Source organism: Elephas maximus, chromosome 3, assembly GCF_024166365.1.
Source record: "Elephas maximus indicus isolate mEleMax1 chromosome 3, mEleMax1 primary haplotype, whole genome shotgun sequence".
In the NCBI taxonomy this organism is placed as follows: domain Eukaryota; kingdom Metazoa; phylum Chordata; class Mammalia; order Proboscidea; family Elephantidae; genus Elephas; species Elephas maximus.
Window position 1 is genome coordinate 103,745,392 of NC_064821.1, and position 1,132,757 is coordinate 104,878,148.

General features: G+C 40.3%; 5 protein-coding genes, 2 long non-coding RNA genes and 1 pseudogene across 28 annotated transcripts; 3 read left to right on the forward strand and 5 right to left on the reverse strand.

The window, feature by feature from the left end:
* The first annotated feature begins 17,621 nt into the window (after nucleotides 1-17,621).
* Nucleotides 17,622-644,628, forward strand: FGGY (FGGY carbohydrate kinase domain containing). Of its 18 annotated transcripts, none has more exons than XR_007516663.1 (19): nucleotides 17,622-17,723; nucleotides 18,645-18,751; nucleotides 48,901-49,115; nucleotides 70,443-70,554; nucleotides 108,030-108,181; nucleotides 144,239-144,327; nucleotides 250,061-250,176; nucleotides 315,645-315,773; nucleotides 352,840-352,943; nucleotides 410,475-410,582; nucleotides 425,911-425,972; nucleotides 445,387-445,534; nucleotides 465,946-466,020; nucleotides 472,772-472,892; nucleotides 480,833-480,927; nucleotides 519,970-520,065; nucleotides 576,756-576,817; nucleotides 582,918-583,087; nucleotides 612,963-612,976. XR_007516663.1 is itself a non-coding variant. In XM_049879400.1 (18 exons), exons 3-18 carry the CDS (start codon nucleotides 48,915-48,917, stop codon nucleotides 582,997-582,999), a joined length of 1,752 nt encoding a protein of 583 aa, XP_049735357.1. In that variant the 5' UTR covers nucleotides 17,622-17,723; nucleotides 18,645-18,751; nucleotides 48,901-48,914; the 3' UTR covers nucleotides 583,000-583,324. The 18 variants fall into 18 exon arrangements, 13 of the variants coding, with proteins under 13 accessions (XP_049735357.1, XP_049735361.1, XP_049735369.1 ...); XR_007516662.1 differs by lacking the exon at nucleotides 612,963-612,976 and adding an exon at nucleotides 586,537-586,657; XM_049879400.1 differs by lacking the exon at nucleotides 612,963-612,976 and having other exon boundaries at nucleotides 582,918-583,324.
* Nucleotides 472,887-495,553, reverse strand: LOC126073136 (uncharacterized). Its single transcript, XR_007516668.1, has 3 exons — nucleotides 495,511-495,553; nucleotides 475,875-476,040; nucleotides 472,887-474,057 (listed from the first exon to the last, which is right to left on the reverse strand). It is a non-coding gene; the product is annotated as an uncharacterized LOC126073136 (long non-coding RNA).
* A 138-nt stretch (nucleotides 644,629-644,766) lies between the features above and the next one.
* On the forward strand, nucleotides 644,767-721,900 carry HOOK1 (hook microtubule tethering protein 1). 3 transcript variants are annotated; one of them, XM_049879397.1, is made up of 23 exons: nucleotides 644,767-645,029; nucleotides 653,777-653,973; nucleotides 663,533-663,618; nucleotides 669,854-669,926; nucleotides 672,972-673,022; nucleotides 674,598-674,730; nucleotides 678,461-678,528; nucleotides 679,872-679,934; nucleotides 682,013-682,096; nucleotides 684,347-684,513; nucleotides 692,664-692,804; nucleotides 693,915-694,116; nucleotides 695,003-695,113; nucleotides 697,940-698,027; nucleotides 698,116-698,176; nucleotides 704,191-704,331; nucleotides 707,404-707,497; nucleotides 709,242-709,276; nucleotides 709,802-709,884; nucleotides 710,509-710,609; nucleotides 714,084-714,185; nucleotides 716,748-716,816; nucleotides 718,542-721,900. In XM_049879397.1, exons 3-23 carry the CDS (start codon nucleotides 663,596-663,598, stop codon nucleotides 718,710-718,712), a joined length of 2,061 nt encoding a protein of 686 aa, XP_049735354.1. In that variant the 5' UTR covers nucleotides 644,767-645,029; nucleotides 653,777-653,973; nucleotides 663,533-663,595; the 3' UTR covers nucleotides 718,713-721,900. The 3 variants fall into 3 exon arrangements, with proteins under 3 accessions (XP_049735354.1, XP_049735353.1, XP_049735356.1); XM_049879396.1 differs by lacking the exon at nucleotides 653,777-653,973; XM_049879399.1 differs by lacking the exons at nucleotides 653,777-653,973; nucleotides 663,533-663,618.
* A 16,392-nt stretch (nucleotides 721,901-738,292) lies between these two features.
* Nucleotides 738,293-781,532, reverse strand: LOC126073133 (cytochrome P450 2J2). The gene is made up of 9 exons (XM_049879419.1): nucleotides 781,323-781,532; nucleotides 775,058-775,220; nucleotides 771,073-771,222; nucleotides 770,558-770,718; nucleotides 760,837-761,013; nucleotides 758,245-758,386; nucleotides 756,637-756,824; nucleotides 751,678-751,816; nucleotides 738,293-743,039 (listed from the first exon to the last, which is right to left on the reverse strand). Exons 1-9 carry the CDS (start codon nucleotides 781,530-781,532, stop codon nucleotides 742,861-742,863), a joined length of 1,509 nt encoding a protein of 502 aa, XP_049735376.1. The 3' UTR covers nucleotides 738,293-742,860.
* Nucleotides 781,533-828,483: 46,951 nt separating this feature from the next.
* On the reverse strand, nucleotides 828,484-871,691 carry LOC126073132 (cytochrome P450 2J2-like). The gene is made up of 9 exons (XM_049879418.1): nucleotides 871,409-871,691; nucleotides 865,945-866,107; nucleotides 847,334-847,483; nucleotides 846,754-846,914; nucleotides 842,829-843,005; nucleotides 840,300-840,441; nucleotides 838,622-838,809; nucleotides 833,600-833,738; nucleotides 828,484-829,010 (listed from the first exon to the last, which is right to left on the reverse strand). The coding sequence occupies exons 1-9, from the start codon at nucleotides 871,619-871,621 to the stop codon at nucleotides 828,832-828,834; spliced, it is 1,512 nt and encodes a 503-aa protein (XP_049735375.1). The 5' UTR covers nucleotides 871,622-871,691; the 3' UTR covers nucleotides 828,484-828,831.
* A 224-nt stretch (nucleotides 871,692-871,915) lies between these two features.
* Nucleotides 871,916-916,535, forward strand: LOC126073135 (uncharacterized). The gene is made up of 3 exons (XR_007516667.1): nucleotides 871,916-871,995; nucleotides 911,147-911,220; nucleotides 914,177-916,535. It is a non-coding gene; the product is annotated as an uncharacterized LOC126073135 (long non-coding RNA).
* LOC126073134 (cytochrome P450 2J2-like) lies at nucleotides 916,351-958,257 on the reverse strand. 3 transcript variants are annotated; one of them, XM_049879420.1, is made up of 9 exons: nucleotides 957,980-958,257; nucleotides 951,459-951,621; nucleotides 946,412-946,561; nucleotides 945,882-946,042; nucleotides 938,697-938,873; nucleotides 936,124-936,265; nucleotides 934,466-934,653; nucleotides 929,773-929,911; nucleotides 916,351-916,871 (listed from the first exon to the last, which is right to left on the reverse strand). In XM_049879420.1, the coding sequence occupies exons 1-9, from the start codon at nucleotides 958,187-958,189 to the stop codon at nucleotides 916,693-916,695; spliced, it is 1,509 nt and encodes a 502-aa protein (XP_049735377.1). In that variant the 5' UTR covers nucleotides 958,190-958,257; the 3' UTR covers nucleotides 916,351-916,692. The 3 variants fall into 3 exon arrangements, with proteins under 3 accessions (XP_049735377.1, XP_049735378.1, XP_049735379.1); XM_049879421.1 differs by lacking the exon at nucleotides 938,697-938,873; XM_049879422.1 differs by lacking the exon at nucleotides 929,773-929,911 and having other exon boundaries at nucleotides 916,667-916,871.
* A 70,559-nt stretch (nucleotides 958,258-1,028,816) lies between these two features.
* LOC126071331 (cytochrome P450 2J2-like) lies at nucleotides 1,028,817-1,064,889 on the reverse strand (annotated as a pseudogene).
* Nucleotides 1,064,890-1,132,757: the final 67,868 nt, after the last annotated feature.

A 1,132,757-nucleotide genomic window follows, 5' to 3' on the forward strand; every position in this document is an offset into this window, starting at 1 on the left:
CATCGCTATGAGTCAGAATTGACTCGATGGCAATGGGTTTGGAGCCCTGGTGGCATAGTGGTTAGCTCAGCTGCTAACCAAAAGGTCAGCAGTTTGAATCCACCAGCAGCTCCTTGGAAATGCTATAGGGCAGATCTACTCTGTCCTATAGGGTTGCTGTGCATCGGAATCAACTCAACAGCAATGTATCAATGGGTAAGCAAGTTACTTAATTTCTCTAAGCTTTAATGTCCTTATCTAGGCAACAGGGATGATGATGTTACCTACCCCCAAAGGTCCTGATATGCTTTAAAAGAGATAATATATGCCATGCCTATCCCATAGTAAGTCTCTCCCACAAATGTAATTCAATGTTATTGTTATTTAGACTATGTGACATCAACTATTATGAATTTAGTGTATGTGCTGCCAAAGTGGGCACTTACAACTTCTTTGTACTCTTTTTTGTTCCTCTTCTATTCTCTCAACTAGATAATAAAGGGACTCTAACTTTTTTTTTTTTAAACCGATTGTCTGACTTCTTTGGTTTTAAATTACAAAAACTATTCCTCACTAATTTATGTAAAAAGGAATTTTTGGAATGATAACATGACCTCAAGGAAAAAAAAATTAAAAAAAAGAATGGAGAATCAGATTTGGAAATGAATCAAAACAGTTCTCTTCTAGGTGAGAGTTTTACCAAGGATGCAATCAGGGGTGGGAAGATTATCCAATAGGCAAGATAAGCATAGTGTTTACCTTGCTTACCAGATCATCTGTAGTGAACAATTTCACATTTTTTCATCACATCAAAGGTTCTGCTGCTAAGTATGGCTAGCATCTGTCTCTCTCCCAACCCCACAGCACTTTCTTACAGAATCAAAGCTTCTTTTTAAATTTATAATCCCTGACAGGGGCAGATGACCCAGTAAGCAAGGTAAGCAGGGTTTACTTCTGCTTACTTACTAATCTGTAGTGAGAAATTTCACATGGGTTTCATCACCGTGCTTACCTTGCTTATTGGATTATCCACCCCTGGATGCAATCCATGAACTCCTACCGCTTTTAGGCTCTTTGTGACTTTACTGAGGATTCAAACTCCAAAGGAGTGTGGTTGGCCTAGCTTGGTTCACGTGCTGATCCCCAGGCCAGGCGAGGGCATCTGATTACAATCCCATAGACTGGGCCTGGGAGGATTCACCAAAAGGAAAATAGTGTTCTGCTGCTAGGAAGAGGAAATAGATACAGAAAAATAAAACAAAACAACAAATCTTCTCCAGAGTGCCTGCTATTCATTTCCCTTATATACATACCTAGCATGAGGCAGGAATTCTGTAGACTTTTGTTGATTAAATGAACGATGGCGTGATCTTATTTAGTCCTCACCCAACTTCCAGATATAGGTAATATTATTCGTATTTTAAGATGAAGAAACTGAGGCTCCAAGAACTTAAATACAATTATACCTCATTTTGTTGCACTGTGCTTTATTGTGCTTCCTAGATGTTGAGTTTTCTACAAATCGAAGGTTTGAAAACCCTATGTTGAGTAAGTCTATCAGCACCATTTTTCCAACAACATTTGCTCACTTCACACCTATGTGACACATTTTGGTAATTCCTGCAACATTTCAAACTTTTCCATTATTATTGTATCTGTTGTGGTGATCTGTGATCAGTGATCTTTGATAATGCTATTGTAATTGTTTTGTGGCACCACAAACCACATTCATATAAGATGGCAAACTTAGTGGATAAATATTATGTGTGTTCTGACTGCTCCACTGACACCCATTCCCCTATCTTCCTCCCTCTCCTCGGTCCTCCCTACTCCCTGAAACATGACAATATTGAAGTTAGGCCAATTAATAGCCCTATAACAGCCTCCAAGTGTTCCAGTGAAAGGAAGAGTTGCACATCTCTCACTTTAAATCAAAAGCTAGAAGTGATTAAGCTTAGTGAGGAAGACACATACAAAGCTGATACAGGCCAAAAGCTGGGCCTCTTGTGCCAAACAGTTAGCCAAGTTGTGAATGCAAAGGAAAAGTTCTTGAAGGAAATTAAAAGTGCTACTCCACTGAACACAAAGATGATAAGAAAATCAAACACCGTTACTGCTCATATGGAGAAACCTTTAGTGGTCTGGATAGAAGATTAAACCAGCTACAACATTCCATTAAGCCAAAACCTAATCCAGAGCAAGACCCTAACTCTCTTAAATTCTATGAAGGCTAAGAAAGGTGGGGAAACTGGAGAAGAAAAGTCTGAAGCTAGCAGAGGTTGGTTTGTGAGGTTTAAGGAAAGAAGCCATCTCCATAATGTAAAAGTTCAAGGTGAAGGATCAAGTGCTGCTGTAGAAACTGCAGCAAGTTATCCATAAGATTTAGCTAAAATAATGAAGGTGGCTGCACTAAACAATAAATAGCCCTATATTGGAAGAAGAAGCCATCTAGGACTTTCTCATAGCTAGAGAGAAGTCAATGCCTGACTTCAAAGCTTCAAAACACAGGCTGACTCTGTAGTTAGGGGCTAATGCAGCTGGTGACTTTAGTTGAAGCCAATGCTCATTTACCATTCCTAAAATCCTTGGAACCTTAAGAATTATGCTAAATATACCCTGCCTGTCCTCTGTAAATGGAACAACAAAGCCTAGATGACAGCAGATCTGTTTACGATGTAATTTACTGAATATTTTGAGCCCACTGTTGAGACCTACTGCTCAGAAAAAAGATTCCCTTCAAAATATTACTGCTCATTGACCATTGCACCTGGTCACCCAAGAGCTCTGATGGAGATATACAAGGAGATTAATGTTGTTTTCATGCCTGCAAACACAACATCCATTCTGCAGCCCATGGATCAAGGAGTAATTTCAACTTAAAGTCTTATTATTTAAGAAATGCATTTTTTAAGGCTGTAGCTACCTTAAACTCCACTCAGAGATCTAGGCAAAGTAAATTGAAAACATTCTGGAAAGGATTCACCATTCTAGATGCCATTAGTAACTTTCATGATTCATGGGAGGAAGTCAAAATATCAACATTAACAGGAGTTTGGAAGAAGTTGATTCCAACCCTCATGGATGACATTGAGGGGTTCAAGACTTCAGCGGAAGAAGTAACTGCAGATGTGGTGGAAACAGCAAGAGAACTAGAATTAGAAAAGGAGTTGGAAGATGTGGCTGAATTGCTGCAATCTGATGATAAAACTGACGAATGAGGAGTTACTTCTCATGGATGACCAAAGAAAGTGGATTCTTGAGATGGTATCTATTCCTGGTGAAGACGCTGTGAACATTGTTGAAACGACAACAAAAGATTTAGAATATTACATAAACTTAGTCGATAAAGCAAGACAGGGTTTGAGAGGATTGACTTCAATTTTGAAAGAAGTTCTACTGTGGATAAGATGCTATCAAACACTGTTTCATGCTACAGAGAAATCTCTCAAGAAAGAAAGAGTCAATCAAAGGCAGCAAATTTCATTGTCTTATTTTAAGAAATTGCCACAGCTATCCCATCTTTCAGCAACCACCATCCTGACCAGTCAGCATCAAGGCAACATCACTGAGGCAAGACCCTCCACCACCAAAAAGATTATGATTGCTGAGGCTCAGATGATAGTTAACATTTTTTAGCATAAAGTATTTTTTAAATTAAGGTATGTACATTGTTTTATAGATGTAATGCTATTTCACACTTAACAGTCTACACTATAGTGTAAACATAACTTTCATATGCACTGGGAAACCAAAAAATGCATGACTAGCTTTATTGAGATATTCGATATATTGTGGTGGTCTGGAATTGAACCTGCAGTAGCTCAGAGGTATGCCTGTAGTTCCCTAACTACTACACAACTACTAAGTGGTAGAGTTGAGGTTAAAATCTGGTACTGTCCGATTTCCCCTGTAAGGTCACTATGAGTTAGAGTTGACTTGACAGCAGTGGGTTTGGTTTTTGCTGTTGTTTTTACTATCTGATTCCAAAGCTTATGATTTTTACGCTATGGCATGCTACCAGCCTTCCTTGAGGTGTGTCTGAGTTACCTAGGGCTGCTGTAACAAAAAAAAAAAAAGAAAAATACCACAAGCTGGTGGCTTTAAAGAACAGAAATTTATTTTCTCACAATCTGTAGGCTGAACGTCCAAAGCAGGGTCTCAGCTGTGTCAATTCTTTCTGTGGGCCTCCCTCCCAGTTTCTTTTGTCTGCCAGTGATAGCTGATGTTCCTTTGCTTGTAGATAGGTCCTTGTATAGCATCTGTCTTCCCCTTGGGTGTGTGTGTCTGTCCTCCTGTGTCTGTTTTTCGCTTTTTATGAGATAGCACTCAGAACGGATTTGATTTAGGGCCCACCCTACACTGGTATGACATTATTAACATGACAAAAGAAACATCTATTTCCAAACAGGGTCAGAATTACAGGTATAGGGGTTAGGGCTTTAATGTAATATTTTGGAAGACACAATTCAATCCATAACAAGGTGTATGTGAGGGACCATTATAAACCCCTGTACCTTCTGCAGTGTCTCCCCAAGTCACAGGAGCTTGATGAATTACCGTTTGTTTTTGGGTTCTAGACAGTTTATCTGGGCTGGGGAAAGTTCTTCTTTTGGTTCCCCACTAACTTCAGAGAGGAAGTGATTTAAGCTGTGTGACCTCGGACAAGACACATCTCCTTTCTGAGCTTCAGTCTCTCTCATAAGGTTATTATGAGGATTGGTTGAGAAGATGATTGTAAAGCCCTGAGCACAGTTCTTACACGTAGAAAGCCGTCGGAAATGACACCTTATCTAGAGTCTAAGAAAAATTTAGAGAAACAGGAAGAACATGTGTTTGTGGTTCCGGGAAGGGGAGGAAGGTGATTGCATGTGATAACTGCCTTTATCTCTAAGTGGAAACCAAGGAAGAGGCATCAGGGCTCACTACCATATTTTATCAAAGTTAAGAATGCATTAGATGAACTATGAATTCTACATAGCTCTTAGAAAAAAAAAAGCATTGAAAATTAAACTAAGACAAAATGCTTTCTCATTACTTCAAGTTTTCATTTTCTTCATACTAAGAAAATCTCTTTTAGATGTTGAGCACTTTTTCACGGGTTTATTGACCATTCACGTATTTTCTTTTGTGAAGTGTTCTTCAAGTCTTCTACCCATTATTAAAATTGGGTGGTTTGTCTTTTTATTATTAAGTTGTAAACATTCTTCATATAGTCTGGATTAAAATCCTTTGTAAGATAAATATTTTGTGAATATTTTTCTCAGTCTGTGGCTTGCCTGTTCATGTTCTTAGCAGTGCCTTTTGATGAAGTCTATTTTATTACTTTTTATTTGGTGGTTATTCTGTGTGCTGTACTATTTGGTTACGTATCATTTCCATCACTAGGCTGTGGGTTCCTAGAGGGAAAGAATGTGAACATGTTTACCTTTTGCCCCAGCCTCCAGAACAATGCCTAACACACAGAGGGCTCCATAAGTGCAGCAGTAAGTTTGCTGGCAGGAAGACGAGAAAACACACATGCCCCTTTCCTCACATACAGTGGCCGTAATTTATTATTTTCCCCTGCTTGATTCTCTTTGCAAATCAGATTTCCTCACCTCCCCCTCCCCCCAACCCATTTACCCATTCTGGTTCAAGTAAGAGTGACCTCTTGCCAACCCATTCCTCGGCTGGGCACTTGACCAAATCTGGGTCAGTCAAAGCCTTGCCCAGAGTTCTTGCAAGAAATATGAAGATGGAGATATGCTCATTCTCCTCCCACAGGATTTTAAGGACTTTGTAAGGCCAAAGCACAATGTCATCAAACATTTGCTTGCTAAATGAATAAAATATGAATCTTTGAAAGGAGCAAATTCATTCTGTCTCTATTTTAGCAGTGGAACATTTATCAAATGAATTTTTTCAAATAGAGTCTGTCATGTAAAAATGATAAAAGTAGTGTAGTTCTAATTAAAGATATATGTGTGTGTGTCTGTGAATATGTGTATATGTTTGTAAGTACATTTGTTTATATGCATGTGTCTGTGTGATCTGAATACCTGTATGTCTATGTGTTTATCTATGTTTGTATTTGTGACTGTTTATACATGTATGGTGTATAAAAGAATATGAGACTGTGTATGTGCATGTATGTATGTGTATCTGTGTGTGAGTGTGCATTTATGTTTGTGTGTGTTGTCTATGAGTTCTGAGTGTCTAGATTTCCTTGTAATTATATTTGCGCCTCTGTGTCTTTATCTCTGTGTGCTATATTGCGATTTATAGTATAATTGTATTTGTGTGGCTCTATTTGTGTGTCTGTGTGTATACATAAGTGAATATGGGTTTACGTGTGTGTATTTGTGTATGTCTGTGCACTCTGTGTGTATGTGTCTGCATGTATGTTTGTGTAGATACACGTGTGTGCCTGTGTGTGTCTGTGGGTATGTTTGCATGGCGATAAGTATGTACGTGTGTGTGTGTGTGTGTGTGTGCATGACTAGGGATTGCGGAAGGGAAAAGCTACCTGTATCCTATTCTGTAAAGAGCCCTGGTGTCACAGTGGTTAAGGGTTTGGCTGCTAACCAAAAGGTTGGCGATTTGAACCCACCAGTTTCTCCATGGGGAAAGATGTGGCAGTCTGCTTCCTTAAGGATTACAGCCTTAGAAAACCTATGGAGCAGTTCTACTCTGTCTTATAGGGTCGCTATGAGTCAGAATCAACTCAATGGCATACAACAACAATACTATCCTGTACTTGTACAAATTAGAAAAAGTTGCCTTCTTTGGTGGGGTATAAGTAGCCTCACAGACACAGGTCTTAGGTACCAGAGTGATGATTGGATTTGAGGTCTTAGCAGAGAACATCTTGGTCATGAGAGATGGAGGGGATATGAGGGGGCATTTTGGAAGGTTTAGAATTGGAAGTCAATCCAGTCTCTCATTTGCCTTGCAGGCAACTTCCCAAAGAACTCAGTCTGAAATTACCAAAATCAATGCTCTCTAATGGTGTCCAAAGGACATGATTATATGAGAAGTCCACAGCAGAATCCACCTCAATCCACACACTGCACAGGCTTCAGGGCCTCCTTCTTTGACTCGGCCCCTGAGGCCTTGAGCATGCACCTCCAGCAGGCCTTCTCCCACCTCTCCTTCCCTAAGCCAGAGTCCTGTCTTGTCCCCACCTGTTGTCTTGTGGGGGAAAAGGCTCCTCAGGGTTTAGAGTTGTGCACTGTTTTCATAGCTCATCACGTATTTGCACGTTTATTAAAATGACTCATGGGCAAGAGGCTGCAGGGTTGGGAGGGGTGGTGTTAAGAAGAGAAAGATATAGGTGATATAGAATTGATTTACATGGTGAGTGAAGTCTTGGAAGTGAGAAGTGGGTGAGCAGTTCAAACTTTGGAAGAGAAAACTGGGGTTTCGGGTTGAAACCAGTAAAATTTTTTAGTTCTTACATTCATTTGAAGCTTTCAGATCCAATGTGAACATTTCTGCCCACCTCATGTTCTCAGTGGAAACTTCCTCTTCAACAGTTTGACTTGTAGTGTCTTGCGATAGACAACCTTGGGGAAGTTGCTCAACCTTTATGAACCTTCATTTCTTAGGTAATAATCCCTACCTTTTTTTTACTCACGTGGGTGGTTTGGAGGAATAACTGAGATATTGTATGTGAAGGTGCAGAGCACAGTGCTCAGTAAAGGTTAGGGCACACTTTCCTTCTCCTTTGCAGTCCTCACCCCCTCGTCTTCCCACCAGCCTCTGGGCACCCACAGATAGCATTATACCCATGCTTTTGATATGACCACCAGCTTTGGCCTAGCACCTTGAAAGTACTCAGTATTCAGTAGATGTTTGTTGAGTGAAGAGATGAAGGCAGGCAGGCAGACAGACAGAAGGCAAATAATAAATGTTGTCATTGTTGTTAGTAATAAATGTTGTTGTTGTCGTTAGCTGGTGTCAAACCGACCTCTGACTCATGGCGATCCCATGCACGTCGGTATAAAATGCTGCCTGATCCTATGCCATCCCTGTGATCTGTTGTAGATTAGACTCTTGTGATACACACAGTTTTCAACGGATAATTTTTGGAAGTAGATTGCCAGGCCTTTCTTCCTAGTCTTAGTCTGGAAGTTGTGCTGAAATCTCTTCAGCATCATAGAAACATGCAAGTCTTCACTGACAGATAGGTGGTAGCTGCTCATGAGGTGCACTGCTCATGAGGTTCGATTGGGAATTGAACCTGGGTCTCTTGCTGGGAAGATGAGAATTCTGCCACTAAACGACCAATGCCTCGTAAGTAATAGAACAAAACAAAGCAAGCAAACAAAAAAACTCATTCCCTTTGAGCTGATTCTCACTCATAGTGACCCTAAAAGACTGAGTATAACTGTCCCATAGGGTTTCCAAGGAGCAGCTGGTAGATTTGAGCTCTTGACCTTTTGATTAGCAGTTGAGCTCTTAACCACTGGGCTCCAAGTAATAAATGGTAGACAAATTATAAAGAAAGCAGGTTGTAACATTTTCCCATGTTTGGAAATGAACTACCGGCACCCTTCAGGGATAAAAGTTAAGCAAACTAATGATTTTGTATATAAAATATAGCTCTGGGTGATGGTCAGAGTGAGGAACTCAGTAGGCTTTTCTAGTCAGTGGTTACTCCTTACTGACCATGTGTTGTGGTCTCCAGTGAACTATTTCTGTTATTTTCCTCCTGATATGACTGTGGATTTGGTAGAGAGAAAGTGTGTATGCAGTGACACCTGTTCCTGCCCAAAGACCAAGTTTAGTAAGATTTAAAGGAATCTAAATTGAGAAAGAAAGATAAGAGAAAACTAGCCTGATTAAAAAAAAAAAAAAAAAATGAGAAAATCAGTAGGCAGACAAGGGCTGCCACCACCATGCTGTTGTTGGCAGGTGCCGTTGAGTCGGTTCCAAATGACAGCGACTGTTTTAGTCATCTGGTACTGCTATAACAGAAATATCACAAGCGGGGAGCTTTAACAAGCAGAAGTTTATTTCTTCACAGTAAAGTAGGCCAAAAGTCCAAATTCAGGGTGTCAGCTCCAGAGGAAGGCTTTCTCTCTCGTCAGCCTTCTCATCAGTCTTCCCCCAGACTAGGAGTTTCTTTGTGCAGGAACCTCAGGTCCAAAGGACCCGCTCTGCTCCTGGTGCTGCTTTCTTGGTGGTATGAAGTCCCCAACTCTGCTTGCTTCCCTTTCCTTTTATCTCTTGAGGGACAAAATGTGGTGCAGGCCACACCCCAGGGAAACTCTCTATACCTTGGATCAGGGAGGTGACCTGAGTAAGGGTGGTGTTACAATCCCACCCTAATCTTTTCAACATAAAATTACAATCACAAAATGGAGGACAACCACACAATACTGGGAATCATGGCCCAGCCTAATTGATATACACATTTTTGGGGGGACATAATTCAATCAGTGACAGCAACCGTATGTACCACATAATGAAACACTGCCTGGTCAAGCATTGTTGCTATGCTTGAGCCCATTGTTACAGCCACTGTGCCAATCCATCTTGTCGAGTGTCTTCTTTTTTTCTGCTAACCCTGTACTTTTCCAAGTATGATGTCCTCCAGAGATTGATTCTTCCTGACAACATGTCCAAAGTATGTATGATGTAGTTTCGCCATCCTTGCTTCTAAGGAGCACTCTGGTTGTACTTCTTTCAAGACAGATTTGTTCTTTGTTTTTGAAGTCCATGGTATACATGATATATTTAATATTCTTTACCAACACCACAATTCAAAGGCATCAATTCTTCATTCTTCGTTATTCATTGTCCAGCTTTTGCATGCACATGATGCTATTGAAAATACCATGGCCTGAGTCAGGTGCACCCTCAGTCTTCAATGTGACATCTTTGCTTTTCAACACTTTAAAGAGGTCTTTTGCAGCAGATTTGCCCAATGCAATGTATCTTTTGCTTTCTTGACTGCTGCTTCCATGGGTGATGATTGTGGATCCAAGTAAAATGAAATCCTTGACAACTTCAGTCTTTTCTCTGTCTATCGTGATGTTGCTTATTGGTCCAGTTGTGAGGATTTTTGTTTTCTTTATGTAGAAGTGTAATCCATGATGAAGGCTGCAGTCTTTGATCCTCATCAGTAAGTGCTTCAAGTCCACTTCTCTTCCAGAAAGCAAGGTTGTGTCATCTGCATGTCACAGGTTGGTAATCAGTCTTCCTCCAATCCTGTTGCCCCATTCTTCTTGATGTAGTCCAGCTTCTCGTATTATTTGCTCAGCATACAGATTGAATAGCTATGGTGAAAGGATACAATGCTTGCGCACACCTTTCCTGACTTTAAAGCATGCTGTATTCCCTTGTTCTGTCCGAACGACTGCCTCTTTATCTGTGTAGAGGTTCCTCATGAACACAATTAAGTGTTCTGGAATTCTTATTCTTCGTAATGTTATCCATAATTTGTTATGATCCACACAGTCGAATGCCTTTGCATAGTCAATAAAACACAGGTAAACATCCTTCTGGTATTTTCTGCTTTCAGCCAGGATCCATCTGACAATGATATCGCTGCTTCCACATCCTCTTCTGAATTTGGATTCAATTCCTGGCAGTTCTCTGTGGATATACTGCTGTAGTCACTTTGGAATGGTCTTCAGCAAAATTTTGCTTGCATGTGATATTAATAATATTTTTCAATAATTTTGGCATTTGTTTGGATCACCTTTCTTGCAAATAGGCCACCACCATAATCATATGCATTTATTAACCAACTGCTATTACAGGGCATCTGGAGCTCTGGTGGCATAGTGGTTGACAACTCATCTGCTAACCAAAAGATCGGTAGTTCAAATCCACCACCCGCTCCATGGAAACACTACAGGGCAGTTCTCTCTATAGGGTCTCTATGAGTTGGAACCGACTCTATGGCACCTAACAACAACAACAATTACAGAGCTCTGTGCTGGTTGCTGAGATTCTAAAGCAGATGGTGAGGTTCTTGCCCTCCAGAGGCTTCCAGTCTAGGGGATGGAACTGGGTGGAAGACAAGTATCAAGCACATGCTTACTATCTGTTCAGCACTGGGGTAAATGTTTAAAGATATGTGATGAAACAAATATTGCTGTCCAAGAAAACTGACGCTCAGAGAGGTTTAGAAATTTTCTCCAGCCCACTCAGTAAATGAGAAGTAGAAATGGGAGAAAAACCCAAGTCTGTCTGGTTCTAACGCCTTTGTGCTGCTCACAGAACTATGAGCATTAGGGCAAGCATGTACAAAGAGAATTAACTTACAAGGCATCTGTCATGGATTGAACTGTGTCCCCCCAAAATATATGTGAATTCGGCTACGCCATGATTCCCAGTATTGTGAGATTATCCACCATTTTGTCATCAGATCATTTTGTAATCTGATGTGATTTTCCTATGTGTTGTAAATCCTACATCTATGATGTTAAGGAGGCAGGATTGGAAGAAGTTATGTTAATGAGGTAGAACTCAATTTTTAAGACTAGGTTGTTTTAAGCCAACCTCTTTGGAGATATAAAAGAGAGAAGTGAGTGGAGAGACAGGGGGAACTCATACCACAAAGAAATAAGAGCAAGGAAAATAGTGTGTCCTTTGGACATGGGGTCCCTGAGCCGAGAACCTCTTTGACTGTGGAAGATTGATGAAAAGGACTTCTCCCCAGAGCTGACAGAGACAGAGAGCCTTCCCCTGGAGCTGTTACACTGAATTTGGACTTCAGGTCTCCTAGACTGTGAGAGAGAATAAATTTCTCTTTGTTAAAGCCATCCACTTGTGGTATTTCTGTTATAACAGCACTAGCTAACTAATACAGCATCCTGGGTTCAGTGTCAAGTGAGTAGATGATAAGTGTTGCAGGAATTCAGAAGAAAAGAGATTTATTAGAACAAATCCACAAGAGCCAAAGTATGACCTTGAGTATATTCCACTTGAACTTAGAGACCATCTCAAGACTAGATTTGACACATTGAACATTAATGACCAAAGACCAGATGAGTTGTGGAATGAAGTCAAGGACATCATACATGAAGAAAGCGAAAGCTCATTAAAAAGACAGGAAAGAAAGAAAAGACCGAAATGGATGTCAGAAGAGACTCTGAAACTTGCTCTTGAAAATTGAGTAGCTAAAGCCAATGGAAGAAATGATGAAGTAAAAGAACTGAATGGAAGATTTCAAACGGTGGCTCAAGAAGACAAAGTATTACAATGATATGTGCAAAGAGCTGGAGTTAGAAAACCAAAAGGGAAGAATACACTCGGCATTTCTCAAGCTAAAAGAACTGAAGAAAAAATTTAAGCCTCCAGTTGCAATAGTGAAGAATTCTATGGGGAAAATATTAAATAACGCAGGAAGCATCAAAAGAAAACAAAACAAAAAAAAAACCAAACCCAGTGTCGTCGAGTCAATTCCAACTCATAGCGACCCTGTAGGACAGAGTAGAACTGCCCCATAGAATTTCCAAGGAGCGCCTGGCGGATTCGACCTTTTGGTTAGCAGCCGTAGTGCTTAACCACTATGCCACCAGAGTTTCCGCATCAAAAGAAGATGTAAGGAATACACAGAGTCACTATACCAAGAAGAATTTATTGACGTTCAACCATTTCAGGTGGAAGCACATGATCAGGAACTGATGGTACTGAAGGAAGAGCTCCAAGCTGCACTGAAGGCACTGGTGAAAAACAAGGCTCCAGGAATTGATGGAATACCAATTGAGATGTTTGAACAAATCAGTGCAGCACTGGAAGTGCTCATTTGTTTATGCCAAGAAATTTGGAAGACAGCTACCTGGCTGAGTGGAAAAGATCCATGTTTATGCCTACTCCCAAGAAAGGTGATCCAGCCAAATGCAGAAATTATTGAACAATAAATATCATTAATACCACATGCAAGTAAAATTTTGCCGAAGATCATTCAAAAGTGGTTGCAGCAGTATATCAACAGGGAACTGCCAGAAGTGGAAGCCAGATTCAGAAGAGGTCATGGAACCAGGGATATCATTGCTGGTATCAGATGTATCCTGGCTGAAAGCAGAGAATACCAGAAAGATATTTACCTGTGCTTTATTGACTATGCAAAGGCATTTGACTGTGTGGCTCATAACAAATTATGGGTATAGCACTATGAAGAATGGGAATTCCAGAATACTTAATTGCATCCATGAGGAACCTTACATAGATCAAGAGGCAGTCGTTCGGAGAGAAGAAGGGAATACCGTGTGGCTTAAAGTCAGGAAAGCTGTATGTTAGGGTTGTATCCTTTCACCACACCATTCAGTCTGTATGCTGAGAAGCTGAACTATATGAATAAGAACAGGGCATCAGGATTGGAGGGAGACTCTTTAAAAACCTGCATTATGCAGATGACACAACTTAGCTTTCTAAAGATGCAGTAGACTTGAAGCACGTACCGATGAAGATCAAAGACTACAACCTTCAGTAAGAATTACGCCTCAACATAAAGAAAACAAAAATCCTCACAACTGGACCAATAAGCAACATCATGATAAATGGAGAAAAGATGGAAGTTGTCAAGGATTTCCTTTTGCTTAGATACACAATAACATCCATGGAAGCAGCAGTCAAGAAATCAAAAGATGCATCGCATTGGGCAAATCTGCAGCAAAAGACCTCTTATTAAAGTGTTAAAAAGCAAAGATGTCACTTTGAAGACTAAGGGTGCACCTGACCCAGCCATGGTGTCTTCAATCACCTCATATGCATGTGAAAGTCGGATGATGAATAAGGAAGAGCAAAGAAGAACTGATGCCTTTGAATTGTGGTGTTGGTGAAGAATATTGAATCTGCCATTTACTTCCAAAACAAGGACCACAACTGTCTTGGAAGAAGTACAACCAGATTGCTCCTTAGAAGCAAGGCTGGAAAGACTATGTCTCATACGTTTCAGGCACGTTGTTGGGAGGGATCAGTCCCTGGAGAAGGACAGCATGATTGGTGAATTATAGGGTCAGCGAAAAGAGGAAGACCCTCAACAAGATGGACTGACACAGTGGCTGTAACAACGGGCTCAAGCACAGCAAAGATTGTGAAGGTGGCACAGGATGGGGAAGTATTTCATTCTGTTGTACACAGGGTTGCTACGAGGCTATGAGACGGAAGTGACTTGGTGGCACCTAACAACAACAGCAACAACAGGTGAATAGAAAGGGAAACTTTACAGAGGAAATAGGATCTCAACTACAACCTGAAGGCAGAATATGATTCCAATAAGAGATGAAATAAGGAAGAGGCTTTGCAGGCAGAAGCCATGATCTACACAACAGTAAGAGGTAGGAAAATTCTTGTCTTCCGGGTTTGCATTATGCAGTGTGGAGTACTGGAGAGAACACAGTTTTTTGAAATTCACTAACACTGCAGCCCTAAGTCTCAGTTTCCCCATCTGTACAATGGGTGTGATACTAGCCACTTCACACTGTTGTTGAAGACCAGAGACAATGTATGTAAAGTACCTGGTTCTTCAAAATCATGAATCTAAGTTAGACCTCAATATAAATGGGGTCCCTTCTCTCATAGTGTCCTATTTTTCTTCCGACTTGGAATTGAACTAATTATACATTTATGTGTTTATTTAATGTCTGCTTAAGTTTCATGAGGATAGGGACAATGCCTTTCTCTGCACTCTCCTCAGTGCCAAGAAGAGTAGGCACTAAATAAATCTCTTTTAACTGAATATATGAATGTATGAATTCATCAATAATGATCCTATTTCTGTGCTATGGCTCTAAGAATCTGGGAAAATACATACCTTCTGGTCAGAGGACAGGTTGCTGATGAAAGGAAAGGCATCAGAGAATGCAGCTACAAATTCACAGGACTTCCAGCAGTCATCAGTGAAGTCACCAGGTCTCTTTCCTGCCTCCCAGTGCTGCATGTAACCATCTCTGAGCAGGAAGGGAATTGCACAAACTTCCAATTCAGTTCTCATGGACTTGCTCTGATTTTCTTCAGTTTCAACTTGAACTTGCGTATAAGCAATTGATGGTTTGTTCCACAGTTGGCCCCTGGCCTTGTTCTGACTGATGATATTGAGCTTTTCCATCGTCTCTTTCCACAGATGTAGTCAGTTTGATTTCTGTGTGTCCCATCTGGCGAGGTCCATGTGTATAGTCACCGTTTATGTTGGTGAAAGAAGGTACTTGCAATGAAGAAGCCCTTGGTCTTGCAAAATTCTATCATTCAATCTCCAGCATTGTTTTCATCACCACAGCCATATTTTCCAACTACTGATCCTTCCTCTTTGTTTCCAACTTTCCCATTTCAATCACCAGTAATTATCAATGCATCTTGATTGCATGTTTGATCAATTTCAGACTGCAGCAGCTGATAAAAATCTTCTATTTCTTCATCTTTGGCCCTAGTGGTTGGTGCATAAATTTGAATAATAGTTGTATTAACTGGTCTTCCTTGTAGGCATATGGATATTATCCTATCACTGAAAGCATTGTACTTAAGGATAGGTCTTGAAAAGTTCTTTTTGACTATGAATGCAACACCATTCCTCTTCAAGTTGTCATTCCTAGCATAGTAGACTATATGATTGTCCGATTCAAAAAGGCCAATACCGGTCCATTTCAGCTCACTAATGCCTAGGATATCGATGTTTATGCATTCCATTTCATTTTTGACAATTTCCAATTTTCCTAGGTTCACACTTCTTACATTCCAGGTTCCAATTATTAATGGATGTTTGCAGCTGTTTCTTCTCATTTTGAGTTGTGCCACATCAGCATATGAAGGTCCCGAAAGCTTTACTCCATCCACGTCATTAAGGTCGACTCTACTTTGAGGAAGCAGCTCTTCCCCAGTCATCTTTTGAGTGCCTTCCAACCTGGGGGGCTCATCTTCCAGCACTGTATCAGACAGTGCTCCACTGCTATTCATAAGGTTTTCACTGGCTATGCCACTGGTGTTCAGATACCAGCAGGGTCACCCATGGAGGACAAGTTTCAGCTGAGCTTCCAGACTAAGACAGACTAGGAAGAAGGACCCGGCAGTCTACTTCTGAAAGCATTAGCCAGTGAAAACCTTATGAACTAACCTTTTCTCATCTATAAAAGTGAAATGATAATTCAAGTCTAACCAAGATGAGATCTGCCGTAAGTTCATGAGGCAAGTATCGTGTATCATCTGTTCCATTCCTGGGGATACCCTGAAGAAGACCTGGGGGGAATGTCTTGGGTTAAGTAGTAAACACTTTACAATGCATTTTCATATCTGTTACCCCATTTATTCTTTTCAGTACCCTGGAAAGGTAAGATGGGCAGTTATTGTTTTTCCCATGTTATACTGCAATTCACACAGGTGGTAAATAACCAGAAGCCTTGGTGGCACAGTGGCTAAGAGCTTGGCTGCTAGCTAAAAAGCTGCAGTTCAAATCTACCAGGTGCTGTTTGGAAACCCTATGGGGGCAGTTCAGCCTTCTCTTATAGGGTCGCTATGAGTCAGAATCAACTCCACGGCAATGGGTTTGGGTTTTGGTTTGAGTACCTCATATCTTCCAGTGAGTCCACTGCTAGGTCTTTGGGTATTTTGTTGTAAGTGAAAGGGGAACCATGATGATGTAAATGACAGAAATAAGCCTAAACTGGAATCCGTTGCAGAGAGGCAGTACAAAGGCTGCCGGGCTCTTAGTGTGGCCTCAGCCTCACTGAGCCTCAGTACCCTCATCTGTAAGATAATGATATGAACACCTATTTTTTTCTGGGGGTTGTTGTGAGGAATAGCAGACAATGAATACCACACACCTAACACATAAAGCCAGCTCAATAAAACCATTGCTATCACCAAGGCTTACCTCTCAGAATTGGTGTGTCCTTAGAAAGTCACTTCCCTTTACATGGCCTCACTTTCTTTTTCTAGGAAAACAATGGGTTTGGATTCAATGACTGCTACGCTATCTTCCAAATCTAGGGTTCCATCAGTCTGGGAACTTGCCTTTCTCTGTGTGACTTTTAATGGATATAGCTCTGATTGGATCTTAGGTTGGGGCTCTCCCTCTGGTTACAACCTAGCTACATGTCGTTTTCTTTCTCTCCGCATTTGTAAAGTAGGGATAAATAGTATCCTGTTATTGGAAAGGTAAGGACTGTGAGGCTTAAATGAGATAGATGTGTCCATTACCCACCAGCCAGTAGATTCCTCAAAAGCAGGGATTTGCTTACATAATGTCATGCCTACTTCACAGGGCTGGCCACAGCATTAGATATGTAAATTCATGTCAAGTATGAAGAACAAGACCTGGCACAAAGCAAGCATTCAATGAACATTATTTTTTTACACCAGTATATATAACAGTCCTCATGCTCAATAAATGGTCAAGAAGTAGAATTACAGGAATCATACCCATTAGGGGCTGCGGAGAGTTTGCCTGGGTTAAGTTCTGGGCAATGAGCCCACAGACCAGAAAACCCCTGGCTGAAACCAAGACAGACCTATTCGTTTCCTTTAAAAGCCAAGGCGAAGGGCGGGGCCTAAATTAGGTTGCCTTCGGCACAACCAGCAGACCAAGCAGAGCCCAGCGGTGCCGGAGGTGGCGGGAGGACAGGCGCTGGCCAATCCCAGGCCCGGTTCCAAGGGCCAATCGGGGCGCGTTTTACAGGGGCCGGCCGCAGCGGGTGGGGCCGGGCGCGGGGTGGGGCTGCTGCCGCCGGCCGGGACCGCCCTATTGAGGCGCGGCGGGGTTCCGCTCAGCTGCCTGCAGAGCCCAGCTAGCTAAAATGTAATTTCAGATTGGACAAGTAAGTGACCCTCCTCTCAGTTCCACGTGTGCATTAGGGGCTTTGCAGGCGTGCAGACTGTCAGCGGGCACGTCAGGGAGGAAGGTCCTCCAACCCGAGAGCGCACCGCGCCAGCGCCTTTCTCCCCCTTGCCGCTGCCTCTTCCTTCTCCTCCTCCTCTGCGGGCCTATGCCACCCTCACCAGCCGGGCCTTTGGTATCCCGGCATGGTTAAGTCCCCTCTGTCCTCAGTGAGGCTTCTGGGCAACTCTAGGAAAGGGTTGGCCTTTCCTGTGTTCCCAGGGTTGCCCTTGAGATGTCTGGGACCTGGGATCCTCTCCGAGTTAACTATGTTCTGTACCTCTCTCCTTCCCCAAACCCTATGTTTTAGGACAGTAAGACTTTTCCAAAGCAGTTTTTTTTTTTTTTCGGAACTTTTTAATTCAGATGTGGCTACCTTAGGCATTGTAAGGCCAGTGCTGTTTTCAGCCACTTGTGATAGTATTTAAAGTGAAATTTAGTTTAGATGCTATCATCCTGTTTGGTTACAATTGTCCTGGTAGGAAAGGCCTAGGGGTATCTTTCTGTTTTTATTAATTTCTTTTAAGGTTGACAAGATGCAAAAATAATAACTTTCCATAATCTTGACTGTTTTCCACTAAAACCCTTCTTAAGCCTTAACACTAATTTTGTTCCCAAATTAAAGGGTCAGTCATGACCAAAATAATGGAAGAGGTTTCATCTTTACATTAATTTTTAAAATTTGACATCTGGAGGCAGGGAGTGATTATGCGTTTGAATAGCATGTCAGGAAAAAAGACAGTTCTGTTAGTTTGTGGCTATTTAAATGGTAGAGTTTTGCTTGCTTTTCCCCTCTTTCCTATAATCCAGCAAGTATATATTATGATTTTTTAATTTTTAAGTTGCTGGCTATGTCTTCCAGGCTGCTGACTGCCTCCTGGTCATCTGGGAGCCTCCTGTTAATGCAGCCCTCCTGCTTGGCTCTTGACCTGATGGCCACTGCCTGGCTCTTAGGAGGGCTCAGAGCAGGTGAGGAGGATCTCCTAGTGGGAGGCTCAGAGGACTGTCCTTAAGGATGGCTGGGGGAACACAACAGAGGAGTGAAACAGGCCTGGAGATTGGGTTTGAGGGGGGCAGATTGGGGGCCTTCCTGGCTGGGTTTGGAAGTCAAAACACATGTGTTGAGAGAAGGAAACAGCCCAGAGGGTGGACAGTTGTGTCTTTCTGGATGAATTAAGAAGTTTACTGGGAGGAGACCGGGCCATCTTCCAACCTGTGTTATTTTTTGCTGTTGGCCTTGTCTTTTCCTGGAATCTGGTTCCCTTTCCCTAACCTTTCTGTTAGTTCAAATCACAGTCAATTACCAGCTGGTTTTTAAAACAATTTGAGGTAATGAGTCTTGCCCTTAAACTCTCAGCCAGAATAGGACCCCCTAAGGGGATTTGAAATAATTATTTTGCTTGAATATACTGTAGAGATCACTTAACCTCTTCCCTTCCCACCCATTTTGTAAGGGAGGGACATAGAATCAACCCAGGTGGTATAAGAGGAGGTCATCCAGAGCATCTCTTCCATTCACTAACTTGTTCACTCATTTTATGGCCCATACTGTTGGGCTGAACAGGCCATTGCTTTATCCCATCATATGCTCTATCCAGAGAAACTTACTGAGAGCCCAGCCTCTAGAAAGTTACACAGTGATCTGAAGATCATTCTAATTAAATGCACTAAATGCCCCTCACCCTTTTCCTTTCTTTTTATTTTTGAAAAAGCCATAGCACAGAAGAATAGTTATAGTAACTGGAAATATTTAGCATGGAAGAAAGAAGAATCAATAGGGGGCTGTGAGAGCCATCTTGAAACATTCGAAGGAATAGCCCAAAGATGGAATAGGCTGTTTGGATGTTCCCTAGGGATAAAAATTAAGACTAAAATTAGGAAGGCATATAAAGCAGAGTCCAACTCAATACAAGGAAGACCTTTCTTCTTATTACATTAATAGCTGCTTGTAGTGAAATTCAGATGGCACAAAATCACCCTGCAAGTCTCCACTGTATTCCATTCCCTACATGTAACGGCAGTAAGCAGGTTTTTGTATATTCTTGAAATCTTCTGTCGTAGGTCTCTCTACAATATAGTACTTTTCAAACTTTAGCATCCATCAGAATCACATTGAAGACATTTAAAGCCTGGATGTGGGGGCCAACCCCTCCAGAGTTTCTGAATTGGTAGATCTGGGCTGGAGCCTGAGAATTTGCATTTCTAACAAGTCACCAGGTAGTGTCGAGGGTGCTCTTCTGGAGACCCCAGTGAGAGCCACCGAAAGCCAAACCCACTGCCTTGGAGTCCGTTCTGAATCATAGCAACTGGTGCTTTATCCTTTGTGCAGGAAATAACAGAGAGTTCCCACGTACCCCTCTCCCTGCCACACAGTTTCTCCTATTATTAACATCTTACATTAGTGTGATACATATTTTACATTTGATGAACCGATATTGATATATTATTAACTATTTTTTTTTTTTTTTTAAAGTCCATGTGAGGATGGCACAGGACAGGGCAGAATTTCCGGGGTAGTTTTGTTCCGTTGTTCTTTTGTAAGAGGATTGTTAATGAATCGGAACCTACTCGATAGCACCTAGGAACAGTGAAGTCCGTAGTTTACATAAGGGTTCACTCTGTGTTGTACAGTCCCGTGGGTTTTGACAAATGTATAAAGTTATATGCAACCCATTACAGTATCGTACTGGGGCCGTGGTGGCTCAGTGGTTAAGAGCTCAGCTGCTAACCAAAAGGCGAGCAGTTCAGATCCACCAGCCACTCCTTGGAAATCCTATGGAGCAGTTCTTTATCCTATGGCGTCACTGTGAGTCGGAATCAACATGATGGCAACAGGCACAGTATCATACAGAATAGTTTTATTGCCCCTAAAAGTGCCCTCTGTTCCACCTATTCCTCTCTCCCTTCTCCCTCTGAATCCTTGATGGGCAGCCACCGATCTTTTTATTGTCTTTATTGTTTTGCTTTTTCCAAAATGTCACATAGTTGGAATCACACAGTATGAAGGTTTTTTGAACTGGCCTTTTTCATTTTGCAATATGCATTTAAGGATCCTCTAGTCTTTTTGTAGCTTGATAGTGCATTTCCTTTTATCATTGAATAATACTCCACCTTTTAAAGGACATCTTGGTTGCTTCCAATTTTTGACAATTATGAATACAGTTGCTATAAATGTTCATATGCAGGTTTTGCGTGGATATGCGTTTTCAACTCATCTGGGTAAATACCTAGGAGCGTAATTGCTGGATCATGTGGTAGACCTATATTTAGCTTTGTAAGAAATTGCCAGACTGTCTTCCAAAGTGGCTGTACCATTTTACATTCTCACCAGCAATGAATAAGAGTTCCTGTTGCTCCACATCCTTGCCAGCCTTTGACGCTGTCCATGTTTTGGATTGTAGCCATTTGAATGTCTAGTGGTATTTCACTATTGTTTTAATTTGCAATTTCCTAATGACATATGATGTTGAGCATCTTTTCATATGCTTATTTGCCATCTGTATATTTTCTTTGGTTAGATGTCTGTTTAGATCTTTTGCCCATTTTGCAATTGGATTGCTTGTTTTCTTTTTCTTTTAAAGTTTTTATTGTGCTTTAAGTGAAAGTTTACACATCAAGTCGGACTCATACAAAAATTTATAAATACCTTGCTATATACTCCTAATTGCTGTCCCCCTAATGAGACAGCACACTCCTTCCCTCCATTCTCTCTTTTCGTGTCCTTTCAGCCAGCTTCTGACCCCCTCTACCTTCTCATCTCCCCTTCAGACAGGAAATGCCGACATGGTCTCATGTGTCTACTTTAGCCAAGAAGCTCATTCTTCACCAGTATCATTGGCTATCCCATAGTCCACTCCAATCCCTGTCTGAAGAGTTGGCTTTAGGCATGGTTCCTGTCTTGGGCTAACAGAAGGTCTGGGAACCATGACCTCCAGGGTCCTTCAGGTCTCAGACCATTAAGTCTGGTCTTTTTACGAGAAATTGGGGTCTGCATCCCACTGCTCTCCTGTTCCCTCAGGGGTTCTCTATCATGTTCCCTGTCAGGACAGTCATTCCCTGTCAGGCAGGCACCATCTAGTTCTTCTGGTCTCAGGCTAATGTAGTCTCTGCTTTATGTGGCCCTTTCTGCCTCTTGGGCTCATAATTACCTTGTGTCTTTAGTGTTCTTCATTCTCTTTGCTGCAGGTGGGTTGAGACCAATTGATGCATCTTAGATGGCCGCTTGCTAGCATTTAAGACCCCAGACGCCACTCACCAAAGTGGGATGAAGAATGTTTTCTTAATAGATTTTATTATGCCAGTTGACTTAGATGTCCCCTGAAATCATGGTTCCCAAACCCCTGCCCCTGCTGCACTGGCCTTCAAAGTTTTTAGTTTATTCAGGAAACTTCTTTGCTTTTGGTTTAGTCCAGTTGTGCTGACCTCTCCCGTGTTGTAAGCTGTCTTTCCCTTCACCTAAAATAGTTCTTAGCTACTATGTAATTGGTGAAAACCCCTCTCCCTCGCTCCCTCCCCCTCTTCATAACCACCAAAGAATATTTTCTTCTCTATTTAAACTATTTCTAAGTTCTTATAATAGTGGCCTTATACAATATTTACCCTTTTACAACTGGCTAATTTCACTCAGCATGATGCCTTCCGGATTCCTCCATGTTATGAAATGTTTCACAGATTCACCATTGTTCTTTATCGATGTGTAATATTCCATTGTGTGAATATACCATAATTTATTTACCCATTTATCCATTGATAGGCACCTTGGTTGCTTCCATCTTTTTGCTATTGTAAACAGTGCTACAATGAACATGGGTGTGCATATATCTGTTTGTGTAAAGGCTCTTATTTCTCTAGGATATATTCCAAGGAGTGGGATTGCAGGATCGTATGGTAGTTCTATTTCTAGTTTTTTAAGGAAGCATCAAATCGATTTCCAAAGTGGTAGTGCCATTTTACATTCCCACCAGCAGTGTATAAGTGTATAAGAGAAATTTATTCTCTCACAGTCTAGTAGGCTACAAGTCTAAATTCAGGGCATCAGCTCCAGGGGAAGGCTTTCTCTCTCTGTTGGCCCTAGAGGAAGTTCCTTGTCCTCAGTCTTCCCCTGGTCAAGGAGCTTCTCAGGCGCAGCAACCCCAGGTTCGAAGGATACGCTCTGCTCCTGGCACTGCTTTCTTGGTGGTATGAGGTCCCCGTGTGCCTCTGCTCCCTTCTCTCTTTTATATCTCAAAAGAGAGTGGCTTAAGATACTATCTAGTAGATCTCATCAATATAACTGCCACTAATCCATCTTATTACATCATGGTGATAGCTTTTACAACACATGGGGAAGTCACATCAGATGACAAAATGGTAGACAGTCACACAATGTTGAGAATCATGACCCTGCCATGTTGACAGACATTTTTGGGGGACACAGTTGAATCCATGATGGTAGGTGCCAATTAGTTTGGTAGAAAAATAATCTCAGTATTGTTTTCATTTTCATTTCCTATGTTGTTTGTGGGACTGAAGATACATGTATATATTTTTCATATGTATTCATGTATTCCTTTTTTTGTGAACTGCAAGTTCATACAGGAAAGGAATAAGTATGAGCAAAGGCACCAAGGACCTTTGTTTTGAGGGGTTGTTAGTAGTTTTGTAGAACTGGAGTATGAGGGGTTGAGCTGGGGGCACTGAGGATAGATAGACAAGCAGGAACTAAAGGGCTTTGTGGGTCAAATAAAGAGCTTGGACTTTATTATGGGCAGAAGATGCATTCGTGGTTTTGAAGCTTGTGCTTTAATCCTCAGCAATTTAGAATTTTGTTTGTGGGGCCTGTAGGTGGTACAAACAGTTAAGTGCTTGGCTGGCTACTAACCAAAAAGTTTGTAATTTGAACCTACCCAGAAGCCCCTTGGAAGAAAGGCCTGGAGATCTGTTTCCAAAAGGTCAACCAAAAAACCAAACCAAACCCGTTGCTGTCAAGTCGATTCGAACAACTTATAGCAACTGTATAGGACAGAGTAGAACTGCCCCATAGGGTTTCCAAGGAGATGCTGGTGGATTCAAACTGCCAACCTTTTGGTTAGCAAATGAGCTCTTAAACCACTGTGCCACCAGGACCCCATGAAAATCCTATGGAGCGCAATTCTACTTTGTAACACATGGGGTCGCCCTGAGTCGGAATCGACTGTGCAGCTACTGGTTTGGTTTTTTGGGTTATGTTTGTGGAATAGCGGACTGTTCAGTTCCCTAAGTCTAATGTTTAATCTTCAAAGAGTTCATTTTTTAGGCCTTTCACCTTAGACCTTAAAGCTACTGGGCCATGCTTCAAAACAGGTAAATGCCAGGATAGGCCGAAGACTTCAAACAGCCTCTGGCTTGCTGTTGTCTCTGAGGAAAGAGTTTTATAAGATCACGTGGAGAATGGATTTTATTGCTTTACCTAATGCTGCCCTGAGCCCTTCCCTAATTTACTGGCATCTGACAGCACTCATTAAGGTTGGTGGGTTCTTCTGTTGTTTTAATTGGAGTGACTTTCTGGGACAAGCTGTGGGTTTTGGCCAATATGCTAATAATAATGGCATTGCATTGAAGGTCTAGTTAGGTGTATGGAAAATCATTTCCTAGTTAATTATGTCATCAAATCAGCAGCAGCCTTTTGGAGAAGAAAGAGACAGAGGGGGAAAACTACATATATATTTAAATTATTGAGATCTCAAAGAAAGGTCAGGAATCCACATTTCTGAAAGAGGAGTTCATGTTAGAATAAATCACCAAGGTTGCCTGTAATTTTCTGTTATGGGTTTAGCTTTGTATTTGGCATATCAGGGATTAAACTACAATAACCGTGTGTTTAGAGTCTTTTTTTTTTTTTTTTTAGAGTCAGCACCGCCCCCCCGCCCCCCAGTCCTTTGTGCCTATTCTATCATTTTGAATGAGAATGGGAGACCATAAAATCCAAATATTTGCTTTAAGTGAAATTAGTATAAATTGAGTTTGTAAAAGATAGACTGGCCTTGTTGGTCAGTTTGTCTGAGTGGGCTCTTTCTCCATTTTCCTTCTCCCCTCCATATGCATTCCTGTGGAAGTAGAGCCCTTGGTCAAAGTGGAGCCTGCCCCAGGGCAAGGAGGATGGTGCTTCAACCACAAGCTTGAGGATCTTAACCATCCAGAAGAGAGTCTTGGTGATAGTGCTCCCTAGAACTTGGCAGGGATAGAGTCCTTAGAGTCTTTTTGTCTTAAAATTTTTCCATACAATTTTTTCTTCTCCCCCATAACGCAGTTATTCCCCCTATTGCTGCATTACACTACGTTGTGCTTGCCTATGTTGTTGTGAGGAGCCCTCAAGTCGGTTCTGATTCGTAGTGACCCTGTATAAAACAGAATGAAACAGTACCTGGTCCTGTACCATCCTCATAATCGTTGCTGTGTTTGAGCGCATTGTTGCTACCCCTCTGTCATTCCATCTTATTGAAGGTCTTCCTCTTTTTTGCTGATCCTCTACTTTATCGAGCAAGATGTCCTTCTCCAGGGACTGGTCCTTCCTGATAACATGTCCAAAGTACATGAGACGAGGTTTTACCATCCGTGCTTCTAAGAAGCATTCTGGCTGTACTTCTTCCAAAACAGATTTGTTCACTCTTCTGGCAGTCCATGGTATATTCAGTATTCTTTGCCAACACTATAATTCAAAGGCATCAATTCTTCTCTGTCTTCTTTATTCATTGTCCAGCTTTCGCATGCATATGAGGCCATTGAAAATACCATCGAAAATAACAGGCTCACATTCGTCCTCAAAGTGACGTCTTTGCTTTTTAGCGCTTTAAAGAGGTCTTTTGCAACAGATTTGCCCAATGCAATGCGTCTTTTGATTTCTTGACAGCCGTTTCCATGGGCGTTGATTGTGGATCCAAGTAAAATGAAATCCTTGACAACTTCAGTATTTTCTCCATTTATCACGATGTTGCTTATTGGTCCAGTTGTGAGGATTTTTGTTTTCTTTTTGCTGAGGTGTAATCCATACTGAAGGCTGTGATCTTTTATCTTCATCAGTAAGTGCTTCAAGTCCTCTTTGGCTTTCAGGAAGCAAGGTTTTGTCATCTGCATGTTGCAGGTTGTTAATGAGTCTTCCACCAATCCTGATGTCGCTTTCTTCTTTCTATGGGTATTGTCTATAGGTACAAGGAAGTAAGGAGAAGAACATGTTCAGTTAATGTACAATATTTTCTACATCAGGATTTATAGTAATATAAGGTGGTCCCTATTAATCAGAGCATGAAGTATTTCTAATGATTGAGGGTCTGAAAGATTTCACACGATAAATGGACTTGAAAGTTCATTGTGAAGTGTGCCTAGGAAGAAAGTGACTTGTTACCATCAAAACGTAGTCATTTTAGGGATGGTAGCAAGAATCTAAAGCAGCCCTGGTAGCATAATGGTTCAGCTCTTGGCTGCTAACTGAAAGGTTGGCCATTTGAGCTAATCCAGCGACTCCATGGGAGAAAGACCTGGCAATCTGCTCCTTTAAAAATTACAGCCTAGGGAGTGGCCAAAATGGCGGACTAGGCAGACGCTACCTCGGATCCCTCTTACAACAAAGACACGGAAAAACAAGTGAATCGATCACATACATAACAATCTACGAACCCTGAACAACAAACACAGATTTAGAGACGGAGAACGAACTAATACGGGGAAGCAGCGATTGTTTCCAGAGCCTGGAGCCAGCGTACCAGTCAGGTACGGCACAAGCACAGAGACCTGCTCCACCCCCCTGAACTAACCCCGGGAGGGGGACTAGCCGGTTCCACGGGCGGCGTGGGACGCAGCCGTTAGGAGAAGTCCCCGGGAGGCAGTGACTGATCTTGGAGCAGAAAGAGCAGCATCCGAGCCGGGGAACCGTCCCACAGGGATTTGGACTGCACGCAGGCGGCTTCATTAACATCTGAATAGCCTGAGCCAGAGGGAGAACTCTGATAGGGATCTGACTGCAGTTTTTTTTTAGCGGATTTTCTGGAAAAACTAGTTTCCCAGTGATGGCTCGGAGACAACAATCCATATCAAACCACTTAAAGAAGCAGACCGTGACAGCTTCTCCAACTCCCCAAACAAAAGAATCAAAATCTTTCCCAAATGAAGATACAATTTTGGAATTATCAGATACAGAATATAAAAAACTAATTTACAGAATGCTTAATGATATCACAAATGAAATTAGGATATCTGCAGAAAAAGCCAAGGAACACACTGATAAAACTGTTGAAGAACTCAAAAAGATTATTCAAGAACATACTGGAAAAATTAATAAGTTGCAAGAATCCATAGAGAGACAACATGTAGAAATCCAAAAGATTAACAATAAAATAACAGAATTAGACAACACACTAGGAAGTCAGAGGAGCAGACTCGAGCAATTAGAATGCAGACTGGGACATCTGGAGGACCAGGGAATCAACACCAACATAGCTGAAAAAAAATCAGATAAAAGAATTAAAAAAAATGAAGAAACCCTAAGAATTATGTGGGACTCTATCAAGAAGGATAACCTGCGGGTGATTGGAGTCCCAGAACAGGGAGGGGGGACAGAAAACACAGAGAAAATAGTTGAAGAACTTCTGACAGAAAACTTCCCTGACATCATGAAAGACGAAAGGATATCTATCCAAGATGCTCATCGAACCCCATTTAAGATTGATCCAAAAAGAAAAACACCAAGACATATTATCATCAAACTCACCAAAACCAAAGATAAACAGAAAATTTTAAAAGCAGCCAGGGAGAAAAGAAAGGTTTCCTTCAAGGGAGAATCAATAAGAATATGTTCTGACTACTCAGCAGAAACCATGCAGGCAAGAAGGGAATGGGACGACATATACAGAACACTGAAGGAGAAAAACTGCCAACCAAGGATCATATATCCAGCAAAACTCTCTCTGAAATATGAAGGCGAAATTAAGATATTTACAGACAAACACAAGTTTAGAGAATTTGCAAAAACCAAACCAAAGCTACAAGAAATACTAAAGGATATTGTTTGGTCAGAGAACCAATAATATCAGATATCAGCACAACACAAGGTCACAAAACAGAACGTCCTGATATCAACTCAAATAGGGAAATCACAAAAACAAACAAATTAAGATTAATTAAAAAAAAAAATACACATAACAGGGAATCATGGAAGTCAATAGGTAAAAGATCACAATAATCAAAAAGAGGGACTAAATACAGGAGGCATTGAACTGCCATATGGAGAGTGATACAAGGCGATATAGAACAATACAAGTTAGGTTTTTACTTAGAAAAATAGGGGTATATAATGAGGTAACCACAAAAAGGTATAACAACTCTATAACTCAAGATAAAAACCAAGAAAAACGTAACGACTCAACTAACATAAAGTCAAACACTATGAAAGTGAGGATCTCACAATTTACTAAGAAAAACGCCTCAGCACAAAAAAGTATGTGGAAAAATGAAATTGTCAACAACACACATAAAAAGGCATCAAAATGACAGCACTAAAAACTTATTTATCTATAATTACCCTGAATGTAAATGGACTAAATGCACCAATAAAGAGACAGAGAGTCACAGACTGGATAAAGAAACACGATCCATCTATATGCTGCCTACAAGAGACACACCTTAGACTTAGAGACACAAACAAACTAAAACTCAAAGGATGGAAAAAAGTATATCAAGCAAACAATAAGCAAAAAAGAAGAGGAGTAGCAATATTAATTTCTGACAAAATAGACTTTAGACTTAAATCCACCACAAAGGATAAAGAAGGACACTATATAATGATAAAAGGGTCAATTGATCAGGAAGACATAACCATATTAAATATTTACGCACCTAATGACAGGGCTGCAAGATATATAAATCAAATTTTAACAGAACTGAAAAGCGAGATAGATACCTCCACAATTATAGTAGGAGACTTCAACACACCCCTTTCGGAGAAGGACAGGACATCCAGTAAGAAGCTCAACAGAGACACGGAAGATCTAATTACAACAATCAACCAACTTGATCTCATTGACTTATACAGAACTCTCCACCCAACTGCTGCAAAATATACTTTTTTTTCTAGCGCACATGGAACATTCTCTAGAATAGACCACATATTAGGTCATAAAACAAACCTTTGCAGAGTCCAAAACATCGAAATATTACAAAGCATCTTCTCAGACCACAAGGCAATAAAACTAGAGATCAATAACAGAAGAACGAGGGAAAAGAAATCAAATACTTGGAAAATGAACAATACCCTCCTGAAAAAAGACTGGGTTATAGAAGACATCAAGGAGGGAATAAGGAAATTCATAGAAAGCAACGAGAATGAAAATACTTCCTATCAAAACCTCTGGGACACAGCAAAAGCAGTGCTCAGAGGTCAATTTATATCAATAAATGCACACATACAAAAAGAAGAAAGAGCCAAAATCAGAGAACTGTCCCTACAACTTGAACAAATAGAAAGTGAGCAACAAAAGAATCCATCAGGCACCAGAAGAAAACAAATAATAAAAATTAGAGCTGAACTAAATGAATTAGAGAACAGAAAAACAATTGAAAGAATTAACAAAGCCAAAAGCTGGTTCTTTGAAAAAATTAACAAAATTGATAAACCATTGGCTAGACTGACTAAAGAAATACAGGAAAGGAAACAAATAACCCGAATAAGAAATGAGAAGGACCACATCACAACAGAACCAAATGAAATTAAAAGAATCATTTCAGATTATTATGAAAAATTGTACTCTAACAAATTTGAAAACCTAGAAGAAATGGATGAATTCCTTGAAAAACACTACCTACCTAAACTAACACATTCAGAAGCAGAACAACTAAATAGACCCATAACAAAAAAAGAGATTGAAACGGTAATCAAAAAACTCCCAACAAAAAAAAGTCCTGGCCCGGACGGCTTCACTGCAGAGTTCTACCAAATTTTCAGAGAAGAGTTAACACCACTACTACTAAAGGTATTCCAAAGCATAGAAAATGACGGAATACTACCCAACTCATTCTATGAAGCCACCATCTCCCTGATACCAAAACCAGGTAAAGACATTACAAAAAAAGAAAATTATAGACCTATATCCCTCATGAACATTGATGCAAAAATCCTCAACAAAATTCTAGCCAATAGAATCCAACAACACATCAAAAAAATAATTCACCCTGATCAAGTGGGATTTATACCAGGTATGCAAGGCTGGTTTAATATCAGAAAAACCATTAATGTAATCCATCACATAAATAAAACAAAAGACAAAAACCACATGATCTTATCAATTGATGCAGAAAAGGCATTTGACAAAGTCCAACACCCATTTATGATAAAAACTCTTACCAAAATAGGAATTGAAGGAAAATTCCTCAACATAATAAAGGGCATCTATGCAAAGCCAACAGCCAATATCACTCTAAATGGAGAGAACCTGAAAGCATTTCCCTTGAGAACGGGAACCAGACAAGGATGCCCTTTATCACCGCTCTTATTCAACATCGTGTTGGAAGTCTTAGCCAGGGCAATCAGGCTAGACAAAGAAATAAAAGGTATCCGGATTGGCAAGGAAGAAGCAAAGTTATCACTATTTGCAGATGACATGATTATATACACAGAAAACCCTAAGGAATCCTCCAGAAAACTACTGAAACTAATAGAAGAGTTTGGCAGAGTCTCAGGTTATAAAATAAACATACAAAAATCACTTGGATTCCTCTACATCAACAAAAAGAACACCGAAGAGGAAATAACCAAATCAATACCATTCACAGTAGCCCCCAAGAAGATAAGATACTTAGGAATAAATCTTACCAAGGATGTAAAAGACCTATACAAAGAAAACTACAAAGCTCTACTACAAGAAATTCAAAAGGACATACTTAAGTGGAAAAACATACCTTGCTCATGGATAGGAAGACTTAACATAGTAAAAATGTCTATTCTACCAAAAGCCATCTATACATTTAACGCACTTCCGATCCAAATTCCAATGTCATATTTTAAGGGGATAGAGAAACAAATCACCAATTTCATATGGAAGGGAAAGAAGCCCCGGATAAGCAAAGCACTACTGAAAAAGAAGAAGAAAGTGGGAGGCCTCACCTTACCTGACTTCAGAACCTATTATACAGCCACAGTAGTCAAAACAGCCTGGTATTGGTACAACAACAGACACATAGACCAATGGAACAGAATTGAGAACCCAGACATAGATCCATCCACGTATGAGCAGCTGATATTTGACAAAGGACCAGTGTCAATTAACTGGGGAAAAGACAGCCTTTTTAACAAATGGTGCTGGCATAACTGGATATCCATTTGCAAAAAAATGAAACAGGACCCATACCTCACACCATGCACAAAAACTAACTCCAAGTGGATCAAAGACCTAAACATAAAGACTAAAACGATAAAGATCATGGAAGAAAAAATTGGGACAACCCTAGGAGCCCTAATACAAGGTATAAACAGAATACAAAACATTACCAAAAATGATGAAGAGAAACCCGATAACTGGGAGCTCCTAAAAATCAAACACCTATGCTCATCTAAAGACTTCACCAAAAGAGTAAAAAGACCACCTACAGATTGGGAAAGAATTTTCAGCTATGACATCTCCGACCAGCGCCTGATCTCTAAAATCTACATGATTCTGTCAAAACTCAACCACAAAAAGACAAACAACCCAATCAAGAAGTGGGCAAAGGATATGAACACACATTTCTCTAAAGAAGATATTCAGGCAGCCAACAGATACATGAGAAAATGCTCTCGATCATTAGTCATTAGAGAAATGCAAATTAAAACTACGATGAGATTCCATCTCACACCATCAAGGCTGGCATTAATCCAAAAAACACAAAATAATAAATGTTGGAGAGGCTGCGGAGAGATTGGAACTCTCATACACTGCTGGTGGGAATGTAAAATGGTACAACCACTTTGGAAATCTATCTGGCGTTATCTTAAACAGTTAGAAATAGAACTACCATACAACCCAGAAATCCCACTCCTCGGAATATACCCTAGAGATACAAGAGCCTTCATACAAACAGATATATGCACACCCATGTTTATTGCAGCTCTGTTTACAATAGCAAAAAGTTGGAAGCAACCAAGGTGTCCATCAACGGATGAATGGGTAAATAAATTGTGGTATATTCACACAATGGAATACTACGCATCGATAAAGAACAGTGACGAATCTCTGAAACATTTCATAACATGGAGGAACCTGGAAGGCATTATGCTGAGCGAAATGAGTCAGAGGCAAAAGGACAAATATTGTATAAGACCACTATTATAAGATCTTGAGAAATAGTAAACCTGAGATGAACACATACTTTTGTGGTTACGAGGGGGGGAGGGAGGGAGGGTGGGAGAGGGTTTTTTTATTGATTAATCAGTAGATAAGAACTGCTTTAGGTGAAGGGAAAGACAACACTCAATACATGGAAGGTCAGCTCAATTGGACTGGACCAAAAGCAAAGAAGTTTCCGGGATAAAATGAATGCTTCAAAGCTCAGCGGAGCAAGCGCGGGGGTCTGGGGAACATGGTTTGCGGGGACTTCTAAGTCAATTGGCAAAATAATTCTATTATGAAATCATTCTGCATCCCACTTTGAAATGTGGCGTCTGGGGTCTTAAATGCTAACAAGCAGCCATCTAAGATGCAGCAATTGGTCTCAACCCACCTGGAGCAAAGGAAAATGAAGAACACCAACCCCACATGACAACTAAGAGCCCAAGAGACAGAAAGGGCCACATGAACCAGAGACCTACATCATCCTGAGACCAGAAGAACTAGTTGGTGCCCGGCCACAATCGATGACTGCCCTGACAGGGAGCTCAGCAGAGGACCCCTGAGGGAGCAGGAGAGCAGTGGGATGCAGACCCCAAATTCTCATAAGAAGACCAAACTTAATGGTCTGACTGAGACTGGAGGAATCCCGGCGGTCATGCTCTCCAGACCTTCTGTTGACACAGGACAGGAACCATCCCTGAAGACAACTCATCAGACATGAAAGGGACTGGTCAGCGGGTGGGAGAGAGACGCTGATGAAGAGTGAGCTAATTATATCAGGTGTACACTTGAGATTGTGTTGGCAACTCTTGTCTGGAGGGGGGATGGGAGGATAGAGAGAGAGGGAAGCCGGCAAAATTGTCAAGAAAGGAGAGACTGAAAGGGCTGACTCAAGACGGGGAGAGTAAGTGGGAGTAGGGAGTGAGATGTATGTAAACTTATATATGACAGACTGATTGGATTTGTAAACGTTCACTTGAAGCTTAATAAAAGTTATTATAAAAAAAAAAAAAAAAAAAAAAAAATTACAGCCTAGAAAATCATATGGAGCAGTTCTACTCTGTGAAATAGGGTCAAAATGAGTAGGAATCGACTCTATGGCACGTAACAGCAGCAGCAAGAATCTAGGCATCTTTGGATGTTATAAATGATAATGCGTTCGGCTGCTAGCCAAGAGGCTGGAGGTTCGAGTCCCCCAGAGGAACCTCAGAAAAGTTTGTTGGTGATCTACTTCTGAAAAATCAGCCATTAAAAACCCTGTGGATCACAGTGCTACTCTGACACATGTGGGGTCACCATGAATCGAAATCAACTCAATGGCAACTGGTTGCAAGAGTCTTAACTCTGACCAAGGCAAACCTGAATTTGTCCTCTCTCTACTGGCTTCATGACCATCAGCAGGTTATTGATCCTCTCAGAATTTCAGCTTCCTCATCTGTAAGTGGGAGAAACAGTATATGCCTCGATGGGTGTTATAAATGTAGGTTCCCTTCTTCCTTTCACCATTCCAGGGAGTGGCTTGGTAGAGGTACAGAAGAAGGTATTATAAAAGGTAACGAGTTGCTTTATTAGAACAAAAGGTTTTGCCAGAAAAAGTGAGGAAGATAAGAAGAGTTTTGTCGAGGAGAATGTGGGAGATCTGAGGTTTAACTTGCTTCAAGGGGATGTTTGTTGGCAGAGATGGGGGATGCCATTTGATGAGTCAGAGTTTTCATCCATGTTTCCTTTTTAGGAGCTATAGTGTGCGTTCAGTCCCAGAGTGGTTGAATTTTGCATTTTCTTTGTGACTGCCGTTGGGCCACTGCCTATGGGGCTTTCTGAGGGTGGTGGTTTGGGGTGCCATTCAGGAACTGGCTCAGTTTTGATCCTGTGGCTGCCACATTGTGAGGCAGGTATGGGGTTTGGTGAGTTTTGACTTTCCTGCCTTGTGAATCCAACCTTGAAATTAAAGAGATGACCATCCTTTTTACAATCTGATTTAATGCCATGTCTCTCCTCCAATCCCTTCATGTTTGTCTTAAAAAAAAAAAAAAAATGGACTCAGTACAGAGCATAAAGTTCCTCATCAGCCTGAAAGCTATTGAGTTTCTTATCTAATGGTTAAAATGGTCATGAATTCAGTAAACTGGCACTGACATTTAAAAAAAAAAATTGCCGTTGTCTCTTCCAATTCACAGCAATCCTATAGGACAGAGTAGAACTGCCCCATAAGGTTTTGCTTGAAGTATATAAATGAACTAGGAATAATTTGAGATTAGCAAACAAGGCTACTCAAACAGGGTTGCTTCTGCAGGCAAAGAAGAATCAGCACAACTCAGGGGTTCAGAGTGTCTCCAGCTTCATCGGTATGTGCCCATATGTCCCCATCCCAATTTTCAGGATTCCATTTCTTCCCAATCACTGCTGTCACTTTAACATTAGATACTTTGCGAGGTTGGAAATTCAATTCGTGTGGTAATTTATTGACTTGTAGAGTGAGAATCTGGGTTTGGTTTACAGAAATCTCAACTTTGGCACACACAGAATTTCTAGGTCATTTGAGTGGCACTTTTTTTTTTTTTTGAGCTGAAAATTTAAAGTCCTGAGCCCAAAGTTCTCTTTCCCCACTTTGTCCAACAAATTTAAAAGCAACCGGGTAATATCATTATATTCTTCAGGTTGACAAAAATATTCCAAGGTAGCAAATATGACTCTTCAGAGCCTTGTCTCTTAGAAGTATTTAATTAGGAATGTCCGATAGTGGTATTTCGTGTATCTCTATTGCTAATCATGCTAGGGACTATCATTGCCCTCTTTGCTACTGGAAATAGAGTCATTAGTGGCTTTAACCTGTTGCCTTCCAGTCGATTATGACACATAGTGACCTCGGTAGCACAGTGGTTAAGCGCTATGGCTGCTAAGCTAAAGGTCGGCAGTTCGAATTCACCAGCCGCTCCTTGGAAACCTTATGAAGCAGTCCTACTCTGTCCTGTAGGGTCACTATAAGTTGGAAACCACTCCACAGCAATGGGGTAGTGGCTTTAAATCTAACCGGATTCAAACCTGATTTTGGATTTGCTAGAGAAATAGAGGAGCCCCTTGGTGAAGTGGCTATGAGCTTGGCTGCTAGCTAAAAGGTTGGCACTTCGAATCCACCAGCCACTTTTTGGAAGCCCTGTGGGGCAGTTCTACTCTGTCCTATAGGGTCACTATGAATCGAAATGGACCTGATGGCAATGGGTTTGGCTTAGTTTTCTCAGAGAAATAGAGCAAAAAAACCCCCAAAACCCACAAAAAACGAAACAGATCGTATGTATATGTTGTTAGGTGCTGTCAAGTCACTTCTGACTCATAGCTACCCTATGTACAACAGAATGAAATGATGCCCTGTCTATATATATAGTATGTATAAGCAGCCCTGGTGGGGAAGTGGTTAAGCACTCAGCTGAACTGAAAGGTCAGCAGTTCATACCCACCAGCTGCTCTGCAGGAGAAAGATGTGACAGTCTGCTTCCGTAAAGAGTTCAACTTTGGAAATCCTATGGGACAGCTCTACCCTCTCCTGTAGGGTCGCAGTGAATTGGAATCTACTTGATGGCAACGAGTTCGGTGTTTTTTTCTTTATATATATATATATATATATATATATGGGGCAGGGGGGCAGAGGGAGAGTGGAGGGAAGGAGAGAGAGAATTATTCTGAGGAATTGGCTCATGTGATTGTGAAGGTTGGCAAGTCCAAAATCTATAGGTCGGGTGACAGGCTTGTGTCCCAATTCAGTACGTTAGGTGATGGGGGAGTGAGAAGAATTCTGTCAGAATGCCTATTTATAGTCTGGAAGCAGAATCCTCCCTGGAAAACAGATTTTGCTCTAAGGCCTTCAACTGATTGGATGAGACCACACAGTATGGAGGGTCATCTGCTTTACTTAAGGCCAACTGATTTAAATGCTAATGGAATGTAAATATTTCATAGTAACATCTACACTAGTGTTTGACCAAACAACTGGACACCATAGCCTACCCAACCTGACACATAAAATTAACCATCTGACACATTAATTATCAACTGACACATTAATTAACCAAATAAATCTCCATCTGAGGATTTACTTCTCAGTCATCTGGGAGAATTGCCTTCATTCCTCCCAAGTGGGCTAATTCTTTGTTCATTCATTCACTTACTATGCACCAAACTTACTATTTTTTTGTGTATGTATGCATGCATTAAAGATACTGTCCTTCCTCAGCTGTGAAGACGCAGCCCTGTATCTCTTTGTAGGATGACTTTTGCACTCCTTGTTGGGGCTTTTTTTATGAGGGCCCTGGGCTCTGAGACAAGCCCAGGATGTGTTTCTCCATGTTCTGTGGTATCTAGGGTTTCTTCACACCTGAAAGCTGGCTTGAGGTGTCTAAATATCATGGGTCCTATGTGCAAACTTCTGGGTGCTCTCAGGGCCTTGAGGTCTCTCCTGTTGGGTGACAGCAGACACACCAGGTGTGAGTGAGTGACCTCAGAGTAGAGAAAGATTTTTTTTTTTTGGTTTGGTACTTGGGCTTACATATGAGTCTCTGAAAATTGATATTTCTGTTATCTATTCCTTGATAACCTGGTGGATGTTATTATGTATTGACTAAGGAATTTGACTGACCCTTCCTTCTTTCATCCCTCCCTCCCTCCTCCTTCCCTCTCTCCCTCCCCCTCCCTTCCTCTCTTCCTCTCTCCCTCCCTCTTTCCCCTCATATCTCCCCCCTCTCTCTCCTTCCTCCCCTCCTCATTCCCCTTCTCCCATCCCTCCTCTCTCCTTCCCCTTTCCCTCTTTCTCTATATTTCCTTCTCTCTTTTCCCTTCTTCCTGCCCTCACTCTTCCTCTCCATCCTTTTTCCCTCTTTGTCTCCTAGCCTTTTTTTTTTTTTTTTTAAATAAGTTCAGGAGTTTCTTAGCTTCCTATTCTCTTACTCTTCTTGTTATTCCACCCACTCCCAATTCAGTTGCCTCCTCTCCCTCGTCATCCTGCCCTTTCTCCTTTTTCTCCTCCTTTTCCCTTTCCCTCTCTCAATTCCTCTTTCCCTTCTCCCTTCCTCCTCATTTCCTCCTCCTCATCTTCTTTCTCAGATCCTTTTGATCCTGCTCTTGATCTGTCATATACCAGGCCCTTTGTTAGGCACCAGGGCACCAGTGATGACTAAAGAGTGGTCCCAGCCCTCTAGGATTTGCAGAGAGAAAGCCCTGGTTCAGCTTCTCAGTAGCTTTGAGGGAATGATTTCCCTGCTTATTCTTTGCACCCCCCCCCCCCCCGCCCTATGCCACAAAATGTCTTGGTCGTCTCCAACCTATTGGAAGTATGCTTCTACTCCCTCGTGCAGTCCGCCCTAGTCCGTAGGTGCTTCTGGATGAAAGATATCTTCTGTTGTTAACCAGTCATGGTTGTCATTGAATTGATTCTGACTCCTGGCGACCCCACATGTGTCAGAGTGGACTGTGGCCATGGGGTTTTCAGGGGCTTATTTTTCAGAAGTAGATCACCAGGGCTTTCTTCCAAGGCGCCTCTGGGTAGACGTAAACCTCAAACCTTTCAGTTAGCAGCTGATTGCAGTAACCATTTGCATTGCCCAGGGATTTCTTGCAGTTGCTAGAAACTCCGAAAGTTTGGGAACCCTGGGAAGTGGGTTTCTTTTGAATTAGACATACAAAGTCAGTCAGCATTGACAACCTGAAAATCTTTGAAAAATGTCTCCCCCTTGAGCTGAAAGACTGAAGAAGAGCTGGGGTGGGGGGGAGGTGGTGCTGTTGGAGATGGCCTTTCACTTTAAGAAGAAAAGCACCTGTCAGCAAGCTGTACTTTTCTCTCTTTGTGTACTGTTGGTAGAACCAGTACAGAACCAGTTATTATTGCCAAATTAGCTCTTTCCCTCCCAAACTTTCTCACCAACTTCAAGCGTGTGAAGTTTGTTTAAAGTGGTACTTAGTTCTTTATGTTAAGAAGGCTGAAGTGGACAAGTTTACTCTTTGCCTTTCTTCTTAATCTTACCAAACCCCTCATAGCAAAATAAATACGTTTCTAAAGTGCATGGGACTCATGTGCACGAACTTCCAGCCGAGTCCAAAGGTCAGAGTTGAAAGAGGAGATTGGATTCCTTCCAGGTCCCTGTGTTTCTGTGGATACTGCTACTGAATCGATCCCGAGGAGCGACTCTTTAAGAGCTAGGATTCCAGGTAACCTCATCCCCATGGGCGAGCTATAATCATTGGAAACAATATTATTGCTGTTAAGTTATTTAAGGGAAATGGGTAAAAAAATAAAGGGAACAGGCCCCAAATGATCAGTTTTCAGCCTGGTGTTTGTAGCATTTACCCCCTTCCTAGAATTGCTGGAATATTTTTGCAGAGAACAGCCTCCTGTTTCCATGTTCCTTTTTCCACCTTGCATTTGAGCAGCTTGCACATGTGCTGAAGAATCAGCCGCAAAGTCTGTGGTTTCTTGTGCCACATTTCTCATAATATTTACACAGACTAATATTTAATGAGCCATATAAATATTTATTGTACAAGGGAGTCTTTTGATCATAGATCGGGGCTAAAAATCAGTTCAGATCATGCTGGGGACTTGGAAAGGAGGCTCTTTCTGCCCTTTGAGACATCTTGTAACACTGAGAAGTTGGGTTTGTCTTGGGGCTTTGAGCAGCGCGGCTTGAATTTCTGTCCATTATTTATCTTTCTCTTGGTTTCCATGATCCATGTCCTGATTTCTCTCTGCCTGACCACCCTCTCTAGTTCCGTAATAATTGTTTATCTTTTTAGAGCAGTCATCTTTGCTTACAAAGAATGAGATGAAACCAAAGTTCTGACTGTCACCATTCATAAAGTGGGCTTTGGAGTCACACTGACTTTGCCTTGAATCCCAGCTTCTCAGCTTATGTGCTGTGTGAATTTCAATAGCTTTATCTCTGACAACCCATTTCCTTAAGTGGAAAATGGTGCTCCCGCTGCTTAACTCACAGGGTTATTGAAAGGATAAATGAAATCATGAAATTGAATGGGTGAGTTTCAGAGCAGAGCTCAATAAATACTGGTTGTTGCTGTGTTTGTTTATATTGTTATTGAAGAAGTTAGCAAAGGATTTGGTTTATAGTATTAGGTTGGTGTTGTGGAAAGAGCACTATACTTGCCATAAGGGACTGCTGTTCAAATCCTGGTGCTGCTGTTTATTGTTTCTTTGACTTTGGGCAAATTACCCCATCCCACTGAGGCATAAGGAGTCCCTGAGTGGTATAAGTGGTTAATGCCTTCTGCTGCTAACTGAAGGGGTGGAGGTTTGAGTCCAATCAGGTGCCTTGGAAGAATGGCCTGGAAATTACTTCTGAAAAATTAGCCGTTGAAAATCTTATGGAGCACAGCTCTACTCTGACACACATGGGGTCATTACCAGTTGAAGTTGACTTGACATCAACTGGTTTACCGTGCTATCAAATGATGGTAAGTTTACTAACCTGATTGGGAGTCAGGTGAAGTGAGAGTCACACATGTGTGGAAGTGCTTGACACACAGGAGGATCCTGATTTTTTTTTTTTAAATGAATTAGAAAAGGGAATAATGTTTTCCATTTTGCAAGTTTTTGAGGCTAGGAGGTACTGGTTGAACAATATTTGGGATCCAGGTCATAGCAGAGAGTACTTAAAACCAGGAACAAAGGGCACAGAGCAGGAATCACAGGGATCTGTGTTGCAGAAAATTCCCTAGCAAGATTTTATAACTCACAAGGTCAAGTTGCAGGGAAGCTGCTGAAGGGCTTGAACGTCCCCTGCTTCCCTGCTTTCAGGTCCCAGCTGTGGAAACAATTACAAAGAGATAACTTAAAACTGTATTAATGGGAAAAATGGTAGACCTGAAATATTTCATTAGGATCCTTTTCTTAGGTAAACATGAACTAGGAGGTGTGTGTGAATCATGCAGGGAAGGTATGATTCCCTTATTCCTAGCTTTGACTCTCTGGCTGAATGATGCTTTGGAGTTTTGGTGTAGAAACTGATGGTTTGCAAGAGACATGCCACCTGGTGTTGCGGAAGGGTCAGTCTCTGAAGATGGAGAGCTGGGTTCTGAGTTAGTTGACTGTCTTAGTTTCCTGGTGCTGCTGTGATAGAAATACCGTAAGTGGATAGCTTTGTTGTTGTTAGGTGTCATCGAGTTGGTTCGGAGCCATAGCGACCCTGTGTACAACAGAATGAAACACTGCCCCATCCTGCACTGTTCTCACAGTTGTTGCTGTGTTTGAGTCCATTGTTGCAGCCCCTGTGTCAGTCCATCTTGTTGAGGGTCTTCCTCTTTTTTGCTGAATATTGAATATACCATGGACTGCAGAAAGAACGAACAAATCTGTCTTAGAAGAAGTACAACCAGAACGCTCCTTAGAAGCAAGCATGGCGAGACTGCGTCTTACATACTTTGGACATGTTGTCAGGAGGGATCAGTCCCTGGAGAAGGACATCATGCTTGGTAAAGTGATCCCTCCTGATAACATGTCCAAAGTATGTGAGATAAAGTTTTGCCATCCTGGCTTCTAAGGAGCATTCTGGCTGTACTTCTTCCAAGACAGATTTGTTCATTCTTTTGGCAGTCCATGGCATATTCAGTATTCTTTGCCAACAGCATAACTCAAAGGCATTAATTCTTCTTCGGTCTTCCTTAGTTATTGTCCTGCTTTTTCATATACAAGGCGATTGAAAATGCCATGACTTGGATCAGGTGCACCTTATTCCTCAAAGTGACATCTTGGCTTATTAACACTTTAAAGGTCTTTCGTAGTAGATTTGCCCAATGCAATACATCCTTTGATTTCTTGACTGCTGCTTCCATGGGTGTTTATTGTGGATCTAAGTAAAATGAAATCCTTGACAACTTTAATATTTTCTCCATTTATCATGATGTTGCTTATTGGTCCATTTGTGAGGATTTTTGTTTTATGTTGAGCTGTAATCCATACTGAAGGGCTGTTGTCTTTGATCTTCATCAGTACACTTCAAGTCCTCTTTGCTTTCAGCAAGCAAGATTGTGTCATCTGCATATTGCAAGTCATTAATGGGTTTTCCTCTAATCCTGATTCCATGTTCTTCTTCCTGTAGTCCAACTTCTTGGGTTTTTTGCTCAGCATTACAGATTGAATAAATATGGTGAAAGGCTACAACCCTGACACACACCTTTCCTGATTTTAAACCATACAGTATCATCTTTTTTTATTCAAACAACTTCCTCTTTGTCTGTGTACAGGTTCCACATAAGCACAATTAAGTGTTCTGGAATTCCTATTCTTTGCAGTGTTATCTGTAATTTGTTATGCTCCACACAGTCAAATGCCTTTGCATAGTCAGTAAAACACAGGTGAACATCTTTCTGGTATCCTTAGTGTTTAGCCATGATCCATCTGATATCAGCAATAATATCCCTTGTTCCACATCCTCTTCTGAATCCAGCTTAAATTTCTGGCAGTTCCCTGTCGATACACTGCTACAGCTGCTTTTGAATGATCTTCAGCAAAATCTACTTGTGTGTGATATTAATGATATTGGTCAATAATTTCCACATTCCCTTGGACCACCTTTCTTTGCAATGGGCACGTATATGTCTGTCAGATTTCTTGGCGTAGACGAGTAAGCACTTCTAGCACTGCATCAGTTTGTTGAAACATCTCAGTTGGTATCCTGACCGATTCCCTCAGTGCAGCTTGGACTTCTTCCTTCAATACCATCAATTCTTGATCATATGCCACCTCCTGAAATGGTTGAACGTCGACCAGTTCTTTTTGGTGCAGTGATTCTATGTATTTCTTCCGTATTCTTCTTATGCTTCCTGCATTGTTCAACATTTTGCTCATGTTGTTGTTGTTAGGTGCTGTCGAATTATTTCCCACTCATAGCGACCCTCTGTACAACAGATCGAAATTACCTCCCGGTTCTGTGCCATCCTCACAATTCTTGTTATGCTTGAGACCATTGTTGCAGCCACTGTGTCTTCCTCTTTTTCTCTGACTGTCTACTTTACCACGCATGATGTCCTTCTGGAGCCCTGGTGCTGTAGTGGTTAAGAGCTATGGCTGCTAACCAAAAGATCAGCAGTTCGAATCCACCAGCCCCTCCCTGGAAACCCTATGGGGCAGTTCTCTTCTGTACTATAGGGTTGCTATGAATTGGAAGAATCGACTCGACAGCAACAGATTTGGTTTTATTTTGCCCATAGAATCCTTTAGTATTGTAACTCAAGGCTTGAATTTTTTCTTTAGTTCTTTTCAATGTGAGAAATTCTGAGTGTGTTCTTCCCTTTTGGTTTTCTAACTCCGAGTCTTTGCACATTTCATCATAATACTCTGCTTTGTCTTTTCAAGCCACCCTTTGAAATCTTCTTTTCAGCTTTTACTTCATCATTTCTTCCATTTACTTTAGCTACTCTACATTCAAAGGCAAATTTCAGAGTCTCTAAAGAACAGAATTTTTTTTTTTTTTTCTACCATTATAGAGGCTAAAAGTTCAAATCAAGGTCTCAGTCATGCTCATTCTTTCCTTGTATGTAGTCTTGGGCCTTCTTTGGTTCCTTGGCTGATAGATGAACCTCACATGGCATCTGTCTTCTCTCATGTGTGTGTCTGTTTATGTTGCACTTTATGTAACTCAGAAGTGGTTAGGTTTAGGATCCACCCTGCACTGGTATGACCTCAACTGATTGACTGATTATATTAGATTGTGTTATGCATGGTAATTACATTACATTAGATTACGTTATGAACGTGATTATATTACATTATGTATAGGGGTTAGGATTCGAACACATATTTTGGAGAGACACAGTTCAATCTGTAATACTGACCTTGGGCATAGTAGGCAAGCACACCCAGTAGAACCCCCAAAAACTAAACCTGTTGCTATTGAGTCAATTCTGACCCATAGCGACCCTAAGGGACAGAGTAGAACTGCCCCATAGGGTTTCCAAGGATTACCTGGTGGATTAGTCCCTGGAAAATAGGCTCTTAATACATGGAGAAATAACAGGATGCAGTATAGCATCCTGAGAAAAGTTAGGGACTTTGGAGTCAGAGGGAATGGAATCACTCTCTGTTCTTACTTACTAATTATATGACACACTGGAGCAAGTTACTATACCTGTACAGGACTCTTTTCTCTAGGGTAATCCCTGGGTCACCTGAACAGTGGAAATGTGCTTCTTTAGATTTTACCGGAGAAGAATCAGGACATCTGGGTAGTGGATGCTAAGATGGTACACCCCCTGCAGAGGAAGACAGGGAGTCAAAAGTGAGGAATCCAAGCTTGAGGAACTGGGCCAGCCACTAAGGATTCTCGCTTGTCCTTGGGACCGGCAGGGGTGGAGGGAAGCTTGGATGTTGGGTGACCAGGGTGGGATCACAGCCTAGGTGTGTAAGCCAGAATATTTGTATAGATTCTTTATTCCTGATTTATTTCATTGTTTCTCTTCTAAAAGTTTGGAATAGTTTTGGAAAGTTGCAGCTAAGGGCAGAGGGTTGTTGGCGTGCTAGAATTAGTGTTAAGGAGTAGCACTCCTGCTCCTAGGGTCCTTCATAGTAGGGATGGTGGGAAGCTAAGAGTAGGAATCCCAGGTAAAGTAAAAAAGGTTGCGTCTGTGTGTGTATGTTGGGGGTGGTCAGTAGCAGGAAGGTGAAACACCCAGCCTGATCCAGTTGCCCTCCCCCAATGGAATTCTCCTTCTAGAGCTCAACTTGGATGCCCTACATTGGGTTTTATAAATAAAGCCATTCACAGATTTTTCAGGAAGTGTGAGACTTCAGTCATAATAGTGCTATCTCCGGGTGGGGGGTGGGGGGAAAGCCTGTTCACCAGAAGCTATAGTCTTCCATGGGAGGGGTCATATTTTGTATATTTCAGATTAGAAAGTATATACTTTACCTTGTATGTAAACCAAAAGTCCAAACCCATACTGTTTCCTTTTGGTTTAGGAAGAGGGTTTTATGTGCTTCCTAGATATTCTTGGCAAAGTAGTTTTTCAGTGCTGAGGATCCTGAGAATTGATATTTGAACAAAAACTGTAGCCTTAGCACTTGCCACTTGCTGAACGCTTACTCTGTAGAATTATAATTCCGGTGTACAGAGGAAAAACAGAAACCAGAGAGAGTGAGCACCCAAGTGTGGTTAATAATCAGAGGATCTGATGAAAGAGGATGGGAAGGGACAGTGGTATTGGGTTGGAAAGAGGAAACATTAAGAAACTAAAATGGGAGGTATTATTTCAATAAAGGAAAGAACCTAAGAAGTAATTAGTGTAGAAGACCTTGGAAGTGCATTATCCAAATTCCCCCCAGGCCATTCCCTTTTATTGGCCAGTGAAGACTCTTAAAAAGACTGAGGCCAGTCTTTTGTGCAGAGCCTCATATTTTGTGTACAGTTTCATTAATCCTCACAGCAGTCCTCTGAAATGAATGGCCTTAGCCCTATTTACAAGAAACCCTGGTGGTATAGTAGTTAAGCGCTTGGCTACTGTCTTAGTTATCTAGTGCTGGTATAACAGAAATACCACTAGTGGATGGCCTTAACAAACGTAAGTTTATTATCTCACAGTGTAGAAGGCTAAAAGTCTGAATTCAGGGTGCCACCTCCACAGAGAGGCTTTCTCTCTCTGTCGGCTGTGGGGGAAGGTCCTTGTTATCAGTCTTCCCCCAGTCTAGGAGTTTCTCAGCTCAGGGACTCCAGGTCCAAAGGACACGCTCCCCTCCTGGCTCTTCATTCTTGGTAGCATGAGGACCCCCTGTCTCTCTGCTTGCTTCCGTCCTGCCTCATCAACATCATAGAGGTAGGATTTACAACACATAGGAAAGTCACATCAGATAAAAAACAGTGAACAATCACACAATAGTGGGAATCATGGCCTAGCCAAGTTGACACACATTTTTGGGGGACACAGTTCAATCCATAACAGCTACTAACAAAAAGGTTGGCAGTTTGAACCCACCCAGCCGCTCTGCAGGAGAAAGACCAGGCGATCTGCTCTTGGAAAGATTACAGCCTAGAAAACCCTATGGGGCAGTTCTGCTCTGTCACATGGGGTCGCTATAAGTTAAAATTGACTCAACAGCATCTAACAACAGCAACATCTCTATTACAGATAAAGAAACTGAAGAAACTCTCAGCCAGGGGACCCTGCCTATTTTGTCAAACACTGTGTCCTCAACTCCTTACAGGAAGCCTAGTACATGTCACCATTCTGCATTTCTTTGAATTGCATATGTTATTGATTGAAAGATGTACCGTTACTAATTTATATACCAACCCATTGCAGTCGAGTAGATTCTGACTCATAGTGACCCTATAGGAGACAGTAGAACTGCCTCATAGGGTTTCCAAGGAGTGGCTGGTGATTCAAAGTGCCGCCCCTTTGGTTAGCAGCTGAGTTCTTAGCCACTGCACCACCAGGGCTCCTATATACCATTGCTAAAGAAAAAATATGGTACCAATTAATTGTAAGATGCCATTGGTAGCAAGATCCACTCTAATTTCAGAGAAGTTAAATGTGAAAAAAATGAGTATCTTTGATTAATAAAATACAGTCATAAGCATTTGGCAAATACTTGTTAATTACATGAATAGGGCATGGAGAGATTTTTAGAATCAAGGCAAAACACTAGTGCATATAAATACAAGTTTGGAAATTCAAACTATTAAAACATGAACCTATTCCTCCCTGTTTTCTGTTGATAAACATTTATTGAAAACTGATTATGTGGGAGACACTGTGCTAAAAGCTGGGGATACAGAAATCAGTAAGTTCCTTTTCTCAGGTTCAGTCCAGGAAGACACACAAAAAATTGCAATTCAGAGTGGCAGGTGGTAAAAGAAAGTAAGGACCCAGTGTTGGCACTGTTTCCATGTCTGCAAAGGAAGTAAAAAGGCAAGGAACTTCCCTAAAGAGGAGGTGGTTGAACTGGATCTTAAAGTGTAAGTACATGGTCACCAGGCATACAAAGAAAGGAAGGGGATTAGGGAGGAAGGGCAAGTACAAAGTGATGGGGGGAGCTTGATAATGGTATGATACACTTGAGGAATACAAGGAGATTCAGGGTGTCTGGAGCCTAGAGTGAGAATAGACAGTACAGACAATATTAGACATGACTGGATAGCAGGCAGAGGACCTGGGATGTCGTGTTGGGGGGCTTGGTTATATCACAGCCATAAGCCAATGGTTTCCAGCATTCCTGAGGAAGGGCCCAACAGAGCTTCCTCAGGGATTGCTAGGGGGACTCAGGAAGATTGGAGCAAGGGTAATCTTTTCTTCAAACAGAGCAGCTCTGCTTTTATCTGTTTTATTTAAATTTTCCGCAAGTAATAGCAGCTTGAAGAAAAGGTATTGCTGCTGAATGCAGAATGGATGATTTGAAAACTGGTGCTAGTGGTCACATAGAGCCTCTGAAGAGGTTTAAATGAGGGAGAGAGATTGAGAACCCACATTGGCTGGAGCCTGAGATGGTGCTCTGAAGCTCAGATGAAGGTAGCAAACATTATTACCATTAACCAGTTGTTGTTGAGTTGATCCCAACTCATGAAAACCCAACTCATGTGTGTCAGAGTAGAATTGTACTCGATAGGGTTTCCAATGGCTGATATTTTAGAAGTAGATCACTAGGCCTTTCTTCCAAGGTACCTCTGGGTAGACTTAAATCTCCAGCCATTCGGTTAGCAGCCAAGTGTGCTAACTGCACCACCCAGGGACTCCATTATTACTGTAGCTTTCCCATTTTCTTCTTCCCTTGCTGGTGAACCCCAAAGCTGAGAGGGGGAAAAACATGGTTTGGAAATCATTTTAATAAAGTCAGAAGCAATCACTTTTAATGAAGCTGCTTTTTACTAGGGCAACTATCCAGGAAGCAGTAACTGAACATCTGCTGGCTGACTTTGTTTTAGAATCCCCAAGCGTGACTTTACTAAGGAAATATTATCTTTTTGAATTTGAAGGACCTACAATGCTGCTCAGGTTAAAATTAGACTCTGGGCGCTAAGATTATCCTGAGCTCACCTTGGGAGTTGTAGCATGTTCAACAGTACAGTTGTTTTTGGGGCTTGTTCTTATTCTTTTAAAGGCCATTCTGGAAAATGAAAGCCCCTGTGAGATTTTGGTGTCACGTGGGCTGATCTGACCAAAGGGAATTAGAGCAGCAGTGAGCAGCAGTGAAGGTCAAGGAATTCCTGAGTGTTGTCTGGTCAGGTTTCCTTATAACTCAGGAGGGGTCTGTAAGGAAAACAGATTGTCTAACAAATTCCTAATCCTGTCTCCCTCCAGGCTCCTTCCCAATACCCAGTCACTTCATGACATGACTGCAATATATTTGCCTCTTTTCTAAACCTATAGCTCAATCTCTGAAGAAAGAATAGCGTGTAGGAAAGACTGTGAGACTTGGTGTTGCACATATCTGAGACTTCAGGTCCAGGCTATTCCCTAAGTGATGCTTGGTAAATGCCTTAACTTCATAGAGACCTGATTTCTTCATCAGTATAATATGCAGCATTATGATAACACATGCTTAATATTTATAAAGGTATGGCCCTAGCATTAAGCAGAGTTTCTTATCTCTTGGAGTCTCATTTTTTTTTTTTTTTGAATAAAATTTTATGTTTTCAGGAAGGCTTACATAATAGTTTAGGTTCCCATTCAACGATTTCTACATGAGTTGTTCACTAACATTGGTCATATTCTTTGCAATGCATGAACATTCTTGTTATTTCTGTTCTGATTGTTCCGTTTCCATTAGTCTAGTTTCCCTTTTCCCTCACATTCTCATTTTTGTTTTAAAGTAATTTTTGATTGTTTGGCCTCATCTAAGCGGTTTTTTAAAGGAGTGACATTATCTTTTGAACCAATTTATTTAGCTATGAAGTGACCTCCGAGTTAGTTTCAGTTCAAGGTTTGAAGAGTATCTCAGGGCAGTAGTCTTAGGGAGTCCTCCAGTCTCAGCTAGTACAATAGGTTTTTTTTTTTTTTTTTTTTTTTAGGAATTTGTGGTTCTGTTCCACATTTTTCTCCCATTCTGTTAGGGTCTATCTATTGTGGCGCTGATCAGAACGGTTGGTAGTGGTAGCTAGGTATCATCTAGTTCTTCTGGTCTTGGGATAAATGATGACATAATTCATGTAGGCTTTTTTTTTTTAGTAGTCCTATAGACTAATTTCTTCTTTGAGTCTTTGCTTTCCTTCTTTCTTTTTTGTTCCAGATGAATAGAGACCAATAGTTGTATCTTAGATGGCGTCTTGGAGTCTCATCTTGACGAGCTATAAAATTGAGATTTAATGGACTCACCTTCCTATGTCATAGTGAGGAGTAGAGGGGACACATGCACTTTTCACAGTGCTTGGTGCATAATGGGTGCTTAACAGATATTGTTTGAATGAATGACTGAAAGGAAGGTGAGGTTCCTTTCAGTACCATTGTCACTGTCCTTGTTGATTCAGATTCACTGAGAATAAATTCATATTCATTGCTTTTAGTTTCTAAGTTCTCTGACAACCCTGTGTTTACCTTATAATACACACCACAACTTTGCTTAAATAATCATGTAATTAAATGCTTAATATTCACCCTGTTCTAAGAACATAAACCCCATGTCTGAGGCCATTCTGTCTTGTTTACCCACCAACTCTGTGCCTTAAATTAGCACATGGTTAGCACTAAAAGTTTTTGCTGGATAAATAAATAATAAAAGACTACCAGTTAGTTAGCTACACCTCTCTTCACTTTCCAGATTTTCTGTGACTGTCTTTGCAGACCCGCTCGTCTTCACATGGTTTTTGCACTTGATCACCATAGGTTGAAGGGCCACAATGTCTGGCGGAGATCAGGAACCAAGGAGCTACTATGTGGGTGTGGACGTTGGAACAGGCAGTGTCCGCGCTGCTCTGGTGGACCAGAAGGGGGTCCTTGTGGCTTTTGCAGATGAACCAATTCGAGAGTGGGAGCCTCAGTTCAACCACCATGAGCAGTCCTCCGAGGACATCTGGGCTGCATGCTGTGTTGTCACAAAGGTATGGGCAAAACTGTGTGGTTCTCTCCTTGGCATGCTTCCTTGCACCCACCTGCTGAGTGTTTATTGAGTGCCCACCTGGTGCCAGAGACTACTTTTGAGAAACTTTAGATGCAGAGGTGAGCAAGATGCAGGCTTTGCCTTTAAGGGGCTCACGGCCTAGTGGCAGAGATCAGTAAACAGCAGAGATATGATAGGATGGGTGCTGTGAGGAAAGTAACTGTGGCTGAAACGGAGGAAAGAGCTAACTCTGTGAGGGAGCTCAGTGAAGACATGACAGAGGATGTGGAACCTCAGATGTGACTGAATGTGGAAAAACTCACTGAAGTCATAGCTGCCACTTGTAGTGCCTTATCACATGCCATATGCTGTGTAAAACGTGTTAATATGCATTATTCGATGGCACTGGGTTTTTTTTAGTTGAGTCCTCACAGTGCCCCAATAAAGGTGGTACTGTTATTGCCTCAGAAGAAGGGCCTGGTGATCTACTTTTGAAATATCCATTGAAAACCTTATGGTACACAATCTACTATGACACACAGGAGGTCACCGTGAGTCAGAGTTGACAGCAAATGGATTTTATTTTTACTCCCAGGGAGCAGTGGTAGTTCAGTGGTAGAGTTCTTGCTTTCCATGAGGGACACCCAGGTTCGATTGCGAGCCAGTGCACCTCATAGGTAGCCACCACTCATCTGTCCGTGGAGGCTTGTGTGTTGATATAACAACAATAATGCTGGCTTTTAGAGGTGGAAATAGAGGCATAGAAAGGTTAGGTAACTTACCTAAGTCCATACAGTTAGTAAGTAGCAGAGGTAGGACTGGAACTTAAGCAGTCTGACTCTAAAAAGCTTTACTTTTAATCACTGGACTACCTGGCTTCTCAAGTGGACAAGTGAGGAAAACATCATTTTAGGCAGAGGGAACAGCATGTGCAAAGACCTGGAGGCATGAAAACATGGTGTGTTCTGAGAAAGGAAGGAAGTCAGGTAAGACTGGAGAATATCTGATAGGAGACATGCAGATATTCCTGTTTAGTGACTTTGGATACCTAAGAGCGTTGGATTGAGTCTGCTGGCTTGGGAAAGGAGGTGATGCTGGATGATACTTACTCATTTTTAAAGTTTCATTTGACCATTTGATTATTTTATTTCCCAGTGATCAGGAATAGCAGAGACTCTTGTTTTTTTTTTCCAGAGGGAGAAATAAAATCCTGGTTTCTCTCTTCTCCCTGTCCCTAGTTTAGTTCCTTAAATATTCATGAGGAGCTTGGTAATTTGCCGATGGACAGTTCACCATTCTGTCCTTATTGATCAGGCTGTTCAAACTTTAATGAGCTCTGGGCTGCTGTTAGTACCCCTGGAGAAGACAGCAGAGAGAGGAGGTGGGAGTGGGCAGCACTGGAGCATTATACAGGAATAAAAGAGGGGGCACATCTTCTCTTCTGCCTGTTTAATTCTCCTTCCCCCTCCCTCCCCTGCTCCTGCCATGGTGAGAATCTTCTACTCTTTGCCCTTGGGTCTCCTTTGTTCTTCTAACGTATAGCCTTTCTTGCCATTAAGGAAATTGTCAAGAAGAAAATATAATCCCCTGATGAATAGCTACTTTAAAAAAAGATCTACTCTAAGTACAGCTTGGTTAATGGTAGATTTTTAATCATCTCCCAGTGGTAGCCGACTTGTCATTTTTTTGAGCCCCACTAGCCGCCTGAGTGCTGTGGGCATTAGTCCTAAGTAATTCTCTTTCATTGTAGCAAACCTGTATAAAGCTATTGGGCCTTAGCCTGTTCCCCTCAAATGGGAGTATGGATATGTGGCTGTATGCCAGAAGCCATGGGATAAGAATGATGCATCTACTTGAAACATCATTGCTGGTATGAGGTTTAAGGGGAAGCATCCCTATATTAGAGAGGTAGCACACCACAGGGGTTAAGAGCACAGATTCTGGAGCCAGACAGCCTAGACTGACCTCCCAGTGCCAACATATAGTACCTGTGATCTCCAGCAATTTACTTAGTGCTTCTTGCCTCAGCTTCCTCATTTGTGAAATGGGAAGATAATAGTGCCTACTTCCATAGGATTGTTATGAGAATTAAATGACTTAATACATGTAAAATCCTGGAAATGAGTAAGCACTGTGTTTTGAATGGTGATAATGATGATAATGGAAACGAGCAGGCTATGGAGGAGAATGGATTTCTAAGGTAAAATACTGAAAAGTCAAAGAGCTTTTATAATTGGGGAGGCATCTCTTAGGAATATTTACTCACTCTCCTACTGGTTAGGGTTCTTTCTCTGTAAGATTTGGAGGAGCACTGGTTTAGGTGACATAGACCATGTCCTGGCCTGTCTGTTCTTGCCTATGCATTCCAAGAAGTTGAGAGCCTGAGAGCCGTTGTATTTTCTTCTTTTTCCCTAAGCCATTCACATTTCCTTAGTTGTTTTTTTACCCTTAGTCAAGTTAATAATGATAATGATGATAATAATAATAAAATGATGTTAATGGCAGCTGATGTTTGTTGGGCACCAGTTATGTTCTGGGTGCTATGTTAAGCACTTTATACCCATCACTTCATTTTATCCTCATAACAACCTTTTGAGGTATTTATTGTTCTCTCCATATTAGTGATGGAAAAAATGAGGTTTGAGGAGGTTAAGTAACCAGCTTGAGATTACATGACTCATAAGAGGAAGAGTTGGGATGCCGTTGCTGCTGCTGCTACCTCGTGCTCTGCCCCTTGCCTTCCTTTCCACCCTCATCTCCCTCTACATGCCCCTTGGCCTGAGATTATACTATGCTACGTGAAGGTTCCTGAATTTGCCGTTATGTGTGGAATCATGAGCTTACCTGGATTGTTGTACTTAGCATAGTAAATTATAAGTGCTTTAATAGGCTCAGACAATGCTTGTTGAATAATGAATGAATGAAAGGTATCTGTCATTTTTATGTCTGGAATGCTCTTTTCTCACTTTCTTCACCTGGGCACTTTATAAGGTTGCTGAAGCATTACTTCCTCCTGGAAGCCTTCCTTGGTGTCCTCTGGCAATCCCTGCCCTGCCTTGCCAACCTCAGGGGAAAGAGAGGGTGAAAAACTCCTCTCTACTGCCTCATAGCTCACCATCATCACCTGTACTGTGACCTAGCCCTTATCAGATTATATTTTAATTGTTGGCTTGTTTGGTCACTTTAAAACCATGAGCCAAACTCTTGGAGAGATTCATCCCTATCCCCAGATTTAACACATTGGCTGGCACAAATTGGGTGCTCAATAAAGGGCTATTGAATTAATGCTACTTAGAAGTAACAACAAACAGATAATACTCCGGCGCCCCTCAATTTGTTTACTCGTTGCAATAACTGTGAGCTAGGAAGGACAACCGCCATTCTTCCCGTTTGACACACGAGGAAATTGAGGCTCTGAAATTAAGAAGTATTAGAGACAATACTAGAACCCCAGTGTGATGACTCCACATCGTTTTCTCTGTCCTACTACCCACTGCCCCTGAAATTGACAGGTCTTTATTGAGCCAGTACCCAGCACACCTGCAAGGTTCTATGGAAGCACGTAAGTCCTAGAGGACATATACAGTTCCAGATATTAAAGGCTCATATCCCTTTCTGGAGCCACAAATCTTAATCACCCCAACAAGGCGATAACATTATAAGTGAGTATATGATTCGTACTGACCAACCATTAGGAAGAAGAAGATAAGCTATGTTATGGAACCTGGAAAGGTGGGTCCTTGTCCAGCACGCTCAGACTTGCCAATTATCTGGATACTGGTCTTTGAGAAAGAAACTTTATTGCAGTGCACAGAGCAAGGATCTGGGAGGAAGTTCCTCAGATCTGGCTCACCAAGCTACAGGGAAGCAGGGCTTATTTGTGTTTTGGACAGCAAGATGGTGACTGCGCAGGTGTACTGGGGAGGGAAAATTCTAGAAGGCAGCCAGAAAACAGGTGATGTGGTCCTTATAAGACCTCTCACTTTTGAATAGGATCTGAATGATGATTTGCCGTCTGATTTGTTCCTCCTGTTGCTGTGTCCTCTGTTGAAGTCAATTAGTGGTCACAGCTGGCCCTCTTGCACTTGTGGGGTAGGCCAAATCTGGCTTGGGCTAGTTTAAGGACTAACGGAAATTTATCGGCATTCATAGGGTCAGGTTACAGCTGGAGGAATCTTTTAGCCAAAAGGCATTTGACAAATGTCATTCCTTCATTTAGTTTACATTTATTGAGCACCTACTGTTTGCTGTACTCTTTGCTAAGCACTGGAGCGTATATAGGAGAGGTATACAGCAAACTCTCTGCTGTAAATATGAAACAGTTTAGTTACGTGGCTAAAGCCAACATATGTGAAACATATATATCAAGGAAATGGCTCACACAATTGTAGAGGCTGGAATGTCCCAAGTCCGTGGGTCAAGATAGATGCCTTTTCTGATTCACATAGCTGCAGGGACTAGTGAACCCAAGATCGTCAGGCCAGACAGCAGGACTCTTGTTCACATGCTGCAAAAATCTACAAATCCCAAGATTGGTAGGCAAGGTAAGCTGCTAGGTCAGGTCCCAAGAACCAGAGGTCAGACGAACAGGAGCCAGCTGTAGGACCCAGAGTGAGCAAAAGCCCATGGGTGCTGCCAGAAAGTCCACCTGTATTTAATGCAGGCCCTACCCCCAAGGAAACTGCCCTTCAACAGATCGGCTAGTCACAGCAGAATCTATCATGGGGGTGATCACATTATATCAAATCTCATCATGGAAGTGATCACATCATTGTACGACTGCCAAACTACATCATAACTGCCAAACCACTGGGAATCATGTCCCAGTCAAGTTGACACACAACCCCAACGATCACATACTACATAATTTAAATTACATTTAGGGTATATATAATATAGTATGTATATTCTATATAATTTATATAGTATATTTATAGTACCCCTCTGCCTTCAAGTTGATTCCAACTCATAGCAACCCCAAAGTATAGAGTAGAATTGCCCCATAGGATTTCCAAGGCTATAATCTTTAAGAAATCAGTTTGCCACATCTTTCTTCTGTGGAACAGCTAATAAAAAAAAAACTCTAGTGGGTTCAAAATGCCGACCTTTCAGTTAGCTGTTGAGTGCTTTAACCACTGTACCACCAAAACTCCTTATTATAATTGGTATAGTATATTTATATAGCTTCTGTACAGAATTATATATATGTATTTACAGTATACATACATAATATATAAACTATAATTACATATATACTATAAATATACATATACATATATACTATAAATATACATATACAATTCTGTATATCAGCTGTATAAATATGTTGTTGTCAGGTGCCCTTGAGTCACTTCCGACTCATAGCAGAACCAGTGTATAACAGAAGGAACCACTGCCTGGTCCTATGCTGTCCTCACGATAGTTATGCTTGAGCCCATTGTTGCAGCCACTGTGTCAGCCCATCGTGTTGGGGATCTTCTTCTTTTTCAGTGACCCTCCATTTACCAAGAATCATGTCCTTCCCTGGACTGATCCCTTTTGATAATATGTCTAAAGCACGTGAGATGTAGTCTTGCCATCCTTGCTCTAGGGAATATTCTGGCTATACTTCTTCCAAGACAGATTTTTTTTCCTTCTTTTGGCAGTCCATGGTATGTTCAATATTCTTCACCAACAGTATAGTTCAAAGGCCTCATTTCTTCTTTGGTGTTCCTTATTTGTAGTCTAGCTTTTCCATGCATATGAGGGGATTGAAAACACAATAGTTTCTGTCAGGCCTTCAAGGTGACATCTCTGCTTTTTAACACTTTAAAAAGGTCTTTTGCAGCAGATTTGCCCAATGCAATGCATCTTTTGATTTCTTGACTACTGCTTCCATGGATGTTGATTGTGGATACAAGTAAAATGAAATTCTTGACAACTTCAGTCTTTTCTCTGTTTATCATGATAATGCTTATTGGTCCAGTTATGAGGATTTTTGTTTTCTTTTTGTTGAGGTGAAATCCATACTGGAAGCTGTGGTCTTTGATCTTCATCAGTACGTGCTTCAAGTCCTCTTCAATTACAGGCCGCAAGGCTGTGCCATCTGCATAGCACAGGTTGTTAATAAGTCTTTCTCTAATCCTGATGCCATGTTCTTCTTCATATAGTCCAGTTTCTTGGATTATTTGCTTAGCATACCGACTGAATAAGTACAGTAAAAAGATATAACCCTGATGCACACCTTTCCTGGCTTTAAACCACACAGTATCCACTTGTTCTGTTCAAACAACAGCCTCTTAATCTACCTTCAGGTTTCTCATGACCACAATTAAGTGTTCTGGAATTCCCAGTCTTCGCAGTGTTATCCATAATTCGTTATGATCCATACAGTCAAATGCCTTTGGATAGTCAATAAAACACTGGTAAACGTCTTTCTGGTATTCTCTGCTTTCAGCCAGGATCCATCTGACATCAGCAGTGATATTCTTGGTTCCATGTCCTCTTCTGAATCCAACCTGAATTTCTGGCAGTTCCCTATTGATGAACTGCTGCAGCCACTTTTGAAAGATCTTCAGCAGAATTTTACTTGCATGTGACATTAATGATATTGTTCGATAATTTCTACATTCGGTTGGATCACCTTTCTTGGAATAGGTGTAAGTATGGATCTCTTCCAGTCAGTTTGCCAGGTAGCTGTTTTCCAGATTTGTTGGCATAGATGAGTGAGCACTTCCAGCTCTGTATCCATTTGTTGAAACATCTCAATTGGTGTTCCATCAGTTCTTGGAGGCTTGTTTTTTGCCAATGCTTTCAGCGCATCTTGGACCTCTTACTTCAGCATCATCAGCTCCTGATCATATGCTACCTTCTGAAATACTTGAACCTTGACCAGCTGTTTTTGGTTTAGTGACTCTGTGTATTCCTTTGATCTTCTTTTGGTGCTTCCTGCATCATTTAATATTTTCCCAGTAGAATCCTTTGCTATTACAACTTGAGGCTTAAATTTTGTCTTTAGTTCTTTCAGCTGGAGAAATGCCAAGCCTGTTCTTCCGTTTTGGTTTTCTAACTCCAGGTCTTTGTATGTGTCATTAGAATACTTTTTCTTCTTGAGCTGCCCTTTGAAATCTTCTGTTCAGCTCTTTTCCTTCATCATTTCTTCTATTTACTTCAGCTACTCAGTATTCAAGAGCAAGTTTCAGAGTCTCTTCTGACATCCATTTTGGTCTTTCTTTCCTGTCTTTTTAATGATCTCTTACTTTCTTTATGAATGATGTGGTTGATGTCATTCCACAACTCATCTGCTCTTAGGTGAATAGTGTTCAGTGCATCAAATCTATTTTTGAGATGGTCTCTAAAGTCAGGTGGGATGTACTCAAGGTTGTACTTTGGCTCTCGTGCAGTTCTAATGTTTTTTCAGCTTCAACTTGAACTTGCACGTGAGCAATTGATGGGTCTTTTCCACAGTTGGCCCCTGGCCTTGATCTGACTGATAATATTGAGCTTTTCCATTATCTCTTTCCACAGATGTAGTCGATTTGATTCCTGTGTATTCCCTCTGGCAAGGTCCACGTGTATAGTCGCTGCTTATGTTGGTCAAAAAAGGTATTTGCAGTGAAGAAAGCATTGGTCTTGCAAAATTCTATCATGCATCTCCACGGTCATTTCTATCCCCAGGGCCGTATTTTCCAACTACGAATCCTTCTTTGTTTCCAACTTTCACTTTCTAATCACCAGTAATTATAATGTACCCTCATTGCACGTTCGATCAATTTCAGACTGCAGAAATTGGTAAAAATCTTCAGTGTCTTCATCTTTGGCCTTAGTGGTAGGTGTGTAAATTTGATTAATAGTCATATTAACTGGTCTTCCTTGTAGGTGTATGGATGTTATCCTATCACTGACAGCATTGCACTTCAGGATAGATCTTGAAATTTTTTTTTTTTGACAATGAATGCAATGCCATTCCTCTTCAAGTTGTCATTCCTGGCATTGTAGACCAAAATTCATAAGAGTTCCAATCTCTCTGCAGCCTCTATTTGTTATTTTCTATTTTTTTGATTCATACCAGTTATGGGGTGAGATGGTATCTCATTGTGGTTTTGATTTGCATTTCCTCATGTGTCTGTTGGCCGCTTGAATATCTTCTTTGGTGAAGTGTCTGTTCATTTCCTTTGCCCATTTTTTAATTGGATTATTTGCCTTTTTGTTGTAGAGGGGTTGGATATTCCTATAGGTTTTAGAGATTAGACCTTTGTCGGATTTGTCATAGCCAAATTTTTTTCCCAGCCTGTAGGTTGTCTTTTTACTCTTTTGGTGAAGTCTTTTGATCAGCATAAGTGTTCAATTTGTAGAAGATTCCAGTTATCTAGCTTATCATCTGGTGTCTTTATCTTGTTAGTTATGGTTTGTATTCTGTTAATGCCGTGTATTAGGGCCTCTAAAGTTGACTCTATTTTTTCTTCTATGATCTTTATAGTTTTTGGTTTTGTATTTAGGTCATTGATCCATTTTGAATATGACTGTGTGTATGGTGTTAGGTATGGGTCCTGTTTCATTTTTTTGCAGACGAACGTCCAGTTTTGCCAGCACCATTTGTTAAAAAGACCATCTTTTCCTCATGTGATGGACTTTGGGCCTTTGTTGAAGATCAGACAACCGTAGGTGGATGAATTTACATCTGAATTCTCAATCCTGTTTCTTTGGTCAATATGTCAGTTGTTATACTAGTACCAGGCTGTTTTGACTACTGTAGCTGTACAGGTGGTTCTGAGGTCAGGTAGTGTTTTCTTCTTCTTCAACAGTGCTTTACTTATCTGGGTCTTTTTCCTTTTCCATATAAAGTTAATGATTAGATTTTTCCATCTCTTTAAAGAATGCTTTTGGTGTTTAAATTGGGATTGCATTGTATTTGTCGATTGCTTTCGGTAGAATTGACATTTTCACAGTGTTAAGTTTACCTTTCCATGGACATGGTATGTTTTTCTATTTATGTAGGTCTCTTTTGGTTTCTTGCCATAGTGTTTTGTAGTTTTCTTTGTATAGGTCTTTTATATCCCTGGTTAGATTTATTTCTAAGTATTTAATTTTTTAGGGGCTATTTAAGTAGTATTGTTTTCCTGATTTGCTTTTCGTAGTTCTGTTTATTGGTGTATAGGAATAAAACTGATTTTTGTAGGTTTATCTTGTATCTTGTTACACTGCTGAATCTTTCTATTAGTTCCAGTAGTTTTCTTGTGGAGTCTTTTGGATTTTTTTTTATGTATAGCATCATATAATCCTTAAATAGGGATAGTTTTACTTCTTCATTACCGATTTGGATGCCCTTTATTTCTTTTTCTTGCCTTATTACTCCAGGTAGGACTTCTAGCACAGTGGTAAATAGGATTGGTGATAAAGGGAATTCTTGTCATGTTCCTGTTCTCAAGGGGAATAATTTCACCCTCTCTCCATTACGAATGATGTGGCTGTTGGTTTTGTATAGATGCCCTTTTATGTTGAGGAGTTTCCCTTCTACACTATTTTATTGAGAGTTTTTTATCAAGAATGGATGTTGGACTTTGTCAAATGCCTTTTCTGTGTTGATTGAGAGGATCAGGCGATTATTTTACTTATGTGGTAGATTACATTGATTGAACCATCCATGCATATCTGGTATGAATCCCACTTAGTTGTCATGTATTATTATTTTTTTTATATGATGCTGAATTCTATTGGCTAGAATTTTGTTGAGAATTTTTATATCTATAGTCATGAACGATATTGGTCTGCGATTTTCTTTTTTTTGTGGTGTCTCTGCCCTGCTTTGGTATCAGGGTTATGCTGGCCTCATAGAACGAATTTGGAAGTATCCCTTCCATTTCTATGATCGTAAGTAGTTTGGGTAGTACTTTTGTAAGCTCTTCTCAGAATGTTTGGTAGAATTCTCTAGTGAAGCTATCTGGGCCAGGGCTTTTTTTTCTTTTTTTTTAGGTGGTGGGAGTTTTTTTTTTTCAGTACCTTTTCAATCTTTTCTCTTGTTATGGGTCTGTTCAGATTTTCAACTTCAGTTTGTTTTAATTTGGGTAGGTAGTGTGTTTCTAGAAATTTGTCTATTTCCTCTAGATTTGCAAATTTATTGGAGTATAGTTTTTCATAGTACTCTGTATGATCCTTTCTATTTCAGTTGGGTCTGTTGTAATGTCTCCCATTTCATTTCTTATTTGCATCCTGTCTTGTTTTTCTTTTGTCAATTTGGTCAATGGTTTGTTGACCAATTTTGTTAATCCTTTCAAAGAGTCAACTTTGGTTTTGTTGATTCCTTCTATTGTTTTGCTATTCTCTATTTCATTTATTTCTACTCTGATCTTTATTATTTCCTTTCTTCTGGTGACTGTGGAGTTCTTTTGCTGTTCTCTTTCTTTCTGTTCAAGTTGTGTAGCTAATGGTTTGGTTTTGTCCCTTTCTTCTTTTTTGATGTGTGGATCTGTTGCTATAAATTGACCTCTGAGAACTGCCTTTGCTGCATCCTAAATGTTTTGGTATGATGTATTTTCATTCTTGTTTGATTCTAGGAATTTTTTGATTCCGACTTTGATTTTTTCTATTACCCAGTGGTTTGTAAGCAGATTGTTATTCAGTTTCCATGTATTTGATTTTTTTCCTTGCTTTTCCTGTTATTAATTTCTATTTTAATGGCATTGTGATCAGAGAAGATACTTTGTATTATCTCAGTGTTTTGGATTTTTTGAGGGTTGCTTTGTGGCCTAAGATGTGGTCTATTTTGGAGAGTGTTCCATGTGCATTGGAAAAGAATGTGTACTTTGCTGCTGTTGGGTGGAGTGTTCTGTATATGTCTATGACATCAGGTTGGTTGATGGTGGCCCTTCAATCTTTTGTATCTTTGTCGAGTTTCTTTCTAGATGTTCTGTCCTTTACCGGGAGTGGTGTGTTGAAGTCTCCTGCTATTGTTGTGGAACTGTCAATTTCTCTTTTCACTGCTGTGAGAGATTGTTTTATGTATTTTGGAGCCCTGTCATTGAGTGTGTAGATTTTTTTATGGTTATGTCTTCATGGTGAATTGTTCCTTTAATCATTATGTAATGCCTTCTTTGTCTCTTATCGTGTATTTTGTTTTAAAGACTATTTTATCTGAGATTAGTATTGCCACTCTTGCTCTTTTTTGGTTGCTATTTGCTTGATATATTTTTTCCATCCTTTGATTTTTAATAAATTTATGTCCCTGTTTCTAAAGTGTTTCTCTTGTAGACAGCATATTAATGGGTCCTGGCTTTTTTTTAATCCATTCTGTCACTCTCTGTCTCTTTATGGGTGCATTTAAGCCTTTTACATTCAGTGTGATTATTGATGGAGACCCTGGTGACATAGTGGTTAAGTGCTGCAGCTGCTAACCAAAGGGTCAGCAGTTCGAATCCTCCAGGTGCTCCTTGGAAACTCTTCGGGGCAGTTCTACTCTGTCCTTGATAGGTGTTGGTTTATTGCTGTTATTTTGTAGTGCTTTTTTTCTGTGGTGCTGATGTTTTCTTTGTTCCTCTAACTGTCCTGTTCTGAATTCCTTTTGTTTGTGTATTTTTTTTTCCTGAGACTTCATGTTTTTCTTCTTTATTTTGTTGAGTAGGTTTGTTATATTTCTTTGTGGTTACCTTGAAATTTATCCTTATCTTCGTAAGTTTGAACCAGCCTTTTAATACTTCATAATGCCATGATTTCCTCTCCATTTGAAAGTTCTATACCTACACTGTTTATTCCCTCTTTTATATTGTTCTGATGTTTTTGTCATTTACAGATTGACATCTCTGCTTCCCTATTGTAAATTTTTTAGTTTTGTTTTATCCTTGCTTGTTCCATTCAGTGCTTAATCAAGTTCTTTATTCTTTCATTTGGTACTTAGGGTTCCAGGATTGACATTTGTATCTCTTTTACTTAGTTTTTTTGAGTCTTTGTTGCAGCGGGACAGCATGGTGCTTCTGTCTATAGTGTCATATTGGCCATGTTGGCTTTGTCTCCTCCATTTCTTTTTTTGTGATTTCCCATTTTTCTAGATTCATACTTCATACATCAATGTTATGATTATTAATGGATGTTCGCTGCTGTTTCTTCTCATTTTGAGTTGTGCCACATCAGCAAATGAAGGTCCTGAAAGCTTGACTCCATCCATATCGTTAAGGTCTACTCTGCTTTGAGGAGGCCGCTCTTCCCAGTCGTATTTTGAGTGCCTTCCAACCTGAGGGACCCATCTTTCAGCACTATATCAGACAGTGTTCCACTGCTCTTCATAAGGTTTTCACTGGCTAATTTTTTTTTTCTGAAGTAGACCCCTGGGACCTTCTTCCTAGTGTGTCTTAGTCTGCAAGCTCAGCTGAAACCTGTCCACCATGGATGACCCTTCTGGTATTTGAATACTGATGGTATAGCTTCCAGCATCACAGCAACACCCAGGCCCCAATAGTACAACAAACTGACAGATATGTGGAGGATATAAATATACTATATAAATTATATATGCTATATCATTGATTTGATTTATTATTACTTTTTTTTTTTTATCACCACTAAAATATAATCTGCAAAAGAGCATGAATTTTTTTAATGATTTTTTTCTCCATTTTTTCCCAAGTGTCTATCTAGAAGAACGTACAACCAATCCTAAAAGGGGCTTGATTGTATTTGCTTAGGGACTGAGGACCCACTGAATGAGTGAGTGATTGAATTCTGTAGGCAATAGGCAGTGACGGCCCTAATGGTACTGGGGATCTCATAACCCCACATATGTCCCCTAAGCTGACAAAGGCATTCATATGAAGATTTAAAAGAACATAATACCAGCTATACAGAGCTTTACTGTGAGCTGGATTCTGTCCCTGAGGCCCCAGGTTTGACCGTTGTTCCCAGTGGAGCTCAAGATAAAATCAGGTATGCATATGACCCCCTAGTTCTTAATTTGGAGGGTTTGTAAGGAGAACTGTCTTCCCATCCAATATGGCAGAGCCTGCTGATTTAAAACATGTGCAATACTGAACTGATTCCCACATTAAGAACAAAGCAGTGCACAATCCTTTCCCCAAATATTTGTTTGCTGGCCCATAGCTACGAGTTGACAGTTGTTAGACATGGACCAGGCTACCAAATGAGGTTGCAAAAATCTCTTCTGGAAATTCTTTAGAAGAGCAATGTGCTTTCTTTCTAGCTGGAGAAATTCCCTTGATGCCACGTTGTTGGGGTGAATTTACTAGGCTGCTTTCTTCTTCCATTAATGAGAGTATAAAAAAAGAATCATCAGGCCACCAGGTCAAGTCCCAGTGGCCTTCTGGGTAGTATGACCCTGGCAACCATCTTTCTTGGATGATTTAGATGGGGTGGGGTGGGGGAGTAGAAGAGATAGTTCTACTCAGCTGTGGATAAATGTGATCTTAAGGCATTTCCTTGTAAGGCTGGGGAAATAATAGTGGCTACCTAGCTAAATAAGGTTTAAATACATGTCACAACTATTCTTCCAGTTTCTTGTGATAGGTCTTCTTTTTAGAGATATAGACACTGAGCCTTTGTGAGTGAAAGGCCATGATTAGAATATAGAACTCCGTGAGTCTTCAGAGGAGATTCATAAAATAGATTGAAGGAAATGATTCCTTTACTCTTACTGGAAGGTTACTCCCTCCATAATTCTTAGGCTTGAGCCTATCTAGTCTTCTCTATTGCTGTTCCCTTTGCCAGTCATTTTTATATGTGCTTACATGACACAGCATGCTGTGCTATATATGTATAAAAATATTCCATGACCACAATTTATAGGCATCAGTGGTTTTCCCATTCTTTACATTTCCTGAAAAGTTTAGTGGTTTCAGGACACTTTCAAACCCATTGTCTCCTTTGATCTTCACCTGGAGTTATCACTCACTCTCATAATCCTCATTTTATAGATCAGAAAACAGGCTCAGAAAGATGATGAGATTAGAGCAGGGTTATCAGATCCCGAAGTGGTAGAATTGGGACTAGAAGGTCTCTTTGACACCTCTTTTCCACTCAAAATGGAAACCCTGGTGGCATAGTGGTTAAGCGCTACAGCTGCTAACCAAAGGATCAGCAGTTCAAATCTGCCAGGTGCTCCTTAGAAACTGTATGGGGCAGTTCTGCTCTGTCCTGTAGGGTAGCTATGAGTCGGAATCGACTCGACGGCACTGGTTCTTGGTTTCCAGCCCAAAGCTGCCTGTGGTTTTGAGTTTTATTCAGACATCTAAATTTTCTCACTTAATTCCTTTCTTGAGTAACTTCATGCTGTGTGAGATGAGCTTGACCAACTAAGATGTGTATTCTCTCAGCATAGAGCAGTGTAGGCCTAGAGGGCTATGACAGATAGAAGATAGGGTGAATTGATTGACTAATTGATTACTGTCCCAGGTGTTCAAAGAAGATCTGAGGTGGCTAATTTAATGTAGTAACAGCTTCTTTTTATTGTACATTTACCGATATTTAGCTAATCACACCTCAGGTTGCTCAATTCTTATATTTGGGAACCAAGGGAACTTGTTATATGACTTCCCAAAGTCATGTAACTAGTACATGACAGAGCTGGGATTCAAACTCAGGCAGCTTGCATACAAAGCCAAGGATCTTAACCTCTTCCCGGTGCTTTCCAAGGCAAGTTGGAAGGACATTCCAGGCAGAAGAAGCTATGCCTGTAAATGCTATAGAGACACAACCAGCAAGGCAAGAGAGCAGTTGGAATGGCTAGAATTGTATAGTCTTCCCTTGGTCATATAGCCACAATGGCAGGACTAGGATTTGAATCTGGGTTTGTGTGACACATTATCATGAGACCATGTGGCTTGTCAGGGAGAAAATAGGTTTTGTCCTCACACTCTTTTACATCTACATTGCTCAGTGTGATAAAGGCATACAGCACATTCAGCTGGTGGTGGTGGGGGCCAAGGTATTGCCAATAGTCACAGATAGGTCACTAGCAAATGTTCTCCCCGAGAACATATTCCCTTTCCACAGGGTGAGGTTTGGCCAACAGAAAATTCTCTGATGACAGAGGCAGACAGAATGATGAAATAGAAAGACTACAGCCTCTAACTTTGAATTCTGCCTCTCCCGTCTGCTGGCTGTGTGTCAGGGTCAAGTTCCTTAACCTTTCTATGTCTGTTTGCCCTCCCCTCCCCTTCCTAACTCTCAATTTATTTTTTATGAAGTGGACATAGTAAATGTTTCTTTTAGAGGTCTTTTGTGAGGATTAAATAAGATGATGTATGTAAAGCACGTGGCTCATATTGATGCTGAATATTAATATGGTAGCATTTTAATATTGCTATTATTTGAAAAAAATTAATTTTTGTTGTTGGAAATTTACCATAATTGTGTGTAGATCTTATCTGAGGAACATGTTAAATAGTAAGAAGTATATTCCTAAATTATAAGTCTGCCATTCCCAAATAGACAAAATAGAAGGATTACCCATTTTAAGGTAAATTTCACTAAATGGGAATGGAAGGATACTTTAAAGTTGACTTTTGTGGGATTTTAAAGGTTATTGTCATGTTTTAAGTTAATGGGAAACATTAATGATTATGGTTACTCATGCTTTTTTTTAAAAAAAAGGAAACTAAAAACAAAAATAAAAAATAGAAGTAATCAATAAATCTATTATTCTATTACTTTAAAAATAACAAGTGAAAAGTTGCCTGTCATCTCCAACTGCAATTTCTACTCTCAGAGGCAAGCAGTGTTAACAGTTTTCATATATTCTTTTCGTTTTTTACTTTATTAATATGTCATGGATGTAATCTTAGAGTGGGTTCTCTAGAGACGCAAAACCAGTAAAACACAGAAGCATATGTGTGTGTGTATATATATATCTGCATATACATATATTTACATCAAGGAAGTGGCTCACACGGTTATAGAGGCTGACAAATGCCAAGTGCATCCATCAGGCATCAGTCTGGAGGCTCCTCCTGACTTATGTAGCTGCAGGGACTGAAAAATCAAGACCGACAGGTCAGACGGCAGGCTGTTGGATCACAGCCTACAGAGGCTGAGGAATCCAAGATTGGCAGGTAAGATGACAGGCCATTGGCTCACAGGCTGCGGAGGCTGATAAATTGCAAGATCGACAGGCAATATGGTCAGGAGACTGCTGGCTCAAGTCCCAAGAACTGGAGGTCAGATGATGATGAGCCAGATGCAGGATCTAGAGCAAAAGGAAGTGAGCTTTGCCAGAAGGTCCACATATATTGGATACAAGCCACACCCCTGAGGAAACTCCCCTTACAACTGATTGGCTGAGCCCATTAAATCACTTCATGGAGGTGATTACATCAGATCACAAAATGGAAGGTGACTACATAACTGCCAAATTATATCATTACATAACTTCCAGACTACATCATAACTGCCAAAACACTGAGAATCATGGCCCAGCCAAGTTGATACACAACCTTCACCATCACAGACATCTTTCCATTTCAGCTTTTATAGCTTGAACTTTTAAAATATTTAACAGTTTTCTTGATGTGTAATTTATATACTGTGAAATTCAGATGATACACTCAGTGATTTTAGTGAATTTATACAGTTGTGCAATCATCACCATAATCAATTTTAGAACACTTCCATTACCCCTAAACGTTCCATCGTGCCTGTTCACATTCAGTCCCCTGTCCCAGTCCCAAGGAACTACTTACCTGCTTTCTGTCTTTATAGTTGCTTCTTTTTAGAAATTTCATATAACTGGAATCATACAGTATGTTGTGTTTTGTGTCTGGCTTCTTTTGCTTAGCATAAATTTTTACCCATGTTGTTGCATATGTCAGGAGTTTGTCCTTTTTTCTTACTGAGTAGAATTCTGTGTTAGTTTCTTAGTGCCATTGTAACAGAAATACCAAAAGTACATGGCTTTAATGGACAGAATTTTATTTTCTGACAGTTTAGGAGGCTAGAAGTCCAAATTCAGGGCACCAGCTCTAGGGGAAGGCTTTCTTTGTCTTTTGGCTCTTGGTGAAGGTCCTTGTCCCTTTTCAGCTTCTGTTCATTAGTTCCTTAGCAATCTTCATGTGTATAGGATCCATCTTTCCCCTATTGTGCTTCCTTGCTTCTGTGCCTAATCTGCTCTTATATCTCAAAAGTGATTGGCTTAAGACACACCCTATACTGATACGGTTTCATAAACATAAAAAAAAAACCCTACTCCCAAATGTGATTGCATCCATAAGTATACCAAAACCAAAGCCAGTGCCGTTGAGTCGATTCCGACTCATAGCGACCCTATAGGACAGAGTAGAACTCCCCGTGGAGTTTCCAAGGAGCGCCTGGCGGATTCGAACTGCCAACCCTCCGTTAGCAGCCGTAGCACTTAACCACTATACCACCAAGTGTAGGGGTTGGGATTTACAAAACATGTTTGGGAGGACATAATTCAATCCAGAACGTATTCCATTATATGGATATACCATATTTTGTTTAACCATTTGGTGAAACCATGATGGACATTTGGTTTGTTTTCAGTTTTGGGCTATTATGAATAATGCTACTATGAATATTCATGCACAGCTTTTTGTCTGGACACATATTTTCATTTCTTTTGGGTAGATACTGAGGAGTGAAGGTGCTGGGTTGTGTGTAAGTTATGTTTAAGAAGTCTAAGATTTTTTTCAAAGTGGCCATATTTTATGTTCCCACCAGTGATGAATGAAGGTTCCACTTTCTCCACGATTCTCTAACACTTGGTATTGTTGGTATTTTTTATTATAGCCATTCTAATGTGTGTGTCATGGCATCTCACTGTGGTTTTAAGTTGTGTTTTTCTAATGACTAATACTGTTGAACATGTTTTTAATGTATTAGTCATTTGTATATCTTCTTCGGTTAAATATCTATTCATGTATATCTGCTCATTTTATAACTGGGGTGTTTGTCCTCTTATTATTGAGTTATAAGAGTTCTTTATATATTCTGTATACAAACTTATTATTAGACACATAATTTACAGGTATTTCCTCCCAATTTATAGTTTGTCCTTTTGTTTTCTTATTTTTTTTTTGTGCAGAGCAAATTTTAAAAATTTTGATGAAGTCCAGTTAATCACTTTTCTCTTTTGTGGATCTTGCTTTTTAAGAAACCTGCCTACCAAAGCATAACAATTAGTTGGTATTCACCTGGAGCAGCAGAGAAAGAAGAAGAGCCAGGAATAGGAGGAGGAAAGGGATGTGTGGCTAATTGTGTTCATGAATAAATGCCCCCTTTGCCATGAGACCAGAAGAACTGGATGGTGCCTAGTTACCACTACTGAACATTTTGGTCAAAGATTCTGTAGAAGAATCCTGATCAAAAGTGAGAAAATACAGAACACAATTTTAAGTTTTCAGGGACTCCAGACTTCCTGGAGCCATAGAAGCTGGATGAACCCCTGAAACTATTGCCTCAAGATTGTTTTTGAAAGTTAAACCAGAAATATTCCCTGAAGTCTTCTTAAAACCAAATAATGGTTTAGCTTAACTAGTAAAAAATATCTGCCTTGAGCATTGTGCTCTTTTAAGATGTACCTATATGGGATCAAAGTGACAACAGCAGCTCGAAAGATTACATAGGAAACTTAGGGGCAATGATTTTATGTTAATGGGGAGAAACAGCTCAGAAAAGGAGGGTGAGAATGATTGCACAGTTCTAAGAATGTAGTCAATGTCACTGTATTGTACATGTGGAAATCGTTGACTTGGTGTATATTCCTGCTGTGTATATTCTCAATAACAACAAAAATAAATTATTAAAAAAAAAATCTGCCTAACCCCAAACCATTAAGTTTTCCCCAGTGTTTGTTTCTAGATGTTTTGTAGTTTTAGCTCTTAGATTTAGGGAGATGATCCATTCTGAATTAGTTTTTATGGATAGTTAAGGTAAGGGTTTAAGTTCTGTTTCATTTTTGCATATGTGCATTCATTTATCCCAGCACCATTATCGAAAAGACTATTCTTTCCTTGTTGAATTATCTTGGCATCTTTATAAAAAAATATAACTTTGCTATAAGTGTTTAGGTTTAGTTTTTATCTCTCTGTTATGTTCTTTTAGTCTATAAATTTATCCTTATGCCAGTAACATACTAGCTTAGTAAGAGAAGCTTTATAGTAAGTTTTGGAATTGGATAGTGTAGGTTCTCCAACATTGTTATTCTTTTTAAGAAATATTTAGGCTCTTCTAGGTCCTTTGGAATCGACTCGACGGCACTGGGTTTTTTAGATCCTTTGGATTTCTGTATGAATTTTAGGATCAGCTCGTCAATTTTCACAAAAAAAGTCTGCTGGGATTTTAATAGATTTTGTGTAGAATTGTCATTTTAACAATGTTGAATTTTCCATTCCGTGAATATAGTATATTTCTCCATTTTGTAGTTTTTGTAGCAATGTTTTGTAGTTTTCACAGTATTGAGGTCGTAAACTTCTTTTTATAAATGAATTTGTAAGTATTTTATTTTATTTTTATTGCTATTGGGAATACATGTTTTCTTAATTTCATTTTTGATTTGTTTCCTGCTAATATGTAGAAATACAACTGATTTTTGTATGTTGATCTTGAATCTTGCTAAGCTCCTTTATTAGTTCTAGTAGCTTTCTTTTGGTGGATTCTTTAGGATTATCTACATATGAGACCATGTCATCTGCAAATAAAGACACTAACTTCTTCCTTTCCAATCTGTATGCTTTTATTTATTTTTAAACTGCATTATCATACTGTCTAGAACCTCCAGTGCAAGGTTGGATGGAAGCGCTTAAAGTGGACATCCTTCCTTTGTTCCCTGTAGGGGGAAATCATCTGTTTTGCCATTAAACATGACGTTAGCTTTAGGTTTTTGCAGATGACTTTTATCAGGTTGTGGAATTTATCTTCTATTACTGGTTGTTGAGTTTTTTTTTTTTTTTTAATTATTTTTCTGCATCCATTGAGATTGTCGTTGGATGTTTGTGCTTTGTTCTGTTAGTATATGGATTACATTCATTGGTTTATGGATATTAAACTACCCTTTCTTTCTTGAGATAAACCCTACATAGTCATGGTGTATAATTTATGTTTTATGTGTTGCAAGTATTGATTTTTTAATATTTTGTTAGGATTTTTACACCTGTGTTCATAAGGGATATTGGTTTATAGTTTTCTTAACGATTTCTTTGTTTGGCTTTGGTTTTAGGGTAATACTGGCCTTGTAAAATTTGTTGGAAAATGTTTCTTCCTTCACTATATTCTGAATGAGTTGTATAGGATTGGTACTGTTTATTCCTTAAATGTTTGATGGAATTCACTAGCGAAGCCAACTGGGCCTGGAGTTTTCTTTGTGGGGACTTTATAAGTACCAACTTGATTTTTAAAGCGTAAATGCTTCCCTTTTTTGTCATACAGCTTTGATTTCCAGAGCCCTGAAATGATGGTTTTTTGACAAACTTGTACAGTTTTTATACCTTTCTTTTGCTAAGAGAAGTTGCTGACCTCTTTATAACACAACTCCTTTAAGTTGCTTCTCTACCTCCTTTTTATTAGTGGCTACATAATCCATATTACAAATGTATCATAATTTATTTAGTAAAACATAGTTTTCCCATTATTTAAATATTTTTCAGGTCATGTTGGAATTAACATTCTTTTACATATAGCTTTACTTATTTATACTAATATTTCATTAAGATAGATTCCTAGAAGTGGGATTGCTGGGACAGAAGTTATACATATTTTTTAATTTTAATAGATACTGCCAGATTATTCTCAAATATATTTGCACCAATTAGATTCTTACCAGAATGTTCAAGAAGGTCCACTTCTACATATCTAGCCAGTACTGGATACTGTTAATCTTTTATATTTTTGCCAATAGGAAAAGCAAAATTGGTATATTTTATTTGCATTTTTTTGATTATGGTGGTGTTGAGAATCTTTTCATATGTTCCTTGACCATTTCTTTTTATTTTATGAAATGGCTGTCTATGTCCTTTACTAAATTTCTGATGAGATTGGTTATCTTTTTTTTTTTTTTGATTAATTTGTAGGACCGTTTGGTATTTTATGGAACCCTGGTGCCACAGTAGTTAAGAGTTTGGCTGCTAATCAAAAGGTCAGCAGTTTGAATCCACCAGCTGCTCCTTGGAAACCCTATGGGGCAGTTCTACTCTGTCCTATAGGGTCACTATGAGTCAGAATCAATTTCAGGGGAACAGGTTTGGTTTTGGTATTTTAGTAATATTCAACTTTTATCTGTTTTATGTCATAAATATTTTTTTCTGTCCTGTCAAGTTTTCTTCTAGTCATAATTTGTCTTCAAGTTTTTAAAAGTTTGGTGTTTTAATTAATTAATTTTTGTTTGTTTTTAAAACAGAAAGTTGTACAAGGAATCGAATTAAACCAAATTCGAGGACTTGGGTTTGATGCCACGTGTTCTCTGGTTGTTTTGGATAAGCAGTTTCGTCCTTTACCAGTAAACCATGAAGGTAGGACCATTCCTATTCCTTTTCCTGGTGGTGCGAGACTGGCTCGGGGCAAATTTGGATGATCAATTCAGAGGATCCACATGGGACATGAGGTCAGGTGTGTGTTTCTTACCACTGATAGATTTAGACCAATAAGCAACCTCATAATAAATGAAGAAAAGATTGAGGTTGTCAAAGATTTCGTTTTACTTGAATCTGCAGTCAACAGCCATGGAAGCTGCACTCAAGGAATCATTTTTGCATTGGTCAAATCTGCTACAAAAGGCCTCTTTAAAGTGTTAAAAAGCAAAGATGTCACTTTAAGGACTAAGGTGCGCCTGACCCAACCCATGGTGTTTTCAGTCGCCTCATATGCATGTAAAATCTGGGCAATGAATAATGAAGACTGAAGAATTATCACCTTTGAATTAGGGTGTTGGTGAAGAATATTGAATATACCAAAGACTGCCAAAAGAACAAACAAATCTGTGTTAGAAGAAGTAGAGCCAGAATGCTCATTAGAAGCCAGGATGGTGAGACTTCATCCCACATACTTTGCACATGTTATCAGGAGGGATCAGTCCCTGGAAAAGGACATCATGCTTGGTAAAGTAGAGGGTTATCAAAAAAGAGGAAGACCCTCAACAAGACAGACTGGCACAGTGGCTGCAACAATGGGCTCAAACATAACAAAGACTGTGAGGATAGAGCAGGACTGGGCAGTGTTTCATTCTGTTGTACTTAGTGTCACTATGAGTCGAACTGAGTCAATGACACCTAACAACAACAAAAGGGATTGGTCAGTTTTGCCATCCCGCTGGGCTTGAAATAAGCTACCCTAGAGGCAGAAAAGAGAAGATCCCATGACCACCAAGGAAGAACAGCCTGGAGCTAACACGTCCTTTGGACCCGGGATCCTGCACTGAGAAGCTCCTGGAACCAGGAGACAGAAAGAGACAGCTGTAAATTGAAGACAGTGAGAAGTGGTGATAGAGAACCAGCAGTAGAGACCCAGAAGCAGGAGAGAAAAAGCTAAATGCCTTTGGGCAGAGGTTGGGGGCCAGGGAGACGCATGCCTACAAGCATGGCTCGGGAGAGGTTGTCCTGGTGGAAAAACTGTATCCTGAGTTTTTCTGAGCCTGCATTGTAACCTTTTATTTCCCTAATAAACCCATAACTGTGAGTATTGCCTGTGAGTTCTGTGTAACTGTCTTAGTCATCTAGTGCTGTTATAACAGAAATACCGCAAGTGGATGGCTTTAACAAAGAAAAATTCATTTTCTCACAGTCTAGTAGGCTCAAGCCCGAGCCCACTGCCACTGAGTCGATTCTGACTCATAACAATTATAGGACAGAGTAGAACTGCCCCATAGAGTTTCCAAGGAATGTCTGGTGGATTTGAACTGCCAACCTTTTGGTTAGCAACCATAGCTCTTAACCACTACGCCATCGGGGTTTCCTCCAGTAGGCTAGAAGCCCAAACTCAGGGTGTTAGCTCCAGGGAAAGGCTTTCTCTCTCTGTTGGCTCTGGAGGAAAGTCCTCCTCGTCAGTCTTCACCTGGACTAGGAGCTTCTCTGGGTAGGAACTCTGAGTCCAAGAGACCTGCTCTGCTCCCGGTGCTTCTTTCTTGGTGGTATGAGGTCCCCACTCTCTGCTTGCTTCCCTTTCCTTTTATCTTTTGTGAGGTAAAAGGTGGTACAGGTGAAAACCCAGGGAAACTCCCTTTACATTGGATCAGGACTGTGACCTGAGCAAGAGTGTTACGTCCCACCCTAATCCTCTTTAACCACAGGCAGAGATTATGATTTATAATACATAGGAAAATCATAAAATGGAGGACAACCACACAGTACTGGGAATCATGACCTAACCAAATTGACACATATTTTTGGAGGACACAATTCAGTCCTTTACAGTGACAATTGCAATGAATTATCGAACCCAGCAGAGAAGTAGAGAGAGATGTGGGAGGGACAGTTGGTGTCAGAATTGGTAAAGATGGTGGAGAGAGGAGGCATGTCTGACTTTCACCTCACAGCAATCAGCCTTGGGCTGTTGATCTTGATTCTCCTTCCCCCTTGTGAAGTTAGAGCAGGTCAGACACAGCTCCCACGCAGTTTTTATAGGGCCTGTCACTGCCAGATCTGCCGTTGGGTTCCTTCCAGGCCTGTTGCTACCGGCTCTGCTGCTGGGTCCCTTCTGGGCCTCTGGCTGTCTTCAGTGTTACAGCCCTTGACCCATGTTGCAGTTTTTTAGGAGACTCCTTGCCTCCTCTTTCTCTCACTTTGCTTCTTCTTTCTTCTTGCTGTTTCTCCTTGTTTCATTCTGTCTGAAAAACCTCTGTCGAATTGGCTGCATATATACACAAACTCCTTGTCAGTTACAAGACATGGCCCTCCCACCAGGGCTACAAACTGACCGGTCCCCTCTTGATAGGCCATAGACACTTCATTTGCGTAGTGGGCTATAGACACTTCATTTGTATAGTCTATTGGTCAATCCCTGCAAGGCGCATGCCAGTCACAGGGCAGGCTGCAGCCCAGGACCAGACAGAAAGTTATCAAACCACAAGTTGTTCACAGTTTACTTAGGAAATACCAATCAACCTGGACAAAAGTAACAAACCCTCTGGGGTAGAAAACGAAGGCAAAGATAACTCTCTCAAGTTGTCTTTTCAAAGAACCAAGCAAAAGGCTGTATGAAGGAACTAATTTCACCGCAGGTGTGGAGGCCAGAAATTACTTCCCAGAAGTTAAAAGCTTGGAGAACAAATGGTAGGAGTAGGGTGGAGTAGGAGGCTAGGTGAGGGAGAGAGTTGGCTCCACAAAGTACAAGAGCTAGAGTAGAGAACCTGAAGGAAGGACATGGAAGTGAGTAGCCTTGAAACAGACAAGTGATTTGGACATTTTCTATAAAGACAATGTCAGTGCTTGTATTTGCTTTGTGAATGAAGCTCCTGTCCCGTGTACATTTGAGTGGGTGAGCCAAGCTTATTTAATGGAAACAGAGCAAGGCAGACAGGACCATGTATTCACACAGAATTTGGAAGTAGGTGGCCTGTTTTCAATAGCCACATCAAAGGACATTCACATTTTGTGATGTTCTGACAGACACTTGTGACTACAATAATGAGCTGTTTTAAAAGTAAAGTGCCATTAGGCCTACCATCAGCGTTTTTTTGAGATGGGTGAGGGTGTGTCCCTTTTCAGGAATTTTATCCAGTAGCACTAGCACTGGGCTTGCAAACCTAAAAGTTAACACTAGGAGTCCTTGAGCAGTGTAAATGGTTAAAGCACGTGGGTGCTAACCGAAAGGTTGTAGGTTTCAGACCACCCAGAGTCACATTGGAGGAAAGGTCTGGCAAACTACTTCTGAAGAATCAGCCGTTGAAAACCATATGGAGTATAATTCCACTGTGACAGAACACACATGGTGTTACCATGAGTCAGAATCAACTTGATGGCAACTGGAAAACTGGAATTACATATTTGTATATGCATGCATTAGTAGTCATATTAACTGGTCTTCCTTGTAGACATATGGATATTATCCTATCACTGACAGCGTTGTACTTCAGGATAGATCTTGAAATGTTCTTTTTGAGGATGAATGCAACACCATTCCTCTTCAAACTGTCATTCCCAGCATAGCAGACTGTATGATTGCCTGATTCAAAATGGCCAATACCAGTCCATTTCAGTTCACTAATGCAGAGAACGGGAATTCCAAAACACTTAATTGTGCTCATGAGGAACGTTTACTTAGATCAAGAGGCAGTTGTTCGGACAGAACAAGGTGTGCATCAGGCTGTATTCTTTCGCCATACCTAATCAATCTGTATGCTGAGCAAATAATATGAGAAGCTGGACTATATGAAGAAGAATGGGGCACCAGGATTGGAGGAAAACTCATTAACAACCTACGTTATGCAGCTGACACAGCCTTGCTTGCTGAAAGTGAAAAGGACTTGAAGCACTTACTAATGAAGATCAAAGACCACAGCCTTCAGTATGGATTGCACCTCAACATAAAGAAAACAAAAACCCTCACAACTGGACCAATGAGCAACATCATGGTAAATGGAGAAAAGATTGAAGTTGTCAACAATTTCATTTTACTTGGATCCACAATCAATAGCCACGGAAGCAGCAGTCAAGAAATCAAAAGATGCATTGCATTGGGTAAATCTGTTGGAAAGGACTTCTTTAAAGTGTTGAAAAGCAAAGATGTCACCTTGAAGACTAAGGTGCACCTGACCCAAGCCATGGTATTTTCAAATGCATCATATGCATGTGAAAGCTGGACAATGAATAAGGAAGACTAAAGAAGAACTGATGCCTTTGAATTATGGTGTTGGCGAAGAATATTGGATATACCATGGACTGCCAAAAGAACAAACAAATCTGTCGTAGAAGTACAACCAGAATGCTCCTTAGAAGCAAGAATGGTGAGACTGAGTCTTACATACTTTGGACATGTCAGGAAGGATCAATCCCTGGAGAAGGACATCATGCTTGGCAAAGTATAGGGTCAGCGGAAAAGAGGAAGACCCTCAATGAGGTGGATTGACACAGTGGCTTCGACAATGAGCTCAAGTATAACAACGATTGTAAGGATGGTGCAGGGCCGGGAAGTGTTTCGTTCTGTTGTGCATAGGGTCGCTATGAGACAGAACCGACTTGATGGCACCTAACAACATGGATTACTATAAAAGTCAGAATTAATCAAGCAGGTAATAGAAATGAGTGAAATAGGCCAACTTTGAGAAAAACAGCAGCACATATGTGAAAATAAATTCCAACTGACATTTAATCTTCTAATAAGCGGAATACATTAGAGACTGCTAGTTATCATGGCAACAACTAACTCCCAGAGCCTACAACCACTAACAACCTGTCTGGGGCTAGATTCTACTTAAGAACCCTTAGTTATGACCACTACTGTAGAAGCACCTTCCTTTTTTTTTAAATTGTGCTTTAGGTGAAAGTTTACAGCTGAAGTTAGTTTCTCATACAAAAATTTATACACACTTTGTTATGTGACCCTAGCTGCCACTCCTGTGATTTCACTTGCATACACCTCCTTTCCACCCCAGATTTCTGGTGTACAGTCAACCAGTTCCTATCCCCTTCTGCCTTCTCATCTTGCCTCCGTACCGGAACTGCGCATCTACTCTTGTGTATCTACTTGAGCTAAGAAGCACACTCGTCACCAGTATCATTTTACGTCTTATAATCCAGTCTATTCTTTGTCTGAAGAGTTGGCCTGGAAATGGTTTTCGTTCTGGGCTAACAGAGTATATGGGGAACATGTCTTCTGGGGTTCCTCCAGTCTCAATCAGACCATCAAGTTTGGTCTTTTTTACTAGAGTTTGAGTTTTGCACCCCACTTTTCTCCTGCTCCATCAGGGACTCTCTGATGTGTTCCCTGTCAGGGCAGTCGTTGGTGGTAGCTAGGCACCACTAGTTCTTCTGGTCTCAGACTGATGGAGTCTCTGGTTTATGGGTCCCCTTTTGTCTCTTGGGCTAATATTTTTCTTGTGTCTTTGGTGTTCTTCATTCTCCTTTGCTCCAGATGTGTTGGGACCGATTGATGTATCTCAGATGGCCGCTTGCTAGCTTTTAAGACCCCAGACACTACTCACCAAAGTGGGACACAGAACATTTCCTTAATAAACTTTGCTGTGCCAGTTGAACCAGATGTCACCTGAAACCATGGTCCCCAGACCCCCGCCCCTGCTACACTGTCCGTCTAAGTGTTTGGTTGTGTTCAGGAAACTTCTTAGCTTTTGGTTCAGTCCAGTGGTGCTGAATTCCCCTGTATTGTGCATTGTCCTCCCTGTCACCGAACATAATTCTTGTCTAGTATCTAGTAAGTGAACTCCCCTCTCCCTCCCTCTCCACCCTCAAAACCACCAAAGAATGTTTTCTTCTGTTTAAACCTTTTCTTGAGTTCTTGTAATAGTAGCCTCATATAATGTTTGTCATTTTGTGGTTGACTAATTCACTCAGCATGATGCCTTCCAGATTCATCTGTGTTTAGATATGTTTCATGGAGTCATCTTTGTTTATTGTTGCATAATATTCTGTTATGTGAATATACCATAATTTGTATATCCATTCGTCTGTTGATGGGCACCTAGGTTGTTCCCATCTTTTTGCTATTGGGAACACTGCTGCAATGAACATGGGTGTGCATATAGCTATTCCTGTGACAGCTCTTATTCCTCTAGGATATCATCCAAGGAGTGGGATTGCTGAATCATATGGTAGTTCTATTTCTAGCTTTTCAAGGAAATGCCAAATCAATTTTCAAAGTGATTGTACCATTTTACATTCCCACCAGCAGTGTATAAGTGTTCCAGTCTCTCCACAACCTCTCCGATATTTATTATTTTGTGCTTTCTGGATTAATGCTAGCTTTGTTGGGGTGAGATGGTATCTGATTGTAGTTTTGATTTTCATTTCCTTAATGGCAAATGATCGTGAGCATTTCCTCATGTATCTGTTAGCTACCTGAATGTCTTCCTTGGGAAAATGCCTGTTCATATCCTTTCTCCATTTTTTAATTGGGTTATTTATCTTTTTGTGGTTGAGGTTTTGCAGTATCTTATAGACTTTAGAGATTAGACCCTGATCAGATATGTCGTAGCCAAAATTTTTTTCCCAGTCGGTAGGTTGTCTTTATACTTTTTTGGTGAAGCCTTTTGATGAGCATAACTGTTTGATTTTTAGGAGCTTCCAGGTATTTAGTTTCTCTTCTGGTGGTTCTGCATTGTTAGTTATGTTTTGTATTCTGTTTATGCCATGTATTAGGGCGCCTAGCGTTGTCCCTATTTTTTCTTCCATGATCTTTATTGTTTCAGATTTTATATTTAGGTCTTTGATCCATTTTGAGTTTGTTTTTGTGCATGGTGTGGAGGTATGGGTCTTGCTTCATTTTTTTTTTTTTGCAGATGGATATCCAGTTATGCCAGCACCATTTGTTAAAGACACTGTCTTTTCACCATTTAACAGACTTTGTGCCTTTATCACATATCAGCTAGTCATAGGAGGATGAGTTTATGTCTGGATTTTCAATTCTGTTCCACTGGTCTATGTATCTGTTGTTGTACCAGAACCGGGTTATTTTGACTACTGTGGCAGTGTAATAGTTTCTAAAGGAAGATAGTGTGAGGTCTGTCACTTTGTTCTTCTTCTTCAGTAATTCTTTACTTATCTAGGGACTCTTTACAAATGAAGTTGGTGATTTGTTTCTCTGTCTCATTAAAAAATGCCATTGGAGTTTGGATCGGGATTGCATTGTATCTATCAATCGCTTTGGGTAGAACTGACATTTTCACAATGTTGACTCTTCCTATCCATGAGCAAGGTATGTTTTTCCACTTATGTAGGTCTCTTGGTTTCTTGCAGTAGTGTCTTCCAGTTTTCTTTGTATAGGTTTTTTCCATCTCTGGTTAGATTTATTTCTAAGTATTTTATCTTCTTCAGGGCTATTGTAAATGGTATTGACATGATGATTTTGTCTTCGAAGTTCTCTTTGTTGGTGTAGAGGAATCCAAATAATTTTTGTATATTTATGTTGTATCCTGATACTCTGCTGAACTCTTCTGTTAGTTTCAGTAGTTTTCTTAAGGATTCTTTAGAGTTTTCTGTGTATAAGATCATGTCATTTGAAAACAGAGATACTTTTACTTCTTCCTTACCAATCTGGATGCCCTTTATCTCGCCTAATTGCTCTGGCTAGGACCTCCAGCACAATGCTGAATAAGTGTGGTGATAAAAGGCATCCTTGTCTGGTTCCTATTCTCAGGGGGAATGCTTTCAAGTTCTGTCCATTTAGGATGATGTTGGCTGTTGGCTTTGTACCCTTTATTACGTTGAGGAATTTCCCATCTATTCCAATTTTGCTAAGAGTTTTTTTTTTTTATCATGAATGGGTGTTGAACTTTGTCAAATGCCTTCTCTGTGTCAACTGATAAGATCATGTGGCTCTTGTCTTTTGTTTTATTTATGTGATGAATTACATTAATTGTTTTACTAGTGTTGAACCATCCCTGCATACATGGTATGAATTCCCCTTGGTTGTGGCGAATTTTTTTTTTTTTTGATATGTTGTTGAATTATATTGGCTAGAGTTTTGTTGAGGATTTTTACATCTATGTTCATAAGGGATATTGGTGTGTAATTTTTCTTTTTTTGTGGTGTCTTTACCTAGTTTTGGCATTAGGGTTATGCTGGCTTCATAGAATGAGTTTGGGAGTATTCCTTCCTTTTCTGTGCTCTGAAATACATTTAGTAGTAGCAATGTTAACTCTTCTCTGAAAGTTTGGTAGAATTCTCCAGTGAAGCCATCAGGGCCAGGGCTTTATTTTGTTGGGAGTTTTAAAATTACCTTTTCAATCTCTTCTTTTATTATAGGTTTATTTAGTTGTTCTACCTCTGTTTGTGTTAATTTAGGGAGGTAGCGTGTTTCTAGAAATTTGTCCATTTCCTCTAGGTTTTCAAATTTGTTGGAGTACAGTTTTTCATAGTATTCTGTTATGATTCTTTTAATTTCAGTTGGATCTGTTGTGGTATTATCCATCTCATTTATTTTTTGGGTTATTTGCTTCCTCTCCTGATTTTCTTTTGTCATTTTGGCCAATGGTTTATTGATTTTGTTGGTCTTTTCAAAGAATGAACTTTTTGGTCTTGTTACCTCTTTCAGTTTTCTATTTCATTTAATTCTGCTCTAATTTTTATTATTTCCTTTCTTCTGGCACCTGAGGGCTTCTTTTGCTGCTCTCTTTCTACTTGTTCAAGTATTAGGGTTTAATGTTTTAATTTTGGCCCTTTCTTCTTTTTGAATGTGTGCTGTTATTGCTATAAATTGACCTCTGAGCACTGCTTTTGCTGTGTCTCAAAGGTTCTGGTAGGATGTGTTTTCATCCTCGTTTGAGTCTGTGAATTTCTTTCCTCTATCCTTAATTTCTTCTACAGCTCAGTAGTTTTTGAGCAAGGTGTTGTTCAGTTTCCGTGTTTTTGATTTTCTTCCTTTGCTTTTTCTGTTATTGATTTCTACTTTTATGGTTTTAAGGTCAGAAAAGATGCTTTGTAATATTTTGCTGCTTTGGATTCTGTTAAGGCTTGCTTTGTTGCCTAACATATGTTATATTCTGGAGAATGTTCCATGTGTGTTGGAAAAGAAAGTATACTTGGCTGCTGTTGGGTTGAGTGTTCTGTATATGCCTATGAGATCAAGTTTGGTTGATTGTGGCATTTGGATCTTCTGTGTCTTTATTGAGCTTCTTTCTGGATATTCTGTCCTTTACCAAAAGTGGTATGTTGATGTCTCCTACTATTATCATGGAACTGTTCATTTCTCTTTTCGATGCTGTTAGAGTTTATTTTACTTATTTTGGACCCTTGTCGTTGGGTGTGTAAATAATTATATCCTCCTGGTGTGTTGATTCTTTAATCATTAAATGGTGTCCTTGCTTATCCTTTGTGGTGGATTTTGCTTTAATGTCTATTTTGTCAAAGATAAATATTGCCACTTCTGCTCTTTTTGAGTTTTGTTTGCTTGATACATTTTTTTCCCCATCCATTGAGGCTTAGTTTGTGTCATTAAGTCCAAGGTGTGTCTCTTGTAGGCACCATGTAGATGGATTGTGTTTTTTAATCCATTTTGCCACTCCTCTGTCTCTTTATTGGTGCATTTAATCCATTTACATTCAGCGTAATTATGATAGGTATGAGTTTAGTGCTGTCCTATTGATGTCTTTTTTGTGTGTTGTTGACAGTTTCTTTTTTTCACTTAATTTTCTCTGCTGAGTCATTTTTATGTATTTTCTTTTTGTCTTTTTCTTGTTGATTTTGTATTTGATGAGTATGTTTTTTTTTTGTTTTTTATTTTGATGTATAGGATTGTTGGTTTACTTTGTGATAACCTTAATATTTACCCCTATTTTCTAAGTTGCGACCAATTTTTATTTCTTTAAATCACCTTGACTTCCTCTCCATATGAAAGATCTATGAATATATTTTTTAGTCCCTCTTTCTTTTTTTAATATTGTCATCTTTTATGTGTTGATATCTGTATTTCCCTATTTTCAGTATTTTAGCTTTGATTTATTTTTGTGACTTCCCTATCTGGGTTGATATCTGGTAGCTCTGTCATGTGTTCTAGTCTTGTTATCTGAAGTTGCCGATTTTCTAACTGGAGGACTCCCTTTAGTATTTCTTTTAATTTTGGTTTGATTTTTTACAAATTCCCTATACTTCTGTTTATCTGGAAATGTCCTGATTTTGCCATTGTATTTGAGAGAAATTTTGCTGGATATATAATTCTAAGGTGGCAGTTTTTTTTTTTTTTTCCTTCAAAGCTTTATATATGTCATCCCATTACCTTCTTGCCTGCATGGCTTCTGCTGAGTAGTCTGAGCTTAATCTTACTGAGTCTCCTTTGTAGGTGACTTTTCATTTATCCATAGCTGCTGTTAAAATTCTCTCTTCAGCTTTGGTTTTGGCAAGTTTGATTATAATATGTCTTGGTGACTTTCTTTTGGGACCTACCTTGTGTGAGATTCGTTGAGCTTCTTGGATAGATATCTTCTCATTTTTCATGATATCAGGGAAGTTTTCTGCCAAAAAATCTTCAACAATTCTCTCTGTATTTTCTGTTATCCCTCCCTGTGCTGGTACTCCAATCACTCATAGGTTATTCCTCTTGATAGAGTCACACATAGTTCATAGGGTTTCTTAATTTTTGAAAATTCTTTTATCTGATTTTTCATTAAATAAGTTGATGTCAAGGGTTTTATCTTCAGTCTCACTACTTCTGACTTCCATTGCCTCAATTCTGCTGCCGTGACTTTCTGTTGAGTTGTCTAATTAAATTTCATTGTTGATCTTTTGGATTTCTGCTTGCTCTCTATAGATTTTTGCAGCCTGTTAAATTTGTCATTATGCTCTTGTATAACCTTCTTAAGTTCCTCTGTTGCTTTGTCTGTGTGTTCCTTGGCTTGTTCTGTATTTTGCCTGATCTCCTTACTGATTTCTTGAAGAGTTCTGTATGTTAGTCTTTTGAATTCTTCACCAGGTAATTCCAAGAAGTTCTCTTACCAAGAAGGTTTCTTTTATTTATTTATTTATTTATTTTACTGTATTTTTTAGTTTATTGTGCTTTAAGTAAAAGTTTACAAATCAAGTCAGCGTCTCATACAAAAACACCTTGCTATATGTACTCCTAGCTGGTCTCCCCCTAATGTGGTAGCACACTCCTCCTGTCCACCCGGTACTACCTGTGTCCATTCAGTCAGCTCCTGACCCCCTCTGCCTTCTCATCTCTCCTCCAGACAGGAGCTGCCCACATAGTATCATGTGTCTACTTAAGCCAAGAAGCTCAATCCTCACCAATATCATTTTCAGTCCCGTAGTCAGTCTAATCCCTGTCTGAAGAGTTTACTTTGGGAATGATTCCAGTCTTGGGCTAACAGAGGATCTGGGGACTATGACCCCTGGGGTTCCTCTAATCTCAGTCAGACCAGTAAGTCTGGTCTTTTTATGGGAGTTTGAAGTCTGCATTCCACTGTTCTCCTGCTCCATCAGGGATTCTCTGTTGTGTTCCCTGTCAGCACGGTTATTGGTGGTAGCTGGGCTCCTTCTAGTTCTTCTGGTCTCAGGCTGATGGAGTCTCTGGTTTATGTGGCCCTTTCTGCCTCTTGGGCTCATATTTGCCTTCTATCTTTGGTGTTCTTCCTTCTCCTTTGGTCTAGGTAGGTTGAGACCAGTTGATGCATCTTAGGTGGCTGCTTGCTAGCATTTAAGACCCCAGACACCACTCACCAAAGTGGGACGCAGAATGTTTTCTTAATACATTTTGCAATGCCAGTTGACTTAGATGTCCCCTGAAACCATAGTTCCCAGACCTCGTCCCTGCTACTCTGGCCCTGGAAGGCTTCTTGGTTCTTTGTTTTGGTGGCTTGCAGAAGCCATCATGGTGTGCCTTTTTACATGATTTGATTTTGACTGTTACCTCTGAGCCATCAATAAGTTATTATATTTATTTATTTTATATTTACTTACTGCGTCCTAGGATCTTGTTTTGTTTTGTTTTGGTATGCCCTAATAGGCTGGTCATGTGAGCTAGTTTGATTGTTGGGGTCTTTGAAGCGCTCATGTCCTGTCCCAGGTTGCTAGAGCTGTTACTAAGTATGTGAGCCCAGGAGTTTATTTACATTTCTTGTGTGGATTCAGCTCAGGTGTCCAGGTTGTTGGTCACTGAGTTATGATGTTGGCTCTCACCTACGGTCCTTTACGGACAGGGGTGATTGGAATAGGCTGCAGTAGGGGGTCATGCATTGATCAAGGCAGGGAGCTTACTGCTGCCCCTGAGTGTCTGGGTAGAAAGTGTGTCCCTATTCCCTAGAGCACATAGATAGGTGAGTTTTGCAGCCAGACTATGGGCATTCAATTCTGTTGGCTGTAAGGACTGTGAGACCACTTATTCTTGGACCTCTGTCACGGGTAGCTCAGTGGAGTGAGTGGAGCTACCAGTTCTCAGGCCCCTTATGTGAGTAGGTGAGGACCATTCTTAATGGGCAGAGTGGCATCAAATGTCATGAGTCTGCCACTCCCCCTTATAGCAGATACAGATGAAAACAGGCTTCAAGTATATATCCTGTTTTGCTGTGCTAATGAGGGCCTATGCTGCTGAAATGAGCCCTCACAGGTCTATGCAGGGGTGAAAGGCATTCAAAGTCCAAGACTAAGCAAAAGGGTTGTATCTGCCCTGAGTTCCTGGTTTAGGGAAGCTGGCATATTATTTTTCCGGTTTGATAATTTGTTCCCTCTCCAAAGCTGGGAGAATGGCTCTGGGTGCACAGTGTGTCCTACTTCCAGCCCAGGGAGGAAAGCAATCCATGAAGCAGATCCGGACCTGGAGCAGAGTGGGGAAAGGGAAGGTAAATGGGAGAGAGGTACTTGCCAAAAGTGCTTTTTTTTTTTTCCTGGTCTGCACAGCAGGTTAGATGCTCGTACTTATCTTTTGCCAATTGAGCACTGTTTCTTGCTGGTTCTGGGGGTTTGAGCAGACTCTCCACCGCTTGGTCTCTCCTGATGTGGAAGACACGTCCTGAGCATCACTGTTTGCCGCACCAATTGTACAAGGCAACGCAGCCTACAGGGTACCAGTGCCAGTCAGGTCAGGTCTGGCCACTCCTCACTGCTTATGAACCGTCTTTCCCTCCCTCTGCCACTCAATTTAATTCCTCAACTTTATCTTTGATGTTCAGGGCTCCTATATTGTCATATAAAATTAATCTCTTGCTTTTTGGATCTTTGTTGTAAGAGGGGGCACAGGAAGTGTCTGCCATCTTGGTCCTGCCTCCCTTTTTTAAAAAAAATTTTGTTGTTTTCGGTGAAGGTTTTACACAGCAGTTTAGATTCTCATTCAGAAATTTCTACACAGTTGTTCAGTGAAATTGGTTACATTCTTCACAATGCATGGACATTCTCCACTGTTCTGGTTGTTCCGTTTCCATTAATCTAGTTTCCCTGCCCCTGTATGTTCTCATCTTTGTTTTAAAGTGATTGTTGACCATTTGGTCTCATATAGATGATTTAAAAAAAATTTTTTTTACTGTGCTTTAAGTCAAAGTTTACGAATCAAGTCAGTCTCTCATATAAAAATTTATGTTTAGCTTGCTACATACTCCTAATTGCTGCCCCCCTAATGAGACAGCACACACTCTTTCCCTCGACTCTCTATTTTCGTGTTAATTCAGCCAGCTTCTGACCCCCCTGCTCTCTCATCTCCCTTCCACACAGGAGATGCCAACATAGTCTCATGTGTCTACTTGAGCCAAGAAGTTCATTCTTCTCCAGTATCATTTTCTATCCCATAGTCCAGTCCAATCCCTGTCTGAAGAGTTGGCTTTGGGAATAGCTCCTGTCTTGGGCTAACAGAAGGTCTGGGGACCATAACCTCCAGGGTCCTTCTAGTCTCAGTCAGACTGTTAAGTCTGGTCTCTTTATGAGAATATGGGGTCTGCATCCCACTGCTCTCCTGCTCCCTCAGGAGCTCTCCGTTGCGCTCCCTGTCAGGGTTGTAGCCGGACACTGTCTAGCTCTTCTGGTCTCAGGTTGATGTAGTGTCTGGTTTATGTGGTCCTTTTTGTCTCTTGGGTTCATAATTACCTTGTGTCTTTGGTGTTCTTCATTCTCCTTTGCTCCAGGTGGGTTGAGGCCCACTGATGCATATTAGATGACCGTTTGCTAGCTTTTAAGACCCCAGAAGCCACTCTCCAAAGTGGGATGCAGAATGTTTCCTTAATAGATTTTATTATGCCACTTGACTGAGATGTCCCCTGAAACCATGGTCCCCAAACCCTCTCCCCTACCATGCTGGCCTTTGAAGCATTCAGTTTATTCAGGAAACTTCTTTGCTTTTAGTTTAGTCCAGTTGTGCTGACGTTGCCTGTATTGTGTGTTGTCCTTCCCTTCACCCAAAATAATTCCTGTCCAGTATCTAACGAGTGGAAACCCTCTCCCTCCCCGCTCTGGTAACCGTCAATGAATATTTTCTTCTCTGTTTAAACTGTTTCTCCAGTTATTATAATAGTGGTCTTATACAATATTTGTGTTTTTGCAACTGACTAATTTCACTCAACATAATGCCTTCCAGATTCCTCCATGTTATGTAATGTTTCACAGGTTCATCATTGTCCTTTATTGATGTGTACTATTCCATTGCGTGAATATACCATAATTTATCCGTTCATCCATTGATGGACATCTTGGTTGCTTCCATATTTTTGCTGTTGTAAACAGTGCTGCAGTGAACATGGGTGTGCATATATCTGTTCGTGTAAATGGTTTTAATTCTCCAGGATATATTTCAAGGAGTAGGATTGCAGGATCATATGGTAATTCTATTTCTAGCTTTTTAAGGAAGTGCCAAATGGATTTCCAAAGTGATTGTACCATTTTACATTCCCACCAGCAGTGTATAAGTGTTCCAGTCTCTCCACAACCTCTCCAACATTTATTATCTTGTGTTTTTTGGATTAATGGCAGCCTTGTTGGAGTGAAATGGAATCTCATTGTAGTTTTGATTTGCCTTTCTCTAATGGTTAATGATTGTGAGCATTTCCTCATGTATCTGTTAGCTACGTGAATCTCTTCTTTAGTGAAGTGCCTGTTCATACCTTTTGCCCATTTTAAAATTGTGTTGTCTTTTTGTAGTTGGGTGTTTGCAGCATCCTGTGGATTTTAGAGATCAGATGCTGATTGGAAATGTCATAGCTGAAAACTTTTTCCCAGTCTTTAGGTGGTCTTTTTACTCTTTTGGTGAAGTCTTTGGGTGAGGATAGGTGTTTGATTTTTAGGAGCTCCCGGTTATCTAGTTTCTGTTCTGCATTGTTAATGTTTTGTATACTGTTTATATCATGTATTAGGGCTCATAGCATTGTCCCTATTTTTTCTTCCATGATGTTTATCATTTTAGTGTTTATATTTAGGTCTTTCATCCATTTTGACTTCGTTTTTGTGCATGGTGTGAGGTATGGATCTTGTGTCATTTTTTTGCAGATGGATATCCAGTTATGCCAGCACCATTTGTTAAACGGGCTATCTTTTCCCCATTTAACTGACTTTGGGCCTTTGTCAAATATCAGCTGCTGATATGTGGTTGGATTTATGTCGGGATTCTCAGTTCTGTTCCACTGGTCTATGTATCTGTGATTGTACCAGTACCAGGCTGTTTTGACTACTGTGGCAGTATAATAGGTTCTAAAACCAGGCAGCGTGAGGCCTCCCACTTTGTTCTTCTTTTTCAGTAATGCTTTACTTATCCGGAGCCTTTTTCCCTTTTATATGAAGTTGGTGATTTGTTCCACCATCTCATTAAAAAATGTTGTTGGAATTTGAATCGGAATTGCATTCCATCTATACATCACTTTTGGTAGAACAGAAATTTTTACAATGTTAAGTCTTCCTATCCATGAGCAAGGTATGTTTTTCCATTTATGTAGGTCTCTTTTGGTTTCTTGCCGTAGTGTCTTGTAGCTTTCTTTGTATAGGTCTTTTACATCTCTGGTAAGATTCATAAGTATTTTATCTTCTTGGGGGCTATTGTAAATGGTATTGATTTGGTGATTTCCTCTTTGATGTTCTTTTTGTTGATGTGGAGGAATCCAACTGATTTCTGTATGTTTACTTTATATTCTGATACTCTGCTGAACTATTAGTTTCACCAGTTTTCTTGAGGATACTTTAGGGTTTTCTGTGTATAAGATCATGTCACCTGCAAAGAGAGATACTTTTACTTCTTCCTTACCAATCTGGATGCCCATTATTTATTTAGCCTCATTGGTCTGGCTAGGATCTCCAGCACAATGTTGAGTAGGAGTGGTTCCCGATCTCAAGGGGAATGATTTCAGACTCCCTCCATTTAGGATGATGTTGGCTGTTGGCTTTGTATAAATGCCCTTTATTATGTTGAGGAATTTTCCTTCTATTCCTGTTTTGCTGAGAGTTTTTATCACACATGGGTGTGGAACTTTGTCAAAGACTTTTTTGTATCAATTGATAAGATCACGTAGTTCTTGTCATTTGTTTGATTTATATGATGGCTTACATTAATTGTTTTTCTAGTGTTGAACCATCCCTGCATACCTGGTAGGAATCCCACTTGGTCATGGTGAATTATTTTTTTGATATGTTATTGAATTCTGTTGGCTAGAATTTTGTTGAGGATTTTTGCATCTAAGTTTATGAGGGACATAGGTCTGTAATTTTCTTTTTTTGTGGTGTCCTTACGTGGTTTTGGTATCAGGGATATGGTGGCTTCCTAGAATGTGTTTAGGAGTATTCCATCCTTTTTTGTGCTCTGAAATACCTTTAGTAGTACTGGTGTTAACTCTTCTATGAAAGTTTGGTAGAGCTCTGTAGTGAAGCCATCCGGGCCAAGGCTTTTTTTGTTGTTGAGAGTTTTTTGATTACCTTTTCAATCTTTTCTTTTGTTGTGGATCTATTTAGTTGTTCTACCTCTGTGTTAGTTTAGGTCGGTAGCGTGTTTCTAGGAATTCATCCGTTTCTTCTAGGTTTTCAAATTTGTTAGAGTGCAATTTTTCATAGTAATCTGGTATGATTCTTTTCATTTCATTTGGTTCTGATGTGATATCGCTCAGTTCTTTTCTTATTTGGGTTATTTGCTTCCTCTCCTGTTTTTCTTTTACCAGTTTGGCCAACGGTTTGTGAATTTTGTTTATTATTTCAAAGAACGAGCTTTCAGTTTTGTTAACTCTTTCATTTGCTTTTCTGTTCTCTATTTCATTTAATTCTGCTCTAGTTATTATTATTTGCTTTTTTCTGCTATCTGAGGGTTTCTTTGTTGCCCTCTTTCTATTTGTTCAAGTTGTACAGATAATTCTTTGATTTTGGCCCTTTCTTCTTTTTGTATGTATGCATTTATTGATATAAATTGACCTCTGAGCGCTGCTTTAGCTGTGTCTGAAAGGTTCTGGTAGGAAGTGTTTTCATTCTCATTGGGTTCTATGAGTTTCTTTATTCCATCTTTAATGTTTTTTTATAACCCAGTCATTTTTGAGCAGGGTATTTTTCAGTTTCTAAGTGTTTGATTTCTTTTCTGTTATTGATTTCTACCTTTATGGCCTTATGGTCAGAAAAGATGCTTTTTAATATTTGGATGTTTTGGATTCTGCTAAGGCTTGTTTTATGACCTAATGTGTGGTCTATCCTAGAGAATGTTCCATGTGCACTAGAAAAGGAATTATACCTGGCTGCTGTTGGGTGGAGTGTTCTGTATATGTCTGTGAAGTCAAGTTGGTTGATTGTGGCATTTAGATCCTCTGTGTCTTTATTGCGCTTCTTTCTGGATGTCATGTCCTTCACTGAAAGTGGTGTGTCAAAGTCTCCTATTTAATTGTGGAGCTGTCTACCTCACTTTTCAATGCTGTTAGAGTTTGTTTTATGTATCTTGCAGCCCTGTCATTGGGTGCATAAATACTTAATATGGTTATGTCCTCCTAGTATATTGTCCCTTTAATTGTTATTTAGTGTCAAACTTTGTCCTTTGTGGTGGAATTAACTTTAATGTCTATTTTGTTGGAAATTAATACGGCCAATTTTGTTCTTTGATTGTTTTTGCTTCACATATTTTTTTCCCATCCTTTGAGGTTTAGTTTGTTTGCGTCTCTTAGTCTAAGGTGTGTCTCTTGTAGGCAGCATATAGATGGATCATGTTTTTTTAATCCATTCTGTCACTCTGTGTCTCTTTATTGGTGTATTTTGTCCATCTACATTCAGCGTTAAGTATAGATAAGTATGAGTTTAGTGCTGTCATTTTGATGTCTTCTTTGTGTATTGTTGGCAGTTTCTTTTTCCCACTTAATTTTTTATGCCGAGTGGCTTATCTTTATCTGTTGTCTTTTCCTCTTATTTGTTATTGTTGACTTAGTATCTGCTGAGTCTCTATGTTTTCTTGTATTTTTTTTTTGATGAGTAGGATAGTTTGTCTCATTTGTGGTTACTTCAATATTTACCCCTATTTTTCTAAGTTTAAATCTATCTTTTATTACTTTACACCTCCTCATTTTGATCTCCATATGAAAGATCTATGACTACATTTCTCTCTTTATTGTTTTAATGTTGTCTTCTTTTACATAATAACATCTCTGTTTCCCTGTTTTGAGCATTTTTTTATCTTGATTTCTTTTTGCGATTTCCCTATATGGGTTGACCTGTCATTGCTCTGTCCAGTGTTCTGGTCTTGGGTTGATATCAGATATTATTGCTCTTCTAGCCAAAGAACTCTCTTTAGTATTTCTTGTAGTTTTGGTTTGGTTTTTTTTTTTTTTTTGATTAACTTTTATTAAGCTTCAAGTGAACATTTACAAATCCAATCAGTCTGTCACATGTAAGTTTACATACACCTTACTCCCTTCTCCCACTTGCTCTCCCCCTATTGAGTCAGCCCTTTCAGTCTCTCATTTCGTGACAATTTTGCCAGCTTCCCTCTCTCTCTATCTTCCCATCCCCCCTCCAGTCAAGAGTTGCCAACACACTCTCCAGTGTCCACCTGATTTAATTAGCTCACTCTTCATCAGCATCTCTCTTCCCCCTGCTGACCAGTCCCTTTCATGTCTGATGAGTTGTCTTCGGGGATGGTTCCTGTCCTGTGTCAACAGAAGGTCTGGGGATCATTGCCGCTGGGATTTCTCTAGTCGCAGTCAGACCATTAAGTATGGTCTTTTTATGAGAATTTGGGGTCTGCATCCCACTGATCTCCTGCTCCCTCAGGTGTTCTCTGTTGTGCTCCCTGACAGGGCGGTCATCGATTGTGGCCGGGCATCAACTAGTTCTTCTGGTCTCAGGATGATGTAGGTCTCTGGTTCATGTGGCCCTTTCTGTCTCTTGGGTTCTTAGTTGTCGTGTGACCATGGTGTTCTTCATTTTCCTTTGCTCCCGGTGGGTTGAGACCAATTGATGCATCTTAGATGGCCGCTTGTTAGCATTTAAGACCCCAGATGCCACATTTCCAAGTGGGATGCAGAATGTTTTCATAATAGAATTATTTTGCCCATTGACTTAGAAGTTCCCTCAAACCATGTTCCCCAGACCCCCGCCCCTGCTCCGCTGACCTTTGAAGCATTCATTTTATCCCGGAAAGCTCTTTGCTTTTAGTCCAGTCCAATTGGGCTGACCTTCCATGTGTTGAGTGTTGTCTTTCCCTTCACCCAAAGCAGTTCTTATCTACTGATTGATTAATAAAAAACCCTCTCCCTCCGTCCCTCCCTCCCCACTTCATAACCAGAAAAGTATGTGCTCTTCTCAGTTTTTACCATTTCTCAAGATCTTATAATAGTGGTCTTATACAATATTTGTCCTTTTGCCTCTGACTCATTTCGCTCAGCATAATGCCTTCCAGATTCCTCCATGTTATGAAATGTTTCAGAGATTCGTCACTGTTCTTTATCGATGCGTAGTATTCCATTGTGTGAATATACCACAATTTATTTACCCATTCATCCGTTGACGGACACCTTGGTTGCTTCCAGCTTTTTGCTATTGTAAACACAGCTGCAATAAACATGGGTGTGCATATGTCTGTTTGTGTGAAGGCTCTTGTATCTCTAGGGTATATTCCGAGGAGTGGGATTTCTGGGTTGTATGGTAGTTCTATTTCTAACTGTTTAAGATAACGCCAGATGGATTTCCAAAGTGGTTGTACCATTTTACATTCCCACCAGCAGTGTATGAGAGTTCCAATCTCTCCGCAGCCTCTCCAACATTTATTAATTTGTGTTTTTTGGATTAATGCCAGCCTAGTTGGTGTGAGATGGAATCTCATCGTAGTTTTAATTTGCATTTCTCTAATGGCTAATGATCGGGAGCATTTTCTCATGTATCTGTTGGCTGCCTGAATATCTTCTTTAGTGAAATGTGTGTTCATCTCCTTTGCCCACTTCTTGATTGGGTTGCTTGTCTTTTTGTGGTTGAGTTTTGACAGAATCATGTAGATTTTAGAGATCAGGTGCTGGTCTGAGATGTCATAGCTGAATATTCTTTCCCAGTCTGTAGGTGGTCTTTTTACTCTTTTGGTGAAGTCTTTAGATGAGCATAGGTGTTTGATTTTTAGGAGCTCCCAGTTATCTGGTTTCTCTTCATCATTTTTGGTAATGTTTTGTATTCTGTTTATGCCCTGTATTAGGGCTCCTAGGGTTGTCCCTATTTTTTCTTCCATGATCTTTATCGTTTTAGTCTTTATGTTTAGGTCTTTGATCCACTTGGAGTTAGTTTTTGTGCTTGGTGTGAGGTATGGGTCCTGTTTCATTTTTTTGCAAATGGACATCCAGTTATGCCAGCACCATTTGTTAAAAAGACTATCTTTTCCCCAATTAACTGACACTGGTCCTTTGTCAAATATCAGCTGCTCATACATGGATGGATTTATATCTGGATTCTCAATTCTGTTCCATTGGTCTATGTGCCTGTTGTTGTACCAGTACCAGGCTGTTTTGACTACTGTGGCTGTATAATAGGTTCTGAAATCAGGTAGAGTGAGGCCTCCCACTTTCTTCTTCTTTTTCAGTAATGCTTTGCTTATCTGGGGGTTCTTTCCCTTCCATATGAAATTGGTGATTTGTATCTCTATCCCCTTAAAATATGACATTGGAATTTGGATCGGAAGTGCATTATATGAATGGATGGCTTTTGGTAGAATAGACATTTTTACTATGTTAAGTCTTCCTATCCATGAGCAGGGTATGTTTTTCCACTTAAGTATATCCTTTTGAATTTCTTGTAGTAGAGCTTTGTAGTTTTCTTTGTATAGGTCTTTTACATCCTTGGTCAGATTTATTCCTAAGTATTTTATCTTCTTGGGGGCTACTGTGAATGGTATTGATTTGGTTATTTCCTCTTCAGTGTTCTTTTTGTTGATGTAGAGGAATCCAAGTGATTTTTGTATGTTTATTTTATAACCTGAGACTCTGCCAAACTCTTCTATTAGTTTCAGTAGTTTTCTGGAGGATTCCTTAGGGTTTTCCGTGTATAAGATCATGTCATCTGCAAATAGTGATAGCTTTACTTCCTCCTTGCCAATCCGGATACCCTTTATTTCTTTGTCTAGCCTAATTGCCCTGGCTAGGACTTCAAGTACGATGTTGAATAAGAGCGGTGATAAAGGGCATCCTTGTCTGGTTCCCGTTCTCAAGGGAAATGCTTTCAGGTTCTCTCCATTTAGAGTGATATTGGCTGTTGGCTTTGCATAGGTGCCCTTTATTATGTTGAGGAATTTTCCTTCAATTCCTATTTTGGTAAGAGTTTTTATCATAAATGGGTGTTGAACTTTGTCAAATGCCTTTTCTGCATCTATTGATAAGATCATGTGGTTTTTATCTTTTGTTTTATTTATGTGATGGATTACATTAGTGGTTTTTCTGATATTAAACCAGCCTTGCATACCTGGTATAAATCCCACTTGATCAGGGTGAATTATTTTTTGGATGTGTTGTTGGATTCTATTGGCTAGAATTTTGTTGAGGATTTTTGCATCTATTTTCATGAGGGATATAATTTTCTTTTTTTGTAATGTGTCTTTACCTGGTTTTGGTATCAGGGAGATGGTAGCTTCATAGAATGAGTTGGGTAGTATTCCGTCTTTTTCTATGTTTTGAAATACCTTCAGTAGTAGTGGTGTTAAGTCTTCTCTGAAGGTTTGGTAGAACTCTGCAATGAAGCCGTCCAGGCCAGGACTTTTTTTTGTTGGAAGTTTTTTGATTACCGTTTCAATCTCTTTTTTTGTTATGGGTCTATTTAGTTGTTCTACTTCTGAATGTGTTAGTTTAGGTAGGTAGTGTTTTTCCACGAATTTATCCATTTCTTCTAGGTTTTCAAATTTGTTAGAGTACAATTTTTCGTAGTAATCTGAAATGATTCTTTTAATTTCATTTGGCTCTGTTGTGATGTGGTCCTTCTCGTTTCTTATTCGGGTTATTTGTTTCCTTTCCTGTTTTTCTTTAGTCAGTCTAGCCAATGGTTTATCAATTTTGTTAATTTTTTCAAAGAACCAGCTTCTGGCTTTGTTAATTCTTTCAATTGTTTTTCTGTTCTCTAATCTTTTTAATCTTAGTTCAGCTCTGATTTTTATTCTTTGTTTTCTTCTGGTGCCTGATGGGTTCTTTTGTTGCTCACTTTCTATTTGTTCAAGTTGTAGGGACAGTTCTCTGATTTTGGCTCTTTCTTCTTTTTGTATGTGTGCATTTATTGATATAAATTGGCCTCTGAGCACTGCTTTTGCTGTGTCCCAGAGGTTTTGATAGGAAGTATTTTCATTCTCGTTGCTTTCTACGAATTTCCTTTTTCTCTCCTTGATGTCTTCTATAACCCAGTCTTTTTTCAGGAGGGTATTGTTCATTTTCCAAGTATTTGATTTCTTTTCCCTAGTTTTTCTGTTATTGATTTCTAGTTTCATTGCCTTGTAATCTGAGAAGATGCTTTGTAATATTTCGATGTTTTGGACTCTGCAAAGATTTGTTTTATGACCTAATATGTGGTCTATTCTAGAGAATGTTCCATGTGCACTAGAAAAAAAAGTATATTTTGCAGCAGTTGGGTGGAGAGTTCTGTATAAGTCAATGAGGTCAAGTTGGCTGATTGTTGTAAGTAGGTCTTCCGTGTCTCTATTGAGCTTCTTACTGGATGTCCTGTCCTTCTCCGAAAGTGGTGTGTTGAAGTCTCCTAGTATAAATGTGGAGGTGTCTATCTCACTTTTCAATTCTGTTAAAATTTGATTTATGAATCTTGCAGCCCTGTCATTGGGTGCATAAATATTTAATATGGTTATGTCTTCCTGATCAATTGTCCCTTTTATCATTATATAGTGTCCTTCTCTATCCTTTGTGGTGGATTTAAGTCTAAAGTCTATTTTGTCAGAAATTAATATTGCTACTCCTCTTCTTTTTTGCTTATTGTTTGCTTGATATATTTTCTTCCATCCTTTGAGTTTTAGTTTGTTTGTGTCTCTAAGTCTAAGATGTGTCTCTTGTAGGCAGCATATAGATGGATCGTGTTTCTTTATCCAGTCCGTGACTCTCTGTCTCTTTATTGGTGCATTTAGTCCATTTACATTCAGCGTAATTATAGATAAATAAGTTTTTAGTGCTGTCATTTTGATGCCTTTTCATGTGTGTTGTTGGCCATTTCATTTTTCCACATACTTTTTTGTGCTGAGACGTTTTTCTTAGTAGATTGTGGGATCCTCATTTTCATAATGTTTAACTTTATGTTAGTTGAGTCGTTACGTTTTTCTTGGCTTTTTTCTTGAGTTATGGAGTTGATATTCCTTTTTGTGGTTACCTTATTATTTACCCCTATTTTTCTAAGTAAAAACCTAACTTGTATCGTTCTATATCGCCTTGTATCACTCTCCATCTGGCAGTTCAGTGCCTCCTGTATTTAGTCCCTCTTTTTGATTATTGTGATCTTTTACCTATTGACTTCCTTGATTCCCTGTTCTGTGTATTCTTTTATTTATTTATTTATTTTTTAGAATTAATCTTAATTTGTTTGTTTTTGTTCTTTCCCTATTTGAGTTGATATCAGGACGTTCTGTTTTGTGACCTTGTATTGTGCTGGTACCTGATATTATTGGTCATCTGACCAAACAATCTCCTGTAGCATTTCTTGTAGCCTTGGTTTGGTTTTTGCAAATTCTCTAAACTTGTGTTTATCTGTAAATATCTTAATTTCTCCTTCATATTTCAGAGAGAGTTTTGCTGGATATATGATCCTTGGTTGGCAGTTTTTCTCATTTAGTGCTCTGTATATGTCGTCCCATTCCCTTCTTGCCTGCATGGTTTCTGCTGAGTAGTCTGAACTTATTCTTATGGATTCTCTCTTGAAGGAAAACTTTCTTTTCTCCCTGGCTGCTTTTAAAATTTTCTCTTTATCTTTGGTTTTGGCAAGTTTGATGATAATATGTCTTGGTGTTTTTCTTTTTGGATCAATCTTAAATGGGGTTCGATGAGCATCTTGGATAGATATGCTTTCGTCTTTCATGATGTCAGGGAAGTTTTGTGTCAGGAGTTCTTCAACTATTTTCTCTGTGTTTTCTGTCCCCCCTCCCTGTTCTGGGACTCCAATCACTCGCAGGTTATCTTTCTTGATAGAGTCCCACATGATTCTTAGGGTTTCTTCATTTTTTTTAATTCTTTTATCTAATTTTTTTTTCTGCTATGTTGGTGTTGATTTGCTGGTCCTCCAGATGTCCCAGTGTGCATTCTAATTGCTCGAGTCTGCTCCTCTGACTTCCTATTGCGTTGTCTAATTCTGTAATTTTATTGTTAATCTTTTGGATTTCTACATGCTGTCTCTTTATGGATTCTTACAACTTATTAATTTTTCCACTATGTTTTTTAATAATCTTTTTGAGTCCTTCAACAGTTTTATCAGTGTGTTCCTTGGCTTTTTCTGCAGTTTGCCTTATTTCATTTGTGATATCTTTAAGCATTCTGTAAATTAGTTTTTTATATTCTGTATCTGATAATTCCAGGATTGTATCTTCATTTGGGAAAGATTTTGATTCTTTTGTCTGGGGGGTTGGAGAAGCTGTTATGGTCTGCTTCTTTATGTGGTTTGATATGGACTGCTGTCTCTGAGCCATCACTGGGAAACTAGTTTTTCCAGAAAATCCACTAAAAAAAAATGCAGTCAGATCCCTATCAGAGTTCTCCCTCTGGCTCAGGGTATTTGGATGTTAATGGAGCTGCCTGGGGAGGGTGGGGCAGGGATCAGAGAGCTAGGAGAGTAGCACCTCAGAATATAGCCAGAGTTGCTTGTCTTACTTGGAATGACTATTATATCTGAGATTTCTGCGGGGGCGTCGCCTATATGTACTGGCTGTGTGGAGATTGCCCCCGGGGGCTCTGGCCCGCTGGCGTCACGGTCAGATCCTCCGCTGTCAGCCCAACCCCCAAGGTCAAGGCTCCCTGACTGGGACGGTGCACTCCCGACTCCAAAATCAGTTGCTGCCTCCCGGGGACTCCCCGTCCCGCCAGCCGTGTCGCGCGCCGCCCCCGCGAACCGTGTGGGCTGCCCCCCCCCCGGGTCAGCTCAGGAGAGCGGAGCAGCTCCCCGTGCCTGCGCCGCGACTGCGCATCCCGGCCGGGACGCCGCTCTCCCTGCTCCCAGACCAGCCACTGCCTCCCGGGGACTTCTCCCACCGGCTGTGCCGCCACGCCACCCGCGCGAACCGGGTGGGACCGCCCCGGGGTCAATTCAGGGGGATGGAGCTGGACCCCGCGCTCACGCCCCTCCCGCGCCTGCCAAAATCCCGGTGGGACGGCTCACCGGCTGGGACGCTGCTCTCCCCGCTCCAAGACCAGTCACTGCCTCCCGGGGACTTCTCCCACCAGCTGTGCCGCCGCGCCGCTCGCGCGAACCAGGTGGGCGCCACCCGCGCGAACGGCTGGGCCCCCCCGCGGTCAATTCAGGGGAGTGTAGCTGCTCCCTGCGCTCACGCCACGCCCGCTTCCCACCAAAATCCCGGCGGGACGGCTCCCCGGCTGGGACGCTGCTCTCCCTGCTCCAAGACCAGTCACTGCGTCCCGGGGACTTCTCCCACCGGCTGCGCCGCCACGCCGCCCGTGCAAACTGGCTGGGCTCCCTCCCGGGATGAGTTTGGGGGCTAGGGCTGGGGCCCTTGTCTGTGCCGTCTGCCCCCCTGGGCTCTGCCCCAAATCGGGCTCCAAAGGTCACCTGACTGGTACGCTGGCTCCTGGCTCTGAAGACAATTGCTGTCTCCCCGTATTTGTTTGTTCTCCGTCTCTAAATCTGTGTTTGTTGTTCAGAGTTCGTAGATTGTTATGTATGTGATCGATTCACTTGTTTTTCCGAGTCTTTGTTGCAAGAGGGATCCGCAGTAGCATCCACCTTGTCCACCATCTTGGCCCCCTCCTCCTGGTTTGGTTTTTATGAATTCCCTAAACTTGTGTTTATCTGGAAATGTCCTAAATTCACCTTCATATTTGAGAGGCAGTTTTGCTGGATGTATTACTCTTGGCTGGCAATTTTTTCCTTCAATGCTTTATGTAAGTCATCCCATTGCCCTCTTGCCTTCATGGCTTCTGCTGAGTAGTCCAAGCTTATTCTTATTGACTGTTCTTTGTAGGTGACTTCATTTATCCCTAGCTGCTCTTAAAATTCTCTCTTTATCTTTGGTTTTGGCAAGTTTGATTATAATCTGTCTTGGTGACTTTCTTTTGAAATCTGCCTTATGTGGAGTTTGATGAGCATCTTGGATAGATATCTTCTCATCTTTCACAATATCAGGGATGTTTTCTGCCAACAAATCTTCAACAATTGTCTCTGTGTTTTCTCTTGTCCCTCCCTGTTCTGGTACTCTAGTCTCTCATAGGTTATTTCTCTTGATAGAGTTCTACATGATTCTTAAGTTTTCTTCATTTTTTTAATTCTTTTATCTGATTTTTCTTCAAATATATTGGTGCCAAGTGCTTTATCTTCAATCTCACCAATTCTTCCTTCCACTTGCTCAGTTCTGCTTCTCTTACTTTCCATTGAATTATCTAATTCTGAAATTTTATTGTTAATCTTCTAAGTTTTTGATTGCTGTCCCTCTGTGGATTCTTTCAGCCTATTAAATTTTTCATTATGTTCTTGAATAACCTTTTTAATGTCTTCAGATACTTTGTGTGTTCCTTGGCTTGTTCTGCATTTTGCCTGATCTCCTTCCTAGTTTCGTTCCTGATGTCTTGATGAGTTCTGTATATTAGTGTTTTGAATTCTGCATCCGGTAACTTCAGAAAGGCATCTTCATGGAGAAGATCTGTTGGTTCTTTGTTTTGAGAGCTTGTTGAGATGATCATGGTCTGTTTCTTTAAGTGACTTGATATTGACTGTTGTCTCTGAGCCATCTATAGGTTATAGTCTTAGTTTATTTTATGTTTGCTTAATTCTAGCTTATTGTTTTGTTTTGTCTTGATATGCCCAAATGGGTTGCTTGCGTGAGCTAGCTTGATTATTTTTGCTTTTGAAGCTCTGTTCTGTCATCAGATGGCTAGAGCTTTCGTCAGGTATATCAGTCTAGGAGTCCATTTACTTTTCTCATATGAATTCAGCTCATGTGTCCAGGTAGCTATTTGTCAAGTGTGTGGTACAGGTTCTGTCCTACAGTCATAGAGGGGCAGGGGTAATTGGTGTAGGTACCGGTATCTGGTTGCAGCAGGGGCTTATGCTCTGAACAAGACAGGGGGCGGGGAAGAATCCCCCAAGTATCCGTAAGGACAGCATGTCCATGTTCTCTAGACCATATATGTAGGTGGGTTCTGCAGATGGACCAGGGGTACCCAGTGCTTTTGGTTGTAAGGACTGGGAGGTACCAGTTATCCTTGGACCCCTGTCATGTGTGGCTGGGTGATCTGAATGGAGCCTCCAGTTCTTAGGCCCCTCATGTGGGTAGGTGAGGACCCTGTTAAATAGGCAAAGTGTTGTTAAGTATCAAACACCCACCCCTTTACTGCACAGCTGAAACGTTTGCAGTCTGTCAACTGGGCCTATTTTGCTGAAATAGGCCCACACAGGCCCATGCAAGGGGGAAAGGTATTCAAAGTCCATGGGCCATTTATGCCTGGACAGAGCTGCTTCTGTTCTGAGCTCCCCAGGTTAGTAGAGCTGGCAAATTATCCTTTCCCCCAGTTGTGAATTTATTCCCACTCCAAGGCTGCATGGATGGCTCTGGGTGCTCAATAGGGCCTATCTCAGGCCCAGGAAAATCAGCAGCCTCTGAAGGTGGATTGGGGGCGGGGCGTGGTAAAATATATGCTAGTACTTAGCTTTTTCCGAGAGTGGAGATCTTCTTTGGTTCTGGAAGTGGGAGTAGGCTGTGCGGCTGGCTGCTTCTCCCAGAGGAAACTGCAGCCAGATGCTACTACCAGCTTGCCGCAGCTGCTCCCGGAAATCGTGCCTGAGGGTTCCTGGCCATTCAGTTCTGGCAACTCCTCTCCTCTTCTGAACCGTCTCTCCCTCCCCTGGCTGTTCAGTCCGTTTCCTAACTTTGCTTTTGAAGTTCAGGGCTCCTTACTTGTCATGTTGTTGTTAGGTGCTGTCGAGTCAGTTCCGACTCATAGTGACCCTATGCACAACAGAACAAAACACTGCCCGGTCCTGCACCATCGTTACAATTGTTGTTATGCTAGAGCCCATTGTTGCAGCCACTGTGTCAATCCACCTTGTTGAGGGTCTTCCTCTTTTCCGCTGACCCTGTACTTTGCCAAGCATGATATCCTTCTCCAGAGACTCATCCCTCCTGACAACATGTCCAAAGTATGTAAGATGCAGTTTTGCCATCCTTGCTTCTAAGGAGCATTCTGGTTGTACTTCTTCCAAGACAGATTTGTTCATTCTTCTGGCAGTCCACGGTATATTCAATATTCTTTGCCAGCACCACAATTCAAAAGCATCAATTCTTTGGTCTTCCTTATTCATTGTCCAGCTTTCACATGCATATGATGTGATTGAAAATACCATGGCTTGGGTCAGGCACAACTTAGTCTTCAAGGTGGCATGTTTGCTCTTGAACACTTTAAAGAGGTCTTTTGCAGCAGATTTTCCCAATGCAACGCCTCTTTTGATTTCTTGACTGCTGCTTCCATGGCTGTTGACTATGGGTCCAAGTAAAATGAAATCCTTGACAACTTCAATCTTTTCTCTGTTTATCATGATGTTGCTCATTGGTCCATTTGTGAGGTTTTTTTTTTTTTTTTATGTTGAGGTGCAATCCATACTGAAGGCTGTGGTCTTTGATTTTCATTAGTAAGTGCTTCACGTCCTTTTCACTTTGAGCAAGCAACGTTGTGTCATCTGCATAACTCAGGTTGTTAATGAGTCTTCCTCCAGCCCTGATGCCCCGTTCTTCTTCATATAGTCCAGCTTCTTGTATTATTTGCTCAGCATACACATTGAACAGGTATGGTGAAAGAATACAACTCTGAGGCACATCTTTCCTGACTTTAAACCATGCAGCATCCCCTTGTTCCATCTGAATAACTGCCTCTTGATCTATGTAAAGGTTCCTCATGAGCACAATTAAGTGTTCTGGAATTCCCGTTCTTCACAATGTTATCCATAATTTGTTATGATCCACACAGTCAAATGCCTTTTCATAGTCAACGAAACACAGGTAAAGATTCTTCTGGTATTCTCTGTTTTCAGCCAGGATCCATCTGACATCAGCAATGATATCCCTGGTTCCACGTCCTCTTCTGAAACTGGCCTGAATTTCTGGCAGTGCCTTGTCGATATACTGCTGCAAGTGTTTTTGAATGATCTTCAGCAAAATTTTGCTTGCATGTGATATTAATGATATTGTTTTATAATTTCCACATTTGATTGGATCGCCTTTCTTGGGAAGAGGCATAAATATGGATCTTTTCCGGTCAGTTGGCCAGGAAGCTGTCTTCCATGTTTCTTGGCATAGATGAGTTAGCACCTCCAAAGCTGCATCTGTTTGTTGAAACATCTCAATTGATATTCCATCAATTCCTGGAGCCTTGTTTTCCACCAATGCCTTCAGAGCAGCTTGGACTTCTTTCTTCAGTACCATTGGTTCCTGATCATATGCTACCTCTTGAAATGGCTGAACATCAGCTAATTCTTTTTGGTATAATGACTCTGTGTATTCTTTCCATCTTCTTTTGATGCTTCCTGCATCGTCTAATATTTTCCCCTTAGAATCCTTCACTATTGCAATTTGAGGCTTTAATTTTTTCTTCAGTTCTTTTAGCTTGAGAAACACCAAGCATTTTCTTCCCTTTGGTTTTCCATTTCCAGCTCTTTGCGCATGTCATCATAATACCTTACTTTGTCTTCTTGAGATGCCCTTTGAAATCTTGTTCAGTTCTTTTACTTCATTAATTCTTTCTTTTGCTTTAGCTGCTGGATGTTTGAAAGCAAGTTTCAGTCTCCTCCAACATCCATCTTGGTCTTTTCTTTCTTTCCTGTCTTTTCAGTGACCTCTTGCTTTCTTCATGTATGATGTCTTTGATGTTAATCCACAACTCGTCCAGTCTTCTATCACCAGTGTTCAGTGCATCAAATCTGTTCTTCAGATGTTCTCTAAATTCAGGTGGGATATACTCAAGGCCATATTTTGGCTCTCGTGAACTTGCTCTGATTTTCTTCAGTCTCAGCTTGAACTTGCATATGAGCAATTGATGGTCTGTTCCACAGTTGGCCCTGGGCCTTGTTCTGACTGATGATATTGATCTTTTCCATCATCTCTTTCCACAGATGTAGTCATTTTGATTTCTGTGTGTTCCATCTGACGAGGTCCATGTGTATTGTCTCTGTTAATGTTGATGAAAGAAGGTATTTGCTTGTCATAAATATACTTGTTTCACTTGTGTTTTCGGGTCTTGTTGTAAATGGGATGGCAGGAAGCGTTTGGGTATTCTGCCATCTTGGCCCTGCCTCTAGATGATTTTTTAAATGAGCACAGTACTTACAGGTGATATTGATTATTTAGCTTTAGGGTGACCTCAAGGGTTAGTTTTGGTTCAAGGTTTAAAGAGTATCTCAGGGGAATAGTTTTGGGGAGTCCACCAGTCTCAACCATTTTTTTTTTAAGATTTTGAGCTTCTCTTTTTTCTCCCATTGGCTTATGTTCCATCTATTGTGGCCCTGTTTAGCATGGTTGGTAGTGGTAGCTGGGTACCATCTAGTTCTTCTAGTCTCAGGGTAGATGATGACATGGTTCTTGTAGGCTGTTAGTCCTGTACACTAGTTTCTTCCTTGAGACTTTGGTTTTCTTCTTTCTTTTATGCTTTGGTTGAGTAGAGACCAATAGTTGTATGTTGAATGGCTGCTCACAAGCTTTTAAAACCCCAAACCAGGATGTAGAATATAACTCTATGAACTATATTATGCCAGTTGTCCAAGATGTCCTATGAGAGTATGATTCTAATCTTTGAAACCAGAAAATTAATCCTGTGAGGTGTTTGGATATGTCTAAGAAGTACCTGTAACTATGTAGGAGCACCTTTCTTAATTGGTGGGTGTGGTGTAGTAGGGCACAGAGGGACAGTGAAATTAGAGTCAGACCAGGACCACATCTCAGCTTTGCTACTGCTGAGCCGTGACACATTGGGTGAATCATTTAACCTTGCGTATCTGTTTTCTCCTCTGAAAGAATTGGCATAATGAAATAGTTTATGTAGCTTTGCTGTGAGAATGTGAGAGTTTGACAACTAAATGTTCAGAAAAGTTTTTTACTTTAGGTTATGAATTCCTCAATTTAAGGGAATGTATTTTACTCATTTAAAAAATTATTATTATTATTTTTTATTTTACTCATTTCAGTGGACCTAGTGCCTACAAGACTGATTATTATAAATATGTGTTGAAAAAGTATGTGAATGGATGAATGGTTAGAACTATGAATGAACAGTAATTATGAGAAGCAGCTTTACATGTATGTGTGTATATATATGAAAATAAAAATACGTATGTAAAGTTAGCTATAAATATAAATGTACATCAATACATATGAGCTAATATTTATTTTCCTTTCTTCTCGCCACGTACATAAGTACCTACCATGTGGCAAGCCCTGTCTTTTTAGTACTGAAGCTTCCAAGATGAGTAGGAAATTGTCCTTGTTCTTCCTGGCTCAGGTGGCTTTGTTCTGGCCCAGCAGGGTAGGGCAGCTTCAATGTGGGTCACTTCAGAGGGCAGAGGCCACAGAATGGTGATGAACAAACAGACCTCAGCCCAGTAGCGGCAGGTATTCTCTAATTAGGATATGGGGCTAGCCATGGAGCTGGTGCTTTGGGCAGCAGTCAGTCGGTGCTCCCCTTATTGGCTTTATTAAATAGAGTTCAGCTGATGATGATCTGTATGTTAGGGATGCTGTAGGAGGAATTCTCACTTTGGGTGGAACTTTAGACATTAATTATTATACAATTAAAAGACTCTGTACCTTCTACCCTGCTAAAATATATGGTTTTTAACCTTGACTGTACATTTGAATCAACTGAGAATCTTCTAAAAATCAACAATTCCTGAGTCACACTTCTAAAATTTATATTCAGTTGGTTTGGTTGGGGCTAGGGTATTGGCATATTTAAAAAGTGCCCAAGGTAATTCTAGTTTGTGGAGAATCACTGGCCAGACAACCATACAGACAACCACAATATCGGGAACAAGGACAGTTCGAGGGGAAGGAGAGTGTTCCTTGTTAAGCCTGCTTAAATACGAATCCTCTCTGATGTCACATTTTTTCTCCTTGTAGGTTGAATTGCTTCCTGTTAACAGGCCCTCTATTAAAAGGGTAGCTAGGTTGCAACCCTAATAAGTGATGAAATAACTAAAAGGTTAAAATGTACCCATTCATCAAAAGCATCCAGGTGTAGATGCCCCTCACTAGTTTCTTGCTTTTCAACAGATTATATTAAAGTAGCTTAAAGACTCTTTAAAGACCATTTCTACCAGCATGGCAGCAAAAATTCTTGATTGAATGTTGTACTTATGAGGAGTGAAGAGTGGGGTCAGGAGATTACTGGTAACCCCAGTTACCATTAAAGGCAAAACAGATAAAAGTCTTGTCATTTTTAGATGTTAACTAAAAAATGAAAAACAAACAAACAAAAAATGCAAGTAAATTAAGTATTATAGTTTAAGAACACTAAGCAGTACCCCAAAACAGTACTGTATGATAAAATAGTCTTATGGTTAATAGGTTCTTGTCTGGTCCTTCTTGCTTCGAAGATTAGAACAGCACCTGGGCTGGACAAGGGTGCAGTTGCTCTGCATCCCAAGTCTGATTCCTTCCAGCTCAGAGCCTCACTTTGGTTCGGTCATCACAGCTACAGGGGTTCTTGGGAGGGAGAGGAACCAAGGGTGATAATTTACTACCTAGGCTACTCTGTGCAACAGAACCATGGTATGTAAATGTTCTTGCTGATTGATAGTCATCTTTTTCCCTCTGTAAACCGTGGTGGCATAGTGGTTAAGTGCTACAGCTACTAACCAGGAGGTCGGCAGTTTGAATCCACCAGGTGCTCCTTGGAAACTCTATGGGTTGCTGTGAGTCAGAATTGACTCAATGGCAACGGGTTTGGTTTTGGTTTTGGTTTTTTTGGACAGGAGATTGCCAGTAACCCCGCTCACCATCAAAATCGATGCGTAGAATACAGGAGGTGTTCAAAATATTAATTGAATGAGTAAATAAATGGATGAATAATTTACCTAGTGGTAAGCTGACTGTGTTGTTGTTCGTTGTCATCAAGTTGATTCCAACTCATGGCAATCCCATGAGTGCAGAGTAGGACTGCTCCATAGGGTTTTCAAGGCTGCGGCCTTTCAGAAGCAGATCATCATGCATGTCTCCCAAGGTGCCTCTGGGTGGGTTGGAACTACCAACCTTTTGGCCAGTAGTTGAGCACTTAACTGTTTGCCCCACCCAGGGACTCCTTAGTAAGCTGACTGTATAACCCAAATTCTGCTCTGCTGAATTGCCTCCAGTTCTCTTAAAATACCTTATCTTCTCTGACCTGTGCCCGGTTTGTTTCACATGCTGTCTCTATTGTGTAGAAACTTCTTTCCCCACTCTTCTTTTACTTGGCTAATTAATGGCTAGTGATTTCAGAAGTAACTAAAGCTCTTGTCTCTCGAAGGCTCTCTGTGTGGCCTCTCTGTGCTCTTCCACTATATTCTTATGTCCAGGATTTCTGTTAGGACAGTCCCTGTTGCCGTCGAGTCCGTTCTAACTCATAACGACCCTACAGGACAGAGTAGAACTGCCGCATAGGGTTTCCAAGGAGTGCCTGGTGGATTTGAACTGCTCACCTTTTGGTTAGCAGCCATAGCTCTTAACCACCACACCACCAGGATTTCCTTTAGGACAGTCAACACACTCTAAACAGTTTTTTTTCCCATTTAACCACATGCTCCATAAAGGCAGGAACTGTATCCCAGCATCCAACCATGTCCCTGGCATGTAGTAGATGATTAATAAAAGCCTAAATGAATATTCAGTTAAGTCATTTATTTGTGATTTCTATGAGAACTGAGAAAGGATTGACTTTTCAGTCTTTGTCTAAAATGAATATTATTAATCATAAGTACAATAACATAGTCAATTCTGTTCAGTTCTCATTGTGTTGTTCTGATTGCTTTTTGAGAACCTCTTTATGTAGAGGCAGTAGTAGCCGATTGGCCTGTCTTTATTAAAGTTGGAAGTTTACCAACAGGTGTTTGTGTCTTGAAGCAGCTACAGATACATTCTCTGCAGTAGTTCTGAAAACCACTCAAGTGACTCTAACTTGCAACTAGGGTTGAAAACCAGAGCTTAAAGCAATTTTGTTGTACAGTAGGATCAATCTCATTAAAAAAAAAAAATAAGTTTTTTCATGTCTCTGTGGAAGGTCTCGTGTACTTTGTTGTATTTGCTAAATATTACTGTTGTTCGAGTAGCTTTTGTGAGACCTGAAATCTCAGACCAGTTTTCAGGTAAGACCAGTAACTCTGTGCCTTACCCCATTATGATGATGATGACCTCATTTGGATATTTTCTTAGGTGGGCTTGTTTTTTCTTTTAGTTAAAAAAAATTTTTTTTTCAAAGCTATTATATATATGGAAGAGCAAATAAATTAAAAAACAAAACAGAACAACAACAATGTCATTCGTACCTACTACTGACACCAAAAAACCCAACCAGTTGCCGTCTAGTCGCTTCCGACTCATTGTGATCCCATGTGTTTCAGACTAGAACTGTGCTCAGGAGGGTTTTCAGTGGCTGATTTTTCAGAAGTAGATCACCAGGCCTTTCATCTGAGGCACCTCTGGGTGGACTTGAACCTCCAACGTTTTAGTTAGTAGTGAGTGCATTGACTATTTGTACCACCCAGGGACACCCCGTACTGAGGATAAACAGATGAAATTTTGCCATATTTGCCTCAGGTCATTTTTTTCAGTAAAGAACTACTTGACGTTTTAGCCCTACTCCTTCTTTCCCCACTTTTCTGTTTCCTCCAGGTAACCATTCTCCTATAGTTGGTGCTTACAAACAAGTTGTTTTTGTGCTTTCACTGCATATGTAAATACCTATTACAAACAGCAATATATATTTTGTGTGTTTTTGATTTTTCCAGCTGATGTCATTATCCACGCTGATATGCATATGTTGCTCTAATTTGTTTTACCAATTTATTTATCCATTCTCTACGGAGACCTAGTTCCAAAGTCCACTTCATGCATTTCCCAACTATGATCCACTAGGCTTGTCTTCAGCCTCTGAGTCTCACTTGGTCTTTGAAAAATGATGACAATAATACTTACATTATAGGATTGTTTTGAGGATTAATTGAGATTATAGGCATAAAATGTTTAGCAAGATGTTTGGGAGACAGACAGATACACATACACACAAAGCTTTGTAAACATTTGCTACTGGCAAAGTTTTATTGTTACTGCAGTTATTTTTCCATCAAATAAAATAATGCCTAGTTCAATAGTTGTTGGCTCCTTTTTTACTTTTCCTCCTTATAATCTCCCAGATGTAGTCATTGGTATTCTCCCCATTATGCCATGTGAGGAAGCAGAGAATGCAAAAGGAATACTGACTTGTCCATCATTACATGATAAACTAACAGAGGTTGAGGAAGGGACAGTCAGTTACTCAGGGACCTACAGGGTGGTAGAGGTAAGATGTGAGGGGGCAGTGTCATGCTTGTTTTCCAAATGGTTTTAAGTTCTGTTCCTTATGATTTACTCCTCCCGAGGGCCTACTGTGTGATAGGTACTTGCCATAGCCTATATGTGCATTAACTTAGGTTCAATGAATGAAAGAACTCAGTTGATTCTTATATGCTATTAAAAAACAACAACAACAACAACAACAAAAAACCCAAACCTGTTGTTATCAAGTTGATTCTGACACATAGCAATCCTATAGGACAGAGTAGAACTGCTCCATAGGGTTTCCAAGGAATAGCTGGTGGATTTCAACTGCCGACCTTTTGGTTAACAGCTGAGCTCTTAACCACTGTACCACCAGGGCTCCTTATATGCTATTAGGTCAATAATATTATTATCCCCATTTAATAGACAAGAGCACTGACGCTAAGAAAAGTTTGGTAATATATCTCCGTCTGTAACTGAAAGGGAGCTCGGTGGCACAGTGTTTAAGAACTTGGCTGCTAACCAAAAGGTCGGCACTTGGAATCCACCAGCTGCTGCTTGGAAGCCCTCTGAGATAGTTCTGCTCTGTCCTGTAGGGTCACTATGCGTCAGGATCGAGTCCACAGCAACAGGTTTGATTTTTTTTGGTAACTGAGTCAGCATTCCTCTCTAGGTATGCCTGCTTCCAAAGCTCTCCACTCCACCAAACAAACTACAGTAACCGAATGAGGAAAAAACACCTTCATTAACTAATTTCAACTAAATTTTCTAGTGGGAACATAGCAGGTTAAAAAAAAAAAAAATCGTGTAGCTTTTAGTTGTATCATACCATCAAAATATTTGTCCTGACCATATTTAAAAAAAAAAAAAAAATTAGAGACAACCAAATTTAAAAAGCCCAAGTACTATTTCAAGCTCATTTCGTAGGCTCGTTTTCTGAATACGTATGCCCAGAAGAGTTTTTCTAGAACAGAAAGGGACAGAAAAAGAGGAAGAGAAGTTTAGAGAGAGAGAATGAATGCTAATATAACAAACTGGCAGATCTTGACTGGTTTTAGTTTAGATTTTTAGCCCTGGGGCTATGTGCAAAGAATAGGTTGCTTGTTGGTAATCTGAAACTTGGGTAAAATGTATTTATCAGCCTTCGTGGTGGACCTTTCAGTTTGTTCATTTTTGAGATATAAAATTATATCAGAAACTGTACAGCTTTTTGCTTTTGAGGACTCCTTAACTGCTGCCTTGGTTTAGAAGGAAAATAATGCGTCAATCCTCATCTCTTTCTCGTTTATGTTAGGGGATTCCTGTCGAAATATCATCATGTGGCTAGATCACCGAGCCGTGAGTCAGGTCCACAGGATCAATGAAACCAAGCACAGTGTCCTCCAGTACGTTGGGGGTGTGATGTCTGTGGAAATGCAGGCCCCGAAGCTTCTGTGGCTAAAAGAGGTGAGTGCATGACATTGAGGAGAGGATGATATCAATAGTGGGTGGTTCCATTTATTATGGACCTGTGCATACCTCACACCATGCTAAGTATGTTATATTTGATTTTTCTCAGTTACTTTCTTTGGAGGATTGATCCCATTTTATTGAATAACTGGTTGTTGTTAAGTCAATTCCTACTCGTGTGTCAGAGTACAACTGTGCTCCATGGTTTCAGGTGCTGATTTATTGATTAGGTTGCAGTTAAATTACTGCTGTTTTTAAATGCTTAACTAATGCCAGGCATTATGATAAGTATTTCACACAAGATTGAATCTAACAACGACCTGTGAGGTAGATTCTTTTGTCTTGGTTTTGTAGACAAGAAAAGGAAAACTCAGAGACATTAACCAGCTCACTCAAAGTGACAAAATAAATACCTGACTGCAGTGCAGTGAATTATCTAATATGGCCCTTTTAGCCACTTACGGTTTTGTGATTCCCACAAAATGATTGGGTGGAACTTTGCAAAGAAGGTGCTTATGATTCACCAAGGGGGTTGGACGGCCTACTAATAAAGCAAATAAGGTACATGGAACCCTTGCAGGGGTGTTGTTGTTGTTTTAGGTGCCGTTGAGTTGGTTCCAGCTCATAGTGACCCTGAGTACAACAGAACAAAACACTACTTGGTCCTGTGCCATCCTCACAATCGTTATACGTGAGCCCATTGTTGCAGCCACTGTGTCAGCCCATTTTGTTGTGGGTGTTCCTCTTTTTCGTTGACCCTCTACTAGTTAGTGGTTAAGTGCTACAGCTGCTAACCGAAAGGCCAGCAGTTTGAATCCACTAGGCGCTCCTTGGAAACTCTATGGGGTAGTTCTACTCTGTCCTGTAAGGTCGCTATAAGTCAGAATTGACTTGAGGGCAGTAGGTTTTTTTTTTTTCTTTTGTCTACTTTACCAAGCATGACGTTGTTCTCCAGGAACTGATGCCTCTTGATAACATGCCCAGAGTATGTGAGACACAGTCTCGCCATTCTTGCTTCTAAGGAGCAATCTGGTTGTACTTGTTCCAAGACAGATTTTTTCATTCTTTTGGCAGTCCAGGGTATATTCAGTATTCTTTGCCAACACCACAATCCAAAGACATCAATTCTTCTTTGGTCTCCCTTATTCATCATCCGGTTTTCACATGCATGAGGCGATTAGAACACCATGAGTTGGGTCAGGCGCACCTTAGTCTTCAAGGTGACATCTTTGCTTTTAAACACTTTAAAGAGGTGTTTTGCTGCAGATTTGCCCAATGCAATGTGTTGTTTGATTTCTTGACTGTTGCTTCCATGGGTGTTGATTATAGATCCAAGTAAAATTAAATCCTTAACAACTTCATTCTTTTCTCCATTTATCATGATGTTGTTTATTGGCCCAGTTGTGAGGATTTTTGTTTTCTTTATGTTGAGGTGCAATCCATACTGAAGGCTGTGGTCTTTGATCTTCATCAGAAAGTGCTTCAAATCCTCTTCACTTTCAGCAAGCAAGGTTGTGTCATCTGCATATCACAGGTTGTTAATAAGTCTCCCTCCAAGCCTGATGCCCTGTTCCTCCTCACATAGTCCAGCTTCTTGGGTTATTTGTTCAGCGCATAGATTGAATAAGTATGATGAAAGAATACAACCCTGATACACACCTTCTCTGACTTTAAACTACACAGTATCCCCTTGTTCTGTCTGAACAAGTGCTTCTTGATCTATGTACAGGTTCCTTATGGGCACAATTAAGTGTCTATAATTTGTTATGATCCACACAGTCGAATGTCTTTGCGTAGTCAGTAAAACACAGGTAAACATCTTTTTGGTATTCTCTGCTTTCAACCAGGATCCATCTGACATCAGCAATGATATCGCTGGTTCCACGTCCTCTTCTGAATTCAGCTTGAATTTTTGGTAGTTGCCTGTCAATGTACTGCTGCAGCTGCTTTTGAATGATCTTCAGCAAAATTTTACTTGTGTGTGATATTGATACTGTTTGATAATTTCTGCATTTGATGGGATTACCTTTCTTGGGAATAGGCACAAATATGGATCTCTTCCAGTCGGTCAGCCAGGTAGCTTCCAAATTTCTTGGCATAAGCAAATGAGCACTTCTTCTGCTGCATCTGTTTGTCAAAACATCTGAGTTTATATTGCATCAATTCCTGGATCCTTGTTTTTTGCCAGTGCCTTCAGTGCAGCTTGGACTTCTTCCTTCAGTGCCATGCATTCCTGATTGTAGGGGTGGGACTATGCAGATAAGTTATATCAACCCTAATAGGGGATTGGTCAGTTTTGCCACTCTGCAAGGCTTGAAGGAAGTCAATTCCAGAAGTGGATGGAGTGGGGACCTCACTACCATCAAGAAGAGCCAGGAGTGGAGTGTGTCCTTTGGACCCACGGTCCCTGTGCTGAGAATGTACTAGACCCAGGAGACAGAGAGGGAGCTGTTAATGCCAGAGATGGTTCAAGGCGGTGAGAATCAGTGGCAGAGAAACAATGGCAGTGGAACCAGGAAACTGGCACGAGACAGTACAGTAGGCTTCCTAGCTCATGGAGAGAGGCAGCTACAGTGGGAGTACCAGCCCACAAAGTGAGAGAGCTGAGCATCTTTGGGCGCTTATCGGTGGAGCTAAGTGCTGTAAAAAAGAGCTGTAACACTTGCCTGAGCAAGGAAATGGCCAGGCTGAGGTCCTGACTGAAGAACTGTATCCTGAGTCATTCTCCTGAATTGTAACCTGTTGCTTCCATAATAAACCCCATAACTGTGAGTCTGGTCTGGGAGTTCTGTGTTGCCATTGCAATGAATTATTGAACCCATCAGAGAAGTAGAGAGTACCATGGGAGGGATGGTTGGTGTCAGAATCAGTAAAAAAGTTGGAGAGAGGAGGTATGTCTGACTTCCACCTGATAGGAATCAGCTTTGGGCTGATGTTGATCTTGATTCTTTCTCCTTCTCCTTATGAAGTTAGAGGAGGCCTGATGCTGTTGTACAATTTTTTACAGTGACAGAGTCAGAATTTGAACCTAAGACTGGCTGACACCAAAATCATTTCTCTTAATATCTTGTACTGTACTTAAGTTCAGAGAGGTTAATTTCCCTTCCAATTAGAAGGTAGTAGAGCTGGGTTTTAAATCCAGATTTCTGACAACAACCTTCTTATTCTATAGACTTTGGCTCCAAATTATTAGTCTTTGGCCTTTTTGACATTTTAAGGTATCCCTTTCTCATCTCACCTGAACTTGAGTTTCCACATCCTGAGTGATATGGTGCTCTCTGGTCGAGGGACTTGCAGGTGGTTCCCATTTCCAGATGTTAGGACTCCTTTATGAAGTGTGGAGAGTGGTGATGTCAGCTTAATGGTTCCCATTAGAGATGGATGTGTGAGAAAGTTCAAGTCCTCTGGGAATCTCAAGGGCTTGAAAGCCCCGGAGGAGAGAATTCATCTAACGAGCAAGACCTGGTGTGATTCATTTACTGGCTATAAGTTTGAGGTGGGCAGAGTCTTCAGTCACTCAAATTGTGTATGGGGGTGGGAGGAGCTTAAAGGTGCAGAGGACTTGTCCCATGATCGCCACTGTGGGGCAAAAGAGGGGGGTAAACAAGGTGGGCTTCAGTAAATAAAGCAGGTTTGGCTTATTATCTGTTTTACATACTGGATTTGTTTCGTACATTTTTAATTTGCAGAAAGGCCTCTGTAGTTGATAAGAGTTTGAAAACATGCAGTGTCGTAGGAGTCGTTGGTTTCAGGAGGCTAATTCTGACTATGTTAACAACACATTGTGGGCAAAGCAATTCTCATCCCGGGCCTCACTTTTTCCATCAGTTCGAAAACGTGATCCAAATATATGCCTGTGGCTGAAATACAAATCAGGATATAAAGCCAACTGCTTACTCTGCCCCCACGCTCTGCTATGTGTTTTATAGGCATGAATTGTTTTAATCCCAACAAGCTCTGCATGGTACACTGAGGCTGAGAGAGAGGTTATATAACCCTCCAAACAGATGGTACATGCAAGTAAAAGCTAGACAATGAAAAAAGAAAACAGGAGAAAAATTGATGCATCTGAACTGTGGTGCTGGCAAAAAATGTTAAATATTCCATAGACTACCAGAAGAACAAACGGGTTAGTTTTAGAAGAAATAAAACTGGAATGAATGCTCCATAGAAATGAGGATGATGAAACTTCTTCTTGCTTACTGTAGATACATCATCAGGAAACACCAATCTCTAGGAACAAAAAAAAAACGTATTTGGTAGAAACTCAAACAAAACCTATTGCTGTTGAGTCAACTTTGACTTGTAGCAACCCTGTAGGATAGAGTAGAACTGCCCCATAGGGTTTCCAAGGCTGTAATCTTTAAGGAAGCCTACTGCCACATCTTTCTCCTTCAGAGCAGCTAGTGTGTTCAAACCGCTGACCTTTAGTTAGCAGCCGAGCACTTAACCACTACCCTACTGGGGCCCCTCTCATATTTGGTAGAGCAAAATGAGGGAAACTCTCAGTGACATGGATTGACACAATAGCCACAACAATGGCTCAAACATACCAAAGATCATGAAGATGGTGCAGGACTGGGCAATACTTTGTTCTGTTATATACAAGGTTTTCATGAATCAGAGTTAACTTGATGGCAGCTAACAACAGTAACAACTGGGTTCCAAATCCCAGCTCATCCCATTATATCATGATATACCATACTAAAATCTCTTCTTGGAGCGTGCCCCTTGGGGTAGGCAGGAACAGAGACACTGGTTCTTCAAGCTGGCCTAAACTTGTTGCAAGAGAAGTGGATTGGCTATAGCACAGTGGAGTACACAGTGAAGTGTCATACTGACTTAAGCAAGGAGGAGGGGGCAGATGATCACTGGTGCATCATCAGGCCTTATTGAGCACCTGCTGTATGGCCAGCTTGGGCGGGAGCGGAGAGCATATTGCCGGAGATCTAAATGTACATTTAGTAGGAACCTCTCAGGATACTTACCATCTTGCAGTTGAGATCAAACTGTACTAAATAAAGCCCAGAGAAAAATAATTAAGTTGTGGATTGCAATGGCCATGATTGTGACCTTCCAAGATCATCATCTTCTGTTTCTTTTTTTTTTTTATTCCCTTTCAGAATTTTCTGAATGAGACTCTGAACATTACCTCTCTGTGTATTGAGCTACCTAAAGGTTGAGCCTGAAATCCGTGGTGTTTTTTTTTTTTTTTTTTTTTTCTGTAAACATACATAAGACTCCTTGCTGAGAATCCCTTTGGTTTCAGCATGTTTGAAAATTCGAAGTTAAAGAGATGTCTAAAATCAGATTGAGCATCTTCTCTTTAAAGCCTAACCAGGACGGCTTATACTGCTTCTCAAATCTTAATGTGCAAATGAATCAGCTGGAGATGTGATTCAGGTGCAGAGCCTGACTCAGTAGGTCTGGGGTGGGGCCTGAGAATTTGCATTTCTAACGAGCTCCCAGGTGATGCTGATGCTTCTGGTCTGTGAACCTACAAGACTGCTGTCAGTTCTTAAGGTTCAGCCCGTTGTGACGAATGAGCAATAATCACAGGCTTTTTTTTTTTTTTTTTAATTTAAATGATACATAATGGGAGACTGAGGCATAGGGAAGTTATACAGCTTTAATACAGCTGTTTGGAAGGACATTATAAAAAAGAAAATGAGATTGTGTGTTCTGATTTCATTGGACTGTCATTTGCTTGCTCTTTATTCATTCCTTGTTTGTCAAATCTTAACCAGCTCTGAACCAGCATCTATGATAGGCCCCAGGTACATGGGTCAAAGAGAATTCAGCCTTAACCTTGAGGGGCACAGAATCCACTGGGGATAAAGGTCAGGGAGCATAAGGTAGAGACGAGTATGGAAATAGGGCCATCAGAAGATACACAAAGTGCCGTGATATAGGAAATAATTTGCTTCCTGGAGAACACATTAGAGATGAGCCTCAAAACTTGAGTGGGGTTCAGCCTAGTAGAGAAGACAAGAAGGACACTCTATGCAGAGGCTGTGGTTCATTTATGGCATGTGAAGTAGGCCCCAGAGCAAGAGCCTGTCATGCCTAAGTGAGTGTTGTAGGACAGGAGACCAGACAAGTAGCCTAAGCTCAGCTTGTTAAGGGCCTATTTGCTGGTAGAGATTATCGTTTTTAAGCAAGGGAGGGAATATCTGATAACTTTGGCAGGCATGTAGTGATTGGATTAGGACTGAAAATGTATGTGGGGGTAAAAACTAGAATTTTCTTACTCCCCTGATGGTAACACTTTGATGGCTTTGCACTTCTGTTAGGATAAATCCCTAAATTCTTAGCATGGCCCAGAAACTAGCTGGTGATGTCATTTTTACCTTCCCCCTCTCTCCTTACCCTTACTGTGATCTACTCACAAAGATGCACTCAAAGGTCCTTAAACACACCCAGTTCTTTGCCACCTCAAAGTCTTGACCACACTACAACCTGCAAAGCAAATCTGACATGCTGCCCACTTTTGAATGGCTGTGAGCTAAGCATGGCCTTCACATTTTCAAATGATTGAAAAAAATCCAAAGAACAATAATTTGTGACCTGTGAAAATTAGATAAAATTAAAATTTTTGTGTTTATCAATACAGTTTTATTAGAATATAGCCACACACTCTATATAGACCACATGTGCTACATTGACAGAGTTGAGTAGTTGCAATAGAGACTATATGGACAGCAAAGCTGAGAATATTTACTATCTGATCCTTTAGAGAAAAACTTGTTGATCCATGGTCTTGATGACGTTATACCTTCTGCCCAGAATATTCTTCCCTCTATTCACCACTGACTCCTCCTCATCATTTAGATCTTTGCCTCAATATTGCTTCCTTAAAAAGCCTTTCTTGACCCTCAAATAGATCAGAAGTCTCTTGTCATTGTAGTCTTTATTTTACCTCATGGTACCTTTCATAAAATATGTGAATTTGCACGATGATTTGTATAATGCTTGTCCCTCTAACCATTGCAACCTACAGGAGGATGAAGCCCAATTTCATTTTGTTCATTGCAGTGTCCCTGATCCTAATCAGATGCCAGACACATAGTAGGTGCTCAAATACATATGCTTTGAATAATTTCGCTGACCCAATAAGGGGCCGTTGCAGGACTCCAGGAGAGACCTAATGAGGCCTGAATTAGGCGCTGTGGCATGGAGAAGAGATGGGTTCCAGAAATCTTTAGGGGATAAAATCAGCAGAACACTGAGCCTGATTGGCTATGAGGGGTGAATCAGATGGAGGAGTCAGAGCTGACCACTCACTTCAGTATTGCTGTCATTCATGTGCAGATTGGCCTTAGCTTGGAATCAGATGTTAGAGAGAGTTGGACAGAATTTTGAGTTCAGACTTCCGGAAGGCTTAGAAGATACGTACTAGGACCACCATAGCTCTTGGGCAAAGTCATTCGGGTCCTAGTCTGTAATATGGATTTTAATCATGTCCTTTAAATTTAAGGTTTATGCGTTTCAGGTTGTCTTATGTCTCCTTAATAAGAACTGTCAGATAAAAGGGAAAATGCCGTTTGAATTTTTCATAACCCCCAGCAGTCTGGCTTTTCCATTTGGTCTCAATGATTCTGACTCTCATCTTAATGAAGGCCAAATGTAAATTAAGTTCTGTCAGGCTAGAACAGCTGGAGTCTCCTATCTTTATAAACATGAAACATTGTAGTATAACAAGGTACAGACTGAGGACGGTCAAGAAAGTTAACGGGCTGATGCCGATCCTGACAGCTCACTGTTAATGGAAGATAATTAACGTGGCTTGCAGGGGCTGCATGGAGGTATTCCAATCCATCTTTTAACTCATTTCCTCTTTTTGCCATTGTCAGCAGAGCTGAAAGCTATTCATTTTATAGTTCATCATTTTCATTGTTCATCCCAAAGGCCGGGCTTTTGTTGATGGGTTCAGAAAATATGTCTGCCCCTCCCATCTCTCCAGTCCATGCCCCTTTGTTTCTGTTACCCTGATAGCATATTGGGAAAATGAGTAACTGATAACTCTGAATGGCTGTAATGTACTTTCCCAGTATACGCTGAGTTTTTGGGGAACTTGGGAGCTTAGATGCCAAGAGAGGTGGTTTCATAAGGTGCCCCTTCCTGCTGGCTGTGGAAGGTGGTTATTTGAGTATTTTGCAATCGGAACTATTGAAACCCCTGCTAGAGGTCAGGAAAGCCTGGCTCTAGTCCTTTCTGAAAAGTAAGAGACTTTCCCCAGTTCATTTTTAATGCCTTGTCTGGCCCTATTCTTTCATTCATCTTCGTGATATAATAGCACCTGTTCTCTTATCCTCCCCTATGTGTCTGTCAGTTTGTCATACTGTGGGGGCTTACATGTTGCTGTGATGCTGGAAGCTATGCCACCGGTATTCAAATACCAGCAGGGTCACCCATGGTGGACAGGTTTCAGCTGAGCTTCCGTACTAAGACAGACTAGGAAGAAGGACCCGACAGTCTACTTTTGAAAGGATTTAGCCAGTGAAAATCTTCTGAATAGCAGTGGAACATATTTGATATAGTGCCAGAAGATGAGCCCCTCAGGTTGGAAGACACTCAAATGATGACTGGGGAAGAGTGCCTTCTCAAAGTAGAGTTGAACTTATTGATGTGGATGGAGTCATGCTTTCGGGACCTTCATTTGCTAATGTGGCACAACTCAAAATGAGAAGAAACAGCTGCAAACATACATTAATAATCAGAATGTGTATTGCATGAAGTATGAATCTAGGAAAATTGGAAGTTGTCAAAAATGAAATGAAACACATAAACATTGGTATCCTAGGTGTTAGTGAGCTGAAATGGACTGATACTGGCCATTTTGAATCAGACAGTCACGTGGTCTACTATGCCAGGAACAACAACTTGAAGAAGAATGGCATTGCATTCATCCTCAAAAAGAACATTTCAAGATCTATCCTGAAATACAACACTATTAGTGATAGGATAATATCCATATGCCTACAAGGAAGACCAGTTAATACGACTATTATTCAAATTTACACACCAACCCTAAGGCCAAAGATGAAGAAATTGAAGATTATTACTGACTTCTGCAGTCCAAAATTGATTAAAGATGCAATCAGGGTGCATTGATAATTACTGGTGATTGGAAACAGAAGTTGGAGACAAAGAAGAAGGATCCATAGTTGGAAAATATGGCCTTGGTGATAGAAATGACTCTGGAGATCACATGACAGAATTTTGCAAGACCAACTACTTCTTCATTGCAAATACTTTTTTTCACCAATATAAACGATGACTATACATGTGTACCTCACCAGATGGAATACACAGAATTCAAATCTACTACATCTGTGGGCAGAGACTATGGAAAAGCTCAATATCATCAGTCAGAACAAGGCCAGGGGCCACCTGCAGAATAGACCATCAATTACTCATATGCAAGTTCAGGTTGAAACTGAAGAAAATTAGAACAAGTCAACAAGAGCCAAAGTACGACCTTGAGTATATCCCACCTGAATTTAGAGACCATCTCAAGAAGAGATTTGACAAGTTGAATACTAATAGCTGAGGACCAGATGAGTTGTGGAGTAGCATCAAGGACATCATGCATAAAGAAAGCAAGAGGTCATTAAAAAGACGGGAGAGAAAGAAAAGGCCAAAATGGATATCAGAAGAGACTCTGAAACTTGGCTCTTGAATGTCGAGTAGCTGATGTGAATGGAAGAACTGATGAAGTAAAAGAGTTGAACAGAAGATTTTAAGGGGTGGCTCAAGAAGACAAAGTAAAGTATTGTAATGAAACGTGCAAAGACCTAGAGATGGAAAACCAAGTGGGAAGATCACGCTCTGCATTTCTGAAGTTGAAAGAACTGAAGGGAAAATTCAAGTCTCGAGTTACAATTATTGAAGGATTCTATGGGAGGAAACATTAAACGACGCGGAAAGCATCAAAGGGAGATGGAAGGAATACACAGAGTCACTATACCAAAAAGAATTGGTCAATGTTCAACCATTTCAGGACATACTATATGGGCAGGAACCGATGGTACTGAAGGAAGAAGTTCAAGCTGCACTGAAGGCGTTGACTAAAAACAAGTTTCCAGGAATTGACGGAATACCATTTGAGATGTTTTGACAAACAGATGCTGCGCTGGAAGTACTCGCTTGTCTCTGCCAGGAAATTTGAAAGACAGCTACCTGGCCAACTGACTGGAAGAGATCTATATTTATGCCTATTCTCAAGAAACGTGATCCCACCGAATGCAGAAATTATCGAAGAATATCATTAAAATTTTGCTGAAGATCATTCAAAAGCAGCTGTAGCAGTATATCCACAGAGAACTGCCAGAAATTCAGGCTGGATTCAGAAGAGGACACGGAACCAGGGATATCATTGCTGATGTCAGATGGATCCTGGCTGAAAGCAGAGAGTACCAGAAAGACGTTTACCTGTGTTTTTTTTGACTCTGCAAAAGCATTGGACTGTGTGGATCCTAACAAATTATGGATAACATTTCGAAGAATGGGAATTCCTGAACACTGAATTGTGCTCATGAGGAACCTGTACATAGATCAAAGGCGGTTGTTTAAACAGAACAAGGGGATACAGCATGGTTTAAAGTCAGGAAAGGTGTGTGTCAGGGTTGTATCCTTTCACCATACCCATTCAATCTGTATGCTGAGCAAATAATTCGAGAAGCTGGACTATATATAGAAGAACAGGGCATCAGGATTGGAGGAAGACTCATTAACAACCTGTGATATGCAGATGACACAACCTTGCTTGCTGGAAGTGAAGTGGACTTGAAGCACTTACTGATGAAGATCAAAAACCACAGCCTTCAGGATGGATTACACCTCAACATAAAACAAAAATCCCCACGACTGGACCAATAAGCAACATCAGGATAAACGGGGAAAAGATTGAAGTTGTCAAGGATTTCGTTTTACTTGGATCCACAATCAGCACCAGTCAAGAAATCAAAAGACGCATCACATTGGGCCAATCTGCTGCAAAAGACCTCTTTAAAGTGTTGAAAAGCAAAGATGTCACCTTGAGGACTAAGGTGCACCTGACCCAAGCCATGGTATTTTCAATCACCTCATATTCATGTGAAAGCTGGATGGTGAATAAGGAAGACAGAAGAAAAACTGAGACCTTTGAATTGTGGTGTTGGAGAAGAATATTGAATGTATCATGGACTGCCAAAACAAAGAACAAATCTGTCTTGGAAGAAGTACAACCAGAATGCTCCTTAGAAGCAAGGATGGCGAGACTACGTCTCACCTACTTTTGACGTGTTGTCAGGAGGGATCAGTCCCTGGAGAAGGACATCATAATTGGTAAAGTGGAGGTTCAGTGAAAAAGAGGAAAACCCTCAATGAGATGGATTGACACAGTGGCTGTAACAATGGGTTTAAGCATAACAACAATTGTGAGGATGGTGCAGGATCAGGTAGTGTTTAGTTCTCTTGTACGTAGTGTCGTTATGAGTTGGACAGGACTCTATGACACCTAACAACAACATTCCCTTATCCTAAGGTTTGTTCTAATCTTCAGACTTTATCAAAGTTATTTTCTTTGAAGTGCTACCATTGTCTTTTTTTTTTTTTTTTAATGGCAACAAGGCGAAAACTATAGTTTTTCTCAGTTAGTTGTTTGGCTTAAAATTTCATTTGTAGGTTTAATATTATTCACTTATATTTATCAGGTCTTAGCAATAGAGCTAATGCCAGATATTGAGGAACTTGGGAATATAATACAGTTCTTTAACAACAAAAGTATAGTATTTGAAGCCAAACACACCTGCATTTCAGTCTTTCTCTGTTGTTTTGTTAGCTGCCCTTGAGTTGGCCCTAAACTCATGGCAACCCCATGGACAACATAATGAAATACTGCCTGGTTCTGAGCCATCCCTGTGGTGGGTTGCAGACTGGACCACTATGATCCATAGGATTATTATTGATTTTAGGAAGTAGATCTCCAGACCTTTCATCCTAGTGTGCCATAGTCTGGAAACTGCTCATCATCATAACAAACACACAAGCCCCCGCTGACAGATGGTACCAGCAGATGGTTGTGTATGACATATATTGGCCAGGAATTGAACCAGGGTCTCCTGCATGGAAGGTGAGAATTCTACCACTGAAGCACCAGTGTACCCAGTCTTTCTCTCTTGTTCTTGATGGGTGCTGTTGAATTGATTCTGACTCATAGTGACCCTGTAGGACAGAGTAGAACTGCCTCATCATGTTTCTAAGTGTATAATCTATACAGAAGCAGACTGCCACATCTTTCTCCCACAGAGTGGCTGGTGGGTTCGAGCTGCTAACCTTTTGGTTAGCCGCCCCACATTTAACCACTGTACCACTAAACCTCTTTAATCTTTCTCTACTGCTTAGTAATTATGGGACCTTGGACAAGCTAAATCAACTTCTTTGAGTCTCAGTGTGCTTAACTGTAAAATGAGTATAATAATGTTATCTTTGTAGAAGTATTATAAGAATTTAGTGAGATATTTGGAAATTGGCTTATACAATAGATTTTCAAATAGTTTACTTTTCACCTGCATTGTGTTTAAAAATGTCTTGTTGATGGGCATTTCAGTAACATCTTACCACTAAGTAAGAGAATTTTGAGCCCTAGAATATCTTACTTCATGGAACTGGCCTTCATGAGTGGTATGTTTTTCCTGTTGGGCTAATAGCTGAGGAAAACATCGAAAACCTACTGCAAAGTTGTCAGAGACAATCATAGAAAACAGAGGAAAAGTACGAAACATATTTTCAGAGTCATTCATTTATGTGAATCACCCACATCCTGTGTGTAATAATACCTATACTGACAGGCAGCCATCTTTGAGCTGGGAAGCAGATTGCTTCACTGAGTACTTTTTACTTGTTTCCCCTAAAATTCAAGGAGTGCCTACTGCCCTAGAATATCTTATTTTACAGGGATTATTTGATTTGATTTTCATACCAATCTTGTGAGGTAGATTTGTATCTCTTTACCAATGAGGAAACTGAAGCTCAGAAAAGTTAAATGACTCACTCATGGTCTCACACCATGTAGGCAAAACCACATCCAGAGCCACATCCTAGCTGTGTCCCCAGCTTCTACTTATGGGGGCCTGTGAGATTCATTGTGGGAACCCAGAAATGGTCTGTGCCTTTGAGAAATTACAGTCTTATTAGAGAGACAAGATACTGATCAACTGAGCAACAAGAACAAAACAAGATAATAGATGAAAATGTTAGCTAAAATATCAGGTAAGGAGTATATAGTGCTTACATGCACTTTTCTCAGCATTTTACCCATGTTAACTCATCTAATTCTCACAAGCACCCTAGGAAGTGGTTAGGAGAGGCTGTGTGCAGGGATTTGGGTTTTATTCCAAGAACAATGGGAAATAGTTGATGCGTTTCAAACATGGGTATGAAATAATCAGTTTTATGGCTTAAAAATTGCTCTGGCATATGTGCTGGGTAGGTTATAATAAATATTTGTATAGCAGCTATCAAGTTTACAGTATAATGTTAACGGGGAGGAAAAAAAAGGCTGACTGCATATGCTGTATACACAAAAAATTAGTGTCTTAGTTATCTAGTGCTGCTGTAACAGAAATACCGCAACTGGACGTTTATTCTCTCACAGTTTAGGAGGCTAGAAGTCTGAATTCAGGGTGCCAGCTCCAGGGGAAGGCTTTCTCTCTCTGTCAGCTCTGGGGGAAGGTCCTTGTCATCAGTCTTCCCCTGGTCTAGGAGCTTCTCGAGTACAGGAATCCCAGTTCCACAGGACATGCTCCCCTGTTGGTTCTTCATTCTTTGTGGTATGAGGCTTCTCTTGTCTCCTTGCTCAATTCTCTTTTTTATGTCTCAAAAGAGATTTATTTAAGATACAACCTAATCCTGTAGATTGAGTCCTGCCTCATTAGCATAACTGCCTCTAATCCCACCTCATTAATATCATAGAGATTAGGATTTATAGCCCATAGGATAATAACATCAGGTCACAAAATGATGGACAGCCACACAATACTGAGAATCGTGGCCTAGCCAAGTTGACACATATTTTGGGGGACACAATTCAATCCATAACAATTAGTAATGGAACGCTATCCATGTTTGGCATAGCTTGCTATTATAGAACAGCACTTACACCTTTATTATTTCTTAGTAATTTTCCACTAAAAAAAAAAAAAAAAAAACTTGTCATAGCTAAGCTTTCTGGTTGACAACATTTTGTTCCTTAGCAAGGGATTATTTTCTTCTTAAGGAAAATGAGTTCATATGCAGTATTTCATTTAAGCCCCCCGTGACAAAATTGGAAATGCTGGTGGTGTAGTGGTTAAGTGCTATGGCTGCTAACCAAAAGGTCAGCAGTTCGAATCCACCAGGTGCTCCTTGGAAACTCTATGGGGCAGTTCTACTCTCATTCATACAGGGTTGCTATGAATCAGAATCTACTCGACCACAACGGGTTCTTGTACGGGTGACACAATATTATTAGCCCAGTATGCAGATGAAGAAACCAAGGCTCAGCGGGCTTAAGTAGCTTCCCTGTATTGTCTACTTCCTCTTTACCCCATTGGTGAGGGAGGGAGCCCCACCCTAAAGTTCTTGGGATGGCTGAACACTTGATGCCTGCTGTTGGACAGGCTAGTTTGGCAGCAGTTTATTGGTCATATATTCACAGTCTGGGGGAGGAGGACCCTGCATCCCATGCACGGTCACATGAGGGTTGCACTCAGGAGCAGAGTAAACTAGAAAGGGCTGTGGGAGGCAGGCTTTTTAGTAACAAGAGGATAGAACGCCTCCTAGTTCCTGCAGGAAGATGATTGGCTTGTTTGAATAAGTTCATGGGCTGGCAGGGAAGTGAAATCTGTTAGGTTCAGGACTAGGTGGAGTGCAGCGCGTCCAGCTGATAAGGGAACCAGCCGGGGCGGAGCATTTTTTGCTGAGTGGGGAATATCTGGAGAAAGCAGGGGAATTCAGGTTAGGCCTTTAGGCCCAGTGGGGCTTAAAGATGTCCAGGAAACACGTGAAATTTTAGGCCTTACAATACTTCCCCAAAACTATACAATAAGTAAATGGTAGAATCAGGAACATGAAGAAAACAAAAGTCCTCACAGCCGGACCAATACACAATATAATGATACATGGAGAAAAATTTGAAATTGCCAGCAATTTCATTTACGTGGATTAACAATCAGCAGTAGTCAACAAATCAAACAACTTGGATTGGACAAATCTGCTGCAAAAATCCCTTTTAAAGTTTTAAAAAGCAAATATGTCACTTTGATGACTAAGATACACCTGACATAAAACGGTGGAATTTTCAATCATCTCATATTCACGGGAAAGCTGGGGAGTGGAAAAAGGAAGACAGACGAAGAATGGATGCATTTGAATTATGGTGTTGGTGAAGAATATTGTATATACTGTGGACTGGGACAAGAACAAACAAATTAGCCTTAGAATGAATACCACCAGAAAACTCCTTAGAAGTGAGAGTGGTGAAACTTTGGCTTGCTTACTTTGGGACACATAATCAGGAAAGACTAATCACTAGAGAAAGACATCATGTTTGGTTAAAGTAGAGGGTCAGCAAAAACAAAGGACACCCTCAATGAGATGGATTGTCACAATAGCCATAGCAATGGGTTCAAACATACCAATGATCATGGAGATGGTACAGGACTGGGCATTGTGTTCTGTTATGCATAACAGAGTTGGAGCTGACTCCATGGCAAGTAAGAATAACAACAGACCCAGGGTTCTTACCCAATCCTGCCTGCCTCCAGCTCTGGGCTCTATCCGTTGCTCCTCATTGCCTGTCCTTAAAGGGGGGCCTTTTTTTCTTCCCAGGTAACAGGGCTGCAGCCCACAGACTGAATGTGAACCCTAGATGGATTTTGGTCAAACTGCCCTCTGTTTAAAAAAAAAAAAAAAAAAAATTGAATTTCCCACTTTTAAAATGAGATTTCACGTAAAAATACAGAATTTCTGCTTCTCCAGAAAAAATGAAGAACCTGGCAATGCGGAGATCACATTCCCATGTGGAAGGAATTGCTGGAGCTAAGTAGGGGCTGCCCCCTTTGGAAAGGGCAAGCGTTCTTCATCTCACAGCAGGCCCCACCCAGCCTGCTGCACTCATTTGCTTTTCCAGCCCTACCCCTCTAGGTATTTGAATTTGAGACCCAGTAAGAAAATACTTGGAGAAAATGGAAAGACTTTCCAGATGGCAAATTTCTTGGCCAGTGGCTGTAATGATTCTGTATCCACACTCTCACACCTCTGGGTCTTTGCGCAGTCTTCTTCTTTTGCCTGGCTAACTTGTAATTATCTCTTCCTTGTCCTTGAAAACTTACAATAATTCTTCAAGACTCATCCTTTACTTTGTCTAGGAAGCCTTTGTTGATTAGTTTTCTGCCCTCTGTCCCCTGTGGCATCCTCTGCTTATCTCTATCCTAGACTCTGTTACTAACAGAAAGGTTGGAGGTTCAGGTCTACCTAGAGGTGCCGTGGAAGAAAGACCTTAAAAAAAATCAGTCATTGGAAATCCTGTGGAGCACAGTTCTATTCTGACACACATGGGGTTTCCATGAGTCAGAACAGACTCGATGGCAACTGGTTTAGTATTTAGGGCACTGCTTAGTATCTAACATTAGTAACTCAGTAAATGTTTTGATGGATGGATGGATGGATGAATTTATTAAATCATCTCTCATGCTGTTTTTGATTATTGGGTGTGTCTGTCCAATGGTTCTGTTCCAATGTAAAGATCCACCACATGTAGAATGTAAGTTAATTTTCTGTACCCCCTTGTGGAAAGGATTGGAGGATTACCTCTTCCCACCCCTGAGCCACCCGTTGGCTACAGTCCTGTTACCTTGAGTCACAGTTTGTGTGTGAAGAGAAGGCTCAGAATTGAGTCAGTAACCCCCCTGGGCCCTTCCTTTGCATCTTTGAACTCCCGGTGTGGATAACCCCCTGAAGTTGCTCATTCCTCGCCTTCCAAGAATCCAGGACTCATCTGCTGAATCAAAATGCCTCTCTTTAGAAGGTTTATACCAGGATGCTATTATGTTCAGACAGCTTCCTCCCGGACTTTGAGCAATGTTGATAGTGTTGTCAGCTGTTGTTAGGGCATCTGCTGTGGATTTTCTCTCCAGGGTGGTCTGCCCGTAAACAGGCTTGTAACTAAATATGCCGAATGTTGAGGCTGATGGCCTGCCTTCATTTACATGCACAGTGAATCCCCTACGTATCATTCTTGTGTTTGCATATTTGATTTGTGACAAATATGTACTGAATTCTTTGAGGGTTATAGTCTGATGAAGTAATTTTAAAATGTAGACTAAAAACAAAAAAAAAAAGCGCTTGGCCTGATACCTAGTAACATTTAATAAATATCAGCTATTATTATAATGGAGTCCCTGAGTGCTGCCAACGGATCATGCTGGGCTGCTAACCAAGAGGATCATGCTGGACTGCTAACCCAGAGGTTGGAGAGGTGCCTTGGAAGAAAGGACTGACGATCAACTTTCGAAAATTCAGCCATTGAACACCCTCTGGGGTACAGTCTGCTCTGACACACATGGGGTTGTCATGAGTTGGAATTGACTCTAAGGCAACTGTTTTTTTTAATTATTGTAATTTTTTGTGTTTTACTTTATAGCCTATGGAAGGCTTTCTCACATATTTTTCTGTGTGATCTCTGACTTGACTTTGTAAAATAAATATTACTACTTCCCACATTTACAAATGAACACAGCAAGTCTCAAACAGTTGAAATGACTAGTTTGCAAACAGGTATCAGGATTGGGTTTTAGTGAAGGTCCTTTTGACTCTAATGCCTTTTTTGTTTGTTCGTTTGTTTTGTTTACTTCTTTACCTTGCTGTCCTCATCTGAGTTGGTAAATTCTTAGCTCAATAAGGGCAGGCACCAAGTCTATCTATCTTACAGCAAGTCATACCTTGCTGTTGTATCGCCAGAGCCAAACACAATGCTTGGCATGGGAAACATAGTCAATAAATATTTGTTAAATGAATTAATGTTTCCTGGTCAGCCAAGAGCTGGATTTATGAGTATAGTACTGAAGACCATATATCCCATATACTTCTGGCCAGTCTTCTTGACTGCCCTGTAGGGGGATCAGCTACTTCCAGGAGTTTTCAGTATAACTAAAAAGGTGAGAGAAAGATAGCTAAGTTAGTCTGGCTTTGCATCTACCTGGTATGATTCAATGTAAAACAAAAAATTTTCACAGTGGCTAAAATGGGGGTCATACATTTAGGAGGAAAAATATTGTCTTTAGAAGACTCCCACTAGAAAATGCAATACGTTTAATGCATGTCGTGATATAGTAAGTTAGCACACTCAATCTTGTCGAGCTGAACTGTCCGCCTTAGAAAGCCAGAGGCTCAGGGTATCCAGATGCATGTTGGTGAGACAAGGAAGGAGGCAGCCAGAAGTCAGGAAAAGTACACAGTACAGGATTCTTCTGCAGGGCTAAGCAAATCTAATTTCTTTGCACATCTGGGGTGGTTTTACTTTTTTTTTTTTTCCCTGTTATCTTCAAAATGAAAATAATGTATACTGTTATGAGCTCTGGTAGCACAACAGTTAAGTGCACGGTTGGTAATCAAAAGGTTGGTAGTTCGAACCCACCCCAGTGGCTCCATAGGAGGAAGATCTGACCACCTTCTCTCATAAAGATTAAAAAAAAAAAAAATTTTTTTAATCTTACAGCCTAGGAAACCCTTTGGGACAGTTCTACCCCATCACATGGGGTTGCTCTGAGTTGGAATTGAATGCACGACACCTAACAATAACAACAATTGTGGGACTATATTCATTTAATCAGTGAAACAAACATTTCTCCAATAACTACTATGTACACATTACTGTGCCAGGTGATGAGGAGGCAAGGAAGATGTTAAGAACATCCTTTATCTCAAGAGCTCCCCAGCCAAGGACCAAAAAGAAGAAGCTATGAAATCATTTTTTACCCTAATATTTTTTTATCAAAATTTTCAAATGTACAGAAAAATCTAAAAAATTTTATAGTGAACACTCAGAACATCACTGTCTTAGTTTCCTAGTGCTGCTGTAATAGAAGTACCACAAGTAGGGGGCTTTAATGAGCAGAAATTTATATTCTCACAGTTTGGGAGGCTAGACATCAATTCAGAGTGTAGCTCTAGGGCGTTCTTCTTTGTCTATTTCAGCTTCTAGTTGTAGTCAATCCTTGAACTTCCTGGGCTTGTAGATTCTTTTGTCTCCTTTGTCATCAGATAATATCTGTCTTCCCCCTTTTGTGCTTGATTGTCTCTGTGGCACTGAAGTCATGATTAGGTTTAGGACACACTCTACACTGACATGGCTTCATTAATGTAACAAAGAGAACCCTATTCCCAAATGGGGTTCCAACACATATTTGGGGGGAACATAATTCAATCCATAACAATCACTAGATTCTACCACTAACATTTTACTGTACTTACTTTATCATTTATGTATCCATCTGTTCATCTCTCTATTCATCCATCAACCCATCTTATTTTTCTGGAGTAAAGTTGAGACATCATTACACTTGTGAGCCAGTTTGAAATATTAAAAATCCTTTACCTTTCCAAGGTGGACCTTCCTGAAATATTTAACAGATTCTAGTTAAGGTGTTGACCTTGTTTGATTGCTATGTACAAATGTGATTGACACCTGAAATAGAATTTATTAAACAGTTACCATGTGCTTTTAGGGCTACTGTTTCTTTTGATTCTTATGAAAACTCTTGAGGTAGATGTTATTACTTTCTCTGCCATTGAAGAACCTGGGAATGGAAGGAATTATGTAGGTGACCACTTACTGATGCTGTTACTTCTGGCAGCACTGAGATGCAAATCCAAGTTTTGAGAATTCTAGGAAATAGATTTTAAAAAGAGATGGGAAGTTTACCTGGCCAAATTCTAGCCTTTATTAGGCATGGTCTTCCTGGCTCTTTTACAGATGAGTCACCTAGGTAGAGAGAACCAGTTCTCATAGTTCACATTACAAATTACTGATAACACATTTGTCCAACCTGAATTTTTAAGGTAAATATGAATCCCAGAATAAAAAGTTATCAAAGTTGTCCAGAGTTTAGATAAAGAATCGTACTTGAAACGGGCCGAGACTTAAGATCGCTTTCATGACACAAATTCCAACCCATTCCTCCTGTCTGTGCTCCAGCTCATTATAGCTAATTTTTTTATGGAACTGACTTTTTCCTCCTCTTTGTTTTCCTCCTAGTTATAAGTAGTTAGAAAGAATAAGTGAACGAATGATCAAACTAGTGCCTTACGTCTTCCACACCCAGGGGTCCTGGAAGTTCTTCTGCTGCTATGACTTCATTTGGGGCCTGTTTCTGTGCATTGAGCTCTCACCACTCTACTGGTTGAATGATGCAGTGTCTGACCACTGTGCTGGTGAATGATCCCCATGAAAAACAGTGTCTCTCTGCATCCTCCCTGCATGGAGAGACTGGATTAGGTAAAACTTGTGAGTGACCTTAGTAATAAAAGAAATTCTGATCTCAACTCTAAGGCCCATCAATACCCATGCCCACACCCTCTCAAAAATCTACTTCAGTCTGGCTTTTTGGCTTTGTAATCTTAGCGGTCAGTGTCTTCTGGCTTAAAAATGCAAGACCAGTGAACGTTCAGAGGGAATTCGAGAGCTGCCTGAGTAAGCGGCTCTGCCCTACCTGCCCTCTGTTTCTTATTAGGGCTTTGCTAAAAGGGTCTGAAATGTAGCATGGATAAACATTTTCTTCCAGTACTGCTCCATATATGGAGTGTCACAGCTTGCCCAAGTAAAGCAGGGCAAGCAATTAGGAAATAAAACCTCTCTCACCTTTCACCAACTAATTATTCATAATTTTATTAATAATAAAATATTTATTTCCCTTATCCTTATTTTTATTACTTCAACATGGGTTGGTGAAAATTATTGGTCATGGACTAGCACCAATCCATGGTCTGGCATTTGGGGACAGCTGGCCTATGTGACCCCTGGAGTTCTCCTTTAACCCTGGAATTCTGTGAACCTAAGATAGATGAGAAGAGAATCAAGGACCAGAGTGAAGGCTACTGCAGTTGTCTTGGCGTGAGGCCATGTGGTCTGGCTTTGGCCGGGGTGAGACACAAGCCCATGGACCTGAGGAGGAGAGTGAATCACTGTGCAAGTATTTATCGAGCACCTCCCTTGTGCTGGGAAGTGGCAACTGGACAGTAGGGAAAGAATATTGGGTTTTGAGATAAAGTGGCCAGTTTCACCCCAGGCTTTCTACTTACTGCCTGCATGATCTTGGGCAATTCACTTTACTTATGGGCCTGAGTTTCCTGTCTATAAAAAAAAATATTGATGGCAATATTATATATCAGAAAGTATTTGGTAGATTGTAGAGTGCTGATAGTAGTATATTTTCAAATGATGATTGTGGCAGAAAAAGTTAATTTTTGGAAAGAAAATTAGTGAGGTCTATTTTTCATATAGGATTCCCTGGGTGGTGCAAACAGTTAAACACTTGGCTACTAACTGAGAAGCTGGCTGTTTGTACCCACACAGAAGAGCGGCCTGGTGATTTGCTTCCATTGAAAGCAGCCATTAAAAACCCTGTGGAACATAGTTCTACTCTGACACGCATGGGGTCACATGGTCAGAATCAACTTGAAGACAACTAGTTTGTTTTGGTTTTATTTTTCATATACTTAACTCTAGATGCTTTTAAGAAAGCCAGGAGTGAAAAAAAAAAATTTTTTTTTGAAGGGGGAAAAAAATTCACATTGTTTGAGGGGTAGCGCCCACCCCCTTTATTTTTTGATTGTGCTTTAATCTTTACAGACAACCCAGTGGAAAAGGTATTATTATTCCTATTTCAGTAGGTGGGAACAAACTGCCAGAGGTTCATCTCATGCAGCTAGTGAGTGGTAGAACTGGGGTTCTAACTCAAATCTAAGTCAAACCTGTACTCTCTCCACAACAGCTCACAGACCAGGGTAGGAGGGAGTTGGGGTGGGAGTAAGTAAGGCCATCCTGAAATGCTCCAAGCAAATGCTTCCAGAGCAGCTTCACTTGCACTTTAAAGGGTATCATCTTCATCAATAAACATTTCTCTGGATGATGGTTGTCAGAATGAGTACATGCCAGCCTGAGCTCAGAACTAGATAATGCCTGGCTACCACCACCAACTGCTCTGACAGGGAGTCCCTGGACAAAGTGGGAGATAAATATAGAAAAAAATTCAAATTCACAAGAAAAGACAAGACTTACTGCCCTGACAGAGACTGGAGGAACCCCCAAGACTATGGCCCCTGGACACTCTGCTAACCTAGAACTGAAACCACTCCCCCAGCTTTTCAAACAAAGATTGGACAGGCCTATAAAACAAACAATAACACAAGTGAGGAACGTGCTTCTTAGTTCAATCAAACATGAGACCAAATGGGCAACTCCTGCCCAAAAGCAAGATGAGAAGGCAGGAAGGTATAGGAACTAGATGAATAGACACAGGGAACCCAGGGTGGAAGGGGGAGCATGCTGTCACATTGTGGGGTTTGCAACCAGTGTCACAAAATAATACGTGTTCAAATTTTTAAGTGAGAAATTAACTTGAATGGTTAACTTTCACATAAAGCACAATAAAATTAAAAAAAAAAAAGAATGAGTGCATGTTTTAGAAGCAGAATAATAATAAAAAAAAAAAAAAAAAACCACAGTAAAAATTCCTGTCAGGATTTTTCAAGGACGTCCATTTATTCAGCAAATATTTATTGAATATTTTATTCCAAGTGCTTTGTTAGATGCTGGGAACATATCAGTAAACAAAACAAAGTCTCTGTTCTCAAGCTATTCATATTCTAGAAGAGGAGATAAAGCATAATTGTAATGGAAATTCAAGGTACTTTGGAGGTATAACCCATTCAGGAGAGAGGGGTCAATAAGGAGGTGATATATATATTTTTTTTTTTATGTAGGCTAGGGGCTCATGGATGAATTGGAGTGAGGTAGTCACTGAATGTAGCTTGCACAGGGCAGTCCAGGTGGATGTAATAGCATAGGCAAAGGTCTTGCAGTCAGAGAAAACAAGACTTCCATGGGGCTATAGATATAGTATGGTTAGAACTTAGTGAGACAGTGGTTTAGTGAGGCAGTCACAAAGCACCTTTTGAGTCCTTTTGTGTAATGAACACTATTTGTTATGAGAATATGCTTTTTGGACACATTCATTTCTTAGGGCTGCTGTAATAAAGTACCACACATTGGGTAGCTCCTAAGAACAGAAATTTTATCATCTCATTGCTCTGGAGGCTAGGAGTCCAAAACTAGGGTGTTGGTCATGTTGACTTCTTCTGGGGGTCTGAGAGAGAATCTATTCCATTTCTTTCTCCTAGCCTCTGGTATCGGCTGGTGATACTTGGCATTCCTTGGCTTGTAGATGCTTCACTTCAAAGACCCTATTTCCAAACAAGGTTGCATTCGTAAGCACCGGCAGTTAGAACTTCATCTCTTTTTGGAGGATACAATTCAGTCCATAATGTTGGTCATCATGGGATGAAGCCAGTTTATTGTAACCACAATCAGAGAAAAGCCAGAAGCTACTTGGCTCACCTTTTCTGACTATCCCATCTCAAGGCCCTGGGCCTGAGAGCTGAGTGGGGGGTGACCTCTGAGCCTTCTCATGGTAGTAGTGTCCTCTGCGGGCAGAAGGAGAAGCTCTCCTTATTTCAGTCATCTGGAGACTAGACAGCCCCAGAGAGTAAAGCAGTCAGTTAACCCCTCTTGGCCAGGAGGGTGGGACTGAATAACAGGCAGGGCCTTTTCCACCTCTCATTTTGGTGGGTGTATGACTCAGACGCAGTGACATCAGCCATGACCTCATTCACCCAGAGGACAGTCAGCCTGCAGACCCAGAGCAAGGCTTTGTTTTCTGCCCTTCCTTCTCCATGCTTTCTCTTGTTGGGGACATTACCATGGTCCTGCTGTTGTTTTCCACACAGTTTTTTCTCTTTTATCACCCTTTTCTATCTTCCTTTTTCTGTTTTTCTCTTTTTATTTATTTCTCATGTTTAACTACTCCTTTCTCTTCACCCGATTCACCCTTTCTCCATCTTTCATTTTATTTTTTTCTCCTTTATCCTCTTTTACTTGATGCTTTTTTGATTAATTTTCTTCCCTGCTCATTTTCTCTCATCTCAAATTTTCTTTCTTCCTTCCTTTCTCTCTGCCCTTTCTCCACCCTTTGAGTCAGAAATGTGTATGGAAACTGGTCTTCCTGCCTCTTATCTCTTCTCCCATGCTGGCTTTCCAGCTTGTTGTTGCTGTCCTATCCTTTCCAGAACTGTACTTACCAATCAGTGTCTGCTGAACAACTTGTGGTGGCTCCTGTTCACCTCTGACTAGAGTGTCTTAATACAAATATTTTCCTCGTATTACATCTCTCAGACTGACCTTCTCATGTGTCCTTTTCTATGGCTAATGGATCCAGTTCATTTTTCTTCCTGCACTTTTCCTCAAGCAGTTGCCCCTGCCTAGACTACCTCTTTTCCATCTTCCTTAGTCATTGTCTTCTCTCAAAACCCAGGTCAGATACTACCTCTTAAGTAACGCCTTTCATCCTCCTCCTTTCCACAGCAGTGTATTTCCCTTGTGACATTCCAGAATCCTTAGTTTCTAAATCAGGTATTTTGTAACTTGACATTATTCTGCAGTACCTTACACATTTCTCTGGAGTGTCCCATGTGCACGGATTCTTTGCTCCACCAAACTGATAAGTGGCCTAAGGTCTACCTTTATACTTGGCTGCAAACCAGGACTGATGGATAAATTGATGCATGGTCAATAAGTATTTCATTTGAGAAATAGTTATTTGATGCCTGCTCTAGAGATTCAGATGAGTAAATTATAGTCTGTACCTACCAGGAGCTAAAAGTCTAGTAGGGGAGACAAATAGGCCCCCATGTAACTGTGGAGCAAACTAACATTTATTGGGCATGTGCCAGATTGAGCACGTTAACATGTATAATCTCACTTAATCAAACCCTACTAATAATACTATGAGTTAAACATTGCTATAAATTAAGAGAACGAGACCCACAGACAGTATATGAGTACTGTCCAAAGTCACACAACTAATAAGTAGGAGAACCAAGATTTGAAGTCAGATGTGTCAGACTCTAAAGTTTCTGCTCTGGAGAACTGGTGTTTTAAGTCATAATAAGAACAATCATTTAAGAAGTGCTTACAAGTGCTTACTGTGTACCAGACTCATTTGATGCCTCAACAACCCTATGGTGTAGGTACCATTATCATCCTCCATAATTATTATGTTGTTGTTATTAGCTGCCTTTGAATCAGCTCCAACTAATCGCAGTGCCATGCACAAAGGAGCAAAGAGCTGTCCAGTCGCACTCCATCCCATCATCAATTGGAGATCAGACCATTGTGATGCATAGGGTTTTCATTGGCTGAATTTTGGAGTATACTGTCAGGCCTTTCTTCTTAGTTCATCTTAGTCTGGAAGCTCTGCTGAAACTTGTTCAGCATCATAGCAGCACCCAAGCCCCTACTGAGAGACGGGTGGTGGCTCTACATGAGGTGCACTGGCCAGAAACCAAACCTGGGTCTCCTGCATGGAATGTGAGAACTCTACCACTGAATCACTACTACCGCATCCCATAATTAGTACAGTTTGAGGAAATGGAAGTATAGAATAGTTAAGTAGTTTGCTCATAACCATACAGCAATGAACTATGAGAGCCATGATATGCATCCTTGCAGTCTGGCTCTGGATCTTGTGCTCATAGCTGCTGTACTATGCTGCCTCTAGTAGAGGGAACACAGTGTGCAAAGGCACATCAGAGTATAGCAAAAAATTGCATTAGGAGAACTGCCATTTTATCAGTCTGTTTGCAGAGTCAGAAACTGGGGGTGCTGATAGGTGAAGGTGTTTAGAGGTGAGACTAAAGAGGAAGCTTGGAGTCAAGTCACCAAAAACCTTACAACTCTTGCCCCCTCTACAGGGCCCTTTGACAAAAGATACAGGATATGTTGCTAGAAGAGATCCGGAATTCATGAATGCTGATCTTATTCTACTAGTTGAGTTGTGAAGGACTTTCTCAGTTGGGTCTCTTGTCCATGCCCTACAGGAAATGATAGTTGAACTCCTCAACAGTGGTGTAAATGAACAAAGAAGTCAATAAAAAATGATAATTGAAGCAGCAAAGTACAACCATCCTTTATGGATTGGGGATATGTGAAGTTTGGGTTGAAGGACATTTGGTGAAAGAAGAAGGAGTGTCACTCATGTGAGCCTGCTAGTCTGGACCAACACCAGGTTGTCCTCAGATGTCCCAAAGCACTTGACATTTGATGGAGCACCTTCCTCACTGCAGCCCCCTCCAGTGGTGCTTGGCAGACATTCAACAGGGTGCTGCACTGACCCAGGAGTCCAAGCCAGGAAGTGAATGAATCCATTTTCCAATTAAAATGAAGCTTCTCCAAAGGACCTGCTCACCCCGAGAAGTGAAATTTATCTTCCTGGCAGTCTGGCTTGGCTAGAATGTATCTCTGCTCCTAAAACAGACTGTGAAAATCCATTAACTTGAATGAAAAAGAGAAACTGGGACAGTTCTTATTCACAACCTAATCCATTTATCCATTCATTCCTTATTTTCATTTTCACAAACTCTTATTACCTTCTATATCTCTGCTCATTCATTCATTTATTAGTTCATTCAGCTAACATTATACATCACCTATATATCATATACAATGCTAGGTCCTAGGAATAGAGAGGTTAAAAAACACAGTCCCTGCCTTTTAGGAGCTTTCTGTCTAGTGAGGAAGAAAGATGTGTAAACAGATGATGGAAATTGCAGTGATAGGGAAAGACAGAGTGTTTTGGGAGCACAACATAGGAGCACCTAACTTAGGGGATCAGGGACGATTTTATGGCATGGGCAACACCTGAGCTGAGTCTTAAATGATGAGTACGTGTTGGCCGGGTGAACAAGGGAGGACATTCCAGATACAGTATGAGTAAATATATAATGGTGAGAAAAACACAATGTATGTATATGTATAATTCTAATGTAGTGTCTTAGGAAATGGTCAGAGATGAAGCTGAAGAGTAAGGCATGGGTCATATATGCTGTGTTTATGAATTTGACCTTTAACCCCAAAGGTAATAGAAGGTTTTGAAGGGTATAAAGCATACTAGATTGAAAGCTCCCTTTGAGTGGGGGCTGTGTCTGTTGTTTATACTTGTTCCCTAGCACCGAGCACAGTACCTGACACGTGGAGGATATCAAATTAATGCTCACTGAATAAATGAGTTATTTATATACTCAGATGTGTGTTTTACATAGGTCATTCTATCCAGCGAAAAAGAGGAAGACCTCCAATGAGATGGATTGACACAGTGACTGCAACAATGGGATTAAGCATAACAACGATTGTGAGGATGGCCCGGGACCAGACAGTGTTTCTTTCTGTTGTACATAGGGTCACTATGAGTCGGAATCGACTCTATGGCACCTAACAACAACAACAACAACAACAACAACAACAACATTCTCTTCTAATTGGCTGTGTAGAGGGCAGGAATTGAAGAGATAATACTTGGAAGTTAGAAGGCTGTGTAACAGACTACTTCAACGTGGCTTAAAAATTATTTACATCACAATTTCGCATGTTAGTAATTTGGGAAGGGCTCAGACAAATAATACTTTTGGTCTCTGCTAAACTCATTCAAAAGTCTGTGGAGAGTTGCTGGGTTGAGTTTTCAGATCTTGGCTTTGGTCAGCTCACTCACATGCCTGGAGCCTTGGCTGGCATGGTTTGTCTCTGCTTCATGTGCTCCCTCATCCTCCATCAGGCCAGCCCTAGCTTCCTCACAGGGTAGAACTACACTCCAAGAATGTGAAAACAAAGTCTTTTGAGGCCTCAGTTTAGAAGTAGCACAGTGGTGCTTCTGCTTCATTCCACTGGCAAGTTATAAGGCCAGTTCCAATTCAAGTGGTGGAGAAATAAATTCCTCCTCTTGATTAGAGGAGCTGCAGAGTCATATTGCAAAGGTCATCAATACGAAGAGGGGAAGAATTGTGGCCACTTTTATGGAATACTGTAGATGATATAGCAATAATACAGGTGACAAAATATGATGGACTGAAAATGGGACAGTGAAGATGGGGGTGAAGAGGTGGGTACAGCCATGAATTAATTCGGAGTTTAAATTAATTCCAAGATCTTCTTACCCAGTCCAAAACCTTCTCTACATGTTAGGGTTCCCTCCCTCCTTCCCTTTTTTCCATAGATAATACTACTCATAAGGATAACAACAGAATATTGTCTAATATTGTGCTGGAAGATGAGTGCCTCAGGTTGGAAGGCACTCAGAAAAGCTGCCTCCTCAAAGTAGCATTGACTTTAATGATGCAGATGGAGTAAAGCCTTTGGGACTTTCATTTGCTGGTGTGACACAACTCAAAATGAAAAGTAACAGCTGACACAGTAGCTATAAGAATGAACTCAAATGTAACAGTGATCATAAAGATATCAGAGGACTGGACAACATTTCATTCTGTTACATACAAGGTCGTTGTGACTCGGAGGCAACTCTGCAGCGCCTAACAACAAGTGACCATGCCATCGCTCTCCTTTTCCTCCTATCACTTCTGCAGGTTATTATGCTTTAGGAAGGCAGACAGATGGACAAGCACAGGACTAAGTATTAGAGATCCAGATTTTAGTTTTTTCTGCCACTTCTCTGTTGTGTAACCTTGATGTTATGGATTGAATTGTGTCCCCCCAAAAATATGTGTTGTAAATCCTAACCTCTATGCTGGTAGTTATAATCCTGTTTGGGAATGGGTTGTCTTTGTTATGTTAATGAGGCAGGATTAGTGTAGGGCGTGCCTTGAGTCAATTTCTTTTGAGTTATAAAAGAGATTAAACAAGGATGCAAGGAAGCAGAGGTGGGGGAAGATGGATGCCACACCATATGAAGATTACTAAGGAGCCGAAGAATAGAAGCTGAAGAGACAATGACCTTCCCCAAGAGTTTACAGAAATGGAAAGCCTTACCCTAGAGCCGGTGCCTTGAATTTGGACTTCTAGCCTCCTAAACTGTGAGAAAACAAATTTCTCTTTGTTAAAGCCATCGACTTGTGATATTTATGTTATAGCAACACGAGATAACTAAGACACTTGATCATGCTTCCTCTTTGGGCTTCCGTTTCTTAATATGCGAAGTGACGTTTGTAACTTCTTGCCTTCCCTGCCTTAAAGAATTACACAGATCAGATGAGATGCACGTGAAAGTGCTTTGAAAACTATGAAGCCCTGGAGCAGTCATTAGAGTGAATCTTGTTGATGTATCAAACACACTACATTATTTTATTTGATTCTCACTGCATCCTGAGATAGATGCCAGGAATATGGCATTTGAGGAAACTGGGGCTTAGAGAAATTAAGTACTTTGCCTAAAACTGCACAACTAATAATTAAACACAGGTCTGGCTAACTCCAAAGTTCTTAGACCCCACATACCACGGCCTTATTTTCCTAATATGTATGGTGGGATTACACTTCTGGACAAAGCCTGCCTTGCTGAATATGATCAGTATTCAATAAAATGATAACATTTTTATGTTTGGGAAGTCACCTTTAGTTAGGAGTAAAAGTTTACCTTTCTGTACAGCAGTGGGGTTGCAGGGGAGGTGGGAGATTACATGTAAACCCAGTTTTGAGCATTAAATAATTTAAATTATACAGTGGAATTATTTTATCTTACAAATAAATTTTATGATAGCACAGTTGAACAAATCTTTCCCTAAGGGGGGTAGTCTGTCTTGTCAGTTTAGACTTCTGTTTCTCGGATATCTTCTCAGCAGTAGCATAGATATTTATTCTATTTGACCTTTTAGGCTTCAGCTCAAATCTCTCCTCCAGGAAGCCTTTTCTGGCTACCCCAGCCCCAAAGCCCTTGCCTTGCTCTGAACCCTGTCTGTAATTACTCATTTGAGGCAGATATATAGCCACACACAAAATATTATGATAAAGTTATGAAGCTGACTCACCAGTCCTTGGTATCAGGCTCATTACATTATTGCCATACATCATCTTATTAATTACCTTTTTCTTTGCGTGGATCTTTCTCCAGCAGCATTGTAACTTTCTTTTAAAGGGGCCTGGCTTTAAATTTCTTTAAACCTCCTGAAATGTCTTTTTTTTTTTTTTTCCCATGAGTTAGGCTTGGCTTTTACCCTCCAGAAGTTTGTCACTTTGAGGTGGACTTTGGCCCATGAATGTATAATTAGGATATAGCATGAGATGGAAGACTTCACAGAGAAGGTGACACTTGAACTGGATGTTCGATAATGGGAGCAGATGGGGAAGCCAGTCCAAGTAGAGCGACCAGCATAGACAGAGGCATGGAAATATAGAATAGCATAATGCATTTGGGGAAGGAAAAGGAGTTAGGTGTGGGCTGAGAGAGAGTGCCAGGTGATGGGAAATGGGCCTGGAAGTTAATCCTAATAATGGTAATGGCCAGGTTGGAGCCAGGCTATTTTGTGTCCTGAGAACCATCCTAAGAAGTCATTGTGATTCTAGGCAATGAGGGGCTCTTGAACCATTTTAAACATAGAAGTAGAATGGTAAATTTTAAGATTTTAGAAAGATGCCTCTAGTAGCACAAATCTTTCAGGTTATCTGCCTATCTGACTTGAAATATTCCCAGTGTTTGGTCTTGTTCTTGTGGGTGGGCATTTGAAACACAGTTGTTTCATTCATTCTGGGAAGTTCTGGTTGGTGATTCTGACCACATCCATGCTTCCAGCATCATTTTTCTTTTGAGAATGACATCATTTTTCTTTTGAGAATGACAAGTTTCTTCCTGAAACACCTTTCCTCTGTAGGCTATCAGCCTGTACCCTAATTTGGAATCTTGAATGTAGAATGAGGGGAAGGTTTTGCTTTTTCATGAGTAGTTGTGCTGGAAAACAACATCATGAGTACTCAGAATGTTTGGGCAGGATCGTTTATTGAGTGGGGAGTTAGGGAGCTCGGCCCCCTCCCTTTTATTTACTATACACAGCAGATAGCCCAGATAGAATCTCTGTGCAGCTAATAACAAAATACTTGGCGATCTTTTTTTAACTGGAAATTCCTAGTTTCTCTTGCTGCTCATAAACCCTGGTGTTTCTCGATATACATTGCAACATCTGCCTCATTTTCCCTGCAAGCTTCCTTGGTGTCTAGAAGCCAGCAGAGACCTCACAGCTTTCCTGGGCACCTCAGTGGGAGGGAAAGGACAAAGCTCCTTCTCCTTCTCCTGAGACTGGCAGGGCAGCTGCTGCCTGGCCCTGAGTCTTGGATATACTGCTCTATTTCTACCCTCTGCTGACAGCCACAGCTGGGTGAGTTTTGAGTAGTAGCCTCCTCCCAAGAAATGCTGTGGTTTTATGAAGTAATAGATTTTTTTTTTTTTTTTTAAGTTCTTCTCTTTAGTTGCTTTCAAGCCTGGGGTATTGCTTAGCTCAACGGATTGTTATTGGAATGCAGAAGCCTTTTAGTGCCAGGTCATACACCCAAAATCACTGCTGATTTATTTTTTCTTGAAAAGACTAGTTTTTGCTAGTTGCTTGGTAACTGGAGGATAGAAAGACTTAAGTCATTCAGCACACAGAGCTCCTAGTTTGAACTGAATTCAGCTTTCACGTACTGATATACAACTGAAGTTGACATGTGTTAAGGGCATGCTGTGTGTTCTCTCTAACTTGTACAGCATTTGTACATGGAAGGTATTCTTCTGTACTTAGAAGTTAAGTGAGTTGCCCAGGATTGAAATTGAAACCTTTGAACTTTTTGAAGTTGTATGCAAATATGTGTTTGGAAGGGCTTTTGTTAGTTTTTTCTTCTTTAAGAGTGGCGATAGCTCTATCCTGACAGTTCCAAAAGGCCAAACGCCACAGCTTCGAACAGGCCTGGGAGCCTCTAGGTGGTGACTGTGGCACCGTGGGATGGAGAACCATTCCCTTCGGAAGCCCCAGGTGACCTTGGGTTGGGCCGTTGTGCTCTGAACCTCCATTTCTGTATCCTGAAATAGGAGTTTTGTATATCACTGACGCATCTCTGCATTGCCTTGAGCCTCAAATGAGATGAGGCACCCAAAAAACCAAGCTCGTTGCTGTTGAGTTGATTCTGACTCATAGAGACCCTATAAGACAGAGCAGAACTGGCCCATAAGGTTTCCAAGGAGGAGTTGGTGGATTCGCCTTTTGGTTAGCAGGTGATCTCTTAACCACCGCACCTCTCTGTCCTATAGGGTTGCTATGAGTGGGAATCGATTCAAGGGCAATGGAGATGAGACACAGGAGGGTACTATTGTAAACTGCTGAAGAAGTGCTAGATGGATATAAGAAGATGACGGCTGTGTTCTGATGCAGGCCCAGCTGTTACAATAATAGAATTAATTCAGAAAGATTGAGATCTTCGCTTGGGACTGTGCCAACAGGGCGGGGGGAGGGGCAGAGAAGTTTTTCCACACAACTGGATTAAAAATCCATCCTTGGGGGCTAATATATTCTTGACTAATCTGACATCTGATGACAAAGCACTTGTGAATTATGTCACGCAGCATAGAACCAGCATGGGGTCCTCACAGATGGTCTGTCAGCATCTTGTGGTAAGGGAGCAGACTGCTGGAGACAGTCCCTCTTATCCAGGCAAACTGTTCCCTCCTCCCTCTCCCTTTTTTTTTTTTTAATTTTGCTGACTTATCTCTGGATTTTGCTTTTGGAAGAAAGCAGAGAGTACTGGTATCTTCTGCTCTGAGAACTCATACTTCTGGCAACATTTTGTTTTTGGTTCCTCATCCTATAGAAGGCTAGGGGTCTCTGCCTTTGACTGATGAAGCCAATATGGTCTCAAGAAGAAATGAAGCTTACAGGTGATCAAATGGAATGAGCAAATGATTGAACAATATCATTGGTATCACATGCTAGCATATCACTTTGATTCCACTTGGATGACTAAGGTGCACCTGATCCAAGAAAGCCATGGTCTTTTCAGTTGCCTCATATGCATGTGAAAGCTGGATAATGAAAAAAAGAAGAAGAATCGACACATTTCAATTGTGGTATTGGCAAACAATATTGAATATACACCATGGACTGGCAGAAGAATGAACAAATCAGTCTTAGAAGAAATACAGCCAGAATGGTTCTTAGAGGCAAGAATGGCAAGACCTCATCTTCCTTACTTTGGACAGGTCATCAGGACAGTTACCAGAAAAGAACATCATGTTTGGTAAAGTAGAGGGTCAGCGAAAATGAGGGAAACCCTCCATGAAATGGATTGAAGTGGTAGCTGCAATAATGGGCTTGAACATACCAAAGATTGTGAAGATGGCACAGGACCGGGTTATGTTTCTTTCTGTTATATAGAAGGTCTCCATATGTTGGAGCCAATTGTATGGCAGCTATCAACAACAGCTCCCTCAACTATCCAGCCCCCAACCCTCCTGGTATGTTTCTTTTTGGCAAGAGGCCTGAAGTTCTCTTTGAGATATTCTACTTGGGTTCCATTGTCCACAGTGGCTGTCTACATGGCTACAGGCTGAAAGCCTCCATTATTTAAGGTCTTAATGATTGCATACAAGATCTAACAGAAGCAGTTGTTTTCTGATTTGAGGAAAGTTATTCAGCTTTGGCTTGAAGTGCTAGTTGTTGCTGTAGTGGATTTGGTGGTTAATTTCTGGTGATCAGCCTTAGATTTCTGAAGTCCTTAGAAGGAGGCTGCCTTTTTTCCTTTTCCTTGACCACCAACATCACTGAAACCACAAAGCACATGGAAATAGATATTTAGAACTATCCAAAAGATGTACTATTAGTCTTACGTAGTTTCAAAGGCTGCCATTTTCTGATTGTGGCCTGTTGATATATGAACATACTACTAGTTCATAGCTGTGTTAGGTATTAGTAGTAAATTTTAAGTTTTGCTTTGTTTAATGTTAAGAAATTATGGGCTTTCAAAGAGAAGTGTAGGACAGGTCCCTTCCTAGATATAAGTTCTCAGCCAAATGCTTAGGAATTTGAAACAAACAAACATAATCATATATGGGCTTGAAACTCTGCCTTTTACATCTGAACCCTTTTGATGTTGTTATTGTTTAATGGGTCCCTGTTCCTGAGACAACACTTAGTTTACCTGCACACTGATATCTGTGTTCATGTAGTAGTGGTATGGAAGGAGTATCAGAAATAGGAGGAACTCACAGAATTTGAGAGTAAATGTGGGTTAAAGATCCATTTTTGTAAAATGGATATAATAGCAACCAGGGATTTTGTGTAGCTCTAATGAGATAGATGACACATGTGGACGTCCTTTATAAACCCTGAAGCACTCCTTATATGAGAGGGTTTGAAAGGTGACACTGTAGTTTGTCTCTCTGTCCAACAACTATTTATTGAGAGCTTATTGTGTGTCACTCTGTAGCAGGTACCGGGATATGTCTTGCCATGGTTCTTTTGGAACTTCTGCATTGTTGCCCTTGGGCTCTGAAAGATACCCTTGTGCTTATGATAACTCCCTTTTCTTGTAGCCTCTGAGGAAGGAGTAATTGAAATCAGGACCTGGAAATTTTCCTGGATAGTAGGAAGCCTTTCTTGATGCTGCTTCTGTTTGCTTTACTCTTCTCTTTACGAAGTTCTACTTCTCTAGGTACTTGGCAGAAAATGGCTACTTTACAGTTTCCAAGTTTCTCTCTGTTCCAATTCCATGCATAGTCAGAGTTTCAGTGGCTCCACTTGGATCCCAGTTCTAAATTTCTGGGAGAAGGAATCTGATTAGCTCAGTTAGGTCACATGTGAATCCCTGGTCCAGTCAAGCACTCAAATATGGTAAGGGGACCAGAGTTATGTAGTACCTACTTGGCAGCTGAGCATCCACTCCTGTGGTGGGGGAAAGCGGGGAGACAGTCATCATAGGGTATCATATGAACAAGATTGACATGATCCTTGACTTCATAGAGATTACAGTCTAGCAGGAAAGAAAGCTATTACACAAATAATTTCAGGCTGAAATAAAGGGAGGTATGAGTTGTATGACAGCCAGACCTAACCTTGAGTAGAAGGTCCTGGAAAGCCTCCCTGAGAAAGGGTATATAGAGGTTAATCAAAGAGGGCAGGGGACATGGATCCTGGGAGGGAAAAAGTGGTAGGTGAGGAAAGAATGTTCTAGACAGAGACAACTGCATACTTGAAAAAACCCCAGGGACAAGAAAAAATGTGGCCATTTGGAATGTGGAAGAAACAGATCTTTACAATTTTTACAATAATGGCTTGATCATTTGGCAATTTTCTTTGGCTTAGACTAGAAGTTCTTTGAGGGCAGAAACTATCTTTTCCATTGCTTTTAGAACTGGTTGGTGTGTGGAAATTTTTACATGGGAGAGCACCTTCAGTTTCAGCAAGTACTTTCTTAAAGTTGTTTTCTTCCCAGCCCACAACTGCTCAGTGTTGGAATCTCATTACATTTGTTGAAGCACATCCTCTCATCCTTCACTGGGAAGATGGATTGCATATTCCTCCTAGAGTGTATTTCCTCCCTCTCCAGGTTGGCAAAGAAGGATAAAAGGGAAATTAGAGTCATTTTTGAAAGGATCAATGCTGTGTGCCAATTTTTCTTTCCTGTATAAACCCACCGCCGTGGAGTCAATTCTGACTCATAGCAACCCTATAGGACAGAGTAGAACTGCCCCATAGAGTTTCCAAGGAGCGCCTGGCAGGTTTGAACTGCCGACCTCTTGGTTAACAGCTATAGCACTTAACCACTACGCCCCAGGGTTTTCTTTCCTATGTAGTTACCACTTTTATATCATTCTCCCCTCCCAGTTCCTGAACAGATGCTTTAATGGGCACTGTTAGTTATACTTTTGTTTTTAAAAATTATGAAACATAATTGAAAATGAAGAGGGGCAGGAAAAACCCATTATTGATTCTTATACGTATTTCATTTGGCAGAACTTGAAAGAGACTTGCTGGGCTAAGGCGGGGCATTTCTTTGATCTCCCAGACTTCTTATCGTGGAAGGCAACAGGTGTCACAGCACGGTATGTTAATTACAAGTTGGGTTTCATTTGCACTCATCCATTCTCAGGTGTCTGCATATATATTGCTTTCTTGAGTCTCTTTGACCAGACATACTGTTTATACATCTGCATAAGATTTTGCATACTTGGAACATCTTGAATCCATCTTCCACCTCCACTGCCCATACCCCAACACCATTGTCCCTAGGAGGCCTGGCAGGTGGGTATCCAAGGTGAGGACCATTCATGAAAATTGGGCATGTTTGAAGGAGATGTGAAGAGTCCAGAGTGAAATGTGACTGTTTTTGCAACAGCACTCCTCATGTGATGTGTAAAATGGGAAATAATTTGTTTTGGCTCCTAGCATTAAGGTGGGAGATAATGTTTCTCAAAGAAGCTGATTTTAACTGGATAGATGTGTTATGAACTTATTTTGCTTGTTATATAAATGTACCTGGATCTTTCCAGATTGTAGAGGCTCATATGTTCAAGTCAACAACTATTTTTCAATAAATTACAAATGTTATAAATAAAGCATGTGCTACATTACTGAGACGCTTAGAAAATACTCATTAAGTGTGAAATTGCGACTGCAATAATTAGCAGAGTGGGTGTGTGTATGGGTATATATAGATAAGTTGGAAGTGAAATCTTAAAGTTTGGCAGGTCTGTTTTCAGGGGATACACAAGGTGTGGTAGTCTTTTCTTCTTGAAAATAATTTAAAATCTGGATTGAACAAACCTGTGAGGAAGAGGATTCTTTCCCAGATGACAGATAAGCCTGCATAAATGTATATATTAAGGGAACAGGTGTTGTGTCTTAAAGTCAGCTTATTCAGAGAGGGCTAAATTCTCCCCATTTTCTTTCTTGTTTAAACTCAGGCAAAGCTGGGGATAGGAGCACCCTTTTTCCTGTGCTCCTCCTGTCTATCTCATTTTGTAGGGTTTGGACCTTTACATATAGGGAGTTGATGAGAGTGTCATATTTCAGCAGCAGGGGCTGCCAGAAAGGAAATAGTGTTTCATAAGCACATCATCGTTCATGTTGATTATTGCCCCCATGAAATGATCATTAGCCAAGGGTCTCAGGGTGGAAGGAATCCACATGCATATGAAAATGGCCTTCACCTCTCTCTGGGGGTGAAGGCTCTGGAGGATTGGCCTGAACTTCACTCTGTTATCACAGGGCAGGGGCAATGTGTGGATAAAGGTCTCATCTTGGGCATTTCTCTTTTGTTCTGACATTGATTTTTCAAAATTATTTCTGGAAGGACTTTCCTCCAGGTTTTTTTTTTTTTTTACCTTTGTGTAATAGTGAAAGAAATTTGTGGTTTGATCATTTTAGCCAAATGGACTTATTAGTCAAAGTGATGTTAACAGTTGCCAGTAGGCAGCTCATTTAACAGAACTAGAAATGGAGGATGACCTTACTTTCCTTCCTGTTTTCTCCAGGTGTTATTCAACCCAGCACTCTGACTTCCTTCCTGGTTCTTTCTGATGGCTCTGGATAGTCCACCCCCTCATTTCCTGATGTCTGTTGCCATATTAAGATACAAGGAATGAGCTTTTTGAAGCTAGCTCTAGCTGAGATAGATTTAAATGCAATGATATTTATATACACCCTACAGTCACAGCGTGACTCGACTTGTAGACTTTGATTTTGTCACACACTGGTTGTGTGACCTTGTGCATGTCCCTTCACTTGTTTGAGTCTCACTCTCATTATATGCAAAATGAGAATCATGATACCTAACTTGCAAGATTGTTATGAAAGTTATACAGTAAAACCTATGAAAGCTGGAAACTGTGTAAGGTGGAAACCTGTCAGATAAGGGTAACTCAAATATTTTCCACTAACACAAGCAATAGAAAAGTGGCAAGACTGTACCCTGTCAAAGATGAAAAACTTTTGAGATGTGGAAAAACAAAGTAGCCTGATTTATAAGGATCACCTGACTCATTTAAATATAGATCCCCAGGGCTTCCGGTTTTAAGCCCACTGAATCAGAATCTCCAGGGGAGACCTGGAAATTTGTGTGTTTAAAAGGTGCCTCAGGTGCCTGTAGGATCATGGACAACATTGCCTAACCAAATATTCATGAAAGTAGTATGTGACTCTAAGGTGCTCCACACATGTGAGGGATTGGGATTATTTTAAAGGGCCTAATGAGTTTTGTGGAAACCCTGGTGGCGTACTGTTTAAGTGCTATGGCTGCTAACCAAAGGGTTGGCAGTTCGAATCCTCCAGGTACTCCTTGGAAACTCAATGGGGCAGTTCTACTCTGTCCTTTAGGGTCGCTGTGAGCTGGAATCGACTCGACGGCGCTGGGTTTGGTGGTTTGGTTTTAATGAGTTTTTTAAGGAGCCCTGGTGGCACAAGGCTTAAATGCTTGGCTGTTAACTGAAAGGTTGGCGGTTCAAACCCACTCAGAGGCTCCATGGAGGAGAGACCTGGCGATCTGCTTCTGTAAAGATCACAGCCTAGGAAACCCTATGGGATAGTTTTACTCTGTCACATGGAGTTGCTGTGAATTGGAATCCACTGGATAGCACCTAACAACTCCAACTATGAGTTTTGTGAATTTAAAAATGAAGAGCTTCTTGTTGACCTATCAGAACATGCTTGGGGGCTTCTATTCCCTGCCCTTGACAGTCTTAGAGTCTGAGGAAGAAGAATGGTTAAATGATCAGAAATTATTTATTGGCTGTCCCATCATCACTGCCATTTATTATTGGCTGGAATACTTGTGACTCATTCTGTTTTCATTAGTATATATTTACATCCCCATCCCTCCCCCCCTCCGCCCCCATACTTGATACCTTCAGAGGCCTCCTGCTATTTTCTTCCTTTCCAGTTACCTTCTCTTCCAGAGCAGAGCCTTTGGATCTTGGGGCACTGAATTCTCTTGCAGTGATGGGATGCCCTTTCCCTGGCCTGCCTACATCTTATATCTTTCTTCCGTTGTTTCCCCCATCTCTCAATTCTGTGTGGTCAGGGTGAAACAAGTAACTCCTGTAAGCTTTCTTGATTGTAGAATGAGAATGAGGAAAACACCTATACTCCTTGGGGTTCTTATATGGATTGAAGGCGGTAACAGAAGGAGCCTCTGGGTGGCCCAAACGGTTAAGCTCTTGATTACTAGACAAAAGGTGGGTGGTTCAAATCCACCCAGAGGTGCCTTGGAAGACAGGCCTGGTGATCTGCTTCTGAAATGTCACAGCCTTGAAAACCCTATGGAGCAGGTCTACTCTGCACGCATGGGGACAGGTTGCCATGAGTCGGAATTGACTCAATGGCAACTGACAACAAGAACAGATGGAAAAACCTCCAATGCTGTGCTGAGAAATTTTTTAAAAAGAATTAGCTGTTCTATTTAGTTCCCTTTATCCATTTTAGCAGGGAGTCAATGTTAATTTTATAGCACCGTGGAAAGACAGAAGTCCTTGTCAGACTGACTTGGGTTAGGTATCTCTACCATATACTGTCTTTGGGAACCTTTTAAGCAAGTTATTTACCCCCCTGCACCTCAGTTTCTCATCTGCAATCTCTCTCAGTGTTGGTGAGAAAGTTAGAGGTACTGTGGATAAAATGCAGTACATATTTACTCAATGAATGGTTTTTTAATGAAAAATCCCCATTATCTGTCCCCTCTTTGAGAATAAGGGAGACAAGGGTCTGAATTTTTGCCAATGTCAAAAAACTTTGTTTGGGCAATAGAACATGAACTTGGCATCCTCTGGGCCAAGGAGAGGTTCAGATTTGGTGTTTATTTGGCTCTTACGTGTGATTGTTTTGGGAGGTTTTGGAGAACTGAGTGCCAAAAAGGCTAGGGAGTGTTATTTTTTTGTTTTTATTTATTCTAGTGGATTCAAGGCTAACAGGTGATCAGATTTCACCTTGTCTTAAAGCTTTCAAACTTGTTTTTGGTAGTGATCCAAAACAAGAGGTACTGTGTAAGAAGTCTTCCTCCTCCTCTACTTCCTCTTCTCTGTTTTCTTCTCCTCCTCTACCTTTTTTTTTTTTGCTTTCTCCCCTTGAGCTATTGTTCTCTTCCTCCAAAATATGGCAAGTACTCATGTTTATCTGTGTCACAGTGAAAATTACTACCTGACCTCTGACTGAACTGTAATTCAGTTCCATTCTTTGTATTATATTAATATTTTTATTGTTAATGATAATAATGGTATTCACTTAGTGCTTTCGCTTTCCCTGTCCTAGGCATATTAATAAATGTTAAATCCTTTAGTCCTCACAACCACTGGATAAAGCAGGTGCTGTTATTACCATTTTACAAGTATAAGAATTGAAGCTGAATGCTTTAGAATTTGCCACATTCTGGCCATTAAATGGGAAACTGTCTAGAATTTTTGTAACATGAGATATGGGAAGTCATAAATTTGATTAATAAAATTTTGTATAAGCAGACTTTATATAAAACCTGCTAAAGAGATTTGAGGAGACTGGGTAATATGTAAGATAAAAACAGCAATAAAAAATGTAAAGGCATCAGAATGGAGTAAAAATATTAGCAGAATAACTAAGGTGAAGCTAAGAGTTTTATAGATGCTATAAGGTTCTGCATAATTACTGGTAGTTATAGGCTGCACATTTGTTTTTGAGCTTCCTAGTGGCCAAACCAAAGATGGAACATGATTAACTGAGTGAACAGATTAAAAATCTGATAATTGTTCAGGAGAAGTACAGCTCTTTCTAGCACTGAGATCTGAGAGAAATTTCTCCTAGATAACCAAGAGTTGGCAATATTCTATAAATTACCAAAGGGTACATCTTGTTGGTTTATTTTTTTACATAAGCATTTTACTTTTGAATAGTTTTAGATTAATGGAAAAGTTATGAAGATAGTACAGAGAGTTCTCATATATCCCACACCTGATTTTCTCTATTATTATATCTTACATTAACATGGTACATTCGTCACAATAAATGGATATTGATACATGTTAGTAACTAAAGCCCATACATTATCAGTCTTTTAATGTCCTTTTTCTGTTCCAGGTTCCCATCTAGAACGCCACATTACATTTAGTAGTGATGTCTCCTTAGGTTCCTCTTGGCTGTGATAGTTACTTAGACTTGCCATGTTTTTGATGACCTTGACAATTTTGAAGTGTATTGGTCAGATATATTGAAGATTGTCCTTCAATTGGGATTTGCTTGTTGTTTTTCTCATGATGAAAGTGGGGTTATGGGTTTTGGGGAGGAAGAACTCAGAGGTAAGGTGCCATTCTCATTGCATCATATTGAGGATGCATACTATCCACATGGCTTATCACTCACTACTGATGTTGACCTTGATCACCTGACTGAGGTAGTGTTCATCGGGTTTCTCCACAGTAAAGTTACTCTTCCTCTCCTCTTCCCCTTTCCAGGCTATACTCCTGGAAGGTATCACTATGCACAGTCTATACTAAAGGAGTGGGAGTCATGCTCCAGTCCAGAGGGCAGGGTACCTACATAAATTCTTCTGAATTCTTCCGCATGGGAGATTCGTCACTTCGCAGTTTGCTTATTTTTGCTACTTTGGTCTAAAAGAAATTGATGACCAGGTCTCTTATGTACAAGAGGCAATTCAGAGGAGCATTTTAGCATTTCTGAGACATTTCTGTGGTGTAAGGGAAAATAGGGCTGCATAAAAATAATCTCACATTTCTTTATTTTCCCATATATGTCTCACTATTTTATTTATATAGTTATATTTCTTTATTTTCCCTTCCATCTGTCCTCCAGTTCACTGTATGATTCTGTGTAGGTTGTCAGTAAATATTCTATCTTTAACATAAAATTAATGAATTTATGGTTTTTAGGAACTATAATCCCTTTTAAAATAGCAATTGTTTTATTTTTTGCATTTTTCTTATGTTTTGGTTTATCATAGGTATTATTGTGTTGTTATTGTTCTTATGGTTATTTGCTAATCTGTTAGGAGAAGATTATGGTTGGGTTATTGATTCAAATCTGTGGTCATGTTCCAAATGCAGTCTCTAGGATCTCAAGAATAGTACCATTATTTAGGCTCTTTTTCTACCTCTTTTTTGTTTTTTTTTCAATCTACTTTGCACAACTGTTTTTTTTTTTTTAATTTATACCATATCTGTTTTTCCATATTAATAATTATTCTCTGAAAATACGGTTTTGATACCTGTGTAATAGTCTTATCATACGTCAGTATATCTGTATCAATTTTGCCAAATTGTTGGGCTGAAAATGGTATCTTACTGTTTTAACTTGCATTTCTTTGATTCTTAAATATAAATAATTTTTTCTTATATTTATCTACCACCTCTTTTATTAATTACCTATTTGTGTCAGCTAGGTCCCTGGGTGGTGCAGATGGTTAAGGGCTTGACTACTTGCTGAAAGGTTGGCATTTCAAATCCACCCAGAGGTGCCACAGATGACAGGCCGAGCGATCTGCTTCAGGAACGTCACAGCTTTGAAAACCCTATAGAGCATTTCTACTCTGAACACATTGGGATTCCAGTGTTTTTGTAAATATTGATGAGAACTCGTTATAATATTGTTTGTTCTGTATTTTTACCCAGATGTCATTTTTGAAAAATTTCAAACCTATAAAAAAGTTGAAAGAATGGTATATTGAACACCCATGTGTTTTGCCTAGATGATCAGTCATTAACATTTTGGTACTTTTGCTCATGAGTGTGCACATGCTCTTCCTCTCTCTCACTCGCTGTCTTATATGCATATATGTGTTTACTTTTTTGAACCTAAATTCTGCAACATGATTGTCCAAGAATACCAACATGCTCCGATTTAACCACGGTGCCATTATCACGCTCAAGGCAATTAACATTAGCTATTATTTAAACTCATAAACATATGAACAATCAAGAAGATGGCATAGGTCTAGGCAACTTTTTGTTCTGTTATATATAAAGTCACTATGAGCTGGAGTCCATGTGATGGCACCTAAAAACAACAACAACAACAACGAAATTGTTGTTGTTAAATGTTCGAAGTGTCACTCACCCTTTTTCACCGTTGGGGTTCTGACTGATAGCGAATATGGACAAAACAGATTAGCTAAAGGAAGAATGAGAGATTACTTTACTGACTTAGAAAATACCCTTTAACCTGTAATATACAGGGTTTCTGGTATACTGGATGGATAATGCCGCTCGAAAGTGAGGCTAAACCAGCACCTGCATGTTCAGGTGTATGTGCATATATATATGTGGGTGTGGGTGGGCAGGAAGACCAGATGTCCCAACCAGATCCAAAGCTAATAACCTAGTCAACACCTTGAATGCAGACCCTGCTCACATGTGCTTACTACACGGCAGTAGGAGATCAACACAAGCTGGTTGCACCTCGGCATAGGAAATGAAGGAGTGGGCTTAATGTTGTTCTGGGCATGAATTATCACCTTGTCTTTAACACTGGGCTCCTTAAAATGTGTCTTAATATATTCCAGTCTCTGAATAATCACATGAATCACTCTTAGCCTCTTGGAGAAAACTAAGTTAGGGGATGGGGCACAAAGTCAGTTGTGTTTCTGCCAGTGCTGCTCTGAGTGGAGGGAGTAGGTTGGATGGAAGTCTCATCCTCCCTAGTGGCTGAGGCAGCAACGTAGGGGGCAGGAGGAAGAGCCCACATTCTAATGTCTGCATTTGGAGATATGGTTCCAGCCTGTGTCCCTTCCTCGGTGCTGGCCTACTAATCCCCTTTTCATTTGCATTTCCAAGATAAGACTTGAAATTATTTAATGGAAGCAAAACTGATTGAATTTAGGCCATCCTAGAAGTCACACTTATTGGCCAGACCTTGGTTGAAATATTTTGATGAGGATTTCCCAGCTAGTGTCATAAAAGTAAAGGGTTCCGGAACAAAACAAAACAAAACAAAACAAAACAGTTATTCATTGTATGTTTGATGATAAAGGTCTTTGATTTGCATTGTTTTATGGTTGTGTTGAAGGGTGATTTCTCAGAACAGTGGCATAAAACAGCTGTTCTAGGTTCTAGGAAGGATGATGTAGCTATTGTCTCTCATCAGCAGATATTTTAGTATATTTAATAATGCTGAGAAATGACCTGTAAATATTAGATTTCTTTTATCCTTGTTTTTTGGGAAAGAAGTTTGTTTTCAGTAGAAAACTTGAAGTAGCAATGGCTTAAATACATAAGGGTTCATTCGCTCTTGCAAGTAAAACCCTATTAAATTCAGATATGCAGAGTCCTGGTTGAGTTATAACAGATATATATATCTCATATATATTTTAGACCCTTGATGTCATCAAGGACACTGGCTCTTTTGACATTTTTACTTCACCATGTTCAGCCTTGACTTCGATTCTCAAGGTCACCTCATCGTCCAAGATGGCAGTTAGAGTCCCAGTTATCAATTCTACAAAAAGAAGGAAGGAGGGGCTATAAAAGGGATTTATCACACATCTGACTAGCCTTCTTTAAACAACCTTCTCAGAAGATTTGTATAGTACTCTGTTTATACATCATTGGCCAACGCTTAGGCTTATGGTCACACCTAGAATGGAGCCTGGGTGTTGAGATGCATTGCTACCTGCATAAAAATGGGATTTTCTTACTGAAAAAAGAAACAGCGGAGACTTGATACTGGGCAGGCAGAAGGGCAATCACAAAATCATAATTTCCCTGTAAATTACATTAACCAATAGCCCAGATTCTAATTTCTACTCCTGTAGTAGTGACAGGGAGGGGGATGAGGGTGGTAGAGGTCATGGAGGAATGTGGAATATAGTTTGAAGCAACTGTAACTCACAATTTCCTTCATTCATTCATTCTTTGAATATATATTTATATAGCACCAATGAGATATCCACTTGGAAACCCTGGTGGCGTAGTGCTTAAGTGCTACAGCTGCCAACCATAAGGTCAGCAGTTCAAATCCACCAGGCGCTCCTTGGAAACTCTATGGGGCAGTTCTACTCTGACCTATAGGGTCGCTATGAGTCAGAATCGACTCGACGGCAACCGATTTGGTTTTTAAGCCTGCTGTAGATAGCCACACATTTATTTAACTATTCGGACTCACTGAAGGGCTGGAATCAAATAGTCCTGAGCTCAAATTTTTGCTCTGCTGCTTATCAGCTGTGTGGATTTGGGCAAGTCATTTAACTCCTGTCAATATCTGTTCCCTCTTATAACTGAAGGAGACCAAAAACCAAATGGAGTTGCTTTTTGGAAAAAATGAAGCACCATGAGTAACCTCTAACCAGTTTCTGCTACATGCTAGTGTGTAAAAAGTATTATTTCCATGTATTATTCCTGTCTGGGTTTATGTATTTATTTTTATTTACTTTTTAATTATTAGGTGAATCCAAATTCAATCAAATAGCTTGTGGGTAGGGATGGGGAGATGGGCCACTTAGAAACCAGATAACCAGTTTGACAGCCATTCTCCATATCCTCAGTTTAAGGGTTTATCTTGGCTTCCAGTAGATGTGATCTGAGTTCAGTGAGTCATAGAGTATGAGAGTGTTACCAAGGGTCTCAGAGCTATTTATGGGTGTGAGAAAAGAATAGGTGCTGGGGAAATCTCAGGCCGGTCAGTGTTCAAAGGCTGAAAGTCCAGGGAGGGCAGGGGAGAATGGAATATGCTGGTCAGTGTGGGGGCCTGAAGGGGGAAGGGGATGTTAGCTCCATGGGTTCTCATCCAGGCCTATCGAAAGCTACCAAATCAAGGCACAGGTTCTAAGTGACTCTGAGTCCTACTGCTGCCCTGCAATAAGCTACTTTGGGGCAAAACTTGAGGACAGTTGAGGTTTCTGCTTTCATTTTTCACCAGTAAAGCCAGTCTGGATAGGAGAAGGTTAAGGATTCCCACGTTTGTCCTTTTGGAGGGGTTGGTACAAATGTGTGACCTCAGATGATTGTGATGTACAGTCTTCATTAAGAACCATCAATGAGAATTTGTTCAATTTCTATCAGTTTCTTTTTTCTAGCTCTCTTTTGTGTACATCTAGACATGAATTTTGTATGTCTGAAAGATGATCGCCAGTATGACTGTAATTTTCCAACCAAGCAGCAATATAGCTTTTCCTCTACCTAACAATTTTCTCTGAGACCTTGGATCACTTTTTAGAATTTAATCCCATTTGCTCTCTCAATATGATAAAGTGGAATGAACTTTGAAATTAAGTCCTCGTTTACCAATAGGTATGATGGTATATTCTCTGTTGGAAATGATATGGAAACTGTAAATGTGCTGCTGTAAGTTAGAGAGGTCTCATTTTCCAGGTGATAAAACTGAAAGCTACAAGGGCAAAGCCAGTGGGTAGAGTAGAAGTTAGATTTTAAAGAAGGCATATCCGCCTCATGCATTTGTTAGGGGTCCTTTCCCTGACCTGAGAAGATCTTCCTGAGATTGGACAGGACATCTAAGTCTTGGTGGACTCTTAAATTAATTTCCTGTCAATGGACTCTTCTGTGAACTGTTATAATTGAACCTTTTGAATATGTTGTGCCTGTGTGATTCTGGGTACCTCTTTAAAAAAAAAAAAAAATTGCCATTGAGTTGTTTCCAACTCATGGCTTCTCTATAGGGTTTTCTTGGCTGTAACCTTTACAGAAGTAGATCTCTAGGCCTTTCTTCCATGATGCCACTGGGTGGGTTCAGTCCACCAACCTTTAGGTTAGTAGTCCAGTGCTTAACCATTTGCACCCCCCAGGGTCCTTGGGTAGCCTCTAAGGTTCAGCTAATCTGATTAAAGTTACCAGTATTCGGTCTTGGAACCCATGATACTGTCAGGGCTGTGATGGTTTGGCAATGTCCAAGATCCAGAAGAGGTGGTGTGGCTTGGGGCTTGGAAGACCTACGCTTGGTCCAGCCAGGTATCCTTGGACAATTTGGCACTCAGTTTCCACATCTACAAAATGAGGTGGTTGGATTAGAAGATCCATTTAGGCCCTCCCTGACCTAAAGTTCTAAGAGTCAGTGAAATGTAGTGGTGTTGACCAAAAAACTCTTTTTGAGTTCTTCCTTAAAAATCATTCCTTTGAAAAAGGATTGTTAAAGTCTAACCTTTGAATTCAGTCCTTTGGGATGTAATTTAACATTAAAATGCTGTAACTTTACCTTCTTTTTCTCCTCTTCTTTATTCATTTAATTTGATTTTCTTTTTTTTTAATACCTTATTTTCTTCATTTTCCTTTCTTTCACTCTCTAAGTTATTGTCATGGGCCTTTGAAGAGAATTCTTAAATGTGATTAAGAAATTGCAGTCAGGGAGCCCTTTGTTCCCAACTCATTTAGAAGATTGCTTTTCCTTTTGTTAAATATGAAAAATTGTCAACCTGTATCATTAAAATGTGCCAAAAACCACATTCACCAATAAAAAGTGTCAGCTCTCATTATTGCCCAGATATTATTCTTTTCAAAAGCTGAAGTACTCTCCCTAGGCTTTCTAAACAATCTTCAACTCATTCATCTTCCTAGTTTTGTTACATTTTGAACCTCTCTGGGCCTATATAGGGTGGCAGCCTGTCTTTTAAAAATTAATGGGTTCCAAATGCCATTCAAACCTATTTCCGCCCTCAACCCCCCATCCCGGTCTCCCTCCCTTCCCCAACCTTGCCTGGAGTCTTATATTCTGCATAAATATTGAGATGAAGATAGTTTCTAAAGAGGTGTTTGGACTTTTAATTAACACTGACAGCCTGTCTGCTTAGTATTTTGCTCTGCTGTCTCCATGGAAAAGTCAGGCAGGTCAGTATGGAGAAGGGAGGGAGGCTCTGGAGTGGATATGTTCCTGGCGGCTGGCCCTAGAGACACCGAACTCTGAGCCAACCATGAAGTCATTTTGAATTTAAGGAGTCTTGCTAATCCAAGGCAATGTGTCTTAATTTGACAAAATAAAGGCTGCCCGATAAGCAACCCTAACTACAAGTTCTGTGAAACTGGGGGCGTTTGTAAGTTTAGATTGTGCTAGAGAAATGTGGTGATGTGGAAGAATGGGCTCATTTTCTTCGGTTTACTCCTTTTCCACCCCATCCCCCTCTCCTCTCTCTCTTACTTACTTACTTTGGCCCAATTCAGCCCTGCAGTCTGGCCTTTGCAGTGGCTTGATGTGAAATTTGAGAAACATATGTAGTTTTCTATTTCAGGAAAATGATCTCAGGGATTGAATGTGTTTTTTGTTGGCTGTTAAGCTCTGATCTTGCCCAGTGTGGTTTTTTGATGATGGGAAAGAGGCTTCGAAGTGCTTTTTATCAGAATTTCATGTAATAAAACTTAAGGTTGGGTTTCTTTATTTCGGCCCCCTCCCCCTCCCCAGCCCACAACACAATGTCTTCTGTCAGGAGTGGGAAGAAGTGCACATTGTTCGTATTACAATAAATTCATTGCTGTTCGAACACACGTATACAAAAATGGCCACTGTGTCTGCCCTTTACAAAAGCTATTTTAAATGTAGTTCAGTAGAGGAGCAAGGGTCTGCTTACTATTTCCCATAAAGAAAAAGGGATCCAGTGGGGAGAAGTCTGCCTTTGTTTTGCCTTGGAAAGGCCAGTATTCTTCTTTGTCTAGAGGTGAGTGCCAACAATGTGCCCAGTGCCTTGTAAACCAAACTTCATTAATCCAGCCATGCAAAGGACATATAGACCAGCGCTGCCGTGGCCTATCAAGGGAAGTCAGGCGAGTAGACCTGAGTGAGGCTGGGGTAGGGACCTGCTGAGAGTTGGGGGGGCAGTAAGTGGACTCATGGTATTTTCAGTTAGGCCTGATCCTGGTGAGCTGTTTGCCTGCTGCCTCTGAGAGTCTGCAACTGAATAAGCCATGGGTCTGCTTTATTCAGGTGAGGAACATCTGAGCTAGTGGTAGAGAAAGGCTCTATGAGGTGTGGGTATCTAGTTATTGTTGTTGTTAGTTGCCATCAAGTTGACTCTGACTTACGGTGACCTCGTATATAATAACATGAAGTGTTGCCTGGTCCTGTGCCATTTTCATGATCATTGGTATGTTTGTGCCCACTGTTGTGACTATTGTGTCAGTTCACCTCATGGAGGGTTTCTCTCATTTTTGCTGACCCTGCACTTTAGTATGATGTCCTTTTCCAGTGATTGGTCTTTCCTGATGACGTGTCCAAAGTAAGTGAGCTGAAGTCTTGCCATCCTCACTTCTGAGGAGCATTCTGATTATATTTTTTTCTCAGACGGATTTGTTGGTTCTTCTGGTAGTCCACAGCATATTCAGTATTCCTTGCAAACACCACAATTGGAGTGCATCAGTTCATCCTCTGTCTTCCTTTTTCATTGTTGAGCTTTTGCATCCACTAGATATGAGCTTTTTGAAAGCAAAAACCCGACTTTATTCATCTTTGTATCCAGGGGATGTGTGCTGAGTTAATAAGTAAATAATGTGCTATGATGGAGGTCACCATAGGCTATGTTGGGGGTACAGAGAAGGGTTTTACACCTAGACTTGGGGTGGGCTGAAAGAGAAGAAGAAGGGGAAAGCACAGGAAGGGCATGTCCAGAGGGAAGGAAGCTAACATGCCTGGGCAGTATATGTGCTACCCTACTTGATCCTTACAACTTGCCGTTTTTATAGATGAGGAAGCTGAGAATCACAGAGGTCAAGGAACATGTTCAAGACCACATAGCTACTAAGGAGCAGAGGCTGGGTCTGAACCTAAGTTTATATGGCTTCAAAGCTGTGCCCTTTGCTCTGGTCCAGCTTTCTAGCAGGAGAGAAAAGATGAAGCCCTAGTTCATCTCAGACTGCACTCGTCCTCACCTCCTTTATTTCCGTATAGGTGGACTGACCAGCTCCCTTTGACCCTGAGATCTGGCCATTGTTAAAATGGTTTGGAAAAGTTTAAGAGGGTTTCAGGCAGTGGAAGTGATGGGCTTCCCATGAAGTGAATGCAGTGAAGCTTATGCTACAGGTCCCCTCCTTTGCATGGGCTGTTACGTGTGCTGGTAGTTGTTAGAAGTTGTAGAATGCTCCAGGTGGGGAGGGAGTGCAATCAGAAAGTATGTCTATGTAAGCATTTCTGATCTCAGAAAAAACAGGCCCTACATCCTCCAAAGCTCCAGTTTTTTGTTGTAATTTTCTTATTCTAAATAAATATTTATGGTTTCATCTAATTTTGTATCCTTTTCTAAAAGAGTCTCTTACCTATAAGCTTTAGGCCCTACAAAACCTGGATTTGTCCTGAATAGTGATGGCAAGAGCATCCTTCATGGAGAAAGGGAGGTGAACTCAAGGTTGAATGGTTGAGTTTGGGAGCTGGGGTGAAATGCCAGCCCTACAATTTATTGTGTGACCTTGAGCAAGTTACTTTCCTTTTCTGTACTCCACTTTTGTCATTTGTACCTTACAGGGTTGCTATGGGGATTGAAAGAATTAATGTGTATAAAGCTCATAGTACAACATACTAAGGACTCAAATGTTAGCAGTTGCTGCTGCTATTATTATTTGTTACTGGTATATAAGATGCGGGTTGTTGTTGTTAGCTGCCATTGAGTCAGCCCTGACTCACGACAACCCCCTGCACCACAGAACAGAATACTCCCTGGTCCTGCACCATCCCCATGATCAGTTGGGAATGTGACAATGGTTTGTTGTGATCCATCCATAGGGTTTTCATTGGCCGATTTTCAGAAGTAGTTGGCTAGGTCTTTCTTCCTGGTTGTTCTTCACTGAAACCTATTCAGCATCATTGCAACATGTAGACCACTGCTGACAGATGGGTGATAACTTCGAATGAGTTGCATCAGCCAGAAATTGAACCCAGGTCTCCTGTACTGAACTACCACTGCCTACCATTCGATGTAGCTTAATACTAGTGTCTGCCATCCAGTCATTGACCTTCTTGGGGGTATAGTGCAAGAAAAATGTTAGGCTTATATTAAAAACACACGAACTGAAGACTTAAAACTTAAATGAAAAAAACCCACAGATCATCACTTTACGCATTTATTTCCTTATCATTTTTGGCCATCATCCAAATGGCTTCAAATAAATTTTATTATTCAGAAAACTGATGATGATTTTCACAGAACTGAGACTTGAGGTGGCCTGATCTCCTGCCACTCCTCACCACACACCGACATCCCAACCACAGCAGACGTTTCCCCCAGTCCCTGAGCAAGACAGGCCTTTTTATGTCTTCTTACTTTTGCACATTCTATCCCCTCTCTCCAGAATATCATCTACCCTCTTTTCTGCTGGGTGAGCTGTTACTTGTAATCCAGCCTAACCGTTACGTTATTCGTGAAGTCCGTCAGACTACCCCAGACAGCTGGACACTCCCTCTTTGTTGTTTGTATAGTTCTTCTAGCACCTTCCTCCTTGTACTGTAATTATTTCTTGGCAAATATTTGTTTCCTCTAGCCTAGAGACTGTTTGAATGAAGAAGCCAGAGTTTATTTACCTTTGTAGCCCCTGGTGCAGAGTGTATAACATGTATTAGGTGTTGAGAAATTTGGGGGGATTGACTGGAAAAGAGCTATTATTTTCATACAGTTGTGTTTTATTCCAGCAAAGCTCTTTGGTATGATTAGGCAGAATCGTACTTTTTCCATTGGTTTACACTCACATTTAAGAGATGTTTTTAATGCCTGATGGCTCCCCTTTGAAATGACTTTGTAGAATTTTCTCTTGGTGGCCCTGCTTTTTCAGCCTTTTGATTTAAGTAGATAATGCTTTGTAAACAAATACTTAAGTTGTACCTTTTTGCAAAACTGCAACTTTTTGAGTTCAGAGACCTTGTATGTTTGGCCCACAGAGCTGTATAGTTCTAGAGGTAGAAGAAATTACAGCACTAATAGTAGTTTACATTTACAGAGTACATAACATGTGGTAACATCACCAGTCAGTTTGTTGTACTGTGGTGGCTTGTGTGTTGCTATGATTCTGAAACCTACGTCAACACTATTTCAAATACAGTCAGGGTCATCCCTGGTGGACAGGTTTCAGTAGGGCTTCCAGACAGGTAGACTAGGAGGAAAGGCCCGGTGGTCCACTTTCAAAAATTGCCCAATGAAAGCCTTATGGATCACAACAGAACATTGTCCCACTTGCTTGTTTTAGACATGTCATCAGGAGGAATCAATCACTGGAGGAGGACATCATGTTTGGTGAAGCAGAGTGCCAGTGAGGGCATGGGAGGCCCTTAAGGAGATGGGTTGGCACTATAGCTGCAGTGATGGACTTGAACATGCTGACAATGATAAGAATGGTGCAGAACTGGGCAGCATTTTGTTCTGTTGTACATAAAGTCACCATGAGATTCAACTTGATGGCAGCTGTCTATCATGTGATAGGCAGTATTGTGAGCATTTTATATATACTAACCCCTTCAATCTTCCAGTACCGCTATGTTATATGTACTATAATTCTCATTTATATTTTATAGATAAAGCAAAGGCTTGAAGAGGCCAAAGAACTTGATCAAGGTCACACAGTTAATGAGTGACAGAGTTGGGATTTGAGCCCGGGCACCTTGGCCATTGAATCCACACTGTTTACCACAATGATATATTGCCTCTGGCTGGCTCCCTGTACATGTTTATTAACTAATTATTGAAAGAATCCAACAGAGTCCTATTTTTCTAAAGTAAAAGATTGTTTGTTAGGATAATTACTGCTCTAAACCAGTGGTTCTCAAAGTGTGATCCCCAGCCCAGCAGCATCAAATTCTCTAGTCTCACTCCTAACCTACTTAATCAGAAACTCTGGAGGTGGGCCCCCAAAATCTATGTTTTAACAAATCCTCCAGGAAATTCTGGTGCTTGCTAAAGTGTGAGAGCTACTGCCTTAAACTAAATGATTTTCTCTGGAATTTTACCCCTGTATTTTGACTCTTTTTACAATGAGTCATACTTTTTGGATGTTTCACCTCTGTATCTCCCTTATTTTTGTGACATTTACATGGAGACCAAGCTGTAGGCTCAGTGAATGTTTTTGCTAAGATTTCTCATAAATTTTGAAAGTTTCGGGCACGGCATCAAACCCTAGATATACTGAATCAGAATCTATAGTTTAATGAAATCCCCAGGTGATTCTTGTGTATAATAAATTTTGAAAACCACTGCTCTACCAGTGGTTCTCAGAATTGGTTCCTGACCAGCAGCATTAGCATCACCTGGGAACTTGTTAGAAATGCAAATTCTCAGCAGGGGTTCAAACCTGAACCACTGGTTGAAAGCCCTGGTTTCAGGTGTGTAGCTTGACAGTGCTTTCTAGTGAGGGAAATCATTCAATTCAGAGAGACTCTGAACTCTGCACTGAATAGATCAAGGAGGACTTTGCAAGTTATGAACAATCCCATCAGTCAGGTCATTATTCTAACTGGAAACATGCCTCGTGGCTTCTGTCTACCTGTTTCTCCAGTTATCTAGCTTTTTCTCTGCGCAGATGGATTTCAGGGTCAGAAAACTTGAAGTATACAACTCTTCCTCCATTAAGCCCTCTTTCCTCAGATTCGCCTAACTGATAGGTGAAGTAGGAGCCCAGAGATGCAGGGATAACAGAGAAAGGGGAGGTTGTAGATCCAGGGAATGGGGAACACAGATTTTATAGATCATCACACTTCCCGGAAATAGCCTTGACCCCTATTTTCACCAGAGAGTGTTCTAAGAAATGAGTTGTAGGTTTTGCAGAGCAACAAGGTCTCTAAAGTGCTCCAGAGTGGCTGGTATTTCAAGGAATGGAATTCTGGGAGATCCATTTCCAGGAAAAATCAGGCACCAGGTTGAATACTTTATGCCTTAAATCTACTTGTTTTCAAAAAGATATCTAAAGGCGATTTAGCAATGTCAGGATTTAGGCTTAAGTTTTTTATGTTAAAGGAGCCATTGCTGCAAGCCAGAACCTCAGGACTGTAAAAATATTGATGCAACTGTCAGAGGTACATGGTATTTGACCTTCTATTAATAAAGACAAATTATTGCGTTTCTGTGCTATTTGAGTCTGCAAGAACGTTCCTTAATTCCACTGGTATCCCGTTCCACAGCTACCAGGGCTGCTGGGATGAGGGACACGGGGTTCTGTTTCTGATTTATGAGGTGGAACATTAGTCTGATTTACTAAACTGAAAGTCAGAGCAGGTTCAGATAACAACATAGGGAAACTTCCTGAATGATAATGGTCATAGAAACAACTCAAGTATTTGGTGGCATAGCAACAAGTTTGACTAGAAATTATCCACAGAACAGAATACAAACTGGGGATGGGGGTGGTGGAGGAAATAAGTAGGTAAGCACAAATAAATAGAAGGCAAGGCAACTATCAACCCAACTAACCTGATGCAGTAGGAGTTTGAGGGAGGTTTTCTCGTGGAGATTTGCAGGATGTAGGCAGTGAGGGGAAACCCTGCTGGCGTAGTGGTTAAATACTACGGCTGCTAACCAAAGCATCAGCACTTCAAATTCACCAGGCGCTCCTTGGAAACTCTATGGGACAGTTCTACTCTGTCCTATAGGGTCGCTATGAGTCGGAATCGACTCGACGGCACTGGGTTTGGGTTTGGGTTTAGGCAGTGAAGTCTACATCGTGGCTGTTTGCTAACACCATCTCACTTCACAAGTTGGTTCCTTTTCACCCAGATTTTAATGTTGGGCCATGCCAGCATAGAAGGAAGGGGCAATATATCCTGCATTACTTAAAAAGAGTCTCAGCTTACACAGGGCAGCGTTTTTGTTCTTTATCCTTGCCTTTGCTGCATTCACGGAGAGCCCTTTGGAATCAGCTCATCTGAGCCTCAGACTTCAAAGGGAACTAATTCCTGTTTGACAGCAGTCATATCTATTTTGCCAGTTCTTTGACCTTTAGAATAACATGCACTCAGGTCTGACCTGTCAAATGTCTATAGAAGAGATCCATTCAGATCAAGGACTCGATATTTTCCAGAGTACATCTGAAAGATGGTGGCCCTTTGAGTTTCGTTTCTCTAGGACTTGTTTTGGGAGAAACCAGCTGCTGCTTCTAGTCTTAATGAGATGTGACTGTAGAAGAGTTGAGTTCTTGGGGCCTCAACTTACATTATGATCCTGTACCCTTTTATTACAAGTTGCACATGATGTTTTTTAGCCTCTTTCATCAGCATTTTTCTCCAGCTGCAGTCAATTTTATCTAATTCTTGTTGGTCGTGATCATTCAACTATAAAAGCATAAAAAGAAAAATAAATTTCCAAAGGCCATTTTCCATGGATTTTGGTATGTTGACTTATCCACTTATGTCCATTTGTGAGATTTTTGGCTGTAAGAGTGAGTTCACCAGGCCTTCTGAGAATACTCTTTGGAGTTTTTCAAGCGGTTTCAAAAGGTAGAGAAAAGTCCAATTTGATTCAATCAGAACCTAATTACAATTGTACAATTCCTGATGCAACGTTTTCGTGTCCTTGCACGATAGTAATAATAATATTACCTTACATTTATATTGTCCCATCTTCTCAAAGACCTTAAAGCAGTGTCCCTTGATGTATCCGCTCTGTTTCCAAGTATATTTGAGATGTTGGATGTGGTTTCAAAATGCAGATGTATTTATTGTGAAGGATGAATGTGATCATGATGTGGCAGTCATACATTATCAGAAGTTCCTAAAATTGGGACTAGGGGAAGCCTTCAAACTTGCAATAGCTGCTAGCTTTGGGGCATCTATGTATCTCGGTTTATTCATCACTTAATATAATATGAGGATAATAGTAACACCTATTTCGTAGGATTATTGTGAAGATTGATTGCAATAGGGTACCTGGCACATAGGGAGTTCTCCATAAATGTTTATTGTTTGTATTGGTTTGGATCAGGCAAATATGACTTTAAATCCCTCCTCTGTCACTTATTGGAGCCCTGGTGGTGTAGCAGTTAAGAGCTACGGCTGCTAACGAAAAGATCAGCAGTTCGAATCCACCAGCTGCTCCTTGGAAACCCTATGAGGCAGTTCTACTCTGTTGTACAGGGCCTCTATGAGTTAGGATCAACATGACAGCAATGGGTTTGGTTTGGTTTTTTGGTCACTTATTAGTTGTTTGGTCTTAGGCAATAACATTAAAAATAAACACAGCTGCCATTTTTTGAATATTAATGTTTATGCCAAGCACTACATTAAACATTTCATGCACATTATTTCTCACTTAATACTCACTTTAACTTTCCAGAGGTAGGCATGATTATACACATTTTATAGATGTGCAAGGTAAGATTTAGAGAGATTAAGAAACCTCTCCAAGTAACAGGCCAATGGCAAAGCTTACTCTCCAAAGTTCATGTTCTTGGTTATCCACTTAGGCTCACAGGGTCACAGTTTTATCATTTGTAATAGGAATAACAATTGCTGTTTGTCGGGATTAGATATTGTATATAAAGTACATAGTGCTTATTTGGCACTCTTGACATGATATACTTTAATACTTTTATTATAATTTGATGAATGCAGTGCCATTCCTCTTCAAGTTGTCATTCCTGGCATAGCAGACTATATGATTGTCTGATTCAAAATGGCGAATACCAATCCATTTCAGCTCACTAGTGCCTAGGGTATCAATGTTTATGCACTCTGTTTCATTTTTGACAATTTCTAGTCTCATCATATGCATGCGAAAGTTGAACAATGAATAAGGGAGACAAGAAGAATCGACCTGTTTGAATTGTGGTATTGGCAAAAAATATTGAATATACCATGGACTGCCAAAAAAACAATCAAATCTGACTTGGAACAAGTACAATAAGAATGCTCCTTTTAGAAGCAAGGATGGCAAGACTCTATCTTACATACTTACATACTTCAAACAGGAGAAATCAGTCTCTAGAGAAGGACATCATGCTTGGTAAAGTATGGGGTCAAGGAAAAAAAGGAAGACCCTCAAGGAGATGGATTGACAAAGTGGCTGCAACAATGGGCTGAAGCATAACAATGATTGTGGGCATGGAGCAGGACCAGGCAGTGTTTTGTTCTGTTGTACATAGGATCACTGTGAGTTGGAACTGACTCAAGGGCACCTAACAACAACATTATTATAATTTTCTATTAGAGCTTTCATGCAATAGAATTTTCCTTTTTCTGATCCTCATGCCGTATGTCTATCTGTAGGGACTGAAAGAAAGTTCTTAACAATGGATCCTTACATTTCTGAGAATTTCAGAATCACATATGTGATCTGGTGCAATATATGCTGGGTATCTGTGTGTACATGTGTATTTTTTATCTAGTCTAGAAGTATATGGATACTAAATCTGGATGCTATGTAGGGAAATTCACAGATGTTCAAAATCATGGACTTGAACATTTCTTGGCCTCAAAGCTTTGCTTTTCTGTTGATTCTGAAAGTTGTTAAGGAAACTGGCTCAGTTCAAGCTGAGCATTCGGGAATCAAGTATCTTTGGATGAATAAGGTGGAGTAGGCATTATACCATACATTTTTGGTGCTGAGAAGCCAACAATAATCCTTTAGACTGGTGTGTACAGATGTAATATGTTCCATGATGTTTTAGCCTATATTTCCTGCTTAAGTAAGTGAAAACACTTCACAAAATTGGACAACTGGCCACTCCTGTTTCTTTTCTTTTACAGTCAGATCTTCCATTTAAAGGGTCAACACCCACGTGCTCCATTTATTCAATTTCACATTCACTCTTTTGTTGTTGTTAGGTACCATTGAGTTGGTTCTGATTCATAGCAACTCTATGTACAACAGGACAAAATACTGCCCAGTCCTGCGCCATCCTCACAATCACTGTTATATTTCAGCCCATTGTTGCAGCCACTGTGTCGATCTGTCTCCTTGAGGATCTTTCCCTTTTTCGCTGACCCTCTACTAAGCACGATGTCCTTCTCCATGGACTGGCCCCTCCTGATAACATATCCAAAGTATGTGAGACAAAGTCTCGCTATTCTCTTTTCTAAGGAGCATTTTGGCTATACTTCCAAGACAAATTCGTTTGTTCTTTCAGCAGTCCATAGTATGTTCGATATTCTTCACCAACACCAAACCGAAAGGCTTCAGCTCTTCTGCCGTCTTTCTTATTGTCCAGCTTTCGCATGCATATGAGGCAACTGAAAACACCATGGCTTGGGTCAGGTGCACCTTAGTTGTTAAAGTGACATTTTTGCTCTTTAACACCTTAAAGAGGTCTTTTGCAGCAGATTTGCTCAATGCACTGTGTCTTTTGGTTTCTTGACTGCTGCGTCCATGGGTGTTGATTGTGGATCCAAGCAAAACGAAATCCTTGACAACTTCAATCTCTTCTCTGTTTATCGTGATGTTGCTTATTGGTCCGGTTGTGATTTTTGTTTTCTTCATGTTGAGGTATAATCCATACTGAAGGCTGTGATCTTTGATCTTCATCAGTAAGTACTTCAAATCCTCTTCACTTTCAGCAAGCAATGTTGTGTTACAGATTGAATAAGTATGGTGAAAGGATACAACCTTGACACATACCTTTCCTGACTTTAAGCTGCACAGTATCTGTTTGTTCTGTTTAAATGGTTGCCTCTTGATCTATATACAGGTTCCTCATGAGCACAATTAAGTGTTCTAGAATTCCCATTCTTCAAAACGTTATCCATAATTTGATACGATCCACACACAGCCAAATGCCTTTGCATAGTCAATAAAACATACGTAGACAACTTTTTGGTATTCTCAGCTTTCAGCCAGGATCCATCTGACATCAGCATTGATATCCCCGGGTGCACATCCTCTTCTGAATCCAGCTTGAATTTCTGGCGTTTCCCTGTTGGTATACTGCTGCAGTCATTTTTGAATGATCTTCAGCAAAATTTTACTTACCTGTGATATTAATGATATTGTTCGATAGTTTCCACATTCAGTTGGATCACCTTTCTTGGGAATAGGCATAAATATGGAACTCTTCCAGTCAGTTGGCCAGGTAGCTGTCTTCCAAATTTCTTGGCATAGATGAGTGAGCATATCCAGTGCTGCATCCATTTGTTGAAACATCTCAGTTGGTATTCCATCAATTCCTGGAGCCTTGTTTTTTGCCAGTGCCTTCAGTGCAGCTTGGACTTCTTCCTTCTGTATCATAGGTTCCTGATCATATGCTACCTCCTGAAATGGTTGCACGTTGACCAATTCCTTTTGGTATAGTGACTCTGTGTATTCCTTCCATCTTCTTTTAATGCTTCTTGTATCGTCTGTAGTATTTTCACCATAAAAACCTTCAATATTGCAACTTGAGGCTTGAATTTTTTCTTCAGTTCTTTGAACTTGAGAAATGTCAAATATGTTCGTCCCTTTTGGTTTTCTACCTCCAGGTCTTTGCACATGGCATTATAATACTTTGCCTGCTTGAGCCAACCTTTGAAATCTTCTATTCAGCTCCCTTACTTCATCATTTCTTCCTTTTGCTTTAGCTACTCGACATTTGAGAGCAAGTTTCAGAGTCTCTTCTGACATCCATTTTGGTCTTTTCTTTATTTCCTGTCTTTTTAATGACCTCTCGCTTTCATCACATATGATGTCATTTCACAACTCGTCTGGTCTTCAATCATTACTATTCAATGAGTCAAATCTATTCTTGGGATGGTCTCTAAATTCAGGTGGAATATGCTCAAGGTCGTACTTTGGCTCTTGTGAACTTGTTCCAACTTTCCGCAGTTTCAGCTTGAACTTGCATATGGGCAATTGATGGTCTGTTCCGCAGTCAGCCCCTGGCCTTGTTCTGACTGATGATGTTGAGCTTTTCCATCGTGTCTTTCCACAGGTGTAGTCGATTTGATTCCTGTGTATTCCATCTGGCGACATCCACATGTATAGTTGTGGTTTATGTTGTTGAAAAAAGGTATTTGCAATGAAGAAGTCATTGGTCTTGCAAAATTCTCTCATGCAAACCCTGGCATCATTTGTATCACCAAGGCCATATTTTCCAATTACCAATCCTTCTTTGTCTCCAACTTTCACATTCCAGTCACCACTAATTATCAATGTATCTTTTTTGCATGTTTGATCAATTTCAGACTGCAGAAGTTGGTAAAAATCTTCAGTTTCTTCATCTTTGGCCTTAGTGGTGGGTGAATAAATTTGAATAATAGTTGTATGAACTGGTCACCCTTGTAGGCATGTGGGTATTACCCTGTAACTGACAGCATTGTTCTTCAGGACAGATCTTGAAATGTTCTTTTTGATGACAAATGCAATGCGCTTTCTCTTCAAGCTGTCATTCCTGGCATAGTAGACCACATGATTGTCCGATTGAAAGTGGCCAATACCAGTGCATTTCAGCTCCATAATGCCTAGGATATCAGTGATTATGTGTTCCATTTCATACTTCGTACATTCCATATTCCAGTTATTTCTGGATGTTTGCAGCAGTTTCTTCTAATTTTGAGTCATGCCACATCAGTGAATGAAGGTCCTGAAAGCTTGACTCAATCCAAGTCGTTAAGGTCAACTCTAGTTTGAGGAGGCAGCTCTTCCCAAGTTGTATTTTGAGTACCTTCCAACCTGAGGGGCCTATCTTCCGACACTATATCAGTCAATGTTCCACCGCTATTCCTAAGATTTTCACTGGCTAATTCTTTTCAGAAGTAGTCTGCAGGCCCTTCTTCCTAATCTTAGTCTGGAAGCTTAGCTGAAACCTGTCTGCCATGGGTGACCCTGCTGGTATTTTAATACCAGTGTCATCGTTTCCAGCATCACAGCAGTGAGCAAGCCCCCCTAGTATGATAAACTGATGGATGCCTGGGGGAACATTATATACTACTACTTATTAATTTATGGTGCACTGCTGGCACAGTAGTTAAGAGCTCAGCTGTTAACCAAAAGGTCAGCAGTTTGAGCCTACCAGCCACTCCTTGGAAACCCTATGGGGCAGTTCTAGCCTGTCCTATAGGGCCGCTCTTAGTTGGAATTGACTCGATGGCAGCGGGAAAGAGAATTAATTAGCTTACATTAATTCATTATTTTAATTTATTAGTAATTTATGTATATTAATTGTGTTAACTGGTTATAGTATTCTACTAGTACTAATATATAATATTGTTTTTGTTAGATGCCATTGAGTCAAATCCGATTCACAGCAACCCTGTGTACAACAGAATGAAACACTGTGCCATCCTTCTCCATAATCACAGTCATTGCTGTGTTGGAGTCCACTGTTGCAGCCACTCTGCCAATCCATCTCATTGAGGGTCTTCCTCTTTTTTGCTGATCCTATACCTTTCCAAGTATGTTGTCCCTCTCCAGGGGCTGGTCCCTCCTGATAACATTTCCAAAGTACTTGAGATGAAGTCTTGCCATTCTAACTTCCAAGGAGCACTCTGGCTGTACCTTCTAAGATGAACTTGTTTGTTCTTCTGGCAGTTCATGGTACATACAATATTCTTGTACAATACTGTAATTCAGAGGCATCAATTCTTCTTCCATCTTCCTTATACATTGTCCAGCTTTCACATGCAAATAAGGCGATAGAAAATATAATGGTTTGGGTCAGGCACACCTTAATCCTCAAAGTATCATCTTTGCTTTCCAACCCTATAAAGAAGTCTTTTGTAGCAGATTTGTCCAGTGCAATACGTCATTTGATTTCGTGACTACTGCTTCCATGGGCATTGATTATATATCCAGGTAAAGTGGAATCCTTGACAACTTCCATATTTTCTCCATTTATCATGATGTTGCTTATTGGTCCAGTTGTAAGGATTTTTGTTTTCTTTATGTTGAGGTGCAATCCATAATGAAGGCTGTCATCTTTGGTCTTCATCAATAAGTGCTTCTAGTTCTCTTTGCTTTCAGCAAGCAAGGTTGTGGCATCTATATATCACAGGTTGTTAATGAGTCTTTCACCAATCCTGATGCTGCACTCTTCTTCATATAGTTAGCTTCTGAGATTATTTGCTCACTGTACAGATTGAGTAAGTATGGTGAAAGGATAAAACCCTGATGCACACACTTCCTGATTTTAAACCACATAGTATCCCCTAGTTCTGTTCAAATAACTGCCTTTTGGTCTATTGGTGTAGTCACTCTGTGCATTCCTTCCATCTTCTTTTGATGCTTCCTGCTCCATTCAATATTTTGCCCATAGAATCCATCAGAATTGCAACTCAAGGCTTGAATTTTTTCTTCAGTTTTTTTCATTTTGATTTTCTAACTCCAGGTCTTTGTACATTCCATTATAATGCTTTGCTTTATTTTCTCAAGTTGCCCTTTGAAATATTCGTTCAGGCATTTTACTTCATCATGTCCTCCAATCACTTTACACTACAGTCAAGAGCAAGTTTCAGAGTTTCTTCTGACATCTGTTTTGATCTTTTATTTCTTTCTTGTCTTTTTAATGACCTTTTGCTTTCTTCATGTATGATGTCCTTGGTGTCATCCCACAACTTGTTTGGTCTTTGGTCATTAGTGTTCAGTGTGTCAAATCTATTCTTGAGATGGTCTCTGAATTCAGGTGGGATATGCTCGAGGTGAAATTTAGGTTCTCATGGGCTTGTTTTAATTTTATTCAGCTTCACCTTGAACTTGCATATGAGCAATTGATGGTCTCTTCCACAGTTAGCCCCTGGCCTTGTTCTCACTGGTGATATTGAGCTTTTCCATGGTCTCTTTCCGTAGATGTAGTTTATTTGATTCCTGTTTTTTACATTCAGTGAGGTCCCTGTGTGTAGTCACCGTTTATATTGTTGAAAAAAGGCATCTGCAATGAGTAAGTCATTGGTCTTAAAAAATTCTATCATACAATTGCCAGTCCTTCTTCGTTTCCAACTTTTGCATTCCAGTCGCCAGTAATTATCAATGTGTTATGATTGCATGTTTGATCAATTTCAGACTGCAGAAATTGGTAAAAATCTTCAATTTCCTGATCTTTGGCATTAATGATTGGTGCATAAATTTAAATAGGAATTGTATTAACTGGTCCTCCTTGTGGGTATGTGGATATTACCCTATCACTGACAGTGTTGTGGTTTAGGATAGATCTTGAAATATTCTTTTTGACAATGAATATGATGCCATTTGTCTTCAATTTGTCATACCCAGTATAGTAGACCATATGATTGTCTGATTCAAAATGGCCTATATCAGCCCATTTCAGCTCACTAATGCCTAGGATATGGATCTTTATGCTTTCCATTTTACGTTTGACAACTTCGAGTTTTCCAAGATTCGTACTTTGTACATTCCATTTTCCAACTATTAATGCATGTTTTCAGCTATTTCTTCTCATTTTGAGTCATGGCACATCAGCAAATGAAGGCCCCAAGAGCTTGACTCCATCTGTGTCATTAAGGTCAACTCAGAGTAGGCAGCTTAGAGTGGCCTAGTGTGGGGCTCATCTTCCGGCACTATATCAGACAATATTCAGCTGCATTCATAAGGTTTTTAGTGGCCAGTTTTTCAGAAGTAGACTGCCAGGTCCTTCTTAGATTGTCTTATTTTGGAAGCTCCACTGAAACTTGTCTACCATGGGGACTCTGCTGGTGTTTTAAATACTGGTGACATAGCTTCTAGTATCACAGTAACACGCAAGCCACTGCAGTAAGACAAAGTGACAGACATGTCGGGTATAATATATATTAAAAAGTTGTGTTACATATATTATAAATATATACATTTATATTTCAACTAGTTCATACACTTTCAACATATAACGCTCATAAAGAGATTTTTCACCTAGTTTTAGATCTAAACTGCTTTCTTGTATTTGGGAGTGAATATGATGATATTAACAATAAATCCTAAACTTCTTTGTAATAGTGACATCCTTATACTCTTTAGATATGAGGCGACTCTCAATATCACATCATCGTTGAACACACACAGATTGAGTAATGGCAGAAATGATGTTGAAGTAGGCGATGCCAAAGACTGAGGCCAAAGTTTAAACTGGTAGTGATTTGGGTGAGTGCTCTGGCCATACTAAACTTCAGTACACTTCTAATTGATTCCAATTTTAGAGATGCAGAAAATGCTGAGAGGCTTCAAAGTTAAGTAACCAGTCCAAGGTCACATGGCTAGTAAGTAAGTACTTGCCAAAAATGGTGTGGGGGCAGTGTCTGACCTCTAAATTCACTAGGGGAAAGGAGAATCAAGATCAACAGCTCAAGGCTGATTCCTACGAGACGGAAGTTGGCCATGCCTTCTCTCTCTACCATCTTTACCAACTCTTGACACCAACTGCCCCTCCCACGGCACTCTACTTCTCTGTTGGGTTCAATAACCCATTGCAGTGGCCACACAGAACTCACAAAAAATACTGAAAATTATGGGGTTTAGTAGGTAAGTAACAGTTACAACTCAGGCTTAGGAACACTCAGGGATACAGCTCTTCCATCAGGACAGCCTTTTGCCAGCTGTGCTTGCAGGCACTCCTCTCCCTGGCCCTCGGTCTCTGCCCAGAGGCACTCAACTTTCTCTCTCTGTGGCCCGGGAAGCCCACCACACAGTCCCCTGCTGCCGGGTCTTTGCTGTCAGGTCTCTGCTGCTAGGTCTTGCCGTCTTCAAGGTTACACCCCGCATTCTGTCTCCTGGGTCCAGGAGCATCTCAGGGCAGGAATCGTAGGTCCAAAGGATGTGCTGTCTCCTGGCTGGTTTTCCTGGGTGTGGGGTCCTCTCTTTCCTACTTCTGGGGTGGCTTATTTCAAGTCAAGTGAGATGGCAAAACTGGCCAATCCCCTTGGTGGGCTACAATTACCCTATCTGTCAGTTCCATGCAATTGCCTGGGTGGGAATTATAAGACCATGGAGAGAAAGGCCATACAAAAACAATCCATTACACCACGGTAGCTTCCAGGATTTAAACAGTAAAACTTATGCTTTTAACTACTACAATCCTGTAAACCATTCAATAAGTATTTGACATTTAAACAAATCGCTTCCCCTCAAGGAATTGATTCTAGTGATGGAGACAAATACTCAAATCATAAATTATGATTCAGCGTGAAGAATGTCACAACTCCAGAAGGAAGAGTACAGTAAAGAAACACATGAGAAGCATTTAGTTGTGTTGAGGAGGATCAGCAACGTCCCAGAGAAGGGACACAGAGACGGGCTTCCAGACCTTTCTTTTGAGTTACCAAGGCAGCCTGTACTCCCTCTGTCATAGGACATAACATTCAGTGTAGTGGGGATTTATTTACTTGTACTTGCCTCCCAGTGGACTGTAAGCTCTCTAAGGGCAGGGACTAAACCTTTGTCTTCATCGCTTAGTGCAGGTACTGTTACCTAATAGTTATATAATAAATATTGAGTGATGAGTGAATAAGCTAGATCTGCAGGAGTGAATACAAGTAGAGGATATTATCTGTAAGGATATGAACATGAATGAAGGCCTGAAGGTGTGAAAATACATTGTGTGTTCAGGAAGTGGTGGCTAATCTAGAGTAGACAGAGCATGGAAGTGTAGACAAGGGTCTGTGAAGGGCCAGTTAGCCATGTGTACATACACACCATGATAAAGAGTGATATGATTAGATTTTTTAATAATACCTTTCCTAATACATTTTCATCTCTTTGAGGACAAAGACAAAGAATGAAGAGCTAGAAAATAGCATGAGAGTTAAAAGATCTGTTTTCGTATCCTGTTTCTGCTCCTCATCAGCTGTGTGACAGTAGGCATGTCATCTAGCCTTACTGTTCTGCCTGTCATATAGTAGGCATTCAGTAAAGATTTCTTGGATATATTGATTAATATAATTATACTTTTTGAAGGAAGATTTTGAGGAATTTGAGATTAAAAAAAAAAAAACCCATTGCCATCCAGTTGATTCCAGCTCATAATACTCATAACACAGCTGTGTAAAAGATTTAGTCCAGTGCTGCATATTTATTCACTGGGAAGGAGACAAGGCTTAGGGGTTTCTAGACATAAGTAGCACTGAGCATTTAGACAAGGTAACAGCTCTGTGGTTCAGACTGCCTGGTCCACCTGAAACAGAACCAAGCTAGTGGCTGGAAGTCAGATCCCCTGGGAAGGGGATTATTTGGCCAAAGGAAGGAAGGGTCATAGGGTCCCAGGCAAGAGAAATCCTTAGTTTCAGTGGAGCCCTGGAGTGGAAGTCTGGTAACAAGGTGGGGATGCTTAGTTGTTTAGATTGCACTTCCAGATAGGGCATGGTTCAGGAAGCCTGGGGGCCCTGGATTCCTGAGGCCCTGGACTCCATGCCAGGATGAAGACAGTACAATCAAGCCCACTCTGCCGCGTGTGGCTGAGCCTAAGTCAACTGTTTTGCCCCTGCTATGGTCTGGAGAGAGGCTTGTCTTAAAGTTTGTAGGATATGAAAGAATGGAGCCAATGCATTTTGATAGTCAAAAAGTAAAAATAATACAAAGTGTTAGTTATCAGTGAGCTGGATGCTTCTGGAGGATTTTAAGTGCTCCTTGGGTTTATGAAGTATGCTACCTTTTTATTTCCTTTCTCTTTATAAATGTTACTAGAGAAGGTACCATTTTTCTCCATACTGACTTTTACAGAACTGAACCGTGCTCTGTATATGACCAGTGCACAAATTTAGAGTGCCTATGCATTTTTTCCTTCTTCACACATTTATCAAAGTCCTTCTGTGTATCCTGCCTTTAGTGGACATTGAGATGAAATCGCCATCTCCATCAGCAGGGCTCCTCCAGTCTCCAGTAGGATTCAGAACTGTCAATAGCCAGGCACATTGAGATATAATTAGAACCATAACTGAAGTTTGGTAGGTCCTAGATTCTGCAGTAGCACCAAAGGGGAGCAATTGGGTCTATCCAGGGAATCAGGAAAGCTTGATCATGACAGGAGATGATGAAGCTAGAATTTGAAGGGTGAGCAAGAATGTACCAGGTAGATAAGGGGGGTGACCTGGCAAAAAAAGCAGTATCTACAAATATACAGAAGTGTGAAAGAAAGATGACAGTGCATTCACGAAGTCACCAGCATGTTAATATAACCAGACTATAGGTTTAATCTGGGAACACTCGAGGAGAGCAGGAAGTCCTTACGTGCTTTACTCAGGCTTTGGGACTTTAGCAGTGTTTATGGAATGGGCTCTGGAATCAGAATGCTTGGCTATCATCCCTGGCCCCACCACTCTGATCTTGGGCAAGTGCCTTAACCTTCTGGTCCTTCAGTTTCCTTGTCTGATATAATAATAGGGCCTGTCTCACAGAGTGGTTGTGAGAATTTGAGTAATAACTTAAAATACATCAAACGGTGTCTGGCACGTTATTATAATTTTCTTTACATAATTACAAATATGCAATTATTAATGGTTATTATAATTACTACTAATAAAAATAATTAATTTTTAACCTACAGTCATGGTGGAGCAACCTGATCAAGATCGATCTTAAGATAGGCAAAGTAAATGTCAGCTGTGTGGAGTGTGAATCGGAGGAGGGGGCTAAGACTAGAGGTGGAAAGTATTGCAATATTCCAAGGGTTGTTGGAGGACTGAGCTAACATAGCTTAAGTGAGGATAGATCTCCAAGATGGCTGAAAGGTAGATTTGATCGAGTTTGGTGAGAGATTAGATGAGGAGGTGAAAACCCTTTTCTCTCATTATTCAGGAGTTGTGCTAGATAGATGCTGATGTCCAGGACCAGTGTGTCCCATATGTCAAGGTAATAGGACCATGGTGGTGGTTCTGACAGTTTTGCTTCCTGTATTCCCACTGAGTTCACATCCACCCTGTGTGCACCAGGCAGCGTTCTCCTCATGATGTGTTCAAGCTGACTTAAATGCACATATTTACATAATGTGTGGCTGCTGAAATCACGGAAGATTGGAATTTCCCGTTTTAATTCCATTTTAAAGATGCTCGTTAAGCAAAGGGATATAATTCATTTTTCAAACTGCTGAAATGTTATTTTGGCCTCTTAAATCAAAGGCATTCCACAAGTGTTTTCTTTATTACATGCCTTAAACTTTAATTAGCATTTAATTATAAGATCCTGCAGGCATGAGTAAGAGGAGCAGATGGGACAGTAAAAGCAGCTTAGTGAGGAGGATTAAAGATTAAAAGTTGCTCGTTAATGGCGTAAGGAATGAACAGAGAGCTAAATTGCTACACTTTTGTGCTATTCTGAGGCTTTTTCAATTCTTCAACTTAGTTTTATTCCTGGTTTGCTGTCAAAGAATCTAAAAAATTAGCTTTTTACTTTTGTTTCAGTTATCAGAGTAAGTTTGTATATCTAAACCAAATTCAACAGACACTTTTTATTTGAATCTTCATCCTAAACTCAGAAAAGGATCCCTTACCATTAGTAAAATATTTTTGGGCGCTTACTATTACAGAAAGTAGTACCAAGGGACAGTCTTTTCTCTCTCCCTTGCTTAATGAGAGGAGCCATGGTGATTCAGTGGTTCAAGTGCTCTACTGCTAACCGAGGCTTGAACCCACTAGTCCCTCCACGGGAGAAAGATGTGGCACGCAGGGACAGATTGCCCAATAAGCAAGGTGTGCACAGGCTTGATTGTGCTTATTTACTAATCTGTAGTGCACAGTTTCTCATGGATTTCACCACATCTTTGATGTAGTGAAAAAACAGGTGAAATTGTGCACTACAGATTAGTAAGTAAGCACAATTAAGCCCCTGCAGAAATTGCTTACCGTAAGCCAGCGCATACCGTTACTTATGGTTAATCCATTCCTGTGTGGCAGTCTGCTTCCATAAAGATTACAGCCTTGGAAACCCTATCGGGTAGCCTACTCTATCCTATAGGGTCGCTATGAGTTGGAATCGACTCAACAGCAACAGGTTTGGTCTCTTAATATATGGTTAAGAAAAAAAAAAAAACGGGTAGACGTACCATTTGCTATTTATACAACTGTACTTCCAGAACTCAGCTGGACTCATGTTATTTTTATAACTTGTTCCTGGAATAACCAGAGGTTCTGGAGATGCTTCAGTGTAGGCAGCTCTGGTAAAGGGGACTGAACAGTGTCCATGGAGTCAACACCTCTTCATAACTGCCTGACCTTGGACAAATCACTTTACCTCTCTGATCTGCTTTACTCACCTAGAAAAATTATTCAAGACTCTTATTTCAGTCTTGTTGTGAGGATTTAATTAAATCCAACAATTTCACCAGGGTTCTTGACAGCCTGCTAGAATAGCACCTGTCCTCAAAAAGCTAGCGCAAAGACTAGGGGGAAAATAAATCAATATAATATGCGGTAGAAGAGGTATACATAAAGTACCAGAGGAAACTCAAAGTTTTAACACAGACAGTTAGAGCCATGAGATAGATAGATATGAATTTTATAAATGTAAAGTGCTTTACAAATACAAGGTGGCATAATTAGGGATCCAGGTTAACCCTTGGCTGTTAAGCAAAATATTTGTTGTTTGAATCCACTCAGAAATGGCTTGGAAGAAAAGCTTGTTGGTCTACTTCTGACAGAGCAGCCACTGAAAATCCTGTGGAGCACAGTTCTACTGTGACACACATGGGGTCGCCATGAGTCAGAATTGACTTGATGACAACTGGAGAATTAGGAATCCAAGCCCTCGGATTAATCAGAAAATATGTTAGATAAATCATGACTTATGATGAAATGGTGTTTTATTCATTCTAGCACCTAGTACAGCATTTTGTACACTGTAGACCTCAAATCATATTTGTTGAACTGAACTGAAAGAGGTTCATAAGCATCTCATTACTAAACATCAAGTGAGCTTAAAAAAAGATTTTGTTAGAGATTGGTGGAGAAGGTGTGAGTCTATGAATCCAGGTTAAGTTGTTCCATGGAAATGTTTGCTATTTTATGAAGTGAGCTCAGGTGCTCCTCCCACCCTTAGCTTTTCTTGCAGTCTGCCTTTGCAGTGTGCCCCCTTAGGCTGTGGCTAGAGGAGCCGTAGAAAATTAAAGTGGGGAGACTGCCCCTCGTATCACACAGAATGAGGGTGTCCAGCTATGCTCTGGGTGTATATTCAAAATGATCTCTTACAAGGCTAAGTGATTTCTTTGTTTTGTCCCTAGTTTTTCTTTCCCTTTGGAAATCTTGAACTTATTTTTTAAATTAAAGTTTTTCATATTGATTTTTTAAATTGTTGTAAAAATATAGGTGACACAGCATTTTCCAATTCAACATTTTTTGCTTGTCCAATTCAATGAAACCAATTACATCAATCATGTTGTACAACCTTCGCTAACATCCATTGCCATACTTTCCATTCCCATAAACTCAGTGCTAGCTAAACAATGAATTCTCCCCTTTAATTACCATCTTAATGCAGAAAAATGAACAACAGTTATAAAAAAGAGAAAAAATATATAATAAAACAAAAACTGTTGCATCTCCTGCTATCCAGGGACAACCTTTAAAAAAAAAATCTTGGTATATATCCTCCTACTTTTTTCACTTGCTCTTGATCTTTTCGTCCCTCAAGCTGTGTGTGTATGTGTACTTATGTATTTGCTTAAATTATATATGCAACTTGTGTTGGCCTTTGGCCTATTTGCACTTACCCATTTGTTGCCCTTGCTGTGCTCTGTTCTGCATTACAGGGGGCTGACCTCTGCCATCTGACATTTTGACACCAGTGAGTGATGGGAGGGTAGGAGAAAGAGGAAGCCAGAGTGTCTGTCCTCTTTCTTACTGCCTTGGGCAACATGTCTGGCAGTGGCTAAGTCTCCACCATGGCTCCCAGGCCTCCTGGGCAGGCTTTCTGTGATTCCAGCTTCTGCTGGGCGACCCTGGCCCTTGAGCTGCAGCAACCATACCTTCTCTGTCATCCCAGCCGAGGGTAAGAGCAGCTTCCTGCTATTGCTAATCTCTAAGTTTCTTCCTTGTCACTTGAGTAAAGCCTCAGATTCAAAAGCCTAGGCAAGACAACAAGTGGAGAGGATGGTAGCAAAGGTCTGGCAGATCTGACGAGGCAAAGAGACTCAGAATGAGGAAGGGTGGCGAGGAGGGGTTCTGCACCCCAGCCATACATGTGAGTGCAGGCTGGAGCTCCTTGTGTGTAGGGTAAGCAGCTAAGATGCTGTAGACATTTGGAAAGCTGCCAGCACTTTTCATCCTGAGCTTGTTTGTCTGCAATATGATTCCTCTAACCTCACTAGCTCATCTAGTGAGGGAGAAAAAAAAAATCCATTCTTATAATTATTCTGACGGGACTCTAACATGGCCTCATTCCACAGAAAATAAATATATATAATTTTTTTTTTCTTTTTTCCTCCTGGTCTCTTTTTATTCTCCTCTTCACATTAGGACCCTCTCTCCCAAGAATGTGAAATCCCTCATGGGCTCTAAAAACTGAAACACTGTACTCCATTCTGAGCTTCTTGTGGTGGCATAGTCCTTATTAAAAATGCATTTTCTCCGAGCCTTGGCTGCACTTCCTGAAGTGTGGATTAACAGGCCTTCAGACAAAATTTTTTTTTTTTTTTTTTCAGACCTGGAAGACATTTTTGAAGAACCACTGTACCAAGGGGCATTAAATATTTATCACCTGGTACATGTAAAGTGTTCATCTTTTTGCTTTAACTTTTAGACCTAAAGGCTTCCTGTTTTCTGCTACGGTGGAGATCACAGGAAAGCTGCTTTTTACCTTGCTGTGAGATTTTCCTGTCACAGGAATAGGGGAATTTTGGGGTCTCCATAGGAATTCTAGGAAAGATTGCCCTGACTCTCAGCATTTAGTTGGGAGGCATCCTGGTGTGATGATGGAAAAAAACTCAGATGCCAGGGCAAGTATAATGGGTTCTGCCACATGCCAGCTGTGTGGGCTTGACAAGCTGGTGTTTACCACCTAAGTTTGTTGTGCACGTAACAGGGGACAGCACATTCAGAGCACTTAGCACAATTCTTGGCAGATTATGGGGCTGCCATAAAAGGAAGTTCTGTTTTCACTCCTCCCTTTCTCCTAGATCTTGTATTTGGGACTGTCCAAATACATACTGGAATGTGCTATTTATTAATAGTAATGTTAACCAAAAGCCCTCAGTTTAAGCTTCGCTTATTAAATAAAACTGAAATGTTGCTTAAACACCCTTCACTGTTTCTGGAATGCCTTTATAAGAGATTTTGATCTTGCTAAAAAATTACATCTCAAAGGCTTGTCTCAGCTCTCATTATTCACACCTGAAAAATACACCAAAGTTTGGACAGTTTTGACGCACATGCACACATACCCACATACCCTGTCTTTGTGTGTGGGTATACATGTGTATTTATGTATATATAGGCACAGGTATATCTCTTTCAGAAATGTTCTTCTAATGTTTTATTTTCTTAAAGTCTGTACTTCACATCATTTTTTTTCCCTCCAGAACTGTTTATCCTCACTCCAGACATGACCCTTGGAAAGGTGGCAGAAAAAACAAACGGCTGGTGTGTTTGGGGGCAGTCTGCATTCCTCTTAACTCTCTGAGACCAGGATTATGCTTGGACTTTCAAGCTATTTTTCATGGGGCCCAACCACTTTGATTCCTGCTTGAAAATTAGCCTGTTGTTCAAGCCCATGAAAGCTGCCACAGAGCAGTCCCGGGTTCTCGAACTAGAGATCAGTGAAGTTTAATCAAGGTAGCCTTGACTGAGCTTTTGTTTTCTTATTTAACTTTTACCCTTGTAACCTTAACCTGGTTTCTTTTTCAAGTCTCTATCCTCCCCCATCCCATAATTCCTAATCCTTCTTTTGTCCTTAGATTTTCCTCCAAAGTCGGGGTATGACGTTTAAATCTATCTTTCAGAAAGTGTCTAAAATCTCGAACACACATAGAATTTTTTTTTTTCTTTTTCCCCTAGGTTGCTGAGGAATATTCAACAAAGGTTTTAGAATGTAGAATACAAGAAATTTTGACAAAAATTTTATGGCCTGGGAGTGGGAGTGTAGGTTTTAAGTAGTATGGGGACAGTTTCACTTGTCCTTCATATGGACTTCTGTTTCCTCGCTGAGAGGCCCAGGAGCAAGCGTGTGGAGGTTTAGACAGGAAAGACTTGAAGGGATAACTGCTTCCAGACCAGAGCCTTGAACACTCCGCCATCATTCAGGCTCTCCAGAAAGGCAGCAAGAGGCATAAGGAGGTGTAGGGAGTTTCCATGCAATTTTCCTTAGCCCCAATTTGTGTGTTGTTGCTAAGTGCTGCTGAGCCGGTTCCTGCTCACAATGAGCCTGTGCACAACAGAACAAAACAGTGCTCGATCTTGTTCTATCCTTACATTCTTTGTGCTTGAGCCCATTGTTGGAGCTACTGTGTCAATTCATCTCGTTCAGGGTCTTCTTCTTTTCTGCTGACCCTGTACTTGTGTGTATTAAGCTCCAAATATGTCCCAGGTTTTTTTTTTTTTTTTTACTGTGGAAAATACCTACCTACCTCGATTAATCCTCATAGCAACCCTGCAAAAAGACAGCGGTATTTCTCTTTTACAGATGAGGAAATTGCAGCCTAGAAGTTAAGGTAATTTAAGGTATAACCAGGATTACATTGAGTCTTGATTAGCCAGTTTTTAGATTGTCTTCCTCTTTCACCAGCCTTCCTTTCCCCTTCAGTTTTCATGGACCTTTTTCAGAGATTTCCTTCTTGTAATATCTTAGCCAAAGGCAGGAAAAAGATTTATTGAGTATCTATTATAATGTGTCATATGTATGTGGCACAAGTGGTTAAGTGCTTGGGTACTAACTGAAAGGCTGGCGGTTTGAACTCAATGAGAGGTGCCTTGGAAGAAAGGTGATCTGCTTCTGCAAGATGACAGCCTTGAAAATTCTGTGGAGTGCAGTTCTACTCTGTACACATGAGGTTGCCATGAGTCGGAATCAGCTTGGCTACTGATTTATTTTGGTTTATTATGTGTCAGGCGCTGTTTTATGCCAGGCACATTTATTATTCCATTTAGTTCTTATTAGAACCCTGTGAGAGGCTGCTGTTATCCCCATTTTGGAGAGGAAATCCATGAGGCTAAGAAGGGTTACATATAATTTGCCTGTCATGCATGACAGAGGTGGTAACTCCAGGATTTGAACCCAAGTCTGAATCCAGAACTTTTGCCACTTCCGTTACACCATCTGTCTACAGAAAGAGGAGACCTGTTGATGTGAGGCCACTTGTAATAGAAATGGTAAATATGTGGCAATTAGTGCAAAGGTATTGTTTCATGCACTGTTGTATTAACAATTCTCAGTTCATTTGTTGGGACTTAAGGCAGAGGTAGGCTTACTTGCTTTCATTTGCCTTGGTAACAAAGCTAATAACAACAGTGATGATGGGTATAGCTACCATATGTGGATGTCTGTCTGTACCGGGCATGGTACTTGGTCTTTACGCATGTTCTTTCTGATCAACCTTGTGACAACCCTGTGATTTTTTTCTCTAATTTACAGATGTGAAAACATACTCAGGAAGATTGAGTCATTTGCCTGTCCTAAGTCACATGACTACTAAGAGGAGGAGTGGGGACTGCAACCCAAGCCTTCTTACACCAAAAGTATACCTTCTTCCACTCAGAGTGCAGGGCGTGTATCACTGGGGACACTTGAGAGGGCCCTAAGTGGTAGACAAGATGATTTATGGTAGCATGTGGACAGGGTGCTGAAAAACATTGATTTCGGTAAAAATAACTGCTTTTTCAGTTGTCTTACAAACCATCTGGCTACATCAAGAAGAAAGTCTTATTTAGGTGCTGGTATGCCTTTCCTAACTTTCTAATATTTGATCCTTTTTTTTTTTTTTTTAACCTAGAGAGAATAGGGCTCAGGCTTTTAGGCTTGCAAAGGTGGTAGGATCTAGAACTTAATGACATTAGTTTTGCTTTCAGAGTATTTTTTAATTTTCTCTAATTTAAAAAATTGTTATGACAAGGTCATACATACAAAGTAATATACATATGATATATAAAGAATAATATAATGAACATCCATGTAGCCATCATCCACTGAAAAATTAGGGCATTTCAAGTGCTATTGGGAACTGCTTTGCATCCTGCTTTGTGTCTTTTCTCATCATATCTTCCACATCTCTCTCCCAGGTTATAACTATCCTGAATTTCATGTTTATGATTTCCATTTTTATAGCCTTCCTCACATGTATATTTTCCTAAGGCGTATGTATATTGCTTACTTCTTCATGTTTTTGAACTTGAGATATATAATATAACATAACATAACATAACATAACATAACATAACATAACATAACATAACATAACATAACATAACATAACATAACATAACATAACATAACATAACATAACATAACATAACATAACATAACATAACATAACATAACATAACATAACATAACATAACATAACATAACATAACATAACAATCTTCTGTGACTTTTTCTTTCCCTCAATATTATTTTGTAGTCATCCATGTTGATGCCTGCTGTGCAAGATAATTCACTTTTGCCAGATTGTGATAGATCCCATTATATGAATATACTACAATTTATTTATACATTCAGTTATTTGTGGTCATATGCAGGGCTTCCAGATTGTGGCTTACATTTTTTTTTTTAATACTTTGATCTTTTTTTCTTTTTTTATTGTACTTCAGATGAAGGTTTACAGACAAATTTCTCATTAAACAGTTAGTTTTTTTTTTTTTTTTTACATATATTGTTTTATGACATTGGTTAACAACCCCACGGCATGTCAGTACTCTTCCTTCTCGACCTTGGGTTGCCTATTACCAGCTTTCCTGTCCCCTCCTACCTTCTAGTCCTTGCCCCTGGGCTGTTGAGCCCCTTTAGTCTCGTTTTGTTGTATGGGCCTGTCTAATTTTTGGCTGAGGGCTGAACCTCTGGAGTGACTTCATTACCAAGCTAAAAGTATGTCCGGGGGCCATACTCTCAGGGTTTCTGTAGTCTCTGTCAGAGCAGTAAGTCTGGTATTTTTGTGTGAGTTAGAATTTTGTTCTACATTTTTCTCCAGGTCTGCCCAGGACCCTCTATTGTGATCTCTGTCAGAGCAGTTGGTGGTGGTAGCTGGCACCATCTAGCTGTACTGGACTCAGACTGGTGGAGGCTGTGGTCAGTGTGGTCCATCAGTCCTTTGGACTAATCTTTTCCTTGTATGTTTAGTTTTCTTCATTCTTCCTTGCTCCCAAAGGGGCGAGACCAGTGGATTATCTTAGATGGCCACTCACAGGCTTTTAGGACTGCAGACACTACTCACCAAAGTAGAAAATAGAATATTCTCTTTATAAATGATGTTATGCCAGTCGAGCTAGATGTTCCCCAAGACTGTGGTCCCTACAGCCCTCGGCCAAGCAGTTTGGTTCCTCAGGGAGTTTGGATGTGTCTATGGAGCTTCCATGACCTTGCCTTGTAGAAGTTGTGTTGGCTACCCCAGTATTGTGTGCTGTTTTACCCTTGACCAAAGTTACTACTTATCTATTGTCCATTTAGTGTTTTTCCATTGCCACTCCTCCCCTCCCTTGTAACCATCAAATATTGTTACTTTTTGTGTGTAAACCTTTTCATGAGTTTTTACAGTAGTGGTCTCATACAATATTTGTCCTTTTGTGATTGACTTATTTCACTCAGCATAGTGCTCTCCAGATTCATTCATGTTATGAGATACGTCGCAGATTCATCATTGTTCTTTATAGTTGCATAGTACTCCATTGTGTGTATGTACCATAGTTTGTTTATCCATTTATCTGTTAATGGGCATCAGTTTGTTTCTATCTTTTTGCTATTGTGAACAATGCTGCAATGAACATTGGTGTGCATATGTCTATTCGTGTGACGGCTCTTATTTCTCTAGGATATATTTCTAGGAGTAGGATTGCTAAATCATATAGTATTTCTATTTCCGGCTTTCTAAGGAAGCACCACATTGTTTTCCAAAATGGTTATATTATTTTGCATTCCCACCAGTAGTGCATAAGAGTTCTGCAGGCACTCCAACATTTGTTATTTACTGTTTTTTTGATTCTTGCCAGTAATGCTGGGGTGAGACGGTATCTCATTATGGTTTTGATTTGCATTTCTCTGATGGCTAGTGATCATGAGCATTTCCTAATGTGTCTGTTGGCCACTTAATATCTTCTTTGGTGAAGTGTCTGTTAATTTTCTTTGCCTATTTTTTGGTTTTGGATAGTCTTTGAGGGTTCATTTCCTAGGCTGGTATCTGGGTGGTACGATCTCGTGTCCTAGATTCAGGCTGTCATCTGATGTTGTTTGTTCTCAAACTGAAGGACTCCCTTTAGTAATTCTTGTATGTTTGGCTTGGTTTTTGCATATTCTCTTAATTTCTGTTTATCTGGAAATGTCCTAATTTCAGCATCATACTTGAATGTGAGTTTTGCAGGACATATTATTTTTGGTTGGCAATTTTTTTTTCTTTCAATGCTTTATGTATGTCATCCCATTGCCTTCTTGCCTGCATGGTTTATGCCAAATAATCAGAGATTAGTCTTATTGTTTCCCTTCTGTATTTGACTTTTTGTTTTTCTCAAACAGCTCTCATGAGTCTGCCTTTGTCTTTGGTTTAGTGAGTGTGATTATGATATGCCTTGGTGATTTTCTTTTGGGGTCTATCTTATACAGGGTTCGTTGAGCATCTTGGTTGGTCAGCTTTTCATTTTTTGTGATATAAGGAAAGTTTCCTTTCAGTAATTCTTCAGTGACCCTTTCTGTGTTTTCCACTTTCTCCTTCTGTTCTGGAACTCTGATCACTTGCAAATTTTTGCTTTTGATTGTATCCCACATAATTTTTAGGGATTCTTCATTTTTCTTTGTTCTTTTTTCAGATTTTTCCTCAAACAAAGCTGTATCCAAGTGTTTGTCTTCAATTTCACTGATGATGTCTTCCATCATTTCAGACCTGCTCCTCAGCCCTTCTATGACACTGTCCATTTCTGAAATCTTGTTGTTTATGTTTTGGATTTCTAATTGTTGTTTTTGTATGATTTCTAATTGTGAATTTATTTTGGCATTTTGTTCCTGTATTATTTTCCTGAATTCTTGCATTTTTTTTGGTCTGTATTTTCCATGAATTTGTTTGCCTTTTCTGTGAATTTGTCTATTTTTTCATCATTTTTGTCTGCTTTTTGCATCAAATTTTGGGTAGGTCTGAATATTACAGATTTGAATTTCCTATTAGGTAGTTCTAGTGACTTTTCTTCTCCTGGAAAGTCATCTGGTGTTTATTTCGGATGCCTACTGGAACCATCCTGTCCTGTTTTTTGTATGTTTTGATATTGTCTGCTGTCTTGGGGACATTCAGTAGTTATTTTCTTCATTTATTGATTGTAGATTTGTTTTGTCCTGCTTTTTTGTTTTATTTGGTTATATCTGAGCAGGTGGTCTGTGAGTTCATGGTTGTTTACTTGTCTGTGGGCATGATACTTTTCACCTCCTTTTCTATTGGGCAAGGCCACTCACTTAGCTGTGGTGCAGTAGGGCAGGTCCAACTGAAGGGAGGGGCTGGGATGGGTTGTTTGTGGCACATACTAAGGCCAACAGGGTGAGCCAGGCATCAGTGCAGGGCTGGTTCCAGTAGGCCATGCCTGTGCTGCTTGTGGGTGTGATGTTCAGCGCATGGTGCAGGTAGGCAGGAAGGAGAGGGGAGGTTGTGATGTGTGGAGCAGGTGTTCTCTCTCCTGCTGGGAGCTCTGTGAAGATGGTTTCCTGTACTTCCTGTCTGCTGATCTCCGATGTGGGCAGGGCGAATCCAAGCAGCATGGATCCTGCTCTTCCTGGCCAGCCAAGTGACTGCAGCCAGCTAGGAAGCAGCGGAGGCCAAGCAGTAGAGGGCAAAAGGATGGGGGGTGGGAAAGCATATATTGCTGGTTTCCTGGTGCCCTGTCTCCTGCTGGAAGCTCTGTGAAGCGTCTTTCCCATATTCCCTGTCTGCCGATCTCCAGCAGGAGCTCAAGAATGTGAATTCATGCTGCATTAACTGATAGGGGACCTCCACATGTGTCTCTCCTCATTCTCTGCTTTCTGTCAGTTTCTTATTCCATTTGGTGCTCTTCTGACATTAGGGTTCCAGGATTGATGTTTGTCTCTGTTTTACCTAGTTTTTTGAGTCTTTGCTGTGTGGTGCTTCTCTGTGTAGCACCATGTTGGCTCTGCCTCTCTTGTATTTTCTTTTTATAAACAAACTTTTAAGTTTAATGTAATTTAATATATCAATATTTTATGTTTTATATCTTTGTTTTCTTTAAGAAACCTCCCTGTGTCTCTGAGGATCCATGCCTTTTATCATTTTTGAAAAATTCTTAGTCATTATTTACCTCTTCATAGGGTGCTTCTCCCCATGCTTTCTAATCTTTTCAGAAACTCCAATTAGACATTCATTAGACCTTCTCACTCTGTCTTCCCTGTCTACTGATTGCTCTTTCACAAAATTCCATCTCTTTGTCTCTCATGGACATGAATGATTTATATTTTAATCAGCTGTCTCTTGCTGCTGGTTAGGAATGGCTTTTTGGGATGTAAGAATGGAAACAGGGATTCCAGGTAAAGGGTGATTGCAGTAATCTAGGTGGTAAATGATGGTAGTTTGGACCACAGTAGTGAAGGTGATGAGAAGTGTTTAGATTTAGGATATATTTTGAAACTGATGCTGACAAGACTCACTGATGTGGGCCAGGAAGGGGATGTGGGGTATGTTAGGTAAAGAAAACAATAATCAAGGATGAATCCATGACCCCTCTATTTCCTTGACTTTCATGATACCACATACTCTTGTACCTTTCTGATGCTTCCTTCTGGGTCTCATTCCTGGATTTCTCTTCTAGAGACTTTATATGTTAATTTTTGTTAGGCTTCTGACCTCAGTTCTTTGCTCTTCTCATTCTATCAGAGTTTGTACAACAGAAATCATAAATTCACATTACTATAGGAGCCAAGAAAGTACTAATGGGAGGCACAGGCAGAGAGAAGCACACACACAAACACTGTCTAAGAGGTAGCAGTCACAGTGAACTTTGCAGCATGTGCCCTGTCTTAAGGGGACTTCTCCCACTGAGCTCTAGCTGACCATATTGTCAAGGGGGAATGCTGGTCCAGTATTGCAAGGCCTTCTGATTCTTCAAGACAAGCTGGAAATCTAGTTTTTTTTTTTTTTTTTAAATTCATAATCTTAAGATTTTTATATACTTGATCAAACTTTTTTTAGAACTCTGTTGGAGCCAAACAAAACACATCTGTATTCCAGATGTGGTCCTTAGGCCACTGGTTCACAACTTCTGCTGAAATCTTTCTGGGTTAACTTGGTGTACATGGTTGGGTTCTAATTTGGGGGCAAATGACTTCCAAATCTGCATGTCCAGCCCTCTTCAAAATCTGCCCTTCAAAATCTGACTAACCACTAGGTGTCGTTATTGTTAGCTGCCATCAAGTCAACCTCCAACTTGTGGTAACCCTATGCACAGCGAACAAAATGCTGCCCAGTCCTGTTCCTTCCCCATGATCAGCTGCGAATTGGACTGTTGTGATTCATAGGGTTTTTATTGATTAATTTTTGGAAGTAGATCACCAGGCCTTTCTTCCTAGTCCATCTTAGTCTGGAAGCTCCACTGAAACCTGTTCAACATCATAACTACACACAGTCTTCACTGACAGGTGGGTGGTGGCTGCATATTAGGTGCAGTGGTCAGGACTTGAACGCAGGTCTCCTGCATAGAAGGTGAGAATTCTACCACTGAACCACCAATGCCTCAACCACTGGACATTATAATGTGTTTTTTCCACAGTTGTCTTCTACTATCATGTCCCAGATTTAAACTCTTTACCTACTTGCTCCTGCCCTGTTCCATCTTAGTGATTCACCATGTCCTCTTAGGGGTCTGGGCTGAAACCTGACTTTCTCCTTGATGCCTGCCTTGCTCACAAACTGCATATTCAGATATCAGTCTCTAAATCTTGTGTTACTTATAATCGTGTTATTTATAAATATTTTTCAAATGTGCCCCTTTCTTTCCCTTTTTACTACATCCTAAATTTAGTCATTCAGCTAGCTTTGGAGGCAATGTAGCTAAGTCCCCATTATTATATATAAGTATGCATAAGATGAGGAAACTGAGACTTGGAGAAAACTTAGGTATACAGTCACTCAGTAGCAGGTGGCAGAATGGCAATTTGAACCCAGGCGATGCTGCAGTCTGTACTCTTCATCAGTACAAAATAATAAGTTGGTCATCTATATTATAGATACATAAGTTTATAAGGAGAAGTGGACGTAACTAGCTAGTATAACCCATTTTAAACTTCTTCTAGTGAGCTGATATATAAAAAATAAACAACCTATTTTCACTTAAAGTATCATCTAGTTATAAAATGGAGCTTGTTGAGTGCTCAGAGCATATTTGAGAACACAACTTTTCGCATTTTTCACTTACAACCTTTTAACTCTTCCCTTGTTTTAGATACATTTGCTTCACCTATGAGGGCAGCTGAATCTGAGAGAAGCTCAATACAAATTGTGAACTTGCGGTGTTTACGGTGAAAACATTTTAATATCATTTACGAATACGGCCACGTAAGAGAGGCTGTGTCTCAGAAAATAAACAAAACTGACCCCTTCTCTGACAGCCTGTGCCTACTGCCTTTGAGTCTCGATTTTGATGGGCTCTCTGGAGGTCATCTGCTCTTTCTGGCAGCCCTCACCCAGTGTCCCCTGCAGACTGCTCCACGAGGGAGATTTCACCATTTCCCCTCTATGGTACTTCCCAGAGTTGGGTTTTTTTTTAAATGGAAAGCCTCTGGCAACTGCATTGTGACAATGTGGCAGTACCCACTTGGTGGTCCTGCATTCTGCTTGCTTCGGAGGGTAGCTTTTATTTTGGAAAGACAAATTTTAGTTATCTACAAGATAGTAAGTTTATTCCTTGATACGAAGATGCTTTGAGTTCAAACACAACGAAAAAGCTTTGCAAGAAATCCTTGGGGACTTTGCCACCAAAAAATGTAACAATGATGCTTCAGAGCTTAGACTTTGTTTTCAGACATTACTGAGTTAGAGCCCCCACTCACCTCTCTGAACCTGTTTTTAACCTGTAAAATGAAAATAAAAAATACTAACTTCATAGGATTGCTATTGGGCTTCAACATACCAACGATCATGAAGATGGCCCAAGGCCGAGGACCATTTCATTCTGTTATGCATAAGGGTCCCTCTAAGTTAGAGCCGACTCAACAACTACTAACAACAAGAAGGATCATTGTGAGGATTAAATAAAATAATGCATGTAAAACCCTTAGTCAGGTGTTCGGCACATCATATGCATTCAGTGAAATGTTACTGTTACCGTAATTGTTGCAGTAATTATTTTATTATTGTCTTAACTCATGTAACCGTTCTTCACTAAACTCCAATTATATATTCTCCCAGCAAAGCTCTCACGTTGAAGGAACTTTAATCTCTGTTCCAACTACTCTTAAGCCATGCTTGGTCAGCAGTCCTTCCTGCCCAATTTTGAATTAATTAATTAAACATATTTTTTTTGAGTTTCTTCTGTATGGCAGGGATTACACTAAACACTGCATACTTAAATGTACTGTGAAATTCACCCCTTTTCACTCTGTTTCGTACTAATACTGAATTATTGTGGTTCCTCAAATGTGCCCTCTCTCTTGCAGCCTCCACACTTTTGAACAGATTGTTCCAATGACCTGGAATGCTCTCCTTCACTTATCGAACTGGCAGATTTCTACTTAGCTCAGACCTCATCTGCAGCCAGCCTGACTCCTCCAGGGAGATTTGAGTGCTTGTTCTGTTATCTGTGTGCTGCGCTTTGTGCACTGATTTATAATATTCGCTTGAGTGTATTCTAATTGTTTATGTCTCCCCTCACTGGACTAGGAGCATCTTGAGGGCAGGGGCAATGTCTATCCACTTTTGTAGTCTTAACAAAGTACCTAATTCACAAGTACAAATTATGGATTAGCTATGTTTATATTGAAAACATTTTAATATCATTTACAAATATGCCCATATAAGGGAGCCTGTGTCTCAGAAAATAAACAAAACTGACCCCTTCTCTGACAGGGAGCCTGTGTCTGCTGTCTGCAGACTCAAAATCAGTTTGTAAGTTGGTTGGAAGTCTGAATGGATGAGTAGATCAGAGAAAGAAGAAAAAAGATACAGGAATTTAAAATAAATAAATGAACGAAACAGTGTAGAAATGACACAGTGACCTGACCTTAAGATCTTCAGATGTTGTCACACTTGTGAGAAGGACAGACATGTAAACGCTTACAGTGTACTGTGAGGAATGCCGTTGACATCCTCAGAGCATAAATAGCAAACAGCAGCTGGCAAGTTTTACCCATAGGTATATATTACTTCAGCCACTGTATTTTTTTCAATTAATTTTGGTACAGAACATAAAAATGCAATCCTTTAGCTTCCCAGATTTGGCAGTACGGGCCCAATCTCCTGCATGGACAGTGTGCTTGGAGCTGAGAGGTGCTCAGAGGTGGGGGCTACTTTTAGAGTGAGCTTGTGCTCTTTAACTCCCCACCCTGCTTAACTCATTTGTGTTACTGTCCTGACCCTTGAATTCATTTGGGTTTGTGACCCCTGCTGTAGAGGGTGATTTGGGACATCTCTAAGTGGGGCAGTGAGGGAAGGGGCAGCTTAGTTGGAACAGAAGGAACAAAGGAGTCACGCTTCCTCATGCTCAAATTAATATGAGTCAGAATCAACTCAATAGCAACAGGCTTGGTTTTTTGTTTGGTTATTTCTATTGGTGCAGGAAATTCAGCTCTGAAGGGCCAGGAAGGGGCTGGGCATGGGCATGAAAAGGAAAGGTTGATTCCTAGTGATTTGGCATACTACTCCATTTTGTGTGTTTTCTAAAAATAAAGCTTATTGAACTCTTAAATCTTTACCACAAATACTGATTTACTTAGGTTCTTGTTATCTGGAAACATCTTGTGTCCATTCGGGCTGTACAGATCAGACAGGATTCCGAGTAATGGGACAGTAAGTGCACTTAAACTCTATATTAGCTTCCTAGGGCCACCATAACAAATTACCACAAACTCAAGACATAAAACAACAGCCAACATATGCCTGTTCTCTCACAATTCCGAAGGCCAGGAGTCTGAAATCAAGATATCAGCAGGGTTGTTCCATCTGAAGGCCCTGAGGAAGAATCTGTTCCATGCTTTGCTTGCTCCTAGCTTCTGGTGGTTGCCTGTAATCTTTGACATTCCTTGGTTTGTAGCTGTATCACGCCAATCTCTGCCTACATCTTCACATGGCATTCTTCCCTGTGTGTCTCCCTTGTGTGTCTAAATCTCCCTTTCCTTTATCTTATAAAGGCTCCAGTCATTGGATTTAGGATACACTCTAACCCAGTATGATCTCAAGATATCTTATCTTGATTATCTTCGCAAAGACCCTATTTCCAAATAAGATCACATTCACAGGTATGAGGGAGTAGGACATGGACATAACTCTTGGGGGATACAATTCAACCTGCTACAATCTCCATCTCCACATAATAGTCATTTTTTGTCTTTCCTCCCTGGAAACCGCTATTATAAGAAAAGGGTGTGAAAGTGGTGGAGGATACCAGTGGAATTCACTTTTGTAGCCCAGGGCTAGCATGGCCCATTGGGACATCTGTGACCATTCTGTTTTGTCAGTGTATCAGCTAGGGTCCTAGCAAGAGACAGATGGCACACTCAAATGGGATAGTTTGAAAGGAGGTTAATAAAGGCACTATTTATAAAGAGTGGGAGGTGTAGGGAAACCACAACACATAAATTAAGAGCTATGGGCTACCCAAAAGTGAAGCTGGTGCCACCTCTGGGCCTAAAGGGTAAGAGGTGGGAGTGCTGTTGATTCTGGTGTTTTTCTTCCTCCGGAAATGAAAAGGAGTTCCCTGATTTTTAGTACATATCCCTTACAAAAATCCATTGTAAAGTAGGAAATTATGAGGATAACTCTATCAAAATGTGTTGAATTTTTCTTCTAACATGATTGCTTTAATGCTTGTCCTTAGATTCAGGGCCCATTCTAACCCAGTGTGACTTCATCTTAGTTTGATTACACCTGCAAAGACCCTATTTCCAAATAAGATTACATGAACAAGTATGGGGGATCTGAGCACCCCATATATGACCCATAGGTATGACCCTGGTTAACACATTAATTATTGTATGGAGAGAGTCACCTGTGTGACCTTTGGTGGTGAATTACAGCCAGTCCACACTTTCTTCTTGCCCTATGATATGACTGAACCCAGATGGAAACCAGAGGGTAGAAAGTCTTTTGATGTGGTCCATATCGTTCAGCATCTTGGGTCAGAAAGCAGGATGGAGAAGGGGAGAAAGGGGTAGAGAGTGAATCTGAAGAGGCAAATGGAAGATGTCTGGGACATTTGGGCATTCTTTTTGATTGGTTGGTTCCTGTGGTCAAATGTTTGTGGAGCAGGAATGTAGTGTGGAAGAGTGTGCTTTGGAATCAGAGAGTCGTACCTAATCACATCTGCTCCACTTGATGAATGAGGAATGCTCAGCTCTTTAAGTTCATCAAACCCCTATTTCCCCATTATATAGTAGAGGGAAGAGTAATATCTATCTCAAAAGGTTTATGGGAGGATCAAAAAAGAAAATATTTAAGTGTTAATGACAGTCTTAGAAAAGACTGGATAAAGCTATATTAAAAGATGAGTAGTATACCTCAATAAAGTTGTTTTTAAAAATGTGAGCAGTGTTTGTTTTGTGAGATTATGGCTGAATTTTTCCTGCATTAAATTTTTCTGTATTCTAGTCATTCTAACAGAACAAGGGGATGGTTCGTGGTTTAAAGTCAGGAAATGGGTGCATCAGGGTTGTATCCTTTCACCATACCTATTCAATTTGTATGCTGAGTAAATAAACTGAGAAGCTGGACTGTATGATGAAGAACGGGGCATCAGAATTGGAGGAAGACTCATTAACAACCTGCTTTATGCAGATGACATAATCTTTCTTGCTGAAATGAAGAGGACTTGAAGCATTTGTTGATGAAGATCAAAGACCACAGCCTTCAGTATAGATTACACCCCAACATAAGGAAAACAAAAATCCTCACAACTGGACCAATAAGCAACATCATGATAAATGGAGAAAAGATTGAAATTGTCAAGGACTTGATTTTACTTGAATCCACAATCAAAACCCATGGAAGCAGCAGTCAAGAAATCAAATGATGCATTGCATTGGACAAATCTGCTGCAAAAGGCCTCTTTAAAGTGTTGAAAAGCAAAGATGTCATTTTAAGGACTAAGGTGTGCCTGACCCATGCCATGGTGTTTTCAGTCGCCTCATATGCACACAAAAAACAATGAATAAGGAAGACTAAAGAAAAATTAATGCCTTTGAATGGTGGTGTTGGTGAAAAATATTGAATATACCATGCACTGCCAGAAGACTGAATGAATCTGTCTTGGAAGATATACAGCCAGAATGCTCCATAGAAGCGAGGATGGTGGGACTTCGTCTGATGTACTTTGGACATGTTATCAGTAGGGATCTGTCCCTAGAGAAGGACATCATGCTTGGTAAAGTAGAGGGTCAATGATAAAGAGAAAGATCCTCAGCAAGATGGGCTGACACAGTGGCTGCGACAATGGGCTCAAACATAACAACAATCGTGAGGTTGGCGCAGGACAGGCAGTGTTTCCTTCCTTTGCACATAGGTTCACTATGAGTTGGAACTGACTCCTCAACACCTAACAAAAACTAACAACAACAGATTTCCTACTATCAGAAAAACAAGGACATCTACAAGTGCTATTCATAAATACGCTAGTATTGTCCCCCAAATTATTGTTGGTTAATATTGTGCCCCCTGGAGAAGGACATCATGCTTGGTAAAGTACAGGGTCAGCGGAAAAGAGGAAGACCCTCCATGAGATGGATTGACACAGTGGCTGAAACATTGGGCTCAAGCATAACAACGATTGTAAGGATGGCACAGGACCGGGCAGTATTTCGCTCTGTTGTGCATGGGGTCGCTATGAGTTGGAACCGACTGGACGGCACCTAACAACAACAGCAACAGGTTACTGAGATGTTTGAATTAGCAGCTATAGCAGAGCCGGTTTGACCTGGGCAGACCACAGTGACTTGTTTGTCAGTTCTTGTGGTATGGCCGTAGACTCAGCAGTTCTAGTGCTCCCTCCTCAGGATTCCTTGGGTGGCACCTCAGGTATCCCTCCTTTAATCTTCTTCTCCATTGAGCAATTCCAGCTCCCAGGCTTCTCCCAGCTCTTATCACATCGTATTGTCATTATGTCTACTAGACTGTGACTCCTTTAGGTCCAGAATTATGTTTTATTCGTTTTCCCATCACCAACATGATCATGTCTCATTGTCTTTGTAAATTCTGCCTTCATTCTTGTTGCCCAGCTTCCTCTACATGGCCACAGGGAGTTCTTAGGATCACATACTGTAACTTGTATACCAGAAAGCAACCAACTGTGTCTTCTCTCTCCTAAGTTCTGAACCCCTGGATAAGAATCCTGATCAGTTTAATTTGGATCAGGTCCACATCTCTGGTTTAATCAGCTTACCTGTGGAAGTGGTATGTTATAAATGCCTCAGCTTTGGTCAAGTGCCCATTCCCAGAGGAATCTGTGGTGGCCAATAGGATGGGAGTCTATACCATTATGACAGCTCTCATTTAAATCAGTGGGTTGCATTGGGGAAAGAGCATGAATCAATTAGGAATGTATCCATCTGCAGTGATATCGCTAAGAAGCTCTTTTTTAAATCAATTGGTTGGAGTAGGGCAGGAGCATGTATTAGGAATGCATTCATTCCTAAAAAGGGAGAGAAGATTGGTTTTGGGGGGTGAAAAAAAATTTAGATATTACAGTGGTTTGTGACTTTCCAGAATTCCTCCTTACCTGACAGCATAAACAAATATGTCTATTTTTTGGTATTAAAATTTTAGGGGGAGGTGGAAGGGGAACAAGGAGAAGAATATTTTAAATTAGCAGAGGTGATTATCATAAAAAAGGTTGAGAAACACTGAGTTATAATGACAATAATAATATCTAACACTTATATACTACTTAACATGTGCCATGAACTGTTTCGAGTGCCTTAAAAATATACCTATGTTCCAGCAGCTTAAAAGATAGGTTTGATTTCCCGACCTCACTCCTCTATATAATGAGTCCAGAGGTAATTTTAGCATGTCAAGGCCAGCATATCTTTAACTTTTTTTGGATTTTCCCTCATGCTAATTGCCTCATGGCTTAAGATAATTGCTATAGCTCTAGACATGACATCCATCTTTAATGCTGGAAGAATGGGGAAGAATTGGAGATCCCTCTCTTCTTGCTTGCTCTCTCTCTCTCTCTCTTTTTTTTTTTTTTTTATATGAGAAGAGAAAAAGCTTTTCCAGGAACCTTCCTACTGAACTCCTTGATAGTTTGCATTACTTGTAATTAGTTTGCATGGCCACTTTTAGCCACAAGGGCAGGCAGGGAAAGTGGAGAATGAGATTGTCATGGTTTGCTTAGACCTGCATCCGTTATGGTAACATGTGAAAAGGTCTCTGGGTGGCACAAATAGTTTGTGCCCAACTACCAAGCTAAATGTTGGTGGTTCAAACCCCCCAGCGGCTGTGGAAGAAATGCTTGGTGATCTGCTTCTATAGATAGATTACAGCCAAGAAAACCCTATGGAACAGTTCGACTTGATGGCAACCGGGTGTTGTTGTTGTTAAGTGCCGTCAAGTCAGTTCCAACTCATAGCAACCCTATGCACAACAGAACGAAACACTGCCCGGTCCTGTGGCATCCTTACAGTCGTTGTTATGCTTGAGCTCATTGTTGCAGCCACCATGTCAATCCACCTCTTTGAGTGTCTTCCTCTTTTCCGCTGACCCTGTACTTTGCCAAGCATGATGTCCTTCTCCAGGGACTGATCCTTCCTGACAACATGTCGAAAGTATGTAAGATGCAGTATTGCCATCCTTGCTTCTAAGGAGTGTTCTGGTTGTACTTCTTCTAAGACAGATTTGTTCGTCTTTTGGCAGTCCACGGTATATTCAATATTCTTTGCCAACACCACAATTCAAAGGTATCAATTCTTCTTTGGTCTTCCTTATTCATTGTCCAGCTTTCACATGCATACGATGTGGTTGAAAATACCATGGCTTGAATCAGGCGCACCTTAGTCTTCAAGTGACATCTTTGCTTTTCAATACTTTAAAGAGGTCCTTTGCAGCAGATTTACCCAATGCAATGTGTCTTTTGATTTCTTGACTGCTGCTTCCATGGCTGTTGATCGTGGATTCAAGGAAAATGAAATCCTTGACAACTTCAGTCTTTTCTCTGTTTATCATGATGGTGCTCATTGGTCCAGTTGTGAGGATTTTTGTTTTCTTTATGTTGAGGTGCAATCCATACTGAAGGCTGTGGTCTTTGATGTTCATTAGTAAGTGCTTCAAGTCCTTTTCACTTTCAGCAAGCAAGGTTGTGTCATCTGCATAACGCAGGTTGTTAATGAGTCTTCCTCCAATCCTGATGTCCCATTTTTCATATAGTCCAGCTTCTCGGATTATTTGCTCAGTGTACAGATTGAATAGGTATGGTGAAAGAATACAATCCTGATGCACACCTTTCCTGACTTTAAACCAATCAGTATCCCCTTATTCTGTCTGAACAACTGCCTCTTGATCTATGTAAAGGTTCCTCATGAGCACAATTAAGTGTTCTGGAGTTCCGATTCTTTGCAGTGTTGTCCATAATTTGTTATGATCCACACAGTTGAATGCCTTTGCATAGTCAATAAAACACAGGTAAACATCCTTCTGGTATTCTCTGCTTTCAGCCAGGATCCGTCTGACATCAGCAATGATATCCCTGGTTCCACGTTTTCTTCTAAAACCAGCCTGAATTTCTGACAGGGCAGCTGGGTATAGATAGCCATATGTGAGTGTTTAATTTTTTTTAAATTGAGATGTAATTAATATATAGTAATGCATCACTTAACGTCCATGATATGTTCAGTGAAATAGGACATTATGCTACTTGGATGTTGTACAAACACCATATTATATACAGGCGGTTCCCATACAATCTGTAGTTATAAAACGAACTCCCGGTAAAGCATATTAAAACCTTACGGAAGCTTGCCGGAAAGCCTGAGAACGGTATTCCCTGGATACAGGAGGACAGCCTTGCCCGGAGTGCGGCTGGCAGTGGCCCTGGCTGCCACTGTCCTGTTTGTGTTGCTGCTTCACTATCATGTGCAGCTGCCGCTGCCGCCCAGAGCCCATGAGCGCCCTCTGCAGGAGTGGAGGAGCCGTGCAGGCACAGCCCTATACTGGGAGCGAATGGCTGCACAGCTGTTAGGCAGTTAGGCAGGCGAATGAAACCAGGAGGAGAGGGAGGAAGAGGAGGAGGCACTGCAGGGATTGGGAAGCACCCTGGAACCCTGCTGCTAGTTCACTCTGGGGGCTCGGAGTCTTTAAAACCATTAGGGGAAAATAATAAACAAAAGGAGAGCTGCTTTCCCTTTTAAAAGAAGAAACCCTTATGGGACCACCTATGTATATACGGTCAGACATTGAACTGATGTCATGCATACATGACTGCACCATAAAATTCACTGTTTTATTCAGTTCGGTGGTTTTTAGTATATTTTCGAGACTGTGCAACCATCAGTTCTATCTAATTCTAAAACATTTTCATCACACCAAAAAAGAAACACCATGCTGGTTAGGAGTCAATTCCCATTCCCACCTCCCTCCCTGTCCCTGGAAACCACTAATCTATTCTATGAATTTGCCTATTCTGGACAGTTCTTATAAATAGAATCATACAATATGTGACCTTTGGTGTCTGGCTTCTTCACTTAACATTTTGTTTTCGAGATTCATCTAAGTTGTAGCATGCATCCATACTTCGTTCCTTTGTCTATGGCTAAATAAGGTTCCACTGTATCAATATACTATATTTTGTTTTTCCATTTTTCAGCTAATGGACATTTAGGTTGTTTCTACTTCTTGGCTATTATGAATAATGCTGCTATGAAAATTATTGTACAGATTTTTATGTGAACATGTTTTCATTTCTCTTTTAATTCTCTTAGGTACATACCCAGGAGTAGAATTGCTGGGTTACCTGGCAACTATGTTTAACTCTTTGAGGAACCACCAAACTTCTTTCCATAGCAGCTGGGCCATTTTATATTCCCAGGGGCAGTGTATGAAGGTTCCGATTTCTCTGCCTCCTCGCCAATACTTAGTTTCCTTTTTTTTTTTTAATTTTAGACATCATGGGTAAGAAGTGGTGTCTTATTATGGTTTTGATTTGCATTTTCCTAATAACTAATGATGATGAGTATCTTTTCATGTGCTTACTGGCCATTTGTGCATCTTCTCTAGAGGAATGTCTATTCAGCTCCTTTCCCATTTTTTAATGGGTTATTTGTCTTTTTATTGTTGAAATGTAGTGACTTAAAATTTAAGTTAATTACAATTAAATAAATTTTCAAATTCAGTTCCTGAGTCTCACTAGTCACATTTCAAATGCTCAATTGCCCCATGTAGATAGTGGCTAGGTTATTGGACAGTATAGATATAAAGCATTTCCATCATCACAGAAAGTTCTGTTGGTTATCATTGGCTTAGATTGTCATGATTGGTCACTTAGGGCTGGGCACATGGTTGCTCTAAATAAAATCAGGGCTTTCATAAGTGAAGGAAGGATGAGGGAATGGATATGGAAGATAATTATAGAACATGCTCTAGAGATAGTAGGGTGTTCTGGTCCCAGAAGAGATGGATATGTATATTCATTCAGCATGTGTCTCCTAAAGATGCATAGAAGTTTACCAAGGGACAAACTGGGGCAGGAGATGGAAGGAAGAAAAAATTATAGACCAGCGGTCTTTTTCAGTAAAGGGACAGATAATAAGTATTTTCAGCTTTACAGGCCATCTGGTATCTGTCACAACTATTCAACTTTACCGTTGTAGTGAAACAGTGCCTAGAGACAGTTCATGAATGAATGATGTGGCTGTGGCCCAACACTGATGATGGGCTGGATTTAGCCAATGGACCATAGATTGTTATGAACAACATGTAGAAAGATATGGAAGCTTAAAAGGAACCTGGTATGCTGAAATAAAGGGAATGGTAAGATGTTTGGAATGGTTTTAGGGATAATGGCTACCGAGGAGGCTGGGAAGAAAGGCTGGAACCAGATTGAAAGGGTTATCAACGCATGTCAAGGTTGCTTTGTTTTGTTGTTTTTTAAATCCTGTGGGGTGAAAAGAAACCATTGAAGATTTTTAAGTAGGAAATTATATGATCTTTTTTTTTTTTTTCAAAGAAAATTCTTCAGGTACATTGTGAAAGGTGGATTGGAGGAAGTGATGATAATAGGTAAAAAGACTAGTCAAAAACCTGTTGCAGAGTCTGAACAAAAGCTCTTTTATAAACCAGTTCTGTTAATAAGCATATATGTCTCCCTATTGTGCCAGGTAATAGGCTGTTTACCATATGACTGTGACCCAAATTATGTCTGTATCTTAGAGTAAAATAAACATCTGGTAATTATCATACATGTTGTCAGGAGGGATCAATCTCTAGAGCAGGACATCATGCTTGGCAAAGTACAGGGTCAGTGGAAAAGAGGAAGACCCTCAACGAGGTGAACTGGTACAGTGGCTGCAACAGTGGGGTCAAGCATAACAGTGATTGTAAGGATGGCGCAGGACCGGGCAGTGTTTCGTTCTGTTGTACATAGGGTCGCTATGAGTCGGAACCGACTCCACGGCACCTAACAACAACAACAATTATCATACTTACTGCATCAATATGGACATATCCAACTGCACCGATAATTCTTCTCCTGACTAATCATCTCACTGTGGGAGGGTAAGAGGCAATATGATTTAAGTGAGGTTTTAAAGAGTGGGACTTGGACATGCTCTTTTCATGTCCCAGGGGATTCACTTTGGAAACCCGGAGAATTGGTGCTGAGTATTAATCTGAGAACATCTGAGACCCATGGAAAGTTATAAGACTGGAGTTTTGTGGGGAGGCTCACTGTAGACTTGAAAGAGTTAACTTCTCAACTGAGAGATGAGCTCACTCTCTGACGCTCAGTTCTGAAATGCCCTTAGAGGGGAAAAGAGAACCTTGATGAACTCCTAATTTATGAAGTTTGGTCCAGATTTAAGTACAATAAGGAAGCTTTCTTGGGACTGCCTGCCATCAGTGAAGATGAATTATCAGTGTGGGTTTAGAAAATTGCAAATCCATGTTATGTACCAGTGGAATGTTTTCAATATGGTAGCCTGAGCCTGTGAGTACACAGTGTATTTTCAGTTTTGCACTCAGTAACATTTTAACATGCACTCTACATGAAAAGGTAGTACCTGCTGCTAAGCCTTTGATGAATTGGTTTTCCTATTTATAAGCATATGAGTTCAGAATTCTCTGAAGTTCAATTTGAAGTGAAAGAAAGTTTAGTGATTTCTGACTATCTTCATTCTCTGACCATACTTCATTCTTCAAGAAAGAACCGTGGCTTGTTCACTAGTTAAATTCTCACAGATACTTAAAAATATGAAATAGAAAATTTTCATAAGAAACAATTTTGAATCCTTCACAAGGCAGAATTATACACAACACCAGGAATGAAAATGAACAGTTCACACACATAGCTTTTTTCCCTCTGGCCATCCTGACTCCAAATGCTGTAGAGCTCCAGAAAATGTTCCCTGAATCTGATTCGCGTGGCTGGGCCTAAGTCCACTGGGATCATGAGTATTTCCAAGGGTGGGACAGACAGAGGTGGTAATATCAGAAGAGAATGACCCTTTGACACAAGCAGCTTTAGTGAAGTCAGTATTCCCCACAGTGGGTGGGTGGGGGTTATGCTTGCACAGGCCTCTTGTGAAGACAAGGCTCCACCGCTGTGCCAGGCATGCTCCTTGGGCAGAGGCTGTGGCTTTCATTCAGTATCAGTCTTTAACGTTGTTTTTTGGAAGGTACGAAGAGAGGAGTGAGGAAACCTCATGCATTTTTGAGTCCAGCACACTTGAACAGAAGGCACTGACTGAATCCAGGGCATTTGGAGTTCACTGAATTTGTCGAATTATTTCTCAAGCTTGTAGGGTTCAGAACTTCCCCAAATTTGTTTCTCCAAACACTGGTGTCAGTTAAGGGACATGTACTTCTTATGTTTGATTCATCTACCCTGAAATGATCAAAATATTGTATTTCCAACATTTGTGAAGTCCTGAAAAGTCTTTTGGAACTCTTTTGCCTATTTTTGCTCTTTGACAAGGCTAACAGAAATGGGTGATCTCAGTGACTGAAAAGAGGTCCAAAGTCATCCCCAAATGTCTGGCTGCTAAGAAGCTTTGGGCACAAGTATTTTTTTTTTTTTTTTAATTTTTTTTGTGTCAACCACTATTCTAGTGCATGTTTATCATTTACTTAAACTTACCTGATGGGAAAAGCTACTTTTGAAGAACCCAGTGTTGTCCAGAAAATCATTATTATTATTTTTTATTGAAGCTTCACAAGATTTCTTAATGAAGTCTTTTCTTAGAACAGGAAAATCTCTTTCCGACAAAGAATAAATAAACTCTGGCATAAAAGCCACTTAAGTGACCCAGTTTCTTTGACAAACATATCACAAGAAGGAGAAAAAATGAAAAGAGAGATGGAGGGGTAACCCATAATTAAAAGAATCTTAGAGACATATCACCCACTCCTAATGTATGGCCCTCATTTGAATCCTCATTCAAAAAACAATGTTAAAAGAAGAAAAGCAAAACATTAGGAGGTAATTGAACACAGAATGGATATTTGATGTTATTAAAGAATTATTGTTTTTAATTATGATAATGGTATTGCAATTATTTTTTAAAAGACATCTCACATTTTAGAGATACACACTGAAATATTTACAGAAAAATAATACAAAGCCTGGAATTTGTTTTGCAAGAATTCACGGCAGGCTGTAGATGAAACAAGATGGCCATGAATTGAAATTCTTTGAAGCTGGATGAGAGGTACGTGGGGTTCACTAAGCTATTTTTTGAATATGTCTGAAATTTACTGTACTAAGAAGTTTTTAAAAATAAACATTTGGAATCTCTGAAAGTCTTGAGTTCTTAAAGATATTTGATTTGGTCTTCTTAGCTTCTTTTACACACCCTCTTCCCCAACTCAGCTATTGTCCCTTTTTTTCACAGGCTGTTTCTCTCTCTCTCTCCTTCTCCCTCAACTCACAGTCAGTATTTAATAACTGAAAAAAGGCTTGAATGAAAAGACAAATAATGATGGTTACCATGATAGGCCAAGACTTAAAAATAATTAAGCCTATATGCTTATCAATCAATGCAAAAGGATTTTTGAGGACCTTTTATGTGTTGTCATTGTTGTTAGATGCCATTGAGTTGGTTCTAACTCATAGCGACCTTATGTGCAACTGAATAAAACACTGCCTAGTCCTGTACCATCATCACAATCTTTGTTACGCTTGACCCCATTGTTGGAGCCACCATGTCAATTCATCTCATTGAGGGTCTTTCTCTTTTTCGCTGACCTTCTACCAAGCACGATGTCCTTCTCCAGGGACTGGTCCCCCTGATAACCTGTCCAAAGTATGTGAGATGTAGTCTCACCATCACTGCTTCTAAGGACCACTCTGGTTGTACTTCTTCCAAAGACAATTTTGTTCATACTTTTAGCAGTCCATGGTATATTCAATATTCTTTGCCAACACCATATCTCAAAGGTGTCAGTTCTTCTTCGGTCTTCATCTGGTCCTTGGTCATTAGTGTTCCACGCATCAAATCTATTTTTGAAATGGTCTCCAAATTCAGGTGATATATATTCAAGGTCATTCTTTGGCTCTTGTGAACTTGTTCTAATATTCTTCAGCTTCAGCTTGAACTTGCATATGAGCAATTGATAGTTTGTTCATCAGTTGGCTCCTAGCCTTGTTCTAACTGATGATATTGAGCTTTTTTATCATTTCTCTCCACAGATGTAGTCAGTTTGATTCCTGTGCATTCCATCTGGCAAGGTACACGTGTATAATTGCTGTTTTTGTTTTTGAAAAAAGGTATTTGCAATGAAGAAGTCCTTGGTCTTACAAAATTGTATCACGCAATCTCCAGCATCGTTTCTCTCCCCAAGGCCATACTTTCTAACTACCAGTCCTTCTTCTTTGTTTCCAACTTTTAGGTTCGAATCACTGGTAATTATCAATGCATCCTGATTGTGTGTTCGATCAATTTCAGACTGCAGAAGTTGGTAAAAAAAATCTCCAATTTCTTCATCTTTGGCCTTAGAGGTTGGTGCATAAATTTGCATAACTGGTTTTCCTTGTAGGTGTATGGATATTATCCTATCACTGACAGCGTTGTACTTCAGAATAGATTTTGGGTGAAATGTTCTTTTTGACAATGAATGTAACACCATTCCTCTTCCTGGCATAGTAGACTATACGATTGTCTGATTCAGAATGGCCAATACCAGTCCATTTCAGCTCGCTAATGTCTAGGATATCAATGTTTATGTGTTCCATTTCATTTTTGACCGTTTCCAACTTTTCTAGATTCATGCTTCATACATTTCATGTTCTGATTTTTAAAGTGTGTTTTCAGTTCTCATTTTGAGCTGTGCCACATCAGCAAATGAAGGTCCCAAAAGCTTGACTCCATCCACGTCATTAAGGTTGACTCTACTTTGAGGAGTCGTATTTTGAGTGCCTTCCAACTTGAGGGGCTCATCTTCCAGCACTATATCAGACAAAGTTCTGCTGCTATTCCTAAGGTTTTCACTGGCTAATTCTTTTCAGAAGTAGACTGCCAGGTCCTTCTTCCTAGTCTGTCTTAGTCTGGAAGCTCAGCTGAAATGTGTCCACCATGGATCACCCTGCTGATATTTGAGTAGGGTACATAGCTTCCAGCATCACAGCAACACACAAGCTGCCACAGTACGTCAAACTGACAGACGTGTGGGGGACTGACAGATGCATGGATTAGTACCATGCTAAATGCCATAGAAAATGTAGGAGCAGCCAAAGTCCTTATCCTTGACAGCCTTATAACCCATTTTAGAAAATAAAATTAATATACATAAAGAATGAAAAAGAACCCTAAGAAAGTCTATAATTCAGTTATAACTTGTGTGGTGCCTGACAGTATTGGATTTTCCCATTTGTTCATTGTCCTGTCCTCTACTATAATGTAACCTCCTTGAAGGCAGGGACTTTATCTTATTTACTATTGTATCCTCACACATGGAACAATATCCAGTAGTAATAGGTATTCAATTCATAACTCAGTGAATGAATGAATGAGTGGTAGGCACTATTCAGTGCTGTTTAAGGCATAATTGTGTAGGCTAAAGTGGTCAGGAAGGACTTCCTAAGCTGGTGAAGGTTTTATATTTTGAAGGATGAACATACAAATTGGATGTGGGCTTTAGTCTTGAAGGGAGTCAGATTTTTAGGTAGGTGCTTGGTATGTTGGAAGGAGTGTGAATTTTAGAACCAAAGAGATCTAGATTCAAATTGGAACTATTTCACTTATCAGCTATATGACCTTAAAACCTCTGAGTTTGTTTCCTCATCCATAAAATGAAGTTAATATTACTCTCTTCAGAATATTCTACTGAGGAGTAAAAGAGATATATGGAAAGCATGTAGCATGATGTGCCTGTCACATATTAACATATTAGGCCCTTGATAAATGTTAAGTAAAAGCTTATATAAGGAGCCCCAGTGGCGTAATGGTTTAAGTGCTCAGTTACTAACTGTGAAAGGTGAGTGGTTTGAACTCACCAGAGGATCTGAGGGAGAAAAGATCTGGCTATTGGCTCCTGCAAAGATTATAGCCTAGGACACCTGTCTTAGTTATCTAGTGCTGTTAATACCACAAGTGGGTGGCTTTAACTAACAGAAATTAATTTTCTCACAGTTTAGGAGGCTAGAAATCTGAATTCAGAGCTCCAGCTCAAGGGGAAAGCTTTCTTTCTTTGTCGGCTCTAGAGAAAGGTCCTTGTCCCTTCAGCTTCTGCTTTTTGGTTCCTTGGAGATCATCATGTGTCTTGGCATCTGTTTTACCCCATCTCTCTCTCTGCTCAATTGTTTAATCTCTTTTTATACCTCAAAAGAGATTGACTCATAATATACCCTAATCTGCCTCATTAACATAACAAAGACAGCCTATTCCCAAATGGGATTGTAGAGGTTAGGCATAGAGGTTAGGATTTATGGCTATGTTTAAGGTTACATATTTTAGGGGGACATATTTTAATCCATAACAAAACCCTATGGGGCAGCTGTACCGTGTTCCCTAGGGTCGCTGTGAGTAGGAATAACTCCATGGCACACCACAATGACAACAAAAGCTTATGTAGATTTGTTGTTGTTAGCTGCAATCTATTCAGCTCCTGCCATACATAATGAAATGAAACGTTGCCCAGTCCTGCACCATTCACATGATTGATTGTGGATTGGACAGTTGTGATCCGTAGGATTTTCACTGGCTTGCACTGATTTTCAGACGCAGAGCGCCTTTCTTCCAGAGTACCTCTGCGTGGGTTCAATCCACCAGCCTTGCTATTAGTAGCCCAGTGCTTAACCATTTGTGCCACCCAGAGAATTTATTTATATGTATCTTATATATACATATACCTGTTGCTGTTGAGTTGATTCTGACTCACAGCAACCCTATACCCTATACCCCTTAATGGCCGTTGCCCTTAAGTCGATTCTGACTCATAGCAACCCCACAGGACAGAGTAAAACTGCCCCATAGGGTTTCCAAGGAGCAGCTGGTGTATTCGAACTGCTCACCTTTTGGTTAGCAGCCATAGCTCTTAACCACTGAGTCACCAGGGCTCCAGGAACCCTATAGGACAGCATGTAGTGTTACTAAAATGCCTGGGAAACATGGGGTATTTGGATGAGGTAGTTAAACTTGTTTTAAAACTACACAATTATTATATCACCACAGAACAATCAGAATTATAACTTAGATTTCAGAGTTTTGTGGGTGTTTACATGTACTATGGAAGTTTTGCTCATATTTCTATAATCTTCTTTGTGCCCTCAACCTATTTCCTTAGTACACAGACCCTCCACACTAACACTATACTTTTGAGGGAGGGTTTTTCTGGCAGTGGGGAACATAGTGAGTAGAGGAGGAGGGGTTGGAATGAGCTTTGTGTTTAGGCAGAAAAATTAGGGGTACTCCTCTGACAAACTAATACACCTGGCTTTCCTTCTTCCATGTCTGTGTGTGTGTTTCGCTGACATTTTTTTTTTTTTTTCCTGGAGAAATTTTTTTGGTCAGTTTGTGACAATAGACAGTTGAGTTTACTCAGCCTGCAGATTGGTGAGTTCTCACCATGGTCATCATCTGGCTTCTACCTCATTCTTCCATCTCATCTTATGCCACCTCTCCCTCTCTCACTGCTCCCCAGCCACACTTGCTTCTGTTACTTTCAAGTTTCCCTGAGCCAAGTTCCTTCCCTCCGCAGGTTTCTTTGAATGTACCATTCCCAGTTGCTGACTAATGTCTGAAATAACAATATTACATCCGCAGAATGCTTTTCCTTGGGCTCGTCTCCTGTTTCAGAAATCAGCCTGCTCCTTTTCCTCTGGTGTTATCGGAGCAGAAAAACAGAACTGGTATTTTAATATTTGTTTTTAATACCAAGAAATAATAATTTAAGAGTGTTCACAATTATATATTTTTTAAACAAGTAAAATTAAATATTTAATATATGTCAAATATAAAAATTTAGGATCATGTTACCAAACTTTCCTCTGGGTGCCACTGGCGATACTACTTCTTTTGAGGTAGTTCCCTCTGTCCTGGATTGCCCCCTGAGCTACTGTCTCTTGTATTAAGAGTGTTTAACTCCCCTACCTTCCACCCCCACTCTACTTGAGCTTTTAGGACTGCTACCTCTGGGCAGTCCCTCTGCCTTAGTCAGCACTTCCCAGTTAAGACAGATGGCCCTGCTGGGGATTTAATTCCTCCCTTTTCCTGGGGGAAGATGGGCAAAGGCAAAAGAGCCATGACTGCTGAGTGGCAAAGAGGGGCCTGGAGGGTTTGTTATTAGGGCAACCAGGATGGGGAGAGGAGGAAGAAGAGGGGAAGGAGGGAGAAGCTAGACTGAGAAGAGTCAGAAAGGATGAATGAAGTTGCTAACTGATGTCTTTAATAACATTATCCCACCAATAAAAATGCCAGTAATTCAGGACTAAAATATATGCTTTAATCCAAAACTGTGTAGTATTCACAATCCTCATCCAATTTAGCTCACCTCAGAACTAACCCCCTGTCTGAAATGGGCCTACCTTACATTAACTGTTTTATGTCTTCGTAGCACTTAGTACTCTCTGGAGGTATATTGTTTACTTCTTTGTTTGACTCCCTCAAGCACAGCCTAAGCTCCATGAAGACAGGGATATGTCTGCTTGCTCCCCAGTGCTTAGAACTGTGTCTGGAACACAGTTGGTTCTCAAAAAATATTTGTTAAATAAATGAAGGGGGATAGTTGTGGCAATCCAAGTTGCTTGGGACAAGACTAACATTACAAACAAACAAACAAACAAACAAAAGGTGTGTTTGCCTACAATTCTGTAAGCCAGCCAGGTCAGGCAATGCTTATACAACCTTAGTTATTGTCATCATGATTACTGTTTTTTTTTTTTTTTCCCCACAATGTCTTTAGGGGCCTAGGCATGTCGTGGACTTGAGGGAAGTGAAAATCTTGTAGCGGATAGTATTACCTGCAAAAGGGAATAATTCTGATTTTCTATCCCACTGTTCTGCCCCATCACAGACATGAATAAACAAGAAAAAAAAAATTTTTTTTTTTTTGTTCTCCTTTTTGAGGGACAGTACATTTAGTATTCTGAGTCAGGCAAGGAGAGACTCTAGCCACAAGGACAGCTGGGAACTCAGGTTCGTGGAGGGCAACCAGGGAAGAGGTGAGAGGAGGCGCCTCCTTGTCTGGTGACAGCAGCTGGGGCCCTTTCTGCTTCCTTCCCCACAAACATCCAGTTGGAACCAGTGCATACTGGGATCCTGCTTGCCAGACAGACAGATGGCCTCAGGCTGCCACTGATCTGTTCATGGCACCAATTGCATAGCCTCTGCTTTACTCAAGACAGAGTGAGACTGGAGATGGGGGAGGTGAGAGGTCCTTACCTTGCATTCACCTCTTCAGTAGAAATGACTCACTTAGTTGTAGCTTCAGTTTCAGTTCAGATTCCCTGGACTGGGAGAATTTCTTTTACTCATACTCCTGAGAGCCAGACTTGGCCAGGAACATCTGTAAATGCCCATATCTTTAATCAAAGCATTTGAAAGGGATACTTTATTTTTCTCCTGCTTCACCTGCCACAGAAGGGGCTTGTTGGAATTAGATTATAAGTAATTTGCTCAGTGCATACCCTCTATGCAGCCCTGAGGTAGAAGATGATGAGGTTGTCAAAGTACCTTCCATCATTTTCCTGAGCATCTGTTGGGCAACTGGGAGAGGCATAGGGGGTGGGTGGAAGTAATTCTGCATGAAGGCTTAGGTGGCCTATGTTTTCAGCCCAGGATTGTCACTCATTAGATGTGAGACCCTTGGCAAGCCACTTAACCTCAGTAGCCTTCTGCTTTCTCATCTCTAACATGGGATGATGGAACTGGATTGGAGATGGCAAGTAGATTACTTCTTACGACAATTCTGATTGATTGGAAGTTGCTGTCTGGAACACAGTGTGGGAGTGCTTGGAAAGCTGAATCTCAGCTAAGTGAGCAAAGGCAATCAATTACACTTACTCTGCACTTATCTAGTATCTTATTATTTGACATTTTGCATTTATGACAATAGTAAAAAATAAACTGACTATTTTGCACAGTAACGATGCACATCTGGTAGTTATGAATGCAGAGGTATGAGGTGTATGAGGTGAGAGGAATGCTGGCTAGATGGCTAAGGTTGTGTGTCACTTTGGCTGGACCATGATTCTCAGCGGTCTAGCAGGTATGTAATGATGTAATTTGGTAGTTATGTAATGATGTCGTCATCCAGCATTTTGTGATTTGATGTGGTCATCTTCCATTTTTGCCTAACATCGATTTTCGCATAACGACCTGGTCTTTTGAACCTAACCATGTTGATAAGTGAGGAGTGGGTATATTGATGTTTGCAAAGTGTATGGATTGGGGATAGTGACATGTGTTCCAGGTATTATTTGACCATAAATTTGAAGGTAATTTCTATCCCTGTTATTTTATGGTTCAGTGTATCCCTGGGTGGCACAAATGGTTAAGCACTTGACTATTAGCCAAAAGGTTGGCATTTCAAACCCACCCACAGTCGCCACTAAATATACATGTGGAGATATAAAATGTAGGTAAAAATAGGGACCTTCAGAGGCTAATTTGAATGTTCCTTTGTACGTCAACAGTTTATGCACTTGACTTTTTTCCTGGGGTAAGTTTATGTTTTCTCAATCAACTCAATTCATTCGGTGCTATTACTTTGTTTTTATGAAAGCTATTAATACTGGGGATTTAATCAAAATGAACTTGAAAATACAACCCTCAAATTGCAAATAGTAGGCAATCTGGAATTTACATTTTCAGGGTTGAAGTAATTTGCTGGCAAAGTGTGTTGTCTTACCCCCACCTTGGCCCTACAATTCCACGTCTCATTCTCCTCCATCCGTCTGTCCTCCTAGTTTGTTTCCAGCTCATATAGGCACACACCCATGCGGGCACACACACACGTGTACACACATGATCACATGCACATGCCCATGCACACACACATGTGCACATGCACACACCCTCACTCACATTTTTGACTGTGTGCTAATAGGTAAGTAGGCCCAAACCAGCTAGGCTAGGCCCCAGGCCTGTCTGGTTTAAATCTGATCTGCCTGGGAGATCTGGGGTAATAAGTGAGTGACAACAGGTGCGGATTTCATTACAACCCCCCCGCCCCCAACTCAGCCCTTAGTTTTTTCTTTGATTCTTTTCTCCCAACACCCTTGCCTGAGTTGTGTCCGATAAATTTTATAGCTGCATGATCCTGTTTCAGAGCTGAAGGGAGATTTTTTCCTCCATGCGGCTAAATGTTGCTTTAAGTCAAAACCCCACTTCCTGCCCCCTCACCGCTCCTGAAAAGGTAATAAGAAATAACCCCAGGCCAGAAACTGCTGGGCCCAGTATTCTCAGTCTTGCATTTGAAAAGCTAGTTTTCCGGCCCCATTTTTGGAAAGTCAAGAACTAACTTGTAGTAAATTAGCCATAATTGGGAAGAAAATAATTACCTGACTTTTTCTACCCTGTGATAACTAGAGCTTCCTGCAGAGCGGATCTTTCCCAGCACTGTCCACGCCCACTTCTATTTAAAACCAAGTATAGCTTCATTTTATGAAATAGCTTCAGGGGCCCTGGAAGTACTATCTGAATGGTCTCTGTCGTGCATTTTTGTGCAGATCACCCTGAATGTGTGTGTTAAAGGGGATTATTTTCATGTCTTTCTGGTGCAGAATCATAGGGTGCTGTGACATTTTATATCATATTTGAAGACATGAGTGGCTTTTGCAAGTGTCAGTTGTGTTCATGAGCCCTGTATGCAAACTTAAGAGGTTGGGGCCAGATCAGGATTTCTTCAGGAACTATCTGTGGTCTGAGAGGAGAATCGTTTCTGGTAAGATCTCATTGTCATCTAGATATTTTTTATATTGTCAGACTCGCCCATTTGCCTCTGTTCTTCTGCATGTGGGCTTTTTTTGAAGTCTCCTGGCCCACGATAAACGTGGAAAGGAGATGGTAGACTTTTTCCTTCATTATTGGAGATGTCTGAATGTAGTTGGTTATATACTTCAGTCCTATCATGGTGCAACAAGATATACTGCATTCCCATGTTTCCAAACACTGTCCTTTCACTGGTGATTTAAGAATATGGATATCTGTCTTGAACGTCTGCCCTGAACTCCATAGTGAACAGCAAACTTACAAGTAGGTATTGTCACAGACAACTCAGTCTCAACTAATTTTCCCTGCAGTAAATTTGGTTTCCTCCTGTGTTTTCTATCATGGTGAAGGTGCCATCGGCTAGTTACTCAGACCAAAAACCTTGATGTCACACCTTCTGTATCCATTACTATTATCTAAATGATCTTCAAATTTTATAATGTTACCTCTTAAATATCTTTGGGAGCCATTACCCTCATAACTGCTTTCCTTGGCTCTAGTCATCCTTTCTGCCTTTCCTCAGCTCCTACCCCAGCCCACCTAACCACCTCTTTACTCACCTAAACGCACCAAATGTATACACCATACCACCTCAGGTGTCATATTTTAAATATGAGCCTGATATTAACTATTTCAGTAGCATCCTACTGCCTAGAGGATCAAGTCCTAACTCCCTAGTGTGGCAGATTAGGGTTCCTGTGGTCTAGCTGCTTTCTAACCCTGCAGTCTCATACTCTGTCACTCTCCTGGTAACAGGGATTAAACAGCTTGGAGTCTTGCAGTAATTTATTCTTTCAACTTCTTTTGTTTTTGCATATGCTATTTCCTCTGCCCATAATGCCCTTAATTGGCCTTCCCAGTCAACTCCTACACCTCTGTGTTATTAAAAAAAAAAAATAGGTTATAGTAATAGCTTGACTTAAATAAGATAGCTTCTTTTTCACAGTAGCATTACAGTGCAGAGATACAAGCTCGGACTTCTTCAGCATTGTGGCTCTACCATCCCTGAAGCTCTGCCCTTCCTTGCCTGCATGATCCAAGGTGCCTTACAGTAAGTCACAACCACAGATCCTTCCAAGCAGCAGGATGGAGATGGGTGAAGGACCCAAACTTTTCCCTCTAAGGGCACATTCCAGACTTGAAAATATCTCTACTTCCTAATCCTTTGTGCTTCCCACCTATCTGGCACTCTACCTCAGTAGCAGTAGCAGTAGTAGTAGTAGTAGTTGTGGTAGTAATGGTCATGGTAATAGTGATAGTAGTAGTAGTAGTAGTGGTAGTGGTGGTAGTGATGGTACTAGTGGTAGTGGTGATAGTAGTGTAATGGTAGTAGTGTTAGTGGTGGTAGTAGTGGTGGTGGTGGTGATGGTGGTAGTGGTAGTAGTTGTAGTGGGGTAGTAGGGACAGTAGTGATAGTAATGGTAGTAGTGGTTGTGGTAGTGGTAGCAGCAGTAGTGCTGTAGTAGCATTAGTGGTAACAGTGGTGGTGACAGTAGTGGTGGTGGTAGTGGTGCTAGTAGTAGTAGTGGTGGTAGTGGTGGTGGTTGTGGTGGTAGCAGTGGTAGTGGTAGTGCATCTCTAAAAAAAAAAATAAGGGAAGTAGTAATGGTAGAATCACCAGCTTATATTAAAAAGTACTCACTGTGCAGTCTTTTGCATGCTTTATATTAACTTCTCAATTATCATATGAGTTAAATAATGTTTATCATTCCCTAATCACATACTTGTAGGTCCCTAGGTGGTGTAAGTGGTTTACTCTCAGATACTAACCTAAAGGTTGGCAGTTCAAACCCATTCAGTGCTGTCATGGAAGAAAGTCCTAGCAATCTGTTTCTGTAAGGATTACTGCTATGAAAACCCTATGGAGCACTTCTACTTACTCTGTAACACATGGGGTTGTCATCAGTTGGAATAGACTCCATGGCAATGTTTTTTGTTTGTTTGTTTTTATTTGTATAATTTTCCATTCCCAATTTTGGATGAAACTGAAGGGTTATATAACAAGCATGTGGTTACACAGAAACCCTGTTGGCATAGTGGTTAAGAGCTACGGCTGCTAACCAAAAGGTCAGCAGTTTGAATCCACCAGGCCCTCCTCGGAAACTCTCTGGGGCAGGTCTACTCTTTCCTGTAGGGTCACCATGAGTCAGAACCGACTTGACGGCAATGGGTATGTATGTATGTACGTATGATCGCATCGCTAATAAGTAAATGGCAAGGCCAGTATTTGAGCCAAGAGCTCTCTGAGTTCAGAGCCTACCACTAAGCTGTGGTGGCTTTCACTTTGATCACACTGAATGGCAATGGTTTCTTTACGTCTCTTCCATTAGATTCTGAACTCCTTGAGAAAAAGGGCTTATCCTATTAACCTTTGTATCTGTAGAGCCTAGTAGAAGCTGGACCTATAGTTGGTACTCAGTAAATATTTTAGACATCTGATTCAGGGTTTCTTAACCTCAGCACTATTGGCAATTTTGGGCCAGATAATTCTTTGTTGTCTGGGGTTGGGGGTGGGAGCTACCAGGTATATAGCAGGATATTTAGCACCGTCCCTGCCTGGCCTGTAGTCACTACATGCCAGTAGCACCCACCCCAGTCCACCCCAGTTGAACAACTAAAAATATCTCTACACATTGCCAACTGTCCACTGGTAAGAAAAGTCACCCCTGGTTGAGAACCACTGATCTAAATTAAGTGAATGGCCAGGAGCCCTGAGCAGTGTTCACATCAAAGAGGGCATTTTTAGGACTGCCTTGAATGGTTAGGCTGCTGGATTTCTCAGGGATAATGATGTATTTTGCAGACCTTGTTGTGTCCAGAACACAGTGAATGTGGTGGAGGCTGCGATGATCTCATTTACTGTGCCAAATCTTCGCAGGGAATACCAGAGAGGGGCCCTCTGGAGGCAGCTGTCATGGTTCCATATAGACTGGCTGCCTGGCCTGCTACCATGTGGCAAAATCTCATTGCTTTAACCAAAAATCTGTTTTGGTAGTCTCTGGAAAAGCAGGGTCTGAGTTCTGTTCCCTGGTTTCTCTTTTCTATTTCCAAATGTGTCACTGGTGACACATAGACCCCAGTAAGAAATATGTTGGAAACTCACTTCTCTTCTTCTTGTCCAGTCCCAATGATGTGTTACCCACATATAAGCCAGTTTAGATTATGTCACTCACATGCTGGTCAGTGCCCGGATATCACTTTTACCTTGATTATTCTAGGACCTGTAGCATGTTACGATGAGAGAACTTTATGGGTATTTCACGAATGGTGTGCCTTTATTGGTGACAAGACACATGAATTTAAGACCCACCATTTATTAGCTGTGTCACTGTATGCAGTGTACTTCGCTTCTTTGAGACTTGAGCTGTTTGTCTGCAAAAGAGAGCAACCCTACCTGTCAGTGAAGTATTATAATGACACGTGCAAAGACCTGGAGATAGAAAACCAAAAGGGGAGGACATACTCGGCATTTCTCAAGATGAAAGAACTGAACTAAAAATTCAGCTCCCGAGTTGCAATAGTAAAGGACTCTACAGGGAAAATATTAAACAACACAGGAAGTATCAAAAGAAGATGGAAAGAATACAGAGTCACTATACCAAAAAGAATTGGTCGACATTCGGCCATTTCAGGAGGTAGCTTATGATCAGGAACAGATGGTATCGAAGGAAGAACCCCAAACTGCACTGAAAAAAAAAGCACTGAAGGCATTGGCAAAAAACAAGGCTCCAGGAATTGACAGAATACCAACTGAGATGCAAACAGATGCAGAGCTGGAAGTGCTAGCTCATCTATGCCAAGAAATTTGGAAGAGAGCTACCTGGACAACCGACTGGAAGAGGTCCATATTTATGCCTATTCCAAATATCACACACAAGTAAAATTTTGCTGAAGATCATTCAAAAGCAGCTAAAGCGATATATCAACTGGGAACTGCCAGAAATTCAAGCTGGATTCAGAAGAGGACATGGAACCAGGGATGTCATTGCTGATGTCAGATGGATCCTGGCTGAAAGCAGAAAATACCAGAAAGATGTTTACCTGTGTTTTACTAACTATGCAAAAGCATTCAACTGTGTGGATCATAACAACTTATGGATAACATTGCAAAGAATGGGAATTCCAGAACACTTAATTGTGCTCATGAGGAACCCATACATAGATCAAGAGGCCATCATTTGAAGAGAACAAGGGGATACTGATTGGTGTAAAGTCAGGAAAGGTATGTGTCAGCATTGTATCCTTTCACCATACCTATTCAGTCTGTATGCTGAGCAAATAATACAAGAAGCTGGACTATATGAAGAAGAACTGGGCATCAGAGTTGGAGGAAGACTCATGGACAGCCTTCGTTATGCAGAAGACATGACCTTGCTTGTTGAAAGTGAAGAGGACTTGAATCACTTACTGATGAAAATCGAAGACCACAGGCTTCAGTATGGATTGCACCTCAACATAAAGAAAACAAAATACCTCACAACTGAATCAATACACCACATCATGATAAACGGAGAAAAGATTGAAGTTGTCAAGGATTTCATTTCACTTGGATCCACATTCAACACTCATGGAAGCAGCGATCAAAAAATTAAACGATGCAGAGGCAGAGAGCCAACATGATGCTGTAGACAAACACCATGCTGTCCCTCCACAGCAAAGACCTGAAAAACTAAGTAAAACAGAGACAAACATCAATCCTGGAACCCTAAGCATGAATGAAGAGATAAATAACTCCACCATGCACTGAGCGGAATAAGAAACTGACAGAGAACAGAGAATGAAGAGAGATATAGAGTGGAGATTCCCTATCTGCTAACGTGGCACAGATTTGCCATCTTGGACTTCTCAGCCACCAAGATTGGCAGACAGGGAGTACGGGAAGGCAGCTTCACAAAACTCCCAGCAGAAGACAGAGCACCTGGTAACCAGCGATACACGCATTCCAAACCCCTACACTTCTTGCCACTGCTTGGCCTCTGCTGCGTCCCAGTAGGCTGTAGTCACTCAGCCAGGGAGCTGCTGGCTCCGTGCTGCTTGGGTTTGCCTTGCCCACACCAGCCAGCTCCTTCAGTACCATTTTCTTGTTGCTTTTGTTTTTTTCAGCTTCTTTTGGTTTCTTCTCTCTCTTTTCTCTTCCATTCTCTTGAACATCTGGCTCTGTGTGTCATCTTTGCTTCTCGACAGGCCGTGAACCACACCAGTGAGCTCCCGTGGGGATTTTTTTTTTTTCCTTTGCTCGATTTCTTGTCTCTACCGTCCTTTCCTTCTTTTCTCCTGAATATCTGGTGACATGTGCCATCTCTGCTCCTTCTGGATGAGCTGTACAGCACTGCTCAGCTGGGAACCCGCTTCAGTGGGCTCACTTGGGGCATTTTTTTTCTTTCTCCTTTCATCTTTTTTTTTTTCTTGATTTCTCTACCTTCCTTCGTTTCCTTCCTCCCAACCACGTGGCGTCTTTTTTTTTCCCTTGATTTCTTTTCTCTCTTTACATTCCTTCCCTTTCTTTCTCCCGTGTGCCCTTCTCTCTCTTTTTTAAATCTAGTTTCTTATCTCCTTCTCTCTTCCTTCCTTTCCTTTCTCCTACCCATCTATCTGCATGTGCCATACCTGTCCCTTAATGGGCTGTGCCTCACCACCTGGCTAGAAAGCCACTGGCACATGGCTTCCCTGGGTCTGTGCCACTCCAATGGCAGGCACCCTCAGCGCTTTTTTTTTTTTTTTTTTTTGACTCCTGTTTCTCTCTTCTTCCCACATTCACTTAGCTCTACACATCACAACTTCCCCTTCCCCTCCTAACTATCTGCACCATGCACTGAACATTGCACCCCCGAGCAGCACAGGCACGGTCTACTGGAACCTGCCCTCCACTGACCCCTGGCCCTGCACTTCGGCCCCAGCACGTGCCACAAACTACTCATCCCAGCTGTTCCTTTTCTGCTGGACCTGCCCTGCTGCACCATAGTTGAACGGCTGGCCCTGCCCATTGGACAGGTTATGAGAAATATTTTTTCCACAGATGAGCAAACAATAAAGAATGCCCAGCCTGCCTGCTCAGACAAAACCAAATAAAATAAAGAAGCAGGAGGAAACAAACAAACCTGTAGTCAGTAAATGAAGAAAATACCTACTGAATGTCCCGAAGACATCAGACAATATCAAAACATATTAAAAAACAGGACAGGATTGTTCTAGTAAGTGTCAAAAATAAAACACCAGATGACCTTCCAGCAGAAGAAAAGGCACTGGAACTATCTGATAGGGAATTCAAATCTCTAATATTCAGAGCTATCCAAGAGTTGAAGGAAAAAGCAGACAAAATGTGGAAAAATACTCCAACGAAGTTGAAAACCTAGAGGAAATGGACAAATTTCTAGAAACACACTACCTACCCAAACTAATACAAAATGATGTTGGAAATCTGAACAGACCCTTAACACAGGAAGAGTTTGAAAAGGTAATTAAAAAAAAAAAAAAATTCCAACAACAAAAAAAAACCCTGACCCAGATGGCTACACTGGAGAATTCTACCAAACATTCATAGAAGAACTTACACAAGTACTACTCAAACTATTTCAGAACATAGAAAAGGAAGGGATACTTCTGAATTCATTCTATAAAGCCATCATAACCCTGATACAAAAACCAGGCAAAGACACCACAAAAAAAGAAAATTACAGACCAATATCTCTCAGGAGCATAGATGCAAAAATGCTAAAAAAAAAAAATTCTAGCCAATAGAATTTAGTGTCATATCTAAAAAATAGTATAGGATGACCAAGCAAAATTCAAACCAGGTGTGCAAGGATGGTTCAACATTAGAAAAATCAATCAAGGTAATCCACCACATAAATAAAAAGAAAGAAAAGAATCATATGATCATCTCAATTGATGCAGAAGAGGCTTTTGACAAAGTCCAACACCCGTTCCTGATAAAAAAAAACCCTCAATAAAATAGGTATAAAAGGGAATTTCCTCAACATAATAAAGGCATCTATCCAAAACTAACAGCCAACATCATTCTTAATGGAGAGAGGCTGAAAACATTCCCCCTTGAGAACAGTAACAAGACAAGGGTGCCATTTATCACCATTCCTTTTTAACAGTGTACTAGAAGTCGTAACTAGAACAAGAAGGCAACAAAAAGAAAGGGCATCCAAATTGGTAACCAAAACCAAAAAAACCAAACCCAATGCCATCGAGCCAATTCCAACTCATAGCAACCCTATAGAGGCAGGAGTAAAACCGTCCCTACTTGTGGATGATACATTGCTATACATACAAAACCCAAAAGGCTGCACAAGAAAGCTACTGGCATTAATGGAAAGATTAAGCAGAGTAGCAGGACACAAGATAAATGTACAAAAATCAGCTGGATACCTATACACTATTAGTATAGAGAATGAAGAAAAGGAAATTAGGAATATGATACCATTTATAGTAACCCCTAAAAAAATAAAATACTTAGGAATAAATCTAACCAGGGATGTATAGGAGCTATACAAAGAAAACTACAAAACACTACTACAAGAAACAAACAAACAAAAAAAAAACCTAAGACATGAGGGAAAGATTAGTCCAAAGGACTAAAGGACCACAACTACCACAGCCTCCCCCAGACTTTGTCCAGCATGACTAGATGGTGCCCAAAACCAAAATCAAACCCAGTGCCATTGAGTCAATTCTGACTCATAGTGACCCATAGGACAGAGTAGAACTGCCCCTATACAGTTTCTAAAGAGCGCCTGGCGGATTCGAACTGCCGACCCTTTGGTTAGCAGCCACAGCACTTAACCACTATGCCACAGGGTTTCCAGATGGTGCCCAGGTACCACCAATTACTGCTCTGACATGGATCACAATAGAGGGTCCTGGACAGAGCTGGAGAAAAATGTAGAACAAAGTTCTAACTGACACACAAAAAACCAGACTTACTGGCCTGACAGAGGCTGGAGAACCCCTGAGAGAATGGCCCCCAGACACCCTTTTAACTCAGTAATGAAGTTACTCCTGAAGTTCACCCTTCAGCCAAAGATTAGACAGGCCCATAAAACAAAATGAGACTAGATTAGACAGGCCCATAAAACAAAATGAGACTAGAGGGGCACACCAGCCCAGGGTCAAGGACTAGAAGGCAGGAGGGGGCAGGAAAGCTGGTAATAGGGAACCCAAGATGAAGAAGGGAGAATGTTGACATTTTGTGGGGTTGGTAACCAATGTCACAAAATGATATGTGAGCTACTTTTTAATGAGAAGCTAGTTTGTTTTATAAATATTCACCTAAAGGACAGTAGTGAAAAAAAAAAAAATGAAAGCATGCATTTCATTGGGCAAATCTGCAAAAGATCTCTTTAAAGTGTTACGAAGCAAAGATGTCACCTTGAAGACCAAGGTGCTCCTGACCCAAGCCATAGTGTTTTCAGTCTCATCATATGCATGTGAAAGCTGGACGATGAATAAGTAAGATTGAATAAGAATTCACACCTTCAAATTGTGGTGTTGGCAAAGAATACTGAATATACCGAGGACTTCCAAAAGAACAAACAAATCTGTCTTGGAAGAAGTACAACCAGAATGCTTCTTAGAGACAAGTATGGCGAGACTAAGTCTCACATATTTTGGACAGGTTATCAGGAGGGATAGGTTATCAGGAGAAGGACACCATGCTTGGCAAAGTAGAGGGTCAGTGTTAAAGGGAAGACCCTCAATGAAATGGATGGACACAGTGGCTGCAGCAATGGGCTCAAGCATAACAATAATTGTGAAGATGGCAGAGGACCGGGTAGTGTTTCGTTCTGTTGTACATAGGGTTGATATGAGTCGGAACTACCTTGATGGCACCTAACAAGAAAAACAACCTGTCAGTGAAAACAAGGGAAACCCTCAATGAGATGGACTGACATAATAGCTAAAACAATGGACTGAAACATACCAATGATTGTGAAGATGGCCCAGGACTGGCCAGCATTTTGTTCTGTTATACATAAGGTTGCCAGGAATTGAAGCCGACTTGATGGCAGCTAACAATAACCTGTACTCTTTATCCTCACAGGTTATTAGAGAAATAGAAAAAGATAATCTGTGCAAAGGCTCCCAAGTATGATACCCAAAACCCACTGCCATTGAGTCGATTCCAACTCATAGCGACCCTATAGAACAGAGTAGAACTGCCCCATAGAGTTTCCAAGGAGTGCCTGGTGGATTTGAACTGCCGACCTCTTGGTTAGCAGCCATAGCACTTAACCTCTACAGCACCAGGGTTTCCCCCAAGTATGATATACACCTGTTTTTTCTAAGAAAACTCTGCCGTGCCGTCATTCATGGGCAATGGATTAGAAGTTCAGCTAAGGTGGACTCTGTGTCTTGTTTTTTTCTCCTCATACCTAGGACCTAGCAAATAATCCAAGAAGCTGGACTATATGAAGAAGAACTGGGCATCAGGATTTGAGGAAGACTCATTAATAACCTGCGTTATGCAGATGACCAAACTTTGCTTGCTGAAAGTGAAGAGGACTTGAAGCACTTACTGATGAGGATCAAAGACCACAGCCTTCAGTGTAGATTACACCCCAACATAAAGAAAACAAAAATCCTCACAACTGGACCATTAAGCAGCGTCGTAATAACTGGAGAAAAGATTGAGCTTGTCAAGGATTTCATTTTACTTGGATCCACAATCAACACCCATGGAAGCAGCAGTCAAGAAATCAAAAGATACATTGCATTGGGCAAATCAGCTTCAAAAGACCTCTTTAAAGTGTTGAAAAGCAACAACAACAGAAGATACTCAATAAATGTATGGTGAATGACTGTGTGAAAGAAAGTTGGAAGGTCAGACCCTGTGGTCCTGTGCCCCAGGGGGGGCTGGAGAATAGAGGGTTATTAATAGTGTGACTTCAGTGTCATTTCAATTTGGGATAGGCATTCTAAGAAATAGTATTTGGTTCATCAGATGTTTAGTAGCAGTCACAAACTCAAGTGCCTGCAGAGGCAACCCACAGCTATGACTCTATCAGGTATAAGACAGGGTGGGGGATAGGGACTTGGTAAACTACGAAGGGTATGTTGTTGTTGTCAGGTACCATCAAGTCAGTTCCAACTTATAGCGACCCTGTGTACAAAAGAACAAAACATTGCCTGATCCTGTGCCATCCTCACAACGATTGCTATGTTTGAGCCCATTGTTGCAGCCACTGTGTCAATCCATCTCATTGCACTGGGCAAATCTGCTGCAAAAGACCTCTTTACAGTGTTAAAAAGTAAAGCTGTCACTTTGAAAACTAAGGTGCACCTGACCCAAGCCATGGTATTTTCAATCGCCTCGTATGCATGAGAGAGCTGGACAATGAATAAGAAGACCAGAATAAAGGGAGGAGCCCCGGTGGTGCAGTGGTTAAGAGCTTAGCTGCTAACCAAAAGATCAGCAGTTCAGATACACCAGCTGCTTGTTGGAAACCCTATGGGGCAGTTCTACTCTGTCCTATAGGGTTGCTCTGAGATGAAATCGACTCGATGGCAACAGGTTTGGTTTTTTTGGCATGCCTAGCCTAAATCATTCATAGTCACATGTTTTGAAGTCTCCACAATAGCCAAACGAAGTCTGTCTTTGGGCCAACTTAAGTCTTCGGTCAACAATTTGTGACTCCTGATTTACTGAGTGCCTAGGATAATCACTGGGCAGGTGCTGGGGATACAAAAACGAGGTGCCCGGCATCCTGTGGCAGAGGTGGATAGGAAATGAATATCAAGAAAATGAGACTAGCTAAAATGGCATTGAGAGGTCAGCCAAGCACTGTTCTATGTCCTTTACAAGTACTAACTTGTATTTAATCCTCACGACAGCCCAGTGTGAGACAGGGGATATGAGTACACCTCTTTTATAGACAAGGACAGTAAGACACAAAGTGGTTGAGCAACTTGCCCAAGGTTACTAAGCCAGTGGCTGGCTCATAATAAAATGTCACATATTGTACCCAGCGAGGAAACTATAGGAGCCCCTCTTTGATTTCCCTTCTTCTGTTCTTGTGTCCCTCATGTCCTTTCTCCATTCGGCGGCCTGAGTGATCTGAAAATGTAACTCAGATCATGTCACCACCAGTCTCCCCCTTGTTTGTCCAATAACATCCACACTCTAAGGATGCCCATGAGATCTGGCCGCTGCCTCCCCCAGCCTCCCTCCCCTGTCTCCCAACCCCTGTGCTCTGTGTTCCAGCCACATTTGCTTCTCTGTTGCTCATATGGACATGCTCTCTGCCACCTCCAGACTTTTGGAGTCACTGTCCTCTTTTGCCCACATCTCTCCTTAAAACCATTTGCTGCCGAGTTAACTTCGACTCATAGTGACCCCATGTGTGTCAGAGGAGAACAGTTCCCCACAGGGTTTTCAGTGCCTGATTTTTTCAGGTCACAAGCCCTTTCTTCCAAGGCACCTCTGGGGTAGCAGCTAAGCGCATTAACTGTTCGCACCACCCAGGGATTCATTAGGCAAGGCCTTTCCACTTCTTCAGGCCTCAGGTCCAATATCATCTCCTCAAAGCTTTTCTCTGCCCACTCTGCCCAAAGCTGGCCTCCCAGATTACTCTCTTCCTTGCCGCCCTGCCTATTTCCCCCTACCACGTGTGTTTATTTGTTTGCTTGTTTGTCGTCGGACCCCCACTAGAATGTGAGCCCCAGTTGCACAGGGGCTTTCTCTTGTTTACTGCAGCATCCCATTGCCTGGTATAGTGGCTGCCACAACGTAGAAGTGCCGTACAGACATATATGTTGACTGGATGTGGTGGCATGTAGAAGGACCTGACTCACGTGGAAGTTTCAGAGTCACAGAGATTGTGAATCATCCAACATTACTCAGGTAAAAGTGGCACAATTGGAATTTGAATCAATTCTGTCAGCACCTGTGCTTAGTTTAGACTCCCACACATATACCATGGGCTGTAAACTTTGCATCTCTGGCCCCTGCGGTACCTCCCACCTCATCTCCCATAATTCTCTGCATGCCCTTCCCTGCTGCTTCTTAGCTATACTTACTGCACTGCCCCTCAGTCATGCCACCTTCTGTCTGACCCCAACACTTTCTCATATTCTCTGCCCACAGCTAAAACCCTCTGCCCTCCTGTTTCACATAGCTACATTCGACTCAGACTCGCGGCGATCTCATGTGTATCAGTGTAGAACTGTGCTCCATAGGGTTATCAATGGGTGATTTTTTTTTTCAGAAGTAGAGTGTCAGGCCTTTCTCCTGAGGTACATTTTGGTGGACTTGAGCCTTCAACCGTTTGGTTAGCAGCTGAGCATGTTAACCATTTGTACCACCAAGGGACACACATGATTACCTATTTGTTATCCTTCGCGTTTCTCATTAAATATTATTTCCTCAGGGAATCTTCCCATGACCTCTTGAACTAGATTAGATTCCCCCTCAAGTAGCCATCATAGCATTTATCACAATTATCATTAGTTATATTTCGATTTACTGTCTGAGTTCTGGCGCTTCCTCCTCATGCCTACAAGAACAGCAGCATGTTCGTCATAGTCATCTCTACATACCCAGGATCTAACACTGGGGTTGTGAGATAGAAAGTGCTAATAAACATTGTCAAGGAAATAAATGAATTAATGGATAAATGAGTGAGTGAGTGAGGTAGTGAATGAAGTGTTCCTAAATCAGCTTTTATCCCACCTTTCTTCTGGAAAACTTCACCAGGATAAGGCATCCCTGGCATAGGCAAGCTCAAGCCCTTTGTAGATGTTTGCCTTTACCCTGTAACTGGGAGAAGTTGAGCCACAGGGGTGCATGGAGCCTTGTGTTTGTCTTGTCACAACACAGGAAGGGGAAAAACTTTGGCTTTTTACTGTTATAAATAGGACTAAAATTAGCCCTTTGAGGGTGATTTTTTTTTTTTTTTTTTTAACCATTGCCTAAGGGTACAGTCCTGGGAGAAAGGTCAGGAGAACTGGACAGGAGACGAGTGTTTACAAGTTCTGTCCAAACTATCCCATGACACCATAGCACAGACTGTCATTTCCCTGACCCGTCGTTAATTAGAGCTGAAAAGGTCAAGCAAGGAACTTCAGACATTGGTTTTTGTCTCTAAAGAAGAATCCAGAATGTAGGGTATCTTCCTGAAATCTTTCCTTTCCCTTATTCTCCATGTCCAGACTCTTACCAAGTCCTTATGATTTGTTGTTGTTGTTGTTAGTTGCCATCAGGTTAGGCCCAGACTCACGGTGACCCCGTGCACAACAGGATTGGATCATTTTGATCCATAGGATTTTCATTGACTGGTTTTTGGAAGTAGATCACTGCCTTTCTTCCTAGTCCTTCTTAGTCTGGAAGCTCTGCTGAAGCCTGTTCAGCAGCATAGCAACGTATAAGCCTCCACTGACCAATGGGTGGTAGCTGTGTGTGAGGTGCATTGGTGGGGAGTCAAACCCAGGTCATCTTTTGTGGAAGGCAAGAATTCTACCACAGAACCACCACTGCCCTCAGGTCCTTATGAACTATTTCCTTAATAGTGTCTCTTCTTCCTCATAGCTGTTGGGGGCAGGAGTTGGCCAGAGTTCTGCTGCTCCTAAGGAGCCCTGTGTTTTAATTTGTCTATGTGTGAAGATGTTTGCCATGACCACTAGATAGGACATTCTTAATCTTGATAGTTGGGAGTCAGTTCTATATACAGAGATTCCACCAGAAGGGAAAAGGAGGGGGGCAGAAATAAACCTGCTTTCGCCCTAATAACAATACCACCACCCTCCTACTAATGGAGCTCTTGCCACGGGCCAGGCATTGTGCTAGACACACAGTCTACACTTAAGACTGAGATGGCACTCTTGGTTCCTTTGATCATAATGGCTGTCCCCTGGGGAGCACACTGCCCTCTCCTTCTTCCTCTCTTATTCTTCCCTAGGACAACTCTTGTTTATTCCTTAGGCCTCCAATTAGATGTCACTTCCTTCAAAGAAAATTTGGCCCTTCACCAGCCACTCCATGGGAGAAAGATGTGGCAATCTGCTTTTGGAAGCCTTGGAAACACTATGGGGCAGTTCTGTCCTTTCCTACAGGGTTGTCAAGAGTTGGAATCGACTCGATGGCAAAGGGTTTTGGTCTACATGGGAACTTCGTGTTCCCTACACTTTTCCCACTTAGGACAAGTGTAGTTATTTATGTAATTGTGTCTTAAATACTCATCTCTCCTGCTTCATCCTGAGCTCAGCAGAGTAGATTCCATGTCTAGCTTATTTTCTCCCGAAACTGGCACAGAATAACCATTCAGATGGGCTGTTACTATGATCAACATTTAGTGACCTCCTCCTCACTAAACTTAGTACTTTTTGTTTGTTGATTTTTACTTTTTATTGTGGGTTATTTTGAGCATACACAAGAGTAAATAGAAGAGAATAATAAAATCTCATGTACCCATTAATCATAGAGGCTGAGACCATGTTTGCTCTGTGTCCGGCTTCCAAAGGGATGGATCTAGTGATTGCTTTGGGGGAAAAGTTAGGGAAATACATAATACGTGTTGACAGTGGTGTTATAAATGTGTAAATATGCAGCTCACTCTGGAGACTATGGCTGAGTACATATATGCATATGTGAGTGAGTGTTCTAATTGGCTGGTATGGGGAAAGACATTTAACTTAAAATATTTCTAGTTTAGAATTTTTATATCGGTGCCAGTAAAAAGAGGAGTCCTGGGGGCACAGTGGTTAAGCATGATTCAAATTCTGTGCTTTTGTTTGTGCTGTTCCCTCAACCCCCATCTCTAACATTTACCATCTTAAATTTTTTTAATACGCACCTTACTGTCTGCTTCTTCCCCAAGACTCTTCCCAGCATTTGACGGCCCAACTGGATATTACCCTTTTGGTCTTTATTACCACATGGTAGTTGTATCTCTTTAGTAGTACTTAGTATATGTCACTTATATCACAGTAACTAAAGAGCTCCTTTTATCTCTGAGGACTGGGACCTTGTCATATCTCCATACTTCCAGCACCTTACATAGAATTTGTACTTCATAGCCACCCAATATATTTTGTTAAATTGAATTTTAAAAAGAAGTGAGTGTGATTTTATTTAAGTAAGACTATAAAATTTTTTTTTTAATAAATTAGCCACACCATTCATGAATTTGCAAATTCTCAAAAAAGTTATTCTTAAGTATTATTTCTTTCTTGAGACCGAAGTGTGTTGGCTTTACAGTAAATGAAATGAATCACAGAATCTTTGAACCAGAACGATAACAACACTAGAAATCATCTGTGTAAACCATCCCCTGCTCTCCAGGCCAGATAGTTCCCCAGCCACCTTAAATTTGTGAGGCTCTCCTTTTCTTAAAACCCGTTGTCGCTGAGTTGATTTCAACTCATAGTGACCCTACGGACAGAGCAGAACTGTCCCATAGGGTTGCCAAGTCCGTAAATCTTTATGGAAGCAGACTGTCACATCTCTCTCCCACGGAGCAGCCGATGGGTCGAATCGCTGACCTTTTGGTGAAAGAAGACTGTCATCTTCTCTCATAGCAAGTCCGCGTGTCTTCTGGCCCTGCAAGTTAGTTTCCCTCAGTTAATCTAAACCCTCCGTTATTGAAATTTATGTTCATTGCCTTCAGAGAAATGAAAAACAGCTGCTTTCAACTGAAAATAATTCTCTTCCTAAAGATGGTTATTCCATCATTCTATGTTCTTTTCTTCCCCAGGCATAATTCTCCCTTCCATCTTTCTTTCATTTTTGTTCTCCATTTCCAGACCATTTAATGCTACTTTCTCAACTTGTTGGTCTTTTGCCTAAAAAAACTCCAGCTAGGAATGATTAGTAAGTGATCGTTGATTGCAGGTGTGCCTAGAAATATGTCTCCCACCATTCAAATCAGCCAGTCTGGCAGGCTGGTGGGTAACTGGAATCCTGTGACCCCCAAGTGATATATGGTGGTATCTTTTTAAGCCTGCCATCAACCATTCCCATCTCAGTTTCTCCAGTTGCTTAATTTATAAGACATGATTTATTTGTTATAAACTGCTCTGCAAGGTTCAAAAGAAACAGAAATTATACACGGGGGAAATAGAATGAATTTAGGCTATGTATCTTTTTCTTTTTTTTTCCCAGATATGTTTTATAAATAAACTTTAAGAATGCTCTCAATTAGAAAAACACATGTTAATTCTAAAGGAGGAAAAAGGAACGTGGTGCACTCTCAGCGCACTTCTGTCTGTTTATAAGGCTTCTCAATTTAAGGAACCCCCCCAAGCTTCTTCATGCTAGTTATTAAAGAAGATAGCAAGTGGGCAGCTTTTCTTTCCTCGTTTAGTCTAGGAAGGATATTGATTTACACTTGAGCAGAGGCATCTGATCCCTTTTATTTATTTTTTAAATGAGCTGAAATTCATAAAACATAACATTAATCATTTTAGTGGGAACAATTTAGTGCCATTTAGTACATGCACAATGTTGTGCAACCACCACCTCTAATTCCAAAACAGTTTTATCACCCTGAAATAAAACCCTATGCCCATAAGCAGTCACTCCCCATCTCCCTTTGTCCTTACCCCTGGACACTACCAACCTACTTTCTGTCGTTATGGCTTTACCTACTCTGGATATTTCATTTAATGGAATCATACAATCTATGAGCTTTTGTGTCTCACTTCTTTGACGTAGCCTAATGTTTTCAAGGTTCATCCATGTTGCAGCATGTATCGGTGCTTCATTCCTTTTTATGGACGAATAACATATCCCATTGCATGTGTATGCCACAATGTGTTTATCTATTCATCTGTTAGTGGACGTTTGGACTGTTTCCACCATTTGGCTATTGCGAATAACACTGCTATATACGTGCATGTATATATGCCTTTGTTTGAGTACTTGTTTTCAATTATTTTCAGTCCTTTTTATTTTTAATAGGAACTCATTTAAAAAACTCAAAATATGTCCTGAGTTGCAATTCAACACTCAAAGCAGATTTTCTGTGGAAGAATAAAGTGAGTATGTGCATAGCAGTGGGTTGAAGCAGACGTCAGTGATAGGCATTGATTCAGCAAACAGTAGTTAACAAATGTGTATGAAGCATCTACTGTGTGTCAGTGTTAGAGTCCTGGGTGGCACAAATGGTTAAGCTCTCAGCTACTAACCGAGAGGCTGGCAGTTAGAACCAGCCCAGTGGCACTTCAGAAGATAGGCCTGGCAATCTACTTCTGGAAGATCACAGCCATTGAAAACCCTATGGAGTATAGTTCTATTCTGAAACACATGAGGCTGCCATGAGTCGTAATTGACTCGACAACAACTGGTTTAGTAAGGGATGGCAGCACTATGTCTGTTCGATGTAAAACCTGTACTCTGCACATGCTAAGTATTGCCTTCCTCATAGCAGCAGTAAAATCGAAAGACTGAAAGATTTCCTAGGAGGTCAGTTATTTCATCTCCTATCTTGAGGAAGGATCACACTTGAACTGAATACATTGAAACACTACCTGGAACATATTCACCACATTTGTCCACCTGGTGAACTCCTAATCATATTTTAAGACACAGTTCAACCCACTCCTCCTTTATCTTATCAGGTAGACTTGCCCTCTCCCTCTTTTGTACCTCTTAAATACTTTATATTTCACCCATAAGGAGCCCTGGTGGCACAGTGGTTAAGTGCTTGGCTTCTAACCGAAAGGTTGGCGATTTGAACCCACCAGCCACTCTGCGGGAGAAAGATGTGGCAGTCTGCTTCTGTAAACACTTACAGCCTTGAAAACCCTATGGGGGCAGTTCTGTTCTGTCCTACAGGGTTGCTGTGAGTTGGAATTGACTCAGTGGCAGTGGGTTTGGTTTTTGGTGTTCACCCAGGCAATTCACCTCTCTCACAGAGAGTATATTTTTTAGAGGCAGTTTGAATAGTGGGTAAAGAACATGGACTCTGGAGCCAAACTCTTTGGGTTCAAATCCTAGCTCTACCCCTTATTAACTGGGTGATCTTAGGGCACTCTTCTTACCTGTTAGACTGTTAGCCCCAGAAAGATAGATGATAGAGGCTATGAATGGCTTAAATGGATACTGTTCCTAGCTCTTGATCCATGATGGATATTGAGAACCTAGTTTGAAGGCTGGTTTTCCACTTGTTGCTTTTCCTTTCATTTCCCTTCTTTGTTAGAGGCAAGAGAATTTGAAAGCTATGAAAACTTTAGGTATGTATTTTTAGTTCATTAACTCTTTTCGTGTCTTCACCTCCTTGCCTTGTTTGAAAACTCTAATCTGGCTCTCTTCCCCTTTATGCCATAGAGATTTGCTCTATGTTAAATTTTTCAGCTCTGAGAGGTAAATAAGTAGATATGTCTTCGGATGCTGGGAGAATTAGCATTGTAACTGAGAAGGGCACTTAAGTCGCCATGGTGACCCCCACTTATCATCACACACAGTAGTCATAATGACACCCTCAGTCAACAGGAGCACAGTGAGTCCTTGACAAAGCAAATAGAGTGAGGAAAAGAATACTTCCAGTACTTTAGCATTTTGCACCATGGGAGAAGAGTGGCACCATTTGTAGAACCTAAGCCAAAATTGGTAGAGTAACAGGGCTAGGACTGTCAGGTCTGCTAAATATTTTCAGCTGTTATGAGTATCAAATGTCCGAAGATGTAATCACTGAGCAAAATCAAGTGTAGCAATCGGGGACATTTAGTGTGATGGAAATCACTATACCTTTCAATACTTCTTAGGGTTGTCAATGTCTCATAAAAGATAAAGGGAAAGAGTATTTGTTGAGTTCTATAGTATGCTAAGTACTATGCTAAATTATGTTGGTGTTGTTAACTGCTGTTGAGTTGGCCCCCAATTCATGGCAACCCCTGACTCATGACGACCTCATGCACAATGGAATGAAATGCTGCTTAGTCCTGCGCCATCCCCATGATTACTTGCACATTACACTGTTATGATTCATAGAGTTTTCATTGACTGTTTTTAGAAGTAGATCACCAGGCCTTTCTTCTAAGTCCATCTTAGTCTGGAAGCTCCACTGAAACCTGTTCAGCATCATAGCAACACACAAGCCTCGACTGACAGATGGTTGGTTGATGGCTGTGCATGAGGCCATCTACTCAGGAATCAAACCTGAGTCGTCTTCACAAAAGGCAGGAATTCTACCACTGAACAACCAATATCTCATGCTAAACTATTAAAAAAAAAAAAAAGTCCCAAACCCATTGCTGTCGAGTCAATTCCGATTCATAGCAACCCTATAGGACAAAGCAGAACTGCCCCATAGAGTTCCCAAGGAGCCCTGGCGAATTTGAACCACGGACCTTTTGGTTAGCAGCCGTACCACTTAACACTACGCCACCAGGGTTTCTGTGCTAAACTATAAAAAAAAAAAAACTATAGCATAGTATAATGGCTGTTTTTACTAAAAGAATTTGTAGAGATAATTCTAGGTTATCAAAAAAAATTGTTTTATAATTTGTTCATGCATTTATTTATATCGAAGAGTATTCTCAAGTTAAGATGATGTTTTTTGGATGCTGCAGAGGCCAGATATTAATCGTAAAGTGGCTTAATAGCCAAACAGAATTGGAATGCACTGGAACAATTGGCAGCAGCTATTTGAATCTGTCCCCCTTTTCATCCTCTGCCAGGAATCTTGCATTATCTCTTTAAGGCTGAGCAGCCTTGAATGGCTGGATATTAATATAACTTTCTTTTCCTTGCTTCCCCCCATCCCCAACTAATTGCTTTAGAATAACTTTGATATTTTTCACATACTTCTTGTCTGTAGCATTAGATCCCAGGCTTCCTGACATGTACACTTTAGATAACTTTGCAACAGCTCAGTTTTCAACTTGACAATGGCAAGTTGTGGATGCCATTAGGACTGAAGAATGTCAGAAGATTAGGATTGTATAGACAGCACTGTCTTAACTTGTTGATACATAATGTGTTGTCCTCTAATAGGACAGGCTAAAATGGGTTGACGCTAGAAGATACTGAAGCTTGTAAAATGTTTGGGAGAAGCCTCCTTTCTGAGTAAGCATGGGGTATGTGTATGTGTCCTTGACCTCTTCTAAGTTATACTGGGACACAGGTGTGATAGGGAATGGGTCTTGGTATCAGTAACCTTATGTACATACTAGAGTGGGCCTTTCAGAGAAAGCCAACACCAAGGTATGGCACCCTAAAGTGGAAGAGCCAGATGGTGGGCCAATAATGAGTCTTCTGATGGCCAGAGCCAAAAGGTGGAGGGCAGTCCTTATGCACAAGAACCCAAAGTAGGCCTGAAATAGGTCCGTGTCAGAATGGAGAAAGAGCGAGGGAAAAGGCAGAGGCAAACTCAAGAGGGTCTAAGGATGTTAGCATCGAGTGCAGCTCCGTTTTAACAGCCTCCAAGCAAAGGGTCTGCTGTTGAAAACTGAAGGAGTGGAGACGTGCTCAGTGAAAACCCTTGGCCCTCTAGCTCTGACTTCCTTAGTCGAGGAACCTGAGGCAGGGTATAAATTCTTACATGGCTTTTGAAGCCATAAGCTCTCAGAACACCCTGTCATTTCTCTTCATTATACTTACCCTTCATAATATTTATTAGATATTTGAGTGAGCCATTCATGAATTTCTCTCTCTTCCAATAGACTATAAAAGGGAAAAGATATCTATACCCGGTATGTAATAAAAGCTTTAATAAATATTTGTTGAGTGAGGGAGAGAGGGAAAGAGTGAGGGAATGAATGAGAGGATGAGGGAGGGAATGATTGAGAGAAGGAAGGAGAGAGGGAGGGAGGGAGGGAGAAAATGAGAGAGAGAATGATTGAGGGAGAGAGGTAGAAAGGAGGAAGACAGGAAGGAGCGGGTAGCTCTAGTTTGTCTTTTCCTCATTGGGCAAAGCCCTCTGCTGTTGAGGTTTTCATTGAGAGGTGCTCACTGAAATGAGTGTTGCACCATGCAACACCATGTCACTCACTTCCGGCCCTTTACACACGCAGTTCTTTCCACCTGGAACATTCCTTTCTTTTTTCACTGACACTTGCCTCTGCTTCTCCTTCTTCTTCTCCCATGCAGACCAATCGTCCATCTGCCTGACACATTCTTTGTTTAGCAATGTTAATGCCTTCAATCTGGTTCCAGTCAACTCTGGCTGTCCTGGAAGCCATTTTGTCTTTTTATAATTTTGTATGTTTTTATTCTTATGCATTATGGGTTGATTTTTCAGCTGAACTCTCAAAAGTAATCTTAAATTTCAGACCTTGAGGGAGCATCTCATTTTTGCCCCTGTGTCCTTGCATATGGTGTGCAACTCTTAAATACCTAAAGTTTTACCGGGACATTCTCACTGAAAGACCACCACTCATCTGTCAGTTTGTTGTACTGTGGTGGCTTGTGTGTTGCTGGGATGCTAGAAGCTATGCCACCAATATTACAAATACCAGCAAGGTCACCCATACTGGCCTGGATTCAGTGGAGCTTCCAGACTAAAAGAGATTAGGAAGAGGACCTGGGGATCTAATTCTGAAAAAATTGGCCGGTGAAAACTCGACGGCACTGGGTGGGTTAGTGAAAGCCTCATGAATAGCAGGGGAACATTGTCTGCTATAGTGCCGGAAGATGAACCCCTCAAGTTGGAAGGCACTCAAAATACAACTGGGGAAGAGCTGCCTCCTCAAAGTAGAGTCAAATGTAATGACACAGATGGAGTCAAGCTTTTGGGGCCTTCATTTGCTGATGTGGCATAACTCAAAATGACAAGAAACAGCTGCAAACATCCATTAATAATTGGAATGTGTAATGTACTAAGTACAAATCTAGGAATATCAGAATTTGTCAAAAATGAAATAGAATTCTTGAAGATAGATATTCTAGGCATTAGTGAAGTGAATTGGACTGGTATTGACCATTTTGAATCAAACAATCGTATGGTTTACTATGACAGGAATGGCAAAGATTGAAAAGGAAGAGCATCGCGTTCCTTGTCAAAGAGAACATTTCAATATCTATCCTGAAGTACAGTGCTGTCAGTGGTAGAATAATACCACTTGCCAACAGGGAAGACCAGTTAATACTATTCTTATTCAAATTTATGCACCAACTACTAATGCCAAAGATGAGAAAATTGAAGAATTTTACTAACTTCCAATCAAACATGCAGTCAAGACGTATTGGTAATTACTGGTGATTGAAATGTGAAAGTTGAAACAAAGAAGAAAGATCAGTATTTGGAAAATATGGCCTTAGTTATAGGAGCGATGCCAGAGATTGCATGATAGAATTTTGCAAGACCAATGACCTATTTATTGCCAATACCTTTTTTAAACAACATATATAGCAGCTATACACGTGGACTTCACTGAATGGACTACACAAGAATCAAATTGACTACATCTATGGAAAGAGATGGTGGAGAAGCTCAGTATTATCAGTCAGAACAAGGCAAGGGACCAACTTCAGAACAGAGCATCAATTGCTCCTATGCAATTTCAAGTGGAAGCTGAAGAAAATTAAAACAACTCCATGAGAGCCAAAATATAACCTTGAGTATCTTCCTTCCTTCTTTCCATTGCCATCGGTTCGATTCCGATTCATAGTAACCCTACCGGACAGAGTAGAACTGCCCCATAGGGTTTCCAAGGAGTGGCTGGTGGATTTGAACTACCGACCTTTTGGTTAGCAGCCAAGCTCTTTAACCACTGTGCCACACCTGACTTTAGAGACTGTCTCAAGAATAGATTTGAAGCATTGAACACTAATGACTAAAGATCAAACGAGTTGTGGGATGACATCAAGGACATCATACATGAAGAAAGCAAAAGGTCATTAAAAAGACAGGAAGGAAAGAAAAGGTCAAATTGGATGTCAGAAGAGACTCTGAAGCTTGATCTTGAATGTCGAGAAGCTAAAGTGAACAGAAGGAAATGAAGTGAAAAAGCTGAATATAAGATTTCAAAGGGCAGCTCAAGAAGAGAAAGTAAAGTATTAAAATGAAATATGCAAAGACCTGGAGTTAGAAAACCAAAAGGGAAAAACATGCTTGGCATTTCTCAAGGGGAAGGAACTGAAGAAAAAAATTAAGCCTCAAGATACAACTTTGAAGGATTCTATGGGCAAAATAAATTGAATGACACAGGAAGCCTCAAAAGATGGAAGGACTTAAAGCACACACACACACACACACACACACACACACACAAAAAGATGAAAGGAAACACAGAGTCACTGTACAAAGTAGAAATGGTTGACATTCAGGCATTTTAGAAGGTAGCATATGATCAAGAACTGATGGTACTGAAGGAAGAAATCCAAGCTTCACTGAAGGCACAGGCAGAAATCAAAGCTCCAGGAACTGACAAAATACCAATTGAGATGTTTCAACAAATGGACGCAAGTATGGAAGTCCTCATTCATCTATGCCAAGAAATTTGGAAGACAGCTACCTGACTAACAAACTAGAAGAGATCCATATACACTTGCCCTTTCCAAAGAAAGATTATCCAACAGAATGCAGATATTATCAAATTTATCATTAACGCCACACAGAAATAAAATTTTCTGAAGATAATTCAAAAACAGTTGCAACAGTACATCGAAAGGGAGTTGCCAGAAATTTAAGCCAAATTCAGAAGAGCCTGTGAAATGAGGGATATCAATGCTGATGTCACAAGGATCTTGGCTGAGAACAGAGAATATCAGAAATATGTTTACCTATGTTTTATTGGCTGTGCAAAGGCATTGGACTGGTGGATCCTAGCAAATTATGGAGAACATTTCAAAGAATGGGAATTCCAGAACACTTAATTGTGCTCATGAGGAATCTTCACATAGACCAGGAGGCAGTCGTATGAACAGAACAAGGGGATACTGCATAGTTTACAGTCAGGAAAGGTGTACTTCAGGGTTGTATCCTTCACCATGCTTATTCAATCTGTATGCTGAGCAAATAATCCAAGAAGCTGGACTATATGAGGAAGAAGGAGGCAACAGGATTGGAGGCAGTCTTGTTAGCAACCAGATGACATAACCTTGCTTGCGGAAAGCAAAGAAGACTTGAATCACTTATTGATGAAGATCAAAGACTACAGCCTTCAGTATAGATTACACCTCAACATAAAGAAAACAGAAATCCTCACAACTGGACCAATATCCAATATCGTGATAAATGGAGAAAATGTTGAAATTATCAAGGATTTCATTTTACTTGGATCCACAATCAATGCCCAAGAAATCAAAAGATGTATTGCATTGGGCAAATCTGCTGCAAAAGACCTCTTTAAAGTGTTAAAAAGTAAAGATGTAGTAAGGTGCACCTAACTGAATCCATGGTGTTTTCAGTAGTCTCATATGCATGGGAAAGCTGGACAGTGTATGAGGAAGACCAAAGAAGACTGATATTGAGTACATTATGTAATACCAGAAGAATGAACAAATCTATCTTGGAAGAAGTACAGCTAGAATGCTTCTTAGAAGGGAGATCGTTGAGGCTTCATCTTGGGTACTTTGGACATGTTATCAGAAGGGACCAGTCCCTGGACAAAGACATTATGCTTGGTGAATTAGATCATCAGCAAAAAAGAAGAAGACCTTCAATGAGATGGATTGACAGGGTGGCTGCCATAATGGGCTGAAACATAGCAACGATTGTGAAGGTGGCACAGGACTGGACAATGTTTTGTTCTATTGTATGTAGGGTCACTGTGAGTTCGAACTGACTTGGCGGCACCTAACAACAACAACATCCTCACAGAAAACCTTTAGGAAAGCAGCTGTTTCTTTGCTCCCTTGAGCTTTGTGTTCCTTGAGCTCTTCATATGTTTTTATTTTTGTATTCATTTTCCTTTATTATTAAGAAAAGGAGTTAACAGGCAAGATAAACACAGAGCAATCAAGTATAGCAAAATCATTGCACCTTTTCACATGGCTTAATTGACATGCTTTACAATGATGTGCAAATGGACTTGAATAAGCATGTAGTTGATATAGTGTAGAGGAGCCCCAGTTAAGTGATGAGTTGCTATTTGAGGGTCATTGGTTCAAAACTATCAGCTGCTATATGGCAGCAGCTAGAGAAAGATGTGGCAGCCTACCTCTGTAAAGATGTACAGCCTTGGAAACCCTACGGGGCAGCTCTACTCTGTCTATAGGATCGCTATGAGTTGGAATTGACTTGACGGCAATGAGTTTAATGTAGCATAGACTGAATTCAGCAGTCTTCTTAGTGGCATGGCCTTAAGCAAGCTACCCCACCTTGCTGAGCCTCAGTGTCTTTACCTATCGAATGTAATTGTGAGGAACAATTAAAGTGATCCACACAAAAGTACTGTGTCCAGGGTGTAAAACCGGAACTCCTTAAGCCACAGTTTGTTTCCTTCCCTTTCCAATACCTCTGCCCCTTCCCTCATATTGCCTCTAATTGATATTATCCTTGTATTTTAGGGGAAAACTCTAAATCCACGAGTCCAGTGGCTTCACCAAGATCTTGAATGATTTAGTGGTGACTTTGGGATCTTTTGTTTTCTGTCTCTTAGATCTTTTTCTTTTGGGGGTATTACAAAACTCCCTGAACCTGATTATTTATTCATTTCTTTCCCTCTCCCCATATTGCCATGGCCACGTTTGAACCATGTTATCTGCAAGTCTAACCGAAATGACAATTTAATATTGCCCTGCGTTGCTTCATAGCATATATTATTTTGGTCTGTCATGGGCCTGTCAGCAAGTCTTGATGAAGTACAGAGCCAATAGTAACAAACCAGAAATCTGACAGTTCCTTCACAGAAGCAACTCCAGTGGGTACAGTGGTATTTCTTCAGAAATAAGGCCCTCTTGGTCCCTTTGTTGACACAATTAGCAATTCAGTTCAAGTCATTCTATCCCCGCATAAGCTGTATCTTTAGCGCTGGTAATTCAGTCTGTTGTATGGCTTGGAAAAACAAAGCCATCGTAGGCTTGTGATGTACTGAAGGCTGCAGCCAGGAATATCTTGGTAATTTTTCCCCACTCTTAGCTCTAATTATTCTGTTATTCCCTAGCTTGTTCGATTGAGACTCTCCAGGTTCTGCCTTCCCAAAGCAAAGAACAAAAGGTTTCCCTGGAAAGTGGGGGCCTGGCAATGTCAGTACAGTGAACTGCATATAAATGATGCAGCAGAGCTGGCTTGGTTTTTATAAAATCTTGTTGGAGAAATGCATGATAATGATCAGGCCCCTGGAACTCAGCAGGCATGTGCTTTTGATGTGTGCCTTGCTCTAGTAAAGCAGGAAAGTCAAAAGTTCTCCTCGTTCTTGCTGAAGTTGCTTCATGATCTCAGGAGTTTGGCCGGGATCTTGTTGACCCCTTGCCTTTGATTCACTGAGTTTGGAGGCACCTACCTCACTAGAAAACTCTGATATGTAAATAGTGAATCCTCAGTAAATATTTTCTGAATGAATGTATGTGTGTGTTAAAATGAACATTATGTACTAATGATGATGATAGTTCTAGCAGTTACCAGTTTTTGATCATCAAGAATGAGCTTTACGTATATTCTCTTATTTTAGTCTTCCCTAGGGTTTTTTTTGGTTGTTTAGGGTTAGAGTGGAGCACTTGGGTGGTGCACATGGTTAGTACATTCAGCCTGCTAACTGAAAGGTTGGCAGTTTGAGTCTACCCAGAAATGCCTCAGAAGAAAGGCCTGGCAATTTACTTCTGAAAAATCAGCTATTGAAAACCCAGCGGAGCACTGTTGTACTCTGACACACATTGGGTTGTCAGGAGTCAGTTTCAACTTGATTCCAACTGGTTTACTGATAGAACTAAAGTGATCTGGCTGAACTATTCTTTCTGTACCCTCTGCCCTACTAATTAGCCTTAGATCTTTTCTTTGGTCTGGTCAGATTCCCCAGAAAAGAATCTTCAGGGTATAAACCTAGCACCCAGAGTTGTGGGAGCTGAGTCTGGGAAAGGACCCTAAACTTAATCTCTTTTTGTCAAAGTGTCCCTGCCCTTAGCTAAGCCTTGTATCCTACTTTTTTTTTTTAAGGTAAACCTTAGTCTTCTGCCAGTATATGGGTTTTCATAAAAACAATGGGCTCAAGCATAACAACAATTTTAAGGATGGTGCAGGACCAGGCAGTGTTTCGTTCTGTTGTGCATGGGGTCGCCATGAGTTGGAACTGACTCAACAGCCTCTAACAACAACAACAACAACAACAGCGTATGGGAGTGGTAGTACTCTGGTTGCCCATAGTAAAGTCATGTTAGGGTCTAACTGTTTTTTTGTGAACAGATTTTCAAACCGTGCTGATTTTAGCCCCACTTTTATCCTCACTTTCAGAGGTACCTGGTGCCACCATTTCCTGAACCTTTCTACATCCCTGCAGGTTAATTAATTTGCTTCTGGGTTTTTCTTATTGCTCTTTAGGTTTTAGTTTTCTCAAGCCTGCCAGTAGAGTTACTACTCATCCATTTCCTGGCTTTCAAATTTTTGTTGCTGTCATCTTCTATTCTGTTCTCTTTGTCACTGTATGTTTCTGCCTTTTTGAATATTCTTTTACCGCTATCTACTGGGGCTCTGAAAGGAAGCAGAGGTCAGCATGTGTAGTCAGTCTGGCTTCTTTAACTGGAAGCTTCTGTTTTTGCATTTTCTGAAAAAGGAAAGAAGATCTATTAGAGATTTGGTACTGAAATAAAATCTATGCTTTTGTGTCTGGGGAAGTAGATAATGGAGCAAAAATGAGGTAGGCAAATGCATTTTCAAAACACTCGCCTTGTTCTGTTGAGATAATGGCCTATGAGAGAACCCAGTGTTCTGCTGCTGCCCCTCAGCACTCCAGGAATTAACCAGTGTCTCTTCTCTGGCCTGCAAAGAGCAATATGTGAAGATCTGGACTTTATAATACAAAGAATAAAATTGATTAGGGACTGAAAGCCTTCTTCTAATAAGTTAGATCCTGAGATTCTCATTTATTCACTCAAAAAACATGCATTAAGCCCCCAAAGTTTTCTAGAGAGGCACTACATTAGGAATAACTAGAAATAACATGAGGAATTACATGAATAAGGCAGATATGGTCCTTGCTGTGGGAGATCAGGACCGTGCCTAATACACTAGAATTCCTAGAAGGCCAGATGGAGCATCAGGAAATTAAACAAAATAAAAAATAACTTTTTTTTAATAATAATGAGGTGAGCCCTTAAGTGCTGACCTGGCCTTCCCTCTCAGACATATACTTGTTTAAAATAGTATGAAATGCAGCAAGCCTATAGTTCTAAACTCCTCCAATCTGTCAGACCGCAAGGGCTGCTTAGACTCGTGAACTTCAGGGAAACCTATATAAAGAACAAGGTTGACCCTAGGTGGCCATATCCAGTTATACCATCATGAATTCTTGATTTCATGGATAGTTTTAGCACTGCTTGTTTGCTAGTTTTGAGCAAAAAGATGAAATTATTCTTAGCTGAATTCAAGTTACCGTTCTTGCAAATTATGATTCCTTCTTTTACCCATAAGCCTTCTTGGTCAATTGACCATTTTATCATTATGTAATGTCCCTCATTATCCCTGGAAATATTTCTTGTTCTGAAGCCTGCTTCGTCTGATAATAATATAGCCACTTCAGCTTTTTTATGACTAGTATTTTCATGGCATATATTTTTTATCCTTTTACTCTTTAGTCTATCTTTTGATTTATTTTTAAAATAAATTTCTTCAGTACAGCGTATAGTTGAGTTCTGTTTTTTATTTTTATCCAGCCTTATGATCTCTGGCTTTAAATTGGAGTTTTTAGGCTAGTTACATTTAATGGTTGGAATTTAATCTACCATTCTGCTGTCTGTTTTTCCTTTGTTTCATCTGTTCCATGTAATGTTCCCCTCTTTTCCTGCCTTCTTCTGGATTACTTGAATATGTAGTATAGGTAGTCCCTGGATTATGAGCAAGTTCCATTTCTAAGTCTGTCTTTAAGTCAGATTTGTACTTAGAACAAGTACGTACAGTTCGTATCTAATATCAGCTAGGCAAGTGTTAGTGTATAGTATGTAGTGTACCTTTCTATGCTTAAAAAAACATTAAAACTTCCTTGCATTAAAATATCTTTAACATAATACGGTAATATTAATAATAATATTTTGATGTGTGTTACAAAGTAGTGCCTGTTTTTATTACAAGCCATTGTATGTATCTCAAATTTTCAATATAGTAGCCTTTACAGGAGTTCATTTGTAACTTACGGGTTATACATAAGTTGGACATTCGTAAGAAGGAGTCTGCCTGTATTTCATCTTCTCTCCAAAATTAGTTTATTAGTTATAAACTTTTTTTACTGGTCACTCTAGGATTTATAACATGCATCTTTATCATGTTGTTATTATAGTTTACCTTAAAATAATTTTATACCTCCTCACATATACTTTCTTTCTATTATTTGTGCTATTATTGTCATGTGTTTTGATTGTACATATGTTATGAATACCACAAGTCATTTTTTACTATAAACAATTATCTTAAAGAAATTAAAAATGAAAAAAAAAATAGGTCTTTTATACTTATTCACCTGTTTACCCTTTCAGATACTCTTCTTTCCTTCGTATAGGTGCACATTCCCAATTAGCATTGTTTTCCTCTTGCCTGAAGAATTTCTTTTAACATTTCTTGCAGTTTAGATTTCCTGGTAATGAATTCTCTCAATTTTTGTTTCTCTGAAAGTTTATATTTTACTTGAATTTTTCAAAGATATTTTTACTGGATATAGAATTTTTTTTATTGAACTTTAGATGAAGGTTTACAGAACAAACTAGTTTCTCATCAGTTACTATACACATTATTGTATGACATTGGTTAACAACCCCACGACATGTCAGCACTCTCCCTTCTCCACCTTGGGTTCCCTATTACCAGCTTTCCTGTTCCCTCCTGCCTTCCAGTCCCTGCCCCAGGGCTGGTGCGCCTCTTTAGTCTTATTCCATGGGACTATTCAATCTTTGGCTAAAGGGTGAACCTCAGGAGTGACCTCATTACTGAGCTGAAAGGGTGTCCCGGGGCCATTCTCTCAGGGTTTCTCCAGTCTCTATCAGGTCAGCAAGTCTGGTCTTTCTTTTTGAGTTAGAATTTTGTTCTACATTTTTCTCCAGCTCTGTCTGGGACCCTCTATTGTGATGCCTGTCAGAGCAGTCAGTGGTGGTAGCCAGGCGCTTTCTAGTGGAGGCCGTGGTAGATGTGGTCCTTTAGTTGTTTGGACTAATATTTCCCTTGTGTCTTTAGTTTTCTTCATTCTTCCTTGCTCTGAAGGGGTGAGACCAGTGGAGTATCCTAGATGGCTGCTTACAGGCTTTTAAGACCCCAGACGCTACTTGCCAAAGTAGAACGTAGAACATTTTCTTTATAAACTATGTTATGCCAATGGAGCTAGATGTTCCCTGAGACCGTGGTCCCCACAGCCTTTAGTCCAGCAATTCTGTCCCTCAGGGAGTTTGGATGTGTCTATGGAGCTACCATGGCCTTGCCTTGTACAGGTCGTGCTGGCTTCCCCGGTATTGTGTACTGTCTTACCGTTTACCGAAGTTACCACTTGTCTATTAAGTATTTTTCCATCCCTACCCCACACCCTTGGAATCATCAAATAGTGTTTCTTTTTGTATGTAAACCTTTTCATGAGTTTTTACAGTAGTGGTCTCATACAATATTTGTCCTTTTGTGATTGATTTATTTCACTCAGTATAATGTCCTCCAGATGCATCCATGTTATGAGATGTTGGATATAGAATTTTAAGGTTTTTTTTTTTTTAATTTTTTTTCTGTAGTTTAACGATGCTATTCCACTTTCTTCTAGCTTACCATGTTTCTAGTGAAAAATCTGGAAACTTTTGTTCTTATTCTTATGTAATGTGTCTTTTTCTCTGGCTGCTTTTAACAATTTCTTTTTTCACTTTTTTTAAAAGCATTTGATTATAATGTATCTTGATGTAGTTTTCTTTGTGTTTATCTTACTTTGATTTCATTGAGCTTTGTGGCTATGTAGGTTTATAGATTTTATCAAATTCAGAAAAGTTTTGGCCATTATTTCTTGATTTGGCCATTATTTTTGATTGGATGCTGAGATACGGAATGTTATATTGTTGAGTGTCCACATTTTGTTGTCTTTCTGTAAGGAGTGTTGAACAATTTTTCTTGGTAAGCTGTTAAGTTACTTTGGTTCAGTTTTATCCTTTGAGGCTTCTTTTTAAACTTTGTTAAAATCTTCAAAGCTAAAAGCTTTTAAACTTTGTTAGAGCAGGCTTAGAGTAGCCTTTACATAGGGAAGTTTAGCCATACTCGTAAGTAATATGTCTCCTGGAGTCTTGACTGGATGCTTTAAATGATCAGTGAGGACTTTCCACTCTGATTCTTGATAACTCAAATGATTCTCAGCCCTTTGTGAACTCTGAGAACTGTTCAGCTCACAGCGTTCCAGTAACTCTTTGCCAGACCTCATGGAGTTTTACTGTATATATGTGTGTCTTATGAAGAAGAACATGGAGCAGAATTGGAAGAAGACTCTGTGACAACCTGCGTTATGCAGATGATACAACCTTGCTTGTGGAAAGCAAAGAGGACTTGACTGATGAAGATTAAAGACTCCAGCCTTCAGTATGGATTACACCTCAACATAAAATAAGCAAAAACCCTCACAACTGGAGAAAAGATTGAAGTTGTCAAGGATTTCATTTTACTTAGATTCATAATCAACACCCATAGAAGCAGCAGTCCAGCACTCAAATAAAGTATTGCATTGGGCAATTCTGCTGCAAAAGACCTCTTCAAAGTGTTAAAGAGCAAAGATGGCACCTGGAAGACTGATATGTGCCTGACCCAAGCCATGTTGTTTTCAGTCTCCTCATATGGATGTGAAAGCTGGACAATGAATAAAGAAGGCCGAAGAAGAATTGATGCCTTTGAATTATGGTGTTGGTGAAGAATATTGAATATACTGTGGACTGCCAGAGAACGAACTAATCTGTTTTGGAAGAAGTACAGCCAGGATGCTCGTTAGAAACAAGGATGGTGAGACTTCGTCCCATATACTTTGGACATGTTATCAGGAGGGATCAGTCCTTGGAGAAGGACATCATGCTAAATAGAGGGTCAGCAAAAAAGAGGAAGACACTCAATGAGATGGACTGACACAGTGGCTGCAACAATAGGTTCAGGCATAACAACGATTGTGAGGATGGTGCAGGGCCCCACAGTGTTTTCATTTTGTTGTGCATGGGGTTGCTATGAGTCGGAACCAACGTGAGAGCACCTAACAACAACAACAACGTGTGCATCTTAATATTCAACAAAGATTTAAGGGGACCCCTGTGCAGATTTTTATATCTCCTTTGTCTGCATTGCTGCCTCGTATTTGGAAGTGTGTGCTACCACAGCTTCCAGCCACCTCAAACTCCCTGAGTTCTGGTCTTTGTCTCCTCAACTACACAGGCTGCTGTGCTTTCCTTGGAATCCCTCTCCCTGCTTTGTGGTCTGTCACGCACCTCCAGGCAAAAAGCCAGAGTGATCTTAGGGCTCACTTCATTTGTTTCCTTCTCTCAGGGATCTTAGTCCTATGCTGCCTGTTGTTCAAAGCCTGGAAACGGTTGTTTCATATGTGTATTTTCTTCTCTCCAGTTTTCTAGTTGTTAAAGGAAGAAGAAAATCCAGTCTTTGTTACTTCATTGTGGTCAGAAGCGGAAGCCTCCATTCCTACTTCAGTAAGAGTTTTTATTTTGATGTGGTGTTTAACTTCATCAAATACTTTTTATTCCTCCTCTCTTCCCTTATGTGGGTATATAGGATTGAATTTTTGGTTGTTGTTGTATTTGAGTTCTTTAATTTCTCAGTAATAATGATAAAAACCAAAACCAAACCCTTTGCTGTCCAGTTCATTCTGACTCATAGTGACCCTATAGGACAGAGTAGAACTGCCTCATAGAGTTTCCAAGGAGCGCCTGTGGATTTGAACCGCCGGCCCTTTGGTTAGTAGCTGTAGCACTTAGCCATTATGCCACCAGGGTTTCCGAGTAATAATCATAGCATTTATTATTATTATTCTAGTTTACATGTTACTTCAAATTTGAAAGTATGATAAACTTCTTAAATAGGATTGTGTCTTTTTTTAAGTGTTTTTTTTTTTAATTATTATTTTTAGCAGCTCTTGTTTTATGTATTTGGCACTATGTTGTTTGGTTCATAAAGTTGTATGAATAGCAACATTTTTCTTGGATTGAGCGTTCTGTGATTATGGAATATTCCTCTTTGCCTTGTTTAAGATTTTTTGATTTTGTGTCTATTTCGTGTGTTATTTATTTATTTATAATATTTTTTATATTTGTAATTATATTTATATTTGTAATTTTTGTCCAGCTTTTTAAAAATAGTTCTTTATCATATTTTAACAAAGTCTGTATTGTAAATACAACATAGTTTAATTTTAACCCCAATGTGATTTTTTTCTTTTAACCAATTGTGGAATTTAGCCCATTCAGACTTGAGGTAATAACTGAGATAATTGATTTTATTTCTTCTATTTTAATTTTATTTTCTGTTTAGATTGCATCACCCCCCCCCCCCTTATCTTTTTCTTCCTGTTTTGTTTTACTGGCTGATTAATTTTCTGTTTATTCCTTTTTTTATCCCTTGTTACTTTGAGAGTTCTGCTGAGCTATTTGTTTCTTTTAGTGATAAACTTCTCCTTCTTTATGACCAACATTAAATTTATGTTCTTCTCAAACATACATAGGCATTCCAAGATTCTTATATACCTCTTCTCCAATTTCTGACTTTGAGTAATTTCCAATTACTTAGCTTAATATTTTCAGTTCCCGGCTATTATCAGGTTTTTCCTTATAATATAGCATGCATCTAGTGTGTCAAGAAAACGTAATATTATTTAATATTATAATTTAGTGTTTACATTATCGTCAACCATTTTAGATTTAAATATTGTGTATTTATGTATGCGTGTGTGTAGAAAAAGAGAGAAGAGAGGGAGGGAGGAAGAGAAGAGAAGAAAGGTAGAGAGAGAGATAATGAATAAATGAATGAATGAATGTCAGTGTTCATCTCCACAGCTCCTCTTAACTTTGGCTTCTCCATATTGAGGTAGCTGCTCTGAATCAATTGTTATTTGGTTGTGTTCTTTCACAAGTATTGTCTTCAGTGAGCACAAATGATTGGTTTACTTTCTGAATCCTTGCATGTTGAAAATGTTTTTCTTTTTCCCTGAGAGCTAAATAGTATTTTGTCTTGGTATGGGATTCTTGGATCAGTTTTTCTTAACAGTCTTTACATCATTCCACTGTCTTCTATATCCCAGGTTTATGGATGAGGATCCCTTAGTCAGAAACCCTTGCCTTTGTCTGTAACTTCCTTCTGCTGGAAGCTTGTATAATTTTCTCTTTACTCTTGAAATTCAAGTGTCTCCTGGATTCACTTCTTGGATTTAATGAGACTTTTAATCTGCAGGCTTAAGTCTTGCTTCAGCTCAGTGTAATAACAATCTAGTACTGTATTCATTTAATTTTAGCATCTCCCTCATCTGTTCTTTTGTTCCTTTTTCTTTTATCTGTTTTTAAATCCCTTCTGGAATTCTTGGTATTCTCATGTTAGGCTGCTGGATTTGCCCTCCAAGCCTCTTATCTCTTCCCTCATTATGTCTATCTCATTGTGGATTTGCTACTTGTAGTAAGATATTTATTTTACTTTGTCTTCTAGACTATTAATTTGATTTTCAGTGTGGCCAGATTTTGTTTGTTTTTTAGTTCTTCTGCTGAAATTTGAAATGTAAAGTCTGCCTGAAATCAGTGTTTTTAGTCCCAGAAAGAGTGTGTGTGTGTGTGTGTGTGTGTGTGTGTGTGTGTATGCATTAGACTTCTGGTTTCTCATTGTTTTCATTATTAATGTTCTCTTCCAGTTTGCTTATCATTTCTACTTCAGTGGACCCATTTTTTATAAATGTTCTTCGTGATCTTCTGTCATGTGAACTAGTCCTCTGTTACAGATTGAATTGTGCCTCCCCCAAAAGATGTATTGAAGTCCTAACTGTTGTACCTGAGAATCTGACCCTATTTGGAAATAGGGTCTTTGAGGATGTTATCAATCAGGCTAACATGAGGTCATACTACTGCAGGGAGAGTCCTAATCCTGTATGACTGGTGTCTTTATAAAAGAGGAGAAGATACACAAAGACAGGGAGACAGAGGAAAGACTGCCATGTGAAGATGCATCTCTAATCCAAGGAATACCAAGGATTGCTGGGAGCCACTAGAAGACAGGAGAGAGGCTTGGAATAGTTCCTCATTCGGAGCCCGCAGAAGTAATTGGCATTACTGGTGCTCTTATTTGGACTTGTAGCCTCCAGAACTCTGAGACAATAAATATCTGTTCTCTCTCTCTCTCTCTCTCTCTCTGTTTTTTTAGGTGAAAGCGTACAGTGCAAATTATTTTCTCACTCAAAATTTATTCCCAAATTGTTTTGTGACATTGTTTGCAATCCCTGCAATGTGTCAGCACTCCCCCTTCTTTCCCTTTACACTCCAGGTTCCCCGTGTCCATTTGCCTAGGTTTCCTTTTCCTTCCTGCCTACGCGTCTTTGTTTTGGGGCAGGTGTTTCCCATTTGTCTCCTATATTTGATTGAGCTAAGTACATTCCTCACGTGTGTTATTGTTTGTTTTATAGGTCTGTCTAATCTTTGGCTGTAAGGTCAATTTCGGGAGTGACTTCGGTTCTGAGTTAGCAGGGTGTCCAGGGGCCATTGTCTCAGAGGTCCCTCCAGTCTCTGTCAGACCAGTAAGTCTGGTCTTTTTTTGTGTGTGCGTGTGATTTTTGAATTTTGTTCTGTGTTTTTCTCCCTCTCTGTCCAGAACCCTCTACTGTGATCCCTGTCACAGCAGTCAGTTGTGGTAACCAGGCACCATCTGTTTCTTATGGGCTCAGGCTGGTAGAGGTTGTAGTTCATGTGGTCCATTAGTCCTTTGGACTGATGTTTTCTTTGTGTCTTTGGTTTTCTTCATTCTCCTTTGGTCCAAACATCATGGGACCAATAGATGTATTTTAGATGGCTGCTTGCAAGTGTTTAAGACCCTAGACACTACTCGCCAAAGTAAAATGTTGAACATTTTATTTATGAACTGTGTTATGCCAGCTGACCTGGATATTCCCCTAGACCATGGGCTCCATCCCTCAGCCCCAGTAACTCTTGGTCCTTCAAGGTGTTTGGATGTACCTAGGAAGCTTCTATGGCTTTGCCTTGGTCAAGTTGTGCTGAGTTCCCCTATATTGTGTGTTGTCTTTCTTTTTACCAAAGTTAACACTTGTCTACTCTCTAGTTAGTGATTTGCACTTCCCATACTTCCCTGCTCTCATAACCATCAAAGATTGTTTTTTTCTGTGTGTGAACCTTTTTTTGAGTTCTTACAATGGTGATCTCTTACAATTTTTGTCCTTTTGTGATTGACTTATTTCACTTAGCATAATGCCCTCCAGATTCATCCATGTTTTGAGATATTTTGCAGATTCATCATTATTTTTTATCTTTGAGTAGTATTTCATTTTGTATATGTACCATAATCTGTTGATCTGTTCATCTGTTGATGGGCACTTAGGTTGCTTCCATCTTTTTGCTATTGTGAATAATGCTGCAGTAAACATGGGTGTGTATATGTCTGTTCATGTGACAGCTGTTATTTCTCTTGGGTATATTCCTAGGAGTTTCTGGTTTGAAGGGAGAGGAAGATACCTGAACAGACAAAGACAATTACTATTCTAAGTGTTAAGATAGATGCATGTCTGGATTGTAAGTTGGAAAAGAATCTGTGGGTTCAACCTGAACTCCATTGAGGCTTCCTGAAAAGGAATTGTCTGAATTGAGTCATGAAGGCCGGTTAGGAGTTAGATGAGTAATGGGGGAGAACACTCTAAGCAGAATGCAGCAAAGGGCCAAAAGCACTGGGAGTGAGAAATCAAGACCCAGTATGGAAAACTTAAAATCATTCAGTGAAGAATAGAAAAAGCAAGAGTGGGAGTGGCAAGAGAGGAAACTGGAGGTGAACATAGGTCATATCACGAAGGGCCGTTTAAGCTCTGCTAAGGATTGAATTTTATCCTGAAGGTAGTAAGGAGCAATTGAAAGCCTTTCATCAGGGATTAACATAATCAGATTTTATTTTATAAAGTTTGTTCTGGACACAATATAGAGAACAGATTGGAAAGTAGTAGGACTATGGAGAAATATATAAAGAAATGACTAATTACACAATGTGTTAGGAGCTGTGAAAGAAGATATACTCCAGGCTCTGGGAGCCTAGAGGAGGAGTACCCAACTGAACTGGGGTCTCAGCTGGGCTAAGGAAAAGTTTGAGTTTTCAGGTTGAAGAAGTGGGAAGAACTTTCCAAACAGAATGGAGTAGGGTAAAAGCACAGAGGTGTGAAAGAACATGGCATTTTTTCAGAGAACTGCAAATGATTTTTATTGCTGGAGTGTAGAATACTGAGAGTAAATTGATAAGAAATGAAGCTGGAGAGGAAAATGCCTTCCAGCACTCAACTCTTCCTCCTATTAAACATTATTTTAGACTGGATTGACCATATAATTATCTATGCCAGGCACTTTTTTTTATACATATTTATCATAGAGAATTTTGAAAATATACAAAAGTAGAGCAGTAGTAATGAACTCAAATTAACCCATCACCCAGTACCAACAACCACCAATCCATGGCCAATCCTGCCCCACCTACAACCCTATTCACTTTCCCATCCCATGTAATTTCAAAGCAAATCCCAAATATCATATAATTTGATACATAAATATTTTGGTACATATCTCTGAATGATAAGGAGCCTTTTTAAAAAGTAACCACAATGATCAACATTGCACCTAAAAATTAATAATAATATTGAATATCATCAAAGAGCTAGTCAGTATTATAACTTCTAATTGTCTCTCAATATCATATAAATATAAATACAGATACAAATACAAATATTCTTATACACCATTTGTTTGATCAGCATCCAAATAAAGGGCTGGAACTCTTTTGAAAGTGAAAGAAGGTACTATCAATCATTAACAGGTCTAAATGGGAACCTTTAATCTAAACAGAGATGTACAGTGACCTACTTTGGTTCATTCTACTTCCTCAACACTACTGGGCATCTCTGGGAAATTATTGGCAAAATATAAAGGAAGCATAGACCATATTACTGGTTCCACCTTTCTCCCATCTTCTCAGGTCTCTCTGCTCCCTGGTGTGCAAATGGACATACTCAGCAGAGAAAGGCTGGGATGACAGCTTCTGGAAGATTATCGGTCTGGAAGACTTTGTTGCAGACAATTACAACAAAATAGGTAAAAGGATTAAAAATCTGGTCAATGGTTATGTTTGTATGTATATGTATACATATACGTATATGTGTATGTGTGTGTGTTTTGCTTTTATATGAACTAAAATAAAGGAAGGCAGCCCAGTTTTTCTAAGGGAAAAGACCAAATTGTGTTGAGGAAGCCATGTGCCTTAGCAAGCCCTTGTCCTGGGGCTTATATGAACATAGTGGAGATAAGTATTATGAAAATATGCTTTGAAATATAGAGTCCTAGAAGTTGGGTTTGACTTGGGAAGATATTTACATGGAGCAACTGGGAATAGCATGATCAAGGGTATATGTATGAATTGTTTTCAGTTAGTACTAGAAAGATAGTTCCATAAATTAGATTAAAGGTGCAAGGCAAGGTCATGAACAGGAAATAATTGAAAACAATCAAAGTTAGGAGAATCAGGAACAAGACAGAGACTAGACCATGAGCCAGTGGTTCCTGACTATGGCAGTAGGGTGCCAAATGTCAGTTTTATGTGGCATTGACTGGGTAGTAAAGGTGTAAGTGCTAATAGGGGTTTATCCGGTAAAATAACTCAGATACTAATTACATATAATGTTGGCTGACATTTTAAAGTTTAAGATGTGCATGGGCGTTTCGCAGGAAAGTGTTTGTTACCTCTAGTCACTGCTCACAATTCTAGTAACCTGCTGTCAGTTAAAGCAATGATACCTGAATAAGTACAGATAATTCTGTATTGTTTAAGGAGCCCTAGTGACACAGTGGTTAAAGCGCTTGGCTGCTAACCAAAAGGTCGGTAGTTCAAACCTACCAGTTGCTATGTGAGAGAAAGATATGGCAGGCTGCTTGCCTAAAGGTGACAGCCTTGGAAACCCTAGGGGGCAGTTCTGTCCTATCCTATAGGGTCGCTATGAGTCAGAATTGAGTCGAGTGGCAGTGGGTTTGTTTTGTTTTTTGATTGTTTAGTGTGCAAGCTAAGATGCTGTAATAATAAAATTATACAGTCGCTTAAACAAGATATATATCATGTAACAGAACAGAGGCAAGTGACTGTTAGGGAAGTTTGCATTCTCAAGCCATGACATCCAACTTTGAGTCCAAGTTAGCTACTCCCAGTTTCATAATTCCTCAGCCAGTGAGTGGGAAGAAGGAACAGAACCAGAGGAGCCCATACACATTCTTTTGGAGAGAGCATAACCTGGAAGTGGGCCATGTCATGTCTGATCACATTCCATTGACCAGCACTTTCCCTAGAGCCCCATTAAGTTGCAGAGATGGCTGGGAAATTTAGTCACTGGCTAGATGGCCATGTGTTCATCCATGTGACCAGCTAAAACTTGAGAAATATGCTATTAAATATTGGTAGACAACTAGTAGTGTCTGCTGTAACTCCTGACCTCCCTTGATAACTGAGTCTCATAGTAGGGAATTTCAGTTGAACCTTTCTCTGGTGGAATTCTCGTAACTAGTGTGTAAAAATTCAAGAATATAAGGGTAGAAACATGAATGATCCAAGTTAGCATCAATACTGTTAATGCTAATACCTCAGTCATTTATGGCCTGTTCAACTATGAATAGGTAGATTTTAGGGAAAGAACCAAACCAGGGTAGAATTCAGAAAGAGCCATACTAGAATTTCTGTGGCTCATATGAATCCATCTCAGGATCTAAACTGGTGGAGAAGAGGAACTTGGGATCAAGGGAAGAGAGGATGTTTAACAAAGCAGTAGTCAGTGGTCATCAGCTACATCCCACGTACATTATCTCATTTGATCATCACAAACCTATATGGATTGCTCTTCTCATTTTATATATAGAAACACTGAGATTCAGTTCCTTGCCCACTATTAAGTTGTAGAGCCAGTATTCAAACTCAGGTCTCTAACTCCATACTTTGCTACCAAAGCAGACTGCCTTCTTGCGATACAGTAGACTGAGAGAGCTGACCTGACTATACATCTGTCCTCTGGTGGGGTATTCCAGCAGTCCAGTATTTAGTATTGTGGATAGGGATGGGGGTATATTGATGAGGCAGATACAGCTTTATGGTGTATAAAGAACTATTCATACTTTAAATCATGTAGTGGTGAGTTTTTAAATTCTGGGTGTTCAGACTATTTGGAGCCAGCAACTGGGAAATACAGTCAAACTTTTACCTTTCTGGGAGTTGGGGTTGCTGGCAGAGTATGGGATGGTAGGACTCCTACCAAGCAGGGTGGGGTTTTAGACAATGCTTCAGGTCCAACAGGGGATCTAGGTAGCAAAACAGAAAAGTAATACTAAGCTGAAAACTCCTGGAGGGCAGAGACCTCATCTGTCTTATCCTTGAGTATCTTGGCATAGAAGATGTTGACAAATATCTGCTCCCTGAATGTGCACAGTTGTTTGAACTGAGACAAATTGGCAAGAGTTAAAGAGAAAGCTGAAGCAAAGAAATATCCCAGGATACTAGTTCACTGGCCTTTACAGCTTAAGCAGGGCAACTAAGTCTTGAGTCCCCCACTGGTGTTACCTAGACTCCCAATGAACTCTATGTCTTGATGAAGATCTGTCAGGACTGAGTGCTGATGGAGGCCTCTGGTTCTGTAACTGAGGGAGTGCAGGCAAGTCGGGTCTAACACACGGAACTAGGAGCTAGGGCAGTACTACTTCTAGAAGTAATGGTGTGAACTCATAAGTCTTATAACCTTTCGGTATCTCCATAGTCTTACCTGTGAAAGATACAACTAATGGTAGCAATTAATACTAATAGTTTACCGCTTCCTGGACATTTTACTTTTGTATTATAACCATTATCTTTTTAAATTTTTATAATTATGTAACAGACTTATTTTTGTTTGTCCTAGTCTACGGTGGAAGAAACCAAGGTTCAGAAAGATGAGGTGTGCCTAACTGATGGCTGCACAGTTTTCACGTGGTAGGAGCAGAATTCAAACCCATGTTTGGATGACTCCAAGTCCTACTCTAACCATTTGACTGTAAACCAAAACCATTGCTGTTGAGTTGATTCCAACTCCTGACGACCCTATAGGACGGAGTAGAACTGCCCTATAGGGTTTCCAAGGCTGTAATCTTTACAGAAGCAGACTGCCACATCTGTCTCCTGCTGAGTGGCTAGTGGGTTCAAACCACTGACCTTTCCATTAGCAACTGAGCATTTTAGCCCTGTGCCACCAGAGCTCTGTAACCACTTTCCTATACTGACTTCTAATTAATCCTCATTTTTTTTTTGTGTGTACCTATGGTAGTCAGTGAATAAATACTAATCCTCCTTCCCCATCTATGTTCCAAGCATACATCTATGTGCTTTCACATACCTCGTTTCATGTAATTCTCACAACCATGCCAAAAGTCATGTTACCCTGTTTACAGAGTAGAATCAGAGAGATAAGTAATCTTGTCTAACCACACAAAGCCAATGAATGGTAAACCAGGATCGAAACCCTCCCAGTGGGAGAGCTTAGAACAAACAAAGCTTTTGCTGGAACACAAATTTTAACTTCAATTACTAAATCTTCAGTGATTTTTAGAGTTCATATGCCCCCCCAAAAGTTAGTTTTCCTTCTGAGTATTCCCATGATATGTTGAATTCAGCTTTGTTATATAATACATGTTGATTACCTGTTTATGCGTTTTGGCACCACAGTAGACTGTGAGCTCCCTACATCAGGATTTTCACTTGCTTACCTTTGTATCCCCAGTATTAGCTTAGGGCATGGCATATTTTAATAACTAAATTACTATTTGATTAGAAAATGAATGAATTAATGATTAGACGGTCAGTACAGGATGTCGGCTCTTTCTCTTGATGAAAGCTATCATGACATTTACTGATTTTAGCAGCATCTTTGGTGTCTTGGGTCCAACTTTAACTCAGATTTTCTGATTATTTTAATGTTTTTGTGCTCTTTCCCTCACCACCCCCCCCCCCACGACTCATGTTTAATTAGAATATTAGCTCCACTAATAGAGCAATACCTACAGGAAATATTCGTTAAAAGTCCGTAATGTTAATCTAGCAGAAAATTTCCAGAGTAACTTTATTAGATTTTGCTTGTTAAGTTAATGGATTTTTAATGGATATCCTAGGGAGACGTACCATTAACTAGAATCTTGCTGTACATGAATTAAAACTTACCCATTCATCAAAATTAATTGTATGATGTTTCCTTTGATTTTTATTTCTGGTGACCTGAACTTGTAGTTTCATTCTGAACCAAAATTAGAAGGTATTTGAGAGGATATTAACTCTCAATTGTGACTGTCAGAAAATCCTTTGGAAGCTACCTCCAGACATTCTTTAGTAGTTCTGGGAACTATGAAAAATGAATCTCAGAAGCCTCCTATGAAGTGTTAAATGTTTCCAGTGGACTCATTGCCCATCAAGATGTGGGCACTATGGCAGCAAAACCTTTTAGCAGGTTTGAGCACTGAGCACCATGGATTTGAGCATTAATACAATTACCATAATTTGCTCCATGTGGAGCTTTTAGCCAAAGTCTTTACCAGCCTTCATGGGCTCATGCAGTAAATAAATGCTTTCCCCGAAAAACTGAACACCTCAGCAACTGATGGTCTTATGGAGGAATATTTTTGAAATAAATTATTTATGAAGTGTAAGTTAAGGGTCAAATGTAATATTTATACGGTGCATTTCAAGGACGGGGGGGGGAATTTACAGTGTTTTAAGTAACTACATGCAAGTTTCAAAGCTTAAATGCTACCACCCAATGATTTTTTTCAGGGAGGTATTTGAATGGTTTGGGAACATTATGCAAAGTTTAAGGAAAAAGACAGTTTGTGAATCAAAAGAATATAGTAGAAATTTCTTTATAATTGAAACTCTACTAGCTAATGTTTGGAACTGGTGGGAGAAAGCCCAAACCCAGTTTGTGTGTATGTGTGTGTGTGTGTGGTTGTTTGTTTGTTTGTTTATTTACTCATAGTCCAGTAAAATGATCTGTGTCAATAAATTTTGACCTTCAGTTTCATGCGAATCATTCCCAGGTTACCTATCTAATCCTAAACGTATATCAAAAGCCAGCAGAAAAGAAGAGCTCAGCAGGGAGGAGAGACCCTTAGGGAGATAAGCAGCACCTTGCCTATTTCAGTCTGTTATCCAGGCTCTCTGTCAGCGTGTCCCAGTTGCCTTTTTACTTCCTGGGAAAGGTGCTTCGTTGTGTTATTGGGGTAGGCCACTCAATGAAAATTCATGTTTACAACATGGCTGAGTTATGGAGCGATTACTTGTATTACAGAAAGAGCTTTGTTATAGAAAAGGACTCAGCATGTTAGCTTATAGATCATGCAGTATTTGGGACAGGGAAGCCAGGCAAAGGAACAAATGTGAAGCCCAAGTAGAAGGAATTACTAACTGTTAAGGGAGAAGCGGAAAGGAAGAGAAAGCGTATGTGAGAGAAGACAGTTCCTTGAAGGCAGGAGGGCTGCTTTTTATGACTGCTTTTCTCTCTCCCGAGAGGCTGTAGTTCAGACATCTGGCATTGTGAGCACAGTCCCTGGCACATAATAGGCCCTGAGGAAGGATTGGCTGAATGAGTGAATGTATGTTTGAATGAAGGATTTGATAAACAAGTTTCTTTTTGGCTTCAAATGTCCCTACCACTTAGTGGACTCTCCATAAATTCATTTAATTAAATGACACTACTAGGTGACAGGAGACAATGGTTTTATTTCATACGTTCAGAGTCCATAGCCCTTTTTCAATAACGCATTTGCTGGTTAATAAGGGACCACCGTGGAAGACATACTCCAGCCTGAATGATAGCTCCGATGTAATCTCATTTCTGTAGTGAATCTCTCAGAGACTTTTCTGTGACAGGAAATGCTAAAGACTTCTTCACGGGGGGAAAAAAAAATAGCAAAGGTAGGAATTTTACTTTTTCAGAGAGTAAAATAAGCCCTGGAGTAACTAAAGCTGCACTTAAGATAATTTCGTCCTGTAGGTTTAAAATTTTAGGTAAAGAATCTTGATTAATGGCAAGTATGTATTGGGGGGAGTCCCTGGGTGGTACAGTTAATGCACTTGGCTGCTAATTGACGTTTGGAGGTTTGAGCCCACCCATAGGCGCCTTAGAAGAAAGGGCTGGTGATCTACTTCTGAAAAATGAGCCACCAAAAGCCCTGTGGAGCACAATTCTACTCTGACGCACATGGGGTCACCATGAGTTGAAATCGACATAATGGAAAATGTTGTTTTTGTTTGTGTGTTAGGGACATAAATACGCCAGTACTCCCCACTGTCCTGAGATTTGACCAGTTGAGAACAAACAATTTAAAGAGTCACCCAAGGCGAAGTGCAGTATCGACAGAAGTCAGGCTGAATTACAGGGCATGGAGGGTTCCTACCTCTCTCTTGAATCTGGCTGGATCTGGGGACCTCCTTAGCACTGACTTCACCACTTACTGGCAGTCCAAAAAGCTGGAACAAAGAGAGAAGGGACCTAGCTGGGCTCGCTTGAACCAAGCTCCATTTGATCTGCTTTCTTTATGAACGCAGAGTACACTGGCCTGAGCACAGGTTGTTCAAGAAGAGAGACACGTGCCAACCTGTACTGACCCCATTTCACTGCAGTTGTCCCACTTCCTGGCTAACATGGCCACATGGGTGTTGGGCTCTTTCAAGTCTCACCAATCAGCCAAATGATCCCTACTCCCATGGGTGGCATAAGTGGTAATACAAAAATAGGAGATGGGAGTGTACTCATCAATACTGCCCTATCCTGGGGGACAGCAGAGGAAATTCCCTTGTGAAAACTTGCTTAACGGGTTTCTACCAAGAATCTGCATCAAGACCAATATGTGGAGCTTGAATCCAGTGATGCCATCGATAAAAGTGGTGGGTATTAGGAAATCCTTTTTAAGCTACTGATGCCAAATGTTCTGAATTTGCCCACATACTACCGTAGAACTGGTCATATTAAGAAGGATTCATCCATTCATTCTTTTGAATGGGAGACTTGTTTTCTGTTTTGGTGTAATTCACAGCAACCGTTTCTGTCCTTCAAGGGCTGCATGGAAAGTTTTGTTAAAATGTAGCTCATCTTGGCATCGTATGAGGTAGGTGCTGCTATTTTTAATAACTTTTTATTCAGAGTTCTGGAAAAATCTTTGACTACAGGTTATCGCAGCCTTTTCTAGTCTATACAGGGCCTGTTCTACCATCATCTCCTACATCCTGAGGGAGGCCATCCCTATGAGTGCTCTGGAGGGGGTATGTCTTTGCCCTTAACCCTGAGCCCTTGATCTTCGCCCCATCCTCTTATCACCCTCTTCCCTTCTCCCCTTCCCATTCCTGTTCAAGGTGTTTCCAGTTTTTGAGGCAAGTACATTTCTTCTGAGTGTCATGTTGTCTTACCATTAGCATCAAACTTCTGCCTGATGGAGAATGACCAGGAGGCCCCGATGTCAGTTAGTGATCCATCCAGTCAGCCAGCTACTTACTGTGCCAAGTCCTGGGGATAAAGAAATGAATTCATTGTTGCTCATCCTCTTGGGGAACTACTATTGGGGGGGGGGGCGGGAATAAATGAAAAAATAATCTTAGTAATGTACTATAAATCTAGAGATACTCAAAGTATTGTGGGGAAACAGAGCAGGAAGTGACTAACACTGGTGATGGTATCAAGGAAGGCTTCTTGTGGAGGTGACATTTGAGATGTTTCTTAAAATATGAGTAGTAGTTTACCAGACAGAGAGGGAAAATGGCTTCTGAGGAGGAAGAATTAACACCAGCAAAGGCATGAAGTCATGGAAGTGTGTGGGGTATAGGTGAATTGAATGGTGTGTTTGGGACATAGTGAACATTGGCTGGGGTGGAGACGAGTGGTAGAGGGTGAAATAGGAGAGGGGACTGAGTTTAATTTCTAATGGGACTTCTCTCCTTCCTTGAGGATGGAAACACTGATAAGAGACTCAGAGTAATAAGATTTGCTCCATTTCCCTCAAGAGATGGTTCTAATTACCTCTGTCAATTCTGTAAATAAAATTGAGGGCAACAGGGGCCATTTTAGAAGTCATGTAGCTTCTGTGAAGATGAGTATGTGTGTGTGTGTGTGTATTGCAAACCCGTTTCTTTTTCCTAATACATACAGCACCCATCACGTACCCTGTCTTCTGTAAAGGTTTGTTGTGAAGTTGAAAGGAGATATTAGATGTCACAGGATTGTGTGGTTTATGACTCCTATAGAAATGTTAGCTGTAAGCATTTATTTATTTATTGTATTGTGTTTTAGATACAGGTTTACAGAATCAACTAGTTTCTCATTAAACAGTACACATATTGTTTTATGACATTGGTTAAACACCCACAACATGTCAACACTCTGCCTTCTCAACCTTGAGTTCCCTATTACCAGCTTTTCTGTCCCCTCCTGCCTTCTAGTCCTTACCCCTGGGTTGGTGTGCCCCTTTAGTCTCATTTTGTTTTATGGGCCTGTTGAATCTTTGGCTGAAGGATAAACCTCAGGAGTGATTTCATTACTGAGCTGAAGAGGTGTCCAGGGACCATACTCTCAGGGTTTCTCCAGTCTCTGTCAGGCCCGAAGTCTGGTCTTTTTGAGTTAGAATTTTGTTCTACAATTTTCTCCAGCTCTGTCTGGGACCCTCTATTGTGATCCCTGTCAGAGCAGTGGTGGTAGCTGGGTACCGTCTAGTTATACTGGACTCAGTCTCGTGGAGGCTGTGGTAGATGTTGTCCGTTAGTCTTTTGGACTAATCTTTCCCTTCTGTCATTAGTTTTCTTCATTCTTCCTTGTTCCCAAAGGGGTGAGACTAGTGGAGTATCCTAGATGGCCGCTCACAGGCTTTTAAGACCCCAAACGCTACTTGCCAAAGTAGAATGTAGAACATTTTCTTTATAAACTCTGTTATGCCAGTTGAGCTTGATGTTCCCCAAGTCCATGGTCCCCACAGCCCTCAGCCCAGCAATTCGGTTCCTCAGGGAGTTTGGATGTGTATATGGGAGCTTCGATGACCTTGCCTTGTATGTTATCATTTTTTTAAGTGACAACTTGGCACCTGGAGGACAGCAATCTTTGCTTCCTAAATACTTTGTCCCTTGCCTGTTGTTTGTTGCTGAAAGAAATAACTATCCTCTGGGCCCCTTCTTGCCACCCTGAGATTACCAGAAGCACTGTTTCAGCTGCTGACCATTCCATGAATAGCCCTGCAGAGTCCAAAGGGCAAGGGAGCAGTGATGACCAACCACATCATGCTGCAAGGTAATGGTTTGCAGATGTTTTGCTATCTATAAGGCTTCATGGAACTGCTCCCTTTTTTCAGTATGGCATGTAGAAGATGATTGGAAGCCCTGAGAAAATGAGCTGAACCCCCAACTTCTCTTCCCCCCTCTGGAGAATCAGTGAATCTCAAAGTTGAAAGGCATTTTGCTCTAACTCCTTCATTTTATAGCTGAAGAACTGATGAACAGGGAGATGAAGTGAATTTCCTGACTCTTGTATCATTTTACTGACAAGCTCAGACCAGAAATCAGAACTTCTGACCCCCAGTTCTTTGATGATTCCTCTACTCCATAGTGCCTCACCTATTTAAGCTTTTTCTGTAACTTTTGATCACTTTTTTTTTTTTTTTTTGATCATTAGCCAGTTTGGGTACTCTCATTGGAAAGGGACTAACCGCTAGGAGGATGTCACCAAGGGGAAACTTCACCTAGGTGAATTCACCTAACCCATTGTCCAATCTTCATGCTTGGAAATCTAGGAACTGGACTGTACCCAAGCAACCGGGAGTAATTGGGTCTTCGGTTGTAGGAATATACCCTTAAGAGACTTATATAATGAATTAGAATAATTAAGCAATATATTAGTGGCTGCCTCTTTTAGTGGTTAGAATTTGGGTATCAGAATTAGAGAGGACAGAGTTCAGTTCTGGCTGTGCCATATGCAAGCCATGCTAGCTCTGCCATATGTGATTCTGGGCCAGGCACTTGATCTTTTGAGCCTTAATTGGTATATTATGAGGCTTTATAGGTATAATATGAGAATTAAAGGAACTAATACAGGTAAAGTTCTTAGCACCTTGGCTGGCACACAGTAAGTCCTCAGAAAATGTTAGTTCTTGGTACCATTATAACCATCCATGCCCTTGAAAATGGGGAGTGCCTTTTTATGAATTTTACTCTTGAGTTCATATAGCCTTTTTCCAAACTGACTATAATAAGACTGTTCAGATCCCTGCTTCTCAATCATAGTCATATTTCAGTCTTACCTTCTTCAGAGGTCACCTCGATTAGAATGATTGGTTTTCCTAAATTTTTCAGTTCCACATTACTGTCAGTCGTTAGCTTTCACCACAAACAGAAGAGCACATATCCATACAGGATGTGTTGGTAATAATTTATTAGAAAAATCAGTGACTAGCATCCCTGTAGTGCTTTACAACTTTAAAAGAGTATTCTTTTCATGTACTATGATAGTTATGTCTCCTATCAGACTTGTGAAGTAGGTTTTATTTCAGTTTTACATTTAGGGAAACTAGAAGGTACCAGCTTTGCAGTTAGAAAAACCTGAGATCAAATCCCAGATTCACTACTTATTGGCTGTATAACCTTGGGCAAGTCAAAACTCTCTGAGACTTGGTTTCTTCATCTATGAAATAGCTGTAGTAACACCTAACTTGCATGATCCTTACGATGATCGAATTCATTGGTTTATATAAAGTGTTTGCGTTCTGGTAAAAGGTAACGAAATTAATCAATACTAGAAGATCCAATACTGTGTACAATATTATAGTGACAAATGGAGCTAGGCTCCCCTAAATGCCAAATCCCATAAGCAACTAAAAAGGACTTTTGATAATTATATTCAAAGGAGGGAAAGCTAAGAAGGGTGGGCTTGTGGTGTGCAAAGACAAGATCAGGTTAATGCTTCAATAAGAGAGAAAGGAAGCATTCAAGTCTTATTTCCCTTTATCCCTCTCTTTCATTAACTTAATACTAGATGTTGTACTACGTGCTGGAAGACAACAGTGAACCCAAACAAACAAAACTCTTGCCTTCCTAGAGTTTCGGTCTAGTGGAGTGAGCATTAATCAAGTCAATCACAAAAATGCCATCTGAGAGAAATGCTACAAAGAGCAAGTAAAGGGGGCTTAAAGAGTGTACAGTAAGGGGATATGACCTTGTCAGGGAAATCAGGAAATGCTTGAGGAAGTGATGCTCACACTACATCGATGTGCATTAGCTATACAAAGAGAAAAAACAAAGAGGGATGGGAAAAATGTTTCAGGCAGAGAACAGCATTTGCAATGACTCCTTGGCAGGAGGGAACATGGTAAAAGAAGGCCAGTATGGCTGGAGCTGAGAAAGTTGAAAGGGAACAGGGTGAGGCAATGGTGAAGTCATTATCACAGAGAACTAGCCTCATACAGACCAAATGTGGTTGAGAGAACATGGAAACCTAAGAGAGTATTTTGACCATCTTAGTCAATTTTATCCATTCATGCTCACCTGGACATCCCCAACTAAGAAAATAAGTTGCAGACGTGATTTTGGAGCCTCTAAGAGTAAAATTAAATCGCTGCCCAGAAGATAGAAAATGTCATACATTATCCTAGTTTCCGAAAAGTTTGGTCCCTACAAACTATTGACCTATGTCCTTAATGTCACAACAGCACCTAACAACAACAAAGTTTGGATTATTAAGCATATAATTATGAACAGGGATGTCATCAGGAACTAGCCCAGGTTCGATATGAGTAAGTCCTGCTACCCTGACCTCAAGTGTTGCCTTTTCTTGACTTCCCTCAGTAACACTCTCCCTGTCTGGGTTGTTTTTGCATAGTGCAGCCTCCAGCAGCAACTGGTGCTTACATCTTGTCTGTTTACTCGTGTATACCCAACTAAGCTGTCAGTTTTTTAGGGCTCTTTGTTTCCTCTCTGAGTCAGAATCAACTTGACTGGCAATGGGTTTTTTTTTTTTGTTTGTTTCCTCTGCCTGGCATCACCATTAAATAAATATTGGATGGTTGAGATTAGTATCCAAAGCAGAATTCTGATTTGTCCACACAGCCCAACCACCCAGTATACTTCTTCTTTGGACTTCTCCATTTCAGTAAAAACTACCAGCATTCTCCCAGTTGGTCAGGACCCAAACCTAGAAGGTATTTTTGATGCTTCTCTTTCCCTTACACCTTACATTCAATTCATCAGCAAGTCCTGTCGGCATTTCTTCAAAATGGACTCTGGATTTGACCATTCCTGCTCCTCTCCATTGCTGCTGCCCTAGTGGAAAGTACTTTCATCTCTTGCCTGAGTTGCTGTAACAGCTTCCTAATTGGTCTCCTTATTTCCGGCCTTCCCTCCAATAATCCATTCCTCACACAACAGCCAGAGTAATAGTTTAAAAGTGTATATCAGATCATGTTACTCAACTACTTAAATTCCTCCAGTGGCTCCCCATGAAATGGCCGGGGGGGAGGGGGGAGGAATCCAAATTCCTTTCCGTATCCTACAACGTCTTATGGGATCTCTTGCTCTGACCTTTATCACTTAAGCCCCTGCTTATTCACTGTCCAGCCACAGCGACCTTCTTCCTGTCCCTCAAATTTTTCCAGTTCATACAGCCTTTTAACTCGCTCTGTCCTCTTGCTGGCATGGCCCTTCTCAAAATATTCACATGGCCATCTCTTTCTCTTTGTTCATAGCTCAGCTCGAATGTCATCAGAGAAAAGCCTTCCCTGACCACTGGAGCTAATGTACCCCTCCCCACCCCAGCATTGTTCCATTTCCCTGTTGTATTTTCTTCTTGTCACTTGTCATTATCTGAAATTACTTTATTCTTGTATTTAGCTATCTGCTTACTGACAGAACAGCTGCTCATTAAATATTGTTGAATAAATAAGTGATGAGTTAGCATAATTTATTATTAATTAGAATAATTAATTAGAATTTTGAGAGCACTATTGATAGATTGATAAGATGACACAAGAAATTTATCCTGACCACCACACATTTTTGAGAAAGTTTCTTACAGTTTCTTCACAGTAAAATAGAGAAATTTGGAACAAATGGTAATGTGTTCATATGAATTCCTGAAAGGCTAAGCAACTATCTATAAAGAACGTTCATAAAAGACCTAATCTCAAGCCATTGTAGGTCTGTAGTTGTGTGACACATGGCATAGTATTTTTTCTTGTCCTTATCAATATTTTCAATCACCAACTTAGTGAAGACATAGAAGACATGTTAAACAAATTTGTAGACTGTGAAAGCAGAGAGGCATACTTAAGACATTGAATAACAAAAATCCAGATAGTTTTTTTTTTTTTTTTAAATCAGCAGGCTAGAATGATGGGCTAAAATCAATAAGGTGAATGTTTACCAGGAATAAATTTATAGTCTTGTCTTTTCATTAAAAAAATATAAGGAAGGAAAAAATGTAGCTTCTCAATAGTGTATATCAAATTCATTAGTAACCTAGATTTCCTAGAGAATGCTGAGTTGCTATGAGACAATCAAAAACATGTTGCCATCGAGTCAATTCTAACAGCGACCCTATAGGACAGGGTAGAACAACCCCATAGGACTTCCAAGAAGCAGCTGGTAGATTTGGACTGCTGACCTTTTGGTTAGCAGCTGAATGCTTAATCGCTGGGCCACCAGAACTCCATGAGTCAATAATCCAAACAAATATTTGTTAAGTAATTATTATGTGCAAGTCGTATCTAAAAGCTTTATGAATATTAACTTATTTAATCCTTTTAACAAGTCTTTGATAAATAGCTACTATACTATTTCACTCATTTTACTGATGAGGACACTGAGGTACAGAGAGGTTGAGCAAGTTGCTCAAGGTCACATAGTAAGTAATGGAGCCAGAAATAGGTCTGCTTGAGAGCCTGTACCTCTGACCACAAGCTGCACAGCCCCTTGGGCCCAGGCTGCATTAATACAGCTGCAGTGTTCAGATGAAGATCAGCGAGAGCCCCAGTCCTAGTCAGGTTATATCTGAAGTCCTGTGTTCCATCCTGGGCCTCACATTTGTAAAGGCCGTTTACAAAAATTAGTACATCTACAGGAGAGTGACCAGGACAAACAGGATAATGTAGCTCAAGTGGACGTAAGAAACAATTGAACAGTCTGATATTGTCTAACCCTGTACCCAAAGTCAAAATATTAGTAAATTATGGAGCAGGTTCTAATTCAGATCTGTCTGACACCAAAGCCCCTCTTGTTGCTGATATAAAGAGAGTACTCCATACCTTTCAAGGTTATCGGGAAGACCATAAAAGATACGTAGTGCCTCAGAGGTTTCTGCCTCCCTATAGCTGGAACAACATTGGGAAAGAGGCCTGAGGATGTGACTCTCAGAGGACTAGAACCACTTCAGCTCTCCTGGGGTTCTGGGAATGGAAGGAGCCAACAACATGACACCTTCCAAAGCCACATGTGTTTTAATCATGTTAAAACTCGCAATTGAGTTTTGGATTTTTGTTTTTCTGAAAGCTGTTAATTCGGAAATTGCTTCTAGATCCCTGATGGACATTATTTTCATCCATTTAGAAGTCGTTTAATCCCTGGATGATACAAATGGTTAACAAGCTGGGCTGCTAACTAAAAGGCTGAAGGTTTGAGTCCACCCAGAGGTGCTTCAGAAGAAAGGCCTGGTGATTTCCTTCTGAAAAATCAGCCATTGTGTGTCTGCTTGGACACATATGGGGTCACCGTGAGCTGGCGTCAGTTCAGTGGCAGCTAGGTTTTTTTTTTAGAGGTCATTTAATTCTGTGTTCTTAAAAGGCAGCCATTCCCATTGTGTGGCCTTCTACATTGCATGTGGCAATTCATAGCAGCTGCCTCTTCCACTAGCTTCTCTTGGTCACTTAGCTGGGAGGCAGTGGCCTTGGCCACCGAGGCAGCCCTTACCTCTGACTCCAGAGCTCCCCTGTAGTGCCCTTTGCCGTGTTCTGTGGGTCTTTGACTGGTGAGATGCCCGTGACCTTTTCAGTTTCCTGGCATGGGCTGACCTTTCTGAGAAGTCACATCACAGGGCTGTGGTGGTCAGGTTGGCAGGTCACTGTTTGACTAATGGTCCTATCCCAGGTTTGCTGGCAGATGCTGCATTGCCGTGAACCCTATTGATCCCAGAAATTTGCCTGCTTCTCAACAGCCTCTGCGGGCGTAAGGAGGTGGTGAGTCACAGCCCCACCACCCTTGCCACCCATCTGTTCTTGTGGTGAGGAGAACAAAGATGATCTCTTTGTGGTATCGTAAAACCTAGAAAGACATTAAAAATTCCGTTAAATTTTCATACCCTTTTAGCTGTTGAAATGTACAATCTATTAGGAGGGGAAAAAAAAAAAAACCTCCTATTTTTTTTTCCCCACTGCCCTTGCTTCAGAGGCTACTTAAGGGACCAGGTAATGATATTATGATATTTATTAATACTTCATGTTGAGCTCCCCCCCTCCCCGCCACTCTCTTCTACCAAGGACTGTGCACTTGTCTGTAAATCGAGAGTGCAGCAGCTGCCAGGGGATCTTTATGATCCAGAGCTCATACAGTATTATATTGTCCTGTTATAGACATTGTACGTAGCAGCCTGTTGTTATCTCAGAGCTGCTAGGAGAGGTATTTATTTTCAAAATTCACTTTGGTGTAATGGAAGAACAAAACAAGCAAACAAACAAAAAATGTGGGTTTTAGAGCTATACAGACATGAGTTTGAACTCTGATCCTGCTACTTAGTAGCTTTGGACTAGTATCAAGCAAGTTACTTAGCCACTGAGGGCCTCAGTTTGCTCACCTGCCACACTGGGAAAGTAACGCCTCTATCTGCTAATTAGTATGACCTCGAACCAAACCAAAAATAAATAAAACATTGCCATCAAGTTGATTCTAACTCATGACGATCCACATGTTTCAGAGTATAACTGAACCTTAGAGAAGAAACTAGTCTACAGGGCCAATAGCCTACATGAGCCATGACCTCTTCTACCCTGAGACCAGAAGAACTAGATGGTGCCCAGCTACCACTACCACATGTCCTGATCAGGGCCACAATAGATGAACCCTGATAAAAAGGGGAGAAACACATGGAGCAGAACTCAAATTCTTAAAAAGACCAGGCTTATTGGACTAATTGAGACTAGAGGATTCCCTGAGACTATCACTCTGAGATACTCTTCAAACCTTGAACCAAAATTATCCCCTTTCAGTGAAATAACAGAGAAGCATATAAAATAAAGTATTACCCATAAATACAGTGCTCTACTAAAAAAAAAAAAAAAAATCTGTGTGAGACCAAAAGCTCAACAGTTACTTTAAAGCAAAGATGAGAAGATAAGGGACAGGGAAACTAAAGTACTAGGAACAGAACAACCAGAATGCAATTAAAGAGAATGTTGACACATTATGAAAAATGTAACTAATTGCACTGACCAATTTGTAAAGAAATTGTCCAATGATAATTAACTGTATAAACTTTCACCAAAAACACAATAAAGTGTTATTTAAAAAAGAGAGAAAGAGTATGACTTTGTTCCATAAGGTTTTCAATGGCTATAATCTTTTAGAAATAGGTCACCAGGCCTTTCTTCTGTGGCATCCCTGGGTGTATTAAAACCAGCAACCTTTTGGTTAGTAGTCAAGTTCAAACCATTTGTGTCACCCAGCAACCTACGTTCTTCACACAGAGACCTTTCAGTGCAAACCTCACAGGAAAAATGTTGTGATTTTAGTACCCCAAAATAGTTTTTAGTTTCTCCTAATTTTTCTGAATAATTAGTTTTATTTTCTTTCATGAGTATCATGTTGAGTAACCAGCAGAGTTCCTCTCCCCTCCTTTGACTGTTTGAGGATTTAAAGCAAATTTGAAGCTCATGTGTAGTGAATTTGTAAGCTGTTGGTAAATAATTTTTAGTCTCAATTTATGTTCCTCTCTTTGGTTTTTATCTTCTTTTATCCCATTTATTTTACCTTTCCCCTACTCTCTATAAGCTGCTGAAATATTTTCTAGGACAAGGTAATGTGTAGAAAAAAAAGTCTGGAATATGGTAGGTACTTGTGATGGTTATTTTTATGTGCCAGTTTGGCTAGGCTATGGTACTCAATTGTTTTGTCAAACACTAGACATTGCTGTTAAGGTTTTTTGTAGATATGATTAACATTCATATTCAATTGATGTTAAGTAAAGGAGATTACTCTTGGTAATGTGGGTGGGCCTCATCCAATCATTTGAAGGCCTTAAAAGCAAAAATTGAAGTTTCAAGGAGAAGGAATTCTGCCTCAAGCCTGTAGCATAGAAACCAGCTCTGCCTGACTGTCCATTCTGCTGGCCTGTCCTACCGATTTCAGACTTGCCAGTCCCCACAAGCTCCAGATCCAAGCATCACTGAAGGCACTGATGAAAAACAAGCCTCCAGGAATTGACAGAATACCAGTTGAAATGTTTCAACAAACAGATGCAGCACTGGAGATGCTTACTCATCCATGCAAAGAAATTCAGAATGTAGAATATATGAAGTATGAATCTAGGAAAATTGTAAGTTGTCAAAAATGAAATGTAATGCATAAAGTTCAATATCCTAGGCATTAGTGAGCTGAAATGGACTGGTATTGGCCATTTTGAATCAGACAATGTTATGGTCTGCTATGATGGGAATGACAAAGAGGAATGGGATCATATTCATTGTCAAAAAGAACATTTCAAGATCTATCCTGAAGTACAACAGCTGTTAGTGATAGGATAATATCCATATGCCTACAAGGAAGACCAATCAACACGACTATTATTCAAATTTATGGACCAACCACTAAGGCCAAAGATGAAGAAATAGAAGATATTTACCAACTTCTGCAGTCTAAATTTGATAAACATGTAATCAAGATTCATCGATAATTACTGGTGACTGGAACGAGAAAATTGGAAATGAAGAAGGATTGGTAGTTACAAAATAAGGAATTGGTGATGGAAATGATGCCAGAGATTGCATGATAGAATTTTGCAGGACTTATTCATTGGAAATACCTTTTTTTTCAGCAACATAAATGGTAACTGTACACGTGGGCTTTGGCAGATGGAGTACATAGGAAGCAAATCTACTACATCTGTGGAAAGACTCTATGGAAAAGCTCAATATCAGTCAGGACAAGGCCAGGGGCTGACTGTAGAACAGACCATCAATTGCTCATATGCAAGTTCAACTTGAAGTTGAAGAAAATTAGAACAAGTCCATGAGAGCCAAAGTATGACCTTGAGTACATTCTACCTGAATTTAGAGACAATCTCAAGAATAGATTTGATGCATTGAACACTAATGACTCAAGATCAGACAAGTTGTGGGAGGACATCCAGGACATCATACATGAAACAAGCACAAGGTCATTAAAAAGACAAGAAAGAAAGAAGAGACCAAAATGGATGTCAGAAGAGTCTCTGAAAGTTGCTTTTGAACACAGAGTAGCTAAAGTGAATAGAAGAAATGATAAGGTAAAAGAGCTGAACAGAAGATTTCAAAGGTAGCTCAAGATGACAAAGTACTATAACGAAATGTGCGAAGACCTGGAGATAGAAAACCAAAAGGGAAGAACACAGTCAGCATTTGTCAAGCAGAAAGAACTGACAAAAAAATCCAAGCCTCGAGTTGCAATATTGAAGGGCTCTACAGGGAAAATACTAAACGACTCAGAAAACATCAAAAGAAAGTGGAAAGAATTCACAGAGTCACTGTATAGAAAAGAATTGTCTGACATTCAGCAATTCAGGGGGTACCATATGACCAAGAACCAATGGTACTGAAGCAAGAGGTCCAAGCTGCACTGAAGGCATGGGCGAAAAACAAGGCTTCAGGAATTAACGGAATACCAACTGAGGTGTTTCAACAAACAGATGCAGCATTGGAGGTGCTCACTCATCTATATCAAGAAATTGGAAGACAGCTGCCTGGCCATCTGACTGGAAGTGTTCTGTATTTGTACGCATTTCAAAGAAAGGTGATCCAACAGAATGTGGAAATTCTAGAACAATATCATTAATATTACACACAAGGAAAATTTTGCTGAAAATTATTCAAAAGCAATTGCAGCAGTACATCGACAAGGAACTAACAGCAATTCAAGCTGGATGAGAAGAGGATGTATAACCAGGGATATCATTGCTGATGTCAGATGGATCCTGACTGAAAGCAGAGAATACTAAAAAAAAGTTTACCTGTATTTTGTTGACTATGCAAAGGCATTCAGCAGTGTGAATCGTAACAAATTTTGGATAACATCATGAAGGATAGGAATTCCGGAACACTTAATTTTGCTCATGAGGAAATTATATTTGGACCAAGGGGCAGTCATTTGAACAGAACAAGGGGATACTGCATCGTTTAAAATCAGGGAAGGTGTGTGTCAGAGTTGTATCCTTTCACCATACCTATTCAATCTATATGCTGAGCAAATAATCTGAAAGCTGGACTGTATGAAGATGAATGGGGCATCAGGACTGGAGGAAGACTCATTAACAACCTGCATTAAGCAGATGACACAATCTTGCTTGCTGAAAGTGAAGAGGACTTGAAGCACTCACTGATGAAGATCAAAGACCACAGCCTTCAGTATGGATTGCACCTCAACATAAAGAAAATGAAAATCTTCACAATTGGACCAATGAGCAATATCATGATAAACAGAGAAAATATTGAATTTGTCAATATTTCATTTTACTTGGATCCACAATCAACACCCATGGAACCAGCAGTGATGCAATCAAAGGATGTATTGCATTGGGCAAATCTGCTGCAAAAGACCTCTTTAAAGGGTTGAAAAGCAAATATGTCACTGTAAGGACTAAGATGAGCCTGAACCCAAGCAATAGTGTGTTCATTTGCCTCAGATGCATGTGAAAACTGGGCAGTGAATACGGAAGACCAAAGAAGAATTGATGCCTTTGAATTATGGTGTTGGCAAAGAATATTGAATATACCATGGACTGCTAGAAGAATGAACAAATCTGTCTTAGAAGAAGAAGATCCAGAATGCTCATTTCAAGCAAGGATAATAACACTTCATCTCATATACTTTGCACATGTTATCACGAGGAACCAGTCTTCGGAGAAGGACATCATGTTTGATAAAGTAGAAGGCCAGTGAAAAAGAGGAACACCCTCAATTAGACGGGTTTACACAGTGGCAGCAACAATGGGCCCAAACATACCAATGATTGTGAGGATGGCTCAGGACCAGGTAGTGTTTCGTTCTTTTGTACATAGGGTTGTTATGAGTCAGAACCAACTCGTCAAAGCTAACTCACCTGCGCCTGACAACAACAACCGTCCCCACAATCGCATGGTATGGTTTCTTAAAATAAATCTCCTAGTCAACTTCTGTCTCTCCCTCTGTCTTTCTGTATATAATCTCTTTTTGTGTATATATATCCTTTTGTTTCTGTTTCACTGGGGCACCTTGACTCAATAGATAGTTGGTAAATGAGTGAATAAGTAAGTATTAGAGAGTATAAATGCAAACAAACAAATGCTTCAGAGGAGAGGTAAAACAAATAGAAGAGGCTGAAGATCATGAATTTGTACCTTTGAGATATCCAAATGAAAATTTGGAATAGGCATTTGGGTCTACTGCTTAGAAGAGAAGTAAGGCTAGAGATTTGGAAGTCATTGTTGCAGATGATATTTGAAGTTACAGATACATGCAAGAGACTCTCCAAAACCTATTGCTGTCCAGTCAATTCTGACTCATAACGACCCTATAGTACAGAGTTGAACTCTCCTATAGGGTTTCTAAGTCTGTAATCTTTACAGAAGCAGATTGTCACATCTTCTTCCTATGGAGTGGCTGGTGGGTTTGAACCACCTACCTTTAGGTTAGCAGCCAAGCCCTTAACCACTGCACCACCAGGACTCCTGAGAGAGACTAGAGGGAAAATAAAAATAGGCCTAGGAGAAAGCTTTAAGGAATTCAACACTTAAAAACTAGGTAGAAGAGGATGTGCCTTCAAAGAGGCTAAGAAATAATGGGCAAGGAGATTATAAGACCAGGAGAGCTGAGAATGGAGGGGACATTCTCCATGGATGCTGAGGAAGGAAGTGGACTGAGGACTGAAAGCCACCCACTTGCTATAGTGACTTGGTGACCTTAATGAAAGCCATTTTATTGCAATAATGGAGGAGAAAATACGGGTCGAGGAGTAAATAATGATTGCCACAACAACAGCTACAACTAACATTTACTAAGCATTTACTAGTGTTTTTTTTTTTTTTTTTTAGACACAGTGGTGACTGCTCGATATGCATTATCTTGGCTCATAAAATATGTAACACTCTTATTCCCCTCCACCACCAGAGGAGAAAATGAGACATAAAGAAGTTGATTACCCAAGGTCACATAGCTGGCAAGTGACTGAATCAGGATTCAAGCCAAGACAGTCTCAGGTTCCAGAGCTCAGAATCGTAGGTGAGAAAACAAAGCCAGTAAGTTTAGACAACTCTTAAGAAATTTGGTTGCTTCCAGTACAGGTAGATGGTGCCCAGCTACCACCACTGACTGCTCTGACAGGGATCACAATGGAGGATCCCAGAAAGAGCTGGAGAAAAATGTAGAACAAAATTCTAACTCAAAAAGAAAGACCAGACTTGCTGGACTGACAGAGACTGAAGAAACTCTGACAGTATGGCCCCCAGACACCCTTTCAGCTCAGTAATGATTGAACTATCCTATGGAACAAAACAAGACTAAAGCAGAGTACCAGCCCTGGAGCAGGGACTGGAAGGTACGAGGGAACAGGACAGCCAGTAATAGGGGACCCAGGGTTGAGAAGGAAGAGTGTTGACATGTCATGGGGTTGTTAACCAGGGTCATATAACAATGTGTGTACTGTTTGATGAGAAACTAGTTTGTTCTGTAAACCTTCATTGAAAGTTCAATTAAAAAAAAAAAATTCTGGTTGGGGAGGAAAGAAAGTGGAGCAATCGTTAGAGGAAGGAAAACAGTTGAAAGTAGATGAGGTTTTCTATTGTTTGCTTGGGTGTTTGAAGATGGAAGAGATTTGATGTGAGTGTGTTAAATTTCTGATGGGAAGGTCCCAATGGTGAGTTGACAGTACCACAGAGAGAAGGGAGAATCAATGCTGTAGGTTTCCAGAGAAAACAGGAGGGATTGGTCACAGAGAGAAGGGAGAATCAATGCTGTAGGTTTCCAGAGAAAACAGGAGGGATTGGTCTGTAGGGAGGACCAGGGATTCAGCCCTTGTATTTTGATAGATGGGGGAACAGTGATTTTGTGGGAGAATTCTTGCCTTCCATGCAGGAGACTTAGGTCTGATTCCGTGACAGTGCAGCACATGTGCACGTACCACCCATCGGTCAATGAAGGCTTGCATGTTGCCATGATGCTGAACAGGCTTCAGAGCTTCCAGACTAAGACGGACTAGAAAGAAGAACCTGGTGATCTACTTCTGAAAATCAGCCAATGTAAACTCTATGGATTACAATGGTCTGATCTGGAACCGATCATGGGTATGGTGCAGGACTGGGCAGCATTTCATTCCGTTGTGCGTGGGGTCGCCATGAGTCGAGGGCAACTGGAGTTCAGCTAACAACAACAAAAAACAATTTTAAGTGACATTAAGAAGAAGATGAGTGCAGATCTGGGGGGAAGTGGGAGGAAAACTTCCCACTTAGGGGGTTCCTTTCACATGTCTTCCGTTTTCTATGTGAAGTAGGAGATGAGATGGTCAACTGAGGCTGTGGTGGAGAGGTGGGGAGTCAGAAGTGTGAAAAGAGGGGAAAGGTTTGAAATAGAGGTACAGCAAATTAGGGAGCTGAGGGATTAGAGAAAACTCAGGAATTGTTAAATAGTATTGAGAGCCCTACTGAGGAGTGGTGAGGAATTTATTATTAATCTGCCCTATTAGCATTCAGGTTGCAAGCACAGGGGAAGGGACTGTTCATTTGTTTTGTTAATCTCCGTGAATAGTAGCACCATCCATCCATTTCTGCAAGGCCTTGACACCCTCTTCTTTATACCCGGTATCTAATCAATTACCAAGTCCTATTTTGATGCTCCACATATCTGTATAATCCATCTACTTCTCTCCACCTTAAATGCTACCAAGCCTATGTTCTCATAATCTTCCACGGGAACTATTCAACAGGCTTCTAACACTTTTCACTGAATAGAAACTTCCCTCTCCCATCCATTGTGTACACTGCAGCCAGCATGAATGCCTTATGATGCAAATTTAATCCTGTCACTCCCACTCCATCACTCACCCCACATTAACCTTTCCAAGTGTTTCCAATGCTCTTAGGGCAAAAAAAACAAAAGCCCCAGCATGGCCTCTCCCTTCTGGCACCATTCTCCCCCATGATCTCTGTACCCTGGTCAACTGCTCTTCTTTCAGTTCTCTGCACATAGCACCCTTGTTCTCACCACAGGACTTGTTCTTAAAGTCTAATTGTCTTTCCTCTAGTATCAAGTCCATGTTCCATGCAGAAGAAAGACAAGCACAAAAGGCAAAGAACATGCTATTAACTGGGTCTTTGCTATCAGGATGTCACTTCACCCAGCAACTTCTGCTTACATCTCATTGGCCAGAATTATATTACATGGATGCCACTATCTGTAAAAGAAGCTGGAAAAAGATAAAATTTTCGCTGCTCATATTACAACTTCCAAAAAAATCAGGGTTGTATTGTTAAGAAAGAAGGGGAGGATGGATATTAGATAGACAATGCAGTCTCTGCCATAGATGGGTAGGTGTTTTCAGGGTGAAGAGTTAGTTGGTGAAGGGAACTGTTTATAGAAGTAATAACATGAATAAAGGTTCAGATCTGAGCAATATTGTGTATACAGGGAAGAAGTTGCTGAACATTGAGTTAGAAGCAAGGAAAGGATAGAGATGAGGCTAGAGAAGTAGTCAAGGAGCAAATCATAAAGATCCTTCTATGACTTTATCCTTACAACCGGACCAATAAGCAACATCATGATAAATGGAGGAAACATTGAAGTTGTCAAGGATTTTATTTTGCTTGGAGCTACAATCAACATCCATGGAAGCAGCAGTCAAGAAATCAATGCATTGGCAAATTGATTCGGAAGACCTCTTTAAAGTGTTAAAAAGCAAAGATGTCACTTTAAGGACTAAGGGGAAACTGACCCAAGCTATGGTGTTTTTAGTTGCCTCATATGCATGAGAAAGCTGGGCAGTGAATAAGGAAAACAGAAGAATTGATGCCTTTGAATTGTGGTGTTGGCAAGAATATTGAGTATACTATGGATTGCCAAAAAGTAGAAGTACAATCAAAATGCTCTTTGGAGGCAAGACTGATGAGCAGTTGTCTCACATACTTAGGACACGTTATTGGGAGGTATAAGTCACTGGAGAAGAACATTGTGCTTGGTAAAGTAGAGGGTCAGCAAAAAAGAGGAAGCCTGTCAATGAGATGGATTGACACAGTTGCTGCAACAATGGGCTCAAACATAACAACAATGAGGATGGCGTGGGACCTGGCAGTGTTTTGTTCTTTTGTACATAGGGTCGCCATGAGTCGGAACCAACTCAGTGGCACGTAACAACAGCAAACAACGTGCCATGCTGTGAAGCATAAATTTTATCCCGTATGTTAATGTTCTTCAATGGGTTTTTGTATCTCAGGGGATGTCAGTCAAACAAGATGGTCTGTTGGTTATGGAAAGAAAGTGTAGAATTTCTATTTATTTTTATTTCATTCATTTTTAAATTCATGCCACCAGGGATCCATATGTTTCAATATATATACATATATGTAATGCATCGATTAAGCAGTATATGTATAGAATTTGTAAGTAATAAATATACATATATTAGAAATCCATTGTAAAGACTATTTTTGATTAATGACCTGTACAATTAAAATATTTAGAAACCATTACATTAGGCATCAGGAAAGTATTGAACAATTTTAAAGAGGAAATGTCATGGTTAAATTTGCATTTTTTTTCCTTTTAGAATACAGAGTTCTTTAAATTAAAAAAAAATTATTTATAAAATTTATAAAAATATTTTTACAATGTTAGTACTTGGAATTACACCTCAACATAGAGAAAACAAAAATTATCACAAGTGGATCAGTAAGCAACATCATGATAAGCAGAGAAAACACTGAATTTGTCCAGGATTTCATTTTACTTGGATCCCCAATCAATGCCCATGGAAGCAGCAGTCAAGAAATCAAGTGATGTATTGCACTGGGCACATCTGCTGCAAAAGATCTCTTTAAAATCTTAAAAAGCAAAGATGTCACTTTGATACTAAGGTAAACCTAACCCAAGCCATGGTCTTTTCAATCACCTGATATGCATGTGAAAGCTGGACAGTGAAGAAAGGAAGACCAAAGAAGAACTGATGCTTTCGAATTAGGATGTTGGGGAAGAATACTAAATAGATTGCCATAAGGATGAACAAATCTGTCTTGGAAGAAATATAGCCAGAATGCTCCTTAGAAGTGAGGATGGCTAAATGAATACTTTGGACATGTTATCAGGATAAACCAGTCCCTGAAGAAGGATATCATGTTTGGTAAAAGAGAGGATCAACGAAAAATAGGAAAGCCCTCAACAAGATGGACTGACACGGTGGCTACAGCAGTGGGCTCAAGCATACCTACTATTGTGAGGATGGCACAGGACTGAGCAGATGTTTATTCTGTAACATAAAGGGTCTCTATAAGTTGGAACCAACTTGATGGAACCTAACAACATAAGGACAACAGTACTTTGAAAAAAAAAAAAAATAGGGGACACATACTCCATTTTGCACGTGAGTTAACTGAAGCCCAGGAACGTTAAGTGATTAGAGGAAATCTCGTAATTAGTTTGTGGCAGAGCTGAGGCTCAAACAGGTCTTTTCTCTTGATTCTCTGTGTGTTTTCCCTGCAAAATGCTTCCTTTCTTCCTGAATGTTCATCCTCATTCTTCAGCAATTAATCACCTTGTTAGAAACCCGGCTGGCATAGTGGTTAAATGCTATGGCTGCTAACCAAAGGGTTGACAGTTCATATCCTCCAGGTGCTCCTTGGAAACTCTGTGGGGCAGTTCTGTTCTGTCCTATCGGGTCGCTATGAGTTGGAATCAACTTGATGCCAACTGGGTTTGGGTTTGATTTGGGGGTTTATTAGGACCACGGACTGTTAGAGTCAAGAAGGGAGTTGTTTTCTAATAAGCATTAAAACCAAGAAAATAGAACTTTTTAGAAATGAGTCATTAGTTTAGACTTAGTATTCTATTGAGTGTTCAGCTGTTAACCTGGAAGTTTCTAGGCACAGATTCCTTCAAGACTCTGTTTTCATGATGTCAAAACCATCAGGAAGTTCAGATTAGACAGTCTATTTGAAAGACTTTTTGACACTGTAGTTGCAAAGCTAACAGTCTATGTAAGAGAGTGAACTGAGCAGTTTTCACTGCACTGATTTGCTAAGTGTCTTAGTCATCTAGTGCTGCTGTAATGGAAATACCATAAGTGGATGGCTTTAACAAAGAAAAGTTTATTCTCTCACAGTCCAGTAGGCTTGAAGTCTGAATTCAGGGCATAGGCTCCAGGGGAAGGCTTTCTCTCTCTGTCGGCTTTGGAGGAAGGTCCCTGTCTTCAGTCTTCCCTTGGTCTGGGAGCATCTCAGCACAGGAACCTCAGGTCCAATGGATGCACTCTGCTCCTGGTGCTGCTTTCTTGGTGGTATAAAGTCCCCAACTCCCTGTTGCTTCTTTCTTTTTTTTTTTTTTTTTAATATAAAAGGTGGTGCAGGCCACACCATAGGGAAACTCCCTTTACATTGGATGAGGGCTCTGACCTTAGTTACGGTGTTACAATTCCACCCAAATCCTCTTTAATGTAACATTACAATCACAAAATAGAGGGCAACCACACAATACTGGGAATCATGGCCCAGCCAAATTGATACACACATTTTTTGGGGGGACACAATTCAATCCATTACAGTAAGACAAGAGACTTTCCAAGGAGTACACTGTCCCACTTTATCTCAGCACTGTGATTATAAAGAAACATGTGTTTCCCCTGGGGAATGTATATGCCTTTGGATACATTTCACAGAGAGTATCTTGTAAAAGCTGATAGGAGAAAAATCTGATTTATAGAATCCTATTTCCTGATGCTGTGAATACTAGTTCTGGACTTTGCTAACTACTTTTTGGCCAGTGTAACTGATTTATTCTCCCCATGCCATCGTTAGCCCAGGCGTGCAGACTCTGGAACAATAGGGGCTCTCCGATAGCCAGATGATAAACAAAATCTGTACTCTCCTGGGCATACTAAACTATGCAGAGAATTCAGTTTATAGGGGAACAGACCAAGGGTTAGGTGTCTCCAATGAATGTGTTTGTCAAGTTGATGATCATGTTTACCAAGATCCTTTTATTACCAGATAAGTCTTCTTTTAGTGGCTTAGATCACCCTGAAATTTTTTTCAAAAACCAGCCTGACTTTAGGACCACCTCTGGGCTTGCCAGACACAAAGCTAAAGTGAAGCCTGTAGTCTTCATGGTGACAACCTCCAACCTCAAGTACAATTATGTGAATCATGGACAAATGTTTTCACACTTTATCTAGTCCTTGGCCCTACAAAAATGATCATTTATTTAAAGGTGAGAGGTTAGTTATCTATAAAGAAACGTATTTGGATGTAAAATCTTGATAGTTACTATTAGGCGCCGTCAAGTCAGTTGCGACTCCTAGTGACCCTGTGTACAACAGAACGAAGCGCTGCCTGGTCCTGTGCCATCCTCACAATCATTGTTATGCTTAAGTCCATTGTTATTGTTACAGTCTATCTCATTGAGGGTCATCCTCTTTTTCCATATGAGGTGATTGAAAACACCATGGCTTGGGTCAGGTGCACCTTAGTCTTCAAAGTGACATCTTTGTTTTTCAACACTTTAAGAAGGTCTTTTGCAGTAGATTTGCCCAATACAATGCATCTTTTGATCTCCTGACTGCTGCTTCCATGGGTGTTGATTGTGGATCCAAGTAAAATGGAATCCTTGACAACTTCAATCTTTTCTCCATTTATCATGATATTGCTCATTGGTCCAGTTGTGAGGATTTTTATTTTCTTTAAGTTGAGGTGCAATCCATACTGAAGGCTGTGGTCTTTGATCCTCATCAGTAAGTGATTCAAGTCCTCTTCACTTTCAACAAGCAAGGTTGTGTCTTCTGCATAATGAAGGTTGTCTGTGAGTCTTCCTCCAATTCTGTTCTTCTTCATATAGTCCAGCTTCTTGTGTTATTTGCTCAGCATACAGATTGAATAGGTATGGTGAAAGGATACAACCCTGACACACACCTTGTTCTGTTTGAATGACTGCCTCTTGATCTATGTTCAGGTTCCTCATGAGCAAAATTAAGTGTTCTGGAATTCCCATTCTTCACAATGTTATCCATAATTTGTTATGATCCACACAGTCAAATACCTTTTGGTAGTCAATAAAACATACAATGTCAGAAGAGACTCTGAAACTCGTTCTTGAACATCGAGTAGCTAAAGCAAAAGGAAGAAATGAAGTAAAAAGGCCAAACAGAAGATTTCCAAGGGCGGCTCAAGAAGACAAATTCAAGTATTATAATGACATGTGCATAGACCTGGAGTTAGAAAACCAAAAGGAAAGGACAGGTTCAAGATGTCTCAAGCTGAAAGAAATGAAAAAATTCAACCCTCTAGTTGCAATACCGAAGAACCCTCCTGGGAAAATATTAAGTGACAAAGGAAACATCAAAAGAAGATAGAATTGGTAGATGTTCAGCCATTTCAGAAGGTAGCATATAATCAGAAACCAATGATGCTGAAGGAAGAGGTCCAAGCTGCACTGAAGGCATTGGTGAAAAACAAGGCTTTAGGAACTGAGAGAATACCAACTGAGATGTCTTAACAAATGGGTGCAGCCCTGGAAGTGCTCAGTTATCTATGCCAAAGAAAGACAGCTACCTTATTTGTGCATATTCAAAGAAAGGTGATCCAACAGAATGTGGAAATTATTGAACACTCATTAATATCACACAGAAGTAAAATTTTGCTGAAGGCCATTCCAAGGAGGAGGCTGCAGCAGCACATCAACAAGGAACTGCCAGAAAATCAAAGCTGGATTCAGAAGAGGACGTGGACCTCAATATCAATGCTGATGTCAGATGGATCCTGGCTGAAAGCAGACAGTACCAGAAAGAATTTTGATTATATTAAGAGAAATATAGTTGTGTGTGTGTTTATAGCAGTTTTGCTTTATTTGACAATCCGGCATAGTCTTCAAGATGTAGTTTGGACATTGAAATATCAGCATTTCTAGGATGTTCTAATGCCTTATGGGCACAATAAGAAAGAAGATTTGGAATCCATTATATACTAAGTAATTTTATGGCCACTTGTTAATAACCATACATAAAACTAGAGTTCTTGACTTTTGCTACTAAAAATACAAGCTGCTGCTTTAACAAAATCTCAAATTACAGTGGCTTAAACAAGAGAGAATTTTATTTCTCTGGGTGCAGGGCTGGTACTCCACCTAAATGGATTCAAGGATCTCGGTTCTTTAACTGTTGTTCTGCCATCCATGGAGTTTTTGCCTCATGGTTAAAGGAAGAACCATTTCAGCCGTTGGAAAGGAACACATGCTCCTTACATTTAAGGTCATGAACAAGAAGTTATGCACATCTCTTACTCCATTCTATTGATCAGAACCTAGTCACAAGGCCAGAACTAGCTGCAAGAGCTACTGGGAAATGCATTTTTAGCAAGTCGCAGTGTGCCCAGTTGAAATGCCTTTCTACTGTAGAAGGAGAGAATGTATATTGGGTAGCCAACTGTCAGCCATGCTGATCAAGTTCAGTGTGAGTTTTCCAACATCTTTTTTCTATCTTTACCAGAAATGAGTCAAATCCTGTGAAATTATCTTTAAATCTACCTAAATCATGCTTAAACAGGGCACTATAAGAACTAAACTTTGTCGAATATCTACTATCTTCTGTGGTTTTCACATACAAAAACAAAACAACAACAACAAAAACCTGTTGCTGTCGAGTCAATTCCAACTCATAGTGACCCTATAGGACAAAGTAGAACTGCCCCATAGGGTTTCCAAGGAGCAACTGGTGGATTTGAACTGCTGACATTTTGGTTAGCAGCTGAGCTTTTAACCACTGTGCCACCAGAACTCTGTAATTATTATCACAGCCATGAAATAGTATTATTCCTTCTGTTTTACAGGAAAGAAAATTCAGACTCAGAGAGGTAAAATAATGTCACAAGCCAAAAAGTGGTATATATGGCAAATTTTAATTAGTTATGAAGAGGAGCCCTGGTGGCGCAGTGGTAAAGATCTCCGCTGTTACCAAAAGGTCAGCAGTTTGAATCCACCAGCCGCTCACTGGAAACCTTATAGGACGGTTCTACTCTGTCCTACAGGGTCACTATGAGTCGGAATCAACTCAACAGCAATGAGTTTTTAGTTATGAAGAAGAGCACAGCATCAGAATTGGAGGATGTCTTAGACTGGGTTCTCTAGAGAAACAAAACCAGTAATGCTTATAAATATATATAAAAAAATAGAGAGATATATATTAAGGAAACAGCTCATGTGATAGTAGGGGTTGGAATGTCTCAAGTCCTTGGGTCAGGATAGAGGCCTTTCCCTATTCACAGATCCGCAGGTGCTGGTGAATCCAAGATGAGCAGTTTGGAGAGCAGGGATCCCGCTCACAGGTTGTGAAGGTCGAGGAATCCCTGAGGTCTGCAGGCAAGCCCGCAAGGTTTCTCCTGAGTCAGCTGCAGGGGCTGGGAAACCCAAGATAGGCAGGTCGGGGAGCAGGACTCTTGCTCGCAGGCCATGAAGTTCGGCGAATCCCAAAATGGACAGGTAGGCTGCTAGCTTAAGTCCCAAGAACCAGAGATCAGGCGAGAGACAGCTGTTGCATCCAGAACAAGCCAACAACCTTTGCAAGGCAAGCAGGAAAAGGAAGTAGTCGGCAGAAGGCGGAGAGATGAAGGCTGAGTGGGGGGTGAGCCACCACAGGCCCCACCACTGCCGGCACCACTCAGCAGATTCCATCAACAGGAAAGTGATCACAACATTATACAACTGCCAAAACACTGAAAATCATGGCCCAGCCGAGTTGACACACAACCTTAACCATCACAGAGGAAGACTAATTAACAGCCTGTTATGCAGATGATGTGACCTTGCTTGCTGAAAGTAAATAGGATTTGAAGCACTTCAGTATGGATTATGCCTCAATATAAATGAAAAAAAAAAAAAAAACTCACAACTGGACTAATAAGCAACATCATGATAAATGGAAAAAAGATTAAAGTTGTCAAGGATTTTATTTTGCTTGGATCCGCAATCAATGCCGATAGGAGCAGCAGTCAAGAAAGCAAATGACACATTGCATTGGGCAACTCTGCTGCAAAAGACTTCTTTGAAGTGTTAAAAAGCAAAGATGTCACTTTGAGGACTAAGGTGCATCTGACCCAAGCCATGGTATTTTTAATTGCCTGGTGTGCATGTGAACCCCCATGTGTCTGTCAGTTTGTCGTACTCTGGGGGATTATGTGTTGCTGTGATGCTGGAAGCTATGTCACTGGTATTCAAATACCAGCAGGGTCACCCATGGCAGACAGGTTTCAGCTGAACTTCCAGACTAAGACAGACTAGGAAGAAGGACCTGGCAGTCTACTTCTGAGAAGATATAGCCAGTGAAAACTTTATGAATAGCAGCTGAGCTTTGTTTGGTATAATGCTGGAAGATGAGCCCCTCAGGTTGGAAGGCACTCAAAAGACAACTGGGGAAGAGCTGCCTGCTCAAAGTAGAGTTGACCTTAATGATGTGAATGGAGTCAAACTTTTGAGACCTTCATTTGCTTATGTGGCATGAGTCTAAATGAGAAGAAACAGCTGCAAACGTCCATTAAAAATCAAAATGTGGAATGTATTAAGTATGAATCCAGGAAAATTGGATGTTGTCAAAAATGAAATGGAAAGCATAAAGTTCAATATCCTAGGCATTAGTGAGCTGAAATGGACTGGTATTAGCCATTTTGAATTGGACAATCATGTGGTCTACTATGCTGGGAATGACAGCTTGAAGAGAAATGGTATTGGATTCATCATCAAAAAGAACATTTCGTGATCTATCCTGAAGCACAACGCTGTCAGTGATAGAATATCCATATACCTACAAGGAAGACCAGTTGATACGACCATTATTCAAATTTACGCACCAACTACTGAAGCCAAAGATGAAGAAACCGAAGACTTTTACCAACTTCTGCAGTCCGAAATTGATCAAACATGCTGTCAGGATGCATTAATAATTACTGGAGATTGGAACGGGAAAGTTGGAAAGAAAGAAGTATCGGTAGTTGGAAAATATAGCCTTGGTGATAGAAATGATGCCAGAGATCACATGATAGGATTTTGTAAGACCATGGACTTCTTCATTGCAAATACCTCTTTTCACCACATAAACGGTGACTATACACGTGTACCTTGCCAGATGGAATGCACAGGAATCAAATCAACTACATCTGTAGAAAAAGACAATGGAAAAGCTCAATATCATCAGTCAGAACAAGGCCAGGGGTCAACTGCGGAACAGACCATAAATTACTCATATGCAAGTTCAAGTTGAAATTGAAGAAAATTAGAACAAGTCCATGAGAGGCAAAGTAAGAACTTGAGTATATCCCACCTGAATTTAGAGGCCATCTCGAGAATAGATTTGACGCATTGAACACTAATGACCAAAGACCAGACGAGTTGTGGAATGGCATCAAAGACATCATACATGAAGAAAGCAAGAGGTCATTAAAAAAACAGGAGAGAAAAAAAAAAGACCAAAATGGATATCAGAAGAGACTCTGAAACTTGTTTTTGAACATCTAGTAGCTAAAGTGAAAGGAAGAAATGATGAAGCAAAAGAGTTGAACAGAACATTTCAAAGGGCAGCTTGAGAAGACAAAGTATTATAGTGATATGTGCAAAGACCTGGAGATGGAAAACCAAAAGAGAAGAACACGCTCTGCATTTCTCAAGCTGAAAGAACTGAAGAAAAAATTCAACCCTCGAGTTGCAGTATTGAAGGATTCTGTGGGGAAAACATTAAATGACTTAGGAAACATCAAAAGAAGATGGAAGGAATACAGAGTCACTGTACCAAAAAGAATTGGTTGGCTTTCAGCCATTTCAGGAGGTACCATATGAGCAGGAACCAATGGTTCTAAAGGAAGAAGTCCAAGCTGCACTGAAGGCACTGGCAAAAAACAAGAGTCTAGGAATTGATGCAATACCAATTGAGATGTTTCACAAAAGAGATGCAGTGGTGGAAGCACTCACTCATCTATGCCAAGAAATTTGGAAGACAGCTCCCTGGCCAATTGACTGGAAAAGATCTATATTTATGCCTATTCCCAAGATAGGTGATACAACTGAATGTGGAAATTATAGAACAATATCATTAATATCACATGCAAGTAAAATTTTGCTGAACATCATTCAAAAGTGGTTGCAGCAGTATATCAACAGGGAACTGCCAGAAATTCAAACTGGATTCAGAAGAGGACACAGAATCAGGGCTATCATTGCTGGTGTCAATTGGATCCTGGCTGAAAGCAGAGAATACCAGAAAGATGTTTACCTGGATTTTATTGACTATGCAGAGGCATTCGACTGCGTGGATCATAACAAAATATGGATAAGATTGTGAGGAATGGGAATTCTGGAACACTTAATTGTGCTCATGAGGAACCTGTACACAGATCAAGAGGCAGTCATTTGAACAGAACAAGGGGATACTACATGATTTGGAGTCAGGAAGGGTGTGCGTCAGGGTTGTATCCTTTCTCCATACCTATTCAATACATATGCTGAGAAAATAATCCAAGAAGCTGGACTATGTGAAGAAGAATTGAGCAACAGGATTGGAGGAAGACTCATTAATAACCTGCATTGTGCGGATGGCACAACCTTGCTTGCCGAAAGTGCAGAGGACTTGAAGCACTTACTGATGAAGATCAAAGACCACAGCCTTCAGCATAGATTACACCTCAACATAAAGAAAACAAAATCCTCACAACTGGACCAATAAGCCACACCATGATAAATGGGGAAAAGATTGAAGTAGTTAAGGATTTCATTTTACCTGGATCCACCATCAACACCATGGAAGCAGCAGTCAAGAAATCAAAAGACGCAGTGCATTGGGCAAATCTGCTTTAAAAGACCTCTTTAAAGTGTCGAAAAGCAAAGATGTCACCTTGAAGACTAAGGGTGCGCCTGACCCAAGCCATGGTGTTTTCATTCGCCTCCTATGCATGTTAAAGCTGGAAGATGAATAAAAAAAGACTGAAGAAGTATTGACACCTTGTAATTGTGGTGTTGGAGAAGAATATTAAATATACCATGGACTGCCAAAAGAAAGAACAAATCTGTCTTGGACAAGTGCAGCCAGACGCTCCTTAGAAGCAAGGGTGCTGAGACTATGTGTCACATACTTTGGATGTATAGTCAGGAGGTATCAGTCCCTGGAGAAGGATATCATGCCTGGTAAAGTAGAGGGTAAGCAATAAGGAGGAAGATCCTCAATGAGTTGGACTGACACAGTGACTCCAACAATGGACTTAACAATAACGATTGTGAGGATGGCACAGGACCAGGCAGTATTTTGTTCTGTTGTTTATAGGATTGCTATGAGTTGGAACTGACTTGATGGCACCTACTGATGACAACGGCATGTGAAAGCTGGACAATGAATAAAAAAGACCAAAGAATTGACTCATTTGAATTACGATGTTGGTGAAGAATATTGAATATACCATGGACTACCAGAAAAATCTGTCTTGGAAGAAGTACAGCCAGAATGTTCCTCAGAAGGGACGATGGCGAGACTTTGTCTTATGTACTTCAGACTCTTTATCAGGGGAGACTAGTCTATGGATTAGGACATCATGCTTGGTAAAGTAGAGGGCCAGTGAAAAAGAAGACCCTCAATGAGATGGATTGACATAGTAACTGCAACAATAGGCTCAAACATAGCAATGATTTGGGGAATGGCACAGGACCAGGCAGTGTTTTCATTCCAGTCATTTGGTTGCAGTAAGTCGGAAGCAACTCGACAGCACCTGAGAACAACAATAACAAGTTATTACAAAAGTTGATTTTGGGAGAAGCAAGTGAACTGACTTCCCCTCTCTGGGCCTCTATTTTCTCTTTTATAAACTGAGGAGACTGAACTGTATCAGTGGTTCTCAAATTGCAATGGGTATTAGAACCATCTGGAGGGCTTGCTAAAACACTGATTGCTGGGCTGTACCCTCGGAGTTTGTGATTCAGAAGATTTTTGTAGGTCCTGAGGCTGGCATTTCCAACAAGTTCCCAAGTCATGTTCCTCAGCCATACTTTGAGACCTCATAGACTAGATCATCTCTGAAATTCCTTCCAGCAGGAGGGGTGGGAGGTGGGGGAGGTCATCAACCTAACTAGCTTCATTAGTGTCCTGCTTTGTTGGGTGATCAGAAATACTAGTATTTGATGTAGTGATAGCCCAACTACTTTGTCCAAGGTGGATAGTTGTTTAAGAAAATTCTAAACATAAATGGAAGAACAGTCTGATGACAATCACTCCTTCATGTAGTCATTCAACCATTCAGTTGTTGTTGCACAAATATTTATTGAGCATAGCATATGCCAAGTATTGAGCCAAGTAATTGTGCTACCATACCAGCCTTAAAGATACAGGAGATTAAGGCAGACCTGTATGCCCTTAATGTATGGAGAAACGGACTGTTAAAAAAAAAAAAAAATACTTACCAGTAAAGCGGGAATAGAAGGGACTAAGAGAATAAGAACCTCTTCTCTGGAATTTATATTTATAACTTCAAACGTTACCTTAACAGGTTTTTGTTTTTTTGCTGTGGTCTTAAAGTCATAAATTGCTTATTCTCTGCATCTAGTTTGATTTTTGTTCTTTTCTTTTTGAGGTATTTCTTTATTGTGCCAGTTCAGTAAGTGGTATTTTCATTTAATTCCTGCCAACCTAAACATTGCCTTCATGTCCTAGATGAAACCTTCGTTTTGTTTGAAATTTGCATTTTCATTTTTAGCAGGTAGTGACAGTTGAAATCAACAGCAAGAGCAGAAGCCCTTGTCTAAAGCAATTTCCTCACAATTATTCAATGAAATTAGGAGACCTAGGGAAATGAATTCAAATCGTCATCTCCAGCCTTTACCCCCAGCATTTTGGCCTTTTTAAGAATAAAAGCTGAAGGGTGCAGGTTTCTTGAAGGAAGGATGTCTAGTATAAAAACAGAAGGAAAAGAAATAGAGTAGGGATGACAGTTATCATTTGTTGAGTGTGTATTATATGCCAGAGTCTTTTGCCAAGCGTTTCCATGACTTATCTCAGGTAAACTTTCAAACAACCAATGCAGTAGGTACTATTATTATCTCCCTTTCACAGACATAAAAATTGAGGCTCACAGAGATTGAGAAACTGACCCAAAGTCTCAGGGTTCTTTGATAGAGAGGCAGGAACTCAAAACCAGAGCTTTCTGACTCCAAAAACTGATGCTTTTTACCAGTAAAGTATACCCCCAGTCATTTCAGTTCATGCATTTTTCATAAGGATGGTGCTGACTCATTTGGTTTACTGGTTTTCTGACTCATCTCACCGAACTGGCCAGATCTGATGTATCTTCTGCACTCAGGCTTGTATCTACTTTTTTTCCTGCCCTCTTTTCTAGTGTGTCTACCTTCTCCATCATTCTCTTCCTTTCTATTGCCCAATGTTACTTAAAGGAATACCTTCTTGTGGACCATCTCTGTGATACAGTAGAAGTCTGGTAAGCTTGCCAGGGAGTAAAAGTGCATTTGTTCAAGACTATAATGTTTATTTGAAAGAGCCTTTAAATCACAGCTCTGACTTTTTTATGAGCCTCATTCTATATCCTTGTGATTGGAAAATGCATCAGTAAGTAATGACTCTGTGAAGAGTCCCTATCACCTGCATTATTTTAAAAGATTTGGTAATAAAAAGCACTCAAATTGTTGGTAATCCATCATTAATGTGAAGTAAATAATATATGTTTTCAATTAAAATTCACCATGATAGTGATATAGGCTTTTAAAAACACTTTTTTTTTAAGTCACTCAGACCTGTAGAAGATAGGTTAACTATCACTAAGGGATATGTAAACACTTAACCTGAGGGGTTCAGTTTTATTTATTTTTTTCTTCTGTTCTGCCAAAAACAGGATTCTACTCTTTTAAAGAAAGAGAGTAGTTTGATTTTTCAAGTTCATTTAAATGGTTCAAAATCTTGGCTAGCAAACACCTTTTTAAAAAAAATCAATTTTTCGATATTTTTGAGTGAATCAGACCCATATAGTTACATTTCCCTTAAGGGGGCTATGCTTTCAACATAATTAGAGAGGCAGCTTTATAGATCTTGAGCTACTGTGCTTGGAAAATATCCTTTGATTTCTTATGAACCCCAAATCTTTGATGAAATGGGACAGAGCTGAGATCCACTTCCCAGCTTAATCACTGGCTGTCAGAATCGACTCAATGGCAACGGGTTTTGGTTTGGTTGGTATATGACCAGTAGTATAAAGAGAATGCTAAATTGCCACCTAATCTGTGTTTCCTTTTTCTTTTTATTAATGAAACCCAGACTTTGAGCTTGCATATGGCTCGTTAGTTAAAGCCTGTGTTTCCCAGCCTCCTTTGCAGCTGGCATGATCATCTAGGTCCTGTTACACAGCCAAGTTAGGAATTGAAACCAGTCAGTCTAAATCTAGAGCTTTCTCTAAGTCACTATGGGAAAGTGACTTGATGTCATTTAAAAACCAAGCAAAAGCTGGAGTCAAACCCCAGCTTTTTCCCATATAGGAGACCTATCCCCTAGACCTAACTTAGTCACTAATTACCTGAGTGACCTTTGGCATGTCACTTAACCCCCTGTGGAGGTATGATAATACCTCCCCTGGCTTACTGAGCATCCAGTCTGAGCCAGGTACTGTGCCAGGTACACAGATACGTGAGTGACAGCCCTGCCCAAAAGGAGCTCACAAGTTGGTCAAGGAGACAAGGCCTGAACACTTGAAAAAATGAGGAACAGTAAGAGGAATACAGTACAGTAACACTAATCAGTCCTGAGAATTCCCTGTGCTTGGTATGTGGCAGGCAGCCAGTGAGTTTTTCTGGAACTGAAGTACCAGTGCACAATTAAGTGCTGTGTGAGGCAGGCAGAAATAAGTGTTGTGAATAAAAAGGAGGGGAGACCTTGGGGTCAGAGGGTTGAAGGAGACTTAGTAAGTGTTCAGTTAATGTTGGTTGAATCAGGAAACAAAGGGTCCTCACAGATTCGATAGGATTTGTATAGGTGGGGGTAAGTTAGACCGCTCTCTCCCTCTTGCTCTCTCTCTGTCCCAGGTTTAGTTCCTTGAACATACTCCATGCTCTCCTCCCTTAATACCTACACAAATACTACTCCCTCTGCCTGTCATACTTTGCCAGACTCTCTTCCTAGCTGCTCATCCTGCTAGTCTCAGGTTAAAGAACACTCTACAGGGAGCTCTCATCAGTAGACCAGATCTCACTTACATACCCACCCTGTATGCTGGAATCCCACCAAACATGGAGGATTTGGTTCTGAAGTCAGTGCATACTATGAAAATTTCATCAGCCAGAATTATCTTTGAAATATCTTAGGAAGCTGTCTTAGTCATCTAGTGCTACTATAACAGAAACACCTCAAGTGGATGGCTTTAACAAAGAGAAATTAATTTTTTTCCACAGTAAAGTAGTCTAAAAGTCCAAATTGAGGGCATCAGCTCCAGGGGAAAGCTTTCTTTTTCTCTGCTGCCTTCTCGTCAATCTTTCCCCGGACTAAGAACTTCTCCACTCAGGGACCCGGGATCCAAAGGATGTGCTGTGCCCCTGGCACTGCTTTCTTGGTGGTATGAGGTCCCCCTCTCTGCTCACGTCCTTTTCCTTTTATCTCTTGTAAGATAAAAGGAGGTGCAGGCCACACCCCAGGGAAACTCCCTTCACATTGGATGGGGGGGGGTGACCTTAGGGTGTTATAATCTCACCCTAATCCTCTTTAACATAAAATTACAATCACAAAATGGAGGATGACCACACAATACTGGGAATCATGGCCTAACCAAGTTGACATTTATTTTGGGGGAACACAATTCAGTCCATGACAGAAGCTGTCTCCACAATGAAAACTGACAGTCTTTCAGTAAATCCAGCCCAGGCAATCATTCCAGTATTTCTGTTTCCTTTGTTTGAGATAGTTGGCCTCTTTTAGGGTCTAGGTCGTATGAAAAAAAACCCTCATTTTTAAATTTTAGAGTTCAGGTCGCATACAGCCCAGCAAGTTGTGCACTCCAAGGAGTGTCCGTGCATAGACTGTGATGTGCATGGTGCCCCCTGAGTTGTTCAGTGCACACTGAACTATGTGCACAGTGGTCCTGTTAGAGTCGTGTGCAGCAAAAGGAGATAGTCATGCTGGGAGACATACACAGAAACTGAAGGCAACCCAGGGAAGAACTGATTTATATCCATTCCAGGGCTGGGCTCACTGAGTAGGATGGTGAAATAAATCACTTGCATTATTTATATTGTTTAATTTCTCTCTGCCTCTCTTTTATTTGTATCCTGAATGCCACATACAAATGAATTTGTGTGTCATTTTTTTTTTTTTATCTATACAAAACCACCATTCTTCTGCACTTCCTTTTGTAACACTCATCATATTTCAATTTTTCCTGATCATATGTAATTACTGGTTTAATGTTCCTGCTAGATTTATATCCATTCAGTGAGGGTAAGGACCGTGTCCATCGGTGCCCCAGCACTGGCACCAGCACAATACCTGGCACACAGTTTGTCTGAGAAAGTCCACATTCAGACACTGATGAAGCTTTCCACTAGCCCGCCATTGGGAAGATCCTCTAAACTTCTTTCTCGGTTACTCAGCATAGAGTCCTGTAGGTGCACAGGCACTAATTAAGCCAATGCGGGGGTGGGGGGGCGGGGGAGTAAAACTTGCCTGGGCTAGTGCTGCTCTGATGACACAGAAACCCCTGAAACGGATCATTATCCGGAGACTTGATATATACCCAAAGGCCGAAAGAGCCGGGGACCACCTCGGCTCATTATCACCTCATTGAGCTCCCCTAACTCTAAATGCCCTTCTCACCAGTCCCCTCCACCCCCAGCCCCTAAGGCTTCCCCTCGGCCTGGCTTTGACTGAGGCTCTCTCAAAAAAGTAAACATCTTAGAAAAATGATCTACAACATACATCAAAGCTGGATTCTGAAAAGGCTATCCTGTAACAGTAGCATCTTCTCCTTTTAATTTTTTTCTTTTATCTCGAAAAGAGTCTAAAAGTAAAAATAATAATTAAGGACAATTTTAAACGTAAATTAAAGCAGAAAAAAATTAATCTTACCACTCTAATACCCTGATACAATTTTAGTTCACTTTGCCATTTTTTTCGGTGCAAATTCAACACAACTGAAACCCTACTATATATGCTAGTTCCTAGCCTGCCATTTTAAAGTGACATTATTGCATATTCATATTTCCATTTTTTCATTATGCTCTTTATAAGCATTCTTTTCGTAAACAACAAACGATGCCATCAAATGATCTTAAGATGATCATTTCTATCAAAGCTGGGCACTTAGATGTTTTCAATACAATATAAATACTATATAAGTGCTCATTAAAAACATTGTAAAGAACCTCTTAATTTATTTTTATTTATATTTTGCTTCTTAAAGGTTGCTAGATTTTAAATTACTCGGTAAAAGGATATAGACTTTAAAATATTTTTTTAATTAAAGATTATAACCAAAGCATATTTGGTGAAAAACACTTGAAAATTAAAAATTTCAGCCAACTCTCATCTTTGAGAGATAGCATCTTTTGATATACTTTCTTTTGTTTTTTAATGTACATATATAAAGTATATGTCTTTACATATATGTATGTGTGTGTGAATGCATGTATATATGTGCGCACATATGTATAATATATGTATATAATAGGTAATATAGAAAATACAATGATATTCATAATGCCTATATACTAATACCATATGATTATTTTATATATTGAAATAATAAATAATATCATTAGAATATCTTCAAAATATATTTTTAACTTGCTGTGTAATACAGTGATTTAATTAACAACATTCTTCTTGTACCTACTTAATATTTTCTGATTTCTATTTTTCTATTTAAAAATGCTGTTTTAGTTAATTCATGATTATTTCTGTAAGAATTAAGGATTTTTGTGTTTGCACACATATCTTTGTCAGCATTTATGTTATTTGTTGGGATAAATTACAGTAAAGAATTTACTAAGTCAAAAAAGGTATAAGCATTTTTAAGGCTTTTGATATATATCGTCAAATTTCTTTACAGAAAAAGATTATACCAATTTGCATTTTCAACAGTAAGATTGTAATTTATTTTGTTTTAATTTGTATTTCTTTGACAGTGAGGTTGACTTTTTCTCATGTTTATTATTCATGTTTATTTTTTCTGTGAATTGTATCCTTTAAAGGATAATAACATTTAAATGTTCTTGACACATATATAGAAACATATTTTAAAGGAAGTTACTGTGATGCAAAAAAAAAAAAGACAGGAAATACACTCAGGTAAAACACGAAGAATTGTATTTCCTGATTTACCCTTTCATATGGGGCCACAGGTCTACCTCCGAAAACGTCAAAATTTTTCTCTATCTAGTTTCAGTCTTGTAAAGCCTTAATGCACACTTTCGTGTTGTCCCGGTTGGAGGCAAGGGATCGGGCTGTGTCATTTCCTGGGGTCTCATCCTCTTAGCTCTGGAACTCTGTAAGAGAATGGATGAACGCAGTTAGGACGATAAAGGTATAATAATTTAACTCTCAGTTGTTTTAGGCCAGCTACCAGATTCGCTTCCACCACTGTTCCCCATCATCTTGGTAATATGTATTATTTATTTATTTTATTTGTGTTCTTATTGTCCCCATCATAATATGTGTGTACGTATGTATACTGTATGAATATCGTAATATCAGTTGATACTTAAAATGCAGAGCCTGATGGGCCTTGAAGTAAGGCATTTAAAGTTTTCCTGGGTGTAATAGAAGGCTACTGGAGGGTTTTCAGGAGGGAAATGATGTGATGATTGAGCTTTTTAACCATCGAGTATCTACCACATAGCAGGTGCTAGGTAGATACCAGAAATGCAATACTGAACAGACACTGTTGCCCACAAGGACAGTATAGTATGATGAGGAAGACAGAGCAGACTGTGCCAGTAAATTACAGCAGCATATCCCACAGTGTGCACTCTGGAACTTGAGATGAGTTTTAGGAAAAAAGAAATTCCACGATCAGATCAGTTTGGGGAATCATATTTTATATATTTCCTTAGGAGTGTCATTGCACACCAGCATATGAAAATCTCTGAGAATTGTCGCAGTGTAGGAGCTTGCGTAATGTAGTTCAGCTTGCCATTTCCTAAAAGTAATTGACACGAAGAGCTGCCTTCAAATAACAGCCTTTGACATCTTTTTAACACACATTGTCTGAAACATATCCTGGGAAACACTGAATTAAGGAAATACAGCAATCAAGGTATACGCCAGGCTATGGGTATACTGAGGGGGGACCTAACACAACTCAGGAATGTGGAGGGGGTAGGCATTCAGGGTAGCCCTCCTGGAGGAGGTGACCCCTGAGTTGCCTCCTGAGGGATGAATAAAGGTTAGCCATGTGAAGAAGCAGGGTAAAATATGCTCGAGATAAGGAATAGCCTGAGCACAGACATGGAGGTCCAAACAGCCTGCTTCATCATCCTTGCAAAATGCATTTACAAGTTTCAAGCAAGAAGAGGAAAAGAGAACTTTTCAAGCCTGTCTTGCAACTGAATGGAAATAAGTGTTTTAAAAAAGTAGAGACAGACCTGAATGCCATTCTCCTAAATGAGTTTTTAATATGCACTGCCGATTCTGTTGTGCAGTTGGCCCCTGTTCCCTGTTGCCCTAGCCTGTCCATGTAGCTCTCATGCCTTTCTACACCTTCCTCTTTCTCTCTGTCTGCACATTCTGTGAAAGGCCAGACAGAAGCCCCTTGCTGTGCGTGATTCTTCCCTGTGTCAGCGGGCTCAGCCTTCCTGGAAGCGTGGATTTCCTGTTAGTACCTACAGCCCTCTTGGCGCTGCTATTTCTGTCTTCGCATTGTTTCTGAATAATTTCTCACCACTGCTTTCTCTTCCCCTCCCCAAATTCATCCAGGCCCATTTTTACAGCCGATTTTTGCAAGGCAGCATAATTAGAGGATGCCACGTTTCCCTGCAGGAGCATATTCTCCTGCACAGCAGGACACCAGGGAATGAGAAAAGTTCACAGATGCAGGAGGTTCTCCCTCCTGTGCACCCCGACCCCTCCACTTGTTATAGGGATTCTTTGCAGAGGCTATTTTTTCTTCATCATTAAAAAAAAATCATCATTAACAGGTGATTAATAAGAATAGCTTCCCTTTATTTAGCACTTATTATATACCAGACACTGTACCAAGCATTTTATATTATCGTTTAATCCTGACAACCCTAAAGTGTGTGTTATTAACTCTATTTTACAAATGAAGGGGAGGATGCTGAAGAGTAACTTGCCCAAGGTCACTCAGATATATGTCAGAAAAGAGGCCATGATTTAAACCTAGGTGGCAGTTGTTAACACATCAAGTGCACGATGCCATTAAATACTATTATCATACACATTTGTTTTCTGGGGATTCTGTGCTCATATCTGCTTGCACATGACATCAGGATCACTTGAGAGCTTTTAAAGAATATGGGCCCCATTCACAACCATTGACTAGAAACTCAGGAATGGGGCCCTGGGATTGCTATTTTCCAAAAGTTTTCTAGATGCCTCCAATGCAGTGGTTCTAAAACTTGAAGCACCTAGAAAAAAAACAAAACAAAACACCAAACCTGTTGCCTTCTAGTTGATTCTGACTCATAGAGTCCTTATAGGACAGAGTAGAACTGCCCCCCATAGGGTTTCCAAGGAGCCACTGGTAGATTCAAGCTGCCGACCTTTTGGTTAGCAGCCAAGCTCTTAACCACTGCACCACCTAGAGGGCTTATTAAAACCGATCTCTAGGCCCGACTCCAGAGTTTCTGCTTCAGTGTGTCTGCGGTGGAGCCTGAGAACGTGCGTTTGTAACATGATCCTAGGGGATGTTCATGCTGCTGGCTGGGGAACCCACTTTGATAATACTGTCTAACACAATAGGCGAAGCCCAAAAGGTCGGCAGTTTGAATCCACCAGCCACTCCTTGGAAACCCTATAGGGCAGTTCTACTCCGTTCTATAGGGTTCCTAGGAGCCAGAATCAACTCCACGGCAATGGGTTATGGGTAATAAATGAAAAATGAGGAAACAGAGTAAAGAGAACAGGAGAGTTTGCAATAGGAAACAGAAGGCTAATGCTTAAAAAAAAAAAAGCCCTGGAAGTTTTTTATTTGTCTCTGCCTAAATATTTTAATTAAGAAATAAGAAAGGAAGTATGTTAAAGTGAGATTTAGGGTCAGAGATCCGGTAACAAACCCCAGCTTCGCCCCTCACCAAGGCTCTGAGCTTCAGCTTTCTCAGGTGAAGAGTGGGGATGCATTGCTGCCTCCCAGGCAGCTGATAAATGGGGCTCCATTTTTTCTCTTCCTTTCCATTTCACCTGAGGGAAAGAATCATGGAAAATCCAGGGACCTTACTTTTGGTCCTGACTTCAGAAGTTAGCTGTAGTGTGAGTTCCTGTGGTGAAGGATTTCAGCCCGTGGTAGCCGGTAGCACCCTGGCCTCCCCACCTGCCCACTCCTTTGCTGTTCCCAGGAGGGAATGCCAGCTGGAGAAAGAGTGGAATCTTAGAGCTGCTGCTTAAGAGTCACGGGTTGGTGGCCTGGGGCACTGACTCCAGGTCTAGGGAAGGCAACACCAGCCTTCTTTTGGAGAGTGAGGTTACAGGTTACTAAAAAAAAAAAAAAAAAACCATTGCCATCGAGTCGATCCAGACTCATGGTGACCCTATAGGACAGAGTAGCACTGTCCCATAGGGTTTCCAAGGAGTGGCTGGTGGATTCAAATTGCCAACCTTTTGGTTAGCAACCAAGCGTTTAACCACTGTGCCACCAGGGTTCCTGACAAGGAGACAGAGAAATGTTAAAAGCATAACCTAAACTCTTATCAGCTGCTGAATGCTAAAGTGTATTTGAACCCAATCAAAAAGACCAAACTCATTGCCATTGAGCCAATGACGACTCAAAGTGACCCTATAGGACTGATAGAACTGCCCCATAGGGTTTCCAAGGAGCTGCTGATACATCCGAACTGATGACCTTTTGGTTAGCAGCTGAGCTCTTAGCTCCTATGCCACAAGCGCTCCATTTGAACTCTGGAATACCTAAATTCAACACTTGGGCTCCTTCCGCTCTATCTCACTGCCTAAGCAAAGAGCCCAGAGACCATCCATCCAAGGTAGGGAGAATCAGGTTGTTTTAGGCTTGATTTTTTCTAGCTAGAGAAAAGTGTTCATACTCTTCAGTTGTTTTCCTAATTCCTTGCGAATGTGGAATTCTGGGCTGAAGGAAGTTGTTGTTGTTAGGTGCCATCGAGTGGGCTCCGACTCATAGCGACCCTATGCACAACAGAACAAAACACTGCCCAGTCCTGCGCCATCCTTACAATCCTTGTTATGCTTGAGCCCATAGTTGCAGTCACTGTGTCAACCTACCTCGTTGAAGGTCTTCCTCTTTTCCGCTGACTGTGTACTTTGCCAAGTATGATGTCCTTCTCCAGAGACTGATCCCTCCTGACAACATCTCCAAAGTATGTAAGACACAGTCTTGCCATCCTTGCTTCTAAGGAGTATTCTGGTTGCAGTTCCTCCAAGACAGATTTATTTGTTCTTCTGGCGTTCTGTGGTATATTCAACATGCGTCGCCAACACCACAATTCAAAGGCATCAATTCTTCTTCGGTCTTCCTTAATCATTGTCCAGCTTTTACATTCATATAATGCGACTGAAAATACCATGGCTTGGGTCAGCCGCACCTTAGTCTTCAAGGTGACATCTTTCCTTTTCAACACTTTAAGGAGGTCTTTTGGAGCAGATTTACCCAATGCAATGCATCTTTTGATTTCGTGACTGCTGCTTCCATGGCTGTTGATTGTGGATCCAAGTAAAATGAGATCCTTGACAACTTCAGTCTTTTCTCTGTTTATCATGATGTTGCTCATTGGTCCAGTTGTGAGGATTTTTGTTTTCTTTATGTTGAGCTGCAATCCATACTGAAGACTGTGGTCTTTGATCTTCATTAGTAAGTGCTTCAAGTCCTCTTCACTTTCAGCAAGCAAGGTTGTCAGGTTGTTAATGAGTCTTCCTCCAATTCTTCATATAGTCCAGCTTCTCATATTATTTGCTCAGCATACAGATTAAATAGGTATGGTGAAAGAATACAGCCCTCACCCACACCTTTCCTGTCTTTAAACCAATCAGTATCCCATTGTTCTGTCCAAACAACTGCCTCTTGATCTCTGTAAAGGTTTCTCATGAGCACAATTAAGTGTTCTGGAATTCCCATTCTTCCCAACATTACCCATAATTTGTTATGATCCACACAGTCGAATGCCTTTGCATAGTCAGTAAAACTCAGGTAAACCTCCTTCTAGTATTCTCTGCTTCCAGCCAGGATCCATCTGACATCAGCAATGATATCCCTGGTTCCATGTCCTCTTCTGAAACCGGCCTGAATTTCTGGCAGTTCCCTGTCGATATACTGCTGCAGCTATTTTTGAATGATCTTCAGCAAAATTTTGCTTGCATGTGATATTAATGATAATGTTCTGTAATTTCCACATTTGGTTGGATCACCTTTCTTAGAAATAGGCATAAATATGGATCTCTTCCAGTCAGTTGGCCAGGAAGCTGTCTTCCATATTTCTTGGCATAGATGATTGAGCACCTCCAGCGCTGCATCCGTTTGTTGAAACATCTCAAATGATATTCCATTAATTCCTGGACCCTTGTTTTTTTGCCAATGCCTTCAGAGCAGCTTGGTCTTCTTCCTTCAGTACCATCGGTTCCTGATCATATGCTGCCTCTTGAAATGGTTGAACATCGACTAATTCTTTTTGGTATAATGACTCTGTGTATTCCTTCCATCTTCGGTTGATGCTTCCTGTGTCATTTAATATTTTCCCCCATAGAATCCTTCACTATTGCAACTTGAGGCTTGAATTTTTTCTTCAGTTCTTTCAGCTTGAGAAACACCAAGTGTGTTCTTCCCTTTCATTTTCCATTTCCAGCTCTTTGCACATGTCATTATAATACTTTGTCTTCTTGAGATGCCCTTTGAAATCTTCTGTTCAGTTCTTTTACTTCATCAATTCTTCCTTTTGCTTTAGCTGCTCGACACTCAAGAGCAGGTTTCAGAGTCTCCGACATCCATCTTGGTCTTTTCTTTCTTTCCTGTCTTTTCAGTGACCTCTTGCTTTCTTCATGTATGATGTCTTTGATGTCATTCCACAATTCCTCTGGTCTTCGGTCACTGGTGTTCAATGCGTCAAATCTGTTCTTGAGATGGTCTCTAAATTCAGGTGGTATATACTCAAGGTCATATTTTGGCTCTCATGGACTTGCTCTGATTTTCTTCAGTTTCAGCTTGAACGTGCATATGAGCAATTGATGGTCTGTGCCACAGTTGGCCCCGGCCTTGTTCTGACTGATGATATTGAGCTTTTCCATTGTCTCTTTCCACAGATGTAGTGTATTTGATTTCTGTGTGCTCCATCTGGCGAGATCCATGTGTACAGTCACCGTTTATGTTGGTGAAAGAACATATTTGCAGTGAAGAAGTCGTTGGTCTTGCAAAATTCTATCATTTGATCTCCAGCATTGTTTCTATCACCAAGGCCATGTTTTCCAACTACTGATCCTTCTTCTTTGTTTCCAACTTTCACATTAAAATCACCAGTAATTATCAATGCATCTTGATTGCATGTTTGATCAATTTCAGATTGCAGCAGCTGACAAAAAGCATCTATTTCTTCATTTTGGCCCTAGTGGTTGGTGCGTATATTTGAATAATAGTCGTATTAACTGGTCTTCCTTGTAGGCATATGGATATTATCCTATCACTGACAGCATTGTACTTGAGGATAGATCTTGAAATGTTCTTTTTGACAATGAATGCAACACTGTTCCTCTTTGAGTTGTCATTCCCAGCATAGTAGACTATATGATTGTCTGATTCAAAATGGCCAATACCAGTCCATTTCAGATCACTAATGCCTGGGATATCGATGTTTATACATTCCATTTCATTTTTGACAATTTCCAGTTTTCCTGGATTCATACTTTGTACATTCCAGGTCTCAATTATTATTGGATGTTTCAGCTGTTTCTTCTCATTTTGAGTCATGCCACATTAGCAAATGAAGGTCCCAAAAGCTTTATTCCATCCACGGCGTTAAGCTCGACTCTACTTTGAGGAGGCAACTCTTCCCCAGTCGTCTTTTGAGTGCCTTTCAACTTGGGGGCTCACCTTCCTGCACTATATCAGACAATGTTCTGCTGCTATTCATAAGGTTTTCACTGACTGATGCTTTTCAGAAGTAGACTGCTAGGTCCTTCTTCCTAGTCTGTCTTTGCCTGGAAGCTCAGCTGAAACCTGTTCTCCATGGGTGACCCTGCTGGTATCTGAATACCAGTGGCATAGCTTCCAGCATCACAGCAACATGCAAGCCCTCACAGTATGACAAACTGACAGACATGTTGGGGGGTGGAAGTTGGACACCTATTTATGTCTTCCACTGTTAAGTGTAGGAAAACAGGAGTAGCATTCCTAAGCTTTTCAAATAAACCATGGCACCATGTGGGCAAAGGTACATGCTCAAAGATGTTCTTTACAGTACTGTTTATAATGGTAAACATTTAGAAATAAACTAAGTGATCAATAATAAGGAACTGGTTAAATAACATGGCATATCCAAATTATAGAATAGGATACATTTTCAAAAAGAATGAATTGTACTTCTCGATGTGCAAACATGTCTGTGACATACCACTGAGTTGAAAAGACAAACTGCAAAATAGGATAATTGTGTTATCCCTTTTGCATAAAACTAAATACGTGTATATCCCAATGTTTTGGAAGGAGAGAAACAAAGGGAATGCTTTTTTTTTTCTACTTTTCTGTATTGTTTAAATTGTATGTAATGAAGTTGTATTATCTTTGTATACTGAAGAAAAGAACCACAGTATGTAATAGCTTTATTTTTTAAAGTTATTTCTGATCTTATAAGGTAGGGCCTGGTAGACAGGCCTGACACCTTTGATCTCCTCCCAGACACTATATAGTCCCAAAACTCAGTCTCCAGTACACTTCTTCTCTTTCTTCTCCCAGCTAAAGGCACAGAAGCCTGATGGAGATTGGGACCATCACTCTCTGCTTTCAGAGGCAATAGTGGTTCAGTGGTAAAATTCTCACCTTCCATGCAGGATACCTGGGTTCGATTTCTAGCAAATGGACTTCTTATGCAGCCACCTGTCATCTGTCATTGGAGGCTTGTGTGTTGTTATGATGCTGAACAGGTTTCACTGGAGCTTCCAGACTAAGATGGACTAGGAAGAATGTTCTGATGATCTACTTCTGAAAATCAGCCAGTGAACATCCTATGGACCACAATAGTCTTATTTGCAATTGATCATAGGGATGGCACAGGATGGGCAGCATTTTCTTCCACTGTGCATGGTATCACTACGAGCTGGGGGCTGACTTGATGGCTGCTAATAACAATATCTCTGCCTTCCTTGCCCCCTCCGGGAACCATTCCTGTGGCCAGTGTACGAGGATAGGATGGCTGGTGACACTTCCAGACTTTAAGCCAGCTTTCCTTTTCATTCTACTTAAGATCTGTTTGGTCTCCCAGATCCTGTGTCTAAAGAATGAGACTATAAAAATGAAGAAATTAGGTTTTGCTTCATTTACAAAGCTTGAAGCTCCCATCTTCTTATCATTTGAGCATTTCTGCCAAAATCTATATGAAACCCGTTCTTCCCTGGTGACCTAGATGGGAACTTTAAATGTCATTAAGTTGTGGCATCATTTTTGGAATCTTCCCCTGCTAAATTTCCATTGAACATGGGTAAGGGTTTCAGGGATTTTACTCTGACATTTTGGCTAAATGCCAGCCTGGTAAATTCCACCCTGCCCCTTGGATCCTGTAGTGCCAGTGTCCTCCTTCACCTGGAGTGAGGCCATTGTTCTTGTGATTAAAGAATGGATACGTCGTACTGCTTCAGCTTTTGTACTATGATAGAAGCTTAAGAGAAAGGGGCTCCATTTTACATTCCAAATCTCTCTCTCTACCCTCTTTAATGTATTTAGATTAGAGTTCTCTCATTATCCGTTAAGTTCCAGATTCAAGCCTATGTTCCTCAGCCCCCCAAATCTGGATATCTCTTGGATGTTGAGACTCGGGCATACGTTGCTTTTAGATAGTTCGCTCCTTCTATGTTTGAACTGGAGAAGATTTACCTCCTAGGGTTTTGTAAAAGATTCCATTTGGAAAAAGAATTCTGGTCTTGGAAAAAAGTTTAGAAACCATAGCCACATCTCATTTCTTCATATATTTGGGATGTTTCTGGTTTTTGGTGAAAAAGAAGATAGAAAAAGAACCTACCATCTTATTAAAAACCTGTTGCCATTGAGTCAATTTCGACTCATAGCAACCTTATATAACAGAGTAGGAATGCCCCACAGGGTTTCCAAGGCTCTAATCATTATGGAAGCAGACTGCCACGTGTTTCTTCCGCGGAGCAGCTAGTGGGTTTGAACCACCAACCTTTTGGTTAAGTACTTGGCTACTTAACCAGTGAGCCCACCAGGGCTCCTTAGTGTCTTATTAGAATAATTAACAACAAACAGCCCTTTTGCCTTTATGAGCAAGATTTTTTTGTAGAGTGGTTATTGAAACACAACTGCTATTAACCTGTGAGTTCTGCATAGTAGCCTCTGCTTGTCCAGTGAATTCTCTATACAATCTCTTCTCCTTTATTTATTTTTGTTTTTCTATTAAAAAAAAAATTCACCCAAAGGACCTCAAATATAAAGACCCTGAATATCATCTTTGTACTGTTGAGTTTTGCCTACGAAACCTGACTGAAGAGACACATTGTTGTCTGCTTCCAACATTCTGACTAGCAAATGGTTGGTTGTCAGGACGACGGCATAGAAGGTGGAGGGTCATTGATAACCACATGAAGTCTTTAAACAAGACGTGATCAGAGCAAATTCCAGTGTACGGTTGAAAGCAGGATAGAAGTGGAAAGGTTTTAGGCAGGTCTTTCGTTTTCCAAACTGAATACTCCCTTTAAAACATTTGCTACGGTTGGAGTAGATCAAAATTTTATTAAAAATACTGCATAAAGACATTAACTTTGTTGGAAGTGTGTTTGTCATTCTAGCATAGTAAGTATGACTTTTATATTCACCCCTCCTGAGCTCCTGCCTCGTACTCTTGACAGAAGCCCTGGAAGACAGGCACTGTCGTTCTCCGTTGTCTCTCAGTACCAGGCACAGTTTTAGGCACATGTTGTAGGAATGAATGAGCTCAGATATTCACATCAAATCCTCATTGTGCCCCTTATGTGTGAGCTTTATGGTTTGTATCTGCAAAGAAATGGAATTCAGAGAATTTAAGTAGCTTTCCCAAGGCCCTTAAAAGTTAGCGGGAGGTGAGTGTATGCAGAATTAGAACCTAGGTCATTATGACTCCTAAGACCACACACTTTTTATAATACCACACTGCCTATCTGTAAATAAATAAAGAGGAGTAAACATTTAAAGAGACAGAACATTTCTAAGATGAAATGTATGCTTTTCCAAGCAAGTATGGAAAATTTTTTCAAGATAAAATTGTTGGATAAAGAAAAAAAGAATGAAATAATATGTAACTTGGTTTTCATTGAAAATAAGCAATTAATTCTGCCCTTTAGGGTTGAACTTATGTGTAGCTTATTTGCACATGAAAGTATAAAATTGGCTTCATTTATATGAAAGTAAGACATCTGTTTGGGAAGTGAAAAATTTGGTCAATTACCTGAATCATGTTTGGTCTACATGATAGAAAAGCCTCAGATGCCTTCAAATAACCAGATGTTTGGCTTTGTATGGTTACCACCGGGCCACCAGACTTTCTTCTCAGTTTGACATCCTGTGGACGATTCACCCATTGTTAGGAGACTGTTATCATTTTGTAAACCAGCAGTTGCAAACATTAGTCCAGACTAGAGACTAGCATTGGCTCCTGACAAAGTGTTCACTGGTGTTATGATGGAATGAGGAAATAAGGTCATAAAAGTAAATGTACTTAATTTAAAAGAATGCCCTTTATTTTGAGATCACTATTTTCCCATCTTTTAGCATTAAAATGTTCTGTCAAATGATGCTAATAATAGATAGGGTTTTGTTTTTAATGAATCAATGTGACAAAATAAATTCAGAAGCCAACTCAGCCCCCAGTTTTTTGTTTTTTAATGTAATTTTTTTTACTGGACTGTGAAAAAAAAAAAGGAAAAAAACATTTAAAGTCTGGACACCACTACTTTAAACCTTGCAAAATCTTCAGCACAATGACAGCTAAATATTTTTATATATTTTCCAAATATGATGTTCCCTCGCAGGAAGAGGGGAAACTCAGGGCATTGCTATTTGCATTGGGCCTTGAAAGCATTGGTCATCTTAACAGTCTAGTGCTTTACTGACAAAATCATAATTCTTCCTATTGAAACAAGCAATTCAGTCCTTAAAATAACTCTGAAGAGAACACCTTCTGCACTTTTAAAACATTTCACTTTGGAGACATGCTGCAGAGACATGACCACAGGGAGACACTTTCTGTGCTGGAAGACTGGATTCCATCACTGTGAATATTTTAACAGCTTTCACAGTTTCTGTGGTTTGGACTCATGACCTCAAAAGCATATATCTCCACCTGCTGTAACATCAAGGATCTCTCCTCAAGCTTTATAAACTCAGCCGGAATGAACGATATAACCACTGCGTGCCAGGCAGTGCCCAGTATACCAGGAATATGAAGCCATAATCACCGTGATACCATCCCTTATTATCAAGCATTTGCCACGTGCCACACACATGCTAAGTGTTTCACTTGCATTAGCTCATTTGATTCCCATAACCACTCTGGGAGAAAAGTAGCAGTATTTTTGCCTTTTTGCAGGTGAGGAGAGAGTAGCAAGGACATTATGTGAGTAGCCTAACATCACAAGCCCTGTGAATGGCAGAGCCAGTGTTCCCCAAACCTGTTCCCATTCCAAAATCCAACTTCTCACTGCTATGCTAAACTGTCTACCTCCTAAGAATAAAAAAAAAAAAAAGAAAGAAAACCCCGTTGTTATTCAGTCAATGCTGACTCATAGGGATCACATTCCCAGAAAAGAGCTGTGCCCTCAAGGTGGTTATATTCTCAATTAGAGGAGAGAGGCACAGGGGAAAAGACCCTTAGGTAGAACAGAATGATGTAATTCCAAGAAAAAAGGCCTTGGGATTTTAGAGGAAAGAGTGATTAATTTTGATCTACAGAGGAAAGGCTTCTTGGAGGTGGCCTTAGGCTAGGTGAGAGCCAAAATATGGCATTGCAGTTATCTAGAGGATGAGGTCACTCTGGGTGTCAAAGTAGATGATTTTAAACTGCACTTTATACTCTGAATAGTTGAGAATCAGCCACCTACATCTGTGGAGTTCATTGGCATTTTGCCAGCTCTCCCAATCTCCCTGTGATCTGTAGCACTGGCTTAGGTGAGCTTCCTGCTCAACTTGGGGAGGGTGCAGAACCACAATGCCACAACAAGGACTGTGGAGAAATGGAGGAAGGCAGCCTTCAGTCAAGAGCCCTAGGGTCTGACCCCAGGGAAGCTGCTTCCTTCTCTGTTCAGTTTTCCCCACTGCAAAAGGAGTACACTGAAGTTGATGGCCTCTGAGGGACGTTCAAAGTCCAGCGTCTCTGTGTTTGGAACCTCCTGAGAGAAGAGGAAGGAGCTATAAAGATTCAGCATGCCGGGATTTCATGGGTCATGTAGCTTTGTTCCTGGACATGACCACCAGAGGATCCTCCCACAAATGAAGCTGCCTTCCTTTTCTGTCCATGACAAACCACACTGTCTTGAGATCACTCTCCCTGGTTCCAGTATCTCCCATCTCTAATCTACATGGTATAGCGGGAAGATCTGAGACTTTGAAGTCAAAGAATCCTGGGTTGAAATCCTAACTATGCCCTTTAGCAGATACATGAGTTTGAACAAATTATATAACCTTTCTGTGCTTTTGTCTCTACAACTGTGGAAGAGTGATTCTAATACAGCCTCTTAGGTTTGTTGTGAGGACTGAAGATGATAATTTTGACAAAAAATGACTTGTTGCTAGGTTCTGTCAAGGCGGTCTGACTCATAGCGGCCCTATGTGCAACAGAACCATCCTCACAATTGTTGCTGTGTTTGAGCCCATTGTTGCAACCATTCTGTCAGTCTATCTCGTTGAGGGTCTTCCTCTTTTTCAGTGACACTTTACCAAGCACGGTGTCCTCTTCCAGGGACTGGTCCCTCCTGATAATGTGTCCAAAGGACCTGAGACAAAATCTCACCATTCTTGCTTCTAAAGATCATTCTGGCAGTAGTTCTTCCAAGACAGATTCGTTTGTTCTTCTCGCAGTCCATGATATATTCAGTATTCTTTGCCAACACCATAATTCATGTGCATCAATTCTTTGGTCTTCCTTGTTCATTGTCCATATTTTGCATGCTTATACGGCTATTTAAAATACCACGGCTTGGGTCAGGTGCACCTTAGTCCTCATAGTGGCATCTTTGCTTTTCGATTCTTGAAAGAGGTCTTTTGCAGCAGATATACCCAATGTAACATGTCCTTTGATTTCTTGACTGCTGCTTGCAGGGGCGTTGATCATGGATCCAAGTAAAACGAAATCCTTGACAACTTCAACCTTTTCTTCATTTAATGTAATGTTTCTTATTGGTCCAGTCATGAGGATTTTTGTTTCCTTTAAGTTGAGGTGCAATCCATACTGAAGGCTGTGGTCTTTGTTCTTCACCAGTAAGTGCTTCAAGTCCTCTTCACTCTCAGCAAGCAAGGTTGTGTCATCTGCGTATCATGGGTGGTTAATGAATCTTCCTCCAATCTTAATGCCGTGTAAGCCAGTAAGTTTCAGTAAATGATTGCTATATATATATATATATATATATATATATATATATATATATATATATATTACTATTAGACTGTTGATCTTGCTAAAATACAAGTTGTGTATGCCACTCATCTGCTTACTGACCTACGGTAGTTACCAGTTGCTTGTTAGAACAAGTCCAAACCTCTTAGCCTTGTGTCCACTCTGCTTTCCCCCAGACTTACTCAGCTTTATGGCCTGGGCCTTTTCACCTAGAAGTTTACTGCCACCCACTTTTTGAACTAGACTTGGCCAACCAAGGAGGATTTGAGAGTTTTTATTCCAACAGAAGCTGATATCTAAAATGGCTCACTACCATAGTATCTGCCGTGCCTGGTGAGAGGCTTGAGTCTTCCAGGTTAGCCTTTTTCAGATATATGCCTAGACTAGCTCCTTTGTTTTTGATGCATTCTGTTGTCTCTGATTTAGAGAGATGAGAATATGTTACTGGTGGGATTCTATGTGGAAACATGTTCCTTGGCCTAGTGGCATTCAAGAGTTAAACTTAATTTAGTCTCTTTTCCTTTCTGTCCAGCTGATATTGAGCAATGAAGTGAGTGTGTATGTGTGTGTCTGTGAGTGTGTTTAATCATTTTGTTTAAGTTGATTGATCTGTGTTTTATGACCTTCTCTTTTTCTCTTTATTTAAAAATCTATAAATTCAGTTGAATGAACATTACTGAAAACTTTTTATGTTCTGGACACCACTGGGTACTGGGGGAGAGGGCATAAATACACAGATAAATAAATACAGTTTTTGAACTATTCTCTATCTAGTGGGGGAGAGGGATTGAGACAAACATAGGGGAAAAATACAAATTAAAACACAACATAAGGGTCATTTAACATTGGATTGAAAATATATGGTGTGTTTATTTATGAAACACTGTAAGTCAGACTGCAAGGCCAGGATATAAGAATATATAAAACACAGTCCACACCACAGAGGAGTTTACAAGATACATTCAATTCAGAAGTGGTGTTGGATGGGAATAGTATCGACTAGAAAGCAAGCTCCATGAGAGCAGGGACCTTATCTCTCTTGTTCCTTAATGTATTTTCAGCATTATAGCGGTGCCTGGCACATGACAGGGACTCTTTAAACATGTTTTGAATGAGTAATGAATGATGAGATTATTATCAGAAAGTTTTGCATTTAATAGGTGATTTAAAATAGAATTTAATCCCAAGTTAAAATGAAATTATCTTTAGGAAGCAAATCAAAGGAAATGGCCAAATTAACGTTTTAGAAGATTTCTTTCAACAAATGACAGAACATGCCACGTTTAGATTTCTCATTAAGTTCTTTGATTGAGTGAACTATTCTGGACAAGTGTAACTCCTATTTAGGAACAAGAATTACTGAACGTTTTTCAACCAGAATCTTGTATCAGTTATGGCTCCAGGTCTAGAACACTCCCTGTGCTAACCTTCCAAAATGAACTGAAATCTCTAGAGGAATTTAGGGGCTGGGTATGGGCCAAGACTATAATTCTATCACTTCCTTTAAAATGAAGCCTCAGTAGCCCTGTCTACTGACAGTCATGAGCACATGAATAGTATTACATTTTGTTTGGTGAGGGTTCATACTTCACAAAACTTTGGAGCCCCATGAGAATCTGACCAGTTCTTAATAGTCTTTGCAACCACCCCAGTACATAGTAAGCCTGCATGAAAAACTAAACTCGTAGCAGCAACCACTTAGTACTTTTAAAAACAACTTCAGCCTATCATTTGGGAGTTGTACATTCTTGTTTTTGTTTCACCACTCCTAAACCAGATTGAACTTGGAGGCTGTCTGAAAGGACTCGGGAGTCTTCTCTTCTGACGGGTCCGTCACTTAGCCCTGTCCTGGGCAATCTGGTTTCACTGTTGACCTTGGCAAAACTAGGCAAGGACCAGAGCCCAAGTGCCAAGCAGGGAGGAACCAGGGTCGCATGCCACCGACACCCAAACCTCTCTCTGACATTTCCATGGGCTTCGAGCCAACTCCTCCCCTGGGTTTCATCTCGCTGTTTGTAGAAATACAAAGCAACTCTGAACCTTCCAGTTAATACAACACCCTGCTCCCGCCACCCCCTTGCTGGGGAGGATAACAGTTCTGTTGACCATTATAATGCATTTTCTGTCTCCCAGCAATCCACACAGTCATTAATTTCTGCTGCTGACGTCAGGAAAGAGGATTATGTGTGTGTCTGAAACTGTTCCCAAAGTGCTCATTAGTCATAGATAATTGAAAAACTGGTAGGGGAAGATTTGGTGTAATAGTAGCCCCCGCCTGCGTGGAGAGGCTGCAACCACCAGATAATTGTAGGCTCCAGTTTTTGACTGTGCAGACTGAATCTGCCCATCTGAATGGGAATAAAGTGGACAGGAGCCCAAGAGCCCTCAAGATGGCTGCTTTTTTACACCCAAGGTGAGGGTGTGTTCACAGGGACAGAGGCAGCAAGATGAAGAAAACAAGTGAATTGCCTACGGGCCTCTTTCTGTCTTCAGACTGAGGAGCAGAATTCGGAAAAGGTGCACAGTGTTCTCCTTAATTTAATTTTGTTTTTATTTTAACTTAAGCTACTTTGTTTTAATCACAAAAGAAATGCCAGGCCGTGGCATAAAAGAAGCACAAATAGTAGAGAAGAGTGCCCTATCCTGGATCTTAAGCCCAGCTGTCACAATCAATAGTCTCTGGATTTTTCTGGAAGTATTGGTATATTTTTGTGTCTTTTAAAAAGTCACAAATAGGATCATACCCTGAATACTGTTCTATGTCTTGCCTTTTCTGCTTAGTTTATTTTGAACTTCCTTCCAAATACATGCATACAATTCTGCCACATTCATTTTAATGGCTATGTGGGATTCTATCGAATAAAAAAAGAAAAAAAAATTTTTTTATTCGATAGATATCCTTTAATTTACAGCTTTAAGAAGTTATGCAAGAAATGTATGTTCGAGATAGAGCAATTAGAGATTATAGATTAGTATGAAACAAAAATCATCTATAATATCTCCACCCAGAGAAAACCTATTCTTTGCCTGCCTCCAGGAATGTATTTTTACAAATAATCATTGATCTACATTCTTTGTTATTGTTCTTAAAATGAAATCACCCTCTACATGTTTTGTAGCCTGTATTTTTTAATTGGCTTGATTTTTTAAAAGTTAAACCCTTCCCATTCTAGCCATTCTCCATGCTGCAGATCTTCTTAAAAAACAAATCTGAGGGCACAAAGCCATTGGCTGGCAGGTCCTCATTGCTGTAGTTGGAGCTCCTTACTGTGCCTGAAGTACCTTGCTACCTCTCTCACCCGTCTGCCAACTCTTCTCCATTCCACCCTCATTTCCCTTTTGCAGACATATTGCACACCTCAAACACTCAAACGCTTAGAGCTCCTCAAGGCTCCCTGATGCCAGTTCTCTGCTCTAATGGCATCCATTCCCCCAGAGCATTATAGCACTGAAACCAGCATCCCCTCCCACCCTCCACCCCCCACCCCATACACATTTTTCTTTCCAATCAGGCTCAAATGTCACCTTCGCTGAGAGATTTCCTGGGCTCCTTGGTCCAGCCTAGCCGGTCCTCTTCTGTACTCCAGTAACACTGCATACTTCCCACTTTTATAGCATTGAACATTGGTCCTGAGTATCCTTTTTTTTTTTTATCCCAGACCACAGCGTGAGCCTTTGGAGGGCAGAGGTGCCCCTTAACTTTTACCCCAGCTCCTAGATCTTGGCACAGGGTAAAAAAAAAAAATTTTTTTTTTTTTTTTTTAGACAGCAATAAATGTGAGCTGCCATTACTACTATCATTATTCAAATGGATCTTGTGTTAAAATGTGTGAAAGAATTGTTGAATGAAGACTAGAAGAGAGGGCAAAGCTGCGGCAATGAAGTCTTGACTAACTCTGGGGAAACTGATGCTATGATTAATTTAGTTTTATGATGAAGGAAGGGTAAAACAAAGAGTATGCTGGGAACGCTGTCAGGGGGCACTAACATTGCCTCTGACAGCTCCTCTAGTTCCCTCAGCACACTTCTGGAGAGTGGGATTTGAAGAGGTGATTTTGCAGGGATTCCCACCTATTTCTATCTTTGTCCATTATGTCAAGCTGTTGGCTTTGGTCTCTAGATAAACAAAGCTCCTTCCTGCTTGGGGTCCAGATAAACTATTTTTGAAGGCTGTGGTTCCAAATCAAAAGCGGGATGTTAATCTTTGTGTATATTTATTTTCATTCCTAGACCAGTAGACTGAGGAGAAGGCCTGGCTAACTGCCCTAGGTTGGGTTCTTTGGAAGCAGATGTTGAAACAGATTTTAGGGTTGTTGTCGTTAGTTGGTGTCGCGTCAGCCCCTGACTCAACCTCATGCATAAGGGAACAAATTGCCACCTGGTCCTGTGCCATCCTCATGATCCATCGTGGATCGGAGCATTGTGATCCAGAGGGTTGTCACTGGCTAGTTTTCAGAAGTAGATTACCATGTCTTTCTTCCTGGTGTATTTTAGTCTGGAAGCTTGCTGCAACCTGGTCAGCATCCTAGCAACATGCAGACTTCCACTCACAGATGGGTGGTGGCTGTGCATGGGGTACAAAGGCTGGGAATTGAGCCCAGGTCTTTTGCATGGAAGGCAAGAATTCTACCACTGAGCCACCATTGCCCCCCAGATTTTAGGGTATAAGATATTTACTACGGATTGTCATTTGGGAAAGGAAGGAGATGAAAGCATGATGGGGCAAAAGGGGAAGTCGAATTGTGATGCAGTCTCCACACAACCTTAACCAGCCTAGCAGGGTACTGTGAAGTGAATGCTGTCAGAGCCTGCCTCTCCCTGCTTCAGTCAGTCACTGGGTGTACCCTGCCCTGGGAAGAGCATCGCTTTGGCAAGGGGGCTCTCTGCACCCCAGACAGGCCCTGAAGGAGCTGACAGCTGGAGGCTCCCTGCTGACCGCACTCCTCACAGCTGGGCACCAAGCCCTTCCCTCAGCGGGGGATCCCGCCAGTGGCATCTCCATATCTACCATGCTCCCCATATCTGAACAACCACCAGGACCTGTCATTTCTCGCTCCACAAAATGTCCCAAATCTGCCTCTGTTTCTATACCCCCATTGCCTATACCTTAATAAAAAATGAGTTTGTGCAGAGTAGAACTGTGCCCCATTGGTTTTCAATGCTGTAACCTTTCAGAAGCGGATTGTCTGGCCTTTCTTCCAAGGCACCTCTGGGTTGGTTTGAACCACCAACCTTTTGGTAAAAGTTGAGCACTTAAAGTTGTTTGTGCCACCCAGGGACCCTGGTGCCTTAATAAAGGCCTTCATCTTTTCTTTCCTGGGCTACCAAAATGGCTGTACAACTGTTTCCCCTACCACCCATCTCTACTACATGCTGCCAGAGAGATCTTTTAAAAAACACAAATCTAATCACCTCACTCCCCAACTCAGTGCTTCTTTAGTGGCTTACAGTGGACCTTGTGATTAAGTTCAAACACCTTTGTATGGATTGCAAGGCCCTTCATGCTCTGCCCCTGCCTCCCTCTCTGGCCTTTTCTATCAGCCCCCAACTCTGCCCACCCCACCCCTGCTTAGGTTGCAGCTTACTCAGCTTTGCGCATTTCCCTCAGTGGCCCCTTCTCCCTTCCTTCTTGGTCTTTGCTCAAGATGTTTCCTCTGCTGAGAAACCTACCTGTTGTCTTTCAGCATATGATCTGAACCCAGATCTCCTGGCTGCAAGCCCAGGTCTCTCTCTATGCCTCATAATGGTCTGCTGTCTGATGCTAGGGGCCTAAAGAACATATAATCAAATTAAGCTGCATTTACCAGCTGAGGTTTCTTTTTGAATTACTGTACAGAAAACTTGGAACTGGTACCCCACCCTGCTAATTCTCCTTGTGTCTTCAACTTTTTAATGAAAATTACACCTTTTTTTATGTTTATAGAGATTGGGATGAAGGTGGAAGACAGTTCCCATTTGACCTTCCCTTTTTAAAAAAATCTGTATTTAGTGGTCAAGATTTCCATATTGTTGTTGTTAAGTACTGTTGTGTTGATTCCAACTCATAGTGACTCTATGTACAACAGAATGAAACACTGCCCAATCCTGCACCATCCTCATAATTGTTGCTATGTTTGAGCCCCTTGTTGCAGCCACTGTGTCAGTCCATCTCACTGAGGGTCTTCCTCTCTTTTGCTGACCCTGTACCAAGCTTGATGTCCTTCTCCAGGGACTGGTCCCTCCTGATAACATGTCCAAGGTACGTGAGATGAAGTCTCACCATCCTCGCTTCTATGTAGCATTCTGGCTGTACTTCTTCCATGACAGAGTCCGTGGTATATTCAGTATTCTTGGCCAACACCATAATTCAAATGCATCAATTCTTCTTTGGTCTTCATTGTTCAGCTTTCACATGCATATGAGGCGATTGAAAATACCATGGCTTTGGTCAGGAGCACCTTAGTCCTCAAAGTGATGTCTTTGCTTTTTAGTATTTGAAAGAGATCTTTTGTAGCAGATTTGCCCACTGGAATATGTTGTTTAATTTCTTGACTGCTATGCTTTCATGGGTGTTGATTGTGGATCCAAGTGAAATAAAATCCTTGACAATTTAAGTATTTTCTCCATTTATCCTTATGTTGCTTACTGGTCCAGTTGTGAAGATTTGTGTTTTCTTTATGTTGAGGTGTAATCCATACTGAAGGCTATAGTCTTTGACCTTCATCTGTAAGTGTTTCAAATTCTCTTGGCTTTTAGTATACAAGGTTGTGTCATCTGCATATCACAGGTTGTGAATGAGTCCCCAATCCTGATGTCACATCCTTCTTATGTAGAGATACTTTTCTTAATCCGTTAATTCACTGGAATTTTTTTTTTTAATATCTGGTCCAAAAGATAAGAGCGCTGGTTTTGGTATGGCCTGTACTCCAACACTAAAGCTGTGTGACTGTGAGGAATTTACTTTTCCAACCCAATTTCCCCATCCATCTGTGCAGTGGGGACAGTAATAAAACCCTTGGGTTATTGTCAGGATTAAATGAGAAAATGCACTATATAGCCTTAGTGTCTGAATTGAGATATAGTGTTATGTGAACGGAACCCCTGGTGGTGCAGTGGTTAAGAGCTATGGCTGCTAAACAAAAGGTCGGCAGTTCGAACCTACCAGCCGCTCCTTGGAAACCCCATGGGGTACCTGTACTCTGTCCTGCAGAGTTGCTATGAGTTAGAATTGACTCGATGGCAACAAGTTTTTGTTCTGTTTTGTTTTGTTATGTGGACACTGGCACTGAATGGGAGTGATGTCTATTATTTGCTAGATACTAGATGAGGTGAGATAATTAAGATGTTGTTCAGAGCCAAACTATCCAGAGCCAAGGGCATTGTACTCCTCCAGGCTTCTTCTGGCCTGAACATTCAAAATGGAGCAGAAGTTCTCCTTGCTGTCCATCCCGAAGTTTGACATCTTACCCTTGTGCTCTAGAGGAGCACTAACCAACAGAAATAGAATCTGAGCCACATACATGATATAAAATTCTCCAGTAGCGACATTAAAAAGGTAAAATAAAATAGGTGAAATTCGTTTTAATATATCTTATTTAATCCAATATATCATTTTAACATATAACTCATATAAAACTTATTAATGAGACATTTTGCATTCATGGTTTCTATACCAAATATTTGACATATGGTGTGTATTTCCACTTACTGTTAAAAAATCAAGAAAACAAATAAACAAAAACCAGTTGTTGTCGGGTTGATTCTGACTCATAATGATCACATGTGTTCTTGAGTAGAACTACACTCCCTGGGGTTTTCAGTGGCTGTTGTCTTAGTCATCTAGTGCTGCTATAACAGAAATACCACAAGTGGATGGCTTTAACAAAGAGAAATTTTTTCCTCACAGTAAAGTAGGCTAAAAGTCCAAATTCAGGATATCAGCTCCAAGGGAAGGTTTTCTCTCTCTGTTGGCTCTGGAGGAATGTCCTTATCATCAGTCTTCCCCTGCACTAGGAGCTCCTCTGCACAGGGACCCTGGGTCCAAAGGATGCGCTCTGCTCCTGGTGCTGCTTTCTTGGTGGTATAGGGTCCCCACTCTCTGGTTGCTTTCCTCTCCTTTTATCTCTTGTAAGATAAAAGGTGGTGCAGGCCACATCCTAGGGAAACTCCCTTTACATTGGATCAGGGCTGCGACCTGAGCAAGGGTGTTACATCCCACCCTAATCCTCTTTAACATATCTAGTCTTACCTCATTAACCACAGGTAGAGATTAGAATTTACAGCACATGGGAAAATTACGTCAATCACAAAATGGAGGACAACCACATAATACCAGAAATCATGGCCCAGCCAAATTGATGGATATTCTTGGGAGACACAATTCAATCCCTGACATGCTGTGATCTTATGGAAGTAGATTGCCAGGCCTTTCTTCTGTGGCATCCCTGGGTAAATCTGAACCACCAACCTTTAGGTTAGTAGTTGAGTACAAATCACTTGCACCACTCAAATCAGACACTAAATTTTCATTGGAAATACTTGATATAGATTTCATAAAATCTAAATGTTGAAAAGGTAGATTTGCATATGTTTTGTTCCAAAAACACTTAAAAGTTTTTCAATAACCGAATTATCAGATTTTTAATTGAAATTTAAATTAATTAAAATAAATGAATAAAAATTTAGTTCATCAGTCACTGTAGCCACATTTCAAGTGCTCAATCCACATGTAACTAGTGGCCGTCATACTGGACTTCACAGCTTCAGAAGCCACTGTAGTGATTCTCAATATTTTTCCTCTTCTTTGCTAAGCTCTTTTCAAATCCAATGTTCTATAGAAGCCCATTGCTTAAAATGGATAAAAATGGTGTTGTGGATTTGCTTTGGTTCTAGTTGGAGGAGGTTGGGTGAACCATCACCTTCTGCCTCCCTCTAACCTTCACCCTTACTCCATCTCCTGAAGTCCCGAAGCACCACTGCCCTGCCTTGGCGTTTTACGGACCCATTAACAACTACTGCCCTGTCGTTGTTGTTAGTTGCCATCGAGTCAGCCCTTGACTCATGGAGACGCATGTGCAATGGGATCAGACTATTGTGATCCATAGGGTTTTCACTGACTGATTTTCCAAAGTAACTGAGCAAATTGCTGACCACACGTTCAGAATCCTAGAATCCTGGGGCTCAAAGGACTGAGCATACATATGAGTCAACCTCACCTCCTCCCTGCAATGCAGAAATACTTATCATAGAATTCCTAGGCAGGAAGGCAGGGAGGAACTCGTCCTCTGTTCAACACCTGGGTGCAGATGGATCATTTCATTCTCTTCTATCTCACATAGTTCTCTGTGTCCTAATCTCGTCTCCCTAACTAGGTTGGGGGCAAGGACTGACTTTTACAACCCTACAGCTCCCACACAAAGCAAGACCATCAATAAATTCTTAACTGAAAGGCCTGACTGACTGCAGGAATTCAAGGTCATTTGAAATATCAGGGTCGCTGCATTGCACAACTCCAAAGAACATCATTCAAATTGTGTTCTGTGGTTGTGCAAATAGCAGCCCTGTGAAGTTGGCAAGATTTAGCTGGAGCTCCCTTTGCCAGCTGAGAAAAGCTTTTAAAAAGTTCTTTATTTCAATGAACTGATTCCTTTATCCTCTGATAGGAAGCAACACCAAGAGTAAATTTTCTCAACTTCCTTAGAATATACGTTCAGCAGGGAGTGTGTGTGGATGCGTGAACATGTGTGTGTGTGTTTATGTGTGTATGTATGTGTGAGGTATGCTGGTAGAGCTGCCGTGTCAGGAAGTTCATTTCAAATAGTTTGAGCATCTTAACCTTGTCCTCAGGAGGCCACTGTGTTTCAATTCCTCTCACAGTTTCCCATGAATGAAATTTTCCTCCGGTTTGAATAATGTCCTAGAGCTCCTGGCTTTGTAAAAGACCCCAGAGCATGACCCATAGGTCCCAAGGACATATACCTAAATCACCAAGTGAGCACAGGGACTCTGTGACTTCATGATTTCTCTTTGTGAAGTTGAGAAAATGCAGAGGAGGAGGGAGGGAGCACAGAGGCTCTCTTAAGAGAACTCTGTTTGCTTTTGTGTTTTTCAAACTGACAGGTGTTTGTTTTTCCTCATGTCTACTCAGGAAACCAAGTGCTGCCTCCTGGAGTTTCTCTTGGAAATGGGCTCACACCAGAGGCAGCTAAAGACCTTGGACTTCCCGTTGGGATTGCGGTGGCATCCTCACTCATTGACGCTCATGCAGGAGGACTAGGTAATCTCTGACCCCGTGCCCGCAGCCAACGCTGTGTTCAGAGTAAAATCCCCTGGAATCTAAGACACTGCTTTTCTTTTTTACAAAGCACAGGTCAAGGCCTGGCTATTTAAGATAAAAAAGATAGTGTAACAAAAAGCCTTTTTTACAGTTAGGCATTTGAACAGAATTATAGAACTTTTCATCAAAAGTAGAAATTATGTATGATTTTGATAACTTTATCGATAAAGAATAGTAGGAAAACAGATCTGAATACATATTTGATTTTTTTTTTTTTTTTTTTACTGGAAATACATAAAAGATACATTATCTTCCGGTTAGCATGGATGACGGTAGTGTACTCAACTGTACTGTTTTTGCCAAAGGTACTCCAAACAGATTTATTTTCATAATGTATTTCATTTTCATTCTGTATCCAGTTCGTTGGTTGTAGTCTTGATTTCAAGGAGCTCTTGCAGCACGGTGGTTAAGCACTTGGCAACTAACAGAAAGGTCAGCTGTTCAAATCCACCAGCCGCTCTGCTGGAGAAAGATATGGCAGTTGGCTTCTGTAAAGGTTACGGTCTTGGAAACCCTATAGGGAAGTTCTCCTCTGTCCTGTAGGGTCACTATGTGTCAGAATCAACTGGATGGCAAAGAAAAATTTTTTTTTTAGTCTTGATTTCATCTCCTAAATAACTCTCAAATAGAAATTTTAATCAGAACGCAGACAATGAAAAAGGGATTACAAAAAAGTGTTATGACTCTATCCTCTTGCTCATCCCTATTGCAGTATTTTTTTCTGATTCTGATTATCTTTCACTTCAACCGTAGCCACATCTTTCTTTTTTAGTCTTTCTAACAGTATTTTATAATTCATGAGATCGGTTTTGTAGGTCATGACCATTGAATTTCAGAGTAGAATGAAATGGAATAGACCAGAACAGAGTAGAAAACATGAGTGTATCTCACGCAGAAGGGGTTAGCACTGTTTTGTGCAGTTTATGCTTCCCTCATTTTCTGTATATCCACATGTGTCTTAGTTACCTAGTGCTGCTATAACAGAAATACTGCAAGTGGATGGCTTTAAAGAATAGAAGCTTATCTTCTCACAGTTTAGGAGGCTAGAAGTCTGAATTCAGGGCAACAGTTCTAGAGGAAGACTGCCTTTCTCTCTGCCCTCTCTTGGGGGAGATCTCTTCAGTTCTTGTAGCCCGGGCATTCCCTGGTTCCTTGGCGATCTCCACGTCATCCATCTATCTTCCCCCGATTTGAGCTTTCTTATCTATGTCTCTGTCTGTTCTTTTTATATATTAAATGTGATTGGCTTAAGACACACACTACACTGATATGGCCTCATGAATGTAACAAAGAAAACCCTATTGGCACGTGGGATTACACCCACCCATCCCATTGCCATTGAGTTCCCCTGTAGGGCAGAGTAGAACTTCCCAATAGGATTTCCAAGGAGCAGCTGGTGGATTTGAACTGCCAACCATTTGGTTCACAGCCAAGCTCTTAACCACTGCACCAACAGGGCTCCTCTGTAAGCCAGGGACATTATATTACTCACCTTGTCTCTCCTGTGCTGAGCCCTGTGCCTGGTACCTATAGGTACTTGTTAAATTAATTAAATAAATACAGTCATATTAAGGCAAGAATAAGGTGGAATGGCCTTAACATGTAGAGTGAAGGTTAATTTATTTCCTTATTTGGCAGATTATTAAACATTATCATGTTCTTCTGCATAGTCCATAGACTTTTAGGAGAAGGATAACTCTCATTAATCCATGAACACGTCTGTGCTTAGCATCTTAATTTCTTCAGGATCTATCACCCTGCCTGAGAAATAGTAAACAACCACTAATACATCTGGGTTAATTGACTGGTATATAATTCTAATTGCAGGCAAGATCATTTCTCTGTAAGCACTTTTCAATATGAGCAGTGTGTGCTTTTGATTGAAACAGCATGATTTTGGTTTTTAAGTACAAGCACAGTGAGAATTTGTGGTCTAGACAGACATGGAGTGTGCCTGTCCACTAGCAATCCTGACATTCCACATCATGTTTGAGGCCGTGGAAGCTTTCTCCATCATGCTTTTTTAATTATCCCTGGAGTGACAGTTTCAATCATCCACCCCACCCGGGTGACAAGCACACACTGTACCTTGGGGAGCCTCAGGCTCTCTGGCCTTCTTCCAGTCCTCACCAAGAGACATGCCCAAGCACACTCCTTCACTTCTGCCCAAGACTCACTGTGCCTTTCAGGGGGGAGTCTGCTTCCTATATGGCACCTAGCACTTGTATGCACTCAGAGAGTGTTTGTTGAATTGTACTGGGAGGAATCCAGCCCATCACCTGACCCTGCGCCACACTTCTTTTCCTCTATCAGAGATATTCAATGGCAGTAATTTTACCCCTTAGACATTTTGGCTTAGGCTTTTTGTTCCCTGGCAAACTGCAAATGCTCTTTAAGTTAGTGAGTATCTCCAGTGTTTTCCAAAAGTAAGACAGAATAAGGACTTTCAATTCCTAAAAGGGCTGAGCTTAGCTGTAGCATTGGCTGGGGAGGGCTCAGGAACAGGATTCTCAGGGACCATAGAATAGTGGAGTCCCTGGGTGGTACAAATGGTTAATGTGCTCAGCTGCTAACCAACCAAAAGGGTGGAGGTTCAAGTCCATCCAGAGGCAGCTTGGAAGAAAGGCCTGGTGATCTACTTCCAAAAAATCAGCCATTGAAAACCCTATGGACCACAGTTCTACTCTGACACATGGGGTCGCCATGAGTTGGAATTGACTCGACAACAACTTTTTTTTTTCTTTTTAAAGACCTACTTAGCAACTTTAACCTGATTTTATCTTTTATACTCTTCTTCTTCCCTTCACCTTATGCCCATTTCAGGATTAGAATTTCTGGGAGTAAATGTTCCTTCTCGTTTTCCGCGTTGCCTAGGCCCCAGTCAAGATATGGAAGAGAACAGAGGACTGAACAGATCATCTACCTTCCCAACCATGTATTTATTAAAGATGTGTATTGAGTCTTTGCAAACCTGTTAGTCACTGATCTAGGAACTGGGGCAATCAGCAATTCACACACCAGACAAAGCCCTGCCCCTTTTGGAGAGAAAATCCTGGTTGTCCTCTCCTAGCTTACGTCTTTGTAACTTAATAGTATCGATATGGGACAACTGACCTACTGAGAGAGATTGTAATGCTGTGATAAGAGCTCTGAACATGGAGTCCAAACATCTGGATTTAAATACCTACTCTGCTTAACTAGGAGCCTTGGTGGTACAATGGCTAAGTGCTAGTCCACTAACCAAAAGGTCAGCTGTTCAAATCCACCGGCAGCTCCTTGGAAACCCTATGGAGTAGTTATACCCTGTCCTATAAGGTTGCTATGAGTCAGAATTGAGTTGATGACAACGAGTTTTGTTTTGTTTGTTGTTTTCTGTTTAACTGTGTATCTTGGGCCAAATATTATACCTTTCTCACTTGCTTTCTCTCTTGCAGTAAGAGACACTAATGCCTTCCTGTCAAGGTCGTTATGAGAACTAGTGATGTAACAGAGCAGCTGACACAGTGTTTGGCACATATTAGGCACACACAATGATGTATCTTTCTCTACTTTTCTCAGCCACCATGCCTGACACAAAGTAGGAGCTTTATAAATGTAAGCTCACTGAATTACTACCCTGGTAAGAAATGTCTACCAGGAGAACTATCTTTCCTTTGGATAGATTGTTGGAGAAGAACCCAAGACCTCTGTACTCCACCTGCCTTCCCCAAAATCTGCCCTAATTTTCTTTCCCCAGCTCTCTGTAACAGAATGCAGAATTCACTACTGTAAGGTTCTGTGTATGTTGAGGTCAGAAACAGCTTCAAGAAATGGTTAGATGAACTCGGTGCCAAGAGATGCCTGGATGTGAGGTTAAGAACTCTGCTTTGAAGGTCACAATTGAATCCCGTCCAGGCCTCTCACAAACAAGCCCTGACAGTGGCGGGCCCTTCGAGGGCTGCCCTGGCATGACCTGCCTTGGACCCTACATTCTGATTAGGAGAAGGGGTCCACCACCCTGCTTTGCAGAACTATCCCGGACTCTCATTCCTAAGGAAAGCCTTTTACTGAAGGATAAGATCAAAGAAGCAAGTAAACTCAACCCATACTCATTCCAGCTCTGGAAAAAGAGGAGGAAGGACTCCGTGGGAATAAAAATCAAAGATAAAAGAACATTTTGTTCTTAAGGTGCTGGTTAGTAAGTCCTCCAGCAGACAGCCAGAAGATAGGAGTAGCATTGTTTGCACTTTGTGGGGGTGGTTCTGGCCAGGGCTCCTGCTGCTGATATTTTTCTAGCTTATAAAAATAGTATTAATAGTATTAACTTTGTTCCAAGTCTGTTCTTGGCTCCAGCACCCCAACTGTCCTGAAAGGCAATAACAACTCAGGCTGCCCTCCTCCCAGCTGCTGCTATATCTTTGGCAAACTCCTGATTATCCATCAGATCTTGAATCTGAGGCCATCGCCTATGGGAAGCCTTCCCTGATTCCCCCAAGCTCATTTAAGCACTCATCCTTCTATGTTCCCACTGTTTGTACTTGCCTCCATTACTGCACATATCATTCAATTTTGTATGCACAATTTTAGTTTCATTTCATTTAGTCTCATCTACTAGTTTATAAACTCTTCAGGAAAAAGCATTGTGCCGTTTAATCCTATATTCCCAGCAGGTAGCACAGTGCTTTGAAATGGGGGTCCCTTACACACATATATTTTGTGAATGAGTGAGTGAATGGATGGCATTCCCTTCATGAACGGTGGATATTACAACTGAGAGATGTAGTAACCTCTTTGTTTCAGAAGCAATTGTCCTTTTATAGTAGGTATACCTGGCTCAATTTTCCACGAAGAAAGAGTTTGAGCACTCCCCGATCAACTCTTAGATTTCTGGAAATCTGTGTCCTTTGTGCTCTCATTCCATTAGCAGGTTACGGAAAAGTGTGAACTCAATGCCTAGGTTTTAGCATGAGTCTTTGGTTTCAGATACTAGATTATTTGCCAGATGTTGAATTGGCTTAAATTGCTCATCTGGGCCAGATGTTGAATTGGTTTAAAATGCTCATCTGAGCCAGAGGTTGAATTGGCTTAAATTGCTAAGCTGAGTTGCAGAAGCAAATCCGAATGAGGATTTGGAATTTATTTTATTTTATGGCCAAAGAATTGATTTAGTGAGTCTCACAAAAAGAGCTTCTGGTCCATGCCCTCCTAGGGCAAAATATAGTTGGTTCCAGTAAGCAATAAAACATGTCAACTTCTTATCTCACCATTATCAGTGTTCTTGAAGAGTGAGTGGACTGGCAGTTAACTTTGGATAATACCAGTTTGGGGGAGTATTTATTAGTATTACGTATACTAAATGCAACATGTTTGACCAAGAAACACATTTATTAGCAATAGCCCTTCGCGTTTATAAACTGTAGACTTAGGAAGCACATCTGTGTTTACTATAGAATTTTCTCATAGCAACCTTGTTGTGAAGCTAGGGCAGATATGTGTGCCCTCACGTTGCACAGGGAACAATGAGTTTCAGTCAGTTAATTACAGAACCAGGAATAGATTGTAATCTGTTTTCTCACACTTAATTCTCAAAACACCTTTATACATACTGTTACTTTATCCAAGTTCAGATAACACGACTGAGGCTCACAAAAGCCAAGTAACTTGCCCAGAGTCACATAGTTAGTAAGTGGTAGATGCATGATTTAAACTGAAGCCATCTAATTCCAGAGCCCATACTTCCAATCACTGTGCTGTGTGGAACGGCCTATCTTTTAAAATGTGATTCAGTCTGCTCTTGAATTTGACCCCTGAAATATTATTTCAAGCAAGGAATAAAGAAGAAAGCCTTACAGTAAATATTTATTGATGACCCACTTTAGTAGTTCATGAGAATATAAGGTGACTAAGAGAGAGGATTTACTTCAGAGAATTCAGTCTAGTAGAGAAAATAGACAAGTAAATAGCAATTATATTACATGTGCCAAGTATGAGGGGCTTTGGAAAAAACATAGAAAGGGCCCAAAACTGAGGCTTGAAGGATCAGAAAAGATCCCTAAAGAAATTGATCTCTGGCAATGGAATCAAAATGTTTCTTGCCCTATTAGTAATTCTTGGTAAAGTGGAATTTGTTTACTCATTGCAACTTTTAAATTTCAAGTAGGCTTTGATAATAATAATGATAGCAATAATAATAGTAATACCAAGATCATAAATAACAAAAACTATTAGAAACACTACTCTTATTGGTACTACTACTATAACGACTGCCATGGATTGAAGTGTGTCCCCCAAAAATATGTGTATTAATTTGGCTAGGCCATGATTCCCAGTATTATGTGACTGTCCACCATTTTGTCACCTGATGTGATTTTCCTATGTGTTGTAAATCCTAATCTCCGCCTCTGGTTAATGAGGCAAAATTAGATTATGTTAAGGAGGATTAGGGTGGGATGTAACACACTTGTTCAGGTTGAATCCCTGATCCAGTGTAAGGGAAGTTTCCCTGGGGTGCACCACTTTTTATCTTACAAGAGATAAAAGGAGAGGGAAGCAAGCAGAGAATGGAGATCTCATACCACCAAGAAAGAAGTACCAGGAGCACAGCATTTGCTCTGAACCCTGAGCCCCTGCACAGAGAAGCTCCTCGATGAGGTGAAGATTGATGGCAAGGACCTTCCTCCCGAGCCAACAGAAAAAGAAAGCCTTTTCCTGGAGCTGACGCCCTGAATTTGGACTTCTAGTATTTTTTTTTTTTTTTTAGTCTACAAGACTGTGAGAAACTAAGCTTCTGTTTGTTAAAGCCATCCATTTGTGGTATTTCTGTTACAGCAGCAGTAGATAACCAAGACAATGACCATTTCTTACTTGCCTACTATGTGCCTAGTACTCTGCCTGACACTTCGCATGCCCTACGTCTTGTTCCTCACAATAATCCTGCAAGGCAGAAGTTATTTCCCATTCTGTGTGTGAGAGAATTGAAGACAAAGAGGGTAAGTAACTTCTCCACAGTCATATAACAAGTGTTGTAGTTAGGATTTGAACCTGGGTCAGACTCCAAAGCTCATGTTCATTTTCCTTTTACCAGTGCTTCTCAGTCGTGGGTGATTTTATTCCCCAGAGGACATTTTGGCAATCACTGGAGACATTTTTGATTGTTACAACTGGGGATGAGTGCTACTGGCATCTACTGCGTAGAGGCCAGGGATCCTTCTTAATATTCTACAGTGCACAGGGCAGCCCCCATAAAAAGAGTTCTCCAACCCAAAATGTCAGCATCGCCAAGTTTGAGAAAGCCTGCTCTTTACTGAAACACCTCTGGTGCTGTTTCCCTTCATTGTCAGTTTATTGGTATTCACTCATTTCTGTAGAAACCAAAAAGCAGTCCACAATCAGGACATTGCTAATACAGTGTATCAAATGCTTTGTCAAAAATGTTTTGCAAAATTAACTCTTCCATGAAATTAGGTCAGAAAAGTAGTTGTGAGATAAGAACATGGAAGTGAAGACTGAGGAGTAGGGAGGACAAGATGATTCCCACCCCATCCATCTTCCTGAGAGTCCAGCTACACTGCACCGCTTGTCCTTCTTTCAACACGCTGTGTATATTCCGCCTCCTTGCCTGGGTGCTGGCTGCTGGCTCTGGGTGAGGAGGCCTCCCCTCCACTCTCCTGCCCGACAATCGCACTCATCCTTCAGCACTCCGTTTAAATGTTACTTCCACTGGGGAGACTTCTCTGAACTTAATCTCACTCCTAGAAAAAAGGAATCACTCCCTACTCCAGTTTCTGCAACACTTTGCACATAGCTCAATTTTTTTCAGTTTTCCCACCAAATCATATTCACGTTTGTATGCCCATCACCCAGGATAGACCCCACATGGTCAGTCTGCAGTAAATCTGTGGATTAATTAAGATAATAGCTGTGAAAGGATTGCCAAAAATCAAAAGCCAGGATTGCAGAATCTGGGTGAGGGAGCCTTTAAAAAACATAGGAGCCTATTTTCACCTAACTTCTTTTTTTATTTTTTTCATTTTGGTGAAAATATACAGAGCCAAAGATATACCATTGCCATGATTTCTACATTTACAATTCAGTGACATTGGTCATATTCTTCAAGCCGTGCTACCATTTGCTACCCTTTTCCCGCTGATGTACTAAATGGTTAATATTTTAGGATACTTATTACTCAAAGATTATAATTAGCAAAATTTGAAAGGAGAAGAAGATGAAAATAAGTAAATGAAATAACAAGAAAAAAATATGTATTGATTCCTTTGCCCCACTTTGCCAACGATTCTGAGTCTGAATGTCTGGGGTAGGGCCCAGGAATCTGGTTGTAAGTCTGCAAGGTATCACCAGGTACCCAGAAGAGACAGCCTGGGGGAGACAAGTTGGCCCAGGTCAGAAGCAGTTGTGATGAGCAAATGCCACAGAGGCAAATCGCACCAAACCAGGACTGTGCTGAGAAGAAGCCAGGCCCAGGCGTGGGCTGAGAGCTGGGGGCAGGAGGGAGCTTATTCAGAAAGAACGAGAAGGTGGATGCACAGAGGCCAATGGTCTGCAAGAAATGCAGAAGGGATTAGGAGAGAAGATAAAGCCATGCCAGAGTATCTGGAAGGAGAAAAGTTGTGTCAGTGCTGAGCAGATAGATCACTGACAACTCCGGGAGTTCCTGGATGCAGATCAGAAGAGGGGGCAGGAATTTGTTAATGTGATTTCAAGTTTATTGTTTTAAGTTGAGGTTTGGCTTAATGAGAACCACTGCTGCCTGAGACCTCGGCAGCTGTGTGAGCTGAGGCGGCGGCCCACGTGGCGGAGGGGCAGAGAGGAGACATGAGGATGGATAACTTTGGGTTTCCTGTTCCCAGGCCCTGAGACTTTCTTGGAGCGCTGTCCGTCTCTGGACTGCGAAGACTGGCTTTAGTTGGGAGAGCAGTCTTGCCCCCTGTGGACAGAAAGTGGGGGAGGAATGCAGGACCTTGGGTACAGCCAGCTCCGTCCCACTCCCCCCTTCCCACCCGTTTCTAAATATCCTGCCATGCAATTCAGTGTATACAGCTGTGAATTTGCCATGAAATCATGGCATTTTTAGTTTGATATACATACTCCTATTTGGATAATGAGTAATCGTAGACTTTAGAACTGAAAGGTTGCTCAAAGATTTCCTATACCAATTTCCTCAGTTTGCAGATGAGAAAACTGAGGCCCAGAAAAACAGGGACTCATTGGAGGTCACCCCAGCAAAGTAATGTCAGAGTTGAAGTTAGAACCTGGGCCTTCTAATTCATCAAAACCCAGCGGTTTTCTCCCCCTAATATGCCACCCAAAACAAAACAAGAAACCAGTTGCCTTCAGGTCAGTTTTGACTCACAGTAACCCCATGTGTGTTAGGTAGAACTGTGCTCCATAGGGTTTTCAATAGCTGTTTTTTCAGAAGTAGATTGTCAGGCCTTTCTTCTGAGGCACCTCTGGAAGGACTTGGACCTCCAACCTTTCAGTTAGCAGCTGAGTGCATGAAATGTTTTCTTGTATTTTTTTGCATTCTTGACTCCTAACATGCTACACCATCTCCAAATTAGAAAAATGAAGTGATTCCTGATGTGTTAGTCCATTCATCACCTTATATCTCACTTAATCACTACAGTCAATGTCAAGGGTAGCTGTTAAATAGGTAAATAGTTAGCCTAAGCCACCCATGGGATGCCTCTTTGTTTTCTCTTTACAATCTGCACTAAGCTCCAAAGAGTCTCCCTCAAAAGCTGGTAATAATAAAACCACCTGGTATTCAAGTTTCTTTTGAAGAGCTCAAAGCAGTAGTCATTTTCCCTGCCAGTTGTTGAGCCAAGCAAACTTTATTACTCACTATCATCAACTCACAACCACACTATGAAATACCATTATTTTCCACACAAGGAAATCAAGGTTAAGTAACTTGCTCGGGGTGACATTTTAATGAATGATGAAGTTGGGTTCTGAGTCCAAGTCTTTCTGATTCCAGGACCTATGTGCTGTCCCTTGCTAGTGCTGGCTGTGTCTGGGTATGTCTGCACCTTTGCCTACCTTAGCCTATACTTCACCTAACCAGTAGACCAGTCACCATGGAGTTAATAACTGACTCACAGTGACCTCATGTGTGTCAGAGTAGAACTGTGGCTAATTTTTTAGAAGCAGATCACCATGGGATTTTCAGTGGCTAATTTTTTAGAAGCAGATCACCAGGCCTTTCTTCTGATGTGCTTCTGGGTGGACTTGAACTTCTAACCTTTCAGTTAGCAGCCAAGCACGTTATCCCTTTGTACTACCCAGGGACTTCATACTTACATCTACCAAGCCAAAACCTACTGCCGTCAAGTTGATTCCAACTCATAGCAACTCTATAGGGCAGTGTAGAACTGCCCCATAGGGTTCCAAGGCTGTAATCTTTATGGAAGCAGATTGCCACATCTTTCTGCCATGGAGTAGCTGGTGGGTTCAAACTGCCAACCTTTCAATAAGCAGCTGAATGCTTAACCGCTATGTCACCAAACGAAAACCAAAAACCCATTGCCATCGTGTTGATTCTGATTCATAGCAATCCTACAGGACAGAGTAGAACTGCCAAATAGGGTTTCCAAGGAACAGCTGGTAGATTCAAACTGCCAGCCTTTTGGTTAGCAGCTGAACTCTTAACTACTGTCCCATTCGGACTTCTCTGTCCCTACACATACCTGTATTTGTAACAGAAGATAGATGTTCTAGTTAACATTCTCCCAGGTAGGTATGTTTCTGGTTCCATTTTATGGGTGAGAAAGTTGATGGCAAAAGTGAAGAAGTGACTTAACAAAGAACATGCAAAACAGCACAGATGTCTGGGCTCCCTTGGTGGGAAATAAAGTTTTTCACCATTCGATCAGTTGGATGCATAGCTATTTTGGGCTTTATGGTAGAAAGATCAGTAATGTTGCAGTTGCTAGTTTCTCTCATTTTTGTAATGCCTTACTGTCTTCAAATAACTACCCCAGGATCAGAGAAGGTATTTTTACCCTCCTTTAACGTTGGGAAAACTGACAGTCCAGGAGGTGGAGAGATTAGCCTAGGATTACGAGGTCCCTAGATGGCATAAACGGTTTGTGCTCGACTGCTAAACCTAAAGGTTGGCTATTTGAACCTGCTCTGTGGTATCATGGAAGAAAGGCGTGGCAGTCTGCTTCTGTTAAGATTACAGTCAAGAAAACCCTATGGATCAGTTCTACCTGGAAACACATGAGTTCCCATGAGTCAGAATTGACTTGACAGCAACTAACAACAACAGGACCAGGAAGAGCTGGATCTAAGACTCAAACCCTGATCTGCCTGCCTCTCCCTGTTTCTTCACATCTGGCTTGATGCAACTTTTGCATCAAGCAATGAAGCGAGTGCTACCTAGTAAGCGAAACAGAATCTCTTGACCCAATGTGAGTTCCTGTACCTAGAGCCCCAGATTTCAAGCAAATCTCTCACCAACTCATCAGCTCCAGATCCAGTATTGAGAGGGAATTGTGTGTGTGTGTGAGTGAATTTTTTTTGTGTGATTTAAGTGAAAGCTTACAGAACAAATTGGTTTCTCATTAAACAGTTAATACACAAATTGTTTGTGACATTGGTTGCCAACACCACAATGCATCAACACTCTCCCCTTCTTCACTGCAGGTTCCCTGTTTCCAACCTTCAGTTTCCCTGTACCTTCCTGCCTTCTCATCTTTGCTTTTGAGCTGGTTTGCCCATTAGTCTTGAATACATGATTGAACTCTGAAGCACATCCCTCACGTGTGCTGTTGTTGGCCCTATAGACCTGTCTAATCTTTGGCTGAAGGGTAAACCTCAGGAGTGACTTCAGTACTGAGTTAAAAAGGTTTCCCAAGGCCATACTCTTGGGGCTTCTCCAGCCTCTGTCAGACTGGTCCTCTTTTGTGAATTTGAATTTTGTTCTACATTTTTCTCCAGCTCTGTCTGGGACCCTCTATTGTGATCCCTGCCAGACCAGTGGGTGGTGGTAACTGGGCACCATCTATTTACTCTGGGCTCAGTCTGGAGGAGGTTGTGGTAGTTGTGGTCCGTTAGTCCTTTGGACTAAGCTTTCCTTTGCATCTTTGGTCTTCTTCGTTCTCCTTTACTCTGGCCAGTATGGGACCAGTAGATGTACCTTTGATGGGCACTCACAGGCTTTTAATACCGCAGTCGCTACTCGCCACAGTCATATATAAAACACTTTCTTTATAGACTGTGTTATGCCAATTGAGCTAGATGTCCCCCAAGACCATGGTCCCCAGCCCTCAGCCCAGTAGCTCAGTCTCTTGGGGCATTTCGATGTGTCTGTGAATCTTCTATGACTTTGCCCTGGTCAAGTTGTACTGACTTCCCCAGTATTGGCTGTCCTACCCTTCACCAAAGTTACCACAAAGTTCCACTCACTTTTGCATTTATTAAGATATGACTGAGAAGATGAGCTGCTATTTCTCTTTGCTGAACTTGGGAGCTAAAACAAAAACACATAGAAAATAACCTAGCCTGGGTTCTGACACTGCCAGCCACCTGTTAGGAGGACATCCTACTCCAAGTTCAAAAGGTAGAAGACTGCTGGAAAAGTGTTTGTTTGGAGTCCCAGAGTCTAATATTGCCCCAGTATCACTAGCTGAGAGAGTAGAACCAGGCTCACTCCAAAGGTCCACTGTTTTCCATGGCACAGAAACTCAACACATGGCGTTTTAAATCCATATAATATCCCTGATCACTGATGTTTACTTTGGGGCTTGCACATCAGCAGCTGCCGGTGGGAAAGTGCACTTCTCCAGTTATCTCCCTGCTGCAGCGGCCTCACGTCTCAACTGCTGGCTGCTTCCTAACTGTCTCGCCATTGGCCTGATTAATTTCCTTTTTCTTTCCCTTTCTTTTAACCATGTATTCATACAAGTCATTTTAAAAAGCAAAAAGAAGTAGCTTTTTTTTTTTTTAAATTTCTCCACACAGGAGGTCTTGGGGATTGTATCATGGCACCCTGCAGCCAATGCCAATGTTTGGAGAAATTAAAGGAACACTTCTTGGAATATAGAAAAACTGCACTGGTCTCTAGTTATATCATTCAGCAATACTTCCTCCACCCTGCCTTTCTATAACTCTAATCCTTATCTATGCTCTGTACCATGACTCCGATGCAATAATTTGGCTCTCTGAAGACACTGAAGATGAAGACTCAGAAGGTAACATAGCACAGTAGTTACGAAAACGTAACCAGTTGTTGTCTAACCTAATCCAAATCATGGTGACCTCGAGTGTCCCTGGTGATGCAGACAGTTAACATCCTTGGCGGCTAACTGAAATTTAGTCATTTGAGTCTACCCAAGAGTACCTTGGAAGAAAGGCCTGGTGATCTATTTCTGAAAAATCAACCATTGAAAACCCTATGGAACACAGTTCTGCTTGGACACCATGGGGTTGCCGTGAGCTGGCATCCACTCAGTGGCAGCTGGTCTAAGACCACATAACTGGTTCAAATCCTGGCTCCATCTGCTGTCTGTGCGACTTCGGGGAAGTCACCTGACTTTCACTCTCTGTGTTTCTGTGTCCCTGTCTGTGAAATAGGAATAATAATAGTGTAGGTACTACTCTTATAGTTTTATTTGAAGATTAAATAAGCTAATATCTGTAAAGCACTTAGAACAATACCTGGCAATGCTATATATGTTTGGCCATGATTACTGTGTTCTCTAAAGAGCCCTGGTGGCACAGTGGTTAAAGCAGTCGGCTGCTAACTGAAAGGTTGGCAGTTCAAATCCACCAGCTGCTCCATGTGAGAGAGGTGTGGCAGTCTGCTTCCATAAATATCTTAGAAACTCTGTGGGGCAGTTCTAGTCTATCCTATAGGGTCGCTGTGAGTCAGAAGTGACTTGAGGGCAGTGGGTTTTTTTTTTTTTTAATTGTGATCTCAATAGATTTATGTTTTGAATGATTGCAGTTGACAAGAGAATTTAAATTTAGCAAATATGTATTATGTGCCTTTTACAGGTCAGGTATTGTTATAAATGTGCTGGATATAGTGGTGAACAAAGCAAAGTTCCTACTCTCTCATAGAGTTTCTGTCCTACTGTTTGCATGTATGTGTGTATTTATGTGTGTGCATGTGTGTTTATGTATGTGGTTGTTGTGCATATTCCTGTATGTATATGTATGCATTCATGCACAGGCATATTTATAAGTATATCATGTACCCGTATGTCTTCCATGCATATATACATGTGTGGTGTATGAATGAGTTAAGTTTATGTGTATGCATAAACATGTGTACATGCCCATATACATGTATGTGAATTGTGTTGCAGTGTGTGTATGCATGTGTTGTGTGTGCAGTCATGTGTGTGCATGTATGTTTTTATGTGTATTGTTTAGGTTTTTGTGTAGAACACATGTATATCTGTGTATGTATTGTGTTATATTTGCATGTTGTGTCAGTATGTCGTGTCTGTACATATATGTGCGTGTGTGCATGTGTACATGTTTGTCTATATGTTTGCATATGTTTGTGTATATATGTCTGACTGTTTATGTGTATGCATGCGTATGTATATATATATGCATGTTTGTATGTATGCCGGTTTATATATTATGTATGTATATGTATGCTTGAATGTATGTGCATCTGCATGTGTTTGTGTGCATATGTGTATGTGTGTATATGTATGGTGTGCACATGCACACATGTGTGTGTTTCAGGCACTGCTACGTGTTGTAAAGAGCAGGTCTGTGTAAAGGGATGGTGAGTGCTATGAGATGCTACTGGCATATAGAGGTCAGGGAAGGTCAGCCCAGAGTCCTGGCATTTGAGAGTGAAGTGAGGAAACATTTCATGGTGTAAGGAAGCAAGACAGAGATTAATTTAGTCAGCCAGTATTTGTTGGGTCCATACTTTGCTTCAGACACTGTGCTGGGTACTGGGCGTACCAGCAAGAAGATGGCCTGGCCCCTTCTTTAGAGTTGCTCAGCAGCTAATGGAGGAGGCAGACCTGTAGTTAAAAAACCCCAGTACATCCTGCACACTGCTTTTCCAAGAGGTAAGGAAAGTGTCACAAGAGCACAGAGAGTGACCAAGCCGGCTGTGCCAGGACAAGCAAGGGGAGCATCTCGTAGAAGGTGAAAATTGGAATAAGTATTTCAGGAAGCAGGAACAGGAGTGCGCAAAGGCCCAGAGATGGGAAAAGGCCAGGTTCAATCCAGGAGCATTTCAGTGTGGCACACTTGCCCTTCAAGTGTGTGAGGGGAGCAGTGAGAGAAGGCCAGGAAGACAGAGGCTGAATAGCACAGAGTGGGCTCAGGAGCCAGATTCCTGGGGTTCAAATCCCAGCTTTGCCTTTATTAGTTGCTTAAATCCTCTGTACCTCAGATTGCTCTTTTATAAATGGAGATGGTAATAGTACCTGCCTCCTAGGTTATTTTATAGGTATCTTCTCTTGACACATGGTGAGCACTCAATAAGTGTTAACTATTACAGGATGGAAGCTCAATAGTAAAAGGTCTTCGATTCTAAGACCAAGGAGTTTGGCTGCTAAAATTAAGTTGGATCAACCCTATCTATTCAAATAACTTCCTTACTACTGATTTTGATGTGAGAATATGTAGTATCCTACGTCAAGCATTTGCCTCTGGAGGTACAGCTCTGAGTTTTAATACCAGTGGGTGATATTCCAAAGGAACAGTTAGAGCAGTCAAAAAGATACCACTTTATTTTAAGTTTCGGGCAAAAGCTCACTTAAATGGAACTAAGCAGATGTGTATTTTGCCAGGCACTGGGGGTGCAGAGATGACCCACTTCCTGCCAGTGCTTAACACCTTGCCTTTGCAACTGCACTGACCCACCCTGCTGAATCATGGCGGGAGGGGAAGCTGGGTATTCCCCCATCTCTGACTTCTGTATCTCAAGGTTACTATTTCTCATCCACCAGATTTGAGGGTGGGCAATGCTAATTTTCACTGCCTCATACCCATGGTGTCTCTGCCACTGGTATTTTTTTTTTAATTGAAATAAAATACATAAAACATAAAATTTCCCATTTTAAACATTTTTAAGTGTACAATTCAGTGTCTCTGCTACTGCCTTTTGTGAGAGGGGTTTTATCTCTGCTGTCTCTCCCTACCCCGTTACCTCATTTCTGTTCTTCAAATCCAAACAGAGGATGTGGAAAGTTTGCTCACGTTCACTGTAGTCTAGGCTGGTGAATATTGTTCTAGAGCCCTTTAGAATGTCTATACTCATCCTTCCAAATGTGCCAGTCTCCACTTTGTTGGGGCGGTGACAAACTTTCCCACATGATTTCCTTCTGTTCCCATTTTAGTTAGAAATTACTGTTTATTGGAGACCAAGAATGGAAAATATAGAGAGACAGCATAAGAACATAGATTATCCAGGTTATTTCCAATTATTCAATGTAAATTGAATTCACATTACAAATAATCAAAAAATGTGTATATATTTTTACTTGACTCTAGAATAACCAAGAGGGTCTTCTTACGTCTGATTTCTATCCTTATTTACTTATTTTAGTGTTTGTCAAGCTTGAGTGTGCCTGGTCACCAGAGGAACTAGTTAAAATACAGATCACTGGGTCCCCACAGTCACCACCATCACAGTAAGTTGGAGTCTGACCAAAATATTTGCCTTGTACATGGCCCTTGAATGACTCTGATTGGCTTTACCACTGATACCTTAGATGACAGTGGGAGAGGCACGCTAAACTCAAGTTGTGCATACTCAAAAGCTGACTGTATATAATCCAGAAAAGGTAAAATTGGATCTAGGCTCACTGAAAGACTACATTTTTAAATTTTTGTTTCAAAATCATAATGATTTAGATCTGGTATACTTACCATGTGCTAGGCTTGACTCTTTGTGTTTACTTAGACTCTCCTATTGAATGTACACAACAAGCTTATAAGTATGTACATTCTTACCACCCCATTTAAGGATAAGAATGAGACCATTTTAGACTCTGGCAGCTGCTATGGTCAAACTGAGAAGAGAACGTTTGTTTGTCTGACTTTGGGTCAAAAACAAAAAAAAATTAATAACATTATATAGCGTCCCCAAGCTAGTGTTAACTGAATTAGCTGTACACAATTTTTAAAAATGTTCAGGAACCGAAAGGTTGCAATTCACACAGAGGCACCTTGGAAGAAAGGCCTGGTGACTTACTTCCAAAAAGTCACAGCCATTGAAAACCCTATGGAGTGTAGTCACGTGTGGGGTCACCATAAGTTGGAATCAACTCGATGGCAGCTGTTTGTTTGTTTTCTCCAGAAAAGAAAACATGAAGAGTCTTTGAATCAAATGCTCAGGCCTAGGGAAAGCTAAGGTTCTTATATTTTGTTGCAAGAGAATGTGTTAGGTTGTTGATCTGTATTGTTATAGGTTCCTGGGCTGACTTTAGGCCAGAGAATTAAAAGTGTATCAGCCTTCTGACTCACCACCATGAAACCCTAAGGGGGAATCTCCCACCAGGATCAGTAATATGACTGAAGACTTCATACCCATACTATATCCAGGCTTCTCACAGCGGAAGGTTGAAAAGAAAAATCCACATAATTCAATTCTGTGAAATATATTAAATACATCTGAATAATGTGACTTTTTTTTCAAAGGAGTTCACACATCGCCTGCTTGACTGTGGTGTGAAAGTGTTGCCCAGTCTAATGCATATGGCCTAATAATTCCTCTCCCTTGTGCTTATCTCTATCATTAAATGGAACACATAGACAATGACATTTAAACCTCTAAATGGATGAGTACATTACTGTCTTCCTACTTAGGCTGTGAACTTCTGGTGGGCAATGGAGTCTGGTCTTATTCATTTCTGTAACTTCAGACCCCTAGCCCTTAGCTCAGCAAAAGAATGAATATATTCATGAGTGAATGGGTTTGCTTAAACAATATTTTAAGCACTGTACTAGTTACTGCAGCAAATACAGTAATACAGAGAACTAGAGATAGCACATCTGGACTAAGTTCTATGGGAATTTGAAGGAGCGAAAAGTCATTTTCAGTTAAAACAGTAAGGCAAGGGGAAGGTAAAGATACTAATATTTCTTGAGTGCCAGAAATGTGCCAAATAATCTGTGTATATAATCTTTACATCACCTCGTACATCTTGCCCAAGGTCATAGAACTGGTTATGAGAACCCCTAGAATGACAGCTGCCACTCTACCATGGTACTTCAAGGGAGTGGGAGGGGGTAGCCTTTGAACTAAATGTAGGATAATAGGTATATTCTCCACTGGAGTACATGAAGTATTCTGGATAGAGAGAATAACATATGCTTAGGCATTGAAAAGAAACCCTGGTGGCGTAGCAGTTAAGTGCTATGGCTACTAACCAAAGGGTCGGCAGTTCGAATCCGCCAGGCACTCCTTGGAAACCCTATAGGGCAGCTCTGCTCTGTCCTATAGGGTTGCTATGAGTCGCAATTGATTCGACGGCACTGGGTTTGTTTTTCTTTTGGTTTTTAAGCACTGAAAGGGCTTTGGGAAATGGTAAGCACTTCAGTTTGGCTGGAGCATGTGGTACCTATAAGGGTTTTCTTGGAAGACGAGATTACATATATAAAGATAAAATAGGTGGGGACAGATTGGAAGAATTTAGGTACCACGCTGAGAAGCACTTGCTTCCCCACTCTTGCCCCCAGGCATTAGCCATTGAATGTGGTTGTAAGAAAGTGACTCATTCCCAGGCATTAGCCATTGAATGTGGTTGTAAGAAAGTGACTCATTCCAAAAAGGTCTTTTTGTAATTCTATACATAATATGGAGTCCATGGGTGGTGCATGGAAACCCTGGTGGCATAGTGGTTAAGTGCTACGGCTGCTAACCAAAGGGTTGGCAGTTCGAAACCGCCAGGCGCTCCTTGGAAACTCTATGGGGCAGTTCTACTCTGCCCTATAGGGTCGCTATGAGTCAGAATCGACTCGACGGCACTGGGTTGGGGTTTGGGTGGTGCAAAGAGTTAATGTGGTCAGCTGTTAACTGAAAGGTTGGAGGTTCAATTTTACCCAGAGGCACCTTGGAAGAAGGGCCTGCTGATCTACTTCTGAAAAATTAGCCTTTGAAAAACCTGTGGAGCACAGCTCTACTCTGACACACACGGGGTCACCAGGAGTTGGAATCAGTTCAGCAGTGACTGGTTTTCACGTAATACACTGTTTGGGGAGAGGAAAGACTGAAGTAGAATGGGTGATCTGAAATAGGGTGGTGGCAGTGGGGCTTCAAAGGAAGACAGAGAATTTGAGTTTTTTGTCCTCTTTTTAAAGCATTGTTTAGGCAAGAGATGTTTAAATTTTTCAATGCTGTTTATATTTCTTTTTTATTACTAAATTAAATGTACCAGAGTGTCCTTTCCTTTCATTTGAAATAGATTTTCTCTCATATTTGGTGGGAGATGGTAAATAACTTGCTACCTTTAGGGTAGTTCAAAGTAATTCGTCCAGTCTCTAAGCAGGGCGGTCACTAGAACCTGTCGTTATTGAAAATAGCAACTGCAGCCATTTCAAGCGGAGCTATGAATCCTCAAGTTAAATAAACAAAACTAAAGACCCCCAAGAGTTGAGGAAGCACTTGTCCCAGATTCTGCACACTATAGGAAGGTTTAATGGCCATTCTGAGGCTGTCACTCAGTACCACTGACTTAGCATTATGAGTAAAATATGGCAAATTTTTATAAAAATTAATAGCTGACTATGGAAAAACGTTGCTTTCTCCTACCTTCAACGTGCAGAAAACATATTCTCATCCAAGTGCCAAGTATGAGAGATATAACTGTCAACAAATCAAAATCCCTACCCTCAAGAAGCTTACATCTTAATTTCAGCACTAGGCAAGTAAACTGTCATAATATGGTGTGGTAAGCGCTCTGATAAAAGCATGTACAGGTATTATGAAAGTCTAAACACATTAAAACACATTTTGCCTGAGTAGATCAGTAATATTTCCTGTAAAAAGTAATATTGATTTGACACTTGAAAGCTCAATAAACCAAAAAACCAAACCCACTGCCATTGAATCAACACCAACTCATGGCGACCCTATAGGATAGAGTAGAACTGCCCCATAGAGTTTCCAAGGAGTGCCTGGTAGATTTGAACTATTGACCTTCTAGTTAGCAGCCATCACACTTAACCACTATGCCACCAGGGTTTCCTGAAAGCTCAATAGAAGAGAAAAATAGGAATTTGCCAGATGGATAAGGTGGGTATACCGGCGGGTGGAGGGTGGGGAGGGGGAGGGAGAGCGAGGTTGCGTGTGCTCAGGTCCAGGAGCATGAGCGAGCCTGTTTTGGTTACAGAACACTGAGTATTTCAGTATAGTTGTGGTACTGTGTATGACTGTTGGAATGGAAATGTGGCTGCCAACTGAAAGGTCAGTGAGTTGAACCCACCAGCAGCTCCACGTGAGAAAAAGCCTGGCAATCTGCTTCTGTAAAGCTTTGTTAATTGTTGCTGTTAGGTGCCTTTGAGTTGGTTCCAAATCATAGCGACCCTATGTACAACAGCACAAAACACTATGCAGTCCATCCTCGCAGTTGTTGCTCTGTTTGAGCCCATTGTTGCAGCCACTGTGTCAGTCCATCTTGCTGAGGGTCTTCCTCTTTTTCACCAGCCCTCTACTTTACCAAGCACGATGTCCTTCTTCAGCGACAGGTCCCTCTTGATAACATGTCCAAAGTACATGAGACAAAGTCTTGACATCTTCACTTCTAAGGAGCATTCTCGCTGTACTTCTTCCAAGACAGGTTTGTTCATAAAGACTACAGGCTATGAAGGCCCTATGGGGCAGCTCTCCTCTGCCCTGTAAGGTCACTGTGAGTGAGAATCAACTGGATGGTACACAGCAACAATGGCTAATGACTTTGAGCATCTTTTCATGTGCTTGCTAGCTATTTGAATATCCTCTTTGGTGAAATGTCTGTTCAAGCTTTGGTCTGTTCTTGGATTGGGTTGTTTACCTTTTTGTTGTTAAGTTCTAAAGGTAATAGCTTTTTAGCAGATACTTTGGAGGCAGTGAGGTTAATGAATCAGGGGAAGACAGTGCCAGACTAAGAGATGTTGGAGGCTAGAAGCGAGGCAGTTCCGGTGGGGATGGAAAAAAGAGGGAAAGATTTAAAAATAGAAGGAGGCTGATGAACTGAGATATTGGTCATTTAATGCGGGAAAATGAGTTCTATCACTGAAACACCAATGCCTCAAAGTACGTTATTAGACAGTGATAGAAGTGGCGATGTTTCGTTGCTGTTATTATTGTTTTTTGATGTTTGCACAGTAAGCTTCCCTTAAATAGCGAGTTAAGTGGAATTTCAGCCTCCTCTACTGGAATTAAGTAATCAGTTATCGCTGTCTTCTAAGAATGTTAACACAGGTAGTCTCTTGTATATATAACCAGGGACCTCCCTGTCTCTACCTTTGGGCCACCCAGCCCCACAGGAAGGGGGTGGAAAGAAGGAGAGGAAGCAAAAGAAACCTGCTGGCCTGCCAGAATTTAGGTGCAGGTTGACAGGCAGATGGCAGGATGGACAATGAGAAGGACCAACGAACTTTGGGGGATGTGTCTGCAGACAGTGTAGCAAATCCTGCTGGGCTCACATGGAGCTGGAAGGCTGGGTAGGTGGTAGCTGCTACATCTTATCTGATTGTTGCCTCAGGCCCATGCTGAAGGAGGCCTGGGAAGCTGTCTCCCTAAACTCACAAGGAAACAGGAATGACTTGCAAACATTCCATTTGCCTGGAGGTGCTTTGAGATAGTGGCTTGAGTGCAGTTTTTAAAATTAGTCCTTTTGAAATGAATTTAGGAGCAGAGGAAGGGTGAAAAATAATATGGATATACAGTATAATGGCTGAAAAAAAGCACGCTTTTTGGAGTCAGATTACCTGAGTTCATCATTACCATCATCTACTCTGTGTGATCGCTGGTCAATTACTCCATCTCCCTGGTTCTGAAATTTTCATCTGCAGGATGGGTGTCATAATATGTAGTAGTTGTGAGTTAATTTATGTAAAGTACTTAGAACAGTGCCTGGCATACATTAAAAAAATAGATACTATAAAAGGAGTATTATGACGATGTAAAGAAGAGCTGAGAGGCTTCTGAGGTAAGCTGCCACAGGACTGGGAGAAGAGCTTAGGTCAGAGAGGAAGGAGGGGCCTCCATAAAGAAGTTTCTTGGGCCCACACATGGGAACTGAGTTCCTCCTACCATACGGCTTTGTGGGCTTCGATTGCAGCCTGGGTCAGTCTGCCATGTATGAAAGTCCTTGGCTCCTCAGGAGATTATATGCTCTTTGAGGACAGTGATTTTTTTTTTTTTTCCAAGTATTATTTCCTCTGCAATGCTGAGCACAGTGCCTGACATAGATTCGTGCTCAGTGAATGTTTATTGAGTTGAATTCAGTTCAAATCCTACTGAATGGAGGAGGGAAGGAATATTATTCAGAGCCTACCATGTGCCAGACTCTTCTTTTAAAACAAGATTTTTCTTTTGCACTTTTATTTTTAAGTCATCGTTTCCCTTTTACAGATGAAGTATCAAAGGCTCAAGGAACTAACTTATTTGGTTGCGGTCATACTGGAAGTAAGTGGTGGTGTCTAGAAGTGTCTGCCTTCAAAGCCAGTTCCCTTTCTAGCTCCCACCCATTACCCCATGGGACCTAGGGTGGGTGGTGAGAGCTGGAGGGCAAAGGCTGGCCAAGGCCACTGTCCTGAGAAGATGGCATCGAGAGCAGGTGTATAGGTGAAGGGGCAGGCTGAACCTTGATGTCTGATGAAGCAGAGATGTAGTTTCAACCACAGTTTTTGAAAAATGTCAGTGTATCCCTCGTGGATTTTTCTGTAATTCATTTTTGCTCTCATCTTCCACACTATTTATTTACCTAAGCTTTTCTTGGCTTTGAAGCTATTTCAGCCACATGTCATTCATTGTGTTACAACCCTGGGCCCTTTATCCAGCTCAGGTTTTTAGTTTTTTTCCCTCCAGCTGCTCTGCATATCACTTAATTCCCTGAGCTCTCTGGCTGACTCTTATCCTGTGGGTGGTGGGGTCGGCTTACACTCCCCACCCCCACTCTCCCTGGAATTGCTGGTGGGGGAGTAGAATCAGGACCCAGCATCCAAATTTATTTTTCTTTTGTGTCTACTGATTGTCTGAAGCTTGGGGCCAGGTTAGATTAATCAGTCTAGGTGTGGTAAGACCCTGTGACCCTCTCCAGGGGAAATCCTAGTCTCATAGAAACTTGGCCTGGTCTTGGCTCTCAGAGCAAATTCCAAGCTTTGAAGAATCTGTCAATGTTCAACTAACCCCAGCCAAACCTCTGGAAGGTTTTGATGGAACTGAAACTCATACCCAGGCAGGAGGTGCTGAGCTTGGCGACAGAGACTGGGGACAGGGGAGAGCTAGTCTGCTAATTAAGGTCTTTTTCTCTGAAGTTCCAGGCCTCTTTCCTTAGTTCAGTGTTCTCATAGAGTCTCTCCAAGCTCTTCTTGTTGCTCCCTTAGTGTTTTCCTGAAGCATCAGGTCTGCTCTTTGCCTTCGAGGGACTGTCTGGGCTACTAGTTCCTTCTTCTGCCTTCGGATAATTTTATAAATGAGACCGTTTGTCCGGGAACAAGAGATGGTTGCCTTCTCCCAGAAGAAATTTTTATTGTTGTGTGCTGCTGAGTCAATTCCAGCTCATAGCAATCATATAGTACAGAGTAGAACCACCGCATAGGGTTTCCAGACTGCTGCATCTTTCTTAAGCAGAGTGGCTGGTGGGTTTGAACCAACAACCTTTCAGTTAGCAGCCATGCACTTAACCACTGTGCCACCAGGGCTCCTTCAGAAGAAATTAGACACTAATAATATTTTGCAGTTACTATATGGTGCTGGTGCAAATGGTTGACGTGTTCAGCTGCTAAAGGAGAGGTTGGAGGTTCAGGTTCACCCAGAAGTACCTCCAAAGAAAAGCCTGACGGTCTACTTCCAAAAACTCATCCTGTGAACCACAGTTCTACTGTGACACACATGAAGTCTCCATGAGTCAGAATCGACTCAGTGGCAACTGGTATGAGATATATGTATGTATATATCTCCTAAGCACAAGGTTACTTGCCTTATACATAAACCAAAAACCAAACCCGTTGCTGTTGAGTCAATTCCAACTCATGGGAACCCTGTAAGACAGAGTAGAACTGCCCAATAGAGTTTCCAAAGAGTGCCTGACAGATTTGAACTGCAGACCTTTTGGTTAGTAGCCATAGCTCTTAACCACTATGCTACCAGGCTTTCTGCCTTACACATAGGATGGCCAATTCTTTTGGTTTGCCAGGATGAGGGAGGCTCCTGGGACATGGGGCTGTCATTACTAAAAGCAAGAGCAACAATCCTACAAAGTAGATGCCACTATCCCCACCTTACAGCTGAGGAAACTGAGGCTCAGAGAGGCAAGTTAGCTTATCAAAGGTTGCACAGTAACCTTGCCATGCAGGTAGAAATAAAATATAGATTTGTCTGACTTCAAACCAAGAGCTTCACACCAACCAGGTTCTTCAGGAAACAAGGTTTCAACTGCTTCAGACTGTGTAGCTCAACAGCCTTGCATCATCTGGCTATTTTTCTCTCTTGTGTCTTTGTTTTACTGTCTCCTTTGTCTCAATGTCAGCCTGGATTGCCTTTCCCTCCCCTATGCTTCTCCCCTCCCCTGACTGACATAACTCCTGCTTCCCCTCCTTCAGAAGGCGCTCCCTGATCATCCAAGCCAGATCAGGGGGCCTAGGCTTCCTACACCTGTTAGACTTGTTCGTATCTTGAATGCTCCATACTGTTTTTCAAGTGTCTGCCTGTATATCTTTCCACTTTTACTAGACTGGGAACTAATAAAATAAACGGATGTAACTTTTAACTTTAGATTCCTAGTTCGTAATATAGTGGCTGGCCTATAATTGGGGTTAAATACATAGTTGTTGAGTTAATTAATTAATTAATAAAGTATCAGAAGGCAACCATGTGGTTTAGAGTTACAGATTCAGGTCTGTTTAAAAGTTTATTCCATAAAATTAATTTGTGGTTCTTGGGGCAGTTCTCTCAATTGTGGTTTCTTAATTTTAGAAAGCAAGTAATTTTTATGAGTTAACTTGGCTGTTTGCATTGAATTTCAACCTGACCCTTTACTATGTCTAATACCTGTGAGTGAAAAATTGTCTTTTATGAGATCATAGACGAGAATGGCCAAATAATCTCAAGGCTGCATTGAAGAAAGTAAGGAGTTTATGGAATCAAATTTTTGCTTTGTCTTTGCTATGGATTTTGCTAGTGATCTCTAAGTCTCAGATTTTCAAGCTATTACATATCGGCCTACCTTTGAAATTCAGTCTCCCTGGCTAGAAAGGAAGGATAGAGGAAGAGACCCAGTTACCTGAGGGTCTATTCTTGTTCTCTGGCCCACTCAAGGCTCTTTTATTGATTCTTGATTGGTGCAAGTCATAGATGACTGTGGCATTTCAACAGAAATGATAAAAGCCACTGAAATTTGAATCACAGTATGAAAGGTGCTGTAAGTTATCATGGCTTTTAGGGATGTAAACAGGTTTTGGTTTATTCTCAACAGTGTTTAAAATGTTAGCCTGGATTTTTCCTACAACTTGGTATCTCATCTTCCTTTTTCCCCCTAACACCCCTCTCCTGCCCCTTGTTATTCTGTCATCAGTTGTATACTCAAGGACAGAAAACAAATGTTTCAGTTCATCTTAATAAACCCAAATAACTGACAAAGCGTACACCATACTGAAAACAAGTACATGAACTGTCCCGCCCAGCCCCATATTAATGCAGAAGACTGAGAGTTGTCAATAGTAACAACAGTAATGTGAAAACATATTGAGTAAATTGTGTTTGAGGCACTGTTTCTACTCACGTAACCCTCACAACTTTTAGCAACATGCTATCATCATTCCAGTTTTACAGATTGGGATACTGAGGCACAGGGAAGTTAAGTAATTTGAACACCTTGCCAGACTTAAAACCAGGCAGTCTAGGTCCAGAGCCCTTGCTCTTAACCTTTATCCCCTAACTAGTTCAAACACCTAGTTAAATATCTGTGACTGTCCACATCGCACTTAGACAAAGACCTTCCCTATTATCTTTCAGGATCTGTGGGCAGTGCGAGTGTGTGGGAGGGGGATGATGGCAGTGTCAGGGTGTGTAAAAATTCTTTATAGACTTAGAGCATAGGATTTCTTCTTCTTTTTTTTTTTTTTTAAAGGCAAACCTACTTTAGGATTTAGATTGGGTGAATTCAAAACCACATTTCTTTCAATGCCAAAGCATGCTTCATCAAATACTAGGCTCACAGAAGTCTTTTCAGCTGTTTAGCTCCCCTTCAGTTGCTGGGATTCACTTTAACTCTTTGGTGTTGCTTTAGTGGCATTATAATATTAAATCCTAAAAGAGCTCTGAGATCAGCTACATGGCTGCTGCCTGTGAATACTTAGAATTCTTATAAGTAGTTGAAAAGAACAGAATTTGTTTCTGTAGCATCTGTGAGAAAATGTAGGGTAGTAGAATGAGCATGGATTTAGGTTCAAGTAGATCCGGGTGTGACAATCACCCCATCTCGACCATTGAGGGGCCTTGGACAAGTTACTTGACATTAGTCTCATTTTCCTTATTCATAAAACAGTGTGATAATATCTGTCTCGCAAACTTATACAGAGAATTGGAAACTGATAATACTTGCCAAGTGTCAGACACAGAGCACCCTTTAAGTAATCATAAGGGCCTTATGACCTTTACTCTTTACCAATGATTTTGACAAGTTTAAAAAAGGTTTAAAGGTCCACAGTTGACCTGAACAGTTTATACTCAACTACTAACCTAAAGGCTGGCAAGTTCAAACCTACCCAGCAGCGCCATGGGAGAAAGTCCTGCTGATCTGTTTCTGTAATGATTGTAGCCAAGAAACCCCTATAGAGCACAGTTCTACTCTGTAACAAATGGTGTTGCCATGAGTCAGAATCCAACTCAACTGCAATGTGTTTTAAACAAGGTTTGTTGTGAGGTTCCAGTATTAATTTTACAAAACCTGTGAATAGTTATGCAAAACTCTTCAGTATCTTTCATCTTTAACCATGTTTGAAACATGGAACATTTGTCCATGATTAAATATACTATCTTTATCTAGAAAATTCCTTGTTCTTTATTGTTGTTATTGTTGTTAGGTGCCATTGAGTCAGTTCCAACTCATAATGACCCTGCGGACCACAGAACAAAACACTGCCCGGCCCTGCACCATCCTTACAATCGTCGTTGTGCTTGAGCCCATTGTTGTAGCCACTGTGTCACTCCACCTCGTTGAGGGCCTTCCTCTTTTCTGCTGACCCTGTGCTTTACCAAGCATGATGTCCTTCTCCAGGGACTGTTCTCCTGACAATTGTACTTTATTAGCATATGTCATATTAGAGTATTAGTATATTCATTCATTCATTAAACAATACTACCACCAACAATTAGTAAGTCACTGCAGTGTCCAGATCTGCCCTGCCCTCAGTGTGCACATAGTCAAGTAGAGGGAGACTGCTATATAAATGAACCAATTACAAGTACAGTGATAGATTTTATACAGAGCATCACAGTGGCTCTGTCGGTTCTGTCTGGCTGGGATGCTTCTGGGGATAGGTGAGGACATGGTCAGGAAAGGCTTCTGGAGTTTGAGCTAAGTCTTCAAATTGGAGTCTGTATTCTCCAGGTCAGTTGTCAGGAGTTGGGATATATTGGTGGATAGGGTATTCCAGACAGAGGGAAGAGCTTTCGCAAATGCTCAGTGGCATGGATGAGCAAGGCACCATCAAGAATTGAAAATAGAAAATGCTCTACATGGAGCCTTCCTTGTGCCAAGCATTTCTAAAAATTTGGATGCAATAGCTCCCATTTCTTTAGTACCTGGTGTGCTCTACACAACCAAACCAAACCAGTTGCCATCAAGTAGATTCTGACTCACTGACTCATGGTGATGCCATACATCTCATGTAATCCCCTCAACAGTTCCGTAAGGTAAGTATTATTGTCCAAATTCTTCACATGTGGAAATTGAGGTTTTAAAAGATCAAGCTATTTGCCCAAAGGCATGCATGTAGATTCAAACCTAAGTCTGAGGATATAGATAAAACAAAATAATGTGAATAATAATAATAAAGATAGCAACAATAATAATAAGAGCAAACATAGTACCAGAAAGGCTCTAATCTGCCTGTTCCAGTACAGTACTGTACCCAATAAGCCACATGTGACTATTTAAAGTAATTAAAATTGAATAAAGTACAAAATTCAGTTCCTCACTTGCACTGTGTCAGGTTCTCAGTTGCCACATGTGGCTAGTGACTACTGTATTAGACAGCATAGATGTAGAAATTTCTATTCTGGCCTAAGCACTCTGCATATATTAACATGTCTAATCCTTGTAACAATCCTATAAGGAAATTACTATTGTAACTCAAATTGGGCAAATGTGAAAATAGAGTCATAAAGAATATAAGAAACAACTGAGGTCACACAATGAGGGAGTACTACACTACACTGTGAACCCAATATATCATATATAATGGAAATGAGTATTAGTCAAAAGAACAGAATTGAGTGTCTGCTTGTATTAACCTAGTGTTAGGTCCTCTGCAGAAAAAATGTCTTCTGTACAATACTGACCCTTTCAGGAGCTTACAATTGGGGCAGATTTTGCGTACATCAGGCTGGTAGTCTCCAGCAAGCCTCTTCCCCAGGGACCTTATAAACTTCTCAGGGAGAGGAACTTATTTGATAGAATTTATCAGACCATTCATCCAAATGGCCGAATCAAGAATATCAAGTTGATAGCCTTAAGTTCAAAACTCTTTCCATCCTTTTTTCCCCCACAGAAGATGTCTGATGTTATTTCAAGAGAATTTTTTCAAGATGCCAACACACTCATAGCAGAACCCCCCCAACTTTTTTTTTTTTAGGGAGAGGAAAAAAAAAAAAAAAACTTTAGGAGACTGAAAACACTAGTCTGAGCCCTACATCTGCCTATAATAAGTAGGTTAAAACTTGACTAACTTACTTCATCTCTGTGAAATTCTGTTTCCTTAACTGTGAGCTGGAAATAAAATATACATTTTATGGTGTTTTCTAAAGGCTAAATGAAGGGTACAGTGTTTGAAGATGGTTTGCAAGCTATAAAGTACTTAATAAAGCTATAAAGTAGGAGATAATTACAACACAAATGCTGGAACCTTGGATGTTTTTCTTCTCTACAACCCTTTAAAATTTCCAAAGCAGCTGTGGCTTGATAAATTAGAAGATAACCTACTCTTCATCATAACATTTGCAAAGTCTCTTTTTTCTTTTACATAAATATAATAGGTACGCAATAAAAGTTTGAATGGAAGAATGGGTGGTTGGATGGATAGGAGACAGGGAGATAGCAAAAAAAAAAATATATATATATATATATATATATATATTTTCATCAAGTTGATTCTGACTCATAGTGACCCAATAGGACAGGGTGAAACTGCCCTATAGGGTTTCCAAGGCTGTAATCTTTTTTCTTTTTTTTAATTGTGCTTTAGATGAAGGTTTACAGAGCAAATTAGTTTCTCATTAAACAATTCATACACGTACTGTTTCAAGATGTTGGTTGCTAACCCTGCAACTTATCAACACTCTCACCTTCTTGACCTTGGGCTCCCCATTTCCATTCATCCAGCTTTCTTGTTCCCTCTTGCCTTCTTGTCCTTGCCCCTGGGCTGGTGTGCCCATTTAGGCTTGTGTACGTGGTTAAGCTGCATGTATTATTGTTTGTTTTCTGGGCTTGTCTAAGGTTTGGCTGAAGGGTAAACCTCAGGAGTAACTTCAGTACTGAGTTAAAAGGGTGTCCCGGGGCCATACTTGGGGTTTCTCCAGTCTCTGTCAGACCTGTAAGTCTTGCCTTTTTTTTGTGAATTTGAATTTTGTTCTATATTTTTCTCCAGGTCTGTCTGGGGCCCTTTTCTGTGATCCCTGTCAGAGCAGTCAGTTGTAGTATCCAGATACTATCTAGTTGTGCTGGACCCAGTCTAGTGGAGGCTGTGATAGTTGTGGTCCATTAGTCCTCTGAACTAATCTTTCCGTTGTGTCTTTAGTTTTCTTCATTCTTCCTTGCTCTAGATGGGGTAGGACCAGTGGAATATCTTAGAATCTTATTTTACAAACTTTTAAGGCCTCAGGCGCCGGTACTCACCAAAGTAGTATGTAGAACTTTTTCTTTATAAACTATGTTATGCCGGTTGAGCTAGATGTCTCCTCAGACCATGATCCCCAGTCCAAGGCTGTAATCTTTAGGGAAGCAGACTGCCACAGCTTTCTCTCAAGGAGTGGCTGATGGGTTCGAACCACTGACCTTTTGGTTAGCCACCAAGGGTTTAACCACTGTGCCACTAGGGGTTCTAGGAAAGACAGCACACATAGGTAAATAAGAGAGCTGTTCATGAAGTTTAAAATTTTTTTGTTTTAAATTCTGCATTTAAACTTATTGCTGTGAACTCTGTTGTTCTGTATGCTGAAGGGTGGAAGTCAGTAAATTAGAGGTCCTGAATTGATTCATTGACTCAGTTAACTTGTTATTTTGCTGCTTATTTATTCATTTAACAAAAATTATATTGAGCAACTGCCGTCAGCTGGGTATTGTGCAAGACTCAGGGAAAACACAGTTGAATGTCACCTTTTTTTGATGCCTATTTCTTCAGCTGCTAATTTGCCCCTTAAACTTTCTGAGGAATGCAGAATAAACTGACACTTGTACAGTAACGTGAAGGGCCCCAGCAGTGCTGAGGGGTGCGCTCGTCGAAATCTCATCTTGTGAATTGTTTCCTGATGTACACGTGCAGCCCGTGATTCCTCTGTGGCTTGTGTAATCTGTTTATTCAGAAAGGAGAAAGCTCCTCCTGCCTTTTATCACGTTCTCTGCTTGTCTTTGGGCCTCCTTTCTCAGGGATAGCCCTCCAGGCTGTATGTGGCCACACCGGGAAATGAGATATATCACCCCTTGGATTTATGTGGCCTCATGGCAGGCTTTAGCCGTGTATCTGGAATCAGGGGTGGACATGAGACCAAGCATCAGGAGAACGTAGAGAATCTCTCTCGAGGGGCGTTGAGTGAGACCTCTTGCAGGTACTATACGAGCCAGCCTGCGGTTATCTAAGTCTTCTGAGGACTTGGGAATGTAGGAGGTTGGAAGGAACTTTTTTTGCCACCTCGTTTCTAGGCCAGGAGGCACTTTGGTATTTTAGAAGTGCTGTGCATGAGTCCTTGAGTGGTGCAAATGGTTAAGTGCTCGGCTACTGACTGAAAAATTGATGGTTTGAATCCACCCAGAGGCACCTATGAAGAAAGGCCTGGTGATCTACTTCCAAAACATCACAGCCATTGAAAACCATATAGAGCACAGTTCTAAGTTCAGAGACATATATGGGGTCGTCTTGAGTTGGAATCATTTTTTTTTTTTTCTTTCAAGCGGGAAAAATGTTAGACTAGGAGACTGAAAACCTTAGCCTGAGCCCTATCAGAAGTCCATCCTCTAGCCCATTTCTCTTACTGTGGATATAAGGAAACAAGGTCAAGCCTTCAGGTGGTTTGTGTCAGAACTGGGGCAGAAACTCAAATTGTGTAACTCTTAGCCCATGGGTCTTAGTAATGCTCCTTGGTGAACTGATATTTCCAAGTATATTTGCTTTATATACGGCACTGGGTTGGGTTTTAAGGCAGTTATCACAGCATAACAAGAGGAGTACAGAGAGGACATGGGCTTTGTAGTTAGACAGAACACGGTGTCAGTCCTGGTGCTGCTTCTTACATCTGTGTGCCCATGGGCAAATTACTTGACTGCCTTGATCCTTCACTTCCTTGTCTGCTAAAAGGAAGAAAGAATCTTATCTTCTATGGATATTGTAAAGATTAAATTAGCTAATATTTAAAGAGCTTAGCACAGGACTCAGCCTATATTAGATGTCGGATACATTTGCTAGAAAGGAAAAAAACAACTGTCTCCTGTGAGATAGTTCCGATGACGGTGATGATGACGGTGGTGGTGCTAACGTAGCTACCGTTAACCACAACATATACTTTTAAACATTTCCTCAATATTAGTTGCTACCACATGGTGTTAGTTTCCTCATTTTGTAAATCTCTGTCTCCAAATTCCATTTTTTTCTCATTATACCATGCTATTCTAAACCTACACATATCGACAGTAAATCTTCTGACCAAAAGAAAAATGAGACAATATTTCCTATTGATGTCTTTTTTCTCATTTTTAACCTCCTTTCAGACTTGACTGACTCTGTAACGTTAGCATTGCATGTACTTTATGTGGGACCAATAAATATGGGTCATCATCAGGAATTCCTTGAACTTATTTATAATGCCATGAACAAGCAGTGGGCAACCCATTTTCTGTCAAGGACCTCAGGATCAATTTATTTGAGACCTCAATATTTTAAAATGTACAGATAAGTAAAAAAAAAAAAATCCAATGACCACCTGGCTGTTGGGTTTTTGTCTTGGAGGAATGCTTGTGAATCTGAGTGGTTAAGACCCAGCGCTTTGGAATCAGATTGCCTGACTGTGAGTCCTGGCTCTGCTGTTTGCCAACCTTGTTGCCCTGGTCAAGTTACTTCTCATTTGTAAGCTTCAGTTTTCCCATTTGTAAACTGTGGGTCACATAAGGGTATTGGGAGAATAAAATGAGACAAGTATAGAGAAAGATGGAAACCCTGGCAGCGTAGTGGTTGAGAGCTACGGCTGCTAACCAAAAGTTCGGCAGTTCGAATCCACCAGGCGCTCCTTGGAAACCGTATGGGGCAGTTCTACTCTGTCCTATAGGGTCGCTATGAATCGGAATCAACTCAACAGCAACAGGTTTGGTTTTCGGTTTTACAGAGAAAGAACATGTAATAAGAGCTCTATTAATATTAGCTATGTTGGTGGTTCAGGTCCACCCAGAGGCAACTTGGAAGAAAGGTTTGGTAGCCTACTTCCGAAAAATCAACGATTGAGAACCCTATGGAGCACAGTTCTTCTCTGACACACATGGGGGTCACCATGAGTCAGAATTGACTCGATGGCAACTGTTGCATTATTATTATTATTTCATCTTTAAAGTGAAAAGCTGAGAATGGAAAACTACCCACGATTCCGGCAACCAAAAAGGGCTGGTAATTTACCTGAGGTCTGGACTGGCCTTATTAAAATGCTTCTTTAGAAAACTAAGTGAAACTTCGAATCAGAGCTGTGACCTAATGGGAAGCATGTCAATGAGGAAGGCAGGAACACCCACCTCTACTCCTAGCTCTACCTTAAACTAACCATAGGATGCTGGGCAGGTCACATCCTTTCTATTGACCTTAATTTTCTCATTTACGTTATCAAAAGATTAAAATTAGCTCACAGCTAGGTTTCCTTCCTGTATACAAGCCTTTGTGCTCTAGATGGAGAGCTGTTTCACTCAAGAGTTCATCCAGAAAAACATAAACCACTCTAAGTATTTAAAAAAGAGGGAATTTAATGCATAAAATGGTGACTCAGATGATGAAAGAACTGCAAAGGGTACAGGGAGCACGGAAGCAAACTAGAGATCAGCAAAACAGAAACGTCTACTACCACCAGGCTGGAGGGACAAAAGAAGGAGGTGGTGTTCCAGAGCCTGGGGGCAGTGGACAGCAGGAGATGCGAGAGCCACGGTAGCCGTATCAGCAGAGCTGAAGTCATAGAGGACACACAGCCACTGTTGGGGACACTGCCTCAGACGGGGAAGAGGGAGAGACGGCCTCTGGCTTCCTCCTTCCTTCAGCCCTTAGCTCTGCTGGCAGGGCCATCCTCGGCATGCTTGGAGTCTGGAAACCACAGTCTGCAGAGGTAACGCCTCAATACTGAGCAGAGCACACGACTTGATGTGAAAACAGATAGGCCCAGGACTCTTCCAGGCCCAGGTCTCAGACCTCAATTGTCTGATTGCTCAGCTTTAATTAGTGTGATAACCAACCACAGAAAGCTTGAAAGAGCCTTACTTCCCCTGCTACTGGGCCTCTGTACTACAGCAGAAGTTCGTAAGTTACTGTGCCTGAGAAGGTAGAATTTAGAAAAGAGCATTGGAACAACCTAGAAAGTTGTTGGAATGTTCATCTCAATGAGGGGAAGACACCATCTGTCTGTCAGTGGGGATTTGGGTGTTGCTATGATGGTTTTGGATATGATGCTAAACAGGTTTTAGTGGAAGTTCCAGACGAAGAAAGACTAGGAAGAAAGGCCTGATGACCTACTTCTGAAAATTAACCTGTGAAAACCCTTTGGATCACAATGGTCTGATCTGCAACTAATCACGGGGGTGGCTCAGAACCAGGCAGCATTTTATTCCATTGTCTATGAGAGGTCTGTCTGTGGCTCCCTGGATCCTGCTTTGTGGAAAGGCCTACTTACTGACCAGCCAGTGCCCTCAATATCTGGGCATTTGTGGTCTGAGCAGATACCCCACTTCTCCTTCACCTGGCTAACGCCTGCAAAACTAAGTATAGACCACCTCCTTGGGAAACCTTCCCTGAGCTCATATAGGTAGTGTCCCCTTGCACCCCCACTGCCGCCATGGCCCCTGTGGTTTTTCCTATGTATAGTGATCCCCCTGCATTGAAATGTTCCCTTTAGTGTTCTCTTCCCCTCCTACCAGACTGGGAGCTCTCTGAGGACAGGGCGTTATCTTCTTTATTGTTGCTCCCCAAGCATGTTGTACTTTCACTCCTTGCCCTGTGCTAGCAAGTGCAGTAGGTGCTGGGCTGCCAAAACAAAAACCCCGGTGCCATCAAGTCGATTCCAACTCATAGATACCCTGTAGGACAGAGTAGAATTGCCCCATAGGGTTTCCAAAGCTGTAAATCTTTACAGAAGCAGACTGCCACATCTTTCTCCCATGGAACAGCTGGTGGGCTCCTTGCTGGACTGCCAAGGACCTGAGTGATGTGGTGCTAGATTCCTGCAGCTCCTAGTATAAGAGGGGAGGCAGATAGTGCATGACTTTTTAAAATTACAGTGTCTCTTTTACTAGGAAAGTCCAAGGATACATGAGAACATTTAATGGGGAGACTCAATCTTTCTTAGAGGATCAGGAAAGCCATTTTTGAGGAAGTAACATTTGAGTTAGGAATAAATAGGAGTTAGCCTGGGTAAAGAGGGCATTATTGGTTCAGTGGCAGAATCTCGCCTTCCACATGAAAGGCCTGGGTTTGATTTTGGCTAATGCACCTCGTGTGCAGTCACCATCTATCTGTCAGTGGGAGCTTGCATGTTGCTATGATGCTGAACAGGTTTCAGTGGCATTTCCAGAATAATAAAGACTAGGAAGAAAGGCTTGGCAATCTACTTCTGAAAATTACCTAGTGGAAACCCTATGGACTGCAATGGACTGATACGCAACTAATAGGGATGGCTCAGAACCAGGCAGCATTTTATTCCATTGTCCATGGGGTCCCCATGAGTCGCGGGCCGACTTGACGGCAGCTAATAGTAGCAGCCTGACCAACAGGTTAGGGAGTAGCATTTGAAGCAGAGGGAATAGCAAATGCAAATGTTATGAGGTAGAAAAGAGCACTGAGTATTAGAGATTGAGAGATAAAGTAGCACTGGGTGGAGCTGGTGAGGACAAGAGGAGCTGACATCTTCTGCGGCTCACATCCCACCTAGTATATAGTTTTGTGCATAGAAGGTATTCAGTGCCTGTTTAGATAAATGAAGGACAATTCTAGGCTCTAAGCAGTCGGTGTAGCATTTAAGAGCTGCATCTGCTAACCAAAAGGTTGGCAGTTCAAATCCAGCATGTGCTCCTTGGAAACTCTATGGGGCAGTTCTACTCTGTCCTGTACGGTCACTATGAGTTGGAATCAACTCAGTGGCAACAGGTTTTGATTTTTTTTTTTAAGCAGTCTTTCTAACTGTCTTGTGACACTTATAATTTCACTTGCCCAGCAAATATCAAGGAATGCAATCTGCAGCCTGAGTTTATGGGAAACTCCCTGCTATCTGGCATTCATTTTTATAGGAACATACTATCAGTCACCCTTTGCTTTATATTTAGAGGTCCTGTAGTAAGTTGTAGTAAGAATGATGACCTGTTGATTCCGATTCATGGTGACCCCACAAGTACAGAGCACAACTGCTCCATTGGGTTTTGGAAGCAGATCACCAGGCCTGTCTTCTGAGGCACTTAACTGTTTGTGCCACTCAGATGGCCAAATGGTGACCTAGAAATGCTAAAAAAATTGAATCAACAAAAAATTATATTGGCTTTGAGATCAAAATGTAATGTGTTATTCCAGATTCCATTGTTTTAAAAATTGGTCCTTGGTGCAGTGGATATTTCAAAAATAGCAATCCTACAGTTCACTTAAGAGATTACCTTCAACTGCGACTAAGTTGTAGGTAGTGACCCTCAAGGCTCACAGCATCAGTCATAAAAGTTGGAGTGCTCTGGGTTCAAGACTCAGCTCTCATTACTAGTGGTGTGACCTTGGACAAGTCATTCAACCTCTACATTACCTTAGTTTCTCCACTGATATACCTGGAGCATTAATACTATCTACTTGATTTTTTTTTTTTTTTACTTGACAGGGTTAATCTAAAATGAGACTATACATGTAAATATTTAGCAGAATGTCTAGTGTTTAATGAGCACAAAATAACTGGTAGCTTTGCTTTGGTTATTACAGTTACAACTACTATTATTATTACAAGGTTGGATGCGGTACATGGAGAAAAGTAACGCAAAAACAGAACCGGTCTCCTAGTTTTCCTATGGCAGACAAATACGCTCTTTTGGTTTCTATTTGAGCCTGGCCTATGCATGGGACTCTTTCTCAAGGTTGTTTGACTATTAAAAAAAAAAAGTATTTTATACTTGTTTTCAATTTTCTTTCTTTTTTTTTTTTTAAGAGGATTTTGTTTTGTTTTGCTTTCTTGCAGGAGTGATAGGAGCAGATGTGAGGGGGCGCGGCCTGGCCTGTGAGGGACAGCCCATGACGTCACGGCTGGCTGTCATCTGTGGAACATCTTCTTGTCACATGGGGGTGAGTCTGAGGGGCACAAAGGCAGAGCCACTGCATAGTATGGAGGGCAGCCTGAGAGAAGACCCTGAGGTGCTGGCTCCTTCCCCCCTCAGCTCTGTCTCTTTCTTCCTTTCCTGCCTCCTTGTGCTTTGTCTCGCTAGAAGCCAGCCCTTTCTCCAACAGCCTTGCCTAGATTTGCCAGATCTTTTCCCAAGCGCCAGATTTTTAAAATGTGTGGAAAAGTTGTGTCTGCCTTTGACGTTACCCTGGCCAGAGAGCCCGGCCATGAGGGGTGAGATCAAATCCAGAGATGGCAAAGCTGAGTTCCCAGGACTGATCTGTCCCTAATGGGTAGCTCAGTCTTCTCTGCAAAGGGGTGTCTGTTTCCTTGGCCTCTGAACTCTCTCCCAATCAATATAAATCTATCTCCCTGGGAGCGTCCTGATGATCTATAGAATTAGGCTGCATATCATGACTTTAAAAGAACACTGATAAGCAATTTTCACTTTGTTAATTTTTTTCCATGAATTAGTGGAAAAGCTTTCTCCAAGATTGCAGTTAAAATTTAGTGCCAGCCCTAAAATTTATATCTTCTTTAAATGCATGAGTCTGAAAGCATTCCATTTCGATAAGTACCCATTTCTACCATATTTTTATTTAAAAGTCATTACTCTTAAGCTTAGATGGATGGCTCCTTGGATTTTTCCCAGATGAGTGAAACAGAGAGGAGAGTGGGGAGGAGGAAGAAATTACCTGTGGGTGGGGAGGGGGGTTTGGTGGAGAGGATGCAGATGAGCAGGGGTCAGAGTGAGAGTGGGATACAGTCAGTCCAGGGCGGTATCACTGCAGCCCTGGAGGCACTCACGTGCAGCGTGAAACTGTGTTTAGTTACCTTAGGGACCGCTGAGACTTTTTTACCATTACATACTTTGGTTGAGTAAATACTGATAAAAAAAACTTCTTTACTGAACCCCTGCTCCTGTGTCAGGTGCTGTGCGAAGCCCTGGGACATAGGCTGTGATAGGGCCCTCCAATGACAAGACGGAATTATAACAGATATTACGAGATATGGGGATCGAAAATGCAGATTCAGATTGAACTGGAGATTGCTGCTGTTGTTAGTTGCCATCATGTTGGCTCCTACTCACGGCGACCTTATGTGTAACAGAAAGACACATCACCCCCCCCACTCCTGCACCATCTTCCTGACTGTTAACGTATTTCAACCTATTGTTGCAGCTGTTGTGTCAGCTCATCTCACTGAGGGTTTCCCTTCTTTCTATTGGCCAAAGAACTCAGGATGCTAAGCACCTATTACATGCCAGGCACCATGTGAGGTGTTCTCACATACAACATCCCACTTAATAAAGACAGTGGAGCCAATCCAATTGGTTTCCAATCCCAGATCCTCCACTTACGAAGTGTGGGCCCTTGGGCAAGTTACTTAAGTTCTCTGGGCCTCAGATCCTTTATATGTAAAATGTGGACAGTTTATAGTACCTGTGGTGTAAGGATTAGATGAGGTACAGTAAAGCCTGCAAAAGCCGGAGCCTGCGTACGGCGGAAGCATGTCAGAGAAGGAAAACTCAAATATTTACCACTAACAGGAGCAATACAGAAGGGGTAAGACTGCACCTTTTCAAAGGCTGAAAACTTGCAAGAGACACAGGAAAAACAAGGCAGTCCCTTTGAGTTCTGGCACTCACATATTTCACTGTACTGTGTATATAAGGTGCTTCAAAGAGTGCCTCACACACAATGAGCACACCACAAGGGTTAGCTATTTATTTCTAGTACTGTTGTTCTTGAGCAGAAAATGTACAGTAACCAACTCTGCCTGGGAGGGGGCCAGGGAGAGAGAAGATTTCTTTCTGGGGTGACATTTGTGCTTGAATTTAAGGAAATAGTTTACCTAAAACAAACAAATGGCTGCCTTTTATTTATTTCTCCGGGGCTCTGGGCAAAGTCTTAAATGGAACTTCTTTAACTAAATTTAAAACTCCAGCATATTTCTTCCACTGCAGCTGCCTGATAGTAAGGGGTAGCTGTCATTGAAGGGAGAGGTCTACTGAGGCCTAAGGTCACCTCCGTCAGGTGCCCAGCAGGGCCGCCAACCTTTATTTCCCCTGACATAGGCTCTGTATTTGTGAGCTTGTCTTCATGGAACATTGATTTAAACCTGTTAAATCATGTCCCATTTTCACGAGGTCACGTCTAATCTGGTTCCCAGGGGCTCCAGGAAAGTCTGAATTTCAAGCATTTTTGCTCCTCTCTCTTCAGGTTTGTGACCAGAAGCAAATCTAAATGAATGGGAGTGCCCGTTTCCTTCACTGTGTAACATCCTGCTTCTCAGTCCCCTTGTTTATGGGATGATACTGAATTTTCCTATAGTGTACATTTATAATCTGAGGAAACTAAGGCGCCAAAAAGTCCAGTAAATTTCTCAAAGCTGCATAGGTAGTAAGTGCTGCAGTTCTGAACTCAAATCTAGCTCTGCTGATTCCAATGCTCTTCAATGCCTTACTGTATTGTACATGTTTATACTGTTTCCATAGAGAATAGAGGACCCTGGGCTTTCAAGTCATCCACACCTGGGTGACTTCTTGGCTCTGTGACCTGAGGCAAGTTGCCTAACCTTTCTGAACCTCAGTTTCCTCATCCATCAAATTGGAGGTGATGATGCCAGTCTCACATGTTGTTGTATAGAGAACATGCATTATGTATGTAGGTACCTAGCACATGGTACCAAACTAAACCCATTGTTTGCAAGCCGATTCCAACTCATAGCAACCCTATAGAATGGAGTAGAACTATGCCATAAGGTTTCTAGGGAGCAGCTGGTGGATTCAAACTGCTGACCTTTTGGTTAGCAGCTGAGCTCTACAACACCTGATATTCCCAGGCAGTCTCTCCTCCAAGTACTAACCAGGCCTAACCTGCTTAGGTTGTGCGATCAGATGAGATCTGGCGCATTCAGCACATAGTCCAAAAAAAAAAAAATCTCACTGCCATCGAGCCCATTCCAACTCATAGCGACCCTATAGGACAGAATAAAACTGCCCCATAGGGTTTCCAAGGAGCTGCTGGTGGATTTGAACTGCCACCTTTTTTTTTTTTTTTTTTTACCTAGTTCTAATTTATTTATTTATATTGTGCTTTAAGTGAAAGTTTACAAATCAAGTCAGTCTCTCACAGAAAAATTTATGTACTACTAGTTGCTCCCCCCCTAATGAGACAGCACACTCCTTCCCTCCACCCTGTATTCCCATGTCCATTCAGCTAGCTTCTTTCCCCCTCTGCCTTCTCATTTCCCTTCCAGACAGGAGCTGCCCACATAGTCTCATGTGTCTACTTAAGCCAAGAAGCTCACTCTTCACCAGTATCATTTTCTATTTTATAGTCCAGTCCAATCCCTGTCTAAAAAGTTGGCTTTGGGAGTGGTTCCACTCTTGAGCTAACAGAAGGCCTGAGGACCATGACCGCTGGGGTCCTTCTAGTCTCATTCAGACCATTAAATCTGCTCTTTTTATGAGAATTTAAGGCCTGCATCCCACTGTTCTCCTCCTCCATCAGGGATACTCTGTTGTGTTCCCTGTCAGGACAGTCATAGGTTACAGCTGGGCACCATCTAGTTCTTTTGATCTCAGGCTGATGTAGTCTCTGGTTTATGTGGCCCTTCCTGTCTCTTGGGCTCATAATTACCTTGTGTCTTTGGTGTTCTTCATTCTCCTTTGATTCAGGTAGGTTGAGACCGATTGGTGCATCTTAGATGGCCCCTTGCTAGCATTTAAGACCCCAGATGCCACTCTTCAAAGTGGGATGCAGAATTTTTTCTTAATGTGTTTTATTATGCCAATTGACCTAAATTTTCCTTGAAACCATGGGTCCCCAAACCCCCATCCTGCTATGCTGGCCCTCAAAGCATTCAGTTTATTCAGGAAACTGCTTTTGATTTAGTCCGGTTGTGCTGACGTCCCCTGTGTTGTGTATTGTCTTTCCCTTCACCTAAAATAGTTCTTGTCTACTATCTAATTAGCTAATAGCCCTCTTCTTCCTTCCTTCCTTCCCACTCTTGTAACCATCAAAGAATATTTTTTCTCTAAACTATTTCTTGAGGTCTTACAATAGTGGTCTCATACAATATTTGTCCTTTTGCAACCGACTAATTTCACTCAGCGTAGTGCCTTCCAGATTCCTCCATGTTATGGAAGGTTTCACGGATTCATCATTGTTCTTTATAGATGCATAGTACTGCATTGTGTCAATATACCATAACTTATTTATCCATTCATCCACTGATTGGCACCTTGGTTGCTTCCATCTTTTTGCTATTGTAAACAATGCTGCAGTGAACACGGATGTGCATATATCTGTTCGTGTAAAGGCTCTCATTTCTATAGGATATATTCCAGGGAGTGGGATTGCTGGATCGTATGGTAGTTCTTTTCTCCGTTTATCATGATGTTGCTCATTGGTCCAGTTGTGAGGATTTTTGTTTTCTTTATATTGAGGTGTAATCCATACTGAAGGCTGTGGTCTCTGATCTTCATTAGTAAGTGCTTCAAGTCCTCTTCACTTTCAGCAAGTAAGGTTGTGTCATCTGCATAACGCAGGTTGTGAATGAGTCTTCCTCCAATCCTGATGCCCTGTTTTTCTTCATATAATCCAGCTTCTCAGATTATTTGTTCAGCATACAGATTAAATAGGTATGGTGAAAGAATACAACCCTGACCCACACCTTTCCTGACTTTAAACCAATCAGGATCCCCTTGTTCTGTCCGAACAACTGCCTCTTGATCTATGTAAAGGTTCCTCATGAGCACAAGTAAGTGTTCTGGAATTCCCATTCTTCTCAACATTATCTATAATTTGTTACCATCCACACAGTCGAATGCCTTTGCATAGTCAATAAAACACAGGTAAACCTCCTTCTGGTATTCTCTGCTTTCAGCCAGGATCCATCTGACATCAGCCATGATATCCCTGGTTCCACGTCCTCTTCTGAAACCGGCCTGAATTTCTGGCAGTTCCCTGTCGATATACTGCTACAGCCGTTTTTGGATGATCTTCAGCAAAATTTTGCTTGTGTGTGATAGTAATGATATTGTTCTATAATTTCCACATTTGGTTGGATCACCTTTCTTGGGAATAGGCATAAATATGGATGTCTTCCAGTCAGTTGGCCAGGAAGCTGTCTTCCATATTTCCTGGCATAGACGAGTGAACACCTCCAGCGCTGCATCTGTTTGTTGAAATATCTCAGCTGATATCCCATCAATTCCTGGAGCCTTGTTTTTTGCCAATGCCTTCAGAGCAGCTTGGACTTCTTTTTCCAGTACCATCGGTTCCTGATCATATGCCACCTCTTGAAATGTTTGAACATCGACTAATTCTTTTTGGTGTAATGACTCTGTGTATTCTTTCCATCTTCTTTTGATGCTTCCTGCATCGTTTAATATTTTCCCCATGGAATCCTTCACTATTGCAACTCGAGGCTTGAATTTTTTCTTCAGTTCTTTCAGCTTGAGAAACGCCGAGCGTGTTCTTCCCTTTTGGCTTTCCATCTCCAGCTCTTTGCACATGTCATTATAATACTTTACTTTGTCTTCTTGCGAGGCCCTTTGAAATCTTCTGTTCAGTTCTTTTACTTCATCAATTCTTCCTTTTGCTTTAACTGCTCGACGCTCAAGAGCAAGTTTCAGAGTCTCCTCTGACATCCATCTTGGTCTTTTCTTTCTTTCCTGTCTTTTCAGTGACCTCTTGCTTTCTTCATGGATGATATCCTTGATGTCATTCTACAACTCATCTGGTCTTTGGTCACTAATGTTCAATGCGTCAAATCTATTCTTGAGATGGTCTCTAAATTCAGGTGGGATATGCTCAAGGTCATATTTTGGCTCTCGTGAACTTGCTCTGATTTTCTTCAGTTTCAACTTGAACTTGCATATGAGCAATTGATGGTCTGTGCCACAGTCGGCCCCTGGCCTTGTTGTGACTGATGATATTGAGCTTTTCCATGGTCTCTTTCTTTCCACAGATGTAGTGTATTTGATTTCTGTGTGCTCCATCTGGCGAGGTCTATGTGTACAGTCGCCGTTTATGTTGGTGAAAGAAGGTATTTGCAGTGAAGAAGTCGTTGGTCTTGCAAAATTCTATCATTCGATCTCTGGCATTGTTTCTGTCACCAAGGCCATATTTTCCAACTACTGATCCTTCGTCTTTGTTTTCAACTTTCACATTCCAATCACCAGTAATTATCAATGCATCTTGATTGCATGTTCGATCAATTTCAGGCTGCAGCAGCTGATAAAAACCTTCTATTTCTTCATCTTTGGCCCTAGTGGTTGGTGTGTAAATTTGAACAATAGTCGTATTAACTGGTCTTCCTTGTAGCTGTATGAATATTATCCTGTTACTGACAGCGTTGTACTTCAGGATAGATCTTGAAACACTCTTTTTGACGATGAATGCAACACCATTCCTCTTCGAGTTGTCATTCCCAGCATAGTAGACTATGTGATTGTCCGATTCAAAATGGCCAATACCAGTCCATTTCAGCTCACTAATGCCTCAGATATCGATGTTTCTGTGTTCCATTTCATTTTTGACGATTTCCAATTTTCCTAGATTCATACTTTGTACATTTCAGGTTCTGATTATTAATGGATGTTTGCAACTGTTTCTTCTCATTTTGAGTCGTGCCACGTCAGCAAACTTGAATCCACAATCAACAGCCATGGGAGCAGCAGTCAAGAAATCAAAAGATGCATTGCATTGGGCAAATCTGCTGCAAACGACCTCTTCGAAGTGTTGAAGAGCAAGGATGTCACCCTGAAGACTAAGGTGCGCCTGACCCAAACCATGGTATTTTCAATCAGATCATATGCATGTGAAACCTGGACAATGAATAAGGAAGACCGAAGAAGAGTTGACGCCTTTGAATTGTGGTGTTGGCGAAGAATATTGGATAGACCATGGACTGCCAAAAGAACGAACAAATCAGTCTTAGAAGAAGTGCGGCCAGAATGCTCCTTAGAGGCAAGGTTGGCGAGACTGCATCTTATATACTTTGGAGGTGTTGTCAGGAGGGATCAGTCTCTGGAGAAGGACATCATGCTTGGCAGAGTACAGGGTCAGCGGAAAAGAGGAAGACCCTCAATGAGGTGGATTGACACAGTCGCTACAACAATAAGCTCAAGCATAACGATTGTAAGGATGGCGCAAGACCAGGCAGTGTTTCCTTTGTTGTGCATAGGGTTGCTATGAGTCGGAATAGACTCAACAGCACCTAACAACAACAACAATGGTAGTTCTATTCCTAGCTTTTTAAGGAAGCACCAAATTGATTTCCAAAGTGGTTGTACCATTTTACATTCCCACCAGCAGTGTATAAGTGTTCCAGTCTCTCCACAACCTCTCCAACATATATTATTTCGTGTTTTTTGGATTAATGCCAGCCTTGCTGGAGTAATATGGAATCTCACTGTAGTTTTGCTTTGTGTTCTCTAATGGCAAACGGAAACCCTGGTGGCATAGTGGTTAAGAGTTATGGCAGCTAACCAAAAGATCAGCAGTTCAAATCCACCAGGCACTCCTTAGAAACTCTATGGGGCAGTTCTACTCTGTCCTGTGGAGTCACTATGAGTCGGAATCGACTCAGCGGCACTGGGTTTGATTTGGTTTTTTAATGGCTAATGATCATGAGCATTTCCTCATGTATCTGTTAGCTACTTGAATGTCTTCTTTAGTGAAGTGCCTGTTCATATCCTTTGCCCATTTTTTAATTGGGTTATTTGTCTCTTTATTGTTGAGGTTTTATAGTATCATGTAGATTTTAGAGATCAGACCCTGATTGGAAATATCATAGCTAAAAACTTTTTCCCAGTCTGCAGGTAATCTTTTTACTCTTTCAGTGAAGTATTTGGATGAGCATAGGTGTTTTATTTTTAGGAGCTCGCAGTTATCTAGTTTCTCTTCTGGTATTTGTGCATTGTTAGTAATGTTTTGTATACTTTTTATGCCATGTGTTAGGGCTCCTAGTGTTGTCCCGATTTTTTCTTCCATGACCTTTGTCACTTTAAATTTTATATTTAGGTCTTTGATCCATTTTGAGTTAGTTGTTATGCATGGTGTGAGGTATGGGTCTTGTTTCATTTTTTTGCAGATGGATATCCAGTTATGCCAGCACCATTTGTTAAAAAGACTGTCTTTTCTCCCATTTAACTGATTTGGGGCCTTTGTCAAATATCAACTGCTCACGTATGGATGGATTTATGTCTGGATTCTCTATTCTGTTCCATTTGTCTATGATTTGTTGTTGTACTGGTACCAGGCTGTTCTGACTACTGTGGCGGTATAATAGGTTCTAAAATCAGGTAGTGTGAGGCCTCCCACTTTGTTCTTTTTTGCTAATGCTTTATTTATCTGGGGCCCCTTTCCCTTCCATATGAAGTTGGTGATTTGCTTCTCCATCTCATTAAAAAATGTTGTTGGAATTTGGATTGGAATTGCATTGTATCTATAGATCGCTTTTGGTAGAATAGACATTTTTACAATGTTGAGCCTTCCTATCCATGAGCGAGGTATGTTTTTCTACCTATGTAGGTCTCTTTTGGTTTCCTGCAGTAGTGTCTTGTAGTTTTCTTTGTATAGGAAACTGCCAAGTTTTTGGTTAGCAGCCAAACACTTAACCAGTGCACCACCAGGGCTCCCAGCATGTAGTAGGCACTCAAAATGGTGGGTCATATAAAAGACTCTCATGAAGCAACTGTTTGCGCTTAAAGAGTTTGATGGGCAGCTGCAGTTGGTTGCAATGAATGAGGACCATAAAATGCTAGTTTATTATGGTCATGTTGTGCTTGAAATAAAGTTCCCACCCCCCACCCCCTTTGTACTTGGGAGCGGGAAGGGTTCTCCTGGGCCAAGGGGATTAATCATCAGCTTTAATGTTATGTCGTGAGGGCGAGACTGTGGTCATGTTGGCATCACAAAGCGCCTTTGATCTCCCTCAGGTGCTGGGAGCCCAGTAAGCCAGCAACAATGACACCTTTGTGAGGCCTCAGAGAGGTGCAGGCCTGAGGAAACACTCCCAGGGAAACTCAAGGACCCCCTTTGTTGTGGTTCTGGCAAATTAAACCACCAACTGTCAGGAAACATTCTCCAAACAGAACACAGGGACCAAAGGGGACTGTGGGTTTTTCAAAAAGTGGTTTTCAACATGATCTGAAGGATTCTCTTTCTTCCTGTCTGTTCAATTCTGATGTTTCCAATTCAGTGGGGTGAGTGAGACAAAATTCCCAGGAGCATTTTGTGCTTGATCCAGGTTGCTTCTTTCTAGGTTACCCAAAATGAATGAATGACCACTTAGGTGAGTATTGATTGGTAAATACTTAGAAGCTCCCTACCTCCAGATTCCTATTACTTCCAGGAATCTGGGGAAAAAGCCTGAGGCTCAACATAAGACTTATTAATCAGGCCTTTGGTATTTCAGAAGATACAAGTGTGGGCTGCGCATTTATCTTCCTTGTGGATGATTTAATTAACAAGAAAAAAAAAAAAAAAACAAACTGTTCTTTTTTTAACTCCATGAAAGCAAAGCTGCTTATTCAGAGTTAATTACTACCAAGTCTCCAAAACCCGAGATAATACACATTAGGGGTTAGCCAGAGGTTAAAAAGTCATGGCGTCAGCATGGAGCTGATCCTTGCCATCTCTCCAGCACCCCTTTTCTTGAGCTGTCAAGCCAGGTTGTAACTTGGCAGCTTCTCTTCCAGTTAACATGTCACATGGGGAGAAAGCCTTGGTAAGGGAAGTATTGAAGAGGTAAGGTTTGAACAGAACAATAGTTGATGAGAGCTTGGAATTATATCTGCATCTTAAATTGTCTGGAACTGAAGTTTTCTGAAAGGCTTGTATGAATTTAGGGATGGTGACTCTGCATCACTTAGTGAACATGAAGCCTTGAAGATATAGGCTCATATGATGGCCCTACTACTTACCTGAATTACTGTGTGAATTTAAGTAAGATACTTCATCTTTCTGTACCTCAGTTTCTTCATCTGTTAAATGGAGGCAATAGTATTTACCTATAAAGTTTTTTTTGTTGTTGTTGTTGTTTAATTGTGCTTTAGGTGAAAGTGTACAGCTCAAGTTAATTTCTCATTCAAAAATTTATACGGTATTGTTTTGTGACATTGGTTGCAATCCCAACAATATGGCTGCATGCTCCTTCCTTCTACCCTGGGTTCCCTTTGTCTATTCTTCCAGTTCCTGTCCTTTCCTGCCCCCTTGCCTTACTTTTGGGCAGGAGTTGCCTGTTTGGTCTCGTATTTTTGATTGAACTAAGTAGCGCATTCCTCACGTGTGTTATTTTTTGTTTTATAGGTCTGTCTAATCTTTGTCTGAAAAGTGGCCTTCAGGAGTGGTTTCAGTTCTGGGTTAGCAGAGTGTCGGGGGCCATAATCAAGGGTTTCTCCAGTCTCAGACCAGTAAGTCTGGTTTTTTTTTCCTGAGTTTGAATTCTGTTCTATATTCTTCTCCCGTTCTGTCCAGGACACTCTCTGTCATGATCCCTGTCAGAGTGGGTTGGTGGTGGTAGTCAGGCACTATCTAGTTCTTCTGGATTCAGGCTGGTGGAGTCTCTGGCTCATGTGGTCCTTTTTAGTCCTTTGGGCTAACATTTTTCTTGTGTCTTTGGTTTTCTTCATTCTTCTTTACTACAAATTGGATGGGGGCAATAAATGGATCTTAATTGGCTACTCACAAGCTTTTAAGACCCCAGACGCTACTCACCATTTTCTTTATGAATTATGTTATGCCAGTTGACCTAGATGTCCCCCGAGACTATGGTCCCTAGCCCCTGGTCCTAACTACTCAGTCTCTCAAAGTGTTTGGATGTGTCTAGGAGATTTCTATGCTTTTGCTTTGGTCCAGTTGAACTGACTTCCCGTATATTGTGTGCTGTCTTTCCTGTCACCAAAGTTGACACTTGTCTACTATCTAGTTAGTGGTTTCCTCTCCGCCTCCCTCCTCACCCTCTTAACCATCGAATGATTTTTTTTTTCTGTGTATAAACCTTTTTTGAGTTCTTATAATAATAGTCTCATACAACATTTGTCCTTTTGTGACTGACTTATTTCACTCAGCATAATACCCTCCAGATTCATCCATGTCGTGAGGTGTTCTCACAGACTCATCGTTGTTCTTTATTGTTGCATAGTACCTCAGTGTGTGTATGTACCATAGTTTGTTAATCCATTTATCTGTTGACGGGCATTTAGGTTGTTTCCATCTTTTTGCTATTCTGAATAGTGCTGCAGTGAACATGGGTGTGCATATGTCTACTCATGTGACTGCTTTTATTTCTTGAGGGTGTATTCTTAGGAGTTGGATTGCTGGATCATATGGTATTTCTATTTCTAGCTTAAGGAAGTACCATATCATTTTCCGTAGTGGTTCAACCATTTTACGTTCCCACCAGCAGTGCATAAGAGTTCCAATCTCTCTGCAACCTCTCCAACGTTTGTTATGTTGTGTTTTTTTTTTTTAATTAGTGCCAGTATTGTTGGGGTGAGATGGAGTTTTGATTTGCATTTCTCTAATGGCTAATGATCTTGAGCATTTCCTCATGTGTCTGTTGGTGGCCCAAATGTCTTCTTTGAAAAAGTGTTTGTTCATATCCTTTGCCCGTTTTTTAATTGGGTTGTCTTTTTGTTATTGAGGTGTTGAAGTATTTTGTAGACTTTAGAGATTAGAGTCTTTTTGGATATGTCGTAGCCAAATTTCCCCCCCCCCCCCAGACTGTAGGCTCTGTTTTTACTCTTTTGGCAAAGTCATTTGATGAACGTAAATGTTTAATTTTTAGGCTCTCCCAGTTATCTCGTTTTTCTTCTAGCGTTTGTGCATTGTTAATATGGTTTGTATATTTTTGTGCCATGTATTAGGGCCCCTAGTGTTATCCTTGTTTTTCTTCCATGATCTTGATCATTTTATATTTTATGTTTAGGCCTTTATCCATTTTTAGTTAGTTTTTGTGTATGGTGTGAGGTATGCATCTTGTTTCATTTTTTTTACAGGTGAACATCCAGTTATGCCAGCACCATGTGTTAAAGAGACTGTCTTTTCCCCATTTAACAGACTTTGGCCCTTTGTCAAATATCAACTGTTCATAGACGGATGGATTTACATCTTAGTTCTCAATTCTGTTCCCTTGGTCTATATGTCTTTGTTGTACTAGCACCAGGCTGTTTTGACTACCATGACTTTATAATAGGTTCTAAAATTAGGTAGTGTCTGGCCTTCTACTTTCTTCTTCTTCAGTAATGCTTTCCTTACCTGGGGCCTCTTCCCCTTTCATGTAAAATTGGTGATTTGTTTCTCTGTCTCTTTAAAGAATGACATTGAAATTTGGATCAGGATTGCATTTTATTTGTAGATCACTTTGTGTAAAATTGACATTTTCACAATGTTGAGTCTTCCTATCCATGAGCATGGTATGTTTTTCCACCTATGTACATCTCTTTTTGTTTCTTGCAGTAGTCTTTTGTAGTTTTCTTTGTGTAGGTCTTTTATGCCCCTGGTGAGATTTATTCCTAGGTACTTTGTCTTCTTGGGGGTGTTCATTTGGTGATTTCCTTTTTGAAGTTCTCTTTGTTGGTGTAGAGGAATCCAACTGATTTCTGTATGTTACTCTTGTATCCTGCTACTTTGCTGAAATCTTCTACTAGTTGAAATACCTTTCTTATGGATTCTTCGGGGTTTTCTATGTATGAGATCATATCATCTGCAGATAGGGTAGTTTTGCCCCTTCCTTACCAATTTGGATATTATTTATATTTTAATTTAATTTAATTTATTTATTTTAGCCTTATCGCTTTAGCTAGGACTTCCAGCATGATGTCGAATAAGGGTGGCAGTAAAGAGCATCCTTATCTCGTTCCTGTCCTCAAGGGGAAATGCTTTCAGTCTCTTTCCATTTAGAATTATGTTTGCAGTTGATTTTGTATAAATGTCCTTTATTATGTCAAAAAAATTCCCTTCTATTCCTGTTTTGCTAGGAGTTTTTATCAGGAATGAATGTTGGACTTTGTCAGATGCTTTTTCTGTATTGATTGATATGATCATGTCATTTTTTTGTTTGTTTTATTTATGTGGTAGACTATGTTGACTGGTTTTCTAACGTCGAACCATCCCTGCATACCTGGTATGAACCCACTTGATCATGGTGTGTTATTTTTTTGATATGCTGTTGAATTCTACTGGCTGAATTTTGTTGAAAATTTTTGTGTCTATGTTTGTGAGGGATTTTGGTCTGTAGTTTTCTTTTTTTTGTGGTGTCTTTGCCTGGGAGCTCTGGTGGCGTAGCGGTTAAAAACTACGGCTGCTAACCGAAAAGTTCAGCAGTTCGAATCCACCACCTGCTCGTTGGAAACTCTATGGGGCAGTTCTGCTCTGTCCTATAGGGTCGCTATGAGTTAAAATTAACTCGACAGCAATGGGTTTGGTTTTGGTTTTTTTGCCTGGCTTTAGTATCAGGGTTATACTGGCTTCATAGAATGAGTTCAAGAGTATTCCTTCCTTTCCTGCGCTCTGAAATGACTTGAGTAGTATTGGTGTTAGATCTTCTCTGAAAACCTGGTAGAAATCCCCAGTGAAGCTGTCCAGACCAGGGCTTTTTCTCTTGGGAGTTTTTTTTTTTTTTAATTGCCTCTTCAATCTCTTCTTTTGTTATGGTTCGTTTTAGTTTTTCTACCTCATTTTGTATTAGTTTAGGTACATAGTGTGTTTCTAGAAATTTGTCCGTTTCCTCTAGGTTCTCAAATTTGTTGGAGTACAATTTTTCATAGTATTCTATTATGATCTTTTTTTTTTTTCAGTTGGATCTGTTGTGATATCATCTGTCTCATTTCTTTTTGGGGTTATTTGCTTCCTCTTCTGTTTTTTATTTGTCAGACTGGCCAATAGTTTGTTATTCTTTTGCTTGTTGATTTTTTTGATCTTTTCAAAGAACCAACATTACTTGTAAGGTTTTGAGGATTAACTGTGCCTGGAACAAAACACTTAGATATGTTGTTATTAAAAATCTTTTACTAAGACTAGAATGATCTGTGTGGTAATGGGTTACAACTGGAAACACCAGTGTGAACTCAGGTTTAGCTTAATATAGATACAGGTGGATACATATAGAAATATTTTTAGATATGTATACAACATATATTTTGTAACTCTGTCAGCTGAGAGTGCCTAGAAGCAAAGACACCCTAGTATGTAGTAGCTACAAGCACACCTAGTGTCCCGATCTCCAATAAAAAGCACTAAGGCTCCTTGGAGAAATGTTTGATTCCAGGACTGGAGCAAGACATATGCAAGATGAGCCTGAAGCATCTTGTAGTATAAGAAATTAAAGAAGTGCTCAAAAACAAACAAATTAATAACCCCATAATGATGTGGGTATTTCAGAGGACACAGGAGCCAACTGAGGGAGCTCCTAATGGCCAAAGCTGGAATGATGTGAGCAACAAAATAAATAAAGTAGTATTAGATTATAACCAAGGTGTAACATAAATATCCATGAGTCCATATTGATATTAATAAATTACTGAATAAATAAATAATTGAATTAGAAGAGAAAATTCTCTCTTGGGGAAGAATTCTGAATAATTTATGTAAATATTCCACCCTGTAGGAGGTGGAACATAACATTCCACTTCTGAAGTGTGGGCTGTGCATTGTGACTTCTTTCCAAGGAGTCTAGTATAGGAAAGTGGAGGAAAAGTAATTTTACAGTGGAGAAATCTGACAAATACTACTTAATACAGGTGATCACCATCAACAGTAGTAAGTCATGTTGATAGTATGTAACATTGATATGAGGTGATGAAAATGGCATTTTACCTCTGTAGTCTTCCTCTCAAAAACACATAAAAAACACATAACCCCAGTCTAATTATAAAAAAAAAAAATCAAATTCCATCTGAGGGACATTCTATAAAATACCTAATTAGTATTCCTCAAGACTGTCAAGATCGTCAAAAACAAGGAAAGTCTGAGAAACTATTACAGCCGATAAGTGCTGAAGGAACCATGACAACTAAATGCAATGTGGTATCCTGGGTGGAATCTTGGGACAGAGAAAGAATATTAGGTAAAAACTAAGGAAATGTGAGTAAAGTACGAACTTTAGTTAATAATAATATAATAATATTGATTCATTAATTGTGACAAATGTACCATACTAATGTAAGATATTAATGATAAGGGACACTGGGTATGAGGTACATGGAACTCTCTGTACTGTCTTCACAATTTTGCCATAAGTCTAAAACTATTACAAAATTAAAAGTTTATTTTTAAAAGTCATTCATTAAATCATTCATTTGTTAAGGAAACATTTTCTTGTATTTGTCAGGCTAAGTGGTAAGGCTATTAAGATAAATAAGATAAAGTGCCACGCCTGCTTTCAGGAGCTCAAATACATTGGGAAAGACAGAGAAAGCAATAACCACAATAGAAAATGGTAATTCCTATAGTAAATGCATGACTGGGGTGTGGAGGAAATTTGGAGATGGGGTCAGCTCAAGTCTTCAGTAGACAAGGAAATTTTCTGTTTTTCTTTCCCCACCCAGACACTATCTCTTTCCCACCTCCACCTCACCAGGGAAATCCAGTTGTTCATTTGGCCTCCCTCCAGGGAGTAAGATTTCCACCACAAGAGTTTTACTTCAGTGGGACCTAAAGACACAAACCAGTCACAGCCTGTTCTTTCTTCTTTCCTCCACCAAGGCAGTTCTCCCAAGCTTTCCATTCCTACCCACAAGACTCCCACCCTGCCACTCTGCCCTTGGAAGGACAACATGAGCCCTTCCTCCCTGTGGCACAGCTCCAGTGAGTGCTGCAGACATACCGGCTCTGTGCTTTGCTGTAGCCTGATCCTGTTCTCTTGGGAGGAGAGAGTTAGGGAGCCTGTGTCCTCAGAGTTTCTGGCTCTAACCAGAGAAAAGCCTTGAATCTTGCCACTTTGTTGGAGCTGCATTCTTTTGGCAATGACTACAGTGGGACTATAATGGTTCCTCAGACCACCTGAGGAGAAAGTTCTCCCCAAAGCAAAGCATGTAGCCTGGGTTTGGGGCAGCTGTATTTCATCCAGCCTTATGATGCTAGACAGGGTCTGTTAGAGAAGCAAAAGATGCTCAATCTCAATCTCTTTAGTTATTAAGGAAAAAAATGCTATGAGATACACTACACACTTACTAGAATGGCTAAAGTTGTGGCCAGGAGGTGGGAGACTGGTGGGAACGTAAAATGCTGCAACCATTTTGGAAAATAGTTTATCCACTTCTTAAAAAGTTAATGTACATCTACTGTGTGATCCAGCCATTCCACTCCTGTAAAAGCCAGGCAGGGCTGTCTGGTCCCTTGTTTCTGTAAATCTACCAAGAACACAGCAAAGGCAGCTGAAACCAGACCTCTCAGGATGTCAGAGACAAAAGCTTCTGGAGAGAGTCTACCTCTCAACTAGCCTGAACCCAGCTTTCCACAAAAGACTGCTGTTCACCTGGAAAAATGGGAGAATTAGTAAAGGAAAAAAGATCAAATTAATAGTGATAACAGTAACAGTGACTATTTATCACATAATTAACATGGTTTTTTTTTTTTTTTTTAATAATCCCTGGGTAGTGTAAACAGTTAACAAGCTCAGTTAACCAAAAGGTTGGAGGTTCCAGTCCAACCAGAGATAACTCAGAACAAAGGCCTGGTGATCTACTTCTAAAAAATCAGCCATTGAAAACTCTATGGAGCACAGTTCTACCCTGACACACATGGGGTCACCATGAGTCAGATTTGACTTGAAAGCAACCGATTTTTAAATTTTTTTTTTTTAGCATGTGCTAATAAATTTGAATACATTATTTTATCTAGCCCTCATAAGTTTATCTAACTCTGCATAAGGTTATGTAGCTATCCGAATTATCCTGCCATTTTACAGGAACTGAAACTGAAGCTCAGAGAGATGAAGTACTTACCCAAGATCACAGAACTAGTTAAGCCCTAGAAATAAGTTTCCAATTCAGATTGTCTGAGTCCAACTCATACTTCAGCTCTTAGCAGAATGAAGAGACTAAGGCAAGGGGTGGGTTGGCCATGCACATGTGTGTATTGTGGGGATAGGAGTAGCGTGATTAAAAAGGCATTTCTTTTTCAAAGGCTGATGAGAACTGCAAAGTCAGGGCTGTGCCGCAGCTAGACCACAGCGTTCTCATTATCTCTCCTTCCAAGTCGTTCAAATCACCTCATTTCAAGAGGCCACCATCTAATGATAAAAATAAACGACATCACTTGTCACCATGGTCTCCTGGGAGGACAGTAAATCAGTAGTACTGAGGCACCTTATTTAATCTTCCTCATTTCTCTGCTGCTCTGTGGTCAAGTACTGAATTTGGCAATTTGCAAACAAGCAGCTGACTTTGCAACTCATGAAGATGTTTCTGTGTTCGTTTGGCAGAGCATGAAATGAAAACCACATTGATTTTTTTTTTTTTTTTTTTTTTTCCTTTTCCTATTTACTACTCATCTGCTGTGCGGGTGTCTTTGATACTGTGGCTGCAGAGGCTACTAGCGGTGATGGAAGCATCTGTGCTTCTCCAGTGGTTGAGTATGGGTGGATGAAGGCATGATGGTGACAGCCACTGAAGTGCCCTCACTAAGTATCAGGGGCTGTGCCAAGGGCCTCAGAATGTGTTAGCTCACTTAGTTCTGCATATACTTAGTTCAGAGGTTTTAGTATTTCTGCCTTGTTGCTTTCCCCTTGTTTTCATCCTTTCTTCTCGCTCTCTTCGTGTGCTCCAAATGCCTCTTTTTCTTATTTTAATTAAATTTTCATATTTTTTGCTGCCCCAGGCCCTTCAAAAGTTTGGAATAGTTTTACTCTCCCAGTTAACCAGTAGTTAGAGCCCCAGGAGAAATAACACCTAAGAGACGAAAGATCCCAGAAGAACCAACAGAAGGTTTCTTAACAATCAACACTGAAGGATTGAGGTTGGAAGTCCCTTCCAAATGAGCAGTCAGTGATTCCCAACTGCCAATGAGAAAATATAAAAAGTTCAAACTGGGAAAATTGGGTGGTCTCCTTAGGCATGTTCTTACAAATTTGGGATATACACATTCAGTTCTAAAAGAATGTAAGTCTTAAGCACTAAGGAAGTGGAAGTTACTACCTGTCATGCATTTTTTTATTTTTTTATAAAGAGAATTTACGTGTCATAAAATTCATTCCCTATATGTATGTTAAGACCTCCTAGAGAATGAGTTTAGTGATATCTGAGAAAGAGGAAGATTCAGTGCTCATCTTTTAGCTTAGACTATGGAATGACTCCAGCATGTGGTCCTTATCAGGGAAGTAAAAGGAAGATATCACAAAACAATAAATTCCCATTTATTTGCGCTTAATATAGTACCTGGCACATGATAGGCATTTTGTCAATGCTGGGTGGATAGATGGGTGAAAGGACAGACACAAAAATACCAGGGAGCAACCATCAAAGTTTGTTGAAGAACAAAGCATGCCAGACCAGTTTGATTTCAGTTTTTGATGACGTAGCAGGATGTGCAATAACAGCGAGAGCCAGCATGTAAACTGTCCTGTCTTCTGTAAAGCTTTTAGATTCTTTCCTTGATCAACTGAACGTTCCCACATGACACAGCAGCATTGGTCAACTCGGTCACAAAATCCATCTGGCCAAAAACTGAGTTGTTTACCGAATTATACCTTGAAGTAGGCTGACAGCAAAAATATAGAACTGATTTAAACTTATCAGCTTCATCCAATTGCCAGATTTGTGTTTGGGCTTTTTCTGCAATGGCCTTAGCCTTGTGTAAAGCCAGGCAAAGCCTGAACCATAACAATGTTGGCCGAGGGGACCTTTAACTGGAGGGCGTTTTGCTTTTGAATGACAGATCACATGCCCGGGTGTTGCTTGACATAGACCGGTCATGGGGCCTCCGGGATTTATGCTCCTGTCATCTGCCCACATGATAAAATGAACTGAATGTGCCTTGGGTTTCCATGTAACCCCAGGCTGAGAGATTGGCTATGATCTTGGAAGACAAGGCTAGGGTTCTCTGCAATTATTCTCTGGAGAAATGGCTCGTGAAAAAGAAGGGGGAGCTTGTGGAGAAAATGGTCAGTTATATTTATATGTGTATTTGTTCTTCTGTGGTCTGAAAGGCATTGCTACTCCAGTAGAGTCACAATGAAGATGCTCCTGAAAACCAAGCCTGATGATTTAACTCTCCTAATTAAAATGTCTCAGTGAGTCTCCTGAATCCCAGCTGGGCATAGGAGAGCTCATGTGATCTGGCCCCTGCCTGCCTCTGCCCTCATCCCCTACCATCTCTCACTCTTTATCCTAAATTCCAGCAAGTCCGTCTACACACCCTTATCTGAATGTATGGGTCCAGTTATGTTTGAGACTAGAGAGTGATCGGATTTTAAAGTGTTAATACTATGCATATATAGTATATTATATAACACAGCCGGTGAGGTCTGGGGTAGCACCCATAATCACACGTACTAATATTTATATAGTAAAACTCATGAATAAGTAGGCTGTAAATAGTTTGATCAGTTCAGATCAGATGTTGCCATCATCTGAGTCATGAAAGTTTTTTTGTTCTGAGTGCTTTGGCTTGAAGAAGTAGGCACCTATACTTCTCATTCCTCTGGCCTTTTTGTATGTTGTTCTCTCTGCCTGGAATGTCCACATCTCCCTTCCACCTGGTGAGTATCATGATCACCAGAATCATCATTATAACTCACAGTTATTGAGCATTTACTAGTGATCGACTGCTAACCAAAAGGTTGGCAGTTCGGGACCACCAGCCACTCTGTGGGAGAGAGATGTGACAGTCCGCTTCTGTGAGAGATTTACAGCCTTGAAAACCCTATGGAGTCGCTATGAGTCAGAGGTGACTTAACGGCAGTGGGTTGAGTGGGTATACTATCCTTAGTGTGTCCATCCCTGAAGTTCCAATTCAGGTGTCACCTCCAAGAAGCTCTTCCTTTCCTCCACCATGTCTAGTTACATATGCCTCCTGTTGCCATCATATCTCTTTATTCCCAGATTATTTATCATTCTCTGTCTTCCCCCACAATCCTGAGCTACTAGAGCAGCTGGGGAAAGAATCTACTTCAAAGCTTTATTTCTAGGCCACATAGTCAGTATTCAATACATAGGTTATAATCAAGTTAACCTGAAGAGATGGTAATACATAGCAAATTATTTATATCCCCAGTGAAATACATAGTAAATACCAAATCCCGTGTTCAATGATGTAAAACTTGGATCTAAAAAAAAATATTTGAAAAGGAAAAGGCTACTCAAGTTTATGCACATTATGAAAAGAAGAAAAATTTGTTGGCAACAGTTCAAGAATGAGCAAGGAATTATGATGTTTATACTTAAGTGTAATGCTAGCTAGTATTTACCAAATGCTTAAAAACCAAAACCAAACCCATTGCCTTCGAGTTGATTCTGACTCACAGCAACCCTATAGGAACAGAGTAGAACTGCCCCATAGGGTTTCAGAGGAACAACTGGTAGATTCCAACTGCTGACCTTTTGGTTAGCAGCTGAGCTCTTAACCACTGCACTACCAATGCTCCACTAAATGCTTACTATGTGCCCATTTCTCTGCTGGGTAATTTGTATACAGAGTTTCTAATCCTAACAACTAATACGTAAAATTAATTTTAGAATGGCTGAATAGAAAGAAATCACAGCTTTATAAGAAAGAAAGATGTAGTAGCCATGTTTTAGATCAAAACCAAGGGTAATGTTAATGTATTGGGATGAAATAAAAGTTAAACTTCAATAAAGAAGAGTAACATAAAATGGGTTGGTATAATGCATTTCCTCATCCAAGAGATGATGGAATTGAGGTCAGAGATGTAGAGCTAGTGAATGGCAGGAGAAGCCAGGTCTGGCTGGGCCCCACTCTTTTATATTCACTTCTTGAAAAAGTTAACATGGCACCAAAAGTGCATCCCTCTATCCTCTCCAGTTTTGAGCTTTGCTTTTGAAAAATGCTTCTGGAACCTGGAAGGAACCACATAGTGTGCAGCTATAATGTTTAAGAAAAAGTGGGCCTGCAAACAATATTTCAGATGCTTCAGAGAGTTGGGGTAGTTCTGATTGCCTAAGAGAAACTTAGGGGTTGACTTCCTTTCTAATTTCTGAAAGTTTATGTGATCATTAATAACTAACTTTTCCTCGGCACTTTCGAATAACTTCAGAATAGCTAAGTCAAAGTAGGTGTTGTGTTCTTTTTTTGCAATGAGACTCAAAGAAACTAAGCGATTCGTCCAATGTCCCACGGCTAGTAAGTGATAGGGCCAAGATTCAGACATGTATCTTAGCAAACCCCTGAGCAGTTTTGCCTGTATCCGTAGTCAATTCATCTTCATTTACTCAAATGGAAGGATATGACAGCTGATTCATCCCAGGAAGGGCTCAGTGACCAGCCTGTCACTGATCTCCATTGTGATTATAAACTCACCTTTGTACTGCAAGCCAGCAGTTCTCAGATGTGCATTAAAAGTACCTGGGAAATTCCATAAAGCATGCAGTTGTACAGGTCCCACTTGGCACAGGTTCTGATTCAGTAAGTCTTCCTAGGAAGGGTTATATAAACATCTAATTCTAATATGTGTGCAGTTGATTCCGCTGTAGGACTTCTTTGGAAACAAAACTCAGAATCACTGCTTTAAGTGCCTTTATAGTAGTAGTAATTACTTTATTTCATCCTTGCTTCCTCAATGCCTAGCAGAGCACCTTATACAATAGGGGGAAAAAAAAAAAAAAACCTGTTGCCATCAAGTCAATTCTGACTCATAGTGACCCTATAGGACAGAGTAGAACTGCCTGACAGGGTTTCCACGGAGTGGCTAGTGGATTCGAACTTCTGACCTTTTGGTCAGCAGCCAAATGCTTAAACACTGAGCCACCAGGGCTCCTTATACATAGTTGGGTCCAACTCATAGTGACCCTGTGTACAACAGAACACAACACTGCCTGGTCCTGTGCCATCCTGACAATCGTTGTTATGCTTGAGCCCATTGTTTTGGCCACTATGTCAGTCCATCTCGTTGAGGGTCTTCCTCTTTTTCGCTGACCCTCTGCTTAGAAGGCACTCTAAATTTACACTTGATGAATATACGTGAAGTAAATGATTGTAAAAGTAGTGTAAATGTAAATCAAGGTGGATAGCCAACCCATCCCTCTCTGGTTTGGGGCACACTAGAAGATTTGTTGGAAGAAAGGCCTGGTGATCTTCTTTAGAAAAATCAGCCAGTGAAAGCCCTGTCCTGGCAATGGCGCAGGGCCAGGCAACATCTTGTTCTGTTGTACATGAGGCTACCATGAACCACAGGGGCCTATTCCAGGGCAGCTAACAACAACAGCAGGAGAGCCGTTGAATCTGCATCCGTTTAAAGAAGGTATCTTATTGTAAGTTTAAGTACAGAACTGAGAAGTGGTGACTTGGACCAAGTGCCTGGTAGAACCTGCTGACAATTAGAGATTGTGGATTTCTTATTTTCTCATGGAAAACAGGATGAAGTCAAACAGCGAGAGACCCATTTGTTGCTTTGTGCAGACAAACCCAGAAACCAAAGCACAGGCACACCAGGGCACAACAGGAAACCACAAAAGTCTAAGATCTTTCAGTGTAAATAGGAAGTCAGAGTTTACTTTTGAACCCACAGTAAGGAGCCGAAGTGCAGTATGTAATCCAGCTCTCTGCCCAGCCCTTCCTTGAGCCCTGGCAGAGATGAAAGATGATGCCACCTGGGTAAAAGCATTTTAAAATGTTTGTTCTGATCAGCACTTGGAGCATGCTTCTTTTGTTTGTGCTGGTGAATAATTTGGGACACAGGTGCAGTTTAGAATTGAAAGCATTAATTGGTCTCTCTGGTTTTCCCTACAGTGATATTCAAAACCCTCATCTTCCTCCACAAAGTAATCTTAATCCACATACATTCATAAAGCAGTCACCATTGACAGCAGTCTCCCATATCCCCATCTGTGGGCCTTTGGGTCCAGGTGCATAATAGCGGAACATTGGCGGACACTTAATAAGTACTCCATAAGCATTTGTTGAATTGACATCTCTAATCTCATTTGATTACTACCATTACGTCGGGAGGTAATAAGTAGGACACAGATTATCATCACCATTGCGAGATAAGGAAAATGTAGTGCGGTATGTTTCTTACTGTCATATATAAGGCCACCATGGGTCGGCGCTGGCTGGATGGCAACTAACAACAGCAACAAGAGTGTGGTAGAAAAGACACAGGTTTGGAAGTCAGATGAGTCTGTGTTCACACCCAAATTACTTAAACTTGCTTTTTCAGAGTGCCTTTTTCTATTTAGTGAATCATTATTGAGCACCAGCTCTGTGCCAGGCACTGGAGTGAAAATGGTGAGCAAAAGTAAACACAGACCTTCCAGTCTAGCGGAAGAGATGGACATTGTTCAAACAATCATAAAAATAGGTAACTACAAAACCTGATAAATGCTTTACTTTCATACCCTGCTGGTGGGAAAATAAATTGGTGCAACCACTTTGAAGAACTGTGAAGCATTGTTGGATATATTTGAACATGAGCATGTCTTACTAATCTACAAATTCCATTCCTAGGTAAATACCTGGAGATGTGTACTCAGAAGCGTACAAAAGCGTTCATAGCATTACCTTTCATAATAGCCCCAAATTGAAATCAATCCAAACTTTCGTCAATAATAGAATGAGTAACTTAACTGTGATATATTCACACAGTGGCATACAATGCAGCTATTAAGATGGAGGAACTACAGCTACACATAACATGAACGAATGAAACAATGTTTAGTGAAATAAAGAAGGCATAAAAGTACAATCAGAATTATTTCATTCATATAAAATTCACGAAGAGGCAAAAGAAACAATATGTTTTAGGAATGTGTGCATAGAAAGACAAGGGAATAATTGCCACGCATATCAGGATACTGGTTATATGGTTCGGGGCTGCTGGTTGTTGGGGAAGAAAGATAGCATCAGGAGGGACATGTGGGGAACTTTGGGGAACTGGCATTTACTAGTGCAGGATGCATGAGTATTTGTTATCAGTGTGTGTGACATGGAAGTGCCATATATAAAGCAGAGGAACAACCATTAAGAGCATAAAGCTGAGTGACCTGATATTGTTTGGGTGGTTGGGAAGGCTTCTGTGAGGCAGTCACGTTTGGGCTGAGATATTTTGATTGGGTAACTAAGTAAAGTCTGGTTGGGAGGGAGGAGGGTTGTGCATGGTGGTGGTCGAGAGAAATGTGGTCCAGGAAGAGAGTACGATAGCATAGTGAGAAATTGGCAGATACGGTGTAGTGCAGAAGGGAGCAGTGACACAAGTTAAGGCCACCCCAACCACCCAAGCCAGTGCCGCAGAGTCAAAAGTTAAGTCCAGAGAAGCAAAAAGGGCAGTACATGCTGGGCTTATAAACCTTGTTAAGGAGTTTGTCTTTTATCCTAAGAGAAACTGGAAGGTTTTAAGGACAGTGGGTAACACAATTGGATTGAAACAATTTCAGTCTGGAGAACATATTGGAAAGGGACCAGAGTGGATGCTAGGAGACCAGATAGAAGGTGATGCTGGAGCCCAGGTGAGAAAGGATATCGTGGTAGCTTGTTTTGGATTATGCTAGAGCAGATAGAGAAAGGTGGATGTATTTGAAAGATGTTTAGACGATAAAATCAATAAGGCTTTTTGGGCATGGGCGGTGAAAAAAGGCTGGTGTTGCAGGGCGGATGCATTAGACACTTCCTAGGTGTCTCACCCACCTGCTGTGATTAGTAACTGCCGACCGAGTGAAGATACCTGGATAGAGAGCGGCAGAGCCTCCTTGGACAGACATGATTTACGGAGGAACATTTTTGGTTAACAGTATTGGCTATGCTTTTTGGTTTATTTGTTTGATTTTTTAACTGAGATGAAATTCGCATAAAGTAAAATTAACCATTTTAAAGCAAACAATGGAATGGCATTTAGTACATTCAAAGTGTTGTGCAGTCATCAACTCTGTCTAGTTTGAAAATATTTTATCGCCTTCTAAGGAGACCCCAAACCCATTTAACAGTCACTTCCCATTTTCCCTACTCCACCCAAGGCCCTGCTTTCTGTCTCTATGCATTTACTATTCCGTTTTATATAAATGGAACCCTACAGTATGTGGCCTTTTGTGTCTGACCTCTTGCACATAGCGTAACGTTTTCAAGGTTTGTCCATGTTGTAGTATATATCAAGACTTCATTCCTTTTTATGGCTGAATAATATTCCATTGTCTGGGTATACCAGATTTTGTTTCTCCATTCTTCCATTGGTTAACCTTTTATTTGCTTCCACTTTCTCACTGTTGGGTGTAGTGCCATGTGTCAGGCACTGCTATGAACATTTGTGTACACATACTTGTTTGAATAGCTGTCTTCAATTCTTTTGGGTATATACCTAGGAGTAGAATTGCTGGGTAATGTGATAGCTTTTTTAGGAGTTGCCAGGCTGTTTCCACAGCAGCTGTACCACTCATATTCCCACCAGCAATGTATGAGGGTTCCAATTTCTCCACATCTTTACCAACACTTACTTTCTGTTTTGGGTTTTTGTTTGTTTGTTTTGTTTTGTTTTTATTATTATAACCATCCTAGTGGGTGTGAAGTGATATTTCATTGTGGTTTTTATTTGCATTTCCCTAATGACTAACAATGTTGAGCATCTTTTAAAATGCTTGTTGGCCACTTATGTGTCTTTTTTTTAACAATACTTTATTGTGTTTAAGGTGAAAGTTTACACAGCAAATTAGGTTCCTTTTTAACAATTTCTGCACAAATTATTCAGTGACATTGGTTACATTTTTTTTTACAATGTGTCATCATTCTCATTCATTCCCTTCTGGTTGTACCATTTCCAGTACTCTAGTTTCCCTGCTCCCTTACCTTCTCGTCTTTGCTTTACAGTAATTTTTGACCATTTGCTCTCATATACATGATTTTTGTATGGAGCTCATTCCTCATGGGTGATATTCTTTATCTTATGAGCCAATCCTTTATTTAGCTTATACATATCACTTATATATCTTGCTAGCTCTGTTTTTATGAAAAACTTAAACGTTTTGCCTTTGAGTCTTATCAGAGGTCTCCCTAAGAAGTAGCCATGTCAAGTTCACACCTATATTTGCTATAACGATGGTGGTAAGAACAGCTAATATGCCACTCATTGTGCCCCATATAAAGTCCCACTTGGGAATTTCTTTTAGAAGTCAGTGCCTGGAAAATTGTTATTTTCTACTATTGAAAACTACACAACTGATTATTATTTTTCTTCTTGCCATGGAAGGCCAGGAAGCTGAGTTGGAATTTGACACTCCCTTAAAAGGCTGAGCCTTCTGTTTGGGATATTTTCATTAACCTTCCATTGCAGCTTCGGTTTATGTTTACTACACAATCTGTTGTGTATATTGTGTGAGAAGTCTAAAAATACCTTAAATCTTTTATATTCATTTCACGAAGTTTGCTGTAACAAACTACCATAAACTTGGCGGTTTAAAACAGTACATATTTATTCTCTTAGATTTCTGGGAGCCAGAAGTCTGAAATCAGTTCACTGGATTGAAAGCGAGGTTTCAGCAGGTCTGTGGTCCCACCGGCGATCCAAGACGAAAATTCAGTCTTTGCCTCTTCCAGCGGCTGGTGGTTCTGGGCATTCCTTGACTTGTGGCCACATCACCCCAGGCTCTGCCTCCAGGGTCACATTGCCTCTTTATGTGTCATCAGATTTCCCTCTGCCTCCCTCTTATAAGTATGCATGTGATTGCATTTACATCTCATCCAAATAATCCAGGATAATCTGCCCAGCCTTTTTCTCTTCTTTTTTCACCATATAAGGTAATAAGCACATGTTCCAGAGATCAGGATATGGATCTTTTGGGGGACAGTTTTTCAGCCTGCCACATTCTTTGTGAAACATGACATATAAATACATTTTTTCAGTAAAAATAAAATACATTAGTTTATTTGGAAACGTACTTTTACTTACTAATTTGTGCATAGTGATGTAGCACAGATAAACCAAAGGAATCAAATTCCTTTATAGCAATTTTGAATTTCTGTTTTAAATTGTGTCTAATTTTCTATTTCGTTATTCCTAGATAGAAAAAATATATTTGATTTTTAAAAATTGATCTTGTATCTGGTAACTTTGTTAAACTCTTTTGTCATTAAGGTTTTTTTTTTTTAAGATTTCATTTTTTTTAGTTGTGATTTAAGTGAAAGTTTACAGAGCAAATTAGTTTCTTATTCAAAAACTTATACACAAATTGTATCATTGCATTGGCTGTAATCCCACATTTTGTCAGCACTCTCCCCCTTTCCTTTTCCACCCCAGGTTCACCTCATCTTTGTTCCTGGGCAGGTGTTGCCCTTTTGATCTCTTATACTTGATTGACCTAAGAAGCATGTTCTTCACATGTGTTATTTTTTGTCTTATAAAACCAAACTCACTGCCGTTGAGTAGATTCCGACTCATAGCGACCCTATAGGACAGAATAGAACTGCCACGTAGAGTTTCCAAGGAGCACCTGATGGATTCGAACTGCTGACCCCTTGGTTAACAGCCGTAGCACTTAACCACTATGCCACCAGGGTTTCCTTTTGTCTTATAGGCCTGCCTAATCTTTGGCTGAAAGATGGACTTTGGGAGTGGCTTCAAGTCTGAGTTAGAAGGGTGCCTGGGGGAAGTAGTCTTATGGATTCCTCCAGTCTCTGTTAGATCAGTAAGTCTGGTCTTTTTTGTGAATTTGATCATTTGCTTTACATTTTTCTCCTGCTCTGTCCAAGACCCACTATTGTAATCCCAGTCAGAACTGTCAATAGTGGTAGCCAGGCACCATCTAGTTCTTCTGGTCTCGGGGTCATGTAGGCTGTGGTTCATGTCGTTCATTAGTCCTTTGTACTAATTGCTCCCTTGGGTCTTTAGTGTTTTTCCCTCCTCTTTGATCCGGACTAGAAGAGACTGTTACTTATATCTTTTCATAAAGTTTTAAAATGTACATATATGTTTTATATATTCTCTGTATGTATGATATATTTCATAATAATTTTTTAACTGCTATGAAAGAAAGGAATAGGGAACTATAAGATAAGAGAACTATGCGACTTAATTTGGTTTGGATAATCAGGGAAGTCTTCTATAAGGGAGTGGTGTTTGAACTCCAGTATTCTTGGTTCAGTGGTAGAATTTTTGCCTTCCATGCAGGAGTTCTGTTTGATTTCCAGCCAGTGCTCCTCCTGCGTAGCCACCACTCAACTGTCAGCGGAGGTTTGTGTGTTGCTACAATGCTGAACAGGTTTCAGTGGAACTTTTAGACTGAGACAGACTAGGTAGAAGGGCTTGGCAGTCTACTTCTGAAAATCCTATAGATCACAACAGTCCTATCCACAACTGATTATGGGATGGTGCAGGACCAGGCAGTATATTGTTCCATTGTGCATAGACTCATCAGGAGCTGAGGAGGGACTTGACAACAGCTAACGACAACTAAGTCTGGGGTAAGTGTGGGAGCTTGAATAGAAAAAAGAGTGGTTCAAGCAGAAGTGACAGTGTGAGCTATCTATAGGAGATCAGATCATCTGCAAATTTTGTCTCTGGCTTCACTTTTGTGTGCCTTTTGTGTATGGGTGTATCGTATTGTGTTGGCCAGGACTTCAAGTATTGTATTGAACAATGATAGTGGTTAAAAGCATCCTTATCTTTTTTCCTGATCTTCAAGGGAATGTATCTAATGTGTGTCCACTGAGTATATTTGCTGGAGCTTTTATATATATATCCTTTATGAAGTTGAGGAAATATTCTATAGCATTCAGGACAGATGGTCAATAGCCTGTACTTGAACATTGTATGTTGTTGTGCATCAAGTCAGTTTCAACTCAGAGTGACCCGTGTGGCAGAGTAGAACTGCCCCATAAAGTCTTCTTGGCTATAATCCTTATGAAAGCAGATTGCCAGACCTTTCTCCACCAAAGCCACTAGGTAGGTTCAAACTGCCAACCTTTCAGTTAGCAGCTGAGCACTTAACTGTTGTACCATCAGGGCTCCTTGAACATTCTTTAGTCATTATTTTATATGGCAGCCCCATTCTGTGTCACACAGCTCCATCACTACACTGTGAACTTTCCCAGGGCAGGGACTGCTAACTTACTACCTGGCCTAGTGCTGTGCCTGGGGTTTAGTTAGGTACTCAGTAGTTATTGAATAAATGAATGGGAGGTATTTGATAAATATTTGTTGAATGAATGAACTAAAGTTAGCATCCTTTTTTAAAGTGAGCCAAAAATCTGGCTACTTTCCGTGCCCCTCATACAATGAGTTGAGCTTACTGTGCCTCCATTCTCAGCTCATTCCAGAACTTAGCATTGACTGCTAGTCATTTAACACATGAAGGAATGAATGAAAAGGTCAGTCATAGAACATTCTGTTGCTGGCTATTAGACTTTGCCCCAAGAGGATTATGTAAATGTATGACTCCAAGGTCAGAATTCCAGTGTTAAACTGGAAAGGTATTGGGTATAGTGGCAAGCTTAAAGTTTAAATGCCTGGGTAACAATGTATATGGAGTTCTATTATTAGTGAATAACTAAGGGAGGTTGGTTATAATAAAATAAGCAATTAGGTAACAATATCTTTGTTGTTGTTGCTAGGTGCCATCAAGTCAGTTCCGACTCATAGTCACCCTACGTACAGTAGAACAAAACACTGCCCAGTCTTAGACTCACTGCTATGTTTGAGCCCATTGTTGCAGCCAGTGTGTCAATCCATCCCATTGAGGGTCTTCCTCTTTTTCACTAACCCTCTGCTTTACTAACCATGATGTCCTTCCCCAGAGACTGGTCCCTCCTGATAACATGTCCAAAGTAAGTGAGCCAAAGTTTCACTATTCTCACTTCCAAGGAGCTTTCTGGCTCTCTTTCTTCTAAGAAGAATATCTTAGTGGTTTTAAATACTGTTTTCTGACTCTAATCCTATATGTAGTTCCCATTTCAAAAGGGATTTCATTTAATAAGTTAGTTACTTAAAATAACATCAAAATATTAGAATGTCCAGCATCCAAAAATTGACTCCCTTTTTCCTGACTTGAGACTCTCTGCTCAAAAACCTTTGATGGCTTCCCATTGCCTAGAGAGTAAAAGCTCATTTATTTAGCCCTAGCCAGCTTTGTCCACCTCCATTTCTGCCTTATACACTCTCTGATCCAGCTACTTATAATAGGAGGCTTCCTACTGTAGAGTTTTGGTAGAGGCCCCAGAGACCAGACCACCTATGCAAAGCTTGCTGAAAAATTACAGAATTAGCATCATAAGCCACCTCAGTGATATAAAATAGAGGAAGAAGAAGTCAGAGGTGAGAAGGATTTGGGAGAAAGTTGTAGGTAGGCATGTATTCTGGGGTAGATGGATAAAGGGTTCATCCCTCATTTCCTTAAGCCAGGTAAGCAAATGGACCCCCAAGGGAGCTATTCAGGGACTAGTCTGTGATCTGTGTCTAAAAGGAGAGAGGAAGTGGTTGACTGTTAGATCTGAGATAGTAGAGCAAAAAAGTGAGGGCTACTTCGGTGATAGGCTGCATGACTACTAAACACAAGGCAAAGGTGTATGTGGGTCTGCCACAAGGGAGACAGATGGGGATACCTTAAGAGGGACTCCAACCAATAGAGGGGTAGACCAGCTTAAGGCCAGGACTGAAAGGGCATTGTCAGCATTGCCACAATGTCTAAATTTTGAAATGCCTTAAGTCTCTGTCCAAGGCCTGTTTCCCTCTCTATCTATCCATTTCTTCAGTGGTCTAAAAACTCATAGCTTTTGAAAACTCTTTAAAGACTATGACCCCCAAATATGTATCTCCAGCCTAACTTTTCCCCTGATATTCTGATTAATGTATCTAATTATTTATTTAACATATCTTCTTGGTTTTCTAATAACAACAACAAAAAAAAAACCTGTTGCCATTGAGTCAATTCTGACTCAGAGAGACCCTAGAGCAGATAGCCACATCTTTCTTCTGCAAAGCAGCCGCTGGGTTCAAACTGCCAACCTTTTGGTTAGCAGTTGAGTGCTTAACCAGTGTACCACCAGGGCTCCTAATACCAAAACCAAACCCAAACCCAGTGCCGTCGAGTCGATTCCAACTCATAGCGACCCTATAGGACAGAGTAGAACTGCCCCATAGAGTTTCCAAGGAGCACCTGGCAGATTCAAACTGCCAACCCTATGGTTAGCAGCCGTAGCACTTAACCACTACGCCACCAGGGCTCCTAATAAAAAAAAAAAGATTTTTTTTTTTTAGACACCTGAAATTTAAGATGTCAACAACCAAAGCCCTAATTCTCTTCACCCACCTTGAAATCTACACGTTCTACAACCTTTCCTAGAGCAGTAAAAGCAATTCTGTTGTTGCAGTTGCCTTGGTCAAAATACTTGAACATTTGCTCTAGTTATCTTGTGCTTCCATAATAAAAAATACTTCAAGTAGATGGCTTTAAGATCAGGAATTTATTTTTTAACAGTTTTGGAGACTAGAAGTCCAACTCAAGGGCATTAGCTTTAGGGGAGGCACCTTCCTTGTCAGTAGCCCCAGGAATTCTTTGGTATTCTTTGGTGTTCTTTGGTGTCTGACTTCCCCCTATATGTGTCTTTGTGTCTGTTCTGCTTGTTTTATAACTAAGAAGTGATTAAGTTTAGGATCCAACCTACTCTGGTATGAACTCATTAACATAACAAAGAAAACCCTATTTACACATACAGGGGTTAGGACTGCAACACATTTTTGGGGGGATATGATTCAATCCATAATAACATTTTTGACTCTTTTCCTTTTCTACATCCCACTCCGATCCATAAATACTGTCAGCTCTACCAACAAAATATGCTTAGAATCCAGTCACTTATGTACCACCCTGGTCGGAGCAACTGTGATCTCTCTCCTGGTTTAACAGAGTAGCCTTCTAACTGGTCTCCCTGTTTCCACCCTCATCTCCTGCAGCCTATTCTCATCACAGCAGTCTGAGTAGCTGCTTTAAAACTTAAGTCAGTTTATGTCATTCCTCTGCTCAAATCCCATTTCATTTAGAGTTCAAGCCAACATCTTTAAAAAGGGCCAAGAAGTTTCTGTAAGATTGGACTTGTTACCTATCTGCCCTCATCTTCTATCACTTTTCTCCTTGTTCATCCCACTCTAGCTACACTAATTTTTTTGCTGTTCATATAAAATAGCAAACACACCCTGCCACAGGACCTTTGCGCTTATTCTTACCTCTGTTTGCATCACTCCCAGCTGCATGCTTACTCCCTCACTCCCTTTCAGTGTTTGCTCGAATGTAGATCTCATCAATAAGGTCCACCCCAAACACTCTGTATTAAAATAACAACACCTGCTCTCACCATAACACTTACCTCCCAATCCTTTATTTTTCTACATAGCACTGTCATCTGCTGACATATAATATATTTGAATGTTTGTGTCTTATCACCGTACTCTCCACCAGACTATAAGTTCCATGAAAGGGTACTTTCTTTTTTATATGGCCATATCTCCAGCCCATTGAAGAGTGTCTTGAATACAGTTGTTACTGTTAGTTGCTGTCAAGTTGGCCCTCGATTCATGGTGACCCCATGCACAACAGAATAAAACACTGCTTGGTCCTGTACCATCCCCATGATCAGCTGCTGATTGGACCATTGTGATCCACAAGGTTTCCATTGGCTGTTTTTTTAGAGGTAGATATCCAGGCCTTTCTTTCTAGTCTGTGTTAGCCAGGAAGCTCCGCTGAAACCTGTTCATCACCATAGCAAAATGCAAGCCTGCACTGACAAACAGGTGGTGTCTGCACATGAGGCGCATTAGCCAGAATCGAACATGCGTCTTGACATGGAGGCAAGAATTCTGTCACTGAACCACCACTGCTCCTGGAATACAGTAGGTGGAAAAAAAAGTAGTCACGAATAATTCCTCAAGGAATGAATGAAAGCTCCCTAACCTGCTCTAGCCTTTCTACATGCGGTTCTCTCAGACAGGAAAACCTTTTTATCCCCCTTTCTTTCACCCCAGGCCAGACTAAGCCAGTTAAAATTTTGTGCGTCCTTTGAGACTCCATTTCCATACCACCTCCTTTGTGATGCTACCTTTGTCACATTTAATTGCTCTTTCCCCAGAACTCACAGCTTCCAGTTATATTCCACCTTTACCCAGTCTATGCTCTTAACCAGTACATTGTCCTGCTTCTCAGACCCTGTTCTTTTTTGATTTTTAGGTTTGGGAGATGATTAACTCTGTAACCACAGGGCCTTTTAACGTAAAGTTGTAATATAGCTGTCTTTGAACTCCATACAACAGATAAATCCTAACTCTGAAATTTTCACTCAGTCCCACCACATATATTTTCCCTTCTTTTCTTTCTCCTCGTTTTTTTTTTTTTAACTCCTTCACCATCATTAAAAAAAAAAAAAATGCAAGCACATACTATATGTCAGTCATTTTCTTCAAGCTTATCTCATTTATGTTAAGGAAAAAGTCCATTTCTTCCACTGGGCAGCCTTTCGTATGGCTTCAGAAACTGAGCACTCTCTCACTTGGCCTATTTAATAGCTGAAATTCCCCCTCCTTTTACATTATAAAGCTGAATGATGGCAGTCGTAGGGAGTTGGATAAACTTTGTATCTACTTTATACATGGAGGTGGGGAATGGCATTGGGCTGTTGAGCATGTGCAGTCACTTCATAGCTTCCCTGGAATAGTTTGGTAGATGAAAGAGATCAGTCATCTTAGCTCTGCAGCTGTCTGATAAGATCCCCAGTGCCAAGAAGAAGGTGTTATTTCATGAAGAAAAAAAATTGGAAAAGCTAGAAATCTTAATGCTTTTTTTCAACTCTTCCCTATTCTTATTTCTTGAGAACCTTTTCCGGAGGAAGAATTTCATTAGAACCTCTAGTTGGGAACCTCTTTATTGGACAAAATTAGATTTGGAGGTCAGATGATCTCACAACTTCTATATAGATAATATCTTTATACCTTTGGTCACCAGTTTAAATAATACCTTTTCTTTATGCCTTTGTCTAAGCTTCTTCCCATGACCCCAGGCAAAAGTAGTCACACCTTCCTTTGTGAAACCTTAACTATTTCTTTATCCCTTGTTGCGCTCACGACATTTTATTTTATAAAAATGTATTAAATCTGTTTCTGTGTCACTAGACCTTGAGCTCCTAAGGCTGAGATTGTGGCTCATTCATCTGTGTGTACCTAAGGCTGGTGTGTAATGTACATACAATAAAAGTTGAATGAATTTATGGAGCCACAGTTTCCCAGACTCATATTCTCATCTCCTCTCGTTGGCCCAATTAATTAATAGAGTCAATAGACCTTTGTTGAGTAACTGCTATGTGCCAGGTATTTTGAAGTATTTGGTGTTCTTTAATCCTTACAGTGATTCTAAAGAATGTTGTTTTCCCTGTGTTACAGATGAGAAAGAGCTTAACTGATTCAGGCAATCATATAGTTCATTAAGTAGCAGACCTGTCTTTGAACTCAGGTCACTTGAAACCAAATTCTGTATTCTTTCTCCTTTGTTAAATCTTAATGCTTTTTTCAGACACCTTTTTTTTTTTTTAATAATTTTTATTGTGCTTTAGGTGAAAGTTTACAAATCAAGTCAGTCTCTCACACAAAAACCCACGTACACCTTCCTACACACTCCCAATTGCTCTCCCCCTAGTGAGACAGCCTGCTCTCTCCCTCCGCTCTCTCTTTTCGTGTCCCTTTCGCCAGCTTCTAAACCCCTCCAACCTCTCATTTCCCCTCCAGGCAGGAGATGCCAACATAGTCTCAAGTGTCTACCTGATGCAAGAAGCTCACTCCTCACCAGCATCCCTCTCCAACCCATTATCCAGTCCAATCCCTGTCTGAAGAGTTGGCTTCAGGAATGGTTCCTGTCCTGGGGCAACAGAAGATCTGGGGGCCATGACCACTAGGGTCCTTTTAGTCTCAGTCAGACCATTAAGTCTGGTCTTATGAGAATTTGGGGTCTGCATCCCACTGCTCTTCTGCTCCCTCAGGGGTTCTCTGTTGTGTTCCCTGTCAGGGCAGTCATCGGTTGTAGCCGGGCACCATCTAGTTCTTCTGGTCTCAGGATGATGTAGTCGCTGGCTCATGTGGCCCTTTCTGTCTCTTGGGCTCGTGATCGCCTTGTGTCCTTGATATTCTTCATTCTCCTTTGATCCAGGTGGGTTGAGACCAATTGATGCATCTTAGATGGCTGCTTGCTAGCGTTTAAGACCCCAGATGCCACTCTTCAAAGTGGAATGCAGGATGTTTTCTTAATAGATTTTATTATGCCAGTTGACTTAGATGTCCCCTGAAACCATGGTCCCCAGACCCCTGCCCCTGCTACACTGGCCTTCGAAGCATTCAGATTATTCAGGAAACTTCTTTGCTTTTGGTTTAGTCCAATTGTGCTGATGTCCCCTGTATCGTGTGCTGTCTTTCTCTTCACCTAAAGTAGTCCTTATCTACTATCTAATGAGTGGATGCCCGTTTCCCACTCCCCCTCCCTCCCCCCTCTCGTAACCACGAAAGAATGTTTTCTTCTCAGTTTAAACTATTTCTTAAGTTCTTATAATAGTGGTCTTATACAATATTTGTCCTTTTGCAGCTGACTGATTTCACTGAGCATCATGCCTTCCGGGTTCCTCCATGTTATGAAATGTTTCACAGATTTCTCACTGTTCTTTATTGATGCATAGTATTCCACTCTGTGAATATACCATAATTTATCCATTCATCCATTGATGGGCACCTTGGTTGTTTCCAGCTTTTTGCTATTGTAAACAGTGCTGAAGTAAACATGGGTGTGCATATAGCTGTTCGTGTAAAGGCTCTAGGATATAGTCCAAGGAGTGGGATTGCTGGACCATACGGTAGTTCTATTTCTAGCTTTTTAAGGAAGTGCCAAATCGATTTCCAAAGTGGTTGTACCATTTTACATTCCCACCAGCAGTGTAGAACTGTTCCAGTCTCTCCACAACCTCTCCAACATTTATTATTTTGTGTTTTTTGGATTAATGCCAGCCTTGTTGGAGTGAGATGAAATCTCATTGTAGTTTTGATCTGCATTTCTTTAATGACTAATGATCCTGAACATTCCTCATATATCTGTTAGCTACCTGAATGTTCAGACATCTTTTTATAGTGGAGTTTTATAATAAAGCTCTTCAGCTACCGATTCTATTACAGCACTAAAATTATTTCTATAATTATTAGTGAACAGTCAAACCTTAGAGATCATCCAATTCATTACTTTCATTTACAGATGACACAACTGAGTCCCAGAGAGGAAACGGTCTTAGCTAGTATCTCTAGACTCCTACCAGATCACATCATATGTTCTCTCCATTGCTTTTACAATAATTACTCCCAAATCCTTAACAAGGCCATTGATCCCCTGCACATTGTGGCTCATGTTGACCTAACACTATATTGCACTATTCTTTTTTACATTCTCTCCCCTCCAGTCATGATATAGCTATGGCTCCAAACTGAAAGGTCGGCAGTTCAAATCCACCAGGTGGTCCTTGGAAACCCTGTGGAGCAGTTCTGGTCTGTCCTGTAGGGTCACTATGAGTTGGAATCATCAACTCGACAGCAATGGGTTTTGGCATACTCTCTAATTCCTCTCCTTCTCCCTGAAATACCCTTTTCTCCAACCCTTCTCCTGTCTAATACCTACTTAGTCTTCAAATCTCAGCTCAGGCCTCCCTTCCTGGAAGCTTTCAGACTAGATTAGGCTCTGTTTCTCACTGCTCCCATGATGTATATGTCGATTGTAGCACACATCCATCTGTATTAGTTGTTAGTTATCCAGGTTTATGTCTTCCTTGCTCACATGGCTGTGAATTCCTCAAGGGCAAGTATCACAGCCCAGCCTTATCTGTATCACTAGTGCCTAGTACAGGTCCTGGCACAAAGTTGGCATTCAGTGAATTTTGAGTGAGGCAATCACTCACCTGGACTCAGGTCTATTGTTGGACAAGCATTGGAAATGTGGTGGTTTGGGATGCTTACCTCTACGATATCTTAAAGGTGTTTCTGAAGCGCTCCCAGTCTTGAGACTCCAAAGCAAACCAAACCTCTTGCCATCAAATTGATTCCGACTCGTGACAACCCTATTTGTTATAGGGTAGAACTGCTCCATAGGGTTTTCTTAGCTGTAATCTTTATGGAAGCAAATCACCAGGTCTTTCTTCCATGGTGCTGCTACATGAGTTTGAACCGCCAAGCTTTAGGTCAATAGTCAAATGCAAACTCCTTGCACCAAGAAGGGACCTCCAAAAGAGCCTACTGTTTATTAGTACTGCAACTATTTACAGGTGTCTCTCATTCTTGAGCTGTACCAAGAACTTCTATAGAAATCCGAAGTTTCCTGAAGGCCTGAAATGCTATATTCAGGAGAGCCTCCTCACCCTATGCTAATGATCCCATGATACCTGTTTTGCAGCCTCACTAAGAAAAACAAAATCCCTTCAGGTCTTTTTTTATACTATGGTATAACTGACTACAGGAAGCACCCCTATGTAATATCTGTCTTCTTAACAGAATCAAAGATTTAACCTAAGTGAGCAAGGCTTTCTCTGGTACATTGTCCTACAGGAGATCAGTAGGATGATGGTTTTTGGTGGAATATAAGGGCATTTCTGACCTCTCTGAAATCATGTATATCCCTTCTTGATATTATCCCAACAGAAAACTCATGGGCTTTAGAAATAAAAGGAGGGATCTTATTTTTGACACTGACACTTTCTATGTAAGTAAACATGAATGATTCATTTGACTTTTTGTAGCCTCCATCTCTTCATCTAAGAAGTGAGGATCTTCTCTTCCCTACTTTCTGGAGATATCTCAAGTATTAATTGAACTAGTAATCATAAAAGTTTCTTAATAGCATGGAACCTTCCTTATAGGCATTGAAGCACACTTAATGGAAGGCATTTATTTCCTCAGTGGAATTTGACTTTAGCAGTGGGTGGGGGTGCCTCTGTAGGATATTACTACCACTGATCTGTCAGTTTATCATACTGTGTTGGCTTGCATGTTGCTATCATGCTGGAAGCCATGCCATTGGTATTTCAATACCAGCAGGGTCACCCATGGTGGACAGGTTTCAGTGGAGCTTCCAAAGACAGACCATGAAGAATGGCCTGGCTATCTACTTCTGAAAATTAGCCAGTGGAAACCCTATGGATCACAACAAAATATTGTCCCAGAGAGTGCTAGAAGATAAGCCCCCTAGGTTGGAAGGCACTCAAAATACACAGTGGCTGCAAAAATAGACTTGAGTATACCAATGATCATGAAGATGGCACAGGACTGGGCAATGTTTTATTCTCTTTCCCATAGGGTCAACATAAGTTGGAGCCAATACAACAGCAACTAACAACAACAAGCAGGGTATTAGACAATATAGATAAGAATCCCAGGTGCCAGGTTGGTGCCCTGATTTGAGTAGTTAGCCTCATCAAAATGTCCAGAGCAAGAAGAGCTAGAAGAGTACATTTAAGTCATTGTCTTCAATGAGAGTCTGGAGCTGGAAGACTGAAATCAAGACAAGGCATAACCTGGATGCAAGACAGAGTCGAGGGTCTCAAGCCCTATGTTAACAATCAGGGCAGAAGCAGCCCTGGAGCGGCTGAGAATTGCAACCTTCCCCTTTGAAGTGGCCCAGGCTCACTATTTATGATTTTTTTTGACCTGGGCTGGACAGGTAGTTTAAAGGTCCGGGGTCACATTAGCAGGTTTGGAACATTTCAAGTATAGAGGGACAGAAAATGGTAGAGAGGGCAGCTTGGGAAGGAGTGGAATGATGGAACGAGTTAAGGACTTTTCGGAGAGATGTATTTGAGACAAAGCCTTTTTTTCCTCTGCCTGGAATTGTCAGTTTGGCCTAGTAGAAGAAACCAGACGTCCTTATTCACCGCAAGGCTGATCTGGAACTCAGAGGCTCCGGAGAGCCAGGGAGATCCTGGTTCTTTGTGGAACACTCTTGTAGCCTGAGACCAAGAGAACTGTTGGGCAACATAACAGACAATTATCATCCATTACGCATTCAGTTGTGAATCAATACAAACCGAAAGGAACCACTGTTTAAGTTCGGTCTCTGTTCAAGTTTGGTCTCTGCTTCAGGGGCTCAGTGTTGAGTGTGTTTCTGTGGACTTCTAGCTACAAAGCAACCAAAACATTGATATTATTTATCTATTTCTTTCAAGAAATAAATTCGGACTCCTTAGCATGTCATGAAAGACCGTGCATTATCTGCCTGTCCTCCCACTAATTTCAGAATCTCGATTTTCAGTTTTATTTTCACATCTGCTGCTCAGTGACTGCCTGACCTTCTGCAAGTAATATAACCCCTCTAAGCCTCAATTCCTTCTTATGAAAAATGAGGATAAAGATATCTCTCTTGCAGGCTTGTAATAATTATTAATGAGATAATGCAAATAAAGCCCCCTAACACAGTCTTTTGCTCATAGTATGTGCCAATTCAACATCTATATGATCTTTGTTCTTATCATTGTATATTTTACATTGTAGCCAAACCACACACTTTCTTAAAGCTGTCATTATACCAAGAGCATATATCTTTATTGAGGTGCTTATCAGAGTATCTTACAGTTGGTAGACGAGCGGTCAGATAACCCAGCTCCATTGAAAACTAGGACAAAGACAGTATCTTACTCATCTCTGTATCCCCAGAGATGACACACAGTAGCTGTTCAATTAAATGTTTGCTTGACAGCATTTGTGAAGTGTCCCTGCTCTTGAGAACTTTGATTCTCAACCAACCCTGGAATACTTCCTGGCCCCTAGTCTCCTACGACATATTAGGCATATTCTCTGTGTCAGAAACCACACCAGTTGCTTTGCGTGATCTCATTTAATAGCCCTACAACCCTTGTTGTTGTTGTTGTGTGCTATCGAGTCAATTCTGACTCATAACGACCCTATAGGACAGAGTAGAACTGCCCCATAGGGTTTCCAAGGCTGTAATCTTTATGGAAATGAACGGCCACATCTCTCTCCCATGGAGTGACTGGTGAATTTGACTTTTCAGTTAGTAACTGAGTGCTTAACCACACTGCGCCACCACCCTAGGAGGCAGCTGTTATGTAAAAACTTGACAGATAAGTGCAGAGCCTCAATTAAGAGAAACGCCCGATGTGTAAACATCAGATGTCATTTTACCATCAACTCACTGGGGACACAAACTGAGAGCTGAGCAATCCTCTTGGTCAGGCACAAGAGATGAGACCCAGATTTCTTCTACCCAAAACCTGCTGCCTCTCCAGCCATTCCCTCCCCTCTCCTGGCACCTCTGTTGTTTGCATCTTACCAGGATTAATCAGACCATTCTGTACTCTGAACTCAGAAAAACCTAGATTAAACATTTCCTAGCTTAAAAAATAAGAGTACAGAAAGTTAAATAATCAGCCGTCACTTGTTGATCATTTACTGTGTGCAGGCACTGTGTCAGGGTTTTCTCTACATTGTCCCTCTTATCCTCCTAAACTTCCTAATATTTCTCTCTGTCTTTTACCTTTGACGAAACCAAGATCTGGAAGGGTCACAGAACTTGCTGCCTGGAGCTTCGATTCCAACCCTGATCTGTCTGAACCCCATCTCTTCTTTTCATGGCACCAGTCTGCCCTGGGGAAACAGTCTCGGTAGCCCCAGGCCTCATTAAACAGCACCCTCTGAGCCCCCCAGAGGGAGGTATGGGGAATGTGTCCTCTTGCCGAGACTCAGTGCCCAGTCACCACCCTGCAAGAGCAGACCAGTAAATTGGAAAAATAGCTCCTACTCTTAATGCTGACATCTACCCCACAGGTGAGAGCCAAATTCTCAGATTGCCAGCCCAGCGGCACATAAGCCCACACCACACACAGAGCATATCAACACACAGAGGATTCTGCCGGAACTTACACTTCCTGGAAACCAGGTTGACCTGGTAGCCAATTTCATTTTCTCTTGCTTCTAATTGCTGTCATGATGAGTAGAGACAGGGAAGAGGTAGTACCCTGTGTTGTGTGTGGTAGAGAGACCATAGAGAAGCACACTGATCTCCAGAGACCATGCCCAGGGCAGTGGGCTTCCAGCGCCTGCTGGGTTTACTTACCGAGATTACTCTTACCCTTGCTGGGGGCCTCAGGCCCTTCCCTGCACACCACAGCAAGAACTGAAATGTCTGAGAATGCAAGTGCTGGTTTCACTGACTTTTACGTTGACTTCTATGGCTCCCAAATAGCCTAGAGGAAGGCAGCCAAGGATATAGTAGGAAAAGCATGGCCAGACCTGAGACCAAATCCCCATTTCTGCCACTTGGTGCCATGGGACAGTGAGCCAGCCTCTGAACTTTTGTTAAGTCTCAGTTTCTCCTTCTGTTAAATGAAAGAAATGGCAGAATTATCATCAAGATTATATATGAGAATGTATATAAAACAATTAGCACATAGTAGATGCCAGACAAATGTTACTTGTCTTCCCTCCGATTATAATTGTCATTGGTTACTTTGCAAGGTAAATACATTACAGATTAATAATGTACAAACTATAAACTGTTTCAGGACTGTAACTCTATTACAGTTATATATTTACAGATATAACTGTATGTAAAAAACATACACATCATGTTATATATTTTATAGATAAGCGCTTTTCTTCACTTTTTTTCCCCTCTTTTTCCTAAATAAGGCCAGCCAGGTAGGCCGCTGTTATGTTCTCATACTCTAGATAGCCTCAATCAAGGGTTAAAGGAGGCCTGCTTCCCATCCAGATGATCTACTCAAAACAAAAGCTGCCTCTTGGCCATTGCCCACAGCTGAATACTGTTACTCTGAAGCCATCATTTCATTTGTTTCTGATTGTCCTGCAGTGTTTACATATCTTACATCTTAGCATGATCTTTTATAGAGTACAAGCCGAGGTTAAACCCCCTGGATCAGCTTTCCTTACAACACGGCCCTTTTTCCTTTGAGTCCCCTTTGCCTCTGTGTTACAAACCATTTCTTTTAAAAAGAACTCATTTACATAGAAAAACAATTTTTAAGTGTGTTTTTTTTTTTCTTTAACATGAGGTTCATTTAACATTCTCAAAGAGCTGCTATTGAATATAGAGAAGGAAAAGATACCAGTGGAATGTGTGAATTTTTTTCTTTCCCTGCCATAGGAAAGTCCCACCAACTCAGTTGAATTGGCCAAGGGACATGTTGCCCTCAGGGCAGGGGAGGAGCTGGGCTGGCTCCAGACCAAATGTTGAAGAAGGTGCTATTCGCCTGCTATGTCCTTGCCCTTAGTTCCTTTTTACACCTTTTTTCTCTAAAAAGTGTCTCAGGATGGATATGGACTCTCGAGTCAGATTTGGGTCTCCATCCTCATTCTGCCCTATTTGTAAGCCCAGGAACTTGAGTTATCTTCTCTGAAGCTCAGTTTCCTTTTCTGTAAAAACTGGGGCCGATACAGACATGGCTAGCATCTTAGATGGGGGAATGTATGTGGAAGTGCCCGGCGCGAAGGTGACAGAATGAATCCATGGTCCATGTCACTTTAGCTGATCTCAGTGGCTCCCTGGTGCCCTGGGCTGTGAAGGATTCAGAGGCCTTGTCAAGATTTGGCAAGAAGGGGGACCGTGGCCCATTATGTTGTCCATGGGCATGGTAGCACATGTGTCATTTATGGGCTGCCCCTGGTAACATGTTAGGAGGCCATAGAAAGTTGGTCTCATAGCTTCTCTCCCAAGCTCTCTTCTCCTGGCCTGCTCTCCATCCAACCATCACTATTTTTAGTACTGTCTTCAGTTTTTTTTGTTTTTCTTTGTTTTTTTTTTTGTTGCTGTTATAGCAAAGATATGACAGGTAAACTCCTTTACCCTAATCACCTCTACTGATAGTTGATAAGTCCTCTCAATTTATGAAGTCTCTGGGTGGTGCCAACAGTTAACATGCTCGGCTGCTAACCCAGAGATTAATGACTCAAGTCCACCCAGAGGCACCTCAGAAGAAAAGCCTGGTAATCCCCTTCTAAAACATCAGCCATTAAAAACCCTCTGGATCCCAGTTCTACACTGACACACATGTGGTAGCCATGAGTCAGAATCGACTTGAGGCAACTGGTTTGTTTTCATTTTGGTTTGGTTTCTCAGTTTATAGTACATTTGCCATCACTCAGTAGGGGAGCTACCCTAGTGTCAGTGAGGGGATAGGTACACCTAAGCCTTCCCTAAGTGTTGTTCCCTGAAGTTCAAATGCTCTCATTTCTAAAACTAATAATAGCTTTTAATTCTCTTTGGCCTGTCAGTACCCTTCTCATTTTGTATTAGTCAAACAATGGAGAAGAGGTTCTGAACATCAGGATTCTTTAGGTCTAGACTTTGATAGATGTGTCCCAAGTACCCCTAAGCTAAACCTGAGAAGCAAGGCGGGGGTTCTTTGGGGAGCATTTCCAAAAGGCATTGATCGATGCATGTGCACAGAAATTCTGACTCTTATTAAAAGAGGCTGTGATAAAAATCAGCCAAGGCTTTTTTTGCCTTTACACAATATGCAATTAACAGTCTAAAACCTCAATTACACTTATTTCCAGTAACAGATGTTGCAAATAGCAAGTAACTCATCTGAGTAATAGCCTTATTCTTATCTTTCTCTCTCTTCTCCAGAGCTGGTACAACCTCTATACTCTGCTTTGGAATTCGAGTCAAGATGTTATGAGGTCTTACTTTTTAAAGTTAAACCTTTATGTGTACTCCAATCCGCAAATAAGAAATTTGCCTTGGCTAGTATGGAGGTGACAATATTAATACATGCTACATTTCCCTGGGTCACTGAATGTACCAGGCATCCTACCATGTCCTGTAATAGACTACACCACGTTTAATCTTTACAAATCCATAACACACGTTTTATTTGCCCCATTTTACAGATGAGGAACCCAAGGCTCGGGGAGGTGAAGTTGTAACCAATGTAACACAGCAAGCTAAGAGAGAATGTTGAGTGTCAAACCAGAAAATCCAACTCTGTGGTCAGATCTAAGACCTAGATGAGCACTGGGACCCCGAACTGGTGTCGAAGCAAAATATCAGAATGAGGGAAACACAGGAACTACTGAGAAGCAGGGCAGGAAGAGAAAGGACCCATGACTGAGCAGTCCAATAGAGGCACTGTTTTTTGTTTGTTTTTTATTGTTGTTGAAAATACATACAGGAAAATATACACTAATTCAGTAATTTCTACATGTACAATTCAGTGGCATTGATTACATGCTTCAAGTTGTTCAACCATTCTCACTCTCCTTTTCTGAATTGCCCCTCCCCCACTGGCATAATAAACTCACAGGCCCCTAAGCTGCCTATCTAACCTTTCGAGTTGCTGTTGTCAATTCAATCCCATATAGGTAGTTCTTTAGAACAGCACAAGGCTCAAGGCAGACATTCTTCACTAATTAAGCTAAACTGTACTTGTACGTGGTTTAAAGAAGACTTCAGGAGAATATTTTTGGTTTAAGGTTTAAAGATTATCTCTTATCAATAGTTTCAGGGCTCATCCAGCCCCAGTGGCTCCAGAGGAGGCACTATTTTATCAGGCGCCATTAGCATGTTGCAAGGAAGAAGACTGCGTCTTCCATGTCGACACCTGCTGATCAGCCCTTGGCTCTGAGATTGCTCTCAGGCGTCCTTTTTACTAAACCATAAAGTCTGTAGGGAGTCTCTGAGTGGTGTACACCGTTAACTCACTCACCTGCTAACCAGAAGGTTGGAGGTTCAAGTCTACCCTAAGGTGCCCCGAAAGAAAGACCTGGTGATCTACGTCCGGAAAAAAGAAAACAGCTTTTGAAAACCCTATGGAGCACAGTTCTACTCTGACACGCCATGAGTTGGAAACAACTTGGTGGCAACTGGTTTGGTTTTTTACATTCTGTAGGAAGAAGCTGTTTTCCTAGTAGCCAGTTTAGAAACAAAAAAGAACATTGGTCGGGCCAGATTTGAGAGCCACTTAGTAGTACTATGCGCACTTCTGGGAGATTTGACAGAAATGGAAGATACGGTCCTATCTCTGTGGATCCAACTCACTATCAGAGCAACAGAACTAAGACTCGACTGATGAACACTGCACCACCGGAGCACCTTTCTTCCTCATTTGCTCCCTTCTCCACCCGTCCACACCCCAACTGTCCTGCCTCCCTTACCCACAGAAGAGACCAATAATTGTTTACCAGCACTTACTGTTTGGGTTGTGAAACAAAAGCAAGAGGTAATTTTATATCTTTGGAGTCATGGAGCTTCAGAAAGCTAGTCTGAGCTCATTGGAGCCAGTCATGCATGTGTATATAAGAGGGCAAGTATGGCTTCCTGTCTGCAGGGAAAACTTGGGGAAACTTTAGAAAGGCCTCAAAGTTTTCTTGGCTATTCAGTCTCTCTTACAAAGCAACTTTGGTTGTGTTAAGTATAAGTGAATGAGAAACATATGGATTAAATTTCTATTGTGATCACATATGGGTTTCAAAATGATGAAGAATGAGGAATTCAGGGTTTAAGGAGTCCAAAATACTCTGTAAATAATTCAGGGCATTGTAGACAGCATTTGGCTGCCTCTCACCATACCAAATTTGGGGACCATTTGGTTGGGTAACAGATCTGCTCAGTGCTCTCCCTGCCTGCTCAACTGCTAAGCCCCGGGAGATATCTGTGGACAAGTTTCATGTGTTCTTGTTTTGCTCAAACTGAAATAAATGGATTGAGTTTCTAGGAAGGGAAAACCCTTTAATGGAGGACTCTTAACCTTTCAGAAATCTCCAAATAGAAGAGAGGAAAATTTGTCAAGCCTGAGCTTTATGAACCGTGTGCCACTTACAGGTTATTAGACATGTTTTATATCATTGCTCTTAATCTCATTGTTAATAATAACGGTAGCCATGTCCTGCATTTGTGTAGTGATTTCTTTACAAAGCATATTACCTACATGTTGTTGTTGTTAGGTGCCAAGAGCAAAGCTTTATTGAAGAGGCTTGCAAGAGGAGACGAGGAGGGCCTAGAGCAATGTTTACCCTCATCTCACAGAACAAAAGATGGCCTGAGTTTTTAAAAGTTCTTGGGCAGGAAAAGATTCATGTTTATTCATAGACACAGGTCAGGGTATGTTAACTAAGGTGCGCAGGCAGCAGCTTTCCAAGATGGCTCCTGTCCTGGAGGCCTCTGGGATTCGTAGCAGGACTTATTATGGGGTGTCACACCTGCGCAGTCTCTGGCTCCCCAGGTTCAATTCCCCAGCTGGGGCTGTAGCCCCTCACTGCCTCTGGTGAAAGGTCACACAACGGTCATAGGTGGATGTTCTGTGCATGTCCCTGGGCCCAGTTTTCCCTAGCTGTTTCTAAAAGGCAACTTTAAAGAAGTTTGCTGGCTATTTTTGGATTCCCTGCCCCATTGTTCTGGGGAATGGCTTTGTTTCTGTGCCCTGGCTCATTTCTTGTTACTTTGTTTGCAGATTTTGGGGCACCTCTGTTCTCTGTCTTACTAAGTCTCTAGGTTCCACACTCAACCCCCTATTACCTCCCTTATAGTATAGCCTATTGCTCTTTTACTTGCTTCTCCTCTAACCACACCAGTCTCTTTGCTATTTCTCAAACAGGCACCCTCCGATCTCAGGGCCTTTGCTCCCTGTCTTAGTTCTATGATTTCCACATTTGGTTGGATCACCTTTTTTTGGGAATAAGCATAAACATGGATCTCTTCCAGTCAGTTGGCCAGGAAGCTGTCTTCCATATTTCTTGGCATAGACGAGTGAGCACCTCCAATGCTGCATCCATTTGTTGAAACATCTCAATTGTTATTCCATCAATTCATGGAGCCTTGTCTTTCACCAATGCCTTCAGAGCAGCTTGAACTTCTTCCTTTAGTACCATCGGTTCCTGATCGTATGCTACCTCTTGAAATGGTTGAACATCGACTGATTCTTTTTGGTGTAATGACTCTGTGTAGTCCTTCCACCTTCTCTTGATTACCTACATCTTTTTTTGATTACTTACGTGTTGTTGTTGTTAGGTGCTGTTGAGTCGGTTCCGACTCATAGCGACCCTATGCACAAGAGAACGAAACACTGCCCGGTCCTGAGCCATCCTTACAATCACTGTTATGCTTGAGCTTATTGTTGCAGCCACTGTGTCAGTCTACCTCATTAAGGGTCTTCCTCTTTTCCACTGACTCTGTACTCTGCCAAGCATGATGTCCTTCTCCAGGGACTGATCCCTCCTGACAACATGTCCAAAGTATGTAAGATGCAGTCTCGCCGTCCTTGCTTCTAAGGAGCATTCTGGCTGTACTTCTTCTAAGACAGATTTGTTCATTCTTTTGGCAGTCCGTGGTATATTCAATATTCTTCGCTAACACCACAGTTCAAAGGCGTCAATTCTTCTTCGGTCTTCCTTACTCATTGTCCAGCTTTCACATGCGTATGACGTGATTGAAAATACCATGGCTTGGGTCAGGTGCACCCTAGTCTTCAGGGTGACATCTTTGCTCTTTAACACTTTAAAGAGGTCCTTTGCAGCAGATTTACCCAATGCAGTGCATCTTTTGATTTCTTGACTGCTGCTTCCATGGCTATTGATTGTGGATCCAAGTGAAATGAAATCCTTGACAACTTCAATCTTTTCTCCGTTTATCATGATGTTGCTCATTGGTCTAGTTGTGAGGATTTTTGTTTTCTTTATGTTGAGGTGGAATCCATACTGAAGGCTGTGGTCTTTGATCTTCATTAGTAAGTGCTTCAAGTCCTCTTCACTTTCAGCAAGCAAGGTTGTGTCATCTGCATAACGCATGTTGTTAACGAGTCTTCCTCCAATCCCGATGCCCTGTTCTTCTTCATATAATCCAGCTTCTCGTATTATTTGCTCAGCATACAGATTGAATAGGTATGGTGAAAGAATACAACCCTGATGCACACCTTTCTTGACTTTAAACCAATCAGTATCCCCTTGTTCTGTCTGAACAACTGCCTCTTGATCTATGTAAGGGCTCCTCATGAGCACAATTAAATACATATTACATATACATCTAAAGACGCAAAGGACGTCTTTAAAGTGTTGAAGAGCAAAGATGTCACCCTGAAGACTAAGGTGCGCCTGACCCAAACCATGGTATTTTCAATAGCGTCATATGCATGTGAAAGCTAGACAATGAATAAGGAAGACCGAAGAAGAATTGATGCCTTTGAATTGTGGTGTTGGTGAAGAATATTGAATATACCACGGACTGCCAAAAGAACGAACAAATCTGTCTTAGAGGAAGTACAGCCAGAATGCTCCTTAGAAGCAAGGACGGCGAGACTGCATCTTACATACTTTGGACATGTTGTCAGGAGGGATCAGTCCCTGGAGAAGGACATCATGCTTGGCAGAGTACAGAGTCAGTGGAAAAGAGGAAGACCCTTAACGAGGTAGACTGACACAGTGGCTGCAACAATGAGTTCAAGCATAATAACGATTGTAAGGATGGCTCAGGATCGGGCAGTGTTTCGTTCTCATGTGCATAGGGTTGCTATGAGTCAGAACCGACTCGACAGCACCTAACAACAACAACAACATAGATATGTACACACGTACAACGTGTGTCACAACAACCTACAGTATGGGAGTCACAGAGGATTATGGGAAGATGCATGGAGGAGCACTTAACCTAGTTTTGGGGAAGTAGCCAGAGTTTAAAGAAGGCTTTCTAGAGGAGATAATGTTGAGCTGAGCCTTAAAAGGACATGTAAGTGTTAGCCAGGGGAAAGTGAGAGGGAGTACCAGCTAGGCAGAAAGAGGTCAGTTTATGAATGTTCAAAGATGAGGAAGAAAATGGCACACTCAGGAAATTTCAGGTTGTTCGGTAAGTCTGGGACCTAGGCCATGATGAGTTTGTTTCAGTAAAAAAACAGTGATGGGGCAAAGGAATAGGAAATGATAACGTGCAATTATTCCAAAGAAGGAGATAAAAGCCAGATCAGAAAGGGTGTCATATGTCATGGGGAGCTTCTAAAGTATGTACCTAATATAAAGTGTATAATTAGGTTTGTGTTTGAGAGTGATTACTCTGCTGGAAGTATGGGAGTTAGAGTCTCTGAGCAGGGGTTGGAGAGGTGCAGGGTGGAGGATGATATCTGAGGCAGGGAAACTTTTATGGTGGCTGTTGCAGTAATCTAAGGAAGTGATGATGAAGGACTGGACTAGGGTCACAGCAATGGGGAGAAATGGAAGGCTTGTGTTTGAGAAATAGAATTGACAGAGCATGGTAACCTACTGTGTAAGAGATGAGAGAGATAAACACATCAAGAGGTCAAGAATGGTACCCTGGTGTCTGGGTAAAAGGGTACCATGTATTGAGACAGGGCTCCTCAGAACAAGAGTAGCCCCGGGAGGAAAGATAGCAGGTTCCATTTTGGATATGTTGATTAGAAGTTCGGGTAAAAAGCTCAGTGTAGGATGTGGGAACAAGGATTGAGTTTGGGAAAAAGATTTAGGACTCATCAGCATAGAAATTGTCATTAGAGACATGGGAGTGGACAAGCTGACCCCAGGAAATGTAGGGAGTGAGACAAAGAGGGGAGAATCCAGGAGGGAGAGAAGAAGAACCTCCCAAAGAGATGGAGCTAATAAGGGGTAAAGGCTGGACCTGAGCCCAGGTCATGGGACTCTCAATCTTTCCACCACCACCCCGCCCCCTCCACCAAAAAAAAAGGTAGAATTAAGCCATCTATTGTTTAACATTTCTTGAGAGAATACTATGCTCTAGGATCTTTACAAAGGAGCCCTCGTGATGCAATGGCTAAGCACTCAGTTGCTAACTGAAAGGTCATTGGTTGGAACCTACCAGCTGTTCTGCTGGAGAAAAGACCTGTTGATCTACTCCTGTAAAGATGATAGCCTAGGAAACCTTATGGGGCGGTTCTACTCTGTCATATAGGGTCACTATGAGTCAGAATCTAAATGATGGCACAGAACAACAACAGGGTCTTTACACATATTATACCATTTAGTACTCATACAACATTCTGTGGCAGATCAGATTCATTTATAGATGAAGAACCTGAGTCTCAGTTGTCCAAAGTCACATGACTAGTAAATGACTTAACCAGAATTGAAACCCAGGTTTGTTTGACTCCAAAGTCTATGCCCATATTACTAAACCATGTTCACTGTCTTCAAGATGAGATTCCTCACTGTTCCGTAGAGAGGCAGATGTGTAAACAGCTCATTATGATACAGCCTAAGAAGTGCTAAAATAGAGGCAAATGCTAAGAGCCCACATTCATAAACAGAATTCTGTGTGCTCTTTTTCGTACTATGTAGTGAGCTGGCAGTTGGCTGGAATGTGTATAAATGGTTTTTCTCTAGTAAAACGATAGCACAGTCCATTTGGAGGGAGAGATGAGCCACCACGGAAATACCCGGTCCCCACACATGCCTGCGGCTACCCTCTAAAATTCCCAACCTGGCTGGAGACACTCAAAACAAAACCTGTTCCCTCCCAGGACTGCTGGCGCCTGGAGCCTGCCTCCTGCACCTGCCAGAGGCTTAGGCCAGCCTGGGGATGATGGGGTGGGGGACGGTAGAGCTGACAAACTGGACCAGCTCCCTGCTCTGAGCTCAGTCAGATCTCCCAGAAAGAGGTGTGAGCAGGCATCTGGGCTTTGTCACTGCAGGGAAACTCAGCTGATGGGAGCCTAGAGTTAGATGAAACTCAGCCAATGGCATCCACTAATGGAGCCAGGTTGGGCACAGATGTGGAGGGAGGCAGGAGTACATGGAGAGAGGCTTTAATCCAGTTCTACCATTTCTGTTCTTTATGATCCTGGGCACTTTGCTTACCCTCTTTGTGCCCATGTCTCCACCTGTATGGCTCACCACCGTAGCTGAGTACGTTGGACTCTGCATACTGTCAGTTATCTCGTATAAGGTGCTCAGTGCAAAAACACGTTCACAAGTCCATTGATACCCAAGTTATCCCCCAACCCATCATGCATGCCAACTCCCACTAGACTGTGAATTTCTGAAGAACAAGGGCTACGTCATCTACGTGCTCTGATGTTCTTCTTTCTATCCCGTTTCTGATTTAAAATAGAACTTTGCATTCAGTATGTGTTTAATAAATATTTGCTAAATATTTACTCAGCTAATGTGAGAAATTATAGATCCATACCAAACACATTGCCATCAAGTAGATTCTGACTCATGGTGACCCCCACGTGTGTCAGAGTAGAACAGTGCTCCATAGGGTTTTCAATGACTGAAATCTTACAGAAATAGATTGTCCAGCCTTTCTTCCATGGTGCTACTGGATGGATTTGAACCACAAATTTTTGGTTAGTAGCCAAGCACAAACCATTCACACCACTCAAGGCCCTATTATAGATTAAAAAAAAAAAAAACCCGTTGCAGTGGAGTCAATTCCAACTCATAGCGACCCTGTAGGACAGAGTAGAACTGCCCCATAGGGTTTCCAAGGAGCACCTGGTAGATTCGAACTGCCGACCTTTTGGTTAGCAGCTGTATCTCTTAACCACTACGCCACCAAGGTTTCCTATTATAGATAAAACCCATCAGATAAAAAAAAAAATAGTAACCATTAAATGAGGAGTCTGTGGGTGGTGCAAATCATTAAGTACTAGACTGCTAACCAAAAGGTTGGTGGTTCAAACCCTGCCAGAGGCACCTCAGAAGAAAGGCTTGGCGATTAGCATCTGACAGGTCACCGCCTTGAAAACCCTATGGAGCACAGTGTTACCCTGCAACACATGGGGTTGCCATGAATTGGAATCAGTTTGAAGATAACTGGTTTGGTTTTGGTTTAGCCATTAAATATAATGCACAGAGTTAACAGTCAAGAATGCTCCCTGCCCCAAATCTTAGCCACAGGTCAGAAGGATGGTAGAGCTAAGCAGTCTTATGAGCCGCAGGCCATGTGAGGGCAGAGCCTGCTTTGAAGTAGCTTGCTAGAGAGTTCCGACTAACCAGCTGAGCTAGAATGACTCAGCTTCATGAGATCTTGGAGGATCTCAAAGACAAATATCAAACATCCTCATCCTCTAGACCAACCCGCTTATTTTACAGATGAGGAGAATGAGGTCTAGAGAAGGAAATAACTTGGTAGTTCATAGCTTGGATCCTGTTTGTATCCTGAAATACCCCTCTTCTCTTACCAGCTATTTGACCTTCTTCAGATTAGATTTCCTCATTTGTGAGTGAAGTAAGTATAATAATAGGGCCTATCTCATTGGGTTGTTACGAGTATTAAAAGTCTGTATATAGCATAGAAGAGTTTGTGGTACATAGTAAACCCACAATAACTGTTAGCAGTTACTATTTTATTATTACTTATATTATTATTATGACCTGCTTTAATGGTGCTTTTTCTGAGCCATAAGTTTTAAAAATTTGAATTTTTGATAAGCAGTAGGATATGTTGACACAAAAATGCACCCACATTTCAAACTGTATTCTCTTTTATTTAAAGTAAAATGCAGAACTTTAAACTGAACCCTAGTAAAAATCAAAATGTTTTGTTCTGCCTGGAATGCCCTTCCTTTCTAGGCAAACACTTACTCCTCCTTCAAGGCCTAGCTCCCATGCCGCCACCTCTGTGAAGCGCTTACTCTTTTCCCTTGTGAAGTGCTTACTCTTCTCCCTGGCAGAGTTAGCTATTCCTTCCTTTGGGCTCTTACCATTCTCCTCTCTTACCTTATTGTAGCACACAGCATGTTATGTTGTAATTTATTTATTACTATCTCTATGGGCATTGCCAGACCAGGGACTCCTGGAGGGAAGGGACCATGCCTTATTATTTTTATGGCCTGTTTTTGAGCTCAATGCATGGCATACAGTGAGCAACCAAATGTTTTTTTAGGTTTTATAACTTCACTCATATCACACATAATTTAAAGCATATACACCGTGTCTACAGTATACATTTTAAACAACAGTAATAAAATGAGCAGCCATGTACCTATCACCCAACTTATGAAAAAGAATAAGTTTTAAGTATTATTAAAGCACATTTTAAGTATAAAATTTTAACTTAAATAAATGTCGACTAATTTTTTGCTTATTTTTGCTTAGCGTTCTACCTCTTTGAGGTAATTTTGAAACTTGATATAGACATGCCCCACAATAACCAATCTTCCCAAATTTATAACATCTGAAAATATGGTAAACTTGACTTCTACATCATTATCTACTTGATTATTAAGAATATTGGTTAAAACAAGATAAAGGACAAATCTAGATACCTCCTAAAAAACAAATAATTCTGAGTGTGATTGTTCAACCAGTCACCCAATTATTCCTTCATACAAACCGCATTTCAAGGAGAACTAATATTTAGTATTTAACATATAAACCAAAACCAAAAAAAAGTTGCCATTGAGTTAACTCTGACTGTGTGTCAGAGCAGGTTTGTGCTCCACAGGGTTTTCAATGGCTGATTTTCTAGAAGTAGGTCACCAGACCTTTCTCCCAAGGCACCTTTGGGTAGACTCAAACCTTCAACCTTACAGTTAGCAAGCCAGAATACTTAATCTTCACAGAAGTCCTCCACAATAGGTATCATTTCTCACATTTTAGAATTGAAGAAATAATGCCCGGAAAGTTTACCTTGTCTGAAGTCACCTGCAGAGTCAGAGTAGAATCAAGATGGGTCTTCATCCCAACCCAAGTTCTGTCCTCTACTTTTCACAAATGCATCAGGGAAAAACTTACTGAAAGCCTTTCGGAAATAAACATTACCTAACCTATTTGTCCGCAAGAGCACTGGTTTGTTCAATATGAGTGAGTATGTATTGGCCCCAAGACATACTGACACAGTGACTGCAAAAAATGGGTGTAAGCATAACAGTGATCATGAGGATGGCATAGGACAAGGCGGTATTTTGTTCTGTTGTACACAGGGTCGCTATGAGTTGAAACTGACTTGTCAGCACCTAACAAAACTAACAACAACAACATGTTGGCTCTAGTTATTATTTTCTGCCCTTGAAGAGGAGATGAAGGATTCAAAGAAGAAACAATAGTCTAAAAGCAAGACCATACTTTGGCAAAGACAAATATGAGAACGTGTAGAGTGTGGTGCCAATACACCTAGACTGCTTTCTGTTGTTGTAGACTCAGGCATGTTATTTAATTATCTCTGCGTCAGTGTAGGATCCCTGGAGGCACAGTGGCTAAACACTTGGCATTAACCAAAAGGTTGGTGGTTTGAACCCACCAGCTGCTACGTGGGGGAAAGATGTGACATTCTGCTTCCATAAAGATTTACAGCTTTGGAAACCCTATGGGTCAGTTCTACCCTGTCCTATAGTGTTACTGTGAGTCAGAATCGACTCTATGGAAGTGAGTTTGGGTTTGGGCCTCTGTGTATGTGTCTTCTATGGGGGTTATTGTAAGGATAAAGTGATTTACTACCTGTAATTTGCAACTTCTCTGAGACTAATTTATCAGATGAGGCTAAGAGTTCTGGAAGAGAGTGGGTTCAAGGCATTAAAAGAGATAATTTGGTTTTGTTAGGCATTCATCTATCTGTCCACACCCCAGGTCCTAAATAGTTATAAGCATGGACTATCTTATTTACCTCAAAGAAACTCTGGGATGCAGTTTAGGGCAGTATTTTCTTGTGTTGGCATGTGATAGAATTTTCACTGGGCAAAGGCAGAGTGATGAAAATGAAGACCATTTAATGTGTGCTCCTTCTGGCTAGATCACTCTCCATATCTTTCTCTCTCTGTCTCATGTGCGTGTGCACGCACACGTACATACATACCTTTCACCTGAATAATTTCTATGTATGTTTTACATCTTAATTCAAAAACTGCTTCCTTAAAGAAGCCTTCCCTAAACCCTAGACAAGATTAGGCACCTCACTTCTATGGTCTTATAGTACCTTTTGACTTTTCTTCACACAGTGGGTAGTAATTCATTTTTGTGATAATTTGATTAATGCTTACCTTAGGAAACCAACCGTCCCAGTTTGCCTGGAATCAAGGGATTTTCTGACATAGGACTTGGAGTGCTAAAACTGAGAGATTCCTGGCCAAACCTGGACAATTGGTCACCGTAGTCTGTCTCCCTCTTAAAATGGTAAGCTGCATGCGGGCAGAACTGTGCTCCTTTGCTTACTGTTTTATCTCCAGTGCCTGGAACAGACCAGGATCACAACAGGCACCCAGAAAACACCTGTTGAACCAATAAAAGAATGAATGAATATGTCAGTGTAGACTGAGCTGTCTTTTCTTGGATGTTGTTGTTATTAGTTGGCATAGAGTTTATTCTGACTCATGTGTGCGGAGTAGAACTGCTCCATAGGGTTTTTGAGGCTATGACCTTTCAGAAGCAGATCACCAAGCTTGTTTTCTGAAGCGCTTCTGGGTGAGTTTGAACTGCCAACCTTTTGGCTAGTAATAGAGCACTTAACTGTTGAACCACCCAAAGAGATTGTTCTTCCTATACAAAAAAAAATGCTAAATATATCTTTTTGAGAGGATGGTGATAATAGATTTTGTAAGTTTCCATTATGTGCAAAAGTGAAGTTAACAATGCTGTGTGGTTCCCTTGCCTTCCCTCGCCTCCATCCCATTTGGGGATAAGAAATCCTGATTTGAGGAATCACTAGTTTAATGAAAGGGAACTAGAAGAGTTGGGGGTCAAGTCAATCAAAGGTCTGTCCTTGTGCTAAAATGCTAGGCTGTAAACTCCCTGAAGGAAGAATTATGGCTATTCAGTTCATTTCTTGTAACCCCACAGTGCCAGGCATATAGTAAGGGCTGAATAAATATTTGTTAAATAAATGAATTAATTCTCTCTCTGGTCTCAAGACGTGAGGAAGTAGAACCTTGTGTGCCTTACTCCCTTCTCCTCCCCATCCTCTAATTTCCCATCCACAACCGTAATTTTGACATCAGTGTCTACTTGTATGATCCAGTCCTGCTGTCCTATCTCTTCTTTTGATACATTTCCCTATACCTATAAGGAACCCTCATAGTCTTGCTGCAAAAAAACCACAGCAGTACCTTGAATACTGAGTGCACCTCTCTCTCTCTCTCACCTCCAGGCCTTTGCTCAAGCTGTTCCCTCAGACTATAATGCCTACTTCACCTCTTCTGGCTTAAATCCTACTAATCTTTTAAAACTAGCTTTATGCCCCATCCTATAAAAAGTCTCCTTGGCCCATCTCACCCCTCACCCCCTCTTCTGGCTATAGTGTCCATCCACAACATTCTATCTTTGTCTTTACCATCTCGTAGACCATACTGTGTTCTAGTTGTGTACTTATTTGTCTAGCTCTCCCATAAACAGGGAGCTTCTTAAAGACAAGAACTATGTCTGATTCATCTCTGTGCCTCTAGCACCCAGTAGAGGGAGAGAACATACTATGAGGTGGCTAGTAAATGTTTGCAGAAGGAAGGGTATATATCAGTTACCCATTTGCCACAAAAATGCTTAGTAGGAAGCAAACACAAAACCTTCATGACCTACGAAGATAGACATTTATTTTTGGTTACCACACTGTCAGTTGGCTGGGTGATTTTGGTGAGCGGGGCTGGTCAGCTGCTGGTCAACTAGGAGGCCTTTTTGAGCTTGCCTGGGTGCTGTCATATATCTGAGGCATCATCTGAGACAACAGGGCTGACCCAGTTCTGTTCCACATGTCTCTTCATGCAACAGGTTAGCCTGCGCATGTTCTCTTGGCAAAAGCAGAGGAGGAAGAAGAGTGGAAGCACACAGCCCTCTTAAGGCCTCGGTATTGAAAACTGGCACAGTGTCACTGCCATCTCATTCTATTGGCCAAAACAAGTCACAAGCCTGGCTGAGATTCAACCATTTGCGGTCCAGTTGACTCCAGCCCATGGCGTGTGTGTCAGAGTAGAACTGTGCTCCGTAGGGTTTTCAATGGCTGGTTTTTCAGAAGTAGATCATCAAGTGGACTTGAACGTCTAACTTTGTGGTTAGCAGATGAGAGCAATAACCGTTTGTACCACCCAGGGACTCTGGCCCAGATTCAAGAAGTAGCTGGATGTAGCCACAAAGCTACATTGCAGAGGGTGTGGATACAGGGAGGGGTGGAGAACAGAGAGCATTTGTTCAATCAGTCTGCCACAGGAGAGAGTCATCAAGGAAAAGTCAATTAGTATCTTTCCACTGCAGTCACTTTTGCTCCCCTGATATCTAAATGAATTTATCAGAAAGGTTTCCAAAAAGATACAGCCATAGCTTTCCTTGGGAGGGAGTCACTTTCCCACCACAGAAAGTATTGAATAAGAAGCTGAATGCCATTGTCATGGAAACAACAGGTGGGAGCATAAGACTCCCTCTACCTCTGAGGATCAGTGTTTTCACATACTTTGCTCCTTTTTTTCCAGATCAGCAAAGACCCAATTTTTGTACCAGGTGTCTGGGGCCCTTATTTCTCGGCCATGGTCCCTGGGTTGTGGCTGAATGAAGGCGGTCAGAGTGTTACTGGAAAATTGGTAAGTTGACACTTCCTGCAGTATAGTCCTGAACATTTTTGCACTCTTGATTAGCCTGTTCGGTCACACTATCCCTGTACTCACTGTCTGGTGAATGTGCAGACTCCTGAATTAGAAGAATTAATTCTGTCTTGGCATTGTTGTTGTTAGTTGCCATCAAGTGGATTACTTCTGACTCATGGCAACCATATGTGTGCGGAATAGAACGGCTCCATAGGGTTTTCAAGGCTGTGACATTTCAGAAGCGCATCACCAGGGCTGTCTTCCTAGGAACCTCTGGGTGGGCTCAAACCACTAATCTTTCAGCTAGTAGTCAGGCTCTTAACCGATAGCACCACCCAGTAACATTCTCTTTGTGTAGGGCCTGCACATGGTGCATGCGCAGCAGGGTTTGCTAAAGAAATAAATGTTGACCCAGCCAGTGATGAGTAACCCTTCTTCGCACCTGTGATTTGTCCCCACACCAACCCATAGCTCACACGGCAGTTAGAATGATATTCTACTTTGTGAAAATGACCATGTTGTTCCCCAGTGCAGATCCTTCAAAAGTTCCCCGTAGTCCTTGGGACATAATTCAAACTAGTTTTCTTTGTACATTATACCCTTTGTGGGCTATCCCCTCCAGTCCCACACTGAGACCTGCCACTAAAGCTACATTGTTCTCCTAAGTGCTTCATCTCGGGTCATGTTATTTAACTACTCTGAGTCTTTGTATATGCTTCACCACCTAGGGAGTTCTTCGCTACCTTGGTAACTCGTATCACAATCTATTACTCATATTAGTTTACAAATATTTTTTCCCCAGAAAACTGTGAGCTCTTTAAAGGCAAGGGCATTTAATACTTCTCTTTAAATGCACCTAACTCAGTGCCTGGTTCATAGAAGGTGCTTGGTAAAAATTCATTGAATGAATGGGGTTGTCTAATAGAGGAGACAGAAGATCCATAAAAGTGATGAGTACTATAACAGAGGTACAAGGTACAGGGTTGGCACAAAGCTAGGTCAAGAAACTCTACAGGGAGAACGCATTTGTGCTGAGTCTTAAATGATAAAAAGGCACAAGTGATACAAATAAGAGTGAGGATTCTCTTCTAGGGAGAAGAACTGGCATGTTCAAAGACATGAGAATGGAAAATATCAAGGCATATTTGAAGATAACTGCAAATAGCCCCAGATTTCAACTGTAGCATAAGCAGTTCTTACAGGATGGCTTACAGTGAAGGTTAAAGAGCTGAGCAGGGACCATGTCATAACAGGTTCTTGTAAAACATGCTGAGTAACTGGACTTTGTCTAGTAGACCAAGGGGAACCAGTGAATTGGAATAGTGGACTAACTTGGTCTAGAGCTCAGCTATTGAAAACTCTCACAAGCAGCAGTGAGGAAGAAGGCCTGAGGGCGCATGTTAGAGGCAAGGAGACCAATTTTAGTAAGTTAGTCCATTAATCCCGACAGAAAGTGATGAGAGTTTGAATGAAGACAGTGGTGACGATGACTGAAAATTAAGGTCAAGAGATCAGCAGGGCTTCCGAGGGATTTAATATGGAAGGCAAGAGAAAATGAGACCTAGGTTCAATTGCCCAACTTAACAACTTTTATATATTGTATTAGAACTATCCATTTATGATCTGATTCGCCTACCAACTCTTCCAGATGTTCTGCAAACAAAAAGTTATCTGATCTAAAGATGGATAGGAATGCAACTGTTAGTTCCATTTCTTATTATATTGCTATTTCATACAATAGCAGTTGCCATCAAGTAGATTCTAACTCACAGAGACCCTGTGTGTGTCCAAGTAAAACTGTGCTTCTTAAGGTATTCAGTGGCTGATTTTTCAGAAGTGGATCTCCAGGCCTTTCTTCCAAGATGTCGCTGGGTAGACTTGAACCTTCAACCTTTTGGTTAGCAGCCGAGAATATTAGCCATTTGTACTAACCAGGGACTTATCTATATTTAGCTGTCTCAAATTCTCTTTCAAAGTAGATGGAAGCATGTTTTGATGGATGGATCCAAAGAACACGTGCTCTTGGACCAGGCTACAGAGATGAATCAAATCAGTCAGACCCAGTCAGTTACTGGTTTTAAGGATCATATAGTTTGGTAGGAAAGCTCAATAAGTATGAAATAAATAACATTTGAGTGGTCTTAAAAACCAGTGCTAAAATGTTGACAAGGAAGAATCGATGTAGGTCTGAGGTACAGTGGTGCGTTCCACTCTCCTCTTTAAACTAGTCTGTGTATTTACACAAATTTGAAGTTAAATATCCTTTCCCTGTCTGTGACACATTGAAAATACATTACTTTCGACCCTTTTCAACCCCCATCATAGTATAAGCACCCTCAGCTGATCCAGAACTCATACAGGACACCAACCAGAGGCATTTCTAAACAAGGATAAAGATCCTGTTAACCAGCTCTTTGTGCAGGATGTGTTGTCCATGAACCTGTCCATCACCAAGTTTTCAGAAACATAGTATGCAACTTGGATGTAGTATCAGTGTGGAAATACTTTTCCAGCGTTTGGGTCAAAGTTTAATCTGTTACTATGGACATAAGCCATCTTTGTCCAAACATTATGATGTACCTTTGTGAAGTAGCATTGGTTACGCCTGTTTCCTGATCCTGAATTTAAATTAAAAATGTGGCCTCTTTTCTGCCATTACTAAAAATCTTCATAGTAGTCCACTATGGTTTTGACAGGAGTCCTAGGAATTGTTGGCCTTTATCTATTTAGTTGGCTTTGCACCATCAACAAATCAGAACACATTTGGAGCTCCACTTTGGACAATTCCACACATATAGTTTCACTGGACATGGGCAGTTGCACTGGACACAGGGATGGGGCATGATTAATCCGTGAGTTACAGAGAGGATAGTCTTAGGAAACCCAAAAGTTAGACAATGGGGCAAAACCTAAATCAAAGGCAAAAGAGACTGTCCAAAATAGCCGCAGTCCAAAGATGCCAAGCAGAGAGACAGAAATCAACTGTAAAATAAAGGAATGAAATACGAATAGCAATACTGATAGCAATAATAATAATTAGTCACTGTGCTAAAGATTGGAGCCATGGTAGCACAGTGGTTAGATGTTGGGCTGCTAACCAAAAGGTCGGCAGTTCGAATCCACTGGCCGCGCCTTGGAAACCCTATGGGGCAGTTCTACTCTTTCCTATAGGGTCGCTATGAGTTGGAATCAACTTGATGGCATTTTTTTTTTTTAAGTTTGTACTAAAGATTTAAATATATAATCTTGTTAATCCTTGAATGATATTCCTAATAATCAAAATGCCTGACATTCATTTGAAGGCATATTCTCCAGTCTTAATTCCAAAAGTTTTTCATGTAGTACCTCACTTAATCCTCTCAAAACTCCTATGAGATAGATATGCTGTCTGCATTTTACAGACGGAGAGCTGAAACTCTGTGAGGGATAGGGCAGCAAGCACAGCCTGGAGAGAGTCCCTGAGATGCTGGCATACGATAAGGGCCTTTTTCTACACATCGTTCCTACTTACCTTTCCTTAACATTAACTTATTCTGGATTTTTCTCTTGTGAATTTGAATTTCTGGTTTAACAATAGGTTGTTGTTGTATAGGGTACCATAAGAAGAAATTCATCGTTTTTGTTCTTTGTTTCGTATGTACATATGTCTCTAATATACCACACTTGAGAGGGTCTGCCTCAGTAATACATTGCTCCTCTTGTTTTTAGGTGCCATCAAGTCTATTTTGACTCATAGCGACACCACGTGACAGAGTAGAACTGCCCCATAGGGTTTTCTAGGCTGTAATTTTAACAGGAAGGAGCCCTGGTGGCACAGTAGTTAGGATGCCTGTCTGCTAACCAAAAGGTTGGCAATTTGAACCTACCAGCCACTGCAAGGAAGAAAGATATGACAGTCTGCTTCCATAAAGATTATAGCCTTGGAAACCCTCTGGGGCAGTTCTACTCTGTTTTATAGGGTTGCGGTGAGTTGGAATCTACTCAACGGCAATGGATTTTGGAAATCTTAATGGGAGCAGATCACCACGTCTTTTGCCCTCTGAGCTGCTGGGTGGGTTCAGACTGCTAACCTTTGGGTTAGCAACCAAAAGCTTAACCATTGTGCCACCAGGGCTCCTACATTGTCCCTAGTATCCACTAAACACACAGACATAAATATACCATCTATAGCAGAAGAGAGGGAAAATGCAAAAGGAGAGGGAAAAGGAAGTAAAGGTGAGAAAAGAAAAGAAAAAAATGTAAACTCTACGTTGGAAAAATGAAAGATGTCTCATTTTGACAAGTAAATACAGATATTCCATTGCAAAGCAAATCATTCCAAGTATGTGAGTAGATTGGTACTTTAAAAAAAAGTCTCCATCTGGTTAACTTCAGGAAGAAGAAAAAAATGACATTGGCTATTTCATGGCTTAGGAGCCCATGCATTTTCCTTTGACTGAGATTTGGACTCATTTTCACTTATTTCAAACTTGTGCTGCTGGTATTTTTTTCTTCCTAGAGAGGCACATGACCCCTCCCCATAGAGGATTAATTTCAGTTGCATCACTAAGCAACCATCCAGGATTGCCTCGTGCTTATCGATACTTTTTCCAGAAAAATTGTGCAAAAAACATTGCTTTTTGCCTAGACTTTTTCCACACAACACCAATCCCAGTGCAGACACTGCATCCACGTGCTAGATCTTGTTCCCAGTTGGACCATGGCCATCCTCCCTGCAAGAGCTCTGTTGTTGTCAGCTTCTGCCAAGTTGGCGCCTGACTGTTGGAGACCCCAAGTACAACAGAATGAAATGCTGCCTAGTCCTGGGCCATCCCCATTATTGGTTGTGGATCAGACCCACCTTTGTGATCCAGAGGACTTTACTGGCTGATATTCAGAAGCAGATTGCCGGTCCTTTCTTCCTAGTCTATCTTAGTCTGGAAGCTCCACTGGTACCTATTTAGCATCAAAGCAACATGCAGGCCTCCACCGACAGACGAACGGTGGCTGTACTTGAGGTGCATTGACTGGGAATCAAACCCACATCTCCCACATGAAAGACAAGAATTCTACCACCGAACTACCAATGCCTTCCAGGAGCTCTACTGTGTCCTTTTCATTCCACATCCAAGATATATCACCAGCCCATCTATTTTTGTTTCTCTCTACTCCCAGTACCGCTGACCAAACCACCATTGTCTTTACCTTGATCTCTATAAACTGAATCTCTTGCATACAACATATAGTTGGGTCTTGCTTTTCTATTCAGTCTTACAATTAAAAAAAAAGAAAAAAACCTGCTGTCATTGAGTTGATTCTGACCCATAGCGACCCTAAAGATAGCAGAGCTGCTGCATAGGGTTTTCAAGGAGCGGCTGGTAGATTTGAGCTGCCAACCTTTTGGTTAGTCTGTAGCTCTTAACCACTCCACCACCAGGGTTTCCAGTGTTACAATAGCTTCCTTTTATTTATAGTGTTTAAACTATTTACATTTAATGTAAAGATGAAAGGGTTGGATTTAGAGATTCCATTTTGCTAATTATTTTCTGTGGTTGCTTTTGTTGTTATTTTCTGTCTTTCTCTGTCCGTACTATCCAGCCTTCTTTTGGAAAAATTAAATATTTTTCAATTTTCAAAAATTCATTTTAATTTCTTTATTGGCTTTTTAGGTATCTTTTTTGCACTGTTTTTTAATGGCTGTTTTAACAGCAAACATCTTTAACTTTTCAGTCTACTTAGAGTAAGTATGTATCACTTCATGTAAAATATAAAAAGTGTTGAATGATACAGTTTCATTTACCAGCTCCTCCCCCCACCCATAGTTCTTTGTGCTACAGTTATTATATGTGTGATATCTACATTTGGTACAAATGGTTAAACACTCAGCTACTAACCTAAAGGTAAGTGGTTCAAACCTACCCAGAGGTGCCCCAGATGAAGGCCTAGTGACCTGCTTCCAAAAAATCAGAGCCGTGAAAACCCTATAGAGCACAGTTCTGCTCTGCAAAACGTGAGGTCACAGAAGTATGAGCTGGAATCAACTTGACAGCACCTGGTTGCTTGGGTTATAGCTCTTATGTGGTAGTTGTATGTGTGATATCTACATATGTAATAAGCCAAACAATACAATAGTTACTATATTTTTCTTTAAAGTCATATTTTTTTAAAGAAATTATGAGATATAAAACATAATCTTTTTGTATTTATCTACATATTACCATATCCATTGGTTTCTATTTCTTTCTGAAAACTTAAGCTTCTATCTTGTATCTTTTTCCTTTACCTTAAAGAATTTTCTTTAGCGTTTCTTACAGTGTAGGCAAAAAATTTCCGTAGTTTTTATTTGAAAATGTATTTATTTTACTATTTTGAAAAATATTTTTGCTCAATATAGAATTATTAACTGTGACAGTTTTTGTTTTTTTAATTCAGCACCTAAGAATGCCAGTATACTGTATTCTGGAATCATTGTTTCTTATGAGAAGTCAGCCGTCATTTGTATCATTCTTCACCTGTATGCAATGTGTTGTTTTTCGCTGGCTGCTTTCAAGATTTTCTCTTAATTTTTTATTTTTATTATGGTGTGATAGAGTGTGGTTTTCTTTGGCTTTATCCTTCTTGGGTATGCTGAACTTCTTGAATTTATAAACTGATACCTTTCACAAAGTTTAGGAAATTTTCAGCACTTACTTTTGAAAATAATTTTTCTGCCCCATTTGCTCTCTTCCCTCCTCCTATAACTCCAATTACACACATTTGGCTATTGTCCCATGGGTCCTTGTGGGGCTTTGTTAACTTTTTTTAGATACCTGTTTCCCTGATACTCTGTATTACTCTATTTTCAAGTTCATTGACTCTTGTCTGTTATCTCCAATCCACTGTATATTTATTTCAGATATTCTTTATCGATACTATTATTATAGTTTTTGTTTCTTTGCTGAAGTTTTCTGTTTATTAATTATGAAAATATTTTTCTTTACATTCTTGAGCATTAAGCTTCCCACTTTAAATCCTTGTCTTCTTGTCTTCCAATTCTAACATCTGTGTCACCTCGTGTTCAGTGTCCAGGAGTTAGCTTTTCTCTTAAGTATGGATAACATTTCCCTGTTATTTCATATGTCTAGTAATTTTGGATCATACCTTGGACATTGTGATTGATATATTGTACAGACTCTGGATTATTTTATGTTCCTCTCAACTGTATTTTTGTTTGTTTGCTTTTTTTAGCAAGTAGTTTACTTGGCCGAAATAAAACTCCAAATTTTGTTTCTCTCATGGTGGCCACTCACTGAAATCTCTGTTATTTTAGCCCTAGCTGGGCTACTTGTAGGAGCCCTGGTGGCTCAGTGGTTAAGAGCTCGGCTGCTAACCAAAAGGTTAGCAGTTCAAATCTACTCTCTGCTCCTTGGATACCCTATGGAACGGTTCTACTCTGTCCTGTAGGGTTACTATGAGTCAGAATCGACTCAATGGCAACAGATTTTTACGCTACTTGTAGTATTTCCCATGTACATGTATTTCAGAGATCATCCAGCTATTAGGGTAGCATTTATATGTACAATTAGGGGATCTCTTTCTTGGCCCTGCCATTTCTGAGATCTCTACCCACCTTCCATGTTTTCTAACAGCTCTGATTGCATTGAACTCTGGTCTCTCATTTCTTGGCCAGTAAGACTGGATATTTCTATTTGAGTATTAACCATCCTGCATGGCACTGAATGGGGCCTGCCCTTAGGCAAAAATCCATAAAATCAGAAAACACCCCTATTTTTTTTCCCGCCTGTCTACTCTACTCCAATTTCTACCTGGTTTTGATCAGTTTCCAGTGTCTTCAGATTATTGATTGGTATATTTTGATTAGCATTGAAAATTGTTATCTGTAAGAGAGTTGGTATGATATGAGATCCTCAACCATTATAGGAACCCTTGCCTTATTGTTTTTTTTAAGTAAATAGAATTATTTTACTCCCCTGATTGAAAGCCTTTTGTGTCTTCCAATTATACTTGTAATAAAATTTAAAGCCTTTAACATGGCCTGCTTTGCCTTACTTCTTACCTCTCTATCCTCATTTTACACTTTTTCTTCCTCACTTCATGGTAGTCTCACTCGGCTCCTGTCAATTCCTGACTATTTTATTTATTTGTGAATCTCAAGTTATTAGAATGATGCCCAGCACAAGGTAGCCATGTATCACATTACTTGTGTGAATAAATGAACTAATTAAGAAATTATAAATATGCACAAAGCTACGAAGTTCTGATGATGAATGAAACTGTTTAACCATGCATTAAATTAGAATTTATCTACTTGTAAATGGAGTTGTTCTATGTAAACCTAATATTAAAGTTTGAGAAAGCCATTGTTTATATTCCCATTTGGGAGTATTTGTTTATCTTAAGGACTGTTCAGTGTTGAAACCTACAATCCTTTTCAACAACGTGAAAGAAATTATCTAGGTTGGACTTTCTTCCTTCACTAGAATTTCAAGGCTGAGAAAAATCAGGCAAAGCATTTTAGGTTTGAGAGCAGAAAAATACGTAAGTAAAGAGTTTAAATTGTTTAGACGAAGAAGTGTATGCTGAGCAAATAATCCGAGGAGCTGGACTCTATGAAGAAGAATATGGCATCAGTATTGGAAGAAGACTCATTAACAACCTGTGATACGCAGATGGCACAACCTTGCTTGCTGAAAGCAAGGAGGACTTGAAGCACTTAACTGATGAAGATCAAAGACTACAGCCTTCAGTATGGACTACACCTTGACGTAAAGAAAAATCCTCACAACTGGATCAATAAGTAACGTCATGATAAGTGAAGAAAAGATTGAAATTGTCAAGAATTTCATTTTACCTGGATCTACAATCAATGCCCATGGATACAGTACTCAGGAAATCAAAAGATGCATTGCATTGGGCAAATCTGCTGCAAAAGACCTTTTTAAAGTGTTAAAAAGCAAAGATATCACTTTGAGGACTAAAGTGCTCCTGACCCAAGCCATGGTATTTTCAGTAGTCTCATATGCATGTGAAAGCTGAACAATGAATAAGGAAGACCAAGAAGAATTAATGCCTTTGAATTATGGTGCTGGAGAAGAATACTGAATTTACCATGGACTGCCAGAAGAATGAACAAACCTGTCTTGGAAGAAGTACAGCCAGAATGCTCCTTAGAAGCGAGGATAGCAAGACTTCGTCTCCTGTACTTTGGACAGGTTATCAGGAGGGACCAGTCTCTGGAGAAGGACAAGGGGCAGGTCAGTGAAAAAGAGGAAGACCCTCAACAAGATAGATTGACACAGTGAGTCAACGATGGGCTCAAACATAGCAACAATTGTGAGGATGACACAGGACCGGGCAGTGTTCGCTCTGTTATACAGAGGGTCACTATGAGTTGGAACTGACTTGAGGGCACCTAACAACAAAAAAAGCAGATGAAGAAAGGGATGGTACAAGTAAATGTAAATGGAAAGAAGGCAGTTGTGATAAGTGATGCGCATTTCTCTGAGCCTCGTGGCTCTTTATTCTCTCTGTTAGGTGAAGTAAAAGAGTGTCTCAAGAGTAATACATAAAATTGATTTTAAGAGAAAATGCCTATCATGTAGTAAGATATCTTTATCTTAGCAAAATTATTACAGAACCTAAAATTCTTAAAGTAATTCTATGTTTGCTTTTGTTATGTGTTTTTCTTGCCTGTTATAACCAATGCTTTTGATACCTCAGACAATACAGTTCTCTGTGTCATTTTACAAACATTTTGGCTATTCGTGATATTAATTTATTAGATGTTTTAGAAGTGGAATTGTAGATGGTCTTGTTTTACTTCCACATTTTATGGAGGTGCAGAAGAGGGAAGGGTCTTGTCCAGGGTCAGACCCTGGACCAAAACCGAACTCAGGTCTCAAGATCCTTGTCTTTTGTTTACTCTGCCATATCAAGGCCTAAAAGCTCAAATGTCTAAAGTTATCAGGCAAATAGCTTAAATATATAAACAGACTAAGCAAAGAAACACACTTTTCTTCCACAAAGAAGTTTTTCTTGAAGTTCACAATATTCTGGGGCTGAATTCTGTATTTCCTCCTTTGACAGAGAGATGGACATAGAGAAATGTATCTCTACTACAAGTAAAGCGTCAGTGCAATCATGATGATAAATTGATAAAACCTGGTGTCTGTTGTTGGGGAATGATAGGGAGTAGTGGGTTCTCTCACTACGTGCAGGGTGCATGCCTGATGAAGGGACTGGTCATCGCTCAGCTCCACCTGACTATTGCTGTGGAGGAATATGGGTGGTCCAGTGTTTTACATTCTTCAATTCTTCAAGAGAAGCCAGAATCTGAGTTTTAAGCGAAATTTTCAAATATTGACTCATTTTTAAAAAATATTATACAGCCTCATAAAAATTAAAAACTTTTGTTCATCCAAAATCTTTACCAAAAAAGTAAAAAGACAAGCTACCAACTTGGAGAATATTGTCAGAAACCACATAACCGACAAAAATCTAATAAACAAAATATATATAAAAATTTGAAAACAACAGAAAGACAAAGAACCCAGTCCCAAAATGGGCAAAGGAATTGAATAGACGTTTCACTGAGAAGGACATTCAAATGGCCACTAAAAGCATGTAAAGATGCTCAGCATCATTAACCATCAAATATGCACATCAGAAGTACAGTGAGATACTATTTCACTCCCACTAGGATGGCTAATATAAGAAAAACAGAAAATAACAAATGTTGGCAAGGATGTGGGGAAATTGGAACCCTTATCCACTGCTGGGTGGGAATGCAAAATGGTACAGCCATTGTGGAAAACAGTGTCATGGTTCCTCAAAAAACTAAAAACGGAACTACCCTGTGACCCAGCAATTCCATTCCTAGGAGACTTGAAAGCAGAGACTCAAACAGAGACTTGTACACCAATGTTCATTGCAGCACTGTTCGCAATAGTCAAAGGGTGGAAACAACCTAAATGCCCATCAACAGATGAGTAGATAAACAAATGTGTACATACATATAATGGAATACTACTCAGCCAGTAAGGGAAATGAAGTCTTGATACATGCTACAGTATGGATGGAGCTTGAAGACGTTATGCTGAGTGAAATAAGCCAATCACAAAAGGAAAAATGTTGTGTTAACTCACTTATATAAAAAGACAAGAAAAGGAAAACGTATAAAGACCAGGATTTATTAGTGGTTACCGGGGCAGGAGGGAGGGGGAAAGTGGGGGTTGACTGTGATGGAAAGATCTTATTGATTAAAGATAGAGTTGCAGAGGGTTGCTGTCAATAAGTTGTACACCTGTAAAAAGCTGAATTGGCAAAAGTTACATGTAGGTATATTTACATCAATGACAAAAAAAGAAAAAGAGTAGCTGCTGAAGCTGCTTATGTACCATCGAACACCTCGTGGGATTTGGTTCCTTGGTGTGAAGGTTTAGAGTCATGGTTTCATGGGACATTCCAGTTAATTAATCCCTAATAACATATTTAGTGCTTCTGTTCTACCTCCTAGTTTGATGCGTAGTGCCTGGGGTCTTAAAAGCTTGCAAGCAACTATCCAGGGCACAACAATTGGTCTCTATTCACCTAGAACAACAGAGAAAGAAGGAGAGTCAGGAATAGGAGGAGGATATGGGATGTGTCTAATTGCCTCCATGAAGAACTGCCTTCTTTGCCAGGAGACCAGAAGAACTGGATGGTGCCCAGCTACCAGTACGGAACGTTTTCATCAAAGATTCTATATTAGGATCCTGATCAAAAGGGGGAAATGCAGAACAGAATTTCAAATTTTCATGGACTCCAGACTTTATAAAGCCATAGAGGGTGAATGAACCCCTGAAACAACTACTCTGAGATAATCTTTAAGCCTTAAACTAAAAATATTCCCTAAAGTCTTCTTAAAATCAAACAGCAGTTTATTTTAACTAATAAAAAAGGTCTGTCTTGGGCATGATGCTGTTTTAAGAAGTATCTGTATGGGATCAAAGTGATGACAGCAACTTGAAAGATTAGGAAGCTTAGAGGGCTGTGAGTTTATGTTAATGAGAGAGGAACAACTCAGAAAGGGAAGGTGAGAATGGCTGCACAACTTGAAGAATGTAATCAATATATTAAATTTTACATGTAGAAACTGTTGAATTGTTGAATGTTTTGCTGCATATATTCTCAACAAAAAAATTTAACAATACTACTCATAAAAAAAATTATACAGCCCAAATAAAATACGTCTGTGAGCCAGATGCCACCTCATACTACCCATTTATGATCTCTGTATTATAGTGCATTTCCATTGCAAATGGAAATGTTCCAAATACAGTTCCACCTTTTTAAGAAAGGGCCTAAAAATCCTAAATCTTCTTTGAAGATTTACAGCCTTGGAAACCCTGTGGTGAAGTTCTCCTCTGTCCTATCGAGTCACTAGGAGTCAGAATCAACTCTACAGCGGTAGGTTTTGGGTTTTTAAAAAACCCAACCTTAGTTATATATTTCAGTATGGCCTTTCCCTCTTGACCTGGACCTGAAAGCCGTCCTGAATAAGACCTGACTGCATCCAGTTCCAGCTTCTTACCTAGTCACATCGTTTTTCGGCTTTTCTGCCTACTCTTAGAGCCTGCTCTTACAGCTGAAATCGGAGAAGATGTAAGAAACAAGAACATAGTTACAGGCAGCTGCTTAGCAAGGACAGTAATTATGGTAGAACTGGTTATTGCACTGGGAAGCAAATGACCACTAAGTGGACACAATGTTCTTCTATATATTGTGCTAAATTCATTAGAGAATAGAACATAAGCAGAGGCCAACCCTAGGAACAGGCGCTCCAGAAGACTGAAATAAGTGCTCAGTTATTTGACAAATTGGCCTGTTCTTTGTTAATTAAGCAGGGTGAACCTCTACCAGCAAATGCTGTGAAAAAAACAAAGTTCAGCTAACCCCTTGGAATCATGGTCGCCCAACTTTCTTTTGGTGGTATCCCCTCATCTTTAATTAAAAAAAAAAAAAGTTACCATCGAGTCTGTGCTGACTCAGCAACCCTACAGGACAGAGTAGGACTGCCCCATAGGATTTCCAAGGAGCGGCTAGTGGACTCAGACTGCTGACCTTTTGGTTAGCAGCCAAGCTCTTAACCACTGTGCCACCAGGGCTAAAACTGAAAGCCCACTATGTAGCAGGCACTCACAACCTTCCCTGCAAAGCAGATGTTATTGTCCCCATTTACTGTTGTGGAAACTGAGGCTCTGAGAGAGGTTAAGTAACAGTAAAGGCAGCATAGCATATAAGCACACACGACAGATTTGAATTCAAGTCTGTTTCTAAAACCCATGTTCTTTCCACTAAGCCACACTTCTCTCTTAGTAAGACCCAAATATTAAAGCCAGCCTTGACTCTGATTTCTTTATATTCTATCACTGGACAGTCAGTAAGTCTGTTTTATTTTCTTTAAAATGTGCCTTATTCATTCATTTAAGATGCCAAGCATTGTTCTAGGCACTGAGAAGTGGGGGATAACGGGGCTCTTGGTTTAAACGAACTCAAGGGGAGGAGATAGACATATAAACTAATGATCGTAAAAGCACTTGATACGTGATACAACAGAGTGAGGACAGGGAATATTTGTACCTTATATTCCAACTGCCAGCCATTGATCCTTGTCTGCATTCCCTGCCTGGGCTATCTTCCTGCCAGAGTAACTTGCCTTAACTTTTCATCATTTTGCTCCTTAAATGAAAATAATCATCTATGGCCCCCAATCTAGTAAAAGTATAAACACTTACCTGACTTTCAAGACCCACTGTTTCTAACCCCACTCTCCTTATTGATCCATATTTCCACAGCTTCATTTATTCTCTGATTTAGCATATAGTTAACATAAATGGTTCCTGCTTTTTGTAGAATTTGTAGTTTGTTGGTAGACATCATTCAGGAAATTGTACCAATAGGTACAAATGTAAAGCATGGTAAGTGCTACCATGGAAGAATACATTGTGCTATTAGATCACATGGTGGACCCCCGTTATAGCTCGCTCATTCAACATTTATTCAACAAATATTTATTGAGCACATGTGATCTCTGAGTCCCTGAGTGGTGCACATGTTTAATATACTTGTCTGGTGACTGAAAGGTTAAAGGTTTAAGTTTACCCAGAGGCCCTTGGAAGAAAGTCCTAGTAATCTACTTACAGAAAATTAGCCGCTGAAAACTATATGGAGTACAGTTGTACTCTGACACTCGTGGGGTTGCTATGAGTCAGAAATCAACTCAGCAGCTGGTCACTGGTATGATATGCCAGGCAAGGAGCTAGACCAATTCCCCTACTGCTTACACCATGTATGTATTTTCATCTTCATGGGTCTATTCAACATGGCTTCCTTTCTGGCTTGACTTTCCTCCAGCCCTTTACTCCTTCAAACTCTGCCTGTTCTTGGCCTCTCAGCTGAAGCCTGTCTTCCTGCAGCTAAATAATGACTGCCAAATTATTGACCCTTATTTTCTGCTACTATGTATTTCTTATTTTCCACTGGATTCCCTGAGACTAGGACAGTACCTGGCATATTAGGCATTCAGTAAATACTGAATAACTGCATTCATGTACGCACACATGCTGTGTCTTGTGCTTCCTTCTGGAATCCTGTTGTGATTCAACAAGCTCTTTTAAACCCCCCTTCATTTAACCCCTAAAGCACTTCCCATAGAAATTAGCATCAAGTCAAGTAGTGAGTTTAATTATCCATTACTGATCCCCCTAGTTCATTTCAATGATCCCACTGAGTTATAAACTCTATGAAGATCCAGAATATGCCTTGTCACTACTAAAACCCAAGATTGAACCTTGTTGTTGCTAGGTGCAATTGAGTCAATTTTCGACTCGTAGCAACCCAATGTGACAAAGTGGAGCTCCCTCATAGGATTTTCTAGCCTGTAATCTTTAAGCGAACAAATATCCACTGGCAGATTTCAAACTGCCAACCTTTCTGTTAGCAGCCGAGTGCTTAACTGTTGGGCCATCAGGGCTCCTAGTCAGTAAATATTCAAAACTTGCAAAACTACCCCACTGAAATGACCAGTTATTTTTGTATTATTTTGAAATACTCCTGCAGAATGGCATAAATGGAATTCAGCAACTTATACCTGGAGGTTTAGTAAACAATGTGGGAGAATCATTAACAACAAGGACTTCAGATACAGAGACACCTCAGTGAAAGACCTAGATCTGCCACTTACTCCTCTGTGCACTCGGACAGTCACTTAATCTCTTTTAGACCTTTTTAATACTTGTATGTCTTTTTTTGGCGTAAACATAGATCCGAGAAGCTATAAAATTGACCTGTCTCCTTTGTTTTTCAGATAGAGCACATGGTGCAGGGCCATGCTGCCTTCCCTCAACTACAAGCCAAGGCTGCTGCTAGGTAACTACCCTCTCTGTTCCCCCTACAACCTTCTCAGGTGACTGCATTGAGGACATTCACTTTGGGCAGCTCTGTGATTTTCAGATCCTATGGCAATGAAAATGCCTGGCAGTACTTGGTTATAAAATAGTCAACCAGATGATCCTGAACATATATGTATTAACTTTTTAAATTATTGAATAAAACATAAAGAACCTATAGATTCCCCCAGAATATACCCAGGGACCATTGATGAGAAACTCTGACATAGAAGTGTTATGAATTTTGGAGTCAAAACTTCTTAGATTCCTGTGACTGTACAGCAATGGGTCTAGATTTTGTTTTGGTTTTAGGTATGTGACAGGAGCCCTGGTGACTCAGTGGTTAAGCACTCCGCTGCTAACCAAATGGGAGGCAGTTGAAGTCCACCAGCCACTCCACAGGAAAAAGATGTAGCCAGTCTGCTTCCATAAAGATTAAAAACAAAACCAAACCCATCTAGATTCTGACTCATAGTGACCCTATAGGACAGGGTAAAACTGCTGCATAGGGTTTCCAAGGCTGTAGTCTTTATGGAAGGAGACTGCTACACCTTTGTTCTGTGGAGTGGCTAGTGAGTACAAACCACCAACTTTTTGGTTAGCAGCCGAGCTCTTAACCACTTAGCCACCAGGGCTCTTTCCGTAAAGATTACAGCCTTGGAAACTTTATGGGGTAGTTCTACTTTGTCTTAAAGGATCGTTATGAGTCAGAATTGACTCGAAGGCAACAGGTTTGGTTTTGGTTTGGTTAGGTATGTGACCTTAGGTAAATTATTCAACATTTTAGAGTTTGTATCTTCAAAGGATAATAACTGATATGGATTGATTTCCAGAATGTATTGTTAAGTGAAAAAATTGAGTGCAAAGGAGTATCAATAATATGCTTCTTTTCATGGATCAAAGAAGGAGATAGAAGAATATATATGTCTATCTGCTCACTTATGCAAAATAAATACGGGAAGGGGAACCCAGAAATGAATAAGATTGGTTATGTATAGGGAGTGGGTAGGAATGAGACAGAAGGATTGAGTAAGGAAATAGGGTAGTAGGAGAGAGCAAGGTTTTTGTGAGTATATCTTTTTGTAAAACTCTGCTCTTCTGTGGTAATATTTAGTTGATTGATAGATGATAGGTAGGTAGGTAGGTACATAGATACCATGATGTGATGAGGGGCATGCAAAATGAAATACAAACAGTAAATTATAAACATAACAGTATTACAAATGAATAATGTAGCCATACTAAAGAAGGCAGGAAAGAAAAGAAGTAGGCTAAGTAACTTCGGAAAAGAATATTTTGACAATATGCTGTATGGCTAAAGATAAAAATAACTTTAGATACATATTGTACTCTAATTTGTAAATTTTTTATGGAAGTATGTGTTTGGCATTCTGAAAGTATTTTATGTGTGTACTACAATTGAGGAAACCCTGGTGGCATAGTGGTTAAGTACTATGGCTGCCAACCAAGAGGTTGGCAGTTCAAACCCACCAGGCGCTCCTTGGAAACTCTACGGGGCGGCTCTACTCTGTCCTATAGGGTCGCTATGAGTTGGAATCGACTCGACGGCAGTGGACTTTACTACAACTGAGCAAATAAATAAATGTATTGTGGACAATGAGAGCCAGGTTTCTCACTGTCAGTTTCCAATAAGGAAAGAGGAATACTAGGAAAAGCCCTAGAACCAGTAAGTGAAAATCAGAGGTGTCCATCTGAGCTTGTGATTTTTAATATTTATGCAGATAGATATAAGTAGAAGTCAAGACAGATGTGTGTGTTTGTGTGTGAGTGAGTATACATGAGGCCCTGGTAGTACAGTGGTTAAGAACTTGGCTTAAGAGCTTGGCTGCTAACCAAAAGGTCGGCAGTTCAAATCCGCTAGCCACTCCTTAGAAACCCTATGGGGCAGTTCTACTCCATTTGTGTATGCTTATAATTATACATACGTATATTTCCTCGCTTTCTCTGCTAAGATGGCCTAGAAGCAATGACACCCTACTAGCAGTGACACACATAAGCACCCAGGTCTTGGATTCTAAATATCATTCTCCTGGTTCTCCAATAAAAAGAACCAGGACTTTTTGGAAAAATGATCAATTCCAGGCCTGAGGCAGGGAAAACACACGAACATCTTATGGTGCCCAAAAGTAAGGACTTGGACAAAAAGGAGTTGGCAAAAGACACAGGAACTAACTTGAAGGAGCTCCCAGTGGCCTAATCTGAGATAATTTGAGAAAAAAAAATACATAAAGATAGCATAAAATAACCATCCATGCGTCCATACTGATTTAAATAAATAATTGAAGAAATAAATAAATGGAAAGAAGGCACAGACCATGGTGGACTTGCAATTAATAAATGTAGAAGAAATGATGGAATTAGGCAATCGCCCTGAGACAAACACCACAGTAATAATTGTTGCAGGCAGGAATCTTCGATGTATGCTTAAATTAGTGGGTGAAAGCTTGATGAGAAGCAGGATATTTGTAGAGTCCCAAATTACCTCTCCACAAGATACTTATTAATTACTGAAGGGAAAATAGCAACGTTACGGTGGCTAAATCTGGCAGCCACCGCTTTACCCACTCAAACGATCAAAGTTCACGATGCCAGTAAGTGAGACGTATCAACAACATGCATCTCCTTATATGGGGCCCTGCGAAGACGACAACATCAACTATGTGGTATCCCTACCAAAAATGCAAAACCTCAATGAAAACATCAGAAAAACCCAGAATTTTGAGGCATATTCTACAAATGAGGGACAGTCTACAAAATTATTACTAGCATGCTTCAAAAAAGGTTATGAGCCCTAGAGAAATAAGAGCCTTCACACAAACAGATATATGCACACCCATGTTTATTGCAGCTCTGTTTACAATAGCAAAAAGCTGGAAGCAACCAAGGTGTCCATCAACGGATGAATGGGTAAATAAATTGTGGTATATTCACACAATGGAATACTACGCATCAATAAAGAACAGTGACGAATCTCTGAAACATTTCATAACATGGAGGAACCTGGAAGGCATTATGCTGAGCGAAATTAGTCAGAGGCAAAAGGACAAATATTGTATAAGACCACTATTATAAGATCTTGAGAAATAGTATAAACTGAGAAGAACACATACTTTTGTGGTTACGGGAGGGGGAGGGAGGGAGGGTGGGAGAGGGTTTTTTACCGATTAATTAGTAGATAAAAACTGGTTTAGGTGAAGGGAAGGACAATACTCAATACATGAAAGGTCAGCTCAACTGGACTGGACCAAAAGCAAAGAAGTTTCCGGGATAAAATGAATGCTTCAAAGGTCAGCGGAGCAAGGGCAGGGGTTTGGGGACCATGGTTTAAGGGGACTTCTAAGTCAATTGGCAAAATAATTCTATTATGAAAACTTTCTGTATCCCACTTTGAAATGTGGCGTCTGGGGTCTTAAATGCTAACAAGCGGCCATCTAAGATGCATCAGTTGGTCTCAACCCACCTGGAGCAAAGGAAAATGAAGAACACCAAGGTCACACGATAACTAAGAGCCCAAGAGACAGAAAGGGCCACATGAACCAGAGACCTACATCATCCTGAGACCAGAAGAACTAGTTGGTGCCCGGCCACAATCGATGACTGCCCTGACAGGGAGCACAACAGAGAACCCCTGAGGGAGCAGAAGATCAGTGGGATGCAGACCCCAAATTCTCACAAAAAGACCATACTTAATGGTCTGAGACTAGAGGAATCCCGGCGGTCATGGTCCCCAAACCTTCTGTTGGCCCAGGACAGGAACCATTCCCAAAGACAACTCATCAGACATGAAAGGGACTGGACAGTGGGTAGGAGAGAGATGCTGATGAAGAGTGAGCTAATGATATCAGGTGGACACTTGAGACTGTGTTGGCATCTCCTGTCTGGAGGGGGGATGGGAGGATAGAGAGAGTTGGAAACTGGCAAAATTGTCACGAAAGGAGAGACTGGAAGGAATGACTCATTAGGGGGAGAGCGAGTGGGAGTATGGAGTAAGGTGTATATAAACTTATATGTGACAGTCTGACTTGATTTGTAAAAGTTCACTTGAAGCTCAATAAAAGTTAATTAAAAAAAAGGTTATGAGGCTACAGCCGATGACTGCCCTGACAGGGAACACAACAGAGAACCTCGGAGGGAGCAGGAGAGCAGTGGGATGCAGACCCCAAATTCTCATAAAAAGACCAGACTTAATGGTCTGACTGAGACTAGAAGGACCCCGGTGGTCATGGTCCCCAGGCCTTCTGTTGACCCAGGACAGGAACCATTCCTGAAGCCAACTCTTCAGACAGGGATTGGACTGGACAATGGATTGGAGAGGGATGCTGGTGAGGAGTGAGCTTCTTAGGTCAGGTGGACACTTGAGACTATGTTGGCATCTCCCACCTGGAGGGGAGATGAGAGGGTAGAGATGGTTAGAAGCTGGCGAAATGGACAGGAAAAGAGAGCGTGGAGGGAGGGAGCGGGCTGTTTCATTCGTGGGAGAGCAATTGGGAGTATGTAGTAAGGTGTTTTTTTTTTTTTTTTTTTTTTAGTAAGGTGTACATAAGTTTTTATATGAGAGACTGACTTGATTTGTAAACTTTCACTTAAAGCACAATAAAATTTTTTTAAAAAAAGGTTATGAAACTCAAAGAAGTACTGAAGAGCTGCCCCAGATTGGAGGATATTAGAAGGTGTTACAACTAAAAACTATGTAGGATAATGGATTGGAACCTGAACCAGAAAAAGACATTAGTAGGGAAAAACTAGCAACATTCAAATAAGTATGTAGATTAGTTAATAGTATTGTATCTATATTAATTTCTTAGGTGAAGAGTATAAGGGAAATCTGTCTATTATTTTTGCAACTTTCCTATAAATCTTAAATTATTTCAAAATAAAAAGATTTAAAATAAATAAATAAAATTCTATGATAATGCTTAATTATTAGACTTTTAAAGAAAATTAAGGCATTTGATAAGGTTAAGAGAGAAACCCTAGGTAGTCAGTACATGATGAAAGAGAGATGCTCTAAGGTGATAGCTAATGTAGACTTTGAATCCAAATTGCCTGTGTCTCTGCTTTACTACTAAATAGCTGTGTGACCGTGGGCAATTACCTAAAATCTTTGTGCCTTAGTACCTCATTATAAAAGGAAATAATACTAGTAACCACCTCATAGGGTTGTTGAAAAAATTAAACAAGTTGGAATAGTGCCTGGCACATAGTGATGAAGTGTCAAGTTGTAAATAGGTGCTCAATAAATGGCAATGGTAGTGATAGAAGTTATTGTTATGGTTGTTGTAGTTATTGGTATTATACCCTTCCCTTCCATAAAGAGGTTTACATACCAATAGGGGAGGCAGACCTGCACAGAGATGAATAAAATACATGTCATCCTAGAATACAATAATTTGTTGTCAGGGTGTAGAGAAGGAGACTGAGAAAGGCTTCACAAGTCTCTTATTATAATGTTATTACCACTGATAGGGATTACACCGTTTACCTCATGAGCTAGTACTTTAGGTTGTCTTAGAAGCTGCATAACCTAGAGCAGGGATTTCTAACTTCAAATCAGCAGTCAAACCCTCAGAGCTGTGTACAAATTTGTATTGATTGTATACTTCAAGCATAGATTTCTGTGAACAGGGGTCATGGCATTCATCAGACTCTCAAAGGGATCCAGCATCTATAAACCATTAACCCAAAGCAAAAGCATTCAATTTGGCGTTCAGAGATCTAGATTTAAATCCCAGCTCCAACGTGCATCATTGTGTGAACCTCAGTTTCCTCATCATAGCATAGGAGAGTATTAGAGAGGCAGCCCTCGATAACTATGAGGATTGATTTTGAGTTTAGCAAGATAGTGTACTTCACAGATTTTGTCAACTGTACTTTAACAATGACTAGTAGTAGTAGTGATTATAAGAGAGGAGGAAGAATTGTGGTGGTGGCTGTCCATAGGGTTAAGCAGCAGAGGTCAGTCATCTATACCTGCCCACTTTCTTGTGGAAAGTATGATACAGTATCAAGGAACTTGACTGAAAATTAGAAGCCTTGGGTTCTTGCACCAGTTCTCTTAGGAATATCTCGGTGACTCAGTTTTCTCACCCATAAAATAATAATAATTACTGCCCTGCTTAACTCATTTTACAGATGTTGCAGGATAAAAATAGATCATGGGAATGATAATCTGTGAAGATTTTAAAGCCGAACACAAACCTAAGGGATATTTAGTCTTTGCAATGAAATACTTAAAATTTCCAGAGCTTTCTTCTATAGATGAACCTCATTTGAGTAGTTTTTTATTGAATATAGGAAAGAAAGATTTGTGGATGGGCACATGGACTCAGAGAAGCAGGAGCCTAGGTTAGTCCAGAAGCAGCCTTTTGTAGAATTCAGTCTTGGAGTCAGACCTGGATTTAATCTCAGCTCTTGTCAGACGCTGCTTGATTATGGAAGTATTTTCTTCCAACTACCTGCCTGTATTTCTCCTCCTCCTTAGAGCGAAGCTTCTCAAAATCATTGCTTATACTCATGGTCTCTATCTCACTTGCTGCTCCTTCCTTACCCACTTCAATCTGAATTCTGTCACCATTGGCCTCCTGAAACATTTGTTGCTAAGGTTAACACTGGTGTTTGTTCTGTTAAATCTGTAAAATGTTTTTCAGTCCCCTTTCTTGAGTGCTCGGCAGCACATGCAATGATTCGTCTTCCTCTGTTTTTAACACTTTCTTCTCAACTTTTCAGAATGCCACTCTCTCCTGGTTTTGCTCCTGTATCTCTCACTCCTCCATCTTAATCTCATTTTCAGATTCATGGTCCTTTTCTTGACCATTGCCATCAAAGTTAATCACAGCTAGGCTCCAGGCCTTCTCTTTTTGTAGTCTCTTTCAAGGTGATCCCATCTACGTTCTTGGCTTCATTTCTGTCTGTGTTTTGGTGACTCACATTTTATCTCTAGCTCAGATATTCAGTAGGTATAAAAGAAATGTTAGTTCTTTTTCCTCCACTTTTCTGCTATTGTATTGCAAAGGAAAATGAATCTGTAAACGCTATAAGATCTGTGAATCAGGGGCCTACTGAGGGTAAAGACTGTTCAGGGACAATCTCTAAGTTGCCCCCTCAATTTGAGCTGCCAGGGGCAATCTCTAAATTGTGCCCCCCCAATTCGAATTCCCAGAGGCAATCTCTAATTTACACTCCCCCCCAATTTCGAGATGAGTGGACTTTAATATATCAGCAGAGACATCTTCCCCCCTCCTGTCTGCCTGCCTCAGGCATCTTTCATATTGTGGCACCTCAGAATGTCATTCCACACCTTGTCTGGTGCCCCCTTGAACTTGCGCCAGGGGAAGTGCACCCTTCTGCCCTCCCTCACTATGTCTCTGCTGTGAATAGAATATTACAAGACTGTAGCACCCATGGAGCCCTGGTGGAAAGGTAGTTAAGAGTTCAGGCTGCTAACCAAAAGGTCAGCAGTTTGAATCCACCAGCCACTCCCTGTAAACTCTGTGGGGCAGTTCCACTCATAGGGTCGCTATGAGTCAGAATTAGCTCAACGGCACACAACAACAACAACATAGCGTCCATTATGTTTCAGGTCTTAGAAAAAAATAAGCATACCTGTTATTAAAGTGGGGCTAGTTGTTTGGAAAAGATGAAAATCTCTTAGAATCAGATACTATATGACTCTTTTGGTGTAACTTGAGACTTTCTGAAAACAGCAATGGAGGTTACCACTATCTCAGAGCTTAACATCCACAAATCCTACTTGAAACCATGGAAACAAATGCTGATAAACATATTGAGTATTTTATACTGTTGATTTGTTATTTTTGTTTTTAGTTGTCTTCAAGTCTCCTTTGACCATGGTGACCCTGTGTGCGCAGAGTAGAACTGCTCCATAGGGTTTTCAAGGTTGTGACCCTTTGGAAGCAGATCACCAAGTCTTTTAGCTACTAGTCAAGTGCTTAATCATTTGTGCCACCCAGGGACAAGCCATACTGTTGATTTACCATAAGCCCTGAAGAGAAATGTTTCTGAGTTTATAAATTCAGTAAACTAGATGTGCCACTGCATGTAACTGGCAACCAGAGTCTCTCGATGTGGGGTCCAATATCCAGATATTTCACTCCTTAGCCAGAGAGCACCTCACACTGATCATAACTTCAGTTCTTTTCCTCCTAACTGCCTGTTATTGTCTTAGTTCTCATGTGGAACCTAAACTACCAGTGTCTTGGAAGGAAGTTGTGGTGATGGCAGTTCTTGGTGGGAAGACATTGGCATAATCCACAAGAGCTACGAGGTTCAACGTTAGGTGCAGAACCAAGGTTAAATCTAGGTCCCCTGACTGTCTGATGACTGTGTCTTCAAGTGTCTTCTGGCAGGCTGCCTCCCTCTGGCAAATACATAAAGATTGCTCTTCTAAGATAAAGCATCCTTTCCTTATTCCTGGTGGATAAATCAATTGGACAATTCTGGTGAAGCCCCTCTCTGTGCTCAGCTCTCTCCACATGTAGAGAAGAATAAGACAGAATGCCTGTCCTCACGGAGCTCACAGACCAGCTCAAAGAGAAATAAATCACTAAATTATAATCTAATAGGTTGAGGGCAATAGCAGGGGAATAGTTCAGCATTTACTGCTCATTTACCACGTGCCAGAACCTATGTTAAACATTGGAGATAGATACAATAAATACGTATTTAAAACCTACTTTGTGCTTAGCATTTATTAAACAAGAACGACAGAACAGAAAAATTCCCACCTTCATGGAAGTTGTAATTTACATGTATATCTGTATAGCTGCATCATAGCTGTATCTGTAAAACCAAATCCACTGCCATCGAGTCAATTCCGACTTCATGTGTTACGGAGTAGAACTGCTCCATAAGGTTTTCTTGGCTGTAATCTTTACAGAAGCAGATAGCCAGGCCTTTCATCTGTGGTACCAGCGGGTGGGTTCAAGTTACCAACCTTTAGGCTTGTAGTCAAGTGTAAACTGTTTGCACCACCGAGGGACCAATTATATATGATATAATGCCAGGAACTGATAAGTGCTCTAAAGAAAAAGATGAGTCAGGAGGTACAGAAGAAGGGGTTTTGGGGTGATGAATGGGAACTATTTCAGATGGAGAAGATATGCTTGATGAGGTGACACCTGCACTGACTGAAGGCAGGGAGCAGGCCACGGGCATATGGGGAAGATCCCTCCAGACAGAAGAAACATTAAATCCCAAGGCCTGGTACAACAGCCAGCTGGGCAGGCTTGGGAAACATTGTTGTCTTAGTCATCTAGTGCTGCCATAACACAAATACCACAAGGGGATGGCATTAACAAAGAGAAATTATTTTCTCTCAGTCTAGTAGGTTACAAGTCCAAATTCAGGGCCTCGGCACCAGGGGAAGGCTTTCTCTCTCTCTCAGCTCTGAAGGAAGGTCCTTGTCCTCAATCTTCCCCTGGTCAAGGAGCTTCTCGGGTGCAGAGACCCCGTGTCCAAAGGACATGCTCTGCTCCTGGTGCTGCTTTCTTGGTGGTATGAGGTCCCCAACTCTCTGCTTGCCTCCTTTTCCTTTTATCTCTTGAGAGATAAAAGGTTGTACAGGCCACACCCCAGGGAAACTCCTTTTACCTTGGATCAGGGAGGTGACCTGAGTGAGGGTGGTGTTACAACCCCACCCTAATCCTCTCAACATAAAATTATAATCACAAAATGGAGGACAACCATACAATACTGGGAATCCTGGCCTAATCAAGTTGATATGCACATTTTGGGGGGACATAATTCAGTCCATGACAGTTGTAAAGGCCACTGTGGCTGGATTATGGTGGGAGGGAAGAGGAAGGAGATGAGAGCTGAAAGTTAGCCAGGGGCCAAACCATGTATGTCATGATAGATAACTATAAGGACACTAGATTTTATTGAAGGCTTTGGTTTTTGGACAGGGGAGAAACACAATCAGATTTGCTTTTTTAGTTTGGCTGCTCTGTGGAGAATAAATCAGACCATGGGGTGAGGAGGGGGAGGACAGAGTGGAAGCATGGAGACAGGGAGGATATGGTCCATGATCTCAGGCTGCTCACAGTCTACTGGGGGAGGAAGACCTGTGAACACAAGAGCCTGGTCTTTTCCAAGTTTTTTTGTCTAAAATCGACTGTTAGCAGTGGTCTTCTTTCCTTGTGATTCTATTGGTTTCAGAGTGAATCTTTTTCATTCTGCTAATTCACATTTTCCCTCTCAACCTCTCCATTTCTTCCACTTCTCCCTGGAGTCCTACTGAGGACAATCAGGTTTTCTTGATCTCACTTATTTCTCAAACTTCTCTTACCTGGGCCCTTGCCTGCAATTCTCATAACCCCACTGGGTATCCATTTCTTAAAATGCACTGGTTTCCTATATATTGAATCTCTACTTGAAGCTTTCCGTTAAAGACTATGCAATCCTCAAGCAAGGGAAGGAAAAAGTAAGGACAAGAACATTTATTAAGAATTTGCCAAAATGGATCAAAGACCTAAATATAAAACCTAAAATAATAAAGATCATGGAAGAAAAAAATAGGGACAATGTTAGGGGCCCTAATTCATGGTGTAAATACAATACAAACCATAACTAACAATACACAAACACCAGAAGATAAACTAGATAACTGGGAGCTCCTAAAAATTAAACACATATACTCATCAAAAGACTTCACCAAAAGAGTAAAAAGAGAACCTATAGACTGAGAAAAATTTTATGGCTATGACAGACATACCCAACGAGGGTCTAATCTCTAAAATGTATAGAATGTGTCAATACCTCAACAACAAAAAGATAAATAATCCAATTAAAAAGTGGGCAAAGGATAAAAAAAAAAAAAATGAACAGACAATTCACCAAAAAAGATATTCAGGCAGCTAACAGACAAATAAGGTTCACAATCATTAGCCATTAGAGAAATGCAAATCAAAACTAAATGAGATACCATCTCACTCCCAACAATACTGGCACGAATCAAAAAAAAGAAAAAAACAAATGTTGGAGAAGTTTTGGGGAGATTGCAACTCTTTTGTACTGCTGGTAGGAATGTAAAATGGTACACCCACTTTGGAAAAAAATATGATGGTTCCTTGAAAAGCTAGAAATAGAAATATCATAAAACCAGCAAGTCTGCTCCAAAGAATATACCCTAGAGAAATAAGAGCCATCACACAAATAGACATATGCACAGCCAGGTTCACTGCAGCATTATTCACAATAGCAAAAAGGTGGAAACAACCTAAGTGCCCCTGGATAGATAAATGGATAAACTATGGTACATACACACAATGGAATAATACTATGTAATGATAAAGAACAATGATGAATCTGAGAAACATCTCAGCATGAATGCATCTGGACGGCGTTATGCTGAGTGAAATAAGTCAATCACAAAAGGACAAATTTGTATGAGACCACTATTATAAAAACTCAAGAAATTTTTACATGCAGGCAAAAAAAAAACTTTGATGGTTATGAGGGAGGGGAGGAGTGGAGGGAGGAAATCACTAACTAGAGAGTAGATAAGTGTTAACTTTGATGAAGGGAAAGGCAACATACAATGTAGAGAAAGTCAACACAGCTTGACCAAAGCAAAGCCATAGAAGCTTCCTAGATACGTCCAGACACCCTGAGGGACCAAGTTACTGGGGCTGAGGGCTGGGGACCATAGTCAGGGGACATATAGGTCAATTGTGATAACATAGTTTATAAAGAAAATTTCTATATCCTACTTTGGTGAGTGGCATCCATGGTCTTAAAAGCTTGTGAGCAGCCATCTAAGATACATCTATTGGTCCCATCATGTTTGGAGCAAAGAAGAATGAAGAAAACCAAAGACACAAGGAAAATATTAGTCCAAAGGGCTAATGGACCACATGAACCATAGCCTCCACTGGCCTGAGCCCAGAAGAACTAGATGGTGTTTAGCTACCGCCACCAATGGCTTTGACGGTGATCACAATAGAGGGTCCCAGACAGAATGGGAGAAAAGTGTAGAGCAAAATTCAAATTCACAAAAAAAGACCAGACTTATTGGTCTGACAGAGACTGAAGGAACTCCAGAGACTATGGCCTCAGAGTCGGACACCCCGCTAACTCAGAATTGAAGCCACTCCCAGAGTCCACCTTTCAGCCAAAGATTAGACAGGCCTATAAAACAAATAATAACACACATGAACAATATGCTTCTTAGTTCAGTCAAGTATACGAGACCAAATGGGCAACACCTGCTCAAAGACAAGAAGGCAGGAAAGCATAGGAAAACTGTGGATGAATGGACCCAGGCAACCCAGAATGGAAAAGGGGAGAGTGCCGACACATTGTGAGGATTGCAACCAATGTCACAAAATAATTTGTGTAGAAAATTTTGAATGAGAAAAAAGAATCACCTGGAGGTAGGGGGGAATTTGCAGTGTGCCTGGCGCTGTGTTTAGTGGCAATTTCACATGCACTATCTCATTTAACACTAGAGGAAGAAACTGAGGATTACACGGAACTCTCAGACTCTCCTAAGGATTGTTCTCCCTTTCTCTTCTGCCCTTGCACTCTCAGATTCCTCCCTTGGCCTTATGCACTTTTTTACCTTTGGTCCCTTACTCTGACAACTGGGGCCATCGGTCCATCAGCAAGTATTTATTTATGCTCCCCTGAGCTAGGGCAGTCATAGGACCAGAGCGATGATACTAACACCTTTCCTCTTCCTGAGGGATTAGGGTCTTTTTAAGAAGCCCACAGGCTGCACTAACTAAAAATAAATCCTCCATTTTTAACTCTCAGCAGGTTAACTGTAGCCCAGCACAGTGCTTGGCATATTGTAGGCAAGGGAGTCCCAAGGTGCCTGGTCCTTCTCCATTTCCCCTTTTGCAGTATACACCAGCATGCCTGGAAGGCTATGTCCATATGTTCCAGAGATTTCCTCCTTCAGCTGCGCGGTACTACGACGAGGTAAACAGGTTTCTGTGACACTTTAGATGTCTGGGAATCTACAAAATTTCATCAGTTAAGAGGTAACCTGAATATAATGATATTTTGTAGCCACTTTTCCAGGCTCATCCAATATTCTATTTTTCCTCTTAAATCATTAGAATGTTCCAGAAATTCCAATTTTAATATTCTAATTATGTAGGATATATATTTGTTCATTGTACACTAATAGCTATATGTTGAGCCCCTGGTAGGTTGAATAATAACTCTTGCCTGTGAGTTCCAACTCCAGAAATGGATAGAGATGCAATAAAGAGGCAATTATCATACAATGGAGAAAGTACTATTCATTGGACAAGTATTTTTGAGTGGTGCTGTGTGCCAGGTTCTCTGCTAAACCCTGACTATATACTGGTGATAGTCCACTTTCATGAAGTTTAAAGTCCATAGGAGGCCACAGGCAGTTAACAAGTAGATGAACACAAAAATGTCTACAGTTGCCAAGCATGGTAAGAAATAAACTAACAGAGTTCAGTGATAGAATCTAAGGGAAAACCCCATATAGTCGAGGTGGTCAGAGAAGCCCTGGCTGATGGAGGTACAGTTAAGATCTGAAGGATAAAAAGGAATGAACCATGTGAAGAGCAGAAGAGAAGAACACTCTGGGCAGAGGGATTGGCATATGTGAAAGCCTTGAAGAAAAGGCTAGGGTGTTAATATTGGGGCGCAGACCAAGGTGAACAAGGTGTGGTTAGAGAGGAGGGCAATGTCTAGATCATCCAGGGCCCCATAAACCAAGATAAGAAACTGATTTTATCCAAAGGACAGTGGTTAGCCAGGGAAGGGTTCTAAGCAGGGAAATAATGTGATCAGTTTTATGCATGTTCCTAGAGAAAATCTTGTTATTCCCAAACCAGAGAATGGGAAAGTTACTGTCAAACCCCCATCATAGGTGATGAAGGCAGCTGGCATTCCACTTCTGAGGGTGCTTGCAGATGCCAGGATCACTCCTCCTTTCCTCTTATCAGGCTGGAGTTGGATGTGAGGAAGGGAGCTGAGATAGTTGTTTTCAGCATAGGTTGCCATGGGAATGTGGACAATGAACGAAGCATGGGTTTCTAGAAAGGTCTCTAAGAGATGATAGCAAAGATAAGTCTGGCATGATGATTGAAACATGCCAGGTAAAGAAACCAAGAAAAAGAATTCTAGACAAGAAGGAGCAGAATAGGCAGTCAGAGGTTAAGTGAAGATGTGCATACTATGAAAATTATAAGTAGTTTAGTGTGGTTGGAATATGGTGTGGGCAGAGGTGAGGAAAGAGGATGAATGGGAGATATGTATATAATACAGTCAGTGTACGGAGGAGCTAGATAATGAAGAACATCTTTTCTCAGGCAAGAACATTTGTTGCTTTATCCTGAGGACAGTGAGGGGAGCCACTGAAGGGTCTTAGGACAGGGTGGGAGTTACAATCAGAACTGCATTTTAGAAGAGTCACTCATGAAAGAATGCAGAATACCTAGTTGGATGTTGCAAGACTTCAGGCAGGGTGATAAATTAGAAAGCCAAAATGCAAATCCAGGCATGATACGAAGGTGGCCTGAATATAGTAGTAGCATCTGAGCTGGAGAAAAGTTTGCTAATTAGAGGGATATTTAAAAGAAGGAATTGACAGGTCCTGATGGAAATTAATTGGAGCCCTGGTGGCGCAGTGGTTAAGAACTCAGCTGCTAACCAAAAAGTTGGCAGTTCGAATCTACTAGCTGTGCCTTGGAAACCCTATGGGGCAGTTCTACTCTGCCCTATAGGGTCACTGAGTCAGAATATACTCAACAGCAATGAGTTGGGTTTGGTTTATTTTTTGTTTGTTCTTGTTTTGGGTTTTTTATTTTTGGTAAAAATTAAATTGGGGAGCTGAGGGAGGGAGATGAGTCAAAATGATTCCCACTCTGATACCAAACTCTGGTATACCTACTTTCTTCTAGAATCATTGGTTCAGAACTTTGAGAAAGAAGTACCTTTAAAGAAGGGAAAGGTAGCTAACTTTAACCTTTCTTCCATGCATTAAGAATTAACTCAGTGAGATAGGTATCAATTTACCCATTTTATGGGTGGGAAACTAAAGTTCAGAGAGGTTGGGTTACTGTGCACCCCCTCCGCCACAAATGGTTACTTGGGCAACCAGTTCAATGATAATGGCTTTGATTATACCAAGTAAAACAGGAGAAAGAGCAAATGTATTGGAAAGATTTTAATGTGCGATATTAGCCATTTTTAGTTGAAGTGCCTTTGGACAGCCAAGAGGAGATACTTGATGAGTGGTTGCATATTTGATCTGGAACTCATGAGGTAGAAGTGGGTAAGAGGTAAGATATGTATTTGGAAGTCTTCAGCACTAGATGGTAACTGGAGTTATGAGAGGAAGATGGAGTCACCCAAGGGCACATAAAGAGTAGCAAAAGGGCCAAGGTCAGATCTCTGGAAAATTCAAACATTTAAGGGAGAAACAGAGGAAGAGGAACAGCCAGAGAGGGAGGAGATAGAAAAGCCAAGAGCATATGGTGCCCTGGAAAAAAAGGGAAGAGAACAAATAAGGAGGAAGTGGTCAAGGAGTATAAAATACAAAAGAGAATTCAAGTAAAATAAAAGCAGAAAACTGTCCATTGGAGTTAGCAACAAAGAGGGTATTGTTCACCTTGTGGGGAGCAGTTTCAGTGGGAGGGGCAGGCAGAATGTATATTCCAGGGGGTTAAGAAGTGAGGAACTGGAGACAGATGGTTTGGATAGCTTCTTTTCCAAGACTTTCTCTTACCCCTTGAAAGGGCATAATGTCTTTTTTTAGACCACATATTCTGATTTTTTGTTTGAAAGTATGGTCACCATACTTCTGGGCAGCATCTGAATCCAAAGAATTGAACTGAATTCAAAGATGATTTATGGAGAGGGAGTGGCTAGTAGAGATTCCAGGAGTGCTGTCTTCATTTAAGATTATAAGCAATCAAGTCTGAAAAAAAACTTCCTTGACTCTTAGATTTTTTTTTTTTAAGTTGGAAATGAGTCTCATGTGCTAGAAAAGGAGAGGGAACTATGTATTGATCGCTTATCATTTAATGGAAACCCTGGTGGTATAATGGTTAAGTGCCATGGCTACTAACCAAAAGGTCAGCAGTTCAGATCCACCAGGCGCTCCTTGGAAACTCTATGGGACAGTTCTACTCTGTCTTATAGGGTTGCTATGAGTTGGAATTGACTTGGCGACAATGGGTTTTGGTTATCATTTTATAATACTCAAGGCTGTATATTTAACCTTCCTAACAACAACAAAAAAAACTAACAGCCTATAGGAAACCCTAGTGGTGTAGTGGTTAAGAGCTATGACTGCTAACCAAAACGTCAGCAGTTCAACTCCATGAGGCGCTCCTTGGAAATTGTATGGGGCAGTTCTACTGTCCTATAAGATCACTTGAGTCAGAATCAACTCAATGGCAATGCGTTTAGTTTGTTTTTTTATAAGGTAGAGAGTATTTGCCCCACTTACAACAAAAGTGAACTGGGCTCCAAAAGGTTCAGTGTCACTGATCACCCAGCTAGTACACGGTGAAGTCACTTTGTGATTTTTGAACTGATGCTCTCTTCACCATACCCAGTGGGACTTGAACAATAAGAATTTCTCGTGCTGAGAAGAGAATATATGAGCCTGGAGCTCATGAGGAGGGGAAACGATCCATTTGGACCAGTTAATATTTGATTGCCAGGCTCGAAGAGGGCAGGCAGCCATTTGAGAAGGAATTGAAAAGCATACACAGTAAAACAAAGTCAGAATCAGAAAAATGCATCATGCAAGGTTAAAATTATGTGGATCATGATGTGCATTAGTTATTTTAATGTCTTCCAAGTGCATTTCATTTTGAATGATATACTCAGATAGTACACATGGTAAGGTATAATTGAAAAAACATGTAGGAGAATGGCTGAATTCAAAAGAATAAACATACAGCTGTTAGGAGTCAAAGGGGTAAGCCTATGCCCCAGCCCCCAGGGATCTCATTAGTGCAGGAGTGACCATACATGTAGAGGCTAAATGAATCTCACCGTTTGCAAAGACCCACAGTAAATGAGACAATGACGAATCAATAGTAATTAGGCCTAAAGGTTCTTATTGACCCAGATGTCTGAAACTAAATGCCCTGCTCTGAGATTCCTTAAGAGGCAGAATGAAAAGATTTATAGGCATACACTTCTTTTTTTAAAAAAAGGGGGGAAAATCCTTTAAGAGCAGTGATGCCATTCTGAAGTGGAGTGTTGCTAGAATTAATGCAGACTTGACTTTTGGCAGCAAAGGATGTGCTTGTGTTCTTGTTTTTTTGTTTGTTTGTAAATCTGACTCCTGTTGGACCAGGAGCAGGTAGAGCTGGAAGATAGAAAACCAAAATGTGATCTTATTCCACCCAGGCATACTGTTCTGGGCCTATGATCCGTGGAGGTATTAGAGGATCCTTTCCTTAAATAATAGTAGAATCATTCTAAAACAGGATTTGAATGTAGAGCTTGGACAAATAATTTCTGACTTGTGGTACAGAAAACACACGGCTTCAAAATCACACAGAGAAGGGGTCAAATTTGGACCCCATCACATCTCTTCACTTTCTTGAACTTCCTCTCTGTTGTTGTTAACTGCCCTTGAGTTGGCCCCCAGCTCAGGGCGACTGCATGCCGAGTTGTGGATAGGACCAATGTGATCCATAGGGTTTTCACTGGCTGATTGTCAGAGGTAGATCACCAAGTGTTTCCTCCAAGTCCGTCTTAGTCTGGAAGCTCCACTGAAACCTGTTCAGTATCGCAGCCACATGCAAAGCTCCAATGACAGAAGGGTGGTGGCTGCACATGAGGTGGTGGGTGGCTGCACCTGAGGTGCATGGACTAGGAATCAAATCCAGGTCTCCTGCATGGAAGGCAAGAATTCTACCACTGAACCATCTTTGCCCTCTGTAAAGGGATGTTAATGATACCTCCCTCAGTGGGCTGTGGAGGAAGGCGTGGCATACTAGGGAAAAAACTGCTGGTGCTATTGTTGCTGAGCCTTTTCCCAGTAATATCTCATTCCTCTTTATTCCAAGGCAGAGATTTTTGCAGATGGGAATAAGGACTCACGGCAAGAAGCAAAGAGATCGCCTAGTGGGTAGTTCTGCCCTTGCCTCCACCCCAGCACATGTACCACATATGTGCATACACACACACCTTCTCACACTTACACACACTCATGGACTTGCACAGAGAAGCTTTGCTTTTCTATATTTTATATAGGGAATACACATAAAATTATTATTTAATAAGAGTTCTACTGATAGAGGGAGAAAAAGAGTTTCAAAACCGCTACTCTACAACATTGGCTTTTTTGTTAGTTTACCTAAGCTTTGTTTAGAAAAATTTCAGGAACTTCACAGGATCTCCGAGGACACTTACACTGTTACAAAATCAGAATTAGAAATCGCTGGGCCTCACTTCTAAAATATTTAAAAACCTTGAATAATAAATATTGTCTTAGTTATATTTCTTGTCCATTGATTTTCTGTACTTCTTCCCTGCCATTATTCAAACCACGATTTTAACCGTTAAAGCTGTGTTTCCAGGGACATCGGTGGGAAGTGGCACAGATGCCAAACTCTGATACACCTGCTTTCTTCTCCACTCATTGGTTGAGAAGAAAGCACCTTTAAAGAGGGGAAAGGTAGCCAACTTTAATCTTTGCACCATTCATTGATTTTTAACCCAGTGCGGTAGGTATTATTATACCCATTTTATGGTTGGGAAAACTGCAGTTCAGCGAGGTTAAGTTACTAGCTCATTTTACCCAGCTAGAATAGAACCAGGGTAGAACCAAGATCAGGCCTCCTAACTCCCATTCCTAGCAGTATTCACTCCATTCAATCATTTCCCTTAACAAACTCCTATCATGAGTCTAGGAACTTAACATTTGTCTCCCTTTGTCATTATCATCATTATTATTACAATTATGACTACATATTTTAAAAATCCTTTACATATGTATAGTATTATACAGTTTACAAAATAGCATATCTTCTTTGATCTTCACAATAACCCTATGAGGTAAGTTGAATAGGGATTATGATATCTGTTTTTACAGATGAGAAGAGAGTGGTTCAGAAAGTTTAAACACCTCTCTTATGGTCACAAATCTAGCAGGGGTAAAGCCATTCCTGGAATCCAGGTCTTTCCACTGGGACATCGCACCTTTTCTTGGTGATGGCACAATGTGATTTTAGAGTGGAACATGCTAGTTTCTCTTGGTTTGGGGTCGTTTCTTTGCCAAAGCTTTTGAGACCCTGTTTTCTTTCCTGGAGCTGATATGGAAGTACAAATGGTTTCTTTTTGCAGAAAAATTTGCTCCCCAGCCTTACCCCTTTTAAAAACAAAACCTACTTCTCTTCCAGATGCCAGAGCATATATGCATATTTGAACAGTCACCTGGATCAGATTAAGAAGGCTCAGCCTGTGGGTTTCCTCACTGTTGATTTACATGTTTGGCCAGATTTCCACGGCAACCGGTCTCCCTTAGCAGATCTGACACTAAAGGGCATGGTAAGTAACAGCCAGTCCTTGCATGAAGGTAAAGGCAGGGCAAAGGGCCACAAAGTTTGGAAGAAGCAAAGTGAGGAGAAAGGAATAAAGGAAAGAACAAAACAGGCCAGCATTTCACAAGTTTCTTGCAGGTACCTTGCTGTTGTGAGGGTTGTTGGTGCTCTCGGGATGATCTGCTGAAAGTTCTCATTGTTTCTGAGACAACCTTGAGAGCGTTAAAAGCAATATTTCTTACATTCTGCTACTGCTGCCTCTTTGTCTCATTGAGTGGTTGAAGTTGTGAGCCTGGCCTCTGTAAGTTCTGCATTTACGTAAGTCTGTAAAGTGGTGTTTTCCATCTTCACCTCCAGACCGCGTGGTATAAAAGTGGTAAATATTACCACCCATGGTTTTACTAGGGAGCCCTGGTGATGCAATGGTTAAGTGCTCAGCTGATAATCAAAAGGTCAGTGGTTCAAACCCATCAGCCACTCTAAGGGAGAGAAGAACCTGAGGATCTGCTTCCATAAAGATTACAGTCTAGGAAACCCTATGGGCAATTGTACTCTGTCCCGTAGGGTCACTATGACTTACAATCAACTTGACAGCACACAACAAAAATGACGTGGCCTTATTTGGCACAGGTGCACATCTGCCTGAATGTCAGGGTTGTTCAGAGAGTCCAAGCTCACGTTATGGGGACTTCCATTAAACTTTTTTAAAAGTATATATGATGGAGGCAGGGCCAAGATGGCAGAATAGCCAGACGCTTCATGTGATCCCTCTTACAACAAAGACCCAAAAGAACAAGTGAAACAATTATATTTATGACAAGCCAGGAGCCCTGAACATCAAAGGCAAAGTTAGAAAATGGACTGAGTGGCAGGGGAGGGAGAGATGGTACAGAAGCAGAGAGGAGTTGCTGGACCTAAATCACTGGGATCCCTCAGACACCATTCCTGGGAGCTGCTGCAGCGGACTGGTAGTAGCGTTCGACCACAGTTTCCTCAGGCAGAAGCAGCAAGCTGCACAGCCTACTCACACCTCCGGAACCAGAGAATAATAACGCTCTCAGCAAAACCTAAGTACTTGCATGTATTTTGCAGCGCCCCACGCCCCCAAGCCAGCTCCAGAGGCTGTTGATTTCCTGGGCCTGAGATAGGCCCTCTTGAGGGCCTGGAGCCATCCTCCCAGACTTGGAATAGGAATAAATTCACAGTTGGGGGAAAAGATAATTTCCAAGCTCCACTAACCGGGGGAGCTCAGGACAGAAGCAACTCCTGTCCAGGCATAAACGGTCTGTGGACTTTGAGTACCTTTCCCCTCTGCATGGACTTGTGTGGGCCTATTTCAGGAGAATAGGCCCTTGTTGGCAGACTGCAACCATTTCAATTGTGCCGTGAAGAGGTGGGTGTTTGATATTTGACACCACTTTGCCTATTAAACAGGGTCCTAACCTACCCACATCAGGAGCCTAAGGACTGGTGGCTCCACTCAGGTCACCTACCAACCCGCAACAGGGGTCCAAGGATAACTCATATCTCCCAGTCCTTACAACCAAAAGCATCGGGTGCCCATGGTCTGTCTGCAGAACCCGCCCACCTATACGCTGTAGGGCACAGGGGCGCTTTCCTCACAGACACTCAGGGGACAGTTCTGAGCCCCCTGTCTTGTTCAGAGCGTGACCCCCAGCTGCAACCAGATACTGTTACCTATACCAATCACTCCGCCCCTCTAAGACTGTAGGACAGAGCCTGTACCACACACTTGATAATCAGCTACCTGGACACCTGAGCTGAATTCATACAAGAAAAGTGAATGGACTTCTAGACTGATATACCTGATAAAAGCTCTAGCCTTCTGATGACAGGACGTCAGAGCTTCAAAGGTGAAAATAATCAAGCTCCTTCACTCAAGCAACCCATTTGGGCATATCAAAACAAAAAAAGCAATAATCTAAGATACAGTAAGCAAACATAAAATAAATTAATACAATAACTTATAGATGGCTCGGAGACAACAGTCAATATCAAGTCACATAAAGAAAAAGACCATGATCGCCTCAACAAACTTTCAAAACAAAGAATCAACAGATCATCTGGATGAAGGTGCCTTCCTGGAATTACCAGATGCAGAATTCAAAAGACTAATATACAGAACTCTTGAAGATACCAGGAAAAAAATTAGGAAGGAGATCAGGCAATATGCAGAACAAGCCAAGGAACACACAGATAAAGTAGTTGAAGAAATTTAAAAGGTTATTCATGAACATAATGAAAAATTTAATAAGCTGCAAGAATCCATAGAGAGACAGCAATCAGAAATTCAGAAGATTAGCAATAAAATTACAGAATTAGACAACTCGGTAGAAAGTCAGAGGAGTAGAATTGAGCAAGTGGAAGGCAAAATTAGTGAGCTTGATGTTAAAGCACTTGGCACCAATATATTTGAAGAAAAATCAGATAAAAGAATTTAAAAAGATGAAAAAACCTTGTGGGACTCTATCAAGAGAAATAACCTACGAGTGATTGGAGTTCCAGAATAAGGAGGGCTAACAGAAAATACAGAGAGAATTCTTGAAGATTTGTTGGCAGAAAACGTCCCTGATATCAAGAAAGATGAGAAGATACCTATCCAAGATGCTTATCAAACTCCACATAAGGTAGATTTTAAAAGAATGTCACCAGGACATGTTATAATCAAACTTGCCAAAACCAAATATAAAGAGGGAATTTTAAGAGCAGCTAGGGATAAACGAAAACTCACCTACAAAGGAAAGTCAATAAGAATTAGCTCGGACTACTCGGCAGAAACCATGCAGGGAAGAAGGCAGTGGAATGACTTATATAAAGCATTGAAAGAAAAAAACTGCCAGCCAAGAATCAGATAGCCAGTAAAACTGACTCTCAAATATGAAGGTGAAATTAGGACATTTCCAGATAAACAGAAGCTTAGGGAATTCGTAAAAACCAAACCAAAACTATAAGAAATACTAAAGGGAGTTCTTTAGCTAGAAGATCAAAAATATCAGGTATCAACCCAAGACTAGAACACTGGACAGAGCAATCAGTGGTCAACTCAGAAAGGGAAATCACAAAAATAAATCAAGATTAAAAAAAAAATGCTCGAAACAGGGGAACAGTGATGTTATTATGTAAAAGAAGACAACATTAAAACAATAAAGAGACGAAGAAATGTGATAGATCTTTCATATGGAGAGGAAGACAAGGCAATATAAAGAAATAAAACGTTTAAACTGAGAAAAATAGGGGTAAATATTAAGGTAACCACAAAGAAGACTAACTATCCTATTCATTAAAATAAAATACAAGAAAAAAAGTAGAGACTCAGATACAAAATCAACAATAAGGAATAAGAAAAGACAATATATAAAGATAAACCACTCAGCACAAAAAATAAAGTGGGAAAAAGAAACTCAACAACACACAAAAAGAGAATCAAAATGACGCCACTAAATTCATACCTATCTATACTTACGCTGAATATAAATGGACTAAATGCACCAATGAAGAGACAGAGAGTGGCAGAATGGATAAACGAACATGATCCGTCTATATGCTGCCTACAAGAGACACACCTTAAACTTAGAGACACAAACAAAAACTCGAAGGATGGAAAAAATATATATATCAAGCAAACAACAATCAAAAAAGAACAGGAATGGCAATATTAATTTCCAATAAAATAGGCTTTAAAGTTAAATCCACCACAAAGGACAAGGAGGGACACATTATAATGATTAAAGAGACAATATACCAGGAGGATATAACCATATTAAATATTTATGCACCCAACGACAGGGCTGCAAGATACTTAAAACAAAATCTAACAGCATTGGAAAGTGAGACACACAGCTCCACAATAATAATGGGAGACTTCAACACACTACTTTCAGTGAAGGACAGGACATCCAGAAAGAAACTTAATAAGACACGGAAGATCTAAATGCCACAATCAACCAACTTGACCCAATAGACATATACTGAATACTCCAACCAACAGCATCCAAGTAAATTTTCTTTTCTAGTGCACATGGAACATTCTCTAGAATAGACCACGTATTAGGTCATAAAAGCAAGCCTTAGCAGAATCCAAAACATTGAAATATTACAAAGCATCTTCACTGACCATAAGGCCATAAAATTGGAAACAAATGATGGGAAAAGAAATCAAAGACTTGGAAACTGAACAGTACCCTGCTCAAAGACGACTGGGTTATAGAAGACATTAAAAAAAAAAAAAGGACAAAAACCACATGGTTTTATCCATTGATGTAGAAAAGGCATTTTACAATGTTCAGCACTGATTCATGATAAAAACTCTCAGCAAAATAGGAATAGAAGGAAAATTCCTCAAAATAATAAAGAACATTTATACAAAGCCAACAGCCAACATCATCCTAAATGGAGAGAGTCTGAAAGCATTTCCCTTGCGATCTGGAACCAGACAAGGATGCCCTTTATCACCACTCTTATTCAACACTGTGCTGGAGGTCCTAGCCAGAGCAATTAGGCTAGATAAAGAAATAAAGGGCATCCAGATTGGCAAGGAAGAAGTAAAAGTATCTCTATTTGCAGATGACATGATCTTATACACAGAAAACCCTAAAGAATCCTCAAGAACACTAATGAAACTAATAGAAGAGTTCAGCAGAGTATCAGGATACAAAATAAACATAGAAAAATCACTTGGATTCCTCTACACCAACAAAAAGAATGTCAAGGAGGAAATCACCAAATCAGTACCATTTACAGGAGCCCCCAAGCAGATAAAACACTTAGGAATGAATCTTACCAGAGATGTGGAAGACCTATACAAAGAAAACTACAAGACACTACTGCAAGAAACCAAAAGGGACCTACATAAATGGAAAAACAACTTGCTCATGGATAGGAAGACTTAACAATGTAAAAAATGTCTATTCTACCAAAACCGATCTATAGATACACTGCAATTCCCATCCAAATTCCAATGACATTCTTTAAGGAGACAGAGAAACAAATCAACTTCATATGGAAGGGAAAGAGGCCCCAGATAAGTAAAGCATTACTGAAAAAGAAGAACAAAGTGGGAGGCCTCACTCTACCTGATTTTAGAACCTATTATACCGCCACAGTAGTCAAAACAGCCTAGTACTGGTACAACAACAGATACATAGACCGATGGAACAGAATTGAGAATCCAGACATAAATCCATTCACATATGGGCAGTTGATATTTGACAAAGGCCCAAAGTCAGTTAAATGGGGAAAAGATCGTCTGTTTAAGTAATGGTGCTGGCATAACTGGATCTCCATCTGCAAAAAAATGAAACAAGACCCATACCTCACATCATGCACAAAAAACGAACTCAAAATGGATCAAAGCCCTAAATATAAAATCTAAAAACGATAAAGATCATGGAAGAAAAAAGAGGGATAATGCTAGGAGCCCTAATACATGGCATAAACAGTATACAAAACATTACTAACAATGCAGAAGAGAAACCAGATAATTGGGAGCTCCTAAAAATCAAACACCTATGCTCATCCCAAGACTTCACCAAAAGAGTAAAAAGATTACCTACAGACTGGGAAAAAGTTTTTAGCTCTGACATTTCTGATCAGCATCTGATCTCTAAAATCTACATGGTACCGCGAAAACTCAACTACAAAAAGACAAATAACCTAATTAAAAAATGAGGAAAACTAATACAAGACATAAACAGAATACAAACCATTACTAAAAATGACAAAGAGAAACCAGATAACTGGGAGCTCCTAAAAATTAAACACCTATGCTCATCTAAAGACTTCACCAAAAGAGTAAAAAGACCACCTACAGACTGGGAAAAAATTTTCAGCTATAACATCTCCGACCGGCACCTGATCTCTAAAATCTATATGATTCCGTTAAAACTCAAACACAAAAAGACAAACAACCCAATTAAAAACTGAGTAAAGTATATGAACATGCACTTCACTAAAGAAGATATTCAGGCGGCTAACAGATACATAAGGAAATGCTCTCCATCATTAGCCATTAGAGAAATGCAAATTAAAACTACAATGAGAGTCCATCTCACTCCAACAAGGCTGGCATTGATCCAAAAAACACAAAATAATAAATGTTGGAGAGGCTGCGGAGAGATTGGAACATTTATACACTGCTGGTGGGAATGTAAAATGGTATAACCGCTTTGGAAATTTATCTGATGTTTCCTTAAAAAGCTAGAAATAGAACTACCATACGACCCAGCAATCCCACTCCTCAGAATATATCCTAGAGAAATAAGAGCCTTTACACGAGCAGATATATGCACACCCATGTTTATTGCAGCACTGTTTACAATAGCAAAAAGCTGGAAGCAACCAAGGTGTCCATCAACAGATGAATGGATAAATAAATTGTGGTATATCCACACAATGGAATACTATGCATCGATAAAGAATAATGATGAATCTGTGAAACATTTCATAACATGGAGGAACCTGGAAGGCATTATGCTGAGTGAAATTAGTCAGACGCAAAAGGACAAATATTGTATAAGACCACTATTATAAGATTTTGAGAAATAGTTTAAACTGAGAAGAACACATTCTTTTGTGGTTACGAGAGGGGGGAGGGAGGGAGGGTGGGAGAGGGTTATTTACTGAATAGATAGTAGATAAGAATTTTTAAGAACTACTTTAGGTGAAGGGAAGGACAACACTCAATAAGGGGGAGGTCAGCACAACTGGACTGGACCAAAAACAAAGAAGTTTCCTGAATAAACTGAATGCTTCGAAGGTCAGTGGAGCAAGGGCGGGGGGGTTGGGGACTATGGCTTCAGGGGACATCTAAGTCAATTGGCAAAATAAATTCTATTAAGAAAACATTCTGCATCCCACTTTGAAGTGTGGAGTCTGGGGTCTTAAACGCTAACAAGCAGCCATCTAAGATGCATCAGTTGGTCTCAACCCACCTAGATCAAAGGCGAATGAAGAACACCAAGGTCACAAGGTAATTATGAGCCCAAGAGACAGAAAGAGCCATATGAACTAGAGACTACATCATCCTGAGACCAGGAGAACTAGAGGGTGCCCGACCACAACCGATGACTGCCCTGACAGGGAGCACAACAGAGAACCCCTGAGGGAGAAGGAGAACAGTGGGATGCAGACCCCAAATTCTCATAAAAAGACCAGACTTAATGGTCTGACTGAGACTAGAGGAATCCCGGCGGTCATGGTCCCCAAACCTTCTGTTGGCCCAGGACAGGAACCATTTCTGAAGCCAACTCAGCAGACATGGATTGGACTGGACAATGGGTTGGAGAGAGATGCTGATGAGGAGTGAGCTATTTCCGTCAGGTGGACACTTGAAACTATGTTGGCATCTGTCTGGAGGGGAGATGGGAGGGTAGAGGGGGTTAGAAACTGGCAAAACGGTCACAAAAGGAGAGACTGGAAGGAGGGAGCGGGCCGACTCATTGGGGGAGAGTAAGTGGGAGTATGTAGTAAGGTGTATATAAGTTTATATGTGAGAGACTGACTTGATTTGTAAACTTTCACTTAAAGCAAAATAAAAATTATTTTTTAAAAAATGGGCAAAAGATATGAACAGACACTTCACTAAAGAAGACATTCAGGTAGCTAACAGATACATGAGGGAATGCTCAGGATCATTAGCCATTAAAAAAAAAAAAAAACCATTAGAGCAATGCAAATGAAAACCACGATGAGATTCTTCCGTCTCACTCCAACGAGGCTGGCATTAATACAAAAAACCCAAAATAATAAATATTGGAGAGGTTGTGGAGAGACTGGAACACTTATACCTTGCTGGTGGGAATGTAAAATGGTACAGCCACTTTGGAAATCTATTTGGTGCTTCCTTAAAAAGCTAGAAATAGAATTAGCATAAGACCCAGCAATCCCACTCCTAGAGAATTAAGAGCCTTTGCACGAACAGATACATGCACACCCATGTTCACTGCAGCACTGTTTACAATAGCAAAAAGATGGAAGCAACCAAGGTGCCCATCAACAGATGAATGGTTAAATAAATTATGGTATATTCACACAATAGAATACTATACATCAATAAAGAACAATGATGAATCCATGAAAAATTTCATAACATGAAAGGATCTGGAAAGCATTATGCTGACTGAAATTAGTTGCAAAAGGATTAATATTGTATAAGACCACTATTATAATAACTGGAGAAATAGTTTAAAAAAACGAGAAGAAAATATTCTTTGATGGTTACAAGAGAGGGGGGAGGGAGGAAGGGAGAGGGATTTTCACTGGTTAGATAGTGGATATTGGATAGGAATTATTTTGGGTGAAGGAAAGACAACACACAATACAGGCGAGGTCAGCACAACTGGACTAAACTAAAAGCAAAGAAGTTTCCTGAATAAACTGAACGCTTCGAAGGCCAGTGTAGCAGGGGTCGGGATTTGGGGATCATGGTTTCAAGTGACATCTACGTCAATTGGCATAATAAAACCTGTTAAAACATTCTGCATCCCACTTTGGAGGGTGGCTTCTGGGATCTTGAAGGCTAGCATACAGCCATCTACGTAAGATGCATCAGTGTGTCTCAACCCACCTGGAGCAAAGGAGAATGAAGAATACCAAAGACACAAGGTAATTATGAGCCCAAGAGACAGAAAGGACTACATAAACCAGAGACTGCATCAGCCCAAGACCAGAAGAGCTAGATGGTCCCCAGCTACAACCAATGACTGCCCTGACAGAGAGCTCAACGGAGAGCCCCTGAGGGAGCAGACACCAAATTCTCGTAAAAAGACCAGACTTAATGGTCTGACTGAGACTAGAAGGACCCAGGAGGTTATAGTCCCCAGACCTTCTGTTAGCGCAAGGCAGGAGCCATTCCCAAAGCCAACTGTTCAGACAGGGAATAGACTGGACTATAGAAAATGGTACTGGTGAAGAAGGAGCTTCTTGGCTCAAGTAGACACATGAGACTATGTTGGCATCTCCTGTCTGGAGGGGAGATGAGAGAGCGGAGGGCATCAGAAGCTGGCTGAATGGACAGGAAAATAGAGAGTCAGGGGAAGGAGTGTGCTGTCACATTAGGAGGAGAGCAATTAGGAGTATATAGCAAGGTGTGTATAAAATTTTGTATGAGAGACTGACTTGATTTGTAAACTTTCACTTAAAGCACAATAAAAAAATTTTTTTTAAGTTGCATGTTGAAATAGTTACTCAGTCCAGCCATGGTCCCTCTAAAAAACTGTAGGAAGCACCTTAGAATGGACCCTCTGAAGGACAGGAAGCTGCAGCACTGACTCCTGACCTCCAGTGGTGGAGAGTTGCCCTCAGAGCATTAACTCCTCTTCTCCCACAATTTTGTGGCAAAGAGAGAGAAAGGCAGAAACAAGACTCCTTGCATGGGGCACTGACAGGGTCAGTGGAGTGTCCACCACAGCTACAGCTCAAATCAGAGGCTGAGGACATGTGGCACAGGGGGGCTCAAAAGCCCTTGGGTCAACAATGTTGTTGACTCAGTTACAACTCATGATGACTCCATGTGTGGAAAGCCGAAGTGTTCTAAAGGATTTTCATGACTGTGACCTTTCGGAAACAGATGACTAGGACTGTCTTCCAAGATACCTGTGGGTGGGTTTGAACCATCAACATTTCAGCTAGTAGTCAAATGCTTAACTTTTTGCACCACCCAGGAAGCTCTAGGTCAATAATACAACTTTCTTAAAATTGTTGAATACAAAATATTCAGCAACCGACTTTGGTGAGTGCCATCTGCGGTCTTAAAAACTAGGAAGAGGCCATCTAAGATACATAAATTGGTCTCAGCCCACCTGGAACAAAGGAGAACAAAGAACACCAAAGATACAAAGTAAATATGAGTCCAAGAGACAGAAAGGGCCACGTAAACCAAAGACTATATCAGCCTGAGACCAGAAGAACTAGATGGTGCCTGGTACAACCCATGACTGCAATGACATGAAACACAACAGAGAATCCCTGATGGAGCAGGAGTACAGTGAGATGCAGACCTCAAAGGCTAGTAAAAAGACCACACTTAACGGTCTGACTGAGGCTAGAGGGACCCTGGAGGTCATGGTCCCCGGACCTTCTGTTAGCCCAAGACTGGAACCATTCCCAAAGCCAACTCTTCAGACAGGGATTGATTGGACTGGACTATAACACAGAAAATGATACTGCTGAGGAGTGAGCTTCTTGGCTCAAGTAGACACATGAGACTATGTGGGCAGCTTCTGTCTGGAGGCAAGATGAGAAGGCAGAGGGGGACAGGAGCTGGTTGAATGGACATGGGGAATACAGGGTGGAGAGGAGGAGTGTGATGTCTCACTAGAGGGAAAGCAGCTAGGAGTACATAGTGAGGTATATATAAGTTTTTGTATGAGAGACTGACTTGATTTGTAAACTTTCACTTAAAGCACAATTTTTTTTTAAAAAATCATTAAAAAAATAAAAGTGTATATGATTAGTAATATATTGAAGATGAATTCAGCTTTTAGTGACTGTTGGAGCCCCTTCCAGTGCTGAGATTCTGAGCCTTCCCGGAAAGGCCAGGATGAACTTGATTGGGGAGCTCACAACTGCCTAAACTGAGGTATAACATCTTGGAGGCCAAGTGCGACCGGGTGACTGATAGCAGTATGTTGTTTTTAGCTGCTGTCAAGTTGGCCCCTGACTCATGGTGACCCCGTGCGCAATGAAATTGGACTGTTGTGATCCACAGGGTTTTTACTGGCTGATTTTTAGAAGTAGATCACGAGACCTTTCTTCCTAGTCTGTCTTAGTCTGGAAGCTACACTAAAACCTGTTCAGCAATCACAGCAACATGTAAAGCCCCACTGACAGATGGGTGGTGGCTGTGCACGTGGCGCATCAACCAGAATCGAACCCGGGTCTCCCGCACGGAAGATGAGACTTCTACCACTGAACCACATCTGCCGCAATAGCAGTATAGCCACCTAGAAAGGCTCAGTCCTGGTTGAGGATGGATAAAGTAGGTGAAAGCTAGAGAAGCAGAGCTAAGCTTCAGGTCCCGGGGGCCAGGAGAGGCCACAAATAAGAAAATGGTCAAGAAGTCAAGGAGAGTGCTTGGTCAATTAAGGCGGGGGAAGTTCAGGATGGTGGCTGTGAACAATACAAGGTTTATTTATGCGTGGTAGCTGTGTGACAGTGGAGTAGGCCTGCTAGTTTCCAGAACTGTAAAACTGAAAGGACTATGGTTTATGGTTATTTTTACTGAGATTGTTTAAATATTTTTATGATACCAGCAGGAAGAACTGAACTTTATTTTCACTACCTCGTTGATATAATCAAGGTTTGCTAATAAAAGAAAACAAAATGGGACATAGCAAAAGTTGTGTCTGTCTGGAGTCTATGAAGTGTGCCTACACAGCACTTGAGGAGGCTGGCCTCCTTATTTGGCCTGTGGAGGCAGAAGAGGAATGTCCTGAGAAGGCCATCTGGCAACAGGCTGCAGCTAGAAAGCCACACTTTCAGATATACAAATCTCTGGAGGCAAACAGAGTTTACAGGGAGTACACGTTTCAAGTGGGTACCAAGTGAGTGTCTTCATTAGAGAGAAATTTATCTGAAGCCAACCACATAGACAATTACCCAAACCAAACCAAAGCCAGTGCCGTCGAGTCAATTCTGATCATAGCGACCCTACAGACAATTAGACACTTTAAATGTTGAAGAAGCATGGTCGTTCTTAAAATGACCCCAAACCTAGGCAAGGTGGCATAGTAGAATACAGAATTCCCTGAGGACTATAATAAGAAGGGAGTCCCAGCAGATTCATCGTATGTGGCTTAATACTGAACTGTGCTCTTCAGCCTAGCCCTTGTTCCTCTGTTTTCCTTCTGGCTAGCCACCTGGTCACTTGTCCTCCCATTTCACCCTTACCCTGGTTTTTGGATTTAAGCTCTGACCCTATCTCTTTTCAGTAATGGTTTTAGTTTCCTCCCACCTCAACCCTTCCACATTATGTGTGTACCCTCATAAGGAGGAACAGCACATAACCCAGGGATGTTTCCATTGTGCTTGATGAAATCATTTTTCTTTCGTTCTGGTTAACAGCTCTCCCTGCCGTGTTTTTGCATTAGTAATGCAATGGGCTAAAAAGAAAGAGGTGGTAGAGGTTCGGGGGTGGCAACTTCATAGTATGCCTGGTCCAAGTAATCACATGTAAATATTTCTCCTTTCCACTTGATAAATGAGGCTCAGAGAGGTGAGGGCTGCACATAAGCTTATTTAAAGAGGCAGAAGTTTGAGTAATAGCAGTCGGTATCAAAATATTTAACACAGGCGATTCTAGATTCTTCAAACAAAAGAAAACAAAACAACATTGGTTACCTTTAAAGTAAAGAAACAAGACGTGGTCACACATAAAGACAGATGAAGCTACATAACTACTATCAGGAAAGGCTGCGTGTTTTAGGTATTTTTGTTTATTTTTAATGGTGGGTTAGATGGCTTTTACTCTTGTGAAGAAATGAAGAGAGCCCAGGTTTGTTTGTTTTTTTTTCCTTTTTTTTTTTTTAACTATTGTAATTTAGATGAAGGTTTACAGAACAAACTAGCTTCTCATTAAACAATTAGTACACACATTATTTTGTGACATTGGTTAACAACCCTATGACATGTCAACACTTTCCCCTTCTCGACCTTGGGTTCCCTACTACCAGCTTTCCTGCCCCCTCTTGCCTTCTAGTTCTTGCCCCTGGGCTGGTGTACGCATTTAGTTTTGTTTTGTTTTATAGGCCCATCTAATCTTTGGCTGAAGGGTGAACCTCAGGAGTAACTTCATTCTTGAGCTAAGAGGGTGTCCGGGGCCCATGCTCTCAGGGTTTCTCCAGTCCCTTTCAGACCAGTAAGTCTGGAAATAGAGCCCACGGTTTTAAGCCAGACCCGTGTTCGCATCTTGGCTTGAAAATGTACCAGTTGTGTGACCTTTGACAGGTTAACTCTAAGTGTCAACCTGCTCCTCAAAGGCAGGAACAATGCAGGCTTATTTGCAGAATTATTGTCAGATCAAATGGGGGATGCTGGCCCAGTGACTGGCACACAGTGGACAACAACAACAAATGTGTTGAATCCGTAGCCCCCAATTCGTGGCCCTTACTTACTAGCATGTTTACAAGCTGGCCAGCAGGGCTCTAAATATGGGGCGCCAGCCCTGGACATCCAGCTTGGGCTTACCAGCCATGTGGGTCACTAGCCACGAACAACTACTTGGTCCATCACGGTGAATGGGTTTCATAGAAGTCTGGAGATCAGTCTTTTTTGGCCTCCTGGTTATTTGAGGCCTTGGCCTTTGGTTTCCTCATCAACATGGCAGGAAACTCAAATTTGGTGCACCTTACTTTTTTTTTTTAACAAACTAGCTAGCATTGTAGGAACTGGGAAAGAGCCTTTGCCTCCTTCTGTCTATTTCCAGTTTCTATTTGCAAATTCATATGGCCTCTTTGTTTTGTTTTTTCACCCTAAAACAACCACTCAAATAAGTAAATTACTTGGAGAGACCTGTCAGGCCATGAAAACACACCACATTCGCCACGGGTTGAAATATGCTTTCTCTGATTCGTTTTGCAGGTACAACAGTACCCAGACAGAAAGCTATTTTCTCATTCTTTGAAGAGTTGTGATTTCTAACATCAAGCCATATGCTGCTCAAACTGCTGGAGAGGTTGAGCACTGCCCAAAGGGTTCTTCAAAGCAAGCGCAGAGCGAGTATGCATGTGCACAACTGGGAGAGAGTTGGGAGAGAAGTATTAGGAGATTTTAACCAGTTCCCAGAGTACCAAACCCCAGCTAGAGATGGGCATTGCTAAACAGATTCAGATATGCGTGAGCATGGAATCAGCAACTCAGAGGAGTATTTGCAAGAACTCAATAGAGGCCAGAGGTTGGATCCCTGTGGCTTCCTGTGATGGGGCAGATGGATGATGGAGCTGGAAACTCAGGAGCTAATTGCAACAGCTTTTGAGGATATATTTGTAAGCTTTTGAAACACACGGCCTCTTTGACATGAGTTTGTTGATGCTTTTGTTATTTAATGCTGTTTTAGTCAGCCATTTTTTACATATTGTTTTTGCCCATGAAAAAGTGAATCCTGTAACAAAGCTTCATCTTCTCAGTGTCATTTAACTTGTCGGATAATTTTTTTTTTTTTTCTTAGTAATTTTGACTCATTTACCGGCTGGTGGGGTGATTAATACAAGCTACCATTTTTTAAGGGGCCATGATGTGCCAAGCACCTGCTACATGCTTCACATGCATCATTACCAACTCTCACAAGAACCCTGCAGGAGAATGTTGTTTCCCTACTTAGAAGAATGGAGAAACCGAAGTTAAGAGAGTTTAAGTAATTTGCCCAGAGGAGAAAAGAGTACAAGTGGGATTAGAGCCCAGTCAGTTCAAACCTCGGTCATTGACTTTCTTTTGTGGGGGGGTGGGGGGGACGGACCCAAGATCTTTTCTCACTTCTGCTCTGTCTTCAATACGCTTGCCATTATCTCACTTATTTTAGTGACTTTTAAATTCTGTCACAAAACCAGACTTTCCTTTCTTAGTTTTTTTCCTCTTTCCTTTATATACCAACAACAAGTAAAACCAGGGGGTTCGACTATGGACAGAAGTCCTTCCCATGGTAGTGTACAGTGGTCAAAGGCTGAGGAGTCATTTAGGTATAAATCTGCTAGGAAGACCCAAGAGGTAAATAACGTGAAGGAAAAAGACCAACGGGCCAACGATGGGATCCATGGATGGCATGCAGACTCACGATAAGGTTAGAGAACAGCAATCAGGGGCCAACCCAGCTGTACAGAACAGCTTTGAGCTACTGATGCATGAGCTTATCAAAACAGCTTAGACTTAGAGCATCAGAAGCCGAGTAGGAAACAGAAGAGGTGTGAAGTGTCTGGTGCATTTGGAAAACACCAGGTGGACTAGTGTGGTGTAGTTTAGAGTTCAACAATAGAATGGGATAGAATGAGGGAGAATGTCAGTCCATCACCTAGTCGCAGTGTGTGTATGAATTTTCTATTGCTGCTGTAATAAATTATGATACATTTGTTGTTGTTGTTAGTTGCCATTGCGTTGACTCCAACTCATTGCCACCTTATGTATAACAGAAGGAAGTGTTACTCAGTCCTGGGCCATCTTCATGATCACTGGTATTTCTGAGCCCATTGTTGTGGCTATTGTGTGAGTCTATCTTATGGAGGATTTCCCTCATTTTTGCTGACCTTCTACTTTAGCAAACATGATGTCCTTTTCTAGGGATTGGTCTTTACTGATGACATGTCCAAAGTAAACAAGCCAGAGTTTCACATCCTCACTTTTGAGGAACATTCCAGGCTTCTAAGGAACAAACTCACTGTCATACACTTAGCAGCTTAAAACAATGCAAACTTTATCTCATGGTTCAGTAGGTCAGAAGTCCAGGTTGGCTCTGCTGGTTTCTCTGCTCCAGATTTCACCAGGCCAAAACCAAGGGCTCTTACTGGGAGTCTCTGGGAAAAATCTGCCTCCAGTGTCACTCAGGTTGTTGGCTATATACAGTTCTATGCACTTGGCAGGCTGAGGGTCAAGTTTCCTGGATAGCTGTCACACAAGGGTCCTCCTCAGCTGCTAGAGGCCCCCCACATTTCTTGGCTCATGGCTGTCTTCCTCCGCTTTCAAAGCCAGCAGCAGTGGAGTGGGTCAAGTTCTTCTCATGCTTTGACTCTGACTTCCTCTTTTGCTACATCTTTCTGACTGACTCTGCTGTATGCCTCTTCTGCTTTTAAGGGCTTGAGTGATTACGTTGGCCCCACCTGGATAATCCAGGAGACTTTCTCTATTTTAGGATCAGCTGGTTAGCAACTTGAGTCCATCTGCAAAGTCTTTTTAGGCCAGTACCTGCATTAGCGTTTGAATAAACAGGGAATGGGAATCTTGAGGGGACATCTTTAGGATTCTTTCTACCACATCTGTTAGCACATTCACCTACATTTGCCACATCTTGGTGGGTTTTAAGCAGTGCCACATTTTTTTTTAAGTGTCAGCCTAGATTCCTGACACTTACTGAAACCTCCAAACATCCTTGGGGAGAGTTGTCCCCCTTTCTGTTCCAAACTTCTGATTATCTCAGCCCTGTCCTCTAAGCTCTCTCCCACTCTAGAGGTTTTCTATAAACCTCTCTCTGATCCTCCTCATTGCTTTGCTGTCCATCAGCACTGCCTTCATTATTGACTGAGCAAATAGCATTTTTGCTGCTCTATTGTGTTCTGAAAAGCTTTCAACAAATTCTCTTGAGCCTTGGATACCCAGTCAAGCGCTGATGACCCTAGAAAATCCCAATACTGGGAATCACATTTTTTGTTTTTTGTAAACATCAGAGGCCTCTTGGGAATCTCTTTGAGTGCTTTTTTCTTGCTAACATATATAATCATTTCAAAAAACTAGGAAGGGGAAAAAAAAAAAAAAAACCTAACTAAATTAAAACCAAACCCAGTGCCGTCGAGTCGATTCTGACTCATAGCGACCCTATAGGACAGAGTAGAACTGCCCCATAGAGTTTCCAAGGAGCACCTGGCGGATTCGAACTGCCAACCCTTTGGTTAGCAGCCGTAGTACTTAACCACTATGCCACCAGGGTTTCCATTTGTATTAGTAATTTACATTTGTTAATAATCTCAACAATCTTAGGGGCTATACTTCACAATACTAAGGATTGAGGCAATGGTTCCCACGATTTATTGTGCATCAGGAGCTAGCTAAAAATGCAAACTGCTGGGCTCACATCAAAGGCTTAGTAAATCCAAGTGAGATCTCAGCAAATGTGCATTTGGCTATGATTGCAGGAAAGCATTAAGAGTTAAGAAATGTGCCTAGGTTCCTACAGCTACTAAGTAGCAGCAAGATGTAAACTGAAGTCTAGGACTAAGATTTCCCCAAGGACACCTTGCAAGTGAGTCTCTCACTGTATTATTCCTGAGCAAGATTTTCCACACTGTACAGCCACTGGTCTTCAGCACCCCTCAGTAATATCCTGGTGGTGCCCAAAGCATGTTGGAAGAGATATCTTATTGCTTTATACCAGTTAATGAATCGGATTGAGCCCTTTGTTCAATTCAAGAGAAAGAGAATGAACATTTATTAAGAGAAAGGAAATAAACATTTATTAAGCGCCACCTATGTGCACAAAAGGAACCCTGCTAGTGCTGTGGTTAAATCCTCAGCCGCTAAGCAAAAGGTCGGCAGTTCAAACTCACCAGCCACTCCATGAGAGAAAGAGGTGGTAGTCTGCTTCCAATTATGGCCTTGGAAACCCTATAGGGCAGTTCTACTCTGTCCTACAGGATTGCTATGAGTCAGTAATGACTCAACGGCAATGGGGTTTATGTTCATATAGTTGGCACTACAAGAGCTACAGAATTGTCTTAGCTCTTGTAGACTAAGTACATCTTACTGAAAAAGTGAGGCACTTTTCAAACAACATCTCATTTAATCCTTACATCGATGCTTTGGGATATTATTATCCTTATTTTATAGATGAAAAATTAAGGCTGAATTGGTGAATAACCTCAGAGAGGTTACAAAAGTCACACAATGTCTTGCAGCCAGTTAAAGGGAACGTCAGGATCTAAACCTAGGTGTCTGACTCAAAAGTTCATCTTTTTTCCATTCATCTAAGCTTCTCTTCTAAGATCAAAAATCCTAATCTTTACATAAGCGTTTTATATCCATAATCTAGGATGTTGAAATATCTGTTGCAGTTGTTTGCGTATTTTTGGCCATCATGTGCAGCTGTCAGACATCTCTAACTATTAATTACAAGTTCTGTCTCTTACAGTTCTCATTATACAATGGCCAAAATAAATAAAATGTGCTTACCACTGCAACTCTCCCCATGGGGCTTCCCCCCACATTCAATCGTGTCACCTAAACATTCAGAATAGGCACGCGCGCATGCACACACACACACACACACACACACTCCTTCCACTTTTGCTCCCCCCCACCCCATTTCCTCTTATTGATGGAACAAGTCAGACTTTAGCCAGTGTATCAGCTCATCTGGCCTCTCCTAGCCTTCTCATCTGTTACAAAGCTGCACCTCCCCCAGAACATCCCTGGCATTCTCAGGGCTCTGTCACCAGAGCCTACCAAGACTGCTCCTCAAGGTCCCTCTGTAAGCAGCTGAGCAGTTCACTAGGCAGGCACTCCTTAGAAGGTACAGTCTTAAGCTGACTGCTGTTTGACTTTTGCCAAGGCAGGGCTGAAGCTGCAGGTATTTGGGAGAGAATCAAATAGACTTGATAATCATTTGTCTTTCTGGTGTCTCCATCTGTGTATCAGGTGAGGTGTCAAGGAAGCAGGGACCCCAGACCATAATAATTTCACATATCAGAGAGAAATGTCCTTCACTGAGGCACATTTCTGCAGCATGACCCTGGTATCAACAGTGAGGGGATATTGCAGATGACTATGGGAGGACTGGTCTTGCTCCTTCCCTTTTGATACTAAGTACCTTCTGTATAATCTATGTAATAAATTCCTTCTAGAATTTTTTCCCAGGAATGCTCTTGATTCCACTGGAGGCCAAATGTGTTTTATTTATCAGGAAAAGCTATCTCACCCAAAATAGCTAGAGCCTAGGGTATCAGGTGAGGACGGGTAAGAGACAGTGGGGGAGGTAAGCAAGTACATGCTCCAGAAGAGGCACATGAGACACATGAAGGCATGTCTACTGTGAACTGAGGGCAGCAGGAGGATTTTTAGTGGGGGAACAACATGGTGAGATTTGCATTTGAGAACGATCACTGGCTGGATATTAGAAAGGACCATAATTAGAAATGGAGATTTGCTTGGAGGCTTTCCCAGCAATCAGGAAGGACATAATGGTGGCCTGAATTAAGGAAGTGATGATTGAGGATGGATTCAAAAAGATTCGGGCAATCCAATATACAGAACTTGGAGACTGGTCAAATATGGCAAGGGAGGGAAAAGTCAAGGAAGAGGGCTCCCAGATTTCTATTTGAGCAATTGAATGGTGCTTATGCCCTACAACAGGCCAGGACAGGTCCTTAAGTCTGGGCTGGGAGTAGAATCTGGAGAGAGCGATTGAATGAGGGTGGGGAAATGAAGGACAGGACCTGTGTAGACCATTCAACTCCCCTGGTTTAACTCCAAGTACGTACTACTACTTTGTTAAACTCAGGACCATAAACACTTAAAAACCAATTGCCGTCAAGTCGACTGTCATAGCAACCGCATGTGTGTCAGAGTAGAACTGTACTCCACAGAGTTTTCAATGGCTGATTTTTCAGAAGTAGGTTTCCAGGCCTTTCTTCCAAGGTGCCTCTGGATGGACTTGAACTTCCAACTTTTGTTTAGCAGCCAAGTGCATTAACCATTTGCACTGCCCAGGGACTCCATACACAATCTCGTTGTTGTCAGTTGCCGTTGAGTGGACTCCAACTCATGTGACCTTATGTGTAACAGAATGAGAGGTTGCCTGGTCCTTCACCATCTCCATGATCTTCAATGTTTTTGAGCCCACTGTTGAGACTATTGTGTCAGTCTGTCTCCTTGAGAGTTTTCCTCACTTTCACTGACCCTCTGCCAAACGTGGTGTCCTTTTCTAGCAACTGGTTTTTCCTGAGTAAATGTATATTATATGAATTTGTTCTGTAATGTGAAAACCTAAAGTAAATTCCGGTATTGGAGCCCACAGGCTTCGGGCTAGGATTAAAGAAACCAGCAGTCTTTGTCCTCTAGAAATACACTGAGAGAGAGGACACCTGATGAAGGGAAAACAGGAAGGTGGGAGGGTGAACAAATCTTGACAGCATCCAAATCTAGCATTCTGTTCAGTTCTGGGATCTCTCAGACATGGACATATCCCTATAAGCATATGGTTCTGATTGACTTTAATGGGATTCCCTTGCAAGCCACAGATTCTAAAGTATCCCCTAGTAGGTAAAACATTTCTAGGAGACATATTATTTTACCCTGAATACCCCCCGGATGCTGTTACGGGGAATTGTGACAGCAGCAGAACACAGAGTAAGATCATCTTTTCCTAGAATGCCACTGTTACGCGTTGATTTCTGTATATATAAGAAGAGACCCCTTTTGAAAAAGGGAAAAATGTACTTAATTCCATGGAATCTTCCTATAGTGTTTGTTTTGTTTTTGTTTAATCCAAGGGTAAGACACATTCTTTTGGGGAGGATGGGATAGTTTTTCCCAGGTCTGGAGACTCAACAATTTAGTAGGCGTTTCACGTTCAGCTCACAAAAAGGGGATTTGCATATGAACTTGTTTCAGCAAGAAAACACATCTGAACATGTTTCATGGGAACTGTCTCTCTCCGTGGCAGCTTCGTTTGGCCATCTCCTTCTTTTCTTTTCTTCATCCCTGCAGGTCACCGGATTGAAACTGTCCCAGGACCTCGATGATCTTGCCATTCTGTACCTGGCCACAGTTCAAGCCATTGCTGTAAGACACTTTTAATGCCATTTTTAAGAAGATTTAAGGCTATCCGTAAACTTTAGGCCACATGTTCCCCAAGATACATCATATGTTTTGGTGACAGAGATTCATAATTAAAAGGGGGGTTGCGAAAAAGAGACACTTTTCTGTTGGGAAGGAAATGTTGCTGAAGGCCCTCACTCACTTTACTAATAATGTCACATAGCTGAAAGCTGAAACGTGTTAGTCTTTGAACATCATACTTGCCATTTGTCTAATTTGTCCTCCAAATGCATTTACAGCAGCCAGATGCCAGGTATGTTTACATTAAGAAAAGCTGCTGTTAAGAATGTCCAAATTTCTAAAATGCATATTGTTTACTTTACAAAAGGATTCATTATGGTGTCCCTTTAAATAATAATCTTCCTTAGAACATGAAAGTGTTTGTTTTTAGCTAATTAGCTGCTTAAATGAGAGGTTTAGAAGGCTAGGGAAGTGGGGCAATTTAAATCTAAAATGTTAGGAACTCCTAAACTGAAGATTAATCAAAAATGAAAACAGAATCCTAGAAGCTCAAAGATCACGGTCCAGGAAATCTTATTCTTTAGAGGTGGTCTGTGGGTGGGCTACAAGAGGGCTCTAAAGTCCCAAAATCACACATGAAAGCCCAGCTGTGTGCAGATGTTAGAGGGTGCATTTTGGAAGAGTGGGCCATGGCTTTCCAGGTCTCAGAGCAGGTAACCAAATAAAAAAAAGAAAAAATGAAACCCGTTGCTGTCGAGTCAATTCCAACTCACAGTGACCCTATAGGACAGAGTAGAGCTGCCTCATAGGGTTTCCAAGGAGTGGCTGGAAACTCCTTTTGGTTGGCAATAATTAATCCAGGGAGGCTTAGCCACTTCTAGAAAGAAAATAGGAACCAACCAAAGGAAAATCCGTTTACTAAATTTTGATTCAAACTTGATTTTTCAGAAGCATATCTATTTATACAGACTTTTCCAGTTTGTTAATGTTATATGGATTTCTATTTATATACTACTTAATTATCCTGTTTCTCCAATCACTTTCATAACCTTGTTAGTTCAAAATAGTAAAACTGCGTGCGTATTTATCCATGTCACCGACAAACGTGCTTTTCACACGCTCAGATTTATCCAGGGTGCCATGTGCAACACGAGAGCAGAACTTCCCTACTACTAAAGAAACATACCGTCTTTAATGCAACTACAAAGGAGTATGGAATTGGCCCACTTAATTAGATTAAACAGTCCTTTTTAGCTTATGGACCAGTTCACTGTGTCTTCCTGAAGCAGCTATCTATCTTATTGATTTAATGGTTTGGCCAGTTCAGTAAAATCAATCAAATTGCTTTATGCATGGAAATTTGGTCAAAAAATGGACAATTCTGACATTTATCAAAATGGAGGGAGTGCAGAGTGAGATGAAAATGGAGAACAAAAGGATGCATCAGTAGTAACGACAATTATTTGGTGATCCTGTTTTACAATAATGATTATAACAGTGGTAAAAAAGAAAGATTTTTTTTTTCTTTTTTAATAAATAACACAGCTTTAGGAGTGGTTGATTATGTGTTGGGCACTGTGCTAAACACTTTACACACATTATCTAGTTTAACTTTATGAGGTGGGTATTATAATCCCCATTCCACAGATTAGAAACACTAAACCTCAGTCCAGTTAATTAACTTGCTCAAAGTCATACAGTTAGTAAGTAGCAGAGCTGGAATTTGAACTTACAACTTTTGAAAATAAAACTGGATATGTGAAGTATTGAGTATTTGTTTTTTGATTTCTTAATGTTATTGTATGAAGGGTTTTATATAGAATGTATCACCTCCATTGAAATGAATAATCCTGGAAAATCAAAGCTGTGATGTTTCCCCTCCTGAGTACCTGCTAAGAGGTGGACATGCAGGATAAGGCCAAACAGTATGGGCCCAGGGGCACCATCACATAATTGTAATGACTGTCACCTTTCACTGGGCATTGACTCTGTGCCAGGTACCACGCAGAGTGCCTCACCTGCCTGTGGTTTAAGGCAGAGTAGGTGGGATTATCCTCATTTTACAGAGGGAAGACCTTTGGACTAAAGTCAGACAGCTAGTGAGTGGTGGTGGTGGTGGTTATTGTTAGCTGCCCTCAAGTCAGCCTGACTCATGGCAGCCCCACTCACAGGAAAATGAAAGACTGTCCAGTCCTGCGCCATCCCCATTATCACTTGTAGATTAGACTGTTGTGATCTATAGGGTTTTTGTTGGCTGATTTACAGAAGTAGGCCTCTCTTCCTAGACTGTCTTGGTTTGGGAGCGCCACTAATCCTTGCTTACTATCATAGCAACACACACACCTCCATTGACAGATGGGTAGTGGCTACATATGAAATGCACTGGCCAGGAATCAAAGCTGGATCTCCCTCAAGGGTGGCAAGAATTCTACTACTGAACCACCACTACCCCCAGGTACTGGTAGAGTGGCAATTTGAACCTCTGCCTGTCTCACAACAAGCCCTGGTGACACAGCTGCTAACCAAAAGGAGGTTGATTCAAACCCACCAGCCTCCTGTAGGAGAAAGATGTGGCAATCTGCTTCCATAAAGATTCCAGCCATAGAAACCCTGTGGGGCAGTACTACTGTCCTAGAGGGCCGCTATGAGTCGAAATCAACTTGGTGGCACACAACAACATCTGTCTTACACTCGGACTCCTGCTCTATCCATTTTGCCATACTGTGTTTTATTTGACCTGTAAAAGCTACATGGTGGAAATGAGCTTTCAGGCATTCTCAAGAACAGTTATTACTTGCTACATCTTGGAAAACATTAATTTGGCTGGGGATTGTCTCACAGAGGTCCCCTTCCTGGTAAGAACACTGCATCAGAAGTCCAGGAATGCATAAATGAGGTTCAGCTTAATGCAGGCAGGAGGGAGAGAGAAGCTAGCTACATTTTCCCAGCTACCACACAATTGGAAAATCAATCGTGTATTAAAAGCTATAATATTTATTCTCGCCATTGTCTTAATGATCTTTATAATACCACAAAGGGAAGGCATTTTCAGATAGATTTTCAGATAAGACTTTATTATGGAGTCGGTTGAACTGTGAGGAGCTCCGTCTGCTTTGCAGAGGTATCTGGATGTGCTGACCTTTTAGGCAATAGTGTGCATTTTAATGAATCATTCTGATAACAGGTATTTTCCTAGGATGTTTCATTTGAAAAAGAATTTCATTGGCCTGGAACGTTGAACTCACACTTATTTGTTGTTCATAACTTAAACGAATTCCTCCGTATAGTAGTATCTATTGGTTGGTATTTTGTAGGAATGGAATAAAGTTAAAGAGAGATCCTAATGAAGTTAACTTGGGACTGTGCAAATTCTCCATGAAGTAAAATTCTCTCTTGATCAAGCTTAATTGAAAGACCTGTCAAACAACCAGTTTTATCCATAGCCTGTTCATCTATAGTTTTCTTTTCAGAAAAGACCTTTAGAGCATACTATTTGCATTTGAAGTCTCTCAATTTGCATTTTGTTGTGCATATTCCCAGTGGAATAGCCTAATTTTAATTTAAATTCTCTGTGAAAACATTTTTTCCAGAAAGGTGAGCACAAAATCATTTTAGCACAAAGCCCTTTGGCAGGGCATTTAAGGAGGGAGGGGCGAGTCACAGCCTGGAGTCTGGGACACCGAAAGGGAATGGCCTGTAAAGGCTTGCTGGGGTGGGAAATTTCAGTGGACAATGCAGTGTGGGCCAGAGATGGCTGTCACAGTCCCTCTCAAGGGAGTGCCTCTTATTCATAACACTTCTTTCCTTTTCCCAGAGAATGTGCTGTGGCTTACCCTTGTCTCAGGCCTGCTCATCAAGTGGGCCCAAGTCCCTGGTCTTAGAAATATCAGAATATCCGTTTTGCATGGCATTTCCATGCAAATTGAGAGACAGCTAACACCCCCCAGCACACACACACACACACACACACACACACACACACACACACACACACAAGGACTGTATTGCCTAAGGTATATAATGTAACTCCACTGAATTTCAGTTCCCAGCTCTCTAAAGTGGGAATAACAATACACAGTTTTCAAGTATGTCTTAAGATTAGAGATAACATTAAAGTGCATAGCAGGGTACCTCCCAGTACCAGTTGTCACTGAGTTGATTCCAACTCATGGCAGCCCCATGTGTGTCAGAACAGAAATATGCTCCATAGAGTTTTCAGTGACTTTCCAGGCATTTCTTTTAAGGTGCCTATGATTTTTTTATGGATAGACTTTTAAGGTAAAAAAAAAATTTTTTTTTTTTTTTTATGTCTATGGGTAGAAGCTCTAACTTCTTGGTTAGCAGCCAAGGGTATTAATAGTTTGTACTGCCCAGGGACTCTGCAGGGTACCTAGCATACAGCTAATACTCAGAGTAGCTTTCCTTTGTAAGAACCTTCCGTGGGCTGAACTCTGGGCTACCAGTTTTACATATGCTGTCTACATCAGCAGCTGCTTAAGGAATATATTACTGTATTTCATCAAGTCTAAGACTACTTTTTTTTTTTTTTGGCATGTTAACGTTTCTGACAATCCGTATCATCTCCAACTGAGTTAATATGGTATTATTATTCCCATTTTAAAATGAAGATTGAGTCTTAGAAAGGCTAGGTACAAGGTTAATACAGGAAATAAGTGAAATGCCCGAGTGCCATCCTAGCTTTTTTTTTTTTAATTCAAAACCCATGCTCTTAGCTATTACAGGCTCATGCCTTAGAGTAGGCTAAGGTTACCTGGAATCCACAGACACCAAGCGATCCATGGTGGACTCAAGGGCATTGTAGACCTCCTGAAATTATTTGTATTTTTGAATGCGAACTGTTTTTTCTAGGGAGGTCAATGGGTTTTGTCCTATTCTCAAGGGGGTTCATGACCCCCAAAAAGCTTAAGCAAGAACATCTGGGGCTAATCAGCTGTATTCAATAAGCAGGATCTGGCCTTATACAGTACAACGTGTTTTAATTTTTTAAACACATTACATCTGTGTATTATTTTGGGCAGCCCAAATTTCATCTAATTCATATTCTTACCAGATTCACACATAGCTTCAGTGAACCCTAAAGACCTCTGGACTGGAACTGCTGTGTCTTTTGCTCCTGAATGGGTCCCTCATCATTTACTCCACAGTGATCAGGATTTCATGTTCTGTGGTCCACAGATCACCCTCTAATCACTCCCTCCCCTGAAACACCCCCAGGCCCAGGGCAGACAGCTCTCCAGACAGCTTCTAGTGCCTTACATCCCACTCCCTCTGGGCCTGGGTCAGGCAAACATCTGGTCTCCTCCCAAGTCCCCTTCCTTTACCTTGATAAAACTTCTGATCCTTCACGCCCTCAAGCGAAACTATTTTCTCTCTGTGCGCTTGGATATCAACTTCCCAACAACACTGTCACACTTTCACTAAAAACTTGGATATTGCTTACATCCTCTTCCTAGCCCAAGCCCTGTCTTCTTGGTGACTGTACCATCTATGGAGACACTTCGGCCTGTTAGGCTCTTGACCTCCTTGTCTCCACCGACCTTCTCCTCCCTCCTCTTTAGCAACTCACTCTCATGTCCACAGCTGGGACTTTGTCACCGCCCCCCCCCCCCCAATTGTTCAACTTCTAAACAATTCAAGGGCTATCTACTCTCCCAAAATTCACATCCCTAGGGGACGAAACTTCTTCCCCGTTTCTCTCTGGAGCCACTTTCTCAAACATCACCATGCAGCTGCCTCCTTAAGGCCATCATCACAGTTCATCTCTTTGTTTGTAATCCTTATGCCAAATTAATCATGATTTTTGAGCTTCCAGTTCTTGAACTTCCAAACAAATTATGATTTTTAGCTATTCAGACGTCCTAGATAAATCTAAAGAATTGTATGGTAAAATTCTCCTTGATAACCTAAGGCAGTGCCCTGTTCTCAAGCATCAAAAGATTTTATTGAGTTTAGTATACTTAGCAAGACAAGTATAAGGATAATGCATTTTAGGAAGCTAATAAGGCACAAGGATGGAAATGAAAATATGGGGACACCCTGAGCCAACCAGACCATGTGATTTTCCATCATCTCAGGTCATTAAGGACTGAGTGGGAATGGATTCTGGCTCCAGAAGCCTCATTATTAGAGAACTACTACCTAGTTGCAGGTGATAACAATGGTAGTTCTATCTCTTTGCACCCTGAATCCTTGTATCTTACCTTCTTTACCCAGTTAGAACCCTCTTTGCATGTTTCTGCTGCTGGATTTGTTGGTGACCTTTCCAAGGAACAAACATCTTTAATTTCAATTCAGTAAAGGAAGATGGGCTAGGAGTTACTGAATCTATTAATTCCAGAAAACTGTTGCAAATCATTTTATTCCAAGTACCTAACGGAGGGTCTGGGCCACCACCAACCTCATCGAATATTTGTTTGAATGAACGGTGTTAATATTAACTCTGTTAACATTGTCAATTTTTTTTGTCCAGGCTGTGTTACTACTGATAGAAGCAAAGGCTGTTGTAATTAAGAGGGCTTGGAGTCAAGCATGTTCATGTTGGAATTCCCATCCTGCAACTTAATTAACTGTGTAACACTAGGCAACATAATCTCTCTGGGTCTCAGCTTTCTGAGATAGTGTATGTAAACCTCTTAGTGTAGTGCCGGACACTAGGTAAACACTTAGCACATGTTCAATGTCATTTACTATTTTTACCATACTAATGATGCCTTCTTGTGCTTTTGTCTTTAAGTTTGGAACCCGCCACATTATAGAGGCCATGGTGGCAGCAGGGCACTCTCTCTGCACTCTTTTCCTGTGTGGGGGCCTGAGCAAGAATCCCCTTTTTGTGCAAATGCATGCGGATATTACTGGTAAGTCTCGGGGGGAAGAAAGAAGGCCATTATAGGCTTGCCAGTAAATGGGCATGGCTAAGCTTTGGGCAGGGTTAGGAATAGCATCTAGGTGGTATGCCAAATTATACTGGATTTTTATGTTAAAAAGTTTGTTTTTGTTTTTTCCTTAAGATAACTATGAAGTCTTTGTAGTCATGATGGGAAAAGTGATTCCTATGTGTATCCAACTATTAAGTGCTAGTGAGAAATGAGATGAGAGAAGTCAGCAGGGGCTAGGGCCAATACAAGCATTTACTCAACACTTTTAGGTGCCTCTTCTGACGGAGGCATTGTGGGGAGGATTGAAGATAAAGAGATGAGGAAGGCGTGATTGCTGCCCCCAGGAGCTCACAGTCTATTGAGAGGCAAACAGCAAACAGACATATTAAATATAAAGTGGCAGGAGCTGTCAGTGAGCCAAGTACGGGGTTATGGAGACATGGTAGACATAGCCTTGGACCTATGAAGGTGCAGGGCAAGTGGTTGGGAGGAAGTGATATCGGAGCCATCCTGAAGAAAGAATGCTGAGCCCAGCTGCTGTGGGAACTGTGGGTCTGGCTGCAGACTGAGAATTTGAGCCCTAAGACCCTGTGATTCCTTCTCAGTTCATCAGAATCAGGGATCATAGTACAGATGAGGGAATCCACAGTAATCACCTGAGCCCTTCATGATAGGGGCAAACAAGAGGAGACAGGATACTCAGTAGAGCTCCTGAGCCCCAAGGAAGAGGCCCCAGTGGCAGGAGGCTTGCTGGTGTTGCAAAAGCTGGCCTGGATTTCTGTCCCTCTGAATTGGGTACTCTCACCCCTCTTGTTCTTTTCTGCCCCAGTGTCTCCTGAGGACTAGTATTCCTTCTCAGGACTCATCCCAGAGTGAGTGGCCAGGTACCAGGGTAGTGCAAGGGGAGAAGAGGGGGAAGAATTGGACCCGGCCCTTAGCCCCAACTCTAGCCTGATATGAGTCACCTTACTCTGGGCTACCATTCTGTCTTCCATCCCCTGGGTTCCTTACCTCTGACAGCTGGGTGGGTCAAAGTCTCGGCCCCTCCCTTTGTGTTATCCTCTCTTCTTCTCCATCCAGGCTGTATCCTTGGCTACTTGCTGTAGACAAAAGCTTCACCAAATGTGGTAGACATAGTTCACCACTGCATATTGAGATGAAACTAAATAAGTTAATTATCCCCATCTTAAAGATAGGTAGACAGAGGCACAAGGTAGACAACAGTATAGAAAAGCACACAGTCTAAAGATGAATATCTCAGGAAGTTAGGTATAGAAATTACTATATCATTAACCAAGCTCCCACCATATGTCAGTGTCGCTCCCTTTATATGCATTTAATCCTTACACAACACTAAAAGGTAGAATTGGTGCCCCCACCTTACAGACAAGGAAACTGAGGATCAGGGAGATGAATTTTTATCCAGAGTCAAGGAGCTCTGGTGGCACAGTGGTTAAGAGCTTGGCTGCTAACTAAAGGGTCAGCAGTTTTACTCCACTAGCCTCTCCTTGGAAATCCAGTGGAGCAGTTCTCCTCTGTCCTGTGGGGTCACTATGAGTTGGAATTGACTCAACGGCACAGGTTTGGTTGGTTTGGTTTTCTTTATCCAAAGTCAAACAGCCAGTAATGTCAGGGCCAGCATTGTGACCCATGGATATCCAGGCCCAATATCTCTGCTCTCTCCCCTACCTGTGGCCCAGGTTTCTTGACATTTCTGCCAAGTTTGTAACCATCTGATGATGACCTCTCTTTCCTGAGGCATCCAGTACATATGGAAGTACACCTTTTCTGAGGCAGAGAGAGGAAATTGATTTAAAAAAAAAAAAGGGGGCCTGGATTCCTTAGAATTTTCATGAGGAGAAAAAAACATTACAACATTTTATCTAAAAATCAGTTGGCTAATTCAAATAAGATTCAGACATAAAATTTGATTTGTGACTTTCCACTTTCCAGACTTCAAATAGGAGGCCTAGTAACGCAACAGTTAAGCACTCGGCTACTAACTAAAAGGTTGAAGGTTTGAACCCACTTAGTCACTCCACAGGACAAAGACCCGGCTCCCATAAAGATTTCAGCCTAGGAAACCCTATGGGACACTTCTACTCTGCCACTTGGGGTTGCTATGAGTCAAAAATCAACTTAATGGCTCCTAACAACAACAATTGCCAAAAAGATTTCCTACCTGAATGCAGGAGGGAAGATGAAAATCAGCCTTGGGGAGCATATTCCCCAAGGAGTGGGAAACAGGGACCTCATGAGCAGGGTGGCCATGAGTGACCCAGGGCACTGAGTCGACACTGTGGTTCCGGCCTCCTTTGTGAAATCAGGTCATCGGCCAGGCCTTAACACCCCTGAGCTGACTCAGAAGCTAGGGGAGGAGGACGGCTGTGCAGCAGCTTCACATAAAGATCTGCCTTGGAGACTGTTCTCTGCCAAGTCTTTGAATGAAAAGGCTGTTAATTGTTATTTGGATTCCAATTAAAACTGGACCCTTTGTCTCTAACGATGGACCAGTTACAGTTCCGGACAAAGGGACCTTTTCTTAGGCCTGGAATTCCTCTTCCTTTGGAAGCCTGTGACTGACAAGCGATGGCAAAGTGCATCTGCCTTTAAATGCTTTGGGTTCTGCTAAATTCATTAATGAATCAGATAAAATAGTTCACATTCCAGGCAAAACTGCCCTCCTCCTCTCCTTCACCCAGCACTCAGAGAGAACACATTTGCATTTGTCCCTGAAAAAAAGCATGTACATGGCAGCAGAGAATATCTTTGGTGCCTTTAAACCCTGTAGTGGCTCTAGTTTTCTTGCAAAGAAAAACTGAACGAGGACCGTAGATCCACTCATGATTCTCAGGAATACATGTGAAAAATACAGCAGAGTTTGGAGAAGTTTTTGGAGATAGTGTGGGGTAGAGGAAAGAGCAGAAGACCACCTCTGTGACATTGGACAAGTTGCTTTACCTCTGTGAGCCTCAGTTCCCTCTTCTGTAAAATCGAGACGATATTATCACGTTCATATGGATCGAGCTCAGGAATAAATGCTGGCCAGTTTGTGAGCACCACGCTCTCTGCCTGGCTCAAAGGAGGTGTTCAGTAAATGTTTGTTCGCATCTTCCCTCCAGGCAGCCTGCCAAAGAGGAGGAGATGTGTTTGAGAAAAAGGCAGTTTAATATGTTGTAAGTGAATCTTTGCCATTTTGAGAACAGCTTGCTCCGTGCAAGCAGGGCAAGTGGGGCTTTGCCAACTTGAGAAATGTCCTCTGTGTGAGGAGGAAGGGCCTCTGTGTGCTGCAGCCATTTAGTTTACTGTGGTTTCAAGAAATACTTGGTGTGTACTAAGTAATTGTACACAATTGGGTTTCCCCACTGACTTGGAACTAAATGTTCCTTCTTGTAAATGTTTTTTTAGTGCTGGCAATTAGAGTGGGGGTTTACCTCTTCCTGTCTTATTCATTATTTTAATCATTTGTTCATTCATTTATTCACTGAGCTTAGTATGGGAATGCAAAGAACAACAATAATGTTCTGCCAAGAGTTCATTACAAAACACAAAAAAATGCTCTCTAGGTGCTAGGACTGATGTCTAGCAAGAGTATAATGGGGACCCAGAGGAGGGAAGGGTCCGTGCCAGTCAGGGCCAGGCAGGGAGCAGATGGCACGCTCAAATTGGGATAGCTGGAAGAAAAGTGGAGTAAGGGTCCATTTACAGAGATGTGGGCAGGGTGTGAAATCCTTGGGTAGTATGAACAGTTAACATGCTTAGCTGCTAACCAAAAGGTGGGGAGTTCGAGTACACTCAGAGGCACCTCGGAACAAAGGCCTAGAGATCTACTTCCAAAAATCAGCCACTGAAAACCCTACGGAGCATAGTTCTACTCTGACACGCATGGGTGCTCCATGAGTTAGGGTTGACTCAACAGCAATTGGTAGCTGGGTGGGCGGGGTGTACACGTGACCAGGAAGTACCCTGGGGCTACTAGCAGTGTTACCACCCCCAGGTCCGTAAGGGTGAGGGCAGAGAACAGAAACGCGCCCGAGACTGAGGGTGCAATATGAAGACGGCCTCCCTACAGGCGCTAAGTCAAGAATGCAGCCAGAGGGCAAGGGGGCTTCAGATACGGTCCACACTGGCCCATCTCCCAAGGCCCAGAACAGGACAGAGGCGGGGAGTGGACCTGAGGAGGTAATGGCAGACATCCAGCAGGGGGTTAGTTCTACGGAGGGTGATACCAAAAAAACTCAAACCAAACCCGTGGCCATCAAGTTGACTCCGACTCATAGCAACCCTATAGGAGAGAGTAGAACTGTCCTATAGAGTTTCCAAGGAGTGCCTAGTGGATTCATACTGCCCACCTTTTGGTTAGCAGCCATAGCTCTTGACTACTACACCACCAGAGTTGCCACTGAGGGTAAGAGAGGTATGGAAAGGCTTCAAAGACAAGGTAAACTTCAAGAGTAACAACAGGTAATGCTAATTTGGGACCTTCTCTGAGCCAAGCACTGTTCTAAGTGCCTTACTTCTATTAATTGATATAAGTGCCTTACTTATATAGCGCTTTTAAAACTCACAGCAATCCCATTTTGCAGACAAGGAAACTAAGGCATAGAGAGAGGTTAGGTAACTTGCCGAGGATCACACAGCTAAGTCAGTGAGGCAGCCAGAATTCAAACCTGGCAGTCTGGCTCCAGAAAACTTTGGGGTGCAATTTAAGAGCTGATGGGGGATTCACCAGCTTCACCTGGCACGCTGGTTTCCAAGGAGCGGGGCCTGTCAGTAGCCCTTCCTTGGCTTAGAACTAGTGAAGCTGATGACAGGGTAAGGAGGACCTGGGAGGTGAATGGCATTTAGAGGTGTTATCCTGGTGATGCAGTGGTTAAGAACTCAGCTGTTAACCAAAAGGTCAGCAGTTCAAATCTACCAGCCACTCCAAAGCAGTTCTAAGTTCTACTCTGTCCTGTATTGACTTGACAGCAACAGATTTGGGTATTTATTTATTTATTTAATCTTCTAAAAGGCTCCAGGTCCACATGGAAGCGTTGGTGCCCACGTGGGAGCTGGGTGATTACAGTCACACTGGCACCGGCACAATCCCCGGAATTCTGCAGAGGCCTACAGCCCACCGGTGTGGTCTGCCCTGTCCCTTCCCCATGTCCTCCATAGCACCAATCCAGTTTCTGGCCCAGGAGAAGTGTGTGTTGGGAGGCTTCACTCACCATCAGTATTAATTCTAACAAGCAGCCACCATCTTGTGGGCTTACTATAGGCCAGGAAATGTGCTGAGTACTGTATATGCATTTTCTCATTTATCCTCACAACAAACCTGTGAGGTAAGTCTTAGTATCATCATCCCTATTTTACAGATGGGGAAACTGAGGCTAAACGAGTTTGACTTGCTGAAGGTTACAGAGCTAGTAGAACCAGAAAACAAAGCCAGGTCAGAGCTTTTCTCAGAGAGCCTACCCCACTTGATACCTACAGCTCCCTGTCAGCAAAGTCTCAAGCACCAGCCCTGCAGTATGGGGACTAGGGCCCATAAGTCCCCTGGGGTTTGTGTGGGGTTTCTGTTCCCCATCTTCTTTGTCCAGGGTGGCTGGGGCAGCTGACCCAGCCCTGGAGTAGAAGGAGGGGGTAGGAGGTAGTGAGGGTGCAGGGGAGGGTGCATCAGGGACTTCTGCCCAGAGAAGACTGGAAGAAAAATCAAATCTTTGGAAAAAATAATTCTTATGTCTTAAGTAGATGAAGATTTTACAGTTCTGCCTACAGAACTTACCTCTGTGGAGTTTGTTGCCATCTTCTGACTAGCAGATATGTATGTATGTGTGTGTATGTATATATGTATATTTATGTGTGTATATTATATACACATTTCAACCAGTTGCCGTCTGTCAGTGAAGTCTTGTGTGCTGCTATGAAACTGAACAGGTTTCAGCGGAGCTTCCTAAGATGAGCTAGGAAGAAAGTCCTGGCAATCTACTTCCAAAAATCAGCCAATGAAAATCCTGTGGATCGCAATGGTCCAGTCCGCAGCCAATCATGGGGATGGTGCAGGACCAGGTAGCATTTCATTCCGATGTGCATGGGGTCACTATGAATTAGGGGCTGATTCAATGGCAGCTAACAACAGCAATAGTTATATAGATATAAATCCTTCCTGTTAGTTGCTGTCAAGTCTGTTCCTACTCATGGCGACCCCATGTATGCAGAGTAGAACTGCTTCATAGGATTTTCTAGCCTGTGACCTTTCAGAAGTAGTTTACCAGGCTTGTCTTTTGAGGCATCTCTGGGTGGGTTTGAACCGCCAACATTTTGGCTAGCAGTTAAGCACTTAACCATTTGCACCACCCAAGGACCTCCTCTATAAAGACTATTGTTGTGTGCTGTCAAGGCAATTCCAACTCATAGCAATCCCATGTGACAGAGTAGAGCTGCCCTGTAAGATTTCCTAGTCTATGATCTTTATCGAAGCAGATCACCAGGTCTTTTCTCCTGAGGAGCTGCTGTGGGGTTCAAACTGCCGACCTTTCAGTTAGCAGTCGAGCACTTAACCACTGTACCACCAGGGATCCTTATATAAAGACTAAGCCCTGAATTACTTTTATTCATCCTGATCCCTCAGCCCCTGAATTTGTGCGTGGAATGTTCCTCTCTGCCTGTTGGGCCCCTACTTGTCCTTCAGACCCCTGCTTAAGCCTCATCTCCACTGTATCACAGTGGGATGACCACCCTCCATACCCACCCCAGAAATACATTCTTTCATCAGATACTTTATAAGCACTTACCATGCCGTAGGTACTGTTCTAAATGCCAGAGACAGAGAAATGGACAAAACAAAATCCCTACCTTTCATGGAGCTGATGTTCAGCAGGAGAGATAATACCAAACCAAAACACCAAGCCCAGTGCCATCGAGTCGATTCCGACTCATAGCGACCCTATAGGACAGTGTAGAACTGCCCCATAGAGTTTTCAAGGAGCGCCTGGCAGGTTTGAACTGCTGACCCTTTGGCTGGCAGCAGTAGCACTTAACCACTATGCCACCAGGGTTTCTAGGAGAGATAATACACAGGATAAATTAGTAAAATACAATGTTAGATGGTAATGAGGAAACAGAGAAGGGGCATACAGAGTTTGGGGGGCAAGCTGTCATTTTAAATTGGATGTCTGGGAAGACTCAGTGGAAAGGTGACATTTGAGCAAAGACTTGAAGGAGGATGAGGAAGCTGCCATGTGGACATCTGGGAGGAAGTCTTCCAGACAAGGGAATAGCAAGGGCAAAGGCCTTGAAGCATAGTCAAGTAATAGCAAGCAGACCAGGGCAATGTGGCTAGGAGGAGAGGAGGAGAAGGAAATTGGGGTCAGATCCTATACAGCCTTGTTAGCCATTGTAGAAGCATTGGCTTGTATTTGGACAGAGATGGGAAGTCACTGAAGGGATTAATCACACCCGCTCTTACTACTTCCCTATTCTTAGTACATCTTAGTTAGAGAACCAGCCCTCTGCATGGCCCTTATCTCTTTATCCTCCATCTCCCCTTTGTGAACTGAAGAGCAGGATAGAGTCTGTTCATCTGTATATTCTCTGGGCCCAGAGAATCAATGTTTGCACTTAATAAATGTTGAACTGAACTTGAACTAAGTGACAGGTAGCCACCAACAGGAGCCTGGAAACCCTGGGTAAGGACGTTTCATGAGTTGATACATATGCTGTTGGCTCCCATTAAGACTTTTGGCTACTGCACCAGCAGGCATATGCAGTGGAATTCTTTAGAACCAGGTAATGCCAAGGAACAGGGAGCTACAGGGGGCGGGAGGGGGTGTCTGCTGCTACCTTTGACATCAGCTGTTTTTGTTGCTGGGGCTGGCTCCCCACGCCATGCCTGGCACTGCTCCCTAACTGAGGTGTGGCCTTGTCCTGCACAGGCATGCCCGTGGTCCTGTCCCAAGAGGTGGAGTCTGTTCTTGTGGGCGCTGCTATTCTGGGTGCCTGTGCCTCGGGGGATTTCACTTCTGTACAGGTATGTGAGGACCAAGGGGTGGGCCATGGCCTCTCCTCTGTCTGATGCACTCCTCCCTCTTGACAGCAGCTTACATCTTACAAAGCACACACAGGATATAATTAAGAAATGATAGGTTCCAGCCAGGGAAAGCACAAATGCTTCTAGCCCCAGACATATTTATTGCAGTTTTCATTTGACTTGGCCTCTGTTGGTGTTGGTGGTTCTGTTTTTCTGTTGGTTCCCCCTCCCCTTTAAAATAGTTCTTAAATTATTTTCATTAAGTTTCCGCTTGATCATTTTTCTTTTAGCAAGTGAAACAGGTAAGGCACAAAACTAAAGTTTTTTACATGTATTTCAGATTTTTATATGCTTATTTCAACCCCACCCTTTTGCAAATACCTTTGAGTCCTCTATCAACAAGAGACATAAATGAAAATGTTAGTTTTTTTTTTAAAAAAAAGAGGAATTAAAAGGGAAAATAAGGAACAAAGATATAGGAAGAAGGAAATAATTTAGCGGCTGTGATTGAACATATAATCTGGCCCTGAGCTTCCTGGCAGCCAAGACAAAAAAAACACATGATAAATTGCATAATTCTTATTTTCAAAAAGAGGAAACATACTAGCTTTTTTTGTTTTTTGCGGGAGACAAAGCTTTTCCGGCCACCAAATTGCAAAAGACATTTCATACAAGTGGCTTTGTGAAGAGGCTTTGAGTAGTAAAATAATAGTATTAACAACAGACTTATGGAAGAGTAGAGAAGCAACATGGTGTAGAAGCTCACAGCACAGGCTCTGGAGTCAGACTGGCTTGGTTCAAATCCTAGCTTGACTACTTACTTGCTAGCTCCGTGACCTACCACATTGCTTGTGCCTTCATTTCTTTAATGGAGGTAAACACATAATGAGTTCTTTCTATGGATTAGGGGCACGTTTACTCCCAGCAACAGTTCTATTATCCCCATTTTATAATTGAGGAACCCAGGGTACAAAGAAGTTAATACCTTGGTCTAAGTTGAAACAGCTAATAAATGCCAGAACCAAGAAGTCTGGCTCCTAAGTCTCAACTGAGAGCTCGAGTGATGTTTGTTCAGCTGAGATTCAGAGAGGTTAAATGACTTGCCCAAGGCCTCAATGTTAGGACTAGAAGCCAGGTTTTCTACCACCAGCCCAGGGATTAGAGTTTTATTTATTGTGACCCCCTTATTAAATACCAGGAAAGGTCCCTGAGTGGTACAAATGGTTTGCACTTGACTACTAACTTAAAGGTTGGCGGTTAGAACTCACCCAGCTCTACCACAGAAGAAAGACCTGGCAATCTGCTTTTGTAAAGATTACAGCCAAGGAAACCATGTGGAGCAGTTCTACACTGTAACACGTGGAGTCACCATGAGTCGGAATCAACTTGACGCCAAGGGGTTTGGTTTGGTGTGAACCAGGCACTGTGTTAGGTGCTTTCCATATAATCTTCCTGATACTTGTAACAACCTTGCGTGGGCAACAGACATTGGTTACAGAGATTCAGAAAGACTAAAAAACTTAAGGGTACACTGCTGGAAATGGCCAGATGAAAAAAATCTGATTCTAAAATCTGTGCTTTTTTGCACCAGACCATGCTGCCTAAAACCAAAAAAACCAAACCCACTGCCGTCGAGTCGATTCCGACTCATAGCAACCCTATAGGACAGAGTAGAACTGCCCTGTAGAGTTTCCAAGGAGCACCTGGCAGATTCGAACTGCCTCTAGAACTGATGCATGTGAAATATCTCTTCCAGGGAATCGAATTTACTCATGAATGCTATGGCTTTTAACTGAAGTTTTACATGTAGATGGTATAGATGAATTCTCAGCTCTTTCTGGGCATTCTAGTACTCTTAGAAACATCACATGGAGATGTTCCTTTATTGTTGAAATGTCAATGACTATCAATTACTATTTCAATATCTCAACTTGCAACAATGTTCTGGCAACTAGAAGTCTGGCCCTTCCTGGGATGAATTAGAATAGCTAAAATAAAACAGCAGGGATGCTTACTGAGACCCTGAATATGCTACCTCATTTAATCTTGACAATCTCCCTGTGGGATAGATATTTTTATCTTCATATTATATACAAGAAAACCAAGGTTCAGAGATGTTTAAGTAATTTGCCAAGGGCTACATAGTAAAAAAAAAAAAAAATTTTTTTTTTTTACATAGTAAGTAGCAGAGCTAGAATTGAAATGGAAGTCTCTCTGGGCCGTATCCTATGCTGAGTCTCATTAATTTTTTTAATTCATTTGATTTTTTTTTTTTCCTTCCCCTCTCTCTAAAAATATTTTTTGGCTTCTTAAATGTCCAAAGGTATATTTTCTGAAAGGAAATGCCATCAGTCACAAATCAGGTAATGGTTTGCAGTGAAACAGACAGTTGTAGGACAACCATATCATGATTTATAGCACTTCATTGATATCTTACAAAGCTGGCTTTCTACCTCCAAGGAGATTCCACTCACATCCTCTCTTAATGGAAACTGGGCTTAAGTCCACACTGACATCATTGCTACATGAGATTTTCAATTAATCTTCTGGAATGGAATCTAAGATTTGGTAGATCAGATGCTGGAATTGGAGATTTGAGCAGAATCAAGGTTCACAGCATCTTAAAGACAAACTCATGCCTCCTCTTCAACCTAAGGAAGGATATGTCTTTTCTGATTGTTTTTAGGAGACAGTATAATCTGGTAGGAGTCTCTGGGTGGTGCAAATGGTTAAGCACTCAACTACTAACAGAAAGATTGGCAGTTCTAACCCACCCAGAGACTCCTCAGAAGACAGGCCTGGTGATCTGCTGCCGAAAGGTGACACCCTTGAAAACCCTATGCACAGCTGTACTCTGCGTGCGTGGGGCTGCCATTATTTGGATTGACTGAATGGCAACTGGTTTCATTTGGTAATCTAATAAAGAGAACCGCAGGCTGAGAGAGGCCTGAGGTCTTATCTGTCATCCTTTGCCTGAGGGAATCCAGGTAGTCATGACCTCTCTGAGTGCTTGTCTGTATCCTCAGAGAATGCCACCTTCCCTCTCCGCTGCTTGTTTCAGTCTGTTTTGTTTCTTTAGGTTTTTTTTTTTTTTTTAATTAGAATAATAGCCACTCACGGCACTGTTGAAATGAAGAGCCTTTGAAAACTTCATTGACCTCCATAAGACCCTGGTATATCAACATCCTTAGGATTATGTTTGGAACTGCTTTGGAAATAAAATGTGTGAGGTTAGGCCCCATTGTCCCCTCTCCAAAGAAGGGGAGCCAACCTGTGTGCCCCAGGTCTGGGGACCAGCTCTTCTGGCAGGTTGAGATGAGGCAGAATTGCTTCCTCCCTGTGATTCACATATTTCAACCTGAACTTCAACACACAGCCTTTTCTTTGAACTTCAAAGATCCTAGGCTGGTCTGCACAGTGACTGCCACTCCTTCCTTTAAGAAAGCTGTCCAATTCCTGCTAGTACCTCAATGATTCCAGCAGGCCAGATGCTTTGTCTTCTCACAGACCTTACATCTGGTGGTTGGGTGAAGGATTTCACTTCTTATCTAGGTGGGCAGACTTTGGCAGACCCAGCCAAGTCATCTCCTCAGATGAAGGAGAGGCCAGGAGAGTCCAGAGGAGGCATGGCTATCCATGGACCCCAGCTGCAGACCTAACAAAGAGATTCGCAGTCCTCTGGAGACAGGGCTTCCCAACTTCCTAGACCCATGAGTGGAAGACTTCAGCCAGGGGTAGAATCCTGTAACTTTCTTTGATGACACAACCGAATCAGAAGTACTTACAGCTGTGGATTGCATTTACAAACTTGTAATTTTTTTAAGTGTAGGACAGGACAGTTGATGCAGTCTCCTGGTAGACATTAATGGCCCAGGACTGGACAGTGTTTCTTTCCAGTGTGCATGGGGTCGACATGAGTAGGAGGCTGACTCCACACCAGCTAAGAACACCAACAACTAATGGGAGAGATCAGCTGAGTATAACGGCCATTGCTATTTCAAATTTTGAGACATGCTGGCAAACCCTAGCTGCTACGTCCTCTTTTATCCATTTATAGCCTTACTTCATACTCTCCCTCTGTCCATCTCTCCACCTTTTTTCTCCTCCCCTCCCTTCCTTTAGACTTCTAAAGCCTTCTTCCTATTCCCTTTTCAAACTAGGATCTCATCCAGGGTACTTATACAGCTATCTACACTAAAGGATATAATGACTGATGATAGCTTAGAGTTATCCCTCTCCAGATAGGGTATTCTCATTTTCGTAGTTTTCAAAACTGTCTCCTCTACAGTATGAGCACCTTGAGGACAATTACCACATCATAATCGTCTTTATATCTGTAATACGTTGTAGGGCCCAAATAATGTTTGATGAATAAAATGGAATTAAACCATAGAGATGCTGCTCTCAAGGTAAAAGTTTATCTATTGAGTAGATGGGAGGGGATGCATTTGGGGAAGGAAAGGAGTCTTTCTACCTCCTTTTATTTGTAAGTTGGTGGACTCCATGTAGGCTTGGCCTCAGTGACCTTTCTACTGACCACTCCCCCATTCCTGGACAGCCCTCGCATCACCCCTTGGTTGTCAGTAAACTCCAAAATGATTCTCTCTTGAGTATCCAGGAAAGCAAATAATTATAACTAGAAGTTGGGAACATCCTCTAAAATTTTTTGTAAACTTCTGGGCCCTGCAAAGTTATCAAACGGGGGGAAGAACAAAGAAATAGCAACCTGCTTATGTCTTTTAGGAATCCCTGCGTGGTACAAGTGGTTTTTGTACTCAGCTGCTAACTGAAAGGTTGGAGGTTTGAGTCTACCCAGAAGAGCCTCAAAAGAAAGTTCTGGCAATCTACTTACAAAAATATCAACCATTGAAAATCCTATGGAGCAGTTCTGCTCTGACACACATGGGGTCACCATGAGTCAGAATTGACTCCACAGCAGTTGGTTTTTACTATGTTTTCTAAGCACAGACAGTAGAGAGGCTTTAAGAAATGTGAAGGAGAATTAAAACAAGAAACCAGCCTCAAGACATTATAAGAGAAAATCAAACAACAAAGTGGTGGAAATACAAAAAAGCTTTCCAATTTCTGCTTCCTCAGGCCCCATGCCGATGCCATTAGCTTTCTGTCATTTCTTAAGAGGCAGTTTTATTTATTTTTTTTTCTGGACTCTATAAAAAACAAGTTTTAATTTTAACACTGCTATCGATCTTGCCCCACCCCCGCCACCAAGAAAGTGGGCAAGGCATCAGAAGCAAAAACCAGCAAAAAGAGACACTGACAAGAGATCAAAATGAATTCCACAATCGTTTCAAGGGGAATGCCAGTGTAAAGAAAACAAGGCCTTGGAATCAACCAATTAATCAAAAACCTTTCTTCTTCCCACTGTGTGAGCATTGTTGCCCCTGTTAACTGCTGACTTTGTTGGCTCCCCCAACAACTCTCCTTGTCAAGTTCCAGACAGATACCTGTGTCTTTCAGAGCAATAAATGTAAGTGGCCAGTTGAAAGACATGATTACTCACCCGTGGGTAATGTGTGCCCACAAGATAAACCATCCATGCTGACTGCAGTGGGCTACCCTCAGGTCGGTCCTTGCAGACATCCTCATGCTTAGCCCAAACCTTGCTTCCTGTTTTCTTTTTTTTTACAGAATGTGCTTCATTTAGAACCAGTTATATTCATCACCTACTATAAGCTTCAAAGCCTGAGATTTGGTATAAAATGAAGTATGTTTCCCATTTTATTTCATAAGAGCCAACATTCTATGATTTTTCGTTTGATTTTGCATTCTGTCACCATAAATACCAGTTTTACAATTTGCAAAGTAAAGCTGGTTATCATGACTTTAATTTTTGGAGGTTTGGAAAGACTGAATATATAACGGATGTTCAGAAATAGGAAACCCATTCTGTTTCTCGGGACACTCAATCTTAATTTCTCTTTTTATTTATTTATTTTTTTCTTTTTCTGGAATACAGTTAATAATTCACGGTCATTGTAAAAACATAAGGAAATGCAGTTAAGCTAAAAGAATATGAAAACACTAATCTTACTACCCTAAAATACTACTGTTTAATATTCTGGTTTCTATACTTTTAGTCTTTTTTTCTGTATTTTAAAATTATTTTATACGTTTAAAATTAAAAACGAATTTATACGATGTTTACTGTTTTCCCACCCAAAAATCTGTATTAAATATCCTTACTTATTTTTGCATGCTGCATAATTTTCTACACTATAGAGCACTCCATAGGAGTTTCTAGAAGGTGCAAATGGTTAAGCTTTCAACTACTAGCCCAAAGGCCGGCAGTTTGAACCCACCCAGAGGCACCTCAGAAGACAGGCCTGGCAATCTGCTTCTGAAAGATAGCAGCCTTGAAAACCCTATGTAGCAGTTCCACGCAGCTTATAAGGAGTTGTCATGAGTTGGAATCCATTTGACGGCAACTAACGACAACAGAGTACTCGATGACTTATTTCATAAGTCCCCTAATCTTGAATATTTTGTTGTTGTTGTTGTCAGGTGCCATCAAGTCAGTTCCAACTTGTAGTGATGTTATGCACAACAGAACGGACACTGCCTGGTCCTGCTCCATCCTTACACTCGTTGTTATGCTTGGGCTTATCGTTGAAGCCACTGTGTCAATCCACCTCACTGAGGATCTTCCTCTTTTCCACTGACCTGGTACTTTGCCAAGCATGATGTTCTTCTCCAGGGACTGAACTCTCCTGACAACATGTCCAAAGTATGTAAGACACAGTCTCGCCATCCTTGCTTCTAAGGAACATTCTGGTTGTGCTTCTTCCAAGACATTTGTTCATTCTTTGGGCAGTCCACGGTATATTCATTATTCTTTGAAAACATCACAGTTTTAAAGGCGTCAGTTCTTCTTCAGTCTTCCTTATTTGTTATCCAGCTTTCACATGCATATGATGTGATTGAAGATACCATGACTTGGGTTAGGCACACCTTAGTCTTCAGTGTGACACCTTTGCTTTTCAACACTTTAAAGAGGTTCTTTGCAGCAGATTTACCCAATAGAATGTGTCATTTGATTTCTTGGCTGCTGCTTCCATGACTGTGGATTGTGGACCCAAGTAAAATGAAATCCTTGACAACTTCAATCTTTTCTCCATTTATCATGATATTGCTCATTGGTCCAGTTGTGAGGATTTTTGTTTTCTTTATGTTGAGGTGCAGTCCGTACTGAAGGCTGTGGTCTTTGATCTTCATTAGTAAGTGCTTCAAGTCCTCTTCACTTTCAGCAAGCAAGGTTATGTCATCTGCATAATGCCGGTTGTTAATGAGCCTTACTCCAACCCTGATGCCCTGTTCTTCTTCATATAGTCCAGCTTCTCAGATTATTTGCTCAGCATACAGATTGGATAGGTATGGTGAAAGGATACAACGCTGACCTACATCTTTCTTGACTTTTAACCATGCAGTATCCCCTTGTTCTGTCCGAACAACTGCCTCTTGATCTATGTAAAGGTTCCTCATGAGCACAATTAAGTATTCTGGAATTTCCATTCTTCACAATGTTAGCCATAATTTGTTATGATCCGCACAGTCAAATGCCTTTGCATAGTCAATACAACACAGGTAAACATCCTTCTGGTATTCTCTGCTTTCAGCCAGGATCCATCTGACATCAGCAATGATATCCCTGGTTCCACGTCCTCTTCTGAAACCAGCCTGAATTTCTGGCAGTTCCCTGTCGATACACTGCTGCAGCTGTTTTTGAATGATCTTCAGTCAGTTGGCCAGGAAGCTGTCTTCCATATTTCTTGGCATAGACTAGTGAGCACCTCCAGTGCTGCATCCATTTGTTGAAACATCTCACTTGATATTCTGTCATTTTCTGGAGCCTTGTTTTTCACCAGTGCCTTCAGTGCAGCTTGGACTTCTTCCTTCAGTACCATCGGTTCCCAATCATATGCTACCTCTTGAAATGGTTGAACATTGGCTAATTCTTTTTGGTATAATGACTCTGTGTATTCCTTCAATCTTCTTTTGATGCTTCCTGCGTTGTTTAATATTTTCCCCATAGAATCCTTCACTATTGCAACTCAAGGCTTGAATTTTTTCTTCAGTTCTTTCAGCTTGAGAAACGCCAAGCGTGTGCTTCTCTTTTGGTTTTCTATCTCCAGCTCTTTGCACATGTCGTTATAATACTTTACTTTGTCTTCTCGAGCCACCCTTGAAATCTTCTGTTCAGTTCTTTTACTTCATCATTTCTTCCTTTTGCTTTTAGCTTCTCAACATTTGTGAGCAAGTTTCAGAGTCCCCTCTAACATCCATCTTGGTCTTTCTTTCCTGTCCTTTCAGTGCCCTCTTGCTTTCTTCATGGATGATGTCTTTGATGTCACTCCACAACTCATCTGTTCTTCGGTCACTAGGGTTCAGTGCATGAAATCTATCCTTAAGATGGTCTCTAAATTCAGGTGGGATATACTCAAGGTCATATTTTGGCTCTTGTGGACTTGCTCTGATTTTCTTCAGTTTCGGCTTGAAATTGCATATGAGCAATTGATGGCCTGTTCCATAGTCGGCCCCGGGCCGTGTTCTGACTGATGATATTGAACTTTTCCATCGTCTCTTTCCACAGATATAGTCAATTTGATTTCTGTGTGTTCCATCTGGCGAGGTCCATGTGTATAGTCACCATTTATGTTGGTGAAAGAAGGTATTTGCAATGAAGAAGTCATTGGTCTTGCAAAATTCTATCATTCAATCTCAGGCATTGTTTCTATCACCAAGACCATATGTTCCAACTACTGATCCTTCTTCTTTGTTTCCAACTTTCGCATTCCAGTTGCCAGTGATTAACAATGCATATTGATTGCATGTTCTGTCAATTTCACACTGCAGCAGCTGATAAAAATCTTCTATTTCTTCATATTTGGCCTTAGTGGTTGGTGAATAAATTTGAATAATAGTCGTATTAACTGGTCTTCCTTGTAGGCGAATGGATACTATCCTATCACTGACAGCGTTGTACTTCAGAATAGATCTTGAAACGTTCTTTTTTAGGATGAACGCAACACCATTCCTCTTTGAGTTGTCATTCCCAGCATAGTAGAGTATATGATTGTCTGATTCAAAACGGCCAATATCGGTCCATTTCAGCTCACTAACGCCTAGGATATCGATGTTTATGCATTCCATTTCATTTTTGACGATTTCCAATTTTCCTAGATTCATACTTCGTACATGCCAGGTTCTGATTATTAATGGATGTTTGCAGCTGTTTCTTCTCATTTTGAGTCGTGCCACATCAGCAAATGAAGGTCCCGAAAGCTTGACTCCATCCACATCATTAAGGTGGACTCTACTTTGAGGAGGCAGCTTTTCCCCAGTCATCTTTTGAGTGCCTTCCAACCTGGGGGGCTCATCTTGCGGCACTGTATCAGACAGTGTTCCGCTGCTATTCATGAGGTTTTCACTGGCTGATGCTTTTCAGAAGTAGACTGCTGGGTCCTTCTTCCTAGCCTGTCTTAGCCTGGAAGCTCAGCTGAAACCTGTCCTCCACGGGTGACCCTGCTGGTATCTGAATACCGGCGGCATAGCTTCCAGCATCACAGCAACATGCAAGCCCCTACAGTACGACAAACTGACAGGCACATGGGCGTTGAGTATTTTAGAATGTCTATATTGTTTTAAAAAATGCTGCAGTTAAAATGTCTGTAGCTGAATTTTCACACACCACTTAATTTCCATAAAATCAATCAAAGAGGTATAATTGTTGGTTCAAAAGGTTTGCTCAACTTTAAAACTTTTGATACATGCCAACAATTTATACTTCACTGACAGTGTATGAAAATTCAAAGTTCACATTTCTTGTGTACAAGGAGTCTTCTTAAAATCTCTCTTTCTGTGAATTTTAGTTCTGTTTATCTTTTATCCCCAGGCATCTTATAATACTATTCATTTCACATATGGTCCTGATATTACCAACTTTTTGTGGTAGCCTCTTGCCCTTTTTTGCTCAGGCATGTGTTTCTGGAGGTATAAGATTCTGGTTTCTAATTAAATAGATTTGGATTTCTGATTGAATTTTCTGAGTATCCTGTCCCATATTTCAATGCCTCATAGAAAGTCAACAGAAAACCTTGGAATGGTAATTAATAGTTTAAAGAAGGATTAAATTAAGAATGTGGTGTTGGCCCTAACATTCATTATACTTATTGTCACACCTGGTTAACAGTACATTCTTATTTTTTTAAGAACTGCCCCAATTCCAAAATAAAAAACTCCCAAATTCCTGTTCTGATTAATTTTAAACCTTGTTTCCATCCAGTCTGCAGAATGGCCCCATGAATGTACATTTCAAAACATTAGTTCAAAATTACAACTATACCTTTAGGATATTCTTTCACTATAAGATTTGACTCTCCTGTTCCTTATGGGGTTATCTAGGAACAGGGTCTGTCACTAGCCATCTGTTGTCATTCATAGAATTTTTGCAGCAACCCAGTAGGTGTTAGTCTCTGTTCTATAGACGAGGACCCTGAAGCACAGGTAAACAGAGAGCACCCTCAAATTAGGATAATTTTAGGAGAATTTAACAAAAGGACTATTTACAAAATTGTGAGCAGGGCATAGAGAAATCAGCAGGATGAGTGTAGTACACTGGGGTACGTACCAGCTGGGCATAATCACCACCTCTAGACCTGAAGAGGTGAGAGGAGGGTGTAGTTACTGGAACCGAGAACAGAGAGCTGTGTGAGAACCTCTGAGGCAAGTGGCTTGCCAGTGACCCTGTAAGGCAAGAACTGGGTAATTGACCCATTCTTCTCCCTCACTCTTATCTCTTGATGAGCTCCCTGTTGGACTCAAAGTCAGAGGCAGGAAAGCTTATTGATGTAGTCCATATAAGCCAGCCTTGCTAGGTACAGAGAAGAGCGGGGAGTGGATATTTAGGAATAGATGGAAGACGCCTAGGCTGGCGAATCATCTAGGTCTGTGGACCGGCAGCCAGTCTCTGGACCGGCAGCCAGTCTGTGGGTGGTTTGTTACAGGTCTGCAATGAGAAAAGGAACTTGTACTAGAATGTAAATCAACTGTGCCACTGGTGTACTGTTTTGTTCAGTTGACATTCTCTTCATAGCAAGATGTTCTCAATGAAGGAATCGATGTGCTGTTTTACATTCTGGTGCAAGCTCCTTATCTCATTACAGACACAGAGGGGCCTTCTTAGTCACCCTGATCTAGACTCCATAGCTCTACAGATAATCATAAGCATACTTGTGGTCCCCCAAAAGGTACTCCTTTATCCCTGCTTTCATATTCTTGCCATACCTTCTGCTAAAGAGAAGGAAATATGTTTTCACACCTACTCTGAGCTTTTTTTTTGTTTGTTTGTTTTTACCCTGAGCTAGGCACTGTGCTGTGGAACTCCAAATGCTATTTAATTCCTGTTAGTTAGGTTATAAACCTCACCTTAACAGACGGGAAACTGAGGCTCAGAGAGTTTAAGCAACATGCCCATGGTCTAACAGCTAGCAAGTGGCACAGTCAGCCCCCAAACCTAGATCTATCTGACTCCAAAGTTCATGTTCTTCCTATGTCTCTAGGCTGCTCCAAGACCACGCTTAAAATCATCTGACATTAACACCAGGAAACAAAAGGGGTTGTAGGGGAGGGTTGCCTTATTTGGAGTCCCATGGCTGTGGTCTTTGTTTGGGTAACATCCCAGTCATGACACCCAAGAACAGACACACCCCTACTCCAAAAACTCAGATGGCACCACTTATAAGACCCTTGTTCCTCCACTTTAATGCCTTTCCCAGAGCGGCCAGCCAGGTCAGTATGTTTGTTTGTTTCTAAGTGGCTCTTGTCTATTTCCATCTCTTTTTAAACCTGGGAGGTCGGGAAGAAGGGGGGAGAAAGAATTCATGAGAAGGATGTATTTCCTTAGAAACGTTATTAATTGGCTGGGCAAAACAAGAGAAGGAAATAAAATAGCTGTTCCTTACTGAGTAAAGGCATCTTCTTCCCTGATCTCATTAAAAATTGAAAGCACTCTTGTTTTTAAGTAGGGCAAATTAGTAATTAAGTGCTATATAATCAACTTGTGTAAACATAATATTGAAGGGGAAGCCAAATTAATCACTCCACTGGCTTGTTTTGCCCCCATTAATGCACCTTTTATTCAGGTCCTTCCTGTGACACCAGGATGCGTTTTCTTTCCCCTCCATTGCTGGAGATAGTGTGGGCTGTGATTGCTGGGCTGACAGATGACAGTGCGCTAGGTCTGGAGGAGGCATGTGTGTGGACCTTGATTCAAAGTAGGCGATGAGTCTCCCTGTTTCATTCATTCAGCCAGGGCTCATTACCAGGAGCCTACCATTTACTAGGGACGGTCCTGGATGGTGGCAGGACAAAGAAGAATTAGACACAGACTTAGCACTCAAGGAGTTTCCAGTCTAGTGGGGGAAGGTAGACACAGAAAAATACAGTTATGAAATAGTAGTACTAAAGTATAATGGTAAAGCGCATGGGATCCTGCTTGCATTCAAGTCTTGGCTCTGCCGCTTACCAACTAAGTGCCCTTGGTGACTTAGTTTCAGTGTGCCTCAGGGCCCTCATCTGTAAAAGATAATACTATCTACATTATAGACATATAATCTCACAACTCATGTTATGAAGAGTAAACATGTTAGTACACAAAAAGCAAACTAATGTTTATTTATGTTGGCTCTTATTTTTATTTTTTTTGGAGCCCTAGTGACACAGCGCTTAAGAGCTTAGCCGCCAACCAAAAAGTCAGCAGTTTGAATCTACCAGCTGCTCCTTCGAAACTTCACGGGGCACTTCTACTCAGTCCTATAGTGTCACTATGAGTCAGAATTAACTATGGGTATTTTGGGGTTTTTTGTTTTGTTTTTTTAATTACAATTACTATACAATGGGTTAATGGAACACCAATGAAGGAGTGCCTTCCACTCTCTTGAAGTTTGGGAAGTTTTTCCAAGGAAGCAATGTTTGAGCTGGGCCTTGGAGGTTTAGTTCTTGTTGGAGCTAGAATTCAGGGGTCCATGTGACCCCAGGCCTGTGCTCTTAATCTTTGCAGTAGAGTGCCTCCCCTGAAAGCAGAGAAAGGGACATGTGCCATACCCCTGCACACATCTCTCCCCATTTCCAGCTCAACATAGTAAATATTGTCATAACTGCCAGAGCCTCGGCCATGTGCTAGTGCAAACTGCCTGCCAAGTGTGTGGGGATAGAAAAGGGAGTGAGCTGAGTCCTTTGTGGGCAGAGTCAGGACAAATGGAATGGGGCAGAAGAAGAGGCTCCTTGAATAGAGAAAGTACCCCTCTAAATCATCTTGCCACACCCCAGAGCAATACCATCTCCTTGGCTTGCTTGCTATGTAAATGTACCTGGGCAAGTTACTTAATTTCTCTGAGCCTCAGTTTCTATATTAATTGACCCCACTGAGTTGCTGCAAAGATTCAGTAAATGAAAGCACACTTAGCACAATGTCTGGCACATGGGAAACTACTACTTGCATTCCCTTTTGTGCAAGTTAATAATGCTGACAACAACCCTTAGAAGTTAGGTGGTATTGTCCCATTTTATAAAGCAGCAAATTGAGGCACCTGAGACATTGATAAGCTTGCCTAAGGTCACATGGATGGTTAAGTGTAGGGGTGGGGGTTTAAACTCAGGCAGCCTGACTCCAGATCCACCCTCTGTGTATCCCCCTGGCCCAGTACTTAGGAGGACACCAGGAGCTAGATTTACATGTCACATGCTAGAAATGGGCAAAAGCCACTTGATGATGTCCAGGTCCTCACTCACTACTGAGGAAGAAGTTCTTTCTCTTGCTTGAGGGAGGATAGGGCTAAGCCTGTGGCCTTGGAAACCATTTAACAGCCAGACAGGTGGGGTAGGCGAGTGACTCACCAGGATTCATTAGCCCTTGGGAGCAGTGGAAATGTAGCTGCTGACGCTGACTTGGCAGTTTTGCTAAGGGAAAAAAACTGTTTGTTTGTTTATTACTCATATTCTACTTCCATAAAGGATTTCAGGAAGCTTATGATGAATGACTAAGCAGGCTACCAAAATAAAACTCAGAAGTCAGAAACTATGTAGAAAGAGAAGAATATACCAACGACTTCGACCAGGGGTCCTCAAACTCAAATGCCTTCAGGAGCCAGACAGGCCATGCAAGCATGGGAAGATACCAGCAAAGGACGAGCTGAATGATTTGATTCTGTACCAGGTTGGAGAATGTATACTCTGACTAAAGACACTGAAATTAAAGAGTTTTTTTTTTTTTTTTTTAATCCCTGGTGAGTGCCAAGCCAAAACAAATTGATGGAACAGTTTTGGCCTATGGGCCTCTGGTCTGGACTAAGGGAATTACTGTGCTTTGACTGAGTTTCCAGGCAGCCAGGACAAAACTGGGAAATAGGTCAAGACATATAGTATCCACAGAGCAAAGAAATCATACCAGTTCTTCAAGAGACCACATTTTTCCTAGTACTAAATTCCAAAATTGTCATTCCTTAGAAAACTAACCTAGAAATCCTTCTACAGTACTTTTCAGAGGAGGCAGAACAATGCTCATCTCACCTTGTTGAGAGCCCAGGGCATGACATTGAAAGTAGACTTCAGGTTAAGCATAGGCCAGGTTCTGGAGATGTAGCAGGATCCAGGGGTAGAACTGAGAATTCCCAGTTTGGTGGATGAATAGCATGTCCCTTACCCTCTCTTCCCTGCATATTCCTTCCCTCAGCCCACTTGGCAAACAAAACTGCATTACTGACCTAGGAGCGTCTTAGAGGACCTCAGCACTGAAGTTTTTACCAGCCTGGCGTCAAGGAAGTGCTAAAATGAAGCACCCATCAATCAAGAAGGGCAGCAGCTGTTGAAGCATATCAAATATCAGTAAACAGCAAGCCCACAGAGGCCACTGAAGTTGGCATCCTCTTAGCAAAAATACCCTGCTGCCTTCAAGAGAGAACACTGTGGACTTTTATAAACTGCATTAAGTGTTGTAGGCCCCCCACAACCCCATTTGGACAACCTGCTCCCTGTGAAATATTTTCACTTATAGATGGTATGCTATACTCTTTTTTTTTTTTTTTTAACCTCTACTTTTGTTAAGGGCAAATTCAGTGCTCACAGAGTGTTCTAGGCTTTTAGCCCTGGAAATGCTGGTCTTCAAAATACTCTCCCAGTGATTATGAGGAGTTTCACGTTCAGCTTCTCCAGCACCCTTCCTGTTACTATTAGCAATATGATTCATATTATAACTAATAAACCTATTATAGGGCCGTAGCTAAGAGCACAGGCTCTGATAGCACACAAATTTAAGTTCAAATCCTGAGTTCAAATTCTCTAGAAGTACATTAGGACAATCCCTTCACCTCTCCAAGCCTGGTGTATAATTTTAAAAAATAAAACTATTAAGAGTACCTATCTCATAAAATTTTTGTGAAGATTAAATGAGAAAATATGCATAAAGTAATTAGCATAGTTACTGATATTAATCAGCTTTCAGTGGAAGGTATACAAACTTAGTCATATTTACAATGATAACTAGCATCATTATTCTACCACCTGTCTGCCATTTTGTCACACTGTGGTGGCTTGTGTGTTGTTATGATGCTGGAAGATATGCCATCAGTATTTCAAGTACCAGCAGGGTCACCCATGGTGAACAATTTTCACTGGAGTTCCCAGGCTAAGCCAGACTAGGTAGAAAGGCTCAGCAATCTACTTCCAAAAATTAGCCAGTGAAAACTTTTTGGATCACAACAGAATATTTCCAGATATAGTGCTGCAAGATGAGCCACCTGGGTTGGAAGACACTACACAGTAACCACAATGGGCTCACACATGCCAACAATCACAAAGATGCACAGAAACAGGCAACATTTCATTATGTTGTACATAGGGTCACCATGAGTCAGAGCAAACTCGAAGGCAGCTAACAAGAACAATGTCAATATTCTTAGCCAATCTATAAATCACAGAGTATACTAGAGCTTTACATATATTATTGAAAGATCGCCGGGCTAGTCATTTGCCTGTTTGCCATCAGATACCTTGTTCATCCCTCCTCTGCTCTGTTCTGTTTATATTTCCTAGGCTCCCTTGTAGCTGGCTTGTGGGCAGGTTTGACCAGTGGGAGATACTGATAGAAAACTGGAGGAAGAGAAGTCAGATCAGTTGTCCATTTCATGACAGCAGCTGCTGTATCTTGTGTATGGTTCTAGCTTCCAGCCTCTCTTTCAGGTCCCAACTCTGTCCGCTCAGCCCTTTTGACTTTAACCTCAGCCTGATATCCCTGGCCCCTGGCTCTGGTCACACCACTGCCTCCCATTGTCTCTGAAGCCCTGAGAAAGGGAGCAACTTTCTGCTGTTGCTAATCTCTGGGCCACCTCAACATTATCTGTTTGGCTTCTTAGTTTATTCTATCTATATCTGTGACAGATGATACCTATGACATAGCCTCCTTTATGATACCTATGTCAACCCATTTCTTGTTTTAAATTCTTTTTTTTTGAAAGATCTAGAGTAGTTTCTAGGACTCTGACTGGACTGTGACTTATATAGTTGCTTTTAAATATTAAATGAGAAGTCAGCCTTACCACTTCCCCTCCTCTCTCTCTAGTGGAATGGGCTAGGCCAACTGGAGAAAGGGTAGCTGGTTATCACAGAGAGCAGTTCACTTTGACTAAGTGAAGCCCAAAAGAAAAGAAACTGACCTGGGTATCTTTAATGAATCCTGCTTTGGTACTTAACTCCGACTTAGGCATTGAGGCCAAGAGCCTCAAGCAGCTTACTACCTCTCTGTGGAGACAAGGCTTAATTACAAGTCACAGCCAGATATACCATAAGGTAATGTATAGTCACGAGGAACAGGAACTCCTCTTTCTTGAGCTTGTGCTGTGGGCCATTCACTATTCTAGGAGAGTCACTGTTGTAGGTGTGTGATTACTCTTATTCCCCAAATGAGGAAATGCAGGCTCAGAGAAGGCATGTCACACAGCTATGAAGTGGTGATGGTAAGAGTTTAACTTAAGTCTAACTCAGAGTGTCCTGTCTCAGAACACATGTTTATTACTGGCTTATAGCTGCTTCTCAAAGTTTTCCAAGCTTTCTTACAGTTTCAAAGCATAGAGTAAAAAAAACCTGTATACATAACTCATATTGCACTGGTCTTCTTTTAGAAATTTCTGTACAGAAATAGTATTCAGTATCAGGCACTTACCTTTCTCATCTAGTTCTCACAACAGGTTTTTGTGGAAAGCTTACTGTTTTTGTTTTTACAAATGAGCAAACAAACTCAGAAAATTCAAACAACTTACCCAAGGTCACAGTGGACATTTATTTTCAAGCCCCCAAGCACATGCACTTTCTACAGGTGATATCCAAGTACTGGGTTATAGTGTAGGGTCAAGTGTTTCTAGAAATCAAAAAAAAAAAAATGAGAAAAAGCAAGGCCAGGTTCCCCACCTTCAAAGAGCTGACAGTTCGGTTGGAGGATTGAAGCGAAGCGACCTGAAACCAGAGAATGTCATTATATAATCTAGGCTCCAATAATGGCTACAAGCAGGAAAGAGAAGTGTGGCTTTGTGTAAGAAGTGGGACTGGAAATGGGCTCGAGTGGAGATGTGAAGTTAGGACAGACAGAGACGTAGCAGGAAGAGGGCTTCTTGGACGGAGATGCTAGTGAGAGCGAAGAACAGATGGGAAGGATCACAGTTCAGGTACAGCAAAAAAGACAGCTGGATATGTAAGGTCGCAGTTGATTGGGGGTAGGGATTGTTAACGACAAGCAAATGGATTAGGAATTTGGGCGTCTTGGGAACATCCTTTTGTGTAGCATCCCTTGACTCTATTGTTTATACATATACACACACACACATACACACATATATACAGGCATAGGTTGATAGTTTCGTTAAAAAAAAAGCATTAAGTTCTTCATACATGATGATGCTGTTTTTGGGTAAGAAAAATACCATGTAAATTAATTCAGCCTGGGAATAATAACAAAGATTTATTACTCATCTCTCACCATTTTGAAGAGTCCCTGAGGTGGAAAAGGAACACTCTTTAAATGCCTCTAGAAAGCTATCCTGTTTCACAAGAGGACATTTGTGTATAAGGTGTAAAATATCATGTTTGAGAATTTCAGGATGGAGAAGGCACCTTCTGAGACAGTGTCACTAAGACGTGGGAAGGAAGCAACCCATCTGAAACCAGCTCAAAAGCTACACACTCCCCCCTCCCAAACCCTTCCCCCACCCACCCTGTCGGTTGACATCTTGGCAGAGGACCCTGTGTGTTGGATGAAGTTGATGGGAATGAAATTCCTACCAAGTTGGCCGTGTCAGTTTCACCTGTCAGCATCTCTGATGAGGAGGGATCTTGACAGACCAGACTGGTTTGAATAATTGGACTACAGCAGTTGTCTTCATCTCAGTAAGCTGACTAACCACTGCAGATGCTAGAGGAGAATTTATAGACAATCCTAAAATGGAGATTCGAGCAAGTGCTACTAGGGAAAAGCAGGCTTTAGTGAGTTTCCAATGCATTGTGGTGTGGTGGGAAGCTGGCACCCCTAAAGGGGCTTCTAAAAGTGATAAGGGAGAGGATTCATTTAGCACACACCAGCCACTGTTTAAGTGCATTTTGTGTATTAGTGCCCTTCATCCTCATAGCAGTCCCATGAGGTGCCGATGTTGGTTCCACTTTGTAGACTAGGAACCTGAATCACAAAAGAGGTGAAGTACTTTGTCAAGATAACATAGCTAGTAAGAAGTGAAGCTAAACTATGAACTCAGTCATTCTGACTCTATAATCTGCTCACTGAGGTCTCTAGGGGGTGCAAAGTGTTTCTGCTCAACTGCTAACCTGAAGGTGGGCAGTTCAAATCCACCCAGTGGTACCCTGGAGAAAAGTCCTGGTAATCTGCTTCTATTAAGATTATAGCCAAGAAAAACCTTATGGAGCAGTTCTACTCTTTAACACATGGGGTCACCATGAGTCAGAATTGACTCGAAGGTACCTAACAACAATAGCCTGCTCACTGTGATAATATTGAAAACCATCTCTGTAAAGTTTCTTGGGAAACTCCTCTTGGTAAGGCCCACCCCCTCTATGCTTATCTCCAGCACTGCCCTTAAATGTGTCAATATTGGCTTTCCCCCGTAGAGTGCGAACTTTCAGGTAAGGGTCCAAGTCCTACCATCTTATATAGCCAGAGCCTAGCCTAGTAGGTGCTGGATGAATGTGCTGTACCAAACAGGAAATGAAATTTTACAGATAATTTGTAATCTCCTTGGAGCTGGCTAGGAAGGTATCCACTTCTAGTTACATAGAGAGCCAGCCACCTAAAGCAGTGGTGCTACTGTGAATGGGTTTGGAGTCTTTAGCTGGTAAAATCTGACCTAGTATCACCTAGTTATTATCAATGTCTCCAGAAATGACTTTCCCGTTCATGCTAGCACTGGCTGCAAACTGCTCCTATGAGTCTCAGTTGCTCTGATTTTTCAAATATAAGCTTCCCCGTCTTTAGAATCTGTCCCATTATTGAATAACTCAGCATGGGACCCAGGGCAAGAGGCTTACCTCTTTGAACCCCTTTGGTGTCCTCAGCTTTAAACTGAAAGGATCAGGCACAACAATTTTCAAAAAATTTAAAGCAGTGAAAACTTCGGGACCCCAAAGTATAGGATAAATGGAAGGTGAACTGAGTCTTCTCTTAGCCTGCCACACCCTCCCTTTCTGTACTGCATGGCAGCCGTCGAGGGTCTCTGCTGAACATAATGAAGAAGCACAGGACTAGATTGTTTCAGAGGAGATAATCCAAAATGATATTAAACTAATAATACAATAATAAAATAACTTCACAGTGGGGAGATCCTAGCCTATGAGAAAGGCAGGTTAGAGGGCATTTACCATGGGACCTCTGGCCCTGCGTGACTGTTAGACTCTGTTAGACTGTGGTGGACAGGAGGTGGTGGCACCTTGGCTTGATAACGTACAGTGGGATGGGAAGTTAAAGCCTCTGGGCCTCATCCTCCTTGGCTGAAGACAGCCTGTGTGTCGTGGCACTGGTGATGGAGAAACTCTATCCACAGACTCTTAGAGACTGATTTTCTGTCTGGGGAATCTAACCTCTTGCTTCGCTAGCACAGAGGATCAGACTGTTACCAGAGGAGGCAATGAGAGAGCTCTCTGAAAGGCTTTTCCTTCCTTTGTCTTCCTTGTTTCTTTTTTTTTTCTTTTTTAACTGTATGTTTCAGAAGGAATTTCTGGTTACTTTTGGGGCTTAACACCACCATTTTGAATCCTACTTGGCACTTAGAGCTTTGAGACATCCACACCACCACCCACACCAGTCCTGTGTGCTAGAAGATGAGTGAAGATTTTGTTCTATTATATTAATAGGACTTACTATTAAAAAAAAAAAAAAAAAAACTTTCAGGGTCAAAGTTGAATGCCCCGTTTCCTTTATATTTTTGTTAATTTTCACAGATCACTTATGTGAGCGCCTTAAGAATAGGAATCTTGCTTTAGTTATTCCATATCTCTAGTTCAGTGGTAGAATTCTCACCTTCCATGTGGGAGATCCAGGTTCAATTCCCAGCTGGTGTATCTCCTATGCAGCCACCGCCTGTCCGTCACTGGAGGCGTGAATATTGTTATGATGCTAAACAGGCTTCAATGGAGCTTCCAGACTAAGATGGACCAAGAAGAAAAGCTTGGCAATTTACTTCCAAAATCAGTCAGTGAAAATCCTATAGATCACAACAGTTCAAGCCACAGCTGATGATGAGGATAGTCCATGGGGTCACCATGAGTTCAGAGTTGACTCAGTGTCAGCTAACAACAGCAGTGTCTAACACAGAACCTGACACGTAGTAGATGCTTGGTAAATATTTGTTTATTCACTCAACAAGTATCCCCATATATACAGTGATAAACAAAATAACCATGATCCCAACCCTTATCATGGTTATAACTGAGTAAAAGAGACAGTTAATGAATAAATACAAATATTTATATGATATGTACTGGGTTAAGTGCTATAAAGGAGTAGAACAGATTTAATGGAAGAACAAATTAGAATAGTTGATGAACGAATGAAAATAAAATATCTACAACTCCAAACCTTCAATGTCTGTCTCATCTCATCTCTTGGTAATAATAATCATTACTATTATTTTCATTACCACAATTTCTACCATTTCTTGAGTATCTACTATATTCCAAGGTTTGTGCTAGCATCTTCACATTTGTTATATCAAATTCTCAAAATAACCGTCATTTAGACATCCTTATTCCTTATTCCAGATGGAAAAAAAAAAAAAAAATGAGGGAAGAAAATTAACTTGTTCATGATCACAGAGCTGGTAAATGTCAGAGATGAAATTTGATCCTAGGTTGGTCTGAGTCAGAACCTCTGCTCTGAACAAAAGGAAAAGAAATTCTCATGAACTCCAAAGATTAACAGCCGGGGCCCAAAAGGGGCTCCAGTTTGAGAAACACTGCATCATACCATGTGGCAAAAGATTGACACTGCTGGGTGAGAGGAGAAAAAGAGAAAAAGCTTTGCTGGAGAGTAGGAGGGAAAAGAAAAAAGATAGTATTCTTGAGTTGGCCATCTTATCAGCCTAGAAATAATAAACCATCACCATGGCAACAGGAACTATAATTAATGGCAGATGTTGAGTCACTTTAAAAGCTACGCCCAGTTGGCTGTTGGACTGGTGCTGTAAAACCTCTGTTCTCTGCCACAGTTGGGCTAATCATGCTACAGTCATGTTGGAGAGACCCATCTTTTGAAGGTAGAACTCACCCTGGACTTGGCATCAGGAGACTTGAGTATGAGCCCAAATCTCACCTTCCTAAGCTCTGTGGCCTTTAGCAAGTCAGTTCATCAAACATGGGAAATAGTTATTGTTAATTTCATCATCATTATTATTATTGTAAGCTGCCATCCAGTCAGTCAGGCCCAACTCATGGCAACCCCATGCACAAAAGAATAAAAGACTGCCTGTCCTGTGACATCCCCCTGATTCTTTACAGATTAGACCATTGTGATCCATAAGGTTTTCATTGGTTGATTTTCAGATGTAGATCACCAGGCCTTTCTTCCTAGTCCATCTTTGTCGGGAAGTTCTACTGAAACTTGTTCAGCATATAGCAATATGCAAGCCTCCACTGATGGATGGGTGGTGGCTGCGTGTGAGATACTGTTGTTGTTAGGTGCTGTTTAGTCAATTTTCAACTAATAACAATCCCATATGACAGTAAAACTGCTACATAGGGTCTTCTAGGCTGTAATCTTTATGGGAGCATATTGCTAGGTCTTTCTCTTGCAGAGCTGCAAGGTGGGTTCAAGCCACCAACCTTTCAGTTAGCAGCCGAGTGCCACCAGGGCTCCTTGTGTTAGGTGCATTGGTGGGGAATCAAACCTTAAGTCTCCCACATAAAAAAACAGAAGGCAAGAATTCTACCACTGGATCATCAGTGTCGCATATTATTATTGTTTTTACTAGTAATAATAGTAATAAAAAAAAAAAAACATTGCCATCAGATCGATTCCGACTCATAGCAAGCCTATTGGACAGAGTAGAACTGCCCCATATGGTTTCCGAGGAGCACCTGGTAGATTCAAACTGCTGACCCTTTGGTTAGCAGCCAGGCTCTTAACCACTAGGCCACCAGGACTCCATTACTAGTAATACTAGACTTAAATAGAATAAAGGATGTGAAAGTTCTCAGTAAACTGTAAAATAACTCACCAATAGAAAATATTATGGACACCAGTAGGCAACCTAATGTGGTATAACGAGCGTACATTAGAATCCGACTGCTTCATCTGAAGAAGGCAAAGAAACCCTCAGGGCCTCAATTTCTTAAACAGTAAAATTTCTCAATGTATAATCTGTAAAATGTTCTACCCCTCTTACAAAACTTGGGCCAATTGCTTAACCTCTCTGCACTTCAACTCCCACCCCCACCCCCACCCCGACCCCCTGTAAAATGGAGATGATACTAGCACCTCCTTCTTGAAGCTGTGTTGGAGATTAAATGAGTTAACACAGGAAAAACATTTAGAACAATGCCTGACACATACAATGTGCTATAAATATTAACTGTGGTGGTGGTGGTGATGATGATGATGGTAAAGAGAAGAAGAAGAAGAGGAGGAGTGAGGGGAGGAGGGCAGTGGGATGGGGAGAGAAGGAAGAGCAATTGAAATGCTAAAGCTGTGAGGTGTGATACAGGTATGTTCGCAGTCACTGTCAAAACACTGTGGTCAGCCCCTGAACTGGTCAGTGTATTCATATTCTAACTTAACTGTCTATCAGTTTTCTCAAATGTTCTATTATCTATGTTGCAGATTCTGCCTTTTTGTCAAACCCAGTCTGTATGTCTCTCCTGTTCTGGCTTATGTGGTTTAAGGGGGGGAAGGAGAACCAGGAAAGATAAATGGACATAAACCATGAGAAAAATTTGCTCAGAGTACAAGTTTTTCTATAGGCCAGAATTTCCCAGAGTATTCCCTGACGTATTAAAAGGTATTCCCAGAAAGAATTAGTTTGGAAAATGATAATTTTTATAGCAAGACTTCTCTTAAGACTTTAGTATGTAAATATATGCATTGTGAAGCTCCCCTGGGGTGAGGGTGCATGCAGAATATAAAGTGTTTCCCAAATGTCCTTGACCAAAGAATTAGTTTTTCATAGAACATCTTATTTTGCTTAGGTTTTTAGGACCAAACATTGGGAAATGCTGCAATAAACCCATGGTCGAGACCATCAAGCATAAGACCACAAGTATAAGTTTGAAAACTCCCACTAATCCCCCCATAAATTCTTGTGCCCATTTAAAATACTAAAAGGGCACTGGTTCTGTATTTGGCAGCAACTATGTAGAGTCGCTATGAGTTGGAATCGACTTGATGGCACTGGGTTTGGTTTTTTTTTGGTATGTTTCAGATGGTAGAGGAGCAGTGACAAGTAAGAATGGTACATTTGCCACCTTTAGGGAGGTCGTGTGGGGCTGTTAGGGAAAGGAGGAGTGATTGGCAATTTCAGTACAATGTGACAGGTGTAAAGGAGAAAGAGCATGGGATGCTATGGTAGTGGGGACAGGTGCTTCTCACCCAAATTGGTGAGGCAAGGAGACTTTCCTAGGGTGAGAACCAAAGCAAGAGTTTCATGTGTGTAACACATTGGAGTTGATAATGCACTTTCCCATGCATTGCTGTTGCTTCCTCATAGCAACCTTCCTAGGTAGATACAACAGAGAGTGGTAAAAATTACAGGTACCCTATTGCTGTCGAGTCCATTCTGACTCATAGCAACCCTACTGGACAGAGTAGAACTGCCCCATAGGATTTCCAAGGAGTGGCTGGTGGATTCAAACTGCCGATCTTTTGGTTAGCAGCTGAGTTCTTAACCACTGTGCCACTACCATTTAATGAGCTCCTACTATAGGTCAGGTGCTGTACTAGGCATTTTACACACTTACTGCTCTTAATCTTCAGAACATGCATTGTATACTTAGTTAACAGATCAGAAACTGAAGCTCAGAGAAGTTAAGTGGCTTTCCCAAAGCCACGCATGTACCTAGTGCAAAACCAGTATTTCAACTCAGATCTGTCTGATTCCAAAATCATCTCCCATTATATTGTGGTCCACAAATGCTTAGCCTGGGTAGGAGCTGGTCCATGACAGAGTTTTCAAGGACTGAGAAATATAAAAAAGTAAGCAGAATGTTGTGAATTCTTCCATACACTAATTTGTTTCCTTTTAAATTACGCTGTCTGAGAAGTATCCTTTCAAATTGTTTGGTGTAAAATGCTCATTTTAGTATTATCATTGTTATCTTAAAAGAGGAAACTTTTATTTTGAGTTCTTTTTTGGCAAAATAAAAACTTACTAGTCGTATGTTAGTCTCCAAAATAATTTTTGAAGTGTTACCATCCATGACATGCAAAAATCTTGGGAATGCTGCTTACACAACTTTGTAGACCTTATCCTATCTAAAAAAACTAGAGGAATAAGGCTTCCAAAGAAATCAGGAATATAAACCAGTACATTACTTTGGGGTCTGCTGGTCCTTAATGTGAACTTGGATGAGTTACTAACCACCACGGGCTCCAGTGTCTAGCGGCTGTAAATGGAGATAAAGAGAGATAATACGGCACCTTGCAAAATACACACATATACCACCAGTGGTACCCAGGACGATTTTAGCTGGTATGTGGACAGACCTTTTCTATTAGTTACATATTTGCTTACTGTGTACTAGAAAAAATATGTGAACAAACCTGGGTTTTTATAGACATTTTTGCTTAGAACAAAACTATTTTTTTTTAACATTTTTTTACTTGTACTTTAAATATTTACAGAACAAACTAGTTTCTCATTAAACAGTTAGTACATATTGTTTTATGGCATTGGTTAACCACCCCATGACAGGTCAACACTCTCCCTTCTCAACCTTGGCTTCCCTTCTACCAGCTTTCCTGTTCCCTCCTGCCTTCTAGTCCTTGCCCCTGGGCTGGTGCGCCACTTTAGTCTTGTTTTGTTTTGTTTTTTTTATTAACTTTTATTGAGCTTCAAGTGAACGTTTACAGATCAAGTCAGACTGTCACATATAAGTTTATATACACCTTACTCCGTACTCCCACTTGCTCTACCCCTAATGAGTCAGCCCTTCCAATCTCTCCTTCCGTGACAATTTTGCCAGCTTCCAACTCTCTCTATCCTCCCATCCCCCCTCCAGACAGGAGATGCCAACACAGTCTCAAGTGTCCACCTGATATAATTAGCTCACTCTTCATCAGCATCTCTCTCCTACCCACTGTCCAGTCCCTTCCATGTCCGATGAGTTGCCTTTGGGAATGGTTCCTGTCCTGTGCCAACAGAAGGTTCGGGGACCATGACCGCCGGGATTCCTCTAGTCTCAGTCAGACCATTAAGTCTGGTCTTTTTATGAGAATTTGAGGTGTGCATCCCACTGATCTCCTGCTCCCTCAGGGTTTCTCTGTTGTGCTCCCTGTCAGGGCAGTCATCGATTGTGGCCGGGCACCAACTAGTTCTTCTGGTCTCAGGATGATGTAGGTCTCTGGTTCATGTGGCCCTTTCTGTCTCTTGGGCTCTTAGTTATCGTGTGACCTTGGTGTTCTTCATTTTCCTTTGCTCCAGGTGGGTTGAGACCAAGTGATGCATCTTAGTTGGCTGCTTGTTAGCATTTAAGACCCCAGACGCCACATTTCCAAGTGGGATGCAGAATGTTTTCATAATAGAATTATTTTGCCAATCGACTTAGAAGTCCCCTTAAACCATGGTCCCCAAACCCCCTCCATTGCTCCGCTGACCTTTGAGGCATTCAGTTTATCCCGGAAACTTCTTTGCTTTTGGTCCAGTCCAGTTCAGCTGACCCTCCATGTATTGAGTATTGTCCTTCCCTTCACCTAAACCAGTTCTTATCTACTAATTAATCAGTAAAAAACCATCTCCCACCCTCCCTGCCTCCCCCCCTCGTAACCACAAAAGTATGTGTTCTTCTCAGTTTATACTATTTCTCAAGATCTTATAATAGTGGTCTTATACAATATTTGTCCTTTTGCCTCTGACTAATTTCACTCAGCGTAATGCCTTCCAGGTTCCTCCATGTTATGAAATGTTCCACAGATTCGTCACTGTTCCTTATCGATGCGTAGTATTCCATTGTGTGAATATACCACAATTTATTTACCCATTCATCCGTTGATGGACACCTTGGTTGCTTCCAGCTTTTTGCTATTGTAAACAGAGCTGCAATAAACATGGGTGTGCATATATCTGTTTGTGTGAAGGCTCTTGTTTCTCTAGGATATATTCCGAGGAGTAGGATTTCTGGGTTGTATGGTAGTTTTATTTCTAACTGTTTAAGACAACGCCAGATAGATTTCCAAAGTGGTTGTACCATTTTACATTCCCACCAGCAGTGTATAAGAGTTCCAATCTCTCCACAGCCTCTCCAACATTTATTATTTTGTGTTTTTTGGATTAATGCCAGCCTGAACAAGACTATTTTTAAAAAAGGAAAGAAAAAGGAGTTAACTCAGAATCAATGTAGAAAAAAATTTCATAAATATTAAATACTGTAGGTAGTACTTGGGTATGGAAACACTTGCGAAGATGCTATATGAATTACTAAAATTTGTGAAATAATAATACATATGAAAGTGCTCGGTACATGGAACCAGTTGCCATCAAGTTGACTCATGGTGACCTCGCGTATGGCAGAGTAGAGCTGTGCTCTGTAGGATTTTCAATGGGTGATTTTTCAGAAGTAGATTACCAGGCCTTGCCTCCAAGCTACTTCTGTGTGGGTGGACTCAAACTTCCAACCTTTCAGTCAGCAGCCGTGTGTATTAATAATTTGTACCACCCAGGGACTCTTGACACATAGAAGTCCTCATTAAATGCTTCCTTTCTTCCTGATTCACCAGGAGAAAACGTTATAGCTTCAGTCTCCCAGTTCAGTACTGTTTTCAGGACATGGAACTGCCCGTTTGCCTATCTCACACTGCACCCTTCCTTCCTTCATCTATCCCTTGGGAAAAGTGTAGCGAGTATAGGGATTCAGAGCTGACTAGTGGCTTACAAAAATGTTCTGATGAGTGTCAGTAATGAACGATGCCTACCCAATAGAGTAGACAGTATCAGCACTGTGTTTTGAAAAACAGGAATCAGAATCTGAAAACTGAAAGGGCCCTCAGAGACCATCCTCTCCAATCCCTCTTTTTACAGATGAGGAAGTCGAGACCCAGAGAGGGGAAGTGGCCAGAAGAATTTCATGGCCAGAGAGCTCATTGCTGGCCAAAGCAGGATGAAAATTTATATAAAACATACAGATGTAAAATTTTACTTTAAAAAAAGAAAAAAAATTGTTTCCTTCAGACTTCCTGCTTTCCAGAAAAATAGCAGGGATGTACCACAAAAGGACTTTCACTTCCACAAATCTAAAAGTGTTGCAGGTCATACTTTATATACTGTGTCAGGCAAGAGAGCATTATAAATGACCATTGGAGGCTTTCCTTGTTGTGTCCTAATACAACATTGCCTGTTCCCTGGATCCTCTGATTGTAACCATCATCTCCGTGAAAACTGGCGTGCTTAATGCTTTAGTGGGGAAAATGGATAGCCCAGTTGTGGATGACAGCACCAATGCGAAGCAGTATCTGAGTCTGGTAGAAGTCAGATCCTCTTCTTCCAGTGTTTTGAAGTAAGTGACATAGAAGATAAATATAATCAATGCTGTGCCCACCACCCACCCCCAATATCCTTTATTGCCCTCACTCCAAGTCTTCAGTCAGCCATAGGAACAATGGAGTTGGAGGTTTAAAAAGTGGGTTTTCAAGTCAAGCAACCTTGAAATATAGCCCTACCTCTGTAACTTACCATATTTTCACAAATAATGCATCCACCCATATAACACACAGCATAGGGTGCTCACGAAAATAGGGGGAGGGGTTTTGAAAGGTTGGTAAAAAAAAAAATACATAATATACAAATTATTTGCATAAAAATACAGTGCTAAATATTTGATTATAGATGTAATTAGATTCTCTGAGCCTTAGTTCTGTTGTCTTTAAATGGATAGAATAATACCTATAATAAAAAAAGGTCAGTTTTTTTTTTTCTTCTCATGGTGAGAAATTATTTTCTATACTTTTCTGAATTTAAACTAAGTTTCTCAAATTCAAAAATACATATATTTACTACATTACCTACCTTACTGGGTCATTCAATGATGTAATGTCATGTGAAAAGGACCTGCACTAGCCCTGACATGCAGAAGCTGCTCGATAAACGAGCTTTCAGTCCTCTCCAGTACCAATGAGGCTCCTTATTAATCCTCAGGCAGAAAGAACAAGACACCTCAGAGTGGACAAATGTCATAGATTTGAAAGGAGGAAGCCCTCAAACCTCTCCTCTCTTGAAGAATTGAATAGGAAGCAGCCCTGACCAGATACCATCTATGTAGGGTGTGAGAGATCAGCTGGAGGGAGAGACAGGAATAATGATGAAGTGAAAACAAGATTTCTCCTTCTGTCCAGTGAGCAATGATCCTGCCACACTGGTAGTCAAATTCCAGCTGCTCCTCTGTTACCATAGCATAAAAGTACAGAAAGGTGCTTTAAAGTCCCTTTTGAAAAGTAAAATTTCTGAGTAAAATATTTCTCCCTTCCTACAGGAAGATAGTTGGTTTAGGAGGAAAATGAGACCAGATATGTGATTTTTTCATCAGGAACATTGAGTAGAACTCTATGATGGCACTTGGCTCATTGCATCATCATTATCTGATGAAGCCCTTGGGTGGTACAGTTAAGTGCTGGACTATTAATTGAAAGGTTGGTGGTTCAAACCCACCCAGAGGTGGCTCAGAAGAGAGGCTTGGCGATCTGTTTCCAAAAGGTCACAGCTTTGAAAACTCTACAGAGCAGTTCTACTCCGCGCATGTGGGGTCGCCGTGAGTCATAATCGATTCATTGGTGACATCATCATTTATCTCCCCAGCTACTCTGAGCCCCCAGTTTCATATAGCATTATGCCCAGAAAACTATAGGTGCTCAAAAGAAAAAGAAAACAAAGTGTTTCTTTAATGTGTGGGAAACAGTTAGCATCTGTCTGCAGTTGTTTGGCCACTAATCCATTCCTGCATTCCCACATATCTTAAGATATTCTCTTCCCCCTCCTGACACCCCCATGGCCTCCTGGTAAAAGGTACCATTCATTAGACCTCTCAGCTCTGGCAAAGAGCTAAGCCTGGGTGTACAGGCTGATTTCCACTCCTCTCTAAAGTTGGGCATCTCTCTTTGCTCACCGCTTGGGAATTTTTTTTTCCCCCTGCTTCTGACCCTCCTCTCTCCTTTCTTTTGATAAACAGGACAGCTGCCCCCAAAGGAATGAATCCATTACCTTTCTCCAGAGTTGGGTTCATTTTCCATTACATGTTTCTGTTTAAAGAGAAAGCCTTTTAAAAGGGCTGAGCATACATTGAGTGTGTGTACTTAATTTTTAATATGTGTGTGCCCACAGCCAAGAGAACAGAGAAGCCTTAAATAATAATGAAACTGAATTGTACTTGCTGTATGTTTTGTGTGGCACTGATTCCTAAATATACTCTTAGCAGCCAGGTATTATTTAATACATCCCCATTAATCAAGCTGCCAAATCTAAATGAAAACCGTATTTAAATATATTTAGTAAGATTATAGCTTTTGGTTGAGTATCAAACTAACATAGTTACATTTTTTCCCAGCCAACCTTCATTCACTGTCTCATATTTACTCTGAAAACAAGTTCTTTTGTGCTATCAAGCCAATCTTGATTATAAAACAATTTCTACCACAAACTTTTATCATCATGTGAGTTTCAGCTGAGCCCCTAAATATAAATGTTTCAGAGAGAAAACAACCCTGAGATTTTTTTCTGGCTGAAAAATGGGATGTCTCTCTTTCTTGGGGTGAGCCCTTGAATTAAAGAGGAAATTAATAATGGTCTTAGAGATACGAACTTGTTTGTAGCTTCTGTAATAAATGGTGTCTGGCTTTTCAGCTACTATTGCTTTTACTGTTTTGCACTAAATGTACTGTACTGATTATTTCTTCTTTTTTTTTTTTTTTTTTTTGGCGGTTCAAGCGTCTGTTAGTTTTGCAATAGTGACACTTAGGGGCTGCACGGAACATTGCATAGGCTGCTAAAATGTCCTGAGGTGGGATTGATTCTCTTATCTTTTTTGAAATCAATCCCTCTGCTCTTTGAGATGGAATGACAACGTGCTCCTGGGTTACTGGGATTGAAGGAGAGAGAAGGCACGTGGCAGCCGGGGTGAGATAGGTTGCCAGTTTGTCCAGCCGGCTTCTGATCTGGAGACAAAAAAGTGAGAAGGAGTCAGTTCAAAGGAGTCTTGTATAAAGAACTAGCTGAATTTACAGTACCATACACTGTTCTAGCCAAAAGGTCAACAGTTGGAATCCATCAGCCGCTCCTTCAAAACCCTCTGGGGCAGTTCTACTCTGTCTTATAGGGTTGCTATGAATCGGAATCGAGTCGATGGCCATGGTTTTGGTTTGGTTTTGGTACACTGTTCTAGCAGACTTAGTTATCTTTTTCCTTTTTTTATTGTACTTTACGTGAAGGTTTACAGAACAAACTAGTTTCTTATCAAACAGTACACACCTTGTTCTATGACATTGGTTAAATAGTTATTAATAAAACATCATTGTATTTCTCAAGTGTGTCTGACTATTGCTCTTACTTGCAGCAGTTTGGTTGGTATTCTCACCTTCGTGATAGGCATTTCTTGATTGCCGCTAAATGATTATTGCATGTGGCGCTTCGATTTGCTGCAGTGTGGTAATTTCTTCTCACATCTTCAGCTGTTCTGTTTTCTTTCTTCAGTGTTCTCTCTCCATATTAGTCTTTATAAGGTTTTTACCCCCCAGACTTTTAGCCTATTTATTCTCTCCACTAATGTCATCAGCATTTCTTCCATTTTCCTGGAGCTCTTACGTGGTTCTTCATGTTTACGTGTCCTAAAACTTTTAAATTCTTGATTAAAATAACCATGAATTTTTTAATTAAAAATACATTTAAGTTCTTTGATTATATAAACACTGATAAGCAATTCTTATAAAACGGTTTTTGTACTATATTAAATTCAAAATAGGGGACACGTTTGACTTTGTACATTGTAGCAATTCTAAGCTTCATTTAAAAAAAAAACACAAAGACCAAACCCATTGCCGTCGAGTCAATTCCAACTTATAGCGACCCTACAGGACAAAGTAGAACTGCCCCATAGAGTTTCCAAGGAGTGCCTGGTGGATTTGAATGGCGGACCTTTTGGTTAGCAACTGTAGCTCTTAACCACTACGCCAAAAGAATGAGTTAATATAGTACACAGCAATGCATGTAATCCTTACAGACAGGCACTACCTTCCTGTCATCTCTCTTTGTAATGATGGTGATGATGACAATGACTACGATGATGATGATGAAGTTTAACAAAAACAAACAAAAAAACCGTTTGCCGTGGAGTTGATTCCAGCATAGGGCGACCTCATGTGTTACAGGGTGGAACTGCTCCATAGGGTTTTTTTGTCTGTAATCTTTAGGGAAGCAGATTGCCAGGGCTTTCTTTTGAGGCACCACTGGGTGAGTTCAAACCACCAACCTTTTGGTTAGCAGTGGCTCACAAACTTTTTGCACTACCTAGGGACCAAATGACAGTGATGTTGCTGTTGTTAGTTGCCGTCGACTCCACCTCTACTCATGACAACCCTATGTACAATGGGATCAGACCTTTGTAATCCACAGGGCTTTCTTATCATTTTTAGAAATGGTGTTGATAGGCAACATTTATTGATGCTTTCTGTATGCAAAGTACTTTTCTAATCTCTTTTTATTAATTAACTCATTTAATCATAATAATAATATTTAAGATGAGGCCCACATGACAGAGAGGACATCAAAAGCAAAGGCCCTGAGGTGTAATTGAACTAAGTGAACTGAATGTGTCTAAGGAAAAGCAAAAAAAAAAAAAAAGAATACATAAATAGGGAGGCTGGAGTATGTTGAGTAAGAGGAATTCTCTGGTGTGGGTTTCTTCAGATGCTGCTCTCTGTCTCAGACCCTGGTCTCACTGAATTCAGAGGAACAGTTTGGAACTGCAGAGATCCTCAGGTGTCATCCAGTGGGAGAAGGGGCCTGAGAAAGGTTACATCCTGTGTATTTTGCATACATACCCACATTCCCACATATTTCTATCCTGATCAAGTCAGATTAAGATGAACCTAAGGCAGCATTGAAATCCCAGCCCTCTGAGCACAGTTTGTCATTAATTCTTCAGTGCCCCCATAGCACAGGACAGACCTGGGATATAGTACTTCTCCATGTATCATGACCCTCCTTTGTGCGTCTGCCTCTGCGCTAGATCGGAAGCTCATTAAGAGCAGAGCCTATGTGGTTATCATGCTACAATCACTTTCCTTTCTGGCATTCATATACTCAGCAAATATTTCTTGAGTGCCATCTATGTGCCAGCCACTTAAGCTAGTCTATCTCCTTGTCCACAGAGACAACTCTAAACAAGACTCAGTCCTTGTTCTCAACTTTCTCACAATATTGCAGAAGAGAAGTACAGTAAACATACAGTTAGAACAGAGTATGCTAAGTGCTGTGGTAGGTGAGGCACCTCACCTAGACTTGGGGAGTCAGAAGAAACTTTCTAAAGTGTGTGTGTATGTGGTGTATTGAGGAGCTGAGATGGGGGAAGAGTTTTAGATCTGGGGAACAAAGGATTCATGAGCCCAGAGGAGAATTCAGTTGTGTTTTTGATGAAGAAATGTGAATAAATGATGAATGAATGAATAAGTGAATTAACAATTTTGTTCACACACGTGTTGCAAAGGCAGCTCATGAGATGGAGGTAGTAAGCCAAAAGACATATTGTTAATTCATCCAGAGAAATCGCTGTTCCAAGCTCTGCTCTTCATTTGTCTGTAGGCAGACTTATGGGGAGCTCCATTATCATCAAAGTTGCTTGCTAAGTAGATTATTCTGTTACTTAATGGGAGATCAAGCTAAGTCCTTACTCTAGGGATGGCTTTACCGACAGGACTGGACATACCCCAAACCCAATGGCCAGCATTCTTATCTTTCCTGAATGTTGATTGGATGGGAACTATGTGGTGAATGAATGAATGAAAAAAGAAATCATAACCTTAATGCTGTACATGGAAGAGAGAGGGGCTGTTAGTGTGGTCTAGAAGCTAGAGGCAGAGAGCTAGTTTAGGAAGCAGGACCTAGATTCTAGTCTTTGCTCTGCCACTAACTTGTGGTATGGCATCAAGAAAGTTACTGTCCTCTAACCTGTAAAGCAGAATGGTGCCTGGCAGTTTCCAAGGCCCCTGCCAGCTCTGGAATCCTGGGTTCATTTTAGTTCTACCTGCTGAGGAGGGGGAAGTATCAAATGTATATGCATACCAGCTGAGCAGCTCCCTTGTCCTCCCAGGCCAGCAGCCCTGTCCTAGGGATACCCCTTCAGATTCATGGAGCCTCTCTGAGCCCACTCTCTGAGCCCAGAGCACCCTAAATAACTGTCCTAATCCACCATACTGCTGGGCGGGTTCTGGTTGTCCTCCACCTGTCTCACCGCAGGGCCAGGGATGACCACACTTCTGATGTCCTTATCCTTCTCCTGGTGTCTGTAATTCAGTAGATTGGCTCTTCCTGATGTAGCCTTTCTTTAGGTTCCACATAGGGAGCATGCGGTTTGCCAGTGTTCCTTCTCCTCCTCCTATTCTAAAGCCATACCACGTGCATTCAAATCCCAGCCACTTCATGACCCATCCATATGGCCTTGGGCAGGTTTCTTAACCTCTCTGTGCCTCAGTTTCTTCAACTGTAAAATGTAGACAACATTTGTTTCTCCTTCAGAGGGTTATTTGTGATGAGTAATGAGATAATCCACATAAAGCAATTAGGACAGTGCCTGGTGCGTATGGTAAATACAAAGAATGTTTGTTATTGTTTGTCATGATTATTCCTGACACCCTCCATTGCTGCCTTCCTTCCTCAAATATTTTCTGCCCCACTATCAGGCAAGCACTAAGGATACAGAGATGAATAGGCCACCATCTCCATCCTGAGGAAGTTCAGTCCAGTGCCATTGACCGAGTGCTTTCTCTGTGACAGCTCACTGAATCCCCACCACAGGCCAGTGTGATGCTTATTATTATTCTCATTTCACACTCAAGGAAACTGCAGCCCAGTGAAGTCAAGTGGCATTCCCAGAATCACACAATTAGTAAATGACTGTTGAAATTGGAACTCAGGTCTTTTAGGCTCCAAATCCAGTGCTCTGTCCACCACTTCACACAGCTACCACAAGGCTGTAATTATGCTGCTTTGAAAGGAAAAAAAATAAATAAGAGAAGCAGCAGTGCATGATGGGAGAGATCATAATGGGAAATGAACTCTCCCTCCCAGGGCATCTGCTTCAGGCTTTCAGAAAGGGGGGGAAGGTGAGCCTCATGATCCCAGCTCCCAGCAGCCCTTGCTTCAGCCCATCTGAAAAGGATCCGTCTTTAAAAGCAAGGAGCCAGAAAAAATAATTCATACTAAAAACAAACTCTGTCATGAGTCATTTGACTTTGCTTTCCCCTGAACACATAGTTTATGTCTTGGGCGAGCTAAGGCTAAAAGAACATCTGATATGTTTTAGGCTAGCAGAGCCATTATTTAAGGAGCTTCACATCCAGTGTGTGCCCATTGAACCCCATGATTTAAATCAAGGCTTGTGCTTATGGGGCGTGGCATTTGTTATTTTTGTTGTAGTTGTCTTGAGTTGTGATTGTATACGTGTTTTATCAAGATGACAAGAATTGCTTTGGTCCACAATTCAAAAGTTCTCGGGCCATCAACTAGCCCACACAGTAATTACTCTGAGTATGTACATGACACAGGAATGTGCGTACGTGTGTGCAAGTCCAGATATGTGAGCACCTGTGGAGAGGACAGAGAATGCGGTAAAAACGGCTTCCAGGCAAACCACTTACCATTCCCATCAGCAGAAGAGGGAGCCTTGGCCTGAGGTCAGGGTATTTCTCAATGCTAGGTGAACAGTGAATAACCCAGAGCACAAGGCCTGTGGCTCTGTCTCTATGGCAGACTTGCTCCTCTGTAGATAATCGAAAAAGGATAGGAATACACTTAGGTTGTATAATCTTAAGCAATATAGAGGAATAGAGTAAAAGGTACAAACCTCTCCTGACCCCAGAGGTAATCGCTCTTACACATTTTCTATATCTTCTTCTTCTAACCTTTTTAACGCATTTTGTTATTGTTCTGTTAGTTGCAGTTGAGTCAGCTCTGACTCATGGCAACCTTGTGTATAACAGAATGAAACCTTGCCTGATCCTGTGCCATTGGCAGGATAGTTGGTATGTTTGAGTCCATTTTTTGGCTATTGTGTCAACCCATCTCATTGAGGGTTTCCCTCGTTTTTGCTTACCCTCTCCACTTTACCAAACATGATGTCCTTTTTTAGAGATTGATATTTATTTCCTGATGTTATATCCGAAATAAGGAAGCCAATGTCTCTCCATCCTCATTTCTCAGGAACATGTGAGATCGTAGTGTATATATTCTTCTGCAACTTTTTTTTTTTTTTTGGTCATTTAACAAGATATTTTGAAACAGCTCCATGTCTGCACATTCTGATAGTAATTCCAGTGTCTGCACATATAAAAATCATTTAAACCATGTCCTATTGATAGATATCTGGAGCCCTGATGGCACAGCGGTTAATAGCTCAGCTGCTAACCAAAAGACTGGCAGTTTGAATCCACCAGCTACTCCTTGGAAACCCTATGGGGCAATTCTACTCTGTCCTATATGGTCGCTATGAGTCGAAATTGACTGGACGGCAATGGGTTTGGTTTTTTGGTTTTAATGATAAACTTTTAGGTAATATCTAGTGTTTAGCTATTATAAAAAATGGTCAAGGATCATCCTTGGTATGTTTCTTTATATGCAAGTATGATGTTTTCTCTTGGAGAGATACAGAAAAGTAGAATTTCTAGTGGAAGAATTTGTGCACTTTAAAATTCTGTTAGCTGTGGTCAAAATGTCCATCAAGATTGTCACAATTTGGAAAAGGACTGGTCAGCGGTGGGGAGAGAGATGCTGATGAAGAGTGAGCCAATTAAATTAGGTGGACACTGGAGAGTGTGTTGGCAACTCTTGACTGGAGGGGGGATGGGAAGATAGAGAGAGAGGGAAGATGGCAAAATTGGCACGAAACGAGAGACTGAAAGGGCTGACTCAATAGGGGGAGAGCAAGTGGGAGAAGGGAGTAAGATGTATGTAAACCTACATGTGACAGACTGATTGGAATGGTAAATGTTCACTTGAAGCTTAATAAAAATTAAAAAAAAAAAAAAAAGATTGTCACAATTTGTATTCCTGCCAATGGTGTCCCTGTGTCTGTGCCAACAGTGGATATTGTCAATCTTTTAGCATTTTTATCAATTTGTTGGGCAGAAAATGACTGCTCATTGTTCTTTTCCTTTGCCCTTACCGTTACTAGTAAGAGAAAACATTTTCTTTATAGCCACTGGCCACTTGCTCTCTGTCTTCTATTAATGGCGTATTGATATCCTGTTTTAATGTTCCTACTGGTGTTCATCTTTTCTCCACTGGTTTGGAGGAGTTCTTTATATACTCGAATATTAATCCTTTGTCATACAGACTGAAGATTTACTTATATTACAATATGGTCCTTGTCATCTACCTTAGCTTACGATGCCTTATACAGAAGTTTTAAATTTTCATATAATCCGATCCATTGAATTTCTTCTACATGACTTCAAAATATCTTAGAAACTGTCCCTGTAAACTGTTTTTCCTCTTGAAGCTGTGTTTCAGACTAAAAAACATTTCAGATCTTTATATATGCAAGAGTAAAATAAGGACCAGGAAGGTGAAGTGTCTTACTCCAGGGGCAAAGCTTAGACCAAAACATCCCAGGCTGGCAGAATGCTGTCTGTGTTTGTGCAAGTTCACCGTTAATTATGGGAAAATTCTAAAAATTTATCTGGATCAGTCACAGGCAAATGAGAGGCAGCAGGGAGCTAGGTAAGAGCATGAGGCTGCAAGTCATGTGGGCTTTGGATCATATCCAGGGTCCTTTACTTGCCACTTGACCTTGACATCAATTTGCGGCTCTAAGTCTTAGTTTATATTTCTCTGTAAAATGGGCCTAATCACAACTTCAAAATTGTGATTGTGATTGTGAGGTTTAACATCTCCCATGTTTTGGCACATGGTAGCTACTCAATACATATTTGTTTCCTGCCTTCCCTGATAAAAAGCCTCTTTTCTCTGGCCATTTATATGCAATTGGCCATTTTAAACCGTTGACTTTTATCTCTTCTGAGAATTCTGTAGCCAAAAAGTGGAGGGAGAGCTTGCTCAAGAGTCTGAGACAATTTCCTAATGATACGTCTCAGTTGGGCCTAAAAGAAACAAAACACCTACACCCTTGCTCAATGCTGGAAAAATCTCCAGGGTGGTCTTTTGAAGGAGAGAGGCCAGGACTCTGGGGGACTGCTCCCATCCACGTGGGTGTAGAGAACCCTCTTCCAGAGCTTTTGTAGTTCCTGGACTTTCCGAACCTCCTTTCTATACAGTGATATTTCCTCCTGCCTTTGAAATCATCTGCTCTTCCCCACACCTCAACTGGCATCTTTCACTTCTTAAAGCAGCACAGTGCTAGTGGTTGAGCACCCAGAGTTTAAGCCAGACTGCCTGGGCATACAACCCAGCCCTGCCACTCTTTAGTTGACTGGAGAAAACTTCTTAATTTCTCTCCGCCTCAGTTTCCCTGCCTATAAAATGAGGATACTAATATCACCTACCTCACAGAGTTGTTACATGGCTTAATGTTTATAAAGTACATGGCATATATGCAAGTATATATGCAAATTCAAGGGACTACCAAGAAATCATATACAGTATTTGAATTCTGGCTCCCTTCCCAACCGATTGACTTTGGATAGCAAGTTTTTTTGAGCTCAGCCCTCTCATTTGTAAAATGGGTATGAAAATATACACTTCAGAGCATTACTGTGGAAGTCCAATGAAATAATGTATGCAAGTGGTTATAGTAAAGTGTGGCTACTGTGCTGACAATTGTCAAAAAAGACAGGAATGAAAATGCAAGAAATTTTCAAAAGCAAGGACGTTGGTGATTCAAAGAGAAGGCTCTGGAGTCAAACATACTGGGTTAGAATTCAGCCTCCACTCCTAGCCCTATGATCTTAGTCCTAAACTCTCTAATATTCAGCTTCCTGATCTTTAAAATTGGATTGATAATGGTGCTACCACTAGGCTTGTTCTTAAAAGGAAATGATAATAAGTTGGTTGTATAGTAAGTGCTTAATAAAAATAGCTATCATTTTTATTATTACCCATATCTCCTTTCCTTCCGTAGGAAGACACTTGTCTGCAGTTAGGGTCCGGTGGAAGGCTCAAGGCCTGGGCAAAAGGAATGGCAGCACAACCAGAGCCCCCAGCCCAACCCATTCAGGTGGGTCTGGAGCACAAGATAGGAAAGATTGAAGCTAAGGAAGGGAAACTGAGGCAGAAGCCTGGTTTCTATGGATCAAGCCAAAATGATACATGCAGAGGGAAAAGCCACAATTAAGGCTTTCCATCAGAATTTATCCGCAGCCATTTATCTCATTTTAATTCTTAAAACAGTTCTGTTGGTAGGTATTATTATTTTCTATTTTTAATAAAGAGTAGCTGAGAGTCAGAAAGGTTAAAGTGACTTGTCCAGGGTCACAGAACTAAGAAGTGGAAGAACTGGGATTTAAGCCCAGTTCTGTATGACTCCAAATCCCTAATACTATGCTAATGATATATATCCTGTCTCTGCTTGGAATGACTCAGAGGCCAGGCTGGAGGGGGAGGGGGAGGGATGGACGAATGTGTTTCTCTGGGAGACTAGAGGAGGCAAAGACAGGGGCAATGGGCCTGGGGCTGACAGACTTCATGTAAAAATTTAGAAATTTTGCCCTGAAAGACAAGAGCGTATTTTCAGCTGAGGTCATTTTCACCGTACCCTGTGTACTGAGGGTAAACCAAAACACAGCCATAAATAGTACCCCACAGAATTCCCGTCACAACAGCGTACTGTGCTCCTTCTGTTTGGGGATGAATGTTTAAACACTCCGTATGAAAATGGGTGAATCTCTGACTGTTCATGAAGTCCAGTCATAGCCCATCCAAATGCGATGCCTTGGGTTTGAATAGATATGCAGGAACCATCAAATGATCAGCTGTGGTGGGATCTCAACAGATGGTCTTGCCCAAGGTGTCGGCATCACTGGAGGAAGGGCATGGCTTTTTAAAGCCTCTGCTTTGAAGGGCCCAATGCTAGTTGAATAGATGTGTCCCAGCTTGCTACAGAATATATTTTTATGGTTATACTTTCTCTAATTAATTAAAAAAAAAAAGTTATCAAATTTGGAAGGGACTTTAACAAGTTCTCCAGTCTAATTCATTAAAAGATGGTTCCATAAAAAGATTTGGTTCTTGAGTGGGAGGTGATTTTTCCAAAGTTTTATAGAGAAATCTGAGACTGGAATCCAGGCCTCCTGGTTGGTAGTCAAAATATGTCTTAATTCTGCCCCCGAACATGTCCAATGCATTGATAAAAAGTCTGTTAACCTCTCTAAAGAGCAGCACTGGAATGTATTAGAAATATGAAGGAGGTCGTGTTTGTCCTTGATGTTTTCTACCTTTCCCCTTTACATTTTTTGCCCCACTTCATGTTTTTTTACCTATCAAAACTAACCAGTCCTGTGTCCTCAATTCTCATTCCTTGAGAAGCAGATTCTCTGATTTCCAGAGTTAGTGTTGGTCACCTATTCCAGGGTTTTTTCCTACTGCAGCAATGCTGACTCTTGAACAATGGAAAGGATCCTAGACCAGGAGTATGCCTGGCTCAGCCCCCATTGCATGTACTTCTTCAGATAAATCATTGCCTAGTACCCAAGCATTGTTCCTCATCTCTATGATGCAGGTGACAAAAAGGAAAGGGATAACTATTTATTGATCACCTGATCAATAATGTGTATATATCAATGAGTGTGGATGAATAAATTTGGATATATCACCACACTAAATCTTTATATTAGCTTATATGAGGTAGGTAGATATTATTATCCTCATTTTACAAATGAGAAATTAGAAATCTGGAACGTAAATCATTTGTCCAAGGCCTCACAGCTACCAACTGAGAGAGTTGAAAATTGAACCTTGATTTGTGTGATAATCCAAAAGGTAAACTCTTTCAGGTTCACCAAATAGAGAAAGTGAGATTAATATATATGTGCACACACAGAGACACACACACATGCAGTGGAAAAATGCTTTCTAAATGGTGACGGGCTACCCACAAGTGAAGGAATGATAAGGGTGGCATCTAGCCAGCCAGTCTAGGCCAAGATAAAATGGCGCCCCACAGACCAGTGCTGTCTGGGAATCATAGCCATTACTCATAGAATTGACTTAAATATGAGAGGATTGTAGATATTTAGGGGCAGACCTATCAGCTAGGCCAGTAGTTCTCAAAAGTCACCAAAGGTACACTGCAGTCAGGACTGGCTACAGGACCCAGTGCAAAATGAAAATGTGGGTCCCTGGAAGTCTCCCCTCCCATAGGCCCACCACCCCAACTCTGAGCTGAGGGAAGCCCCCAAGAGTTTGCAACTTCCACATGGAGACTACCCAACAATTACCCACCCAACACTCGGTGTCACTGTGAGAAGGTAGAGGGGGGTGCTGTTGCCTTGCCCCACCCAGAGATACCATGGGCTTATTCCCTGGCTTGACCCTCCCTGCAGCTGTACTCACCCCTGTCAGGGGCGGGGGAAGGGCAAAATGTCCTGACCCTCCATGTAACTCCATCATCACTCCCAGGGTGCATGGTTAACAGTGAAGTCCCGGAGGCAGGAAGCAGACAGCCAAGACCAGTCCTAGAGAGGCAGCGGGAGGCCCCAGGCCCCATCAGTCTTCACGTACAAACACAAATTCAAAGATAAAATTATTAAGAATTTCAGGAAAGCAACTGTAGAGCATTAAACCCTATGCTTCGGTCCTTTCCATGAAGCAGGTCCTAACTGCAGTTCCTTAACAAAGTTTTCACTAGTTTTTTTTTTTTTTTTTCTTTTTCATTTCATGGGATAAGATAAGAACAGCGCACTGAGTTTTTACAAAGCTAAATGTAGACTATTTAAATGATTTCCTTTTAATCTGAGATCATGTCCTAGGCACTTTTTGTTTGTTTGGTGTTAAAATCTTTCTGTTTTGAAATAATGGTCAGAATAAATGATGGGTAGTTGTTTTCTTAAGGAACCCTGGTGGTGCAATGATTAAGTGCTTGGCTGCTGTTATGGATTGAATTGCATACTCCAAAAATATGTGTCAATTTGACTAGGCTGTGATTCCCAGTATTGTGTGATTGTCCACCATTTTGTCTTCTGATACGATTTTCCTATGTGTTGTAAATCCTACCTCTATGACGTTAATGAGGCAGGATTTTCTGCAGTTGTGTTAATGAGGCAGGAATCCATCTACAAGATTAGGTTATGTCTTAAGTCAATCTATTTTGAGATATAAAAGAGAGAAGTGAGCAGAGAGACAGGGGGATCTCATACCACCAAGAAAGAAGCCTGGGAGCATAGTGTATCCTTTGGACCCAGGGTCCCTATGCTGAGAACCTCCTAGACCAGGGGAAGATGGAGACAAGAACCTTCCCCCAGAGCCAACAAAGAGAGAGAGCCCTCCCCTGGACCTGGTGCCCTGAATTTTGACTTCTAGCTTCCTAGACTGTGAGAGAATAAATTTCTCTTTGTTAAAGGCATCAACTTGTGGTATTTCTGATATAGCAGCACTAGATAAATAAGACAGCTGCTAACCCAAAGTTTAATGGTTCAAACTCAGCCAGCATCTCCTTGGGAGAAAGACCTGGCGATCTGCTCCTGTAAAGATTACAGCCTAGAAACCCTATGAGGCAGTTCTACTTTGTCACATGAGGTCACTGTGAGTTGGAAATGACTTGAGGGCACCCAACAAATTGTTTTCTTAAAAGTCCTGATACAGCAAAATAAAAAGCTGACAACTCTTTGCCAGTCCTCAAATTTTTTTGGACATTTTATCGATCCAAAGTTTGGGAACAGCTGAGCTAGGCCTTCCAAGAAGATGGCCTCCCTTCCTACTTTTGGGGATGGAGCCTCCTCTCCAGCCATCAGCATCAGAAAGGCTTCCAGCCTGCATGCAGCTAGTAATTGTTGTGACCTTCAGTACTTGCCAGGTACATTGCTGCTTTTGGGAAGTCTAAAGGGTCTGGTAAAGTCTGTCTGGAGAAGCAACATAGAAAAAGGGCATCACAATAAAAATTCAGAGCCTAAAATTCCAGAGTTTCCTACCATCCTATGGAGATCAGGAGCTGATGACAGTCATTTCTCCAAAATTTCCCAACTACTGACATTTCTTTGGAAGCGAAGTGGATTAGTGGAAGGGTAACAGTGCATCTAGGATAGTCCAGCTTATGTCTGTTGTCTAGTGTAATTTCCTTCTTAAAAATACGCAAGACTCAAAGATGAGTTTATATAGATAATAAACTATAAAAAAGTCCACTTGTCGTTGAGTTGATTCCAACTCATAGGTATCCCACATGTGTCAGAGTAGAACTGTGTTCCACAGGGTTCTCAATGGCTTATTTTTTGGAAGTAGATTGCCACGCCTTTCTTCTGAGGCACCTCTAGGTAGACTCAAACCACCAAGTTTTTGGTTAGCAGCCAAGTGTATTAACTGTTCCCACCATCTAGGAACTCCTAATAAACTATATGGTCACCCTAGTTAAAAGCCTGTTCATTCTCCTGAGGCAGCAAGCCCCACCCAGGCTGTTGTTTTCCTGGGCAGGAAGTCCATTGTGGCTAACCGAAGTATTGTGTCTTTCTTGCCAGAGGACTGGGTTGGTGTCAGCCTGGAGCCCGTAGAATCCACTCTAAATCCTAAGCTTCAAAGACCCAGGGGTGGGTATATCTCTGTTGCTCCCAGCCCATAGTTTCCACCATTGTGTTGTCTTGTGGGAGCATCAAGTTGAAGGCCAAGCCAGTTTCTATCCTTTGATGAGGGAACATACATCAACACAATGGTCCACTGAACTCTGGGAATATATAGACATGTGGTGCCTTGTGTGGATTGTAGCCTAAATGGTTTTACCCTAGCAGATACGGAATTAAACATAAAACAGACAGCTGATTACCGTTAAATCCACATGCACAAAACCAACTATTACATGTCTTCTCAGCTACAAAATCAGAGCTTTTCCCTGGAATGGACTGTTTTTAGACTGGACTTTGGGGTAAGAGGAGACAAGGAGGGGGGAAGAGAGAAAATCAACAAATCAGATAGGTGGGCAGCTTTCAAACAAAATCTGCAACATTTCTTATGGAATCTTTTCCTGTTGTATGCTTTTGATATATGGAAAGAAATCTTTGCTGATGCCAGCTTCAGATTCTCGGGTTTAGAACCCTGTTGTTGACCTGAGGAAAGAGTTACATAAATCACACTCTCAAGGCCTTCAGAACAAAGAACAACTTGGGGCAAGCTTGAGACTTTGCAGGGCATTTTGGTGACATTTCTGGATGCCCTTTGTTTCCCCCTTTCAAGAAAAGCCCTTTCTTTCCTTGCCTTCTCACATAACAGCTTGGGATTCTTGTTCCCCCCAGAAATGCATTTGAACTGGCTGGGCTTGTTAAGAGTCAGGGCATGAAGCATTTTTCCATGGTAGAAAAGTTCTGGCATTCCACAGCAGAACTAATGTGGGATTTGGGAAGACTGCCCTATTTGTGCAGTTAATTAGGGCTCCCCAAAGGCAGCTGATCCACCGGTGTCAGAGGAGACCGATGCTGAGGCCAAGGGAGGCTGCGACTGTGTGAGCGCTCCAGGAGGGTGGCTAACGTGGCTTCTGCACCTGTTCCCCACTGATTGGAACTGGAGTTCAAAGGAAACAGTGATGAGGCTTTCCCACAATGCTTGTTTGGATACCCAGCCTCATTTAATCATTTGATGTGTAACCAGTGTTTGAGTTAAGTCTCAAAATACTTGGTGATATAGAATCAGAGCAAGGTTCCCCTTAGGTCTATGAACTAAGGTCTTTGGTTCTAATGAGAATGTTGATGTTGACAAAAATTGTAGTGGAAAAACCGTGCACTTTGGAGTCAGACAACCCTGTGCTGCAAATCTGACTCTGCCACTTTTAGAAGATGTAAGACCTTGGAGAACTCATTCACTTGTCTCTGAACTTTAGCTTTCTTCTCCGTAAAACAGCAAGCTAACACCTTTTCCATGGATTTCTTTTAATAACAGCAGCTAACATTTGTTGAGAAATTACTGTGTGCAGGGCACAGTTCTAGGGGCATCAAATATATTAACTCTTCAGTCCTCTATTGACCTTATAAAGTAGACTCTATATTAGGGGTTGGCAATCTATTACCTTTGGGTCAAATATGGCCCACCCCCTGTTTTTGTAAATAACGTTTTACTGGAACACAGATACACTTATTTGCTTATGTATTGTCTATGGCTGCTTTTGTGCTACAACCGCAGAGGTGAATAGTTGTAACAGACACTGTATGGACTACAAAGCCTAAACTGTTTACTATCTAGCTTGTTACGGAAAAAGTTCCCCACACCCTGCTTTATATTATCCCAATTTAAAAATGAAGAAAATAAGCCATAGTCATTTTAAGTAACTTATCTGAGGTCACACATCTGATAACTGGTAGGGCCAGAATTTGAACTCAGTAGCCTGGCTCCAGAACGTATCCTCTTCACCAGTATCCTATATATAATCTACATGATATGCCTAACACCATATCTGGCACACAGGAGACACTTGTAAATCGGTACCATCAGCAGTCCCTTACATTCCCCCACATTCCTTCTGGCAACCCTGGTGGCATAGTGGTTAAGAGCTACAGCTGCTAACCAAAAGGTCAGCAGTTCGATCCACCAGGCGCCCCCTCGATACTGTATGGGGCAGTTCTACTCTGTCCTACAGGGTCACTATGAGTCAGAATCAACTCCATGGCAAGAGGTTTAGTATATTACTTCTGCCTCCTTTACCAGGCTCCTATCCACTCCGATCACCTTTTCATTCCCTTGTGCCAGATTATATTAGCAATTCAGCAGATTGCTGGGCAATTTTATATCCATTATCTCTGTCCATCAAACAGCTCTATGAGATAGGTATTAATATCTTCATTTTAAAGATGAAGAAACTACTCCTGACCTCTGGGATCCCAGAAATCTGTTTGAGGACCCTCAGAAGTAACATTACAAGGGCCTTTTTAAACAGGTATTTTATACTGAAAACTAACATAAAAAAAGTTCAGTGGTCACTCTAGAAAGGCTTACAATCTAATTGGGGAGAAAAAAACCAAAATACTGGAACAACAACAGCAGGTATTTAAAGTTAAGCTGCTTTGTACAGACTGTAAGTGGGTGTGAGTGCAGAGAGCTGGGACAAGAGAGTAGACGTGGAGGCCGTGGAAGATCTCCTGGGGGCAGACAGATGTGAACTGGGCCTTTAACCTGGGGCAGAATTCATAAAGGAGAAGCTCAGAATTGGTCACAGGAAGAGTGTGGACAGGAACCCCAGAGCAGGAGCCCTGAAATGGAAGTGGGAGTTCTCAGAGGAACAGGCCAGCAAATCCCTGGGAATGGTGGGAAATCAGAATGGGTAAATAGGACTGGGACAGATTGTGCAGGACACCGAAGGCCAGGAAGAGGTGTCTGAGTTTTAGAATAATTACTGTGCTGATTATTATAACACCTAACTCGGTGGGTTTTAACTAGGTGCAGGATTGCTGGCCCAGACCCTTTACGTGTGCCCTCTCCTTTCCTTTAACCCTCCCAACTGCTCTATGATGTAGGTTTTATCCCATTTTACAGTTAAGAAAATCGAGGCTTAGAGAATGGCAATCATATATTAATGGGAAAAACAGAACTATTCCACAATGCTTAGTTAAGCAGTTCAGGGCTATCTATTGTTACTTTTCTTCTATGGATACATGTGCTTGTGCTCGGGGTTTTATACTGTGCCCATATAATATAATTATAGGTTCTGCCCGTAAAACTGTGCCTGCTTGTTCTAGTGCCATTATTTGTTATAAATTGCTCATGCACTGTGGTGGGGAGCACCATGAATTCTAGGCTCTCCACCACGTGAATCAGTCTCCCACCACAAGTAGTAGGGAGCTATGGAGTGCTTTTGAGCAGAGGATACCATAATGAAAAAAACTATTCTGCCAACAAAGTCAGCCTGGATGGGAGCGGGAAAAGAAAGGAAGGAGGAAGAAATATGAAACCAAAAGTGCAATATGTGGCCATGAGGCAATCTTGGGATGAGCAGCTGAAGCATGGGTTTGAGATGACAGTTCCATGCTAAGAAGAGAAGGCACATGTATATGGGGTCAGAGAGCCATGACCAGCACTGCCTAGATCTTCCTATGTAGACAGCCATGGTTGGTGGACTTAGATTTTGGAGTCTGAAGATGTAGGCTCATGTCCCGATTCCACTGCTAAAAATGTACTATATGAAGAGGAAGGGGAAAAGGACGAATTACTTGCTGGGAAGCTGGATGAGTTATAGGGCATCTCATTGTCTCTTCCCACCAGCTCTGGGAGTGGTACTAATAAGAACCATAGGTCATACTTAAATAGTCCTATGTGCCAGCACTTTCTATATTCTGTTCTAATTACTTTGCATGTATATTAACTTATTTAATCTTCATAGAAACACCATGAGAGAGATGGTATTATAATCCCCTTTGTATAGATGGGGAGACTGAGGCACAGAGAGGTTAAGTAACATGGCTGTGGTTACACAGCTGGTCAACAGAGAAATAAAGCTTTGAACCCAGTCTGGCCCCTGAGTCCATGTTCCTCACCACTGTGCATGCTGGCTCACAGAGGAAGACAATGTAGATATTATGAGCCTAGTGTTACTGATGATGACAGTGAGGCTCTAAAAGGATAAGGAACCTGAGTCACTGTCAGACTGCTGAGTAAATTACCATGCTGGCATCAGAAGCCAGGTCTTTCTGAATCTGAACCTGGTACTCTCTCTACCAGATCATTCAGCCTGTTTTTGGTGTGAAAGCATTTTACAACCATAAACCCCTTTATAACTTTTATATAACTCCTTTACTAAAGCACATCATTATTGCTAATTTAAGGCTTCTCTGATTCTTTAGTAGAATGAAGGGAGTAGATCGGCCAGGCTCATAGATGTAGTAGTAAAGTCTAGTCCTGCCTCTAGACTGTGTCCTCCTCCAAGAGAGAAACCAACCAGTTCCCCACCTCTGCTCCCAGCAGTTGCCACAGGGCCTGGCATGGGGTGGGGGTGGCACTCAGTAAGCATTGGTTGAACATAACTTGCTCCAGATAGAAGCATGTGGGGCCAGTTCACTACCACGGTGGTACAGCCAGCATGCCCACTTTTTAGCTATTTGCCCTCTGCCAACTCTAGAGATGTTGATAAGATGATCTTATCTTTGTAAGTGTGTCACCTGCCCGTTCTTTGAGTTTACCCAGGTAGAGTATTCTGGATTTTAAATTTTCCAATCCCACCCCTTTACCTGTACATTGACACTCCCACCTCTATTCCAGAGGTCCAGGGACCAGCCATTAGAAGGCTCCTTGCATAGCCGGGGTTTTTCACTGCATACCTCCTCGCGTAACCCTCATCCCCTGGCCTGGCTCCCTGGCTCATACAGTGCCCCGGCTCTGGCCTCCTGCCCACATAGGACTGGTACCCAGTACCACTCTCTGGATTCTGTTCTCTGAACAATTTAATTTTGCCGCTGGGACACTTTTACCTCTTCTACTCAAGGTGATACCCTAGCTCAGCCCCAGGATCCTCTACTCCTGTCAGTCTACTTGAGTGGCATCCCCATTAGATTTGTACTGGCTTCTCAGGACAGGACTGGACAGCTTGTTTGACCATCTTCTCAAGGGTGTGTCCCTGGCATCTCTACCGGTCCCACCTGTTCCTGGCCTGGCAGTTGCCAGTCCGACTGGATGATGCTATTCTAGGAGCAGCAAGAAGACCTTTTCACTCAAGTTTAGTCTTTCTTAACAAAACAAGTCAAAGGGCTTCCCCCCCCCCGCCCCCACATGCTTTTAAACACTGTATAACAGCAGTTAAGAGCGTGGCCTCTGGAATCAGAGGATATAGGTTCAAAATCCAGTTCTGACACTTGCTAGCATTGTCATCTGGGCAATTTTCTTAAACTCTCTCAATTTTGGTTCCTCTTTTGCAATATGAAGCAACTGCCTCACTAGGTAATTGTGAGAATTCAATGATATGATGTATGTGGAGTATATGTCACACTACCTGGTGTATGGTAAGTGCTCAACAGATGATAGTTATTACCAGCATCATATTAAATATCATGATATTTAATATCATTCATACTCTTACCATAATAGCCTTTCAATACATGTTTGTTGAATAAATAACTTTCTGAATTCTGAAAGTTATTTGTTCAACAAACATGTATTGAGAGGCTGCTACAGGCAAGATCCATGCCAGGTGCAAATATGGCATGTATGTTTGGTTGTTTTTAGTGCCGTTGAGTTGGTTCTGACTCATAGCTGAAACCTGTCCACCATAGGTGACCCTGCTGGTATTTGCAATACCAGTGGCATAGCTTCCAGCATCACAGCAGCATATAATCCACCACAGTAGGACAAACTGACAGACACGTGGGGATGGGAGGTGTAAGTATGGTTATAGAAGAACCAAGTGCCTCTTAATCACTTACTTTAGGCCAGCCCCTGTTCTAGCATTTTATCTAATCTTGTCAAAGGCCTTGCAGGCAGATATTACCATTTCACAGGTGAGGAATCTGAGACTTAGAGAGGTTAACTATAACCAGCTCCCCAAGGACAGGACCAAAGAGTGCAACACCAGGTATTCTGACTTGAAGTCCCCACTGTTGAAAAACCCACATTTGACTCTCATACTTATGCAGTAGAATGTCTTTGTTCGTGTAACTTTTTGTAAAGGGAAGTCCACAGGAATGTTGTTTTGACTTCATCCTTATTGGTACAAATCTCTGTAAGAAGTCAGAGTTCTTGTGCCTATCTTGGCATGTAAGTGATAAGCCTGGTAGGCTCTTCTTTGACACCTGGGAATTTAGCCATCTGCCTTCTCTCATTAGGTGGGCCTGGAATAGAGATGGAGAAAAAGACAGGAAGGGGGCTGATACTGGACTCACCCAAAGCATACAGTACAAGCTGTTTTGTCTTTTACACAAGACCCAGTCATGAGCTTGCTTTTGGATTCATGCCTTATGCCTCTAGCCATCAAAGGCCAAGTATGTCAAGGAAAAAAAAAAAAAGTCCTTCAGCTAGTTGAGGTTTTATTCTGTTTCTACTTTGGTGGTTTAAAACTAATTACAGACTCTGGGTTGTGCCTACATGTACAAAATGAAATGAAAACTTGAGCCCATTACTTTAATAATGAAGAGAGGAAAATCTACTTTTCTTTCCATTATCTAAAGATTTCAGACATATGTAAGGTTTTTTTTTTTTTTAATTGAATTATGTGAAAAATTGGCCTCAAGCCTTCGTTTCACTTTGCCTGTCTAGAAACAGTCTCAAATTTTGTTTCAGAAAGGAGAAGACATGCCTTGACTGTTTCCACAGGTCACGAGGGTCCTGCTGGAACAATTGCAATCTAAGAGATCTTGTTGTTGTCACGATAGAAGATTTCCACATGGTTGAAAGAGGATGGTGTATTATGAAGAATGACTCTTCACCTTAAAAAAAAAAAAAGTCTGGAGTACCTAGAAAAAACTTCAAGATGAAGAAGTTCTATTTATTTTATATATTCATTCATTTATTTAGTCCTTATTGGAGCCCTGGTGATGCAGTGGTTAAGAGCTATGGCGAACTACAGCTGCTAACCAAAAGGTTGGCAGTTTGAATGCACCAGCTGTTCCTTGGAAACACTACAGGGCAGTTCTGCTCTGTCCTACAGGGTCGCTATGAGTCAGAATCAACTTAAAGGCAACAGGTTTGGGGCTTTTTTGTTTATTGCAGCCTTCAAGGCCTGTCTGGCCTGGCACCCACTCCCTTCGTGACTTCATCTCTCGCCCTTCTCCACCTTGCCCAGGCTGTTCCAGCTGCCGTGACCTCTTTGCTGTCTTTCCACATACTAGGCATGTTCCCATCTCAGGGCTTTTACACTTGCAGCTCCCTCTGCATGGAGCACTCTCCTCACTGATATTTCTATGGTTTTCTCCTTCCATTTCCTTCAGATCTCTGCTCGTATCATTTTATTAGAGAGATGTCATTCCTGGCCACCCCATACAAACTTCCTGCTTTAGTCCTATCAATCTCCATCCACCTTATCCTATTTAATCATTTTTTCCCTAGTACTTATCACCAGTTGACATAATATATGTGTATATATGTACATATTATTTTAATAAACTTTATTTTTTAGGACAGTCTTAGATTTATAGAAAAAATTGTGAAAATAGTACAGTGTTCTCATAAACCCCACATCCAGTTTCCCCTATTGTTGACATCTTATATTAGTATCATACATTTGTTAAAATGGAGTCCCTGAGTGGTATAAACGGTTAACACACTTGGCTCCTAACTGAAAGGTTGGAAGTTCCAGTCCACCCAGAGGCACCTTGGAAGAAAGGCCTGGCAATCTGCTTCTGAAAAATCAGCCATTGAAAACCCCAGGGAGCACAGTTCTACTCTGACACAGGTGGGGTCGCCATGAGTTGTAATTAACTCCAGGGCAACTGAGCTGGTTATTGATACATTGTTACTAACTGAAGTCCATATACTACTCAGATTTCCTTAATTTTTACCTAATGACTTTTTTCTGGTCTAAGATGCCATCCCAGAGACCACATTACTTTTAGCCATCATTAGGCTCCTCTGGTTTTTGATAACCTTGACAGTTCTGAGAAGCACTTGTAAGGTATTTTGGAAAGTATTCTTCAATTAGGGTTTGTCTGATTTTTTCTCATTATTAGACTGCAGTTATGAGTTTGGGGGAAGAAGGCCACAGAGATAAAGTATCAATTCTCATCGTGTCATATCAGGGATACTGTCACATGACTTACTATTGTTAGTGTTGACCTTAATCACCTGGGTGAGATAGTATTTTCCAGGTTTCTCTGCTGTAACCATTTCCATACTATATTCTTTGGAGTCAGTATGTGCAGCCCAAACTTAAGTAATAGTAAGTTACACTCTACCTTTTTGAGAGCAGAATATCTACATAATTTGTCTGGAACTCTTCTGCATGAGAGAATTCTCTCCTTTTGTCCATTTATTTATTCAATCATTTATTTATAAAAGTATGAACTCATTGATATCTATATTATACTTTGTGTTATAATACAATACTACTTTCTCTATTTTGGTGCTTACTTGTTCCAGTTTTAGTCCACGGGAGCTTCCTCAGTTGGCTCCTGTGTTCCTTTGGCATAACCCCGTAATTGTTTTGTTTTGTCCTTCCAGGCTCATCTTATATATTTCCTGCCCCAGTCCTAGAATTAGCCATTTGTCCAAGACATGCTGGTTCTTTTTACTGAATGGAATTAGAAACCAAGATTTGAGCACTAGATGTGCTGATTGCTACTAGGTTGTCATTGTTTCTAGGTCCTCTCTGCTGACAGAGCAAGGAAATTTATGTGTATACTAAGCTATGCATGACATATATCTATAAATATTTTTACATATAGCCATCTGTGTCTATATTAAGCTAAACATTAATTTATACTTAGGTCTTCAATGGTAATCTATTGCCATATGGATCATTCTAACCTCCTTCCCTTCCTTTTCTGTAAACACCCACTCCAATAGTGAGAAACCTAACTCTCACCATCTGCCATTCATTTTCTTAATTGTTCGATTCCAATATACTTGTATAGCAGTATGCAAATGATAATTATGATAATAGCTAATTCATATCCCATGAGATACAGCTTTATCAACTAGGGTGCAGTTCTTATGAACAGTTTCTTTTGCCTTTATTTTTACAGACTCCACTCATTTCCAAAGCTACCTAGGTCAGTAGTACCTCTTTTGCCATCACCTTCAGTAAGGTTGTTTCATACATTTGTAATATATTTAGATTGTTTTGTCACACTCTGCATGCCATCCTGGATTCCTTTACCGCCCTCCTACATGATTTTTTTTATTTGTGTATATTAAGGCTTATTCTTTGTGCTGTAAACGTCAATGGATTTTGACAAATATATACTGTATCCATAACTATAAGAGCCCTGGTGGTGCAATGGTTAAAGCTCTTGGCTTCTAACTGAAAAAGGTCTGTGGTTTAAACCCACCAGCAGCTCCACGAGAGAAAAGACCTGATATCTGCTCCCGTAAAGATTACAGCCTAGGAAACTATGGGGCAGTTGAATTGACTCGATGGCACACAACAATAACACAGTTTCATACAAAATGGTTTCACCGCCCTGTGTTCTAAACCTGTTCAACCCTCCCTCCTCTTTCCCTGAGCCCCTGGTAACCACTGATCTTTTTATTCCCTTTATAGTTGTGCCTCTTCCAAAATGTCTCATAAATGGAACCATATAGTATATAGCCCTTTCACACTTTCTTATTTCACTTAGTAATAGTCATTTAAGATATATCCATGCCTTTTTGTGACCTGATAACTTACTTCTTTTTATTGCTAAATACTGTTTCATTGCATAGCTGTACCAAAGTTTGTTTACCCATTTTTATATTGAAATACATCTTGGTTGCTTCCAATTTGGGGCAATTATGAATAAAGATGATAGAAACATTCATGTGCAGGTTTTTGTGTAGACATAGTTTCCAAATTAAGTTGGGTAAATACCTAGGGGTACAACTGCTGACTGTATGTTAAGACTATATTTAGCTTGCTGAGGAACTGCCAAACTGTTTTCCAAAGTGGCTGTACAATTTTGCATTTTCACCAGCAAAGCATGAAAGTCCATGTCGCTCCACATCCTCATCACCCTTTGGCATTGTCATTTTTCCTTTTAATTTTTTTTTTTTTTCCTGGATGTGAGCCATTCTAATAGGTATGTAGTGATATCTCATTGTTGCCTTAACTTGCAATTCCCTAATGACAAATGATATTGGGTATCTTTTCACATGCTTATTTGCCATCTCTATAACTTCCTTAGTCAATTCCTGTTCATATTTTTGCCCATTTTTAATTGGGTTGCTTGTTTTCTTATTGTTGTATTTTAAGAGGGTATCTTTTTTATATACTTTAGACACAAGTCCTTTACCAGATATGTTGTTTACAAATATTTTCTCTCATTCCGTGCCTTGTTTTTGATTCTCTTAGCACTGTCTTTTGCAGACCACAACTTCTTTAATTTTAATAAAGTCCAACTTTCCAATTTATTTTCACAGATCATGATTTTATTGTTGTATCTAAAATTTATTGTTGTATCTAAAATCTTATTGCCAAACCCGAGGTTACCTAGACTTTCTCTTCATTTTTCTTCCAGAAATTTGATAGTTATAGCATTTTATATTTAGGTATATGATCCATTTTGAGTTAATTTTTGTGAAAAGTATAAGGTCAATTTTTTGTGGAAGGACAGCCGTATGTCCCACCACAGTTTATTGAAGGGACTCTTCTTTCTCTATTGAATTGCCTTTGCTCTTTTGTCAAAGACCAGTCGACAATATTTGTGTCTGTATGTACTTCTGGGATCTCTCATCCATTCCATTGATCTCTTTGTATATTCTTTCACCAATACCACACTGTTTTAATTATCATAGCTTTATAGTAGGTTTTGAAATCAGGTAGTGTGAGTTCTCCAACTTAAAGCTACCACAGCTTTCTTTCATTTAAAGTTAGCATGGTATATGTTTCTTTGTCCCTTTACATTTATCCTATCTGAGTCTTTATATTTAAAGCATTCTTCTTGTAGACAATATATAATTGGGTCTGAGCTCGGCTGCTAACCAAAAGATTGGCAGTTCAAATCTACCAGCCACTACTTGGAAACCCTATGGGGCAGTTCTACTGTGTCCTATAGGGTCGCTATGAGTTGGAATTGACTCGATGGCAAGGGGTATATATTAGATATGATAATCTCTGTCTTTTAATTGGTATATCTGGAGCATTCACATTCAAAGTGATCATTGTTACAGTATATTAATATATACCAAGTTTATAACTGTTTTCTATTTGTTATACTTTTTCTTTTCTTTCCTCCCTCTGTCTTCTCTGGTTTTCACTAAGCATTTTATATGACCCCATTTTAACACCTTTCTTAGCATATCAATTATACATCTTTTAAAATTTTTTTTAGTGATTGTCCTAGAATTTGCAGGATACGTTTTTAATCTAAGTACAACTTCAGATAACACTATCACTTATGTGTTGTATAGGTACCTTATAACGGAGTACTCTCAATTCTTCCCTTCTATCACTTATGACACTGCTATCGTTAATTTCACTTATCCATATGCTGTATTCACCCAATACATTGTATTACTTTAAACAAACAAAAAAATCTTACAGATCAATATAAGGTAAAGATTTTAACTTACCTTCATTCATTCCTTCTCTGAAGCTCTTCCTTTCATTTTTCTGTTAAGCATATTTTTTCTTTCTAGCATTTCCCTTTGATTCTTTTTTAGAGTTTATATCTCTTTGCTTATACCCATCTGTTGTTGCTGTCATTTGCTTTTTCCATCAGAGTGCTTAGCATGTCAACCATACCAAACCGAACCTATTGCTGTCAAGTCAATTCTCTGACTTATAGTGACCTTATAGGACAGAGAGGAATTGCCCTTTAGGGTTTCCAAGACTGTAATCTTTATGGAAGCTGACTGCCGCATCTTCTCCCACTGAGCAGATGGTGGATTCAAACTGCCAATCTTTCAGTTAGCAGTCAAGAGATAAGTCACTGTGCCACCAGGGTTTATACTAACCATCCAAAAAAAAAACCCAAAAAACCAAACCCGTTGCCTTCAAGTCTATTCCAACTCCTAGTGACCCTATAGGACAGAGGAGAACTGCCCCATCGGGTTTCCAAGAAGCGGCTGGTGGATTTGAACTGCCGTCCTTTTGGTTAGCAACTGAGCCCTTAACCACTGCATTACCAGGGCTCACATATTAACCATAGAAACCACACCAAACCCTTTGCTGTAGAGTCAATTCTGACTCATAGCAACCCTAAAGGATACAGTATAACTACCCCATAAGCTTCCAAGGAGCGGCTGGTGGATGTGAACTGCCCTTCTCATTGGCTCTTAACTACTGCGCAAATTCCTGATCTGATAATTCCAAAACCTCTTCCACATGTGGTTCTGGGTTTGTTGCCTGCTTTCTCTCGTCAAACTATGTTTTTGCTTGTCTTTTAGCATGCCTTATAATTTTTTTTTTTGAAACCTGGGCATATCATGTTATAGGAACTGAGGTAAATAGGCATTTAGTGTCAGATATTATGTTAAGAAATAGGCTGTGTTTAATGTTTCCTCTAGCTGTGGGTGCCAGTGGCTTCAAATTCTTTTAGGGTCCTTTTTTTTGTCTTCCCTGTTGTCTGTGGGTTTCCCTATAAACTCCTCATCAGATAGAAATCTGCATCTTGCAGCTCTTTCAGCTGTAACCCACTATTATTATACTGGAGCCCTGTTGGTGTTGTTGTAAGATGTGGGAAACGGGAAGCATTCTGTAATATTATGATTAAATCTCAGTATTTTAGTGGTTTTCTCTGGGCTGTGACTTTCACAAGTATTTCTTAGCTTTTTACATGCCACCTCCCCCCACCCAGATGAGTTAAGACAGGAAGACTAGAAGGGGCTACAGTCAGACACGCCCTTTCCCAGGTGGCATAAGGCTCTAATAAAGATTTTTCCCCTTAAGAGTAGGTCTTTGTTATAGGGAACTCTCTGGCATGTTTCATAGTGTACCCTTCCCTTCCCTCTACCAGAGCCATTAGATCTTTCTTGGCTCTTCATGAGAGAATATGGTGGGGTTACTGGAGTTAAAACTCATAAAATTGTGGGGGCTCCCTATGACTGTACCCCCAGAAGTTTCTCACTTTCACACTAGTCATGCACAGCTGCCAGCACTTTAAACATTTTAGTGTCAAAATTCCCATTTAAGTGTGCTTACCAGTTTATACGTCCAGCAGCCTCTGTTCCTGGTAAAGAGATCTCAGTTGTGACTCTCTGGATTTGCCAGTCTCTCTAGATTTCAGGTGACAGTTTGCCGTGTAACCTCAATTCTCTGATAGATCCAAGAAAGGCTGCTAATTTGCACTTTGTTCAGCTTTTTCTTGTTATAAGTATGGGAATAATGACTCCCAAGATTGTTACATGTTAGAGTTGAAACTAGAAGTATTTCTGTTTTCTAAAATGTATTTTCTGTTTCTCCTATGAGGATGTAAACCTCATGAAGATAGGTTCTGTGTCTGATTTACTCAATGCTGTATCTTCAGTAGGTGTTCAATAAATATTTGATAAATAATCAGTAGATATTTTTGAGCTTATTGATATATTAGGCACTGTGCCTGGTCTGGAGATACAACAATGATAAAGACACCGTATGTCTATAGTTGTTGCAGTGGTGGGTGGGGCATGATAGATACACACTTCAAATGGAAATAACAATAAATTATGGACAAAGGGATAAGGAGGTGGTGAAGCATAGAGAACACATACCTAAACTGGCCTGAGCAGGAGGGAGGCAAAGCATTGCTAGAGGAGAAAACCATTTCTTGAGTTCAGCTGTAAAGAATGAGTAGCCATTAGCCTATATCAGGGAGACTGATCCTGCCAGAGGGGAGAGCCCTATTAAAGGCACCTAGACCTGATAAGCCCATGTCAGAAAATGTGCAAAGTCACTACTTAACCTCATGTAATGTTTACTATTCCCTACAAAAAAAAAAAAAGTTGCTGTCAAGTTGATTCTGACTGATGGAAACCCCGTGTGTTATATATAGAACTGCTCCATAGAGTTTTCTTGGCGATTATCTTTATGGAGGCAGGTCACCAGGCCTTTCTTCTGGGGTGCAACTGGGTGGGTTTGAACCTCTAACCTTCAGGTTAGTAGTCAGGCACAAAACATTTGCACCACTCAAACACCTGTTACTCTCTACAAAGCAGGCACTGTTAATGCATTTCACAGTTCAAGAAACCAAAGCTCCAGAAAGTTCAAGTGACTTGACAAAATGCCACCAATGGTGAGTGATGGAGCAGATCTGTTTGAGTCCAAAGTTCATTTTCCTTTTGCTACCAAGATGACTAAGGCGCTGCTCAGAGTCTGGTGGGGGAGCTGAACACACACATAAACGGATCTTTACAATACCAATGCTCCTTTTGAATTTGCTCTTATTGGGTTTTTTTTTTTAAGACTCCAACCCTAGAAGTAGTGAACTAAAAATCAGGGCTGCTTTGCAAATGCCCACAAACCACTGGTAGGAGTTTTGTCAAAGAAGGCGGGAAAGAAAAATAAATGTGGGCTTCTGCTCTTGAAACCTCAGCCCAGCGAGGCCAACTTTCCCGGAATACTTCAGGCCGCTTCAAAGGCCTATTGTGGAAAGTCTCCAGATGTGCTTGGAAAACCTCACTGGGAAGCTTCCCGGTGAAGAGGCCTTTTAAGCTGGAGTTGAGATGAAGGAAGTTGACGTGATGAGTCCTACCAGGTGGCCCATTTTCTGAAGGAGCCCAGATTCAACCATATTCTTGCAAAGGCTGGGGGCAGGGGGATTAACCAGTTCAGATTCCTCTGCCAAATAGTGCATCTTATTTGATTGCAGAAAGCAGTGTCTGTCTTGCTGGGGCAAGGGGTGAGGCATTTGCTAAATGATTTATCTACCTGTAAATTGTTAGTGACAGGCTGGCCTTCCCTCCAGCACATCTTGTGAGGGCTGGGAGGGATTTCAGAAAAGAAGAGGCACTGAGTGATTTGGGCCAGTTCCTACAATGATGCCTCTAGCGTTTTGAGAGCCAGGATCCTCTGGGTTTTTGCTCTGATCCCCCGGCCTCAAGCTTTGCTTAAGCTGTTTACCCAATACTCCATCTTTCTTAGGGTTAAGACCCCATTTTCCTCTTGCTAAACCAAACCAAACCCACTGCTGTCAAGTCAATTGCGACTCAGGGCAACCCCATGTGTTACAGAGTAGAACCACTCCATAGGGTTTCCTTGGGTGTAATCTTTCAGATTCCCAGGTCTTTCTCCCATGGAACCACTGCCAACCTTTACGTTAGTAGTTGAACACAAACTGTGCCACTCAGGGACCTTTTCTTCTTGCTGAAGTCAGAGAGACCCAAGTTTAAATCCTGGCTGTCCAGTTAGCTGTGCATCCTGGACAAAATAACTTCGACTTCACTGAGCCCCATTTTTCTCATCTGTAAAACAAGAGTTATACTAGTTCCTACATCTTCATGTTGCTGTGAGGATTTAATTAATGGCTGAGTGTCTGCACGCGAAGCACCTGGCACAGAGGAGGGATTCAGTATACTTTCATTCCTTTCCTCTTCAATTTAGTTGTAAGCAGGCAGGGGCTGCCCCATTCGGCCTTTGAATTTTACTTCTGTGGCTCTTTAAATCTTCTCCCTGCGGTGTACATATGCGCTTAGCTAAGTATTTTGAGATCACAGTGTATTTAGGGGAAAGTCCTTTTGGCTACAGCTAAAATTAGGCTTTTCTTTTGCTCCTCTGTTTACCACCCCCTTCCTATTTTAACTAATTAGAGGCATTGACACTAAAGAAACACTTGAGAAAAGTTGGGAGAACAGCTGGGAGTTGTTCTGGAAACCAACAGCTGATCTCTCTCCAAATTCAGAGACAGAAAAGGATGATCCTGAGAGGGGGAGGCAGGGAGGCGCCTGGGCCATCAAGGAGTACAAGAGTCTGGCCCCTGCCCCGCAAACTGAGGGAGTTCCTGTCACAGATCCTCCCTCTTCTCATGAAAAAAAAGAGAACGGAGAGAGCAATGGCCAGAGAGGGAAAGGGGGGAAGTGAAGGGAGGGAAGGAATTAAGATGTTTACAAAGTTGGTTAGTTATTTAGTTGGTTGTTTTGTGTAAGTCATTGAAACACCCACCTAGACTATTACAGTGTTCTGCCCACTGGTCTGCTCTGGGCTCTTCTCTCATTGGAGCTAGAAAGGGCACATGAAATGCAAATCTCATCTCCTAAAACTCATGCAGTGGGTTTCCACTGTGAATTGAGGAAACGTTCCAGAACCCATCACAGGGTCCTTGAGTCCCTGAATGCCCACTCCCCACCCCCATGATTACTACAGCTCTGTCCCACTGGGTTTAATAACTATTGAAAAGAGGTTTATATACGCTTCTAGCACAGGGGTCCTGGTTAAGTGCTCAGCTGCTAGCTGAAAAGTTGGCAGTTATAACCCACTCAACGATTCCATAGTAGAAAGACCTGGCAAACCCTATAGGGCAGTTCTCCTATGTCACATGGGGTTGCTATGAGTTGAAATCGACTTGATGGCACCTAACGACAACACCTTCTAGTGTGGGAAAGGCAGACTAACATGACAGTTAAGCCACCCAAGCTAAGGAGGGATAGGAGATACAGTGGGTGGGAAAGGTTTGCCCTGGAGGAAAGTATTTTGTCACTAACATATTGCCAATGTGTGTGATAATAAAAACCAGACTGCTTTTTCATTTGCTTGTATTATTATTTTTTAATTCTCCACAGACAGTGTAACCCTTATTGCCCACACCCTAGGTGAGTGGCTCCCACCACCCCGCCCTTGGTATACCACTGAGTTTGGTGAATGGATTCTGGAACCATACTGCCTGAGTTTGAATTTTGTATCTTCCATTTACTAGCTGAGTGATATTGGGCAAGTTACTCAGCCTTTCTGTGCTTCATTTTCCTTATCAGTTACATAGAGATGATGGGTTGTTCTAAGTACTTAGTGAGCTGGAACACAGAAAGTACTTAGAATAGTACCTGGTACATGGCAAGTACTACATGAGTGCTGCTATCCTATTGTGACTATTAACTGAAAACAAGCACACACAAATATGGAGTCCCTGGGTGGTACAAACAGTTAATGCATTTGGCTGCTAACCAAAAGTTTAGAGGTTTGAGTCTGCCCAGAGGCACCTCAGAAGAAAGACCTGGTGATCTGCTTCCAAAAAATTAGCCACTGAAAATCCTATGGGGTATGGTTCTGTTCTCACACACATGGGGTCACCATGAGTCAGAATCAACTCAGTAGCAACTAGTTTCATACACACACACACGCACGCACGTGCACACACATGCATGCTCTCCCCATCTTCTTGCCACCCTAAGGAAACTGGGAGACTGGGAGACTCCTTAGTGGGAAAGTCTGATCCTCAGGTACTATGACATTGGCTGTTTGAGGTATATGAGATTGCGTTTAAATTCCCAGGTTGTCCAGAGCTTCTGCCACTTTAAAAAGAAGGAGAAAAAAAAAAAAAAGTGCCTTCACATCTCAGGTGTTAAGTGCCAGATCTTGTAGCACTTACAAGGACAAATCCATTTCTTACTGAATAATGGCGCTTAAAGCCCACATGACTCCTTGATGTAAGCTTTGGCCTGGTCTGTGAGGAGCTTTTGCAACATTATTTCTCTTGATGTTCTCTTGTTGCTATTGTCCTCTGAACAGGAGGAGGGAAGGCTGAGGTTCTGCCAGCTCGGTTACCGATGACCTGAATTGAGCCTTTTCAGACCTAAGAAGAGGGCTCTGTGCAAACAGCCCCAACTAGAAATCCTCACTCTGCCTCTTTCTAAGTGGAGCAGATGCCTAAGCCCAGAAATCTAAGAGTTATGTAGTTATTTCTGACAGCTCATTCTCCCTAACACCCACATCCAGTCCATCACCAAAGCCCATCCATCATCAGCCTCCTGAGCACCTCTCATATCTGCCCACGTCTCCCTTGTCTGCCAGCACCACAGTATCTTCCCCTGGACCTCTGCGTTCTTGCCCTTGCCCTATGTCCACGAGGCAGAGCAACGAGGCGGTGGCACCTCTAGCTTCCCGGTGCTGGGGAAAAGAAGACTAAAAGGTCACGTATGGTACAGCCCTGCCTGCCACTCAGCTCTGTCTCATTCCACATGTCCCTCCACTGTCTCCACTCCATCCACACTGGCCTTTTCACTCCTCAAGTATGTTATGTGCACTTTCAGTATACACAGTGTCTGGCACAGAAAAGGAGCTCAACCAATGAATGAGACCAAGAGAGGGAAAGGAGAAAGAGTAACCATTTGCAAGCACTTACTTTATGCAAAATACCGTGCTAGGAGTTGATAGTTACTTATCTACTTCTAAAAATCAGCCAGTGAAAACACTATGGATCACCTGCAACCGATCATGGGGATGGATGGCACAGGACTGGGCAGCATTTTGCTCCATTGTGCATGGGGTTACCGTGGATCATCAGGGATAGATAACCCAATAAGCAGGGTACTCACAGGCTTACTCATGCTTATTCACCAATCTGTAGTGCACAATTTCACCTGTAAAGCCATATATATGGAGCCCTGGTGGTGCAGTGATTAAGACCTTGGCTTATAATCAAAAGGTCAGCAGTTTGAATTCACCAGCCGCACCTTAAAACCTTATGGGGCAGTTCTACTCTGTCCGATAGGGTCACTATGAGTCAGAATCGACTCAATGGCAAAGGTTTAGTTTTATATATATGTATATATATATATACACATGTGTGTTTATATATGTGTATATATATATACATATATATACATATATATACATATATATACATATATATATGTATTTTTTATATATATATATATATATACACACACACCCTGGTGGTGTCATGGGTTGTGGTTGAGAGCTACAGCTGCTGACCGAAAAGGTCAGGAGTTCAAATCTACTAGGCACTCTTTGGTATGTGTCAGCTTGGCTGGGCCATGATTCTCAGAGGTTTGGCAGTTATGTAATGATGTAATTTGCAGTATTATAATGATGTAGTCATCCTCCATTTTCACGTAGTGCTGATTTCCACACATCAATATGGCCTTTGAAACCTAACCATGTCAATAAGTGAAGAGAGGGTGTGTGTATATACATAAATATGTACAGCGTTCCCTTTATCTTCTCCTTGCCACCGTATGGAAACTGGAAGAATCTTCAGTGGAAATGTCTGAGCAGCAAGCACGGTGATATTGCTTTTAAAGTACTGCATTTTTATGCAAATAATGTGTGTTTTTTACATTTGTTTGCCAATCACACCCCCCCCATGGGGTATTTTTGTAACCACGCTATGCTAATTTTTTTACAGCAACATGTAAAAAAAATTGGCATAGTGGCACTTACAAAAATACCTCATAGGGGAGGGAGTGGTTAGCAAACAAACTTAGAAGACATGCATTATTTTTGTGTAAAAATACGGTAAGACTAATTACGGACTAGGAAGAAAGGCTGGTGATCTACTTCTGAAAATCAGCCAATGAAAAACCTGTGGATTACAACAGTTCGATTCTCAACTGATTATGGGGATGGCAAGAGACTAGTCTGCATTTTGTTCCATTGACGTGGAATCACCATGAGTTGAGGGCTGACTTGACAGCAGCTAAGAACAACAGGGTAAGGTTTAGACCACCTTCCTCTCTTAGCCAACATCTGGTCCCAGTGAATCCCACCCAAAAAGTCAGTTGCCATCTAGTAGATTCTGACCCATGGCGACCCCATGTGTTCCAGATAGGGTTTTCAGTGGCTGATTTTTCGGAAGCAGACCATCAGGGCTTTCGTCCAAGACGCCTCTGGGTGAACTCAAACCATCAACCTTTCAGTTAGCACATTAGCTGTTTACATCACCCAGATGCCACTCACCCCTCCACTTTTTCCTGACCCCTCTTCAGCTCATGGGTAAGATCTAGCACCTAAGACTCAGGAGTCACAAGGTGTGGCCCTAGCTTTGATGTCAGGTGGTTTTGTGATCTCTGGGCCTTGTCAGTTTCCTCATCTGAGGTATTCTCGGCACCCTGGCATTCTCACTGCTGAACCCACTGTGCATAGTGCCTAACACACACACAAAAAAAGGGGGGGGGGGGCTATTCTCCTACCCCCAAGAGGGGAAAAGAGAAGGGATAACTAGCATTTGGGAATATTTACTTCATGAAAAATATCATGCTAGGAATTAATTATTACTTCTCTTTCACACCCCTACATGGCAGATATTACTCCTGTTTTGCAGATAAGGAAGACAAAACTTAGCAAAATTAAGAAACCTGAACAGCATCAAAGGTCAGTAAGATAAGAGGAAGGTGTGGTGCAGTGAATTACTTAACATGGCCCTTCTAGCCATAGTCTTTGTGATTCCCACACTATAATTGGGTGGGACTATGCAAATAAGGTGCTTGTGGCCCACCAAGGGGATTGGACAGCTTCCTGCTAATGCGAATAAGTTGCATGGAAGCCTTTTGGGGGTGGGACCGTGCAAATAAAGTATATAGAACCCTAACAAGGGGATTGGTCAGTTCTGCCATTGCACTAGGCTTAAAGGGAGAGAGAGAGAGGGAGGAGCCATAACATGAAAGACAGCGAGAGAGACAGTGGCACAGCAACAGTGGTGTGAGATGGAAGGAACCAGGAGGCTAAAGTGAGACAGCTGCAGTGGGGCTTGCCAATTCACAGAGCTAAGAGCTGTAACACTTGCCCTACAAGGCCCAGAGCAGCACCCAGCGGCACAGGGCTTGAAGAAGCTGTCCTGATCAGGAACTGTATCCTGAGTTGTTCCTGTCACTTCTGAATCATTCCTGATCCTGAATTGTACCCTGTTGTTGTTGTTATTAGGTGCCATTGTGTTGGTTCTGACTCATAGTGACCCTATGTACCACAGAACGAAACACCGCCTGGACATGCACCATCCTTAGAGCCCATTGTTGTTGCCACTGTGTCAGTCCATCTTATTGAGGGTCTTCCTCTTTTCCGCTGACCCTATACTTTACCAAGTATGATGTCCTTCTCCAGGGACTAATCCCTCCTGACAACATGTCCAAAGTATGTGAGACACAGTGTCACCATCCATGCTTCTAAGGAGCATTCTAGTTGTACTTCTTCTGAGACAGATTTGTTCGTTCTTTTGGCAGTCTATGGTATATTCAATATTTTTCACCACAATTCAAAGGCGTCCATTCTTCTTTGGTCTTCCTTATTCATTGTCCATCTTTCACATGCATATGATGTGATTGAAAATACCATGGCTTGGGTCAGGTGCACCTTAGTCTTCAAGGTAATATCTTTGCTTTTCAACACTTCAAAAGAGGTCCTATGTAACAGATTTGCCCAATGCAATGCATCTTTCGATTTCTTGACTGCTGCTTCCATGGCTGTTGATTATGGATCCAAGTAAAATGAAATCCTTTACAACTTCAATCTTTTCTCCATTTATCATGATGTTGCTTATTGGTCCAGTTGTGAGGATTTTTGTTTTCCTTATGTTGACACGTAGTCCATACTGAAGGCTGTGGTCTTTGATCTTCACCAGTGTTTCCTCTTCACTTTCAGCAAGAAAGGTTGTGTCATCTGCATAACGCAAGTTGTTAATAAGTCTGCCTCCAATCCTGATGCCCCATTCTTATTCATATACCCAGTGCCATCGAGTCGATTCTGACTCATAGCGACACTGTAGGACATATAGTCCAGTTCTGTGAGATGTTACAGCAAACTGAACCCAAAGACTGGAGGGAGAGTACCGATAAGAAGAGGAGTAGTTGATGTTAGAGATGATGGAGTGGGACAGCAGTTTGGAAAAGTTGGATGTTGGGGACATCTTAAAACTCAGCCTCATAGGAAGCAGCTTTGTCCTGATTCTAATGAAAGAAATTATTCATTTAGCAGGTTTCAAATTCAGGTCTGTCCGTCTCCAGAGCTCATGATGGGGCACACAGCTGAGTCCCAAGTCCACTGTAGGAAAAGAAATCAAGGTGACTTTTTTTAAAAGCAAGAAATAGGGCTCATCTTTCATCATTATGCTGAAGACGGAGTTCCCTCTTGGATTTTTTTTTTTTTCCTATGCACATCTCTGCTCAGCTGGAAATAGAGACTTCATGTACTAAACCATAAAGACCAAAAACTCAGTACCAGAAGAAAAGCTCGGTACTATTAGACTCTTAGAATGCCAGAGCATACCTAATTCAACCTTTTGATTTGCAAAGAGAAAACTGAGGACCGGAGTGTTTACAGAAGTTGTCTAATTCCATTTACAAACAGAGAGGTGGACTGAGAACCTAGGTCTCCTGACTCTTTCCACAGTATCACCCATATCAAACAGGCCCCCTCTGTTCAAAAAGAAGAACCTTACAGAACATTAATTTTGTACCCATCAAAAAGCCACGCTAGAGGTAATAAGCATTGAAAAAATATTCTCATAGAAACTCCCAGCTGAAAACACAATGGAGTGGGTCTTCAAGGAACAGTGTGAGGATTGTCTGAGGGGATCTATGCTGGTGAGATTACAAAACTCATAATATATGAATAAATGAACATATGGAAGAAATCAGCAAAGCCTTCTCCTTCCCATGTGTAAACTCAGCCTTCACCTAAAGTCATTAAGTAAACACAGATGTAGCCAAACCATGCACCAGATGGCAAACAAGAGTTGGAACGAAAGGTAAAGAAAGGTTTCCATGTTTATTCAAAGACGGGGAAAAAGCCATAATCCAAAATGTCGTGGTTTCCCCAGGATGGCCACCTGGGGTCACCAAGGCCCAAACCAAAGCCCAAAAGTGACCAAAAAGGGGAAGAAAAAAAAAAAGTAATCTGCAGTAATCATGATTGGGAAGCTGCTGTAGGAAAACCACTCCTATTTTCTATAGATAAAAAATGAGAAGAAAGTAGTAATTCTGGGAAATGAAAGACATAGTTAAAGTAGACCAGAGAGGAAAAGGGAAGTGGAGAAATGGACTTTTGCTGAGCACCAGCTGTGTGCCAGGAGTCTTACATCCTTTGTCTCATTTAATTCTCACAACTACCCACTGGGTATTGACCAAGTTATAAATGAGGAAATTTCATAAATGGGTCAAGAGAGATTATGCCCCAAGGCTACGCCAGAGAAATCCCAACCTATTTCCAGTGCCTAGCTTTACAGCAATAGCTGTGATTTCCAAGCTTTTATCCCATTTTCAGACCAGGTAATATTTTACACAGAAAACAGTCCTGCAGACATCCACTTCACCCCATAATCCTGAGCATTCACCATGTGCCAAAAAAACCCATTGCCATCAAGTCGATTCCAGCTCATGGTGACCCCATGTGTTACAGAATAGAACTATCACAGAGTAGAACTGTGTGATGTTTCCTTGGCTGTAATCTTTATGGAGGCAGATTTTCAGGCCTTTCTTCTGCAGTGCCACTGAGTAGTTCAACAGCTGACCTTTAGGTTGGCGGGCATTTACAAACCACTTGCACCACCAGGGACCTTCAGTATGTGCCAAATTCCAGGGAATACCCACGGTTGTACCTATGTATCAGATACACAGGGAAGTGGTATAGCACCCTCTCTTCCCTTCCTGCCCAACTTATTAGACCTAATTAAGAAGGTAACATGGCTTAGGTACTGCCTTGAGGGGAGACCAGAACAGCCATGGAAGGGGGAACAGAACGTGTCCTAGTTACCCAGTGTTGCTGTAACAGAAACATGACAAGTGGATGGTTTTAACGTACCGAAATATATTTTCTCATAGTTTAGGAGTCTGGAAGTCCAAATTCAGAGCACTGGCTCTAGGGGAAGGCTCTCTCTGTGTGTTTTGAGGGATTATCCTTGTCCCTTTTTAGTTTTTATTCCTAGGTTTCTTGGCAATCACGTGGCGTGTATCTTCCCTTCCATTTGTGCTTACTTGCTTGCTTGCTTAATCTCTTTTATATCTCAGAAGAGATTGACTTAAAACACATCCTACACTAATACTGCCTCATTAACATAACAAAGAAAACCCATTCTCAAATGGAATTATAACCACAGGTGTTTTGGGGGACACAATTCAATCAGTAACAGTGCCGGTCTTAGTCATCTAATGCTGCTGTGGGTGCTTTTAACAAAGAAAAATTAATTTTCTCCCAGTCTAGTAGGCTACAAGTCCAAATTTAATGCATCAGCTCCAGGGGAAGTCTTTCTCTGTCAGCTCTGGAGGAAGTTCTTGCCATCAATCTTCCCCTTGGTCTGGCAGCTTCTCAGTGCAGGAGCCTCCAGCTCAAATGATGTGCTCTGCTCCCAGCGCTGCTTCCTTGGCGGTATGAGGTCCCTATCTCTCTGCTTGCTTTTCTCTTTTATATTTCAAAAGAGATTGTCCTAAGACACAATCCAGTCTTGTAGTTTGAGTCTTGCCTCATTAACATAACTGCCACCTATCCCATCTCATTAACATCATAGAGTAGGATTTATAACACAAAGGAAAATCACATCAATCACAAAGTGGAGGACAGCCACACAATACTGAGAATCGTGGTCTAGGCAAATTAATATATATATTTTTGGGGGACACAACTGAATCCATGATGGTGCCTGAGGAACTTGGCTCCGCTTTTATTTCACAAGACATACCCTTTCACTTTCCTCATTCACATCTTACCTGTACGTTTGAGACAAACATCCATAATAAAAATGCCCAAAAGCATGTATGAGTTTATATATTTGAGCTAGAAAATTTCAATAATGCTTAAGTTCTAGCTAAAAGCTTGTCTAAACATTAAAATATGCCCTCACCCCTGCTTCAATCAAATCATTGATTTGCTTGAAGGTGGGATGATGGTAGGATAGAAAATATTTCTGAGAGAGAGAGACCTGTCTCCTCTACCACTCACTAAACTTGCTATCTTGGACAAGCTACATTACTGCTTTGAGTTTCAGATTTCTTAATTCTAAAATGGGATTAACAACTATCTTCAAGGGCTATAAAGAAAAGAGAACATTAAATGGCAAAGTGTATTAAAACACTGTTTTTTTTTTTTTCTCCGCTGTTTTTTCACTTGTGACCTATCATTTTATCTTCTTTCTGCATAGCAGTGAAGATTGGCTACGACCATGTTATTATTTTTCTCATTGTTCTTATCTTCCCAAGCCCCAATCCCACACATATTATTCAGGGACATTGGTTACATTTTCCACATTGTGTCAACATTCTCTTTATTTCTGTTCTGGTTGTACCGTTTCCATTATTCTTGCTTTCCTGTCATACACCTCCCTGCCCCCACCAGCCTTCTCATCTTTGTCTTGCTCTCAAATAGATGATTATTTTATATTAAAGTTTTATATAAAATAATCATCAAAAGAAACACAATACTCATGGGTGCTACTGTTTATTTTATGAGCCAATCTGTTATCTAGTTGAAAGGTGACCTCTGGGAGTAGTTTCAGTTCCATTTTTAAAGGGTATCTCAGAGTGATGGTCCTGGGGGTTCCCCAGGTCTCTGCTGGTCCAGTAGGTCTGGACTTTTTAAAAAAGATTTTGAGTTTCATTCTATATTTTTCTCCCATTCTATCGGGGACCATCTATCATGGCCCTAGTCAGAACAGTCAGTAGCGGTGGCCAAGTGCCATTTAGTTCTTCTGGTCTCTGGATTGGCGAGGCTGTGGTTCATGTAGGTGATTGGTCCTACAGGCTGGTTGCTTCTTCAAGTTTTTGGTTTTCTTATTTCTCATTTGCTCCAGAGAAGCAGAGACCGATAGTTAAATGGCCACTCGCAGGCTTTTAAGATCCCAGACACTACTTACCAAACTAGGATATAGAACATAAGCTTAATATGCCATGTTGTGCCACTTGAGCAAGATGTTCCACAAGAACATAGTCCTAAACCTTCAAGCCCAGTAAACCACTCCTGCAAAGTATTTGTTTATGTCTGGGAGGTATTAATTTTTGGTTTGATTACTTGTTAAAATGATGATATTTGAGTATGATGGATTAAAAAAAAGATAAAAAATTGAAGTCACTGGAGAGTTTTTACTTTTTTAAAGTGGGTACTAGAAAATTATAAATTACCCATGTTATTCACATGATTTCTGTTGGACAGTGCTGCTATAAACTCTCGCATCTTTAAAATAAAACCTTTTTTCTACACTATCACCCCCTTCGGTTATCCCCTCTCACAGTCAAAAATATTTTAAAAGGCATCTGTCATGATTTTCTCACCCTTCTCCCACACACACTCACTCCTTAACTGAGCTGATCTGCCTTCCACCCCCACAATTCCACCAAAACCATGCTAGGCTCGGTCATTCATGCTAACTCAGGTCATTGCTGAGCATAGAGGGCTTTACTCTTGGTTACATTTGGCAATGTGGGGCATTCCCTTCACTGAAATTCTCTTCCATTGACACCATACTTTTTTGATTTTTCTCCCACTGCTTTGAATGCTTCTTTCCAGTTCCTTTCCTCTTTCCTCTATCCAACATTATTTGTTGATCTTCCAGAGGATTCTGTCCATCTAATTCACTTCCAAGTATTTATTTGCTATGAATATGCCAACAGCTGTACAACTGTCTATATAACATCTCCACTTAGAGGTCTCCTATGGATCTCAGTTCAGAAATTTTAAAATCTTAACTCATCATCTCCACTCTTGTCTGCAAAGCTGGCATCATCTCACTACATGGCACTGTCTGTTAACTGGCACCGTCATCTACTCAATCACTCCTGCCAGAACTTCAAGGCCATTCTGCACCACCCTCTCTTTCACCTCTACATCATTCTCTTATAATATCTTTCTAAATTATAATTCTTGTCTCTTGAATTCTTCTACTCTGCTTCAATTCCAGTCACTACCTTTGTCCCAGCCACTATCGTTTCTCACCTAGACTGCTACAAGTGGTTTTTCGATGGTTCCTTGCCTCCACTTTTACCATTCTCTTATTCATTCTGTACACATCAGCCAAAGTGACCATTTGCAAGTATAAATATGACCACATAACACTCTTGCTTAAAACTCCCCAATGGCTTTCCTTTGTCTTTGGCATAATGTCCAAAGCTTTAACATGATTTACAAAGCTGTCCAAAATCTGACTCCTCCCTTCATTTGTAGCTTCATCTCTTATAACTCTTTCTTTTCATTCTATCTATTTCAGCCACCTTGGACTTCTTTTAGTGCTTTGAATGTGCCATATTGTTTTAATTTGGAACCTTCAAATATGCATTTACTTCAGTCTGGCACCCTCTTCATCAAATTTATTTATCTGGCCAACTCCTTGTCAGCCTTTAGGTTGTTACCTAAGCACCTCTCCCCCTAAGTTTTGGTCTTCCTCTTACGCTGTCCCATAGATAGCACCTGTATTTCTCCAATAGCCTCTAAGTTCCATGAGGGCCAGGATCGGAGCTGTCTTAGTCACTAACGTATCCATGATGTCTAGAACAATGCCTGACACACATTTATTGAACAATAAAGCCAACATTATCTGGCTCATACTTCCCATTTTGAGGAAACTGGGATCCTAAGAAGGGAAGCAATTTATTCAGAGTCACAGAGCTCAACTAAGATGAACACAGGACTGGGGCCTCCTGATTTCCATATCAGTCCTCTTCATAGTGCGTCCTGTGCCTGTCTATAATATAGTAACAGAGGGAAGGAGACTGAATCTCCTATGTCTTGTGAAAGCCAGAGCAGGCTCATATTCATAAATATAGCTGATATAGTTGTTGTTTTCTCAGTTTGTTTTATGTAAAAGTCCTGGAAGTCCAAAAACAAAGTCTCTATTTCTAAACCCCCATTCTGTTCATTGTCCATCTTCTTTCCCCTCATTAACCAGAGGCATCACCTGGTATTCAGTGTTGAATGGCCCCTTCCTACCATGCTGTTTATCATCCTTCTAGGCAGCAATATTCTGTTGTGATTCAACAAGGGCTCATACATACCAATGATCGTGAGGATGGCACAGGACCAGGCAATATTTTGTTCTATTAAACAAGATCACATGAGTCAGAGCAACCAGACAGCAACAAACAACAAACACAGCCCAGGCAGCATGTCACATGTAGCAGAAGATTAGGAAGTGCCGTCTTTAAATAGACTCACTTAAGAGAACATTAGAAGATCCTGGGTAGTGCTGGATTGGAGGTGCATATAATAATTATTATAAAAATAAAACATTTTTTGAGCTATTCCTATGTTCCAGGCACTAATTTAAGTGGTTTACATGCATTTTCTCTTTTATCGTAATAACTTTATGAGGAATCACTTCTACCATCTGTATTTTACAGATGAATAAACTGAGGCACAAAGAGGTTAGTTAATTGGCAAACTATTCAGTTAACCAGTGGAAGAGCCTAGGTCCCAATCTAGACAGTCTACACCCAGAGTCTGTGACGTGAATTGCTCCACATCTGAAAATGAAGAATATGTTCACTGAATGTTTAGGATATACCAAGAAGTATAACTGAGGAAAATGCTGAAGTTGCCCTTTATATATACAGGTTGTTTCCGACTTATAATGTATTTGAGTCACAACAAACCACACTTAACCTGCATTTGGGTTCCTTTGTACATCTTACTATTAGTAGTATGTGCTACATACAATGTTGCAGTGTGTAATTTGCTGATGTTATCTTTCTCATGCCAACTCCAAAGACAAATAAAGATTGGATTTATAAAGATACTGGTAATAAAAGGCCATAATAATGAAAACTAAAAAAAAAAAAAAAAAATGAGGTATTCAACTTATGTTAGAACCAACTTACGATGGAGTCATTGGAATGGAGCCCCATTCTAAGGGGAAGACTGACTATATCCTGTATCCCACCCAGAAGCATTCATTAACTCATTAACCCATGTATGCATTCATTCATTTTCTCATCATGCATTTATTGAGGAGTCACATTATATCACTTCTAGGAATGCAGGCAAATATTAATGGACTCTCCCCTCTTAGACCTCACAATCTAGTGGGGGAGACAGATAAGTAAATCAGCATTTACCATACTGTGTGCTAAGTGCCAAGGTACATGGGAACTGGGTCCTTTGGAAACACAGGGAAGATTATAAAACAATTTAAAAGGACCCCACAGTGATTTATCCTGGACTTCCATTCCACACCTTTACCTCTCACTGTCTGACCTCTGTTTCTTTCCTACTATACTGCCCTCCTAGTTTCTTTCCAGGCCTTCTCTTACTTTGTTGCTTTGGTGCCACCCTTGGCCTCCCCAACTGCTGGCTTCACATTCAAGCTCTCTGCTTGTCTTTTCCCTCCTGAAGTTGGGTTAGATTGACTTCTGGCTTACCCAGGGGAACTTCAGTAATATAAACTAGTCTCAGGCAGCTGCAACAGGCTAGACCAGTGTGTCTAAGCCCCACTTCCAACATGGTTCTGACCTAGGAGAGTGTGAATGGATCTATGGGGGGATAGATATCCTGTGTCTCAGGTAGTTTGGCTGTTCACCTGCCTAAATGCAGAAAAATTGACCCAGTGACTAACATACTTTGCAGCTCAATAATTGTTCACTATGTTAATGGTCCCCCACGTGTCTGTCAGTTTGTCGTACTGTGGGGGCTTGCATGTTGCTGTGATGCTGGAAGCTATGCCACCGGTATTCAGATACCAGCAGGGTCACCGATGGAGGACAGGTTTCAGCTGAGCTTCCAGACTAAGACAGACTAGGAAGAAGGACCCTACAGTCTACTTCTGAAAAGCATCAGCCAGTGAAAACCTCATGAATAGCCGTAAAACACTGTCTGACATAGTGCTGGAAGATGAGGCCCCCAGGTTGGAAGGCACTCAAAAGATGACTGGGGAAGAGCTGCCTCCTCAAAGTAGAGTTCACCTTAATGATGTGGATGGAGTCAAGCTTTCGGGACCTTCATTTGCTGATGTGGCACAACTCAAAATGAGAAGACACAGCTACAAACATCCATTAATAATCGAAACCTGGAATGTACGAAGTATGAATCTAGGAAAATTGGAAATCGTCAAAAATGAAATGGAATGCATAAACATTGCTATCCTAGGCATTAGTGAGCTGAAATGGACTGGTATTGGCCATTTTGAATCATATAGTCTCCTATGCTGGGAATGACAACTCAAAGAGGAATGGTGTTGCATTTATCGTCAAAAAGAACATTTCAAGATCTATCCTGAAGTACAATACTGTCAGTAACAGGATAATATCCATACGGCTACAAGGAAGACCAGTTAATATGACTATTATTCAAATTTATGCACCAACCACTAGGGCCAAGGATGAAGAAATAGAAGATTTTTATCAGCTCCTGCAGTCTGAAATTGCTCGAACATGGAATCAAGATGCATTGATAATTACTGGCAATTGGAATGCGAAAGTTGGAAACAAAGAAGGATCAGAAGTTGGAAAATATGGCCTTGGTGATAGAAACAATGCCAGAGATCGAATGACAGAATTTTGCAAGACCAACGACTTCTTCATTGCAAATACCTTCTTTCACCAACATAAATGGTGACTGTACACATGGACCTCGCCAGATGGAACACACAGAAGTCAAATTGACTACATCTGTAGAACGAGGTGATGGAAAAGATCAATATCATCAGTCAGAACAAGGCCAGGGGCCAACTGTGGAACAGACCATCAGTTGCTCATATGCAAATTCAAGCTGAAACTAAAGAAAATCAGAGCAAGTCCATGAGAGCCAAAATATGACCTTGAGTATATACCACCTGAATTTAGAGACCATCTCAAGAACAGATTTGACGCATTGAACACTAGTGACCGAAGACCAGACGAGTTGTGGAATGACATCAAGGACATCATCCATGAAGAAAGCAAGAGGTCACTGAAAAGACAGGAAAGAAAGAAAAGACCAAGATGGATGTCAGAGGAGACTCTGAAACTTGCTCTTGAGCATCGAGCAGCTAAAGCAAAAGGAAGAACTGTTGAAGTAAAAGACCTGAATAGAAGATTTCAAAGGGCCTCTCGAGAAGACAAAGTAAAGTATTATAATGACATGTGCAAAGAGCTGGAGATGGAAAACCAAAAGGGAAGAACACGCTCAGTGTTTCTCAAGCTGAAAGAACTGAAGAAAAAATTCAAGCCTCGAGTTGCAATAGTGAAGGATTCCATGGCGAAAATATTAAACGACGTAGGAAGCATCAAAAGAAGATGGAAGGAATACACGGAGTCATTATACCAAAAAGAATTAGTTGACGCTCAACCATTTCAGGAGGTGGCATATGATTAGGAACCGATAGTACTGAAGGAAGAAGTCCAAGCTTCTCTGAAGGCATTGGCGAAAAACAAGGCTCCAGGAATTGATGGAATATCATTTGAGCTGTTTCAACAAACAGATGCAGCACTGGAGGTGCTCACTCGTCTGTGCCAAGAAATATGGAAGACAGCTTCCTGGCCAACTGACTGGAAGAGATCCATATTTATGCCTATTCCCGAGAAAGATGACCCAACCAAATGTGGAAATTGTAGAACAATATCGTTAATATCACATATAAGCAAAATTTTGCTGAAGATCATTCAAAAACGGCTGCAGCAGTATGTCAACAGGAAATTGCCAGAAATTCAGGCCGGTTCAGAAGAGGACGTGGAACCAGGGATATCATGGCTGATGTCAGATGAATCCTGGCTAAAAGCAGAGAATACCAGAAGGATGTTTACCTGTGTTTTATGGACTATGCAAGGACATTCAACTGTGTGGATCATAACAAACTATGGATAACATTGCGAAGAATGGGAATTCCAGAGCGCTTTAATTGTGCTCATGAGGAACCCTTTACATAGATCAAGAGGCAGTTGTTTGGACAGAACAAGGGGATACTGATTGGTTTAAAGTAAGGAAAGGTGTGCGTCAGGGTTGTATTCTTTCGCTATACCTATTTAATCTGTATGCTGAACAAATAATACGAGAAGCTGGACTATATGAAGAAGAATGGGGCATCAGATTGGAGGAAGACTCATTAACAATCTGCATTATGCAGATGATACAACCTTGCTTGCTGAAAGTGAAGAGGACTTGAAGCACTTACTAATGAAAATCAAAGACAAAGCCTTCAGTACGGACTGCACCTCAACATAAAGAAAACAAAAATCCTCACAACTGGACCAATGAGCAACATCATGATAAATGGAGAAAAGATTGAAGTCGTCAAGGATTTCATTTTACTTGGATCCACAATCAACAGCCATGGAAGCAGCAGTCAAGAAATCAAAAGACGCGTTGCGTTGGGTAAATCTGCTGCAAAGGGCCTCTTCGAAGTGTTGAAGAGCAAAGATGTCACCCTGAAGACTAGGGTGCACCTGACCCAAGCCATGGTATTTTCAATCACATCTTATGCATGTGAAAGCTGGACAATGAATAAGAAAGACCGAAGAAGAGTTGACGCCTTTGAATTGTGGTATTGGCGAAAAATATTGAATATACCATGGACTGCCAAAAGGATGAACAAATCAGTCTTAGAAGAAGTGTGGCCAGAATGCTCCTTAGAGGCAAGGATGGCGAGACTGCGTCTTACATACTTTGTACACGTTGTCAGGTGGGATCAGTCCCTGGAGAAGGACATCATGCTTGGCAGAGTACAGAGTCAGCGGAAAAGAGGAAGACTCTCAACAAGGTGGATTGATACAGTGGCTGCAACAATGGGCTCAAGCATAACAATTGTAAGGATGGCTCAGGACTGGGCAGTGTTTCGTTCTGTCGTGCATAGGTTCGCTATGAGTCGGAACCGACTCGACGGCACCTAACAACAACAACAAGAGCATGTTAATGCTATTTAAAGTTTTTGGTTCTGTGCCACTGATTATTGTTCCTGATCTGTTGGCCAAAGGGTCCTCCTGGTATGGACATATATTTGGAGCTTTAAGGATATTCTAGTTTCTCTAGTCAGGATCTCCCATTGGCCTGCTCCATCCTAAGTACAGTTTCTCCCTTATAGCCAAAAATGAAGCATCCGCTGCCTGAATGGTTTCTGCAGATTGGAGGTGCCCATTGAATTTGACAACTAAGAGAGTATTGGTAATGATTCTTTTTGTCAAAATGTTTCATTTAATACATGGTAGACTCTAAGCTAGACATGGGAGAAAGCAGATCCAGAAGACGTATATGGATTGAAACAGAAAGAAGGAATTGAAGTTCTAGAAGTTTCCATGAATGGAGGAAGATATTTGGTGGGAGTGATAGAGTGAGAGAATTAGACTAGATGGGCAGTTGAGGTCAGAAAGTGTCTGTTAGAATGTTGGAGTAGACGTAGGTATAGCAGTCTCAGTGAGTGATAAGTTTTAGAGTGTGGCTTTGGGAGTAAGTATTAAAGTGGAGTTGAGGATCCCTAGACTTAGAAACGTTTTGAAACCATAAGGTTGAAGCATTGGATGGGTCTTATAAACAGACACTGAAGTCTCCCATGCTAATGACAAATCTTTAGGTGGGAAGGAAGACTATCATCTAAGAGCCTTAGTCTCATTTAACATAGGGAATTGAACAAGAGGCTGCTGGGTAACAGAAGTGGAGATGTGTATGATTGTGTCTATATCACTAGATGGTATAAACCTCAGATAAGCAGGGATTTTTTTACATGCAGATAAAGATTTGTCTGGAAATAGTAATGGGTTACCATGAGGATATTGGCATCAAACATTTTCCTTAGCCCAACCACTCCACCAACCTGAAACACACATCTCTCTCTATATGTATACATACATGCATTTATATATATACATATATACAATATATATGTTGTAGTTGTTGTTTTTAGTTGCCATCGAGTCAGTTACGACTCATAGTGACCCCACATGTGCAGAGTAGCACTGCTGCATAGGGTTTTCGAGGCTGTGATCGCGCATTCAGTAAGTTTACACTTTCAGCTAACGTTTACTAGTGCTCTGCTAGAAGCTGGGAATATGTCAATGAATAAGGCAGTTGAGTATCTTGCTCTCATGGAGCTTCGATTGCGAGTGGGCAGAGGCAGAGTTGAAGGTGACGAAAGAGGAGATAGTCAATAAATAAGAATGCAAATAAATTAACAATATAATTTCAGATGATACTAAGTGCTGTAGGAGTCTGCTGGTGCTCAACCTGCTAACTGAAAGGTTTGCAGTTTGAACCCACCAGTCACTCTGCGGGAGGAAAGATCTGGCAATCTGTTCCCATAAAGATTACAGCCTAGGAAACCCTATGGGGCAGTTCTGCTTTGTCGTATAGAAATTGACTCCACAGCACACAACAACGAAAACACTAAGTGCTATGAAGGGTTATGAAGACAAGAAAATGAGATGATGTGATACACAGTGTTTGGGAGAAGTGGAGTGCTTCAGCAAAAAGAGCCAAGGACTTCCTGGAGAGTATGTTTGAATAAAGGACCTAGATAATATGAAGAAGCCAGAAACACAAAGATCCAGGAAAAGAGCATTCCTGAGAGAGGCAGGAAGTCCCTGGGCGGAAGCAAGCTTGACATGCAAGATGGGCCAGTGAGCTTCAAGCAGGATGAGCACAGTGAGCAGTGTATAAGACCAGGCTGGTGATTAGTCACAAGTTTAATCTTGAAGTTATAGGCCATCCTATAAAATATGGGGAAAGGAGCCCTGGTGGTACAGTGATTAAATTCTCAGCTGCTAAACCAAAGGCCTGTGGCTCGAACGCACCATCTGCTTCACAGGAGGAAGATGTGGCAGTCTGCTTCCGTAAATATTTACAGCCTTGGAACCCTATGGGGCAGTTCTACTCTGTCGTATAGGGTCGTTATGAGTCGGAATCAACTAGACGGTTTGGTTTAATTTTGTTGATAAAACACGGATTTCATTCAAGAGGCAGTGGGAGTCCATTGCAGTTTTGGAGCTGGAAATAGACATAATCGAATTTGCCTTTTTCATTGATTGATTCATTCAAAAATATTTATGGATTGTCTATTCTGGCCAGGCACAGTTCATAGTACAGTGAATGAATCAGAGAAAAACTCCTAGCTACTGGGAGCTTGCACTGTAGTGGGATAATAAATCTGTAAGGATTACTGAGCACTGACTATGTGCTATCACTATTCTAAGTGCTTGATAGGAATTAAGTCACTTGTTCTTCACAGCAATCCTATGAAGGCATACTACTACTGTCACCATTTTACAGACAAGGAGACAGCCCTTAAGAAGTTCAATAAGAAGTGAAATCAGTAGTCACACAGCTACTAAGTAATGAAGCCCAACTTCAAAGTCAGGGAGTCTGGTTCCAAAATGTTTCCATCGTAATCATAACACTGTATTTTCTCTCTTTCTAAAAATTACAGTGACTGCTCCTAGGGGAACCAAAGTGAAAGTCAGAAGACCAGTTAGGAGAAGGTGGTCTGAGAGAGGGCTACAGGAGTTTTCCACAACACCGTTGGGAGATAGTATTATTCCCACTTGATAGATGAGAAACTGGGACGTAGTACACACATCTGCTAAGTAGCAGAGCTCAGATGCCACCCCAAGCCTATTTAACTCTAAAGCCCAATATCTTTCTACTAAAGTCTCTAATTCCTACAGAATGAGAGAGACTCCACCTCCCTGTTTGTGACCAAGAGACCAATTTGAGATGTATTTTAGAATTTTACATTGAAAAGCTGGGCATCTAGAAATTTTCATTTCCATTTAGCAGGTGTTTTTATAGTTTAAAATTAAATATGTATATGCCGATGCATACAGATACACATATATGTTTTCTTTTGCTTATATATATATATATATATATATATATATATATATTTAATTGTGGTACATAAACCGAAATACTCTGATCTTAAGTGTAGAGTTCCATGGGTCTGGGTAAATGTGTAAACCCACGGAATCAACACCCTAAACAAAGATATACATACACTGTATCTAAAGTTACAAAGGCAGTGCCAGTCCTCCTGTCATGATTAAGGATGAAGACTTCTCCGACCCTTTCCTTTCTTACATCCCTTCCCTCTTCTCTGTGAGCATTATTGTCTCCAAGGCACCAGGGTTACACAGAATACCAGGTGCAGGCAAAAGATGACTGTGCCAAAAAGAAAAATAAATAAATAACAGAACAACTAGCCATGTCTTTGCTAATTCCAAGAAAATCACATTGATATATTTTCTGTTTTTCCTTGGAGAGGTCATGTGCCTCAGCCCACACGTTAGGATGTGAACTTGTTGTTCCAGTAAAAGGAGTCACAGTTCCTCAAGAAGGGAGATTCGTTTATTGCAGAGCAATGTGTCAGCATCTCTGAAAAAAGGTACAGTGTAGTGTACTGTTGTGTCTCACACACACCCGCATACACACACACATACACAGTCAAGATCACATAGCTAGTAGGCAACAAAAGTAGGATTTGAACTCAAGCCTAGGAAACTCGAGGATCAGGCTGTTTGCATTACAGGGAGGACGGAACCATCTGGTGTGAGTGGAGAGCTGAACACTGGCCTGGAGTCAGAACTGGGGTGGTTGTATTCTGGCTTTACTACTCACTGGCTTTATTTATGCTCTCTGTGTTCAGTTCCTTTATTCCTAAAATGGGGATATGTGATAACATCTGTGTCAGTAAGTCATTTTGAGAATGAAAAAGGTAGTGTACGTAAAGCAACTAGCACAAGGTATGGCACAGTGAATACCTGGTAAATGTTGGTTTAAACCAGTAATAGTAGTATCAATGATTTAAAAAAACCCAAAAAACCAAACCCATTGTTGTCGAGTTGATTCCGACTCATAGCGACCCTATAGGACAGAGTAGAACTGCCCCATGGGGTTTCCAAGGAGTGGCTGGTGGATTCAAACTGCCGACCTTTTGGTTAGTAGCTGAGCTCTTAACCGCTTCGCCACCAGCGCTCCTAGTGTCAATGATAGTCAGCTATAAATCGGTGAACACATTTTTTGGTTCCTACACTCCATCAGGAAACCCTGGTGGCATAGTGTTTAAGAGCTATGGCTGCTAAGCAAAAGGTCAACAGTTCGAATTCACCAGGCGCTCCTTGGAAACCCCATGGGGCAGTTCTACTCTGTCCTATAGGGTTGCTATGCATCAGAATCGACCTGACAGCAACGGGTGTTTTTTATTTTATACTCCGTCAGTAAAAAACTTTGGAGCAGGCATCCTCAATATATGGGATTTACTTATGAGAAAGCATAGACATGTTCTTTTTTGCTAAGAGATGTGTACGTTATAAAACAGGAGTCCCTGGGTGGCACAAAGGGTTAAGCACCTGACTACTGTCCAAAAGGTTCCAACGCAGAGGTATATTGGGAAACAGTCCTGGCAACCTGCTTTTGAAAGGTCACAGCCTTGAAAACCCTGTGGAGCAATTCTACTCTGCACACATGGAGTCGCCATGAGTTGGAATCAACTCGATGGCAACCAGCACCAAAAACAGGTGAAATACAGCTGAAAAAAAAATATTTAAAATGTGTCTGCCTATAATGATGGCTTCACACTGACATTGCACAATATACATCCCTGGCTGGGTGCATTCTTGATAAAAATTTTTTAAATGATTTTTGGTGATATTTCTAATGATTTTGTGTGTGCCCTTATATCCATATCAAACAGTCTTCATGGTTTTGATTTTCCCCTAACTCTTGTCTTATCTGACTAGGTCTTCCTTGTTTTGACCTCGTAATATGAAGAGGTAGTACTGAGTAAAATGTCGCCATTTTCTTGTTTACTCGAATCTGAATTATCACCGTTACCTTTAATCCACTGATTTAATCTTTTTAAGCCCCTTGACTATTTTGTAGGGAGCCCTGGTGGCACAGTGATTAAAGCACTTGGCTGCTAACCGAAAGGTCGGTGGCTTGAACCCACTAACCACTCTGCAGGAGAAAGATGTGGCAGTCTGCTTCTGTAAAGATTAAACCCCAATGCCATCAATTCGATTCCAACTCATAGCAACCCTACAGGACAGAGTAGAACTGCCCCATAGAGTTTCCAAGGAGCGCCTGGTGGATTTGAACTGCCAACCTCTTGGTTAGCAGCTGTAGCACTTAACCACTACGCCAATGGCAGATTACCTTGGAAATCCTGTGGGTCAGTTCTACTCTGTCCTATATGGACACTATGATTTGGAACTGATTTGACGAAAGTAGTTTTTTTTTTATTTTTGTTTTTTTTAGCTTGCCTTTTTTGTGAGGGTTAGTTTAAATAAAATTATCTAAATCTATATATCCACTAACCTGGGTCATGTAAATGACAGCAGGCATCAAATCCCTGGAAGCTGGGGACATATAAGCCAGTCCTTTGCTGCCATCCCCTCGGTGTTGTAGACTTCCCCTGCTCCTCTCGTGACAGGTAGACCCACTGAGGCTGTAGTGATAACCTGCATTTTAAATGCTGGTAAAGCTTAATTTGTTTAGACTAAAAATTATATAATTGGCACTTCCGATGCTTTCTTCCAGAATCTCAATGATTCATTTCGAGGGGTTCCTGAAGTGTGTATATGCCACTTGAGAAACACTGGCTTAGATGATCTTACTTTGCCTCTGTTATGAAAGGCACCACTTTTTCATTTAGTAACTCAGCAAACATTACCCAGACACCTACTACGTGCTAGGACTATGCCGGGCATTATACCTAATGTGATGTGGTTTCTGCCTCCCAGGAGTTCACTACACCAGGCCTGGATTTTTTTCTCCTGTAGATCATGACTCTAGACACTGCCAAGTTTGCAGTGGGTGTCCTTTGCTGCCGAGTTCTAGACTTCCTGGCTCTTGTTGTTGTTAGCTGCCATCGAGTCGGCCCTCAACTCATGGTAACCTTATGCACAACAAAGTGAAATGCTGACCGATCCTGCACCATCTCTATGATCAGTTGCAGATCGGACCATTGTGATCCGTGGGATTTTCTTTGGCTGTTTTTCATAACTAGATCACTAGGCCTTTCTTCCTAGTCCGTCTTAGCCTGGAAGCTCTGCTGAAACCTGTTTGGTATCATAGCCACAGCAAGCCTTCACTGACAGATGGGTGGTGACTACACATGAGGTGCCTTAGACAGGAATCGAACCCACGTCTCCCTCACGGAAGGTGAGTATTCTGAGGCAGAATTAAACCAGCCCTTCCTCAGACCACCTGGCAGCCTTCCCTGCAAAGTCTTAAGGCCATAGTTCCTTTTCATCGGTGTAGGGGATAGGTACCAGGTGCCCCGCTCCCCAAATTGCCAACATCAGTGTGTCTGCCACTCACAGAATTCAGATTTTCTCCATGGCAGCCTGAAGAGGCCCCTTTCTTTCTTTAACCTAATTTCTCTGGGTAACACACCCCAGTGTAGCCTAAAGCCCTTTTGTACAAAGCTCCCAAGCCAGGCCATAGCACATGAGAACTGGGTGTTTCCCCTGCCCACACAGGCCGGGCAATTGCCAAGGCTGCTAGAGAGAAGTGGTCAGCAGTGTGCTGACTAGTATCTCAGCCGTGACACGGCAGTGAGGGGTCAGACCCCATGAATGATGCCTTTCACAGCCATGGCACAGGGCCCCTATTTTTTCCTGCTGGACCCTTCACTTACTTTCAGAAGTGATGATCAAATGTGAACTTTCATGGTTTATTTATAGCTCTGCCTTATAGAGAGAAAGAAAAGAAGTGATTAAAATGCTATTTTACAAAATATTTTGTTTTAAAAAAGCTTTCATTGTGTGGGCAAAAAGGAAAAAGAAAAGTCACTCTATTCATTGTACTGTCTAGACTAGCAAACAAAGAGGGTAGCGTGCTGCAAACTAAGATTGTCCGGCTCCTGCCTGCTGACAAAAAGTATGAGTTTTGGAGACCAATTTCAAATACACCCTTTTGAACAGAAATATATTGTGGGATGACTATATTTAGCACGTGTCAGCATTTCCATAATTAATTCATATTGTTTGGCTGCAGTAATTTCCAGATTTACTGCAGTCATTGGATTCATGAGGTTTCAGTTTGGTGCTAATTATTTGGAGAAATTGGGAAACACAGCAGTGCTATTTCTGATGATAGCACAGCTCTCTGGGCATTCTTCACATGTGTCACCAGGAGCCCTGCCTTCTAGGGGACAGGAGAGTGGGCACATAGCATTTTGACTGTGACTTTTTTTTCTTTAAGAATACAGTACATTTTTATTTTCTTTACAAGTATATAAAATTAATATATGCCACTGTAGAAAATTTAGAAAATACAAAAAAAAAAAAAAAATGACAAGAGGAACAATTCTTTCCCACATTCTTACCTGTTACCATTTCAATGGAATTTCCATCCACTCTTTATCATGCATACTTGACTGGTGCTTAGAACAAACACAGCATCCCTGGCTGGTGCAAATGGTTAAGTGCTTGGTTGCTGACCAGAAGTTTGGCCTGATGATCTACTCCAGGAAAAAGAAGAAAAAATCAGCCACTGAAAACCCTATGGAGCACAGTTCTACTCTGACACACATGGGGTCACCATGCATCAGAGTCAACTCGTTGACAATTCTTGGGGTAGAACAAAAAACAACTTTATTTGTACTCTCGGCTCTTTTTTACATTTGTGCAGTGGAGCTAGTTTTCCCCTGCCCTAGTAAAAAATTTAGGTAGGTCCATTCTTTTCTTAGCTAAGGACAAAGTCTCTTTGATAATACAAGTTTTATGGTGCCATTAAGTTAGGAAACACAGCCAAAATGCAGGCATTAGAATATTAAGGAATCCATAATAATCATCACTTGTCAGTTTTCACCCAAAGGTGAGACTTCTCCCCTACCCTCCAGCTGGGGCCTACCAAAAATGAGAAGATGTGGCTATGATCAGATTCTTCTTTCTTCTCCTTCACAGCCTCTTCAACTTTTTAGCTTTTTCTTTTCCCTCCTCTAGGGTGATTGGAAGGAGAAGGGGTCAGCACTGTCATAAATGAGCATCATGCCTTATCAGGTGAATAGGAGTTTATAGCTAGGTCTTGGTCTTAAGAGGATCCACCAGTGATTTTTCAGGGACCCCCCCCCGAAACCCCCCACCTGCATATCCTGAAGGGACGAATTACCCAATTAAGCAAGGTACACACGGGCTATTTGTGCTTACTTACTAATCTGCGGTACGTCATTTTATCTGTTTTTGTGCAAAACCTATCTGAAATTGTGCACTACAGATTACTAAGTAAACACAATTAGCCCATGCATATCTTGCTTACTGGTTAATCCACCCCTGATATCCTTGTCCTTGTTAATAGTTCTCTCTATTCTAGTAGATTGCTTGTTGTTGTTGTTAGTTGCCATCAAGTCAATTCTGAATCATGGAAACCCCATGTGTGCAGAGTAGAGCTGCTCCATAGGGTTTTCCAAGGCACTTCTGGGTGGATTCAAACTGCCAACCTTTCAGCTAGCAGTCCAGCACTTTGCCATTAATTCCTTAGAAATCCAGTAGCTCACCTTCAGCTTCTTTTTGCAGACTCCCTCTGCCTCATTAGGCAGCAGTTTTGGACAGAATCTTATACAACCCATGTGGACCACATACTGTCCAGAGGAAAGGAATACCTTTGGAGCCTAACCGAGTCCTGACAATGTAGCCTTTCCTTCCCTTTTACACTGAAGCTGCCAGCTAGCCTGTCTCTTCCAGACAGGAGTCACACACAGACCACTGTGTCCCACAACCTCAGGGACATGCATCCAGCTCTCTGTTGGTCTCAGTCAAGCCCTATTCTGTTGGCTTGTGAAGGGGGAACCTCCCTCTCCCCTCACCCCTTCCCCTGGGATGAGAGGCATGGTATACAATAAATCAACAGCTCTCTTCTAAAATCCATCCCTTAGATGTGGATGAAAGGTTTAAGAGTTGATTAATTGATCTTCAACCACCTTTTTTTGTTTTGTTTTTTACAAATTCTTCAGAGTGGTCTGCTTTTGGATCACGTTGGTATCTTATATCTGTCATCTTTAGATCTCAGCCAAAACTTGCGTTTTAAAATTCTGTCACATGCATTATCCTTAAATTCATTCATTCAGTAGACATTTCCTGAGCGCATGCGATATACCAGATGCTGAGTTTGGTAGTGGAAATAATTACAACAATTCCTGCCTTAAGGAGCTCACAGTCTAGTTGGGGAGGCTGATGTGTTAACAAAAATTGCAGTGCCACGTCATAAATGCTATGATAGATGGAAGAACAAGTTGCTGTTGGAGCAGATAACTCACTCTAGGTAGGAGGCAGGCAGTGGGGAGGAGTCAGAAAAATTGATACTTAAGTTTAACTTTGTCTGTAGTTTGTAAGAAACAAAATAGCTTCTTCTTAAGCCTTTGAAATCTCTATGGCTTGTGTTTGTTTCTCAATAATTTATTGTAAAAACATGCCCAAGGTAATGTGAAGAACGGAAGAAATAACTCCCTGATCTCTGCCTTTTGTCCACATCTATCTGTTAAGGTGGGAAGGGAAGTAGCATTTATGGAACACCTTCTCTAATACAAGTGTCCTGGATCCCGGGCCAGATTAAGGCATGTGAGGGCCCTAAGCATTGATAATCCGTGGTGCCCCCACTCTACTTAATCATGCATTCGAATGGGATATGTGAGTTATATGCATATGTGTTCAGTGAATCAAATCTATTCTTGAGATGGTCTCTAAATTCAGGTGGGACATACTCAAGGTCATACTTTGGCTCTCGCGGACTTGTTCTAATTGTCTTCAGTTTCAACTCGAACTTGCACATGAGCAGTTGATGGTCTGTTCCACAGTCGGCCGCTGGCCTTTTTCTGACTGATGGTATTGGGCTTTTTCCATCATCTCTTTCCACAGATGTAGTCAATTTGATCCCTGTGTATTCCATCTGGTGAGGTCCATGTGTATAGTTGCCATTTATGTTGGTGAAAAAAGATATTTGCAATGAAGAAGTTGTTGGTCTTGCAAAATTCTATCATGCGATCTCCAGCATTGTTTCTATCACCAAGGCCATATATTCCAACTACCGATCCTTTGTCTTTATTTCCACCTTTTGCATTCCAATCACCTGTAATTATCAATGCATCCTGATTGCCTGGTTGATCAATTTCAGACAATTTGGAAGACAGCTACCTGGCCAAACGATTGAGAGAGATCCATATTTATGCCTATTCCCAAGAAAGGTGATCCAACCAAATGCAGAAGTTATCGAACAATATCATTAATATCACACACAAGCAAAATTTTGCTGAGATCATTCAAAAGCAGCTGCAGCAGCATATCAAAAGGGAACTGCCAGAAATTCAGGCTGGATTCAGAAGAGAACATGGAACCAGGGATATCATTGCTGATGTCAGACGGATCCTGGCTGAAAGCAGAGAATACCAGAAAGACGTTTACCTGTGTTTTATTGACTATGCAAAGGATCATAACAAATTATTGATAACATTGCAAAGAATGGGAATTCCCAAACACTTAATTGTGCTTATGAGGAATCTGTACATAGATCAAGAGGCAGTTGTTCAAACAGAACGAGGGATACTGCACGGTTTAAAGTCAGGAAAGGTATGCTTCAGGGTTGTATCCTTTCGCCATACCAATCAATCTGTATGCTGAGCAAATAAGAAGCTGGACTATACGAAGAAAAAAGGGCATCAGGATTTGAGGAAGACTCATTAACAGCCTATGATATGCAGATGACACAACCTTGCTTGCTGAAAGTGAGCAGAACTTGAAACACTCACTGATGAAGATCAAAGACCAGAGACTTCAGTATGGATTACAGCTCAACATAAAGAAAACAAAAATCCTCACAGCTGGACCAATAAGCAACATCATGATAAATGGAGAAAAGATTGAAGTTGTCAAGGATTTCATTTTACTTGGATCCACAATCAAGAGCCATGGAAGCAGCAGTCAAGAAATGAAAAGATGCATTGCCTTGGGAAAATCTGCTACAAAAGACCTCTTTAAAGTGTTAAAGAGCAAAGATATCATCACCTTGAAGACTAAGGTGCACCTAACCCAAGCCATGGTATTTTTATTCACATCATATGCATGTGAAAACTGGGCAATGAATAAGGAAGACAGAAGAAGAATTGATGACTTTGAATTGTGGCGTTGGCGAGAATATTGACTATACTGTGGACTGCCAAAAGAATGTAAAAATCTATCTTGGAAGAAGTAAAACCAGAAGGCTCCTTGGAAGCAAGGATGGCAAGACTGTGTCTTACATACTTTGGACATGTTGTCAGGAGGGATCAGTCCCTGGAGAAGGACATCATGCATGGTAAAATACAGGGTCGGCGAAAAAGACGGAAGACCCTCAATGAGATGGGCTGACACAGTAGCTGCAACAATGGGCTCAAATTTAACAATTGTGAGCATGGTGCAGGACTGGACAATGTTTCATTCTGTTGTACATAGGGTTGCTATGAGTCATAACCAACTCGACGGCACCTAACAACAACAATATATATGTGTATATATATGTATATATGTGTGTGCGTGTATGCGTGTGTCTTAAGCTATCCATGCTGTAACTTCTTTTTAAATATGACTATAATATTAGCAATTGAATGAAAAAGTGGCATCTCATTTTAGCAGAATGACATGAAATGGATTATAAAATTTTTAGTAGATTCAGGATACTAAGAGTTTTACTATATACCACATTTTTTACAAGAAGAATATTCTACAACAAAGAAAATGAGTCAGTGAACTGAGTTGTTTCAACAATCAATGTAATATTCTGTTGATCTCTCACAAAGAAAAATTGACTTTCACTAATTTTGCTTTAAGCAACGCATACTTCAATTTTGATGCTTGTCTTGCAATAAATACTGTATTTATAAGTGAACAAATGAGATATGTCAAAAGAAAATTTAAATGATCAGAAAACAAATTGCTGTGTTTTTTAATAGATCTTTAATTTGTAATTAAAAACATTTCTTTCCATTCCTTGCTCTTACAAATTTTTCAGTGATTTCATCACAATTAAGCTGCTGAAACTTCCATACACAATAAGGATAATGAATCAAGTCTTTCTTGAATCATTGTTGTACGCTAAGGGTTTTAGAGTCTCTTTAGGGATGAAAATGAGTGTTCTGTTGTGCAATTTGTGATCATTAAAGTTAGGAATATTCATAAACAATTGGGAAATACTCATTGTATTTTATCTTCTATTATGGAATCATACATGCCTGCATGAGTAAATTTGTCTCTCCTGAATTTGTAAACCTATTTCTCACGTAAGAATGAAATTGTCATACTTCTCTGTAAAGGTTTGTATTTAAATCACTGGGATAAGCCTGCACTGATTTTTTGGATGCCTTCATGCTTTCTTCATGAGGTGTATCCACATTGTTTAAGAAGGAAAATCTATTTGAAAGAACTTCATACACTTTTGCCCCTCTTTTCATGCAAGATTTAAGTGTGTGTCGATGGTGTAGTATGTGGTTACACAAAATTGATCTCTGGCACTCAATACTTATAGACCACTTCCATCACTTACTTGTTTCTTTCTAATGGTTCTGCAATAGTGAACTGCTTGATAATCAGTATTTGGCAGTATTTGTTTTGTTGTGTTTTCAAAATTTTCTCTTAAAGTATGTACATACTCTGTTAATGACTGATAGAGATCTGTGCATGTCTTAAATTTACTTCTGAATCTAGGAGGGTTTGACTCATCCAATGAAATGCTGAAATATATTATTCCACATAACCAACATAAATACAGATGCTAGTGTTTGCATTTTGTTGACGATGTTTTCAGCTTCTTCTTTGGTATCTCCTTTTTGTGTCTGGTCTTTAGCAATATTTTCTAAGGCATCTAGAATTTGAGTGTACAATTCTAGGATTGCACTCGTTGCTACAGCATGTGCTTCCCAATGTGTATTAGAAAGACATTTTAATAATCATTGCCTAAATCTATTTTAAAAACTGCCCATCGGTGAGTAGAGATGACAAAAAATGTGTACAGTAACTGAGCAGTAGAAAAAAATCAGCTGCTTCTGGACAACAGCCTACTGTGATACTGCAATACATCCTACTAGATTAAGTCAATGTGCTGTAGCATATGGTTTGAAAATGGCATATTCATTATGTTCTAAAATTTCCTGTTGCATGCCTTTATAACACTCTGACATGTTGCCAGCATCGTCATAGGATTGGTCTCTGCACTAAGAAAAACCAATTTTGGAAACTTCCTATAAATAGTGAAGTAGTTCATTTGCAATTTCTTCACTGGTATGACTTTTTAAGCTAATAAATGTGATAAACCACTCGACAAGTTTTCCATCTGTTGGAGATCCGTATCTTAAGACAATTACTTAGTTGATCTCTATGAGAAAGATCAGGAGGCCAATCTGCAGATGAACTGAAATATCAAGCTATGCTTATTTCACTGAAAATAGTTGATCAAACTTTATCACTTACTAAGTTTATTAATTCTTCACATGTTGTTTGAGACGTATATGATGAGTTGCCCTTTCCTGTATTACCATGTTTTGAGATGTGACCTGCTAAAAATGGATCAAACTGAGCAATAAGTTCAAGTAAACACAAAAAATTTCCATTTTGGGGGCACCCAAACACTTCATTTCTTCCTCAAAAAGATAGTCCACATTCCGTGGTTGTTAATAATGACAGCAACAATGTGTTGCAAAACAGCTTTCCAATACTTATGTTCTTCATTAATTTGTGTTTCCAGTTTATGAGCTAAGCCAAGACCGTGTCTTCAGTTTAAATATGACAACATACAGTACCTGTGAATTGGACTGTTTTCATGTTTATCAGTCATATTCAAGTTGCTCCAGTCACTAGATCTATTCATAGAAAATCAAGAATTAAATGATTTTCGACTGAATAGTTTGCCAACAAAACAATATACAGGGCTGACTGATGGTGAATACAGTAGCCATTCCATCTTATAATTTTCACCTTATAATTAGCTCTGCGCCGTAGAAAATATACTCTTGCTACAGAACCTTGTTTACCACTCAGAAATTTTCGACACAAATTTTTCAAATGGTCCCATGTCATGTTGACAATCACTTGGCCTTTTTTTGACCCAATAAATTACATCTTTAGAAGAAAAATTATTCCACAAAGCAGGATCTGTATTTCTGTTATTTATGGGGGCCGCGAATGCAACAATTTCAGGTTCTAAAATAATTTCACTTTCTATACCTTTATTAATTTTTTTTACTACAGCAAGGAATGGATGCAGAATTTGGAACATAGCAAATAAATTTGAATAATTCAAAATAAATACAATTTCTAAACAAGTAAATTTTATAAAATAAAATTTACATTTGAATTTGGACATTAACGCAAAAATTCATATTTGAACATTAGTAAGTAAAAAATTGATTTGGAACATGTAATTTTGTTCTTCAAGTCTGAGATACTCAAAAGAAATAGTACTTATAAGGTGTCAGAAATAATTTCATTTGTTTGTCGTACGATGTTTGTTGACAGGCCCTTTGCAGATCTCCACAAGTATTTTTTGTCTTGAAATAATAGTTAAAACCTTCTGCACTCACTTTCCATACTTTGATATTGCATCTTCACAGTTCTTTGGGCTATTGCTGATACCCACTGGGGGCGACAGCAGTCACAGAGAGCACGGTACAAATAGAAGGGTATGCTCAGTCCGAATATGCGTTTTGATTCGCTTTGCGCAGGGCAGGACCAGATATGTCACAAGTCACGTGATTATGGTGTCACGGGCATGCTCTTATGTGGTTGACAAAAGAGCACTGAACGTGAAGTTATACCTGATCAGTCCAAAATGAAAAGGAAAATATAGTTGTTATCGTACACAAAATTTATAAAGTGTACATTTTCTTTTTTTGTGGAATTGTTCAACTCCCATATTTCAGAGATGCTGATGTAACAATAGCACCACTTCTTGACAAACAAGTTTGTTTTTCGAGTCATGACAATATCAATCAATTTCTTAAAGTCTTAAGGGAAATGAAAAATAAAATACATTTATATAATTTTTATTATCTAAACATCCATTTCCTTGAGGAATTGTTCAATTTCCTGACAAAGAGGTATGTAAAGATTCTGATAAAATATAAATATAATGTTCTGATAAATGTCCTCTGTTGCTTTTTTTGGAAGAGGAATTTAGAAGCATACTCATTATCGCAAAACAGAAACATAGTTTACACAATAAATATTGAATTTTACATCCTCTTAATGTGTCTAATACCTCATTTATTAGCATATATAGAGTACTATCAAGCACTGAGTCCCATACAACAGACAATAAAAAACAAAGCTCACTTGATACATCAGTTAAAACTTTTTGTGTTAGATAAATATAAATATTTCTGGTATTTTTGGATATTTGCTATGTTAGTATTATATTAAATTATTACCCATGTTATTATTATATTAAATGTATGCTAGATTGGGTCCATGTGTGTGCCAAACATATTTTAAAATTGAAGCTATAAATATTATTGTTTACAAAACTTAGGCCATAACTCTGTATGTAAATGCTGTACAGTTAAAAAGTAAGGTAATTGAATTCATTGCATTGATTGACTTATTCGAATTCCCTCGCTTTTGCACATCATCTGGGACTGCAATTGGTTGTTTACCAGGACATGCACAAGAGCTTACCTTTGTGTTTGTATCATGACAAAGAACATTGCTGGCCTTCCTGGTTGGAGTTGCTGCATCAGCGGACATGAATGTATAAGACGGTTGTCTCAAAATGGATCAAAGATCTGTTATCTATTAATGTAATCCGTCCTTGCACAGAAACCACTCATGTTGGATCCAGTGGCATATCGGGTGAATGTAGCAAGAATTAGACTGGACAGTCCACTCCCTCCTCTTGTTCATTAGACAGAAATAGCGTACTCCCAAAAAACTCACTGAGATAAGGAATTTCAACTACATGGGAGAGGATCATAGGGGACAGATGCCAGTAAAGGTATTGAAGTGGTAGGGGCCTGATAGCTTAAACAGCCTCGTGAGTGGGTGCCCTCGTGACCAGCTGGCACAGTCTCACACACTGGAGCTGGTGTCAGTTTCGTTTAGTACTCTCTGCCAGTTCCCTTCCCCTGTGGTGCTCACTTTCCCTTGTGTCCTGTCTACTTGACATCTTTGTTTTGGGTCTTTGCTTTGGACAATTGATGCTCCTGTTTTGTTGATGCCATAAGCACGTGCTTACCCTGCTTATTGGGTAATCCGACCTTGCCTGGATCCCACCCGTGACAGCCATCCTGGAATGTTCTCCCACATCTTGGGCCTAAGCATAACCAGGAGGGGTATTCCCTGATGGCATTGTAAAGATTCACAGACAGAATGACATGCTAGAGGCAAGGTCCTTGCTAGAAGCATAGCCAAGCAGGCTGACTGAAGGATGAGGCAAGAACCAAACAAGAGAATAAGTATCAGAGTTGGTGTTGGAATTGCTGAGACCATCTCAGCAAGACACAGGCTTGCTTTAAGGGAATCAGAACTTAGTCTGTGAAGAAAATGTGCCACACCTGTGGTGGGGAGCAGAACTCTTAAAATCTTCCTGTTAAGTCAAACAGCAGCAACCTAAGATGTGTTTTGCTGTTGGCCCCTTCACAAAATGGCCCCAGACTGCCCTTTTTGAGTTCCTGTCTTTTCTCCATAGTTTCCTTTTATTTTGATTTTTTTTTCATTATTTTTTAAATCTCCTCCCTACGTAAAGCTGCCATTTCTTTCTTCAGTCAGTGTGTTTGCAACTCTCAGCATCTCTAATCTTTCAGTCAGCACTTTCAAATCCATTGAGGGCCAGGAAACCATATAACCCATTCAAAACGTCCATGCCATCTTTCGGGGAAGAGTCAGTAGAGCAGCCTAACAGGAGTAAAAATTTGCATAACTGATTAGCAGATGAAAAAACTATCCAGTTTCCTAACCTGTGAATAACTATTGAAAAGAAGTTTATGTTTGCCTCTAACATAGTACTTATCACACTATATTTTGATGCCACCACTCATCTGCCAGTTTGTCATACCGTGGTGGTTTGCATGTTGTTGCAATTCTGGAAGCTACACCACTGGTATTTCAGATACCATCGGGGTCACTCATGGTAGACAAGTTTCAGTGGAACTTCTAAACTAATGAAACTGGACCAATGGGTCCATGCCTGGCGGGCAAGAAGCCAAACTCTCAGACACTGGTTTTGAGAGGAAGAAAGAGTTTATTTTGCAGGCTAGCAAGCAAGAACTCAGAGGTATTGGCCTCAGATTGAGTTCTCTGATCTGCACAAGCAATGTACAATTTATACTTATTCATTTAGGGGTGGAGGGAAAAGGTAGGCAGGATCAGAGGTTTTACCTATTCATAGTCTCTACTGACTATTTATTACAAGGCAGGGCTAAGACTTGGCACAGAAGTAGCCGATGGACCAAACACTTCTGAAATGGGCTCAACTATTGTCGATGATACATTTCCAGTGATTTTGGTTCTTTGGCATGAGTCTTTTGGTTCCCAGACATGTTTCTCTTGTGTTATTGAGCATGTGTGGCAGCCCAGGGTCATTTGTTGGTCATCATGGTCTGCTCTGTGCATGTCGGGCTACTCTGAACCAGTTAGATCTGGACTCTTCCAGGGCTCTCCAGAGGGTCTGAAAAACAACTTAGAGGAAGTGAGTGACATGGTGGGGAGGTGACTGGGAGTAGACTGATACCTGGTGGAGTACTAATTAATTAGGTGTCTTCAGCTTCCAGAGTCCTCTAACACTAAGACAGACTAGGAAAAAAGGCTTGGCGGTCTACTTCCAAAACTCAGTCAGTGAAAACCCTTTGGATCATAGCAGAATACTGTCTGATATAGTATTGGAAGATGAGCCCACTAGGTTGGAAGGCACTCGAAATACACAGTGACTGTAACAATGGACTTGAGCATATCAACTATCATGAAGATGGTGCAGGACCAGGCAACATTTTGTTCTGTTGTACATGGGGTCGTCATAAGTCAGAACCATAACTGACTCATAACTAACAGCAACAACATATGTTGATAATGGTCCACATCACTTCCACTCTGTTGTGAGCTCCATAATGAAAGGAGCATTCTTCATCTCTGTAATATGTATATATACTGAGTGCTGTGCTTGATACCTCAAAGGTGCTCAATATGTTTTATGAATATTCTAGATGTAAGACTCAACAGTATATAGACAAAGTTCTTGCCCGCATGTAGCTTACATTCTGGTTGGTTAGAGGGTGGAGAGGGCTGATAATGAGCATATAAACCAAAAGATGTGTGGTATATCAGAATGTAATTAGTGAAAATTAATGCAAAAAATATATATGAAGCACAGTAAAGTGGCAAGGCTAGCCAGGACGACAGGGATATCTTTTGAAGATACACATATGCTTATCACATTCTATGTGGTGGTCAGCTATTACGTTTTTTTCCCCCATCTATTATGTGAATTGCTCCAAGACAAAGAGTGTTTCTCATGCAAATCTGTATCCCTAGCAAAATGTCTAGTACATAGTGAGTGATTAGTAAATGTGTGGAATAAGAAGTTGTACATAAAACGACCCCAGAATGATTCTGTCCTCAACAATAAGAATTCAATAACTGTTTCTAAAACAGGGCCTATTCTGAGGAGCTCTCTCATGCTATTGCTTGTAATCCTCCCTAGTCACGTCTTTCAGACCCCAAAGTTTGGGTTCACTCCATTCACCCTAACTTTCTCATGGCTTTAACAGCCCCAGGAGATTGTCTAAGGAAACCTAACCCTTCCATTCATATAATGGGAACAACACAATCCATGGCTGATCTTGATGCTGTACACACCAGACCATGTCCACGTAGACACTGCGACGTTTCATCTGTCCAAGAGCCCTGTTATAAAGACAAGAATGTCCCGAAGTCACATTCCAGAACTCAAGTAAATTAGATTCAGCCCAGAGGTCTCATGTCTGGACTTCCAGCTTCAGAGACTGCTGAGAAAACAGCTGAATGTGAAATGAAGTGGTCTTCAATGTTTTATCCTGAAGTACAAGTACAGTGTGGGTTCCACTCAATTATTTTATCTTAAGCTTTAGGTGGGTTAGTAGACAATGAGCTCAGTGGCTGATTATGTTGCCTTCCTATGCCCTCACGTCCTAGCAGTGAGGAGGGGAAATAGTTCCCTCCCACTCCTCCTGTGGGACATCACAGAAGTGCTTTGCCTTCTGAGTTGTTTATACCCTGGAGGCCTCAATACACAACTACTAATTAAGCCCAGGCTGTGTGGTCATAAATGTAACCTCAAGTGTTCATTGGGTTTCATCCTTATTACCAGAGAAAATAACTTGAAAAAAGTATGGACCATGTGTTATGGGGAAGTGAATTCTAATTGGAATGTTCTTGCTTGTGGCTAGCTTCAGTATGGTTTTGGCCTTCCATCTCAACTCTCTGTGTTCTGTTTGCTCCTTAAAGGAGGCAATGGCAAGAATGAGCAAAGTTGGGAAAGTTGTGTTCCCCAGGCATGAGGATAAAAGGTAAGTTTACCTTTTTTTTTTTTTTTAGCATGAACAGTGCTAAGGAACGAGAACATACAAACACATGTACCTATAGAACTGGAATAAACCTTGGAGGTCGTCTAATCCAAGCCTTTCATTTAACAGTTGAGAAAACTAAGTCCCAGAGAGGCAAAGTCACTTGTCCAGGATTAACAGATTTACAAATCTAGGTGGGGCCAGAGTGGGGAGGGGGCAGGGGGAGTCAAACACAAGCTTCTGAACTCTCTGACCAGTGTTATTTTCACTAGGTCATTAGCAGTAAATCTAGTCTGTTCTAAAATGGGGATCTCTTCCATCAAATTACACAGTAGTATTTGTCCAGTCATATACCCTTTGTATCACTTGGCATTGAGGGCTACAACTTGACCTTGATCAGTGTTTAAACCCCAACTCAACAAAACATTAACTTATGGAGCTCTTACTGTGTTCGAGTCATATGCTCGGCTCTAGGCAGGATTTAGAGGGTAATAAGGTAGTCTTATTTGTGCACGTAGATCATTTCAGAACAAAGGGGTAAGTTCTACTAGAACTATGTACCAGGTGACAAAATGGCACAGAGAAGAACAGGATGTAGAGGTAAGGGAAAGCTTTTGAGAGGAGGTTAAGTCTAAGCTGACTTTAAATGCTTAAAAGAAATTTCCAGGCAGGCCAAGGTGGGAAAGACATTCTAGGCAGAGGGAATAACATATGCAAAGTCATAAAGGTGGGAAACAGTGTGGTATGTTAAGGTAACTATAAGCAACTCATAATTTTGAAACACAAAGGATGAGATGAAAAGTGGCAAGAAGTACAACTGGGAAGGTTGGAGGGAGGTGGGCCCTTCATAAAGGACTTTGAGACCATGCTAAAGATATTGAACATCATCTTACCAGCAAAACAAAGATACTGGATTTGAAGCCGTGGTGAGACTTGGTCGAACACAGCTGTTAGTAAGACCCTTGTATCAGTAGAGAGACCAGATAGAAGGCTTTGTATAATAATCCAGGTTGGATTAAAAAAAGGCCTAACTGCTAGTAAGTTTGAAGGTGAAGGGGCAGTTGTGCAAGTGCTTTTATAATTTTAGGAAAGTTTTTGAGATTAAGACATAAATCCAAATTCCAAGAAAACTTTTTTCAAAAAGAACCACTGTGGTTTTGCTTTCACACTTAGGAAACACAAGGAACCATCAGCATCCATCTGTCGTTGCTAGAATTAAAGACAGTGAAGTTTGTATGTTCCCCATACTTAACAAAAGCTGTCTGAAGAGCTAGGTCAGTCGAGCCCCCAGTTGAAGTATCTATTATGTGTCTGACACTGTGTCAGGCCCTGGATTAGAGAGACGAACACTGCTCCGTCCACACCTTCCTAATGTTCCCAGTAAGAACTTCCAACCAGGAGCAACTGCCTCATCTCAAACTCTTCGAGTGCCCATTGAGTTCCAAAATAGCAAAATCCATCTCATGGAATAGACTGGCCAAAGGTGCCTAGAAACAGACTCACATGAGTGGGAGGTTTCAACAGGGCACATCTCACCAAAGCATGGTCAGTACTGCTTCAGATGAGTATTTGACAATGCTGGAAATGCCCACAGAGAAAGAAATCCAATTTCTTTTCATTTTCTTCTTTATCTCTAGATAGAGTTAGGCCATTCGCCCGCTGAATGTTAAGTCCCTTTAAATACCGAGGTCAGAAGTGCAGGCCCTTTTGTGGAGCATTGAGAGACTAATATTCCGAAGGGATGGCAGCGGGAGCTGTGGGCTGCTGCCCCTTTCCGTTCCCAAGGGCATCTGAAGTATCTCTCGTTTCTTGAAATTAAAAACAGCTTATGCTTTTCCATCTCTGACCTGCGCCTCCCAAGACTTTTGAGGGAAGTCTGTATTTAAGTTCTTGCAATAAACACCAAGGGTTCCTTTTGAAAACAATCCTTGGATTCGTGCTGTAGGATGGGAGTGGTCCTTTCCGAGGAGTAGGCACACACGGTGCTCTAGCACCATCTGCAGACTGGCTCGAAGATCTGCAAGTAGAGCAGGAGCCAGTCTTCCAAGCAGCTCTCACATCTCCTCATTGCCTCAAATTGCATTATTACCTGTATGGGATATTTCCTTAGGTTTGCTGCTAACCAAAAGGTTGGAAGGTCAAGTCCACTCAGAGTTCCTAGGAAGAAAGCCCGGGTGATCTACTTCCAAAAAATCAGCCACTGAAATCCCCTAGAGCACAGTTCTGCTCTGTCACACATGGGGTCGCCATGAGTTGGAATTGCCTGGACAGCAACTGTTTTTTTCCTGTTGCCAGACAGAAGCGACTTACTAAGTGCAGGGGGAATTTAGAAGAGAAGGGATTCCGAGGATTTAAAAAGCCAGTATCACAGAGAACATAATCTAGTGATTGTGCTTGAATAAGCTTCTAGGAGAACCCTAGGTGTCATCCCCATGTCCGGACTGAATTAATACGTGACCTTAGAGCAGTCAGTTAAAACTACCTTTGCTCTCAGATCCCTGTGTGTAAAAAAACGAAAAACATAGTCCACTCATCTCTTGGCACTCCAGGGGAATACAAGGGTACATTAGTGCACATTTGTAAGCACTTGACAGCTCACAGAGTATGTCATGTTCATTTTCTTGTCAAAAATTCCCAGCACTCTATGACAACGATTCTGTTATAATCCTCTAACGACAAGGAAACTGAGGCTGAGACCATCTAAACAAGTTGCCAAAAGTCACCTTGGTCTCTCTGCCTGCAAAGCCAATGGTTTTCCCACTATACCAAGAATAAGATCAGTGAACAAACTTGCTGCAACATTGTCAGTATTAAAATTGGAAGTCTTTAAGTCTAGAAGAAGGGAGACTGACCCTAGCTTTCTTTTGGCAGTTTTGAGATTCCAAAATGAGAAGACCCATTGCATATAATGAAAGAACTGCTTAACATTACAGTGTCATAGAGGGTTATTCCAAAACCAAAACCAAACCCACTGCCATCGAGTCGAGATTCTGACTCGTAGCAACCCTATAGGACAGAGTAGAACTGCCCCATAGAGTTTCCAAGGAGCTCCTGGAGGATTTGAACTGCCAACCTCTTGGTTAGCAGCCGTAGCACTTAACCACTACGCCACCAGGATTTCCAGAGTGTTATTAGAAGTAGAAAATTCTGTCCCTAAAATCATTCTATGATTGATAAATTTGGAGGCTCGTGCTGAGCATATCATCAGAGAAGCTGAACACTGAAGAAGAATGTAGCATCAGGATTGGAGAAAGAGTCATTAACAACTTGGGATACGTAGATAATACAGCCTTGCTTGCTGGAAGCTAAGAGGACTTAAAGCACTTACAGATGAAGATCAAAGACGACAGCCCTCAAGTATGGATTACATCTTAATATAAAGAAAACAAAAATCCTCACAGCTGGACCAATAAGCAATATCATGATAAACAGAAAACACTGAAGTTGCCAAGGATTTTATTTTACTTGGATCCACAGTCAACACTCATGGAAGCAGCAGTCGAGAAATCAAATGACATATTGCATTGGGCAAATCTGCTGCAAAAGACCTCTTTAAAGTGCTGAAAAGCAAAGATATCACTCTGAGGACTGAGGTGTGCCTGACCCAAGCCATGGTATTTTCAGTCGCCTCATATGCATGCATGTGAAAGCTGGGCAATGAATAAGGAAGACTGAAGAAGAATTGATGCCTTTGAATTTATGGTGTTGGTGAAGAATATCTAGTGTACCATGGACTGCCAGAAGAACGAACAAGTCTGTCTTGGCAGAAGTACAGCCAGAGTGCTGCTTGAAACCGAGGATGGCGAGACTTTGTCTCACGTACTTTGGACATGTTACCATGAGGGAACAGTCACTGCAGAAGGATATCATGGTTGGGCAAGTAGAGGGCCAGCAAAAAAGAGGAAGCCCCTCAGTGAGCTGGATTGGCACAGTGGCTACAACAATGGGTTCAAATAGCAACAATTGTGAGGATGGCACAGGACCAGGCAGTGTTTCATTCTGTTGTACGTAGGGTCACTATGAGTCCGAACCAACTCAACAGCTCCTAACAACACATGTAGTTAGATTTCTGAAAGTTTTGGAACATGAATTATTACAAAAGTAGTAATTGGCATTCATATCATTTAATTCACACAACAGCTCCACTGAGGTTATTGTTGTTAGTTGCCATTGAGTTGACTCTGACTAATGGTGACCTTCCGATTCACAGCAACCCTATGAGACAGAGTAGAACTGCCCCATAGGGTTTCCAATGGGTGGCTGGTGGATTTGAACTGCCGACCTTTTGGTTAGCAGCCAAGCTCAACCAGTGCACAGGAATCGAATCAATGGCAACGGGTTTGGTTTGGAATGGTGACCTTATGTGTAACAAAACAAAACGTTGCCCAATCCTATATCAGCCTCACAAAAATCAGCATGTTTGCATCCACCTTTGTGGCTACTGTGCCAATCCATCTCACTGAGGGTTTCCCACACCTTCATTAGCCCACTACTTCAGCAAACATGATGTCCTCCTCTAGAGATTGATCCTTCCTGGTGACATGTCCCAAGCGAGCAAGTCAAACAGTGTTCTGATGTGATCCATAAGGTTTTCATTGGCTAATTTTGGGAAGTAGATTGCCAGGCCTTTCTTCCTAGTCTTAGTCTGGAAGCTCTGCTGAAACCTGTTCACCATGGGTGACCCTGCTTACCCATACTGGTAGCATAGCTTCCAAAATCATGGCAACATGCAAGCCACCACAGTACAAAAAACAGACATGTGGGTGGTGGTTCATATGGGTAGATCCTGTTATTATCTCAGTTTAAAGATGAGGGAATTTAGGCACAGATAAAGTCAAACATACCCAAGGTCACACAGCTAGTAGTTAGCAAAACCGAGTTTCAAACCGAGGCTTCAGAGTCTATATCTTATCCCCATGTTTACCCCATCATCTCAAGTTATCAGAATGCTTAAGTTAGAAACGTTGGGATCCTCCTACTAATCTCATTAGCTCTGCATATTACAAGTAGAAACCCCCATGTGTATCCAGGATTGTTCTTCCAGCCCCTCCCCCAATTCACAAACTTACACAAAAGCTCCCCCATGAGGACTTCTTTAGAGCACCTCAGAATCTATCAAGAAATGCTAAACTGGCTTCATCAGCTTTCACCCCTTGTCAGCTCCCCCCAGCCAAAAGGTATAAAGACAAGGTTGCAAGTCTTCAACTGTGAGTTGTCTTAACTGCTTTCATCCCTTCTAAAATTGTGTGCGATGCAAAAACAGGTTCAGCGGCAGTGCCATCTGACTCAAGGCCAACACCAGTTCTGGCAGGCTCACCTGAAGAGTCAGCTTGGGCATACAGGGAAAGCAAGGCCAACACCAGTTCTGGCAGGCTCACCTGAAGAGGCAGCTTGGGCGTACAGGGAAAGCAAGGCCAACACCAGTTCTGGCAGGCTCACCTGAAGAGTCAGCTTGGGCATACAGGGAAAGCAAGGCCAACACCAGTTCTGGCAGGCTCACCTGAAGAGGCAGCTTGGGCGTACAGGGAAAGCAAGGTCCGCTATGAGAGGCCTGAAGTGCAGGCACAGCTGCACTTAGTCACATTTTCATGGGCTTTTGCTCCTGGGCTAAGTAATCTACAAAGGAAACCTAGGTGTAGCAGTGGCAAAAAGGTGATTAAACTATTCAGCCTCATCTATAATCAGGCTGTGGTTTTACACCAGTCATCAAACCTGGGGCTAGTTATGTTTGAAATATTTCTTGAAGCCGGAATGTGAAAGGGGCTGACTTAAGCCAGGGCCTTTCAGTATATTACAGTGGAGTCTTCAAAGCCAGACAGACCAGAGTTTGAATTCTGACTCTGCCTATTTTAGTTGTACTGTATTAAATATGACTCTCTGAGCAAATGGCCTTACCTCTAAAATGAAGATAACAATACCTCATGTAGGTGAGAGATAATGGGAGAAAGCATGCTGATCTGTTGCTTAGGATGTTCTAAGCATTCACAACAGAGGAGGTGTTAGCAAACACACAACACATACTCCTGTCCTTCTAAATGTTAGGGGAAGCCACATAACAGTTTTGCCTTGACATCATTCAACATGTTCACTTTTTCTCCCACAGATATTACGACAAGAAGTATCAAGTGTTCCTGAAGTTAGTTGAGCACCAGAAGGAGTATGCAGCAATCATGAAGGGAAACTGAACAGGGCCCATGGGTACCGATGCCAGCAGGTTCTGCATCATTGCATCAGGGACCTGGGTCATTTCATCCTATATACAAGACTTTTTAGGTATCATTTCATCTATTCTGCATTGTCTTTAAATAAAGAAATTGAGACATGTCCAACCAGAACTACAGTCTTCCGTATGAAAATACCACTGTCACACACTTAGCAGTTTCCACACACGCAGCATCATACGGTCAGAAGTTTCACACAGAGTCACAGGATCTCATTTGGGATTAGACCTCAAGGATCATCCAATCCAGGAGAAACTTGTTAATTGATTCAATGTCAGCCATAAAATGACTTACATTGCTTTAGGTAGAACATCTAATGTTTATTCTATAGATGGCTAAACACTTATTATTAGCATTTCATTTGAAAATAATGTCAACAGAAAAGTAACAAGAATAGGAATAACACAGAGAGCACCCATGTACCCACCTTTTACCCATGTATGACCTTTTAACACTTTACCCCATTTGCTTTTTCATTTGTATATTCTCTCTCTCGACACACACACATGCACACACACACAAATTTCTTCTGAGCCATTTGAGAGTAAGTTTCAGTAGATTTAACTTTTATATGGCACTGTAGTCTGCCATTCATATTCCAATTTTGTCAATTAACTCAGTCCTTTATGGCAGTTTTTCCCTCCAGTACAAGATCCAGTCCAAGATCAGGTGTCGTGTGCAGCGCAGAATCATCTTCTTGCAGCCATCATATGAAAGATAGGCACAGGCAGAAATCATCAGTGGATCCAAGGAGAATTTAGATGAGGAACAGGATATAAGCATGGCCTAAAGGTATCCCCCCCACAGATTGCTTATTGGTTACAAGAGGACAAAAATGTTAACTATACAGGGAAGAAATAGGACAACATCTTGATTTGGTGACCAAAATTAACTTCATATGGGCAGATGGACATGGCTAGATGGACATATAGTGCCTCTACTAGATGTTACAGTCTGGGAAGGGCATAGCATCACATGTAGGATTCTGACTGGGAATGAATAACCAGAATCTAATAAGGAAACATCAGACAAATCCAAAATGGGGAGCATGCTGTTTTTTAATAGCCTATATTCTTCAAAAATGTCTGTGTCCTATAGACAAGAAAGACTGCAGAAAGTTTCCAGATTAAAGGAAACTAAAGAAACATGATGGCTAAAAGCTTTTGATGCAGACAAGTGGTTTGAAAAACTATAATTGCATTAGTTGATACCACACCCACACCCACACATTCATCCACAATTTTAGACACAGCAGTAGCTGCTAATGTTGATTTTAGAGCGGTCATAGCTCAGACAAGTTTGTATAGAGGCATGCTAGGACTTTGCAGCATAAGTCAGCAACTTGTTGATAGGTCCCATCGAGTTGGTTCCAGCTTATAGCAACCCTGCTTACGACAGAATGAAACACTATTCGGTCCTGCACCTTCCTCACAGTCATTATGCTTGAGCCCATTGTTGCAGCCACTGTGTCAGTCCATCTCGTTAAGGATCTTCCTCTTTTTTGCTGACTTTCTTACTTTACCAAGTATGATGTCCTTCTCCAGAAACTGATAATATATGCAAAGTATGTGAGACGTAGTCTCCCCATCCCTGTTTCTAAGGGGCATTCTGGCTGTATTTCTTCCAAGACATATTTGTTCATTCTTTTGGCAGTCCATGGTACATTCAACATTCTTCACCAACACCGTAATTTGAAGGCATCGATTCTTCTTCGGTCTTCCTTATTCATTGTCCAGCTGTTGCATGCATATGAGGCAATTGAAAACACCATGGCTTGGGTCAGGCACACCTTAGTCTTCAAGGTGACATCTTTGCTTTTTAACACTTTAAAGAGATCTGTTGCAGCAGATTTGCCCAATGCAACACATCATTAGATTTCTTGACTGTGGCTTCCATGAGTGTTGACTGTGAATCCAAGTAAAATGAAATCTTGGACAACTTCAGTCTTTTCTTCATTATCATGATGTTGCTTACTGGTCAAGTTGTGAGGATTTTTGTTTTCTTTATGTTGAGGTGTAATCCATACTCAAGGCTGTGACCTTTGATCTTCCTCAGTGTTTCAAGTCCTCTTCACTTTCAGCAAGCAAGGTTGTGTCATCTGCGTAACGCAGGTTCTTAATGAGCCTTCCTCCAATCCTAATGCCCTGTTCTTCTTCATATAGTCCAGCTTCTTGGGTTATTTGCACAACATACAGATTGAGTAAGTATGATGAAAGGATATAACCCTGATGTACACCTTTCCTGACTTTACACCATGAAGTAAACCCCTTGATCTATTCAAACGACTGCCTCTTGATCCATGTACAGGTTCGTCATGAGCACAATTAACTGTTCTGGAATTCCAATTCTTCTCAATGTTTATCATAATTTGTTATGATATCCACACAGTCGAATGCCTTTGCATAGTCAATAAAATACAGGTAAACATCTTTCTGGTATTCTCTGCTTTCAGCCAAGATTCATCTGACATCAGCAATGATATCCCTGGTTCTACATCCTCTGGAATCCGGATTGAATTTCTGGCAGTTCCCTGTGGATGTACTGCTGCAGCTGTTTTTGAATGATCTTCAGCAAAATTTTGCTAGCATGTGATATTAGTGATCTTGTTTAATAATTTCCACATTCACTTGGATCACCTTTCTTGGAAATAGGCATTAATATGGATCTCTTCCAGTTGGTTGGCCAAGTAGCTCCCTTCCATATTTCTGGGCATAGACTAGTGAGCACTTCCACTACTGCATCCATTTGTTGAAATATCTCAATTGGTATCCTGTCAATTCCTGGAACCTTGTTTTTCACCAATACTTTCAGTGCAGCTTGGACCTCTTCCTTCAGAACCATCACTTCCTGATCATATGCTACCTCCTGAAATGGTTAAACACTGACCAATTCTTCTTGGTATAGTGACTCTTTCCATCTTCTTTTGATACCTCCTGTGTCATTTAATAGTTTCCTCATAGAATCCTTCAGTATTGCAACTCAAGGCTTGAATTTTTTCTTCAGTTCTTTCAGCTTGAGAAATGTCAAGTGCATTCTTCCCTTTTGGTTTTCTAACTCTAGGTCTTTGCACATGTCATTATAACACTTTACTTTGTCTTCTCAATCTGCCCTTTGAAGTCTTCTGTTCAGTTCTTTTACTTCATCATTTCTCCCATTTGCTTTAGCTACTCAATGTTCAAGTGCAAGTTTCAGAGTCTCTCTGACATCCATTTGGGTCTTTTCTTCCTTTCCTGCCTTTTTAATGACCTCTTGCTTTCTCTATGATGTCCTTGATATCATTCCACAACTCATCTGGTCTTCGGTCATTAGTATCCAGTGCGTCAAATCTATTCTTGAGATGTTCTCTAAATTTAGGTGGGATTTGGCTCTTGTAGACTTGTTCTAATTTTCTTCAGCTTCAACTTGAACTTACATATGAGAAATTGATGGTCTGTTCCGCGTTTGACCTCTGGCCTTGTTCTGACTGAAGATATTGAATTTTTCCATTGTCTCTTTCCACAGATGTAGTCGATTTCATTCCTGTGTATTCCTTCCAGAGAGGTTCACGTATATAGTCGCCATTTCGGTTGTTGAAAAAAGAAGAAATTCACAAAAGGGGAAATACAAATGGAAAAATGAACTCATTGGAAAAGATGTAACCTTCTTACTAAGCAAAGATGAAAATTAAACTAAAATGAGATACTCTTTTTTGTTTGTCAAATTGTTAAAGGTTACTTTTTCTTAATACTTAAAGCTAGCAAATTAAGACAGAATCTTTTATATATTCCTGAGATAAATATTCGCTCCCTCACACGTCTGTCAATTTGTCATACTGTGGGGGCTTGCATGTTGCTGTGATACTGGAAGCTATGCCACCAGTATTCAAATACCAGCAGGGTCACCCATGGTGGAGAGGTTTTAACTAAGCTTCCAGACTAAGGCAGACCAGAAAGAAGGACCTGGTGGCTTACTTCTGAAAAGAATTTACCAGTGAAAACTTTGTGAATAGCAGTGGAACATTGCCTGATATAGTGTGGAAGATGAACCCCTCAGGTTGGAAGGCACTCAAAATATGACTGGAGAAGAGCTCCCTCCTCAAAGTAGAGTCAGCCTTAATGGCATGGATGGAGTAAAGCTTTTGAGACCCTCATCTGTTGATGTGGCACAACTCGAAATGAGAAGAAACAGCTGCAAACATCCATTAATAATAGGAACCTGGGATGTATGAAGTTTGAATCTAGGAAAATTGGAAATCATGAAAAATGAAAGGGAATGGATAAACATGGATATCCTAGGCATTAGTGAGCTGAAATGGACTGGTCTTAGCCATTTTGAATTGGACAATCTTATGGTCTACTATGCTGGGAATGACGCCTTGAAGAAGAATGGTGTTGCATTCATCTTCAAAAAGAACATTTCAAGTCAGCAAGTAGAAAAGTAAAAAAGCCAATACAATTCAGTCAACAGACATCTTTTGGAGTATTTAATTCAGTGCTAGGAATTATACTAAGCACTGGGGTATAGCGATAAATAAAACATGGCCCCTGCCCTCAGGGAGCTCACAGTCTAATGGAGAATGAAGATGATAAATCTCTCACAGTACATTGTAAGAAGTTCTGCAAAAAAGGACAGCATCTGCCGTCATGCAGTATACCTATCAGAAAAGGAAGGAGGGGTAGAGAGTTGACATTTGGGCTGAAAAGCAGTACGGTGTGATGGATATGAGCTCAGGCTTGGCTCTAGGCCTGGCTTTACCTTTTATTATCTGTGTGACTTGGAGAAGGGTCCTTAACCTCCCTAAGCCTTCATTTTTTAAATGAAGATATTAATAGTATATCTTCAGGATTATAATGAGGATTAAATGAGATAATACATGTAAAGTACTTTGCTCATTTGCCTGGACCACACATACCTGTCTTGCCTAACACCTAGCGGATGCTCAGATAAAAACAATGGTAACTACTGAGCAGAATGACAGCTCCTCATTACAAAGGCCAGCTCTACAACAGTATTCTACAGTATTCAAATGATATGGAGCTCTTGAGTGGGGTCCAAGGTGAAGGTGGATGTGGATGTCCAATCCAGCAGGCCTCGCAGCAGGAGGAAGCCCGGGTCATTCATAACTAGACCCCAGCCAGGGACTGGCTGGGGATGAGAGAGGTTTGGGGAGTTGCAGTCAGCACTCCAGAGCAGGAGTCAGTACAGCAGGATATCAAGACCAAGATTAACCAGGCATTTGCTGTTAACACTGATCAGTACTTATTCAGAAACTAAGACAGGTTTCAGCCTGCTTGTGCAAAGCAGTCATGAATCCAATAGCTTTGCATGACTAGGAAAGGCAGAGGTAGGAGAAAGAATAGTTACCAACTATTTGCCAGGTCCTTCCTGTATGCTCTCTCCAATCCTTACTACAGCACTGTGAACTAGGCAGCATTAGCTCACATTTCAGCTGAGAAAGCTGAGGCTCAGAAAAGATAAAACAGCTCACCCAGAGTCACTCAGGTAGTGATAGAAACAGGATTCAAGTTCAGATCTGTCTGCGTGCAAAGTTTTGGGTGCTGTCCCCCTGTAACAGCTGGAGAGGAATACCATCCCCATCACCTGCTCTTTCATTACACCCAGGCTGCAGCAGGGAAAGTGAGGCAGGCAACAGCGATGGACCAGGCCAGGTTCACAGTGAGTTCCTGCAGAGGGACTTCTCCAAGGCCTATGAGCGCTACCACACTGAGACCCTGCAGGGCCGTAGCAAGCAGGAGCTGGTACAAGACTATCTGGATCGGCAGAGGCAGCTGTTGTTGCAACAGAGAGGAGACACAGAGGTTACAGCAGATGCAACGGTACACCAACCAGCAGCAGCCATTTTGCCAGGTGGTGGAGCAAGCTGCTGAAGTGGAGAGGCTCCAGACTGAGAACCAGGGGCTTCGGCAGAACGAGATGTAGAACTGAGAAGGCGGCAGCAATGGTGAGGAGCTGGGCACCTAGGGTTGCCCCCCAGCCAGGCTGAGCCAAGGAGAAAGTGCCATTTCATACCCATTCAGGCTAGCTGGGTCCCAAGGAGGCAGGTGGAAGATTAAAACTATTCTCAGCACCCTGCGCTCTCTGAGAAAGCTGAAATCGGTTCATACTTCTACTTTGTCATTTCCACAGTTTGTTCTTTGATGTCATCTTATTTTTCATAAAGAAATTAAAAGGTCTTGGCGAGACAAAAAAAAAAAATGCTGTGGGCGACCAGCCCTGGGTGCTGGTCATCCCCTCAGCAACTCATATCCAAGCCAAACCTGATCATGGTTTCTTACAGCTTTATAGAAAAAGGAAACCACCCACAGGTGAGGCAAGGAATGGGGAACCCTAGGATTCCTTTGACATCCCGCTCAACAGTGAGAAGCAGCCTGATAGAATGGGAAGGACTGGGAGATCTTGGGCAAGATGCCTAACTTCTAAGCCTCAGGCTGCCCCTCTGTCAGTGGGTTCACTTGCTACCTACCTCCTAGCTTTGGTTGTAAAGATTCAATGGAAGAACTGTCTATGTAAAGCCCCTAGCACAATGCCTTGTAGGTAGTAGGCACCCCACAAATATTTCTACAATGTTCTCTTAGTACTACATGGCTAGAGTGTTAATTCCTAAGAAAATGATTCTGGTTCCTACTATAAAGTCAGTGTTTCAAGGGAATATAAATGTCTATGTGGATTTCTGTAACCATGTGTAGCTTGATAATAAAAATTGCAATGACTAATACAGTCCTTCTTACATGAGAAAGGGGTTTTCATTTAATGCACACGTGTAAAGTGTAAGTATATTTAGTTTTTTCTGAATGAGAAGTTCGGTATGAGCAGAGTGGTTTGTGGGATTTTTGTTTTGTCTTTTCTGCCTACTGAAGGGTTTTTTTTTTTTCAAGTTGAAGCCAGCCTCCCTTGTTGTTGTTGTTGTTAGGTGCCGTTGAGTAGGTTCCAACTCAAAGTGACCTTATATACTATAGAACAAAACACTGCCGGGTCCTGCGCGGTACTCAAAACGGTTGTTGTGCTTGAGCCCATTGTTGCAGCTGCTGTGTCAACCCACCCCATTGAGGGTCTTCCTCTTTTTCGCTGACCCTCTGCTGTACCAAGCATGATGTCCTTCTCCAGGGACCGATCCCTCCTGACAACATGTCCAACGTATGTAAGACTCAGTCTTGCCATCCTTGCTTCTAAGGAGCGTCCTAGTTGTACTTCTTCCAAGACAGATTTGTTCGTTCTTTAAGCAGTCCGTGGTATATTCAATATTCTTCACCAGTACTGCAATTCAAAGGCATCAGTTCTTATTCAGTTTCCTTATTCATGGTTCAGCTTTCGCATACAGATGATACGATTAAAAATACCATGGCTTGGGTCAGGCTCACCTTAGTCTTCATGGTGACATCTTTGCTTTTCAACACTTTAAAGTGTTGAAAAGAGGGCAGTCTCACTTAGCAAATCATTTTGCCAAGACGCACATTACAGAATTTTAATTGTGACCAAAAATATTTTCCATATGTGAAGAACATAAATCTGGCTTTCAAAAAGCCAAAGAGAACAAAAGCCAGGGGAAGGAGGTGGAGAAGACAAATGTGAGTGGCATGACACAGTGTAGAGCAACAGTAAACCACATGCTAGAGTGTGCTGGGGTCTGGATGAGGCATCGAGAAGGGAGGCCCAGACCGGGCAATTGGTCTTTATATCCAGACATTGTTGCCAGTTGAACTGGGGAGTTGAAGAATAAGGGAGCAGAAATTCTGAGCAAGCAGTAAAAATGCTGTAAGATGGCCCTGGAAAATCCCAGGTTTGGAGGTACCAAATCAGCAGGTGAGGGTAATGAACTAGAATGTGTGGGTTTTAACATTGGTGCAAGGGATAATCAGTTGTTAAGGGTTATTTACCTGTGAGCTCTTGGAGGGCACAGACTGTTCTAGGGCCTTGTGTTTGTACCTAAACAGTCCCTGGCACATAAAGGTTGTTCAGTAAGTGAGTAAATGAATGGATCCAGGAACACATGACATTTTTCTGCAAAAAGAAGACTGGTTGAACTAAAAATAACTCAAAGGCCTCTCACTTCCAGGTCAAATAACCTATGATGTGTGTTAACGTGCCTTATTTAAGCCAAAACCAGTTGCCGTCAAGTCAGTTCTGACTCATGGCAACCCTACATGTGTCAGAGTAGAACCACTCTCCAGGGTTTTAAGGCTGTGACCTTTTGGAAGCAGATGGCCAGTCTTTTCTTCTAAGGCACGTCTGGTTGGACTCGAACCTTCAACCTTTCAGTTTGCAGCCTAGCACGTTAACCATTTACAGCACCCAGGAACTCTGCTTTAATTTAAGAGAGTATCAAAAACTTTAAAAAATGTGCCTTGGTCATAAAAGGTTAAAAGAATCATGCCTGTACTCAACAACTTTCAGTTTTTTACTGCACACACACACATACCCACACACTTTCATTTTGGGTTGTAGCTCAAGCTCAGAAACCTTTGGCAATTTTTCAAGTGTTTTTACAGACCATTTCCTGCATGATATCTTATGGGAAACCAGTCGCCTCATACTCCAGAAATGCCATTGTTCACCAGGGCTGCTGTACACATGCATTCAGATTTCAAAGGCATACAGATACTTACCATCAAAGGATTTAAAATGAAGGACATTGTCACTCAACAAGAAACTAATGACAGCGGAGGTGTGTGATGTAAGATGGGACTTCTGATGAATTACAGAAAAATCTTCATGCTGTCTTGTTAGGTGCCGTCAAGTCACTTCTGACTCATAGCGACCCTATGCACAACAGAACAAAACACTGCCCAGTCCTTTGCCATCCTTAAGATCATTGTTATGCTTGAGCTCATTGTTGCAGACACTGTGTCAATCTACCTTGTTGAGGGTCTTCCTCTTTTCCACTGACCCTGTACTTTGCCAAGCATGATGTCCTTCTCCAGGGACTGATCCCTCCTGACAACATGTCCAAAGTATGTAAGGCACAGTCTTGCCATCCTTGCTTCTAAGGAGCATTCTGGTTGTACTTCTTCCAAGACAGATTTGTTCATTCTGTCTTATGTTTCCATAAATACATTTAACTGCTGTTGACAGTAATAAGAGGAGGCCTTGAATATAAAAAGTTTTTTTCTTCTTTTCTGATTTCTAGAGGGAAAACTTAAAAAGAAAAAGAACATTTTAAAAAAGGATATTTCTCCTGTACTTCTGAATATTTGACAATCGCATCAAATTTGTAATACAAAAATAAAAGCAAAAACTTCTACTAAAAATCAGACTTCTTAATTTAACATTAACTTATCCATTAATTTTATAGTCAATTTCCATTATGCATAGAAAATAATTTAAAATTATATAAACAAACAAAAAAACCAAACTTGTCATCATCAAGTCCATTCCAACTCATGGCAACCCCACATTTAAAGAGTAAAACTGCCCCATAGGGTTTTCTTGGCTGTAATCTTTACAGAAGCAGATTGCTAGGCCTTTCTTCTGGGGCACTGCTGGGTGGGTTTGAACTGCCAACCATTAGGTTAGTAGTTGAGAGCAAACCATTTGTGCCACCTGGGGACATTTAAGGAGCTCTGGTGGCACAGTGGTTAAGGGAAATCCTGGTGGCATAGTGGTTAAGAGTTATGGCTGCTAACCAAAAGGTCAGCAGTTCAAATCCACCAGCTGCTCCTTGGAAACTCTCTGGGGCAGTTCCTATAGAGTTGGAATCAACTTGATGGCAATGGGTTTGGTGTTTTTTTTTTTTTTTGGGTGGGGGTAAAGGGTGGCACAGTGGTTAAGAGCTTGGCTGCTAACCAATACATTGGCAGTTCGGATGCACCAGCAGCTCCTTAGAAATCCCATGGGGCAGTTCTACTGTGTCCTATAAGGTTGCTGTGAGTCAGAATCAACTCAACAGAAATGGGTTTGATTTTTCGGGTTTGGGAATCTTTAAAACCATATGTAGCAAAAATTGTGTAAAGACCTAGTTTTTATTTGCTTAAGTCATGCCTCAAGCCTTGATTACAAGTGTTTCCATATTAAAATCTAGGGTAAACTTGGCTCCCTACTGTACAATTTTAATTCATGTTTGAAATGCGAAACATTTTATTTATTAATGTCTGGTATTTAGGCAAAATCAGTAAAGATGCTTTACATTTAAATATTTCTTTACATACCGATTGCACATACATTATCTCAGCTAATCCACACAATAAATTGGCAAGGTAGGCCTGATAAGCAGTGGGATCCCATTTTACAAAAACAAAAACCACAGCTTCAAGAGTTTAAATGATTGGTATAAGATCAAGCAGCTGGAATGTGGAGGCAGAATGGCTCCGCTGCCTCTTCCTAAATAAATTCATTTAGCTTATTTATAAAACAGAGGATGATTCATTACTTTGGCAATTGCTCTCTCCTCCATGGTTCTCCTCTTTAACTTGATATAGTATAACATGCCAGAATGATCCTTAGAAGCCAGGATGGCGAGACTACATCTCATAAACTTTGGACATGTTACCAGGAGGGCTCAGTTTTTGGAGAAGGACATCATGCTTGGTAAAGTAGAGGGTCAACAAAGAAGAGGAAGACCCTCAGTGAGATGGATTGACACAGTGGCTGTAACAATGGGCTCAAGCATAACAATGATTGTGAGGATAGCTCAGGATTGGGCAGTGTTTCGTTCTGTTGCACACAGAGTCGCTATGAGTCAGAACCTACTGCACAGCACCTAACAACAACAACAATATAAATATCTAGGAGACCTCTACTGATGCTCATTAGTTGATCCAAATACTGCGTTATTTCTGTTGTCAAGCCGAGTGGTAAAGTGAGAAAGCCCTGGGCCATGTAGTTACTGAGTCCTGTTTTCAAATCACAGCTTCAGTACCTACTAATCTATGTGCTGTGTGAACACTCACACAAGTCAGTTAACCTCCTAGTCTTCATTTCTTATTTATAACGTGGGAGTAAGAAAATCTACACCTCAAGGCTGATGTAATGATTAAATGGGATGATGTGTGAAGTACTTGGCACCGTGCCCAGCACAAAACAGAAGTGCAACAGGTATCAATCCTCTGCAACCAACCCATATTTATATTATATAATGTACTTTATATGCAGAAACCCTGGTGGCACAGTAGTTAAGTTTTATGGCTGCTAACCAAGAGGTTGGCAGTTCAAATCTGCCAGGCACTCCTTGGAAACTCTATGGGGCAGTTCTATTCTGTCCTATAGGGTCACTACTTTATATGTATTTGTAAATGGGAGAACTTTTTTGGGCACCAACTGAAATGTCAACCCTGACAGCAGCTGTTCTCCCCACAGCACTCTTTCTCTACTGGGTGCCATAATTCATTGGAATAGTTATAGGGAACTCATGGAAACAATATAACTGCAATAACAACTTCAATAACAGAGGAGGATATAAACAGAAACGGAGATATGCAAAGGGCAAGGTTTGGGAGTGGTGCCAGCACAGGATCAATGTCTAAAGGAGACACACTTACGTCTCCAAAGGGAAGCCACTTACCCTTCCCAAAAACCAATGTTTATTCTCACCCATCGGAAAACTTCACATGGGAAACTCAACGATGTCACTGTCACTTGGCAGGCTCGGCTATTGGTCACTCCTCTCAGCTTCCCAGGCCTTTACACTCTGCCACCACCCTCTGGGTCTGCTTGTTGTCTCTGCTTCTTCTGATACCACCACAGCTGCTGCCTCAATCACTGTCACAGGTTTACTCAGTCTGGGAGAGTCATAGCACAGGCCCCCGTAGGACCCAGGACACTCCTCTCCTGGCTCTCCTCAATCAAGGAGCCCCATCTGAGCCTCTGTGCTTAGGGCTTTTGTCAATCACTCAGGAGGGGGCAGGCAGCCAATCTTTGTAAAGGTCAACTACAGGGTGGAGCCCTCCCAGCCAGTCTCATCAGTTGCTGGGTGGGGCTTTGGAACCAGCACCAAAGGCCAAATTGCTTTTTTTTTTTAGTAAAGTGATTCCATACTGTGCAATATTACATATAGAATTTCTGGGCAATTGCTTCCAATCAAGTTCGATGACTTTATATCCAGTTTATATTATGTTCCACCAACAATAATCAACTAGTATTACACATCTACCATGTCAAGTAAAACCGTGCTCCGTAGGGTTTTCAAAGGCTAATTTTTCAGAAGTAGCCCTGTGGATGCATAAAGGGGCCAGCATCAGGTTGAGGAGACAGGGCCTGTACATAGAAAAAGAACTAACAACCACCAAACCTAGCTCTAGGTGCCCGGTGAGCTCCCCTGTTGATGGGTGCTGCAAGTGGTCAAAGGATGCCAGCCACCTAGGTCTGTCTGGGGAGGCTCTTTTCAAATTAGGGGACTTGCCTTTCTCAGCTCTGCTAGGCTGCGGGTACCAAAGGCTAAGTAAGGTAGGCAGTACACTTGAATTCAGACCAGCCCCAACCCTTCTCCAGCCAGGGCATCTGGAATTAGTCTTTCTGCCCTTAATCAGGAAACAGTGGTTAAGAGTTATGGCTACTAACCAAAAGGTCAGCAGTTTAAATCCACCAGGCACTCCTTGGAAACTCTATGGGGCAGTTCTACTATGTCCTATAGGGTCACTATGAATCTGAATTGACTCGATGGAAACAGGTTTGGTTTGGTCTTTTTGGCCCTTAACCAAGTTTTCAGGATGCCAGGAGTGAGCCTCAAAAAACCACAGGCTTTTCCCTTAAAATACAAACATGTTTATCTAGTCTGGTTACACTATCCTTACGCTAAGCACAAATAAAGAAAAATTTTGAGTCTTCTCACAGGGTTCACTGCATTAGCCCTAAGCCATTTGTCAAATTACATACAGATTTCATAACATACACGTTTACACATTATATACATACATAAACACATTTCTTTCTACTTGTGATCCTTTTGGGCTCAGGCCTCATTTACTTATTCTTTCATTTCTGGCCTCACAACTGCATTCAAATATGACTTTTTTTCCCTGGGTAGAACCTGGCTGTCCTTCAACCATAGGTTAAATTTTTCTTCCAGCTACTCTGGCTTACATATCTCTTCCACTCTACCTACGCTCAGCAACCCATATCTCAAGTTAAACCATGTTTTTGCTGTTGTGTGCCATCAAGTTGATTCTGATTCATAGTGACCCCTATAGGATAGAGTAGAATTGCCCCATAGGAATTCCTAGACTGTAGCCTTGAACCAGAGCAGCTCGCTGCGGAGCATCTGGTAGGTTCGTACTGCTGACTTTTTGGTTAGCAGCTGAGCGCTTAACTATTACACCAGCAGGGCTCCTTAAGTTAAAACATAGGGAAGGTTTATCTACCTACACTTAGCAAACAGAAACTGGGAGGGAGTGTCTGATTGGTCCTTCAGTTTCCCTGCTGGGGCCAGAGTCCCGCCTTGAATTTTAGGTATACATTATATATAGCTCTAATCAGCTCTCTCCTGCAGGGGGCAAATGCAGTTCCCTGCAATTCTCCAGTCCCCAACCTGGACCTGCTTTAGCCCAGATGGGCCTCTCAGAGAGAATCCGCAGGACTTCCAGCATCTTTCTGACTAGAAACTTCTATTGCTATACTGTCTTCAGTAACTATTGAGGATATTCTCTGAGTATTTCCTGTTCTATTGCACATGATAGCATTTCATTTCCTGCCCCATGTGGTTGAGTGGGGTCTTGTGACCAGTGCAGTCTAATGAGCTGTGAGAAATGATGTGTGTTGTTACTGGACCAAGTCTTTGATTGTCGGTGCAAGACTCACTCGAGCTTTCTCTTCTCCTACACATCAACCACCCTTGTTCCAGATAGTTCTCCCTCAGCCTGGGCTCCAGAATGAAAAGACTCAGAGCAGAGCCTCCAACCCACCAACAGTGAACATAGCATGAATGAGAAACCTTTGTTGTTGAAAACATGGAGATTTTAAGGTTGTTTCTCACCTCAGCATAATTTATACTTTCTAGCTGATATGCCTCATAAAATACTATTAGACCCACACTGATCCATATTGAGGCTAAGTCTGCCATGATCGGAACAACTGGCTCAGTCTTTCTTGAGGCAAGCGTCTCCTAAAAGTATGTTTATCAAATGGAATGGTGTTTAAAAAAAACCTGTTACCATCGAGTTGATTCCGACTTACGGCAACCCTATAGGACAGAATAGTGCCTCACAGAGTTTCCAAGGAGGAGCTGCCAACCTGTTTTGGTTAGCAGCCAAGGTCTTAACCAGCGCACCACCAGGGCTCCAGGATGGTGTTCAGCCGCGAGTAATTGTAATCCGACTCATAGCGACCCTATAGGACAGAGTAGAACTGCCCCGTAGAGTTTCCAAGGCGCGCCTGGTGGATTCAAACTGCCGACGGCACTGGGTTTTTGGGTAATTGTAATCCGTCTAACGGTGACTTGAATGATATTTGTTATTTCTGTAACAAAGATAGGTAGTTATCGACTTGAACTGTGGATTCAAGAATTGTATTAAAGATCGAAGCCCTTTTCATCTTTCCATTCCCCTAGCCTCAGTCTGTTGGCTTTGGATCTCTGATTTGTCATTTTCTGATTATAAGGTGGCTACCACCTCTACAGAAATCTTACTTTCACGTAACAGCATCCAAAAATATAGTGGTTAAGAGCTACATCTGCCAACCAACATCAGCAGTTCAAATCTATCAGGTGCCCCTTGGAAACTCTATGGGGCCAGTTCTACTCTGCCCTGTAGGTCGCTATTAGCTGGAATCGACTCGACGGCAGCAGGTTTTGTTTTGTTTTGTTTTGTTTTGTCTTTTTATCAAGGAATAGCCTCCCAGCAGACTTCTCCTTATGTCTTATTGGCCAGATTCTGCCTCACAGGTCTGCCACTGGGCCAATCCCTGACAAATGAGAATTGGGTTGCTAAGACTGGCTTAGAGAACTCATGGTACATTCCCTAGGACTGGGTGTATTGCTGTTCCAATGAAATCTTGGCTATGGAACAAAAGGACAGAATGGCTGTTGTGTAGGCATCCAACAGTGTCTTACAGAATAATAAGTTTTAATTGAAAAAAGGTCTGTGTTCAAGTACATTTGAGAAACACTGAGTTAAACAGGTTTTGTTACTGTGGAATATCTTAGGATAGTCTTTTAAAATGCTTATGTGCATTGTGAATCTCCTAGAGAAAGATAAGTTATGAAGCATTTTCCAAACTTATTCCACCAGAAAACATTTTGTTCAGAACATTTTATTGGACTTGTATAAAACCACCATAGTAATTTGGGCCCTAATTGGGAATTTGTGATGTGTTGGCATGAATTGTATAGATGTTTTCTTTCAAGTTATCTGTGAATTTGGGCTGTATTCAGCAACTTAATGGCTATTATAGATTAAATTTGATTGTTTTACCAAATTTGTTGGTGTTAGGTGCCATTGAGTTGATTTCGACTCATAGAGAAACCATGGGGCGTAGTAAAACTGTCCCACGGGGTTTTCTAGGCTGTAATCTTTGCAGGAGCAAATCACCAGGTCTTTCTACCCTGGGGCCACTGGATGAGTTCAAACCATTTGGTTAGCAGCCCAGAGCTTAACCATTGCACCAACATGAGAACAAAATGTTTTTTTTTAATACTTTACTATATCAGTTATTATCTCACACATAGATGTTGCTAATTATCTCTAAACTAATCATTAAACATTAACTAAAATAGAAATACCTTGTTAGAAGTCGTTCAATTAAATCAAAATGTCCTTTCAGTTAAATTAAATTGTAACTCTGGCAGCACATAGGTCAAACTATGAAAGGAATAGCAACTAATAATACAGTCTTGCATTTATTTGTGATCTTTTTGAATTTAGTATTTCCATTGACAATATACTTCTAAGATTTTTAGCTTATTATACTTTAATGGACTTGGAAGAAGTTTCAGCATATTCTGTAAGATAAAAACTTGTTCTAATTTAAAAAAGACTTGAAGAAACCATCCATAAAATTGAGTTCATGGTAACAACAAGAGTGTTTTTATTTTTTTGTGCAACTGTGTACTTTCATATTTTTTACATCTACATAGCAGTTTTGTTAAAGTATAATTTCTAAAACATATGGCTTAGCTGTCCTACACAGGTGTTAGTTATATAGAGCTGGAGAACATATTGTGCTTATATGTATTCCAGCATATGTTTTAATCCTACTCTTCTTACAACAAACACTTCATAGACTTCCTACTATTTATACCAGGAACACGTATTTGGCCTTGATATCACCTGCTCTTTTTGGTATAGGGACTTACAAGGAAATTTCTGGAAGCAAATAAAATCTACAGGAAATAAATACAATGTTGACTTTGTTTTAAAGGTGATTGAGTTGGACAGGAAGTGGTTAAAAAGACCTGTATGACTGTAATTATAGAATGAGATAACAATGTGTTGCACTTCTAAATCTTTCCTTATTATTTCGGGCTCCCATAATCCTTTTGCAATTGTAAGAAAATTTAACTCAGTGTGTTAAAAATTATTGTTTCTCATACCATGACTTAGTCACAACTTTCATTTTCAAGAATGACAGTCCATGTATCAATAAGAATAAGTGCTTATAATAGTAGGCAAGTACGCATCCTCCTTAATTTTCACAGCGACCTTAAGTGGTCAGAACAATTAACATCTCTATTTTATAGGTCAAAATCAGTGTGATGACACACAGCAACAGCAACAATTTTATAGGTGAGAAAAATGAAGCAAGGATCACACAAGAACCCTGCTTAAGTTCTTTTTTTTTTTTTAATTTTCATTGTGCTTTAAGTGAAAGTTTACAAATCAAGTCAGTCTCTCATACAAAAACTTATATACACCTTGCTACATACTCCCAATTACTCTCCCCCCCTTTTTTTTTTAATGAAACAGCCCACTCCCTCCCTCCACTCTCTCTTTTCATGTACATTTTGCCAGCTTCTAACCCCCTCTACCCTCTCATCTCCCCTCCAGGGAGGAGATGCCAACATAGTCTCAAGTGTCCACCTGATCCAAGAAGCTCACTCTTCACCAGCATCCCTCTCCAACCCATTGTCCAGTCCAATCCCTGTCTGAAGAGTTGGCTTTGGGCATGGTTCCTGTCCTGGGCCAAAAGAAGGTCTGGGGGCCATGACCAACGGGGTCCTTCTAGTCTCAGTCAGACCATTAAGTCTGGCCTTTTTATGAGAATTTGGGGTCTGCATCCCACTGCTCTCCTGCTCTCGCAGGGGTTCTCTGTTGTGTTCCCTGTCAGGGCAGTCATTGGTTGTAGCCAGGCACCATCTAGCTCTTCTGGTCTCAGGCTGATGTAGTCTCTGGTTTATGTGGCCCTTTCTTTCTCTTTGGCTCATAATTACCTTGTGTCCTTGGTATTCTTCATTCTCCAGGTGGGTTGAGACCAATTGATGCATCTTAAATGGCTGCTTGCTAGCATTTAAGACCCCAGATGCCACTCTCCAAAGTAGGATGCCTGCTTAAGTTCTTAACCCTTGTTGTTAGTTGCCAGTCAGTCAGCCCTAACTCATGGTGACATTATGTTCAATACAATACCAGTGACATAGCTTCCAGCATCATAGCAATACACAAGCCACCACAAACTGACAGACAGGTAGTAGTCTTAGCCAATACCTTACACTCAATAAGAGCAATAATAAGAATAACTATTACCTTACACTTAATGAGAGCAACATTTGATTTACCAACTAGATTACGCTGCAATGTACTGGTCAAATCATATTTCTGAAAATGTATTCAGCCAAATCCTCTTACCCTGGGCCTGAATCTGGGGCAACAACATAATATAATTTACTCTTTTAGAGAAATGAATATTTTTGTTCCTTAACAGGAAGAAAGAATAAAAAGAAGTCTCCTTAAACTTGGAGGAACTGTAGGGTCGTAAAAGTTGCCGTCTAAGGTCAGATCCATAGACTCTCTAACCCAGTGATTCTCAACCCTAGCTGCACATTAGAATCACCTGGTGAGTTTTTCCAACTACCTAAGCTTGGGCTCTACCTCCAGAGATTCTGATTGAGTTTTTCAGGTATATGGGCTGGCATTATGGCATGTTTGGAACTCTCTCCAGGCAATTATAATGTGTAGCTGTCATTAAGAACCATTGCAATCTAATTATTGCTCTGTTATGGATTGACACATCACCCAAAATGTGACAGACAGTATTGTCATCTGACATGATTTTCCTATGTGTTATAAATCCTGCCTCTATGATGTTAATGAGGCAGGATTAGGGGCAGTTATGTTAATGAGGCAGGACTCAATCTACAAGATTAGGTTGTATCTTGAGTCAATCTCTTTTAAGATATAAAAGAGAGAAGTGAGCAGAGAGACAAGGAGACCTCATGCAACCAAGAATGAAGAAAGAGGAGAGGAGCATATCTTTTGAACTCGGGGCCCCCGCACTGAGAAGCTCCTAGACCGGGGGAAGATTGATGACAAGGACCTTCCTCCAGAGCTGACAGAGAAAGAAAGTCTTCCCCTGAAGCTGGCACCCTGAATTTGGACTTCTAGCCTAATAGGCTGTGAGAGAACATACTTCTCTTTGTTAAAGCTATCCACTTCTGGTATTTCTGTTGTAGAACACTAAATAACTAAGACCAAATTTGGTACCAGGAGAGTGGAGTACTGCTCTAACAGATGCTTAAAATGTGGAAGCTGTTTTGAAACTGTGAATGGGTATAAGCTGGAAGAGTTTTAAAGTACATAATAGCAAAAGCCTAGATTGCCTTGAAGAGGCTGTGGGTGGAATTATGGACATCAAGCACTATTCTGGTGAGGGGTCAGAAGGAAGTGAGGAGAGGTATAACATGAGACAGTGCAGATGATGAGAAGGAGCAGCAGAGAAAGAGCAGAGACAGCACTGGTGCTGACCCACGGAGCGAGAGAGCCGAGTTCTTTGCACAGGAGGCTTCCTGGCAGAGTGGGGGGCTTCTGGGTATGTATTGGTGGGGTTAGGTTTACTGACCTATGTATGGAGCAAGAGAGCTAAATGCCTTCCGACTGAAATTTACTAGCAGAGTGGGGTACCTCTAGGCACTTATTGGTGGCGCTAAAGAGCTTTGGAACACTTGCCCTAGGAGGGCAGATGAGGGTGGCAAGGCCTGAGAAGACAAAAGGCCAAGGAACCAGGAAGCAGGAGCTGAAGAGACAAGGAACACAGGAAACAGAGCTTCCTCAGTCTGAAAGGGTAGGGCCACAACCTCTGGAGTCTGAAAAGGTGGAGCCATGGCCTTCTAGGTTTCAAAGAGTCACATCTTCACCAACTTGCTTCTGGAGTGTGGGCTGCCTTCCATGAGTGCCAGTAGGATGGGGCCACATCTGCTGCCCAAAGCTGAGGGGGCAGGGCTGCCATGTCCAAGGGGCAGAAAAATGGGGTCTGCCAGGGCTGAGGGGGTAGAGTTGCCACTCAAATGGACTAGGAGAATGGGGCTGCCCAAATCCAAGGGAGCAGAGTTTCTGCTGGGCATGGAAGGCCCTTCTTTCCGTCCAATTTCTCCCAATAGTGATGGAAATGTCTAGTTTGTGCCTGTTCCACCATTCTACTTTGGAAGCAGATAACTCGTACTTTCTTGATTTCAGATGAAGAGAAATTTTTGGATTTTGGACGTCGAGTTGATTTAAAACTTTTGCTATGATATGTTGGGGTGTGTTTTACATGTAGCAAGGACCTGAATTTGGGCGGGGGAGGCCAAAGGGTAGAATATGGATTGAACTGTGTCCCCAAAATGTGTGTCAACTTGGCTAGGCCATGATTCCCAGTATTGTGTGATTGTCCACCATTTTGTCATCTGATGTGATTTTCCTATGTGTTATAAATTTTACTTCTATGATGTTAATGAGGCAGGGTTAGGGGCACTTATGTTAATGAGGCAGGACTCAAGCTACAAGACTGGATTATGTCTTAAGCCAATCTCTTTTGAGATATAAAAGAGACAGGCAAGCAGAGAGACCTGGGGACCTCATACCACCAAGAAAGTAGTGCAAGGAGCAGAGTGCATCCTTTGGACCTGGGGTCCCTGTGCTCAGAAGCTCCTACACAAGGGAAAATTGATGACAAGGACCTTCCACTAGAGCTGACAGAGAAAGAAAGGCTTCCCCTGGAGCTGGCAACCTGCATCCAGACATCTAGTCTACTGGACTGTGAGAGAATAAATGTTTATTTGTTAAAGCCTATTTGTGGTATTTCTGTTACAGCAGCACTAGATAACTAAGACAGGCTCCAAAGCCAAAAAAGAAAAAACCCAAACCAGTTGCTGTCAAGTTGATTTCAATTCATGGTGACCTCACATGTTGCAGAGTAGAACTGTGCTTCATAGGGATTTCACGGCTGTGACTGTTTGGAAGCAGATCACTAGGCCTTTCTTCTAAGGTATCTTTGGATGGGTTCAATCTGCCAACCTTTTGGTTAATAGTCTAGCACTTAACAGTTTGCGCCACCCAGTGACTCCAACTATGGCTCTAGCCTCGTGCTGTCTTTGAGAGGGGACACTGTGGAGCAGCAATGAGAGGAACTGACCAAGGAGAGACTATTCTTCTAGAAATACACCTAAAAATACCATACCATCACCAACAATCACAAAACACTAAATGCCAGACAAGTCTGATAAATTACTTATTTAATCCACTAAAAACACTATAAGGGAGATACTATTATTCTCATTTTAATAGATGAATAAGCAAAAGCACAAAGAAGTTAAATCACCATTTACAGAGCCAGCAAATAGTGAATTCAGGTTCAAACTAGGTCCGTATGAATGCAAAACCCAGATTGCTTGCTATGTCACACTTTGGATACATTTTCTTCCCCTGGTTCTTAGCTAAAAATAAGCTGCTGTCTAGGTTGAGCAGATAACTGCTTAGTAACAGCCTGTGGTGACGAATATTTTCAATACTCTTCATCAAAGTAGTACATCTGGGGAAGCGAACAATCCCAGATTTATTTTTGCAGGCGAGTTTAAAAAAGCAAAGATGATTGTGACTTACTTGAGAGTGTTTCATAGGAAAGTGGGTTGTTCAGAATCATTATTTAATTCTTAGCATTTTAAAATAAGGTATACATTTTAAGAGCAGTGAGCAATATTTGCTAGCCATAAAAAATAAAAACAAAAAAACCAATTGTTATCAAGTTGATTCCAACTCATGTCGACCCCGTAAGTAGAACTATACTCCAGAGAATTTTCAATGGCTGATTTTCGGAAGCAGATCGCCGGCCTTTCTTCTGTGTTTGATTGCCATAAAATACTTCTTTCAGCAGTAGAGAATCTAGGCTTTATATAGAAATTGCTCGGCAGATTCAATATGACAGAAAGGAAGAACCAGCTGACTTGTCCTAAAACTGCTTTTGCAAAGTCCTTCACATAAGAATGAGAAAATTTCAACTGTTCAGGTCCAAGAATGTGGTGGAAACCTCTTCCTTCCCCCGTCACAAAAAGAGAAAAAAACAAAAAAACATTCCTTGTTGCTACAGCTGTTCCTCACGCTGGCAAAAGTGCTTATGTAACCATCTGAACGGAGATGAAAGGAATGAATTAGGTACTCCGTAAACTATAATGTGTGTCTTTATAATTACATGTTATTACTATTGCTATCTCCTTTTAAAAGAAGTCTCTTGGATTATCCTTCCACTCTGAGTCTAGGTTCTAATCATATCTAACAGCTTTCTGGCTATCCTTTATGCATCTGGTCCCTCTTTCCTTGATCTAGCACGACTATTGTTGCCCATCTCATCAACACTCCCACTCCATCTTTCATGTTGGTCTCCTGCTTGTGAGGGCAAAATAAGATAAATGGAGGGCACTTGCTAAGTCTTAAGTGAGAATATGGGAATGGAGACCCTCATCACTGTGTGGAGTTGTGAGAAGCTGAAAGACAAATGCAAGAATAATGTCCTGGAAGCAATGCCAAGGCCAAGGGCAGAGCAGCAGGACAAGACAGGTTGGTATTCCAAGGGGCCAGTGAGCAATGTTTGTGAGGTATCAAGCCTGTCTTAGTTATCTAGTAGTGCTATAACATAAATACCACAAATGGGTGGCTTTCACAAACAGAAATTTATTCTGTCAGAGTTTAGGAGGCTAAAAGTCTGAATTCAGGGTGCCAGCTGTAGGGAAAGGCTTTCTCTCACTGATGACTCTGGAGGCAGGTCCCTGTCTCTTTGAGCTTCTGCTCCTGGGAGATCTTCCTGTGGCTTGGCATCTCTCTTCCTTCATCTCTGCTTCTGCTCATTTGTTTAATCTCTTTTATACAGGCAGTCCCTGGATTGCAAATGAGTTCTGTTCCTAAATCTGTCTTCAGGTTGAATTTGTACATAAATTGGAAAAGTTAGGTATGGTTTGTATCTAATGTCAGTTAGTCAAATGTTTATCTCAGTATATAGTGTGCTTTTCTATGCATAAAACCATTAAAGAAACACTTCCAGATACACCAAAACATCTTTAACCTATTAATGTAATAATAACAATGTTTTGATGTGCATCGCAAAGTAGCACCCGTCTGTTATTATGAACCATTGTGTTTACCTCAAATTTTTAAGGTAATAGACTTTACTGGGCTTGGTTCAAAACTAAGAATTGTACATAAATCAAAAGTTTTAAAGGCAAAGGAAGAACACCAAGGTCACACGACAACTAAGAACCCAAGAGACAGAAAGGGCCACATGAACCAGAGACCTACGTTATCCTGAGACCAGAAGAACTAGTTGGTGCCCGGCCACAATCGATGTCTGTCCTGTCAGGGAGCACAACAGACAACTCCTGAGGGAGCAGGAGACCAATGGGATACAGACCCCAAATTCTCACTAAAAGACCACACCTAATGGTATGATTGCGACTAGAGGAATCCCAGAGACAATGCTCCCCAGAACTTCTGATGGCACAGGACAGGAACCATCCCCAAAGACAAATCATCAGGCATGAAAAGGACTGGTCAGTGGAGGGGAGAGAGATGCTGATGAAGAGTGAGCTAATTAAATCAGGTGGACACGGGAGAGTGTGTAGGCAACTCTTGACTGGAGGGGGGATGGGAAGATAGAGAGAGAGGGAAGATGGCAAAATTGGCACGAAACGAGAGACTGTAAGGGCTGACTCAATAGCGGGAGAGCAAGTGGGAGAAGGGAGTAAGATGTATGTAAACCTACATGTGACAAACTGATTGGAATGGTAAATGTTCACTTGAAGCTTAATAAAAATTAAAAAAAAAAAAAAAGTTTATAACCTGGGGACTATCTGTATGTCAAAAGAGATTGACTTAAGATACACCCTATGCTAATCCTACCTCATTAACATAACAAAGACGGCCCATTCCTAAATGCGATTATAACCACAACCACAAGCATAGAGGTTAGAATTTACAACACATATTTTTGGGAGAAATAATTCAACTCATAACATTCCACCCTTTGACTCCCCAAAATTCATGTCCTTGCCACATGCAAAATACATTTACCCTATCGCATCATTCCAAAAGTCTTAAATCAACTCCAAGTCCAAAATCTCATCTTATGAAGCATCTAAATCAAATGTAGATGAGACTTCAAGTATATTCCATCCTGGGGAAAAATTCCTCTTCATCTGTGAACCTGTGAAATCTAGAATACAAGTTATCTGCTTCCAAAGAACAATGGTAGAACAGACATAAGGTAGACATTTCCTTTACAAATGGGAGGAATTAGAGGGAAAGAAGGAATAACACACACCAAGCAAGTCCAAAGCCCAGTGGAACAATTTACAGGAGCTCTAAAGGCTTGAAAATAATCATCTCTTCTCTGAGCCATCTGAGCAATAGCCCTGCTCTCCAGACTCTGGGTGTTGGCCATACTCTCTAGATTCTGGTGGAGGCCCCTTGGCCCTGGGCTTCAGCTCTGCCTTCCAGGCCCACTGGAATAATGGCAACTTTGTTCCATCAGCTTTGAGTGATCCCATTCTCCTGGTCTATCTGAGTGGCAAACCCAGCCCCTTGGCCCTGGCAGGCCCTGTTCTTCTGTTCCTTGGGCATGGTAGCCCCACTCCCCAGCACACCTTGATGGCAGCCCCACACTCCAGAACTGATTTGGCAAAGATCTGACTCTTTGAAACCTAGGAGGCTGTGGCCCCACCCTTTGAGATCCAGTAGACCCTGGCCCCACCCATTGAAACCAAAAAGGCCCTGCTTCCTGTGCTCCTTCCAACAGTTCTGCTTATTTCCAAGCTGCTCCAGGGATGTTTTTATCTTCTCTTGGAGGACAACAGATGTAGCTCCTTTCACCTGTTTTCTGCCTGTACAATTCCAAAAGACAGACACTGTTCTTTCCTTTCATTTTTTCTCTGTTGCATTCAGACTAAGCTGATGGGTTTTCTGCTGTGGTAGTTAATTAGACACATCAGTCACAGACTTAATCTCTTTAACAAAAGATTGTGTAGCCATGTCCTTGGTAAACATGCTAGGATACACGTCAGTTTGTACAATAGAATTTTCCATATCTTTAAGTTCTGTTTTCATTTTGCACAGTAAATTTTGTGTGTGTGTGTGTTAGGTGAAAGTTTACAGCACAAATTAGTTTTTCAATCAAAATTTTATACACAAATTGTTTTATGACATTAGTTGCAATCCCTGCAATGTGTCAGCACTCTCCCTCTTTCACTCTCCACCCTGGGTTCTCAATGTCCATTCATCCAGTTTTTCTGTCCCTTCCTGCCTTCCTGTCTTTGCTTTTGGGCAGGTGTTGCCCATTAGGTCTTACATACTCGATTGAACTAAGAAGCCCCTTTAAGATCTTTCTTAGAAATCTAATCAGCTAGATAGCCAGGCCAGATAAGCATCACATAAAAGTTTTAGCTTCCTCCAAACATTTTAACATAATTCGGACAAGTTCTTTGCCACTGCATAAAAAACATCACCCTTCTTCCATTGTCCAATCACGTGTTCATCATTTTCTTTTAAAGCCTCACCAGCAGCACATTTAATGTCCACATTTCTAGCAACAGTCTTTTGCTGGCACCATATGTATTCTCTAAAACAATCAAGGCTTTCTCTAGAGCTCTCCTAACTTTCTTCTGAGCCCTCATCAGAATTGCCTTTAATGTCCAAAATTCTACTAACAATCTCTTCAAGGCAATCTCGGCTTTTACTTTTAGGTCCCTTTAAACTCTTCCAACTTTACTCATTATCCAATTTACTGTTGTTATTCAGTGCCGTCAGTTTAGTTCTGACTCATAGCAACCCTATAGGACAGAGTAGAACTGCCCCATAAGGTTTCCAAGGAACAGCTTGTAGAATTGAACAGCTGACCTTTTGGTTAGCTGCACTCTTAACCACTATGCCACCAGGGCTCCAATTTATTATTAGGTCCCTTAAAACTCTTCTAACTTCACCCATTACCCAATTCCCAAACCAGTTCCACACTGTAGGCATTTGTTAGAGCAGCACTCCCACATCTGAGTACCAAATTTTGTCTTAGTTATCTAGTACTGCTATAACAGAAATACCACAAATGGGTGGCTTTAACAAACAGAAATTTATTTTCTCACTGTCTAAGAGGCTAGAAGTCTGAATTCAGGGTGCTGGCTTTAAGAGAAGGCTTTCTCTCTCCGTCGGCTCTGAAGGAAGTTCCTTGTCTCTTTGAGCTTCTGCTCCTAGAGGATCTTTAAGTGGCTTAGCGTCTCTCTTCCTCCATCTCTGTTCTGCTCACTTGTTTAGCCTCTTTTCTACCTCAAAATAAATTGATTCAAGATACATCCTACACTAATCCTGCCTCATTAACATAAAAAAGACAACCCATTCCTAAATGTGATTATAACCACAAGCATAGAGGTTAGGATTTACAACAGTCATTTTTAGGGGATATAATTGAATCTATAGCAGAGCTCAAGTGAGGAAGGCAGAGTGCAAGGACTCAAGTGAGCGGTGATCTAAATAAATGGCAGAGAAAAAACAGTGATGATAGTAGCATCTTTTTGCATCAGGTCCTAATATAAATGAGCCAAGTTTGTTTAAAGGGACTAGAGTAGCATGGATACCCCTGTTGTGGGCCCAATACTCTGGTATACTTCTGAGGCAGGAGGTGCTCTTTGGCCCACATAGCCCCTGGTGGGCCCAACATTGGGTCTGGCTGTTGTGTCACTGAGATTCTGAAACCTCCTCTTCCCATTACATGTTTCTGTCCCACCAGTTTCAGATCTATCTGGAACTCTCTAGAAGGCAGTGATGCATGATATAAACCTAAACAGACTCTCACTACCACCTACTCCTTCTAACCTTTGCAATACCCAGAAGCCCAGGAAAGTTTATGGCATATTTACCATATGACACTCAGGAAAACAGCCAGTGTCTCTGTCTGTGGTAGCACTGGAAAACCTTTCCCCAAGAGTTCCAGTCAGTATGGAAAATAGGGAATTCCATCATGCCTTTTGTTTCTCCCAGAATCTAACAAGGAAACAGTAGCCACCTGAGTATTCACAACACAGGAATTTCAACACTGAGAATAGGTTACATAGGTAATGGAGAGACTGAGAGCCAAACGGGACAGTGAGGTAACCCAGAGAATAATAACAGAAGGAAACCATTAAGACCTTAGTCTAGAGGGACAGAGGAAGAAGTGGCATTACTGACCTCTGGGCAAATCTGGGGCCCTGGCAGGACTGTTCATGGAGGGGATATAGCTGTTGCTGGAGTCACTGCCCAATACAGAGAGGAAGGGAAGAAATGCTTTGGCTTCTCCCTGCCTACTACCCACCAATCTTCTGTCAATGCCTCCCACCGGAAACCAGCTGAAGCGGGAGGTTGAGTTGTAGGCTGCAGGGTTCAGCCCCCTGCAAATACAGAGCCGAGCAGGAAAAGGTGAAGAATGGATCTGAAGGTAATATGCCCTGGAATGACTAACAGCTCCTCTTTGTCAACCTTCAGTACTAGCCAAAATACAAGGCTCTTATACATACTTCCATTACAGTATTGCTCCTTGCTTCATCCCTCACAATTTATCCTTATACTTCTGCTATCCTTATAGCAATCCATCTACTGCCTTATGGAGTCCCCATCCCATAGTAAACATACTACTCTGTACTGTGAACTTCTTCTCCAAATACTCTCTTTCTGACTTTAATTGAATCCTAACTCACTCATTGCAAACAATCTTGCATCATTCATTCACTCATTCAACACTGATATATAAAGTGGGAATTGTACCAGTAATAACTAACCCTGCCCTGGTCTGTTTTACACATATTAACACTTCTGATTCTTAAACAACTTTATGCCCCCCCCCCTTTTTTTTTTGGATAAGATGACTGAGACATGGAATGCTTAAGAAAATTTCTAGTAACGTAGCTTATAAGCGCAGAACCAGAAATCAAACATGCAATTAGGATCCAGAATCCAAAGTCTTAGCCATATGCATCACTATTCTAGGAATGAACATACAATACTGACCACCACAGAGGTGATCCTTCTAATGGATTTTTGGTTTAGTGGGATATTTTTAACTTTTCATTTTGAAACAATTTTAGTTTTATAGAAGAATTGTAAACAGTGTAAAGAGTTCCCATATGCCCTTCAAATTGCTCACCTTGCTTCACCTAATATAACACCTGACAGAACCACAGAATATCAATCAATACTAAAAAATTAATATTGGCAAATATGTTGAGATGGCAGATGTTTTAATGTATATATATATATATACACACATTCATCACAACAAAAAGAATAAAAAGTTAAAAAAAGAAATTAATATTGGCACAATACTATTAACTGAACTACGGATATTAATAGAATTTCACCAGTTTCTCCGCTAATGTTTTTCTGTGCCAGGATCAAATCCAGGATGAGTATACCACATTGCATTTAGTCATCATGTCTCCTTGTTGTTGTTTTTAGGTGCCAGCAAGTCAATTCCAACTCATAGCTACCCTATGTACAAGAGAACGAAACACTGCCTTGTCCTGCGCCATCCCCACAATCATTGTTATGCTTGAGCCCACTGTTGCAGCCACTGTCAATCCATCTCATTGAGGCTCTTTTTCTTTCTTGCCCACCCTCTACTTTACCAAGCATGATGTCTTTCTCCAGGGACTGATCCTTCCTGATAATATGACCAAAGTATGTGAGACACAGCCTCCCCGTCTTTGCTTCTAAGAAGCCTTCTGATTGTACTTATTCCAAAACAGATTTGTTTGTTCTTTTGTCAGTCCATGGTATATTCAGTATTCTTGGTCAACACCACAATTCAAGGACACCAGTTCTTCTTAGATCTTTGTTATTCATCATCCAGCTTTCACATGCATGTGAGACGATTGAAAACACCATGGCTTGGGTTAGGCACACCTTAGTCTTCAAGGTGCCATCTTTGCTTTTGAACACTTTAAAGAGGTCTTTTGTAGCAGATTTACCCAATGTAATACATCCTTTGATTTCTTGACTGCTGCTTCCATGGGTGTTGATTGTGGATCCAAGTAAAATGAAATCTTGGACAACTTCAATCTTTTCTCCATTTTTCATGATGTTGCTTACTGGTCCAGTTGTGAGGACTTTTGTTTTCTTTATCTTCAAGTGTAATCCATAGTGAAGGCTGTGGTCTTTGATCTTCATCAGTAAGTGTTTTAACTCCTCTTCACTTTCAGCAAGCAAGGTTGTGTCATCTGCATAAGGTAGATTGTTAATGAGTCTTCCTCCAATCCCGATGCCCCGTTCTTCTTCACATAGTCCAGCTTCTCATATTATTTGCTCAGCATACAAATCGAAAAGGTATAGTCAAAGGGTACAACCCTGATGCACACATTTCCTGACTTTAAACCATGCAGTATCCCCTTGTTCTGTTTGAACAACTGCCTCTTGATCTATGTACAGGTTCCTCATGAGTACAATCAAGTCTTCTGGAATTTCCATTCTTCCAAATGTTATCCATAATTTGTTATGATTCACACAGTTCAATGCCTTTGTGTAGTCAATAAAACACAGGTAAACATCCTTCTGGTGTTCTCTGCTTTCAGCCAAGATCCGCCTGACATCAATAATGATATCCCTCATTCCACGTCCTCTTCTGAATCTGGCTTGAATTTTTGGCAGTTCTCTATCGATGTACTGCTGCAGCCACTTTTGAATGATCTTCAGAAAAATTTTACTTGCATTTGATATTAAGCTGTACCTCCTGGAGAGGGGGAGTGACTACATTTATCTTTTAAAAATTTTCTATGATAAACATTTGTCCCTTTTCCTCCATTTATTTTTCAATCATTTATGTATAATAGTATGGATTCATGAGTGTTTATTTTATTCTTTGGGTAATAATCTAATATTGTTATTTATTTTGTTGCTTAAATTACTCCAGCTTTGGCCTTTGGGAGCTCTTTCAGGTTGACTGTTGTTAGGTGCCATTGAGTAGATTCCGACTCATAATCGCCTCATGTATAACAGAACAAAATACTGCCTGGTCCTGCGGCATCCTCACAATTGTTGTTAAGCTTGAGCCCATTGTTACGGCCACTGTGTCAATCCATTTCGTTGAGGGTCTTCCTCTTTTTTGCCCACCCTCTACTTTACCACACATGATGTTCTCCAAGGACTGATTCCCTCCTGCTAATACGTCTAAAGTACATGAGACGAAGTCTTGCATCCTTGCTTCTAAAGAGCATTCGGGTTGTACTTCTAAGACAAATTTGTTCATCCTTCTGGCAGTCCATTGTGTATTCAATTTTCTTCACCAATGCCACAATACAAAGGTGTCAGTTCTTTGTTCTTCCTTATTCATCATCCAGTTTTCACACGCATATGAGGCCATTGAAAACATCATGGCTTGGGTCAGGTGCACCTTAGTCCTTAAGGTGACATCTTTGTTTTTTAACACTTTAAAGGGGTCTTTTGCAGCAGATTTTCCCAATGCAATCCATAGTTTGATTTCCTGACTGCTGCTTTCAGGCTGACTAGTGTGCGCTTCTTTTTTTTTTTTTTTTAGCATTTCCTTTCTTTCTGGCACTATGATATACTTCAGGCTCACCTTGTATATTTCCTCCCTAGCCCTAGAATCAACCATTTCTCCAAGAAGTCCTGATTCCTTGTATTGGAGAATGGCATAAGAAACCAGGATCGGCAAGCTGTAAGTGCTTTTTAAACACTCTCGACGGACAGAGTTAGGAAATGTATGTATGTATACTAACTATGTATAGTCACATAAAAAGATTTTAAATAAATAAAAGCTCTGCTAGATTGCTATAAATGCTTTGAAGAAGAAAGATTCTATCTAAAAGAATTACAGGTGTGGTTTAATATAAATAACAGGGTGAGGTGGTGGTCGTAGTGGTCTTCTCAGCAGAAGGAGTACTTAGGCTGAAATCTATTAAGTGAATAGTAGTTAGCCAGGTGAAAGGGAAAGGAGAGAGCATTTCAGTTAGAAAGAGCAGCATCTGAAGAAGCACTGAGTAGGAAGAACTTGGTGCATTTGAGGGATTGGGATAGGTCCATTGTGACTAGAGCAGAGTGATGCAGGAAAACCGTGACTGCAGATAAGGCTGGAGAAGTGGGCAAAAAAAAAGAAAAAAGCAAACCTGTTGCAGTCAAGTCAATTCCAATTCATAGCATCCCTATAGGACAGAGTAGAACGGCTCCATAGGGTTTCCACGAAGTAACTGGTGGATTTGAACTTCCAACCTTTTGGTTAGCAGCCTGACCTCTTAAACCACTGTGCCACAAGGGCTCTGGAAAAGTGGGTAGAGGGAGATTATGCAGGGCCTTAAAGGCCATGGTAAGTATTTTGGATTTTGTCATGAGCACAATGGGATACCATGGAAGCATTCTAAATAAAGGAAGGGGGTACATCCTACTTCACATAGGAATGCAGGGCCGTCAAGTGGGAATCTCCCAATTTCCTCATCTCCCCCACCCCACCGCCTATAAGCTTTTTCAGCTGGCACAATCCTCAGAAAGCTATACACTTGACCACATCATCTGGGCCACACCACAGTCTTATCTTTCTGGCCCTTGGATTTCACCAAGACCAAATCTATAAAATGCAGTTATATGAGGAATACTTCTATACTTTGACTGTAAAGCTTGCTATCATTTACATTATTCATAAATGACTTATTTCACTCAAAGTCTTCTCCAGAATAGCCTCATATGCAATACCTCGTAGTGCTCCAGTCTCTAGTAAATGTTAGGAATGATGTTTCCCTGTTTTCTTCAGTTGATAAGATGCTCAGGACCGCATTTTGTTTCCACACGACTGTTTTTCTCAGTTGTAAATTCTTGATATAATAGTTCTCTCTTTTCCCTTTACTCCTTACTTGGCTTTAGAGTATGCTATGATTATTTTATTATACCATGCTTTTAACGTAAGCCAATTCAAGACTATTTTTGAAATTAGGACAAGTACGACTTTTTTTTTTTTTTTAAATCAACAAGAAAGAAAGAAGTCCACCATACCACCCGCTGCAGGACACTCTTCAGCACCACTAACAGCCTCAGCCTAGGGGATTCCAATGACATGGAGCTCCTGAGGAGGTTCTGTTTTCTGAAGGGCTCTAATTACTACAGAGCTTTTTTATTGGTTGTTGCACCAAATGAATAAACAATGGTCAATTGTTTGTGTTCAATAATGAGGCAATGCAAAAATCAAAAGGTTCGCTAAGTGTAAAACACATTATAAAAACAATTTGTTCATTGAAAGCATGAATTAAACAAAAGCGTGGATCAAATATAACTACAGGAATGAAAATGTTATTGTTATTGGGTGCTGTTGAGTCGATTCTGACTCATAGCGACCCTAGATGACAGAGCAAAACTGCCCCGTAGGGTTTCCTAGGCTGTAATCTTTACAGGAGCAGATCACCAAGTCTTTTCTCCCATGGAGCAGCTACCAAAAAACCAAAACCAAACCCACTGCTGTGGAGTTGATTCCAACTCATAGGGACCCTATAGGACAGAGTAGAACTGCCCCATAGAGTTTCCAAGGAGCTCCTGGTGGATTCAAACTGACAACCTTTTGGTTAGCAGCCGTAGCACTTAACTATTACGCCACCAGGGTTAAGCAGCTAGGTGGGTTCAAACAGCAGACTTTTTGATTAGCAGCTAAGCACTAAACCGTTGTGCCAGCAGGGCTTCTTACAAAAATGAAAAGAGAAGGTACTATATCATCTGTAGAGTAGTACTCTTAGAAGGGAATGAAGACAAATAATTATCCCTGGAGGAACACTATTACACCCATGGCTTAATTATAGTTTATTTCTCCTTTCCTCATGTGTTAATTATTCACTCATTCGTACGGAGAGATGCTGGCAGTTTGCTAACAGCATGTTTGTTTGTGTTTTACACACCCTGTGGTTTCCTCTCATTTTAAACCTAAGACTAATTCAATTATTTTCAGATTCTAAATTTGTTTTAATGGTATCTATGTCTATTTAGGTTTGGGATTCTCTAGCTTTAAAAGTTAGACAATTTCATTTCGATATTTTACAAATGTTTTGAGTGTCATTAAAATGTTAAGGAATCCTCAGTCTTTACACTATGCAGAAATTTAAGTTTTAAAGTGAAGACAGCAGAACTTGGAGGCAAAAGACTGGGGTTCGAATGGCAGCTCTGCCACATGCTAGCTGAGTGCAAATTTGGACAAATCAACTGAACCCTCTGGGTCACTCTTTATTCATTTATAAGGTACAGTTGGTAATCTCCCCTCTGCCCAGCTCAATGGGTTGTCATGAGCTTCAAATGAAATAGCGGCTAGAAAACCGTTCGCTTTATAAACCTTAAAGTTTTTACCAATATCAGTCATAGCATATGTTTTCATTAATTTCAAAATATTTGATTATACACAATGTGTCAGGAACTGTGCTCATGCTAGAAATGAACAGATAAATGCTGAATAGAAAATGATGATTACAGTATTTTATAGGTTTAAAAATGTACAAATGTTTTCCTTCATGTGCTATTTTTATATAACATCAGAGTATAATGGAACTATAGTATTTCCTCTTATGAAATCTCTATCTTGATGTTTTATTCATTTTGTAGGCAATAATTTAATCATAACACTGTTGTAGATGTTACATGCTGAATGTTAATGATAAATAATATAGCTGAAACTCTGGACTTGCAAACAGGATATAATTTCTGATTCTACTCTTTCTACTTATAAAAGTCAGGAAGTGGTTGTTTTTTAATTGGTGAACTCTAGCAAGGTTTATATTTAGTCCCCAGTATTGTCTCTGACTGACTCTTCCTATTGTCGACTAACAGGGAGCCCAGGCAGTTTCAGTCCATTGTGATAAAGAAAACCTTTTGAGATCTTCTGTATTACCTATTTTTCAGGAGTTTATTTCAGACTTAGAAGCAGAAGCAGCAGTAAGAACGCCAAGTGCAAGAGAAATGTGAGCTGTAATAAAGAGCAGCAAGAGAGGATAAGATAATATGCTAAGTTCAATCATTCAATAGATAGTGAGCATTTACTGTGTACATACAATGTGCTAGTGATAAGGAATACAGTAGTGAGTACAGACCTGGTCGTACCTTCACGGAGTTTAGAGAAGTGAGGAAGAATTTAGCAAAGTGAGGAAGAGTCTTTTAGGCAGAGAAAACAGCAACTCAAAGTCCTGGAGGTTGGAAAGAGTAGGGTGTCTTTAAGTCATTGCTGGAGTAGAGAAGACAAGTACTGAGGTATTCTGTGTATTGTTGTACTGCTTACAATGTCTGGTATAGGGTTGCACACACATAGATGAACAATAATCCACTAAATGATATTTTAAATCAACAATAAATGATGGACGTCAATGACAATGGCACCACTGCATCAGCTCGTCTCAAGAGCCTGTCTAGTTCTGAGAGCCAGGAACATTAATATCTTCATGGTAATATATGAATCATGATATCTACTATACAGGATGATGTGGAAATATAATGTGCTGATATATGGAAAAGCAATTTTTTTTTAATATAAAACATCTTCGGAATGTTCAGTTAATCTTTGAAGCAATTGGAATGCAAAGGACATGGAAAAGAACAACAGCAAGGAAGACTCTAGATTGGAAGGGGTCAGAATTCTAAGCATAGTCACTCTCCTTAGTTTTAATTCTCAAAAGTGTCAAAGAATAGAATGTGTCTGTAGGAGACATGGCATCTTAGTTATGTAGTGCTGCTATAACAGAAATACCACACGTGGATGGCTTTAACAAACAGAAATTTATTCCCTCACAGTTTAGGAGGCTAGAAGTCCGAATTCCGGGGGCCAATTCTAGGGGAAGGCTTTCTCCCTCTGCTGGCTCTAGGAGAATGTCCTTGTCTCCTTTCAACATCTGTGGGACTGGTGTTTCTTGGAAATCTCCATGTGTCTTAGCATCAATCTTCTCCTGGTCCTAGGAGGTTCTCAGCACAAGGATACCGGGTCCAAAGGACATGATCTACTCCTGACTCTTCTGTCTTGGTGGTAGTGAGGTCCCTCCATACTCTGCTTGCTTCTCTTTCCTTTTATCTCGTAAGATAAAAGGTGTAACTCAAGCAAGGGTGTTTGACTTAAGTAAGGCTATGACTTTAGTAACAGTATGACTTGATTAAGGGTGTTACTAGAGACATACCCTCTTATAAGGCTGTAACTCAACATATACCCCACACTGATCCTGCCTCATTAACATAGAGGTTAGGATTTACAGCACATCACAAAATGGAGGATAATTACATCAGATCACAAAAAATGGAGGACAACCACACAATACTGGGAATCACAGCCTAGCCAAGTTGACTCATATTTTGGGGGGACAAAATTCAATCCACTACACATAGCCATATCTAGGTCAGTGTCAGAGTCTGATGAATTTGACTTGGGGGAGAAAGAAAAGGTCCCAGACTGTCAGCTTGAGGAAAAAACAGTCATTCTCCATCGTCAGGGCTCGCAGGCCAATGAATCTGAGCATTACACAGCAGAGTAGAAGGTGAACAATTTGGTTATAAAACATCCTGATGCCAACCAGCCGGTTTAGAATATCCCCTCCACGGAATCAAACTCTTGTTTTAAGTATATACTGATACACACATTGGAAGATACACATACTTAAAAGACTTGTTAAAGCTTTATTTTGGGGTTATGAGATAATATATGTAAAAACATATTAAAAAAACATATTACACTCTGCAAATAATTATGGAACTATAAGAAACTGCTGTTATGGGTAATATTTTGACTATTACAGTAATCATGCCATCATATAGTCTTATGGGCAAGGCTTTCTGACAGCAGTCCTTTGGGAGCTTTCACTAAATGGTCTTGAATCAAATCCAAGTCTGGCTTGCTTAAATGAATTCCACTATCCTGAACAGTGTTTAGTGCTGCTTCAAGATGTTAGGTAATGGAATTGAGATTCTATGGCTCTCTCTTTGTGAGCTGACTGTATTAACAAGGCCAAATAGGCCTTTATCTAGTATGATAAAACCAAATAGCACAGCACATTCTTTCTTAACAACCATGGAGACATCACTGGAATAATGCCAAAAGTTTGAATCTGGTGAAGAATGATTAATTGTTCAGAAAGAGAGTGCTTTCACATATTGCTCATTTTGCCTTTTACTAAAGTACTTGAGATATGGGGAAGCAGTTAGAGTATAATGATGCTCATCACACACAATGTGCCTGAGTAAAAGGCTTTTAGGATGTCCTCTATTAAAAGTGGAAGCTGCTCTCTCCGTAGGGCATTTCCTTATTAAAGATCCTGTGGTATCATCAGTTAATTTACTAGCCATATTACACCAAGGATAGCAAATAGGTTTCAGTTCCCCTGCTAGTGCTAATTGATTGGTAGTGGCTGCTGGGGCACTCTTTTGAAAAAGACTGTGATGGCAAAGCCAGCTCTGAAGCAAAGATCAGGGATGTGTGTGTTTGGGAAGTAGGGGAAGGGAGCAGCCCCTAGGCTGTGTGTTTGACAGTCACAGCTCTGTGTTAGGGAAAAGGCTATTGAACGCAAGTCAAAGATTAAGCAGTTACTCATTTATTCAATTGTTTATCCTTCACCTTTTCAAAATAGGCATGAGGAAAAAATACATATAAAGAAAAAGAAATTAGGGCAATAGAAAAGACCAAATGGAAACAGGGAGCCTGGGGTGGAGAAGTGGAGAGTGTTGACACATCATGGGATTGGCAACCAGTGTCACCAAACAATTTATGTATTAATTGTTTAATGAGAAAATAATTTGCTTTGTAAACTTTCACCTAAGTCACAATTTTAAAAAAAAGCAAAATTCATATGAAACTAGTTTTGCAAGAAATGCAGTTTGAGGTAAACTATACCTCCTTGAACCTGTTCACATTTATAATGGATGATAAAGTTGAATTGTCAATTTAAAAAAATTAATCATTTAAAGAGGTTAGAAAAAGATCAAATATTAAGAAATGCAGGCCATAAAATCCTGTACACTTAACAAAAGCGGTTTAACATTTGACTCTGAGCTTCTTAATAGACAAAAACAGAAGGCATAACCACATACTCGATTCACACTGTCTAAAATGTAAGGAAGATCATATAGTTAAGATGTAAGACAGACATTTTGGTATAAAAGAATAGAACTAGACCTCAAAGACAAGAATTTAAATCCTAAGCCTGCCATTTACTAGCCACATGACTTTCGACAAGTTCCTTAACCTTTCACTACCGCAATGTCTTTATTTGTAAAACGTGGATGATAATTCTGCTTCCTGAATTTTCTGGAACTTAGTGATGATGTGAGTGTGCTGTTTATTTTCTCTTTGGCTACCTAGATCCATTCTCCTCATTTCTATGCCCTACTCCATTCCCTGGGAGGCAGACCCTGTACATTCTACCACCCAGGATCCCTTTGTCCTCTGGCTTTGAGTTGGGTTCAGCTAACAAAACGTACCCTTCCCCTCCTCCCTTGATGCCAAGGGTCTGACAATAGCTGCTCACTTTCTGACTTCAGCTCCTGATAGGCAGCTGTCTTCCCTGGCTCCAATGTTCAACAAGCTCCAAGAACACTGTTGCATCCCCATGATGCTTTAGGCCTAAGGGTAGTGACGGCTTCTAGATGTTACTATCCCTGGACTCCTCCCCATCACTTGTTGCTTTCCCTAATGTCATTCATACTTTATTAAGCAGTCCTGTCATTAAATCCTCATCAAAATACAATATGCGTGTGCATTCTGTTTCTGGTCAGGGTCCTGACTGACACAATATGTATTTTTAACTAGATGGAAAGAGGAGGGGATAGAGCTCCTTTTTTGAGCCCCTGCTACAGCCTCAAACATAGCAATAATTGTGAGGGTGGTGCAGGACCAGACAATATTTTGTTCTGTTATATATAGGTCACTATGAGCTGAAGCCAACTCGATGACACCTAACAACAACAAGTACAGGCCAAGCACAGACCAGGAACTTTTATTGTAAATATTCAATAAATACTGGTAAACCTGAAAAAAGGGGTACGAGACAGGGTAAAAGGGAACAGATTTCACAAGGAGATGAAGACACCAGACTCATATCCTTTTCAAAAGAACCCCTTTATCCAATATTCAATACTAACAGGAGACAGAGAGAGAATTCGGTTTAATGAGCTGGTTTATCCTGAACAGAAAAAAACAAACAAAAAAGAAAAAAAACAATTTATGTGATATGGAAAATGTTATTTAGGTTTTAATAGTAGTGGTAGAATGATTTGGTAAAGGGAAGTGAGAATGTTTGTACAACTTGAAGAATATATCAATGTCACTAAACTGTACATGTAGAAATTGTTGAGTTGGCATGTATTTTGTTATGTATATTTTCACCACAATTAAAAAACAAACAAAAAAAAGAACGACTTAAACAAACAAACAAACATAAAGTAGCTAGTGGCCACGAAGTGTGTTATTTATACTACCTACCACAGGCCAGAACCAAAGGTTCCTGGGTATCCAACAAATTCTGTTGTCGGTCCTAGAAACTACCAAAGTCAGATAATTTCATATGCTTCTCTATTATTCTAGCTGTTACTGCTGTCAGGAGAGGCCCTCTCCCTCAAATCCCCTTTATGAGAGACATTTTTTTCCTCCAAGTTTTTATAGGACAGAAGAGATGTCTTAGATCCTTTCTATCTGTATAAGTTGTTCCTATAACCAAACAGACAAGCCTTGTATAAGATAACCACAGCCTAGGGGAAAATTCAAAAAGGAAAAGACCCCTAAAATAAGCTGTTTTGTTTCTTTTTTTGCCATTGTCATCCTGCTTTGATTTTTCAACTTGTGTAAATTGTTCCGTTGCTCTAAACTTAAATGAAGTAAAAGAACAAAGACCAAAAATGAAATAATGAAGTTTTAGTCACAATTTTTTTTTTGGCAGGATCAGCTTGATTATATGTGATATAAACTTAAGGGTTTTGTATTTCAGACAGAACTTTTCTTATAACGTTTCCTGTGTGTTCCAGATGTGACCTAGTTTCATTGTAGATAATGAATACAGTGCTTAGCATTGCACAGGCAAGTCAAAAAGACATGGTGATTTTAGGAGCCATTAATGTAGTGTACATACAGGAACCAAGTATGTCATTCCAGCTGGCCGGTGAACACGTTTACTGAGCACATACTATGTGCTGAGTGATATACCAGGCTCCAGAAATGCAAACACAATGCAAGTCCCTGTCTTGAGGAGCTCATAAGTTAATGAGAGAAAGACATCAAAAATGTCACAATGTAAAATGAAAGGAAATGGAATGAAACAACACAAAGCATAATACATACAATAACAGAAGCCTGGAAAAAGTACAGAATCACTGTGGAAAAGGTAGCTGTTCTGTCTGGGCAAGTTCAGGGAAGGCTTCAGAGAGGAAAAAATTCAGTCTTAATTCCAGGTTGGAAATTCTCTTCAATTAAATTATGACCTGTTTGTGGACAAATGTCCACCTGGTTCAATAACAGAAGGAAAATGCCCAGTATAATTATGGGCCTAAAATAAGAATCATTAAATGCTTCCCTTCCCTTCCCTTCCCATATATAAATATATATATATATTTTTTAATTGAGGCAAAATTCACATAACATAAAATTCAACCTTTTAACCATTTTAAAGCATACAATGCAGTGGCTTTTAGTATATTCATAGTGTTGTACATCCATCTTTACATCTAACTAATTCCAGAATATTTTCATCACCGTACAAAGAAATCTCTTACCCATTAAGCAGTCACTCCAAACTCTCCTGCCACCCCGTAGTCCCTGGCAATCCCAAATCTGCTTTCTGTCTCTGTGGATTTGCCTGTTCTGGACATTTCATATAAATGGAATCATATAATATGTGCTCTTTTGTGCCTGGGTTCTTTTGTTTAGTATAATGTTTTCAATGATCAGTCATATTGCAGCATGCCTCGGTATGTCATCCCTTTTCATGGCTGAATAATATTCCATTATATGTATATACCATGTTTTGTTTACCATTTATTAGTTGATGGGCATTTTTAGCTATTATGAATAATGCTGCTATGAACATTTGTGTACAAGTGTTTGTTTAAACGTATGTTTTCAATTCTCCTGAGTATATACCTAAAAGTGGTTTTCTAAATCACATGGTGTCATGGATTGAATTACGTCCCCACAAAAATGTGTGTATCAGTGTGGCTGGGCCATGTTTCTGGTATTGTGTGATTTTTCTAAGTGTTGTAAATCCTGCCTCTATGATGTTAATGAGGGAGGATGGGTGGCAGTTGTGTTAGTGAGGCAGGACTCAGTCTACAAGATTGGATTGTGTCTTGAGGCACTCTCTCGAGATAAAAGAGAGAGAAGCAACCAGAGAGACAGGGGGACCTCATACCACCAAGAAAGCAATGCTGGGAGTAGAGCACGTCCTTTGAACCTGGGATCCCTGTGCGGGGATGCTCCTTGACCAGAGGAAGATTGAGGACAAGGACCTTCCTCCAAAGCCGAGAGAGAGAGAAAGCTCTCCCCTGGAGCTGATGCCCTGAATTTGGACTTGTAGCCTACTAGACTGTGAGAGAATAAATTTCTCTTTGTTAAAGCTATCCACTTGTGGTGTTTCTGTGATAGCAGCACTAGATGACTAAGTAAGATACATGGTAATTCTATGTTGAAATTTTTGAGGAATTACCAAACTATCTTTCAAAGTACCTACACCATTTTACATTCCAACCAGCAGTAGATGAGGGTTCCATTTTTCCAACATCTCATGTACACTTATTTTTCTTTATTACAACCACCTAGTGGGTGCAAAATAGTATATCATTGTGGTTTTGATTTACATTTCTCAAATGACTAATGATATTGAGCATCTTTGCATATGTTCATTGGCCATTTGTATATCTTCTCTGGAGAAATGTCTATTCAAGTCCTTTGCACATTTTTTAATTGGGTTGTCTTTTTTTGTTATTGAGTTGTAAGTGTTCTTTATAGGTTCTAAATACTAGGCCCCTATCATTTCTATGCTTTGTAAATATTTTTTCCCATTCTGTGGGTCATCTTCTCACTTTCTTGATAGTGTCTTTTGTTGCCAAAAAAAAAAAGTTTTTAATTTTGATAAAATCCAACTTATCTATTTTTTTCTTTTGCTGCTCATACTTTTGATATCATATTTAAGAAACCATTGCTTACTCCAAGGTCATGATTATTTACCCCTATGTTTTTAGTATGTCTGTACAATGGAGTGGAGCCTGGGTTGCACAGTGGTTAAGAGCCCAGGTGCTAATCAAAAAGTTGGCAGTTCGAATCCACCAGCTTGCTCCTTGGAAACCCTATGGGGCAGTTCTACTCTGTCCTATAGGGTCACTATGAGTGGGAATCGACTCAACGGCAATGTTTTTTTTTTTTTAATATATATTTTCTTCTAAGAGTTTTATTTTTTAGATATTTTATTGTGTTTAAGGTGAGAGTTTACACAGCAAATTAGGTTACCATTTAACAATTTCTACAAAAGTTATTCAGTGATATTGGTTACACTTTTCATAATGTGTCATTATTCTCCTTCATTCCATTTTGGTTGTACCATTTCCAGTACTCTAGTTTCCCTGCACCCCCACCTTCTTATCTTTGCTTTGGAGTAATTTTTACCATTTGATCTCCTATACTTTTTTTTTAGAAGAAGCTCATTACCCTTGGGTGATGTTCTTTATTTCATGATCCAATCTGTTATTTAGATAACAGGTGACCTCAAGGAATAATTATGGTTTAAGGTTGGAAGCTTATCTAAGGGCAATAGTCTCGGGGAGTCCTCCAGTCTCAACTGGTCCAGTAAGTCTGGACTTTTTAAGAATTTGAGTTCTGTTCCACATTTTTCTCTCATTCTATAAGTATCTGTCTAATGTGGCCCTGATCAAACAGTTAGTGGTGGTAGCTGGGCTTCATCTGGATCTTCTGGTCTCAGGGTAGATGAGGCCTGTCAGCTATGAGTCCTGTAGATTATTTTCTTTCCTGAATTTTTGGTTTCCTTTTTTCTCTTTCGTTCCAGATGAATAGAGATCAGCAGTTGTATCTTGGATGCCACGTGCAAGCTTTTAAGACTCCAGACACTACTCACCACATTGAGATGTAGAACATACACTTTATGAACTATATTGTGCCAATTAACTGAATTTTCCCACAAGACTATAGTAACCACCAATGATCTCTGTTTATATATCTATTCTTGTCACATTAAAAAAGTGTGATCATACAATATTTGTCCTTTTGTGATTGACATTTCTTTCAGCAAAATGTCCTCTAGACATTTCATTCTGGGGACTCGTCATTATTCTTTATGGCTGCATAGTATTCCATTGTATGTATGTACCACATTTTGTTTATCCATTCATCTGTCGATGAGCATTTAGGTTGTTTCCATCTTTTTGCTATTGTGAATAATGCTGCAATGAACACAGGTGTGCATATGTCTATTCATGTCACTGCTATTAGATCTCTAGGGGTATACCTAGAAGTGGAATTGAAGTATCATATCATTTTCCATAGTGATTGTACCATTTTACAATTCTGCCAACAGTGGATAAGCGTTCCAATTTCCCTGCAACCTCACCAACGTTTGTTGTTTTCCTTTTTTATCCGTGCCATTTTTGCAGGGTTGAAATGGTATCTCATTGTAGCTTTGATTTGCATCTTTCTAATGGCTCATGGGAAACCCTGGTGGCATAGTGGTTAAGTGCTATGGCTGCTAACCAAAGGGTCAGCAGTTCAGATCTACCAAGCACTCCTTGGAAACTCTACAGGGCAGTTCTACTCTGTCCTATAGGGTTGCTATGAGTCGAAATCAACTCGACGGCAATGGGTTTAACGGCTCATGATTGCAAGCACCTTTTCATGTGTTTGTTGGCTGCTTGAATGTCCTCTTTGATGAAGTGTCTGTTAATCTTTTCTTCTAAGAGTTTTATAGTTTTAGCCCTTACATTAAGGTCTTTGGTCCATTTTGAATTAATTTTTGTATATAATTTGAGGTAGGGGCCCAAATTCATTCTTTTGCATATGGAGATCCAATTGTCCCAGCAATAATTAAATTAGTTGAAAAGACTATTCCATCCCCATTGAATGATCTTGGCCTCCTTGTCAAAAATGAATTGACCATAGATGCATGGGTTTATTTCTTTCAATTTTATTCCACGGGGCTATATGTTCCACTGTATGCCAGTACCACACTGTTTTGATTACTGTAGCTTTTATAATCAGAAAGTGTGAGTCCTCTAAATTTGTTCTTTTGTTTCAGCTATTTGAGTTCCTTGCAATTACATATAAATTTTAGGATAAATTCTTCATTACTGCAAAAAAGGCAATTAGAGATTTCATAAGGATTGCATTGAATTTCTAGATCACTTGGAGAGTATTGCCATTTTAACAATATCAAGTCTTTCAATCAATGGACATGTGATGAATTTAAATTTATTAAGGTCTTCTTTAATTTCTTTCAACAATGTTTTGTAGTTTTCAGTGCACAAGTCTTATGCCTGCTTGGTTAAATTTATTTCTAAGAATTTTATTCTTTTTCATTCAATTGCAAATACAATTGTTTTCTTTATTTCATTTTTGGATTGCTAATTGGTAGTTAATAGAAATATAGCTGCTTTTTGTTTATTGATATTCTGTCCCACAACTTTGCTAAACTCGTTTATTAATGCTAATCATCTTTTGGGGGGTGTAGATTTTTTATGGTTTTCTATATGTAAGATTGAAGCCCTGGTGGCACAGTGGTTAAGAGGTACAGTGAGCTATGGCTGCTAATCAAAAGATCAGCAGTTCGAATCCACCAGTTGCTCCTTGCAAACCCTATGGGGCAGTTTTAGTCTGTCCTATAGGGTCTCTATGAGTCCGAATCCACTCAACAGGAACAGGTTTGGCTTTTTTGCTTTATATATAAGGTCATGGAAACCCTGGTGGTGTAGTGGTTAAGTGCTATGGCTGCTAACCAAGAGGTTGGCAGTTCGAATCCACCAGGCGCTCATTGGAAACTCTATCAGGCAGTTCTACTCTGTCCTATAGGGTCGCTATGAGTTGGAATTGACTTGACGGCAGTGGGTTTGGTTTTTCGGTTTATATAAGATCATGTCATCTGTTAATGGAGATAATGTTACTTCTGCTTTTCCAATTTGCATGCTTGTCTTTTTTTTTTTTTCCTTCCTAATTGCCCTGGATCTTCCTGTACAATGTTGAAAATAAATGGTAAGGACATACATCTGTCTTTGTCTTATTCCTGATCTTAGCGGGAAAGCTTTCAATATTTCATGACTAGGTAAGATGTTAGCTATGGGTTTTTCATAGATGACCTATACTGGATTAAAGAAGTTCTTTTCTATTCCTAGTTTGTTGAGTGTTTTCATCATGAAAAGGTGTTAGATTTTGTCAAAGGCTTTTTCTGCATCAATTGTGAACATGTAGGGTTTTTCCTCTATCTATTAATAAGATGGATTCATGGATTGATTTTCATATGTTGAACCACCCTTGCATTCCTGTGATATATTCCACTCGGTCACAGTGTATATATTTTTTATATGCTACTGGATTCAGTTTCTTAGTATTATTTTGAGAATTTGTGCATCTGTATTTATAAAGGATATTGATCTGTGTTTTCCTTTTCTTGTTATTTCTTTGTCTGGCTTTGGTATTACTTAACCTTAGGATAACCATTCTTCTTTAAAGGTTTAGTAGAAGTCACCAGTGCAGGTATTTGGTCCTCAGCTTTTCTTTGTTGGAGGCTTTCTGATTATGGATTTGATCTCTTTATTTGTTATAAGTCTATTTGGGTTTTCTATTTCTTCTTGAGTCAGTTTTGGTAGTGTGTTTCTAGGAACTTGTCCATTGCATCTAGTTTATCTAACGTGTTGACTTTTTATACATATATATAGATTTCTTAAAATCTTCTTTATTTCTGGAAGGTTATTAATAATGGCCCCACTTTCATTCCTGATTTTAGTAATTTGAGTTCTCTCACTTTATTTGTCATTTTAGCTAAAGATTTGGCAATTTTGTTGATCTTTTCAAAGGACCAACTTTTGATTTTGCTGATGCTATCGTTTTAATAAGGGTCACTAAGAGTCAGAATCGACTTGAAGGCAATGGAAACTGTTTTTATATTCAGTTTTATTTATCCCTACATTTAAAAAAAATTCCTTCCGCTTACTTTGGGTTTAGTTTGCTCTTTTTTCTTTTTTTCCTAATTCCTTAAAGTGGAAGGGTAGGTTATTGATTTGAGATCTTTTTTTAAATATAGATATTTACAACTATATTGTTCCCACTGAACACTGACATCACTGTGTCTCATATGTTTTGTTTTTATTTTTAGTCATCTCAAAATATTTTCTAATTCTCTTTTTATTTCTTGACTTACTAGTTGTTTAAGAATGTGTAGTTTAACTTCCACAGGTTTGTGAATTTTCCAGATTTCCTCCTGTTATTGATTTCTTATGTCATTCCATTGTAGTCAGAAAAGATGTTTTGTATAACTTTGGTCATTTAAAATTTTATTGAGGCTTATTTTGTGGCATAACTGTTGGTCTATCCTGGAGAATGTTGCATGTGAACTTAAAAATAATGAGTTCTGCTTTTGTTTGGTGGAGGCTATATATATGTCTTTTAGGTCAATTAGTGCATAATATTGTTGAAATCTTCCATTTCCTTATCAATCCTCTCTCTAGTTGTCATATCCATTATTGAAAGTAGGATGTTAAAGCCCCCAGCTATTATTATTGAAGTATTTCTTTCTTCAATTCTGTCAGTTTTTACTTCATATATTTTGGGGCTCTGTTTTTAGGTTCATACATATTTATAATTATTGTATTTCTTAAGGATTGACCCTTTTATCAAATATAATTTCCTTCTCTGTCTCTTGTAACAACTTTTGCCTTAAAGTCTATTTTGTCGTCAGCTTCAGCTCTCTTTTAATTATACTGTTTGCATAAAATATTTTTTTCCCATCTGTTCATTCTCAACCTCTTTGTGTCTTTGGATCTAAAGTGAGTATCTTGTAGACAACATATTGTTGTTAGGTGTCATCAAGTTGATTTCAACTCACAGCAACCCCATGTGACAGAGTAAAACTTCCCTGTAGGATTTTCTATGCTGTAATCTTTATGGAAGCAGATCTCCAGGTCTTTCTCCCACATAGCTGATGGGTGGTTTGAACCACCAACCTTTCTGTTAGAGCCAAGTGCTTAACCATCATGCCACCAGGGCTCCTCAGACAGCATATATTTGAATCATTTTTTTTTTATTTGTTCTGTCAATCTCAGTCTTTTGATCAGAGTTTTCAGCTCATTTACATTTAATTTAATTACTGCTAAGGAAGGATATTCTTCCCCCATTTTTCCATTTGTTTTATATATAGGCTTGTCTTAGTCAGGATTCCCTAGAAAAACATAACCAGTAAGATCTCTCTCCCTCCCTGTAAGAGATTGGCTCACATGATTGTGGGGCTAGCAAGTCCAAAATGTATAGGTCAGGCAACAGACTGAAAAATTTAGGCAGTCTTGTGTTCCAGAATTGGTAGGCCAGGAGAAAAGGGAGAGAGGAAACTCTGGTAAGATATCTACTCATAGTCAGGAGGCAGAATACTCCCTCAAGAAACTTCCCTTTTTGCTGCTAAGGCCTTCAACTGATTGGCTGAGGCCCACCCATATTATGGGGGGGTACTCTGATTTACTTAAGGATAACTGATTTAATCACATGTAAATACCTCATAAAAACATCTAGAGCAGTGTTTAACCAAACAACTGGGCACCACAGCCTAGCCAAGCTGACACATAAAATTAACCATCACAGGCCTATGTAATTTTTCTTCCGCAGTTTCTTCGTTACTGCCTTTTTTTGTGTGTTGAATATATATTTTCTAGTGTTCTATTTCGATTCTTTCTTCATTTCTTTAAATATATATATATTTGTTATTTCCCTGGTGGTTTCCCTGAGGATTAAAATTAACATCATCCATTTATGCCAATCTAGTTTGAATTAATACCAACTCTAGTTTTGATAGTATACAGAAACTTTGCTCTTATATAGTTCCATCTCCCCTTGATATTTTTTATTGTCACAAATTACATCTTTATAAATTGTGTGCCCACCAACATAAACTTATAATTACTGTTTTACGCAGATGCATTTTAAATAATATGAGAAAAAAAGGAGTTACAAACCAAAAACACATTAATACTTTTATATTTACCTATATAGTTACCTTTATCTTCTCTCTGCATTTCTTCCCTCCCTTTTCACCCTCCTCCTTCCTTTTTCTTTCTTTTCTTTCTCAGAACATTGGTAGGAAAAAGAAAAAAAATATATTTTATTATTATTTTAAATTGGGAAGCTTATATTGTCCTTGGTGATCTATCTGTTCTCTTGCCTTTGATGCTTCCATGGCGCTTTGCACATACATCCTTGTATTATTATTTTTTCCCTTTTTACATTCAAGTCCTGCATCCTCAAGTAGGTAGTAAGCATAATGGGGGTTAGGTGGCTATACCTTATATTTCTCTACATGTCTATTATCAAAGGAAATAATCTATGTCTACGTTGTTGTTGTTGTTGCTGTTAGCTGCTCTTCAGTCTGCCCCTGACTCACAGCCACCCTATGCACAGTGGGATTGGACCATTGTGATCCAAAGGGTTTCATCGGTTAATTTTCACAAGTAGATCATCTCTCTTCCTAGTCTGTATTAGTCTGGAAGGTTCTCTGAAACATATTCAGCCTCACAGCAACATGCAAGTCTTCACGGACAAATGAGTGGTGGCTGTGCGGGAGGGTCATTGGCTGGAAATCAAACCTGGGTCTCCTACGTGGAAGACAAGAATTCTACTGATAACCACCACAGCCCTCATTCTGCCTATAAAACAACAACGACAACAACCCAACCTGTTGCTATCGAGCCAATTCTGACTCATAGCAATCCTACAGGACAGAGTAGAACTGCCCCATAAGGCTTCCAACAAGCAGCTGGTGGATTCAAACTGCCAACCTTTTGTTTAGCAGCCAAGCTCTTAACCACTCTTAACCACTGTGCCACCAGGGCTCCTTTACCTATATATAAAAAAAAAATCAAATCAAATCCGTTGCCATCAAGTCAATTCTGACTCATTGTGACCCTATAGGACAGAGTAGAACCGTCCCATAGAGTTTCTAAGGAGCAGCTGGTAGGAACTGTTGACCTTTTGGTTGCCAGCCAAACTCTTACCCACTCCACCACAAGTGCTCCCCTAACTATACAAACCAAAGCTGGCAGTTTGAATCCACCAGGTGCTCGTTCTACCTATACAGAAGTTGCTTAAAGCAATATTGATGGCATAATAGGTGTCCGGTCTACTTTCTTCAAGCAGGCAAACTATTTTATCTCCATTTACAGTGAAAATACTGAGAATCAAGGGAGTTCAGGATGTTGAACAAAATCAACAACAAAGAGAGCAAAAAAACCTTGTTCTGCTGGGCTTTGTACCCAACATTGTTTCTCAGGCAGCTTGCTTCAGTTACCTCTTAAAAGCCTGAAACAAACTTTCCCACACTAGTACTAACTTTTGTCAACAGGCAGTACTTGCAATGAATAATCGAAGACAACATTTAGTTTGAGATGCTTATCTGTTCTAAGTCAATACCGAAAGTAAATGAAATAAGAAATTGTTTCTCACAGACTTCCTGAGCAGTAGAGAGAATGAATTTGGACCTTATTCTCAACCAAAAGACAGTGCTTATGAGGGCAGCTGTGTACACAATTCTCAATTAGCAACTTCAAGTAAAAGAGGGAATGGCAAGAGTTTGCCCTGCTCAAAACTGGAAGCAGGTGGAACTTGTCTTCTGCGGCCAGCAGACCTACTTACTTGACTTGAGAACAGCTAAGGGGTAATAGAAGGCACAGATGAGGATTTAGAAGTTAGATAAATAGGAGGTTTTGTTCTGAATCACTGCCATATAAACTGCACATTCTGAACAAGTGACCTGTTCATCTGAAAAATGTGGGTTGCTGTGAGGATTTATTTAAATCATGTAAAAAAAAAATGTGGAAGAGAGAACATTGATGTTAGCTTTCCTATTTCCTTCATTGGCTATGTCTCACTGCTCTGCTTCCCCAGGTGTTCAATGTCCTCATTATTTCACCTTCTTATCTCTTATTCAAGAAATGGGCTGATATTTTCACTCTAAAGTGTAAATGACTATCAGGTTCAATGCTTTAGTTTTTATCGGGATGTTTCTATTTTAATGAGGAAGTAAAATCTAACATGCAAGGAATGAGACTATAAAATGGAGTCTTTGCTCACAGAAGTCCAGACTTACTAAACACCATTTCCCACAACGTGGAACCAGGGCTCCTTAGAGAAATGGCTGATACCAGGATAGGGGTAGGGAAAGTACAGAGTGAGTCTGGAATATCTTGTTATGCCAGAAAGGATAGAAAAGCTAAAAAAAAAAAAAAAAAAAATGGTGGGGGCATGTCAAAAGGACATAGAAGCCAAACTGAAGTGGCTCCTACTAGCCAAATTTGGAACAATTTTGATGATTAAAATGAATAGTGACAGGAATGGATGATAATACTGTCAGGGATTGAACTGTTTCCTCCCAAAAATGTGTGTATCAACTAGGTTAGGCCATGATTCCCAGTATTCTATGTTGTCCTCCATTTTGTGATTGTAATTTTATGTTAAGAGGATTAGGGTGGGATTGTTACACCACCCTTACCCAGGTCACCTCCCTGATCCAACCTAAAGGGAGCTTCCCTGGGATGTGGCCTACACCACCTTTTATCTCTCAAGAGATAAAAGGAAAAGGAAGCAAGCAGAGAGTGGGGACCTCATACCACCAAGAAAGCAGCACTAGGAGCAGAGCACATCCTTTGGACCTGGGATCCCTGCTCCTGAGAAGCTCCTCGACCAGGGGAAGATTGAGGACAAGTACCTTTCTCCAGAGCTGACAGAGAAAGAAAGCCTTCCCCTGGAGCCTACACCCTGAATTTAGACTTGTAACCTACTAGACTGTGAGAAAATAAATTTCTCTTTGTTAAAGCCATCTACTTGTGGCATTCCTGTTATGGCAGCACTAGATGACTAAGACAAATACAGTAAATAAAAATAAAATTTTTGAGTCCATAGCTACATTTAAAAATTTTAAAGGTGGCTGTGGAGAAAAGAGGAAAAACTATTTTTTCCAAAATAATGCTACCTAATAGATGTGAAAGGAAAAATAAAAATAGAAAGTTATCATTTTATAACCACTACAGTAATTTAATTTGGAGCTCTGGTGGCACAGTAGTTAAGATCTCCGCTGCTAACCAAAAGGTCAGCAATTTGAATCTGCCAGTCACTCCTTGGAAACCCCATGTCTTAGGCTGGGTACTCTAGAGAAGCAAAACCAGCAAAGCATATAAATATATAGAGAGATTTATATCAAAGAAACAGCTCACATAATTGTATAAGCTGGAACGTCCTAAATTCGTGGAGTAGGATAGAGTCTTATCCCATAGCCGCAGGGGCTGGCAAACCTAAGATCAGCAGGTCAGAGAGCAGGGCTCCACTCACAGGCTGTGAAGATCAACTAATTCCAGGATCAGCAGATAAGCTGATAGCTCAAGTCCCAAGAACCGGAGGTCAGACAAAACAGGAGGTAGAGGCAAGATCCAGAGCAAGCAAAATGCCAGAATGTCTGCTTATATTTGGATGGAGGCCACACCCCCAAGGAAACTCCCTTTCAGCTGTTTGGCTACTCACAGCAGATCCTATCATGGGAGTGATCACATATAAACCCTGAGAATGATGGCCCAGGCAAGTTGACACACAATCTTAAACATCACAGCCTATGTGGCAGTTCCATTCTGTTCTGCAGGGTCACTATAAGTCAGAATCGACTTGCCAGCAACAGGTTTGTGTTTTTTTTTTTTTATAGTAATAATTGATTCAGGCAATAATTACCAATGGATGTTAAAAGTTGACAGTGAAAAGCTTTTGGGGAACAGCATTTTCACACAGTGTCATGTTCCTTAGTAACTGAGATGGAAAAAAACACCTTTAACAATGGCGAAATCTGGCAGGCCCCATCCTGAGGAAATGATAAAATTTAACATCCCCAATAACTGGACAAACAGTACCGCGTTCCCACTGATGTGATGCACTGAGCTTACAGTATCATGTCTGCAGTGTTCCTGCCAAAAACGGTTAACCCAGATCCAGTCATGAACAAACAGACAAATCCAAATTGAGAGACAGTCTGTAAAACACCTGGACTCTTCAAAAATGTCACTGTCATGAAAGATCACACACACACACACACACACACATATACACACAGGCTAAGGAAGTGACTACATTAAAGCAGGCCTAGATTTTGACATTAGATTTTGGATCCTGTAAAAGAAATAGAAAATAATAATTGGGGACAATTGAGGATTTAAATAAGGATATTAAATAATATTGCATCAATGTTAAATTTCCAGGGATACTCCTATGGGGTTAAGTTGGAAAATTTCCTTATACTTAGAAAATGTGTGCTGAAGTATTTAAGGTTCAAGGGTTATGATTTTTGTTATTCTTGATACATATACAGAGAGAGCATGAATGAGCTAGAGAATATGAATCAGGCAACAGTAACATAAAAATAAAGAACTTTGTACGTAAGAAAGAAATACAGCCCCAAAAGTAGGCCAGTTATTTAATCCTATGTAATTATTCTTCATAAGTTGGGATCAATTCAGTGGCAAGGGGTGTGGTTTTTTTTAAAAAAATTATTCTTCAGGAAGATCATGTTTGTAAGAAAAATTGGACAGAAGTATTAGTTCAAGCTCATCTTCAGAAAAAAAATGTCAGAAGTTTAATACCTTCAAGGTCCCTGAGTCATCTACTGTAGCCAGAAACCTTCAGTCAGCAGATTCTCTAATAGGTAGTAATTAATTTCATTCACTTAGACATGATGGTTTTGCTTACCTCACACTGTTGGACAAAAAGAATGCTGATTGCCTGAAGAAATATTTCAGTAACAAGTTGAAATACAGATCAGAATGACTGAAGAAGGATTGCATATGCTATATTTTATTTTGCAATGATTATCTTTAAAAATCAGCTCTGAGCCTTTACACGAAGAGATATATGCATACTCATGTTCACTGCAGCACTGTCTACAATAGAAAAAAGATGGAACCAACCAAGGTGCCCATCAACGGATGAATGAATAAATAAATTATGGTATATTCACACAATGGAATACTACGCATCGATAAAGAACCATGATGAATCCGTGAAACACTTCATAGCATGGAGGAATCTGGAAGGCATTATGCTGAGTGAAATTAGTAAGTTGCAAAAGGACAAATACTGTATGAGACCACTATTAAAAGAACTTGGAAAATAGTTTAAACAGAGAAGAAAATATTCTTTGATGGTTAAGAGAGCAGGGAGGGAGGGAGGGAGAGGGGTTTTCACTAATTAGATAGTAGATAAAACTATTTTAGGTAAAGGGAAAGACAACATACAATACAGGAGAGGTCAGCACAACTGGACTAAACCAAAAGCAATGAAGTTTCTGGAATAAACTTAATCCCTCAAAGATCAGCGTAACCGGGGGTGGGGGGAGGTGGGGACCATGGTTTCAGGGAACATCTAAGTAAATTGGCATACTAAAATCTATTAAGAAAACATTCTGCATCCCACTTCGGAGAGTGGCATCTGGGGTCTTAAACGCTAGCAAGTGGCCATCTAAGATGGAACAATTGGTCTCAACCCACCTGGAGCAAAGGAGAATGAAGAATACCAAAGATACAAGGTAATTACAAGCCCAAGAGACAGAAAGGGCCACATAAACCGGAGACTACATCAGCCTGAGACCAGAAGAGCTAGATGGTGCCCAGCTACAACCAATGACTGTCCTCACAGGCAACACGACAGAGAACCCGTGAGGGAGCAGAAGAGTGGTGGGATACAGACCCCGAATTCTTATAAAAACACCAGACTTAATGGTCTGACTGAGACTAGAAGGACCCCAGAGGTCATGGTCCCCAGAACTTCTGTTACTCCAAGACAGGAACCATTCCTAAAGCCAACTCTTCAGATAGGGATTGGAGTGGACTATGGGATAGAAAATGATACTGGTGAGTGAGCATCTTGGATCAAGTAGACACATGAGACTATGTTGGCATCTCCTCCCTGGAGGGGAGATGAGAGGGCAGAGGGGGTCAGAAGCTGGTCAAATGGGCACAAAAACAGACAGTGGAGGGAAGGAGTGTGCTGTCTCATTAGAGGGAGAGCAACTAGGAGTATATAGCAAGGTGTATATAAGTTTTTATATGAGAGACTGACTTGGTTTGTAAACTTTCACTTAAAGCACAATAAAATAAATAAATAAACAAAATCAGCTCTGAGCTCCCCTAGGCAGAGTCTCCTCCTCACATCTGGAAGAGTGTTCTTTGAAGTAAGCTACTTGTTAGTTCTATGAACTTGCGTACTTCTTTGTGTATCAGTTTCCCCATCTGTACAATAATGATTAAAAATATTACAGACCTCATCAGGTTATTGAGGAAAATGAATTAACACATGGAAAGCACCGAGAGTAGTACATGGCACCTAGTAGGTACTTCAGATATTTTAGCTATTATGGTCATTCTTGCTTATAGCTTCAAGATTGGATATCGTCTTGGCCACCAATCACATTCATACAAAACATTTTTCTAATGTCAAGTCCCCTACTTGAAAGAAACATGTAGCTTCTCTCTTTTCTGTATAAGGTTAAACCCTGATCAGTTTTGTTTTGTTTTTCTTTATTGTTTTGTTTTTAGGACCTCTGAGAAATATTTCCAAATAACATCAGGAAGCATTTGTTTATCTGGCTAACTAATTTCAAAACTTTCATTAACTATACTGGATTTTAAGGTGTTTCCCACAACTGCTCGTATTAATATACCCTTCATACATCTTTCCTGGCATTTCTACACTCCTCCGTTGTTCTTCTACCACCCATCTGTCAGTCTGTTCTACTGTGGTGGCCCACATGTTACTATGATGCTGGAAGCTATGCCATTGGTATTTCAAACGCAAGCAGGGTCGCCCATGGTTGATAGGTTTCAGCAGAGTTTCTAGACTAAGACAGACCAGGATGAAAGACCTGGCGATCTACTTTCGAAAATTAGTCGATGATAACCCTATGAATCACAACAAAATATTCTCTGATATAGTGCTATGAGTCCCCTACGTTGGAAGGCACTCAAAATGCAGTGGCTGCAACAGTGCACTCAAGCATACCAACGATTGCGAAGATGGCAAAGGACCTGACAACATTTTGTTCCATTGTATTCAATGGCAGCTAACAACCTTTGTTCGTACAGCCCAATTTGTTATTGCTCATGGTTAAGTAGCCACCCTCTTCTTCTGTCCTTACTGTCCGACATAAATGATCTGAAAAATCCCTTTCCTCTATCCTCTTGGTATTTTAATGTATGTTTGATATAAGTCATAATATCTAACCTATGGAGAAAAGTGAGCTAGATGTTGGATCTGCTTATGCAATATCATTTTAATGTATTTTCAACTGTTACGCATGTGGAGGTGTCAAGGCACCATATTTAGCCACAATAGTTTCAGATACGGTTTTCTCAAGCTATAATAAAATACAAGCAGTATTTTTAACACAATGATCCCCATCCTCATTAGAAAGTGAATGTGGTTTTATCCATATACGTAATGTAAATTAAGGAACTTTGCTTTTGAAAATACAAAATACACCCCTGTAAACAATGAAAGGTACCCTGGGTAATTATGCTGTAAAATTTGATTTTTTTTTTCTTTTAGGGACAAACATCTGTAGATTAAATGATTAGCCACTATGTGTCACTGTTCGGCCTTTATTTTTAAAACCTGCTTACACGGGTTAGAAGGATTTTTGTACATATAAAATAGGTCACAACTGAATGGGAGGCATGGATCATCTTTTCTACTAGAGTGTAGAATGATGACATGTCTTATATTTACTTAGATAAACTGAGATAAACTATAGAATTTATGTGTTTAAATGGTATTCTTAGATTTGTCACATTGTCAGTACCTTTTACCAAATGTCTATTTTTGTTCCCTATTGTTTTCAAGTTTTTTAAAAAATGGTATCTATACCTTGTCATATAAAATTTTATTTCTCATGAGTTATTTATGACAAGATAAAATAATTAAGTCCAATTATATTTGGTTTAGAGATTTGGGGTGAAATTAAATATGCTTAAGAAATTTATTTTCATTCAATAAATGGCAAACTAAGTACCCTTTCCCCTCATTTAAAATATAATTGATAATATTACCCTGTGCAGTAATTTATCTTTTTATAACTTTTGTTTCTCCAGGCATTCTAGTCTTAAATCTTCCATGGCGACATTCATTTAATTATTTGATATCTATCTTTTGTTGCTGTTGTAGGTGCTGTCGAGTCGATTTTCATTCATAGAGACCCTATGGGACAGAGTAGAACTGCCCCATAGGGTTTTGTAAGCTATAATCTTTATGGAAGCAGATTGCCTGGTCTTTCTCCTGCAGAGCTGCTGAGTAGGTTCAAACTGCCAGCCTTTCGGTTAGCAGTTGAGTGCTTAGCCTTGTGCTACCAAAAAAAAAAAAAAAACCCCAACCTGTTGCTGTTGATTCTATTCCAACTATAGGACAAAGCAGAACTTCCCTGTAGCTCTTCCACGGAGTGGCTGGTATCAAACTGTTCACCTTTTGGTTGGCAGGTGAGCTCTAAACCACTGAGCCACCAGGACTCCCTTCTGCTACCAGAGCTCCTAATTAGCCTTTACGTGACATTATAACTGTGACTAAAGTCCATCACACTTTCAAGCCTTCTCAATCCAAAAATCACAGATACCAACATTCTTCCTCTATCACCGTATAACTTTGCTGTTATGACATTTTACTATTTAGAACTTCAAGACTGGAAGTTGTCAAATCTTGAATTTATGGTTAATTTTGTGGTTACCTGCTCATGCTCCTTCTGACACTATGCTTCACTTTTCTAAGTGATGGGACCCCAAGCATCACTCAAATGACTATGGCTGCTACTGCTGTGTAGAAGATACTGTGATATGATGCCTGGATCCCCGGCATCTGGGGTGTGGCCAGCAGACAGCCCTTGTGCACCAGCTATAATCGTGAATTGCCTCAACTGTCACGCTTTCAGGGCTGCCTGTTTCTAATGACTGGTCAACACAGAAGTATAAAGCCCAGACCCCTTTCATCCCATCTCAAGACAACCAGAAGGACCACTCCAGCTTCAGAGCTCCCCAGGGGATAGTTGGAACTTTCACTAGGACTGCATTACACCTGCTTGCTCCTTTTGTCCACTTCTGCTTCTTTCCCTTATTTCCCTTCCACAGCTGTTATTCTCAAGAGCACTTCTGCGTGCTAATCTCAGTCTCAGAGTTTGCTTCCTGGGAAACCCACCTTGTGACTTGCTACTACAACAAAAATCTGTGAAGTAATGATTTTTTTCTCCACTTGTGGTGGAATTTTAAAATCCCTTGCTCTTTAGATTTACAGTCTCCAGTGGCAGAGATGCCTTCACTCCTAATTTGGCCTGAACTTCTCCATTGAAATCTTAGAATTACCTCTCTTAGGGCAGCTCAACAGGTAGGTGCTAACATCTTCTTGCAAATGTTGAACTAAAATGCATTAAGAGGTAGCTTCTGTAAGCGGTATCTCTGAAACGTGAGTCTATAAAAGCTGGAAGAGCAAAATTCCCAGTGTCAGGGAAGTCTCTAAATGAGCATGAGTTTCATAATGCGTCAGTTACTGTTCATTGTGAAGTAGGGATGAATATCTCCTTTTATCCACAGTGGGAAGTAGTCCACATTCTGGATCCTCTTTCTCCAATCACTAGCCACCCCAGCTGAAATCATCTGTGGGAGTGAAGTTAGTCCCTGCTTCCCAGCCTCCTCAACTGAGAGTTTAGAGCCACTTAGTTCCCAGGAATTTCTGTCCAAGATTGTCTCTAACAGAAGCTAAAGCTCACCCATGGGTTGTGTCTGGGGTTGGTTTTGCTTCCCTAAACTTGGTATTTGATGGAGCTCAAGTGAGCTCCGGAAACTTGGGCTCACTGTGATTACAGGCCCCTAGAAGACGTAAAGTGTCAGTTTTTGTCACCACTTTTTTTCCTAGGACTCTACCTAGAGCTTTAAATTTTCTTCCCCAGGACTGGGGCATTAGTATTCCAAAGTATCTCCCAGATTCTGAAAATTGTCACAGTCTAGAAATGTCGGCTACTGCATTCAACCACCTGTGGACATTGATGCTGGCTCAAATGTAGCCTGAGTTTGCCATAGTTCTTTGGATATTATGGACTGCAGTCTAGAGAACCAAGTTAACCCCTATGGCTTCCTCCCTCTCTCTGTTGCTGAAATCTAACCTATGTTGCACTTCTTCCTCTCTCTTCCTTTCCTTGTCCCTTCTTCCTTCCTTCATTCCTAAAACAGCCAGAAGAATTCTGTTTTGGGGACTGTGGAAGGTACAGCTCTGCCTAAGCAATGCTGTCAGGATTCTCTAGGTGTGTCTAATAAAGCTTGCTCCAGGAGTGAATGCTTTGTACTGTTTGTTGCTGGTAGGGTCGCTCCGTTAGTATGGCTGCTCTCTCTGTGTATCTTCTGTACATACACTTCTAGCTGGTATGTACTCTCAGCATCCAGGGCATCTAGAAATCTGCAGGGAAAGTCTTAGAATCCTCCATTTCTTCATTCCTTCAACTGTGTGTGCAAGGCACAGATTTTCTCTTTACAAGTACAGCCTACTTCAGTTCTATTTAAGGTGCCTAATAGAGTTTGTCTGCTAACCGAAAGGTCGGCAGTTCAAATCTACCAGCCACTCCTTGGAAACTCTAAGGGCAGTCTACTCTGTCCTGTAGGGTCGCTGTGAGTTGGAATCAACTCAATGGCAATGGGTTTGATTTGGTTTTAATCAGGGATTGGAGCCCTGGTGGTACAGTGGTTAAAGCGATGGACTGCTAACTGAAACTTGGCGGTTCGAAACCACCGTGGTTCTGCAGGCGAAAGATGTGACAGTCCGCTACTGTAGAGATCACAGCTTTGAAAACTCTATGGGGTCGCTATGAGTTGGAACCAACTTCACCGCAGTGATTTTGGGGGCTAATAAGGGATCGGAGCCCAGATGGCACAATGGTTAAAGCAGTCGGCAGCTAACTGAAAGGTTGGTGGTGCGAACCCACCAGTTGCTCCACAGGAGAAAGATGTGGCAGTCTGATTCTGTAAAGATTTACTGCCTTGGAAATCCTATGGGGGTAGTTCTACTCTGTCCTATAGGTTACTCTAAGTTGGAACTGACTTGATGACAGTAGGTTTGGTTTGGTTTTTGCAATCAGGGATTCTCTCCTTTTATCTATCCATCTTCTTACAGCCCAACTCAGAATGTAAAAATCTCATCCTGATTGCGTCTTTCTTTTTGAAAATAAATTTGGGTTTGTTTTAATTAAAAAGGTAGTATTTGACCATTTTGGTGAAATTGGAAAACTTCTAAAAATTAAAAATAATCACCATTTAAGTGACCTTTACTAATAACTAGCGCATTTTCTTTCACCTCCTTTTAGAGTGCATACGCTCACACCCCAAGACATACTCGTTCAGAGTATGTAACAGCCAAAAGTTATTTAGTGCCTACTGTTAAAAAAAAAAAATTATTTTATGAGCTAGGATTTATGTGCATCTTACATGCATTTGATCCTCACAACAATCCTATGAGGTCATGTGGGGGGAACAGTTTGTATTTTTGTCTGCAGGCACTCATTCCCCTTCCCTTCTACTGATAACCACCTCATTCATGATTTCCTCTTGGGTCTGCAGTCACTGTGGGCCAGCCAGTCTAGGTGCGCTATCCTCTTCTGGCAAAGGGTTGGACACATATCCCAAGACAGAATGACTCCCAAAGACTGAGCAACCATTTTACCATACTTCTCTAGGTGTTTATGCCCTGAGAAGGTGCCCCATAGTTATTGTGATCTTGAGCCAAAATGCTGCTCTGGGTCCTGCCTTTTCATATGCCTGGTTCCTCAGCCTTCCTTCTCGATCTGTGAGTTTTCCTATATTTTTCCAACAACATTTTTTTTTATTATTAAGTTATCCAAGTTTGGTTTCTCCTACTTATCACCACTATATATAACCAAACAAACAAAAACAAACTTGTTGCCTTTGAGTCGATTCCAACTCATGCTGACCCCACTGCTCCATTGGGTTTTCCTGGCTGTAATGTTTACAGAAGCAGATCACCAGGTCTTTCTTCTGTGGTGGTGCTGGATGGGTTTGAACTACCAACCTTTTTAGGTTAGTAGTTAGTTAAGCATAAATTACTTGCACCACCCAGGGACCTCTAACCAATACAGCTGTACCACTTAACCACTATGTCACCAGGGCTTCCAATACAGAAATATACTAGCATTATCTTAGTTTACTGAGACTGAAACTGAGGCTTAATAACGTTAAGTGACTTGCCCACCACCCAGGCAATAAGTCGTAGCAAGTCTCTGTAACACTGAAGTTTGTGCTTAATTATCCCCGATTCTCTTTTCGATCTCTGTTTATCATAGATATGTGTGTGTGTATTTATATATATTCTTCCACAGTTGAGATTCTACTGTATTCACAATTAAAAGAATTTTCAGTCTTTGGTTTTTTCTGATAATAAAATGACTGTAGAAAGTTTCACAATTACTGTAAAGTATAAAGAAGGTAAAACTCACCTAATATCCCAATATCTAGACATTATCAACCACTGTTAACATTTATTTCCTTCAATCTCTCTCCTCAGTGCATGTATATATATTAACCACACATATATGCACACAGAAATAGGAATCAATACATAAATACATATTTATATATACACACACACATATACTATTATATATGTAGAGATCCATACTGTATGCACAGATTTGTATCCTTATTTTTTCTTTGGTCTTTTGTAAGCCTTTTCCTGAGTCTTTAAACTTCTCTGAAAATATTTTAATGGTTATATTTAATTGTATGGGTATATCATAATGTATTTAATTATTCCTCTTTTAGACATTTAATGGCCATGTCTTTCTCCCCCCCCCCCCCCGGCTTGATAAATAGCAGTGTAATCAATAACTTTGTTGGCATTTGATTTATTTTCTTAAAATAGATTCTGGAAGGGAATTATTGGCTTAAAGGGTTTGAATATTTTAAAGGCTCTTGATATATATTGCCAAATAAATTTCCAAAAGATTATGCCAATTTATAAAATTACCACTAGTATTTGAAAGTTCAGTTTCATTCAACTCCCCAAACATGATGTTGTCCTTAATGGTTGCCATGCAGTTAATTCTGACTCATGGACAGCCCATGTGTGCAGAACTGCTCCATAGGGTTTTCAAGGCTGTGACTTTTCAGAAGCAGATCCTTAGGCTTTTCTTCCGAGGCAATTCTGGGTAGGTTTGAACTACCGACCTTTTGGCTAGTAATCTAGCACTTAACTGTCTGCACCACCCAAGGATTCATGAATGCCCACTTTTAAAAATTAATGCCAATTTAATAGGTAGAAAATGATAGCTCATGATGTATCCAATATTTATATCGATTATAAAGTAATATAAGCTAATTGCAGAAAAAATACAAATACAAAAAAAGCTTATAGAAAATAACAATCACTCATAATCCATATATTGAAATAACCACAGAAGTTTGATGAATATTGTTTTCAGTCTTCTTGATGTACATATATTAAAATACATAAAATAATTTTTACAGTGTTGAGGTCATATGGCTTGTATTTTTATATCTAAATTTGTATTTAATGTTACACATTGTGACCACTTTCCTGTTATCAAATATTCTCTTAGGCATTACTTAGAGTTTAATCACCTGTGGCTTTTGGTGATAAAAGTTATGTTTTCATATGCTTCTAAGTATATATGATTACAGTAGCTCATATTTGTAAAGGAGTTTACAATTCATAAAACCTTTCAGCATCCATTATCATTACCGCCCCTGTGAGGCAGACAAGTCAAGCAGTTCCATTAGCATTATTTTAGGGGTGTGTTTTTTTTCAGGTATAAGAGAGAGCTGAGGTCAACTGCTAGTGGGGAATAAAGCCAATATTCAGACCTGATTTTCAATTCTTAAATCCTGTACTTTTCATTCAGTCACATTACCAACACTCTCAGTGTCCAGAAATATAAAGTGAATCCCCATAAAGTAAAAAAGTTATGGACTAGTGTTAAGGGACCTGGTAGCAAACAGACGTACCTTATTTTTAGAAAGAGCCTGGTTTATATTTGGGGGCTTTTAATTTCAGTCAAACATCAGTTATAAGCGTGCATTCTTAGATAGAGCATGAATTAACGAGTTTATGAATAAGTGAAGTAATGGACATCAAAAGCAAGAATAATATTCTAGCCCATTTCAAGAACCTCGCCATCTATTAGTACCTTGGAGAGCTTCCAAATTTCTATCACCAGCCCCTCCCCCCCCCCATATTCTCAGGAAAGATAGGTTTTCAACTCCCAAAGGAAAATGGGAAGCATTGTGAATATATCGATATCTTCCATGATTTTCAAAAACTGAAAGACCATTTCATTTTTTAATTTTGTACCTGAAAACGGGCTTCCCTTTTACCTCATTTTTAAAGATGCCCATGATTCTGTGATCCCATGCGCATCTGTATGATGTAAACAGAATTTTTTTTTTTTAATCTTAGGAAACATTTCTTGGCCACCTCTGAAAATGTAAAATATCCCTTTTTCAATGAGAGCCCAGGAGAAAATCAGCTTCCCTTTTCTCGTCAGACTTCGCGGTACGTACACGTGGATAATGTCCAACGAGTGGTTTTTATTCACGTACACGTGCTGTTTCTGAAGACCTTACAGGCAGCAGAGTGCGGATCTCCACAGGCGCAGCCGGGAGGAACTGCAAGGGCTAGGGAAGAAGCATGAAGCGGGAAGATGCCTGCACCCTGCCGGTAGCCCGCGTCCGCTGGCGGCCACGCTGCTCCTTCTGCTCCTTCTGCCTCCAGGAGCTGCGCAGGTACCTACGCAAGCTTTAACCGCGCCAATCGCCCCGCCGCGCACGCGCGCTCCACTCCCCGAGCTCAACCTTCTTCCCCAGCCCTTACGGCACCTGCCAGGTCACAAACCTCTTCCCACCAGGTCCCGCTCCATCCCGGAGTCTCAGGCTTGTCTCACGTTCATTGGTCGGAGCCCCAGGGCGCGTCCAATCAACAATCCGTCCTGCGCAACCTAGTCCCGCTCTCCCCTCCCCCTGGCCGCCCCGTCCCGCCACTCCCGGCTACCTTCTTTGTGACTGGTAGGCGCACTGGTCACTCAGTGCGGCCGGGCGCGGTGGGCGGGGCTGGGGAAGGGGTGGGACGGGGGCGGGGCTCAGGTGCGGCGCGGCGCGGAGGGCGGGGGAAGGGGCGAACGCCGAGGAGGTGGGGGCGGTGGCGAGGAGGGGGCTACGCCGCGACGTCGGCAGCGCGAGGTTTTGCGCGTGAGCGGCGCCGGCGCTGGGCCTCGCTCGCCAGCTTCCCGGCCGGTTGAGCAGGTCGTCGACGCCGGCTCCTAGCGGAGCGCGGGGAAGTGGAAGGTATCGGCGTCAGCAGCGTAGTCGACGGCGGCCCTGGCCATGGAAGAGACGCAGCCGCTTCCGCAGCCCGGGCTGCCACTCTGCGACAGCCTCATGATCTGGGTGAGTGTGAGGAGGCGCGGAGACACGAGGCCCGGGGCGGGCGGCCCGGGGCGCCTCGTTCTCCCCAGGTGAGACAGAGGAGTCGCAGGGTCCCCCTGCGCTGGGCGCCAGCCGCCCTGACCTCCGCGCCGTTTGTCGTCCTTGAACGCGAGGGTGACACCTGCGGGTCGCCGGGCAGGGTCTGTGGCGGGGGGGCGGTTTTGGGGGGGTGGATGTAAAGGAAGCCCCGGGGCAGGAGAGGGGGACGGCGGAGGAGGCGTGGGTCTTAGCCAGAGCATCCGAACTGGATCATGCCCCTGACAGCTGTGGCAGGAGCCAGTCGCTCATTCCCTTTCCTTCCAGAGCCTCATTTCTGCCCCTACCTGTGGCACAGCGGGTAAGCGCTCAGCTACTTACGGAAGGTCGGCGGTTCGAACCCACTAGCCGCCCCGCGGGAGAAAGATGTGGCAATCTGCTTCCGTAAAGAGTGCAGCCTTGGAAACCCCATGGGGCGGTCCCGCCCGGTCCTATAGGGTCGGTATGAGTCGGAATCGAAATCAACTCGACGGCAGCGGATTTTTGTTGTTGTTGTTAACCCGCGCCCAAATCCGAGACTTTCAGGTTCATCGACTCTCTTGCCTTCCATCTGCTGAATAGCCATCCTATAAGGGGCTTTTGTGTCTCTTGGGAGTGAAGACCCTACCCCAAACGGCCGCCCTCCGCCCCCCAACCTCCAAACACCTTGGTCTGCTTGGGCACAGGTGGTCAGGAGGGTAGCTGGTTTTTTAGGTTGCAGATCGGTGCTCCTCCAGTACCCCTGGATGTCCGATCTTGTAGAAACCACTTAGAAGATACATTTCCATGTATTTCCTTCGTGGAGAAAAAGATGTATTGGGAGTGGGGACTCGTTTTCCCTTTTTTCTGTCTGGTTAGCCTCCCCCTCTAAACGGACAGCATTTTCTTTAAAGGAAAGGAATTGGCATTTTCGTTTACATTTCAGGATTTCTATTAATTTGTATTGGGTTTAGACAGGCAGAACGTGTCCCCAGATTCTTCAGTATTAGCAGTAAGCAAAATGATGTCTCACCTCTTCGAGTTTCCCACATAGGAATCAGAGAGCTGGCATTCAGGTGTGGTTCCTAACCCATGTTGGGCAAGGATGGTGCTCCATGGCCCACAGGGTACTGGTGGTGCCCATCCCCAGACCAGTTGTTTAGTTGTGTGTAGGGGAGTGTGTGCAAAATAGAATGTAAACAGACTGGATCAGGAGTTGGTAATTAGCTAATGAGATTTCCTGATCATCTCCTAGTGTGTGTAATTCAGAAGAATGAGAAATTGAGACAGTTCATGGAAGTGTGTGAAGTCTCTTGAAAATAATAGTAATTTAAAGCAGTGCTTACACTTTGGTGGTAAATAGCTTTGTTTTAAGTGGAACATAAATATCTAAGTTTTCTGAGTTAAAAACAAATAGCTGTTATTTGTATTCTCATTTAAAATTAGTATTGGAGTTTAGATGCTGTATTTAAGACTGTCATGAAACAAGGCAACATTACTTTTAAGGATCTGTTTTGTTAAAATTAATGACTAATTAAAGGGTGTATCTAATCTGTTACATTGTTGCTCTAAGCTTCATCTGACTGAAGTAGTAAACTTTATGATGTCATAGGCTTACATGGGAACTAATGGAGAAGCACATGATTTTCTTGAATTATATTGCAATGTTTTAAAATATTATGTAACTTTTTTCTTTAAACTAAGGTTTATTGAGTCTACTTTGTGCTAGGCACTGAGGAAGACAAAGATGTATAAGAATCATAGGGCTTTCTGTTTTAATCAGAATGGAAGGTGGAAAAATGTATAATTACAATGAAAGCAGAATTCATTAAAAATTGACAAAAATTTCATAAACCAAATGATAAGGAATCATAGGTGACAGAATACACCTGGTTGTTTGCTCCCTAGTCCTCTCTCAGGCCGCTGAGCACTGTGGAGAAAATTGAATGACCATTAAGACTGTTGCTTCTGCAGGTGCTGCTACAGCCAAATCCCATTGTTATCGCTTTGCACACCTCTGTGATTAAGATACCTGGACAGTTCTTCTCGACAGCACTGGGCTTGGGCTTCTCTTAGCACACCTCTATTAGTACTATCTTTGAGACCTCAGCTCATTTCCCCTTTAGGCAAATGACCACCTCCTCCTCCTCATTTCTGGCTCTGACTTTAGACCCCATCCCCTTCACGCCCTTTAGAACTTTGCTCCATCATTTATCCCCTTTCTGTATTTACAAGTTGTTCCTCCTCTCTACAAATAAATGTTTGGGGTCCCTGGCTGGTGCAGAGGGTTAAGAGCTTGACTACTAAGTGGTTGGAACCTATCCAGAGGTGCCTTGGAAGGCAGGCCTGGCAGTCTGCTTCCAAAAGGTCACAGCCTTGAAAATCTGATTGAGCATCTACTGTGCACATGTGAGGTTACCATGAGTTGGAATCAGTTCGATGACAACTAACTACAACCCCCCAGAAAACCAAACCCATTGCCATCAAGTCGATTCCAACTCATAGCAACCCTGTAGAGTAAAACTGCCAAATAGGGTCTCCTAGGCTGTAAGTCTTTATGGAAGCAGACCAAAGGGTTGATGGTTTTGAACCACTTACCTTACAGTTAGTAGCTGAGCACTTAACCACTGTACCACCAGGGCTACCTCTTAACAACAACAATATATAAACATGCTCAAATCTTACCCATCTTAAATGAAAGAACAAAGAGCCAGAAGTCCCTATTAAAACCACCGTTTATTTCCTCTTTCACGAATTTCTTGACATTTTTTTTGTGTGTGTGTTTGTGTGCTCTCCTTTTATACTTCCTTAACTGCCATTCACTCCTCAACCCACTGCAGTTGATCTTTTTTCTCTAAGGCTTTCACTCAGTTACCAGTTTCCCAAGTCTGATAAGCACAATATTGTCTTTATGGTATCTTCTTGAAATGGTCTGCCTTCGTTTCTTGGGCACCTGTCTCGTGGCTTTTGTTTACCTTGCTGGTTGATTGTTAGTCAGCTTTGCCTTTTTTTTTGGCCTTTGCCAGCCACTGCATTATTAATGTTCCCTCACTTCTCCGAACTCACCTCACACCGCACTCTCTCATCCCCAGTATACTGCATGGACTTTCTATTTTTTTTCAGGAAGCCAGTTTTTTTTTTTTTTTTTTAAAATACATCAGGACCTTTTTTAAAAATTTTTATTTCTATTACCTAAAAGATTCTCCTTCTAGTTCTTCCGGTGACTGGCTCCTTCTCACTACTCAGGTCTTGGGTCACATGTCATCTTTCGGTGGTACTTTCCATGACTGCCATTACTGAAGTAGTATCCCCTACCCTTATCCCAGTCTAACATATTAATCTCTTTCTGTTTCCTCTATAACAGTTAACACTTTCTGAATTCATATTTGCTCCCTGGTCAGAACCCTTGTCTGACTTGCTTTCGCTTCTATCCCCAAGAATAAAAGCTGTGTCTGGCACATAGTAGGTGCTTGATAAATACTTGAGTGAATGAATGAATACATAAATTAATGAATTGGCCCGCTTTTCTACAGATTCTCATTCTGTCTAGGCTTATGATTTACAGCTTTCTAACATATATTTCTAGCTCTAAATATCTTCTTAAGATATAGAACTACTTACTGGCATATTAATCATTAGCACTAAAAAAAAAAAATTTCCCATAGACATCACAAATTCAACATTTTCAAAACAAAATTCATCATTCTCCCCTCAAAAAAATTGAATGCCCCTTCCTGTTTTTACTATCTTACTGACTGACACCATCTTCTCAGCAACCTGGAGTCATCTTTGCTCATACATTTGGAATTTGAATAGTCAGACATTTATAAATTAAACAGTGAAAATGGGCCCCCAATCCAGTTCCACTTTCATGAGTCAGTCTTTGTAATAGTTTCTTGTATATCTTTGTTATTGTTGTTAGCGACCCTGTGTACAACAGAGTGAAACACTGCCCAGTCCTGCACCATCCTCACAATCTTTTTTATGCTTTGAGTCCATTGTTACAGCCACTGTGTCAATCCATTTCGTTAAGGGTCTTCCTCTTTTTCACTGTCCCTCTACTTTACCAAGCATGAAGTCCTTCTCCAGGGACTGATCCCTCCTGATAACATGTCCAAAGTATGGCACACCTTAGTCCTCAAGGTGACATCTTTGCTTTTTAACACTTCAAAGAGGTTCTTTTGCAGCAGATTTGCCCAGTGCAATACATAGTTTGATTCCTTGACTTCTGCTTCCATATGCATTGACTGTGGATCCAAATAGAATGAAATCTGTGACAATTTCAGTCTTTCTGCCTTCATCTTGATGTTGCTTATTGGTCCAGTTGTGGGGATTTTTGTTTTCTTTATGTTAAGGTGTATTGCATAATGAGGGCTATAGTCTTTGATCTTTATCAGTAAGTAGTTTAAGTCCTCTTCACTTTCAACAAGCAGGATTGTGTCATCTGCATAATGAAGGTTGTTAATGAGTCTTCCTCCAATCCTGATGCCCCTTTCTTCTTCATATAGTCCATCTCCTGAAATTATTTGCTCAGCAGATTGAGTAAATATGGTGAGAGGACACAACTCTGACATGCATCTTTCCTGATTTTAAACTATGCAGCATCCCCTTGTTCAAACAGCTGCCTCTTGCTGTATGTACAGGTTCTGCATGAGCAGAATTCACAGTGTTGCCCATAATTTGTTATGATCCACACAGTTGAATGCTTTTGCATAGTTAATAAAACACAGGTAACCTCTTTCTGGTATTCTCTGCTTTCAGCCAAGATCCATCTGACATCAGCAATGATATCCCTCATTCCACATCTTCTTCTGAATCTAGCTTGAATTTCTGGCAGTTCCTGCCCATATACTACTGCAACCATTTTTGAATTACCTTCAGGATAGTTTTACTTGCATGTGATATTAATGATACTGTTTGACAATTTCTACATTCTGTTGGATCACCTTTCTTTGGGATAGACACGAATATGGATCTCTTCCAGTTGGTCGGACAAATAGCTGTCTTCCAAATTTCTTGGCATAGTTGAGTGAGTGGTTCCAGGGTTGCATCCATTTGTTCAAACATCTCAATTGGCATTCCATCAATTCCTGGAGCTTTGTTTTTTGCCAATGCCTTTAGTGCATCTTGGACTTCTATGTTAGTATCATTGGTCCAGGAAAATTACAGGGTGCTAAGAGAAGCTATATGGAGCCCTGGTAACGCACACAGTTATCTGAAAGGTTGGTGATTCAAACTCACCCAGCCACATAGCAATCTGCTTCCATAAAAATTACAGCCGAGAAGACCTTATGAGGGCAGTTCTACCCTGTCACATTGGGTCACTATGAAGTGAAAATTCCTTGATGGCTCCTGACAGCAACAAGAGAAGCTATGATAGGTAGACCTGAAATAACACTTGCTGGACCTGAAAAATGAGTATGACAAAAAACTAATTTTTTTTTTAGGCAAGGAATAAATGAAAAGTTACCGTATTTCCTAGCAATTCCACTCCTGGATATATACCCAATAAATATGAAAACATATGTCCATACAAATGTTAATTGCAACAGCATTTTAATAGCCAACAGGTAGAAATAACCCAAATGTCCACCAGCTGATGAATGAATAAACAAAACATGCCATATCCAAACAATGGAATATTATTCTGTCATAAAAAGGAATGCAGTACTGATACCTGATGCAACATGAATGTACCTCAAAAGCATTATGCTAAGTGAAAGAAGCCAGTCACAAAAGACTACATATTATATGATTCCACTCATATGAAATTAGGATGAGGTGAGGAGAATAGAGAATAGATGGATGATAGCTAAAGTGTATGGATGTTGTTTTTTTTTTTTTTTTTAATTTGTTTTGATGACTGAAATGTTCTAAAATTGACTGGTGATGGTTAAACATACCTGTGAATATACTAGAAACCATTTAATTGTACACTTTCAATGAGTGAATTACATGGTATATGAATTATATCTCAATAAAGCCGTTTTTTGAACAAAAAGGTTAAAGGTTACAGTGTTCCACATTGAGAGAATAATATGTGTGAATACAAGAGGTGGAAAAGGAGTTTAGGGAGTTTGAGGAACTAAAGGCAGGCCTGTCTGGCAGAAGTATATTGAGCAAGGAGGGAATACATTGCAAGATAAGACAGTTGAGGTTGGAAGCAGCTGTATACTGAAGGACCTTGCAAACCATTTTAAGTACTTTGAACATAATTACAATGGAATTGGGAATCCATCAAAGAGTTTTTAACTTCCTTTTGAAAGAAAATCGCATAGTAATACAAGTATGTTTTTAAAGATCACTCTGTAATGTGAAGAATAGGTGGAAGAGGGCAAAGGTAGAAACCAAGAGGTTAGGAGGCTGTGGCAGTAGTCCCATGAGAATTGATTAGATTTGGTGTTACTGGAGATGGTAAAAGAAGATGAATTAAAGAGATACTTAGAGATAAAGTCTGAAGGACTTGGTGATTGACTGAAGGTGAGGTGAGAGGAATGTATCTTGGACGATGCCTAGATTTACAGCATAAGGTACTGAGTTTGGAAATCTTGGAAGAGGAGCAGGTTTGAGGAGAAAATCAATAAGTATTTACCATATGCATGAACCTTTAGTAGAATGATTGTATTTCCTTTTTGGTGAATTCTGTTCATATTCTTAGTTCAGTTTTTCCTGTTTGCACTTTATGTATAGTAAATTACTCTTATTGATTGTACCTCTTAAACCTCTCTCATACTGGTCCCTGCTTCTCTCTTCTCGTTGCTGTTGACCTACTTCAGGCCTTCTTAATCACTTTCATGGACTGTTGCAGTAGATACAGTAGCCTTACTGGACTCCCTAGCTCTGTTCTTCACTCATGTTAATGTATTCTTCACACTGCAGCCATGACGATCTTAGTAAAATGAAAATCCAATCATGTTACTCCCCGTATGTGCAAATATTTGGTGGTTTTCCAAATGTTTTTCCATGATTTTAACTCCTGCCTCATTTACATCTTCTGTTTCTCCAGTGACACCCTACCCTCATTAATGAGCATAAGCTTATAAACTCTCACACTTATTCACTGGTTTTTATACCAGGTCAACATTAACCCTTCTGTAGTTCCAGGAATATGATCAGATGCGTTAACACCTGTATACCATCACACATGCTGTTCCCAGACATCTGGAATGCCATCTGCCCATTTGACTAACAAACTCCTACACATCCTCTGTCCATGTGATTCCTTGATTGTGGAGCCTTGCCTTACTTCCCTAGGCAGAGTGAGTCATCATCTTCCCTATGTTCCACTGTATTTTTTCTGTTCTGTTTGCACTTCTGCTTTCCAATTAAATTTTAAATTGTCTCTTCATCTTTGTAGCCTTAGTACCTCTTACAGGATGTAACTTGCATTAGATACACAGTAAAGATTGACTAATACATGGAGAAATACATAGAAAAAGCTTAGAGGTTCTTTTGTTTTCTTTTTTTTTTTATGAAATGTAACATACAAACAGTAAATATATAACATGTCCTAATCTTAAATGTACAGCTCAGTGACTTTTTAGTATGTTTATGCTCACGTAACCTCCACCCAGATCAGATGGAGCATTTCTAGCATTCCTTTAAGCTCCTTCCTATTATGATGTGACAACTATTCTGACTTCTATCACCAGCGATTAATTCAGCTTCTTCTTGAAATTCCCATAAATGAAGCCATGTACACCTGTGTGTAGCTTAGGTATTTTACTCAGCATGTGTGTGAGATTTATCTGTGTTTTTGAGTATATCAGTAGTTTGTTCATTCTTTTTTTTAACTGCTGTGTAGTAGTATTCCATTGTATGTGTTTGTTGTTGTTAGGTGCCGTCGACTTGGTTCCGACTCATAGCGACCCTCTGTACAACAGAATGAAACACTGCCCAATCCTGTGCCATCCTCACAGTTGTTGCTATGTTTGAGCCCATTGGTGCAGCCGCTATGGCAGTCCATCTCATTGAGGGCCTTCCTCTTTTTCACTGACCCTCTGCTTTACCAAGCATGATGTCTTTCTCCAGGGACTGGTCCCTCCTGATAACATGTCCAAAGTAGGTAAGATGAAGTCTTGCCATCCTGGCTTTTAAGGAACATTCTTGTATTTCTTCCAGTTGCAAGGATTTTTGTTTTCTTTATGTTAAGGTGTAATCCATACTGAAGGCTGTCGTGTTTGATCTTCATCAGTAAGTGCTTCAAGTCCTCTTTACTTTCAGCAAGCAAGGTTGTGTCATCTATCTGAAGATCTGATATCTTAGGCATTAGTGAGATGAAATGGACTGGTATTGGCCATTTTAAACCTGATGGTCACATGGTCTGCTATGCCCTGAATAACAGATTTAAGAGAAACCGTGTTACATTCATTGTCAAAAAGAGCACTTCAAGGTCTGTTCTGAAGTACAGTGTTTTCAGTGATAGAGTAATATCCATTCACCTGCAAATTTTATTCTAATTTATACAGCAACCACTAGTGACAAACATAAACAAGTTGAAGATATTTACCAACTTCTGCAGTCTGAAATTGATCAAAATGCTATCAAGAGGCACCGATAGTTACTGGTGATTAGAATACAAAAAGTTGGAAACGAAGAAGGATCAGTAGTTGGAAACTACAACCTTGCCGATGAAATAACACTGGTGATCACTTTATAGAATTTTGCAAGACCAATGATTTATTTATTGGGAATACTTGTTTTTTAATGAACAGATGACAACTGTACATGTGGACCTCGCCGAATGGAAAACACAGGAATGAAAGTGACTACATCTGTGGAGATGATGGAGAAGCTCGATATCGTCAGTCAGAATAAGACCAGGGGCCAACTGTGAAACAGACCATCAATTGCTCATATGCAAGTTCAAGTTGAAGCTGAAGGAAATTAAAACAAGTCCACAAGAGCCAAAGTACAACCTTCAGTATTTCCCTTCATCTCCGTTGTATGAAAATACCACAATTTATCCATTTTTCTATTGGTAGATGTTTGGCTATTATATTAGTTAATTTTATCGGGCTACTATATTATTGATAGCTTTTGGCTGCTATGATTGAAGCTTCTGTGAACGTTCTTGTACATGTCTTTGTGGGTCATATGCATTTGTTTATCTTGGTGTTATCCACCTAAGCATATTATTAAGTCATTGGATTGTTCTATGTATGTTTAGCTTTAGTAAATACTGCCAGTTTTCTGAAATGGATTTGATATCTTCTTTGACCTATTGGTCATTTAATAGTGTGTTGTTTGATTTCCACATATTTGTGTAATTTCCAATTTTACTTTGGTTATTGATTTCTAGTTTTATTCTATTATGGTCATAGAATATACTTTGTATGATTTCAGTCTCTTTAAATTTATTGAGACTTGTTTTGTAATCTAGCTTATGGTCTATCCTGGAGAATGATCCCTGTGCACTAGAGATGATTTTGTATTGTGATGTTGTAAAATGGAGTATTCTGTATATGTCTGTTAGATCTAGTTAGTTTACAGTGTTTTTCAAATCCTGTGTCCTGATTGATCTTCGGTCTAGATGTGCTATCCATTTTTGAAAGTGGTGTATTGAAGTCTTCAACTATTATTGTAGAACTGTCTATTTTTCCTTTTAATTCTGTCAGTGTTTGCTTCATATATTTTGGGGACCAAATATATATAAGTATTTTTTTTTAGATGCAGTCAAATCGGTTTGAACTCATAGTGGCCCTGTGTACAACAGCATGACATGGGGTCACTGAGTTGGAACTGACTTGATGGCCCCTAACAACAACAATAACAACAACATGTATGTGTGTGTGTATATACATATATATAAAATTGTTATAACTTTTAGGTGAATTGCCCCTTTTATCATTATATTATGCCCTTCTTTGTCTCTTGTAACAGATTTTAACTTAAAGTCTTGTTTGATATTAACAGAGCCACTGTATCTCTCTTTTGACTTAACATCTGTTTTGTCTGATACTAATATAGTCTGAAATTGATCGAACATGCAATCAGGATGCATTGATAATTACTGGCGATTGGAATGCGAAAGTTGGAAACAAAGAAGAAGGATCGGTAGTAGGAAAATATGCCCTTGGTAATAGAAACAATGCCGGAGATCGAATGATAGAATTTTGCAAGACCAACGACTTCTTCATTGCAAATACCTTCTTTCACCAACAAACGGTGACTATACACATGGACCTCGCCAGATGGAACACACAGAAATCAAATTGACTACATCTGTGGAAGGAGACAATGGAAAAGCTCAATATCATCAGTCAGAACAAGGCCAGGGGCCGACTGTGGAACAGATCATTGATTGCTCATATGCAAATTCAAGCTGAAACCGAAGAAAATCAGAGCAAGTCCACGAGAGCCAAAATATGACCTTGAGTATATCCCACCTGAATTTAGAGACCATCTCAAGAATAGATTTGACGCATTGAACACTGGTGATTGAAGACCAGATGAGTTGTGGGATGACATTGAGGACATCATACATGAAGAAAGGAAGTGGTCACTGAAAAGACAGGAAAGGAAAAGACCAAGGTGGATGTCAGAGGAGACTCTGAAACTTGCTCTTGAGCGTCGAGCAGTTAAAGCAAAAGGAAGAATTGAAGAAGCAAAAGAACTGAACAGAAGATTTCAAAGGGCCTCTCGAGAAGACAAAGTAAAGTATTATAATGACATGTGCAAAGAGCTGGAGATCAAAAACCAAAAGGGAAGAACATGCTCGGCGTTTCTCAAGCTGAAAGAACTGAAGAAAAAATTCAAGCCTCAAGTTGCAGTAGTGAAGGATTCCATGGGGAAAATATTAAATACGCAGGAAGCATCAAAAGAAGATGGAAGGAATACACAGACTCATTATACCAAAAAGAATTAGTTGATATTCAGCCATTTCAAGAGGTGGCATATGATCAGGAACCAATGGTACTGAAGGAAGAAGTCCAAGCTGATCTGAAGGCATTGGCAAAAAACAAGGCTCCAGGAATTGATGGAGTATCAATTGAGATGTTTCAACAAACAGATGCAGCGCTGGAGGTGCTAACTCGTCTATGCCAAGAAATATGGAGGACAGCTTCCTGGCCAACTGACTGGAAGAGGTCCATATTTATGCCTATTCCCAAGAAAGGTGACCCAACCGAATGTCGAAATTATAGAACAATATCATTAATATCACATACAAGCAAAATTTTGCTGAAGATTATTCAAAAACGGCTGCCCCAGGATATCGACAGGGAGCTGCCAGAAATTCAGGCCGGTTTCAGAAGAGGATGTGGAACCAGGGATATATTGCTGATGTCAGATGGATCCTGGCTGAAAGCAGAGAATACCAGAAGGATGTTTACCTTTGTTTTATTGACTATGCAAAGGCATTTGACTGTGTGGATCATAACTAACTATGGATAACGTTGGGAAGAATGGGAATTCCAGAACACTTAATTGTACTCATGAGGAACTTTACACAAATCAAGAAGCAGTTGTTTGCACAGAACAAGGGGATACTGATTGGTTTAAAGTCAGGAAAGGTGTGTGTCAGGGTTGTATTCTTTCACCTTACCTATTTCATCTGTATGCTGAACAAATAATCGTAGAAGCTGGACTATATGAAGAAGAACGGGGCATTAGGATTGGAGGAAGAGTCATTAACAACCTGCGTTATGCAGATGACACAACCTTCCTTGCTCAAAGTGAAGAGGACTTGAAGCATTTACTAATGAAGATCAAAGACCACAGCCTTCAGTATGGATTGCAGCTGAGCATAAAGAAAACAGAAATCCTCACAACTGGACCAATAAGCAACATCATGATAAACGGAGAAAAGATTGGAGTTGTCAAGGATTTCATTTTACTTGGATCCACAATCAACAGCCATGGAAGTAGCAGTCAAGAAATCAAAAGACGCATTGCATTGGGTAAATCTGCTGCAAAGGACCTCTTCAAAGTATTGAAGAGTAAAGATGTCACCCTGAAGACTAAGGTGCACCTGACCCAAGCCATGGTATTTTCAGTCGCATCATGTGTGTTTGAAAACTGGACAGTGAATAAGGAGGACTGAAGAAGAGTTGACGCCTTTGAATTGTGGTGTTGGCGAAGAATATTGAGTATACAATGGGCTGCCAAAAGAATGAACAAATCTATCTTTGAAAAAGCGTGGCCATAATGCTCCTTAGAGGCAAGGATGACGAGACTGCGTCTTACATACTTTGTACACGTTGTCAGGAGGGATCAGTCCCTGGAGAAGGACATCATGCTTGGCAAAGTACAGGGTCAGCGGAAAAGAGGAAGACCCTCAACGAGGTGGATTGACACAGTGGCTGTAACAATGGTCTCAAGCATAACAGCGATTGTAAGGATGGCGCAGGACCGGGCAGTGTTCTCTTGTGCATAGTGTCATTATGAGTCGGAACCGACTTGAGGGCACCTAACAAGAACAAGAACAACAATATAGCCACTGCTATTTGCATAGGTTTTTTTCCCCCATCCTTTCACTTTCTACTACTTTGAGTATAAGATATATCTCTTGTAGATGGCATATAGGTGGATAATGTTTATTTTTATCCATTCCGTCAACCTCTGCCTTTTGGACAGTTTAATCCATTTTTATTTAAAGTAATTACCCATAAGGAAGCACTTATGTCATTTTGCTGTTTTTTGTGTGTCTTATACTTTTTGTCCCTCGTTTCTTCCAATACTGCCCTCTTTTGTGTTATTTTTTGTAGTGAGCCCTTTTGAGTCCCTTCTCCTTTACTTTTGTCTATTTTTTTTAGATATTTTCTATGTAGAATTACATTTAACATCCTAAATTTATGACAGCCTAGTTTGAATTGATACCAACTTAACTTCAGTAACATACGACTCTATTCCTATAGCATTCCTTGCCCCTTTTTTATTGTTTATCTCATAAATTATTTTTTGTGTGCTTGCCATTTTAAATCATGTAGGACGTAACAATTAGAGTTACAAACCAAAACGCTGTAGTACTGCCCTGATATCTGTCCATGTAGTTACCTTTGCTGGAGAGCTGTTTTTCTTCATATGACTGAGTTACTGTCTAGTGTGCATTCATTTCAGTCTGAAGAAGTCCCTTTAGCATTACTGATCAGGCAGACCTTGTCATAAAAACTTCCTCAGCTTTTATTTATCTGGGATTATCTTGGTTTTACCTTCATTTTTTTTTCCTTTTTTAAAAATTTATTTATTTTGTTGTTGTTGAGAATATACACAGCAAAACATAACACCAGTTCAACAGTTTCTACGTGTACATGACATTGATTACATTCTTTGAGTTGTGCAACCTTTCTCACCTTTCTTTTCTGAGTTGTCCTCACCCATTAACATAAATTCAGTGCCCTCTAAGGTTCTTACCTAATTTTTCAAGTTGCTGTTGTCAATTTGATTCCATATAGATAGTCCTTAAAAGAGTATAATGCTCAAGGCAGACTGTTTTCCTAGTTAAGCTAAACTGACCACTACTTTTGAAGGACAGTTTTGTTGGATATAGAATTCCTCATTAACAGTTCTTTTCTTTAAGCACTGTAAGTTTGTCATCCCACTGCCTTCTGGCCACCGTAGTTCTTGAGGAGAAATGAGTGCTTACTCTTATTGAAGATCCACTGTACGTGGCCATTTCATGTTTCTTTGTTTGACTTGTGATTTTTATTGAATCTGGAACTTGTGAATTATAATTTTAGCTCCGAAGCTGGGATTCTTCCCCTTCCCCAGAGGTTGAATTTTTTTTTTTTAATTGCTGAAGGCTGTAGTGATCTGTCTGCTCAGTGTCCCCCCCGCCCCCCCCCCGCCAGCTATTTTTCCAAAGACTTCCCTTGTGTTCATGCATGTTCACGGAGGGCTCTACTCCCCAGTCCATGGCCAGCTAGTGTTTTGGAAGAGATTTTGTTGTACTCCAGGGAGAAAAGAAAAGCAAAAACACCTGGTATTTGTCAGCTGGCTCTGTGCCTGGGTCCTCGTTCATCACTTATGCTGGCAGGTTTTGCTTAGGGATCAGCCTGAGGTGAAAGAACAGGGTCTTCTTAGATATATTCTATGCTTGCATTTTGTTTGAACACACATGTGATTTTCTCATTTCCTGCTATCCATGGTGCTTTTGAAAGCCCTAATTTCTTTGAAGGAAACTCTGATTTCAACTCCTTCTCCAGCCATTAGGTGTCAGTTGTATACTCCAATGGCACTGTTTGCTCCAGGTGGCTATGAGTGATCACACCCTTCTAGCACTGTCCTGCCACCCAAGCCTGCATGAGCTCGAGGGCAGGCCAAACCAAGAGGAGCACCTCACTTCAGTACTTCAGGCAGCCCCCCAGACAGATCAGAACACGGGAGGGTGGGTGTGCATGCACACCCACACCCGCACACGCACACACGTACACACACACACACTAATCTGCTGTTACATTCTGCACTGGGTGCTCCAGAGCAAGAGATCCGATCCCCTCACTGAGAGCATAGTCCACCGCTGCCTTAAGATGGCCAAGCCACCATGATGGGAGGGGGAAGGATGCAGGCAGTAGAAAACTAAAGTTTTCCTACTGTTTAAAAGTCACTTTTTTCTTGATTCACTTAGCTGCTGCAACCTTCCTACTCTTTTCAGAGTTAAAGTAGTCTACCAATTTCTGGTGGTTTTCCTTGGTGATCCTGTGGGACGACGAGAGGATCTTCAAGAAAGTCCTGGTCAGTCTTTTTAATTTTAGCTTTTCTGCTGGTTGAGTAGTGGTATCTCATTGTGGTTCTTACTTTGCATTTTGCTAATGAGTAGTGATGTTGAAAGGAGCCCTGGTGACACAGTGGTTACAGCTCTTAGCTGCTAACCGACAGGTTGGTTGTTTGAACCTACCAGTCACTCCATGGAAGAAAGATGTGACAATTTGCTTCCGTGAAGATTATAGCCTCGGAAACCCTATTGGAGTAGTTCTACTCTGTCCTGTAGTATCTGTAGGGTTGCTATGAGTTGGACTCAACTCAATAGCAATGGGTTTGGTTTTGAAATGATACCGGACAAATCATAGAGGTGAGAAAGCAGTTGAGAGTAACTGTTCTTTCAGCAGTAGGTAGAGAATGGCATCACCATTAACCAAATTAGAGAAGTCAGCAAGAAATACTGGTTAGGTAAAGTGATGCGTCTTTGGGAGAAAGAAAATAAATTCAGTTTTTAAAAAGGTTATATTTTAATATTTAAAACTCATATTCTTAAAATGGAGCCCTGGCGGCACCAGTGGTTAAGCCATTTGGCTGCTATCTAAAAGGTCAGCGGTTTGAATCCACCACCCTTGGAAACCCTATGGGGCAGTTCTACTCTGTCCTACAGGATCACTATGACTTGGAATCGATCCAACTTCAAGGCAACGGGTTTGGTTTTTGGTTTATTCTTACAATAATTAGTTCTTAGAAATGGTGTACTGCTGCTTAGGGGAAAATGCAGGGCTGACTGATAAATTTGGACATCATTTATGTAGTAGAGGAAGAGGATGAGAGCTTCAAGAAGTATTTGTGGCAGATAAATTACATTCTGCCTCTTGACTCTGTGACATTTGGAAATTTATTTAATACCTTTGGAGTTTATTTCCCTCAGTAAAATTAGAGAGTTGGACCAGATTATTTTTAATGATTCCTTTGGTTCTAGGTGGGTGAAGGAAAGACTAATACCAAACACATGGCCAAATTAATGAAAATATTAAAGGCTGAATCTTTTTTATGAAGACCTTTAAACTCAAAACCATGGCTTCCTCTCTGAAATATGGAGCTAGAGGGTGAGAGTACGGGAACAGAGTTGACCCATTGTTGAATTTTTTGTTGGATATCAGTCCTGTGATTTTTATATTGAAGCAGCTCGGGAATGCGTTTCCTCATTTCTGATTATTTACTGAAAAAAGAGAAGAAGGTAAGATGATTGTCTGCTGGGACATTGTATTTAGTAATGGGCACCTTTAGGAGCCCCGTCTGTCTTTTTTGGGTCATTCACTAAGAAGGCTTTTGCCACCTCTGTGGAGAGTAGTGTGAAGTAATACATTTTCTTTTGTCCCTCTGCTTGTGCTTCACTGACCCCTACTGAGCTTTTTCATTTATTCCCTATTTTGGGCTATGAAGCCTTTGACATTAGCCAAATGAAATTGTTTTGTCTCTTATCTAATTTATTTTGCGACTAGTTTAAGAACTGCCAAGAGACACTTCAGTTTCTGTGGCTGAAAGGAAGAGAAATCGATCTTAATCTGAGCATGGTGGACAGCAGGGCAACTACTTAGCATATATCTTGCTTTTACATTTTTTTTTTACTATTTTGCATAATATCCTCCCTCTCTGAAGTTGTCCTCTTTAAATCGTCAACCATATTAATTTTTTAAAATGTTAATAATATAAAATACAAGTAGATAAGGTTGAAAAGCTGAAGTAACAGTTTACCTTAAAGTATATGAATAACTTTCTTTTAAAGATGCCCTAAAACTTAGGGATTCTTTTCCCTGTACATTCTTCCAATTGCAAAATCATTCTTATTTGATGGATTTTAAATATTCCGTGAAATCATCCTGTCTTCTCAGTCAGTATTACCCTAGTTCAGCTGTCATCCCTCTCAGCTGTCCATTTTTATCAATAGGACCATTGCAGGAGCCCTTCTAACTGGTCTTTCTGACTTGAGTGTAAAACTACCAGTCTCTGCATTGCTATTGCTGCTATCCAAAATATACCGAAGATGTCACTCTTCTCCTTATTACCCTTCGGTGAGTCTTCATCACCCATAGCAATGGCTCTCAAAAATTGATGTGCGTAAGAATCATCTGAGATTTTCTGACTTAATGTCTGGAGATTATGAGACATATTGTTCCTAGACTCTTGCTCCTAAATAATGTGCTAACGGTTTTTGAGCTCATCCCACATACCAGGCACTGTTCTAAGTACGTTATGATTGCTAATTTAATTCTCATGACCGTCCTGTGGGGTAGAAACTATTCTGTTTCCCATTATGTAGATGATTCCATTAAGTATAAAATTAGTCCAAGCTTCTTGTAATGGCCCTTCAGAGTCCTTACTTCTGCCTGTCTTTTCAATCACCTGGCCTACCATTCCTTCCCTGTCCCTCTTTGCACTGCAAATCTTTTAATACCAAACTACATGTTCCCTAAAAATGCCATCTCTTTTCAGGATCTGTGCCTTTATCATGTTCCTACTTCCTGAAACTTCCTTCCTGTTCTTCATTTAGAAAAATAAACTATTCATCCCTCAAGATCTTCCATTCAGAAATCATCTCCAAGAAGTCTTTCCTAAAAACAAAGCCCTAATTAGATTAGCCGACGATCCTATTTTTCAGAACATTTTGTACATAGTGTAATCATTGAACTTACTACTGTCTAGAAATGATTCGTGTTTTTTTCTCCTCTCTTTAACCCTTAATCAAAGTTCCTTGAGGGTAGAAACCTTGTAATTTTCCTTTGTAATCTCATCCTATATCACAGTGTCTGTAGAGTAGGAGCTCAGTAAAGTATCTGTGTGTACTTTGAAGGTAACCGTGGCTACTTTTAGCTTGTCTGTGTTATTCTTCCATGTTGTATTAGGACAGTGGAAGCCAGATTTTAAAATCTCAACATGCACACAAGCATTAAGGGGGAATTAAGGTGGGAGAGATTTTATCAGATTAAGGCAGTTGATTAAGTGCTAACTAAAGGATTTATAACTGAATACTGAAAATGAGCATATGTAGGAAAAGAGAATCATAGTTTATTTAGTTTAAGACCCTGATGGATCAATTTTAGATTTGTAAAAAGCGTACTACTTTAGTTCTCTTGTAAATCACTTTAAACTTTCTTTTCTGTCTTGTTCTTGCATTTTTACTTATGAGAGATCACTGTCCCGCTTCCCTTTTTAATATGTGCATGAATGCCTAACAGAGTTTTAAAAGTCATCAGTAATACCTAAAGCTAAACTGGATAGAAGCTGTTTTACATGGTGGGCCCTTGATTGTTCATTTCCTGAGGATCACTGTTGGATAGCAGGCAGAAGTCCTCTTATTTCATAGCTTATCAATAAACTGTAAATAGTTTTTAGTCTTGACTTTTCTAACCTTTGGTTTCCTATACAGTGATATGAATGAAATTTTAACTTGCAAATATTGGGTTACCTTAAAGTTCTTTTTCTGATGTTATTCTCCTAAAAATAGGCAAAGTGTGGACTACTACTCTCTTATGAGTTCTGCATGGGGCTTTGTATTGTTCAGAGATTATAAATTACTTCTTACCTGTGCATCTATCTAAATAATATCTTAGGCAAGATTTTGTGAAATGTTGTGTTTATTTAAAAAATACTACATACCCACAGAAAAGCACTGCTGTAGTTTCATTTGTTTGACAGGGTCTGCATTTAAACAAAGTTGGCAATTTTTAGCTGTTTTTTCCCTTTCAGTATTCTGGGTAGGGACTAACGGTACCTGTACCCCTTAGATATAAAGTGGCAGTGAGGTCATTTGCTTTGTGTCGTTTCAGCTGCAGACATTCAATACCACTGCACCTTGTCAGGATGTCAAACAACTGACTAATGGAGTTGCCATGGCACAAGTTCTTCATCAGATGTGAGTAGTGGTCCTCATGCTTTCTGAAAAGAACTGTAAGGCCCAATATCAAAGTCTAGAAGGAGGAAGACATAGACTTGTATTCTAAAGGTTATTGAAACTTTATCCTGTCTCAGTGATGACAGGCATATGTATCAAGGCATTCTTGGATGTCAAGAACAAAAAAGTTTACCACATCATTATTCCTTTCCTGCTTATAGAGCTACATCTTACTTAAATGAGCAGTCAGAATTCACATTTATTTGTGATTTTATGTTAAACATGTTCTAGTCTGGTTTATAATATATGGAAACTGTAAAAAGAAATAGATTAAAAGATTGATATAATTGCTTATAATATTTCCATCAGTTATACTATTGTCATTTCAAGGTATCAGTGCATGGAGATTGTTATATTAGAGGTTATTGAAGCATAAACTCATAAAATACTGGATTTGGAAAAAATATTAGAGTTACATTTTAAAACTTATTTCTTAATTAGTAGTAATAATTATATGAGTTCACCAATAATGAAATGAGGCATGAGTGAAATTTAAAGTCACAGATGCTGAGGAACCTTACCTAATAAATGATTCTCTTGGGCTAGATCTGTTTTATATAATGTCAAATGTTCCTAAATCCATTATTTTCTAATATTTGCCAAATATTGTGCAAGGATTAGGATTTTAAATCTACAATGTTGAGCTGTGTTCTTTGTCCTTAAAGGGAAAACCTGGACCAGTTCTGTGTCATAATTTATTACTTAATAGTCATAATTTTATATTAGCTTACTTTCCTGATAATATATTTGCAAGGAGAACATAATCCTATCTCTGCTTCACAGTTCTGTAATCAGAGATTGTTTATTTAACTGTGGCTGTCATCCTGTAAAAGCTTGATGTGATTCACAGTGAAAACCATGTAGATGGGTTAGCAAAAATTCATTACCACTCTTAGAAAAATAATATAAAATATCAAATCTTAATTACTTGGAATCTTTAAAATGATCTAATTTGAATAGACATTTTATGGTTAACTCAAAATTAACACTTCAAGAGACCAACTTAAATGCTACCTTTTTTTGGTAATCATTCTAAAGTATGTCTTATTGTCCTGTTTTCTTAAATATTTCTTTATACCCTGATTGGTTTCAAAAGTACTTAATTGATCACAGCCAAGCATTATGAATGTGGTTCTGTCTTGATGATCTGGGAAAGTCGTCACTGTTTTTTGTCTTCAGAATATACACCTGTCTTTTTCTCACTGTGATATGTTGTAGGTATTGGTGTGGATATAACTGCATTGTGATTAGTCTGGATGTAAGGGTGGTATGCATTCACTCATTCTAACAATGCCATCCAAAGATGTCATTTGTATGCATCGTGGTGGGCGTTAGTAGCTTTATGCCACAACATAGTAGAAGAACCCTGTTGTTACCATGATGTGGTGCGTAATTGCTCTTTGATCTGCTATACTAAAGCACTGTGTCTGATGTTTAGAGTAAGGTCAAGTAAATTTTATGTGTCTTTTATCATCAACTCATTTTTCCACAGTCTGTTTCAACATTGTCTTCTGATAGCTTTCCTTCAGGAAAAATAAGGTAGCCATCCAATCGCGAAGTTCTCTTTTTTTCTAAAACAAATGACCAATCACCTAAAATTATTCCTAAATTTCCTTTTTTTTGCTTCATTTGTCTGTTTTTGCATGTCCTTAGATATCTAAGCCTCCTTATTGTTCAAGAACCACTTTTTTTTTTTTTTTTTTTTTGCTTCTTCCTTTTTTAAATCCCTTCCAGTTCTGGAAAGTTTTTCAGAAGGTCTGGGTCCTGGAAAGTGAGATTTACAGTATATACATTACCCTAGTTGGGTCAGTGTATTACATTCCTGTTAAAATGGCATATTTTACCATATTCCTTTGACTATTTCAAAGCACTTTAGCATGTGTTACAATTTATTACATATTGCATTGGTGGCTATCGTGACTCATATCAAACCATATCTAAGTTGTTATTGAAAGAAAGAAGGGAAATTTTCCTTTTTAAGAAAGTAGTAAAGTTTAAATCTTTCCTCATTTACTTGAGGCAGATATGCTTTAAAGGAATTCCCAAACTCCATGTCTCTGACATGGGGAATCATGGAATTATTGTTAGGGTTTTACAGGGCCTGAATATATACTATGTACTTCTGTTCTTCCAATGTATATAGTTGTTACTTAAAAACCATTTTTAAACTGTGCTTGAATTTGTAGTAGCTTTTTGTCATTGTTTTCTTAATCATTGGGTTCTGAAAATGTAATTATTATGTAGAATCAAATGTTATTTTGAAGCTTGAGAGGGTCTTCATACTCAAAGGTTGGGAATTGGTGATTTGAAAGTTGAGTACTCTACTAAGACTTCTGGATAAGATGATTATTGATTTTGGAAAACAGTTTGGGAAGAGAAATATCTTTATTTTTAAAAACTATTTTTCTTTTTGTTGAGGAAAATGCAGGCTTTAAACCTTGTTTATTAGCATTTGTTATTATTTTAATCTAAGGGGAAAAACTATAACTACAATTATAAATAATATATGTCCCTTCCCCCAAAGGAAACGGGTAGTTTTGTTTACTTTTAGCACCAGATAACCTCTCTGTTTATTATTCTTACTAGATGTTTTCACAAGAGGAAGAAGACAGAAAATGTAGAATATTAAGAGACACCCTATGCATCGTGCGTTTATTCGTTCATTAGTTTGTGTGTTGGTTCAGCAGATGTTTGGCCATTTAAAATAATAAATAGCCAATATATGAGCACTTACTAAATACAAGACATTGTTGTATGTCCCATATATACATTATTTCATTTAGTATTTATTCCTTTTTGAGGTAGATAATATTTTTATCCTCAATTTATAGATGAAGAAACTGAGGGTTAGAGAGGTGAAATGGCTTTTGGGAAGTCAAATACTGAGTAAATAGCGAAGACAGGATTTGAACCAGTTTAGCCTGACTCTAAAGTCAGTGTTCCCAATCAGCTATAGTAACTGAAATCTAGTGTCTTGAACCTCTCCTGATAGGTTATCATTTTGGATTTTTAATAAAATTGAAAGGGCAGATATGCATGTCCAAAGTATAGAGCATAGTTTGTGTTGAGCACAGAAGACCTTTCGATTGTTCAAGAAGAATAGTCTCAGGGTGCCCATTGAAGCAACACAGCTCTGTTTATAGTAACCACCAAAACCCAAACCCGTTGATTTTGACTTATAGTGACCCTATAGTAACCAAAACCAAAAAATCTAAACTGATTGCTGCTGAGATGATTCCGACTTACAGTGACCCTATAGGACAGATTAGAACTGCCCCCATAAGGTTTCCAAGGCTGTAAATCTTTACAGAAATAGTCTGCCACACATCTTTCTCCTGAAGAGTGACTGGTGGTTTGAACCACCTGTCTTTCAATTAGTAGCTGAGTGCTTAACCACTGCACCACCAGGGCTCCCTATAGTAACTAAAAAAAGAACTAAAAAAAAAAAAAAGAACTAGTAGGTATTAATTACTAATGGAATTTTGTTGGTAAAATGGCAGAAGACAAATGCCATAGGTGGATTTAAAAAAAAAAAAAACCATGTAGTGATTCTTACTTAGCTTTATTAGGAAATAATTGGACCATATTTTGCTTCATTAGTTCCATGTCCCGTTCTTATTTGATGCCCTAGAGTTTCATTAAGGTTCTGGGAAATATAAGCAAAGGGAGATAATTGTTTCAAGTTAAGAGTCTAGTTAAGGTGTACTGATATGGCAGTGCATAAAGGAAAATAATATGTCCAAAGAATTCTGAGGTTGAATATCAAGTTTAACAGTGGGATATATTGGTTGCCATTGTAATTGTTGAGGGAAAGTTAATTACTTTATAAGAAAGAAAGCAGGAATTATGTTTTTATGGAGAAGTCTTAGGAAGTATTTCTCAGGGCTAAAGTTGATTTGGGATGGAAAGGGAAGACAAGGAGGAATGGAAGACAAAAGGAGGAATTATCTTGGACAAAGTAGGTTATCTGCAGGTCCATTTTCTAAATATAGCTTAGAATCATATACTTAATTCATTATAGCTAAGAATAGTATAGTTCTACATTTTAGTGTCCATTAGAAGACATACCTCCTTTGTCTTAGACTTTTTATTACTTACTGTGATATAAACAGAAAGTAAATTTACTTTGACACTTTTTACTCACTAATTTAGTGACTTGGTTTTTTGTTTCAGGTAAATATCTGGTTAGCAATGCATCATTTATACACTTAGCTAAATTGTTTTTGTAATTACAACCTTAGCATCTGTGAAAAGTTGAGCAAAATTAATATTAGTTTGCTCAAAAGAAAGTAGTCACAAATTTTAAGTAGATGAGCATGTTGAAGCCATTTTTGATGTCTTCAGCCAGCAGTACTGTCTTCTGTGTTAGGAGTATCTGAGGCCAAATGATTTCTGAAAAGCTCATGAGACTAGGCATTGTGTCCTTATTTCAGCTTTGCATTTTTAAATTCAAGATACAACTTTAAAGAAAATAATTACTTTAAATTTTTTCCCTCACTTTAATTGGTTTACCTATAAAGTAAGAATTCAGGCGAGACCTTTCCAACCTCTTCCAAGCCCTATTTTGTAGAAAACTTGTTTAAACCTTAGAACGTTTATTACCTTCTCCTTTGAGTGTGTTTATTTGTGCTCCTGACTTTTCCCCTTTATAAAAGCTCTTTTTCTTATAGTCAGAGTAGTAAATTACTCATCTTTATATTAATCTTCTTGATTCAGAGTGGTAAATTATTCATCTTTATATTAATCTTCCTTAATTCTTTACTTAGCAAAAATCCAAATGTTTGTTTAAAGAATATAATTTTATTAATATATTGTTAGGTGCGTTGAGTCAGTTGTGACTCATAGAGACCCAATGCACAACAGATTGAAACACTGCCTGGTCCTGCACCATCCTTACAATCATTGATGGCTGTGTTTGAACCCAGTGTTGCAGCCACTGTGTCAGTTCATCTCGTTGAGGGTCTTCCTCTTTTTTGCTGACCCTCTACTTTCCCAAACATGTCCATTTCCAGGGACTGGTCCCTCCTGATAACATGCCTAAAGTATGTGAGAGGAAGTCTCACCGTCCTTGCTTCTGAGGAGCATTCTGACTGTACTTCTTCCAAGACGGATTTGTTTGTTCTTTTGGCAGACCATCATATCTTCAATATTGTTGCCAACACCACAATTCAAAGGCATCGATTCTTTGGTCTTCCTTATTCATTGTCCAGCTTTCACATGTGTATAAGGTGATCGAAAACACCATGGCTTGGGTCCACTGTATATAGTCAAATAATGTTTTAAAACTTAATGTTTTTCAAAAACTTATTAAATATACAAAAATCTGATATAGCAATTCTTTGTCTTAGCTTTCAACAATAATATAGAAGCTTATTTCTCATTAAAGCTAAACTCGTACTTATAGATTTTTCAGTTAAACTCATTTTATTCGATTACAATCAAAAGATTTATTTTGTGCTTTGCCATGTACTAGCGTCACTTGGGACCTCTGGTGGTGCAGTGGTTAAGAGCTCACCTGCTAACCAAAAAGTTGGTGGTTTGAATCTACAAGCCACTCTTTGGAAGACTTATGGGGCAGTTCTATTTTGTGCTGTAGGGGGTCGCTCTGACTTGGAATTGGCTAGAAGGCAACAGGGTTTTTTGTTTTTTTTTTTCTTTTTAAGTGTCTCTTGGAACAAATTACTTAACCCCTTTCATTCTCAGTTTCCTGAAGAGTAAGACTGGGGATAATGGTAGGTCCTTTGCCAAGTTACTGTGAGATTTAAATGAAGTATTCTGAAAAAATGTCAAGCACAGTGCTTGATGAATGGTAGACACTTAGTAAGATATTGCTTTTCTTTTTTATTTTCCCTTCAGGGTTGGGACTTTGGCATCTTCCTGCTTGCTTTTCTCTTTTATTTTCCCTTCAGGGTTGAGACTTTGACATCTTCCTGCTGTCAGAGTGACTAGCAGGGGATATCTAGTAAATATGTTAAATTGAAGATGTTAATGACTTAATTTAATATGAGAAATTACAAAAGAAATCTTTAAGAATTACAAAAAACAGTAGGTTCATTTAAATAATATTTACTTATTATTAATTTAAGGGCAGACTTTAAGGCATAAACTAACTTTCTTTGTTTATTCACTGGGTATTTTTAAATGTTTTTGTAGAATAAAAACATTTTAATGTTTAGCATTTGTGTTTTTGTTTTAGTGATGTAGCTTGGTTCAATGAATCTTGGTTAAGCCGAATTAAAGAGGATGTTGGTGACAACTGGAGAATAAAGGTATGCAGAATGAGTGGGAGAAGCACTTGCTTCGATCTTTTATATCTATTGATTTTCTATCAGTTATGGAAAGTGATGTCCTTAAATATCTACAGCTGATTGTGGATTTCTTGATTTCCCCCTTTCAATTCTGTTAATTTTTACCTTGTGTATTTTGAGTCTCTATTATTAGGTTTATACACGCCAGATTTTTTATGTCTTCTAGATAAGTGAGTCCATTATAAAATGCCTCTTTATCCCTGCTAATATTCCTTTTTCTGAAGCCTACTTTGTCTGATATTAATATAGCTTTTCCAGCTTTATTATGACTATTGTTTGCATAGTGTATCTTTTCTATTTTAATCCATCTGTGCCTTTATATTGAAAGTGTTTTATGTAGATATCTAATAGTTGGGTCTTGTTTTCTTATTCAGTGTGACAGTCTCTATAATGTTTAGGCATATCTAGTCAGTGTGGTAGGTTTAAATCAACTATCCTGCAATTATTTTGTCACCTCTCTTTGTTCCTTTTTTCCTGCCTTCTTTTGGATTTAATATATTTAGTATTTTATTTTATAAATAGTTTTTTATAATAAAATACTATTGATTGGCTTATTAGCTTCCCTTTGTTTTATTATTTAGTGGTTGTTTTAGGGGGTTACCGTGTGCATCTTTATAGCTTATCCCAGTCAACTTTTAAAAATATATCACTGCATATATAATGTAATAACTTACAATGGAATTCTTCTTTTTTTCTGCTGTTACTTGTACTATAACCCAGACAATACTTGGTATAAATTTTACTTCTATGTGTTTTATAACCCTCGTGATATATTCTTAAATTTAAGCCATGAGTACTCTTTTCAAGAGATTAAAAATGTCTTATATTTATCCACATATGTGACATTGTCTGAGCTGCTCATTCCTTTGTGTTGATCCAGATTTCCATCTGGCATCACCTTCCTTCTGCCTGAAGAACTTTCTTTAACATTTTCTATAGTGCACATTTGCTGGCAATGAATATTGTCAGCTTTTTTTTTTTTTTTTTTCTCTGCAGAAAGTGTTTATTTTGCCTTCATTTTTTAAAGGTATGCACGCTGGATATAGAATTCTAGGTTGATAATTTTTATCTTTCAGTTCTTTAAAGATGTCATTCCATTGTATTCTGGTTTGCAGAATTTCTAATGAGAAGTCTGTAATAGTTCTTATGTTTGTTCCCTTTTATATAAGATGCTTTTTTCCCTCTATTTTTAATATTTTCACTTTATTGCCTATTTTCAGCACTTTATTAAGTGCTTTTGTATGGGTTTTGTCATGATTATTCTACTTGTTTGTTGAGTTTATTGATATTGTGAGTTTATAGTTTTTGTCAAATTTGATACATTTTTGGATTTGTCTTCAAATACTTTTTGGTCCCCATCCCCTTTTCTCCCAGAGCTGGTGTCACATGGTAATTTTTTTGGTTTCTTCCATGTCCTTGCTTGATTTTGTGTAGTTTTTGTTGCTATGTCTTTAATTTAGGCTTTTTTTTTTTTTTAACCCTTCTGCAGTGTGTTATCTGCTGTTAGTCCCATCTAGTGAAATTTTTATTTCAGATATTGTATTTTTACCTCTAGAACTTTTATTTGGCTTTTTTTTTTTTTTTTAATGCAATTGTCTTTATGTTAATATTTTCCTTTAAGCCCTTTAACAATTTTAAACTAGCATTTTTAACATCGTCATCTTCCAGTTCTTAAATCTCATTTCTGGGCCTGTTTCTATCGACTAATTTTTCTCCTCGTATGATCTACATTTTCCATATGTGTAGTTATTTTTATTGGATTCTAGACATTGTGAATTTTGTTGTTGAGTGCTAGATTTTTTATATTTCTTTAAAGAGCGTGGACTTTGTTCTTGTAGGTGGTTAAGATACTTGTGAATCAGTCCGATATTTCAAACCTTGTTTTAAGCTTTTTTGAAGCAAATCTAGAGTACTCTTTCCTCTAACAGTAGACTAGACCCACCACTACTTTGTGACCTTTCTGGAGTCTCTAGTGAATGCTTTGTGTAGACATCATAGTCTCTTCATTCTGCCTGGTGGGAATGTCAGCAGTTCCTGACCCTGTGTAATCTTTAAGAATTGTTCAGCTTACAGTTCTCAGGAATTTTCTTTCCTTGTAAATTATTTTTTTGTTCAATCTTGAGTTTAGCCCATGTGCATGCAAATTGATATTTAGCCAAAGAGTCAAAAGAACCCTTATGCAGATACCTTGAATTCTTTCTCTCTGCAGCTCTCATCTCCTCACGTCTCTCCTGAAAATTCTAGCTTCCTTGGCCTCCCTAAGCTTTTGATATCTGTGTCCTCAACAAGAACATCAGGCTTTGCTTAGTTTCAACATCCCTATTCCACAGTCTGAAAACTGCCTCCAAACAGAAAGCTGGGACTAGCATAGGGCCTGTCTTTTTTTTTTTTTTTCCCCATTCTCTGAAAGTAGAATTCTATATTTCTTGTTGACTGAAGTTTGAAAACAGTTGTTTCTTGTATTTTGTTCTGTTTTCTAGTTAGTTATGACAGGAGAATGAGTCTAGACCATATTAGTTGCCCATGACTGGAGATAGACATTTTCATAACTAAATCTTTAAAGTGGACACTTGAATTCATCGTGATTCACTTTAAATAGGAAACCCTGGTGGCTTAGTGGTTAAGTGCTACGGCTGCTACCCAAGAGGTCAGCGGTTCGAATCCGCCAGGTGCTCCTTGGAAACTATGGGGCAGTTCTGCTCTGTCCTGTAGGGTCGCTATGAGTAAGAATCAACTCGACGGCAGTGGGTAGTGGGTTTCACTTTAAATAGAAGCACCCTAGTTAAAATATGTAAGTGTGAAGACTTTTTTCTTTTTAGTCCATCTCTGATTAAATCGCTGATGTTTAAAAAATATCATGTACTTGTATTTGTAAAATTCTAATATCAAGTTTTTATTTCGTTTTTTATCAGGGAAATTTGTTTATTATATTTTACTTTGGCATAAATTTTCTTTCATTATTAATAGCAAATAAGGATTTGGTTTTTATTCTTTTTTTCCCATTAGGCCAGTAATTTAAAGAAGGTCCTTCAAGGAATTATGAGTTATTATCATGAGGTATGAAAAGCATATGACTTTGTCTAAATACAGAATGTTTTATAGTAATTATACTGGCACTGAAAATTGACTTGGCTTTTTGTTTATAACATTTTACAACATCATAATTTGAATGTATTGTTGCCATTTTTAGAATACTCAAGTTTTTTAAATATATTGATTTGTAAACTAACATTGCATATATATATGTAAGTTTATATATACACACATATTCTTAAAATTATTTTCTCAAATAGGATTTATCTTCATTTTTATATGATTTTATTTTATATAATACTATGAAGTAGACTTTATAGTTAAATTGAAGCAATTTTTTATTTAAATCATTCTCTTATTTTGATATGTTTCCCATGTAAACGGCAGAAAAGATATATTGTGAGATTTTGCTTGTGCAAGTGAATTTAAAAAGCTAAATGAAAGTAGTATTTAAAGTCACATTAGATAGTACATTACTCAAGTAGTTTGTTTTTTCTTATTCGGCATCATGAAAAGTAGTCCAGAAGAGTTATTTGATACAAGAAAACTATCAGGCAGCTTATTGCCTAATGATTGAAACCTTTCCGGTTTGGTTTTTCTGTTAAATACTTCTTATTTCTATTTTTTGAAGTTGTGACAGAATAACCCTGTAATTTATTCCAAAAAATTTTTAGGGAACTCTGAAAATTTTTAATTCATTAATGTATAAAATGCATTTTGAAGCTTTTTTAAATGCCAACAAAACTTTTTAAGAAGTTAAAAATAAGAATATGAGACCAAGAAGGATTAATGCATTAGATTTTTCATTTGTAAAAGTGTGACAATTTATATTGTAGTGCTGTAGTAGTTGATAATATTTCAAGATACTGTATCTGTCCTTTGACTTAACATAAAACTTTATTCAATGAATAATCTTAAAGTTTGTCCTAGTGGATCAGACTCAAGAAGCTGCTTCCTTCAATTAAATAATTCTCTTTGACAGTGGCATCAAACAATATTTGGTTTAAAACTGTTTTACTTGTTTACTCAAAATTTTGGGAGGTTTACAGAAGATTGCTAACTGGTTTTAATCAGTAATCATGGATTTATCATTTGTTAGTTTATTTGAGTCTTTTTCTTGAACCTGTTTATAGTTTATTTCCCTCATGATAATTCAGTGTACAGTCATTTGCCGTATAACATCCGTTTGGGCAGCATCCAAGCGCATATACGTCTGAGGTCCCCATAAAGTTATATATAGTTTACCTTTCTAAGCATAAGAAATACTGCAGAAACACAGATACACTAAAACATCTTTAATATAGTAATGATAATGTTTTGATGCGCATTGCAATGCGGCACCCGTTTGTTATTATGAACCATTGTATGTACCTTGAATTTTTAATATGTAATAGGCTTTATGGGGGTTAATTCATAACTACAGGTTGTGTGTAAGTCTAATGGTCATAACTCAGGGACCGCCTGTGTGTGATATGGTGTTTGCAGAACATCCACATCACGTAATGTCCTATTTCACAGACGTTAAGTGACGCAGGACTGTAATTATTTCTTTGTGACCTACATAAACGAGTGATCCTTCTTTATTGTTTGATATTGCAGTTTTTGGGGCAGCATATTTCTGAAGAACTTATCCCTGATTTAAACCAGATAACTGAATGTTCAGATTCTGTAGAACTTGGGAGATTGCTCCAGCTTATTTTAGGTTGTGCAGTCAACTGTGAAAAGAAGCAAGGTAAGTGGCTTTCAGTCATTTGAGATTCTAGAAACAACCTTATACAAGAAGAAAAAATTTTCTATTACAGCTGAATTCTAGCCTGGCTCTGCCCTTAAAAACACCTCATATCTTCAGTGTCCCATTTGTATCTAGATTCTAAGTTTCTTGTTCAGTGGCTAATTTACATGCATTTTACTTTATAACTCACTTTAATATATTTAGTGCTTGGGACATAGTGGATGCTCAATGTATTTTACTCACTGATTTAATTATTTTACTTTTGAGATAGAGTCTTCAATTTTTTCAGTTTTTCAAAAATAAATATGCAGCTTCTAAATTATAACCCAGGTTTCTTCAGATGATACTCTACTTTTTTCAGAAGAATGTCAGATTTGTCCTCCAGATAACCAGACTAATGATACAGATGGAATTGTTTCATTATATTGGTCCAGCCAAACATACCTTGCTAAGTACAAAAAGATTATTTTGGTTATATATAAAGAAATAATGAACTGAACAGACCTCCATCTGCTTCCCTCAGGGGTTTACATCAGTCTGGGTGGTGCTGTTAGATTCATGATTTATCCAAACTTGGTCTTAATATGTCACCTTTATAACAGAATGTTTGGTGCTTAAATTTGCAAAATTAGTTTTATTTAGCACCTTAAAAAACACGTTCAACATTATCTAATTAATGTATATGAAACAGGGTAAATTCAGTAAGAACAGATTCAGAGAGGAAAAAATAAAATATTTGAAATCAGTTGTAGTTTATCAATTAAAAAGAAAAGGGCTGGGTATTAGAATATCTGCTATAAGTCGATTTCTATCATTATTATTTTGCAGAATAAGTTTAAGCCCATTGTTGCAGCCACTGTGTCAGTCCATCTTGCTGACGGTCTTCCTCTTTTTTGATGACCCCTACTTTCCCAAGAGTGATGTCCTTCTCCAGGGACTGGTCCCTTCTGATAACATGTCCAAAAAATATGAGACTAACTTTCGCCATCCTTGCTTCTAATGAGCATTCTGGCTGTACTTCTAAGACAGATTTGTTCTTCTTCTGGCAGTCCATGGTATCTTAAATATTCTTTGCCAACACTATAATTCAAAGGCATCAATCCTTCTTCAGTCTTCCTTATTCATTGTCCAGCTTTCACATGCATACGAGGTGATTGAAAACACCCTGACTTGGGTCAGGCATACCTTAAAGTGGTATTTTCCAAGTGTCAAATTCCAATCTCCAATAAATATCAGTGTATCTTGATTGCATGTTTGATCAATTTCAGACTGCAGAAGTTGGTAAAAATCTTCAGTTTCTTCGTCTTTGGCCTTCATGGTTAGTGGGTAAATTTGAATAATAATCATATTAACTGGTCTTCCTTGTAGGTGTATGGATATTATCCTATCACTGACGGCATCGTACTTCAGGATAGATCTTGAAATGTTCTTTTTGACGGTGAACACGATGCCATTCCTCTTTAATTGGTCATTCCTGGCATAGTAGACCATATGATTATCTGATTCAAAATGGGCGATACCAGTGCATTTTAGCTCACTAATGCCTAGGATATTCATGTTTATGCATTCCATTTCATTTTTGATGTCTGCAAATTTGCCTAAATTCATGCTTCGTACATTCCATGTTCTGATTATTAATGGATATTTGCAGCTGTTTCTTCTCTTTTGAGTTGTGCCACATCAGCAAATAAAGGTCTCAAAAGCTTGACTCCAGCCACATCATTTAGTCGACTCTCCTTTAAAGAGGGAGCTTTTACCCAGCTGTATTTTGAGTGTCTTCCAACCTGAGGGGCTCATCTGCTAGCACTGTATCATACAATATTCCGCGGCTGTACATAAGGTTTTTACTAGCCAGTTTTTCCAGAAGTGGACTGACAGGTTCTTCTTCCTAGCCTGTCTTAGTCTGGAAGCTCCACTGAAGTCTGTCACCAAGGGTGACCCTGTTGGTATTTGAAATACTGGAGGCAGAGCTTCCAGTATCATAGCAACACACAAGCCACCACAGTACTACAAACTGATAGAAACGTGGTGGGTATTTTTCATAGGACCATCTTTTGAGTTTGAGTCTTTTTTTTTCTCCCCAGTATTTAATATCTGTTTCAACTCTTTACCTCATTCTTTCTATTTCTTGTGAATTAATGAGTTCTTATTCTATCATCTTAATTTGGACATACACTTCATTAATGTTTAGCCTTTCTTTTTTTCTACTGTGACATTTTAAATTGTAATTTTCGCTTAAAGTGATGCTTTTGTTGCATCCTACAAGTTTTGATATGTAATATCTTTATAATTCAATTTTAAATATTATCAATTTTGTTGTCATATTTTTTAAAAGGAAATTCAGTTTCTGGATATATAAGTAAAAGTTTAACAAGTAGTAAATATAGGGAACTTTCACTTATATTATTAAAAAAACAAGGTTATATGATTGGTTTTATTTTTGGAGGTATTGTGTAGCCTCTTAATTTTTAGGAGAGAGCAGATAAATGAAAATAAATTATTTTAAATTTAACGTATCGAGTTAAAATTTAAGAACAAAACAAGTCCAGGATATAATAGAGCTTTCACACCTTTGTATTTTTAAGTAATACTTGATTTTTCAAAATGAATCAAAGTACAACAATTTCAGTCTTGAAAGAATGAATTGGTTTGGTTAACAGTACTTTGTTTATCTTGGTGGGGAAAATGATTATTTTTAGGAAGGTTTCAGCAGACTTGAAACTGTTTTATTACCCAGAAAATAGTTAAACCATTTAATTGCCAGTGTCTTGTCTAGGTCTGGAAACCCTGGTGGCGTAGTGGTTAAGTGCTACGGCTGCGAACCAAAGGGTCAGCAGTTCAGATCCGCCAGGTGCTCCTTGGAAACTCCATGGGGAGGTTCTACTCTGTCCTATAGGGTCGCTATGAGTCGGAATTGACTCGATGGCACTGGGTTTGGTTTGGTTTTTTTTTTGTCTAGTTCTTTGTTCTTTTTCATGGCACCTAGTCGTCAGGTGCACACCAGAATCTATCAGAATCTTTCTTCAGTTCTTGGCTTCACAGCTAAACGGAGGACTTAGAGAGCTTTTACAAGTTTCGTAGAAGAATCATTAAAATAATAAAGTATTGGAAAATGATAAGCCCTTAAGATTTTTGGAAATTTGTTTATCTAGAAAACAAACAGATGACGTGGATTTAAATTCAAATCTATGAAGGACTCTTTCTCTTGATTCCTCATTTCTTCTTGGGACTGAGTCACTGTAACTTAATGCATACGTGTTTGTGGTATGCTGGAAGGATCTCCTTGCAGTGAGACTTAGTAAATGTTGAACAGATGTTTACAGGAGGCCATATAATTCCCTTCTTTGAACTTTCTAGAAGTAAGTGGTAAAATGTAACTTTCTGGGCCTAAGACTTTAGGAGTTCACTTTAATACTTGTGAATTCACCCACTAATATTGAATATTTAACAAAAGGGAAGAAATTCATAACTGTTTTAAGATTAATTGCTATTTCTCCTTCCTTGTAAGAAAATTAGAGGTTCTTTAAAAAAAAAAATTTTTTTAAATGTTTATATGAGTATTTTGTACACTGCTTATTTAAGTAGATATTTTTGTGTTAGTGGAAAAATAATGTATTTGCATAAAGGATTATCTGGGGTAAATGAATTTTTAAATTCTGTTAATTGGATGGCAAAGGTACTATGGGTAATGAGTAGGTTTTTTTCATATCTTATTTTTTTTTAATCATAGAACATATTAAAAATATAATGACATTGGAAGAGTCTGTTCAGCATGTGGTCATGACCGCTATCCAAGAGGTAAGTTATATTATGTTCATATATGCATTAAAAGTCTAAACCAATTTATAAAAAACTTTTCACAGATTTTAAATGAATGTGTATTTTTTTTCTGTTTGTATAAACTTGCCCTTTGCAGCAGGTTCACTTACCTTTAGCAAGGGTGTTTTCTCAAAATATCTTAAAACCCCTTCAAACTCAGTTTTAATATCTTTACATTTTAAAAGCGAGTGGATAAACTAATATTGTTAAGTTTCTTAAAGTAACTTCAACTAAGCAGGATAAACAGCCTCTGCTCAGATGGAAGGTTACATTTCTTCTTGTTTTTCTTTCAGTTAGAGCAACCTTTTCTGAGATTTCAAAGCTTATGTATATCAAATGCATTTTCAGGATGTTAGACCTGTGAGCAGATACAGGGGTTTTTAGGTTTTAGAGCCAGGTAACCTGGATTGAAGCCAATCTACTTTTCCTAGTTAAGTGAGAAGAATTTAGAGTTTGTGATTCAGAGGGTTGATTCTTAAAATCAGGCTAAAAGGCTGAGCTGAAGTTTTGTGAAGGATTAATGAGAAACAGTTTGGAAGGGGCTTATGGCTTAGAGGGAGACAAACAGGACTTCAGCAGCCTGTATGTTTTCAGTTTGCATTGTTGGTTTGGATTGAAAGTATCACACATAAATAAATCAGCCTTTCATATGCAAAAAAATGGAGGCCTGGTGGCACAGCAGTTAAGAGCTCGCCTACTAACCAAAAGATAGGCAGTTTGAATCCACCAGGCGCTCCTTGTAAACCCTGTGGAGCAGTTCCACTCTGTCCTGTAGGGTTGCTGTGAGTTGGAATAGACTCAAAGGCAAGGGGTTTGGTTTCTGGTTCAGTTCGTATGTAAAAAAAAAAAGGTTATTTAACAGGATCTTTTTTTTTTTTAACCATGTAATTATAACTCCTACTTTTAAAGTGACTTCTCAAACTAGGAATTTTGTCATGTCAGTCATTTTAAGGCTGTGATTTAAAAGTATTAATTTACGTATTGTGTGAGACAGTCACTTTTTTTAATTTGAAGCATTCAGTTTTGTTTAGTAATTTATTTTTTAGAACTTGGATTATAATTTTCAGTACAAAAAGTATTTCTAATTTACATATTTAAAGCATTCTTTACTTATAACGTCTTCACCAATACAAAGTTTGAACATTGTATTATTTATTTAACAAACTTCTGATAAAATATTTATTTGAATTGTGTTCTAAGACTTATCAAGTTAAAGCATGGAAAAACTAAATATAGATGATTTCATAGCCCATTCAAGTAAATATATGTTTATTGCATAAAAATTACATTATTTATATTTAATTTTACTCTTATTTTCCTAGTTGATGAGTAAAGAAATATTGAGCTCTTCTACAAATGATGCTGTTGGGGAATTAGAGCAACAGGTGAATATTTCATTATGTCAAGAAAATGTTGAAAACAGTAATATATTTCCTTTGCCAATTATTATCATAGGGTTTACATAGATGATCATGAAGAAACATTTTCTTCCATGAAATTTAAATTGTTTATTCTGTTCTGTCATCCAAGTTGAATATTATAATGCCTTCCTTCATGAAATGCAAGTGGTATTGGTCCCCAGAGATTTTGTGTTCATGGTGGAAGAGCTGAGTGTGATTGAACCTTCTATCACTTGTAATACATATTTGGCCTGTATGTGGTCAGCAACAAAGAGGAAGACCCTCAATGAGATGGATTGACACATTAGCTGCAACACTGAGCTCAAACGTAGCGACGATTGTGCGGATGGCACAGGACCCGGTAGTATTTTGTTCTGTTGTACATAGGGTCGCTATGAGTCGGAACTGACTCGATGGCATCTGTGAACAACAACATGTGATTATGTAATTAAAAAGTTGACAATTAAAAAAAGAAACAAAAACTTAAGTTAAATTTTAGTTTATCCAGGAAGATAATATAATTTTTGTCACCATAGCTATCATTTCTCTTGATGTTGAAGAAACAGCTCGAAGACCCTGTATTCAAGACTCCAGACTCCTTCCTTGGTTATATTATGTTATTGTTTTACATGGGGGAAAAAGCATTCTTTTTGTATAACTCACCCTGGGGTGTAGGAGAAAGGGTAAGAGGAGAGGTAAATGCCTCAAGTACTTTACCTATTATAAATATTTTGGGACACCTGTTTCTCCAGGAGTGTCACCAGTTATCTAAAAAAACATTTCAAGTTAAAAAAAATTGCTTTAATTAAGGGTAGGGTTGCGTAGCCGATTATTGTAATTGCTGTAAATAGCTATACCTGTAAAAAGTTGAATTGGCAAAAATTGTGTGATAGATATATTTACAACAACAACAACAAAAGTAGTTGCTGAGGCTGCTTATGTACAACCAAATGCCTCATGGGATTTGGTTCCTTGGTTTAGAGGTTTAGGGTCATGGTTTAATAGAACATCCCAGTTAATTGGCCTAATAACATGTTTGGTGCTTTTTTTCTGCCTCCTAGTTTTTTCCTTAGTGCCGGGGGTCTTAAAAGCTTGCACGTGGCCATCCAAGGCACGATAATTGGTCTGTATTTTCCTGGAACAACAAAGGAAGGAGAAGAGTCAGGAATAGGAGGAGGATGTGGAATGTGTGGCTAAGTGCCTCCATGAACAACTACCTTTTTTAACATGGGACCAGAAGAAACTGAATGGTACCTGGCTACCATAACTGAACATTTTGATCAAAGATTTTCCAGAATAATCCTGATCAAAAGGGGGAAAATGTAGAATAGAATTTCAAATTCTCGTAGACTCTAGACTTTCTGAAGCCATGGAGGATGGATGAACCCCTGAAACTATTGCCCTGAGATAATCTTTAAACTTAAACCAAAAATATCCCTTGAAGTTTTCTTAAAACCAAACAATAATTTAGCTTAATTAGTAAAGAATGTCTGCCTTGAGCACAGTGCTCTTTTAAGAACTGTCTACATGGTATCAAAATGACAACAGCAACTTGAAAGATCAGATATGAACCTTAGGGGGCAGTAAGTTTTTGTTAGTGGGGGATTTTTTTTTTTTGCTCAGAAAAGGAGGGTGAAAATGGTTACATGCCGCAAAGAGTGTAATCAATGTCACTGAATTGTTCAGGTAGAAACAGCTGAATTGGTATATATTTTATTGTGTATATCCTCAACAACCACCACAAAATAGAAAAAAAATTTAAGTTAAAACATGCTGTGTTCTTTCTCATTTTTTTTTCTGTGATGAAGCTAAACAATGCTACCTCTACAACTTTTTTGATTAAATATTTCACAAGGATTTACATAAATTTTTTTCTGTGGTACCTTACCCATAACTGTTAATGAAGCTGTGTAACACAAAGACAACAAATTAAGTCTATTTGTTAATAGATAAACTTAAAATTCATTTTCAGTATCAGTGTATATATGTGTTGTGAGAAAAGTATATTTTTCTATTTGTGTCAAAACATGATTTACTAAGAATTGGGACATTTTATATTTCAGCTTAAAAGGGCCTTGGAAGAACTTCAGGAAGCAGTAGCAGAAAAAGAAGAGCTAAGGCAAAGATGCCAAGAACTAGATATGCAGGTATGGAAAAGAAACCTAGTCTGAATGAAACATGTTTTTACATTTACAAAAGTTTTTTATTTGAATTAACTACTTGATGTAGTGTTTTAGAAGCTGGTTTCATTCCATGAAGGGACCATTAAAAAGATTTGTTACAGGCTTGAATATTCAAGCATGAGTTTCATAATTATTTTTTTCTGAGAGTTGAAAATTGCAAGCCTATTTCCTGCCCCTCAAAAAAAAAAAATGAGAAAATCATTCTAATTGTAGAATGTCAACTACTAGATGAAATTTTCTCTTTTGTAAAATGGGGAAATTACTTCTTAGGGTGTTTGTGAATATTAAATGAGGTAATTTATGAAAGCATTTAGAAGTGCCTGACACCCAATAAATGTACGTGCATTCTGTGTGTATGTATATTACGTTACATTACATTATATATTCATACCTGTTCATATACACATAGAAGCAAACAAACTTGGCACAAGAGACTGCAGTTAGTGGTTAAATGATGGACTGTTGACCAGGGTACCTATATTAAGAACCAGGCCTTGTTACCAGCTGGCTGTATGCTCTCAGGAAAATTTTCTTCAGTAAATTTACTTCAGTTTTTTGTTTTGAGAAATGGAGTGATGATAGCATACGTCTCTCTGAGTGGTTGTGAGGATTGCATGAGTTAATATAAAGCAAAGCGTTGTGAATGGGTTTGCATCTATTGTTGTTATGTTACATGGAAATACAAATATAAAGTTATACAATAAACCTTGAAAAAAGTATAAAAGAGGTTAAATGTACCTTCATTATATGCTGTATGTAAATTGCTTTTTTTCAAATAATGAACTAAATAAATAGTTGACTTTCTGAAAGTATGAGGACAAGGAACTAGGATTGTGGTAGCAGTGTTCTTGCTGGATGATGTAAATGTAAATATCTAGAATAATATGGCTGAGTAGTCAGTGCTTCTAAAACGCAAGGATTGTACACTTAGGATTGTACATGGCAGGTAGTAGTCACTAACCTGCTTGTGTGAGGAGAATGACGTAAGCCTTGAATTTAGGAACAGAAAGTTGTTTCCTCCCATCTACTTAGGGCCAGGATCCCCAGCCTTTGTATTCCTCACTTTGAGGGCAGTGTTTGTAACTTGAATGTAGTTTAATTAAGGCAGTCACTTGATTTTAATTTCCTGCTATTAGCTCACTTTGTCAATATGTATTTCTTAACTGGAATGACCTAATTACACCTGTTGAAAATATAAATAGCAAACTTTTCCAGTAATGTATCAAATGTAATGATCTTTTTTAATCAGGCTAATTCATGTTAAAATCATATGTAAATTTCTGGTATCATGAAAGGTCACAGCCTTAGCTGTAAAATTTTAAGGATACTTTTAAATGGAAGAGAAATAGAGCCAAGGGAATCATGCTTGTTTTAAAAGTGTAAGTAAAAGAAATCTGTCAGGTATTGACATTTGATATGGCTCTAAAGTTACACATTTCTGCCCATTTTAAAATAATAAGCAAACGGACTCAGTGTGCAAATGAATACAGTATAGCTTTTTGTTATTAATTCACCAAATAGGATTGTTCCCTGAATATGTGTGTATGACTGTTAATTTTCTACTATGAACCTGAAATGATAACTTTAGGTATATGTGTGCATGTTTTGCAAGGAGTCCTGGTGGCATAGTGGCTAAGTGTTAGGCTGCTAACCGAAAGGTTGACAATTTGAATTCACCAGGTGCTCTTTTGAAACCCTGTGGGGTTATATAACCAAACCCATTGCCGTTGAGTCAATTCTGACTCATAGCGACCCTATGGGACAGAGAAGATCTGCTGCGAAGGGTTTTCAGGGAGCAGCTGGTGAATTCAAACTGCCAGCCTTTTGGTTAGCAGCCAAGCTCTTAACCACTGCGCCACCAGGGCTCCTGCTATAGGACAACATCCTGAAAATTAGGAAGTTTATACATAAAAGGGCAAAAAATGAAATCTTTGAAGTTCATTGGTATTCAAATATAAGAAGCTTAGAAATACTTTCTTCCTAAAACCAAGACAGACCTAACATTTTGAAGATGTTCTTACTCTGTTTTGTTCTTATATGTATTGATTTTATTTTTGTTTGATACAAACCCTGCAGACTCAGAATTCCAGAATTAGCAGTATCTTTTTTTTTTTTTTAGAAATCATCAAGTCTGATTGACCAAGCTGTTTAATGACTTAGTGAGAATTAGACTCTTAAGAGCTTTTTTGCTATTGATACTTATTTGTTCTTTAGGTGACTGCACTTCAGGATGAAAAGAATTCACTAGTATCTGAGAATGAGATGATGAATGAAAAACTTGACCAGTTGGATGGATCTTTTGATGACCCAAATACAATGGTTGCAAAAAAGTATTTTCATGCACAGCTACAACTAGAACAGTTACAGGAAGAAAACTTCAGGTAGCATTTTCAGTAGAAGTCATTCTATAGAGTTCTGTCTATTAAAGAGGTAGCTAAAAAATCATAATAAGATCAACAAGTAATTATTGAGCATTGTTAAGCATGTGATTAAGCTACCAAAGATGCCAAATGGTATACGAAATGGTTCTTGCCCTCACAAAGCTTATAATTCAGTTAGGTGAATGTAACACGTATGTAAAAACAAAACAATTCAAGATAGCATATGATACAGCCCAAGGATTATAAGCAAGTACAGCAGGCATTCATAAAAAGGGAGTGATTGCTGAAGCTTGGGGAGGATGGGGAGTTTCTTATATAGGAGAGGGAACCGGAAAATAAATGGAAAAATATCAATGCTAAGTGAAAGAGATGCTTTTCACTTTTTAATATTCTTTGAAAATAATGTGCCATTCTTAACATTGATTGTCCCTTGTGTGCTTACCACTGATCCTTGCATGAAGTGTTTGAGGACAGGCACTCTAATTGCACTTTATGTATTTTTTTGTTTCTTTCTGTTTATACGGTTTCAGACTTTGAAAAAAAGTTGTAAGAACTGTGCAAGGAACTCCTTTATACCCTTTTCACAGATTTTTTTTTTAACAGTTACTTTATGTTTTCCCCATTTGCTTTATCATTCACTTTATGTATATATTCATATTGGGTTATGCCTATCTTTTTTCTGAACGATTTGAGGCTAATTTGGAGACATGCACCTTTACCCCTCTATACTTTATTGTGTTTTTCCTAGTAAGGACCTTCTCTTACATACCACAGTATAGTGATCAAAATTAGGGAATTGATCGTTGATAATTATCTAATCCACAGACTATATTTAAATTCCATCAATTGTCTCAGTGTCCTTTATACATTTTTTTCCTGGTTTATGGTCCAGTCCAGGAACTTACGTTGCATTTGGTAATGGATTCTTATTAATAGAATATAAATTTGTTACTATTTATTTGTTTCGATGCTCAAATTATCCCAGATTTGGCCAGTGGAGGCCTTCTAATTGGTCGCTGTGTCACTTCAACGTGTTGCTGTCGTTTTTTGAGTGCTCTTTTACTTTTTGGCACAAAGAAATGTTCCAAACTCATCTCATCCTTTTCCAGCTCTGAAATCAGGTATTTCTCCAAGATTGCCTGGTTCCTTTTAGTGGAGGATATTATGTGGAAACAAAGATTTGTGCTTGCAGCTGAACTTTTTGTATCATTGCTTCTAGACCACTTTGGAGGACAGAGCTAGGAAATAAACTTGCACAGGTTCATACCCGCACATGTTCACACTTGCCCATATTCACAAACTCATGTGCATATATCTATAATTATTTTTGTATTTAATTATGAATATGAATAATGAGTTTACATTGACCCTTTAAATTTTAGTTCAGCACCTCAGGGTTTAATCCTCTTCTCCATTTCCATATTGTAACTCCCTTCTCCAGCAGTGAGAACCTGGCACTCATTTCCCTCAGTATATTTACTCTTTTGCTCAAGCCCAAAACACACTGAAAGTAGTTTCAGAATTGCTAACCCATTATTACTATTAACCCGTTAAACTGTAGTTTTACTAGAGTTCAGTATGTTTACCATTTTTTTTACAAGGTAACATTTACATATAGTGAACTGCATAAATACTGAGTATAATTTGTCGAGTTTTGACCAATACATACATCTGTGTAACTTACACACTTATCAGTATAGATCATATCCATCATATAGCAAATTCCCACATGCTCCTTCCCAGTCAGTCTCTTCCATTTAGAGGCTAATTACTCTTTGATATATTTTCACCGTAAATTAGTTTGATCTAAAACTTGATATAAATTCAGTTGTGCAGAATGAACTCTTTGGTGACTGACTTTGCTGAGCATGTTTGTGAGATTCATCCATATTGTTAAAAAGTATCAATAACTCATTCTTTTTTATTGCTGAGTAGTGTTTCATCATATGGAGTTATTCCATATTATACTGCATTTTGTTTATACATTTTCCTTTAGATGGGCATTTGGGTTTATGTTTTTGGGCTAATATAAATAAAGCTGGAATGAACATTGAAATATTTCTGAATATATTTTTTCATTTCTTCTGGTCAAATACATATGCTGGTATTGTGTACAGTAGGTCTATGTTTAACTTTAAAAGATACTGAGAAACCATTTTTCAAAGTGGTCATACCATTTTACATTCCCATTTTACATCCCCCAGTGTTTGAGGGTTCTACTTACTCTGCCTCCATACCAGAATTTGTTCTTATCAGTCTTTTTAATTTTAGCCATTCTAGTTGATATTTAGTGGGTTTTGGGTAATTATACCTTTAATTTGCATTTTTCTGATGATTAATGATGTGTTGAGCTCCTCTTCATGTGCTTATTGGCCATTTATATGTCTTAATTTGTGAAGTGGCTCTTTACACTGTTGAATTGGGTTGTTTGTCTTTTTAGAGTTGTAGGAGTACTTAAATATGTATATTCTGAATATAAGTCCTTTGTCAGGTGTATGTACAGTAAATATTTCTCCCTTTGTGTGTCTTGTATTTTCATTTCTAAAGGTGTTTTTCTAAGAGTAAAAGTTTTTAATTTAGATGAAGTCTAATTTATTAGCGTTTTTAAGGTTAGTGCTTTTTGTGTACTGTCCAGGAAATCTTTACCTACTCATAGGTCGTGGAGATACTTACTCATATTTTCTTCTAGAACTTTCATAGTTTTATTTTTTACATTTAGGTCTGCAGCCTACCTCAGATTAACTTAAAGTGGTGTGAGCTGTGAGAGTCAAGCATTATTATTATTTTTTTTTTTTTGAATAAGTGTCTAGGCATTTAACACCATCTATTGAAAAGTCTTTATTTTGCTCCCCTTGAATTGGTTTGATGCCTTTGTCACAAACAATATGACCATAGAATCTGGGTCTCTTTCTGGACTCTCAATTCTGTTCCATTGATCAACTTGTCTGTCTTTATGGAAGTAAGACACTATCTTGATTACTATAGCTTTAATATAAGTCTTTCGAAATCAGGTATTCCAACTGTGTTCTTTTCAAAATTTGTTCTGGCTATTCTAAATCCTTTGAGTTCCCACATAAAAATGAGAGGAAGCTAATTAATTTCTGTAAATATAACTATTGGTATTATTTGGATTTTGCATAATTGATGTCTTAAAGTTACCGAGTTTTCCTGTCTATGAGTATGGTCTTCTCATTTGCTTAAATCTTTAATTTCTCTCAGCGGTGTATTGTTTCAGGGTAGAATTCTTCTTGTGTGTCATTGGTTAATGTTTTATATGATTAAATTATTATCCAAAGGTTTGCTGCTAAAATACAGATACAGAGTTTATTTTTGTATATTGAAACTTGTGTCTTGCATCTTGCATCCTCAAACTTAAATCTTGCAAAATTTCTTAATTCACTTATTCTGTTTGTTTGCCTAGAAAATGCTATGAAATCTATAATCTAATATAATCTAACTCATCTAATAAAAGAGTTTTAATTCATTTATTATTTCCACCTTTTATTTTTCTTGCCTTCTTGCAAGAGCAGACATCCTTGCTTTGTTCTCAGTCTTAGGGGAAAAATGTTCTGTTAAGTACCGTAAAATATGATGCCAGCTATAGGTTTTTTTATGTGTGTACTCTTTATCAGATACAGTAAGTTCACCTTCACTTCTTATATGTTAAGAGTTTTTGTAATGAATTGGTGTTGATTTTTGTCAAATGATTTGTCTGTGTTCTGAAATGACCATGTGATTTTCATTTTTGTTTTCATATGATTGGTTTATTTTTTAATATTAAACAACCATATATACTGGGGATAAACCGCCTTTGGCCATATTTTATTATCCCATTTATACATGGCTGGATTTGGTTTGGTAATATATCGAAAGTATTTTTATGACTGTTTTTCATAATAGATAATCGTTGGTATTTTTTTTCCTTTTCAGGTTTTGTTAGGGTTGTGCTAGTCTCGTAGAATAAATTGTGGAGCATTTCCTCTTCCTTTGTTTCCTGATAAAGTTTGTATAAGAATATTGTTTCTTAAATGCTTAATAGTATTTATCAATAAAACAATCTGAACCTATAGTTTTCTTTGTGAAAGGGCTTTGACAACAAGTTTAATTTCTTTAGTAGCCATAGGACATTTCAATTTCTGTTTTTCATCTTGTGTCTGTTTGATAAGTAGAGTTTTTAAGATGTATGTCCATTTCATCTAAGTTGTTTAATTTATTCACATAAGATTGTCCATAATAGTCTTTTATCATCCTTTTAATTATGGTAGGAACTGCAGTGATATCCCCTCTTTCATTTCTGATATTGGTAATTTATGTTTCTATCATTTTTATTGATTACTCTTCTTTGTTGTCATTGTTGGTTGGTGCCATTCAGTTCCAACTCATAGTGACCCTGTGTACAACAGAACAAAACACTGCCAGGTCCTGTGCCATCCTCACAGTCTTTGCTATGTTTGAGCCCATTATTGCAGCTACTGTCAGTCCATCTCATCGAGAGTCCTCCTCTTTTTCACTGACTCTCTACTTTACCAAGCATGATGCCTGTCTTCAGGGACTGGTCCCTCCTGATAGCATGTCCAAAGTACATGAGACAAAGTCTCACCATCCTCGCTTCCAAGGAGCACTGTATCTGTACTTCTTCCAAGAGAGACTTGTTTGTTCTTCTGGCGGTCCATGGTGTATTCAATATTCTTCACCAACACCACAATTCAAAAGTGTCAGTTCTTCTTCAGTCTTCCTTATTCATTGTCCAGCTTTCGTATGCATATGAGGCAATGAAAACATCATGGCTTGTGTCAGGCACACGTTAGTCCTCAAAGTGGCATCTTTACTTTTTAACACTTTAAAGAGGTCTTTTGCAGCAGATTTGCCTATGCAATACATCGTTTGATTTCCTGACTGCTGCTTCCGTGGGCGTTGATTGTGGATCCAAGTAAAATGATATCCTTGACAACGTCAGTATTTTTTCCATTTATCATGATGTTACTTATTGTTCCAGTTGTGAGAATTTTTGTTTTCTTTATGTTGAGGTGTAACCCATACGGAAGGTTGGAGTCTTTGATCTTGATCGGTAAGTGCTTCAAGTCCCTCTTCACTTTCAGGAAGCAAAGTTGTATCATCTGCAGATTACAGGTTATTAATGAGTATTCCACCAGTCCTGATGCCATATTCTTCTTCACATAGTCCAGCTTCTCTGATTATTTGCTCAGCATACAGATTGAATAAGTATGATGAAAGGATACAATCCTGATGCATACTTTTCTTGATATTAAACCATGCAGTATCCCCATGCTCTGTTTGAACGACTGCCTCTTGGTCTGTGCACAGTTCCACATGAGTACAATTAAGTGTTCTGGAATTCTCATTCTCAATGTTATCCATCATTTTTTCTGATCCATACGGTCAAATGCCTTTGCATAGCCAGTAAAGCACAGGTAAAGATCCTTCTCGTATTCTGTTTTCAGCCGAGATCCATCTGATATCAACGATACCCCTTGTTCCACATCTTCTTCTGAACCCAGCTTCAATTTCTGGCAGTTTCCTGTTGATATACTGCTGCAACTGCTTTGGAATGATCTTCAACAAAATTTTACTTGGCATGATAATAATATCATTTGATAACGTCCACATTCTATTGTATCACCTTTCTTTGGAATGGGCACAGATATGGATCTCTTCCAGTCAGTTGGCCAGGTAGCTGCCTTCCAAATTTCTTGGCATAGACAGGTGAGCACATCCAGTGCTGCATCCATTTGTTGAAACATCTCGATTGGTGTTACGTCAGTTCCTGGAGCCTTGTTTTTCATCAGTGCCTCCAGTGCAGCTGGACTTCTTTCTTCAGTACCATTGGTTCTTGGTCATATGCATGCCCCTGAAGTAATTGAACGTTCACCAGTTCTTTTTGGTACAGTGACTCTGTGTATTCCTTCCGTCTGCTTTTGGTGCTTCCTGCGTCATTCAAAATTTTGCCTGTAGAATCCAAAATTGCAACTTGAAGCTTGAATTTTTTCCTCAGTTCTTTCAGCTTGAGAAATGCTGAGCATGTTTTTCCTTTTTGGTTTTCTAATTCCAGGTCTGTACACATTCATTATAATATTTTACTTCTCAAGCTGCCCTTTGAAATCTTTTGTTTAGCTCTTTTGCTTCATCATTTCTTCCATTTGCTTTAGCTACTCTTATGTTGAAGAGCAAGTTACAGAGTCTCTGCTGACATCCAGTTAGGTCTTTTCTTTCTTTCCTGTCGTTTTTAATGACCTTTTGCATTCTTCAAATATAGTGTCCTTGATGTCTTCCCATGACTTGTCTGGTCGTAGTCATTAATGTTCAATACGTTGAAGCTATTCTTGAGACGGTCTTAAAATTCTGGTGGGATATTCCGTTGCCGTCGAGTTGATTCCGGCTCATAGCGACCATATAGGACAGAGTAGAAGTGCCCCATAGAGTTTCCAAGGGGTGCCTAGTGGATTTGAGCTGCCAACCTTTTGGTTAGCAGCCATAGCTCTTAACGACTACGCCATCAGGGCTTCCAGATGAGATATACTGAAGGTCACGTTTTGGCTCTTATGGACTTGTTTTCCAGTATCATAGCAACACAGAAGCCACCATAGTATAACAAATTCACAGGCACGTGGTGGTTACTCTTCCTAGAAACCAAAACCTGTTGCCGTCGAGTTGATTCCGACTCATAGTGACACCAATAGGACAGAGTAGAACTGCCCCGAAGGGCTTCTAAGGAGTGGCTATTGGATTTGAACTGCTGACCTTTTGATTAGCAGCCGAGATCTTGACCACTACGTCACCAGGGCTCCACTCTTCCTAGAGGTTTATTATTTTTATCAATCTTTTTCAAAGCATCCTTATTTTATTACTCATGTATTTTATTATGACGAATGTTCCATGTGCACCTGTAAAGAATGCGTATTTTATAATTGTTGGCTGAAGTGTTTATAAATATCAATTGTATCCAGTTAGTTAATAGTGTTGCTCATATCTCTTTTCTATTTTACTGTTGTATTTAGTTGCCTTCGAATTGTTTTTTACTCATAGCAACCCCATGTGGCAGAGCAGAACTGACCCGTAGGGTTTTCTGGGCTGTAATCTGAGCAGAGTATCAGGTCTTTCTCCCATGGAGCTGCTGGGTGGGTCCAAACTGCCAACCTTTTGGTTAGCAGCCGAGCATGAACAATTGCTCCTTAAAAACAAAAAATACCAAACCCGTTGCTGTTGAGTAGATTCCGAATCACAGTAACCCTATAGAACTGCCCCCATAGGGTTTCCAAGGAGCACCTGGTGAATTCGAACTGCCCACCTTTGGGTTAATAGCTGAAGCACTTAACTCCTACACCACCAGGGTTCCCATTGCTCCTTAGTTCCATCAGTATTGAGAGACTGGTATTAAAATCTTAACAGTGATTAGAATTTATATATTTCTTCCTTTGGTTCTATCAATTTTTGCTTCATATATTTTGAAACTGTTAACTATGTGTATACACATTTATGATATGTCTTTTTGATGAATTGAGACTTTTATAAATTGAAGTATCTGTATATTTGAGCTTTGCTTTTTATACAGTCTTATAATATCTGCCTATTGCAATCTTTAGTCAGTTTTCATTTTATGTAATTATTGTTATGGTTGTATTTAGGTTTATTTTGCTGTTTTTCATTTGGCTCATGTGTTCCTTTGTTCTTCTTTTCCTCCTTTCTTTTGGGTTAATCAAATACCTTTTTAATATTTGATTTTATTAAATTTTTTTGTTGCTATAGGGTTTGAAGTATTCATTCTTAATTTATCACAGTCTACTTAGCATTAACATTTCACCATTTTACATGCTGTGTATATGTTTGAGTAGTTTTCATTATATAGCTTATGCATTTTATCTTCATAACTGGAAATTAAGATGTGTTAGAAGTTGAGATAAAACTAAGCACAGTGTTCCAGAAGATGAAAATTCAGAACATTAAGTTTACTTCTCAAGTCTATTTCAGAACCAAAAACCCAAAAGCCTATTTCTTTAGTCTTTCAACTCTTTTGAATGTAGAATTTTAAGTAACATTTTAGAAGTGTGTGTTATTTAGTAAACGCATGTTTCAGATGGGGAAAAAATGATGTAAATTACGTTGTAAATACTTGTTTGGTTTCTTTATGTAAGGCTTGAAGCTGCAAAAGATGATTACCGTGTTCACTGTGAAGAGCTTGAAAAGCAACTAATTGAATTTCAACACAGGAATGATGAATTGACTAGTCTTGCTGAAGAAACACGAGCCCTGAAAGATGAAATAGATGTTCTTAGGTATGGCATGTCTAAATATAATTATATCACTTCTAAGTTATTACTTAGTAAATTTGGGTATTCCATATTTTTAGTTAGAGATTCTTAGAGTTATCACTGGTGTATCAAGCTTGATCAGTTTTGATCTGAACTCCTAGTTTTTACTTCTTTTATGCTTGCTTATAGTAATTGAAGTTTAATGATAAGATTCTATTCTTTAGACATTTTCTTATTAGAACCCACAAACCCAAATACCTTTTTCTTACACTTTTGTAACTGAGTTACTTTTAGATATATTTACCTTGACATCACTGTAGTCATTAGTATATTTTGTGAAAGTATTATGTAAAATGTGTTCTTACAATTCATATTTTGGCATTTGACAAAATATAGATAACTGTAGATAGGGATCCTAATATTTATTTCAGGGAGAATTGTCAATTCTGTGAAATGTCACTCAAGCAAACAGATTATCCACATGATCTTCACATTTTCTATTAATTTTTATTAATTAGTAGGTTTTGTTTGCAGTTTCAATGCCATTTGGGGAAGAAAATCTTTCTAACCATTTGTACCTGCATGTGATTTGGTTTGTTTCTTTGTTTGGGTTCCCCCCCCCACCCCGCCCACCCCAGCTCCATTGGTAGGATAACCGCAACTCTTAAGGGAAGTATTTTTCTAGACAATCATATTTATAAGTTGAGTCAACTTCCTAAGTATATCAAATACCTAGAATAAAGCTACACTAAATGACATGCACAAAGCAAGGTTGGGCCCATAAGCTACGGGGGAATTCAGACACATTTCAGTTGTCCATTCTTTTCTTACACAATATACTAGTAAATAAAACAGTTTAATAATTTAGCATGTCAAATTTGGAGCTTATTTATTTATTTATTTATTTTTGATGTCTTTACAGCAAAAAGATTGAACTTTAGACTGTTTTTAGGCCTGAGTCATTTTCCAAAGTTTTTACTCAGTTTGGAGCTTCCGGTTCTCTGTCTCTTTCTTTCTTTTTTTTTGCTATAGCCAGTTGATAGTTTATTTGGAAGACTCATTTTACAGCCTGAATAAATTGTTAGGTCTGTTTATTAGTTGTTACATAGTAATGTTTGGTTTTCATTATTATAGGGCTACCTCTGATAAAGCAAATAAACTGGAGTCAACAGTTGAAATATATCGTCAGAAACTACAAGATCTGAATGACCTTCGCAAGCAGGTGAAAACTTTACAAGAAACAAACATGATGTATATGCATAATACAGTCAGCTTAGAAGAAGAATTAAAGAAGGCAAATGCAGCACGTACACAATTAGAAACATATAAGAGGCAGGTAAGAAAAAATTTTAATCGATAAAATTGAAAGATCTCAACTTCGTTATCCTATTTGATCTTTTAAGGATGATACAGAGCTGTAAAAGCATTATATATAGACAGCTGTGAACTTAATGCTATTAAAAATTTCTTTATTTGTAATTTTAATTAATAGGTTAATAATTGAGTTTGAATTATGTCAGTCTTTTAGCTTTTTATTGCATTCTGAGCTTGTGTGTGTGTGTTTTGTTTTTTGTTTTTTTGGGACACCGTGTTGTTTATTAGCATTTCTGGTAACCAGTGGTAAATGCATAAAAAATAGAGCCATACACTAAAATATTGTTTTGCTATTTAGCAAACAACCTAGAGAAATTTTAGAGTAGAAAGCTGATATTTTTTACTAAAGTATCATTTGAGTACTTTAAAATTTATGCTAATTTTTCTTATTTATATGCTACTTTCCACAAATATTTAGAATTTAACTATAATCTTAGCATAAATATCATATTTCCAACTTAGTTTTCTCATTTATTCAACTCTGAAAAGTTAGATATGAATATTGCAGGTAGTCCCGGCTTATGGATGTATTCAAGTTATGACAAACCATATTTACGAAAGTCTGTTTATTTTTTTATCTTATTATCATTAGTAATATGTACTACATACAATTTTATCTATAAGTTTATATGTAATATTTCCAACCACCAAAGACAAAGATCAGATTTATAAAGATAGTAATAATAACAGGCGGTAATAACGAAAACTAAAAAAAGGAGGCATTTAACTTGCATCAGAACCAACTTACTAAGGTGTGTTAGAATGGAACCCCTGCGTAAGTCAGGGACTACCTGTGTATACTGTTATACTGTTATTTTGCCGAATTTTACTCTTATTTCTGACAAAAGGTTCAGGATCTTCACACTAAACTTTCCTCGGAATCCAAAAGGGCAGACACGCTAGCATTTGAAATGAAGCGACTTGAAGAAAAACATGAAGCTTTAATTAAGGAAAAAGAGGTAAACATGAATATAATTGTTAAGGAATATCTTTCTTCTTTTAAACTGCTTTTGGTATTCTTTGAATGGAAGTGATATCAGTCACTCCCTCTGTCTTTCCCTAAATTGAATTGTTGGTGTAAAATAAAGTCTTATAAAAGTGACTATCATTTCTTCATACAGTTTTGCCAGCTTCCTTCACAAGGGAAGATGAAGACCCAGATCCAAGGTCATATGTCTTGGCGCATGTTTTCCTAACGCAGAGCCTCTCAGTTTTTTGAGAGCAAGGGCCATACAGCTTAATTAAGATATAATTTACTACCATAAATTTCACCCATTTAAAGTATTCAGTTCAGTAGTGTTTAGTATATTCACAGAGTGTACGTCATCACCACAGTAATGTTAGAACACTCTCATCACTCCAGTAAGAAACCCCATATGCATTAGCAGCCACTGTCATCCCCGCCAACTGTAGCAATTATTAGTCTACTTTCTGTTGCTATAGATGTGCCCATTTTTGTCCAGAATATGTAATCATACACTTTGTGTTTTTTGTGACTGTCTTCTTTCACATAGTGTAGTGTTTTTAAGGTTCATCTATGTTGTAACATGTCGTTACTCAATTCTTTTTTTATTGTTGAAAATTCTGCTTTATGGATATAGCACACTTTGTTATCCATTCATCAGTTCATGGACATTTGGGATGTTTTCACTTTTTGACTATTATCAATAAGGGTGTTAGGAACATTCATGTACACACTTCTGTGTGAACATAAGTTTTTATTTCCCGTCAGTATATACCTGGGAGTTGTATTGCCAGGGAGTTCCTGGGTGTAAACACTTGGCTACTCACCGAAAGGTTGGCAATTCATACCCACTCAGAGGCATCTTGGCAGAAAGACTTGGCAATCTACTTCCAAAAGATCACAGCCACTGAAAGCCGTATGAAGTGCAGTTCTACCCTGAAACACATGGGGTCACCAAACACTGGAATTGACTCATTGGCAACTGGCTTTTTTTTTTTTTTTATATTGCCAGGTCGTGTGGTAACTATGTTTAACCTTTTAATTAACTGCCAGACTGTTTTCTAAAAGGAGATGAGCCATTTTTCACCTTCTTCAGCAATTTCTGAGGGTTCTAATTTCTCCGTCTTCCTGCCAACGCTTATTTTCTGTTGTTGTTTGTTTAGGTTTTTTCTCTTTTTTTAGCTATTTGTTTGTTTTTTTAGCTGTCTAGTGGATGTGAGGAAACCCTTGTGGCATAGTGGTTAAGTGCTACGGCTGCTAACCAAAAGGTTGGCAGTTCGAATCCACCAGGCGCTCCTTGGAAACCCTGTGGGGCAGTTCCACTCTGTCCTATAGGGTCGCTGTGAGTCGGAATTGACGTGACAGCAATTGGTTTTGTTTTTTGTTTTTTTTAGTGGATGTGAAGTGTACCCTCATTGTTTTTTTGTTTTTTTAATTTGTATTTCCCTAATGACTGATGCTGAGCATCATCTTACGTGTTTTGGCCATTTGTAAACCTTCTTTGGAGAAATGTCTATTTAAACTCTGCCCATTTTTTAAATTAGTTATTTGTCTTTTAATTATTGAGTTGTCTTTATATATTGTGGATACAAATCTCTTGTCAGATATATGACTTGGAAATATTTTCTCCCGTTTTGTGGGTTGTCTTCTCATTTTCTTGCTGGTATTATTTGTGGCACAAAAGTTTTTCATTTTGACTAAATCCAAGTTACCTATTTTTTTTTTCTTTTATAATTTTGTTGCCTATGCTTTTGGTGACATTTCTGAGAAACCATTGTCTAACCCAGGGTCACCAAGACATACTCATATGTTTTCTTCTCAAAGTATTATAGTTTTAGTTCTTACATTTAGTCTGTGATCCATTTTTACTTTTTGTGTATGGTACGAGGTAAGGTTTAGCAACATCATGATAAATGGAGAAAATACTGAAGTTGTCAAGAATTTCATTTTACTTGGGTCCACAATCAAGTCCCATGGAAGCCGCAGTCAAGAAATCAAATGATGCGTTGCATTGGGCATATTGGCTGCAAAAGGCCTCTTTAAAATGTTAAAAAGCAAAGATGTCACTTTGAGGACAAAGGTATGCCAGACCCAAACCAGGGTATTTTCAATTGCCTCATGCATGCAATAGCTGGACAGTGAATAAGGAAGACTGAAAAAGAATTGATGCCTTTGAATTATGGTGTTGGTGAAGAGTATTGAATATACCATGGACTGCCAGAGGAACGAACAAATCTGTTTTGGAAGAAGTACACCCAGAATGCTCCTTAGAAGTGAGAATGGCACAGACCGTGGTGTTTTGTTCTGTTGTACATAGGGTCGTTATGAGTTGGAACCAACTCAGCCTAACAACAGCGTTCCATTTTGAAGATGTGAATACAAAGCCAAAGAGTTAAGTAACTTGCCCAGATAATATAGCTCAGATAATGTGCCTAGGGAGTGGTGAAACTAATTTAAACCAGAGTCCAGTTTGCCTCCAAAGTCCATGCTGATTTCATTACCCTACAATTGCAAATTTGTGCTCTGTGAGTCAAAATCAACTCAGTAGCCATGGGCTTGTTTTTTTTTTGGTTACATAATTGTATTCATTTGGCTCAAAGTTAAACTATCTAACAGAGAAATTGCCTGTCATGTGTTGTATAAAGGTTATTTATGTGACTTATGCAAGAGAAAATTGGCCTCTTAGCACTAAAACAGAAACATTTCCATTTTAAATTAAACTACAATTATAAAATATCTTATGATAAATTACTGTAAGTATAAAGTATATTACTTATGGGCAGAATTAAATATTTTGCTGACATCCGCAATTCTTTTTTAGAGACTAATAGAACAGCGTGATACTCTAAAAGAAACAAATGAGGAGCTCCGATGTTCAAAAGTGCAGCAGGATCACCTAAACCAAACAGGTGAATTCTGTTAGATTAGAAGTCTTTTTTTTTAATTTTCTTAATAGTAGAAATGAAATGAAATACTAATCTGGTTTTTCTTGTTTAGATACATCTGCCACAAAAAATTATGAGACTCTTGCTGCTGAAATTATGCCCGTGGAATATAGGTAATTTTTTTTTATTAATTGATAATCTATATTTTGAAATATTAGAGATGTGATTTTTTATACATTTCTGAACTTTTAAAACTTTATGAATTATAAAAATTGTCTTATACTTCCTAAGTCAGATTGTTGTTGCTGCCTCAACAATTTTAAAATTTATCTGATGTGAAAATTCTACAAACTATCTGAATAACATATCCTGGTTTTCATAGCATGACCTTCATTGTGTTGAAATTATTTATTTTCCTATTTTTGAACTCTATGGAAAGCCCTTTCAGTACGCAGCATTCAAATCCACATGGGTGAAAGATACTGTCAATAATGGGAGGAGAATTAAACAGAAATTAAATAAAATAAAAATTTTAGAGGTTTCTCTTGACCCCGGTTTTATCTTGGTCTTTCATTGCTGTGTTTACTTCTAGCCATTTGACCAACCTTGCATTTTTATGGTTTTCTTTTCATTTTGGGGAGGCACGTTCACTTATTTAAATTAAAATTTTATTCACTCTTTGTTCAAACAGCTTCATTGAGACATAATTCGTGTACAGTATGATTCACTCATTTAAAACACACAATTCAGTGAGTTTTAGTATATTCACAGAATTGTGCAACTATTGCTACTATCTAATTTTAGAACATTTTCATCACCCCAAAAAGAAACCTCATACCCATTAGCAGTCATTTCCCAATCCTACCTTTACCTCACATCAGCATCAAGCAACCAATAATCTTTCTGTCTCTATAGATTTCCCTGTTCTGGACATTTCATAAAAATGAAATCATACATTATGTGGTCTTTTGTGACTGGATTCTTTTCATTTGGCGTGTTTTTTTCAAGATTTAACCATAATGTGTACTTAATTCTTTTTAATTGCTGAATTATATTCTGTATGTAATTTGTGTGTAGTCGCTATGAGTCAGAATTGACTCGACGGCAGTGGTTTTTTTTTTAATTTGGAACAAGGACCTGGCGATCTACTTCTTAAAAAAATTGGCCAGTGAAAACCTTATGAATAGCAGTAGTACACTGTCTGATGTAGTGCCAGAAGATGAGCCCCTCAGGTTGGAAGGCACTCAAAAGAGGACTGGGGAAGAGCTGCCCAGTAGAGTCTACTTAAGTGACGTGGATGGGGTAAAGCTTTCAGAACCTCCATTAGCTGATGTGGCACGATTCAAAATGAGAAGAAACAGCTGCAAACATCCATTGATAATCGGAACATGGAATGCACAGAGTATGAACCTGGGAAAATCGAAGTTGTCAAAAATGATATGGGATGCATAAACATTGATAACCCAGGCATTAGTGAGCTGAAATGGACTGGTATTGGCCATATTGAATGTGACAATCATGTTGTCCTATGCCAGGAATGACAAATTAAAGCAAAATTGGCATCATGTTCATTGTCAAAAAGAACATTTCAAGATCTATCCTGAAGTACAACTCTGTCAGTGATAGAATAATATCCATACGCCTACAGGAAGACCAGTTCACATGACTATTATTCAAATTCATCCAAAAAACCATTAAAACCAAAGATAAAGAAATTGATTTCTACCAATTTTTGCAGTCTGAAATTGATCAAACATGGAAACAAGATGCATTGATAATTGCTGGTGATTTGAATGTGAAAGTTGGAAACGAAGAAGGATGGGTAGTTGGAAAGCATGGCCGTGGTGATAGAAATGATGCTAGAGATCACGTGATAGAATTTTCAAGACCAGCAACCTATTCATTGGAAATATCTTTTTTCAGTAACATAAATAGCGACTATACACATGGACCTTGCTGGATGGAATATACAGAAATCAAATCAACTACATCTGTGGAAAGAGATGATGGAGAAGCTCAATAATAGAACAAGGCCAAGGGCCAACTGAGGAACGGACTATCAATTGCTTAAATGCAAGTTCAAGTTGAAGCTGAATAAAATTAAAGTAAGTCCTTGAGAGCCACAGTACAACCTTGAGTATATCCCATCTGAATTTAGAGACCATCTCAAGAATAGATTTGACACACTGAACACTAATGACCAAAGACCAGATGAGTTGTGGGATGATACCAAGGACATCATACTTGAAGAAAGCAAAAGGTCATTAGACAGACAGGAAAGAAAAAAGAGACCAAAATGGATGTCAGAAGATACTCTGAAAGTTGCACTTGAATGTAGAGTAGCTAAAGTGAGTGGAAAGAACAATGAAGTATAAGAGCTGAATAGGAGATTCCAAAGGGCAGCTCAAGAAGACAAAGTATTAGAAGGACATGTGGAAGACCTGGAGTTAGAAAACCAGGAAGGAAGAACACACTCAGCACTTCTCAAGCTGAAAGAACTGAACAAAAAATTCAATCCTGGAGTTCTAATACTGAAGGATTCTACATGGAAAATATTGAATGACTCAGGAAGCATTAGAAGATGGAAGGAATATACAGGGTTACTGTGCCAAAAAGAATTGGTTGGTGTTCATGCGTTTCAGGAGGTAGCATATAATCTGATGGTATTAAAAGAAGTCCAGGTTGCACTAAAAGCATTGGTGAAAAACAAGACTACAGGAATTGATGGAATACCTGTTGAGATGTTTCAACAAATGAATACAATGCTGTAAGTGCTCACTCATCTATGCCAAGAAATTTGGAAGACTAACTGACTGGAAGAGATCCATATTTGTGCCCATTCCAAAGAAAGGTGATCTAACAGAATTATCAAACAGTGTCGTTATCACACGTGAATAAAATTTTGTTGAAGATGACTAAAAAATGGTTGCAACACTAACTATATCAACAGGGAACTGCCAGATTCAGAAGACAGTGAGGAATGAGGGATATCATCGTTGATGTCATGGATCTTGGCTTAAAGCAGAGAATACCATAAAGATGTTTACGTGTGTTTTACTATGCAAAGGTATTTGACTTTGTGGATCGTAATAGATTATGGATAACATTATGAAAAATGAGAATTCCAGAACACTTAATTGTGCTCATGTGAAACCTGTATATAGATCAAGAGGCAGTCGTTTGAACAGAACAAAGGGGATACTGTGTGGTTTAAAATCAGGAGAAGTATGTGTCAGGATCATATCCTTTCACCATACTTAATTGGTCTGTATGCTGAACAAGTTCTCCAAGAAGCCAGACTATACGAAGAGGAATGTTGCATCAGGATTGGTGGAAGACTCATTAACAACATGTGATATGCAAATGACACAACCTGGCTTTCTGAAAGCAAAGAGAACTTGAAGTGCTTACTTATGAAGATCAAAGACTGTAGCCTTCAGTAGGGATTATACCTCAACATAAAACAAAAACCCTCATAACTGGACCAATAAACAACATCATGATAAGTGGAGAAAAGATTGAAGTTGTCAAGGGTTTCGTTTTACTTGGATTCACAATCAACACCCATGGAAGCAACAGTCAAGAAATCAAAGGATGCATTGCATTGACACAGATGTCACTTTGAGGACTAAGGTGCACCTGACCCAGGCTAGGGTATTTTCAATCGTCATATATGTATGTGGAAACTGGACAATAAATAAGGTAGACCGAAGACTTCATGCATTTGAATTATAGTGTTAACGAAGGGTATTGAATATACAACGGACTGCCAGAAGCACAAACAAATCTTAGAAGTACATTAGAAGCGAGGATTGTGAGACTTCATGGCACATACTTTGGACATGTTATCAGGAGGGACCAGTCTCTGGAGAGGGACATCATGCTTGGTAAAATAGAAGGTCAGTGAAAAAACAGGGAGGCTCTCAGTGAGATCATTAACATAGTCACTGCAGCGATGGACTCAAACATGGCAACGGTTGTGAGGATGGCACGGGACCGGGCATTATTTTGTTGTGTAGTACTTAGGGTTGATATGAGTCAGAGCTGATTCAGCTGCACCTAATACCAACAACAAACATATGGATAATGTCTCATCTTGTTTTTTCATTCATTAGTTGATTGATATTTGGGTTGTTCCCACCTTTTTGTTATGAATAGTGCTGCTATGTGTGTTCATGTACAAATTTTTCTGCAGATACAGCTCTTCAGTTTATACCTACGAGTAGAGGTACTGGGTTATATGTTAACTATATTTGATATTTTGAAGAACTGCCATACTCTTTTCTAAAGAAATTAAACAATTTTTCATTCTTACCAGCAATGTTTGAGGATTCCAGTTTTTTCATGTTCTTGCCAGTACTTGTTAATATCTGTTCTTTTTTTATGTAGCTGTATTTTGTCATAGTGAGTGTGAAGTGGTATTTCATTGTGGCTTTGATTTACATTTCTCTAACGACAGTGATGTTGACTATCTTTATGTGCTTAATGACCATTTGTGTATCTTCTTTGGAGAAATGTCTATTCAAATATTTTACTCATTTTTTATTTATGTCATTTGTCTTTTTATTATTGAGTTTTAAGAATGCTTTATATATCCTGGATATAAGTCTCTTGTCAGATATGTGATTTGTAGATATTTTCTCCCAATTCTGTAGGTTGTCTTTTCACTTTCTTAATGGTATTACTTGTAGTACAATAGTTTTTTGCTTTTATGAAGCCGAAGTTACCTGAGTTTTTCTTTTGTTGCTTGTGCTTTTGGTGTCTTTTCTATGGAAACCATTGCCTAACTTAAGGTCACAAAGATTTAGGAGTTTCATAGCTCTTATATTTAGTCTGTGATCCATTATGAGTTAATTTTTATATATGGTGTGACATAGGGTTCAGCTTCACTGTTGTGCATGTGGAAATCTTGTTGTTCCAGCACCATTTAGTAAAAAGTCGTTTACTCTTTATACATCAGTTTTCAAAATTGAATTCTATATTTTATTTTCTAATATTTATTAACTAAATTAATTTTAGAGAAACTGGATCATCACCAGAATTAAATATTTGACCCTAAGGTTCCTGGACATGCATTTTTTAGTTATTAATATCTAGTTGTTTTGGAAAGTCCTTCCAGTCTATTTTACATGTACCTGTAAGTAACCTTGTCACTTTTTTGCTAGGAGGTGAAGTCATGTACTACAGGATAGGAAAAAAAAAAAAAAAACTTCTGAGGTTTATGCAAAGATGCTTTAGCTATAATTATGAGGCCCTGGTGGCACAGTGGTTAAAGGCTCAGGCTGCTAACCAAAAAGTTGGCAGTTTGAATCTATCAGCTGCTCCCTGGAAACCCCATGGGGCAGTTCTACTCTGTCTGATAGGGTCGCTATAAGTCGGAACTGACTCAATGGCAACAGGTTAGGTTTTTTTTTTTTTTTTAAAAAAAATAAAGGTTTAAATATATTATGAAAGTATTAGAAGGTGAAAAGCGATATAACTAATAAACATGGTATTGTGTAAAGAGATTAATTACTTTTAGCAGGGAAGTCAATCATCATTTTAAGAGTGATAATGTAAAAAATATGAGCCTGTATTTTAGAGTTAATGGCGCTAGGATTCAGATGAACAAAAACTGGCATAAATTGAAATCAGTTGGCTTTGAGGAATGGAATTTGCAAGGGCAGCAGGCTGAAGAGTATTGCTTCTTATTTAATATCATTCCTATTTACATTAAAAAAAAAAAAAGTATGCATGTAAACCTTTAATAATTTTTCCCCAAAAGTAAAAATTTAGGTGCTGTCTTCTTACCATCATAAAAGTGTATTAAAAGTTTTAGACAAACTATAATCTTCTTAAATCTATTGATTTTTATTTTATGTTTTCTAAGAATATGCTTTATGTTGCCTTTGGTGGATAGTTTCTAAATTATGGAAGTAAAGTAATTCACATTATCCCTTTGGAATTTGCATAATAAATATTTAATGAAATGCAATCCTGTATATACCTGTACCTCAAAAAGTTTACTACTTGTTTTTTGAGGCAGTCTTGCAATGTACATTTTTCAAAAACAATAATTTTCGAGAACTTTGGTAGTATTTTAAAATTGCAGCTTGAGTGGACAAGAATTTCCTCTTTAAAAAAACTAAGAATGTGAAGACTATTACTTTTTAAAAATTAAAACACAAATTTTGCTTTTCAACATCAGGGAAGTATTTATTCGACTGCAGCATGAAAATAAGATGCTTCGCTTACAACAGGAAGGGACTGAGAATGAACGTATTGAAGAACTTCAGGAGCAGCTGGAGCAGAAGCACCGTAAAATGAATGAACTGGAAACCGATCAAAGGTGATATGCTTCTTTATAATATAACACCATGATAATTTTATTAACTAACTATAAATCTTGGTTCACAGAAGTGGAAAATAGTATTGTAGTTAAATTAGTTGGGGTTTTCTAGAATTCTGAATTTTTTGTTTGTAGTCTTACTACTATAAACTTCACCCATAAAACAAGTCAAGTGACTCATCCATTTCATTATAAAACTAATGGACTCATGGGCAACCCATTAATTTTAGCAGGCTTGGTCATCCAAGCTGTTCATATAGATGTCTTCGCAGTTGACAGAAAACTTAACATATGCATAAATGACAGTCTGGCTCTTTACGGTGGTCTGATGCAATAGGCTAAAATCAACGGGACGTAGATTTTGAAGTCAAATTTGAATTCTGCCTCTACTTTAGCTTATTAATAGTTTTGTCCTGGGCAAGTTACTTAAACCCGTTCACACTTGGTATTCTCACCTATAAATTGGGAGTGATATTTATTTGCAAGTTGTTATGAAGATTATAGAACTTCTGCTTAAAGCAGCTGGTACTTATCTAGTACCAATGAGGGACTCAAAACTGTAATAATAATAAAAATAGACAAAATTTATGTAGCCTTATATGCCAGGCACTTTTCTAGCCACTTTTTTATGTATTATTTGTATTTTCTCTTTAAGTGTAAGGAAGCAGAGGTTAAGTAACTTACCAAGGTTACAGAGCTAGTCAATCATAGATCCTACATTTGAACACTGTCAGCCTGGCTCCTGAGTCTCTGCTGTTAACCATTATGTTAACCTGCCTCTTATAAATAGCGCTCTTGTTACCAAGTATATTTGGATTGCTTTGTCCAGCCTTTGTTGAGCCTTAGAGACCTCAGAAGTCTGAGACACTTGAACCTTTTCTCTCTCAAACTTACATTAAAAAAAAAAAAAACCAAACCCATTGCTATCAAGTTGATTCCTACTCACAGTGACCCTAAAGACAGAGTAGAACTGCCCCATAGAGTTTCCAAGGAGCACCCGGTGGATTCAAACTGCCGACCTTCTGATTAGCAACTGTAGCACTTAACTACTATGACACCAGGGTTTCCAGACTTGTATACATCCTGTTAAATCAGCTACAGTTAAAAGAAGAATAACATTGTAACTTTCTGATGAGATCATTAAATATTACAATCCAATACAATTTTATACCAATTGCTAGCACTGGAGATACTAAGTTTCAATTTTTAGGGAATTAATAATAGGAAGACAGACATGTGAATACATAATTATTACATATGTGACGACTACAATAGGAATATTATGATGGGCAGATATATGTGTCTTACATAGAGACAGACATACTTTTTTTATTGTACTTTAGATGAAGGTTTACAGAAAAAAACTATTTTCTCATTAAACAGTTAGTATACATATTGGTTTATGACATTGGTTAACGACCCCATGACATGTCAACATTCTCCCTTCTTGACCTTGGGTTCCCTATTACCAGCTTTCCTATCCCTTCCTGCCTTCTAGTCCTTGCCCCTGGGCTCTTGTGCCCCTTTAGTCTCTTTTTGTATGGGCCTGTCTAATTTTTGGCTGAGGGGTGAACCTCGGGAGTGACTTCATTACTTAACTAAAAGGGTGTCCAGGGGCCATACTCTCAGGGTTTCTCCAGTCTCTGTCAGGCCTGTAATTCTGGTCTTTTTTTGTGAGTTACAATTTTGTTCTACATTTTTCCAGCTCTGTCCAGGGCCCTGTATTGTGATCCCTGTCAGAACAGTAAGGTAGTGGTAGCCAGGCACCATCTAGCTGTACTGGACTCAGTCTGGTGGAGGTCGTGGTAGAAGATGTGGTCCATCAGTCCTTTGAGCTAACCTTTACCTTGTATGTTTAGTTTTCTTCATTCTTCCTTGCTACTGAGGGGGTGAGACCAGTGGAGTATCTTAGATGGCCGCTCACAGGCTTTTAAGACCCCAAACGCTACTCAACAAAGTAGAATGTAGAACATATTCTTTATAAAGGATGTTATGCCAGTCGAGCTAGATGTTTCCCGAGACATGTTCCCCACAGCCCTCAGCCCAGCAGTTCGATCCCTCAGGGAATTTGGATGTGAGAGATACTAACTCTTGCTGGTAACTTCCAGTGGAGACAACTTTTAAGCAGGATTTTAAAGAATGCAATTTTGCCGAGTTAAAATCTGCACTAGTTGCTAGTGTCAATCTCTTTAAAAAAAAAAAAAAAGGTCACAAGGAAGTGTTGGGAAAATGGTGACCTTCCCCTTCTCCTAATACATGTTGAAATCTGAAACAGAAAAAGGAAAACTTGTTCTTATTTATTATAGAACTCTAGGAAAATTAAGCTAGATTTCTAATTTTTTTTTTTTAATCAGGGAGTACAGTGCAGAAAATTTTACGGTTTTGCCCCTGATACATTAAGTACCTAAATTTTTTAATTTGGGTATATATGTTTTAAGGATAAAAATTTTTTTTTTTTTAAGTATTTCCTTGGAAGTAACTTATTATACTAGATATTGCACCTAACTACAGATAATTATTCAGCATTTCTTATTGCTATTAAATGTCTGTTTTATGAATTAAATTTCATGAATGTACCTTTAAATTGTAGATCCTTAACTACTTTGTTGTAGCCACTGTGTCAGTCCAGCACATTGAGGGTCTTCCTCTTTCATTGACCCCCTTCTTTATCAAGCATGATGTCCTTCTCTAGGGACTGGTCCCTCCTTATTACATATCCAAAGTACATTAGATGAAGTCTCACCATCCTCACATCCAAGGAGCACTCTGGCTGTACTGCTTCCAAGACAGACTTGTTCGTTCTTCTGGCAGTCCGTGATATGTTCAGTATTCTTCTCCAACACCATAATTCAAAGGCATCAATTCTTCTTTGGTCTTCTTATTCATTGACACAGTGGCCGCAATAATGGGCTTAAACAAAGCAACAATTGTGAAGATGGCACAGGACCAGGCAGTGTTTCGTTTTGTTGTACATAGGGTTGCTATGAGTCGAAACCAACTTGAAAACAACTAACAACAGCGACTATTTTGACTTTTAATAAAAATGAATACATATGACTCATCTTACAATAGGCTGAGCCAAGAACGAATCCGAGAATTGCAGCAGCAGATTGAAGACCTCCAGAAATCTTTACAGGAACAAGGCTCCAAGCCTGAAGGTGAAAGTGTAAGTAACTTAGAAATTATAATAACTTTACTGTGTATAGATGCTGTAATAGCAGGTCCTGATGCCCAAATTAATCTAGTATTTGAGTGTACCACCCTTATCACTGAGGGTACCATTAAATACCGTATATATCCACAGAATAGATGCAGTGATTTTGCCACCTTGCAGTCTATAAGTTGATCATATATACCATAAGGGGATTTCTGTCTGCCTTACTTCAACAGCTACATCTAAGTTCATGGTAATTCCTGATTGAGAACATGCTACAATTGAGGTCTTTGCAGTTCTGCTTAGATTCTAACAGGGCTGGACTGAGAAAAAACCCAAATGAGCATTGTCAACAGTCACAATTGAAGAAAATTTCTAATAGGAAATTAGAAAAGACAAACTGATTTCTACCAAAAGAGCATTCAAAACATGGGTTATACTGGCCACCGCAGGACAGAAACCTTAGTACAATCTTAGAGACTTCACCCCTGCCACCCCCATTTCCTCCCTCCTTCCATACCAACTCAAGGTCTTGCCATCGTCTAATGGCTTTTGATGGCTGAGATTGTGAGGGGGCAGAGATAAGGGGACTTAAAAGAGATCAAACTTAGCCCAACTCTGAATATACTTAGTAGTTTCTTTATAGCTTGATCTCGGTATATGTAGGAGAAAAGAAGCAATGATTGAGGAAGGTGTGTATTTCATTCAAAACAACAACAAAAATGATAGGGCTAGATGTGTGTTAGATAGATAATGATTGAGATTAGAGAGAATGTTAGTAAGTATTCCCGTATTGATGGGGGAGGAAACTATGCAGACTAAGTAAAGAAATGAAAAGGAAGATTAAAAGACTAGCATTTCCTTTCTGTCTTTTATATCCTTTATGTGATTTTCTCGTTTTTCCCTGGGGGCTTGGAAAATAGAAATGGTCTCATGCATGGTGGCATCTCATATGTGCATATATACAGTATTGTAACCTCTCTAATACAAGTTTCTTTTAAGCCATATTAGAGAATACTTTTAAAATGGAATCTATTTTGGGGACTAAATTTTGGATGAAAGTATTATAAAGGGTTTAAACTTCTTGATCTTTTTTTTTTTTATAATTTATTGGTGCCCAAATCGTATTTCAGATTGCACATTTTAAACCTTTCAGCTATTCAGTAGATTCAGAACTACTATTATAATTTAAATTTTTTTGAAGAGGAACTTATATTTTCTAAATTTTTGTTTTTTAACAAAATCCAATTGCCTCATTAACAGTAAAGTGTTGCTTTTATAAGGATATAACTTTGGTGTTAATATTAAAATGTTTTCATTTTAATGATATCAATGTTTAATTATTTCAATTCTTTAAGTCTGTTCTTTGTTAAAGGCCTAAAACCTTAAAATATGTATTTTAAATGAATAATTCTTTAGATATCTAAATGTTTGATACTCTTCAATATATCATATTAAGCTTGTACTTGCTGTTCTTCAAGTACAAATTTCATTTTTTTAAATTTAGAAATACAAAGCATTTTTTTCCTGTTATTCATTTCTCTTCCCTATTTCATTTCCTATTCTTTTTCCTTTTTGCTTTGAAGTAAAATATACCTAAAATGTCACATTTTCATAAGTATGTTATTAGAAGTACAGACTTTTTAAAACATTTATATTGTTAAATAGGACACCTTCAAAAGGAGGTAAAATTTTTTTGCTGTCTGGAAAACTTTGTCAAGATAAACTTTTAAAGCAACTTTTTTTAATTTTATAGTCCAGCAAACTAAAGCAGAAGTTGGAAGCTCATATGTAAGTAAAGCTGATATTTCATTTCAAATATGAAAGGGAAAGTGTAAACACTTGTAGAGTTAATATCCTTTTCTGATTTTGTTTGTACAAGCAAATACCCTGATGTTCTCCACTGCCATCAACGAATAAAAAGAAAAACATGATAAAAGATTTAGACTGCTTCCAACAATCCCAAACTATTCTTTTAGTATTGCCATTTGAAGAGTTTAGTAAGCAGACAACTATGACAGCTCTATTATGTAAAAATATTAGATGCTAAACCTGTAAAATATTTCCTTTTACATTTTTGGAAGTGAGAGCCGCAAGGGGGAAAGAATTTAACGTTTTTAGCACCCACCATGTGCCAGGCAGTTTACATCCTCACAGCAATGCCTAGAGTTAGACAGGTATCATTCCCATTTCACAGATGAGGAAGCTAAGGGTGAGAAAGTGCCTTGCCCACAGTCCACAAGTGTTATGTGATAGAGACCAGTTTTCATTCTGGGATGTTTGACTCCAAAGCTCCACATTGTTTCTACTACTTAGGGAAAAACTAACAGAGGTCCATGAAGAATTACAGAAGAAACAAGAGCTCATTGAAGATCTTCAGCCAGATGTAAACCAGAATGGTAGGTATTTGTAAAAATCTGAATCAGGTGATATGTAAGGATTTGCTGTTTAGTTGAAGGATGCAAGAACTTTATATGAATTTTTGGACAATGCATAGGTATGTATATATATTGAAAGTAAAGACAATGAGATTTCTAGTGAAGTCATTAATAAATGATATAATCTTGAACCAAAAAGTGTAAATTGGTGAAATGAACTAATTGATATATAGGAGTATCAAACATTATAAAACATAGTAGGATTAATAAAATGAAATGTAAATAAAGCAATGATTTAAAATTAGATAACAGTGAAGTTCAAAGCATTATATAGAAGTAATGCTTTATTTACCCTTATTGTGATTATGCCCGTATTGTAAGGTGTATTTGCTCATCGGAATACTTAATAGAAAGGAGAAAAATGGCTAGATCAAGCAAATTGTAGGCATTTTTGTAACAAATTAATAAGAAATGATCAAGGTTGTACAAGTTTTAGATGAGAGTTCACTGAAAAGAAGAAATGGAAAATTTCTTAAGTTCCCTTGCCAGTCTTTAGAAAAGTAAATATGATAAATATAATTTTTTGTGTGATGATGAACTGTTTTAGATAGGAAGTAATTACTTATGTTTAATTTTCATTAACAGTACAAAAGATCAGTGAACTTGAAGCTGCTCTTCAGAAGAAAGATGAAGATATGAAAGCAATGGAGGAAAGATATAAAATGTACTTGGAGAAAGCAAGAAATGTGAGTAGTTTAGCTCTCAGAACTCAAGTCTTTGTGGCCCATGTTCTAATTAAACCTTGTGCTCCTGGTTGTATTGCTTTTCCTGTGTCTACATCAAGTGGCTTTACTTCTGACTGCCTCTCCTTGCCTGTCAGATTCCTGGTGTGTGTCTACCTCAGCTCATACTTTCTTAGTCTCACTGATCAGTGCCAGGTAGACATGTGGCCCATAGGGACAGTTTACATGTTGACTGTAATGACTTCTTTAGAGAAAAATCACTACTATAATGTATGGAATCTTTAGCTGTTAAAGTGAACATTTTGCCTTTTGTGACAATTTAGTTTGTTTAATTTTAATCTAGATTAGACAGTTAAACACAATTTATTCTAATATTCACCAGACCAAATCCTTTTTATTTTGTACTTTTATTTTAAATGCCTATAAATACTATTCTGATAAAATAATTTCCATAAATTACTATATATATTTTCCTAATTATTAGTATTCTATTTCAGAGAATGTTAATGTACTATTTTCTATTTACTGAATACAACCAAGAAATTTTATGTGGAAATTTTAAAATATTGTTAATTTATCTATCTTCCTTTCTTATATTTAAGTTCTCTCTCTATATATATATCAATTAAGGTATAAACAGTATTTGCAGCAACAGATAAACCCCAGGCTCTTAAGGCTTAACAAAATATAAGCTTACTTCTCTATCACATGAAGTTCAATGATTGGTGGAAAGGAGTTTCTGCTCCATGCAGTCAGAGCCCCAAGCTGACAGAGGCTCTGCCTTCTTCAACACAGGGTTTCCATGTTCTTGACGTTGTCCAACTAGTGTATGAGGGAAGACAGCGTAGATTGTATGAGTTGTGTGTAATGCTTTAGGCCTGAAAATATTGTAAATCACTCTCATTTCAGTGGTTAGAACTCAGGCACATGGCCATACCCAGCTCCAGAGAGGCAGCTACATACACTAGCTAGCTATGCTTCTTGAAGGAAAGGGAAGTAGGCTTGGCAAACATCCAGGCAGTCTTTGCTGCAATTTAGTTTCTCTCAGTTACGAAAGTATAAATGTTTATAGAAGAAAATATAGAAAAGTTCCCAGAGACAACTGTGTTAACATTTTGGTATATTTTTGTAACTGCATTTTTTTAATGCGTATTTTTCACGTCGTTGTTGATAACATTTCTATTTTTTAGCTTAAAATATTAAGCATTTCCTTCTGTCATATAAATGTAATTTAATTAATATTTGTTGAGTCCTGTTGTGTTAGTGGAAACAGCAGTGAACAAGATATATACTACCCTATGGAACCTACTTTGCAAAAGTAAAGTAATGGCTACATAATATTTCATTGTGTGGGATATACCATGGTTTATTTAATCATCATTCTATTGTTGGAAATTGTTCTTGTTTATTTTTCTTTTATTTGCTACTAGAAATAAAGCAATAGGCAACATATTTATACAGAAAGTTTTCCTCTTATTTTGGTTTATTATCTTAACCTTATATCCTAGAAATGAAATTATTGAGTCAAAGGATAAGAATACTTTAATGAGATTCTTGATAGGTATTTCTAAATTACATTCTAAAGGATTGTAACTACCCAGACAAAGCAGGGACAATGAATACCATACTTTTGTCATCAATGAGTAGTATCATTTAAAAAAGTTACTTGTTTTGGTAAGCGTGACGTCTTTTTTACCCCTAAGTGTTATTTGAGGGGTGAGGGAGGAAAGACTGGTTAAAGTAGTAATGTACATCCATAGCCGAAAATTCACATAATATAAAAAATCATAACCATACAGTCATTACTTAGAGGTGAAAACATTGTAATTTAATTATGGTTGAAGCTCTTTAATGTGTTCTTTTATAATGTGAGCCCTGTGAGGGCTGGCACATTGTCTCTGGCAAACTGCTGCATTCCCATTGTGCTCCATCTTGGTGGTATCTGCCACATATAGGTACTCAGTAAATTGTTTTTGAATGAATAAATAAGCCACAGTAATATTTAAGTATATTGTCTTTTAGACTTTTTCCATTACCTGTACAAATATAGATGACATTTTTATATCTCATTAAATAATTTTAAACCTTTTTTAGTAGACATATAATTATTATCACGGGGTCTATTTTAGGACAGTATAGTTTTTTTTTTTTTTTTTTTTGTACCTTAGATGAAGGTTTACAGAACAAACTTTCTTCTCAATGAACAGTTAGTACACATATCGGTTTATGACACTGGTTAACAACCCTACCACATGTCAGCACTCTCCCGTCTTGACCTTGGGTCCCCTACTACCAGCTTTCCTGCCCCCTCCTGCCTTCTAGTCCTTGCCCCTGGGCTGGTGTGCCCCTTTAATCTCATTTTGTTTTATGGGCCTGTCTAATTGTTGGCTGAAGTGTGCACCTCAGGAGTGACTTCATTACTGAACTAAAAGGGTGCTGGGGGGCCATACTCTCAGGGTTTCTCCAGTCTCTGTCAGGCCAGTAACTCTGTTTTTTTTGTGTGTGTGTGTGTGTGAGTTAGAGTTTTGTTCTACATTTTTTTCCAGCTCTGTCCAGTTCCCTCTATTGTGATCCCTGCCAGGGCAGCGAGTGGTGGTAGCTAGACACCATCTAGTTGTATTGGACTAAGTCTGGTGGAAGCTGTGGTAGTTGTGGTCCGTTAGTCCTTTGGACTAATCTTACCCTTGTGTCTTTGGTTTTCTTTATTTTCCCTTGCTCCAGACGGCGTGGAACCAGTGGAGCATCTTAGATGGCCTCTCACAGGCAGGACAGTTTGTAGTTTTTGCTTGTAATTTGTACCTGACATTTCCAAGTTGGTTTCCGAACAGACTGCTGACTTCATAGTTAGGTTGAGTTTCTTAACTGTGTTCTGATCAAACATCTGTTTTACCCAACTTTTAGTGATTTACATAAATGTGATTGAGGACCTTAGGGTTTACAGACAAATCACCAACATCTACCATCTATTATGTTGATTTTATCACCTATTGTATTGTTCTTACCTAATAAATTACACATTTAACAAGTGATATTGAGAAAGATTGTAAAGAATTTCATTTTTGTTCCTTACCTTTATTTTGTAAAATCAGCAAGTCCCCTGTTGTTACTAAATTCACTTTATTTTTTTTAAACACTCAAGTCAAATAAATGTGGAAAGAAATTATTTCAAGACCTCAGTGCTCAGAAAGTTTGAAAAGGCTAAAAAACTATCCCTTAGTACTGAGCCTTGAGGAAGGGAAACTTGATTTTGAGATAAGGACCTTTCTATTTTGTACTGAATTTTTGCTTTTTCATCTATAGAGTAAGTTATTTTTGTTATTCAAATCAGATTGTACAGCAAGCTATAGTTAGCTCCTAGATCGCTTTCCGGACAAATTCCGTTTTACTTACACAGACTTTATAGAATATATTGTTATATTTTAATACTTGATAAGATAAAGTGAACATAAAATATTGTTTCCTTTTTTCTTTAAACAGGTAATAAAAACTTTAGATCCCAAATTAAATCCAGCATCAGCTGAAATAATGCTACTTAGAAAACAGTTGTCAGAGAAAGAAAGAAGAATTGAGATCCTGGAGGTAAAATTTCCATATTTACACATCTCCTGGTAATTAACTGTTATCTTGTAATATCTTGTATTTGCCATTAATTATCAGGTTTCACAAGAAGTTAGAAATAGGTTTTAGCACTTCGTATGTTTATTACAAAGAATCTCACTAGCTCTCAATGTTGGTCTCTATACAGTTTATTTACCCTGTTTATATGCTGCATTGTATGGCTCTCCCCTATAACAGCCCAGCATATGCATATACCTGACTTTTTAGTAGATCGCTGCCCAAATGCTCCTTTTAAAATTCGGTCGATGTGATTTTCATTCAGGAATTTAAAAAAGAAAGAAGCTGATCTAACCTTTTAAAAATGGTACTGTGTTCACTCAGTTAACCAGCTTCATCTTCTCCTTCTTCCTGACCTGATCTTTAAACAAGCTTATCAGTTGGAATTACTGGTAGAGGAAGTACTTTCTAGATCCTAGTAAGCCCTTGAACTAAACAGGTAATCTTGATTATTAGTCTTGCAAAGTTGTGGTAGTAATGGCATGCTCTCATTAATTAGCTGAACCTTTAATTTTTAAAGTTATTTTTATGCTAGTTACATCAGCAACAACCAAGTATGTCAATATGGAATTGTATAATTGTATATTTTTTAGATTTTATAATTGGGAATATTCTAGTTTAATTTATAATCGTTTAATTTATAAAATATTTCATAAAATTACTGTTTTTAATACTGTGGTGATATTTTATGTTATTTTTAAAGACAGTATAAACTTCTTCATAATAGCATATACATGATTGCAGAGCCATGTTGAATTCTAAATACCGGCCTTGAAATTCTTATAATTTATAGTTGTTTTCTTTTTAGATTAACTAGGAATTTTATATTTCAGAGAAACACATTATATTCTCTTACTGTTGTTTATATATAGAAATTGTGCACGCACACACACACATACACATACACATAATTTCTGAGCCAGTAGATAGGAACTGTGGTAGAAATATTTTTGTTTAAAAAGTTGAACACCCTCTCTTCCCTATATCCAGAGTACATACCAACCTGATGTGTACTTGCTATAAAAACTTGTGCTTGTCCAAGCCATGTCATATATTGTAAAAAGCATCAGATAGGGAAATCTCTCTGAAGAAATACTATTAGTTCTTCAAGATCCAACTCAAACATCACTTCCTCTAAAACTTTCCCTGCATTCCTTAGGCAGACTTCGTTATCTGTCCATGTGATTTCATGTACTTTGAACTCATTGATTTATCCCAGAATAGCCTTGTTTTTCTTGTTGGCACTTGGCAGAGTGTCTTGAGGGCAAAGGTTTGTCTTATCTGCCTCTGTATAAACCAAAAACCAAACCAAACCCATTGCTGTCCAGTCGATTATGACTGATAGCAACCCTACAGGACAGAGTAGAACTGCCAAATAGAGTTTCAGGGCAGCACCTGGTGGATTTGAATGGCCGACCCTTTGGTTAGCAGCCATACCATTTAACCACTACGCTACCAGGGTTTCCTATGTCTGTATATCCAGCGTTAAGTATTACATACATCAGGAGGCCAGGGTTACAGTTTTGTTGGTAACTTCTTCAGTTCTTCCTCTTGTACTTCAGTCTTCTTACCTGTAAAATAATGTGACTTAGACTGGATAATCTCTGAAATCTAAATTTCTCTGATCGTTTACTTCCCAGTGAAAGCCATCATGAGAATACACACTCTCGTTGATGTTTGCAGTGCAAGTATGTCAACCAAATGGTGCATTAACTATAGGGCTCTGAGGAAAAAACCTCAGTTAAGTCACAGCATGTGGGCTTTCGGTTATGTGAATTCATCTCTACACACTTGCACAAAGAAAAAAGGAGAAAAATAATGTCCATAGCAGAGGTCATTTTGTCTGCCATCCCTCTCTGGGAGTCTGTGTCTGGAGTGGGTGTGAGCTAGGAGAAGGGCTCTGACCTCCCTCATCTGGGCTTGGATCCTGTATGCTTTTCGTATCATGAACATCTTGCCCTGCGTGAAAAATTCATGTTTCAAGACAATATATTTTTTAATATAAACCGTCTGTATCTGGTGATCAACCAAGTTAGAAAATTATCTGTATTAAAGTAGTCAAGAAATAGATGTCAGACTCTATGGTGACAGATAAATAGGGTTACCACCATGACTTGAGAGATGAAAATTTGTGCCAACTTTTATGAGGGATTTTAAAGGATTTTCCTGGTTATTTTTTACGGTGTCGCCTTTCTCCTAAGCCTTGAGCTCTCCATAGATGCAGCTGCACTGTCTGTTACCTGAGCTAGGTGTTATCTTTATCTCTAGACATAAGGGACTATAGCAGAAGAATCACTCATTTTATTTTGAAAATGACTTTGTTCTGCCAGTCACAAATCCTTTTCTTCCCTAAAGGTCTTGCTGCGTGCATTTCTGCATGATTCAGTTGACATTTTGACTATTATTGTGTCTCACAAATTCATTCTTCAGATTCTGTCAGTAACGAGCATGTTGAAGAAATGATTCAGATTGTAATAGTTTGGGATGATTTCTGCAATTTTTAACAGTCCTCATTTCTTTTTCTAGAGTGAATGTAAAGTAGCAAAATTCCGTGATTATGAAGAAAAACTCATTGTGTCTGCGTGGTATAATAAGGTGAGTTGAAATTCAGCCAATGATTAGATGTCTAGAACAGTTTTTATCAAATGTTTTTGACCAAGAATCGCAGAAAGAAATACATTTTATATCATTAATAAGTACACATACATGTTTATGTATATAACAGACAAAAGTTACCCTGACTGTGTATACTGCATGCAGATATTTTCTGTTGTATCTTCCTATCTTTTTTAAATGTTGCTCATAATCTACTAAATTTTACAGCTTATTAATGTGTTACCGTCTTTAGCTGATGGTCGTGAAATGTAAGGTATAACAATTCATATGCTTATTTGAACTGAAACATTTAATTTGTGCTCCATAAAAGGTTTCTGAAGAAATGTGGGTGCTGTGTAATGCACAATCAAGTGCTTCTGATACTCAGAATTCATTTTAATATCTTCTAAAGCCCCTCAGTGTGTCCTTTACTATGTCTGTATTCTTTTTTATCCAGGAAGTACACTTCACTATTTTTTTTTATTGTCTATCTGTCCTACCTACCAAGGAAAAAATAGTACAAAATAATTCAAAATGCATTTTTTTTGTCATCTTTTATATCAGTGAGATGTTTTCAAGAGTAGCATTTCATAATGTATGTGATTCTTTAGGGTTATTCTAATCAGCTACCTCTTTCAGCTGCTGCTTATTTAATGAGGGATTATCATTTTCCAGACTCCCCACATGAACCCTATGGTTTACTTTCATAGAACTAGTTGCCCTTCCTCAAACATGTCTTGTTCTTTCATGCCACCACGCTTTTTGTCTGTGCCGTTCTCCCCATATTTTTCCTCCTATCTCTGTTTGTTAAAATCTGGGTTTAATTTAGCAGGACCTAGAAGGAAATTCCTCTGTGTGAGATGTTTCCAGAACCTTCCCTTGAGTTAGTCATTCAAATCTAAGATCAGGAAATGTATATTATTTTCTTTGTTCCTTTATGGCCTATTGATACATAAATCAGTGAATGAGTCAAATAATGTATTTATTCATTTTTTCAACATGTATTTGTTGAGCATCTACTGTTTTCCATGCACTGAACTAGTTCTAATGATACTAAGTTCAGTAAAATTGTGTTATTATGTGATCTAGTGAGAGAGAAGTAAGGACTTCCCTTTAAGAAGCTCAATAGCTGCAACCACAGTAATTTGTCATGTATCAATATGTAAATTTGGACATTGCCAGTGGTTCTCAAACTTTAGGACGCATCAGAAGGCTAGTTAAAACACATATTGCTGGACTTCACCTGTAGAGCTTCCGATTCAGTAGAGTCCAAGAATTTGTATTTTTAACAAATTCCCAGTGATGCTGATATTAAATCAGGGACCACGCATCGAGAGCCCCTAACCTAGGCTTTTCTGTTGTGTTGGGTCTTGTCGGAGCTGGTGGAGTGATGGCACAAACAGAACAATTTGCTTTGGAAGCTTTCCTGTTCTTAAAACTAAGCTTAATCCTAGCATGTTATTTTAAGCTACTCTTTTTAATGATTTCAGGTTTAGTGGATTAAAATAGAGAAACTGGGTTTTATTCCTTTGTTTTCTCCTTAGCATTACTGTATACAGATTAATTTGCTTTTCAGCCCTTATTTTTTTTTCTATAAAAATGTGGAAACTCCCAGCGTTACAGTATTGTTTTGATGATTAAGTGACTGTATATATGAAAAGCGCTTTGCAAACTCTGTAAAGGCTATGTGAATCTTTAGTCATGTTATTTTTTTTCCCCCCCCAGAGTCTAGCATTCCAGAAACTGGGAATGGAATCTAGACTTGTGAGTGGCAGTGGTGCTTGCAAAGACTCTGGTCCCTGTACCCCTGCACGGTCTTTCTTAGCACAGCAACGACACATTACCAACACCAGAAGAAATCTCTCTGTTAAAGTTCCCGCCACAACATCTGATTAAACTACAAAGGAAAACAAACAGAAGTGCCCTTAAAATATTTTATACCTTTCAGCTAACTACCAGGTTGAAAAGAAAATTTATAATGCTGAATATCAGGTGTTTTAAAATCAAAATGCATGAAATTAATTTTGCCAGCTGACTTTGAAAACAAACTGTAGAATTAGTTCTCTCTCTGGGGGAGCACATTTGAATAATTACAAAATGTAATTAGACACAGACCTTAAACACATTTTTCTTTTGAGAATATTATACTTTCAAATAGATTTTGTATATTTTAGTTTAACCTTTTCTGTTGTTCCATTAAGTTGGTTAATTTGCAATATATAATCAGGGATACATAACTTAATAAAAACATGTTTTTATTATTATTACTTTTTTGGTCCATATATAAATAGTCTTGAGGTAGGCACATAGAGAGCTATACAAGGGTGATTTGTTTGACTTGACATATGCAAGTTTTTACTTCTATCCTTCTAATGCTGTCATTGAATAAGTATATTGCATCATGTTGTTGGTGGTAGGGTCTCTGTAAGGTTGCTATGAACTGGAAGCAACTTGACAGCAACGGGTTGATGATAGAACTTTTGGAAGATTTGACTTTTAAAATGACTTTACCATAGTAAAAGTGAGTACTGTAATTGGAAATTTTGCAGATTCAGAAGAGGTCACGGTTCTCATATGTACCTACTATAAACAAGGGCTTATCTACAGCTTGGTTGAAATGTTAAGGATATAGAAGAAACAAACTGACCTTTTCAAAAGGTGATTTCTGAGAGACATCAAGCTAAAAAATACACTTTGTGTGAAATGTCCACATACTTTTAATGTATTAGTGAACAGTTTCAATGATTACTTTTCAGCATTGCAGATTTTCAGGGATTCTGCTAAAAGGAAAGACAAACATTGCGTAATGATTTGTCTCTTCATTAAAGAGAATGCAGTGATGAAACAACTTGAAATCAGTTTGATTTTGTTTACTAACTAAGGAATCTATCTTGAGCTGAGTTTGCTCTACCAAAAGCTCTTGTTTGCAAGGTATTACTCTCTAATTTATTTTGGTCATCATTTTTAAAAGTCACCACTTTGGAATTTTAATTTAGTTGTGCTAAATCTGTGCTTTTCAAAATGATAGCTGTAAACCACCTGAAGCAATTTCAATTAAAATTAAAAAATTCATTTCCTTGGTAAAGAAACCACACTTCAAATTCTCAGTAGTCACATTTCAAAATAGCTACATGTACTTAGTGACTACTGTATTTGGCAGTGCAGATACAGAACATTTCTATCATTGCAAAAAGTTCTTTTGGACAGTGCTGCTCTAAATCTTCTTATAATAACTTAGAAAAATGTTCTTTGGTGTTAGAACACAAAAATAAAAAGAAGAAAAATATTAGAACTATTGCAGATATAAAAAGTAGTTGTGATATAACTAGCATCCTACATTCCCTGCAGTTGGATATCTTATGTTGTGATGTCCATAGTCAGATATTTTCAGGGCTGTTCAGCAACTACATACCTATCAGGACTGTGTATAGACTCGGGGTTGGTAGGCTGTCTATAAAGGGTCAGATAGTAAATATTTTAGGCTTTGTGGGCCATACGATCTCTGTCTCAGATCAGCTCTGCCATTATAGTGTGACAGCAGATACAGACAGTATGTAAACAAATGAGTATAGCTGTATTCCAATAAAACTTTATTTTTTAAAAACAACAACAAAAACAGATGGCAGGCCAGATTTGGCCTGTTGGCCATAGACCCCTGGTCTAGATGTTTATTTTTAGCCATTCTTTTAAAACATGAGTCTTGTTCCATTCACAGTATTATTTATTTAGACAGCAAGATTCTGGATTCTCTCTCAATGATTTTTAATCACTGAAAATACAAGAATTTCTGATACTAGGTAGCATCTGACAGGATATTTTGTTTTATCAGGGTTACTTCTGTTGACTACCTCTTAGATTTTGATGTATTTTATCAGTGCAGTTATATGTTGGTTTGCATTTTCATATGCTCTTATAGTCTCTGGTTGCCTGTGACTTTTAGTGACATGAAATAAGCATTTGAAAACATTTTAGCATGCTATTTACAATTTTCTAAATATTAATGGTATTTCAGTGTATTTTTGTCAACAAAAAATCTGCCTGTTTGGTGTTTACTACTTGCTTATACTAGAGATTTTACAACTCTTCAAGCTCACTTTTAATGGAATTTATTGTAAAACATCAATTTCAATAAATTAATATTTTCACAGTTCAATTGCTTATAATAAATTTTTGATTATTATACTTGGAATTTCTAAATAATTCATGCAAATTCTGAATAAGAACCTGAGGCTAGATTCCTCTTGCTTAGTAGAGGTAAGACAAATTTTCTGATTTTTCATTTTTCTAGTTGATAAGTAGAATTTAAAATGTTTCATATATAAGTATTTATACAAGACTAATGTAATTCAAAGTTCTCTATTATTGTAATGAATCATACAGAAATTCAGGAACTGATCAGAAGTGAGATTCTTTTCCACATCTGGTTAGTGTAGTGAGATTGACGCCCTGTGGGTGGTGAAGCATTATGAATATTTCATCATGAACTGTGATTTATACACGTCTGTGTTGTAAGGGAGGCTCGAGTGCATATACTGTGGAAGAAAAAGTCAGCATTTACCTATCTGATAAGGAATTGAGTGACTCAGTGATTATAAAATAAATTACCATAGACCAATTTGGAAATTATCTTTAGTTTTGAGCATTAGCGCTAAGATTTATATTCATTTCTCTCTTTTTAACATAAAAAGTGTGTATACATATAACAGTGATATTTATTCTGTGATTCATTAAATGTATTGAGAAATATTTGAAGTTGATTCTATTTTTCCAGTGAATAAGGTTGTCAAACTAATGATTTGGTGTAGATTAAGAATTTATGACTTGTGTCTAGAAACATTAAACTGAGTATCCCTCATTAAGATGGCATCATTTTTGATAATGAGTGCTAATTTGAATGCTAGATAATACTTTCACATTTACGCCTATTTCTGTTTAGAGGCACATCTGTCCTACGGGATGGCATTCGGGCCACAGTACTGTGTTAGGTTCTCTATATGTGTATTTAATGAGAAACATTCCTATGTAAAAAATGTGTGTATATGATTGTATGCATACATTCCTATTGTGAAACTGTACATTGAAAAGCAGTTTGGAAATTCAGAAAGCACAATCATAAAAAAATAGTACGTGTTATTAAACTTGAGTTTAAATGTAATGGTTAGTTTATAAAAGGTACTTTCTATTTTCTATGGTAAAGACTTTCACACTTGAAAAATTGAAGCAATACTTGATTTATTTTTGTAAGTACTTAGGATATTATTTTAAATAAATGATTGATAACAATATAATAGTTGTTACATGTCTTAAGTAAATAAACTTTCTGCTTCTGTGGTCTGAGGGTTATGATGGGGTTTTATTGCATACAAATGTACATTATTTACTGCTTTAAATAAAGGACTTAAATATTTGAATTGTTAAAGAAAAGGTACATTGCATTAATTTTATTCTTCTAATTTTGTTTGTCCTTTTAAAAGTTTTGGTCAATGAAAATATGTGTAAAAGTGATTTTTTTTCATGTCCTCCAGTTTCACCACTATAAGGGAGACATCCTGCATTAACATGGAACCCAGAACATTTTTCTCTGGCAGAGATAGATACTTACCCTCAATATCCATTCTCCTGTTCATTTAATAATAGAACCCCAAATTTTAGTGTGTTACATAACCATTCAGAAAATAGAAAGAAAGCGATAGGGGGAATTAAAACAAAACAAAAAAACTTCTCCCTAGACTCTTTAAATACATGCGGCCATTTGACTGAGTTCTGACAAGCAAGATTGTGATAGTGATGGGTGCATATTAAAAGACTAGGCATGCTTTCCATAGTCTGTGTCCCCTCCCTGCAGCTCTAGAGCTGGTCCAGAGGATGTCTTCAACCGCTCAACCGTGTGGCTGAGGGGTCACACCCTGAAGCACAGTGGAACAACAAGGTAGAAGGAACTTGAGTTTCTGAAACTATCATTTAGCCATATCAGCTGTGGACGTCCTGCCCAGATGGCTCTTGTTTAAGCTGCCCTTTTTAAAAACTACTGTATTTGGGGGTTTCTTTGTTCCAACATCCTTATTTCTCAATTTTACAAGTTTGTCAAAAATGAGTTGTGAAATCGATCTATAGAAAAGTGTAGGTATGCACTATGTCCTATACTGTCTTAGAAAAGTTCTTAATTCTGTTGCTGTTAATGGATGGTTCACATTTGTTTAATAATCACATGAATGGATAAAGTGAATGTACCATGTCTGCAATGATGGAGACAAAAGTAAAGTCCTGTTTCACTTTAGGCAGGTCTCCATGATCCCAAAAGACCATGATTCTATGAATATAACTTTTTGAGTGACTTTGTGTACAATAAATGCTGGCCCAACTAACAGCACACTATTTTGTGACAGATTCATGAAGAATGATCAGGGTTCTAAACCTGTAGTAAGTGACCAGTACGGTAGCCACTAGCCACATTGGAAATGGAAATATAAATTTTAATAAATTTAAATGTTCTTCTGTCACACTGGCCACATTTCAGATGCTCAAAAGTCATATGTCCTTAAGGGCTACAATATTGGACAATGCAGACATAGAACATTTCTATCAACACAGAAAATTCTATTGGGCAGCTCTGTTCTAGATATCTAAGTTGAATGTACGCATTTCTCATCTCTCTCTGAAGTTCCAGGGGATTTGGGATCACAGAAATGTAGCAGAATTAAGCTTTCAGACATCACACTGGAACACAGGGATAGGGCTGCATTTGGACTCTGAGGCTGGTTCTGGCTTTGAAGGTGAAGCAGCTCCATCCTTGTCTTCTCAAACTGCAGCAACTTGCTACTCATGTAGTAAAATCTGCAGTGTAGACCTCTTGCCCTTTTCCTTACCCGAAACATCCCCCTGTTCCAGTAAAGCCCTTTTATGATTTCTCAAGACCAGAGGTCCAATTTTCTAAAACTTTTCAAACCTTTGTCTTAGTGTAATTAATGTGGTCTACCTTGTTTGTGTCTGCCCCAAAGACTGAGTTTCTTGAGGTCAGAGGCGATATCTGGTTCATCTGTTTCTTGCATAGCACTTTTACACAGTCAGCAGCTACATGCTGCATTGAAGTAGGTTTGGTGATAATGGACAGAAAGTTCTCTTTAGAAATCCAGTCTGGAGTTATTCTGAAGAGCTTTTTTTTTTTTTGGAGGGGAGGGAGCAGTGGTGGATAGTAGAAAGAACATCTGAATAGGCAAGGAATTAGAGCTGGGTTTTCATGTCAGGCCCACAGCTCACCTGGATATATCCCTAAGTATCTTTTTCAGCTTTACTACAAATCAGATTATTTTTATGACAGTTTTTTGAGATACTCATGTGCCATACAATTCATCCTTTTAGAGTGTACAATTCAGAGATGTTCAGTATATTCAGAATTGTGTAACTATTGCATTACCAGTACCCATTAGCAGTTACTCCCTGTTCTCTCTTCCCCACCACCATCTCCCCACCCCTGCTGACCGACCCTTGGCAACCACTACTCTGTGTTATGTATCTATAAATCTGCTTATTCTGGACATTTCATATATATGGAGTTACACAATAGGTGATCTTTTGTGACCGCCTTCTTAGCATGATGTTTTTAAGGTTCATCCAAGTTGTAGCATATATCAGTACTTCATTTCTTGTTATAAAATAATATTCCATTTTATGGATATACCACATCTTTTGTATTCATCAGGTGATGGACATTTGGAGTTTTTCCATTTTTTGGCTGTTATGAATAATGCTGCTATGAGCATTCACGTACAAGTTTTCATACAGACATGTTTTCGATTCTCTTGGATAATTACCTACAAGTGAAATTCCTGGGGCATGTTATAACTCTATGTTTAACATTTTGAGGAACTGCCAAACTGTCTTGCAAAGCAGCAGCAACATTTCACAGTCTACCAGCAATGTGTAAAAGTTCCAGTTTTTCCACGTCCTCAACACTTGTTATCTTCTGTCTTTATTATTTTACCTATCCTGTTGTTGTTGTATGCCATCGAGTCGATTCTGACAGCAACTGTATGAGTCAGAACCGCCTCATAGGCTTTCTCAGGCTGTGATCTTTATGAGAGCAGAACGCCAGGTCTTTGCCTAGCATGTAACCTTTGCACCTCCAGGGCTCCTTTTACTTATCCTAGTGGGTGTGAAGTGATGTCTCTTTGTGGTTTTAACTTTTATTTCCCTAATTAATGATAAAGAGCTCTGGTGGTGCAGTGGTTAAAGCACTTGGCTGCTGACCGAAAGGTCAGCAGTTCGAACCCACTGGCCACTTCATGGGAGAAAGATGTGGCAGTCTGCTTCTGTAAAGATTTACAGTTTTGGAAACCCTATGGGGCAGATATACTCTACAGGGTCGCAGGAGTTGGAATCAGTGACAGTGTGTTTGGTTTTTTGGTAATGATTAATGAGGTCAACCATCTTTTCATGCTTATTGGCCATTCATATATCTTCTTTGAAGAAATGTCTATTCAAATAAATGGCCTATTTTTAAATTGAGGTATCTGACTTTGTATTGTTGAATTGTAAGAGTTCTTTATAGATCATGAATACAAGTCCCCTGTCAGATAAATGGTTTGCAAATAATTTTCTCCCATCGTGCGGACTCCGTTCTCATTTTCTTGATGGCGTTATTTACAGCATAAAAATTTTTAATTTTGATGAACTACCATTTATCAGTTTTTTCTTTCAAATCAGGAATCTTCACTATGTTTTATTCTAGGAGTTATATAATTTTAGCACTTACACTTAATCTGTGGTCTATCTTGAGTAAATTGTTGTATAAGATGTGAGGTAGGGGTTCAACTACATTCTATTACACATGCATATCCAGTTATCCCAGTACAATTTGTTGAAAAGACTAATTCTTTCCCTATTGAATGGTCTTGGCCCTTGTTGAAAATCACCTGACCATAAATGTTAGAATTTATTTCTGAACTCTCAATTCTATTCCATTGATCTGTATGTCTGTCCTTATACCAGTACCACATCCTCTTGATTACTGTAGCTTTATAGAAGTTTTTAAATTGGGCAGTGTGAATTCACCAAAAATCCTCCAAGTTTGTTCTTTTTCTAGATTGTTTCAGGTGTTCTAGGATCCCTTGCATTTGCAAGCGAATTCTAGGACCAGCTTGACAATTTCTGCAAAAAGCTAACTGGTGTTTTATCTATCAAAATTGATCTGCAGATCAGTTTTGAGATCATTACCATCTTAATACCATTTATTGTACAAAAAGTTCTATTCATAGAATAATGGTCTTTTGAGATCTTCTGATTGATGAACATAGGATGGTGTCTTAGGCTGGGTTAGAAACTCATAGAGAGATTTATATCAAGGAAATGGCTCATGTGGTTTTAGGGGCTGCAGAGTCCCAAGTCCTTGGGTCAGGCTGGAGGCTTCTGACTCATGTAGCTGCAGGGGCTGGCAAATCCAAAATCAGCAGGTCAGACAACGGGCCTCTGGTTCACAACTGTGGAGGCCAATCTTCAGGTAAGATGGCAGGCTGCTGGCTCCCAGGCTGCAGAGGCTGATGAATCCCAAGATCAGCAGGTAAGCTGCTAGCTCAAGTCCCAAGAAACAGAGGACAGAAAGAGGAGCTAGCTGCAAGATCCAAAAAAAAAAAAAAAAAAAACCAAACCCATTGCCATTGAGTCGAATCTCTGTCGAGTCGATTCCGACTCATAGCAACCCTATAGGGCAGAGTAGAACTGCCCTATAGTGTTCCAAGGAGCACCTGGCGGATTCAAACTGCTGGCCTTTTGGTTAGCAGCTGTAGCTCTTATCTACTATGCCACCAGGGTTTCCCTGCAAGATCCAGAATGAGCAAAAGCAAGCAAGCTTTGCCAGAAAGTCCACATATATTCGATGCAGGCCACACCCCCATGGAAACTCCCTTTCAACTGACCGACTACTCATAGCAGATCTCATCGTGGAGGTGATTACATTATATCAGATCTCATCATGGAGGTGATTACATCATTACATAGCTGCCAAACTACATTGTAACTGCCAAACCACTGAGAGTCATAGCCTAGCCTAGTTGACACACTACCTTAATCATCACAGATACCTTTCCATTTATTTAGGTCTTTAATTTCTTTCAACGATGTTTTGTAATTTTCCGTGTACAAGGCTTATAGTTCTTTTGTTTAATGGGTTGTCGTTGTTAGGTGTTGTCGAGTGGGTTCCAACGCATAGCGACCCTGTGTACCACAGAACAAAACACTGCCTGGTCCTGCACCATGCTCACAGTCATCATTATGCTTGAGCCCATTGTTGCAGCCACTGTGTCAATCCATCTTGTTGAGGGCCTTCCTCTATTCTGCTGACCCTGTACTTTACCAAGCACGATGTCCTCCTCCAGGGACTGATCCTCCCTGAAAACATGTCCAAAGTTATGTAAGACACAGTCTCACCATCCTTGCTTCTAAGGAGCATTCCAGTTGTACTTCTTCCAAGACAGATTTATTTGTCCTTTTGGCAGTCCATGGTATATCCAGTATTCTTTGCCAACACCACAATTCAAATGAGTCAATTCTTCTTAGGTCTTCCTTTTTCATTGTCCAATTTTCGCATGCATATGATGTGATTGAAATACCACGGCTTGAATCAGGTGCACCTTAGTCTTCAAGGTGACATCTTTGATTTTCAACACTTTAAAGAGGTCCTTTGCAGCAGATTTGCCCGATGCAGTGTCTTTTGATTTTTTGACTGCTGCTTCCATGGCTGTTGATTGTGGATCCAGGTAAAATTAAAACCTTGACAATTTCTGCCTTTCTCAATTTATCATCACGTTGCTTATTGGTCCAGTTGTGAGAACTCTTGTTTAATGTATTCCTAAGTATATTTCTCTTTTTGATTCTATCATAAAATTGTCCGGTATACAGAAATTAATTTTTGTATGTTGATCTTGTATCCTGCAATATTGCTAAACTTGTTTATTCTTATAGTATTTTAGTGGATTCCTTAAGATTTCATCATCTGCAAATACACAGTTTTATTTCTTCCTTTCAAATATGAATGCCTTTTATTTCTTTATCTTGTCTAATTGCCCTCAATAAAACCTCCAGTATAATGTGGAATAGAAATAGTGAGAGTGGACATCTTGTCCCTGATCTTAGAGGGGAAGCTTTCAATTATTTTTCACCGTTAAGTATGATTTTAGCTGTGGGTTTTTCATAGATGCCCTTTATTAGGAATTTTACTTCTTTTCCTAGTCTTTGAGTGTTTGTTTTGTCAAATGCTTTTTCTGCATCTATTGAGATAGTTGTGTGATGTTCTTCCTTTATACTATTAATATGGGGTATTTACATTGATTTTTGGATTTTAAACCAACTTAGCAGTCATAGGATAAATTCCACTTGGACATAGTATATAATCCTTTTTCAATGCCGCTGTATTTGATTTGCTAGTATTTTACTGAGGGATTTTTTCTGTATTCATAAGGGATTTTGTTTCTTGTGGTATCTTTGATTATTGCATCAGGGTAATACTGGCCTCATAGAAAGAGTTGGGAAGTGTTCCCTCCTGTTTTTTGGAAGAATTTATGAAGAATTATTAATTTGGTAGAATTCATCAGTTAAGTCATCTTGGCCTAGCTTTTCCTTCTGGGAAGTTTTGAATATTAATTCAATCTCTTTAGTTATTATAGGTGTATTGAGGTTTTCTATTTCTTTTCGAGTCAGTGTCAGTAGTTTGTAATTCTTTTAGGAATTTGTCTATTTCATCTAGGTTACCTAGCATATTGGTTTATCATTATTCATAATATTCTCTTATAATTCTTTTTATTTCAAAAGATCAGCAGTGATGCTTCCTCTTTTAATCCTAATTTCAGTAATTTGCACCCTTCCTCTCTCTGTGTTTAGAGTAGTTTTCTGTTTTCTTAAAGAAGCAACTTTTGGTTTTGTTGATTTTCTGTTTTTCTATTCTCTATTGTATTTACTTCCACTCTAATCTTTATTATTCTTTTACTTCTGCTTACTTTGGGTTAATTAGCACTTCTTTTTTCTATTTTCTAAATGTAGCAGATTAGAGCATTGATTTGAGATCTTCCTTCTTTAATACAGGCATTTACAGGCACAAATTTCTCTCTAAACACTGCTTTTGCTGCATCCCCTAAGTTTTGATATATTGTGTTTTTGTTTTCATTTATCTCAATATATTTTCTAATTTCCCTTGTGATTTCTTCTTTGACCCATTGGTTATTTGGGAGTATCTTGTTTAGTATCTAGTGTCCTTTCATTTCAGCCTGAAGTACACCCTTCAGTTGTTTTTTGTTTTTTATAGGGCAGATAAGCTACAAAAAAAAAAAAAGAAAGAAAAACCCTCAGCTTGGTTTATCTGGTAATTTCTTAACTTATTCTTTGCTTTTGTAGGATAGCTTTGCTGTTCACAGTCTCTTAGTACTTTGAATGTGTTGTTCCACTTCCTTCTGGAATCTTTGGTGTCAGGTGAGTAGTCAGCTGATGATTTTACTGATGATTCCTTGTGCATGATGAATGATTTTTCTCTTGCTGCTTTCATGATTCTCTCATTGGCTTTGGCTTTTGACAGTTTGACTATGATGTATCTTTTTCTCGGTTAATTGGATCTCTTCAAATTGATCGTACTTTGAGTTTGTTGAGCTTCTCATATTTGCAGATTAATTTTTTTTAATCAAATGTGGGAAGTTTTTGGCCATTTTTCTTCAAATATTCTCCTTTCTCTCTATCCTCTCCTCTGGCACTCCCATTATGCATCTATTGTTATGTCTAAGGGTGTTGCACAGGTCTCTGAGGCTCTGTACTTTTCCTTTCCTGTTTTCCTCAGGCTAGATCATCTCAGTTGACTTAACTTCAAGTTCACTGATTCCTTCTTCTGCCAGCTCAAATCTGGTGCTGAGGCACTCAAGTGAATTTTTTATTTCAGTTATTGTACTTTTCAACTCCAGAATATCTAATTGATGATTTTTTATAATTTTATATTTGATGAGAAATCGTTCTCATACTTACCATTACATTAAGTCTTTAGACTTTTTTTTATTGTTATTTCTTGAAATGTGTTTATGAATGTTGATTAAAAGTTCTTATCCAGTGTGGCCATCAACTGGGTCCTCTCATGACAGTTTCTGTTGACTGCTTTTTTCCCCTGTATAGGCCATACTCTCCTGTTTCTTTGCATGATCCGTAATTTTTTCTTGAAAAATGGATACTTTAAATAATATAATATGGCAACTCTGAAAATCAAATCTCCCCCCCCCCACCATCAACAACCATGGTTTGTTATTGTTACCGATTGTTGTGCTTATTCTCTTTTAGTGAATTTCTTTCACTAATTCTGTAAAATCGATATTTTGTATCATGTGCAGCCATTCAGTTATCCATTGGCATAGTGTCCAACTAATGACTGGACAAAGGTTTTCTTAAATGCTTTGAACCAATAAGTCTCCTAACCATTGCCAAAGGGCTCTGTGTATGTCTTGGGGCACACCTTTAACACTTCAGCAGGTAGTTTACAACTCTAACTTACCAATCACTTCCTGTTTGCACAGAGCCTCAAGGTCAATCAGAGGTGAGAGATTAGAGGCTTCTCAGATTTTTCCTGGGCATAAGCACAGCCCTCTCATGGGCATGGACTTCTAGATACCCAGGATTTCAAAGCTCTAGTCCTTCCTCAGTTTTTCCTTTTCATATTCTTGTTAGTACTGATACTGCCACCTCTGACCACTACAGTTGAAATCCACCAGCTGCTCCTTAGAAACTGTATGGCACAGTTCTACTTTGTTCTACTGGGTCACTGTGAGTCAGAATCGATGGCAATGGGTTTGGTTATTGGTAAACCTATGCTACCCATTTCAGTGCTGCTTGCCTATTGGTTTTCACAGCTACCAGTAGTTGTGAGGATATTGCTTCTCAAGGATATTGAAGACTTGGGGATAAAAGGACGGGAATAGGGCAAGTTAAAATGCCACAAAGTTCTTTCCTTCTTTTTGAAATTCAGCTGCTGATTTTTTTGATGTTGCTATTTATTTATTTGTATTTTTTTTGTTAAATAAATGCTCAGATTGTTGCCATCCTTTCATTAATTTCTAGAATTCTGGAAAAGTTGATCTTGACAAATTTTTCCAGTGTTTTTAATACTTTTACGGAGGAGATATTTGGAGATCTGCCATTTCTGAAGTGCTTCTCTCCACAAATGAGATTTTTGAAAGTAGAAGTAACCCTAGTAATCAATGTACAAAGTCCCTATTTTCCAGGGTTTGAAATTAAGGCATATAGTGGTAAAAGGGCTTGCTCCATAGCAACAGAAAGTCTGTGGCACCCTGCAGAATGAATATTTCTGCTCTGCCTGAATCACTTGGCTGCTTTTTCAGTAAATGTTTGCTGAACATCTCCAGTGCCTCAAATATTGTTAGGACTAACCCTATGTTAGCAAGGCACAGTCATCTCTGAAAAGTTCAGTATAATTAGAAGATTACATGGAAGTAGGCCATTAAAACTTTTGAGTAACATTCTCAGGGAATGAAGAAGGGAGGAACTGAGAGAGTCAAGGAAAACATCATAAGGAAGTTATTTAAGCTGGGTCTTACAAGATAAGAGTCTGCCAGATAGACATTTCTGGCAGGGGACATAGCTTATACAAAGACATGATGTGATAAAGGACCTGCCATGTCCAGGGAGCTGATAGGAGTTTAGTAGTTTGGCAAAAGCACTAAGAGTTGTGATTAAAGAGATTAGCAGGTTTCAGATCACAGAAATTATCATATGCCCAGCTGAGGAGCACAACTACCACAGCTAGCTGTGCTGGCTCCACATGGTCCATGGTCATTCCTGGGGTTTGACAGTGTGATGGCTCTGCTAAAGAATTTGTGATCATTCTGTAGTCAACAAGGAGAAGAATATATGATTCTGTGAACCCAGTGAGAAAACGATCAAATTGCCTGGAAAAAAAGGTATAGAAATAAGTTCTTCAAAGGCATAACAGCGTTAACTGGCAACTTTGACCAAAATAACTTTAATGATCATAACACCAATTACTACTACAGTTTATTAGAATTAGTTGTACTTCAGGTAATATGTTAATTTACCTCATGTATATTTATGTATGTTTTTATATATTGATTTTGTATTTATTTGATCCTCACAACAACAACCTATAATGTTGGTGTATTAGACAGCTTAGGCTAAGTTATGCAGCAGTAACAACCCAAAAATCTTAGTGGCTAACAACAAAACAGGCTTATTTCTCACATCATACGTCCATCTTGAGACAGCTATCGCTCTGTTTCATGTGTTTGTCACCCCAGACATGGGCTGACAGGAAGGCCCTTATCTGGTACATTGCTGATCTCATGGCAGAGGGTAGAAGGAAAATGTTGAACCACTAATCAGGCTCTTAAGTGCCCATGGAACTGTAACTCTCATTTCATTAGCCAAAGAAAATCACATGGCCATTGCTGCATCAACAAGGTGGTGATGTATAATCCTCCCAAAGGGAGGAGCACCACAAGGAAAAGTACCCCAGGGAATGATAGCAGATCTTCTGTCCAACCATACAGTCTGTCACAGCAGGTATTTTATTTTTCTGTTTTGTTGATTAGAAAATGGGTTTGGGAAAGTAAAGTAACCTATTCATAAGCAAAACTTAATAAATGGTATAGCCAGGGATTCAATTCAGGCCAGCCTAGTGCCAAAGCCCTGGCTACCAGTTCATCTAACTCCCCACCCTACCCCCTGGATCATTTAATGTAGGTCTGTGTGCATCAGAGCCCTGTGATATCTGTGGACCCTCAATGTGTTTAGGCAAAGAGAAGCCACTGTTCTGACCCTGATTGTTAGAGCTGGCATGATCAACGATTCAGTGCCATCCGCCGCAAATAACCCTTTACAGTCGACCCTTTATTCTTGCTTAGTTTAAATTCTTAGCTGTTTCCAAAGACGATGGGAAAGGTCTTAGCTTTTCAGAGCAGAACAAACAGCTCATGGTGAATGCACAAAAACAAAATGTGGTCCAGAAAGTACAAAACAGCCTTCCAGGGACATCAGCCTATACTTGAGAAACAAACAGGAAAATGGGAGGGGTGGCCCCAACCCAGAAAGTCAGCTGGGAACTGGAAATGAAGCAGCATGCTAAGAACAATCCTTCACTCCTCCACTATGTTTCTGAGGAGCCCTGGTGGCACAGTGGTTAAGAGCTACAACTGCTAACCAAAAGTTCTGCAGTTCAAATCCACCAGATGCTCCTTGGAAACCCTATGAGGCAATTCTACTCTGTTCTGTAGTTTTGCTGTGAGTTGGAATCAACTTGATGGCAGTGGGTTTGGTATGTTCCTAAAGGATTAAAATAGACATCAACATCAGGACCAGGAAATACATTACTGAGGTGAGGTGACTACAGCAGAGGAGTAGTAGCAGAGATCTGATTCCTGGTGACAAGTCCAATCTAGCATCAGCTCACATTGATTCTATTTTATTTTGTTCATTAACTCACTATTTTTTGAGCCCTACAATATTCCCAGCACTGTTCTTGATACTGTGGATGCAGTAGTGAATAAGAGAGATACAGTTCCTGCCTTCAAGGACTGCATTAGTTAACTATTGCTGCGTAACATTGGCCTTAAAACTTAGTGGTTTAAAACAATGATCATTTAACAAATCTACAGGTTAGTGATTTTGGCTGGGCTCAGTGGGGCAGCTCTTCTTGTCTCAGCTGGGCTTACTCATGCATCTACATTGAGCTGCTCTATACACGTGGGTCCAGCTATTCTCAAATGGTCTTGTGCACAGCTCTGTGAATGGCTAGCTGACAGGGCAATGTGACAGAGTGACTAAGCCATGGGTTTCTCATCGTCGAGCAGGTTAGTATGTGTGTGTTTACATGGTGGTAGCAAAGCTCCCAAAGAGAAGCAGAAGCATACAAGGTCTCCTGAGATTTAGCAAAGTCACTTCCTCCACATTCAATTTGTCAAAACAGGTCACCAGGCCAAATTAAAGGGAAAGGTAAGTAGATTCCATCTCTTGATGGATATAGAGCTGTAAATTCACATTAGAACAAGTGTGGAACAGGGAGGGTGATAATTGTGTCCATTTTTGGCTGCTATTTCAGATAGTTTTAACAATTTGCTGTCAACTCCAACTGATGACAACCCCATGCATGTCAGAGTAAAGCAGTGCTCCATAGGGTTTTCAATGGCTGGTTTTTTGGAAGTAGATCAGCAGGCTTCTCTTCAGAGGAGCCTCTGGGAGGACTCAAACTTCCAATCTTTTGGTTAGCTGCCAAGCACATTTGTACCACCTAGAGATTCAGTTAGTCTTAAGTTCCATAAAAAATACAACGGGGTGATAAGACTTCTGTTTCATGCTATGAACTAGCACTTTACTAGTCGTTCCACCATAAACAATCAGAATAGTGGGAAAAATAAACATAAGTTGTCAAATATTGGAAAACTCAGTGCAGGATCACAATCCTGTGAGTACCAAGAGAGAGGAGCAAATGAGGTGAGCTTTGCAATATCTCTGGCTTTCTGCCTGGAGGCATTTGCTGGACTCCGTAATAAGAAGGAGGTACCAAGCACAACATGGTAGCTTGGTGTGTTGGGAAAATAGAGACTTGAGTTTATGGATATTAACGTGGGTTGAATTTTCAGTGCAGAGAAACAGAAAAGAGAAAGCTATATCCAGAAACAGCTCCATAAATCTTCAGAGAGATCAGCTAAATACTAAACCGTTCGTGTGTAGCAGGTGATAATATGAGGCTAAGAAAAGAACTGCCAGGGCTAAAGCAACTGTCAGAATTAACACCTACCATAGCTTGCATAGATTTGGAAATATTTGAGTTCTGAACAACCAGAGTGGAGAGACCATGCCAAACACTTCAGGCGACCAGTAGAGATGCCAGAAATGTGACTCTTGAAAGACCTAATATGGAATATCTGTAGATTTACCTTATCAAAGCTTTAAAACAAGCCTTAAAAGAATCAAACTGTTCTATAGATAAATCAGCTGCCTGTCAACATAAAATTCAACCCACTTTACACCATATTCAAAACCATAACTTGAAATGGACCAATGACCTAAATATAATAGCTAAAACTATACAACACTTAGAAGAAAACATAGGGGTAGATTTTCAGGACCTTGTATTTGACAGTGAAGTTTTAGATACAAACAAAACAGATAAATTGGACTTCATTAAAAAAAAAATTTATTCATCAAAAGATATCATCAAAAAAGTGAAAAGATAACATACAGGGTGGTAGTATTTGGAAATAATATATCTGATAAGGGTTTAATATCTAAATATATTAAGAACTCCAACAACTCAACAACAAAATGACAACCCCATGAAAAAATGGGCAAAGAATTTGGATATTTCTCCAAAGAAGTTGTACAAATGGCCAATGAACATATGAAGAGATGCTCAACATAATTAGTCCTTAGGGAAACGCAAATCAAAACTACAATAAGATAGCACTTCACACCCACAAGGATGGTTATTATCAAAAAAAGGAAAAATAACAAGTGTTGGTGAAGATGGGGAGACTCTGGAACCCTTGTTCATTGCTGGTGGGAATGTAAAATGATACACAGCTGCTATGAAAAAGTTTGGCAGTTCCTCAAAAAGTTAAACATAGAATTATCATGTGACCCAGCAATTCCACTCCTGGGTATAAACCTAAAAGACTTAAAAGCAGGGACTCTAACAGATACTTGTACACCGGTGTCCGCTGTAGCATTATTTGCAATAGCCAAAAGGTGGAAACAATCCAAGTATCTATCAACAGATGAATGGATAAACAAAATGTGGTATACATGTACAATGGTATATTATTCTGCCGTAAAAAGGAATGAAGTTCTAACACAATTATGCTAAATGAAATGAGCCAGACACAAGAGGGCAAAATGTTACATGATTCCACTTATATAAAATATCTAAAATAGGCAAATGCATAAAGCAGAAAGTAGGTTGGTGATTACCATAGGCTGGGGGCAGGGAAAATGCAGTTAATGCTTAATGGGTACAAAATTTTCATTTACAGTGATGAAAGAGTTTTGGAACCAAGTAGTGGTGATGGCTGCACATTGTGAGTGTGAAAATATTTTTATGTTGTGTGTATTTTATTGACAGAAAACAGTCTTGAAGACAGCAGTGCAGACATTCAACAATGTAAAATTTACATAGTCAATCCATAATTATTAGACATGTAAAGAAGTAAGACAATGTGACCCATCATCAGGAGAAAAATCAGGTGATACAAAAAGATGCAGAAATGACAGAAATGATGAATTATCAGATAAGACCTTTAAAATGGATATGATAAACATATCTAAGAATTTAAAGGAAAACATGAAAATAAGAGAAATATCAACTTTAAAAAAGAACCAACCGGTACATCTAGAGTGGACAAATCATGTAATATTAATTTTTAAAAAAAGGATGGGCTTAATGGCAGATTAGATTCTACAGAAGAAGAAAAAGTGAACCTGAAGACAAATTATTAGAAACTATACAAAAAAAAAAAAATTTTTTTTTTTTTTTATTATACAAACAGAAGAGAGGAAAAAGGCTAAAAAAAAATTAGCAGAACCTCAACGACCAGTTGGTCAATATCAAGTGGCCGAACATACTGATTGAAATCCCAGAAATATGGAGGTTTGGGGCGGGAGGTGGCTCACTAAAAATATTTGAAGAAATAATGGCCAAAGTTTTTCCAAATTAAGCCCACAGATCCAATAAACATGAACCTATACCCAGGGACATTATAAGCAAATTTCTGAAAATAAAAAATCTTAAACCAGAGGAAAAAAAAGACATAATGAATAGGGTAATAAAAACATGAATTATTGTGGACTTTTAATCAGAAACAATTTAACCAGAAAAAGATGGAATAGCATCATGAAAGTGCTAAAATAAATAAATAAATAAAAATAAAAACCTATTAATCTAGACTTCTGCATCTGGTGAAATTATTCGTCAAAAATAAAGGCAAAATAAAGACATTCTGAGACTCTTTCCACCCCCGCCCCCAAAAGACAACATGGAAAGAATTCAGAGCATAACGTACTGCACTGATTCTCGACAGTGATGAAGTGGGGTGTGGGGTCAAGCTGGGGGACTTTATCAACACATAGCCCTCCTCTGAAGATTGTTAATGCAGTGATGAAAGTGATGAAAAATGTTATGACACTGTATATGCTTGAGCAAATTTACTTGGGATTTTCGTGTCCATTCCCTAGTGGGGACCACTGTTGTACATGTGTTTATTTATGTGTTTACAATTCCCCGCTTCCATCATCACTAGACCATAAGCTCTAGGAAGGGATGGCCTCATACCTCTCCTTATTAATTATTGAATATCTGGCATATGGTATGCACTCAGTACATATTTGTTGAATTGGGTTGAAAATACTATTTACATGAGGTTTGGTTCCAAAGCACACCATCTAGTCTTTCCAAGTAGGAGAAAATATTCCTAAGGCTTTTTTTGTTTCTTTCTTTCTTTGTTTTTTTCACATTTTGGAAGACACCACAGGACTATGTCAGGTATTGCAGCAGACAAGGCGATTTTACCAAATAAGAAAATATTAACATATTAGCCATACAGAGTGATGCTGTCATACATCCAGAGCTAATCAGAATAAAACAGAGGAGTATCCTCTTTACAAATATGTTTTGAACTCTTCTTTCAGAGACTTAATGGCAGAAAAACAAGCTCATGTGGTAGAGTTAAAATCAAAACAAGGCAAAGAATCCTTCATGAAGTATGTCACAGGTCAGTCAAACTTTAGCCCAGTGTCTGCTACGTGTACAGTCCTGTCCGATCTCACTCTTCACAGTGGCACAAAGCAGGGTCCTGAAGTGTCCTATGGTCATTAACTATTCCTTCTTTCATGACATAAAAATAACATTTATTAGGGTCTTATTGTGTGCTGCGTATTTGTAATGGGATGTGAAAATCGGTTTCTTCCTTTCAGTTTCAGCTGGAGTCCCAATTTCTCCAAGTCAAATAATACATGTCATATGCTAGTTGACCCCATAGTTTGAAAGTAAGATACTTGATATCCTATGTAAGACTTTTCATAGGGGCATCTAAAAGCTATTTTGGGGACCTTTTATAACCTATTGAGCCCTGATGATACAGTGGTTAAATGCTCAGCTGCTAACTGAAAGATCAGTGATTCGAACCCACTAGCCACTCCAAAGGAGAAAAACGTGGCAGTCTGCTTCCATAAAGATTTACAGCCACGGAAACCCTATGGGGCAGTTCTGCTCTGTCTTATAGGGTCACTATGAATTGGAATCGACTCCATGGCAATGGATTTGGTACGGGTTATATAACCCATTACTTCTTTAGAGAGTATAATATGTGAGGATTAAGGGAAAAGGGAGAGAAGGGACTTCTGTGGTGAGTTGTTAAAGTGTTGCGTACGGGAGACTGTGGGGAGGAGGGCCCTCCTTTCGTCCCACCCACCCACCCAGCCCCATGAACATGAGCAAGGGGAAGACCATGGTTTCCTCTCACCAGGTGAGAGGCTGCAAGCCAAGAGGGGTTTCCCTGTGCCTTGAAGAGTTTCTGGGGTGCGAAGAATGAGTGTCACACTGAGGCTTGGAGCTCCCTTAGCCCAGAGGCTGTGTAGGGACAACTGTGGAAGCCTAGAAGAGATGGCTTTCTGGGGAAGGAACTGAGCTGCCATGCATGATGTGGGACTCCATGTGGGACCATGGAAGCCGCCAGCTTGGGATGATATCAAATTCCAACAAGAGGACTGCCCGGAGGGATAATGTGGCCTAAAGAGGATCTGAGCTGGCAGCTAAAGGGCAAGCTCTGTACCTGTCATGGGTGCTGCAGACATAGGGCCCTGGTGACAGAGGCCTTAGGAGAGCAAGGATCAGGCCTGGGACTGGACCCCATAGATGGCAGACTTTCTGCCCTCCTTCCTTGCAAGCCAAGAGGAACCTTGTGTGTGTGTGTGGAAGGAGATGACAGGGGGACACATGGTATGGAAAGAAGAGGTGGCTGTGCCTCTGCCTGACCCACCCTGCCAAGCAAGCTTCCAATTTTAAAGCTGAACTGAGCAGCAAGAGCTAAATCACGAGTATGGAGTTAGGTAGATGGTATACATATTGAGCTGCAAACTGTAGTTACCAAAATGACTCTTCTTGGGACTGAATGTAGTAAGAGGAATGTTTGTTATCTAAAGGTGGCCAGAAGAGTGATGGGTCCTGCTCAAAATTTAATTCAGGGGTGAAGGAAGGAAAGGAGAGAGGAAGAGAGGATGGAAGGAGGGGAGGGAGGAAAAAGGCAGGCAGGCAGGTAGGCCACAGAGTATGTTTGGAGGAGGAGGGATAAACCTACTTCCAGCTTGCATCTTTTTGAGTCCCATGCCATCAATCCAACTGTTAGACACAGGGTAGTAGTTCGTGTTTTGGGTTTATCCTCACCACCACACAGGAAGATTTCTACTCTGATGCTCATGCTTTAGAAAAGGAAAACAGGGGCTTGCAGATTTAAACGACTTCCTTGAGATCACAGAAAGAGGTTGAGGGGAGACAAACCTGGGATGTCCCTGGACACTTCACCCCACCCCACTCCACTTTGGAAACTTAACAAAAAGCTGGCTCAGCAGGTTTGAGTCCACTCGAAGGAAGAACAACTTGACAGCAGAGGCAGAGCTCGGTGTTTCTCACTCCTTATCCAGGGAGCAGTTCTCCTTACTTAGTCTTCTTGCCAGCCCTTGCTTCCCTGCCTTGTAAATCTTATGTACCACAGAAGCATGTGTCCAGAGGAGCTCAGGGCATTGTGTGCTCCCTGCTACTTTTCTTGTAAAGCCCCTGACCTCCAACCTTATTCTACACGTACACTTGGCTGTGCGTGCACCTGTGTCTGCAGGACGGTGGGGGAGAGAAGATTCACACCTTGGCATGGGTTTTCAGAAAATCTCTGCTCCTCTAGGGTGCCACAGATGTCATGTTTGTACACTAATGCTAGGCACTGTGCGATGGAAGATAAAAAAGAAGGAGTAAGGGACCTGGGGCTTCCAAAATAGATGGAGGAATAAGAGAGAGACAAAAGTGTGTGTAACAAAACCTTCGTATAATGCTTGGCCAGGAAAACAGCTCGTCTTTTAAGAGCCTCTTCAACGTGCTTTGACAAAAGAGGCATCTTATGCAACCAGAAAATGCAGTTACAATCATCTGTTCCCCAGGATTCTGGTTAATTGTGGTCACACCCTACGTGACCCTGGCTCCAGTTCCACCATTAGATGAGGCCCAGTGGTTTTACATTTATCCTACAGGTAGTGGACAAGTTCCTGCCTGTCTAGAATCACAGAAAGTTTATAGCAGGAATGGGACTCAGAGATGACTTCAATAAAGTCCTTCATTTTACAGATAAACTGAAACACAAATTATTTTCATCAATGTCACAGTGAGTCAGAGGTGGCAACTTTTTCTTCTACTTGGGTGATCTGATTGGGAATAAAATGGAAGACCAGGTCCCAGGTGTTGGGGAAGTTTGAGGCCTAATTTGATCGGTTTTATTCTAGGATCTCCTTTGGGCTGTTGTCTAGAAGTGCAACTTTCCAGCAGCTGACAAACTAAGTACACATGGTTACATCTCTCACCTCCCATTCTTTCTTCTGCCAGGCGAGAAGGACCAAAGCCTTTCCCACACAACAGTCTTTAGGAGACTGCTGTGGATGGACTTGTGTCCCCCCAACAGATATGTTTAGGTCCTAACCACTGCATTTGTGCTGTGAATGTGAACTTGTTTGGGGAAATAGTGTTTTTCTTTGCAAATGTCATTAGTTATATTAACGAAGTCATACAGGAGTAGGGTGAGTCCTAGTCCTAATCCCTTCTGAGTGACATTTTGTAAGAGAAGGACAGACAGTGAAACAGAGTCTCACACACAGGCGAAAGGCAGATGACATGTGAAGATACACCTACATGCAAAGTATACCAAGGATTGCCTGCAGCCAGCAGATGCTAGGGGAGTGCCAGGGGACTGTTCCTGTCACAAAGTCCCCACAAGGAATCAACACATTTGAGACCCTGATTTGGACTTCTAGCTTCCAGAATTGTGAGACAATAAATTTCTGTTCTTTAAACACGCACTCATTCCTTTCCTCTGTTGCCATTTCTCATTGTGTCAGTTGAAGTGGCTTTTCTCTGAATCCCAAAAAACAGGAGGTCCCATAGCCCTGTGTTTTTTGTTTTTTTTCATTCTGAGCTAATTAAATCACTCAGATCTAATTACCATGGGAAAAAAGCATATTCTCATATGTCATCTGAGTTTGTATGGTTTAGTCCAGTTTACCAGGTTTTTCTGTTCATTTGTGTTTGTTTTTGCATTGGGGTTAAGGTCAAAAGTCCACGGATTATCAGGGTTCTCTGGCCTTCTATTTTATGGCCATTGTCTCACTTCAGTGACCACACACAGAGGGGTTGAATGGGATTCTGGCACTTTTGGTTCTCTGCTAGGATATACTTAACTAGGGCAAAAAACCAAACCCGTGGCCATTGAGTCAATTCTGATCCATAGCAACTACGGGACACAGTAGAGCTCCCAGTAGGGTTTCCAAGGCTATAAATCTTTACAGAAGCAGGCTAACACATTTTTCTCCCAGGGAGGGGCTGGTGGATTCTAACTGCCTGCCTTTTGGTTAGCATCCATATGCTTTGACTCCTGCGGTACCAGGGCTCCTTTAGGTAAGTTTAGGCTGGTAACACTTGCCATCCCAAGCTTACCATCTAGTTTCAAGAAAAGATGCACATCCATTCCATAGTTAAATCACAACATGAAATGGCATGAGAACAAATACCTGATGGAAGGCTTAAGGGAACAAGGTTGAGTGATTTCAGCTACCCTGAAAGACAGAAGGATCCCTGGTGGTGCAGTGGTTAAGCTTGTGGCTGATAACTCAAAGGTCAGCATTTTGAACTCACCAGTTCCACAGGGAAGAGATGTTGCAATCTGCTTCTGTAAAGATTACCGTACTATATCCATTGCCATTGAGTCAATTCTGACTCATAACAACCCAAAAAGACAGAGTAGAACTGCTCCACAGGATTTCCAAGGCTGTAATCTTTACAGAAGCAGATTGCCAGGGCTTTCTCCTGCAGCTGGTTGGTGGATTTGGACCTTTCGGTTAGCAGCCGTGTGCTTTGACCATCGCGCCACTAGGGCTCCTTGGAAACCCTATACTTCTGCTCTGTCCTTTGGGTCACTGTAAGTTGGAATCAACTCTAGACAATGGGTTAAAGACGGGAACTATGTGCACCATTGTTCCCCAAACCTGTTCCCCAGGTTGGGTTAACTGTAGTCATACCCTACTTTGCTTGAGTTCAAGGCCAAGGTAGCATTTCCTTATGTAAACCATAACAACTGCATCAACAACATGTGCTTTCCCTGACTATAAATCAGGAATAAGAACTACCTGCCTTGCTGACTTCCCCAAGGGTCATTCTGAGGACTACATGAGATAAAGCACACATCAGTAAAAACCAAAACCCGTTGCTAAGTCGATTCCAACTCATGGTGACTCCGTGTATGAGGGTAAAAGTGTATGCCATAGAGGGCTGCTGAATGTAGAGCCTTTATGGCTACCCATTTTGGTCAGCCCAGGGTCCAACTTCTAACTCTTCTCAATGAACTGAGCTTTATCAACAAGCCAGAAGCTAACACATGTCTAAGGAAGAGGGAAGCAGACCACAGCTGTAACTTTTCTGACATACTTTTGTGGTTTACAAACCACTTCATTTACATCCATTACTTCCTTTGATGCTTACAGCAACTCTTTTTAGGGGAGGAGTCATTATCCCCCTTTCATTTTCTGGGTGAAAAGGCAAATCCTTCAGAATGTAGATGATCTGCCTGAGGCGACATCAGAGGGGACGGCAGAGCTGGGATCTGGATTCAGTCTCCTCTGAGTCCAATTCCTGCAATCTTTCCTCAGAGCCACTTCTGTTCTGTTCTCTCACTTCTGAGCAGGCACTAGGGTCTTCAGAACACATTCCATGTTTCTTCTGGCTTTTTCTCCTGCTCCTTTCCCAGCAGCATCACGCTCGGGGAGCAGCACAGAGGCGGTGGCTGACAGGGGAAATGGTGAGGCCCATTCTGAACTTCAGGCTCAACTTTTCGTTGGCTGGGGGCCTGAAGGTAAATTTTTGTACAAGGGAAGTGAAGAAAATAAACAGCTCAGACCTGGCCAACTGTTCTCCAAGGCAAACCCGCTTTCCTGAAAGGCAAAGACATAAAGTTGAATTCTCTTCCCTGGTGGAGGAGATGCCTGGCAGGGACTGAAATCCTCTCCCCCATCCTGCCAAACCTGAGCAGAGGGAGGACCTGCTAGAGTCCCCAAGGCTTTATTTACAGTGGCTCATTTAAGTCTGACAACCACTTGGGTAAACTGAGGCACAGAAATTCAGTCCAGATCATAAACTCGAATGCCCTCAAGGGTCAGGTAGGCGAAGCACAGGAGTGAAGGTGCAGGGTGTAGAACAAGGAGGCCTGGGTTGATCTAGAAAGTGGATATCTAGCCTAAAGGCGTTCAAAAATTAACAACACTAACAAAAGCAGACAACGAAACAATAAAAAACTCTGCGTTAAAATTTTCAGTCCCTGAAGGAAACTGTCAAAGATTCAAACAAGTGACCGTCAGAGCAGTAGTCCTAAAGTGTGACGCATCTCTACTGGGTAGGATAGTGTCCCCCCATATTTTTGCCCTCCCTAGAAACTCAGAATGTGAGCTCTTTTTTTAATATGGTCATTGCAGACGTAATTAGTTAAGATGAGGTCATACTGGAGTAAAGCGGGCACTCAATCCGACATGACTGGTATCCTTATAAGATACACACGCACAAGGAAAAATGCCACGTGATGATGGAGACAGACACTTAAGTGCCAAGGATAGCAGAAAATTACCACAAGCTGGGAGAGAAGCATGGACCAGACTCTCCCTCAGAGCCCTCCAGAAGGAAATAACCTTGCCTACACCTTGATTTCGGACTTCTATCTTCCAGAAATGTGAGAGAATAAATTTTTGTTGTTTTATGATACTTTGTCAAATCAGTCCTAGAAAATGAATACAGCATCTTTCCCCTAGATCACAGTTTCCTGCTTAATTACTGGGGACCTCATTGACATGGATGGTCCTCTCCACTGGAACAGCCTCCCTGACTCTCACAGCAGTTCTCCTTACACACAGAGGTTCTTCCCAAATAAGGGCCTTTGCTTCTAATGTGGATCCCAAGGCTGATCCTTCTCTCCACTGTTCACACCTGGCACCACCCTGGCCACCTCCCACTTCCTAATACAAGAGTAGAAAACTGGAAGCAGAAGGATGACGATCCAATTCAGCTCCTCCCACTTCCCAGTCATATGATTTGGGGTACGTTAAGTAATTTCTTGGAAACCCTGGTGGCATAGTGGTTAAGTGCTACAGCTGCTAACCAAGAGGTCGGCAGTTCGGATCCACCAGGCACTCCTTGGAAACTCTATGGGGCAGTTCTACTCTGTTCTATAGGGTCGCTGTGAGTCAGAATCAACTCAAAGGCAGTGGGTTTGGTTTTTTTTTTGGGGGGGGGGTAAGTAATCTCTCTAGGCATTTAGGGAAAATGTGTGTGTCTGTGTGTACACTTACAATAAGAACTTTATTTTACATACTGTGTAGACTGCAAACTGAATCCAAATAGACCAGATTACTCATTAATTTATACAGCAAAATAAATATTTTAAAATATCACTTTGATAATAATAAACATTCTAACTGTAAAATAGCTTATCATTATATTGATTTGGAAAATTAGTATGACTGATTTGTTTTTCATAGTCCCATCAGAAGTACATTTAATTTTCAAAACAGAGAAGAATGCAATTTAAAAGTCTGCTTTTAAGTAAAACTTTTTGGGTGGTAGCAGCACCAAAATGGCTTCCTGTACATTACAATTCTTTACTTTCCATAATGTGCCTTTTATTTTGAAATAATTTCAAATGTACAGAAAACTTGCAAGAACAACACAAAGAACTTGTTTCTCCTGAATTATCTGAAAGTAAGCTGACACCTTTGAATTGTGGTGTTGGCGAAGAATATTGAATATACCATGGACTGCCAAAAGAACGAACAAATCTGTTTTGGAAGAAGTGCGGCCAGAGTGCTCCTTAGAGGCAAGGATGGCGAGACTGTGTCTTACAAACTTTGGACATGTTGTCAGGAGGGATCAGTCCCTGGGGAAGGACATCATGCTTGGCAGAGTACAGGGTCAGCGGAAAAGAGGAAGACCCTCAATGAGGTGGATTGACCCAGTGGCTGCAACAATGAACTCAAGCGTAACAACAATTGTAAGGATGGTGCAGGACCGGGCAGTGTTTTGTTCTGTTGTGCATAGGGTTGCTATGAGTCGGAACTGACTCGATAGCACCCAACAACAACAAGTTGACTACATATCTGTGAAATCTTTAGTATGCATTTCCTACAAACAAGGGATTCTCTAACATAACCACAATATTATGCCATCAAAGTGAGAAAATTAATATTGATGCATTACCACCACCTTATCCTCAGATCCCATTCAAGATTTGCCATCTGTCCTAAAAACAATCCTTTATTATAGAAGGATCCAGTTTAGAATCACATGTTGCATTTACCTGTTATGTCTTCTTAATTCTCCTTCAGTATAGAATAATTCTTCAGTCCCCTTAACTTTCATGACATTTACACTTTTGAAGATTGTTGTTGAGTGCTGTCTAGTTAATTCCGACTCATAGTGACCTCATGTGACAGAGTAGAACTGCCTCGTGGGGTTTTCTTAGCTGTAATCTTTATGGGAGCAGATTGCCATGTCTTTTTCCTGTGGAGTGGCTGGGTAAATTTGAACTGCCACCCCTTCTGTTAGCAGCCGAGCACTTGGCCATTGCGCCACCAGAGCTCCTTTTTACAGACATGTTGTAAAACATCTCTCACATTTTCTCATGATTAGATTCAGGTTGTTGGTTATGCATTTTTGGTAGGAATATGACCAAGTGATGTTCTGTTCTTATCATTGCATCTTATCAGGTGGTAATGATTTAGATTTGTTCCATTTTCGGTGATGTCAACTTTGATCACAGGTTCTCCCTTATAAAATTCTTCTTTTTCCTTTTGTAATTAATACCTATTTTGAGACTGTGTAAATAAAACATTACTCATTGACCTTTCAGCCACTAGTTTTAGCATCCATTTGTTTTTCCTGACTGAATTACTTATTACTCTGATGGTTGCCAGATGGTGATTTTCTAATTGCATCATCCCTTCCACATTTATTAGTTGGCATGCTAATATAAGGAAATGCTTGAGCTCATCGTTCTTATTTCAGCAGGGATTCACAGATTCCTATTTTTAGTCAAAGGGTTATAATCTGTTATTATCACTTTGTTTTTATCCTCATTCCTCATATCCTTTATTCCAGGTTCGTCACCCCATGCCAATTCAAGCCAGTTGTTTCCTTACTTTCTGCCACAACAAAATGTTCTAGGCTCAATCTTACATTTTCCTTTCCTCGTCCCTGGAATCAGTCATTTTTCCAAAAGCTCTGGTTCCTTCTAGTGGATAATGAGAACTAGAAAGTAAGATCTGGACATTAGGCGTGCTCACTGATATCAGGGTCTTATTGTGCCCAGGTTGTCTCAGTGGACACAAACGGGGAATATATATACATACACATATAATGTGAACACACATACAAATATATGTATGAACACCCGCATCTATATCCATCCATCATCATCATCATCATCCATCTGTATAAAATCCAAGTCCTATCAGTAACTTCTGATTCCAATCCAACACAACAGAGTTCATTCTATTTTCTGCCCTTCCATATCTGTATCTCCCTCCCATTATTCTCAACATATTTACATATTGGGTCAATCTCCCCTGTATATAGCTAGTCTCCCATCACTGCCATGGTCACCCTGTGCAGATCCCTCCTCATCTCACTCGGGCTCTGACACCTGCTCTGAACTCCTGCTGCCTCTTCCCTGTGTGAATTCCCTCCTCACCCCGCCTGTGGTATGACAGTCCCTGCCAGCACTACCACCACCTCTCTTGTATGTTTTTAATAGCTTATTTCCTCTCTTGGTAATACATAAGAAAAAACTACTGTTAAAGAAGAAAATGAAACGTATAAGATGTTTGTAATCCCATAATTCAGATAAAATTTTTGTTAATATTTTGACATATTTCCTCATATTCCCTAGAGGGTTTCAACTGCACCAAACTGGTTTTGCTTACAAAACTAGTTTTATGCTCTGTAGTTAATTCTATGAGGAGCCCTGGTGGCGCAGTGGTTAAGCACTTGGCTGCTAACCGAAAGTTTGGCTGTTTGAACCAACCAGAGGCTCCACGAGAGAAAGACGTGGCAGTCTGCTCCCGTAAAGATTACAGCCTTGGAAACCCTTTGGGACAGTTCTACTCTTCCTATAGGGTCACTATGGGTCAAAATCAACTCAACAGCAATGGGTTTGGCTTGGGTTTAGTTAGTTCTATACACTGCTTTTGCTACTCTGTATTTTCCTGTGTAATTATTCTTGGAACAACTTTATTGTATGTCTCCATTTTGTTCTCGGCTATAAAGCCCTGTTGAGGAAATAAAATTAAAGAATATATGCAAAAGTATTCGTAAATGTGCTCACAATTATGTCATTAACATATTCTTTTGTTTTTGTTTCTCCCAAGTGTGTACCTAATTCATCTCTGTTCCCCTCATCTTTCTCTCTTTACCCATCACAAATAGAATGATTAGCAAATTTGTTAAAATGGTGCTGAATCAATGTATTGTAAATGTTGAGATGTGTCTAGAAGAATCCACATGTTGTGACAAAACTGAGCCTAGAGAGTCAGGAACTAGGGTTAGAGTACCGGTTCCATCAGTAACCAGCTGTGTAGATGTCAGTAACCATGCATTCCCATGGTGCTACACTTTAGCACTTGTCAAACGAGTGAAATAATCTCCCTCCTAACTATTTTACGTAGCTCAGCAAGGATCTCAATGAAACAGCAGGTACTTTTTTTTTTTTTTAAGCATGAACATGAGGATTATTTGATTTCAAAGCTTTGGCTTAGATTCAAGGAACCTTGGACCTTCTCCCTGGTGCTTCCACTAACTGGCTATCACTACCCAACCAGGTCATTTACCTCATTAGTAAAACAGAGCTGACCTAGGTTTTTGGCAAAGATCTTTCCAACCTTATCTCTTATGATCTAATAATTTTATTTGAGAAATGAGAAACCAGATCTTGGCTTTCATGAAGCTGCTGAGGTTTTATTGGATCAAATAGGGAGGGCTTTCATGGGGAAATGAAAATCTGAATTTGTAGTATCAGCTCTGTAATTCGCCCTGATTATGCACATATGGTAATTCCACACCTGGTCATCTTTTCCAAGAGAAGGGCAGGAACTGTCAATGCCTCATGCCTTCAGGGAGGCTGTCTTTAGAAAAAGCTAGAACAAGGGAGAGTCAAAGCAACCGTCTGCCAATGCTGGAAGTGTGCTGGAAAAAAAATAGCCAGTTGTGTTGACATTTTGTTAACCTACTGGATTTTTCAGGTTTCTATTTCCTGGTCGTCATTCTGCTATACTTTTTATGGCAGTCCTCAGGACAATCATTTGCCTTCTCTGAATTTCATTCATCTCAGTCAGACATTGATGAGACCAATTAATTGGAAAAAAAAAAGACTCCAAGTTTCTCCACCTGTACCCATGTCCTTTGTAGTGTGACTTCATAGCTCTTCCCATCAAAAATTGTACTCATTTTCCCCTCTTTTTATAGATTGAAGTGTGTCCCATTAAAATACGTATTGGAATCATAATCCTCATGCCTGTGGAGATGGTCCCTGGGTGGTAAAACAGTTTGCATTCTGCTACTATCTGAAAGGTTGGCAGTTGGAATCTGCCCAGTGGCACTGCAGAAGAAAGGCCTGGCAATCTACTTCTGTAGGATTACAGCCATTGAAAACCTACGGAGTACAGCTCTACTCTGAAACATGTGGGATAACCATGAGTTGGAACTGACTGGATGGCAATGGGTTGGGGTTTTTTTTAATACTTTTTTATGGATATAATACCCATTAGGAATACAGTTTTCTTTGTTATGCTAAAAATGATGCTATATTAGTGGAGGATATGTCCTAAACCTAATCACTTCTGAGTTATAAGGAGCAGCATGGACACAGAAACAAGCAAGCATAAACAGGGGGAGACAGATGCTAAAGTAAAGATCACCGAGGAACCAAGGAATGTCAGAGACAAAGTTGAGACAAAGATCTTCCCTCAAAGCTGACAGAGCAAGAACTTCCCCTAAAGCCAGTGCCCTGCATTCAGACTTCTAGCCTCCAGAACTGTGAGGAAATAAATTTCTGTTTTGGTATTTATGTTACAGCAGCACTAGGAAACTAAGACACCTCGCCTTGAGTTGGGGCGGGCCTTAAAACATGCACAGGCCAACAGAACGCAGTGCAAGTGACGGTGTGCCAGTTCCAAGCCTAGACCCTAAGAGGCCTTGTGTGCTTCCATTCTCTACCTTGGGATCTTATTGGCCCAATGTGAACAAGTCTAGGCTAGCTTGCTGGGGGATGACAGAGAGCATGGCAAAGAACCCCCCTGTCCCAGCTGAGGCCATCCTAGATCAGTCTTCAGCCAGCTGACCTCCAAAACATGTAAGACAGCCCAACCAAGATCAGCAGAGCTTCACAGTTGACCTGTAGACTGGTGAGCAATAATGCATGCTGCTTGTTGTAAGCTACTGAGATTTGGGCTGTTTGTTATGCAGCAATATACTTACTAAAACATATAGTATGAACTTAATGAGCTTAAAGTAGAGGGACCTTTAAGCGGAAAGGTGAATTACATTCTAGCTGTACTGGAGACAGCATTAAATTAGAAGTGTAAGAACTTGAGTCTTAGGTCCTGTTCTGCCAATGCCTTGGGGACATGATCTTGGACAAAAAAAAAAAAACTCTCTTATTCTTTATTTCCTTGTATGAAGAAAAGAGCTACCAATCCACTTTCTTTCTAATTATTAATACCTGGGTTCCTGGAAGGATTAAATGAGGTAACTTCCTTGTAAATGAAATCCATAATTAAGAGGGTAAAATTCTCAACAGCAAAGTTTTAGCAAGGCAGTGTGTGTCGAGCTTTTAATGATCCAGCTAATGAAGATGGGAGAATTTTTTAGCAGAGGAGATATGAAACAACTGCAAGGAAAAGCTTCTGCCACATGAAGGAAAGTTATCCAGCCATTGCTCAGCCTAGACGGATCCTTCTTCCTCTTAAAGCCATGAACATCTATTAAGTCTTCTCTCATCAAAGTTACAGCAAGCATTGGGTGAAGGCATTTTTGTGGGATACACAGAGGGCACATTTCTAGTATTTCAGCACCACATGGATCTGGTACAAGATCCAAGGAACAAGAATAATTATAATAATTGAATTATACGGCTGGAAGTCTGTGCTGTAACACAAAACAGGAAGATGTTGCTGACAGGATGAATGGAAGATATTCATAAGCATCGGCTTTCATTATCAGGAAGTGACTTGTCCAATGTGAACAAAGGTGACAGAGAACCAGATGAAGAAAGACAAAGAGGATGTAATTACAATTAGCCCAGATACACTTAAGGCGATGCAGCACAGTGGGAACTCTTGAGCTTTGGAGTCCCACCAACTCGGGTTCTAATTCCAGCTCTTACCTTTCTCTTCGAGCTTTAGTCCATCAGCAAAATATTGCAGTTTCAGAAAATCAGAGTCTATTTTATTTTAAGGATCAGTAAACTGTCATGCAGTCTCTAGTATGAATTTTGTGTGGAATCTGGTGATTGTTAGGAGATACGCTATAAAGAGCAGAAGTTTTTGAGTTTGACAAATCTGGTTGGCGACAGGTCCTGGTGCCGCCAAGTGTGTTTTATGGCTTTAGTTGCCATACTTAATCCCTGTAAACCTCAGTTTCCTTATCTGTATAGTAGAGATAGCAATTTGAACTTCATATGTTCTATGGCAGCAGGCTTATTTTTTTCTGTATTATTCACTGTTGTAGCCTCAGGGCTGAATGCTTGACACACATAATAGATTCTCAGTAAGCACTTATGGAACTAAGGCACTGGGAAATCACTTGAAATAATGCACCTGATATAGCTATCTCAATACCTGGAATATGCTAAGAAATTCTGCTGTTCATTTTACATTGTTATGAGTTAAGCAAAAAATAAAAAACAAACAAACAAAAAACCCTTTCAGAACTGGCCTGGAAATATGACGGTTTGTACCTTTCACTGTATGTACCACGCACATGTATTCACTTGATTTTAAAAAGGTAATTCAAATTTAAAAGGCAAAAGAACCGCTTCAGGGAGTGTTTACAGAGTAGATCCTGATTTAGTTAAGTCTATGACATTCACAGTCACTGCCTGATACCTCTGATGTTAAGTAGATCCCTGCCTTTACTTCTCCTCATCTCCTCATTATAAACCAGCTCTATGTCTGCATTAGGGGGCAGTCCTTTAAAAGAACTTAGGACATTTTAAAATTCTGTAAAGATGGCACATGTCTAGCTTTCTTTTCGAGCAAGAGGCAGGGTCTAGGTTTGTCTATCCCTAGTACTCTAGGGAGCAGAAAAAAGTGAGGCTGAAATCTCCATCAGAGGCAACGGAGGGCTCAGCAGGTAAGGGGCAGCTTAAAGCAATGCCCAGCCCCGGAATTCTGGGGCTGCAACCAAGGACAAGATGGAATCACACTGGGCAGGGCCATGTGGAGACATTCCAGCTAAAGCAAAAGACTAGTGGGAGGGGACTGGGGAAGGCTGAAAGAGGGACTTTGGATCTTCACACTATTTATTACAACTCACCTATCGAGAAAGGCAGAAAGGCTTCCCTTTTCTTAAACTGTCCATTCTCCAGAAAATGCTCCGGATTGAATGTTTCAGGGGTGGCCCACTCTGCAGGGTCCCTGTGTAGTGCAGTCAGATTAGTCAGGATCATGGTTCCCTAGAGAAGGCAGCAAAGACTCAGGCAAGGCTTCACTCACACAACACACCTACACAGATGGTGTTAGTCCTCAGGCTCCTACACCTTGACTACACCCTGAACTCCCTATCATCCCAAGCTCACCATCTCCTGAGTCCAACCCCCCAGGACCCTGCTGTTTGCCATGGGATACTTCACAGTGATGGATCGGAACTGCCTACTGGGAATTTTACCAGGGAAGTTTGGCTAATATTGACTGTGGAATGTATCTTTTCTCAAGGGATACATCAGTGTAGGACTTGGGAGGGACGTGTATATAGCAGGAAAAAAATAATGGAGCAGCTGGCCAGACAGCGCTGTACCAAAATCAATCCAGCTGCTCAGTGAGGGGAAAACTGTGGCAGCTCCACGAAGGTAAAGGATGTCTCAGCCATCTCTGTTTCTCCCATTTTCTTCCCTCCAATGTCTAGTACATGGCACCCCCTCTCCCAGTAGGTTTAATACTAGAATCAGGTAGCCCTGTAAAAAGCACCCATCTTCATCCAGTTACACAAGCAAGAAACCAAGAGTTGTCCTTAGTGCATCCTTTCCCCTCACTCTGCCTTCATCTAATCCATGAGCAAGAATCACTCATTTTACTTCCTGAATTTCTCTTCATTCTCTCCCCTTGATTCCACGTTCACTGCCCAGGCTACCACTTTGCTTCTTACACTCCTATAATAGCCTCCTAACTGTGTCCTGAGGGCAGTGGTGGTTCGGAGGCAGAGTTCTCACCTTCCATGCAGGAGACCGGGGTTTGATTCCTGGCCAATGCACCTCAAGCACAGCCACCTGTCAGTGGTGATTTACGTGTTGTTATGATGCTAAACAGGTTTTAGCAGAGCTTTTTTTTTTTCAGACTAAGACAGACTATGAACAAAGGCCTGGTGATCTACTTCCAAAAATCAGCCAATAGAAACCCTATGGATCACAACAGTCCTATCCTATAGCACACAGAGTCTTCATGAGTCGAGTGCCGACTCTAAGGCAGCTAAGAAGTATGTCCCACACCCTGTCTTGCCCCATTTAATCTACTCTGCATCCTGAAAGCAGAGTGAGCACTGAAAATGATTAAACCAAACCACACCCACCCACCCACTGCCACCCAGAACCTGAAACGCTTCAGTACCTTCCCATCACTCTTAGGTTAAAGACCCTGTGATGGTTAAGATTGTATGTCAACTTGGCTAGGCCATGATTCTCAGTGTTTTGGCAGTCGTATAATGTTGTGATCACTTCCCTGTTGATATGTGATATGTGATCACCTCCGTGACGGAATCTGCTGAGTGGTACCAGCGGGCGTGGGCCTGTGGCAGCTCACCACCTCCTCAGCCTTCATCTCTCTGTCCCCCCCACCTACTTCCTTCCTGCTCGCCTTGCAAAGGTTGTTGGCTTACTCTGGATCCAGCAGCTGTCTCTTGTCTGACCTCTGGTTCTTGGGACCTGAGCTAGCAGCTTAGCTGTCCAACTTGATATTCACTGATCTTCATGGCCTTCAAACAAGAGTCCTGCTCCCTGACCTGCCTGTCTTGGGTTCACCAGCCCCTACAGCTAAGGGACTCAGTAAAAACCTTGCAGTCTTGCCTGCCGACCTTGGGGATTCCTCGACCGTCACAGCCTGTGAGCGGGAACCCTGCTATCCGATCTGCTCATCTTGGGTTCACCAGCTTCTGTGGCTCTGTGAATTGGGAAAGGACTCTATCCTGATCCAAGGACTTGGGACATACCAACCCCTAGATTCGCATGAGCTTTTCCTTGATATAAATCTCTCTCTATATATTTATACGCATTACTGTTTTTGCTCCTCTAGAGAACCCTGCCTAAGACAGACCCATCATCTAACCTTGTCTGGGCTACCCTCCTCCTCCTGCCTCACTCCCACTACAGAGGTCTTCTTTCAGATTCTCAAATATGCCATGTTTCCCCTCATTTCAAGGTTTTTTTCTCCCACTGCCTGGAATGCTCTTTTGCCCCACTTTGTCACCAAGCTACCCTTAATCATTCTTTAATCCTTGGTCCAAACATTGCTTCCTTTTGGAAGCCTTTTCTGACCACGCCCACTCACACTACATGCTCCAGCTAATTTGCAGTTTATACCACCCTGTTCTTTATTCAGGGTTTGGAATTATCTAGCCTAACCATTTGTATGATTGTTTTCTTGCTCAGGGGTGTTCCTCCAGACCTAAGCACATTCAGTGATTAGTGAATATTTGTTGAGTTAATAAAGAATAATTACTATTTTGGGCACTCTCTACAACAAACAATAGGTAAAGTGTTCCACATGAATGACCTCAGTTTACCTCTAGATGGATCCTGCCAGAGAGGTTTTATATGCACTTTACAGATAAAGAAATTAAAGCTCCAAGAGGTTAAATAACGTGCCCAGGGTGGTAAAGTAAGAGAAGGCAGAGCTGTGATTTGAACCAAGTCCATCTGATGCCCTGGCTCTCAGTCTCTATATTATACAGTCAGCTAGATCTCCTAGTTCCCAGGCTGGTTCCTGCAGTTGACTTTAAGAATCAGTAGTGGTAGGGGTCTGTTGAGCTGGGTTGGCTTTTTGGAGATCAATGAGTTTGCTAGAAAAATGCAAACAGCACTTAGAATTTAGACTTCAACCTTCACCACAAGACGACCAATCAATAAGGAATTCAGTGGATGCACAGCTGCTTTTTCTGGTTCTGCAGTGACAGTGTCCAAGGTGTGACCAAGGAACAACCACGAGGTGACAGGGTGTGGCCAAGGGTAAGCAAAGCTCCTCTGTTTGTGCCTCTTGAGATTGTTTCTGGGTATGACATACTCAGAGAAATGTAGACAAACTGGAATGGCTCTCCAGAGGCTCACCCAGGTGGTGAGGAAACAAGGGAAGAGATGCGAGAATGTACACTCTCTAGAGAGGATGTTATAGGTTACAGGAGGGCTGTCTGCAGAGATCTTGAGTGGTGGGGAGAGTGGGATCAGAATTCCTTTGTGAAGACTGGGGAATTTCACAGGAATCTACTTCCAAAAATCAGCCAATGAAAACTCTGTGGATCACAACAGTCCAATCTGCAACTAATCATGAGGGTGCAAAAAACTGGGCAAAGTTTTGTTCTCTTGTGCATGCCATCGCCATGAATCTAGGGCTGACTCAAAGGCAACTAACAACAGCAACGATGGAGGAAAATTATAGGGAGACTGTGTTTTTAAAGCCAAGATAAAGCAACTCTTGTGGAGGGAACGTGGTGCAGCACAAAAAACACGACAAGCCTTGGAAGCAGAACAGATCTGGATCCCAACTTTGTCGTTTAGCAGCTGAGACACTTTAGACAGGGTACTTCATTCCTCTGAGCCTCAATCTCCCAGTCTAAAAGATGGGTATTCCAAAACCCATTGCCGTCAAGTCCATTCCAACTGATAGCGACTCTATAGGACAGAGCAGAACTGCCCCATAGGGTTTCCAAGCAGCGACTGGTGGATTTGAACTGTCAGCCTTTTGGTCAGCAGGCGAGGTCTTAACCAATGCACAACCAGGGCTCCTCAAAGATGGATATAAAAAAGAGTTATTCTGAGGACTGAGTAAGACGTTTTGAAAGAACCTCAAAAGCCCACAGCACACAATCAATCACTGCTTGATAAATGCTGGCTCCTTTCTCACTCTAATAACACACACCTGTGTTAGCTTCCCTTTTATGACAGTAAGTTCCTTATCACTGGGGTTGTCAGTGAAAGCTCGAGAAATGCTTGTGGGGATTCTGTTAGAAACACCAGCATTAATGTAATGTTAACACACACACACAAAAAAACCCCAAACCTCTTGCCATCAAGGTGACTTCAACTCATAGTGACCCTATAGGACAGAGTAGAACTGCCCCACAGGGTTTCCAAGGAGTGCCTGGTGGATTTGAACTGCCAACTTTTGGTTAGCAGATATAGCCCTGAACCACTACGCCTCCAAGTGTCCCTTCACATTTTTACATTCCATAGCCCCAGGATTACATGTGGCAAGGGCCTACTTTTGAGATGTTCTACCAAGAGAAACAAAAAGTTTATGTGGCAACGTATGGCAGAACTGCTGCATGATATATCCCCATGAATATTCACAATGCGCGCTGTTTTTGTTAGCTGCCACTGAGTTGCCCCCAACTCATGGCGACCCACAGACACTGGGATTAGACTGTTGTGATCTGTAGCATTTTTACTGCCTGATTTTCAAAACTAGATTACCAGGCCTTTCTTCCTAGTCCATCTTCCTAGTCTGGAAGCTCTGCTGGAAGCTGTATAGCATCATAGCAACACTTAAACCTCCATTGCCAGGCACAGAGTGGCTGCGATGAGGTGCCCACAAACCTACTGCCATCGAGTCCATCCTGACTCATAGCAATCCCATAGGGTTTCCAAGGCTGTAAATCTTCATGGAAGCAGACTGCCACATTTTTTTCTTCAAGGAGCCACTGGTGGTTTCGAACTGCACTGAGGTGCACTAGCTAGAAATTCAACCCGGGTCTCCTGCATGGGAGGTGAGAATTTTACCACTGAACCAACACTGTCCTCCAATGCAAATTAGTATAGTAAAAACTCTGAGAAGTTTTTAAGTCTTTCCCTGAATTTATTTGGCCATAGAAATCCCCATCTTTGCTCCAATGTCTATTAACCTAATGTTCTAAAGCCCATACTTGAAGGAAAAAAATAGTATTATATCAGGTATATCTCTCTCCCCATTTGAGTGATTGCTTAGGATATGAATACGCATCAGTTTTCAAATTCAGATTCTTACTGTCTAAAAAGAGGGACGTGAAGACCTGAGGCTGAGAGTCCCTGGTTACCTTTGGCAGCTGGTATCCAGCCACAGTGGTATCAAACGTCACTTCTCTGGGCACGTTCAAGGGGATGATGTTGCCCATTCTCTGCACCTCATGGATGACGGCATTGGTGTAGGGCATGTGCTCTCGGTCGTTCAGGCTGGGCTGCCGTGACTGGCCAACTACTCTGTCGATCTCAGCTTGTACTTTCTCTGGAAAACAGAAGGTTCTATTCTTTTTTAAACTTTTATGCTTCCTTCCAGAGATGTAGGGTGGCCTCCAAGGTCTCACCTATTGTATTTCAATTAGTGATCAGGTTATAAACAAATGGTTCTTAATCCTTTAAAGGGCTTATTTAGAAAAATTTCAACGCCATAATTTTTTGAGCCTAGTTAGGCTAAGGAATGGAACAACCAGGGTCAAAATGGCTAAGATTATAGTGTTGTTGTTATTGTTATTAGTTGCCATTGAGTTGGCTCTAACTCATGGGAACTTTATGTATAAAAGCAGGGAACATTGCCAGGTCCTGAGTCATCTTCACGATTGCTGTTATGTTTGAGTTCATTGTTGTGGCTATTAAGATTAATGTAGGCGCCATAGACTGTAGTTTCTCAAGGAGATATATAAGAGTGGAAACTGGGCCCTGGTGTAAGACAAATCTGGATCAAACTTTTAAACTCTCTGAGCCTCAGTTTAATCATCTGATGGGATAAATTAGTGTGGGTAAGTCTACATTCATCTTAAGGATGTTTTCAGCTTTGCATGAACTGATTTAAGTGAGAACCCAATAAACGACAGAAACTGCCAGCTGCCCCCAATATCTGTTCTTCTCTTTTTCTATAGTAATAAAGATTCTACCTGGTTACTCAGCTAAAAACTCCCTTGCAACTCTGTGATCATATGCCTAACTACTGGTCAAGGGAATGTGTGTAGAAGTGATGTTTAACACTTTAAACATGTCCTTAAAAGAAGAGGTGTGTGTTCCCTTTGTCTCTAAAGAAAGAAAATGCTAGTAATTTCTTGAAAGAGTAGGAACACATCATAAGGGACGTAGTATCTGATCAGATTCTTCAAGAAGAGCTTGAAGTTTGCCATTTAGGGAAATTGGGGAAGTGCATTCTTGAGAGAGAACAGTACAGGTGAATGAACACAGGCATAATAAGAACAGTGCAATGGACAACTGACACGTGATTTAGTGAAGCCAGAATGCAGAGCTGGTGGGGCTGATGCTGGCAGTAAAAACTCTGAGACGTTTTTAAGACTTTCCCTATATTTCTTTGGCCATAGAATTCCCCATCTTTCTGAGGAGTCTGGACATTATTCAGAGGGCAATGGCAAGTCATTACTTAAAAGAATGTCACTCTTTTGTGAAATTTAACACAGTGTCAATTGACTTACTGTTTTCCCCACAAGGTTCTCAGCTTCTCAAGCAAAGGGACCCTGTAATATTTATGTTGCCAGGACCCATCAAAATCCTTGACAGAAAAATTAAAGAATGTGCGAGGTCTTGAGTCAAGCTCATGACTATTCCACCTGTCTTTTCATTCTACCATGCTATCTTCTGGTCCCAACCCTGGGGCAGTATGTTCGAGGAGGCATTTGTCTGTCTGGTCCAGGCACACAAATGTTCACCTTGGATTTCTGGGTAGATGGCCAGGTAAAGCAGAGCCCAGCGCAGCGTTGTGGAAGTTGTCTCTGTTCCAGCAAAGAAAAGGTCCAGCGTGCTGCAAACAAGATTTTCTTCATGGAAACTCGAAGTAGCATTGCCTGTATGCTAGAAAGAAGAAATGCTTATTAATTTGTTCATAGTTGACACTAAACATGGGGTTATTATCCTAGAGAAGGAATTTGGAAAGAAAGGCCCCTAGGAGAAATGACTTTCCCTTTGGCTTCCTCAGAAGGCACAAGGTATCATAGCAATATTGTTAGCATCATCCTGCCCCAAGTGCTGGAGGCTACCTAAGGATTCGAGCACTTGAGAGATGAAAAACAAAACAATCGTTTTCTAACACCAGTAACTGGGGAAGAAGGAAAGAGAACAGAGTGTGAAAAAGACTTGAGTTCCAATATCAGCCACATCCTAGCTAGGTGTATGACCTCGGGTGAGTTACTTAATCTCTCTGTACTTCAGTTTCCTGTACTGTAGAATAACATCTTAAGATCACATGATGAGCTGCCTGAATTACAACAGGCACACAGCAAATAATCAACAAGTGTTTTACTGTTGTAAGAAAAATAAACTCAATTCCCCTTTCGTGCAACAATTCTCATATCTCCCCATGCCCCTTTTCCTTTCCAGATTAACCTCTCTAATTCCTTCACCTGTTCCTCTGACATTATCATCGTCCTCTGGATTCTTCAATTTGTAAACATTTCTCTTAATGCGTGGTCCCATACCAGAACACCACATAGCAAGTAGTCTCTTCCTTTGAGGAGAAAACAATGCTTCTATTAATGCTATGCCAACAAGGTAAAATAAGGGAGGAGGTGGAAAGAAATCCACCAATCTGCCTACTCCAGGAGGAAGAACCATTAATTTGAAGAGTCAAAAGTCAAGACACTGATTCAGTGATGTATATTAAGTGGAGGGGTCACTGTGTCGAAGGCCACACATTCAATCTGGCTTTCTTCCTGCTTCTTTTCTATAATGTTGGAAAGTAGATGACATAGGGGGTGGGTGGAAGAAAAAGCCCCACCTAGGCGCTGAGGCTAAACTCTGACATCCAATTCAGCTTGACTTGTGCTCTGACATGGGGGCTCAGAATAGGAGTAGATAACTGGGTCCCATAAAACCATATGTCTTGCTGTCCATGCCAACTGACAGTGACCCTATAGGACAGAATAGAATTGCCTCACAGGGTTTCCAAAAAGAGGCTGGTGGTTTCTAATTCCCTACCTTTGGTTAAACAGCCAAGCTCTTAATGACTATGCCACCAGGGCATAAACCAAAAGCAAAGCCATTGCCATTGAGTCGATTCTCACTTATAGTGACCCCATAGGACAGTGTAGAACTGCCCCATAGGGTTTCCAAGGGTGTAATCTTTACAGAATCAGATTGCCACATCTTTCTGCCAAGAAGCGGCTGCTGAGTTTGAACCACTGGCCTTTTGGTTAGCAGCTGAATGCTTAACCACTGTGCCACCAGGGCTCCTCAGGTAACTGGCCACCAAACCAAACCCACTGCCGTCGAGTCGATTCTGACTCATAGCGACCCAATACAGACCTATCTAATACTAAAACAGTGCTTTTGTGCCCAATTTCTGTTTTCCCTTTTGGGTACAGCTCCTTCAGATAAGGGTAGAGAGTAGGCATTGGGGATGAGAAGGCAGTATGTGGGTATTCCCAGGGCCTCAAGCCAAATGCCATTAAACCCCCATCTTTATTTCCAATTGTCTCATCAATCCTGAGTTAACGCTACTTCTGCACTCTGAAATAGCACCCATCTCTTCCCTTTATGGTAGGCCGAGTAATGACTCAAAGATGTCTTTGCCCTAAACCCTAGAACTTGTGAATATGATGCTTTATATAGGAAAGGGAAGGAACTCCAGGGTAACAGTGGTGTTAAGTACTCGGCTGGTAACTGAAAGTTTAATTCAAACCCACCAGCCGCTCCACAGGAGAAAGATGGGGCAGTCTGCTTCTGTAAAGATTTACAACCCTGGAACCCCTACAGGGCAGTTTTATTCTGAGTTGGAATCGACTTGAAGGCAACAGGTTTTGGTTTATAGATAAAGAACTTTACAGATGTGATTAAGTTCAGGATCTTGAGATAAGGGTATTATACTAGATTATCCAGATGGGTCCAATGTTATCGTGAAGGGCATTGTAAGAGCAAGGCAAGGAGGTCAGAGAGAATATACAAGGACAGAAAGAAGCAGTGCTCACAGAAGAGAGAAGATGCTATGCTGCTGGCTTTGAAGATGGAAGAAGGTAAATGAGCCAAGGAATGCAGGCAGCCTCTAAAACCTGGAAGAGGCAAGGAAACAAAATTCCTCAGAGCCTACAGAAGAAGCCAGCACTACTGATGCCTGGACTTTTTTCCAGTTAAACTGATTTTAAACTTCTGACTTCCAGAGGTTTAAGGGAATATATTTATATTGTTTTAAGCCACTAAATTTATGATAACATATTGCAGCACATAATTTATTACAGAAAATATAGGAAGATAACACACCCCATTTTCTCTTAAAAAACAAAATATAGGAAACAGCTTTATCTCCTCACCTTTGTCATTTCCCTGAGGTAAGAATCAATAAAGTCTCTCGGTTCATCAGGATTCCAATCTCTCTTGTGTTTTTCAATCATACGAGAAACAAATATTTTCAATTTCTCCCAGTCGCTAAAGAGTTTTTGGTGAAGTCCAGGAAGGAATTTCATTATCCAGGGAAAGACATCGTAGAGCTAATTGATAAAAACAAGACAATCATGGAGATAACATACTACTTTTCCACATTTTAAGACCACAGAATCAGTCTTCTCTTTTCATCTCTCTCTCTCTTTTATTTGCTTACACTTATACCTCAGAGTCATCCTTGACTCTGCTTTCTCTCTCAACCTTCTAGAAAGGCATTTCAGCTCTTTTTCCAAAATACGTCCAGCCTTACACCACTTTTCACCACCACAATGGCTGCTACAGTCCAAACCACCTAGTGCAGACCATCAACATATCTCACCTCGATGCTCTGACAGCTTCCAGCAGTTTTCCTGATTCCACCATTAGTCCCTGTCTCAGTCTATTTCCCATTAGGTACCTCCTAAATAGGTACTCTTTCTAAAAGCAAACCTGATTCTGATCAATTCTCTTCAATTAATTAAGAAAGTATATAAAACACAGAAATAGAAGAACATATTAAATGCCATATTAAATGGTACTCTGTCAAGAGGAATAACCTACAAGTGATTGGAGTACCAGAAAAGGGGGGGATAAGAGAGAATTGTTAAAGATTTGTTGGCAGAAAACTTCCCTAATATTGTGAAAGATGAAAAGCTATTTATTCAAGAAGCTCTCCGAACCTGAAACAGGGTAGTCCCAAAAGAAAGTCACCAAGACATCTTACAATCAACCTTGCCAAATCAAAGTTAAAGAGAGAATTTTAAGAGTGGCTAGAGATAAAAAGTCATCTACAAAGGAGAGTCAATAAGGCAAAACTGTGACTATTGAGCAGAAACTATGCAGGCAAGAAGGCAATCGGATGAAATATATATAAAGGCTTGAATGAAAAAAATTGCCAACCAAGATTATATACCCACCAAAACTGTCCCTCAAATACGATGGCATAATTAGGGCATTTCCAGATAAACATAAGTTAAGGGAATTTTTAAAAATCAAACCAAAATTACAAGAAATACTAAAGGGAGTCCTCCAGTTAGAAAATCAATATCAGATGACAACTCAAGACTAGAACACAGCACAGAATGATCAGATATCAACCCAGAAAGGAAGTCATAAAAACAAATCAAACCTAAGACATTGACAATAGGGAAAGAGAGATGCCAATATGTAAAAGATGACAACGTTAAAACAAAAAAGAGGGACTAAGTAGTGTAGTCATAGAACTTCCATATAGAGAGGAAGTCAAGTCAACATCAAGAAATAAAAGATTGGTTTAAACGTAGAAAATTAGAGGTAAATATTACGGTAACCACAAAGAAGTGACAATCCTAAACATCAAAATAAAAACACAAGAAAAACATAGACTCAGCAAATACAAAATCAGCAACAATAAAAAAGATGTTAAGTGGAGGAATCTGGAAGGCATTATGCTGAGCGAAATGAGTCAGTTGCAAAAGGACAAATATTGTATAAGACCACTATTATAAGATCTTGAGAAATAGAAAAAACGGAGAAGAACACATACTTATGTGGTTACAAAGGGGGGAGGGAGGGAGGCAGAGGGCTTTTTATTGATCAATCTGTAGATAAGAACTGCTTTGGGTGAAGGGAAAGACAACACTCAATACAAGGAAGGTCAGCCTAATTGGACTGGATTAAAAGCAAAGCAGTTTCCGGGATAAAATGAAAGCTTCAAAGGTCAGTGGAGCAGGGACTGGGGTCTGGGGAACTTGGTTTGAGAGGACTTCTAAGTCAATGGGCAAAATAATTCTATTATGAAAACACTCTGCATCCCACTTTGAATTGTAGCGCCTGGGGTCCTAAATGCCAACAAGCGGCCATCTAAGATACATCAGTTGGTCTCAACCCACCTGGAGCAAAGGCAAAGGAAGAACACCAAGGTCACACGACAACTAGGAACCCAAGAGACAGAAAGGGCCACATGAACCAGAGACCTACATTATCCTGAGACCAGAAGAACTAGTTGGTGCCCGGCCACAATCGATGTCTGCCCTGTCAGGGAGCACAACAGACTACTCCTGAGGGAGCAGGAGACCAATGGGATACAGACCCCAAATTCTCATGAAAAGAACATACCTAATGGTATGACTGCGACTAGAGGAATCCCAGAGACAATGCTCCCCAGAACTTCTGATGGCACAGGACAGGAACCATCCCCGAAGACAAATCATCAGGCATGAAAAGGACTGGTCAGTGGCGGGGAGAGAGATGCTGATGAACAGTGAGCTAATTAAATCAGGTGGACACTGGAGAGTGTGTTGGCAACTCTTGACTGGAGGGCGGATGGGAAGATAGAGAGAGAGGGAAGATGGCAAAATTGGCACGAAACGAGAGACTGTAAGAGCTGATTCAATAGGGGCAGAGCAAGTGGGAGAAGGGAGTAAGATGTATGTAAACCTACATGTGACAGACTGATTGGAATGGTAAATGTTCACTTGAAGCTTAATAAAAATTAAAAAAAAAAAAGATGTTAAGAATATACGTAAGAAAAATGACTTAGCACAGAAAATTAAGTGAACAAAGAAACTGTCAACAACACACAAAAAAATACATCAAAATGACAGCAGTAAACTCATACCTATCAATAATAACGCTGAATGTAAATGAACTAAATGCACCAATAAAGAGACAGAGTGTGGCAGAATGGGTAGGGAAAAACACCATCTATCTATATGCTGCCTACAATAGACACACCTTAGACTCGAAGACACAAACTAAAACTCAAAGAATGGACAAAAATATATCAAGCAAACAACAATCAAAAAAGATCAGGAGTGCTGGGGACTATGGCTTCAGGGGACATCTAAGTCAACTGGCAAAATAAATTCTATTAAGAAAACATTCTGTATCCCACTTTGAAGTGTACCGTCTGGGGTCATAAACAATAGCAAGCGGCCATCTAAGAAGCATTAATGAGTCTCAACCCACCCGGATCAAAGCAGAATGAAGAACACCAAGGTCACAAGGTAATTATTAGCCCAAGGGACAGAAAGGGCCACATGAACTAGAGACTATATCATCCTAAGACCCGAAGAACCAGATGGTGTCTGACCACAACCGATGACTGCCCTGACAGGGAGCACAACAGAGAACCCCTGAGGGAGCAGGAGAACAGTGGAATGCAGACCCCAAATTCTCATAAAAAGACCAGACTTAATGGTCTGACTAAGACTAGAAGAATCCTGGTGGTCATGGTTCCCAAACCTCCTGTTGGCCCAGGACAGGAACCATTCCCAAAGCCAATTCAAAAGACATGGATTGGACTGGACAATAGGTTGGAGAGAGATGCTGATGAGTAGTGAGGTACTTGATTCAGGTGGACACTTGGGACTGTGTTGGCATCTCCTGTCTGGAGGGGAGATGGGAGAGTAGGGGGGTTAGAAACTGGCAAAATGGTCATGAAAGGAGAGACTGGAAGGAGGGAGTGGGCTGACTCATTAGGGAGAGAGTAAGTGGGAGTATGTAGTAAGGTGTATATAAGTGTATATGTGAGAGACTGACTTGATTTGTAAACTTTCACTTAAAGCACAATAAAAATTATGAAAAAAAAAGATGAGGAGTGGCAATATTAATCTCTGACAAAATAGACTTTAAAGTAAAATCTACCACAAAGGATAAGGAAGGACACTATATAATGATTAAAGGATCAATATACCAGGAAGATATAACCATAATAAATATTTACCCACCCAACACCAGGGTTCCACAGTACATAACACAAACTCTAACAGCATGGAAAAGAGACACAGACAGCTCTGCAATAATAGAAGGAGACTTCAACACACCACTTTCAGTGAAGGACAGAATATCCATAAAGTTGCTCAATAAAGACATGGAAGATCTAAATGCCGCAATCAACCAACTTGATCTCATGGACATACACAGAACATTCCACCAAACAGCAGCCAAGTATACTTTCTTTTCCAATGCACATGGAACGTTCTCCAGAATAGACCACATATTAGGCCACAAAGCAAGCCTTAACAGAATCCAAAATATCGAAATATCACAAAGCATCTTTTCTGACCATAAAGCCGTAAAAGTAGAAATCAATAAAAGAAAAGGAAGGAAAAAAAAATCAAATACAAGGAAACTGAACAACACCTTGCTCAACAACTACTGGGTTATAGAAAAAATTAAGGACAGAATAAAGAAATACACAGAATCAAATGAGAATGAAAACACATCCTACCAGAACCTTTGTGACACAGCAAAAGCAGTGCTCAGAGGTCAATTTAGAGCAATAAATGTACACATCCAAAAAGAAGAAAGAGCTAAAATCAATACATTAACCCTACCACTCAAACAAATAAAAAGAGAGCAGTAAAAGAAGCCCATGGGAACCAGAAGAAAGGAAATAACAAAATTAGAGCAGAAATAAATGAAACAGAGAATAGAAAAACAGTTGAAAGAGTTAACAAAACCAAAAGCTGGTTCACGAAATGATCAACAAAATCAATAAACCACTGGCCAAACTGACAAAAGAAAAATGGGAGAGGAAGCAAATAAAACAAATAAGAAATGAGATGGGTAATATCACAACAGATCCAACTGAAATTAAAAGAATCATAGCTGAATATTATGAAAAACTGTACGCCAACAAATTTCAAAACCTAGAGGAAATGGACAAATTTCTAGAAACACATTACCCACCTAAACTAACAAAAACAGAGGTAGAACAATTAAATAGACCCATACAAAAAGAAGACGTAATTAAAAAAACTCCCAACACAAAAATGCCCTGGCCCTGTTGGCTTCACTGGAGAATTCTACCAAACTTCCAGAGAAGAAAACACCAGTACTACTAAAGGCATTTCAGAACATAGAAAAGGATGGAATATTCCTGAACTCATTCTATGAAGCCAGCATAACCCTGATACCAAAACCAGGTAAAGACACCACAAAAAAGAAAACCACAGACCAATATCCCTCATGAACACAGATGCATAATCCTCAACAACGTATCAAATATTATCCTCAACATACCACAAAAAAGAAAACTACAGACCAATATCCCGTGAACACAGACACAATAATCCACAAAAACAGAATTCAACAAGATATCGAAAAATAATTCACCATGACCAAGTGGGATTCATACCAGGTATGCAAGGATGGTTCAACATTAGAAAAACAATCAATGTAATCTATCACATTAAAAAAAAAAAAGAAAGAAACACAAGATCTTTTCAATTGATGCTGAAAAGGCATTTAACATAGTCCAACACCCATGCATGATAAAAACTCTCTACAAAATAGGAGTAGAAGGGAAATTCCTCAACATAATAAAGGGCATTTATACAATGCCAAGAGCCAACATCATACTAAATGGAGGGCGTCTGAAAGCATTGCCATTGTGAACAGGAGCCAGATAAGGACGCCCTTTATCACCACTCTGATTCAACATTGTGCTGGAGGTCCTAGCCAGAGCAATTAGGCTAGAAAAACAAATAAAGGGTATCCACATTGGTAAGGAAGAAGTAAAAGTATCTGTATTTTCAGATAATATGATTTTATACACAGAAAACCTCAAAGAATCTACAAAAAAAAAAAAAAAAAACTACTGGGACTAATAGAAGATTTCAGCAAAATATCAGGATACAAGATAAACATACAAAAATCAGTTGAATTCCTTTACACCAACAAAGAGAATGTCAAAGAGGAAATCACCAAATCAATACAATTTACAATAGCCCCCAAGAATATAAAATACTTAGGAATAAATCTTACCAGAGACGTAAAAGATCTATACAAAGAAAACTACAAGACACTACTGCAAAAAACCAAAAAAGACCTACATAAATGGAAAAGCACACCTTGCTCATGGACAGGAAGACTCAACATTGTGAAAATGTCAATTCTACTCAAAGTGATCTACAGATACAATGCAATCCCAATCCAAATTCCAATGGCATTTTTTAATGAGATGGAGAAACAAATCACCAACTTCACATGGAAAGGGATGAGGCCTGGATAAGTAAAGCATTACTGAAGAAGAGCAAATTGGGAGGCCTCATGCTACCTGATTTTAGAATCTATACAACAGAAACATAGACCAATGGAAAAGAACTGAGAATCCAGATGTAAATTCATTCACCTACGAAAAGTCGTATTTGAAAAAGGTCCAAAGTCCATTAAATGGGGAAAAGACAGTTTCTTTAACAAATGGTGCTGGCATAACTGGATATCCATCAGCAAAAAAATGAAACAAGACCCATACCTCACACCATGCACAGAAACTAACTCAAAATGGATCAAAGACCCAAATATAAAATCTAAAAAGATAAAGATCACGGAAGAAAAAAAAAAAAAAAGGGACAATGCTAGGAGCCCTTATACATGGCATAAACAGAATACGAAACATTATTAACAATGCATAAACACCAGAAGAGAAACTAGATAACTGGGAGCTCCTAAAAATGAAACCCTATGCTCATCGAGAAACTTCACCACAAGAATAAAAGGACAATGTACGGTCTGGAAGAAACTTTTTGACTACGACATATTCAGTCAGGATCAAATCTCTAAAATCCACAAGACACTGCAAAACTTCAGCAACAAAAAGACAAATAATTAAAAAATGGGCAAAGGATATGAACATGCACTTCACCAAAGAAGACATTTAGGCAGCTAACAGATACGTGAGAAAATGCTCACTATCAGTAGCTATTAGAGAAATGCAAATCAAAACTACAATGAGATACCCCGCTGACATTAATCCAAAAAACACAAAATAATAAATGTTGAAGAGGTTGTGGAGAGACTGGAACACTTATACACTGCTGGTGGGAATGTAAAATGGTACAACCACTTTGGAAATCGATTTGGCCCTTCCTTAAAAAGCTAGAAATAGAAGTACCTTATGATCCTTCAATCTGACTCCTTGGAATATATCGTAGAGAAACAAGAGCTGTCACACGAATAGATATATGCAAACCCATATTCACTGCAGCACTATTTACAATAGCAAAAAGATTTAAAAAACCCAGGTGCCCATCAAGAGACGAATGGATAAACAAATTATGGTCTATTCACACAATGGAATGCTATGCAATGATAAAGAACAACGATGAATCTGTGAAACATCTCACAACTTGGATGAATCTGGAAGGCATAATGCTGAGTGAAATTAGTCACAAAAGAACAAATACTGTATGAGACCACTATTATAAGAACTTAAGAAAAGGTTTAAACTCAGGAGAAAACATTTTTTGATGGTTATGAGGGTGGAGAGGGAGGGAGAGGGAAATTCACTAACTAGATTGTAAGGATGGTGCAGGACCAGGTAGTTTTTCCTTCTGTTGTGCATAGGGTTGCTATGATTCGGAACTGACTTGACGGCACCTAACAACAAGAACACGATTGTACACAAGAATTATCCTAGGTGAAGGGAAGGACAACACACAATACAGGGAAGTCAGCACAACTGGACTAAACCAAAAGCTAAGAAGTTTCCTGAACACCACCAAACACTTCAAGGGACAGAGTACCAGGGGAGTCGGTCTCAGGACCATGGGTTGAGGGGACATCTAGGTCAACTGGTATAACAAAGTTTATTAAGAAAATGTTCTGCATCCTACTTTGGTGAGCGGCATCTGGGGCCTTAAAGCTAGTGAGCGGCCATCTAAGATGCATCAATTGGTCTCAACCCACCTGGAGCAAAGGAGAATGAAGAACACCAAAGACAAAAGGAAAATAGTAGCCCAAGAGGCAAAAGGGCCACATCAACCAGAGACTACATTAGCCTGAGACCAGAAGAACTAGATGTTGCCCGGCTACCATCAATGACCACCCTGACAGGGAACACAACGGAGCGTCTCTGAAGGAGCAGGAGAAAAGTGTGTTGCAGAACTCAAATTCATGTAAAAAGACCAGAATCAATGGTCTGACTGAGACTAGAGGAACCCAGAAGACATGGCCCCCCGACTTTCTGTTAACCCAGAACTAAAACCGTTCCTGAAGCCAACTCTTCAGACAAATATTAGACTGGACTATAAGACATAGAATAATACTTGAGAAGAGTGTGCTTCTTAAGTCAAGTAGATACATGAGACCAAATGGGCAGCTCCTGTCCAGAGGTGGGATGAGAAGGCAGAAAGGGATAGGAGCTGCTTGAATGGACACAGGAAACCCAGGGTGAAAATGGGGGGGTATGCTGTCACATTACAGGGATTGCAACTAAGGTCACATAACAGGATGCACTTGAACTGTAAACTTTCACCTAAAGCACAATTAAAAAAAAAAAAGTTAAAAGAAATATTTATAAGATATGTGAGGAAATCTGGACACTGCCTAGATACCTGATGACATTAAAGAATTGTTAATATTTTTCAGGGGTATTAATTTTTTTTTTTATTCAAATAGGTCTTTTCAGGAAAATGTACTGAATAATCGAGGTCTGTAACTAGTTCCAAAATAATCCAGGAGTGGGGCACAATAGTAAGATGTGGGTACAGATAAGCGATATTTTCCACGTGTTAATAATTGTCGGAGCTGACTGGTGGGTATATAGTGATTCATTATTCTATCTACTTTCATATATCTTTGGAATTTTCAAAAAGTTTTCTTTTTTTATTTATTGAGGCAATTTTTAAATTTTGGTAATGGAAGACTGGGTAATTTAGGCTAACCCTCCTACTGAGAACACCAAGATAAGATTCAAACACATACACACCCTAACGTAGTGAGGAATTTCAGGCATAAAGTCTAGGCGAAGAAGAAAACCCTGAGAGACTCAACATTTGTGATCAATTCTCCCCCAGCAGTGTCTTCCAAATCCTATAAGTTGCTGAGAAACCAAAAAACTGAGCAGAGTTTTTGATAGACACACAGACCTAGAGGGACAAAAATCAAAGTTTAGGGCCTACCAAGGAAGGGTATGAGGTTTGAACCCCAAAGGGCAACAGCTTATGAAATTAAAAGACTGATGAGAGCAAGTGTTGGTAGGTGTGTAAATAGTATGTACAGCCACTCTAGAAACTTTTGACATCTTTTACTTCTAGGGACATATGCAAAACAAATGAGTGACTATGTCCACAAAAACTCTTGTTCAAGAATGTTCATGGTAGCTATCTTCATAGCGTGCAAAGACTGGAAACAATTCAAAGGTTTATTAATAGAAAATAGATTAAGAAACAGTGACATATTCATACAATGGGATGTAAATCAACATTAAAAAAGAGCAATCTACACAGATAGATCAGAAAACTGTCTGCTGAGCAAGAAGCCAGACCCAGAAGAGTACTTCTGAGGAAGAAGGAGAATGGATGGGATTAAAGCGGGACATAGAGAAGAGGGACTGAAAGGCAATGCAATAGTGTTGTTCTCTTTAAAAAGAATAACATAGGTACATAGGCACACACATTATTTAATTTCATACCTTACATCAATGTAAGAAATGGTCTTTGTACAAATTTTTAATATTATTAAAAATAGTAAAGTTGACAGATTGATTTCAAATAAATTTTTGTTGAAGTCAATTAAAAATGTTATAGTTTAACTAAAAAATAAATAAATAAAAAAGGAAGAACCCATGTGTGTCTGACACCAGCCCAGTATTCTTAACCAAGATGTGGACAAAGAACAGCTTACTTGGCACCACTTTGTAGTTTCCAGACATGTGACTTCATCCAGCAACTTCAGCAGCTCCTGAAACTGACCATCCTGGTACTCAAAACGTTCGCCAAAGGTAATGGAGCAAATAATATTAGAAACTGCATTGTTGATCTTGAAGTGAGGGTCAAAAGGCTGTCCTAGAGGCAGAGGAAGGAAGAGATGGATCCTTTTGATTGATTTGTTTCTGCTTTCTAAGGAAAGTCTACTCTATAGGACATATGACATACCACATATGAAACTCTGGCCCCAGCACCCTGCACAGGATCTGACAATCAATGCTTGTGGAGTCAAAATTATGGCCAGGGTTTAAATTCAGTAATGTGTTTAATGCCTGTCTTCTTGTAACGAATTCCATGAGCATAGGGTCCATGCTCAGTTGTTCACTGTTACAGCTTTTAGTGCCACAGGAGAGAAACCTAGGCACTTAATAAGTATCTGCTCAATGAATGAATGAGCCACAGACTCCTGCACCTGTCCTGTGAAACCCTCACCTTTCTCCTCTTCTATTGCTTCGATGAGGTGGTGGGCTTCCTCCTGAATGCGTTCTTCTAATCTTTTCTTTCCTAAGCCAAAATTCCTTAGTGTCGTCAAGGCAAACCTTCTTTGCTCCTTCCACTCCTGGCCATTGGACATGATCAATCCTGGGAAAAAGAAAGCCAATATTATGCTAGTCTGATTCTATAATGTGCACACCTGGCAAATGATATGGGGATGTGAGATGGAGGGAAGGAAAAAGATATTAAGCACTTGAAAGCTATTCACAGAAATAATCCCAAAGCAATGGATCTAATGGCTAACATTTACTGAATGCTTGATGTACCAGTCACTTTACGCATAGAAACTGTATGGCATAGGAAAAATTATCATCTCCATTTTACTGATGAGAAAACTGAGGCACAGAGGATAAAGTAAACTTTGTCAGGTCACACAGTTACTAAGCAGCTGAACAGGCATTCACATTGAGGATTATCTGATTAAAAGCTTCATGCTTTGATTATTAGGCACATCAGTATATTTAAGAGCTTATGTTTTGTTAAATACTAGGAAACCACTCATGAAAAAGACAAAGTTCATATTTTTAAGGAGGCAAGAAAGGTTTTATCGGAGAGGTTCTATCTAAGCTAGACCTTAAAGGATGAAGGAATGACTCAAGAAAGCAAGTAGAAGCATTCCATGCAAAAAGAAGAACAGCACAAGCAAAGGGGGAAAAGGAATCTATTTGTTATGGATTGAAATGTGTCCCCCCAAAATATCTGCAAATTTCTCTAAACCATGATTTCCAGTATTGTGTGATTGTCCACCATTTTGTCATCTGATGTGATTTTTCTGTGTGTTGTAAATTCTATCTCTGTGATGTTGATAATTGAAGTTGTTAACAATTTCATTTTACTTGGATCCACAATCAACACCCAGAGAAGCAGCAGTCAAGAAATCAAAAGGCGCATTGCACTGGGTAAATTTGCTGCAAAGGACCTCTTCAAAGTGTTGAAAAGCAAAGATGTCACCTTGAAGGCTAAGGCACGCCTGACCCAATCCATGGTATTTTCAATCGCATCACATGCACCTGAAAGCTGGACAATGAATAAGGAAGATGAAAATTGATGCTTTTGAACTGTGGTGTTGGCAAAGAATATTGAATATACCATGGACTGCCGAAAGAATGAACAAATCTGTCTTGGAAGAAGAACCAGAATGCTCCTTAGCAGCAAGGATGGTGAGACTGCTTCTTATATACTTTGGACATGTTTTCAGGAGGGATCAATCCCTGGAGAAGGACATCACGCTTGGCAAAATACAGGGTCAGGGGAAAAGAGGAAGACCCTCAATGAGGTAGATTGACACAGTGGCTGCAACAATGAGCTCAAGCATAACAAGGACTGTAAGGATGGCGCAGGACCGGGCAGTGTTTTGTTCTGTTGTGCATAGGGTTGCTATGAGTCGGAACCAACTCGACAGCACTTAACAACAACAACAACAACAGCATGACGTTGATGAGATGGGATTAGCACAATTATGTCAATGAGGCAATCACAAGACTAGATTGTGTTTTAAGCTAATTTCTTTTGACATAAAAAAGGCAGAAGTGAGCAAAGAGATTGGTGAGCCTCATACCACCAAGAAACAAGAGCCAGGAGAATAACTCATCCTTTGGCCCTGGTGTCCCTGTGCTGAGAAGCTCCTCAACCAGAGGAAGATAGATGACAGTCCTCCAGAGCTAAAAGAGAGAGAAAGCCTTCCCCTGGATCCAATGCCCTGAAATAGGACTTATAGCCTATTAGACTGTGAGAGAATAAATTTCTCTTTGTTAAAGCCACCCACTAGTAGTATTTCTGTTATAGAAGCACTAGATGACTAAGACAGTGTTTTCAACAGATTGCCATTTGTTTTGTATCACAAGCAATGAATGCTACACGCCTTTCCATTTCTTCACTTCCAGAGCACTCCTCAACTCCTTTTAATATCTGGCTTTGGCCTCTGCCATCTTCTTCATTCAATGAAGTGGCCCTCCTCTGTTGTCAAATCCAATGATAATGTCAACTTCGTCTTCCTTGTTCTTTCAGCAACATTAGACACTTGTTTCTTAAATTCTCTTCCAGTGGTTCTTAGGAAATGACACTCTCCAGATTTTCCTCTTAATTCTCTGACAGTAACTTCCATTATCTTTTGCTGGCTGATCTTTTAACAAATTTTGAAGTGATGAGTTCTTTAAGATAAAGTCTAAAACCTCTTCTCTTCTCACTCTACATTCCATTTCTGGGAAATCTCATCAGCTCCTAAAATTCTAAAGAACATAATTAGACAGTGATCACCTATTTCTGTCTCTGGTCTCCAGACTCATGAATACAACTGCCTCCTTGAGTTTGCCAACTTAAAGGCATTTTTTTTAAATCAGCATATCTAAGACTGAATTCATGATTTTCTCTATACAACCTCTCACCCATCCAAACCAAACCAAATACCTTGTCCTCCTCCAGGACTTCCCTTTTTCCATCACCTATGCAGTTGGGCATCTACCTCAACACCTCCCTTTCCCTTCAACCTCTCAACATTTAGCTCATCATATCTTATTGGACTTACCTCTTCAATACCTTAAACTCACCCACAATCAGTGCCACCATTCTGGTCTGACCTCCTGTCATTTCTTGCTACTTCCCTAGTCCAAGGTAGCACTGTCTCTAACCTAGAATGCTACAATAAACTCTTAAATGAATCTCCCTGCATCTACTCTTGATACTTTCGTTCCATTCTCTACTCTGCTGCTTAAATGATCATTAAAAATACACGAGGGTGGGGAGGGAGGGAGAAGGGTATTCACTAACTAGATAGTAGACAAGAATTAGGTGAAGGGAAGGACAACACACAATACAGGGGAAGTCAGCACAACTGGAATAAACCAAAAGCTAAGAAGTTTCCTGAATGCAACCACTTTGAGGGACAGAATAGCAGAGGTGCAGGTGTAGGGACCATGGTTTCAGGGGCCATCTAGGTCAACTGGCATAACAAAGTGTATTAAGAAAACATTCTGCATCCCACTTTGGTGAGTTGTATCTGGGGTCTTAAAAGCTAGTAAGTGGCCATCTAAGGTGCATCAATTGATCCCAGCCCATGTGGAGCAAAGGAGAATGAAGATCACCAAAGACACAAGGAAAATAGGAGCCTAGTAGGCAGACAAGGCCACATAAACCAGAGATTACATCAGCCTGAGACCAGAAGAACTAGATGGTGCCAGGCTACAACCAATGACTGCCCTGACAGAGAACAGAACAAAGAACCCCTGAGGGAGCAGGAGAACAGTGGGATGCAGAGCCCAAATTCTCGTAAAAAGACCAGACTTAATGGTCTGACTGAGACTAGAAGGGCCCCGGTGGTCATGGTCCCCAGGCCTTCTGTTAGCCCAAGAGAGGAACCATTCCCAAAGCCAACTTTTCAGACAGGGATTAGACTGGACAATGGAATAGAAAATGATGCTGGTGAAGAATGAGCTTCTTGGATCAAGTAGACACATGAGACTATGTTGGCATCTCCTAACTGGAGGGGAGATGAGGGGGCAGAGGGGTTCAGAAGCTGGTGGAATGCACATGAAAGAGAGAGTGGAGGGAAGGAGTGTGTTCTCTTCTTAGAGGGAGAACAATTAGAAGTATATAGCAAGGTGTATATAAATTTTTCTATGAGAGACTGACTTGATTCATAAAATTTCACTTAAAGCACAATTAAAAAAAAAAAAAAAAAAAACCACCCAGAGTGAGTTTCTGCAGGAGGTGCAGCTTCTCTCAAATCCCTGACATTAACACTGACAGTGCCAAATCCTCAGAGTGGGTACTATAAATTGAGGAACATGGACATCCAGCCTCCTTTCATGCAGGAATTTTATACTGGGCCTGGTCTCTGGGAATGACAAAGAATTATACTCACAAAGACACCTTTAACAGCCTGTAACATCAAACACACATATCTTACACTAGTCAAGAAACTTACCATGATTCTTAAAGACACGCTCTCGGATAGGAGTCTTGGGGCGGTTCACAAAGTTTTGGTCTTGGTTGGCAAGGACTTCTTTGATTAAGGGCAATCCGGATACAGTAACAGCATGCAAGTCCCCAAACTCCAGGCTTAACAGGTTCCCATATTTCTTCACAAACTGAAAAACAGTCACAGTTGAATACACGCATGTCTGTGTATGTAGGAATGAAGGAAGTGGGTGTGTAATTACAAAGGATTGCACTGAAGGTAGGTTTGTGTGTGTGTGTGCATGTGTGTGTGTGCGCGCAAGTGTGGGTCCAAGTGATTCATACAGAGCAGAAATACTCGTTCTGCAGTGTGCCACAGATTTTCTGTTGCTATGCAGCAAACCCTTTTACCTCTCTGTGCCTTAGCTTCACACTCCAGAAAATGTGGACTTCAAAGATTGATTACTATGACCACTTCTACTTTGACTGGTGGTCTGATGGGAGTGTTGCTCTCTGTCTCCTTTTCTCCTTCTCCTCTCAACTAGACTGAAATTCAATTCACTAAATGATTGGGAAGTTCTTTCAGAAACATTTAGTAATATACTCAACAACCATGAGTTGCGTGAGCACTCACTACGTGTTCCTAGAACAAGGCCCTGAGGGTATAACTGTGAATAAATAAACAAGGCTCCAGCACACTGACCCCATAAAAGAAGGCTGAGTTATTTTTACTCTGTCTGGTGTAGTGAACATGAATTTTTAGTAAATCAGAATGTCTTTCACCAGAAGACAATGTCCCATTCCTTGACATGTACTAGATAATGGAAAGTTCAGGGCTATCTTAAAGGCTGTCATAAGGCCCAGTCTTAAGGGCTGGGGCCAGGTATGGAGAAAAGCATTCTAGCTCCGGAGTTATATGGGAATCTGACTCTGTGGTTCACTAGCTGTGGGCTGTTGGGCAAGTTGCTTCACCTTTTTAAGCCTCAGCTCTCTGACTATAAAGGAGGGGGGAACTATTCATCCTTCAAAGATTCTGTGAGGAAAACTGAGAGTAGCAATAAGAAATGCACTTTGTTTTCTGGCGCCCGTCACCCCACCACTCAGCAAGTCTCTGAGGACTGAACGGGCTCTGTGTGCAGTGGATGTGGATGCAGACTCATTGCAAGAGAGAGGAGGAGAGCACAAGGATGTGTGGGAGGAAGGCACTCCTCAGGCTCAAAGATAGCCACATACTGCCCACTGTATTAAAGCACCTTTCACCTTTTCTCTCATTTAATCTTGCAACTACCCTACGGTAGTAATTGTTTTCACATTCTTCAGGAAAGAAATAATGAGGCAGCTTAGCCAAGGCAACAAAGCTATGAGTGATAGAGGGAATTGGCCATGCATTATATAAGATATGGGGACAAGGAAATGCACCTGAGATGCCTCCAGAACCTTAGAGTTTAGTGACAGTGAAAGAGCGAGAGAGAAAGTGAGAGTGAATGGAAGAGTGTTTGGGTGTGTTCATAAGTATGCACAAGTGTACAGGTGTGTGCAAGTGTGGGCTACATAACAGCGAATGGTCATTAATCAAAGTCTTTCTAAATCTATGTAAGACATGACTCTATCCAAGTAGAGAGAGCCTCTGCTTCTTGTCTGCCTGGGTGTGTCTAGCTGCAGGTAGGGGTTTCAAACAGAAGGGCTCCATTCCCTCCAGGTAGCTCTGGTCCTTCCTCCCTAACCCTCATAAACTTACACTTCACCACGTCATCCTTGAAGCCCTGGACCTATATCATTCACAGAAGAGCAAATACAATGAAATCAGTTACGAGCTACCATCCTGCTCCCACATTAAGGGCCAAGCCAGGATTCAATTCTTCCATCGCTCCTTTGGCCCAGCTTCCTATATCAATCTTCATTCATCTCGAGCATAGTACGCCCTATCTTGCTAGTAGGGACAGTGCCAAGATTCAGTCACAAGTTGGTCTGCCTCCAAAGTACATGCCTTTGCTCCTAAGAAATGGCACTGATATATAAGATATACATCAAGCAGACTTTTGAGTTCATTTGGCTGGATGCCTGGATGAACTTCTTAGGCTTTGCAAAAAGGATTTCTTTACTAATTTAGAACATTCAATAAGAGTGTTCATAGAACAGCTAAAAACATCAGGGACAAATGAGCTAAGATTAGTTAAGGAACCAGAACTTTGCGGTAGGTAAAGACCAGGTACTGGAAATGCGACAAGTCTTTAACTTCAAGAGGCTTACAATCCAATGGAGGGTACGGATAAATAGCCAGTTCTTATTACCATTCTGTACAAAGAATTATTTGATGGGAGAAAGTTAAGTACATAAAGGGATCAGACATGATGGTGTTGCTGGTGGAACAGAGTAATAAAAGGAACCCATGTTTTTGGACGATCTTATGCCACAGAGCAGCCTCCCTATCCTGAACTGCCCACCTAGTTCTGAACTCATTTGTGAGAGAGAAATAAATTTCAATGTTAATTATGCAACTGTTTGGGGGTCCCTTTGCTACAGCAACTGGATATACATCCTAACTGATCATTTATCCAACTTATCTGTCCTTCTTCCACTTTAGTTTGATAAGATCATTCTCTCAAATACATGCAATTATAATGTCATATAGCCACCTTAGAGAAAGTTTTTGAAGCAGGAAAAAAAGAAAAGATCCCATACAAATAGGCCAATTTCTTTATTGTCCTCTCACTATGTTTTAGCTCATGCCATTCTTCCCTCATTTAAAATCTCCTGTTCCCATCAGTCCACTTTGGCACATGCCAAACGTTTCTTTAAACTTCAGCCCGACTTATTTTCATATTCTACTAGAGCTTATCTCCGGGGTTTTCCATTGGTAGTGATCTTATCTCCTGATATCTCATTTGATTACTAGGCATTTACACCAGATATTTTGTCATTCACTATCTTGTAACATTAGTGCCACCAGAGTCCAAGAACACAAGAAGGAAAGGAAAAAAATCTGGGGTAGAAAAATATTTTAAGAAATAATGGTTGAAAAGTTCCCACATTTGGCTAAAGACCTAAATCTACACATTGAGAACTATGTAAGCGAACCCAAATGGGATAAATCCAAAGAAATCTATTCAAAACAGGATAAATGTAAAGATTACACACCAAGAAACATAATAACCAAACTTTTGAAAACTAACGACAAATTAAAATTCTTGAAAGCATCCAGAGAGAAACAGCTCGTTACCTATGGAGAACAACAATTTTGAATGAGAAAAATTTTCTCATCAGAAAACATGGAGGCCAGAGGGAAGTGGTACAACATTTTTATGTGTTGAAAAATGGAGCTGTCAGCCCTGAATCCTATATTTAGTGAAAACATATTTCAGAAATGAAGGTGAAAAAAGTATATTTCAGATGATGGAAACCTAAAAGAACTTGTTGCCAGAAAACTTAAAAAAAAACAAAAAACTCAAGAAAGCTCTTCATAGAGAAAGGAGATTATAATGTCAGAAAGCTTGGAACATCAGGAATGAAGAACAGAAAAGGTAAAGAAATAGGGAAATACAATAGACTATTCCTTTCCTCTTGAGTTTTTTTTTTAATTATGTCTGACAGTTATTGTTGTTAGATGCCTTTGAGCTGGCTCTCACGCATAGCCACCCTAGGTACCACAGGACGAAACACTGCCTCTCCTGCACCATCCTTATAGTCCTTGTTATGCCTGAGCCAATAGTTGCAGCCACTGTGTCAAGCCATCTCATTGAGGGTCTTCCTGTTTTCCACTGACCCTGTACTTTACCAAGCATGATGTCCTTCTCCAGGGACTGATCCCTCCTGACAACATGTCCAAAGTATGTAAGATGCAGTCTCGCCATCTTTACTTCTAAAGAGCCTTCTTCCAAGACAGATTTGTTCATTCCTTTGGCAGTCCATGGTATGTCTATTATTCTTCTCCAACACCACAATTCAAAGGTGTCAATTCTTTGGTCTTCGTTATTCACTATCCAGCTTTCACATGCATATGATGCAATTGAAAATACCATGGCTTGGGTCAGGCGCACCTTATTCCTCCAGGTGACATCTTTGCTTCTCAACACTTTAAAGAAGTCCTTTGCAGCAGATTTGCCCAATGCAATGTGTCTTTTCATTTTTTGGCTGCTGCTTCCATGGGTGTTGATTGAGAGTCCAAGTAAAATGAAATCCTTGACAACTTCAATCTTTTCTCTGTTTATCATGATGTGGCTTATTGGTCCAGTTGTGAGGATTTTTGTTCTCTTTATGTTGAGGTGTAATCCATACTGAAGGCTATGGTCTTTGATCTTCATCAGTAGGTGTTTCAGGTCTACTTCACTTTCACCGAGAGAGGTTGTGTCATCTGCATAATGCAATTTGTTAGTGAGCCTTTCTCCAATCCTGATGCTCTGTTCCTCTTCATATAGTCCAGCTTGTCGGATTATTTGCTCAGCATACAGACTGGGTATGTATGGTGAAAGGATTCAAACCTGATACACACCTTTCCTGATTTTAAACCACTCACTATTGTCTTGTTCTGTCTGAACAACTGCCTCAGAAACAAAAATTATAATAGTGTCTCATGTGGTTTTTAATGTAGGCAGAAGTAATATTTAAGATAATTGTATCATTATAAAAAAAAAAAAAATCTGTTGTAATTGAGTTGATTCCAACTCATAGTGACCCTATAGGACAGAGTAGAACTGCCCCATAAGGTTTCCATGGAACAGCTGATGGATTTGAACTGCCAACCGTTTTGTTAGTAGCCAAGCTCTTAGCCACTGTGCCACCAGGGCTCCATACTATAAAGGAAAGATGAATATTCCCCTCGAAGTGGTAAAATGTTGACACTGGCAAAGTACAATAAGCTACATACGCAACCACTCAAAATACTATACAAAGGAAACCCTCAAAAACACTAAAGATAAATCAAAATGGAATTCTTAAGAAAAAAGTCTACAAATAACCCTTAGGTTGTCAGGAAAAGAGTAACAGAGGAACACAAATAATAAAAGAATAGAATGGGAGACTTAAATCTTACCATATTAATATTATGTTACATATAAATGGTCTAAATATACCAAGAAGAGACAGAGATTGGCAGAACAAATTTAAAAAGCTAATCCAACTATATGCCATCTGCAATAAACTAATTTCTTGTGTACAGTACACAGTTCTCACACTGGAAATCACTACCAGAAAAATAACAGGAAAATTTCCAAACCCTTGGAAATGAAACAACATACTTCTAAAACAAGGGTACCTGTGTACTTGAGTAATAAGACATATGTTTACAGGACTCCAGGCATTTCTAGGGAAAGGGAAACTAATACTTGAGCACCTACTACAGGTCATGTTAATATCGGTCATTAACTGTCTTATATAATCTTAATAACCACCTATCATAGTGTTTCTCAGCCGGGTAACTATGCTGAGGACATACCAGCTGAAGATTCTAGATAGAGCGTTCTACGTTTGAGGGAATATTGAGGAATTCAGAGTGGCCAGAGTTAGATAGCCCCATTGGGAGGTGGGATAAGGATGGGTTTAGGAGGGACCTGACTGCCTTGATAAAGAGTCTGAACTCTGTGAAGCTGAAAAAACTTAGGCAAGGGGATGATATTTTTAGATTATTACTTTAGTAAGAGGGATTGCTAGGTAAGGAGGCTGAAGAAGAGGGGCTCAATTCATGTAGTGGTAACAGTGGTCCAGCTGAAAAGCAGTGAGGATTATCAGTAGTTATCACCATTTTACATATAGGAAGTGGAGCCTTCAAGAAGGAAAGTACATTTTTCAAAGATAATAATATTGATGGTGAAAAGACAACCATATTATAAAAAGGGTGTTGCAATATTTAACAAGACAACCCACATTTAAATGATTTGAGGCACATAATATGTCTAAATATATATATATATGCCTTTTTTTTTATATGCCTAGCACACATTTAATGATACACTAATTATATATGAAGCATTTAATGACAGCTTCACTAACCAAAAGGCCAGCTGTTCAAATCCACCAGGTGTTCCTTCGAAACTCTATGGGGCAGTTCTACTCTGTCCTATATAGGGTCTCTATGAGTTGCAATTGACTCGATGGCAAAGGGTCATTTTTTTCTCACTCATTTTATAAACGGCAAGTAATATAATGCCAGGTGACTGGTGAGGAAAACAAGGCTCAAAGGCGGGATAACTCAAATTACCAGAATTAGCGGCAGAGTCATCCAAACCCCCGCTCCCCCCAAGGAATGCCTCTTGCCCTGCGGGTCAGGACAGGGACCAGGACCCCTCTCCCGCTCCTACCTTCTGAAGCACCAGGTGCGACTCTTCAAAGCCCAGTACAAAGAAGTTTCCGAAGAAAGGCAGGCTCCAGGGTCCCGGCGGGTAATTTTTTGGACGCCTCCTTTTGCGGAAGTCAACAAAGAACAGAAAGACGACGACACCAAGCAGAAGAGACCGGAGATGGAACTCTACCCAGAGGGCGCTCGCAAGGGAGCCCAACAGCGCGAGCATGGCCCAGTCGCCCCTCTGCTCTTCTGCAGTCTGAGCAGGCGACAGACCCCGCTCAGACTCCCGGCTCCCAGCACCGCCCCGCCCTGTGGCCAACCCCGCCTCGGCCCTCATTCTGCCCCGCCCCCTCTCAGCACCGCCCCGCCCCGCCCCCTCCCAGCACCGTCCCGCCCCCCAATCGTCCCACCACCCCCAGCCCCTTTCCGCCGCGCCCCGGCCCTCCCAGCCGTACCGCCCCCTAGATGCCATTTGCGGGCGGAGCAGGGCAGTGGCCATTAAGAACTGGCACCTAGTCCCTGGAGACGGTCTTGGAAAAGGCCAGGCTATGAGCATTTTCCTTTTCTCCCTATTTAGAAAGCTCACCTTTCTCTGAACTCTTTGGAACTCTTGGGTTTACGGTTTTAACACATCTCAGGGAGCGCCACAGGCACTTCAGCTCCTTGTTTATCAATCATTGTTCACCCAGTGATTGGAATCCTGCCAGTTCAACAGTAATAATAACAGAAGCGCCTAACAGTGCCTGAGCTCTTAATATTCGCCAGGCACCACACTCGCCTCTTTACATAAGTTACCTCAGCCTGACAAAGTGATGCTGGAGATGATCTTGTTAGCCTAGTTTTGCAGTTGAGGAAATTGAGACACAGAAAAAGTTGTTAGGGGGCATGGAGTCGTTCTGACTCATAGAGACTCTATGCACAACAGACTGAAACACTGCCCAGTCCTGTGCCATGCTCACAATCTTTACTATGTTTGAGCCCATTGTGTCAATGCATATCATTGAGGGTCTTCCTCTTTTTTACTGCCCCTCTACTTTACCAAGCATGATGTCCCTTCTCCAGGGACTGGTCCCTCCTGATAACATGTCCAAAGTACATAAGAAGAAGTCTTGCCATTCTCCCTTCTAACTGGCAGTCTGGCTGTACTTTTTCCAAAACAGATTTGTTACTTCTTCTGGCAGTCCGTGGTATATTCAATAATCTTCACCAACGCGGTAATTCGAAGGTGTTGATTCTTCTCTGATCTTCCTATGTTCATTGTTCAGCTTTCATGTGCATATGAGGAGATTAAAAATACCATGGCTTGGGTCAGGTGCATATTAGGCCTCAGTGACGTCTTTGCTTTTTAACACTTTAAACAGGCCTTTTGCATCATATTTGTCCATTGAAATACTTCGTTTGATTTCTTGACTGCTGCTTCCATGGGTGTTGATTGTGGATCCAGGTAAAATGAAATCCTTGACGAGTCAACATTTCCTCGGTTTGTCATGGTGTTGCTTCCTGAGAATTAAGCACTCAGGACAACCAAAAACCCTCTGCTATCCAGTCAGCTCTGATTCATAGCAACCTCATAGGGTTTCTAAGGCTGTAAATCTTCACGGAAGCAGAGTGCAACATCTTTCTCCAGAGGAGAGGCTGATGGTTTCAAATCACTGATCTTTTGGTTAGCAGTTGAACTCTTTAACCAGTTTAACTCTTTATTGTGCCGCCAGGGCTCAATAAGTGGGGAATAAATGAATCCACCAGTCTGAGACACCTCACAGGGTTGTTACAGGTTAAGTGAGGTCTTGTAACTGAAAAGTGTTTTAAAGATTAAAAAGCATTATATCAAAATTTCCAGTATTGACCCTAGTCTACAGTAGGTGGTTAACGTTTGTTGAAGGAATGTGTAACAATAAAATGAAATGACAGAGTGATAAACCCCACAACATGGATGACGCTTAAAGACATTATGCTAAGTGACAAGCCAGAAACAACGACAAAAAACAAAACATACATTGTATGATTCCGTTGATATGAAATGTCCTGAATAAGCAAATCTATAGATACAGAAATTAGATCAGTGATTGCCTAGGGTTAGAGTAAATGTTGGGGGTGGGGGGAGGGATGGGAATGGGAGTTATTGCTAAAGGTTATGTGGTATTTTATAAAATTTTGAAAATACAATTTATTACCCAGCAGTTCTACTCCTACATCACTTTGAGCATATGTGCACCCACATACATGTTCAAGAATGTTCACTGGGCATTTTTTGTACAGCCCCAAAGTGAAAGCAACCCAAATTTCCTTCAGCAGTGGAAGAGACAAATCAGTTGCTGCAGGGTCATAATATGCTATAAAGCTATAAAAGTGAATAAACAAGAGCTTCGTTAAGTAAAGTGGATGAATCTTCTGAAAATAACATTGAATAAAAAGAACAAGACAAAATATTACATTCTACAGGATTCCATTTACATTTTTCATATTGATCTGTGGGAGTTCTTTATTTTAGATTCAAGTATTGTGTTCAGTTATATGCAGTCATTTTTCATAAATAGTTCATATGTCCTTAACAATAAATTTTACCCCTATTTGTTGAATGCAGTTCTTTCTTCTTGCCATTCATGTCTTCTGAATACTTCCTAATTTTTCCTCTGCTTGATCTATCGGTTTTTTTCTTTTTTTCATTCACTTCTCACAACAACCTTGTATGTGGGTATACACATATATATATAATATATAATTGCTTGGAACATAGTAAGAACTATATAAGAATTTTGTTGTTTTTTCCACTTTTATTAAATTGTTGCTTTTTTCCTTGTATGTTTCTAGGACCACTTTAGACATCAGGGAAGGAAGTTCATTGTGATACGAATTGCAAATACTATTCCCAGTTTGTTTTTTGCCTCTTTTATGTCAAGTTAATTGAGGTGTAATTTTCATATAGTAAAATTCACTCATTATAGGAATATATTTTTAAGAATTCTGACAAACATGTATCTTTGTCTAGTCTCTAGGAAAACACGAATATGGACTATTTTCTACCTTGTGTTCAATCTTCTGCACCTACCCAGTCCATAGAAAACACTGATCTGATTTCTGTTATTATAAGTCTTCCTTTTGTAGGATGTCCCATAAATAGAATCATATCCTGCATAGCCTTTAAAAAATAGTTCCAGATAAAGCAGAAGCCTCAGTCTTTCATTTTTAAGTTGTTTGGTTTTCACTTCAATTTCCAATTGCTCATGTATAGAAATATAATTGATTTTTTAAATATTAAGCACATATTCTGTGACTTTGTTAAACTTACTTATTAGTTCTAGTAGTCTTATTTATTTAATTTTTATTGCAAACTCACCTTTAACCAAAAAAAAAAGAAAAGAAACCAGAGCCCACTGCCGTCGAATCCATTCCGAATCCTAGTGACCCTATAGAACAGAGTAGAACTGCCCCATGGAGTTTCTAAGGAGCGCCTGGCGGATTTGAACTGCTGACCTCTTGGTTAGCAGCCATAGCACTTAACCGCTACATCACCAGGGTTTCCTAAACTCACCTTCAGCAGTTGTTTTCTCTGGCAATTCTGTCTGTTTTAGTTGTGAATATGGAACTGTTTGAACTGGGCTTTTCTGGGGCCTTTTGTTTTCATATGCGACAAACCAAGTTTATGTTCATGTCTCAGCTTAGACTTCTGGGAACATTTGCTTAAAGCAAATATATAGCTTCATGATAACATGATGCATGGACTTGGGATTCTGTTTTCTCATTTTTTTTTCTTCTACACTCCCTCCCTAACTTTCTCCCTCTCTCCCTTCCTTCCTCCCTCACTCCTTTCTCTCCTCTCTTCCTTTCTTTCTTATTTCCATTCACCTATGGAAACCCTGGCGGCATAGTCGGCAGTACAAATCAGCCAGGCGCTCCTTGGAAACTCTATCGGGCAGTTCTAACCTGTCCTATAGGCTCGCTATAAGTCCGAATCGCCTTGAGGGCAGTGGGTTTGGGGTTTCTTTTGTTTTATTTTGTTTTTGGATGACCTAAGAGGAAACCCTGGTCGTGTAGTGGTTAAGTGCTAAGGCTGTTAACCAAAGGGCCGGCAGTTCAAATCTGCCAGGCCCTCCTTGGAACCTGTGTGGGGCACTTTCCTCTGTCTTATAAGGTCGCTATGAGTCGGAATCGACTTGACGGCACTGGGTGGGATGACCTAAGAAAACTATCCCCTTCACTGTTTTCCAACACAGTGGACACAATTGTCTAGTTCCTATTTGACAGGTGGAACAGCCTTTCCCAACTCTTTGCTTTGTGTAATTCCAGCTTCCTTAACACACCAGGACTCCGGCCTCATTCCAGTCATCCCACGCAGGGGAACCAAAATTCCGGTCTGACCCGTGAACATTTTGTTTTTATAGCTCCATCTTTAGTTACCGCTTGTCACCCTGACTTCACTTTTCTCTTTTGGTACTTTAGTTTCACTCTTTTATGTACAAAAACATTTTTCATTATATTTTCTCCAGAATCTCTGTTGTCAGACCAGGAAAAAAGGAAGTCTCTCTTCATGTTGACCAGAAGTTGATAGCAGTTATCTATTTACTCATCTATTCCTCCTCCTTAGAAAATAAATATTTTATTTCTATTTATCCTCCTTAATTGTCAGAGTATCTGTCACAAAATAGATCCTTGTTGCATGTATTTTGAAAGAATGGATAAACACATAAATACATGAAATAAGCACAGGATTTAGAATTAGAAAACCCTAAAATTAACCTGGATTCACAACTTACTAGCTTTGATAACTTGGGCAGTTCTAATATATCCTGTGCAATAATTTTCTCCTCTATGACTTGGAGATAATCATGCTTATCTGAAAGGGTTGTTCTGAGAATTAGAGAAAATGCCTGTAATATATCTTTCCCACAGTAGGTGTTCAAATAATTGTAGTTAAAAACGTCAACTGCAATGTGTCCAAGATACTGATCAGAATGATTAAGATTTCACACTTCTACTGAAAACCTGGTAGATTCCAGGGGTTTCAAAACTTTTGCCTGAATTTGATTTAATTCCCATAATCCTCTCTGTGAGATGATATTATAATTCCTATTTTACATTCCTGGATACCCTGGTGGCATAGTGGTTAAGTGCTACAGCTGCTAACCAAAGGGCCGGCAGTTCAAATCTACCAGGTGCTCCTTGGAAACTCTATGGGGCAGTTCTGCTCTGTCCTATAGGGTTGTTATGAGTTGGAATCGACACAACGGCACTGGGTTTTTTTTTTTTTTGGTATCTTCATTCCTATTCACCTATTACATTCAGAGGGGCGAAGTTTCCTACCAAAGCCCACAAAGACAAAATAATTGTCACAGTCAAAATCAGAACCCAAGTCTTTTGATTCAAGAGTCTGTTTTTTTGCTTTTGTTTTTTCATTTGTAGTATAACTTAGAAGGAGATAGTTTATAACAGCAATGGACTACAATACTAAAAACTCTTTGTCACTAGCGGCATTCAAAGAGAAGTTAGAATAAGATTGCTGGAGAGGAAATTCATGCATCAAGAGATATGCTGGAATAGAAGCACTATACATTTCTTTAACCCAGAGATTCTATGATTTTGGGGGGCCTCTAGAGAAAATGTAGTCTGTGGGTGGTGCAGACAGTTAATATGCTTGGCTCCTAACTGAAAACTTGAAGATTTTACCTAGAAGAAATGGACAAATTTCTAGAAACACACTCCCTACCCAAATTAACACAAAATGATGTTGAAAATCTGAACAGACCCATAACAAGAGATTGAAAAGGTAATAAAAAAAAAGACCCCTCCCCCAAAAAAACCCTGGTCCAGATAGACTTACTGGAAAATTCTAGCAACCATTCAGAGAAGAGCTTACACCAGTACTACTCAAACTATTTTAGAACACAGAAAAGGAAGCCATACTTTCGAACTCATTCTATGAAGCCCGCATAACGCTGATACCAAAACCAGGCAAAGACACCACAAAAAAGAAAATTACAGACTAATATCTGTCATGAATATAGATGTAAAAATTCTCAACAAATTCTACACAATAGTACTCAGAATCATGTTAAAAAAAAAAAACATCAAGACCAAGTAGGATTCACACCAGGTGTGCAAAGATGGTTCAACATTTGAAAATCAATCAACATAATCCACCACATAAATAAAAGGCAAGAAAAGAATCATATGATCATCTCAATTGATGCAGAAAAGGCATCTGACAAAGTCCAACACCCGTTCCTGATAAAAACTCTGAATAAAAGAGGTATAGAAGGAAAATTTCTCAACATAATAAAGGGCACATACACAAAACCAACAGCCAACATCCTTCTTAATGGAGAGACGCTGAATTGGCATAACAGAGTTTCTAAATAATATGTTCTACATTCTGTTTTGGTGAGTGGTGTCTGGGATATTCAAAGCCTGTGAGCAGCCATCTAGAATACTACACTGAGCTCACCCTTTGGGAGCAAGGAAGAATGAAGAAAACTAAAGATACAAGGGAAAGAGTAGTCCAAAGGACTAACGGACCACATCTACCAAGGCCTCCATCAGACTGAGTCCAGAGCAACTAGATGAAGCCCAGCTACCACCACTGACTGCTCTGACAGGGATCATAATAGAGGGTCTTGGAGAGAGCTGGAGAAAGATATAGAATAAAATTCTAACACAGAAAGAAAGACCAGGCATGCTGGCCTGACAGAGACTGGAGAAACCCTGAGAGTATGGACGCTGGACATCCTTTCAGCTCAGTAATGAGGACACTCCTGAGGTTCATCCTTCAACCAAAAATTGAACACAGCAATAGGAAAAAAAAAAAAAAAAAAAAAGGGCTAAAGGGGCTCACTAGCCCTGGGGCAGGAACATCAAGGCAGGAGGGAACATGAAAGATGGTAATAGGGAAACAAGGGTTGAGAAGGGAGAGTGTGGACATGCCGTGTGGTTGTTATCCAATGTAACAGAACAATGTGAGTACTAACTGTTTGATGAGAAGCTAGTACGTTAGTACGTTCTGTAAACCTTCATCTAAACTACAATTAAAAAAAAAAAAGGAGGAGGAGCCAAGATGGCGGTATAGATGAATGCTTCCAACGAGCCCTCTTTACAACAAAGACCCGAAAAAACAAGTGAAACGACTATATTTGTGACAAGCTGGGAGCCCTGAGCATCAAAGGCAAGCTTACACAAGGAACTGAGGGGCAGGGGGAGGAAGAGGCCGTTCAGAAGCGGAAAGCAGTTACCGGATCTGAATCACGGGGCGCCCTCAGGCACCATTCCTGGAGCGGCTGCACCAGCAGCAGCGGGCTGGTCCTAGCCTTCAGCCGCAGTGTCCTCAGGGAGAAGCAGCCAGCCACAGAGCCTACTCACACCTCTGGAACCTGAGGAGAACGGTGTTCTCAGCAAAAGCTAAGTACTTGTGTATATTTTACCGTACCCCCCCCCACCCCAAGCCAGCTTCAGTGGCTGAATCCCTGGGCCTGAGATAGACCCTGGTGAGCAGCTAGAGCCATCCTCCTGGCCTTGGGGAAGGAAAAAATTTGCAACCGGGGGGAAAAGATAATTTGCTAGCTCCATTGACCGGCGGAGCTGAGGACAGAAGCAGCTCCTGTCCAGGCATAAATGGTCTGTGGACCTTGTGCACCTTTCCCTTCTGCATGGACCTGTGTGGGCCTATTTTGGGAGAATAGGCCTGTGTTGGCAAACTCCAACCATTTCAGCTGTATGGGGCAGAGGTGGGGGTTTGATGTTTGACATTGCTTTGCCTATTAAACAAGGTCCTCACCTACCCACAACAGGGACCTAAGGACTGGTAGCTCCACTCAGGTCACCCAGCCACCCATGACAGGGGTCCAAAGATAACTGGTACCTCCCAGTCCTTACAACCAAAAACGTGGGGTGCCCATGGTCCCTCTGCAGAACCCACCCACCAGCACGCTCTAGGGAACAGAGACGCATTTTCCTCAGAGACACTTGGGGGTCGGTTCTAAGCCCCCTGCCTTGTTCAGAGTGTGGCCCCCTGCTACAGTCAGATACCAGTATATATGCCAATCACCCCTGCCCCTCTAAGACTCTAAGACAGAGCCTGTACCACACACTTGATATCAGCTACCTAGAAACCTAAGCTGAGTTCATACAAGAAAACTGAATGGAATCTTAGACTGATATACCTGATAACAGCTGTAGCTAGCTAGGGACAGGACACCAGAGCTCCAAAGGCAAAAATAATCAAGCTGGCTCACTCAAGCAACCCATAGGGGTATACCAAAACAAAACAAAGAAGCTATGACACAGTAAGCAAGCATAAACTAATACAATAACTTATAGATGGCTCAGAGACAACAGTCAATATCAAGTCACATAAAGAAACAGGCCATGATCACCTCAACAGACTCTCAAAACAAAGAATCCAGGGATCTTTTAGATGAAAGTGCATCCCTGGAATTACCAGATGCAGAGTACAAAAGTTTAATGTACAGAAGCCTTCAAGACATCAGGAAGGAAATGAGGCAATATGCAAAACAAGCCAAGGAACACACGGATAAAGCAACTGAAGAAATTAGAAAGATTATTCAGGAACATAATGAAAAGTTTAATAAGCTGGAAAAATGCATAGGCAGACAGCAATCAGAAATTCAGAAGATTAATAATAAAATTACAGTATTAGATAATAGAAAGCCAGAGGAGCAGAATTGAGCAAGTAGAAGCTAGAATTTCTGAACTCAAAGATAAATCATTTGGCACTAATACATTTGAAGGAAAATCAGATAAAAGAATTTAAAGAATTGAAGAAACCTTAAGAATCATGTGGGACTCTACCAAGAGAAATAACCTGAGTGATTGGAGTACCAGAAAAGGGAGGGATAACAGAAAATACAGAGAAAATTGTTGAAGATTTGTTCGCAGAAAAATTCCCTGATATTGCGAAAGATGAGAAAATATCTATCCAAGATGCTCATCAAACTCCACATAAGGTAGATCTTAAACGAAAGTCACCAAGACATATTATAATCAAACTTGCCAGAACCAAAGATAAAGAGAGAATTATAAGAGCAGCGAGGGTTAAACGAAAAGTCACCTACAAATGAGAGCCAATAAGAATAAGCTCAGACTACTGGGCAGGAACTAGGCAGGCAAGAAGGCAATGGGATGACATATTTAAAAAATTGAAGGAAAAAAATTGCCAGCCAAGAATCATATATCCATCAAAACTGTCTCTTAAATATGAAGGTGAAATTAAGACATTTCCAGATAAGCACAAGTTGAAGGATTTTGTAAAAACCAAACCAAAACTGCAAGAAATCCTAAAGGGAGTTCTTTGGTTCGAAAATCAATAATATCAGGCATCTACCCAAGACAAGAACACTGGGCAGAGCAACCAGAAGTCAACCCAGACAGGGAAATCCCCCCAAAAAAAGCAAAATTAAAAAAAAAGAAAAGCCCAAAAGAGGGTAACAGCGATGTTATTATATAAAAGAAGGCAACATAATAATAATAGAGAGGGACTAAGAAATGCAATCATATACGTTCCATATGGAGAGGACGATACAGTCATAAAAAGAAATAAAAGTTAGTTTTAAATTTAGAAAAATAGGGGTAAATAAAAAGGTAACCACAAAGGAGACAAACTATCCTACTCATCAAAATAAAATACAAGGGAAAAATACAGACTCAGCAGAAACAAAATCAACAGCAACAAATATGAGGAAAGGACAATATATATGGAAAATCTACTCAGCACATAAAATCAAGTGGGAAAAAGAAACTGTCAACACACAAAAAAGACATCAAAATGATAGCACTAAATTAATTACAAAAAAAAATTCATACCTCTCCATAATTACACTGAATGTAAATGGACTAAATGCACCAATAAAGAGAGACAGAGTGGCAGAATGGATTAAAAAACAAGATCCATCTATATGCTGCCTACAAGAGACACACCTTAGATTTAGGGATACAAACAAGCTAAAACTGAAAAAATATATCAAGCAAACAACACTCAAAAAAGAGCAGGAGTGGCAATATTACTTTCTGACAAAATAGACTTTAAAGTTAAATCCATCAGAAAGGATAATGATTAAAGGGACAATACACCAAGAAGGTATAACCATATTAAATATTTATGCACCCAATAACAGGGCTGCAAGATACATAAAACAAACTCTATCAACATTAAAAAGTGAGCTAGACAGCTCCACAATAATAGTAGGAGACTTCAACACACCACTTTCAGTGAAGGACAGGACATCCAGAAAGAAGCTCAATAAAGACACGGAAGATCTAAATGCCACAATCTACCAACTTGACCTCGTACACATACACAGAACACTCCACCCAACAGCAACCAACTCTACTTTCTTTTCTAGTGCACATGGAACATTCTCTAGAATAGGTCACATATTAGGTCATAAAGCAAGCCTTAGCAGAATTCAAAACATTGAAATGTTACAAAGCATCTTCTCTGACCGTAAGGCCATAAAAGTGCAAATCAATAACAGGAAAAGCAGAGAAAAGAAATCAAACACTTGGAAACTGAACAATACCCTGCTGAAAAAAGACTGGATTATAGAAGACATTAAGGATGGAATAAAGAAATTCAGAGAATCCAATGAGAATGAAAACACTTCCTATCAGAACCTTTGGGACACAGCAAAAGCGGTGCTCAGAGGCCAATTTACATCAATAAATGCACACATCCAAAAAAGAAGAAAGGGCCAAAATCAAAGAATGATCCCTGCAACTTGAACAAATAGAAAGAGAGCAACAAAAGAAACCCACAGGCACCAGAAGAATACAAATAATAAAAATTACAGCAGAACTAAATGAAATAGAAAACAGAAAAACAATTGAAAGAATTAACAAGACCAAAAGCTGGTCTTTTGAAAAAATCAACAAAATTGATAAACCACTGGTCAAACTGACAAAAGAAAAACAGGAGAGGAAGCAAATACCCCGAACAAGAAATGAGATGGGTGATATTACAACATACCCAACTGAAATTAAAAGAATCATATCACATTACTATGAAAAATTATCCTCAAACAAATTTGAAAACCTAGAAGAAATGGATGAATTCCTGGAAAACCCACTACGTACCTAAACTAACACAAACAGAGGTAGAACAACTAAATAGACCCATAACAGAAGAAGGGATTGAAAAGGTAATCAAAACACTCCCAACAAAAAAAAGTCCTGGTCTAGATGGCTTCACTGCAGAGTTCTACCAAACTTTCAGAGAAGAGTTAACACCACTGCTACTGAAGGTATTTCAGAGGATAGAAAAGGATGGAAACTACCAAAGTCATTCCATGAAGCCACCATATCCCTGATACCAAAACCAGGTAAAGACACCACAAAAAAAGAAAATTATAGACCTATATCCCTCGTGAATGTAGATGCAAAAATCCTCAACAAAATTCTAGCCAATAGAATTCAACAACATATCAAAAAAATAGTTCACCATAACCAAGTGAGATTCATACCATGTATGCAGGGATGGTTCAACATTAGAAAAACAATTAATGTAATCCACCACATAAATAAAACAAAAGACAAGAATCACATGATTTTATCAATTGATGCAGAAAAGGCATCTGACAAAGTTTAACACTCATTCATGATAAAAACTCTCAGCAAAGTAGGAATAGAAGGAATATTCCTCAACATAATAAAGGGCATTTATACAAAGCCAACAGCCAACATCACCCTAAATGGAGAGAGCCTGAAAACATTCCCACTGAGATGGGGAACCAGACAAGGATGCCCTTTATCACCACTCTTATTCAACATTGTGCTGAAAGTCCTAGCCAGAGCAATTAGGCTAGATAAAGAAATAAAGGGCATCCAGATTGACAAAGAAGAAGTCAAAGTATCTCTATTTGCAGATGACATGATCTTGTACACAGAAAATCCTAAGGAATCCTCCAGAAAACTACTGAAACTAATAGAAGAGTTCAGCAGAGTATCGGGATACAAGATAAACATACAAAAATCAGTTGGATTCCTCTACACCAACAAAAAGAACATCGAAGAGGATATCACCAAATCAATGCCATTTGCTGTAGCCCCCAAGAAGATAAAATACTTATGAATAAATCTTACCAGAGATGTAAAACACTTATACAAAGAAAACTACAGTACACTTCTGCAAGAAACCAAAAGAGACTTACATACGTGGAAGAACATACCTTGCTCGTGGATAGGAAGACTTAACATTATAAAAATGTCTATTCTATCAAAATCAATCTATACATTTAATGCAATTCTGATCAAAATCCCAAGGACATTTTTTAATGAGATGGAGAAATAAATCACTAATTTCATATGGAAGGGAAAGAGGCCACAGATAAATAAGGCATTACTGAAAAAGAAGAACAAAGTGGGAGGCCCTACTTTACCTGATTTTAGAACTTGTTATACCGCCACAATAGTCAAAACAGCCTGGTACAGGTACAACAACAGATACATAGACCAATGGAATAGAACTGAGAATAGAGACATAAATCCATTCACATATGAGCAGTTGATATTTGACAAAGGCCCCAAAACAGTTAAATGGGGAAAAGACAGTCTTTTTAACAAATGGTGCTGGCATAACTGGATATCCATCTGCAAAAAAAATGAAACAAGACCCATACCTCACTCCATGCACAAAAACTAAGTCAAAATGGATCAAAGACCTAAATATAAAATCTAAAACGATAAAGATCATGGAAGAACAAATAGGGGCAACGTTAGGAGCCCTAATACATGGCATAAAGAATGTAGAAGAAAAACTAGATAACTGGGAGCTCCTAAAAATCAAACACCTATGCTCATCCAAAGACTTCACCAAAAGAGTAAAAAGACTGTTTACAGACTGGGAAAAAGCTTTTAGCTATGCCATTTCTGATCAGCATCTGATCTCTAAAATCTACATGATACTGCAAAAACTCAACTGCAAAAAGACAAATAACCCAATTAAAAAATGGGCAAAAGATATGAATAGACACTTCACTAAAGAAGACATTCAGGTAGCTAACAGATATATGAGGAAATGCTCACGATCATTAGCCATTAGAGAAATGCACGTCAAAACTACAATGAGATTTCATCTCCAACAAGGCTGGCATTAATCCAAAAAACACAAAATAATAAATGTTGGAGAGGCTGCGGAGAGATTGGAACTCTTATACACTGGTGGTGGGAATGTAAAATGGTACAATCACTTTGGAAATCGATTTGGCTTTTCCTTAAAAAGCTAGAAATAGAGCTACCATAGGATCTAGCAATCCCACTCCTTGGAATATATCCTAGAGAAATAAGAGCCTTTACATGAACAGATACATGCACACCCATGTTAACTGCAGCACTGTTTGCAATAGCAAAAAGCTGCAAGCAACCAAGGTGTCCATCAATGGATGAATGGATAAATAAATTATGGTATATTCACACAATGGAATACTATGCATCAGTAAAGAACAGTGAGGAATCTGTGAAACATTTCATAACATGGAGGAACCTGGAAGGCATTATGCTGAGTGAAATTAGTCAGTTGCAAAAGGACAAATATTGTATAAGACCACTATTATAAGAACTTAAGAAATAGTTTAAACTGAGAAGAAAACATTCTTTTGTGGTTACGAGGCGGGGAGGGAGGGAGGGAGGGTGGGAGAGAGGCATTCACTAATTAGGTAGTAGATAAGAACTACTTTGGATAAAGGGAAAGACAGCACACAACACAGGGGAGGTCAGCACAATTGGACTAAACCAAAAGCAAAGACGTTTCCTCAATAAACTGAAAGCTTCAAAGGCCAGCATGGCAGGGGCAGGGGTCTGGGGACCATGGTTTCAGGGGACATCTATGTCAATTGGCATAATAAAATCTATTAAGAAAACATTCTGCATTCCACTTTGAAGAGTGGCGTCTGGGGTCTTAAATGCTAGCAAGCAGCTATCTATGATGCATCAATTGGTCTCAACCCACCTGGATCAAAGGAGAATGAAGAACATCAAGGACACAAGGCGATTACTAGCCCAAGAGACAGAAAGGGCCACATAAACCAGCAACTACATCATCCTGAGACCAGAACTAGATGGTGCCCGGCTACAACTGATGACTGCCCTGACAGGGAACACAACAGAGAATCCCTGAGGGAGCAGGAGAGCAGTGGGATGCAGACCCCAAATTCTCATAAAAAGACCAGACTTAATGGTCTGGCTGAGACTAGAAGGACCCTGGGGTCATGGCCCCCAGACCTTCTGTTGGCCCAGGACAAAAACCATTCCTGAAGCCAAATTTTCAGACATGGATTGGACTGGACAATGGGTTGGAGAGGGATACTGGTGAGGAGTGAGCTTCTTGGATCAGGTGGACACTTGAGACTATGTTGGCATCTCCTGCCTGGAGGGGAGATGAGAGGGTGGAGGGGGTTAGAAGCTGGTGAAAATGACATGAAAAGAGAGAGTGGAGGGAGAGAGCGGCTGTCTCATTAAAGAGAGTAATTGGGAGTGTGTAGCAAGGTGTATATGGGTTTTTGTGTGAGAGACTGACTTGATTTGTAAGCTTTCACTTAAAGCACAATAAAAATTATTAAAAAAAAAAAAAAAAAAGTTGGAGGTTTGAGTCCACTCAGAGGCACTTTGGAAAAAAGACCTGGTGTGATGGCTTAGGTTGTATGTCAACTTGGCTAGGCCATGATTCTCAGTAATTTGGGGGTAACAATGAAATTTGGCCATTTTGTAATGATACAATCAACTCTATGATGAGATCTGTTGTAAGGAGCCAATCAGTTGAAAGAGAGTTTCTTTCAGAATGTACCCTGCCTCCAGTATATAAATGGATAATCCAGCAAGGCTCTCACTCTGGATCCTGCACGCAGCTCATCAACATCTAACCTCTGGTTGTGGGAATTCAGCAAGCAGCTTACCTGCTGACCTTGGGGTTTGTTGACCTCTGAAGCCTGTGAGCCAGAATCCTGCAGTCTGATCTGCTGATATTTGGTTCCTCAGCTCCTGCAGATATATGAGTCAGAAGAACCCCCAGTCTCATGCCCGGTCCATGGATTAGGGACTTGCCAGCCTTTACAACTGTGTGAGCCATTTCTCTGAGATAAATCTCTCTCTCTCTTTCTCAGAGAGAGACAGGAGACAGAGAGGGAGATTTATGTATACAATTCACTGGTTTTGCTTCTCTAGAAAACCCACCCTAAGAAATTTAGTACTGAGAGTAGTTCTAGAGAAACACAATTGTAAGGATGAATTCTCTAAATTGGTTATGGTTATCAAGTTTGGTTAGACTTGAAGATATTGATGACTCTGCTTCCATTAGTAAAGAGGGCACTGCTAATTAATGGTGTGAGGTGGCAACAGAAATATGCAAAATATCACCACCAGTAGTTCAAATATTGGTGACAGGCGAGGCTCTGGGTGACTGTATGTTTGATACTCTTCTACAATTTTGTCAGTGTCTTGGGCTGGGTTCTCTGGAGAAGCAAAACCAGTAAAGCATACGATTATATATATGGAGAGAGATTTATATCAAGGAAATGGCTCACGCAGTTGCAGGGGTGGGAATGTCCCAAGTCCTTGGGTGGGGATAGAGGCTTCTCCTGATTCATGTAGTTGTAGGGGCTGACACCCAAAGATTGGCTCTTGCTCACAAGCTGCAGAGATAGATGAATCCTAAGATGATCAGACAAAACCACAGATAAGCTGTTAGCTCAAGTCCCAAGTCCCAAGAACTGGAGTTCAGATGAACAGGAACCAACTGCAGGATCCAGAATGAGCAAAAACCATGAGTCTTGCCAGAATGTTCACTTATATTGGATGCAGGCCACAGGACCAAGGAAACTCCCTTTCAACTAATTGGCTACTCACAGCAGATCCCATCATGGAGGTGACCACGTTATATCAAATCTCATCGTAGAAGTGATCACAACGTCACACGACTGCCAAACCACTGAGAATCATGAACCAGCCAAGCTGACACACAACCATAACCATCACAGTCAGAATGAGAAGTATAAGAAAGCTGGATGGTTGGTCCTACTTTCTCTACACAAAGTGATGAAAGAAAGAGATGAGCTCAAGGCTTCAGAGTCACAGCTCAAGTGTCACATAAATGACCTTGAAATTGCCACTTGTGCTTGGAAAGAAAGCCTTATTTCTTGTAGTAACAGAGCTGATATTGCTGAAAACTGAACTCAGGATCTTACTGTAAGAGTGGCTGAATGACAATGCTAATTGAATTTGCAGCCTTGAATGGTGTCTGAAGTTAAAGTGAGAGCATTGATTGGGAAGAAACGGGAAGCAGAAACTTGGTATGGGGACATATGGGCAGATTATCAGGAAGCTGGGGACAATGAGCACCTAATTTTGTTGAATCACTCCTGTTAACAGAACCACTGCTCTCAGTGCCATCTGAAGAGCCCCTCCACTTCCATCTTATGAGGTAAACCCAGCTGTGTCTGAAGAACCTTTGTCTGACTCATCCCCTGAGGAGGCATCTGAGTCATTGCCTGAGGCAGATGCCTTACAAGATATTGTTGAATATTCTCAGAACACATCCCCACCACCCATTTTTGCTTCTAGACGTATAACTAGAGTTAAGTTCCAGCGAGGCCCAAAAGGTGAAGTACAAAGTGTGAACCAGAAGGAGGTATGCTACACTCCAAAAACATTGCTTGACTTTTCCAATATGTACAAACAGAAACCTGGGGAATGTGTGTGAGAATGGCTATTAAGTGCGAGGGATAATGGTGCAAGGAACATAAAATGGCATCAGTCTGAGTTTGTAGATATGGCCCTCTAAGCAGAAATTCTTCATTCAATATTTCAGCTCGAGAGGTTAAGAAAGTATCTAATTGTTTATTTGGTTGGTTCACTGAAGCATGGATTACGTGGTGGTTGTCATGGATTGAATTGTGTCCCCCCAAAATATCTGTCAACTTGGGTAGGTCATGATTCCCAGTATTGTATGATTGGCTACCATTTTATCATCTGACGTGATTTCCCTTTAGGTTGTAAATCATATCACTATGATGTAATGAGATGGATTAGTGGCAGTTATATTGATAAGATCTACAAGATTAGATAGTATCTTAAGTCAATTTCTTCTTAAGTCAATCTCTTTTGGGATATAAAAGAGAGAAGTGAGCAGAGAAACATGGGGACCTCATATCACTAAGAAAGCAGCACCAAGAGCAGAGCATGTTCCTTTGGCCCACGTTTCCTGTGCCTGAGGAGCTTCTTGGCTGGGTGAAGACTGATGACAAGGACCTTCCTCCAGAACCAACTGAGAGAGAAAGCCTTCCTCTGGAGCTGATTCCTGAATTTGAACTTCTAGCCTACTAGACTGTGAGAAAGTAAATATCTCTTTGTTAAAGCCAGCAACTTGTGGTATTTCTGTTACAGCAGTGCTAGATGACCAAGACAGCTACACTAAATTAAGCTGAAGTATCAGGCCTGCCTTGTTGTACTATAGAAGAAGATATCCAAAGGCTTAGGAAAATTGGTGTGTTAGAATTGATTTATCAGGTTTGACCCAAAGGCCCACAGGTGGAGTGCCCAGAGAACACACCTTTTACCACAATAGTGAAGAACAAATTTGTGAAGGGAGCCCCAGTATTCTTAAAGACTACTGTGACTATTATTTCATGTAAGTCAGATTTGACAGTGGGATCTGCCCTAACTGAGTTAAGACAACTACAATAGGGCTGTTTGGACCCTGTGGTGGTAGGGACCAAGTGGTGCCACAAAGACAAGGTAAGCATGGTTACTGTAACGGATCAAAGCAGTAATCAGAATACTTTGACTCATTAACTACTGAATCATAGTGTTCTTAGGGGTAAAATAAATGGAAAATCTACTAAGTATTTACTTTATCTGTATGAGTGGAAGAGTTCTAGATCAAGAGAACATCAGTCTAACTCAAGTTGCCAGAATAGAGAGTCACAGCCCCTCAATCAATTCTAAGACTTGAGCCACTTTACAGAACCACAACTTCTTGAATGAACAGGAGGCTGAGTTCCATTGAGGAAGTAGTCCACTGCATTTCCCAAAACTTATACTCTTATTCTCTCTCCTAGTCTTCCCCAAAGGGGTCTACAGTCTTTTACAAGAGTAACTGTTTACTGGGGAAAAGGAAATAATCAGAATTTTTACGGATTACTAGATATTGGCTAAGAACTGACATTAACTCCAGGAGACCCAAAATATCACTATAGCCTACAGTCAGAGTTGGGGCATATGGAGGTAAGGTTATAATGGAGCCTTAGCTCATGTCTGTCTCAGTGGGTCCCCAAATCCAACCTGTAGTGATATCTCCAGTTCCATAATGTATAATTGGAATAGACATGATTGGCTACTGGGAGAACCCTCACATTGAGTCCCTGCCTCATGGATTAAGGGCTCTTACTGTAGAAAAGGCTAAGTGGAAGGCATTAGAACTGCCCCTACCTAGGAAAATAGTAAAACAAAAGCAATACTGCATTCTTGGTGGGACTGCAGAAATTACCACCACCATCAAGGCATTGAAGGATGCAGGAGTGGTGATTGCCACCATATCCCCATTCAACTTGCCTATTTGGCCTCTGTAAAAAAATAGATGGATCTTGGAGAATGACAATGGATTATTGAAAACAACCAGGTGGTGGATCCAATTGCAGCTGCTGTTCCAGATGTGGTTTCATTGTTGCAACAAATTAATAAATCTCCTGGTGCCTGGTATGCATTGATCTGGCTAATGCTGTTTTCTCCGTATTTGTTTCAAAGGACCACTAGAAGCAGCTTTCCTTCAGCTGGCAAAGCCAACAATATACCTTCATTTTTCTACCACAAGGATGTATCAACTCTCTTGCCCTATGTCATAATTTAGTCAGAAGGTATCTTGATCACTTTTCCCTTCCACAAGTTGTCACGCTGGTCCATTATATTGATGATACTATGCTGATTGGACCTAGAAAGTATGAATGTCAATGACTCTAAACTTATTGGTGAGACATTGTAGCGCTAAATGGAGGGAAATTAACCCAACAAAAATTCAGGTACCTTTCACCTCAATGAGATTTCTCCAGTGCTGTAGGGCATGGCGAGACATTTCTTCTAAAGCGAAGGATATGTTGTTACATCTGGCACTTCCTGCTACTAAAAAGGAGGCCCAATGCCTGCTGAGCCTCTTTGGATTCTGCAGGCAGCATATTCCTCATTATTTATCAAGTGACTTGAAAAGCTGCTTGTTTTGAGTGGGACCCAAAACAAGAGAAAGCTTTGCAACAGCTTCAGGCTGCTGTTCAAGCCGCTCTTCCGTTTGGGCCATATGATCCATCTGATTCAATGGTGCTTGATGTATCAGTGGCATATAGAGATGCTGTTTGGAGACTTTGGCAGTCCCCTATTGGTGAATCACAGGCTGTCTGTTAGGATTTTGGAGCGAAGCCCTGTCCTCTGCCCATAATTACTCTCCTTTTGGGAAACAGCTTTTGGCTTGTTACTGGGCCTTAGTAGAGAGTGAATGCTTAACCATGGGCCAAGAAGTTACCATGTAGCTTGAGCTACCCATCATGAACTGAGTGTTGTCTGGCCCACGGACTCATAAAGTTCCATCATTAAATGGAATTGGTATATTCAAGATCAGGCCTGCGCAGGACCTGAAGGTACAGTAAATTGTATGAGGAAGTGGCCCAAATGCCCATGATTTGCACTTCTGTCACATTACCCACCCTCTCCCAGTCTGAACCTATGGTCTCCTGGAGAGTTTCCTATGGTCAGTTGACTGAGAAAGAGAAAATTGTGCAATACGCAGGCACCACTCAAAAGTGGACAGTGACAGCACTACAACCCCTTTCTGGGACCTCCCTGAAGGACAGTGGTGAAGGGAAACTCTCCCAGTGGGCAGAATTCAAGCAGTGAACCTAGTTTTTCACTTTGCTTGGAAGAAGAAATGGCTACAGGTGCGACTGTATACTGATTCGTAGGCTGTGGCCAATTGTTTGGCTGGATAGTCAGGGACTTGGAAGAAATATAATTGGAAAATTGGTGACAAGGGGGTATGGGAAGAGGTGTGTAGACATACCTCTGAACGGGCCAAAGAAGTGAAGATATTTATGTCTCATGTGAATGCCCACCAAAGGGTGATTTTGGCAGAGGAAGATTTTAACAATCAAGTGGATAGGGTAACACATGTTTTGGAAACTGTCATTCTTTTTCCATAGCCACTCCCATCATTGCCCAATGGGCTCATGAACAAAGTGGCCCTAGTGGCAGGGGTGGAGGGTATGCATGGGCTTAGCATTATGGACTTCCACACTCATGAAGGCTGACTTGGCTACAGCCACTGCTGAGTACCCAATCTGCCAGCAGCAGAGACCAAGTCGGAGACCCCAACATGGCACCATTCCTCAAGGTGATCAGCCAGTAACCTGGTAGTAGGTTAATTACACTGGGCCACTTCTATCATGGAAAGGACAGTGTTTTGTTCTCACTGGAATAGATGCTCTGGATATGGATTTCCTTTCCCTGCATGCAATGCTTCTGTCAAAACTACCCTCTGTGGACTCACAGAATGCCTTATCTGCCGTCATAGTATCTCACATACCATTACCTCAGATCAAGGACCGACTTCACAGCAAATGAAGTATGGCAATTAGCTCATGCTCATGGAATTCACTGGCCTTACCATGTTCCCCATCATCCTGAAACAGCTGGCTTATTAGAACGATGGAATGGCCTTCTAAAGACACAATTATGGTGCCAGTGGGTGGCAATGACTTGCAGAAGGCGGCAATCTTCTCCAGGAGGCTGTATGTGCACTAATCCATCATCCAATATATGGTGCTGTTTCTCCCATAGCCAGATTCATGGCTCCAGGATTCAAGGGTTGGAAATGGGAATGGCACCACTCACTAGTACCTCTATTGACCCACTAGCAAAATTTTTGCTTCCTGTCCCCTTGACCCTGTGCTCTGTGGGTCTAGAGATCTTAGTTGCAAAGGGAGGAATGCTCCCACCTGGAAACACAACACTGATTCCATTGAACTGGAATTAAGAATGCTACTTAGCCTTTTTCTCTGTGTTGGCTCTGGAGGAAGGTCCTTGTTATCAATCTTCCCCTGGACTAGAAGCTTCTCCACGGAGGAACCTCAGGTCCAAAGAGAGCACTCTGCTCTGAGGACTGCTCTCTTGGTGGTATGAGGTTCCCCTGTCTCCCTGTTGGCTTCTCTCTTTTATAGCCCAAAGAAAATGGCTCAGGACATAATCCAATCTTGTAGGTTGAGTCCTACCTTTTTAACATAATTGCCACCTATCTCCCCTCATAAACATCATAGAGGCAGGATTTATAGCACATAGGAAAATCACATCAGATGACAAAATGGTGGATATTCACAAAATATCGGGAATCATGGCCTAACCAAATTGATATACATATTTTGGGGGGACACAATTCAATCCATGACATTTGGTTAGACCCCCTGCTGAGATCTGCACTTCTGCCCGAGATATACTGGATCAGAATCTGTATCTTGTTAAAATGTAGATTCCGATTCAGTGTAGCTGATGTGGAAATGCAAATTCTCAACAGGGGATTGAACAGAACGGGTTTGAAGTCCTGCTTCCATGTTCTTTTTCCTTCCTGGAGACACATTGCTTTATTTTCAAAAGTGTTACCTTCTTGTCTTCTTTTGAGAGTAAATAATTCCTACACTGTCTTTGATTTTTTGATTTAACACTTCAATATATGCAAAGTATACTGGTAGAGAGATAGGGCGTAGCTTACTATCGGGAAGGTAAATGGCAGGTGCATTTTTTTTTTTTTTCCTAATCGGGGCAAGGGTTTGTAAACATGGGTGGTACTTCTTTGACGTTACTCACTAAGTCACCCTTACATTGCCTTCCTCTGTACTGTCCACTTTTGGAAAGCCAATGAGTACTGGGCCTCTTCAGGAAGCCAAAGAGGGAGCAGAGCTTTGTAGCTTACTTGCAATGAGGCACATGAATGATACAGAGAGGTATCTCACCTTCATGAATATTTGGTTAGCTGGCTGCTATAGCAGAGGTTCAATCAACAGATACTGTATGCCTCCAACACTAGAACTGTGCTAGCAAAGGAGATACAACAGTGAGCAAAAAAGATCAGTCCCTGTCCTCGTAGAGCTCACAGTCTAGGTTCTGTGCCCAAAAGAACTCGAGTGCCCCATCTAGGATTATAGTGCCAGTGCCAGTTGCGGTTTAGTCAATTCTGACTCATAATGATCCCACGTGTTGCAGAGTAAAACTGCACTTCACTGGGTTTTCATGGCTGTGACTTTTTTTTTTTAAGTTGTGCTTTATTTGAAGGCTTACAGAGGAAATTAGTTTCTCGTTAATTAATTAACACACATGTTGTTTTCTGACATTGGTTGCCAACCACGCAATGTGTCAACACTCTCCCCTTCTCAACCTTAGGTTCCCCATTTCCATTCATCTAGTTTTCCTGTCCCGTCCTGTCTTCTCATACTTACCCCTGGGCTGGTGTGTCCATTTAGTCTCTTATACATGGTTGAACTATGTGTATTATTGTTTGTTCTATGGGCTTGCATAATCTTTGGCTGAAAGGTAAACCTCAGGAGTGACTTTAGTATGAGTTAAAAGGGTGTCCCAGGGTGTTACTCTTAGGGTTTCTCCAGTCTCCATCAGTCCATTAAGTTTGGTCTTTTTTCTTGTGAGTTAGAATTTTGTTTTACATTTTTCTCCAGCTCTGTCTGGGACCCTCTACTGTGATCCTTGTCAGAGTGGTAGCTGGACTAGTTGTGTTGGACTCAGTCTGGTGGAGGTTGTGATAGTCGTGGTCCATTTGGACTAATCTTTCCCTTGTTTGTTTGGTTTTCTTCATTCTCCCTTGCTCCAGATGGGGTGCGACCAGTGGAGTGTCTTAGATTCCTTCTCACAAGCTTTTAAGATCCCAGACGTTACTCACCAAATTATGATGTAGAACATCTTCTTTATAAATTATGTTATGCCATTTGAGCTAGCTGTCCCCTGAGATCATGGTCCCCAGCCATCAGTCTCGGGTGCAACATTTTGGAAGCAGATTGCCAAGCCTTTCTTCTGAGGTGCCTCTGGGTAGGTTTGAACTGACAAGTTTTTGGTTAGTAGCTGTGTACTTAACCATTTACACTACCCAGGGACCATTCAGTATTAGTCTTTGCATATTCATTCCTGTTGACACCCACTGCAGTGTATATATCCTCCTAACTCTTGCCCTGAGATAGCTCCAGCTGTCAACTTCTCACTAGTGGAAGTTCAGTCTGGATTTGCCATTATTCTCATTAGTGCCAATTATGCTGCAATGCTGTTTGTTCTATTGTCACTATTTTCTGATGGAAATTTTAATACTACGATGGTACAGACATACATCTGCGTAGAAAATCATCAACAAAAAAAATCTTACCTAGTTTTTTTTCAGTGATAACCATCTATTTTTTAAGCATGCTTAAAGCAACTGGATATAACATTTCAAAGTCATTAAAAATGTTTCTCATTCATTCACGATAGCAGTTTTCCGAAGGATCCTTAGTAGTTACCCTTGTACATTCACTAAAAGACCATTTAGAGAAATAAAAACCAAGCTGGGATTGGCAGGCATTTTCCTGTTTTTTTTTTTTTTTGCCAAGCAAGTAAAGTTTTATAATGTTGATTATTTTGGTGGAGTTGACTTGCCAATTACTGTTAACAGATACTTTGTGTGGAAAATTAATGATTGTTTTTATTCTTTCAACTAGCATTCTTCTCCACCACCTGAAAATTTAAAATTTTTTTTTAGTTTGGTGAACTACCCAGTACACATCATCTCCTAATCTCCTATCTGTGTCCATTGCTGGGCCCTATCCAAATGATGAATTCATTTGACTTAGCACTGCCAGGGCCTTTTCTGTGGAACTTTCTGCCCATTTCGGGAGAGTTCTGTTCTTCCGGAATGCCCTTATCTGGGAAAGATTATCTTGGCAGGAAGGCGGACAGTGGTAAATAAGATAGGACAGATTCTTTGCTGTCAAGCAGATGAATGCCTAAGTGACATCTGAGAAACGTGAGCGGGAGAAGTGGGACGTGCAGTTTTTAAGAAGTGTACGTGAGCTCTTTGCTTTCCTTTGTTGTAGTTATTGTTAGGTGCCATCGAGTCGATTGTGACTCAGGGACCTTATGTACAACAGTAGGGAACACTGTCTGGTCCTGCACCATCCTCACAATCATTGCTATGTTTGAGTCCATTGTTACAGCCACTGTGTCAATGTGTCTCTTTGAGGGTCTTCCTCTTTTTTAGCTGACTCTCTACCAAGTATGATGTCCTTCTGCAGGGACTGGTCTCTCCTGATAATATGTTCAAAGCACTTGAGACCAAGTCTCATCCTCCTCCCTTCCAACGAGCACTCTGGCTGTATTTCTTCTAAGACAGATTTTCTGATTCTTCTGGCAGTCCATACTATAGTCAACTTTCTTGGCCAACACTATAATTCAAAGGCATCAGTTCTTCTGTAGCCTTCCTTACTCATTGTCCAGCTTTCGCATGCATATGAGGTGATAGAAAATACTATGGCTTGGGTCAGGTTCACCTTATTTCTTGAAGTGACATCCTTGCTTTTTAACATTTTAAAGAGATCGTTTGCAGAAGATTTGCCCAATGCAATATGTAGTTTGATTTCTTGACTGCTGCTTCTATGGGTATTGATTACAGATCCAGGTAGAATAAAATCCTTGACAACGTCAATATTTTCTACTTGGATCCATAATACATAGGTCAAGAGGCAGTCATTAAAACAGAACAAGGGAATACTGTGTGGTTTAAAATTAGGAAAAGTGTTTGTCAGGGTTATATCCTTTCACCATACTTATTCAATCTGTATGCTGAGCAAATAACCCTAGATGCTGGGCTATATGAATTATCATGATGTTGCTTGTTGTTCCAATTGTGAGATTTTTTGTTTTCTTTATGTTGAACTGATATTCACATCAAACGCTGTAGTCTTTGCTCTTCATCAGTAAGTGCTTCAAGTCCTCTTTGCTTTCAGCAAGCAAGGTTATGTCATCTGCATATGGAAAGTTATTAATGAGTCTTCCTCCAATTCTGATGCCTCGTTCTTCTTTGTATAGCCCAGAATGTAGGTTATGACAAACTGACAGACGAGTGGTAGATTGCTTTCCTTAGATGACTTCAATCCTATAAAGCAAAGAGGGATGCCTGAGAGCTTGATGTTCAAACTGATCAATCCTCTTTTTACACAGCCTCTGATACACTGATAGTATCTTCAAGGGTATAAAGGTGATAGTACTGAGCACTGAAAATTCAATGCGTCATTTGATATATTTGTCCAGTTTATGGGACTCTGTTGCTACCATTTATGGTACATGGCTGTCCTTCCAAACCAACAGAGTGCTGTTCAAAGTGTATGCACTGGGGATGAAGCCAATTGTTAAATACTTCAACGATTCTCTGAATCTTCCCTAGATCCGTTAACTAATGTGGTGTAATTACGCAAGAGAGGGACCTCCAGGACCCCTATGGATGATGACCTTTCTAATTTTTCAGTGCCAGAGCTGTATCAGTTAGTAAATATACATACTTTTTAATTTTATCATGCTTGAGATGAAAGTTTACTGTGCAAATTAGTTTCCTGTTCAGAAATTTATACACAAATTGTTTTGTGACATTGGTAGCAATCCCCACAATGTGTCAGCACCATTCTCCTTCTACCTCAAGTACTCTGTGTCCATTTGCCCAGATTTTCTGTTTCTCCCTGCCTTCTTGGCTTTGCTTTTGGGCAGGTATTGCCCATTTGATCTTGTATGCTTGATTGAACTATGAAGCATGTTCCTGACCTGTGTTACTGTTTGTTTTATACGCCTGTCTAACCTTTGTCTGAAAGGTAGACTTTGAGAGTGGCTTCAGGTCTGAGTTAGCAAAGTATCCAGGGGCCATAGTCTCGGGGGTTCCTCTAGTCCCTGTAAGAGCAGTAAGTCTGGTGTCTTTTTGTGAATTTGAATTTTGTTGTACATTTTTCTCCCACTCTGTCCGAGACCCTCTATTGTTATCCCTGTCAGAGCAGTGGATAGTGGTAGCCAGGCACCATCTGGTTCTTCTGGGCTCAGGCTGGTAGAGGTTGTGGTTCATTTCATCCATTAGTCCTTTAGACCAATATTTTCCCCATGTCTTTGGTTTTCTTTGTTCTCCTTTTTCCATATGGGATGGGACCAATATATGTATCTTAGATGGCCACTTGCAAGCTTTTAATTTCCCAGATGCTACTCATCATCGTTTTCAGCTCTCAGCCCCAGTAACTAGGTCCCTTAAGGTGTTTGGATATATCTAGAAAGTGTCTATGACTTTGCCTTGGTCAGGTTGTACTGACTTTCCCTGTATTGAGGGTTGCCTTTCCCTTCATCAAAGTTAACACTTGTCTACTCTCTAGTTATCAATTTCCCCACCCCAATCTTTTCCTTCCTGGTAACCATCATTTTTTTTCTGCTTGTAAACCTTTTCTTGGCTTTTTATAATAGTAGCCTCATACAATATTTGTCCTTTTGTGACAGACTTATTTCACTCAGCATAATATCCTCCAGCATCATTCATGTCGTGAGATGTTTGGGGGTTTCATCATTGTTTTTTTATCATTGCATGGTATTCCATTGTGTGTATGTGCCATAAGTTGTTTATTCATTCATCTGTTAATGGACGCTTAGGTCGTTTCCATGTTTTTCCTTTTGTGAATAATGATGCAATGAACATGGATGTACATATGTCTATTAGTGTGATGGCTCTTATTTCTCTAAGACATATTCCTAGGTATTGAGATTGCTGGATTATATGGTATTTCTATTTCTAGCTTTTTAATGAGATGACATATCATTTTTCATAGTGGCTGTACCATTTTACATTCCCATCAGCAGTGCTTAAGAGTTCCAATCTCCCCGCAACTCTCCTACATTTGGTATTTTCTGTTTTTTTGACTAGTGATAATGTAGAAAAACAAGCACGTAGGTATGTGTAATTAGAGGATCAGTATCAGTGTTAGATATGTCTGTTTTCCCTTATGTTGATCCAGAAAAAGCTTAGTAGTTAGGCTTAAAGGTTAAGCCTGACGAAATGGCTGCTGATCAAAGTCTTGTTATAACCCATAAGTGCTGGACATATTCTAAGGCCTTTTGGACCTGCCTAACGCTTTTTTTTTCAACGCAATATAATTGGTGAGATAACATGTGCATATACTGTAGCTGATAAGGAATTTTATTTATTTGTTGTCCAACAACCAATAATTAAGTACCTACAATGGGTCAAGCTCTTTTGCTGGTGCTGGAGATACCGTGGGAAAAAAGACAGAGATGAGCCCCCAGCTCTCATGGAATTTATGTTCAGGTTGGAGGTAGCTGATAATAAATCAACAAATAAAAAATAAGCAACAAAATTCAGAGAAATAAAATAGTGCAATGTGAAAGAAAGTGACTGGTAGCTTCCTAAGGTTATATGGTCCAGGAAGGTCTCTCTGAGTAGGAAACATACAAGCTAATATCTAATGAGATAGGAGCCAGCAATGTTAGTATGGTTAGGGAGTGGGGTAGAGGGTAGGGAAGAATTCCATGTAGATAGACGAGACAGTGTAAAGCCCTGAAGATGAGAAGAATCTTGGCCTATTCATGGCACAAAGAGAAGGTCAGGTGGATAAAGCAGAGTGGATGAAGGAGATAGAGGGGCAGGAAATGTTCGAGAGAGAGAAGGATAGAGATCATGTGAGGCACTAGTTTGTAAGACAAGATAAAGAATTTCAACTTTATTATAAGTTTGATTAGAAGCCTCTGGATTTCTTTAGTCAAGGAGTGACATAATTCGATTTTCAATTTTAATATTAGTCTGTCTTCCTTAAAGATAATGAATTGTAAGCATAAGAAATGAAGTAGGGAGACTGGTTAAAGGGTCATTATAGTGTCAAAGAGAAAAATTAATAATAGACATCTTACTTTGATTTTAATGTTTTCTTACCCATGAAACCAAATATTTACTGTAAAGAAATTCTTTAGAAGAAATTAATCCTGCCATTGGTTTTTCTTTCATGAAAGGTTGTTAATCTTTTCTTTCTTGTTCAAAACCAGGCTTAAATGAATTTGAATTTCAGGCTTACTGAATTTGAATTTCAAAAGATATGGCTGAGTGGAGACCAGACGCCATCTTGTGACCTGATAGCAATAAAGGGGTAGGACAGGGTTCAGTTGATTCTGTTAAAATTAGCCAATGGTTCATCTTGGTATTGCTCCCTCCTCTTCTCTTTATAAGCCACATTTTACCTAGCTTCTTCCAGCCATTTGCTTTTTCTGGAATCAGAATGACCTCCGTATATGCATATAGAATAACTGCTCAGTATAAACCTTATGTTCAAGAAGGGGTTTGGGTGTGAAAATAAAGAATTCTATTTTAGCCATATTAAATTTGATGTAGTTATTGGATACCCAAGCAAACTTTTCAAGTAGACAATTGAATGTTCAGGTCTGGTGTTTGGCAAGAAGAATTTAAAGTCATGGAACTAGAGGATGTCACCTAGGAAGATATGTGAATAGGAGTGAAGAGGTCCCAGGAGAGAGTCTTGGGGATTCCAACTCTTTGAAGTTGAATAGAGCAGGAGTCAACGAGAGTCCTAAAATAAAGATCAGCAAAGTGGAGAAAGACAGAGAAAGACTTTCATAACTGTGAGCAGGAGGGAGACTCTGAAAGTATGCCTGGCCCTTTCCTTTGGTGGTTAGCAGAGGTTTTATGGGAACTTAGGTTGGTCACGGAGCCCCGGTGGTGCAGTGTTTAAGAACTTGACTGCTGACCAAAAGGGTGGCAGTTGGAATCCACCAACTGCTCCTTGGAAAACCTTTGGGGCAGTTGTACAAGGTTAAGTTGTGTCTTAAGCCAATCTCTTTTGAGATGTAAAAGAGATTTTAAGTCTTCACGATGCACAGATGGGAAAAAGGAGATTCTGGAATCACAAACACATTCTCATATGATACTTATATGATACTCACAAGGCGTAGTAGAGACTTATAAGCTCTTCTACAACTCTTTTGCAAGCTTTTGGCCTCACTTCTCGATTAAATCTGGAAATCATGGAATATATTTCCCTGGACTTGTTAAAGCTATCTGTTCCTTAATAAATGGAGTCTTAGAATATATTTTCCTGGATTTGTTTGGAGTGTCTGCTTCTTTTGCAAAACTTGAACCTCAGAAGTTACATTCCCAGATTTATTTACCCTTAGGCTGGCTACTAATCTCTGCCTCGCTCCAACCTTCTTTTTTTTTTAAGTTGTGCTTTAGGTGAAAGTTTACAGCTCAAGTTAATTTTTCTTTCAAAAATTTATACACATGTCGTTTTGTGACATTGGTTTCAATTCCCTCAATGCGAACGCACACTCCCCTTTTCGTCCCCGGTTTCTCGTGTCTATTTGTCCAGTTCCTGTCCCTTCCTCTCCTGCTTTTGGACAGGAGCTGCCCATTTATTTGGTCTTGTACATTTGATTGAACTAAGAAGCATGTTCCTCAAATGTGTTATCTTTTGTTTTATAGGCCTGTCTAATCTTTGTCTGAAAAGTGGCCTTCAGGAACGGTTTCAGTTCTGGATTAGCAGAGCGTCTCAGGGCCATACTTTCAGGGGTTCCTTCAGTCTCTGTCAGAAAAGTAAATCTGATCTTTTTACATGAATTTGAATTCTGTTCTATATTTTTCTCCTGCTCTGTCTGGACTCTCTGTTGTGAATCCTGTCAGGGCGGATGGTGGTGGTAGCGAGTCACCATCTAATTCTTCTGGTCTCAGGCTGATGGAGCCTCAGGTTAATGTGTGACTTTAGTCCTTTGGGCTAAGATTTTCCTTGTGTCTTTGGTTTTCTTTTTTCTCCTTAGCTCCAGATGGGATGGAACCAATAGATGTATCTTCGATGGCTACTTTCAGGCTTTTAAGACCCCAGATGCTACTTACCAAAGTGGATGTAGAACATATTCTTTATAAACTTTGTTATCCACATTGACCTAGAAGTCCTCTGAGACTGTGGTCCCCAGGCCTCACACCCAGCTAATCAGTCCCTCAAAGTGTTTGGATGTGTCTAGGAAAATTCCATGCATTTGCTTTGGTCCAGTTGAGCTGACTTCCCCTATAGTGCACGTGTCCTTCTCTTCACTGAAGTTGACACTTGGTTACTATCTAGTTAGTGATTTCCTCTACCCCTCTCTGCCCAACCTCATAACCATCAAAGATTGCCTTTTTCTGTGTGTAATCCTTTTCTTGGGTTTTTATAACAGTGGTCTCATACAATATTTGTCCTTTTGTGATTGACTTATTTCACTCAGCATAATGCCCTCCAGGTGCATCCATGTTGTGAATGTTCTTTATTGTTGCATAGTATTCCATTTGTGTATGTACCATGATTTGTTTATCCATTCATCTGTTGATGGGCGTTTAGATTGTTTCCATCTTTTTGCTATTGAGAATAGTGCTGCAATGAACATGGGTGTGCATATGTCTATTCGTGTGACAGCTCTTATTTCTCTAGGATATATTCCTAGGGGTGGGATTGCTGGATGGTATGGTATTTCTATTTGTAGCTTTTTAAGGAGGTGCCATATTGTTTTCCAAAGTGGTTTTACCACTTTACATTCCCACCAGCAGTGCATATTTTCAGTCTCCCCACAACCTCTCTAAAATTTGTTGTTTTCTGTTTTTTTGATTCTTGCCAGTAATGTTGGAGTGAGTTGATATCTCACTGAGTTTTGATTTGCATTTCTCTAATGGCTAGAGATGGCAAGAATTTCCTCATATGTCTGTTAGCTGCCTGAGTATTCTTCTTCAGTGAAGTGTCTGTTCATATATGTTTTGAATTGAATTGTACCTCCAAAAAATGTCTGTCAACTTGGCTGTGCCATTGTTCTCAGTGTTGTGTGATTGTTTGCCATTCTGTCATCTGATATGATTTTCCTATGTGTTCTAAATCCTACCTCTATGATGTTAATGAGGCAGGATAAGAGGCAGTTATGTTAAGGAGGCAGGACTCAATCTGCAAGATTAAGTTGTGTCTTAAACCAATCTCTTTTGAGATATAAAAGAGAGAAGCCAGCAGAGAGACATGGGGACCTCATACCAATGATGCAGAACTCAGGAGTGGGGCGTGCTGAGGTCCCTGCACTGAGAAGCTCCTAGGAGAGGGAAGACTGATGACAAGGAACTTCTCCCAGAGCCAACAGAGAAAAAGCTTTCCCCTGGAGTTGGCGCTGTGAATTTGGACTTCTAGACTCCTAACTGTGAGAGAATAAATTTCTTTTTGTTAAAGCCATCCACTTGTGGTATTTCTGTTACAGCAGCACTAGATAACTAAGACAATATCCTTTGCCCATTTTTTAATTGAGTTATTTTGTTGTCGTTGTTGTAGAGCTATTGGATTTTCTATAGATTTTAGGGATTAGACCTTTGTCAGATACGTCATAACCAAATTTTTTTCCCCCAGTCTCTAGGTTCTCTTTTTACTCTTTTGGTGAAGTCTTTTGATGAGCCCAAGTGTTTGATTTTCCGGGTTCCCCGTTATCTAGTTTCTCTTCTGGTGTTTGTATACTATTTATGCCATGTATTAGGGCCCCTAGCCTTGTCCCCATTTTTTCTTTCATGTTCTCTATTGTTTTAGATTTTATATCTTTGATCCATTTTCAGTTATTTTTTTTGTATGATGTGAGGTATGGGCCCTATTTCATTTTTTTTTATTTTAACAGATAGACATGCAGTTATACCTGCATCATTTGTTAAAGAGAATGTCTTTACCCCATTTAATGAACTTTGGGCTTTGTCAAATATCAGCTGCTCATACGTGGATGGATTTATGGATTCTCAATTCTGTTCCATTGGTCTATGTGTCTGTTGTATCAGTTCCAGGCTGTTTTGACTACTGTGATAGTATAATAGTTTCTAAAATCAGATAGTGTGTGGCCTCCCACTTTATTCTTGTTCTTCAGTAATCTTTACTTATCCTGGGCCTCTTCTCTTTCCATATGAAGTTTCTCCACCTTGTTAAAAAATGCTATTGAAATTTGAATCAGGATTGTATTGTATTTGTAGATCATTTTGGGTACAACTGATATGCTCACAATATTGAGTCTTCCTATTCATGAGCATGGTATATATTTTTCCACTTATGTAGGTCTCTTTTGGTTTCTTGCAGTAGTGTTTTGTAGTTTTCTTTGTATAGGTCTTTTATGTCCCTGGTTAGATTTATTCCTAAGTATTTTATCTTTTTTGGGGTATTGTAAATGGTATTAATTTGGTGATTTCCTTTTTGAAGTTCTCTTTGTTAGTGTAGAGAAATCCTACTAATTTTTGTATATTTAGCTTGTATCCTAATACTTTGCTGAAATCTTCTATTAGTTCCAATAGTTTTCTTGTGGATTCCTTGGGGTTTTCATTGTATAAGATCATATCATCTGTGAATAGGGATAATTTTACCTCTTCCTTACCAATTTGGATACACTTTGCTTCTTTTTCTTGCCTTATTGCTCTGCCTAGGACCTCCAGCACAATGTAGAGTAAGAGTGGTGATCAAGGGCATCCTTGTCTGTTTCCCATTCTCAAGAAGAATGCTTCCAGTCTCTCTCCATTTAGATAGAGTTGGCTTTTGGCTTTGTATAAAAGTCCTTTATTATGCAAGGAATTTCTTTTCTATTCCTATTTTACAGAGAGTTTTTCTCAGGAATGGGTGTTGAATTTGTCAAATGCCCTTTCTGCATCAATTCAAAAGGTCATGTGGTTTTTTTCTTTTGTTTTATTTATGTGGTGGATTGCATTGGTTGATTTTCTAATGTTGAGCCATCCCTGCATTCCTGGTATGAATTCCACTTGGTCACAATTTTTTTTTTTTTTTTTTTTATGTTTTTGGATTCTATTGGCTAGAATTTTGTTGTGGATTTTTGTGTCTATGTTTGTGAGGGATATTGGTCTGTAGTTTTCTTTTTTGTGGTGTCGTTTTCTGGCTTGGTATCAGCGTTATGCTGCCTTCATAGAATATGTTTGGGAATATTCCTTCCCTTTCTATGCTCTGAAATAGCTTTAGAAGTATTTCTGTTAGCTCTTCTCTGCAGATTTGGTAGACTCCTTCGTGAAAACATCCAGGCCATGGCTTTTCTTTTAATAACTTCTTCAATCTCTTCTTTTGTTACGAGTTTGCTTACTTTTTCTACCACAGTTTGTGTTAGTTTAGGTGGGTAGTGTGTTTCTAGAAATTTGCCCATTTCCTCTAGGTTTTCAAATTTGTTGGAGTAGAATTTCTCATTGCATTCTATTATGATCCTTTTTATTTCAGTTGAGTGTGTTGCGATGTCACCCATCTCTTTTTAAAAAAATGACTTTTGGTCTTGATGTTTCTTTCAATTGTTTTTGTATTCTTTATTTCACCTACTCCTGCTCTAATCTTTATTATTTCCTTTTTTCAGGTGCCCGAGGGCTTCTTTTGCTACTCTCTTTCTACTTGAGTTGCAGGGTTAATGTTTTGATTTTGACACTTTCTTCCTTGTTGATGTGTGCATTTATTGCTATCAACTGACCTCTAAACACTGCTTTTGCTGTGTTCCAAAGGTTTTGGTAAGATATGTTTTCATTCGCATTTAATTTTATGTATGTCTTTATTCCATTCTTGATTTCTTCTATAACCCAGTTGTTTTTAAGCAAGGTTTTATTCAGTTTCCGTGTATCTGATTTTTTTTTTTTCTGCTTCTATTATTGATTTCTACTTTTATGGCATTATGATTAGAGAAGTTGCTTTGTTTTATCTCAGTGTTTGGGATTTTCTTGAGAGTTGCTTAGTGCCTAAGATGTGGTCTATTCTGGACAGTGTTCCATGTGCATTGGAAAAGAATATGTACTTAGATGCTGTTTCATGGAGTGTTCCATGTATGTCTATGAGGTAAATTTGGCTGATAATGGTGCTAAGATCTTCTGTATCTTTACTGAGTTTCTTTCCAGATGTTCTGTCCTTCACCAAAAGTGATGTGTTGAAGTCTCCTACCACTACTGTGGAGCTGTCCATTTTTTTTTCAGTGTTGTTAGAGTTTGTTTTATGTATTTTGTAGCCCTGTCATTGGGTGCATATATATTTATTATCATTATGTCTTCCTGGTTTATTGGCCCTTTAATCATTATATAGTGTCCTTCTTTATCCTCTGTGGTGGATTTTGCTTTAAAGTCTTTTTTATCAGAGATTAATATTGCCACTCCTGCTATTTTTGGTTGTTGTTTGCTTGCTGTATTTTTTTCCATCCATTGAGTTTTAGTTTATGTCTTTGTATCTAAGGTGTGTCGCTTGTAGGAAGCATATGGATAGATCATGTTTTTCAATCCAATCTGTCACTCTCTGTTTCTTTAATGGTGCATTTAGGCCATTTATATTCAGTGTAATTATTGACAGATATGAGTTTACTGCTCTCATTTTGATGTATTTTTTATTTTGTAGTGTTTACAGTTCCTTTGTTCCACTTAATTTTCTATGCTGAGTTCTTTTTGTTTATGTTATTTTTTTCATCCCTTTCGTTATTGCTGATTTTGTGTTTGCTGAGTCTTTATGATTTTCTCCTTTTTTATTTTGATATGTAGGTTTGTTAGCTTCCCTTGTGGTTACCTTGAAATTTGCCTTTATTTTTAAAGTTTAAACTGGTCTTTTATTTCTTCATATCACCTTAACTTCCTCTCCATATAGAAGTTCTGTGATTACACTGTTTATTTTCTTTTTTGTATTGACGTTGTCATTGTTTACATATTGATGTCTCTTGTTCCCTATTTTCAGTCTTTTAGTTTTGATTTGTTTTTGTGAATTCCCTATCTGGGTTGATAACTCCTTGATCTGTCCTTTGTCCTAGTCTTGGGTTGTTGCCTGATGTTGTTGGCTCTCTAACCAGAGGACTCCATTTAATATTTCTTGTATTTTTGGTCTTTTTATTTTTTACAAATTCCCTTAATTTCTGTTTATCTGGAAAGGGACTAATTTCACCATCATATCTGAGAGACAATTTTGTTGGATATATAATTCCTTCAAGGTTTTATGTATATGTCATCCCATTTCCTTCTTGCCTGCATAATTTCTGCTGAGTAGTCAGAACTTATTGGTTCTCCTTTGTAGGTGACGTTTCGTTTAGCTATAGCTGCTCTCAAGATTCTTTCCTTGTCTTTGATTCTGGCACATTTGATTACGATATATCCTGGTGGCTTTCTTTGGGAGTCTACCCTTAGAGAATTCTTTGAGCTTCTTGGATAGATATATTCTCATCTTTCATAATATTAGGCAAATTTTCTCTCAGCATCAATTCTCTTTGTGTTTTCTGTTATACCCCTGTTTTGATATTCTGATCACGTGTAGGTTTTTCCTTATGATAGTATCCCACTTAATTGTTAGGCTTTCTTGTTTTTTTTTTTAATCTTTTTTTCTAATTTTCCCTCAAACAAATTGTTATCAAGGGAATTATCTTCAATTTCACTAGTTCTGAGTTCCGTTTTCTCAATTTTGCTCCTATGACCCTCTATTGAGATGTCTAATTCTGAATTTTTATTGTAAATCTTCTAGGTTTCTAGTTGTTGTCCCTGTAAGGTTTCTAACAGCCTGTTTAATCTTACATTTTGTTCTTGTATTGTTTTCCTGCATTCCTGTATTTCTTTGTGTGTTCCTTGGCTTGGTCTGAGTTTTGCTTGACCTCCTTCTTGATCTTTTGGAGAGTTTTGTAAATTAGTCTTTTAAATTGTTTCTCAGGTAATTCCATTGCCTCATCTTCTTCTGGAAGGTTTTCTGGTTCTTTATGTTGGTCACTTGCTGAAGCCATCTTGTTCTGCTTCTTTATGTGATTTGTTATTGGTTGTTGTCTCTGAGGCACCAAAACGTTATTATATTTATTTATTATATTTTTGTTTACTGTATCCTTTATTTTTATTTTGTTTTGATATGCCCAAGTCAACTAGGCGTGTGACCTATTTTGGTTGTTGGTATCATTGAAGCTGTCACATCCTGTCTCACGTGGTCAGAGCAGCTACTAGGTGTGTGAGCCCAGCAGTGTGTTCACTGTTCTTGTGGGGTGCAGTTATTCAGGGCACATACAGGTGTCTGGGTTGTTGGTCACCGAGTGTGTAGTGCAGACTCTTCCTTACAATCCTAGGCTGGCAGAGCTGCATGGGGTGTTCAGAGTAGGAACAGGTCTTAGTTGCAGTGGGGGGCAATGTTAGACCTCCCCAACACTCTGTTCCTGTTTCTCTATCATTTTTTTCTCATGAACAACCTCCAAACCAAACCAAACCAAACCTTTTGCTGTCAAGCAGATTCTGATTCATAATGACCTTTTAGGACAGAGTAGAGCTGCCCCATAGGGTTTCCGAGAAGCAGCTAGTGAATTCGAACCGCCAACCCTTTGCTATGGCTCTGGTTCATGTGTTTGTCACCCAAGACATGGGCAGACAGGAAAGCCCTTCTCGTACATTGCTGACCTCCTGGCAGAAGGTGAAAGGAAAATGTTGAACCACTAATCAGGCTCTTTAGTGCTCATGGAACTGTAACTCTCATTTTATTAGCCAAAGAAAATCACATGACCATTTCCTGCACCAGCATGGTGGTGATATATAATCCTCCCACACGGATGAGCACCACAATGGAAAGCACCCCAGGGAATGAGGGTGGATCTTTTGTCCATTCGTATGATCTATTACAGCAGGTTTTTTTGTTTGTTTTGTTGATTAGGAAATGAGTTCAGGAAAGTAAAGTAAACTATTCATAAGCAAAACTTAATAAACGGTAAATATAGGGGTTCAATTCAAGCCAGCCTAGCATGGAAGACTTGGCCTCCAGTTCATTGAACTCCACACCCGACCCCCTGGATCTTTTAGTGTAGTTCTGTGTGCACCAGAGCCCAGTGATATCTGTAGACCCTTAATGTATTTGGGAAAAGAGAAGCCAGTGTTCTGACCCTGATTGTTAGGATGGCATCATCACTGATTCAGTGCCAATCCCTGCAAATAACTGTTTGCAGTTGACTCTTTATTCCTGCTTAGTTTACATTTTCTGCTGTTTCCAAAGAAAATGGAAAAGATCTTAGCTTTTCGGAGCAGAACAAATAGCTCATGGTGAAAACACAAAAACACAGAGTGGACCAGGATGTACAAAAAAGCCTTCCTGGGATATCAGGCTATTCTTGAGAGACAAACATAGGGAAATGGGAGGGGTGGCCCCAACCCAGAAAGTCAGCTGGGAACTGGAAATGAAGCAGCATACTAAGAACAATCTTTCACTCCTCCACTGTGTTCCTAAGAAGACCTGGTGTCACAGTGGTTAAGAGCTACAGCTGCTAACCAAAACTTCTGTAGTTCAAATCTACCAGCCGCACCTGGAAACCCCATGGGGCAGTTCTACTCTGTCCTATAGGGCTGCTATGAGTCAGAACTGACTCGAGAGTAATGAATTTGGTTTGGGTTTGGCATGTTCTTAAAGGATTCAAATAGACATCAACATCAGGACTAGGAAATAGATCACTGGGGTGAGGTGATTAGGACAGAGAAGTAGTAGCAGAGATCTGATTTCTGGTGACAAGTCCAATCTAGCACCAGCTCACATTGATTCTACTTCATTTTGTTCATTAACTCAGTATTTTTTGTGCCCTACAATATTCCAGGCACTGTTCTTGATACTGTGGATGCAGTAGTGAATAAAAGAGTTATTGTTCTGCCCTCAAGGACCACATTAGTTAACCACTGCTGTGTAACATTGGCCTTAAAACTTAGTGGTTTAAAACAATGACCATTTAACTAACAAATCTATAGGTTAGTGATTTTGGCTGGGCTCATCAGGGCAGTTCTTCTCGTCTCAGCTGGGCTCACTCACGCATCTGCACTGAGCTGCTCTATACACTTGGGGCCAACTGTTCTCAGATGGCCTTGTGAAAAGCTCTGTGAATGGCTAGCCGATAGGGCAATGTGACAGTGCGACTAAACCATGTGTTTCTCATCATGAAGCAGGTTAGCACGTGTGTGTTTACATGGTGGTAACAAAGTTCCCAAAGAGAAGCAGAAGCAGAAGCAAAGTGTCTTGAGATTTAGCAAAGTCACTTCCTCCACATTCAATTTGTCAAAACAGGTCACAAGGCCAAATTAAAGGGAAGGTAAATAGGTTCCATCTCTCGATGTGTGGAGTGGTAAATTCACATTAGAATGGGTGTGGGATAGGGTGGGGGATAATTGTGTCCATTTTTTGTCACTATCTCAAATAGTTTTAACAACTTTCTGTCGACCTTAACTCTTGACAACCCCATGTGTGTTAGAGTAGAGCAATGCTCCATAGGGGTTTCAATGGCTGATTTTTTGGAAGTAGATCAGCAGGTATTTCTTCTGAAGAGTCTCTGGGAAAATTCAAACTTCCAATGTTTTGGTTTGCAGCCAAGCACGTTGGTAACACCTCGAGATTCAGATAGTCTTAAGTTCCATTAAAAAATACAACAGGGTGATAAGATTTCTGTTTCATGCTATGACAGATTAACTAGTACTTTACTACTCCTTCCACCATAAACAATCAGAATAGTGGACAAAGTAAATAAGCATAAGTTTTCAAATATTGGAAAGCTGTCAATACAGGATTACAGTCCTGTGAGTACCAAGAGAAAGTAACAAATGAGGCGAGCTCTGCAATATCTCTGCTTTCTGCGTGGAGGCATTTATTGGACTCCATAACAAGAAGGAAGGAGGTAACAAGCACAACATGGTAGCTTTGGTGTGTTGGGAAAATAGAGATTGGAGTGTTTGTGTTTTGAAGTTGGGTGGAATTTTCACTGCAAAGAATAGAAAAGAGAACACTATATCAAGAAACAACTCCATAAATCTTCAGAGAGATCAGCTAAATACGAAGCTGTTCATGTGTAGCATGTGATAACAGGAGGCTGAGAAAAGAACAACTACCAGGACTAAAGCATTTGTCAGAATTAGCATCTACCATACCTTGCATAGATTTGGAAATATTTGAGTTCCGACCAACCAGAGTGGAGAGACCATACCAAACACTTCAGGTGACCAGTAGACTCCACAAGAGTGACTCTTGAAAGACCTAAAATAAAAAATACTGTAGATCCACTCAACCAAAGCTTTAAAACAAGCCTTAAAATTGTCATACTGTTCTACAGGTAAATTAACGGCCTATCAACATAAAACTCAACCGCGTATACAAAACTAACTCAAAATGGATCAATGACCTAAATATAACAGCTAAAACTCTAAAATCTTAGAAGAAAACATAGGGGAAAATTTTCAGAGCCTTGTATTTGATAATGAAGTTTTAGATACAGCACAAAAAGCATGAGCTACAAAAAACAAAACAGATAAATTGGACTTCATTAAAAAAAAAAAAAAAAAAACTTTTGTGCATCAAAAGCCATCATCAAAAAAGTGAAAAGATAACCTAAAGAGTGGTAGAAAATATTTGGAAATAACGTACCTGATAAGGACTTAATACCTAAATATTTTAAGAACTCCTATAATTCAACAACAAAATGACAACCCCGTGAAAAAATGGGCAAAGAATTTGGATATTTCCCCAAAGACAACATACAAATGACCAATGAACATATGAAAAGATGCTCAACATAATTAGTCATTAGGGAAATGCAAATCAAAACCACAATCATATACAACTTCACACCCACTGGGATGGTTATTATCAAAAATATGGAAAATAACAAGTGTTGGTGAATATGGGGAGAAACTGTGACCGTTGTTCATTGCTGGTGGGAATGTAAAATGGTACAGCTGCTGTGATAAACAGTTTGGCAGTTCCTCAAAATGTTAAACTGGACTTATCAAGTGACCCAGTGTTCCCACTCCTGGGTATATGCCCAAAAGATTTGAAAGCAGGGACTCTAACAGATACTTGTACCCCAATGTCCACTGTAGCACTATTTGCAATAGCCAAAAGTGGAAACAATCCAAGTATCTATCAACAGATGAATGGATAAACAAAACGTGATATAGACATACAATGGTATATTATTCTCCCATAAAAAGGAATGAAGTTCTAACACATACTTTAACATGGATGAGCCTTGACAACATTATGCTAAGTGAAATGAGCCAGACGCAAGAGGGCAAAATGTTATATGATTCCAATTATATAAAAATATCTAAGATAGGCAAATGCTTAAAGACAGAAAGTAGATTGGTGATTACCATAGGCTGGGGGCAGGGAAAATGCGGTTAATGCTTAATGGGTACAAAATTTTCATTTAGGGTGATGAAGGAGTTTTGGAAACAAATAGTGGTGAGGGTTGTACAACCCTGTGAGTGTGAAAATGTTTTTATGTTGTGTAGATTTTATCAATAAAAACAGGCTTCAAAGGAAGACAACAATGCAGACACTCAACAATGTAAAATTTATATAGTCAATCCAGAATTTATAGACATGTAAATAAGTAGGACTATGTGACCCATCATCGGGAGAAAAATCAGGCAATAGGAAAAGATGTAGAAATGATGAATTATCAGACGTCGTTAAAATGGATATTATAAATACAACTAAGGTTTTAAAGGAAACTATGTAAATAAGAGAAATATGAACTTTAAAAAAGAATCAATTAGTGCATCTAAAGTGGAAAAATACATGTAATAAAATATAAAATGGATGGGCTTCATGGCAGATTGGATACTGTAGAAGAAGAAAAAAAGTGAACCTGAAGACAAGTTAATAGAAACTACACAAACTGAAGAAAACAGACGAAAAAGGCCAAAAAAAAAAAAAAAATAGCAGAATCTTAGTGACCAGTGGGTCAATATTGAGTGGCCTAACATATTGAACAAAATCCCAGAAATATGGCAATTTGTGGGGGGAAAGGGAGCTCAGTAAAAATATTTGAAGAAATAGTGGCCAAAATTTTTCCAAACTAAGCCCACAGATCCAAGAAACAGAAAGCCACACCTAGGCACATTATAATCAAATTTCTGAAAATTAATGATACAACAATCTTACAGACAGAGGAGAAAAAGACTCATAATGAACACAGGAACAAAACCATGAATCATTATGGACTTTAATCAGAATCAGTGTAAACCAGAAAAAGATGGAATAGCATCATTAAAGTGCTAAACAACAACAACAAAACCTATTAATATAGAATTCTATGTCTGGTGAAATTATTCCTCAAAAATAAAAGCAAAATAAAATCATTCTAAGACGGTTTCCACCCCCCCAAAAAGAAAATTAGAAAACACGGAAAGAATTCAGGGCATCATGTACTACACTGATTCTCAACAGTGATGCGGTGGGGTGTGGGGTTAACCTGGAGAGATGGCAACACATGTCCCTCCTCTGAAGACTGTTAATGCAGTGATAAAAATGATGAAAAATGCTATAACACTGTATGTGTTTGAAGAAATTTGCTTTGGATTTTGGTGTCCGTTCCCTAGTGGGGACCGCTGTTGTGCATGCGTTTATTTCTATGTTTATAATTCCCCACTTTTTTTTTTTTATCATCACTAGACCATATGCTCTAGGAAGGGATGGCCTCATTTCTGTCCTTATTAATTATTGTATATCTGGCATATGGTATGCACTCAGTACGTATTTGCTGAATTGGGTTGAAAATACTATTAAAGTGAGGTTTAATTACAAAGTACACCATCTATTCCTTCTAAGTAGGAGAAACTATTCCTAAGACTTTTTTTGTTTCTTTGTTTTTTTCCACATTTTGGAAGACACCACAAGAATATGTGGGTATTGGAGCAGACAAGGCAATTTTACCAAATAAGAAAATATTAACATATTAGCCATACAGTGACTTAATGCAGAAAAACAAGCTCATACATGATAGAGTAAAAATCAAAACAAGGCAAAGAATCCTTCATAAGGTATGCCACCGCTCAGTCAAGCTTTAACCCAGTGTTTGCTACATGTACAGTCCTGTCCTGTCTCTTCACAGTGGCACACAGCAAGGTCCTCAAGTGTCCTGTGGTCACGAACTATTCCTTCTTTCATCACATAAAAATAATATTTATTAGGGTCTTATTGTGTGCTGGGTATTTGTAACAGGATGTGAAAATTGGTTTCTTCCTTTTAGTTTCAGCTGAAGTCCCAATTTCTGCAAATCAAATGACACATACTCAGTGCTGGTTAACCCCATAGTTGTAAAGTAAGATACTTGAAATCCTATGTAGGACTTGTCACAGGGGCATCTGAAAGCTATTTTGGGGACCCTTATAATCCATTGAGGAGCCCTGTTGATGCAGTGGTTAAGCACTCAGCTGCTAATTGAAAGTGGGTTCAAACTCACTAGCCACTCGGTGGGAGAAAAACGTGGCAGTCTGCTTCCATGAAGATTTACAGCCATGGAGACTGTATGGGGCAGTTCTACTCTCTCCTTTAGGGTTGCTATGAATTAGAATCATCTCGACAGCAATGGATTTGGTATGGGTTTTATAACCCATTATATCTCTGGAGGGTATAATAGGTGAGAATTAAGGGAAAAGGGAGAGAGGGGACTTCTGTGATGAGTGTTGTGTAGGGGAGATTGTGGTGAGGAGGGCCCTCGTTTCCTCCCACCCACTTACCCAGCACTATGAACATGAACAAGGGGGAAGACCATGGTTTCCCCTCACCAGGTGAGAGACTTCAAGCCAAGGGGGGTTTCCCTGTGCCTTGAAGAGTTTCTGGAGCTCCAAGAATGAGTGTAACACTGAAGCTTGGAACCTCCTATAGCCGAGAGGCTGTGTAGGGCCAACTGTAGAGGCCTAGGAGAGACAGCTTTCTGGGGAAGGAACTGAACTGCCACGCAAGATGTGGGGCTCTATGTGGGTCCACGGAAGCAGCCAGCTTGGAGTGATATCAAATTCCAACAAGAGGACTGCCTAGAGGGATAATGTGGCCTGAAGAGGATCTGAGCTGGCAGATGGGAGCTGAGCTAAAGGGCAAGCTCCGTACCTGTCATGGGTGCTGCAGATGGAGGGCCCTGGTGAAAGAGGCCTTAGGGGAGCAAGGATCAGGCCTGGGACTTGACCTCATCTATGGCAGACTTTCTGCCCTCCTTCTTTGCAAGCCACGAAGATCCTTGTCTGTGTGTGGAAGGAGATGATGAGGGGACAAATGGTGTGGCAAGAAGAGGTGGCTGTGCCTCTCCCCGCAGCCACCCTGCCAGGCAAGCTTCCAATTTTAAAGCTCAACTGAGCAGGAAGGACTAAATCACATGAGTATGGAGTTAGGTAGATAGTATACATACTGAGCTGCAAACTGTACTGGCCAAAATGACTCTTCTTACGACTGAATGTAGGAAGAGGAATGTTTGTTATCTAAGAGTCACCAGAAGAGTTATGGGCCTTGCTCAAAATTTAATTCAGTGGTGAAGCAAAGAAGGAAGGGAGGGAGGGAGGGAGGAAGAAAGAAGGGAGAGAGGGAGAGAGGGAGGGAAGAAGCCAAAAGGAAAGAAGGAGGGAGGAAGGGGAAAGTAAAGAAGGAGGAAGGAAGGGGAAAAGAAAGAAGGAGGGAGGGAGGAAGGCAGGGAGGAAGGTGAAGGGTGAGAGGGAGGAAGGAAGGAAGGAAAGAAGGATGGATGGAAGTAGAAGGGAAAGAGGGAGGGAGGTAGGAAAGAAGGGAGGAAGGAAGGAAGAAAGAAGAAAGAGGGAGGGAGGGAGGCAGGGAGGAAGTTGAAGGGAAGGAGGGAAGGAGGGAGGAAGGCATGCAGGGAGGCCACAGAGTGTGTTTGGAGAAAGAGGAGGGATAAAGCTACTTTCAGCTACCATCCTTCTGAGTCCCATGCCATCAACCCAACTGTTATGGAGGGTAGTTGGGTTTATCCTCACCACCACACAGGAAGATTTCTACTCTGATGCTCATGCTTTAGAAAAGGAAAACAGGGGCTTGCAGATTGAAATGTCTTCTTGAGATCACAGAAAGAGGTTGAGGGGAGACAAACCTGGGATGTCCCTGGACACTTCACCCCACGCCACTCCACTTTGGAAACTTAACAAAAAGCTGGCTCAGCAGGTTTGAGTCCACTCGAAGGAAGAACAACTTGACAGCAGAGGCAGAGCTCCATGTTTCTCACTCCTGAACCAGGAAGTGGTTCTCCTTACTTAGTCATCTCGCCAGCCCTTGCTTCCCAGTCTTGTAAATCTTATGCCCCAGGGAAGCAAACTTCCAGAAGAATTCAGAGCATTGTGTGCTACCTGCTACTTCTCTTCTTGTAAGGCCCCTGACCTCCGACCTTACTTTACACATACACTTGGCTGTGTGTGCACCTGTGTCTCTGCAGGACGGTGGTGGAGAGAAGATTCACACCTTGGCATGCCTTTCCATAAGATGTTATATTTGTATACCGTGTGCCAGGGGCTGTGTGATAGAAGATAAAAAAGAAGAGGGTAAGAGACCCTGGAGCTTCCAAAATAGATGCGGGAATAAGAGAGATACAAAAGTGTGTGTAACAAAACCTTCGTATCACACTTGGACAGGAAAATAGCTGATATTTTAAGTCTCTTCAACATGCTTTGAAAAAAGAGGTATCTTATGCAACCAGAAAATGCAGTTACAATCATCTGTTCCCCAGGATTCCGGTTAATTGTGGTCACACCCTACATGACCCTGGGTCCAGTTCCACCCATTACATAAGATGAGTCCCAGTGGTTTACATTTATCCCACAGGTAGTGGATAAGCTCCTGTGTATCTAGAATCATAGAAAATTTATAGCAGGAATTGAACTCAGAGATGACTTCAATAAAGTCCTTCTTTTTACAGATGAGCAAAGTGAAGCCCATAAATTATTTTGATCAATGTCCTAGTGAGTCAGTGGTGGCCCCTTTTTCTTCTACTTGAGTGATCTGATCGGGAATAAAAAAGAAATGGAAGACAAGGTCCCAGGTGTTGGGGAAGTTCAAGGCCTGATTTGATTGGTTTTATTCTAGGGTCTCCTTTGGGCTGTTGTCTAGAGGTGCAACTTTCCAGCAGCTGACAAACTAAGTACACATGGGTGGGGCTCTCACCTCCCATTCTTTCTTCTGCCAGGGAAGAAGGACCAAAGCCTCCTCCCACATATTAGGAGACTGTTGTGAAGTGACTTGTGTCCCCCCAAGAGATATGTTTAGGTCCTAACCACTGCATCTGTGCTGTGAATGTGACCTTGTCTGGGGAAATAGGGTTTTTCTTTGCAGATGTTATCAGTTAAATTAACAAAGTCATACAGGAGTAGGGTGAGTCCTAGTCCTAATCCCTTCTGAGTGACATTTTGTAAGAGAAGGACAGACACTGAAACAGGTCTCACACACAGAGGGGAGAGACAGATGACATGTGCAGATACATCTACAAGCAAAGGTATACCAAGGATTGCCGGGAGCCACCAGATGGTAGCAGAGTGCCAGGGGACTGTTCCTGTCCCAAAGTCCCCACAAGGAATCAACACAGCTGAGACCTTGATTTGGTCTTCTAGCTTCCAGTATTGTGAGCTAATAAATATCTATTCTTTAAAGCCACCCACTTTGTGGTTATTTGTTATTGCACCTTGAGGAAACTAAGACGGAAATTCAACCATTTCTCCCAGACACACTCCTCTTGGCTCTCCCAGTCTAGTTTTAAACTAAATAGGGCCAAACACCCTCTCATTCCTTTTCTCTGTTCCCATTTCTCATGGTGTCAGTTGAAGTGGCTTTTCTGTGAATCCCAGACAAAAGGAAGTCCCACGGCCATATGGTTTGTTGTTCTGAGTTATTTAAATCACTCAGGTCTAATCACCATGGGAAAAAAAAAAACCAACATATTTTCATGTGTCATCTGAGTTTACATGGTTTAGTCCAGTTTACCAGGTTTTTCTGTTTATTTGTGTTTGTTTGTTTGCATTGGGGTTAGGGTCAAAACTCCATGGAATATCAGGGTTCTCTGGCCTTCTATTTTATGGCCATTGTCTCACTTCTGTGACCAAACACAGAGGGGTTGAATGGGATTCTGGCACTTCTGGTTCCCTGCTATGATATACTCAAATAGGGCACAAAACCAAAAAACCAAACCCGTTGCCGTCGAGTCAATTCTGATGCATAGCAACCCTACGGGACACAGTAGAGCTCCCAGTAGGGTTTCCAAGGCTATAAATCTTTACAGAAGCAGGCTAACACATTTTTCTCCCATGGAGGGGCTGGTGGATTCAAACTGCCGGCCTTTTGGTTAGCATCCATATGCTTTAACTACTGTGGTATCAGGGCTCCTTTAGGTAAGTTTAGGCTGGTAATACTTGCCATCCAAAGCTTACCATCTAGTTTCAAGAAAAGATGCACATCCATTCCATAGGTAAATCATAACATGAAACGGCATGAGAACAAATACTTGATGGAAGGCTTAAGGGAACAAGGTTGAGTGATTTCAGCTACCCTAAAAGACAGAAGGATCCCTGGTGGTGCAGTGGTTAAGCTCGTGGCTGATAACTCAAAGGTCAGCATTTTGAACTCACCAGTTCCACAGGGAAGAGATGTTGCAGTCTGCTTCTGTAAAGATTACCGTACTGTACCCATTGCCATTGAGTCAATTCTGACTCATAACAACCTAAAAAGACAGAGTAGAACTGCTCCACAGGATTTCCAAGGCTGTAATCTTTACAGAAGCAGATTGCCAGGTCTTTCTCCTGCAGGTGGTTGGTGGGTTCAGACCTTTCGGTTAGCAGCCATGTGCTTTAACCATTGTGCCACCAGGGCTTCTTGGAAACCATGTGGGGCAGTTGTACTCTGTTCTACGGGGTCCTTATGAGTGGGATCAACTCGGCAATGGGTTAAAGAAGGGAACTATTTGCATCATTGTTCCCCAAACCTGTTCCCCAGGTTTGGTTAATTGTAGTCACACCCTACTTGGCCTGAGTTCAAGGCCAAGGTAGCATTTCCTTATGCAATAACAACTGCATCAACAACATGTGCTTTCCCTGACTATAAATCAGGAATGACAACTATCAGCTTTGCTGACTTCCCCAAAGGTCATTCTGAGACACATGAGATAAAGCACAAACCAGTAAAAACCAAAACCGGTTCCCAAGTCGATTCCAACTCATGGCGACTCCATGTCTGTGAGAGTTAAAGTGTATTCCACAGAAGGCTGCCGAACATAGTGCCTTTATTGCTAGCCTCTTTGGTTGTCCAAGGGTCCAACTTCTAACTCTTCTCAATAAACTGAGCTTTATCAACAAGCCAGAAGCTAACACATGTCTAAGGAAGAGAGAAGGAGACCACAGCTATAACTTTTCTGACATACTTTTATGGTTTACAAACCACTTTATTTACATCCATTACTTCCTTTGATGCTTACAGCAACTCTTTTTAGGGGAGGAGTCATTATCCCCCTTTCGTTTTCTGGGTGAAAAGGCAAATCCTTCAGAATGTAGATGATCTGCCTGAGGCGACATCAGAGGGGACGGCAGAGCTGGATCTGGATTCAGTCTCCTCTTAGTCCAATTCCTGCAATCTTTCCTCAGAGCCACTTCTGTTCTGTTCTCTCACTTCTGAGCAGGCACTAGGGTCTTCAGAACACATTCCTTGTTTCTTCTGGCTTTTTCTCCTGCTCCTTTCCCAGCAGCATCACGCTCGGGGAACAGCACAGAGGCGGTGGCTGACAGGGGAAATGGTGACGCCCATTCTGAACTTTAGGCTCAACTTTTCGTTGGCTGGGGGCCTGAAGGTAAATTTTTGTACAAGGGAAGTGATGAAAATAAACAGCTCAGACCTGGCCAACGGTTCTCCAATGCAAGCCCGCTTTCCTGAAAGGCAAAGACATAAAATTGAATTTTCTTCCCTGGTGGAGGAGATGCCTGGCAGGGACTGAAATCCTCTCCCCCATCCTGCCAAACCTGAGCAGAGGGATGACCTGCTAGAGTCCCCAAGGCTTTATTTACAGCAGCTCATTTAAGTCTGACAACCACCTGGGTAAACTGAGGCACAGAAATTCAGTCCAGATCATAAACTCAAATGCCTTCAAGGGTCAGGTAGGGGAAGCACAGGAGTGAAGGTGCAGTGTTGAATAAGGAGGCCTGGTTTGATCTAGAAAGTGGATATCTAGCCTAAAAAAAAAAAGGCACCCAAAATTAACAACAATAAAACAAAAAGAGACAACAAAACAATAAAAAACTCTGCACTAAAATTTTCTCTCCCTGAAGGAAACTGTCAAAGATACAAACAAGTGAATGTCAGAGTAGCAGTTCCAAAGTGTGAAGCATCTCTACTGGGTAGGATAGTGTCCCCGCATATTTATGCCCTCCCCAGAAACTCAGATTGTGCGCTCTTTTATTAATAGGGTCATTGCAGATGTAATTAGTTAAGATGAGGTCATATTGGAGTAGGGGGCCCTCAATCCAACAGGACTGGTGTCCTTATAAGACACACACATAAGGAAAAATGCCACTTGATGATGCAGACAGACACTTAAGTGCCAAGGATCGCAGAAAATTACCGCAAGCTGGGAGAGAAGCATAGAACAGACTCTCCCTCAGAGCCCTCCAGAAGGAAGTAACCTTGCCTACACCTTGTTTTTGGATTTCCAGCTTCCAGAAATGTGAGAGAACAAATCTTTGTTGTTTTATGCCACACTGTTTGCGATACTTTGTCAAATCAGTCCTAGAAAATGAATACAGAATCTTTTCCCCGTATCACAGCTTTCTCCTTAATTTCTGGGGACCTCATTTACGTGGATGGTCCTCTCCATTGGGATAGCCTCCCTAACTCTCACAGTGGTCCTCCTTACACGCAGAGGTCCTTCCCAAACAAGGGCCTCTGCTTCTACTGTGGAGTTGATCCTTCTCTCCACAGTTCACAGGTGGCACTGCCCTGGCCACCTCCCACTTTTTCATACAAGAGTAGAAAACTGGAAGCAGAAGGGTGGAAATGCAAGTCAACTCCTCCCACTTCCTAGCCATACGATTTGGGGTAGATTAAATAATCTCTCTAGGCATTTAGGGAATGTACACTTACAATGGGAAATTTATATTATAGGTTGTGTAGACTGCAAGTGGAATCTAAACAGACCAGGTCATTTACTAATTCATAGAACAAATTAGTTATTTTAAAATGTCACTTTCATAATAATAAACATTCTAAGTGTAAAATAGGTTATCATTAAATTGATCTGGAAAATCAGTATGACTGACTTGTTTCTCATAGTTCCATCAAAAGAATACTTAATTTTCAAAACAGAGAAGAATGCAATTTAAAAGATTACTTTTAAATAAAACTTTTTGGGTGGTAGCATCACCAAAATGGCTTCCTGTACATTACAATTCTTTACTGTCCGTAATGTGCCTTTTATTTTGGAATACTTGCAAATGTACAGAAAACTTGCAAGAACAATACAAAGAACTTTTTCTCCTAATTATCTGAAAGTTGACTACATCATCTGTGAAATCTTTAGTGTGTGTTTCCTACAAACGAGGCATTCTCTAACATAACCACAATACGCCATCGAAGTCAGAAAATTAATATCGATGCATTACCACCATCTTATCCTCAGATCCCATTCAAGATTTGCCATCTGTCCTAATAATAATCCTTTATTATAGAAGGATCCTGTTCAGAATCACATGTTGCATTTAGCTGTTATGCTTCCTTAATCTCCTTCAGTCTAGAATAATTCTTCAGGCTCTCCTTAACTTTCATGATGTATACATTTTTGAAGATTGTTGTTGGGTGCCATCAACTTGATTCCAATTCATAGTAACCTCATGTGATAGAGTAGAACTGCCTCATGGGGTTTTCCTGGCTGTAATCTTTATGGGAGCAGATCTCCATGTCTTTCTCCTGTGGAGTAGCTGGATGGATTTGAACTGCCAATCTTTGGGTTAGCAGCAGAGTGCTTAGCCATTGCGCCACCAGAGCTCCCTTTTACAGTTGTTGTTGTTAGGTGCTGTCGAGTCGGTTCTGACTCATAGCAACCCTGCATACCACAGAATGAGACACTGCCCAGTCTGCCTCACCCTTAACAATCCTTGTTATGCTTAAGCCCATCGTTGCAGCCACTGTGTCAATCCATCTCCTTGAGGGTCTTCCTCTTTTCCGCTGACTCGCTACTTTACCAAGCATGATGTCCTTCTCCAGGGACTGATCCCTCCTAATGATGTGTCCAAAATATGTAAGACACAGTCTTGCCCAGTCAAAATCAGCACAGCTTCACAGTTGACCTGTAGACTTGTGAGCAATAACGCATGTTTCTTGTTTTAAGCCACTGAGTTTTGGGCTGTTTGTTATGCAGCAATATACTTACTGAAACATATGGCATCATCTTAATGAACTTACAGCAGAGGAGACTTTAAGTTGAAAGGTGAATTATATTCTAGCTGTACTGGAGACAGCATTAAATTAGAAGTATAAGAACTTGGTTCTTAGGTCTGTTCTGCCAATGCCTTGGGCACATGATCTCAGATAAAAAAACAATTCTCTTATTCTCAATTTCCTCATATTAAAAAAAGATATCAATCCACTTCCTTTCTAGTTATTAATAACAGGATTACTGGAAGGATTAAATGAGATAATGTCCTTGTAAATGAAACCCATAATTAAGAGGGTATGATACAATTCTTGACAACAAAGTGCTAGCAAGGCAGTGTGTGCCGAGCTTTTAAAGATCCGGCTAACGAAGATGGGAGAATTTTTTAGCAGAGGAGGTATGAAACAACTGCAAGGAAAAGCTTCTGCCACATGAAGGAAAGTTATCCAGCCATTGCTCAGCCTAAACGGACCCTTCTTCCTCTTAAAGCCATGAACATCTATTAAGTCTTCTCTCATCAAAGTTACAACAAGCATTAGGTGAAGGCGTTTTTGTGGGATACACAGAGGGCCACATTTCTAGTATTTCAGCACCACATGGATCTGGTGCAAGATCCAAGGAACAAGAATAATTATAATAATTGAATTATATGGCTGGAAGTCTGTGCTGTAACACAAAATGGGGAGATGTTGCTGACAGGATGACTGGAAAATATTCCTAAGTATTAGCTTTCATTAAAAGGAAGTGACTTGTCCAATGTGAACAAAGGTGACAGACAACCAGATGAAGAAAGACAAAGAGGATGTAATTACAATTAGCCCGGACACACTTGAGGCAATGCAGCACAGTGGGAACTCTTGAGCTTTGGAGTCCCGTCAACTCAGGTTCAAATTCCGGCCCTTACCTTTCTCTTCAAGCTTTAGTGCCATCGGCAAAATATTGCAGTTTCAGAAAATCAGTGTCTATTTTATTTTCAGTTAAGGATAAGCAAACTATTATGCCATCTCTAGTATGAATTCTGTGTGGAATTTGGTGATTGTTAGGAGATATGCTATAAAGACCACAGGCTTTGGCGTTCCACAGATCTGGTTGGCATCAAGTCCTGGCACTGCCAAGTGTAAGTTTTATGACTTTAGTTGCCATACTTAAACCTTGTAAGCCTCAATTTCCTTATCTCTATAGCAGAGATAGCAATTAGAACTTCATAAGGCTATATTAGACCATATGTTCTTTGGCAGCAGGCTTATTTTTTCTGTATTATTCACTGTTGTAGCCTCAGGGCTGAATGCTTGACACATAATAGACTCTCAGTAAGCACTTACAGAACTAAGGCACTGGGAAATCACTTGAAATAATGCATGTGACATATCTAACTCAATGCCTGGAATATGCTAAGAATTTTTGTTGTTCATTTTACATTGTTATGAGTTAAGCAAAAAAAAAAAGAAAGAAACAAAAAACCCTTTCAGAGCTGACCTGGAAATATGATGGTTTTCACTGCAACCTCTTTTGTACCTTTCAGTGTGTGTACCATGCACATATAGTCACTTGATTTCAAAAAGGTAACTAAAATTTAAAAAAGCAAAAGAACCTCTTCAGGGAGTGTTTACAGAGTAGATCCTGATTTAGTTAAGTCCACGACATTCACAGTCACTGCCTGATACCTCTGATGTTAAGTAGATCCCTGCCTTTACCCCTCCCCACCTCCTCATTATAAACCAGCTCTATTTCTGCATAAGGGGGCAGTCCTGAAAAAGAATTTGGGACGATTTAAAACTCTGTAAAGATGGCAGATTTCCAACTTTCTTTTTGAGCAAGAGGTAGGGTCTAGGTTTCACTATCCCTGGTACTCTAGGAAGGAGAACAAAGTGAGGCAGAAATCTCCATCAGAGGCAACGGAGGGCTTAGCAGGTAAGGGGCAGCTTAAAGCAATGCCCAGCCCCAGAATCCTGGGGCTGTAACCAAGGGCAAGATGGAACCACACTGGGCAGGGCCATGTGGAGACATTCCAGCTGAAGGAAAAGACTGGTGGGAGAAGACTGGGGAAGGCTGAAAGAGGGACTTTGGATCTTCACACTATTTATTACAACTCACCCATTGAGAAAGGCAGAAAGGCTTCCCTTTTCTTAAACTGTCCATTCTCCAGAAAATGCTCCGGATTGAATGTTTCAGGGGTGGCCCACTCTGCAGGGTCCCTGTGAAGCCCGGTCACATTGGTCAGGATCATGGTTCCCTAGAGAAGGCAGCAAAGACTCAAGCAAGGCTTCACTCACACAACACACCTACACAGAGGGTGTTAGTCCTCAGGCTCCTATACCTTGACTACACCCTGAACTCCCCTATCCTCCCAAGCCCATCATCTCCTGAGTCCAACCCCCCAGGACTCTGCTGTTTGCCATGGGACGCTTCACAGCAATGGATCGGAACTGCCTACTGGGAATTTTACCAGGGAAGTTTCGCTGCTATGCACTGTGGAATGTATCTTCTCTAAAGGGACAGGCCAGTGTAGGACTTGGGAAGGGATGTGTATACAGGAGGAAGAAAATAATGGAGCAGCTGGCCAGACAGCACTGTACGAAAATCAATCCAGCTGCTCAGTGAGGGGATAACTGTGGCAGCTCCACAAAGGTAAAGGATGTCTCAGCCATCTCTGTTTCTCCCATTTTCTTCCCTCCAATGTCTAGTACATGGCACCTCCTCTCCCAGTAGGTTTAATACTAGAATCAGGTAGCCTTGTAAAAGGCACCCATCTTCATCCAGTTACACAAGCAAGAAACCCAAGTGTTGTCTTTAATGCATCCTTTCCCCTCACTCTGCCTTCATCCAATCCATCAGCAAGAATCACTGATTTTACTTCCTGAATTTCTCTTCATTCTCTCACCTTGATTCCATGTTCACTCCGCAGGCTACCACTTTGCTTCTTACACTCCTGTAATAGCCTCCTAACTATTTCCCGATGGCAGTGGTGGTTCAGAGGTAGAATTCTCACCTTCCATGCAGGAGACCAGGGTTTTGATTCCTGGCCAATGCACCTCAAGCACAGCCACCTGTCAGTGGTGATTTACCCCGGTGGCATAGTGGTTAAGTGCTAGGGCTGCTGACCAAAGGGTTGGCAGTTCAAATCCACCAGGCACTCCTTGGAAACTCTACCGGGCAGTCCAACTCTGTCCTATAGGGTCGCTATGAGTCGGAATCGACTTGATGGCACTGGGTTTGGTTTTTTGGGGGTTTGTGATGCTAAACAGGTTTTAGCAGAGCTTTCAGACTGGGACAGACTATGAACAAATGTCTGGTGATCTACTTCCAAAAATCAGCCAGTGAAAACCCTATGGATCACAACAATCCTATCCTATAGTGCATGGAGTCTCCATGAGTTGAAGGCCGACTCTAAGGCAGCTAACAAGTATGTCCCATGCCCTCTCTTGCTCTTTTTAATCTACTCTGCATCCTGAAAGCAGAGTGACTATTGAAAATGATTAAAGCAAACCACACCCACCCACCCACTGCTACCCAGAACCTGAAACCCTACAGGAACTTCCTATCACTCTTAGGTTCAAAGGCCCTGTGATGGTTAAGATTGTATGTCAACTTTGCTGGGCCATGATTCTCAGTGTTTTGGCAGTTGTATAAGGTTGTGATCACTTCCCTGTCAAATCTTATACGTGATCACCCCATGGTGGAATCTGCTCAGTGGTACTGGTGGGCTTGGGGCCTGTGGCAGCTCACCACCTCCTCAGCCTTCATCTCTCCGTCTTCTACCACCTACTTCCTTCCTGCTCGCCTTGCAAAAGTTGTTGGCTTATTCTGGATCCAGCAGCTGTCTCTTGTCTGACCTCTGGTTCTTGGGTCCTGAGCTAGCAGCTTACCTGTCCATTTGGAATTCGCTGATCTTCATGGCCTGCAAGCAAGAGTCCTGTTCCCTGACCTGCCTGTCTTGGGTTCACCAGCCCCTGCAGCTAAGGGACTTAGTAAAAACCTTGCAGTCTTCTCTGCCGACCTTGGAGATTCCTCAACTGTCACAGCCTGGGACCAGAAGCCCTGCTCTCTGACCTGCTCATCTTGGGTTCAGCAGTCCTGTGGCTCCATGAATTGGGAAAAGACTCTATCTGATCCAAGGAACTGGAACGTTCCAAAACCCTACAATCACGTGATCTGGTTTTGCTTCTCTAGAGAGCTCAGCCTAAGGCAGATCCATCATCTGACGTTGTCTGGGCCACCCTCCTCCTCCTGCCTCATTCCCGCTACAGAGGTCTTCTTTCAGATTCTCAAACTATGCCATGTTTCCCCTCATTACAAGGCTTTTTTTCCCCCACTTCCTGGGACGCTCTTTTGCCCCACTTTGTCACCAAGCTACCCTTAATCATTCTTTAATCCTCGGTCCAAACATCACTTCCTTTTGGAAGCCTTCTCTGACCACTCCTGCTCATACTCTGTGATCCAGCTAATTTGCATTTTATAGCACCCTGTACTTTATTCAGGGTTTGGAATTATCTAACCTTATCATTTGTATGGTTGTTTCCTTGCTCAGGGGTGTTCTTCCTGACCTAAGCACATTCAGTGATTAATGAATATTTGTTGAGTCAATAAAGAGCAAGTACTATTTTGGAAACTGTCTACAACAAACAGCAGGCAAAATGCTGTACTGGATCCTGTCAGAGAGGTTTTATATGCACTTTACAGACAAAGAAATTAAAACTCCAAGAGGTTAAATAATGTGCCCATGGTTGCAGAGTTAGAAAAGGCAGAGCTGTGATTTGAACCAAGTCCATCTGATGCCCTGGCTCTCAGTCTCTACATTAGACAGTCAACTAGATCTCCTAGTTCCCAGGCTGCTTACTGAAGTTGACTTTAATAATCAGTAGCAGAAGGGGTTTGTCTAGCTGGGTTGGTTGCTTGGTGTTCGATGAGTTAGCTAGAAAAATGCAAGCAGCACTTAGAATTTAGACTTCAACCTTCACCACAAGACAACTAATCGATAAGGAACTCAGTGCATGCACAGTTGCATTTCCTGGCTCTGTAGTGACAGTGTCCAAGGTATGACCAAGAACAGCCAAGAGCTGACCAAGGGTAAGAAAAGCACCTCTGTTTCTGCCTCTTGAGATTGTTCCTGGGTACGACATACTCAGAGAAATGTAGACAAACTAGAATGGATCCCCAGAGGCTGACCCAGGTGGTGAGGAAACAAGGGAAGAGATGTGAGAATGTACAGTCTCTAGAGAGGATGTTATAGGTTACAGGAGGGCTGTCTGCAGAGATCTTGAGTGGTGGGGAGAGTGGGATCAGGGTTCCTTTGTGAGGACTGGGGCATTTAACAGGAAAATACTTCCAAAAATCAGCCACTGAAAATCCTATGGGTCACAACAGTCAGATCTGCAACTACTCGTGAGGATGTGTAAAACTGGGCAGCGTTTTGTTCTCTTATGCATGGCATCACCATTAGTCTAGTTGCGCCATGAGCAACAATTGAGGAAAATTACAGGGAGATTCTAATTTTAAACTCAAAGTAAAGCAACTCTTGTGAAGGCAACATGGAACAGCACAAAAAGACGAAAAGCCTCGGAAGCAGAACAGATCTGATTCTGGATCCCAACTTTGTCGTTTAGCAGCTGAGACACTTTAGGCAGGGTACTTCATTCCTCTGAGCCTCAATCTCCCAGTCTAAAAGAGGGGTATTCCAAAACCCATTGCCGTCAAGTCCACTCCGACTGATAGTGACCCTATAGGACAGAGTACAACTGCCCCATAGGGTTTCCAAGTAGTGACTGGTGGATTTGAACTGTCAACCTTTTGGTCAGCAGGCGAGATCTTAACCACTGTGCCACCAGGGCTCCTCAAAGATGGATATAAAAAAGAGTTATTCTGAGGGCTGAGTGAGACATTTTGAAAGAACCTCTAAAGCCCACGCACACAATCAATCACTGCTTGATAAATGCTGGCTCCTTTCTTACTCCAGTAATTAATGTTGCACATACCTGGGTTGGTTTCCCTTTTGTGAAAGTAAGTTCCTTATCACTGGGGGTGTAAGTGAAAGCTGGAGAAATGCTTGTGGGGACAGTATGTTAGAAACATCAGCGTTAATGTGATGTTCACTCAGAAAAAAAAAAAAAACCCCAACACCAAACCTGTTGACATCAAGTCAATTCCAATTCATGGCAACCCTACAGGATAGAGTAGAACTGCCCCATAGGGTTTTTAAGGAGTGCCTGGTGGGTTCGAACTGTCAACCATTTGGTTAGCAGCCATAGCTCTTAACCACTACGCCTCCAGGGGTCCCTTCACATTTTCACATTTTGTAGCCCCAGGATTACATGCGGCAAGTGCCTAGTCCTTCAATATGTTCTACTAAGAAAGAGGAAAAGGTTCTGTGACAATGTATGACAGAACTGCTGCCTGCTGTATCCTCACCAATATTCATAATGCATGCTGTTGTCAGCTGCCATCGAGTTGCCCCAACTCATGGCGACCCACAGACAACGGGATCAGACTGTTGTGATCCATAGTGTTTTCACTGGCTGATTTTCAGAAGCAGATCACCAGGCCTTTCTCTGTAGTCCATCTTCCTAGCCTGGAAGCTCTGCTGGAAGCTGTATAGCATCATAGCAACACTTAAACCTCCACTGCCAGGCACGGAGTGGCTGCGATGAGGTGCCCACAAACCTACTGCCATCGAGTCCATCCTGACTCATAGCGATCCCATAGGGTTTCCAAGGCTGTGAATCTTTATGGAAGCAGACTGCCACATCTTTCTTCAAGGAGCCACTGGTGGTTTCGATGTACTGGCCAGAAATTGAACCCGGGTCTTCTGCATGGGAGGTGAGAATTTTACCACTGAACCAACACTGCCCTCCTATGCAAATTAGTATAGTAAAAACTCTGAGTTTTTTAAGTCTTTCCCTAAATTTATATGATCATAGAATTCCCCGTCTTTCCCCCAATACCTATTAACCTAGGCGTACTAATGTTCTAAAGCCCATACGTGGATTATATCAGGTTTAATATATCTCTCTCCCCATTTGAGTGACTGATTACGATACGAATACATGTCAGTTTTCAAATTCAGATTCCTACTTCTAAAAAGACAGATTTGAAGGCCTGAGGCTGAGAGGCCCTGGTTACCTTTGGCAGGTGGTATCCAGCCAAAGTGGTATCAAATGTCACTTCCCTGGGCACGTTCAAGGGGAGGATGTTGCCCATTCTCTGCACCTCATGGATGACGGCATTGGTGTAGGGCATGTGCTCTCGGTCGTTCAGGCTGGGCTGCTGTGACTGGCCAACTACTCTGTCGATCTCAGCTTGTACTTTCTCTGGAAAACAGAAGGTTCTGTTATTTTTTTAAACTTCTATGCTTTCTTCCAGAGATGCAGGGGTGGCCTCCAAGGTCTTACCTGTTGTATTTCAATTAGTGATCAGGTTATAAACAAATGGTTATTAATCCTTGAAAGGGCTTATTTAGGAAAATTTCAACTCCATAATTTTTTTGTGTCTAGTTAGGGTAAGGAATGGAATAACCAGGGTCAAAATGGTTAAGATTATAGTGTAGTTGTTTTTGTTATTAGTGTCATTGAGTTGGCTCTGACTCGTGGGAACTTTATATGTAAAAGAAGAAAACATTGCCAGGTTCTGAATGATCTTCATGATTGTTGGTATGTTTGAGTTCATTGTTGTGGCTATTAAGAATAACGTAGGCTCCAGAGACTGTAGTTTTTCAAGGAGATATGTAAGAGTGGAAACTAGGCCCTGGTGTAAGACAAATCTGGATCAAACTCTTGCTCTACTAAATTAATGCTGCAAGTTAATTAAACTCTCTGAGCTTCAGTTTCTTCATCTGGGGGGATAAATTAGTGGAGATAAATCTACATTCATCTTAAGGATATTTTGAGGATTGCATGAACTGAGTTAGGTGAGAACACAATAAATGACAGAAACTGCTAGCTGTCCCCAAATATTTGTTCTCCTCTTTTTCTATACTAATAAAGATTTTACTGGGTTTCTCAGCTAAAGACTACCTTTCCCAGACTTCCTTGCAAGTCTGTGATCATGTGACTAAGTTCTGGTCAAAAGAATGTGTATAGAAGTGATGTTTAACACTTCAAACATGCCCTTAAAGAAAGAGGTGTGTGTTCCCTTTGTCTCTAAAGAAAGAAAATGCTAGTAATTTCATCAAAGAGTAGGAACACATCATAGAGGAGGTAGTGTCTGATCAGATTCTTCAAGAAGAGCTTGAAATTTACCATTTAGGGAAATTGGAGAAGTGTATTCTTGGTAGAGAGAACAGCACGTGTGAATAAACAGAGGCATAATAAGAACAGCGCAATGGACAACTGACATGTGATTTAGTGAGGGCAACACGCAGAGTGGGTGGGGCTGATGCTGGCAGTAAAAACTCTGAGAAGTTTTTAAGCCTTTCCCTAAATTTTAAATTTATTTGGCGATAGAATTCTCTATCTTTCTGAAGAGTGTGGACATTATTCAGAGGGCAATGGCAAGTCATTACCTAAAAGACCAGATTTTCACACACGAATGTCACTCTTTTATAAAATTTAACCCAGTGTCAATTGACTTCACTGTTTTCCCCACAGATCCTCAACTTCTCGAGCAAAGGGACCCTGTTATATTTGCATTACCAAGACCCATCACTATCCCTGACAGAAAAAGAATGTGCTAGGTCTTGAGTCTAGTTCATGACTGTTCCACCTATCTTTTCATTATACCATGCTATCTTCTGGTCCCAACCCTGGGGCGGTATGTTCCAGGAGGCATTCTTCTGGCCTCGTCCAGGCACACAAATGTTCACCTTGGATTTCTGGGTAGATGGTCAGGTAAAGCAAAGCCCAGCGCAGAGTTGTGGAAGTTGTATCTGTTCCAGCAAACAAGAGGTCCAGCGTGCTGTAGATAAGGTTTTCTTCCTGGAAACTCGAAGTAGCATTGCCTGTATGCTAGAAAGAAAAAATGTTTATTAATTTGTTCATAGCTGACACTAAACATGGGGTTATCATCCTAGGGAAGGACTCTGGAAAGAAAGGTCCCTAGGAGAAATGACTTTCCCTTTGGCTTCCTCAGAAAGCATAAGATACTATAGCAATATCATTAGCATCATCCAGACCCAAGTGCTGGAGGGTATCTAGGGATTCGAACACTTAAGAAGATGAAAATCAAAACAATCGTTTTCTTACACCTATACCTAGGGAAAAAGGAAAGGGAATACACTGTGAAAAAGACTTGAGTTCCAATATCAGCCACATCCTCGCTAGGTGTATGACCTGGGGCAAATTACTTAATCTCTCTGTGCTTCAGTTTTCTGTACTGTAAAATAGCCTCTTAAGATCACATGATGAGCTGCCTGAGATGCAACAGGCACACAGCAAATAATCAGCAAGTGTTTTACTGTTACAGAAAAAGTACACTCAATTCCCCTTTCATGCAACAATTCTCATATCTCCCCATGCCCCTTTTCCTTTCCAGATCAACCTCCCTAATTCCATCACCTGTTCCTCTGACATTATCATCTTCCTCTGGATCCTTCAATTTGTCTACATTCCTCTTAATGCATGGTCCCATACTGGAATGCCAAAGAGCAAGAACAGTCTCTTCCTTTGAGGAGAAAACAATGCTTCTACTAATGCTATGCCGACAAGGTGAAATAAGGGAGGAGGTGGAAACAAATCCACCCATCTGCCTACTCCAGGAGGAAGAACCATTAATCTGAAGAGTCTAAAGTCAAGACACTGATTCAGTGATGTATGTTAAGTGGAGGGATCACTGTGTTGAAGGTCAAACATTCAATCTGGCTTTCTTCCTGCTTCTTTTCTATAATGTTGGAAAGTAGATGACATAGGGGTGGGTGGAAGAAAAAGCCCCACCTAGGCCCTGAGGCTAAACTCTGACATCCAATTCAGCTTGACTTGTGCTCTGACGTGGAGGCTGAGGATAGGGGTAGATAACTGGGCCCCATAAAACCATATGTCTTGCTGTCCATGCCAACTGATTGTGACCCTATAGGACAGAATAGAGTTGCCTCATGGGGTTTCCAAAGAGCAGTTGGTGGTTTCAAATTGCCGAGTCTTTGGTTAGTAGCTAAGGTCTTAATGACTACGCCACCAGGGCTCTAAACAAACAAAAAAAACCCCTTGCCTTTGAGTCAATTCCAACTCATAGTGACCTCATAGGACAGAGTTGAACTGCCCCATAGGGTATCCAAGGGTGCAATCTTTACAGAACCAGATTGCCACATCTTTCTCCCAAGGAGCGGCTGCTGGGTTCGAACCACTGGCCTTTTGGTTAGCAGCTGTGCCACCAGAGCTCTTGGGGTAACTGGGCACAGACCTATCTAATACTAAAACAGTGCTTTTGTGCTCAATTTCTATTTTCCCTTTTCTGTACAGCTCCTTAGATAAGAGCCGATGGTAGGCATGGGGGATGAGAAGACAGTATTTGGGTATTTCCAGGGCCTCAAGCCAAATAGCATTAAACTCCTCTCTTTATTTCTAACTGTCTCATCAGTCCTGAGTTAATGTTACTTCTGCACTCCGAAACAGCACCCACTTTTTCCCTCATTAGTAGGCCAAGTAATGACGTTCAAAGATGTCCTCACCCTAAAACCTAGAACTTGTGAATACGATGCCTTATACAGGAAAGGGAAAAAGCCCTGGGGAAACAATGGTTTTAAGTACTGAGCTGCTAACTGAAAGACTGGCTCAAACCCAGCAGTGGATCCACAGAAGAAAGATGTGGCAGTCTGCTTCCATAAAGATTTACAACCTTGGAACCCCTGTGGGGCAGTTTTACTCCGAGTTGGAATCATGTTGAAGGCAACAGGTTTTGGTTTATAGAAAAAACACTTTGCAGATGTGATTACGTTCAGGATCTTGAGATGAGCGTATTACACTAAATTATCCAGATAGGTCCAATGTTATCATGAAGGGCATCATAAGAGTGAGGAAAGAAGGTCAAAGAGAATATACAAGGACAGAAAGAAGCAGTGGTCAGAGAAGACAGAAGATGCTATGCTGCTAGCTTTGAAGGTGGAAGAAGGCAAATGAGCCAAGGAATGCAGGCAGCCTCTAAAAGCTGGAAAAAGCAAGGAAACAAAACTCCTCAGAGCCTACAGAAGCCAGCATTACTGATGCCTGGACTTTTTCCCAGTTAAACTCATTTGAAACTTCTGACACCTAAAGCTTTGAGAGAATATATTTATGTTGTTTAAAGCCACTAAGTTCATGAGAAAGTATTACATCACATAATTTATTACAGAAAATATAGGAAGATAATACAGCCCATTTGCTCTTAAAGAACAAAACATAAGAAACAGCTTTGATTGTCTCACCTTTGTCATTTCCTTGAGGTAAGCATCAATAAAGTCTCTTGGTTTGTCAGGATTCCAATCTCTTTTGTGGTTTTCAATCATACGGGAAACAAATATTTTCAATTTCTCCCAGTCACTTAAGAGTGTTTGGTGAAGTCCAGGAAGGAATTTTATTATCCAAGGAAAGGTAACGCAGAGCTAATTTATAAAAACAAAACAATCATGGAGACAACATACTACTTTTCCACATTTTAAGATCACGGAATCAATTCCTCGTTTCATCTCTCTTTCTCTCTTTTATTTGCTTACACTGAAACTTCAGAGTCATCCTTGACTCTTCTTTCTCTCCCACCCTTCTAGAAAGGAATTTCAGTTCTTTTTCCAAAATACATCCAGCCTTAGATCACTTTTCACCACCACAATGGCTGCCACAGTCCAAACCACCTAGTGAAGACCACCAACATATCTCACCTGGATGCTCTGATAGCCTCCAGCGGTTTTCCTGATTCCACCATTATCCCCAGACTCAGTCTATTTCCCATTATGTACCTCCTAAAAAGGTAGTCTTTCTAAAAGCAAACCTGATTCTGATCAATTCCCTATGATTAATTATGAAAGTATATGAAACACAGAGATCGAAGAATGTATTAAATGCCATGTTAAATGGGACTTTATCTACAGGAATAACTTACAAGTGATTGGAGTACCAGAACGGGGGGATAACAAAAAATACAGAGAGAATTGTTGAAGAGTTTTTGGCAGAAAACTTCCCTGATATCACGACAGATGAGAAAATATTTATCCAAGAAGCTCACCAAAACCTGACACAGGCTGGTCCCAAAAGAAAGTCACCAAGATATATTACAATCAAACTTGCCAAAATCAAAGATAAAGAGAGAATTTTAAGAGTGTCTAGGGATAAACGAAAAGTCATCTGTAAAGGAGAGTCAATAAGACTAAGGTCCAACTATTCAGCAGAAACAATGCAGGAAAGAAGGTAATGGGATGACATATATAAAGCCTTGAATGAAAATAATTGCCAACAAAGAGTTATATATCCAGCAAAACTGTCTCTCAAATATGATGGTGAAATTAGGGAATTTCCAAATAAACAGAAGTTAAGGGAATTTTTAAAAACCAAACCAAAACTACAAGAGATACTAAACGGAGTCCTCCAGTTAGAAAATCAATAATATCAGATAACAACCCAAGACTAGAACACAGGATAGAATGATCAGATATCAACCCAGAAAGGGAAGTTGCGAAAATAAATCAAAACTAAAACACCGACTATAGGGAAACAGAGAAGTCCATATGTAAAAAATGACAACATTAAAACAAAAAAGAGGGACTAAATAATGTATTCATAGAACTTTCATATGGAGAGAAAGTCAATTCGATGTCAAGAAATAAAATATTGGCTTAAACTTAGAAAATTAGGGGTAAATATTAAGGTAACCACAAAGAACGAACAATCCTACACATTAAAATAAAAAAAAAAGTAGACTGAGCAAGTACAAAATCAACAACGATGACAAGAAAATACATAAGAAAAATGACTTAGCACAGAAAATTAAGTTGAACAAACTGTGAATGACACTCAAAAAGACACATCAAAATGTCGGCACTAAACTTAGACCTATCAATAATAATGCTGAATGTAAATGAACTAAATGCACCTATAAAGAGACAGAGTGTGACAGAATGGATAAAAAAACACGATCTATCTATATGCTGTGTACAAGAGAAACACCTTAGACTCAAAGTCACAAACAAAGTAAAACTCAAAGGATGTAAAAAATATCAAGCAAACAACAATCAAAAAAGAGCAGGAGTGGCAATTTAAATGTCTGACAAAATAGACTTTAAAGCAAAATCCACCACAAAGGGTATGGAAGGACACTATATAATGATGAAAGAGTCCATATACCAGGCAGACATAATCATAATAAATACCTACCCACCCAACACCAGGGCTCCAAAATACATAAAACAAACTCTAACAGCATGGAAAAGAGACACAGACAGCTCCACAATAATAGCAGGAGACTTCAACACACCACTTTCAGTAAAGGACGGAACATCCAGAAAGAAGCTCAATGAGGACATGGAAGGTTTAAATGCCACAATCAACCAACTTGATCTCATGGAGATATACAGAACACTCCACCCAACAGCAGCCAAGTATACTTTCTTTTCTGATGCACGTGGAACATTCTCAGAATAGACCACATATTAGGCCACAAAGCAAGCCTTAAAAGAATCCAAAATATCGAAATATCACAAAGCATCTTTTTTGACCATAAAGCCATAAAAGTAGAAATCAATAACAGAAAAGCAAGGAAAAAAATCAAATACAAGGACACTGAACAATACTTTGCCTAACAACTGCTGGGTTATAGAAGAAATTAAGGATGGAATGAAGAAATTCACAAAATCAAATGAGAATGAAAACATATCCTACCAGAACCTTTGTGACACAGCAAAAGCAGTGCCCAGAGGTCAATTTATACCAATAAATGCACACATCCAAAAAGAAAAAAGTGCCAAAATCAATACATTAAGTCTACAATTCAAATAGAAAGAAGGCAACAAAAGAAGTCCACAGGAATCAGAAGAAAGGAAATAACAAAATTAGAGCAGAAATAGATGAAATTCAGAAAAACACTTGAAAAAGCAAGACCAAAAGCTGGTTCCTTGAAAAGATCAACAAAATCAACAAACCATCGGCCAAACAGACAAAAGAAAAATGGGAGAAGAAGCAAATAAGAAATGTGATGGGTGATATCACAACAGATCCAACTGAAATTAAAGAATCATAGCAGAATACTATGAAAAACTGTACTCCTACAAATTTGAGAACTTACAGGAAATAGACAAATTTATTGAAACATACTACCTGCCTAAACTAACTCAGAGGTAGAACAATTAAATAGACCTATCAAAAAAAAAAGAGATTGAAAGTGTAATTAAAAAACTCTCAACACAAAAATGCCCTGACCCTGTCGGCTTCACTGCACAGTTCTACCAAACTTTCAGAGGAGAAAACACCAGTACTACTAAAGGCATTTCAGAACATAGAAAAGGATGGAATACTCCTGAACTCATTCTATAAAGCCAGTATAATCCTAATACCAAAACCAGGTAAAGACACCACAAAAAAGAATACTACAGACCAATCCCTCCTGAAAACAGATGAAATAATCCTCAACGAAATTCTGGCCAACAGAATTCAACAACATATCAAAAAATAATTCACCATGACCAAGTGGGATTCATACCAGGTATGCAGGGATGGTTCAATGTTAGAAAAACAATCAATGTAATCTAACACATTAAAAAAAAAATAAAACATAAGAAACACATGATCTTTTCAATTGATGAGAAAAGGAATTTGACATAGTCCAACACCCATTCATGATAAAAACTCTCTACAAAATAGGAATAGAAGGGAAATTCTGCAACATAATAAAGGGCATTTATACAAAGCCAAGAGCCAACAGCATCCTAAATGGAGGGAGCCTGAAGGCATTCCCGTTGAGAATGGGAACCGGACAAAGATGCCCTTTATCACCACTCTTATTCAACATTGTGCTGGAGGTCCTAGCCAGAGCATTTAGGCTAGAAAAAGAAATAAAGGACATCCACATTAGTAGAGAAGAAGTAAAATATCTCCATTTGCAGATGATAGGATGTTATATACAGAACACCCCAAAAAATCTACAAGAAATCTACTGGAACTAATAGAAGATTTCAGCAAAATATCAGGATACAAGATAAACATACAAAAATCAGTTAGATTCCTCTACACCAACAAACAGAACAACGAAGAGGAAATCATTAAATCAATACCATTTACAATAGCCCCCAAGAATATAAAATACTTAGGAATAAATCTTACCAGAGAAGTAAAAAACCGCTACAAAGAAAACAAGACACAGCTTACCAGGCTCCACTTCGAAGTTTCCAGAGATGGGACTTCATCCAGCAACTTCAGCAGCTCCTGAAACTGACCATCCTGGTACTCAAAACGTTCGCCAAAGGTAATGGAGCAAATGATATTGGAAGCTGCTTTGTTGATCTTGAAGTGAGGGTCAAAAGGCTGTCCTAGAGGCAGAGGAAGGAAGAGATGGATCCTTTCAGTTGATTTGTTTCTGCTTTCTAAGGAAAGTCTACTTTATATGACATACCACATATGCAACTCTGGCCACCGCTCTAAGGAAAGTCTACTCTGTATGACATACCACATATGAAACTCTGGCCACAGCACCCTGCAAGGATGTGACGCATAGCAAGTAATCAGGCAATGCTTGTGGAGTCAAAATTATGGCCAGGGTTTAAATTCACTTATGTGTTTAATGCCCGGATTCTTGTAATGAATTCCATGAGGGCAGGGTTCATGATCAGTTGTTCACTTTAGCGTCTGGCACAGTGCTAGGCACAGGAAAGAAACCTAGGCACTTAATAAGTATCTTCTCAATGAACGAATGAGCCAGACTTCTGTACCTGTCCTATGAAACTCTTACCTTTCTCCTCTTCTATTGCCTCGATGAGGTGGTGGGCTTCCTCCTGAATGCGTTCTTCTAATCTTGTCTTTCCTAAACCCAAATCCCTTAGTGTCCTCAGAGCAAACCTTCTTTGCTCCTTCCACTCCTGGCCATTGGACATGAACAATCCTGGGAAAAAGAAAACCAATATTATGCTATTCTGATTCTATAATGTGCACATCTGGCAAATGATATGGGGATGTGAGATGGAGGGAAGGAAAAGGGCATTAAAGCACTTGAAAGCTATTCACAGAAATAATCTCAAAGCAATGGATCTAATGGCTAACATTTACTGAATGCTTGCTATACCAGGCACCTCACTAAGTGTTTTTTCATGAATTAAATAACTTAGTACACATAGAACCTGTATGGAGTAGGAATAATTATTATCTCCATTTTACTGACGAGAAAACTGAGGCACCGAGAATAAGGTAAACTTTGCCAGGTCACACAGTTATGAAGCAGCTGAACAGGCATTCACATTCAGGTTTACCTGATTAAAAAATCCATGCTTTGATTATTAGTCACATCAGTATATTTAAAAACTTATGTTTTGTTAAATACTGGGAATCCACTCATGAATAAGAGAAAGTTCATATTCGTAAGGAGGCAGAAAGGTTTTATAGCAGAGCTTCTATCGAAGCTAGGCCTTAAAGGATGAAGGGATGACTCAAGAAAGCAAGTAGAAGCATTCCATGCAGAAAAAAGAACAGCATAAGCAAAGGGGAAAAAAATCTGTGTTTGTTATGGACTGAAATGTGTCTCCCCCAAAAATCTGTCCATTTGGCTAGGCCATGGTCCCCGGTATTGTGTGATTGTCCACTATTTTGTCATCTGATGTGATTTTTCTATGTGTTGTAAACTCTCTATGAGTTTGGTGGGGTGCAATTAGCACTGTTATGTCAATGAGGCAATCACAAGATCAGACTGTGCTTTAAGCTAATTTCTTTTGAGATACGGAACACAGAAGTGCGAAGAGAGACGGGGGGGCCTCATACCACCAAGAATCAAGAGTCAGGAGAATACCGCGTCCTATGGTTCTGTCAGAGCTGACAGAGAGAGAAAGCCTTCCCCTGGAGCTATACCCTGAATTAGGACTTATAGCCCACTAGACCGTGAGGGGACAAATTTCTCTTTGTTAAAGCCATCCACTAGTGGTATTTTTGTTATAGCAGCACTAGATGTCTAAGACAGTGTTTTCAACAGATGGCCATTTGTTTTGTATCACAAGCAATGAGTACTACACTCCTTTCCATTTCTTCACTTCCAGAGCACTCCTCAACTCCTTCTAATATCTGGCTTTGGCCTCTGCCATCTTCTTCATCCAATGAAGTGGCCCTCCTCTGTTGTCAAATCCAATGATACTTTCAACTTCATCTTCCTTGATCTTTCAGCAGCATTAGAAACTTCTTTCCTAAACTCTCTTCCAGTGGTTCTTCAGACACAACACTCTCCAGATTTTCCTCTTAATTCTCTGACAGTAATTTCCCTTATCTTTTGCTGCCTCATCTTTTAACAAATTTTGAAGTGATGGAGTTCTTTAAGAAAAGGTCTAAAACCTCTTCTCTTCTCAGTCTACATTCCATTTCTGGGAAATCTCATCAACTCCTAAAATTCTAAAGAAAGTAATTAGACAGTGACCACCTATTTCTGTCCCTGGGCTCCAGAGTCATAAATAGAACTGCCTACTTGACTTTGCCATCTTAAAACCCAGTGCCATCAAGTCGATTCTGACTCATAGTGACCCTATAGGACAGAGTAGAACTGCCCCATAGAGTTTCCAAGGAGCACCTGGTGGATTCAAAACTGGCGACCCTTTGGTTTGCAGCCGTAGAACTTAACCACTATGCCACCAGGGTTTCCTTGGCATCTTAAAGGCATATTTACATCAGCATATCTAAGACTGAATTCATGATTTTCTCTGTACAACCTCTCACCAGTCTAAACCAAATGGAGTACCTTGTCCTCCTCTAAGACTTCCCTTTTTCCATCACCTACCCAATTGGGCATCTACCTCAACACCTCTTTTTCCCTTCAACCTCTCAACATATCTTATTGGATTTCCCTCCTGAATATCTTGAACTTGTCCACATTCATTGCCACCAGTCTGGTCTGACCCACTGTCATTTCTTGCCAATTCCCTAGTCCAAGGTAGCACTGTCTCTAACCTAGAATGCAACAATAAACTCTTTTTTTTTTTAATTATATTGTTCTTTAAGTGAAAGTTTACAAATCAAGTCAGTCTCTCACATAAAAACTTACATACATCTTGCTACATACTCCCAATTGCTCTTCCCCTAATGAGACAACCCTCTCCCTCTCTCCACTCTCTCTTTTCATGTCCATTTCGCCAGGTTCTATCCCCCTCTACCCTCTCATCTCCCCTCCAGGCAGGAGATGCCAACATAGTCTCAAGTGTCCACCTGATCCAAGAAGCTCACTCCTCACCAGCATCCCTCTCCAACCCATTGTCCAGTCCAATCCCTGTCTGAAGAGTTGGCTTCATGAATGGTTCCTGTCCTGGGCCAACAGAAGATCTGGGGGCCATGACCCCCGGGGTCCTTCTAATCTCAGTCAGACCTTTTTATGAGAATTTGGGGCCTGCATCCCATTGCTCTCCTGCTCCCTCAGGGGTTCTCTGTTGTGTTCCCTGTCAGGGCAGTCATCAGTTGTAGCCAGTCACCATCTAGTTCTGGTCTCAGGCTGATGCAGCCTCTGGTTTATGTGGCCCTTTCTGTCTCTTGGGCTCGTAATTACCTTGTATCCTCGGTGTTCTTCATTCCCCTTTGATCCAGGTGGATTGAGACAAATTGATGCATCTTAGATGGCCGCTTGCTAGTGTTTAAGACCCCAGACGCCACTTGCCAAAGTGAGATGCAGAATGTTTTCTTAATAGAATTTATTATGCCAATTGACTTAGATGTCCCCTGAAACCCTGGTCCAGAACCCCGGCCCCTGCTATGCTGGGCTTTGAAGTATTCAGTTAATTCAGGAAACTGCTTTTGTTTTAGTCCAGTTGGCTGACCTGGCCTGTATTGTGTGTTTTCTCTCCTGTCACCTAAATGAGAACAACATTTTATTTTTAACTTTAATTAAAAATAAAATGTTGTTCTCATCTACTATTTAATTAGTGAGTACCCCTCTCCCAACCTCCCTCCCTCCACCTTCTGGTAACCATCAAAGAATATTTTCTTCTCCGTTTAAACTATTCTTCCAGTTCTTATAATAGTGGTGTTATACAACATTTGTCCTTTTACAACTGACTAATTTCACTTAGCATAATGCCTTCCGGATTCCTCCAGGTTATGAAACGTTTCACTGATTCATCTCTATTCTTTATCGATGTGTAGTATTCCATTGTGTGAATATACCATAATTTATTTATCCATTCATCCATTGACGGGCACCTTGGTTGCTTCCATCTTTTTGCTATTCTAAACAGTGCTGCAGTGAACATGTGTGTGCATATATCTGTTCGTGTAAAGGCTCTTATTTCTCTAGGATATATTCCAAGGGGTAGGATTTCTGGATCTTACGGTAGTCCTATTTCTAGCTTTTTAAGGAAGCGCCAAATCGATTTCCAAAGTGGTTGTACCAATTTGACATTCCCACCAGCGGTGTAGAAGTGTTCCAATCTCTCCACAGCCTCTCCAACGTTTATTATTTTGTGTTTTTTGCATTAACGCCAGTCTTGCTGGAGTGAGATGAAATCTCATTGTACTTTTGATTTGCATTTCTCTAATGGCTAACGATGGTGAGCATTTCCTCATGTATCTGTTAGCTCCCTGAATGTGTTCTTTAGTGAAGTGTCTGTTCATATATTTTGCCCATTTTTTAATTGGGTTATTTGTCTTTTTGTAGTTGAGTTTTTGCAGTACCTTGTAGATTTTAGAGATCAGGTGCTGATCGGAAATGTCACAGCTAAAAACTTTTTCCCAGTCTGTAGGTAATCTTTTTACTGTTTTGGTGAAGTCTTTGGATGAGCATAAGTGTTTGACTTTTAGGAGCTCCCAGTTATCTAGTTTTTCTTGTGCATTGTTAGTAACGTTTTGTATACTGTTTATGCCATGTACAAGGGCTCCTAACGTTGTCCCTACATTTTGTTCCACGATCTTTATCGCTTTAGATTTTATATTTAGGTCTTTGATCCATTTTGAGCTCATTTTTGTGCATGGAGTGAGGGATGGGTCTTGTTTCATTTTTTTGCAGACGGATATCCAGTTATGCCAGCACCATTTGTTGAAAAGACTGTCTTTTCCCTATTTAACTGCTTTGGAGACTTTGTCAAATATCAGCTGCTCATATGTGGATGGATTTATGTCGGGATTCTCAATTCTGTTGTATTGGTCTATGTATCTGCTGTTGTACCAGTACCGGGGGCTGTTTTGACCACTGTGGCGGTATAATAGGTTCTAAAATCAGTTAGAGTAAGGCCTTCCACTTTGTTCTTCTTTCTCGGTAATGCTTTACTTATCTGGGGCCTCTTTCCCTTCCATATGAAGTTGGTGATTTGTTTCTCCATCTCATTAAAAAGTGTCATTGGAATTTGGATCCAAATTGCATTAAATGTACAGATCGCTTTTGGTAGAATAGACATTTTTATAATGTTAAGTCTTCCTATCCATGAGCAAGGTATGTGTTTCCAATCATGTAGGTCTTCTTTGGTTTCCTGCAGAAGTATTTTGTAGCTTTCTTTGTATAAGTCTTTCACATCTCTGGTAAGATTTATTCCTAAGTAATTTATCTTCTTGGGTGCTATTGCAAATGGTACTGATTTGGTGATTTCCTCTTTGATGTTCTTTTTGTTGGTATAGAGGAATCCAACTGATTTTTGTATGTTTATCTTGTATCCTGATTCTCTGCTGAACTCTTCTATTAGTTTCAGTAGTTTTCTTGAGGATTCCTTAGGGTTTTCTGTGTATAAGGTCATGCCGTCTGGAAATAGAGATCCTTTGACTTCTTCCTTGCAAGTCTGGATCCCCTTTATTTCTTTATCTAGCCTAATTGCTCTGGCTAGGACCTCCAGCACAATGTTGAATAGGAGTGGTGATAAAGCACATCCTTGTCTGGTCCCCGGTCTCAAGGGGAATGCTTTCAGGCTCTCTCCATTTAGGATGATATTGGCTATTGGCTTTGTATAAATGCCCTTTATTATGTTGAGGAATTATTTTTCTTCTATTCCTATTTTGCTGACAGGTTATATCATGAATAGGTGTTGAACTTTGTCAAATGCCTTTTCTGCATCAATTGATAAAATCATGTGATCCTTGTCTTTTGTTTTATTTATACGATGGATTACATTAATTGTTTTTCTAATGTTGAAGCATCCCTGCATATCTGTTATGAATCCCATTCGGTCATGGTGAATTATTTTTTTGATATGTTGTTGAATTCTGTTGGCTAGAATTTTGTTGAGGATTTTTGCATGTAAGTTCAGGAGGGATATAGATCTGTCATTTTCTTTTATTGTAGTGTCTTTGCCTGGTTTTGGTATCTGGGATATGCTGGCTTCACAGAATGAGTTTGGGAGTATTCCCTCCTTTTCTATGCTCTGAAATACCATTAGTAGTAGTAGTGGTGTTTATTCCTCTCTGAAGTTTGGTAGAACTCTGCAGTGAAGCACTCTGGGCCAGTGCTTTTTTGTTTTCGGGAGTTTTTTGATTACCTTTTCAATCTCTTGTTATGGGTTTATTTAGTTTTTCTACCTCTGTTTGTGTTAGGTAGGTAGTGTGTTTCTAGGAATTCATCCATTTCTTCTAGGTTTTAAGATTTGTTAGAGTATAATTTTTCATAGTAATCTGATATGACTCTTAATTTCAATTGGGTCTGTTGTAATATTGCCCATCTCATTTCTTATTTGTGTTATTTACTTCCTCTCCTGTTTTTCTTCTATCAGTTTGGACAATGGTTTATCCATTTTGTTGATTTTTTCAAAGAACGAGCTTTTGGTTTTGTTAATTCTTTCAATTGTTTTTCTGTTTTCTATTTCATTTGGTTCTGCTGTAATTTTTATTATTTGTATTCTTCTGGTGCCTGAGGGTTTCTTTTGTTGCCCTCTATTTGTTCAAGTTGTAGGGATGATTCTTTGATTTTGGCCCTTTCTTCTTTTTGGATGTGTGCATTTATTGATATAAAATTGGCCTCTGAGCACCACTTTTACTGTGTCCCAAAGGTTTTGATAGGAACTGTTTTCATTCTCATTGGATTCTCTGAATTTCTTTATTCTATCCTCAATGTCTTCTATAATCCAGTCTTTTTTGAGCAGGGTATTGTTCAGTTTCCAAGTGTTTGATTTCTTTTCTCTGCTTTTCCTGTTATTGATTTGCACTTTTATGGCCTTACGATCAGAGAAGATGCTTTGTAATATTTCAATGTTTTGAATTCTGCTAAGGCTTGCTTTATGACCTAATATGTGACCTATTCTAGAGAATGTTCCATGTGCACTAGAAAAGAAAGTAGAGTTGGTTTCTGTTGGGTGGAGTGTTCTGTATATATGTACGGTCAAGTTGGTTGATTGTGACATTTAGATCTTCTGTGTTTTTATTGAGCTTCTTTCTGGATGTCCTGTCCTTCACTGAAAGTGGTGTGTTGAAGTCTCCTACTATTATTGTGGAGCTATCTATCTCACTTTTCAATGTTGATAGAGTTTGTTTTATCTATCTTGCAGACCTGTCATTGGGTGCATAAATATTTAATATGGTTATATCTTCTTGGTGTATTGTCCCTTTAATCATTATATAGTGTCCTTCCTTATCCTTTCTGATGGATTTAACCTTAAAGTCTATTTTGTCAGAAATTAATATTGCCACTCCTGCTCTTTTTTGAGTGTTGTTTGCTTGATATATATTTTTCCATCCTTTGAGTGTTAGTTCATTTGTGTCTCTAAGTCTAAGGTGTGTCTCTTGTATGCAGCATACAGACAGATCTTGTTTTTTAATCCATTCTGCCACTCTCTGTCTCTTTATTGGTCCATTTGGTCCATTTACATTCAGCATAATTATGGATAGGTATGAATTTAGTGCTATCATTTTGATGTCTTTTTTTGTGTGTTGTTGACAGTTTCTTTTTCCCACTTGATTTTATGTGCTGAGTAGATTATCTTCGTATATCGTTCTTTCCTTATGTTCGTTGTTCTTGATTTTCTTTCTGCTGAGTCTCTATTTTTTTTTTCTTGTATTTTATTTTGATATTTAGGATAGTTTTTCTCCTTTCTGGTTAGATTATTTTTTTACCCCTACTTTTATAAATTTAAACTAACTTTTATTTCTTTGTATTGCCGTATCTTCCTCTCCATATGAAAGCTCTATGACTACATTCCTTCATCCCTCTTTATTATTTTTATGTTGTCTTCTTTAACATAACAGTTATCCTTGGACCCCTGTCACAGGTGACTGGGTGACCTGAGTGGAGCTACCAGTCCTTAGGCTCCTGATGTGGGTAGGTGAGGACCCTGTTTAATAGGCAAAGCAATGTCAAACATCAAACACCCACCTCTCTGCCACATAGTTGAAACAGTTGGAGTCGGCCAACAAGGGCCTATTCTCCTGCAATAGGCCCACACAGGTCCATGCAGAGGGGAAAGGTACTCAAAGTCCACGGACCATTTATGCCTGGACAGAAGTTGCTTTTGTCCTGAGCTCCCCTGGTTAGCGGAGCTGTCAAATAATATTTTCCCTTAATTGCAAATTTATTTCTTCTCCAAGACTGGGAGGATGGCTCTAGATGCTGAACAGTGCCTATCTCAGGTCCAGGGAAGTCAGCCCCTGGAGCCAGCTTGGGAGTGGGGGCGGGGAGCAGTGCACGGTAATATATACACAAGTACTTAGGGATTGCTGAGAACACCGTTCTTCTCTGGTTCCGGAGGTGTGAGTAGGCTATGTGTCTGGTTGCTTCTCCCTGAGGAAACTGTGGCCGAACACTAGTACCAGCCTGCCGCCGCCACTCCTGGGAATGGTGCCTGAGGGCTCCGCTGATTCAGGTCCAGTAATTCCTCTCCGCTTCTGAACTATCTCTTCCTCCCCCTGCCCCTGAGTGCATTTTCTAAGCTTGCCTTTGATGTTCAGGGCTCCTAGCTTGTCATAAATATACTTGTTTCACTTATTTTTGGGGGGTCTTAGTTGTAAAGAGGGCTTGCCAGAATCATCTATCTATTCATCCATCTTGGCTTCTCCTCTTGCAACAATAAACTCTTAAATGTATCTTCCTGCATGTACTCTTGCTCCTTTTATTCCATTCTCTACTCTGCTGCCTAGATGAGCAATAAAAATATACAGTGTATTTCAAGGTGGAGAGGGAGGAAGAGGGGTATTCACTAACTAGATAGTAAAAAAGAATTATCTTAGGTGAAGGTAAGGACAACACACAATACCGGGGAAGTCAGCACAACTGGACTAAACCAAAAGCAAAGAAGTTTCCTGAATATACCCAAACACCTCAAGGGACAGAGTAGCAGAGGCAGGGTTCTAGGGACCATGGTTTCAGGGGACACCTAGGTCAACTGGCATAACAAAGTGTATTAAAACATTCTGGGAGGTGGAGCCAAGATGGTGAAATAGACAGATGATTCCGGCCAGCCCTCTTTACAACAGAGACCCAAAAAAACAAGTGAAACTAGTATATTTACGACAAGCTAGGAGCCCTGAGCATCAAAGGCAAGCTTAGAAAATGAACAGAGGGGCAGGGGGAGGAAGAGATGGTTCAGAAGCAGAGAGGAGTTACCAGACCTGAATCGCAGGGAACCCACAGGCACCTTTCCCAGAGGGGCAGCAGTGGGCTGGTACTAGCATTTGGGTGCAGTTTCCTCAGGGAGAAGCAGCCAGCCACACAGCCTATTCACAACTCCGGAACCACAGAAGAACGGCACTTTCAGCAAAAGTTAAGTACTTGTGTATATTTTACTGCGCCCTCCCACCCTCAAGCTGGCTTCAGCGGCTGAATTCCCTGGGCCTGAGATAGCACTCTTGAGCACCTAGAGCCATCCTTCCGGCCTTGGAGAAGGAAAAAATTTGCATTTGGGGAAAAAGATAATTTGCCAGCTCCACTAACGGGGGGAGCTCAGGACAGAAGCGGCTTCTGTCCAGGCATAAACGGTCCATGGACTTTGAGTACCTTTCCCCTCTGCATGGACCTGTGTGGGCCTATTGCAGGAGAATAGGCCCTTGCTGGCACACTCCAACCATTTCAGCTGTGTGGTGGAGAGGTGGGTGTTTGATGTTTGACATTGCTTTGCCTATTAAACAGGGTCCTCACCTGCCCACATCAGGGGCCTAAGGACTGGTAGCTCCACTCAGGTCACCCAGCCACCAGCGAAAGGGGTCCAAGGATAACTGGTACCTCCCAGACCTTATAACCAAAGACATTGGGTGCCCATGGTCCATCTGTAGAACCCACCCACCTGCACACTCTAGGGAACAGGGACATGCTTTCCTCAGAGACACTCGGGGGTCAGTTCTCAGCCCCCTGCCTTGTTCAGACTGTGACCCCCTGCTGCAGCCAGATACCAGTACCTACACCAATCACCCCTGTCCCTCTAAGAGTGTAGGAGAGGGCCTGTACCACACACTTAATGATCAGCTACCTTTCCCCTCTGCATGGACCTGTGTGGTTCTATTTCAGGAGAACAGGCCCTTGTTGGCAGACTCCACACATTTCAGCTGTGCGGTAGAGAGGTGGATACCTGAGCTGCATTCCTACAAGAAAAATGAATGGACTTCTAGACTGATATACCTGATAATAGCTCTAGCTATCTGGGGACAGGACGTCAGAGCTCCAAAGGCAAAAATAATCAAGCTAGCTCACTCAAGCAACCCATTTTGACATACCAAAAGAAAACAAAGCAAGAAGCTATGATACAGTAAATAAACATAAACTAAGACAATAATAGAATAACTTATAGATGGCTCGGAGACAACAGTCAATATCAAGTCACATAAAGAAACAGGCCATGATCACCTCAACAGACTCTCAAAACAAAGAATCCAGGGATCTTCTAGATGAAAGTGCATTCCTGGAATTACCAGATGCAGAATACAAAAGTATAATACACAGAACCCTTCAAGACATCAGGAAGGAAATGAAGCAATATGCAGAACAAGCCAAGGAACACACAGATAAAGCAACTGAAGAAATTACAAAGATTATTCAGGAACATAATGAAAAGTTTAATAAGGTGGAAAAATCCATAGACAGACAGCAATCAGAAATTCAGAAGATTAACAATAAAATTACAGAATTAAATAATAGAAAGTCAGAGGAACAGAACTGAGCAAGCACAAGCTAGAATTTCTGAACTCAAAGATAAATCATTTGGCACTAATATATTTGAAGAAAAATCAGATAAAAGAATTTAAAAAATTGAAGAAACCTTAAGAATCATGTGGGACTCTATCAAGAGAAATAATCTATGAGTGATTGGAATACCAGAACAGGGAGGGATAACAGAAAATACAGAGAAAATTGTTGAAGATTTGTTCGCAGAAAAATTCCCTGATGTGGTGAAAGATGAGAAGATATGTATCCAAGATGCTCATCAAACTCCACATAAGGTAGATGTTAAAAGAAAGTCACCAAGACATGTTATAAACTAACTTGCCAAAACCAAAGACAAAGAGAGAATTATAAGAGCAGCGAGGGATAAAGGAAAAGTCACCTACAAAGGATAGCCAATAAGAATAAGTTCGGACTACTTGGCAGAAACCATGCAGGCAAGAAGGCAATGGGATGACATATTTAAAAAAGTGAAGGAAAAAAATGGCCTGCCAAGAATCATATATCCATCAAAACTGTCTCTTAAATATGAAGGTGAAATTAAGACATTTCCAGATAAGCACAAGTTGAGGGATTTTGTAAAAACCAAACGAAAACTGCAAGAAATACTAAAGGGAGTTCTTTGGTTCGAAAATCAATAATATTAGGTATCAACCCAAGACAAGAACACTGGGCAGAGCAACCAGCAGTCAACCCAGACAGGGAAATCCCCCGCAAAACAAAGCAAGATTATATATATATATACATATAAAAAAGCCCAAAAGAGGGTAACAGCGATGTTATCATATAAGAGAAGACAACATAAAAATAATAAAGAGGGAATAAGAAATGTAATTATACACCTTCCATGTGGAGAGGAAGATACAGCGATACAAAGAAATAAAAGTTACTGTTAAATTTAGAACAATAGGGGTAAATAATAATGTAACCACAAAGGAGACGAACTATCCTACTCATCAAAATAAAATACAAGGGAAAAATACAGACTCAGCAGAAACAAAATCAACAACAAATATGAGGAAAGGGCAATATATAAAGAAAATCTACTTAGCACATAAAATCAAGTGGGAAAAAGAAACTGTCAACACACACAAAAATACATCAAAATGATAGCACTAAATTCATACCTATCCATTATTACCCTGACTGTAAATGGACTAAATGCACCAATAAAGAGACAGAGAGGGGCAGAATGGATTAAAAAACAAGATCTGTCTATATGCTGCCTACAGGAGACACACCTTAGACTTAGAGACACAAACAAACTAAAACTCAAGGGATGGAAAGAAATATATCAAGCAAACAACAATCAAAAAAGAGCAGGAGTGGCAGTATTAATTTCTGACAAAATAGCCTTTAAAGTTAAATCCATCAGAAATGATAAGGAAGGACACTATATAATGATTAAAGGGACAATACACCAAGAAGATATAACCATATTAAATATTTATGCACCCAATGACAGGTCTGCAAGATACATAAAACAAACTCTATCAACATTGAAAAGTGAGATAGACAGCTCCACAATAATAGTAGGAGACTTCAACACACCACTTTCAGTGAAGGACAGGACATCCAGAAAGAAGCTCAATAAAGACACAGAAGATCTAAATGTCACAATCAACCAACTTGACCTTGTAGACATATACAGAACACTCCACCCAAAAGCAACCAACTCTACTTTCTTTTCTAGTGCACATGGAACATTCTCTAGAATAGGTCACATATTAGGTCATAAAGCAAGCCTTAGCAGAATTCAAAACATTGAAATATTACAAAGCATCTTCTCTGACCATAAGGCCATAAAAGTGCAAATCAATAACAGGAAAAGTGGGGAAAAGAAATAAAACACTTGGAAACTGAACAATACCCTGCTGAAAAAAGACTGGATAATAGAAGACATTAAGGATGGAATAAAGAAATTCAGAGAATCCAATGAGAATGAAAACAGTTCCTATCAAAACCTTTGGGACACAGTAAAAGTGGTGCTCAGAGGCCAATTTATATTAATAAATGCACACATCCAAAAAGAAGAAAGGGCCAAAATCAAAGAATCATCCCTACAACTTGAACAAACAGAAAGAGAGCAAAAAAAGAAACCCACAGGCACCAGAAGAAAATGAATAATAAAAATTAGAGCTGAACTAAATGAAATAGAAAACAGAAAAACAATTGAAAGAATTAACAAGACCAAAAGCTGTTTTTTTGAAGAAATCAACAAAATTGATAAACCACTGGCCGAACTGGCAACAGAAAAACAGGAGAGGAAGCAAATAACCTGAATAAGAAATGAGAAGGGCAATATTACAACAGACTCAACTGCAATTAAAAGAAGCATATCAGATTACTATGAAAAATTATACTCTAACAAATCTTAAAACCTAGAAGAAATGGATGAATTCCTAGAAACACACTACCTACCTAAACTAACAGAAACAGAGGTAGAACAACTAAGTAGACCCATAACAAAAGAAGAGATTGAAAAGGGAATCAAAAAACTCCCAAGAAAAAAAAGCCCTGGTCTAGACGGCTTCACTGCAGAGTTCTACCAAACTTTCAGAGAAGCGTTAACACCACTACTACTAAAGGTATTTCAGAGCATAGAAATGGACGGAATACTACCAAACTCATTCTATGAAGCCACCATATCCCTGATACCAAAACCAGGTAAAGACACCACAAGAAAAGAAAATTATAGACCTATATCCCTCATAAATGTAGATGCAAAAATCCTCAACAAAATTCTAGCCAATAGAATTCAACAGCATATCAAAAAAATGATTCACCATGACCAAGTGGGATTCATACCAGGTATCACCACGGTTTTTATGGAGGCATGGTTCAACATTAGAAAAACAATTAATGTAAGCCACCACATAAATAAATCAAAAGAGAAGAATCACATGATTTTATCAATTGATGCAGAAAAGGCATTTGACAAAGTTCAACGCTCATTCATGATAAAAACTCTCAGCAAAATAGAAATAGAAGGAAAATTCCTCAACATAATAAAGGGCATTTATACAAAGTCAACAGCCAACATCACCCTAAATGGAGAGAGCCTGAAAACATTCCCACTGAGATGGGGAACCAGACAAGGATGCCCTTTATCACCACTCTTATTCAACATTGTGCTGAAAGTCCTAGCCAGAGCAATTAGGCTAGATAAAGAAATAAAGGGGATCCAGACTGGCAAGGAAGAAGTCAAATTATCTCTATTTGCAGATGACATGATCTTCTACACAGAAAACCCTAAGGAATCCTCCAGAAAACTACTGAAACTAATAGAAGAGTTCAGCAGAGTATAGGGTTATAAGAAAAACATACAAAAATCAGTTGGATTCCTCTACACCAACAAAAAGAACATCGAAGAAGAAATTACCAAATCAATGCCATTTACTGTAGCCCCCAAGAAGATAAAATACTTAGGAAAAAATCTTACCAGAGATGTAAAAGACTTATACAAAGAAAACTACAGTACACTTGTGCAAGAAACCAAAAGAGACTTACATAAGTGGAAGACCATACCTTGCTCGTGGATAGGAAGACTTAACATTATAAAAATGTCTATTCTACCAAAAGCAATCTATACATTTAATGTAATTCTGATCCAAATCGCAACGACATTCTTTAAGGAGATGGAGACACAAATCACCAACTTCATATGGAAGGGAAAGAGGCCCTGGATAAATAAGGCATTACTGAAAAAGAAGAACAAAGTGGGAAGCCTTACTTTGCCTGATTTTAGAACCTATTATACTGCCACAGTAGTCAAAACAGCCGGGTACTGGTACAACAACAGATACATGGACCAATGGAACAGAATTGAGAATCCAGACATAAATCCATCCACATATGAGCAGTTGATATTTGACAAAGACCCCAAAACAGTTAAATGCGGGAAAAAGTCTTTTTAACAAATGGTGCTGGGATAACTGGATATCCATCTGCAAAAAATGAAACAAGAGTCATACCTCACTCCATGCACAAAAACTAACTCAAAATGGATCAAAGACCTAAATATAAAATCTAAAATGATAAAGATCATGGAAGAAAAAATAGGGACAGTGTTAGGAGCCCTAATACATGACATAAACTATATACAAATCATTATAAAGAATGTAGAAGAAAAACTAGATAACTGGGAGCTCCTAAAAATCAAACACCTGGGCTCATCCAAAGACTTCACCAAAAGAGTAAAAAGACTACCTACAGACAGGGAAGAAGTTTTTAGCTATGCCATTTCTGATCAGCATCTGAGCTCTAAAAATCTACATGATACTGCAAAAACTCAACTGCAAAAAGGTAAATAACCCAACTAAAAAATGGGCAAAAGATATGAATAGACACTTCACGAAAGGAGACATTCAGGTAGCTAACAGATATATGAGGAAATGTTCACGATCAGTAGCCATTAGAGAAATGCAGATCGAAACTACAATGAGATTTCATCTCACTCCAACAAGGCTAGCATTAATCCAAAACACACAAAATAATAAATGCTGGAGAGGCTGTGGAGAGATTGGAACACTTACACACTGCTGGTGGGAATGTCAAATGGTACTACCACTTTGGAAATCAGTGTGGCGCTTCCTTAAAAAGCTAGAAATAGAACTACCATACAATCCAGCAATCCCACTCCTTGGAATACATCCTAGAGAACTAAGAGCCTTACACCAACAGATATATGCACACCCACGTTTATTGCAGTACTGTTTACAATAGCAAAAAGCTGGAAGCAACCAAGGTGCCCATCAATGGATGAATGGATAAATAAATTATGGTATATTCACACAATGGAATACTACGCATCAATGAACAGTGAGGAATCTGTGAAACATTTCATAACGTGGAGGAACCTGGAAGGCATTATGCTTAGTGAAATTAGTCAGTTGCAAAAGGACAAATATTGTATAAGACCACCATTATAAGAGCTTGAGAAATACTTTAAACTGAGAAGAAAACATTCTCTTGTGGTTACAAGAGGGGGGAGGGAGACAGGGTGGGAGAGAGGCATTCACTAATTAGGTAGTAGATAAGAACTACTTTGGATGAAGGGAAAGACAGCACACAACACAGGGGAGGTCAGCACAATTGGACTAAACCAAAAGCAAAGAAGTTTCCTGAATAAAATGAAAGCTTCGAAGGCAAGCGTAACAGGGGCAGGGGTCTGGGGACCATGGTTTCAGGGGACATCTAAGTCAATTGGCATAATAAAATCTATTGAGAAAACATTCTGCATTCCACTTTGAAGAGTGGCGTCTGGGGTCTTAAACGTCAGCAAGCAGCCATCTAAGATGCATCAACTGGTCTCAATCCACCTAGATCAAAGGAGAATGAAGAACAACAAGGACACAAGGTGATTAGGAGCCCAAGAGACAGAAAGGGCCACATGAACCAGAGACTACATCATCCTGAGACCAGAAGAACTAGATGGTGCCCAGCTACAACCGATGACTGCCCTGACAGGGAGCACAACAGAGAACCCTTGAGGGAGCAGGAGAGCAGTGGGATGCAGACCCCAAATTCTCATAAAAAGACAAGACTTAATGGTCTGACTGAGACTAGAAGAACCCCTGTGGTCATGGCCCCCAGACCTTCTGTTGCCCCAGGACAGGAACCATTCCTGAAGCCAACTCCTCAGACAGGGATTGGAGTAGACAATGGGTTGGAAAGAGATCCTGGTGAGGAGTGTGCTTCTTGGATCAGGTGGACACTTGAGACTATGTTGGCATCTCCTGCCTGGAGGGGAGATGAGAGGGTGGAGGGGGTTAGAAGCTGGCGTAATGGACACGAAAAGAGAGGGTGGAGGGAGACAGCGGGCTGTCTCATTAGGGTGAGAGTAATTGGGAGTGTGTAGGAAGGTGTACATGGGTTTTTGTGTGAGAGACTGACTTGATTTGTAAACTTTCACTTAAAGCACAATAAAAATTACTTTAAAAAAAGCTCAATACAGGGTAATTGCAATGTTATTATATAAAAGAAGACAACATTAAAATAATAAAGAGGGACTAAGAAATGTAATCATAGACCTTCCATACGGAGAGGAAGATACGGCAATACAAAGAAATAAATCTTAGGTTTAAATTTAGGAAAATAGGGGTAAACGCAACATGAAAAATCCTTATGGTGATGGAAATGTTCTTGTGTCTTCATTATATCAATGTCAATGTCCTGGCTGTGATAGCGTACTATAGTTTTGCCAGATGTTACCATTGGGGGAAACTGGGTAAAGGATATGTGGGAATCTCTCTGTATTATTTCTTTCAACTACACGTGAATTTACAATTATCTCAAAAAACAAATGTTTAATTAAAAAAGAAAACATTCTGTGTCCCACTTTGTTGAGTGGTGTCTAGGGTCTTAAAAACTAGCAAGTGGCTGTCTAAGATGCGTCAATTGATCCCAACCCACCTGGAACAAAGGAGAATGAAGAACAGAAAGGAAAATATGAGCCTAAGAGGCAATAAGGGCTACATAAATCAGAGACTCCATTGGCCTGAGGCCAAAAGAACTAGATGGTGCCTGGCTACCACCAATGACCTCCCTGATGGGGAACACAACAGAGAGTCCCCGACGGAGCAAGAGAAAAGGTGGTGCAGAACTCAAATTCTAGTAAAAACACCAGACTTAATGGTCTGACTGAGACTGGAGGGTCCACAGAAGAAACAGCCCCCGGACTTTCTATTAGCCCAAAACCAAAATCATTTCCGAATTCAGCTCTTTAGACAAAGATTAGGCTGGCCTGTAAGATATCAAATGATACTTGTGAAGAGCATACTTCTTAGCTCAAGTAGATTAAAAAAAAAAACAAAAAACTGCTATCGAGTCGTTTTCGACTCATAGCGACCCTATGCAATGCCCCACAGAGTTTCCAAAGAGCACCTGGCGGACTTGAACTGTTGACCATTTGGTTAGCAGCCAGGGTTTCCAAGTAGATACATGAGACTAAATGGGTAGATCCTGTCCGGAGGTGAGATGAAATGGCAGAAAGGGACAGGAGCTGATTGAATGGACACAAGAAACACAGGGGGACAAGGAGGAGTATGCTGTCACATGATAGGGAGAGCAATTACGGTCACATAACAATGTGTGTATAATATTTTTATATGAAAAACTAACTTGAACTGTGAACTTTCACTAAAAGCACACACACACAAATACAGTGTATACATTGTGATTCCTTTCTCTACTAAAGGTCATTTTAATAGTTTCCACTGTTATTAGAATACAAACTAAAATTCTTAACAAGAACTCGCCTGGACAATTCCTGCTCAAGCTCAGCAGCTTCATTGTATGCCATTATCTCCATCTAATCTCTGTGTTCTCACCACATTGGCCACCTTTCAATTCCTGAAGTTCACTGTCCTTCTCCCCACCTCAGGGCTTTTCATAGGCTATTCCCTCTGCCTGATTTCTTCTCCCCTCTCCACCTTATTAAATTGTCATTTCCTTAGGTTAGCTTACCCTGAATCCCTGTACTAGATTAGATACTCCTAATACGTGCGCTCTGCCCTTATCTTTACAACACTTTAAGCTTTAAATTAGAACTAACTGGTACTGTGTTTCTCCCTGAGTAGAACGTAAATTACATAAGGACAGGGATTTTGTCTGTTCTACTCACTGTTATATCCCTTGTGCCTAGCAGAGTGCTTCACATGGCAGGTAATTAATAAATACACTAAATCATGTAGAGTGAAAGGATGAAATAGTTCAAAGAGGGATTGGGAAGCACCTGAAAAAAATGGTGCTTTGATAAAGCAATAGATTTGAGTTTCTCATTTTAATTTTTAAATGTTTACATTTATTTAATAATAATTTAAAATATTCATGCCAGCCTGTCTTAACGAGTCTTGGGTTGATATAGATTAGAAAACTGAGATTCCCTGTCTGTCACCATCTTAATGATGAAGCCTAAGGAAGTAGAGGTAAGAAGAAGGACGCAGATGAGCAGCAGAAGGCAGCAGCAGATCCACACCTGTTTTCCAAAGGGAAGAAGTTTGGAACGGAAGCAGAATCAGAGAACGTGTGGCCTCTTCCTGTGCTTTCACGGAGCGGTGTGCTTACCTGATTACCAAAACATCCAGGGTGAGTTTCTGTAGGAGGTGCAGCTTCTCCCAAATCCCTGACATTAAGACTGCCAAATGCTCAGAGTGGGTGCTTTAAATTGAGGAACAAGGACATCCAGCTTCCTTTCATGGCAGGAATTTTATACTGGGCCTGATCTCTGGGAATGTCAAAGAATTATACTCACGAAGACACACACCTTTGACAGCCTATAACAACATCAAACACACACATCTTACATTAGTCAAGAAACTTACCATGTTTCTTAAAGACACGCTCTCGGATAGCACTCTTGGGGCGGCCCAGAAAGTTTTGGTCCTGGTTGGCAAGGACTTCTTTGATTAAGGGCAATCCAGATACAGTAACAGTATGCAAGGTCCCAAACTCCAGGCTTAACAGGTTCCCATATTTCTTCACAAGCTGAAAAGTAGTCACAGTTGAATATGCATATGTCTGTGTATGTAAGGATGAAGGGAATGGGTGTGTAGTTCCAAGGGCTTGCACTGAGGGCAGGTTTGTGTGTGTGTGTGTGTGTGCGTGCGGGGCCAAGTGACTCAGACAGAGCAGGAATACTCGTTCTCCAGTGTGCCACAGATTTCTGTTGCCATGCAGCAAACCCTTTTACCTTTGTGTGCCTTAGCTTCACACTCCAGAAAATGTGGACTTCAAAGATTGATTAGTGTGACCATTTCTACCTTGACTTGTGGTCTGATGCAAGAGTTACTGTCTGTCTCCTTTTTTCCTTTTCCTCTCAACTAGACTGAAATTCAACTCACTGCTTGATTGAGAAGTTCTTTCAGAAACATCTAGTAATATATTCAATAAGCATGAACTGAGTGAGCACTCACTACATGTTCCCAGAACAAGGCACTGTGGGTAAAACTATGAATAAATAAACAAGGTTTCAGCACACTGACCCCATAAAAGAAGGCTGAGTTATGGAGGAGGGGTTTGGCCACGCATTATATAAGATATGGGGACAAAGAAATAAACCTGAGGTGGCTCCAGAATCTTAGAGTTTAGTGACAGTGAAAGAATGAGAGAGCAGGAGAGAGAAAGTGAGAATGAATGCAAGAGTGTTTAAGTGTGTTCTTAGGTACGCACAAGTGTACAGGTGTGTGCAAGTGTGGGCTAGGTAATAGCTAATGATCATTCTAAATCAGCAAATGGTCTTTCTAAAGATGACTATCCGAGTAGAGACAGCCTCTGCTTCTTGTCTGCCTGGGTGTGTCTAGCTGCAGGTAGGGGTTTCAAACAGAAGGGCTCCATTCCCTCCAGGTAGCTCTGGTCCTTCGTCCCTAATCCTCATATGCTTCCCCATGTCATCCTTAGAGCCCTGGACCTATACCATCCCCATCAGGGCAAATACAATGAAATCAGTCTCATAGTACCATCCTGCTCCCACATTAAGGGCCAAGCCAGGATTCAATTCTTCCATCCCTCCTTTGGCCCAGCTTCCCCTATCAATCTTCATTCATCGCTAGCATAGCACGCCCTATCTTGCTAGTAGGGACAGTGCCAAGTTTCAATCACAAGTTGGTCTGCCTCCAAAGTACATGCCTTTGCTCCTAAGAAATGGCACTGATATATAAGGTATACATTAAGCAGACTTTGGAGTTCATCTTGCTGGATGCCTGGATCAACTTCTGAGGCCTTGCAAAAAGGATTTCTTTACTAATTTAGAACATTCAATAAGAGTGTTTACAGAACAGCAAAAAACTTCAGGGACAAATGAGCTAAGATTAGATAAGGTGCCCCAACTATGTGGTAGGTCAAGATCAGGTGCTGGAAATGCAACAAGTCTTTAACTTGAAGAAGCTCGCAATCTAACGGAAAGTACAGATAAATACCCAGTTCCTATTACTATTCTGTACAAAAAATTATTTGATGGAAGAAAGTTAAGTACATAAAGGGATAAGATATGATGGTGTCAATGGGAGAAAAAAGTAACAGAGAGAAGGAACCCAAGTTTTTGGATGATCTTATGATACAGAGCAGCCTCCCTATTTTGAACTGCCCACCTACTTCTGAACTCTTTTGTGAAGGAAAAATAAATTTTAGTGTTAATTATGCAACTGTATATTGGGGCTACTTTGCAACAGCAACTGGATATACATCCTAACTGATCATTTATCCAACTTATCTGTCCTTCTTCCACTTTAGTTTGATATGATCATTGTCTCAAATACATGCAATTTTAATGTCATATGGCTTTTTTGATAGCCACCTTAGACAAAATTTTTGAAGCAGGAAAAAAAGAAAAGATCCCATACAAATAGGCCAGTTTCTTCATTGTCCTCTCACTATGTTTTAGCTCATGCCATTCTTCCCTCATTTAAAATCTCCTGTTCCCATCAGTCCACTTTGCCATATGCCAAACATTTCTTTAAACTTCAGCCCGACTTAGTCTCACATTCTACTAGAGGTTATCTCCTGGGTTTTCCATTGGTAGTGATATTATTTCCTGGTATCTCATTTGATTACTAGGAATTTACACCAAATATTTCATCATACACTATCTTGTAACATTAGTGCCACCAGAATCCAAGAACACAAGAAGGAAAGGGAAAAAAATCTGGGGTGGAAAAATATTTGAAGAAATAATGGTTGAAAAGTCCTCAGATTTGGCTAAAGACCTAAATCTACACATTCAGAACTACGTAAGTGAACACAAACAGGATAAATCCAAAGAAATCTATTCAAAACAGGATAAATGTAAAGACACACACACCTAGAAACATCATAACCAAACTTTTGAAAACTAAAGACAAATTAAAGTTCTTGAAAGCATACAAAGAGAAACAGCTCATTACCTAAGGAGAACAATTCGAATGGGAAAAAATTTCTCATCAGAAAACATGGAGGCCAGATGAAAGTGGTACAACATTTTCAAGTGTTGAAAAACGGAGTTGTCAGCCCAGAACCCTATATTTAGTGAAAACATATTTCAGAAATGAAGGTGAAAAGAATATATTTCAGATGATGGAAACCTAAAAGAATTTGTTGTCAGAAAGCCTATTCTTAAAAAAAAAAATAAACTCAAGAAAGCTCTTCATAGAGAAAGGAGATTATAATGGCATAAAGCTTGGGACATCAGGAATGAAGAAAGAACAACAGAAAAGGTAAAAAAATAGGTAAACCAAAAGGCAATTCTTCTTCTCCTGAGTTTTTGAAATTATGCTTGACAGGTGTTGTTGTTGTTAGGTGTCTTCGAGTTGGTTCTGACTCATAGCGACCCTACGTACCACAGGACGAAACCTTGCCCAGTCCTGCACCACCCTTATAGTCCTTGTTATGCTTGACCCCGTTGTTGCAGCCACTGTGTCAATCCATCTTGTTGACGGTCTTCCTCTTTTCCACTGACTCTACTTTACCAAGCATGATGTCCTTCTCCAGGGACTGATCCCTCCTGACAACATGTCCAAAGTAGGTAAGACGCAGTCTTGCCATCTTTGCTTCTAAAGAGCCTTCTGGTTGTACTTCTTCCAAGACAGATCTGTTCATTCTTTTGGCAGTCCATGATATATTCATTGTTCTTTGCCAACACCACAATTCAAAGGCGTCAATTCTTCTTCAGTCTTCCTTATTCACTGAGCAGCTTTCACATGCATATGATGCAATTGAAATACCATGGCTTGGGTCAGGAGCACCTTAGTCCTCAAAGTGACATCCTTGCTTTTCTACACTTTAAAGAGGTCCTTTGCAGCAGATTTGCCCAATGCAATGCATCTTTTGATTTCTTGACTGCTGCTTCCATGAGTGTTGATTGTGGATCCAAGTAAAATGAAATCCTTGACAACTTCAATCTTTTCTCTATTTATCACGATGTGGCTTATTGGTCCAGTTGTGAGGATTTTTGTTTTCCTTATATTGAGGTGTAATCCATACTGAAGGCTGTGGCCTTTGATCTTCATCAGTGAGTGCTTCAAGTCTTCTTCACTTTCAGCTAGCAAAGTTGTGTCATCTGCATAATGCCATTTGTTAGTGAGTCTTTCTCCAATCCTGATGCTCCATTCCTCTTCATATAGTCCAGCTTGTTGGATTATTTGCTCAGCATAACAGACTGAATAGGTATGGTGAAAGGATTCAACCCTGATGCACACTTTTCCTGATTTTGAAACACTCACTATCCCCTTATTCTGTCCAAACAACTGCCTCAGAAACTAAAATTATAACAGTGTCTGATGTGGTTTTCAATGTATGCAGAAGTAATATTTAGGACAATTGTATCATTAAAAAAACAACAACAAAACTTGTCACTGAGTTGATTCTGACTCATAGTGACCCTATAGGACAGAGTAGAACTGCCTCATAGGGTTTCCAAGGAGCAACTGATGGATTCGAACTGCCAGTCTCTTGGTTAGTGGACAAGGTCTTAACCACTGTGCTGCCAGGGCTCCACAACATAAACCTTAGGTTGCCATGAAAAGAGTAAAAGAGGAACATAAATAAAAGAATAATAGAAAGGGAGACTTAAATCCTACCATATTAATATTACGTTGTGTATAAATCACCTAAATATACCAATTAAAAGACACAGATTGGCAGAATGAATTAAAAAAGATAATCCAACTATACGCTGTCTACAAGAAACTAATTTCTTGTGGACAGCACATAGTTCTCACACTAACCACTGGAAATCATTAATAGAAAGATAAAAGGAAAATTTCCAAACCCTTGGAAATGAAACAACATACCTCTAAAGCAAGGGTATATGTGTACTTGAGTAGTAAGACCTGTGTTTATGGGACTCCAGTCTTTTCTAGAGAAAGGGAAACTAATACTTGAGCACCTACTACAGGTCATGTTAATGTCGGTCATTATTTAATCTTCATAAACACCTATCATAATGTCTCTCAGCCAGGTAACTATGCTGAGGACATACCAGCTGAGGATTCTTGACAGAGTGCTCTACGTTTTAGGGAACGTTGAGGAATTCAGAGTTACATAGCCCCCTTGGGAGGTGAGAATAAGGAGGTGGAATAAGGATGGGTCAAGAAGGGACCTGAGTGCCTTGATAAGGAGTTTGAACTCTGGCAAGCAGAAAAAACTTAAGCAAGGGAGTGATATTTTTAGATTATTATTTTAGTAGGAGGGATTAGTGGGTAAGGAGGCTGAAGAAGAGGGGCTCAATTCATGTAGTGGTAACAGTGGTCCAGCTGAAAAGCAGTGAGGATTATCAGTAGTATCACCATTTTACATACAGGAAATGGAGCCTTCAAGAAGTACAGCATTTTTCAAGGATAATAATATTAATGGTGAAAAGAAACCATATTATAAAAAAGGGTGTTGCAATATTTAACAAGATAACACACATTTAAATGAGTTAAGGCACATAACATGCCTAGCACACGTTTAATGATACACTAATTATACATGAAACATTTAATGACAGCTGCTAATCAAAAGGCCAGCAGTTCAAATCCACCAGGTGTTCCCTGGAAACTCTATGGGGCAGTTTTCCTCTGTCCTGTGGGGTCGCTATGAGTCGCAAATGGCTCTATGGCAATGGGTTGGGTTTTTTCTCACTCATTTTATAAAGGGCTGGTAGAATAATGCCAGTTGACTGGTGAGGAAAACGGGGCTCAAAGCGGGGATAACTCAAATTACCAGAATTAGCGGCAGAGCCACCCAAGCCCCGGCTCCCCCGAGTTCCCGGAATGCCCCTTGCCCTTCGGGGCAGGACTAGGACCAGGACCAAGACCCCTCTCCCGCTCCTACCTTCTGAAGCACCACGTGAGGAGGCTTTTCAAAGCCCAGTACAAAGAAGTTTCCCAAGAAAGGCAGGCTCCAGGGTCCCGGCGGGTAATTTTTTGGGCGCCTCCTTTTGAAGAAATCAACAAAGAACAGAAAGGCGACGACACCCAGCAGGAGAGGCCGGAGATGGAACCCTGCCCAGAGGGCGTTCGCCATGGAGCCCAACGCCAGGAGCATGGCTCAGTCGCCCCTCTGCTCTTCTGCAGTCTGAGCAGTAGACAGACCCCGCTCAGATTCCGGGCTCCCAGCACCGCCCCGCCCTGTGGCCAATCCCGCCTCGGCCCTCATTCTGCCCCGCCCCCTCCCGGCACCGCCCCGCCCCTCCCCCCTCCCAGCCCCGCCCCGCCCCCGCTCCGCCTTGTGGCCAACCCCGCCTCGGCCCTCATTCTGCCCCGCCCCCTCCCAGCACCGTCCCGCCCCCCCAATCGTCCCACCAACCCCCGACCCCTTTCCGCCGCGCCCCGCCCCTCCCAGTCGTACCGCCCCCTAGATGCCACTTGCGGGCGGAGCAGGGCAGGGGCCAGGCGCTGGATTTCCTGAAGAACTGCCATGTAAGTAGTCTTGGGAGACAACCTCAGAAAAGGCCAGGCTATGAGCATTTTCCTTTTCTCTCTATTTAGAAAGCTCACCTTTCTCTGAACTCTTTGGGACTCTTGGATTTATGGTTTTAACACATCTCAGGGAGTGCCACAGGCACTTCAGCTCCTTGTTTATCAGTCATTGTTCACCCAATGATTGGAATCCTGCCAGTTCAACAGTGATAATAACAGAAGTACTTAACAGTGCTTGAGCTCTTAATATCTGCCAGGCACCAAATTCGCCTCTTTACTTAAGTTACCTCAGCCTGACAAAGTGATGCTGGAGATGATCTTGTTAGCCTAGTTTTGCAGGTGATGGAGCTGAGACACAGAAAAAGTTTTTGTTGGGTGGCATGGAGTCCGTTCTGACTCACAGCGACCCTATGTACAACAGGCTGAAACACTGCCCAGTCCTGTGCCATGCTCACAATCTGTGCTATATCTGAGCCTAATTTTGCAGCCACTGTGCCAAACTATCTCATTGAGGATCTTCCTCCTTTTGGATGACCTTATACTTTACCAATCATGATGTCCTTCTCCAGGGACTGGTCCCTCCTATAACATGTCCAAAATAAATAAGAAGAAATCTTGCCATTCTCCTTTATAAGTGGCTGTCTGGCTGTACTTCTTCCAAGACAGATTTTCTCGTTCTTCTGGTCGTCCATACTCGTTCAATACTGTTCACCAACACCATAATTCGAAGGTGTTGATTCTTCTTTGATCTTCCTATATTTCATTGTCCAGCTTTTGAGTGCATAAGAGACAATTGGAAATACCATGGCTTGGGTCAGGTGCACATTAGTCCTCAAAGTGACATCTTTGCTTTTTTAACACTTTTAAACAGGCCTTTTACAGCAGATCTGTCAATTGAAATACATCGTTAAATCTCTTGCCTGCTGCTTCAACAGGCGTTGTTTGTGGATCCAAGTAAAATGAAATCCTTGACAACTTCAGTATTTTCCCCGTGTCATGGTATTGCTTATTGTTCCAGTTCTATTGTTCCACTTCTGAGGATTAAGTACTCAGTAAAACCAAAAACCCACTGCCATCCAGTTGATTCTGACTCATAGCGACGTCACAAGGTTTCTAAGGCTGTAAATCTTCACGAAAGCAGAGTGCAACATCTTTCTCCAGAGGAGATGCCGATGGTTTCAAATCGCTGATCTTTTGGTTAGCAGTTGAACTCTTTAACCACTGTGCCGCCAGGGCTCAATAAGTGGGGAATAAATGAATCTACCAGTCTGAGACACCTCACAGGGTTGTTACAGGTTAAGTGAGGTCCTGTAACTGAAAAGTGTTTTAAAGATTGAAAAGCATTATATCAAAGTTTCTAGTGTTGACCCTAGTCTACAATAGGTCCTTAACATTTGTTGAAGGAATGTGTAACAATAAAATGAAATGATGGACTGATAAATCCCACAACATGGATGAACCTTGAAGATATTATGCTAAGTGACAAGCCAGAAACGACCAAAAAAGAAAGAAAAAAAACATATATCGTATGATTCTGTTGATATGAAATGTCCTGAATAAGCAAACCTGTAGATACAGAAATTAGTTCAGTGATTGCCTAGGGTTAGAGTAAATGTTGGGGGTGGGGTGAGGGATGGGAATGGAAGTTATTGCTAAAGGTTATGTGGTATTTTATAAAATTTTGAAAATACTCACAATTTATTACCCAGCAGTTCTACTCCTAATATAACTTTGAGCATATGTGCACCAACATACATGTTCAAGAATGTTCACTGGGCAATGTTTTTTGTACAGCCCCAAAATGAAAGCAACCCAAATTTCCATCAACACTAGAATGGATAAATTAGTTTTTGTGAAGTCACAATATGCCATGAAGCCATAAAAATGAATAAACAAGATCTACATGTAGTAACATGGATGAATCTTATAAAAATAACATTGAATAAAAGAAACAAGACAAAATAACACATTCTATAGGATTCCATTTACATTTTTCATATTGATCTGTGGGATTTCTTTATATATTTTGGCCTCAAGTATTTTGTTCAGTTATATGCAGTCATTTTTTTGTAAATAGTTCAGATGTCCTTAACAATAAATTTTACCCCCTTTTTGTTGAATGCAGAGTTCTTTCTTTTTGCCATTCATGTCTTCTGAATACTTCCTAATTTTTCCTCTGCTTTATCTATCTATCTTTTTTTTTTATTCACTTCTTACAACAACCTTGCAACAACACATGTATATAATTGCTTGGAACATAGTAAGAGCTATGTAAGAATTTATTATTTTTTTTCCTTTTTTTGTTAAATTGTTGTTTTTTTCCTTATACATTTCTAGGACCACTTTAGATATCAGGGAAGGAAGTTCATTGCAATAAAAATTAAATAAATAAAAAGACTGCTAGAACTAATAAGTTTAGCAAAGTCACAGGATATGTGCCCAATATTTTAAAAATCAGTTGTATTTCTATACACGAGCAATGAGCAATTGGAAATTGAAATGAAAACCAATCAATTTAAAAATGAAAGAGTGAAGCTTCTGCTTTATCAACAACTATTTTTTAAAGGCTATGTACAATATGATTCTATTTATGGGACATCCTACAAAAGGAAGAATTATAATAACAGAAATCAGATCAGTGTTTTCCATGGCCTGGGTAGGTGCAGGAGATTGATTACAAAGAGCAGAAAGGAACTTTGGAGGATCAGAAAGTAGTCTATATTTGTGTTTTGATAGAGATTAGACAAAGATATATGCTTGTCAGACTTCTTAAAACTGTATTCCTATAATGAGTGAATTTTGCTGTATGAAAATTATACTTCAATTAACTTGACATAAAAGAGGCAAAAAATCAACTGGGAATAGTATTTGCAATTTGTATCAGCCATAGAAAACACTGATCTGATTTCTGATACCAATGAATCCTAAGATGGGCAGGCAAAACCACAAGTAAGATGCTAGCTCAAGTTCCAAGAACTGGAGGTCAGATGAACAGGAGCCAACTGCAGGATCCAGAACGAGCAAAAGCCCTGAGCCTTGCCAGAATGTTCCCTTATATTGGATGTAGGCCACATGACCAAGGAAACTCCCTTTCAACTGATTCGTTACTCATAGCAGATCCCGTCATGGACATGAACACGTTATATCAAATGTCACCATAGAAGTGATCACAACATCATATGACTTCCAAAGCACCAAGAATCATGGCCCAGCCAAGCTGACACACAACCATAACAATCACGTCAGAATGAGAAAAATACAGAAGCCGGTTGGTTGGTCCTACTTTCTCTAGACGAAATGATGAAAGAAGGAGATGAGCTCAAGGCTTCAGAGTCACAGCTCAAGTGCCACATAAAGGACCTCAAAATAGCTGCTGGAGCTCTGAAAGAAAGCCTTAAATCCTGTAGTAACAGAGCTGATATTGCTGAAAACCAAACCCAGAGTCTTATTGTAAGAGTGGCTGAATGACGATGCTAATTGAATTTGAAACCTTGAATGGTATTTGAAGTTAAAGTGAGAGCATTGATTTGGAAGAAATGGGAACCAGAAACTTGGTATGGGGACTTATGGGCAAATAATCATGAAGCTGGGGACAGTGGGCACCTAATTTTGTTGACTTGCTCCTGTCAACAGAACCAGCCCTCTCGCTGCCATCTGAAGAGCTCCTCCAATCCCATCTTATGAAATTAACCCAGCTGTGTCTGAAGAACATTTGTCTGAGTAATCCCCTGAGGAGGTGTCTGAGTCACTGCCTGAGGCGTTGCCTGAGGCAGACGCCTTACAAGGCATTGCTGAACATTTTCAGAACACATACCCACCACCCATTTTTGCTCCTAGACCTATAACTAGAATTAAGTCTCAACGAAACCCAAAACGTGAAGTACGAAGTGTCAACCAGGAGGAGGTACATTACACTCCAAAAGAACTGCTTGACTTTTCCAATATTTACAAACAGAAACCTGAGGAATGTGTGTGAGAATGGCTATTAAGGGTGTGGGATAAAGGTGCAAGAAACATAAAATGGCATCAGTCTGAGTTTATTACTATGGCCCTCTAAGCAGATATTTTTCATTCAATATTTCAGCTTGAGAGGTTAAGAAAGGGTCTAATATTTTATTTGGTTGGTTCACTGAAGCATGGATTACATGGTGGTTGTCAGGGACTGAATTGTGTCCCCCCAAAATATCTGTCAACTTGGCTAGGTCATGATTCCCAGTATAGTACGTCTACCATTTTATCAGCTGATGTGATTGCCCTATGTCTTGTAAATTGTATCACTATCATGTAATGAGATGGATTAGTGGCAGTTATATTGATGAGATCCACAAGATGAGATAGTGTCTTAAGCCAATTTCTTCTTAAGCCAACCTCTTTTGAGATATAAAAGAAGCAAGCAGGGAAACGTGGGGACCTCATATCACCAAGAAAGCAGCACCAAGAGCAAAGCGTGTCTTTTAGGCCCAGATATTCTGTGCCTGAGGAGCTCCTCAACTGGGGGAAGACTGATGACAAGGACTCTCTTTCAGAACCAACAGAGCGAGAAAGCCTTCCCTTGGAGCTGACTCCATGAATTTGAACTTCTAGCCTACAAGACTGTGAGAGAATACATTTCCCTTTGTTAAAGGCATCCACTTGTGGTATTTATGCTATAGCAGCACTAGATAACCAAGACAGAATTTGGTACTGGGAGTGGTGTGCTGCTCTAACAGATATGTAAAATATGGAAGTAGTTTTGAAACTGTGAATGGATAGAAGACTCAGAAGGAAGTGAGGAGAACTGTTAACACTGGAGATGGTGCAGATGGTGAGAATCAGCAGCAGAGGACTGGGAGCAGCAAAACCTGAAGACCAATGCCAGACTGTGTTAGAGCCGACCCACAGGTTGAGAACACTGAATGCCTTGGGGCAGGAGGATTTCTGGCAGAGTGGGGTGCCTCCAAGCATTTATTAGTTGAGCTACAGAGCTTTGAAACAGTTGCCCCAGCAGGGCAGATGCAGGCGTGAGGCCAGAGGAGCTGAGATGCCAGGAATCCAAGAAGCGGAAGTTGAAGAGACAAGGAACAGAGGAAGCTGAGCTGCCTCAGTGTCAAAACGTATGGCCACTGCCTCTGGGATTTCAAAGAGTGGAGCCATGGCCTCTGGAGTTTTTAAGGGTGGCGTCACCACTCAGATGGACCAGAAGAATGGTGTGTCTAAAGCTGAGGGAGCAGAGTTGCTGTCCAAGTGGGCCTAGAAGCTAGAGCTGAAGCACAGGACCAAGGGCCCTCCACTCAGAATCCGGACAGTGTGGCCAATACCTAGAGTCTGGAGGGTTGGGCCATTGGGTAAATTCTCTCAGAGAACAGAGGATTATTTGCAAAGCCTTGAGTGCTAATGTAATGTGTTCTGCTAAGTTGCTTTGTGCTTGCTATGACTTCTTTCCCTTCAATTCCTCTCGTTTGTAATGGAAATATTTACCTTGTGGCTGTTGCACCGTTGTATTTTGGAAGCAGATAACCTAGATTTCACAGATCAAGAGGAATTTTTGGATTTGGGCTTGGATTTGATTTAAAGTTTTTGCCATGACGTGATGGGTTGAATATGTTTTACATGTGGCAAGGACATGAATTTTGGGTGGCCAAAGGGTAGAATGTCATGGATTGAATTGTGTCCCCTCCCCAAAATATCTACCAACCTGGCTAGATCCTGATTTCCAATATTGTATGATTGTCTACCATTTTGTCACTGATGTGATTTTCCCTATGTGTTGTAAATTCTATCATTAGGATGTAATGAAATGGATTAGTATCAGTTATATTGATGCTATCTACAAGATTAGAGAGTGTCTCAAGCCAATCTCTTTAGACATATAAAAGAGAGAAGTGAGCATAGAGACATGGCGACCTCGTATCAACAAGAAAGCAGCACTTTCTTGTTTCAGTAGAGTGCGTCCTTCGGACCTGGGGTCTTTGCACCTGAGGAGCTTCTCGTCCAGGGGAAGGCAGATAAGACTGACCTTCCTCCAGAGCTGACAGAGAGAGAAAGCCTTCGCTTGGAGCTGACTCCCTGAATTTGAAATTCTAGCCTATTAGGCTGTGAGAAAATTAATTTCTCTTTGTTAAAGCAAGCAACTTGTGGTATTTCTGTAACAGCAGTGCTAGATGAGTAAGACAGTCATGTACACTAAATCAAGTTGAAGTACCAGACCCGCCTTGTTATACTATAGAAGAAGGTATCCAAAGGCTTAGGTAAATTGGTATGTTAGAATTAATTTATCAGGTTAGACCTAAAGACCCACACGTGGAGTGCCCAGAAGACACACCTTTTACCACAACAGTGAGGAACAAATTTGTGAAGGGAGCCTCAGTATCCTTAAAGACTACTGTGACTGTTATTTCATGTAAGTCAGATTTCACAGTGGGATCTGCCCTAACTGAATTAAGACAACTAACTACAATGAGGCTGTTTGGATCCTGTGGTGGTTGGGGCCAAGTGGTGGCACACAATCAACAAAGACAAGGTGAGCATGGTTACTGTAATGGACAACAGAATCAAAGCAGTAATCAGAATACTCTGACTCATTGACTACTGAATCATGGTGTCCTTAGGAGTGAAATAAATGGAAAATCTACAATATTTACTTTACCTGTACAAGTGGAAGAATTCTAGGTCAAGTGAACAGCAGTCTAGCTCAAATGGCCAGAATATAGAGTCATGGCCCCTCAATGAATTCCAAGATTTGAGCCACTTTACAGAACCACAACTTCTTGAATGAATGGGAGGCTGGGCTCCTTTGAGAAACTACTCTACTGCACTTGCAAAAATTTATACTCTTTCTCCCAGCCTTCCCCAAATGGTTCTACAGTCTTTTATGAGAGTGACAGTTTGTTGGGGAAAAGAAAATAATCAGAATTTTGGGGGATTACTAGATATTGGCTCAGAACTGACACTAACTCCAGGAGACACAAATGTCACTTTAGCCTAGCAATCAGAGAGGGGGCATAGGGAGGTAAGACTATTAATGGAGCATTAGCTCATGTCCATTACAGTGGGTCCCCAAACCTAATCTGTAGTGATTTCTCCAGTTCCATAATGCATAATTGGAATAGACATACTTGGCAACAGCAAAACCCCCACATAGGGTCCCTGACACATGGATTAAGGGCTCTTACCTTAGAAAAGGCTAAGTGGGAGCCATTAGCACTGTCCCTACCTAGGAAAATAGTAAACCAAAGGCAATATTGAATTCCTGGAGGGGCTGCAGAAATTGCTGCCACCATCAAGGCTTTGAAGGATGCAGGAGTGGTGATTCCCACCACATCCCCATTCAAATTGCCTATTTGGCCTCTGAAAAAAATAGATGGATCTTGGAGAATGACAATGGATTCCTGAAAACTTAACCAGGTGGTGACTCCAATTGCAGCTTCTGTTCCAGATGTGATTTCATTGTTTGAACAAATTCATAAATCTCCTGGTACCTGGTATGCATTTACTGATCTGGCTAATTCTGTTTTCTCCATACTTATTTCAAAGGACCACTAGAAGCAGCTTTCCTTCAGCTGGCAAAGCCAACAATATACCTTCATTGTGCTTCCACAAGGATATGTCATTTCTCTTGCCCTATGTCACAATTTAGTCAGAAAGGATCTTGATCACTTTTCCCTTCCACAAGTTTTCATCCTGGTCCATTACATTGATGATATTACGCTGATTGGACTAAGTAAGGAAGAATGTCATTGTCTCTAAACCTATTGGTGAGATATTTGAGTGCCAAATGGAGCAAAATTAATCTGACAAAAATTCAGGTGCCTTTCACCTCAGCGAAATTTCTAGGGCCCCAATGGTGTGGGGCATGTCAAGATGCTTTTTCTAAAGTGAAGAATCAGCTGTTGCATCTGGCCCCTCCTACTTCTAAAGAGAAGGCACAATTACTGGTGAGCCACTTTGGCTTCTGGAGGTAGCATATCCCTCATTATTTACCAAGTGACTTAAAAAGATGATAGTTTTGAGTGGGAGCCAGAATAAGAGAAGGCTTTGCAACAGGTTCAGGCTGTTGTTCAAGCTGCTCTGCCACTTGGGCTATATGATCCAATGGTGCTTGTCATATCAGTGGCAGATAGAGATAATGTTTGGAGACTTTGGCAGTCGCCTATTGGTGAATCACAGCACTCACCCTTAGATTTTTGGAGCAAAGCCATGTCCTCTGCAGATAACTACTCACCTTTTGAGAAACAGCTTTTGGCTTGTTCCTGGGCCTTCGTGGAGACTGAATGGTTAACCATGGGTCAAAAAGTCATTATGTAGCCTGAGCTCCCCATCATGAACTAAGTGTTGTCTGGCCGACAGAGTCATAAATTTAGACGTGCACAGTAGGACTCCACCATTAAATGGAAGTGGTATATTCAAGATCAGGCCTGAGCAGGACCTGAAGGTACAGTAAGTTGTATGAGGAAGTGGCCCAAATCCCCAGGATCTGCACTCTTGTCACGTTACCCGCCCTCTCCCAGGCTGAACCTATGGTCTCATGGAGAGTTTCCTATGGTTAGTTGACTGAGAAAGAAAAATTCTGCCTGGTTTACTAATGGTTCTGTGCAATATGCAGGCACCACTCAAAAGTGGACAGTGACAGCACTACAACGCCTTTCTGGAACCTCCCTGAAGAACAGTGGGGAAGAGAAATTCTCTCAATGGGCAGAATTTCAACCAGTGCACCTAGTTTCTCACTTTGGTTGGAAGGAGGAATGGCTAGATGTATGACTGTATACTGATTCATAGGCTGTGGCCAATTGCTTGGCTGGATAGTCAGGGACTTGGAAGGAACATAATTGGATAATTGGTGACAAGGGGGAATGGGAAGAGGTATGTGGACATACCTCTGAATGGGCCAAAGAAGTGAAGATATTTATGTCTCATGTGAGTGCTCACAAAATGGTGACCTCAGCAAAGGAGGATTTTAACAATAAAGTGAATGGGATAATAACACATTTTGTGGAAACCGTCATTCTCTTTCCATAGCCACTCCCATCATTGCCCAATGGGCTCATGAACAAAGTGGCCCTAGTGGCAGGAGTGGAGGGTATGCATGAGTTCAGCAACATGGACTTCCACACTCACCAAGGCTGACTTGGCTACAGCCGCTGCTGAGTGTTCAATCTGCCAGCAGCAGAGACCAAGTCTGAGACCCCAACATGGCACTATTCCTCAATGTGATCAGCCAGTAACCTGGTAGCAGGTTAATTACACACGACCACTTCCGTCACAGAAAGGGCAGTGTTTTGTTCTCATTGGAATAGACACTTACTCTGGATATGGATTTGCCTTCCCTGCATGCAATACTTCTGCAAAAACTACCCTCTGTGGACTCACAGAATGCCTTATCTGCCATCACGGTATCTCACTCAGCATTACCTCAGATCAAGGGACTCACTTCAGAGCAAATGAAGTATGGCAATTAGCTCATGCTCATGGAATTCACTGGTCTTACCATGTTCCCCATCATCCTGAAGCAGCTGGCTTAATAGAATGATGGATTGGCCTTCTAAAGACACAATTATGGTGCCAGCTAGGTGGCAGTAACATGCAGCAGGTGGCAATCTTCTCCAGGAGGCTTTATGTGCACTAAACCATCATCAAATACATGGTGCTTTTTCTCCCATAGCCAGGATTCACAGGTCCAGGAATCAAGGGTTGGAAATGGGAATGGCACAACTCACTATTACCTCTGTTGACCCACTAGCAAGATTTTTGCTTCCTGTCCCCACAACCCTATCCTGTGGGTCTAGAGATCTTGGTTGCAAAGGGAGGAATGCTCCCACCAGGAGACAAAAATTGATTCAATTGAACTAGAATTAAGAATGCAACTTGGCCTTTCTCTCTATGTTGGCTCTGGAGGAAGGTCCTTGTTATCAATCTTTCCCTGGAATAGGAGCTTCTCTGTGCAGGAACCTCATGTCTAAAGAACTCACTGTTCTCCCAGGGCTGCTTTCTTGGTGGTGCAAGGTCCCCCTGTTTCCCTGCTCTCTTCTCTCTTTTATATCCCAAAAGAAAATGGCTCAAGACATAATCCAATCTTGTAGATTGAGTCCTACCTTATTAACATAATTGCTGCGTATCTCCCCTCATTAACATCATAGAAAAAAAAAAACATCATAGAGGCGGGATTTATAGCACATAGGAAAATCACATCAGATGAAAAAATGGTGGGCAATCACACAATACTGGGAATCATGGCCTAGCCAAATTGATACACATATTTTTGGGGGACACAATTCAATCCAGGGCATTTGGTTAGACCCCTGCTAAGATTTGCATTTCCACCCCAGGTATACTGAATTAGAATCTATATCTTGTTAAAATGTAGATTCTGATTCAGTGTATCTGATGCAAACTATCAACAGGGGATTGAACTGAATGGGTTTGAAGCCCTGCTTCCATGTTCTTTTTCCTTCCTGGAGACACATTGCTTTATTTTTAAAAATGTTACCTTCTTGTCTTCTTTTGAAGTTAAATAATTCCTACACTGTCTTTGATTTTTTAATTTAACATTTCAATATATGCAAAGTATACTGGTGGGGAGGTAGGGTGTGGCTTACTATCAGGAAGGTAAACCAGAGGTGGATTATTTTGTTCTAATTAGGGCAAGCGTTTGTAAACATGGGTGGTACTTCTTTGACCTTACTCACTAAGTCACCCTTATATTGCCTTCCTCTGTATCATCCACTCTTTGAAAACCGGTGAATACTGGGCCCCTTCAGGAAGGCACAGAGGGAGCAGAGCTTTGTAACTTACTTGCAATGAGGCACATGAGTGAACAGAGAGGTATCTAACCTTCATGAATATTTGGTTAGCTGGCTGCTATAGTAGAGGTTCAATCATCAGATATTGTATGCCTCCAGTGTGGCAGGCACTGTGCCAGCAAAGGAGACACAACAGTGAGCAAAAAAGATCAGTCCCTGTCCTCATGGAGCTCACAGTCTAGGTTCTGTGCCCAAAAGAATGGGAGTGCCCCATCTAGGATTATAGTGCCAGTGCCAGTTCCAGCTGCTGTTGCTGTTCAGTCAATTCTGACTCGTAACGATCCCATCTGTTGCAGGGTAAAACTGCACTTCATTGGATTCCCATGGCTGTGACTTTTTTTTTTTTTTAAATTATGCTTTAAATGAAGGTTTATAGAGCAAATTATTTTCTCATTAAATAATTAATACACATACTGTTTTGCGACATTAGTTGCCAACCATGCAAAGTGTCAACAGTTTCCCCATTTCCATTCATCTAGCTTTCCTGTACCCTCCTGTCTTTTCATCCTTGCCCCTGGGCTAGTGTGCCCATTTAATCTCATACACGTGGTCGAACTACCTGTATTATTGTTTGTTTCATGGGCTTGTCTAATCTTTGGCTGAAGGGTAAAACTCAGGAGTCACTTCAGTAGTGAGTTAAAAAGGTGTCCGGGGACCATACTCTCAAGGTCTTTCCAGTCTCCATCAGTCCAGTAAGTTTGGTCTTTTTTTTGTGAGTTAGAATTTTGTTTTACATTTTGCTCTAGCTCTGTCTGGGACTTTCTACTACGATCCTTGTCAGAGTGGTTGGTGTTGGTGGCTGGGCACCATCTAGTTGTGCTGGACTCAGTCTGGTGGAGGTTGTGGTTGTTGTGGTCCATTAGTCCTTTGGACTAATCTTTCCCTTGTGTCTTTGGTTTTTTTCATTCTCCTTTTCTCCAGACAGGGTGTGAACAGTGGAGTATCTTAGATGGCTGTTCACAAGCTTTTAGGATCCCAGACGCTACTCACCAAATTACGATGTAGAACATTTTCTTTATAAACTATGTTATGCCAGTTGAGCTAGATTTCCCCCGAGACCATGGTCCCCAGCCAGCAATCTTGGGTATGACATTTTGGAAAAAGATTACCAAGCCTTTCTTGTGAGGTGCCTCTGGGTGGGTTTGAACTGACAAGTTTTTGGTTAGTAAAAACGATTTACACTACCCATGGACCATTCAGTGTTAGTCTTTGTATATTCATTCCTGCTGACACCCACTGCAGCATATATATCCACCTCACTCTTGCCCTGAGACAGCCCCAGCTGTCAACTTCTCACAAACAGAACTTCAGCCTGGATTTGTCATTTTTTTCATTAGTGCCAATTATGCCGCAATGCTGTTTGTTATGTCGTCATTATTTTCTGATGGAAATTTTATTACTATGTTGGTGCAGAAGCACATCTGTGTAGAAAAATCATTTACAAAAAATATCTTCCCTAGTTTTTTTTAGTGATAACCATCTATTTTTAAGCATGCTTAAAGCAACGGGATATAACATTTCAAAGTCATTAAAAATGTTTCTCATTCATGATAGCAGTCTTCCAAAGGATCTTTAGTAGTTACCCTTGTACTTTCACTAAAAGACCACTTAGAGAAATGAAAACCAAGCTCTGATTAGCAGACATTTTCCTTTTTTTTCCCAAGCAGGTAAAGTTTTATAACTTGGATTACTTTGGTGGAGTTGACTTGCCAGTTACGGATGTATATATAATTAACGATTGGTTTTATTCTTTCAACTAGCATTCTTCTCCACTGCTTGAAAATTTAAAATTTTTTTTGGTTTGGTGAACTATTCAGTACACAGCTTCTCCTAATCTCCTATGTGTCAGTAGCTGGTCCCTATCCAAGTGATGAATTCATCTGACTTAGCACTGCCAGGGCCTTTTCTGTGGAACCTTCCCCCCATTTCTGGAGAGTTCTGTTCTTCCGGAATGCCCCTATCTGGGGAAGACTATTGTGGCAGGAAGGGGGACATTGGTAAATAAAAGAGGGCAGCTTCTTTGCTGCCAAGCAGATGAACGCCTAAGTGACTTCTGAGAAATGTGAGTGGGAGAAGCGGGAACTTCAGTTTTTAAAAAGTGTGAGGGAGCCCATTGCTTTCCTTTGTTGTTGTTGTTGTTGTTATTAGGTGCCATGGAGTCGGTTGTGACTCAGGGACCCTATGTACAACAGTAGGGAACACTGCCTGGTCCTGCACTATCCTCACAATCATTGCTATGTTTGAGACCATTGTTGCAGCCACTGTGTCAATCCGTCTCATTGAGGGTCTTCCTCTTTTTAGCTGACTTTCTGCCAAGCATGATGTCTTTCTCCGGGGACTGATCCCTCCTGATATGTCCAAAGTACTTGAGACAAAGTCTCATCCTCCTCCCTTCTAAAGAGCATTCTGGCTATACTTCTTCTAAGATAGATTTGTTCATTCTTCTGGCAGTCCATACTATATTCAACTTTCTTGGCCAACAGTATCATTCAAAGGCATCAATTCTTCTTTAGCCTTCCTTATTCGTTGTCCAACTTTGACATGCGTATGAGGTGATTGAAAATACCATGGCTTGGATCAGATTTACCTGACTCTTTGAAGTGACATCCTTGCTTTTTAACATTTTAAAGAGATCTTTTGCAGATGATTTGCCCAATATAATATGTACTTTGATTTCTTGACTGCTGTTTCTATGGGCATTGATTGTGGAGCCAAGTAGAAGAAAATCCTTGACAACGTCAATATTTTTTACTTGGATCCACAGAATACATAGATCATGAGGCAGTCGTTCAAACAGAACAAGGGAATACTGTGTGGTTTAAAATTAGGAAAAGTGTTTTCAGGGTTGTATCCTTTCACCATACTTATTAAATCTGTACACTGAGCAAATAATCATAGATGCTGGGCTGTATGAATTATCATGATGTTGCTCGTTGTTCCAATCTTAAGAATTTTTGTTTTCTTTATGTTGAGGTGAAATTCATACAGAACGCTGTAGTCTTTGTTCTTCATCAGTAAGTGTTTCAAGTCCTCTTTGCTTTCAGCAAGCAAGGTTATGTCATCTGCACATGCAAGGTTGTTAATGAGTCTTCGTCCAGTTCTGATGCCATGCTTTTCTTCGTATAGCCCAGCATCTAGGGTAATTTTCTCAGCATACTGATTGAATAAGTATGGTGAAAGGATAGAACCGTGACACACACTTTTCCTGATTTTAAACCACACAGTATTCTCTCGTTTTGTTTGAAAGACTGGCTCTTGATCTATGTACAGGTTCTATGTGAGCACAGTTAAGTGTTCTGGAATTCCTAGTCTTTGCAATGTTATCCATAATTTGGTATGATACACACAGTCAAATCGCTTGGCATAGTCAATAAAACACAGATAAACCTCTTTATGGTATTCTCTGCTTTCAGCCAAGATCCATCTGACGTCAGCAATGATATCCTTCGTTCCATGTCCTCTTCTGAATCCAGCTTGAATTTCTGGCAGTTTCCTGTGGATGTACTGATGCAACCGCTTTTGAATGATCTTCAGCAAAATTTTACTTGTGTGTAATATTAATGATATTGTTCGACAATTTTTGGATTCTGTTGTATCACCTTTCTTTGAAATGGTTACAAATAAAGATCTCTTCCAGTCAGTTGGCCAGGTAGCTGTCTTCGAAATTTCTTGACATTGATGAGTGAGCACCACCAGTGCTGCATCCGTATTTTGAAACATTGCAACTGGTATTCCATCAGTTCCTAGAGCCTTGTTTTCACTAGTGCCTTCAGTGCAGCTTGGACTTCTTCCTTCTATATCATCTGTTCTTGATTATATACTACCTCCTGAAACGGTAGAACATTAACCAATTCTTTTGGTACAATGACTAAATGCCTTCTATCTTCTTTTGATGCTTCCTGCTTTCTTCAATATTTTCCCCATGTTCTTGTTGTTGTTAGGTGCTGTCAAGTCAGTTCTGACTCATAGCAACCCTATGCACAACAGAACAAAACACTGCCTGGTCCTGCACCATCCTTACAGTCCTTGTTATGCTTGAGCTCATTGTTGCAGCTACTGTGTCAATCCACCTCATTGAGGATCTTCGTCTTCTGCTGACCCTAAACTTTTCCAAGCATGATGTCCTTCTCCAGGGACTGATCCCTCCTGACAACATGTCCAAAGTATGTAAGACGCAGTCTCACCATCCTTGCTTCTAAGGAGCATTCTAGTGGTACTTCTTCCAAGACAGATTTGTTCATTTTTTTGGCAGTCCATGGTGTATTAACAATATTCTTCACCAACACCACATTTCAAAGGCATGAATTCTTCTTCCGTCTTCCTTATTCATTGTCCAGCTTTCACATGCATATGACGTGATTGAAAATACCATGGCTTGGGTCAGGTGCACCTTAGTCTTCAAGGTGACATCTTTGCTTTTCAGCACTTTGAAGAGGTCCTTTGCAGCAGCTTTACCCAATGCAATGGGTCATTTGATTTCTTGGCTGCTGCTTCCACGGCTGTTGATTGTGGATCCAAGTAAAATGAAATCCTTGACAACTTCAATCTTTTCTCCATTTATCATGATGTTGCTCATTGGTCCAGTTGTGAGGATTTTTGTTTTCTTTATGTTGAGGTGCAATCCATACTGAAGGCTGTGGTCTTTGACCTTCATTAGTGAGTGCTTCAAGTCCTCTTCATTTTCAGCAACCAAGGTTGATTCCCCATAGAATCCTTCAATATTGCAACTTGAGGCTTGGCTTTTTTTTTTTCAGTTCAGGTTGAGACACGCTGAGAGTTTTCTTCCCCTTTGGTGTTCTAACTCCACGTCTTTGCACATTCCATTTTAATACTTTACTATGTTTTCCCATGCTGCACATTGAAATAATCTGTTCAGCTCTTTTACTTCATCAGTTTTTCAATTCATTTTAGCTGCTTTACTTTCAAGAGCAAATTTCAGAACCTCTTCTGACATCCATTTTGGTCTTTTCTTTCTTTTCCGTCTTTTTAATGACCTTTTGCTGTCTTCATGTATGATGTCCTTGCTGTCATTTCACAACTTGTCTGAACTTCTGTCTTTAGTGTTCAAACATGTCAAATCTTTTCTTTAGATGGTCTCTAAATTCAGGTGGGATATACTCAAGGTTGTATTTTGGCTCTTGGACATGTTTTAATTTTCTTCAGCTTCAAATTGAAGTTGCATATGACCAATTAATAGTCTGTTCCACAGTCAGACCTTGGCCTTGTTCTGATAGATGAGATTGGGTCTCCCCATGTCTCTTTCCACAGATGTAGTCAATTTGATTTCTGTGTATTTCATCTGGTGAGGTCCAGGTGTGTGGTCACTGTTTATGTTGTTGAAAGAAGGTATTTGCAATTAAGAAGTCATTGGTCTTGCAAAATTCTATCATGTGATCTCCAGTGTCGTTTCTATCACCAAGGCCATATTTTTCAACTACCAGTTCTGTTTCTTTGTTTCCAACTTACCAGTTCTAATCACCAATAATTTTCAATGCATCTTAATTGCATGTTTGATCAGTTTCAGACTGCAGAAGTTGGTTAAATTCTTCAATTTCTTCATCTTTGGCATTCGTGGTTGGTGTATAAATTTGAATAATAGTCATATTATCTGGTCTTCATTGTAATTATATGGATATTATCCTATCATTGATAGAGTTGTACCTCAGGATAGATCTGAAAATGCTCTTTTTGACGATGACTGCAACTCCATTCGTCTTCAAGTTATCATTCCTGGTATAGCCAACTGTATAATTGTCTGATTCAAAATGGCCAATCCCAGTCCATTTCAGCTCACTGATACCTAGGATATCAATCTTTATGCCTTCCATTTCATTTCTGATGACTTCCAGTTTTCCTAGATTCATACCTCGTATATTTCATGTTCTGATTGTTAATGGACATTTGCAGCTGTTTCTTCTCATTTTGAGTCATTCCACATCAGAAAATGAAGGTCCCCAAAGCTTTGCCCCATCCACGTTATCAAGTGTGACTCTACTTTGAGGAGGCAGCTCTTCCCCAGTCATCTTTGAATGCCTTCCAACCTAGGAGGTTTGTCTTCCAGCACTATATCAGACAATGTTCTGCTGCTACTCATAAGGTTTTCACTGGCCAATTTTTTCAAGAATAGGCTGCCAGATCCTTCTTCCTAGTCTGTCTTAGTCTGGAAGCTCCACTGAAACCTCTCCACCATGGGTGACCCTGCTGGTATTTGAAATACCAATGACATAGCTTTTGGCATCACAGTAACATGCAATCCACCACAGTATGACAAACTGACAGACCAGTGGTAGATTGTTTTCCTTAGATGACTTCAGTCCTATAAAGCAAACAGGAATGCCTGAGAGCTTGATGTTCAAACTGATCAATCCTCTTTTTACACAGCCACTGGTATACTGATAGTATCTTCAAGGGTATGAAGGTGATAGTACTGAAGGCTGAAAATTGAAGGAATCATTTGATATATTTGTCCAGTTAATGGGATTCTGTTGCTATCATTTATGTCACATGGCTGTCCTTCAAAACCAACAGAGTGGTGTTCAAATGGTATGCACTGGGGACAAAACCAATTCTTAAAATACTTCAATAATTCTCTGAATCTTCCCTAGATCCATTAACTAATGTGGCATAATTTGGCAAGAGAGGGACCTCCAGGACCCCTATGGATGATGGCCTTTCTAATTTGTCAGTGCCAGAGCCGTATCAGTTAGTAAATATATATACTTTTTAATTTTATCGTGCTTTAGATGAAAGTTTACAGTGCAAATCAGTTTCTCATTCAAAAATTTATACACAAATTGTTTTGGGACATTGGTAGCAATCCCCACAATGTGTCAGCACCATTACCCTTCCACCTCAAGTACCTGTGTCCATTCGTCCAGTTTTTCTGTTTCTTCCTGCCTTCTTGGCTTTGCTTTTAGGCAGGTGTTGCACATTTGATCTCCTATCCTTGACTGAACTAAGAAGCATATTCCTCACATGTGTTATTGTTTGTTTCACAGGCCTGTCTAGTCTTTGGCTGATAGGTGGACTTTGGCAGTGGCTTCAGGTCTGAGTTAGCAAAGTATCCAGGGGCCATAGTCTTGGGTGTTCCTCTAGTCCCTGTTAGAGCAGCAAGTCTGGTGTCTTTTTGTGAATTTGAATATTGTTCTAGATTTTTCTCCCATTCTGTCCAGGACCCTCTATTGTGATCCCTGTCAGAGCAGGTAGAGGTTGTGGTTCATTTCATCCATCAGTCCTTTAGACTAATATTTTCCTCGTGTCTTTGGTTTTCTTTGCTCTCCTTTTTCCATATGGTATGGGACCAATATATGTACCTTAGATGGCCACTTGCAAGCTTTTAATTCCCAGATGCTACTCATCAAAGTAGGATGTAGAGCATTTTCTTTATGAACCGTGTTATGCCAATTGACCTGAATGTCCCCTGAGATCATCGTTTCCAGCCCTCGGCCCCAGTAACTAGGTCCCTTAAGGTGTTTGCATATATCTAGGAAGCGTCTATGACTTTGCCTTGGTCAGGTTGTACTGACATTCCCTGTATTGAGTGTTGTCTTTCCCTTCACCAAAGTTAACAGTTGTCTACTCTCTAGTTATCAATTTCCCTTCCTTGTAAGCATTGATTTTTTTCTGTGTGTAAACCTTTTCTTGGCTTTTTATAATAGTGGTCTCATACAATATTTGTCCTTTTGTGACAGACTTATTTCACTCAGCATAATATCCTCCAGCTTCATTCATGTTGTGAGATGTTTGGGGGATTCATCATTGTTATTTTATCGTTGCATGGTATTCCGTTGTGTGTATGTGCCATAATTTGTTTATTCATTCATCTGTTAATGGGCACTTAGGTCGTTTCCATGTTTTTCCTTTTGTGAATAATGCTGCAATGAACATGGATGTGCATATGTATATTAGTGTGATAGCTCTTACTTCTCTAAGATATATTCCTAGGAGTGAGATTGCTGGATTATATGGTATTTCTATTTCTAGCTTTTTAACCAGGTGACATATCATTTTTTTCATAGTGGCTGTACCATTTTACATTCCCGTCAGCAGTGCTTAAGAGTTCCAATCTCCCCACAACTCTCCAACATTTGGTATTTTCTGTTTTTTTGACTAGTGATAATGTAGAAAAACAAGCACGTAGGTATGTGTAATTAGAGGATCAGTACCAGTGTTAGATATGTCTGCTTGCCCTTATGTTGATCCAGAAAAAGCTTAGTAGTTAGGCTTAAAGGTTAAACCTTATGAAATGGCTGCTGATCAAAGTCTTGTTATAACCCATAGGCGCTGGACATATTCTAAGGCCCTTTGGACCTGCCTAACTCAATATAATTGGTGAGATAACATGTGCATACACTGTAGCTGATAAGGAATTTTATTTATTTGTTGTCCAACAACCAATAATTAAGTACCTACAATGGGCCAAGCTCTATTGCAGGTGCTGGAGATACAGCGGGAAAAAAGACAAAGAGATGAGCCCCCAGCTCTCATGGAATTTATGTTCGGGTTGGAGGTAGCTGAGAATAAATCAACAAATAAAAAATAAGGAACAAAATTCAGAGAAATCAAATAGTGTGATGTGAAAGAAAGTGACTGGTGGCTTCGTAAGGTTAGATGGTCTAGGAAGATCTCTCTGAGTAGGGAACATACAAGCTGATATCTAATGAGATAAGAGCCAGAAATGTTAGTCTGGTTAGGGAGTGGGGTGGAGGGTGGGGAAGAATTCCATGTAGACAGACGAGACAGTGTAAAGCCCCGAAGATGAGAAGAGTCTTGGCCTATTCATGGCACAAAGAGAAGGTCAGATGGATAAAGCAGAGTGGGTGAAGGAGATAGAGGGGCAGGAAATGTTTGAGAGAGAGGAGGATAGAGATAATGTGAGGCACTAGTTCGTAAGACAAGATAAAGAATTTCAACTTTATTATAAGTTTGATTAGAAGCCTCCGGATTTCTTCAGTCAAGGAGTGACATGATTCGATTTTCAATTTTCATATTAGTCTGTCTTCCTTGAAGACAATGAATTGTAAGGGTAAGAAATGAAGTTGGGAGACTAGTTAAAGGGTTATTATAGTGTCAAAGAGAAAAATTAATAACTGACATTTTGATTTTAATGTTTCTTACAAAACCAAATATTTACTGTAAAGAAATTCCTGACAAAAAATTAATCCTGCCATTAGTTTTTCTTTCACTCAAAATTGTTAATCTTTTCTTTCCTGATCAAAACCAGGCTTACTAAATTTGAATTTCAAAAGATATGGTTGGGTGGAGAGCTAGAGTTCATCTTGTGACCTGATATCCATAAAGAGGGGAGGGCAAGGTTCAGTCTTTCGTGTTAAAATTAGCCAACAGTTTATCTTGTGTAAGGCTCCCTCCTCTTCTCTTTATAAGTCACATCGTACCTAGCTTCTTCCAGCCATTTGCTTTTTCTGGAATCAGAATGATCTTCCTATATGCATATAGAATAATTTCTCAGTATAAACCTTATGCTCAAATTTGTTGACTTTTGATTATTTTTAACAATAGTAAACAGGCTTGTAGATGATAATTGTTTAGACTTGGTGATAGCAGAGGAGATGAAGAGAAGCAGATGGGATTCAGGATGTGGTTTGGAGGTAGAATTAATTAGGACTTGCTTGTTGATGGAAAGGTCATCAGGAATAGTGAGGATAATGATATGTTCTTAGCATTTGGTGTGCGCTGGGCACCATGTGGCTCACTTAAGCCTCATAACCACACTATGAAGTAGGTACTAGCCTGAATCTCATTTCACAGATAAAGAAACTGAGTCATAGAAAGATTAAAATGCCTAACATTTACAACTAAGGAAATCCAGGTTAATGTTTAGATTTTGGGTAGTGATGCTATTTCTTGCATCTGGGAAAAATGAAGGAAGAACAGGTTTGGGTGTGAAAATAATGAACTCTATTTTGGCCATGATAAACTTGATATTCTTATTGGATATCCAAGTGAACTTGTCAAGTAGACAACTGAATGTTCATGTCTGGTGTTTGGGAAGAAAAATTTAAAGTCATAGAACTGGAGGATGTCACCTAGTAAAATATGTGAAGAGGAGTGAAGAGGTCCCAGAAGAGAGTCTTGGAGGTTCCAACACTTAGAAGCTGAATAGAGCAGGAGTCAACGAGAGTCCTAAAATAAAGATCAGCAAAGTGGAAAAAGACAGAGAAAGACTTTCACAACTGTGAGCAGGAAGGAGAGTCTGAAAGTGTGCCTGGCCTTTTGCTCCAGTGGTTAGCAAAAGTTTTATGGGTACTTACGTTGGTCATGGAGCCCTGGTGGTGCAATGGTTAAGAACTTGACTGGTAACCAAAAGGTTGGCAGTTAGAATTCACCAACTGCTCCTTAGAAACTCTATGGGGCAGCTCTACAAGATTAAGTTGTGTCTTAAACCCAATTTCTTTTGCAATATAAAAGAGATTTTAAGTCCTCAGGATGCTTAGATGAGAAAAAGGAGATTCTGGAATCACAACCTCATTCTCATATAATACTTATATGATACTCACAAGGCACAGAAGAGACTTAAAACCCCTTCTGCAACTCTTTTACAAGTTCTTGGTCTCGCATCTCAATTAAATCTGAAAATCATGGAATATATTTCCCTGGACTTGTTAAAGCTATCTGTTCCTTGATAAATTGAGCCTTAGAACATATTTTTCTGGATTTGTTTGGACTGTCCACTTCTCTTGCTAAACTTGAACCTCAGAAGGAACTTTCCCATGTTTATTTACCCTTAGGCCAGATACTAAACTCTACATCACTCCAACCTTTTTTTTTTTTCAATTGTGCTTTAGGTGAAAGTTTACAGTTCAAGCTATTTTCTCATTCAGAAATTGATACACACGTTGTTTTGTGACATTGGTTGTAATCTCCACGATGTGACAGCACATTCCCCTTTTCCATCTTGGTTTCCTATGTTTATTTGTCCAGTTCCTGTCCCTTCCTGCCTTCTCAAACTGCTTTTGGACAGGAGCTATCCATTTGGTCTCATATATTTGATTGAACTAAGAAGCACGTTCCTCATATGTGTTATTTTTTGTTTTATAGGCCTTTCTAATCTCTGCCTGAAAAGTGGCCTTCGGGAATGGTTTCAGGTCTGGATTAGCAGAGCGTCTGGGGGCCATAGTTTCAGGGGTTCTTCCAGTGTCTGTTAGACCAGTAAATCTGGTGTTTTTACTTGATTTTGAATTCAGTTCTACATTTTTCTCCTGCTCTGTCTGGACTCTCTGTTGTGAACCCTGTCAAGGCAGTTGGTTGCGTTAGCCAGGCACCATTTAGTTCTTCTGGTCTCAGGCTGATGGAGTCTTTGGTTAATGTGGTTCTTTAGTCCTTTGGGCTAATATTTTCCTTATGTCTTTGGTTTTCTTCATTCTTCTTTGCTCCAGGTGGGATGGGACCAATAGATGTATCATTGATGGCTGCTCCCAGGCTTTTAAGACTCCAGACACAACTCACCCAAGTGTGATGTAGAACATTTTCTTTATAAACTTTGTTATCCACATTGACCTAGATGTCTTCCGAGACTGTGGTCCCCAGGCCTCACACCCAGCTAATCAGTCCCTCAAAGTGTTTGGATGTGTCTAGGAAAATTCTATGCATTTGCTTTGGTCCAGTTGAGCTGACTTCCCCTATAGTGCCTGTGTCCTTCTCTTCACTGAAGTTGACACTTGTCTACTATCTAGTTAGTGATTTCTTCTTCCCCTCCCTGCCCACCCTCAAAAACATCAAAGAATGCTTTTTTCTATGTGTAAACTTTTTCTTGAGTTCTTATAATAGTGATCTTATACAATAGTTGTCCTTTTATGATTGACATATTTCACTCAGCATAATGCCCTCCAGATTCATCCACATTGTGAAATGTTTCACAGATTCATCATTGTTCTTTATTTTTGCATGGTATTACATTGTGTGGAAACCCTGGTGGCGTAGTGGTTAAGTGCTACAGCTGCTAACCAAGAGGTCAGCAGTTCAAATCTGCCAGGTGCTCCTTGGAAACTCAGTGGGGCAGTTCTACTCTGTCCTATAGGGTAGCTGTGAGTTGGAATCAACTCGACGGCAGTGGGTTTTATTACATTGCGTATATGTACCATAATTTGTTTATACATTCATCTGTTGATGAGTACTTGGGTTATTTCCACCTTTTTGCTATTGTGAATAGTGCTGCAATGAACATGAATGTGCATATGTCTATCCGTGTGACAGCTCATATTTCTCTAGGATATATTCCTAGGAGTGTTATTGCTGGATGGTATGGTATTTTTATTTCTAGCTTTTTAAGGAAGTGCCATATTGTTTTCCAAAATGGTTGTACCATTTTACATTCCCACCAGCAGTGCATAATATTTGCAGTCTCCCCACAAGCTCTCCAACATTTGTTATTTTCTGTTTTTTTGAATCGTGCCTGTAATGTTGCAGTGAGATGGTATCTCACGGAGCTTTGATTTGCATTTCTCTAATGGTAGTGATGGTGAGCATTCCCTCATGTGTCTGTTAGCCGCCTGAATGTTTTCTTCGGTGAAGTGCCTATTTGTATCAGTTGCGAATTGAATTATACCTCCAAAAAATGTCTGTCAACTTGGCTGGGCTATGGTTCTCCGTGCTGTATGTTTGTTTCCCATTTTGTCATCTGATGTAATTTTCCTATGCGTTGTAAATCCTACCTCGGTGAGGTAAATGAGACAGGATCAGAGGTAGTTATGTTAATGAGGCAGGACTCAATCTACAATATTAAGTTGTGTCTTAAGCCAATCTCTTTTGAGATATAAAAGAGAGAAGCCAGCAGAGAAACATGGGGACCTCATACCACCAAGGCTGCAGAACCAGGACGGGACCGCACTGGGGCCCCTGCACTGCGAAGCTCCTAGGACAGGGGAAGATTGATGACAAGGACCTTCCCCCAGAGCCAACAGAGAAAAAGCTTTCCCCTGGAGCTGGCACTGTGAATTTGGACTTCTAAACTCCTAAACTGTGAGAGAATAAATTTCTCTTTGTTAAAGCCATCCACTTGTGGTATTTCTGTTATAGCAGATTGTCCTAGATGACTAAGACAATATCCTTCGCTCATTTTTTAAGTGAGTTATTTGTCTTTTTGTTGTAGAGCTATTGGATTTTCCTACAGATTTTAGAGATTAGACCTTTGTTGCATATATCATAGCCAGTTTTTTTTCCCAGTCTGCAAGTTCTTTTTTTACTCTTTTGGTGAAGTCTTTTGATGAGCATAAGTGTTTGATTTTCAGGAGCTCCCAGTTATCTAGTTTCTCTTCTGGTGTTTGTGCATTGTTAGTTATGGTTTGTATACTATGTATTAGGGTCCCTAGCATTGTCCCTATTTTTTCTTCCATGATCTTTATTGTTTTAGATTTTATATTTAGATCTTTGATCCATTTTCAGTTAGTTTTTGTGTATGGTGTGAGCTATGGGCCCTATTTCTTTTTCTTTTACAGATGGACATGCAGTTTTGCCTGCACCATTTGTTAAAGGGAATGTCTTTTCCCCATTTAACGAACTTCAGGCCATTTTCAAATATCTGCTACTCATAGGTATATGGATTTACGTCTGGGTTCTCAATTCTGTTCCATTGGCCTATGTGTCTGTTGTTGTATCAGTACCAGGCTGTTTTGACTACTGTGGCAGTATAGTAGGTTCTAAAATCAGGTAGTGTGTGGCCTCCCACTTTGTTCTTCTTCTTCAGTAATCTTTACTTATGCTGGACCTCTTCCCTTTCCATAAGAAGTTGGTGATTTTTTTCTTCATCTCGTTAAAAAATGCTACTGGAATTTGAATCGGGATTGTATTGTGTTTGTAGATTGTTTTGGGTAGAACTGATATTCCCACAATGTTGAGTCTTCCTATTCATGAGCATGGTATGTTTTTCCACTTATGTGGGTCTCTTTTGTTTTCTTGCAGTACTGTTTTGTAGTTTTCTTTGTATAGGTCTTTTATGTCCCTGGTTAGATTTATTCCCAAGTATTTTATCTTCTTTGGGGTATTGTAAATGGTATTGATTTGGTGATTTCCTTTTTGAAGTTCTCTTTGTTAGTGTAGAGAAATCCTACCAATTTTTGTATGTTTGTTTTTTATCCAGATTCTTTGCTGAAATATTCTCTTTGTTCCAGTAGTTTTCTTATGGATTCTTTGGGGTTTTCTTTGTATACGATCATATCATCTGTGAATAGGAACAATTTTACCTCTTCCTTACCAATTTGGATGAACTTTGTTTCTTTTTTTGCCTTTCTGCTCAGGCTAGGACCTCCAGCATAATGTTGAATAAGAGTGGTGATAAAGTGCATACTTGTCTGGTTGCCATTCTCAAAGAGAATGCTTTCCGTTTCTCTCCATTTAAAATGATGTTGGCTGTTGGCTTTGTATAAATGTCCTTTATTATCTCAAAGAATTTCTGTTCTATTCCTATTTCGCTGAGAGTTTTTATCAAGAATGGGTGCTGAATTTGTCAAATGCCTTTTCTGCACCAGTTGAAAAGATCATGTGTTTTTTTTTGTTTTATTTATGCGGTGGATTGCATTGGCTGATTTTCTAATGTTGAACCATCTCTGCATACCTGGTTTGAATCCCACTTGGTCATGATCTTTTTTGTTTTGTTTTTGTTTTGATATGCTGTTGAATTCCATTGGCTAGGATTTTTGCATCTATGTCCATGAGGGATATTGGTCTGTAGCTTTCTTTTTTTCGTGGTGTCTTTGCCTGGCTTTGGTGTCAGGGTTACGCTGGCTTCATAGAATAAGTTTGGGAGTATTCCTTCCTTTTTTATGCTCTGAAATAGCCTTAGTAGTATTGGTGTCAGCCATTCTCTGAAGTTTGGTAGCCTTCTCCAGTGAAATCATCCAGGCCATGGTTTTTTTTTTTTTTTTAATTACATCTTCAATCTCTTCTTTTGTTATGGGTTGGTTTACTTTTTCTACCTCGGTTTGTGTTACTTTAGGTGGGTAGCGTGTTTCTAGAAATTTGCCCATTCCCTCTAGGTTTTCAGATTTGTTGGAATAGAATTTCCCATAGTATTCTGTTATGATCCTTTTTATTTCAGCTGAGCCTGCTGTGATGTCACCGTTTTCAGTTCTTATTTGGGTTATTTCTTTCCTCTCCTGTTTTTCTTTGTTTGGCCAATGGTTTGTTGATTTTGTTGATCTTTAAAAAAAAAAAAAAACTGACTTTTGGTCTTGTTTCTTTCAATTGTTTTTGTACTCTTTATTTCATCTATTCCTGTTCTAATCTTTAAATTATTTCCTTTCTTCTGGTGCCTGAGGGCTTATTTTGCTGCTCTCTTTCTATTTGAGTTGGAGGGTTAGTGTTTTGATTTTGGCCTCTTCTTCTTTTTTGATGTGTGCATTTATTGCTATAAATTGAACTCTAAGCACTGCTTTTGCTGGTTCCAAAGGCTTTGGTAAGATATGTTTTCATTTTCATTTGATTTTATGTATTTCTTTATTCCATTCTTGATGTCTTCTATATTCCAGTTGATTTTAAGCAAGGTTTTGTTCAGTTTCCATGTATTTGATTTTTTTTCCTTTCTGTTCCTGTTATTGATTTCTACTTTTATAGTATTAAGATTTGAGAAGATGCTTTGTGTTATCTCAATGTTTGGGATTTTGTTGAGAGTTGCTTCGTGGCCTAAGATGTGGTCTATTCTGGAGAATGTTCCATGTGCACTGGAAAAGAAAGTATACTTAGCTGCTCTTTGGTGGAGTGTTCTGTGTATGTTTATGAGGTGAAGTTGGTTGGTTGTGCTATTAAGATCTTCCATATCTTTACTGAGTTTCTCTCTAGATGCTCTGTCCTTCACAGAAAGTGAAGTGTTGAAGTCTCCTCCTACTATTGTGGAGCTATTTCTCTCTTCAGTGCTTTTTTTAATATATTTTGAAGCCCTGCCATTGGGTGTGTATATATTTATTATCACTATGTCTTCCTGGTGTATTGACCCTTTAATTCTTATACCATGTCCTTCTTTATCCTTAATGTTGCATTTTGCTTTAAAGTTTATTTTGTCAGAGATTAATAGTGCCGCTCCTGCTCTTTTTTTTGGTAGTTGTTTGCTTGATATGTTTTTCCCATCCATTAAGTTTTAGTTTCTCTATGTCTTTGTATCTAAGGGGTGTCTCTTGTAGACAGCATATGGACCGATCATGTTTTTCTATCCATCCTGTCATTTTCTGTCTCTTTAATGGCTCATTTAGGCCATTTACATTCAGTATAATTATTGATAGATATGAGTTTACTGCTGTCATTGCGGCGTATTTTTTATTTTGTGGTGTTTACAATTTCTTTGTTCTACTGAATTTTCTGTGCTTAGCTCTGTTTGTTTATGTATTTTATTTTCATCATTTTTGATTTTGTGTTTGCTAAGTCTTCATGACTTTCTCCTTTTTTTTTTTTTTTGATATGGAGGTTTGTTAGCTTCCTTTGTGGTTACCTTGAAATTTACCTTATTTTCTAAGTTTAAACCAGTCTTCCATTTCTTGATATTGCCTTAACTTCCTTTCCATATGGAAGTTCTGTGATTACACTGTATATTTCCTGTTTTTTGTATTGACGTTGTCATCCTTACATATTGACATTTCTGGTTCCCTATCTTCAGCCTTTTAGTTTTGTTTTGTTTTTGTGAATTCCCCATCTGGGTTGATAAGTGGTTGATCTGTCCTGTATCCTAAGCTTGATTATTGCCTAGTGGTGATGGCTGTCTATCTGGAGGATTCCTTTTAATATTTCTTGTAATTTTGGTCTGGTTTTACAAATTGCCTTAATTTCTGCTTATCTAGAAATGACCTAATTTCACCATCATATTTGAGATGCAATTTTGTTGAATATATAGTTCCTTCAAGGCTTTATATATATGTCATCCCATTGCCTTCTTGCCTGCATAATTTCTGCTGAGTAGTCAGAGTGCGGTTTTATTGGTTCTCATTTGAAGGTGACCCTAGATGCTCTCAAGATTCTTTCTTTGTCTTTCATTTTTGCAAGTTTGATTATAGTATGTCTTGGTAACTTTCTTTTGGGATCTACCCTTTAGGGAGCTCACTGAGCTTCTTGGATAGATATATTCTTGTCTTTCATGATTTTAGGGAAGTTTTCTGTCAGCAAATCTTCAGCAATTTGTTTTGTGTTTTCTGTTATTCCTCTGTTCTGGTACTCTGATCACGTGTAGGTTTTTCCTCATGATAGCATCCCACATAATTCTTAGGCTTTCTTTATTTTTTTTTATCTTTTTTTCCTAATTTTTCCTCAAACAAGTTGTTGTCAAGGGATTTTTCTTCAATCTCACTAATTCTGACTTCTGTTTTTTCAGTTTTGATCCTATGACTTATCGAGTTGTCTAATTCTGAATTTTTATTGTTAATCATTTGGATTTCTAGTTGCTGTCTCTGTATGGTTTCTAGCAGCTTGTTTATTCTTAAATTTTGTTCTTGTATTGCTGTCATGGATTGAATTATGTCCCCCCAAAAATATCAACTTCGTCAGGCCATGTGTGGCTGTCCTCCATTTTGTGATTGTAATTTTATGTTGAGAGGATTAGGGTGGGATTGTAACACCACCGTTACTTAGGTCACCTCCCTGATGCAAGGTAAAGAGAGTTTCCCTGGGGTGTGACATGTACCACCTTTTACTTCTCAAGAGGTAAAAGAAAGGGAAGCAAGCAGAGAGTTGGGAACCTCATACAACCAAGAAAGCAGTACTAGGAGCAGAGAGCATCTTTAGGACAGGGGTCCCTGCTTCTGAGAAGGCCCTTCACCAGGGGAAGATTGAGGACAAGGACCTTCCTCTAAAGCCAACAGAGAAGGAAAGCATTCCTGTGGAGCTGGCACCCTAAATTTGGACTTATAACCTACTAAAAAAAAAAAAAAAATTTTTTTAAATTTCTCTTTGTTAAAGCCATCCACTAGTGGTATTTCTGTTATAGCAGCACTGGATGACTAAGACAATTGCTTTCCTGAAATCCTCTATTGCTTTGTCTGGATGTTCCTTGGCTTGGCCTGAGTTTTGCATGATCTCCTTCCTGATTTCTTGGGGAGTTTTTTACATTAGTCTTTTAAATTCTTTCTCAGGTATTTCCATTGCCTTATCTTCTGGAAGGTTTTCTGATTCTTTATTTTGGTCACTTGTGAAACCATCTTGTCCTGCTTCTTTACGTGATTTGATATTGACTGCTGTCTCTGATGCATCAAAATGTTATTATATTTACTTATTGTATTTTTTTTTTTTTTTTACTGCATCCTGTGTTTTTATTTTGTTTTGATATGCCCAAGTCGACTGCGTGTGAGACCTACTTTGGTTGTTGGTATCATTGAAGCTGTCAAGTCCTGTCTCAGTTGGTCAGAGCAGCTATTAGGTGTGTGAATCCAGATGTCGGTTCACTGTTCTTGCAGGGGTGTGATTATTCAGGGCACATACAGGTGTCTGGGTTGTTGGTCACCGAGTGTGTGGAGCAGACTCCCCTATAGTCCAAGGCTGGAAGAGCTGCATGGGGGTGTTTGGAGCAGACACAGATCTTGGCTGCAGTGGGGGGTGATGTTTGGCCCTCCCAACTTTTTTTCTGTTTACCTATCACTATTTTCTCATGATCAACTTCAAACCAAACCAAACCTGTTGCTGCCAAGTCCATTCTGATTCATAGTGACCTTTTAGGAGAGAGTAGAGCTGCCTCATAGGATTTCCAAAGAACATCTAGTGGATCAAACTGCCAACCTTTTGCTATGGCTCTGTTTCATGTGTTTGTCACCCCATACATGGGCTAACAGGAAGGCCCTTACCTGCTACATTGCTGATTTCATGGCAGAGGGTGAAAGGAAAATGTTGAAACACTAATCAGGCTCTTAAATGCTCATGGAACTGAAACTCTCATTTCATTAGCCAAAGACAATCACATGGCCATTGCTGCATCAACAAGGTGGTGATGTATAAGCCTCCCACAGGGAGGAGCCCCACAAGGAAATGTACCCCAGTGAATGATACTGGATATTTTCTCCAATCATATAATCTATCACAGCAGGTTTTTAAATTTTTTTTTCTGTTTTGTTGATTAAGAAATGGGTTCAGGAAAGTAAAGTAACCTATTCATAAGCAAAATTAATAAATGGTAAAGCCAGTGATTCAATTCAGGCCAGCTTAATGCCAAAGCCCTATTCTCCAGTTTATCTAACTCCCCACCCCACCCGCTGGATCTTTTAGTGTAGTTCTATATGCATAAGAGCCCTGTGATATCTGTGGACCCTTAATGTATTTGGGCAAAGAGAAGGCAATGTTCTAACCCTGACTGTTAGAGCTGGCATCATCAATGATTCCATGCCAGCACTTGCAAATAACCCTTTGCAATTGGCCCTTTATTCTTGCTTTGTTTAAATTCTCAGCTGTTGCAAAAGAAGACGGAGAAGCTCTTCACTTTTCCGAGCAGAACAAATAGCTAACGGTGAATGCACAAAAAGACAGTGTGGCCCAAAAAGTATAAAACAGCCTTCCAGGGACATCAACCTATTCTCGAGAAACAAATATAGGGAAATGAGAGGGCTGATCCATTCCAGAAAGTCAGCTGGGAACTGGAAATGAAGCAGTGTGCTAAGAAAAATCGGTCACTCCTCCACTATGTTTCTAAGGATCCCTGGTGGCACAGTAATTAGGAGCAACAGCTGCTGACTAAAAGTTTGGTGGTTTGAATCCACAAGCTGCTCCTTGGAAGCCCTATGGGGCAGTTCAACTCTGTCCTATAAGGTTGCTGTGAGTCAGAATCAACACAATGGCAATGGGTTTGGAATGTTCCTAAAGGATTAAAATAGACATTGACATCAATACTAGGAAATAGATCATTGGGGTGAGGTGCCTAGGACAGAGTAGTAGTAGCAGAGATTTGATTTCTGTGAGCATCATCCCACATTGATTCTACTTTATTTTGTTCATTAACTCACTATTTTTTGAGCTCTACAATATTCCAGGCACTGTTCTTGATACTGTGGATGAAATAGTGAATAAGAGAGATACTGTTCCTTCCATCAAGGACTGCATTAGTTAACTATTGCTGTATAACACTGGCCTTGAAACTTAGTTGTTTAAACAATGACTATTTAACTAACAACTCTACAGGTTAGTGATTTTGGCTGAGCTCAGCTGGGCAGTTCTTGTCTCAGCTGGGCTCACTCATGCATCTGCACTGAGCTGCTCTACACACTTTGGTCCAGCTGTTCTCAGATGGCCTTGTGCACAGCTCTGTGAATGGCTAGTTGATAGGGCAACATGACAAAGAGACTAAGCCAGGTATTTCTCATCATCCACCAGGTTAGCAAGTGTGTGTTTGTTTACATGGTGGTAGCGAAGTTCCCAAAGAGAAGCAGAAGCATACAAAGTCTCTTGAGATTTAGCAAAGTCACTTCCTCCACACTTTATTGGTCAAAACAGGTCACCAGGCCAAATTAAACGGAAAGATAACTAGATTCCATCTCTTGATTGGTAGAGCTGTAAATTCACAGTAGAATGGGTGTGGAACAGGCAAGGGGATAACTGTGGCCATTTATGGACACTATTTCAGATAGTTTTGTTTTTTTTTTTAATTTTTATTGTGCTTTAAGTAAAAGTTTACAAATCAAGTCAGTCTCTCATAAAAAATTTATATACACCTTGCTATATACTACTAATTGCTCTTCCCCTAATGAGACAGCATGCACTTTCCCTCCACTTTCTATTTTCGTGTATATTCAGACAGCTTCTGGCCCCCTCTGCCCTCTCATCTACCCTCCAAAAGAGAGATGCCTACATAGTATCATGTGTCTACTTGATCCAAGAAGCTCATGCTTCACCAGTATCATTTTCTATCCCATAGGCCAGTCCAATCCCTGTCTAGAGTCTGCTTTGGGAATGGTTCTTGCCTTGGGCTAACAGAAGGTCTCGGGATCATGACCTCCGGGGTCCTTCTAGTCTTGGTCTGACCATTAAGTCTGGTCTTTTTATGAGAATTTGGGGTCTACATCCCACTGCTCTCCTGCTCCCTCAGTGGTTCTCTGTTGTGTTCCCTGTCAGGGCAGTCATCAGCTGTAGTCTGGCACCATCTAGTTCTTCTGGTTTCGGGCTGGTGTAGTCTCTGGTTTATGTGATCCTTTCTATCTCTTGGGCTCATTATTACCTCGTGTCTTGGTGTTCTTCATTCTCCTTTGCTCCAGGTGGTCTGAGACCAATTGATATATCTTAAATAGCTGCTTGCTAGAGTTTAAGACCCCAGATGCCACTCTCCAAAGCGGGATGCAGAATGTTTTCTTAATAGGTTTTATTATGCCAGTTGACTTAGATGTCCCCTGAAACCACGGTCCCCAAACCCCTGCCCCTGCCACACGGTTTTTTGAACCATTCAGTTTAATCAGGAAACTTCGTTGCTTTTGTTTTAGCCCAGTTGTGTTGACCTCTTCTGTATTGTGTGTTGCCTTTCCCTTCACCTAAAATAAAACTAGTCTACTAATTAGTGAAAAGCTCCCTCCTTCTCTCCCTCCCTCTCTTCCTCCCCCCGTCATAACAATCAAAGAATATTTTCTTCTCTGTTTAAACTGTTCTCCAGTTCTTATAATAGTGGTCTTATACAATATGTGTCCTTTAGCAACTGACTAATTTTACTCAGCATAATGCCTTCCAGATTCCTCCACATTAGGAAATGTTTCATGGATTCATCATTGTTCTTTATCAATGTGTAGCATTCCATTGTGTGAATATACCATAATTTATTTATCCATTCACCATTGATGGGCACCTTGGTTGCTTCCATCTTTTTGTTATTGTAAATAGTGCTGCAATGAATATGGATGTGCATATATCTGTTCATGTAAAGGCTCTTATTTACTAGGATATATTCCAAGGATTGGGATTGCTGGATTGTATGGTAGTTCTATTTCTAGTTTTTAAGGAAGAGCCAAATCAATTTCCAAAGTGGTTATACCATTTTACATTCCCACCAGCAGTGTATAAGCTTTCCAGTCTCTCCACAACCTCTCCAACGTTTATTATTTTGTATTTTTTGAATTAATGTCAGCCTTGTTGGAGTGAGATGGAATCTCATTGTAGTTTTGATTTCCATTTCTCTAATGGTTAATGATCATGAGCATTTCCTCATGTATCTGTTAGCTACCTGAATGTCTTCTTCAGTGAAGTGTCTGTTCATATTCTTTGCCCATTTTTTAATTGGGTTATCTGTCTTTTTGTGGTTGAGTTTTTGCAGTATCATGTAGATTTTAGAGATCGGATGCTGATCAGAGATGTCATACCTAAAAACTTTTTCCCAGTCTGTAGGTAATCTTTTTACTCCTTTGGTGAAGTCTTTGGAGGAGCATAGGTGTTTGGTTTTTAGGAGCTCCTGGTTATCTAGTTTCTCTTCTGCATTTTTAGTAATGTTTTGTATACTGTTTATGCCATGTATTAGGGCTCCTAGCATTGTCCCTATTTTTTCTTCCATGATCTTTATCGTTTTCAATTTTACATTTAGGTCTTTGATCCATTTTCAGTTCGTTTTTGTGCATGGAGTGAGGTATGGGTCTTGTTTCATTTTTTTTGTAGATGGATATACAGTTACGCCAGCACCATTTGTAAAACAGCCTTTGTCAAATATCATTTTCCCCATTTAACAGCCTTTGTCAAATATCAGCTGCTCATATATGGATGGATTTATGTCTGGATTCTCAATTGTGTTCCATTGGTCTATGTATCTGTTGTTGTACCAGTACCAGGCTGTTTTGAATACTGTGGCAGTATATAGGTTCTAAAATTAGGTAGAGTGAGGCCTCCCACCTTGTTCTTCTTACCCGGGGCCTCTTTCCCTTCCATGTGAAGTTAGTGATTTGTTTTTCCATCTCATTACAAAATGTCGTCAGAATTTGGATTGGAATTGCATTGTATCTATAGATGGGTTTTGGTGGAATAGACATTTTTACAATGTTAAGTCTTCCTATCCATGAGCAAGGTATGTTTTTCCACTTATGTAGGTCTTTTTTTGTTTCTGGCAGTAGTGTCTTGTAGTTTTCTTTGTATAGGTCTTTTACATCTCTGGTAAGATTTATTCCTAAGTATTTTATCTTGTTGGTATTGATTAAATGGTATTGATTTGGTGATTTCCTCCTTGATGTTCTTTTTGTTGGTGTAGAAGAATCCAACCAATTTTTGTATGTTATCTTGTATCCTGATACTCTGCTGAACTCTTCTATTAGTTTCAGTAGCTTCCTTGAGGATTCCTTAGGGTTTTCTGTGTATAAGGTCATTTCATCTGTAAACAGAAATACTTTTACTTCTTCCTTACCAATCTGGATCACCTTTATTTCTTTATCTAGCCTAATTGCTCTGGCTAGGACCTCCAGCACAATGTTGAATAAGAGTAGTGATAAAGGGCATCCTTGTCTGGTTCCTGTTCTCAAACGGAATACTTTCAGACTCTATTTAAGGATGATGTTGGCTGTTGGCTTTGTATAAATGCCCTTTATTAAGCTGAGGGATTTTTCTTCTATTCCTATTTTGCTGAGAGTTTTTATCATGAATGGATGTTGAACTTTGTCAAATGCATTTTCTGCATCAATTGATAAAATCATGTGGTTATTGTCTTTTGTTTTATTTATATGCTGGATTCCATTAATTGTTTTTCTAATGTTGAACCATCCCTGCATACCTTGTATAAATCCCACTTGGTCAAGGTGAATTATTTTTTTGATATGTTGTTGAATTCTATTGGCTAGAATTTTGTTGAGGATTTTTGCATCTAATTTCATGAGGGATATAGGTCTGTCATTTTCTTTTTTTGTGGTGTCTTTACCTGGTTTTGGTATCAGGGATATGCTGTTTTCATAGAACAAGTTTGGGAGTATTCCCTCCTTTTCTATGCTCTGAAATACCATTAGTAGTATTGGTGTTAACTCTTCCCTGAAAGTTTGGTAGGACTCTGCAGTGAAGCCATAAGGACCCGGGCTTTTTATTATTATTACTTTTTTATTGGGAGTTTTTTGAGTACCTTTTCAATCTCTCCTTTTGTTGTGGGCCTATTTAGTTTTTCTACCTCTGTGTTAGTTTAGGTAGTAATATGTTTCTAGGAATTCATCTGTTTCTTCTAGGTTATCAAATCTGTTAGAGTACAATTTTTCATAGCAATCTAATATGATTCTCTTAATTTCAGTTGGGTCTGTTGTAATATCACCCATCTCATTTCCTATTTGGGTTACTTGCTTCCTGTCTTGTTTTTCTTTTGTTAGTTTGGCCAATGGTTTATCGGTTTTGTTAATTTTTTCAAAGAATCAGCTTTTGGTCTTGTTTACTTTTTCAATTGTTTTTCTGTTCTCTAATTCATTTAATTCTGCTCTAATTTTTATTATTTGCTTTCTCCTAGTGCCTGAGGGTTTCTTTTGTTGCTCTCTTTCTATTTATTCAAGTTGTAGGGATAGTTCTTTGATTTTGGCCCTTTCTTCTTTTTGTATCTTTGCATTTATTGATATAAATTGACCTCTGAGCACTGCTTTTGCTGTGTCTCAAAGGCTCTGATAGGAATTGTTGTCATTCTCATTGGATTCTATGAATTTCTTTGTTCTATCCTTAGAGTCTTCTATAACCCAGTTTGTTTGTTTTTTTTTTTTTGAGCAGGGTATATGTTCAGTTTCCAAGTATTTGATTTCCTTTCCATGCTTTTTCTGTCATTGTTTTCTACATTTATGGCCTTATGGTCAGAGAAGTTGCTTTATAATATTTCAACATTTTGTATTCTGCTAAGGCTTGCTTTATGACCTAATATGTGGTCTATTCTAGAGGATGTTCCATATGCACTAGAAAAGAAAGTCATTTCAGATAGTTTTAACAATTCGCTGTCAACTTCAACTCATGAGAACCCCATGTGTATCACAGTAGAGCAGTACTCCAGAGGATTTTCAGTGGCTGTTTTTTTGGAAGTAGATCAGCAGGCCTTTATTCTGAGGAGCCTCTGGGAAGACTCAAACTTCCAATCTTTGGGTTAGCAGCCAAGCACATTTGTACCACCTAGACATTCAGATAATGTTTCATAAAAAATACAACGGGGTGATAAGACTTCTGTTTCATGCTATGACAGATTAACTAGTACTTTACTAGTCGTTCCAGCATAAACAATCAGAATAGGGGAAAAAGTAAATAAACATAAGTGGCCAAATATTGGAAAACTGTCAGTGTAGAATCAGTCTTTTGAGCACAAAGAGAAAGGAACAAATGAGGTGAGCACTGCAATTATCTCTGGCTTTGTGCCTGAAGTCATTTACTGGGCCCCCAAACAAGAAGGGGGTATCAAGCACAATATGGTAGCTTGGTGTGTTGGGAAAATAGAGATTGGAGTTTATGGATATTAAGGTGGGTTGAATTTTCAGTGCAAAGAACAGAAAAGAGAAAGCTACATCAAGAAACAGCCCCATAAATCTTCAGAGAGATCAGCTAAATACTAACCTGTTAATGTGTAGCATGCGGTAACATGAGGCTGAAAAAGAAGAACTATCAGGGCTAAAGCAACTATCAGGGTTAACAACTACCATAACTTGCATAGATTTGGAAATATTTGAGTTCTGACCAACCAGAGTGGAGAGACCATGCCAAACACTTCAGGTGACCAGTAGAGATTCCAGAAACGTGACTCCTGAAAGACCTAAAATAAAAGATACTGTAGATCTACCCCACCAAAGCTTTAAAACAGGTCTTAAAAGAATCAAACTGTTCTATAGGTAAATTAACTGCCTGTCAACATAAAACTCAACCCCACCTCATACCGTACACAAAACATTAACTCGAAATGGACTAATTACCTAAATATAACAACTAAAACTATAAAACTCTTAGAAGAAAACACAGCAGTAAATTTTTAGGACCTTGTATTTGAGAATGAAGTTTTAAATACAACTGGAGCTTCAAAAGCATGAGCTACTAAAAACAAAACAGATAAATTGGACTTCATTAAAAAAAAGCTTTTGTGCATCAAAAGACATCATCCAAAAAGTGAAAAGATAACGTACAGAGTGGTAGAAAATATTTGGAAATAATATATCTGATAAGGGTTTAATATCTAAATACATTAAGAGCTCCTACAACTCAACATAAAATGACAACCCCAGGCAAAAATAGGCAAAGAATTTGGATATTTCTCCAAAGAAGATATACAAATGGGCAATGAGCATATGAAAAGATGCTCAAATAATTAATCATTAGGGAAATGCAAATCAAAACCACAATGAGATACCACTTTATACCCATTAGGATGGTTATTATAAAAAAATATGGAAAATAACAAGTGTTGGTGAAGATGGGGAGAAACTGGAACCCTTATTCATTGCTGGTGGGAATGCAAAATGATACAGCTGCTGTGAAATACAGTTTGACAGTTCCTCAAAAAGTTAAACTAAAATTATCACATGACCCAGCAATTCCACTCTTGGGTATATACCGAAAATAGTTAAGAAGCAGGAACTCTGACAGATACTGTACCCCAGTGTCCATTGTAGCATTATTTGCAATACTCAAAAGTGGAAACAATCCAACAGATGAATGGATAAACAAAACATGATATAGACATACAATGGTATATTATTCTGCCATAAAAAGGAATGAAGTTCTAACACACGCTTCAGCATAGATGAGCCTTGAAAACCTTATGCTAAATGAAATGAGCCAGACAGAAGAGGGCAAAATGTTACATGATTCCACTTATATAAAATATCTAAAATAGGCAAATGCATAAAGACAGAAAGTAGGTTGGTGATTACCATAGGCTGGGGGCAGGAAAACTGCAGTTAATGCTGAATGGATAGAAAATTTTCAGTTAGAGTGATGAAAGAGTTTTGGAAACAAATAGTGGTGATGGTTGCACAACATCGTGAGTGTGAACATGTTTTTATGTTGTGTGTATTTTAGCAATAAAAACAGGCTTTAAAGGAAGACAACAATGCAGACACTCAATGATATAAAATTTACATAGTCAATCCAGAATACTAGACATGTAAAAAAGTAGGACTATGTGACCCATAATCAGGAGAAAAATCAGGCAATAAAAAAAGATGCAGAAATGATGAATTATTAGATAAGACCTTTAAAATGGATATTATAAATATATCTAAGGATTTAAAGGAAAACATGAAAATAAGAGAAAGATAAACTTTAAAAAAGTTTAAAAATTGGTACTTCTAGAATGGAAAAATACAATGCATGTAATAAAAATGGACAGGCTTAATGGCAGATTAGATGGTGTAGCAGAAGAAAAAAAGTGAGCCTGAAGACAAGTTGATAGAAACTATACAAACTGAAGAAAAAAGTGGAAAAGGCTAAAAAAAAAAAATAGCAGAACCTCAGTGACCAGTGGGTCAATATCAGGTGGTCTAACATATTGATTGAAATCCCAGAAATATGGAGGTTGGGGCAGGCTCAATAAAAATATTTGAAGAAATAATGGCCAAAATTTTTCCAAATTAAACCCACAGATCCAAGAAACAGAAGCCTATACCCAGGCACATTATAATCAAATTTCTGAAAATTAACGATTAAAAAAAAAATCTTACAAACAGCCAAAGGAAAAAAACACTCATAATGAATAGGGGAACAAAAACATGAATTATTGTGGACTCAGAAAAACATAAACCAGAAAAAGATACAATAGTATCATCAGAGTGCTAAAAATAAATAAATAAAAACTTATTTATCTATAATTCTATACCTGGTGAAATTATTTTTCAAAAATAAAGACATTCTAAGACTCTTTCCACCCCTTCCTCTCCCCTCCCCCCCAAAAGAAGGAAACATGGAAAGAATTCAGGGCATAATGCATTGCACTGATTCTAGACAGTGATGAGGCCGGGTGTGGAGTCAACCTGGAGGGATATCAACACATATCCCTCTTCTGAAGATTGTTAATGCAGTGATTAAAAATGTTATGTTGTTGTATATACTTGAGGAAATTTGCTTTGGATTTTCGTGTCCGTTCCCTAGTGGGGATCACTGTTGTACATGCGTTTATTTCTATGTTTATAATTCCCCTCTTCCATCATCACTAGACCGTATGCTCTAGGACAGGATGGCCTCATACCTCTCCTTATTAATTATTGTATATCTGGCATATGGTACACATTCAGTACATATTTGTTGAATTGACTTGAAAATACTATTAACGTGAGGCTTGGTTCCAAAGCACACCATTTATTCTTTCCAAGTAGGAGAAACTACACCTAAGGTTTTTTGTTTGTTTGTTTGGTTTTCACATTTTTGAAGACACCAAAAGAGTATGCGGGTATTGGAGCAGGCAATGCAATTTTACCAAATAAGACAATATTAACATATTAGCCATACAGTGTGATGCTACCATACAGCCAAAGCTAATCAGAATAATACAAATACATTTTGAATTCTTCTTTCAGGGACTTAATGACAGAAAAACAAGCTCATATGGGACAGAGTAAAAATCAAAACAAGGCAAAGAATCCTTCATAAGGTATGTCACAGCTCAGTCAAGCTTTAGCCCAGGTCTGCTACATTTACAGTCCTGTCCTGTCTCTTCACAGTGGCACACAACAAGGTCCTCAAGTGTCCTATGGGTCATTAATTTTCCTTCTTTCATCACATAAAAATAACATTTATTAGGGTCTTACCGTGTGCTGGGTATTTATAATAGTAAATAATAGGATGTGAAAACTGGTTTCTTTCAGTTTCAGCTGGAGTCCCAATATCTACAAGTCAGATAATACGTGCCAAATGCTGGTCGACGCCATAGTTCTAAAGTAAAATATTTGAAATCCTATGTGGGACTTGCCAAGGGGGCATCTGAAAGGTATTTTGGGGACCATTATAACCCATTGAGGAGCCCTGTTGATGCAGTGTTGATGCACTCAGCTGCTAACTGAAAGATTGGTGATTTGAATGCACTAGCCACTCCACAGGAGAAAAACGTGGCGGTCTGCTTTAATAAAGATTTACAGCCATGGAAACCCTATGGGGCAGTTCTACTCTGTCCTGTAGGGTCACTATGAGTTGGAACTGACTCGATGGCAATGAGTTTGGTATGGGTTTTATAACCCATTACTTCTCTGGAGGGTATAAGATGTGAGGATTAAGGGTAAAGGGAGAGAGGGGACTTCTGTGGTGAGTTGTTAAAGTGTTGTTAGGGGAGATTGTGGTGAGGAGGGTCCTCCTTACCTCCCACCCACTCACCCAGCCCCACGAACATGAACGAGGGGAAGAACATGGTTTCCACTCACCAGGTGAGAGGCTTCAAGGCAAGAGAGTTTTCCCTGTGCCTTGAAGAGTTTCTGGAGTACCAAGAATGAGTGTAACACTGAGGCTTGGAACCTCCTATAGCCGAGAGGCTGTGCGGGGACAATTGTGGAGGCCTAGAAGAGACGGCTTTCTGGGGAAGGAACTGAACTGCCACGCATGATGTGGGACTCTATGTGGTGCCTGTAAAATCAGTGAGCTTGGGGTGATCCCAAATTCCAACAAGAGGACTGCCTGGAGGGATAATGTGGCCTAAAGAGGATCTGAGCTAGCAGATGGGAGCTGAGCTAAAGCGCAAGCTCTGTACCTGTCATGGGTGCTGCCGATGGAGGGCCCTGGTGAAAGAGGCCTTAGGACAGCAAGGATCAGGCCTGGGACTGGACCCCATTGATGGCAGACTTTCTGCCCTCCTTCCTTGCAAGCCAAGAGGAACCTTGAGTGTGTGTGGAAGGAGATGACAGTGGAACACATGGTGTGGAAAGAAGAGGAGGCTGTTCCCCTCCCCCACCCACCCAGCCAGGCAAGCTTCCAGTTTTAAAGCTGAACTAAGCAGGAAGAGCTAAATCACCTGAGTATGGAGTTAGGTAGATAGTATTCTTCCTGAGCTGCAAACTCTACTGACCAAAATGACTCTTCCTGGGACTGAATGTAGTAAGAGGAACGTTTGTTATCTAAGAGTGGCCAGAAGAGTGATGGGCCCTGCTCAAAATTTAATTCAGGGGTGAAGGAAAGGAGGAAGAAAGGGAGGGAGGGAAAGAGGGAGGGAGGAAGGAAGTGAGAGAGGGAGGGAGGGAGGGAGATAGGGAGGGAAGGAGGAAGGAAGGAAGGAAGGGGAAGGGAAAGAGGGAGGGAGGAAGGGAGGGAGGAAGGCAGGCATGAAGGCGGCCCACAGTGTGTTTGGAGGAGGAGGAAGGATAAGGCTACTTTCAGCTTGCACCCTTCAGAGTCCTGTGTGATCAACTGTTACACAGAGGGTAGTAGTTCGTGTTTTGGGTTTATCCTCACCACCACACGGGAAGATTTCTACTCTGATGCTCATGCTTTAGAAAAGGAAAACAGGGGCTTGCAGATTGAAATGTCTTCCTTGAGATCAGAGAAAGAGGTTGAGGGGAGACAAACCTGGGATGTCCCCGGACACTTCACCCCACCCCACTCCACTTTGGAAACTTAAAATGCTTGCTCAGCAGGCTTGAGTCAGCTCAAAGGAAGAACAACTTGACACCAGAGGCAGAGCAATGTGTTTCTCACTCCTCAGCCAGGAAGCAGTTCTCATTACTTAGTCATCTGGCCAGCCTTTGCTTCCTTGTCTTATAAATTTTATGCCCCAGGGAAGCATACTTCCAGAAGAATCCAGGGTATCGTGCACTCCCTACAATTTTTCTTCTTGTAAGGCCCCTGACATCCAACCTTATTTTACACGTACCCTTGGCTGTGCGTGCACCTGTGTCTGCAGGACGGTGGTGGAGAGAAGATTCACACCTTGGCATGCCTTTCCAGAAAATCTCTGCTGCCCTAGGGTGCCACAGAAGATGTCGTGCTTGTACACTATGTGCCAGGCACTGTACGATGGAAGATAAAAAAGAAGGAGTAAGGGACCTGGGGCTTCCGAAATAGATGGGGGAACAAGAGAGATACAAAAGTGTGTCTAACAAAATCTTTGTGTAGTGCTTGGACAGGAAAATAGCTCATATTTTAAGAGCCTCTTCAATGTTTTTTTTTTCTTCAATGTGCTTTGACAAAAGAGGCATCTTATGCAACCTGAAAATGCAGTTACTCACAATCATCTGTTCCCCAGGACTCTGGTTAATTGTGGTCACACCCTACATGACCCTGGGTCCAGTTCCACCCATTAGATAAGTCCCAGTGGTTTTACATTTATCCCACAGGTAGTGGACAAGTTCCTGGGTGTCTAGAATCATAGAAAATTTATAGCAGGAATTGAACTCAGAGATGACTTCAATAAAGTCCTTTTTACAGATGAGCAAAGTGAAGCACATAAATTATTTTGATCAATGTCCCAGTGAGTCAGAGGTGGCAAATTTTTCTTCTACTTGGGCGATCTGATTGAGAATAAAAAAGAAACGGAAGACCAGGTCCCAGATGTTGAGGAAGTTCAAGGCCTGATTTGACTGGTTTTATTAAAAAAAAAAAATTTTTTTTTTTTTTTTTTATTCTAGGGTCTCCCTTGGGCTGTTGTCTAGAGGTGCAACTTTCCAGCGGCTGAATAAGCACACATGGGTGAGGCTCTCACCTCCCATTCTTTCTTCTGCCAGGCAAGAAGGACCAAAGCCCCCTTCCACACATTGGTAGACTATTGTGGATTGACTTGTGTCTCCCAAAGAGATATGTTTAGGTCCTAACCACTGCATTTGTGCTGTGAATGTGACCTTGTCTGGGGAAATAGGGTTTTTCCTTGCTGATGTCAAAATCATAAAGAAGTCATACAGGAGTAGGGTGAGACCTAGTCCTAATCCCTTCTGAGTGACATTTTGTAAGAGAAGGACAGACACTGAAACAGAGTCTCACACACAGGGGAAAGACAGATGACACGTGAAGGTACATCTACAAGCAGAAGTACACCAAGGATTTCCGGCAGCCACCAGATGCTAGGGGAGTGCCGGGGGACTGTTCCTGTCCCAAAGTCCCCACAAGGAGTCAGCACAGCTGAGACCCTGATTTGGACTTCTAGCTTCTAGGATTGTGAAGCCATAAATTTCTGTTCTTTAAACATGCTGTCATTCCTTTTCTCTGTGTCCATTTCTCAAGGTGTCAGGTGAAGTGGCTTTTCTCTGAATTGTAAACAACAGGGAAGTCCCATGGCCATGTGGGTTTTTCTTTGTTGTTGTTGTTGTCCTGATCTATTTAAATCACTCAGGTCTAATCATCATGGAAAAAAATACATTCTCATATGTCATCTGAGTGTATGGTTAGTCCAGTTTACCAGGTTTTTCTGTTCATTTGTGTTTGTTTGTTTGCATTTGGGTTAAGGTCAAAACTCCATGGAATATTAGGGCTCCCTGGCCTTCTATCTTATAGCCATTGTCTCACTTCAGTGACCACACACAGAGGGGTTGAATGGGATTCTGGAACTTCTGGTTCCCTGCTATGATACACTCAACTAGGGGCTAAAACCAAAAAACCAAACCCGTTGCCATCGAGTCATTTCTGATCCATAGCAACCCTACAGGACAGAGTAGAAACTCCCAATAAGGATTCCAAGGCTATAAATCTTTATGGAGGCAGACTACCATAGTTTTCTACCCTGGAGGGGTGGGTGGATTCAAACCACTGGCCTTTTGGGTAGCAACCATGTGTTTTAACCACTGCAATACCGGGGCTTCTTTAGGTAAGTTTAAGCTGGTAATACTTGCTATCCAAAGCTTACAATCCAGTTTCAGGAAAAGATGCACACCCACTCCATAGTTAAATCACAATATGAAACGGCATGAGAACAAATACCTGATGGAAGGCTTAAGGGAACAAGGTTGAGTGATTTCAGCTACCCTGAAAGACAGAAGGATCCCTGGTGGTGCAGTGGTTAAGCTTGTGGCTGATAACTCAAAGGTCAGCATTTTGAACTCACCAGTTCCACAGGGAAGAGATGTTGCAATCTGCTTCTGTAAAGATTACCGTACTATACCCATTGCCATTGAGTCAATTCTAACTCGTAACAACCCAAAAAGACAGAGAACTGCCCCACAGGATTTCCAAGGCTGTAATCTTTATAGAAGCAGATTGCCAGGTCTTTCTCCTGCAGCTGGTTGGTGGGTTCAGACCTTTTGGTTGGCAGCTGTGTGCTTTAACCACCGAGCCACCAGGGCTCCTTGGAAACCCTATGGGACAGTTCTACTTGGTCCTATGGGGTTTCTGTAAGCTGGAATCGACACTATGACAATGGGTTAAAGACAGGAACTATATGCACAATTGGTCCCCAAACCTGTTCCCCAGGTTGGATTAACTGTGGTCATACCCTACCTGGCCTGAGTTCAAGGCCAAGGGAGCATTTCCTTATGCAAACCATAAAAACTGAGTCAGCAACATGTGCTTACCCTGACTGTAAATCAGGAATAAGAACTATTGCTGACTTCCCCAAGGGTCATTCTGAGGACTACATGAGATAAAGCACACATCGGTAAAAACCAAAACTGGTTGCTAAGTGGATTCCAACTCAAGGCGACTCAGTGTGTGAGAGTAAAAGTGTATTCCACAGAGGGCTGCTGAATGTAGAGCCTTTATGGTTACACATTTTGGTCAGCCCAGGGTCCAACTTCTAACTCTTCTCAATGAACTGAGCTTTATCAACAAGCCAGAAGCTAACACATGTCTAAGGAAGAGGGAAGGAGACCACAGCTATAACTTTTCTGACATACTTTTATGGTTTACAAACCACTTTATTTACATCCATTACTTCCTTTGATGCTTAGAGCAACTCTTTTTAGGGGAGGAGTCATTATCCCCTTTTCATTTTCTGGGTGAAAAGGCAAATCCTTCAGAATGTAGACGATCTGCCTGAGGCGACATCAGAGGGGACGGCAGAGCTGGGTCTGGATTCAGTTTCCTCTGAGTCCAATTCCTGCAATCTTTCCTCAGAGCCACTTCTGCTCTGTTCTCTCACTTCTGAGCAGGCACTAGGGTCTTCAGAACACATTCCATGTTTCTTCTGGCTTTTTCTCCTGCTCCTTTCCCAGCAGCATCACGCTCGGGGAACAGCACAGAGGCGGTGGCTGACAGGGGAAATGGTGAGGCCCATTCTGAACTTTAGGCTCAACTTTTCGTTGGCTGGGGGCCTGAAGGTAAATTTTTGTACAAGGGAAGTGAAGAAAATAAACAGCTCAGACCTGGCCAACTGTTCTCCAAGGCAAACCCGCTTTCCTGAAAGGCAAAGACATAAAATTGAATTCTCTTCCCTGGTGGAGGAGGTACCAGGCAGGGGCTGAAATCCTCTCCCCTATCCTGTCAAACCTGAGCAGAAGGAGGACCTGCTAGATCCCAAGGCTTTATTTACAGCGACTCATTTAAGTCTGACAACCACTGGGTAAACTGAGGCACAGAAAGTCAGTCCAGGTCATAAACTCAAATGCCTTCAAGGACCAGGTAGGGGAAGCACAGGAGTGAAGGTGCAGGGTGTCGCACGAGGTGTCCTGGGTTGATCTAGAAAGTGGATGTCTAGCCTAAAGGCTTTCAAAGATTAACAACAATAACAAAAGCAGACAAAAAACAATAAAAAATTCTGCATTAAAATTTTTAGTCCCTGAAAGAAACGCTTAGAGATACAAACAAGTGACCGTCAGAGCAGCAGTTCCAAAGTGTGAAGCATCCCTACTCGGTAGGATAGTGTCCCCCATATTTATGCCCTCCCCAGAAACTCAGAATGTGAGCTCTTTTTTTAATATGGTCATTGCAGACGTAATTAGTTAAGATGAGGTCATACTGGAGTAAAGCGGGCCCTCAATCCAACATGACTGGTGTCCTTATAAAACACACACACAAGGAAAAATGCCATGTGATGATGGAGACAGACACTTAAGTGCCAAGGATCGCAGAAAATTACCACAAGCTGGGAGAGAAGCATGGAACAGACTCTCCCTCAGAGCCCTCCAGAAGGAAATAACCTTGCCTAAACCCTGAGTTCGGACTTTTGGCTTCCAGAAATGTGAGAAAAAAATTTTTTTTGTTTTATGCCACACTTTTTATGTTTGTGATACTTTGTCAAATCAGTCCTAGAAAATGAATACAGCATCTTTCCCCTATATCACAGTTTTCTTCTTAATTACTGGGGACCTTATTGATATGGATGGTCCTCTCCACTGGAACAGCCTCCCTGACTCTCACAGCAGTCCTCACACTCAGAGGTCCTTCCCAAATAAGGGCCTCTGCTTCTAATGTGGAGTTGATCCTTCTCTCCATAGTTCACAGGTGGCACCACCCTGTCCACCTCCCACTTCCTGATACAAGAGTAGAAAACTGGAAGCAGAAGGGTGAGGATGCAAGTCCACTCCTCCCACTTCCTAGCCATATGATTTGGGGTAAATTAAGTAATCTCTCTAGGCATTTAGAGAAAATGTGTGTGTGTGTGTGTGCTTACAATGAGAACTTTATTTTACAGATTGTATAGACTGGAAGCTGAATCCAAATAGACCAGATCATTTACTTATTTATAGAGCAAAATATTTACTTTAAAATGACACTTTGGTAATAATAAATATTCTAAATGTAAAATAGCTTATCATTAATTTGATCTAGAAAGTCAGTATGACTGACTTGTTTCTCATAGTTCCATCAAAAGTATATTTAATTTTCAATGCAGAGAAGAATGCAATTTAAAAGATTACTTTTAAATAAAACTTTTTAGGTGGTAGCATCACCTAAATGGCTTCCTGTACATTACAATTCTTTACTTTCCATAATGTGCCTTTTATTTTGAAATACTCTCAAATGTACAGAAAATTTGCAAGAACAGTACAAAGGACTTGTTTCCGCTGAATTATCTGAAATTAAGTTGACTACATCATCTGTGAAATATTTAGTATGCATTTCCTACAAACAAGGCATTCTCTAACATAACCACAACATGCCATCGAAGTCAGAAAATTAATATTGATGCATTACCACCATCTTTTCCTCAGATCCCATGCAAGATTTGCCATCTGTCCTAATAACAATCCTTTATTATAGAAGGATCCAGTTCAGAATCACATGTTGCATTTAGCTGTTATGTCTCTTTAATCTTCTTCAGTCTAGAATAATTCTTCAGTTTCCCCTTAACTTTCATGACTTACACATTTTTTAAAAATAATTTTTATTGTGCTTTAAGTGAAAGTTTACAAATCAAGTCAGTCTGTCACATATAAGCTTATATACACCTTACAACATACTCCCATTTACTCTCCCCCAATGAGTCAGCATGCTCCCTCCTTCCAGTCTCTCCTTTCGTGACCCTTTTGCCAGTTTCTAACCCTCTCTACCCTCCCATCTCCCCTCCAGACAGGAGATGCCAACACAGTCTCAAGTGTCCACCTGATACAAGTAGCTCACTCTTCATCAGCATTTCTCTCCAACCCATTGTCCAGTCCCTTCCATGTCTGATGAGTTGTCTTCAGGAGTGGTTCCTGTCCTGGGCCAACAGAAGGTTTGGGGTCCATGACCGCCGGGATTCTTCTAGTCTCAGTCAGACCATTAAGTCTGGTCTTTTTATGAGAATTTGGGGTCTGCATCCCATTGTTCTCCTGCTCCCTCAGGGGTTCTCTGTTGTGCTCCCTGTCAGGGCAGTCATCAGTTGTGGCTGGGCACCATCTAGTTCTTCTGGTCTCAGGATGAGATAAGTCTCTAGGTCATGTGGCCCTTTCTGTCTCTTGGGCTCATAGTTACCACGTGACCTTGGTGTTCTTCATTGTCCTTTGATCCAGGTGGGTTGAGACCAATTGATGCATCTTAGATGGCCGCTTGTTAGCATTTAAGACCCCAGACGCCACACTTCAAAGTGGGATGCAGAATGTTTTCATAATAGAATTTATTTTGCCAGTTGACTTAGAAGTCCCCTTAAGCCATAGTCCCCAAACCCTCCGCCCTTGCTCCGCTGACCTTCGAAGCATTCAGTTTATCCTGGAAACTTCTTTGCTTTTGGTCCAGTCCAGTTGAGCTGACCTTCCCTGTATTGAGTATTGGCCTTACCTTTACCTAAAGTAGTTCTTATCTACTAACTAATCAGTAAATAACCCTCTCCCACCCTCCCTCCCCTCTCTTGTAACCACAAAAGAATGTGTTCTTCTCAGTTTATACTATTTCTCAAGATCTTATAATAGTGGTCTTATACAATATTTGTCCTTTTTTCCTCTAATTTCACTCAGCATAATGCCTTCCAGGTTCCTCCATGTTATTAAATGTTTCACAGATTCGTCACTGTTCTTTATCGATGCGTAGTATTCCATTGTGTGAATATACCATAATTTATTTAACCATTCATCCGTTGATGGACACCTTGGTTGCTTCCATCTGTTTGCTATTGTAAACAGAGCTGCAATAAACATGGGTGTGCATATATCTGTTCGTGTAAAGGCTCTTATTTCTCCAGGGCATATTCCGAGGAGCAGGATTTCTGGGTTGTATGGTAGTTGTATTTCTAACTTTTTAAGAAAACGCCAGATAGATTTCCAAAGTGGTTGTACCATTTTACATTCCCACCAGCAGTGTATAAGAGTTCCAATCTCTCTGCAGCCTCTCCAACATTTATTATTTTATGTTTTTTGGGACTTAAACATTTTTGAAGATTGTTGTTGGGTACCATCAAGTTGATTCCGATTCATAGTAACTTCAGGTGACAGAGTAGAACTCCCTCATGGGGTTTTCGTGGCTGTAATCTTTATGCGAGCAGATCTCCATGTTTTTCTCCTGTGGAGTGGCTGGGTGGATTTGAACCGCCAACCTTTGGGTTAGCAGCAAAGTGCTTATCCATTGTGCCACCAGAGTTCCTTTTACAGTTGTTATTGTTGTTGTTAGGTGCCGTCGAGTTGGTTCTGACTCATAGCAAGCCTGTGTACCACAAAACAAAACACTGCCCGGTCCTGCTCCATCTTCACAATCCTTGTTACGCTTGAGCCCATTGTTGCAGCCACTGTGTCAATCCATCTCCTTGGGGATCTTCCTCTTTTCCACTGATCCTGTACTTTATTAAGCATGATGTCCTTCTCCAGGGACTGATCCCTCCTGACAATATGTCCACAATATGTAAGACTTAGTCTCACCATCCTTGCTTTTAAGGTGCATTCTGGTTGTACTTCTTCCAAGACAGATTTGTTCGTTCTTTTGGAAAAAAAGTCTGTGGTATATTCAATATTCTTTGCCAAGACCACAATTTAAAGACATCAATTCTTCTTTGGTCTTCCTTATTCATTGTCCAGCTTTCACATGCATATGTCGACATTGAAAATACCATGGCTTAGGTCAGGTGCACCGTAGTCTTCAAGGTGACATCTTTGCTTTTCAACACTTTAAAGAGGTCCTTTGCAGGAGATTTGCCCAATGCAATGCGTCTTTTGATTTTTTGACTGCTGCTTCCGTGGGTGTTGATTGTGGATCCAAATAAAATGAAATCCTTGAAAACTTCAATGTTTTCTCCATTTATCTTCATGTAGCTAATTGGTCTAGTGAGGATTTTTGTTTTCTTTATATTGAGGTGTAATGCATACTGAAGGCTGTGGTCTTTGATCTTCATTGTTAAGTGCTTCAAGTCCTCTTCACTTTCAGCAAGCAACTCTGTGTCATTTGTACAAAACAGATTGCTAGACTTCCTCCAATCCTGAAGCCCCATTCCTCTTTATATAGTCCAACTTCTCGGACAATTTGCTCAGCATAGAGACTGAATAGGTATCGTTGAAAGGATACAACCCTGATGCACACCTTTCCTGACTTTAAACCACTCAGTATCCCCTTGTTCTGTCCTAATAACTACCTCTTGATCTATTTACAGGTTTCCCATGAGCACAGTTAAGTGTTCTGGAATTCCCATTCTTCGCAATGTTATCCAAAATTTATTATGATCCACACATTTGAATGCCTTTGAATAGTCACCTTTTTACAGACATGTTGTAAAACATCTCTCACGTTTCCTCATGATTAGATTCAGGTTGTTGGTTATGCATTTTTGGTAGGAATATCACCAAAGTGATGTTATGTTCTTACCGTTTGTTGCATTTTATCAGGTGGTGATAACTTTGATCACAGGTTCTCTCTTATAAGATTATTCTTTTCCCTTTTGTAATTAATACATATTTTGAGACTCTGCAAATAAAACATTACTCACTAGAACTTTCCTCCACTATTTTTAGCATCCATTTGTGTTTTCTGGCCGAATTACTTATTACTGTGATGGTTGCCAGATGATGGTTTTCTAATTCCATCATTCCTTCCGCATTTATTAGTTGCCACTCTAGTATAAGGAAACCCTTGATCTCATTCCTATTTATTTATTTATAAGAGCATGGATTCAAAGATTCTTATTTTTAGTCAAAGAGTTATAATCTGTTACTATCACTATTTATTTTTTTCTTATTGAACTTTAGATGAAGGTTTACAGAACAAACTAGTTTCTCATCAAATAGTGCACAGATTGTTGTATGATATTGGTTAACAACCCCACGACATGTCAACACTCTCCCTTCTCAACCCTGAGTTCCCTATTACTACCTGTCCTATTCCCTCCTACCTTCCAGTCCCTTCCCCAGGGCTGGCATGCCTCTTTTAGTCTTGTTTTTTTCCATGGGACAGTTCAATCTTTGGCTGAAGGGTGAACCTCAGGAGTGGCCTCATTACTGAGCTGAGAGGGTGTCCGGGGTCATACTCTCAGGGTTTCTCCAGTCTCTGTCAGGCCAGCAAGTCTGGTCTTTCTTTTTGAGTTGGAATTTTGTTCTACATTATTCCCCAGCTCTGTCTAGGACTCTCTGTTGTGATCCCTGTCAGAGCAGTCAGTGGTGGTAGCCAGGTACCATCTAGTTTTACTGGACTCAGTCTGGTGGAGGCCACGGTAGATGTGGTCCATTAGTTATCTGGACTATTCTTTCCCTTATGTCTGGTTTTCTTCATTCTTCCTTGTTCCCGAAGGGTTGAGACCAGTGGAATATTCTAGATGGTCACTCACAGGCTTTTAAGACCCCAGACACTACTCACCAAAGTAGAATGTAGAACATACTCTATAAACCCTGTATGCCAATTGAGCTAGAAGTTCCGTGAGACCATGGTCCCCACAGCCCTCAGCCCAGCAATTCGGTCCCTCAGGTCCATGTGTCTATGAAGCTACTGTGGCCTTGCCTTGTACAGGTTGTGCTGGCTTCCCCAGTATTGTGTACTGTCTTACCCTTCACCAAAATTACCACTTGTCTATGAAGTGTTTTTCCATCCCCACCCTTCCCTTCCCTCATAACCATCAAATATTTTTTCTTTTTGTATGTAAACATTTTCATGAGTTTTTACAATAGTGGTCTCATACAATATTTGTCCTTTTGTGACTGACTTATTCATTCAGCATAATCTCCTCCAGAAGCATCCATGTGATTAGATATTCACAGATTCGTTTTTCTTTAGCATTGCATAATACCCCATTGTGTGTATGTACCACAGTTTATCCATTCATCTGTTGATAGGCATCTAGGTTGTTTCCATCTTTTTGCTATTGTGAACTATGTTGCAATGAACATAGGTGTACATATATCTATTTATGTGATGACTCTTATTTCTCTAGGATATATTCCTAGGAGTGGGATTGCTGGATCAAATGGTATTTCTATTTCTGGCTTTCTAAGGGAGCACCATATTGTTTTCCAAAAAGGTTGTATCATTTTGCATTCCCACCAGGAGTGCATAAAAGTTCCGATCACCCCGCATCCTCTCCAACATCTGTTATTTTCTGTTTTATTGATTCATGCCAGTAATGCCGGAGTGAGATGGTATCTCATTGTGGTTTTGATCTGCACTGCTCTGATGGCTAGAGATCGTGAGTATTTCCTCATTTGTCTGTTCTTTGGTGAAGTGAAGTGTCTGTTCATTTCTTTTGCCTATTTTTTAATTGGATTGTTTGTCTTTTTGTTGTAGAGGTGTTGGATTTTCTTGTAGATTTTAGAGATTAGTCCTTTGTCTGATTTGTAATAAGATAGCCAATATCTTTTTCCAGTCTGTAGGTGTTTTTACTCTTTTGGTGAAGTCCTTTGATGAGCATAAGTGTTTAATTTTTAGAAGATCCCAGTTATCTAGCTTATCCTCTGGAGCTTGTGTGTTGTTGATTGTGATTTGTATCCTGTTAGTGCTGTGTATTAGGGCCTCTAGTGTTGATCCTGTTTTTTCTTCTATGAACTTCATGGTTTTTGGCTTTATATTTAGGTCTTTGATCCACTTTGAGTTACTTTTTGTATATGATTTGAGGTATGGGTCCCGTTTCATTTTTTTGCAGATGGACATCCGGTTTTGCCAGCACCATTTATTTAAAAACACTGTCTTTTCCCAATTTGATGGATTTGGGCCCTTGTTCAAGATCAGGTGACCATAAGTGGCTGGATTTACATCTGGGTTCTCTGTTCTGTTCCATTGGTCAATGTATCTGTCATTGTACCAGTACCAGGCTGTTGTGACTACCATAGCTGTATAGTAGGTTCTGAGGTCAGGTGGTGTGAGTCCTCCTACTTTATTTTTCTTCTTCAGTAGTATCACTATTTATTTTGATGCTCAGGATACTCCAGGTTTGGTCACTGGATGCCAATTCAAGCCAGTCGTTTCCTTATTTTTCCCCACAATAAAATGTTCTAGGCTCATCTTACATTTTCCTTTCCTAGTCTCTGTAAGCAGTCATTTTTCCAAAGCCCTGGTTCCTTCCAGTGGATAACGATAACTAAAAACTAAGATCTGGACTTTAGGTGTGCTCACTGATATCAGGGTCTTATTATGCCCAGGTCATCTCAATGGACACAAATGGGGAATATATATATGTATGCATATTTTTTTTATAATGTGAGCACACATACAAATATATGTATGAACAACCATAGCTACATCCATCAATCCATCCATGATCCATTCATCCATCCATCCATCATCACCATCATCATCATCTATCTATATAAAACCTGAGTCACATCAGTAACCTCTGATTCCAATCCAACACAACAGAGTTCAGTCTATTTTCTCCCCTTCCATATCCACATCTCCCTCCCATTACACTTAACATATTTGCTTAGAAAGTCAATCTCCCCAGTATATAGCTAATCTCCCATCACTGCCATGGTCACCCTGTGCAGACCCTCCTCATCTTGCCCAGGCTCCGACACCTGCTCTAAACTCCTACTGCCCCTCCCTGTGTGAATTCCCTCCTCACCCTACCTGTGCTACAACAGTCCCTGACAGCCACTACCACCACCTCTCTGGTAGATGTTTTTAATAGCTTATTTCCTCTCTTAGTAATACATATTCACTGTTATATATAAAAAAAAAAAGGCGGAAAAAGACAAGTATAAAGAAGAAAATAAAAGGTTTTGTAAAAGACGTTTGTAATCCCATAATCCAGACAAAACTTTTGTTAACATTTTGACAATATTTCCTCATAGTCCTTATAAGGTTTTGCCTACAGAAAACTGGTCTCACTTACAAAACTAGTTTTATGCTCTGTAGTTACTTCTATGAGGAGCCCTGGTGGTGCAGTGGTTAATTGCTCGGCTGCTAACTGAAAGGTCGGCTGTTACTACCAGCCAGAGGCTCCATGAGAGAAAGACCTGGCAGTCTGTTCCCCTAAAGATTACAGCCTTGGAAACACTTTGGGACAGTTCTACTCTCCTGTAGGGTCACTATGGGTCAGAACCGACTCGACAGCAATGGATTTGGTTTGGGTTTAGTTAATTCTATACACTGCTTTTGCTACTCTATTTTCCTGTGTAATTAAATATTCTTGGAACGACTTTATTGCATGTCTCTATTTTGTCCTCTGCTATAAAGGCCTGTTGAGGAAATAAAATTAGATAATATATGCAAAACTATTTGTAAATGTGCTCAAAATTATGTCATCATTACACTCTTTTTTATTTCTCCCAAGTGTGTATCCAACTCATCTCTGTTCCCATCATATCTCTTTAAAAAAAAAAAAAAATTACCCATCACAAAAAGAATGATTAGCAAATTTGTTAAAATGGTGCTGAATCAATGTATTGTAAATGCTCAAGATTCTTCTAGAAGAATCCACATATTGTGACAAAAGAGAACCTAGAAGAATCCACATATTGTGACATAACACATATTAAAATACTGGTTCCATCAGTAACCAACTGTGAGTATGAGTAAACTATTCATTCTCAGGGCACTACACTTTCACCGCTCGTCAAATAAGTGAAATAGTCTCTCTTCTATTTTATGTAGCTCAGCAAGGATCTCAATGAGACAGCAGGTCTGATTTTTTTTTTTTTTTTTTAAGCATGAACATGAGGATTATTTGATTACAAACCTTTGGCATAGATTCAAGGAACCTTGGACCTTCTCCCTGGTGCTTCCACTAACTGGCTATCACTACCCAACAAAGTCAGTTACCTCATTAGTAAAACGAGAGAGCTGACCTCAGTTTTTAGCAAAGATCTTTCTAACCTTCCTCTTATGAACTAATAATTTTATTTGAGAAATGAGAAACCAGATCTTGCCTTTCATGAAGCTGCCTGAGGTTTTGTTGGATCAAATGGGGAGGACTTACATGAGGAAAAGAAAATCTGAATTTGTGATAACAGCTCTGTAATCTGCCCTGATTATGCACATGTGGTAATCCCACACCCGGTCATCTTTTCCAAGAGAAGGGACCCAAAACAGCAGCTGTCAATGCCTCATGCCTGCAGGGAAGCTGTCTTTAGAAAAAGCTAGAACAAGAGTGAGGAAAAGCAACTGTCTGCCAATGTTGGAAGTGCACTGGAAATTATAGCCAGTTGTGTTGACATTTTGTTAATCCACTGGATTTTTCAGTTTTCTATTTCCTGTTTCACTTACCTGGTCGTCATTCTGTTATACTTTTTTATGGGAGTCCTCAGGACAATCATTTGCCTTCTCTGAATTTCATTCTTCTCAGTCATACATTGGTGAAACCAATTAATTGTAAAAAAAAGACTCCAATTTTGCCCACCCCTGTACCCACGTCCTTTGTACTGTGACTTCGTAGCTCCTCTCATCAAAAACTGTAGTCATTTCCCCCTCATTAGGGACTGCACTGTGTCCCATTAAAATGTGTATTGAAATCATAACCCTCATGCCTGTAGAGATGGTCCCTGGGTGGTACAAACAGTTTGCATTCTGCTACTATCTGAGAGGTTGGCAGTTGCAGTCCACCCAGTGGCACTGCAGAAGAAAGTCCTAGAATCTACTTCTGTAAGATTACAGCCATTGAAAGCCTATGGAGTGCAGTCTTACTCTGAAACATGTGGAATGTCCATGAGTTGGAAGTGACTGGATGGCAATGGGTTGGGTTTTTTTTTAATACCTGTGGATATAACACCCTTTGGGAATAGGGTTTTCTTTGTTATGCTAATGAGGCCGTATTAGTGTAGGGTGTGCCCTAAACCTAATCACTTCTGAGTTATAAGGAGCACCGTGGACATAGAAACAACCAAGCATAAACAGGGGATGACAGATGCTAAAGTGAAGATCACCAAGGAAACAAGAAATCTCAGAGACAAAGTTTAGCCAAGGATCTTCCCTCAGAGCTGACAAAGCAAGAACTTCCCCTACAGCCAGTGCCCTGCAATCACACTTCTAGCCCCCAGAATTGTGAGAAAAAAAATTTCTGTATTGGTATTTATGTTACAGCAGCGCTAAGAAACTAAGACACCTTGCCTTGAGTTGAGGCTGGCCTTATGACTTGCATAGGCCAACAGAATGCAGTGCAATATGCCAGTTTCAAGCCTAGACCTCAAAAGGCCTTGTGTGCTTCCATTCTCTACGTGGAGATCTTACTGCCCCAGTGTGAACATATCTAGGCTAGCTTGCTGGAGAATGAGAGAGAACATGGAAAAGAACCCCGTTGTCCCAGCTGAGGTCATCCTAGATCAGTCTTCAGCCAGGTGAGCTCCAAAACCAGTAAGACAGCCCAACCAAGATCAGCAGAGCCTCACAGTTGACCCGTAGACTTGCATGCAATAATGAATGCTTGTTGTTTGAAGCCACTGAGTTTTGGCCCGTTTGTTATGCAGCAATATACATACTAAAACATATGGTATGAACTTAACAAATTTAAAATAGAGGAGCCTTTAAGTGGAAAGGTGAATTACATTCCAGCTGTACTGGAGACAGCATTAAATTCAAAGTATAAGAACTTGATTCTTAGGTCTATTCTGCCAATTCATTGGGCATAGGATCTTAAATTAAAAAAAAAAAAAAAAGCTCTCTTATTCTCAATTTCCTTATATTAGGAAAAGAGATATCAATCCACTTCCTTTCTAATTATTAATAACTGGGTTACTGAAAGGATTAAATGAGATAATTTCCTTGTAAATGAAATCCATAATTAAGAGGGTATGATACAATTCTCAACAGCAAAGTCCCAGCAACACAGTGTGTGTCAAGCTTTTAATGATCCAGCTAAGGAAGATGGGAGATTTTTTTTAGCAGAGGAGATATGAAACAACTGCAAGGAAAAGCTTCTGCCATATGAAGGAGAGTAAGCCTAGAAGAATCCCTCTTCCTCTTAAAGCCATGAACATCTCTTAAGTCAACGTTACAGCAAGCATTAGGCGAAGGCATTTTTGTGGGATACACAGAGGGCCACATTTCTAGTATTTCAGCACCAGATGGATCTGGTACAAGATCCAAGGAACAAGAATAATTATAATAATTGAAGTATACGGCTGAAAGTTTGTACGTAACATAAAACCTGAAGCTATCGCTGACAGGACGACTGGAAGATATTCCTAAGCATTAGCTTTCATAATTAGGAAGTGACTGGTCCAATGTGAACAAAGGTGACAGAGAAGCAGATGAAGAAAGACAAAGAGGATGTAATTACAATTAGCCCAGATACACTTAAGGCAATGCAGCACAGTGGGAAAGTTTGAGCTTTGGAATCCCATCAACTCGGGTTCAAATTCCAGCCCTTACCTTTCTCTTCGAGCTTTAGTGCCATCAGCAAAATAATGCTGTTTCAGAAAATCAGTGTCTATTTTATTTTCAGTTAAGGATAAGCAAACTATCATGCCGTCTCTAGTATGAATTCTGTGTGGAATTTGGTGATTGTTAGGAGATATGCTATAAACAGCACAGGTTCTGGTGTTCCACAAACATGGTTGGCATCAAGTCCTGGCACTGCCAAGTGTGAATTTTATGACTTTAGTTGCCATCCTTAATCCCTTTAAGCCTCAGTTTGTGGAGATAGCAATTTGAATTTCATAAGGCTATACTAGACTATATGTTCTATGGCAGCAGGCTTATTTTTTCTGTATTATTCACTGTTACAGCCTCAGGGCTGAATGCTTGACACATAATAGATTCCCAGCAAGCACTTACAGAACTAAGGCACTGGGAAATTACTTAAAATAATGCACCTGACATATCTATCTCAATACCTGGAATATGCTAAGAATTTTTGTTGTTCATTTTACATTGTTATGAGTTAAGCAAAAAAGAAAAAAAAAAAAAAACCCTTTCAGAACTGGCCTGGAAATATGATGGTTTTCACTGCAACCTCTTTTGTACCTTTCAGTGTGTGTACCATGTGCATGTATTCACTTGATTTCAAAAAGGTAATTAAAATTTAAAAAGGCAAAAGAACCTCTTCAGGGAGTGTCTACGGAGTAGATCCTGATTTAGTTAAGTCCATGACATTCATAGTCACTGCCTGACACCTCTGATGGTAAGTAGACCCCTGCCTTTGCCCCCTCCCCTTTTCCTCATTATAAATCAACTCTATTTCTGCATGTAGCTGGCAGTCCTTAAAAAGAACCTGGGACATTTTAAAACTCTGTAAAGATGGCAGATGTCCAACTTTCTTTTTGAGCAAGAAGCAGGGTCTAGGTTTCTCTATCCCTAGTACTCGAGGGAGCAGAACAAAGTGAGATTGAAATCTCCATCAGAGGCAAAGGAAGACTCTGCAGGTAAGGGGCAGTTTAAAGCAATGCCCAGCCCTGGAATCCTGGGGCTGTAACCAAGGGCAGGATGGAACCACACTGGGCAAGGCCATCTGGAGACACTGCCGCTAAAGCAAAAGACTAGTGGGAGGGGACCGGGGAAGACTGAAAGGGGACTTTGGATCTTCACATTATTTATTACAACTCACCTATTGAGAAAGGCAGAAAGGCTTCCCTTTTCTTAAATTGTCCATTCTCCAGAAAATGCTCCGGATTGAATGTTTCGGGGGTGGCCCACTCTGCAGGGTCCCTGTGCAGTGCAGTCAGATTAGTCAGGATCATGGTCCCCTAGAGAAGGCAGCAAAGACTCAGGCAAGGCTTCAGTCACACAACACGCCTACACAGATGGTGTTAGTCCTCAGGCTTCTACACCTTGACTACACCCTGAACTCCCCTACCCTCCCAAGCCCACAATCTCCTGAGCCCAACCCTCCAGAACTCTGTCCTTTGCCATGGGACACTTCACAGTGATGGATTGGAACTGCCTGCTGGGAATTTTACCAGGGAAGTTTGGCTACTATTCACTGTGGAATGTATCTTCTCTAAAGGGACAGGTCAGTGTTGGATTTCAGAGGGTGTATGTATACAGCAGGAAGAAAATAATGCAGCAGCTGGTCGGACAGCATTGTACCAAAATCAATCGAGCTGCTCAGTGAGGGGATAACTGTGGCAGCTCCACAAAGGTAAAGGATGTCTCAGCCTTCTGTTTCTCCCATTTTCTTCCTTCCAGTGTCTACCACACGGCACCCACTCTCCCAGTAGGTTTAACACTAGAATCAGGGAGCCCAGTGAAAGGCACCCATCTTCATCCAGTTACAGAAGCAAGAAACCCAGATGTCGTTCATGCATCCTTTCCCCTCACTCTGCCTTCATCCAATCCATCAGCAAGAATTGCTGATTTTACTTCCTGAATTTCTTTCGTTCTATCACCTTGACTCCATGTTCGCTCCCCAGGCTACCACTTTGCTTGCTTATACTCCTATAATAGCCTTCTATCTATGTCCTGAGGGCAGTTGTGGTTCGGAGGTAGAATTCTCACCTTCCATGCAGGAGACCAGGTTTGATTCCTGGCCAATTCACCTCAAGCACAGCCACCTGTCAGTGGTGATTTACGTGTTGTTATGATGCTAAACAGGTTTTAGCAGAGCTTCCAGACTAAGACAAACTATGAACAAAGGCCTGGTGATCTACTTCCAAAAATCAGCCAATGAAAACCCTATGGATCACGACAGTCCTATCCTATAGCGCATGGAGTCTCCATGAGTTGAGGGCCGACTCTACAGCAGCTAACAAGGATGTTCCATTCCCTCTCTTGCCCCTTTTAATCTACTCTGCATCCTGAAAGCAGAGTGAGCATTGAAAATGATTAAACCAAACCACACTCACCCACCCACTGCTACCCTGAACGTGAAACCCTTCAGTAACTTCCCATTACTCTTATGTTAAAGACCCTGTGATGGTTAAGATTGTATGTCAACTTGGCGGGGCCATGATTCTCAGTGTTTTGGAAGTTATGTGATGTTGTGATTACTTCCCTGTAGAAATTTGATATGCAATCACCCCCATGATATAATCTGCAGTCTTGCCTGCTAACCTTGGGGATTCCTTGACCATCACAGCCTGTGAGCGGGAATCCTGCTTTCCAACCTGGTCATCTTGAGTTCAGCAGCTTCTGTGCCTCTGTGAACTGGGAAAGGACTCTATCCGGATCCAAGAAGTTGGGATGTTCCAGCCCCTACAATCCTGTGATCTGTTTCCTTGATATAAATCTCTCTGTATATATTTTTATGCATTACTGGTTTTCCTTCTCTAGAGAATCCAGCCTAAGACAGACCCATCATCTGACCTTGTCTGGGCCACCCTCCTCCTCCTGCCTCATTCCCACTATAGAGGTCTTCTTCCAGATTCTCAAACATGCAATGTTTTCCCTCATTTCGAGGCTTTTTTCCCCCACTGCCTGGAATGCTCTTTTGCCCCACTTTGTCACCAAGCTACCCTTAAGCATTCTTTAATCCTTGGTCCAAACATCGCTTCCTTTTGGAAGCCTTCTCTGACCATTCCCACTCATACTCCAAGATGAAGCTAACCTGCATTTTATAGCACAATGTACTTTATTCAGGGTTTGGAATTATCTAGCCTAATCATTTGTATGATTGTTTTCTTGCTCAGGGGTGTTTCTTCAGACCTGAGCACATTAGATGCTTAATGAATATTTGTGGAGTTAATAAAGAATAATTACTATTTTGGGCACTTTCTAAAACAAACAGTAGGTAAAGTGCTCTACATAAATGACCTCAGTTTCCCTCTAGATGGATCGTGCCAGAGAGGTTTTACATGCACTTCACAGGTGAAGAATTAAAGCTCTAACAGGGTAAATAACGTGCCCACGGTTGCACAGTAAGAGAAGGCAGAGCTGTGATTTGAACTAAGTCTGTCTGATGCCCTGGCTCTCAGTCTCTATATTAAACAGTCAACTAGGTCTCCTAGTTCCCAGGCTGGTTACTGAAGTTGACTTTACAAATCAGTAGTAGAAAGGGTCTGTTGAGCTGGGTTGTTTCCTTGGCATTTGATAAGTTTGCTAGAAAAATGCAAGCAGCACTTAGAATTTAGACTTCAACCTTCACCACAAGATGACCAATCAATAAGGAACTCAGTGCATGCACAGTTGCTTTTCCTGGCTCTGCAGTGACAGTGTCCAAGAGGTAACCAAGGAATAACCAAGAGGTGACCAAGGTGTGACCAAGGGTAAGCAAAGCTCCTCTGTTTGTGCCTCTTGAGATTGTTCCTGGGTACAACACACTCACAGGAATGTAGACAAACTGGAATGCATCCGCAGAGGCTGACCCAGGTAGTAAGAAAACAGGGGAAGAGATGCAAGAATGTACACTCTCTAGAGAGGATGTTATAGGGCACAGGAGAGCTGTCTGCAAAGATCTTGAGTGATGGGGAGAGTGGGATCAGAATTCCTTTGTGATAACTGGGGAATTTAATAGGATGCTACTTCCAAAAATCAGCCATTGAAAACTCTGTGGATCACCACAATCCATTCTGCAACTAACCACGAGGGTGCAAGGACTGAGCAGCTTTTTGTTCTGTTGTGCATGGCGCAGCCATGAGTCTAGGGCAGACTCTAAGGCAACTAACAACGGCAATGATTGAAAAAAATTACAGGGAGACTCTAATTTTAAAGTCAAAATAAAGCAACTCTTGTGGAGGGAACGTGGTGCAGCACAAAAAACATGAGAAGCCTTGGAAGCAGAATAGATCTGATTCTGGGTCCCAACTTTGTCACTTAGCAGCTGAGAGATTTTAGGCAGGGTACTGACTTTCTCTGAGCCTCAATCTCCCAGTCTAAAAGATGGGTGTACCAAAACCTGTTGCTGTCAAGCCTATTCCGACTGATAGTTACCCTATAAGACAGAGTAGAACTGCTCCATAGGGTTTCCAAGCAGCGGCTGGTGGATTTCAACTGTCGACTTTTTGGTCAGCAGGTAAGGTCTTAACCACGGTGCCACCAGGGCTCCTCAAAGATGGATATAAAAAAAGAGTTATTCTGAGGACTGAGTGAGACATTTTGAAAGAACCTCGAAAGCCCACAGCACACAATCACTGCTTTATAAATGCTGGCTCCTTTCTCAACCTAATAATTAATGTTGCACACACCTGGTTGGTTTCGCTTTTGTGACAGGAAGTTCCTTATCACTGGAGCTGTGAGTGAAAACTGGAGAAATACTTGTGGGGGTATTATGTTAGAAACACCAGCATTAATATGATATTGACTCAAAGACAAACAAAGAAACAAACAAACCCAAATCTGTTGCCATCAAGTCGATTGCAACTCATAGCGACCCTATAGGACAGAGTAGAACTGCCCCATAGCATTTCCAAGGAGCGCCTGGTGGATTTGAACTGCGAACCTTTTGGTTAGAAGCCATAGGTCTTAACCACTATGCCTCCAGGGGCACCTTCACATTTTAACATTCTATAGCCCCAGGATTACATGGGGCAAGTGTCTAGTTCTTCGAGATGTCGTACCAAGAGAAAGAAAAAGGTTCTGTGACAATGTATGACAGAACTGCTGCCTGCTGTATCCTCACCAATATTCACAATGCACGCTGTTATTCTTAGCTGCCAACAAGTTGCCTCCAACTCATGGCGACCCACAAACAACAGGATCACACTGTTGTGATCCATAGGGTTTTCACTGGCTAATTTTCAGAAGTAGATCACCAGGCCTTTCTTCCTAGTACATCATCCTAGTCTGGAAGCTCTGCTGGAAGCTGTATAGCATCATAGCAACACTTAAACCTCCACTGCCAGACAGGGAGTGACTGTGATGAGGTGCCCACAAACCTACTGCCATCCAGTCCATTCTGACTCATAGTGATGCCATAGGGTTTCCAAGGCTGTAAATCTTCATGGAAGCAGACTGCCACATCTTTCTCCAAGGATCCACTGGTGGTTTTGAACTGCACTGAGGTGTGCTGGCCAGAAATTGAACCCGGGTCTCCCGCATGGAAGGTGAGAATTTTACCACTGAGTCAACACAGCCCACCAATGCAAATTAGTATGGTAAAAACTCTGAGAAGTTTTTAAGTCTTTCCCTAAATTTATTTGGTCATAGAATTCCCCATCTTTCCCCCAATACCTATTAACCTAGGGGTACAAATGTTCTTAAGCCCATACTTGGAGGAAAACAAATAGTATTATATCAGGTATGATATATCTCTCTCCCTATTTGAGTGATTGCTTAGGACAGGAATATGTGTCAGTTTTCAAATTCAGATTCCTACTGTCTAAAAAGACGGACTTGAAGACCTGAGGCTGAAAGTCCCTGGTTACCTTTGGCAGCTGGTATCCAGCCATAGTGGTATCAAATGTCACTTCCCTGGGCACATTCACGGGGAGGATGTTGCCCATTCTCTGCACCTCATGGATGACGGCATTGGTGTAGGGCATGTGCTCTCGGTCATTCAAGCTGGGCTGCCGTGACTGGCCAATTACTCTGTCAGTCTCAGCTTGTACTTTCTCTGGAAAACAGAAGGTTCTATTATTTTTTAAACTTTTATGCCTTCTTCCAGAGATGCATGGGTGGCCTCCAAGGTCTCTCCTGTTGTATTTCAATTAGTGATCAAGTTATAAACAAATGGTTCTTAATCCTTGAAAGGGTATATTTAAGAAAAATTTCAACTCCATAATTTTTTCACCTTAGGCTTAGGAATGGAATAACCAGGGTCAAAATGGGTAAAATTATAGTGTTGTTGTTATTGTTATCCGTTGCCACTGAGTTGTCTCTGACTCATGGGAACTTTATGTATAAAAGAAGGAAACATTGCCAAGTCTTGAGTCATCTTCATGATTGTTGGTATGTTTGAGTTCATTGTTGTGGCTATTAAGAATAACGTAGGCTCCATAGACCGTAGTTTCTCAAGGAGATATGTAAGAGTGGAAACTAGGCCCTGGATCATACTCTTGCTTTACTAAATTAATGCTGCAAGTTAATAAAACTCTCTGAGCCTCAGTTTCCTCATCTGAGGGGATAAATTAGTGGGGATAAATCTACATTCATCCTAAGGATATTTTGAGAATTGCATGAACTGATTTAGGTGAGAACCCAATAAATGACAGAAACTGCCAGCTGTCCCCCAATATCTGTTCTCCTCTTTTTCTATATTAATAAAGATTTTACCTGGCTGCTCAGCTAACGACTACATTTCCCAGACTCCCTTGCAGCTTTGTGATCATGTGTGTGGCTAAGTTCTGGTCAAGAGAATGTGTGTAGAAGTGATGTTAAACACTTCAAACATGGCCTTAAAAGAAGAACTGTGTGTTCCCTTTGTCTCTAAAGAAAGAAAATGCTAGTAATTTCATCAAAGAGTAGGAACACATCATAAGGGACGTAGTAGCTGATCAAATTCTTCAAGAAGAGTTTGAGGTTTGCCATTTAGGAAAACTGGGGAAGTGCATTCTTGGTATAGAGAACAACACATGTGAATGAACAGAGGCATAATAAGAACAGTGCAATGGACAACTGACAAGTGATTTACTGAGGCCAGCATGCAGAGTGTGTGGGGTTAAAGTTGGCAGTAGAAACTCTGAGAAGATTTTAAGACATTCCCTAAATTTATCTGGCCATAGAATTCCCCGTCTTTCTCGGGAGTCTAGACATTATTCAGAGGGCGATGGCAGGTTATTACTTAAAAGACCAGATATTCATACAAGAATGTCACTCTTTTGTGAAATTTAACACAGTGTCAACTGACTCCACTGTTTTCCCCACTAGATCCTCAGTTTCTCCAGCAAAGGGACCGCTATATTTGCATTACCAGGACCCACCACAGTTCCTGACAGGAAAAAAAAAAAGAACACGCTAGATCCTGAGTCAAGCTCCTGACTGTTCCACCTATCTTCTCCTACCGTGCTATCTTCTGGTCCCAACCCTAGGGAAGCATGTTCCAGGAGGCATTCTTGTGTCCTGGTCCAGGCACATGAATGTTCACCTTGGATTTCTGGGTAGATGGCCAGGTAAAGCAGAGCCCAGCGCAGAGTTGTGGAAGTTGTCTCTGTTCCAGCAAGGAAGAGGTCCAGTGTGCTGCAGACAAGGTTTTCTTCATGGAAACTCGAAATAGCATTGTCTGTGTGCTAGAAAGAAAAATGTTTATTAATTTGCTCATAGTTGCCACAAAACACAGGTGCATCAGCCTAGGGAAGGAATTTGGAAAGAAAGGTCCCTAGGAGAAATAACTTTCCCTTTGGTTTCCTCAGAAGGCATAGGGTATTATAGCAATATCATTAGCATCATCCTGCCCCAAGTGCTGGAGGCTACCTAGGGCTTCTAGCACTTGAGCAGATGAAAATCAAAACAATCATTTTTCTTACACCTATAATTTGGGAAGAAGAAAAGAGAATGCACTGTGAAAAAGACAGACTTGAGTTCCAATATCAGCCACATACTCACTAGCTGTATGACTTATGGTGAGTTACTTAATCTCTCTGTGCTTTGGCTTCCTGCACTGTGAAATAGCCTCTTAAGATCACATGATGAGCTGCCTGAATTACAACAGGCACACAGCAAATAATTAACAAGTGTTTTACTGTTATCAGAAAAAATAAACTCCATTCCTCTTTCATGCAACAATTCTCATATCTCCCCATGCCCCTTTTCCTTTCCAGATTAACCTCCCTAATTCCATCACCTGTTCCTCTGACATTATCATCTTCCTCTGGATCCTTCAATTTGTCAGCTTTTCTCTTAATGTATGGTCCCATACCAGAACACCACATAACAAGTACAGTCTTTTCCTTTGAGGAGAAAACAATGCTTCTATTAATGCTATGCCAACAAGGTGAAATAAGGGAGGAGGTGGAAAGAAATCCACCAATCTGCCTACTCCAGGAGGAAGAACCATTAATCTGAAGAGTCAAAAGTCAAGGCACTGATTCAGTGATGTATATTAAGTGGAGGGGTCACTGTGTCAAAGGCCACACATTCAATCTGGCTTTCTTCCTGCTTCTTTTCTATAATGTTGGAAAGTAGATGACATAGGTGTGGTTGGAAGACAAAGCCCCGCCTAGGCCCTGAGGCTAAACTGTGGCATCCAAATCAGCTTGATTTGTGCTCTGATATGGGGGCTGAAGATAGGAGTAGATAACTGGGCCCCATAAAACCACATCTCTTGCTATCCATTCTTACTGATAGTGGCCCTATAGGACAGAATAGAATTGCCTTACAGGGTTTATAAACAGTATGTGGTGGTTTCAAAGTGCCGACCCTTTGGTTAGCAGACAAGCTCTTAATCACTATACCAACAGGGCTCTAAGCCAAAAATAAAACCATTGCCATCCAGTCAATTCCAACTCATAGTGACCCAACACGACAGGGTAGAACTGCCCCATAGGGTTTCCAAGGGTATAATATTTACAGAATCTGATTGCCACATCTTTCTCCAATGAGTAGCTGCTGGGGTCTAACGGCTGGCCTTTTGGTTAGCAGCTGAGCACTTAACCACTGTGCCACCAAGCCTCCTCAGGTAACTGGGCACAGACCTATCTAATACCAAAACGGTGCTTTTGTGATCAATTTCTATTTTCCCATTTGGGTACAGCTCCTTCAGATAAGGGTAAAGGGTAGGCATGGGGGATAAGAAGGCAGTATGTGGGTATTCCCAGGACCTCAAGCCAAATGCCATTAAACCCCCATCCTTATTTCCAATTGTCTCATCAATCCTGAGTTAATGCTACTTCTACACTCTGAAAGAGCACCCATTTTTTCCCTCTATGGTAGGCCGAGTAGTGACTTTCAAAGATGTTCTTGTCCTAAACCCTAGAACTTGTGAACATGATGCCTTATATATAGGAAAGGGAAGGAGCCCTGGGGGAACAATGGTGTTAAGTACTTGGCTGCTAACCAAGTTTAGTTCAAAGTTCGGTTCAAACCCACTAGTAACTCCACAGGAGAGAGATGGGGCAGTCTGCTTCCGTAAAGATTTACAACCTTGGAACCCCTACAGGGCAGTATTATTCTGAGTTGGAATCAACTTGAAGGCAACAGGTTTTGGTTTATAGAAAAAAGACTTTGCAGATGTGGTTAAGTTCAGGATTTTGAGATGAGGGTATTATACTAGATTATCCAGATGGATCCCATGTTTTCATGAAGGGCATTATAAGAGTGAGGCAAGAAGGTCAAAGAGAATATACAAGGACAGAATGAAGCAGCAGTAAGAGAAGAGGGAAGATGTTGTGCTGCTGGCTTTGAAGATGGAAGAAGGAAAATGATGCAAGGAATGCAGGCAGCCTCTAAAAGCTAGAAAAGGCAAGGAAACAAAACTCTTGAGAGCATACAGGAGCCAGCACAATTGATGCCCGAACTTCTTCCCAGTTAAACTGATTTTAAACTTCTGACCTCCAGAGCTGTAAGAGAATATATTTATGTTGATTTAAGTCACTTAATTTATGATAATGTATTACAACACATAATTTATTACAGAAAATATAGGAAGAGAATACACCCTACTTGTTTTTTTTTTTTTGCTCTTAAAGAACAAAACATAGAAAACAGCTTTGATTGTCTCACCTTTGTCATCTCCTTGAGGTAAGCATCAATAAAGTCTCTCGGTTTGTCAGGATTCCAATCTCTCTTGTGTTTTTCAATCATACTAGAAACAAATATTTTCAATTTCTCCCAGTCGCTAAAGAGTGTTTGGTGAAGGCCAGGAAGGAATTTCATTACACAGGGAAAGATATTGTAGAGCTAATTGATAAAAACAAAACAATCATGGAGACAACATACTACTTTTCCACATTTTAAGACCACAGAATCAATCTTCTCTTTTCATCTCTCTCTCTTTTATTTGCTTACACTTAAACTTTGGAGTCATCCTTGAATCTTCTTTCTCTTTCACCCTTCTAGAAAGGTATTTCAGTTCTTTTTCCAAAATACATCCAGCCTCAGACCACATTTCATCACCCCAATGGCTGCCACAGTCCAATCCACCTAGTGCAGACCACAATCATATCTCACTCGTATGCTCTGATAGCCTCCAGCAGTTTTCCTGATTCTACCATTAGCCCCAGTCTCAGTCTATTTCCCATTATGTACCTCCTAAAAAGGTAGTCTTTCTAAAAGCAAACCCGATTCTGGTCAATTCTCTACAATTAATTATGAAAGTATATAAAACACAGAGACAGAAGAACATATTAAGTGCCATATTAAATGGGACTCTATCAAGAGGAATAGCCTACATGTGATTGGAGTATCCGAATAGGGGGGATAACAGAAAGTACAGAGAGAATTGTTGAAGATTTTTTGGCAGAAAGCCTCCCTGATATCGTGAAAGATGAAAAGGTATTTATCCAAGAAGCTCACCAAACCTGACACAGGGTAGTCCCAAAATAAAGTCACCAAGATATATTACAATCAAACTTTCCAAAATCAAAGATAAAGAGAGAATTTTAAGAGCAGCTTGAGATAAATAAAAAGTCATCTACAGAGGGGAGTCAATAAGACCAAGCTCTGACTATGCAGCAGAAACCACGAAGGAAAGAAGGCAATGGGATGACATATATAAAGCCCTGAATGAAAATAATTGCCAACCAAGAATTATATATCCAGCAAAACTGTCTCTCAAATATGATGGCAAAATTAGGGCATTTCCAGATAAACAGAAGTTAGGGAATTTTTAAAAATCACACCCAAATTACAAGAAATACTAAAGGGAGTCCTCCAGTTAGAAAATCAACAATATCAGATAACAACCCAAGACTAGAACACAGGACAGAATGATCAGATATCAACCCAGAAAGGGAAGTTACAAAAATAAATCAAAGCTAGAACACTGACAATAGGGAAACAGACATCAATATGTAAAATACAACAACATTAAAACAAAAAAGAGGGATTAAATAATGTAGTCATAGAACTTTCATATGGAGAGGAAGTCAAGGCAATATCAAAAATAAAAGATTGGTTTAAACTTAGGAAATTTGGGGCCAATATTAAGGTAACCACAAAGAACTAACAATCCTAGACATCAAAATAAAGAAAAAACAAGTAAAACATAGACTTACCAAAACCAGACCCAGTGCCATCGAGTTGATTCCGACTCATAGTGACCCTATAGGACAGAGTAAAACTGCCCCATAGAGTTTCCAAGGAGTGCCTGGCAGATTCGAACTGCCGACCCTTTGGTTAACAGCTGTAGTGCTTAACCACTACGCCACCAGGGTCAACAACAATGAAAAGATCAAAAGACTTAGCACAGAAAATTAAGTGGAACTAAGAAACTGTCAATGACACACACACACACACACACAAAAATACATCAAAATGACAGCACTAAGCTCAAACCTATCAACAATTACGCTGAATGTAAATGAACTAAATGCACCTATAAAGAGACAGAGTGTGGCAGAATGGATAAAAAAACATGATCTATCTATATGCCACCTACAAGAGACACACCTTAGACTCAAAGACACAAACTAAAACTCAAAGGATAGAAAAAACGTATCAAACATACAACAATCAAAAAAGAGCAGGAGTGCCAATATAAATCTCAGACAAAACAGACTTTAAAGCAAAATCCACCACAAAGGATAAGGAAGGACACTATATAATGATTAAATGGTCAATATACCACAAGGATATAACCCATAATAAATATTTACCCACCCAACACTAAACCAAAATACATAAAACAAACTCTAACAGCATGGAAAAGGGACACAGACAGCTAGCTCCACAATAATAGTAAGAGACTTCAACACACCACTTTCAGTAAAGAACAGAACATCCAGAAAGAAGCTCAATAAAGACGTGGAAGACCTAAATGCCACAATCAACCAACCTGATCTCATGGACATATACAGAACACTCCACCAAACAGCAGCCAAGTATGCTTTCTTTCTCAATACACGTAGAGTATTCTCCAGAATAGACCACATATTAGGCCACAAAGAAAGCCTTACCAGAATCCAAAACATCAAAATATCACACACAAAGCATCTTTTCTGACCATAAAGGCATGAAAGTAGAAATCAATAACAGAAAAGCAAGAAAAAAAAAAATTCAAAATAGAAGGAAACTGAACAATGCCTTGATCAACAACTCCTGGGTTATAGAATAAATTAAGGACGGAATAAGGAAATTCACAGAATTAAGTGAGAATGAAAACACACTAGAACCTTTGTGGCACAGCAAAAGCCGTGCTTAGAGGTCAATTTATAGCAATAAATGGACACATTTTTCCAAAAAGAAGAAAGGGCTAAAATCAATACATTAACCCTACAACTCAAAAAATTGAAAGAGAGCAGCAAAAGAAGCCCACGGGAACCAGAAGAAAGGAAAAAACAAAATTAGAGCAGAAATAAATGAAATAGAGAATAGAAAAACAATTGAAAGAGTTAACAAAACCAAAAGCTGATTCTTTGAAAAGAGCAACAAAATCAATAAACCATTGGCCAAGGTGACAAAAGAAAAATGGGAGAGGAGGCAAATACAGCAAATAAGAAATGAGATGGGTGATATCACAACAGATCCAACTGAAATTAAAAGAATCATAACAGAATACTATGAAAAACTGTACTTGAACAAATTTGAAAACCTAGATGAAATTTTCTAGAAACACACTACCTACCTAAACTAACAGAAACAGAAGTAGAACAATTAAATTTTTTTATACAAATAGAAGACATTGAAGACGTAATTAAAACACCCCCAACACAAAATACCCTGGCCCTGTCGGCTTTACGGGAGAACCCTACCAAACTTTCAGGGAAGAAAACACCAGTAATACTAAAGGCATTTCAAAACATAGAAAAGGATGGAAAACTCCTGAACTCATTCTATGAAGTGAGTATAAACCTGATACCAAAACCAGGTAAAGACACCACAAAAAAGAAAACTACAGACCAATATCCCTCATGAACACAGATGCAATAGTCCTCAAAAAAATTTGAGCCAACAGAATTCAACAAGATATCAAAAAATAGTTCACCATGACCAAGTGGGATTCATACCAGATATGCAGCTTTTTTTTCATGCCACCTAATTTCAGAACCTATTATACTGCCATGGTAGTCAAAATACCATGGTACTGGTACAACAACAGATATATAGATCAATGGAAAAGAACTGAGAATCCAGATGTAAATTCATTCACCTATGAGAAGCTGATATTTGACAAAGGCCCAAAGTCCGTAAAATGGCAAAAAGACAGTTTCTTTAACAAATGGTGCTGGCATAACTGGATATCCATCTGCAAAAAAAATGAAACAAGACCCATACCTCACACCATGCACAAAAACTAACTCAAAATGGGTCAAAGACCCAAATATAAAATCTAAAACGATAAAGATCATGGAAGAAAAAAAAAAGAGACAGTGCTAGGAGCACTTATACATGGCATAAACAGAATACAAAACATTACTAACAATGCACAAATACCAGAAGAGAAACTAGGTAACTGGGAGCTCCTAAAAATCAAACACTTATGCTCATCAAAAAACTTCATCAAAAGAGTAAAAAGGCAATGTACAGTCTGGGAAAAAATTTTTGGTTACGACGTATTCAATCAGGATCTAATCTCTAAAATCTACAAGATACGGCAAAACTTCAGCAACAAAAAGAGAAATAATTCAATTAAAAAATGGGCAAAGGATATGAACAGGTACTTCAACAAAGAAGACATTTAGGCAGCTAACACATACAGGAGGAAATACTCATCATCAGTAACCATTAGAGAAATGCAAATCAAAACTACATTGACATACCATCTCACCCCCCCCCCCAAAAAAAAAACAGAACAAAAAAAAACAAGGCTGGCATTATTCCAAAAAACACAACATAATAAATGTTGGAGAGATTGTGGAGAGACTAGAACACTTATACACTGCTGGTGGGCATGTAAAATGGTACAACCACTTTGGAAATCAATTTGGCCCTTCCTTAAAAAGCTAGAAATAGAAGTACCATACAACTCTGCAGTCCAACTACTTGGAATATATTGTAGAGAAACAAGAGCTGTCACACAAATAGATATATGCAAACCCATGTTCACTGCAGCAGTATTTACAACAGCAAAAAGATGTAAACAACACAGATGCCCATCAATGGACAAATGGATAAACAAATTATGGTATATTCACACAATGGAATGCTACACAACAATAAAGAACAATGATGAATCTGCAAAACATCTCACAAGCTGGATGAATCTGGAAGGCATAATGCTAAGTGAAATTAGTCAGTCGCAAAAGGACAAATATTGTATGAAACCACTACTATAAGAATTTAAGAAAAGGTTAAACACAGAAGAAAACATTCTTTGATGGTTACCAGGGTGAGGAGGGAGGAAGAGGGAAACTCACTAACTAGATTGTAAGAATGGTGCAGGACGGGGCAGTGTTTTGTTCTGTTGTGCGTAGGGTCGTTATGAGTCAGAACGGACTCAATGGCACTTAACAACAACAACAAGATAATAGACAAGAATTATCTTAGATGAAGGGAAGGGCAACACACAATATAGGCGAAGTCAGCACACCTGAACTAAACCAAAAGCTAAGAAGTTTCTCTGAACACCACCAAACACTTAATGGGACAGAGTACCAGGGGGGCAGGTCTGGGACCATGGTTTGAGGGGACGTGTAGTTCAACTGGCATAACAAAGTTTATTAAGAAAATGTTTTGCATCCTACTTTGGTGAGTGGCGCCTGGGGTCTTAAAGCTAGGGAGCGGCCATCTAAGATGCATCAATTGGTCTCAACCCACCTGGAGTAAAGGAGAATGAAGAACACCAAAGACACAAGGAAAATATTAGCCCAAGAGGCAAAAGGGCCACATCAACAAGAGACTACATTAGCCCGAGAACAGAGGAACTACATGGTGCCGGGCTACCACCAATGAACACACTGACAGGGAACACAACAGAGAGTCCCTGCTGGAGTAGGAGAAAAGTGTGATGCAGAACTGAAATTCATGTAAAAAGACCAGACTCAATGGTCTAACTGAGACTAGAGTAACCCAGAAGACATGGCCCCCGATTTTCTGTTAACCCAGAACTAAAACCGTTCCTGAAGCCAGTTCTTCAGACAAAGATTAGACTGGACTATAAAACATAGAATAATACTCGTGAAGAGTGTGCTTCATAAATCAAGTAGATAGATACATGAGACTAAATGGGTAGCTCCTATCCAGAGGTGGGATGAGAAGGCAGAAAGGGATAGGAGCTGGTTGAATGGATATGGGAAACCTGGAGTGAAAAGGGGAGTGCTGTCACATTGCAGGGATTGCAACTAGGGTCACATAACAATATGTGTAAAAAGTTTTGTATGCAAAACTAACTTAAATGGTAAACTTTCACCCAAAGCACAATACAAAAAAAAAAAGTTAAAAAAAATTTAGAAGATGTGGGGAAATCTGGACACTGGCTAGATATTTGACGACATTAAAGTATTGTTAATATTTTTCAGGTGTAGTAATTTTTTTAAATTAAAATAGGTCCTTAGAAAAATGTACTGAAATATTTATGGATTGAATAACTGAGGTCTGTAATTTGTTCCAAAATAATGCAGGAGTGGGGCACAAGAGTAGGATGTGGGTGCAGATAAATGATATTTGCCATGTGTTGATAATTGTTGGAGCTCACTGATGGGTATACAGTGATTCAGTATTCTCTCTACTTTCATATATGTTTGTAATTTTCAAAAAGTTTTTTTTTTTTTTAATGAGGTTATTTTTCAATTTTGGTAATGGCAGACTGGCTAATTTAGGCTAATCCTCTTACTGAGAACACCAAGATAAGATTCAAACACTCACATACCCCAAAGTAGTGAGGAATTTCAGGGATAAAGTCTAGGGAGAAGAAAAGCCAGAGAGGCTCCCTGCCCCCCCGCCCCCCGCCCAGAAGTGTCTTCCAAATGCACAGAAGTTGCTGAGAAACCAAGAAACTGAGCAGAGTTTTTGATAGACACACAGGCCTAGAGGGGCAAAAACCAGAGTTTAGGGTCCACCAAGGTAGGGTATTAGGTTTAGACCCCAAAGGGCAACACCGAAAGAAATTAGAAGACGATGACAGCAAGTGTTGGTGGGTGTGTAAATACTACGTACGGCCACACTGGAAACCTTTAGACATCTTTTACTTCCAGGGACATATGCAAAGGAAATGAGTGGGTATGTCCACAAAGAAAAAAATGTGTGGATATATCCACAAAAAAACTTGGTCAAGAATGTTCATGGTAGCTTTCTTCACAGCGTACAAAGACTGGAAACAATTCAAAAGTTTACTGATAGAAAATAGATTAACAAACAGTGACATATTCATACAATGGAATGTAAATTGACATTAAAAAAGAGCAATCAACACAGATTGATCAGAAAACTGTCTGCTGAGCAAGAAGCCAGACACAGGAGAATACCTCTGAGGAAGAAGGAGGATGGATGGGATAAAGAGGGACATAGAGAACAGGGACACAAAGGCAATGCAATAGTGTTGTTCTCTTTAAAAATAATAATGTAGGTGCATAGGTACACGCATTATGAAATTTTGTACATTACATCAATGGTAGAAGCGGTGTTTGTATAAATGTTTAATATTATTAAAAACAATAAAGTTGACAGATTGATTTCAAATAAATTTTTGTTGAAGTCAATTAAAAAGGTTATATTTTAACTAAAAAATAAATAAATAACAAAGGAAGAACTCACGTGTGTCTGACACCAGCCCAATATTCTTAACCAAGATGTGGAAAGAGAACAGCTTACCTGGCACCAGTTTGTAGTTTCCAGACATGTGACTTCATCCAGCAACTTCAGCAGCTCCTGAAACTGACCATCCTGGTACTCAAAACGTTCACCAAAGATAATGGAGCAAATGATATTGGAAACTGCATTGTTGATCTTGAAGTGAGGGTCAAAAGGCTGTCCTAGAGGCAGAGGAAGGAAGAGATGGATCCTTTCGGTTGATTTGTTTCCGCTTTCTAAGGAAAGTCTACTCTATAGGACATATGACATACCACATATGAAACTCTGGCCACAGCACCCTGCACAGGATATGACACATAGCAAGCACTCAGGCAATGCTTGCGGAGTCAAAATTATGCCCAGGGTTTAAATTCAGTTATGTCTTTAATGCCCGGCTTCTTGTAATGAATTCTATGGGCATAGGGTCCACGGTTAGTTGTTCACTGTTACAGCTTTTAGTGCCACAGGAGAGAAACCTAGGCACTTAATAAGTATCTGCTCAATGAATGAATGAGCCACAGACTCCTGCACCTGTCCTGTGAAACCCTCACCTTTCTCCTCTTCTATTGCCTCGACGAGGTGGTGGGCTTCCTCCTGAATGCGTTCTTCTAATCTTTTCTTTCCTAAGCCAAAATTCCTTAGTGTCATCAGAGCAAACCTTCTTTGCTCCTTCCACTCCTGGCCATTGGACATGACCAATCCTGGGAAAAAAGAAAACCAATATTATGCTATTCTGATTCTATAATGTGCACATCTGGCAAATGATATGGGGATGTGAGATGGAGGGAAGGAAAAGGGCATTAAGCACTTGAAAGCTATTCACAGAAATAATCCCAAAGCAATGGATCTAATGGCTAACATTTACTGAACACTTGCTATACCAGGCACTTTACAAAGTGTTTTCTCATGCATTAAGTAACTTAGTACACATAGAAACTGTATGGAGTAGGAATAATTATTATCACCAGTTTACTAATGAAAAACCTGAGGATAAAGTAAACTTTGCCAGGTCACACAGTTACTAAGCAGCTGAACAGTCATTCACATTCAGTTTTACCTGACTAAAAGCTCCATGCTTTGATTATTAGTCACATCAGTATATTTAAAAGCTTATGTTTTGTTAAATACTAGTAATCCACTCATGAATAAGACAAAGTTCATATTTTTAAGGAGGCAAGAAAGGTTTTATAGGAGAGGTTCTATCGAAGCTAGGCCTTAAAGGATGAAGGAATGACTCCAGAAAGTAAGTAGAAGCATTCCATGCGGAAAGAACAGCACAAGCAAAGGGGGAAAAGAAATCTGTGTTTGTTATGGACTGAAATTTGTCCCCCCAAAATATCTGTCAATATGGCTAGGTCATGATTCCCAGTATTGTGATTCTCCACCATTTTGTCATCCGATGTGATTTTCCTGTGTGTTGTAAATTCTTCATGATGTTGATGACTGAAGTCATCAAGGGTTTCATTTTGCTTGGATCCACAATTTACACTCATGGAAGCAGCAGTCAAGAAATTGAAAGATGGATTTGCATTGGATAACTCTGCTCCAAAGGAGCTCTTGAAAGTGTTGAAAAGCAAAGATGTCACCTTGAAGACTAAGGTGTGCCTGGCCCAAGCCATGGTATTTTCAAACACGTCTTACACATGTGAAAGCTGGACAACGAATAACGAAGACCAAAGAAGAACTGATGCCTTTGAATTGTGGTGTTGGCAAAGAATATTGGATATACCGTGGACTGCCAAAAGAATGAACAACTCTGTCTTGGAAGAAATACAACCAGAATGCTCCTTAGAAGCAAGGATGGTGAGACTGCGTCTTACATACTTTGGACATGTTATCAGGAGGGATCAGTCCCTGGAGAAGGACATCACGCTTGGCAAAGTACAGGGTCAGTGGAAAAAAGGAAGACCCTCAATGAGGTGGATTGATACAGTGGCTGCAACAATGAGCTCAAGCATAACAAAGACTGTAAGGATGGTGCAGCACCAGGCAGTGTTTCGTTCTGTTGTGCACAGGGTCGCTATGAGTCAGAACCAACTCGGTGGCAGGTAACAACAACAGCACGATGCTGATGAGGTGGGATTAGCGCAGTAATGTCAGTGAGGAAATCACAAGATTAGATTGTGTTTTAAGCTAATCTCTTTTGAGATATATAAAACAGAAGTGAGCGGAGAGACAGGTGGGCCTCATAACACCAAGAAACAAGAGCCAGGAGAAAAGCATATCCTTTGGTCCTGGGATCCCAGTGGTGAGAAGCTCCTCATCCAGAGGAAGATTAATGACAGTCCTCCAGAGCTGACAGAGAGAGAAAGCCTTCACCTGGAGCTGATGCCCTGAATTTGGACTTATAGCCTTCTAGACTGTGAGAGAATTAATTTCTCTTTGTTAAAGCCATCCACTAGTGATATTTCTGTTATAGCAGCACTAAATGGCTAAGGCAGTGTTTTCAACAGATTGCCATTTGTTTTGTATCACAGACAAGGAATGCTACTTTCCTTTCCATTTTTTCACTTCGAGAGCACTCCTCAACTCCTTTTAAAATCTGGCTTTGGCTTCTGCCATCTTCTTCATCCAACGAAATGGCCCTCCTCTGTTGTCAAATCCAATGATATTTTCAACTTTATCTTCATTGATCTTTCAACAGCATTAAACACTTCTTTCTGAAATTCTCTTCCAATAGTTCTTCGGACACAACACTCTCCACATTTTCCTCTTAATTCTCTGACAGTAACTTCCGTTATCTTTTGCTAGCTCATCTTTTAACAAATTTTGAAGTGATGGAGCTCTTTAAGATAAGGTCTAAAACCTCTTCTCAGTTTACATTCCATTTCTGGGAAATCTCACCAACTCCTAAAATTCTAAATAACATAATTAGACAGTGACCACCTATTTCTGTCCCTGGGCTCCAGACTCATAAATACAACTGCCTGCTTGACTTTGCCAACTTAAAGGCATTTTAAATCAGCATATCTAAGACAGAATTCATGATTTTTCTCTAACAATCTCTCACCAATCCAAACCAAATCAAATACCTTGTCTTCCTCCAAGACTTCCCTTTTTCCATCACCTACCCAGTTGGGCATTCACCTCAACACCTTTTCCCTTCAAACTCTCAATATTTAGGTCATCATATCTTATTGGATTTACCTCCTCAATGTCTTGAACACATCCACATTCACTGCCACCATTCTGGTCTGACCTACTGTCATTTCTTGCCACTTTCTTAGTCCAAGGTAGCACTGCCTCTAAACTAGAATGCTACAATAAATTCTTAAATGCATCTCCCTCAATCTACTCTTGTTACTTTCATTCATTTCTCTACTCTGATGCTTAAATGACCATTAAAAATATGCAGTGTATTACGAGGGTGGGGAGGGAGAGAAAGGGGTATTCACTAACTAGATAGTAGAAAAGAATTATCTTAGGTGAAGGGAAGGACAACACACAATACAGGGAAAGTCAGCACATTTGTACTAAACCAGAAGCTAAGAAGTTTCCTGAATACAAGCAAACATTTCCAGGGTCTGGGGACCATGGCAAAGGCAGAGTCTGGGGACCATGGTTTCAGCAGACATCTAGGTCAACTGGCATAACAAAGTGTGTTAAGAAAACGTTCTGCATTCCACTTTGGTGAGTGGTGTCTGGGGTCTTAAAAGCTAGCAAGTGGCCATCTAAAATGTGTCAATTGATCTCAACCCAATTGGAGCAAAGGAGAATGAAGAACACCAAAGACACAAGGAAAATATGAGCCCAAGAGGCAGAAAGGGTCACATAAACCAGAGACTCCATCAGCCTGAGACCAGAAGAACTAGATAGTGCCCAGCTACCACCAATGACTGCCCTGACAGGGAACACAACAGAGAGTTCCTGATGGAGCAGGAAAAAAGTATGGTGCAGAACTCAAATTCTAGTAAAAACATCAGACTTAATGGTCTGACTGAGACTGGAGGGTCCCAGAATACATGGCCCCTGGACTCTCTAAAAAAAAAAAAAAAAAACCAGTGCCGTCGAGTCGATTCTGACTCATAGCGACCCTATAGGACAGAGTAGAACTGGCCCATAGAGTTTCCAAGGAGCGCCTGGCGGATTTGAACTGCTGAACTTTTGGTTCTCTATTAGCCCAAAACTAAAATTATTTCCTAAGCCAGAAAGATCAGAACGGCCTGTAAGACATAAAATGATACTTATGAAGAGCATGCTTAGCTCAAGTAGATACATGAGACTAGATGGGTAGCTCCTGTCTGGAGGTGAGATGAGAAGCCAAAAAGGGACATGAGCTGGTTGAATGGCCACAAGAAATACAGGGGGGAAAGGAGTGTGCTGTCAGGTGATAGGGAGAGCAATTAGGGTCACATAACAATGTGTGTATAATATTTTTTTATGAAAAACTAACTTGAACTGTGATCTTTCACTTAAAGCACACACACACACACACACAAATACAGTGTATACATGATAATTCCCTTCTCTACTAAAAATCATTCAAAAGCTTCCATTTTTATCAGAATAAAAACCGAAATCCTTAACAAGAACTTCCATGAAAGATTCCTGGGCAAGCTCAACAGCTTCATTTTATGACATTATCTCCAACTAATCTCTGTGCTCTCACCACATTGGCCACCTTTCAATTCCTGAAGTTCACTGTCCTTCTCCCCACCTCAGGGCTTTTCATAGGCTATTCCCTCTGCTGATTTCTTCTCCTCTCTCTTCACCTTATTAAATTGTCATTTCCATAGGTTAGCTTACCCTGAATCCCTGTACTAGATTAGATAAGTACACTCTGCCCTTATCTTCACAACACTTTAAGCTTTAAATTAGAACTAATTGGTACTGTGTCTCTCCCTGAGTAGAATGTAAATTACATAAGAACAGGGATTTTGTCTATTTTTTTTTTTATTCACTGTAATATCCCTTGTGCCTAGCACAGCGCTTCACATGGCAGGTAATTAATAAATACACTGAATGGATGTAGAGTGAATGGATGAAATATTTCAAGGAGGGATTGGGAGGCACCTGAAAAAAAAAACGGTGCTTTGAAAAACTAATAGATTTGAGCTTTTCATTTTAATTTTTAAATGTTTAAATTTATTTAATAATAATTTAAAATATTCATGCCAACCTGTTCTAACGTGTCTTGGGTTATGATAGACTAGAAGACTTGAGACACCCTGTCACCACCTTAATGATGAAGCCTAAGGAAGTAGAGGCAAGAAGAAGGAAGCAGATGAGCAGCAGAAGGCAGCAGCAGATCCACACCCGTTTTCCGAAGGGAAGAAGTTTGGAACGGAAGCAGAACCAGAGAACGTGTGGCCTCTTCCTGCGCTTTCACGGAGCGATGTGCTTACTTGATTACCAAAACATCCAGGGTGAGTTTCTGTAGGAGGTGCAGCTTCTCCCAAATCCCTGACATTAAGACTGCCAAATGCTCAGAGTGGGTGCTTTAAATTGAGGAACAAGGACATCCCGCTTCGTTTCATGGCAGGAATTTTATACTGGGCCTGATCTCTGGGAATGTTAAAGAATTATACTCACGAAGACACCTTTGACAGCCTATAACAACATCAAATACACATATCTTACATTAGTCAAGAAACTTACCCTGATTCTTAAAGACACGCTCTCGGATAGGAGTCTTGGGCCGGCTCACAAAGTTTTGGTCCTGGTTGGCAAGGACTTCTTTGATTAAGGGCAATCCGGATACAATAACAGTATGTATGTCCCCAAACTCCAGGCTTAACAGGTTCCCATATTTCTTCACAAACTGAAAAATAGCTAGTCACAGTTGAATATGCACATGTCTGTGTATGTAGGAATGAAGGGAGTGGGTATGTACTTACAAGATCGTGCACTGAAGGTAGGTTTGTGTGTGTGGGTGTGGGTGTGCATGTGGGGCCAAGTGACTCAGACAGAGTAGAAATATTCATTCTGCAGTGTGCCACAGATTTTCTGTTGCTATGCAGCAAAGCGTTTTACCTCTATGTGCCTTAGGTTCACCCTCCAGAAAATGTGGACTTCAAAGATTGATCACTACGACCACTTCTACTTTGACTGGTGGTCTGATGGGAGTATTGCTCTCTGTCTCTTTTTCTCCTTCTCCTCTCAACTAGACTGAAATTCAGTTCACTAAATGATTGGGAAGTTCTTTCAGAAACATTTAGTAATATATTCAACAAGCTTGATCTGAGTGAGCACTCACTACGTGTTCCTAGAACAAGGCCCTGAGGGTATAACTGTGAATAAATAAACAAGGCTCCAGCACACTGACCCCATAAAAGAAGGCTGAGTTATGGTTATCCTAAGTCTGGTGTGGTGCGCATGAATTTTTAGTAAATCAGAATGTCTTTCACCAGAAGACAATGTCCTGTTCCTTGACATGTACTAGATAACGGAAAGTTAAGGGCTATCATAAACTGCGTCATAAGGCCCAGTCTCAAGGGCTGGGACCAGGTATGGAGAAAAACATTCCAGCTCTGGAGTTATATGGGAATCTGGCCCTGCAGTTCTCTAGCTGTGGATTGTTGGGCAAGTTGCTTCACCTTTTTGAGCCTCAGCTCTCCAAGTATAAAGGAGAGGGGAACTATTCATCCTTCAAAGATTCTGTGAGGAAAACTGAGAGTAGCAATAAGAAATGCACTTTGTTTTCTGGCGCCCGTCACCCCACCACTCGGCAAGTCTCTGAGGACTGAACGGGCTCTGTGTGCAGCGGATGTGCATGCACAACTGTCGCAAGAGAGAGGAGGAGAGCACAGGGGTGTGTGGGAGGAAGGCACTCCTCAGGCTCAAAGATAGCCACATACTATCCATCCTATTGAAGTACCTTTCAACTTTTCTCTGACTTAAGTTCACAAGCACCCTACTGTAGTAATGGTTTTCTCATCTTTCAGAAAAGGAATAATGAGACAGCTTAGCCAAGGTGACAAAGCTAATGAGTAGTGGAGGGAATTGGCCATGCATTATTTAAGATACGGGGGCAAAGAAATGAGCCTGATATGGCTCCAGAACCTTAGAGTTTAGTGAGAGTGAAAGAGGGAAAGAGCAATGGGGAGAAAGCGAGAGTGAATGGAAGAGTGTTTGGGTGTGTTCCTAAGTATGCACAAGTATACAGGTGTGTGCAACTGTGGGCTGAGTGACAGCGAATAGTCATTAATCAAAGACTTTCTAAATCTGTGAATGTAAGACACGACTCTATCCAAGTAGAGAGAGCCTCTGCTTCTTGTCTGCCTGGGTGTGTCTAGCTGCAGGTAGGGGTTTCAAACAGAAAGGCTCCATTCCCTCCAGGTAGCTCTGGTCCTTCCTCCCCAGTCCTCATACACTTACACTTCCCCATGTCATCCTTAGAGCCCTGGACCTATACCATCCCCATCAGGGCAAATACAATGAAATAGGTCTCATCCTACCATCCCGCTTCCACATTAAAGACGAAGCCAGGATTCAATTCTTCTATTGCTCCTTTGACCCAGCTTCCTCTAACAATCCTCATTCATCTTTAGCATTGCACACCCTATCTTGCTAGTAGGGACAGTGCCAAAATTCAATCACAAGTTGGTCTGCCTCCAAAGTACATGCCTTTGCTCCTTAGAAATGGCAGTGATATATAAGATATAAATCAAGCAGGCTTTTGAGTTCATCTTGCTGGATGCCTGGATCAACTTCTTAGACCTTGCAAAAGGATTTCTTTACTAATTTAGAACATTCAATAAGAGTGTTTATAGAACAGCTAAAAACTTCAGGGACAAATGAGCTAAAATTAGTTAAGGAACCCCAACTATGTGGTAGGTCAAGGCTGGGTGTTGGAAATGCGACAAGTCTTTAACTTCAAGAAGCTCACAATCTAATGGAGGATACAGATAAATACCCAGTTTTTATTACTATTCTGTACAAAGAATTATTTGATGGGAGAAAGTTAAGTACATAAAGGGGTCAGACATGATGGTGTTGATGGAGGAACAGAGTAATACATAGAAGGAACCCACGTTTTTGGATGATCTTATAATACAGAGCAGCCTCCCTATTTTGAACTGCCCACCTACTTCTGAACTCTTTTGTGAGAGAGAAATAAATTTCAGTGTTAATTATGCAACTGTATTTTGGGGTTCCTTTGCTACAGCAGCTGGATATACATCCTAACTGATCATTTATCCAACTTATCTGTCCTTCTTCCACTTTAGTTTGATACGTTCATTCTCTCAAATATATGCAATTACAATGTCATATAGCCACCTTAGAGAAAGTTTTTGAAGCTGCAATAAAAGAAAAGATCCCATACAAATAGGCCAGTTTCTTCATTGTCCTCTCACTATGTTTTAGCTCATGCCATTCTTCCCTCATTTAAAATCTCCTACTCCGATCTGTCCACTTTGCCACATGCCAAACACTTCTTTAAAGTTCAGCCCGACTAATTCTCACATTCTACTAGAGGTTATCTCCAGAGTTTTCCACTGGTAGTGATCTTATCTCCTGATATCTCATTTGATTACTAGTTTACACCTGCTATTTCGTCATACACTATCTTGTAACATTAGTGCCACCAGAGTCCAAAAATCCAAGAAGGAAAGGGAAGAAAATCTGGGGTGAAAAAATATTTGAAGAAATAATGGTTGAAAAATCCCCAAGTTTGTCTAAAGACCTACACTTACACATTCAGAACCACGTAAGTAAAACCAAACAGGATAAATTCAAAGGAATCTACTCAAAACTGTATAAATGTAAAGATATACACACCAAGAAACATCATAACCAAACTTTTGAAAACTAAAGTCAAATTAAAAGCATCCAGAGAGAAACAGCTCATTGCCTAAGGAGAACAATTTGAATGACAAAAAATTTCTCATCAGAAAACATGGAGGCCAGAAAGAAGTGATACAACATTTTTAAGTATTGAAAAAACGTAGCTGTCAGCCCTGAATCCTATATTTAGTGAAAACATATTTCAGAAATGAAGGGGAAAAAAATGTATTTCAGATGATGGAAATCTAAAAGGATTTTTTGCCAGAAAACCTATTCTAAAAAAAACCAAGAAAGCGCTTCATAGAGAAAGGAGATTATAATGGCAGAAAACTTGGAACATCAGGAATGAAGAAAGAACAACAGAAAAGGTAAAGAAATAGGTATACACAATAGGATATTCTTCTCCACTTGACTTTTCAAAATTATGTTTGTCAGTTGTTGTTTTTAGATGCCTTCAAGTTGGTTTCAACTCATAGACACCCTACGTACCACAGGACGAAACACTGCCTGGTCCTGCAACATCCTTATAATCCTTGTTATGCTTGAGCTCACTGTTGCGGCCACTGAGTCAATCCATCTCGTTGAGGGTCTTCCTCTTTTCCACTGACCTTGTCCTTTACCAAGCATGACGTTCTTCTCCAGGGACTGCTCCCTCCTGACAACATGTCCAAAGTATGTAAGACGCAGTCTCATCATCCTTGCTTCTAAAGAGGCTTCTGGTTGTACTTCTTCCAAGACAGATCTGTTCATTCTTTTGACAGTCCATGGTATATTCATTATTCTTCGCCAACACCACATTCCAAAGGCGTCTATTCTTCAGTCTTCCTTATTCATTGACCGGCTTTCACATGCATATGATGCGATTGAAAATACCATGGCTTGGGTTAGGGGCACCTTAGTCCTCAAGGTGACATTCTTGCTTTTCAACACTTGAAAGAGGTCCTTTGTAGCAGATTTGCCCAATGCAATGCATCTTTTGGTTTTTTGACCGCCGCTTCCATGGGCGTTGATTGTGGATCCAAGTAAAATGAAATCCTTGACAACTTCAATCTTTTCTCTGTTTATCATGCTGTGGCTTATCGGTCCAGTTGTGAGGATTTTTGTTTTTTTTAAGTTGAGGTGCAATCCGTACTGAAGGCTGTGGTCTCTGATCTTCATCAGTAAGTGCTTCAAGTGTTCTTCACTTTCAGCAAGCAAGGTTGTGTCATCTGCATAATGCATGTTGTGAGTCTTTCTCCAATCCTAATGCTCCATTCCTCTTCATATAGTCCAGATTGTCGGATTATTTGCTCAGCACACAGACTGAATAGGTGTGGTGAAAGGATTCAACCCTGATGCACACCTTTCCTAATTTTAAACCACTCACTATCCCCTTGTTCTGTCTGAACAACTACCTCAGAAGCAAAAATTATAATAGTGTCTGATGTGGTTTTCAATGTATGCAGAATATTTAAACCAATTGTATCATAAAAACAACAACAACAACAACAAAACCTCTTGCTGTTGAGTTCATTCCAACTCGTAGTGACCCTATAGGACAGAGTAGAATTGCCGCATATGGTTTCCAAGGAACAGCTGATGGATTTGAACTGCCATCCTCTTGGTTAGCCACCAAGCTCTTAACCACTGTGCCACCAGGGCTCTATACCGTAAAGGAAAGGAGTAAAGGATAAATATTCCGCTTGAAGTTGTAAAATGTTGACACTAGCGAAGTACAATACACTACACATGTATATTGTAATCTGTTACGCAACCACTAAAAATACTATACAAAGAAACACACTCGAAAACAGTAAAGGCAAATCAAAATGGAATTCTTAAGAAACAAATGTGCAAATAACCCTTAGGGTGTCAGGAAAAGAGTAACAGAAGAACACAAATAATAAAAGAATAATAGAATGGGGGACTTAAATCCTACCATATTAATATTATGTTACATATAAATGGTCTAAATATACCAATTAAAAGTCAGAGATTGGCAGAATGAATTTAAAAAGATAATCCAACCATATGCTGTCTACAAGAGACTAATTTGTTGTGGACAGCACGTAGTTCTCACACTGGAAATCATTAACAGAAAGATAACAGGAAAATTTCCAAACCCTTGGAAACGAAACAACACCCTTCTAAAACAAGGGTACATGTGTACTTGAGTAATAAGACATGTGATTACAGGACTCCATGCATTTCTAGGGAAAGGGAAACTAACACCTGACTACGTACTATAGGTGATGTTAATGTAGGTCATTAATTGTCTTATTTATTGTTTATAACCACCTATCATGGAAACCCTGGTGGTGTAGTGGTTAAGTGCTACGGCTGCTAACCAAAGGGTCAGCAGTTTGAATCTGCCAGGTGCTCCTTGGAAACTCTATGGGGCAGTTCTAACCTGTCCTATAGGGTCGTTATAAGTCGGAATCGACTTGACGGCACTGGGTTTTTTTGGTTTTTAACCACCTATCATCATAGTGTCTCTCAGCCAGGTAACTATGCTGAGGACATACCAGCTGAGGATTCTTGATAGAGTGTTCTTTGTTTGAGGGAATGTTGAGGAATTCAGAGTTAGACAGCCCCCTTGGAAGGTGAGAATAAGGAGGTGGAATAAGGATGGGTCAAGAAGGGACCTGAGTGCCTTGATAAGGAGTTTGAACTCTGGGAAGGTGAAAAAACTTCAGGGAATGATATTTTTAGATTATTACTTTAGTAAGAGGGATTGCTGGGGAAGGAGGCTGAAGAAGAGGGGCTCAATTCATGTGGTGGTAACAGTGGTCCAGCTGAAAAGCAGTGAGGATTATCAGTAGTATCCCCATTTTACATACAGGAAATGGAGCCTTCAAGAAGGAAAGGACAGTACTTTTCAAGTATAATAATATTAAAGGTGACAAGACAAGCATATTATAAATAGGGTGTTGCAATATTTAACAAGATAATACACATTTAAATGAGTTAAGGAACATAACATGCCTACCAAAACCAAAAACCAAACCCAGTGCCGTCGAGTCGATTCCGACTCATAGCACACATTTAATGATACACTAATTATACATGAAACATTTAATGACAGCTGCTAATCAAAAGGTCGGCAGTTCAAATCCACCAGGTGTTCCTTCGAAACTCTATGGGGCAGTCCTTCTCTGTCCTATGGGGTCGCTATGAGTCGCAATCGAATCCATGGCAACGGGTCGCTTTTTTTTTTTTTTTTTCACTCATTTTATAAAGGGCAGGTAGAATAATGCCAGCTGACTGGTGAGGAAAACAAGGCTCAAAGGCGGGATAACTCAAATTACCAGAATTAGCGGCAGAGTCATCCAAACCTCCGCTCCCCCCACTTCCCGGAGTGCCCCTTGCCCTTCGGGGCAGGACCAGGACCAGGACCCCTCTCCCGCTCCTACCTTCTGAAGCACCAGGTGCGGCTTTTCAAAGCCCAGTAGAAAGAAGTTGCCCAAGAAAGGCAGGCTCCGGGGTCCCGGCGGGTAATTTTTTGGGCGCCTCCTTTTGAGGAAACCAACAAAGAACAGAAAGACGACGACACCCAGCAGGAGAGGCCGGAGATGGAACCCCGCCCAGAGGGCGCTCGCCAGGGAGCCCAACAGCGCGAGCATGGCTCAGTCGCCCCTCTGCTCTTCTGCAGTCTGAGCAGGCGACAGACCTCGCTCAGACTCCCGGCTCCCAGCACCGCCACGCCCCCTCCCAGCACCGCCCCGCCCCGCACCCGCACCCTCACCGCCCCGCCCCCGCCCCGCCCCGCCCTGTGGCCAACCCCGCCTCGGCCCTCATTCTGCCCCGCCCCCTCCCAGCACCGTCCCGCCCCCCAATCGTCCCACCAACTCCTTTCCGTTGCACCCCGCCCCTCCCAGCCGTACATCCTCCTAGACGCAAGTTGCGGACGGAGCAGGGCAGTGGCCAGGCGCTGGATTCCCCTAAAAACTGGCACCTAGTCCTTGGAGACGACCTTGGACAAGGCCAGGCTATGAGCATTTTCCTTTTCTTTCTATTTAGAAAGCTCACCTTTCTCTGAAATCTTTGGGACTCTTGGGTTTACGGTTTTAACACATCTCAGGGAGCGCCACAGGCACTTCAGCTCCTTATTTGTCATCAGTTCATCCAATGATTCGAATTGTGCTGGTTCAACAGTAATAATAACAGCAGCGTCTAAAATTGCTTGAGCTCTTAGGAATGCCAGGCACCATACTTGCCTCTTTATATGTTACCTCAGCCTGACAAAATGACGCGGGGGATGATCTCGTTAGCCTAGTTTTGCAGCTGAGGAAACTGAGACACAGAAAACGTTCTTAGATGATGTGGGGACCGTTCTGACTCATAGCGACCTTATGCACAACAGAACTGAAACACTGCCCAACCCTGTGCCATTCTCACAATCTTTGCTATGTTTGAGCCCATCGTTGCAGCCACTGGGTCCATCCATCTCATTGAGGGTCTTCCTCTTTTTGGATGACTCTCTACTTTACCAATCATGATGTCCTTCTCCCTGGACTGGTCCCTTCTATAACATGTCCAAAGTACATAAGAAGAAATCTTGCCATTCTGCCTTCTAACTGGCATTCTGGCTGTACTTCTTCCAAGACAGATTTGTTCGTTCTCCTGGCAGCCCACAATATATTCAATATTCTTTGCCAAAGTTGTTGATTCTTCTTTGATCTTCCTATATTTCATTGTCCAGCTTTTGAGTGCATATAAGGCGACTGAAAATACCATGGCTTGGGTCAGGCGCACATTAGTCCTCAAAGTGACATCTCTGTTTTTTGACACTTTAAACAGACCCTTTGAAGCAGATCTGTCCATTGCTATACATCGTTTGATTTCTTGACTGCTATTTCCATGGGCATTGATTGTGGACCCAAGTAAAATGAAATACTTAACAACTTCAGCATTTTCCCTGTGTCATGGTGTTGCTTATTCCAGTTGTGAGGATTAAGTACATCAGTAAAACCAAAAACCCTATGCCATCGAGTTGATTCTGACTCATTGCGACCTCAAAGGGTTTCTAAGGCTGTAAATCTTCAGCGAAGCAGACTGCAACATCTTTCTCCAGAGGAGATGCTGGTGGTTTCAAACCATGGACCTTTTGGTTAGCAGTCGAACGCTTTACCCACTGTGCCACCAGGGCTCAATAAGTGGGGAATAAATGAATCCACCAGTCTGAGACACCTCACGGGGTTGGTACAGGTTAAACGAGTTCCTGTATCTGAAAAGCATTTTGAAGATTAAAAAGCATTAATTATGTCAAAGCTTCCAGTGTTGACCCTAGTCTACAGCAGGTGGTTAACATTTGTTCGATGAATGCGTACCAATAAAATGAAATGATAGACTGATAAATCCCACGACATGGATGAACCTTGAAGATATTATGCTAAGTGAAAAGCCAGAAACAAAAAGCTGTACATTGTGTGATTCCATTGATATGAAATATCTGGAATAAGCAAATCTGCCAATATAGAAATTACATTAGTGATTGCCTAGGATTAGAATGGATGTTGGGGAGGAGGGGAGATGGGAGTTATTGCTAAAGGTTATGTGGTATTTTATAAAATTTTGAAAATACAATTTATTACCCAGCAGTTCTACTCCTAACATATGTACACCAACATATGTGCTCAAGAATGTTCACTGGGCATTTTTTTGTATTGCCCCAAAGTGAAAGCAATCCAAATTTCCATCAGGAGGTGAATGGATAAATCAGTTGTTGTACAGTCACAATATGCTATAAAGCTATAAAAATGAATAAACAAGAGTACCTGTAGTAACATAGATGAAGCTTACAAAAATAACATAGAATAAAAGAAACAAAACAAAATAATACATTCTATAGGATTCCATTTACATTTTTCATATTGGTCTGTGGAAGTTTTTTACGTATTTTGGATTCAAGTATTTTGTTCAGTTATATGCAGTTATTTTTTTGTAAATATTCGTATGCCCTTAACAATAAATTTTACCCCCTATTTGTTGAATGCAGTTCTCTTTTTGCCATTCATGTCTGCTGAATGCTTCCTAGTTTTTCCTCTGCTTGACCCATCAGTTTTTTTTTTTTAATTCACTTCTCACAACAACCTTGTGTGTGTGTGTACACATATATAATAATTGCTTGGAACAAAGAGGTATTTAATAATTTTCTATTATTATATTTCCATTTTTATTAAACTGTTGATCTTTTTCTTATACATTTCTAAGACCACTTTAGATATCAGAGAAGTTCTTTGTGATACGAATTGCAAATACTCTTCCCAGTTTGTTTTCTGTTTTTTTAGGTTGAGTTAATTGATATATAAATTTCATACAGTATAATTCACTCATTATAGGAATATAGTTTTAAGAACTCTGACAAACATATATCTTTGTCTAATCACTATCAAAATAAGGATATAAAATATTTTCTAACATCCCCAAAGTTCCTTCACACCCTTTGTATTCAATCTCCTGCACCTACCTAAAACAGGCAGTCATAAAAGCGTTATTAAGGGTTATTAACCGTTCCATAATAGTTGTATTTCAGAAAAGTCTACTCTGTTTTCTCTTGCTACATTTTGTTACAAATTACAGCACTTCATGATGATTGGTCGAATCCGCAGGTTTCTTCTCTTCTCCTGACAGAAGGCTAAGACGCAGGTGCACTGACCCTGAATCTATCTGCTATAGGACTTTCCTGGGGTGGCGATAGTGAGCAGTCGCCATTTTTTTTTAAGGCTGTGCACGATATTCTTGGAACCATGTCCAAAAACTCATTCACTAAAATTATGCAGACTGCACACGCATCACAAGACTGAAGATCCTCCCCTCAATGTTCGTGGATATATATGTCACTGTCTATAAAAAAAAATAAAATAAATTTTTAATTTTTATTATTATTTTTTATATAAAAGGAGGAAATCTGCCCTGATTCATAGAGCTGGCAGCCTTAGGTAATGAGATCCTGCCTCACTCCCAGTTTACAAACTGTGAACAAACTCTTCTATTCTTCCACCCTGTGTCTGGCTGAGCTGACTTCAATTTTTTAGTCTGCTTGACAAAAACCTATTAGTTGACTGCTTCATACCCAAACCATAGAAAACACTTATCTGATTTCTGTTATTATAATTCTTCCTTTTGTAGAATGTCCCATAAATAGAATCATATTGTATATAGCCTTTAAAAAAATAGTTCCGGATAAAGCAGAAGTTTCACTCATTTTTAAATTGTTGGTTTTTCATTTCAATTTCCAATTGCTCATTGCTAGTATATAGAAACATGATTGATTTTTTAAATATTGAGCACATACCCTGTGACTTTGCTAAACTTACTTATTAGTTCTAGGAGTCTTTTTTTTTTTTTAATTTTTATTGCAAACTCACCTTTAGCAGTTGTTTTCTCTGGCAATTCTGTGTGTTCTAGCTGTGAATATGGAACTGTTTGAACTGGACTCTTCTGGGGCCTTTTGTTTTCATATGTGACAAACCAATTTTATGTCAATGTCTCAGCTTAGATTTCTGGGAACATCTGGTTTAATGCAAATACACACCTTCATAATAACAGGTTGTATGGATATAGGATTCTGTTTTCTCATTTTTTTCTTCTTCACTCCCACCCTGCCTTCCTTCCTCCCTCCCTCCTGTCTCTCCTTCTCTGCCTCTTCCTTTCTTCCTTATTTCCATTCACCTATGACCTAAGAAAAATATCCCCTTCACAGTGTTGTTTTCCAAGACAGAAGGCATAATTTTCTACTTCCTATTTGAAACCTGGAACAGCCTTTCCCAAATCTGCTTTGTTTAATTCCAGCTTCCCTAACACACAGGGTCTCTGGCCTCATTCCAGTCATCCCGTGCACGGGAACTAAAATTCCAATCTGACTGGTGAATGTTTTGTTTTTATACCTCCATCTTTATTTACTGCTTGCCACTGTGACTTTGAGTTTTCTCTTTTGGTGCTTGAGTTTTACCTTCTTTGTTTTCACACTCTGTTACGTACTAAAACACTTATCATTATATTTTATCCAGAATCTCTGTGTTTAGACCAGGAAAAAAAGAAGTCTCTCTTCATGTTGACCAGAAGTTGATAGCAGTAATCTGTTTACTCATCTACTCTTCCTCTTTAGAAAATAAATATTTTATTTCTATTTATCCTCTTTAGTTGTCACAGTATATGTCACAAAATAGATCCTTGCTGCAGGTATTTTGAAAGAATGGATAAGTAAATAAATGCATGACCCAAGTGTGGAATTTAGAATCAGAAAACTTGTAAATTAACCCTAGATGCACCACTTACTAGCTTTGATAACTTGGGCAGTTCTAATATATGCTGTGCAAAAATTTTCTCCTCTATGACTTGGAGATACTTATGCTTATCTGAAAGTGTTGTTCTGTGAATTAGAGAAAATACCTGTAATATCTTTCACATAGTAGGTGTTCAAATAATTGTAGTTAAAAACATCAACAGGAATGTGTCCAAGATACTGATCAGAATGATTAAAATTTCCCCATTTACTGAAAACCTAGTAAGTGCCAGAGGTTTTAAAACTTTTACCTGAATTCGGTTTAGTTTTCACAACCCTCTCTGTGAGGTGATATTGTAATTCCTATTTTACAGATGGCCCATTACATTCAGAGGGATGAAGTGTCATGCCAAAGCCCACAAAGGCAGAATAATTGTCGCAGTCAAAAATCAGAATACAAGTCTTTTGATTCAAGGATCTGTTTTTTGTTTATGTTTTTTTCATTTCTAATATAACATATAAGGAGATAGATAAAAACAGCAATGGACACTAATACTTTTTGTCGCTAGAGGAATTCAAAGAGAAATTAGATAAGATTGCTGGAAAGGAAATTCATTTGCCAAGAAAGGTGCTGTGATTTTATGTCTAGAGAAAATGTAGTCTGTGGGTGGTGAAAACAGTTACTGTGCTTGGTTGCTAATGAAAAGTTGGATGTTTTCTGTAGAGGAAATGGACAAATTTCTACAAACACACTCCCTACCCAAATTAAAACAAAAAGATGTTGAAAATCTTAACAGACCCGTAACAAGGGAAGAGGTTGTAAAGGTAATAAAATATTAAAAAAAAAAAAAAAAAAACTCCCAACAACAACAAAAAAAGCCCTGTTTCGGATGGATTTACTGGAGAGTTCTACCAAACATTTAGAGAAAAGCTTACACCAGTACTACTCAAACTATTTCAGAATGTAGAAAAGGAAGGGATACTTCCAATTCATTCTATGAAGCCAGCATAATCCTGATACTGAAACCAGGCAAAAAAAAAAATTTAGACACCACAAAAAAGAAAATTACAGACCAATGTCTCTTATGAATATAGACGCAAAAATTCTCGACAGAATTATAGCCAATAGTATTCAGAATCATATCAAAAAAAATAATCCACCACAACCAAGTAGGATTCATACCAGGTATGGAAGGATAGTTCAACATTAGAAAATCAATCAATGTAATCCAGCACATAAATAAAAGGAAAGAAAAGAATCATGTGACCATCTCAATCAACGCAGAAAAGGTATTCAACAAAGTCCAACACCCATTCCTGATGAAAACTTTCAATAAAATAAGAATAGAAGGAAAATTCCTCAACATAATAGAGGACATATATCCAAAGCCAACAGCCAACATCATTCTTAATGGAGAAAGGCTGAAAACATTCCCCTTGAGAACAGGAACAAGACAAGGATGCTCTTTATCACCAGTCCTCTTTAACATTGTGTTGGAAGTCCTAGCAAGAGCAATAACGCAAGAAACAGAAATAAAGGACATCCAAATTGGTAATGAAGAAGTCAAATTCTCCCTATTTATGGATGATATGATACTATACATAGAAAACCCGAAAGACTCCACAAGGAAACTACTGGAACTAATAGAAAGATTCAGCAGATTAGCAGAATACAAGATAAACATACAAAAATCAGTTGGATTCCTATACAACAATAAACAGAATGATGAAAAGAAAATCAGGAACACAATACCATTTATAATAGCCCCTAAAAAAGTAAAATCCTTGGGAATAAATCTAAATAGGGATTTAAAAGACATATACAAAGAAAACTACAAAACACTACTGCAAGAAACCAGAAGAGATCTACATAAACGGAAAAACATGCCATGATCATGGATAGGTAGACTCAACATTGTGAGTCTACCCAAAGCAATTTACAAATACCATGTAATCCCATTCTAAATACCAACAACATTCTTTAAAGAGATAGAAAAATTTATCACTAACTTTATATGCAAAGGGAAGAAGCCCTGATAAGTAAAGCACTATTGAAGATAGGAAGACTCTCACTACCTAACCGCAGAACCTACTATACAGCTACAGTAGTCAAAACAGCTTGGTACTTGTACTATGACAGATGCATTGACCAATGCAACGGAATTGAAAACCCAGATGTAAATCCATCCACCTATGGTCACCTGATCTTTGACAAGGGCCCAAAGTCCAACAGGGGAAAAGACAATCTTTTTAACAAATGCAGCTGACAAAACTGGATGTCCATCTGCAAAAAAATGAAACAGGGCCCATACCTCACACTATATACAAAAGCGAACTCAAACTGGATCAAGGACCTAAATATAAAGCCAAAAACTATGAAGTTCATAGAAGAAAAAATAGGATCAGTGTTAGAGGCCCTAATACACAGCATTAACAGGATATAAACCACAACAAACAACACACAACCTCCACAGGATAAGCTAGATAACTGGGATCTCCTAAAAATTAAACACGCTCATCAAAAGATTTCACCAAAAGAGTAAAAAGAGAACCTACAGACTGGGAAAAAAAAATTGGCTATTACAAATCAGACAAAGGTCTAATCTCTAAAATCTACAAGAAAATCGAACACCTCTACAGCAAAAAGACAAATAATCCAATTAAAAATGGGCAAAGGAAATGAACAGACACTTCACCAAAGAAGATATTCAAGTGGCCAACAGACACATGAGGAAATGCTCACGATCTCTAGCCATTAGAGAAATGAAAGTTAAAACCACAATGAGATACCATCTCACCTCGGCATTAGTGGCACGAGTCAATAAAACAGGAAATAACAGATGTTGGAGAGGCTGTGAGGAGATCAGAACTCTTATTCACTGCTGGTAGGAATGCAAAATGATACAAACATTTTGGAATGTGATATGGCACTTCCTTAGGAAGCTAGAAATGGAAATACCATATGTTCCACCAATCCCACTCCTAGGAAGATATCCTAGAGAAATAAGAGTCATCACAAGAATAGACATATGCACAGCCATGTTCATTGCAGCATTGTTCACAACAGCAAAAATATGGAAACAACCTGGATGCCCATCAACAGATGAATGGATAAACAAACTGTGGTACATACACACAATGGAGTATTATGCAACGATAAAGAACAAGGATGAATCTGTGAATCATCTCCTAACATGGGTGAATCTGGAGAGCATTATGATGAGTGAAATAAGTCAATCAGAAAGTACAAATATTGTATGAGGCCACTATTGTAAAAACTCATGAAAAGGTTTACATAAAAAAAGAAACAATCTTTGATGGTTATGACGGGGTGGGGGAGAGGTGGGGATGGGAAAACACTTAATAGACAATGGGTAAGTGGAAGCTTTGGTGAAAGGCAAGACACTACACAATACTGGGGAAGCAGTGAATTGTATACATAAATTTCTCTCTTGCTCTCTCTGGTTTTGCTTCTCTAAAGAACCCAGCCTAAGACATTTAGTAGGGAGTGGTTCTAGAGAAACACAATTGTAAGGATAAGTTTTCTGAATTGGTTATGGTTATCAAGTTTGATTAGTCTTAAAGATATTGGTAACTCTGCTTCCAGTAGCAAAGAGGGCACTGCTAATCCATGGTGTGATGTGGCAATAGAAATATGCAAAATATCACAACCAATAGTTCAAATATTGGTGAGAGGTGAGGCTCTGGGTGATTGCATGTTTGATACTTTTCTGCAATTTATCAGTGTCTTAGGCTGGGTTCTCTAGAGAAGCAAAACCAGTAAAGCATATAAGTATGCATATAGAGATTTATATCAAGGAAATGGCTCACACAGTTGTAGAGGCTGGAATGTCCAAAGTCCGTGGGTTGAGATAGAGGCTTCTCCTGATTTGTGTAGCTTCAGGGGCTGGCAAACCCAATAGATTGGCAGGTCAGAGAGCAGGGCTCTTGCTCATAGGCTGCAAAGATCAATGAATCCCAAGATCAGCAGGCAAAACCACAGGTAAGCTGCTAGCTGAAGTCCTCAGAACTAGAGGTCAGATGAACAGGAGCCAGCTACAGGATCCAGAATGAGCAAAATCACTCAGCCTTGCCAGAATGTTCACTTACATTCGATGCAGGCCACAGGACCAAGGAAACTCCCTTTCAACTGATTGGCTACTCATAGCAAATCCCATTATGGAGGTGATCATGTTATATTAAATCTCATCATAGGAGTGATGACAACAACATACGACTCCCAAACCACTGAGAATCATGGTCCAGCAAAGTTGAAACACAACCTTAGCCATCACCCTCCGAAAAAGAAGTACAAGGAAGCTGTTTGGTTGGTCCTACTTTCTCTAGACAAAGTGATAAAAGAAAGAGATAAGCTCAAGGCTTCAGAGTCAAAGCTCAAGTGCTGCTACATAAATGAGCTCAAATTTGCCACTTGTGCTGTGAAAGAAAGCCTTATTTCTTCTAGTAACGGAGCTGATGTTGCTGAAAACCAAACCCAGAGTCTTACTGTAAGAGTGGCTGAATTACGAGGCTAATTGAATTTCCAACCTTCAATGGTCTGAATTTAAAGTGAGGGCATTGATTGGGAAGAAATGGGATACAGAAACTTGGTATGGGGACATATGGGCAGATAATCAGGAAGCTGGAGACAATGAGCTGATAATTTTGTTGAATCGCTCCTGCCAACAGAACCAGCCCTCTCACTGCCATCTGAAGAGCCCCTCTACTCCCATATTATTAGAATAACCCAGCTGTGCCTGAAGAACATTTGTCTGAGTCATCCCCTGAAGAGGTGTCTGAATCATTGCCTGGGACATTGTCTGAGGCAGATGCCTTAAACGACATTGTTGAATGTTCTCAGAACCCATCCCCACCACCCATTTTTGCTTCTATACCTATAAAATAGGGATAAGTCCCAACGAGACTCAAAAGGTGAAGTAAAAAGTGTGAACAAGGAGGAGATAGCCTACACTCCAAAAGAATTGCTTGACTTTTCCAATATGTACAAACAGAAACCTGGTGAATGTGTGTGAGAATGGCTATTAAGGGTGTAGGGTAATGGTGCAAGGAAAATAAAATTGCATCAGTTGGAGTTTATCGATATGGGACAACTAAGCACAGATTCTTCATTCAGTGTTTCAGTTCGAGAGGTTAAGAAAGGATCTAATAGTTTATTTGGTTGGTTCACTGAAGCATGGATTACGTGGTGGTTGTCATGGATTGAATTGTGTCCCTCCAAAATATCTGTCAACATGGCTGGGTCATGATTCCCAGTATTGTATGATTGTCTACCATTTTATCATCTGATATGATTTCCCTGTGTGTTGTAAATCGTATCACTACGAAGTAATGAGATGGATTAGTGCAAGTTATATTGATGAGATACAAGATTAGACAGTGTCTTAAGCCAATTTCTTTTGAGATATAGAAGATAGAAGTGAGCAGAGAGACATAAGGACCTTATATCACCAAGAAAGTAGCACTGAGAGCAGAGCGTGTCCTTCAGACCTGTGCCTGAGGAGCTCCTTGACCAGGGGAAGACTGATGACAAGGACCTTTCTCCAGAGCCAACAGAGAGAGAGAGCCTTCTCCTGGAGCTGATGCCCTGAATTTGACCTTCTAGCCACCAGACTGTGAGAGAATAAATTTCCCTTTGTTAAAGCTATCCACTTGTGGTATTAATGCTATAGCAGCACTAGATAACCAGGACAGATTTTGGTACTGGCAGTGGGGTGCTTCTCTAATAGATACCTAAAATATGGAAGTGGTTTTGAAACTGCGGATAGATAGAGGACTCAGAAGGAAATGAGCAGAACTGTTAACACTGGAGACAGTGCAGATGGTGAGAAGTAGCAGCAGAGGACTCACAGCAGAAAACCGGTAGCAGCAGACTCAGGAGACCAGCGCCAGGCCACTGGAGTCCACCCACGGATTGAGAGAGTTGAATGCCTTGATGCAGGAGGCCTCCTGGCAGAGTGGATTAGAAGATGGATTAGGAGAATGGTGTGTCTAAAGCCAAGGGAGCAGAGCTGCCATCCCAGTGGGCCTGGAAGGCAGAGCTGAAGCCCAGGGCCAAGGGACTTCCACTCAGAATCCAGAGGTGTGGCCAATACCTAGAGTCTGGAGGGCAGGACCATTGTGTAAATTCTCTCAGAGAACAGAGGATTATTTGCAAAGCCTTGTGGGCTAATATAATGTGTTCTGCTGACTTGCTTGGTGCCTGTTATACCTTCTTTCCCTTCAATTTCTCCCATTGTAATGGAGCTATTTACGTTGTGGCTGTTGCACCACTGTACTTTGAAAGCAGATAACCCACATTCTAGATTTCACAGATGAAGAGAAATTTTTGGATTTTGGACTTGGAGTTGATTTAAAACTTTTGCTATGATCTGATGGGGTGAATATGTTTTACATGTAGCAAGGACATGAATTTTGGGGGGCCAAAGGGTGGAATGTCACAGATTGAATTGTGTCCCCCCAAAATATCTGCCAACCTGACCAGGTCATGATTTCAAGTATTGTATGATCATCTACCTTTTTGTCATCTGATATGATTTTCCTATGTGTTGTAAATCCTATTGCTAGGATGTAATGAGATGGATTAGCGGCAGTTATATTGATGAGATCTACAGGATTAGTGTCTTAAGCCATTCTCTTTTGAGGTATAAAAGAAAGAAGCTAGCAGAGAGACATGGGGACTTCATATCACCAAGAAAGCAGCACTGAGAGCAGAGAGTGTCCTTTGGACCTGGGTTTCTGTGCCTGAGGAGCTTCTCACCCAGGGGAAGACTGACGAGAAGGACCTTCCTCCAGAGCCAAAAGAGAGAGAAAGCCTTCCCCTGGAGCTGATGGCCTGAATTTGAACTCCTAGCACACTAGACTGTGAGAAAATAAATTTCTCTTTGTTAAAGCCATCCACTTGTGCTATTTATAGCAGCACTAGATGACTAAGACAAACATCTCTACTAAATTAAGTCGAAGTACCTGACCCGCCTTGTCATACTATAAAAGAAGGCACCCGAAGGCTTAGGTAAATTGGTATGTTAGAATTCATTCATCAGGTTAGACCCATAGATGCACACATGGAGTGTCCAGAGGACATATCTTTTACCACAAGAGTAAGGAACAAATTTGAGGAGGGAGGCCCACCATCCTTAAAGGCTGCTGTGACTGTTATTTCATGTAAGTCAGATTTCACAGTGGGAACTACCCTTACTGAGTTAAGACACCTGACTACAATGGGGCTGATTGGACCCTGTGGTGGTACAGGCCAAGTGGTGGAACTCACTCAACAAAGACAAGGTGGGCATGGTTACTATAACGGACAACAGAGTCAAAGCAGTAATTGGAATAGTCTGACCCATTTGCTACTGAATCATGGTGTCCTTAGCAGTGAAATAAATGAAAAATCTACTAAATATTTACTTTACCTGTACAAGTGGAAGAATTCCAGGTCAAGTGAACAGCAGTCTAACTCAAATTGCCAGAATATAGAGTCATGGCCCCTCAATCAATTCCAAGACTTGAGCCACTTACAGAACCACAACTTCTTGAAGGAGGCTGGATTCCTTTGAGGAAGTAAAATACTGCATTTTCAAAAGTTTATATTCTTACTCTTTCTCCCAGCCTTCCCCAAAGGGGTCTACAGTCTTTTACGAGAGTGACTGTTCATTGGGGAAAAGGAAATAATCAGACTATTTGGGACTACTGGTTATTGCCTCTGAACTGACGCCACTCCAGAAGAACCAAAATGTCACAGTAACCCACCAATCAGGGTGGGGGCATATGGAGGTAAGGATATTAATGGAGTTTTAGGTCATGTACATCACAGTGGGTTGCCAAACCTAATGTGTAGTAATTTCTCTGGCTCCATAATGCATAACTGAAATAGACATGCTAGGCAACCGGCAGAACCCCCACACTGGGTCTCTGACACATGTGTTAAAGGCTCTTGTGGTAGAAAAGGCTAAGTGGAAGGCATTAGAACTGCCCCTACCTAGGAAAATAGTAAACCAAAAGCAATCCTACATTCCCGAAGGGATTGCAGAGATTACTGGCACCATCAAGGCCTTGAAGTATGCAGGGGTGGTAATTCACACCATATCCCAATTCAACTCGTCTATTTGGCCTATGTAAAAAATAGATGGATCTTGGAGAATGACAGTGGATTATTGAAAACTTAACCAGGTGGTGACTCTAATTGCAGCTGGTGTTCCAGGTGTGGTTTCATTGCTTAAACAAACTAATACATTTCCTGGTACCTGGTGTGCAGTTACTGATCTAGCTAATGCCTTTTTCTCCATACTTGTTTGAAAGTACCACCAGAAGTAGCTTTCCTTCAGCTGGCAAGTCCAGCAATATACCTTCATTGTTCTATCACAGAAATATGTCAACTCCCTTGCCCTGTGTCATGCTTTAGTCAGAAGGGATCTTGATCAGTTTTCCCTTCCACAAAATGTCATGCCGGTCCATTATATTCATGATATTATGCTTATTGGACCTAGTAAGGAAGAATGTCAATGACTCTAGACTTATTGGTGAGACATTTAAGTACTAAAGGGAGGGAAATTAACCCAACAAAAATTCAGGTGCCTTTCGCCTCAGTGAAATTTCGAGGGCCCCAGTGGTATAGGGCATGCCGAGATATTTCTTCTAAATTGAAGGATAAGTTGTTGCATCTGGCCCCTCCTGCTACTAGAAAGGAGGCCCAATGCCTGGTGAGCCTCTTTGGATTCTGGAGGCAGTATATCCTTCATTATTTTCCAAGTGACTTGAAAAGCTGCTAGTTTTCAGTGGTGGCCAGAACAAGAGAAGGCTTTGCAACAGGTTCAGGCTGCTGTTCAAGCCACTCTGCCATTTGGGCCATGTGATCCATCTGATCCAATGGTGGTTGGTGTATCAGTGGCAGATAGAGATGCTGTTTGGAGACTTTGGCAGTTGCCTACTGGTGAATCACAGCACCGAACCTTAGAATTTTGGAGCAAAGCCCTGTTTTCTGCAGATTATTACTCTCCTTTTAAGAAACAGTTTTTGGCTTGTTATTGGGCCTTAGTAGAGACTGAACACTTAACCATGAGCCGATGAATCACCATGTAGCCTGAGCTGCCCAACATGAACTACATGAACTGAGGGTTGTCTGGCCCACAGAGTCATAAAGTTAGATGTGCACAGTAGCACTCCATCATTAATGGAAGTGGCATATTCAAGATCAGGCCCGAACAAGACCTGAAGGTAAAAGTAATTTGCATTAGGAAGTGGCCCAAATGCCCATGATCTGCACTGCTGTCACATTACCCACCCTCTCCCAATCTGCACCTGTGGTCTCATGGAGAGATTCTTATGGTCGGTTAACTGAGAAAAAGAAAAATTGTGCCTGGTTTACTAATTGTTCTGCCCAATATGTAGGCACCACTCAAAAGTGGACAGTGACAGCACTACAACCCCTTTCTGGGACCTCTCTGAAGGACAGCGGTGAAGGGAAATTCTTCCAGTGGGCAGAACTTCATGCAGCACACCTACTTTCTCACTTTGCTTGGAAGGAGAAATGGCCAGATGTGTGACTGGATACTGATTGATAGGCTGTGGCCAATTGTTTGGCTGGATGATTAGGGACTTGGAAGGAGCATAATTAGAAAATTAGTGACAAGGAGCTATGAGGAAGAAGTATGTAGACATATCTCTCCGAATGGGCCAAAGAAGTGAAGATATTTGTGCCTCATGTGAATGCTCACCAAGAGCTGACCTTGGCAAAGGAGGAATTAACAGTCAAGTGGATAGGATAACACGTCTTTTGGCAACTGTCATCCTCTTTCCATAGCCACTCCCATCATAGCGCAATGGGCTCATGAACAAAGTGGCCCTGGTGGCAGGGATAGAGGTTATGCATGGGCTTAGCAACATGGATTTCCACACTCACCAAGGCTGACTTGGCTACAGCCATTGCTGAGTGCCCAATCTGCCAGCAGTAGAGACCAAGTCTGAGACCCCCCGATAATGGCACCATTCTTCAAGGTGATCAGCCAGTAACCTGGTAGCAGATTAGTTACATTGGAACACTTCCATCATGGAAAGGGCTGTGTTTTGTTCTTACTGGAATAGACACTTAACTCTGGATATGGATTTGCCTTCCCTTTATGAATTATCATGATGTTGCTTACTGTTCCAATTGTGAGAATTTTTGTTTTCTTTATGTTGAGGTGAAATTCATACCAAAGGCTATATATAGTTTTTTTCTTCATCAGTAAGTGCTTCAAGTCATCTTTGCTTCCAGCAAGCAGGGTTTTGCAGTCTGCATATGGAAGGTTATTAATGAGGCTTCTTCTGATTCTGATGCCGTCTTCTTCGTATAGTTCAGCATCTAGGGTTATTTGCTTAGCGTACAGATTGAATAAGTATGGTGAAGGGATACAACCCTGACGTACAATTTTCCTGATTTTAAACCACACAGTATTGCCTTGTTTTGTTTAAATGACTGCCTCTTGATCTATGTACAGGTTCTACATGAGCAGTTAAGTGTTTGAAATTCTCATTCTTTGCAATGTTATCCATAATTTGTTATGATCCACACAGTCAAATGCCTTTGCATAGTCTATAAAACACAAATAAACATCTTTATGGTATTCTCTGCTTTAAGCCAGGATCCATCTGATATCAGCTATGATATCCCTTGTTCCATGTCCATTTCTGAATCCAGCTTGAATTTCTGGTAGTTTCCTGTGGATGTACTGCTTCAACCACTTTTTAATGATCTTCAGCAAAATTTTACTTGTGTGCGATAATAATGATATTGTTCAACAATTTCCAGATTCTGTTGTATCACCTTTCTTTGAAATGGCCACAAATATGGACCTATTCCAGTCAGTCGGCCAGGTAGCTGTCTTCCAAATTTCTTAACATAGATGAGTGAGCACCCCCAGTACTGTATCTGAATTTTGAAACATCTCAATTGGTATTCCATCAATTCCTAGAACCTTGTTTTCACTAGGGTCTTCAGTGCAGCTTGGATTTCTTCATTTAATACTATTGGTTCTGGATTATATACTACCTCCTGAAACAGTTCAACATCGGCCAATTCTTTTTGGTACAATGACTGTATTCCTTCCATCTTCTTTTGATGCTTCCTACTTTAATATTTTCCCCGTTGAATCCTTCAAAAGTGCAACTTGAGGCTTGAATTTTTCCTTCAGTTCTTTCAGGTTGAGACATGCTGAGAGTGTCCTTCCCCTTAGGTTTTTTTTTTTTTAATTAATTTTTATTAAGCTTCAAGTGAACATTTACCATTCCAATCAGTCTGTCACGTGTAGGTTTACATACATCTTACTCCCTTCTCCCACTTGCTCTCCCCCTATTGAGTCAACCCTTACAGTCTCTCGTTTCGTGCCAATTTTGCCATCTTCCCTCTCTCTCTATCTTTCCATCCCCCCTCCAGTCAAGAGTTGCCAACACACTCTCCAGTGTCCACCTGATTTAATTAGCTCTCTCTTCATCGGCATCTCTCTCCCCCTCACTGACCAGTCCTTTTCATGCCTGATGATTTGTCTTCGGGGATGGTTCCTGTCCTGTGTCATCAGACGTTCTGGGGAGCATTGTCTCTGGGATTCCTCTAGTCTCAATCATACCATTAGGTATGTTCTTTTCATGAGAATTTGGGGTCTATATCCCATTGGTCTCCTGCTCCCTCAGGAGTTGTCTGTTGTGTTCCCTGACAGGGCAGACATAGATTGTGGCCGGGCAGCAGCTAGTTCTTCTGGTCTCAGGATAATGTAGGTCTCTGGTTCATGTGGCCCTTTCAGTCTCTTGGGTTCGTAGTTGTCGTGTGACCTTGGTGTTCTTCCTTTGCCTTTGCTCCAGGTGGGTTGAGACCAATTGATGTATCTTAGATGGCCGCTTGTTGGCATTTAGGACCCCAGGCGCCACAATTCAAAGTGGGATGCAGAATGTTTTCATAATAGAATTATTTTGCCCATTGACTTAGAAGTCCCCTCAAACCAAGTTCCCCAGACCCCAGCCCCTGCTCCACTGACCTTTGAAGCTTTCATTTTATCCTGGAAACCTCTTTGCTTTTAGTCCAGTCCAATTAGGCTGACCTTCCTGGTATTGAGTGTTGTCTTTCCCTTCACCCAAAGCAGTTCTTATCTACAGATTGATCAATAAAAAGCCCTCTCCCTCCCTCCCTCCCTCCCCCCTTTGTAACCACAAAAGTATGTGTTCTTCTCCGTTTTTTCTATTTCTCAAGATCTTATAATAGTGGTCTTATACAATATTTGTCCTTTTGCAACTGACTCATTTCGCTCAGCATAATGCCTTCCAGATTCCTCCATGTTATGAAATGTTTCAGAGATTCGTCACTGTTCTTTATCAATGCGTAGTATTCCACTGTGTGAATATACCACAATTTATTTACCCATTCATCTGTTGACGGACATCTTGGTTGCTTCCAGCTTTTTGCTATTGTAAACAGAGCTGCAATAAACATGGGTGTGCATATATCTGTTTGTGTGAAGGCTCTTGTATCTCTAGGGTATATTCCTAGGAGTGGGATTTCTGGGTTGTATGGTAGTTCTATTTCTAACTGTTTAAGATAATGTCAGATGGATTTCCAAAGTGGTTGTACCATTTTACAATCCCACCAGCAGTGTATGAGAGTTCCAATCTCTCCGCAGCCTCTCCAACATTTATTATTTTGTGTTTTTTGGATTAATGCCAGTCTAGTTGGTGTGAGATGGAATCTCATCGTAGTTTTAATTTGCATTTCTCTAATGGCTAATGATCGGGAGCATTTTCTCATGTATCTGTTGGCTGCCTGAATATCTTCTTTAGTGAAATGTGTGTTCATCTCCTTTGCCCACTTCTTGATTGGGTTGTTTGTCTTTTTGTGGTTGAGTTTTGACAGAATCATGTAGATTTTAGAGATCAGGCGCTGGTCGGAGATGTCATAGCTGAAAATTCTTTCCCAATCTCTAGGTGGTCTTTTTCCTCTTTTGGTGAAGTCTTTAGATGAGCATAGGTGTTTGATTTTTAGGAGCTCCCAGTTATCTGGTTTCTCTTCATCATTTTTGGTAATGTTTTGTATTCTGTTTATGCCCTGTATTAGGGCTCCTAGGGTTGATCCTATTTTTTCTTCCATGATCTTTATCGTTTTAGCCTTTATGTTTAGGTCTTTGATCCACTTGGAGTTAGTTTTTGTGCATGGTGTGAGGTATGGGTCCTGTTTCATTCTTTTGCAAATGGATATCCAGTTATGCCAGCACCATTTGTTAAAAAGACTATCATTTCCCCAATTGACTGACACTGGTCCTTTGTCAAATATCAGCTGCTCATACGTGGATGAATTTATATCTGGGTTCTCAATTCTGTTCCATTGGTCTATGTGCCTGTTGTTGTACCAGTACCAGGCTGTTTTGACTACTGTAGCTGTATAATAGGTTCTGAAATCAGGTAGAGTGAGGCCTCCCACTTTCTTCTTCTTTTTCAGTAATGCTTTGCTTATCCGGGGGTTCTTTCCCTTCCATATGAAATTAGTGATTTGTTTCTCTATCCCCTTAAAGTATGACATTGGTATTTGGATTGGAAGTGCGTTATATGTATAGATGGCTTTTGGTAGAATAGACATTTTTACTATGTTAAGTCTTCCTATCCATAAGCAGGGTATGTTCTTCCACTTAAGTATGTCCTTTTGAATTTCTTGTAGTAGAGCTTTGTAGTTTTCTTTGTATAGGTCTTTTACATCCTTGGTAAGATTTATTCCTAAGTATCTTATCTTCTTGGGGGCTACTGTGAATGGTATTGATTTGGTTATTTCCTCTTCGGTGTTCTTTTTGTTGACGTAGAGGAATCCAAGTGATTTTTGTATGTTTATTTTATAACCTGAGACTCTGCCGAACTCTTCTATTAGTTTCAGTAGTTTTCTGGAGGATTCCTTAGGGTTTTCTGTGTATATAATCATGTCATCTGCAAATAGTGATAACTTTACTTCTTCCTTGCCAATCCAGATACCTTTTATTTCTTTGTCTAGCCTAATTGCCCTGGCTAAGACTTCCAACATGATGTTGAATAAGAGCGGGGATAAAGGGCATCCTTGTCTGGTTCCCGTTCTCAAGGGAAATGCTTTCAGGTTCTCTCCATTTAGAGTGATATTGGCTCTTGGCTTTGCATAGATGCCCTTTATTATGTTGAGGAATTTTCCTTCAATTCCTATTTTGGTAAGAGTTTTTATCATGAATGGGTGTTGGACTTTGTCAAATGCCTTTTCTGCATCAATTGATAAGATCATGTGGTTTTTGTCTTTTGTTTTATTTATGTGATGGATTACATTAATGGTTTTTCTGATATTAAACCAGCCTTGCATACCTGGTATAAATCCCACTTGATCAGGGTGAATTATTTTTTTGATGTGTTGTTGGATTCTATTGGCTAGAATTTTTTTTTTAATAACTTTTATTAAGCTTCAAGTGAACGTTTACAAATCCAATCAGTCTGTCACATATAAGTTTACATACATCTCACTCCCTACTCCCACTTACTCTCCCCGTCTTGAGTCAGCCCTTTCAGTCTCTCCTTTCTTGACAATTTTGCTGGCTTCCCTCTCTCTCTATCCTCCCATCCCCCCTCCAGACAAGAGTTGCCAACACAATCTCAAGTGTCCACCTGATATAATTAGCTCACTCTTCATCAGCGTCTCTCTCCCACCCGCTAACCAGTCCCTTTCATTTCTGATGAGTTGTCTTCGGGGATGGTTCCTGTCCTGTGTCAACAGAAGGTCTGGAGAGCATGGCCGCCGGGATTCCTCCAGTCTCAGTCAGACCATTAAGTTTGGTCTTTTTATGAGAATTTGGGGTCTGTATCCCACTGATCTCCTGCTCCCTCAGGGGTCCTCTGCTGTGCTCCCTGTCAGGGCAGTCATCGATTGTGGCCGGGCACCACCTAGTTCTTCTGGTCTCAGGATGATGTAGGTCTCTGGTTCATGTGGCCCTTTCTGTCTCTTGGGCTCTTAGTTGTCGTGTGGGCTTGGTGTTCTTCATTTTCCTTTGCTCCAGGTGGGTTGAGACCAATTGCTGCATCTTAGATGGCCGCTTGTTAGCATTTAAGACCCCAGACGCCACATTTCAAAGTGGGATGCAGAACGATTTCATAATAGAATTATTTTGCCAATTGACTTAGAAGTCCCCGCAAACCATGTTCCCCAGACCCCCGCGCTTGCTCCGCTGACCTTTGAAGCATTCATTTTATCCCGGAAACTTCTTTGCTTTTGGTCCAGTCCAATTGAGCTGACCTTCCATGTATTGAGTGTTGTCTTTCCCTTCACCTAAAGCATTTCTTATCTACTGATTAATCAATAAAAAACCCTCTACCACCCTCCCTCCCTCCCCACCTCGTAACCACAAAAGTATGTGTTCTTCTCAGGTTTACTATTTCTCAAGATCTTATAATAGTGGTCTTATACAATATTTGTCCTTTTGCCTCTGACTCATTTCGCTCAGCATAATGCCTTCCAGGTTCCTCCATGTTATGAAATGTTTCAGAGATTCGTCACTGTTCTTTATCAATGCGTAGTATTCCATTGTGTGAATATACCACAATTTATTTACCCATTCATCCGTTGATGGACACCTTCGTTGCTTCCAACTTTTTGCTATTGTAAACAGAGCTGCAATAAACATGGGTGTGCATATATCTGTTTGTATGAAGGCTCTTGTATCTCTAGGGTATATTCCTAGGAGTGGGATTTCTGGGTTGTATGGTAGTTCTATTTCTAACTGTTTAAGATAACGCCAGATAGATTTCCAAAGTGGTTGTACCATTTTACATTCCCACCAGCAGTGTACGAGAGTTCCAATCTCTCCGCAGCCTCTCCAACATTTATTATTTTGTGTTTTTTGGATTAATGCCAGCCTTGCTGGTGTGAGATGGAATCTCATCGTAGTTTTAATTTCCATTTCTCTAATGGCTAATGATCGAGAGCATTTTCTCATGTATGTGTTGGCTGCCTGAATGTCTTCTTTAGAGAAATGTGTGTTCATCTCCTTTGCCCACTTCTTGATTGGGTTGTTTGTCTTTTTGTGGTTGAGTTTTGACAGAATCATGTAGATTTTAGAGATCAGGCGCTGGTCGGAGATGTCATAGCTGAAAATTCTTTCCCAATCTCTAGGTGGTCTTTTTCCTCTTTTGGTGAAGTCTTTAGATGAGCATAGGTGTTTGATTTTTAGGAGCTCCCAGTTATCTGGTTTCTCTTCATCATTTTTGGTAATGTTTTGTATTCTGTTTATACCTTGTATTAGGGCTCCTAGGGTTGTCTCAATTTTTTCTTCCATGATCTTTATCGTTTTAGTCTTTATGTTTAGGTCTTTGATCCACTTGGAGTTAGTTTTTGTGCATGGTGTGAGGTATGGGTCCTGTTTCATTTTTTTGCAAATGGATATCCAGTTATGCCAGCACCATTTGTTAAAAAGGCTATCTTTTCCCCAGTTAATTGACACTGGTCCTTTGTCAAATATCAGCTGCTCATACGTGGATGGATCTACGTCTGGGTTCTCAGTTCTGTTCCATTGGTCTATGTGTCTGTTGTTGTACCAATACCAGGCTGTTTTGACTACTGTGGCTGTATAATAGGTTCTGAAGTCAGGTAAGGTGAGGCCTCCCACTTTCTTCTTCTTTTTCAGTAATGCTTTGCTTATCCGGGGCTTCTTTCCCTTCCATATGAAATCGGTGATTTGTTTCTCTATCCCCTTAAAATATGACATTGGAATTTGGATCGGAAGTGCGTTAAATGTATAGATGGCTTTTGGTAGGATAGACATTTTTACTATGTTAAGTCTTCCTATGCATGAGCAAGGTACGTTTTTCCACTTAAGTATGTCCTTTTGAATTTCTTGTAGTAGAGCTTTGTAGTTTTCTTTGTATAGGTCTTTTACATCCTTGGTAAGATTTATTCCTAAGTATCTTATCTTCTTGGGGGCTACTGTGAATGGTATTGATTTGGTTATTTCCTCTTCGGTGTTCTTTTTGTTGACGTAGAGGAATCCAAGTGATTTTTGTATGTTTATTTTATAACCTGAGACTCTGCCGAACTCTTCTATTAGTTTCAGTAGTTTTCTGGAGGATTCCTTAGGGTTTTCTGTGTATATAATCATGTCATCTGCAAATAGTGATAACTTTACTTCTTCCTTGCCAATCCAGATACCTTTTATTTCTTTGTCTAGCCTAATTGCCCTGGCTAAGACTTCCAACATGATGTTGAATAAGAGCGGGGATAAAGGGCATCCTTGTCTGGTTCCCGTTCTCAAGGGAAATGCTTTCAGGTTCTCTCCATTTAGAGTGATATTGGCTCTTGGCTTTGCATAGATGCCCTTTATTATGTTGAGGAATTTTCCTTCAATTCCTATTTTGGTAAGAGTTTTTATCATGAATGGGTGTTGGACTTTGTCAAATGCCTTTTCTGCATCAATTGATAAGATCATGTGGTTTTTGTCTTTTGTTTTATTTATGTGATGGATTACATTAATGGTTTTTCTGATATTAAACCAGCCTTGCATACCTGGTATAAATCCCACTTGATCAGGGTGAATTATTTTTTTGATGTGTTGTTGGATTCTATTGGCTAGAATTTTGTTGAGGATTTTTGCATCAATGTTCATGAGGGATATAGGTCTATAATTTTCTTTTTTTGTAATGTCTTTACCTGGTTTTGGTATCAGGGAGATGGTGGCTTCATAGAATGAGTTGGGTAGTATTCCATCATTTTCTATGCTTTGGAATACCTTTAGTAGTAGTGGTGTTAACTCTTCTCTGAAAGTTTGGTAGAACTCTGCAGTGAAGCCGTCCGGGCCGGGGCTTTTTTTTGTTGGGAGTTTTTTGATTACCGTTTCAATCTCTTTTTTTGTTATGGGTCTATTTAGTTGTTCTACTTCTGAATGTGTTAGTTTAGGTAGGTAGTGTTTTTCCAGGAATTCATCCATTTCTTCTAGGTTTTCAAATTTGTTAGAGTACAATTTTTCATAATAATCTGAAATGATTCTTTTAATTTCATTTGGTTCTGTTGTGATGTGGTCCTTCTCATTTCTTATTCAGGTTATTTGTTTCCTTTCCTGTTTTTCTTTAGTCAGTCTAGCCAATGGTTTATCAATTTTGTTAATTTTTTCAAAGAACCAGCTTTTGGCTTTGTTAATTCTTTCAATTGTTTTTCTGTTCTCTAATTCATTTAGTTCAGCTCTAATTTTTATTATTTGTTTTCTTCTGGTGCCTGATGGATTCTTTTGTTGCTCACTTTCTATTTGTTCAAGTTGTAGGGACAGTTCTCTGATTTTGGCTCTTTCTTCTTTTTGTATGTGTGCATTTATTGATATAAATTGGCCTCTGAGCACTGCTTTTGCTGTGTCCCAGAGGTTTTGATAGGAAGTATTTTCATTCTCGTTGCTTTCTATGAATTTCCTTATTCCCTCCTTGATGTCTTCTATAACCCAGTCTCTTTTCAGGAGGGTATTGTTCATTTTCCAAGTATTTGATTTCTTTTCCCTAGTTTTTCTGTTATTGATCTCTAGTTTTATTGCCTTGTGGTCTGAGAAGATGCTTTGTAATATTTCGATGTTTTGGACTCTGCAAAGGTTTGTTTTATGACCTAATATGTGGTCTATTCTAGAGAATGTTCCATGTGCGCTAGAAAAAAAAGTATACTTTGCAGCAGTTGGGTGGAGAGTTCTGTATAAGTTAATGAGGTCAAGTTGGTTGATTGTTGTAATTAGATCTTCCGTGTCTCTGTTGAGCTTCTTCCTGGATGTCCTGTCCTTCTCCAAAAGTGGTGTGTTGAAGTCTCCTACTATAATTGTGGAGGTATCTATCTCGCTTTTCAATTCTGTTAAAATTTGATTTATGTTTCTTGCAGCCCTGTCATTGGGTGCATAAATATTTAATATGGTTATGTCTTCCTGATCAATTGTCCCTTTTATCATTATATAGTGTCCTTCTTTATCCTTTGTGGTGGATTTAAGTCTAAAGTCTATTTTGTCAGAAATTAATATTGCTACTCCTCTTCTTTTTTGCTTATTGTTTGCTTGATATATTTTTTTCCATCCTTTGAGTTTTAGTTTGTTTGTGTCTCTAAGTCTAAGGTGTGTCTCTTGTAGGCAGCATATAGATGGATCATGTTTCTTTATCCAGTCTGTGACTCTCTGTCTCTTTATTGGTGCATTTAGTCCATTTACATTCAGGGTAATTATAGATAAATAAGTTTTTAGTGCTGTCATTTTGATGCCTTTTTATGTGTGTTGTTGACAATTTCATTTTTCCACATACTTTTTTGTGCTGAGGCGTTTTTCTTAGTAAATTGTGAGATCCTCATTTTCATAGTGCTTGACTTTATGTTAGTTGAGTCATTACGTTTTTCTTGTTTTTTATCTTGAGTTATAGAGTTGTTATACCTTTTTGTGGTTACCTTATTATTTACCCCTATTTTTCTAAGTAAAAACCTAACTTGTATTGTTCTATATTGCCTTGTATCCCTCTCCATCTGGCAGTTCAATGCCTCCTGTATTTAGTCCCTCTTTTTGATTATTGTGATCTTTTACCTATTGACTTCCATGATTCCCTGTTATGTGTATTTTTTTTTTAATTAATCTTAATTTGTTTGTTTTTGTGATTTCGCTATTTGAGTTGATATCAGGACGATCTGTTTTGTGACCTTGTGTTGTGCTGATATCTGATATTATTGGTTCTGTGACCAAACAATATCCTTTAGTATTTCTTGTAGCTTTGGTTTGGTTTTTGCAAATTCTCTAAACTTGTGTTTGTCTGTAAATATCTTAATTTCGCCTTCATATTTCAGAGAGAGTTTTGCTGGATATATGATCCTTGGTTGGCAGTTTTTCTCCTTCAGTGTTCTGTATATGTCGTCCCATTCCCTTCTTGCCTGCATGGTTTCTGCTGAGTAGTCAGAACATATTCTTATTGATTCTCCCTTGAAGGAAACCTTTCTTTTCTCCCTGGCTGCTTTTAAAATTTTCTGTTTGTCTTTGGTTTTGGTGAGTTTGATGATAATATGTCTTGGTGTTTTTCTTTTTGTATCAATCTTAAATGGGGTTCGATGAGCATCTTGGATAGATATCCTTTCGTCTTTCATGATGTCAGGGAAGTTTTCTGTCAGGAGTTCTTCAACTATTTTCTCTGTGTTTTCTGTCCCCCCTCCCTGTTCTGGGACTCAAATCACCCGCAGGTTATCCTTCTTGATAGAGTCCCACATAATTCTTAGGGTTTCTTCATTTTTTTTAATTCTTTTATCTGATTTTTTTTCAGCTATGTTGGTGTTGATTCCCTGGTCCTCCAGATGTCCCGGTCTGCATTCTAATTGCTCGAGTCTGCTCCTCTGACTTCCTAGTGTGTTGTCTAATTCTGTTATTTTATTGTTAATCTTTTGGATTTCTACATGTTGTCTCTCTATGGATTCTTGCAACTTATTAATTTTTCCAGTATGTTCTTGAATAATCTTTTTGAGTTCTTCAACAGTTTTATCAGTGTGTTCCTTGGCTTTTTCTGCAGATATCCTAATTTCATTTGTGATATCATTAAGCATTCTGTAAATTAGTTTTTTATATTCTGTATCTGATAATTCCAGGATTGTATCTTCATTTGGGAAAGATTTTGATTCTTTTGTTTGAGGGGTTGGAGAAGCTGTCATGGTCTGCTTCTTTAAGTGGTTTGATATGGATTGTTGTCTCCGAGCCATCACTGGGAAACTAGTTTTTCCAGAAAATCCGCTGCGTCCAGTCCAAATCCCTGCGGGACGGTTCCCCGGCTCGGATGCTGCTCTTTCTGCTCCAAGATCAGTCACTGCCTCCCGGGGACTTCTCCTACCGGCTGCGTCCCACGCCGCCCGTGGAACCGGCTTGTCCCCCTCCCGGGGTTAGTTCAGGGGGTTGGAGCGGGTCTCTGTGCTTGTGCCGTACCTGACTGGTACGCTGGCTCCAGGCTCTGGAAACAATTGCTGCTTCCCCGTATTAGTTCGTTCTCCGTCTCTAAATCTGTGTTTGTTGTTCAGGGTTCGTAGATTGTTATGTATGTGACCGATTCACTTGTTTTTCCGTGTCTTTGTTGTAAGAGGGATCCGAGGTAGCGTCTGCCTAGTCTGCCATCTTGGCTCCGCCCTCCTTGGCTAGAATTTTGTTGAGGATTTTTGCATCTATGTTCATGAGGGATATATGTCTAAAATTTTCATTTTTTGTAATGTCTTTACCTGGTTTTGGTATCAGGGAGATGGTAGCTTCATAGAATGAGTTGGGTAGTATTCCGTCTTTTTCTATGCTTTGAAATACCTTCAATAGTAATGGTGTTAAGTCTTCTCTGAAGGTTTGGTAGAACTCTGCAGTGTAGCCGTCTGGGCCAGGACTTTTTTTTGTTGGAAGTTTTTTGATTACCGTTTCAATCTCTTTTTTTTGTTATGGGTCTATTTAGTTGTTCTACTTCTGAATGTGTTAGTTTAGGTAGGTAGTATTGTTCCAAGAATTTATCCATTTCTTCTAGGTTTTCAAATTTGTTAGAGTACAATTTTACGTAGTAATCTGAAATGATTCTTTTAATTTCATTTGGTTCTGTTGTGATGTGGTCCTTCTCATTTCTTTTTCGGGTTATTTGTTTCCTCTCCTGTTTTTCTTTAGTCAGTCTAGCCAATGGTTTATCAATTTTGTTAATTTTTTCAAAGAACCAGCTTTTGGCTTTGTTAATTCTTTCAATTGTTTTTCTGTTCTCTAATTCATTTAGTTCAGCTCTAATTTTTATTATTTGTTTTCTTCTGGTGCCTGATGGATTCTTTTGTTGCTCACTTTCTATTTGTTCAAGTTGTAGGGACAGTTCTCTGATTTTGGCTCTTTCTTCTTTTTGTATGTGTGCATTTATCGATATAAATTGGCCTCTGAGCACTGCTTTTGCTGTGTCCCAGAGGTTTTGATAGGAAGTATTTTCATTCTCGTTGCTTTCTAAGAATTTCCTTATTCCCTCCTTGATGTCTTCAATAACCCAGTCTTTTTTCAGGAGGGTATTGTTCATTTTCCAAGTATTTGATTTCTTTTCCCTAGTTTTTCTGTTATTGATTTCTAGCTTCATTGCCTTGTGGTCTGAGAAGATGCTTTGTAATATTTCGATGTTTTGGATTCTGGAAAGATTTGTTTTATGCCCTAATATGTGGTCTATTCTAGAGAATGTTCCATGTGCACTAGAAAAAAAAGTATACTTTGCAGCAGTTGGGTGGAGAGTTCTGTATAAGTCAATGAGGTCAAGTTGGTTGATTGTTGTAAGTCGGTCTTCCATGTCTCTATTGAGCTTCTTACTGGATGTCCTGTCCTTCTCCGAAAGTGGTGTGTTGAAATCTCCTACTATAAATGTGGAGGTGCCCATCTCACTTTTCAATTCTGTTAAAATTTGATTTATGTATCTTGCAGCCCTGTCATTGGGTGCGTAAATATTTAATATGGTTATGTCTTCCTGATCAATTGTCCCTTTTATCATTCTATAGTGTCCTTCTTTATCTTTTGTGTCGGATTTAAGTTTAAAGTCTATTTTGTCAGAAATTAATATTGCTACTCCTCTTCTTTTTTGCTTATTGTTTGCTTGATATATTTTTTTCCATCCTTTGAGTTTTAGTTTGTTTGTGTCTCTAAGTCTAAGGTGTGTCTCTTGTAGGCAGCATATATATGGATCGTGTTTCTTTATCCAGTCCGTGACTCTCTGTCTCTTTATTGGTGCATTTAGTCCATTTACATTCAGCGTAATTATAGATAAATAAGTTTTTAGTGCTGTCATTTTGATGCCTTTTCATGTGTGTTGTTGGCCATTTCATTTTTCCACATGCTTTTTTGTGCAGAGATGTTTTTCTTAGTAGCTTGTGAGATCCTCATTTTCATAATGTTTAACTTTGTGTTTGTTGAGTCGTTACGTTTTTCTTGGCTTTTTTCTTGAGTTATGGAGTTGATATTCCTTTTTGTGGTTACCTTATTATTTACCCCTCTTTTTCTAAGTAAAAACCTAACTTGTATCCTTCTATATCTCCTTGTATCCCTCTCCATCTGGCAGTTCAATGCCTCCTATATTTAGTCCCTCTTTTTGATTATTGTGATCGTTTATCTATTGATTTCCATGATTTCCTGTTATGTGTATTATTTTGTTTATTTATTTATTTTTTAGAATTAGTCTTAATTTGTTTGTTTTTGTGCTTTCCCTATTTGAGTTGCGTTGATATCAGGACGTTCTGTTTTGTGACCTTGTATTGTGCGGGTACCTGATATTATTGGTCATCAGGCCAAACAATCTCCTTTAGCATTTCTTGCAGTCTTGGTTTAGTTTTTGCAAATTCTCTAAACTTGTGTTTATCTGTAAATATCTTAATTTCTCCTTCATATTTCAGAGAGAGTTTTGCTGGATATATGATCCTTGGTTGGCAGTTTTTCTCGTTCAGTGCTCTGTATACGTCGTCCCATTCCCTTCTTGCCTGCATGGTTTCTGCTGAGTAGTCTGAACTTATTCTTATTGATTTTCCCTTGAAGGATACCTTTCTTTTCTCCCTGGCTGCTTTTAAAATTTTCTGTTTGTCTTTGGTTTTGGCAAGTTTGATGATAATATGCCTTGGTGTTTTTCTTTTTGTATCAATCTTAAATGGGGTTCGATGAGCATCTTGGATAGATATCCTTTCGTCTTTCATGATGTCAGGGAAGTTTTGTGTCAGGAGTTCTTCAACTATTTTCTCTGTGTTTTCTGTCCCGCCTCCCTGTTCTGGGACTCCAATCACTCGCAAGTTATCCTTCTTGATAGAGTCCCACATAATTCTTAGGGTTTCTTCATTTTTTTTAATTCTTTTATCTGATTTTTTTTTCAGCTATGTTGGTGTTGATTCCCTGGTCCTCCAGTAGTCCCAGTCTACATTGTAATTGCTCGAGTCTGCTCCTCTGACTTTCTATTGCATTGTCAAATTCTGTAATTTTATTGTTAATCTTTTGGATTTCTACATGCTGTCTCTCTATGGATTCTTGCAACTTATTAATTTTTCCAGTATGTTCTTGAATAATCTTTTTGAGTTCTTCAACAGTTTTATCAGTGTGTTCCTTGGCTTTTTCTGCATTTATCCTAATTTCATTTGTGATATCTTTAAGCATTCTGTAAATTAATTTTTTATATTCTGTATCTGATAATTCCAGGATTGTATCTTCATTTGGGAAGGATTTTGATTCTTTTGTTTGGGGGTTGTAGAAGCTGTCATGGTCTGTTTCTTTATGTGGTTTGATATGGACTGCTGTCTCCGAGCCATCACTGGGAAACTAGATTTTCCAGGTAATCAGCTAAAAAAAAAAATGCCGTCAGATCCCTATCTGAATTCTCCCTCTGGCTCCGGGTATTCGGATGTTAATGGAGCCGCCTGGGGAGGGTGGGGGAGGGATCAGAGAGCTGGGAGTGTAGCACCACAGAATATAGAGCTGAACACCGCTTTCACACTCCGCCCCCGTCCGCCAAAGTCCGGGCGGGACGGCTTCCCGGCTAGGACACTGCTTTCCCTGCTTGGAGACCAGTCACTTCCTCTCGGGGTCTTCTCTCTCCGGTGCCCCCTTAGGTTTTCTAACTCCAGGTCTTTGCACATTCCATTATAATACTTTACTATGTCTTCCCAAGCTTTCCACTGAAATAGTCTGTTCGGCTCTTTTACTTCATCGTTTCTTCAATTTGTTTTAGATGCTCTACATTCAAGAGCAAATTTCAGAGTCTCTTCTGACATCTATTTTGGTCTTTTCTTTCTTTCCTGTCTTTTTAATGAGCTTTTGCTTTCTTCATGTGTGATGTCCTTGATGTAATTTCAAAACTCCTCTGGTCTTCAGTCATTAATGTTCAAATATGTCAAATCTATTTTTGAGATGGTCTCTAAATTCAGGTAGGATATACTCAAGGTTGTATTTTGGTTCTCTTGAACTTACATATGAGCAATTGATAGTCTGTTCCACAGTCAGCCATTGGCCTTGTTCTGAAAGATGATAATGGGTCTTTCCATGTCTCTTTCCACAAATGTAGTCAATTTGATTCCTGTGTATTCCATCCAGTGAGGTCCGCACGTACAGTCACCATTTATGTTGTTGAAAGAAGGTATTTGCAATGAGGAAGTCATTAGTCTTGAAAAATTCTATCATGTGATCTCCAGCATCGTTTCTATCACCAAGGCCATATTTTTCAACTACGAATCCTTCTTGTTTGTTTCCAACTTTTGGCTTGCAATCACCAGTAATTATCAATGCAGCTTGATTGCATGTTTGATCAATTTCAGACTGTAGAAATTGGTAAAATTCTTTAATTTTGTCATCATTGGCATTAGTCGTTGGTGCATAAATTTGAATAATAGTTATATTATCTGGTTTTCCTTGTAATTATATGGATATTATCCTATCACTGATAGTGTTGTACTTTGGATACATCTTAAAATGCTGTTTTTGACAATGAATGCAACTCCATTCCTCTTCAAGTTGTCATTCTGGTATAGCCAACTATATGATTGTCTGGTTCAAAACAGCCAATCCCAGTTCATTTCAGCTCACTAATACCTAGGATATCAATCTTTATGCCTTCCATTTCATTTCTGACGAGTTCCAATTTCCTAGATTCACACTTCATACATTTCTTGTTCTGATTATTAATGGATGTTTGCAGCTGTTTCTTCTCATTTTAAGTCATCCCACATAAGCAAATGAAGGTCCCCAAAGCTTTGCCCCATCCACATTATCAAGTTTGACTCGACTTTGAGGAGATAGCTCTTCCCCAGTCATCTTTGAATGCCTTCCAACCTGAGAGGCTCATCTTCTAGCACCATGTCAGACAATGTTCTGCTGCTACTCATAAGGTTTTCACTGGCCAGTTTTTTTCAAAAATAGACTGCCAGTCCTTCTTCCTAGTCTGTCTTTTTCGGGAAACTCCTCTGAAACCTGTCCAGCATGGGTGACCTTACTGGCATTTGAAATACCGATGGCATAGCTTCTGGCATCATAGTGACATGCAATCCACCACAGTATGACAAACTGACAGACGAATGGTAGATTGCTTTCCTTAGATGAATTCAATCCTATAAAGCAAAGAGGGATGCCTGAAAGCTTGATGTTTAAACTGATCAATCCTCTTTTTACACAGCCTCTGATACACTGATAGTATCTTCAAGGGTATGAAGGTGATAGTACTGAGTGCTAAAAATTCAATGAGTCATTTGATGTATTTGTCCAGTTTATGGGACTCTGTTGCTATCATTTATGTTACATGGCTGACCTTCCAAATCAGCAGAGTGGTGTTCAAATGGTATGCACTGGGGATGAAACCAATTCTTAAAATACTTCAATAATTCTGATTCTTCCCTGGATCCATTAACTAATGTGGTACAATTTGGCAAGAGAGGGACCTCCAGAACCCTTATGGATGACAACCTTTCCAATTTTTCAGTGCCAGAGCCATATCTGTTAGTAAATATATGTACTTTTTCGTTTTATCGTGCTTTAGATGAAAGTTTATAGTTTCTCGTTCAAAAATTTATACAGATTGTTTTGGGACATTGGTAGCAATCCCCACAATGTGTCAGCACCATTACCCTTCCACCTCAAGTACCCTGTGTCCATTTGTCCATTTTTTCTGTTTCTCCCTGCCTTCTTGGGTTTGCTTTTGGGCAAGCATTGCCCATTCCATCTTGTATGCTTGAGTGAACTAAGAAGCATGTTCCTCACGTGTGTTATTGTTTGTTTTATAGGCCTGTCTAATCTTTGTCTGAAAGGTGGACTTTGGGAGTGGCTTCAGGTCTGAGTTAGCAAAGTATGCAGGGGCCATAGTCTCTGGGGTCCCTCTAGTCCCTGTCAGAACAGTAAGTCTGGTGTCTTTTTGAGAACTTGGATTTTGTTGTACATTTTTCTCCCACTCTGTCCGGGACTCTCTATTGTGATCCCTGTCAGAGCAGTCAGTGGTGATAGCCAGGCACCCTCTAGTTCTTCTGGGCTCAGGCTGGTAGAGGTTGTGGTTCATGTTGTTCTTTATCCCTCTGCACTATTATTTTCCTCATGTCTTTGGTTTTCTTTGTTCTCCTTTGTTCCATACAGGATGGGACCAATAGATGTATCTTAGATGGCCACTTCCAAGCTTTTCATACCCCAGATGCTACTCATCAAAGTAGGATGTAGAACATGTAGAACATTTTCTTTATGACCCAGGTTATGCCGATTGACCTAAATGTCCCCCAGGGTCATGGTTTCCAGCCCTCAGCCCCAGTGACTGGTCCCTCAAGGTGTTTGGGTATGTCTAGGAGGCTTCTATGATTTTGTCGTGGTCAGGTTTTGCTGACTTTCCCTACATCGTGTGGTGCCTTTCCTTTCACCAAAGTTAACACCTTTCTACTCTATAGTTATCAATTTTCCCTCCCCAAACTTTTCCTCCCTTGTAACCATCAATTTTTTAATTTTCTGTTTGTAATACACAGTGGTTTCATATAATATTTGTCCTTTTGTGATGGACTTATTTCACTCAGCATAATGTCCTCCAGATTCATTCATGTTGTGAGATGTTTGGGGGATTCATCATTGTTCTTTATTGTTGCATGGTATTTCCTTGTGTGTATGTGCCATAATTTGTTTATTCATTTATCTGTTAATGGGTACTTAGGTTGCTTCCATTTTTTGCTATTGTGAATAATGCTGCAATGAACATGGATGTACATATGTCTATTAGTGTGATGGCTCTTATTTCTCTAAGATATATTCCTAGGAGTGGGATTGCTGGATTGTATGATATTTCTATTTCTAGCTTTTTAAGGAGGTGACATATAATTTTTCATAGTGGCTGTACCAGTTTACATTCCAGCCAGCAGTGCATAAGAGTTCCAATCTCTCAGAAACCTCTCCAACATTCGGTATTTTCTGTTTTTTGACTAGTGATAATATAGAAAAACAAGCATGTAGGTATGTGTAATTACAGCATCAGTATCAGTGTTAGATATGTCTGTTTGCCCTTATGTTGATCCAGAAAACTGTTAGTAGTTAGACTTAAAGGTTAAGCCTGATGAAATGGCTGCTGACCAAAGTCTTGTTATAACCCATAAGTGCTGGACATGTTCTAAAGCCCTTTGGACCTACCTAACTCAACGTAATTGGTGAGATAACATGTGCATACACTGTAGCTGATTAGGAATTTTACTTATTTGTTGTTCAACAACCAATAGCGGAGCACATATGATGGACAAAGCTCTATTACAGGCGCTGAAGATACAGGGGGAAAAGAGACAGACAGTTGAGGCCCCAGCTCGCATGGAACTTATGTTCAGGTTGGAGGTAGCTGATAATAAACAAACAAATTTAAAAAAATAAAATAAAATTCAGAGAAATAAAATAGAGTGATGTGAAAGTGACTTGTTGCTTCTTAATATTTGATGGTCTATGAAAGTGTCTCCGAGCAGGGAACATACAAGCTGATATCTGAATGCTAAGAAGGTGTCGGAAATGTTAGTACGGTTAGGGAGTGGGGTGGAGGGTGGGGAGGAACTCCATGTAGTCAGACGAGACATTGTAAAGGCTCTAAGATGAGAAGAATCTTGGCCTATTCAAAGCACAAAGAGAAAGTCAGGTGGATAAAGCAGAGTGGGTGAAGGAGAGAGAAGGGCACGTAATGTTTGAGACAGAGGAGAGAGCTCATGTGAGGCTCTAGTTTGTAAGACAAGGTAAAGAATTTTGACTTATTTATAAGTTTGATTAGAAGCCATTGGATTTCTTTACTCGAGGAGTGACATGATTTGATTTTCAGTTTTAATATTAGTCTGTTTCTTCCTTAAAGATAATGAATTGTAGGGGTAAGAGATGAAGTAGGGAGACTGGTTAAAGGGTCGTTATAGTATCAAATAGAAAAATTAATAACAGACACCTTACTTTGATTTTAATGTTCTCTTACCCATGAAACCAAATATTTACTGTAGAGAAATTCCTGACAAAAAATTAATCCTGCCATCAGTTTTTCCTTCACCCAAAGTTGTTAATCTTTTCTTTCCTGTTCAAAAACAAACTAATCAAATTTGAATTTCAAAAGATATGGCTAGGCAGAGAGCCAGAGGCCATCTTGTGACCTGATATCAATAAAGGGGGAGGGTAGGATTCAATTGATCGTGCTAAAATTAGCCAATGTTTCATCGTCTATATTGCTCCCTCCTCTTCTCTTTAGAACCCTCAGTGTACCTAGCTTCTTTGAGCTATTTGCTTCTTCTGGAATGAGAATGATCTCCCTATATGCGTATAGAATAACTGCTCAAAAATTTTATTGAGTTTTGATTATTTTTAACAATAGTAAACAGGCTTGTAGGTGATAATTGTTTATACTTGGTGATAGTGGAGGAGACGAAGAGAAGCAGATGGGATTCAGGATGTGTTTTTGGAGGTAGAATCAAATAGGACTTGCTTGTTGATGGAAAGTTCATCAGGAATAGAGAGGATAATGATAATATGTTCTTGGCATTTGCTGTGTGCTGGGCACCATGTGGCTCACTTAAGCCTCATAACCACATTAGGAAGTAGGTATTAGCCTGAATCTCATTTTACAAATAAAGAAACTGAGTCATAAAAGATAAGGTGTCTAATATTTACAACTGAGTAAACCTAGGTTAATGTTTAGATTTTGGGTAGTGATGCTATTTCCTGAGTCTGGGATAAATAAAGGAAGAACAGGTTTGGGTGTGAAAATAATTCTATTTTGGCCATATTAAATTGGATATAGTTATTGGATACCCAAGTAGACAACTGAATGTTCATGTCTGGTGTTTGGGAAGAAGAATTTAAAGTCACAGAACTAGAGGATGTCACCTAGGAAGATATGTGAAGAGGAGTGAAGAGGTCCCAGGAGAGAGTGTTGGGGATTCCAACACTTTGAAGTTGAATAGAGCAGGAGTCAACAAGAGTCCTAAAATAAAGATCAGCAAAGTGGAGAAAGACAGAGAACGCCTTTCATAACTGTGAGCAGGAGGGAGAGTCTGAAAGTATGCCTGGACCTTTCCTTTGGTGGTTAGCAGAGGTTTTATGGGCACTTAGGTTGGTCACGGAGCCCTGGTGGTGCAGTGGTTAAGAACTTGACTGCTAACCAAAAGGGTGGCAGTTGGAATTCACCAACTGCTCCTTGGAAACCCTTTGGGGCAGTTCTACAAGATTAAGTTGTGTCTTAAGCCAATTTTTTTCAAGATATAAAAGAGATTTGAAATCCTCACGATGGTAGATGGAGAAAAGGAGATTTTGAAATCAGAAACTGATACACATATGATACTTAATATGACACTCACAAGGCATAGAAGAGACTTAAAATCTCTTCTGCACTCTGTTGCAAGCTCTTGGTCTCACTTCTCAATTAAACCTGAAAATCACAGAATATATTCCCCTGGACTTGTTAAAGCTATATCGGTTCCTTGATAAATTGAGTCTTAGAACACATTTTCCTGGATTTGTCTGGACTGTGTGCTTCTCTTGCTAAACTTGAGCCTCAGAAGGTACTCTCCCAGATTTATTTACCCTTAGGCCAGCTACTAATCTCTGCCTCACTCCAACCTTTTTTTTTTTTTTCCTTTTTCTTTTTTTTAATTGTGCCTTAGGTGAAAGTTAATTTCTCATGCAAAAATTTATACACGTTGTTTTGTGACATAGGTTGCAACCCCTACAATGTGACAACACACTCTCCCTTTTCATCCTGGGTTCCCTGTGTCCATTTGTCCAGTTCCTGTCCCTTCCTGCCTTCTTGTCTTGCTTTTGGACAGGAGCTGCCCATTTGGTCTCATATATTTGATTAGACTAAGAAACACATTGCTCACACGTGTTATTTTTTGTTTTATAGGCCTGTCTAATCTTTGTCTGAAAAGCAGCTTTCATGACTAGTTTCAGTTCTGGATTGGCAGAGCACCTGGGGACCACAGTTTTGGGGCTTCCTGCCATCCCTGTCAGACCAGTAAGTCTGGTCTTTTTACATGAATTTGATTTCTTCTGTACATTTTTCTTCTGGTCTGTCCAGACTGTCTGTTGTGAGCTCTGTCAGGGTGGTGGGTGGTGGTAGCCAGGCACCATCTAGTTCTTCTGGTCTCAGACTGATGGAGTCTCTGGTTAATGTGGTCCTTTAGTCCTTTGGGCTAATATATTTTCCTGTGTCTGTCTTTTTCTTCATTATCCCTTGCTCTGGGTGGGATGAGACCAACAGATGTTTCTTAGATGGCTACTCCCAGGCTTTTAAGACCCCAGACGCTACTCACCAAAGTGGGATGTAGAACATTTTCTTTATAAACTTTGTTATCCAAATTGATCTAGAGGTCCCCTGAGACTGTGGTCACCAGGCCTCAGCCCCAGCTACTTGGCCCCTCAAAGTGTTTGGATGTATCTAGGAAACTTCTATGCTTTTGCTTTGGTCCAGTTGAGCTGACTTCCCTTATAGTGTGTGTGTCCTTTCTTTCACTGACATTGACACTTGTCTACTGTCTAGTTAGTGATTTCCTCTCCCCCTCCCTGCCCACCCCTGTAACCATCAAAGAGTGCTATTTTCTATGTGTAAACCTTTTCTTGAGTTCTTGTAATAGGAATCCCATACAGTGTTTGTCCCCTTGTGATTGACTTATTATGCCTTCCAAATTCATCCATGTTGTGTAATATTTCACTGATTCATCATTGTTCTTTATTGTTGCACAGTATTCCATTGTGTGTATGTACCATGATTTGTTTATCCATTCATCTGTTGATAGGCATTTAGGTTGTTTCCATCTTTTTGCTATTGCAAATAGTGCTACAATGGACATAGATGTGCATATGTCTATTTGTGTGACAGCTCTTAATTCTCTAGGATATATTCCTAGGCGTGGGGTTGCTGGATGCTATGGTATTTCTATTTCTTGCTTTTTAAGGAAGTGCTTATTGTTTTTCAAACTGGTTGTACCATTTTACATTCCCACCAGAAGTGCGTAATATTTTCAGTCTCCCCACAAACTCTCCAACGTTTGTTATTCCCTGTATTTTTTTTATTCCTGCCAGTACTGTTGCAGTGAGATGGTACCTCACTGTAGTCTTGACTTGCATTTCTCTAATGGCTAGTGATGGTGAGCATTTCCTCATGTGTCTGTTAGCTGCCTGAATGTCTTCTTCCACGAAGTGTCTGTTCATATCTGTTGTGGTTTGCATTGTATCTCTAAAAACTGTCTGTCAACTTGGCTAAGCTGTGGTTCTCAGTGAGGTGTGACGATTGCCATTTTGTCACCTGATGTGATTTTTCCATGTATTGTAAATCCTACCTCTATGATGTTAACGAGTCAGGATTAGAGGTCGTTATGTTAATGAGGCAGGACTCAATCCACAAGATTAAGTTGTGTTTTAAGCCAATCTCTTTTGAGATATAAAAGAGAGAAGCCAGCAGAGACACATAGTGACCTCATACTAACAAGGATGCAGAACCAGGAGGGGAATGCCGAAGGGAGGGCCCTACAGAGAAGCTCCTAGGATAGGGAAAGATTGATGACAAGAAACTTCACCCTGAGCCAACAGAGAAAAAGCTTTCCCCTGGAGCTGACACTGTGAATTTGGACTTCTAGACTCCTAAACTGTGAGAGAATAAATTTCTCTTCGTTAAAGCCATCCACTCGTGGTATTTCTGTTATAGCAGATTTTCCTAGAAGACTAAGACAATATCATTCGCTCATTTTTTAATTGAGTTATTCGTCTTTTTGTTGTAGAGCTATTGGATTTTCCTACAGATTTTAAAGATTAGAACTTTGTTGGATATATCATAGCCAATTTTTTTTTTCCCAGTCTTTAAGTTCTTTTTTTACTCTTTTGGTGAAGTCTTTTGATGAGCATAAGTGTTTGATTTTTAGGAGCTCCCAGTTATCTAGTTTCTCTTCTGGTGTTTATGCATCATTAGTTATGGTTTATATACTATTTATGCCATATATTAGGGCCCCTAGCATTGTCTGATTTTTCCTTCCATGATCTTTATTTTTTTAGATGTTATATTTAGATCTTTGATCCATTTTCAGTTAGTTTTTTTTTTTGTATGATGTGAGGTATGGGCCTTATTTCATTTTATTTTTATGGATAGACATGCAGTTATGCCTGCATCATTTGTTAAAGAGAATGTTTTTTCCCCATTTAATGAACTTCAGGCCTTTGCCAAATATCAGCTGCTCACAGGTGGACGGATATACACCTGGGTCCTCAATTCTGTTCCACTGATTTGTGTCTGTTGTTGTATCAATACCAAGCTGTTTTGACTACTGTGGCAGTATAATAGGTTCTAAAATCAGGTAGTGTGTGGTTTCCCACTTTGTTCTTTTTCTTCAGTAATCTTTACTTACCCTGGGCCTCTTCCTGTTCCATATAAAGTTGGTGATTTTTTTTTTCCATCTTGTTAAAAAAAACTGCTATTGGAATTTGAATCAGGATTGTATCGTATTTGTAGATTGTTTTGGGTAGAACTAATATTCTCACAATGTTGAGGCTTCCTATCCATGAGCATGGTATGTTTTGCCACTTATGTTGGTCTCTTTTGTTTTCTTGTGTTAGTGTTTTGTAGTATTCTTTGTATAGGTCTTTTATGTCCCTGGTTAGATTTATTCCTAAGTACTTTATCTTCTTGGGGGTATTGTAAATGGTATTGATTTGGTGATTTCCTTTTTGAAGTTCTCTTTGGTGGTGTAGAACAATCCTACTGATTTTTGTATGTGTATCTTATATCCTGATACTTCGCTGAAATCTTCTGTTAGTTCCACAGTTTTCTTGTGGATTCTTTGGGGTTTTCTTTGTACAAGATCATATCATTGGTGAATAGTGGTAATTCTACCTCTTCCTTACCAATTTTGATGCAGTTTGTTTCTTTTTTTTGCCTTTTCGCTCCGGCTAGGACCTCCTGCACAATGTTGAATAAGAGTGGTGATAAAGGGCATCCTTGCCTGGTTATCATTCTCAAGCAGAATGCTTTCAGTCTCTCTCCGTGTCCTTTGTTATGTCTAGGAATTTCTCTTCTATTCCTATTTTGCTGAGAGTTTTTTTATCAGGAATGGGTGGTGGATTTGTAAAACGTCTTTTCTGCATCAATTGAAAACGTCATGTGTTTTTTTTTTTTTTATGTGGTAGACTGCATTGCCTGATTTTCTAATATTGAGCCACCCTTGCATACCTGATTTGAGTCCCACTTGCTCATGATGTATATATATATTTTTTGATATGCTGTTGAATTCTATCGGCTAGGATTTTGTTAAGGATTTTTGCATCTATGTTCATGAGAGATATTTGCCTGTAGTTTTCCCTTTTTGTGGTGTCTTTGCCTGGTTTTTTTTCAGGGTTATGCTGGCTTCCTAGAATGAGTTCAGGAGTATTCCTTCTTTTCCTATGCTCTGAAATAGCTTTAGTAGAACTGGTGTTAGCTCTCCTCTGAAAGTTGATAGAATTCCCCAGTGAAAACTTCCAGGCCATGGCCTTTCTGTTTGTTTTTTTTTATTATTACTTCTTCAAACTCTTCTTCGTTATGAATTTGTTTACTTTTTCTACCTTGGTTTGTGTTAGTTTAGGTGGGTGGTATGTTTCTAGAAATTTGCCCATTTCCTCTAGGTTTTCAAATTTGTTGGAGTAGAATTTTTCATAGTATTCTGTTATGATCCTTTTTATTTCAGCTGAGCCTGTTGTAATGTCACCCATCTCATTTCTTATTTGGGTTATTTGCTTCCTCTCCTGTTTTTCTTTTGTCTGTGTAGCCAATGGTTTGTTGATTTTGTTGATCTTTTCCAAAAAATGACTTTTGGTCTTGTTGAGTCTTTCAATTGTTTTTGTTTTCTTTATTTCATCTATTACTGCTCTAATCTTTATTATTTCCTTTCTACAGGTGCCCAAGGGCTTCTTTTGCTGCTCTCTTTCTAGTTGAGTTGCAGGGTTAATGTTTTGATTTTGATCCTTTCTTTTTTATTGATGTGTGCATTTATTGTTTTAAAGTGACCTCTAAGCACTGCTTTTGCTGTGTTCCAAAGGTTTTGGTAAGATATGTTTTCATTCTCATTTGATTTTATGTATTTCTTTATTCTGTTCTTGATTTCTTCTATAACCCAGTTGTTTTTAAGCAAGGTTTTGTTCAGTTTACATGTATTAGATTTGTTTGTTTCTGTTTCTGATAGATTTTTACTTTTATAGCACTATGATTACAGAAGATGCTTTGTATTATCTCAATGTTTGGGATTTTGTTGAGAGTTGGTTTGTGGCCTAATACGTGGTCTATTCTGGAGAGTGTTCCATGTGTGCTGGAAAAGAATGTATACTTGGCTGCTGTTTGGTGGAGTGTTCTGTATATGTCTATGAGGTGAAGTTGATTGATTGTGGCATTAAGATCTTCCATATCTTTGCTGAGTTTCTTTCTAGATGTTCTGTCCTTCACTGAATCTGATGTGTCAAAGTCTCCTACTACTATTTTGGAGTTGTCTATTTTTCTTTTCAATGCTGTTAGAGTTTGGTTTATGTATTTTGAAGCCGTGTCATTGGGTGCACATATATTTATTATCATTGTCTTCCTGGTTTATTGACCCTTTAATCATTATATAGTGTCCTTCTTTATCCTTTATAGTGGATTTTGCGTTAAAGTCTATTTTTTCAGAGATTAATATTGCCACTTCTGATCTTTTTTGGTTGTTGTTTGCTTGCTATATTTTTCCCATCCATTGAGTTTTAGTTTGTTTATGTCTTTGTATCTAAGGTGTGTCTCTTGTAGACAGCATATGGATGGATCATGTTTTTCTGTCCATTCTGTCACTCTCTGTCTTTTTAGTGGTGCATTTAGGCCATTTACATTCAGTGTAATTATTGATAGATATGAGTTTACTGCTTTCATTTTGATGTATTTTTTATTTTGTGGTGTTTATAATTTCTTTGTTCCACTTAATTTTCTGTGCTGAGTTCTTTTTGTTCATGTATTTTCTTTTCATCTCTTTCATTATTGCTGATTTTGTGTTTGCTGAGTCTTTATGATTTTTTCTTTTTTATTTTGATGTGTAGGTTTGTTAGCTTCTTTTGTAGTTATTTTGAAATTCATCTTTATTTTTCTAAGTTTAAACCAGTCTTTTATTTCTTGATATCACCTTAACTTCCTCTCCATATGGAAGTTCTGTGTTTACACTGTTTATTCCCTCTTTTTTGTATTGAGATTGTCATTGTTTACATATTGAAGTCTCTGGTTCCCTACTTTCAGTCTTTTAGTTTTTGATTTGTTTTTGTGAATTCCCTACCTGGATTAATAACTCTTTCATCTGTCCTTTGTCCTAGTCTTGGATTGTTGCCTGATATTGTTGGTTCTCTAACCAGAGGGCTCTGTTCAATATTTCTTGTAATTTTGGTCTGGTTTTCACAAATTCCCTTAATTTCTGTTTACCTGGAAATGACCTAATTTCACTATTATATTTGGGAGACAATTTTTTTGGATATACAATTCCTTCAAGGCTATATATATATATATATATATATATATATATATATATATACACACATATATATCATCCCATTGCCTTCTTGCCTGCATAATTTCTGCTAAATAGTAGAGTTTAGTCTTATTGGTTCTCCTTTGTAGATGGCATTTTGTTTATCCCTAGCTGACCTCAAGATTCTTTCCTCATCTTTGATTTGGGCAAGTTTGATTATCATACATCTTGGTGACTTTCTTTTGGGGTCTACCCTTCAGAGAGTTCACTGAGCATCTTGGACAGATATATTCTCGTCTTTCATGATATTAGGGAAGTTTTCTGTCAGTAAATCTTCAACAACTCTCTTTGCATTTTCTGTTACCCCCCTGTTCTCATAGTCCGATCATGTGTAGGTTTTTCCTCTTGATAGTATCCCATATAATTTTTAGGCTTTATTCATTTTTTTTCTAATTTTTCCTGAAACAAATTGTTGTCAAGGGATTTATCTTCAATCTCACTAATTATGACTTCTGTTTTCTCAATTTTGCTCCTAAGACCTTCTACTGAGTTGTCTAGTTGTGAATTTTTATTGTTAATCTTTCTGGTTGCTGTCTCTGTAGGGTTTCTACCAGCCTGTTTATTCTTATGTTTTTTTTCTTGTACTGTTTTCCTGAATTCCTCTATTGCTTTGTCTGTGTGTTCCTTGGCTTGGTCTGAGTTTTGCCTGATCTTCTGGAGAGTTTTGTATATTAGTCTTTTAAATTCTTTCTCAGGTAGTTTCATTGCCTCATATTCTTCTGGAATGTTTTCTGGTTCTTTATTTTGGTCACTTGCTGAAGCTATCTTGTCCTGCTTCTTTGCATTATTTGATATTGACTGTTGTCTCTGAGGCTTCAAAACATTATTATACTTATTCTATATTTTGTTTACTGGATCCTGTATTTTTATTTTGTTTTGATATGCCCAAGTCAACTGGGCATGTGACCTACTTTGGTTGTTGGTATCATTGAAGTTCTCACGTCCTGTTTCAGGTGGTCAGAGCAGCTACTACATGTGTGCGCCCAGGAATCTGTTCACTGTTCTTGCAGGGGTGTGGTTATTCAGGACACATACATATGTCTGGGTTGTTGGTCACCGAGTGTGTGGTGCAGGCTCTCCACAATAGTCCTAGGCTGGCAGAGCTGCATGGGGGTACTTGGAGCAGGCACAGTTCTTGGTTGCAGTGACGGGCAATGTTTGGCCTCACCAACATTCTACTCCTGTTTCTCCATCACTACTTTCTCATGATCAGTCTCCAAAACAAATGAAACCTCTTGCTGTCAAGTTGATTCTGACTCATAGTGACCTTTTAGGACAGAGTAAAGCAGCCCCATAAGGTTTACAAGGAGATGGTGGTGGATTCATACTGCCAACGTTTTACTATCGCTCTGTTTCATATGTTTGTAACCCAAGACATGGGCAGACTGGAAGGCCCTTTTTAATACATTGCTAATCTCATGGCAGAGGGTAATAGAAAAAATGCTGAACCACTAATTAGGTTCTTTAGTGCTCATGGAAATGTAACTCTTATTTTATTAGCCAAAGAAAATCACATGGCCATTCCTGCATCAACAAGGTGATGTATAAGCCTCCCACAGAGAGGAGCACCACAAAGAAAAGTACCCCAGGAAATGATAGTGGATCTTTTGTCCAATCATATAATCTACTCGTAAGCAAAACTTAATAAATGGTAAAGCCAGGGATTCAATTCATGCCAGCCTAGCACCAAAGCCCTGGCCTCCAGTTCATCTAACTCCACACCCTATCCCCTGGATCTTTTAGTGTAGTTCTGTATGCATCAGAGCCCTGTGAGATCTGTGGACCCTTCATGTATTTGGGCAAAGAGAAGCCAGTGTTCTGACCCTGATCGTTAGGGATAGCATCCTCAACGATTCAGCGCCAGCCCTTGCAAATAACCCTTTGCAGTGGATCCTTTATTCTTCCTTAGTTTAAATTTTCTGCTGTTTCCAAAGAAGACAGAATACTCTTATATTTTCAGAGCAGAACAAAATACTTCTGTATTTGTTCAAAAACACAGTGTGGTGCAGAAAGTACAAAACAGCCTTTCAGGGACATCAGCCTCTTCTTGAGAAACAAACATAGGGAAATGGGAGGGGCGGCCCCAATCCAGAAAGTCAGCTGGGAACTAGAAATGAAGCAGCATGCTAAGAACAATCCTTCAGTCCTCCACTATGTTCCTAAGGAGCCCTGGTGGCACAGTGGTTAAGAGCTATAGCTACTAACAAAAAGTTAGGCAGTTAGGATCCACCAGCCATTCCTTGGAAATCCTACAGGTCAGTTCTACTCTGTCCTATAGGGTTGCTATGAGTCGTATCAACTCGACGGTAATGGATTTGGTTTGGGTTTGGTATGATCCTAAAATAGACATTGACATCAGGACTAGGAAATAGATCATTGGGATGAGGTGACTAGGACAGTGTAGTAGTAGCAGAGATCTGATTTCTGGTGACAAGTCCAATCTAGCATCAGCTCACATTGATTCTACTTTATTTTGTTCATTAACTAATTTTTGAGCCCTACAATATTCCAGGCACTGTTCTTGATACTATGAATGCAGTAGTGAATAAGACAGGTACTGTTCCTGCCCTCAAGTTAATTATTAGTTAACTATTGCATTTTTTTTTTTTATTGCATTAGTTAACTATTGCTGTGTAACATTGGCCTTAACTTAACTTAGTGGTTTAAAAACAATGACCACTTAATTAACAACTCTACAGTTTAGTGAATTTGGCTGGGCTCAGCCGGGCAGGTCTTCTTGACTCAGCTGCGCTCACTCAGGCATCTGCACTGAGTTGCTCTGTACATTTGGGTGAAGCTGTTCTCAGATGGCCTTGTGAACAGCTCTGTGAATGGCTAGCTGATAGGGCAATGTGAAAGAGTTACTAAGCAAGATGTTTCTCATCATCCAGCAGGTTAGCATGTGCATGTTTACATGGTAGTAGCAAAGTTCCCAAAGAGAAGAAGAAGCATATAAAATCCCTTGAGATTTAGCAAAGTCACTTCCTCCACATTCTATTGGTCAAAACAGGTAACCAGGCCAAATTAAAGGGAAAGGTAAATAGATTCCATCTCTTGATGGGTGGAGTTGTAAATTCACATTAGAATGGGTGTGGCACAGAGAAGCTGATAATTGTGTCCATTTTTGACCACTATTTCAGATAATTTTAACAATTTATGCTGACTCCAACACATGACAACCCCATGTGTGTCAGAGTAGAGCAATCCTCCATAGAGTTTTCAATGGCTGATTTTTCGGAAGTATATCAGCCAGCCTTTCTTCTGAGAACCCTCTGGGAAGACTCAAACTTCAGATCTTTTCGTCAGCAGCCAAGCACATTTGTACCACTTAGAGATTCAAATAAGTCCCATAAAAAATACAACTGGGTGATAAGACTTCTGTTTCATGCTGTGACAGATTAACTAGTCCTTAACTACTCCTTCCAGCATAAAGAATCAGAATAGTGGAAAAAGTAAATAAACATAAGTTTTCAAATACTGGAAAACTATCACTGCAGGATCACAGTCCTGTGAGTACAAAGAGAAAGGAACAAATGAGGTGAGTTCTGCAATATCTCTGGCTTTCTGCCTGGAGGCATTTACTGGACTCCATAACAAGAAAGAGGTACCAAGCACAACACCGTGGCTTTGATGTGTTGGGAAAATAGAGACTGCAGTTTAGGGAGACTAAGGTGGATAAAATTTTCAGTGCAAAGGAACAGAAGAGAGAAAGCTATATGAAGAAACAGCTCCATAAAAATTCAGAGAGATCAACTAAATAGTAAGGTTTTCATGTGCAGCATATGATAACAAGAGGCTGAGAAAAGAGCAACTACCAGGGCTAAAGCAACTATCAGGGTTAACAGCTACCATAGCTTGCATAGACTTGGAAATATTTGAGTTCTGACCAACCAGACTGGAGAGACCATGCCAAACAATTCAGGTGACTAGTAGACTCCAGAAAGGTGACTCTTGAAAGACCTAAAATAAAAGATACTCTAGACCCACTCAACCAAAGCTTTAAGACAAGCCTTAAAATAATCAAACTCTTCTATAGGTAAATTAACTGCCTGTCAACATAAAACTCAACCCCATCTCACACTGTATATAAAACATTAACTCAAAATGGATCAATGACATATATAACAGCTAAAACTACTAAATCTTAGAAGAAAACATAGGGGTAAATTTTCAGGACCTTGTGTTTGACAATGAAGTTTTAGATGAAACACCAAAACATGAACTACAAAAACCAAGACAGGCATATTTAACTTCACCAAAAAAAAAAAAAAAAAAAAAAGTGTGCATCAAAAGACATCAGGAAAAAAGTGAAAAAATAACCTACAGAGTGGTAGAAAATATTTGGAAATAATGCATCTAATAAGGGTTTAATATCTAAATATATTAAGAAATCCTACAACTCAACAAAAAAATGAGAACCCCATGAAAAACTGGGCAAGGAATTTGGATATTTCTCCAAAGAAGATATACAAATGGCCAGTGAGTGTATGAAAAGATGCTGAACATAACTAGTCATTAAAAAAAAAAAAGTCATTAGGGAAATGCAAATCAAAGCCACAATGAGATACCACTTCATACCTAGCAGGATGGTTATTATCAAAAAAAATGGAAAATAACAAGTGTTGGTGAAATGTGGACACACTGGGACCGTTGTTCATTGCTGGTGGGAATGTAAAACAGTACAGCTGCTGTGAAAAACAGCTTGGCAGTTCCTCAAAAAGTGAAACATAGAATTATCATAAAACAAAAATATGATCCAGCAATTCCACTCCTGGGTATATATATACCCAAAAGACTTGAAAGGAGGGACTCTAACAGATACTTGTACAACAATGTTCACCGCAGCATTATTTGCAATAGGCAAAAGGTAGAAATAATCCAAGTATCTATCAACAGATGAATGGATAAACAAAATGTGGCATAGATGTACAATGGTATGTTATTCTGTCATAAAAAGGCATGAAGTTCTAACACCTGCTTCAACATGGATAACCCTTGAAAACTTTATGCTAAATGAAATGAGCCTGACACAAGAGGGCAAAATATTATATGGTTCCACTTATATAAAATATCTAAAATAGACAAATGCATAAACAGAGACAGTTGATTGGTGATTACCATAGGCTGGGGGCAGGGAAAATGCAGTTAATGCTTAATGGGTATAAAATTTTCATTTAGGGTGATGAAAGAGTTTTGGAAACAAGTAATGGTGATGGTTGCACAACATTGTGAACGTGAAAATGTTTTTATCATAAAAACAGCCTTCAAAGGAGGACAGCAATGCAGACAGTCAACAATGTAAAATTTACATAGTCAATCCATAATTTATAGACATGTAAAGAAGTAGGACTATGTGACTCATAATCAGGAGAAAAATCAGGCAATAGAAAAAGATGCAGAATGACAAAAATGATGAATTATCAGATAAGCCTTTAAAATGGATATTATAAACCTATCTAAGGATTTAAAGGAAAACATGAAAATAAGAGAAATATAAACTTTAAATAAGAACTAACTGGTACTCCTAGAGTGGAAAAGTACAATCCAGCCCAAACCAAACCCAGTGCTGTTGAGTTGACTCATAGCAACCCCACAGGACAGAGTAGAACTGCCCCATAGAGTTTCCAAGGGGCACCTGGCGAATTCGAACTGCCGACCCTTTGGTTAGCAGCAGTAGCACTTAACCACTATGCCACCAGGGTTTCCCGGAAAAGTACAATACATGCAATAAAAAAAAATGGATGAGCTTAATGGCAGATTAGATACTGTCGAAGAAGGAAAAAAAGTGAACCTGAAGGCAAGTTAATAGAAACTATACAAACTGAAGAAAAGAGAGGAAAAAGGTTAAAAAAAAACTAGCAGAACCAATGTGACCAGTGGGTAAATATCAAGTGGTTTAACGTATTGATTGAAATCCCAGAAATATGGAAGTTGGGCGGGGGGGGGGGGGGATGTTGGCTCAGTAAAAATATTTGAAGAAATAATGGCCAAAATTTTCCCAAAATTAAGCCCACAGATCCAAGAAACAGAAAGCTATACCCAGCTATAATCAAATTTCTGAAAATTAATGATAAAACAATCTTACAAACAACCAGGGGGAAAAAAGACTCATAATGAATAGGGGAACACAAACATGAATTTTTGTGGACTTTTATTCAGAAACAATGTAAATCAGAAAAAGATAGAATAGCATGATCGAAGTGCTAAAAAAAACCCAACTCTATAGAATTATATACCTGGTGAAACTATACTTCAAAAATAAAGGCAAAATAAAGACATTCTGAGACTTTTTGCAACATCCCCCCTGCCCCCCCCCCCAAAAAAAGACGAAAAAGAAAACATGGAGAGAATTCGGGGCATAATGTACTGCACTGATTCTTGATGGTGATGAGGTGGGGTGTGGGGTCAACCTGGGGGACTTTGTCAACACATATCCCTCCTCTGGAGATTGTTAATGCAGTGATGAAAGTGATGAAAAATGTTATGACACTGTATATGCTTGAGCAAATTTGCTTTGGATTTTGGTGTCCATTCCCTAGTGGGGACCACCGTGGTACATGTGCTTATTTATATGTTTATAATTCCACACTTCCATCATCACTAGACCATAAGTTCCAGAAAGGGATGGCCTCATACCTCTCCTTATTAATTATTGTATATCTAGCATATGGTATGCATTCAATACATATTTGTTGAATTGACTTGAAAATAATATTAACATGAGGTTTGGTTCCAAAGCACACACCATCTATTCTTTCTAAGTAGAAGAAACTATTCCTAAGGGATTTAGTTTGTTTGTTTCTTTGTTTTTTCCATATTTTGGAAGACACAACAAGAGTATGTGGGTATTGGAGGAGAGAAAGCAATTTTACCAAATAAGAAAATTTTAACATTTTAGTAATACAGTGTGATGCTGCCATACATCCAAAGCTAATCAGAATGAAACAGAGGAGTATCTTCTTGACAAATACATTCCGAACTCTTGTTTCAGAAACGTAATGACAGAAAAACAAGCTCATATGTGACAGAGTAAAAACTAAAACAAGGTAAAGGATCCTTTATATAGTATGTCACAATTCAGTCAAGCTTTAGCCCAGTGTCTGTTAAATGTACAATCCTGTCATGTCTTTGCACAGTGGCACACAGCAAGGTCCTCAAGTGTCCTATGGTCATTAACTATTCCTTCTTTCATGACATAAAAATAACATTTATTAGGGTCTTATTGTGTGTTGGGTATCACATGATGTGAAAATTGGTTTCTTCCCTTCAGTTTCAGGTTAAAAGTCCCAATTTCTGCAAGTCAAATAATCCATATCAAGTGCTGGCTAACCCCATAGTTCCAAAGGAAGATACTTGAAATCCTGTGTAGGACTTGACACAGGAGCATAGGAAAGCTATTTTGGGGACCCTTGTAACCCATTGAGGAGTCCTGGTGATGCAATAGTTAAGCACTCAGCTGCTAACTGAAAGGTTACTGGTTCAAACCTACTAGCCACTTGGCGGGAGAAAAACCTGACAGCCTGCTTCCATAAAGACTTACAGCCATGGAAACCCTATGGGACAGTTCTACTCTGTCCTTTAGGGCTGCCATGAATTGGAATCAACTCAACAGCAATGGCTTTGGTATGGGTTTTATAACCCATTACTTCTCTAGAGGGTATAATAGGTGAGGATTAAGGGAAAAGGGAGAGAGGGGACTTCTGTGGTGAGTTGTTAAAGTGTTGTGTTTCCCTACGCCTTGAAGAGTTCCTGGAGTACCAAGGAAGAGGGTAACACTGAGGCTTGGAGGCTCCTATAGCCTAGAGGCTGTGTGGGGTCAACTGTGGAGGCCTAGAAGAGATAGTTTTCTGTGGAAGGAATTGAACTGCCATGCGTGATGTGGGACTCTATGTGGGCTCAGTACAATCAGCCAGCTTGGGGTGATCTCAAATTCCAACAAGAGGACTGCCTGGAGGGATAATGTCACCTAAAGAGGATCTGAGCTGGCAGATGGGAGCTGAGCTAAAGGGCAAGCTTTGTACCTGTCATGGGTGCTGCAGACAGAGGGCCCTGGTGAAACAGGCCTTAGGAGAGCAAGGATCAGGCCTGGGACTGGACCCCATTATTGGCAGACTTTCTGCCCTCCTTCCTTGCAAGCCAAGAGGAACCTTGAGTGTGTGTGGAAGGAGATGACAGGGGGCATGTGGTTTGGACAGAAGAGGTGGCTGTGCTCCTCCCCCACCCACCTTCCCAGGCAACCTTCCAGTTTTAAACTGAACTGAGCAAAACTGAAAACCAAACCCAGTGCCATCGAGTCAATTCCGACTCATAGAGACCCTATATGACAGAGTAGAACTGCCCCACAGAGTTTCCAAGGAGCACCTGGCAGATTTGAACTGCTTACCCTTTGTTAAGCAGCTGTAGCACTTAACCACTACAACACCAGGGTTTTCTGAACTGAGCAGGAGGAGCTAAATAACCCTAGTATGGAGTTAGGTAGATAGTATACTTATGAGTTGCAAACTCTACTGACCAAAATGTATCTTCTTAGGACTGAATGTAGTATGAGGAATGTTTGTTATCTAAGAATGGCCAGAACAGTGATGGGCCCTGCTCAAAATTTAATTTAGGGGTGAAATAAGGAAGGAAGGGAGGGAGGGAAGGGAAAAGAAAGAGGGAAGGAAGAAAGGAGGGAGGGAGGGAGGGAGACAGGGAGGAAGGTGAAGGGAGAAAAGGAGGCAGGGAGGGAGGGAGGGAGGGAGGCCACAGAGCGTGTTTGGAGGAGGAGGAGGGATAAAGCCACTTTTAGCTTGCACTCTTCTGAGTCCCATGCCATCAATCCAACTGTTACATGGAGGGTAGTAGTTTATGTTTTGGGTTTCATCCTCACCACCACACAGGAAAATTTCTACTGTCATGCTCTTGCTTTAGAAAAGGAAAACAGGGGCTTGCAGATTTAAATGTCTTCCTTGAGATCACAGTAAAAGGTTGAGGGGAGACAAAGCTGGATGTCCCTGGATACTTCACCCTACCCCACTCCACTTTGAAAACCAGTTGCCAAGTTGATTCTAACTCATGGCGGCTCCGTGTGTGTGAGAGTAGAAGTGTGCTCCATAGGGCTTTCAATGGCTGATTTTTTTTTGGAAATAGATCACTAGGGCTTTACTTCCAAGATGCTCCTGGCTGGACTCATGTCTTGAATCTCTAACCTTTTGGTGAGTAGCTGAGTGTGTTAACCATTTGCACCACCCAGGGACTCAAAGCACACACAGGGCTACTGAATGTAGAGCCTTTATGGCTACCCTCTTTGGTTGTCCCAGGGTCCAACTTCTAACTCTTCTCAAAGAACTGAGCTTTACCAACAAGCACAAAGCCCTGGTCTCCTGTTCATCTAACTCCCCACCCCACCCGCTGGATCTTTTAGTGTAGTTCCGTATGCATCAGAGCCCTGTGATATCTGTGGACCCTTGATGTATTTGGGCAGAGAGAAACCACTGTTCTCATCCTGATTTTTGGAGCTGGCATCATCAACGATTCTGTGCCACCCCTTGCAAATAACCCTTTGCAGTTGACCCTTTCTTCTTGCTTACTTTAAATTCTCTGCTGTTTCCAAAGAAGGAGAAGATCTTAGCTTCTCAGAGCAGAACAAATAGCTAATGGTGAATGCACAAAACACAGTGTGGTGCGGAAAGTACAAAACAGCCTTCCAGGGACATCAGCCTATTCCTGAGAAACAAACATAGGGATATGGGAGGGGTGCCCCATTCCAGTTAGTCAGCTGGGAACTGGAAATGAAGCAGTGTGCTAACAACAATCCTACACTCCTCCACTATGTTCCTAAGGAGCCCTGGTGGCACAGTAGTTAAGAGCTACAACTGCTAACTAAAAGTTTGGCAGTTAGAATCCACCAGCTGCTCCTTAGAAACCCTATGGGGCAGTTCTACTCTGTCCTGTATGGTAGCTACAAGTTGGAATCAACTCGATGGCAATGGGTTTGGTTTGAGTTTGGTATGTTCCTAAAGAATTAAAGTAGACATCAACATCAGGACTAGGAAATAGATCATTGGGGTGAGGTGACTAAGACAGAGTAGTAGTAGCAGAAATCTGATTTCTGGTAACAAGTCCAATCTAGCATCAGCTCACATTGATTCTATTTTATTTTGTTCATTAACTCACTATTTTTTGAGCCCTGCAATATTCCAGGCACTGTTCTTGATACTGTGGATGCAGTAGTGAATAAGACAGATACTGTTCCTGCCTTCAAGGACTGCGTTAGTTAACTATTGCTGTGTAACATTGGCCTTAAAACTTAGTGATTTAAAACAATGACCATTTAACTAACAACTCTACAGGTTAGTGATTTTGGCTGGGCTCAGCTGGGCAGTTCTTGTCTCACCTGGGCTCACTCATGCATCTGCACTGAGCTTCTCTATACACTTGGGTCCAGCTGTTCTCAGATGGCCTTGTGCACAGCTCTGTGAATGGCTAGCTGAAAGGGCAACACGACAGAGTGACCAAGCCATGTGTCTCTCATCATCCAGCAGGTTAGCATACGTGTGTTTGCATGGTGGTAGCAAAGTTCCCAAAAAGAAGCATACAAAGTCTCTTGTAGTTTAGCAAAGCCACTTCCTCCACATTTTATTGGTCAAAATAGGTTACCAGTCCAAATGAAAGGGAAAGGTAAAATGATTCCATCTCTTGATGGGTGGAGCTATAAATTCACACTAAAATGGATGTGGAACAGGGAAGGGGATAGCTGTGGCCATTTTTAGCTACTACTTCAGTTAGTTTTAACAATTTACTGTCGACTCCAACTCATGAAAACCCCGTGTAGAGCAGTGCTCCCTAGGGGTTTCAATTCCTGAGTTTTTGGAACTAGATCAGCAGGCCTTTCTTCTGAGGAGCCTCTGGCAGGACTCAATCTCCCAGTCTTTTGGTTAGCAGCCAAGCACGTTTTTACCACCTAGACATTCAGATAGCCTTAAGTTCCATAAAAAAATACAATGGGGTGATAAGGCTTCTGTTTCATGCTATGGCAGATTAACTAGTACTTTACTAGTCCTTCCACTATAAACAATCAGAATAGTGGAAAAAGTAAATAAACATAACTTGTCAAATATTGGAAAACTATCAGTGCAGGATCAGTCCAAGAGAAAGGAACAAATGAGGTGAGTTCTGCAATATCTCTGGCTTTATGCCTGGAGGCATTTACTATACTCCATAAAAAGAAGGAGGTACCAAGCACAACATTACAGCCTTGGTGTGTTGGGAGAATAGAGACTGGAGTTTAGGGAGACTAAGGTGGGTAGAATTTTCAGTGCAAAGAAACAGAAAAGGGAAAGCTATATAAAGAAACAGTTCCATATCTTCAGAGGGATCCGCTAAATACTAAGCCGTTAATATGTAGTGTGTGATAACTCAAGGCTGAGAGAAGAAGAGCTACCAGGGCTAAAGCAACTTTCAGGATTAACAGCTACCATAGTTTACATAGTTTTGGAAATATTCGAGTTCTGACCAACCACAGAAGAGAGACCACCCCGAACAGTTCAGGTGATCAGTAGAGACTCCAGAAGGTTGACTCTTGAAGGACTGAAAAAAGATACTGTAGATCTACCCTACCAAAGCTTTAAAACAAGCCTCAAAAGAATCAAATTGTTCTGTAGGTAAATCAACTGCCTGTCCACATAAAACTCAACCCCACCTCATACTGTATACAAAACATTAGCTCAAAATGGATCAATGACCTAAATATAACAGCTGAAACTATAAAATCTTAGAAGAAAACATAGGGGTAAATTTTCAGGATCTTATATTTGACACCCTTGTGGAGTAGTGGTTAAGTGCTATGGCTGCTAACCAAAGGGTCGGCAGTTCAAATCTGCCAGGAGCTCCTTGGAAATTCTAGGGGGCAGTTCTACCCTGTCCTATGGGGTCACTATGAGTCGGAATCGACTTGACGGCACTGGGTTTGGTTTTTGGTTTTGTGTTTGACAATGAAGTTTTAGATACAACACAAAAAGCAGGAGCTACAAAAAACAGAACAGATAAATTGGATTAAAAAAAAAACTTTTGTGCATCAAAAGACATAATCAAGAAAGTGAAAAGATAACGTACAGAGTGGTAGAAAATATTTGGAAATAATATATCTGATAAGGATTTAATATCTAAATATATTAAGAACTCCTGCAACTCAACAACAAAGTGACAACCCCATGAAAAGTTGGGCAAAGAATTTGGATATTTCTCCAGAGAAGACATACAAATGGCCAGTAAGCATATGAAAAGATGCTCAACATAATTAGTCATTAGGGAAATGCAAATCAAAACCACAATGAGATACCACTTCAAACCCACTAGGATGGTTATTATCAAAAATATGGAAAACCACAAGTGTTGGTGAAGATTGGAAGAAACTCCAACCTTTGTTCATTGCTGGTGAGAATGTAAAATAGTACAGCTGCTATAAAAAACAGTTTGGCATTTCATCAAAAAGTTAAACATAGAGTTATCACATGACCCAGCAATTCCACTCCTGGGTATATATATACCCAAAAGACTCAAAAGCAGGGACTCTAACAGATACTTGTACACCAGTGTCCGCTGTAGCATTATTTGCAATAGCCAAAAGGTGGAAACAATCCAAGTATCTATCAACAGATGAATGGATAAACAAAATGTGGTATACATGTACAATGGTATATTATTCTGCCATAAAAAGGAATGAAGTTCTAACACAATTATGCTAAATGAAATGAGCCAGACACAAGAGGGCAAAATGTTACATGATTCCACTTATATAAAATATCTAAAATAGGCAAATGCATAAAGCAGAAAGTAGGTTGGTGATTACCATAGGCTGGGGGCAGGGAAAATGCAGTTAATGCTTAATGGGTACAAAATTTTCATCGAGGGTGATGAAGGAGTTTTGGAAACAAATAGTGGTGATGGTTGCATAACATTGTGGGTGTGAAAATGCTTTTATGTTGTGTATATTTTTATCAATAAAAATAGGCTTTAAAGGAAGACAACAATGTAGACACTCAACAATGTTAAATTTATATAGTCAATCCAGAATTTATAGACCTGTAAAGAAGTAGTACTATGTGACCCATCATCAGGAGAAAAATCAGGCAATAGAAAAAGATGTAGAAATGATGAATTATCATACAAGATCTTTAAATTGGGTATTATAAACATATATAAGAATTTAAAGGAAAACATGAAAATAAGAGAAATATAAACTTTAAAAAAGAACCAGTTGGTGCATTTAGAGTAGAAAAATACATGTAATAATAATTAAAAAAATGGATGAGCTCAATGGCAGATTAGATAATGTAGAAAAAGAAAACGTGAACCTGAAGACAAGTTAATAAAAACTATACAAACTGCAGAAAACAGAGGAAAAAGCCTTAAAAAAAAATTAGCAGAACTTCAGTGATCAGTGGGTCAGTATCAAGTGGTCTAACACATTGATTGAAATCCCAGAAATATGGAGGTTTGGTGGGGGAGGGGAGTAGTTCAGTAAAAATGTTTGAAGAAATAACGGCCAAAATTTTTCCAAATTAAGCCCACAGATCCAAGAAACAGAAGACTATACCCAGGCACATTATAATCAAATTCCAGAAAATTAGTGATAAAACAATCTTAGAAGCAGCCAGAGGAAAAAAAGACTCAAAATGAATAGGGGAACAAAAACATGAATCATTCTGGACTTTTTAGCCAGAATTCAATATTAACCAGAAAAAGATGGAATAGTATCATCAAAGTGCTAAAAAAAAAAAAAAAAAAGCCTATTAATATAAAATTTTATATCTGTTGAAATTATTCTTCAAAAATAAAGTCGTTCTGAGACTCCTTCCACCCCCCTCCCCCCAAAAAGAAGAAAACATGGAAAGAATTCAGGGTATAATGTACTGCACTGATTCTTGACAGTGATGCGGTGGGGTGTGGGGTTAACCTGGAGGGATATCAACACATATCCCTCCGCTTAAGATTGTTAATGCAGTGACGAAAAATGCTATGACGCTGTATATGTTTGAAGACATTCACTTTGGATTTTGGTGTCCGTTCCCTAGTGGGGACTACTGTTGTACACGTGCTTATTTATGTGTTTATAATTCCCCACTTCCATCATCACTAGACCATAAGTTCTAGGAAGGGTTGGCCTCATACCTCTCCTTATAAATTATTGTATATCTGGCATATGGTATGCATTCATTACCTATTTGTTGAATTGACTTGAAAACACTATTAACATGCGGTTTGGTTCCAAAGCACACCATCTATTCTTTCTAAGTAGAAGAAACTATTCCTAAGGGTTTGTTTGTTTGTTTGTTTTCCACATTTTGGAAGACATCACCATAGTACGTGGGTATTGGAGGAGACAATGCAATTTTACCAAATAAGAAAATATTAACATATTAGCCGTACAGTGTGATGCTACCACACATCCAAAGCTAATCAGAATGAAACAGAGGAGTATCCTCTTGACAAATATATTTTGAACTCTTCTTTCAGAGACTTAGTGACAGAAAAACAAGGTCATATGTGATAGAGTAAAAATCAAAACAAGGCAAAGAATCGTTCATAAGGTATGTCACAGCTCAGTCAAGCTTTAGGCCAATTTCTGCTACAATCTTGTCCTGTCTCTTCACAATGGCACACAGCAAGGTCCTCAAGTGTCCTATGGTCATTAACTATTCCTTCTTTCATCGCATAAAGATAACATTTATTAGGGTCTTATTGTGTGCTGGGTATTTGTAACAGGATGTGAAAATCGATTTCTTCCTTTTAGTTTCAGCTGAAGTCCCAATTTCTGTAAGTCAAACAATCCATATCAAGTGCTGGTTAACCCCACAGTTTGAAAGTAATATACTTGAAATCCTACGTAGGACTTGCCACAGGGGCATCTGAAAGCTATTTTGGGGACCCTTATAACCCATTAAGGATCCCTGGTGATGCAGTGTTTAAGCGCTCAGCTGCTAATTGAAAGGTCGGTGGTTCAAACCCACTAGCCACTTGGTGGGAGAAAAGTGTGGCAGTCTGCTTCCATAAAGATTTACAGCTATAGAAACACTATGGGGCAGTTCTACTCTGTCCTTTAGGGTTGCTATGAATTGAAATTGTCTCAACAGCAATGGGTTTGGTATGGGTTTTATAACCCATTACTTCTCTAGAGGATATAATAGGTGGTGGATTAAGGGAAAAGGGAGAGAGGAGACTTCTGTGGTGAGTTGTTAAAGTGTTGTGTAGGGGAGATTGTGGTGAGGAGGGCCTTCTTTCCTCCCACCCACCCACCCAGCCCCATGAACATGAACAAGGGGAAGAGCATGGCTTACCCTCACCAGGTGAGAGGCTTCAAGCCGAGAGGTGTTTCCCTGTGTGTTGAAGAGTTTCTGGAGTACCAAGAATGAGTGTAACACTGAGGCTTGGAACCTTCTATAGCCGAGAGGCTGTGTAGGGACAACTGTGAAGGAACCTAACTGCTATGCATAATGTGGGACTCTATGTAGGGCCATGGAAGCAGATAGCTTGTGGTGATCCCTAATTCCAACAAGAGGACTGCCTGGAGGGATAATGTCACCTAAAGAGGATCTGAGCTGGCAGATGGGAGCTGAGCTAAAGAGCAAACTCTATACCTGTCATGGGTGCTGCAGATGGAGAGCCCTGGTGAAACAGGCCTTAGGAGAGCAAGGATCAGGCCTGGGACTGGACTCCATTAATGGCAGACTTTCTGCCCTCCTTCCTTGCAAGCCAAGAGGAACCTTGAGTGTGTGTGGAAGGAGATGACAGGGGGACACATGGTATGGAAAGAAGAGGTGGCTGTGCCCCTCCCCCACCTACCCTGCCAGGCAACCTTCCAGTTTTAAAGCTGAACTGAGCCAAACTCAGTGCTGTCGAGTCGATTCTGACTCATAGCGACCCTATAGGACAGCGTAGAACTGCCCCACAGGGTTTCCAAGGAGCGCCTGGCGGATTTGAACTGCCAACCTCTTGGTTAGCCGCTGTAGCACTTAACCACTGAGCAGGAAGAGCTAAATCACCTGAGTATGGTGTTAGGTAGATAGTACACTTATGAGCTGCAAACTCTACTGACCAAAATGTATCTTCCTAGGACTGAATGTAGTACGAGGAATGTTTTTTATTTAAGAATGGCCAGAAGAGTGATGGGCCCTGCTCAAAATTTAATTTAGGAGTGAAGGAAGGAAGGAAGGGAGGGAGGGAGGGAGAGAGAGAGGGAGGGAGGGAGGGAGGGAGGCCACAGAGTGTGTTTGGAGGAGGAGGAGGGATAAAGCTACTTTCAGCTTGCACCCTTCTGAGTCCCATGCCATCAATCCAGCTGTTACAAAGAGGGTAGTAGTTCATGTTTTGGGTTTCATCCTCACCAATACACAGCAAGATTTCTGCTGTCATGGTCATGCCTTAGAAAAGGAAAAAGGGGCTTGCAAATTTAAATGTCTTCCTTGAGATCACAGTAAGAGGTTGAGGGGAGACAAAGCTGGATGTCCCTGGACACTTCACCCTACCCCACTCCACTTTGAAAACCAGTTGCCAAGTTGATTCTAACTCATAGTGATTCCATTTGTGTGGCATAGAAGTGTGCTCCATAGGGCTTTCAATGGCTGATTGATCACTAGGGCTGTAATTCCAAGGTGCTCCTAGCTGGACTCATGTCTTGAACCTCTAACCTTTTGGTGAGTAGCTGAGTGTGTTAACCATTTGCACTACCCAGGGACTCAAAGCACACACAGGACTACTGAGTATGGAGCCTTTATGGCTACCCTCTTTCGTGGTCCCAGGGTCCAACTTCTAACTCTTCTCAATGAACTGAGCTTTATCAACAAGCCAGAAGCTAACACATGTCTAAGGAAGAGGGAAGGAGACCACAGCTATAACTTTTCTGACATACTTTTATGGGTTACAAACCACTTCATTTACATCCATTACTTCCTTTGATGCTTAGAGCAACTCTTTTTAGGGGAGGAGTCATTATCCCCTTTTCATTTTCTGGGTGACAAGGCAAATCCTTCAGAATGTAGATGATCTGCCTGAGGCGACATCAGAGGGGATGGCAGAGCTGGGTCTGGATTCAGTCTCCTCTGAGTCCAATTCCTGCAATCTTTCCTCAGAGCCACTTCTGTTCTGTTCTCTCACTTCTGAGCAGGCACTAGGGTCTTCAGAACACATTCCTTGTTTCTTTTTGCATTTCCTGCTGCTCCTTTCCCAGAAGCATCATGGTCTAGGAGCAGCACAGAGGCAGTGGCTGACAGGGGAAATGGTGATGCCCATTCTGAACTTCAGGCTCAACTTTTCGTTGGCTGGGGGCCTGAAGGTAAATTTTTGTACAAGGGAAGTGAAGAAAATAAACAGCTCAGACCTGGCCAACTGTTCTCCAAGGCAAACCCGCTTTCCTGAAAGGCAAAGACATAAAATTGAATTCTCTCTCCTTGTGAAGGAGATGCTAGGCAGGGACTGAAATCCTCTCCCCCATCCTGTCAAACCTGAGCAGAGGGAGGACCTGCTAGTCCCCAAGGCTTTATTTACAGCGGCTCATTTAAGTCTGACAACCACCTGGGTAAACTGAGGCACAGAAAGTCAGTCCAGATCAAAAACTCAAATGCCTTCAAGGGTCAGGCAGGGGAAGCACAGGAGTAAAGGTGCAGGTTGTAGAACAAGGAGGCCTGGGTTGATCTAGAAAGTGGATATCTAGCCTAAAGGCTTTCAAATATTAAAAACAATAACAAAAGCACACAACAAAACAATAAAAAAACTCTGCATTAAAATTTTCTGTCCCTGAAGGAAACTCTCAAAGATACAATCAAGTGAATGTCAGAGCAGCGGTTCTAAAGTGCAAACCTTCTCTACTGGGTAGGATAGAGTCCCCCCCAAATTTACGTCCTCCCCAGAATCTTGGAATGTGAGCTGTTTTTTAATTAGGGTCGTTGCAAATGTAATTAATTTAGATGAGGTCATATTCGAATAAGGGTGGTCCTCAATCCAACAAGAAACACACACAAGGAAAAACGCCACGTGACGATGGAGACACTGAAGTGTCAAGGACTGCAGAAAATTGCCACAGGCTGGGAGAGAAGCATGGAACAGACTCTCCCTCAGAGCCCTCCAGAAGGAAATAACCTTGCCTACACCTTGGTTTTAGACTTCTAGCTTCCAGAAATGTGAGAGAATAAATTTTTCTTGTTTTATGCCACACTGTTTGTGATAATGTGTCAAATCAGTCGTAGAAAATGAATACAGCATCTTTCCACTATGTCACGGTTTCCTCCTTAATTACTGGGGACCTCAGTGACATGGATGGTCCTCTCAACTGGAACAGCCTCTCTGACTCTCACAGCGGTCCTCCTTATACACAGAGGTCCTTTCCAAACAAAGGCCTCTGCTGCTAATGTGGAGCCCAAGGCTGATCCTTCTCTCCACAGTTCACACCTGGCACCGCCCTGGCCACCTCCCACTTCCAATGTCGTTGTTGTTGTTCGGTGCCGTGGAGTCGGTTCTGACCCATAGAGACCCTATGCACAACAGAACAAAACACTGCCCGGTCCTGCGCCATCCTTACAATCATTGTTATGCTTGAGCTCATTGTTGCAGCCGCCGTGTCAGTCCACCTCGTTGAGGGTCTTCCTCTTTTCCGCTGACCCTGTACTCTGTCACACTTCCTGATACAAGACTGGAAAACTGGAAGTTGAAGGATGACGATCCAATTCAGCTCCTCCCACTTCCTAGCCATATGATTTGAGTAGATTAAGTAATCTCCCTAGGCATTTAGAGAAAATGTGTGTGTGTGTGTGTGTGTGTGTGTATGCTTACAATGAGAACTTTACTTCTTCACATACTGTGTAGACTGCAAGCTGAATCCAAACAGACTAGATCATTCATTAATTTATATGGCAAAATACATATTTTACAATGTCACTTTGATAATAATAAACATTCTAACTATAAAATAGCTTATCATTAAATTGATCTGGAAAATTAGTATGACTGACTTGTTTCTCATAGTCCCATCAGAACTGTATTTAATTTCCAAAACAGAGAAGAATGCAGTTTAAAAGACTGCTTTTAAATAATACTTTTTGGGTGGTAGCAGCGCCAAAATGGCTTCCTGTATATTACAATTCTCTACTTTCCATAATGCGCTTTTTATTTTGAAATAATTTCGAATGTACAGAAAACTTGCATGACAATACAAAGAACTTTTTCTCCTGAATTACCTGAAAGTAAGTTGACTACATCATCTGTGAAATCTTTAGTATGTGTTTCCTACAAACAAGGCATTCTCTAACATAACCACAATACGCCATCGAAGTCAGAAAATTCATATTGATGCATTACCACCATCTTCTCCTCAGATCCATTCAAGATTTGCCATCTGTCCCAATAAAAATTCTTTATTATAGAAGGATCCAGTTCAGAATCACATGTTGCATTTAGCTGTTATGTCTCTTTAATCTCCTTCAGTCTAGAATAATTCTTCAGTCTCTCCTTAACTTTCATGACTTTTACATTTTTGAAGATTGTTGTTGGGTGCTGTCAAGTTAATTCTGACTCGTAGTGACTTCACGTGACAGAGTAGAACTGCCCCATAGGGTTTTCTTGGCTGTAATCTTTATGGGAGCAGATTGCCATGTCTCTTTCCTGTGGAGTAGCTGGGTAGATTTGAACCGCTAACCTTTCTGTTAGCAGCTGAGCGCTTGGCCTTTGTGCCACCAGAGCACCTTTTTACAGACATGTTGTAAAATGTCTCTCACATTTCTTCAAGGTTAGATTCAGATTGTTGGTTATGCATCTTTGGCAGGAACATCACCAAAATGGTGTTATGCTCTTATTGTTGCATCTTATCAGGTGGTAATGATTTTGATTTGTTCTATTATTGGTGATGTTAACTTTGATCACAGGTTCTCCTCTATAAAATTCTTCTTTTTCCTTTTGTAATTAATACATATTTTGAGACTGTGTAAATAAAACGTTACTCATTGAACTTTCATCCACTAGTTTTATCATCTATTTGTGTTTCCTGGCCGAATTACTTTTTACTCTGATGGTTGCCAGATGGTGATTTTCTAATTCTGTCATCCCTTCCACATTTATTAGTTGGCATGCTAATATAAGGAAATGCTTGATCTCATCCCTATTTATTTATATCATCACGGATTCATAGATTCCTATCTTTAGTCAAAGGGTTATAATCTGTTACTATCACTATTTATTTTGTGCTCAGAATACTCCAGGTTTGGTCACTGGATGCCAAATCAAGCAAGTCATTTCCTTACTTTCTGCCACAATAAAATGTTCTAGGCTCATCTTACATTTTCCTTTCCTAGTCCCTGAAATCAATCATTTCTCCCAAAGCCCCATTCCTTCTAGTGGATAATGATAACTAGAAACTAAGATCTGGACATTAGGCATGCTCACTGATATCAGGGTCTTATTGTGCCTGGGTCATCTCAGTGGACACAAATGGGGAATATATATATGTATGCATATAATGTGAGCACACATACAAATATATGTATGAACACCCATATCTCCATCCATCCATCCATCATCCATCCATCCATCCATCCATCCATCCATCCATCCATCCATCCATCCATCCATCCATCCATCCATCCATCCATCCATCCATCCATCCATCCATCATCATCCATCTGTATAAAATCTGAGTTCCATCAGTAACCTCTGATTCCAATCCAACACAACAGAGTTCATTCTATTTTCTCCCCTTCCATATCTGTATCTCCCTCCCATTATTCTCAACATATTTATGTATTGGGTCAATCTCCCCTGTATATAGCTAATTTCCCATCACTGCCATGGTTGCCCTGTGCAGAGCCCTCCTCATCTCGCTTGGACTCCGACACCTGCTCTGAACTCCTGCTGCCCCTTCCCTGTGTGAATTCCCTCCTCACCCGACTCGTGCTACAACAGTCCCTGCCAGCAGTGCCACCCCTCTCTTGTAGATGTTTTTAATAGCTTATTTCCTCTCTTAGTAATATATTCAGTGTTAAAAAAAAAAAAAAAGCCTGAAAAAGAAAAGTAATCCAGACAAACCTTTTGTTAACATTTTGACATATTTCTTAGTAGTCCCTACAGGGTTTCAACTGCACAAAACTGTTTTCGCTCATAAAACTGGTTTTACGGTCTGTAGTTAATTCTATGAGGAGCCCTGGTGGCGCAATGGTTAAGCACTTGGCTCCTAACTGAAAGGTCGGCTGTTGGAATCAACAAGAGGCTCCATGAGAGAAAGACGTGGCAGTCTGCTCCCATAAAGATGACAGCCTTGGGAACCCTTTGGGACAGTTCTACTCTTCCTACAGGGTCACTATGAGTCAGAATCGACTGGACAGCAATGGCTTTGGTTTGGGTTTAGTTAATTCTATACACTGCTTTTCTACTCTGTTTTTCCCTGTGAAATATTCTTGGAATGAATTTATTGTATGTTTCTATTTTGTCCTCTGCTATAAAGGTCTTTTGAGGAAATAAAATTAGATAATATAGACAAAAATATTCATAAATGTGCTCACAATTATAACATCATTGTATTCTTTTGTTTTTGTTTCTCCCAAGTGTGTACCTAATTTATCTCTGTTCCCCTCACCTTTATCTCTTTGCCCATCACAAATAGAATAATTAGCAAATTTCTTAAAATGGTGCTGAATCTATGTATTGCAAATGCTGAGATTCCTCTAGAAGAATCCACATGTTGTGACAAAACTGAGCCTAGAGAGTAAGGAACTAGGGTTAGAGTACCGGTTCCATCAGTAACCAGCTATGTAGACGTCAGTAACCATTCATTCTTACGGCGCTGCGGTTTTATCACTTCTCAAATGAGTGAAATAATCTCTCTCCTAGCTATTTTATGTAGCTCAGCAAGGATCTCAATGAGATGGCAGGTATGTATTTTTTTTTTAAACATGAATATGAGGATTATTTGATTTCAAAGCTTTGGCATAGATTCAAGGAACCTTGGACCTTCTCCCTAGTGCTTCCACTAACTGGCTATCAGTAACCAACCAGGTCAGTTACCTCAGTAGTAAAACGAGAGAGCTGACCTAGGTTTTTGACAAAGATCTTTCCAACCTTACCTCTTATGATCTAATAATTGTATTTGAGAAATGAGAAACCAGATCTTGCCTTTCATGAAGCTGCTGAGGTTTTGTTGGATCAAATAGGGAGGATTTATGTGGGAAAAAGAAAATCTGAATTTGTAATAACAGCTCTGTAATCCGCCCTGATTATGCACATATGGTAATTCCACACCTGGTCATCTTTTCCATGAGAAGGGCAGGAGTTGTCAATGCCTCATGCCTTCAGGGAGGCTGTCTTTAGAAAAAGCTAGAACAAGAGTGAGGAAAAGCAACTGTCTGCCAATGCTGGAAGTGCGCTGGAAAAAAATAGCTAGTTGTGCTGCCATTTTGTTAACCTACTGGATTTTTCAGGTTTCTATTTCCTGGTCGTCATTCTGCCATATTTTTATGGCAGTCCTCAGGACAATCATTTGCCTTCTCTGAATTTCGTTCTTCTCAGTCAGACATTGCTGAGACTAATTAATTGCAAAAAAAAAAAAACCCCAAACACTCCAATTCTCTCCACCTCTGGACCCATGTCCTTCGTAGTGTGACTTCATAGCTCTTCCCATTAAAAATTGTACTCATTTTCCTCTCTTATTATAGATTGAATTGCTTCCCATTAAAACATGTATTGGAATCATAACCCTCACGCTTGTGGAGATGGTCCCTGGGTGGTAAAACAGTTTGCATTCTGCTACTATCTGAAAGGTTGGCAGTTGGAATCTGCCCAGTGGCACTGCAGAAGGAAGGCCTGGCAATCTACTTCTGTAAGATTACAGCCATTGAAAACCTGTGGAGTGCAGTTCTCCTCTGAAACATGTGGGATAACCATGAGTTGGAACTGACTGGATGGTAATTTTTTTTTTTTTTTTAACCTATGGATATAATACCAGTTAGGAATAGGGCTTTCTTTGTTATGCTAATGAGGCCATATTAGTGTAGGGTATGTCCTAAACCTAATCACTTCTGAGTTATAAGGAGCAGCATGGACACAGAAACAACCAAACATAAACAGTGGAAGACAGATGCTAAACTGAGGATCACCGAGGAACCAAGGAATGTCAGAGACAAAGTTGAGACAAGAATCTTCCCTCAGAGCTGAGAGAGCAAAAACTTCCCCTAAAGCCAGTGCCCTGCATTCAGACTTCTAGCCTCAAGAACTGTGAGAAAACAAATTTCTGTTTCGGTAGGTTACAGCAGCACTAGGAAACTAAGACACCTCGCCTTGAGTTGGGGCTGGCCTTAAAACATGCATAGGCCAACAGAACGCAGTGCAAGTGATGGTGTGCCAGTTTCAAGCCTAGACCCTAAGAGGCCTTGTGTGCTTCCATTCTCTACCTTGGGATCTTATTGACCCAATGTGAACAAGTCTAGGCTAGCTTGCTGGGGGATGACAGAGAGCATGGCAAAGAACCCCGCTGTCCCAGCTGAGGCCATCCTAGATCAGTCTTCAGCTAGCTGACCTCCCAAACCAGTAAGACAGCCCAACCGAGATCAGCAGAGCTTCACAGTTGACCTGTAGACTGGTGAGCAATAATGCATGCTGCTTGTTGTAAGCTACTGAGATTTGGGCTGTTTGTTATGCAGCAATATACTTACTAAAACATATGGTATGAACTTAATGCACTTAAAGTAAAGGGACCTTTAAGTGCAAAGGTGAATTACATTCGAGCCGTACTGGAGACAGCATTAAATAAGAAGTGTAAGAACTTGGTTCTTAGGTCTGTTCTGCCAATGCCTTGGGCACGTGATCTCAGGTTAAAAAAAAAAAAAAAAAACCTCTCTTATTCTCAATTTCCTTATATTAAAAAAAGAGATATCAATCCACTTCCTTTCTAGTTATTAATAACAGGATTACTGCAAGGGTTAAATGAGACAATTTCCTTGTAAATGAAATCCATAATTAAGAGGGTATGATACAATTCTCGACCTCAAAGTCTTAGCAAGGTAGTGTGTGTCAAGCTTTTCATGCTTCTCCAGCTAATGAAGATGGGAGAATTTTTTAGCAGAGGAGACATGAAACAACTGCAAAGAAAAGCTTCTGCCACATGAAGGAAAGTTATCCAGCCATTGCTCAGCTGAGATGGATCCTTCTTCCTCTTAAAGCCATGAACATCTATTAAGTCTTCTCTCATCAAAGTTACAACAAGCATTAGGTGGAGGATTTTCGTGGGATATACAGAGGGTCACATTTCTAGTATTTCAGCACCACATGGATCTGCTGCAAGATCCAAGGAACAAGAATAATTATAATAATTGAATTATATGGCTGGAAGCCTGTGCTGTAACACAAAACTTGAAGCTATTGCTGACAGAATGATTGGAAGATATTCCTAAGTATCAGCTTTCATTATCAGGAAGTGACTTGTCCAACGTGAACAAAGGTGACAGAGAACCAGATGAAGAAAGACAAAGAGATGTAATTACAGTTAGCCCAGATACATTTAAGGCAATGCAGCACAGTGGGGAAGCCTGAGCTTTGGAGTCCCACCAAAATGGGTTCAAATTCCAGCTCTTATCTTTCTCTTAGAGCTTTAGTGCCATCAGCAAAATATTGCAGTTTCAGAAAATCAGTGCCTATTTTATTTTAAGTTAAGGATAAGCAAACTATCATGCAGTCTTTAGTATGAATTGTGTGTGGAATTTGGTGATTGTTAGAAGATACGCTATAAAGAGCAGAGGTTTTTGAGTTTGACAAAGCCGGTTGGCGACAAGCCCTGGTGCCACCAAGTGTGAGTTTTATGACTTTAGTTGCCATACTTAAACCCTGTGAGCCTCAGTTTCCTTAACTCTATAGTGGAGATAGCAATTTGAATTTCATAAGGCTCCACGGCACTGGGTTTTATACTAGAACACATGGTCTATGGCAGCAGGCTTACTTTTTCTGTATTATTCACTGCCATATCCTCAGGGCTGAATGCTTGACACATAATAGGTTCTCAGTAAGCACTTAAGGAACTAAGGCACTGGGAAATTACTTGAAATAATGCATGTGACATATCTAACTCAAGACCTGTAATATGCTAAGAATTTTTTTTGTTCGTTTTACATTGTTATGAGTTAAGCAAAAAATAAAAAACAAACAAAAAACTTTTTTAGAACTGGCCTGGAAATATGAGAGTTTTTACTGCAAACATGGAAACCCTGGTGATGTAGTGGTTAAGAGCTACGTCTGCTAACCAAAAGGTCAGCAGTTTGAATCCACTGGGTGCTCCTTGGAAACTCTATGGGGCAGTTCTACTCTGTCCTATAGGGTAGCTATGAGTGGGAATCGACTTGATGGCAATGAGCTTTACTGCAACCTCTTTTGTACCTTTCAATGTGTGTAACATGCACATGTGTTCACTTGATTTTAAAAAGGTAATTAAAATTTAAAAAGGCAAAAGAACCTCTTCAGGGAGTGTTTACAGAGTAGATCCTGACTTAGTTAAGTCCATGACATTCACAGTCACTGCCTGACACCTCTGATGGTAAGTAGACCCCTGCCTTTGCCCCCTCCCCCTTTCCTCATTACAAATCAACTCTATTTCTGCATGTAGCTGGCAGTCCTTAAAAAGAACTTGGGACATTTTAAAATTCTGTAAAGATGGCAGATGTCCAACTTTCTTTTTGAGCAAGAAGCAGGGTCTAGGTTTCTCTATCCCTAGTACTTGAGGGAGCAGAACAAAGTGAGATTGAAATCTCCATCAAAGGCAAGAGAAGGCTCTGCAGGTAAGGGGCAGCTTAAAGCAATGCCCAGCCCTGGAATCCTGGGGCTGCAACCAAGGGCAGGATGGAATCACACTGGGCAAGGCCATCTGGAGATATTCCAACTAAAGCAAAAGACTGATGGGAGAAGACTGGGGAAGGCTGAAAGAGGGACTTTGGATCTTCACACTCCTATTTATTACAACTCACCTATTGAGAAAGGCAGAAAGGCTTCCCTTTTCTTAAACTGTCCATTCTACAGAAAATGCTCTGGATTGAATGTTTCAGGGGTGGCCCACTCTGCGGGGTCTCTGTGCAGCACAGTCAGATTTTTCAGGATCATGGTCCCCTAGAGAAGGCAGCAAAGACTCAGGCAAGGCTTCACTCACACAACACACCTACACAGATGGTGTTAGTCCTCAGGTTCCTGTACCTTGACTACACCCTGAACTCCCCTATCCTCCCAAGCCCACCATCTCCTGAGTCCAACCCCCGGAACTCTGCTATTTGCCATGAGACACTTCACAGTGATGGATAGGAACTGCCTGCTGGGAATTTTACCAGGGAAGTTTGGCTACTATTCACTGTGGAATGTATCTTCTTTAAAGGGACAGGTCAGTGTAGGACTTGGGACGGAACAAGTATGTAGCAGGAAGAAAATAATGGAGTAGCTGGCCAGACAGCATTGTATCAAAATCAATCCAGCTGCTCAGTGAGGGGATAACTGTGGCAGCTCCACAAAGGTAAAGGATGTCTCAGCTGTCTCTGTTTCTCCCATTTTCTTCCCTCCAATGTCTAGTACATGGCACCCCCTCTCCCAGTAGGTTTAATACTAGAATCAGGTAGCCCTGTAAAAGGCACCCATCTTCATCCAGTTATACAAGCAAGAAACCCGAGTGTTGTCCTTAATGCATCCTTTCCCCTCACTCTACCTTCATCTAATCCATCAGCAAGAATCACTGATTTTACTTCCTAAATTTCTCTTCATTCTCTCACCTTGATTCCATGTTCACTGCCCAGGCTACCATTTTGCTTCTTATACTCGTATAATAGCCTCCTAACTGTGTCCTGAGGGCAGTGGTGGTTCTATGGTAGAACTCTTGCCTTCCATGCAGGCGAGCTGGGATTGATTCCTGGCCAATGCACCTCAAGCACAGCCCCCACCTGTCGGCTGCCATTTATGTGTTGCTGTGACGCTAAACAGGTTTAGCAGAGCTTTTTTTTCCAGACTAAGATCAGAACAAAGGTTGGTGATCTACTTCTAAAAATCAGCCAGTGAAAATCCTATGGATCACGACAGTCCTACCCTATAGTGCTTGGAGTCTTCATGAGTTGAGGGTCAACTCTGTGGCAGCTCACAAATATGTCCCATGCCTTCTCTTGGCCTTTTAATGTACTCTGTATCCTGAAAGCAGAGTGAGCATTGGAAATGATTAAACCAAACCACACTCACCCACCCACTCCCACCCAGAACCTGAAACACTTCAGTATCTTCCCATCACTTTTAGGTTAAAGACCACCATCTGACCTTGTTTGGGCTACCCTCCTCCTCCTGTCTGCATTCACACTGCAGAGGTCTGCTTTCAGTTTCTCCAACATGCTTGTTCCCCCTCATTTCAAGGCTTTTTTCCCCTACTGCCTGGACTGCTCTTTTTCCCCACTTTGTCGCCAAGCTACCCTTAATCATTCTTTAATCCTCGGTCCAAACATCACTTCCTTTTGGAAGCTTTCTTTGACCACTCCTGCTCATACTCCTTGCTCCAGCTAATTTGCATTTTATAGCACCCTGTACACTTTTTAGGGTTTGTAATTATTTAGCCTAATCATTTGTATGATTGTTTTCTTGCTCAGGGTTGTTCTCTCTACAACAAACTATAGGTAAAGAGCTCTACATAAATGACCTCATTTTACCTCTAGATGGATCCTGCCAGAGAGGTTTTGTATGTGCTTTACAGATGAAGAAATTAAAGCTCTAAAAGGTTAAATAATGTGCCCATAGCTGCATAGTTAGAGAAGGCAGAGCTGTGATTTGAACCAAGTCTGACACCCTCGCTCTCAGTCTCTACATTAAACAGTCAATTAGGTCTCCTAGTTCCCGGGCTGAGGTTGACTTTAAAAATCAGTAGTGGAAGGGGTTGGTTGAGCTGGGCTGGTTCCTTGGAGATCAATGGCTTTGCTAGAAAAATGCAAACAGCACTTAGAATTTAGACTTCAACCTTCATCACAAGATGACCAATCAATAAGGAAATCAGTGCATGCACAGCTGCTTTTCCTGGCTCTGTAGTGACAGTGTCCAAGGGGTGACCAAGGAGTAACCAAGAGGTGACCAAAGAGTACCAAGGGGTAAGCAAAGCTCCTCTGTTTGTGCCTCTTGAGATTGTTCCTGGGTATGATATACTCAGAGGAACATAGACAAGCTGGAATGGATCTCCAGAGGCTGACCCAGGTGCTTAGAAAACAAGGGAAGAGATGGGAGAATGTACAGTCTCTAGAGAGGATGATAGAGGACACAGGAGGGCTGTCTGCAGAGATTTTGAGTGGTGTGGAGAGGGGAACAGAATTCCTTTGTGAGGACTGGGGAATTTAACAGGAATCTACTTCCAAAAATTGGCCACTGAAAACTCCATGGATCACAGCGGTCCAAATCGCGACTAATCATGAGGATGCGCAGGAGTGAGCAGTGTTTTGTTCCCTTGTGCATGGTGTCGCCATGAGTCTAGGCCTGACTCAAAGACAACTAACAACAGCAACAATTGAGGAAAATTACAGGGAGACTCTAATTTTAAAGTCAAAGTAAAGCAACTCTTGTGGAGGAAACGTGGTGCAGCACAAAAAAGATGACAAGCCTTGGATGCAGAACAGATCTGATTCCGGATCCCAACTTTGTCACATAGTAGCTGAGAGACCTTAGGTAAGGTACTTAATTTCTCTGAGCCTCAATTTCCCAGTTTAAAAGACGGGTATACCAAAATCCATTGCCATCAAGTTGATTCCGACTCATAGGGACCCTCTAGGACAGTGTAGAACTGCCCCACAGGGTTTCCAAGTAGCAGCTGGTGGATTCGAATTATTGACCTTTTGGTTAGCAGGTGAGCTCCTAACCACTGTGCCACCAGGGCTCCTCAAAAATGGGTATAACAAAAAGTAATTCCGAGGACTGAGTGAGATATTTTGAAAGAACTTCAATAGCCCACAGCACACAATCGTTGCTTGATAAATGCTGGCTCCTTTCTCACTCTAATAATTAATGTTGCGCACACCTGGTTGGTTTCCCTTTTGTGACAGGAAGTTCCTTATCGCTGGGCTGTAAGTGAAAGCTGGAAAAATACCTGTGGGGATATTATGTTAGAAACACCAGCATTAATGTGATGTTGACTCAACTGTTCTCAAATGTCCCTTCATATTTTAACATTCCATAGCCCCAGGATGACACGCAGCAAGTGCCTAGTCCTTCAGGCTGTTCTACCAAGAGAAAGAAAAAGGTTCTGTGTCAATGTATGACTGAGAACTGCTGCCTACTGTGTCCCCATGAAGACTGACAATGCACACTGTTGTTGTTAGCTGCCATCGAATTGCCCCCAACTCATGGCGACTCACACACAACAGGATCAGACTGTTGTGATCTGTAGGGTTTTCATTTGCTGATTTTCAGAAGTAGATTACCAGGCCTTCCTTCCTAGTCCAACTTCTTGGTCTGGAAGCTTTGCTGAAACCTGTTCAGCATCACAGCAACACTTAAACCTCCACTGCCAGACAGGGGGTGGCTGCGATGAGGCGTTCAAAAACCCACTGCCATCAAGTTACTTCCAGCTCATAGTGACCTCATAGGGTTTCCAAGGCTGTAAATCTTTATGGAAGCAGACTGCCACATGTTTTCTCCAAGGAGCCACTGGTGGTTTCGAACCCCACTGAAGTGCACTGGCTGGAAATTAAATCCAGGTCTCCTGCATAGAAGGTGAGAATTTACCACTGAACCAACACTGCCCTCCAATGCAAATTAGTATAGTAAAAACTCTGAGAAGTTTTTAAGTCTTTCCCTAAACTTATCTGGCCACAGAATTCCCCATCTTTGCCCCAATACCTATTAACCCAGGTGTACTAATGTTCTAAAGCCCATACTTGGAGGAAAAAAAAAAGTACTATATAAAAAAAAAAAAAAATTTTTTTTTTTTTTATATCAAGTATAATATCTCTCTCTCCCCATTTGAGTGATTGCTTAGGATATGAATACATGTCATTTTTCCAATTCAGATTCCTACTGTCTAATAATACGGACTTGAAGACCTGAGGCTGAGAGCCCCTGGTTACCTTTGGCAGTGGTATCCAGCCACAGTGGTATCAAATGTCACTTCTCTGGGCACGTTCAAGGGGATGATGTTGCCCATTCTCTGCACCTCATGGATGACGGCATTGGTGTAGGGCATGTGCTCTCATTCATTCAGGCTGGGCTGCCGTGACTGGCCAACTACTCTGTCAGTCTCAGCTTGTACTTTCTCTGGAAAACAAAAGGTTCTATTCTTTTTTAAGCTTTCATGCTTTCTTCCAGAGATGCAGGGGTGGTCTCCAAGGTCACAAACAAATGGTTCTTAATCCTTCAAAGGGCTTATTTAGAAAAATTTCAACCCCATAATTTTCTTGAGCCTAGTTAGGCTAAGGAATGGAACAACCAGGGTCAAAATGGGTAAGATTATAGTGTTGTTGTTATTGTTATTAGTTGCCATTGAGTTAGCTCTGACTCATGGGAACACTGCCAGGTCCTGAGTCATCTTCACGATTGTTGGTATGTTTGAGTTCATTGTTGTAGCTATTAAGATTAACACAGGCTCCATAGACTCTAGTTTCTCAAGGAGGTATATAAGAGTGGTAAGTGGGCCCTGCTGTAAGACAAATCTGGATCAACTCATGCTGTACAAAATTAATGCTCCAATTTAATTAAACTCTCTGAGCCTCAGTTACCTCGTATGAGGGAATAAATTAGAGGGAATAAATCTACATTCATCTTAAGTATATTTTGAGAGTTGCATAAACTGATATAGGTAAGACCCCAATAAATGATACAAATTACTAGCTGTCCCCCAACATCTGTTCTCCTCTTTTTCTATAGTAATAAAGATTTTACCTGGTTGCCCAGCTAAAGACTACATTTCCCAGACTTCCTTGCAACTGTGTGATCATATGATTAAGTTCTGGTCAAGAGAATGTATGTAGAAGTGATGCTTAACACTTCAAACATGCCCTTAAAGGAAAAGGTGTGTGTTCCCTTTGAACCTAAAGAAAGGAAATGCTAGAAATTTCTTCAAGGAGTCAGAATACATCATAAGGGAAGTAGTATCTGGTCAGACTCTTCAAGAAGAGTTTGAAGTTTGCTGTTTAGGGAAATTGGGGAAGTGCATTTTTGGTAGAGGGAACAGTACGTGTGAATGAACAGAGGCATAATAAGAACAGTGCAATGGACAAATGACATGTGATTTAGTGAGGCCAGCCTGCAGAGCGGGTGGGCTTGACGGTGGCAGAAAAGGGCACACCTGAGGAGTCTGGACATCATTCAAAGGGCAATGGCAAGCCATTTCTTAAAAAGACCAGATTTTCGTACAAGAATGTCACTCTTCTGTGAAATTTAACACAGTGTCAATCGACTTTACTGTTTTCCCCACTAGATTCTCAGCTTCTTGAGCAAAGGGACCCTTTGCATTACCAGGACCCATCAGAATCCCTGACAGAAAAATTAAAGAACGTGTTGGTCTTGAGTCTACCTTGTGATTGTTCCACCTATCTTTTCATTCTACCATGATATCTTTTGGTCACAACCCTGAGGCAGTATGTCTGAGGAGGCATTTGTCTGTCTGGTCCAGGCACATGAATGCTCACCTTGGATTTCCAGGTAGATGGCCAGGTAAAGCAGAGCCCAGCGCAGAGTTGTGGAAGTTGTATCTGTTCCAGCAAAGAAGAGGTCCAGCGTGCTGCACACAAGGTTTTCTTCATGGAAACTCGAAGTAGCACTGCCTGTATACTAGAAAGAAAAATATTTATTAATTTCTTCCTAGTTTCCACAAAACACAGGGGCATCATCCTAGGGAAGGAATTTGGAAAGAAATGCCCCAAGGAGAAGCAACTTTCCCTTTGGCTTTCTCAGAAAGCATAGGGTATTACAGCAATATCATCAGCATCATCCTTCCCCAAGTGCTGGAGGCTACCTAGGGCTTCCAGCACTTGAGCAGAATAAATCAAAACAATCATTATCTCACACCTATAATTGGGAGAGAGAAAGAGCATGGATTGTGAAAAAGATAGACTTGCGTTCCAACGTCAGTCACATCCTCACTAGCTGTATGACCTAGGACGAGTTACTTAATCTCTCTGTGCTTCAGTTTCCTATAACGTAAAATACCCTCTTAAGATCACGTGATGAGCTGCCTGAGATGCAACAGGCACACAGCAAATAATCAACAAGTGTTTTACTGTTACAGAAAAAATAAACTCAATTCCCCTTTCATGCAACAATTCATGTATCTCCCCGAACCCCTTTTCCTTTCTAGATTACCCTCTCTAATTTGATCACCTGTTCCTCCTGACACTATCATCTTCCTCTGGATCCTTCAATTTGTCAACATTTCTCTTAACGCGTAGTCCCATACCGGAACACCATACAGCAAGTACAGTCTCTTCCTTTGAGGAGAAAACAATGCTTCTATTAATACTATGCCAACAAGGTGAAATAAGGGAGAAGGTGGAAAGGAATCCATCAATCTGCCTACTCCATGAGGAGGAACCATTAATCTGAAGAGTCAAAAGTCAAGACACTGATTCAGTGACGCATATTTAGTGGAGGGGTCACTGTGTCAAAGGCCATACATTCAACCTGGCTTTCTTCCTGCTTCTTTTCTATAATGATTGAAAGTAGTGATATAGGGGTGGGTGGAACAAAAAGCCCCACCTAGGCCCTGAGGCTAAACTCTGATGTCCAATTCAGCTTTACTTATGCTCTTATATGGAGGCTAAAGATAGGAGTAGATAACTGGGCCCCCAAAAACCAAATCTCTTGCTGTCCATTCCAACTCATAGTGACCCTATAGGACAGAGAAGAACCGCCTCATAGGGTTTCCAAAGAGCAGCTGGTGGGTTCAAATTGCTGACCCTTTGGTTAGCAGTCAAGCTCTTAAGCACTATGCCACCAGCGCTCTAAACCAAAAACAAAACTGTTGCCATTAAGTCGATTCCAACTCATAGTGACCCCATAGGACACAGTAAAATGCCCTATCATAGGGTTTCCAAGAGTGTAATCTTTACAGAAACAGGTTGCCACATATTTCTCCCAAGGAGTGGCTGGCGGGTTCAAATCACCAGCCTTTTGGTTAGCAGCTGACCACTTAACCACTGTGACACCAGGGTTCCTCGGGCAACTGGGCACAGACATATCTAATAATAAAACAGTACTTTCATGCTCAGTTTCTATTTTCCCTTTTGAGTACAGCTCCTTCAAATAAGGGTAGAGGGTAGGCCTTGGGGATGAGAAGGCAGTACTTGGGTATTCCCAGGGTCTCAAACAAAATACCATTAAACCCTTATCTTTATTTCCAATTGTCTCAGCAATCCTGAGTTAATGCTACTTCTATACTCTGAAACAGTGCTTTTTTTTTTTTCCTCTGTGGTAGGCTGAATAATGACTTTCAAAGATGTCCTCATCCTAAACCCTAGAATTTGTGAATATGATGCCTTATTTAGAAAAGGGAAAGAACCCTCGGGGCGCATTGGTGTTAAATGCTCAGCTGCTAACTGAAAGTTTGGTTCAAACCCACCAGTGGCTCCACAGGAGAAAGATGTGGCAGCCTGCTTCCATAAAGATTTGCAACCTTGGAAGCCCTATGGGGTAGTTCTACTGCATGAGTTCGAATCGACTTGAAGACAACAGGTTTTGGTTTATAGAAAACGGACTTTGCAGATGTGATTAGCTTCAGGATCTTGAGATGAGGGTATTATGTTAGATTATCCAGATGGGTCCAACGTTATCATGAAGGGCATTATAAGAGTGTGGCGAAAGAGTGAAAGGATGTACAGGGATGGAAAGAAGCAGTGGTCAGAGAAGAGAGAAGATACTATACTGCTGGTTTTGAAGATGGAGGAAAGGAAGTGTGCAAAGGAATGCAGACAGCCTCTAAAAGCTTGAAAAGGTAAGGAAACAAAATTCCTCAGAGCCTCCAGTAGGAGCCAGCACTACTGATGCCTGGGCTTTTTCCCAGTTAAACTGATTTTAAACTTCTGATCTCTAGAGGCATAAGAGAATATATTTATGTTGTTTTAAGCCACTAAATTTATGATAATACAGCACATAATTTATTACAGAAAATATAGAAAGATAATACACCCCATTTGCTCTTAAAGAACAAAACATAGGGAACAGCTTTGATTTCCTCACCTTTGTCATTTCCTTGAGGTAAGCATCAATAAAGTCTCTCGGTTCATCAGGATTCCAATCTCTCTTGTGTTTTTCAATCATACGAGAAACAAATACTTTCAGTTTCTCCCAGTCACTAAAGAGTGTTTGGTGAAGTCCAGGAAGGAATTTCATTATCCAGGAAAAGACATTGTAGAGCTAACTGATAAAAATAAAACAATCATAGAGAAAACATACTGCCACTTTTCTACATTTTAAGACCACAGAATCAATCTTCTCTTTTCATCTCTTCCTCTCTTTTATTTGCTTACACTTAAACCTTAGAGTCATCTTTGACTCTCCTTTCTCTCTCACCCTTCTGGAAAGGCATTTCAGTGTCCAGCCTCAGACCACTTTTCACCACCCCTATCGTTTCCACAGTCCAAACCACATAGTGGAAACCACCATCATATCTCACCTAGATGTTGTGATAGCCTCCAGTAGTTTTCCTGATTCCACCATTAGCCCCAGTCTCAGTCTATTTCCCACAGAGCTGCCAGTGATCTTTTAACTATTTAATCAGATTATTTCACTCCTTGACTCTCAATCCCCCAGTAGATTTCCACTATACTCAGAAAATACTTCTACATGACTACCTGAGCCTATAAGCCCTTACACAAGCTGGTCCTTGCTTACCCATCACCAAGTATCACTCCTGATCACCTTACTCTCTACACTAGCCAGTACAATGAAGCAAGAAAAAGAAATTAATGATATGAGGATCGCAAAGGAGGAAACAAGGCTATCATTAGTTACATACAATAGGATTATCTATAGAGTCATCCATAGACAAATTATTAATAAGAATGAATCAAAGTTGATGAGTACAAAATCAGAAATCAAAAGTCTATTGGAAAGAGAAAATAAAAGAATTACAATATAACCATTTTAAATCCTCCCAAAAAATGGATCTTGGCAATGATCATCAATGATTTCTAAAACTATTAGGTAAAGGGCTGATGAGGGATGATATCATAAATGGGTCAGGCTGAAAATACATGAACCCAGTGATCAATTTTAACGTAAAAAAGAGAGACAAATAGACATTATGTACCTCCTAAAAAGGTAGCCTTTCTAAAAGCAAACATGATTCTGTTCAATTCTCTATAATTAATTACCAATATATATAAAACACAGAGATAAAAGAACATATTAAATACCATATTAAATAGAACTCTAACAAGAGGAGTATCCTACAAGTGATTGGAGTACTAGAACAGGTAGGGATAACAGGAAATACAGAGAGAATTGTTGAAGATTTGTTGGCAGAAAACATCCCTGATATAATGAAAGATGAGAAGATACCTATCAAAGAAGCTCATGGAACCCAACACAGGCTACTCCCGAAAGAAAGTCACCGAGATATATTACAATCAAACATGCTAAAACCAATGATAAAGAAAGAATTTTAAAAGCAGCTAGAGAGTAGAACTGCCCCATAGAGTTTTCAAGGAGCACCTGGTGGATTCGAACTGCTGATCTCTTGGTTAGCAGCCACAGCACTAAACCACTATGCAACCTAGGTTTCCAGGGATAAACAAAAAGTCATCTACAAAGGAGAGTAAATAAGACTAAACTTTGACTATTCAGCAGAAACTATGTAGGCAAGAAGGCAGTGGGATGACATATATAAAGCCTTGAGCAAAAAAAAATTGCCAGCCAAGAATTATATATCCAGCAAAACTGTCTCTCAAAAAATGATGGTGAAATTAGGGCATTTCCAGATAAACAGAAGTTAAGGGAATTTTTAAAAAAACAAGCCAAATTACAAGAAATACTAAAGAGAGTCCTCCAGTTAGAACATCAGATAACAACCCAAGCCTGGAACACAGGACAGACCAGATATCAAACCAGACAGGGAACTTACAAATAAATCAAAGCTAAAACACTAAAAATAGGGAAACAGAGACATCAATATGTAAAAAATGACAACATTAAAACAAAAAAGAGGGACTAAAAAATGTAGCCATAGAACTTTCATATGGAGAGGAAGTCAAGGCAATATCAAGAAATAAAAGATGGGTTTAAACCTAGGGAAAAAGAGAATATTAAGGTAACCACAAAGGAAACTAACAATCCTACGCATCAAAATAAAACACGAGAAAAACATAAAGACGCAGCAAATACAAAATCAACAACAATGAGGAAGATGAAAAGAAAACACATAAGGAAAAATGACTGAGCACAGAAACTTAAGTGGAACAGAGAAACTATCAACAAGACACACACACAAAAACACCAAAATATCAGCAATAAACCCAAACCTATCAATAATTACGCTGAATGTAAATGAACTAAATGTACCAATAAGGAGCCAAAAAGTGGCAGAATGGATTAAAAAACATGATCTGTCTATATGCTGCCTACAAGAGACACACCTTAGACTCAATGACACAGACAAACTAAAACTCAAAGGATGGAAAAAATATATCAAGCAAACAATGAAAACAGAGCAGGAATGGCAATATTAATCTCTGACAAAATAGACTTTAAAGCAAAATCCACTACAAAGGGTAAGGAAGGACACTATATAATGATCAAAGGGTTGATATACCAGGAGGACATAACCACAATAAATATTTACCCACCCAATGACAGGGTTCCAAAATAGATAAATGCTAACAGCATTGAAAAGAGACACAGACAGTTCCACAATAATAGGAGGAGACTTCAACACTTTTGGTGAAGGACAGAACATCAAGAAAGAAGCTCAATAATGACATGGAAGATCTAAATGCCACAATCAACCAACTTGATCTTGTAGGCATATACAGAACACTCCACCCAACAGCAGCCAAGTATACTTTCTTATCCAACGCACATGGAACATTCTCCAGAATAGACCACATATTAGGCCACAAAACAAGCTTTAACAGAATCCAAAACATTGAAATATTACAAAGCACCTTCTCTGATCACAAAGCCATAAAAGTAGAAATCAATAACAGAAAAGCAAGGAAAAAAAAATCAAATACATGGAAACTGAACACTTTCCTCAAAAACTACTGGGTTATAGTAGAACTTAAGGATGAAATAAAGAAATTCATAGCATCAAATGAGAATGAAAACACATTATACCAGAATCTTTGTGGCACAGCAAAAGCAGCACTCAGAGGTCAATTTATAGCAACAAATGCACACATCCAAAAAGAGGAAAGGGGCAAAATCAATACATTAACCCTACAACTCAAACAAATAGAAAGAGAGCAGCAAAAGAAGCCCACAGGAACCTGAAAAATGGAAATAACAAAAATTAGAGCAGAAATAAATGAAATAGAGAATAGAAAAGCAACTGAAAGAGTTGTAAGACCAAAAGCTGGTTCTTTGAAAAGATCAACAAAACCAATAAATCACTGGCCAAACTGAAAAATGAAAAAGGGGAGAGGACACAAATAAAGTGAATAAGAAGTGAGATGAGTGATATCACAACACAGCTAACTGAAATTAAAAGAATCATAACAGAAGTATGAAAAACTGTACTCCAACAAATTTGAAAGCCTAGAGGAAATGGACAAATTTCTAGAAACACACTACCAACCTAAACTAACACAAACAGAGGTAGAACAACTAAATAAACCTATAACAAAAGAGGAGATTGAATAGATAATTAAAAAACTCCTTAAAAAAAAAAAAGCCTTGGCCCTGACACCTTCACTGGAGAATTCTACCAAACATTCAGAGAAGAAAACACCAGTATTACTAAAGGTTTTCAGAGCATAGAAAAGAATGGAATAGTCCTGAACCCATTCTATGAAGCCAGCGTAACCCTGATACCAAAACCAGGTAAAGACACCACAAAAAAGAAAACTGCAGAAAAATATCCCTCATGACCTTAGTTGCAAAAATCCTCAACAAAATTCTAGCCAATAGAATTCAACAACACATTAAAAAATAATTCACCATGACCAAGTGGGATTCATACTAGGTATGCAGGGATAGTTCAACATTAGAAAAACAATAAATGTAATACATGACATTAATAAAGCAAAAGATAAGAAACACATGATGTTTTCAATTGATGCAGAAAAGGCATTTGAAAAAGTCTAGTACCCATTCATGATAAAAACTCTCAGCAAGATAGGAATAGAAGGGAAATTCCTCAAAATAATAAAAAGCATTTATACAAAGCCAACAGCCAACAGCATCCTAAATGGAGAGAGTCTGAAAGCATTCCCCTTGAGAATGGGAACCAGACAAGGATGCCCTTTATCACCACTCCGATTCAACATTGTGCTGGAGGTCCTAGACAGAGCAATTTAGGCTAGAAAAAGAAATAAAGGGCATCCACATTGGTAAGGGAGAAGTAAAAGTATCTCTATTTGCAGATGACATGATCTTATACGCACAAAACCCCAAAGAATCCACAAGAGAGCTACTGGAATTAATAGAAGATTTCATCAAAATATCAAGATCCAAGATAAACATACAAAAGTCAGTTGGATTCCTCTATACCAACAAAAAGAACGTTGAAGAGGAAATCACCAAATCAATACCATTTACAATAGCCCCAAGAAGATAAAACACTTAGGAATAAATCTAACCACAGATGTAAAAGACCTATACAAAGAAAAGTAAAAACACTACTGCAAGAAACCAAAAAAGACCTACATAAATTGAAAAGTATACCTTGCTCACAGATAGGAAGACTCAACATTGTGAAAATGTCAATTCTACCCAAAGTGATCTACAGATACAATGTGATCCTGATCCAAATTCCAATGGCATTTCTAATGAGATAGAGAAACCAATCACCAATTTCATATGGAAAGGGAAGAGGCCCTAGATAAGTAAAGCATTACTGAAGAAGAAAAACAAAGTGGGAGGCCTCACACTACTTGATTTTAGAAACTATTATACCAACACAGTAGTTGAAACAGCCTGGTACTGGTACAACAACAGATACAGAGACCAATGGAACAGATTGAGACTCCAGATATAAATTCATCCACCTATGAGAAGCTGATATTTGGCAAAGGCCCAAAGTCCATTAAACTGGGAAAAGACAGTCTTTTTAATAAATGGTGCTGGCATAACTGGATATCCATCTGCAAAAAGATGAAACAAAACCCATACCTCACACCATGCACAAAAACTAACTCAAAATGGATCAAAGACCTACATATAAAATCTAAAATGATAAAGATCATGGAAGAAAAATCAGGGACAATGCTAGGAGCCCTAATACATGGCATAAACATAATACAAAACATTACTAACAATGCACAAACACCAGAAGAGAAACTAGATAACGGGAAGCTCCTAAAAATCAAATATTTATGCTGATCAAAAAACTTCACCAAAAGAGTGAAAAGACAACGTACAGACTGGGAAAAAATTTTGGCTACAACATATCTGATCAGGGTCTAATCTCTAAAATCTATAAGGTACTGCAAAACTTCAACAACAAAAAGACAAATAACTCAATTAAAAAATGGGCAAAGGATATGAATAGGCACTTCACCAAAGAAGACATCCAGGCAGCTAACAGATAAACGAGGAAATGCACAAGATCAGTAGCCATTAGAGAAATGCAAATCTAAACTACAATGAGATACCATCTCACCCGAACAAGGCTAGCATTAATCCAAAAAACACAAAATAATAAAGGTTGGAGAGGCTGTGGAGAGACTGGAACACTTATACACTGCTGGTGGGAATGTAAAATGGTACAACCACTGTGGAAATTGATTTGGTGCTTCCTTAAAAAGCTAGAAATAGAACTACCATACAATTCTGCAATCCCACTCCTTGGAATATATTGTAGAGAAACAAGAGCTGTCACATGAATAGATACATGCACAACCCTGTTCATTGCGGCACTATTCACAATAGCAAAAAATGGAAACAACCTAGGTGCCCATCAACGGGTGAATGGACAAACAAATTATGGTATATTCACACAAGGGAATGCTAAGCAACGATAAAGAACAGTGATAAATCTGTGAAACATCTCACAACATGGATGAATCTGGAAGGCATTGTGCTGAGTGAAATTAGTCGCAAAAGGACAAATATTTTATGAGTCACTATTATAAGAACTTGAGAAAAGGTTTAAACAGAAGAAAACGTTCTTTGATGATTAGGAGGGTGGGGACAGAGGGAGAGGGGAATTCACTAACTAGATGAGCCAAGTGATAGTAGACAAGAATTATCTTAGGTGAAGGGAAGGACAACACACAATACAGGGAAAGTCAGCACAATTGGACTAAACCAAAAGCTAAGAAGTTTCCTGAACACAACCAAACACTTTGAGGGACAGAGTATCAGGGAAGGGGGTTTGGGGGCCATGGTTTCAGAGAACATCTATGTCAATTCGCATAACAAAGTTTATTAAGAAAATGCTCTGCATCCCAGTTTTGCGAGTGGCGTCTGGGGTCTTAAAAGCCAGCAGGCGGCCATCTAAGATGCATCAATTGATCTAAACCTACCCGGAGCAAAGAAGAATGAAGTACACAAAAAAAAAGACATAAGGAGGGAGGCGGAGCCAAGATGGCGGACTAGGCAGACGCTACCTCGGATCCCTCTTACAACAAAGACACGGAAAAACAAGTGAATCGATCACATACATAACAATCTACGAACCCTGAACAACAAACACAGATTTAGAGACGGAGAACGAACTAATACGGGGAAGCAGCAATTGTTTCCAGAGCCTGGAGCCAGCATACCAGTCAGGTACGGCACAAGCACAGAGACCTGCTCCACCCCCCTGAACTAACCCCGGGAGGGGGACTAGCCGGTTCCACGGGCGGCGTGGGACGCAGCCGTTAGGAGAAGTCCCCGGGAGGCAGTGACTGATCTTGGAGCAGAAAGAGCAGCACCCGAGCCGGGGAACCGTCCCACAGGGATTTGGACTGCACGCAGGTACGCCATAAACACGGAGAGTTGCTCCACCCCCTGAACTAACCCCGGGAAGGTGACCATCCGGGTCGCGCGGGCGGCGTGGGACGCAGCCGGTAGGAGAAGTCCCCGGGAGGCAGCGACTGGTATTGGAGCGGGGAGAACAGCGTTCCAGCCGGGACACTCGGTCGCGGCACAAGCACGGGGAGCTACTCCACCCATCTGAACTAACCCCGGGAGGGGGCCCACCTGGTTCACGGGGGCGGCACGGCCACGCGGCTGGAGGGACGAGAAGTCCCCGGGAGGCAGCGACTGATTTTGGAGTTGAGAGTGCACCGTCCCAGTAGGGGAGCCTTGACGCTGGGCGTGGGGCTGGAAGCGGAGGATCTGACCGTGACTCCAGCGGGCCAGACCCCCCGGGGGCAATCTCCACACAGACAGCACACATAGGCGACGCGCCCGCGGGAATCTCAGATATAATAGTCTTTCCAAGCAAGACAAGCAACTCTGGCTATATTCTGAGGTGCTACTCTCCTATCTCTCTGTTCCCTCCCCCACCCTCCCCAGGCGGCTTCATTAACATCTGAATAGCCTGAGCCAGAGGGAGAACTCTGATAGGGATCTGACTGCAGTTTTTTTTTAGCGGATTTTCTGGAAAAACTAGTTTCCCAGTGATGGCTCGGAGACAACAATCCATATCAAACCACTTAAAGAAGCAGACCCTGACAGCTTCTCCAACTCCCCAAACAAAAGAATCAAAATCTTTCCCAAATGAAGATACAATTTTGGAATTATCAGATACAGAATATAAAAAACTAATTTACAGAATGCTTAATGATATCACAAATGAAATTAGGATATCTGCAGAAAAAGCCAAGGAACACACTGATAAAACTGTTGAAGAACTCAAAAAGATTATTCAAGAACATACTGGAAAAATTAATAAGTTGCAAGAATCCATAGAGAGACAACATGTAGAAATCCAAAAGATTAACAATAAAATAACAGAATTAGACAACACACTAGGAAGTCAGAGGAGCAGACTCGAGCAATTAGAATGCAGACTGGGACATCTGGAGGACCAGGGAATCAACACCAACATAGCTGAAAAAAAATCAGATAAAAGAATTAAAAAAAATGAAGAAACCCTAAGAATTATGTGGGACTCTATCAAGAAGGATAACCTGCGGGTGATTGGAGTCCCAGAACAGGGAGGGGGGACAGAAAACACAGAGAAAATAGTTGAAGAACTTCTGACAGAAAACTTCCCTGACATCATGAAAGACGAAAGGATATCTATCCAAGATGCTCATCGAACCCCATTTAAGATTGATCCAAAAAGAAAAACACCAAGACATATTATCATCAAACTCACCAAAACCAAAGACAAACAGAAAATTTTAAAAGCAGCCAGGGAGAAAAGAAAGGTTTCCTTCAAGGGAGAATCAATAAGAATATGTTCTGACTACTCAGCAGAAACCATGCAGGCAAGAAGGGAATGGGACGACATATACAGAACACTGAAGGAGAAGAACTGCCAACCAAGGATCATATATCCAGCAAAACTCTCTCTGAAATATGAAGGCGAAATTAAGATATTTACAGACAAACACAAGTTTAGAGAATTTGCAAAAACCAAACCAAAGCTACAAGAAATACTAAAGGATATTGTTTGGTCAGAGAACCAATAATATCAGATATCAGCACAACACAAGGTCACAAAACAGAACGTCCTGATATCAACTCAAATAGGGAAATCACAAAAACAAACAAATTAAGATTAATTAAAAAAAAATACACATAACAGGGAATCATGGAAGTCAATAGGTAAAAGATCACAATAATCAAAAAGAGGGACTAAATACAGGAGGCATTGAACTGCCATATGGAGAGTGATACAAGGCGATATAGAACAATACAAGTTAGGTTTTTACTTAGAAAAATAGGGGTATATAATGAGGTAACCACAAAAAGGTATAACAACTCTATAACTCAAGACAAAAACCAAGAAAAACGTAACGACTCAACTAACATAAAGTCAAACACTATGAAAGTGAGGATCTCACAATTTACTAAGAAAAACGCCTCAGCACAAAAAAGTATGTGGAAAAATGAAATTGTCAACAACACACATAAAAAGGCATCAAAATGACAGCACTAAAAACTTATTTATCTATAATTACCCTGAATGTAAATGGACTAAATGCACCAATAAAGAGACAGAGAGTCACAGACTGGATAAAGAAACACGATCCATCTATATGCTGCCTACAAGAGACACACCTTAGACTTAGAGACACAAACAAACTAAAACTCAAAGGATGGAAAAAAGTATATCAAGCAAACAATAAGCAAAAAAGAAGAGGAGTAGCAATATTAATTTCTGACAAAATAGACTTTAGACTTAAATCCACCACAAAGGATAAAGAAGGACACTATATAATGATAAAAGGGACAATTGATCAGGAAGACATAACCATATTAAATATTTACGCACCCAATGACAGGGCTGCAAGATATATAAATCAAATTTTAACAGAACTGAAAAGCGAGATAGATACCTCCACAATTATAGTAGAAGACTTCAACACACCCCTTTCGGAGAAGGACAGGACATCCAGTAAGAAGCTCAACAGAGACACGGAAGATCTAATTACAACAATCAACCAACTTGACCTCATTGACTTATACAGAACTCTCCACCCAACTGCTGCAAAATATACTTTTTTTTCTAGCGCACATGGAACATTCTCTAGAATAGACCACATATTAGGTCATAAAACAAACCTTTGCAGAGTCCAAAACATCGAAATATTACAAAGCATCTTCTCAGACCACAAGGCAATAAAACTAGAGATCAATAACAGAAGAACGAGGGAAAAGAAATCAAATACTTGGAAAATGAACAATACCCTCCTGAAAAAAGACTGGGTTATAGAAGACATCAAGGAGGGAATAAGGAAATTCATAGACAGCAACGAGAATGAAAATACTTCCTATCAAAACCTCTGGGACACAGCAAAAGCAGTGCTCAGAGGTCAATTTATATCAATAAATGCACACATACAAAAAGAAGAAAGAGCCAAAATCAGAGAACTGTCCCTACAACTTGAACAAATAGAAAGTGAGCAACAAAAGAATCCATCAGGCACCAGAAGAAAACAAATAATAAAAATTAGAGCTGAACTAAATGAATTAGAGAACAGAAAAACAATTGAAAGAATTAACAAAGCCAAAAGCTGGTTCTTTGAAAAAATTAACAAAATTGATAAACCATTGGCTAGACTGACTAAAGAAATACAGGAAAGGAAACAAATAACCCGAATAAGAAATGAGAAGGACCACATCACAACAGAACCAAATGAAATTAAAAGAATCATTTCAGATTATTATGAAAAATTGTACTCTAACAAATTTGAAAACCTAGAAGAAATGGATGAATTCCTTGAAAAACACTACCTACCTAAACTAACACATTCAGAAGCAGAACAACTAAATAGACCCATAACAAAAAAAGAGATTGAAACGGTAATCAAAAAACTCCCAACAAAAAAAAGTCCTGGCCCAGACGGCTTCACTGCAGAGTTCTACCAAATTTTCAGAGAAGAGTTAACACCACTACTACTAAAGGTATTCCAAAGCATAGAAAATGACGGAATACTACCCAACTCATTCTATGAAGCCACCATCTCCCTGATACCAAAACCAGGTAAAGACATTACAAAAAAAGAAAATTATAGACCTATATCCCTCATGAACATTGATGCAAAAATCCTCAACAAAATTCTAGCCAATAGAATCCAACAACACATCAAAAAAATAATTCACCCTGATCAAGTGGGATTTATACCAGGTATGCAAGGCTGGTTTAATATCAGAAAAACCATTAATGTAATCCATCACATAAATAAAACAAAAGACAAAAACCACATGATCTTATCAATTGATGCAGAAAAGGCATTTGACAAAGTCCAACACCCATTTATGATAAAAACTCTTACCAAAATAGGAATTGAAGGAAAATTCCTCAACATAATAAAGGGCATCTATGCAAAGCCAACAGCCAATATCACTCTAAATGGAGAGAACCTGAAAGCATTTCCCTTGAGAACGGGAACCAGACAAGGATGCCCTTTATCACCGCTCTTATTCAACATCGTGTTGGAAGTCTTAGCCAGGGCAATCAGGCTAGACAAAGAAATAAAAGGTATCCGGATTGGCAAGGAAGAAGTAAAGTTATCACTATTTGCAGATGACATGATTATATACACAGAAAACCCTAAGGAATCCTCCAGAAAACTACTGAAACTAATAGAAGAGTTTGGCAGAGTCTCAGGTTATAAAATAAACATACAAAAATCACTTGGATTCCTCTACATCAACAAAAAGAACACCGAAGAGGAAATAACCAAATCAATACCATTCACGGTAGCCCCCAAGAAGATAAGATACTTAGGAATAAATCTTACCAAGGATGTAAAAGACCTATACAAAGAAAACTACAAAGCTCTACTACAAGAAATTCAAAAGGACATACTTAAGTGGAAAAACATACCTTGCTCATGGATAGGAAGACTTAACATAGTAAAAATGTCTATTCTACCAAAAGCCATCTATACATTTAACGCACTTCCGATCCAAATTCCAATGTCATATTTTAAGGGGATAGAGAAACAAATCACCAATTTCATATGGAAGGGAAAAAAGCCCCGGATAAGCAAAGCACTACTGAAAAAGAAGAAGAAAGTGGGAGGCCTCACCTTACCTGACTTCAGAACCTATTATACAGCCACAGTAGTCAAAACAGCCTGGTATTGGTACAACAACAGACACATAGACCAATGGAACAGAATTGAGAACCCAGACATAGATCCATCCACGTATGAGCAGCTGATATTTGACAAAGGACCAGTGTCAATTAACTGGGGAAAAGACAGCCTTTTTAACAAATGGTGCTGGCATAACTGGATATCCATTTGCAAAAAAATGAAACAGGACCCATACCTCACACCATGCACAAAAACTAACTCCAAGTGGATCAAAGACCTAAACATAAAGACTAAAACGATAAAGATCATGGAAGAAAAAATTGGGACAACCCTAGGAGCCCTAATACAAGGTATAAACAGAATACAAAACATTACCAAAAATGATGAAGAGAAACCCGATAACTGGGAGCTCCTAAAAATCAAACACCTATGCTCATCTAAAGACTTCACCAAAAGAGTAAAAAGACCACCTACAGATTGGGAAAGAATTTTCAGCTATGACATCTCCGACCAGCGCCTGATCTCTAAAATCTACATGATTCTGTCAAAACTCAACCACAAAAAGACAAACAACCCAATCAAGAAGTGGGCAAAGGATATGAACACACATTTCTCTAAAGAAGATATTCAGGCAGCCAACAGATACATGAGAAAATGCTCTCGATCATTAGCCATTAGAGAAATGCAAATTAAAACTACGATGAGATTCCATCTCACACCAGCAAGGCTGGCATTAATCCAAAAAACACAAAATAATAAATGTTGGAGAGGCTGCGGAGAGATTGGAACTCTCATACACTGCTGGTGGGAATGTAAAATGGTACAACCACTTTGGAAATCTATCTGGCGTTATCTTAAACAGTTAGAAATAGAACTACCATACAACCCAGAAATCCCACTCCTAGGAATATACCCTAGAGATACAAGAGCCTTCATACAAACAGATATATGCACACCCATGTTTATTGCAGCTCTGTTTACAATAGCAAAAAGTTGGAAGCAACCAAGGTGTCCATCAACGGATGAATGGGTAAATAAATTGTGGTATATTCACACAATGGAATACTACGCATCGATAAAGAACAGTGACGAATCTCTGAAACATTTCATAACATGGAGGAACCTGGAAGGCATTATGCTGAGCGAAATGAGTCAGAGGCAAAAGGACAAATACTGTATAAGACCACTATTATAAGATCTTGAGAAATAGTAAACCTGAGAAGAACACATACTTTTGTGGTTACAAGGGGGGGAGGGAGGGAGGGTGGGAGAGGGTTTTTTTATTGATTAATCAGTAGATAAGAACTGCTTTAGGTGAAGGGAAAGACAACACTCAATACATGGAAGGTCAGCTCAATTGGACTGGACCAAAAGCAAAGAAGTTTCCGGGATAAAATGAATGCTTCAAAGCTCAGCGGAGCAAGCGCGGGGGTCTGGGGAACATGGTTTGCGGGGACTTCTAAGTCAATTGGCAAAATAATTCTATTATGAAATCATTCTGCATCCCACTTTGAAATGTGGCGTCTGGGGTCTTAAATGCTAACAAGCAGCCATCTAAGATGCAGCAATTGGTCTCAACCCACCTGGAGCAAAGGAAAATGAAGAACACCAAGCCCACATGACAACTAAGAGCCCAAGAGACAGAAAGGGCCACATGAACCAGAGACCTACATCATCCTGAGACCAGAAGAACTAGTTGGTGCCCGGCCACAATCGATGACTGCCCTGACAGGGAGCTCAGCAGAGGACCCCTGAGGGAGCAGGAGAGCAGTGGGATGCAGACCCCAAATTCTCATAAGAAGACCAAACTTAATGGTCTGACTGAGACTGGAGGAATCCCGGCGGTCATGCTCTCCAGACCTTCTGTTGACACAGGACAGGAACCATCCCTGAAGACAACTCATCAGACATGAAAGGGACTGGTCAGCGGGTGGGAGAGAGACGCTGATGAAGAGTGAGCTAATTATATCAGGTGTACACTTGAGATTGTGTTGGCAACTCTTGTCTGGAGGGGGGATGGGAGGATAGAGAGAGAGGGAAGCCGGCAAAATTGTCAAGAAAGGAGAGACTGAAAGGGCTGACTCAAGACGGGGAGAGTAAGTGGGAGTAGGGAGTGAGATGTATGTAAACTTATATGTGACAGACTGATTGGATTTGTAAACGTTCACTTGAAGCTTAATAAAAGTTATTATAAAAAAAAAAAAAAAAAAAACAAGAAAAGGCAAAAAAAAAAAAAAAAAAGACATAAGGAAAATATGAGCCCAAGAGGCAGAAAGGGCCACATAAACCAGAGACTCAATCAGCCTGAGACCAGAAGAACTAGATGGTGCCCGACTACCACCAATGATTGCCCTGACAGGGTACACAACAGAGAGTTCCTGAGAGAGCAGGAGAAAAGTGTGGTGCAGAACACAGATTCTTGTAAAAAGACCAGACTCAATGGTCTGACTGAGACTAGGGGAACCCAGAAGACACAGCCCCACTGGCACTCTGTTTAACCAGAATTAAAAGCATCCCAAAGCCAACTCTTCAGATAAAGATTAGACTGGACTATAAAACACAGAATAACAATCCTTAAGAGTGTGCTTCTTAGTTCAAGTAGATAAAAAAAAAAAAAAAATGAGACTAAATGGGCAATTCCCATCCGGAGGCGGGATGAGAAGGCAGAAAGGGATAGGAGCTGGTTGAACGGACACGGCAAACCCAGAGTGGGAAGGCGGAGGGTGCTGTCACATCATAGGGATTGCAACTAGGGTCACAGAACAGTATGTATATGAATTTTTGTACGAGAAACTAAATCGAGCTGTAAACTTTCACCTAAATCACAATTTAAAAAATGTTTTAAAATATTTATATGTAGGGACATCTGGGCACTGGCTAGATATTAGAGGATATTAAACAACTGTTACTATTTTTCAGGTATAGCAATAGGTTTTTTAATTAAAATAGGTCCTTTCAGAAAAATGAACTGAAATATTTATGGATGGAATAATCAAGGTCTGTAATTTGCTCAAAAATAATCCAGGAGTGGGGGCAATAGTAGGATGTGGGTGCAGATAAATGATATTTTCCATGTGTTGATAACTGCTGGAGCTGACTGATGGGTATCTGTTGTTGTTAGGTGCCATCGAGTTGGTTCCAACTCAGAGCGGCCCTATGCACAACAGAATGAAACACTGCCTGGTCCTGCGCCATCCTTACAATCCTTATGCCTGAGCTCATTGTTGCAGCCACTGTGTCAATCCACCTCGTTGAGGGCCTTCCTCTTTTCCGCTGACCCTGTACTTTGCCAAGCGTGATGTCCTTCTCCAGGGACTGATCTCTTCTGACAACATGTCCAAAGTTTGTAAGACGCAGTCTCGCCATCCTTGCTTCTAAGGAGCATTCTGGTTGCACTTCTTCCAAGACAGATTTGTTCGTTCTTTTGGCAGTCCATGGTATATTCAGTATTTTTCTCCAACACCACAGTTCAAAGGCATCAATTCGTCTTTGGTCTTCCTTATTCATTGTCTGGCTTTCACATGCATATGATGTGATTGAAAATACCATGACTTGGGTCAGGCGCACCTTAGTCTTCAAGGTGACAACTTTGCTTTTTAACACTTTAAGGAGGTCCTTTGCAGCAGATTTGCCCAATGCAAAGAGACATTTGATTTCTTGACTGCTGCTTCCATGGGTGTTGATTGTGGATCCAAGTAAGATGAAATCCCTGACAACTTCAATCTTTTCTCCGTTTATCATGATGTTACTCATTGGTCCAGTTGTGAGGATTTTTGTTTTCTTTATGTTGAGGTGTAATCCATACTGAAGTCTGTGGTCTCTGATCTTCATTAGGAAGTGCTTCAAGTCCTTTTCACTTTCAGCAAGCAAGGCTGTGTCATCTGCATAATGCAGGTTGCTAATGACTCTTCCTCCAATCCTGATGCTCCATTCTTCTTCATTTAGTCCAGCTTCTCGTATTATTAGCTCAGCATACAGATTGAATAGGTATGGTGAAAGGATACAACCCTGACGCGCATCTTTCCTGACTTTAAGCCAGTATCGCCCTTGTTCTGTCTGAACAGCTGCCTCTTGATCTATGTAATGTTTCCTCATGAGCACAATTAAGAGTTCTGGAATTCCCATTCTTCACAATGTTATCCTTAATTTGTTATGATCCACACAGATGAATGCTTTTTCATAGTCAATAAAACACAGGTAAACATCCTTCTGGAATTCTCTGCTTTCAGCCAGGATCCATCTAACATTACCAACTGATATACCTGGTTCCATGTCCTCTTCTGAAACCAGCCTGAATTTCTGGCAGTTCCCTATGGATATACTGCTGCAGCCACTTTTGAATGATCTTCAGCAAAATTTTGCTTGTGTGTGATATTAATAATATTATTCTATAATTTGCACATTCAGTTGGATCACCTTTCTTGGGAATAGACACAAATATGGATCTCTTCCAGTTTCTTGGCCAGGAACCTGTCTTCAATATTTCTTGGCATAGACGAGTGAGCACCTCCAGCGCTGCATCCATTTGCTGAAACATCTCAATTGATGTTTCCTCAATTCTTGGAGCCTTGTTTTTTGCCAATGCCTTATTTTTTTTTTTTTTTTTAAGAGCAGCTTGGACTTCTTCTTCAGTACCATCGGTTCCTGATCATATGCTAGCCCTTGAAATGGTTGAACATTGACCAATTTTTTTTATAATGACTGTGTATTCCTTCTACCTTCTTTTTCTTTTTAATTTTTACTCCCTTTTAAGTGAAAGTTTACAATTCAAGTCATTTTCTCACCCAAAAACTTATATACACATTGCTACATACTCCCAATTACTCTCCCCCTAATAAGACAGCCCGCTCTCTCCCTCCATTCTCTCTTTTTCTGTCCATTGCACCACCTTCTAACGTCCCCGACCCTCTCATCTCCCCTCCAGACAGAAGATGCCAACATAGTCTCAAGTGTCCGCCTAATCCAAGAAGCTCACTCTTCACCAGCATCCCTCTCCATCCCATTGTCCACTCCAATCCCTGTCTGAAGAGTTGGCTTTGGGAATGGTTCCTGTCCTGGGCCAACGGAAGGTCTGGGGGCCATGACTACCGGGGTCCTTCTAATCTTAGTCAAACCATTAAGTCTGGTCTTTTTATGAGTATTTGGGGTCTGCATCCCACTGCTCTCCTGCTCCCTCAGGGGTTCTCTGTTGTGTTCCCTGTCAGGGCAGTCATCGGTTGTAGCCGGGCATGATCTATTTCTTCTGGCCTCAGGCTGATGTAGTCTCTGCTTTATGTGGTCCTTTCTGTCTGTTGAGCTTGTAATTATCTTGTGTCCTTGGTGTTCTTCATTTTCCTTTGGTCCAGGTGGGTTAAGACAAATTGATGCATCTTAGATGGCCACTTGCTAGCATTTAAGACCCCACACGCCACTCTCCAAAGTGGGATGCAGAATGTATTCTTAATAGATTTTATCATGCCAATTGACTTAGATGTCCCCTGAAACCATGGTCCCCAAACCCCCGCCCCTGCTACACTGGCCTTCAAAGCATTTAGTTTATTCAGGAAACTTCTTTACTTTTGGTTTAGTCCAGTTGTGCTGACCTTGCCTGTATTGTGTATTGTCTTTCCCTTCACCTAAAGTAGTTCTTATCTACTGTCTAATCAGTGAATACCCCTCTAGCACCCTCCCTCCCTCCCCCATCTCATAACCATCAAAGAATATGTTCTTCTCTGTTTAAACTATTTCTTAAGTTCTTGTAATCGCGGTCTTATACAATATTTGTCCTTTTGCAACTGACTAATTTCACTCAGCATAATGCCTTCCAGATTCCTCCATGTTATGAAATGTTTCACGGATTTATCACTGTTCTTTATCCATGTGTAGTATTCCATTGTGTGAATACACCATAATTTATTAATCCATTCATCCACTGATGGGCACCTTGGTTGCTTCCGTCTTTTTGCTATTGTCTTTTTTTTTTTAAAAGAGTGCTGCAATGAACATGGGTGTGCATATGTCTGTTTGTGTAAAGGCTCTTATTTCTCTAGGATATATTCCAAGGAGTGGGATTGCTGGATTGTATGGTAGGTAGCTCTATTTCTAGCTTTTTAAGGAAGCGCCAAATTGATTTCTAAAGTGGTTGTACCATTTTACACTCCCACCAGCAGTGTATAAGTGTTCCAGTCTCTCTGTGACCTCTCCAATATTATTTTGTGTTTTTTGGATTAATGCCAGCCTTACTGGAGTAAGATGGAATCTCATTGTAGTTTTGATTTGCATTTCTCTAAGGGGTAATGATCATGAGCATTTCCTCATGTATCTGTTAGCTATCTGAATGTATTGTTTAGTGAAGTGTCTGTTCATATCTTTTGCCCTTTTTTTAATTGGGTTATTTGTCTTTTTGTAGTTGAGTTTTTGCAGTATCATGTAGATTTTAGAGATCAGGTGCTGATCGGAAATGTCATAGCTAAAAACTTTTTCCCAGTCTGTAGGTGATCTTTGTATTCTTTTGGTGAAGTCTTTGGATGAGCATAAGTGTTTGACTTTTAGGAGCTCCCAGTTATCTAGTTTTTCTTCTGCATTGTTAGTAATGTTTTATATACTGTTTATGGCATGTACTAGAGCTTCTAATGTTGTCCCTATATTTTCTTCCATGATCTTTATCGTTTTAGATTTTATATTTAGGTCTTTGATCCATTTTGAGGTCATTTTTGTGCACAGCATGAGGTATGGGTCTAGTTTCATTTTTTTGCAGATGGATATCAAGTTATGCCAGCACCATTTGTTAAAAAGAGTGTCTTTTCCCCCATTTAACTGCTTTGGGGCCTTTGTGAAATATCAACTGCTCACATGTGGATGGGTTTATGTCTGGATTCTCACTTCTGTTCCATTGGTCTATATATCTGTTATTGTACCAGTACCAGACTGTTTTGACTACTGCGGTGGTATAATAAGTTCTAAAATCAGATGGAGTGAGGCCTCCCACTTTGTTCTTTTTCAGTAATGCTTTACTTATCCGGGGCCTCTTTCCTTTCCATATGAAGTTGGTGATTTGCTTCACCATCTCATTAAAAACTGTCAATGGAATTTGGATCAGAATTGCATTAAATCTATAGATCACTTTTGATAGAATAGATATTTTTATAATATTAAGTCTTCGTATCCATGAGCAAGGTATATTTTTACACTTTTGTAGGTCTCTTTTGGTTTCTTGCAGAAGTGTTTTGTCGTTTTCTTTGTATAAGATTTTACATCTCTGGTAAGATTTATTCCTTAGTATTTTACCTTCTTGGGGGCTACTGTAAATGGTATTGATTTGGTGGTTTCCTCTTCGATGTTCTTTTTGTTGGTGTAGAGGAATCCAACTGATTTTTGTATGTTTATCTTGTATCCTGATACTCTGCTGAACTCTTCTATTAGTTTCAGTAGTCCTCTTTAGGTTTCCTTAGGGTTTTCTGTGTATAAGATCATATCGTCTGCAAGTAGAGATACTTTCACTTCTTCCTTGCCGGTCTGGATGCCCTGTATTTCTTTATCTAGCCTAACTGCTCTGGCTAGGACCTCCAGCACAATGTTGAATAAGAGCAGTGATAAAGGGCATCCTTGTCTGCTTCCCGATTTCAAGGGGAATGCTTTCGGGCTCTCTCCATTTAGGATGATGTTGGCTATTATAGATGCCCTTTATTATGTTAAGGAATTTCCCTTCTATTCCTATTTTGCTGAGAGTTTTTATCATGAATGGGTGTTGAACTTTGTCAAATGCCTTTTCCCCATCAATTGATAAAATCATGTGATTCTTGTCTTTTGTTTTATTTATATGATGGATTACATTAATTGTTTTTCTAACGTTGAACCTTCCCTGCGTACTTGGCATGAATCCCATTTGGTCATGGTGAATTATTTTTTGATATGTTGTTGAATTCTATTGGCTACAATTTTGTTGAGGATTTTTGCAACTAAGTTCATGAGGGATATAGAGTGTAATTTTCTTTTTTTTGTCGTGTCTTTACCTGGTTTTGGGATCAGGGATAGGCTGGCTTCAAAGAATGAGTTTGGGAGTATTCTGTCCTTTCCTATGTACTGAAACACGTTTTGCAGTAGTGGTGTTAACTCTTCACTGAAAGTTTGGTAGAAGTCTGCTGTGAAGCCCTCTCAGCCAGGACTTTTTTTTGTTGGGAGTTTTTTGATTACCTTTTCAATCTCTTCTTTCGTTATGGATCTATTTAGTTGTTCTACCTCTGTTTGTGTTAGTTTAGGTAGGCAGTGTGTTTCTAGGAATTCATCCATTTCTTCTAGGTTTTCAAATTTGTTTAGAGTACAATTTTTCATAGTAATCTGGTATGATTCTTTTAATTTCTGTTTGGTCCGTTGTAATATCACCCATCTCATTTCTTATTCGTGTTATTTGCTTCCTCTCCTGTTTTTTTTTTTTTTTTTTTGTCAATTTGGATGCTGGTTTATCAATTTTGTTGATTTTTTCAAAGAACCAGCTTTTGGTCTCGTTAATTCTTTCAATTGTTTTTGTTTTCTATTTCATTTAGTTCTGCTCTAATTTTTATTATTTTTTTCCTTCTGGTGCCTGAGGGTTTCTTTTGTTGCTCTCTTTCTATTTGTTCAAGTTGTAGGGATAATTCTTTCATTTTGGCCCTTTCTTCTTTTTGTATGTGTGCATTTATTGACATAAATTGACCTGTGAGCACTGCTTTTGCTGTGTCCCAAAGGTTCTGATAGGAAGTGTTTTCATTCTCCCTGGATTCTATGAATTTCTTTATTCCATTCTTAATGTCTTCTACACTCCAGTCTTTTTTGAGCAGGTTATTGTTCAGCTTCCATGTGTTTTGATTTCTTTTCCCTGATTTTTCTGTTATTGATTTCTACTTTTATGGTTTTATGGTCAGAGAAGATGCTTTATAATATTTCAATGTTTTGGATTCTGCTAAGGCTTGCTTTATGACCTAATATGTGGTCTATTCTACAGATGTTCCATGTGCACTAGAAAAGAAAGTATACTTGGCTGCTGTTGGGTGGAGTGTTCTGTATATGTCTATGAGGTCAAGTTGGTTGATTGTGGCATTTAGATCTTCCGTGTCTTTATTGGGCTTCTTCCTGGATGTCCTGTCCTTCGCTGAAAATGATGTGTTGAAGTCTCCTACTATCATTGTGGAGCTGTCTAGCTCACGTTTCAATGCTGATAGAGTTTGTTTAATGTATCTTGCAGCCATGTCATTGGTGCATAAATATTTAATATGGTTACATCTTCTTGGTATATTGTCCCTTTAATCATTATGTACTGTCCTTCCTTATCCTTTATGATGGATTTAACTTTAAAGTCTATTTTGTCAGAAATTAATATTGCCACTCCTGCTCTTTTTTGATTGGTGTTTGCTTAATACATTTTTTTCCATCCTTTGAGTTTTAGTTTGTTTGTGTCTCTAAGTCTAAGGTATGTCTCTTGTAGGCAGCATATAGACGGATCGTGTTTTTTAATCCATCTGCTACTCTCTGTCTCTTTATTGGTCCATTTGGTCCATTTACATTCAGCGTAATTATGGAGAGGTATGAATTTAGTGCCATCATTTTGATGTCTTTTTTTGTGTGTTGTTGACAGTTTCTTCTTCCCACTTAATTTTATGTGCTGAGTAGATTATCTTTATATATTGTCCTTACCTCATATTCTTTGATGATTTTGTTTCTGCTGAGTCTCTGTTTTTTTCTTGTATTTTATTTTAATGCATAGGATAGTTTATCTCCTTTGTGGTTACCTCATATTTACCCCTATTTTTCTAAATTTAAACCTAACTTTTATTTCTTTGTATCATCTTGTCTTCCTCTCCATATGAAAGATCTATGACTACATTTCTTAGTCCCTCTTTATTGTTTTAATGTTGTCTTCTTTTACATAATAATATTGCTGTTTCCCTGTTTTGAGGAAACCCTGGTGGTGTAGTGGTTAAGTGGTACGGCTGCTAACTGAAGGGTCAGCAGTTCAAATCTGCCAGGCACTCCTTGGAAACTCTATGGGGCAATATGAGTCAGAATCGACTCGATGGCACTGAGTTTGGTTTCTTTTGGTTTCCCTGTTCTGAGTGTTTTTTTTAATCCTGATTTATTTTTGTGCGTTCCCTGTCTGGGTTGATTTCTGATTGCTCCACCCAGTGTTCTCGTCTTGGATTGAGACCTGATATTATTGATTTGAAACCAAAGAAGTCCTTTTAGTATTTCTTTTAGTTTTGGTTTGGTTTTTACAAATTCCCTAAACTTCTGTTTATCTGGAAATGTCCTACTTTTACCTTCATATTTTAGAGACAGTTTTGTTGGATATATGATTCTTGGCTGGCAATTTTTTTCCCCTCAATTTTTTATATAAATCATCCCTTTGCCTTCTTGTCTGCATGGTTTCTGCTGAGTAGTCTGAGCTTATTCTTATTGACTATCCTTTTTGGTGACTTTGTTTAACCCTAGCTGCTCTCAAAAATTCTGTCTTTATCTTTGGTTTTGGCAAGCTCGATTATAATATATGCCTTGGTGACTTTCTTTTAAAATCTACCTTATGTGGAGTTCAATGAGCACCTTGGATAGATATCTTATCTTTCACGAGATCAGAGAAGTTTTCTGCCAACAAATCGTCAACAATTCTCTCTGTATTTTCTGTTATCCCTCTCTGTTCTGTACTTCAGTCACTCATATGTTATTTGTCTTGATAGAGTCCCATACAATTCTTAAGGTTTCTTCATTTTTTAAATTCTTTTATCTGATTTTTCTTCAAATATATTAGTGCCAAATGATTTATTTTTGAGTTCAGAAATTCCAGCTTCTACTTGCTCAATTCTGCTCCTCTGACTTTCTATCGAGTTGTCTACTTCTGTAACTTTATTGTTAATCTCCTGAATTTCTGATTGCTGTCTATGGATTTTTCCAGCTTATTAAATTTTTCATTATGTTCCTGAATAATCTTTTTAATTTCTTATTTGCTTTATCTCTGTGTTCCTTGGCTTGTTCTGTGTATTATCTCATTTCCTTCCTGATGTCTTGAAGGGTTCCGTATATTAATCTCTTTTATTCTGCCTCTGGTAATTCCAGGACGGCACTTTCATTTAGAAGATCCCTTGATTCTTTGTTCTGAGAGCTTGTTGAGGTGATCATGCTCTGTTTCTTTATGTGACTTGACACTGACTGTTGCCTCCGAGGCACCTATAAGTCATTGTATTAGTTTATTTTATGTTTGCTTACTGTGTCGTAGCTTCTTGCTTTGTTTTGTATTGATATGCCCAGATGGGTTGCCTGAGTGAGCTAGCTTGATTATTTTTGGCGTTGGAGCTCTGATGTCCTGTCCCCAGATGGCTAGAGCTGTTATCAGGTATATCAGTCTAGGAGTCCATTCACTTTTCTTGCATGAATTCAGCTTAGGTATCCAGGTAGCTGATCATCAAGTGTGTGGTATAGGCTCTGTCCTATAGTCTTAGAGGGATGGGGTGATTGGTGTAGGTGCCGGTATCTGGTTGCAGCAGGGTGTCAAGCTCTGAACAAGGCAGGGGGCTGAGAATCATCTCCTGAGTGTCTCCGAGGAAAGCATGTACCTGTTCCCTAGAGCGTACAGGTGGGTGGGTTCTGCAGATGGACCATGGGCACCCAATGTTTTTGGTTGTAAGGACTGGGAGTTGCCAGTTATCCATGGCCCCCTGTCACGGGTGGCTGGGTGACCTGAGTGGAACCACCAGTCCTTAGGCCCCTGATGTGGGTAGGTGAGGACCCTGTTTAACAGGCAAAACAATGTCAAACATTAAACAGCCACCTTTCCACCGCACAGCTGAAACAGTTGTAGTCTGCCAACAAGGGCCTATTCTCCTGAAATAGGCCCATGCAGGTCCATGCAGAGGGGAAAGGTATTCAAAGTCCACGGACCATTTCTGCCTGGCCAGGAGCTGCTTCTGTCCTGAGCTCACCCGGTTAGTGGAGCTGGCAAATTATCTTTTTCCCAAATTGCAAATTTATTCCTTCTCCAAGGCTGGGAGGATGGCTCTAGGCACTCAACAAAGCCTATCTCAGGCCCAGGGAAATTAGCAGCTGAAGCCAGCTAGGGAGCAGGGGAGCACTTAAAATATATGCAATTACTTAGCTTTTTACCTAGAGCGTCGTTCTCTGGTACCGGAGGTGTGAGTAGGCTGTGTGGCTGGCTGCTTCTCCCTGAGGAAACTGAGCCGAATGCTAGTACCAGCCCACCGCAGCCGCTCCTGGGAATGTTGCCTGAGGGCTCCCAGCAATTCAAGTCCAAAAACGTCTTTCCGTTTCTGAACTCTCTCTCCCCTCCCCGCCCCCCAGTTCATTTTCTAACCTTGCCTTTGATGTTCAGGGCTCCTAGCTTGTCATAAACATACTCATTTCACTTGTTTTTTTGAGTCTTTGTTGTAAGAGAGTTCGCCGGAAGCATCTGTCTATTCTGCCATCTTGGCCCTAAAGACATTTTTAAATCAGCATATTTAAGACTGAATTCGTGATTTTCGCTGTACAACATCTCACCAACCCAAACCATATCAAACACCTTGTCTTCCTCAAAGTCTTCCCTTTTTCCACTGGATGTCTACCTCAACACCTTCTTTTTCCTTCAAACTTCCAACATCTAGCTCACCACATCTTATTGGATTTACCTCCTGAATATCTTGAATTCATGCATCTTCACTGCCACCATTCTGGTCTGACCTACTGTCATTTCTTGCCACTTCCCTAGTCCAAGGTAGCGCTTTCTCTAACCTAGAACGCTACAATAAACTATTAATGCATTTCTCTGCATCTACTCTTGCTCCTTTCATTCCATTCTCTACTCTGCTACATACCAAACCAAAAACACACTGCCGTCGAGTCGATTCTGATTCATAGTGACCCTATAGGACAGGGCAGAACTGCCCCATAGAGTTTCCAAGGAACATCTGGAGGATTCAAACTGCCGACCTTTTGGTTAGCAGCCATAGCACTTAACCACTACACCACCAGGGTTTCCTCTGCTACCTAAATGAGTATTAAAAATATACAGTATATACATGATGATTCCATTCTCTACTAAAAACCATTCAATAGCTTTCATTCTTATTAGAATAAAAATCAAAATCTTTAACAAGAACTTGCATGAACGATTCCTGGCCAAGTTCAGCAGCTTCATCTTATGTCATTATCTCCATCTAATCTCTGTGCTCTCATCACACTGGCCAACTTTCAATTCTTGAAGTTCACTGTCCTTCTCCCCACCTCAGGGACTTTCCATATGCTATTCCCTCTTCCTGATTTAATCTCCTCTCTCTTCACCTTATTAAATTGTCATTTCCTTAGGTTAGCTTTCCCTGAACCCCTGTACTAGATTAGATACCCCTAATAAGTGCACCCTGCACTTACCTTCATAACACTTCAAGCTTTGAATTTGAACTAACTGGTACTGTGTCTCTCCCTAAGTAGAATGTAAATTACATAAGGACAGGGATTTTGTCTGTTCTACTCACTGTTATATCCCTTGTGCCTAGGACAGCGCTTCACATGGCAGGTAATTAATAAATACACTGAATGGATGTAGAGTGAAAGGATGAAATATTTCAAAGAGGGATTGGGAAGCACCTGAAAAAATGATGCTTTGATAAAGTAATAGATTTGAGTTTTTCATCTTAATTTTTAAATGTTTAAGTTTATTTAATAATAATTTAAAACATTCACGCCACCTTGTTTTAATGTGTCTTGGGTTGTGACAGACTATAAGACTTGAGACACCCTGTCTTAATGATGAAGCCTAAGGAAGTAGAGGCAAGAAGAAGGAAGCAGATGAGCAGCAGAAGGCAGCAGATCCACATCATTTTCTGAAGGGAAGAAGTTTGGAACGGAAGCAGAACGAGAGAATGTGTTGCCTCGTCCTGACCTCTCATGGAGTGATGCGGTTACTTGATTATCAAAATATCCAGAGTAAGTTTCTGTAGGAGGTGCAGCTTCTCCCAAATTCCTGACATTAAGACTGACAGTGCCAAATCCTCAGAGCGGGTGCCTTAAATTGAGGAACATGGACATCCAGCTTCCCTTCATGGCAGGAATTTTATAATGGGCCTGGTCTTCGGGAATGTCAAAAAATTATAGTCACAAAAGACACCTTTGACAGCCTATAACAACATCAAACACACACGTCTTACATTAGCCAAGACACTTACCATGTTTCTTAAAGACACGCTCTCGGATAGCACTCTTGGGGTGGCTCACAAAGTTTTGGTCCTGGTTGGCAAGGACTTCTTTGATAAAGGGCAATCCAGATACAATAACAGTGTGCAAATCTCCGAACTCCAGGCTTAACAGGTTCCCATATTTTTTCACAAGCTAAAAAATAGTCACAGTTGAATACGTGCATGACTGTGCATACAGGAATGCAGGTAGTAAGTGTGTAGTTACAAGGGCTTGTATTGAAGGTAGCTTTGTATGTGCGTGCACGCACACGGGGCCAAGTGACTCAGAGCAGAAATATTCATTTTTCAGTGTGCCACAGATTTTCTGTTGCTATGCAGCAAACCCTCTTACCTCTATGTACCTTGGTTTCACACTCCAGAAAATGTGGACTTCAAAGATTGATTACTATGACCACTTCTACGTTTAAAGATCTGACTTGTGGTCTGATGGGAGTGTTGCTCTCTGTCTCCTTTTCTCCTCCTCCTCTCAACTAGACTCAAACTCAAATGATTGGGACGTTCTTTCCAAAATATTTAGTAATACATTCAACACACGTGAATTCAGTGAGCACCCAATACATGTTCCTAGAACAAGGCACTGAGGGTATAACTGTCAATAAATAAACAAGTTTTCGGCACACTGACCCCACAAAAGCAGCTTGAGTTATGGTTACTCTTAGTCTGGTATAGCAAACATGAATTTCTAGTAAATCAGAATGGCTGATTGACCAGAAGACAATGCCCCATTGCTTGACATGTACTACCCAAAAACCCACTGCTGTCGAGTCAATTCCGACTCATAGCGATCCTAGATGATGGAAAGTTAAGGGCTATCTTAAAGGCCATCAGAAGGCCCAGTCTTAAGGGCTGGTGCCAGGTATGGAGAAAGCATTCTAGCTCCAAGGTTATATGTGAATCTGGCTCTGTGGTTCAGTAGCTGTGGGTTGCTGGCCAAGTTGCTTCACTTTTTTGAACCTCAGCTCTCCAACTGTAAAGGAGAGGGGAATTATTCCTCCTTCAAAGGTTCTATGAGGAAGATTGAGAGTAGCAACAAGAAAGGCACTTTGTTTTCTGGCGCCCGTCACCCCACCACTCAGCATGTCTCTGAGGACTGAATGGGCTCTGTGCGCAGTGGATGTGGATGCAGACTCATTGCAAGAGACAGGAGGAGAGCACAAGGATGTGTGGGAGGAAGGCACTTGGGCTCAAAGACAGCCATATACTGCTTGCCATGTAAAAGCAACTGTCCCCTTTTGTCTCATGTAATCTCACAACCACCCTGCAATAGTAATGGTTTTTCTCATCTTTCAGAAAAGGAATAACGAGGCAGCTTAGCCAAGGTGACAAAACTAATGAGTGATCGATGGAATTGGCCATGCATTATGTAAGATATGGGGACAAAGACATGAACCTGAGATGGTTTCTGAACCTTAGGACTTAGTGAGAGTGAAAGAGCGAGAGAGCAAGAAAGAAAGTAAGAGTGAATGGAAGAGTGTTTAGGTGTGTTCATAAGTATGCGCAAGTGTACAGGTGTGTGCAAGTGTGGGTTGGGTAACCGTGAACGGTTGTTAATCAAAGTCTTTCTAAATCTGCCTATGCAAGAGATGACTGTATCCAAGTAAAGACTGCCTCTGCTTCTTTTCTGCCTGGGTGTGTCTAGCTGCAGGTAGGGGTATCAAACAGAAGGGCTCCATTCCCTCCAGGTAGCTCTGGTCCTTCCTAATCCTCATACGCTTCAACTTCACTATGTCACCCTTAGAGCCCTGGACCTATATCATCCCCATCAGAGCAAATACAATGAAATCGGCCTCATACTACCATCTTGCTCCCACATTAAGGACCAAGCCAGGATTCAATTCTTCCAACACTTTTATGGTCCAGCATCCTCTATCAATCTTCATTCATTTCTAGCATAGCATGCCCTATCTTGCTAGTAGGGACAGTGCCAAAATTCAGTCACAAGTTGGTCTGCCTCCAAAGTACATGCCTTTGCTCCTAAGAAATGGCAGCAATGTATAAGATATAAATCAAACAGACTTTTGAGTTCATCTTGCTGGATGCCTGGGTGAACTTCTTAGGCTTTACAAAAAGGATTTCTTTACTAATTTGGAACATTCAATAAGGGTGTTTACTGAACAGCTAAAAACCTCAGGGACAAATGAGCTAAGATTAATTAAGGGACCCCAACTATGTGGTAGGTCAAGATCAGGTGCTGGAAATGCAACAAGTCTTTAACTTCAAGAAGCTCACAGTCTAATGGAGGATACAGATAAATACCCATTTCTTATTACTATTCTGTACAAAAAAATTATTCGATGCGAGAAAGTTAAGTACACACAGGGGTCAGACATGATGGTGTTGACGGGGGAACAATGTAATGGATAGAAGGAACCCAAGTTTTTGGATGATTTTACGATACAGAGCACCCTCCCTATCCTGAACTGCCCAACTACTTCTGAACCCATTTGTGAGAGAGAAATAAATTTGAACGTTAATTATGCAACTGTATATTGAGGTTCCTTTGCTATAGCAACTGCATATATGCCCTAACTGATCATTTATCCAACTTATCTGTTCTTCTCCCACTTTAGTCTGATAAGATCATTTTCTCAAATACATGCAATTATAATAGGTCATATAGCCACCTTAGAGAAAGTTTTTGAAGCAGGAATAAAAGAAAAGATCCCATAGAAATAGGCCAATTTCTTCATTCTCCTCTCACTGTTTTAGCTCATGCCATTCTTCCCTCATTCAAAATCTTCTGTTCCCATCAGTCCACTTTGCCACATGCCAAATGTGCCTTTGAAGTTCAGCCTGACTTATTCTCACATTCTACTATAGGTTATCTCCAGGATTTTCCATTGGTAGTGATCTTCTGATATCTCATTTGATTACTAGGGGGTTACACCACATGTTTCATCATACTCTATCTTATAACATTAGTGGCATCAGAGTCCAAGAATCCAAGAAAGAGAGGCAAAAAAATCTTAGTTGAAAAAATATTTAAAGAAATAATGGTTGAAACGCCCTCAATTTTGGCTACAGACCTAATCCTACACAGTCAGAACTATGTAAGTGAACCCAGACAGGATCAATACAAAGTAATCTATTCAAAACAGGAAAATTGCAAAGATATCTACACCAAGAAACATCATAACCAAACTTTTGAAGACTAAAGACAAATTTCTTGAAAGCATCCAGGGAGAAAGAGCTCATTACCTTTGGAGAACAACAATTCAAACGAGAAAAAATTTCTCATCAGAAACCATGGAGGCCAGAAGGAAGTGGCACATTTTTAAGTGCTGAAAAAATGGAGTTGTCAGCCCAGGATCCTATATTTAGTAAAAATGTATTTCAGAAATGAAGGTGAAATAAATATATTTCAGATGAAGGAAAGCTAAAAGAATTTTTGGCCAAAAAAACCTCTTCTAGAAAAAAAAAAAAAAAAACTCAAGAAAGCTCTTTATAGAGAAAGGAGATTATAATGGCAGAAAGCTTGGAACATCAGCAATGAAGAAAGAACAACAGAAAAAGTAAAGAACGAGGTAAACACAATAGACTATTCTCTTGAGTTTTTAAAATTATGTTTGACAGAAGCAAAAATTATAATAGTGTCTGCTGTGGTTTTCAAAGTATGCAGCAGTAATATTTAAGGCAATTGTATCATAAAAACAAAACAAAACCTGTTGCCATTGAGTAGATTCTGCCTCATAGCGATCCTGTAGAACAGAGTAGACCCGCCCCCATAGTGTTTCCGAGGAGCAGCTGATATATTCGAACTGCCAAGGTTTTGATTAGCACTGAGCTCTTAACCATTGTACCACCAGGGCTCCATATCATCAAGAAAGGATTAATATTCCACTTGAAGTGATAAAATGTGCAATAAGCTACATATGTACACTGCAATCTCTTAAGCAACCTCTAAAAAAACTATACAAAGAAATACACTCAAAAACAAGATAAATCAAAATGGAATTCTTAAGAAAAAAATGTGCAAGTCACACTTAGGGAGTCAGGAAAAGCGTAACAGAAGGAAACAAGTAATAAAAGAATAATAGATTGAGAGACTCAAATCCTGCCATATTAATATTACATTAAAAATATTATGTATCTAAATATACCAATTAAAAGACAGAGACTGGCAGAACAAACTTAAAAAGATAATCCAACTATATGCTTTCTACAAGAAATTAATTTCTTATAGAAAGCATGTAGTTGTCACACTAGAAATCGTTAACCGAAAGATAACAAGGACATTTCCAAGCCCTTGGAAATGAAACAACTTCTACAACAACAGTAGATGTGTACTTGAGCAATAAGACATGCGTTTACAGGAGTCCCGGCAATTCTAGGGAAAGGGAAACGTACATGAGCGCCTACTATAAGTCATGTTAACGTCGGTCATCAGCTGTCTTATTTAATCTTCATAACCACCTATCAGAGTGTCTCTCAGCCAGGTAACTATGCTGAGGACGTACCAGCTGTGGATTCTTGATAGAGTGTTCTATGTTTGAGGGGACCTTGAGGAATTCAGAGTGGCTAGAGTTTTTTTTAGAGTTAGATAGCCCCCCCCCTTTTTTTTTTTCTTGGGAGGTGGGAATAAGGAGGTGGAATAAGGATGGGTCAAGAAGGGACCTGAGTGCCTTGGTAAAGAGTCTGAGCTCTGGGCAGCTGAAAAAACTTAAGCAAGGGGATGATATTTTTAGATTATTACTTTAGTAAGAGGGATTGCTGGGTAAGGAGGCTGAAGAAGAGGGGTTCAATTCAAGTGGTGGTAACAGTGGTCCAGCTGAAAAGCGGTGTGGATTATCAGTAGCATCACCATTTTACATACAGGAAATGGAGCCTTCAAGAAGGAAATTACAGCATTTTTCAAGGATAATATTAAAGGTGACAAGACAGCCACATTATAAAAAGGGCGTTGCAGTACTTAATAAGATAACCCGCATTTAAATGAGTTAAGGAGCATAACTTGCCTAGCACACGTTCAATAATACACTAATTATACATGAAACATTTAATGACAGCTGCTAACCAAAAGGCCGGCAGTTCAAATCCACCAGGCACTCCTTGGAAACTCTATGGGGCAGTTGTACTCTCAACTGCCGGGTCGCTTCTATAGGGTCGCTATGAGTCGGGATCGAATCGACCGCAACCGGTCCGTTTTTTTCACTTATTTTATCAAGGGCAGGTGGAATAATGCTAGTTAACTAGTGAAGAAAGCAAGGCTCAAAGCGGGGAGTATTCAAATCACCAGAATTAGCGGCAGAACCACCAAAACCCCTGCTTCCCTCAGTTCCCACAATGCCTTTTGCCCTGCAGGTCAGGACCAGAACCAGGACCCCTCTCCCGCTCCTACCCTGTGAAGCGCCAAGTGCAACTGCTGAAAATACAGTACAAAGAAGTTGTCCAAGAAAGGCAGGCTCCAGGGTCCCGGCGGGTAATTTTTTGGGCGCCTCTGAGGAAATCAACAAAGAACAGAAAGACGACGACACCCAGCAGGAGAGGCCGGAGATGCAACCCTGCCCAGAGGGCGTTCGCCAGGAAGCCCAACGCCAGGAGCATGGCTCAGTCGCCCCTCTGCTCTTCTGCAGTCCGAGCAGGCGACAGACCCCGCTCAGACTCCCGGCTCCCAGCCCCGCCCCGCCCCCTCCCAGCCCCGCCCCTACCGCCCCCCGCCCCTACCGCCCCGCCCCGCCCCCCGCCCCGCCCTGTGGCCAACCCCGCCTCGGCCCTCATTCTGCCCCGCCCCTTCTCAGCACCGTCCCGCCCCCCAGTCGTCCCACCACCCCCAGCCCCTTTCCGCCGCGCCCCGGCCCTCCCAGCCTTACCGCCCCCTAGAAGCCATTAGCGGGCGGAGCAGGGCAGTGGCCAGGCGCTGGATTCCCCGAAGAACTGGCACCTAGTCCCTGGAGACGGTCTTGGAAAAGGCCAGGCTATGACCATTTTCCTTTTCTCTCTATTTAGAAAGCTCACCTTTCTCTGAAATCTTTGGGACTTTTGGGTTTACGGTGTTAACACATCTCAGGGAGCGCCACAGGCACTTCAGCTCCTTGTTTATCAATCATTGTTCACCCAGTGATTGGAATCCTGCCAGTTCAACAGTAATAATAGCAGAAGCGCCTAACAGTGCCTGAGCTCTTAATATTCGCCAGGCGCCACACTCGCCTCTTTACATAAGTTACCTCAGCCTGACAAAGTGATGCTGGAGATGATCTTGTTAGCCTAGTTTTGCAGGTGAGGAAACTGAGACACAGAAAACGTTCTTAGGTGGCATGGAGTCGTTCTGATTCATAGCGACCCTATGTACAACAGACTGAAACACTGCCCAGTCCTGTGCCATGCTCACAATCTTTACTATGTTTGAGCCCATTGTGTCAATGCATATCATTGAGGGTCTTCCTCTTTTTTACTGCCCCTCTACTTTACCAAGCATGATGTCCGTTCTCCAGGGACTGGTCCCTCCTGATAACATGTTCAAAGTACATAAGAAGAAGTCTTGCCATTCTCCCTTCTAACTGGCAGTCTGGCTGTACTTTTTCCAAGACAGATTTGTTACTTCTTCTGGCAGTCCGTGGTATATTCAATAATCTTCACCAACACGGTAATTCGAAGGTGTTGATTCTTCTCTGATCTTCCTATGTTCATTGTTCAGCTTTCATGTGCATATGAGGCGAATGAAAATACCATGATTTGGGTCAGGCACACCTTAGTCCTCGAAGTGACATGTTTGCTTTTTAGTGCTTTAAACAGGACTTTTGCAGCAGATCTGCCAGTTGAAATACATGGTTTGATTTCTTGACTGCTGCTTCCATGGGTGTTGATTGTGGATTCGAGTAAAGTGAAATCCTTGACAACTTCAACGGTTTCTCCTTTTGTCATGGTGTTGCTTATTGGTCGGTCCAGTTGTGAGGATTAAGTATGCAATAAAACCAAAAACCCACTGCCATGGAGTTGATTCTGACTCATAGTGACCTCATAGGATTTCTAAGACTGTAAATCTTCACAGAAGCAGACTGCAACATCTTTTTCCAGAGGAGATGCTGGTGGTTTCAAACTGACGACCTTTTGGTTAGGAGTTGAATGCTTTAACCACTGCTCCAGCAGGGCTCAATAGGTGGGGAATAAATGAATCCACCAGTCTGAGACACCTCACAGGGTTGTTCTATATTAAACAAGGTCGAGTACCTGAAAAGTGTTTTGAAGATTAAAAGGCATTATATCAAAGCTTCCAGTATTGACCCTAGCCTACAGTAGGTAGTTAACATTGGTTGAAAGAATGTGTACCAATAAAATGAAATGACAGACTGATAAATCCCACAACATGGATGAACCTTGAAGACATTATGCTGACAAGGCAGAAACAATAAAACATACATTGTATGATTCCATTGATATGAAATGTCCCGAAAAATGAAATACGTAGATAGAGAAATTAGAGTAGTGATTGCCTATGATTAGAGTAGATGTTGGGGGGAGGGGAGGAGGGGAGAATGGGAGTTATTGCTAAAGGTTATGTAGTATTTCATAAAATTTTGAAAATACAATTTACTACCCAGCAGTTTTACTTCTAGCATAACTTTGAGCATATGTGCACCAAGATACATGCTCAAGAATGTTCAGTGGGCATTTTTTTGTACAGCCCCAAAGTGAAAGCAACCCAAATTTCCATCAGCACTAGAATGGATAAATCAGTTGTGGTAGAGTCACAATATGGTACAAAGCTATAAAAATGAGTAAACAAGTGCTATATGTAGTAACATGGATGAATCTTATAAAAATAACATTGAATAAAAGAGACAAGACATAATACATTTTATAGGATTCCATTTACATTTTTCATGTTGATCTGTGGGAGTTCTTTTTATACTTTGGATTCAAGTATTTTATTTAGTTACATGCAGGCATTTTTTTGTAAATAGTTCATATGTCCTTAACAATAAATTTTACCCCATTTTTGTTGTGTGCATAGTAAGTCTTTTTGCCATTCATGTCTTCTGAATACTTCCTAATTTTTCCTCTGCTTGATCTATCAGTTTTTTTTTTTTTTCATTCACTTCTCACAACAACTTCGTATGTGGGTATACACATATCTATAATTGTTTGGAACATAGTAAGAGCTATATAAGAATTTTCTATTATTACTTTTTCCATTTTTATTAAATTGTTGATCTTTTCCTTATACATTTCTAGGACCACTTTGGATATCAGGGAAAGAAGTTCTTTGTGATACCAATTGCAAGTATTATGCCCAGTTTGCTTTTATCCTCTTTTATGTCAATTTAATTGAGGTATAATTTTCGTACAGTAAAATTATAGGAATGTAGTTTTAAGACCTCTGGCAAACATATATCTTCGTCTAATCTCTATCACATTAAGGGTATAGAACATTTTCTAAACCCCCAAAGTTCCTTCCTGCCCTTTGTAATCAATCTCCTGCACCTACCCAGGCCGTAGAATACTGATTTGATTTCTGTTATTATAATTCTTCCTTTCGTAGGATGTCCCATAAATAGAATCATATTGTACATTGCCTTTAAAAAATAGTTCTGGATAAAGCAGAAGCTTCACTCTTTCATTTTAAATTGTTTGGTTTTCATTTCAATTTCCAATTGCTAGTGTATAGAAATATGATTGACTTTTTAAATATTGACCACATATCCTGTGACTTTGCTAAACTTACTAGTTCTAGGAGTCTTTTTGTTTATTTAATTTTTATCATGAACTCACCTTTAGCAGTTGTTTTCTCTGGCAATTCTGTGAATTCTAGTTGTGAATATGGAACTGTTTGAACTGGGCTGTTCTGGAGCCTTTTGTTTTCGTATGTGGCAAATCAATTTTATGTTAATGTCTCAGCTTAGATTTCTGGGAACATTTGGTTTAATGCAAATACACACCTTTATAACATGATGTATGGATATGGGATTCTGTTTTCTAATTTTTTTTCTTCTTCGCTCCCACCCTCCCTTCCTCTCTCTCTCCCTTCCATCCTTCCTCCCTCCCTCCTGTCTCTCCTTTTCTTCCTTATTTCCATTCACGTATAACCTAAAAAAAAATCCCCTTCAGTCTTGTTTTCCAAGACAGTAGGCGTAATTTTCTAGTTCCTATTTGAAGGATGGAACAGTCTTTCCCAACTCTGCTTGTTTAATTCCAGCTTCCTTAATACACAAGGTCTCTTGCCTTAATACCATCTCTCTGAGGTGGTATTATAATTCCTATTTTACAGATGGCCCATTACATTCAGGGGGGCGAAGTGTCAGCCAAAGCCCGCAAAGGCAGAATAATCATCACGGTCATAATCAGAACCCAAGTCTTTTGATTCAAGGATCTGTTTTTTGCTTTTTGTTTCTTCATTTCTAATATAACTTAGAAGGAGATAGATTATAACAGCAATGGACTGCAATACTAAGAGCTCTTTGTCACTAGCAGCATTCAAAGAGAAATTAGAATGAGATTGCTGAAGACGAAATTGATGTGTTAAGAAAGGTGCTGGAATAGAAGCACTTTAAGATTCTTTAACCCAGAGATTCTATGATTTTATGGGGCCTCTAGAGAAAATGTAATCTGTGGGTGGTGCTTGACTGCTAACTGAAAAGTTGGAGGTTTGAGTCCACCCAGAAGCGCTTTGAAAAAAACACCTGGTGTGATAGCTAAGGTTGTGTGTCAACTTGGCTAGGCCATGATTCTCAGTGATTTGGTGGTAATGATGTAATTTGGCATTTACGTAATGACAAAATCAACTCCATGATGAGATCTGCTATAAGCAGCCTGCCTCCAGTATATAAATGGATGACTTAGCAAGGTTCTCACTCTGGATCCTGCATGCAGCTCATCATCATCTAACCTGCAGTTCTTGGGACTTGAGCAAGGAGCTTACCTGCTGACCTTGGAGTTTGTTGACCTTTGCAGCCTATGAGCCAGCGGCCTGCTGTCTGACCTGCTGATATTGGATTCATCAGCTACTGAAGGTATGTGAGTCAGAAGAACCCTAAAATCTGATACCTGGTCCATGGATTAGGAACTTGCCAGCCTTTACAACTGTGGGAGTCATTTCCCTGAGATAAATCTCTCTCTCTCTATAGATAGATAGATAGATAGATAGATAGATAGATAGGTAGGTAGGTAGGTAGGTAGGTAGGTAGGTAGGTAGGTAGGTAGGTAGGTAGATAGATAGATAGATAGATAGATAGATAGATAGATAGATAGATAGATAGATAGATAGATAGATAGATAGATAGATAGATAGATAGATAGATAGATAGATAGATAGATAGATAGATAGATAGATAGATAGATAGATAGATAGATAAGTAGATAGATGTAGATATATACAAAGAGAGATTTAAGTATACACTTCACTGGTTTTGCTCCCCTAGAGAACCCAGCCTAAGACATTTAGTACTGAGAGTGGTTGTAGAGAAACAGAATTCTAAGAATGAGTTTTCTAAGTTGGTTATGGTTATCAAGTTTGATTAGTCTTAAAGATATTGATGACTGCTTCCAGTAGTAAAGAGGGCACTGCTAATTTATGGTGTGAGTAGGCAACCGAAATATGCAAAATATCACCACCAATAGTTCAAATACTGGTGAGAAGTGAGGCTCTGGGTGATTGCATGTTTAATACTCTTCTACAGTTTTGTCAGTGTCTTAGGCTGGGTTCTCTAGAGAAGCAAAACCAGTAAAGCATTTAAGTTATATAGAGAGAAATTTATATCAAGGAAATGGCTCACACAGTTGTAGAGGCTTGAATGTCCCAAATCTGGGAGTCAGGATAGAGGCTTCTCCTGATTCACGTTGTTCCAGAGGCTGGCAAACCCAAGATCAGCAGAACAGAGAGCAGGGCTCTTGGTCAGAGGCTACAAAGATTGATGAATCCCAAGATGGGCAGGCAAAACTGCAGGTAAGTTGCTAGCTCAAGTCCCAAGAACTGGAGGTCAGATGAACAGGAGTCAGCTGCAGGATGCAGAATAAGCAAAAGAACCAAGCCTTGCCAGAATGTTCACTTATATTGGATGCAGGCCACATGACCAAGGAAACTCCCTTTCAAATGATTGTCTACTCACAGCAGATCCCATCGTGGAGGTGATCACGTTATATCAAATCTCATCATAGAAGTGATCACAACATCATATGACTGCCAAACCACTGAGAATCCTGGCCCAGCCAAGGTGACACATAGTCTTAACCATCACAGTCAGAATGAGAAGCATAAGGAAGCTGGTTGACTGATCCTACTTTCTCTAGACTAAGTGATGAAAGAAAAAGATGAGCTCAAGGCTTCAGAGTAACAGCTCAAGAGTCGCATAAATGACCTCAAAAATGTCACCTGTGCTCTGTAGTAACAGAGCTGATATTGCTAAAAACCAAACCAAGAGTCTTACTGTAAGAGTGGCTGAATTACAATGCTAACTGAATTTGCAACCTTGAGTGGTGTCTGAAGTTAAAGTGAGGGCATTGTTTGGGAAGAAGTGGGAACCAGAAACTTGGCATGGGGACATATGGGCAGATAATTAGGAAGCTGGAGACAATTAGCACCTAATTTTGTTGAATCGCTCCTGTCAACAGAGCCAGCCCTCTCACTGCCACCTGAAGAGTCCCTCCATTCCCATCTTATGAGACTAACCCAGCTGTGTCTGAAGAAACTTTTTCTGAGTCAACCCCTGAGAAGACATCTTAGTCATTGCCTGGGGCATTGCCTGAGGCAGATGCCTTACAAGACATTGCTGAATATTCTCAGACTACATCCCTACCACCCATTTTTGCTTCTAGACCTATAAGTAAAGTCACAACAAGACCCAAAAGGTGAAGTACAAAGTGTGAACCAGAAGGAGGTATGCTACACTCCAAAAGAATTGCTTGACTTTTCCAATATGTACAAACAGAAACCTTGGGAATGTGTGTGAGAATGGCTTTTAAGGGTGTGGGATAATGGTGCAAGGAATATCAAATTGGGTCAGTCTCAGTTTGTTGAAATGGGCCCACTAAGCACAAGAATATTCAATGTTTCAGCTTGAGAGGTTAAGAAAGTATCTAATTGTTTATTTGGCTGGTTCACTGAAGCATGAATGACATGGTGGCTGTCATAGATTGAATTGTGTCCCCCCAAAAATATCTGTCAACTTGGCTAGGTCATGATTCCCAGTATTGTATGATTGTCTACCATTTTTCATCTGATGTGATTTCCTTATGTGTTGTAAATTGTATCACTATTATGTAATGAGATGGATTAGTGACAGTTATATTGATGGGACCTACAAGATTAGATAGTGTCTTAAGCCAATCTCTTTTGAGATATAAAAGAGAAGTGAGCAGAGAGACATAGGGACCTCGTACCACCAAGAAAGCAGCACTGGGAGCAGATCATGTCCTTTGGACCCGGGGTTCCTGTGGCTGAGGAGCTCCTCGACCAGGGGAAGATGGATTACAAGGACCTTTCTCCAGAGCCAACAAAGAGAGAAAGCCTTCTCCTGGAGCTGACATCCCAAATTTGAACTTCTAACCTACTAGACTGTGAGAGAATAAATTTCCCTTTGTTAAAGCCATCCACTTGTGGTATTTATGTTATAGCAGCACTAGATGAACAAGACAGAATTTGGTACTGGAAGTGGAGTGCTTCTCTAACAAATATCTAAAATATGGAAGTGGTTTTGAAACTGCGAATGGATAGAGGACTCAGAAGGAAGTGAGGAGAACTATTATCAGGTGCCGAGAAGCAGCAACAGAAGACTGGCAGCTGCAGACGACCGGTGGCAGCAGAGAACCGGCAGCATCTGAACCAGGAGACCAATATCAGACAGTGCTGGAGCTAACTGACAGATTGAGAGAGTTGAGTGCCTTGGTGCAGGAGGCTTCCTGGCTGAGTGTGGTTCCTCCAGGCATTTATTGGTGGAGCTACAGAGCTTTGGAACACTTGCTCCAGCAGGCCAGATGTGGGTGTGAGGCTGGCGGAGCTGAGCGGCCAAGAATCCAGGAAGCAGAAGTTGAAGAGACATGGAATGCAAGAAGCTGAGCTGCCTCAGTCTCGAAAGGTACGGCCACAACCTCTAGGGTTTCAAAGGGTGGAGCCATGGCCTCTGGTGTTTCTAAGGTTGGAGTCACCACTCAGTTGGACTAGGAGAATGGTACGCGTAAAGTTGAGGGAGCAGAGCTGCCGTCCCAGTGGGCCTGGAAGGCAAAGCTGAAGCCCAGGGCTGAGGGGCCTCTACTCAGAATCCAGAGAGTGTGGCCAATACCTAGAGTGTGGAGGGCAGGAACATTGTGTAAATTCTTTCAGAGATACCATACCATACCCAGTGCCGTCAAGTTGATTCTGGCTCATAGTGACCCTATAGGACAGAGTAGAACTGCCCCATAGAGTTTCCAGGGAGCACCTGGCGGATTCGAACTGCTGACCCTTTGGTTAGCAGCCTTAGCACTTAACCACTATGCCACCAGAGTTTCCAGAGGATTATTTGCAAAGTCTTGAGGGCAAATGTAACATGTTCTGCTAACTTGCCTGGTGCCTGTTATGCCTTCTTTCCCTCCAATTTCTCCCATTTGTAATGGAAATATTTACCTTGTGGCTGTTGCACCATTGTACTTTGGAAGCAGATAACTTGTAATCTAGATTTCACAGATGGAGATGAATTTTTGGATTTTAGACTTGAAATTGATTTAAAACTTTTGCTATGATCTGATGGGGTGAATATGTTTTACATGTAGCAAGGACATGAATTTTTGAGGGCCAAAGGGTGGAATGTCATGGATTGAATTGTGTCTCCCAAAAATATCCACCAACTTGGCTAGGTCATGTATCCCAGTATTGTATGATTGTCTACCAGTTTGTCATCTGAAGTGATTTCCCTATGTCTGGTAAATTCTATCACTATGACATAATGAGATGGATTAGTGGCAGTTATATTGATGATATCTACAAGATTAGTTACTGTCTTAAGCCAATCTCCTTTTACATATAAAAGAGAGAATGGAGCAGAGAGATATGGGGACCTCATACAACCAAGAAAGCAGCCCTGGGAGCAGAGCATGTCCTTTGGACCTGAGGTCCCTGCACCTGAGAAGCTTCTAGTCCAGGGGAAGACTGACAAGAAGGACCTTCCTCCAGAGCCAGTAGAGAAAGAAAGCCTTCTCCTGGAGCTGATGCCCTGAATTTGAGCTTCTAGCCTACTTTACTGTGAGAAAATATATTTTGCTTTGTTAAAGCCATGCAGTTCTGGTATTTCTGTTACAACACCACTAAATGACTGATAGTCGTCTACACTAAATTAAGTTGAAGTACCAGACCTGCCTTATTATACTATAGAAGAAGGTATCCAAAGGCTTAGGGAAATTGGTATATTAGAGTTGATCTATCAGGTTAGACCCGTACATGGAGAGCCCAGAGGACACACCTTTTGCCACAACAATGAGGAACAAATTTGTGAAGGGAGCCCCAGCATCCTTAAAGACTGCAGTGACTGCTATTTCATGTAAGTCAGATTTGACAGTGGGAACTGCCCTAACTGAATTAAGACACGTACCTACAATGGGGCTGATTGGACCCCACAGTGTTAGGGGCCAAGTGGTGGCAGTCAACCAACAAAGACAGTGTGGGCATGGTTACTGTAATGGACAACAGAGTCAAAGTAGTAATCAGAATAGTCTGACTCATTGGGTACTGAATCATGGGGTACTTAGGAGTTAAATAAATGGAAAATCTACTAAATATTTACGTTATCTGTACAAGTGGAAGAAGTCCAGGTTAAGTGAACAGCAGTCTAACTCAAATTGCCAGATTAGAGAGTCACGGCCCCTCAATCAATTCCAAGATGAGCCAGTTTACAGAACCACAACTTCTTGAACGAATGAGAGGCTGGGTTCCTTTGAGGAAGTACTCCACCACATTTCCAAAAATTTACACTCTTAATCTTTCTCCCAGCATTCCCCGAAGTGGCCTACAGCCTTTTACAAGAGTGACTGTTCATTGGGGAAAAGGAAATAATCAGACTTCTCAGGGATTACTGAATATTGGCTCTGAACTGACACTAATTCCAGGAGACCCAAAATGTTACTGTAGCCTACCAATCAGATGGGTGCATATGGAGGTAAGGTTATTAATGGAGTCTTAGCTCATGTCTGTCACAGTGGGCCCCCAAATCCAACCTGTAGTGATTTCTCCAGTTCTGTAATGCATAATTGGAATAGACATGTTTGGCAATTGGCAAAACCCCCATATTGGGCTCCTGACAAATGGATTAAAGGCTCTTAGTTTAGCAAAGGCTAAGTGGGAGCATTAGAACTGCCCCTACCTAGGAAAATAGTAAACCAAAAGCAATACTACATTCCTGGAGGGACTGCAGAGGTTACTGCCACCATCAAGGCGCCGTCTCGCACTGGTATCCTGGCTCCAATGCTGTTGGGTTTCTGCTGTTGCCACTTCACTGCTGCTGCAGGTCATCTGCTGTTCTGGTCCTCTGCCACTGTCACAACTCTATCCATTCACAATTTCAAAACCTCTTCCACATTTTATGTATCTGTTAGAGTAGCACCCCACTCTCTCGGTACCAAATTCTGTCTTAGTCATCTAGTGCTGCCATAACAAAAATACCACAAGTGGATGGCTTTAAGAAAGAGAAATTTATTTTCTCACAGTCTGGTAGGTTACAAGTCCAAATTCAGGGCATTGGCTCCAGAGGAAGGCTTTCTCTCTCTGTCATCTCTGGAGGAAGGTCCTTGTCCTCAAACTTCTCCTTGTCAAGGAGCATCTCAGGTGCAGGGACTCTGTGTCCAAAGGATGAGACCCACTCCTGGTGCTGCTTTCTTGGTGGTATGAAGTCTCCAACTCTCTGCTTGCTTCCATTTCCTTTTATCTCTTGAGTGATAAAAGGTGGTGCAGGCCACACCCCGGGAAACTCCCTTTACATTGGATCGGGGAAGTGGCCTGAGTAAGGGTGGTGTCACAATCTCACCCTAATCCTCTTACAATCCTTATGCCTGAGCTCGTTGTTGCAGCCACTGTGTCATTCTACCTTGTTGAGGGTCTTCCTCTTTTCCACTGACCCTGTACTCTGCCAAGCATGGCGTCTTTCTCCAGGGACTGATCCCTCCTGACAACATGTCCAAAATATGTAAGACGCAGTCTCGCCATCCTTGCTTCTAAGGAGCATTCTGGTTGTACTTCTTCTAAGACAGATTTGTTTGTTCTTTTGGCAGTCCATGGTATTTTCAATATTCTTCACCAACACCACAATTCAAAGGTGTCAATTCTTCTTCAGTCTTCCTTATTCATTGTCCAGATTTCACATGCATATGATGCGATTGAAAATACCAAGACTTGGGTCAGGCCCACCTTAGTCTTCAAGGTGACATCGTTGCTCTTTCACACTATAAAGAGGTCCTTTGCAGCAGATTTACCCAATGCAATGTGTCTTTTGATTTCTTGACTGCTGTTTCCATGGCTGTTGATTGTGGATCCAAGTAAAATGAAATCCTTCACAACTTCAATCTTTTCTCCGTTTATCATGATGTTGCTCATTGGTCCAGTGGTGAGAATTTTTGTTTTATCTTGAGGTGCAATCCATACTGAAGGCTGTGGTCTTCGATCTTCATTAGTAAGTGCTTCAAGTCCTCTTCACTTTCAGCAAGCAAAGTTGTGTCATCTGCATAATGCAGGTTGTTAATGAGTCTTCCTCCAATCCTGATGCCCCATTCTTCTTCATATAGTCCAGCTTCTCGGATTATTTGCTCAGCATACAGGCTGAATAGGTATGGAGAAAGGATACAACACCAACGCACACCTTTCCTGACTTTAAGCGAATTAGTATCCCCTTGTTCTGTCCGAACAACTGCCTATAATTTCCATATTCAGTTGGATCACCTTTCTTGGGAATAGGCATAAATATGGATCTCTTCCAGTCAGTTGGCCAGGAAGCTGTCTTCCATATTTCTTGGCATAGACCTTTCCCCTGATCTTCTTTCTGCCTTCTATGCAGGGCTTCAAACTGGTTGTTTGGTGTCTTAGTTATCTAGTGCTGCTGTAACAGAAATACCACAAGTGGATGGCTTTAACAAAGAGAAATTTATTTTCTCACAGTCTAGTAGGCTAGAAGCCCAAATTCAGGGCATCAGCTTCAGGGGAAGGTTTTTTCTCTCTGTTAGCTCTGGAGGAAGGTCCTTGTCATCCATCTTCTCCTGGACTAGGAGTTTCTCCACACAGGAACCTTGGGTCCAAAAAATGCACTCTGCTCCCAGCACTGCTTTCTTGGTGACGTGTAGTCTCCCTGTTGGCTTCCCCCTTTTATATCCCAAAAGAAAATGGCTCAAGATGCAATCCAATCCTGTAGATTGAGTCCTACCTTATTAACATAACTGCTACTTATCCCCCCTCATTAACATCCTTGAGGCAGGATTTATAACATATAGGAAAATCACATCAGATGACAAAATGGTGGACAATCACACAATACTGGGAATCATGACCTAGCCAAATTGATATACATATTTTTGGGTGACATAATTCAATCCATGACATTTGGTTAGACTCCCTGCTGAGATTTGCATTTCCACCCCAGATATACTGAATTTCTACATCTTATTAAAATATAGATTCTGATTCACTATATCTTTGGAATGCAAAATCTCAACAGGAGGTCGAACTAAACAGGTTTGAAGCAATACTTCTGTGTTCTTTTTCCTTCCTGGAGACACATTGCTTTATTTTTCAGACAATTTCCTCCTTGTCTTCTTTTGAGATTAAATAATGCCAACACTGTCTTTGATTTTTTAATTTAACATTTCAATATATGCAAAGTATACTGGTAGGGAGGTAGGGTGTGGCTTACTATCAGAGATGTAAATGGTAGGTGGATTGTTTATTTCTAAACCGGGCAAGGGTTTGTACACATAGGTGGTACTTCTTTGACCTTACTCGCTGAATCGCCCTTATACTGCCTTCCTCTGTACTGTCCACTTTTTGAAAGTCAGTGAGTACTGGGCCTCTTCAGGAAGCCATAGAGGGAGCAGAGCTTTGTAGCTTACTTGCAATGAGGCACATGAGTGATATAGAGAGGTATTTAACATTCATGAATATTTGGTTAGCTGGCTGCTGTAGTCGGGGTTCAATCAACAGATATTGTATGCCTCCAGTGCGGCAGGCACTGTGCTAGCAAAAGAGATACAACAGTGAGCAAAAAAGATCAGTCCCTGTCTTCATGGAGCTCACAGTCTTGGTCCTGTGCTCAAAGGCGCTTGAGTGCCCCATCTAGGATTATAGTGCCAGTGCCAGTTGCTGTTCAATTCTGACTCATAGTGATTCCATGTGTCTCAGAGTAAAACTTCCCTCCATTGGGTTTTCATGGCTGTGACTTTTTTTAAAATTGTGCTTTAAATGAAGGTTTACCGAGCAAATCAATTTCTCATTAAATAATTAATACACATATTATTTTGTGACATTGGTTGCCAACCACACAACTTGTCAACACTCTCCCCTTCTCCACCTTGGGTTGCCCATTTCCATTCATCCAACTTTCCCGTCCCCTCCTGTCTTCTCATCCTTGCCACTGAGCTGCTGTGTCCATTTCATCTCTTATACCTAGTTGAACTACGTGTATTATTGTTTGTTTTATGGGCTTGTCTAATCTTTGGCTGAAGGGTAAAACCCAGGAGTGACTTCAGTACTGAGTTAAAAAGGTGTCTGGGGGCCATACTCTCAGGGTTTCTCCAGTCTCCATCAGACCAGTAAGTCCGGTCTTTTTTTTGTGAGTCAGAATTTTGTTTTATATATTTTTCTAGCTCTGCCCGGGACTATCTACTGTGATCCCTGTCAGAGTGGTCGGTGGTAGCTGGGCACCATCTAGTTGTGCTGGACTCAGTCTGGTGGAGGTTGTGGTAGTTGTGGTCCATTAGTCCTTTGGACTAATCTTTCCCTTGTGTCTTTGGTTTACTTCATTTTCCCTTGCTCCCATGAGGGACCAGGGGAGTATCTTAGATGGCCTCTCACAAGCTTTTAAAGTACTAGATGCTACTCACCATACTACGATGTAGAACATTTTCTTCAATAAACTATGTTATGCCAATTAATCTAGATGTCCCCCAAAACCATGGTCCCCAGCCATCAGTCATGGGTGTGACCATTTGGAAGCAGATTACCAAGCCTTTCTTCTGAGGTGTCTCTGGGTGGGTTTGAACTGCCAAGCTTTTGGTTAGTAGCCATGTACTTAACCATTTACACTGCCTAGGGATTCTTTCTGTAGTAGTCTTTGTATATTCATTCCCGTTGAAACCACTGCAGCGTATATATCCCCCTAACTCTTGCCCTAAGATAGCCCCAGCTGTCAACTTCTCACAAGTGAAAGTTCAGTTTGGATTTGCCATTTTTCTCCTTAGTGCCAATTATGCTGCAATGCTGTTTGTTCTATTGTCATTATTTTCTGATGGAAATTTTATTACTATGATGGTGCAGAAGTACATCTGTGTAGAAAAATCATCAACAAAAAAATCTAGTTTTTTTTCAGTGATAACAACCTATTTTTAAGCTTGCTAAAAGCAATTGGATATAACATTTCAAAGTCATTAAAAATGTTTAAACAAGTGAAGTTTTACAACGTTGATTATTTTGGTGTAGTTGACTTGCCAGTTAAGGTTAACATATATTTTGTATAGAAAATTAATGATTGCTTTTATCCTTTCAACTAGCATTCTTCTCCACCACCTGAAAATTTTTAATTTTTTTTGGTTTGGTGAACTATTCAGTACACATCTTCTAATCTCCTTTGTGTGTCAGTAGCTGGTCCCTATCCAAATAATGAATTCATTTGACTTAGCACTGCCAGGGCCTTTCTGTGAAACTTTTCCCCATTTCTGGAGAGTTCTATTCTTCTGGAATGCTCTTGCCTGGGAAAGATTATCTTGGCAAAAAGGTGGACATTGGTAAATAAGAGAGGGCGGCTTCTTTAATACCAAGAGGATGAATACGTAAGTAACTTCTGAGAAATGTGAAGGGAAAAGTGGGAAGTTCAGGTTTAAGAAATGTAAGTGAGCTCATTGTTTTCCTTTGTTGTTGTTAGGTGCCATCGAATCTGTTCCAACTCAGAGACCCTATGTACAAGAGTAGGGAACACTGCCTGGTCCTGCATGACCCTCACAATCCTTGCTATGTTTGAGACCATTGTTGCAGCCACTATGTCAACCCATCTTGTTGAGGGTCTTCCTCTTTTTCAGCTGACCCTCTACCAAGCATGATGTTCTTCTTCAGGGACTGGTCCCTCCTGATAATATGTCCAAAGTAATTGAGACAAAGTCTCATCCTCCTCCCTTCTATAGAGCATTCTGGCTGATAGATTAGTTCATTCTTCTGGAAGTCCATGCTGTATTCAACCTTCTTGGCCAACACTATGATTCAAAGGCATCGATTTTTTGGTCTTCATTATTCATTGTCCAACTTTCACGTGCATATGAGGTGATTGAAAATACCATGGCTTGGGTCAGCTGCACCTTACTCCTTGAAGTGACATCCTTGCTTTTTAACACTTTAAAGAGATCTTTTGCAGCAGATTTTCCCAATGCAATATGTAGTTCTGCCACGTGTCTGTCAGCTTGTCATACTATGGGGGCTTATGTGTTGCTGTGAAGCTGGAAGCTATGCCACCGGTATTCAGATACCAGCAGGGTCACCCATGGAGGACAGGTTTCAGCTGAGCTTCCAGACTAAGATAGACTAGGAAGAAGGACCCAGCAGTCTACTTCTGAAAGGCATATTAGCCAGTGAAAATATTATGAATAGCAGCAGAACATTGTCTGATACAGTGCTGTAAGATGAGCCCCCCAGGTTGGAAGGCACTCAAAAGATGACTTGGGAAGAGCTGCCTCCTCAAAGTAGAGACAAGCTTAATGACGTGGATGGAGTAAAGCTTTTGGGATCTTCATTTGCTGATGTGGCACTACTCAAAATGAGAAGAAACAGCTACAAACATCCATTAATAATCGGAACTTAGAATATACAAAGTATGAATCTAGGAAAATTGGAAACCGTCAAAAATGAAATGGAACTCATAAACATTGATATCCTAGGCATTAGTGAGCTGACATGGACCGGTATTGGCCATTTTGAATTGGACAATCATACAGTCTACTATGCTGGAATGACAACTTGAAGAGGAATGGTGTTGCATTCTTCATCAAAAAGAACGTTTCAAGATGTATCCTGAAGTATAACGCTGTCACTGATAGGATAATATCCATACGCCTACAAGGAAGACCAGTTAATACGACTATTATTCAAATTTACGCATCAACCACTAGAGCCCAAGATGAAGAAATAGAAGATTTTTATCAGCTGTTACAGTCTGAAATTGATCGAACATGCAATCAAGATGCATTGATAATTACTGGCGATTGGAATGCAAAAGTTGGAAACAAAGAAGAAGGATCAGTAGTTGGAAACTATGGCCTTGGTCATAGAAACAATGCCAGAGGTTGAATGATAGAATTTTGCAAGACCAATGACTTCTTCATTGCAAATACCTTCTTTCACCAACATAAACAGCGACTATACACATGGACCTCGCCGGATGGAACACACAGAAATCAAACTGACTACATCTGTGGAAAAAGATGATGGAAAAGCTCAAGATCATCAGTCAGAACAAGGGCAGGGGCCGACTGTGGAACAGACCATCAATTGCTCGAATGCAAGTTCAAGCTGAAACTGAAGAAAATCAGAGCAAGTCCATGAGAGCCAAAATATGACCTTGAGTATATCCCACCTGAATTTAGAGACCATCTGAAGAACAGATTTGACACATTGAACACTAGTGACCGAAGACCAGATGAGTTGTGGAATGACATCAAGGACATCATCCATGAAGAAAGCAAGAGGTCATTGAAAAGACAGGAAAGAAAGAAAAGACTGAGATGGATATCAGAGGAGACTCTGAAACTTGCTCTCAAATGTTGAGCAGCTAAAGCAAGAGGAAGAATTGATGAAATAAAAGAACTGAACAGAAGATTTCAAAGGGTTGCTCGAGAAGACAAAGTAAAGTATTATAATGACATGTACGAAGAGCTGGAGATGGAAAACCAAAAGGGAAGAACACATTTGGTGTTTCTCAAGCTGAAAGAAATGAAGAAAAAATTCAAGCCCCCAGTTGCAATAGTGAAGGATTCCGTGGGGAAAATATTAAACGACGCAGGAAGCATCAAAACAAGATGGAAGGAATATACAGTCATTATACCGAAAAGAATTAGTCAAGGTTCAACCATTTCAAGAGGTGGCATGTGACCAAGAACCGATGGTACTGAAGGAAGAAGTCCAAGCTGCTCTGAAGGCATTGGTGAAAAATAAGCCTCCACGAATTGACGGAATATCAATTGAGATGTTTCAACAAACAGATGCAGGGCTGGAGATGCTCACTAGTCTATGCCAAGAAATATGGAAGACAGCTTCTTGGCCAACTGACTGGAAGAGATTCGTATTTATGCCTGTTCCCAAGAAAGGTGATCGAACCAAATGTAGAAATTATAGAACAATATCATTAATATCGCGTGCAAGCAAAGTTTTGCTGAAGATCATTTAAAAACAGCTGCAGCAGTATGTCGATACGGAACTGCCAGAAATTCAGGCTGGTTTCAGAAGAGGACGTGGAACCAGGGATATCATTGCTGATGTCAAATGGATCCTGACTGAAAGCAGAGAATACCAGAAGGATGTTTACCTGTGTTTTATTGACTATGCAAAGGCATTCAGCTGTGTGGATCATAACAAATTATGGATAACATTGCGAAGAATGGGAATTCCAGAACACTTAATGGTGCTCATGAGGACCCTTTACATAGATCAAGAGGCGGTTGTTCGTACAGAACAAGGGGATACTGATTGGTTTAAAGTCAGGAAAGTTGTGCGTCAGGGTTGTATCCTTTCACCATACCTATTCAATCTGTATGCTGAACAAATAATCTGAGAAGCTGGACTATATGAAGAAGAATGGGGCATCAGAATTGGAGGAAGACTCATTAACGACCTGTGTTATACAGATGACACAACCTTGCTTGTTGAAAGTGAAGAGGATTTGAAGCACTACTAATGAAGATCAAAGACCACAGCCTTCAGTTTGGATCACACCTCAACATAAGGAAAAGAAAAATCCGTACAATTGGACCAATGAGCAACATCATGATACATGGAGAAAAGATTGAAGTTGTCAAGAATTTCGTTTTACTTGTACCCACCATCAACAACCATGGAAACAGCAGTCAAGAAATCAAAAGACACATTGCATTGGGTAAATCTGCTCCAAAGGACCTCTTTATAGTGTGAAAGACCAAAGATGTCACCTTGAAGACTAAGGTGGGCCTGACCCAAGTCATGGTATTTTCAATTGCATCATATGCATGTGAAAGCTGGACAGTGAATAAGGAAGACCGAAGAAGAATTGATGCCTTTGATTGTGGTGTTGGTAAAGAATATTGAATATACCATGGACTGCCAAAAGAATGAACAAATCTGTCTTAGAAGAAGTACAACCAGAATGCTCCTTAGAAGCAAGGATGGCGAGACTGTGTCTTACATACTTTGGACATGTTGTCAGGAGGGATCAGTCCCTGGAGAAGGACATCATGCTTGGCAGAGTACAGGGTCAGCGGAAAAGAGGAAGATCCTCGATGACGTGGATTGACACAGTGGCTGCAACAATGAGCTCAAGCATGACAACGATTGTAAGGATGGCTCAGGACCCGGCAGTGCTTCATTCTGTTGTGCATAGGGTGGCTATGAGTCAGAACTGACTTGACGGCACCTAACAACAACAACAACAACAACAATATGTAGTTTGATTTCTTGACTGCTGCTTCTATGGGCATTGATTGTGGATCCTAGTAGAATAAAATCCTTGACAATGTCAATATTTTCTACTTGGATCCACAATACATAGATCAAGAGGCAGTCGTTCAAACAGAACAGGGAATACTGTGTGGTTTAAAATCTGGAAAAATGTTTACCAGGGTTTATCCTTTCACCATACTTATTCAATTTGTACGGTGAGCAAATAAGCCTAGATTCTGGGCTATATAAAGAAGAACTCAGCATCAGAATTGGAGGAAAACTTATTAACAACCTTCCATATGCCCACCCTCATAACCATCAAAGAATGCTTTTTTCTATGTGTAAACCTTTTCTTGAATTGTTATAATAGTGATCTCATACAATATTTGTCATTTTGTGATTGACGTATTTCACTCAGCGTAATGCCTCCAGATTCATCAATGTTGTGAAATGTTTCACAGATTCATCATTGTTTTTTATTGTTGCATAGTATTCCATTGTGTATATGTACCAAAATTTGCTTATGCATTCTTCTGTTGATGAGCACTTATTTCCATGTTTTTGCTATTGTGAATAGTGCTGCAGTGAACATGGGTATGCATATGTCTATTTGTGTGACAGCTCTTATTTCTCTAGGATATATTCCTAGGAGTGGGATTGCTGGGTGGTATGATATTACTATTTCTTGCTTTTTAAGGAAATGCCGTATTGTTTTCCAGAGTGGTTGTACCATTTCACTTTCCCATCAGCAATGCATAATATTTTCGGTCTCCCCACAAACTCTCCAACATTTGTTATTCCCTGTTTTTTTGATTTGTGCTTGTAATGTTGGAGTGAGATGGTATGTCAGTGTAGTCTTGACTTGCATTTCTCTAATGGCTAGTGATGGCGAGCATTTCCTCCTGTGTCTGTTAGGTTCCTGAACGTCTTCTTTGGTGAAGTGTCTGTTTATATCTGTTGTGGTTTGAATTGTATCTCCAAAAAATGTCTGTCAACTTGGCTAGCCCATGGATTTCAGTGTTGTATGTTTGTCTGCCCTTTTGTCATCTGTGATTTTCCTAAATGTAAATCCTACCTCTATGATGTTAATGAGGCAGGATTACAGGCAGATATGTTAATGCGACAGGACTCAATCTACAAGATTATGTTGTGTTTTAAGCCAATCTCTTCTGAGTTATAAAAGAGAGAAGCCAGCAGAGAGACATGAGGGCCTCATACAACCAAGTATGCACAAAGAGGAGGGGAGTCCACCGAGGTCCCGGAGCTGAGAAGCTCCTAGGACAGGGGAAGATTGATGACAAGCACCTTCCCTGAGAGCTGACAGAAAGAAAGCTGTCCCCTGGAGATGGCACTGTGAATTTGGGCTTCTAGACTCCTAAACCGTGAGAGAATAAATTTCTCTTTGTTAAAGCCATCCACTTGTGGTATTTCTATTACAGCAGCACTAGATACCTAAGACAATATCCTTTGCCCATTTTTTTGTTGCGTTTTTGTTTTTTTTGCTGTAAAGTTTTTGGATTTTCCTATAGACTTTAGGTTTTCACTGGCTAATGCTTTTCTGAAGTAGACTGCCAGGTCCTTCTTCCTAGTCTGTCTTAGTCTGGAAGCTCAGCTGAAACCTGTCCTCCATTGGTGACCCTGCTGGTGTCTAAATATCAGTGGCATAGCTTCCAGCATCACAGAAACACACAAGCCCCCACAGTACGACAAATTGATAGACACATGGGAGGACAGTCTACTTCTGAAAAGCGTTAGCCAATGAAAACCTTACGAATAGTAGTGGAACATTGCCTGATATAGTGCTGAAAGATGAGCCCCCCAGGTTGGAAGGCACTCAAAAGATGACTTGGGAAGAACTGCCTCCTCAAAGTAGTGGCGGCCTAAATGACGTAGATGGAGTAAAGCTTTCGAGACCTTCATTTACTGATGTGACATGACTCAAAACGAGAAGAAACAGCTGCAAACGTCCATTAATAATTGGAACACGTAATGCATGAAGTACGAATCTAGGAAAATTGGAAATCAACAAAAATGAAAAGGGATGCATAAACATCAATATCCTAGGCATTAGTGAGCTGAAATTAACTGGTATTGGCCATTTTGAATTGGACAATAATATAGCCTAGCATGCTGGGAATGACAACTTGAAGAGAAATGGTGTTGCATTCATCATCAAAAAGAATATTTCAAGATCTATCCTGAAGTACAATGCTGTCAGTGATAGGATAATATCCATACACCTACAAGGAAGACCAGTTAATATGACTATTATTCAAATTTACGCAGCAACCACTAAGGCCAAAGATGAAGAAACAGAATATTTTCATTAGATGCTGAAGCCTAAAATTGATCAAACATGCAATTAGGATGCATCGATAATTACTGGTGATTGGAATGTGAAAGTTGGAAACAAAGAAGACAGATTGGTAGTTGGAAAATATGGCCTTGGTGATAGAAAAAATGCCAGAGATTGAATGATAGAATTTTGCAATGACTTCTTCACCTTTTTTCACCAACATAAACAGTGACTATACACATGGACCTTACCAGATAGAACACACAGGAATCAAATTGACTACATCTGTGGAAAGAGACAATGGAAAAGCTCAGTATCACCAGTCAGAGCAAGGCCAGGGGCCGACTGCAGAAGAGACCATCAATTACTCATATGCAAGTTCAAGCTGAAACTGAAGAAAATCAGAGCAAGTCCACGAGAGCCAAAATATGACCTTGAGTATATCCCACCTGAATTTAGAGACCATCTCAAGAATAGATTTGATGCATTGAACCCTAGTGAATGAAGACCAGATGAGTTGTGGAATGACATCAAGGACATCATCCATGAGGAAAGCAAGAGGTCATTGAAAAGACAGGAAAGAAAGAAAAAACCAAGACGGATGTCAGAGGAGACTCTAAAACTTTCTCTCGAACGCCGAGCAGCTAAAGCAAAAGGAAGAAATGATGAAGTAAAAGAACTGAACAGAAGATTTCAAAGGGTGGCTCTAGAAGACAGTAAAGTATTACAATGACATGTGCAAAGAGCTGGAGATAGAAAACCAAAAGGGAAGAACACGCTCAGTGTTTCTCAAGCTGAAAAAACTGAGGAAAAAATTAGACCCTTGAGTTGCAATAGTGAAGGATTATATAGGGAAAATATTGAACAACGCAGGAAGCGTCAAAAGAAGATGGAAGGAATACACAGAGCCATTATACCGAAAAGAATTAGTCGATGTTCAACCATTTCAAGAGGTAGCATATGATCAGGAACCTATGGTACTGAAAGAAGAAGTCCAAGCTGCTCTGAAAACATTGGTGAAAAACAAGGCTCCAGGAATTGATGGAATATTAATTGAGATGTTTCAACAAACAGATGCAGTGCTAGAGATGCTCACCCGTCAATGCCAAGAAACATGGAAGACAGCTTCCTGGCCAACTGACTGGAAGAGATTCATATTTATGCCTGTTCCCAAGAAAGGTGATCAAACCAAATGTGGAAATTATAGAACAATATCATTAATATCGCATGCAAGCAAAATTTTGCTGAAGACCATTCACAAACGGCTGCAGCAGTATGTTGATAGCGAACTGACAGAAATTCAGGCTGATTTCAGAAGAGGAGTGGAATGAGGGCTGATGTCTGGTGGATCCTGGCTAAAAGCAGAGAATACCAGAAAGATGTTTGCCTGTGTTTTATTGACTATGCATTGTGAAGAATGGGAATTCCAGAACACTTAATTGTGCTCATGAGGACCCTTTACATAGATCAAAAGGCAGTTATTTGGCAGAACAAGGGGATACTGATTGGCTTAATGTCAGGAAAGGTGTGGGTCAGGGTTGTATTCTTTCACCATACCTATTTAATCTGGATGCTGAACAAATAATCCGAGAAGCTGGACTATATGAAGAAGAATGGGGCATCAGAATTGGAGGAAGACTCATTAACGACCTGTGTTATACAGATGACACAACCTTGCTTGCTGAAAGTGAAGAGGATTTGAAGCACTACTAATGAAGATCAAAGACCACAGTCTTCAGTATGGATTGCACCTCAACATAAAGAAAACAAAAATCCTCACAACTGGACCAATGAGCAACATCATGATAAACAGAGAAAAGATTGAAGTTGTGAAGGATTTCATTTTACTTGTATCCACAATCAACAGCCATGGAAGCAGCATTCAAGAAATCAAAAGAGGCATTGCATTGGGTAAATCTGCTGCAAAGGACCTCTTAAAAGTTTTGAAAAACAAAGATGTCACCTTGAAGACTAAGATGGGTCTGACCCAAACCATGGTATTTTCAATCACATCATATGCATATGAAAGCTGGACAATGAATAAGGAAGACCAAAGAAGAATTGATGCCTTTAAAGTGTGGTGCTGGCAAAGAATATTGAATATACCATGGATTGCTAAAAGAATGAACAAATCTGCCTTGGAAGAAGTGCAACCAGAATGCTCCTTAGGAGCAAGGATGGCAAGACTGCGTCTTACATACTTTGGACATGTTGTCAGGAGGGATCAGTCCCTGCAGAAAGACATTATGCTTGGTAAAATGCAGGGTCAACAGAAAAGAGGAAGACCCTCAATGAGGTGGACTGACACAGTGCCTGGAACAATGTGCTCAAGCATATCAAGGATTGTAAGGATGGCACAGGACAGGGAAATGTTTCATTCTGCTGTGCATAGGGTCTCGATGAGTCAGAACAAACTCGACAGCGCCTAGCAGTGACAACAGCATAGATTTTAGAGATTAGAGCTTTGCCGGATATGTCATAGCCAAAAAAATTTTCATAGTCTGTATGTTGCCTTTTTACTCTCTTGGTGAAATTTTTTGATGAGCATTAACTGTTTGATTTTTTAGGAGCTTCCAGTTGTCTGGTTTCTATTGTGGTGTTTATGCATTGTTAGTTACGGTTTGTATAATATTTATACCATGTATTAGGGTCCCTATCATTGTCCTGATTTTTTCTTCCATGATCTTTATTGTTTTTGATGTTATATTTAGATCTTTGATCCATTTTCACTTAGTTTTTGTGTATGGTGTGAGGTATGGGTCCTATTTCTTTCTTTCTTTTTTTTTTTTTTTACTGATAGACATGCAGTTTTGCCTGCATCATTTGTTAAAGAGAATGTCTTTTCCCCATTTAATGAACTTCAGGCCTTTGTCAAATATCAGCTGCTCACAGGTGGATGGATTTATGTCTGAGTTCTCAATTCTGTCCCATTGGTCTATGTGTCTGTTGTTCTATTAGTACGAGGCTGTTTTGACTAGTGTGGTGGTCTAATAGGTTCTAAAATCAGGTAGTGTGTGGCCTCCCACTTTTTTCTTCTTCAGTAATCTTTACTTATCCTGGGCCTCTTCCCTTTGCATGTGAAATTGGTGATTTTTTTCTCCATCTCCTTAAAAAATGCTCTTGGAATTTTGATCGGGATTGTATTGTGTCTGTAGATTGCTTTGGGTAAAACTGATATTCTCACAATGTAAAGTCTTCCTATCCATGAGCATGGTATATTTTTCCGCTTATGTTGGTCTCTTTTGTTTTCCTGAAGTAGTGTCTTGTAGTTTTCTTTGTATAGGTCTTTTATGTCCCTGGTTAGGTTTATTCCTAAGTACTTTATCTTTTGGGGGGCATTGTGAATGGTATTGTTTTGGTGATTTCCTTTTTGAAGTTCTCTTTTTTGGTGTAGAGAAACCCTAGTGATTTTTGTATGTTTACCTTGTATTCTGATATTTTGATGAAATCTATTAGTTCCAGTAGCTTTCTTGTGGATTCTTTGGGGTTTTCTGTGTATAAAATCATATCATCTGTGAATAGGGATAATTTTACCTCTTCCTTACCAATTTGGATGCCCTTTGTTTCTTTTTTCTTACCTTATTGCTCTGGCTAGAACCTCTAGTGCAATATTAAATAAGAGTGGTGATAAAGGGCATCCTTGTCTGGTTCCCAGTCTCAAGGAGAATGCTTTCAGTCTCTCCATTTAGAATGATGTTGGCTGTTGGCTTTGTATAAATGTCCTTTATTATGTCAAGGAATTTCCCTTCTACTTCTATTTTGCTGAGTTTTTATCAGGAATGGGTGTTGGACTTTTCTGCATTAATTGAAAAGATCATGTGGTTCTTTTGTTTTATTTATATGGTGGATTGTGTTGACTGATTTTCTAATGTTGAACCATCCCTGTATACCTGGTATGAATCCCACTTGGTCATGATATATATATATGTGTGTGTGTATATATATATATATATTTGATATGCTGTTCGATTCTATTGTCTAGAATTTTGTTTAGGATTTTTGCATCTATGTTTATAACAGATATTAGTGTTTAGTTTTCTTTTTTTGTGATATCTTTGCCTGGATTTGGTATCAAGGTTATGCTGGCTTCATAGAATAAGTTTGGGAGTATTCCTTCCTTTTCTATGCTCTGAAATAGTTTTAGTAGTATTGCTGTTAGCTCTTCTCTGAAAGTTTGGTAGAATTGTCCAGTGAAACCATCTGGGCAAGGTCTTTTTTTAAAAAATTACTTCTTCAATCTCTTCTTTTGTTGTGTGTTTATTTACTTTTTCTGCCTTGGTTTGTGTTAGTTTAGGTAGGTAGTGTGCTTCTAGAAATTTGTCCATTTCCTCTAGGTTTTCAAATTTGTTGGAGTACAATTTCCCATAGTATTCTATTTTGATCCTTTTATCTCAGTTGAGTCTATTGTGATGTCACCCATTTCATTTCTTATTTGCTTCCTCTCCTGTTTTTCTTTTGTCTGCTTGGCCAATGGTTTGTTGATTTTGTTGCTCTTTTCAAAAGAACAACTTTTGCTCTTATTGATTCTTTCAATCATTTTTCTATTCTTTATTTCATCTATTCCTGCTCTAATCTTTATTATTTCCTCTCTTCTGGTGCCTGAGGGCTTCTTTTGCTTCTCTCTATTTGAGTTTCAGGGTTAATGTTTTTATTTTGACCCTTTCTTCTTTTTTGACGTGTGTGCTTATTGCTATAAATTGAGCTCTAAGCACTGCTTTTGCTGTGTTCCAGAAGGTTTTGGTAAGACTGTTTTCATTCTCATGTGATTTTATGTATTTCTTTATTCCATTCTTGATTTCTTCTATAACCCAGTTGTTTTTAAGCAGGCTTTGTTCAGTTTCCATGTATTTGATTTTTTTCCTTGCTGCTTCTGTTATTAATTTCTACTTTTATGGCATTATCAGAGAAGATGCTTTGCATTATCTCAATGTTATGAATTTTGTGAAGAGTTGCTTTGTGGCCTAAGATGTGGTCTATTCTGAAGAATGTTCCATGTGCATTGGAAAAGAATATATACGTAGCTGCTGTTGGGTGGAGTGGTCTGTATATGCCTGTGAGGTGAAGTTGGTTGACTGTGGCATTAAGATGTTCTGTATCTTTCCAGATGTTCTGTACTTCACTGAAAATGATGTGTTGAAGTCTTCTACTATTGTGGAGCTGTCTATTTCTCTTCTTAATGCTGTTAAAGTTTGTTTTATGTATTTTGGAGCCCTGTCATTGGGTGTGTATGTATATTATAATGGTTATGTCTTCCTGGTGCATTGATCCTTTAATCATCATGTACTGTCCTTCTTTATGCTTTATGATAGATTTTGCTTTAAAATTTATTTTGTCAGAGATTAATTTTGTCACTCCTGCTCTTTTTTGTTTGTTGTTTGCTTGATATATTTTTCCCATCCACTGAGTTTTAGTTTGTTTATGTTTTTGTAACTAAGGTGTCTTTATTGTACACAGCATATGAACAGATCGTGTTTTTCTATCCATTCTGTCACTCCTGCCTCTTTACTGGTGCATTTAGGCCATTTACATTCAGTGTAATTATTGATGGATGTGAGTTTATTGCTGTCATTTTGATGTATTTTTTGTGTATGTCATTGACAGTTTCTTTGTTCCACTTAATTTTCTGTGCTGGGTTCTTTTTATGTTTTTTTTCTTTTTGTTTCTTTCATTACTGTTGATTTTGTGTTTGCCGAGTCTTTATGTTTTTCCTCTTCTTTATTTTGATGTGTAGGATCACTAGCTTCTTTTGTGCTTACCTTGAAATTTATCTTTATTTTTCTAAGTTTAAATCAGTCTTTTATTTCTTGATATCACCTTAAGTTCATCTCCATATGAAAGTTTTATGATTACACTGTTTATTCCCTTTTGGTATTGATGTTGTCATTGTTTACATATTGACATCTCTGGTTCCCTATTTTCAGTCTTTTAGCTTTGATTTGTTTTTATGGATTCCCTATCTGGGTTGATAACTGGTTGATCTGTCCTGTGTCCTAAGCTTGGATTGTTGCCTGATGTTGTTGGTTCTGTATCTGGAAGATTCCCTTAAATATTTCTTGTAATTTTGGCCTGGTTTTTACACATTCCCTTAATACCTGTTTATCTGGAAATGACCTAATTTCACCTACATATTTGAAAGACAATTTTGTTGGATATATAATTCTTTCAAGGCTTTATATGTGGTATCCCATTGCCTTCTTGCCTGCAGATTTCTGCTGAGTAATCAGAGCTTAGTCGTATTGGTTTTCCTTTGTAGGTGACATTTCATTTATCCCTAGCTACTCTCAAGATTCTTTCTTTGTCTTTGGTTTCAGCAAGTTTGATTATTATATGTCTTGGTGACTTTCTTTGGAGTCTACCCTTTAGACAGTTCTTTGAACTTCTTGGATAGATATATTCTTGTCTTTCATGATATTAGGGAATTTTCTGTCAGCAAATCTTCAACAATTCTCTCTGTGTTTTCTGTTATCCCACTTGTTCTGGTACTCTGATCATGTGTAGGTTCTTCCTCATGATAGTGTCCCACATATTTCTTAGGTTTTCTTCATTTTTTTTCCTCAAACAAATTGTTCTCAAGGGATTTATCTTCAATGTCACTAATTCTGACTTCTGTTTTCTCAATTCTGCCCTATGACCTTCTATTGAGTTGTCTAATTCTGAATTTTTATTGTTAATCTTTTGGATTTCTAGCTGCTGTCTCTATGGTTTCCTGTAGCCTATTTATTCTTATATTTTGTTCTTGTATTGTTTTCCTGAATTTCTCTATTGCTTTGTCTGTGTGTTCCTTATCTTGATCTGAGTTTTGCCTGATCTCCTTCCTGATCTTTTGGAAAGTTTTTTATATTAGCATTTTAAATTCTTTCTCGGGTAGTTCCATTACCTCATCTTCTTCTGGGAGGTTTTCTGGTTCTTCATTTTGGTTGCTTCCTGGAGCCATCTTATCCCGCTTCTTTATGTGATTTGATATTGACTGTTGTCTCTGAGGAATCAATATTTTATTGTATGTATTGTATTTCTGTTTACAGTGTCCTGTATTTTTATTTTGTTTTGATATGCCCAAGTCACCTGGGCATGTGAACTACTTTGTTTGTTGGTATCATTGGCTTTCTCACATCCTGTCTCAGGTGGTGAGAGCAGCTATTACATGGGTGAACCCAGGAGTCTGTTCACTGGTCTGCGCAGGTTCAGTTATTCAGGGCACATACAAGTGTCTGGGTTGTTGGTCACTGAGTGTGTGGTGCAGACTCTCCTCTATAGTCCTAGGCTGGGAGAGCTGCATGGGACCTGCACAGGTCTTGGTTGCTGTGGGGGGGGGGGGTGATGCTTGGCCTCCCCAACCTTCTATTTCTGTTTCTCCACCACTATTTTCTCATGACCAACCCCAAACCAAACCAAACCTGTTGCTGTTGAGTTGATTCTGACTCATGGTGTACGTTTAGGACAGAGCAGAGCTGCCCCATAGGGTTTACAAGGAGCAACTAGTGGGTTTGAACTGCCAGCCTTTTGGTTAGCAGGGCCAGTCACACATTCAAATTCTCCCTCCTGCATGCAGTTATGAAAGGTTTTCTCTCTTTCTCCACTCATAGGGTTGTATGAGTTGGAATCAAATCGATGGCAATGGGTTTGGTGTCTTTGGTTTGGGGACTCACAAAGAACATAAGAGAAAAGATTTTCAAGAAGGAGGAGGGAGTAGTCAGTGTTTTGAATTTGTTGAGTAAGAATAAGGAAGTGGCTCCTGAAGTTGTTGCTATGGAAGGCGCTGTTGATCTCAGAATATTTCAGTTGAGTGGTGGGGAAGAACACTTGATTGTGGTGTGCTGAAGTAATGGGAGATGAGGAAGTGGAGATGGGACTAAGAACAATCTGTTCAGAACGTAGCAGTGTGTGTGTGTGTATATGTTGCTGTTAGCTTCCATTGAGTTGCCCCTCCCCCACCCCAACTCATGCCAGCCCTATGCACAGTTGAACCATGTCCTGCACCATTCCCATGATCAGTTGCAGATGGAATGTTGTGATCCATAGAGTTTTCACTGGCTGATTTGGGAAGTAGATTGCCAGCCCTTTCTTCCTACTCCGTATTAGTCTGAAAGCTCCCTTGAAACCTGTTCAGCATCATAACAGCACACAAGCCTCTACTGACAGATGGGTGGTGACTGTTCATGAAGTGCATTGGCTGGAAATATATGTACGTGTTTGCATTCCTTGTTATCCTTTTGCTTTACAAATGGTAGCTTACTATAGACATGATTCTAAACTTCATGATTTTTGCTTAATAAAATATTTCAATAATCACAATATAAGTATATGTAGATTGGGAGTCCATGGGTTGGCACAAATGGTTAAGTGTTTGACAGCTAACAAAAAGGTTTGTGGTTCAAGTCCACATAGAGGTGCTCCTGAACAGAGGCCTGATGACCTACTTCTGAAAAATCAGCCATTGAAAACCCGATGTAGTAGTTCTGCTGTGACACACATGGGGTTGCCATGAGTCAAAATTGACTCAATGGCAACTTTTTTTTTTTAATGTATAGATCTATGCAGTTCTTAAAAGTGCCTACATAAAATGTCTCTTACAATAAACAATGATGTTGTTTCTAGTTTCTTTATATTATAAACAATGCTGCAAGGAAGGTGTCTGTTGTTGGATTTTTTAATTCTCATGTATGTGTATGTCGTTGTTGTTGTTAGCTGCTGTCCAGTTGGTTGTGACTCATACTGACCCTACGTACAACAGAACAAAACATTGCCTGGTCCTAAGCCATTCTCACAATCATTGCTACGTTTGAGCCCATTGTTGCAGCCACTGTGTCAGTCCATATCCTTGAGGGTCTTCCTCTTTTATACCGACCTCTACTTTACCAAGCTTATGTCCTTCTCCAGGGACTCATACCTCCTGATGACATGTCCAACCAAAGTATGTGAGGCGAAGCTTCATCATCCTTGCTTCTATGGAGCATTCTGGCTATACTTCTTCCAGTACAGATTTGTTTGTTCTTCTGGCTGTTCATGGTATATTCAACATTCTTTGCTAACACCATGATTTGAAGGAATCAATTCTTCTTTGTTCTTCCTTATTCACTGTCCAGCTTTCGCATGCATATGAGAAAACAAATTCTTTGCTGTCAAGTCGATTCCGACTTAAAGTGACCCTATAGGACAGAGTAGAACTGCCTTGTAGAATTTCCAAGGAGCACCTGATGGATTAGAACTGTCGATCTTTGGTTAGCAGCCATAGCTTTTAACCACTACGCAGCCAGGGTTTCCGCATGCATGTAAGGTGATTGAAAATACCATGGCTTGAGTTAGGTGCACCAGTTTTCAAGTGACATCTTTGCTTTTTAACACTTTAAAGAGGTCTTTTGCAGCAGGTTTACCCAATGCAATATGTCATTTGATTTCTTGACTGCTGCTTCCATGGGCATTGATTGTGGATCCAAGTAAAACAAAATCCTTGACAACTTCAATATTTTCTCCATTTATCATGACGCTGCTTATTGGCGCAGTTGTGAGAATTTTTGTTTTCTTTGTGTTGAGGTGTAATCCATACTGAAGGCTGTAGTCTTTGATCTTCATCAGTGAGTGTTTCAAGTCCTCTTCGCATTCAGCAAGCAAGGTTGTGTCATGTGCATATCGCAGGTTATTAATGAGTCTTCCTCCAATTCTGATACCACATTCTTCATATAATCCAGCTTTTTGGATCATTTGCTAAGCATCGTTGTCTTTAGGTGCCTTCTAGTCAGTTCCGACTCATAGCGACCTTACATGCAGCAGAACAAAACACTGCTCAGTCCTGTGCCATCCTCGTAATTATGCTTGAGTCCATTGTTGCAGTCACTGTGTCAGTCCATCTCCTTGAGGGTCTTCCTCTTTTTCACTGACCCCATAGTTTACAGAGCATGATTTCCTTCTCCAGGTACTGGTCCCTCCTGAAAACGTGTCCAAAGTACGTGAGACAGAGTCTTGCCGTCTTTGCTTCTAAGGAACATTCTGACTGTACTTCTTCTAAGACAGATTTGTTCATTCCTCTGGCAGTCCATGATATATTCAATATTCTTTGCCAACACCATAATTCAAAGGCATTAATTCCTTGGTCTTCTTTATTCATTGTCCAGCTTTCCCACGCATATGTGGTGATTGAAAATACCATGGCTTGGGTCAGGTGCATCTTAGTCCTTAAAGTGACATCGTTGTTTTTTAACACTTTAAAGAGGTCTTTTGTGGCAGATTTGCTCAGAAGACCTTTTTATGCTCAATCTGTATGCTCAGCATACAGACTGAATAAGTATGGTGAAAGGTTACAACCCTGATGCACACTTTTCCTGATTTTAAATCATGCAGTATCCCCTTGCTCTGTTCAAACAAGTGCCTCTTGGTCTATGTACAAGTTCCACATGAGCACAACTATGTGTTCTGGAATTTCCATTCTTTGCAATGTTATCCATAATTTGTGATCCACATCGTTGAATACCTTTGTATAACCAATAAAACACAAGTAAACATCTTTCTAGTATTCTCTGCTTTCAGCTGGGATCCATCTGACACCAGCAATGATATCCCTCATTCTACATCCTCTTCTAAATCCAGCTTGAATTTCTGGCAATTCCCTGTTGATGTAGTGCTGCAACTATTTTTGAATGATCTTCAGGAAAATTTTCTTGTGTGTAATATTAGTGATATTGTTTGATAATTTCCACATTCTGTAGTTTCAATTTCTTTGGAATGGACACGAGTATGGATCTCTTCCAGTCAGTTGGCCAGGTAGTTTTCTTCCACATTTCTTGGCACAGGTGAGACAGCGCTTCCAGTGGTGTATCCATTTGTTGAAACATCTCAGTTGATAACTGTTTCAATTCCTGGAGCCTTGTTTTTCACCAATGTCTTCAGTGCAATTTGGACTTCTTTCTGTAGGACGAATTTATAAAAGTAGAACAATAAGGTCAAAGAGTATTGTTTTTTAATACTGATAAATATTATCTTATTTCTCTGCAAAGAGGCTCCTACCACCTATGTGGAAGACAGCTTGTTTCTCCACATTCTTGCTCGCTAAGAGTTTGTGATTACTTGCCAATTAGATAAGTGGAAAATTACTGCATTTAATTTCAATTTTATTATTTTTTTTTATAGAGCTTTAGATGAAGGTTTACAGAGCAAATTAATTAATCATTAAGCAATTAATACACATATTGTTTTTGATGTTGGTTGTCAACACTCTCCCTTTCTCAACCTTGGGATAACCATTTCCATTTGTCCAGCTTTCCTGCCCTGTCTTGCCTTCTCCTCCTTGCCTCTGGGCTGGTGTGCCCATTTAGTCTTATATACGTGGTTGAGCTACATGTATTATTGTTTGTTTTATGGGTCTGTCTAATCTTTGGTTGATTGGTGAAGCTCAGGAGTGACTTCAATACTGAATTAAAAGAGTGTCTGGGGTTCATACTCTCAGGGTTTCTCCAGTCTCTGTCAGACTTTTTTATGTGAGTTATAATTTTGTTTTACATTTTTCTCCAGCTCTGTCTGGAACTCGCTATTATCATCCCTGTCAGAGCAGTCGGTAATGGTAGTTGGGCACCACCTAGTTGTGTTGGACTCAGCCTGGTGGAGGCTGTGGTACTTGTGGTTCATTAGTTCTTTGGACTAATCTTTCCCTCATGTCTTTTTTTTTTTTTTTTATTTTCACTTGCTCCAGATGGAGTGGGACAAGTGGAGTATCTTAGATGGCTGCTCTCAAGCTTTTAAGACCACAGATGCTACTCACCAGAGTAGAATATAGAATATTTTCTTTATAGGCTATTATGCCAATTGAGCTAGCTCTGTTCCAAGACCATGGTCTCCAGTAATTCTGTCCCTCAGGGAGTTTGGAAGTGCATGAAACTTCCGTGAGTTTGCCTTGGTCAAGCTGTGCTGACTTCTCCAGTATTGTGTACTGTCATATCCTTCACCAAAGCTACCATTTATCTATTGTCTAGTTAGTGTTTTTCCCTTCCCACCCCTTCCCTCCTTCATAACCATCAAAGATTATTTCTTTCTGTGTGTAAACATTTTCATGAGTTTTTATAATAGTCGTCTCCTACTGTATTTGTCCTTTTGTGATTGACTTATTCATTCAGAATAATGCCTTCTAGATTCATCCGTGTTGTGAGATGTTTTGCAGATTCATCATAGTTCTTTATTGCATAGTATTCCATTATATGTATGTACCATAGTTTGTTTACCCATTCATTTGTTGATGGGAACTTAGGCTGTTTCCATCTTTTTGATATTGTGAATAATGCTGCAATGAACGTGAGTGTGCATTTGTCTATTCATGTGACAGCTTTTATTTCTCTAGGATATATTCCTAGGAGTGGGATTGCTGGATGGTATGGTATTTCTATTTCTAGCTTACTAAGGAAGTGCAATAAATATTGTTTTCCAAAATGGTTGTCCCATTTTGCATTCCCACCAGCACTGAGTAAGAGTTCCAATCTCCCCACAGCCTCTCCAACACTTGCTATTTTCTGTTTTTTTGATTCATGCCAGTAATGTTGGGGCGAGAGGGTATCTCACTGTAGTTTCTCTAATGGCTAGTGATCATGAACATTTCTTCTCTTGTCTGTTAGCTGCCTGAATGTCTTCTTCGGTGAAGTGTCTATTGGTATCCTTTGTCTATTAAAAAAATTTTTTTTTGTCTTTTTGTTGTAGAGGTGTTGGATTTTTCTATAGATTTTAGAGGTTAGACCTTTGTTGAATATGTCATAGCCACAATTTTTTTTTCCCAGTCTGTAGGTTCTTTTTTTACTCTTGGTGAAGTCTTTTGATGAGCATAAGTGTTTAATTTTTAGAAGATCCCAGTTATCTAGCTTATCTTCTGGTGTTCCCATATTTTTAGTTATGGTTTTTGTTCTATTTATGCTGTATATTAGGGCCACTAGTGTTGGCCCTATTTTTTCTTCTATAATCCTTGTAGATTTTGGTTTTATATTTAGATCTTTGATACATTTTGAATTATTTTTTTTTGTGTATGGTCCTGCTTCATTGTTTTGCCAGCACCATTTGTTAAAAAGACTGTCTTTTCTCCCATTTAATGGACTTTGTGCCTTTGTCAAAGATAAAGTGACTTGAGGTGGATGGATTTGCATTTGGGTTCTTAATTCTTTTCCATTGGTCAATATGTCTGCCATTGTACCTGTACCAGGCTGTTTTGACTACCCTAGCTGTATAGTAGGTTCTGAGGTCAGTAGTACAAGTCCTCCTATTTTATTGTTCTTCTTCAATAGTGCTTTACTTATCTGGGGCCTCTTGCCTTTCCATATAAAGTTAGTGATCAGTTTTTCCATCTCGATAAAGAATGCTGTTGGTATTTGCATTGGGATTGCATTGTATTTGTAGATTGCTTTGGGAAGAATTGATATTTTCACAATGTTGAGCATGCCTATCCAGGAGCATGTTTTTCCCTTTATTCGTATGTCTCTTTTGGTTTCTTGCTGTAGTGTTTTGTGGTTTTTCTTGTGTAGGTCTTTCACGTCCCTGGCTGGATTTATTCCTAAGTATTCTATATATTTTAAGGGCTATTATAAATGGTATTGCTTTCCTGACTTCCTTTTTGTAGCTCTCTTTGTTGATGTAGAGGAATCCAGCTGATTTTTGTATGTTTATTTTGTATCCTGCTACTCTGCTGAATCTTTCTATTAGTTCCAGTAGTTTCCTTGTTGAGTCTTTTGGGTTCTCTATGTATAGCATCATATCATCTGCAAATAGGCCTACTTTTATGTCTTTCTTATCAATTTGGTTGCCTTTATCTCTTTTTCTTGCCTTATTACTCTAACTAGGACTTCCAGCATAATGTTAAATAGGAAAGTTGATAAAAGGCATCCTTGTCTTGTTTCCGTCCTCAGGGGAAATGTTTTCAGCCTGTCTCTGTTGAAAATGATGTTGGCTGTTTGTTTTGTTTAAAACAAAAAACAAATCAAACCCATTGCCGTCGAGTCGATTCTGACTCATAGCAACCCTATACAACAGAGTAGAACTTCTCCGTAGAGTTTCTAAGGAGTGGCTAGTGGATTCAAACTGCTAACATTTTTGGTTAGCAGCTGAGCTTTTATCCACTGTGCCACCAGGGCTCCTAGGTTTTGTATACCCACCCAACATGCCTATTATTATGTTGCAAAATTTCCCTTCTACTCCTATTTTATTGAGAGTTTTTTTTTTTTTAATCAGAAATGAGTTTTGGACTTTATCAAATGCCTTTTCTGCACTGATCAAGATGATTACATGATTCTTTTCTTTTTTTTTTCTGTGGTGGGTTACGTTGATTGATTTTCTAATGATGAACCATCCTTGCATACCTGGTACAGATCCTGCTTGGTTACAGTGTGCTATTTTTTTATATGGTGTTGAATTCTGTTGGCTAGAATTTTGTTGAGAATTTTTGCATCTATATTAATGAGAGATATTAGTCTGTAATTTTCTTTTTTTGTGGTGTCTTTGCTGGTTTTGGTGTCAGGGTTATGCTGGCTTCATGAATTCGGAAGTATCCCTTCCTTTTCTTTGTTCTGAAATAGTTTGAGTAGCACTGGTGTAAGCTCTTTTGTGAATGTTTGGTAGAATTCTCCAGTGAAGCCATCTGGGACAGGACTGTTTTTTGTTAGGAGATTTTTTTTTTTTTTAAATTATCTTTTCAGGCTCTTCTCTTGTTATGGGTCTGTTCAGATTTTCTGCCTCAGTTTGTGCTAGTTTAGGTAGGTGTTTGTTTCTAGAAATTTGTCCATTTTTTCTAGGTTTTCAAATTTGTTGGAGTATAGTTTTTCCTAGTACTCTGTTATGATCCTTTTTATTTCAGTTGGGTTTGTTGTAATGTCTCCCATTTCATTTCTTATTTGGGTTATTTGCTTCCTTTCCTTTTTTTTTTTTTTTGTCAGTGTGGCCAGTGGTTTCTTCATATTGTTAGTCTTTAAAGAACCAGCTTTTGGCTTTGTTGATTCTTTCTATTGTTTTTCTATTCTTTATTTCATTTATTTCTGCTCTGATCTTTATTATTTTCTTTCTTCTGGTGGCTGTAGGCCCCTTTTTTTCTGTTCTCCTTCTATTTGTTTGAGTTGTATAGCTTACATTTTGATTTTGTCCCTTTCTTCTTTTTGATGTGTGCATCTACCTCTATTAATTGACCTCTGAGCACTGTCTTTGCTGTGTTCCAAATGTTTTGGTATGATGTGTTTTAATTCTCATTGGATTCTAGAAATTTTTGATCCCATCTTTGATTCTTCTATTACTCAGTGGTTTTAAAACAAGGTGTCATTCAGTTTCCATATATTTGATTTTTTTCCTTGCTATACCTGTTATTAATTTGTACTTTTATGGCTTTATGATCAGAGAAAATGCTTTGTATTATCTCAGTGTTTTGGTTTTTGGTAAAGGTTGCTTTTGACCCAAGGTGTGGTCTATTCTGGATAACATTCCAAGTTGGAAAAGAATGTATACTTTGCTACTGTTAGATGGAGTTTTCTATATATGTCTATGAGGTCAATTTGGTTGATTGCGGCCTTTAGATCTTCTGTATTTTTGTTGAGTTTCTTTCTACATGTTCTGCCCTTTACTGAGAGTGGTGTGTTGAAGTCTCCTACTATTATTGTGGAACTGTCAATTTCTCTTTTTAATGCTGTTAGGGTTTCTTATATGTATTTTGGAGCCCTGTCATTGGGTGCTTAAATATTTGTTATGGTTGTGTCCCTTTAATGATTATATACTGTCCTTCCTTGTTTTTTATGGCGGATTTTGTTTTAAAGTCTATTTATATGAGGTTAGTATTGCTACCCCTGTTCTTTTTTGGTTGCTGTTTGCCTGATACATTTTTTCCATCTTTTGATTTTTAATATATTTATGTCTTTGTTTCTAAGAGGAATCTCTTGTACACAGCATATATATATATACACATACCCTATATTATACATATATGATATTATATATATATTTTCTGGTCAACTGATATTTTTATTGTGCTTTAAATGAAGGTTTACAGAGCAGATTAACTCCTTGTTAAAGAATTAGTATCCATATTGTTTTGTGACATTGGTTGCCAACCCCATGATAGGTCAATACTCTCCCCTTCTCGATTTGGGTTCCCAGTTACCAGTCTTCCTGTCCCCTCCTGCCATCTTGTCCTTGTCCCTGAGCTGGTGTGCCCATTTAGTCTTGCTTTGTTTTATTTGCCTGTCTAATCTTTGGCTGAAGATTGAAGCTCTGGAGTTACTTCAGTACTGAGTTAAAAGGGTGTCAGGGGCCATACTCTTGGGTTTTCTCTAAACTTCATCAGACCAGTAAGCCTGGTCTTTTTTTGTGAGTTAGAATTCTGTTCTACATTTTTCTCCAGCACTGTTCAGGACCCTCTATTGTGATCCCTGTGAGAGCAGCCAGCGGTGGTAGCCAGGCACCATCTAGTTGGTGGGGCTCAGTGTAGTGGAGGCTGTGGTAGTTGTGGTCCATTAGTCCTTTGGACTAATCTTTCCTTTATGTCTTTTGTTTCCTTCATTCTCTCTTGCTCCAGATGGGGTGGGACCAGTGGAATGTTTTAGTTGGCCATTCACAAACTTTTAAGACCCCAGACGTTACTCACCACAGTAAGATATAGAACATTTTCTTTGTAAACTATGTTATGCCAGTTGTATTCCAAGACTGTGGTCTCCAGCTCTTAACCCAGTAATTCGGTCCCCAGGGAAGTTTGGATGTGTCTGTAAAGCTTCTATGAGTTTGCCTTAATCAAGTTGTGCTGAATTCCCCAGTATTGTGTACTGTCTTAGTCTTCACCAAAGTTACCACTTATCTATTGTCTAGTTAGTGTTTTTCGCTTCCTTTTCCCCCTCCCTAAAAAAAAATCAAAGGTTTCTTTCTGTGTGTAAACATTTTCATTAGTTTTTATAATAGTGGTCTCATATGGTATTTGTCCTTTTGTGTACGCAGCATATTGATGGGTCCTGTTTTTTTATTCCTTCTGTTACTCTCTCTCTTTATGGGTACATTTAAGCCATTTACATTCGGTGTGATTATTGATTGGTGTGAGTTTACTGCTGTCATTTTGTAGTGCTTTTTTTGTGGTGCTGGTGTTTTCTTTGTTCTTATTCTCCTGTGCTGAACTCTTTTTCTTTGTGGATTTTTTTTGTCTTTTTCATTTCTTTCATTTTTGAAGACATTTGTGTTTACTGAGACTTTATGTTTTTCTTGTTTATTTCGATAAGTTTGTTAATTTTCTTTGTGGTTACCTTGAAATTTACCCCCATCTTCCAAAAGTTAAACCAGTCTTTTATTACTTCATATCACCTTGACTTCCTCTCCATTTGAAAGTTCTATACCTATAATGTTTGTTCCCTCTTTGATTGTTCTGATGTTATTGTTATTTACAGATTGACCTCTCTGGTTCCCTGTTGTAAATTTTTTAGTTTTGTTTTATTCTTGAGAGTTCATTATCCATGTTGGTATCTGGCTTTTGCTCTCTTGAGTCCTAGATTCAGGTTGCTGTTGTCTGATGTTGTTGGTTCTCTAACAGAAGGTCTCCATTTATTAATTCTTATAAGTTTGGTTTGCTTTTTACATATTCCCTTAATTTGTGTTTAACTGGAAATGTCCTAATTTCACCATCATATGACCACCAGTTTTGCAGGATATATTGTTCTTGATTGAAAAATATTTTTCTTTCAAGGTTTTGTAGAGGCCATCCTATGGTCTTCTTGCTTGCATGGTTTCTGCTGAGTAATCAGAGATTAGTCTTATTGTTTCCCCTTTGTATATGACTTTTCATTTTTCTCAAGCTGCTCTCAGGATTTTTTCTTTGTCTTTGGTTTTGGCGAGAGTGATCATATGTCTTGGTGACTTTCTTTTGAGGTCTATCTTTTATGGGGTTCATTGAGCTTCTTGGATTGTCAGCTTTTTATCTTTCATGATATTGGGGAAGTTTTCTCTCAGGAAATTTTCAGTGATTCTGTGTTTTCTGTTTTCTCTCCTTGTTCTGGAACTCTGGTCACGTGTAAATTTTTGCTTTTGATTGTATCCCACATAGTTCTCAGATTTGCTTCATTTTTCTCTATTCTTTTCTCTGATTTTTCCTCAAACAAAATGGTATCCAAGGGTTTATCTTCAATTTCATTGATCCTAACATCCAATGTTTCAAATTTGCTCTCATAATCTTCTATCGTACTGTCCATTTATGAAATCTTGTTGTTCAACTTTTGGATTTCTAGTTGCTGTTTTCGTATGATTTCTATTTGTTTATCTACTTTGACATTTTGTTCCTGTGTTGTTTTCCTGAATTCTTCCATCGCTTTGGCTGTGTTTTCCTTGATTTTGTCTATTTTTTCCTTATTTTTGTCTGTGTTTTCTGTCATCTCTTTCCTCATCTAATCTCTAGGAGAGCACTGAATATTAGATTTTTGAATTTCCTATCAGGCTGTTTCAGTGTCTTTTCTTCTACTGGAAGGTTATCTGGTGTTTTATTTTGGTCACTTACTGGAGCCATCCTGTCCTTTTTTTATGTTTTTTTGTTGTTTGGTGTCTCCAGGACATTCAGGAATTATTTTCGTCATTTATTGATTGTAGCTTTGTTTGTTTCATCCTGCTTTTTTTGTTTTATTTGATTATGATAGGGCATGCCAGCTGGGTGTGTTTTGCTGCTTGCTTGTCTGTGGGCATGATACTTCTCACCACCTTGTCTCTCAGCTATGGTGAAGCACTGCAGGTCCATTGGGGGGAAAGGGAGAAAGGGCAGTGCTGGGAGAAGAAACAAAAACAAAATGGCACTGAGGGAGCTGGCCAGTAGGTGTGGCATGGAACTGGGGAAGCTGTGGCTTTGGCTCTTTAGATGAGCAGTGTAGCTTAGCCCATCGAGAAGGGGCAGGGATGGTGCATGGGGCTAGCTAAGTGGAAGAGAGGAAAGGAAGGAAGGGAGAGAGAGAGAGAAGAAACAAACAAAACAAAAAAGCCAAATAAACAATAACAACAACAACAAAAATTATGGCAGTAGGGGAACTGGCTGTTGGGGAGTGGGACAGACCAAGGTGGCAGTGATCTTGTGTCTCTCTGGCTGAGCGATCACAGCTAATTGCAAAGCAGCAAAGGTCAGGTAGAGGGAAGAAGAGTGGGAGGTAGGAAAGGGTGTATCACTGGTTACCAGGTACTCTGTCTCCTGTTGGGAGGTCTGTGAATTTGCCTTCCTGGACTCCCTGTCTGCTTTCCTTGGTGGCTGTAGTGTAAGATGGTGAATCCGTGCCACATTAGCTGGTAGGGGAACTCCACTCTGTAGCTGTCCTTATTCTCTATTCTTTGTCAGTGTCCTATTCTATTCAGTGCTTGATCGAGTTCTTTATTCCACCATTTGACACTTAGGATGCCAGGATTGATGTTTATTTCTGTTTTTCTTAGTTTTTTGAATCTTTGCTGCATGGTCCTTCTGTCTATAGCACCGTATTCTATCATTTATTATTTTAATTGCATTATTTTTAAGCTCAAAAGTAAGAAGTTGCATATATTTTTGCATATAAAGTTATTTGTATTTATTTTTCGTGAACTCACTGCCCTCACCAGTTTTTTCCTATCAGGTAGTTGATTCTTTTCTTATTGATTTTTATATGCCTTAACATATTAGAAGAACTAAACTTTTATCTTTTATATTAGTTGCTAATAATTTTAACTCACTTTCTCTGGTTATAGTATTTTTACCATGCAGAAATGTTTATTTTTTACTGTAGTAAAAATTAACCTTTTTTTTTGAAGCTTCAAAAATTTAAGTTATGCTTATAAAAACCATCCTTACTGCAACAATATACAATAATTTCCTCACATTTTCTTTGAATTCTTTAGTGGTTTAAGTTTTTCTTAAATATTTTTGAGTCATCTGACACTCACTTTGCAATGGGAAATAGAGAGATATAACTTCACATTTTTTACTAGATGTCTATCCAACTTGCTAATTTATCTTCTTCTTACTGATTTGGTATGTTATCTTTATCATAAAATAAAATCTCTATCTATCTATCTACCTACCTATCTATCTATCTACCTATCTAATTAAGCCTATTTGAGCCTTCCATTGGTTTAGCTGATCTAACTATTCTCGTGCTAATATGAGCTTTTTTTCTTAAATTACAGAAACTTAATTATTTTCTTCAGTAAATTTTGGGCTTAGTCCTCTGGTCTTTGCTTATAAATTATCTTCTCAATAGGGATTTCTCTGACCAGCCTATGTAAAATTTCACCTCCTCCCCTTTCTTGCTTTATTTTTCTATAGCACTTATTACTTTTAGCATACTATGTGTTCTGCTTTTTGTTTATTGCCTCTCTGTTCCCCACCAGAATGTAAGTTCTACAAGAGAAGAAGTTTTTGTCTGTTTTGTTCAGTGCTCTCTCTAGCATATGATACTCAATATTTGCTGGCTGGCTAAGTCAGCACCTGCAAAAAAAAAAAAAAGGGAAGCTTCACGCTCTAGAAGGCACAGGGAATAAAGCAATCTGAAAGGACATTAAGGTAAGTATGTCTGAAATATTTAATTAGATTATGAAAACATTAGATTTCATAAGACAAAAATGGGATGTTTTATATTTAACAAAATAACAGATATATTTACAATAGCTCCAATAGAATTTCTAGACATGAAAATATAATCTTTAAAATTAGAATGGTGATAATTAATGCATGTGGTGCTTATTAAATAACAGCAACTTTTGAAGCATTTTAAAACATTAAAAATAATTTTAACTTAGGAAGATGAAATGGACAACCCCAGGCACAAACGTGCCCATAGTTATTCAGCTGTTAAATGGCGAAGACAGGATTAGGACCCAGGCAATTTATGTTCCTAACCCCTATACAATTAAGAGCTCAGTTGCTAACAAAAGGTTAACAGTTCAAATGCACCAGCCCGCTCCTTGGAATCCTATGGGGCAGGTCTACCCTGTCCTATAGGGTCACTATGAGTTGGAATCGACTTGACAGCAATGAGTTTGATTTTTTTTTTTTTTTTTTGAGTTTGGGTTTTGGAGTTAACTGAATATTCTTTTAACCTCCCGAAAATCTACTGTTTTCTTGCCCCTTCTTGGGACCTGTTTTTCTTATTTATAAAATGGGGAAGTACGAGGCTAGGCTACATGGTGCGCTAAATTTTGTAAAACTGTTGATGTTTACAAGGTCTGCCAGTGACTGCCTTACCAAGTCCTGTGGAATGTTGTCTGTGCAGTTTGAAAACCAGAATAGATTTGAATTTGACCTGGGGAATTCAAAGTGTATTTAGTGAAAACTGAGAAAGCACCATTAATCTTTGAAGAACAAACACATAAACAACAACAAAACACATTTTTCCAAAGACAGGCAACACAGAACAGCACAAAAGAGTGCAGTCATTTGGAATGCTCAGGTGAAAGCTGGTTGAAGTTCTGAGTGGAGCCAGAGAGCTTCTGGGATGCAATGGGTTGATATCTCCCCCATGTGGTCATAATGTGCAACTACATAAAGTGCAACTCAGTTGTTGGGATAACTTGGGTATGTCTATCTTTGTTTCCTTCCAACCATTATGTCCCCAGACGTAAGGCCATTGATGAGACTCTGGCCATGTGAGTATTTTTCTAGATAACATCCATTGGGCATACTGACGGCAGGATAAGGTGTTCCATAGCAAGCCCAGCATTCCTAGCCCTTTGTGATCTGAAACTAGCTTACCTTTCTATCCTCGGTTCCATCTAATAGCATCTCTCTATTCCCTGCACATGTTTTATTCCCTGCACATGCCAGGTGTGCTCATCACTTTAGCCTTCTGCATGTAGAATCCCATGGCCTGAATACACTTTGCCTCCCTTTCTACTAGAATAAATTCCCATAACCTCTGGAACTCCAGCTAAAAAAAGAAAAGAAAAGAAAAAACCTGTGTAATTCCTGTGTCCCTGGCATCAAGGGCCTGAGATATTTTGGGCGGGATATAGGCATTCTCCAGACTCTAGAACTGTCCACCCCATTAGAACCTTGGGACCTCGTGTTTTCAAATATTCTCAACTTCCTTTTAATCCAAGAGTTTTAAACAATCAAAAAAAAAAAAAAAAAAAAAACAGCTAGTTTGTTGTCATTATGTGCCATCAAGCTGATTCCCACTCATAGCAACAGAGTGGAACTGCCCTACAGGGTTTTCTAGGTTGTAATCATTATGGAAGCAGATCCCCAGGTCTTTTCTCCCGCAGAATGGATGGTGGGTTTGAACTGTTGATCTTTCAGTTAGCAGCTGAGCATTTAACCATTGAACCCCTTTAGAACCCCTTTAGGCACTCTTTATTTCCCACTTTGACTATGAAACAACCTTCTGAATGGGTTGCCTGCCTCCATTCTTTCCTCCTCCGTTCATTCCCCAGAAGGTTGCAAGAGTGATAGCTCCAAGAAGAAATATTAATATGCCACTCTTTAACATCAACCCCCCGATGGGCTTCCATCACTTACGAGAGTGCCCTTTAAACTTTTGATTATTCTTATTTATTAGTAAAATACTTTTCAGCATGCACCTACAACCTTATAGGTTTATCTGGGTATTTACATATCACATACATGAACTACTTTGGTCCTAAATTATGTATGTTACAAAACATACAAAATAAAAATTAAAGGATTAAAGAGAAAAATAATGCTTAAAATTATCTTTATTGACAGTACAAAAAACATAGCTAACTCATTAATAATCATTTTTTTTTTTTGGTGAGGACAATGTGATTGGGTGTACTTGATTATTTTTGAAAATCTTAATTTAACCCCGGGTTCTCCTTCTACTTTCAGTTTATTTGAGTATTTTAAAGGCTATTGTAGGAATAATAATAGAAGGTCAAAAGTTTTTTCAGTATCCCAAAGGAGAATCTTGTGCAATCCTGGCTGCAAATACAAATCCGTGTTGGAAACCAGTGACTTTGAAGGACAGAATCAAACTGTCCAAAATGTCATTTAACATTTGGCCTCACTTCTCTACCCTGTGTCTGAGCAGTGTCTTCTCCATTCTTGACATACTTGATCCCAGACCTACTAGACAACTTACGGGCCCATGGATGCACCATATATTTTCACATTTCCATGTCTTTGGATATACGTGTAATGTCCTTGACTTGCTTTTTTTACTTGATGGATTCCTGGCTATCTTTCAAAGTCTGAATTTAAAGGCCACTCGTAATTGAGCTTCCCAAATCCCACCTACTCCCATTCCCAAGATCAATTACTTCCTCATTTCATGCTTACATAACATCTTTACATTATTTTAATAATTATATATTTTTAAGCGTATTATCAATTATTGGTTTATTTGTTTTGATTTTCTTTCAGATTTGAGGGCAGAGACTGTATATCCTTGATGACTTTCCCAGTTCATTGTAGTACTTACAAAAATATGTGTGGATTGTTTAAGTGAATGACAATAATTGCTGCTAAGTCTGCAGACTGTGTATGTCTCCCAAACAATTCCATCATGCATAAGCCCCAGCCACCCCCAGTCACTACAGGCAGCAGGTCCTGATTTCCGTAGTGGGAGTCCTTGATCGCCTGTGTCTGGGAGGCTTTTTGGCTCTTCCTTTTCTGGAGCCTTCTTGCCAGGGCCTTTTCTTTAAAATTTATTGTGCTTTAAGTGAAAGTTTATAAATCAAGTCAGTCTCTCATACAAAAACTTATACACACCTTGCTAACTATTCTTAGCTGCTCTCCTCCTAATGAGGCAGCACACTCCTTCTCTCTGCCCTGTATTCCCTGTGACTATTCAACCAGCTCCTGACCCCTCTGCCTTCTCATCCTGCCTCCAGACAGAAGCTGCCCACATAGTCTCACCTGTCTACTTAAGCCAAGAAGCTCACTCCTCACCAGTATCATTTTCCATCTTATAGTCCAGTCCAATCCCTGTTTGAAGAGTTGGCTTTGGCAATGGTTCCAGTCTTGGGATAAGAAAGGATCTGGGGACCATGACCTCAAGGGTCCCTCCAGTATCAGTCAGGCCATTAAGTCTGGTCTTCTTACTAGAATTTGAGGTCTGCATCCCACTGTTCTCCTTCTCCATCTGGGATTCTCTGTTGTGTTCCCTGTCAGGGCAGTCATCGGTGGTAGCATCATCTAGTTCTTTTGGTCTCAGGCTGATGTAGTCTCTGGTTTGTGTGGCCCTTTCTGGCTCTTGGGCTCATATTTACCTTGTGTCTTTGGTGTTCTTCATACTCCTTTGCTCCAGGTGGGTTGAGACCAACTGATGCATCTTAGATGACTGCTTGCTAGTGTTTAAGACCCCAGACGCCACTCACCAAAGTGGGATGCAGAAAGTTTTCTTAATATGTTTTGTTATGCAGGGCCTTTTCTTGATGGCCCCAGTCACTGTGTATTCTGCTCCATAACCACCGCTCTTCCTTAGGACTTCTGCTACTGTCTGTACTACCACTTTTAAAAGAATCAGAGGGGAATATCCCACTGGCATTCTTGGATACCCCCTACCTTTTTTTTTCCTTGTTGTTGTTCTTTATCAACTGACCTGACTAGACTTTTGGGGGTAGGGCAAGGCTGGTCCAATTCAAAGACTGAACAGAAGAATCAAGGACTCTCTAACAATTAATGGATGATACCTTGTTCCCGATGGTCTGTTGTGAACTCAGCATCACTAACACTCCATCTGAGGACTTCAAGAAGCCAGGAACTCCATTTCCCAGAATCCCCTGCCCATATGGTTCTGGGCTAGAGCTTGCCAATGAGCAACACCTGCAGAAGATTTGGGGACTAGAAGGGAAGGTAAAGCTACTATTCTTCAGAGTCAGTTGTAGCCATACACAAGGGCAGATATGGGATCGTAGAGGTTTTTCTGCAAGCTCTCGAGACCATTTGCTTTGATGTTACAGGATGACTCAGTTGGATGGAGCTTCCCAAAAATCTTGATAATTAATCAACTGTCTTGAGAGCTCTTTAGAACCATCCACTTCAGTTCCTCAGGCTGAGTCTTCAGTGTCAGCTTCCCTGAAGTTTGCTTACCCAGTTTTCCAATGAATGTATAAACCCCTAATTCCAATATTGAACTACTTAGTGGAATGGGGACATTGGTAGTGGTAGAATTCTCACCTTTCATCTTGGAGACCCAGGTTAAAGTTCCCACCAAGGTACCTCATGCATAACCACCCCCGTGTGTCAGTGGAGTGTCAGCGGAGGCTTGTGTGTTGCTATGATGCTGAATAGATTTCAGTGGAATTTTCAGATTAAGACAGAGTAGGAAGAGAAGCCTAGAGATCTACTTTTGAAAATTGGCCAATGAAAACCCTATGGATAACAACAGTTCAATCTGCAGCAGATCATGGGGATGGTACAGGACCAGGCAATGTCTCATTGTGTATGCATGGGGTTGCTGGGTTGCTATGAGTCTGGGACCAACTCGATGGTAACCAACAACAACACCTGGAATACATGGGGTTATTTCTGTTTGGCTGACCAAGCCCTGCCACCTCTTGTGGCAGTGAGGTATAAAGAATGAGCTAGACAACTCTGCTGGTTACTAGCTGTAACAGCTATTTATTGCTGTATATCACACTGCTCAAAAATGTAATGGCTTAAAACGACAGGCATTTCCTTGCTCACAGTTCCATGAGTTAGGACTTGTGGAACTCAAGCAAGGATGTTCAACTCAGTTTCAGGTAGTGAGAATGGGAGGTCCAAGATGGTCTCATTCTGGGGGACTTGATGCTAGTTGTCTGCTGGTATACCTGGGTTTTACTCCATGGGTCCTGTCTTCCCACATGGTCTTTCATCTTCAGTCTAGCTTGAGTTTCATTCTATGGTGACTGGTTTCCAAGAGAGTGAAAGCAGACACTGCTAGTCTTCTTAAGGCCTAAGCCTGGACTGGCACAGCATCACTTTTGCCACATTTTATTGGCCAAAGCAAGTAACCAGCACAAATTGAAAAAAAAAATGAAGGAGGGGGAAATAAGCTCCTTGTCTTGATGGGAAGAATAACAAAGTCACTTTGTAAGGAGTAGGGGCGGGATTGTTTTCACCACTTTTGAAAACAGTCTCCACACCAGCTGAGGGAATTGAGGCATGAAGAAGTTAACTAACTTGTCCAAGGTCAATCAACTGTTAAGTAGCAAGGCCAAAATTTGACCCTGATGAATCTGACTTCAATGTTCATGTTCCTTACTATTATATCTCACTGCTTTATAACTTATTTTTTATTCTTCTATAATTCCCATTTGGCTTTTAAGGCTCAAAAAATGCCACCTTCCTTCTTATTATAAATTTCAAATAAATAGTCCTCCAACTTAACCTTCCAGAGCATTTCTCTTAAGGCCTTCACATTACAGCATACACATACACACACACAACCAAAAAATTATTTCAGATAAATAAAACAGTAACTTCTCTGAGTGTCTCAGTATTTTAGTTAGTACATAGGGTACTTATCTTTCACATAAACCTGAAAGAAGCCTGTAACTGGGCTTGGGTCTTATTCATCTCTCTATTTCATGGTTGATATAGCACAAGATCTAGTGCATAGTAGATTAACAGATAATAAATGAATGAACATGTGAGCAAGCCCACACTGTCTCTTAAAAACCATTCTGACCTCTCTGTGCACCAGAAATGTATGGCTACTAAGCATAAGCACTGAAAGCCTCAACTCTATTAATTAACCAAGACCCTCTTGGCTTCTCTCTCAACCTTGGTCTCATGTCCAGCTGTCTTCTAGCCCTTGACTTTCTCTCATAACTTTGGGCCAGCTTTTAATTATTGGTTTTGACTTTCTTGGTTTGACCCTTATTGCCCTCTGAGAACATTGTTGGACTGGACCTCCCACCCTGCCTCACATCTCTGTCATCCAGACCATGGCTCGACCGCTTGAGTATAATCTCCCTGAGAGCAGGAACAGCATCTATTTTGCTCACCACTGACTAAAAAGTTTAATAAATGCTTTATGGATTGAACTGAACTGATGCCCTTAATCAGGACTACCTTGATTCCTAATGAGACTATAGTTTAGACAGAGTGACTGACAGAAGCTCCTGATGAAGTGCTGTGGGGCTTCATTTGTGCTAGGGAGGAGCATGAGGGCAGGCTTTATTAGAAGGGTTTTTCATAAGCCAATGCACTGAGTAATCCCAAGTGAAGCACACTTAACATAGCCTTAATGAACCTCGTGTCAGAGGGCCCAATTCTCTATGCATATGGTGCTCTTTTTGCTAAACTTCCCTCAAGCTCCTTTGCTTATTTAACTTTCCTTAATAACCAGCAGATGGCTTCTGTCTGGGAAATCATCAGCTGGTGCTTAGCAGTGGCAGATTCAAGAGGAGGCATGGGACTTGTTGGGGTGGGGGATCCAGATGCCAACATGCAGTATGCCAGGTGAAGCTATCAGGAGTTGTATAATTGGTATTGGAGGCGGTGAAGACAGCTGAGGGGGCATTAGGAGGAACCTTCCTGAAAGGGAGAGACAGGAAGCCAGGCAGAGCTAGAGAAGGCAATGGCAGTGGAAATGAGGATCAACTCTAGGGTAGAAAATAGTTCTTTTCTGACTTCTCAGTACCTAGAACTGTATATCACACATGTAGATGCTCAATACGTGTACAATGAATATAAACTGGGACTCATCATTTATTCATGCATTCATCCACCCAACAAATGTATGTTGAGGCCCTAATGTGCACCATATCCCATCCAGTGCAACCAGGCACTGGAAGTATAGCAGCGGACAAGACATGGTCTCAGCCATATCTATCTTTGGTTTGTATGAAAATTATTATGTGCGTTCAAGCAGTAGAATACGTAAACAAACACTTAGCTTTAGAGAAAGACATTCAGGTAGATAGTAAGAGGGCATGGAAAGGACCCTGAGCAACTGAAAGAGACTGAAAGTTTCGTAGTCAGAAGAATGAGAGAAATCTTGAAGAGCATGGAGTTGGAGAAAACCTAGGAAGGGTCAGGAGAAGCTCGTCTCTGATTTGCTCAGCCACTTTTCCTGGGGTGAGAGTTCAAATGATGTAAAGGTCATATGTGAACAAGGTCAAGCCATTTACAACTGTGAGTGGCAAGCTCTCCACTCGAATACTCACTAAGTCCTCAGCACCTGTCTTAAGAGCTTATGGTCTGGAGATATGTGTGGGAAGCATTCATTTACTCTTTCAACAAATATTTATTGAGCACCTTCTTTGAGCTAGACAGTGTTGTAGGCCCTGGGAGTACGGTGGTGATTGAGACGAACACAACAGAAACAGCTTGTCTTCATTCTAGAGGAAAATTAAAACCAAAGAAAAAGTAACAAATGAATAGCTGATGTTGCTTCAGGCAATGATAATTAGTATGAAAAATAAATAGAGTAAGTAGGGAGAGAGAGACAGCGGTGTGAGGAGGGGTACTTTGCTCAGGGGTGGCCTTTTGGAGGAAGTAGTATCAGAATGGAAACTAAATGAACTTAGCCGGTAGGCCACATGAAGGTCTTGGGGAAAGTATCCCAGACTGGGGTGGCGGGGAGAAGGAGGAGGGGAATCATGTTGTCTTAGAACAGACATTGTCTCACAGTTCAGGAGGCTAGAAATCTGAATTCAGAGTGTGGATCTATGGGACAGGGGCATCCTTCTTTGTCTATTTCAGCGTCCATTGTTGTTGTTGTTAGGTGCTATGGAGTTGATTTTCAACTCACAGTGATCCCATGAAGACAGTAGAACTGTCCCATAGGGTTTTCTAGGCTGTAGTCTTTACGGGAGTACATCACCAAGTCTTTCTCCTGTGGAGCTGCTCGTTGGGTTTGAACCACCAACTTTGACCTAGTGGTCAAGTGCTTAACCATTGCACCACCAGGACTTAGCTTCTAGTAGCCAGCAAACGTTGGAGTTCCTGGTTTGTAACTGCCTCTCCTTTCATCATCATCAGATAGCATCTGTCTTTCCCCATTTTTGCCCCTTTATCTCTGTGTCTATTCTGCTTCTTATAACTTAGAAGTGATTAGGTTTAGGACACACCCTACATTGACAGGCTCCATTAACATAACAAAGAAAACCTTATTTCCAGACAAGACTACATTCATAGGTATAGGGATTAGGATTCCAACACATATTTTGAGGGAATACAATTCAATCCATAACATATGTGCAAAGTATTGCTAATCTGGTAAAAATTTAGTGGGTTTAAAAAATAGCAAGAAGGATAGGGTGGCCAGAATACAGTCCCAAAGGAAGAGTAGGAGGAGATAGGTAAGCTTGGAGTAGTGTGGGCCAGCACTGGATACGGTTATGTAAACATTTATATTGAACGTCCAATATGAGCTTGAAATTATTGTGTACTTCTGAAGGGAATAAGCTCAGCCATATTTTTTATCTAATGCTACATTTGAATTTATGCATATGAGAACAGTATTTTAGAAAGGGCAGAAGATGTATTTTTGAATGTTAAAGTTTTGGTTATGTTTTTGTCCTTCTATCTAAACTAATTTTATTAATTTCCAAGGAAAAACAGACATTTCCTTGCCATGGTGTGATATAGTGTACAGATTTTCTAAATGCTAATTCATTCAAACTGCAACTCTTACCTGCTGTTTCAAAGGATGGCTGCTTATATTCATCACCTGAAGGACAACTGTTTCTAACCTCCTTGTTCAAGAAAACAAATAAGAAATAACTCTCCTTCCATTGCCAAATCCGTTGCCATTGAGTTAATTCCGACTCATAGCGACCCTATAGGGCAGAGTAGAACTGCCCCATTGGGTTTTCAAGGAGCAGCTGCTGGATTCAAACTGCCGATCTCTTGGATAACAGCCAAATGGTTAACCACTGTGCCATTAAGGCCCCTCCTCCCTTGGGATCTGATAACTGGTTGAACAATACAGGACAGTGGAAGTAGGGAAGTAGAGTCCTATGACTTCTGAGGTGAGATCACAAATCTTTCTTGAGAAAAGTACAGCCAGAATGCTCTTTAGAAGCAAGGATGGCGAAACTTCACCTCACATACTTTGGACATATTATCAGGAGGGACCAGTCCTTGGAGAAGGACATCATGCTTGCCAGAGTAGAGGTTCAATGAAAAAGAGAAAGACCCCTAACGAGATGGATTGACACAATGGCTGCAACAATGGGGTCAAGCATAACAATGATTGTAAAGATGGCACAGGACCCAGCAGTGTTTTGTTCTGTTGTACATGGGGTCACTACGAGTGGGAACTGACCGGATGTCAGCTAACAACACTGATGCATGCTACAAAATAGATAAACCACAAAAGCATTCTGCTCTCTGAATAGAGCCAGACACACACACAAAAGTCACATATTGTATGACTCCATTTAAGGAAACCTGGTGGTGCAATGGTTGAGCATTTGGCTGCTAACCAAAAGGTTGTCTGTTTGAACCTACTCAGAAGCTCTGCAGGAGAAAGACCTAATGATCTGCTTCTGTAAAGACTACAACATGGGGTCACTGTGAGTGGAAACCAGCTTGATGGCACCTAACAACAACATGATTTCATTTACATGAGTTGTCTAGAAAAGGCAAATGTATGGAGACTGGGGTGGGGAGAGCGGAGAATGAGCCACGACTGTTAATGGATAGAGGACTTCTTTCTGGGTGATGAAAGTATTCTAAAAATAGATTATAGTGATCATCGTGCAACTCAATAAATACTCTACAAATTAATGGATTGTGTATCTTAATGAGTGAATTTTATGTTATGTCAATTATATCTCAATAAGAGTGTTTTAAAAAAATGAAGTTAGGATGGAGATGTATGTTCTCAATACACTTACTTCACAAGATTTCCTGCCCAGGAAGTTACTGAGGAACTACAGTTACACTGAAGTTGCACTGAGACAATAGGATAAAGACAGTCAGATATACACTTGCAATCTGCACAACCCATGATACTGAGAATCTAATGCAAGGCAACAGCAGAGGAAAACCCAGGATGACAGCTGTGCAGCAGGATGGAGAAAAACCAATCTAATCAGGAGCTGGAGGAAAAGCGCTCTAACAGGATGGCTCCAAGAAAAACATCTGATGGCTTATGTTTGACCTTGTGGGAAATACTATTCACAATTTACTTACATTTCTTTTGGGAAGAATTACAGTATTTTCATGCAAATAACACATGTATTATACCTTTTTTGCCACTGTGCAACCGCCTGCATGTTCTATTTGTAAGCATGCTATGTCAATTTTTTTTTTACATGTTACTGACTTCAAATTCTATTTCTGATCACATGGGAACTTCACTTAAGGGAGGTATTGATTTTATACTATTGAAATTTAAGCCAAAAGTATTTTGCTGTAGATCAGCTATTGAGCTAATGCTCTATAATCATCAACTTAAATTAATAGAAACAAATATATAGTTTTGATTGTTTATTTTCTGATTACTGAGGACTACCAAGCTCGGTCCATGACTTCTTGCCCATGGCTTATACCTTTATTATACAATTAGGATCAAAAGTAACATTTTCAGACTATTTTTATACACATGAGCAGGAGATTAAAGAAAATGAACAGAATCAAAGAAAATGAACAGGAGGATACGATTTACCTGTAATATGTGAGGAAAGATGAATGAGGCTGAATTTCACTCACTTCAAGAAATGTTACAAGGCAAAGGCAGTATATGTGTTGGTGTACTATGCCAGAACTGGTTTACTTAGTTTCATCAATCCTTGAGTTATGTGTGTAGGTCCATTATTTATGTGGGCACATTATTTGTGAAAAAATAGAGTAGAGCTAGTGACCTAGGAAACTAAACAAACAGAAAAGGAGTCAATTATTAATCCTGGAAGGACGAAAGTCTTTGATACGTGGCACTGCTAAGATATCTTGGAAGACTTGTGATATTCAAGATCTGATGCTACCCTCTGACATATATTGCAGATCCTCATTTGCCCTGTCATTAGTTCTTTTAGGAGCAAGGTGGTGGCAGAGAGAAGTAATATTGATTAAGCTTGACCCTCAGCCTGGTGGTAATGTAAGCTCACCCTAGTCTTCTTAGGAAGTTGTCTCAACCTTTCATTACAGTGCTCTTCTCTTTCCTCAACTTTACCCCCTCTGCTATGAATTGAATTGTGTCCCACAAAAATGTATGTTGAAATCCTAACCCCTAGAATGGCTATAAGGTCGTTATAGCCGACTGGATGGCAAAGGGTTTGGTTTTGGTGTACCTATAAATACAACCCTATTTGGAAATAGGTGGTTTCTATTGTTATGTTAATGAGGTCATTATCAGTGTAGGTTGGATCTGAAACCTAATCACTTCTGAGTTACAAAAAGAGAAGAATAGATGAAGAAACACACACACACACACACACACACACACACACACACACAGACATACACACATAGGGAAAGAGAGGTGTCATATAAAGGTTGTTTACAAGCTAAGGAACCAAATAATGCCCAGGGCTACTGACAAAGAGGGAATCGACATTACTGAGAACCCCAATTTGGACTTTTGGCCTCCAGCACTGAGAGAAAATAAGTTTCTTTTATTTAAAGCCATCCACTTGTAGTATTTCTGTCATGGCGGCACTGGCAAACTAAGACACCTTCCCAAATTCCTTCGTTAGCATCTTTTACTAATAGCCATTCATGGAGACATTTAAGAAAGACTTACTACATCTTGGGTACTTTGTTGTTTTTAGGTGCAGTCAAGTCGATTCTGACTCATAGTGACCCTATTGTACAACAGAATGAAACACTGCCCAGTCCTGCACTATCCTCACAATCATTGCTATGTTTCAGCTCATCATTGCAGCCACTGTGCCAATCCATCTCATTGAGGGTCTTCTTCTTTTTTGCTGACTCTCTACTTTACCCAGCATGATGTCCTTCTCCAGGGACTGGTCCCTCCTGATAACATGTCCAAAGTAGGTGAGATACAGTCTTGCCATCCTTGCTTCCAAGGAGCATTCTTGTTGTACTTCTTCCAAGACAGACTTGTTTTTTGGCAATCCATGGTATATTCAATATTCTTCACCAACACCATAATCCAAAGGCATCAATTCTTCTTTGGTCTTTCTTATTCATTGTCCAACTGTCACACACATATAAGGGGATTGAAGACACCCTGGCTTGGATCAAATGCACTTTAGTCCTCAGAGTGACATTTTTTTAAAACACTTTAAAGAGGTCTTTTGCAGCAGATTTGCCTGATGCAATGCATCGTTTGATTTCTTGACTGCTGCTTCCATGGGTGTTGATTGTGGATCCAAGTTAAACTCGCATGTTTTCTCTGTTTATCGTGGTATTTATCATGATGTTGCTTTTGGTCCAGTTGTGAGGATTTTTGTTTTCTTTAGGTTGAGGTGCAATCCATACTGCAGAAGGTAGTCCTTGATCTTCATCAGTAAGTGCTTTAAGTCCTCTTCACTTTCAGCAAGTAAGGTTGTGTCATCTGCATGACAGGTTGTTAGTGAGTCTTCCACCAATTTTGATGCCACATTCATTTTCATATAGCTCAGCTTCTCGGATTATTTTTTCAGCATAGAGATTGAATAAGTATGATGAAAGGATACAACCCTGATGCACACCTTTCTTGAGTTTAAATCACACCGTATCTCCTTGTGACATTCAAACAATTGCCTCTTGATCCATGTACAGGTTTCTCATGAGCATAATTAAGTTTTCTGGAATTCCCATTCTTCACAATATTCTCCATAATTCGTTATGATCCACACTGTTGAATGCCTTTGCGTAGTCAATAAAACACAGGTAAACATTTTCCTGGTGTTCCGTTCTTTCAGCCAAGATCCTTCTGACATCAGCAATGATATCCTTTGTTCCACGTCCTCTTCTGAATCTGGCATGAATTTCTGGCACTTCCCCACTGATATACTGTTGTAACCACTTTTAAATGATCTTCAGCAAAATTTTACTTGTGTGTGATATGAATGATATTGTTTGATAATTTCTGTGTTCTTTTGGATCAACTTTCTTTGGAATGGGTACAAATATGGATCTCTTCCTGTCAGTTGTCCAGGGAGCTATCTTCCAAATTTCTTGGCAAAGACAACTGAGTGCTCCCAGTGCTGCATCCATTGGTTGTAACATCTCCACTGATATTCTGTCAGTCCCTGAGCCTTGTTTTTTGCCAATGTCTTCAGTGCAGCTTGAACCTCTTCCTTCAGTACCACTGGTTCCTGATCATATGCTACCTCCTGAAATAGCTGAATGTCGACCTGTTCTTTTTGATACAATGACTCTGTGTATTCCTTCCATCTTCTTTTGTGTCGTTTAACATTTCTGCCATAGAATTCTTCAATATTGCAACTCGAGGCTTGAATTTTTTCTTCAGTTCTTTCAGCTTGAAAAATGTTCTCCTTTTGGTTTTCTAACTCTGGGTCTTTTCTCATTTCATTATAATACTTTCCTTTTTCTTCTTGACCCACCCTTTGAAATCTTCTGTTCGGCTCTTTTATTTCATCATTTCTTACATCCATTTTGGTCTTTCCTGTCTTTTAAATGACCTCTTGCTTTCTTCATGGATGATGTCCTTCCACAGCTAGTCTGGTCTTTGGTAATTAGTGTTCAAAGCGTGAAATCTATTCTTGAGATGGTCTCTAAATTCAAGTGGGATATACTCAAGGTCGTACTTTGGCTCTCGTGGACTTCTATTTTTTTTTTTTTCAGCTTCAACTTGAACTTTAGTATGAGCAACTGATGGTCTCTTCCACAGTCGGCCCCTGGCCTCTTTCTGACTGATGATTTTGAGCTTTTCCATAGTCTCTTTCCATAGACGTAGTTGATTTGATTCCTGTATATTCCATCTGGTGAGGTCCAAGTGTATAGTTGCTGTTTATGTTGTTGAAAAGGTATGTGCACTGAGGAAGTTGTTGGTCTTGCAAAATCCTATCATTCAATCTCTGGCATTGTTTCTATCACCAAGGCCATATTTTCCAACTACCAGTCTGTCTTCTTTGTTTCCAACTTTCGCATTTCAATCGCCAGTAATTATCAATGCATCCTGATTGCATGTTTGATCAATTTCAGACTGCAGAAGTTGGTAAAAACTTCGATTTCTTCATCTTTGGCCTTAGTGGTTGGTGAGTAATTTTGAATAATAGTTGTATTGACTGGCCTTCCTTACAGGAGTATGGATATTATCCTATCACTGACACTTTGCACTTCAAGATAGATCTTGAAATGTTCTTTTTGACAATGAAAGTGATGCCATTCCTCTTCAGTTTGTCATTCCCAGCATAGTTGACCATATGATTGTCTGATTCAAAATGGCCAATACCAGTCCATTTCAGCTCACTGACTCCTAGGATGTCGATGTTTATGTGTTTTGCTTCACTTTTGATGACTTCTGATTTTCTAGGTTCATACTTTGTACATTCCATGTTTGTACTATTAATGGGTGTTTGCAGCTGTTTATTCTCACTTTGAGTCATGCCACATCAGCAAATGAAGGTCCCAAAAGCTTGACTCTATCCACGTCATTAAGGTTGACTCTCCTTTGAGGAGACAGCTCTTCCCCAGTTGTCATTTGAGGGCCTTCCAACCTGGGGGGCTCATCTTCCAGCACTATATCAAACAATGTTCTGCTGCTATTCATAAGGTTTCACTGGTGAATTTTTTCTGAAGTAGGCTGCCAGGTCCTTGCTCCTAGTCTGTCTTAGTCTGGAAGCTCTGCTAAAACTTGTCTATCAAAGGTGACCCTGCTGGTATTTGAAATACTGGTGGCAAAGCTCCAAGTATCACAACAACCTGCCAGCCACCACTGAAAGACACGTGGTGGACTGTAAATATATTTTGGGTACTTTAATTGTACTTACTTGTTCATTTAATCAAATCACCACCACTATTCTATGAAGTAAATATATTTTATTCCTACTATCCCCACTTTTAGAAGCCCTGGTGGAGCAATGGTTAAGTTCTTGACTGCTAGTTGAAAGGCTCGACGCTTGAATCCACCAGCAGCTCCACAGGAGAAAAGACCTGGCAATCTGCTCTTGTAATTACAGCCTAGGAAATCCTATGCGGCAGTTCTACTCTGTCCTATAAGGTCGCTGTGAGTCAGAATCAACTGGAGGACACTCAACAACAATAATACATTCTCACTTCACAGATGAGGAAGCTGAGGCTCACAATAGGTCAAGCACCTGATAAATGGCAGACCTATTTAACTCCAAAGCCTATATTCTTTCTGCTTCATCACACTACTTTTTTCCTAGTGTCATATCTAATGTTATTAACAAAATTCCTGGATGTTACTGGTGAGAACTAAGTGGGTTTTACTACAGAAAAAAAAAATTTACTAGGAGAAATGCAGGTGAGGACATTTTTTTTTAAAGCTGCATTTCTTTAGTAGAAACACCTTTACAGAAAGGTGAGTGTAATGCAGGCAGATGAAGGGTGTTCGTGATTGCCTTCACATACTAATTTGGCTGAATTTACTTTGGAGGAAAAAGATAAATAATATAAATTATTTTGCACTCACATTATGAAACTAAGCACCTATGATTGAATTTTTTACTTTCCGGATGGTTATTTATGCATTGTGAAGTCATGGCTTTTATATCTCAGATAGTGTTGGTGGTGAGTTGTTAAAAGGGACAACTTATTTAGATTAAGGAAATCTAAGCTCTTCAGGCAAAACAACTCCCCAAACCAATCATTTTGCGGGTACAATGTATATCCAAGCTTCCCCCTTTTTTGTCCCACTGAAACATGGCCTTGGCCTCTGCATCTGAGCCAGCCACCCTTTGAGCAGCTGTAGTTTTATGGTTTAGGTTGAGAACTCCAGATACAAAAGCTTACACGAGTTTTAAGAATGAGCTAAAGAAAGCTTTCCGTGGACGAGCCACAAAGCCAGGAATAAATCTCCAGGCCATGTAGTCACGAGGGGTTTATGCAAACCTCTTTAAGGAGGTTTACACAAACACACATCCAATTTCCTCTTTGGGAAGGGCTGTTCCTTTCCAATGAGTCAGTGTTTAACAGAGCTTGGCAAAGCATGAGCCTGTCTGCTGGAAGAAGATGGGGTTTTAAAGCTTGACCTATCCTTTAAAGGAGAAAATAACCCTTAAGCTGCATTAACATGGCCCAGCACAAGCAGCAGGGCGAGGATTCTGTTATCAAGGCCTTCGATGGGCTGGCATTTCCTTTCCAGGCTGCAGCGACACTCTGCTTGCCTGCCCCTGCCTTGTTATCTGCCTCCTGCAGGCCAGACTTGCCTTTGTGTACGCTGTCTCTGAGTACGTATCCGTGAGCAAGGCTGGGCTTTTGGGGCTTTAAATTTGAATGTGATGGAAAACACACTCAGCAAAGCCTGTGCCTCCTGTGTCTAAGTGTGGGGGGCGGGGGGGCAAATTTCATTTCATGTTCCTACTTCATGAGAAGGAACAGGCGTCATTGGGTGTAGGGATGTGGGATTGTGCTGTAACATGCTATTTTAAAGTACTGAAATATTGGCCTTTCTTTTGTAGTATGTTGTGTTGTCATTAGTTGTCGTTGAGTTGCCTCCAACTCATGGGGACCCCACACGCAACAAAATGAAACGTAGCCTGATCCTGTGTCAACCTCACGATCGTTGGTACGCTTGAGCCCATTGTTGTGGTCTCTGTGCATTTTGAGTGCCTTCCAACCTGGGGGGCTCATCTTTCAGCACCATGTTGGACAATACTTTGTTGTGAAAAATAGGGTTTCTACTGGCTAATTTTGTAAGTAGATCACCAGATTTTTCTTCCTAGTCTTACCCTGGAAGCTCCACTGAAACCTGTCTACCATAGGCGACTCTGCTGGTAGCTGAAATACCTGTGGCATAGCTTTCAGCATCACAGCAACAACATAGTATGACAAACTGACAGACGGGTGGTGGTTTTTGGGGTATAATACCATTACACTAGTATTTTTATAAATCTGAATCATTGGTGTCTTAAGATCAAGATCAAAGGCTCAACTTTTTCAGTGTATGTGAAAAGACAAGCTACTGGACAATCTACCAGCCTAGGCAGGGCTGTGTGCCTCACATTTCCAGTAAGTCCCCGGGCTGTGCTACTGCAAAGCTTCTACTTCAAGAATGAGTCTTCTCTGCTTTCCCAAACAAGTGGAGTGTGGACTGAAAACGATATAGGTAACTTTGTACGGGAATCTCTGTATGTCGATGAAAACATAAGTAGATGAACCAGAAATGGCTTATTTGAAGCCTATGCTATAGCTGTCAAAAAAAAAATTTTTTTTTTGGTATCTTCCTCTCTTTCCTTCTGGAAAAAGTTTGTTTAAAAAGATCTCCTCCAAAGTTATCAGACAGGAGATGGGATTACTTGACTGGAGTCAGGTTACAATATTTAGAATTATCTTATAACAGTCTTTTTATCATTCCCTTTCTCCTCTCTCTTGTTATTCTTCTCACTCTCTTGTCTCTTTCCTATTTCGCCTCTTCCACTTCACTCTTTTTCGCTCAGGGGCTCAGTTTTCCACCACAAACAAGTAACTGGAGCCTATCAGAAGCCAGCTGGTAGGGGCACCCAGAGAGTCTGGAGGGAGAAGAGGAACGAGTTGCCATTGAGTAGATTCTGGTTCATGGCAGCCCCGGATGTGCAGAGTTGAACTGCATTCCATAGGGTTTTCTGGGCTGTGGCTTTTTGGAAGCAGACCATTAAGCCTTATTCCAAGGCACCTCTGGGTGGATTTGAACCATCAACCTTTTTGCTAGTAGCCGAGTGCTTAACTGTTTGCACCTCCCAAGTACTCCTAGGGGAAGAGGACACGGCCTGAAAGGAGCAGCTGGTTGCTGCTCTCACTGGGGAGGTATTCCCTACACGGAGTCCCAGCAGGGCCACAAGGGACCGAGTTCTATTCTTCACCCTGCCTGAGTGGGCAAGAGCAGTTTTTGTGGTTCCACGGACACCCAGAGGCTCCATCCACTGAAGAGAGTGGCTGATACTCGTGAGGGACACAACTAAGGTGACCAGAGCACATAGGTTACTAAAGGGCAATCTGTGCCTCAGTCTGCAATGGACATATGCCTGTCTCAACTGCTCAGTTCAAGGTTGTATCCCTATGTTTCATGATATGTTCATAAAGTTTTGAAACCACTGAAAGGTTTTAATCAGGGAAAGCTGATGTTATATAACCCTATGTATGAGGGACAAGACAAGTGAGTTTGATTCTTCCCTTTGGTTGTGGGGATGTGAAATGAATGCAATAAAGACATCCCATGCTTTGTTCATTCTCAGCTTGTTGAAGACTGACCTGTTACCACGAAGGAAGAAAACCACAGTGTCAATTGTTAAGTACATCTCTTGGTACTCTGGAGTAATATAGGTGTCCAATAAATATTAGGCGAGTCCATAAATATAGTTATTAGTCCATGGAAATACGTTCTGTATTTTCACTAGAAAAGTTTACCAATTGTGTGGCCTAGTCTCCCAGGATTCTGCTAGATGGCTGAAATTAATCTGGTACAGATTTTATGTCAGACTTCATTGAAAATTACGACTGAAGGGGCCTCTCTCTGACATCACCTTGCCCTAGGATGAGAAATGACCTGTCCCAGAAGCCCGAGAGAGTTTTTGGTAGAGAAAGGAATGGGTGCTTGATCTACTGGGCAAAGGTGCCCAGGTAACTTTTGTATTTTAATGACACAACAGTGGGACTAAAAAACTAGTGGTGGGTATTTCAGCAACTCCAAGAGCTGGCTGGGGGAGTTATTTGACCTCAGGTTTGCTCTTAATTGTTCCTCAGCACTGTCTCGGGTGTTCCTTTCCTTGTCCCCATATCCCTAAATAATTGCTACTGCCAATCCCTCCCTGGTCCCATGGGGCAGACAGAGGCAGTGGAGGGTGTCTCCCCATTTAAGGTGCTAGGGCCCTGGCCTGGCCCATATCCTTCTCCTTATGTCCTTAGCATAGCTGAAAGAATTGTAGGTGGTTAAATGAGCTTTTACAAAAAAGCAGGGTGAATGGGGTACACTTGCCTTCGTCCTGACCAACATCACAACTAGCAGTCCATCAGAGAATCAGGGTTACCTACAGACCCCTGCACAGTAATCACCCATTTCACAACTACCTGAATGAACAGACATTCAAGCCAAAGGCACAAACATACAGCGGCTCCAAGGTAGGGTAATGGGTGGGCATTTTTTTTTGCATTTTTTTAAAACAGAGACAACCCTCTAACATCTTTTCCCCTTCCACCCTGATCCTGTGTTCATTTCCCGGAGATTTCTCCCCCTGTACACAAGAGGGCGCCGGAGCCCATGTTACCGCGTCTCAGCTTGGCGCGTGGGATTTCAGGGAATGACTGAGCACGATCAGGCTGTTACAGAAGAGGGCACTGGCTCTGCCTACTTGAGGCTCAGGTGCCTGGTGTGTGCCCCTAGATGCAGATCTGGTACTACTAGGAGGAAGGTATAAACCACAGCCAGCCTCCCCAAGCATGGTGTGCGGCTCTTGGCCCTCTTCTGAGACAGGCACCTGCCCCCGTGGAGGGATCCTGAAGAAAATTGCAGACAGTGAGGGGCCTGGAATCTGGCTGTAGGAGAACTGGCCGAAGGACTTGGAACTTTTTATTCTGGACGAAAAAAGATTTGGGGTGATGGGAGCTGGCGCCACATTTTTTAAGGATTTTCATGTGGAAGAGGGAATTGGCTTATTTTAATTTTTTTGGCTTTAGCAGCAGAACTGGGACTATAAATAATACTTATTAAGGGAGCGAAACGTCGGCTGAACATATGAAGAACTTTGTCCATGTGCAAGGCAACGTGATTTAAGCAGTAAGAGCCTGGGCTGTAGAGGACAGCCCTGAGTTCACAGCCTGGCCGGCCGGTTACTAGTTCTATCACTTGGACAAGTCACCTAACCTCCTTTAGCCTCAGTTCTCTTATCTGTGAAGTGAGGATAATACTGTTTACATCACAGGATTGTCGTGGAGATTCAATAATTTGAATAAAGAGGTCAGCATAGTGCTTAACTTTTTTTTTTGAGAGTTCAATTTCTTTTTTGAAAAATATAGTAGAAGCTAACCTTGAACATTTATTCTGTGAAAAGCCTTGTGTGATCTCTCATCCATTCCTTCATTATCTCTAGGCCCCTAGACAGGCCTATGAGGTAAGCGTTCCTACTCTTATTTTACAAATCCAGAAAGTGAGGTTCAGAGATTTCAGAGGTTTGCCCAAGGTCCAAGGACATGAAGTCACGACGCTGAGACCCTAAGCCAGGTCTGTCTGCTTGCAGAGCAGCACCCCAGCCAAGATACCAGGCTGCCTGCCTGTGTCAATGTGGGGTCTTCACCCAGAGGGCCCTTGGGTCTGGCAAGCTGCTGGTGGGTTTATCCATCACACACAATGACGCAGGGGCACATATGCCGTTCTGGCAAAGGCAAGGAACATTTTCCAATGTCAGTCGAAGCAGTGAATGAATAATACAGGGAGAGGGATCAACAGAAGGGGCAGAGAGGAGGCCAGAGCCACATCAATTCCCCTGCCCCCAACAGGGGCAGCAGAAGGTGCAGCTGGCGGGGGCCCCAGAGTGGAGCCGCCAGCACAATCATCTTGCCGCTGGATTTTGCACAGCTTTCCTCCTCCTTTCTCTCTCGTTTTTGACACTTGTGATTATTACCAATCCTGGTGGCGCTGACGCACGGGAGTGCAGTGGTTACCATGGCATGCTTAATAGCGAGAGCAGATGTTTGGCAGGCTAACGCCATACATTCTAAATACACAAGGCGAAAGTCGGTGGAGGGTGTAATTGATTTGCTGACTGCAGTGGGAAGCCAGCCCATGCCCACACTGGCCCAGGGCACCTTTTCACATCCTCTCTTTTACATGCACACGGTCTCATCAGGAGCTGACCCTTGTGTACCCTTCTGGCCTCACATGTTACCAATTCCCACCTGCTCTCTCCTCTTCTGCTGCTGTACTCAACACCTGCAGCTTCCCCAGGAAGCTGTGGTCTGTCTCACATCTGGCCTTCACGCAAGCTGTTCCCCACTACCTGGAACCCCGTTCTTCCTTCTTTACGTGGGTAACTAATGCCCACAGATCCTACAGCTCTCAGAAGGAATTGGCTCCTAGCTTGCCTTTTGCTAAGTCAGAGTTAGAAGGACGACCCTGTACTTCCTTTGTTATAGCACTAACTGCTGTACTGTACTTGCTTATTTACTTGTTCATCTTGCCAGCATAGGGGCCCTGGTGGTACAGTGGTTAAGAGCTTGGCTGCTAACAGAAAGGTTGATGATTCAAACCCACTACGGGAGAAAGATGTGGCAGTCAGCTTCCTTAAAGATTACAACCTTGGAAAACCTATGGGGCAGTTCTACTCTGTCCTGTAGGGTTGCTATGAGTCGGAATCTCGATGCCACTGCAGTGGGTTTGAGTTTTTAGTTTTCTTCCCAATAGAATGCAAGTTTCCTGAGTACAGGCACTATGTTATTTGTGAGAATAATTATGACTATAATTATATGAAAAATTAAGTGACATGAAAAATTCCATTCTTCATCATTAGAATCAAACCTCTTGCAAAACACCTTACAGCTGACGATGACACCGAGTAGCCCTGCCCTCTCTCCTGCCAAACAAGAAAATCATTCTCTGCCATGCAAGGTGTACTTTCCCATCTCTTTCCCAGCATTGCCTTCACCCAGAGGGTTTTCCTCACTCACCTCTACCTTCTGAAACCCTATCCATCACCCACGAACATCTCAACTACCATGTAATCCTCCCTGATATCCCTCCCCCAAGCAAATGTGATCAGCCCCTGGGTGGTGCAAGTGGTTTGCTCTAGGCTACTAAAAGAAAGGTTGGTGGTTCAAACCCACCCAATGGTGCCATGGCGATCTGCTTTCATAAAGATTATAGCCAAGACAACCTACGGATCGGTTCTATTCTGTAATACATGTGGACATTAATGAGTCAGAATCGACTTTAAGGCAATGAATTTGGGTTTTGGTTTAAGCAAAAAGGACACTTTCTTAAACCACATACTCTTTTCCTAACCCCATCTCTGCATACTTAGTCCCCTCAGCATGCTGTTTGCATCTCTGAACCGTTGACTTCCTGAGGGGCAGCCAAGTGCAGCGGTTATGAGGCCAGGCTTTGTATCAGGCCTAAGTTCATGTCCCAAGTCTGCCATTTACTTGTTATGTGTAACTTTGGAAATGTTAAATAACCCCACTTGGCTTCATTTCCCCCTTTTGTGAAATGGGGAGAATCATGACTACTCTTTGAGGTGGCTGTGTCGATTAATGTGATGCTTAAGTGAAAACATGTATGTAGCTCAGTGCATGGCAAGCAGTAAGAACCCATGAAATGGTTGCTGTTAAGTGGTTGTTATTTACATATTTCCTGATGCCACCAATGAGACTGGCCTCTTTGAGGGCAGGTGCCATATGCGTCTGCATATACTGCAGCATGGTCCCAGTTCATGGCCCCTGCTTTACACTAGCTGGTGAGAGGAGGAAACTTACCTCCCTCCCCTGAGCTCCAGTTTCCTTGTCTGTAAGTTGGGGATAGGAGATAATTGAGAGCATTAAATATCTGAGCACCTTTTAAACTGTAAAACTCGAAAACAATTTGAACCAACTTAAAAGGCTAGTAGGGGAGGAAATGCATGGAACAGAGGCACATCTGATTTCAGCTTCACTTTGAAGATGCTGGAGCTGAGGCTGGTTGGCAGCTAATTATTGCCCTTGAGACAGGAACCAAACAACAAAACCCCTGGCTGTTGAGTGGTGACCCCACGTGTACAGAGCTGAATGGCACTCCATAGGGTTTTCAAGGCTATGACCTTTCAGAAGCAGATTTCCAGGCCTTTCTTCTGAGGTGCCTGTGCATGGGCTCAAACCACCAACCTTTTGGTTAGTCGTTGAGTGCTTAGCCATTTGTACCACCAGAGACTCCTCCTGAGACATGACTGACTTGCATACACCTTGCCAGGAGTTCTGCACCAGGAATGGAAGAGGTAGAGAAACAAGAAAATGTGTGTGTGCATGGGGGAGGCAGTTAGAGGAGGAGTTTTCTAGAGTCAGAACCAGAATTTGCCCGGGGAAAAAAAGAGACACTTTGGTTTTGACACTATTTTCAAATAATCACAACAAAGAGTAAAGTAACTACCAGTTTTGTGATTTTGACAAAAATGTGAAATTATTAAAGCAAGAAAGTGTATACCAAATGGTTTAACATAGAGTGCTGAGAAGGGTGGACATTTGTGAAGGTGGCTGAGCTGACCCCGAGCTGAGTGGAGATGGGGGGATTGAAGGGTCCCCATCATTTCAGTTTTACTAAAGTGTTTGTAGCCTTTTTTCTTCTTAATGAAAATTCTGTGGTTTTTAAAAACTCCGTTTGGAATAAAGAGAACTGTGACTCTTATTTCTCAAGCGATGAAGTGGATTCCTTGTGTCACATTTTCAACAGTTAGAATTTTTACCTCTTTCAGAAAGTTAGAGGGGCACATAATCCCTCCCCACCATCCCAATACTCTCTTGATTCTAAAATGATGTATGTGAGCCTTGGGTATTTTCTAACACCACATGGGCTAGAGTCAATTTGCTCCAACTCCCTCCCCTCGGGTGCAGCCATCTTGGAGCTATTGCCTCTCTACAATTCAAGGACTTCTCTGGCTCCCAGCATGGGGCAAGAGCCTCACAAAGCACTCGTGTCTGGAGACAGCTGTATTCTGCATCTGGATTGGTCTGTAATTTGTAACACTGGGCAAGTGTCTTCTCTGTTCCGGGCATCAAGCTTCTCATCTGGAGAATACCAGGGTTGGAACCCATCGTTTTCTGCATCTATTGAGGTGATCATATGGTTTTTCTTTTTTAGTCTGTTGATATGGTAAATGGTATTCACCATGGTTTTCAAATGTTGAACAAGCCTCGCATTCTCGAAATAAACCCAACTTGGTATTACACTTTTTATGTATCGTTGAATTTGATTTACTGGTATTTTGTTAAGTATTTTTGAGTTTATTCTCATGAAGAATGTTGTTCTGTAGTTTTCTTTGCTTGTAAAGTCTTCAGTAGGGGGCACTGGTGGTTTGGTGGCAGAATTCTCACCTTCCATGTGGAGACCTGGGTTTGATTCCCAGCCAAAGCACCTCATGTGCAGCCACCACTTGCCTGTTAGTGGGGGCTTAGGTGTTGCTATGATACTGAACAGGTTTTAGCAAAGCTTCCAGACTAAGAAGGACTAGGAAGAAAGGCCTGGTAATCTACTTCTGAAAATCAGTCAGTGAAAACCTACGCATCATAACAGTCTGATCTGCAACCTGTCATGGGGGTGGCACAGGACTGGGCAGCATTTCACTCCTTTGTGTATGGGGTTGCTATGAGTTGGGGGCTGATGCAACAGCAGTTAACAACAACAAAATGTCTTCAGTTTTGGCATGTAGGTAACCTCAAAATATGAGTTTGGCAATGCTTCATCTTGTGTATTCTGGAAGAATTTGTGCAGACTTGGTATTATTTCTTCTTTAAATATTTGGCAAAGTTTTCTCACAGATTCCACCATGTTGAAGATTTATAATATTCAAGGCAGCCCCAGTATAACTGAGAGTCCTTCTTGGATGACTGAGGGCCCTTCCTGGGAAAGGGTGGGAGAGATGGCCCAACTCGGGCCCTCTAGGAAAAAAAAAATTTTTTTTTAGGAGCTCCCTGTTAATGGGCCAACATGGGCAACTTCTGTGTTCTCTCTCCAACCTGCAGGCCACAACTTTCCCTGAGTGTTTGACTCTATGGGAGATAGTGTGGTGTAGTGAAAAGAGCTTGGGCTGTGGAGTCAGCAAAACTTGAACTTAAATCCTTGGCTCTTGCACTTACCAGTCCTGGGGGCTAGGGTCCATGTTATCGAACCTCTCAGAGTCTCAGTTCCTTTATCTGTAACTGGGTCTGATACATTGTAGCTCACAAGGTTATTACGAATATTCAGTGTGATAATACCTACAAAATGTCTGGCATAGTATATTTCCAATGAATGCTAGCTTACTTCCTGACAAAATAGGGACACCCCGTTTTACACAGGCCATGGGACTTATCTGATAAAAAATCTTTCTGTTCACCTCTAAATCTGGGATCTGGGAATTTTCTGAAGAGAGTCAGAATTTTTTTTTTTTTTTTTCCCCACCTGTTCAACAAGATGGATGAGTTTACCTTGAAAACAGCCACGTTACATAGTGATTGGTAGATGGGAACAATTTGTTATAATGCTCCAATTCTGCTGCTTCTTTTATGGTGGAGAGAATGCCCTCTTCAGTGACTGAGGCTCCAGAGCGTAGCTTCCTAATGGGTACCGGAGAACAGGCAGCTATGCAAATTCTAACTAGAGCCTAGAAGGATGGTTCCTTTTGATTAAAAAAAAAAAAAAAAAAAGTCATGAGTCAGCTGCTTAGCAAAATGCCTCGCTGATGATATTAGTACATAGAAGCAATTTCATCAGTCTGGGAAGCGCATTTTCAGGAGGCAAGATTGGCAGGGCAGAAAGGACAGAATTTTAATGACGCTGTCGGATGATTGAGCTATTTTAGTTTTCGGCAGTAGAGGGAGCTGTTGCCTCCTAATCCCAAAACAGATTTGGCAAGAAGGTGAACATCGCTGAGTCTGAGAAAGGAAACACTTCTTGAGTTGGCATTGCAGAGTTCCACGATTTACTTAGGAAAAATGCATTAAATGGCTCCTAGGCTTCACTAGGAAGAACCAGAATGGAAAAAATGATGGTTAGTTACAATAACAACTCAAAATTTTCTATGAGTCAGCACTGTTCTAAGCACTTTATGTATGTTAACATACTGGATTCTCACAGTAGCTGTCCGGGGTAGGCAATAATATTACCATGTCCATTTTGGAGGTGAAGAAACTGAGGCATAATGAACACAGTGGGTTAAGTTATTTCCCCAAGGTCACAGCCAGTAATTGACAGGGCCAGGATTTGAACCCAGTCTGTACTCCTAAGCATTGTTGTTTGCCGTCGAGTCGTTTCTGACTCATAGCCACCCTACAGGACATGGAGTTTCCAAGGCTGTAACATTTATGGAAGCCGACTGCCACATCTTTCTCCCTCTTAGCCATTAATAGCCATTCAATCACATAAACAGTCTTATGAGATAAGCGCATTTTATCACTTGAAGAGAGAGACAGAGAGAGAGGAGAGAGAAAAGAGAGAACAAAGAAACACTGGGTCCTAAAAGTTCCCAGGTAATTTCTAAAGACACTTGCAGTGGGAACATTTTTGGATTAGTTAGTTAGATTAGTTAGAATGAGTCAGAGAGCAGCACTCAGTCTCACATTTGCAGATTCCAAGTCCAAGTCCAATACTTTTTACGATAACACTATCGTGTGCATACCTGCCTGCCCTGTGCCAGGCTCTGTATGTGTGTGTGGGGGGGTGGGGGTTGAGATGTGGAGCCCTAGTCTCTGTGCTGCAGGTGCCCTGAGCTACAATGACCTCTCCCTAAGGTGAGCATCTCAGCCACTGGACGAGGAAATGTGGATTACAAATTTAGTACTCTCACTTGGTAAACTGGTGACCTTGGGTCTCTCTACTCA

Coding starts and splice junctions, on each gene's coding strand:
- FGGY (XM_049879400.1), top strand. CDS start 48,915: ATGTCTGGCGGAGATCAGGAACCAAGGAGCTACTATGTGGGTGTGGAC. Junction 410,583..425,910: donor AGAGTGTTACTGGAAAATTG/GTAAGTTGACAC, acceptor TTTGTTTTTCAG/ATAGAGCACATGGTGCAGGG. Junction 445,535..465,945: donor ATCTGACACTAAAGGGCATG/GTAAGTAACAGC, acceptor TCATCCCTGCAG/GTCACCGGATTGAAACTGTC.
- HOOK1 (XM_049879396.1), top strand. CDS start 644,967: ATGGAAGAGACGCAGCCGCTTCCGCAGCCCGGGCTGCCACTCTGCGAC. Junction 669,927..672,971: donor GTGACAACTGGAGAATAAAG/GTATGCAGAATG, acceptor TTTTCCCATTAG/GCCAGTAATTTAAAGAAGGT. Junction 695,114..697,939: donor CTTTAATTAAGGAAAAAGAG/GTAAACATGAAT, acceptor ATTCTTTTTTAG/AGACTAATAGAACAGCGTGA.
- LOC126073133 (XM_049879419.1), bottom strand. CDS start 781,532: ATGCTCGCGCTGTTGGGCTCCCTTGCGAGCGCCCTCTGGGTAGAGTTC. Junction 775,221..781,322: donor CGCACCTGGTGCTTCAGAAG/GTAGGAGCGGGA, acceptor ACTGTTTTTCAG/TTTGTGAAGAAATATGGGAA. Junction 756,825..758,244: donor CATCTACCCAGAAATCCAAG/GTGAACATTTGT, acceptor TCTGTTTTCCAG/AGAAAGTACAAGCTGAGATC.
- LOC126073132 (XM_049879418.1), bottom strand. CDS start 871,621: ATGCTCCTGGCGTTGGGCTCCATGGCGAACGCCCTCTGGGCAGGGTTC. Junction 866,108..871,408: donor CTCACGTGGTGCTTCAGAAG/GTAGGAGCGGGA, acceptor ACTACTTTTCAG/CTTGTGAAGAAATATGGGAA. Junction 840,442..842,828: donor ACCTCAAGGAAATGACAAAG/GTGAGACAATCA, acceptor TTTTCTTTCTAG/CATACAGGCAATGCTACTTC.
- LOC126073134 (XM_049879420.1), bottom strand. CDS start 958,189: ATGCTCGCGCTGTTGGGCTCCCTGGCGAGCGCCCTCTGGGCGGGGTTC. Junction 936,266..938,696: donor ACCTCAAGGAGATGACAAAG/GTGAGACAATCA, acceptor TTTTCTTTCTAG/CACACAGACAATGCTATTTC. Junction 934,654..936,123: donor CATCTACCCAGAAATCCAAG/GTGAACATTCAT, acceptor TCTGTTTTCCAG/AGAAAGTACAAGCTGAGACT.